Source organism: Syngnathus floridae, chromosome 16, assembly GCF_059516105.1.
Source record: "Syngnathus floridae isolate MCC-2025c chromosome 16, RoL_Sflo_1.0, whole genome shotgun sequence".
In the NCBI taxonomy this organism is placed as follows: domain Eukaryota; kingdom Metazoa; phylum Chordata; class Actinopteri; order Syngnathiformes; family Syngnathidae; genus Syngnathus; species Syngnathus floridae.
In genome coordinates this window covers 2,145,390-3,070,427 of record NC_142428.1, presented here as the reverse complement: position 1 = coordinate 3,070,427, position 925,038 = coordinate 2,145,390, and the positions used below count along the sequence as shown (strand labels likewise).

At 46.3% G+C, this 925,038-nt stretch overlaps 129 protein-coding genes, 6 long non-coding RNA genes, 22 other non-coding genes and 1 gene segment (V, D, J or C); 70 read left to right on the top strand and 88 right to left on the bottom strand.

Moving 5' to 3' along the window:
* Positions 1 to 1,416: 1,416 nt before the first annotated feature.
* On the bottom strand, positions 1,417 to 4,659 carry slc2a1c (solute carrier family 2 member 1c). 3 transcript variants are annotated; one of them, XM_088400799.1, is made up of 11 exons: positions 4,590 to 4,659; positions 4,109 to 4,172; positions 3,780 to 3,878; positions 3,552 to 3,712; positions 3,251 to 3,491; positions 3,024 to 3,186; positions 2,737 to 2,921; positions 2,563 to 2,664; positions 2,393 to 2,494; positions 2,018 to 2,221; positions 1,417 to 1,938 (listed from the first exon to the last, which is right to left on the bottom strand). In XM_088400799.1, the coding sequence occupies exons 2-11, from the start codon at positions 4,121 to 4,123 to the stop codon at positions 1,759 to 1,761; spliced, it is 1,452 nt and encodes a 483-aa protein (XP_088256925.1). In that variant the 5' UTR covers positions 4,124 to 4,172; positions 4,590 to 4,659; the 3' UTR covers positions 1,417 to 1,758. The 3 variants fall into 3 exon arrangements, with proteins under 3 accessions (XP_088256925.1, XP_088256923.1, XP_088256926.1); XM_088400797.1 differs by having other exon boundaries at positions 4,508 to 4,646; XM_088400800.1 differs by lacking the exon at positions 4,590 to 4,659 and having other exon boundaries at positions 4,081 to 4,357.
* On the bottom strand, positions 4,507 to 17,670 carry smoc1 (SPARC related modular calcium binding 1). 6 transcript variants are annotated; one of them, XM_088400792.1, is made up of 15 exons: positions 17,352 to 17,670; positions 15,813 to 15,978; positions 15,644 to 15,727; positions 14,789 to 14,901; positions 14,621 to 14,720; positions 13,711 to 13,761; positions 13,290 to 13,337; positions 12,325 to 12,414; positions 11,960 to 12,040; positions 10,613 to 10,805; positions 10,370 to 10,452; positions 10,145 to 10,250; positions 9,740 to 9,984; positions 9,527 to 9,580; positions 4,507 to 4,659 (listed from the first exon to the last, which is right to left on the bottom strand). In XM_088400792.1, exons 1-15 carry the CDS (start codon positions 17,475 to 17,477, stop codon positions 4,586 to 4,588), a joined length of 1,614 nt encoding a protein of 537 aa, XP_088256918.1. In that variant the 5' UTR covers positions 17,478 to 17,670; the 3' UTR covers positions 4,507 to 4,585. The 6 variants fall into 6 exon arrangements, with proteins under 6 accessions (XP_088256918.1, XP_088256922.1, XP_088256917.1 ...); XM_088400796.1 differs by lacking the exon at positions 4,507 to 4,659 and adding an exon at positions 6,456 to 7,637 and having other exon boundaries at positions 17,352 to 17,669; XM_088400791.1 differs by lacking the exon at positions 4,507 to 4,659 and adding an exon at positions 6,456 to 7,637 and having other exon boundaries at positions 9,547 to 9,580; positions 17,352 to 17,669.
* Positions 17,671 to 20,211: 2,541 nt separating this feature from the next.
* ccdc177 (coiled-coil domain containing 177) lies at positions 20,212 to 24,396 on the top strand. The gene is made up of 3 exons (XM_088400830.1): positions 20,212 to 20,524; positions 20,980 to 23,565; positions 23,636 to 24,396. The coding sequence occupies exon 2, from the start codon at positions 20,986 to 20,988 to the stop codon at positions 23,314 to 23,316; it is 2,331 nt and encodes a 776-aa protein (XP_088256956.1). The 5' UTR covers positions 20,212 to 20,524; positions 20,980 to 20,985; the 3' UTR covers positions 23,317 to 23,565; positions 23,636 to 24,396.
* plekhd1 (pleckstrin homology and coiled-coil domain containing D1) lies at positions 23,736 to 27,711 on the bottom strand. Its single transcript, XM_088400831.1, has 13 exons — positions 27,006 to 27,711; positions 26,491 to 26,584; positions 26,324 to 26,413; positions 26,173 to 26,249; positions 26,014 to 26,105; positions 25,899 to 25,951; positions 25,733 to 25,827; positions 25,568 to 25,661; positions 25,282 to 25,487; positions 24,895 to 25,027; positions 24,641 to 24,785; positions 24,441 to 24,584; positions 23,736 to 24,377 (listed from the first exon to the last, which is right to left on the bottom strand). The coding sequence occupies exons 1-13, from the start codon at positions 27,158 to 27,160 to the stop codon at positions 24,208 to 24,210; spliced, it is 1,548 nt and encodes a 515-aa protein (XP_088256957.1). The 5' UTR covers positions 27,161 to 27,711; the 3' UTR covers positions 23,736 to 24,207.
* A 170-nt stretch (positions 27,712 to 27,881) lies between these two features.
* Positions 27,882 to 30,670, bottom strand: slc39a9 (solute carrier family 39 member 9). Of its 2 annotated transcripts, XM_088400834.1 has the most exons (7): positions 30,176 to 30,669; positions 29,728 to 29,836; positions 29,401 to 29,613; positions 29,227 to 29,295; positions 28,956 to 29,041; positions 28,758 to 28,892; positions 27,882 to 28,621 (listed from the first exon to the last, which is right to left on the bottom strand). In XM_088400834.1, exons 1-7 carry the CDS (start codon positions 30,269 to 30,271, stop codon positions 28,385 to 28,387), a joined length of 945 nt encoding a protein of 314 aa, XP_088256960.1. In that variant the 5' UTR covers positions 30,272 to 30,669; the 3' UTR covers positions 27,882 to 28,384. The 2 variants fall into 2 exon arrangements, with proteins under 2 accessions (XP_088256960.1, XP_088256959.1); XM_088400833.1 differs by having other exon boundaries at positions 28,758 to 29,041; positions 30,176 to 30,670.
* Positions 30,671 to 31,257: 587 nt separating this feature from the next.
* On the bottom strand, positions 31,258 to 37,044 carry rbm25a (RNA binding motif protein 25a). Of its 4 annotated transcripts, XM_088401196.1 has the most exons (18): positions 36,849 to 37,044; positions 36,465 to 36,588; positions 35,964 to 36,013; positions 35,724 to 35,882; positions 35,208 to 35,265; positions 34,937 to 35,097; positions 34,680 to 34,862; positions 34,524 to 34,607; positions 34,091 to 34,389; positions 33,903 to 34,014; positions 33,728 to 33,817; positions 33,581 to 33,654; positions 33,333 to 33,483; positions 32,509 to 33,190; positions 31,968 to 32,275; positions 31,789 to 31,887; positions 31,657 to 31,704; positions 31,258 to 31,579 (listed from the first exon to the last, which is right to left on the bottom strand). In XM_088401196.1, the coding sequence occupies exons 2-18, from the start codon at positions 36,568 to 36,570 to the stop codon at positions 31,487 to 31,489; spliced, it is 2,757 nt and encodes a 918-aa protein (XP_088257322.1). In that variant the 5' UTR covers positions 36,571 to 36,588; positions 36,849 to 37,044; the 3' UTR covers positions 31,258 to 31,486. The 4 variants fall into 4 exon arrangements, with proteins under 4 accessions (XP_088257322.1, XP_088257321.1, XP_088257323.1 ...); XM_088401195.1 differs by having other exon boundaries at positions 34,524 to 34,862; XM_088401197.1 differs by lacking the exons at positions 35,964 to 36,013; positions 36,849 to 37,044 and having other exon boundaries at positions 35,724 to 35,849; positions 36,465 to 36,594.
* A 1,211-nt stretch (positions 37,045 to 38,255) lies between these two features.
* Positions 38,256 to 42,138, top strand: arg2 (arginase 2). The gene is made up of 8 exons (XM_088400212.1): positions 38,256 to 38,628; positions 38,711 to 38,783; positions 40,249 to 40,423; positions 40,497 to 40,656; positions 40,738 to 40,832; positions 40,904 to 41,008; positions 41,082 to 41,218; positions 41,295 to 42,138. Exons 1-8 carry the CDS (start codon positions 38,515 to 38,517, stop codon positions 41,486 to 41,488), a joined length of 1,053 nt encoding a protein of 350 aa, XP_088256338.1. The 5' UTR covers positions 38,256 to 38,514; the 3' UTR covers positions 41,489 to 42,138.
* vti1b (vesicle transport through interaction with t-SNAREs 1B) lies at positions 41,728 to 44,589 on the bottom strand. Its single transcript, XM_088400216.1, has 6 exons — positions 44,343 to 44,589; positions 44,204 to 44,262; positions 43,773 to 43,952; positions 43,371 to 43,544; positions 43,120 to 43,181; positions 41,728 to 42,995 (listed from the first exon to the last, which is right to left on the bottom strand). Exons 1-6 carry the CDS (start codon positions 44,437 to 44,439, stop codon positions 42,902 to 42,904), a joined length of 666 nt encoding a protein of 221 aa, XP_088256342.1. The 5' UTR covers positions 44,440 to 44,589; the 3' UTR covers positions 41,728 to 42,901.
* A 2,708-nt stretch (positions 44,590 to 47,297) lies between these two features.
* Positions 47,298 to 49,583, top strand: LOC148385051 (uncharacterized). The gene is made up of 10 exons (XM_088400211.1): positions 47,298 to 47,466; positions 47,546 to 47,691; positions 47,764 to 47,876; positions 47,959 to 48,115; positions 48,182 to 48,253; positions 48,326 to 48,418; positions 48,506 to 48,598; positions 48,745 to 48,842; positions 48,910 to 49,084; positions 49,192 to 49,583. Exons 1-10 carry the CDS (start codon positions 47,406 to 47,408, stop codon positions 49,336 to 49,338), a joined length of 1,155 nt encoding a protein of 384 aa, XP_088256337.1. The 5' UTR covers positions 47,298 to 47,405; the 3' UTR covers positions 49,339 to 49,583.
* A 246-nt stretch (positions 49,584 to 49,829) lies between these two features.
* On the top strand, positions 49,830 to 52,346 carry rdh12 (retinol dehydrogenase 12). Of its 2 annotated transcripts, none has more exons than XM_088400214.1 (7): positions 49,830 to 49,981; positions 50,600 to 50,715; positions 50,822 to 50,977; positions 51,040 to 51,144; positions 51,207 to 51,416; positions 51,508 to 51,697; positions 51,784 to 52,346. In XM_088400214.1, exons 1-7 carry the CDS (start codon positions 49,908 to 49,910, stop codon positions 51,884 to 51,886), a joined length of 954 nt encoding a protein of 317 aa, XP_088256340.1. In that variant the 5' UTR covers positions 49,830 to 49,907; the 3' UTR covers positions 51,887 to 52,346. The 2 variants fall into 2 exon arrangements, with proteins under 2 accessions (XP_088256340.1, XP_088256339.1); XM_088400213.1 differs by having other exon boundaries at positions 50,597 to 50,715.
* A 720-nt stretch (positions 52,347 to 53,066) lies between these two features.
* zfyve26 (zinc finger, FYVE domain containing 26) lies at positions 53,067 to 65,206 on the bottom strand. Its single transcript, XM_088400810.1, has 41 exons — positions 65,046 to 65,206; positions 64,309 to 64,603; positions 64,153 to 64,228; positions 63,922 to 64,008; positions 63,714 to 63,842; positions 63,228 to 63,561; positions 63,029 to 63,153; positions 62,754 to 62,918; positions 62,605 to 62,693; positions 62,393 to 62,541; positions 62,116 to 62,313; positions 61,543 to 62,046; positions 61,333 to 61,460; positions 61,011 to 61,257; positions 60,701 to 60,946; positions 60,524 to 60,622; positions 60,285 to 60,458; positions 59,975 to 60,214; positions 59,801 to 59,906; positions 58,876 to 59,684; positions 58,597 to 58,793; positions 58,423 to 58,527; positions 58,226 to 58,348; positions 57,720 to 58,140; positions 57,554 to 57,649; positions 57,296 to 57,483; positions 57,088 to 57,224; positions 56,953 to 56,981; positions 56,736 to 56,872; positions 56,440 to 56,660; positions 56,225 to 56,372; positions 55,939 to 56,148; positions 55,598 to 55,792; positions 55,332 to 55,529; positions 55,150 to 55,230; positions 54,954 to 55,084; positions 54,720 to 54,855; positions 54,585 to 54,644; positions 54,322 to 54,504; positions 54,205 to 54,255; positions 53,067 to 54,149 (listed from the first exon to the last, which is right to left on the bottom strand). The coding sequence occupies exons 2-41, from the start codon at positions 64,518 to 64,520 to the stop codon at positions 53,922 to 53,924; spliced, it is 7,392 nt and encodes a 2,463-aa protein (XP_088256936.1). The 5' UTR covers positions 64,521 to 64,603; positions 65,046 to 65,206; the 3' UTR covers positions 53,067 to 53,921.
* Positions 65,207 to 65,519: 313 nt separating this feature from the next.
* LOC148385048 (galectin-related protein B) lies at positions 65,520 to 67,121 on the top strand. The gene is made up of 4 exons (XM_088400812.1): positions 65,520 to 65,720; positions 65,823 to 65,908; positions 66,158 to 66,371; positions 66,437 to 67,121. The coding sequence occupies exons 1-4, from the start codon at positions 65,625 to 65,627 to the stop codon at positions 66,578 to 66,580; spliced, it is 540 nt and encodes a 179-aa protein (XP_088256938.1). The 5' UTR covers positions 65,520 to 65,624; the 3' UTR covers positions 66,581 to 67,121.
* Positions 67,122 to 67,314: 193 nt separating this feature from the next.
* plek2 (pleckstrin 2) lies at positions 67,315 to 69,897 on the bottom strand. The gene is made up of 9 exons (XM_088400811.1): positions 69,759 to 69,897; positions 69,535 to 69,699; positions 68,829 to 69,022; positions 68,670 to 68,761; positions 68,409 to 68,596; positions 68,236 to 68,337; positions 68,085 to 68,168; positions 67,918 to 67,996; positions 67,315 to 67,586 (listed from the first exon to the last, which is right to left on the bottom strand). Exons 1-9 carry the CDS (start codon positions 69,810 to 69,812, stop codon positions 67,459 to 67,461), a joined length of 1,086 nt encoding a protein of 361 aa, XP_088256937.1. The 5' UTR covers positions 69,813 to 69,897; the 3' UTR covers positions 67,315 to 67,458.
* Positions 69,898 to 70,048: 151 nt separating this feature from the next.
* On the top strand, positions 70,049 to 71,106 carry oip5 (opa interacting protein 5). Its single transcript, XM_088401430.1, has 5 exons — positions 70,049 to 70,367; positions 70,432 to 70,498; positions 70,598 to 70,720; positions 70,793 to 70,874; positions 70,942 to 71,106. The coding sequence occupies exons 1-5, from the start codon at positions 70,202 to 70,204 to the stop codon at positions 71,029 to 71,031; spliced, it is 528 nt and encodes a 175-aa protein (XP_088257556.1). The 5' UTR covers positions 70,049 to 70,201; the 3' UTR covers positions 71,032 to 71,106.
* Positions 71,107 to 71,180: 74 nt separating this feature from the next.
* Positions 71,181 to 74,073, bottom strand: LOC148385045 (uncharacterized). Of its 2 annotated transcripts, XR_015863566.1 has the most exons (3): positions 73,836 to 74,073; positions 73,350 to 73,472; positions 71,181 to 73,087 (listed from the first exon to the last, which is right to left on the bottom strand). It is a non-coding gene; the product is annotated as an uncharacterized LOC148385045 (long non-coding RNA). The 2 variants fall into 2 exon arrangements; XR_015863565.1 differs by lacking the exon at positions 73,836 to 74,073 and having other exon boundaries at positions 73,350 to 73,819.
* Positions 74,074 to 75,247: 1,174 nt separating this feature from the next.
* Positions 75,248 to 77,972, bottom strand: chp1 (calcineurin-like EF-hand protein 1). Its single transcript, XM_088356322.1, has 7 exons — positions 77,619 to 77,972; positions 77,285 to 77,357; positions 76,881 to 76,961; positions 76,678 to 76,802; positions 76,542 to 76,603; positions 76,077 to 76,199; positions 75,248 to 75,952 (listed from the first exon to the last, which is right to left on the bottom strand). Exons 1-7 carry the CDS (start codon positions 77,683 to 77,685, stop codon positions 75,899 to 75,901), a joined length of 585 nt encoding a protein of 194 aa, XP_088212448.1. The 5' UTR covers positions 77,686 to 77,972; the 3' UTR covers positions 75,248 to 75,898.
* Positions 77,973 to 78,348: 376 nt separating this feature from the next.
* lgmn (legumain) lies at positions 78,349 to 81,903 on the bottom strand. The gene is made up of 14 exons (XM_088400552.1): positions 81,749 to 81,903; positions 81,380 to 81,531; positions 81,101 to 81,198; positions 80,508 to 80,589; positions 80,354 to 80,436; positions 80,198 to 80,273; positions 80,021 to 80,083; positions 79,892 to 79,958; positions 79,704 to 79,822; positions 79,441 to 79,530; positions 79,168 to 79,371; positions 78,922 to 79,092; positions 78,717 to 78,784; positions 78,349 to 78,627 (listed from the first exon to the last, which is right to left on the bottom strand). Exons 2-14 carry the CDS (start codon positions 81,521 to 81,523, stop codon positions 78,585 to 78,587), a joined length of 1,308 nt encoding a protein of 435 aa, XP_088256678.1. The 5' UTR covers positions 81,524 to 81,531; positions 81,749 to 81,903; the 3' UTR covers positions 78,349 to 78,584.
* Positions 81,904 to 82,203: 300 nt separating this feature from the next.
* Positions 82,204 to 95,973, bottom strand: pcnx1 (pecanex 1). Its single transcript, XM_088400534.1, has 35 exons — positions 95,636 to 95,973; positions 94,412 to 94,617; positions 93,243 to 93,342; positions 93,133 to 93,169; positions 92,835 to 92,897; positions 91,093 to 92,700; positions 90,898 to 91,027; positions 90,287 to 90,474; positions 89,921 to 90,014; positions 89,686 to 89,743; positions 89,408 to 89,622; positions 89,168 to 89,321; positions 89,058 to 89,090; positions 88,810 to 88,981; positions 88,626 to 88,736; positions 88,471 to 88,562; positions 88,289 to 88,398; positions 88,083 to 88,188; positions 87,912 to 88,004; positions 87,688 to 87,838; positions 87,476 to 87,617; positions 87,232 to 87,409; positions 87,020 to 87,128; positions 86,715 to 86,844; positions 86,579 to 86,637; positions 86,292 to 86,507; positions 85,955 to 86,208; positions 85,660 to 85,890; positions 85,488 to 85,588; positions 85,032 to 85,413; positions 84,690 to 84,964; positions 84,405 to 84,583; positions 83,826 to 84,304; positions 83,618 to 83,758; positions 82,204 to 83,556 (listed from the first exon to the last, which is right to left on the bottom strand). Exons 1-35 carry the CDS (start codon positions 95,786 to 95,788, stop codon positions 83,416 to 83,418), a joined length of 6,891 nt encoding a protein of 2,296 aa, XP_088256660.1. The 5' UTR covers positions 95,789 to 95,973; the 3' UTR covers positions 82,204 to 83,415.
* A 535-nt stretch (positions 95,974 to 96,508) lies between these two features.
* Positions 96,509 to 98,657, bottom strand: med6 (mediator complex subunit 6). The gene is made up of 8 exons (XM_088400554.1): positions 98,512 to 98,657; positions 97,977 to 98,136; positions 97,797 to 97,888; positions 97,595 to 97,677; positions 97,404 to 97,512; positions 97,213 to 97,328; positions 97,066 to 97,093; positions 96,509 to 96,977 (listed from the first exon to the last, which is right to left on the bottom strand). The coding sequence occupies exons 1-8, from the start codon at positions 98,552 to 98,554 to the stop codon at positions 96,841 to 96,843; spliced, it is 768 nt and encodes a 255-aa protein (XP_088256680.1). The 5' UTR covers positions 98,555 to 98,657; the 3' UTR covers positions 96,509 to 96,840.
* Positions 98,658 to 99,325: 668 nt separating this feature from the next.
* On the top strand, positions 99,326 to 101,548 carry ttc9 (tetratricopeptide repeat domain 9). Its single transcript, XM_088400553.1, has 3 exons — positions 99,326 to 100,132; positions 100,543 to 100,725; positions 100,797 to 101,548. The coding sequence occupies exons 1-3, from the start codon at positions 99,613 to 99,615 to the stop codon at positions 100,877 to 100,879; spliced, it is 786 nt and encodes a 261-aa protein (XP_088256679.1). The 5' UTR covers positions 99,326 to 99,612; the 3' UTR covers positions 100,880 to 101,548.
* On the bottom strand, positions 101,116 to 107,316 carry map3k9 (mitogen-activated protein kinase kinase kinase 9). Its single transcript, XM_088400535.1, has 11 exons — positions 106,744 to 107,316; positions 105,810 to 106,223; positions 105,121 to 105,301; positions 104,754 to 104,902; positions 104,411 to 104,586; positions 104,106 to 104,346; positions 103,914 to 104,036; positions 103,623 to 103,746; positions 103,409 to 103,521; positions 102,702 to 103,331; positions 101,116 to 102,622 (listed from the first exon to the last, which is right to left on the bottom strand). The coding sequence occupies exons 1-11, from the start codon at positions 107,114 to 107,116 to the stop codon at positions 102,273 to 102,275; spliced, it is 2,874 nt and encodes a 957-aa protein (XP_088256661.1). The 5' UTR covers positions 107,117 to 107,316; the 3' UTR covers positions 101,116 to 102,272.
* A 1,543-nt stretch (positions 107,317 to 108,859) lies between these two features.
* Positions 108,860 to 127,692, bottom strand: slc8a3 (solute carrier family 8 member 3). 4 transcript variants are annotated; one of them, XM_088400539.1, is made up of 9 exons: positions 127,605 to 127,668; positions 125,562 to 125,658; positions 124,771 to 125,410; positions 123,566 to 124,659; positions 115,712 to 115,818; positions 111,198 to 111,322; positions 110,855 to 110,954; positions 110,083 to 110,352; positions 108,860 to 109,992 (listed from the first exon to the last, which is right to left on the bottom strand). In XM_088400539.1, the coding sequence occupies exons 3-9, from the start codon at positions 125,341 to 125,343 to the stop codon at positions 109,616 to 109,618; spliced, it is 2,646 nt and encodes an 881-aa protein (XP_088256665.1). In that variant the 5' UTR covers positions 125,344 to 125,410; positions 125,562 to 125,658; positions 127,605 to 127,668; the 3' UTR covers positions 108,860 to 109,615. The 4 variants fall into 4 exon arrangements, with proteins under 4 accessions (XP_088256665.1, XP_088256664.1, XP_088256662.1 ...); XM_088400538.1 differs by having other exon boundaries at positions 123,566 to 124,776; positions 124,888 to 125,410; XM_088400536.1 differs by having other exon boundaries at positions 123,566 to 125,410.
* Positions 127,687 to 130,329, bottom strand: cox16 (cytochrome c oxidase assembly factor COX16). Of its 2 annotated transcripts, XR_015863427.1 has the most exons (5): positions 130,159 to 130,329; positions 130,010 to 130,087; positions 129,747 to 129,815; positions 129,414 to 129,629; positions 127,687 to 127,828 (listed from the first exon to the last, which is right to left on the bottom strand). XR_015863427.1 is itself a non-coding variant. In XM_088400555.1 (4 exons), the coding sequence occupies exons 1-4, from the start codon at positions 130,216 to 130,218 to the stop codon at positions 129,516 to 129,518; spliced, it is 321 nt and encodes a 106-aa protein (XP_088256681.1). In that variant the 5' UTR covers positions 130,219 to 130,328; the 3' UTR covers positions 129,126 to 129,515. The 2 variants fall into 2 exon arrangements, 1 of the variants encoding a protein (XP_088256681.1); XM_088400555.1 differs by lacking the exon at positions 127,687 to 127,828 and having other exon boundaries at positions 129,126 to 129,629; positions 130,159 to 130,328.
* A 282-nt stretch (positions 130,330 to 130,611) lies between these two features.
* On the bottom strand, positions 130,612 to 146,917 carry actn1 (actinin, alpha 1). Of its 5 annotated transcripts, XM_088400550.1 has the most exons (22): positions 146,521 to 146,917; positions 139,129 to 139,243; positions 138,931 to 139,050; positions 138,168 to 138,254; positions 138,012 to 138,099; positions 137,093 to 137,171; positions 136,911 to 136,992; positions 136,454 to 136,539; positions 135,128 to 135,220; positions 134,586 to 134,816; positions 134,315 to 134,462; positions 134,082 to 134,232; positions 133,868 to 133,976; positions 133,645 to 133,785; positions 133,386 to 133,568; positions 133,181 to 133,315; positions 132,919 to 133,098; positions 132,694 to 132,840; positions 132,025 to 132,105; positions 131,811 to 131,876; positions 131,393 to 131,551; positions 130,612 to 131,306 (listed from the first exon to the last, which is right to left on the bottom strand). In XM_088400550.1, exons 1-22 carry the CDS (start codon positions 146,617 to 146,619, stop codon positions 131,148 to 131,150), a joined length of 2,739 nt encoding a protein of 912 aa, XP_088256676.1. In that variant the 5' UTR covers positions 146,620 to 146,917; the 3' UTR covers positions 130,612 to 131,147. The 5 variants fall into 5 exon arrangements, with proteins under 5 accessions (XP_088256676.1, XP_088256675.1, XP_088256672.1 ...); XM_088400549.1 differs by lacking the exons at positions 132,025 to 132,105; positions 136,454 to 136,539 and adding an exon at positions 135,950 to 136,035; XM_088400546.1 differs by lacking the exon at positions 131,811 to 131,876 and having other exon boundaries at positions 146,521 to 146,916.
* A 2,131-nt stretch (positions 146,918 to 149,048) lies between these two features.
* On the bottom strand, positions 149,049 to 153,759 carry dcaf5 (ddb1 and cul4 associated factor 5). The gene is made up of 9 exons (XM_088400551.1): positions 153,362 to 153,759; positions 152,524 to 152,667; positions 152,405 to 152,441; positions 152,194 to 152,333; positions 151,996 to 152,125; positions 151,563 to 151,776; positions 150,912 to 150,978; positions 150,722 to 150,843; positions 149,049 to 150,657 (listed from the first exon to the last, which is right to left on the bottom strand). The coding sequence occupies exons 1-9, from the start codon at positions 153,567 to 153,569 to the stop codon at positions 149,539 to 149,541; spliced, it is 2,181 nt and encodes a 726-aa protein (XP_088256677.1). The 5' UTR covers positions 153,570 to 153,759; the 3' UTR covers positions 149,049 to 149,538.
* Positions 153,760 to 153,902: 143 nt separating this feature from the next.
* On the bottom strand, positions 153,903 to 166,931 carry pacs2 (phosphofurin acidic cluster sorting protein 2). 6 transcript variants are annotated; one of them, XM_088400541.1, is made up of 26 exons: positions 166,564 to 166,930; positions 160,397 to 160,484; positions 160,235 to 160,324; positions 160,040 to 160,165; positions 159,809 to 159,971; positions 159,653 to 159,726; positions 159,500 to 159,580; positions 159,308 to 159,367; positions 159,072 to 159,226; positions 158,914 to 159,004; positions 158,783 to 158,842; positions 158,592 to 158,716; positions 158,400 to 158,532; positions 158,235 to 158,339; positions 158,062 to 158,168; positions 157,697 to 157,851; positions 157,521 to 157,631; positions 157,269 to 157,377; positions 157,033 to 157,065; positions 156,686 to 156,730; positions 156,149 to 156,191; positions 156,015 to 156,057; positions 155,761 to 155,896; positions 155,463 to 155,689; positions 155,241 to 155,354; positions 153,903 to 155,067 (listed from the first exon to the last, which is right to left on the bottom strand). In XM_088400541.1, exons 1-26 carry the CDS (start codon positions 166,680 to 166,682, stop codon positions 154,949 to 154,951), a joined length of 2,712 nt encoding a protein of 903 aa, XP_088256667.1. In that variant the 5' UTR covers positions 166,683 to 166,930; the 3' UTR covers positions 153,903 to 154,948. The 6 variants fall into 6 exon arrangements, with proteins under 6 accessions (XP_088256667.1, XP_088256668.1, XP_088256671.1 ...); XM_088400542.1 differs by having other exon boundaries at positions 159,308 to 159,364; XM_088400545.1 differs by lacking the exon at positions 156,686 to 156,730 and having other exon boundaries at positions 166,564 to 166,929.
* Positions 166,932 to 167,582: 651 nt separating this feature from the next.
* On the bottom strand, positions 167,583 to 171,675 carry srsf5a (serine and arginine rich splicing factor 5a). Its single transcript, XM_088401028.1, has 8 exons — positions 171,513 to 171,675; positions 170,621 to 170,749; positions 170,442 to 170,512; positions 170,234 to 170,356; positions 170,076 to 170,145; positions 168,737 to 168,810; positions 168,543 to 168,647; positions 167,583 to 168,367 (listed from the first exon to the last, which is right to left on the bottom strand). Exons 2-8 carry the CDS (start codon positions 170,744 to 170,746, stop codon positions 168,019 to 168,021), a joined length of 918 nt encoding a protein of 305 aa, XP_088257154.1. The 5' UTR covers positions 170,747 to 170,749; positions 171,513 to 171,675; the 3' UTR covers positions 167,583 to 168,018.
* A 1,125-nt stretch (positions 171,676 to 172,800) lies between these two features.
* Positions 172,801 to 178,380, bottom strand: LOC148385032 (phospholipid phosphatase 2-like). Its single transcript, XM_088401218.1, has 7 exons — positions 178,243 to 178,380; positions 178,094 to 178,164; positions 174,128 to 174,279; positions 173,805 to 174,067; positions 173,638 to 173,695; positions 173,385 to 173,561; positions 172,801 to 173,264 (listed from the first exon to the last, which is right to left on the bottom strand). The coding sequence occupies exons 2-7, from the start codon at positions 178,152 to 178,154 to the stop codon at positions 173,124 to 173,126; spliced, it is 852 nt and encodes a 283-aa protein (XP_088257344.1). The 5' UTR covers positions 178,155 to 178,164; positions 178,243 to 178,380; the 3' UTR covers positions 172,801 to 173,123.
* Positions 178,381 to 178,833: 453 nt separating this feature from the next.
* Positions 178,834 to 180,721, bottom strand: LOC148385031 (protein CIMAP1D-like). Of its 3 annotated transcripts, none has more exons than XM_088400767.1 (5): positions 180,596 to 180,721; positions 180,207 to 180,319; positions 179,837 to 179,947; positions 179,642 to 179,764; positions 178,834 to 179,567 (listed from the first exon to the last, which is right to left on the bottom strand). In XM_088400767.1, the coding sequence occupies exons 2-5, from the start codon at positions 180,253 to 180,255 to the stop codon at positions 179,005 to 179,007; spliced, it is 846 nt and encodes a 281-aa protein (XP_088256893.1). In that variant the 5' UTR covers positions 180,256 to 180,319; positions 180,596 to 180,721; the 3' UTR covers positions 178,834 to 179,004. The 3 variants fall into 3 exon arrangements, with proteins under 3 accessions (XP_088256893.1, XP_088256894.1, XP_088256892.1); XM_088400768.1 differs by lacking the exon at positions 180,596 to 180,721 and having other exon boundaries at positions 178,834 to 179,350; positions 179,426 to 179,567; positions 180,207 to 180,591; XM_088400766.1 differs by having other exon boundaries at positions 180,207 to 180,599.
* Positions 180,722 to 180,858: 137 nt separating this feature from the next.
* Positions 180,859 to 187,927, bottom strand: crlf1a (cytokine receptor-like factor 1a). 2 transcript variants are annotated; one of them, XM_088356340.1, is made up of 9 exons: positions 187,622 to 187,927; positions 186,119 to 186,397; positions 184,975 to 185,104; positions 184,732 to 184,901; positions 183,280 to 183,437; positions 182,578 to 182,652; positions 182,220 to 182,313; positions 181,954 to 182,142; positions 180,859 to 181,869 (listed from the first exon to the last, which is right to left on the bottom strand). In XM_088356340.1, exons 1-9 carry the CDS (start codon positions 187,692 to 187,694, stop codon positions 181,853 to 181,855), a joined length of 1,185 nt encoding a protein of 394 aa, XP_088212466.1. In that variant the 5' UTR covers positions 187,695 to 187,927; the 3' UTR covers positions 180,859 to 181,852. The 2 variants fall into 2 exon arrangements, with proteins under 2 accessions (XP_088212466.1, XP_088212465.1); XM_088356339.1 differs by having other exon boundaries at positions 181,958 to 182,142.
* A 1,947-nt stretch (positions 187,928 to 189,874) lies between these two features.
* On the top strand, positions 189,875 to 193,671 carry LOC148385029 (uncharacterized). 4 transcript variants are annotated; one of them, XM_088400661.1, is made up of 15 exons: positions 189,875 to 190,216; positions 190,334 to 190,563; positions 190,627 to 190,671; positions 190,736 to 190,900; positions 190,973 to 191,073; positions 191,284 to 191,366; positions 191,511 to 191,634; positions 191,719 to 191,872; positions 191,951 to 192,043; positions 192,115 to 192,207; positions 192,314 to 192,450; positions 192,521 to 192,598; positions 192,674 to 193,127; positions 193,234 to 193,319; positions 193,379 to 193,671. In XM_088400661.1, the coding sequence occupies exons 3-15, from the start codon at positions 190,630 to 190,632 to the stop codon at positions 193,488 to 193,490; spliced, it is 1,722 nt and encodes a 573-aa protein (XP_088256787.1). In that variant the 5' UTR covers positions 189,875 to 190,216; positions 190,334 to 190,563; positions 190,627 to 190,629; the 3' UTR covers positions 193,491 to 193,671. The 4 variants fall into 4 exon arrangements, with proteins under 4 accessions (XP_088256787.1, XP_088256785.1, XP_088256784.1 ...); XM_088400659.1 differs by having other exon boundaries at positions 189,876 to 190,216; positions 190,337 to 190,563; positions 192,518 to 192,598; XM_088400658.1 differs by having other exon boundaries at positions 189,876 to 190,216; positions 192,518 to 192,598.
* A 63-nt stretch (positions 193,672 to 193,734) lies between these two features.
* On the bottom strand, positions 193,735 to 206,704 carry sos2 (son of sevenless homolog 2 (Drosophila)). 2 transcript variants are annotated; one of them, XM_088400656.1, is made up of 23 exons: positions 205,756 to 206,704; positions 203,223 to 203,348; positions 203,023 to 203,154; positions 202,799 to 202,963; positions 202,519 to 202,725; positions 201,752 to 201,895; positions 201,564 to 201,674; positions 200,521 to 200,619; positions 200,312 to 200,439; positions 199,582 to 200,237; positions 199,421 to 199,502; positions 199,220 to 199,342; positions 199,036 to 199,148; positions 198,689 to 198,911; positions 198,507 to 198,626; positions 198,278 to 198,440; positions 198,062 to 198,179; positions 197,808 to 197,980; positions 197,607 to 197,723; positions 197,283 to 197,526; positions 197,162 to 197,206; positions 196,974 to 197,077; positions 193,735 to 196,902 (listed from the first exon to the last, which is right to left on the bottom strand). In XM_088400656.1, exons 1-23 carry the CDS (start codon positions 205,837 to 205,839, stop codon positions 196,408 to 196,410), a joined length of 3,972 nt encoding a protein of 1,323 aa, XP_088256782.1. In that variant the 5' UTR covers positions 205,840 to 206,704; the 3' UTR covers positions 193,735 to 196,407. The 2 variants fall into 2 exon arrangements, with proteins under 2 accessions (XP_088256782.1, XP_088256783.1); XM_088400657.1 differs by having other exon boundaries at positions 197,162 to 197,203.
* A 765-nt stretch (positions 206,705 to 207,469) lies between these two features.
* On the bottom strand, positions 207,470 to 211,463 carry l2hgdh (L-2-hydroxyglutarate dehydrogenase). The gene is made up of 10 exons (XM_088399993.1): positions 211,219 to 211,463; positions 210,183 to 210,298; positions 209,914 to 210,065; positions 209,697 to 209,828; positions 209,434 to 209,596; positions 209,332 to 209,366; positions 209,093 to 209,260; positions 208,692 to 208,849; positions 208,360 to 208,491; positions 207,470 to 208,292 (listed from the first exon to the last, which is right to left on the bottom strand). The coding sequence occupies exons 1-10, from the start codon at positions 211,302 to 211,304 to the stop codon at positions 208,097 to 208,099; spliced, it is 1,338 nt and encodes a 445-aa protein (XP_088256119.1). The 5' UTR covers positions 211,305 to 211,463; the 3' UTR covers positions 207,470 to 208,096.
* dmac2l (distal membrane arm assembly component 2 like) lies at positions 211,451 to 213,080 on the top strand. Its single transcript, XM_088399995.1, has 5 exons — positions 211,451 to 211,578; positions 211,663 to 211,757; positions 211,971 to 212,179; positions 212,257 to 212,428; positions 212,560 to 213,080. The coding sequence occupies exons 2-5, from the start codon at positions 211,663 to 211,665 to the stop codon at positions 212,672 to 212,674; spliced, it is 591 nt and encodes a 196-aa protein (XP_088256121.1). The 5' UTR covers positions 211,451 to 211,578; the 3' UTR covers positions 212,675 to 213,080.
* Positions 212,693 to 217,181, bottom strand: cdkl1 (cyclin dependent kinase like 1 (CDC2 related kinase)). The gene is made up of 11 exons (XM_088399994.1): positions 217,034 to 217,181; positions 216,461 to 216,962; positions 215,977 to 216,192; positions 215,365 to 215,486; positions 214,676 to 214,748; positions 214,454 to 214,544; positions 214,147 to 214,347; positions 213,963 to 214,045; positions 213,837 to 213,893; positions 213,556 to 213,735; positions 212,693 to 213,391 (listed from the first exon to the last, which is right to left on the bottom strand). Exons 3-11 carry the CDS (start codon positions 216,142 to 216,144, stop codon positions 213,299 to 213,301), a joined length of 1,068 nt encoding a protein of 355 aa, XP_088256120.1. The 5' UTR covers positions 216,145 to 216,192; positions 216,461 to 216,962; positions 217,034 to 217,181; the 3' UTR covers positions 212,693 to 213,298.
* A 101-nt stretch (positions 217,182 to 217,282) lies between these two features.
* On the bottom strand, positions 217,283 to 229,721 carry map4k5 (mitogen-activated protein kinase kinase kinase kinase 5). 6 transcript variants are annotated; one of them, XM_088399985.1, is made up of 35 exons: positions 229,308 to 229,721; positions 228,345 to 228,560; positions 227,491 to 227,548; positions 226,202 to 226,292; positions 226,039 to 226,103; positions 225,895 to 225,950; positions 225,762 to 225,809; positions 225,595 to 225,637; positions 225,356 to 225,428; positions 225,141 to 225,272; positions 224,973 to 225,035; positions 224,811 to 224,892; positions 224,618 to 224,734; positions 224,203 to 224,281; positions 223,930 to 223,983; positions 223,389 to 223,447; positions 223,241 to 223,308; positions 222,907 to 222,945; positions 222,588 to 222,632; positions 222,361 to 222,403; positions 222,070 to 222,280; positions 221,711 to 221,796; positions 221,572 to 221,613; positions 221,403 to 221,487; positions 221,243 to 221,322; positions 221,036 to 221,096; positions 220,390 to 220,504; positions 220,029 to 220,087; positions 219,857 to 219,960; positions 219,595 to 219,772; positions 219,438 to 219,506; positions 219,269 to 219,361; positions 219,133 to 219,203; positions 218,149 to 218,204; positions 217,283 to 218,051 (listed from the first exon to the last, which is right to left on the bottom strand). In XM_088399985.1, exons 2-35 carry the CDS (start codon positions 228,450 to 228,452, stop codon positions 217,964 to 217,966), a joined length of 2,721 nt encoding a protein of 906 aa, XP_088256111.1. In that variant the 5' UTR covers positions 228,453 to 228,560; positions 229,308 to 229,721; the 3' UTR covers positions 217,283 to 217,963. The 6 variants fall into 6 exon arrangements, with proteins under 6 accessions (XP_088256111.1, XP_088256112.1, XP_088256113.1 ...); XM_088399986.1 differs by lacking the exon at positions 222,907 to 222,945; XM_088399987.1 differs by lacking the exon at positions 223,930 to 223,983 and having other exon boundaries at positions 229,308 to 229,720.
* Positions 229,722 to 230,408: 687 nt separating this feature from the next.
* Positions 230,409 to 235,475, top strand: atl1 (atlastin GTPase 1). Of its 2 annotated transcripts, none has more exons than XM_088399992.1 (14): positions 230,409 to 230,697; positions 231,524 to 231,774; positions 231,858 to 231,992; positions 232,071 to 232,175; positions 232,249 to 232,299; positions 232,405 to 232,461; positions 232,528 to 232,620; positions 232,692 to 232,830; positions 232,941 to 233,068; positions 233,138 to 233,194; positions 233,260 to 233,331; positions 233,393 to 233,824; positions 234,000 to 234,014; positions 234,096 to 235,475. In XM_088399992.1, the coding sequence occupies exons 1-14, from the start codon at positions 230,664 to 230,666 to the stop codon at positions 234,222 to 234,224; spliced, it is 1,698 nt and encodes a 565-aa protein (XP_088256118.1). In that variant the 5' UTR covers positions 230,409 to 230,663; the 3' UTR covers positions 234,225 to 235,475. The 2 variants fall into 2 exon arrangements, with proteins under 2 accessions (XP_088256118.1, XP_088256117.1); XM_088399991.1 differs by having other exon boundaries at positions 230,409 to 230,703.
* Positions 235,476 to 236,250: 775 nt separating this feature from the next.
* On the top strand, positions 236,251 to 239,054 carry LOC148385022 (galectin-8-like). Its single transcript, XM_088401225.1, has 10 exons — positions 236,251 to 236,454; positions 237,087 to 237,232; positions 237,319 to 237,354; positions 237,435 to 237,523; positions 237,650 to 237,806; positions 237,873 to 237,965; positions 238,039 to 238,134; positions 238,209 to 238,294; positions 238,360 to 238,534; positions 238,606 to 239,054. The coding sequence occupies exons 1-10, from the start codon at positions 236,397 to 236,399 to the stop codon at positions 238,750 to 238,752; spliced, it is 1,083 nt and encodes a 360-aa protein (XP_088257351.1). The 5' UTR covers positions 236,251 to 236,396; the 3' UTR covers positions 238,753 to 239,054.
* A 176-nt stretch (positions 239,055 to 239,230) lies between these two features.
* Positions 239,231 to 243,725, bottom strand: sav1 (salvador family WW domain containing protein 1). The gene is made up of 5 exons (XM_088401224.1): positions 243,384 to 243,725; positions 242,155 to 242,640; positions 240,706 to 240,976; positions 240,484 to 240,642; positions 239,231 to 240,098 (listed from the first exon to the last, which is right to left on the bottom strand). The coding sequence occupies exons 1-5, from the start codon at positions 243,475 to 243,477 to the stop codon at positions 239,891 to 239,893; spliced, it is 1,218 nt and encodes a 405-aa protein (XP_088257350.1). The 5' UTR covers positions 243,478 to 243,725; the 3' UTR covers positions 239,231 to 239,890.
* Positions 243,726 to 243,800: 75 nt separating this feature from the next.
* Positions 243,801 to 257,762, bottom strand: nin (ninein (GSK3B interacting protein)). 3 transcript variants are annotated; one of them, XM_088400029.1, is made up of 27 exons: positions 256,592 to 256,849; positions 255,307 to 255,519; positions 254,873 to 254,966; positions 254,618 to 254,793; positions 253,414 to 253,459; positions 253,185 to 253,351; positions 252,965 to 253,111; positions 252,724 to 252,891; positions 252,511 to 252,647; positions 252,290 to 252,430; positions 252,030 to 252,204; positions 251,716 to 251,826; positions 251,558 to 251,647; positions 251,206 to 251,466; positions 250,196 to 251,136; positions 248,340 to 249,989; positions 247,985 to 248,054; positions 247,750 to 247,914; positions 247,564 to 247,680; positions 247,383 to 247,496; positions 247,166 to 247,312; positions 247,007 to 247,108; positions 246,825 to 246,944; positions 246,648 to 246,740; positions 246,205 to 246,285; positions 244,879 to 244,992; positions 243,801 to 244,779 (listed from the first exon to the last, which is right to left on the bottom strand). In XM_088400029.1, exons 2-27 carry the CDS (start codon positions 255,496 to 255,498, stop codon positions 244,564 to 244,566), a joined length of 5,835 nt encoding a protein of 1,944 aa, XP_088256155.1. In that variant the 5' UTR covers positions 255,499 to 255,519; positions 256,592 to 256,849; the 3' UTR covers positions 243,801 to 244,563. The 3 variants fall into 3 exon arrangements, with proteins under 3 accessions (XP_088256155.1, XP_088256154.1, XP_088256156.1); XM_088400028.1 differs by lacking the exon at positions 256,592 to 256,849 and adding an exon at positions 255,609 to 255,722; XM_088400030.1 differs by lacking the exons at positions 248,340 to 249,989; positions 256,592 to 256,849 and adding an exon at positions 257,507 to 257,762.
* LOC148385019 (lysophosphatidylserine lipase ABHD12-like) lies at positions 257,120 to 259,500 on the top strand. Its single transcript, XM_088400035.1, has 12 exons — positions 257,120 to 257,356; positions 257,528 to 257,630; positions 257,724 to 257,843; positions 257,924 to 257,954; positions 258,023 to 258,068; positions 258,185 to 258,314; positions 258,375 to 258,412; positions 258,474 to 258,553; positions 258,625 to 258,707; positions 258,780 to 258,858; positions 258,920 to 259,047; positions 259,118 to 259,500. The coding sequence occupies exons 1-12, from the start codon at positions 257,257 to 257,259 to the stop codon at positions 259,143 to 259,145; spliced, it is 966 nt and encodes a 321-aa protein (XP_088256161.1). The 5' UTR covers positions 257,120 to 257,256; the 3' UTR covers positions 259,146 to 259,500.
* pygl (phosphorylase, glycogen, liver) lies at positions 259,311 to 264,597 on the bottom strand. Its single transcript, XM_088400031.1, has 20 exons — positions 264,225 to 264,597; positions 264,007 to 264,108; positions 263,841 to 263,919; positions 263,537 to 263,640; positions 263,140 to 263,271; positions 262,958 to 263,069; positions 262,777 to 262,859; positions 262,576 to 262,713; positions 262,422 to 262,514; positions 262,205 to 262,351; positions 261,821 to 261,984; positions 261,537 to 261,651; positions 261,376 to 261,477; positions 261,164 to 261,311; positions 260,825 to 260,883; positions 260,615 to 260,756; positions 260,236 to 260,443; positions 260,027 to 260,161; positions 259,878 to 259,944; positions 259,311 to 259,736 (listed from the first exon to the last, which is right to left on the bottom strand). The coding sequence occupies exons 1-20, from the start codon at positions 264,465 to 264,467 to the stop codon at positions 259,548 to 259,550; spliced, it is 2,562 nt and encodes an 853-aa protein (XP_088256157.1). The 5' UTR covers positions 264,468 to 264,597; the 3' UTR covers positions 259,311 to 259,547.
* A 179-nt stretch (positions 264,598 to 264,776) lies between these two features.
* On the bottom strand, positions 264,777 to 272,279 carry trim9 (tripartite motif containing 9). 3 transcript variants are annotated; one of them, XM_088400033.1, is made up of 11 exons: positions 271,371 to 272,279; positions 270,005 to 270,100; positions 269,521 to 269,643; positions 268,179 to 268,289; positions 267,960 to 268,113; positions 267,675 to 267,820; positions 267,165 to 267,303; positions 266,986 to 267,015; positions 266,580 to 266,883; positions 266,286 to 266,448; positions 264,777 to 266,205 (listed from the first exon to the last, which is right to left on the bottom strand). In XM_088400033.1, the coding sequence occupies exons 1-11, from the start codon at positions 272,211 to 272,213 to the stop codon at positions 266,128 to 266,130; spliced, it is 2,187 nt and encodes a 728-aa protein (XP_088256159.1). In that variant the 5' UTR covers positions 272,214 to 272,279; the 3' UTR covers positions 264,777 to 266,127. The 3 variants fall into 3 exon arrangements, with proteins under 3 accessions (XP_088256159.1, XP_088256158.1, XP_088256160.1); XM_088400032.1 differs by having other exon boundaries at positions 266,580 to 267,015; XM_088400034.1 differs by lacking the exon at positions 266,986 to 267,015.
* A 2,976-nt stretch (positions 272,280 to 275,255) lies between these two features.
* Positions 275,256 to 277,020, bottom strand: LOC148385016 (galectin-8-like). Its single transcript, XM_088356442.1, has 7 exons — positions 276,852 to 277,020; positions 276,426 to 276,581; positions 276,292 to 276,363; positions 276,147 to 276,227; positions 276,007 to 276,092; positions 275,756 to 275,942; positions 275,256 to 275,689 (listed from the first exon to the last, which is right to left on the bottom strand). Exons 1-7 carry the CDS (start codon positions 276,924 to 276,926, stop codon positions 275,543 to 275,545), a joined length of 804 nt encoding a protein of 267 aa, XP_088212568.1. The 5' UTR covers positions 276,927 to 277,020; the 3' UTR covers positions 275,256 to 275,542.
* Positions 277,021 to 277,832: 812 nt separating this feature from the next.
* LOC148385015 (galectin-related protein-like) lies at positions 277,833 to 279,730 on the bottom strand. The gene is made up of 7 exons (XM_088400674.1): positions 279,571 to 279,730; positions 279,074 to 279,328; positions 278,877 to 278,966; positions 278,718 to 278,798; positions 278,554 to 278,639; positions 278,310 to 278,484; positions 277,833 to 278,230 (listed from the first exon to the last, which is right to left on the bottom strand). Exons 1-7 carry the CDS (start codon positions 279,583 to 279,585, stop codon positions 278,081 to 278,083), a joined length of 852 nt encoding a protein of 283 aa, XP_088256800.1. The 5' UTR covers positions 279,586 to 279,730; the 3' UTR covers positions 277,833 to 278,080.
* A 1,398-nt stretch (positions 279,731 to 281,128) lies between these two features.
* tmx1 (thioredoxin-related transmembrane protein 1) lies at positions 281,129 to 284,102 on the top strand. Its single transcript, XM_088401320.1, has 8 exons — positions 281,129 to 281,396; positions 281,975 to 282,090; positions 282,166 to 282,211; positions 282,300 to 282,428; positions 282,556 to 282,601; positions 282,676 to 282,777; positions 282,848 to 282,911; positions 283,438 to 284,102. The coding sequence occupies exons 1-8, from the start codon at positions 281,230 to 281,232 to the stop codon at positions 283,692 to 283,694; spliced, it is 927 nt and encodes a 308-aa protein (XP_088257446.1). The 5' UTR covers positions 281,129 to 281,229; the 3' UTR covers positions 283,695 to 284,102.
* A 1,625-nt stretch (positions 284,103 to 285,727) lies between these two features.
* On the top strand, positions 285,728 to 290,531 carry LOC148385013 (dynein regulatory complex subunit 4-like). The gene has a single exon (XM_088401319.1). It carries the CDS (start codon positions 286,084 to 286,086, stop codon positions 287,254 to 287,256), a length of 1,173 nt encoding a protein of 390 aa, XP_088257445.1. The 5' UTR covers positions 285,728 to 286,083; the 3' UTR covers positions 287,257 to 290,531.
* Positions 290,532 to 291,023: 492 nt separating this feature from the next.
* Positions 291,024 to 301,009, top strand: frmd6 (FERM domain containing 6). Of its 2 annotated transcripts, none has more exons than XM_088401315.1 (15): positions 291,024 to 291,200; positions 292,214 to 292,303; positions 295,564 to 295,785; positions 295,856 to 295,946; positions 296,391 to 296,470; positions 296,766 to 296,842; positions 296,900 to 297,086; positions 297,389 to 297,544; positions 297,628 to 297,693; positions 297,763 to 297,831; positions 298,407 to 298,581; positions 298,661 to 298,972; positions 299,042 to 299,173; positions 299,248 to 299,339; positions 299,500 to 301,009. In XM_088401315.1, the coding sequence occupies exons 3-15, from the start codon at positions 295,687 to 295,689 to the stop codon at positions 299,776 to 299,778; spliced, it is 1,815 nt and encodes a 604-aa protein (XP_088257441.1). In that variant the 5' UTR covers positions 291,024 to 291,200; positions 292,214 to 292,303; positions 295,564 to 295,686; the 3' UTR covers positions 299,779 to 301,009. The 2 variants fall into 2 exon arrangements, with proteins under 2 accessions (XP_088257441.1, XP_088257440.1); XM_088401314.1 differs by having other exon boundaries at positions 299,039 to 299,173.
* On the top strand, positions 296,513 to 296,595 carry trnal-uaa (transfer RNA leucine (anticodon UAA)). Its single transcript has one exon. It is a non-coding gene; the product is annotated as a tRNA-Leu (tRNA).
* A 2,149-nt stretch (positions 301,010 to 303,158) lies between the features above and the next one.
* On the top strand, positions 303,159 to 308,431 carry gng2 (guanine nucleotide binding protein (G protein), gamma 2). 2 transcript variants are annotated; one of them, XM_088401324.1, is made up of 5 exons: positions 303,159 to 303,312; positions 304,185 to 304,266; positions 306,443 to 306,514; positions 307,406 to 307,500; positions 307,637 to 308,431. In XM_088401324.1, the coding sequence occupies exons 4-5, from the start codon at positions 307,414 to 307,416 to the stop codon at positions 307,763 to 307,765; spliced, it is 216 nt and encodes a 71-aa protein (XP_088257450.1). In that variant the 5' UTR covers positions 303,159 to 303,312; positions 304,185 to 304,266; positions 306,443 to 306,514; positions 307,406 to 307,413; the 3' UTR covers positions 307,766 to 308,431. The 2 variants fall into 2 exon arrangements, with proteins under 2 accessions (XP_088257450.1, XP_088257451.1); XM_088401325.1 differs by lacking the exon at positions 303,159 to 303,312 and adding an exon at positions 303,626 to 303,781.
* Positions 308,432 to 308,841: 410 nt separating this feature from the next.
* Positions 308,842 to 308,924, bottom strand: trnal-cag (transfer RNA leucine (anticodon CAG)). Its single transcript has one exon. It is a non-coding gene; the product is annotated as a tRNA-Leu (tRNA).
* A 69-nt stretch (positions 308,925 to 308,993) lies between these two features.
* On the top strand, positions 308,994 to 310,597 carry dusp23b (dual specificity phosphatase 23b). 5 transcript variants are annotated; one of them, XM_088400453.1, is made up of 3 exons: positions 308,994 to 309,150; positions 309,689 to 309,959; positions 310,047 to 310,597. In XM_088400453.1, exons 2-3 carry the CDS (start codon positions 309,690 to 309,692, stop codon positions 310,230 to 310,232), a joined length of 456 nt encoding a protein of 151 aa, XP_088256579.1. In that variant the 5' UTR covers positions 308,994 to 309,150; position 309,689; the 3' UTR covers positions 310,233 to 310,597. The 5 variants fall into 5 exon arrangements, with proteins under 5 accessions (XP_088256579.1, XP_088256580.1, XP_088256582.1 ...); XM_088400454.1 differs by having other exon boundaries at positions 308,998 to 309,156; XM_088400456.1 differs by lacking the exon at positions 308,994 to 309,150 and adding an exon at positions 309,194 to 309,325.
* Positions 310,335 to 316,411, bottom strand: afdnb (afadin, adherens junction formation factor b). Its single transcript, XM_088400458.1, has 24 exons — positions 316,205 to 316,411; positions 315,923 to 316,115; positions 315,739 to 315,845; positions 315,551 to 315,669; positions 315,396 to 315,484; positions 315,261 to 315,326; positions 315,014 to 315,198; positions 314,797 to 314,942; positions 314,625 to 314,719; positions 314,270 to 314,541; positions 314,054 to 314,197; positions 313,691 to 313,889; positions 313,541 to 313,620; positions 313,313 to 313,399; positions 313,131 to 313,196; positions 312,982 to 313,055; positions 312,788 to 312,906; positions 312,556 to 312,723; positions 312,364 to 312,443; positions 312,128 to 312,271; positions 311,168 to 311,977; positions 311,005 to 311,086; positions 310,854 to 310,899; positions 310,335 to 310,713 (listed from the first exon to the last, which is right to left on the bottom strand). The coding sequence occupies exons 1-24, from the start codon at positions 316,298 to 316,300 to the stop codon at positions 310,620 to 310,622; spliced, it is 3,561 nt and encodes a 1,186-aa protein (XP_088256584.1). The 5' UTR covers positions 316,301 to 316,411; the 3' UTR covers positions 310,335 to 310,619.
* Positions 316,412 to 316,862: 451 nt separating this feature from the next.
* On the bottom strand, positions 316,863 to 320,240 carry slc22a3 (solute carrier family 22 member 3). 2 transcript variants are annotated; one of them, XM_088400424.1, is made up of 10 exons: positions 319,640 to 320,240; positions 319,327 to 319,430; positions 319,106 to 319,260; positions 318,855 to 319,023; positions 318,679 to 318,796; positions 318,085 to 318,472; positions 317,913 to 318,021; positions 317,729 to 317,841; positions 317,546 to 317,645; positions 316,863 to 317,379 (listed from the first exon to the last, which is right to left on the bottom strand). In XM_088400424.1, the coding sequence occupies exons 1-10, from the start codon at positions 320,024 to 320,026 to the stop codon at positions 317,337 to 317,339; spliced, it is 1,686 nt and encodes a 561-aa protein (XP_088256550.1). In that variant the 5' UTR covers positions 320,027 to 320,240; the 3' UTR covers positions 316,863 to 317,336. The 2 variants fall into 2 exon arrangements, with proteins under 2 accessions (XP_088256550.1, XP_088256548.1); XM_088400422.1 differs by having other exon boundaries at positions 317,913 to 318,472.
* A 312-nt stretch (positions 320,241 to 320,552) lies between these two features.
* On the bottom strand, positions 320,553 to 323,879 carry txlnbb (taxilin beta b). Its single transcript, XM_088400433.1, has 10 exons — positions 323,814 to 323,879; positions 323,027 to 323,264; positions 322,746 to 322,837; positions 322,493 to 322,663; positions 322,173 to 322,367; positions 321,985 to 322,104; positions 321,838 to 321,912; positions 321,410 to 321,502; positions 321,238 to 321,333; positions 320,553 to 321,030 (listed from the first exon to the last, which is right to left on the bottom strand). The coding sequence occupies exons 2-10, from the start codon at positions 323,247 to 323,249 to the stop codon at positions 320,644 to 320,646; spliced, it is 1,452 nt and encodes a 483-aa protein (XP_088256559.1). The 5' UTR covers positions 323,250 to 323,264; positions 323,814 to 323,879; the 3' UTR covers positions 320,553 to 320,643.
* A 150-nt stretch (positions 323,880 to 324,029) lies between these two features.
* On the bottom strand, positions 324,030 to 336,681 carry hivep2b (HIVEP zinc finger 2b). Of its 4 annotated transcripts, none has more exons than XM_088400416.1 (7): positions 336,535 to 336,681; positions 328,673 to 332,298; positions 328,230 to 328,387; positions 327,981 to 328,156; positions 327,599 to 327,697; positions 326,784 to 327,481; positions 324,030 to 326,629 (listed from the first exon to the last, which is right to left on the bottom strand). In XM_088400416.1, exons 2-7 carry the CDS (start codon positions 332,213 to 332,215, stop codon positions 326,291 to 326,293), a joined length of 5,013 nt encoding a protein of 1,670 aa, XP_088256542.1. In that variant the 5' UTR covers positions 332,216 to 332,298; positions 336,535 to 336,681; the 3' UTR covers positions 324,030 to 326,290. The 4 variants fall into 4 exon arrangements, with proteins under 4 accessions (XP_088256542.1, XP_088256541.1, XP_088256544.1 ...); XM_088400415.1 differs by lacking the exon at positions 336,535 to 336,681 and adding an exon at positions 333,924 to 334,203; XM_088400418.1 differs by lacking the exon at positions 336,535 to 336,681 and adding an exon at positions 333,924 to 334,203 and having other exon boundaries at positions 326,784 to 327,478.
* Positions 336,455 to 339,442, top strand: LOC148385003 (uncharacterized). Its single transcript, XR_015863409.1, has 3 exons — positions 336,455 to 337,874; positions 337,952 to 338,724; positions 338,836 to 339,442. It is a non-coding gene; the product is annotated as an uncharacterized LOC148385003 (long non-coding RNA).
* On the bottom strand, positions 336,864 to 339,778 carry fuca2 (alpha-L-fucosidase 2). Its single transcript, XM_088400435.1, has 6 exons — positions 339,162 to 339,778; positions 338,839 to 339,026; positions 338,359 to 338,698; positions 338,007 to 338,217; positions 337,560 to 337,859; positions 336,864 to 337,143 (listed from the first exon to the last, which is right to left on the bottom strand). Exons 1-6 carry the CDS (start codon positions 339,350 to 339,352, stop codon positions 337,006 to 337,008), a joined length of 1,368 nt encoding a protein of 455 aa, XP_088256561.1. The 5' UTR covers positions 339,353 to 339,778; the 3' UTR covers positions 336,864 to 337,005.
* A 72-nt stretch (positions 339,779 to 339,850) lies between these two features.
* Positions 339,851 to 342,125, top strand: tatdn3l (TatD DNase domain containing 3, like). Of its 8 annotated transcripts, none has more exons than XM_088400442.1 (10): positions 339,851 to 340,012; positions 340,079 to 340,111; positions 340,192 to 340,265; positions 340,325 to 340,409; positions 340,482 to 340,544; positions 340,624 to 340,733; positions 340,805 to 340,860; positions 340,964 to 341,128; positions 341,449 to 341,564; positions 341,648 to 342,125. In XM_088400442.1, exons 1-10 carry the CDS (start codon positions 339,959 to 339,961, stop codon positions 341,789 to 341,791), a joined length of 900 nt encoding a protein of 299 aa, XP_088256568.1. In that variant the 5' UTR covers positions 339,851 to 339,958; the 3' UTR covers positions 341,792 to 342,125. The 8 variants fall into 8 exon arrangements, with proteins under 8 accessions (XP_088256568.1, XP_088256569.1, XP_088256572.1 ...); XM_088400443.1 differs by having other exon boundaries at positions 339,852 to 340,012; positions 341,452 to 341,564; XM_088400446.1 differs by having other exon boundaries at positions 339,856 to 340,012; positions 341,449 to 341,529; positions 341,648 to 342,124.
* Positions 342,126 to 359,631: 17,506 nt separating this feature from the next.
* Positions 359,632 to 363,595, top strand: coq8ab (coenzyme Q8A, genome duplicate b). Its single transcript, XM_088400593.1, has 15 exons — positions 359,632 to 359,995; positions 360,090 to 360,225; positions 360,643 to 360,867; positions 360,950 to 361,016; positions 361,277 to 361,351; positions 361,421 to 361,546; positions 361,612 to 361,697; positions 361,772 to 361,912; positions 362,012 to 362,093; positions 362,172 to 362,265; positions 362,434 to 362,575; positions 362,655 to 362,762; positions 362,827 to 362,892; positions 362,994 to 363,080; positions 363,143 to 363,595. The coding sequence occupies exons 2-15, from the start codon at positions 360,112 to 360,114 to the stop codon at positions 363,425 to 363,427; spliced, it is 1,698 nt and encodes a 565-aa protein (XP_088256719.1). The 5' UTR covers positions 359,632 to 359,995; positions 360,090 to 360,111; the 3' UTR covers positions 363,428 to 363,595.
* Positions 362,917 to 365,362, bottom strand: LOC148384999 (proton-coupled zinc antiporter SLC30A2-like). The gene is made up of 8 exons (XM_088400594.1): positions 365,219 to 365,362; positions 365,005 to 365,156; positions 364,778 to 364,924; positions 364,558 to 364,711; positions 364,304 to 364,496; positions 364,127 to 364,232; positions 363,908 to 364,042; positions 362,917 to 363,795 (listed from the first exon to the last, which is right to left on the bottom strand). Exons 1-8 carry the CDS (start codon positions 365,263 to 365,265, stop codon positions 363,671 to 363,673), a joined length of 1,059 nt encoding a protein of 352 aa, XP_088256720.1. The 5' UTR covers positions 365,266 to 365,362; the 3' UTR covers positions 362,917 to 363,670.
* On the bottom strand, positions 365,359 to 368,696 carry dnajc5gb (DnaJ (Hsp40) homolog, subfamily C, member 5 gamma b). The gene is made up of 6 exons (XM_088400596.1): positions 368,488 to 368,696; positions 367,442 to 367,564; positions 367,166 to 367,379; positions 366,928 to 367,087; positions 366,700 to 366,774; positions 365,359 to 366,610 (listed from the first exon to the last, which is right to left on the bottom strand). The coding sequence occupies exons 2-6, from the start codon at positions 367,552 to 367,554 to the stop codon at positions 366,528 to 366,530; spliced, it is 645 nt and encodes a 214-aa protein (XP_088256722.1). The 5' UTR covers positions 367,555 to 367,564; positions 368,488 to 368,696; the 3' UTR covers positions 365,359 to 366,527.
* Positions 368,697 to 368,948: 252 nt separating this feature from the next.
* cenpo (centromere protein O) lies at positions 368,949 to 371,294 on the bottom strand. The gene is made up of 6 exons (XM_088400595.1): positions 371,147 to 371,294; positions 370,835 to 370,986; positions 370,614 to 370,773; positions 370,220 to 370,491; positions 369,984 to 370,140; positions 368,949 to 369,831 (listed from the first exon to the last, which is right to left on the bottom strand). The coding sequence occupies exons 1-6, from the start codon at positions 371,211 to 371,213 to the stop codon at positions 369,722 to 369,724; spliced, it is 918 nt and encodes a 305-aa protein (XP_088256721.1). The 5' UTR covers positions 371,214 to 371,294; the 3' UTR covers positions 368,949 to 369,721.
* A 125-nt stretch (positions 371,295 to 371,419) lies between these two features.
* ankrd66 (ankyrin repeat domain 66) lies at positions 371,420 to 372,367 on the bottom strand. Its single transcript, XM_088400452.1, has 3 exons — positions 372,067 to 372,367; positions 371,743 to 371,971; positions 371,420 to 371,567 (listed from the first exon to the last, which is right to left on the bottom strand). The coding sequence occupies exons 1-3, from the start codon at positions 372,203 to 372,205 to the stop codon at positions 371,459 to 371,461; spliced, it is 477 nt and encodes a 158-aa protein (XP_088256578.1). The 5' UTR covers positions 372,206 to 372,367; the 3' UTR covers positions 371,420 to 371,458.
* Positions 372,368 to 372,474: 107 nt separating this feature from the next.
* On the bottom strand, positions 372,475 to 377,272 carry tdrd6b (tudor domain containing 6b). The gene is made up of 2 exons (XM_088400419.1): positions 377,012 to 377,272; positions 372,475 to 376,748 (listed from the first exon to the last, which is right to left on the bottom strand). The coding sequence occupies exon 2, from the start codon at positions 376,728 to 376,730 to the stop codon at positions 372,681 to 372,683; it is 4,050 nt and encodes a 1,349-aa protein (XP_088256545.1). The 5' UTR covers positions 376,731 to 376,748; positions 377,012 to 377,272; the 3' UTR covers positions 372,475 to 372,680.
* Positions 377,273 to 377,377: 105 nt separating this feature from the next.
* On the bottom strand, positions 377,378 to 382,911 carry vsnl1b (visinin-like 1b). The gene is made up of 4 exons (XM_088400450.1): positions 382,560 to 382,911; positions 380,782 to 380,951; positions 380,447 to 380,662; positions 377,378 to 379,638 (listed from the first exon to the last, which is right to left on the bottom strand). The coding sequence occupies exons 2-4, from the start codon at positions 380,941 to 380,943 to the stop codon at positions 379,441 to 379,443; spliced, it is 576 nt and encodes a 191-aa protein (XP_088256576.1). The 5' UTR covers positions 380,944 to 380,951; positions 382,560 to 382,911; the 3' UTR covers positions 377,378 to 379,440.
* Positions 382,912 to 383,119: 208 nt separating this feature from the next.
* Positions 383,120 to 387,610, bottom strand: scml4 (Scm polycomb group protein like 4). 2 transcript variants are annotated; one of them, XM_088400436.1, is made up of 9 exons: positions 387,510 to 387,571; positions 386,553 to 386,637; positions 385,995 to 386,243; positions 385,733 to 385,862; positions 385,438 to 385,638; positions 384,933 to 385,088; positions 384,643 to 384,870; positions 384,370 to 384,509; positions 383,120 to 384,266 (listed from the first exon to the last, which is right to left on the bottom strand). In XM_088400436.1, the coding sequence occupies exons 3-9, from the start codon at positions 386,235 to 386,237 to the stop codon at positions 384,141 to 384,143; spliced, it is 1,224 nt and encodes a 407-aa protein (XP_088256562.1). In that variant the 5' UTR covers positions 386,238 to 386,243; positions 386,553 to 386,637; positions 387,510 to 387,571; the 3' UTR covers positions 383,120 to 384,140. The 2 variants fall into 2 exon arrangements, with proteins under 2 accessions (XP_088256562.1, XP_088256563.1); XM_088400437.1 differs by lacking the exon at positions 386,553 to 386,637 and having other exon boundaries at positions 387,510 to 387,610.
* Positions 387,184 to 390,647, top strand: afg1la (AFG1 like ATPase a). Its single transcript, XM_088400434.1, has 13 exons — positions 387,184 to 387,344; positions 387,888 to 388,087; positions 388,176 to 388,227; positions 388,302 to 388,403; positions 388,465 to 388,595; positions 388,681 to 388,780; positions 388,868 to 388,926; positions 389,000 to 389,082; positions 389,168 to 389,238; positions 389,302 to 389,402; positions 389,467 to 389,607; positions 389,672 to 389,782; positions 389,864 to 390,647. The coding sequence occupies exons 1-13, from the start codon at positions 387,218 to 387,220 to the stop codon at positions 389,999 to 390,001; spliced, it is 1,416 nt and encodes a 471-aa protein (XP_088256560.1). The 5' UTR covers positions 387,184 to 387,217; the 3' UTR covers positions 390,002 to 390,647.
* Positions 390,648 to 390,955: 308 nt separating this feature from the next.
* On the top strand, positions 390,956 to 394,996 carry foxo3a (forkhead box O3A). Its single transcript, XM_088400425.1, has 2 exons — positions 390,956 to 391,941; positions 392,328 to 394,996. The coding sequence occupies exons 1-2, from the start codon at positions 391,399 to 391,401 to the stop codon at positions 393,516 to 393,518; spliced, it is 1,734 nt and encodes a 577-aa protein (XP_088256551.1). The 5' UTR covers positions 390,956 to 391,398; the 3' UTR covers positions 393,519 to 394,996.
* Positions 391,372 to 398,873, bottom strand: zbtb24 (zinc finger and BTB domain containing 24). Of its 6 annotated transcripts, none has more exons than XM_088400430.1 (9): positions 398,648 to 398,792; positions 397,181 to 397,863; positions 396,940 to 397,107; positions 396,789 to 396,872; positions 396,542 to 396,625; positions 396,375 to 396,456; positions 396,060 to 396,288; positions 395,576 to 395,992; positions 391,372 to 391,966 (listed from the first exon to the last, which is right to left on the bottom strand). In XM_088400430.1, the coding sequence occupies exons 2-8, from the start codon at positions 397,848 to 397,850 to the stop codon at positions 395,609 to 395,611; spliced, it is 1,701 nt and encodes a 566-aa protein (XP_088256556.1). In that variant the 5' UTR covers positions 397,851 to 397,863; positions 398,648 to 398,792; the 3' UTR covers positions 391,372 to 391,966; positions 395,576 to 395,608. The 6 variants fall into 6 exon arrangements, with proteins under 6 accessions (XP_088256556.1, XP_088256557.1, XP_088256553.1 ...); XM_088400431.1 differs by lacking the exon at positions 391,372 to 391,966 and adding an exon at positions 392,295 to 393,550; XM_088400427.1 differs by lacking the exon at positions 391,372 to 391,966 and having other exon boundaries at positions 395,468 to 395,992.
* A 561-nt stretch (positions 398,874 to 399,434) lies between these two features.
* Positions 399,435 to 401,592, top strand: ddo (D-aspartate oxidase). 3 transcript variants are annotated; one of them, XM_088400438.1, is made up of 5 exons: positions 399,435 to 399,662; positions 400,035 to 400,207; positions 400,309 to 400,417; positions 400,517 to 400,693; positions 400,922 to 401,592. In XM_088400438.1, coding segments are annotated over exons 1-5 (1,017 nt in total). In that variant the 5' UTR covers positions 399,435 to 399,660; the 3' UTR covers positions 401,478 to 401,592. The 3 variants fall into 3 exon arrangements, with proteins under 3 accessions (XP_088256564.1, XP_088256565.1, XP_088256566.1); XM_088400439.1 differs by having other exon boundaries at positions 399,436 to 399,662; positions 400,024 to 400,207; XM_088400440.1 differs by lacking the exon at positions 399,435 to 399,662 and adding an exon at positions 399,894 to 399,945 and having other exon boundaries at positions 400,024 to 400,207.
* Positions 401,593 to 401,733: 141 nt separating this feature from the next.
* LOC148384988 (SAM and SH3 domain-containing protein 1-like) lies at positions 401,734 to 414,534 on the bottom strand. Of its 2 annotated transcripts, none has more exons than XM_088400421.1 (16): positions 413,232 to 414,534; positions 405,569 to 405,700; positions 405,451 to 405,501; positions 405,324 to 405,376; positions 404,493 to 404,629; positions 404,296 to 404,408; positions 404,140 to 404,229; positions 403,930 to 404,062; positions 403,574 to 403,866; positions 403,356 to 403,418; positions 403,143 to 403,271; positions 402,941 to 403,070; positions 402,710 to 402,879; positions 402,444 to 402,653; positions 402,231 to 402,381; positions 401,734 to 402,152 (listed from the first exon to the last, which is right to left on the bottom strand). In XM_088400421.1, exons 1-16 carry the CDS (start codon positions 413,673 to 413,675, stop codon positions 402,016 to 402,018), a joined length of 2,436 nt encoding a protein of 811 aa, XP_088256547.1. In that variant the 5' UTR covers positions 413,676 to 414,534; the 3' UTR covers positions 401,734 to 402,015. The 2 variants fall into 2 exon arrangements, with proteins under 2 accessions (XP_088256547.1, XP_088256546.1); XM_088400420.1 differs by having other exon boundaries at positions 403,930 to 404,065; positions 413,232 to 414,533.
* A 518-nt stretch (positions 414,535 to 415,052) lies between these two features.
* Positions 415,053 to 428,408, bottom strand: LOC148384987 (syntaxin-binding protein 5-like). 6 transcript variants are annotated; one of them, XM_088401180.1, is made up of 29 exons: positions 428,186 to 428,408; positions 427,873 to 428,106; positions 426,417 to 426,514; positions 425,697 to 425,778; positions 425,522 to 425,622; positions 425,195 to 425,329; positions 424,342 to 424,405; positions 424,129 to 424,212; positions 423,502 to 423,625; positions 423,366 to 423,444; positions 423,049 to 423,203; positions 422,762 to 422,982; positions 422,624 to 422,691; positions 422,505 to 422,545; positions 422,208 to 422,428; positions 421,851 to 422,056; positions 421,618 to 421,743; positions 421,394 to 421,545; positions 420,906 to 420,968; positions 420,780 to 420,836; positions 420,612 to 420,659; positions 419,898 to 419,948; positions 419,642 to 419,785; positions 418,814 to 419,056; positions 418,378 to 418,741; positions 418,143 to 418,308; positions 417,909 to 418,020; positions 417,613 to 417,833; positions 415,053 to 417,536 (listed from the first exon to the last, which is right to left on the bottom strand). In XM_088401180.1, exons 1-29 carry the CDS (start codon positions 428,243 to 428,245, stop codon positions 417,495 to 417,497), a joined length of 3,762 nt encoding a protein of 1,253 aa, XP_088257306.1. In that variant the 5' UTR covers positions 428,246 to 428,408; the 3' UTR covers positions 415,053 to 417,494. The 6 variants fall into 6 exon arrangements, with proteins under 6 accessions (XP_088257306.1, XP_088257307.1, XP_088257309.1 ...); XM_088401181.1 differs by having other exon boundaries at positions 419,669 to 419,785; XM_088401183.1 differs by having other exon boundaries at positions 427,873 to 428,102; positions 428,186 to 428,401.
* Positions 428,409 to 429,248: 840 nt separating this feature from the next.
* Positions 429,249 to 431,471, bottom strand: LOC148384986 (rab GTPase-activating protein 1-like). Its single transcript, XM_088401186.1, has 8 exons — positions 431,074 to 431,471; positions 430,874 to 430,969; positions 430,631 to 430,741; positions 430,387 to 430,491; positions 430,198 to 430,281; positions 430,066 to 430,137; positions 429,733 to 429,996; positions 429,249 to 429,661 (listed from the first exon to the last, which is right to left on the bottom strand). The coding sequence occupies exons 1-8, from the start codon at positions 431,182 to 431,184 to the stop codon at positions 429,539 to 429,541; spliced, it is 966 nt and encodes a 321-aa protein (XP_088257312.1). The 5' UTR covers positions 431,185 to 431,471; the 3' UTR covers positions 429,249 to 429,538.
* Positions 431,472 to 432,474: 1,003 nt separating this feature from the next.
* Positions 432,475 to 434,358, top strand: LOC148384985 (uncharacterized). The gene is made up of 7 exons (XM_088401187.1): positions 432,475 to 432,633; positions 432,939 to 433,187; positions 433,246 to 433,350; positions 433,413 to 433,508; positions 433,591 to 433,676; positions 433,750 to 433,921; positions 433,992 to 434,358. Exons 1-7 carry the CDS (start codon positions 432,604 to 432,606, stop codon positions 434,136 to 434,138), a joined length of 885 nt encoding a protein of 294 aa, XP_088257313.1. The 5' UTR covers positions 432,475 to 432,603; the 3' UTR covers positions 434,139 to 434,358.
* On the bottom strand, positions 434,187 to 437,932 carry LOC148384984 (protein FAM163A-like). 2 transcript variants are annotated; one of them, XM_088401188.1, is made up of 3 exons: positions 437,611 to 437,932; positions 435,848 to 435,962; positions 434,187 to 435,727 (listed from the first exon to the last, which is right to left on the bottom strand). In XM_088401188.1, the coding sequence occupies exons 2-3, from the start codon at positions 435,938 to 435,940 to the stop codon at positions 435,398 to 435,400; spliced, it is 423 nt and encodes a 140-aa protein (XP_088257314.1). In that variant the 5' UTR covers positions 435,941 to 435,962; positions 437,611 to 437,932; the 3' UTR covers positions 434,187 to 435,397. The 2 variants fall into 2 exon arrangements, with proteins under 2 accessions (XP_088257314.1, XP_088257315.1); XM_088401189.1 differs by lacking the exon at positions 437,611 to 437,932 and adding an exon at positions 436,093 to 436,572.
* Positions 437,933 to 438,441: 509 nt separating this feature from the next.
* LOC148384981 (nardilysin-like) lies at positions 438,442 to 491,653 on the bottom strand. 3 transcript variants are annotated; one of them, XM_088401173.1, is made up of 33 exons: positions 491,538 to 491,653; positions 488,331 to 488,415; positions 448,132 to 448,991; positions 447,714 to 447,945; positions 447,444 to 447,525; positions 446,516 to 446,669; positions 446,095 to 446,168; positions 445,922 to 446,017; positions 445,727 to 445,849; positions 444,841 to 444,898; positions 444,691 to 444,764; positions 444,552 to 444,621; positions 444,088 to 444,165; positions 443,433 to 443,553; positions 443,090 to 443,148; positions 442,928 to 442,982; positions 442,761 to 442,865; positions 442,339 to 442,462; positions 442,095 to 442,181; positions 441,146 to 441,265; positions 441,027 to 441,078; positions 440,814 to 440,964; positions 440,541 to 440,668; positions 440,303 to 440,465; positions 440,171 to 440,202; positions 439,897 to 440,035; positions 439,764 to 439,811; positions 439,575 to 439,627; positions 439,386 to 439,469; positions 439,191 to 439,281; positions 438,972 to 439,088; positions 438,820 to 438,909; positions 438,442 to 438,753 (listed from the first exon to the last, which is right to left on the bottom strand). In XM_088401173.1, the coding sequence occupies exons 3-33, from the start codon at positions 448,524 to 448,526 to the stop codon at positions 438,547 to 438,549; spliced, it is 3,462 nt and encodes a 1,153-aa protein (XP_088257299.1). In that variant the 5' UTR covers positions 448,527 to 448,991; positions 488,331 to 488,415; positions 491,538 to 491,653; the 3' UTR covers positions 438,442 to 438,546. The 3 variants fall into 3 exon arrangements, with proteins under 3 accessions (XP_088257299.1, XP_088257298.1, XP_088257301.1); XM_088401172.1 differs by lacking the exon at positions 491,538 to 491,653 and adding an exon at positions 489,234 to 489,366; XM_088401175.1 differs by lacking the exon at positions 491,538 to 491,653 and adding an exon at positions 488,714 to 488,857.
* LOC148384983 (SLIT and NTRK-like protein 3) lies at positions 453,695 to 470,128 on the top strand. 2 transcript variants are annotated; one of them, XM_088401177.1, is made up of 7 exons: positions 453,695 to 453,873; positions 457,393 to 457,687; positions 457,753 to 458,004; positions 459,141 to 459,256; positions 459,774 to 460,697; positions 462,253 to 462,472; positions 468,052 to 470,128. In XM_088401177.1, the coding sequence occupies exons 2-7, from the start codon at positions 457,460 to 457,462 to the stop codon at positions 469,048 to 469,050; spliced, it is 2,739 nt and encodes a 912-aa protein (XP_088257303.1). In that variant the 5' UTR covers positions 453,695 to 453,873; positions 457,393 to 457,459; the 3' UTR covers positions 469,051 to 470,128. The 2 variants fall into 2 exon arrangements, with proteins under 2 accessions (XP_088257303.1, XP_088257302.1); XM_088401176.1 differs by lacking the exon at positions 453,695 to 453,873 and having other exon boundaries at positions 454,009 to 457,687.
* Positions 481,227 to 484,237, top strand: LOC148384982 (uncharacterized). Its single transcript, XR_015853146.1, has 3 exons — positions 481,227 to 481,439; positions 481,993 to 482,071; positions 482,160 to 484,237. It is a non-coding gene; the product is annotated as an uncharacterized LOC148384982 (long non-coding RNA).
* A 212-nt stretch (positions 491,654 to 491,865) lies between the features above and the next one.
* On the bottom strand, positions 491,866 to 495,337 carry LOC148384980 (TLE family member 5-like). The gene is made up of 7 exons (XM_088401178.1): positions 494,918 to 495,337; positions 494,257 to 494,354; positions 494,097 to 494,160; positions 493,969 to 494,013; positions 493,828 to 493,890; positions 493,679 to 493,753; positions 491,866 to 493,607 (listed from the first exon to the last, which is right to left on the bottom strand). Exons 1-7 carry the CDS (start codon positions 494,942 to 494,944, stop codon positions 493,341 to 493,343), a joined length of 639 nt encoding a protein of 212 aa, XP_088257304.1. The 5' UTR covers positions 494,945 to 495,337; the 3' UTR covers positions 491,866 to 493,340.
* Positions 495,338 to 495,691: 354 nt separating this feature from the next.
* LOC148384979 (guanine nucleotide-binding protein G(q) subunit alpha) lies at positions 495,692 to 506,534 on the bottom strand. 3 transcript variants are annotated; one of them, XM_088399969.1, is made up of 8 exons: positions 505,634 to 506,534; positions 502,415 to 502,599; positions 502,200 to 502,354; positions 501,983 to 502,111; positions 501,156 to 501,284; positions 500,000 to 500,129; positions 499,765 to 499,918; positions 495,692 to 499,567 (listed from the first exon to the last, which is right to left on the bottom strand). In XM_088399969.1, the coding sequence occupies exons 1-8, from the start codon at positions 505,767 to 505,769 to the stop codon at positions 499,377 to 499,379; spliced, it is 1,209 nt and encodes a 402-aa protein (XP_088256095.1). In that variant the 5' UTR covers positions 505,770 to 506,534; the 3' UTR covers positions 495,692 to 499,376. The 3 variants fall into 3 exon arrangements, with proteins under 3 accessions (XP_088256095.1, XP_088256098.1, XP_088256097.1); XM_088399972.1 differs by lacking the exon at positions 501,983 to 502,111 and having other exon boundaries at positions 505,634 to 506,533; XM_088399971.1 differs by lacking the exon at positions 501,156 to 501,284 and having other exon boundaries at positions 505,634 to 506,531.
* A 135-nt stretch (positions 506,535 to 506,669) lies between these two features.
* Positions 506,670 to 508,660, bottom strand: LOC148384978 (uncharacterized). The gene is made up of 4 exons (XM_088399968.1): positions 508,457 to 508,660; positions 507,714 to 508,262; positions 507,446 to 507,606; positions 506,670 to 507,318 (listed from the first exon to the last, which is right to left on the bottom strand). The coding sequence occupies exons 1-4, from the start codon at positions 508,619 to 508,621 to the stop codon at positions 506,892 to 506,894; spliced, it is 1,302 nt and encodes a 433-aa protein (XP_088256094.1). The 5' UTR covers positions 508,622 to 508,660; the 3' UTR covers positions 506,670 to 506,891.
* A 444-nt stretch (positions 508,661 to 509,104) lies between these two features.
* On the bottom strand, positions 509,105 to 510,173 carry tpgs1 (tubulin polyglutamylase complex subunit 1). The gene is made up of 2 exons (XM_088399973.1): positions 509,768 to 510,173; positions 509,105 to 509,684 (listed from the first exon to the last, which is right to left on the bottom strand). The coding sequence occupies exons 1-2, from the start codon at positions 510,139 to 510,141 to the stop codon at positions 509,105 to 509,107; spliced, it is 954 nt and encodes a 317-aa protein (XP_088256099.1). The 5' UTR covers positions 510,142 to 510,173.
* A 242-nt stretch (positions 510,174 to 510,415) lies between these two features.
* On the bottom strand, positions 510,416 to 515,720 carry LOC148384976 (inositol-3-phosphate synthase 1-A-like). 2 transcript variants are annotated; one of them, XM_088400229.1, is made up of 12 exons: positions 515,575 to 515,720; positions 514,370 to 514,441; positions 512,948 to 513,072; positions 512,720 to 512,881; positions 512,508 to 512,637; positions 512,242 to 512,435; positions 512,023 to 512,172; positions 511,666 to 511,881; positions 511,423 to 511,587; positions 511,222 to 511,335; positions 510,897 to 511,114; positions 510,416 to 510,779 (listed from the first exon to the last, which is right to left on the bottom strand). In XM_088400229.1, exons 3-12 carry the CDS (start codon positions 513,059 to 513,061, stop codon positions 510,593 to 510,595), a joined length of 1,650 nt encoding a protein of 549 aa, XP_088256355.1. In that variant the 5' UTR covers positions 513,062 to 513,072; positions 514,370 to 514,441; positions 515,575 to 515,720; the 3' UTR covers positions 510,416 to 510,592. The 2 variants fall into 2 exon arrangements, with proteins under 2 accessions (XP_088256355.1, XP_088256356.1); XM_088400230.1 differs by lacking the exon at positions 514,370 to 514,441 and having other exon boundaries at positions 515,575 to 515,705.
* Positions 514,922 to 518,036, top strand: LOC148384975 (programmed cell death protein 10). Its single transcript, XM_088400231.1, has 8 exons — positions 514,922 to 515,086; positions 515,996 to 516,266; positions 516,422 to 516,475; positions 516,543 to 516,660; positions 516,728 to 516,854; positions 516,946 to 517,024; positions 517,104 to 517,186; positions 517,253 to 518,036. The coding sequence occupies exons 2-8, from the start codon at positions 516,177 to 516,179 to the stop codon at positions 517,332 to 517,334; spliced, it is 633 nt and encodes a 210-aa protein (XP_088256357.1). The 5' UTR covers positions 514,922 to 515,086; positions 515,996 to 516,176; the 3' UTR covers positions 517,335 to 518,036.
* An 817-nt stretch (positions 518,037 to 518,853) lies between these two features.
* LOC148384974 (deubiquitinase DESI2) lies at positions 518,854 to 522,463 on the bottom strand. Its single transcript, XM_088400232.1, has 6 exons — positions 522,347 to 522,463; positions 521,373 to 522,258; positions 520,525 to 520,597; positions 520,275 to 520,368; positions 520,064 to 520,205; positions 518,854 to 519,981 (listed from the first exon to the last, which is right to left on the bottom strand). Exons 2-6 carry the CDS (start codon positions 521,409 to 521,411, stop codon positions 519,721 to 519,723), a joined length of 609 nt encoding a protein of 202 aa, XP_088256358.1. The 5' UTR covers positions 521,412 to 522,258; positions 522,347 to 522,463; the 3' UTR covers positions 518,854 to 519,720.
* A 32-nt stretch (positions 522,464 to 522,495) lies between these two features.
* Positions 522,496 to 524,895, bottom strand: synj2bp (synaptojanin 2 binding protein). The gene is made up of 4 exons (XM_088400233.1): positions 524,710 to 524,895; positions 524,120 to 524,256; positions 523,958 to 524,053; positions 522,496 to 523,831 (listed from the first exon to the last, which is right to left on the bottom strand). Exons 1-4 carry the CDS (start codon positions 524,765 to 524,767, stop codon positions 523,685 to 523,687), a joined length of 438 nt encoding a protein of 145 aa, XP_088256359.1. The 5' UTR covers positions 524,768 to 524,895; the 3' UTR covers positions 522,496 to 523,684.
* A 211-nt stretch (positions 524,896 to 525,106) lies between these two features.
* Positions 525,107 to 528,045, bottom strand: d2hgdh (D-2-hydroxyglutarate dehydrogenase). The gene is made up of 10 exons (XM_088356425.1): positions 527,841 to 528,045; positions 527,454 to 527,765; positions 527,286 to 527,343; positions 527,084 to 527,223; positions 526,821 to 527,014; positions 526,585 to 526,753; positions 526,357 to 526,500; positions 526,092 to 526,234; positions 525,847 to 526,012; positions 525,107 to 525,728 (listed from the first exon to the last, which is right to left on the bottom strand). Exons 2-10 carry the CDS (start codon positions 527,761 to 527,763, stop codon positions 525,466 to 525,468), a joined length of 1,587 nt encoding a protein of 528 aa, XP_088212551.1. The 5' UTR covers positions 527,764 to 527,765; positions 527,841 to 528,045; the 3' UTR covers positions 525,107 to 525,465.
* A 220-nt stretch (positions 528,046 to 528,265) lies between these two features.
* On the bottom strand, positions 528,266 to 532,528 carry LOC148384971 (RNA polymerase II elongation factor ELL-like). Its single transcript, XM_088401434.1, has 12 exons — positions 532,210 to 532,528; positions 531,729 to 531,773; positions 531,515 to 531,636; positions 531,263 to 531,426; positions 530,562 to 530,851; positions 530,284 to 530,408; positions 529,849 to 530,194; positions 529,660 to 529,738; positions 529,461 to 529,527; positions 529,161 to 529,332; positions 529,026 to 529,070; positions 528,266 to 528,926 (listed from the first exon to the last, which is right to left on the bottom strand). The coding sequence occupies exons 1-12, from the start codon at positions 532,327 to 532,329 to the stop codon at positions 528,801 to 528,803; spliced, it is 1,701 nt and encodes a 566-aa protein (XP_088257560.1). The 5' UTR covers positions 532,330 to 532,528; the 3' UTR covers positions 528,266 to 528,800.
* Positions 532,529 to 533,258: 730 nt separating this feature from the next.
* On the bottom strand, positions 533,259 to 549,426 carry LOC148384970 (single-stranded DNA-binding protein 3). 5 transcript variants are annotated; one of them, XM_088400765.1, is made up of 18 exons: positions 549,182 to 549,426; positions 546,347 to 546,419; positions 546,134 to 546,195; positions 544,741 to 544,825; positions 540,045 to 540,134; positions 539,016 to 539,099; positions 538,236 to 538,295; positions 538,089 to 538,155; positions 537,625 to 537,689; positions 537,491 to 537,552; positions 537,370 to 537,415; positions 537,246 to 537,281; positions 537,087 to 537,141; positions 536,882 to 536,952; positions 536,672 to 536,750; positions 536,567 to 536,595; positions 536,343 to 536,444; positions 533,259 to 535,962 (listed from the first exon to the last, which is right to left on the bottom strand). In XM_088400765.1, the coding sequence occupies exons 1-18, from the start codon at positions 549,235 to 549,237 to the stop codon at positions 535,807 to 535,809; spliced, it is 1,278 nt and encodes a 425-aa protein (XP_088256891.1). In that variant the 5' UTR covers positions 549,238 to 549,426; the 3' UTR covers positions 533,259 to 535,806. The 5 variants fall into 5 exon arrangements, with proteins under 5 accessions (XP_088256891.1, XP_088256889.1, XP_088256888.1 ...); XM_088400763.1 differs by having other exon boundaries at positions 533,259 to 534,608; positions 549,182 to 549,425; XM_088400762.1 differs by lacking the exon at positions 533,259 to 535,962 and adding an exon at positions 535,991 to 536,172 and having other exon boundaries at positions 537,090 to 537,141; positions 549,182 to 549,425.
* Positions 549,427 to 555,629: 6,203 nt separating this feature from the next.
* Positions 555,630 to 562,346, bottom strand: keap1a (kelch-like ECH-associated protein 1a). Of its 5 annotated transcripts, XM_088399774.1 has the most exons (13): positions 560,858 to 561,141; positions 559,331 to 559,568; positions 558,689 to 559,166; positions 558,431 to 558,630; positions 558,216 to 558,372; positions 557,729 to 557,821; positions 557,500 to 557,646; positions 557,321 to 557,427; positions 557,094 to 557,223; positions 556,826 to 557,022; positions 556,568 to 556,773; positions 556,277 to 556,453; positions 555,630 to 556,197 (listed from the first exon to the last, which is right to left on the bottom strand). In XM_088399774.1, exons 3-13 carry the CDS (start codon positions 558,899 to 558,901, stop codon positions 556,016 to 556,018), a joined length of 1,809 nt encoding a protein of 602 aa, XP_088255900.1. In that variant the 5' UTR covers positions 558,902 to 559,166; positions 559,331 to 559,568; positions 560,858 to 561,141; the 3' UTR covers positions 555,630 to 556,015. The 5 variants fall into 5 exon arrangements, with proteins under 5 accessions (XP_088255900.1, XP_088255896.1, XP_088255898.1 ...); XM_088399770.1 differs by having other exon boundaries at positions 556,277 to 556,773; positions 560,858 to 561,145; XM_088399772.1 differs by having other exon boundaries at positions 556,277 to 556,773; positions 559,357 to 559,568; positions 560,858 to 561,145.
* On the top strand, positions 561,464 to 562,969 carry cdkn3 (cyclin dependent kinase inhibitor 3). Its single transcript, XM_088399779.1, has 8 exons — positions 561,464 to 561,558; positions 561,666 to 561,834; positions 561,923 to 561,978; positions 562,043 to 562,087; positions 562,193 to 562,415; positions 562,482 to 562,513; positions 562,583 to 562,686; positions 562,768 to 562,969. Exons 2-8 carry the CDS (start codon positions 561,755 to 561,757, stop codon positions 562,855 to 562,857), a joined length of 630 nt encoding a protein of 209 aa, XP_088255905.1. The 5' UTR covers positions 561,464 to 561,558; positions 561,666 to 561,754; the 3' UTR covers positions 562,858 to 562,969.
* Positions 562,965 to 566,125, bottom strand: cnih1 (cornichon family member 1). Its single transcript, XM_088399782.1, has 5 exons — positions 565,889 to 566,125; positions 565,232 to 565,300; positions 564,032 to 564,144; positions 563,812 to 563,955; positions 562,965 to 563,728 (listed from the first exon to the last, which is right to left on the bottom strand). Exons 1-5 carry the CDS (start codon positions 565,967 to 565,969, stop codon positions 563,701 to 563,703), a joined length of 435 nt encoding a protein of 144 aa, XP_088255908.1. The 5' UTR covers positions 565,970 to 566,125; the 3' UTR covers positions 562,965 to 563,700.
* A 235-nt stretch (positions 566,126 to 566,360) lies between these two features.
* gmfb (glia maturation factor, beta) lies at positions 566,361 to 570,225 on the bottom strand. Its single transcript, XM_088399781.1, has 6 exons — positions 570,052 to 570,225; positions 568,943 to 569,039; positions 568,565 to 568,614; positions 568,371 to 568,503; positions 568,218 to 568,291; positions 566,361 to 568,109 (listed from the first exon to the last, which is right to left on the bottom strand). Exons 1-6 carry the CDS (start codon positions 570,208 to 570,210, stop codon positions 568,038 to 568,040), a joined length of 585 nt encoding a protein of 194 aa, XP_088255907.1. The 5' UTR covers positions 570,211 to 570,225; the 3' UTR covers positions 566,361 to 568,037.
* A 272-nt stretch (positions 570,226 to 570,497) lies between these two features.
* lgals3a (lectin, galactoside binding soluble 3a) lies at positions 570,498 to 574,452 on the top strand. The gene is made up of 6 exons (XM_088399778.1): positions 570,498 to 570,646; positions 571,042 to 571,059; positions 571,134 to 571,874; positions 572,583 to 572,671; positions 572,749 to 572,905; positions 572,970 to 574,452. Exons 2-6 carry the CDS (start codon positions 571,045 to 571,047, stop codon positions 573,123 to 573,125), a joined length of 1,158 nt encoding a protein of 385 aa, XP_088255904.1. The 5' UTR covers positions 570,498 to 570,646; positions 571,042 to 571,044; the 3' UTR covers positions 573,126 to 574,452.
* On the bottom strand, positions 573,980 to 577,561 carry acvr1l (activin A receptor, type 1 like). Of its 3 annotated transcripts, XM_088399775.1 has the most exons (12): positions 577,397 to 577,561; positions 576,786 to 576,878; positions 576,406 to 576,681; positions 576,111 to 576,322; positions 575,937 to 576,036; positions 575,671 to 575,817; positions 575,331 to 575,606; positions 575,061 to 575,258; positions 574,857 to 574,987; positions 574,676 to 574,792; positions 574,211 to 574,254; positions 573,980 to 574,142 (listed from the first exon to the last, which is right to left on the bottom strand). In XM_088399775.1, the coding sequence occupies exons 2-12, from the start codon at positions 576,865 to 576,867 to the stop codon at positions 573,995 to 573,997; spliced, it is 1,731 nt and encodes a 576-aa protein (XP_088255901.1). In that variant the 5' UTR covers positions 576,868 to 576,878; positions 577,397 to 577,561; the 3' UTR covers positions 573,980 to 573,994. The 3 variants fall into 3 exon arrangements, with proteins under 3 accessions (XP_088255901.1, XP_088255902.1, XP_088255903.1); XM_088399776.1 differs by lacking the exons at positions 573,980 to 574,142; positions 574,211 to 574,254 and having other exon boundaries at positions 574,301 to 574,792; XM_088399777.1 differs by lacking the exons at positions 573,980 to 574,142; positions 574,211 to 574,254 and having other exon boundaries at positions 574,301 to 574,792; positions 576,406 to 576,657.
* A 695-nt stretch (positions 577,562 to 578,256) lies between these two features.
* otomp (otolith matrix protein) lies at positions 578,257 to 580,633 on the top strand. Of its 2 annotated transcripts, none has more exons than XM_088400897.1 (9): positions 578,257 to 578,507; positions 578,573 to 578,709; positions 579,028 to 579,130; positions 579,272 to 579,457; positions 579,550 to 579,724; positions 579,787 to 579,854; positions 579,942 to 580,126; positions 580,222 to 580,397; positions 580,432 to 580,633. In XM_088400897.1, the coding sequence occupies exons 1-9, from the start codon at positions 578,387 to 578,389 to the stop codon at positions 580,526 to 580,528; spliced, it is 1,248 nt and encodes a 415-aa protein (XP_088257023.1). In that variant the 5' UTR covers positions 578,257 to 578,386; the 3' UTR covers positions 580,529 to 580,633. The 2 variants fall into 2 exon arrangements, with proteins under 2 accessions (XP_088257023.1, XP_088257022.1); XM_088400896.1 differs by having other exon boundaries at positions 580,222 to 580,393; positions 580,477 to 580,596.
* Positions 580,634 to 580,775: 142 nt separating this feature from the next.
* On the bottom strand, positions 580,776 to 583,978 carry LOC148384962 (pancreatic secretory granule membrane major glycoprotein GP2). Its single transcript, XM_088401229.1, has 10 exons — positions 583,863 to 583,978; positions 583,063 to 583,429; positions 582,831 to 582,919; positions 582,656 to 582,760; positions 582,108 to 582,268; positions 581,898 to 582,033; positions 581,745 to 581,839; positions 581,504 to 581,672; positions 581,327 to 581,441; positions 580,776 to 581,264 (listed from the first exon to the last, which is right to left on the bottom strand). The coding sequence occupies exons 2-10, from the start codon at positions 583,142 to 583,144 to the stop codon at positions 581,092 to 581,094; spliced, it is 1,125 nt and encodes a 374-aa protein (XP_088257355.1). The 5' UTR covers positions 583,145 to 583,429; positions 583,863 to 583,978; the 3' UTR covers positions 580,776 to 581,091.
* Positions 583,714 to 591,700, bottom strand: shprh (SNF2 histone linker PHD RING helicase). Its single transcript, XM_088401227.1, has 29 exons — positions 591,557 to 591,700; positions 590,735 to 591,266; positions 590,553 to 590,682; positions 590,233 to 590,454; positions 590,088 to 590,166; positions 589,843 to 589,993; positions 589,682 to 589,784; positions 589,357 to 589,616; positions 588,836 to 589,291; positions 588,433 to 588,763; positions 588,203 to 588,366; positions 587,877 to 588,133; positions 587,665 to 587,786; positions 587,457 to 587,545; positions 587,041 to 587,133; positions 586,844 to 586,951; positions 586,641 to 586,783; positions 586,403 to 586,576; positions 586,167 to 586,229; positions 585,866 to 586,091; positions 585,662 to 585,799; positions 585,474 to 585,575; positions 585,340 to 585,411; positions 585,090 to 585,278; positions 584,859 to 584,951; positions 584,705 to 584,791; positions 584,469 to 584,647; positions 584,325 to 584,405; positions 583,714 to 584,213 (listed from the first exon to the last, which is right to left on the bottom strand). The coding sequence occupies exons 2-29, from the start codon at positions 591,254 to 591,256 to the stop codon at positions 584,114 to 584,116; spliced, it is 4,734 nt and encodes a 1,577-aa protein (XP_088257353.1). The 5' UTR covers positions 591,257 to 591,266; positions 591,557 to 591,700; the 3' UTR covers positions 583,714 to 584,113.
* A 373-nt stretch (positions 591,701 to 592,073) lies between these two features.
* LOC148384960 (SH2 domain-containing adapter protein F-like) lies at positions 592,074 to 595,144 on the bottom strand. Of its 3 annotated transcripts, none has more exons than XM_088400467.1 (7): positions 594,922 to 595,144; positions 594,162 to 594,405; positions 593,992 to 594,093; positions 593,748 to 593,910; positions 593,406 to 593,645; positions 593,110 to 593,287; positions 592,074 to 593,008 (listed from the first exon to the last, which is right to left on the bottom strand). In XM_088400467.1, the coding sequence occupies exons 2-7, from the start codon at positions 594,399 to 594,401 to the stop codon at positions 592,597 to 592,599; spliced, it is 1,335 nt and encodes a 444-aa protein (XP_088256593.1). In that variant the 5' UTR covers positions 594,402 to 594,405; positions 594,922 to 595,144; the 3' UTR covers positions 592,074 to 592,596. The 3 variants fall into 3 exon arrangements, with proteins under 3 accessions (XP_088256593.1, XP_088256594.1, XP_088256592.1); XM_088400468.1 differs by lacking the exon at positions 594,922 to 595,144 and having other exon boundaries at positions 592,074 to 592,783; positions 592,889 to 593,008; positions 594,162 to 594,413; XM_088400466.1 differs by lacking the exon at positions 594,922 to 595,144 and having other exon boundaries at positions 594,162 to 594,413.
* Positions 595,145 to 595,307: 163 nt separating this feature from the next.
* yju2 (YJU2 splicing factor homolog) lies at positions 595,308 to 597,608 on the bottom strand. The gene is made up of 8 exons (XM_088400469.1): positions 597,449 to 597,608; positions 596,897 to 596,997; positions 596,640 to 596,784; positions 596,437 to 596,571; positions 596,162 to 596,343; positions 595,917 to 596,076; positions 595,688 to 595,832; positions 595,308 to 595,501 (listed from the first exon to the last, which is right to left on the bottom strand). The coding sequence occupies exons 1-8, from the start codon at positions 597,470 to 597,472 to the stop codon at positions 595,371 to 595,373; spliced, it is 1,023 nt and encodes a 340-aa protein (XP_088256595.1). The 5' UTR covers positions 597,473 to 597,608; the 3' UTR covers positions 595,308 to 595,370.
* A 329-nt stretch (positions 597,609 to 597,937) lies between these two features.
* Positions 597,938 to 598,816, top strand: LOC148384958 (cocaine- and amphetamine-regulated transcript protein-like). Its single transcript, XM_088400471.1, has 3 exons — positions 597,938 to 598,293; positions 598,375 to 598,455; positions 598,522 to 598,816. The coding sequence occupies exons 1-3, from the start codon at positions 598,114 to 598,116 to the stop codon at positions 598,627 to 598,629; spliced, it is 369 nt and encodes a 122-aa protein (XP_088256597.1). The 5' UTR covers positions 597,938 to 598,113; the 3' UTR covers positions 598,630 to 598,816.
* A 243-nt stretch (positions 598,817 to 599,059) lies between these two features.
* On the top strand, positions 599,060 to 604,526 carry LOC148384957 (microtubule-associated protein 1S-like). Of its 3 annotated transcripts, none has more exons than XM_088400465.1 (5): positions 599,060 to 599,206; positions 600,562 to 600,978; positions 601,055 to 603,018; positions 603,100 to 603,444; positions 603,733 to 604,526. In XM_088400465.1, exons 2-5 carry the CDS (start codon positions 600,597 to 600,599, stop codon positions 603,886 to 603,888), a joined length of 2,847 nt encoding a protein of 948 aa, XP_088256591.1. In that variant the 5' UTR covers positions 599,060 to 599,206; positions 600,562 to 600,596; the 3' UTR covers positions 603,889 to 604,526. The 3 variants fall into 3 exon arrangements, with proteins under 3 accessions (XP_088256591.1, XP_088256589.1, XP_088256590.1); XM_088400463.1 differs by having other exon boundaries at positions 600,522 to 600,978; XM_088400464.1 differs by having other exon boundaries at positions 600,276 to 600,978.
* A 222-nt stretch (positions 604,527 to 604,748) lies between these two features.
* Positions 604,749 to 606,242, top strand: LOC148384956 (growth arrest and DNA damage-inducible protein GADD45 beta-like). Its single transcript, XM_088400470.1, has 4 exons — positions 604,749 to 604,910; positions 605,313 to 605,414; positions 605,499 to 605,709; positions 605,802 to 606,242. Exons 1-4 carry the CDS (start codon positions 604,867 to 604,869, stop codon positions 605,898 to 605,900), a joined length of 456 nt encoding a protein of 151 aa, XP_088256596.1. The 5' UTR covers positions 604,749 to 604,866; the 3' UTR covers positions 605,901 to 606,242.
* Positions 606,243 to 606,882: 640 nt separating this feature from the next.
* Positions 606,883 to 609,878, bottom strand: gng7 (guanine nucleotide binding protein (G protein), gamma 7). Of its 2 annotated transcripts, none has more exons than XM_088401335.1 (4): positions 609,732 to 609,878; positions 609,444 to 609,628; positions 608,336 to 608,451; positions 606,883 to 608,272 (listed from the first exon to the last, which is right to left on the bottom strand). In XM_088401335.1, exons 3-4 carry the CDS (start codon positions 608,414 to 608,416, stop codon positions 608,147 to 608,149), a joined length of 207 nt encoding a protein of 68 aa, XP_088257461.1. In that variant the 5' UTR covers positions 608,417 to 608,451; positions 609,444 to 609,628; positions 609,732 to 609,878; the 3' UTR covers positions 606,883 to 608,146. The 2 variants fall into 2 exon arrangements, with proteins under 2 accessions (XP_088257461.1, XP_088257462.1); XM_088401336.1 differs by having other exon boundaries at positions 609,444 to 609,625; positions 609,732 to 609,865.
* A 1,112-nt stretch (positions 609,879 to 610,990) lies between these two features.
* On the bottom strand, positions 610,991 to 620,410 carry diras1b (DIRAS family, GTP-binding RAS-like 1b). 5 transcript variants are annotated; one of them, XM_088399840.1, is made up of 5 exons: positions 620,275 to 620,410; positions 620,145 to 620,190; positions 619,873 to 619,907; positions 614,442 to 614,790; positions 610,991 to 614,375 (listed from the first exon to the last, which is right to left on the bottom strand). In XM_088399840.1, the coding sequence occupies exons 4-5, from the start codon at positions 614,748 to 614,750 to the stop codon at positions 614,088 to 614,090; spliced, it is 597 nt and encodes a 198-aa protein (XP_088255966.1). In that variant the 5' UTR covers positions 614,751 to 614,790; positions 619,873 to 619,907; positions 620,145 to 620,190; positions 620,275 to 620,410; the 3' UTR covers positions 610,991 to 614,087. The 5 variants fall into 5 exon arrangements, with proteins under 5 accessions (XP_088255966.1, XP_088255968.1, XP_088255967.1 ...); XM_088399842.1 differs by lacking the exon at positions 619,873 to 619,907 and adding an exon at positions 619,199 to 619,247 and having other exon boundaries at positions 620,145 to 620,404; XM_088399841.1 differs by lacking the exons at positions 620,145 to 620,190; positions 620,275 to 620,410 and adding an exon at positions 619,199 to 619,247 and having other exon boundaries at positions 619,873 to 619,950.
* Positions 620,411 to 620,562: 152 nt separating this feature from the next.
* Positions 620,563 to 623,153, bottom strand: LOC148384953 (receptor expression-enhancing protein 6-like). Of its 2 annotated transcripts, XM_088399845.1 has the most exons (6): positions 623,032 to 623,153; positions 622,825 to 622,947; positions 621,920 to 622,013; positions 621,695 to 621,833; positions 621,318 to 621,486; positions 620,563 to 620,920 (listed from the first exon to the last, which is right to left on the bottom strand). In XM_088399845.1, the coding sequence occupies exons 2-6, from the start codon at positions 622,937 to 622,939 to the stop codon at positions 620,883 to 620,885; spliced, it is 555 nt and encodes a 184-aa protein (XP_088255971.1). In that variant the 5' UTR covers positions 622,940 to 622,947; positions 623,032 to 623,153; the 3' UTR covers positions 620,563 to 620,882. The 2 variants fall into 2 exon arrangements, with proteins under 2 accessions (XP_088255971.1, XP_088255972.1); XM_088399846.1 differs by lacking the exons at positions 622,825 to 622,947; positions 623,032 to 623,153 and adding an exon at positions 622,525 to 622,682.
* A 290-nt stretch (positions 623,154 to 623,443) lies between these two features.
* LOC148384952 (Ig kappa-b4 chain C region-like) lies at positions 623,444 to 624,248 on the bottom strand. The segment is given in 2 exon segments: positions 623,444 to 623,766; positions 624,245 to 624,248. Coding segments are annotated over 2 exon segments (327 nt in total).
* Positions 624,249 to 625,381: 1,133 nt separating this feature from the next.
* slc1a8b (solute carrier family 1 member 8b) lies at positions 625,382 to 630,416 on the top strand. 2 transcript variants are annotated; one of them, XM_088399835.1, is made up of 11 exons: positions 625,382 to 626,593; positions 626,757 to 626,836; positions 626,964 to 627,179; positions 628,033 to 628,075; positions 628,152 to 628,365; positions 628,448 to 628,547; positions 628,714 to 628,947; positions 629,021 to 629,215; positions 629,278 to 629,412; positions 629,494 to 629,656; positions 629,718 to 630,416. In XM_088399835.1, exons 1-11 carry the CDS (start codon positions 626,432 to 626,434, stop codon positions 629,862 to 629,864), a joined length of 1,689 nt encoding a protein of 562 aa, XP_088255961.1. In that variant the 5' UTR covers positions 625,382 to 626,431; the 3' UTR covers positions 629,865 to 630,416. The 2 variants fall into 2 exon arrangements, with proteins under 2 accessions (XP_088255961.1, XP_088255962.1); XM_088399836.1 differs by having other exon boundaries at positions 625,413 to 625,491; positions 629,718 to 630,215.
* Positions 630,294 to 635,236, bottom strand: elavl1a (ELAV like RNA binding protein 1a). 2 transcript variants are annotated; one of them, XM_088399838.1, is made up of 7 exons: positions 635,108 to 635,236; positions 634,417 to 634,476; positions 633,658 to 633,832; positions 633,260 to 633,363; positions 632,453 to 632,606; positions 632,170 to 632,395; positions 630,294 to 632,103 (listed from the first exon to the last, which is right to left on the bottom strand). In XM_088399838.1, the coding sequence occupies exons 2-7, from the start codon at positions 634,450 to 634,452 to the stop codon at positions 631,779 to 631,781; spliced, it is 1,020 nt and encodes a 339-aa protein (XP_088255964.1). In that variant the 5' UTR covers positions 634,453 to 634,476; positions 635,108 to 635,236; the 3' UTR covers positions 630,294 to 631,778. The 2 variants fall into 2 exon arrangements, with proteins under 2 accessions (XP_088255964.1, XP_088255963.1); XM_088399837.1 differs by having other exon boundaries at positions 632,170 to 632,606.
* Positions 635,237 to 635,385: 149 nt separating this feature from the next.
* LOC148384929 (serine/threonine-protein kinase PAK 2-like) lies at positions 635,386 to 645,464 on the bottom strand. 3 transcript variants are annotated; one of them, XM_088399740.1, is made up of 16 exons: positions 644,989 to 645,464; positions 643,898 to 644,004; positions 642,705 to 642,898; positions 642,536 to 642,642; positions 642,286 to 642,433; positions 642,186 to 642,202; positions 642,000 to 642,110; positions 641,816 to 641,939; positions 641,669 to 641,732; positions 641,509 to 641,557; positions 641,279 to 641,391; positions 641,096 to 641,213; positions 640,894 to 640,993; positions 640,552 to 640,748; positions 639,620 to 639,757; positions 635,386 to 636,411 (listed from the first exon to the last, which is right to left on the bottom strand). In XM_088399740.1, exons 3-16 carry the CDS (start codon positions 642,880 to 642,882, stop codon positions 636,325 to 636,327), a joined length of 1,551 nt encoding a protein of 516 aa, XP_088255866.1. In that variant the 5' UTR covers positions 642,883 to 642,898; positions 643,898 to 644,004; positions 644,989 to 645,464; the 3' UTR covers positions 635,386 to 636,324. The 3 variants fall into 3 exon arrangements, with proteins under 3 accessions (XP_088255866.1, XP_088255868.1, XP_088255867.1); XM_088399742.1 differs by lacking the exon at positions 643,898 to 644,004; XM_088399741.1 differs by lacking the exons at positions 643,898 to 644,004; positions 644,989 to 645,464 and adding an exon at positions 643,252 to 643,847.
* trnar-ucg (transfer RNA arginine (anticodon UCG)) lies at positions 636,501 to 636,573 on the top strand. Its single transcript has one exon. It is a non-coding gene; the product is annotated as a tRNA-Arg (tRNA).
* Positions 636,682 to 636,754, top strand: trnam-cau (transfer RNA methionine (anticodon CAU)). Its single transcript has one exon. It is a non-coding gene; the product is annotated as a tRNA-Met (tRNA).
* Positions 636,886 to 636,958, top strand: trnam-cau (transfer RNA methionine (anticodon CAU)). The gene has a single exon. It is a non-coding gene; the product is annotated as a tRNA-Met (tRNA).
* Positions 637,082 to 637,154, top strand: trnam-cau (transfer RNA methionine (anticodon CAU)). The gene has a single exon. It is a non-coding gene; the product is annotated as a tRNA-Met (tRNA).
* On the top strand, positions 637,278 to 637,350 carry trnam-cau (transfer RNA methionine (anticodon CAU)). The gene has a single exon. It is a non-coding gene; the product is annotated as a tRNA-Met (tRNA).
* Positions 637,481 to 637,553, top strand: trnam-cau (transfer RNA methionine (anticodon CAU)). The gene has a single exon. It is a non-coding gene; the product is annotated as a tRNA-Met (tRNA).
* trnam-cau (transfer RNA methionine (anticodon CAU)) lies at positions 637,684 to 637,756 on the top strand. Its single transcript has one exon. It is a non-coding gene; the product is annotated as a tRNA-Met (tRNA).
* trnam-cau (transfer RNA methionine (anticodon CAU)) lies at positions 637,881 to 637,953 on the top strand. The gene has a single exon. It is a non-coding gene; the product is annotated as a tRNA-Met (tRNA).
* On the top strand, positions 638,070 to 638,142 carry trnam-cau (transfer RNA methionine (anticodon CAU)). The gene has a single exon. It is a non-coding gene; the product is annotated as a tRNA-Met (tRNA).
* On the top strand, positions 638,274 to 638,346 carry trnam-cau (transfer RNA methionine (anticodon CAU)). The gene has a single exon. It is a non-coding gene; the product is annotated as a tRNA-Met (tRNA).
* On the top strand, positions 638,470 to 638,542 carry trnam-cau (transfer RNA methionine (anticodon CAU)). The gene has a single exon. It is a non-coding gene; the product is annotated as a tRNA-Met (tRNA).
* trnam-cau (transfer RNA methionine (anticodon CAU)) lies at positions 638,674 to 638,746 on the top strand. Its single transcript has one exon. It is a non-coding gene; the product is annotated as a tRNA-Met (tRNA).
* On the top strand, positions 638,877 to 638,949 carry trnam-cau (transfer RNA methionine (anticodon CAU)). Its single transcript has one exon. It is a non-coding gene; the product is annotated as a tRNA-Met (tRNA).
* Positions 639,073 to 639,145, top strand: trnam-cau (transfer RNA methionine (anticodon CAU)). The gene has a single exon. It is a non-coding gene; the product is annotated as a tRNA-Met (tRNA).
* trnam-cau (transfer RNA methionine (anticodon CAU)) lies at positions 639,277 to 639,349 on the top strand. The gene has a single exon. It is a non-coding gene; the product is annotated as a tRNA-Met (tRNA).
* trnam-cau (transfer RNA methionine (anticodon CAU)) lies at positions 639,480 to 639,552 on the top strand. Its single transcript has one exon. It is a non-coding gene; the product is annotated as a tRNA-Met (tRNA).
* Positions 639,857 to 639,929, bottom strand: trnam-cau (transfer RNA methionine (anticodon CAU)). Its single transcript has one exon. It is a non-coding gene; the product is annotated as a tRNA-Met (tRNA).
* Positions 640,030 to 640,102, bottom strand: trnar-ucg (transfer RNA arginine (anticodon UCG)). Its single transcript has one exon. It is a non-coding gene; the product is annotated as a tRNA-Arg (tRNA).
* Positions 640,225 to 640,297, bottom strand: trnam-cau (transfer RNA methionine (anticodon CAU)). Its single transcript has one exon. It is a non-coding gene; the product is annotated as a tRNA-Met (tRNA).
* Positions 640,389 to 640,461, top strand: trnar-ucg (transfer RNA arginine (anticodon UCG)). Its single transcript has one exon. It is a non-coding gene; the product is annotated as a tRNA-Arg (tRNA).
* On the top strand, positions 644,314 to 652,311 carry hltf (helicase-like transcription factor). Of its 6 annotated transcripts, XM_088399736.1 has the most exons (25): positions 644,315 to 644,436; positions 645,909 to 646,105; positions 646,831 to 646,997; positions 647,145 to 647,269; positions 647,344 to 647,426; positions 647,497 to 647,568; positions 647,708 to 647,899; positions 647,978 to 648,080; positions 648,161 to 648,209; positions 648,374 to 648,441; positions 648,513 to 648,548; positions 648,619 to 648,723; positions 648,853 to 648,935; positions 649,013 to 649,156; positions 649,232 to 649,391; positions 649,765 to 649,836; positions 649,927 to 650,062; positions 650,131 to 650,310; positions 650,413 to 650,528; positions 650,796 to 650,977; positions 651,059 to 651,184; positions 651,254 to 651,366; positions 651,434 to 651,614; positions 651,687 to 651,767; positions 651,842 to 652,311. In XM_088399736.1, the coding sequence occupies exons 1-25, from the start codon at positions 644,406 to 644,408 to the stop codon at positions 651,983 to 651,985; spliced, it is 2,946 nt and encodes a 981-aa protein (XP_088255862.1). In that variant the 5' UTR covers positions 644,315 to 644,405; the 3' UTR covers positions 651,986 to 652,311. The 6 variants fall into 6 exon arrangements, with proteins under 6 accessions (XP_088255859.1, XP_088255862.1, XP_088255860.1 ...); XM_088399733.1 differs by having other exon boundaries at positions 644,314 to 644,436; positions 649,765 to 650,062; XM_088399734.1 differs by lacking the exon at positions 644,315 to 644,436 and adding an exon at positions 645,533 to 645,802 and having other exon boundaries at positions 649,765 to 650,062.
* Positions 652,312 to 652,538: 227 nt separating this feature from the next.
* On the bottom strand, positions 652,539 to 658,178 carry LOC148384927 (glycogenin-1-like). Its single transcript, XM_088399743.1, has 7 exons — positions 658,012 to 658,178; positions 656,504 to 656,639; positions 656,194 to 656,368; positions 655,805 to 655,967; positions 655,367 to 655,493; positions 654,970 to 655,207; positions 652,539 to 654,567 (listed from the first exon to the last, which is right to left on the bottom strand). The coding sequence occupies exons 1-7, from the start codon at positions 658,016 to 658,018 to the stop codon at positions 654,361 to 654,363; spliced, it is 1,053 nt and encodes a 350-aa protein (XP_088255869.1). The 5' UTR covers positions 658,019 to 658,178; the 3' UTR covers positions 652,539 to 654,360.
* Positions 655,872 to 663,239, top strand: pls1 (plastin 1 (I isoform)). Its single transcript, XM_088399739.1, has 17 exons — positions 655,872 to 658,856; positions 659,222 to 659,365; positions 659,514 to 659,589; positions 659,672 to 659,832; positions 659,917 to 660,046; positions 660,159 to 660,291; positions 660,354 to 660,435; positions 660,634 to 660,799; positions 661,012 to 661,154; positions 661,256 to 661,348; positions 661,425 to 661,620; positions 661,684 to 661,762; positions 661,838 to 661,952; positions 662,018 to 662,151; positions 662,424 to 662,547; positions 662,626 to 662,759; positions 662,978 to 663,239. The coding sequence occupies exons 3-17, from the start codon at positions 659,520 to 659,522 to the stop codon at positions 663,114 to 663,116; spliced, it is 1,899 nt and encodes a 632-aa protein (XP_088255865.1). The 5' UTR covers positions 655,872 to 658,856; positions 659,222 to 659,365; positions 659,514 to 659,519; the 3' UTR covers positions 663,117 to 663,239.
* A 153-nt stretch (positions 663,240 to 663,392) lies between these two features.
* atr (ATR checkpoint kinase) lies at positions 663,393 to 676,046 on the top strand. The gene is made up of 48 exons (XM_088399731.1): positions 663,393 to 663,825; positions 663,936 to 664,027; positions 664,184 to 664,336; positions 664,519 to 665,202; positions 665,293 to 665,471; positions 665,551 to 665,684; positions 665,755 to 665,928; positions 666,027 to 666,190; positions 666,274 to 666,426; positions 666,571 to 666,772; positions 666,842 to 667,089; positions 667,166 to 667,356; positions 667,433 to 667,533; positions 667,721 to 667,892; positions 667,946 to 668,086; positions 668,179 to 668,373; positions 668,502 to 668,687; positions 668,757 to 668,852; positions 668,936 to 669,066; positions 669,151 to 669,294; positions 669,364 to 669,457; positions 669,526 to 669,651; positions 669,715 to 669,921; positions 670,000 to 670,113; positions 670,216 to 670,331; positions 670,443 to 670,563; positions 670,707 to 670,844; positions 671,007 to 671,181; positions 671,310 to 671,479; positions 671,558 to 671,722; positions 671,811 to 671,902; positions 672,058 to 672,149; positions 672,223 to 672,400; positions 672,473 to 672,658; positions 672,728 to 672,887; positions 672,957 to 673,136; positions 673,206 to 673,348; positions 673,422 to 673,519; positions 673,579 to 673,808; positions 673,892 to 674,026; positions 674,092 to 674,292; positions 674,384 to 674,527; positions 674,596 to 674,746; positions 674,806 to 674,962; positions 675,026 to 675,179; positions 675,297 to 675,448; positions 675,562 to 675,667; positions 675,757 to 676,046. The coding sequence occupies exons 1-48, from the start codon at positions 663,764 to 663,766 to the stop codon at positions 675,928 to 675,930; spliced, it is 7,761 nt and encodes a 2,586-aa protein (XP_088255857.1). The 5' UTR covers positions 663,393 to 663,763; the 3' UTR covers positions 675,931 to 676,046.
* Positions 676,047 to 676,220: 174 nt separating this feature from the next.
* LOC148384924 (endophilin-B1-like) lies at positions 676,221 to 679,485 on the top strand. Its single transcript, XM_088401405.1, has 10 exons — positions 676,221 to 676,442; positions 676,782 to 676,923; positions 677,347 to 677,475; positions 677,547 to 677,680; positions 677,798 to 677,890; positions 677,964 to 678,053; positions 678,122 to 678,145; positions 678,231 to 678,320; positions 678,409 to 678,509; positions 678,705 to 679,485. Exons 1-10 carry the CDS (start codon positions 676,386 to 676,388, stop codon positions 678,940 to 678,942), a joined length of 1,098 nt encoding a protein of 365 aa, XP_088257531.1. The 5' UTR covers positions 676,221 to 676,385; the 3' UTR covers positions 678,943 to 679,485.
* A 163-nt stretch (positions 679,486 to 679,648) lies between these two features.
* Positions 679,649 to 681,995, top strand: LOC148384923 (uncharacterized). Its single transcript, XM_088401404.1, has 4 exons — positions 679,649 to 679,929; positions 680,273 to 680,359; positions 680,614 to 680,790; positions 681,089 to 681,995. The coding sequence occupies exons 1-4, from the start codon at positions 679,842 to 679,844 to the stop codon at positions 681,571 to 681,573; spliced, it is 837 nt and encodes a 278-aa protein (XP_088257530.1). The 5' UTR covers positions 679,649 to 679,841; the 3' UTR covers positions 681,574 to 681,995.
* Positions 681,996 to 682,672: 677 nt separating this feature from the next.
* Positions 682,673 to 691,865, bottom strand: slc35g2a (solute carrier family 35 member G2a). 3 transcript variants are annotated; one of them, XM_088399909.1, is made up of 3 exons: positions 691,743 to 691,865; positions 685,381 to 685,620; positions 682,673 to 684,323 (listed from the first exon to the last, which is right to left on the bottom strand). In XM_088399909.1, exon 3 carries the CDS (start codon positions 684,294 to 684,296, stop codon positions 682,947 to 682,949), a length of 1,350 nt encoding a protein of 449 aa, XP_088256035.1. In that variant the 5' UTR covers positions 684,297 to 684,323; positions 685,381 to 685,620; positions 691,743 to 691,865; the 3' UTR covers positions 682,673 to 682,946. The 3 variants fall into 3 exon arrangements, with proteins under 3 accessions (XP_088256035.1, XP_088256033.1, XP_088256034.1); XM_088399907.1 differs by having other exon boundaries at positions 682,673 to 684,320; XM_088399908.1 differs by lacking the exon at positions 691,743 to 691,865 and having other exon boundaries at positions 682,673 to 684,320; positions 685,381 to 685,633.
* Positions 687,474 to 702,492, top strand: stag1a (STAG1 cohesin complex component a). Its single transcript, XM_088399901.1, has 31 exons — positions 687,474 to 687,684; positions 695,420 to 695,609; positions 695,687 to 695,807; positions 695,912 to 696,067; positions 696,160 to 696,333; positions 696,409 to 696,613; positions 696,697 to 696,848; positions 696,926 to 696,999; positions 697,071 to 697,194; positions 697,275 to 697,373; positions 697,443 to 697,522; positions 697,614 to 697,721; positions 697,806 to 697,920; positions 697,992 to 698,109; positions 698,178 to 698,281; positions 698,378 to 698,470; positions 698,530 to 698,823; positions 698,896 to 698,966; positions 699,039 to 699,207; positions 699,282 to 699,374; positions 699,437 to 699,611; positions 699,680 to 699,819; positions 699,902 to 700,003; positions 700,080 to 700,228; positions 700,311 to 700,439; positions 700,518 to 700,720; positions 700,797 to 700,968; positions 701,039 to 701,155; positions 701,227 to 701,341; positions 701,422 to 701,502; positions 701,647 to 702,492. The coding sequence occupies exons 2-31, from the start codon at positions 695,581 to 695,583 to the stop codon at positions 701,668 to 701,670; spliced, it is 3,786 nt and encodes a 1,261-aa protein (XP_088256027.1). The 5' UTR covers positions 687,474 to 687,684; positions 695,420 to 695,580; the 3' UTR covers positions 701,671 to 702,492.
* Positions 702,493 to 702,763: 271 nt separating this feature from the next.
* pccb (propionyl-CoA carboxylase subunit beta) lies at positions 702,764 to 707,526 on the bottom strand. Its single transcript, XM_088399905.1, has 15 exons — positions 707,392 to 707,526; positions 706,043 to 706,359; positions 705,483 to 705,602; positions 705,343 to 705,411; positions 705,026 to 705,082; positions 704,840 to 704,953; positions 704,651 to 704,761; positions 704,487 to 704,595; positions 704,284 to 704,404; positions 704,118 to 704,199; positions 703,924 to 704,047; positions 703,643 to 703,851; positions 703,470 to 703,568; positions 703,239 to 703,338; positions 702,764 to 703,159 (listed from the first exon to the last, which is right to left on the bottom strand). Exons 2-15 carry the CDS (start codon positions 706,262 to 706,264, stop codon positions 703,038 to 703,040), a joined length of 1,659 nt encoding a protein of 552 aa, XP_088256031.1. The 5' UTR covers positions 706,265 to 706,359; positions 707,392 to 707,526; the 3' UTR covers positions 702,764 to 703,037.
* On the top strand, positions 705,199 to 710,838 carry msl2a (MSL complex subunit 2a). Of its 3 annotated transcripts, none has more exons than XM_088399903.1 (5): positions 706,026 to 707,215; positions 707,335 to 707,560; positions 707,897 to 708,181; positions 708,346 to 709,520; positions 709,641 to 710,838. In XM_088399903.1, exons 2-5 carry the CDS (start codon positions 707,419 to 707,421, stop codon positions 709,944 to 709,946), a joined length of 1,908 nt encoding a protein of 635 aa, XP_088256029.1. In that variant the 5' UTR covers positions 706,026 to 707,215; positions 707,335 to 707,418; the 3' UTR covers positions 709,947 to 710,838. The 3 variants fall into 3 exon arrangements, with proteins under 3 accessions (XP_088256030.1, XP_088256029.1, XP_088256028.1); XM_088399902.1 differs by having other exon boundaries at positions 707,332 to 707,560; XM_088399904.1 differs by lacking the exons at positions 706,026 to 707,215; positions 707,335 to 707,560 and adding an exon at positions 705,199 to 705,738.
* On the bottom strand, positions 710,442 to 713,554 carry LOC148384918 (tumor necrosis factor ligand superfamily member 10-like). The gene is made up of 6 exons (XM_088399911.1): positions 713,379 to 713,554; positions 712,359 to 712,487; positions 712,124 to 712,169; positions 711,951 to 712,049; positions 711,621 to 711,877; positions 710,442 to 711,556 (listed from the first exon to the last, which is right to left on the bottom strand). The coding sequence occupies exons 1-6, from the start codon at positions 713,493 to 713,495 to the stop codon at positions 711,347 to 711,349; spliced, it is 858 nt and encodes a 285-aa protein (XP_088256037.1). The 5' UTR covers positions 713,496 to 713,554; the 3' UTR covers positions 710,442 to 711,346.
* Positions 713,555 to 715,053: 1,499 nt separating this feature from the next.
* Positions 715,054 to 717,890, bottom strand: nceh1a (neutral cholesterol ester hydrolase 1a). The gene is made up of 6 exons (XM_088399910.1): positions 717,681 to 717,890; positions 716,742 to 716,985; positions 716,443 to 716,512; positions 716,197 to 716,368; positions 715,798 to 716,116; positions 715,054 to 715,617 (listed from the first exon to the last, which is right to left on the bottom strand). The coding sequence occupies exons 1-6, from the start codon at positions 717,819 to 717,821 to the stop codon at positions 715,322 to 715,324; spliced, it is 1,242 nt and encodes a 413-aa protein (XP_088256036.1). The 5' UTR covers positions 717,822 to 717,890; the 3' UTR covers positions 715,054 to 715,321.
* Positions 717,891 to 720,708: 2,818 nt separating this feature from the next.
* ppp2r3a (protein phosphatase 2, regulatory subunit B'', alpha) lies at positions 720,709 to 742,858 on the top strand. The gene is made up of 14 exons (XM_088401373.1): positions 720,709 to 720,993; positions 730,172 to 732,065; positions 732,127 to 732,998; positions 738,592 to 738,894; positions 738,996 to 739,099; positions 739,169 to 739,271; positions 739,527 to 739,601; positions 740,040 to 740,283; positions 740,378 to 740,426; positions 740,497 to 740,586; positions 740,649 to 740,824; positions 740,907 to 741,025; positions 741,153 to 741,259; positions 741,336 to 742,858. The coding sequence occupies exons 2-14, from the start codon at positions 730,697 to 730,699 to the stop codon at positions 741,430 to 741,432; spliced, it is 3,708 nt and encodes a 1,235-aa protein (XP_088257499.1). The 5' UTR covers positions 720,709 to 720,993; positions 730,172 to 730,696; the 3' UTR covers positions 741,433 to 742,858.
* Positions 742,859 to 745,239: 2,381 nt separating this feature from the next.
* On the top strand, positions 745,240 to 786,666 carry fndc3ba (fibronectin type III domain containing 3Ba). Its single transcript, XM_088399923.1, has 27 exons — positions 745,240 to 745,429; positions 757,693 to 757,838; positions 759,051 to 759,126; positions 767,148 to 767,224; positions 768,601 to 768,832; positions 768,928 to 769,096; positions 769,158 to 769,273; positions 772,807 to 772,865; positions 773,375 to 773,526; positions 773,598 to 773,657; positions 773,730 to 773,874; positions 773,948 to 774,001; positions 774,077 to 774,201; positions 774,423 to 774,597; positions 774,685 to 774,771; positions 775,179 to 775,314; positions 775,670 to 775,741; positions 776,615 to 776,733; positions 776,799 to 776,904; positions 777,373 to 777,545; positions 777,700 to 777,813; positions 777,930 to 778,079; positions 778,152 to 778,432; positions 779,651 to 779,872; positions 781,340 to 781,506; positions 781,711 to 781,838; positions 782,446 to 786,666. Exons 2-27 carry the CDS (start codon positions 757,722 to 757,724, stop codon positions 782,782 to 782,784), a joined length of 3,651 nt encoding a protein of 1,216 aa, XP_088256049.1. The 5' UTR covers positions 745,240 to 745,429; positions 757,693 to 757,721; the 3' UTR covers positions 782,785 to 786,666.
* A 104-nt stretch (positions 786,667 to 786,770) lies between these two features.
* On the bottom strand, positions 786,771 to 789,472 carry ghsra (growth hormone secretagogue receptor a). Its single transcript, XM_088399925.1, has 2 exons — positions 787,800 to 789,472; positions 786,771 to 787,727 (listed from the first exon to the last, which is right to left on the bottom strand). The coding sequence occupies exons 1-2, from the start codon at positions 788,629 to 788,631 to the stop codon at positions 787,420 to 787,422; spliced, it is 1,140 nt and encodes a 379-aa protein (XP_088256051.1). The 5' UTR covers positions 788,632 to 789,472; the 3' UTR covers positions 786,771 to 787,419.
* A 1,116-nt stretch (positions 789,473 to 790,588) lies between these two features.
* pld1a (phospholipase D1a) lies at positions 790,589 to 801,940 on the top strand. Its single transcript, XM_088399924.1, has 25 exons — positions 790,589 to 790,753; positions 794,074 to 794,280; positions 794,519 to 794,688; positions 794,757 to 794,899; positions 795,449 to 795,560; positions 795,639 to 795,704; positions 795,815 to 795,873; positions 795,985 to 796,077; positions 796,383 to 796,535; positions 796,599 to 796,748; positions 796,834 to 796,917; positions 797,029 to 797,110; positions 797,183 to 797,479; positions 797,541 to 797,742; positions 797,820 to 797,948; positions 798,119 to 798,237; positions 798,570 to 798,683; positions 799,040 to 799,150; positions 799,228 to 799,316; positions 799,440 to 799,553; positions 799,622 to 799,671; positions 799,754 to 799,888; positions 800,035 to 800,188; positions 800,270 to 800,387; positions 800,456 to 801,940. The coding sequence occupies exons 2-25, from the start codon at positions 794,109 to 794,111 to the stop codon at positions 800,678 to 800,680; spliced, it is 3,141 nt and encodes a 1,046-aa protein (XP_088256050.1). The 5' UTR covers positions 790,589 to 790,753; positions 794,074 to 794,108; the 3' UTR covers positions 800,681 to 801,940.
* On the bottom strand, positions 791,352 to 793,442 carry LOC148384913 (uncharacterized). The gene is made up of 3 exons (XR_015863322.1): positions 793,161 to 793,442; positions 792,829 to 792,923; positions 791,352 to 792,408 (listed from the first exon to the last, which is right to left on the bottom strand). It is a non-coding gene; the product is annotated as an uncharacterized LOC148384913 (long non-coding RNA).
* A 506-nt stretch (positions 801,941 to 802,446) lies between the features above and the next one.
* Positions 802,447 to 824,586, top strand: tnika (TRAF2 and NCK interacting kinase a). Of its 4 annotated transcripts, XM_088399980.1 has the most exons (35): positions 802,447 to 802,783; positions 805,768 to 805,833; positions 812,363 to 812,419; positions 813,080 to 813,205; positions 813,472 to 813,582; positions 813,874 to 813,964; positions 814,277 to 814,407; positions 814,487 to 814,541; positions 814,810 to 814,888; positions 814,978 to 815,153; positions 815,826 to 815,892; positions 815,972 to 816,170; positions 816,295 to 816,411; positions 816,937 to 817,023; positions 817,291 to 817,491; positions 817,553 to 817,993; positions 818,486 to 818,650; positions 818,769 to 819,008; positions 819,075 to 819,181; positions 819,257 to 819,372; positions 819,440 to 819,537; positions 819,632 to 819,655; positions 819,956 to 820,024; positions 820,092 to 820,198; positions 820,277 to 820,373; positions 820,442 to 820,588; positions 820,672 to 820,768; positions 820,831 to 821,001; positions 821,077 to 821,220; positions 821,289 to 821,423; positions 821,525 to 821,625; positions 821,702 to 821,851; positions 823,061 to 823,220; positions 823,296 to 823,435; positions 823,645 to 824,586. In XM_088399980.1, exons 1-35 carry the CDS (start codon positions 802,727 to 802,729, stop codon positions 823,726 to 823,728), a joined length of 4,413 nt encoding a protein of 1,470 aa, XP_088256106.1. In that variant the 5' UTR covers positions 802,447 to 802,726; the 3' UTR covers positions 823,729 to 824,586. The 4 variants fall into 4 exon arrangements, with proteins under 4 accessions (XP_088256106.1, XP_088256107.1, XP_088256108.1 ...); XM_088399981.1 differs by lacking the exon at positions 817,553 to 817,993 and having other exon boundaries at positions 802,448 to 802,783; XM_088399982.1 differs by lacking the exons at positions 817,553 to 817,993; positions 819,632 to 819,655 and having other exon boundaries at positions 802,448 to 802,783.
* A 389-nt stretch (positions 824,587 to 824,975) lies between these two features.
* On the top strand, positions 824,976 to 828,527 carry slc2a2 (solute carrier family 2 member 2). The gene is made up of 12 exons (XM_088399984.1): positions 824,976 to 825,128; positions 825,208 to 825,303; positions 825,749 to 825,948; positions 826,061 to 826,185; positions 826,263 to 826,378; positions 826,448 to 826,610; positions 826,712 to 826,818; positions 826,900 to 826,980; positions 827,048 to 827,152; positions 827,250 to 827,351; positions 827,417 to 827,620; positions 827,691 to 828,527. Exons 1-12 carry the CDS (start codon positions 825,114 to 825,116, stop codon positions 827,895 to 827,897), a joined length of 1,521 nt encoding a protein of 506 aa, XP_088256110.1. The 5' UTR covers positions 824,976 to 825,113; the 3' UTR covers positions 827,898 to 828,527.
* A 307-nt stretch (positions 828,528 to 828,834) lies between these two features.
* On the top strand, positions 828,835 to 832,562 carry LOC148384909 (eukaryotic translation initiation factor 5A-1-like). The gene is made up of 5 exons (XM_088400375.1): positions 828,835 to 828,930; positions 829,545 to 829,710; positions 829,820 to 829,924; positions 830,787 to 830,918; positions 830,998 to 832,562. Exons 2-5 carry the CDS (start codon positions 829,555 to 829,557, stop codon positions 831,058 to 831,060), a joined length of 456 nt encoding a protein of 151 aa, XP_088256501.1. The 5' UTR covers positions 828,835 to 828,930; positions 829,545 to 829,554; the 3' UTR covers positions 831,061 to 832,562.
* Positions 832,563 to 833,792: 1,230 nt separating this feature from the next.
* slc7a14a (solute carrier family 7 member 14a) lies at positions 833,793 to 843,857 on the top strand. Of its 6 annotated transcripts, XM_088400370.1 has the most exons (17): positions 833,796 to 834,649; positions 834,752 to 834,854; positions 834,959 to 835,074; positions 835,531 to 835,615; positions 836,532 to 836,721; positions 838,279 to 838,329; positions 838,459 to 838,582; positions 839,538 to 839,712; positions 840,155 to 840,578; positions 840,641 to 840,877; positions 841,206 to 841,423; positions 841,502 to 841,648; positions 842,021 to 842,229; positions 842,301 to 842,448; positions 842,532 to 843,018; positions 843,090 to 843,326; positions 843,403 to 843,857. In XM_088400370.1, the coding sequence occupies exons 9-17, from the start codon at positions 840,272 to 840,274 to the stop codon at positions 843,666 to 843,668; spliced, it is 2,256 nt and encodes a 751-aa protein (XP_088256496.1). In that variant the 5' UTR covers positions 833,796 to 834,649; positions 834,752 to 834,854; positions 834,959 to 835,074; positions 835,531 to 835,615; positions 836,532 to 836,721; positions 838,279 to 838,329; positions 838,459 to 838,582; positions 839,538 to 839,712; positions 840,155 to 840,271; the 3' UTR covers positions 843,669 to 843,857. The 6 variants fall into 6 exon arrangements, with proteins under 6 accessions (XP_088256499.1, XP_088256496.1, XP_088256495.1 ...); XM_088400369.1 differs by lacking the exon at positions 836,532 to 836,721; XM_088400373.1 differs by lacking the exons at positions 836,532 to 836,721; positions 839,538 to 839,712 and having other exon boundaries at positions 833,793 to 834,649.
* A 6,201-nt stretch (positions 843,858 to 850,058) lies between these two features.
* LOC148384907 (claudin-11-like) lies at positions 850,059 to 851,668 on the bottom strand. The gene is made up of 3 exons (XM_088400111.1): positions 851,049 to 851,668; positions 850,772 to 850,936; positions 850,059 to 850,610 (listed from the first exon to the last, which is right to left on the bottom strand). Exons 1-3 carry the CDS (start codon positions 851,278 to 851,280, stop codon positions 850,339 to 850,341), a joined length of 669 nt encoding a protein of 222 aa, XP_088256237.1. The 5' UTR covers positions 851,281 to 851,668; the 3' UTR covers positions 850,059 to 850,338.
* A 536-nt stretch (positions 851,669 to 852,204) lies between these two features.
* Positions 852,205 to 853,748, top strand: LOC148384906 (uncharacterized). Its single transcript, XM_088400110.1, has 4 exons — positions 852,205 to 852,371; positions 852,492 to 852,808; positions 852,888 to 853,079; positions 853,181 to 853,748. The coding sequence occupies exons 2-4, from the start codon at positions 852,565 to 852,567 to the stop codon at positions 853,453 to 853,455; spliced, it is 711 nt and encodes a 236-aa protein (XP_088256236.1). The 5' UTR covers positions 852,205 to 852,371; positions 852,492 to 852,564; the 3' UTR covers positions 853,456 to 853,748.
* Positions 853,749 to 854,360: 612 nt separating this feature from the next.
* Positions 854,361 to 859,854, top strand: LOC148384905 (B-cell receptor CD22-like). Of its 2 annotated transcripts, none has more exons than XM_088400107.1 (16): positions 854,361 to 854,457; positions 854,739 to 854,810; positions 855,319 to 855,708; positions 855,916 to 856,179; positions 856,258 to 856,518; positions 856,785 to 857,051; positions 857,120 to 857,404; positions 857,471 to 857,758; positions 857,834 to 858,103; positions 858,173 to 858,445; positions 858,528 to 858,797; positions 858,896 to 858,937; positions 859,022 to 859,091; positions 859,279 to 859,371; positions 859,453 to 859,483; positions 859,596 to 859,854. In XM_088400107.1, exons 2-16 carry the CDS (start codon positions 854,762 to 854,764, stop codon positions 859,710 to 859,712), a joined length of 2,970 nt encoding a protein of 989 aa, XP_088256233.1. In that variant the 5' UTR covers positions 854,361 to 854,457; positions 854,739 to 854,761; the 3' UTR covers positions 859,713 to 859,854. The 2 variants fall into 2 exon arrangements, with proteins under 2 accessions (XP_088256233.1, XP_088256232.1); XM_088400106.1 differs by having other exon boundaries at positions 859,261 to 859,371.
* Positions 855,314 to 880,661, bottom strand: LOC148384903 (uncharacterized). 3 transcript variants are annotated; one of them, XR_015863345.1, is made up of 5 exons: positions 879,632 to 880,661; positions 879,339 to 879,442; positions 878,950 to 879,035; positions 858,668 to 858,811; positions 855,314 to 858,386 (listed from the first exon to the last, which is right to left on the bottom strand). It is a non-coding gene; the product is annotated as an uncharacterized LOC148384903 (long non-coding RNA). The 3 variants fall into 3 exon arrangements; XR_015863343.1 differs by having other exon boundaries at positions 879,339 to 879,494; positions 879,632 to 880,660; XR_015863344.1 differs by having other exon boundaries at positions 879,339 to 879,439; positions 879,632 to 880,658.
* LOC148384904 (uncharacterized) lies at positions 864,593 to 867,110 on the top strand. The gene is made up of 3 exons (XR_015863323.1): positions 864,593 to 864,630; positions 866,656 to 866,739; positions 866,868 to 867,110. It is a non-coding gene; the product is annotated as an uncharacterized LOC148384904 (long non-coding RNA).
* grin3ba (glutamate receptor, ionotropic, N-methyl-D-aspartate 3Ba) lies at positions 879,437 to 924,618 on the top strand. The gene is made up of 12 exons (XM_088400105.1): positions 879,437 to 880,685; positions 908,237 to 908,907; positions 911,918 to 912,414; positions 912,481 to 912,752; positions 913,428 to 913,664; positions 915,302 to 915,448; positions 915,520 to 915,665; positions 917,592 to 917,707; positions 920,784 to 920,935; positions 921,538 to 921,702; positions 922,917 to 922,984; positions 923,133 to 924,618. Exons 1-12 carry the CDS (start codon positions 880,125 to 880,127, stop codon positions 924,040 to 924,042), a joined length of 3,942 nt encoding a protein of 1,313 aa, XP_088256231.1. The 5' UTR covers positions 879,437 to 880,124; the 3' UTR covers positions 924,043 to 924,618.
* The last annotated feature ends 420 nt before the right edge of the window (positions 924,619 to 925,038 follow it).

Here is a 925,038-nt window from a genome sequence, read left to right as displayed (position 1 = left end):
TCAGTTGCAAAGGTTTTCACAGGGCAAATTAAAGTTGTCAAATTAAATATTTATAATCATCAAGTTTAGCTTCCCAAAAGTAATTCAGATTTCTGTTTGAAAAACATGACATCAGTCCTTATATGATTATGCTTAATTGTTTAGTTGCTGCTGCTTTTTTTTAAACACCTCAATAATACTGGCATCAAACGCTTTCTAAAACTAAATATTTTGGGGATTTAGCATTGACATAGTTTAGTATGAAATCAAAAACAAGTCTTTTGTTTGCTCTGTCATGAACAAATGAGTCCAATAGGTGGCGCCTCAGTACAACAACCAATCCCCAATAGCCTGTAGCGTCGAGGCACATTTCCTCTATTGACCACTAGATGGCTGCAAATATGAAACACTTCAGATGATAACACGATCACATACCGTAGAAGGTGATTGTTGCCATTCTTAGCATTAGCATAATAGCGGGCTAAAGATTAAGCTTTTTTGTTTTACAAAACAATCCAATTAGTGGGCATAGCAGTCTATTTTTGTTACTTTTGAAGTATTCATCAAATCCTACAAATATATATTCTATCAATTACCGATTTGATTGACTTAGTTGTGTTTTTGTGTCGATGTCTGGATGACGTTTTACCTTGTGAAATTCATGCAAGAACAGATGATATCACCTTCGGGTGCCGCAGGTGTTGGTTTTGATATTTAACCCAGATAAGTGCGGCTTGCCTGTTTTGTGACGGCTGAAGAGCTAATCTGCAGCACCGTGATAGTTGCGCAGAAGTACACCGCATTGTCGCTTAAGCTCAAGTTCTTGATGATCAACTTGGACTGACGGCGGCCATCTCCGGTAAACTCCACCTTCCCTTTCAAGTGATCCTCGGGCATGGGGTAGACCTGAGTGATGAAGCCCAAGAACTCCATGGTGACATTTCGATTTTGTTTGTACCAGAGAATGACGTCGTAATGTGTGATGCTGTGAGAGCAGCTAATTTCATTGGTGTCTTCCCCGAGTGTCTTGAGGATAAATGGTGGCGTTTGGTGGACCATTACTCCTGATGCTGAGGCTGTGAGATAAAAAAAAGTGTTAAGCAATTCCATGTGGCTTTTCTCCTGCTCGTTGATGATTTCTTACCTCTCGTCTGCAGCAGGATGAGGACAAGCACTGTCGCGATCATGTTAGTTGAAACGTGAGAGCTCCACTTGGCCTGCAAGATTCAGTTGGATTACCAGAAAAGGTTTGATAGATTTCTATTTAGCTGCAGTAACTTCCCAAAATGCTTCCTGACTGATGTTTGGCGCCCCCTGTTGTTCTAAAGCAGTTTTTTTTCAAGGTTGTGGAATAGGGGCTTCCTCTAGTGGCGTGCAAAAGAATCACGTGCCAATTCCCAAGTGAACAGTTGTATCAACACTGGCCCCAACAATTAGTCAGGTTCTACTTGTGACGCTTTATTTGGTTACATTTCTTTTTTGCCTCCTCATTCCAGTGTCTTATCCATTCTTCATCAATACTTTAAAATACAATAAAGGATTCATCCGCCACATCGCTTAGTCTTTTAAATATTCAAAACATTTCATCACTTCCCAAGTATAGCTTGAATGGCATTTTAACATTTTCATTTCCATCCCGTAGTGCACGCTATTGAGATAAAGGAGACCCAAAGTTCCAGGTAACAGTTTTTGAGTCTTTGATGAGTTCCTCAGTGCAACTACATTTTTGGATGGTTAGCTAAAAAAAACAATCGGGGCCACCAGTGGTGAGTGAGGCGCTTAGCTGAAAGTGTTGAATCCGTTCTTATCGTGCAAAGGAAGGTTTTCTGCCCCCCGGAACTCCTCGGCGATTTCGTCAAATGTGCGACCCTTGGTCTCGGGAACTCGGAACCAGGTAAAGACGAAGCCGATCAGAGCCATGACCATGAAGAGGAGGTAAGAGTAGCCGCCGATGACTTTCTGCGTGCAAGAGATGGACGCCGAAGTGGTAAAAAGGATAAGAACTCCGCCCCAGTTGGAAAGTGGACTGGACACTCACCAGTACGGGTGGAAACAGAAGCGCCAGGAGGAATTTCCCTCCCCAGTTGAGCATGCTGGCGAAGGCCATGGCGATGGACCTGCCGCGCTGGTCGAACAGCTCGCCCGCGATGAACCAGGAGATGGGGCCCGGCCCGAGCTCGTACGCCGAGATCAGGCAGAACACCACCAGGACCTGCAGGATCCCTAGCGTGGGCACCGCTTGCTGCACAAAGGAGGACAAAAAAGATGAGGAGGTCGAGAGGGTTGTGATACATCGAGCAAATGACGCGAGGTAGCTATCAGCTATCTTGCTTCATTCATTAATTAATATATTAATCAAGTTAGATATCTAGATAGCTAGCATTTTCCTAATCAAAGTGAGAGTGAAACATACCACCACAGAATCAACGACAGTCAGGAGGAGGTTGCACATGGCGATGATAATGAAGCCGATTAGGAGCAGTCGCCTCCTTCCGGCTTTTTCCATCAGAAAGAACTGAAATTGGAAAGAAGGTTCAAAAGTGACTTGATACGATTACGCCGACTGCAACAACGGGGACTCACGGCCACTAAAGTGAAGATCACGTTGACGGCCCCCACACCGAGAGTCAGGTACTTGGCCTCCTCGAAATAAGGCTGGAACATCCTGGTGGAGTAGTTGATGATCTGCAAGACCGAGTTTCCACTTAGCGTTTCAAATGACGGTTTCAAATCAGGGTGGCTTGTTGTCATGGTTACCGCGTTGAATCCTGACAGCTGGCTGGCCAGGTTGATGCAGAGGACGATGATGATTGGCTGCCTGTAGCTTCGCTTCTGGAAAAACTCCAAGACTCCGACCGACGCCTGAGTGTGCGCGGCCTCGGCTTTCATCTCCTCCAGCTCGGCCAGCACCGGCTCGGGACTTCCTCGTAGTCTAAGCAGGGCTGCGGGACGGTCACATTGGAATCAGGGAAAAAAAAGAACAACCCCAAGACAGGATTGGGCTTTGGAGTTAGGAATAGGACTAAAAGTTAGTATTGCCCCACCAGCGTCGGCCTTGCTCTCCTGCCCCTTGTTGAGGAGCAGGAATCGAGGGCTCTCAGGACAGAAAGGCAGGATGAAGTACTGCAACACCGCCGGGATCAAGGACAAAGACAGCATCACGGTCCAAAGTTCCTCTGTGCCCAACATGGTCTCCAGTCCTGACACCTGTAACGAGCCCAGTGAAAGTCCTCGAGTCTATCCAGCAGCGCTGCGCTGGCGTGGTCCTCACCATCCCCAGCAGGATCCCCGAGGCGAAGGACACTTGATTGAGGGTGGCGAAGGCGCCCCTCATCACGGTGGGCGACACTTCCTGGACGTAGAGCGGATTGAGGCTCATCACCAAGCCGCAGAAGAGTCCGAAAAGCAGCCTGCCCAGGATCAGAGCCTCAAAGGATTCAATGGCTTTGGATACCACCATCAGGGATACCCCCACCAGCGACAGGCAGTTGACAATCAAGATGGAGTTCCGCCTGAAGGGGCCAAGATGAGGATTTCAGACATGCTCAGCATTTCTTCACCAGCATCCTCACCGTCCAAAAGAGTCTGCCAAGTATTTGACCCCCAAGGAGCCCAATAGGGATCCAAAGTCCTTGATGCTGACGGAGAGGGACCACAGCAGGGTGAGGCTTTGCTCTGACAAGGTTTCATTATATCGGTCCTTCCAGGTCTGGTTGAAGAACTCTTCCATGATCTGTAAAGCAAAACACGATGGTGTTTGCCCGCTAAATCCTTTTAATTAATTCGTGGGTCGGTCTTACCTTTGCGGGCGCGTTGACATTTCCCGTGTGGTAGCCCACCTGCAGTGAGCCCAGAATCGCACCCAGCACCGAGATCAGGAGTATAGCAGTCAGGTGGCACTGGAACAGATGATGAAAGATCAGACCTCATGCATGATTATTCAATTTTAAGGGCTTCAAATGAGGCTTTCAAGATGGAGTTTGAAATGATGGCCCCTGGTATGTACATAGTCACAGGGGCAGTAAGGACCATCTTGAAGGTTAAAGGTGCAGTCAAGTATTTTCACACAGTGCTAACACATTAACTGCATTCTGCTCTCACGTGTTTGGACGGTGAAGACAAGACAAACCTCCTGGATGGCCATTTGTCAGCTTCAGGTGAGGCTCGTCTTTCGACAGCTGATCATTTATTTCCTGTTGAGGAACAAACAAACAAGGTCACCGTTCAAATCCTTTTGCAAGCAGACTGTAACGAGCAACCCTAAGCCTGATCTGAAATCTCAAACAAGAACTCCAAACGGAACATAAAACACAATTTTGAAACCCGGACCTGAAATCTTATTAAAGTTCCAAATTGAAACCTAAATATTGTCTTAAAACCACAAACCCGGTTTTGTAACCAATCTCGAACACCTAACCTTGAATCTGACCTGAAATTTTAACCTAGTCTTGAAACCCCCCGACCAGTCTTAAAACCCAATCCGGGAAAACGACTGCATCATTCAACCAGATAAAAATTCAACACTCACCAGAGCTTCTGAATAAAACTCGTCCAAGGTAATCACAATGGAAAACGATTTTGGCCGACGTAAACGCTCAATCATTTACTACCTCTGATGCGATGCCATCCTCATCCTGTGCGATTCAAGTGCAAGTGTGTTCTTGGCCGAGCACTCCAACCCTGGAATTGTGCACACACACACACACAAATATACAAAAAAACACACACAAACGCACACCTACCAGACCAGTTCGTCTACTGATGAACTCACACATAGTCGCTGAATTTGTGGCTCGCCTGATAAAATAACAGCCGCGGGCCCCCCTGGGAAGCTTTCCATGTAACAGCTGAACAGGTCCATGTTTTAGGGCCTGACCCGGGATCAGTTTACTTGTCCTGCCGTAACTTTGGGGGCCCTTACACGACTGATCCCAAAACCCTTGGGCCGTGCCAGCCGTGTGTTGGTTTGGTTTTGTTGCGACCGTGCCGACTGGATGGAATTATTAATGACTTTGTCTTTCTAGGAAATGAAAATGCTAACGTCAGTACAAACGGGCTTAACACATTAGCGGCTAATGCTAAAAGTAATTTATAGCATTGTAGTCAAAGCATTTAAAAGTGTAAAGAACGTCGTAACCTCCACCCATCAGCTCTGTTGGCGCAGCTGATGCGTGTCTGGAACATGAACTTCGACCTCCCCCAGGCCAAGCGACCCCTTGACCCCTCGGCAGGTTCTCACCGACCCTAACCCCCACCAACCGGCGTTAATGGCCCGTTCCAATTACTCCTCATGGCGTGTCATGAGCTTTTAAGTGTTTCAATGCACACGCGAGCCTATCCCAGCTGACTTTGAAAATATAAACAATTTGGGAAGAACTGCTAAAAGTAAAAATAAAAAAATTAAAATCTTTTTTTTTGGCATAATAAATTTTTGGGCTTTCATGTTGGTACACAACTTGAACGATGCGGTTTTAGTAACTCGAACAAGATGCGATTTTGTTATTTTTTGGAAAATTGCACATTTGGGAGAAAAGGGGGATTCCGCTGAACAGCAACGATACGGCACGAGTTTCCCTCAAACTTCTGCTGTGAATCGACACTAGATAAATAAAAGTGACATGGGGTCACCAGCCCCAATTCCAGTCGCCACCTGTGAAATCCACACGGCGTGTGCATGCGTCATTACAAAAATCGTTTGAACTTCACACCGCGAGTCCAATGTGCTACATGTGTCCGCCGATGAGCCAGATGTACCGCAGCTGCCTCGTGGCTCCAATTTCATCGGCGATACAAGCTCAACCTGCCAACACGCGCCGCCATTATCGGTCTCATCTGTACATGGCATCGAAAACAGAGTGTCTTTGTCGTTTTTTTTTTTTTGCTCGGCGCATGGAAGCTATTAGCGTTGATTGTGAGAGTGCACCTTTTAATTGCATGTCAACTTCAAACAATAAAGGCACCTGGTACCGCAACGTTCATGAACAAGAAGGGCAGGAAGTGAAGATGGCCTCTTTTTTTGTGGGTCTACACGTGATGGACAAGCCTACCAAATTTGATGCTTTGTTTGAACAAAATAATAATTTAAAAATTAAGTGAGGCGTTCGAGTAAATTTTCAATTTTGATTTTAAAGACTACTCTTAAACATAACCATACACAAGTAGTCTAAATTCTGAACACAAAGTATTGCACAAAATAAAATCATTGTGTTGACTTTTGAAGTTTCTCACGAGATACAAATATTTATCTTACAGATTGCGATTTGTATAACGTCTCATGTTGTGTACAAAAAGCAGGATTAACCAGAGTAGGGCATTGCCAATATCAATGGACTGAGGCTTGTAAACATAGAATTCCATTTTAGTACTCATTTTTAGTCATCGTCATTTACTAGCATTTCTAAATCTTCTTGACGGTTAAGTGCATTTGTGACGGGAGGCAGTTAAAATATTTATATAATAATTAAACACGCACAGAATGTATGTATGATTTTTTTTATTGTTATTATTTTAGGTTGGCACAAACTTGAATTTTCATCAAAAGTTAGCAAAAAAAACTGATCTTCAAGCATCGAGTGCAGACAAAATTTGCGCAAATGTTGGGTTGCACTTGAGGGACGAGTAGGACAGACTAACGTTACGAAGTAACCCAGCGAAAAAAAATCAGCCCAAAGGCCAAGTGAATCGTTACTCCGTGCAAACTCCGCCCCGTCAGATAATCACACTGTGACTAATGTTTCTAGAAAAGTTGCTTACAGTTAGTGTTGCAAAAATTCGGCAATTTTTAAAGTTGGAAACTTTCCATGGGAATTAATTTAAGGAATTATTGAAGTTTTTAGAAAATATATTTGATGATAAGCTTGACAAGAGGTGCAACCATTACTAAAAAAATGGTATCGATTATCACAATCGCCAATTAATCGATTTGAGACCTTGTTTAACTTCAAATTGAAATTTGAAAATATTCTCAGATTAATGTCAAATTCCCCAAACTTCATTTCCCATTTATTGAAAAGTTTCCAGAAATTTACCAGAAATGTCGCAACCCGCTTTACAGTGCAAGGGGATCCATACAGCTAAAATTCCGTGCTGATGAATTCAACTTCGGTAGTCACAGTTTCATTCGAATTCGTTGCGCACGTTCATATGTACAACAAACATTCCTTCGCCGTTGCTATTGTAGTAGGGATGGGCAATCCATGACATTTGGAGAAATTTGAAATTGGAATGTTCTGAACTCAACGCCCACCCCCGCGATTCGACACAATCGGCGGACGATCAATTCATCCATGCCCGCCCCTTGTTGAGAGCAATGTGCATTTTAGCCTGCTAACTTTCTGCACAGGCTTATGTGACAATTTGCATTCTCATTCTTGAGAAAAAACTTTTCACTCACTTAAAAAACACCAAAAAATGCAAACATGTCGAACAAAGGGAGGAGAAAGTGCAAATATTTTGGCGCTGCTTTGTTTTCTTCTGTTTTGCGCGAGCCTGTGTGTGTATGTGTGTGTGTGTGTGTACGTAACAAGTCAGGAAGTTATTTTCTCTCCGATCCGACTTTCTTTTTTTCGCCGTCGAGCGAGCGCGTTGATGCCTTCCTTCTGTGCCCTCTGCTCTCGTCTCGGCTCCTGGAACGTTCTCCTCTCACACTAGACGACCTACTGCAATCATAGAATGCAAAGACGCGCAAGTCGCTATTAATCGCTAGCACACAACGTAGCGCTCACTCAGTTTGTGGGTTTGTTTGGCCTAATGACAAAGCATCTTCCCTCAAAAACTCATTCAATGCCATTGACGGCTTTAGATGTCCATTTTTATTGGGTGACAGAAAATGAGTTTAAATGTGGATTGCTCACAGATGGCCACATTAACGTTCACCTGCGTGCATGTTACGGAACTTTAAACGCACGTCGGTATGTGCAAGCTTGTGTGACAGCTTTAATGCAGGTGCTCTCGTGGTAGCTTCTGGATTTAGCTCTCAAAAACTCTCGACGGGGCCGTAAATCTCCAGCGCGCGGAGTATACTTTTTATACACGTGGAAATAAAATATTACGGCCAACTATTTACAACGGCCGCTCGTTTCAGACGTTTGACATGTTAAGTACGGTTTTGTTAGCCAAAACGCGTAAGGGGCGGCTTGAGTCACATGACTAACGACCCGAAGCTTTGGCTCGGATCCGCATACGTTGCAGGTTAATTACCCAATTCCCCATTTAGGGCCCATGTACAGTTTTATTTGACTAGTGACTATAAATAATAGTTATTTGACTATAAATACAATTTATATGCATTTCCAAATGACTGTTGATGGTGTAAATTTTGAGTCTGTTGAATGTGTGCAAAAATTGCTTTGCAAATTCTGCCTTCATGGATTACGTCATGATTCCCTCCCCTTCAAGTTTTGTCTTCTTAAGCTTATCTGGCATGTAAAAAGTAAAGCGGCCCGAATAGTGCATAAATAGTGCATTTTCAAAAAACATTGACTTAAGAGCTGAGTTTTAACACATTCATCTAAAACAAACAAGGCGTGTACTTACTGAGAATAAAATGAGCAGTAAACGTCTATGAACCAGTTTTACGGGAACGGTATGTAACCAACGTGAAGGTTTATAGATGAAATGATATTGCACAGGAACGTTTATGTGATCGGCACCCTTTAGTTACTGTTGACTAAAGACATTTTAAATCCCGTTTGTTTCTAAGTGAGTCCTGTAGCTGTACATTTTGCCTTCAGAGTTTACATTCACTAAGTAAATAATGCGAAACAAATCAAAGTGTGACATTTGAAGAGCATATAGATCAAACTTGATCACATCATCGGATTGTTTGTTTTTAAAATCGACGCTCTTCAAAAGAACCTTAAACCGATCGAGACTATTTATAAACGAGTCACTTTACCACACACGATGGTCGGGAATCACCGGCTTAGGCAACAGCCGCTTGCGAAAGGATCTCGTCAAGCCAAATCTCAAATAAAATGTGGTCATGTTCATTTGAGGGAACCAAGGGAGCCATATTAACAAGCTTGCCTGCTGATTCGGCAGAAAGCTGTGCGGAGAAAATAGCTGCCCTGGGACCACTCATCCAAATGGGAAAAAAAAAACTTCAGTCCTTCAAGACCCCCCCCCCCCCGGATATGTAGTGCTTTGCCGCCACATGCTCTTAATAAGCCCACTCAATAAAACAGCAGCCCAACATTGCGACATGGAGTGTCACAGTGACCTAAAACGATACGGGCCGTTTAGAATTACCCAGGCGTGTTCGAACACAACGGGACTCATTAACTAATAAACATGTAGGAATGTTCTTACGCGTGCACGCAAATTCAAGATGGCCGCATGAGTGCAGGTGCAGAGGAGGTTGGGTTGTGGAATTCTAAAAGGCAATTTTGACCAGACATAAACATGCTCTCTAAAATGGAGACTACTCTTGGTGTCTAAATATGAATACATAGCAGTTAGGATTAATGTGCATATTAATCAGGTTAAAACACAAACTATGACCTAGTAGAGACATATTAGTCAAAGTAGTAGGATTAGTGGCTCTTACTGAACACATTTGTCCCTTGCCTTGTCCCGTAGTTGCTGCTTGCTGTGGAACCACCTGTTAAAAAGAATAAACAAAAAAAAGTCACATGTCTGTGTCAACAGTTTTGATACACTCACTTTGGAAATTTGATTGCCTCCAGCAATGACCCGAAAAGCTTCAAAGTGGTGTTTACGTAACGAAAACATTTTTTTGCCGATAAATTTGTTTTCGTACCGTCCTTGGCGACTCCGAGGCAGCCCTTGAGCTCGTGCAGCGAGATGGCCTTATCCTTGTTCAGGTCACAGTAGTCGGTGAACTTGCGGGCGCACTTCTTGGGCTTGGCCTTCTTCTTCAGGTACCTCTTGAAGGGCTTGAGCTCCTTCTTGCCCACGTCCTGGCTGCCGTTGGCGTCCAGCTGAGCAAAGTACCAGTGTACCACTCGCTCCTCCAGCGTGTGGCTGGGGTCCGGCTCCACGAACCTGTCATTGGAATCATATTTTTTTTTTTTTTTTTTTTAGCCGTGAAATATGCTTTCTTTGTTTCTGTAGCGCCTCTAAAAAACATTGTGCTACATAAATAACTGAGTATGATTGGATAGCCCATTAAATGGATTCCGAATTTTAGACTGTTGTTACCTACCTCCCACCACTGGAGGGGGCTGGCGAGTTTATGGCTTGAACCATGTCTGTGGTCAGGGCGTCTAACAGGCTGGTAATGAATTCTACCTTTTTTCCTTCGGGGCAACCTGACAAATAAATAAATAAATTACCTTTCATATGGAATTAGTGTGGTTTTGTAGTATAACTGGCTATAAGGTTTGAGAAGCACTGCTTTAGGTTAACGTCGACCGCGGTAGGAAAAAACCTGTCAGGTCTCGGCCCTGGAACAGATCTTCGGCGTCGGAGCTGCGAGAACGTGCGGCGCTGTCACATTCTGGCGTCTGGTACCTGTTGAGACCAGATACACAAGACTGGGACAGAGCGGCAAGACGACCCCCGTGTTACTTTGGCGCCATCTTGTGGCATCAAGGAACTATTTTGAAGTGAGTTGAGGAGCTTCATTTGGACAAAAGTAGTACTTTAATCCTCTCGCCACGTGATGCAATACCTGGTGGAGGTTCCCGGAATGGGTCGTCCGGTGTCGACCAGTACGCACCAGCAGTAGCCGGTGGACTGGTGGCACTGGACGGCCTTGTAGAGGCCGCCGGGCCCGCAGTCGGGGATGAAGACGGCCTCGCGGGGGTTCTGCCGGGCCTCGTCCAGAGCGCTCTGTCGCTCCTGGTCGCAAGAGGGAACTTTCTCTAGAAGCATGACAAATAAACTCAGTGCAAGCACAGAGTAGTCTGGAAAGGAGTCAACACCGTGTTGGAGCATTTTCCCAAATGTTAAGCTGCAACTGTTTAGAGCCTTTCCTTTTTCAACATGGTATTGCTAACAAAATATGGAGCTGATTATTCACACTGCAGGGCCCGGTGGGTGGTCTCGGCGTGTTCAATTAAAGGAGATTTAGCACAAACTTTTCTGCTTCATTTCCTTGAAGATGTCATAACAGTGATGCAGCTTCATGTTTTTTTTCTTTTCCATTGAGTCACACGTCCTACCTTCAAAGTTTTTGGCATTAGGACGACACCTTGTGTTGTTCATCAGCATGTTTCTAAGTCACGCGCAAAAATTTCAAACAAACAAAAAACGTGTTTTCATCAAGGTCAAACATTTTGTCGAGAAAAGGCAACGTGAGATTTTTGAGAAGTTTGGAGTCTCCTAACAGCAGAACGTCGCTAACTGTGACGGCGCTAGTTAGCGACAGCCCGAGGCTTATGTGAGAAATCCGGTCACCTTGGGTTTCCTGTCACTATGGAAACTTCCACATTTCCATCTTGTAACGTAGGCGGACATGTCAGCAATGTGTCTGTTTGTCATCCTGGACCTGGCTAAAGTTCTCATGTTTGATATAGCGACGTGACACTGGCGCCAAGGAGTGGGATTCCCGTAAGAAAATTATTTCTGCGAATGGAAAAAGAAAGTGTAATTCAATCTAGCATTATACCGATGTCTTTTTTTTTTCATCGAATGGGTTGTGTTCCTTTTCTTCACTTAACAGGAATAAAACAACTTGACATGCTTTAAGCATGGAAGAATTTTGTCGTAGTGGACAAAAGATGATGCGCTGAGAACAGGCTGGCCCTATTTTATGCCTCCTCCGGGCGCCGAGCCAAGTGGATTTTTAAACTCCGGTCCATATCCTCATTCAGGCCTAACCTTTCCTCCTCCTCCTCGTCTGATTCCCTTCATCCTGAAAGCCTCTTTGCAGAGTTAACCCCCGGCCAGCCCCTCCGCTGTCCGCCCGCCCGCCTCCCCAATGGCTTTCAGCTGTGCCATAATCACAGCAAAATTCTTTCAAAGCAAGCAGTTCAATGAAGAGGAAACACTGCAAGTTGGTCTTTCTCAGTCTCACCTTGCTTCCTGGATGAGGAGCTGTTCTGCTTGTTCTCCTTGTAGACCAACTGCTTGATCCAAAGCGTGGGGGCGGTTATCTCTGCAATGACAGACGGTTGTCACGTTACCGACGGCAACCATATTCACGATTAATTAAAAAAAAAAAAAATCCTAAAAATATTACACACACTGACTATTTTTTTCAAATTTTTACATAAAAAATATACACAAAAAAAAAAGTTGCCTTATTATCCTCACTTAAGTTGTCAAACTGGTTTCAGGTCTCCATGAGTGTCCCTTAACACCTGCCTCAAATATTTCCTCTAATCCCAAAACCCCTGAGTCGAGTACTTGTGTAAATTCCAAAACTTGGAGTACCCTTACCATCGCCTTCGGCCGGGACGAGGGTCTCCATGGTGGGCGTCGGCTTGGAGCCGTCGTCTGGATTGAGGGTGAGAAAGAAACGGAAAGAGACTACCATTATTGAGGTTAATACAATCTACTCTCCACAAGTGTTGAATGGTTGGGATTTGCACACGGCCCGGCAAAGGTGGACACAAAAACACACACACACACACACATGCACAAGAAGAACAGTAGAACAAAGCGCGACCACCCACGTGTTGGAGATGTCCCTCACATTCTCACACATAATGAAACATCAAACAGGCCCACACCGACACAATCTTTCTTTTTTGCAAAAGTCCAAGAAGCACACACTTACATTAGAAGACCCCCCCACACACACACACAGCCCCCCCATCAAGGGGCGGGACGTGTCAAGTAAAGACCACCCACTGGAAATTAAAAAAATGTCATGGCGGTCTGGTAGAATCATTATGACATTGTGTTTTTCACAAGTGTGATTTATTTTGTTTTGACGTTTTCTTTTGATGTGTCTTGTTGCGGGACAAGTAAAGACGTCATTTACAATAAATGGAACATGCTTTTATTTGGGGCAACCATCGATCGGTTTCATCGATGTGTTGAAATCTGAGCCGGGAAAAATAAATAAATAAATCAAGGTCACAAAATGAATGTGACGAGGTGCGTCTTACGTAATGTTAAACGCCCCCCCCCCCCCGGAAAATACTCACCCACGTGCAGCTTTGGAGCATCTGGAACATTCCTTTAGGAAGCAATTCAGTCATAAGCAAAGCACAGACAACCCGTAGTTGATACATTTGAGATCTTTTGGGAAAAAAAATGGCGGGTCCTTCGATCAAACACACTGACGTTGCGCACAGAGAGGATGAATTGATGCAATTAGTTGGAGGGGAAAAAAAAAAAAATCATTTTCTTTGGGCCACAGATGATGATAAAGAAAATAATTGTTGAGCTCAACTCACCTTTTCGACCGGAGTTTGCCGGCCCGGGCGGTCTGTCGGTCACGGACCCTGCAGATGAAAAACACAAATGTCTACAAAGCGGAAAATAGCAGCGATGACGATTGCGGGCCTGCGAATAATCACGAGTATTTGGAGTTCTTTTGCAGTCATTGATCCGAGCTCAAATGAGCCACGACAAGCAAACAATTTTTACGGAAGGTGTGTTTCTGATTTTTCGCTAAGGTGCACAGTGAAACCCTCGAGTTAAAAAATAAATAAAAATTACACGCCAGCTAAAAGGCAGAAAATCAAAGCCATCTTCTCATTGGAAAAACAAGAGAGTTTGTGATCCCAGACATGCAGGTGGCGACATGCTTTTGGGATGCAAAGAGCAGAAGAAAAAAAAACGAGCAGTCTCGATTTGGATGGGATGTTGTACTACCTGTCAATGCGCTCGTCCCAGCGTGACTTCCCAAAAACTCATGGAAGTTTCCTGCGAATGTATACGGCACACCATTGAAGCCTGTCACATGACCTTGCGTGTCAGCGAACGTTGGCTGGAGGAAAACACATAGAAGAACGCTCGCACTTTCCCTTCCTTTCCCTTTACGGGACAACAATCGGCCATATTCTTCAAGAAACACACACACCCTCCAAAATGGATGAAAAGACACGAGGAAAATCATTCAAAGAGGCCGCAAACAATTTTCGGTCAACTCCTGGCTGGGAAGGAAACTTGTCCATGAACCTTCTGAGAGAGTCCCCGAGGCGACACTAAAGGAACTATAAGCACCATTTTGTTTCCGACATTGCACAACAATCATTCATATCTGTCACGGGAGACCGCAAAGACAGTATCTCAAAAATAGATGGAAACTGGTCATCGAGATTCCTGAAATAGGTTTACAGCAGATAAAAAAAAAAAAAAAAAACTGCTGAAAAGATGAGAGGAAAAACAGTCAAGAAGGCTGCACAATAAGGGCAGTTGGAATTTCTGGCAAGTAATGGCTGTTGACCTACATGTGCCAACAATCTCCTTTATGTCTGGACGATGGGATCAGGAAGTTTTTTCTTTCTCACGGAGAAAAACATCCAAACATCCGCAAAATACATGCGTGGTGACTTTGCAGCCAGCCAAGAGCAGGTTGCGGGGCAGAGCATGGCAGCCAAGTTAGTAACACAGCATTAAAATTTTGGGGGAAAATTCAAACTCTATTTCACTTCATTTGTCTGACAATTATTCATTTCCTAAAATAAATATTAATATAAATAAAATTTAGGGAATGCTGGAAAATTTACATGGGAATTTTTTATTAAGATTTAATGCTGCAAATAAAAAATACGGGCAGTACCTGAACACACGGGAGTTCTGTTGTGCACCGAGGAACCGCTCACTGGCTTTCCGTCGGTGGTGACGCACCAGCAGTAGCCCGTCAACGTGTGACACTGCACCTGCGCACAAAGTCATGATGGCGAAAAAATCTTTTGGTTCCGGCGTTATCGTCCTCATCGTCGCAGACCTGTGCAAAGGAGCCATCCTCGTTGCACTCTGGAACGAACATGGACTCTTGGGGTCTCCGGGCTTGCTCCAAAGCTTGGCTTCTCTCCACGCGACACTTTGACTGACCCTCATCTAGAACCAAACAGAATCGGACAACTTTACGTACAACAGAAGCCACTAAACCCATTTGACATCTTCATCACACTTTGTTTTATTTTGGTGGTTTTCTACTTCCTGTTTTGTTACCATTTAGCTTGATCGTTCATCTTTTGGTTTTGTTCCCACTTTCTGTTTGGTTGCATTAAGTTTAAAAGTAACAAGGTCCAGCCGGCGAGGACCGGGAGCTGCCGGTTCCGATCCGAGCTGCAACAAAACAGAGCCGTGGCGGGGCATCTGCGAGAACGTGTGATCATTGCCCAGCTTTACTTCACGCACGCTTGATTTTATGGAACAAAAGTGCCTATTAGCGTCGGGAAAGACGACACCACTTGACCAAAAATGGATCTGGTGCGAGGTGCTGTTTTCCTACAGGTCACCGAGAAGAGCGAGGGGCGGGTGAGCAGATGCCGAGTTGCGACCTTTTTACTCGGCGCCGATCAATCTGTGCTGCTGAGCTGAGCGAGTGAATGATGGAGGTCTGTGAAAAATTACACGCCAGCTAAGAGGCGGAAAATGAAAGACATCTTCTCATTCACTTTTTTTTTCTTTTTGCCCAAGCTAACAAGATCGTAAAAAGAATGATTTGAATTTCTGTTGCGCAAGTCTCGAAGGGAGAATTTTGATTCGTAAAAGAAGTTCGGTTTTTGTCTCAAGCCGGAATCAAATCTGTATATTGTTCATGGCTAATTTTTTTTTTAAAAATTCATGAAATTACCTGTTTGCAAAGTGTGTCTGCCCACAGATGGCGGCGTAGGTGAATGCGCCACCGCTGACTGCTCAACTTTCACCCAGTTTTTTCCTGAAAGTCAAAAATGTAGTACTAAGCACATGACTGCCCCCCTGTGGCCAGGAGGCCTTGAACTGGTCCCAGGTGGTGCGTTCACCTCGACAGCGGCCGCGGTGCTCCAGCGTCAACGTCTTGTCTTTACAGCGCGCTCTCTGCAGCTCGCATCCGTTGTCGTAGCTCCGTCCATCCGAGCCGCAGACCGGCTTGGCCTGCGGTCGCGTGCACGCCAAGCCGCAGTGGTTGTCTCTGTCGCCAATCAGCCACTGAAACCACACAAATGGGGGAAAAAAAAAAAGACATCTTAAATAATTCTGACATATTAGAAACAAGCAGAGGCTGGCTGGAGAAGCTTCCAGCAACAGGAGAGAGGCAAATGTCAGATCTGGCTTTCATTATCCTGATTGGAACGGCAGACAATTGAGCATGAAAAGGCATTTTCCGAGGGTGAACTCATGTGTGATTGGTCGCTGATGGAGTCAGCGTCCAGGACATCTGTCAATGGCCCGTAAAAGCCCTTAAAAAGTGGAGCCCCGGCATTCCTAATGAGAGGTTTTGGCTCATAAAAAAAAAAAAAAAAAAGTGTGTGTGCTTTGGAGCGCGCGCCTCCATCGGGATAAAATGATCCGCTGGCATTTTGAGGAATTTAGTTTTGAGTATTTCACGTTATTTTAATTGACCACTTTTTACACTCGTATTTACCAATATTTAAATTTGACTTAATGACGGCATCATTTCATGCTTCCTTTAAAAAATGCCAACGTGCAGAACCAGATTTTCACCCAAGGCGTACCTGCATCCACTCACCCGTTGTTGCTATTTTACCTCAGCGCCAATAAAACATCATCCCTCCTCCACTTTTTCCCGTTTATTTGCCCTTCATTTTGCTTTGTCCTGTCGCTTTATAGCTCTGACTATTAGTCACTCTGCAACTAGCAAGTAATAAACCACATTTGGCTTTCTTAAACTTCCCGTTATCCCGCTACGGGGGGAAATTCCGGGCACCGATTGCATCACAGGAGAGGAGTGTTGCCTTTCACTTTTATTTGGGAATCCATCCAGGAGGCAAATGATGCATTCAAGTTCCTCAAGTGCCCTTAAATAGCTTTTCCTCTCATTCGCCAGACTCGCCGCCGACCGCAATTTAATCAGCTAACCTGTACTATTATTATCATATGATGGTCATTATTATTATTATGTTTGGAGGCAGACAGAGTTACACAAGCGACTCTTTTGACATGTGTTGTGAAATAAATTGCTCCAGTGTGTGATCAAGTATAACAGTTGACAATTACATTGAATCACTTTGACATGAACATGCAGATTGTTCAGAAGGCCAAAACACAATGTATTTCGTGTACTCTCAATATTAACGCGACAAATGTCATCAATTACTTTTTTTATGGGAATGTGCAGGGGAAAAAAAAATCTTGGGCTACTCTGGTTAGAATATTTAGGTGGGTGGGTTAGTAAAGGAAAAATTGTTGGCATAAAAGTGGAAGTAAATCCGCGGGTGCCGAAACGCGAGTATGCGGGGGTCCACTGTACTAATTAATTCTAGCAATCTATTTTTCGTAGGGTGAAATAAAAACATTTAAGATATTTTAAATGTTGACAAATTTGACATGGTGCTACTCACCCTGTTGGCCGGCTTGTTGTGGCTGGCGTGGACGTGGGGCAGGTAGCACACGAGCAGGAGGGGCACCATGAGGTGACACCAACAGGTCGCCGCCACAAAAACAACAACAATGCGGAAAGACAACATGGCAGCAGCGGGGTCGAGAATAACTTCTTCGTCTTCTACTTCTTCGTGGCAGAAGTCACATAATAGTGGCACGCGTGGGACGACCGTGGCCGCCACCGCACTTGCGTGTGTCGACTGCTGCTCTCCGCAGGTTGACTTTCTCTCATCGCCGGCGGCGCGCACTTATCATTGCCTACTTTCTTTGAAAGATGGAGCCTGGCGAGTGATTGACGTTTCTGTTCGACCAATGGGAGGCGGTGGGTTTGACTAGAAACCACGCCCATCTTCCCAATTTCAGCGGTCCGGTCCATGAGCTTGTAACGTTCACGGACATAAAAAAAAAACGCTCAACATTGGAGATTTGTATTTTTTAATTAACGAGTAGCCATCTGCAATATTTTCAATGTTAACATTTTGGTTAATGTTACATTTATCTGGAGTGTATTCTATTCCAAATTAGTACCATCTGACAGAATTAAGATTATTATGACTATACAAAAGATTTTTGTTGGGGGATTTTGTTCAATTTGGTGCTGATCCAGCTTGGCAGAAGTCTGCTCCTCTTTTGCGGTTGAAGAGCAAACACGTCAGGGTCGGCCATCAAGGACATTTTTAACTGATTGTTGTTTAAACGACGGCTATCGTGTGACATAAACACAGAGAAGCTCCACGCAGAAAACGCAGCAGTACGGCGCAGGGGATTTTTTTTTTTAATATATATAGAAATAAATAAAAGAGACATTAAAATAGCTCTGTTTATTTGGCTCGAGAGCTTAAGAAGTATTTTGGATCGCACGCAGGTACTTTTTTGGGAGGGGGTTATTCTTAACAGAACAAATGAAGTGTCTCATGACCAGCAACTGGTCAATTGAGGAGATGTATCATTCACGATTCGAGCACACAGATTAGTATTTATGATATTTTTGTTGCGAAAGGGTGTTCTCAAGCGTGAAGATGCCAAGATGGCATCCAGCGTTGTCTGTGGACCTGGCTGGTCCTGTGAAGAGCGAGACCTCTGCTTGCCCCCAGTTCACATTTCCAGCTTTGCTTTGCCAACAGAAAGCTTTGCTGGACACTTTCAACAAATCCCCCCTTTTGACCCTTTCTCCAAACAGCAACAAACCCCTCCTTCGCCAAACCGCCTTCCTTTTACCCACCCCGGCGGTCCCATGCCGAGACGGAGCTGTTAATTTAATCAGCCGAGCACTACGCTCAATCGGGCATCCACAAGGGCCCGGTATGGGCGCGGGGGCAACCCTCGTCCACCCGGCGGGGGCTTTTAATTGTGGCTGACAGTGTGTAAACACGGCGGTGAATAGCCCGGCGCAGGTGCAGGCCCGTGTGCTGACGCAGGCTGGTGCAATAGTTCACACCCGCGCCTCCCTCGACCCATCCCACGCCGCACTTTGTTTTCAGCCACAAGTGTTGCTTTGCCCACAACGGCAAAACTTCAATCTCGATGGGGGGCCGGGCGGCGGACAGTGAGGGGGGATCACTTAAGGTGATCTCGTTAACATTCCTTCAGGTTGGCCCACATTCATCTTCATCTCTGCATCATAAGCGAGGGCCCTGTGCTGTGACCTTCTTACAAATTCAGTTCATCCCAAAAACTTTAGCATCCAGCAAAGCAAAATTCCAGATGGTTTTCTGTTTTTACCTCATTAAATAATCTCCACACTGTCTTCCCCCCCCCCCCCCCCCAACTTGCTGCTGCTTGCAATCATTCATGCCGACCCTAATTGTGCCAATTCCAGCAGCTCAATAGCTCTAATTACGCGGCCTCGGCTGAGGCTTTCCACAAGCTGCTGAACCGTCACGGCCAACAAGTAGAAAACATCTACAGGGACAAAGAGTGGAGGGGGGGCTGGAAGGCCTGAGTGGGAGGGGGGGTAGATAAAAGTTGACCTGTTGGCCCTTTTCAGAGCTTAAAAGCTGCGTTTGTGAAGCTGAACACCTGCACTCAGCATTTAGTGACCATTCTGTCAGTAAAATGTAATGTAAATAGACATTAGTGGGTAAAAGTAGCATTTGAAATCATGTATAAGTTCAAGGTGAAGTGAAATATTACTACTTGAGGACACAATTTGAGTGTCAATTTCATTCTAAGACGGGTATTGACTTCACCTCTACGTGAACCCGCCAGTCCGGGCTTCCAAAAACAACAACAACAACAACAACACAAAACTTGACCTGAGCCCCACAACCCCGCCTCAGCCTTGGTAACAAGCCAGCCAGCGCATTCTCTGTTGCTGATAAAACTCAATTAAAGTGGCACTGTTCCCTCAACTTGTCACAAGTTTTGTGGGTCAACATAAAGCCATCACTGCAGGTTAAATTCACGCCTATTATTATGTTTGCTAATTATTAATTTTAATATATTTAACTAAATAAATACAATGCATCAACAAACAATCAAATGAACTTTTTGTACTTACGGCTTTTCGGTGACAAACTTGAAAACCACTCTTGCTGCTGGTAACCATCTGCAAGACAAAACTATAGTGCTCTGCCTCCCTCTAGCGGTCATTGGCTGTGCTACACTATCTTTGTTGACAGCTGCTGTCTTTCAGGATTATTTCCATCCATTTATGCATCACGTTCGAATTATTTGGATTAAATACGCTCCACTAGGATGAATTATTTTCATTTTAACCAAAAGATAATATTCGAGAGGCATCTCAGATTCTATAGGAGGAATCTCGCCCGAACGCATCAGGCTTAAAAGCACGCAGAAGCCTCATTGGTCCATATTGCCGTCACTATTGTGAGCATATTGGGCTGAGAGCAGGCGGGGCTGAAACGAAGCGGGTGGATGCTGCTGCTGCTGCTGCACAAGCGTGATTGACATCTCAAAAAAAAGCAGACATTTGGCTGGATTTTTTTTTGCTCTCAAGTGGAACTGACCTGCGCATCCGAGTGTCAAGATGCTGAGGCGGCGTGATGCTCCGCGGTGTTGGGGGAGAGGAGGGCCGACCGCCAGCTGATGTTATTATGCGGGGGACGAGGCCCGCTGAACGCATCGAAGAGGAAAAAAGCACCGCTTCAAGCGACGTCTTGCACACTGGGAGGTCAGGTTATGATTCTCTTCTGTGCTAATATTCATTTGGAGCATAAAATGGAGAAAATCTTTTCATGTTTGGTCAGTGGTAATGTGGGTGGGGGTCCGAGGCCTTCTTTTCGTTGTGGCAGGTTCTAGTATCATCTAAGCCTCTCAATTGGGGACATGTTACAGATTTTGCAGAGTTGGGGTTTTTTTTTCTTCCACAATTTATTCTCTGTTCATCAACATGTCTCGTTTGTGGTGGAGAGAAAGATATTTTTTTCATAATTCACTTGGCCTAGTAAATCTGCCAAAAATAGAGCTTCCCTGTGTGTGATGTCACTTTCCCAGAGGCGGAAAGTCTCATCTGCTGTAAAGAGTCACTTGAGTGCATGCACATGTGCACGCATGAATGCAGGCAGACAGGCAACCCTCCCCCTTCCCCTGCTGACCACCTAATTGAACCCTCTTCCTCCATTTCAGCCAAAGATGGTGGACCCGTCTGAGACTGAGGAGCAGACCGCCAAGTCCATCGCTCCGCAATTGGGCGCCCCCGCCGTGGTTGCCGGAGACCAGCGATTGCCTGATCAGGCTGATGGCGCCATCACAGAGGAGGAAGGCGACGTCGGGGACTTCAAGACTCCGCCCACCGGAAGCTCTGAGCCGAGCCCCTGCCACACCTCGTCTCCGGCGGTTCCCTCGCCGCCGCCGCCGCCTCCTCCGGAACCCGATGGTGATGTGTCACCCAAGCTGCATCTGGATTTGTACAACTTCGATTCCCCGGCGGCTGAGGGTAGCCGCTACGTGTTGACGAGCCCGCGCTCGCTGGAGGCTTGCGCCCGCTGCGGCGTCAAGCCGGTGGAGCTTCTGTCCCGCCCGCTCTCCGACTTTGCCCGAGAGGCGCCCGGTCGCTCCATGCGGGTGGCGACGGGTCTATTTGAGGTCTACGAGCGGGATCGCCACACCAAGCTGCGCCACTGCAGGGAGGAGCGGGAGCGGATCGTCAGGGAGGAGAAGCGGCGGGTGATGCAGGCGGCGGTGAACTCTTCTGCGTCGGACCAGGACAAAGTCACCACTCCTACACATGAGACCGCCAGCTCAGCTACTGATTCAGTTTCAGCTTCTAAATCAGGACCACAGCTCCAATCAAAACCAAGCAAAGCAAGTTCCACAGGGTCCAAGCAGTCCCCCGGGAAAAGCCCGCGACCGAAGTCAGTTGGGCCTCCACCGGTATCTCGTAAGAGTTCTGGGGGCAAACCTTCCAGTACGTACCCCAGAATGACCCCAAAAGCTCCCGCCTTCGTCAGAGCCAAGTCCACCTTGACGCCGTCGGTGTCAAAACCACCGAACGGCTTCGCTGGAGGTTTGTTTTCACATCACAATGGACACTTTCATTCCAAAGTGCGTGCGAAAAGCCATTCCTTGGAGTCCCTGCAGAGGAGGACTGAGCCTGTCTGCTCCTCCACCTCCAACACCACCACCTGCACCTCCTCAGAGTCCGGAGCCTCGTCGTACAGCTGGGAAGGGCCGCGGGAGCGCTCGGCCAAAGTGTCCAACCCTCGGGCTCGAACCTTGGCCACGTTCAACTCTCTGATGGGCCGCAGCCTCAGCTTGGGGGACCTGAGTCACTCGCCGCAAACCACTCAGAAGGTGGAGCGCATCGTGAAGGAGGTGAAGCGGCGGGGGCTGAACGCTGTGTCCGAGCGTGACCGGAAGATCGCGGCGCTGATGCTGGCCCGCTACCAGGAGGAGGACATCCTGAGCCAGACCCGCTACGTCGCCCACCTGCAGTGGGACAGCGAGCGGCGGATAGAGGAGCTCCGCCGAGAGCAGGATGAGCGCAACAAGCAACGGGCGATGCAGGAGGGGCAGAGGTTGTGGCAGACGCAGGTGTCCACGCGGCAGCGGCGGCTCAGCCGGGAGGAGCGCCGCTCGGCCGCCGCCAAGATGCGGCAAGCCGAGGAGAGCGAGAAGCAGTGGCGAGAGCTGGCGGAGCGCCAGGAGCGTCACCGCCTGCGTAGGTTGCAGCAGGCGGCGCGTGAAGAGAAGCACAAGAAATCTCTGCAGGAGCAGAACCTTAAGGCCCTGGAAGAGGAACGAGCGGCCATGTTAGAGCAGGAGCGCTTGTTACTAAAGGAGAAGCTCACCATGGCCGAGCTCAAGCGGCAGGAGAAGGAGCACCAGTCCCAGGAGGAGCGGCGGGGCCTGAACAAGGCCGAGCGGCGGCGCCACGCTGCCCTCATCCAGGAGATCACCCGGCGTGAGCAGGAGGAGTGCGAGGAGGCCAAGCGGGCGGCGCAGGAGAAGCTCAACCGCTCCCTTGAGAACTACGAGCACATCGTGGAGCGACGAGGTCAGGAGCTGCGGGAGAAGGCCAAGCGCGAAGGGGAGCAGATCCAGCGAGCCCGCCGAGCCGCCGAGACCCGTGAGCGCCAGCTGCAGATGCAGCTGGAGGCTCGCGCCCGAGAGGCGGACAAGCGGGCCCGGCAGGCGGCGCTGGTGGCTGAGGAACGCGCCAAGGAGAAGGCCCAGCGTGCCGTGCAGAACCGGCGGGAGAAGGAACGGCTCCAGCGCCTCAACCGCCAACGCGTGGAGGAGGAGGAGCGACAACGGCAGCGAGAGCTGCTGCAATCCATCGAGCGCAAGCTGGAGAAGAGCGAGCAGATCTTCAAGGAGAAGCGCGCCGTGTTGGAGAGCGCTCGCTCGGTGGCACGCGCCTCCTTCCACGTGCGGGACAAAGTGCGTGAGGAGACCAACGGCCGCACCTTTGACAAGATGGCGCTGGAGGCTCAGCTCCAAGCCGGCCTGGATGACAAATAGGACCGGCTTCTTCAACGTTCCCCCTGGAAAATCCTTTTTTGTTGTGACGTATTATTAGAAACCACATCCATCCCACTTTTGTACCTCCATGAACGTGGCTCTTAAAAGAGAACTCCCTCAGGCAGCAGCACAACCCAATGAAAGGAGGAATTCTTCCGGAAAATAAACAACCGGATGACGACGAATCACCAGACATCCGCATCTTCCCCTCGTATGCTCTGTCGGCCATGCGTAAGCGAAGAGCTTCAGGTAAGCGTTTCTTCTCAGAAAGCTGAGAAGCTGATATTAGCATTAGCGGCTAACCGTTCTGTCATTTCAGGTCCATGAGATGATGAACTGAGCCGTCCTGGGGAAAAGAAGAATGCTCATCAAATTGCACAAAGCCAAATGAAACATGATTCTACTTTTTTTGGGGGGGGTGCTGTACGAGATTCAGACTTTATTAACATCAAGGCAGTTCCTTTTCTGTTCCGCAAACCTTCTTTCCTGTGTGCAACATGTTCATTCAGGTGTGGCTACGATTCAAAACAAAACTGGCCGTGGCAAGGAAACAATCAAAAGGAGAATAAAACTTTTTTTTTTCTTCTTTGATAATGGAAGTGTCTCATCTCGATAACGGCGGCCATTTTGGACCTCTCTCTCTACCCTTAAATTACGATTTACAGTTGATCAAAACTGTACAAAAATAGAATTTGGTGTCACTATGTTGACTGCCAAGTCTCAAATTAAGGGTCCATACTAAAAAAATAAATTCCTACCTCACTCGAGTATCTACTAGAAAAATCTACAACAAAGTAACTTAAGCTAACGTTTGTTATTGCCGTGTGTTGTTTTCACTGGCGTCATAAACAAACGTGATCACCTCCGCCCGGGGAAGTAGTCCACCCGACGTCAGTCTTGGTCGAAGCTGGTGGCGACATCCTTGCGGGCTATGATCTTGTACACGCTCTCCCGGAAGTTACTGTCGGAGGTGAGGCGGCGTGCCGTCTCCCTCAGCTCCTCCATGCTGTTGCCCACGCCGCCGTCCATGCTGGCCGTGGCAAAGGACTTGGAGTGTTTCACTGGAAAAAAAAAAAAAACTCAGTCACAAATTGTGACAAACATTTTCCAAGCGTATGACTTACACCAGTGTCGTCTTGAAGCTCTCCTCTGAACGCGGCAGCTTTTGATCCTACGTGCCGCCGCCTTGTGAAGGTAGACGGCGTTCTTCATGATGGCCGGCAGCTTGGCTTCGATTTCAGCCGCGCAGATGCACTCCTCGAAGAACCCTGAGGAACACGGCGGCGTCAAAGAGACGTGGGTAACGCACGATGTGTCAACTCACGTCTCAGCTGAGTGACGTCACCCCTCATCCTCTGGTCTCGCTCGCTGGTGCGATCCAAAGAGTCCAGACCTTTCTCCAGATCTTGCAGGGCCTCTTCGGCTTGCTTCAGCCTCTTCTCCAACTCCATGCGAGACTCCATCTCCGCCTGACAAGGAAGAGTTTAAGACATCTCACCCACTAAATTCTTTCGAGTTTCCACCACTAGATGGCAGCAGCAAACTTCTCAACATCCACCAGTGGAGGTTGAGACCTACCCGCAGCTCGGCCTCCGTCTGCTGCTTGTCCGCAGTGAGCTGAGTGAGCGACTGCTGCAGCGTGTTGGCCTGGGATGAGTAAAACTCTCGCTCCTTTTGCAGGACATCTGCCCTCTGCTGGTTCTCACGGAGCCTGAAACAACAGTTGAGCAAACTTCATGTCCAACGTAGCTCCAATATACCCGCCCAACCAAAACAACCAATGATCAGGGCTTCCCAGTCGATAAAAACAAATGGTGACAGTCGATGCTTGCGCAAGAGTAGCAATCAATGAGGTTTTTTTTCCATGAGCACTTTGTTTTGTTGATTTCAAGCAGGGGTGGTCCAACATTTGTGTCAAATCAATTTCAAAAAATACATAAAAGCAAAATGAATAAACCTTCTTACTTCTCATCTGCTTGCTCCTTCTCCTTCAGCAGCAGCTTCATCTGCTCCTCGATGTGGTGCAGATCCTGCAGGAGGTCCAGGTTTCCCGGCTCCTTCCTGCTCTCCACCACCTCCTCCTCATCTGTCTTCTCCTCCTCTTCTTCCTCCTCCTCTTCACCTTTAGCCTCCAGCAGCTCCAGAGTTCTCCGCTTCTCTCGGGAGAGTTGCTGCCAAAGCACTCGAGAGGTCGGGAAACTTTTTCCAACGTTCTCGATTCTTAATGATGTCATTGTACGTTGTCCCGTACCTCGATGGACTTCTGAAGCATGACCGTTAGGCCGCTCAGCTCCTCCTTCTCACTCGCTACACCTTGCAAAGATTGAGTCGTGCCCTCCAGGTCGCTGTTGGGAAAAAAAAAAAGCTGATACAAACCTTCACAGGATCTTTAAATGTGTCACTGTTACGTTCTTACAGTTTAATTTGCTCCTGCTCGGCCTTGAGCTCCATCACTACTTCCTCGTACTTCATCTTCTCCTCCTCCAGAACCTGATTGAGGCGTTCCAGCTCCTGCAGAAAATAAAAGATGCAAACATAAGCACAACTTGTTAAAAAAATTATATATATACATATTTTTTTACTTCTCTCTGTGCTCGCTGGTGCGTGAGCTCCTCCGTCTCCTCCATCAGCTTATCTGCAGGAAGAACACGTTGAATCGCAATTCCATAAGTACAAAGTCATCCATGTGGAAACGACCTAAGTACTCCTGCTTCTCCTTGGCCAGCTGAAGCCCCTGAGCCTCCAGACTTTCAATCATGGCTTCGCCTAGCTGAGCGTTCTTCCACGTGCTGTGGATAGAAACAGAGACAACATTTAAACATTCCAAAGGGAGGAGAACATTTGAGTGTTTCTTACACTTTGCCCGACTCCTGCAGCATCTCCATCCAATGCAGCTGCTCCTCCTCAGACTCCGCTGCCACCACAATGGTGCCCTGGTCAACACAATGTCATTTAGTAGTTATTCATTTGCACTTATAATAGTTTTTATTATAATAAAAGTTCTCACCGAGAAGTCTTCCAGACTGATAACGAGGCCAAAGGGCATGCCCATGTCCTCCGTGGCCGACACCACGCATCCTCCCAGAGGAATCACTCCCTGATACAACACGAACCCACACAATGAGCACAACTCTCCGAGGGAGGGGGGAAGTTAGCGAGGTGACCCTTATTGACCTTTGGGTGGATGTTGAAGATCCTGCTGCTTTCAAAGCTCCTCTTCTCACTCTCAGCGTAGTAGAGCAGAAAGCTGTCTTTGATCACAAAGAATCTGTGCAAAACAGCAATTGGCAGTCATGGACTGAGCTAGAGGGGGGGGCTACAGGGGGCAGCGGACCCCCTCGTTATATATGTATATACCTCCCCCTGGTGGCAGGTTAAATTATTGACTTTTGTGTATATTATAATTTTTCCAGATATTTCTATCTTCTTGCATGGAACATTAAAATCATCGACCTTCATCACTCGCACAAACAATCGCACAACTGCAAATTGACTGAGCTGTGACTCCTCAACAGTTACGTCACCTCGATGCTACGTTGACGTCAGTCAACACTCTCAGCATACTGACAATCATGACATAACCACAATTTTTTTTTTTGTACCAGCCATCGTTTGTAATAATCGCACATCCTAAGAAGAACTGTTCCCAATATTTTGAATCTCAAAACAATGTGATGGCAAGTTCTGACCTGCGTGACCACTTAGCCGAGGGTCGTCCGAAGGGTCTTTTCCACAGGACGCCGTGCAGCTGCACTTTGGCGCTGATGTCCAAAGCTTCCGAGTCCGATTGCTCCATGGACGACCAGGGCGAGAACGCAGAGCTTCTGGACGATGATGGGAACATCCTGCCCTGGCTAAACAAGAGGAGGAGGGAAGTACTAGAAATCGAATCAGAAACACGAGTCCGTTTGAATGTCAAAATAGTCGATAACAATTAACCCGCTGCGCACGAGGATGCTAACAAATCCTCGATAAGTCAGTGAGGCGAAAGGATGTGCATGCCAATATGCTCATCAGCTGGAGGCGGAGAGAGAGAGGATGGGGGGGGGGTTAGGGTTAGGGGGGGGAGCACGCACGCCGGAAAGTCAATTGCGCTCCAGCCAGTAAAAGCCTGGCTTCAGATTACTGCAGTTTAAGAGCAGCATTAGGACTGTGCTGTCAGATTATTGCTCACAACGAGGGTGAGAACATGTCATAACACGGCCGGGAACATGTGTCTGATTCCAGATATTGACAGAATATGAAAGGATTTTCTCCACTTTGTTTCTGTTGTTGTAACAAACTGCAGGGATGCCCTTTTTTGATTCAATCTTACTTTCGGAGAAGCGAGGAGGTTCGTCCATATTTGAAAGACGCATTTAACAGCATCACGTCAAGTTAAAAGTAACTCAAATCCTCCTCCGCGTGGATTTATCCATCCCGACCCCCCCCCCAAACACGTGAGCCCTCCAAACACATTCCCCCCCGACACCTTTTAGCGACGGAACATTACCCGGAGAGAAGGGACGGACAAAAACATCTGGACGCGACGAGCCTGTTAAGTAAAGTGAGCCGAGACACGTTAGTTGCACCATCTTAAAAAAATGAGACATTTAATTTAGTCATAAAAAGTAGCCTTGCGTGTTGCAAACCACTTTGCACCATCCAACACGAGGAAGACTCACTGCGGAATGACAAAAAATATATATATATAATATATACACACAACACTGCCTAAAATGTTTTTAAAGTTTGTCAACCCCAATCGGGAACATTTCACGATGACTGCATTTGACAAGTGAATTTAGCCGGAGTCCCGAAAGAGAGGATCTAAAATACTTGTGTCTACGGAAAATCCCTTTAATTGGTGAGGGCAACCAAAGCTTTGTTAATTGAGAAACTCTTCCTTAAAGAAATAAAATGTACACGAGTCCCGGAAACAGGAAGCGGCCGGGTCGCAGCTACTATGGCACTTGAGCGTCACTTGAAATCTGTGTCGAAGAGATATGTACAGTAAAAAAAAATGAGAAAATGGCCGCCGTGAGCATAAGAGTTCCATGTCCACAAGTCTTTTGGTTTAACCGTCTTCCTAATGGTGATGTCCGACCGAGAGCAGCAGCGGGATGAGGCAGCCCAGCACCAGGGCGCCCACCTCGACCTTGCTCAGACCTTTGCTGCCGTTGCTGCCCGGTGCGCCGTGGCTGTGGCTCGCCACGCCGCCCACCTCGGGCAGCACGTGCACGGTCGCCACGTACAGGAAGGTGCCGGCCGAGAAGAGCATGGCCACGCCGGTGGCGTTGATGTCGGACAGCGCCTCCTTGCTGCTCTGTGGTGGGGAAAAGCAAAGAACGGGATTTTTTGTTTAATTATTGCGTCATCGTACTAACATGCACCTTGCCCTTATTTGTGCGCAATGAGAGGAACCAAAGAGCCGCCAGCTGATGTCATCATGCGGCTTGTACCTGGCTGAGTCCGAGGAAGGTGAGCATGGCCAAGACGGGCGCGGCGAGGGCGAAGACCAGCAGGTGCTTGCGGATTCGATTCCTCTCCAGCCCGGCGTGCATGAGGAAGGACACCAGGCCGAATGCGGCGGGGGCCTGTTGAAGGATTTGAAAAATCATCTCACTGCGACTTTGGATGTTTGCTCGTGCACGGTTTACCTTGTGTAGCATGATAGCGACGAAGACGATGAGCTGAACGCTGGTTTGAGAGGTGGAGGCGGCAGCTCCAAGGGCCACGCCGTCAGCTACGAAAGACAAAACCGTGATGTTTAGCCGTGTGCAAATGCCTCATCAAGCTAGCCAGTAGTTAGCTTAAATAACTCAAACCTCATCTAGAAATGACCTTCTGTTCATTTCAAACATCAAATGTGAACTTTTGAAGGTTTCCCACCCTTTGACGAGTTCATACTTGACACATAATTTGACTTACCGGCCGCATGCACCACGAGACCGAGGGTGGTGGTGATTTTGGAGGAGCCCACTCTGGCCGAGTCTGAATCTGTGACATACACATTAAAAAGAAAAAAAGCAAATTGAGTATGAATGCTTAAAAAGCCAAAGCTGAAATAAGATCTGACTTTTTGTGCTACTCGCTTCATCTCACCCTCGGCGCTGTGCATGTGCGACGAGCCGATCTGGTCCACCAGCAGCATGAAGACGAAGCCGAGCACCAGCGACACGCCGATGCAGGCGTGCAGCTGCTCGTGGCCGTGCTCGTGATGGCCGTCCACGGCCAGCACCGCCTCCGCCGCGTCGCTCTTGGCCTGCGACGCCTCGACAACAACGCCCACTTGGCTGGGGGGGTGGTGTCCGCCCCCTGAGCATCAACGTAAGCAAAAAGCGTGTCTCGTCTTCGAAATACATAAAGGTGTGGCTCCTCCTCCCACTAACAAACCGCTTCCGTCTACTGTTTTGTGTTCAATAAATTTACCTTCCAGGATCTCCTCGTAAAGAGCGTGGACGCCTTCTGGAATGATGACGGCCAGGGCGGTGCCGCACAGGAGTCCCGCTCCCAACACGGTGACCAGCTTTAGCTTCTCCTGATTGGACACATTACAAGAAAAATAAGAAATAAAGGCGTAGTCACCTGTTGCCACTTATACAAGGTCCTCTTTTTTTTTTTTTTCCACAAACAAGTCATTCATTTCAAACTGATTTAGGCTGCAAGCCTACAAACGATTCTGATGATTATTTATATTACCAACCGATTAAAATTGGGATTTTTTTAAACGTCAATTTGCAGCCTTTATTATGATATTTGCATTCCACTACTTGCAATGTAAATTCCAATAAATGCTCAATGGTTTGCTTCTTCTTTGCTCTACAACAATGGTTTTAGCATGTTCGGTAAATAGTTAATGAAAGAATATCACGTTTACCTCTGAGAAGTTGACCGCCAAGGGAATAGTCCCTGCCACATAGCAGCCCACCAACATGGCCAGAGACAGCAAGCTGATGGTGCTGAAGTCCTCCATGGCTGCACGTGGAAAAGAACGCCAGGGAAATAGAGAAAAACTTTTGGAGACACACCCAGAGCTCTCACGGCCGGTCTTCACAAACGAGTTTAGCAAGACTTGTAGCACGACGACGTGTAATTTAATTGCTGGCCTTCTCGCTATGCTAAGCTAACTTGCTTCGGGAGGCAGGCTACTGTTCGTCCCGCGGCGGTGTTTCACGAGTGAGGCGACTCGACGCCCAAGCAGGCCACGCTGGGCTTCATGTCCTCCAAACGACTGGCGTCACAAAATTAAAAAAATAATTCGTTTTTCCCTAACGCGTGACGCGTCTAAGGCGAGCAAACATGCTAACTAGCTCGGCCTCTCGAATAGCAGTGGGACGGTACTTCCGGGTCACGTGATGTTTGACTGCCACGTCACCGCTGCAGGTGGTAACCAGTTGCGGAAATGGTTTTACTCAGGATGAAATTTAGTTTAAGTACAACGTGATGTATTTGATTAATCTAAATAATATAAAGGATAAATTCAATAACTAAGAAAAAATATTATAATATGATCAATTATGCCAATATGTGCTACAAAATACAGGGGGCGAGATTGGGAGTCATCTTAATTTTTTTTTTAGACACATTTACTGGAATTTCTGAGTCAAAAAAATGTGAACTGTTAAACAATGTTACTACTTTTGGTGGTGGCATCATAGTGTGACTCGTGTTAGATAGAAAGAATGATGTCGCTGAAAACTGAGCATCTGCTTTTCTTATTTTCTGCCAAATTGAAATCCACGTGGCAAGAAATATTAAGTCAACACATTTGATTTGATTTAACGTACTACATAAAATGCTTACTTGCCCACCAGTGACCTAAGGTACGGCCTTTCTTCTATTTAGTACAACACAACAAATAAGTTTATTCAAGATTCTTCTTGACCAGAAAGGGAATACCACCCTAAAACCGAGGAGTCCGTGTACAGAGAGCATGTCAATAACGGGAAGAAAAGAAAAAAAACTTTAACAGTATTTATTAGGTAACACAGTTAAGCAGTGTATCACTATGAGTGATTTACTGAAGAACAAATAGGGAAATAAAATGGTCGTTTTTGTGTGTATTCGTTAAACCTCAACAAAAATACAGCTTAAGGTTTCTTCATGCAATACCAAGATGTCAACATGTCTTTCCGTCATCCGGGGGCGGGTGAGCCGGAACTGTGAGCAAAGCGGTGTGAGAGAATGTTTATTTTGCTTGTCCGATCTTCTTGAATTCAGTTTCAAATATTAACAACCGCCACATTTTGACTATGAACACTTCCGCTTCCTCATCGAGAACCTAAAGACACAAAAACAAGCCTGGTCGGCCATCTTGCAAAATGTGATTTAAAAATGTTAACTGTCTGGTTTACTTACCATGGCGACGTCATCGAGAATACCCTGAGGAGTGCTATGTGCCATCACCTGTAGGGGAAACATTTTTTTTAAATGTCAGTAAAGTTGGGGGGGGGGGGGTTAGTCATTGTTTCAATTTCTCCACTTCCGAACCTTTGAGCAGACAAAATCAACCAGCGTTGCTTCCTCCTCGCCGATGTATTCAATGATTTTCTTGTTGATCCACGGTTTTATGCGGCGGTCCATCAGAGTCTGCCAGGAGGACAAGTTTCAACCGGTTACTTGTGTTCTTCTCGAAATATTTGTTAAAAACCAAACAACGGTCAGCATACCGAATCAACCATGGACCAGTCGAGCGGGTATGTGAAGAGCTCGGGCCGGGCCGTGGGGATCTTCTCGATGAGGCTGCGGATGTTCTTGCGTTTCTCTTCGGAATTGACGCCGCTTTTGGCGGCCGACACGTCGGCGCCGTCCAGGCCCAAGCTCTTGTCGTCGTCTCCGTAATCTAGCGGCACTAGCTTCCTCTTGCGCGGCTGCTCGTCGGCATCCTCGTCCTCATTGAACTTGTTGAAGATGCTGTCTGCTGCTGCCAGCTTTTTGCGCTTGATGGCGTGCAGCTGGCTGGGGCTGTTGGTAGAACCTGGAAAAGGAGGAGAAAAAGTGGCTTAAATGGGAACAATGGGCAGAGAGAAGGGAGTGAGTCGCAAGTGACCGTAACAAAAATCAATTCGAGTCCTGACGAGATTTCAATCAAGTTGACAATCAACTTGCTGTTCGATTTAGCCAAGCAAGTCCCAAATTCGAATACTGGTCCGATTGGAGTCGAGTCATGTGACCGGAGCCCCCGCACCTCTGACAAGGGCGTTTACCCACCCAGCTTGAGACTGAGGCCAATCTTGGGCCGGTGCTCCTCGAGAGGCTGCACCTCAGGCGTTCGCTCGCCTGGAATGATGATGCCGCGCGGGGAGTCGTTGCCAGGCGTGTTGGGCGTGGCATTCCCGCTGGCAGAGGACACAGAGGGAGCGGTGTTGATTGGTCGCATGAGGGCTTTGAGGTGCAGCCTAGCCTCAGGTGAATCCCCACCATTGTGGGCCTCATGATGCTGCTGCTGCTGCTGCTGCTCTTCTTGTTGCTGCTGCTCCTGCTCCTGTTGCTGCTGCTGCTGTTCTTCTTCTTGTTGTTGCTGTTGTTGATGATGTTCCACCCGCTGCTGCTCCTCTTCCTCCTCCTCTCGCCTTCGCCGCCGCCGCCTTTCCTCCTCTTCATCCTCTTCCGAATGTGGCGGAGGGTCTCGAGGCGTCGGCTCAGCGGGCTTTACCGACGTGCTCTTCTCCCTTTCCCGGTGGGGCTCTCTGTGTGACTCTCTGTGCGACTCCCTGTGGGACTCTCTATGAGACTCTCTGTGGGATTCTCTGTGGGATTCTCTATGGGAGTCACGGTGGGACTCCCTGTGGGACTCCCGGTGGGATTCTCGTTCCTTTTTCTCTTGCTTCACTTTCTCCTCGGGTTCCAGCTTGAGAGGAGGCTTCCGTCTGCGCTCTGCCTCTTCCTCCAACTGCACACAGTGAACCACTTGCAAGTTAGGGAATTTTAGCGAGGAGCTTTCCCTTCAGGGCACACATTGGCCATTAATCCATTTACTCAGGCGTTTTATTTATATTTGGTACGTTCAAGTGCATCTCACTAAATGCAATCACCCTTTGCATTTCTGCGTCGGGGTCGGGGTGACCCTCGGCCAGGAGCCTCTGTCGGATTTCCTCCAGCTCCTCCTTCTCCCTCTTGCGGTCGCGCTCGTCCATCTCGGTCTCCTTTTCCCGGTCGCGAAGGCGCTTTTGCAGAGCGCTGCCTCTACAGGGAGAACATTGCGAGGAGAAGGTGACAAATACAATAAAACCCATCACGTGCAAAGCTTAAAAAAAAAAAAAAAAAAAAAAAAGGCACCGACCTGTAATATTTGTGATCGTCGCGTTCGTCGTCATAGTCTTCGAGGAATTCCTTGAGTCGTTTGGCTTCTTTCATCTGATGATGACCAACAATAATGACTTGAACAATCAAGCAGTGAAACAATTACAATCCTGTGACTTGGTCTTACAGTCTCGCGGCTCCGTTCCTCCTCCCGCTCCATTTCCTTGCTGTAGTCGCGCAATTTCTTCCTCTCCCGCAGTTCCCAGTTTTTCAGCCGCTTTTGGAGCGCAAACAAAGACTCCGTTTTCAAGACTACGTGAAGGCGGGAGAACTTCTTAAGTCTGCGCATTTTCTTAAATTACCTCTTGATAGGCTGCTTCCTTATCTCGGAGTCTCCTCTCAAGTCTCCTGCGCTCGTACACATCTTCCTCGTCTTCATCGCGGTCTCGTTTTTTGTCATCTCTTGTCCTCTCTCTGCAAACATGTCCAAAGTATGACCCGGGCGGCATTAAGCATGAAACGTGTTTGACCAAAAAGCGGTTAGACTGACCTGGAATGGCTGCGAGCTTCGCTGATGTCTCGACTTTTTTCCCTCTCGCGCTCCCTGGTTCTCTCCCGTTCGCGCTCGCGTTCCCGCTCACGTTCCCGCTCGCGCTCCCGTTCGCGCTCCCTGTCCCGGTCCCGCTCGCGTTCCCGGTCCCGCTCGCGCTCCTTGTCCCGCTCCCGTTCCTTCTCTTTCTCCCTGTCGCGGCGTTCCCTCTCGCGCTCTCGCTCCTTGTCCTTCTCCCGCCGCTCTTTTTCCAGCTCCTGCCGCTCCTTCTCCTTCTTCCCTTTCTCCTCCTCCAATTTCTCAAGGAGAAAGAGCAGAAAACCCCCCGATGGTATAAATTACATTGAAGTTTATAAGGGAATGAATAAGGATCGATTTCCTTTTACATGAATAGCTCTGTACTTGTGTAATAAACGCAGATATGATCAGTCACCTTGTGTGTGTCACGGAATTTGCTGATCTCTCTGGAAATCAAGTCCCTCTTGTCATCCTCCAGCTCCATGGCGTTGATGTCATCCTGCCCAAAAAAAAAAAAAAAAAAAGTGAGTGCTAAGGGCCGACGAAAGGTTGCCCGATATGTGGTTAATACCTCGTCTTTCTTGTCTTTTCTCTTCTTGCGAAGTTGCCCGTTGCCGTCGGCGGAGTTGCTGAGTTCGCTGGAATACTCCCGGATGAGCACTTCGATGGCGCCCCTCGCCGCCTGGTCTCGACGCAGGGTCTCTTCGTCCAGCACCTCATCCTCTTCCTCGTTCTTACCGTCGCCGCTTGCCGCCTGTGACAAAAGAAAAGGCATTTTTAACGGAATCGCAGCGATGTATCCTTGACGTGAGAGACTGCTGAGCGTACGCCGTTGGCGCTCTTTTTCTTGGCCTTCCACTCGTCCAGCTGCGCCTTGGTCTTGGCGTCGACTTTGACCAGCAGCTTTTTGTCGCCCAGCATCAGCTCGTGCAGGAGTCGCAGGGATCGCAGCGTCGATTCGGGCTCCTTGTACTCGCAGAAGCCAAACGCTTGTGGGAGGAGGAAGAAAATTCCAAGTTCAACACTCCCGAATGTATACGCATGAATAAGGACAGCCCTTTTGTACACACTGAAACAAACTCACTGCGTTTTGTTTTACCTTGTAGTTTCCCAGAAGCGCCTTGGACTCGCTTCCAGCTTAGAACAATGCCACATTTCTGCAAAAACACAAAGGCAATTCATATTACACAAATATTGGCCTGTGGAAGAATAATGACAAAGTTAATTTCTTTATCAAAATGATTATTTTCTCTCCAAGAATTTACATCTGTCATTAATCACCATGCTTATTGTTTTGAGATTTTTTAATTCCTACGGTTATGGTTAAGAAACAGCATTTTGATGACTGGTGTGAAATGCTCTCGTTTGAGGTCAAGCCACTGCCTCTCAATCGGGTTGAGGTCAAGGCTTTATACATGAACTTGTGATGTTCATCGGTTTATTGTTAGACATATTGTCTATGAATGTAGGATGCTCAGCACTTCTTCCAAAGTGTGGCTGTCCTGTAAATAAGACGAGGTTTAAGAAGAACATTATATCCATGGGAGAACAAGATGTTAGTTTCCTGAGTGTCTTTTTGCAAGGCAAATGTGGCAAGTTTCTGCTCCTAACTCACCGCCAGCAGCTGCCTGACCAGCATGTCAGACGCCTTTTCTGAGATGTTGCCCACAAACACGGTGGTAGTGGGGCCATCCTCTGGGTCCTTGGCTCGGAGGTTGATCTTGTTTGGAAGCATCGGCTTCTGCGCAACAGAAACTGTGGTTGGGACAAGAACCTGCCCAAAACAAACAAATTGTAAATAGAAAGTCAAACAACTGAATTTAATTTAGAACAGCATAGGTCTGCTGTGACTCACTGAGGGAGAGGGGGTCACGACACCCATGTGAACTGGTATCATGGGAGTACCTGTAGTAATTGGAAAAAAAATACATATTACAATCAGAGAGTGGTGTTTTGTTTCATATTAAAAATCGGAGACACTAACACTTAGTTTGGCTACAATTTTTTTTATAAATCAAAATGTATTGGAACTAAAAGTCCAATAAAAAGTTGTCCAAAGTCCAGGCTGGAAACAGGAAGTTGACGACAGTTATTTTTAAGGGATAAAGTATAACCTTGATGATAATCATAATAATAATAAAAACACACTCAAGGATGCTTCACAATGGCCACATAATTCAAGCACTCACACATTTAATCTTTCATATCAATATTCATAATTTTAGTGACGACTTTGATTGATTGAATTCCATGTGAGTTTTCTCATCTAAAATGGGTGCTCAATAAATTCGGGAAGGTACACTTGAGGCACTGACACTTTTAAAGGTGTAGGTCGAAAGACTCCTTAATTTGATACCTGGTGGGACGGGCGGACCGAAGGTGCCGAACTGGGGCGGGGGGAGCCCGGGGGGCAACTGGGGGATGCTCAGCGGCTGGCGGTTAAGCGGAGGAGGGAATGACATCGTGAGGGGGACAGGAACCTGTAACAAAAAGACGATAATCTAGCTCAACACCAACTCCTTCACAAATATGCCCCAATTATCACTTTTATTGTTAATACACTAAAGGTGAAAGTTATTTTGGCTGGGCGCGGCTCTTTTGTCAAAAAAGAAGAGGAAAAACCCGCGGCCGGCCATGTTATAAGTATGCTAGTTAGCTTTAGCACCGATAGCTCGAGTTAGCTCCGTGGCCTTGCTAGCTCATGTTAGCGAGAGGGAAGCTAATGTTCCGAGTAACTCACCTATAAAATGGGTTTTAAAAAGGACGACCCAGCAACGATGCGCGTTCCCCCAAACCCAAGCCCATTAAACATACACGAGGAATAAAGCGTATCGCGAGTACGGTTTTGGCGTTTGTAATGACACCGGTACTCTTCAGGAACACAAGAAAATAGAGGGAGCCTTTTTCTTAACGAAAAGGATCATGGGAAAATGGTGATAACAAGGAAGCAGTGCTGCCCTTAGCGACGTCTCGCAGGCGGTGCCAGAAAGCCTTTACTGACGCGTTAGACTGCACGCAACTAGAATAAAATCAAATAAAAACTGTTTTAATCCAGGTTACAAACTATGCTTTTTCACCCACAATACTTATGATTGAAGAGCATTTTCATTCTAACCCAAACCTTAAATGTTTTATACTAATCTGAATCACATTGAATTACCTTGTTTATAAATTCTTTATGTCAATAAAGTATTACTCAATATCTGTCAAACTGCTACTCGTTGTCAAGGTTGGACGTTTGGACCCCCCAATATCAGTTACACTGATGAACTGAAAATCTTGTAATGAGTTTAAAACACAGATTTTAAACAAAAGTATTGTGTATTATATATACGCACACAAAAGCTTAGGGCACCACGGCCTATAGGGGGCGCCACGACCTTGGAGATTGCACCTTCAATAAAACTATTGTAAAAAAGATTTCTCTCCTAAAATTGATTATATATATATATATATATATACAAATTTAGTATATTCAAATCTGACAATCAAATATTTCCTGCCTGCTAAAAAGTCCTGCTTTTTAATAGTGACTCAAAACATTAAAAAAAACATTCTAAAAAACAAACAAGAACAAAAAAAAGACCAAATGATGGCTGTCACTTTTTGTGACATTTTCGTGAGGTGTATGAGCCCAAGATTTGCTTTGGCTAAATAAAGACAGTGAAACAGCACTTGTCCTAATGGCCCTCTGTAAGACAAATTGCATAACACGTTATAAATAATCACTCAATGAAAGGAGGGCACCTTATAATAACTCATGAAAATACACACTTTGTAGAACCTGACATAAAATTAATATTAAACGTTCTGCCCTTGCGTAGACGTCTGCGTGTGAGATGGCGATTCAACAAGTGATTGTGTAAAGTGATCCAATGTTTTTGACCGGCACGTGGATAAAAGCTGCGCTCGGAACAGATGTCACAATGTAAACAATCTCATCAATCCACGGTTCGCTACGTCTATTCGTGGAAATTTCCACCCTAAAACCTCACTGTGTCACGCACTGCATTTTCCCCCCACAGTTTCCAAACAGACCACGCCCACAATCCCAAACCCACTTATTTCTCCGCGTTTCATTGGTCGTCGTGAAGGTGTGTCACGGACTGACGTCACAAGCTGTAACACTAAGAAGGGGGGGCGCTCCCTGTGTGAACATAACGAAGTAACAGCACCTTTTCGATCGGGACATAAACAGCAAATACGATTTTTTTTTTTTTAAAAATACAGGACAGCTCTGAGTTTCTTTGGATTGTTTATTATTATTTTAAGTAGCTTCAGTAGGATTCCTTCAAACCGGAACTTGTGACGGTCCGGATCACGTTTGGCATCCGAACCAGAGGCAATAACGGGCCGGTCTTTCGTCAGACACACGGCGGAGACTCAAAAGAGGAGAGAAGAGAATCATGGCGCTCAGAGGACATCTGCTCAGACTTGCTCGAACCTGGTCGCTCGCAGGCGGTCAGCCAAGCCGAGCCCAGTCGGTGGCCGTGCTGGGGGCTCCCTTCTCACATGGACAGGTAAAACCATCCTATTTTAGCAGACAAAGCAAAACAATGTCACATTTATTCATGAAAAACGATTGTGTTTTATTTGGTATAGAAAAGAAGAGGCGTGGAACACGGGCCTAAAGTCATCAGGGATGCGGGGCTCATCGAGCAGCTGTCTGGTTTAGGTGAGTACCGGCCGGCGTTACATAACCAGATTTGAACCTACAGATTTTACCTCACCAGGCTATTCATAGTCACATGCGTATATATTTTACATACACCCGTAAGAAGACTTTCCTTAAAATATAATTGTGGGGATGTGTAATTCACGAACTATTGCAATTCCCTTTAATTCTTAATAAACTGAAATGGCGTCCCATCTCCACGTGTTCGTACTGCGCATGCTCAGAATCTGCAGACAATGAAAGTGCGCCCTTCCTTTGCCTCTGTAATCCGCAGTTTGCAAAATGACGCGCGGTTTCTTTTCTTTTTTTATTGTCTGTGAAAATTTACCCCATAGCGTGTCGCGGCACGTCCTACTCCCACGCGCGCCAAAACATCATAAAGGGAATTTGGAGCAAAAAAAAGCGACCAGTTTCATCAGCCCACCTAAAACCAATGTTGAACCCAATTTGTGGGTCAAAATAATGAACCCAACCTTGGGTAAATGTCACAGTACATCAGATCCGACATACAAAACACAGTACATGCTTCTGCGGTCGCTATATTTACACTCAAAATGGAATGCGTCTGATAAAAAGGACGTCCTGTATGTTCTGGCGCGTGCGTGCATGCGTGTTTGCACTCGCTTGCACTTCTGTGAACTCTGGAGAACCGTGAAAATATGCTCGTGCATATTATGCTCGCTAAAATGAGTGCTTAAATTGTGCTGACGGTTAATTGATTGCTCAAATCCACTTTTATCTGTAATATTTTTAATGTACTAGACCTCTATTGCAGTACATTATTCTGTTATGGCCATTTTTTCCAATTTTGATCATGCTAAAAATGAGGGGGGGAATACAAGTATAATTTTTCAGTGTTTTAAAAATTATTTTATTTGCTAATACAAATAATAATGCACAGAGTAGCAGAGATTTATTGGGAGTAAGGTTTTGTTTTTTGGGCAGGAATTATAATCAGAGTAAATAAATGAAAGAAAAAAAAACTAACTCAAGGCAGAAACCGTAATGATTTATTCTGGTGCACGATGTACCGATAAATCCAGGTGGGGTGTCTATTAAAAGCTTCGGGCCGCCACCATGTGAGCACTATACACAAGTGCAATATTGTGTAATAAAACGGATCACTTTAGAATTGTCCTTTAGTCTATTTTTGTTGTGGCTGCTCAAGGTAACACGCCATGTTATTGCGCGGTAAGACAACACTGTCATCTGACCTCACGTTGCCTCGGGTCGGAGAATGCCGAGACTGAAATCCGAGCTCGAGACTTGCTGGGTGTGGGCTGGCGATGCTGCGGAATGACTCATCAGAGTGGAAGCAACGCATGTAGATCTTGCGTCAGCAGATTTGTGCGATGGTTGCACGAATGGGGTTGCAATTTCGGTCGTTCAAATTTGGCGGCTGATGTATTTGAATGGCGTGAATGTTTGCACCGAGATTATACACGTCCATTTTGCGTCATTTCAGATTACGCCGTGCATGACTTTGGTGATCTCACTTTCCACTACCCGGAGGTGGATGAGCCCTACATGGACGTCAACTCCCCTCGCACAGTGGGCGCCGCCACAAAGAAGCTTTCGGGCGCAGTGAGCAGAGCGGTGGGTGCTGGTCACACCCTGGTCATGCTCGGAGGGGACCACAGGTAACCAGCTTGACTCACCAAAATATTATTGCGCAACCTGATTTATGATTTACCATTTGGTTCTCGTGCCAAGCCTTGGCATTGGATCGGTGGCAGGCCACGCCCAACAGTGTCCTGACCTTTGTCTCATTTGGATTGACGCACACGCCGATGTAAACACGCCCGAGACTTCACCATCGGGGAATCTCCACGGTCAGCCGGTGGCCTTCCTGCTCAAAGAGCTGCAAGATAAGGTGAGGGTGCAGGCGGGTCTGGAATCTTGACTATGACTCATCGACAAGTCATTTTTACCTGTCGCTGCATGTCCAACGTAGGTGCTGGATCTTCCGGGGTTCTCTTGGGTGAAGCCAGTTCTCTCCTGCAGGGACCTGGTGTATATTGGACTTCGGGATGTGGACCCCGGCGAGTAGTAAGGAGAATTCTGGAAGCTCGTCAACCTACAAAGATTTTTCAGTGAACCCTTTTGTGTGTTCTTCACAGCCACATCCTGAAGAACTTGGGGATCCAGTACTTCACCATGAGGGATATCGACAGACTCGGCATCCAGAGGGTCACGGAAGTCGCTCTGGATCACGTGCTGGCGAGGTAACGCTCGACGTCACGGGGCAAATATTCCATCCGAGTCGGATCTTTAAAACATCTTCTCGCCTTCCAACAGAAAGCAAAGACCCGTTCACTTGAGCTTTGACATCGACGCATTCGACCCGTCTCTGGCTCCCGCTACGGGGACGCCGGTGAACGGAGGGTTGACCTACAGGGAGGGCATCTACATCGCAGAGGAAGTTCACAACACAGGTGAAGAAATACTTTGATCGACACACTCACATTTTTCAGGTTGAAGATTTGCAACTTTGTGGTCCTGGATTTGCAGGTCTGCTGTCGGTCATGGACCTGGTGGAGGTGAACCCCGGGGTGGGGGCGACACGGGCGGCCATAGAGGCCACCGCCTCCCTGGCTGTCGACGTCATCGCGTCATCCCTGGGGCAGACGAGAGAAGGAGCTCACGGGGTCATTGACGAGATCCGCTCGACTAAAGAAGGCGACACGGAGCAGCTCTGCCTCTGAGTGCTCAGAGCAAAACAGCCACAGACTTCTTCCACGAACCCTAAAAGCATTCCAAAGTGTTGCATCCAAGACTACGAAAAAAAAAACTGAATCAAATAGCTGAGGAATTCTATTTTCTTTTTGATCCACTTTTTATTGTGCTGTATTTCATCGTGGAAAGTATTTGTCATCGTCTCAAAAGGTTTGCCATGTAAAGCCTAGACATTTTAGACGGCAAGGCGGACTAATTTATTTTGCTATTTTATGTATGAAGGCATGGATGCCTGCTATTTATTTTTTTTGTTTAGTTTACAAGTAAAGGGAGCTTGCCTCAAAGGTATGATTATATACAAACCAAAAGTGTTTTTGTAGACTAGTTAAAATAAGGAATTTGAGTACGCACTTTTGGACCAGCTGTGATTATTTTATTTTTTTATTTTTCATCACCAATGAAACCACTAATGCTACGTAAAGACTGAATGTGAACTATGGCTTTGTGCGACGTAGTAAATATCGATTGACAGCGACGTGATGTGGCGGAATGGGCAAAGGAGCAAACGTAGCATACAACATGCATGCTGCAAATTTTTTTTTCTTTTCTTACCCCACTCAAACCACTATACTGTTTATGTTCTTGTATTAAAGAGTTTATTTTCTGGTCTTCCATCTAAGTAATTTGTCCGGGTGCCATTTTTTGAAGTCCAAAGATTATGAAAGATTAAAGTAAAAGGTAGTTGTTACTTTAAATAGTTAATTTTATTTTTTTTAGGAGTTGCGTTACATTCCACCTTAGAACCACCACTTAAAAAAAAAAAAAAAAAAAGAACTCAAATATGAATCAACAAAAGAGGAAGTAGGTACTTGGCCATCATTGTAATCATTCACAATCATCTGACCAATGGATTAAATCATTTCAAGTCAAAAGCTGCCGTCAATCAAGAAGGCTTACAACAATATACGTGTGAACTAATCACAGTGATAACGACTGGCAAACAGTATAAACAAAAGGAAATGTAGATGGTTTCAACAATGCTAATTAGCAACCGTTTTGCCTTCATTATAGGAGAAAGTTCCGCATAGAAGTGTGGAATAAAGCAACTTTTTTGTCTACATTGATCAGAGTGTAATAATAAGTACCCTGAGCAATATCAAGTTAAAACAAGACAGTGTGCATCTTATATTGCTAAATGAAGTGCAGTACCTCAATTTACCACACCAGGTCGCTATGTTGTCATGCTGGTGTGTGCAGATGTCCAAAACTCCCTTCCAGAGGGATTTCTCTGGATGAACAGTCCCATCAAATAGTGCACATTCAATTCTGTGGCTCATGTGGTGAGGAACGTTCATCTCAAGTGAACTTTCAGTGACACGTTGGACCTTATGGACCCAAAAGCGGGTTCCGAGAGAATTCCACTACCTTCCCATCCTCAATCTTCATCGGCGAAAGAACTTGAGGTAAACCACAGCGCCTAGAATGGCCAGTTCCATGAGAATGATGACGGCGAGAAGCAGCTTGTTTGTCATGAGCCTGGCGGAAGATCAGCAAAGTACGTCAGCCAATGATTTGAGTTACTAAAACACGCAGAAAAGGAATGGCTTTCGACGTGGGAGGTTCCACGGTTAGATCGCGTCAAATCCTGGCTCACGCTTACCGTCGTGACATGGAACGAAGGATTTTGCGAGTGCGACTGAGGTTCTCCCCCGTATTTACCAGCTGCAAAGAAAAACAAACTGGGTGAGGGATAGGAAGTGCAACTACCTCGTGCTCCCTTGACATCTAATCTGTAAACAAATAGTGCAGCTCGGCATATGTTCATGACATGCTTTTGGAAGTATTTGTTCATTAAGTGGCAGAATTTACTACAAGCATCACATTGCAGTTCGCCATTTTCAAGACACTCACTCTGTCCTTGGTCCGATCCAGCTGCTCCCGCTGCCCGCCGAGTTCCTCGATGATTTCGGTGCCGATGTTCTCAGTCTCGATGGCCAGGCGCTGACTGCGCTCGATGCTCTGGCTTGCGTTGTTCAGCGACTCGGTGCCTTGCAGGAGCAGGGCTCGCTGCGACTGCACTCGTGTCTGGACAAAAGGGGTACACACTACTAGTTAGAAGCCATTTTAACCATGAGCCACCCTGTCGTGCCATTACAAGTGGTGGTCGTGGCCCTCCTGGTCCACCCCTATTAAAGTGTGCGTGCACAGCCATCTCAAAGAAACAACCCTGACCTACTGTTCATCGCAAGTGTTGTGACGGTCCTTCAAGATAATCATGCCAGTCGAGTACGTCCACATTCTTGCCACACTCACGCTTTGTTGGTTTTGCGATGAATAGATGCTGCCATGACTCCCGTCCGACAGCAGCGGGCCCGAGTTCTTGGCGTCCCGCTGTAGCTTGGCGAGGTCTCGTTGGTAAAGACGCAGCTTGGTTCTCATGGGATTCCGGTAGGATGGTGGAGCATCACGCAGCTCCTCTTCCATCCCCTGCAGCTGGGTTGAAACGAGGACACAATGATGCATTATTTTTTTGCATGCTAGAAAGATATAGGCTCTACAAGGGACACCCCTAGATAACATTCACAGTGTCTTTCTATTCTCCACAGTGCAATTTCCAACATACTGCCTCTTTAAGAATTGAATCTTGCAGCTCTTTTTCTGTATCTAGCTGGATTGTGCAGGTCACGTGTAGCAAACATGACGGTTTGCTAGCTAACATTCCCAAAACAATCAGGGTAGCTCACAATTTCCTCCGCCTCCAAATTTCTTTCGTCAAAGGCCCTCAATAAGCTCTTTTTCTCCTCTGCGGGTGAACAAAAACACAAAAGGTGTCAAATGCGTTGCTGTGCAAGAGAATTCTAGAATTTGATATTTGTTTTGTACCTCCATGACTCCTCAGCAGCCTCTCTGGCATTAGCTTTAGCTCCTCGTACAGGGACCTATAGATTTCGTGCAACTTCTCAAATTCTTCCGACGACATCGTAATTGACCAAAAACTTAATTTTATCTTCTTCTGGTGGGTAATTAAGGATTCCAAGGAGAAAAATAAGAAATTTGGGTCAAGATGTGGGCAAGACAAACTATTTCCGCATGATGGTCCTCGGGGTAGAGCAGGGGAGGGGGGGGGGCTTCCTGACTAAAAATCAAACAAAGTGATTTGAAATCCTATTTAAATATGACAACATTATATTCTGAATGAAATTATAGTTACTAAGAATATAAAAGATAAAAAATATTGTCTATTTCAATTTATAGTCAAAATCAACGCATGAACAGTTTATATGCAGGCGCATTTTGAACACCTAATATTGGTGTCTTCTGGGTAATGGAGTACACTTGTAGTTTTTTTCCTGACGTGTTTAGGGACTCGTTTAACACAAGACATTTTTATGGCTGATCATATCATAAAGTGAGAATTTTACAGGATAAAAGTAGTAATTGATTGCATAACTCGTAGGCACCATTCTCTGAAAGACTTTTGATACGCGGCTTCCCCCTAGTGGTATGCAATAAAATCCATCGAGCCATTCAAATGCAGCGGTTAAACTTGGCATAAGTTCTGCAAAGATTGACCTCCACATAAATTTGGATAAATGATTGCTATTTTCTGACATCAAACGATGACAGGATTTCTGATGTTTTACTCAGCAATTCTCCACATATTTTGTTTTTCTAGTAAAATGAAACTAGCTTGTATTTTCAATTGTATCAAAATCAAATTTGGATTGATTCCAAAGGCTCTGTTGGCAAGATGAGGAAGGCCGCATGCTAACACACGCACATGTCCGCACACACTGCTGGGAATTGTTTCTTAATTAATAATTTGTGTCAATCTTCCTCAAATGTAGCAAATGAAGGAGCACTTTGTCCTTGGTGCAAGTGTATGAGTCAGAGAAAACAGAGTAGCTACAGTGCCTTGCGAAAGTATTCGGGCCCCCTTGAACCTTTCGCCACATTTCAGGCTTCAAACAAAGATATAAAATTTAAATTTTTTGTCAAGAATCAACAAGTGGGACACAATCGTGAAGTGGAACGAAATTTATTGGATAATTTAAACTTTTTTAACAAATAAAAAACTGAAAAGAGGGGCGTGCAATATTATTCGGCCCCTTTACTTTCAGTGCAGCAAACTCACTCCAGAAGTTCAGTGAGGATCTTTGAATGATCCAACGTTGGATACAAAAAGATTTCCCAAGCTTTAAAGATCTCAAGGAGCACTGTGCGAGCAATTATATTGAAATGGAAGGAGTATCAGACCACTGCAAATCTACCAAGATCTACCATCCCTCCAAACTTTCCTCTCAAATAAGAAGAAGACTGATCAGAGATGCAGCCAAGAGGCCCATGATCACTCTGGATGAACTCCAGATAACTACAGCTGAGGTGGGAGAGTCTGTCCATAGGACAACAATCAGTGCACAAATCTGGCCTTTATGGAAGAGTAGCAAGAAGAAAGCCATTTCTCAAAGATATCCAGAAAAAGTCTCGTTTAAAGTTTGCCACAAGACCTGAGACTGGGACAGAGATTTATCTTCCAACAGGACAATGATCCAAAACATATAGCCAAATGCTATGCCAAATGTCGATGTGCAAAACTGATAGCGACATACCCCAAGCGACTTGCAGCTGTAATTGCAGCAAAAGGTGGCGCTACAAAGTATTAGCGCAAGGGGGCCGAATAATATTGGACGCCCCACTTTTCAGTTTTTTATTTCTTAAAAAAGTTTAAATTATCCAATAAATTTTGTTCCACTTCACCATTGTGTCCCACTTGTTGTTGATTCTTGACCAAAAATTAAACTTTTATATCTTTAGGTTTGAAGCCTGAAATGTGGCGAAATGTTGAAAGGTTCAAGGGGGCCGAATACTTTCGCAAGGCACTGTATTTGTCATTGGCTATTATTTCCAAAATTATCACTGCTTTACCATGCATGCCTCATCATTAAATGTATCTTTACACCTTTTGCAACAATGTTTTTCCACCAGAAAGGAGGCAAAACTTCCTTTTAAAATAAGCTTGATATTGTGATGTGATAAAATGTTTGGACTTCTCGATACTTGCTGTAGCAGTTTGAGATATGTGACCTTGATGATGGTCCTCCATGTGCTTCAGCACATGTACTTTTTGTACTCATGCTAACCGAGGGTGGCTAAAACCTAGCTTGCGTTTTTGTTGATATGTTGCTTCATCATTTGTTTTCAAATATCTGGTGCTTCTAAAACTACAATTATCAATGCCTACGGTTAACATGTCGATAATGTTTGGTCTTATAATGATGGCTTGTAAATCAGGGGTCAGGTCTGGTATATCAAAAATAATATTTCATTTAAATATTTTTTTTTCACTGCAAGACCATAGACACCATTAGCCCAAATTTCCATGTGCATTTCATATAGTTACGTGTCTGTGATGGAATGTGTGGCCAAACACCTAAATTGCATGTAAACAATAATAAATATTTTAAATAGATAACATTATATATATTTTTTATTATTTAAAAAGAGTGTTGGGTCACAAATAACTCAAATTGGGTCATAAAAACAAACACACTCCACACAAAATATGTTTTTCTTGTTTTCTAAAAACACTGAAATACGATTTAGGACGTTTTACAACGAATAATAAACGATGTTTTTTTTTGCATTGATGACATTTTTGACGAATAAAAAACTATTGTTTTTATTGCGTTTAGGACAAAACGTGTAGGTGTTAAAACGTATGCAGGTTTTTTTTTTTTACGGTGAAAAGAGTGTGCGCCGCTGAACGCCCTTTGTCGTGGGCGTGTCGTCATCGACGTCATTGCTTGTAGCGCGCAACATAAAGGAGGTGCAAGTAGGGCCTTGGTCGTCTCAGCTGCACGGGCGCAACTCTCCTCCAAACATCGCACCGAGCAGACTAGATCCAAAAGTCAACTTCCACGGAGCATTGGCCAGAGGAGCTTCAAGATGCTCCATCAACGCAAAGAATTCTTCTTCCTTCTTTTGCTTTGTTTCCCTTTGAGCCGTGGTGAGATTTATTTATTTCATTTTATTAAATGTATTTATTCATTCATTTTAGTTATTATTACTATTCCTATTATTTCCAGGGCAATCTGAGTGTCCAACGGGATGGCTGGAGCGCGGGGGCAAGTGTTACTACTTCTCCAGCGACACCAAGACATGGAAGGAGGCAAATGCCTTCTGTTTGTCACATGACAGCAAGCTGACGAGCATTTTGGATGCCGACGAGAAGGTCACATGATCGAACCTTTCGCTCAGCTGTGCTCTCCCTCCCTCCATTCATCCGTTGCCTATTTTTTTGTAGGACTGGCTGAGGACAACATTCAGACAGGCCAAGGCTTGGCTGGGCCTGACGGACGAGCACACGGAGGGAGTGTGGAGTTGGACTGATGAAAGCGTCTTCGCCGAATCGATGGCGTGAGTGGCATTCTCAGATTTAACAGAAATGTTGTCGCTAGGTAGATTTGGCGAATCTCTGTGAATGAGGCTTTTGTTACAGGAACTGGGGGGAAGACCAGCCAAACAACTATGGAGAAGGGAAGCGAGGTGCACACTGCGCCGCCATGGTGACCCGCCTTGAGGGTCGCTGGTTCGACTACGACTGCGACAGCAGCACGGCCAACTACATCTGCAAACGGGCCAACCTCGAGTCCATTGTGCGGAGCATTGTTTTAGGTAAGGAGCCGTGAGGCTGAGCCAATCACCTTATGGCTTGCTCTCAGGTGGCGCCAAAAGAAAATCAAGTCTTGGACATCGGTGAAGAACAGGCAGCGGAGCCCGTCGGCCAGATAGTGGTAAGTGTGTAGCATTCTTTTAGGAAAGCAGGAGTGACGTGAGAAGCTAATCGCGTTGTGCGTTGCTTTCAGGTGGTGCCAAAAGGAAATCAAGAGTTGGATGTCAGTGAACAACTGGCAGTGGAGCTCGTCACCCAGATGGCCATTGCGGGAAAGGTGGTGCCTGTGAGTGTTCTCCTCCCATGCGGGGGCACTGAGCAGGAGGAGCGTGGCCTTGTGATGATGCCAACTTTTTTTTTTCTTCTAAATTAGAAACCAGAGGAAGCCAGCAAGACTGAGACCAATCTGCCATGTTCACCTGGTGAAGTCAGATGCTCCCGCAAAGTGATTCTGAAACCTAAACCTGTATGTCTTAATTTTCTTTTATGCCAAATGCTATCAAGCAGTATTAACTTGACTATTTCAACTCAATGAGATCATTGTAATATGACTTGAGTCACCATTGGACTTTGTATCGTTTGTATTCATTCTATTGCATTTTTTATTGTTAGTATTTCGGTGTGCCATCTCAAATCGGGGAGCTGGTTGGAGGTCTCAGGGTGGGCAACATCATCATTGTCAAAGGAAAATTCTGGAAGAACGCAAAACGGTACTAGGCCACATGCCCCTCAACTAAGGCCGTTGCCACAACAACATGTTTGTTCTTTACGTTGCAGCTGTTCCATCAACCTTGACAGTGATGGTACCCTCCTCGCTTTCCACATGGACATTCGCTTCGACTATTTAGGAGATAAGAGAGTGTTTGTGCGCAACAGCCTGGTGTCTGACCAATGGGGCAAGGAGGAGCGCCAGCTGACCTCTTTCCCGTTTGAGCCCGAACAGTTTTTTGAGGTGACAAGAATCACACACATCCCTGACAATATCACTTGCTCAGCTTTTTTGATTGATTTTTCAGTCACCATTTTGCTCCCCCCTTCCCCATTTTGTTGAATGTTCAGATTCGCATCCGGTGTGATGCCAATTCCTTCCACGTGACCCTCAACAGCGACGTCCACCTGGACTACAAGTACCGATTTGGCTTAGACAAGATCAAGCGTGTGCGTCTGTTTAGGGACGCGACGCAGACAGACGTCACCCTAATGTGATGACATCATCACAATGTCTGAAACAGCATTTCCTGTCTGGATATCATTTTGCATTCATAGCATTCTAAGCATACATATGAATATGAAACATTGTTACATTATTCTAACATGACTTTTTTTTTTAAAAATCATTTAACAATGCAGAGAGTTTGTTGATTGATGTTGATCTCCCCCCCCCCTTATATCTTCATTCTAATTTCAAAACTTGTTTATCCATTTTAAGTCCAATAAAACATTTACAAGAGCATGGTTGTTCATTCATTTGATGAAATGCTTTATTCTTGCACATGCTTTGTTATTTTTGCACCAGGTTTAATGGTCCATGACTAAAAAGGCACTATATCTGGGCTCAGGGTTGCTATAGCAACCTCAAAGTCCGAAACATTTTATTTGACGATTTCTTCAGCCCCCACACTATTTTTTCCCTGTTCGAAAGCTGTAAGGTATAAAAACTACAAATCCCATGATGCTCTTCGCTCCTTTTAAACCCCCACTCCCCCCTTTTTTCCCACACCGATCAGCTGTTGTGCTAGCAAGCGCCAACGACAGCATCCCTCCGTGCTCGAACGATGTGGCTTTTCATATTCCTCGCCGGCCTCGCCGTGGTGACGTTACTGGTGGTTTTATTCGCGCCTCACATACGGTAGGAAGCCATCTTTTGACGCTGACATGGAGCCGTGTGACAGCACAGATGTATTAGCATTAGCATGGCGAGGGATCCTTCAAAAGAAATCCAAATGTCTTTTTCTGCGTTGTATTTAATTTGCTCTGATTTCACACGATATTGATCCCCGATTGAGAATCAATGAGATCGAACATAACGGGGGTGTGTGTTGGTACGGTTTGGGCCAATCAGGAGGCTGCGCGTGGGCGGGAACATCATCTGTATGCGCGTGGCCAGCTGCGCCATTGGTCACGAGCACACCGCGCTTCATGGCGTGCTCGTACCTGCTGATGACGTCTCCGCCGTGCGCGCGAATTATTAAGCCAAGCCGCGACAGACTTATTATATTTGTACTTTTGCGGGGGTATTTTAGCACGATATTTTTTTAAATTGTGCTTATTTTACATGTGGTAAAATAATTTAACGGCAGAACTATTTTATCTTTTTATTTCTTTTGTTTGAAAAATAATGGACTGATTTCCTGATTTTCGCCCTGTAATTAGAACATCATTCTACAGATTTTTATTTTCTAACTATTCATTCTTTTCCGGATAATTTTATTTTCGGAATTTGCCATATGGGTGTTTTCCGCAGAAGATATGCGGCGGGAGGTGTGTGCATGTCAGCTGCTTGTCTGGACGGGAAGATTGTCCTCATCACCGGAGCCAACACCGGCATCGGGAAGGAGACCGCCCTGGACCTGGCCACTCGAGGTTACTTTTCGAATAAGGGCATTTTTTTTTCTTTCCAGTAATTCATTCAGAGATCGACAAGCAGTAAATGTCTTTCCTGGTTCAGACTATCATTTTGACCCATCAGGAGCTCGGGTGGTGATGGCGTGCCGGGACGTGGAAAAAGGCGAGAGGGCGGCAGCCAGCATCCGGGCTGCCTCGCCTGAAGCTCAGGTGGAGGTTCGGGAGCTGGACTTGGCCGACACTAGCTCCATACGATCCTTCGCGCAACAATTCCTTCAAGGTAAAAATCTGTCAACAGGAATGATGTTTGTTTTCTGATCAAATGTTGTCGCTATTCTTCAGACTTCACCCAACTTCATGTCCTCATCAACAACGCGGGGGTGATGATGTGTCCCTACACGAAAACTATCGACGGCTTCGAGATGCACATCGGCGTCAATCACTTAGGTGAGATCCAGATGGCGAGCGTCACGGAATTTTCCTGCTTCAATCTTTCCTGCTATTTCAAGGTCACTTCCTGTTGACGTCACTGTTGGTGGGCCTGCTAAAACGCAGCGCTCCGGCACGCATTGTGGTGGTTTCGTCGCTGGCGCACAACTTCGGCTGGATCCGTTTCCACGACTTGCACAGTCAAGGAAGCTACAACAGCGGGCTGGCGTATTGCCAGAGCAAGCTGGCCAACGTGCTCTTTGCTCGAGAGCTGGCGAGACGTCTTAAAGGTATACTTATGCGTCCCTCGAATAATCCGAAACATGGAAGAACCATTCAGGGAAAAAAAAGTGATGTTGAGCTGCGTGACAATTCTTCTAGGCAGCAACGTGACGGTGAACTCGCTCCACCCCGGCACGGTGAACTCGGACCTGACTCGTCACTCAACCCTGATGATGATCATGTTCAGCCTTTTGTCGGTCTTCCTGAAGACACCCCGCGAGGGCGCCCAGACTAGCATCTACTGCGCTGTGGCCGAAGAGCTGCACTCCATTTCGGGGAAACACTTCAGGTACAACTACATACACACTGTCCAACCTCCAAAGCACAGTAAATTAGGGAATTTGATTTTAATTAGATTTTTTTTTCTCATTGCAGTGACTGCACCCCCGCCTTCGTGGCTCCCCAGGGAAGAAGTGAGGAGACCGCCCGACGTCTGTGGGACGCCAGCTGCGAGCTCCTCGGCATCCAATGGGACTAAATTGAAGACTTTTATCCATCCTTTCTTTAATATAGTGGAATATTTTTGAAGCAAAAAAAAAAACAACAACAACTACAACTCATTTTTGTGACAATGTGAAGAGAAGGCAGCTGGATGTCTTGCCATAATGTGAGCGGTCCAAGCAGGGTACAACGACCAGCATCTTTCAGCCAATATTCTCTTTTTTTTTTTTTTAAGCATCTAAAACTGCTTCACGTCAGTGCCAAAATCTCGCAGGGCTTTTTTTCCCCCCAAACAATTAGTAAGCTAAGTGTTACTTGACGGAAATATATAAAGTAGGTGTTGGACGCCAGGAGGCCAATAGTTTACATACGTGGCTTTTATATACCAGTCAGGTTCGTTTGCCTTTTTAACCACACGTAACGTTCACGAGCAGAGTTGAATGTTTACATTTCTGTAAATAAACCCTTACCATTAAACCCAGGTCACTTATTTTAAACAGGTTTTGTATTTTTTTTTAAATTGTATACACTGCTCCAATAGATGGAGGTACAGCGGTCACGTGACACATAGAAGTAAATGGAAATGGATGCTTCATTATTTTAGCTTTACGTCACACAAGCGCAATCATTTGTCAAAATTCATCACTCCTGAACTTCCAAACGCTCGCTGCAAATATTAGTACGATCGATTTCAATATTGCAGCAAACAATTTTGGAGGTTGACAAATATCAAAGTCTCACACAAACATTTAAACAACACCCGACCTTATCGTTGCGTGCTTCATCCATGAAAAACAGAACAAAATGGAGGCGGTATTTCCAAACTAATTCATTAAGTGTTTGTTATTACCTGTTGGAAGCCTGGAATCTTTGGAGGCTCACAACGAGCACGTTCCTCGTCCGAGAAAGCCAGTTAAAAACTATAAATCTGTTGTAGTCCCAGGTTAAACTGCTTGTTAGTATAACCAGCTCCGAAAACGTGCGTAGAAATTCGTTCGAATACGCCGCTCGGTTAAGTGGAAATAATTTTAACCAATAGCATTTGACCGGAAGTCTCTTACCGGAAGTCCCTTTCACATTCCTTGCCCTAAAATTAGAATAAGGTGGCTTGTATATTTTTTCTAAAAAGACGGTTATATGATTATAAAAACAAATTATTTTTTATAATTTATTCAGTCTCTTCCACTAATCCTGCAGACATGACATCTGTAAAGCTGTTTACCAAATTGTAGGTCATTTTTTATTATTCAGCATAACAAAAAAAAAATTTGAAAAATCACGTGTGCATCATCATTTGTACAAGTGTATCAGCAGAGGATTATGATTTTCAATAACATGGAATTTAAAGTGCATCAGTGAGCAGATGAAGAGTGCAAGTACGTCTCAGATGCATCTCGAATGTGGCTTTTTCTTGACACAAGTAAAAGGCAGCAAAAAAAGGAGGAAAACAAAATCCCTTTTCAAGTGAAATTACTAAGTCAGTTGTTGACGTGAAAAATCATTTAAAAATGCAAAGGAAATTCGAAATATGATCACCACAGGAGAGACATAAAAACAGAGACGAATCAAAGAAGAATTCTTCATAAGAAGAAATTAGAAATAAAATGGATCCACAGTATCATCTCAGAGCAAGTCCCTGCTGCATCTTCAATATTCTCAGAAACACTTTAAAACTTGACATGGCCATATGGACAAAAGTAATGGGACGCACCTCTCCATGAATGCATGAATTAATTCACGGGTCACCAACATTTTTTTTTTTCCCCCCTCCAAAGTTCTTGCAGATCCTCACGTATGACTTCTGGGGATCTTGTCGGAAGTCTTCACACTGAGCTTCCTGTAGGTGTCCCAATACTTATGTCCACGCACTGTATTGGTCAAAAGTTTTTTAAGGCAAATTGAGACAATATTTTCTTCCCTTTTTTTCGATGAGGTAGAGATTGATTGTGGTTCACATCAGTGCCTCAAGTGCACTGCAAAAGGCAGTGTTGTTACGTAACAGTGCTCACATAGTTGAGTACATAAAGACTTTTTTTTTTTTATAGTTAATACAGTCACTCTTTCATCAGGAGTTATCTGGCCTGGTTGTTGGGTCGTCCCGGTCCCGCTCGTTGCTTGCCGTTGCCTTGCTGGTGGTGCTCCTGCAGCCACTGGCGGCAGATGTTCTGCATAACTGAGTCCTGAGCTCCCTCGGCCGCCCGCAGTACCTTCTGCACCAGCGGGCCGGCCCTGCTCGCCTCCATTTTGACGGCCAGCAAGTAAGCCGGGCGCAGTTTGTTGCAGAGCAGGTAGGCTTTGATCTGAGAAGGATAATTTTTTTTTTATATGTTTGACATATTGACAGCGGTGTCTTACCTTCATTTCTGTGCTCTTGGTCTCCAAAATGAGACTTTCCACTTCTTTCGCCTGACACAAAGACAAGCAAATATCAACACGGCATCTTTTCCAGCATCTTCCTAATCTGCGTCTTACGTCGGCCGCTCCCTTATCCGCCGCCTCCACGCAGCTGAGGACCAGCGCGTCGCCGTCGCTCTTGGTGGCCGTGCCCGACTCGCCGACGCATTTGAGCAACTGGCGCACCGCTCCGAATTTCCGGTGGCGGACCAGGCGCTGTCCGGCGCGCACGTACACTGCCTGCGCTTCCAGCTGGAAGTCCTACGAAGAAAAAAAATGACGGTGGGACATCTGGATGAATTTGATGGAGCTAAAAAAATTCAAGACGTTACGGAGCTGACCTGTATGACTCGGTACGCAATCCCAAAACCTTCCTCGATATTTTTACCCCCGAGCATCACCTGCAAACACACAAACGATAACACTCACAAAGAACATAAGATGTCCTGTCAACATAAAAACTGCGTGGACCTCACCTTGCAGGCCACCTCCACCTTCATGGGGCTGCCTCCAAATAAGGTGGGCGGAGGTCCCGCCCCAGCAGCAGTGGGCATCTCTCGACGATGCAGGAAGCGAGTCACCTCCAGCTGCAGCTCGATGGTGTTCATGTGCCTGAAGGCAAAAAGATAGACGTCACAAGCTACCGTTCAAAAGTTACATCGGTTGTTCTCCGCTGAGGAACGTGACAAAGCGTCAAATGGCGGCAAGACCTGGAGACGTCGCTTGATGACATCATCTTCCTGAAGGAGCTTCCTTGGGACATCTTCCTTCTGACAACGCCGCGAGACTGCTGCTCCTGCAGGTACGTCCTCAGGTGCTCTTTGGCTCGCACCAACCAGCGCTGACACACACCAAAGATGCAAATGATTGAAACTTGCCTCATTTTATGTGTGTGTGCGTGTTTACCTGTTGGTCACCCAGCTGCTGGTAGGAAGTGGCTCCATGAGTGAAGAAGCGGATGCAGGTCATGGCCGCACGCACGTGATCCTGTCCATGGAAACGCTACGTTAGCTTCTCTTAAAAAGCTCCCCACACTTAGCTCTGTTCTTCTTTTCCGACGACATGATTTCAAACTTCAGAACACGCACCATCATGAACTGCTGGATCTGGTAGAGGGTGTGGAAGTAGCCACGCCGTTGCAGCCACTGGCAGGAGGCAATCAGGTAGCGGCTGCACGCCTCCAGGCCCGGGTCTAGCTTCTCCAGGACGTCCTGCAGCATCCCCAAACGCCCTCGCTCAAGTGCCGGCTGCAGCACGCCCTCCAGGAACACCTCGTCCGGGGCGTCCTACGGGATTACACGTGGTTTACAGACTGGGATCGGATTTTGAGCAAACGACAAAAAAGGAAGTTTACCTTGGCGAGGAGGTAGGAGATGGCCTCGGCCATGGCGTCGTGGCGCATGTGGAAGCTGACCAGCGCCAAGTGAGTGGCGTACGCGTTCAGGTAGTAGAGGCACTCTCGGTGGAGGATGCTCCTCGGATACTCGGACCTCTCGCTGAGGGCCTCCTCTAGCTCATGCAGCGATGCCAAGATGTCCTCGCTCAAAGACTTCGGGAGAGAACACGAAGACAGAGTCACAATTAAAACTTGGCGTGGTCACTAGTTGCTAGGCAGACTTCATGAATATCAAGCAAGCAGGTCTGGCCTGGTGGTGAGTTTCACAATACACAAAGAGAAACCGGCTTTGGAGGTACCGTGGCCGAGAAGGGTCTGATGGTGCTCTCCAGGTGCTTGACAATCTCCTGCAGCAGCGTGGGGCCCAAGTTCATCTGGTTGCGGTCCACGGGGGCCTTCAGACAGCGTGCAAACTTCTCCCGCGCCGCCGTCAGGCTCCCGGCCTTCAACGAGGCCATGGCCCACGCTTGCCACACGGCGGCCGGGTCCAGGCCGCTTTTGGTGGACACCTTCACGATACATGCAGAAAATGGCGGCGCTGATGGTTATTTTGATTCTTATCTTGTATATAAGTGTGTCTCTCACCTCCACGGCCAGCTGGTAATACTCAGCTTCTAAGAGCTGGTTTCGGAGCCGCGTGACGGCGACCGTCTCGAGGATGTCGTCCAGGGAGGGAATGTGTTTGTAATTGGCCGCCACCAGAATCTTAAGCACGTCCACTTTGCCGATGTAGCTGCGGAACGAACGACGAGGTCAGATTGAGGTTGGCTACACATCAACGCGACGTTTGAAGGCGTCACCTGTCGCACAAGGCCAGGTCCTGGTTGCGTCCCACTTTGACGAACATGAGCTTGGCGCTAAAGAGCAGCTGGCGCATGATGTCGGTCAGCAGGCAGGCGTCCACCTCCGGGTTGGTTAGCTTTCGGGAGAGCGTGCGACAGTGGTCGATGAGCTGGTGGCCGCACGCCGTCTGGTCGCCGTGCAGGGACAAGATGGCCACGCACAGGTGGGCGCTAGGTGCCTTGGTGCATAGGGCAATGCGGATTTTAAATCCCGACTCATACAATTCATACTTTGCCACATTCTTGGCGCAAACCTGCTCGTAGTAGAACTCGTGACGCAGCTGCTGGTTTTGGTCGGGATCCGTGGAGAGCCTGATCTGCCTGGGGGCGATCTCAGGCAGGTGCAACATGCCGTCGAGAGCGTCCTCCGTTAAAGTTGGGCTCCCCGTCTCTGCGTGGAAGGAGAACAAGTCTCGAGTGAAAACTCCCAAATAACTGTGCGAGGCAAAGAGGCCATTTATTTGTATTTACCTTCACTTGATTCCAGCTCGTCATCAGAACTGCGGAGGAACAAAACAAAATAAAATTCGACTCAATATCCTTAAATACTAAGAAAAAGGACATCATCATCAAAAAAAGCTGCTCGGAGCGTTATCTCCTACTCACTCCGGGTGAAAGTAGGTGTAACACTGGTCGCACACTCTGACTTCCTCGCCGGGACATCCATCGACGGCCATTTTGCGCTCCGAGCAAGCTTGACACACCAGGCGGCCGCAACGCCGACAGTGATGCCGCCGATTGAACTGAGGACAGAGACGATATCTTCATGGTTGTCACTTCTAGCAAGAAATGATTTTTTGGCTCTATCGCTCACCATGGTAAACCTTTCGCGCCGGCACACCATGCAAACGTGCTCCTTGGTGTCGGGGACCCAGTTCTTCTGGTCCGGGGGCTTTTCGGGCGGCTGGAATTTGCCGGACGAGGACCGCTTCCTCCCCGCCGAGCCTCGGTCCCGCTCTCTGTCGCCGCTGTGAGTCGAGGAGTTGTGCGAGGGCGTGCTGCCTAGTGGAGAGGCGGCCATGTTTTATGAAACCCATCATGGATTAAGTCACCTGATCAAAATCAGATTTACTGGCGGAGGAGGGCGTTGAAGAGTCCACACGACCGGAGGTGCTGCTCTCTTGAGCGGGACACTGCATGAGGGCGTCCTGCAGGCTGATGACAGAGTCTGGGAAAAAAAAGGCGTCATTACAGAACGAGCTTCAGGGGCAGACGTCCCGTCTCAGAACATCACTGACCGGATCTTGACCTCTCTCGAGGCGCGCACGTGAACTCCAAGGCCTTGCGGGCGTACTCGGACAGGAGCCTGTCGACGGCGTCCGGCCCGAAGCCCGCCTCCTGGTCGGCCAACAGGTTTCTCAAGGTGCGTACCGTGGCGTCGGCCCAGTCCACCTTCAGGTTCATGAGCATCTGCTCCAGCATCAGCAGGGGCTCTGGCAGCAGGGGGAAGTAGTCCTGGCGGGCGGGCGGCGGCAGAGCCAGCAACACCTTGGAGCTCAAGTTGAGGGTGTGGATGTGGCGCCGGCGCGCCGGCGACACCTGCCTCTGGAAGTGCAGCGTCATGTAGTCGGCCAAAAAGTGGCAGGTGGACAAGCCGGGACGGCGGTCCAGGGCGCGCTCGCACACGTCCAGGCCGCAAACCGCGAGACCCTCAAGAAGCTAAACAAGCCACAAGAGAAGACTTGTTGCTACTGGTGTCTCATCAATTGCTCGTTATGGTTCTTTTTTTTTGCACAGCTGGTACCTGGAAGGCCTCATCTGTCTGTTCCTTATCCAGAAGATGCAGCAGATGCTCCGTCTGCAGCTGCAGTGTCGACTGCTCGTTGACGGGGTAAAGCTCGGCCCACTGGGCACACAGCGAAAACTCCTGCGGAGAAACTCATTCTTGAGCAAAATGTGTATTTTCTGTTTGTGTGTTCATTAAAGACGAGTCGGACACACCTTGGCCTCCAGCATCCGGGTCAGCATGGATTCAGAGTTAGCTTTTGACTCGGTCTTCAATTCCTGCCAGGTAACCCACGGCAACGGCGGCTGTAAGGCTAACATCTGTCACCAGAAAAAAAAATTGCTGATAAATTCCATTTTCAGCCCAAATGCCATTTTGTATAACATTACTCGGCCGTAGATGTCCAGCTCTTTCTTTTTCCGCAGTAGGTCGGCTCTGAGCGAGGCTTCCGTCTCATCGTCCAGGCAGAAGTCCAGAAGCTCCGCGCAGGCCGAGAGGGGCCAGCGTTCCATGACCTGCAGGGCCACGCGGGCGCGCAGGTTGGGGTCCTGCACGCGGAATAGGTGGTCGACGCCTTCCTCATCGCCTTCGAGGGATAAACAGCAAATATACATTTTCATCAGAAAAGAATTTGGAGAAAAAAAAAAACATCTTTTGACCATCCTCACCTTCTAAGGCAGCCCAAGCAAGCAGGCGGTCCCTTAGCTCTCCCTGCTGCCCACAGTCAGGCCCATAAAGCTCCAGCAGCCGTAGCGCCCGGTCCACGTCCTTGGAGGCTAGAGCCTGCTGGAAGGCGTCAACAGCGACCCCCCTGGCGGCTTCCTCTCGAGGTCCGGCCAGCAGGAGTCCAACCAGAGGCTTTCCGCACACCCGTGCGCCGAGCCCCTCGTCGTCAGAGAAGGAGGGGCCCAGCACGGGTTCTGCCATGGCATTCAAGTAGGAGCGGAGCACGGGGAAGTCCTGGAGGAGCGTGTCGGCCTCACGTGAAATCTGCTCGCCGTCGAGCAGCGCCTCCTTGCGACCGCTGCGGAAGTATCCCGACCAGCCTGTGGGCTGAGAGCGGGCGCCCTCGCCTTTGGATGCACTCAGGCACGCCAAAGCCGCCACCAAGGATGAACGAGATTTGAGGAAAGCCAGGGCGGATGGCGTGAGCAGAAACGATGGGGCGGAGGTGGGTGGTGGTGAGGGGTTGGCGGAGGAGGCGGAGCTCGAGCTGGAGGTGTCGTCCAAAGAGACGGACTCGGCGTCGGACGTAAGCTCGGTCATGCCGAGCGTGGAGGCGTGCTTGCCGGCGTGGCGTCGGAGCAGCAAAGTCAAAGCGGACACGCTGAAAACCGCATCGTCTCTTCGAGCCTGAACGGGATCCTGGACCTGATCTGGAGAAGTCGTCCCCACGTGCAGGACCTTGCAGCATCGCTGGATGATCACCTGCTGGACGTTGAGGCCGAGCCCCGCCTCCCGCAGCAGCGACAGCAGCCTAGACAAGCACCATTTTATTTGAAACTTAAGAGGTCAAGATCTTGAGAATGCACAACGATGAAGTGAAAGTCATTTCAGGTCATTATGAAGCTGATCAAAATATAGCCGGCGTACCTGTCAGGTGACACCTGTCGCTCAAACAGCAGGTAGGAGAGGAGCCGTGAAGGAGCTTGAAGCAACACCGGCAACGGATTCCCCAGCTTCACCTCGCTTGTCTGGTCTGAAGCAAACAAGGAGTAAGAAACCAACGAGAGCTTCTCCTCTCATCGTCCTCCGTCGGCAACACACCTTCGGATCCGAGGCTGCGCACCAGCATGGCCGCCAGTGTGTCGACGTAGTCCAAAAAGGTGCGGACAAAGTCGGGCCTAGCCAGGTCGCCGTTGGGCTCGAAGGGGCACAACCGGTCCAGGGAGCGGAGCAGCTGCTTGATGCCGCGGCGCGCCGGGTGAGCGTCCAGCTCGGACGCCTTCAATCCGGCCTGCTCCGACAGCAGCGCCATCAGGGAGCTCGATGACGCTGAGCCGCTCTCTAAAAAAAAAAAAAAAACAAACCATCATTTATCGATTCGGTGACGATTCCGTGCGATGAGCGTACTGACCGGAGACATTGGCCGCGGAGCTGAGAACGTGCAGGGTGCTCGCTAAGCGTTGCATCAGAGCGAGTCGGGCGGAGATGCACTCCTCGCTCAGCGTGGGGTGGCAACACAGCAGTACTTCCTGGATGCAGCAACCAAAGGGGCTGGACAAAACCTGCTCCTCCCCCGCGGCGACCTCTAAAAATACAAGCCGTCAGCAGCCATTTTTGGCCACTCACCCGCCATCTTGGCTGAGAACTTACTGCTTGTGGGATGGTTCAGAATCTTGCTCATCTGCTGTAAAACCAGAGGAAATCCGCAGATGTTCTCAGGACGAGGATCTTTGGGGTCCACTCGCACGCCTGGGGAAAGCCACAGAGGGAAACTTTTTTATTTTTTTTATTTTAGAAGCTTCCACCAAATTGTAGTCACGTTCTCACCACTGCCGCTAAATCGACGCTCGGCCGTGTCCAGCAACTGCCGAGACGTCTTCCACAGTTGGCAGTGGCAGCACGCCAGGTCAAAGGCAGCCATGGCGGGCGGGCTGAGCTCCTTCAGTAACGTGGCCACCAGCCCGGATGAGTCCGACTGGTTGGTCCAGTAGCCCTCCTGCAAGGTCGGGAGAGGGTGGGAAGGCGTGCTGAGGAGGCGATCGGCAATGTCGGAGATGGAGTAGAACGCCACGCCTGCAGGGGGAGCCAATATCAAATAAGTCAAAGCTTGAGTGAATAACAGATAATCCAATCTCACCTGCGGCTGCAGCGCTTCCGATGGCCTGAAGGGTGGAAAGTCCGCTGCTTCCCAGTCGGCAGCGCGCCGCCCCGGCTGCCGCCGGGCCCGAGCCCAAACCCTCTGAAGACGAGGAGGACGACGACATGGACTGGCTCTCCATCTTCTGCTCCACTCGTCCCAGCTCCACCAGCACTTCGGTGTAGCGCTCCATGAAGGCCAGCTCGCCGCAGGAAGCCGACGCCTCCAGGTCGAAAACCAGAGACACCTACGGAACATTTATCGAGTGGTTTAAAACGGGAACGGTTCAGGCGGAGTCGACGATGCTTGTTGCCATAGTGACCTGATGGGCCTCCATGAAGTTACCGCGCCGGATGCAGGACTTGAGTAGAGACTCCGGAGGAGACAACATGGCGGGGATCAACCAGCTGTGGGTAACAGACGCCGCGTCCGAACAATCTCCTCCCGGCTCTGAAAAATAGAAAGGAAATAAATCAATTAAACAAAATTGCATCATTATTTGTGGAAAAATACTGAAATGGTAACATCTCACTGCTTCCGCTGCTCCGATTGCTGGTGATGATCTGCAGCCTCCACTGCGCCTCGGCCGTGCGCTTGGACAACCTCTGCAGGCGGGTGTCGAAGTTCCCGGCCGCCACCGAGCAACCCACGCTCTCGGCCACCTCCGCCTCTCTGGGAAGCGCTCGCCCTGCCTCCTGTCCCTCCTGCTGGCCCAGGACGCACATGCCCTCCAGGCCCTCCTTGAGCAGCTTCAGGATACCCTCCACAGCCGCCGCATCCGCCAGGAAGCCCTCGCAGTCTCCGACCAGGTGGGCCAGATCTAGATCCGCGCGGTCCTCCTCCTCGGTCGCCTCCGGCGAAGAGGACCCTGGGTTAGTTATGGTCACGTCTTTGGGGCTTTGTGGAGAAAAGTCGGCGCTGGAGAGGAAGAGCAGTGAGAAGATGTTCTCCAGCAGCTCCAGGCGGAACATGGCGGGCACAGCCTCCAAGTACAGTTGGCACTCGGATAGGTAGTGCTCGAGCAGCGACTGGCGACCTAAAAGGGCAACAAAGACATATTGAAGGCTATTTTGCAATGACAAGGTAACAAAGTGATGGCGCAAACCTCCTGTCGAAGTGGCGGCGAGGCTCGGGTCCGTCCCCTCCCAAGCCGCTTTCTGCCGCTTGGCTTGACACTGGCCGCAAGCGATGCTCTCGTGCGCGTTGACGCACACAGCGTAGATGGCGTACTTCATAACGCAGAAGCCGCGGAATAGAATGACGCTCCTCTGCGCTGAAGGACTCAAAACGGCTTCGGCGTCATCTGTGGGACAAAAAAACGAGGTTGCAAAAAGAGAACACGATGGTGATGGGCTGATCGTGAAGACGAGCGGCGCGCGGACTTTGTGCAGGATCTGGCGTTTGCTGGAGCAGATCGAGAACGCGACGCTCTTCAAAGCGAGCCAGCGGAGTCAGCGAGTGTAGAACGTAGAGGGACGAGTGATTGTCCAGACTGTGCAGCTGGCCCAGCAACGCCTCGTTGGAAACTTCTCTAAACCAAAAAAGAAGAATCAACAAATGTAGCAGACCACAAAAAAAAAAAAAAAAACCTTACGGGTTGTTGTTTTTACACCACTCGAGTATTCCAAGCTGGGAGGACAAAAGATTGGCAAAGTCCTGCAGGACTGAGTCATTTGCTGACCTCTGATAATAAAACAAAAAATATTAATTTAGCACCATTTATCACATTTGATTGATTCCAACCTGCTGGTGATGGAGGACGTTGAGCAACGTGCGAGCCGAGCCCAGACTACGACACTGCGTCCACCCAAGCAGCAGCAGAAGGCGACACAGCGGCTGCAACTCGGAGTGCAACATGTCCCTCAACTGAGAGAACTCCTCGTGTTTGATCAGGTCCAGCGCCGTCACCTACATTAACGAGGGCATAAATCGGACATCTGACTCACAAAAGCTGTGAAGTTGGAATCCAAGACCTTGATTTGAAAAAAAAAAAACAATTCTTGTGGATCATCACCTACCAAGATCTGCTCCAGGAAGTGCTTCCCACTGCTGAGGCACTCAAAGTAGACCATCTTCCACGCGGACGGACGATCGTCATGGCAACACAGACTGAGAGCCAGCTTCTCCGACTCGGGCAGGAGAGCTTGGATCGCCGAACGACACGCTGTTAGTTTACAAAACTTTTCACGGACGAGAGATGACCGGGCTGGACGGCACCTTGCGTGTCGGGCGCGCTCCTCAGCAGACGATCCCGCTGCAGCCTCAGCGCGGCCGAGCAGTACGCCGAGACGAGTGCGTCGCACCGCGGCCGCAGCAGAGAGCTCAGGATCATCTCCTCCTTCAGGGGTCCGCATCTGGATGCCCACAGCGTCTCGCACAGCGCCTCCATCTGGCCGCTAACGGTAGACGGATTCGATGGCATCGAAGCCAACACCGAGTAGATCTCCTCCACCCACTCGTTTCGGGTCTCGGAACTCGTCTCAGGCTTCGAGAGTTTGCTCAGCAGGTGGAGGACGAAGACCTGCTGCAGGAATGTGTCGTCCACGCTCGACTGTAGTTGACCACAATAAAATGAGAAAAGATAATAATCATATTGTTTAGATTAAAACAAATAATAAATGTAAATTTATAAAATAAAATAAATTTTTTTAAGGAAAAAAAAAAAGGGTGATTTCTTCTGGGGTTTTACACGAATGCTGTTACCTGCAAGAAATACGTGAGGCACTGTGCCAGTCTTGGTCTCTTCCTCTCCAGTAACGTTTGCAGACAACGCTCCACAGCGGTATGAGTCGAACTTGAAACATTTGTGCCCGCAAACACGTCATGCAACTGCTGCTGGAACAAAGTCACAAGATGAACGCACATCTAAAGAGAACATGAAGAACGTCACGAGGAGAAGTAAGACCGCAACCTGGAGAAGAACCTCTTGGATCCCCTCGGAGCACAGATGTTCCAGCAGCAGCAGGAACTCTAACTCGTTTCGGACACTGGGGGAGACCTATCAAAAGTCAGAATGCACAACTACGTCACATGACCGTCCCTTGTCAATTCAGTGAATATCTATTAGGCAAAAATTCAATCAGCTCACTATTTCATTTTATAAAGGTCATTCAAAACATATTGTAAATATTCTGTAAATTACCCGGTCTTCGGTGCATTGCTCCAAAACCTGCAGCCAAAACCAAGCCAGCTTGTGTGGACTGCCCACAGGCTCCCATCTGGAAAAGAGTTCAATTGATGGAAGGATCTTTTTTTTTTTTTTTTTTTTAAATCGACTAATCAGGCCACTTTGACTCACTTGAAACGATAAGGATGACACACGGCCACTTTGATAATCTCCCGCACTTTCTCCGAGATGTCCCCTTTGGACGCCACCAGCTGCGGGACACAGGCGCTGGCCAGCTCCCACTCGCCGCACCTCAGGCACCGCTTGAAGTAATCGAAGAGGTCCCGTAGCGAGGTTTCCGCCTCGCAGCCGAAGGGGTGCGTGGCCGGCGCCGCTGACTCCATTTTGGATTGAGCAGGGCAGATGAGAGGGTTTACTAGAGGTCAGTTTTTCCTACGGCCAAGTAGGACACTGGCAACCTCTTGACCTGAAACAAACAACCATAAGGAAAAGTTGCCTTTTTGAAAATCTTTCAAAAATAATTTTACCTGATATAAAGATTACAGATTACATTAAGAAGAAAGAAATAAACACGTTTTCGTCAGATTTGAATGGATTAAAATTGGCATACTTGATCATTCTTGCTACTGCTTTCAGTTAGTTTGTCATTGAAGATGTTTTTGGAGCTACCAAACACAATAATCAGAGGAAAAAAATCCACAAAAACAATTTGACTCGCCAAATCGACTGTTTAATCCAAATGTATTGATCTTTTGCAGTGGTTCTTTGAACACATGCCCAAACGTCCAGTTAGCGTTAGCATAAGCATCAGCATTATCCAACAGTGAAAGTTCACGTAAACAGAAACAAGGATAACTCAAAGATGACAGCACAGTTAGAAGGCAGATAATGTTAATGGAATTACTTACTCGTGTTTTTAAGTCATTTTAACCGAAGAATTTGGACATTTTCTTGCCCTGTTCTGCTACTTTTTCGACTGTCAATAGGCGGTCACGTGAGCAAACCAGCTGACCGCGCCGAAGCCAGTTGATTGGGTAGAGGCTGATGCCTTCAGGGACCATCGAAAATACTATAGGGAGAACAAAATTGTTTCAGAAAGGTTAATTCAAGTCCGTTTGAGAATTTTGTTTACTATGGTGTTTATTTTAGGTGTTTACTTTAGTCCTTATTTTTAAACAATGGAACAGAAATTAATTTGAATTGTTTTCCTGAAACTGAACACAAAAACGGGGACGTGTTTAAAAGTATCTTAATATTACCAGGTTACATGAATGCATCATCGGATTAAGGAAAACGTACGATTTGTGCATTAAAGACAACGATGATGAACATCAAAACATATATAACGATGATGAACACAAACACTCACGTGCATAGAGTTTTCCAAAAGCAACTAATCAACCAAACATTAACTCCCCCATATCTCCAGTCCCCGTATACCTAACGATGGAGGCTGTCGCTATGGCAACAGGCGGGGTTTGCTGACAATGATAAGTCCTCCTCACTTGGCATCCCCTCTCCAGACCTGCACGATACTGCGTCACGCCCTGACTGGAATGGAAGACAAGGACAAGAAAGGAAATGTACGTAAACTCTTTTCTTTGCACTCGAGAGATGAATGAGGTATTGGGGGGGGGGGAATAGCAATCTATTGTCCTGGCCCGCTAAGCCATTGTCTCACACAGGAGGAGTACATCGGCGAGATAAAGGGTGGTCTGCGGCCTTCGATGAAGCTGGTCGTGATGGGGATTGTTGACAAGAAACCCAAGAGGTCAGTTTTGGGCCGTCATTAGCAAGCCACATGCTGCACACTTTGACGTTGAAGGGATGCAACAGATTTAAATGCTTATCGGAAAATATGGGCGTAGAAACTAGATTAGCATGACTGTAAGGCATCTTAATCATTTGATATGGAAATATGTTGTCATTTTTATCCAAACAACTTACAAGAATGAGGGGCGGGGCATATAGGATATATTCTGGTTCCTTGTGCAACAGCATGTTGTGTGTGTGTGTGTAGCATTGAGGTGGTGGTGTCCAGCGCACCTCAACAGAGGGAATCGGAAGAATCGGAGGAATCGGAGGCAATGGAGTCAGAAGGTGACGTGGGTCTCCAGCTGAAGGTCAGCTTCATGGACAAAGCCGTCCAACGCAATGCACGGCTGGCAGGAAAGTGGGGTGCCGCCGAAAACACGCTCTCCTTCTTCCCCTTTGCGCCCGGAGAGCCTTTTAAGGTACAATCGTCACGATCGGAGCTAGCGATCATCATCGTGATGATATCGTTTGTCTGTCCCGGTAGATGGAGATCGTATGCGAGCACCAGCAGTTCCGCATCCTGGTGGACGGTCAGCCTCTATGCGGCTTCACCCACCGCCTCCCGCAACTGGCCAGCTTGACGGCGTTACGAATTTTCGGAGACGTCCAACTCACCAAGGTGGCTTAACGTCCCCGTCGGAACAACACACAGTCGGAGACAGTGTATCTGCTTAGAATAGATGGAAGATGCATTTTGTCAAACACTTTGTAGAAGACAAAGTGCCTTCACTAACGTGCTGACTGAATGTAGTCATCGTTATTGTCTTGAAGAAAAAAAAAAAGCAACACAAGAATGTGAACTGAATGTTGCACTAAACGATTGCAATATTTTTGTGCTCATGCAAATTATAAAATGTGTCCAGTGGTGTTTTTATTTTCGGTTGATAGTGACGAAGTAGGGATTAACATTTTCCTTGTCATATTAAAAATTAGCTTCTTATATTATGACTATACGCTCTAGTCTGCTCAAATTTTTGCAATATTTTCATAATATTTCAATTTTTACTTCTAGTATTTGTGTTGCACTCTGAGAATCATTGCATTAGTTCGAACAATTCTGTTCATCTTTCCAACATAAGCCTTAGAAAGGTCCCACCCTTTTACTTAATCAAACACTATTTTCCTTTGTGTGATTTTACTTCCCTGGAATAAAATCACTTTGATTGTTATTTGCTCACCTGGGATTTTTTTTTATGGTGTCATTTTACAACCGCACGAGTCATGGCGGTGAATCACGGCAGTGCTTAAGACCGAGGGCAAAAGCGCCAGACATGATCTGACTCGTCCCGCTTCTTTGCTCAGCAACAAACACAACTATGTAAATATATCAGGATTAATCCCTTAATCACGTTTGAATAACCATTCCCAGTTTAGGAATAAATTTAATCCTTAAATAGATGAAGCATTTTATAAACAAATAAACACTTTGAAGTATACAAACGCTGAGCAGCTTTTGATATGAGCTCCACGACGACACGTGACGGATACGTTGGGGCTACGTTGGGGCTACGTGTGCTCCCGGATAGCGTCAATCCAGTCCATCTTCTCTCGGTGACTGGGAGCCTGGATGAAGTAATGTGTGTCGGACTGAGTGATGATTTTGAATAGGTTGCCTTGGATGTTACCCTTCACACCTGGAAAGGGAAGCAAGAAGACTCAAATACCTCAACATGATCTTGATGTACAGTTTTCTGGATCACATGGAGAGCTGTTGCTAATATTTTGAACTTGGTATGATTACATTTCAGTATTTTTCATACATACAACTTCACCAAGGTTTCAAAATGCTTATGCATAAAGGATGCGTCAATTTTTGTAAAAAAATTAGTGGGCTTCAGAAGCCGCCCTGAGGGACGCCACTCAAGATTAGAGTCAACAAATGCATTGGGACATCTGGCCATTCGTTTTATATCATTTGTTTTTTCTCTTTATCAAAAAAAATCCATGACTATGAGTGAGTCCTACCGGAAGGAACGCCATTGTCGTCCAGCGAGGACACCAGCGAGCCTCGGAGTGGGAAACCTCCAACGGGGCGGACGTCGTCCTGAAAGCAGACAGGACGTGGCTCACAGACTGACTCGGTGTGTGTGTGTTATTCCGCAATAAGTGACACACAATGTTTAATTTTGTACCTTGGTGGGGTCGTAGTAGTGGAGGAAAGAAGGTTCCGAGCGGAGCACGAAGAGTCGAATCTTCCAGTTTTTCCTCCTGTGGCCCTGCGCGAGGACACTTTGGCTCAAAACGACATTAACGATATAAAAGACGTTTTTTATTTCGCTTTACTTGTTTGAGCAGGTAGCCTCTCTTGATCACATGACCGCTCAGCTCCACCGCGGACAGCGTGGTCTCGGCCTTCACGCAGCCTCGCTTCTTCAAGTTGTCTGACTGACGATTCAAAAAAGTATTTGAAAAAAAATCTGATATGAAGCAAGACCAAACCCTGACTCGCTACTCACAAAGCTATAAAGCGCCGTGGAGTCGTCCATGAAGAGCTCGCTGAGGCCAGCTTTGCGCAGCGCCTCCACGCTCCGTAGCCCGATAGTGCGGAGGAAGCCCTCTTCTAGAAGAGCCGACGCCAACGTCGCCGCCTCGGTTCGGGTCAGCGCCAGCTGCATGAACACCAGCCAGTCCACCACTGCGGAGCCTGTGCAGGAATCACACTACTTAATGCTCAACACTTTAAATAATCTACAAAAAAATGGACCACTTTGAAGGACCTGAGAAGCAGTTGGTGTACACGCGTCCTTGCTCCACGTGGTTGGTCATGTTGATTCCGCTGTGAACATCATACATAGCCTCCAGCACTTTGCTACAACACAAGAAAACATCTTTTAATTTAACTGTTATTGGGCACTTTAAAGCAGCTCAATGTTCACCTCAGATTGATGTTGTGCGGCTGCGAGCCTCCTGGCGTGGACGGGCTGACGCTAGGTGAGCCATCGTCGTCCGCTCCAGAGTCCAACTTGTCCGCCGCTGCGGCGATGTCGCCGGCCCATTCGTCTCGCTCCTCCCGTGAACATGCCTCCAGAAAATGATCCACGCAGTTCTTGGTTTGAAGCCGGAATACCAACTAGAAAAGGCAGCATGGTTATCATGTGAGTGGGCAAGACTCTTCACTATGACTCATAATACAAGAGAATCATTTGGTCGAGATAACTAGAAAATAATCTACAAGAAAGGAAAACAATAATACCTGACATGACTCATTCATACAATCTCCGATTCCAGTGAAGTATAAACTCCTACGCTGAACTTTGAAATATTTTCTTTGACGAGATGAAAAGTGAGATCATCTGAGTGACCTCATTAGAATGACTCCAGCGGAGACGCTGACTCAGCATCCAGTCAGCTGGCTCGACCGAGAGGAAGTGATGATATGATATTACGTATTGATAAAAAAAAAATCGGATAAGCAATGCTTGCAACCTATGAAGTATAATTCAAATGTTTATCCAACAATTGTTATTGTATATCATATTAAAGGCCAATTCCAGTGCTTTTCAAATGCTGTCAGTAATTCATCAATATGGTCATCATATAGACAACAAAACTAATTTGTCATTTTCAAGAACAAAAACTCACAGGTCGATTGTCGTACTCAAGGAAGGGGCAAGTAATGACGCAATCATTCAGCATGATTTTTCCTCGCTGACAAGAATCTCTTCTCCCGCCTTCATACTTGTAATAGATCAGCTTGTCCGGCGTCAGCACGAACCAGCGCGCCTTCCAGTTGTGCACGAGATGACCCTGGAGGAAAACACAAATGAAGAGAACATTCCACGCGTGACAACTGCATCAAAACACACCCTTTTCACCAGGAAGCCTTCTCGGAGGATAGTAATTTTTTGCTGTGTTTCCATTGAGCTGGTGCCTGTTCCTGCCTGTTGCACTCTTGAATCAACATGTGGATTCACTCATTATATATACACACGCAGACACGCCCACTCACGACACACACCCACTTACAGCAGGCAGGTACGTACACGCCCATTCAAAAACACACTCAGTTAGGGCGCGTTTGATTGGCTGTGTTTTGGGCTCAGAACGTTTTCGTCCAATAGCAGATGTCAACAGTCGGACGCCTTCAGCCAATCAGAGAGCACTTGAATGCCCCCACTTCCGTGTTCAGGACAAGCGCCATTATTCTAAATAAAGAATTACACCTCACCTGAAAAACAATATTTACATTTTACTTTGGTCTCTACTTCATCAACCGGCTTTTTCTGCTTCTATAAAAACACACGCCAACATGGAGTTTAACGAGACCATCCTCCTGGAACGCAAAGATAGCGGTGTCAAGCTGTTCGGACCCGGACGATGGGCAACCTTTCACTGCAAGCAGTGCAACACGGTGTTGGGGGACTCCTTGTCTGTATGCGGGGAGCTCACATGTTTGGGTTTCATCTTATGCTCCAGTAAGTTTTACACAACTTTATATTGCCCGGAATGCATCATAATATTTGTCCTGTTTGTGTACAGGAGTCACCAGTTGTGTGGAAGTGGGTCGTGAAATGGAGTGTGGACATAAAGGAGAATTGGCTAACTGGTGAGGAAGACAATGTGGTTGGGTCATTCTTTGTGTGAGCCTAAGTTGGTCCCAATGGGCTTTTCAAATTCCAAAATTCATTCTTCCACCCCCCTGCAGCATCTCCAGCTCCCTGACATGCAGCGAGTGCGGCTGCACGGTGGGTAAGGTGGTGCATGCAGCGCCGCCGAGTCTGGCCGGGGTGCGTTCCCTCTTCCTCCTCCAAAAGGGGCTCATCAAATGGTCAGTAACGCTTGCTAAAGCGTCACCCCATTATGGGTACGTCTGAAAACATCAAGATCCTTCCTGTTCCAGTTATGTGTTAGACAGCCGTTCTATGGTGAAAGCGTCGACCGTGTCCTTTGAGATGAAGTCTCTCATGGAAAGCGTCAAGGAGGTAAGATGTCAATAAAGTTGGCGTTCCTTCTTATGTAGGAAAAAAATATATAAACATTGGGTTGCAGGTGAGACAACAATTAGAAATGCAATTTGAAGACACAAAAAGCCGCCTGCTGGACGTAACCGCATCATCTGCAAGTGATGCCACTGTTTAATATCTTCGTTTTGATGATCACACTATCTTATGGCCAGTTTTTTTTTTCCATTAAACAGCTATTTGCAAGCAACAACTACTCCTTGATTGCCATTTATATAAAAAAATTGGCCTCACGGGACACAATAACACACACACGCACACCAGGCCTTGTCATTGGCACCATGCTGCATTTTATTATCATCGTCATTGCTATTGCTGTGTTTGAGAAATACATTTTGTTAGTTATACAAAACCATTGCACAATAATAATAATAATAAACATGCCCATTTTCCTCCTCTTAGCTGCGGAGTGCATAGGTCGTACACCTCGGTGAACAAAGTAAACATCTTTTCCATTTGGGGATGCTACAACATGCTTGCTACTGTACTAACACATTCCCCTTCACGCGCAGTCAAATGACACACTTGTGGATTATTGCATGCATTACAAACATGTCAGAGGAAAAAAAACATGCATTGTTATTTTTTTTTTTAAGTCCCTACTGAATTTTAACATGTCATAAATCCCCGAAAGGAAGGGTTAAGAAATATACTGGATATGGTGGTTGACAGTGCAAGTAGTGCTATGAAAACACATTTGGACTTTCAGCGATGTAAAAATGCTACAAGTATCGTACAATTAAATCCATTTTGTGTATTGATCAAGAAAAAAATCAAATAAAATTGATGACCAGCAGAATCCAATCTCAAAACAAAGCTCTATAGCGTCCCACACCACCACCACCACAAGTCATGCATTTATTGCTGCTAATCTAATCCTAATACAATTTTCTGGATTACACGTACAACACTAAAGGGCTGGAAGATCCATTCAAAATCACTTCAATCTCATCTTTTACTTTAGTGCTATTAGTTGAATTATTTGGTTTTTGAGTGCATTAAAAAAAAAGTTTAATCATGCATCTGAAATTGCTTTTTTGTATATTTTATTTCGGGGAGATTATTCATCTGAGTTGTATTAAAGCAGGCATCATGCATTATACGATGATTATATATGAAGTTAAGTATGAGCGTCTAAATGAGACTATACAAATTTCGAATGGAAGACGTTGGTGATTTTGTTGCTTTTCAAACAACGTGTCACTTGTTTTTTTTTTTTGTTTTTTTTTCATCATATATAATACACAGCATCAGTCAACAAGGTAACATGTTTGGATGCAATATTGCACATTGCCCGATCAAAGGTGTCCTCTTATGCAAAATGAAGGACAAACATGTTTTAAGTATTTATACTAAAATTATTGGATATACTGTCATAAAATTAGAATAATATATCAAATAAATCCAACTAAAAATGTGCTTTTCATTTTGGATGATTTATGAATTTTATGTACTTATTAAAATGAGTATTTTAAAATTAGCATAATGAATGTGCTTGGCTCACATTTTTAAAACTATTTAAAAAAAAAATATTTTGCTTCAAGTGATGACATTTAAAAGCCTTCACAAAACATTTTTTTTTTGCCCTTAAGAGAAAATGTTTCATATAATTTGCGATCAAACTCATGAAAGGATGTGTCAAAAATAAATGAACTCACTCTTAAGACGCTGAGGTAGCAAAAAAGATGAGACTCACGCTTGCTACAGTTTTTCGTGTCTTATTCAATGTGCTATCGGGACGGTTAATTTAGACCAGTATTCATCTACATTATTTTTTTTTCTTTTCAGTTCTGCACTTCATGGAAAAATGACATGACCATTTATCTCATTCTAATATTGTGGACTGTGCATATACATCATTCACATCTAATAATGACAACATACCAGATCGATGTCCACTGGTGAAACTTCTGTAATTTAAAAAAAAAAAATGACAATGAGCATAAAAAATATTATAGCTCCATGTCAGTCCAAAGGCTCATTCCAAACCTGGACAGACATGTCACAAAGGGATGGTGGGGGTGGTGGAGAAGGGAACACCCCTCCTACCCCCATCGGGTCCTTCAAAGAAACTTCATCATCCCAGTCGAGCGTAAATGTGATTGTTTGATAACACGGTGGTCCACATGAAGTCCCTCCGCTGCGGCTCAGATGTGTTCTTCAATGCATCCATCCTGAAAATTGACAGCATCATTATTGTCTTTGTATTTGTGTGCACATATATATGAAATAATCGTATGATGGTGTTTTAAAAGATCTGTCGTCCATAATTTGATACATAAATTGTGTCTGCATGGAAAATGAACAGTATTTGGCTCGGGAAAAATATTAAATTCATGTGATAAAAAGACCACTAGATGCTTTACTGCATTGGAGGATAATCATGACAAATACAATCAATTGGTTAGAGGGGAAAAAAAAAATCTGGTGTCTGACCTTGGTGTGCTCCTGGTGATGAGGATGCTGCAGAGATGTTGGGATGCTTAACAATGGCTGGTCCACTTCTTCGTATTGATGGTGACACGAGCAATTCTGCCTGGCCACTTCTTAATTTCTCCACTAAAATACGTCGAGGAGGTATTGATATAGCAGAAAACCTTGCAATCCGTATGGGGCAGGAGAGGTAAGGGGACAAAAAAGCGTTGTCCCCCCCCCATCACCTCCCAGCGTCTGACCGACTAAGCTACGCCATTTTCAGTCGTTCCCAGTAAGTGAAGAAGCAATGATTGGCTGAGAGATGTGTCAATCATATTGAAAGTACCACCCCGGAAATGCTCGGAAATTGAACTTCCGGTAGAATAAAACCATTTTATTTTAATAGAAACTGTTTCTGCGTCTTCATTTTCAACAACAGTTATAAATCTAAATATTAAAGAGCACTAATACACCTTTAAAAACACCCGATGTTATCGTGGTTCTTACCTGGCAAGTTGAGGTGGTGTTCACAAATGACTTTCAGACTAATTAGTCTGTGTTCCTCATAGAAGCTGGAATCTTTGGAGGCCCACAACAAGATCTTTTCTCGTTCGGGAAAGACAGATTGAAATTCTTATGCGTATTAGTACAACCACTAGCAGCGTGCAAGGTATTCTTCATTGCAATGCAAAGGTCCGCAACGTAAAACACATGGTGAACTGGCGTGCCTACGGTAAACAAGAAAGTTCAATTTAAATAGAAAATTTCACATACTAACCAGCAGAGGGCGACACACGGTACACTTTTGCTATCTTATGGTCAAATTCCGGCAATCCAAAACGAATATAAGCGTCGTTGTATTTTTGTTTCTCGCAATATATTCTATTTTTGTTTTAGAAAAAGAGCGGTTTAATTTAAATGGTTTTATTCTAAAATAAACATAGAATATATTGCGAGAAACAAAAATACAACAACGCGTTTTTTTGTTTTGGATACCCGGAATTTGACCATTAGATAGCAAAAGTGTACCGTATGTCGCCCTCTGCTGGTCAAGGTGAGAAATGCTCCCGTTGATAAATTCCGCGAATCCAAAGCAACACATCATATCGTTAAATATAAGTTAAAAAAATTAAAATAAAACGTAAAAGATCGGTTTAATTTTATTGATTTTATTCTAAACCAAAAATAGAATATATTGAGAGAAACAAATAAAAATTCAACGACGCGTATATTCGTTTTGGATACCCTCAATTTGACCATAAGATAGCAAAAGTGTACCGTATGTCGCTCTCTGCTGGTCAAGATGAGAAATGCTCCCGTTGATAAATTCTGCGAATCCAAAGCAACACATCATATCGTTAAATATAAGTTAAAAAAATTAAAAGAAAACGTAAAAGATCGGTTTAATTTTATTGTTTTTATTCTAAACCAAAAATAGAATGTATTGAGAGAAACAAATAAAAATTCAACGACGTTTCAGCATGAGAAATGCTCCCGTTGATAAATTCTGTGAATCCAAAGCAACATATCGTTAAATATAAGTTAAAAAAATTAAAATAAAACGTAAAAGATCGGTTTAATTTTATTGTTTTTATTCTAAACCAAAAATAGAATATATTGAGAAACAAATAAAATTTCACAAATTTATCAACAGGTGCATTCCTCACCCTGACCGGCAGAGGGCGACATACGGTACACTTTTGCCATCTTATGGTCAAATTGAGGGTATCCAAAACGAATATACGCGTCGTTGTATTTTTGTTTCTCGCAATATATTCTATTTTTGTTATGGAATAAAAACAATAAAATTAAGCCACTTTTACTTTTTTAACTTATATATAACGATATATTTAATTATTATTGTATTATTTAATATGAACGCACTCACACAGCACACAATAAAAAAATATCAGTCCAAATATGGCACCTTATTTTATTGCACAAATAAATTTATATCAGCTGTAATATATCAGATTATTATTTTCTTTTTGCTTTGATTCCCCCATAACACACTAGGCTTTTGAACTATTCACTATTTTTATCATAATAGCCTCTACATAGTAAGGACAATTTTGATTTTAGTAGAACAGTTAGCCAAATGCTGCACATCATGATCATGCATACTAGTTCTAATACAAAGACTACTTTAAATAAAAATACATAGCATGTTACCTCAGCTGGTCCATATTTTATAATCCAGTGACATCCTTGCACCACAACAAGGAGGTGATGAAATGCTGCATTACGAGTTGTAAAAATATCATGATTTGTCTTCTTTAGAAAGATGCATTAACACCTCCACACACACCTTTAGTACTCTCAAATGAGTGTGAACAGCAGCAGCAACTGTGGTCCTCATGCTTAAAAATTAGGCAGCGCTCACCAGTGGGACAAAAGAAATTGCATGTTTAAGAAATCAAAAGAACAAACGGACAAAAAATTAAAAATCAAGGCACATGCGCATTTCTACAAGAGGCGAGGACCACAGTCGCCTACTTTTGTCACTGACGGAGGAAACGGAATAAAACTACATGTCCGGACGTGATGATGAGTTCCTAAATGAAAGGTCATCAGTGCAGGAAGCGGATGCTCATTTTCTGTTCCACATCCACCTTCTCCAGCACCTGGCACATACACAAAACATTTGAAAAAATTCAATAAATAAATAAACGAGGATTAAATAAGATATTGATGCAATTGTGAACTAGATTTAGTCATCATAAAATATGATTCCCTTGGAGAACTCGCCTTGATGAACTCGTTGAAGGAAATGGAGCCGTCTCCGTTTGTGTCGGCCTCCTGGATGGTTCTGTCGGCGATGCTCCCGAGCTGTTCGTTGGAGATGTTCACACCCACCATCATCCTTAACACCTGTCAAAAGCGCGCACACGAGCATGCAATCCATTGTGAGGAGGAAGAAAAGCAAACATCACACCTGTCATCACGTTGTAGCTACTTGTGTCAACTGAGGGGGCAAAGTTCCCTCACCACTGTTAGGTCACAGCCTTTAGTTTCCTCGGATAAACGCAGTGACGGTGGCGCACAAGGAAGAGACCGAGTTAAAACTACAGTCATGCTTGTGTGGCAACATCCTGATTGGTTTTGGTGCAGGGTTACACAAAAGAGCAAGAAGTTTTTACTTGGCGGGACCGAGAATGATGACTTTTTTGATGCAAGAGCTAACATTTGAGCAATAAACTGTTGTGCACTCACCTGGAGAAGCTCATCCCGCGAGATATTGTTGTCTCTGTCCAGGTCGTAAAGACGGAAAGCAACTGGACAGAAGCCACAAAAGGAGCAATGAGTGATGCTTGTCATTTTTGCGAGAAGCCCCCCCACACACACTTACACAGCAGCTTGTTGGTTCTGCTGTTGAGCGGCTCGCCAGGGGCATACTTGTTCTTCTCGCTATCCTCGATGGGCCGGAAGTGGGCCAACGTGCGCATGAAGCCTCGGAAGTTCACCTGGTCCTCTCTAACCAAACGGATAAATAAAAAAAAATAAAAAATTAGTGACCTGAAATGGCACAACATTTCAAAATAAAAGCCTCACCCTTCCGGGAAGAAAGCGTTGATGATGCGGTCACCCAAAGGATTGATGGCCAACTCAGGAATCCTCTGGAAGTCTTCTCGACTGTGCACATGGAGACATTTGATTATATTAGATGGAAAAATAACCTCGTAAGCAAAAATGGGTGATATTATGGTGATATTGACACTCATAATAAGACAAATAAATAGAGGAAAATGACTCGAGTCACCTTGACGGCCACCGTGACTAAGCAGGGATAGGTAAAACCAAAACTTGTTGAGTGTAAATACCTCCGCCTCACACACAACATTGGATTTAAGTGTGGGGACATGTAATCATTAAACACCCGCTCAACTATAACTGGCTTTTTCCTGTCTCAAGACAAAACTCTTTAGTTTGTGATTAACTGTGGAAAATTGTCTCACCTGAGGGTGCCATTCTCTCCTTTGTCCAGGCTGGTGAAGCGGCTGTACAGTCGAGTGATCTGGCTGTGTGAGACTGGGAAGAAAAACAAGAAAATAGTCATCATAAAAGGTTTGGCTGAGTTGTGTTTTGAGTCATTTCGAAAAATAAGCCTGCTAGCTCAAGCCAGCTGAAGTATGTGACGTCATTGATCACTATAAAAGTCATAAATGATCCCGTTATGATGGCCTACTGGAAACCATGACGCTTCCTTTAAGGAAATAGTACAATTCCTCTATTCCGTCCATACGTAAAGCATTGAAAATAGTCAAAATAATGATAATAATAATAACTTACAGCCCGTTTCTTTCTTGATTTCTTCAATTTCCTCCTCGCGGAGTAACGTGGACGCTCGGGATCCCATAATGATGACGAAGATGTTGAAGTTCGGAACTGTAAATTCAAAGTTAACAACACGAAGCCAAATCCCAAAACGGCTACCTTTGAGCAGCTAGCACGACAGCTGCCTAGCTCGTCCGGTGAGCAGGATAAAAGTCTCTCGGGGAAGTTTGGGACAACTTTAAAGTCCGCTAGTATGTCATTCGATTTTATTTTATTTTATTTTTAGTTCACTAAAGTGAACGTAGCGAGGTGTTTGCGTCTTTGGAAAGAAAGCTGGGTTTCGGTCCTTTTATCTTAGGTATTTATCAAGTGGGCGGGGTTATGATTGGGTAGCCGTGTCAGTGCCTGACTAAAATGCGAACATAGGAGTGATGCGCGCCTTGGTAAAATTGTTATTCAAAATTAATATCAAAATTAAAATATTTGAGGTCTGCCACACACATCTAGATTTAAAGCAAAAGAAAGACAAAGCAACGGATGGATGGATGAAGTTACCCCCAAAATAACGCTGGCTGAACTTGAATTGTTGTGATAATATTATGTCTACTATCCACCGCCAGAGGGCAGTGCTTCACTGTGATTTAGACGCATCGGTAAAAAGTACTGCTACAACAATAAGGTTTCATTCATATCTCTGAAGTCGCCTATCAGAGAATAAATAAATAAAGTGATATAAAAGACAAAATTGTTGGTATTTCACCATTTTATTGGCGCGTCAGTAAACATTCATCATTGTCACACCAATAAAGCCGATAGCAAAACGCATTTCCACAAATAAAAGCAAAAGCACACAATCATTAAAAATTCAAACCTTTCAAAAGTGCAATTCATTTTAAATCAAAAACACAAACATAAAAATTGTTAATAGACTGTTAATAAAACCCAATAACCAAGCAGCGTTCATATTTTGAGGAGTTTTGTTCATTCGCTGTAGTGGCACACCGAGTCCATGGCCATCTGGATGCTGTGCACACAAACACAAAAAACATGAGAAGTAATACAGTTACTTGTATTTTTAAAAATAAACCAAATTTTAATACAAATGTCAGCTACCTGTCAGCGGTGTAGCCTCTCTCACACATGTTGACCAGAGCATATAAATGTCTCAGTGCATATTCATACTGGAAACACAAAACCATTACAGAAGTGAGAAATTAACATGAAAGCCTCAACGGGGAAGTTAGATCCAAAAATATCTCTAAATGTCAATCCATTTACAGGAAAGTAAGTCTTTTGTGCGGTTGTGTTGCTGACGTACCTTGGCTTTGTTCCAGTTGTAGCAGTTGTGTTTGTAGTGGTCCACGGCGGTCCGGTAGCATCGGTGCTGCGTCAGGTCCCGCCTCTCGTTGACCACCTCCTCGGCTTCGGAACGATCGCCCGTCACTTTCTCGGCGATTTGATACATGGTCGTCGCCAGCGTCTCCCTCACCTACACATGCGTGAAAACAAACACACATAGCTAATTTATCTTTCAAGATTTGATTGACAGCTGTGCAGTGCTGACCTTAAAGTGTGTGTTTATTTCTGAGAGAACGCTCCGGGCCACGGCAATGTCGTTGGAGGCCATCAGCTTCCTCTTGAGGATGGCCAGGGGAACATCGGGACTCGGCGTCAGGTCCAGTTCCCTCATGGGAGGCAATGGGCCGGGGGCGCCGGCGCCGCTCTTGCGTGTCCCCTGGAAGGCCGCCACCTTCATGTGGGCCAGAGTCTGACAAGCATACGTGAAGATGATCCAAAACATCCTCATATTGAACGTGTTGTTTGTGTGCGGGCTCACTTTGTTTCCAAACTGCTGCACGTGGCTGGTGTTGGTGTGACTCTTGACGATTCGAAACTGTTTCAACAGCGTTTCCTTAGACAAGTCCTCCTGGAGCGTTACAGAAATAGCAAAAAAGAAAATCTAGAGTGCAATTCATACCTTTAAGTATTGATGACGAGGTATGACTTTTGTGGGTCTACTCATGACAGACATGGAAAAAACTTTTTACATTCAAGGGTTGTTAAAAGAATTTTAAAAAGAAAAAAAAATATTTATAATACCGCATCAGAGTCTTCCATCCAGTTGACACTGTACCAGTCTCCCAGGTAGGTGTCACGTTCTGAGTCATAGTAGCAAGCGTAGGAGGACTCGTGGGAGTTGGCGGCTGTGGTTGCATAAACTAAAAAAAAAAAAAAAAAATTTCAAAACAATTTTTTTAAGGGTGTTTTTTCTGTTTTGATCAACTCACCGTCAATGTCGTCAGGCAGATCTTTCATCATTGACCCTGACTCGCAGGCTTCGATGTAGAACACCATCTGACATAAAGATGAAGATTAGTGTTGACAACGAGGAGAAGAATGCAATATTAGTTACATACCTTCTTGTACTTCTTATTGTCGTGCATGTACTGGATGGTCTCTTGGAGGTCTTTGACATGCAACTGATAAAAAGAGACAAATGAGCAAGCAGAATTTGCAAAAAAAAAAAAAAAAAAAGATAATTATATTTAGTCATGATCATATTATGAAAGTGTATTGAAAATAAGGCTGCCAACCTCTCCATCAGGGAAGGCAATAATTCCAGGCGCTCCGTGGTCAGTGAAGTAAACAAAGACGTGATCGTTGGGACCGCTGTGGGGACAAAAAAAATTAAGACATTGGCGATCTGACCAAAAAAAAAAAAAAAAGCAAATCGCAGAGTTGTCACTGGCCTCTTTAAGACTTTCCCAGAGCCTCCTTTAACTTTAGAGGCATCACCTTTCAGTACGGCCAGGAAGTTTTCCGGAGTAACATCCTGCACACAACCCGGTGGTCAGCGCTTGGTGAGAAATTCTGCGGTGGCCGACTTATTATTTTGGCACTCACTTGAGACGTGTAGTCCTTGAGGACACCTTTGTAAACGTCGCTACCGTTGGGCCTGTTGATCAAGATGCCAGGTGTAGGATTCCTTCAAGAGGGAAGTGAGAAACATTTAATACAACAACAAATTTTTATTCCATTTGCAAACCCAGGTGACTTTCATTTCTCTAAAAAATATTTCCAAGCGTGTCAGAGGAGTGTAAAAGAAACAAAAGAGGAAGTGTGTGATAAAGAGCTGCAGGTCTTTCAAAAATGTATTTGACTTAAAAATATGAGAAACTGATCTGCTGATTATTTTCATTGAAAACTTTTTTCTGTTGATTTGGGGAGTTTTACTTTGGCTTTATTATCAGTGTTGACCATTTTCTTATATTTGGCCCAGTGCCACTAAAAACAGGAAACTGCAGGCTGCTGGGAATAACTGCAGGAATATGGCCGACATAACTGATAAGAGGCCTGGTCAATCATTTATTTTTTTTGGAGGGGGTGGTGGAATTAAGAACTCAATTGTCATTCCGTCAGAGTTTTGAGAAGTTGAAACGAAGAATAGAGGTAGAAATAAAGACATAAATCAAGAAGAAAAATGTATAAATTCTCACTCTTCAGCTTGTGCTAAGTCGTCCATCATCATGACCACAATCTGCTCATCCGGGATGCCGTTCTTGTGGACAATCTGGTAGGCATGGCACGCGTCCGCCTGGTCAGAAGATACAAACACAATAAGAAAAAGTTTTATAAGGATAAAATACAAGAAAGACAATTACCCCCCCCCCCCAAAAAAAAAGTTGTGAACTAAAATGAATAAAACTGTTAGTAGTTCCAAGGGGAAAAAAAGTCCTAATTTTGAAGAAGAAAAAAAAAAGTTTTTAAACATTTACCTGATGTCTATAATTGTACCAGGAAGACGAGCCAGCGACGATCACCACCCAGTTCTTCCCGTTTTCGGGCTCCTGTGTGGGGAAGGAGTTCACCAGGGCGGCGAAGAACCCCAGGACAACCGGGAGCACCAAAAAACGGCACATTTCCCGACCTGTGATTTGGCAATGAATTATTAATAACGACAATCATATTTATGACGTCAAAGTACATCTTTTTCGAAGCAGCTCGATAACATCTGGTTCCTGACTGTCACATGACATCCATTCTCCCTAGGCTAGCTAGCTAGCTAATATTAAATCTCATCAGGGTGTTCAAAAACTCGAAATATATCAATAAAAATATCGGTAAAAATTATACATTTGTATTACCTGTTGTTCGCTTTGTTGTAGGAAGCCGAGGAAAAGGTAGCGGTGGAAAAAAAACGACCAAACGACCCGGTTAATCTTGACGGCAGTGTTATTTATGTAGCCCCTAAAAAAAAGAAAAGCTTGGAATGTTATTGAAGTGGCAGCCAATCAGCGCGTAGGAGGCGGGGCTTTCCTGAAATAAAATCACGCGCTGTTAGACGAGATTGAACTTGATCGACAGGTGAAAGTCGAAGGATGACAAATATTTACTAAAATCACGTTTATCTTTTTTAAAAAGTTACAGGATGACTGGGTTAGTAAAATTGTAAAAGTTGTTATAAAAAAATATATTTTAATGTGAAAGCCAATATTGTGAGCAAAAGGATCCATATTAATGGGAATTAATGGACCAACATTACAAACATGAGTTTAAATAACATTCATTTATGTTCAAACAGCCACCATAGAAACTCATCTGCAATAAAACATGTTTTTTATTTCTCAGTATAGAAAAGCAATTAAGTTAAATATTTAAACAAACCATCAGAAAAAAACTGCATGTTGTTTTCAACCCCATGGTCCTTTAATACATTAACATTTTTTTATCTCAAAAAGCGGAAAGTGTAAATAGTATTTTCACAGTAATAAATATTTTTTTACACTCAACATTATACGTACGCACACATATACATATATTTGTGTAAATATATATACGGATATACAATAAAAAGTTATATTCAAGTTGGGAAAAGAAATAAGAAGGGGTGATTGCATTTTAATCGTCGTTCCAAGGCATCGGTATAACCACGGCCATTCAGAGTCTGTCATAATAAATAGTATATATATATATATATATATATATATATATATATATATATATATATATATATATATATATATATATATGCAATTGTAGTGCATCACTGTAAATAAAAAATATAGTGCAAGTCAATACTTTGAATCTAATCCGAGTGGAATGACTACAAAGCGACGTCGTCTGTTGTTATGGCAACGGGGCGGTGCGGGGCAGGGGTGGTAGCAGAAATGACAAAAAACAGGCATATTTGGCAAATTATTAACAACCACAAAATGTATCAACACAAAAAAATGCATAGAAATCAATGAGCTTGACTGTCATGCAGCATTTTCCCCCAGACGATAAAAGCAAGGCAGATTGTGACAAAACGGAGGGAGGTGCTTAAAAAAAAGACTCATAAAAAGTCTGCCTCGGCTGAAATTTTTTTTTTTCCCTGTGGTTCGATTCCCACTCTGCTGACGGAGCGGGTTGGGTGGAGGTATAACTCCCAGTTCCTGTTTTCAAAAGTGATGCTAGCAGCAAATAGCGGTGACTCAACCACATTGCGCAATGTCACAAATGCAAAGATCTTCAATAAGTGTAGCGACTTACTGTAGCCGTGAGCGGTGAATAACGTTGGCGTTCAATCTCGATGTCAAAGTCGGCCACGTATTGCAATACCGCATCCGAAGTTGACACCGTGCTCAAGCTTCGATAATTGATGACGGCAGGTAGTTAGCGGCCGATGCTAATCAGCCTCATTGTGTGATGCCACGCGTGTAATTTAACTCACGCTCAACCTTCTGACTTCAATTTAACGGTTAGCGGCGAGCCTTGCCTTTCGATTCCGAGCGCTCCCGCTTCCTGTGTGCTTGCCGTTTCGGACGCCCTGTCAAACCTCGGCGCCCAGTTCGATGACGCCCGTTTCGACAATGGGCACCAGTTTTTCGTCCACCTGTACCAGCAGGATGGTCTTGTCTATATGGGAGCGGTTGGCCGGCTCACGGCTGCAAGGCACCCACCGGTGAATCACCTGGAAAAAGCCCAACAACAATCAACTCATTTTCAGAACCAGCGTTGTCAGCTTAACTCACATGTCCTTCCATGCCCTCTAGGGGGCTCCAGTCCCTCCAGCAGGTCCTCCCCGCCCGCAATCGCAACGTCTCATCAGGCCACTGTAGCTCCTTTCTCTTGGACACGTTGATGCTCTCCAGTACCTGACCCGGGTCCACAATCTGGAGACAGTAACAGATTCATTTTGCGATACAGCTAGCTGAGTTGAAATACAACTTTCCCACACACCTGCACTCTGTAGGAGATGTCGTCCCTGCGTACCGTGGAGACCACGGGGTTGTGCTGCTGCAGGTGGTGATGGTGGTGGTGCAGGTGATGATGATGAAGATGCTGCTGCTGCTGGTGGTGGTGGTGATGCTGGCCCAGGGGATCCATCACCACGCCGCACAGGCCGTCGTTCCCGAGAAGGCCCACTAGCGTGTGGCGCTTGCACGGCGGGATGCTGTGGCTGGAGAGCGACGCCGACGGGCCGGCCGAGTCCGAGTTGGAACCCAGCCGGAGTTGCAGGGAGGTGGGGAGCGTGCGCAGGGACAGCTGGCTGGTGGAGGAACGCCGGCACGCCTCCAGGCCCGTGGCGGACGTGCGAAGCGACGAGTGGCGGCTGCTGCCGCCGTAGCGGTACGACGACGACTGGCTTGCCACGGAGGCCCGGGCCGGGGAGTGGCGCACTAGGCTGGACTGGACAGACTGGGAACTCTGACTGGAGCCTGGACGCCCGGACAGCCACACCGCCGTTAGCGTTAGCCTTGTGACAATGTAGCAGACTGCTATGGTTTGCCGTTAATGGTTAAGTGCTCTTTCCCTCACCCAGAGCGTGCGGCTGGTACGAGTGACGGCCGCCGGGTCCGGAATGGCCGCCGTGAGACATGGAGCTCTGCTGCGAGTCACCCGCTATCCCATTGCCGCTGCCGCAGGACAGCCCGCCGCCGTCGGGATCCTCGATATTCCCTCCGCTGTTACAACCTGCGCCGCAGCCTTTTCGTAACCTGTAAGAATAAAAAGGAGATAGACAAGGTTTTAGTAAAAGACACAAAAAGACAACAAAACATTTTTAATTTGAAACCCTCAACACTGCTCCATAGCGACACAAACCTGTGCCAAGTGCTGACCACAAAGTTACGGATGTTGGCGATGCTGATGGGCCCGCCCAAGACGTGGCCCAATTGCGGGTGCGAGTTGCAGTAGGAGGTGGTGAGCGGCGACACGTAGATCGGGTAGCCGATGGGCTGGTCGCATGACGAGTTGATCATGTTGCGGAGCGCCTGCTTGGCGTTCTGGATGCTGCCGCGCTCCGGGTTGCGGTTCCGTAGGAACACAAGCTCCTGCTGCTGGCCAGCCCACAGGCCCCGCACACACTCTTTGTTGACCTGTGACACACGGCAAGATTTACGTCGTCTGTATTTTCCGACAACAATGATGAAAATGTTCCCGGACCTTGATGACTCTGAAGCTGAGGTATCGGCGGTTGAGCATGATGATCTTGTACTCGTTGGTGCCCTCGTCCAGCACGTGGCGCAGAGCGAGGAGCGACTGGGCGTTGGACAACACGGCGCTGCGCCATGCTGGGTCGCCTTCGTGGGCGATGACCAAGTTCTGCTGGTGGGCTGAGATGGCCTCGAAAAGCACCGCCGGCTCCTCGTACTCGTCGGGCGAGGTGAAGTGATCCTGGTGGAGTTTGAGGGACATCCGGATGCCGGGGACCACCACCTTCCTGAGAAGCTCCATGTCGGCGAAGATCCACTCGTCTCGCACCGACGAGATGCGGAAGTCTCCTTTAAACAAAGCGTGAAGCCCGTACAGGAAAGACTCCAGGTTGCTGTGGGACGGGACACATGCGAAAGGAATGAGCCGCCATTTTTTATCAGTGCTACTGGAATTTGCCCGCCAAACCTGGACATGTGATGAGCCGCCGTTCCCAGCGCTCTCCTTCCCAGTACGCACAGGCCGAAGCAAAGCAGCACCAGAGGTGAGTCTCTCTCGTTGTCCAGAGGCTACAACACAAAACATGAGTTCAACTGTCCTCAAGTATTTTTTTTAAAGTACATGAAGACCATTTTGCTACCTTGTCCCTGCGAGAGTTGCAGTACTGGATCCAGCCCAGGTAAACGCTGCAGAAACTATCCCTGGAGACGCCAGCCAGCCGGTGGTCGTAGTCTTCGTCGATGTTAGGATTGAAGGTAGGATCCAGGTCCACGTAGTTCCTCTCCCCACACGCCCGCAGACCCTCCTTCATGGTCTCGTTTGACAGCCACTCCTCCAACTTGGGTGAGGCAACCACGTAGTAGATGATCCCCTGAAGAGCATCGCCATAAATCTTTCCACTCGGATCGGTCTCCTTAAAGTCTCCACCCACTCACCTTGACATAATAGGTGGTGAGGATGCGTCGCAGGTCGAAAACCTGCAGCATGGAGGCGGCGCTGTTGTCGGTGATGCTGTAGCCCTCCAGGACGTATTTGGTGACCAGCACCTCCCAGGCCAGCCAGCGCTGGCCGAAGGCGGCGTTGAAGGACAGGATGTGCGGGAGATGGCCCGGCTCACAGCAGCAGCAGCCCTCGTCTTCCTCTACACCCTCGGTGATGGCCTCCACCTCCCTCTGCTGGCAGTAGGTACCTACAAGAAGAAGGGTTGCTGAGGACTTGTTCTGAAACTCATTTCTGTCCATCGACTCGTTTTTGTGGCAGCAGGAAGCTCACCTCGGAACTCCAGCCCTCGGAGCTGAAAGGTGACCAGGCCGTTGCCGATCTCCACCAGGTGAACAAGGGCGTTGAGGTAGTCCGAGGCCAGGATGAAGCAGTCGCCCGTGCTGAAGTTGCCCCAACGGCCCAGCAGAAGGTCACCGCAAAGGCTGTGCTGCAGCGAGCGAGTCAGGTGCTCGTAAAAGATGGAGTTGAGGTTATTGTCGTCCGAGCCTGGCGGGATTCAAAAGAAATATAGTTTCATTCTTTCTTAAATCATTAGCAATGTACAATTAGCCGTTCACCTGGATTTCTGTCCAGCTGCGAGGCCAGCCGAGTGTTGGAGTGATCCACCCTTTTGGTGCTTTGTGGAGAAAAATAAAGTAAGTTTAGATTGACTACATCGAGGTGAGATGTTTTTTTTTTAAGTAGGAATCCTACTTGTAGTCACGCTCCCAAAATTTGACGGGCCGGACATAAGACGTGATGAAGATGGCGCTGCCTAGGAAAGGGTTGAGTGGTGTGGAGAAGATGGCCGAGACCAGAGCTTGGACGAAAAGCATAGCCGAGTCTGCAGCAAGCGAGGAGGTCAAGGACCAGACGGGGTAAGCTTGTCATATAACCATGACCTCAATGAGACTAGCTGGGTCAGCACTTCCAAAAGAGACAATTTACAGCTGAGACTTGTGACTTGAGAGCATGACCAGAGTCATAAAAATATATACGAGGTGGCGTGGAAAGGATACGGGGCACGGCAAAGGGCTGGGCGAAGGCGTGGAAGGCTGAGCCCCAGGTGATCTGCCAGGGTGCGATGTAGGTGTAGACAAAGTGCAGCTTGTAGAACAGCTCCCACAGCTGAAAACAAAAATAAAAACATAAAAAAATGGACTTATGGACTCTGGGGGGAAAAAAAAAGGTTTGCAAGGTCAGCAAAGTAGGCGAATCGCTCAAAACGCACCTTGCTGAAGACGATGGACATGAGGAAGAGATCCAGCAGCAGAGTCTCCGACATGTGGCGGTAGTCGAAGGTGAAGAAGAGCACGGTGAAGAGGACGGTGATGTACTGGTAGGTGGGGCTGCTGTAGCACGTGCGCAGCAGCTTCAGCCCCGCCACGGTGATCATCAGCGCGCCCACCCTGGAGAAGAGAACAATGTGTCAAAAAAAGAAACAATAAAAAAACAAGCGTGCATGTTTCTCTCACTCGGTGTCCAGTCGCTTGGGGCTGGCGAGCTCCCTGGCGCTGCCGCTCATCTCGTTGAGGATGACGAGAGGGTAGAGGACGTTCCTCTCCACGAAGAGCAGCCACACGTGGAGCTTCTCGAACCACATGACGTGAGCGGCGTCTGACGCCGGAGAATAATTTTTTTTAAATTCAACATGAAGTCGACGAGTCATGATTGTCTGTGTGCTCACCCCTGACTTCAAACTGGTAATACTCTTTGGTCTTGAGGAGCGGGTGCGAGAAGCAGTACCAGGGGAGCTGTTTGCGCACTTGTGGTAGAAGGTAGTGCGTGAGCAGCCCCACCGTGCCCAGCAACGTGTAGAGCACGTAGCTCAGGAAAGGCTGCGGGGGACGCGGAGGAGATGAACGAGCCGTCGGGGGAAAATCGGCGTGAACGGCCGGTGTACCCACGTACCTGCAGGGCTATGAAGACCGTGCTGACGTGGATGGCGAAGTAGAGCACGGCGATGACCACGCACACGATAAAGTCCGACTGCAGGCGCTCGTTCTGCGAATCAATAAGCGATTAGAATCTTTTATAATGACGCCCCTTGTCTGGTTTCAATGCTTCCACCGAAAAACCCACCACAGAGGCCTTCAGCTTATCAGGCAGGGGGTCCTGCACTTCCGACAAGGGGTCCTCCGGGTTGCTGTCTCTCAGGTTGGGCAACATTTTGGACTGTATCAGCGAGCTAGAAGACAATTACAGCAGGTTGATGCATTCATTGAGACAGGAAAACTTTCCCGTCAGCGGTGCCCGTCCCAATACTTTTGTCCCCTAAGTGCGCTCACATGAGTACAGACGGGTCGCTGCTTTGCCGGCTCAGGTGGTACGACACGGCCACCAGCAGGCCGCAGAAGACGGAGAAGAGCACAGGGATGTGATGAGGCTCCCAGTTCTCCTGGAAAAGTCGAAAAGCGGCGCCGGTTGGCGTACAGAGCGCGCGTCCGAATCGAAAGCGAGTGCGGCTCACCTTGAGGGCGCCGTAGCAGAAGCCGTATAACAACGCGACGGTGAGCACGCTGCGGAGGACGCTGTAGAGGGACGACAGTAGGCTGGTGCAGGCTGCGGGCAGAAGAGGAGCGTTAATAAAAAATGAATAAATAAAATCAAAAAGTTGCGGCTCACCGTTGCCGCCAAAAATGTGGATGTCCAGCTGCTCGAAAAAATACATGACAAACGTGTTGACTTGCGGCAGCAGGCCCACGAAGAAAATGATGGGGAAACACAGCGTGAAGACTGCAAGCACACACGAGAGACCGTCGTTAATGATTTTAAATTTTAATCGCGGCGTAGGATTATTTGGCATTACCTATGACGAGGTCCCTGGCAGAGGCGAGGATGAGCGAGCTGGTGAGAGCGACGCCGTAAAGCGTGAAGCGGGAGGAGCTCGTCCTCAAGCTGGTGTAGTGAAGCAGCCAGATGAGACCGCAGCACAGGCAGAAGTAGACGGGGCGGCTGTAGGCGATGATGCGATTGTGGCCCTGTAGGTGGCGACAGAGAGCAGTGAAAGGTTAGCGGACCACCGCGGCTACGATAAAGAGAAGAGCCGTGACTTACATGACGCGGGGAAGAGGAGTCTGGTTGAACGCTCTGCCAATGAAACAGATTTAAAAAAAAGTCTACAGACAAAACAGAAAATAATTTTTTAAATCCACAATATTCCTCACCTTGAGCAAAGAATATTGGCAGCTGGCAATGACCAGGCAGAATTGAAAGACCCAGATGTCGGTGAAGAACCCGTGCACCAAAAGCACCGAGCCCAGGAAGGCCACCAGGACGGCCAGCACCACGGCCAGCACGTTCTCCAGAACTTCTCGATTCCTGGGATAAAGGTATCAAAACATGGTTTGGTCTCCTGCCACCTGCGCAATCACAGTCCACCACGTCACGGCGCTGTCGCGACTCACCGGTCGAACAGCGCCAGCAGAGTGAGGCGGTCGAAGTGAAGCCCCACCCACAGGTAAGGCATGAGCCACAATCGGTAGTACTGCTTGGCCTTGGCGACGGGGGCGCGCCTCGGCTCATCGGGTCCCAGCGTCACAATGTGGAGATCCGGGCTCAGGTCTCCGTCCTGCTGCTCCAGCAGCTCCGGGTCCATGGTGAGCAGGCGGTTCAGGCGGATCTGGGGGAGGGGGAGCTGCCTGAGGTGCATTCTTACTGACATCCAGCATAAATATCTACTCACCAGGTCATGAGGAAAGAAGCGAACTGAGGTAGAACTGGAGAGGTGGGAGTCTGTGTCCCTGCAGCACACACACGGAGGGAGAAAAAAAAAAAAATAGTAGCATGACGCTAATGCAACTGCTGTTTGGATAACCTGATAACCCAGACTGGTCAAATATTTACTCTTGCACTTTTCTACAGTGTTCATTTCCTGTTATTACAACTAATCATGTCTAGTTTGTGTCGGCGCTCCTCACCAAATGTTATTGGAGGCTCGTCTGGTGGCGGGTTCAAAGTTGACCAGGGACATGTCGCACCCCATGGCCTCATACAAGGAGGGTGTGAGTTTCCCTGAGAATAAAGAAAAGGGTCATTATCGATGGCGGTGGCGCTAGAGGAGCCTGCAGACGCTCCATCAACAAACGGAGATAACTGGAGCATGGATAATGCGCACTGCGCTTGGGGATCTGATCGCATCAGTTGGCCGAACGCGAACGACTGACTGACAGCAACGACCGCAGCTTCGCGGTGACGCCGAACTTGGGACATTGTGTGTCCTCGAGCGGGTTCACTGTTCCGCTTCGAATCGTTTCAAAACACGCGACGTGCGCCCGTTTCCCCACCGAGGTCGTCCTGCAAACTGCTGGCGCCGACAGTCGAGGCCTTGTCCTGAGAACCATCCAGGTGTGCGCTTCCATTCCTGGCCAGCAGGGAGGCGCTGGCGCTCAGCACCGTCACCTGGGAGGCGGTGCGAGACGGCTGAGTGGACTTGGTGGGAGGCTGGGACGCTTGACTGAGCGCCTCCTGGAGACTGCAGGAGAAAAGTGGGGGAGGAATAAAGTGAGGGTTTTTGGGAAAACAAGTAAACAAGTTCTCGGGCTTCAATAAAGTTCAAAGTCGGCATCGTCTCCAAATCACTTTCAGAGCGACAGAAAAACAAACAAATCGATGAGACACAGCAGAACGGGCAAATCATGCGCGCTTGTGAGGAGATTGATTCGTCAGGACTTGTAATGTTGAAAGGACTCCATTCTTTGCTCGGTCATCCGAAATGTTGTTAAAAAGACGACATGATAGCATCATAGCTGGAAAAAGGATGAACGAGATCACATGCTGAGCGAGACATAATGACGACGCGTGATCCAAGTGCGATTCAGGGCTGGATGATTTTCGGGGAAATAAATCCGAGTAGCTCTCGTCACATGCTGACATCGGTTTGCGAAGGACGTCGTACCTGAGGGGAGAGCCAATGAGAGAGGATGGCGGCGTGGGGTTACTGCCGGCGTTGTGCCGCCGTCGCACCGCCTGCCGGCGAAACGTGCTCCGCTCACGGCGGAAGACCACCGTCTCCTCGCTGCCGGGGGCTGTGATGGTGAAAATGAATTATTGGTACTTTTTGACATTTTTTTTTTATAGTTATACGACATACCCCGAAGGCAAGCGGCGCCGGCGTCCTGAGACTCCAAGAACACGGCCTGGCTGGGCAGACTGTTCCTGGAGCGTGTCACCGACTCCAGCTGGGAGGCGCGACCCAGCAGGGAGGCGGCATCCAGAACCTCCCCTTCTTTGGCTTCCAGGTCAGATTTGGAGGTGGTGAGGGGTCGCGGCCCGGCGGGAGCTCCGAGGCGCGTGGGGTCGTTAAGGCAGGCGGCGGTGCCACTGTCCAAGCTCAACACGCGGGCGTGCGTCCTGGCGTTGCCCGTGCTGGGGGTACGCCGGGAGGCGCGCCGCCGCCCTCCCGCCCGTGCTTCCGGCGCCGCGCCGGCTGCGGTCTGCTTGGCTTTGAGGGCCCGGTAGCGGCCCTCGGGTGAGTGGCAAGAGCGAGAGGTGGCGCTGGAGGAGCTGTCCGTGCTCAAGTGGCGGGCTGAGGGGAGACTGGAGGCGCAGCTCTGCTCGCTGTGGTCGCTGGAGTCCTCCTCTCCGCCGCCTCCGGCGAACACGGCGCTGCAAGGCTTGGCCAGCCCGCGTGGCGACATGTAGTCCCGGTGGCGGCTGGCGTCAAAACTGCTCGCCCGCTTCTTGCCCGTCCGCCGCCGCCCGGTGCGGCCAGTAGACAGAGAGCAAGTCCTCTGAACAACGTTGTTTGGCTCGACGCGGTCCACGGCGACCGCTTCGACCGAGCCGTCGGCACCGGTCCTGATGCTCGGATCTTGCGGACTCCCGCTGCCCTCCGTGAGCTCGGGAGGCGCGGAGGACGCGACGGTGCCTGGCCGGTTAGCCGTCAGTTCGTTGGCGTGCGGGTTCTTGTTGGCCTCCCTGGAGGGGAGGCCGCGAACACCCCGGGAACACGCCCTGCTGTCGGCGTCCACCCGCTCCCGCATGCGTTCGTCCCCGGAGAGCGACAGCAGGCTCTCCACGTGCGTGGAGCTGGTCTGCTCGCTGTGAAAACTGCTGGCGGTGCTGTTTGTGTCGCGGTCGGTGCCGCTGCAGTAGCTCTCGGTGGAGCCGCTGCTGCGCGCGCTCAGGCTGCGCAGGCTCTCGGCGCTGCGCTCGCCCCGCCGGGATTTTCTCCCAACGTCGGGGCCCTTCCTGCCGCCGCCTGAATCCCCCTGGTACAAACCTGAGCTACCCTCTCCGGCTTCTCTAGAGACCGAGCGGGATACCCTGTGCGGGTTCTTGTTCCTGTAACATTCCAGCCCCGAGGTGGAGGCCACCGCTTGGTCCTGCTGGTAGAGCCGCTCGCCTGCCTCCCGTTGCGGCCTGGCGGCCTCCAGCTCGCGCACGGGATCCAGGCCCCCCCTCCTGGGTGGCGGATAGAGCGTAAAGTCCGGCAAGCCCGGGTCGGGGAAGGCGGACCCCGCCGAGCTGGAGGTCCGAGGTAATCCCCGCGATCGGGGCTCCTTCCGAAAGGTCTGTGACTGCGAGGACAAGTGATGGGCGGCGTCCTCGTGCGACAGGCCGCAGTGGTAGGCGCTGGCGTTGCACAGCTCGGCGGGTTCTCGGGACAGCTCGGACGGACACAAGGAGGTGGAGGGCTGCAGGGAGGCGAAGGAGTCGTTGGGAACCAGGCAGTACATCTTTGTGTCTGAGAGCAGATCTGAAGACACAAGAAGGAAGGACCACACATTTATAGACATAAAGTATTCAAATTATCATTGATTTGACTTTTATGTGACAAAAAACAAAAACAAAATGGGCCCATGAAAACAAAACAATTTCCACACTACGCACCGTGATCGTGACTGCAGCTCTCCACCAGAGTCAAGCTGATGTCGTCTGACGTCTTTCCCACATCTGCAAAGAAAGGAGGGAAGCAATTAGGAGACGACAGCTTCAATCAATTATTAATACGGCCCCGGCGAGGTGCCGTTGTTGCCCTTCCTGTGCGACTGCCACCGTCTTTTGTTTCGCTGCACAATCTACCTTTGAGTGACCTCCGAGTAACAGATGGGCCCAAACACTTTTCCCAGAAACACCCCCCTCCCCTCCCTGTCTCTAATGAGCCAAGGCTAAGGAGGGGCACCGTTACCTTTGGCTCCCGTCGCTCTCCCGAGGGTGGACGCCGTCTGGAGCGGGAATGCAAAAGACGAGGAATTAGAAGACTTTTGTTCCTTCCCGCCACTGCAATCCACAAAATACCTGCTGCTCCATCCCGATGTAGGAGTTGCGCGAGCTGCAGTCCACCGGCGGCGTTTCTTGCCTGATGAAGTCGGCCATCTCGATCCCCCCTCCGGGGTCTCTGCGTGCACGCAAACACGCACTCGTGTTACTCACTGCCCCGGTGTGTCATTCATCACGCTGATGCTCGCGTCATTCAGCTCCATCCTTTCAATCAGCGGATTGAATGAAGGGTGGGGGGGGGAGGTTACGCAACTCCGACAAGGGTTTGTCTCTCACATCATCGACGAGCCAAATACGTGACAGTAATGAGATTTGGAGTGATGTAAAGTAGCCGCCGTGTTTATATTTAGCCCAGATGTGCTTTTTCCAACCAAGGCCCGAGATGAGCGAAAAGCAAACAGCATGCCAGGGATTGTCTATAAATCATTTCCATGCGCTGGGGATATTTCGCAACTGGGTTCAAGCGGCGGAGATAAACATCCCGAGAAACGGTGTCACGTGGAGTGCGCAACAACAACAACAACACCTTGAGTGGAAAATCTTTTTTGTGGCGCTCCGAAAGGGTCGAGCTAAGGTACCGCCACTCTGGAATGTCGATATGAGTCACTCGGTCCCGTTAAGGGCAATAAAAAAAGTGCAACCTCATTGGTTTTTTTTTTTCTTCCCCTTCTGCTGGAGCCTTTAGACTTGGTGAAAAAAACATTATGGAGAACTTTTTAAGTTTATATACAAACACAGTGAGAGCAACATTTTGACCCAAAACAACAACTAGCTTCATGCTAACACACAATGCAATATTCCTTTGACAGGCTAACACAACTAGCATTTCAATCTTACAATACCAAATTTAAAGTGAACAATGACTTCAAGCTGAAAGTACGTACGGCCCGCAATGTTTTTTGGCGAGGAGTTTATACCCTCAGGACATTTCATTCAACATCATCCATTGTGCTTGCAAGAAAGGAACTATTGACTGCAGCCAAGTGCAATTTGCAGGAATTTAGAACTCGTGTATTCCTTGTCCGGGCCATTTTAATCTCTGGAATTCAACACCAGTGGTCAAGTGGGTCAAGTGAGCTGGAAATATCATATTCTTATGCAAGAGCGGCTTCCCATGCTGACAAAAAACAACATCTTCTTGGTTTACATTTTCCCCAAAACTGTTTATAGAACACCCACAAACCTACCCCGGGCCGTTGCTGTCCTGCCGTCGTCCGGTGCTGACATTGCATGACCCCTCGGCGCTGCCCTGCGTCTTCTTGGCCTGCAGTTCGACCACTTCGCCCTCGTCCAGCGCGTGGTGCAAGCGGTAGTTGACCGTCTTGAGCAGCAGGAACATGGCGGCGATCACGCCGCAGTAGACGCCCACGATGACCATGGTGGACGGCAACGCCTGCAACGATTTTCAAAATGTCTGTCTTCATGTGTTGCTGCACCACAAGTGTAGATGACAACCAGTAACTCTATGACACGACCCCCCCCTCACAGATAGCCACACCCCTCCAAATCCACATCATCTGCCACTGCACTTGGAATACCCCCTGCATTCGTGCACGTTGCTATTAGTTGTGGCTCAAGTTATAAACCACGGAGCTGACTGGTGGATTTCCACTCTCGGAATAGAAGGCGAGCCACGCACTAATTTGAAACACCCTCAATATAGACGTTTGTACGCCTGGGAAACTGACACTGGGGTGGCGCTAATAAAAAATCTTAGGACAGGGGTGCCGGTTTTAAAATGGACTCATTTCTAAGAAAACATTTTCATGTTGCTACATCAATCTGCCTAAAACCTCACCCCCCAAAAAATATTCAAAATATCATTCCAATGCTAACGGTGAGCTTGGATTGTCATGGCTTTAGAAGCAACAGCTGTTTGAACAATAGCTGGCATATATTCTTCATCCTCAACAAAAAGCATCATCAAAAGGGAGAACGACTGGATGAAAGGGGAAGGCATAAAACTAGTCATTGGATGACTCAAACAAACATTACATACTTTTGTTTCCCTATTTTTAATTATTTAATATTAGTCTAATAGTTCGCATTTTGTGATTTTTTTTTAAATGTCTTGCATTTAATATGGAATTAAAGTATTGTTCGTCTATATTTAGTTATCATTTTTTCTATTATGCTCCATGAAATATTTTTATTCAATATTTATTTCCTATCTCCATTCTCCGTATCAATATTGTACATTATAAATATGTAAATATTAAAAGCAACGTTGAATTGAGAAGCCTCAAGTGGACATTTTGTGGTGCCGTTGGACTTTAATGGCACATTACATTGTGTACGCTCCAGATAATAGACAGCTTTCTATTTAGTGTCCCAGTGGCCGCTATCCTGGACCGTACAGCCGATGGGAAAACGAAAGTCGGGGTTAGAAAAAGAAGAAAAATAAAACTCACCATGTACAGCGTGAAGGGGAAGCATAGCAGAAAGAGCCAGATGTAAAGATGGAGCGCGTTGACGAACGTATTCTGGTCGGGGTCGTAGTACCACCCGCCGGTGATAGAAGCCCAGACCCCCTGCCTGAGGATCTGGAGGGTCTGCGAGCCCATGGCTCGCTTTAGCCGACACGTACGCCGCCACCGACGACGACTAAAGGACGAACGGCGCCGTGTTGTTGGTCAGAGACGCTGGCCTAGGCATCTTCTAGTGCCGCTAGCTAGCCCCAGTCAGCCAAGCCAAGCCGGAGAGCTCGGCTGCTGCTTTGATTCCTCCACTGGAGGACCGTGCTATCCCACCACGCCCTGCGAAAATGCTCTTCTTCGTGGTTTCCGCCGCTTTTTAGGCGAAGAAGAAACGCGAACAAGCAAACGCGTTTAAATTTTTGCACAAAATGTCGTCTTGATGTTATAATGTGGACTAAAACAAATGCGGAACACTTGACAAAACTAGTAATTGTTTATCAACAAATGAAGCTACAAGTTGATAAAAATGTTTTGAGTTTGGACCATACGTGAGAAATGTTGACATCTAGTGTTACTTTTGTGTATTGCAGGTGAAAAGAGGTGACAGAAAATAAACAAACATTAGGGGAAAAAAAACATTACAGAAAACACTATCAGAATATTTGATTGAAAATGAATATGAACTTTTTTAGTATAATTTTAATATGCTGGTAACCCATTAACACTAAACTTAATCCATATGATATTCAACATCCATAAAATAACGAATGTAACAATCATAACATTATATTTTATGGGGAATTTGTGACTTTTCAATTGAAAACCCAATGATGACAAAGCAATGTTTTAAATAAAAATATGGCGATATACCATAATAACATAACACATTTATTACACAAAAACACAGAAGTCGGGTTACGTGTTCCCACAGGAACTGATGACGCACCATCATTCCTGCATGTGTAAAAAAAGTCCTACGGGAATGAAACTGATCCTGCATGCAAAATGCTGAGGTCATCAAAAAGATCATCAAACATCCGCTGCCCTCCCCCCCAGGTTCATTTTATCATCATTATTCAATAATGCTGTGTGTGAGGCATCCAGATCCGACACGAGGACGACTTCCTCATCCTGATCGCATTGAGGTCAAGTAGCGGAAGACAAAGTCCTAACTGTTTTGTTCGATGTTGTAATTGCAGTCACTGGAGCCGAGCTCGCTTCTCGGGAGGCGGCTTGCTGGCTGGTGCGGCGGCGGTGGCGGAGGACTTAGCTACTGGCTCCCTTTCCTCTTGTTTGACCGTTTCCGTGGGAGGTTCAGGCTCTTTTTTTACTTCCACTGTGACACACATTTCAAAATATCTAAATATATATAAAATCAAACCACCTATTCGCTTAGGAATATTTGAATACAAATGATACCTTACCTGGAATGGGCTTCTCTCCAGGCTTTGGCTGAAATTTCAGAAAGAACAGATAATAAATACAGCAGTATACTGACTTAAACCAGACTTGCTTCAAGTTTTTATCGTAGTTTTACCCTAACCCTAACCCACTTTACGAGTCCAAAGTACCTGGTAGAAGGTTGGCGGGAACTTTGACCTGAGGTCCAAAAGCAGAGTGTCCACACGATGTCTCTGGAACAGTGAACCCGGCTCCTCTTTCTTCTTGGACTTTGGCTTGTTTTTTTCTGTCAAAACAATTTTTATCCATATAAAGTCTTGTGACATATTCGGTCAAGTCCCTCTGACTAAAAATGCTTCACCTCTCTCCTCCTGGTCTTTGAAGTGCCACCAGTAGCCTTTTGAGGGATGGTAGCGACAGTAGGACATGGCTTCGTCAAAAGCAGACTGGATGCCGTGAACGGCGGAAAGCTGAAATGGTCAAAAAAAAAAAAAGAATCTCAAAATACTGCCATCTAGTGATGATGACCATTGCATTGGTCCTGATTCTCACCGCTCTGGAGCTGATGACCGTGCTCAGATCCGGGGCCTGATAGACCACACCTATGATGATGTAGTAGTCAGCCAAGGGAATCACTGGTTAGCAGAAAACGAGATGAGAAGATGGTAGTCAGGTTAAAACATTACCATACGAGAAGACTTACAAAATCCTTCCATTTGAAATGATAATAAATGTTCTTTTGGGACATGCTCACCTTGCGTGGGTGACTGCCTCTGTTGCTTACGGATGATATACAGAATGGGCTCTTGCGCATGAAGAAGAATGTACTCCACTCCGACCATCTGACTGCAAAGTAAGTTCACGCCGTTCAGTCAACCATCACCTACTTACCCGTTTGTTCTCCAGCAGCACACACAAAGCTTTCTCAACATACTTGAGATGGTCCAGGCTGAGCCGTTGCATTTTCACCACCTCATTATTACAAGTGCGGTCATAGAAGGGGTTACTCCTCTCCGAGAAGTAATCGAGTACATTGCCAGGGTTGAGGATGGGCACCAAGCCGCTGTCCACCCAGGAGATGCCCAGCAGATTTTCTGCAAAGTCACAAATATACCATGACACATCTACATTTCCATTTGGAAACACGTCAATCGATCAGAAAATGCACCAGTGATGATTTTACGTTCGACGTAAATCTTATTAAAGAGCATAAGTAGCAGTTTTTAGTTATATTTACTGGTCAGCTAGTGAGAAAAATCTTGCCCCTTGTCTTCCATTCCATCAATGAAAATAAAAGCGCTGCTAATACTAGCCGCTAACACTAAAAGCTAAGCAACTAACGAACGACAGAAAACACATACTTTCTTAACAATACTGAAATATTTAAGATTAAACACGTTTGCTCATCTATTATTGTCCAAAACACACGCGCCTGTGCACGAGTTAATGAAATTATTTCATTTCTCTACCTCTGAAATCCACCGACGCCATGACGTAAATAAACTGTCGCATAAAGATGACGTACGGCAAGTCAAAATTTTGTCGCTTTATGATGACATCAGAGGTCAGTGCCCAGCCCTTGGGTAATGAGGTCAAGAAACCTTTTTTTAGAGTAGCAACATAAAAAATGATGCCTCTCGTGGATGAGCTATGGTGTCAACAGGCCTGCAGACTATTTAAGTTGTCCTTAAGGTTTACCTAGTCCCCTTGGGGTCCATTTTAGTGACCCTTGATTTAAGTGGAAGACACATCTGCTAACATACCCTTAAAAAACATGTACTGTTTTACAATTTGCACAGTATCATAAAAATAAAATTCAAAGGGTTAAAAAAATAAAAATGAGCAGATGACTATTTTTTTCCATGAGCAAGATTAAATGGGAGCAAAATCAAACAAGACAATAGCTGCTATTGTACTGTAAAATGTCAACTAAAGTATTCCTCCACTTCCCAAATGATGTTTGCTTGACAACAGCCAACTATTTAAAGGCACGGTATTATACGGAGACATGAAAACAGGCTTTATATAACAGCCGGCCGTATGTGCACTCATAATTTACAGCCCTCCCAGGCTTTCAAATGTGGTTAGGAGGGACTGTGGAATTTGAGCGACACACCCAAAACACAGCTGAGCTCACCAGCAACTGCCAGTGTGTGACAACAGCGACCCGACAGCTAGTAAGAAATACCAGTGTCCCTGCCATGGGTGTACATCAGGGGGTTGGGGTCGGGATTTGCAAGCAGGGGCGGTTCTAGACCCCGGAGAAAAGCCCTTTCTCCTAAAAAATAGTAATACAAGTATATGAAACCGAATATGCATTATAATGAACAGATCTCCTCCCGATGAAGAACCAACTTGGAATCCCTTGGCTCCTTATTTATCAACCAATGGGCGCATGGTGCCTCACAAGGACGCGCACGTAAGCATGCGCGCGCACACCTTGAGTGCGCATCATCATCCAGCAGATTTGCCTTGCGCCAGAAAAGGACGCGCCATCTGCGGCAGCGAGGAGGAGAGGGAGGAGGGAAGAAGACCGAGGATGCAGTGAAGGATCACGTTTTTGAAGATCAATGTCGAAAATGAGTTTAATCCAAGGCGGCGCCCACGATGTCGTCGTCGGTGGTCCCAGGGTGGAGGCGAGCAGAGGCGGCCCAGCTACTGACAACGGCGGCGGCTCCCCAAGGCTCCAACCGGGCGCGCAGCCTCCCCCCGTAGGTGGCCGGAGCAGAGATGCCCGCCCACACCAGCGGCACCACCACCAGCACCACCACCACCACCACGGCGGGACCTCCAGCAGCACCACTATGGTCAAGCAGCCGTCGCAAAGCGAGCCTGCCGACGCCGTGAGGCGGGCGCTGGACTTCAAGTGCCAGGGCACGCAGTGCTACAAGGACAAGAAGTACCGCGAGGCCATCGGCAAGTACCACCGTGCGCTGCTTGAGATGAAGGGGCTGTGCAGGGTTCTCGGGGACCCGGACGGTGCAGGCTCCAAGTCGCTGCTGGCCGCCATCGGCAAGTCCAGCCCGCTGACAGAGGAGCAGAAGGGGGCCATGGAGAACGCAGAACTGGAGTGCTACAACAGCCTAGCCGGTACACCACACTGCAATATTATTACTATATTACACTGAATTACATACTACAGTATACTAAATTATAGCACAATACAAAGAGTAGGCTTCCTCTAAAATAAAGGCATTATGAATTCATAAAAGACTATGTATTTTCAATTAGAGTTGTTAACTCAGTAAATCTTGGCCCTGGAGTCTTTTAAACGTTCACTACGACAACTCACAAAATTGTATCAAACAATAAGTCAGTAAATTCAAAATTTGCAAATCATATTTTTACGAACTTCTAAGACCATGAGAACCTGCACAAAACGACAGATTCAAACCCAGAACATTCACGAGGCATCCCTCCAATCCACTGTACAGTTTCTAAGTGCAATGAGTCATGGGGGGGGGGTCACTGAGGTTGATTCTCCACCGCATGCCACGCAGCCTGCCTTCTCCAGATGGAGCTGGTCAACTACGAGCGGGTCAAGGAGTACTGTCTGAAGGTGCTGCACAAGGAGGGCAAGAACTTTAAGGCCCTGTACCGCTCCGGCGTGGCCTACTACCACCTGGGGGACTTCCAGAAGGCTCTCTACTACCTGAAAGAGTCGCACAAGCAGGAGCCTTCAGGTGATACCAAATTATATTATATATGTATATTTATATATATTAGGAGCCTCTTTTATGTGCTTATATTGCAGACACGAACGTCATCCGCTACATCCAGCTGACAGAGATGAAGATCCGCCGCAGCGCTCAGAGGGAAAAGAAAGACGCCACTTAAAAAAAAAAAAAAAAAAAGAAGACGACCACAGATGACTTTTCCAACTCAGCGCCGCTTCCTGTCCCGCCTCTCACTTGTGTGCCGCCCGGACTTGTCATTGTATAGCAGTAAGGAATGTTCCCATGGGACTTCAAACGCTGCCCGTGCACTTTTGAAAGGTTGAAGATGATTTTGTTTTGCAATCACTGCCAGTCCAAACACACGTTGGGGAGGAACAACACACACACACAAAAAAATGCATATCGGAGTGTTTGTTTTGAATTCCAGCTTCACTCACTCCCTCTTTCTCTCGCACGACAGCATCTCAAAATGGAGGAGATGAGTAACAAGCTATGGTTTCTTTTTGGTCTGGTGCGTTCGAGGAAAATGCATGTATGGGCAGTACAGAAAAAAAAAAAAAAGCACACCATTGCCACTACGATACATATCATAGATACGTGTACAAAAAAAAAATAATATTGGTGATGCGCACCCAAAATAAAGCACTTGGATCACGTTAGAGTATTTAATCTAAGAACACACTGTTTTTTTTTTGGGATGTAAAATGTTGTGGTTGTTTGTATTGTGGATCAACTCGTTAATGATTTGTTATTTTTATGATTATTTATACTTTCAAATGCAAATATTGATGAGAGCAAATGTGTAAATAAAATAAACACCTCAACCATACACGGCTTCAATACTTTGGTGATCGAGCGATTAAAGAAGATATTTATCTTTACCCGAGTAATTCCCTTTTTTCCTGAGTTAAAAATAAGAGAAGGAGATGACGGTGAAATGAGTTGAATTGTGTTTTTAATGGTGTCGGACTCCATCCTCTCTTGGCACGCTTGTTTTGCATCCTTTTACATCCAGAGTTTGATTTTTGTCTTTACGTTACGCGCTATAGCAGACTTTGTATGGCGCATTCAAGTTAAAAAATGTGAAATAAGCGACGGATGGGTGAAATGAAAATAACAGCAGAAATGGAGGATTATAAAGTTCTCTCTCGTTCACCTTGAGTTATTGCAATTGCATAATAAATAAATAAATAAATTACATAATTGCAATAATTTATAAATAAATAACTTTGAAAGCAAAAAGGGTTTTTACAAAAATGACGGAAGGCAAATACAAACATCAGCCGCGATAACGAATTGTGAGTGAGCCACACGAGCATTTGAAGGCTCCTTGTATGATGTCATGGAAGATACACGATGCGGAATACGGATTCAAAATCCTAATGGACGTTCCCTTTAAGTCGGATGCAAACAAGCCGCTGCTGCTTTCGAGTAAATGGTGCAGTCGTGAAGTGTCAGCCAACAAGTAGTGAGTGTGTACTTACATTCATGATGCTTTTTTTTGGGAGGGGGGGGGGGTGCTTATCGTGATGTGGGGAACGATTGGGAAAATGTCACTCTTTGCTGCGTAGAGGCACGGTGCAGTCGCGGCACTGCCGCTCGTCCGGCGTGTCCAGCAAGTTGCGCCCCCTGTAGGGTGAGTAAGGCGTGGGCGCCTCTTCCACGGTAGGCGGCGTCTCTGCGCTGGAGGTGTGCGCCGCTGGGGAGTTGCCGCGGCCTCGGGGTTCCGGGCGGAAGGCGTCGCAACGAGGCCTCGCCGAGGGGCGGGGCCGTGCTAGGATGTCCAAAGTTTTGGGGCGCTCGGGGGTGCAGCGGCGCCGAGGGGTGGGGGGGAACACCACATTGGGGTCCGGGAGGCGGGGGACGGGGGAGAAGTTGTCGGTGAAACCCCGAAAGGCGCTCCCTGGGGGAGTGCAATGAGACCGTCATGTTGTTGTGCGCCAAATGATTGTTTTTGGAAAGTCTAGAATGAGCTTATGTACCTGTGTTCTCCAAGATGGCTTGCTCCGGCAAAGGTTGGAGGTTGTTCTGCAGGCAGCTCTTCCGGATGGCGCCGTCGGACGGCGTGCGTCGCAGGCCCGCGGCGCGTGGGGCGCCGGCGCTCGGCGCGCAGGGCACATGCGTGGGCGTGAGCGACTGCCGTGGGTTGCGCTTGAAACTCTCCAGGTGGGTGTTGACCAGCGCGTTCCCGTGGCGACGCGCAGGCGGGACCGCCGCCGGCAGCTCGTCACTGTCGGAGCGCAGCAGCGAGCGCGTGGATGAGTCGCGGTCCGGGGACGGCGGGATCCTCAGCGGGCTGTCTCGGCGGAAGAGTCTGTGCGCGTGGAAGAAGGCGTCCCAGCGTGATTTGACGCCCTCCTCCGGCCGAGCAAAAGTCAGCAAGTTGTGACCCAGCCCGGCCGCCGCCAGCAGAGCGCCGCAGCCCAGAAGCATCAGGTCCGTGCGCCGACCTCCGCCAGGGCTCTTGCGGCTCGGCGTGGCTCCCGGAATTTGGATGTCCGCGAAGGGATCCGCGCCGGTCACCGATTGGTCATCTTCTTGACCGTGCAGGCACAGGTACGTCTGAGCCGGGCCAGCTTCTGAGCCGCTCACAAAGCAGCTGTCTTCGTTTTCTATAAAATGAATTCATTGGAAAATCTACACAAAAATTCATTTCATGCACTACTTTAGACAAAGAAGCAGAATTTACCAATCTCCAGGAGGCAGGGGACGCCTGGCACGGCGGGGCTGTGTCTGGGGGAGCGGCGCAGGTTGGGGGCGCTGCAGGAGCGCTGGCGGCTGCCCTCGGCGGCGGGCCTCACGCTATCGCCAGTCATGTTAGCATTAGCATAGGAGGGAACGCCATGATTACACATTTTCAAAGCAAGATCATTCAAGAGTGGCAGGCAGGTACGTGTGGTTACCTGGCGTCGGCGCTGTGCTCGCGGTGCACTCGCGTCCTGCCCTTCTTCCTGGATCCCCTCCTCTCTAACTCTTCTTCGCCTGCATTGCAAGCCCAGCCGCCACAGCGCCCCTCACGCGGCGTGACTGAGTGGAAGAATAACGTTGGTATTGAGCTGCAACTGGGAGTGGTAGTAAACAACTTGAAGCATGCACACTGAACCTCTTTTTTTTAAGAAATGGTTCGAGAAAATGGGGTGCTCGTAAGTCAAAGTACTACTGTATCGTATTTTTTGTTAAAGTAGTTTACATACGTTGGATGGCTCGGAGGCGAGGGAGCAGCGGCGGGCTGGTGGGGGGGCTGGAGCCACTGCTGAGCAAACTTCTGCGGCGGTCATGTGATGGTGATGCCTGCACGGTGATCTTGTGCTGGAAATCTAAAAAAGAATTATTATTTTAAGGACACCTTTTAAGGACACCTTGAAACACTGCTGCTACAAAGTTACCTAGCGGCAAGCTAATCCTGTTGCCATCCTTGACTTTAAGGCGGTTGCGCCGGAACTTTCCCTGGCGGCGTTCTACATGCGGCTTGTCGCGGTACAGTTGGTGGATGATGATGTTGAGCTCGCGCTCCAGGATGTGGATCTCCCGCTCGGCCAGCTCCTGCTCGCGCCGCCGCAGCGCCTCCTCCTGGCACTTCTGCTGCAGCGCCGCCTGCGTTAGCTCCTCCTCCCACGACCGCAGTTCCTGATGCCAAAGAAAGGATGTTTTCGAATCCCCACGAAACACTTCATTAGGTACACCGTCCTACCTTCTCTTTGGCCCGCAGCTGGTCAAACATCTCTTGTATCTCCAGCTTCCAGTCGTCCTGCAAGGAGCAAAACGACTCTGCCGGCATCTCGAAAAATCCAGACTCCTCGATGGCGGTCAGGTGAGCTAGAATGTTGGCGAAGGGCGGCCGGGAGTGAGGGTCCGAGCTCCAGCAACCTGCGATCATGACAATGATATCACAGTTGGAGATAACCAATGGAACCGGGCGGCAGAGCCAAAATGAGCTCCTCAAACCAAAATGGCCGACTTCACGTGCATCTCAAAGGGACATTTTTAAATTTCAAGTTGCTTAGTCCATGTGGCTTGGCGTGAGCACGTCTTACCCTCCATGAGGCGGGCAAAGGGTTCGGGACATGTGGAGGGGATTGGCAAAGCCAGCTTGTTCATAGCCACGCCGTAGGCCACCGCCAGACCGTCGATGCCCCGGAACGGCACTTCGCCCGTCAGCAACTCCCACAGCAGCACGCCGTAACTGCCAGAGCAAAATCCACAAGCGTATTTCATGACGAGGAGTTCACAAACAAAATCATCAAGCAGCTTTGAATGTGGCGAATATTAAAGTGTGCGTAAGATCTGGACGTCTTCAGATCGTTTGAAAAATCACCGTCGCTACGGCAACTTGCATCCCTAGCTGAACTTTGTTTTCACATTTTGGGGACGTGCCGGAAAAGCCCCCGGCTACTTGCCCACCTCCAAACGTCGCTACCCTTGGAGAAGGTGGACGAGCGGATGACCTCGGGCGCCATCCAAGCGTAGGTGCCCGCCGCGCTCATCTTGGTGGTGCACTGCCACTCGCGTGCCAGCCCAAAGTCTGTAATCTTCAGCGTCTTGTTGCTCAGGTCATCCCCCTCGAGCCTCTCCAGGATGAGGACTGGGGGGGGGTGCGGGATGGGAGAGGTATGACGAGGTGGTTGGGGGGGTGGTGGTAGGGGGTTTGCGCATGTCGTGGAAAGCAAGGATTCCGAATAAAAATAAATTTAAATGAAGCGGAAAGCAAGATTAACACAAAAATGGAGGGCAAAGTGGGGATAAAAAAGGGATTTGTAAGAGGACGAGGTTAGGAGTAGAAGAAGAGAGAAGAAAACAAGACGTCGTGAGACACAGGCTGCGTTCGGCGTCGTTCTTCCTTACTCGTTACACCGCCGTCCTTCGCTAGCCAATGGGAAGCAGCCAGCAAAGGCTCGCCGATAGTTAATTTGTGTGTGTGTGCGGGCGTGTGTGCGTGTGAGGAAAATCCTTCCTAATAAGTTTCAGGATTTAAAGGATTACAGACAACCACACAGACAACTTTTTCTTTCTGATCTTATGTGTACAACAACAACAAATGACCAAATGTGACCAGCACGGTGAAAAATCAAATTGCTGCCGAGGGTTCCTACCATTGCTGGACTTGAGGTCTCGATGAATGATTGTGACGATGGCTTGGTCGTGAAGGTAGCGCATTCCCCGGGCGACCTGCACCGCCCAGTCCACCAAGGCGCAGGGTGGCACACGTTTGCCCGCCAGCACCCGGTTGAGGGCGCCGCCGCGGGCGTACTCCATCACCAGGCACAAGTTGGGCTGTCGTAGGCAGGCGCCCAGAAGTGCCATCACGTTGGGGTGCTCCAGCATGGCGAAGAGCTTGGCCTCCTGCCGCACGCTGGCCAGAGTCTGCACCGGGTCTTCGTCGGGGTCCCGTCGCGCCGCCTTCACCGCGACCTCTGCGCCGCGCCACACAGCTCGGTAGACCTTGCCGAATCCGCCCACGCCGATGATCTCCTCCAGGGCCAGCTCAGAGAAGTCAATCTCCAGGACTGTGGATGGAGGAAATCAAAAACTGTTGTGTATGAATTCCATAAATGCCCATGGAAAGTTTCCAAGTGTAGCTACGCTCCCAGTGGGACCCCCTTCTCCTTGAGCAGACCCTCATGAATATTTCAGGTGGTACGTGAAAGTAGGCCAGCAGAGGAGGACAACAGCCCAGCCCAAACAAGCAAGGCTCACATCTCAACCTTGATGTTGTCCCAATTGTGGTGCATTTTTACAAAAACAAATCAAGTTTAGATGAAGTTTTAATTGCTATTCCAGCGTTTTCTGGATCATTTCGATTATACATGGGGTTTAAATAATTATTATTTCGAGTTATGCACATCTCGAAAGATGATTCGAGATGCATCTGGGGAATGAAGTCACCGCTAGCTCTTAAAAAAAGAAACACAGCAGCGGAAATAAGGAGGGAAATAAAGTTGAAAGTATTTTTCATGACACTTTGATAATCATTTGATGCATTCGGGGTTGATGTCAATCGATGGGAAAGCACAAAGGGGTACTCACGGTGCAAGGGGGGCACTTCCTGAGACGAGGCGGCCCGCCTCTCCTCCGGCACGCCCCTGCTGACATAGTTGCAGGGGAAAATGCCCACACGGTCGGCCACCACGCCGGTCCACCATCCCTCGTCCCCAGACACCAAGGAATCCTTGGACAGCACCTCCACAAGGTCCCCCCTGCGGAGACTCAACTCGTCGTCCGCCGTCGCCTCGTAGTCGAACACGGCCGTCCAGCGGCCGGCAGGTGCCACATCCGGCGGCTCGGCGGCGTTCTCTCCATCCTCCTCCGGCGTTGGCCAGCGGAAAATATCTGCTTCATCAGAGGAGGGGGGGACGCCCGAGGTGTGCTCCGCCGAAGCCGCTTTGGGGGAGACATCCATGGAGGCGGTCCATGGGACGGCCCGCAGCCCAGCGGCAGGCGCATTCACCTGGCGGCCCGCTAGCTAGCTAGTTTAAGTCGCGGTTAATCCCGCGCGCGATCTGCAGCTCAGCTCACAATATTGCATTGTGGGTAATATGGCCTCATCATGATTGTGGCTCCGGTTACTTAAAACCACACGAAAATATCACAATCAGTGCGAGCTGCGAGCAGCGCATCTTCCGCGTCAAAATGCCAATCTGCCCTCCTATTGGTGCGCGTGCGCGTCACTCAGCCGCTTGGACCCGCCCTATAACACGACGTGACGTCACAGACGGGCCCTATACTGTCCATAGCAAAAATCACATTAATTATTCATCTTACTGGAAAACTCCAGAACAATAAGTGTACAGTAAATAATATCACAATTTAAATAGTTTTTGATGTTTTAGAGCTCTCAATTTGGTAATTTAAAAACAAAACAACCTAAGATATGGTTGGTTGTCTATAAAAAAATATGATAAAAAAGAATTTGCATTTTTCTTGTGAACCAGAAAGCTGATTTTATTCCACAGTAGAGAACAAAAGAAAACAGTTAGAATCTCAAAAAACACTTTGGAAAATTCATATTTTTTCCCCATTTTTTTTTTCCTTTGAAATTTGACATCTCATAGCAGGCCCGGGAGAACTTTTAAAATGTAACCTCCCCCGACCCCAAACATCGCGCCTTTTACAAAAGACCATAAAAGTGAAACACTCACAAAGTCCAGTGAGGTCTCTACAAAGTCACGTGACTGATTTTAAGCATTTAAAAAAAAAAAAAAATTCCACCACATATCCTGGCACAGATTTTAAAAACACAAATGAGTCAAGGCAGAGAGGAAAAACGCCAATGTTGTCGGTTTAAGAGACATAGAAAGAGAAACAAAAAAAAAAGATCAAATGTGGCTCAAGAAGTGCGTGAAAAGGTCCATTTTATCATGTATATGTACAGAAGCTTTCCCAATTAAAAAAAGGAAGAAAAGAAATAAAAGAAACTGCCTTAAAGTAGACAAACTGTGTCACAGATTTTTTATTCATATTTATCTTGTTTACAGTGGAACTTTCAAAGTTTGGACTCTCTGATTTTGCTTTTTCTTTGGTATTACAGTTTGAGCCTGGAACGACATTTGACTTTATTAATGATTTCAGTGATTTTCAAATATATATTTAGCCGATTCTGTTTTGGTGAAAGGTAATTAGTGGTGTTACATTAATGACGTTCCCTTCTGCTCTTTTTATAAGACAAAACAAGTGATACAATTATGTGAAGATTATATTAAAAAAAATAAGAAATTAAATAGTATTCATAAATATTAAGGTACTGGATAAGACCTGGTGTTCGTACAGTAGTGATATTACCTTCCATATAATAAAAGGTATTGTCGTGGTGTGACAGTATTATAACAGTAGTGCTGTTACTTTCCAGACTTTTTAAAATATAAATAAAAAATGTTGAGTATTTAATAAATGGTAACTTTATAAAATTATTTGAAAATCATTATACAAAATAAAATTAAGTAATTGTAAGATACCGGATGATTATTGATGTCTTCCTATTAAAATTAAACAAACAACAATAACCTTTTAAATACAATAATAATTTCTTGAAGTAGTTCTTTTCTCATATTTTTTACTCTACACGAAATGACGTGTGCGGGGAAGGGCACGCTCTTTATTTTCCAGCTTAGTTGCTGCCCTCAAGTGGCGAAAAAAAGAATGCAGCTTTTAAAAATAGTTTTTAAAAAGGGGCCATTTTCACATGTTCTTGCTTGCAAAGTGCTTCATACATCAAAGTCGACAGCAAAGTGCAATGGAAGGAAAAAGTAGAAAAATACTTCTCTGAATGTATCCACTGTATCTCTGCAGCAATTATTTTTCATTATTCTTTTTGATTGAAAACTTGTGAGCGGGTGCTATGAGACCGAGATATGTATTGAAATCATTCGTGACTAAAACAGCTATGTGTGACCTTCAAAAACATCAAGACACCGTTCCAGGATGGAGTCTTATCCCTTGCTCTTTTCGTGAGTGCACTTGAATGCTGAAAATATACAAGACATAAGGAAATATTATTTAAGAGCGATATAGAGAGTGGAAGTCATGTTCAATAACTGTCTGTGGTTGTGAAGTCCATACTTCTTCTGTTGTTTGGTTCCTTTTGTCACGTTTTGTTCGGCAAAAATACTTTTCTTTACAAAGAAAAAAAAAAAAAAGTCGCTCCTGGTCAGGTTGTTGAGAAAAATAGACTCTCCAGTTATATAAGACTGCAGTCGCCTCCTTGCGGTGGAATGCTGGACCCCGTTCCTTGGCATCTTCTGGGCAATCCCCTTGGAGGTCCGCGCAGGGCGGGCAGCACCGCCTTCCGTGTGAGCCCAGCGGAAGGGCTTGAAGCAGGGGGGGGGGGGGGGGGGGTAAGACGAGGGGTGAGGGGTGGGGGTGGTAGAAGTCTCTCCTGGTCCATTTCGGAAGAAGTCCCCGTCTAAAAACCTTCTATATGACAGTAGGCCTCCAGGCTTGAGAAGAGGATGTAAAGGAACCACAAGCTGAAGAAGAAACCCGACGTGGCCAGTCTGTGCCCGCGGGGCCCGCCCAGCTCGCCCCCGATGTGCGCCCGCCGCCGGTACAGCAGCACCGTGACGGCCAGGAAGGCAAAGATGGTGAAGAGCGTGACGGAGAAGGCCAGCGAGCCGGCTTCCACCACAAAGGGCTTGCCCTTGTTGTGCCAGTAGATGGCGGCCACCGACCACGCCAGGCCGATGCCCAGGAACACGTTGACGGCGTTGCTGCCCGTCACGTTGCCGATGGAGGCGTCGGCGTACGTGTCCTGCACCGCCGCCACCTTGCTGGCAAACGTGTCTGTGGACAGAGAAGGGAGATTTTGAAAAAAATGTATAGCTAGCTAGCTCGATCAGATCTTGACAATCCACATTGTCCAAGTATCCTGACCTGGCACGGAGGTCCCGAGCGCCACAAAGACGACGGCGGTGACCGAGTCCTTGAGGCCGATGGTGCAGCCGAAATGCGACGCCAGGTCGCCGATGACGGCCGTGAGCAGGCCGATGATGACGATGGACACAAAGAAGCACGCCCAGCCGTTCAAGTAGTCGGTGGGCGGCACGCAAGCGAACAGAACCTTCCAGAACACGGTCAGGAAGTGCATGACGTAGTCGAAGCAGGACGGCAGGCGCTCCTCGCCCGCGTCGTCTTCATCCTCATCTAGAAATGAGAATAGAAAGAGAAAATTTGACGATTAAAGTTATCAGCGTCCCAAAACTTTTGCTTGCCAAAGATCACCTCAGAAGTTCCTAAGGTGGAAAAAGCAGAGCGAGTGAGCTGTGCGCTTATTCAAAGTGTCAGGCCTCGAAGGACCTGCGTGCCTTTTCCGGCCCGTAAAAGAAAATCACGCAAAGCGCCGCTGGATTGAATATTTCATGGCGAGAGTGACGATCGGCCGCCGCCGCCGCTGCTGCCTCTATGCATCATCTGATGAATGAATTTTCTTTTTTTTTTTTTTCCTCTCTCTGCTACCGGGTTCTTCACTCGAATTCCAATGCATACATTTGAAGGCGAGATGTTTTGATGCATAAGAATAGATATCAGTTCCCCGTTGGATGAAAATATTTGCTACACCTCCACAAGGTGCAACATGAGAGGTGTTTGAAGAAAAGGAAATCAAAGATTTAAAATGAGCAAAGCTGAGTAAAATTTCTTGCCTTACCTGCGCTGACGGTGATAGCCTCCATGAACTGCTCTCTCCATGAATTGGTGCCCACCACCAGAGCCAGGTTGGTCTTCTTGATCAGCTTGTCCACGGTGCTCTGTCATCACAAGTGCATCAGACGCAGTGACCACAAGGTGGCAGCATCGCCTTTAACGTCCTAATTCAAAGCAGCGTCACACTACACTATTAGCTTGAAATTGTTCCGTGAGCAGACTGGAAATTCAAACCACTTTATCGTTTCATATTGACAAGAATATAAATGTAATTATTCTGAGATAGTCTTAAGTTTTCTGCCGCCCTCTAGTGGTCAAACGCCTGCACTGCAATAATGCTTCCTCACCTTAAACTCATAAGATTCTTCAATGATGACCTCCATCTTGGCGTGCTCGCCCAAAACCGGCTTGCCCATTTCGGCGATGCGTTTGGCTTCCTCCTCATCCGATGTGAACTTCCTGTCTGGAACGTCTGCACAGACAGAGGGAGAAATTTAATATTTGATGGAAAAGTTACTTTGGGGGGGGCAATTAAATGAACTCATTCAGTGCCATTGACGAGAATAGACGTCAAACATAACTTGTGTACTGTTAAAAAGCAGAACTTTCTGGAGTCTAAAAATAAAAGGCCTGGTGCTGAAGTGTGGACATAGGGATGCAGAGGCGGCTCAAGAAGGCAGCGAGGCGCCTGCATGTGAGAGGTTCCCAGGATGCAACACGCCTGGCGAGGCAGACACCTTGTCATCGTGCCGCTCTTTGCTGACAACACGCCTCTGAGCATTAAATATTAACAACGACGCCATTAAAGATCACAGCCGAGTGCTCCTCCGCTGACACGCGCACACACGCATGCGTGGAAATCAATTACACGGCGTGCATGGTCGTGTTTTGTTTAAAATTCATCATCGTCCCCTTTAAACTCCGGCCTGCTCTCATGGCAAAAAAAAAAACAATTAAAAATTAGTTTGGTCAGATTTGACTTTGTGACTTCATTGTTACCAGTTTTAATGACACACACACACACACAGATGCATGATGGGGAACTTACCGTCGGCAAGCAGCATGGCTGCAGAGGACGAGAGGTGAAGATGAGGAAGATGACAGGAGGAGGAAAAAGAAACGGATGAGTGAAGGAAGTGGAGGAAGAAAAAAAAAGATGGAGAGTAGCAGTGGAATGTGAGATTATTTCTCAAAATGATTCATGTTTGTCCTCAAGCCACGCTAAATAATTCTTGAAATTTAAACAAATTATGAAAAAATGATGAATTGAACACAGCAAATTAGCATTTACTGACTTGATCTTTGGTGATATTTGGAAAAAATCATTCAATGATGCAAAAGGACATTGATTTGAAACACACACACACACATTCATCCATATCAGTGTTGCTCATAAAAGTTGCTTCACCCCCGAGCAACTTTTGAAATGATGACTCCGCCCCTGGGAGTCTGGGCCGAGCACATTTCTCCTTCTTGGAAGTAGCCTTGCTGGAGGCTAACGTTAGCGGCGGCAAGCGTGCTCGCGGCCACCGACGTGTTTTGCATGATGACGATAGGTAACGTGGCCACCATTTTGTGTGCGCAAAGATGTCAGAATCACGCAGCTGCTTTGCATTTCACCAGGCTTTTGAGAAGGTCATCAGTGACAGGCACATAATGAGAGCCGATACGGAAAGGTTGCGTGCCCCCCCCCCCCCCCTAAAGTGGTCCCAGAGGAGCCCAGCATAATATCACTCTGCAACTTCCTCTTTTCTATTCCTGTCTGCTTCCATTTGAATCTATTACACCTCAGCACCTCACTGACTGACTGACTGCTGCTTGTCGCCATAGCAACGGTTACTAGACGACAACTCGCAGCGACTCTTCAGTCTGGAAGAAAAAGTGGGGTGACGCACTTTTGTCGGCTACTCGGGAGTGTGAATCGGATTCTGCCATCCAACTCTGATTCCGTGTTGATGTTCACACGTGACAGCTTTTTAATTTTTTATTTTGATGTCCCTCCAGCTCCAGCACCTCCTTCCGCGCACTTTCTGACGGGCGTTCAAAGATGGCGCCGGCGATGTTGTGCTTCAACAGCCAAATGTCACGACTCAAAGGCCCTCCGGTTGCCGCGGCGCCGCGCAGGAATGGCTTGGGAATCACTCCAGAATCACGGATGGGTAGATTTAATTCGAACGGCCGACGGGACCACTCGGGCGTGTGCACACCGCTGACTTCATTCTTTTCCCGGAATGTCAAAAAACTTGACACCCTAATGAAAGTCATCAAAAGCTACTCATTTAAAAGTCACGCTGCATTATTAACAATCTTTGAAGGAAAAATTCTCCATCATTAGTTGGGGGGGGGAAAAAAAACTATCCAACTTTGGCATGATGAGGTACAGAAAGTATTTGGAGTGAAATTGTTGTTGGGGGAGACAAACGCAATGCGTCAATTTCCCGGCTTTGGCGTGGCGGAGATTTCTCTTATTAAAAGAATAATGAACACTTGAATCCTTCTTGTATTGAGGGCGGGGATGTTAAATGGATGTCACGGCAGTCAATACTTTTCGTGAGTCTCTGGACATATTCATGCCGTCCCCCTAAGACTTCAATCAAAATGGTGTCATCTGTATTCAAGGAGCCCTGCTGTACTCTGGGATTGGAGTCAGACACCAGAAAAACAATTGAGGTTTTCATTTTTTTGGGGGGTCTAAGAAATAAAACTGAAAATAACCAACTGCTGCGCTGAAAATGTGATGTAAGCACATGAAAGTTTTACCTTTGAACACCTGAGAACTGTAAACTGACCCATGCGGACCTGATCGAAATAGTCCTGATCCAGAAAGACCTCATCCAGTCCGATTCAAACCGTCCTGATTCAAACAGACCTGATTCAAACCGACCTGATCCGGATCGATCAGATACACGTCGACCTGATCCAAACCAAACTGATCCAAAGAGACCAGATACACAAAGACCTGATCCAAACAATCTAAACCGACCTAATCTGGACAGATCACAGACCTCATCCAGACATCCTGATTCAAAAACACCTGATCTTACGAGTCCCGATTCAAACACATAAACCATTTTCATTGCAGGTTGAGTTGTGTTGAAAGGCGGCTTTCTTCTTCCTCCCCTTCCTCATACGTCTTGCAACATCAGGATTTATGCAGCTCGTGACCCCGCCTGGCAAAAGCGGCGTAATGAGCTCAAGGTTCCATTCCGCCGAGGGATTCGAGCGGCGATGAATCGGAATGGCTGACAGCCGGTTGGCTCACGTGAACGCTCAAGAGGGGAAAGCAAAACCTCGGAGGGTTGCTGCTCAAATATTGAATCCGTATTTCATGTGGAAATCCTGAGGCCTGCCATGGAAAGTCCTTGGAAACGACCTTCTGGTAATGTCACATGAGATTCAGGAGGGAACAAGCTGAGGAATTTAAGACAAACGCATCCCTCGACCAAATACAAATACAAGCGGCCTTCAAATCATCACTATATGATCAATAAACTCTTTCCATAAGCAATTATCAATTTAAGACAAATAAACGGCAAATCCAGTAAAGGCTTTTTCAGATTTGAGTCAACAGTGAGGCAGTTTGCTGACGAGACACGAGACAGCTCAGACGTCAGTGAAGTGATGAAGATGCCGGATGACGGGCGGCGGCTAAGCGAGGCGCATGTCAATAACCTGACATGCTAAAGTAAACGGCGCCCTCGCCTCCCGGGAGGTTGCGAACGAGCCACCCGAGCGTCGGTGCGCTCGGCGTAGCGACGCTTGTGTCGCTAATGAGCAGTTTTAATCTCGTACCACGAAAAGCTTTCATTCGCCTTCTTTTTAATGAACGTGCGCCTTATGCTAATCTCCTCCATGTTCATATGTAGATTGTAGCTCATAAGAGATGATTGGGTTTGTTTTGGGGCGCCTTATTAAAGGCGGGAGCGTAATGGATGAATATTAAATGAGAAGTCGTCGTTTTGTTTGGGAGCCGACGCCATTTGTTTCTCCCCCTCCTGTTTTTTCTTTAACACAGCTCTTAGATTTAGCCGACAAGCTAACTTTTGCTAGCTGGGGGAAAGTGACTTTTGTAGATGAGTGGATAATTTGTTAATGGTTGCTTGAGGGGTGTTTTTATTTTTCTTGTGCGAGTTAATTAGTTGAAGTTTGTTTCTTCGACGTTCCGACAGCGTCGCCACGCTGTCTGTTTTCAAGCTAACGCTAAAGCGTTACTCTGAGCTCCCTCCATACCAGCTTGTCCACCTGGCCTCCAGCGTGGTTAGATAACAACAACGCATTAGATAACGGCAGCCTCGTGAAAAGACCCGACGGAGTTTTGTTTTTAGCAGACGCTAGCAAGCACGGAAACGCAAAGTTAATGATGAAAACAATTTGACATAGCCGCATTAGCGTTGAACTAGATTATCAGTCATAATACAGTCATCGGTCATCAAACTAAAGGTGCTCTTATGTAAAATGGGAACATAATGGAATTTAGATGACAAAATACAGTCAGTTTGGCATTAAAACATGAAAATAAGGATTAGGAGTCACTCAGGATAAATGCTAATGACAACGCTAACATTACGGCTAACTGTCAAATGACGTCCAAACTGCTTAAAGGTGCAAAAAAAAAATGCTAATACTAATTTCTGGTAAAACCTCATTTGTTGACATTAAGAGAAAAACAAAAGGTAGCTGGGGAATTTTAGCCGTAGCATCAGTTTAGCAAAAAAAAACAAAGAAGATGTTCCTTTTGGAGTTAAAATGACAGCAATGAATTGTTAATTAGATAAGTGAGGCAAGATGAGGCTTGAGGGCAAAAAAAAAAAGGCAGAAGAGGAAAAGCGACAGATAGAAAGCAAGCAAGAAAGCAGCGCACCTTTCTGGAGACTCATGTCCACCATGCGAGGCTCGGCCAGCTCCAGGAAGAAGTTCTTGTTCTTCTCGTATTCCTCGTCGTCGATGATTTTCACGCGGATTACTTTGCTGCGATGGGCCGTGAGGAAGAGAAAAAAAGAACAGGAGAAGGAGGAGAAGAAGGAAAAGTAGAAGAGGAGGTTAATATGCCATGGAAGGACAGATAGTGGGATTAATCATCTGCGTGGAGGAAAAGTGAGCAGGTGACGAGCGGTTCATGCAAACAGTGCAAGAGCAACTCAAGAGGTCAAATTAGAGGGTCAAAAGGTCAAGTTAGCTTTACATTTATTCAATATCAGGTAAAAAATCTTGGAGTATGCCACATCACAAGCTTCTTCCATTTGTTTTGGAGTTGTTTTTTAGGGAGGGGGCTGATGTTCCAAAAAAGAGCCTCAGGCTGTCCGCCATGCATTATGCAAAAACGTCTTGTGCCATCTCCTCCTTAAAAAGTGAGCAGCATCTGATTTTGCTCAGCCGTCGAGTTAGCAAAGCTGCCAAGTAAGAACTTTGATGACGTGCCCGCCTCGACCGAGCTTTTTTTTTTTTTTTTGATCGATGTAATATTGATGGGGCAGTCCAGCTGCTCAGCGGCCAGCTCGCCACAGGAAGGATTTTTATTTCCTCGCTATCAAACTTTTGAAAGTTTACGCTGGAGTTTTACTGCGATATTACGTTGTAGTATCAGTAGCAGTCGTTAGTCTCGTCGACAGGCGTGACTATTTGAGAAGAGGCAGGCGAAGGAAGATCCACTTCTAAAAATAGTCACGGATATTTTTCTCAAGGGGGAGTGTGAGTGTTGCCCGTGACATTCAACTGCAACCACAACGCACGCCTGAGCACACAAATATGTGAAAAAAGAAAAAAAAAAAAAGAAAAATTGTGATCTCTTATTCACAGCCGGGGGGGGGATGCAAACGCACACAATGTGACACACACAAAGGCTATTGTGATGCTGCAATTTCTTTTTTGTAAAGAATTTAAATAAATAAATAAAAGGACCAATATGGTCCACAGATGAAGCATTTACTTTTACACTTATTGGGGTCACAGGGAATCCCCGGCAGGGACACAAAAGGGGGCTGGCAGCCGGCCCACCGACACAAAAGGTTCGCGTGTTGGCTGCAAATTTAAGGCTCCCGCATCGTACGGCCGGCTGGCAAGGGGCTGCGGCGAGGCCGGCCGTTAATATCGTCTGGCGGGCGGGGGCGCGGTGTTAACGGCCAGGTTAACCTTCTCTCAATGGATATCGTTTATATTCTCGTCCCCGCCCCACGTGCGCAGATGCTGTGTGGCATCCTGCGGCCACGGCGGTTTAAAACTCACTCAGTCGTGTCCCCGAGGAAAGTTAGAAGAAATAAATCACTCTTTATTTCATCATCGCTAACGGTGGGATAAACGGTCGTCGGTCTTGGGCGGGCCGGAATGCTAATTCCATCTCGGGGAGCGTGTCGCCACCGTCTGTCACGTTTAATCTTCATCAACATTAGCAGGCGGCGTGGCAGAAGACGTAATCGGGACTGACGTTCAAATGGCCGTTCGTCCGTTCAGGGAGTCTGTTTATAAATCTGGTGATAAAAGCGGAGCGTGAGTCACGTCGTCTGCCGCCGAAGGAGGACAGAATCGAACTTCGGGTTTTCTCACAGCAAACGAGAACCTTCTGAAGGGCGCCGACGAGAATAACCTTAACGTGCCACATGCTGCTTCACCAGAGGTCATTATCCATGTTTTTAATCACTCGAGGAAATGGACCCGCACGCCAACGTCACACGGAAATGGCCTCGGACCGGAACGACGAGCTAAAGCTTCATGTTTTATGCATGCCCTCTTGTTTGCTCATGCACGGATTGACTGAGACCGGCGGAGAGAGAGAGAGACGGAGCGCTCGCTAAAAGCCGAGCTGGTGTACAAAACACGGGCTAGCTACCACGCCGCGCCACGGTTAGCCGGCCATGCGGAAAAAACATGCCCAGTGCAGGCGGAGGAAGTGAGGGGTGACAAAGTGGTAAAAGAGGTCTCATGCACGGGAGGACCAGAAGGCAGAGGGGAGTCCCGGCCAGGGGACTCTTCCCGTGTCCCCTCCACCAGAATGTCCATTGCATAAATTAACAAAATGAAATATTAACATGCTCGTTCAAGCATATGAAATCCGCCGTCGTCCTTTATCATCGCCAAAAAAGGTGTCTCCATTACACTTGTGGAGTCCCACAGGGCACCGTACTGAGACCATGTGAAGAGTTTACAGCCAGATAGGAAATGGATGTTTCCGGCAATCAGACTGATGGAAAAAACGAGCCTTCATATCACAGCCGGCGCTAAAAACGAGGGCGGCGCAGCGGGGCGGCGCAACAAACTACAGCCTCTTCTTCCATCTCATTTCTCCTTACCCCATCTTGTCCCGCGATTGCTATTTCCGTACATCTTCTCCCGTCCCGTCCTTATTTTCAGCGAACCACCGCTGAGTTTACGAGCAAATGCGGGCATGCTGACCTGATTTTATGGGTCGCCATCGCCATCGAGCCGTCACCAACGCTGCCGACTTACGTGTTATTTTTTTGGGGTACAGATAGTATGTGTTTTGACTTGCATAGCAGCCAACGAGAATTAATTGAGCCAAACTAGTCAGGAAAAACCGTTGACACTAATTATACAGCGTCCTGCTAGCTAGCTAGCATAGCTTCATTAAGTGTCTCCTTTTCGGCCTTCAGCGACTGTCGTCTACATTATGCATGGGCGCGATGTGGAGTGCTAGCTATTTATAGCCGCTCGCTCATTAGCTCATCTTACATAATTGCTCATTAGCATTAGTGTTAGCGGAGCGTATCTCCAACACAGCCATTAAATGTAATCGATGAGCTAAAGACCTGAGAGCGAGAGAGCGAGCATCTTTAAAGTGAAACTAAACTAGTCCATTTTGGAAACATTTGGTCAACTCCTAAAGATACGATTTGAATTCACAAATATATTTTTTTGGTCATCCTTCAAAGGCAACATCGAGCCTCGGCTGAAATGCCGCGAGGCTGTCCGCTAATCCACCGTGTCGTATTCTATAAATAAATAAACCGAGAGGCAGGAAAAGCAACGGGCAGTGATGAGATTCCTGCTCCTTCCCTCCAGGAAGTCATGCCGCTTCTCCTCTCCGTCTGAGGGAGGCTGCGTTGCCATGGCAACCGCACAAAGTGTGTGCGAGTGTGCACAGCATTCCCGGCTCGAACTGCAGGCTTTATTTTTAGCACGTGGCAGTTACATAATCAGGGTGACACTGAGGGGGAATCAAAAGGGAAAACATCCTCTGTGCTTCTCCTCTCTTGCATCCTTTTTTTTTTTGCCTTCCTTTCATCCCTTTGTCTGGTCATTACCGACGAGGTCGGGAATCCGTTTGAGTGGTTAGCTTCTTAGATTTTCCAAAAACTAAATTGTCTGTTCTATTTAAAGTTGAGTCTGCTTAAAACTTTATTGTCCATGATGTTTATGACAACATGTAGGTTAAGTTTTGCCAGGAGGAAATCTTTAAATGTTTTTTTTATGTTTGCAAAAATAGCTTTTTTTTAGTTTGACGTGATGCACATCGTCTTTTTAAATTTTTTTTACAAATGCACGCCTTTGATGTTTCCGAAGGCTTCGGCGTGTTTGCTGCATTCATCAGTCACCGATAGACAAGCCCTGCTCCTCCTCCTCCTTCTCTTTTATTGACATTCTGATGAAGTGTCAGGGCCAAGGAGTTCCATTAAAAGGGCTGCAACCACAAGTTATAGCACACACACACACACACACACACACACACACACACACACACACACACACACACACACACACACACTGAAGCAGGTTAAGCTCGAAACAAGATCAGATTAAAAGCGCCTCCTATATATCGCCGCCCGAACGATGGCGAGCACTCTGGCAGATCACGGCGAGGCTTCACTTTCACTTTCACTTTCCCTCGGCAACCGTTTTGACCCTGACGTTGAAAGCCAACGATGCAATAAGTGCAAGGTCCTTGTGTTTTTTTGGCTCCAGGGTGCAAAATAAGGGCCAGGAATTTATTTAAATAGTTCTTTTTTTTTACCTGACAGAGAATTACATCTGTCGTGCTTTCAAGTATTCAAAGTGACAAAAGAATGTGTCTTGTGGAATGATTAATCAAAGACACATCAAATAACCGCAACGGATAAAAAAGACTTGGCAAGGAAAAAAAAACAACGTGCGCTAATGACGCTAGCCCTAACGATGCGCCCGCTAACGAGAAGAAGACGCACATTTGAAGACATCAAAGATGTTGTCATCAGGAAGTCTTGGATGATCTCTAACGAGGAGAATGAGAGGAACGCTTTCAAAGAAGTCGTCGCCCACACGCCTCGTTCGAGGCGACTTCGGCTGGCTTTTCCTCCACTCTTTGTTTCCCGGCCTCTCGTTATCCACCATCTTCTTTTTTTTCCCCTCTGGAAATACCCCGTCCTTCCTTCTCATATTTATCTCAGTCAGATTTCTTGTATTATAATCTTTTTCTCCTAAAACTTTTTTTTTTTTTGCAGTACTTTTAACTTCTCGTCGGAACTATTCTCATTAAATAGAAAATGTAGTCTCGTAACACATCCCATAACTTTTTTTTTCCTTTCGGTAGACTTCAACAGGACTTTCTTCTGGTTCTACACTTTCTTTTTTCAAAGTGTTTATTTGTGGCTACTTGAACCGCTGAGGGAAGTCCATGCAAAGTTTGGACGTGGTCCCTAATGCCTCCAAAATGAGTGCAGGTTCAAACAAAAGTCGGCCGCCATCTTGAACCGGTGCCCGGGGGTCTTCAATAAAACATGAAGGAAAAAAGGAGAGTGGAAAAAGCTCTTCCCATTAGCTTGGGAGAGATGATCCCCAACAGAAAATGCTGGAAGGTGGCAATAGAGCAGGAGAAGCCAAGAACATTGCTTTCCTGACAGGATTACATAAAAGGAGCTGATGGAGGGGAAGATGAGGTGGAGTGTTGTAAAGAGGAAGAGGGTTCCCGCGGGGAACCGGCAGAGCTGCGATCCGCCAGTGTAACCTCTTCATCTTTCGCCAGGGAGTGCGATGTGACAAGCCGGCCAACGTCTCCAGCCCCGGAGGCTTCTGTGTTGAGTGTGTTTGTTTGCCAAACTCAACCCCCCCATCATCGCCTGCCTCCTGTCCGGCTTCCTCCCACCCTGATCACCGTTCATGACCGAGCCTTTGGCTTTGCCTCCAAATTCACACAAAAGCATCCACGGGAAAACTCCGAAATGGGAAATCTCAGCTTTTGTTTGCTGTAAATATCCAGACGAGGCTCAAGCGATCTGTTTCTTCTTCCAATATGTGGCGAGCACATGGCTCCACTTTTATCCCCCCCCGAGGCATCGAGCGGGTGAGCGGCCGACCGCCTCGGGGGGCCTCCAACAAGGGTTTTCCTCCGGGATGAAACTGGCCGGTGTTTAGGAGTGATGCACAACAAAGCTTTCGCCTGAATGATTCCAACTCCCTTCTCCTCTGGTGCTGGATATAAAGAATATTTACGCGTGAGTCGCTTCTTTTATCTACCGAGCTGCAGACAAAACAACGGAATGATACCTACTTTTGATTTTCAATTTGAAAAAAAAATCCCCTCAAATCTGAGCTAGCACAACTTGACAATTTTGCCCGAATATCTGATCCCCGGTCAGATTTACGCGGCACTCGATGAGGCGGGGAAGGAGCCGGTGACACAGCCGGTGCCGGATTGCGTTATAAATAAGCCTTAACTTAATTGCATTCCCCTGACGGAGAGCGCCGAATGCAGCGGGGCCAGCATATTTATTACCACTCAACCTGCACGAGGATGTGTGTGTGCCGTTTAGTAGCTCCGGTGTGTTGGATCAGATAAGAACGTGCCTCCTATACGTATTTTAATCCCGCAATCTGCGTCATGTCAGAACACTCATTGACACCCGACTTGTACTTGTTTACAAGAAAGCGCAATTCGGAATGGCCTACTGCCAAATTGTTACAACGAGAGTCAAATTCACATTACTTGAACAACATTGTTACAAAATGTCTTCATGCTGACAAAAAAGGGGTGAAAGAATGAGCCGGTGCTGCATGGCGGTAAGGTGAACCTGCGGCTATTCCAGGACGCCTTGAAAAGTACTAGCAAAAAAAAAAAATGCGCACGGTCAGCAGTTTTGCGGACATGTGTCGTGTCAGTCATTGCTGCAGGAATCTGATGTGACTCCAAAGTAGGCCTTGGATTAGCTACCCGCTAAATAATTTCTGATTATTAGATCCTGTCCTTTAAAAAGATGAATACATAAATGTAAGGGGGGGGTGTCTGGACCAAAAAAAAAAAAGTTTGAGCAACCCTCGACGTGACCCGGCGCATTTACAAGCTCGCAGAGGCGCGACGGCGACGACAATTAGCGCAGCTCATTCTGCTCTGTCCGCTAATTAGTTTATGAATGTATCAGCGCCTTGTTAAACACGCCGCGTCTCCGGGGAGGACAAGCGGCTGCCTCCGCCGTCCTTCTCTGGGTCAAATATATATATATATATATATAAATATATATAATAAAAAGAAATGAAATATAATAAATATATATATAATAAAAAAATAATAATTGACATTTTGTCCAGATTTTTCGATTGTCACTGAAAGTTAGCTCAACTGTGGGCTGCTAGCACCTATCCCTGAGATAGCTGGCTAGGTAGCTAGATAGCTTGCGAGATAGATAAGATCAATACCATTGATCAAATCAAATCAGCAAACCATGTGTGGTCCAATAAATGGACAGTGCCATGTCTAACTCCGCTCCCCCCCCCCAAAAAAACAAGTGCCCTGCAACATGTCCTCCAAACAAATCACGTTTGGCATTTTGGGAACCTTTCCGAGCTTTGGGCCCACCTGCACACGATTCATCATCGGAGCGGCCGTCACACGGCGGCCCCAACACAATGGACGGATCGATACACAACGCACGGCGACAACTTTCTGGCCGTAATACAAGTGCTCTTCCTTTCTGCGTGGCCCCGCCGGGAAGTCTCTTCTTGCACATAAATCAAGACAACTTTCCCCCCCCCTAGAGAGGCCGGCGTGCCCATAGGAGCCCTGCTGATCACCCTGACGCTCGCCCCCTCCCTTTCCCCTCTAGAGTTGTGACACCAGCAGAAGGTCCCGCTGAGCGGAGGATGTCAGACGTGCCATGTCAATTTGATTCACAGCCTGAGCGCCCTTGTGCAAGGAGGAGGCAGCACGAAAAAAAAAAAAAAAATCAATATTTCCAAAGATGCAATTCTGTAGCGTTTATACCGAACAAAAAAAAGGCAGAAAGAAAGATAGGAAGGTCAGGACACGGTTTATCTTATTACTTATAATCCTGCTACGGTGTGTTCTTGTTTTAGGAAAAAAAACGATATTTACATACACCATAATTCATTGCAGCCTTTTACCGCTCTTATCAATCTAGTCTGAATTCCGACTTACGTCATTGTTACACTTTGTGTGATTGCTTGGCCTCAAAAAGCAAAAGGGACACGTAAACAAAAGAAAATTGAGGGGGGGGAGGAAAAAAAAATCCTTTGGGATTAGAGATGCCAGGTTAGCTGAGGACTTCCTGTTGCCACTCTTGTGTGACAAATCCTCACATTGAATCCCCCTCGCACGAGAGGAACAAAGGTATGCACGCTTGGATGAGGCTTAAAAAAAATTGTTTGGAGCTAACGATTATTTAATCCGTATCATCAGACCATTCAAACGATCAGAAGATGGAAGAAAGTCAGCACGACTCGATTGCATGAAAGTGCAGCCGTTCCTGATATAGATGAGAGAGAAATGGAGTCTTACCAGGTCTCGTCGTTCTTGAACTCCAGCTCGCCGAACGTGTCCTCGAAATCCTCGCCGCCGCCCTTTGCCAGCCCCTCCACGGTGCGGTAAGGCACGATGACGGTGCCGCGGGCGCCCGACGTCCGCAGCACCTTCACCTCCATGACGCAGACGCTTTCGCTGATGTGCGTGACGCCGCTCTCGAAGGTGAAGATGCCGGCGTGGTCGTCGTCCAGGATGGTGACGGTGGCCACGGCGGGGAAGCCCAGCGCCGCTTTGGGGTAGGGGAGGCTGTTGGCCGACAGCAGTTCCTCCTCCGTCTCCAGCACGCGGAGGTTGCCCAGCCGCACGAAGAAGTGCTCGTCCTCCTCAAAGATGTCGTCGTCGATGATGCCCACGCTGATGTCCTTGAGCGTCTCGCCGGGCTTGAAGACCAGCGTGCCCTCGGTGAATTCGTAGTCGGCGCCGGCGTTGGCCGAGCCGTCCTCCGTCTTGTAGTCCACGCAGACGGTCTTGCCCATGTCGCCGCCTCGCCGGGTGACGGTGAGGATGGCGGCGCCGCAGTTTTCCAGGCACTGGTAGGCGGCGGGTTCGAAGGCCACGCGTGACACGTACTCCTCGGGCTCGTCGGCGCGCACCTCCAGACAGCTGGCGGACTTCTTGGCCTGCTCCGCCACGTGCTTCTTGAGGATGTTGCCGGCGCCCGTCATCATGCGCGTGGCTTGGATGCGGTAGAAGGCGCGGCTCTTCTGCTGGTGGGACAGCGCGTGGTAGTTGGCCATCTCCACCAGCTGGTCCATCTCCTTCTCCGGGTGCTTCTGTTTCAGGTCCTTGAGGATGCGGATCATGTCGCGGCGGGACTCGTCCGTCTCCCTGCCCTCCGCCGGGTCTATCAGATTGATGCCGCCGTCCACAAAGTGCGAGTTGACCCCCTTCCCGTCCATCTCGATGCCCTTGGGGGTGCGGTCGGCCTCGTTCTCGATGACGACGCCGCGGTGCTTGTCGGTGCGGTACTTCCGCCGCATGAACTTGTAGAAGAGAAGGCGGCGGTCGGCCACCCAGGCCAGCAGCACGCAGATGGGGAAGAAGGCCAGCGTCACCAGGCCCTCCCAAACCTGCACCACGTTGGGCGAGAAGACGGCCAGGATCATGTAGAGCCAGATGTACGCAAAGATGCTCCAGCCGGCCGTGATGAAGAAGACCCGCAGGTGCTTGATCTTGCGCACCTCACCCTGAGGGATGACGGACACGCACAGGCCCACGATGACAAACATGTTGAAGGCGGCGCTGCCCACGATGGTGGACGGCCCCAGGGCGCCCGCTTTGAACTCGTGGCCGCAGACCTCGATGATGGACAGCAGGATCTCCGGGGTGGACGAGCCCAAGGCCATGAGGGTGAGGTTGGACACCGTCTCATTCCATACGCGGATGGTGGCCGTGGTGGTCTCGCCGTTGGGCCTGCGGATGACCACCTCCTTCTCCTGAGACGTGATCACCTCGATGGCTGCCATGAACCGATCGGCGATGATGGACACGCCCAGGAACATGTAGATCATGGCCACAAAGTACACGATGACCCGTGCGATCTTGTCACCCATGGACGGGTCCTCGGGGTACCAGATGGGCAGGATGATGCCGGGGTTGCATTTGTAGTTCCCCGGGCAAGTGGCGTTGACGGGGCTGAGCGGCGGGCTCGGGGTGGTCCGGGCCTCGGCGCCGAGGAAGGCGGCGGCTGCCGAGAGCAGTCCCAACCAGAGGCGGGCCAACCGCCCCGGATTTATAAGCCTTGAGCCCTCCATGCACCCTCCTTGGTCTCAAGGGTCCTTACCGCACTGCGATCCAGCACTGGGCCTTGACTTCCACCACCTGAACACATCGGGAAAAAACTTTCAACGACACTCGTATTCTTCGGACTTCTGTTCATGGAGTGGTTAGATAACTTTTCTCAGAAAGAAAGAGCGTGGGAGATTATTTCCCCCAATTTCACGAGTGCAAAAATTCAGACGGGGCGACCTACTTTATGAGCAGCGTAATCGTGACAAGTTAAGGCAGGCCGGAATAAATATTCCCCTGCTCACTCTCTTTCTCTCCCGGAAAATGCAAATTACTCCGGTCTGGGAAGAAGACAGAAGAGAAAAAAAAAATGTAGCTAAAGTTTGTTTAATAAAACGCTAGCCTGCAGACCCGTTTGTAATCACGGGAGTTGCCTTTCGGATGTGGAGACCAATTACGCCGACTGGAGCCTGATTGTGTTCAATTCTCTCGGGTGGAGGGCAAATGGCCGACTGACAAATATACAAACGTGGTGAGCTGGGAAGCAAACTAGCTCGCTCAGCAGGAGCTGCGGCCTGACTACGCAGCATCTACAAGAAGAAAAAAAAAGCCCAGATGCTAGAAGAGCATCAAAGGCGACAGAAAACGGCGGGATGCGAGATGACAACCCGTTTAGCGTTAACGGCTGAGGTCAAGCGTTTGGTCAGCATGTGTGAATTTTCTTCGTTAAGCTAACGTTAGCATTGCGCCAAAAGCTCGCCCGAGGGGGCGGCGGCGGCGGCGGCTTGGGAAGATTTCTTTTCCATTGTTTGCCTTGAATGGGACAGTCCACCCCATAAAAACAAATGGTACGTTCGGATCATGTCCATTTGTAGCGTCTTCCTTGTCTTAAAGATTTACAAGATTGATTAGGCACTAAACAATTCAATAGACACGCCCACGGCGTGTTTGTCAATTAAGTGCGCCTCACAAACTTTGAATTTTTTTTGTGATTATTGATTTTCTCGATGGAAGTACTTAGTGGTTTGTGTGTGAGACTTCGAAATGAGCAGCAACACGACAACAACTTGCATACTTAATGACTTTTTTGCCCCATTTGGCTTGTCATCAAAGGTTTACTCAAAATGATTCTTCCTTCAAATCTCACATTATATATATATTTTTTTGTTTGCGTTTGAACTTGCCTGAACTCAATTAATGCAATGTTTATGCAATGTTTAATTAGTTTTACTCATGCTCCACCGAACAAATTTTACATTACAATAAGTTTTTTGCTCCATTTAATTATTCATTCCTGCTCTGTGAAGAAAATATTCCATGATCTTTTTTGTTTTTGCCTCGCATTTGAACACGATGGTACTTTGGTGTTCCTTTTTTTAAATTGGCATTTGAACTCGAATACACTCAACCCAAAAAAATCATTTCGTGACTTTTCCTAGCCTTCGACTGTTACAAGTTTCTGTACTTTAAATGCATAAAAACATAATTAACGACATTCTTAATTCTTGCTCCGTGACTTAAACGTTACATGACAACATTGGACTTGATTGCTCCAGTAATTGCATTAATTGGTGTTAAACATTGACGACGGGCAATCAATCACTGTGCTGACTTATCACTCGTGTTTATATGCGGGGGGGAGGGGGGGGGGGCTCTCGTGCATATATGCCAGTTATTAAGCCACATGATTTATTCATGCGCTTGTGGATCTCGTATCCCCGTCAGCGTCAAAACGCTGTTCGGCAAGCCAATCACGTGGCTCGCTTCAAGGTAAGCCTTACCGGGATTCCTCTTAATTACATTTCATTGATCACCAAAATATTAGGTGTGCATGGAAATTAGGCAAAAACAGTTTGACTCCGGATTAAATCATTTCCTCTGGGATTGTGCGACTACACACAACATGTTGGGCATTACTAAGAGGGTCACATTCATCGTCTGCGTGACATGACGGCCTTATTCTATTTTTGGACGTGTGTGTGTGTGCGTGGGGGGTTCTTAAAAAAAAAAAGGGGGGGGTCATTTGAGCTGCACACTCAGCAGAGCTTCAGCTGTTGCTGATTAATCATCATCTGCTATACCTGAAGTGGAGGGCCAGGAGTGAGGGAGGGGGGGATTCCCAATAACCCCCCCATGTCAATTCAAAAAAGATTGTGCACGTTGTGTGTTACGATAAGAACATCAATGACGCACTCATTAGATCCTGAAGCATGCGTACAAGATTATTAATTGATCCATCTGTCACACACGAATCCATAAACATGCAATATTATGGGGTGTCACTCACCTGGTTAGCTTGTGTCGAAGCTGCACCACCTCCTCCTTCCCTCCCCACCCCCCCAAAAAAAAAAATCTCGTGGACAACCACCCCTCCTCAAGCCGGCTCGGTTCCCCCGGCGAGAGGCGTCTCGGATGGGATCCGTCGGAGGGGCTCGCCTGGGTGCTGGTAATGGTGGTGGTGATGTCCTCCTTCCCCCAGAAGCTCCTCACGTCTGGCGGGACTGAGCGGAGCTGTCAGTGACAAGGGAGGAAGAGGAGGAGGGGTGAGGAAGGAGAGAAGGAGGGAAGGAAAGAGGGTGAGTATTTTAAGGTCCTCGCCGGTGATGGATGCTCGCAGCGGCTCGCGCTCGGCCGCCGAGCCGTGAATCAGCGCTCTCCGGTGGGGAAGGCGCGCGCACGAGGTCCCTCCTCCTGCTTCTCCTCCTCTTCCTCCACATTCAGTGACGCTCTCCCGCATCGCTCCGTGACCGCCTCCTCATCTCTTTTATTTTTTTGGGGGGAGGGAGGGAGGGAGGTGGGTGCTTTAACAATATTATGATTATTTTTAGAGGCGGTGTCCAATGGTTACGGTCGCTCCTTCCCGCGCGCGCGGCTGACTACGTCATCGCCCTCGTCAGCTGAGAGGAGAAAACCTGCAGCGAAGCCAGCGTGAGGACTGCGGTCGGATTATTAGGTACACCTGCACCACCTCATCCCATGAATGCAAAATAAATGCTACGGATCCTTCGAAGAAACTAAAAAGGAGTCAACAAACCCGTTGGTTTTCAATGCTAATCAAAAGCGGATCATCATCAACATCATCACCATGGCGACGCGTGGCCCAACCCCTCTTCCGCTCCCTCCCGTGAAGTTGTGGGCGTGGCGGGCACGCTTCCATCCGGCTCATCATGTTGCGAGCGAAGCAAAAGAGCCGCGGGGGGCATTTGTTCCGCGTGGACTCCCCCTCAGCTGCCAAACGTCAGACTATTTTTAGACGCCGGCGGAGAAAGAGCGTGAGTTACAAAGTGGACCGATGAAACCGGAGTCGTGTCCTCCTTCCTTTTACTTTGACTTGCAAGTTTAAACTTGATACGGGCGCTGTATGGTGGGAGGCTACCTGAAAGCTAACATTCAATAGCACGCGGGCTAACAATTAGCATCAGCGTGGTGATGTTAAATGAAAGCAACAGCTACTCATATGTTGCTAAACACGTAGATGGACCATAATAACATATTCTTTATCCCCTGCAAAGAACGACTGATATCAGTGCTGTACTAATGAGCTGAGAGGACTCGAGCTGTCTTAGTGAAATGCACAGTGGTGCCCGGCATACATAGCGTCTATATAGTTTTTTTTTAGCTGGAGATTGAGCCCCGCCCCCCCATTTTAATGCAAAATGCATAGTGATTGTTCTTTTTCCAATGGCATCAATTTTATCTGGATAGCCGGCCAGGTCCCTGAGCCTCATTGTCTGTCTTGGACTGCCCCCAGGTGCCCAAGGCGAGTATAACGGAATGAGAACTGATTGAGAAAATGTGACAAAAACTGTTCAATTCTTTTAAATTCTATTTAATATAATGACTGTATTTACAAAGTATATATTATAGTGCTAATTTTATCAACATCCACAAGACTTGAGATATTTTTTAGCTAATTCCAAATCTGCACTTTTTCTCTAGCACATCAAGTTTCATAACACAAACAAAAATATGAAAAATCAAAATATTTTTTTAAAAAAACCTGATGTTCTAGCGAAAAGACATTTTTCCCCCAATCAGGTTTTAAAATACAATCAGCAACACCAACGCATATCTCCAATTAAAATTTGCTGCTCACCAGTGTCGTTTGAGAGCTGTTTTGATTTCTGAGCGTGATCCAGGAGCTGACTGAACTCATATCTCAAGGCGCCACTTTATATCTAATGGGTATGTGTGTCTCCTAGCTCTGTGGGGTCCTCTTTATGCTCTGCTGCTCCTGGAACTCCCGAGAGTCCTCCCAAGGCCGTGGGCCACGAATATTCCTCCACTCGTCTAAATTGTCATCCTTCAACTTCTGCTCAAAACAAGATGGCGGAAGCAGAAGAAGCAAACATTTCATTGTAAGCCAGCCAATCTTCAGCAGTTCCATATTTGAACACATTCATTTTTTCCTTCCATCTGCTCTCCTCACCTCATACTCTTGCTCCAAAATGACCGACTGCTTTTCCGGGCTTAGTTTGGCCTCCAGTGAGGGATCCAACTGAAACCACATGATGGTTAGAAAAATATTAAATAGACTGTGTCTGCTTTTTGATGGAAGACTACGCCATTGTATGTGATTGTTGGTCATAATTAGAGTAAAATGACTACATTAGTTGTTTTTAAATAAAAACGTGACATTTATTGGGCTTTTTGAAAGCATTAGAAAGACATAAGAGTGAAAAAGTGGCCTACCTTCCTCTTGAGCTTCTGGGCGTCGTAGCGGATCTGCGTGAACTCCCGCAGGCCGAAGGAACCGCCGACCACCAACAACTGAAACCACACATTTATTTTTCTAATTTCTAACCACCAAGATGCGAATAAACATGTAAGCGCATACTTACGAGCATAGGCACTCCATATCGCACAGTCTTATTCGTCTGCAGTGTTTTTAAGCTAAACATGGCTCCTTTTCTGACTTTTTACGTTGCTTAACTTTCATATTCGTGAAGAACATACGGGTTAAACTGCCGGTGTGCACTTCCGGGTTTGGTTCGACGTACTAAAACGTCCGGTGTGCTACAAAGGTTCACGTAGGAACTTTCAAACTATTTAACTATTAAAATGTTCTCATATCAAAATATTATTAATAAATAGTGCCTAATTAAGAATTTATATGATGCCAATTAAATACGGTAAATGTCCATTTTGGTTAAATCCAACAAGCAGCTGGTTTTAAACTTTGTACATAAAATACAACTGTTGACCACAAAATATACACTAATGATATGTATATTGTCCCTTAAAATGCTTAATATCTGCTTTAATAGGCTAATTTCAAAATAAAGACAAATATATCTATTTAGAAACAGCAATTTATTCACAAAATGGCAGTAGCAGACCACAAAAAATGTGATATTTTGCTTTGCGAATCCTGCCTTGTAGAAAGACTGCTTCAAGTTCTATATTTGGTGCCACTTTTTGTCTCAGAAAATTATTTTAACACAAAAATGCCCCCCAAAGAAATCACAAAAAATCTGTACCTATTGTGTTTGATAACTGTAATAATATATTTTATGTAAATAGCTGAGAATAAACAGACAACATGAAAGCAATTTTTCTTTATTACAATTTCCATCTGTCACTCTTAACCAGGTGAAGAAAAATACCTTTTTTTTTTGTTCAGTATTATAAAATATGTTAACTTTATATCTTTATGAACGAGGACAACAACAAGAAAATAAAAACATAACACGTTTTTCTCTGTGTAAACTGCTTGGCATGGGGGGAGCAAAGGAACGCAACTTGTGAGGACAAAACAATATAAGGCCAGAGACGTACAAAAAAAAAAAAAAAAAAGTGGGCGGGTAAAGGGCGGGGCGGCGGAGAGAGTTCAAAGGTCGCTCTCGCCGTAGAGGGCGGTGGAGAAGGACATGTAGTCGAGGGCCCCGGGCACGCCATCGGGTCCCGTGTATGGGGCCATGCGGGCTATGCAGTACTCCGCCTGGTCGGGGGGCAGCTCCCGCCGCAACTCGTCCGCCAAGATGTAGTTCTGTTGAGAACCAGATTAATAATTTCAAGGAAATATTTTTAAATATTGATTTGACAGGATCATACATAATCCATCCACTGACGTACCTTGTCTCCTGCAAGGACTTTGAAGGAGGCCATGACCTGGTCGGCCGTGTCAGTGTCGGCCGTCTCGCGTGACATGAAGTCGATGAAGGCCTGGAAGGTGACCACGCCCATTCGGTTGGGGTCCACGATGCTCATGATGCGGGCAAACTCGTTCTCGCCCTGCAATGTACATGCAAACATCCGCAAACACATCCATAGTTACACGATGCCTACGGTTGCTTGTTATTTAGTTAGCAAATAAAATAGTTATCTAGCTAGTTAGTTTGCCTGGTAGCTTGCTTGTTATTTCTTCAGTGAATTGTTTTCTAGCTAATCGCACCACTTTAATTGGCATGTTGTGTTCAACATACGACACACGTGTTACCTGTTCACACGCAGTCTTCTCAAAGCAACCAAAAAAGAAAAAAAAAAACATTACCAGATTGTAACCAACGGAGATAAGGCAGGACTTGAAGTCGTCTGCATCCATCACTCCCGTTCTCTTCTATATAAGGGGCGAGCGACGGACGGGAAAGGGAAAAAAGACAGAAAAAAAGAGAAGGAAGCAAAGGGGAAACCGTCGAAAGAGGACGAAAGGAAAAGCAGGGAGGAAAAAGGAAAAAACAAAACAATAAGGTGAGTTCAAGAAGTACCTGGGCGTCGTTGGAGATATCGAAGCCGAGGCTGATCAGGCAGGCCTTGAACTCCTCGGCCCCCAGCGTGCCAGAGTGGTCCTGGCGTGGGGTGATGGTGAGGGGGGGGCATCATGCAGCGACACGCAACAGCCGTGACAGGACAGGTGGGGGGGTGGCGGGGTGGGGGGCATTCGGACAATAATGATTGAAGGTGAGGTGTGGGTGACATCATGCATTGTGGGGAAGGCATGCAGGAGACACAACAGAGAAGACATATTGGAGGTTGGTTAGCATCTGCAGGGTCAACACGCACTCGCATACATGCGGACACGCAAACATACACAGGCGCACACACATCTGCTTAGTGTACAGACGCACACACAACCAAACAGAGATAAACACAATACATATACAAATACATAAATGCAAACACACAAACACACACACGTTGCTTGGCCAGGGCATTCTCAGGCGTTACTGTGCAGTGTGTAAGGCAGTGTGGTGACCCCGGCATCAACATTAAAATATATATTCAGATTTTTATAATATAACACACTAAATATTATAACAACTCTGTTCTCGTGCTGCTAATGTTAGCCGCTAGCACAAATAATAAACTGGCTAGCAGATAGTTAGCCGCTGTTAGCTGCCAGCACTTGCCAAGAACATCCTGGCATTGCGACTGACCCTGTCAAAGTGGTTGAAGGAGGCCCTGAACTCGTTAAGCTGCTCCTGGCTGATGCCTTTGGCGTCCCGCGTCAGGATCTGGTTCTCGATCTCGTTGATGGTACGAGCGATGGTGGTCAGAAGTTGCTCCCAGCCCACACGGATGTGCTGAACACATGACACAAACGCGTTTTGGTTTCCTTACATCTCTGTTCTTATGGTCAGTGCTAGCTGCTTGCTAGCTACCTCCATGGTGTAGTTGGTGTGCTTGTTGTCAAAGATCAGCGCAGCCTGGATGAGCTGGTGGTCTCCCTCCAACTGCTCAATCTTGGGCATGTAGTTGACGATACTCTTCTCGTACTGCCGCAGGTGCGCCAACTGGTCCTCCAGCGTGCCGTGCAGTTCCATTGAGATGTAACCGATTTCCTGCACTCCACATACACACAGGAGCAAAATATTAGAAGGAGAACGTGAGGTTATTCAAGAGCAGGCTGGTCGTTAGACTGACCTCCATCTTGGTCTGGATCCAAGGCCCGATGACGTTAGCTTGGCTGGCGAACTGGCGCCGCAGACGCTCGTTGTTCTGCTGCCGGGCGTGCTCCTCAATCAAGGCCTGGTCACGCTGAGGAACCAGCTGTCGTACCTGCAAGGTCATCATCGTTCACACGTCGCTATCCTGAACTGCACTTTTATTTAATGATACTCGTGGTTACCTTGTCCCACTTGGCGTTGATCTCCTGAGGGTTGATGGTGGTGTAAGGGTTGATGCCGGACATATTGACGTGGTACGTCTGCATGATCTTGGCGATCTCATTATGGATGCCCAGGATGGCCTGGCGCTCTTTGTCCGCCTCGGGCAACGTGGCCTTGAACTGCTCGTGGGCCGTGCTGAGTCCCTGCGGCACATACGTACTGGAATGTGAGATGATCACGCAAAAACAATTCAATAATGACTTCTTTTTGGATTCTCACTTGGATTTCCTCAATAGTGTGGACTATGAAGGAGTCTTGTAGATCCTCCATGGCGCCTTCCATCCAGTTATTGAATGGAGCTGCTCTCTTTGCAAACTCCAGGTACAACTGATCGATGGTTTCCAGAAGTTTTTCTGTTCTCTGTTGAACACCATCATTTTTTTAAAATATTTGATCCACTTAAAGAGCGGATGAGAACGTCCACAGCATATAATGGACTCACCTGGAGAGCTTCACTACGTTGCTTGGTCATAGCTCCAAGGGCATCCCACTGGTCACAAATTCTCTGGCAGCGATTGTTTACATTTGGTGAGTCGTAGTAATCCAGCTCACTGGAAGACAACAAAAATATTTTCGTTTTTCTGTAGCTCGGATTGATGGTCTTTGGCTTTAAAGCTAATGTTAGCAGGCTAGCCTTTGGACGCTTTTCGACTTACTTCAACTCCTGCGCGATGGCCGCAATCTGCTCCACGCGGTCCTGATGGGCAGCCAAGTCGCTCTCAAAGGCTTCGTGCTTCTTCAGCAATGCCTTGATTTCCGACAGCGACGCCGTCTCAAAGTCTTTGCGCTGCAGCATCTCCTCCTTGCCTGCACGGGGATCATCTCAGTCTCAATTTTGGGGGTTTCGTGTGAGCCCTCAAAAAAATATATAAATCTGCCACTTTTGTACCTTTTGTCCAGCCTTCGTGGATGGCCGCTTTCTGTCGGAACTTCTCGGCCAAGTGGTCCAGTCTCTCCAGGCGGCGGATCTCGTTGAGGAGCCACTCCTCGTAGCCCTTCTCGGCGCCTTCCAGGTTGCCCCAGGCGTTGTTGATGTCCTGCGGGGAAGAGGGTTTGAATCTTTTCAGCAAATAAATGAATGAAATGTAAAAAAAAATAAGAACCCACTGTTCTAGTTTCCTGAGGTATGAACAAAGGATTTGGACAGAAGCGAAACCCACCGACACCATCTGGCCCTCGGAGGGCATGAAGGCGGGCCGGTTGCTGAGCCTCAGCTTGGTCTGCAGCGTGTTGAAGTTGATCTCCAGCTGGCACTTCTCCTGCACTTTGGGCGGCTTGTGTAGCCGGCGGTAGTCTCGAAAGTCCTCCAGCTTCTGCTGCATGGCCTGCATGGTGTTCTCAGGCACGCGGTTCTCCAGCCATGGGATGGTGCGGCGGATCCACTCCAACAGCTGAAGAAGAAGCGTGTGCGTGTGGAAGGAGAAGGGTTGAGATGCATGCAAGGAAAATGAAGGATGGTGGTGGGAAAAGAGGAGGTGGGGCAAGTGGATGTGTGTGAAAATAAATAAGAATAGTGTTAAAAATTAATTTTTGTGAATTCTTAGACCATAAGAAACGATCATTTCTTCTTCTATCATGGACTTGTTTGTACTGATGCCTATTTGGAGCACAAACACCCCAGGGTGAGTTTGGTGGGGGGAGGGAGGGGGGTGATGGAAGGGGGCAATAGGAGGTGTGTGCGTGGGGGCGGGGTTGTGCTCACATCACTGGCCAGCTTCTCATAGTCGGTCATCAGCTTCTCATTCTCTTGATTGACAGCCAGCACCTTGCAGATCCTGTTGGCCGCCGTCTCCGCCTACAACATCAGACATTCATCATCATCATTTTTCCTTTCAAGATTTAATTTAAAGTGGCAAGAAAAAAAAAGCTCCATCCTTGAAATTCCCAACAGAGGAGCCAAACAGTGCAGCCAAAGTAGAAGAAAAGCTTGTGCGTGAGGTCAGTCCATTGGCCGCGTCATTAGGTACACCTGCATAAACCAATGAGAGCCAAGCGAAGAGCTCCGTGGAAAATCAATGACAATCTCGGTTTGACCGATTGGATTATTTGAGCCAAAATGGATGCCGAATTAACCTCGAATCAAATTTATGACTAAATTAAATCTCCCTCTTTTTTTGTTTTCACTCCACAGAGGCTGCAAGCTCATCTGCCACCTTGAACATGTCCTCTGCATCATGGTCGCCATGACGACAAGGCACCGCAGAGGAGACCGAACAACAAAACAAAGATAGATGGATGCTCTAGTGGAGCTTGAGTCGAAGCCACATGCGGTGAAACTTATTGCTCCGTATTCATCAATATTTACATACTGCTCACATATTTCGACAGGCGCCATGACTCCTTAGAAGGAAACAAGCCCTTGTTTGGAAAATACGCCGACAGCTGCGAATGTCTGCTATGCATCACTATTTAGTCAACGACTAAACTGTCCGATCTTAATTTTTAACGAACCACTCAGGACTTTTTGAATGAAACGCGGGGTCGGCGCCATTTGGGGATTTCAGAGTGTTCTGGGGCTGCTCACCTTCTGCTTGCCCGAGAAGGCGTGGTAGTAACACGACACGTAAGTCATGACGGCCTTCTCGTCTGGCCTCAAGGTGCTAATGATATCTGCCGCAGGAACAGGAACAGGCCGCAGGAACAGAGGAGCAGCAGGAGAAAACCAGGAGAGAGAAAGAGTAAAAGTGTGCAGGGACAAAAACGGCCAGCAGGGGGTGTAATCTCGAGGAGCTCCGGTTTGCCTGCTGTTTTTGACTTCAAGAGAAGCACGCTATGTTATATTTTGCGGTGATATGTTAATGTTTACTTTTGGGGGGATATTCTGTCACGACAGCGAGGCAGACCAGAGCTTCGGAGAAAAAAATCATGCGTTTTGAAAACATGCAGAGTGAGTGTGACCCCTGCAGGGAGGATTGTGCGCTGCAGAGAGAAAGTGTCAGGAAAACACCTGAGGGGTAAAAAAAAGTCAAGGTGAGAGAGTGGAGGAGGAGGAAGAGGAAGAGGAGGAGGACGCTGCATCCACGGATACCTTCTGGGCGCCCGAGAAGGCGTGGTAGAAGCTAGACACGTAGGTCATGATGGCCTTCTCGTCCGGACGGGCAGTGCCCACAATGTCTGTGGGGGAGGAGGGGGAGAGGAAGGGGGGAGAAGAGAGGTGTGGTGGAGGGAGGGGAGGACTTGTCATTGAAGAGCTTTTAGCTCAGCATCATCCATCGCCATACACCAACAAGTCCAGATGTGCTTGGAAGGGAGGATTCGATTGGTTAAAGAGCTTTGACATTGTTTCCGTGGAGTCTGCTTGAAAATGGCACATCTTGGCCCAGCCTAGCTGCCAAATCATTAGGAGGAGGAAGTCGGTGATGGAGGGTTATGTAAATTGGTTTTAAATGTGACCCTGCAATCCAGTAACTTTTGAAAGTTAAACATGATTGGCGGTAAGAATGACAATTTGAAACGATACACAATGCTAATCTTTTTTTTTTTACCTTCTGCATCCAACATTTTGGGAATATCCAAGTACTTCTCGGCAACGTCGAAGGCTGTGTTCAAGTTGGTCATGGGGTCGTCCTGATGACAGAAAACAACAGTTGGCGTCATCCCATTTCACCCCCTACCCCCAAATCATAATGGTACTGCCCGCCCGACCAACATTTTAGCATCCTCTCACCTTGCGTAGTTTCCCGTAGTCGATGAGCTCCGGGCGGTGCCGATGAATAAGCGCACAGAAGCCCAAACCATCTTTCCAACTGAAGACAAAAGGAAACTTCTTGTTAGAACATATCTGAAATGGAAATGCTCTTCCAATATGATGAAATGCCATCAAATCCCACCCAAAAAAAAAAAATGGCCACACTGGAATATGATCATAGAGAAATGGCCTCCAGCGGTTTTGTTTTGGGTCCTCTGAATGGAAACTAATCTGCTTTCATCTTTGAATCCTTTTTTTTATTATTGAGGCGTGCTTCCGTTCTTTTTGTGCAGTATGATATTTTGAATCAATTATAAACTTTGACTTTTCTGGGTGAATGTAGACTTTGAAATGATTACATTTTGACGGCATGTTTTGAAGCGGCAATGAACGCTGTGCTTCAAACGTAAAAAGAATAATAAAGAATCTATTGTTTGCCTCACATCTCAGGTGTCACAGAGACCGCATCAAAGGGTCCAGAACCGCCCCCCCTCACCCCATGTTGGACCCCTCACGGTGATCTGACTCCCCCCTCCTTTCTTCTTCTCGCCTTTCATCCACAGCCATCAATGATTCAAGAGACACGCAGCCGAGTAGAGAACATTTTTTTTCACTTTAAATTCTCTTTTCATATTTACCACAGCTTTTTGTTAACACTACTCATCTGCTGGCGTCACGTCATGTTCCTCTCGCCCCGGGTTAGTTGCAGTTCAGCTTCTCATCCAATCAAGCCAACAAGCATGTTGTGTAAAAATGTGAACCACTCAGCCCAGACGGAGATAATTAGACGATGAAGTCACTCGAGATGTCAAAACATTATGAAATGTTGCCTGTGTGCGTTTGAGGAGAAATCCAGACAAAGAAAGTAGCAAAGCGGATAAAATGTTTGGGTTCTGACCTGATGTGAAAGTTCTGAATGTTGACGTTCTTGTAGGGCGCCGTTTTGCGCTGACACCACAGCAGGAGGCCTTCCTTGGCGGACGTCTCTGAAGTCGGGAAGAAGATCACTCGTGATGATTCTCCGCTAATAATTACGCTAAGCACTCACACTTACCTTCAACGGAAATGTCTTGGATGGCAAAGCGGAGGATGATGGTCCAGATCATTCCCAATGTCATCTTGGCATTGCCGTCGACAATTTCTGCAGGTCATTCAAAAAGTGATTGAAATGAAAAGTTTGATTCTAACTTGCTTTTTTTCTGTTTGGTCTGTATTATACTGCCCCCAGGTGGCCAAGGCATGAACAGCAGAAGGAGCAGTCCATAGAAGTGAAGCAAAAAAGTGTGAACCGTGTCAGCAGTTTGTTTTTATAATGTGAAAATGACAGAATAATAAATAGTACTTTATCTAAAATAAAATTTTCAACATGTGTGGGTTTTTTTTTTTCGGCTGCTGCTGCACAAGTCGTTGACAGCGATGACGAGCACTGTGTGAATGGAGCGGCGCTATCTGCTCCTCTTTCCGTGTTGTGTTACTCGTAACGACAATCCTTCCCAACAGGTTGGCCGTCTTCAATAAATCGCAGTAATCCAATCAGGATCAGGCGGCTCAGGAGCCGCTTCCAAGGTGGACGCATGGACGCGGCGCCACGAGGGTTAAAAACAGTCGTCGGTTCCGGTTTGACACACGAGGCGACCGATCAATCCCGTTAATGCCATTTGAAAGGGCAACGGCCAACCCCCCCCTTAAAATCCCAAGCAGCTCCCTGATGAGATGTATGGACGAGGGATTCCAGGCGCGTAATCCGTCTGGAATGTCGGTCTGGCTCGGATCTGATCGAATAATTGCACCGAATATCTTTCAAGCGTGGCGCTCACCCTCGGCGCCGATGGACACCAGCTTGACACCTTTGCTGGCGATGAAGTCCAGCGCTTTGTTCACGTTGGAGATCTTGTGCACTCTCATCTTGCCTCGCTCGGGTTTGGCCAGACGTTCCCCTGCATGGGAGAAAGTGATGGGATATTTTTTTAATATCTGCGTGGTTCTATATCTCTAAGCGGGTGGGAATCACTGACCCGAAATGACCTCGAGCAGGAGCATGAGTTTCAGACCGTCCCGAAAGTCCTCTTCGATGTTCTCGATCTGCGTGCCGGCTTTTCTCAAGTGGGAGTTGCACCAAGCTGTGAACGTCTATGGAAGAAATGAAAAAAGAAAATTAAGGAACTGATATCAAATCTGTACAAATTTTTTAAATGGGTTCCTCGGGTTCCTAAAGATCCTAGAAATGTGTTTTTTGGACTAGAACGAGACTTAAAGCAATTCATCCCAAAACGGTAGCGAAGGCGCTGTTGGCGCTAACATCAGTCGAACGTCATCCCTTCAAAAGGCGGCCGTCATCGGTTGAAGTTTACGCGACCACTTGGCTTTTTTACTGGCACGCGCTAGCCGCTGAAAGGAAGCGGAGCGCGACCGATGTCGAAAGGAACAGAGAAAAGATTATATGGTGTTTCATCTCCAAGGATAGAAGCGACTGGAAAAGATTTATGGTGCTGGGCACACGCCCTGTGATTGATTCTTGGATGTTTGGGTCGGCGACCGCGATGGGGAGCTTTCAGTTAATTCGATGGGGAGGGATACGCCGAAGAGGGTGTGATTAAAAATCAACACAGAAGCAAATCATTTTTGGTCCTATTTTTTTTTCAGATTTTCCCAATGTGTAATTTTATTTTATATGGTTTTATTGTTTTTGAAACGATTTAATATTTGTCTCCTGTTTATTTTCTTATCATTAATTTTTCATCTTTTTTTCAAAAATATTTTTGTCTATTTTTATTGCTCATTCCGTTGCATTTCTATATATTTTTGCAATATTTTCAAAAGTTTTTTTTCCTTAATATTTTGGTTTTTTTATGTCATTATTTGGTTGTTAGCAAGATTGCACCAAACCATCACAACCCAGCTAGAACAAAAGTGCTTTAATTTTATTAACTTTGTAAAAGACAAACAAAATGAGTTTATTTTCATGTATTAATTCAATGTGCAGTTTTCTGTTGACCACCGAGTCCAAACTCCTCCGGGCGGGCTCGCTTGTTGCGCAAGTGCAAGAAAAGCGAAAACACAACAACATCTGGCCGGCTCAAACGTGAGCCTGCTTTCTCTCTCTCGATTCGTCACCTCCCAAAAAACGAGGCCTGCCAGAGCGTTAAGAGGGGTCAAGAGCACGCCGTAGTATGTGCTATACATCCACACGCCCCCCCCTCGCGGAAAACACACAGAGGTACTTGTAACTTGTAAGTTTGGTTTGATTAAAACGCAAAAGTTGTGAGCTGATTTCAAAACTCCTGCGCTCCTCCCTTCATTAATCATCCAGGCTTCGAGAAATATTTCCTGCTTCACTCATTCCTGCCAGTTGAAGCGTCGTAGCGGTTCAACAGGCCTAAGCAAAGGAAGTCAGATGTTGCTGGCAGGGACTGATGCACAGGAAGATCTTTTTTTTTTTTTTTTTTTTTTAACAGTGTGGCCAAATTTCCACTCTTTGTGTGCACGATTATTAGTAGTAAAGTAGTCCGATACCTGAAATTTGGAGCAACTATTTCTTTTTAGTAGAAGGAACAATATCGGCTTCAAAATCGAATGAATCGGCCTGGTTGATGATCAATCCATCATTTATTATTTTGGAGCCAATCACCGATTAGCGAGTTTAAAAAAAAGTAAAATATTAGCCTTGGCTCGATAGAAGTTGAGAAAACTGGTACCGATCATTTTTAATGTATTGCAATTACTGTACATGGACTGGATTAATTTGATTATTTATTTGATTATTTATAAAGCTGGTTCGCTCACTGATTTGCTGCACACATTTGTATTCCGAGATAACGCAAGCCACGTGTATGTAGTTTCTATAAATACACGCCATCTGGTGTCAGATGAATCTCCAGTTTCGTATAAAAACTCGCTTGACGTCGAGTCTTGGATGCAAAAACTCAGACGGCGCTCGACGGCTGGAGAAGAAATCTCAAGTTTGACACATGGTCAGCTGCCAGCGAGCGAGGGAGGGGGAAAAAAGAGGGGCCGGGAAAATGGAGGAGGTCGGAGCAATCCAGGAAAAGGCCCGATTGTTCAATTTTGAAGTTCAAAATTTCAGTCGGCGCGTCGGAGACTCATTGAGACCCTCGTTGGCGCCGCTTAAATGCTCCGACACGTATTTTCAGATGCCGGGCACCCTTGAGGCTGGAGAGGCTTTGCTGGTTGCCATGGCAACCGCCTCACCATTACTTGTTCCTTTTTTTTTGTTTTGTTTTCTCCAGCGACCAGCGGGCTAGCTGTTAGCACGTGTCGATATCTCATGTTACACACACACACATGAATATGCATTAGAGAGAAGCGACGGTAAATATCCGTGCGGCGCTGACAAAAGCGGCCTTGTTGGCAACACAATTACACTTGACACACACACAAATGGCGTAGCGGGAGCCGCTGCCAAGGAGATGTAGAAAGATTGTGCTGATTTGGCACTTTTGCACTTAAAGTGTCTGCGTCAATGGATGCTGCACCTGAGAGACTGACGCACTCCATCACGCTTACGAGCCAGCCGCAGGGAAACACACTTCCTACCCGTTGCCTAGGACACACACGTGTACACACACACGGGATGGAAATGCATGTGTGTGTTCTCACTTTAAAGGAAGGAGACAAGAGAGAGGGTGAATGATGACTCTTTTGGGAGACGGCCAGAGCTTTTCTGGCCCTGAGTAAAATGTTCTGTACACTATTCGGATAAAAGTCAACTGATTTCGGGGTAAATCCAGCGAATGGAAGTTTCTGGATCCCGGCGTTTTTCGAATGGAGTACAGTAAGCGTGCTGAAAGCCTCCTTTGTGGCCGAGCGGCTTGCGGCTGAGTCAGGTGACGGTCAGCAGAGGCGAGAGAGAGAGCGAGAGAAAAAAAAAAAAAATGCTTGCTCGGGCACAAAGCGGCGAGCGCTAGCTGACTCATGACTACTGAAGCTACGAGTACTTCCCGTCACTGTGTCCGCTCGTGTACTTTACCTATGATGCAATATTTGTGCATTTCTCATACGATTTTAACGGTAATGTCGGAAATAAACAAATAAAGAGTGCAGACAGACACAGTTGGCATTACAAAAAGCCCGCGAGGGGGATCCACTCCATCGCGCAGTCTGATCAATAATAGCCGCCGCGGAATGAAATTCACACATTCAATATTGGCTCGGAAAATAAGAACAAACGGCCTCGGGATATGGAAGCGTCAAAATACTTTTTTTTGTCCTTTTTTCCGGGTCGTTGCGCTGTGAAAACAGCACAGATGCAGAATTGGGGGCATGTGACAGCATCTAGCCAAAAGCAAAACAGCTAACGGCTAGCCCGGCTAGCATGGGAGGTTTTGGTACGAGTAAATTTTGTGATGATAACCATAAACTCGGAAGTAAAATAATAGGCAGCTGGTTGCCTGGCACAACATGATCAATTCCACAAAATGTCTGAAGCATGAATTAGGGGAGATGCTAATGACTAGCATAATGGCTAAAGGCTAGCATAAAAACAACCACAGAGAAGCTTTATTTTATTGTTTTTTAATGGGAACCGAGTCTGGAGATTGACTTGGCAAGTTCAAAAACATTCCACACCTTCTGTTTTGGCCCCTCGGTTTACGACAAAATAGATGGATGGTCACTTTTATGATTTTTTTTTTTTTTTTCCCACCCAGTCTGAAAAATGTGAGTGAGAGCACCCGGCCCGTCCAGTCAGTGGCATGAACGCAACGTAGCAGCCGTGTGTTTACTCAGAGAGCAAACAGAGCTGACGCGTCGCTATTCCCGATAAGGCCGCAGGGGCAATTTCGACACGCTCGGGCGAAATGTCAGCAAATAACTTTCCCTCGCGCGCCGGCCGACGCCCACTCACTCATACATTTTTTTTTTTTCTTTTATTCAGCGCGGGAAAGGAGGCAAAGTGGAAGGAAACAGAGGAGGAAGTTGATGAATAGAAAAGTTTTTGGGGGTTCTAATAACGCCTTGTAGCATCTGCCGCTAGCTAATGTTAGCTTATTTACAATGCTCAAGTTTTGGACAGTGACCTGACCTTTAGTTTCTTCCTATTTCGATTTCATATCTATCTAAGGTCGATGTAACTTCCCATTCTCTAAAGCTGCAGCGTCAGCAGAAATTTTAGGACGGCAGTTTGCCGCAACGCAACAAGAAGCCAATTAAGTGAAGTAAATAACATCCAAAGAGTGAAGGGAGAAGAAGGTAGACAAAGGAACGGCCTGAAGAACTCACTGTCTCTTCTTCCTCAAAGCTCCGCCCCCCCACTACACACACACCTAAATTCTACTGAACGCAAAAGGTGTGTCGGGTTACCTGCGTATCTGTTTACACCATCACCAGCAGCTACCGCATTAGCCAAGTTAGCTTATCTTGTGGGTACGCTCACATTTTCAGAACCGGTTCAAATGTGTGCTGAACAAACTCCAGATGAGGAGTCACAAAAAGCGATTAAGATTCAAAGCACCCAACTTGTTTTAATGACCCTTTAATGACGCGCCGGGCCGGGAGCTAGCATCTAAATTTGGAGACGGGGACAATTTGCATTCAGGCTTTTTTCTGGGGAAGACGATTATATCGGCAGTAAAGAAATTAAGCAGCCATTAGCACCAAATACAGCTGAAATTAGTCAGTTGAAACATTCCCGTTTTGCAGGTCAGGACAATACACTTTGAAGATTGGGTTAGGGTTAGGGTTTTTTTTTTGGATTCCCAAACGTGTCCCGACGTGAGCTGCAAGTACGAGGATGCTTATCTTGGAATCTTAATGTCTTTGCATAGCCAGGGACAGGTTGTCAGTCTTGCATATCTCCTTCTCATCGTGTTTTGCATAAAAAGACGATTTTCAGGTTTTCTAGCTGTGGTCCAGGTTTGTCATTTTATTTTTGTCCTCCCCTAAACGCTTCCGTACCACACCTACATTCCCAAAAGGCCACGCGGAGGAGATAAGAAGCATCCACCGCTGTTGCATCATGACACTCCCATTTAAGGGCGGCCATATTTCTCCATTCCGTCGGGGCTGTGCGGTGACTTGTCTTCGCTTGCGTGACGGTTACGGGGTTGCGTAAAACGAGAAATACCACCGACGATTATTTAGGAGAAAAAAAAAAATAGTAGCTTGTGAATGGAATGATATTCAAACATACATTTTTGTTTTTTCAGCTAGCATACAAAAGACTGTGATGTTTCACTGCTGGTGGAGAAAAAAAACGCTGGTCCACAAAACACTTGCCGTCATCACATTCCTGCATTCCCATGATGCACCTTGCATCGCCTCGCCGCTTGACAAAAGAGCGTGACAGCTAACAATGCACGTGTCGCTGTGCAAACTACTCTCAAAGTTTAATTCTTCAAATCAGCAGAATCCATGTTCTTTGTCAAGCTAGTTCATATTACCACTTGTAGCAACAGTTCATGTTACAGAACTTTTTTTTTTTTCTTTCCAGCTTACAACATGTTTTTCTTCCCTCTCACATCTCAAAGTGATATTTTCTTACGGATAGGAAAAGCTCCAAGCACACACGACTTGTTTTTGCGATTGCGATATTTTCCTTGATTCCATCTACCAGTAGATTGAAACTGCAACCCTGGACCGAGAAGTTGCACAGCTGCCAGGAGAATGTAAGTTACACCAATGAAACATTCAGAAGGTGACAAGCGTGTGGGCCAGCTGCTTTTTTTTTTTTCTTCTCCACATTTGTGCATGCTGCACTTCACACCTGACGACGGCAATATGGCGTGCGTCTCGGAGGTAGCAAGAGCGGCTGACGTCGTGTAGGCGACCAGGTTTAAAGTTTCAAATTAGAAAGGTCAACTGCTAATCGATTAAAATAATCGTTAGCTGCAGCCACGGTTAGCGTTTCAAAAAAGGCCAATGTATTTAAGTTTTTACCCAGAGGTAGGGTTTCAAATGTGGGTTAGGGTTTCAATTTTAGCCAGGATTAGGGTTTCAAAAAAAGTCGTGACACCTGAGGGTGTCTCTGCGCCGTGCTTCTCCCCGGTAGCAGCAGAGGATGACATCACGCAGGAAACCAGAAGCAAGAAGAAACTGGATGAAGGAGGAGGAGGTGGGGGGGGTTTGAAAAACTTTTTCCAACAGCAGCAGAAGCAGCAAGCGGCGAGAAGGGGCGAGATTATTACCATTTTTGGGCACGCTCGCTCTCAACGCAAGCCCGGCCCAAACCGCAGCGCTTGCTCAGATTCCACACATCTTTTTTTTCTTCACCCCCCCTTTTTTTTTCTATAAAGTAGGAGGAGGGGGTGAAAGGTAGTGTGTGGAGGGCTGAGGAAGTCACAGTCAAGGATAATCCCATCACCCCCCCCTCTACAAATTAAGTCAAGGATAGACTTTGCTAATCCACATCTCATCATACAGCAGATGACATGTTTTTGGAAATGGGGGGGGTAATCATTGACTTAATGCAGCCAAGCGCATGGCTGACATCTGTTGCAGGAAAAAAGGTGCACCAGTGTAACACTCGAATCCCCCCCCCCTTTTCGAGTCCCTGTTGCAGCACTAATTGCTGTTGAATGGAGCCGACACACACACATCTTGTAATCCACCGTAACGTTCCACACACATCTTGAACAGTCATGCTGCACTTCAGTACACAACTTAAATCGATCAAAGCGTACTACACATCAAAGTTAAACAAAAAAATCGCTCAAAAATTAATTACAAATGTATTGGTATCGGCAGAATCTACCAGTACCCGATACTTGTGTCACAAATACTATTCCATTAGTGCTATTTTTTTATCTTGAGAAATTTATTTATTCTAATTTGAAGGCACTTTTTGGCCAATTTTACAATAAATAACAGAAACATGATCCAAATGGAAATATTTTCCAATATAAAAAAAATGAGTTCTAAATTCTAGGGGTTGAAATTAAACTTTCAAGATTATGTTAGGGTTTCTAAATAGGATTTTGGTATATCGAGGATTCTACTTTCAAATTGGGGTTTCCAAAGAAATTTAGGTTTTAAAAGTACGAGTCAGAGAAAGTGGTCATGGATTCAATTCAAACAAGGAGTGGGTTTGAATTTGAATTTCCAAATTTGGAATTGGACCAGAGATTCATTTTAGAAATTACGGTTTCAATCCATGATTAGGGTTTCAAATTGGGCTTTGAAGCCAGAAATTGGATATTCAAATTGGGGGTTCAAACTAGGGTTAGGGTTTCAAATGAGGGTTTCAAGACAGAGTTAAGGTTTCAAATTAGGGTCTCAAGCCAGAATTGGGGGGCTCAAATCGGAGTTTCATATCAAATTGGTGTTTGAAGTTGGGGATAATGAGAAGCAGAAGAAGAAAAGGGAAAAAGTATAAAGGAGAAGAAGAAAAGGGAAAAGAAGAGATGAGTTTGTGCGCCTGTAAACCCGGAAATGAGCGACTGAGAGCTCCTCACCTTTCGCTGCTGCTTCTCCCAGGCGGGATCCAGGAGCATGTCCCGGTCCCAGTCGTCCTCCTGCTGCATGTAGACCTGGTCTTCGTCGTAATGATCCATAACGTGGGGGTGACGTGAGTGCCAAACAGCCTGTGTGTCTGTCTCGGCTTCTCTTCCCTATTATGTGCGTGTGCGTCCGCCGGCTGCCTCTCCTCAGTCCGCTGCTTCTTCTTCACCTCCTCCTCCTCCTCCTGGAGACGGCGAGTGTGTGTTCGGGGGGAGATTCGACGGTCCGCCTCCGGCTTCCCCTTGCTCGCTCTCTCTCTCTCTCTTCCTGCAAAACTCTTGTTCCTCCTCGGCTCTGCAGTTCCCCAGAGGGAGGCTTCGCTTAGAGCCAGGTCGACAGAAAAAAGGGGAGTGAGACAGAAAAAAAACTTTGCAACAGACGAATGGGATCCATGGGCGAAGCAGAAGGATGCTGATTGGACAGCCTGGGCGGGTGATCCCGCCTTTTCTTGACGCTGATTGGCCGATTGGGCTCTCATCCATCAGGCTTTCCGCAGATTTCCCGCCCAAGCTTGACTTCCAAGTGTGATTGACAGGCGACTTGAGGCTAATTAGCCTAAAACAAGTGTGATTTAAATGTAGCAGAAGGTGAGACGGATTTGTAAAAGGACACCGACGGCCTGGAAAACTGAAACATTATAAAATATGTTTGTTTAATTAGTGACCATTATTTTAAAAAATGGTAAAATAAACACACAAGGACACCTCATTAGGTACGGAGCAAGGGTCCAAGCTAGCGATAGCATTTACTTTTTACATATTAATAAAGGTGAAGAGCAAACAAAACAAGCATCTGATGGACGCTGTCAATCAAAAGAGTGTAAATAAAAATGTAAATGCAAAAATCATAGCTGTGCGTCAAAAATTACATAGCATTGCTAATACATTGGGCGCGTCTCACACTGTGCTGCATTAGCAATTAGCAACTGTCAATTCATCAATGACAAATACATTTGCTGCTCACTCATTCCAAATCAAATTATACTATTTTATAATAATGCTTTTGTAGATGAAAAGAGGATCATTTGCTAATCTAATATTGATAACAGTACTTGACATTTATGACAAAAGATGTATCCTGTGTTTAGGGTTAACGGGCTTCACCCCACTTGTACACTTGTGTGAGATTTAGGGCCGACGTGTTAAGATGCAGAGCACCCTGATGCCATCAAAAACACACCCAGTCAAGGAATAGATTGTCAAGAATGTCCCAGAAGAGGCGTAGCAGCTTTACATATACCAGAAACACCTTACTAGGCTATTCTATGTTGCACACACACAGAGAAACCTCGAGAAGCAAAGGTGAGTCAGTCTCAAGTCAGACAGCGTGCAGGTCGCTCTGCCTTCTAAGGTTAACTCGTCCTCCTTTCCTTCCTCCTCCTCCTTTTCCTCACTGAGGTGAGGCGGGGAGAGCCCCAGTCAGAGTCGGATTGCTCTTCTATATATGGACAAACTTCTAAAGGGGAAGAGATAAATGTTTGGGAAAGTGATGTCACGGTTTGACTCCACAGCTTGTTGCAATACAAAATAATACAAAGCTCATATTTTTTGATCCTCTGCAAATAACTATTAATGCCGTACTGATGAGCTCCATATCAAGGATATAGACAAATATAATTATTTTCAGAATTCCAAACATATGGAGTCCGCTTCTGCCGGTGCTGAGCTCACTGGCAGCTTCCCAAGGTATTCCAGTCATTTTGGGAAGGGGAACGCTTGGCCTTGTATGGGATGATGATGATCCCATTGACTTGTGATGCCTTTGTGGGCAAACGAATACGGTCAGAGAGTCCACGAGAGTCTAAAATTAAGAGATTACGTGGTATGGAAATCTCACCTCTCCATTACAATGAATCTGCAATTTTGGCATTGTTATTGTTAGAATGACGAAGGGAGGGCGTTTCCTGCCGCGACTAGCATGCACAACCAGTTTACCTTTGCTGGATATATGCCAACCAAATTTGAATGTACGAGCTAATATAAGCTTTACACGTGGGATCAGGTTTCGATTGTAGAAGAGTGGACGAAAAAAAGGAAAATATGCAACAAATTGAAGGGGGAAAAAAGTGTAAACAAGCCTCGAGCATGTGGGTATTAATGAGCGTCCCAGAGGAGTCATGAGGGTGAAACTGAGGATGTCCATTTCCTGCAGATAAGTCCCAACAAGCTGCACGGAAGCCATTGTAAACAACTTTGATCAATGCTTCCATTACAGCAAATTAATTGGGGCGATTTGGCAAAGACACACATTTTACAATTTCTGCCAGGCTATGTAAACAGTTTTTAAATTACTTTTTTTTTTTTTTTAACAAGTACAGTGAAAAGCAGATAATTCCAGTCGAGCTACGGATTTTAAAAGGGTATAGGAAGGAAGAAAAGTCAATCCAAGCAAAGTCAAAATGAGTTTCTTAAGAGAATAAGGAGGTCATCGAGGAAACGCCGCCAGGAAATGATCATTTTCCAATGACGAAAGAGCCAAAGAAGGAGTTTGGGCTGGAGAATGAGCCAGTCCTTTTATTGACAGAAAACAACACGTCTGTCTGGTAATGTTCTAAACACAAATGCGTTCTTCTTGACGCCTTCAACATTATGAAAAAAGAAAAAACGTGCACGCTTGACGTCAAACACTTGAAATAAAATGGCAAGTCACTTTGTGCGCCGTGTCCAAATCAATAACTTTGCTTCCTGGTACTAAAAAAAACAAAATGGCAGTGTTGGGAATCATTCACTCATTCCCTATGTCCCTAATCAATTTCTGCGCCATGAAAGTATATCAAAATGAGTTAGAGTTACATTTAGAAAAACTTTTTTTTGTCTAAATGGAGTAACTCAACCCAAAGATTCCACAGAAATGTAGTAATTAGTGAATGAGTTACCAAAAAGAGAAATCACAAACGTCACTTCCTGTCTTTTTTTTAAAGTCACATGACCTCCAAAAAAGGAAATGCCGACTGGAAAGAAGAAAAATGTCGACTATGTTTTGAGCTTCTTCTCTGAGGAGCCGCACTCACCCTCTTCTGATCCCGCATGAGTCCGCTTCTGCGTGGTTACTTTGAGCTTTTCTCCCGTCCTCGTGTCCGCCGCCTCCGCCACGCCAGCCTCGCGCTCCGGCTGTCCGGCGGCGGCGTCTCGGTGGCGCCCGTTCGTCTCCGCCTCTCCGTCTCCATCGTCCGAGATGGCTTCAGTCCTGCCGTGACGCCCCGCCGCCGCCGGCTCGCTCGCGTCCTCCCGAGTCTCGGGCGACATCACCGGGCTGCCGCACACCAAATCCGACAGGCTCAGGCGGCGTTTCCCGCCGTCTCGTTCCGACGCCTCCTCCTCCGAGGACGTCAAGTCGTGGATGGAGATGGACGGGTAGCTGCACGAGTCGATGGCGGAGAACAGGGCTTGGCCGGCGGGGTCGGTCAGCTCGCCGGCGCGCGAGGCCACGCGCATGCGTTGCCGCCTGGCTACGTTGCGCCGCCGCACGGCACTGCGCCGCTCGTCGTCCTCGCTGCTGGAGCTGGAGGCGCTGGCCGAGGAACTGGAGGCGCCGGCGGGCAGTGAGGGCGAGGTGGACGAGGGGATGGACAAGGTGGCGTAATCGCGCGGGCTCGGCGAGCGTGGGCGCGGCATCGGGTCCAGCCAAAACGCGCTGTCCGAATCGGAGTCGTCGTTTGTCAAAAAGACAGATGGCGGCCTGCTGCTCGGTCTCCTGGAGCGCTCCTCGTCGTCCCCTCCCGAGCTGGAATTATCAGAGTCCTCCGCTCCGACTTCAGCCCCGTCCACGCCCGTGGCGGCGGCCACCGCTGCCGTCGCCGCTCGGGTGGGGCGACGGCCACGAGCGTGCAGCTGCATGATGGCGTCCTCGCTCAGGTCCGAGTCCGAATCGGAGCTCCATCCCTCCAGCTCGCGGCGCACCAGCGAATCGAAAAAGGCCATCATGCGCGGGTCCTCCTGGATGGACTGGCTGACGTAGTCATGTGACAGGCCGCTGCCGCTGTTCAGAACCAGGCTGATGTACTCCTCGTGCGTGTACAGGCTCCGGCACGTGTCCTCCACGCAGCCGTCCAGATCGCCCAGGCTGTCGGGCTGCTGGTAAGGACTCCACACCTTGACGCACACACACAACACTTCATTTGTAAACGAAATTTATATCTAATTAATCTTCACCCACCTTGATGACCTTTTCCACGCCGGAGGAGCAGATCATGTACGTGTGCGGGTTGAAGCGGACCTGGTTGACGATGGAGCGGTGGCCTTTGAGGACCATGAAGGCGCCGTTCACCACGCGTCCGCCTGCACAGCCAAACGTATCAGCAGAAGTCGTCGTTTTTCCCGCAGAGAGGCGTCACCGAATAACTCACCCGTTTCGGGGTCCTTGGGGATTTTCCACATGTAGAGGTTAAAGTCATCCGAGCCGGACAGGATGTACTAAGGACACACAAACCGGGTCAGGATGTAGTACGAAACTCACAGTGTGAATATCGAATTTGAGCGGCTTCCTGGCGGCGTCTTCGCCGAATTCAAAGGTTGCTGCCGTGTTTTGTAAGCAGCTGAGGCTCGTGTGAAGGCCGCCAGTAAACACGTGGGCGACGTGAGGATGGTAGACTAGCGGGGTTGATTTATTTTTCTTCTTCATTTGTCTTCCCGTGAACACAACAGAGTCAAGATGTCACTTTTCAGACAAATCTTTTCAATTGACCTTCGCTTCTGACTCTTTGCGTATCAGGCTGGAGTCTTCCGCCGCTTCCAATCATGTGAAAATGTTTTATTATTTTCCCGGTGAAACATTGGCCTTGTCTCTGCGTGGGTGTTTTTTTTTTTTTCTGTGTTGTCACCGTGGAGAGAAGCTGAGACACGTAAAAAAAGGGCGACTTTTTTTTTTTTCTTTAAACCCTCAAAACAAAATGTCTGCATACAAAGGAGAAGTACAAACTGACTAATCGATCATGCGAAAATGTCACTGATCTTAAACTTGTGATTTGAAACGAGATCCATGAGCGGCGGCGCCCCACCTGATCGCGGTCTCCGGCGAAGCAGCAGCTTTTCATGGTGCAGTAGTTGAAGTAGCCCTGGTTGTCGAACTGAAAGCTGGGCAGGCGCGAGTGCAGCTCGTAGAGGACGGGCGGCAGGCGGCGGCGCAGCGCCAGCAGCTGCGTGCCCGTGCTGTTGAAGCGCACGCTCATGGCGCTCTGCAGCGACATACTGCCGCCGTAGCGTAGCAGCGTGCTAAGGACGACAATTAGCAGGACGCTATTTAATGACAGAAATGCTCTTAAGCTCCTGATGGCTGTGATGTCATCACTCCATTCACACCTTGTTGCTTGAAAACATTAAATAGGGAGACAGTGCCACCTAGTGGACACTTTGAGGTACCATTGGGCACAGCAAAACAATTAGTGGACAATCAAATCATGATGGACTCATCTTCAGGGATGACGTTCTTACCTGCGTGGCTTGCGGATGTCCCACAGCCCGACGCCTTCTTTGGAGTTGGCGGTGGCCAGCAGACGAGGTTCCACCGGGTTAAACATCACGCTGTGAAAGGCCGACGAGTAATTGGCCAGGCAAAACGGTTCTGGAGATGGTAAAGGACATTAAAAATACACGTTGTGGGCAAGAGCACCACGACGGATCACGCGATACCTCCGTACGGCGGCTCTCGCGTGTCCCAGATGAGGACGCGGCCGTCGTCGGACGAGCTGGCGAAGACGTTGTCGTTTACGGGGCTGACCGAGAGGCTGTACACGGCGTCGATGTGCAAGAACACGTTGAGCGTCTCCCGCCTGTGACAGCAGCGGTAAACAATTGTGTGTTTTCATCACGAGCTAACAGGCTAATTACTACCGTGACGTACCGCTCCACGTCGTGAAGAATCACCTGCTCGTCGTTTCCTGTTCCGAAGAAAGAAAAACAGAAACGTCAGCGGTGATGTCGAAATGAAGGCAGAAATGGAATTCCACCGCCGCACATTACCTCCTGAGAAGACCTTCTTGTTGCTGCTGTCAAAGGCGAGGCAGAAGATGTTGGACAGATGTTCTCCCTTCAGCTTGAGTGGCTTGGAGCGAGCGTGGAGGGCTTCTTCCATGTTCCACAAGAGCACCCGCCGGTCATCTCCGCCTGCAAACAACAAATCCGTGACGCCACAGATTTTCCAACTTCTATTTAAGTAAATGATATGAATCACGACTTCTCCTTTCCCCCCTTTTTTAAACACATTATCAGAACTTCAAAGTCCAAGTTTGTACTTTTTAACTTCTCCATGAGGAGTCAAAACAGTTCCAGTCTGAATTTACTCAAGTATTTGTATTAAAACATACACTGAGCACATCAGCCATCTCTAAATAGATGGAAGTCAAGTTTAGAAGTTAAGGTACAAAGCCATAAAGTTCAGGCTGCATTATTTTTCACTTCTACTTAAATAAATGAATTAAAACAATATTTGTGTTGAATCATTTTATCATCATAATAAACCAGTCGACATGGTTACATGTCATGCCTGTCATGTTACCAAGAGGCCCACACGATTATTATTAGCCACGTCAAAACACTATTATGCTAGCATGGCGGCTTACGTGGGCGGCTACGAGAGCACTCTGGGGCGGCATAAAGAGCTTCACCCAGCCGGGCTGACAAACACCCACAGCCCGGTTCATGTGAAGTCAATGTGTTGACGTTATAAAAGCTAAGCTAACGGGCAAACGTAAGAAAGTCTAGAATGCTAGGTTGCTAGTTGTCTTAGCATGCTAAGCTAACTAGCACTACGAAGCAGCCGTGCATGCTAGCAAAGTTTGCCCGGGTATGGGTTACCCACCGGACACCAGCCACTCGCCGCCGTTGTTGGAGAATTCGATGGCGTTGACACAGCCAAAGTGTCCGAGCATGTCCTTCTTGTACAGGCTGGTGCAACCGGCCAACCTGCGCCGCTGGAACTCGTCCTTCATCAGCGGATGCCCCGTCAACCGGCGGCGGGACAGAAAGCCCACCGAAGAGCGCATACCGCAGCCCTTCAGCTCTTTCATGACAGCGGTGGTGGGTGACTACCAAGCTCCGTGAACACTCTTCATCTGCTGGCCAACTTGTGACACCCGTAGCCCGGCGTGGTGCTCATTGTTGTGGCGGAGGCTGTGGAGATATGGCAGTCCGAGCGAAGGGTTCCCACTCCGGTCGCTGGAGTGGAGGACCCCCCTCCCCCTAGCGTCCCTCCTCCCACTTGCATCAACACCACCGTGAAGATGACAAAAAAATACATATTTATCGGCTCATTGTGCATTTTAATTCTTTTAAAATTTGAATAATTTTAGCAAACATTTATGAAATTATTGTACTGTAGTAAATAATAAAAATACTGCAACTACAGTTTTAGTGTGTAGTAGTTTTATTACATAGAGATTTTTGGGATGACAGTGGTTTCAACCAAAGAAAAAACAAATAAGCTCATGTTGAAAAAAGGGCTTTACTGTAATTAGTTTTTTTTTTTTTTAAATGAGTGCACATACGTATACAATCATGCAGTGCATCGTTGTCCTTAAAGCACAATCAGCACCGGGGATGTTCAAACTGGTGACTTGATGAAATAAATGTAGGCACTTATCAAGAATCTGCCAACAAATACAATAAAAAGACATATGTACGCCACTCAAATGTGATTTATGTCACATGACGCACTACAAAAGTAGTTGCCAATTTGCCACGATACAATTTACATTTAATGATGGGATCTATGTGATGTCATCCGGTCAACACACTCAAACACACACACACACACACTGCTTCAAAGTGACATCTGCGGGAGTGTCGAAGTCGCAAATGAAAAATTCTGCTTTTAACGTTGTAAAGTCGTAGCTCGCGTTGTGCTATTTGTTGCTTTAAAGGAGACATATTATGCAGTTTGTTATCATTTAAAATACTTCTCAATACTGCTGGACCTGATTTGGTTCCAATAAAAATCTCCCAACTCATCAAATTGTGACATCACAGCGGCGAAATGATTTGGAATGGCGTTATCACAGTTGGAGACAGTTTCAAAAATTGGCTGAGAATTAAAGACTTATTTGGTTGTTTAATTTGTACAAACCATTAAAAAATCAGTTTTCCATAATATGTCCCCTTTATGTCTAATTATATCTACTATTGCACATGTTATCTAATGTTTCCCGGCATAAAAATACTTTCAGTCTTTCTTTTTTAAATATATATATCCTTCATTCGTGTGCAGGGTGTGCTTTCAGTGCCACGGCGTCCATTTTGGATGCGAGATTAGCATTTAGCTTGAGTGTTATTCATCTAAAAAGAACAATAACAAAGCCGAGGTTGTAGCATGGATTAAAAACAAAGATACGACACAGATGACGTAAAAGTTGGTTAAACGGGTTGGCACAAGGGCGAGGAGGGCGGGTTCTTAGTAGGGGCCTTTGGCGTGGCCGAAGACGGCGATGGGGAAATGTTTGACGTGTGACGACCACTGCGCCGCCAGCTGGAAAAACTTGACGTCGTTCCACTCCACGCCGTCGATCGACACTGACCCGCAAACAAACACAACGCGGCTCACTCAAAGGGTAAAACGACCCCAAAAAATATATTAAAAAAATTCAAACAGACAAATAATGCACCTTCAAAATAAAAGAATGCATCAAATCTTTTTGACGAGTATGATGAGTTCTAAAATTATTTTTGAATGAATGACACGTTACCTGTCAACATGTTGTGCTGGTGCTTGGCGGTGCAGATGAGACGACTGATGCCGTCGATCACCTGACTCTTGGACTCCACCTCCTTGTCTTTGCTCTTCTTTGGTAGGAACATCACTGCAACGACACAACAAGCTCTTAAAAAAATTTTAATTTTTGTTTTTCTTGATTTTCTACATCCTGTTTTGATTAACATGAAAAGCTGAACATTATTTTGTGCTTCACCTTTCTTGTTCTTCTCCTTGGTCACCACCGTCATGGACATGGCGGGCAGGGTGCCGGGCTCGGCGCCCCCCGCGGGCAGCCGGCTGACCTGCAGCGAGCGGAAATTGCACTTGAGCGTATTCTTAGCGGCGGAGGTCGAGGAGGAGTCGCGCTTCTCCAAGTCTTTCTTTCTATCCGCCACCCAGTAGTCCACCTGAAGACCCATCAGCTCCGCCTGACTCCCGGGACTGAAAGTGACATCACGCATAAATTAAGCCAGCTGGTAAGAAATCAAAAACCGTTTCAAACACGGCCTCACCTGTACAGGCAGAAACTCGTGTTGACGGACGGCGAGGAGGGCGGGGTGGGCGACACCTCTTTCAGCGTTGGTGGCACGTGAGGCGGCGAGGCGAGTAGGAGCGAGGAACCGGCGGGCGCCGCGTCATCCGAGTCGCCTTCAGAGGAGGAAGTCGCTTATTAAGTGAGTTTATCGACTTCAATAACTTGAAGTGCAGCTAGCAATAATCAAAAAATAATTCATGAATTACAATAACATGGGAAAAAAATGCTTGCCTGCCGTTGCTGATGTTTGCTCAACTATTCCTACTTTAACCATCTGCAGGATTGACAAGATGACACAAAAAGGAGAAGTCAGCGCCTGAATGGTCAATTCAGTGTCACATGACAAGGGGGGGGGCATTACTCACGCCAACGAACGGGATGAATTTCTGACACGAGTCCTCGTCGGGGCTGCGGGGAAAAAAATAAGAATTAAAGCGCTGGATGACATTTTAGGGATTTCAATCTACTGCAAGAAAGAGGCACTAAAAGCAAAGGCAAGGCAGAAGAAACAAAAGTTATCTAAGATTAGATTTAGTCACTTGGGTCATAATATTAGGGACACCTACACCATCGAATAACGCAAATGAAGTAAGTGTGGTAGATGAATTACAAAAAAATCTAACGGTGCTTTAAATATTCCCGGGATTTGATTTACAGTGTTCCTAATATTACGACCCGGTGAGCAACTTCAACATGCCGACTGGCCGCCAATCAACGCGGAGTCACGTGACCTCCTCCAAGCAAGACGTACGGCAAACACGAAAGGGGAAAGTGCAGCGAGCCTAAATAAAAAATAAAGCAAGAACCTCTCTACTTCTACGGCTATCACGCCATGTGCTATTTTCCCCGAGTGGAAAAATAGCCAAAAGAGGAAAGATGAGGTGAGAGGTTGTTGCTCTTGCCTTGAAGACACCTGCCATCGCCCCCCCAGGGAAGAAATTGACAGGCTATACAAAAGTGAAAGGGGGGGGGGGGGAACAGAAGAAGAACACAAGCTGAATGTACAGCCCACAGTTGCCTAGCAACAAGATGCACCGTGATGTAGTTAAAGATGCACATGCAAAATGCAAAGTTAGGACTATTCTCGTGATATGACAACTTTTCTCTCCGCAAACTATGACCGTCACTTTACAAGACGGAAAATGGCGGCAGCATACACACACGCGCAACACAAACGCACACACGGATGGGAGAGGGAACATGACTGACGAGGCGGCGTGAGAGAGCAACTGAAAATGGCGCACAATACCTGACGGAAAAATCGAAATGAAAGCTCTTTTTCCTTGGAAAACAAAAAAAGTCACAAAAGAAAACAAAAACAACGAGACAAAGCACACAAATATGTTATTTGCGCACGCACACAATGATAGACACACACCAACACGCTCATCATTAACTTTTTTGTAATTTTTTTTCCCCCCTGCACAAGTTTTTAATGACCTAATAAAGATGGACCCAAATATTAGGAACAGCTAATCAAAATACCTTTTTTGTTTGTACGTGAGCATGGCTTCGGCGATGGGAAGTTGGTGGGCTCCGTTGGCGCCCAGCATGTACTGCGTCACCCGAGAAACCACGTCCGGACTTTCCTGGACTGCACACACACATAGTTGACATCAATACAATATACAATTGTCATTATGTATCTTCCGGGATACCCTGCAAATACTTCTTTGAGAGGGTTAGCTACAAAATCAGTCTTCAGGAGTCCAAACATTGGACTGGGGAAGTCCTTACCGACGACAGGAGCCTCAGGTTTGTGAAAGAGGTCCCTCCAGGCGGCGTCCTGGAACAAAGCGTTGTATCGGTAGTCCATGGCGCCCAGATACTTGGACACGGGGTGTGCACCTGAACGCAACCATAAATGTCGTTTCATAATGTTTATCATTTTAAAAGTGAAATGTGGGACGCACCCAGCGGGATGATGAGGAAGCGCATGTAGCCCAGCCAGTCGGGGGTCTTGTGGGTCAGGTGGTCCACAAAGAGGCGGAGCACGGCGCTGAGGTAGTGCTGCGCGCCGGCCACCGCAACCTTGATGGGGACCGGCGTCTGAGAGTTACAGTTGCAGCTGCGCATAAAATTAATCAAATCAAAAATTCATTTTTTAAAATTATTTTCTCTTTAATACAAAGCGGTGAGTCATTAAATAAAGATTTCAGCAGCCATTCAAAAAGCCTGGGATGTATTTGATTGGTCAAGGGCGGTTATGAGTGAGCCCCTACTTATTCTGCCTAGCAACAAGCAAAAAGGAAGCAGGGAGGAAAAAAAAGGGGCTCACAATCTCTGTATGCGGGACACGATGGTGTTGAACGCCGCCTGGATGTCGGCCGTGGTGCAGGTGCACACCACGGGGAGGTGGTGGTTCTGGAGCACGTCCGACAAGTACTGAAGGTAGAGCAGAAGGTACGTTCAGAACAGGAACGTCCTAAGAGAATTCAGCGGCGAGCTCACCTGGCCCTGCCAGTCGGACGTGTTGATGAGGATGATGCTATCGGGAAGCTGGTTGTCCGACACCAAGATATGGTTGAGCTGATCGTACACCGTCTTCCTTGGGATCTGCACGGAGAAGGTTTGCTTTAGGAGGATTTCCAACGTGCTAATTTTGTGTGTACTTACTTGCAAATGGCTGCGAGTGTCCAGCGCCCGCTCGTTGTCCAAACTGTTGGCCCGTTCGTTCTGAGGCCTGCTGGCCTGGCGCTCCTTCAGCGACGTGCTGCGACCTCGCCGGCCCGCCATCTTGGGCTCCTGTCTGGAAAAGACAAACATACTTTGGTTCCCTGCATAATGATAAATAATCGATTTGTTTACCTGTTAGACGAAATAATGAGCGACTCAGTCTTGGTCATCTTGCCACTTGGAGGAAGCCTGTCCAAGAACGTGTCCATGTTGTCCATCTCCAACTCGGTGGTCGGCGTCACCGCCTCTGGTTGCTCCTGAGAAAAATCGGAATCACTTCCAATAATATTGATCAATGTGTGTGTGTGTGTGTATACACTCACATCGGAGACATTGTCAGACACGTTGTCCTCACCGACGCATTTGTTTTTATCGGGCTCCATCTGGAATCGGCGCACAAACGTATGACTATGAATACGATTGATTGACGATCGATATTAACGGACGCTCTGACCGGGCTGGGGGGCTCGCGGTGGCTACGGCTACTGTGGATGCTTCCGATTTCCGTCTGCGAGCTGGACAAGGACATGCCCTCGAAATACGGCCTGAAACAGAACATGAACTTTTTTAACTCCTTATCGAAAAAAAATCGGTCATACTGTACATCCTCACTTGAGTTTGGGTTTGGGTGTGCTGAGGACGCTGTCATCATCATCCAGCTCAGGTCCGCTATCGCTGGGGTTGTCGAATTCAATACTATCCAGGTCCAGATCTTCCTCCTCCACCTCAGGAGGAACCTCAGCTGGATCCTGCTCCGAGTCCAGAACCTCAGTAGAAACACACACACGGTTAGTAACCACCTGATGGCCCAGTAGAGTCAACTTCATCATCCCAAAGAGTCGGGTCACCTCGTCAGATACTCGGAACCTCTTGAGGAGAGCGACAACTCGCTGCTTGAAGTTTTGCTGCTAAAAGAACACACAATGAACACACATAAGTCCGCACACCTTAGCTTTAGCTTACAGTTTGTTTACCCTTAGCGCTATCTTAATTTCAGTCCTTAAATATTGATTAGCTTCATTTTTATTTTTTTTACTTACTCTTGTCATGGATGCCGTTCTGACGATGGACCTTCTCTGCTTCTTTGGTTTCCTCACATCATAGTCATCATCTTCCAGATCCTGAAGAGCATCGAAATACTCAGAAAAATGATTTCACTACACTCCGTGTTGATCGATTCTAGACAATCTCACCTGAGCCTGAGCCGCATCGTCGCTGGCCTCCTGCTCTGAGGAGAAGCTCTCGTATTCCTCCTCTGAGTAGTTGTCTGAACAAGAAGATAAAGAAGTGGGCAGCTGGTGGACCATCTGATTTCCTCAATGCTAACATGCTAACACTGAAGGTGGTACCGGAGCATTTGATCTTGTGTCCGGCCTGCAGGCTGCCGTCCTCATGATCGATGGGCTGGCTGGAGAGCGAGAATATCCAGATCTCGGCCACCTTCCCTAGAAGCTCCTTCTGGTGGCTGCAGAGAGGTAGCACCTGGCCCCCCTCCGTCGGATGTTGCATCACCTGGATCGCGACATAAAATATCAGTATCTGGGTCTTCATCAAGGTGGAACCTGAGCAGATGTCGCTACCTCGGCCATGTCGATGGAGCCCACAGCCAGCGTCTTGTAACCCAGGATGGTGCGGTTCTTGTAGCGTTTGCGTCTCTGCAGCAGAATTTGAAGCTTGTTGCCTTCACGCTTCAGGAAGTGAGGGTACTGATGGAGGAGGAACGTGAAACATCAAGTCACTCGGGAATATTTCCGGTCTTTGAATTCCAGTCACACCTGCAGGGAAAAGGTGAGGGCCAGGTCTGTCTCCACAGACCCGCTGGGCGGCAGCACGATCTCGTGGGACCTCAGGATGCGCTTGGAGCCCTGGAAACACACAACCACACATCCTGATTTGCATTTTTTATCTTACTCAGTGATCGGCGTGGGCATTCCTACTTGAATTTTGACGGCGATGACCACAGAGATGAGTTCCTTGTCTAGTTCTCTGAGCACCACCAGTTTTTTCAGAGTCAGACTGCAAAGCCTGATGGGAAAAAGGTCAACATGTCAGTAAACACAAGTCGTTGCAGTACCAAAACGTCTCAACAGAGGGCACTGTTATTCCTTGCTCCAGCAAACCATGAGTTTTTATTTCATGACAAAACTGGTAAAATGACAAAAATAATAATTAAAAATATAAATAATATTGATAATATAATTCTTAAAACTAAGGAATAGTCCAAATAAATGATAATAGTAGAGATGAAATTAAAAAAACATTTATTAATTGCAATTTAATATTAAAAAAAAAATTCATAAACAGCAAATATTTCTAAAAAGCATTTAAATAACTTCACTCAATCCCATAAATGAAGACAACATAGTGGCAGTTTCCTGGACCTGAAGTTTGTGCCAAATGGGCACCCTGGGGAGGACCACGGAGGGGGTCCGGCCCAGGGGTTGGCATTGTCTGAGTGTGAGGCAGCGAGTGAGACTTTGGGGGTGTTTTGAGATACTTCCTCCATGAGACAAAAGTTAAAGCTGGAAGAACCCTTTGCTTCTCTTCGACTAAATTATTCCAAGAGGTTCAGCATGAATCATCTCCTTTTGAGAGCCCCCCCACGGTGCACTTTGGACCACTGACCTCGCTGATTAAACATTGGCCAGCGAATCCTTTCCCCATGGCCAGAAAGCCGTTTCCTTGCCAACAAGCGGAGAAACGACAGGGTGGCCTGACATAAACGGAATCTGTCTCCAGATTCTATTTGAAGAATCATTCACGTGCGGTTGAAAAAATCCCGTTGGATCCCACTGACGAGAAAAAACAAACATTGAGACAATCGGGTTGACAATGGCAGGTTTGAGGCAGCTTTCAATGGCGACCTTTCTGCCAGCACGACTGCGGTACGTCAGCCCCAGAGAAGGCCCAGGCACGGCCGCCGCCACCGGCCCCCGTCAAGGCGCACATTGTCCTGACAATAGGCGCATTCTGTGTTCTGGTTCCGAGTGCCGTGCCGGTCTGGATCAGGATGTGAAGGCGGATGGAGCTAAATTTCTTCCAGTCACGTTTGGGCTTAGATGTTGGTCTTTGTTTTGGAATGGACAGAATGTTTCCTTCATTAACTATAACGTGACGAACGATTAATCGTTGGATCCAGATTTAATCAATTAATCGTCGGACAATCAAAACTTGCAGTGTGACTCCCATCTGTTCCGTTTGGATTGCGCTTTGTTCAGTGTCGCACGCACTAGACAGCTGCTGAATTTTTTTTCACACACACACACACACACACACACACTGCCCCCCCCCCCCCCAAAGGACACATGGCCTTGCGAGCCTTTGCTGAGGTCAGCGTGATGCTTTTCTGAAGATTATGCAATCTCCGAGTCACATGATACACTCAACGAACAATTTGGGATGCACATTTGGTAGGACCGATTAAACTTCATGCTAAGCTATGATAACGACGCCATTTTAATTGAGTCAGATGCCCTTTTTTTAATTCATCTAAAACGTCTCGGTCGTCCTTCGGTGAGCATTTCATGTCGTCAGCGTATTTTTTCCATCGATCACAAAGAATCGGGTTTCAAGCGGTCCGACCTTTCGGGTTCGCGAGGAACGTCGCCGAGCGGACTAAGTGGGATCTGATTCACGGAAACGCAACACCCGACGTGAAGGCACGCGAAATAGCTGCCATGCACATGACCACGGAAAAAAAAAAAAAGAAAGGACGGAGAGTGTTTAGGGATTTATTTACTTGAGTTCTACCGGGCAAGATGGATGTTTTTTAATTGGCAATTACATGACAAGTATGTTGCGTATTCTTCTTTCTGTGTGTGTATTATACTGCCTCCTGGTGGCCAAGGCAGGCACAACAGACAAATATTGAAATGATATTGAATGATCTTTTTACTCTACCTTAATCTTAAGTATTATAGTATGCTAAAAAAATATATAACATGGGGCATGCTGGAACAGATTGCATTTCCATTCATTTGATTTTTTTTTTTTTTTGCTTCAAGAGTCATACGCTATGTTGACCTTCCGCTCAATAAAATATGACGCACGTTCACGTCAAATAACTGGACGCACTCTCTTGTCCGAGCATCTGTGTAACAAACACATAAAAGTACAGTAGCTCCTAATGCATCTCTCACTCACACACACTCACACACAGACACACACACGCTCCACTTTACCCATAATGGATGTGCACTTGTTAACCTACATCAGCAGATGATTTCCATGGTAACCCTGGAAATCCACGCAAAAAAATCAAAGCGAACGAACCAGGTGCTCGGTGTTCTCGGGGAAAATGTCTTTTTAATTGAGATGAGCTGCACTCTAAGTCACCGGTTTATTGTCAGGCGGAATTCGTGGAACACCAAATTATGTAAAAATCGACAAACAGCAGGAGGAACTTAAAGATGTGTGTTCTGTCGACATTTATTTTTATTTTTGCCCCTTCTAGCCACACAATCCAATTTATTTCTGTACATTCTCTGGTTTTATATTTGATTATATTTTATTCAAGGCCCACAATTGTGAATTCTGCCTAGCAACAAGTGTGTCTTGACTCGCTGGGTGAAAAAAAAAAAATTAAACTGTCAAATTTAAAGACACCAGGATGGGAGAGAGTTCAGCGAGTACGAGTATTTCAACTATTCAAAAGTGTGCGTGGCGGATTGCTTTCATGTGAGAATCTTAACGTGAAACACACACACACACAAAACACACACACACACGTGCACACTTCCATGAATATTGGAACACACTTGTCACTGAGCTACTTGCTAAGTCGCTAACAATACGTGTTGAACACAGGATGTTAAACAAGTGACCACAGACCACACACACACATACACAAACACAATGTGTGCAATCAATCAGCTGTGGCTCCTCCACATTATTCCGACGTCTGCTGTCGGCGCTTCAGTGTTCAGCTGCTCATGCAATATTCAGCAGCGGGATTTACAGGCTGGCTCTGCACATGTGTGTACGTGTGTGAGTGGGATGGCGGCCCAAAATAGATTTTAAGCCCAACCTGTCAGACCAGAGAAAAATATGCCATGACAGGACAAGTCTGTGAATGGGTGATTATGCACTAGAACACAAACACACATATAAAAAAACAATGATACGCTGCTAAGTAAACATGCATAGATTCTTTATCCTCTGTGAAAAATGATAGGATAACTTTGGACCTGGACTTTTATGACTTAGCTCAAACACGAACGTAAACGCAATAATAATAGCAATAATAATAACCAGGCGGGTCAGTGAGGCAAAGTCGAAACTCCTAGTTTGTGGGTCAGTGGATCATTAAACGCTAAAGGTGTGTGTGTTTTTTTTTTTTTACATTGCAACACCACAATTTGCGAAAATACAAAACTCATTATCTATTTTTCATTAGCATTTAAAAGATGCAGGATTTAAAATGATGGAAAATGTTTTATTTTTTCACACATTTGAATGTAGCTCCATTATTCATGAATCACTATTTCCCCTCGAACGACAAAAGGGAAGAAAGGCACAAAGAAAAGAGGAGAAAAAAAGAGTCATTAAGAAGAGGGCAAATCACCATCATAATCTTTTTCTCCATTAAGACCCCGAGGAGACGCACCTCATCATCATCATTTATTGATGGAGGCCGCCAAGGCCTCGTGCCAAGCTTCTTTTCATCTCGAATATTTTTGGCAGTGGTCTCACTGTGCCGCCTTTTAATTAGCCTCTCATGCATGCCCGCACACGCAAACACACACGTGTGTGCTTATCTGGGGAAAAACGATACGATCTGGAAAGGCTCCCAAGGAGACATGAGAGCATTCTTCATATTTTCCAGTTGAATAAAAAATGAATGAGGTGAGATGAAGAGCTTCAGGGCCAAGCACAAAAAAAAAAAAAAAAAAAAAACAGGCGGAAGACAGAGATTCTTATTATGATAAATACTAATGTAGCCTGCCAAATAGTGCTCCCATCAATTACTAATGTCTGTTAAGTCAACATTTGGACACAAATCAAACAGCTTCCAGATCATAAACTATAAAAACCGAGCGAGCACGAGCGCTAAATAATAAATACGACAAATCAGATTTGTAAAACTCGTAAAGACGGCAAATGAACATTTGAGGAAATGAATCAAAATGGAGGCACAGGTGCCAAATAAGAACTTCTGACGATTACATCACTCCAAAACTGTGACCAAGAAGAAGAAAGTGGAATTGTCTTGAGTGATTAAAAGAGGACGGCAGCTTCAGTAGCAGCAGAAAGAAAAAAAAAAAAAAGCTGAGTGAAGCAATTGGGCAAAAAGCCATTTTGGACAATAGTGTTCATTAGTGAGAGTTGCTGCTAATCTGCTAACGCGGCCAAGTGGAGATTTGCAAGCGTTCAAATCAACTTTTTTTATTTCCCAGAGCGTGGACTGGAAACGTTCATTTAATGTCGAGGCTGTGGAGGGAGATTATTACGTTTAAATCCCGCTAATGGCAAGCACAATCAATGTTCTCAGTAGTTATGTGGAATGTGCTGTTAGCATTCTGTGCTTACATGTTAGCATGCCATCTGTTAATGCATACCTTTAAAAATAAAAAACTGAGGAAGGAAAAAAAAATGGTTTCAGGATAGAAGTCAGGTTGTGCAACTCTGAAAGAAGGAAGAAAGGGGGAAGAAATAAAGGAGGTCAGGTAGGAATAGATGGCATAAAAAACTGTTGTGGAAGTCAGTAAGACAAGAAGGAGGTCAGAAATGATGGAAGGATATCAGGAATCAAGAAAGGCGGACAAGCAGAAGGAAGGAAGGATGAAAAATGAACTCCAAGAGAAGGAAGGATGAAATTGAAGGATAAGAGGAGGGAGGGAAAAACACCTGAGCTGCACCATATATTGCATTGAAACAAATATAAGTGCACTTGAGCAAAGTCAGACTGTCCGAGTGTGTGTGTGTGTCCTCCAGGACTTTGCTGTGTCAGCGTGTCGCTCTTACATAATAATTAAGATTCGCTAGGAGGACAGGAAGTGTACAAGAAGCATCGATCCGACCTCATTTTGGGCCGAATCAGAGGAAAAGCTATCATGCTAACACCCTCCAAGATGCTAACGTCAGCGTGCCTTCCTACGGAGTAGATTCCCTGGATGCAACAACAAAAGCGGATGGCTTCCAAACAAAGAGAGGTTCTCGCCGCCTTCTCCGCCATCCTACTCTGCATTCCCGCAGCTCGAGCATCCCTTGTGGACAAAAGAGCGAGTGTCCCGAGCGTCCCGAGCATCAGTCGGCCAAGCAACCTCCGCAGATGAACGTTTACCGGGGGGCGTGAGACTCAATGCTCTCTGTATAGTTTAATGTTTTTTTGTGTTATACTATCCAAACGGCAAAAATGAGGCATAGACTTAATTTCCGAAAGGTCACACTAGTGCGTGCTCGGAATGAATTTCCACTTTTACTTAGTGCTTAACTATCAAAAAGATTAGAGAATCATACATAACTTTAAGAAGACACATTTGAAATTGTAATTTACAATGTGCAAGAAAAGTTGTTGAACGACTTTCTCATAAATTAGCTTCGCATCATTAGCCATGCGACTAAATTACCATAACGGTCCTTGAGTTTAGTGTACTAATTTTAAATCTTCGCTTAGCATATGAAAGAACTTTGTCAAACCGCTTACTTATAATGGCATCATTTGTTTGACACACATCACATGCTTTCACGGGCCACAGAAAATTATGTGGCGAGCCGATTCGAGCCCCCGGGCCTTAGGTTTGATACCTGTGCATTCGATGACGTGAGTGTTCCTAATAAAGTGTCCTATTCTCATATTAAATGTGTCATGGTGTGGCGGAGTTGCACATTGGTGATTGATCCAAATGAATCTATATAAAAAATATGGATTAAAATCAAATGTTATGGGTTGTATTAAATCTAAGGAGGGGCGCCGGGGTCATTTGGGTGTGTAGCATCCCTTCCCAGACGCATGCAAGCCTCCATCACAACCCATTGCTGCAGGCGGCCCATGCGCCCCGAGTCGTGGGGATCGGCACCATTACCACCCCGCCCGGTCAAGTACTGCAGCGGTGAAAGTTTTAAAAGGACGCCGCATGCGGTGAGGTGCAGCGGGAGGGCTTACCGAGGGATGCAGTTCGGAGACGAGCCGTCGATTTCCCACGTTGCGAACAAATTCATCGGCACCGGTCTGTTGAGAGCCCCGCTGCCGGGGAAGCTCAGCCGGCTACTTCTCTCCGCCATAGTTCCCGGGTCGCCTTCGTGCACGCCTGCCTCAATGGTTGGACGTGAGTCCGGGAAAACAGATGCGTCCTTCGCTCACGTGAGTGCGACACTCGAGCCTCGGTGTTTCTCCGCTCCAGCTCCTCGTTGCTCTGCTCGGCTTGGTGGAGCTGCGGTGCCGGTGTGGTGGGAGGGCGGGGCGAGGAGCCAGTGACCGTGGGGCTTGTTGTGCCCACCACGCTGCTCCTCGTCCCGCATATGAGGCCGATTAAGGGCGAGCGCCCTGAAGGGAGGGGCGGAGTTTTAAAGTGTGTGTGTGGGGGGGCGTAAATATATTTGAAATACATAACAATAAACAATGTTAGACCTCGCCTTCGTGTTTGTTGTCCCTGGGTAACATTTGACCCACATTCACTTGTTTACCTACCTGGCTGATAATTCATTGAGCTCAGGTTACATTAATCCACCAAAGCAGCCCGCGGGTTTTCCCCACAATTCTCATAATTTAGTCATTAAAACGTGGCATTCTACTCAGCTACTAAACAATACATTTATATTCAGGCTTCCAGCCAGAGATCCATTTTGGAACAGCTTTGCCCCACGAGGGTTGCGTGCCTGCAGTACTCAATACAAAACTTTGGTAACACTGCCCCCAAGTGGACACCAGAAATAACAGCATCCAAAAACATTTTTCAATATTTAGTAGTTTCTGGGGAGATGAACCAGTATAACAGCATAATCAGGTCTGCCAGGGAGTGTAGCGTGGGTTTTAAGGATTAACATGAATTGATGAAAGCAGCTTAGCTCGAGGAATCATCCAAAAATAGTCATATTTTAGCTTTTTAAATCAGCTTAACCAGAAAGAAAGAGCATGATATATCTACTTGTTTGCAATGATAAAATAGTCACGTAACTAAAACAGTTTGTGAAAAGTTTATTAATCAGACAACAGACGTGACGCAATCACAAAACCAATCAGTTTAAGTTGTTTTGCTATCACAAGAAATCGAGTGAGCTTTATTTCGAATGAGCGAAATGGCTGATTGGAATTTCCGTGCATAGTTACATACTGACAGTGCAACGAAATTCATCTTGTTGGAAAGGTGACAGCAGTGAAGGCAACAGCCTCATCTCAAAGGATGGCACCTGCACGGAAATAAATACGCTCACTCAGGCCCTGATGCAAATATTACCGGATACGGCTTAATTGAAGCACATTAGAAAGAAAAAATAAAACAAAAAAAATAGGGATTTCTTGTGGAAGCACATCCAAACTAAAAATGACAAAAATAAGGATAAAGGAGCCAAACCTTCACAGAATTTCACAAGGACAATCATGTACACAACGTTTGGCCTCTCAGTGTTTGCTCTCGGCGGAGGCCGAGCGGGACCGCGAACGGGACCTGGAGCGGGACCGCGACTGGTTGTTCTGGGCCGGGGGCGGCGAACGGGAGCGGGACCGGGGGGAGCGGGAACGGGACTTTGAGCGAGACTTGGACCGTGACTTGGAACGGGATTTGGAGCGGGACTTGGAACGGGAGGGGGAGCGGTCCCCGGCTTTGGGGCCGCCGCCCGACGTCTTCTTTTCTGGAGTGCGGCTGGGCGTGCGTGAGCGGCTGCGGCTCCTGGAGCGGTTGCGACTCCTGGAGCGGCTGCGCGAGTAGCTGCGGCTACGGGAACGGGAGCGAGATCGGCTCCGGCTGTGGCTGGAGGGGCAAAAATATTCGGAAATAAATAAGATTCTCCATTCTACCCTTTGCTCAAAGTACTAAATTGAGCACCTGAATTACTTTGAATTTGCTTAAAAGAGCAAAAAATATTTGTATCAGATATTCTACTGTTTACTAAATAAACTGCATTCTGTGATTTTCACGGACTCACTTGCGACTGTCCTCAAAGATTTTGATCTTGCGTCCGTTCAGCTCCGTGCCGTCCAGCTTGGAGATGGCGTTCTTCATATCGCTGCGGGATGCAAACTCAACAACCCTGTGGCCCCGCCCCCGGAGAGAGAGATGAGTCATCGTGCGTTTGATAAAAGGAGAAAAGAAAGGCCGAGCCGGCTCCGGAAAGCTCACCCTTCGTTTTTGTTGGGTCTGTGTGCGTCAACAAAGGTCACCTCGCCGGCTTTTCTCATCAGGTCTTTGAGGTCCTGCGCAAGAGCACGAGTTAGAACAAGAGTGGCGCACGGCGGCCCCCTCGGGAACCTGAGGCTTTGTTGACACCTGGAGGGGAGAGACACGAGCAAACAGCAACAATGGCAACACATACACACACACACACTCACTGGCTAGTCTAGTGTGCAGACTGTCATGTTAGATGTTGTGGATTAAAAAAAAAAAAAAAAAAAAAAAAAGGTTTATAGCCACTATTAAAAATTATAGCTGTTAAAAAAAGAATTGGAAAAAGGACAATTAAAAAGAGATGATTACACATTAGCCTTACTCACCGACGACCGAGTGACGCCGCAGTTGGGTATTTCTATGTTTTGGCCGAGCAAATAGTGTGGAAAAGTACTTCTACAGAGCAGGGGTGGGCAAAGTATTCACAAATATTTGCCCAACCCTGACGACGCTTTCGGCGTCGACAGTACAGACTTGCGTCACTGGTAACCCGCAGGAAAAAAATCAAATAAATGAACACAAAGTCACATGAGTTGTAATGCTACTTACCGTGACCATTACCAGGAAGACATTAGCATAGCGCCACGTGTCCAAATAGCAAATGGGAACCAATGCAGTGTTAAGCCCTCGAGAAACGACCTCGACCTCCAGGCCTCCACAAGTACGGAACCACCAGAGAGCGAGTAGTAGCAGTGGGAGGAGGGGGGCACTCAACACCCCGTCACAGCAACAGAAAAACACCCCAAAGAGGGCGGCTTGTGGCCCTCCCGCAGATTTGAGAGGACGTTACAGCAGTCGGGGATGCCAGCCCACAGAACCTCCAGACCGGCTTACGGACCTCCTAAGGCTACCGTATCCTGCGCTAGACCACTTTCGCCCGCTACCGGGGCCCAGCCAAGACTTTAGACCGGCGGCAACTGCGTGTAAGGAGAGGCACCAAATGGACACCATTCAGAACACAACCAGGAGAGAGGACGCCACACACTTGCGAGCCCTCCGGGGAGGGTCGTGCGTTGGCCGATTTTTTATTTTATTTTTTTGACACTAGACAACCATAAAAGGCTGTTTTTTTACACTAGCCAAATAACAGCATTTATTTTCTGCTTTTACGCTCGCTCTCTCTGGGAGAAAAACAAAAGTGCATTTGTTAGCCAATTCGCTAGGGGGACTCGTATTGACTCGCCCCCATTGCTAATATGCTGCATCAATTTGGAAAAAACAAACTAATATAAAAGCTAGGAGTACTTAGCAATGGAGACTTTTGAATGAACACAAAGGCCAAGACTGCTCTTACCTGCCAGCTGATGCGTGACGACAGGTTCTCCACTATCAACCGGTGATCTGTGCGCACTGGAGGTCCATACCTGCATGGACACGCGTGGAAAAATTGAGCTTAGCAGAAAATGTACCCAATATTTTACAAGCAAATTATTGCAGGAAGCCCCGACGTACCTGGAGCCACTACTGCGCGATTGCCGATAACCACTAAAGCCTCCCATTCTGGAGCTGGAGCTGCTGCTGCCACCACTGACAACCCCCCTTCCTCTCCTGGAGCGAGCGTGCTCTATGGTGACCCTGCAACACAACGGGCGGGAAGGGAAAGTCCACGTGAGCGGCCAATAAAACAAACACACACGTGTACTTTGGACAGCAAACTCACCTCTCACTACACAGTTCTTTGCCGTTGAGTTCATACACGGCATCATCTGCATCCCTATGATCATCAAACTCCTAAAAAAATACAAAAAGTTGATGAGTTCCTTGAGTGCAAAGTCACTCTTTTCCCCCCAAATATTGGTTAGATATTGTCATGCAAATCAAAGCTGGGCGATCACTGACCACAAAACCAAATCCATTCTTCAAGTTGATTTCCCGGATCCGTCCGAAGCCCTTGAAGAACTTCTCCACGTCCCTCTCTCTGGCGTGTGGGCTCAGGCGGCCGATGAAGACCCGACTGCCGCTCATTATCTAGTAAGATGAGAATAAGTCACAAAATATAAATATTGTAAGACATTTTAAACTTGATTGATGACTCAATTACGAGCTATTTTATTTTTTATTTTACTTTTATCTCCTCTACAGAACAATATATAATTGTTCTGTGATATTTACATTATTACATTACATTATTTATGGAATAAGAGATCATATTTTACTGAGGCACAATTAACACTAACCGACTTTTTTGTAAATTATATTAAATTAAACTGGAAGGCATTCACTACCGACAATCGTCAGGGGCCATAAATAACTAAATAAATTAAAACCGATATCATACACACTCATATACAATGTTATGCCCCAATCAATTGCCTATATTTCTCATTTATTTCTCTCCCGACTTAAAAGTTAATTTCGCGGATAGAATCAAAGTCCAACCATACAGAAAGCATCTGAGGCCTGGGCAATCCATAACTACCACGACGTCGCGATGTTTCAGCGCAAACGACGGTTTGAATTGCAGTTAAAACACAAAAGGAAAATTCACAGTTCATGATCTGCTTTAAAACGATTACTGGACTAAAAAGTGTTGAAAATAAACACAACAGATTGATTAGTTTCTGAAACGTTGGAGCCTTCTTTTTTTAGCTTGCCACGATGTCGGTTAGCCACAGGAAGCTAACGAGCGTTAAGGTTGTGAAATAAAACTATTTGCGCCAAATTTCCACCAACAAATTGGACAACTAATGAGCTGATGTGGATGTTAAAAGTATTTTGTGTCGGGTCTTACCTCGGCTTGGCCTAAAAACGTCTGTGGTTAAGTTGAAATGGTTCAAAGGACTCTGCTACTTCTTGCTTCTGTCTTGGCTCTGATCGACTACCTCAAAATGGCGAACAACCGGGCGTTATTACGAAACCCCACTTGCCTTCTCGCCGTACGTGCTCTACTGCAATATGATTGGCTGTCCAACCGCTCTATTGGAAAATGATTGGCTGCTGTCTCCGGTTAAGACACGCCCTAAAAGTATGCACTAGGAAGTGCAGTTCCTAGTTGGGCGGAGTCCTTTTTTTAATATATAAATGATACTGTTAATTTTTAATTTTTATTCTGTACGAATGTGATGGATATATGGAACTGACGTTTGATTATTTTCTGAGCAGCCAAGTGCAGCCAGTAATTTTGCAGTGGGGCACGTTGTGCCTAGAACTTCGTGGAATTAATAATGCTACCACTAGAGGGCGCTCACGTATCACTAGTGGGACTTGGCTGGACCACACATGGAGAATCATCCATCCATCCATCATCCATCCACTTATTTTTTGTGTATTCATGTGTTCATTTTTGAAGCAACTTTTTAATTTTGAAGAGCAATGTTCCAGCCTCCTAGAACATCAGAACTTTATTTTTATGGTGGCAGCTTTGTGTTGAATTCCATCTAACATGGCAAGAAATTTCCAGGAAAAAAAAAACTTGTGTTTTGCCATAGAAATGTAATGAATGGGGAGAAAGAATTTATGTACCTCAACAATTTCAGCAAAAAAAAAAAAAGATTTTGAAATCGGTGAGTCACAGTTGAGACATTCAAGAATAACAAGCATGAGCAGAAGCAGGTCCGCACACGAGGACGGCATCACTCCAGAGTCCAGACCGCAAGAAAAACACAAGAATCGGTGTCATGGAAAAACAACCTTAAAAATCTCTCGCATAAGAAGGAAAGAAACAATGACAAAAGGTTCCACGTGTTCAAAAGACAGGAAGGAACTGGATTTGTGCACACAAAAGCGTTCCCATTTGCCAGGCCCTCAGGGAACATTTTCGACGCCATCCAAATTGTCTCCGAACCATCAAATGAAGTCTTTTTTTTGTTTGTTACTTTGTTGACGCAAACGTTTGGCCCTGGAAAAGAGACAAAAGCAGGCAGGACAAATTGTCATGTGCTTTCGGGAACATTATGGCTCTTTGAAGGGGTACTAAACCCAAAAGAAAGAAAGGATTTGACAGAATTATCGGCGAATCATAAAGATGTGACCAGGAAGTCGAATTTCTGCGTTCTTTGTCGAACATGAACTCGACAACATTGTTAAAAATAACAGCACGGTTTATTAGATAAGACACAGTAGTGATGCACAAAAAAACAATACTGTATATAAAAATGTGTTAGCTGAAGCAGCGAGTGGTCTGCTCGTAAAAGATTTTAGTGGTGAAGCAGTCTTACTTTAGATAAAAACAAACTATTTTTCCGTCAAGTCACAGCATCGATTTTCCAAACAAACCATAACAAAAGCGTCATTGCACATCGAGACAACACATGTACATTTCACTTTCTATGTTTAGCTATACAAATGTGTTGAAGAGTTCCAGCTAGTGGTTGTGGACATGAAATGATGGCGTGTTGGCGTGTCATACGGGTGGCGAGTAGTTGTAGTGGTTGGGGCGTTGCGGGCTGGGCTTGTGTTCAAGTTGCTCGTCGTCCACGGCGGCGTCCGTCCGCGTGCACGCCGGCTCGCCGCGTTGCTTGAAAAAATCTGAGACGTATTTAACCTGAATGAGGAATAAAATCAAAATATGTTAAATAGCGCACTAGCTCCTAGCTTAATGCTAACACACAAAGTATACAATTTTCAAACATTTCAGCGACATTTGACGTCCTGCTGTACTCACCGTGAGAACCGCGATGAGCGCCCCCTGCAGGAGTCCCACCAGCACGTCGCTCCAGTGATGCTTAAAGTCGGAGACGCGTGTGTAGCCCACGTACAAGGAGAAGGCCACCAGGAAAAACTGGATGGTGGGACGCACCAGACGCGTCCACTTGCCTTGCATACGGGCCTGCACGTACAGCTAAGGAGCATCGTCTTAAAGTCAGTGTGTGTGTGTGTGTGTGTGTGTGTGTGTGTGTGTTGTGATGTAAACTCACAGAGAGGAAGAGCATGCAGTACATGCCGAACGACGAGTGCCCTGAGTAGAAGGACAACCTGAGCAATGAGAAACAGCAATGAGCGATTAAATAAGAAGATCAAATTATTCCAAATCATTTACATAAAAATAAAAAGACATTATTGTATTTATGGGATCATAAATCACCTGGACTCGGTGACATTGCGCAAGCTCCCGGTGCAGTTGAGGTGGAGCTGGTACCCGTTGCAGCTGGTGGGGGCGCACACGGACAAGAAGTTTGGTCTGGGGCGTCCGATGGTGAACTTGGCCAGGTCGGTGAGCGACTGGCTGACGGCCGCCCCGAAGAGGAAGGTGCCCACGATTTTGTAGAGCGCCGACAGGTATTGGTTGAACTGGGAGTTGGAGTGCAGGCGCTTGGTGTGCACCAGGTAGGCCTCGCCGGTCGTGATCTGAGCGGGAGGAACCGTGTTGTTAAGCGTCAAGGATGAGAAGACCGGCTTCTTACTCACGATGACGATGGAGCTGGTGATGGTGACGGCAGCCATGGCTCCGTGGGAGATGGTGTCTCTCCTGTAGGGGTAGTTGATGCTCTCGTCATCGCAGTAGATGCCTCTCTGGTACGGTGTGAACATCAGCGTCAGGATGGCTGAGGGCAGGGACGCTGAAGAAAGAAAATATTGCAAAAGGGATTTTATCTTCAACATAATAAACCTAGGATATTTCCAAGCGTCCAGTGGTATCATTTGAACCCGTGGCCGATCAGGAAACAGCTAAAACCACACATTAAAAAAAAAACAGCCGCTCCAATGAAACGTCATGAGCGTTGCCATGGCGACCTTGTCGAGTCCAACCTTTGACTGCGTATCGTCGCGGCCCTCGACAATCTCCGTCAACAGGTAGGGGAAAAAAAAGTCAAAGGGCAACATGCTTTGTGACAAAAAAGACTCCAAGTGCAAGTCGAAATAAAAAGCGGGGATATATTGCTGTCTCTTAAATCTACGCCGAACAATAGTCTACAATCCAAATGACTTTTCCTGTTTTCCTCAACTGGTCATTCCGCTGCCAAAGCTAATAACGGGGAAGAATGGATGGTTTGCTTAGGCTCGGGTTTATGAAGTACGAGAACGAGAGAGCGCTCTCCGTGAACACGTTGCTTCCTTCCTCCAGAGTGTGGGACCGAAAGAAAACGCAACCAAATACGCACCGTGGTGACCTGTTGCGAAGAATAGAATTCTGCTGCCAATAGGATACGACTGGGGTTTATAATTTCCTATATCAATATTTTAACAGAATTCCAAAATACTTCATTTTAGGATTTGACTTCAAAATAATTACTACTTTCCTATTACTCATGGCGTCAGCCAATAGGTGAGTTTCCCATAAAAAAAAAAAAAAAAAAATACGTAGACCAAAAAAATTAAATATAAACACAGCTCTAACAATTTTCTGATTTAGATGAAAGCCCACGTCCATTATTTCGGTTGGCCGAGCGTGCGCCGCCCAGCCACTGTTTACTCTGCAGGGTGCTAGCATAACATTTTGATAAGCGAGTGCTTGTGCGACACAAGTCGGCTGCCAGCGTGGCCGCACGGTCGGCCGCAGTTGTGCAACGGCTTGCCTTCAAAACAAACACGCCACTGACGCGCTAAACCACCATCTAGCCTGCTTTGTGAGGAAGTCAACTCCTCTTTGGTTGAGACGTAGCAAAAGATTACGGCATTTAAAATTTGGTTTGAACAAAAATTCATCTCCGCTTTCTGTGGCTAGACTTTTATTAAACCCTTAAAGCAGATTGCATGGGACCAGGGCCGGAACTATGGGGTGGCCCCCGCCCCATTGCTACCTGTACATTTTTAAATTTTTCCTTTTATTTGGTTTATTCACGTCAACTTTTAAATCAGAAATTAAGAGGTGCTTAAGATGAGAGTTTCCCCTGAGTAGAGATTTGAAAAGCAACAAGGGAAAGGATACTTTCAAGCGTTCCCAAAACCCCCCACGATTGCACACTGGAAAAATAAACAAGATGGAATTTGGGATCAGAGACAAGTACAACTTCCTCTTGACCCTCGGCACCAGCAGGAAGTGGAAAGTGTTCCTGTTTTTCAAGGCCTGGACGATGACGATGGTGGCACGGACAGACGGACGGACGGACGGGAGCAGGTACATAAGCGGCCAACGTCGCTGAAGTTGCAAAATGACAACCGCAAATTTCCAATAGCGCTGCGCCATGCTCTATCTGCAAGCTAACAATTAGCTTTAGATATTACATTAATAATTAATCGGACTAAAGTGAAAATTTAACAGCATGACTATCCATTTTTTACCGGAAAGTTCAATCGCTGACAATTTCCGCCAAAAAGTTAAATTTGTAACGCTGACCTCTTTTAGCTTGCTGTGAAAGAAGAAGCAGGTCCCGCTTCAGAAAAAAAAAACGACCTTTGAGAATATTGAAACGAGAGATAGCGGCACCCCACAAGGATTTTTTTAAAATAACATTCTCTCTAAACACCGGACGCGTGAAACATGAGTGAACTGAAAAGGCATGATGGGACTTCACACACACACAAACACACTTTCTCTTCAGCTTCTCGCTTTCATTTTCACACGGGAATGTGAGGCAGCAAAAGTCAATAGTTCCCACTTTTACTCCGACACACATTTGGCAGATCCTGAGAATATGCGTGTGTGAGTGACATTTCAACTTTTCCACAAAACGCCACATGAATCTGCAGAAGGGATGAACGATTTATCGTTTTGGAATCGGAATTCCAGACAACGCCGTTCTCCCGGCTGACCCATAATTTGTCGTGTCGGCTATTTAATACAAGTCCTCAAAAATAAAATCCACGTGGTATCAGTGATTAGTATCGGTTCATCCAAAACGATTTCAACTTTATCTCGCCCCTATTCTGCAAAAAAAAATCATCGTGGACGTTCAACGATGGAGAGCTAACACAAAGTGACAGGATGGATGTTTGACCGCTGAGGGGAAGGGAGCAAAATAAAACACACACATTGAGAGTTTAGCTCCAATCAGCACATTCCAACAGCTCCATCTGTCTCACACACACACACAATTTGGCAGTCGGCACTTTCTAATGATCATTTAAGATATTTAGCGGACATGATATATAAATATAAATAACCACGCAAAGATGACATCACAAGCACACTAAAACTACTCGCTCATTTCATCCCGACAGGTCTTAAGAAGTGTTGAAAGTGTGCAAGGGGGGAGGAAAAGATTTGAGAATTGTTATTATCATTCCTGCCTGTCAGTCAGCAGGTAGGGCAAAGAAAATAGCGTCAATTGAATTTTGTTTGTTTGTGACTATCCAGAGGGACAAATCAGCCGTTGCATTTGAAATCTCTGGAAACCCGAGCTTTGCACCGCCGGCGAGCCAAACGTGCTGATAGACTTGCAACAACCAGCTATTTTTACTCTCCTTTCCAATCGGTAATCCTTAGTGGGAGGGGAGGGGGGGGGCTTAAAGGTCATGAAGATTCTCAGTAGAGGGGGTCATGAACTGATATAGCCAATAAAGGAATGATATCTAATAATTCCATTCCAACTTTGAGGAGCACAGCAGCTCCCGGGATCTTCCCATGTGGCACCACCAACACCTGAAAGACGTCAATTCTGTCAAGTTTGAGTGTCATCGAGGAGACCCGAGCAAGTCGCGACAGGCCGTTTTGTTTGCCGTACACACACACATACACACACATACCTGGTTGAGTGTTTGTGTCTCTTATACAGACCTGAAGAATTGGAAAACGTGCAGACAACACAAGGCTCACTTTAAAGAAATAAATTTTGTAATAATTTTCATGCAAAATATTATTTTACTTAATATATGTATACAAACAACTGACCAATTTTAGGAAATGAATCCAAGAACTGCTTACCACATGACTAATAATAATATATTTTATCACCATTATTAATTCATGTATTTTTCCAATCAATTCTGGAAAACTTGTTCTAATCGAACAGTCCTAAATAATTTTACAATACTTTGTGTGTGTGTGCAAGCCTGCAGCATTCTTTAAAGTGTATGTGTTGTGTGTGTTGGGAAACACACACCAACTGTGGCCTGTTTGAACAAGATAGAGAAGTTTCAGTACGGCTACGCTAACCCACTAATTCCAAAACCTTTTTTTTTTCGTCATGTGAGATCATGAGGTTTGCCCATTTAAAATTTAAATTGACATAATTCAAATGGTCATCTATCTTTGCCGATGACGTATAGTGACAGGCAGAACAATTATGGAATAAAACACTTTTTGGAGAGGAAAATATGTGCATTGGCTGAATAAAGTTTGGGGAACTCAGACACCATCTGCATGTTTTCTAGTCTAGTCTGCATGGTGCAACTTGTTGTGAGGCCAACGATGAGATGATAAATGCACAAAGCACGTGCATGAGTGAAGCAATCTTATTTAGTTGGATTGAACAATCAAAGGTAGAAACTCACCGATGAAGACGCAGAGAACATCCACAACCACCAGAATTACCTTCTTGCCTTGCTCTGTCATGTTTGCTGTCCTAAAAGAACCACAAAGTTGATGTTTAAGTGGCGCCGCGTCTGCCGGCCCTGCTCTTCCTTCCGCCCCCTCGGCGTACCTGTGGTGCTGTGGCGGGTTGGTGGGTGGGTGGGCCACGGTGGTGTTTGGGGAGGGCTTGACGTCAGGATTCAGGGGAGGAGAGTTCGCTTTACCCGGCCTTGTTTCCACCACCACCTGGAGGAGAGACTGGGAAGGTGCTGGCACGACGCCCTCCCTCACCGGATGACAATCGAGATCACTTATCATCATTTTGCCTTTATGGACACAAGAGGGCGCTCTTGAGTGGATGAAGCTATTTGATCATGGTGGTCCCTCGGAACTTCCATCATTGGACTTTGAATTTTCATATTTTATGAAAAAACAAACAAGAAAAAAGTTATACACGCAGGAGTAGTAATAGTAGTATTTTTTTTTTTTAAAGAAAAGTAACAACAAATTTTGAATGGGAAAAACTACAATAAAAAGTCTTGTCATTTTTACACTGGACACAAAAATAAAATAAACAAAATAAGAATAAATGAGGGGTTGAAGACTAAAGCTTTGGTTTGGTTTGTTTTAAACTAAAAAAATCTTATATTATTTATCCAAACAAGAAAAAAAATACACAGATAAATGACACGTGTGATATACCAAAATAATAAGTCCCAATTTGTGTATACAAGCACTTTTATAACCTGAAAGGAAGCTTTTCTCCAACATATGCAATACAAAATAGTGCCAGTGCAACATCACAAAATGTCCAATTTGTTTGTTAGTCACGTAAACAACCAAGCTAGAGGTAGCCCAATTTTTTTTACTGCTGTACTAAGACACTAACAGGTCAGTGGACAAAGTCCAGCACAAGCGGCATGACAAACTCTGAGTGGCGGACCCCCATGGTGAAGGAGGGTGCCTTGCGGAGGTGCATTCCAGAACGCTCCGGGCGGTAGGCGCCCGGGCCCGGTGTGACCGAGGGGTAAGTGGGCCTTTTGGTCCGGCTCTGCATGGAGAAGGAGGGCTGGCGTTGGAGGTAAACATCCGGATCGATGCAGTTGTATCTGCAGGGCCCGGGACTCTGGGCCAGGTCCACAGAGGGGCCCCCCACCTTCCGGCGGGCCGACATGCTATAACTGACGCTGGATGGCTTGTTGGGGACCTGATTGCCCAACAGCTTGGGGAGCGTGTAGCTGTTCAACAACAACAAGCTTTTAAATTCAATTTTGATTTCCCGAACAAGTAAAAACATAAAAAAGTGCCCCCACCTGTTGGGTGCTGGTACTGCATCCACAGTGCGGTAGTGCGTGCGAGCTCCAATCGTGTAGGCTGGCGGTCGACGCTGAGTATTGAGAGGCGGAGCCTTCTCCGGACTGTAGGCACCTGGTCCCGGAGTCGGCAACTGATCCCCTATGACAAAAAAAAAAAAAAATCGTAACTTATTCAGGCACTTATATTATTATCGTACATTTTTATACGTTTACCTTTGCTAGTAATCCGCTTCCCTCGGCCTACCATGGAATAAGAGGGCGTGTCCATTCGGCCAAAGCGTGTCACATTAGCACCGACGTGGTATCTTGGTCCCGGGCTGGAGTCCACAGAGATCACTATCAATTAAAATTGGACATATTTACACAATTACACACAAACGTGGGTTCGTACGTCTTATTGGAACTCACTGGTGCTGCTCATGCGGCTGCGGAAGGAGTAAGCTGGGCTGCTGGGCTTGGTGACATCATGGTTGACGTAGCCCACTGTGGGGGGTAGAGCGTAGTGCCCTGGGCCTGGTCCTGATTGGGATGATGATCAGTATCATAACACACATATGTTTATGACTCACAAAAGAGAACAGCAAGTTGTGAAAAATTTGTGCATTGACAAGTTACACACAAGTTCTCATCTCATCAGTACGGCATTGATATAAGTCATTCTACGCAGAGGATAAAGAACACGTTAGAAATGTTGTTTGCCTACGTTCATTGCAATATTAAGCTAGCAACGCTAGGATAAATTGATGTGCTGTCACTCGTATATCCATTCTTTACTGACCTTTCACTTTAGCAGATATCAGGGGCCGTCTCTTCGTCGCCTCCTCCATCCTCTGACCACTTCTTCTTCTGCTTTGAGATAACTTGCTTTCCTTTTATAGCCTCCACCTGGCCCTTGATGAATTATTTACCAGCATGGATATGACGCGACCTAAGCTATTGTCCACCTCAAAGTCTTTTAAGGTCACAACTTGAGCATGCGTTTTACTTTTCAAAGAACGTGCAAAGACTTGACGAATCACGTTTGAAATCATAAAAACTATCATCGTTTCCTGGAACATGAACTCGTATAGCCTTTGGGTTCCACTTTTTAGATTTGTATTGTGCTGTGTATTGTGTAACTAACGGCGTCTCAGTGCACACGCTATTAAACATTTAAACTCAACTTACACTTGTCTTGTGTTGCAGGCTTTGGCTGGACGATAATGACGCTAAACAAAGCTCATAACATTCCGGATGTTACAGTTGGCGCCTAAAGCATTTATGCTAACGTTGTGGCAAAACAGGAAAATTCTAAAGGCGGAACAGCTCAAATTTATGAATAAACAGCTGTTACAGAGTCTACTCCATTATACCTTCCTATTTATTTATTTATGCTAATAGTTGTAATTTTCTTTTCTTTTTTCTGGATGTCAACAACAACAGTGCAAAAGTTCAGTCAGTCATTAATATTTATTCACTAGCTAAAACATAACTTAAAATCAAAACACATAACTTTACACACTCTTAAATATGCCGCTATGATTCAGTACAAAAATAAAGGCGAGGCACGAGATGTCTGGCTTAAAAAAAAATTAATTAAACACACACAAACAAAAATTCTTTGGCACGTTTTGACAAAATACGATTGATTTGCGCTTCCCCACCCATTTGCAGTTTTATTGCTCTCTTTGAAATAACCAAAGATGCCTGCCCCAAAAAATAGGACAACCACCCATTATATTTGTATGCTAATTTAGGAAGTTTGGTATGAATTATTGCAAAACACAAATATGTTTTGGTATAAATGATTTTTTTAGAACAATTGAAGTATGTAATTAATTAATTTTAGTGGGTCGGGACATCACTGACTTGTGGTTTGTAATTGCCTGGAGAGTAGATGCCGAAAGATGGCAGCAAAGCACTTTTTTTTTTTCCTCTAAGTCAAGCTTTGGAATGAAACTCCTCCTCTCTTCCTCAGAGACAGAGCAATATTTGGCAATAGCGCAGCTGTGGCTCAGTTGGTAGAGAAGAACGCCCTTGAGCCTGAAATTGCCTCCAGGTCGGCATTGTAAATTTCAAAACAAAATGAGAAAGTTTTGCAATTTCTCAGTGGGTCTGCAAAACAAACAAAAAAAACTGCAAACCCCAACTATTATTCAGAAAACGCCGATTAACATTCATTATATGTTCCCTACGGGGGGAAATGTGGGAAGAAAATTGTCGGAAAATGGCAGGATGCTCCATGTATTTTCCAATATGCAAATTTGCAAACTGGAAATTTGTGTCAAAAATGTCAAAAAAAAAAAAAAAGCAACATCTCCAGATATCATCTGGCTGCAAAAAACAACACGAAAAAAACAGTCCTTCGAATTTTTACGACCATCCTCTGGTTGTCATTGCGATCGCTCTGTGTTGTTTTTTTTTCCACTTGGCATGTGCTACGACTTATCCCCTTGAAGAACCTAAATGAACGAGATGCGCTCTGTTACTCATTGTGATCCACCACGTGTGTGTGTGTGTACATGTCCGGGTGAGGTGATGCTTACCTACCTGGTTGCGTGCTTTGTGCGACTTCTGCATGATCACCCGCCATTGGTCGTAGTGCTTCATGGACATGCTGCTGCAGCCGTAAGCGTGCTTGCGCGCCCAGCCGAAGAACTGCTTCAACTCGCGGCGCAGTGTCGAGTTGGAGTCGCCGCTCGACTTGGGGTCGCACGAGCCTGACGCTGCCCGCTCTGTGCAGCATTTAAAAAAAAAAACAATCACAGATATGCGCCGGCTTTTTAGTGTGTGTGTGTTTGTGTGTACTCACCACTATGCGGTGTGGATGCAGCGGTGGGATGACTCCATTCACTCCAGATTCCAGCTTTGCGGGAACCGTAGATCCCCACCGGATTACATCGGACCTGTCAGCCAACAAAATGACGATTAAAATAAAATCTGAATAATTACGCTACCGCCTTGATATGCGAGTTGAATTCAATCATGCTTGATTGTATCTCAAATCATCTGAAATGAATAGAAAAGCCACCAGGGTCCAAAAAGGGTTGATTCCCACTTAAGCCACTAGAGGGCAGTAATAATACAAGGTATGGACTGAAATTTAAGATACTACAATTAGTATTTCAAGTTTTGTAAATAGTAATCAAGAAGATCAAAACACAAGCCACCTGCACAAAATAGACGGTTCCAGGTCTGAGACCGGCCAGCCTGCAAGACGTCTGGTTGCCGACGTCATCCATCACCTGCAAAGTGAGCCAAGCGGGAAGAAGTCAGTGGAGAACAAAGACTCGTATTAACAACCTGCACTGAAGGCAAAACAAACAGACGAAGCTTCAATCGGGCTTCCCGCCGCAAATATGTTTGAATGCCGCAATGAGCGGCGTGTTTATGGAAACCTTTCAAAGAGATCTGCTGTCCATTAGTTGCCAACACACACACACACACGCGCTCTCTCTCTCAAAAATCTCTTTTTCTCGTCGCTACAAAACCCAACATGACATCGAGTCCCTCCGCTCACTCCTGGTCTCGGGTCTGGCCCTCGCCCGCCTCGCCCATTTTTCCACTCGGCAAGCAAAGACTTGCTCGGCTGACGTTTACGTGAAACCGCTTTGTGACCTCAGAGCTAATCGCTGCGCGGGGTCGAGTGTTTGCGTTGTATTGTTCATTTATTGAAGAGTTGAATGGAGGTTGACTGAGAAGATGACGAGATAAGAAGAACTCAGGAATGTGCTTGGTGGTATGCCGTGAACGGGACAGCTCATAAAAATTGTTAAGTGACTAAAATGTAAAATAAATAAAAGAAAATAATCAACTATATTTTACATTTTGACTATATTAACTATATATATTTCTGTCCCCCGCGCTTTTACCTTCCAGTCTTGGCTATCCTCCAGTCTGTAACGGATCTGGTACTTGGCCTGGAACAGGAAGTCTTTGAGTGCCGGCGGGGCCTCCCAGCGAACGCTCAGCTGGTCCTCCAATTGCCCCACGCGGCTCACTGTCACCCCCGACGGAGGATCCGTTGTCACTGAAAGAGAAGTTGTCATGTGAGATGTCAATTCAAAACTTCTTAAAAGGATAACAATTCGAAAAAATATCATCGGGGCTCACTACTACAATATCTTTCTCCAAATGCGAGCCACTGTTTACATCGACGTACCTCGAAAGTGTTTCTGGAAAAAGTCACTCCGAAAGAATGTAGGCTGCACCATCATTTGTGCATTACGGTAATTAACACGTCTCGCCTATAAGAAGGTGCTGATGTTCTCCTGTCAGGACACAGATGGTGCCGATCAAGCTAGACCCGTAATAGCTTCTCTCCCGCGGCGACGTTTACGTTGGCCGCTGGAGAAATCAAGTCAATTCCGAGCGGCGGGCCTGATGTCTCTATACTGGTTGTTTTTTTAGACACGTGAACCCAGAGTTGGCACAAAATATTTGAGTGGGATTTATTTGCATCCATGCAAGTATCCTCGATGCAGCAATCTGTGATGAGGGTGTTCCCGCCCGTTGTCAACCGTGACTCACCGCCGTGACGCGGTGTTGCGTGTTTTGACGAGAACCCAAACCAGCGTCCGGGGCAACCCCAAATAAACAAAAGTGTCACGCACAAAAAAAATGGTTTTCTATACGCTCACCAGGAAACCGCCCTCGCCTCAGGGGGGGGGTGTATACAGGTAAAGGGTTACAGCGATGGCCGACTGTTTTTAACCCGAGATGGTGGTCTTTTGAAGAATCCACCAAGTTCGCAGCGGGCGGAACAATACTTTAAAAGGTAACATCGCTGGCTTGCTAAAAGCTGTGAGGCCCCCCCAGATAAAAGCCTGAAAGAGTTTAAGCGCTTCAAGAATCCTGGATTTGAAGCAGGGATGTAGACAAGTCCACTGGACTGGAAGCAGGTTAGCATGCTAGCATCTTGTTAGCATAGATGAATCAAACGCCAGGCCCAAAAAAAAAAAAAAACATTTGAATAGTGTAATACATACAACATGTTGGGCAAGTTGTTGCGCTTCCAGACGGTAAACATCATTTTATGATTGCTTCATTTGGTCAAATCTTCCATTTTGCAATTTCTCGACGTGTCCAAATGAGGTTACGTCGTTTTGGCGGTGACTCTCTTCTTGCGTTACACTTTTTGTGCACGTACACACACAGACAATTTGTTTCTAATTTAAACTGAAAAATGAGGGAAGATTTTTTTTTTTGCTATTAAATTACATGCATGCATTGTTCTTTTTTGGATCTTTTGAAGCCATTGTTTATTTAACGCCCGGGGCATGGCCGACACCCCAGCAGGAGGTCAGCAAGAGGTCGACACTCACCCACGTCGAGGATGTCCAACATGATGACGTCGGAAGCGGCGTGGCCCAGCCGGTTGGACGCCTCCACCCAGATCTCGTACGGGGTGAAGAGGTGAAGGTCGCGGGTGATGCTGCACGAGTACGGCTGAGTGTGCGAGTAGTCCTCGCACTCCTTCTCCTTGCCGTACCACCTGCGTATTCATATTAATGCCGTTATCAAAAATGCTAAATGGTGTCATATCTCCATTTTGCAGCTACACACACCTGAGCTTGTACTTGAGCAAGTACTGCGTCTTAATGCTGGTCTCCCCTTTCCCTCCTGGCACCCAGCTGCACGTCAGGTCTTTGGTGTTCCGAGACAAGCACGTCAAATTGAGAGGCTTCTCCGGAGGCACTGCGGGGAAAAGTAAGAGAGGATCCGTGGGTATTTTTTTTTGCCTGTTTTTTACTTTATTTGGTGAGCGTTCCTGTGTGTGTAGGAGCGCAATCAGATTTCAGAGCACTGCCAATAACCCCCCCCCCCCCCCCTCCACCTCCCATCTCCGAGAACACAAGGTTCCGAACACCGCACAGAGATTACGATCCATGCTGCGTGCGTGTCACCATCATTTTCATTGGATGCCTTAAGTGATTTTTTTCGGTAGACGAGAGAATGACAAAAACTCATTTGGAAAAAAAAAACGCTCTAAAAAAGTTATTTTCAATCAATAACTATTATGTAGAAAATTTTTTTTAATGACCGCAACTTCTTTTCTAATTTCCATCTATAGCACTATCTTATGTTAGCATTAAGCTAGCATACAATTGCACACAATAAATGTGTCATGATTCAATATGGCCGGATTATTGATGACAGCCGCCCCCCTTGCACAATACAAATGAAGACAGAACCGCTGGAAATCATCCATAGTCATTTTAAATTGAGTTCGGGGGGCTTCTGGATGTCAAAGGCGTTTTGGATCATTTTGCACAATGGCAGTCCAAGAGCCAACGGAGGAGGCAAAAGCACATTTTTCAGCAGAGCAGGAATTTAAGGCTTGGTTTTCCTTCGTATTGACAGGAGCGCCGTAAAAAGTGTTTACTGCGTGTGTATGACGACTATGTTTTGCGTGTGCACAAGTATGTGTGTGTGCAAAGTGTCAGTGTGATGCCCCGTGAGTAATGGACCACACAGACACTCAAAGCGACACACACATTGGCGGAGGCCCTCGTACTAAAACTTAAATTACGGCCACAAGTGTACACAGAGAGCCTTAAAAAAAACTGCCCACCGCTCCCTCCTTCATATTCCACTTCCTTTATGATCGTCTTGCTCGCGTCCAAATCTTTTTGTGGCGACCACATTAGTTTATTGTAAATCCGATTCATTTATTGCTGTCACCCCCCCAAAAAATGGAATGTGACCTACTTCCGACGAAAATGCAGGAGCCGGCCAGGATGTGTCCCTTGTGGTTATGGCACACCAGATTGTCGCCGGTCCGCTGTCGCGAAGCGTTGAGCCCGATGAGCGTCACGCTGAGGTTGCTGGCGCTCAGCATTTGGTACGTGGAGGCGGGCAGCCGCTGGCCGTTCAGCGCCCAGTACAGTGAACTGGCGTGGACGCCGGAGTCCGGTTGCACCCAGCAACTAGCTGTCAGGTTGGAACCCACGCGGAGGACGGGGTCCTGGGGGGAGACCCATGCCGCATCTGTAGGGGGGGGTGAACACTTTAGAAAAATCTCCCTCCCCTTTGATTGTCAGGTCCGGAAAAGGTTCCAATCATTCATGACAAGCCGGGCGCACGACAGTAACGAGCAAGTAGCCCCTTGTCATAAACAACAGGAAGCGTTTGAGGATGGAGGCCTTTTGTCTTCCCCTCTTCTTCTTTTTACAGCGCTCTTTAAAGTCTTACTGCTGCTTCCCATTAAAAAAAAAAATCTCATCGAGTCACTTAAGCCAGGAAACGCACATTACGTTGATTTATTTGCATTACATTCCCGGAGACCCAAGCTAATGATGTCACCGTTTTGCCCCCCCCCCCCCCCCCCCCACACACACACGATCCCTCAAGTGTTAAAGGAATTATAGACTGCAGACTTGTTGAAAGTCAGCCGTGCAGTAGCTCCGCATATTTACTGAACTTCACACGGGCGCAAACATGAGGCCTTACAGTAGCTATAAAAAAGTCTACACATTCATTCAAAGGCGTCTTTTTGTGTTATATATAAAAAAAAAAGCTTTAACCACCATTAATGTGACCAGGAATCTGTGTTAAGAAGAAAACATCTATTGAAGAAGGAAAATAACAATAAACAAGTGAGATCATGCAGTTGCAAAAGTGCGCACACCCTCTGATAAGTGAGACTGTTCACAATTTCCCAATCACAGATGAACTCATGATGACGGGAGTCTGCACACACCTGCTGCCACATACCCTCAGGGTCAAAAACACATTTAGGGGACATGTAAACATTTCATTATGTACAAGAGGATTGATAGCGCCACCTACTGCTGAGGAGGACTGTCTAAATATGCTGTATTGTATTGGCGGCTGGTATCAGCAACCTCTGCGGTCCCAATACGTTAAAATAAGGTATCAATACTCTCCCATCTCTACATTTTGCCTGCGTGCCCCCCAAATGGGTGTATAGTTGTACAGAAGGGGTCCACAACACAAATATGTCCCTCTTGGGTCTATTTGGGGGGGGCACTGATGGATCCGAAAAGATACATGCATGTCCCCAAGGGGTGTCAAACATTTGGGGGAGGAGGCACCTTCGTGGGAAGCCCCCTAAAGTTGCTTTAATTATCTTTTCTTTCTCCAATGTGACACATGGATTCGAAAAAGCACCGTGCAATTTTGAGGAAGACGTTTGCGCCCCCCTAAAAAAGAAAACAAAGCGGGCGTTTACGCGTGTGTGACTTGACTTACGTGTGGACAGGGACAAGACGGCAGCGGAGAGCAGGAGCAGGAACAGCAGGAGAATCCGTGAGGACGTATCCATGACCACTCTTCTTCTGCTTCTGGGTTTGGTGGACTTCTTCACTCGACGCTTTTTGCGTGCGCAAAAACGCTTTGCGCATCAAATGTGGATTGAAGGAGACAAAAACACGTGGAAAAGGCGGCTAGCAAACGCGTCCCACTCGCTCGTCTGCTCGTCTTCTTGTTCCTCCTGTTGCTGCTTAAATCATACCCAAATTCATACTTTAAAGCCCCGCCTCCTCCTCCTATTCCTCCTCTCCCTCTTGCCTCATTTCCCCTCTTCCTTCCCGCCTCCACCCCATCCCCACTTTCACCTCAAACATTCCCACTCAAGACGCGTTCAAGTTCCAACGAAAAGAAAACATAGACTTCACGTTGTCGGGATGAGACGTCAAGTCAGAATATTAAGAACACCTATGTGCAGTTTTACACACCTCGTAATTGGTCATTATGTGGAAAAAAATGCTTTTACTCTATCCCCCCCCCCTTTATGGATTTAACTCCATAGCCCTCCTCAATCTGTCTATTTAACTAAAGGTTTGACCTTTGACCTTGAATCGCCCCTGCTACAATAAATACATAAAATGACCACCATAAATAAAACTGACACGTCATGTTCTAAGGAATTGCAGATGGTCAGTGACGGGACATATACATGACAGGGTGTTGGTGGTAAAATTGCTTCCGCACTTCCTGGACGCTGACAAAGGTTCTCAAGCGGGAACAAGAGAGTCCCTTCTGGAGGGTGGGTCAACCAAAGGTCGCCGTCTATACAGGCCCTTCGCTGTACCCGGAACGCGACATGACTCAAGCTGGCATTAACTTGTTAGTCAAACATTCGTCACACTTTTGTCTACCACATTCAGGTGTTTGCACAAAACAAGCTGATAAGTCTTGCTAGCTGGTAATGCCGGGTTGTCAACACATTCCCATAAGCTGCTCCTGAGCTATACCCGAAATAGGCCCGCCTACAACATTTTTGGGTTTTCTTTTGGTTCCCAGGAATTGTATTTTGATTTGGAGCCCGGGAAGTGTGTAGTGTGTGTGTGTGTGTGTGTGTGTGGGGGGGGGACCTGGCTGCGTCACAATGGACCGACTCGGATAAGGGATACAATGTGCTTCTTTAATCAGTTTAGGGGAAATCTCCATATTGTCTTGAGGTTTCTGAGGAAAATTGAACAAGACACTGGTTGTTTTAGGATGACCAAATTTGTGGAAAGACGATTGTTAAAAAAGCATCAATCCTGATTACGCACCAAAAAAATGCTGAGTTGTTTTTAATAACCCACCCGCTGTGAATTGTTAGCAGATTGGGTGAACTGGATAAGCGCTTTTAAAAATGGATGGATGGAAGCTGTGTGCATGTTTTATCCATCAAACTTTAGCAAACTTTGTATTTAACCGAATTCAGTTACAGATAAGTAGGTGTAGCGTCATCTAGTGTTTGGAAGTGGAATTTCAGTGCACCAAGTACGCACAAGAATTAAATTAAATTAAAACAGAGGTATAATAATAATAATAATAATAATATTAATAATAATAATAATAATAATAATAATAATAATAAATAAAATAAATAAAATAAATAAAATAAAACATAATAATAAAAATAAAGCAAAATAGTGGGCCTTAAAATCAGCTAGAACTTCCCTGACATGGAAATGACCATAGTTTAAAAAACTGCAAGTTTATCCTTGCAATATTTTGGACTATTTTTGCAGTGAGACGTTCGGCTGTATTGACATTGATTGCGTGTTTACAGGCTGCTGGGCCTTCTGGCTAAGCAGAACCTTTTAAATGTCTTGCAAATTGTTTATGAAAGAGCGCTTTGTTTCATCAGGAGATTCAGGCAACGTGACGAAAGCTACGAGGGATAGACAGACGGTCGGACGGAAACACAGACAGGGATTCAGGGGATCCGAGGGGGCAATCAAGCGAGGGATGATCTGGCTTCCTGGCAGATAGCCGCAAGGCCTCTGCTGAGCTCAACTTGATTGGAGGAAAGAATTTGTTTGAAGAGACCATCGGTGCCTTGTTACACTGCCACAATTCAAAGTGTGCGTGTGTGTGGTGTGTGTGTGTGTGTGGACTTGCATACCTTTTTAATTGCCAACAGGGTAGGAGCACTTAAGTGTTAAGGCGCTGTCTCAGTAGCGCCTCTTGTGGACGGAGGAGGTCATTTCATTGCCCTATTCACACTCCTTTTACACACGTTCAAGTGGACTGCAGTGCGTTCATAATGGTGACGTCACACAGGACATCTGCTGCCCACACTGCTGAGCGTTACAAAATCAGTGTTGAGCAAACACTCAGCCTTTTTGAAAGAATCAAGAAAAAAGGAATACAAAAGAAGCATATTTTGCAGAAAGGGAATAAAACGAAGATAGTTTTTTTTGGGGGGGGCAAGTGGGAAAGGAATATAATGGAGTATTTTTTTGCAGTTTCAGGTGGAAAACAAATGTTTTGAAAGCTGCCGAAGGGGAGAATATGAAGGAGTCGTTTTAAAGGTGCAGTGGGGAATCTCAAGGAGCCTATTTAATTGAGGTAAGTCATGCTTTCGCTTTTAAAATGATCTAAACTTGCTTTTTTTCCCCCTATGTGAAACTGGTTTTCAACAAATGTCCTAAGGGATTCATTTTTAGTGGTTTTGTTTGTGTTCAGCAGACTGCGGCGGGCTGAACTCCTGCAGGGCATGCACTCTGGCGGGGCTTGTCACTTCCTCGAGCAGAGGGGCCGCTGGCGGGGGGCCCCACGCCTTGGCAAAATCGGGTCATAGAATGATTTTGAAGTCGAGACACAGCCGCATTGTATGCAACAATGGAGTACAGCAGGAGCGCCGCTTTGTGATCGCAAACATACACTTTGGGCAGACTGCATGAGAGTAAACTCAGGTAATGAACCACATGCTGCTTCACCAAGTTGTTATTTTGGTCAAGAGTCATTTTTTGTTAAAGGTCATGAAGCCTCAGGAGGCGGAGCTTGTCACAGAAATCTCCAAGGTAAGAAAAATAGAATGACTTTAAATTCATTGTACAACTGATGTACAACAAAACACGAATTCAGGTGCAGTGGATGGTCTCGGAACTGAAGACGGGCTTGACGGGCGCCTTGCTGGAACTGGCCCACATCCAGCACGGCGACTCGGTCATGCGCGACGAGATGGAGGACAACCGGCGCCGGTGTCGGGAGAAAGCATGGCGCTTGGAAGCACTGGTGGAGTCCCTCAGGGTCGGAGTGCATCTGTTTCTTTGTTGTTTGCAAAGTTGACAGTAGGCTGACGAGTTGTGTCGCCTCGTGCAGGAGGAGCTTGGCGTCATGCGGGGTCAAGTCGTGGCGCTGCGTGGCGCCACGCAGCGTCATCAAGAGGATGCAGAGAGTACTGCAGCTACATGCAACGAAACGTAACTTAAATGTTTTTCCCATATGAAAAAAAATCCAAAATGACCTATTTTTAAAACATCTTTAACAAGGAGTTCACCTTAATTTATTAAAGTTATGGGTTAATTTAAAATAAAATATGCAACTGAGCAATTTATATTGTACCGGAATATATATATATATATATATATATATATATATATATATTTAATATATATTATATTTTCATGCAGTGAACCAGCAGAGGCATGCCGCGGAAAAGTTCTGCTACATTGCTTCTTGCAGGGTCTTAAAGCCGGACTCACCGAAGGAACAGGTCACAACTTCAAACACACACATGCATCTTTTTTATGACACGTTAGAATTAACTGAATAACCTGCTTTTTTAAGCAACATTGTTTTCATTCATTATTTTAAAAATATGTATTCTAACTATACGATGAATGTTTGTGCAACACAGATGCGCGACACCAGGTGGCGCTGCAGCTGCTCCACTCGGAGTGGGAGTACGTGTCCACTTTGGAGCAACTCCACAACCAATATAAGAGCACAACGCCCACGCAACACGTGACCTCGAACCCTCAGTAAGCTCAGCATGTTTTCAGATATTACAAGCATCTCAATTTAAATTTTATTGTAACTTAAAATTGCTGATAAATATATAATAGAATTTTTGACTGCAGCGAGAAATTCGCCTCGTTGGTTGAGCGGCTCCTGCAGCGCCACCTGGTGTTCAGAGACACCCTGCAGGAGCGACTGGCCGCACAGCGATGGAAATCTCTGGTGGGAGATGTTCTAGTTAGGCTCGTCGGACAGAACGACGTGAGCGGGCACCTCAGGGGTTTGGGTTCCCAAACACCCGCCGACCAAGTGTCGCTAAAACGAAATCTGTGTTTGAAGACTTCTTTCTCGGACGCCTACGTGGCCTACGTGGGGGCGCTGGCCTCCTTCCTCTCGCTGGAAGTCCACAAGTTGGGCAAGCATGAGGAACAGGTAAACATTCAATTGACAACAAGGGCAACTGAATGAAAAACTGAATTTGAATTGTGCTTGTGCACGAACAGGGAAGCGGCCAAGTGGAGAAGGACCAAATCCAAGTGTTGTCGCTTCTTCTAGCGCCTGTTACTCGTGTTCACGGCTACCTGAGTCACATCCAGGTCAGACACCTCACACAAACATTTCTTTATCCAAGCCCAGGTGAATGAAATTTTGCAGAAAAAACAACACAAAAAGTTGTTACTTGCTTGTTATGCTTGCGTTGAGAACTTGCTGCAGTGGACGGGCAAAGATCATCCGGACTGCAGCCTGCTCCTGGGCACCGAGCGAACACTCCGGGCCATTTTGTCGCGATGTCACACCATCTTGGAGGAGGAGGTCCGCTGGGACATTGGAGAAGCGCAGTACGTGGACTCTGACCGACTGCATGTTCACCCAAAATTGTGTTGTTTTGACTGACTTGCATTCCAGTAGTTGCGGTGAAGCAGAGGCCAGCAGCTTGTCTGCAGACAGCGCCTCTTACAGGACAAAGGGGGAAAGTGCAGGTCCAAGGTGAATGTGGGCGCCCCCTGATGGTCCTTGTAAAATATGTAAAGATTGCACTTATGAGTGTTCGCTTTCTTTTAGGGAGAGCCAGCAGGTGTCGGGCCTGACAAACGGGTCTGGTGTGGATCAGCACTCCATGCGCGTGGAGTGCTGGTCCTGCAGTCCAGTGAGACGGCAGACCTGTAGGTGCACGTCGGCCCGCTGTTGCCTCGTCACACCGGAGCCTGAGGGCCACACTGGCTTTGAAGAGCCGCAAAGTGATGCGGACAACACGTCCGCCTTTGAAGACTCCTCGGTGACCTCCTGCAGGGAAGATGAGGACGAGGACAGTCAGGTTCCTGTCCTCCTTAAGCCGTCCTCTCAACATTCGGAGAAGAGCGTCTGCCTCCGCTGGCAGATTCCCAGACGGACCCCTCACCCTCCTCCGAGGACACCCAACAACTGCGGGAAAAGGCTAGTCAGCGTCAGGATGGGGTCACCGCCGCTCCGAGCCAAGAGTGCCTTCAGGCCCATCTGGGACAATCCGACAAAGCAGGTAATAGCTCTCAAACCTTTTATATTAGCATCAGTTGCTAACTATTTCATCTGGGAGAACTTGACTAGGCTACCAAATTTTCTGTACTCTGATGTTCCATGTGCAGCTGTCTCCTGAGAAGGAGCACAGAGGCTTCATGCCGGTCAAGACCCCCGCCAGGGTAAACTTTCTTACCCCGAGAGAACATCAGAGGTAAGTTGCTCTCACAGGATGTTTGCTCTTGCTCATGTCATGGTTTCTTTCTCCTTTAGAGCTGGACAAAGCCCGGTCCAGCTACCGCTGTCGGGCCAATCTGCGGCGCCGCCCAGTGGACGATTGTGGGAGGAGAGTGAGGACAGCGAGGGACCCTGCAGCACTGTTTGACTGCTCCAAGGCTTCTGAAACATTTTGGCTTCTGAGACCAAGGAAATAAAACCACAACGTGTAGCTCGGAATTCTATTAGAATTATCTCGGGAGACAAAAAAATGGCAATGCAGAATTACAAATTTACATTCTGTAGTTGTAAGGTTATGAAAATAAAGTTGTTGGGAAGTCTTTTGAAAATTAGGTCGCACTTTCTGCAAGTTTGCAATTCCCTATACATATCACAAGATGGCGCAAAAGCACTTTTCTATTAGGCAAGTCTATTTATTGCCCGACTAATGAAGCTCCTCCCCTCATTTCAACAGATTTGGCCACAAGGGGGCGCTGAAGCAAAACTTTTACATCAGAGTATTGGCCAGAGCAGTGACAATCAATTGATAATTTCATAATTGATTACATCTGAATTTACCCCAATCTAATTTCCGTGCATTAATACTAGCAAACTGGGGCAGTATATAATAAGAGTAAAATAAAATATTTTTATTTTCTTTCCCTCAATATGACTCATCCCTTAAATTTTCCTTAACATTTCCAATATTCAGTCTTAAATGTTCACCACTTCACCCCCAATCCGAGTTATCAAATAAAACTAAATGATCCAATGAGTTCTGTCAAACAAGAGCAGCGAGGGAGGGGGAAGGGGGGGGGGCTTCGAGTAGAAAATAAGACTGGGTGATTTATTCAACTCATCAAGACTGTTAATAATAATACAAAGGTGTTAAAAGGCCACATAGCATCCGGAGAACCCAGCAAAAAAAAATAAAAATAAAAATACTGACTGGAAAAACTATATATTTTTTGCTTCTCCATTTAAAGAAGCGGCTTGTGGTGGTCATCATGATGGGAGCTGGGGACAGTTTGACGTCTTTTTTTAATTTGCGTGCGGGGGTACCCTGGCTCCTCAAACGGGACGGCCTAAAGTGCACGTGTCCCCCCCCCCCAAAAAAATGAATGAATCTTAGCAAGATGAAGTGATCGCCGTATCGTGTGTGTGTGTGTTTTTCTTACAACTTCAGAGAGGAACAAAACGGCTTCCACTGGAGATTGTCATGTAAGTGCATTAGTTGTCTTTCTGGTTTTTATCTGACCGTAGCAGCATCGCTCATTATTATTATTATTATGAATGTGATTATTATTAGGCATTATCGGACTGAACAGCTACGGATGAGAGTACAACCAGAAACGTGACTTTATACAAATTATTTCGTCAGTGTATATGTATGTATACATGAAATATATATATACACATATACATACACACACACTGACACCCACACGCACAGACGCACACACACACTATCCACAAACATGTACAAGTTCATAGTCGTATAGCTTTTTGTTCTAAACCTTACATAGGCAACTTGTTTCTTATTTTTTTTGTTTCCATTTTAGCATATTATTAGAGACACCGTTAAGTAGAAAACAAAACAAAAAGGCACATCCGAGCGGCGCGGTTGGCTGGATTCTCAGTCCTGGGTGGGGAGGGGAGGGGGGGAAGGGGGGGAGTTTGTCGGTATTTGGCGCTTAGGTCAGGGTCATTCCGATGTCCGCCGTTTTGACATCGTGGCTTGACGGGAATCAAAGTTCGCATGAGCTCGATGTGCAAAAAATCCGAGCCGGGATGTTGGCGGAGGGGGCGGGGCGGGGCGTGGGGGGGGAAGGCAACTTTTTGTGTGTCTTGGAAACAGTCACAGTGTAGAGTTGAGGGGATGGCGGAATCACGGTCACCTTTTGCAAGTCATGTATAAAAACAAACAAAAAAAAAAGGAGCAAAAGCAAACAAAGAATCCCTTTCCCTTATCCCCCTGCATAAAATACAGATAAGACTTTGGCAGCTGTTCGGTGAGAAAGAAGCGTAACAGTTGAAGCTACAACAGTGAGAACTTTCCCCAAATGGGATGCGACCATTTTCTATTTAGCCACCTAGCCGTCCATTTTTTTTGTAGAGTGCTTGTCCTCATTTGGGTCACGGGTGGGGAAGCTGGAGCCTATCCTAGCCGTCTTTGGGCAAAAAGCGAGCTACCCCCTGGACTGGTTGCAGGGCAAACACTAAAAACAGTCGGGTCCAAAAAAAAAAAAAAGGTCAAATTGACTCGAGTGGTGTTCTGTCCTGGATTATTTTTGGCCCAACTGTTTTTAAAGTCCACCATTAGACAATCGTCCATTTTCTATAGTGCTTGATTTCATTGGGGTCGGATGAGCTGGAGCTTATCCCAGCTGACGTTGGGCACCCTGGACCGGTCGCCGACCAATCGCAGATATTGTCACCCGAGCATCGACACTGACATTCACGCTGTGGGCAATTTGAGTCTGCGATGATCTTCACATGCATGTCGTTGGAATGTGGCAGGGAGCCCGAGTCGCCGGAGTTGCGATGGGAACCCGGAACCTCACAACTGCAAACCCAAGATCCAAAAAGACACTTCCGAGACAATAAAGGACTTTGACTGGATGCGACTTGTCAATCTTCAGACATCAACCCGACAGAGAATGCATTTTACCTGCTGAAGAAGAGATTTGTAACCCAACAAAATGATCCATCCATTCCATTTCTAAAGCGCTTGTCCTCTTAATTAAGAGCGGCAGGTGAGCTGGATCCTATCCCGGCTGGCGGCAGGCAAAAGTCAGGGTCGACCCTGGACGGGGTCGCCAGCCGACTGCGGGGGCACATTTAGAGAAACTAAGATCCACTCTGGCCGATTTTGAGTCGTCAGTGAAGCTAACATGCACGTTTTTGGACAGTGGTAGGAAAGCACGGGGAAAGGGGGGGGGGCACATGCAAACTGCTCACAGGAAGGCCAGAGCAGAGACCCAAGGCTCAGAACTGAGAGGCCCACGTGCCGCCCATAAGGTCCCCGCGGCCAAGATGAGCGCCCCTTATCAACATGGAGGGTTCGCAAAAAAAGAAGGCGTGGCCTACGGGTCCCCCGCGGCGCTGTTTTCCACCAGCGAAAGTCCGTGCAGCAGCTCGCGCTTGTACGTCTTTGGGGGGAGCTTGGGCAACTGCGGGCTGGAGTTGTGGCGAGGGGGCACGGGCGGGGCGGCGATGATGGGCGCCGGGAGCGGACACAGGCTGTTCTGGCTGGCGCTGAGCGGGCAGCTCCGGCGGGGGACGCGCGGCGAGGGCGTGCCGGGCGGCGTGTTGGGCGAAGCGGGCGAGCTGCCGAAGTCCCAGTGGTAGCGGCCCACGGGCGAGGGCTGCAGGTTGAACGGGTAGTTGATGAAGATCTCCGGGGGCCGCTGGGGCACGGGCGGCGGCGTGTCGGGGAGCGGGTCCCGGGGGGGAGGCGGGGGAGGGCTGGGCAGGGGGCCGTCCAAGGGGCCGTTGTAGCCCGGCGTCCGCGGCTGCGTCCTGGGCAGGGGCGGCGGCAGCCGTGGGGGGATGGCGGGGGGGCTGTCCGACCGAGAGCTCTGATGACACACATGCAGACAACACGCTTAAAGTCCAGCAACGATCAGGTGCAGGAAGCCTCAAGTCTTACTTTGCTTTCCGACATGGTGTCCTTCCTTCGAGGCGGAAGTGGCGGCGGTTTGAGGAGCTCCTCCCCCAGCTGGTGGAGGCTACCGCATGACACCGACTGGAACTCTGACAGCGGGCACAAACAATACATTAAAAAAAAAGCAGTAGCCAGCATGAAAAGTACTCCGATTCTGACGAGTCAAAACTCACTGCAAGGTGGCAGGAGAACCGGAGCAAAAATGGAGTTGGAGCCTACTAGATACAAAAGAGAGAGGGTCATGTTTACTAATATGTAGGATGGCTCCAAATTCCACGCGGGCCTCAAACACACCGCCGTAGGAGCTGCTGAGGTCATGCTCCATGAAGACCGAGCTGAGGTCCGAGGAGGCCGACTGCGGCGGGGTGGGCGTGTTGGGGGAGGTGGGCACCGAGGCGGACGCCGGCGTCTCGGGGTCCGTCTCGGCGATGCTCCGGAAGGTGAGCTTGTGGTGCGGCTCCCTCTCCAGGGCCTTCACGTTGACGGTTCGCACGGGCCGGATCCCGGGCGATTTCAGCGTGAAGGTCGTCTTTCTGGGCTGAGAGCGGGAGGAGACCACATGTTAACCCTCACGTGGGCTTCCTTTCTCTCGCGTGCGTCGGACGGCCGGCGGCTTACAAATCGAGGCGCTTGTTTGCAGTTCCTGGGCTCGATCTCCATGGACGTGTTGAACAAGTAGTCTGAAAACTCCTTTTCGCTCCTGTTTCCCATCGGGTTTAAGTTCTCAAAGAACCGCTGAGGATTCAAAAACAAGTCAGTCAACACCAAAAACATCCATATTTCCTCAACTTTGATGTTCTTGCATCGTTGTGCACGCACCCTGATGTCGTGCTCCACGTTAAGGCAGTAAGGCTGGTTCTGGTACTGCTGGATCTCGCCGGTGATTTCCGCCACTTTCCTCCTCTTGCTGAAGTTGATCAGCTCCTTGCCGTGGCGTTTCAGGAAGTCCGGGTTGCCCTCCTCCGTCTTGAGGATGTTGGTAAGGTAGATCCCTGCGGTGAGGAAGGAGGGGCCACGTTTGAGCTTAATGTGGACAACGATGCAGACGGGTACAAAGGCTGGAGTGGACTTACCAAAGAAAGGCACACAGGGCGGGTTGATGGACTTGAGTTTGGCTAAGTACTTCTTGAAATGGTCTTGACTCAGTTCCACAGCCTCCTCCAGGATCCTCTTCTTCCTCTCCGGTATGGCCTGCACACACAAACATGGTCGCATGAGGCCATCTTGGGGTAAATTGACCAGAAGCTACAACTTGTCTTCTGAGCAAATGCATGGACCGTATGGGTCACCTCATAGGTGTGGTCCAGGCGGTAGACCGGGACCGAGTTGATGGCGCTGACCACCTCCAGCACGCCGTTGAAGTTGTTGAGCTCCTGAAAGACCTGCAGGATCTCAATGACGCGTGTCCACACCGCCACACGCTCCTCCAGGTTCATGGTCTCCACGATGCACCTGACGCACATTTGGACGCTTAGTTGGTGCGTCGGCGCAAAGAGGACACATCGGCGCGGCGCTCACTTCTCAAACCACAGCGTGAGATTGGTGGTGTGTCGGATCATCCGGAGCAGGTTGGGCGAGTTCTTTTCTTTGTCCTCTTTGGTCCACACGCTTCCCACCAGCTCAGACGGACGCACGGCTCTGCGGACGGATCGCCGTCAGCGCCCGTTTTTCCCGCCCGGCTTCGACGAGGGGCGACTCACCTGTAGAGCTCGGACTCCAGCAGGGTCAGCTGCCGGGCGATCTCGATGGGGTGGAGGGTCATGAGGTCGAAGGAGTCCACCTGGCCGGCACGGCAGATGTGCCACTCGATGGGCGGGGGCGTGCTGCCGAAGGTGAGGTTGTGGCTCACGCCGTTGGACTGGGTCTGAAGCTTGCGCCGGATGATCTTGTTGATGGACTCCACCCACTTGCGCATGGACTTGCCTGCGGTCAAAAATGGTGGAATGGTGAGGGGAAGTTAATGGAGAGCAAAATATTAGGGATAAGTGGCTTTGTATTAGGGCAAAAAAAAAAAAAAAAAGTAGAAGCAACTTGGGAACAGTCTGACCTCGCAGTTGGATTTTGCTCTTGATGTATTCCTCTAAGCGAGTCCTCAGCTCGGGGTCGTTTTCAAAGTCATAGAAATGATGCTCCACCCACTGACGGAATACATTGAGAACCCTGCAGAACAATTCCGAGAAGCTGACACAACTGACTCTAACCTGTAGAAGGAAAAAAGGTAAACATCTCACCTGAGCTGGACCGGCTGCACATATTCCTTGCGGAACCTCTGGAGCTCAGCCGCCATGGGCTGGTCGCCGTTCCACAGGGCCTGCCGGTCTTCCTCCGTAGGCTCCGGTTCTGGGATTTCGATCCTGAACACACGCAATGAGGGAATGTCACAAAGGAAACATCAACAGCAACAACAATAAGTGCTCGAGGAAGGAGCTTACCTGTCAATCAGCAGTGTCAGAAGCTCCTGAGGCTTGCAGAAGGATCGGTAGGTGGTCAAAAAAGTGCGCACAAAGTTTGGATCTAAAAGAAACAATTCGTTAGGAAAAAAGTATACAAATAATAAGCAATGTTCTCGCTGCACAATATGACAAATACTCACCGGCATACATGTGGTAGGTGAGCCTCTCGATGAGTTTGACCACCGTGCCCGCCTTGATGATGGGGATGCCCGTTTTGCTTTGCACTTTGTCCTCAAACACGATGTTCTCCTCAGAGTCCTGCACGGCGAAGCGGTAAAGCTCCGGCGAGGGCAGCCGGAGCGGGTGCGCCCGCTCCTCGTGCTGCAGCTCCGTGTCCAGCATGCGGTCCAGCGTGGAGCGGTACTGCAGCGTGACCAGCGCCGCCATCCACGCCGCCTTCTCCTCGCCTGTCCGGGCACAGAAGACGGCGCAGTTCTCGTCCTTGCCCATCAGCTCGAAGGCGTGCCGCAGCTCCGGCGAGTCCTCGCGGTCCACGATGCGCACTTTGCGCAGCACAAACTTCTCCTTCAGGCGGTACTCGGCGCCGCTCCCCGAGCCGGGCAGCCGCGAGCTCTGATTGGCCTTGCAGCTGATCATGAGGCCGTCGAAGAGGAAGTTGTGGCGCTCGTGTTTGGCGCCGGCGCGCAGCAGCGGGCCCTCCAGGATGAACTCGCTGCAGCACTGGCCGATGTCCTTGCCCTCCCAGCCGTCGATGCTCTTTTGGATCTCGTTCATGCGCTTGATGGCTAGCTGCTTGCTACGGATCTGTCGACTGTACAGGCGGTACATGGGCTCGCTGCGGGGGGGGGGGTCACAACAAACACACACGTCAATACACACACACTCCGAGCGCTGTCAGAGTGAATTTACCCGGGCTTTCGCCGTGGCTGCTGCTTGGCATAGATGCGTTCCACGCTGCACTGGAGGTTGAGTAGCGCCGTGATGGCCTGCTTCAGACACTCCCGGTCATCCTGGTCTTCACTGCGCTCCTGAAGTTGCTGCACAGCGGACATGATGGGGGGAAAGGAGGGGGGGCGTCACATCTTGCGCCATACTATATCCCAAATATGAGTGAGTACCTGCAGGAGCTCAAAGTAGTGCATGCAGTGGTACACAGGCACCATCATCAGCTGCGGAAGGACGTACTGAACGGCCTCCTTGAAGCCTTCTGCTACAGACTGTGAAGAAAAAAAAAGGCATGAAACCACTTGTGGACTTGATATAGAATCATTCCCAAGCAAAACGGCCATGTACAGTACTATATATTTCACATGTTTCGAAAGGTGGACATATGCGAGGGCGGGGGGGGAGTAACCGGAGAAGAAGCCACCACCATAGTGGCGTCCATTTAAATCTCCTCTTCCCCTGATGGACAATCAATACGCTCGCAGTGGAGGCTCCTCAGCAGTCCCTAAAATGGACGACGAGTCCCATCCGAGTTTTTGACGAACATATGAAGCGATTAGTGGACAAATTAGACTACAATTTGTGTCGTCTTTGTGGTGTTACTTTGGTGTCAGCCCCCGAGCACGCTTCAGTGCTATTCTTGCGAGGAATGTCCACAAAAAAAAAAAATAAACAATGTGGCTGCGGTGAATAAAGCGTACACAGACGCCCAACACGTCGCAAGATCCTCGCGGGGAGGAATTCCATCTTGGCTTCAAAGCACCACAGGAACAAATAGAGGGAGTGACCTAACTTTTACCTCTGTGCAAAAAGTCTTTTTATTGTTTGTTTTCTTTCCAGGGTGTTTTTTTTTTTTTTAAAGACAGGGAGTGGTTTAGAGACGGTTTGTTTTGGAAAAACATGCAAGGAGCTGTAAGACCAGATTGAAGAGATGACTGAGAATAGAGGCGACTAAAAAATTGCTGAAGAAAAGAGAAACAAATTTGATCACCCCCCCCCACATACAAAAATTCCCCCACTGCTGCAAATACCGAAAATCTCAGAGTAACTGACACAGACTATGTGTGTCTTGACCTCCACTGAAACATTCACTGACTCACCAGAAGCTCCTCAACTCACTATTTTGCTTGGGCACAAAGTCACCACTAGAGGGAGCCAAAGCTTTGCTGTTATTTCTTCAGCTTGAGCAAAAAGTCAATGGGTCAGTCGTTGGTACCTGGAAGTAGAGGCCCACGGTGGGTCGGGCCATCAGGTTGTTGAAGTGCTCGTGGAAGACTTTGCTGAGGATGTCCTGGGAGAGCGTCTCGTAGGGGTCGAACGCTTGCTCCTGCGCACGCAGCCGACAAAAACCGTATTACGACATGCGCGTCGACCCAGATTCGGCGGCGTGAGAAACGAGCGCACCTCGGCCAGGTCCTCGAAGCAACTGCCCACCAAAGGGTGAGGGCTGCCGTCTGCCGTCATCTCCACGGCGTCCTCGATGAGGCCGAGCAGCTTGACCGTCAGCTCGTGGATGTCCAGGATGTTGCTGAAGATCACCTCCACGTCCTGAGCGGCGCAACCAAAAACAAAGCGCTTTTTTGCTTTGCTTAAAATGTCTTTTTCTAACGACCTGTACATCTCAACTTTTTTCTTCTTCACACAATTCGATTTTCATTCCAACAATAACTTCTCCGACTGATCTTCTTCCATTTGTACCTTTTCAGCGTGCATCATCCTTCATGATTGCTTTATCTGGCAAAAGGTCACGTTCATTAGCATGATGTAAAAGGAAGGAGCGACGGGGGCTAAAAACAACATTGGAGTGGAGCAGAAGAAGCGGCAGGCAGACATAATTGGCGCTATTTTGGCCAGGCAGATGCCGTTCTTGTCTCTACATAATAACACGCTGCGCATTCCGCGAGGGCCTCCTCATCCCAGCCATGCCGCAAATTACCCAAAAAAGAGCAACTATGCAAAAGCCGCAGCCGAGGGCCCAACTTTCCATTCGCGCCTTCACAATATCGTACGCCGCTCTTGTTTGGGTTTCATTTGCTGAGCTGGGAGTAATCCTTCAATACGCTTAGGTGGGATTTGGCCCTAAATGCGTTTGTAATCACGCTAAGCTGGGAAAGCGGACTGCTCGTCAGACGGATTTTCCAGCGCCGCGCCTCGCTGGCTTGCTTGCTTACCCGCGGCGTGAAGATTTTGGAGTTGGACAGGAAGTGGTGACGGAACACTTTGATGATGAGGTCCAGCTCGCGCAGGTACTGGCGCTCCTCGGCGATCTCCAGACGCACCAGGTCGTCGTACGTCAGCTCGCCCGACGTGGAGGGCTCGTCGGTGCACTGCGACATCAGGCCGATGTCGTCCTCCTGGTCGAACATGTCCATCAGCACCTGCAACGTCAAAGCGTGGTCAGACGAACTGAAAAAATGGCTCTTTTCCTTTTTGATGATTCAAACGTTTCACCTTGTCGGCACACATGGACACTTTGATGTCCTGCTGGCTGATCTCGTAATGGCGAATGTTGCCCACGTAGTTGCCTGCCAACTTCAAAATGTCCGCCGATATGTACTCCACCACGGCCACGATGTACAACGACACGTGGTAGTCCACTCGGTAGCCCAGCACCTCCTGTTTGGAAATGGCGAGTCAGCGGACGTCTTACGGAAACCAAGCGACCTTTCTCAAACCTTAAGCAACGGGTGGATCTTGTCCACGGGGAGAAGCAAGGGATTCCTCCTCTTCCGCTTCTCGATGGCCGACTGCGCGTCGGCGATGGCCCACTTGTCTATCGGGTGGGGAAAGGTCTTCTGAACTCGCTCCTGGTGACGGCAAAAGGAAGGTTAACCAACCTAGCCGCCTTGCAAAGACGACAAAGTGGCGTTTTTACCTCCACGTCCTGCACGGAGCGAGGCTGCGCCACGCACAGCATGTTGAGAAGCTGCAGGATCAGCTCCTCAATGTGCTGCAGGGCGTCCTCCTTGGCTTGGAGGTTAGGGTGGACCTGCTTCTGCACCTGAACATGACAAAAAAAAAAAAATGGGGCAAATGAGCATTCATTTAAAAGCCCGAAAGGATGCCGTGGACGGACGGGGTCGAGCCCTCTGGCAGGAATGCAGTCAGTTGAGATCCTCAGGGCGAGAACGGTCCGAGCAGGTGGACAGCGAACGGCGAGGTCGGGCAGAGAAGCAAAGTAGGCCACGGGGAAAGCGAGCGCCAGGCCCCGCAGGAAGGAATGCGAGCGCTAAGACTTAAAAAGGCCAACGTCATCGGCGCCCAGCATTCCTATGCTCTGACTTGACTGGAGATGCTGCAGCGTGCAGAAAGTCCCCTCTCCGAGAATCCAGTCCCCGTGGCGGAGCGAAAAAACAAATAAAAAGAAATACCGAATCTTGCCTTTTACTCGTGTTATGAACTTTGGGCCAGTCGACAAAGTGGAAAATCAGAAGCCACAAGTTGGCCTGGTTGCCGTTCCAGTAGTTGCACACTCACAAGACTGGCTGGAAATCAGACACCTCCACTTCGAAACGCGCACACTCTCGATATTTACAGCTCCGCATTCACAAGCAAAAGCGGACTCTGAGATCAAGCCTGCACGCGTGCACTTGACCAAATTCCAGAAAACGCCGAGCTTGGTGAGTCACGGCGCCGCGCACTTCCAGGGGTTTCCCCCTTGCGCAAGCTACATTCGCACCACGGTTGGCCCGCCTCGCCGAGGCCCGCGAGCAACACGTGTCAACCGCCGCCCACCGGACAGCGGCAGGATGGGAGCAAAGCGGCAAAATGCACAATTGGAAAAAACTGCATAAAAAGACAGAGTGAGAGCTCTGCACCGACATTCAGGAGCTTTGTCTGTGATGCTGCACTTTTTACACTGCTCGTCATCTAATGCCAAAACAATTTAAAAACAATATATATAATACAAAAATATCACAAATGAGGATTTATATGATCAGGATTAGGCGTCGGTTATGGAGTTAAAAAATTGGTAAGGTTAAAATTTGTGCAAAACAAAGGCTGGGCCGTACAATAGCAACTGGACAATGTTGAAACCGGCTTAACATTTCTAATTCAATTGATTATTCACTGAGCTGTGTATGTGAGGGGAGGGGCGAGGCAGGGGGGGGGGGCACATTGGGCTCAGGTTGCAGGTTGTGTGTGTGAGTGTGTGCTTGTTATTAAAGCCAAGCATGTGTCACTGTTTGTGATTCACGCCATGACATCATCGGCCATTACGAGCAGACTGTCTGGGGAAAACTCGGGGCAGAGATCAACTGGCAGACAAAAGACACACGCGCGCAGGTTCGAACACACACACGACCGCAGACGACGTCACACGCCGCACAAAAAGCGAAAGCATGCTTCAATACCAAAGAGAAAAATCGCCAGGTTTCAAACGTAGCTTCGAACTATCGATGAACAAGTTTTGTGACACAATAAAAATTTAGACCTGATGATCAAAATGGTTGAAATAAACTGCCCAATCGGGATTATTCTAAGTTTTTTTAATACATAAAATTACAAAAATGGTGGCCAAGGTTAATTAAGGAGGCTCGTAACCGAAGCTTCAAACCGACGAGGGAACACAGCGAAAAAGCACGGCTGCGACTCTTGATGCCAGCAAAAGGGCAGACGGCGGGAATGCACAGTTGTCAATAACGGCGGCGTGGCGGAGGCTAAATGAGGCCGCCGTCGTCGTCCGGAATAGCCGGGACGACACGCAAGCACAACAGCACACCGTCATCCACACACAAATGGCGCCATCAGTGGCTCACTCATTTTTTTTTAAATGTAAACAAAAGTGACAAAAATGGAGAACATTTCCATTCAATTTGATCAAACCAATCGTGCCGCTGCTCATGATGATGGAGAGGAAAAAGAAAGTTGTAATTCTGCTGAGCAAGGACATTCAAATTAAAACGACTTCCCCTTCTGGAAGTTTCATTTACAGTAGGCCCTTGGGAACAATGTTGGCTAAAGTAACAGTTAGCACAAGTATGCACACCCTCCCAGATCACGTGGCTGCATTGGGAATTAAACAATCACGTTCAAACTGATGTTAATTGGGAGGAAGTCAGGACACACTAGCTCGCATTTTGAGCCATCAAAGTAGCCACCGGGTTGCTCCAAGAGGGTGGCAAAGCACTACTTTGGTCTAAACATAGCCGCACAAATCACACTGTTCTTTAACACCACGATGATGCCAAATTGATATTTTGGTGTGCAAAAATAGCAAACAGGTGACATTTTAGGTTCATGTGTGGGTTCCTAACCAAATTTTCGTGACGATGATGTCAATCATCACTTCCTGGAAAAGAATATTTATATTTAGCACAGAAAAAAACCCAAAGAGTGAATGTAATTGTTTGTTTTGATGGCAAAGGTTTGCTCGACGGAGACGTTTTGCTGTTGTTGCTCATTACCTTGCGCAGGGCTTGCACGAAGAGGCCTCTCCACTTGTGACTGTTCTCGTCACTGGAAAAGTCGTAGATCTGCTGGGGCTGCATCGCTGCTGCTTCTGCTGCGGTGGCGGTGGTGGCGGCTCCTGGCGTTGCCGTGCTCCGGCCCGAACTGTCAGCATCGGCCCCGGCGGATAGTTAGCCCGCTTTTGTGGGTGGGTGGGTCAGTCCAGGGCGGCGAGCACGGCTAAAGAGTCCGTCTGTTCGTCCGTCCAACGCGGCCGGTTGCCTTCGATCGTATACGAACCGGACTGGGCGGGGAGGTGGTTTTGTTAAGGCGTTGAAAAGCAATCTACATTCGGGGTTAGGCACATGTAGCTCCGGGGTCCACTCGTTAGCTTTGCCGGCTAACGAGGGGGGTTAGCCCACCGTTCGGTGTAAACACAGCACGGCGGCTAACTCGGAAGCTAACGGCTAACAACAAGGTGGCTAAGCGACACCCTCGCCGGTTCTAAACTATCACAGGCACGTTAAGTTGAATAAAGTGGCGGCATTTGGGGCGAAGAAGCCCGATAACGGGCAAAATTGGGAACGCGGTGGGTTCCGGGGCGCCTTCGAAGACACCTGTAACGCTAGCACGGTTAGCTCGGCGGAGCAAAGCCGCCGCTGGCCTCCGACGAACAAGACACACTTTCTCCGCCGTCACATGCGGACAGCTTGGAAGCGTTGAAAATCCTCCCTCAAACAAAAACAAAACAAAAGAAAATAGTCGCACAGCAGTGGTCCCAAAGTAAAGAAATCCGACGAGTCGGAGGGCGGCGACACGGTCAAGTCCCGCCGTGGGAAAGTCTTCTGTGAGCGGTGCGGCGCAGGAGGAGGAGGCGCAGCCAGCCGGGATGGTTTTGGGTTCGCTTTGGGAAGTCGGACAAGATGTTCGTTCGGGGCAACTCCGCTGTCTGCCTGCTTGCTTGCTTACTGGCGTCCTTCAGATCAACTATTGTAGCAAAATATATATATGTATTAAAAAAATAATAAAAAAACAAGGCTGACATGAGTGACACGTCTTCCACAAAAACGATGTTTTTTATTTTATTTTTTTACAATGCATACGAGTCCTGCTTGGTTTATTCATGGCTTATAACAAAAGCACATTTCACTCGAAGCGACGTTACATAACTTTTATTTTTTAAAAGTAATATTTTAAAAATATTGTATTTTTTTCCATTCCATCCCTATAAATGTAAATAATAACATCTGTTATGCAAAGCGCTTTTTACGACGACAGCTGTTGTGAAAGCGCTATATAAATAAAGATGTATTAACAATCTATATTGTTCCTTTTGATAATCATTAAATTACACTATACGTGAAACACATTGTATTAAACAAAAACTTTTTAAAATGCAATAACATTGAAAAAAACCCGATATTTCAATTAAAATTTATAGTGCAATACATTAAAGAATTCCAACTAAATTTAAAGACTGTCGTTCCAAGATTTACTCAGAACTCAACATGTATTACTTAAAATTACACATTTTCAAAAGTTATAGATATAATAACACGCACACACGCAGTATATTTAGTAGCCATTCCGCCTGTGAGTGCTCGCACGCCCTCTTGCGGACAAATATGGTGCTACTCCTGTACAGCTTAGGAAGAGCGACTGCTTCTGTGATAAATCCATTAACATTAATTTTGACACTAAAAAACGTGACAAAATGAGTCAGGTATAACGTTTGCATTTAAAAATACTTTGTCTTTATTATATAAAATCAGTAATATTTATTGGTCAAAAACAAATGTGTTAAAAGCCACGATAAGTGATTAACTGAGTAGGTGTAAATATTTGGCATGATAACATCCTGAGTGGTGTGCATGACACTTGGCAGTAAGTTAATATGAGGAGGAAGGGGAAAAAACGTGATTGTAGATTAACAATATACAGTATAGATATGTTTCCCCCCAGAATGGAAGTAAAATGTGCTTTTCAGCAAACAATAAACGTTCTAAAAATCCACCTTACTTATAAAACAGTTTTTCATTTAAAATCACATTCTGTATAGCTGGTGCATTTTTGAAGTTTGACTTCATTTTAGTGATTGCATCCTTTGGCAGAACAGTCAAGTAGATGTTTGCAAGTGATCCAGAAAATGGATGAATTACTTGCGAGGCTCTTAAGTGTCGGGTTTAAGTCCATAGATCAACTCGGCACGTCTAAAACGTGAAGATCTTTGTTGTTTCACAACAATAATCTCAGTGGATCTGTTCTAAAAATAAAAACAGTCACATGTAAAATGTTCCCTCACTCCCCCCCTTGAATTCCCAAATGAAGGCCACGACCTCGTTGCTCTCACGAGAACAATTAGAGCGCAAAACGTTTCTCCACCTCGTCGGCGACCATTTCGGCAATGGCGAGCGAGGAGGTGGCGGCGGGCGAGGGAGCGTTGCGCACGTGTAGCACGCGGCTGCCCAGGTCGCCTACGCCGCCGTCAAACACAAAGTCGTCCACCAGGTTCCCGTCCCGGTCCAGCGCTTGCGCTCGCACGCCAGCTGGACCCCTGAGAACATTAAAATCCGTTTCACTCTATTATCATAGATATAACATCGAATAATATTTTTATTTACCTGAGCACGTCACTGCGCGACAGTTCTGGTATATACTTTTGGAGGATCTTAACCTGCGCCCCGATGAAGATGCCTCGGTACATCTCGCCCATGCCGTACAAGATGTTCCTCAGCACGAGTCTCTGAAGACCTCTGACACAGCCAAGTTAGAGTGTCACACTATATCAGTCACGACCGTAGCCAAAGTCCGTTCATAGCTTTGTACATACTTGTGGAAATCGACACTCATGCTGACATATATTTAAACATCATCTCACGCCTTACAGTACACGCTGTACTCTTCGTAAATTAAGTTGATTGACTTGACGTTGGTTGGTTTCCACGGGACTGACCTGAAGCTGAGCGCGTCGGCCAGGTCTCTCACGTTGAAGTCGTAGATCTTGTATCCTTCCCTCTTGAAGGCCAGCACGGCGTTGGGTCCCAGCCAGATGCTGCCGTCCATGCGTGGCGTGAAGTGGACCCCCAAGAAGGGGAAGCGAGGGTTCGGCACCTTGGAGGGGGGGAAGCAAAGTAGCAAAAAGTCATTTTTCATTCCTATTTCATTCCTTTCTACATTCTGATCCGTAATATGCAACGTGCGTCTATCTTCTAATGACTTACAGATGTCCTTAAACACACAGACTGATAAAACGATTCCCTGGGAAAAGTATGGAATTCCGTTCTGATAAAAAACATGTGGCCGTAAAGTGATTGCGTAACATCGAGGAGAGGGAAGGGGGAGGTTAGGGCTTACGGGATAAATGTTGCCTTTGACCAGGTAGTGCTTGTCCGGCTTGAGGATCAGGTAGTCTCCTCGGAAGGGGACGATGCGAGGTTCTCGGCTGCACCCGGAAATTTGCGACAGGCGGTCCGAGTAGAGACCCCCGCAGGTTAGCACGTAGCTGCAGCGAAGCTCGTTGCCCTGAGGGAACGCATCCGGAAGGCATTGAACAACTTTATTTATAAACATAAAGTAACGTTTGGGCCGCTCACTTTTTTATCTTTGATGATGATTGGATATTTGAGTCCTGAAAAAGACAATCATAACGATGACATCATCAGTTAGCGCGTTTCGACGCTGCTATTGCTTCTTACCTTCAGCGCTCCCTGCTGGGCTCTCGGCGGCCAAGGAGATGTCGCTCACTTCGAACTGTGCGACCACCTTGCCGCCGGCCTCTTCAAAGTCTTTGCCGTATTGCAGCGCTACCTGCCGCCAGTCCACGATGCCCGTGTTTGGGGAGTCCAGCGCCATCACCCCCTGGACAGGGAGAAGGTCAACGTTCAGCCAATGAATCAAAGAAAAATGAAATAATCCAGGGAAAAACAAATCAAGGCAAATGTCAAAGAATCAAACTTACCCTGCAGTACGGCTCCCGCTCTTTAATTCCTTTCGCGTCTATCATGCTGAGTCCCGGCACCTCGTTCTTCAGGCCTCGTTCGTACAACGCTTTGAGGCGAGGGATTTCCTCCTGTTCCACGGCCACAATAAGCTGCAACCACACACACGCACAATTGTTACACTTTTAGGTGTCACTGGATGTAAAATATTCGATTGGTTACAAAAGCTGATTCGACCTTGCCGCACTTCTTGTAGGGCAGTTGTTTCTTGTCGCAGTATTCGTAGGCTAGCGCCGCCCCTCGCACGCATAGGCGAGCTTTGAGCGAGCCCGGCGTGTAGTAGATGCCGCTGTGGATCACGCCGCTGTTGTGGCCGCTCTGGTGGGCCGCTGAAAAAAAAAAAAAAAAAAAATATGTAAACGAATGAGCACATTAATCAATAGATTGAAAGATTTATAAAATCTGAAAAATGATTTGTTTTATTTAAATGTATTTGAATGGCTCACAGAGCTCTTTCTCCTTCTCCAGCAGGGTGAAGGTGAGGCCGGGGTGTCGCATGATGAGCTCCCGGGCGGTGGCCAGGCCCACGATGCCGGCGCCCACCACGGCCACATCACACGTACTGGAAGAGCACACGCTGATTAGTCACCGATAAATTAAGAACCGTCCCCTATACATTCGGAGGCCGGGCGTGTTGACAAAGCGGTTCAACGTCCTGCTGTTCGACACAACCACCACGACCTTTGAGACGGACATCATGCAACCAGATGCGCATTTGACCCTTTTCTTTTTTTTTATATTTAACAATTAGAAAAAATAAAATGTGTGAACGGACAATGAACAGTACTTTGGAATCCTGCACAGGAAGTCCCACAATGGAGAGTCAATGACCAAATGTTCAAAGACTGAAATAACAGCTCCAATCTTGTGACCTCAGAAGAAGAAAAAAAAAGTCTGCAAAACTTGCTGCCTTGTTCTTCTCGAAAGCAAGCACAAGAAAACATTGTTTACAGTTGCCACCCCCTTTGCACGCCCCTGTCCACATTGAAATGGATCAGTTCAGTCGTGATTCGTTTTTTTTAGTGTGTGTTTCTGTGCTTAAATTCTTGTGCTTTCTTGGCAAACATGCTGAATTTGTGTCTTTGCTCCTAATGCATCACATTGGGCGTCAATTAAACCCGATTTCGGTCCCGATCTCCAACAAATAACGGGGCGACTGTACAGTGCTCCAGTCAGGGAGTCATTGCATAACCGCCCTGCCTTCAAACTCTGCAGACACACTCGACTAATGTGAAACACATGAACACGCTGTTCTTTTAAAAGGGCGTTTCAAGGGAATAAAAAAATAAATAAAACAAATACAAAAAAATATATTTCTCTGTGCGTTGTGAAATTGATTATTTGTTAGACCCGCTGTAAATGCCCTTGACAGTGCAATCAAGTAAATAAAAGCTGCTGATATGGGAAATGCATGTCGTAAATGTGCTCATATATAAAGTACAAAAGCAGAAATGTGAGTAAATTAAATGTTTTTCCTCTTACCTGTGCAAGTGTCTTGTGCAGGTGTCATTTAGCAACTTAGCGCTAGCAGCCTTTAAGGGGGCTCTTGTGCCCACGATCCGAAACATGGCAACCTCTCGACCGAGTATTGTATAAAAAAATAGAAAAGGACAAAGCTAAAAGTATTTCCAGGGATGGGTCCGCCTTCTCTTGTCACTTTTCCCCCTCCTCCTCTTCCCCTCGTCGATGCCAGCTAACTTCCCACATGAAACCCAAAACTCGCGTCAAGACCCACGAGAGTTCCTCCTCCACCAGACAGCCAATGGGAAGGCGCGTCTTTGATGACGTTGCACGACAAAATGGCTCCGGTTGACATGTAAACAAACCCGGCACGCTTGAAGGGTAGGTCACAGAATGTTTACATTTTTGCACTATTTGCTAGGATGAATACTCAATATGACGTTCCAAAATTTATTTATATTCCAGATGAAGCTGCTAGTAAAGGTGCTGCAGTCTGCTATGAAGCAAAAAGAACCGAGCCGGAGACATTTCTGGGGCTGGCTCAATGCTGTTTTCAATAAGTATGTTAATCCTATAAATTATTTAATAGGTGTCTGTGTTCATCTATAGAAGAGGCTCAAAGTATGTGAAAAGATGTGTATGTTTCTAAAAGTGTCAATAAAAAACATGACATGTTCAAATTTAGGTGTTGTAAATTACAAACTATAAAATGGTGCACATTTCAGGCAGTCAAGTGCTAATTTTACCTACTGAACTTTGGTCTTGGTTTTCAGGGTGGACTACGAGCGCATCAAGGCCGTGGGTCCTGATCGAGCGGCGTCCGAGTGGTTGCTGAGGTGCGGCGCCAAGGTGCGCTTCATGGGTTTGGATCGCTGGCACGGGGACTACAATGCGCTGCCCACCGGGCCTCTGGGACGCTTCAAGATCCAGGCCATCGACGCCACCGACTCCTGCATCATGTACCGAGGCTTCGACCATCTCGGTTTGAGAAAGGCTCCTACGTGTACTTTCCATGCTTAACCTTAAGTGAGGTAGAAAAGATTGACGGCGTTTGTGCAGAGGGTTTGGAGCATGTGGAGGAGGTGAAGCTCCAAAAGTGCATTTACATCGAGGACGCATGCTTGGAGCGGCTCAGCTCATTGGAGAACCTGCAGCGCAGCCTTTTTATCATGGAGGTGGTGTCGTGTGGAAACGTCACCGACAAGGGTCTTGTCGCTCTGCACAAACTCAGGCTGGTCTCTTTTTTTTTTTAAATGTACTTTTATATATGTAATTTTGTTTTGGTAAAATAGTAGTTACCTGGAATTTGAGGATGGAAAACAGCTTTTTAAGATGCTTTTGTTGTTTTGCCCCCTCGTGTAGTAATCTGGAGTACCTGTTCCTCAGTGACCTGCCTGGTGTCAAGGACAAACAGACCACAGTGGAACGTTTAAAGACGGCTCTCCCACGCCTTGACATTCAAGTGGACTTGGACTAAAAAACAACAAGAAAGCACTTTATTGTTGACACCAATTTATTTCTCAACATGGTCCTTTTAGCTTGACGCCAAAAAGACTCGTTTATGCTTCGTCGCAAACATGAATGCCGCCTATATGCCAATTTTGGGTTTACATGCCGAGATTTGTTTTGTGTTGCCAACAAATCTAAGTTAGCACAAACGATTTGGGGTCTCCGAGTGGTACAGCAATATTTGATCCATGAGTTATGGAATATAAAAGAGCCTTGAATTGAGGCGCTCAAATTTGAACAATTTGGCATTTCCACAACGAGACAGCTGTGGACGTCCTTAGCACCAATGTGAGGATCATCTCGACTAAATTATCAATGTTATTGTCTCTCTGCTTATTTCAATAAATACAATTGAGAAAGTAAAAAAAAAAAAAGTGGCATCCTACTTGACTTGGGGTGCGGAAGATTTGACAAAATCTTCCATGTCATGTACAAGCAGAGCATAATGTCATGTGACGCTCCTTGTCCTCCTTCAGCTAGCTAAGACTTAAAAAAAGTCATATGAGGAAAAGACACCGACAAATGTCAGTCACTCATCTCCAGCGCTTTGTTTCACTTCCTGAGTCTTGTTGCTGAACACGTCGATGTGTTTCTAGATGTTGGGCAGGTGATAGTTGAACTTGCTGAAGTATTTCTTGGTGTCCGAAACGGGGAAGATGCTGCTGCCTGTCAGCTGAGGTAAACACTGACAACGACAAGGCGAAAATAAAATCAACTTCACAAGTTCATAGATGAATCATTTTTAATAATATTGTGAATATTTTCTAATAAAAATTAAGTATTTTGAACTTTGACTCAGCAAATTATCAAGTAGCAACATCGCCTTTATTTGTAAAGTGCGTGACTCACTGGCAGGTGTTTGCGCGGGAGGCGGGTCCTCCTGTTGCCGTGGCGATCGTGCCCCACGCTGGCATTGATGTTGCCCTGTTTAGCGTTGCGCTGGTACTTGTGTCTCAGGTTATCAAAATAAGGATGCTGCAGCAGCTGCTCGCATGGAAGACGCTCGCTCGGGTTCATACGTAGGCAAGCCTGACGACCATATCATTACTTTCATTTAACAGACACGTTTAGTTGACTAAGGAATTAATTAGACAATATATAAATCCATTTGGTGCTAATGCTGCCATTACCTTCATGAGACTGAGAGTTTGGTGGGAGAGGTTTGGATATTTCAGCTCCAGGGGTTCCTAACGTGTGCAAAAGAAAAAAAGAATGTGTTCAAACTTGTCACTAAAGAGTTTTGGTGGAGCTCATACCATCTGTAGAGGTTCCGGGATGGCGAGGCCGTGGAAGAATTGATTGGTGCTGAAAATTTGCTGATGGCGACAGATCAGATCTCCTGCAACATATTGTACAAAATTTTTTTTTAAGGGAGTCAAAACAAAATGGAAATGATTTTTAACTTTGGCTAAAAGCGTTTTGAGTTTGAGCAAAGCTGACCGAGGGTCTTGCGGATCAGGTAGAGCTGGTCCATGTCGGACTTGCCGGGCCACAGCGGAACGCCGGAGAGGAGCTCGGCGAAGACGCAACCGACGGCCCACACGTCCACGGGGGGGCCGTACTGCGTGTCCCCCACCAGCAGCTCGGGGGCGCGGTACCAGCGCGTGGCCACGTAGTCCGTGTACGAGTCACATGGCCCCGCTAACAAAACAATTCAAATCATTTAATGAGACAATGGAGAAAAAAACTGACTATATTGATTTTAATGAAACATTTTGAGGGAGTGCAACATCATTGTGGTGCTTACTGAGAATCCTGGCAAAGCCAAAGTCGCACAGTTTGATGACGTGCTGTTTGGTGATGAGAATGTTCTCAGGCTTCACGTCTCTGTGGATACACTGGTCAGGGTCGGAGAGCGCACGGTAAAAAAACGAGCCCCGTTTGTACCGCCGGGCCGAGGGAGGAGAAAGGAATGCTCGTTAAAAGAGAGGAGAAGAACCAAAGATGTGTGAAAGCGTCGCTTACTGACGTTGTGCTTGTGGCAGAAGTTAATCGCTTGAAGCGTCTGCCACGTGATGCTCCTTGCCAGATGCTCAGGAACGCTGCACACAACAACAACAAAAACTTTCACAATTTCCTACTATAAGATAAAAAAGCAACAAGGATCATTGCTCGAAAATCACTGCATCCGATCAAAAACCGAAAATATCCCGCTCGCAGCCACTAGGGACCGTTACATCAGCCCGTTTAAAGAATATAGATTTATTGCCACGCTCCGCAGGCAGCTGTGTTGTCTTACGGGTAGCCATCTTTTCAGCGTTGCCACGGAAACTGCCATCACGTGATTCAAAACAAGGTCCGCCCCTCCCGAAAAAGAGGCTGGCGGCGCCCCGCGGGCACAGAGCATCGCCGCAAACATTCCCGGCGGGGCGGGTCAGCTTCCCCAGGAGACGGCCAACACAATGGCGGCAACATACAGTATGTCACAGGGAGATAATCGAAATGTACACAGCGCCGCACCGCCGCTCAGTTCGAAATACACCTGAGACGTGATGTCATCGTAGCAAAAGCCCCGGTCTGAATTTTGCGATGATACAAAAATAAAATTGTAACGCTGCAAGAATCAAAGATATAATTTTTCTCGATATTTAAAATTGGAGTCTTGTGAGGAAAAAAAATCATTTTGACAAAAAAATAAAATGTCAGTGTGATGCTGACCCTTGGGGGTGTCGATCCAGCTCATGGAGCACCGTGTGGTCGCAGTACTCAAACACCAAGTGAAGTTTCCTCTTGCGCCGAAACACCTCGATCAGATTCACCAAGTTGCCGTGTTTCAGTTGCTGCACACACACATGGATGCACAAATACACACAATTACACACACACGCGTAAAGACAAGTACGCAGTGAGTGAGAGTCATGGAGTAAGACGTCCACCTTCCTAAATCCAAAGTGTTAATAGGTGCTGGCGTCGCCCCCGACAACAGCCCCAACTCACCCCCCCCCCATCCAGGGTTGTGCCAAATTTATGGGCTGCCACTCCCACCCGCCACCGCTTGACTAATTAAGCAGAGCAGCTGACACTTGGACTCAATACGAGGCGGCGGGCACGCTTCCAAATTGGAGCGTCCGATTGTGATTTCAAGTCAAACTAGTGCTGCAACGGAATTTTAAAAAAAAAACAAAAAAACATTTTGTATATTTCTGTTTTTGTTTTCCTAGCCTAAAATCATTTAATGGTACATGAGTTATTTATAATATTTATGAATTTTTGTTTCTTGGTAAATGCAAACTATGATGACAATTGTGAAATAGGATTTTGTGTGTCGACCTTGAGCATCCTGATCTCCCTGAGTGCGATTTTCCTGATGGTGGGGTCGTCCTCCGATTCCACAAACTTCTTGATGGCTACGATCTGTCCCGAGTCTCTGTTGCGACATTTGAAGACCACGCCGTACGAACCCTCGCCGATCTTGCCCATCTTCTCGTACTTGTCCATCCTTTGATACAAAGCATCCGCAAAAACAAACCAAAGGGGAAAAAAGTCCTTGGAACACAAAAAAAAGTCAAATTAGGAATGTTTTTTGGAAACAAGTTGCAGTTCTAACAAAATAAGTGTTTGGTTACATACAAGACAATTCAAATGGAGTACTATAAAAAAAAGGCGGTGCAAAACAAGCAAACAAAAAAATCTCAGGGTGTTGTGGGCGTCCAATCAAGGCGCAGCACCGTTGGTAAACATCACCAACAAAATAAAACTCTTTCAACAAAATATCTACAAAAATATATCATGAAGATAACCACACATCACTTACTTTTTGGAGGTGATGATGGAAATAAAAATATCCTGAGATGTTTAGTTGGAGAGAAACTCAAGAAGCTTCCTTCTCTCTGAGGCTCAGATGTGATGTGTGGAGGGGGAAAAAAAAACTAACATATCAAACGTGCACACACACACACGCACACACACACACCTTTACAAGACCCGGATCCACTCACACTTTCACAATAAAAGAGTAAAACTGCAAATTTAAGTTGACACAAAATACAATGCTGCAGTAAGAGTAACTCGACTGACATTTACCAAGCCTCCTAAATATGATTATGGGACAAAGGAAACATCAAGTCATGTCTTTTACTTAATAGACAAGCTTGTCTTTTATTCTGAAGGGAAAGAGGGGACTACCTTTTCTGTCACCCACCGTCCTTAACACGCCCGACTTGACGCATCTTCCTGGTCCACCAGCCAGTCGCCGTAGCAACAAGTTGGGAGGTGAAAAGAAAGAAAAGGACTCTGTGGATTTGTCCACATGAAAGCTGGAACAATGAGGACATTTAAAAGCAGTTACAGACAAAACAACAAATAAAACTAAGAGACTAGATTGTACCTTTGCTGTCGTGGGAGCAGGGACTTCCTGTTTTGAGGAGCTTGATTTGCACATATTCCAAAAGGTCGCGTCACATTGAGACCAATTAACGCTGCTCGGGGGCGATGGCAGAAGAGTGGCAGCCTAAACGGGGGAATTAACGGGAACTAATACCCACACATCAACACACACACACGGAAAATAATATTACGTAGTATAGTAACGGCAAAATACAGTACACGCTTTTCTCAGTAACATGCAAACAACGGGTCAACAACAGCTGTCCTTTTTTTTTATTAAAACAACAAAACCAATACAGCAATATTTTGCAAAGGGAATGCAAGGATGTTGACAGAAGCGCGTTGTCCCTCATGTTGTCGTTTTAAATTACATTTTTAAAAAAAAAAAAGGAAAAATGTACAAAAGTGCTTACACCGTGCAAATACAAAGTTAAAGGTCTATAAAAGTTTAAAAGCTAGGGAGGGGGCACATTTGTACATTTCTATTTAAAAGTATGGATGCGACTATATTACATCGCAAAAAAACAAGAACCCAAAAGCTGCTCAGAAGGATGCTGGTTATTAGTTGGACATACCCGAGGTTAATGTTAATAATAAAAATAAATATTGTTTAAATAACACTCGTGTGGCTCCCGCTCAAGTGGGATGGCAGAAGTTCCAAGCCTCGGGGTGCTAAAAGTCTCCCAAAAAGATACTCACCAGCTTTTAATGGCACTTATGGTACCTCCAAATAAGTGGATGTAAAATGTACAAGATTAAAAAAAAAAAAAAAAGTTCTTATTTGTGACCTTTTGGTGTGATGGACGTTCCTCTCGGGCTCCTTGAGAGTCGGACGCGCTGAGCAGCCGGTCAGATCAACGTAAACCAGCGGGGACACAAAGGTTCTCCTTGTGTAATGTAAATAAAGAATAAAAAAAATCCACCTGGTGGATCAGTAACTGTTCTCATGACCAGCCAGGATGTAGAGGTTGCTCAACGCCGTCGGGTTGTCCGTCGGCCGGCTCTCCAAAACCACCACCCTGGAGAGAAGCGGGGGGGGAATAAAATTGTTCAAAAACACAATCGTGGAACCGAGTAGAACCCTAATGGGGTCCCAAAAAGATGATCGGTACCAACCTGTCGGATCCGAGGAGGCGGAAAACTCTGCTTGGGTCGCAGATCTCCTGAGTTACCTGTGAATCAACACACAAGAGAGTTGTTGAAAAGGATCTTTGAGGTCAATGCAAATTCCAATTATTATAATAAATGATGAATTGAAAAATATATGGGGAATAAAATAACTTCTTTTTCGGACCCTTGACAGTCCCAAAGAATTGCAGTCTGCGTGTTTGTGTTGTTGTTTTGTTGCATGTAACTTATTGAACTTATTTTTGTGTCACGCTTGATAAGTAAATATTGACTGAAAGTCAAAGGCTAGTTGGTCCACGGAAAGTTCCGTCTGCGTGTCAGCATCACGAAGCCCGACACTGCGTGTAAAAAAAAAACGTGTTGACATTTCAGCCGGCCGGTTGCCGCGAGCCGTAACGGGCGACACCTGCGCGGTGTTAAGCGCTCGACTCGGACGAGATGTGATCTGGGTTTCGGGTGTTGACGGAGGCGGCCGGCGAACAAATGTCCATCGAAGAAGCGCTCGCCCGTGAAGGAATCATACCCACACAAAAGCTGAATTATTCAAAGCCGCTCACTGTCGTGTTTATGACGGGGCATCAATTTTGCATGCCTGCTGACATTTAAAAAAAAAAAAAAAAAGAAACGGATGGCGGCCAAGTCACTGGCGGTATCGTCTTCCATCAAAACAAAATGCTTCACCTAACCGCGATCTCTTGAACTTTTATTGTGTGAGCGAGAGCGACTAGTGATCAGGTTCACGCCGACGACAAGTTCATTACCCGCCGTGCACGCAAAGTCACTCGCCGCACTCGGGATCACCCGCGTGTCATTGTGTGATACGCAAAACACACAACTACACAAGCACAAGTCAGGGACACTTGCCGCTCCGAGAAAATACCACAAACATCTTGATGGTCAACTCATACTGGGGCTGTAAATCATTTTGGCATCGATTCTCCTAACAACTCTTGATCCAACCTCATTCGGTACCTCGTTGGATTTGAAGCTCTTGCCCTGCATGCCGTGCTTCCAGAAGGCCAGAACGCTGTCCTGCAGGCACACTGCAAAAGACATTTTCCTTCCATCATCATCATCATCATCATTTGTATTCAAAGGTCAAGCCTACCAACTGATCCGATGCCAAAGTCAAAACTGAGCTCGGACGCCAGCTTCTTGTTGGACTTCAGTTTGCCTTGAAGGTTGACAATCTTCAAGTTTTCTGTGTGGAAAGCACGTCGATCAGATTGAGACGATTTGAGACTTCTTCCGGAATGCCGGCAACAGGATCCACTTACGGTCCAAACACACCAACACTGTGTCTCTTTCCAGCTGGGTGACGTGGATGGCATCCACCTGCTGATTACCTGCAGGTAGAGATGACATGCTCACAAAGTCAATATTTAAAAATGTCCAAAAAAAATAGGATTGGAGAAGAGTCAACAAAGTACTTACTGGTTCCCATCTCGGTAAACCAGGAAGAGCAGGAGTTGAGGTTAATGGTCTCGAAGCGCACCACCTGGCCGGGCTCGGCGCCTTGGCTGATGGCCACGCACAGCAGCGGGTACTCCTGCTCGGGCACCACCAGCATCTCAAACACTTTCAGCGGACTGGGAAGCGGGAAGTCAAAGTGCTGTCGGGGTCAAGGGTCATACCGCGCGGGCGTTAGAGGCGATGGCTCGTGGTGGTGGCTGATTTCACATGACGTGGGACTCACCTTGATGAGCATGAACCTCTGCATGGGCTCATACCACTGCAGGAGGACAATGCCGGACTGCAGCGCTCCGCAAAGGTATTTGTGCCCAGTGTACGGGTTGCGCACTGTCGAAGGGGAAAAATATGATGAGACGATTTTCAGCTCGAGACGGAGAAATAAAAGCTCAACTCACCGATGCAGCACTTGTGACAACCCTTTGTGTCGGGGATCTTGGTTGTCAAGGCGAACCTCCTGAGGGGACAAAATAGCTCTCTGTCAGGCCCGCCGAAAAACAGACGTCGTGAATTGGGCCGAGCGGGACAAAGCTTTCGTTTTGGTGCCAGCGAACAGTCGACCGCGAATGAGTACACAAAAGGCGCTGACTACTTTGCGGCTGCCAAGTCGCGGCAGAACGCCGTTAGCCCGTCGGAAGTAACAGAAAGGCAATTCATCGAGGCCTTTAAAAGGGGAACATAATATTGAATATTGATTGAGGCAACGGAATTTGAGACTGTGTTTCCTTGGGACGAAAAAAGTGACTGCGCGGCCGTCACCTTGGCAGAATCTTGTCGGGGAAGCGGTGCGTCTGGAGCTGGGCGGCCAAGCCGGGTTTCTTCAGCTGCTCAAAGAGCCCAATGAGGTTGTGGGAGTACAGCTGGAAGTTTTTCCCTGCGGGACAAGCCACGGCCAGTTACAGAAAGAAACATTTTCAAAACAGCAGCTTGGAAGTTTGAGCCGGGTTAGACGTGAGCTAAAAGTGTGACGATGTTGTGAAGCGCGTTACCTTCTGGTGAAGCCGGTTAGTAGAGTGTCAAGTGAAGCCAGGTGGGAGCAGGGCGGACAGAAATGAGAAGAGGGCAGAGGTCAAGCACATCAAACCGTGACAAGTGATTCAGCCATTTTGGTTTCACACTACAAGCAGGATGTCGAATCTAAGCTATGATCAAAACATTTGAAGACTTGCTCCTCCATAGTCTTCAAATTTGGCAGCCATGGGACAAAGCTTGTTTATTCTAAACCGACACGGTTCTATAAATCTCCCAACCGGGTGAGCGACAGCAGCTCTCGAGAGGCACGCCGAAAAGGCACAAAGGGAAAATGACTTCTCTTTTCAGCACGGGGCGGCGTCGGCAGATAACGCGGGACAAAAGCAGCGGCGGGCGATGACGCTGACGGGTAACGAGGGCCGGCGCCACTTACCCGATAAAGACATCAGGTTGTTGTTGATAACGTACAGCCACGTGCACTTCCTGGGGAACAGCTGCAAGGAGACAAAGACCTTGTATGACCAACACGGCATTGCGACGGTGGAAACCGATCCAGCTTGGACACTAAGTGCATATGATTCTGTGACACAGTTGCATTTTTTTTATTTTATTTTTTACTCTTGACTCCAGCTGGCTTTACCTGCTCCATCGTGGCCTCGTGCAGCTCGTTCAGATTGAGCGTGTAGATGCCATCCTCTGTCCCAAAGATCAGGTACTGGTCTATATAAATAATAAACGTGCATCAGGATGGTGGAAAAAGTCTGAAGTGGGCAGGCGTGGTCATGTGAAATCGGCGTCACCTTTGGTGTCCGGATGGATCCAGGAGGTGGCGCAGTTGATCTTCAGGGGACACCCATCGAACACTTTGGAGAAGCAAGCGCCCATCTGCCACCCCACAAATAAAAATTTTTTTTTTGAGAAATCATATTGCAAGCACACAGAGTTCAAGAGTGCAGACTGCTCACTCACCAGCACTTTGGGTGTTGGCGGCAAGCCGTTGATAGCTGGTTTCTACCAGAGGAGACAAATGGTGACAATTGTTTATCTGCAAAACTTACAATGCCGCAATGCTACTTTTTGACGTAGTCGAGTGTGTTGAAATACTTACGGGAAAATCCTTCTTCAGCTTCCGATGCGCCCGGTGGGGGGCCGGCTTGGGGCTGTCGCCATTCAAGCTTCCGTCCGAGTCGTCGTCTTAGGGACGGGAGGCAAATGTGTTATTGCACATTGTGCGACAACCGAATGCGGAGAAACTTGACAGTTGGAGCTCTCCCTCACCTTTGCATTCACACTTACTGACAGCTTTGTAAAAAAGAAACATGACCAATGAAGCAATCTGATCATCAAATTCTAAAACATATTTCCCCATGTGTTTTTGGAATCCTTCTAGATTTCCTTTTAACGACTTGAACTACCAATTTTTTTTCAGATTTTAATAAAGCTGCCGTTGTTCTAGCAGGTCCTTACCCTGGTCCGAGGCGTGCGACAGGAGCCCAGGGCTGCTGACGCTGACGGAAAGATAGTCCGGCGACGAGCTCCTGGCTTTGTTGCCGTGATCCGGCGTGCTCAGGCGTCGCAACGCCTGGCTCGGACTGTTTTCGCCGTTGGGGAAGCGCCGGACGGTCAGCGACTGCTCGTCGTTGAGGGCGGCGTCCTCGCAGGGGATGCGCAAGCGGGGCTGCGGCAACGAGACAACGGCAAGTCCATGGTCACGTACTGCATTATTTCTTCAAAATGAGAATTCAGACGTTCTCTCACCTTCGGGGGCCGAGGAGGAGGATACCCTGGCTTGAGAGTGGATCTGAAATAAATAAAAACATCAAATGGATGGATGAAGAAATGAGAACCACAATCAGCAATGTTGGATAACTTTTGTGTTTGCAGGATTTATCGAACGTAGCGACAAGACCAAACGTGTTTTTGGCTTTCGTTAAGGTCGTGTGAGTACAGCGCATGCGTGTGATTGCGATTAAGCATGTCCTCACAGTTCCACATCATTGAAGGCGTCATGGAGGTGAGCGACGTGTCCCCTGCAGCGAGTAAAGTAAAGCAGAGAGAATGGGTCACACTCCTCTGTGGCATTCGGGGATGCTGTATCATGAGGAAGGGTCGATATACATGCATACATGCGAGGCGGGGGGAGTTACTCTTCAAAATATTCACCCGATATCAATTTGACAGGATGAGGGGTTTGAAATGACAACGCAACACAAACTAGCAACTGGATGTCAAAGTAATTTTGGAATTTGCGCTAATTGGATGCACGACGGTAGAAGACAAGCAACAGCAGTGTTAAGGCGTTACCGTTGGAACAACTCGTCCTCAACGCTTTTGAGGAGACTCCTTCGGTGAGGGGGGTGTGTGCAGGGCAGGTGAGAGACAAGACAGGCCAAAAGCAAAAAAAAAAAAAAAAGAGGGTGGGGAGAGAGATAGAGAGAAACAAGCAAAGCAAAAAGGGAGACGTGAGAAGGAGCTCGCTTGCGTGACATAAAAACATACGGCAAGCGCACGGGGTCGGGGGTCATGCTCATTAAGAATCAATCAGCCGGTCATAACTTTCAACACTTCATCGTGGACGTGCAAGAGGAAGATCAAGCCAAATTTAAAAAAGGGGTGTCAACAAGAGCAGCTGCCTTACCTGGCTGTTATCCCCCCCTCAGCAAAGGGGCTCCAGGGGGACTGGAAGTCAGTATCTTTACTCACATCCTGCGGGAAGACAGCAGCACATATTGCAGCGGCTTGACACAATTGCGCGCCGGCACCGCCGCCTGCCGTTCCATCCTCACCATTTCCGAATGCGCTTCCGTTTCTTTGCGCAGCGGCGGCTCGAATTGCAACTTGTCGACTGCCAACGACAAAGGAGACACTTGTTTAAATGGTGACTCGGTGGCCTTTGAGGGTTCACTGAGGTCCACCGTGTCATGATTTTTGGGGGAGCGTGGGCGACTGGATGTCAGGCTTTGGGTTGATCTCAAAAACATGACCAGAACGGATCAACTATAAGCTTAAAAATTAAAACCATGCCCAAACATTAACCAGACCTCAGGAATTATTGATATATCTCAGTTATCGAGTATGCGTCAACTCTGTGGTGTCAAAAACACACAAAAAGCAAGAGAAAGTGCCGAGTCGTTCGGGTATGAGTCAAACATTAGGATCCTATTAGTCATAGGTAAAACAATGCTATTTCTGTCAGCGAGCCGTGAACACTTTCTTTAGGTGTGGGGAGGTTACGTGTTACGACAAGACCACACAAGAGGGTGAGCGCGGGAGTTACAAAACACAAACTACACACGCGAGCGGCGTGGTGGCTACGTCGCCACTGACCTGCTTGGCTCCCTTGAGGGGATTGCGGCCCTCCTCGCTCTGTCCTATTGTTTGCTTCAAGGTGAGAAAGACATATGTGCTAAATCGTGCGGAACGGCCCACGGGATCAGACACACACACACACACGCACGTGCGTCTAGGGTCGATTGTTCTATTTCTACACACACTTGGAACAGCGCCAGTGCAGAATGAGTGGGACATCGAGTGACCTGAACGGCTGGGTTGCTAACACCTCTAGCTGAATTGGTGTTTTTTTTTTTTTTTGGTACTTACAGGCCATCTCTGAGCGCGTCCTCTCTGCCCGAGCTTGCTTGTTGGTGGAGCGGATGGTGTGCCGGACCACCGAGAGGGGCTGCGGAACAGATCGGGCGCTGTTTTATCACATTCTTTTACATTTCAGCTGAATTACAGCAATTTGGCAGCAATTTTATTTGAACAGCCCAAATCTTATTGAACATATTCGGCCGCTGATAAGATGGGTCTGACTCATCATGGTCAGGATGACTTTTGTGTAAATATAGTCAACGCAAGTACATCAGTTGGCCTATACAAGCTTTTAAACTCATTCGCATGCCCTCCCCCAGCTTTTTTTTAAACTTTAACAAGTTGATTCATATCACTTCCTTCTTAGCTGGAAAGTCTGGTTCACGAGAAAATGTTTAACAAGGCGTAGGGCGACACAACTTACCTCAAGGTCATCGTCGTCCGCCTCGTTGTAATGCTGGTGGTTGTCGGGGTTGTTCATCTTGTCCAGGAGGTCGACGGCGAGCCGCCTCGTCAAGCCCGTCTGTGACACGTACACGTGCTGCGCCGAACAAAGAAGTTAGGGGAAGACGCTCGAGCGCGTACGTCGTCGCTATAAAAAGGAAGCTTTTGATTACCGAAAGGAGCTTGTCGGCAGTGGGCCTCTTCTTGGGGTTCTTGGTCAGGGACACTTTGACAAAGTTGTGGAAGGCGGCGGACCTGCGGCGACAAAAGTCACAACGTCGTGCTCAAAGGAAGGCTTCTACAGCATATTCCGGGGAAGGGGGGGGGTCACTCACCATTTGTTTTTGTCTTTTAGCTTGGGTGGTTGGAAGCTGCTCTTTGACATCAGAAACAAGGCCCTAAATAAACGGCATCAGACATTGGATCGCCATTCACATAAACGACTTGGGCAGCTATTCTTTTATGCTAACGACTATTACTTCAGGTGAATTTTCACCGCTTACCTCATCGGGTGCAGGTCAAACATGGGCGGCTGCAACTCCGCCAGCTCGATGGAGGTGATGCCCACCGCCCAGATGTCGCACAGCTGGTTGTAGCCGCCGTTCTTCTCCACCGCCGCCACCTCCGGAGCCATCCTGCACAACGTCAAGCGGAGAATCAGATGGTTGGAGCCTCTCAAGCTAGTTTTCCGAAATGCCTCACTGGGAACCGTACTCACCAGTAAGGCGTCCCGATGAAGGACTTTCTCTTGGCGATGGTGGCGGTTATTTTTGCTGCGACGCCAAAATCAGCTGCGCGCAAAACACATACATAAAATACACACGACACAAACCCACACACAAAATTGCACAAATGCACAAAATGAAAATACCCAAGACAACGCACACACACTCATACGTGGGAGTTTTGAGGGTTGCGAAACGAGCTGAGGAATGAGGACACGCGAGAGCCGCTTACCTAACTTCACGTCACCGTCGTTTGTCAGAAGTATGTTGGCGCCCTGTAAACACAACACAAAAAAACACGAGGAGTTATTCCCTGTGCGTGAAACCCCACATCATGCCACACGCTTAGAAACATCTGCAACGCGTAGATGGCAATTCAAAGTACAAATATTTATGTACCTTAATGTCACGGTGCATCTTGCCTTTGGTGTGGAGGTATCCCAAACCCTGAGAGAAAAAAAAATCAGTCTTTGTTGAAAAGAAGCTCTTGAATAAAAAAAATCTAAGATAAAACAAAAAAAGAGCTTATTACCTGTAAAGTCTCCCGGCAGACGTACGCAATCTGCACCTCTGAAAGAGGACCGGTAACTGTAACACACGTGAGACAATCGTGTGAGTGCAATTAAAGAAACACTGCTGTTTATATATAAAATAAAAAAAATAAAAAATTCCACACCATGATAAATGTCCTGCAGGGATCCGCCACCGCAGTACTCCATGCATATCCACAGCTTCTCTCGACTGAGCAGAGCACAGCAAAAAGTTTTCAACAGTTAGCATGTGACTTTCCGCCGTTGACATGTTAAATGAAGAGCGACACTGACGGCGGGCGCTCTCACCAGAGGTAGCTCCCAAAGTAGGCCACAATGTTGTGGTGCATGCATTCCTTCACCATGAAGATTTCCTGCTGGATGATGGAAAAGTCGTCCCCTGGAACACACCAGCACGGAAAACACGTTAACGTCGCAAGGAGAAATCTGAATCTCTGATTTGAGCCAATTCTTGACCACGTGAGTTGAGTCGCTCAGCTGAGAGATTCAAACGAGGGCTTGGACTTTTTTTTTTTTACTACACACAAGAGCTCCATCAAACTGAACACCTTGTACTTTTAACTTTTACATGTGTAACTCCAGTCAGAGATTTTTTTTTTTAAATGTCAGCCAGATGCTTCTACTGCTATTGATTTTTGAGATTCCAAAGTCCACGTTAGATTTGAAACAGAGTTAGAAGTTGAGGTGACTGGCACTGTGTGCACTGATTAAATCAATATTCATCTCTCCAGATAGCCATGAGGTCTGCTGTCAAAGCAAATTTAGTTTTGAAAATGGGAGAAAAAACAAAATCAAGGTTTGAAAACTTGCTGAGGGTTTGCAAAACTGTGTTTTCACAAACTGTGAATTTGCAAAAGGTCGCTTTAAAAGTCTCTGCATGTTCCTTGGCTTTGTGCGTGTGTTGACAGTAACGTACGAGTCAGCAGCACAGCGGCCACAAATATTTGGGAAAAGGCTAATTTCAGGGACTTGACTCAGAGCTTCTAAAAAAAAAAAAACTACAGGCACAGTGGTGACTTTTACAGACACTTGACTTCCTCCCCGGGTTGACTGCTTCTGGAAGAAACATGCTGTTATGGGAGTTGACGACTGTTGGATGAATTCTCTCACACTTTCATCTGTCAAAGATATTTTCAAACTCATCTGCCAAACCAGCAGCTGTCAAAAAATGCAGCGATCCAGAAGTGAGCGCAGACCTTCAGGTGATCTGTTGGCTAGCGGGCCGGGCCGCGCCTTTGTTTCTCGAAGTCGGTGCCAGCATCACGTATGCCGGTCCGACCAGTTTTGACATCGCAAAGACATTTGCGCTGCAAAAGTGAGTCTAGCGGGCCCCCAGAAAGAGTTTCGAGTGAAGGTTCCAAATTGAGATTTATAGTCAGGACACTCGTAGTGGATGGAATAAACGCCATATGGGCCACCTGACCACCACGGTAAATAAATGAAAGAGAAATCGCAAACTCTTAATCTCCTCCCCGCAGCCATCCGAGCTCGGCGGTTGGATCTGGATAATCTCACTAATCCGCACGGCGTCGATTTGGTCAGTGTAGATCGGGACGGGACAGCGAGGGTGTTCCTACCTGCTTCCAGCTTGATGATCTTGACGGCGGTCAGCTCTCCCGTTTGGATGTTGCGCGCCTGAAAGACACAATACTCGGTTTAACATCCGATTATTTTCCTCGAGGTCCTTCTCCCGTTTATTTTGGAACAAACAAGCGATAAATGAATCTGTATCACAACAGATGTCAGATTTATTATTTATGACCAGATTTAAAATAAAGTCCATTTGAGATCTCGCTTCCCAGCTATTGCGGCGAACGCCGACGATTTGGCGTGTCAGGCATCGGGATTGAGGTCAAGACGGGCCGCCGCCTCTAATCCAGCACGAGTCAAGTATGAACGTAAACGGCGCGATGGGAATAAAACCGGCAACATGCGAACTGTTGACCTCGATTAAAAAAATATAATAATAATAAATCTCGGGTGTTTCTGCCAGTTGACACGCTGATGAGATTTGGCCCTGCATACCAGAATTCCAGGCGCAGCATTCCACTGCCGGCCTTGTGGGGGAAGTGGAATAGTGGGTAGCGGGGTTCTGTGAGGGGTGGGGGGGTTCCAGCCGCAGAGGCTTTGCATAGAAAGAAGTAAAGGCGGGGGAGCGAAACGATGCTTTATCTGCAGCAGATGGATAAACAAGGACCTTCTCCAGACAACACAGTACATCTCACTTCATTTGGAAGCAGCAGAATGAGAAATTCTTTTTGGGGCCTTTTAAGAATTTCAGCAAGGGGGAAAAAAATTTGGGAGACTGGTGTGCCGCAACTTTCTCCATCGCATCAACGCGGAGTTGCAAAACAAAGTGAATTTGGCAAATGAGTTCTACTTCAAAAAGTGATGTGACAAAGTAGTTACTTGTGGAATCAGTGGCACATACCTTGTAGACATCCCCATAGGTGCCACTTCCCACCCGCTGGATGAGCTCAAAGTCATGTTGAGGGTTTCGCCGCTGGATCTCGCCGCTGGGCCGAGGAAATATGTCCATGGTGGGTCTGACCTTAGGAGGAATCCGGTGCGGGCTATCGGCTGGAGCCGCTGAACTAATCGATGAGTCCTCGGTTTATTCAGTTGGGTCTTGCGGCTTCTCCATGGCCTGGAAATGAGGAAAATGATTTATTTGTAACTTTTTATTGTAAATATATCTTTATTATTATTATTTCTTTAACGAACCATCACAGTATATTTGTGGAGGATGTATGAGGGGAACGAAAGGAAGAGTACAGTAAGGTAGAAACACAAAGAAGTGAGTCAATAAATCACAGGTAGGATGGGGGAAGGAAGCATAAAAGGAAGTAAAAAAGATTAAAAGAAATTACAATGGTTTGGAAAAAAAGGAACTAATTACAGAAAGGAAGAGAAGTAGCATGATTTCAAAGTAAGGCCTAATAATGAGGATGAATGGAAGACAAGTTTATTGAGTTTTTACAAAGTGAAACAGTTCACGGTTTAAATAAATGACCTTTTAATTTTACTTAAGAAATAAAAACAAATATCAAACCAACTGCAGCACTTTCAGGAATGCTTAACCAGCACTGCAAAACAGCTTCATACGGGTGCAGTCTAATTGTCGGAAAAGTGTTAAAAACCGCAAAACAGTGAAAATGTTTCACAAAAACAAGTTTTTAGATGTTTCTGGGTAGTTGTAAAAACATAAAGTTAACCAAAACGCATTTTACAGAGGTTCAAACGCGCCTTCTACTAATAGTTAGAAAGCAACAACGCCAGGAAATAGCCGGGCCCAGATCCTCCATTTCTTTGAACGATGAAGCTGGAGGGTGGTTAGCATCCCTGGCTAATGCTAACGGCTAGTTTCTCCTAACTTGAGCTGCCTGGTGCTTACCGTTCGCGTGGACGACTCGGCCGTGGTTTTTAGACTCAAATGTCCATTTGACACTTTTAACGTCGAAAATCACGGTGAAAAGGGAGGTAGCCTTTCAACCGGACGTCCTCTTTTTGATACTGAGGCGTTCAAAAGTTGAGACGGCTCTCAGTGGCTCTTCTACGGGCAAGAGACGACCTCGTTCAACAGCAGTCGTCGCCAACAACTTCTTTCGGACATGTCATCTTCTTTACTCGGTTGACAGCTTCAGAGAGGAGAGTCCCGTTCCCCAAAAATTCGTCAGACGTCAAAACGTGGAAAATACAAACGATTCCATGTGTTAGTTTAATACGCCAATGCGTTTAAACAAAACAACAGTCGGTTGCTGTTAATCTCCGTAAATTTCAGGATCCTGATGAGGCGTTCATGAACACCTCGTCAATAATAAACCTGTTGTGATCTAACGCTTGTTTACATTACAAAACGCTATGTTGTTGTACAGGAATGCGGTGGGAAAAATCCAGGGAATGTGTCATTGGGACGTTTGTATGACGTCTCATATTTAGACTATAATAATGGAACGTCTGAAATTAAATTAAATTTTGTGCTAGTTATCTACGATATTTGTGTTCCAGATTAACGATGGTCATCAAAAGCACCGCGCTATACAGTTTCATCGTGTTTTAGCACCCTCTAACGGTAGAAAATGAGATGTTCATGACCTGGTGATGCGTTCAGAAACACTGAGTAAACTATCGACAAATTAAAATATTAATACATTTACAAAATCACCACAACCCCAACAATTTGTCATCGTGATGTTTGTATGATGTTATATATGCAGTTGGGACATCTCCTTTTCATAATAAAAGTCGTTTAAAACAACTATTATTGTTTTTTCTCCTGTTTCTAGAGTTTGGTCATGTGACGTGATTGGTGTCATACCTCAGCCTAGAGTATTATTGGACGGATGCATATTAGCTGTTTTTTTTTTTAGAATATATGGTGATTTCCCAAAAAATAAAAAGAATGCATTTCATGGGCGTCAACCCCGTGAATACCGAGAATCCACTGTACTGTAGTACATTGAACGAACCTCAACAAGAGACAAGCGCGCCCCCTAACGGCATCTCCGCGCGTCACACGCGGAGCGCCCAAGCGCCATCCTCCTCCTCGTCGTCTTCCTCCTCTTCGTTGTCCTCCTGCAATCTCTCTGGTGTTGTTCTCCAGGCGCATCCTCCTCCTCCCTGCCGCCCCTGACCGCAGACTTCAAGCGACTGCACTAGCGGACACAACAACATCATATAAAGAGGAGACATTGCCATTTCATTCTCGTCCATTATTGTACATATTGAGGGTGGGGGGGCGGCAGGCGCTATGGCGAAACACCGCAAAGACAGAGACAGCTGGGGTGAGTGTACGTGCCAACATCTTTTTGTTTTTTTAATTCATCATCTTTTTTATGGGCGTTAACAGCGCAGGTCCTGGTCAACGTCATTGTGTGTGTGGGGCGGGGGGGGGGGGGGGGGGGGTTGTTTTTGCACCATATCAAATGATTATTAAGATAATAAAAGACAAAAATCCAGTAGTGGGAAATGTTCCTTAAATGTCGCCTTTAAGGACTTGGGAATGCATGGGAGATTTAGTGTTTTAATTATGTAATGGTGCACCGGGAAATAGCAAGAAGTCACCTTCAGGGGGGAGCGTTTGTATTCTATTAAAATGTATCTAAATAAAATAAAAAATGTTTACGCCTTTGGGAGGGAGTAGAGAGGGTGACCCACTTGATTTTATCCGGCTGGTGTAACATGCAGCAGTGGCGGCAACGCCTGGGCGAGGCCTTTTTGCATGCATTTTTGTTTTTAATATTTATAACTAAACACATGATGCAAAAAAAAATATAGGTCAAATGTGTGTGCCTATAATTAATTGATTATTCATGTAATCATTAAGGGACCAAAATAAGCTATTTTATTCATTATATTTTTTAAATTAACTGGCTGATTAATCGGTCACCTAAATATTTTTCTGCCAGATATCAGTATTAGCCTCAAAATACAGTCTCAGTATCGGTCTCAGTATTCTTACATTTTGAGTTGGATGAAGTTATTTTTCCCAGAATCAAAATCGGTACAATCATGTCATCATCCTACTGCCTCATTGTTTTCCGAGCAGCTGCTGGCCCTTACAAAAAATGGCAAAATATCAACAGAGGCATTTTTTTTTCTTCTCCCCAGGGTCCCTGGGTGACAAGACCATGTACGAGTGGAGCTCAGAGGACGAAGAGTCGGACGGGCGGGCACGGCCTATCCAGGTGCTGCTGGTGAAGGACGACCACACCTTCGAGCTGGACGAGGCAGCGCTGAGTCGCATCCTGCTTGCCGAGGAGGTGCGCGACCGCGAGGTGGTGGCCATCTCGGTGGCGGGGGCCTTCCGCAAGGGGAAGTCCTTCCTAATGGACTTCATGCTGCGCTACATGTACAACCACGTGGGTACCTCGATCCAATTCTCATATCCCGCAATACGACAATAATAAAACATGGTTCCGTTCGACTCACCTTTTTATTTCAGGGCTCAGACGACTGGCTGGGCCAGGCCGACGAGCCCCTGACCGGGTTCTCGTGGAGGGGGGGCTCGGAGAGGGAGACCACCGGCATCCAGATCTGGAGCGAGGTTTTCCTGGTTGACCTGCCTGATGGGACCAAGGTGAAGTTTGCTTTTATTGTTGTAGCCCAAAATTGGACACGATAACAATAGTTACTAAATGTATGTGTGGTGACTTAGGTGGCAGTGTTGCTGATGGACACACAAGGTACCTTTGATAGCCAGTCCACGCTGCGTGACTCGGCCACCGTGTTCGCTTTGAGCACCATGATCAGCTCCATGCAGGTTAAGATATCTGACAACTGTTTAAACTTGTAAAAAAAAGAAAAAGACAATTAATATGAAATATGAAATACAGGTTTACAACATCTCCCAGAATGTCCAAGAAGATGACCTTCAGCATCTGCAGGTAAAGATTCAAATGGATCAGATGATGTCTAGTATTTTTATTTATTTTTTGGTAGAAAATGAATCCACTCAAAAATATTTCACAAAATCGTTTTTCCCTTGACAGCTGTTCACAGAGTACGGCCGACTGGCAATGGAGGAGACTTTCCTCAAACCGTTTCAGGTACTTTGATGATCATAAAATATAATACCTTTGTGGCTCTTACCTTCATCTGCTCTTATTTGCAAGTCCATGATTTTCCTCATCCGAGACTGGAGCTTCCCGTACGAGTTTCCATACGGGCAGGAGGGAGGCATGAAATTCCTGGAAAAGAGGCTCAAGGTCAGTAGGCAAGGATGTGACTTTCCTTGAAGCCTATTAAAAAGTGACTTCATTTCAAATCCTGCGTGTAGATCTCGGAGAACCAGCACGAGGAGCTGCAGAACGTGCGCAAACACATCCATTCGTGTTTCACCAACATCTCCAGCTTCTTGATGCCTCACCCCGGCTTGAAGGTGGCCACCAATCCGCACTTTGACGGACGGATCAAAGGTACCCAAACAGATGTCGCCCAAAAAAATGCTAGGCGCCGCCATGTTAGCGGAGTAGCAGCTAGTGTTAGCCAATAGCTGATAGCAGACATTTCAAAATGATGATTGCAGAGATCGATGGCGAGTTCATCAACAACTTGAAGGTTCTGGTGCCCTGGCTCCTGAGTCCTGGCAACATTGACGTGAAGGAGATCAATGGTAGTAAGATCACCTGCAGAGGCTTGCTGGAGTACTTCAAGGTCAGGGATAGTCCAGTATTTCAAAATGGCCACCGTTTTCCTTTTAATTCCGTTTTTTGTCTTCTCCAGGCCTACATCAAGATTTACCAAGGAGAGGAGCTGCCTCATCCAAAATCCATGCTGCAGGTAAATGTGTTAGGAGCTTTGTGGATGAGTGGCTGGACGGATAATGACGTCGTGGTTCGTGTTAGGCAACAGCGGAAGCCAACAACCTGGCGGCGGTGGCTGCGGCCAAGGATCTGTACAGCAAGAAAATGGAGGAGGTACGCCTGCATCCGCCGTGAGACTCGCCGATGATCGCCACTCACCTTTGTTCTCCATCAGGTGTGCGGCGGCGACCGTCCCTTCCTGGCGCCCAGCGAGCTGCAAGCGCGCCACGCCGTCCACCGCGAGGAGGCTCTGGCGCTTTTCCGCGGCGTGAAGAAGATGGGCGGCGAGGAGTTCAGCCGGCGCTACCTGCAGCAGCTGACGGGCGAGGTGGATCAGGTCTTCGTCCAGTACATCAAGCACAATGACTCCAAAAACATTTTCCACGCCGCCCGCACGCCCGCTACCCTTTTCGTGGTCATCTTCGTCATGTACGTGGCGGCAGGCGTGACGGGCTTTGTGGGCGTGGACGTCATCGCTAGCCTGTGCAACATGATCCTGGGCCTGGCCCTCATCACGCTCTGCACCTGGGCCTACATACGCTACTCGGGGGAGTACCGAGAGCTGGGGGCCGTCATCGACCAGGTGGCCGGGGCGCTCTGGGACCAGGTCGGTCGCAATCCATCTGTCCAGATACATTGCGAACTCAAAAATCAAACCTGCAACTCACCCAATACATGCAATGTAGTCAAACAGCCACCAGATGGCAGCATTCCTGTTAATTCGTTCAAATGTATTCCGTGTTTTGAACTCACCTTGTGTTTTCCCTTCAACGCCTCGACAGGGGAGCACGAACGAGGTAAGAATGTGACACTCCTTCTTCCCCGTGATGCTTTTCATTCTCCTGCGTGAACTTCTTGTGACGCCTCCCACAACGCAGGCGCTGCACAAGCTGTACAACGTGGCGGCCAATCACCGGCACCTGTACCAGCACGCCTTCCCTGGGCATCAGGCCAACGACGTCGGAGAGGCGGCGGCGGCCGAGGAGCGCGGCAGGAAGCGGGACTGACTCAGCACGGACCGGACCGTACACTGCTCACTGTATACGACGAGCATCTTCATCACTCAGCTTCCTCCTCATCAGCTGTCAATCATCACCTGGACGGGAATGTCGTGCGGCGTATGGGGAGCCGCTGGAGTGTTTATCCTACGAGAGCACTTGGAGAACAACCAGGGCCCACCTCCTTAAATGACTGTCCTACTCGTTATTGCGTCACTTTACGTGCAGAAGATTTTTTTATTTGCATTTAATCCACTTTTTTTTTTGGTTCTTACAATTTGTTACACGCATTGTTTTTGCAACTATGCAAAAAGCTTTTTGTATTTTTTAAGTTTTCACGTGCTATTTATTGATATGTACGATACGTGTTATAGGTTAAAATACTATTAAAAAATAATATAAGCATTTCACAGCTACATTGACGTCAGAATCATCAACAGATTTATTTATTATTGTTGGACAATTTATGTAAATATTGTTTTTTCCCTATTTTTTACAGTTTGTCACATTGTATTGTAATGTGTGCATGGAGGCGGAAAACCTATTGATTTTTTTAAAAAGAATCATAATGTACTGACTTGTACCTGTTGTAGGTCGCAATATTATTTCAAATAATTTCAAATATAATTTTTCTCCCACAATTTTTGCGAATGGAATTGCATATTTGTCATATTTATTTGGTTTAAAGTTTTTTATTTTTTTTAAGTCAGGGAGGAAACACTGTACAGTGTGTCTATTTTGTCTCCATACAATTTTAACAAATGGATTTATGCAAAAGCAAACAAATACAGCATCAATAGACATTTTCAAAAATTGTAAATAGACTCTGTAGGACACCTCTGTACAGTATATTCCATAGTTTAACGTTTTAGGAAGCCACAAAACACAGCCACAAGGATAAACATGATAGCCATTGTTAATCAAAGTCATTTCTAACACAACTCTTGATCTAATTGAGATCCTCTGGTGTACACTTAATCATTTATCCGATGAGCAAATTTACAAAGTATATTGTAAAGTCATTGTCCGCATGGTGTCGATGTTTTCTCACGTGTCATTAAGATTAGGGACAGAAAACTTTAAGGCTTTTGTGAGGTGTTTCTTTGTTTTTGTTTTTATGATTTATTTTATAGTATGTGACGCGCGCGACCTTAGGGCACTTTGGATGCGGCCTTGATGGTCGCGCTGTGATTTCAAACGTGTGTACGTGCCGTTTTTTGTACTCGTTGTACTAAAACGGAGCTTGTATTTTTTAGTCGAGACGTGTTGTTTAATCATTTGTCTTTATATAAGAAAGCTTCTAGAACTGCGATTATCGATGCTAATTCTTAGCATGTCAATGGAGTTTGGCATGTTTGTTAGCATTAAGCTAAGGGGGGGGGTATTCGATCAAAGCTATTGTGGATGGGCAATTATTTGTTTTTTGTTTAGTTTCACAGTACATTTCAAGTGGGAATGCCATTACACAGTTTAAAAATGTTTCTCGGGATTTTTTCATTTTCCAAACTCTTGAATTGGATGTATAAGTTCACTGCTCATATTAAGTTTACACTTGAAATGAATGATAGCCATTATTTTGAAAATTATTTTGGTGTGACTACTATAATATTAATGGCTTTATTACCACTACAGATCCATTTAACATCTCCAAAACTCCTTTATTAAACCACCAAATAAAACCAAAGTCGCTTCTGAAAGTGTTGAGTTGAATGCAGTGCACATGTAAAACATATAGAAATTAAGTTTTGTGAATAATAACTACTAATATGTAGTCTCCTTTATCACTGTCCTAAAATGATTAATAATATTAATTATTATTATTAATGTGGGTATAGCTAGTCAGTTGCATCTTATATAACTGAACTCAAAATGACATTTCACCTATAAACTGTACAGGTTTACATAACTAGCTTTAATGTTACTTAATTTCTTTACGTTTCAAACGCTACGAACGGTGCATTTTTAACGCTTTATTACACGCCATTTCTTAGTGACGTCAAGACGGTGGCCTTTATTAGTGGCCGTGCGTTGCGGGAGAGTCAGAACTTGTGCGCTGCTCGCGAACATATCGTGGAGGTCCTCGCGACGATTCTATTCCAAGTCAATTCTGTTTCTTGAGTCTATTCGAGCTGACTTTTTGGAAGTTTGGACGGCTACGGGTCGTTCGCCAAAGGCTTCAAGATGATCAACAAACTGAGAGTGATTCACTTTCTTGTGTTTAGTGCTCTTCTGCAACAAGGTGAGATTTATTAAGATTTATTTATAATATAATAACATTTCACTTTAGAAAATTGTGATAGTTTCTTGGTAGTCAATTTCATGATTCGCAGGGGAACAAGAGGGTAAAATAATCTAATAAAGCTATATAATCTTGAATTAAGTAAATCATAAACAAAAATGTAACTAATTATTGCTAAATTGATCACTACTGAAGTAAATACCCCATAATTTCATTTAATTATTTTAAAGTAAATACAGCATTTCATTTTGTGACGTTCTATTTGTGTATTTTCAACTCGCTTTAATGGATGGAATAAAGATTCAAGGCACAGCAGGGCCTTCTAAAGTTACTCTTTTAACAGACATAAGCAATGACAATAAAATAAGTTTCTTAATACTGACGAACGATTAAAGCAATCTACATGTAAACGTGTGGAAACAGTGACACTATGTGGACAATAACGGTATTACAGTAATCTACGCAGTTAATGCAGAGCTGTATAGTGTAATGAACTGAACTAAATATTCCATAAATTCTAAATAAACACTAAAGCAAATACCCATTTTTTTATTTAAATAATTTTTGGCCCTCTTAGTGCACCATTGTAAATTATATTGTTTTAATCATTTTTTGTTGTTTTTTCTTTCCAGTGCAGTGTCAGTGTAAGAAAAACTGGGAGAGCTACAAAAACAACTGTTACTTCTTGGCCAAAAAACCCCAGAATTTTAAGAAGGCTGAACAACACTGTTTGTCACTTGATAGCAACCTGACCAGCATTGAAGACACCGATGAGAGGGTTCCATTTCAAAACTTCTATATTCTACACATATATGGTAGCTTTCTAGCTGATCTAATCTATTGCATTTCTCTCTAATCGTGTAGGACTGGCTGATCAAAACTCTGGACAAAACCAATGAGGTCCCATCTTTAACCTATATACATATAGTATCTATGGTAGCTTTAGAGATAGATCTATAACATGTCTTTTTTTTTTGTAGACATCACCGTGGAGCACCTGGTTGGGCCTGAAGTACGAATCACGATACTGGAAGTGGATTGATGGAAGTCGTTTCAACAGATCCATGGCGTAAGTAGCATAAAGAAAGCGCTACAATTTAATGTGGACCTGCAGAATTGCCTAACCCTAACCCTGGTCATCGGTTGCTAGGCAGAATTTAAAGGGCCCAGTGATAACTTGTTTCTTTTGTTGCAGGTTCTGGGGGGATGATCAGCCCTCGATGATCCTGTATTCGATCCGTGACCGCTGTGCTGCCATGTTGAGCCGCGATGAGGGTCGCTGGTACAACTTTAACTGCGTCTTCACCGACATGGCATACGTCTGCAAACGTTACGTGGGACCCCAGTTGTTTGTGAGTAACATGTTTGAGAAAATAAGGAGCTAAGCGCTAGCTAATCCTGCTGTTGGTTGGTTTCAGGTGGCGCCGAATGGCTTTATGACTTTGGACAAAACTGAGAAACTGGCACTGGAGGTCGTCACCAATATGGTCATTTCGGGAAAGGTCGTGCCTGTGAGTAGTTAACCCCGGCAACAACTGAAGGAGTGTGAATTCTTGATGCTAATTATTTTTTTTTGATTTCCAGAAATCAAAGCTCAACATAACTGTGACCAATGGACTGTCCTGTTCATCTCGTGGTGTCAACTGCTCACGCGCAGTGCCGATTAAACGTTTGAGGAAGGTATGTCTCATTTTTGAGCATTATCAACAGATCACATTAACGCAATTTTTTGTTTTTTACAAATTGCGTTATAGAATCTGCAAATCGGGAAGCTGGTTGGAGACCTGGAGGAGGGCAGTGTCATCACCATCAAAGGACGTGTCCTGCAGGTCCCAAGAAGGTGAGGCCATAATGGCTCACAAATAACCCGCTACCATATTTATTTGATTTTTTTTGGTCTTGCAGTTTCAACATCAGTTTCCTGAGCAATGGCACCAATATTCCGCTGCACATGAGTGCTCGCTTCAACTGGTCAACCGATAAGAATGTCCTGGTGATGAACTCCTACCTGTCTGGCAAGTGGGGCAAGGAGGAGCGCAAGAATAAAACCTTCCCTTTTGGACCAGGCCAGTTCTTTGAGGTAACAACAATCTACTTGGCAGATCATGCTTAAAAGATCTCAAAACTGCTATGTTGCTATCTGTTGCTCAGATGATCGTCACTTGTACTACCAAATTCTTCAACATGATCATCAACGGCGACGTCTACCTGAACTACAAGTACCGAGCTCCCGTGGCCAAGATCGAGCGTGTGGGAGCGAAGGGCGACGTGAAATTGATTGAGATCAGGCAGATTTGACACACGAAGGCCTTGAACATGATCCGAGCTGCCACCTACTATGATTAAAGTTAAGGTATAAGTTAATTAAGTTAAGGTAGAAGTTAAGTATTAATAAAGGATAAGTTTTCTTTGTTTTTTGTAGGTATAAGTTTGCTTTATGCACCCCACTTATTTAACCACTTTTGGGGAATTATATTAAGCAGCTAAAGGAGGCCATTTTGTCTTGTACCACCAGGACATCAGTTGCTCGGGGATCAGGTCACAAGTGATTTAAATTTTCTGTAATTTCTTTGCATGCCAGAATAAAAAAATAAGCAATATGTTGTGTTTTTTTTGGACCAGATTTCTGCAAACATTAATTTCTTTGCATGTCAGAATAAAAAAATAAGCAATATGGTTTTTTTGTAAGTTATTTTTACCAGGTTGTAATGTATTTTCAGAAATACTAAATTTAAATATTGTAGTGATTGAACAAAACATTTAATATTTCACCGTGTGTAGTGAACCAGAGTTTCAAATTGAACCTCTGAAATTTAATTTTCCACCATAATCAAATTTACAGAGATACCATTTTTCCAAAATCTACGGCTCACTTTTCGTACACAATCCCAACCGCGGAAATGGGCGGAACCTGCATAGAAATTTCCAGATATATATTAAAATAAGATATTTCATTTTCTTGCTGGCATTAAAGTACTGTCCAACCAGCAACGTATGGCTTTGAGACATTTCTGAATATCATATAAAAGGTGTAACAGCATCTTGACAAAAAAAAAATATAACTTTTTTTTTTTAGTCTTTTGAATGAAAAAGTGTTTCCTAAAGTTCCAGTAGCTTATAATCTTTCCGAGGTGATGCTTTTCCTTAAAAGAAATGCCATCCTATGCATTCCTTATTAAATATCGCACAGGTTTTGGTGGATTGCCTTGAAAAAATCATTACAAAAAAAAAAAGGGGGGGGCAAAAAAAGTCATCCAACACGTCTGTGTTTCAATTGCTGCCTTTTGGTTCAGCGTTTTAAAAAAAAAAAAAAAAAAAAGGCACAATGCTGCTTTGCCAGTCCTCCCAGGTGGTAGCTTCTTCATCTGAGTGTTTCTTGTGATACATATTTGGATCAAGAGGCAAAAGGCACACGAGGCGAAGAGGGGCGTTTTGGTCACATGAAGCTGTTGCCGGGGGGCTGCTGGGCGTACCACTGCTGCCGCTGTTTGCGCGCCTCCACCTCGGAGAGCAGCGCCTGGCGGTACGCCTCGTACGACTTGACGATGTGCTCCAGTTCCTTCATGAAGAGCAGCTTCAGCATGCCCTGGTACGTGTCCAGGTCGGCCAGCTGGAAGAGCTCCCACTTCAGGATGTGGTCGTACCTGGCAGAAGAGCAACGCCCGTTGCGTCCACCCCGAATGACTACGCTCGACACCCATCAAGTTGCTGAAGTGCGCGTTTGTTTTGTACTGGCAGGTTATTCGGCTTGTACGACGAGCCTCGTTTCAAAGCGGTTTGTTTATGTCAATTGGACACTCCTTGAGTGGAAATTCAAGTTTTTAAATTACTTTTCAAATTTTTAACGACTTGTAGACTGGAGTCTGCCAGTTGCACCACATTTGATTTACATTAGCAAGGGTTCTGAAATATTTAGGCTTGCTTTTTCGGTGTTAATATTATTATTATTATTTTTTTTATCCCAGTCCTCCTCTAATGTCATTTGAAACCAACAGCAGACCGGTTGCTGAATAAAAGTCAAGTACTCACTTGAGGGGGGCACGGGCGTAGACCTGCAGCCAGTCCGGGATCTCGGCGGTGTGGTAGGGGTTCGCCGGCACCAGCACCGGCTGGTTCCTCTCGGTGGGCCGCGGCTGATAGGTGATGGGCGGAGGCGGCAGAGGCGGCGGCTGGTCGTAGCGCGGCACACTACAAAAGACATTTGGAGATTTTTAAGGGGTGAGGAGCATGGTCCCGTGAGAGATGAAGTACCTGGGAGCGCAGGGGTGGCGATACTGCGCCCTCTTGTTGATGTGGTCCACGTAATAGACGCCAAACTCGGCCGACTCCACCTTCTCCCAGCCCGGCGGGAGCCCCTCGCGCTCCAGCGGGTGGCTCCAGTGCGTGGTGTTAGTGTTGTGGTCGATGTAGTACTTCCTGCCGCGGATGGTCCAGTCCACGGTCCAGCCGGTGGGGAGGGGCAGGTCCTCTGCAGTCAGGCTGGAGAGGTTCCCCAGTGACTTGGCCTGGATTCGACCTATGCCTGCAGGGAGGATGACAAGCATGTCCCTCAGCCACACTAGCAAACAAGCAGGGGTGTGCAGACTTTTTATAGCCACTTTTATTGACAACACGCCTCAAAAAGCGTGTTTGGGAGGTGACAAATACGTCGAGAGAGCATGAGAGCGAGGTCACTGGAAGTTGGCGAGTGAAGACGAGGAATGTGAGAGCACGCCACAGAAATGCACTCCGCCTCCTCCGCGACCGACTCGTCATCCTCATCCTCATCTTCATCGCCATCCTCCTCGCCGTGTCAGCCATTTCCTGCACTTTGGACGGACTCAGTGTTGTCGCTGACGGCGGACGAGGAGAAGTCAATGCAGCGACAAAGGAGAAAACGTGACAAGATGGGCAAGCTAATGCTAATCGCTAAAGTATTTTGACAGACTGTGACATATAGTGGCATGTTTATAAATGTATGACAAACCCAATTTTTGGGTTGTTGTGTCCAAAGTTGGGTCCAATTATCCCAACCTCCTGTGCGGGTCCAATTTTGAACCCAAATTGGGTTGTTTTTAAATCCACAAATGTTAAGCTTGCAGTGTCGTCTAACATAAATAAAAAGCTCCCAAGGTCTCAAACTGTTTCTAGTATTTAGAAGAGGCTGTGTCGAGTGCAAGTCAAAACAACAGGTGCCATGACAACTTTGAACCCAACAATAAATTTGCAAGCTTCAGACATTATATCAGAGCCCCGAATAAAAGACAGGCACAAATACCGTAACCCAAATCGACATGGCAAAAAGATTTGCCGTCTTTGTATTGGAAAATGAAACGTAGGCTCTCACGGGGAAGGTGGCCAAAAATGCCCAGGAAAACTACAAATGTGCTGATGTGCCTTAAATAGAGCACGCGGTCACAAGTTTGTCATGTTGAGTAAGATAAAGAACACAAACACACAAGATGAAGCAAAGAGCGCTGTGTGGCTTGCCGAGAAGCCTCTGCCTGCATTCCTATCACGCCAACCTTAGCGTGACGCGCGTCGGGAACATGCGGCGCGGATATGAAAAGGCTTGTTCATGCGGCCCTCAATCTATCTTTAAACACGGCCGTGACAATTTGCGGCGCCACCTGTAGGCCCGCGGAAACTTTGCACTGGAATGTGACGATTGTGGTAAATGTGTATGTCAAATAAAAAGAGCAGGCGATCTTGATCAATTACCTGAAGGGGGTCTGCTGGGTGTGGGGGGCGTGCGTTGCCGTGGAACTCTTTGGAAGTTGGGTTCTCCATGCTCATAGTAGTGGTAGTCATCCGGGAAGCGTTCCGGCATCCTCCGAGGTTGCTGCTGCTGCTGCCTCCCGTCGTAGTAGGAAGCCTCCTGCGGGTGGTAGTAGTAGAGCCCGGCGTCGCCGTTCTCCGACACGGGCCCGCCATCCGTCAGGAAGGACTGCAGCGAGCCGGCGTATTCGTGCGGCAGCTCGCCGAGACTGCGCGGCAGGTACGGCGGCGCGGACAAGCGATGGCTCTCGCGGCGGGCCGCCTCGTGCGGCGGACGTGGCACGGCGGTGCGGAGGAAGCTCTTGCTGCGGGACAACGCTGGCTCCCGGCCGGGGGGCGCCGGGAAAGCCGAGGGTCCCATGTCGGGCATTGGCACGTCGGCGCGGCGGGGGATGGTGGGGCCATGACGGATGAATGAGGGCATAAGATCTGTCGGAAAAAAAACAATAGTTTTAACTTGATGTAAAAAGTTGCTCACTTCAAGGACAGTTAGGAATTTCCATTTCAGGCAATGACAGGCAACTACATACGTTGGGATGCCCAAGTTTAAAATCCGCTCGGAGGAACTGGGTCAGAAAAAGGGGGGACTGTTTGCACCACATTCACTTGATAATTTGGGACATTAGGGGCCACAATAGGACATGACAGTACAAAATGAGAATGAATAGGAGATATATTAGCATCATAGGAACATGGTGGGAGAAAATTGGGCACCCACCATTATGGGAATTAATGGTATGGAAAGGTATGTTGTAAAAAAAAAAAAAAACGGAATAAATGGATGAAACAAAAGGAGACGCAGCAGGATACATGATCGGGGACAAAACAAACGGGACGTTATGGGACAAATGAGGACATGCTGGGACACGAGACAACACACTAGATTATGATGGATATTATATTATCATTGGAATTATGGCCATTGCAACAGACGTTAACGGTATCTGGGAACCTTTGTTTTACGCTACGCAGTCAGGACAGCAGCTGGTTGGTTTTAAAGTTTAAAAGTGCACGTAAACGTGAGTTCGGCATAAATGAAATAAAAACAAAAATAAAAGGAAAAAACAAATAATTCTACATCCATACGGGGTGTTAACAGCATAATAAAATCGATAGCAAGATTGGCTAAACCAGGCTAAGCTAGGCTAACTATCCAGCAGCCTGTTGCTTACTTCGGAGGAGCGGCGACGTCTCCTTCTTCACATACTTTCCGTGGACCTCGGCCGGCTTCGACGACTCGCTTTTACTCTTCTTTCGCGAGAGCATAATAAAACTCCAGTTTGAGCGTGGCGGCGGTGATGGGGGAGGCGGAGGAGGGGCGGGGAGAGGACGTCAACAACGCGGCGATGTCAAGCCCTCCGCTCGGCGGCCGCCCCGCTCTCCTCGTCGCCGAGCGCGGATACAGAACATTTTGGAAGCGGACTGCTTCGAAGGAGGAGGAGGCGAGTATTAGCCTAGCCGATGCTAGCAAGAAGGAGACGTCGCTCCAGTCAGTTGAAGTTTTGGTGCGCATGCGTACACTCTACCTGCGGGCGCATGCGCACAATGGTTATTCGAATACAATTAAAAACAATTAAAAATCAACACAATTTTAAAGTATGTCATCATTTAATTTTCTGTAATAACATCCCTTTCGTCCAATATAAAGCACACATTTTAAGGAAAAATGAAGAAAAAATGAATAATAAACCCAAAACAAAAATATGTGGCAAATATTCCCCCCAAAACAAATGTGAAGTAAATAACAAGCATATAGTGTCGCTTTTCATTAACAGAAACACCAACAGTTCCTAACCTTCATTTATAATACACCCATCCCTTTTACCTACAACATGGCGTGCGTGCAAGTGACAGCAAAAGGTAGTGTTGGCTTCTATTTCAAACTAGATTTATATATCAAAAAGGTCTCATGATTGTTTGACTAGCGTGATACAGCTCTGGGCTTTGGTACAGAGGAACTCTTGTATGCATTGAAAACCTTCTCACAGGAGAAGTTGTACTCAAAACGCTATTCTTATGGATGTGGAATGACCATCTCTTGAGGAAAAATACTTGAAACACTAGATGCTTTGGTCGCTGTACTATTACAGTTTAAAGTGCTCCATCTTTTTATCACACCTCTTTTTTTCCAGAGAATCAGCATGAGAAGATAATTGTTCTGATGGACAGGACATAGTAAAACATCTTCACAATAATTATACACATAATTGTGGAGGCAGGTTATCAAAATTAAAAAATACAGATTTTCCACCACCTTGTGGAGATGGAGATAATACATTCGGTGTCTCAATATGAAATAAATACATAGAATGACAAAATACTGATGTTTAGGAAAAATAAAATGAGGTGCAATTACACACGGTTGAAGTTGTAAGATGGCGAGAGGAGAGGCGGGGGGTTCGGACCGCATACTCTGGTGTGGAGCTCCAAGGGGTCGTCCTCGGCCGGCCGCTTGGTCTTTTCTGGTGTTCGGCGTCGCCGTTCGAGTGCCTCCAGAGCCTTCAGTAGCTGACCGTTCTCCACGTACAAGTCTCGGATGAGCACGTCCGCTCTGCTGTTTTTGTGAACCTGAGGAAAAACAAAACAAAGTGAAGTAGATTTAACTCAGCAGTGTACTAGATGGCAGAAATTATTTATGAAATAAATTTTCTGGTTTTAGGTTCTGACCTGTTCTTTGAGCTGAGCCACTTTTTCCCTGAGAAGCAGCTTGACATTACGCAGAGATGCTTCAATTTCTTTCATTCGTGACTCCATACGCTCCATCCGAGGCTTCTGGTCGTCCTGGAGAAGAAAGGAGTTGTCATTATCATTATTAAGATTGAAGTGGAAACAATAAGAGGGAAAACAATTAAAAAAAAAAAAACAGACCTGTGTTATCTAGAAATTTTATTTAATAATGTTACACCATACCTGTTACATTTAAAAAAATAAAATGCGAAAATAAAACATTTGTCAATTGAGATAAATGTACCATTAGTGCGGGAAGAAAATGTGCAAATAAAATGAAATCATGAACTTGATCCCCCAAAATAAATAGAGATGCTGATAAATAATAAATAAAAACATAACGCGGACCCTTGCGACCTCAACATAAACAAAAATAAATAACATTCAAAATAAATTGAGGTCTGTGTGACAATGCAAGTCTTTTTTTTCCTCTTCAAAAACCAGCAAAAAATTATCATCCACTTGTAGTGGTGCAGCAGCAACACAAAAAAAAAAAAGTCCCTGATGACAAAACAAAAAAAAATTAAAAAAGTTTAAACCACATTCAACAGTATGTGCCAGTCAAATAGTCATAAAAGGCAAAATAGGAAAAAAAAAGATAACTGGAATTGTAGGAACAATAACTAAACATTTTCATGGCTTAAAATCAATTAAAATACTAAAAATGATCAGAAATAATCTCCATTAAAATCCCATTGGGAAATTTGTGTGCCGCCTAGCAGCAGTGATACATCGATCGACATTTGCGTCGTCGACTCTCCTATGAGGATGCCACAAATAAAAAGATCAGTACGCGGCGGCCATCTTGATCGAGAGAAGAAGACATTGGTGTTAAAGTTCGCCGATCCACTGGTGGCCTTCTGCGTTGGCTCGCTGCTCCGACGTGGCTTCCTGGAGAGACAAAGGCAAGGTACACTTCACCACAGCTCCAGCCTGGCTGAGTGAGGATTGCTCTTCCCGTACTTTAGGAAGAATGAAGATGGACCACCCAAAAATGACAACTCCAATAAGATGTCAAAGCAAAACCCACAAAACAAACACAGAATGTCGAGATGACGAAGTGAGACACAAGTCGAGCGCTGCGCATACCATTCGGGAAACATGAAACCGGGATTTATTTTGACATGGCTACTTTTTTTTTTTCAGCAGGGAATGGAATTTGAGTGACATGAGGAAATGGATTCTGTTTTGTACATCAAGACATCATATACACAGCAGTATGAATTTTCCAAAAATGCCTCCATTTTATTATTATTATTGTCGTACCTGTGCGTTGTCGGAACAATGTACACTCGTCGTCCTGCGGGGCGACGTCGGGAGGAGTCCGGAGAAGTGAACGTGGAATGACTGCAAAGGGAGAACGAAAAAGAAAAATTACAACTGGGCAAATCTTTTCTGCTCAACTGCCACAGTGTGTGAGGCTTCTGTTTACTCCATTTTGTTTCCGATTGTTTTATTCAAAGGTTAAAAGCGCTCCAGAGGTATTTTATATTCGACAATATTCACTTTATGGAGACTTGCTGTTGAATACAAAATAAAATAAATCTGCAATGAATTGAACTCTTTGCATTGAAAATTGCTGCGTGAACACAAAAGGTGCAGCAACACATTTAGACATTCGATCTAAGAGGAGTTATACATTCACGACTGAAGTTCTAAAATAATTTTCTTGAGATGGCTCATTTCAGTTTGGACATTCAGAAACTCACCTTAAGGAATTGTTCGGTGATTCGAGCGATCTCGGCTTTGAGCGCCTCGTTTTCCTCCTGGAGCTGTGCATGTCCTTCCTTAGCAGCAAGCTCCTGATATGAAAAGACACCAAACAATGAGATTGTCAAGTTATCAAGAAGGGAAGGAAAAAATGAATCCATGAATGATGTGGATACCTTGATGAGCAGCTTTTGGGCATCCAGCTCCTGCTTGAGGGAGGCGTTCTCCTTCTCCAAGGTTTTGAGGACCATCTGGCTGTGTCTCTGCTGCTGCTGCTTGAGGGACAGGATGCTGACCTGCGCAGAAACGAGACAGTTATGACCTGCTCACGCACAAGCTCCAAGATGAGACTTGAAACCTTCTCGTCTTGTTCCTTGGATTGGAGCGTGTTGTCTCTGTGGAGCTTCCTGCTGGGACTCTGGACGCCCGCCTCGTGCAAGGCCAGCTCCATGATATGGTTCTGCGGAGGACCACATTGTGAATACTGGCTGTCAATCTCCCGTCTAACGGGGCTTACCTTATCGGCGGCGTTCTGCAGCTGCTTGTGGAGCACGCCAACTTCCTGGCGGAGAGAATCTCGCTCCTGTTGCATGACGCGGAGATCCGAGCGGAGGCAAGCCTTCTGATGACTCAGGGCTTGAAGGCTGTCGTCCATGCTCTTCACCTGGGAGAACGGAGAGCAAATTAAGTCGGCTAGACATGAAGGAGAAGAAGAAAAACCAAAAGGTCTTTACCCTCTCCTGGAATTTCGCCATTTGTTTGCGAAGACACCGTGTCTCCTTCGCCGCATCCTTTCGCCCTTCCGTCAGTTGGCTGAGATGATTCTCCATCGAGTCGGCCTCCATCAGCTATAATTTGAACATTATGAGGTTGTACGAAGTTCCTCCAAAGGGAAACCAACCCGATGAGGCTTACCTTCTCCTCGAGGTGAGACACCTGCTGGGCCAGCTCGCTGTTCCTGTTCTTCAGCCTGACCGTGTCCTTCACAGCTTTGGTCAACTCGGCCTCCAGAGCGCGTACGCAAGCTGCAAGCTAACCACGCAACTGGAGGTCAACCTGGAGGTCATCTCCGCCACATCACCACCAGAACTGCACGCTCACCTCCTTCTTCTCCGTGCCGGTGAGCCCCTCCTGCTTGTCGTCTTTGGTCAGCTTGGCCAACTGTAGCTTGAGCTGGTCGGCGTCGGCCAGACTGCGGGCCTTCTCGTCCGCCAGCATCCCGTTCTCGTCCTGGAGTCGCTGGCTTTGCGAGCGAAGGTCGGACATCTGAAACAGCAATGAAGGATTCATCAAATTCACATCGAGAAAGTGACGACCGTCCGACTTTCTGCCTCACCTCTTTGTTGAGGTTCTCTGCCAGAAGTTCGGCAGCGACCTTCTCCTGCTTGATCTGCTCCAGCTCACATCTAGAACATAAATAAAAAATATTCGTGATTATGTGGGTTGACCTAAGATCTCCAAGCAGGGGTTCTCAAACTTTCTAGGTTCAACACAAAGTTCCTTTTACACAGAGACTCTAACGTTACGTCTCCGTGCAGAAGGTCGGTCACAGGCGTGGGATTTAAGGAGGAGGTGAGGTTCTCGTCACAATACTGTCAAGCACATGAGGGATCGATGAGGAGATGGGCGGGGCCACAGGACAAACGTGAGGACAGGCCTCGAGGTTGCCTCCACGTTACCTATCGGCCCACCTGCTTGTATTCTCGGCTTGCGTCTCCGAGGGGGCTTGGTGAAGTTTGAGGGTGTTCACCTCAAAGTCGCGAGAAGATTCAGAAATTCTGCTGCGGGTGTCCCCTTGAAACTCCACCATTAACTCGGAGAGCTTCCGGTTCTCCCGTCGGATCCTGCCGACGTCGTCCGCGAGGGAACTCCGCTCGTCGCTCGTCTGGCTTTGGAGTCTCCGAAGCAGCTTTTTGAGCTCAGCGTTTTGCCGCTTCAACGTGACGTTCTCCCACGTGTGATCTTCGTGACGAGCCTGAAGCTCTGTCAGCTTGGACGTTTTGATTTCCAGCACTTTGATGTGCTCCATCAGCAGGAACATTTTGACTTTGAGGCTGTAGTTTTCCTCCAGATACTCGCAGCCCGTTTGGATCTTCTTGCTGTTGTGCTCCAAAAGACTCTGGAGCAGCTCAGTCTTCTGCTGGAGCAAGAAGATTTTCTCCTGGAGGAGAACATTCTCCTTTTTGCTTTGATGGTCAGAAGACTGCAGCTCAAAATCCTGGAGTTTATCATCAATGTCCTGATCAAGAAGTTCTGGACTAACCTTTGTATGTTCCTCATTGAAGTCGTCCCAGTCGGATTCTGAATCATAATCATTTGTGGCATCGCCTTCAGATAGCTCACAAGGATCCAAGGAACCAACCGTGGTCTCCATTTGTGAGAGGCTTTCCATGGTAGAAGAAGGAACATTTTGAAGTCCACGTTCTTCTTGGTGCTTATCCAAAGCTCCAGATTGTGACGAGTCTTGATCTTGGCACTTTTTGTTAACATCAATCTTGGGAGACTCAAGGTCAGAGGTCATGAGGTCTTCGGACTTGTCGTCAGGTTCTTCAACATTTGAGCTTTCCGGGTCATTGCTAGCCTTGCGAGTCCATGACACCTCTTGGTCCTCACTTGCTTCCATCTTCAGCTGCGGGGCGTCTTCATCAGGCTCATTGGTTGGGTCGCTCTTCATTTCCAGATCTTCCTCACCGAAGGAATTTTCAGGAATCGACCCAGCACTTAAATTCAGATCTTGGCTTTGGCGTCCCTTCACTTTCTCTTCCAGGATAGCGACCTCTCGCTGAAGCTCCTTCCTGTCCAACTCAAAGTCTTCCGCAGCCTGTTTGAGAAGCTTCTCCATGTCCTCCATCCTCAGCTTCAAATCGTCCCGCTCGGTGAGCAGCGAGATCCTCTCTGCGGTCTGCTGACGGGAAATGGAAAGGACGTCTTGGTATTTCATCTCGAGCTGCTCGTAGCTGTTTTGGAATTCTTCTCTCTCCTGCCGGAAATCTTCCACCGTCTGCTTGAGCAGCACTTGGTCGTCCTCGGCTTTCTTGTCACAGCGAGCGAGAAGATCTTCATTGGCCTGCAGACTTTCCTGGAGAACGTCAAGTCTCTCTGTTGCCTCTTGGGCCATTTTCTGCCATTCTTCTGCACTTTGGCGTGCTTGGCTCGAGCGCTCCTCCCAGAGGAGCTTCTGCTCGGCGTGGCTCTCCGACAGCTCCCTCAGCTGGCTCTCAAAGTGCCGTTCCAGGTTCAAAACGTCGGCTTGAAAGCGTGCGGCTGCCGACTCTTGCTCACCTGAGACACGTTCCTCCGCTTGCTTGATTTTCTCGGAGAAGCTCGCCTGTGTCTGCTGCCTGTACGTGGTCATGTGGTCTTGGTTACAACAGACGACGGTTTGGACTTGAGGTTTAACATGTATTTGAGGTTTTCACGCATCTTCTCACATACCTGGAACTCTTAAGAACTTCGAAAGGTTATTCGACCACAATTCGGTAACCTCAGATTGTAATGACGGCTCTAAGCCCCGCCCCCTCGCATTATCACAGCCAACGTTCCTTACCTTTCCTGAGCGATGTCATCTCGTAGCTTATCCAGCATTGTGCCGAGCGAGTTCCTCTCCTCGGCGTGCTTAGCCGTCATCTCTCGCAGGGCCTCTTCTTTCAGGTCCAGCAGGCCTTCCAGCTTTTTCTCCAGCTCCTCCTTCTCCGCCTGGTGCTTCTGCCGTTCCTGGTCCAGGCTCTCCTGGAGCATGTCCTCGTAGTCCTCCTCCAGCTGCAGCCTCTCCCGCTCCCACTCCTGCTTGAGCTTGGCCTCCCGCTGCTCGTGTTGAGCTGTTCTCTCGCTCTCCTTCTCCTCCTGTTCCTTGACCAACCTCATCATGGCCTCCTCCAGCAGAGCCTGCAGGGACTCGTTGTTCTGCTCGTCCAGCCGAGCTCGCTGCTCCTGCAACTCCTCAGTCAGGCTTTTCACAGTCTGAAAGTGTTCCTCCTCCAAACCGGACCTGGCCTCGTCGAGTCTGGCTGTCAGCTCCTCCTGATGGCTTTGTCTCAGTAGTTCCTTCTCTTTTTCAAAACAATCCATCCACCTCTTCTCCAACTCATCCTTCTCTTCCTGATGTTTCTTCTCCCGGTCCTTCAATCTGACTTCCAACTGCTCCGTGTTCTTCTTGACCACACTGGCGTGCTGGTCGCGTAGCTCCTCCATCTCAGCAAGAAGATCCTGATTCCGCTCTTGCAGGTTCCTCACTTGCTCCTCCCGTTCCGCGGCCACGCTCTCCACTTCGAGGAGCTGCCACCGAAGCGAAGACGCCTCCTCCTGCGTCTGCTCCTCAAGACGTGTCCGCGCAAGCTGCGCCACTTCAAGCTGGCTCTGGAGCGCCTGCTCCTGTGAGCCAACGCCAGCCATCTTCTCCCTCCATGCCTGGACCTCCTGCTGGTGTTGGAGGGCCAATGCAGTCTTCTGGTCCTCGTGTTGCGCAACCACAGCATTGAATTCGTTGATCTGCAGCGAGGAAAACATTTAAGTCTGATTTTCAGAATTTCCAAATGTCCTTTATCTCCTTGGCCTTACTTTGGTCTCCAGCTGGTTCCTCAAGTCATCCATTTGGCGCAAATGCTGCTCCTTCTGCTGCTCCAGCATCATCTCCGCCTCCAAGCTCATACTGAGGAAGGGATTGACTTCCTCCGAGCCGAGGCCCGGGTCCGACTCCACGGCGGGGCTTTTGCTCTCCAGCTCCTCCGAGAGAGGCTGGGAGCAGGCCTGCTGAGGTCGGCCCAAGCTCTGAAAGTCCCGCAGCTCCGACTGCAGCTCGTCCACGCGATCCTGCAATTCCTGTGAAAATAATCAAGAGAGAAAAATTAGAAGTTCACCAAAAGAGTTCCCCATTTTCATGGACTTGGTTGTCATGGAAACTCTGAATTACCCTGCACTGCTCTTCGTAGCCCAGCCGAAGCTGCTTGATGCGCTCCTCCTGCAGGAGGAAGTCCGCACTGCCTGGGTCCAGGTCTCCAAACTAAACATCACAAATTTAGTTGAACCCATTTGAAACCAATCAAGAGCCGCTCTCCTTTCACGTCTTACCTTCTCTTTTCTCAGAATGTCCAAACTGGCCTGCAGTTTGGTCACTTGGCTTTGGGCCGTCATCAGTTTTTCACTGCAGTCCAGCAAGTCCATCTCCAGACGTCGGTTTTCCTTTTGAAGATGAGGACACGCCATTATAACCAAAATCTAGTCTAAATAATACATCAATTTTATTTTTTAAAAATTATTTTCCATTCCCAATTTTGTGGACCACCTGCAATACCACCACGGACCACTAAAAGGCAGCAGACCACAGATTGACAATGAATGTTCTAACGGCCCAATCTGAAGGAACACAGCAAAAAGGGACCAACCTTGACCGAGATGGAGAGGTGCTCCCTGAGGAAGGTCTCGTCCTCCTTGATCTTGTCCACCTCCGCCTCCAGTTCCTGGCGCTGCTGCGCCGCCTGCTGGTGGATCAGGTCCATCTCCTTCATCAGCTCCGAGCGCACTGCCGCCAGCTTCTCTTGGTGCTCTTCCTCCAACTTCCTGAAACAACATCAGCATGCAATTAATCAATTTGCACACAAAATGTTTCTCACAACTTGAAGGCCTAAAAACAGCAGAAGGTTACCTGAGGTTCAGATTGTTTGTGCGCTCGATTGACAAATGATGCTCGTCCACCTCGGCGGCCAGCTGGGTTTTAAGCCGTTCCGCCTTTTCCAGGTCTGAGCGGATTTTCTCTTTCTCCCTCAACTCGCTGTCCACGCGCTCTCTGACCCGGGGGAAAAAAAAAAAAGAGACAAACTTTAAATCTTTGGCCACCATTTTGGCCACGCTTGCAGTTGGACTCACAGGAGATGTCTGATTTCCGCTTTGAAGGTGGCCAGCGCCGCCTGGTGGATGTCGTTCTTGGTGGTCAGGAGTTCATTTTCCAGCGCCGCGGTCAGGTCGCACAGACTCAGCTTGCCGTCAAGGTTGAAATTTAACGCCTGGGACATAAGAAATGAGCCTCTTAGATGTTCTTGCATAGAACATTTGAAACCTTCATTGATTAGCGTGCATCACCTGAAGGATCTCACTGCTATTTTCCACGCCGTCCTCCATCCAGGCGTGGATGACGGACTCGACCGGAGTGAAGCCGGTGCCGTCGTCCAGCGAGGAGAACAGACGCGTGGCGACGCCGCTCATCAGGGCGGAGGGGTTGGCGATCCGACGTCCCACCTCATCAAAGGGCTGATGAGAACGATAAGGTTCTTGGGTCTGGGGCTAGCGAGTCCTGGGAAGTTCTGAGACAAAGTCGGCCTACCTGAGTGGAGTGTTGCCTTTTCAGCTGGCGGTAAGGAGTGGAGGCCGACGGGGTGGCGGGTTTGTTGTGCTTCAAGAGCATGGAAACAAATTCTTGAACGTTGATCCAGGAGCCCCCATTTAAGCCACAGAGGACATCCGCACTTATCTGAAATACCATTTTGAGACATTTTCAAATGGTGATGAATTTTGGGTAAGTTGAGGAAGCTCCAGCCGCTCACCTCCAAGCCTAAATAATCGCAGAGGGCGAGCAGGTCCGAGCGGCCGGCGCATCCGTCCCACGAAATGGCCAACTCTTCGCAGGCCTCTTGGATTTTCTCCTTCAGGGCAGCCGAGACACATCCTCGAGGCGTACTGGGCTCGTCCGGGTTCCACAGATGCATCTGGCCTAAGAGAGGGACAGGATGAGCACCTGGGCGATTTTCTCAAGGCGGGAATCTCAAAACGAACCTTCTGCTTCATACTCTTCTGTGCTCGTTTGGTCTGCATTCCAGCGCTAGTTGAGAGAGAAGAAGAAAAAAAAAAAAAAGAGAATCCAGCTGAGAAAGTGATTACGATATATAAAGCTGCTACTGCGTTTGTCTGAGCAGCAGCTGTTTCTTTCGCTTCGGGGGTGAGTTTTAAATGAATTTGAGGTTGAATGGAGGTCTGGGGGCGGAGGCTTTGACCTTTCCCCCCTATTGTCGAGGAAGCAAAGAGTGAGGGAATGAAGGACAGATGGGGAATCTGCAAGTGGTTGATATGCGGTGTGGAGAAATTCACAAAAGGAGGCGGGACCGGTCTTTGTTTCCCGATGCCCTCCTCCATCCAGACAAGCGGAACGTCCGAGCCTGACCCGTCACTCGCTTTGTCATCAACTAAAAAGGACACGCGTCTGTTGGTTGCTTATCATCTGGCGCACGTGTGCAGACAACACCAAATACCCGAGCCAGAATCTCAATCTGCTTCATCAACACCAAAAACGATGTGCCGAGAACTCGCTAAATGTTTGGAGCTTAGGCCTTGCCTGAGCATCTGTCAAGAGACTTTCATGCCAGCAGTGAGAGGAGGATTAGCTAGCAAGAAGATCAACAGCATTATGGGTCAGATGGAGAGCACCCGGGAACCCGTGTAGGCAAATTTTAATTACAAAAAAAACGCACAGATAACATTGACAACCGGATCGGATTTGACAGAAATTTCACCGCATTAAATAGCTTACATTTATTTTGCACTCCATCTGGATCAACAAATATGGATCGGATCCACATTGATTTTTGTTTGATTTACAGCTCCATTGTGGATAAATCTCCGAAATCTACTCTGAATCCAAGGGAAGCAAATAAAATGGTTCCACAAAACTACAAACTGAATTGGTGAGATTTCATGAAGTATAAACGAGTGTAAATACACAATCTGGTTCCGATCCAGATAGAACTTGATTCGACGTGACAGTTCCTAAATTTCTTCCGGATCCAACTTGCAATTCTGATTGTTTGCATCTAACCACACGCATGTAATTACACTCGCTGCTTTATTTACAGAGTTGATGCGTCGACAAGGCCATGGGAAACGTTCCAGCCGCATTTTTAGCCGGAGCTGATTAGCCGAGAATAACGCCTCATGAGGACGGCGGGTAGGTGATAAGGATGGCATCCGAGCGCTGCTTTTTTACCTCACGCTTTCTCGGAATTGCCGAGTCGCAGTTGTCCTTGGCGTCCTGGTCGACTTCGTCGTCTTCGTCTTGCGCGTCGTCGCAAAAATCTGAAATGGCGTTGAGCGATTCCGGTTTGGAGCGACGGCCGTAGCGTTTGCTGCCTTTCACAAACTTTGGTTGGATGTCGGGCGACTCTGATGCCAAAAAAAAAACCCCACAACTGTCAAATAATTACTTGGGAGTATTATTTCAAGTTTGTTCAAAACTATCTACCTGGTCTGGATGAGACTTCCTGCTGCGTTGGTGGAGCTTCAATGCCGGATGACAACGCCAGAATCAACGCGTCCCTGAACTGCTCAAAGTCAACCTGCCATGGGATGTTCACGATAAGAAATAATTCGGCAAATTCCTCCAAAGGGCGGAGGGAGGCCACACTTGAGCAATGGACAGCTGCCAAATGTGAATATGCTGATTTTCTTTGTGCTGTCCCGCCTGGCGTCTGCCGCTTTTGGCTTCATTGTTATGAGTGGGCAATGGGGTCACTCACCCCCACCCTCGGTTATTCAGCCTGCACACGCTGCCAGACAACAGCCAGAAGCTTGGATTTCAACTTTCACTCAAGCACCTCAAGCATTGGGTGAGATTTTATTTAACGGCTATATCGCCCACCCCTAATACACATCACAAAGCTAACTTATGGCACGTACCCGGTCAGTGATGCGGTCCCGACCCTGCAGCAGAGCATCCAGGAGGGCCGGGGCGACGTCCTCCAAATGTAGCGACAGACAGAGGTCGGCGAGCTCCTCCGGGCACAGCGAGCCGCACCGGCTGCCGTCGAAGCCATCGAAAACTTCCTTCAGGCGCTCCTCGTACTGGTCCTGCTCCAGGACGTCATCCATCCCACGGGACAGCAGCCTGCCCTGCCAACGCAACGAGACAAATCCGTCATTTTGTCGCCGTGTTTCTTGATGAGTAGCTCACGAGCCAAATGCGGTGGACAAATACTCACTAAACAAGGTGGAAACATTGCTCTTTGTTCTACAGTGCCGCTGACACACTGACTCAGCCTTGTTAGCTGTGCAGGCTTTGACTAATCCAATTATAACTGATTAGCCACTTTGGCTATTTGAGAGATGTGGCCAAAATCTGACACTGACAATGACTCTGAACTAGTTGGACCAGTTTTTTTGCAGCTTTCATAATTTAAAGCCAGCTTTGCTTACACTAAAAACATGGCAGCGAAAAGAGATGTACACACACGCACGTAGGATCAAGACTATTCTTGCAGGTTCATTTTTCCAGCTGCTCACCATCAAGCACTCTCAACCAGGTGCCCCCTCAACACACAGAGGGGGTACCCATTCATTGCACAATGGGGGTCGTCCACAAAGCCCACATCAGTATTCAAAATGTGCACCATTGAGGAGCTCTCAAGAAGCCAGATAATCACAGACGATGGAGACAGTGTCTTTTTACTCTGAAGACTGACAGCTGGTGCGGGTCAAAAATAAGACAAGAACTTAATTTATTACAAACCCAGAACATGCTGTTGACAGTGCACTTAAAATGGGGAAATAATGTGGAAAAAAACACTTCAAACTTAATACAGTTTGTGTATTTACATGCTAAAATGTGTCAAAAGATATTAGCTTATCTTGGAATTAAAAAAATAATACACTTTCTGACATATCTAACTCATTAAGTACTATAATAATTTGTCTGTACATTGGATGTACTATTTTAAAGAAGAACAAAGCAGGAATGGAAATCCCTTTAAATCAGATTTATAACAAAATAATAATAATCGGCAGATTAATTAGTTGAAGAAACTTGTTAGCTTAGCCACCGTGGTCCATACTTAAGTTGATGTGCTTCAACCAACAATTGTGGTGCAGTTAACTCCCTTTCACTTCCTTTTATTTTAATTATTAACATTTAAAATGTTGTAGTTCCTAAACAAATGTGAACAACTGATGAAGTTAAGACACTCACCTAATTCTCCAAAATCGGGGGAACCCCTCCGTGTCCAACCGAGTGAAAAAAAATACTTAAACGCTCGAAGGAAAACAACTTTTTTTTTTTTACATTTCCTCTGCGAAGGGCGCGCCGCGGTTGCCTCGATATTAAAAGCTTGAAAGTAAAAATAGTTTCAAGAAGACAGGATGTGCTTGTCCAAAGGGTTGGGCTGCTTTTGGAAAGTGAATGTTACTGCCATCCTCCTTCGGCGCCGACTGGTGTTGCCCGATTTTGAAAAGCATTGATGGAGGAAAAGGCGGGGCTTGTGAGCTTTCGCCGGCCCTGATTGGTCAAAATAACCGCTCTAATGTTCAATGTAAACAATCACTCTCCATTTAAATCCACGAAAGTGTTTTACATTAGTAAACAACTCAAGTACTCCACTTGAGGAATAAAAAATGTATTTGAAACATTAAAATGCGCCTTAATGTACCACACTCTTCTAAGTTACTACTTCTCAAGATTGGCTAAAGCAAACGTCAATCAAACATATTTCGTCCAATCCCCTTCATGCTTTCTTTCTCAACAGGAAACAGTGTGACCTGCTGAGTTTTCAGGAACATTTTGGAACGTATTTTTTGTTTCTATCTTATGCTTTTAAATATTATTCCTGTAAACTGCTAGAGTTGTGGAATGGAACAATGAAGGTCGCGTCATTCCTGGTGGCTGTCTATGTGTCAGTGCCGCTCATCGTTTACCTGTGCCCTTGGACCCTTGCATACGCCATCTTTGCACACCTGTGTAAGTATTGTGACACATTCCTGTTTATTAGCCATATGCTGAAATTGGCTTTTAATCACAAGATAAATCTATAATATAATTCTATTAACCAGTAGTAATAGTTAGATAATAGCCAGTTATTAATCCATTGCTAATAACCAAAATGCTAACCTTATGTACGCTCATCTGCAGTGAGGATTCCATATTTGGTGGATCTCAACCATCCCGAGTACGTGCTGAACCACACGTGCAACTTCTACCTGGATCCAGAGGAGGGTGTCCGTGTGGGCATATGGTAGCTTCCACTGACTTCTCCAGTTTTTAGCAATGACCACACACACGAACTGAGAAAACAAAGTGCTCAAATGTTTGTTTGAATCTCCCTGAGGCACACGCTCCCTGCCAGCCAATGGGACAAGGCGTCTGGGAGGGGCCCTGAGTGGTACCACAAGGCCCTTGGAGATGGAAGTCCTATTATCATCTATCTCCATGGCAACGTTGGCACAAGGTAAAAACACTTGAAGCAAGCTTAATGGGCTCTGCAGGGAATTATGGAAATGAGGTTAACCTCTAAAATATTCTTTTCAGAGCCATACATCATAGGGTGCAACTGGTGAAGGTTTGTTTTGACAATGATGGTTCATATTTTTGTCTGATTTTTGAGAATATTTGCATGATATTTTGCAGATTTTAAGTGCTGCGGGGTTCCACGTCCTGTCTTTGGACTACAGAGGTATGCTTATCTTTATTAAAAAGAAATTTTATTTAATTTTGGGGTGCAAGAATGCAATATATGTGCCAGCACTATGATACTAATATTGCTAATCATGGGAAATTTTTGCGATGTAGGCTTTGGCGACTCGACAGGGCAACCTAGTGAACGTGGGGTGACCACAGATGCTCTCCACCTGTACACGTGGGTGAAGCAGCACAGCGGGGGGTCCCCGGTGTATTTGTGGGGGCACTCCCTCGGTTCCGGGTAAGTTTCTTCTAGCAGCATATAATGTCACGGAGATAAGACTGAATTTTTTTCTTGAAGGGTTGCGAGCAACACTGCTGTAAAGGTGCAAGAGCAAGGTGGGTAGTACAAAAATAATATCTGCACAAGAATGAAATTAAAATAAAATAATTCTACCAGGGTCCATGGTGGACGCCTTAATTCTCGAGGCGCCGTTCACAAATATCGGCGACGTCGTGGTTATATTCCCGCTAGCTAAGGTGAGTTTTTGTTTGTTTACAACTTCTTTGCATGTCCGTCAACACCAACCACGTGAAAATGTGCCCCGCAGCTTTACACTTTCCTTCCGGGCTTCAAACTCTTCCTGTGGAACACTTTGGACCGGAACCAGCTGCTGTTTCCTAATGAAGAAAAGTGAGTTGACTAAATAAACTTTTTATAAACTTTTTAAAAACACCAGATAAAGACATCTATTTTTTTTTTCAGTTTAAAGGTGCTAACCTGTCCATTGCTCATATTGCACGCGGAGGACGATGACGTGGTTCCGTATCACATGGGTCAGAAGGTAAAATGTCAAGTGAAGATGAGCAGCTACGCTACGCTAATCCTTCACATGTCCCTTCCAGCTCTACCAGATTTCATTACACACGCAGCGTAGCCCAAAAGTTCCCCTGGAAATGATCTCCTACCCGGCGAGTCGCAGATTCTCCCACAATAACATCTACTTGGATCCCGGCCTGCCCAAGTCATTTGGGTGAGGACGAGACTTTTGTTACCCGAGTGACAGGCGATGATGTCATAATTACTTCTGCTTGTCTCCACAGCAATTTTCTGCAGAAGTTGCAAGGGTAGCACGACTGTTGCACGTCAGCATGTGAAGGAAAGCTCAAGGAATGTACACCATCACCTCCTCATTCATTTTCTTTCTATCAAAACGTAGTCATACTTTCTGAAGAATAACACACACACTCAAATAATGGTGTCATAATCAAACGTAAGGTGAAAAAAAGGCAAAAGTACAGCTGAGATTTTAATGTGAACTCTGGTAGGAAAACACTGAAGAAAATGGTATTTGATGTTTTTGTGGTCTTCACTTTCTGCTAACAGTTAAGCAGACATTTTGCAAATGTCCAGTGAAAAATGCTGTAACAGACTCGAGTATAAGTAAAGGAAGATTTTTACCTTGGCCAAGGTAAAGCGATGTGAATTACTTGTCTCCTTTTTTCGGGGAAACAAACCAAAGCGAGACAGCTTTCACATTTTCTTAAGCTCACGGGCCGTCTTCTCAAAGGCCTCCCGGGGCTCGCTCGGCGGCGGGATCTTGAGGTCGGTGGGCTCCACGCCCCACACTTCCGTGGCGTACTCGGCGATGGTTCTGTCGCTGGAGAACTTGCCTGTTGCCGCGATGTTCTTCACTACCATCTTGGTCCACTCTTTTGGATCCTGGAAATGAAACAGGAGTCGGTCAGCTAAAAAAAACGATTGCAACCAGGACAATATCGCCAAGTAGCATAGCATCAGCATTTTGGTTAAACAACAACAAAATATTGGGAAAAAGGATGGCTGGATGGAAATCGAACTTACCTGATAGAGTTTGTTGACTTTCTCTTGACTTTTCAGATATGCTTCAAAATCAGCAAATACTTTGAATCTGAAGAGCACCGAAGGAAATTTGAGTTATAAAAAGGTCAAATGGAAAATAAAACAGGTGTCTGTTTTGGTTTGCAGCCCACCGGTCATATTTGAAGAGCATTTCGGTCAGATCCTTGAATAAATCGGGATTTTTAGGGCTGAAGAAGCCGCTCGTGATCTGGTCCATCACTTGTTTCAGCTCCGGGATCTTCTTGTAGTAAGACATGGCGTCGTATCTTAAGAAAACATCAAATATAAAATCAAGTCAAGTCACTCGTGAAGTGGAAAACGTGCGGTATTTTTGAGGTACCCCTTTTTATCCATCTCGGCCACGTCTTCCACTCTCATCCCGAAGATGAAGAGGTTGCCCACGCCGGCCTCCTCAGCCATCTCCACGTTGGCGCCGTCCATGGTGCCGATGGTGAGCGCGCCGTTCAGCATGAACTTCATGTTGCCCGTGCCCGACGCCTCGGTGCCCGCCGTCGAGATCTGCTCCGACAAGTCGGTGGCTGGGATCACTAATCAATAAAATAAAATGATTATGCTGCACTTTTTTTGTTCATATGAGCCAGATGATACAAATTAATTATTAATAAAGAAATAATAATAGTAAAAAATATAAAAATAATAGAATAATATAAAACTATAAAAAAAAAAAAAAAATCATAAAAAACAAATAAATGAAAAACCTTTCTCAGCCAGAGAGACTCTGTAGTTCTCCAGAAAGATGACTTTGAGCTTACTCCCCACCACGGGGTCATTATTAACCACAGCAGCCACAGATGTGATCAGCTTGATGATCATCTTGGCCATGTGGTACCCGGGCGCAGCCTGAAGGGGGCGACAGCAGCTGATTTATTTCTGTGTATTTATGCACGTTTAATATTTGCAGTGTCAACCTTTCCCCCGATGATCACGGTTCGAGGCACGAAAGGTGCAGTTGGGTTCTTCTTAATACCTGCGGGACAAAACACACATTATTATTTGCGTAACCAACAAACTTGAGTTATCTCTTTGGATCAGCTTTTTTGTTAATATTATTATTATCAATACATACATTAAGTACATGTGGCGTAATAAGAGACAAAGTGAAAGTGTGTATGGGGTCGTAGTCCCGTCCACAAGTTAGTGGAAAATTCCCTGTGCACATGTTTGTTTGGACTTGCAGGTATGTGTGGGCGTGTTGTTTTCCCTGAGGGAGGTAACGACAACAACGTGTAAGTGAGCAGCGTACGCACGGTTGTACATGGTGACGATGTGCAGGCAGTTGAGCAGCTGCCGCTTGTACTCGTGGATCCTCTTCACGTGCACGTCGAACATGGACGCCGCGTTGATCCTCACCCGGTACTCCTTCTCCAGGTATTGCGCAAACTTCACTTTGTTGTCCTGCAAACACAAAGAACACATATCTGTTCACACACAAACGGACACACACATACGTTACACACACCTGTTTGACTTTGAAGACATCCCGGATGAAGGCGGCGTCATCCACAAAGTCGTTTAGTTTCTGCAATTGGCCGAGGTCCTTGACGTAGTCCTCGCCGATCACCTGAACGAGAAGACGGGTATTATTTATGGGAAATTAAATTATATCAATAAGATGAAGACCTCGGCGATGAGCTCAGCCAATCCGGGGTTGCACAGCAGCAGCCAGCGTCTGGGAGTGATGCCGTTGGTCTTGTTCTGGAACTTCTTCGGCTCCAGTTCGCTGAAGTCGCGGAACCTGTGAGGAGGAACGCAACAAATATGAAGTCTGCCTAGCAACGAGAGTTTTGTTACTTTCGCCAGTTTGTAACAGGAGATGTGAAAATGCTGTGGTACGGCATGAGGACACACAATTTTATTGCATTTGGCCCGTTTTGAGGAAGCATCAAAGTTCAAGTAGCACTCACACTTGTGTCTTGATGATGTCGGAGTGTATGCGAGCGACGCCGTTGACGGCGTGCGAGCCCACGATGCACAGGTGCGCCATGTTCACCCGCTTGCCTCCTTCCTCCTCGATCAGCGACATCTTCCTCAGCTTGTCCACGTTGTTGGGGAAGAGCGACGCGATCCTCTGCGGGCGGGCAGGCGGGCAGGCATGAGAGCAGAACAAAAAAAAAACAAATAAAAGTCAACCTTGCGTTTACTTCCTTCTCGCTCGACCCAACGGCTCGACATTTTTGGGAAACCTGATCAAGCGGTTTTTGTTATCATTTGTTGACATCCTTTTATATTTCTAATTTTCACCTTGTTTACTAAAATGTGTTGCCATTTTTTCACAAGTGTGCACTCACATCCAGGTGCATCTGGTTGATCCGGTAGATGATCTGGAGGTGTCGCGGCAGGAGGGTCTCCATCAGCTCCACGGGCCAGCGCTCCAGAGCCTCGGGGAGGACCGTGTGGTTGGTGTAGGCGAAGGTGCGCTTGGTCAGATCCCAGGCCTGTCGGGGCGACATTTTCCTCAGCGAACGAACGAGCTCAACTCCCCCGAGAGCTTCCCGCGGCACTCACCACGTCCCAGTCTAGCTTCTCGATATCCACGAAGATCCTCATCAGCTCGGGGATGGCCATGGCTGGGTGGGTGTCGTTCAGCTGGATGGCGACCTGGAATCACAACACGAGGCCATTTTTGGAACTTAACGTCACTTCCTGTTTGAGGTCTTACTTTATCGGGGAAGCTGTTGAAGGACGTGCGTGCGGGCGTCCCCTTCTTGGTGGTCTTGAAGCGGCGGATGATGTCCTGCAAGGTGGCGGCCACCACAAAATACTCCTGCTTCAGACGCAGCTCTTTCCCCTCGAAAAACTGAACCAAAACAAATGATTAATCTCAAACTTCTTAAAGGGACAGCGTCACTTCAGCGCTTACGTTATCGTTGGGATAGAGCACTCGGGAAATATTCTCGGCCAGATTGCGGTCCAGGACGGCCTGGATGTAATCTCCAACGTTGACTGTGTCGACACATGAAAAGACACGATGGTTTGGTGCAACGTGTCCTCTTTCGTCACAGAGACAGGAAACCATCTTGCGAGACGAACGGGACGCTCACAGTCTCGCAGGTTGAAGTCGTTGGGCGCGCGAGCCGACCACAAACGCATGGTGTTGACCGTATTGTTCATGTAGCCTGGGATGGGCGTGTCGTACGGCATGGCCAGAACCACCTGAAAGGATCCGACAGAAGAACAGCTCAGTTCTGACTGACCTCTGCAACTTCTTGGATTCGATCAATACCTGCGTGTCGACCCATTTGGGACCCTGATCGGTTTCTTCCACACGTCCGTAGAAGTGAACGGGCAGCATGTACTCGGGGCGGGCTTTCTCCCAGGGGTTGCCGTGACGTAGCCAATCATCCGCTTCCTCCACCTTCATGAGCGATGAAGACGAGCGTTAAAATCATCTGAAATGTCTGGTGCAAAAGTTCATGTTTGCTTTTGAGGCCCGAATTGCAAATAAGCAGGAATCCAAAAGGGCAAGACAAAAAAAAATAATCTGTCTGGCTGCTTTGAACAGCCACGCTACCGCTAATGATTAGCTTGTTCAGCATAGTGACCTACTCTACTTTGGCCCCGGGGCCTAATTTGGCAATAATAATCATAAAACTGATTAGAGCTGCATTTCTTGTACAGACCTGCCAGCCGTCCCTAATTTTCTGGTTAAAGATTCCGTATTCATAGCGGATGCCATAACCGTACGCCGCCAGTCCCAGAGTGGCCATGGAGTCCAGGAAGCAAGCTGTCAGAAAACAAAAGACACGTTTAGATCTTCTGAAATAAGTGTTGTAGAACAACAACAAAGCCAAAGCAAGCATCTATTGCAACACGTCTGGCTTGACTTCACGTGCTCTCCTTCCTCGTAAAGATTATCAAGACTGGGCATCCAGTCGAATATTTCTTATTGTTCATCTTTCGAAAACACGTTCAATCCTCTTCTACCTGCAAGTCTGCCCAGGCCTCCGTTGCCCAAACCTGCGTCCTCTTCAACCTCCTCCAGCTCCTCCATGTCCAAGCCAAGCTACACAATATACATGCAACAACAGAACATGCTAACAACATGCTATCAAACACATGCTACATTGGTATGCAAATGAGCCAGTCCGACCTGGTAAATGGCTTCATCACAGGCGTTTTGCAGACCCAAGTTGATCATGGTGTTCTGCAGTGTGCGGCCCATGTAGAACTCCAGGGACAGGTAGTAGACCCTCTGCACTCAGTCATACAAAAAGAAACTCTAAAAATTATTGAAATTTTAAAAATTAGACTGTGTAGGTGTTCCTAATTAAGTGTCAGGAAAGTTGAAGCCAACTTTATTGCTCGTACCTTGGGGTCGGCCTCGTAGTAAAACTGCTGCGTCCGGATCCAGCGGCCCACTAGGTGGTCGCGGACGGTGTGCGCCAGGGCAAAGTAGTAATCCCGCGGCGTGGCGATGTTCCGATCCTTGACCAGCGTGAAGTGCAGGTGACGGTTGAAGCCTTTCTTCAGCTCGGCTACGTTCTCTACGCCCACAATGCCGCGGATGCTGATCTGTTTGCGCTTCTCCTGGTCGCTCAGCGGGGTGGCCATCGCTTTGCCTGGGTTCTGGCCGCTTTGAGTGAATCTGAGTTCGGGTAGCTGCTGTCCTGTCACTCGGTGGGTGCGACGACAGTGAGTTCAGCTCCTGAGGTGAGGAACTCGGCTGTCATTGGTAGGCGGGGGCAAAGAGGGCGTGTCTTTTTCAGGAAGTAGGAAGAGTTGTACCTTTAAGATTCTTCCTTACTTTTAACCAATCAGCATTCAGTGCGTTCATTTTTGGCCAATCAAATCACTCATTCTCTTTCCTTTCTCCATTGGATGCTTTGTTTTAAATAAATATTGTATTTAGTGAGAATGGTATTTGTTTTGTCAGCCATTTATTGAATATTCACATATACAGGAAACACATATTAGGCTCAAATAATCATCTTAATTATAATAATAATGGAGCAATCATCTGGTAATAGAGGAGACATAAAGAACCATCTCATTAAATTAGAACAGAAATAGCCTCACACGCACATACACGATTATATACATTTAAATTGGCTATATGTATATTCTGTATATTCGTCAGTGTCGCCCAGCGACTGCGCAATCATAATCCATAAAAAGCCATGATAAACAAATTAAGCATCTGCTAGTCTATCTGATTTGCTCACTCATACAGTCATACATTTATGAATGTTCGTTTTTTGTGGTGGTCTGAGAGGGATGGTTTTGAACAAGCGACATAAACGCCAGATGATAACATTCTGTTCTGAATACTGTACATATATATATCATATATATAAATATATATTACGCTTATTATCGCCGAACTCTGTTGTTTCTATAGAAGTAGCAGCAAGTGATGTAATAGGGTGCACCAGTGGACTAAGCTTTGCCCTGCAGTGTCTTGCTGGGTATCAAACAGCGGTATACAGCAGAATATAGCACCTTATGGATAAAGTTAGTGTTGATGAATCCTTACCGAACACAACATTAGGTACACCTGTGAAAATCAGCCAGTATTAAGTTAAGTTAAGTTTTATACTGTTGATAAAAGCCAACATTTATTTCTGGTCCCTACTACAGAGGCGCCGGAATTGGTTACAAAGGCTAAGTTCTGTGTAAAAGGCACAGGTGAAGAAATGCTAGGGGGGGGGGGAGTTACCGAATATGTGAGGAATGCCGTATATCTGTGCAAAAGTGCACAAAGTTGCAGAAATTTGCTTGGTTCTGTTTAAAAGGCACAGGTAAATACTGTACTGTAAATGCTAGCTCTACTGTCATGGCGCTGATGCAGCAATTTTGCAGGATCTCTGCGTGAAAGCGGGAGTCATTACTCATTAGCCACTTGTAAGGCTCCGTTGCCGCAATTTCGCTGGCTTGCAGTATGAATGAGGCTGGTGTACCTAATATTGTGGCCTGATGATCTCCTTGAGATGTTTAGTAAGTTCTTCCCGGGGGGGAAAAAGAAATCAAATATTGCCCTGTTCTAAATTCCACTCCTACTACATTTTAAGCAACTAAAAAGACTAAATAGAGCAAAACGTCCAATAAAAAAAACAATTACATACGTTTTGCAATATGAAATAGAAAAATGCCTTTTTGTATTTGTTTTCAAACACAAAGCCATGACGCAAACTACCAAAAGCTTATTTTTGGGGGAGTCAAACTCCCCTCCTTTGCTGTGCTTTTAAAATGAATCCCAGGGGTGGGCTGACGTTTAGCACATCTGAGCAGTGGGATCAACCTCCCCTGGGGTGTAGAAATCTGGGATGGGCAATCCGGTGTGCAGCGTCACCTGTTGAAAAAAAAAGACATGATGATTGAAGCCTGCAGGGGATGCTGTTGCTCCATTTAAAAGACCGATGTGCGTTTTACCTGTACATTCCGGTTTAGGCTGATGGCTGGGTAGAAGGCGCCCTCCAGGCCCTCGAAGGCCACTGGCCCCTGCTGCTCGTCATTAATGAGGAATATGAGGATCCTGCGCGTGAAGTCCAGCAGCACGCCGATGGTGGACCCTTTGCTGATGCCGCCGTCCGTCCTGTGGCCCACCACAATAAATGCTGCATTTATATCCACATTTCACTCAGGGTGTGCATATTTATGCTACCACATTATTCCTGTTATTTATTTCTAAAAATCAAAGCATGAGGTATAGTCACTTTCAATTACCTGTTGGTGTGCGAGTTGTTGTGCATGAACCAGGAGCGGTTGTTGTCCACATACATAGCCCAGGCCTTGTCGTCTTTGCCCAGCATGACGTCTTTCAGGACGTCAGCACGCGCCACCCCAAAGGCGGGATCGGGGTGGTTGTCGTAGCGGTCCAGCGTCATCTCCCAGTAATGGATGCCGCGCGAGAAGGCGGCGCCGCCCAAAGCCACGCGATCGTCGTAGCTGTTGCACGAAACCGTCAGGTTGTCGTTGGACAAGATGATATCCGGGTGCGCCGACGCCGTGTCGAAGGTGAACCAGGCCACTGCGCCAAACCACATAGGGCGAGTTAGATGCAAAGAAGGTGTGCAGCAAGTTATGAAAGTTAGCAACGAGAGATAGCATGGAAGCGCGAGAGCTAGCTTACCTGACTGCATATCACCCGGAGCAAGTCCAGCTGATAGCAAAAAAAGTGGGAAAGGAAGCAGCAATCAAAAGAAAGCATGAACATGAGTCATGGTTTTCTTTTTTTTTCTTAAGCCCAAAAAAGCAAGCTCTTAAAGCCAACGCACTACATATAATATTGCAATTCAAAAGTTTGCGTACCGTGTGACGTGTGCATGATGAGCGTCTTGCTATATTGTCCGACCCCGCTGGCGTTGAAGGCTTTCACCCTGGATTTGTACGTGCTATTGTAGTGCAGGCCGTCCACCGTGCAGATGGTCTCCGTCCCCACGTACACTTCCTGTGGGGAGCACACACACACACACCGCAGGGCTTTTTTGGCGACGGGTCGGAAAGGAGGTGCGTAGGCAGGTCAGCCTACGCCGGGGTATTAATATAGCCGGGCGGCGGTGAGTCAGTGTGTGGCTCGGAAAATGGAGCGGAAGATGAGTGTGACGTTGAATTCATGCGTAAAATGATTGTTCGCTAACAGAAAAAAGATAATCGGCCTAGCAGGAAGAAAATTTCCATATGATTGCGATTCAATAAAAACAGCTTCTATTTATTATATCTTTAAAAATAAAAAAACCCGAATGGAAATAAAAATATATGAACACAATGGATAGGTGCTGCTTTTTTGGTTAGCAACAGAGTTGTCTGCTTTCAACGTACCCTGAAGTGACCGCCGTCGCCGTCATCAAGCTCCAGGATGTACCCGTCCACGGCGACGGTGGAGAGTGGCGGTTGTTTCCATGACAACGTGGCGCTGTTGTTCTCCGTGCAGCATTCTTCCAACTGGAGCATGGGAGCCGACGGCACTGGGGAGGACCAGGCCGCACAGGTGAAAAAAATAGTTGACAAAAACACATATTGATTACAGTCGTAATTGCTCCCGGTGGGAGATAAGGAAAAAAATATTGATGGAAAATAAGGCATCAAGAGGAGTGAACGCCGTACCTTTCATCTGCACAAAGTCCAGCTGGTGGATGGTCTGCAGCAGCGGCGCGCTGTCAAGAGTCAGGTCGAAGTCACTGGTCATTCTGGGGGTCAGCGTCCCTTTGCCCCACTGGCTCTCCGTCATCAGGACTCTCCGGATCAACGCGTCCGAGATCTAGCAAACAAAAGGACTCGGTCAGCGGACTCGGTGGGTGACCAGAAAGATAAACCCAGGCTTACCTGGAGGAAGCCACTGGGGTCGTTTTCTTTGATGACCTCCAGGCAGTACTCCATCAGGCCGGTCGTCTGGCGCAGCTTCACCGTGCAGTGCGAGATCTGGTCACGCACTACCTGGAAACGGAAAATAAGAGGCCACAAAGAAATATAAGTATTGACGGAAAAAGTAAAACAATTATCTTCATTTCTCATGAAACAGGAAACACTATTCTGTAGGAGGCTTTTAAGGCATTAAAAGTTGGGGTGGAGACCGGAACGAATTAATGTCATTTCCATTCATTTCATTGGCGGAAGGTAATTTGAGATACAAATGATTGGCGTCACGGAACGAATCGGAAAAAGCTTCCCGGCACTGCTGTCTATATGACGAACGATGACTGGCCATGTCCTCAACGTGCGACATTTTCACAGGATGTGTGACCTAGCGACATCGTTAGCTTATTCGCACGTCTTTCCAGTCCATCTCTCACTTGCGCTGTCCAAAGCGTCTCCTTATTGAAAAGACTCAAGTAAAACACACACGCTCCGAGCGGAGATGGACCAGGGGGTTGCTAGGAAACAGTAACCTGGTCGCCGCTACGAGGGGGGCCGAGTGGAGGGAAAATCCTGCGGAGGAAAAATGGAGGACGACAACCAGTGTGGTGTGACATATAACGTTTGACATTCCTTCGGTCACGCATTGTCCATCACTTGTTGCTAGGCAGACGAAAGAAAAAGAAGGGCATACATTGATTTATTTTATTTTTTTTGGTACGGCCAAACAGAGGGACGATTGAATCACCGTGACAACCGCAGAGGACGACAAGCCAGTGCGGTAAAAATCGTTTTTCCTCTGGCTGACTGATAACATCGAATAATACGCTCAATTATTTAGTTTGTCGCTTTATGAGGAAACGATCCCATTTTCGGGATGTCCTTAATTCTTCGGGAGTCTCAGAGGAGACAAAGCAGTCGGTTCATTTCAGGTCACGCTTGTAAAGATTCACATTTGAAAGGAAGCCTCTTTTGACACACACACAGACACACACTTGTGTATCTAAGTTTGTGGGATTCGAACAGGCTTTTGTGTACTGTTGATTTGGTCGCGCTGGCTCCTAACACCTCCACGTGCCAAGCATTGATTCTCGCCAGCGTCCAAGCGTGAAATTGGAAACACTAACTCACGCCTCTCTTCGCGCCTCACTCCAAACACGTCCCACTTCTACCAGCGACGCAAAGACAAAATTGTTGTAAAATGATCGATGATATTCATATATTAGAAAATGAAAAATAAGATTGATAACGCAAACATCAACGTGAAGTTGGCCATTTTGGTTCGAACAGAAATTTTATTTTTGCGCCTTACCTTGAGCTTGTGTTCGTGTTCCTTGTTGACGCAAGCTAGCAGTTGCGCCTTGCGGCGGTTCAGCGCGTCGATGAGGGCGTCACACTGCGCTACCAGACACGCCTCGAATTCCACGCTGTTCTCCTGCGGGAGCAAGTTCGTAAGTGGCATGAACAGAGCCAACTCTTGTTTACGTGTAATTCCACTGTCAACCAATAGATGGCAGCACACTGGTTTAGTGAATTTGAAAGAAGAAGAATGAATGCTATTTCAGCAGAACGCAGTTGACAATTACACTGGTCAACAGATTTTGAAAACAGGAAGTTCTGGGAACTTCTGAACTGCAACAATTGTTCAGTACAACCTTTTTTGCCAAGTGAGAGCTGTTCCAAATATTTTTGGAAAAGCTTTATCCGTTAGATAAAAGTGGAGCGGGATTATCAATGTGACACGATGATAATACCGCCGTTAATCCCGTTTGTCCGTCTCAGAGCGCCTGCTGTACCTGGATGTGCTGCACGGTGTTCCTGAGCTGCACCAGGAACTCTTTGGCCTCGCTGGCTCGGTCTGACAGCCCGTTAAGAGCCTGAGACAGTTGACCCTGCAGCGCCACGTGAAGGCAGAACATTAGCGTGAAGCAGCTGCTAATTAGACACTTTTAGCCACTCGTTAGCGGTAGCGGCTCATTAACGCCTAAACACAAACGCAATTTCTAATGTGTGTGTGCTTGCAACTTTCTTTCCATACGGAGTCATTACATATGCACGTGTGAACACACACACAGACACACACTAATATCTCATAGTTTTAGTTGAGAAGTTCTACTTTTCATCTAACTTGGCAGCGTTTTTTGACTTTTTGGGAAAACATTCAAGCAGGCTGTTGAACAAGAGGAGAAATTCATAATTCATCACTTGTCTCATCAATAATGCACAACTGTGAAGCTGTGAAATCGCTACCAAAGTCATCATAATTATAACAATATGGAGTCCTTATTTAAGACACACACACACACTCGGGAGTGGGCAGTGTATCTATCAATTTGATTATTGGATTTATTCAAAATCAATTGGATTGGTAATTTTGCTTGGAAAATTAAAATGCTAATGAAATATAAAAAGAATAAAAGAATATTAATCTATTTTTTGAGGATTGCCCATATGTGATTTTTTTCTTGATTAAAAATGTGCTCCATTTGTGCATTTTTATCTATTTTTATGTTTGTTTTCATTCATTAATCTAATTTTATATTTTCATCTCACTGTTTTGTCCTTGATGTCCAATTTGCATAATTTTTGGTGTGCATGCGCCGTTAAGAGCACACAAGCTGCCTGCCTGCCCACCACAAACCCAAAAATAGCATCTGGCACACTCCACTCCAAATACACGTGTGTGCAGTATCCTGGGTGACAACATATAGGTAGGTACATCTTCCCCAAAAGCGATAAGAGCCCTATGCAGAATTCCAAAACCTTTCGAATATAGCTGATAACTTGCATCCAAATATTTGAGTGATGGCCTGACTGGTTGTCATGGTAACGGAATTCATCGTCAGCATGTTTTGGGGCAGGGATCAGGGGGGAGGGCCCTGCTTCATGTCAACAAGCCACTGCTCACTTGGGGGCTAATGCCGAGTGAGGCTATTGTTACCAATGACGACCAGGGGCAGCGCTAGGGGGGGGTTGTGACAAGAGCAAGCCCTGGAGTGCAAAGAGAAAGCAAGGCCTTAAAGTTTTTCACTCGTGATGGCAAAACTTAATCAACAAACAGATTGTAATTTTGCAGAATATTTGTGAAATTGCATTTTTTTAAAAGATATTTTTGTGTGTGGCTGGCCTTGTGTGTGCGTGTGAGTCAAGAAATGTGCCCACCTTGTGCAGCTTCCACATGGCCCCCAGCGCCTTGACTTCGTGTGTGCCGTGCTTGCCCTCCTCGAGGCACTGGTAGCATACGGGCGTCTTGCACTGCACGCAGTACATGCTCAGGTTCTCCAGCTCGTGCTCCGTGCATGTGGAGGTCTTGCGAGGCGCGGCGCGTCGCCCGGGACCGACCCGACCCTGAGCGGGCGGCACCAGCCGGTGCTTGGCAAGCGGACCGCGGGGCGGGTGGCAACGCATCCGGCACGGCTCACAGTACAGCACGTCGCACTGCTCGCACATGACGGCGGCTTCTCGGGGGCTCCTCTCGCACAGCTGACACTTGAGCGCGGCCGCCCGGCCCTGGCGGTAGCGCTCCACGACGCCCTCCAGCACCCGGTTGCGGGGGAAGCCGCGCAGACCCCGCTCGTCCAGCACCAGGCTGCGGTGGCATTGCGGGCACGTGATGCACGCGTTGCGGGGGATGGGCGCCAGCAGGCAGCCGGCTTGTTGCTGCGCTGGGGGCTGCTGCGGGTGCGGCGCCGGCGCCGGCCCAGGGGGGAACACCCGCACCCCGTTGGGGGACTTCTGGCAAGGGGTGGTGGGCAGGCTCACGAAACCCCCATACGAACCGTAGCCGCTGTCTGCCTCGCTGTACAAGCTCATTTTGTCCAGGTCCAGGTAGTCGTAGTCGGATCCGGAGGCACGGCTGCTCTGTGGGGACTCGGTGTCGGGCGTCTGCACCAGGATGTTGCGGGCGCACGCCAGGCAAATATTGTGCGAGCAGGGCAAAATGATGGGCTCCCGGAAGAAGGAGCCGCACACGGGGCACTTGAGCTCTTCCTCCATTTCGTCCATGGCTGCAAGAGCGGAGAACGGGACCAAAGGTACCGCAACGACCCGCGACCGCTCGTCTGTCCGCACACCGAGTGATTGCACATCCACCAGGCGGCGGCGGTCAGCGATCCATCAGGGGGAGGAGACTAAAGTCTCTCCGCCAATAGACGAGTGGCAGCAGCTGATCTCGGCTTTCTATTGGACCGCCACTGGATTCCGCTCAATTCATTGGAGGACTTTAAGTGCGACTCTTTGCACGCGTGGACGCGAAATGACAACTTAATATTGATAAATACTGTATTCATTGTCAGCCTCGGGTGCAAGAAGCAAATTAAAACATATACTTCATGTTCTTTATATTCTTTAATGATTTATTATTTTTTAGGACTCAAATGTTAAAAAGGCATAAAAATTATCTATTTATATAGGCAGGTGAGAGATTATTTGCCATTTTAAGTGCTTGATCATTTAATATGAATATCTGATGGCACGATACTGTGGAGTATTCCACAAATAAATGATCACTGCTTTCAAGGAAACTGGGAATCAAACTTCTGAGCGTCTTCAGCAAACAGACAGCAAATGGCAACTTGATCCGTAACACAATATTTCCCCGGATCTCCATGTTGATACGCACCAAATGTTGGTATAACAAGGACCACTCTATTTTCGGAACCTGCCGCCTGCGGCATGATGACATTGTTCTCTGTGTAATCCGAGTTCGGGCAGTGCTGTGTGCTGCTTTCCAGCAGACTTTAACCCCAATTAATTTTTTTAAAGCCATACTCAACATATCCCTTCAGCGGAACTCGAGCGCTTGTAATTGATGGGACAAAGCAGGTAAATAGAATACCACCTATAAATAAATCCCCGGATGACATCTTTTTGGAGCATCTGTGCATGCGCCACTGAGAAGACCGATGGTCTCCAAGCTCCAGCCAAATTGTGAAGAAAAGGGAGCAGGTCTGGGATTATGAGGCATACAAGTTAGGGGGCACTCGACTTTCTTGAAATCGGAGTTGTTTTGACATTTTTTGTGTCCCCCCCCCCGAGCCCTTTTGTGCAAATAAGTTGACTTATACCCCTTCTTTTAATTTAGATACCTTCTGATTTGATGTAGATTGAACTGACCGGGATGTCTGTTGCCATGGTTACCACTCTTCCGGCGCTGGTGAGTACACACGCGAGTGTTGCGCTCTTTCCACTCTCTTCAATCTCCACGCTCCACATTTATCCATGCGACAGCTGACGGATGCCGGTCGGTCATTTGGAGGCTTCAGCAGCGCTGCGTGGGCGTGGAGAGGCTCGAATAAGTGCGCGGCCGCGGCGCCAAAGCAAAATAATTTTCTCGAGATGTTCCGCTTGTTTCATGTAACGCACATTTTGTGTTCACAACATTCCCTTAAACAGGCCGAAGTAGGGCATTCCGTTAAAATAAATTAAATGCCTCTCTTTATAATGTGTGAGCGTGAAAATAAATGGACGTCTGACATATATTAAAAAAAAAAAAATCGGGCGGCTGATAATCGCTGGAATCCTGTGACCATGTAGATCTAATTCTGCTGACCTCAGCTCTTACAGCATTTTTTTTTCTGAAAGCAAGGATAAAAGCTTTTCTTCCTTTTTTTACAGCCACGTGCACGCGCAATTTTTAGGCCACTCATATTAATCTTAAAACAGAAAAATGAAGGTCCAAATCAGTCATGACTCACACAATCGCTTCTGTGGCGTAAAGAACTCTCGGAAGCCGTGGGAGGTGTTGATTTTTTTTTTTATTTTGAGGGGGGGGGGGGGGGCATGAAGCATTCTCAGACCCACACCCACGCACACCAGCCTTAGAACATGATGTATCTATTTGCCTCCATCTGAAGTACGTGCTTTCTATGAATCGAAAATAATCTTCCAATTGTTTCCAGCAAGGTCTCCATTTTGCTTTGTGATCTCCATAGCAGGATCTCACTTAACTGGCCTTTCTCATGACTCCCCAGGGTGCTGCTATTGCCGCAGCTTCAGCTTGGGGGTGGCTAGTCAATAAGAAAAGACATCAGTGCACTGGTTACCGAGTCACCCTTTGTTTTCCTTCAGATGTCTAAAGGGAAATTAAAATTAAATGAAAAAAGGCGGGAAAGTGACGACTTTCACAGGCAACTTTATATGAACATTTTTTTTCGATTGCTATCCAATACCAAGTTACAAAATGGCTCCAACAAGAGCAGAGGGGGTTTCTTTGCCACACACAATCCGAGAAAGACCCCCACGCACATAATGGCATCAGCTCTTATTACTGCAGGCTGCATGGAGAAGCTCCTTTTGTTTGGGTCCCGTGAAAGCAGAACAGGTGGAGAGAAGTGGAGCACAATGAAAGATCCTCTTACAGGCACCACCGAGGCCGAGTATTCCCTCCTCGGGGAAAGAAAGAATAATAACACGAAAGTTCAGTCAGCAAAATCCTCAACTGATTCTGGTTAGCTTTTTTTGCTAGCAACATCACTGCTAACTATTCTGTTTGACTTGCCTCTCAAAATAAGCTAGGCAAATTCATCAAGCCATTTTAGATAATGAAAAAAAAAGCCATTAGTCTAATAATTGCAGTGCAGATTCCCTGCGGAGGCTTTATCGCACGAGACACCTAGAGCGACACGGCACGTGGAAGGCCTACGCTCGCTCACGTTGCAATCCTGGCTGCCCACACATCGTGTTCCAGAATTTGCTCAGGCCGCAGGTTACTCGTTGTTACAGCTGTTTCCAGGGTCAAATTCGTGTCACTCGTGAAAATCACTTCCTCTCGTTTTGCCTACATGTTTTTATTGCAAAGGGTTTATAGCACAGGTGTCAAACTCAAGGCCCGGGGGCCAGATACGGCCCACCACATCATTTTTTGTGGCCCAGCAAATTGTGCATCAAATTCATGTGTCATTAGAATTGCAAATTACTGTATATGAGGTGCTCGTACAATTATAGACTAGCAAACTGCTAGCTAGCCAGCTAGCTAATTCTAAAATGATCCCCTTTGATCAGAAGATGCTTTTATATTGCTCTTTATTGGAATAAAATGACAAAACATGCTTTTGTAATGGTCTTTATTGGAATATAATGATTAACAAGAGTAAAGAAAAGACATACTTACTAAATATTACTTACTAAATAATATCAGATCAACTTTAAACCTCAACTACTGCATCATGGTTCTCAGTTGTTCTACTTGCAGTGTTAATATAGAACTGCCATTTTCATAATTAGTGCAGTGTTAAAATAGAACTGCCATTTTACATACTTATCTTAATAGAATGATAATGATCAGCGATAGTATGAAATATAAGCGTGGAGCTTCAAATGTTGCCACGATGAAGTCACATCAGCTCGACGTCAAACAGCTTCACGTTTCCTAAAACTCTCACGTGGGTGATCTTCTCCACGTCGACTCGGTATTTGAATTTCACGACATCAACGTGGTTGACGGACACGTGGAAGGAATCAGCGCCACAGTAGATGACCATCTGAACCATAAAGAGAGCAACATGCTAACATGTTTTTAGAACTTGGGAAGAAATTAAGGCAACAACCTCAAAGTAGAAATTTCCATCGAAGGGGAAGGCAGTCTTCAGCTCGACCTCCATTTTGCCCATTTTGCCATTAAGATAGGAGTTGCGCACAAAATTATTATCTTCGGATTTGTTGCCGAAGCAAGCTGTCATGTACATGGCGATGTCACCCAAAGTGTTATTGCTCAGCATCAGCTCGACTTTGAAACTGCAACACAAAAAAAAAGCGCGGCATGTTGGCATATGAACAGCTTTGCGGCCGAGCACTGTACCTGTTTGGGTCCGGCATGGTTCGTCCCCTGATGACGACGGTGCGGCCCACACTGAGACCTCCGATCAGATTCCCCAACATTGCACCCTGCAACAAGAGAATGTCATTTGTGGACTGTGTTTATGACTGATGTTAACTCACCTTGGTAGCGTTCATAGCGATTTTGCGCCAGCATTTGATGTCACCCTCAGTTGAAACGTTTCTGGTCACGGTGAGATTTTTCTATGAAAGAAAACAGCATCATCATGGTGTCTTTATTTTGAATCAGGTCTGGAAGACCACTTACAGCATCCACCTTTCCAGCAAGGGCCAGCTGGTTGACAAGTTCCAGTGCCAGTTGCTCAGCGTAGGTCAGACTCTGGAACCAATCAGTTTTGATTAATATTAAGTGGATAGAGCTAGTAATACTGATTTGCTCACCTTGCTTTCGTTTGCCTTCGGCTCATACTTGTCATTGAAGGTCCATGTTGGCCGCATTATTTTAGCCACCTTAGGTTTGTGACTATTGATTAAGATGTACATGGTGAACAGAAAGACCATGACAATGATTCCCAACAGGAAACCCGTCTGCCAAGTCTGTGGGTTTGGATGAGAAGACAAAAGTAGCATCATTAATACAAAATTATCTTTTAGGTTTGAGAAATTTGAATTCAAATTGAATAGTTTGGCACCCTCTAGCGGTACAAGAGGGGATTTTAATGTCTTAAAATGTCCTTGTAACTAAACTATGACTTGTCATAATGTAACTGAAGGTATTACAATTCAAATTTATTAGCAAATAAATAAAAGGAAAATATTTTTCCTAAACGGATAGATGCAAAAAGTTCTTAAATGATTTCCACTCACGCATCGTCTCCCCTTCTGTTTCGGATTTTGCTCAGGGGTGTCCCAAATGACAAAAGTATCTGCAGCAACCATCATGTCTTGCGGATGTGATTCTGAAGCTCAACTTGTCGGTCGGGCGACTCTTAACCACCAGCATTGATTGATGGCGTGTTGGTGACGTTTAAAGCTTGCTTCGTGAGGTATTTTACGTCGATCTTTATATTTTATTACTTATATAACTTTACTCTGAAGTACGAATGCAAGACGTTTCAAACGATTAAAGATGTTATATAATGATAAAGGTCTTGACGCAGTGGCATTGGCTGATGCATTAAGGTGCAATGGACAAACGTCACATTTAACGCACAGACGAACTTTGATGAGGTCAAACTCAGCACAGAACAAACTAATAACGTTTTTTTGTGCAACGTAGACAACCGAAAATAAATTAAAATGAAATAAAAATTCAAATAAAGTGGACTGAGATATTTATGCAGTGTTGGTAGTGTATTATTGACAATTTCCTGTAATAATTTATCAAGTAAGAAAAAAACCCCCAGCCAAATTGGATAATTTCTTAGGAGATATTATGGCAGGTTGCTTCCTTGTTTTATATTGTGTAATATATATTATTTCACTGGCACGATAGTAATATTTGCGGTTTGTTGATGTGTTGTAGAAGCACAATTCTTAACAGACTCAGAATTTGTAGCTATGGCTAGTAGCTTCCCAGATAGCTATCTTTCCTAATTAGCTAGCCAAACTACTGCCAAATTTTATACAAACTATGAGAACCAAGGTTAGTGATTTTTTTTGGAATATCAGCAAAGCTTCTCGTGCAAGCAGAAAGATTCAGTGATTCGACACCCTGATCTTTATTCAAGACTTCATCATACTATGATGTACCTCCAGACCGTTAGAGGGCAGTAAATGACATATTGCAATGCATTCATTTGACGCACTTTTGGATAACAGCGAACCAATTTCAAGAGACGAAAGATCTACTTTTTTAATGCACTTTATTGACAATGAAAGAAAACATTTTGTAATGCAGTTTTATTGATTACTACAATTAAAGAAAAACAATTTATTCTTGTCCATTCAGTATCTTCGCTAACTCAATATTAAGTCACACAAGTAGTGGTCATATTCATCTGAGTCAATCCTGTGGTTCTAATAATCCTTAATTTAAATGTATGATATACATGCATGATCAAGAAATGGAACTTTTTGCCATGGCATTGATGAAATCACAGAAGCCTGACATCCATCAGCCTGATGTCTCCCTCCACTTTCACACGCGTGGTCCTGTTTAGCCCAGTCAAACGGTGGTTGAAGTCCAACACGTGGGCATTGTTGACGGACACGTTGAAAGCCTTCTCGCTACAGTGGATGACCATCTGGAAGAGAAGATAGAGGGATCTTCACGAGTAAACTCATTGCCCTTAACCTTTTGTGTAGAACAGTAATTTATATAACCTCAAAATAGGAGTTGGCGTCAAAGGGAAAGGACTGCTGCTGGCGCTCATCAGTACCCCAAGATCCACTAATGTAGGCGGTCCGAACAAACACTTTGGTATCTCCGTTGTAATTGAAACGAGGTTGCAGGCGCATTGAAATATTGGTGGTATTGTCCAACAGGTCGACCATAAATCTGCAAGGCAAGAAGTGCAAACATGTTGTCATGGTGACAGCTTTATTTGTGGATGATGTGGACGAGTACTTGTTCGGGGATTGATTGACTCGTCCTCTAATAATGATCTTGCGGCCAACTTGCAGACCTCTACCCAGATTTCCGATGTGAGAAACCTGCAACAAGAGAAAGTCATTTGTGAATGCTGAAGACCAGACATTAAACTGAAATGCACGCAAAAAAAATAAACTCACCCCAACAGGTTTCATGAAAATATTGAACCAGCATATCTTATCATCAGTTGAATCGATCTTGCCATAGTCCTCAACTTTTTGCTTTTTGAAACAACACATAGTTAGCATCATCATGGCGTCACGCCACTTTCGGTTAACGCTTGCAAGGCGACAACTTACAGACTTGATCTTTCCTGCAATTGCCATATTGTTAACGAGTGCCAGAGCGAGTTGCTCGCTGAAGTTCAACATGTTAGTGGAACCTAACAGCTGAAAGCAAAAGTGTGGATTATTTTAGCGCTAAATTATTTCGGTCATAAATCGGTCACTTATAAATCTGAACGAAGGCAACGTGACTGTTCTGGTTTGGTCCGTACATGGCTTCTTCCATCCACTGATGGTGGTAGTAGCACATCGTCCTTGTCGTCGGTCACGTACACAAGTTGTTTGCCCCAATCGGAAAAATCTATAACTGCAGACTCATCGTAATCATTTGGCTTTTTGTTTTTGTTAAAGATCAACACGGGCAGCAGGATCACGATAACCAGCAGGATAACCACCAGGAGTCCAACCAGAAGAGAGACATATCGGGTCTGTGTGTTCAACTGAGGAGACAAATACTCCTCTGCCGCCTAAAACAAAAACAGAATAGAAATAGAAAAAAATCCTTACAAAAACGTTGTCAGATTAATATTACATTTGTAGAATATGAATTAAGCAGGGGAAAATGTTCGTAGTTTTTATCCATCTCATGGAGCGGCCCATTTTGCCAACTATTCAAAATGTAATTACAATTAGTTGTTTTTCATATTATTTACAATTAATTGCCAGCTAATTGACATGGATGTTTAGAAGATGCACACAAATAACTTACGGTACGTTCAGCCATTTTGCAAGTGAAGGACGCGTCCGTGTATCTTCAGACGAGGTCTATCGGGTTCTGAAACTCGACCTCCGAAACTCGACCTCCACGGAGGGGCGCTACTTCGCGGAAGCTTTCGAGCGGTGGTGAGTTTGTGTCGTTTATTCTTTGTTTTGTGACGCACTTAACGTTGCTTTCAAGGAACAAAAAGGACGAAAATATGATTCTTGTAATGTATGAAAGTTATTAAAGCTTTAATGGGTTTATTGACGGTTTCCGTGGCCACGACATATGGCGTTGGCTGACGTCACAATTCACGATTGTCCATTGTGACGTCAGCCAACGTCACAAAGTAACGCCGAGATTTCTGAGGTTATTATGAGGTCAAGAGATAAAATGTAATAGTAAAACAAAAGCAACAGTTTTATTTTACTCAACGTTTGAAAAGAAAAACTAATGTGCACCTTAAAACTCCCAACACTCATGCAACTAATTATTATTCCCTCTTGAATGTCATTTTTTTAATATAAACAGTAGCAATGACGCCCCATGCTCAGCTTCTACCTCGAGGGTGCATTTTAGAGTCACCTACAAGAAGGGCACAGATGGAGTTGAATAAATAAAATGAGTTCACGTGAGGATGTTGCAGAAGACATTCCAAAGTCAGAGGAACTTTAGACCTTCAAGGTGATTGCAGCTATAAAAGTAAAGTCCCCATAAGGTTGATTTAGTTACCAATAAACCTTAAAAGAAGAATAAATGGAGTTATAGAGATCTAGAGAGGGTAATTATGTTCATTCTTAAGAAATATGGAAATGAAAATAAGGCAATGCTTTCGATATTGATTTCGGGGTCCTTTATTGGCACTCAGCGCTTCCCAATGAAACCAGGCTTCATTTCATGCAAAACATCCCTTCATAGACAAACTACATTTAGTTGCAGCCATTCTTTTTAATCACTTTCTTCCAAAATGACCATCTTAATTGGCATGCAGTATTTCATGCCAACAAAAGAGCAACACTACCACCTACTGGTCATACATGATAATTGTTAGAGCATTAAAATATATTAGAAAATTAATTCGAGAATACTCTTTTACTTTACGCATAATAGTGTATTTTCTTTTTAATTATTTGAGTGTACCCACATTAAAATAATTTTTAATCAGGTTATAATATGCAGAGTTTAACTAGTTTATAAATGTACTGAGCAATGGTGCGTCCAAGTGATTCAGTAAAAAGGAATGACAAGAGGTTTGCGTACTCCAAATTACAACAGTTTTATGAAAAGGCCGACTAAATGACATTCAATATAATGATAAAAAATAAAAAACAATCTGTTGGTGTATTAAGCACACCTTTGTGCTATTTCTCCGTGATCAGCATTGTAGTGTCTGCTATAATCTCACTTTGGCACTTTTGAATTGACAGTCAACGACTCCAATATGACGAACGCAGCACGACCGCAAATAATGTCGAATTAAAGCCTAGAAACGTCCCATATTGTCTATTTCAATATATTTGTTGAGTCATTTTCAAATTAAATGTCCTCAAATCCGATCCGAGATCAACCTTTATAATCATCGTTTTGAGGGCGGATTTCGGGATTTGCCCTCGAACGCATCACAAAGGGAGTCAATTTTTGGTTAGCTCAGCGGACGAGAGCGCCACCATGTTTCCCTCGCGTCTGGGTCAAAAACACCCCTCGCCGATATGCTATCTCCTTGTCAGCGTGTGCCTCGCGTCCTTGCCGTTTACCGGGGCCAAGCAGGACAGCCTCCGGGAAGTCACGGACAGCAACTGGGAGGACATCCTGACCGGAGAGTGGATGATTGAATTGTCAGTAGCTTTAGCTAAATCCGTCAGCTAGCCACATGGAGGGGGACTCTGGGGAGGGCATTTCGTTGTCTAACTTTTTAATATTCAAAATATTTACAACCTGTCAATTAAACCACAGTTATTCGTTCTAATGTAATGCTGTGGTTGAATGTTTGGTAGTTGTTTTGCTAGGCTACGTTAGCTTAGCCAACGAGCCGGCTAATCACATGCACAAGCTAGCAGTAACTGTTTTGACGTTCGGGTTTTAAATCTTTAACTTTGTAGTTTTCTACATATCATCAACTGATGGACAGTGGAAGTAATTTTTATCAAATATTAAGTCATTCACTGTCAGGGCTTTGCAATGCCGACTTCCCCATTTTGACAATCATTCTAGAACATTCAAAGAATATTAAACTTAGCAAAAGAGGAAATGTGTTTCTCTAACCAGGAAAAACTTTCTGCATTATTACATTCTCTAGCAATCTGTTTCTACCTTTTTTTTTATTATTTATCCAAAGGTGGTTGGAAAAAATGTTTAGTATAAAGAAATGTAAGAGAGATAAATATGTTTTTTGTGACAACTTCAACCCCAACAGCTATGCACCCTGGTGTCCAGCCTGCCAACACCTCCAACCGGTGTGGAAGGAGTTTGCAGAATGGGGGGAGGACATGGGTGTCAACATCGCCAAGGTGGACGTGACGGAGCAACCAGGTACGGAGCCCCACAAAAAAAATATTTCGTGGTTTCGTTACTGAGTCTGAACTTGCTTTTCTTCTTACTCGGAAGGTCTTAGTGGGAGATTCATCATTACGTCACTTCCAACTATTTACCAGTAAGCTATTTCTATAATTTCTCATTCATTTATTTAAAATATAAAAATTCAGGTTATGTATAAATGGCCTTTTTCATGTGGGTCCCAGTTGCAAAGATGGCGTCTTCCGCAAATACCAGGGCGCACGCACCAAGGATGAATTCCTCAGCTTTGTGGACGAGAAGAAGTGGAGTACGGTGGAGCCGGTCTCCTCCTGGTTCGCTCCCTCGTCTTTTCTGTGAGTGCCCAACGTTGTCTGTCCAATTATGTCTATGTGTTTTGACTAATGGTTCCACTCATAATCATAAATGATGATCTCACTGCAAAACAAAACTTTTAATGACGTCTTGTGTCATCTTTTGCAGAATGAACTCAATGTCTGCTCTCTTCAAGCTCTCCATGTTCATCCGGGTAAGTGCGGTGAGAAGACAATGAGACAAAAGTGGAGGAAAAGTTGCTTACATAATGTGGGACGGTTCTCGCAGCGTTGTCATAACTACATGACGGAGCAACTGGGCATTCCCGTGTGGGGCTCGTACGTCATCTTTGGCCTGGCTACACTCTTCTCCGGCCTCGCTCTTGGACTGGTGAGCCAAAATGAAACTTTGTGTCAAAAGTTTTGGTTTGTCAAGTAACATACTCAACTTTTTTTTTTAGCTGCTGGTGTTTATCGCCGATTTTGTCTTCCCGTCTCGACGATTCTCTCCGGGCTACTATCAGAGTGAGTTTTCATTCTCATTGTGGAAAACATTTTATTGATTAGGACCAAATATTTCTTTCTGAGTCATGTGGTAGGATTGCGTGCTAATAATTATTAAGTGTGATTGCAAAGCAGTGTCAAAAAAGTTTTGAAACCAAATCAATACAGTACTTAATACATGTAAATATCAGCCAGGTTATCAAAACTATAAAAAGAAATGCTAAATGTAAATTGACTTCAAATTTAAATAACTATACATCTATCTCATATCCTTAATAAGTTCGCTTCAAAGATTCCAACTCTTGCTTTTGTTGGTTATAAAAAGTCTACACACCCTCCCCACATTTCTTGGGTATATCCTCTTAAAACTGGGAATGTGGCTGCGTTCAGAATTAATCACATTTAAAATCAACACCATCGAAATCCCTCTGGTCAGCCCCAAATAAATTCCAGCTCTTCTAGTCGGCATTTTCAAGCTGAGCGCTTCCACAGCACGCGAAAGATGAAGAGTAATTTCCGTGGCATCTCTGATGTCGCTGGCGTGCAGAGAAAGAAGCCGGCGACCAGGCGTGGCTCCAACAGCAGCAGGAGGAGGAGGAGCGCGAAGCCGACGGCGAGGAGGAGGACGACGACGACGAAGAGGAGGAGGAGAAGGACGACGAGGCGTGGCGGATGCGGCAACGCCTCGCCGCCACCCTCGAGGGTCAGCCCAAGACGGGACAGGCCGTTCGGAAGCGGGCAATGGCCGGACGCATACAGCAAAACGAGGATGAAGAGGAGGAGGAGGAGGAGGAGGACACCTAGAAGGGCGGAGTGGAGCAGCATGTTGTGTCTTGTCGAGTGGGAGGAACCTCGCGCTTCCAACAACGTTTACAACGCGACTCTCTTCCTCCTCCCTTTCCCCCTCTTCCTCTTCGGGCGCTTCACCCAGGAACGGAACTTGAGCGTTGGGAGGTCCGTGGAGCCGTTGGGAGTTTGCGGTGTTCTTTTATCAGCTATGCATCCTTTTCTTTCTTTTTCTATTTTATTATGTTTTTAAATAACGGTTTCATCTGATGTACATAGATGTCATTTGTCCCTGTAACAATGTTTGATGAGTGCAGTGTTAGCCAAGGTTAGGCTTGCAAAATTCTAGGAACTTTTTCAAAGATGGGAAATTTTCATGGAAGGTACCAGGAATTTAATTGGGAATAAATGAGGACTTTACAGAAATTGGATGTTGTCTTATATTATTTAAAAAAAAAATGATTGCAAAATGTACAATAACACCTCTAGAAATTAAACCAACTGAAGAGTATGAAAATATACTTATTTAGAGGAATGCATGTTATTTTGATTGACATTTGCGTTTACAGTTACAACGCTGCAGTATATTTCTCGCCGGTAGGTGTCACTAAACCACCTGAAATTAGATTCATTCAACCCAAGCGGAGAATTCAATGCGTGTCGGTGTTAATGAGTCCCGTGGAAACAAATCAGCCAACCGAGCGACCGTTTCCATGGTGATGGCGAGTTTTGTTGTGGTGCTCGGCACCCGACCCGAAACTCACATCTGGTCCTGGGTCAGTTGAAAAGCCCCCGACATATGCATCCACTCCCTGAGTTAATTTTTTTCTCCACTTGACTGGGAATTGGTGTGCATTAAGACATCGGAATTCATTTAAGATCAGGACACCAGGGAAAGGGAGGGAGATTTTATTTGTGTCTTCGATGAGCTCACAATTTCCAGCAAATAACAAAATATTCAAATTGATCAAACTCAACCAAAATATGTGAGTGATTATGTTGATTTTTTTTTTTTAATAGTTCTGCTTTGAAATCAGCCCACTATTATATTATTCGGCTGAGTTGAAAACCGCCACAATGAGATTTTGCGTTTGAATAGAACCAAGTTGCATTGTTTGAATTTCACGCCCGACATACCGACACATTTCCAAATGTTAGCTTGGGTTCATCCCGATGAATGGCGGGCAGGCCCCGACTTGTGTGTGAGCTCACCTGTGGTCACATTTCATCACCTTTTGCCTCGTTCACACAACACACACACTTAAAACTGACACAAAATGGCCATTCCAAACCAAATCAGACTTCCTGTGTCTTTTCAGGCGTTTATTTTTTGTGCGTCTCATTCTCGACATGTCTAGCATATTTCACAATGCTAAACTGACTATAAGAATCTTTGCTATCATTTTATCTACTAGGAACTTATGTGTTTCTTCTGATATGACCTCCAGATTACAAATCATGTTCCTGTTGGTTGTAAACCTCAAACATGTTTTACATTCCCACAAAAATGACAATGTGGCATATGTGACACAGATGGCTCAGACTACATTCTGTTCAAGGTCTGAGATGACAGTTCCCATGTTTCGCGACAAAATGACTTTTTTGAAAATATTTGATTCACTTTTTGAGCCTTAATCAGCCCTAATTAACAAATACTTTCTAATTTTTAATGATTAGCTCACCAGTATTGACTCAAGTAAGCTAGCAAGCGAGCTTTAGCTTACCAATTTTTCTGGAGCTGATGTTTAGACTTTCTCGGAGCGTTTGTGGTTTGCTCAAATACACGAGAACGTAGTTGCGGCCAAGACTGGAATTAAATGGACCACAGTTCCTCCTCCGAGAAGGAAGAAGGTGGATCCAGCAGTGGTGACTATGTGAAACCTACAACCCCGGGAACTCAGAGACAAAAAAAAGCTTCCATCTTTAAGAGGAAAAAAAAAAAAAGGCTTACGTCAACATCCGAAAAACACGAGGATGAAAAACCATAATTCTTTTCAGCTGTATCAGTGACGACCCGGAATGCGCTAATCTTTTGTGTTTGATGGAAACAGACAACCAGCCTCGGCGACGCTAAATCCTCCAAACGTCTCCCGGTCCAAGTTTTAAGTTACAACAAAAGCTTATTTCCTAGCTGGAGCATTTTTTGAAGACGATTTAAGAGTCAAGCAGCAATTCAAAGACTGTTTCCCGTTAAGATGTCATCTATGATGTTTGATGGAATCATCTAAACCAACTTACTCTTCAAAGAAAACCTCACTGCCAAAGATGACATCACAACATTTCAGACTTGCTGATAGTTGTCGTTTCAAAGCAATCAACGTTTTGCAGCTCCGGAAAATCACTTGACTGCAATCAACTGAGTCCTCGAAATATATCCAGGGCTTGTAGTTTGTGAGTTTTCTCCAAGATGGCTAAAGGGAAGGGCAAAGGGAAGGGCAAAGGGAAAGGGAAAAAAGGGAAAGCGGCGGTCGTCGATGAAAACACGCCACTGACCGAACTGACCGAACAGCAGCTGATAGAGCGAGTTGCTAAGATCACAACGGAGCTGACCCGCATCCAAGATGAGAAGAAGAGCTTCCTGCTCATACGGGACCAAGTCAAAGCCTTCTGGGAGATCTCCAAACAGAAGCTTCAAGATGTGAAGGACAAGCTACGTGAGGGCAGCATCGTGCGTGATGAGGCCAAGATGCTCCACAGGATGAAGGTGACCAAGTACCAGCAGAAGGTCCGACACCTGGAGTCCGAGTGCCACACCAATATTTCGCAACTGAAACTGGACGGGGCCGGTTTCTCCGCGATCGGCGACAACAAGAACTTTGAGATGGAGCAAGGGGCGCTGAACGAGATCCGCAGCCTGCAGGTGGACATCAGTGAGAAGGAGCTCTACAACCAAAACCACATTGAGCAGCTTAAGTTCGACCAGGCGGCCAAGATTGTGGACATCATGGTCCCGCACGACTGGAGGAAGGTGGAGCTGGAGGCCAAGCACAACGCCAAGATTCTCCCAATGTTTGAAACATCCGAGAAGAAGGTAGAAGCCGAGATCAACATCCTGGACACGCAAATGCAAATCCGTCTGGAGTCACTGAAGAAAGAGCACGACGGCGCTTTCCGCCATGCACTAAAGCGAAGCTGGGAGTTCTACCAAGCGCATATGGAGGAGATCTCCCTCCTGGAGAAACAGCTCACCACCATCATGTGCCAGGGCGTGGTGCGGCAACTGACGTCCATCCAGAAGCAGCCGGTGAGCCCACAGGAGAACCTCCAGCAGGACAAGAACAAACTCGAGGAGCTCCAAAGGCAGCTGGAGAAGCACAACGAGAACAAGGCCCATCGCGAAGCCAGCAACGCTCGCCTCGCGGCCCTGGAGGACAAGCTAGAGGAGCTTTCCATGAAGCACAGTAACCTTGTGCAAGAGCTGGAATCCAAGGAGCTGGAGCACCAGGAACTACTCAAGAGCCAGGCGGCAGGTCTTCTAGAGGTCCAGCACCGCAATGGACTACGGACGAGACAGCTGAAGCTCAAGCTGCAAGCCGCTACCGAAACTTTGGAGAAGCTTGAAAGGAGCCTCGGCACATAACGCTAACTTGGGGGGGTCACCACTTGGGAGGTTTGGACACTTCCTGGACCTGGACCTGGAAAATTGCAGATGTTGGAGTTACATGAGGACAAACCAAGACGTCAATATTAATTTTTTTTGGATGATGTTTACCTGCCACCATTAAAAATAACTCGGTATATCTGATTGATTTAGTTCAAAAAGAACACAGTGTGACTTTAAATTAAAAACAAAGCGGCGACCATTCACAAGAATCTTCATATTTCATTTAAACATCCTTCATCTTTTTTTTTTGTACACGCCAGTTTGGCACCATAACAGGATGTTGTTAAAAGCGTCTCTAGTTTGCCAACAAGATAAATTGGCAACCTTGATAATCCGTAAGCGGGTCACAATGGCCCGAGACAGCCCGAGCTAATCTACTTCCTGCTAGTTGTTGGATTCGTTGGCATGGTCGCGGTGATAACACCAAGTGAAATCGCACTTAAAGTGCTTGTAGAACAAGAACTTCAGGGGGGAGAGGTGGGGGGGGGTTGCAAAATCAACACTTGGACTCCATTTTTTTTTGCAAACTCATGGCTGAACCTCCATGTTCTGGATCTCTGTGACCCATTACAACAGAGCCTGCTTTGGAATGTTCTGTTGAATGAACAGCAGGGTCCCTAAACACAACCAGATGTTCTCCCGCTGAAACCATCGTGGTCTCCTGCACTGGGCCGGGACCTGGACCGATCCAACCCGCGTCACCACGGACAAACCCCAAAGCCTGGATTTTTTTTTAAGTCTTAGCTAAACAGTCTTTCTTCCTGTGCCTCTGTGAGGTAAATGTTCCTGGTCTGAGAGGTTCTTTCTTTGGAGGCGAGCGAACCAAAACACACTCGACGTCATTTTTGAAAACACTCGCTCTTTGTGTGTATGCGTGTATATATTTTGGCGTTGTAAATCTGTACGCAGAAGTTCCATCTTGGATCAAGTTGATCAATGAAGAAAAAGGTTCTCACGTCTTTCACATGGAGCAGTTTGGAGGAATTTGAGAAGCCCTCAGGGGGGGTGAGAGGAGGGTGAGACGGCAAAAGAACAAAGGCAGATTAAAGGCGGTCGTAAAAGGCGGCAGACTGTGGTGGAGCGTTAACGGTGAAACCGTGCCGGAACTGCAGATGAAGTTGATTTTGGGAGTGTCGTGACAGGTGGAAATGGCTTCAATGATCAAAACCGAGTTAATCCCGATACGTCCAAGATAATCGAAAACTATACAGAATGCATGCCAGGCCTGTAGATGGCGATGTTCACATTGCAAAGAAATGCTAGGCCCATTTTTTGGATGTCTCTGAAAAATTATCTGTTCATCTTCTCGGAGCCCAAGACTCGATTATTGTAATCGATTTTCGATACTTAAATTTGTAAACACATAGCAACAATAGAGCCATCTGACATTTCTTTACCAGTCAACAAAACAGAAGCACGTGTGAGAATCCGAGGTCAACGCACACCTGTGAAAGTTTCAACTGGCACAGTTTTCTTTTTGGACTTTGAACAACAGGAACGAAACCCAAACATGTCTCCCCGCTGAAGCCAAATATTTGTTCTTCTTTTTCTCTTCTTCTCACTATCTCCTCTCACTGCGAACTCTCTTGCATTTTTGACACGGTTATGTCGTGACCGAATCTTTTAGTTGCTGGGATTGCGCAATGATGCTAATATTGTTTATTTTTCTTTCTTATGTTACTGACAAAGTCACATTTTCTCTTCATTGATGACAAATAGAAACAAAGATTTTTTTTAAATACCCTGATATAGATTAAATAAATCAATGTTTATACTTCCACCATTTTTACAAATGCAACTGTGGTTTAAATAGATGCAAGTACCTTCACTATAAATAACACTAAACTAAAAATTGCGTAAAATGACATCTTGGTCCCGATGAACCCGAAGCAAGGCTGCTTATAATGTAAGTCAACGCCGCAGTAAGTCACATATTCAGGAATGTTATTACTGCAGTTAAAGGGGGATGGAGCTTTAACAGCAAGGGGGGGACGAGGGTGAGGGTGCATGCATGAGATAGCAGAGTGCACTGATGCCTGAATTGACACTCTCAGGTGACACGTTCGTACCACAGAGTCTAGAGCCGACATTCCATCGAGTAGGACGAGGGGGGGTGTGGGTTTTGCAACATGGTTTGCAACAATATCATTAAAACGTGACGAATATAACAATACTCAAATGATTTTATTTTTTACTTCATTGTGTTTCTCCTTCTGGTGTGCCCACCATGGCCACTAGGGGGCAGTATGTCATTATATAGCTATATTTATATCAATATTTTTGATTTCAAGAACTGTAGCATCAAGGGTGTATTCTAAATCACTGATGCCCCCCCACCAAAGGCTGCAGAAAATCAATAGAATGTTTTTGAATTACAAAGTCATAAAAAAAGGCCCCATTATCTCATTACGTTCCTCGACATACTCTCCTGATGCCTGGAAGGCGCAAAGCTGGCATGAATTTTGCATGTTTTCTTAAAAGCGACGTCAATAGTTGCTATGCATTATTTAGTAGCGACAAGCGTTTTCAACTTGGTCCAAATGTTTTTACACACATGCCCACACACACACACGTCTCATTTTCCCTAGCTCATTGCACACGATGAGCTAATGACAAAAGCTGCTGACTGGCTTTAAATGACTTTTAAAGCCAGCAGCAGCAAGCGAGTCATTGGGCTCAGTCGGTGGGTCGCTCGCTCGTTGCGGGGGTTATACGACACTGCTGGGGGCCGCTGCAGAGCATGTGTTTGAATCTTCACAGATAATTTTGTATAACCTGCATTGCCGCTCTCCTCCATTTGAATTGCAAACGACACCATGTGCATTGCGTGTTGTGTTTATCCTTCATTATTCTCACTGGCATGTTAACGTTTCATCTTTGTCATTTTATTCAAACACTATTCCAGTGTTTGAATGAAAAGACGTCTACTGTATAGGGTTACCATGGTGTATTGTTTTCACCGTACCATCTGGTGACATCCACTCCTTGACTCCGTCCCGGCCATCACCATCGCTTTCTTCTCTGTCCCTCTTTTTGTCTTTCGTTGAGTGCGTCATCATGATTTACTCAAGATGACTTCAATGGGAGTTCAGTTCAGCGAGCATCAAAGTAGCAGATCAAATGCATGCTCTGTAGGGTTTAAGTCTGGGGATTCACCACTGAATCTTGCTTTGGCAGTGTGTTTTGTGACTTTACAATGGTTCTATTATTTTTCCCATGACAGAAAATGGATAATAAATAGTTTAAATTGAGTTCCGCACCTTTGTGACTGTGATTCTGGAGTACACTTAATGATTTATGACGAACATTGGGAGATTTTTAACGAGGACGTAAGTAGTTTCCGCTCTTAAAAATAAGCTGGCCCACATTAGGACGTATTTTCAGGACTTGCTTTTAATATCTTTATATTCAGTCCCACCCCTGGCTCCCCCTTCCACAGCCAGTGGGACACTTCCAATCTTCCAATCCAGCCGGGAAAGGAATGAGAAACCACCGTGGACGATACCAACTTTCCTTATATTTGGGGGAGTTTAATATTTAGCACTATGACGTTTTGTGGTACTATACTTTAACAACTCGTATTAACGCTGATAATTTTATCTAAATATATTTTAAACATGAATACAACTAAGAATATGACATTCTTTGGTTGTGTTGTTATTTTACGCCGTCTTCTTTACTCAATCCAACCCTGCCGACCGCCCCCTCTCGCGGAGCTCATGTAAACCCAGAAGAAGAGCTGGAGCTTGGGCAGAATGTGGCGCGAGTCGACCGGTTCAACTGCGCTCCGTCGAATTTAAAAGTCTCTTTCTCGGCATCGCGGATATCCTTTTCCCGTTCCTTTCTCCTTCGCCACAAACAACAACGTGCCTGGATTAACTTGTTTTCAAGGGAATACGCCATTTTTTTCTTAGCAAAAGGTGAGTTGTGGGTCATTCACGAGGACTCTTAAAAAAACTTAATCCAAGGAAGGTCTCGTTGTGACGTCACGGTACAAAACTCTTAGCAAATAATCACATTTTTATTTTGTAGCTGTTTTTATATTGACAATGTGTTATTTGAACCCGCTGGAAGAAAAAAAAAACCGTGTCCGGGCACGTAACTCGATGATGCTGCCAGCGTTAATGCACGGGGAATGTTGCCATGGAATTTTAGTAAGCAACTTTGCTTTTTTTTTTTTTTCTTGGGGGTGTCGTAGCCTCATTAATAATTATGTAATCGTTTTATACGATGATAAGTATATATAGGTCGTATTTTTTCCCCCATGAAATCCACATTCTTTGGAGTAGTGCTAATTTCCTCACTTTGTTATTGTGTAATTACTATGACACACAGACACACACACACGTCAGATTCACTATGAATCTTATTCTTATTCTTGCTTTGTTTTTAAAACGTTCAAGTGAAAAAATAGAAATCAAAGAGTGGGAATAATGTTTGAAAAATGTCAAAATTACACATTTTGGACTCCATTTTACATCCTTGTCTTGTTCCTATCATAAAAAGGAAAAAGCAAAATTAAGGCAAGCAGAATAGTTTTAGAATTCCTCCCCTTTTTTTTTTGTTTTCAAGATTTCCTAAAACTTCAAAATAAATATGACTCACAAAAGGGTTACATCCGTATTTATTTTGTTTGTTTCTCCCCAAAATATTGACGGGTAAACCTGCTGCGTGTTTAACCATCAAAATTTCCCAGAGGGAATATTTTATTTTATTATACAGGATGAATTCTGTTTAAGGAGGAAATGTGCGGACGCGGATGGTCGCTGTGTGTTTTGATGACTCATTGAGATAAATGATTGGAATGCAGGAAGATAAAAGCGTAAAAGTCTTCCTAAAGCTTCTCGGATCGATTTGATTTCCCCGCCGTGTTTCTGTGGATGTTGCCGCTATTGTTTACTTTGTATTCACTGGGGACTCGCTTTCTTTTAAGGTCAACACAGCAAGATCCACGTTGCCTCCGGGGAGAAGACTTTGGCGATTGCGAAAAGTCCAACTTGGAAAGGAAAAACTCTTTCACCTGGTAGAGTGGACCCACTTCATATATAATTCACGCCTCTAATCCATGTATTTAACTTTAACTGCTTTCTAGACCTTATTATCAGAAGAAATCCACCTCTCTCACCAAACAATCTAAAACAAAAAACAAGATAGCCAGACGTCTTGACGTCCTTGTTCGGGAAGAGGAACAATTGGGACAAAAACAACCCGATTGTCTGTCCTTGGCGACGTAAACATGAAACAAAAAAATGTCGCCTCCACAAATTCTCTCCCGTATATCAGGCCCAAATATGCTTTTACACTTTTCCCCTTAAGTCTGTTTTGATCTGCGGTTCTTTCGGTCAGCCCTGAACATCGTAATCCAAAATAACCGGGAGGGTTCAAAATAAACTCTGGGCAGGAGTGTGGAATCAGCACCACCTCAATCCTCTCCAAAAAACTGCTAAGTCATACAAGTGACCTGTGACTTAAGTAATTAGCTGGGTTAACACCGTTTCTGAAAATGTCCCCCACTCACCAAAAAAAAAAATGTCTGAGTTCTTCCTGCATTTGTCTCTCCTTCCTTGGATTGTGTTCTCTCCCCTCCGCTCCGATCCTTTCAAGGAAGTCCGACCTTTATTCGCGCGCTGCTTTTCATTATAGCTTTTCCTTCCATTGAGGCTGGCCTTCTGGCTGATAGATTCATCCTCTGGCGAGCAACCAGGTGGATGCTGTTACGCATTCCGCCCGAGCTTTTAAAAACATTCCCATTCTTACAGTTGGGCTCAAAGTTTTTGCGAGACCTCCTCCAGGTATGAAAAGGCCAAACTGCCATCAAAACAAGCCCGGTTTTTGGGCTTTGCTATAATTGCAGCTCGCATCTTTTCAAGCCTCTCCTTAAAAGCTGTCGCGCTCTATTTCGAGCGCGCGTAATGGCCGGGTTGACGTCTCTGCGGCGTGTTGCGGAATTACTCACGAGCGCTTCGGTTGCTCCAGCGCCGGGCGGGGAGCTTGGGCTGTTCCAACATGTCCACTTGTGTGTGTGTGTGTGAAAGAAGGTATGCTCCTTTTGTTTATTCAAGAAAAGACTTGCGATTACCAAAGGGCAGAGATTTGTAGCTTTGCTTGACTCACTTTAGCTATTGTTAGCGACAAGCGTATTTAGCGTACGCAGATTGGACAAGATGCAGCGATGACTCCCCTGGCAAAGTCACCGTGACGGCTTCCGCTCCCCCGGTGACACACGGAGGAACTATTTTGGAATATTTCAGATATCATCATCCTACGGCAAAATATTTACATGTCGGAAGTGCATACTTAGAACGCCGTACACACTAGCGTATGTTTACTCCCCCCAAAAAAGACACGGAGGGTGGCCCGATTAAAAGGCTTTTTCCTGTTTATATCCCGTCTCTCTGCCGGCTTTACGCCGAAGGGAGGGAGGAAAGGAGCCAACCCAAGCATCAGCGTCAAGGATAAAGCCGCCGCGTGACCGCTGTGATTTAGAGTCGGACGTCAAGCTCGCCGGCATTTTCTCTTCAGCTGGATAAACGGCTCTCCCGGCCGTGGGAAAAAGTCACGACCTTTCAAAGAGAGCCCTTAAACATCTCCGCAGGGGGTGTGCATATATATATATATATATATATATATATATATATATATATATATATATATATATATATATATATATATATATATATGCATGCCGGAAATGGCAATGGCAAAAAAGATGGCATCTAATTCTTTTTCTAAATCGATCAGCCTTACTTCACAAGCTGAACTCAAAAGCGGGTTACTCTCGTTAATCTTTAGTTTGAAGCTTTTGTCTGATGTTATTTGGACAGTTGTGGGACGCTAACAAGGAATGCAGTTTGTGGGCGCTGCATCCCCAATCAATGGTCGCCATTGTCGGAATGAGAAGCAGATGTGAGCGAGGAATTCTCCCCACTGCAGCACTTTTCCTTTTTTTTTTTCTTTTTTCAAAGGCCTTTGAACGCCGTCTCTCTCGCTCGCTTTTTGATCCGGCATTGACACTTCCTCTACCTGCGGCATAGTGACGGCCTCCCCCGGGGAAACTTTTTTTTTTTCACCTACAAAGCTGAGGAAGTTTTCCTTTTGACTCACGAGTCTTGAGTCAGGAGCCATGAAAGAGACCTGCAAAGTTTGAGCGCGAGAGGCTCCTTTTTGGTTGAATTTGATGACAAGCTCTGATGTGGAAAGCTTTGCCACGTTGACAGAATCTCTGTTTGCGAGGCTGAAAAGGCCGCGGGAAGCTCAGCCGGCCGCTCTTTTGTGCGCCGCCCGTGTTGCATCACACTCAGGCACGGCGGCGCTAATGTGATTATCCGCCACTCTCCCTCGCTCACCCTAATTGCTCGGAGAACTTTCGTGGCCTTCTGTGGTCTCGTGTGCAGATGTTCAAACGCATTAGAAGATGACTTGAGCGGGTTATGGCTGACTCACCTCCAACCGCCGTTCATTTTTTTTTTAGGGCCACACAAGACGTTATCCTGCAACTCCTACAAAGTTCTCTTGAAGAACATCTAATCCACTAAAAACACAACAGAAGACCAAAGTACACAAACCTGGTTAAATACATAAACACTGGAGGACCTGGACTGCTCACAAGCGAATCATAAGACAACCGAACGTGGCCACCTCGTGAGAATCGATTCGAGAGTCACTTTTGCCATCAGTGCCCGGCTGACAATCGTCTTATTCATTTACAGAAGAACGATTGTCTTGCTGGAAATATCACATTTGAATACGCCCTCCATAAGACCCAAAGTGGAAGGTCAACTGCAAATTTGCCTCAAAAAGTCAAACAATCACGACATTATGTTAAAATCCTTCAGCAAGACTTATTCGACTTTGGCGCCAATATTTTTAGAATCGATTATTCTATCATTTACTGTTTTTTATTTGGTGTTGGCAAACGGTACCGTTCTATATTTTTTGCTAGACACAGATGTAGAACCTTCTGGCACTTCTAATGTACATCATTAGAAGCGTCTCGCATCTCATTAACCTCATGCCAGCTGCTGTATGTATAGCTCCTATGCTAATGCTACGTAGCGTCACTTTCTGCCATCGGAATGTGGCCCTCATTCAAATCGCTGGCTTCTTTTCAAAGACTAATTGCTTCTTCCTCTTCTACTGTAATTTAATCCCACCCATAACTTCCTAATCTGTTCGAAGCGGAAGCCTTGAAGGTGAATGACTTCCAGCAGGAAGCATTGTTAATGGACGGCCACCTTTCGGAGAAGTTTCACAGCGCTCAGAAAACTCTTTGTGTCTCCACAGCGGTCACCCAGTAGTTCTCCATGTTCCTCTTCCGGGCTGAAGCGCGGCTGAAGTCGGCGCGTCGGTGCTGGTGGTAGCAGGGTGGTGGAGGAGGAGGAGGAAGGAGGTGGAGGCCACACGAAGATGAACAAAGTGAACTTCCACAACAACAAAGCCATGCAGGACCGCCGCTGCGTCTGTGTCTTTCTGCCCAACGACGACACGCTCAACGTTATTGTCAACGTGAGGGTAGAATTCAACAATAGAACTTTTTGTTTCTACCTCAACTGATGTGGCTTGTTCTCCTTCTCAGGTGAAGACCCTGTGTCAGGAGCTATTGGTTCAAGTGTGTGACCTTCTAAGGCTGAAGGACTGTCACCTGTTTGGACTCAGTGTTATTCAAAGTGAGTCCACTACTTCTCTTCAGATGGCTGACCGCAGATGTATTCAGAACATTTTATAGCTTAGCATTCCCCAGCTGGGAAAAGCTCAACGGGCCCTAAAAGTGGTCTCACCTAGCTGTCATGGAGGTCTCCGTCAAACCGGGCCTCCTCCTCCTGACTGGCTCCATTGTGCGGCCAGAAAAGGGCTGTGTGAGTCACCGCGTGCGTGCGTGTGTGTGACGCTGGCCGGCAAGTGCAGTGTGTTGCAAAAAGACAGCTGGCCTCCAGATGAGCCAATGGCGGGTCGGTCGGTGCGCTGGCTCGGTGCCATCGGGTCTGATTGTGGGACATTCCTCAAGTGTTTGTCTGAACAGCGTGAAATCCGCAAAGCAAACAGCGGCCACCCAGCCGCTTCGTGACCCCCAAGCCCACCTGATGACGGAAAATGTGCTTTTCTTCCGGCAGATAACGAACATATTTATATGGAACTGGATCAGAAACTGTCCAAGTACTGCCCCAAAGAATGGAAGCGGGAAGCCAGCAAGGTAACCGATGTGAATCGATCGTCACTGATCATTTGGCACAACACCAGGATGGCCGAGCGGTTAAGGCGTTGGACTTAAGATCCAATGGACGTTAGTCCTCGTGGGTTCGAACCCCACTCCTGGTATTCTTTGGCTAGCTTTTCGCTGTCACCTCGAGCACTTCTTCAAAGAACAAAGCTCCAAATCAAGTCCTTAAGGCGACAAAGCGGGCGTAAGGCGATATGGAAACCGACTAAGCGGACTTTCTGTTGGAGTTCCTCCTTTTGAAGAGAATAAACACCCATCCCTTCTACAGGGTATCGACCAGTTTGGCCCTCCGATGATCATCCACTTCAGAGCTCAGTATTACGTGGAGAACGGACGCTTAATCAGGTAAGTCTGGCCTTCTCATGTTAGCCAATCAGCTCGCTAACACACGGGTGTTTTTAGTGACCGCGCCGCCAGGTACTACTACTACTGGCACCTGAGGAAACAGGTGCTGCTCTCGCAATGCATCCAACGAGAGGAGGCCTACTTCCTGCTGGCCGCTTTTGCCCTCCAGGCCGACCTGGGCAACTTCAAACGGAACAAGCACTTTGGGAAATACTTTGAACCTGAAGCTTACTTCCCCCCGTGGGTGAGTGCGCCTAACATCATCTTTGTCAACATGGCCTTCATCATATTGTTTTGTATCTTATGTGGTTCCTCTGTAAAAAAAAAAAAAAAAAAAGTGGGGCACTGAGTTTTATTTTGGCCCACATTTTTTGCTGTGTGTTAAAACCACACCCGTCTGATTGCTCCACACTTCCTGCAATCCGCCTCCTTATCCCAAATCACAACGGGAAATGACAAAAGCAAACGTCAACATGGCAATTAGTGAGGTCACGTGTTGCATAAACAAACACATACGACCTTTCCCCCTTTCGTCCTCTCGCCCAGGTGATAGCCAAGCGTGGCAGCGACTACATCCTGAGACATATCCCCAACATGCACAAGGACCAGTTCGCCCTCACGGCCTCCGAGGCGCATCTCAAATATATCAAGGAGTGCGCGCAGCTCGATGATGTCACCGTCCATTACTACAGACTCTACAAAGTGAGCCAATATTGAGAATAGATCCACAAAAAAAGTCATTAATAAATCCTTTGATTTTTTTAATCACATAAATTTGGATTTAGGACAAGAAGGAAGTGGAGGCATCACTCACTTTGGGACTGACTTTACGTGGAATCCAAATCTTCCAGGTACAATCTGGGATTCATTGCATGCCCTAATCCCAAAGTTGTCAACACCTCCCGTGACTTTTCTCGCAGAACATCGGCTCGGTGAGGCAGCTTTTGTACGACTTCCCGTGGACCAACGTGGGGAAGCTGGTCTTCGTGGTGAGTCATCACATCATCCTAAACCTCGGCGCCAAGGCTTGATTTCTCTTTCGTCATTGTCGCTGGAACGAATTGAGGATTTAAGAAGGCTTTTCCTGCCCACACACAAACTAAACCTACTTTGGAAATATGTTGCTAGGGATCAGCCATTTTGACATAAAAGCGGAATTTTATATCCGTGACCCAAACGCCATCATCGTCGGCCAAAATAAACGTCCGCTCTTTTGTTTTGCAGTTTTGCATTCAACCTAGTTGCACTTTTGCATTTCCTCCTTCTTTTCTTCGCAATTAGAGCGGCCGCGCCCTTCGCTTTTGGCTCATCGTGGCAGCGCACCGCGGTGACCGCCCGGTGGCGAGACACGCGGGTCAATAAACAGCAGATGTTGAGTAGGCTGACAAAGAAGACAAAACAAAAGTCTTGTTTGTACTTCCTCATCATTATCATCCTTGTGGATGTGGAACGAGGTCATCGTCCTGACCTTCTGATTGTTATAGTTTGAAATTCAATCTGAAGAGAAGAATATTTGGACAGCTAGCCATAAGACACTATTTCACATTTTATTTATTTTCACTAGGGTAAAAAGTTCGAGATCCTCCCCGACGGGCTTCCTTCAGCTCGGAAGCTCATCTACTACACCGGGTGCCCCGTGCGTTCCCGACATCTCCTGCAGCTGCTCAGCAACAGCCACCGACTCTACATGAACCTGCAGCCGGTCCTCAAGCAGGTCCGTCGGCTGGAGGAACACGAAGGTCGGTCATAGAAAAAAACATTTTGGCAATTTGGCACAATAAGGAATGTCATCTCAAATGTCTAACTCTGTGCTTCCAGAGAAGAAACAGTACCGTGAGTCGTACATAAGCGACGCGCTGGAGCTGGACATGGACAACCTGGACAAGCGCTCGCGGGCCAGCGGCAGCAGCAGCGGCAGCGTCTCCCGCCACAAACGTCTTTCCCGCCACTCCACCGCCAGCCACGGCAGCTCGCACACGTCTGGCATCGAGACGGACAGCTTCCGCGCCCCTCACCCGGCCCCCCACGGGCCCCTGAGGACATGCGGCGGCTCGTCCACCAACAGCCACGGCAGCTCGCACACGTCGGGTGTGGAGAGCGGCGGCAAAGAGCGCATCATGGATGACGACGGTATGCTCGTTGTACCTACTACATCAAAAATGGTACACTTGGAAATAAATCTCCTTGCAAACCCAGCAGAGATTGAGATGCTGGTGGACGACCCCAAAGACTACGAGGAGCTGAGCGAGATGTCCCTGGACCAGGAGCTGTGCATCCACATCACCGAGGACATGTTGGCCATGTCCCCCGATCACAACAACGGATTCTCCGGTAAAGACTTGTGTTCTTCGTTTTGTTCCGATCTCATTGAGGAGCGCTAAAGGTCTCAAACGTGGTCCTGGCAGGTCTCATCGTCAAAGATGTCAGCTCGTCCACGTCAAGCTCCTCCGAGACGGTCGTCAAGATGAGAGGACAAAGCATCGAATCCCTCCCACAGGTAGAGTTTGGAATACGGGAAAATTTATTTAGTATTAATCACGATTACAAATTTGGTTGCCAACATTAAACGAACCTGATCGCAACAAATAGTCAACCACTAGAGGGCGAAAGCGAGAATTACCTGCACACACACTCAATCATTGTTCCCCCGCCGGCAGACGTTCACGTGCAGGAAGCCGCCGTCATCCAGCGACCGCCACAGCCAGTCATTGGACGACGTCCGTCTGTACCAGAAGGACTGCCTTCAGTGGGCCGAGCTGTGCCAGGACACAGCGCACAGCTACACCTTCGGATGCGCCCAGGAACTGAGCGACGGCGGTGGCGGCGGGGGCGGGACCTACCAAGGTCTGGCTGACCAGTGCACCGGGATCAAGAGGACCAGCAAGTACTTCTCCCTGGACCTCACCAGTGACGACGTGCCCGAGTTTGTGGTGTGAGGAGCCCCCCACCTTTTTTTTTTTCCTGAATTAATACAGTGGCACTCCAAAGGGATCTGCAGAACACTCAAATGTGGCGCTAGCAACCAAAGACCTGAAGGGATGGACGTCTTTTGACAGGAAGTGCAGCGTGCCAAATGGAACACGCCGCCCAACGTGCCTTCATCCAAAACGCCCAAGACAATCCATGCCGCCATTTTCAGCTTCCTCAACTTGACAAAAGTTTTGAGATGATTTGTTTACTCAGCACCATTTCAACCTTGCTCTGTGCCAATTGAAGTTTGTCTGACCCTGGATCGTTTTGAGATGAATCTACTTAAGCTTACTTGGCCCCAGTTGAAGCTCGCTCTGCGTCGTTTTAAGATCACACGACAAAAGTTTGAAGCTCGCGCCGAAACTGTTCACAATATGTTTTCAGCTCGCTCGACACGCTTTTGCTTACTCAGCATCGCTTTAAGCTTACGCGGCGGCACCATTTTCAGCTTGCGTCTTTGCCAATTTGAGTGGAGGTTGTTACTTCTTTACATCGGTTGACCGACAAAGTGTCTTTTTTATGGTCAGTATTACAAGAAAACACAAATGTGACAGTATTTCACACATCTGAGCTTTTGTTTTTCGCATTAATGGCTTTAAAAGAGAAATGCATTTTTTATATATATATCATTTCAAACACTTCCCAAATGTCTAACAAATCTATGATGTCCTTTTTACAAATTACCACATGCATTGATTAATATATCCAGATAAAAATTGTTATAAATCCTTCGTCTTCCGAGAAGCTTTTATAAAGGGAACCAAAAAAGCAAAAGAACAATTAGACCTTTTGGGAATATTTGCTCTGTGCAGGTGAGATGGAAAAGTAGTTGAGCTTTAATTGCGCATCTTTTCTGCACTCCAGCATCTGATTATGTGTTTTTGTTTTACTATCAATATTCCCAAAAGGCTGTTTATTTCTACATGTTAAAAGATGACAAATGTCCTATTTTACAGACAAAGACACTTCTGATACCATGATTAAGGTACACAGCCATAAAAAAAAAAAGAGTCCCTTTTACGTCTCTTATGTTGTCCTTTCTGTGAAAGGATTTATCTCCCTTCAGGAAAAAATATATATGTATTTTTTTGTAGCTAAAACAAAGTCGACTTTTCATTACTATGAAGTCTGGTCTGTGTGCCTTTTTGGTACTAACGCCTTCAATATCCTATTAAAAAGGTACATTTATTTGCCAAATGTCTGCTCTCGTGTCATGATTTTAAGTGTGTACTTTATTATTCTATTTACTCTAATGTTAAGACTCTTTCATACACACAAACTTTGACCTCAACCAAAAAAAAAAACAATTCAAAAGTATACCAATCTCACGAACATGATAATCTTTAATAGTAAGTCAAATTATGTATGATTGTATTTACGTATTTTTTTTCATAAACGCGTTTGCTGCCCTCTGCTGGCAATATATGTTCTCCATTGTGCCGAGTCATCTAGTCCAGCAGGTGGCAGTGTTATCCTTTGCAGTCTCGCCAATTTCCTGACAAACATAAACAAAATAAAAATCTTGGGGTTTGTTTCAATCAGAAATATTGGAAGTTTAAATTACAAATGCAACCATTTTGACAATGGAGACTACTTCCAGTTTTCATCCCCACTAAACTCTTTTTAAAGATGCTCGTGTTGGATTGGAAGAAGTATTTTCACCGACCGCTAGAGGGAGCCCACGTAACACTAGTGGTATAAACAATCCCTGCTTTCAGACTCCAGAGATTTATTCGTGGATGTATAATCAGATTATTGTTTTATGACCAAGGATCATCTTTATACAGCCTGGTGTTAGCGCAGGCGATTTAATTAATAAGCTGATTTTCATGACAAGTCGCTAATCCACATGTATTGAAGCTTCAGGAGAAGGACCACAGAAAGTATTGTTTGTCAAATCCGCCCACCCCTGAAGTGGATGTACGTATATAGACTGCAAATCTACGGTCAAGAGGAATTCAACTATTTTTGTCACAATTATTTGCTTTTATTCAATTTTGTTCAGGTGTACCACTTCCTCAAGTGTTCATCCCTTGGCCACCAGGGGGCAGTATCACATAAACAGGGATACCGAGAAGACTCAAGTCCTCAATCAAGTTCTTTGCAGAGGTACACAATGTATTCCTGTGAGTATTCTTTTATTATCTACCAAGTTGCACTGTCCCGCCATTTGTTTTTTATTATTATTTAGCACTAATCTAAGATGTCTTTCATACGGCAATCTGCTTCATTAAAACCGGGTTATTTCTTTCCATCCTCCTTATTTGTATATTTTTACACAACACAATGCTGCTTCTCTTGTTAAAATTGTCAAACCCAAAAAAATGATGGGTAGTCACGTGGTTATTGGAGAGGGGAGGATGCTAAGATTTCATCATTTGTGATTTGTGACCATCTGGACCCCCCCTAACGCCCCCACCAATCCATCCATCCATCCATGGAGGCAGCTGCTGCCCTACCCCAATGCCTCGTGGGATTTAGCCATGCTGCACAATCGCACAGTCACCTAATACTACCACTACACACACACGCCGTACAGTCCAATCCTAATGAACTAATTGCATTTGAAGGGGCTAAGAAAGGCCGCTTTTGGATGTGAAAACCTCACAAAACCAGCTCCGGCTAATTCAAGTAGACAAAAGAGTAGGGGGTGGTGGTAGTGGGCTTGTGTTGTCGTCGGTGACGACTCTGGGAGATTCAGAGAATGGATTTCCCTTTCTGTGTTGCCATGGCGACAGCCCTGGATGGAGCATGACTGATTTCGTGTACAGCTGTGCACAGCGCCAGGGGAGAGAGAGGCCAATATATCTTATATAAAGTACAATTGTACGTACAGTGGGTTCCCGCCATTTGCGGGTTAAGGACCAGGTCAGTCTGCGAATATTAAAAATTTGCATATAACTTCTGTCCGTTATATGTTAATTGAAATCCATTCATTTATTTCATTCTTGGATCCGCTTTGTTGAAAAACAGGTTCTTAGCATGCCAAGCTAACACCCAGCAGTGGTGAACTAGCAGTATTGTAAACTAAACTGCTTAAAATAGAAAATAAAAAAAACACGAGTAATGCAAAACATACATTTAAAATTCCCTTTACATTACTGTCATTTAAAAAAAAAAATGGCCTAAAAGATTCTTCGATTCCAAAAATGAAGTATCCCCGGCTATTTCTTGCTTGTTCCGATATTTATTACAAAGGTGGTTATAAGTCATCGGGTGGGGGATCCGACTAATATTTCATTGGCGTGACTGATGTCAGGATGGACAGAGCGTGCCGATGATAACAGACGGAGAGAGAGAGAATAGAGAGGGGAGGAAGAGGAGGAGGAGGAGGGGGGTACCTTCTTGCAGCCTGGCTGGAGGGTGGAGACTGTGGGAGCGGCAGGCAAGGAGAGGGAGGCAGGGAGGATCTCAGCCAGGGAGAGAGAAGAGGAAGAGCAGGACAGCGTGGATGTCAGCCGACTGGATGTGTTTTGACTCCGCGTCGGGTATTCAACAAGGTCTGTTTTCAAATCATCTTTTTCAATATGGTGGCTACCGTGGGGTGTGTGTGCGCTTGTTTGATTGATTGTGATGCTGCTGCTGGGTTTACATCAGGGATCCCCCCCCCCCTACTCACGCCTCGCTAGAAGGGAAAAAAAATAATTCACTCTGCCGGATGAAATTCAAGGATCAAAAAAAGGGGGGGTGAGCTCCGATCATTCCCGACCATTTTCCTTCCTCGAGCGTCATGTCGTGGTCAGAGGAGAAAGGGGGGGGGTGAGGGGGAGGGTCCGTTTTTTTCATCAAGCATACTCGAATAAATTGTACGCAGCACAAAAGGAATTGTTGTGGTTTTTGCCAAACCTTTCGAGGTCTTTGTGTAGCGTATCGGCGGGGCCCTGTTTAGCATTTAGTCTTTGGAGGCCGCCACCAAGACAAAACAGCCGAGGTTAACAAGTGTTGCAAAACATCGGAGCGACAAACAAGGTCAGGATGACGAGGGGAATTGTTTTGGGAATTGACGATCCCTCTGGATGAGCTGCTAGTTTGTGCGCCTGCCATCCGTGTTTAAAGAGAAAAAGCCGAGAAACGGCCTCGAGGATGACGTTGAGCTAAAGGCGCCGACCTTTTTTGGCACTTGTTTGCTCCTGACAAGTGTTAGTTTTTGCTTTTGGGTGCACAGCGAGCTCGAGTTCACAATCTAAAGATCTACAAAGATCTTATGGAAGTTAATCTGTCAAATGATCTTTTAGCACAAGAACCAACCAACCACATTTTGGTTATCCTTATTGACAAAAAGATCAGATCATATCCAGGTCTTAAAGTAGTCCAATCTGCAAAATTGTCCTGGATTAGTTCCTGTCACCTCAGATATTTTTTACTATTTCAGGACAAGATCTCGAGGAGTCAACAGATAAAAATCTTGGATGTTGCTTCGAGTTTCTGGAACTGTTTCAAGTGGTGTTGTGAAGGTAAGGTCCATGTCAGTAGGTTTTTTTTTTGGTTCTTCAGGGATTGCAATTCCATGCAGTCAAATCCACAAAAAAAGTTGCGCAACGAAGATGCCGACCAACCTTGGTCTTTAATTTTCTTACTAGGTTTGAAGTCTAAAGGTTTGTCATCACACAAATTGGCATCTCTGTTGTTCTGGACCATCTGTTCTGCTAAAGCTTTAAAGAGAAAGATCTCTTTGAGGACTCGGGAGTCTCGGCAAAGCTGCACTCTCTGTCCAATCCAAACAAGGCCGGATGTTTGTCATATTGTTAACAGCCCAGCAGTCGGACACTGTTATTCTTGGCTGCTTGATCGGTTCCAGAGGAGACGTATGTTTATCTCCAATCTACCCGCAGACACACACTTGCAAAAGTCTTAACCCGGAACCGCAAGTGGTTCCTCAAAATCAGCTGGTTTGCCACCTTAAAAAATATGCCTTGGATTAGATCTTTGTAGTCGCTTCTCTTCTGCATTGTTTCTACCCCACTAACCCGCTGTGCTATTACGTAATGCACAATTTCAAGGTTTTAACTCTTTTGGAGCGGGAGTGGATTTTTTTTTTATCAACATTTCACCCCAGTAGGATTGTTCTTGATTGGTTGTTGCCGCTTGAATCCAACAGAGAAGACGTAGCGGGGTACCGGCGTTTGATCTGCTGAACATAAGAGAGCACACTTGCGCTCCCTGGAGCAATAAGCTGCTGCCTCCTCATCCTAGTAGATGCATCATTTCCTGGGCCACCCCACCTATTCTTCTGGGGCTTAGATTAACCCCTAAAACACACACACACACATACACACTGAGGGTGTCATGCTGAGGGTGTCGCAGATGTCCGGGCTAATGGAATGATGACGGGTGGCCGTGGGCCGACTGTGAGGCAGTCAGTGGGAGAAAGTGGAGAGTCTTGTTTTACTTTAGGGTAAAAAAAAAAATCTGGAATTACTTCCTGGTTTATGGAGGACAGACGATGCTTATGTGACGTTATAATGACATGCTAGGTCCTTTAAATCTTCTCCCTCATTTGTCCCGATCGACAGTTAGCAAAAAGAACTACGTTATGCTAAAAAAAATATTTTTCAATTGAGCATTTCTGGCCCCAAATGTGGCATTTTTTATGAAACATCTCAATTTTTCCAACATTTTTAAAGATGACTCTCTGTAGACCCTGCGACTTAATCACTCTTCCACCACCAGGGTCCAGATTCCAGGGCCGGAGCCACGTGTTTAATTACCACGCACCCTCGGGCTTCATGACGACAGGACACTCCCTCCCTGCCTGGCGGTCTTTCTTTCTCGTTGACACTGGAAGAAAAATAAATATAGTCAAGCTAATTAGCTTGAGAAGGAGGGTGGGGGTTGCTAGATGAACTTAGCTATCAGAGTAACAGACTGTCAGTCTCCATGGGGCTCGCAATTACATTTTCCTAAGCGGGAAGTCTCATGTGTGTGACGCTGACCCACGCAATAGCGCTCGCTCATTAGCGGCTAACCAGCTAGCAGGAATAGCGTATGGGAATATCAGTAGCAAATATGAATGAGCGGTCCCAGAAACAAGATGGCCGACATTTCCGAAAGGTGGTTGAGGCCGCTCCCTGCGGGGTTAACACTAGTTGGGGCTCACGTGACTACCGCCATTTGTTTGCTGTGTCAACGTTGTGTCAAAGATGCTAAGTGCTGCACTTTACATGCACACCTCACGATCGCTGAGTAAAGTTTATTTTGCTGTTTGGAGCTTTTGGCGATGTTTTCCCTCTCTCTCTCTCTTTCTCTCTCTCTTTTTTTTTGTTAATGTATGCTTTTCTGCCGTGCCGCATCAGTGCGGGATTTACGACAGCCGGAATTCCCTTCCTCTGCAGATCTGCTCATGCGGAGTAATTGGTCCATTTATCAGAAGCAGCAGACAGCGAGCGTCACGTGTCCGCGGACAATGACGCAGTCGATGCAAGGCAAAAGGATGATGAGCCACTTAAACCCGGGATGGGCGACCGAAAGAAAGCACGTGGGCCACTAAGGCCTGGTTCAAATTTGAGGGCATTATCATGAGGGACTTCCAAATGAACATAAGCACATAAAGCAAAAATGGCAATGTGTTTGGAAGAAGTTTCCAGATTTTTTGGATGCAGTGACAAATTTTTCTGTTTGTCTTTCATGCAGAGTGGGCCGAGCTCAACTCGCTGACTTGAGCTGCAGACACTGAGGCGGAGTGAGGCGGTGGAAGCAGACCAGGTAAAGACGACAATGTTAGGGCAGCTACGATGATCGGTGGCTCGAGACGAGGCAGCTGACCATGAATTGACCGCCTGTTTTCCATTTTCTGCCTTTATGATGTCGCGTGACCTTTTATTGCGCATACACACACATGGTCATGTGACGCATTATGCTTTCCCACCAATTATCGTTGCAACATCCTTTCAAATCACAGAAATAGTGCTTAGCAGATGTATTACAGCACGCAAAGTCATTTTCAGTTATGAAATTTGAGGGCATGTCCACCAAGAATAGAAATAAGTAGCCATGACAAAAAAACAACACAGGAAGTCGGCCATTTTGATTTGAAGCGGCCATCTTAGGGTCATTTTAGCCATTTTCACTTTTTAACGCTGACAAGAAAAACAAAGTGCTAATTTTGTGCCGACACCCCAGAAACCTGAAAGCGCAACGCGCTAGCGATCCACTGGCCCCTTTTCAATGCCTCCCCCGAGCCGTGAAACAATGACCTCGATACAAAAGATGACTTTGACTCGTCAGCCATGCTCGGGAAGTAAACCTCGACCCCATTTTCATTCAAGAGTTGCAAAAGTGGACGCACTCAGATTCATCGATTATGTGACAGTGATATCATAAATAGAAAACCATGAATAGTATTTATTTTGTCACGTTTATAAAATATGTGCAGAACCAGGCTTTACGTACAGTACTTCTGGCCTTACTTCCAATGATTTGAAATGGTGCTGTGGACAAAGCAGTGCCCCCACCTCACTCACCCTCAGCCCACCGCCACCAGCTGCCTAGCAACTGAGGCCATAAATAAAATGGCCGCATGTGCTCGATAATACCGCGCTTGTGCGTGACAACGTACGGCGGTCCGCTGACGTGACGACGTTCTGTCCCATGCAGACGTGCCCATGGCGAGCAATAACACGGCCAGCATCGCACAAGCCAGGAAGCTGGTAGAGCAGCTCAAGATGGAGGCCAACATCGACAGGATAAAGGTGAGCGAAGTGATGAAAAACAATTGTTTTCAAATCTGCACCATCTAGTGGTCAATAAAGGAATTACACCCAACATTAGACCAAAATAGTTATTTCTGAACCCGTTTTTATTTCAATATGACCTTTGTGATGTTAGGTGTCGAAAGCAGCAGCAGACTTGATGTCCTACTGCGAAGCGCACGCCAAAGAGGACCCGCTGCTCTCGCCAGTTCCCGCCTCAGAGAACCCCTTCCGGGAGAAGAAGTTCTTCTGCGCCATCTTGTAAAAAAAAAAATACAAATAAAATGGTGACGCCACCAACGCCATGTGCGGCAAAGTTTGGAACGCGGACGTTGGAGCAGGAGGGAAGATGTAGAAATCTTTAGGAATCTCATCCGTGGATGGGAAGCATGTTGAGGGTCGGTGCTTTGATGATGATGATGATGATGCTAACGGAGTGATGATGGACGACCCTTCAGGCTGTGACATCATGTACAAATCTAGTTAACTTTTTGTCGTTTTTCGAGGCGTGTGTGTGTGTGTGTGTGTGTGTGTGCTTCACTAGCACACAGTAGGACTGCAAACTAAAGTTCTCTCCCTCCGCTAGATGCCACCTGACAGTTGAAACTATGATTTAAGTGGTTCCTCTTACCTGGATATAGCTTTCTATATCTCTGTGTGGTTTCTTTTTTATTTCATTTTTTTTAAATATCCATAAAGTTAGTGACAACTTTTCAGTGGGATGTTTTGGAACACTCAATGGTGTGGTTTTCTTCTCGACATACAGTGCTGAGTAAGTTTATGGGGAAAAAAACAAATTCTGTCTACGAGACGTTCTGTTTAACGACAATGTGATCAAGTCTGTCTCCTTTCCCGTCACTCAAATCTTCTTTCTACTCTTTGTACAAAAACAAAACGATACGCGAGTAAAACTGTGATGTGCTGTAAACTATGGTCGCCTTCTGCTTCCTTTCTTGACTGCATATAAAACTACAAGGCCAACTCTCAGTACAAAAAGAATTTGGACGCCCTCTGGTGGCTGATTGGAGAAATGACAAAAATTCAATTATGGATAACCAACAATGTTTTTCTTTACGTTTTTTTCTTTAAATAAATTAAATCTACAGTTAACCAACACACATTAATCGACGAGGACCTGTGGTGATGTGAAAAAAGTAAGCGCCTGTAGGCACAAGAACTGATCTCTGATCAGTTTAATACATATTAGCCCATTATTCACAGTATTCTTGTTGTTGAACGGGTACACAGTGCTTTAGATTCTATAAAATACATTATTTAGGCATAAATCTTACACACATAAGAAGTAACAAAAAATAAATAAATAAAATAAAAAAATGTTGCTGTCAGAAGTGGGATTCGAACCCACGCCTCCAGGGGAGACTGCGACCTGAACGCAGCGCCTTAGACCGCTCGGCCATCCTGACAGTTGTAAGCACAAGCGGAAGATAAGTTTAATAAACATTAAAAACAAATGGTCCGTGATTTGGGTGGGTTGGTCGGCTTCATTATGCTGTACTTCAACCCTTAACAAGCGTTATGTAACGAGCGGCGGAGGTCGACACCGAAAGTCTTTTTCGGTGCTCGCACATTTCCTTTGGGACGCGAGGACGCCGCCAAGTTTTCATTCGCCCTTTCCTCCACTAAATAACGGTAAATGTACGTCATTATTTGTACGTCTATGATTGTCATACATTCGACACCTGCCGTTAGCCATCGTATTAGCATGTAGCATTATTACGTTTATGTCTTCCGAGTTTCTCAGCTCGGCTAACTGAACTCAACTCAACTTGATTTCTCGCAAGAGGATTTCCAGTCTAGCTAAAATGTTTGTATGCTACTGTACTGGTCCAGTATGTCATCTTGCTTGAATCGGCGTCGTTAATGTGGGTCCGCAGTGATTTATGCTAAGTTTACCCAAAGTTCCTTCCCTTACATGTATGTAGTTTCTTGCTACTTGTATTCCACTATTCCATTAAAAAGTAATTTTATTCTCTAATAGGGCGTTTCCGAAAGAGTACATATCCACATTTTTCAGCTAATAACTATACACGTAAAAATCAATGAATTGGTGAGTACTGTACAATAAGTCTCACTTTGACAGTTTGTTTAAATAACAACTATAATTTGCAACCTACAAATGGGGCAGAGTGAAATTATGGTCCTCAATTAATACTTCCTTTCTTCTCAGAATGGGTTCCACTCCACCAAATAATTTCTCATGGGTCGACCCGGGCAAAGTAGCTGGACTGGCCTTTCCCCGGATGACGGCGCAGTACCAGTATCTTCTGGACCATGGCATCCAACACCTGGTGTGCCTGTGCGAGCACAAACCCCCCAATTATGACACGTGTCCTAAACTGCAGCTCCATCACATCAAGATTGTTGACTTCACACCACCCTCGCAGTCTCAGATTGATAGATTCCTCGCCATTGTGGAGGAGGCCAACACCAAAGGAGAGGTATGAGACTCCAGAAAGGTCCAGGGGTCCAGTTTATAAGGCCATATTTGATTTGGCTATAGTGACACTTGTACCCCCTTCTTCTAGGGCGTGGCCGTCCACTGCATGCACGGCCACGGAAGAACAGGCACCATGCTGGCCTGCTACCTGGTCAAGACAAGAAAAATGTCCGGCATCGACGCCATTAACGAGATCCGCCGACTGCGCAAGGGCTCCATCGAAACCAAAGACCAAGAGAAGGCTGTGGTACAGTTTTATCAACGCATTAAATGAGAAAAAAAAGTGAGAAAATTATCACATAACTGATACCCTCCCTAAAACTATTTATAATTGCTTTGAGATGCCAGAAGATGGTGTTGCATTATCATAAAATACGATAGGTTAAAAAAAATCAATGTATAGGTGAATCATAAATGTGTTGGGAGAACGGGATCAGAAATGAACACTAATGAAATAACTTTATTTTTTTTTTAAAGGACACAAACAAAACTTTAAATGTGATCAAACAAAAAAAAATAGAGTGACATTGATGCATAATAAGATCAATTGTAGTACCATAGTAAAAGTCTGACATGCTTTATGGGTCTAAGCCTAAACTTGTATTGACATAACTGTACGGCCTTTTTTTTTTTTTTAAACTAGCAAAGCTTAAACCTTCATTTACGCACTGGGTGTCAGAGAAAACAGACGCTGACGCTCCTTGAACGGTAGCTTCTCGGGAGCCGACAACCTCCTTGCCTTGTCTTCCCGACACCTGTGGATCAATTTATTTTTTAACTTTATATGTTATTTCATTATGGGGAGCAAAACAATGAAGTTCTCAGGGACTCCTTGCAAACAGGAGAAACTATCGATTTCCGCAAATACAAAACAATAATGACTAGTTTTTCTTACTCTGGAAACATCGCTGATTCTTGTCGCCGTCCGCTTGATCTGTTATCTGCCGAAAATCGAAAGGACAATAAAATATGGAGTGAAAAGTAAGCAAAATGTTTTCCCAATGAATTCATCAGCCAAGTCGATTTTCCTCCAATGAAGTAAGTACCTGTTTTCTCATCTTTTGGGTTGGCAAGACCTTTGGGCTGTGCTTTCAAAATGTTTGTATTCCCTGGTGGGCTTTTCTTTTTCTAGGAGACAAAACGTATCACCTTCTTGTTTCTTTGAAAAAAGGCCACAAACAATAGCTGTTCCTCGTTGAAAGCGCTTACCTGAGCTCTTTTCTCCAGCTCTTGTATCACCACCATCATATCCAAGTCCTCGTCGTCCTCATCCTCTCCCTGTTGCCGGATCTCTCGCAGCCTCTTCTGAAACTGCCACTCCAGGCTCAGGTTGCCAAGTCGCTCGCTCTCCTTGGCGCTGAGTTCGCCCTTGGCCTGAAGCGCCCTTACCTCCTGCTCCAGGACCTCGACCTCGTCCAGTTTGGTCATCTCATTCAGTTTCCGCAGGTCTTTAGGCTCCACCGGACATTTGCTCTGCTTCTGCTGGCTCAGTGGTTCTTGGAAGGAAACGTGCTTTGTAGGAGTGATGCTCACTTGTGGTTTTGCCGTATGTTGGTGGGATAGTCGCGAGGGTGGAGGTAGCTTCTTATCAGCAGGAATGGGGAAAGTGTAGTTGACGGGAGGTTTCGGACACCTTTGGGTCAAGTGTCCGTTTATTTGGAGGCTTTGACTGGACCTCAACGGCGCTAGACAGGAACGATGCTGGAATGTGGTAAGTGGAGGAATGGCGTGAGAAATGCCCGGCCTGGTCACAGGGATGTCGATGCGTATCGGCTGGACGGAAGGCGTCGGAATGGGCTGTTGTGAAAAAGGGGTCCTCCAGACCCCTGCGCGGGTTCCTTGATGCCCTTTGACCGGGCAGCAGTTGTCAGCGAGGATGTTTTGGGTGGAGAAGCTCGAGTGACTAGGTAGGTGCGAGTGGTAGCCTTTGGAGCTTCTGCCTTGCCAGATGATTTGATTTTTATCCAGCAGGGGGCCCCCTGTGTCCACGCACAAGTTCTCCTGTGAAAGAGCTTGACGCTGGAGAGAGGAAGAGAAGACACTATTTTTATTTGAGGCCTTCATTTTATGACAACACAAAGCATAGATTGTGATTTTTCAGTACATTAGCATCAACGCATTTGAAGTTGTTCTAAAAACGAAAGCAAGATGGACATGCTGAAATATTACCATGAAGGTCCTCTTGTTAACAGCATTCTGTCCTCCCAAAGGCCCTAAAGACACCCGAAACATTTGCTGCGGTCGACTGGATGCAGATGCGTTCTTGTCCTGAGATTTCGGGGTCGGAAGCGTCAAATATTCTGGATGAAAAGTCTAACAACAGACAAAAGGGTGACCTTGCTTGACATCCAGAAACCATCCGTGCTGACCGCATTTTTAGTTAAGTCGGGAAAAACAAATCATACATCACTGCAAAGGTTGGAAACTGACTTGTTCCCTCGCACATCTCGCTTAGCGAGCTCATCGCCATCCTCAAGGGCAAAATCTGTCATAATTCGGGAGAAAAATAAATCAAATACTAAAAATATCACAGTTCATGTGACATCCCCTTAAGCGTATTTCACACGCATGGCAATATCAGAATGGACGTCACCCACCGGCCATGTTGGGGTTGGAGCGATAAAATTGCCTGTTCTGCATGATCTGATCTTTCTTTGTCCCCCCGCGGCCATGCCGAACCCCCTTATGCTCCAGTTGAGCCGGATCTTCAACAACGTAGAGAGGGATTTCCTTCCAGTTAGCTGCAACCTGACTGTTATCACTTCCTTCAAGGACAGAAAGTGGTCTTCAGAATTTTCAAACAATTTCATTTTGGTTGATGGTTTTCACCTGCAGTACGAGCGGGGGTAGGATCGCCCAGCAGAGCGCTGAGGCCATGGAAGCTAGCGCCAAACTTAGCCACTCTTAAGGTCACAATTGGGCCGGTTTCCATCATGAGCGCTGCCGCCCTAAACCAGACAAAAGCTCAAAATGCGGAAAAGGTTCCTGGAACTTCAGAGGGTTTTGGGGTCAGCTGGAGCTACCTTTCCTGGCTGAGGCCGAGCAAGCTTTGACCGTCCACGCTGAGCAGCTGGTCGCCTGTCGTCAACAGACCATTCTGTAAAAATTAGAAACATTTCAGAAATGTCAGCCCTTCCCTTCCATGGACTGACTTGGGTTTGTGTGAACCCACCATCTCGGCCGGTCCACCCTTGACAATCGACTTGATGTAAATCCCAAGGTGGTCTTGGCCTGCTCCCTGAGGCATAATTACAACGAGGATGCTAATCAGATCAGACGTTTGGCAAGATAGCAGTTGTGTATGTGCAGGGGCCATTTGTGAGAACATGTTTTTGTCAGGGTTGCCACGGTTACCTTGGCAGCCACAATGCTGATCCCCATGCCACTGTTGAGTGGTTTCTTCAGGGTGACTGAAACGGTTTCTGGCGGACTCTGGTTGTCCTCATGATGAGAAAGAAAATGAATTGAATGAGTCATACAGTTTAATTCAAAATAGGAACACTCGCAAGGACGTCTCCAATGGCCAGGTTCATTAAAGGCACACTAATTATTAGTCAGATTGATGTCTTGTGTAATATATACCAAGAATGGAGTTCCTGGTCCAGCAAAGAAGATGGTCCAATCACCTTTCGGGTTTTGCTGGGAGCTTAGATAGCAGAGACCTACGAAAGAAGCGGCACACAACTGTGATGCTTTTGTTTTGTACAATTCAAACCTTTACTTGTCTGGTACCTCTCTGGCAAATAGGCTCCAGAAACTCCCGAAAGCCTGGAGGGATTCCTCTCACTTTGTCGCAGGAATATCCCCCATCTGGCAACAGGAAGGGCAGGGGGAGGTCAAGGTTCTCCTCCAGCTGGACGTCTCGGCCTTCCTGCCGAATCAGGTTGTCGGCTAAGGCCTCTGCGGCCGTGACCACGTCATCGATCAAATCCTGCAGCAAGATTGTGGACAGCTGAAAACCATATCCAGACTGGAGGATTCCACGCAGACCAGGAGAATCTTATCCAGGCTTTTATGGCCAGTAGAATTATTGTACTTCCACAAAAGAGCATCAAATAGCTTCAGCTCATTCAGAACGCTGCAGCTTTGCCTCACCGCTGGGATGTGAGGCTCATCGGGGGCATAAAAGTATCCACTTAACAAAGCCCGCAGCTGCAGTGAATTCAACTTGAAACAGGTGCTCTGGATTTCATTCACATCTTGCGTGGTGTATTTATTCATGGTTAGGAGTGATGTTGCCTGATTTTAAAAAGAAAGAAATACTTCAACTCTCAGGCTAAACCATGAAATATAGGAGGAGCAAAACCCGACCTGGATGATGTGTCCCAGGTGGCAGTCTGCAGCCAGCTCCAGGCCCTGCCTCTCCGCCCAGGCCTCTATGCCGGTCAACCTTTGGCGGAGAGCCGCCCCCCAGTAGTGAGAGCGCAGGCCTGGGGTGCTGGCGTCAGGGTTCATAAGTCGGTTGAAGAGCCAGGTGCTGATAAAGTGAAAAAGCTGGGAGAAGAGCTGAATGGCGAGGGCCGGGTTGACCTGGTAGCGTCGCAACAGCGACATGGTGTTCATCAAAGTGTTCAGTACCATCTCTGGAACGATAACAACACGGAAGTAAAACCTGAAGCGCCGTGTAACTGTGTCTGGTGATGTGTCGCCTGCAGCATGTTTTTACCTATCCCAGCAGGAAGAGGACCGTGTTGCTCAGGATCAATCAAAAAGGTTGGCAAATTCTTTCTGAGCTCAGTCTGTATACACCGAATCAGGTGACTAAGGTGATAGAAAGACCAAAACTAAATACATGGATTTGATTCAAATCTGTGCGGGGAGACAAGTGAGCACTTTACCTGTAAGCTTTGTGGACAAGGTGGGACAGATCCAGCTGACTTTGCTGCGTGAGCTTGCTGAGGTCCTTGTCGTGTTTGAAGAAGTTTAGCAGCTCGGAAGTGTTAGCCGTCCAAAAGGCGAGAGCTCCGACGTTATCCTGCTGCTTCTGAAGATGAATAGTACAGGTCATCTTTCATGGAATGTATCAAAGGTTATTGAGTCAGTTCCTGGACTTGCCTGAATGACCTTGCTTGTCACAGCCACCATTTTGTCTGCCATGGAAGTTACTCCACCAACGGACCCCTCCGGACGTCGCAGGGCAAAGCGGCCTGCGGCGTAGAGGGCATACGCTGGCGAGAGCTTGAAGGGAATCGTGGCGCTATTGGCGTAATTTATGACCGCTATCAGGAAGGCCTCCTCAGCTGAAAGTCACAAGGGTATTAGAAGACTTCAAGTACCACCATCACCTTGTAGTTGTACTCACAGTGATCGCAGAGTTGAAGTCCAAGTGGTAAACCAGGTTGATCGAAGAAGTCCAACTTAGAACTGTCTGTGAGGTTCAACCGTTAAATCAACGTCAAATATCCCGAAGCTATCATCCTGTAGACAGATGACTTACTTGTGTCCGCCTGCCTCTCTCCTTGCCTTGTCTTTCCCGTGGACTGTTCGACTGTTTCTGGACTGCCTTTTGCTAGGTTTTCACTTGCCCTGGATATTTGTTTCAAGAAGTAAAAGGGTCTTCACGAAAATTTAATTGCAGTCGTTTTTTTATACCTGTTCTGGTCCCCAGCAGGTTCGTCAGACACTTTGTTTTTGTTTATCTTGTCTTTTCTCGACAGTGTCCTCTTGAAGGTTTGGATGACGCCCCCCTTTTCCTTGTCGTGACAGCTCTCCTTTATTGATCACATGGTTTGACATTTCAGAAAAATGATTCCTTGAAGGATGCAGTAGGCGGATACTACCTCGGGTGTCTCCTTGCTTTGCTTGAGGACGAATCTTCCTTCTCGGTTGTTTGAGTTCCAGTTTAATTGAACCACCAAAGGTCTTTCATCTGGGTCCAGTCTACGTTCTTGTTTTGCACACAGAGAAACAAGAAGTTGTCGTATCGGAGCGGTGCCACTTTTGGATTATCACTCAGTGTCTCACCCTTATTGCCATGGATCTCGTACAAGCAATGGGAAGTGCTCAGCATTTTCATATCAGGCCGAAATTTCTCAGCTAAAGTTTCAACCACCTCACTGGTGGAAGCGTTGCTTCCAAAGCGCAGACACTTGGTAGCGACGTTTCCCCCGGAAGGATCTTCTAAGTAGAAACGCATCACACCCTGAAAGACCAGATTCTAACAACAACAAAGCTTCTGTTACCAATTCTAATCCCAAACTGTCAAATCTAACATGCCGCTAGCACAGTTCTTGGCAGTTTACTTACTTCATCTGGTTCGCTTATTTCAAACAAGTCCAGTCTGTTGTTGTTCCACTGCCTGATGACGTGGGCCAGCTTTTCCCGTTCTTCCTCAGTGGGCATTTTTGACAAAAGTTACCTCAAGATAACTTCCGATATCGAGAGACAAACTTTCCCCAACTGTCCTCGTCCTTTGCTTGTGCTTTAAACTGTCCGTGCCCCCCTCTGCAAGGTCTTAACATAATTGCCTACTTCACCCCCTCTTCACAGCCCCTCTCCAAGCCCCCTCTGCCCTCATTTAATGGGTCAGTGAAGCTTCGTTATGTGCGGGGAAAACAGTTTCCTAATTGTACAATAATCGTACATCTTAGGGAAGTCATTTCTGTCCTCCAGCAAGAATTTAAATCACAGTAGCAGAAATTCAACATGTTTAATGTTCCACTGAAGTTTGTTTTCATCACGTGACTCTCACGTTGTCAAATGTTTTCTCAGTCGCCCTCAAATGATTTTTTTATATATATAATGGGGAACCCACTTCTCACGCATACCGGGGATCTTCACGCAGTTAATGCATACACGTTGTCCCATTCAGTTGACCCGACGTATGTGGGGCAGCTTTTGTTGGCCCTTTCTGGGGAAACGTTCAGTGGGACAAAAGCTTGAACAAAAACATGCATCAATTAGATATACAGTATACAAACAGACTTCAACAATCGCTGGTATTGTTGTCTGGCTTTTAGGAAAAAAAAGTAAATGCTAAAAATGTTGGGCTTCATCTCACACTTTATCGGTACTTCTAAAATAGACACAAGGAGAAAGTAACCATGATGTCATACATCAATGTCTTGTGCACCTCCTAATTTGTTCTGAGAACACTGGAGGGAAAGGCCTCGTAAACACAATAAATTAAGTGCCAAGCACAGATGACTGGGCCCTCACAACCCCAGCCAAACTTTGATGCAGGGGTTACGTCAGATGGGCAAAACAGCTTCGCCATTTCGAAGCTCATTTGGACTATTTCTCTGGGAGGAGTTTGCCCAAGTGCCAAGAATTTTCCCAAAATAGCCTGGCAATTCATTTGTCAAAGTAATAAACAAAATCCCAAGAGGGTTTGAAATCCAGAAAGATGCAGAAATATTCTTGAGGCGCCGTTTTCTTGTCATGTCATCGAGACGTTTTCCTCCTTGGATTGGTTTTGTTTTCTACAAGAAGACACAAAAGTGGATGAGCGGGTACAAGAGGTGGTTCGAGTGAAAGCCACACCCTGAAGATGCCACAAAGTTACAACCGGCATCTCCAGACATCAAGAAAATCTGGCATTCAAACTTCCAGTAAGGGCAAAGAAGATTAACAGTAAATAAATTCTACCGTCTTAGAGTCTCCATGTCCTCGATGGTCTCGGGAAGAGCAACTCCCTTCATCTCCGGCAACAGTGTCACCAAGCCGCTGGTGACTACCGACATAACCCCTTCAACAACCAAAAGGCAAAGAGGATTTCTGGTGGTGCCTCATTGGTTTATGTATGGCACCTGGTATCAGGTTCTACTGTACCATAGAGACAAAAGGGAAGCTCCTGCCAGAAGGTGGCCAACCTGTAGAGCAGCAACGGGGCCACAATAACGCCAGCGTCACAGGCCGATGAACACACGCATGTGCCCAGATTTCTATGCAAAGAGAGACATGGACATGCAAGTCATACCTTGATGAGTAACATCCACAATCATCCCTTCCCTACCTCAGGGTGGTGGGATATAGCTCCGTGTTGGCAAAATTGAGCGTCATCAGTGTGGTAGCAATGGCGAGCCTCCCAATGAAGGCCACGGCTTTTTTCAACCAGGAAAGCTCTGCAGAGAAAAGTTCTATTCCAAAAATTAAGAATATCCCAGCAAAGGTTACCTCAAACCTACCTGAGGAAATGAACGGCACAGCCAGGCAGGTGAGGCCTCCGATTAAATTGGTCCCAGCCAGGAGGGAGCGTCTGCCGATTCTGTCCACGAGTAGGTAGAAAATCAGGCCCGCGGGGAGCTCCACCACCGAAGACATGAAGAAGTCCAAAAAGTGATCGTCACCCGTGATCCCCAGGCTCAAAATCAGGCCGTAGAACACAATACTGCTGGAAAACCTGCAGACAAAGCAAATACTTGAATCTGGGAAGGAATCAGGTCCAACTACCAAGTTCTTCAAACTGACTTGCCAGGCGTAAATTAAAATGAGCGTGATCCTCCTGATGAAGGGTGTCCTGAACAAGTCCAGAAAAGATACAGGATGTTGTTTCTTCTTCTCCAGAGGAATCATCTGAAGTGAATCAAACGTGCCACCGTATTTGGATCAAGACTCTTAAATTGGGTCAATGCTGAATTCATTACAAGTTATGGATGGACACTTCTATACTTTTGGAAAGCTTCTCCATCTCTTTTGCAACTTGCCGATGGCACTCTGTAAGACTCTTATCTCCGTGGCCACTTCCTTCACAGAACATGTTTTGAAACCTCGCAAAATACCTCTTGGTAGTTCTGCGGCAATCTTCTCCCGTTGCACTTGGCCACATCGGACACAATCCTCATGGCCTCAGAGTTCCTCTTCTGAGAGAAGAGCCAGCGTGGGGATTCAGGAACAATCCTGAGCAAACACACCCTCCCTCTGAATTTGAAGATAGCACTGAAGTGAATATGCTTACCAGTAGTATGGGATGAAGAGGAACGAGGGAAGTATCATGATAAGTTGCAGGGTCCTCCAGGAAGGCACAAGGTAAGCCAAGCCAGGCAGGATCAACATGCCGATGGAGATGAACGACTGGCACACCACGGACACAAATTTCTTCTTTTCTGAGCTGAAGAACTCGAACACTGTTTTTGGATCAAATTGGAGATTGGTTAAAATAAGATTTTGCGTCTATCCCACTTAGGGAATAAAATCATTTGAACGTACACAGAACGTAGCACGATGTACATGCCCCCTTTTCAAAAAAGCCTTGCAGGAAGCGAAATGCCAGAAGCAACGGGTACCACGGTGACAGCACGATACCAATGCCCGCAATGCCGAGGCAAATCATGAAGCCGATGAAACAAGGCTTCCTGCCAAACCTGCGAGAAGGACACATCATGACGTTTCATCTGTCGGGATTATTTCTACAAAAATAAACGTCCAACCTGTCGGACATGTAGCCAGTGATGAACGCACCGAAGAATAGCCCGCATGCCATCGTGACTTGGTTGAGATCGGCGAGCCAGGATCGCCCGCACACCAACGAGAACTGCGGGGCAGATGATGATTGGATTAGAGGGGTGCGTGCCTCCGGATTTGGACTCAATCTTGAAGTCTCAGACACATCAAAGATTCAAAGTACTTTCAGTTTGACCGTGGCGAGGGGGAACATCTGTTCTGGAGTGGTGTCAGAGTCTCACCAAGAAAAGTTGCTAGATTTGTTTGTAGAAAACTTCGAGAATATTCAGGGACAAGTACCTCCGAAACAATCGTGGAATGGCTTTGATCGAAAGCCCACCCGCCATCACAAGGTATCACAGAGTTCCCATCGGACGAGAGTAGTTGCTCCAGGTCACCGCAAGTATTCTGACTCAAGTTCAAGTCAAACCTGTCGCAGTGGCTCAAGGACACTTCTGAACGAGGGATGGTGACTTCCCTCACCTCCGCCTCCGTCCAGCCGCACTCCTCCTGGAGTCGCTCGGCCTCCGGGATGGCGCACCAGTGATTGGGCGTGTTTCCAAGAAAAAGTACCCCCATCAGGACAAAGGTGAAGGGGATCGACGGCAGGGAACATAGCACCAAGAGTTTCTTCTGGAAAAACCCATAGTCTCCAATTTGCACGATGAGATCACTGAAGTCTGCCATGGTTATTTATCGGGAGCAGTCTGGGACAGCTCAAAGTCCTGATTTATTATCAGTCTTGTGTTTACTTTCTGTTTCTTCCTGGAAGGGAAACGACTTTCAAATTGACCTTATTGTGTCTTCTACTAGCTTCTGATTTATGTGAAGAGTCCACTTTCATTTCCCAAATCCGATTGTTCCGTCTTGAGGTGATGCAAGTCGGCGCTCAGTGCACACAAGTACGCAATGACGTACGGTGGTAGCGGCTAATCGATCTACTAATGATTGACAGGTCTTATTGTTTTATACTCCCCGCCTTACCTGAGCTAGTATAAGTCACAAGGACCTTTGTGACGCTATCGTCGTCTTTGTTGGTTTTGATGGCTCAAACGAGCAGCTGTGCCGGTTGTATGGCGACTCTTATCTGCGTCTGCACCTCGGCCTGCTCATTGTTTAGCCACCGCTCCCATGTCAAGTGAATTTACACAGCACTGACAGCGCGTATATTCAAGCTCATGTCTCCATAGTGATTAAAAAAACAAAAACAGCCTTGGTGTCTGAACCTTCGGTGGAAACCGAAATATTTTTTTTTTATTGCCACAGAAATAACATGTACAGTATAAAGCAAAATATTTTAAGGGTTAATCAACAGGCTTCAGGTCCAAATGTTCTTGGGATTTGTCGCTTTGCTCTGTGTGGTTCTTCACCGCTTCCGGGGCGCCTTGTGTCGTGGTGTCGGCGGTAATCTCCTTCAGCAGCGCCTGCTCAGCTTTCAGTTTGGCCAGCTCGAGGCTCAGATGGTTTTCCAACGTTGCGACGGGCACGACGGGGTTCGTCGGGTCCTCATCATGTTCCTCCGGCGTCTCCTTCTGAGGCGTCTCAATCTTTGTCTCCTCGGATGGGTGATCTCCGGCTGCTTGAACCTTCTCATAGAGAGTTTTCCTCTCAGTTTGCAAAGCCCTGCAAAGGTTTTCCAATTTCTGGTTCTTGATGTTGAGGAGCTCCAGCTCCTTGTCCCTCACAGTTTTCTGCAGAGCACATTTCACACAGTCATTTACAACGGGCATCAATTCTAAAGTGATTTTTTGCTATTGGTGGGCCGGCCCGCTCCTTCTAAATCATCTCATTTTGAGGCTGGCACCTCCCGCCGCTTCGTTTGAGCTATAATGAGAATCACGCATACGGTACATCAGTTGATTAGGGAAGAAGAAGAAGAAAAAAAAAAGGCCCCTCACATCCGCCACCATCTCCACAAGATTTTTGCTGCAACCATCGAAGCGACTCTTCCATGATTGACACTCCTTCTCCAGCTTCTTCATCTTCTTGGCCATCTTGGAAGACAACAAACATGTTAAGCGCCTAAAAATAGCCGTTCCTCCGTTTTCCTTCAAAGGCTGCCAGTCGTACTTTATCCATGTCCTGTTTGAAGCTGCTGTAGACGCTGTTACTTTTTGAAACGGTGCCCTGGATCTCGTCAAACTTCTTGGAGTACATGTCGAGCTGAGGATACAAAACCAAATGTTAGCATTTCAAAAATAAAAAATTCCAACAAAATTAACACTGGAGACTTTTTTTTTGAGAAATATTTTGAGAGGAAATCCTAATTATTTGATACATTCAAATATTAACTCATACAAAATAAGTATTTATGAAATAAATATATAAATATAAAATTTAAAAAAACTTTTCTGTTACATTCGAATAATAACTAATACCAAACAAGTATTTAAAATAAATATATAAATAAATATGAAATAAAATTAAAAAATAAAAACAAAATAAACATTTAATTACAAAAAAAAAAGTTATTTCCACCCCTCCTGGTGTGATCATACCTGCGCCTTCAATTCCACCTCAGTCTCCTTCAAGAATTTTGCTTGCGACCTGTACTCTGCGGCTTTTTGTAGCAGCTGTTGGGATATTTTCAAGGTTGAGAACGGCCAGTATGGAAACAATGCAAAAAAGAAAAAGGGACCACGTACGAGTTCCCGCTCCAGCTTGTGTTTTTCCTGAGCCTCCTTCAGCAACATGTTGGACTGTGTCAGTTTGGTGTCCAGAAGCTTCTCCTTCAGGTCACGGTGCTTGAACACCTTCTCCAGGTTCTGGAATAAAGAGCTAGAATAACGTCTTTGCGTGATAACACGGTAGTAAACGGGGTCGGCGTACGTACCGCCTCGCGCTGGTCGTACTGCGTAATGAGGTTCTTGAGTTTTTCAGCTAGGGCGCTGTTTTCCTGACACAGTTTGGTGTTGCGGTTGCTGTGCTCCTCGATCTGGGTTTGAATGTCGGTTAGGGTTCCCTGGAAGTGGGTGGTGATCTCCTTCCGCTTCAGGTCGTCCTCCCGACACCTCTGCAGCGTCTCTTCCTACCGACCGACCATAATTTGGATTTGCGTGAGTTGGGTTTGCTCTATTGCTACGCTTTGGTAGCATCTGAGTGTTTCAGATCAATCCACTCATGTCAAACTTTGGTCAAGAAGATTAGAGGCACCTTCAAGGTCTTGTTGTGCCGCTGTAGTTCCCGACAGAGTCCCTCCAGTTTGCTGCGAGCCAGAACGGCGCGACTGTGCTCACTCTGTAGCTGGTCCTTCTCCTTCATCACCTGCAAAAGCTTCTTCTGCAGAAGCTTCAGCTGCTTCTGGTCGTTTCGGTGTTCTTCCAGCTACAAACGGCACATCAAGCCAATCCAGATGTCGTCAAGCCGATTAAACTCAGGATTAGTCTGATCCAGTAAATCCACTCACCAACTCGGCGTGCTTCTTGATGGTAGCGTCCAGTTTCTTCTCTGGAGTGTCGAGTTTGTTGAGACTTTGCATGAGGAGCATGGCGTCCTTTCCTGAGTGGTAACAGATGATTTACATTTAGCATGAATTCCATCACGGTCAGTACAATTTGGATTGTTGGATCTGAATCCCGATCTTTTACAGTTGAAGGTTGAGCAACCAAACTTTGGAGAGAAAATATGAGAAGTATTCCATTTGTCTTACGGACTGAAATGTGTTCTTGTTGCCCATACAAATCCTACCCAAGTTTTTGAGCATCTTTTTCTCCAGTTTCACGCTCCGTCGGGTGTTGGGCTGGACCTCTTCCACCTCTTCCTGCTCATCCGGAGTCTCCTCAGCTTGGTAGGTGCTGATGAGGTCTTCCAGTTGCTTGGCCAGGTCATTGGTGTGTTCAGCGTTAGGCTCTTCGGCAGAAACAGCTTGGGTGCTCTCTATGTGGCTGCTGTTCGTTGGACAGGACTCCATCTTTGTTTTGGGTAGCTGAGAGACAATCATCAACCAAATATTTGGTGGCTCATCGATTGTATTAGAAAATAGTCCTGCATGTGCATTTGTAAATTTATACTAAATTGTTCGGACACTTCTATGTATTCAAAAGGGGAATGGAGGAAAACAAGCAATACAGAGTCCCGCTCGGAGAATGTTTACGTGCATAAAATTAGCGCAGCCTTCACGCTGCTTTCACAAGTTGAGCGCACGGCACCTGTTCCAGAGCCACGGGCTATTTTAAGACCCTCTTTATATGGGCAAGACATTTATTTATTTCCTCCTAAACCCACGCTATTGACGGTAGGCAGCGGCGGCAGCGGCAGCTGCCTGCTCATACAAAAAAAAACTGATTTGCTTTGGAAAACGGGTAAAGGGAGCATAAATCTTTCGATTTTACGGCCGGCAGGGGTCGGAAGGTCGTCGCGTTGAGCTCGACGACAAATCATCATCAAAACAAGCACTGCTCAAGAGCCGAATGTTAAAACCACAGCGTGCGTAAGGTTAATTCTACGTTCATGCGGGCCAAAGGAAAGGTCTTACCAGGACCGAAGGCCGGGAGGGGAAAGAAAGAACGTGGAGGGGCTCGAACAGGCTGCCTGCCACCACAGATGCAACAGCTGTGATAAGACCACCTCAAAATAGACCAACCCCCCCCCCAGCAGGGGGCGACGTGAGGGGGGGGAAGTACAGGACAAGATGTATGAAATAAATTGCCACACACACATTCCTGGGTTAGAAGTATATTCTCTTCAAACAATATTCAATTCAATCTGAGCACCAAATGATAATAATAGATTAGCCCCGCCCCTTAACCCAAAAGCATCAGAGGCACTCCATCCCCGACCGAGCAAATTTGACGCAAACAAGTCAAACGATGGATTGGCTACTGAGGCTTTTTGTCCTCAATAAGTCTCGGCTGAGAGGTAAACAATTTGTCCTCTTCAACGTTATGAGAGGCACAATGCACTTTTAGTATATACATATACCATGTATGTATATATATACTCATGAATATATCATCAAAAGCAAACACAAACACAATCCGCGTACGCACATCGGATGAGCGGCCTGCTTTGCTTTGACAAAAAAAGTGATCCGAATCTGCAAGACGCGTCGTTAAAGCAGCGCACCTTTAAATATGATTTATGTAAACATGGAACGCCATTCGTATAATCCCTCCCGAGGCAAAGGCGGCGACGGTTCAATAAAAAGTTCCATCGCGACGCCGACATTTGCCATCGATACAAACGAGCCACGTTGAAAAGATTTCGGCGTTTCAACACTTGAGCCAAAAATCAAACACGCATGTATGGATGTATGTACAGAGGAGAAGCGTTTGGTGAACTGTCGATTACATTCGTGAGTAAATGTCGTCAACAGTCACGCGCTCGATAGAAGTAGGGATGGGCATCGGACGAGATTTTTTTAATATACTGTAAGGTGATGGGCATTGTTATATAATTTGTAATCATTTTCAAATATTTGAATAAAGTGTCTGCATGAAATTCTATTTTTATTGAAAATATTTTGGATGGCACAAATTTTAGCATTCACTTTATTGTTCAAGTTCTTCAATCCATATACTGTATTCATTCTAATTTTAAAATAAAAAAAATCTAAATTTAATTTAAATATTATTAATTGTTAAAAAAATTCTGATTTAACTTATTGTAAGTAAAAATATGACTGATAAATTGATGGACTAAAATTAAAAATATTCTTATATAAACTTTTATGGCTTTAAATTGACCTCATTTAACAGAATGATCAATTAAACTTAATTATTTGGGTCAATATTAAATATACAATACCATGTAAACGTGTTTAAATATTTGTTCTCTATTTTCAACTGTGTTTTTTCTACATAATTGCTATGCCCATCCCTAAACATTACATTTGTTGTGCATGTTTCTCTTGACGGCGTTATATAAAAAAAGAAGTGGAATGTTTCAAAAAGCGCCAAAAACCAAAATGTTTCCCCATGTCGTTCATTGCCCACGTCCAAAATAATGACAAAGTGCATTGTGGGAACACGGCGACTACGTGTGATGACGGTCGATAGAGGAGAGCAAAAAAGATATCAAAAGCAACGCCAGCTTGGTGGCTCACTGCATAACTTGCATCACTGCTGCATAATAAGTACATACTGTATATATATTATATATATACCATATATAAATAGTAGTCAAATATTTACCAGTATCAATAAGTGCTTACATCCTAATATATAAATACATCTTACAGTAATTACATGTTGACTTCCTGTAATTTTTGTGCAATAGCAAATCCCATGCAAGATAAAAACCACAACATTAAGAAAAAGAAAACAGATTTTTTTTCTTTTTTTTTTTAAAGATGAAACAAGCTCGCAAAGCTCTTCCTTGACCTTTTTAAACATCCTTCCAAAATAAAGGCACAGACCCTCTTTGCGCAAAAAGCGTCAAAATTTGGACTTTCTTATCGTACCCCCCCCTTCCCACCCTTTATTATTTGAAATATAAATATTTACCGCACTACTGTATCACACCTCGATATGAGTACATGAGACAACAGTCTATTCGCAAAGTACACGGACGTTAAAATACACTGCGTCTAAGAAGGAGGAGGGAGTGTAATACGTAAAAGGACGTTTTTTTTTATACAGTAATCTATAAATATAATTTATGTGCAATTGTATGCAAACTGCTATGTCAAACAAAAGGCATATTAGCATTTTACAGTAGATCTCTTCATATTGCACCTGCACCCAATGATGATAATAGTTAATAATCGTTGCTCGTCCAGTCCAAGGAAGCCAAGAAGCTGTGTCGTCATATTGCCTCAGTTGGGACCCAAACAAGTGGCAGGTGACCCAAAGTCCCCGGAGGGGACGGGGGCCTTTATCTACTAAGGGTCCCTTTGTTTTGATCATGAGCGAGGCAGTCCGAAGAGAAGAGCGGGATTCCTCGCCGTGAAGAATCTTTGTCATCATATTGCCCAAGTGCGGACCTGACAAGTTAGGTGGTGGCCCAAGGTCTCTAATGCGGGTCCTCCGTGTTGATGTTGAGCGAGGCAATGGCTTTCAAGCACGTTTGGACGTTCTCCTCCTGTCCACCGTCCCTGGTTCTGGAATCCGGGCTTCCCTGGTCTTCCTCCGCCATCTCGGGGGTCCCGTGTGCAGCCCCCTCCTCGCTTGCTGGGCTCGGTGGCACGTCGGAGGAGGCGGGGGAAGGTGGTGGCGCCCAGAGGGCTCCTCCGACGGGAAGTACGGGAAGCAAGCTGAAGGCCTGCTGCTGAGAGTGAAGAGGAAGGTGGCTCAGGAGATTCTGGTGGGGACCACTGGTGACGGCGGGAAGGCTGGAGATGCTCCTTTGCTCCTGTAAGGGGAATATGGATTCGAAACCCTCAGCAAATGGGCATACATTAATACATGACACAGACTAGGTAGCACGTGAGAAGGTGAGGTGGGGAGCGTCGACCTGACTCTGCCCCAAAAAGTACAAAAAAGGATCAGAAAATGGTGCTACCTACCAGCTCCATCTCAAAGGCTCCTTGTTGCTGAGCCAGGTCCACCTTGGTATGCTGTCTGCTCTTGTCGCTGCCACCTCGCTGCTGATGGGCCCCACCCCTGCGCGGTGAAACTGCCCTCAGCACGACCCGCTGCCTGCCCCGCACCGCCGACTCCCGCTTCCCAGCCATCTCTGCCCCGGGCGACGTGGGTTTCTCCGTCGCGACACAAGGAGAGAGGTGCTGAATAGGTGAGAATCCAGGCGAACTGGGCCTCAGCGGAGAGCAACGACCCCGCGGGGAGAGCTCACGTCTCGGGGATGGGTATCGCAGACGGGAGGGGGACGGTTCCCTGATGGGGGATTCCCAACCGGGCGAGAGGAGACATGAAGAATAAGGGTCGAAGAGGAAGCCGGCCTGGTCTGGAGACAGGACACTCAGCGTGTCATCCTCCATGGTCTTGTCTCGCTGGTCCGAGCCTGACCACCTGCCAGAGACTGTGACAGTGACCGGCAGTGACGTGACGCCACTGCCCGGCTGCGGACTGGTGCTCCTGGAACGCAGTTTAGGGGTGGAGTCGCCCTCGTAGTCGTCGTCCTCGTCCTCATCTTCATCGACATCATCCGCGTCTTCGTCCATACCATCTGAATATTCGGCGTCGGAGAACTGATGTTTGGCCGTGATCGCCACCTCCGTCTTGGATTCTTGCGGCGCCTCATCTACTTTAAAAAAAAAAACACAACAAAAGAAACTGACTGTATGTGAAGTGAAATTTATGCAACCCATGTTGCCCCGCTGACTTTAATATTTTCAAGACCAGTCGTCAATCGTATTCTTACCATGTTCCTGAATCTCCGTGTCATCCATTGTCACCGACACACCTAGCTCTAGACATTTCTTCATGTGCGCTTTCGACTTCATGTGCTTCGTCAGGTTTCCTTTTGAGAAAAAAAAACGAGGATTAACCTAAATTTCTAGCCTATGCGAGCAAACGAGGACTCGGCAGAAAGACAAATTACGCGACTTAACAAATCAGCTGATACTGTAAAAGCTCGAAATAATATTCCGCTGCGGCTGCATTTCCACATTATGATCCTCATGCACATTTTTGGACTACTTTCCAGACTTTCCATTGCAATCAAGACTCTTGAATAAATCCCACGAGAGCGGAAAAGAAAGTCAATCTCTACTTCATTTCAATCTTTCCATACCAACACTTACCTTTCGTTTTGAATGCAAAGTTGCAGACCTTGCAGATATAGGGCCTCACGTCCGTATGGGTTCGAATATGTTTCTTGAGCATGCTGGGCTTTTTGCAGCGGATGCCGCACTCCTCGCAAATGTATTTTCCTCGTCCACGTCCACGAACGTACACGTAGTCCTCATTGGACTTGTACCTGACAACAGGAAAAAAATGAGTGGCAAGTACTTTATAACACTGACGAAGCACCTTCGGACCGGGTTACTGACCCTCCCTCAAAGATCTTGATGCGCGTCGGAGCTGTTTGGGTATTTGACGCCTCCCTCTCCTTCCACTCTTCCTTGGCAGCCTTGAGTCTGAAGCTGGTGTCTTTCACCTTCTTGCCCGGGTTGACGTCTGCCTCTTTGGGCTCCGGTTTCCTCTGCAGCTGAATCGGACCAGCAAACGTATTGTTAACACACGCTGGATGTAACATGACTCGGTCAGCCACTGTACACGGTGCATTTCTTCATTTATATGGTCTTATAGTCTCATGGCCCATTGTGATTTCTAGCCCTTGTGGTTTTGTATTGTCCGTAGTATTTTTTTTTTTTATTCATAGATTTATTTTTTATACTTAGGCTATTGTACTATAGTAATTCGACGACTCATACCACTCATGAGCAAACCCCGGGTGTAGAAAGCAAAGAGGGCTTTTGTTTCATTTCCTCACCTGTTCGCCCGTCTGCCGCCACACGACAAGGGATGAAACCAGTTTCCCATTGCCAGGCTGACACATGGCAGCCATTGAGTAGATCAACTTGCCTCCCTTCTGTTTGGAGTGCAGCAAGGCCAGCGCAGCACTGGTGCTTAACTCCGGCGGATTGGGATTGCGTGAGCTGACATGCCAGGTGTCATAGACGGAACACGGAGCTCCACCACCGCCGCCGCCTTCTTCGCCGTCGTGCGAGCAGCTCGGCTTGGTGTAGCTGAGATAACACCAGCTCACACCTGTCGCCGTGCGAAGACTTGGAAAGGAAGACGGCGTCCCCCGACGCTCCGCCTCTGCGACCAGGATGTCCCGGCTGAAGAGCGCCAACGTCCTCGTTTCCATCTGCGCCCGTTTATCCGTGCCTGCTTGTTTCAAATGCGGAGGCGAGCTGGTATCCAAGGAGCTGCTCTCCATAGCAGACTCCACGCTGTGTTCTTCGGTCACTTGTCGAGGCGTGATAAATTTTCTCCTGTGTGAATCATCCTCCAAGTGGCCCTTGCCCAGCTCCACTGCACTCAGCTCCTTCACAATTTGTCCAAACATCCTTTCCTCCTTCACACGCTTCTGCTGCTTGACTTCCATAAAGAGGTCTAAGCTGCTGGCGGGCGAGAGCATGCGTTTGCTCGCGCCGCCGCTGGACGCGTTGGTGGTGGAGATGGTCCGAGAGGTGAGGGAAAGGGGGATGCCAGTCTTGAGTTTGGCCGAGGATAGGTCCAGGGCTTCCACAGAGACTGAGTGTGTGGTGGCTCGATTCTGAGAGGCAGCTAATGCAGGGCTAACTTTATCGTAGTGATTGTCAAAGATCTGTGACACAGATGTGTACGTGAGGCTTCCGTAGCTCGGCACGTGAGTCTGGAGTCTTACGGGGATTAACAAACCGGGATGCGGGAGCTGGGGGAGTGTGATGGGCAGCGATGAAGGGCTTGCGCCACCACAAAATATTTGCACGTGTGAGGCTTCGGTGTCCATGCTCAGTGACTCCTGGCGCACCAAATTCCCCCTCTGTCTCTCCTTTGCCAAGTCCCCGAGTCTAACTTTGGATGTTGGATCGAGGCTTCCATAGTCAAACGATACGCTGCGTACCTCTGGGAACTCCTTGCGCAAGTTGCAAGGGGCCTGCTCCGAGGAGGAGCGTCTCATTTCATGTTGCTGACGCTGATGGAGAACAGAGAGCGAGTGGCCGCTTCCCGGCACGGCTAAGAGCTCCAGAGGCTTGCCAAATTCATCCTGCCTGGCAGGAGAAACCGGCTTCAGGCTCTCCTCCCTGTCAAAGGAGAAGGTGGAGCTGTAGGATAAGTTACTGTCCTGACTGGGGCTTCGTGAGAGACTGGTGCAGGCCGATTCAAAACTGGACTCCCCCGAGGAGTGCTCAATGTCAGCAAGGCGCAACCTTTTCTTCTTTGGGGGGAGTTTTTCAGGGGGGAACTGAGCTAATGTTTCACTCCGCTGCGGCCATTGAAACTCTTCCACATGCTTCTCCGGCTCCTTCACCGGCACGTCCGGAGCTTTGTCCGGACTGTCGGGCTCCACGGTGACTCTGATCTCCGGTACTTGTATATTGGGCTGTCGCACCAGTTTAGCACCCAATTGAAAGGACTGCCTCAGTGTGCCATCGCCCCTGTCCATCTCAAAAGACTCCTCCATGGGTTGAAAGGAGGAGAAGCTCTCCTCCCTCTGCCTGAGACTCTTGTAGGACTCGGACTGGTCGGCATGAGGCCTGTTGATGAAGTTTGTGTGCTGGATAACCGAAATGACATTTCCTAATGTTTTTCGAGCACACATTTCAGGGCTGACTGAGATGTCCATGTCAATCCTGTCCAGCTGCATACTCAAACGTCCTTTCAGGACGCTTACCGTACCGTGGCCGGCTAGCTTCGACTCGTAATCCTTACCGGAGTCAAACATTTCTTCACACTGTCCGTGATGCACTTCATACTGAGGTGGCAGATCTTCCTCTTCCCGTTTTTCCTTCCGGCGCTTCCGGGTCGCTAGTTCCATGGCATGCCTCTGCAGGTTCACACTCGGCGGATAATCCATTTCCAGTCCCGCAGGTGACATCTCGCTTGCCTTCCCGTGGCCGTCGCTGTCCACGTGGCCCTCGTGGGACGGCAGCTCGAAAGCAGCTTGCCGCCGCAGTCTCCTCATGCCCGCGTTGCTTGTTCTCTCGTCGAACGAGTGGCTGCCCCGGAGGGCCTGGGGCATGGTCAGGCTGACCGCCGAGGACGTGGGCATGGAGTTGCTCCTGAGGAGGGTTGCCATGTCAGAGCCAGTGTCCAGCTGTGCTTCTTTCATCTCTTCCCTGGTGAAAGACTTTGTATTTATTCGGATTGACTCGACTGTGTCTTTTTCCTGGGTGAAAACCCGAGAAACTCCTTTCTCTGAGTATCGTTCTACCTCACCGGAATCTGTATAGCAAGCAACCGTGGTCTGCTTGGGGCTGGGCCTGTAACACTTCCCGAACATAATTTCCTGGTAGGATTTGGCGTTAGCGTTCGGGGGGCTAGTCTGATGCTCGGCACTTTCAGATCGGGAAAAATAGCCGGAATCCGTGCTGCCTTTACTCGACTGACTCGGAAGGGACAGATTGTGTTCCGAGTCGCTGCTCCTTTTCTCCGACAGGCGAAGTGCGAGCCTTTGTTTAATTGTGCAAGATTGAATTGCACGATTAGCCTCAACAGTGGTGACAGGAATGGGATTGATTTCCGGTGGGTGGGATGAGCTGTCCTGAGTCGACGTTGACATCGCCGATGCCTTTTTGTGAGAAATGAGGTTTAGCACTTTGACAGCGGTGTGATCGGAGGTCTCCGCCGGGGAGTCCAGCAGCAGCAGCGGGTCACTGAACGTGTCGTCGTCAGTGTCTGTACTTTGCTCGCCGTCAGAGAACAAATCCCCGTCGCCTTCAAAAGACCCCTGGTCCACGTTGACATTGTGAGGGAACGGCGGCGTTCCAGCTTTGACCGAGTGAGCGTGGGACTTGCGGTGTTTGTACAAATTGCTCTTGGTTTTGAAGGAGAACCCGCAGGGGACGCACGGGTATGGCCGTTCTCCGGTGTGGGACCGGATGTGTTTCTTTAGTACACTGGGTTTGGCGCATGCCCTTCCGCAGTATTCGCAAACATATTTGCCAGGCTTCTGTGGTTTCAACTCAACCTTCCCGCCGCCCTCTGACTGCAGCTCCATCCCTGAATAGTAACTCTGTTGCTCAGGTGAACTCGGGGACTTCCTTTGTCTGACGGCTACTTTGGCGGCCTGCAGTGAAAACGACGCTTCGGTGTCTTTAGGAGTTTGGGAGATGGAATCCTCATTGGCCAGTAACTTCCCTGAGTTGGGAGCTTTTTTGGAACCGCCTGTGTCTTTGGCCGGGCCCTCCGGCGGGTGCTGGTGCCACCCTTTTCCCTCCATTTCCACCGATGGACTCCTTCTTATCTCAGGTGTGCATTGTTTTGCTGCGGCATCTGTGTCCTGACCTTCCAGAGAGCCTGTGGCGGTTTCTAGTGACTCCATTAATCCGACGTTGCGTTCGTTTCTCGGGGATAATATTTCTTAGGTGTCAGTAGTGATGTTTAGGTACACGTGTGACGGCTCATCTGCAATACAGGAAACAGAAAGCAGGGATTATCAGCACTGAAAACATGCATGTTTTTGGAATGTCAATCAAAGCTGGAGTACTGAAGGAAAACCCTTGGAAGCTCAAAGATGACATGCCACACGGGGAAAACCTAAAATCTGGACCCAGAACCTCAGAAGTGTAAGGCAGATGTGCCAAGCACGAGTCTGCAGAGCTTTAATCCCACCATGCGTGCATACTGAGCTACTGGGTTGAGTGCTGTGGCATCTAAGAAATAGATGAGCATCAATATCACCTCGTATTCCCTCACGTCTCACACTCGGCGAAGAAACACCGTCCCCTCATGAATTCTGTGAATTGGTTTAGCCTCAACACCGGAGGGCACATCCTCGTCCTCCTCATCCTCCACCTCACTTCATCCTCTCAGTATCAAATGCGGTGTCCTCCCTAACGAGGTTATGTAAGATTATCTGGTTCAAACCCTCCGAGTTCCCCCTTAATTAGGACATTGTTTCTCTCTCTATATATATTTTTTTCCCTCTCTCCTTTGGTTGTCGGTGCACCACGAACGGCCCAGCGCGATTCACCGAGGATGCGAATCCAAGGTGACTCGTCGCATGCGGACAGTCGCCTGAAAATAACAGAGATGGGAAGGGAGGCCACATTTGAGTGGTCCATTTTAAAAAGATTCTTGGAAGAACTAGTCACTTTTCTACTGTACGGTACCTTTACACATGCTAATGTTAGCTTAGCCTGTTGCTGTGCTACAATCTCCATTTTGCTGTGAGGCGCCGCTTTCTTGCTTACTTTATTTACTATTTAGCAAGAAAATTACATTTTGTTCAATGTTTCCTTTTCGTATGACTTGATATGTTCAATGGGAAGGGATTTTTTAAATTTTCCCACTTGCCTACGCATTAGCGTAAAATAATCCAAACGATGTGTTCATTGTGGCACGTTGACCTAGCCTCCAGTTAGCATAGCTTGAACCGACTAATATGTTTTTTCTGTGAATGTGAGTTGAATTGAACTATTTCCCATTCTTGATCCAACTGACGTGATCTTGTTTTTTTAAACAGATTTCAAAGTATAATTTAGAAAAACTCAATCTGACTCATGTGGCATTTCTCACCTGTCTTATCAAGAGTGAATGCATTCAACGCAGCGGGATTTTTTTTCCCGCAACTTCTCGTTCTTAAGGCATTATCGCACCGATGCGACATGTTTTTGCAGTTTCAAAGTGGAAAACAACACTCCCTTAACTGAGCCGAACGAGTTGACTCGAGTCAGTGCCACGCTGTGGAAAAGCAGGTTAACACAACATTGTGTGGGGGGGGGGGCTTTGAAGTCTCCCTCCTCAAGGTCGATTTGACCTCATTGCTTAGTTTCCATCCCTCCGAGGTCCTCAAAAGCCGACTGCGGCGTACGCCGGATTAATCCCGCGTTTGGCTGCGCGCACAAAGACACAGACGCATGTTGTTGTGTTGCACCTGTGCAACAAATGCATGACACAGCAGCGGTGCGAAGCGGAGGTGGATGGTAAAAAACAAACGCTCCGTCCCTTTAAACCCGAGCATCCATAAATATCACAATGACATTCACACGCATGCACCCCCCCCCCCCCCCCTTGATCCTCAGACAAACCTGAGATTTCAACCTCCTCCTCTCCTTCCATGTCCCGCATCCTCATTCCTCATCCCGCACCGTCCATTCCGCCTCCGTCGGGATAAGGAAAATGAGCGCCATGGTAAACGTCCCATCAGTCCGGAGTGGCGGCGGTAGCGGCGCACATTTGGAGCGTTCTATTGATGCGAGCCAGTCACCAGAGAAAATACCCAAGCATGACGTGCAGACCCGGGTACAAAAATAGCAAAGGGGCCCTGGGAGGGATTACACAACGGCCCACGTTTCAGGGCGCTTTTCCTCTCCGGCTCTGGCAGCTCACTCAGGCTGGGTAGGAGGAGAGGGAAAGCGAGGGTGGGAGGGAGTCAGATGTCCTGATCATTGTCAAAAGCTGCTCTTCATTCATCAAGAACTGAGAACCACCCTTCAAAAGGTGCAATTCACGTGGCCTATATGGCGAGGAGGAAGTGGGAGAAGGAGGGAGGAATAAAAGCCGTAGGGGGCTCTTTTGTGAGATGCTTCCCGTCACGACGTCCTCGGGCTCCATTCACAAAGCAGGAGAACCGTCGACGTCGTGACAAGACGAGCCGGGCTTAATGCCGCCGGATGATGTGCAGCTGCACGCCGCATCCTGCCTATGCGCCCGAGCCGAGTCAAACCCCGACATGATTACTGTATTCCTCCCAGAGTATATCAAATTTTTTTAGATTATATCGAAAGAACTAAACAGAACAACGTGACCATATACAAGATGACCACACAGTTACGTGGAATCTTCAAGCTTCGCCCACACGCAATGGCGAACACTCGATTTTTTTCACAAGTGACAGTCGCCCATCTGTCTCGTACACATGGTACAAATTTGGTAGCCGCCGGACGAAAATCTCTGGCAGTAGTTGGGTTTTGAAGGACCCATGAAAATGTGCAACCTGAAACCAAAAGAACTCCAAATTGGCCACTTCAAATAAAAATGGCAGACTTCCTGTGTCCTTTCAGGCTTCTTGAGACATTTTAACGGCTCGACTCATGATAGACATGCCAACGAAATGTCACGTTGCCAAGGGAAACTCGGTTCAGGAGTTGAATTTTTACAGGGCGCTATTAAAACAAAATGGCCACCTCAACAAAATGGCCGATTTCCTGTGCTGTTTCAAGTATGCCTTTTTTTTTTGTAGGTGACTAAATTGATATTAGAATCTTTAAAACGTTTTTAAAAAAATAATAATAAAAAGGGAATACCAAAAACATATTTTAAAAAATGCTGTTCGTGACTAAGTGGGCCAAAAAGGTTTCAGACTCTTTCAGACTCCGTTAACACTGCACTCCTCGTCTAAGTGGCCTAACGAGCGGAGAATGCCGAGCGTGTGTATTGAAAGAGGAGCTCCTCAGGGCGCTATTCTTAGTCATCGAGCGTGGAACAAGTCGTCGCCCGCTTGCAGATCCATTATGCAGCACGGGATGATTGGGGAGGGTGGGGTGTGGGTTCTAAAATAGCTAATACAGTCAAGGTCGTCATCTATAAATACAAATGCTCTCTCTCAAGAAGATGCACACTTGCTAGGAACAGCTGAGTGGGATTCCATCTTGCCCCCCCCCCCAACACACACACACACCTCCCCAAATGAACACAGTGGATGAGGGACATGGGAGGGTGTGTTATGAATGGAAGGTTTGAGGATTTCTCTCCGGCCGATCACACATCATTCACCTTCATCCTTCCGCCCAGCACCATCTCTTTAAAATCGGAAAATAAGCTTGACAACTAGTGGCGCGTCGCCATGGCAACAGAGTCTGCCACAATGGCCCTGCTTCCTGTCGGCATATATAATTACCAGCAAATGTAAGAAGTGAGTGTGATGATGCGGCAGGGGAAAGAAAAAGTGTTATATTAAATATAGATACTAAGACACAGCCGTTAAAACAAAATGTTTAAATTTGCATGTTTTCATATCTATTTGTTAGACTACAGCCATATAATAGAAAAATACCAAGAATATAAAATTGTTTTATATTTCTAATTGTACAGTAAAAAGATGTTATTTGTAAAATTGAGTAAAAATATAGTGTGTGTGTATTTTATGATATTAAAATGTCCTCTAACACATATTTCAGAGCAGTAACCTATTTATCCGTGTATAATATCCCGCTCCATAAAGTGTGAATACCAACAATCCATTTGAAAATGAATTCATCCTTCAATTCAAACATGGCTTCTTTTGCTGGCTGTTGTCGGATCAGCTGTCACGTGCCTGCCTATATGGGGATATCCGGCTCACAGTGCGTGAATGCGCGCGCGCGTGTTGTTGATGTTGGGGTGGGGAGGAGGGGGGGGGGTATGCATGGACCCGAGAACCCCCTTGGTCGCCCCCCCATCTGCATGTCATGGAACATTGGCAGAACTGGGACCCCCCCCCCCTTCTTCTTGTTAAAAAGCGTGCGGCAGCGGGGAGGGAGCACACACAACGACCCCCGCACTGGAGTCACCCTCTCAGGTGACAAACACCCCCCCCCCCCCCCCCCCCCTCACTTAAGAACCCCCGACCACTGGCAGCCTAAATTCGGCTCTGATCAAGCTATGCGCAAAAAAAAAAAAAAAACAGCATAGAAAAAAAAAAAAGCGGCGGAGGCTTACCAGGTATTAGACGGCTTCATTGGACCCTCGAGTGGACGGATGTGCATATCGTGGGGGGCGGCGAGGATGGTGTCCGAGGGGGTCGCTTTCTTTCCGGAGTCGTCCGAGATGAGCTTGGAGCGTGTCCTTACGCCTCCTCCGGGGTGCAGTGCAGCTAAGCGCCACCAGAGGACGCCAAAAGCAGCTCACGGCGTTTGATTCACAACCGTGGCTATTATTAAAATATTCACAGCCCCGCCTCTTAAGAATATACAGTATTCATCCAGGGAAGAAAAAAATAACACCATCAACTAAATTAAAATTCTGTACTGTACATAAGAAGGACAAAATAATTTCCAGCTTTTATTTAAAATTGTTAAAAAAAAAAAAGGTAATTCACCCGAAGCAGCAGTTTCATCACCTTGCGGTAAGGAGTTTAATTAAGCAGTTCTGTGCATCCAAAATTTTGAATCTTTGTCGTCGTCGTCTTGTTCATTTGGCACCTGTCAGCCTGAGGGTCCAGGCCCACTGGCATGGCATCTGGCTGATGGACAGCTGAGGTAGGAAGACCTGGAGACCGTGGGGCGTCGCAGGCACCCACTTCACGGGCCCGTGACCCAAGAGCGCCACCTAGTTTTGACATTCCCAGCCCAGAGGAAAAGCACAGAGCACATTTTTTTAAAATAAGATTACAGACGGTCAGAGAACAAAAATCGATGCGAGTGGCCCCGCTTCCCAGAAAACTACAGCGGAATCTGAGAAGGGATCTTAGTGAGTCAGCAGAGGCAGCGTGAGCACGAAGGCCGGCCAGCAGGTGGCGGCGGGTGGGCGTGCGTGACGGAATTCTTTGAACAGTAGACGCCCACCGGGAGAGCAAAAAAACAAAAGCTAGCCACTTGAGCCACTTTATGCGCGCTGTTGCGCCCAATCAGTAAGCCTTGTTGTATTATGTTCAAGTGATTCTCAAAGTGTGGCACGAGGGCCACGAGTGGGACACCAGCTTTGTCTCGTGGGACACAAAAAAAAAATGCATCCAGTCAACTTACCTGAGTGTGGCCCGGTGTGACCTCAGGTTCTCCAAGGACTAAAATTCCATCAGTCGGCCATACAAGAAAAAAGGCAAACACGGTATTCTGCTGCGGTCTGGATGTGTACCAGACGGCGGATGTGACGGTGTCATTCTGAGCCCGCCAGGCGCTGCTGTTGTAGATCCCCTCGCCGTTCACCCTAAGCCAATGACCAATCTGACGGAGGCGCTCCTCGAAGATGGGTGTGATCCTCCCATCCGCCGTGGGACCCACGTTCATCAGCAAGTTGCCGCCGCAGGACACGGTCTCCACCAACGTCTGGAGGAACACAAAGTAAGTAAGAGGTTAAGTAACTAATCTAAAAAAATACTGAAGTGCCCATTTTTGACTCTGAGGCCAATTTCCCTTAGCAACAAGCAGTTAGATAGCCATGTCCTGCCGAGTGATGTCATTGGACATATTCACCGCCACAATCTCCTCGATGGTGAGGTAGTCGGCGAGCGGAGCGTTGCGCCTGTAGCCCCACGACTTGGTGTCGATGGTCATGCAGTTCTCCCACTTGTGCGGCAGCAGGTGACCCGGCTGGTAGCGGTCGGCACAGGTGTAGTAGCCGCCATGTTTGCAGATGGAGCCCGAGCCCCAGCGGTCGTTGGTCACCACCGTGTCCCGCACTGGACTGCCCGTAAAAAAAAAAAAAAAAATACTAGAAGAGTGATTCTCACTTTAGTGGAACCTGGGTTGCTGGTCTGAAAACAGCTGTAATATTTTCACAAAAGAAAATATTTTTGTTTGCAAAAAAAATAATTAAATTGTTTACCTGTCATTGTAGAGCCAGGCTAGGAACCCGGTGCTGTTCCAGTATTTGTCTGGAGCATCCCCGTCTCCGTCCGACCACAGCACGTCGGGCTTGTACGTCAGGACCAGATCGTAAAGTTCGGGAAGACTCTTGGTGACAGCAAAGCTATTGGTGGTGAAGTGGTTGGCGGCGTCCTGCAGGAATAACGGATGAAACCACTCGAAAAGCGAGTGGTACAGACCCAGGTGAAGGTCGCTGTGAGTGCGCACGGCGGTGGCCAACTCCGCCACCAGGTCACGCTTGGGGCCCAAGTCCACGGCGTTCCAGTTCCATGAGGTCTTAGAGCCCCACAATGTGAAACCTAAGGATGATCGACAGCTTCAATTGGTAACCGGTTAACATCAGAACATTTTTACAGTGATTAAATAAATAACCTTGCATGGGTCAATATTGTAACAATGATATTTTTTCGATATATTGTGCATCCCTACTATGCAGGACCTTCGTGGTGTTTTGTGGTCAACACGATGTACTTGGCTCCCGATGCGGCAAAGATGTCTGTCCATTCTTTGGCGTCGAAGAACTCTGCGGTGAAGTGGGGGGCAAAGTCTTGATACATGAAGTCCGGTGGGTAATTCTTCTGCATGAAGGCCACATAGGACTGCAGCTTTTGCCCCTGCCAGTACCACCTGCAAGACACAAAAACGCCACTAGGTGTCAGTATTACGCTGCATTCCGTTCCCTCTCCATCGTAAAAAAAGTCAGCACAATAATACTACATGGAGTTTTGTGCAACTTTAAAGACAGGGCAGTAGAGGTCTCACCAGAACCACTCGCTACCGAAGCTTGGCACGGAGAAGACCCCCCAGTGGATGAAGATGCCAAACTTGGCTTGGTCGTACCACTCCGGCAGTGGCCTGGAATCGATGGACTCCCAGTTGGGTTCGTATTTTGCCTCGGTGATGCGGATGGACAGCAGGCAAACGAGGAGAAACGTAGTGATTAAAACCGTCATTTTTATTGAAATAACTCAAATGTTTTAGCCGGGGGGGGGTGAAATCCTCGTACTGTCAAAATGAGGAAATAAAAAAAAAACGGAAGCTTGTTTGACTTTCCTAGGGATCGGTTCGTTCAAGTTCTATTATACCTTTTTTACCTTATATTGCACACTTGCATTAACATACAGCCTAAAAAAATATGCTAAAAATACATGACGCTGCTATTGATTAAAACAGTACAAAGCCGCAGCAGCCGCAATCGTGAAGCCCGCACCGTGCAAAATGTATAACGCATGCGTAACCGGGAGTTTTCGAAACTATATGTGTCTTTGATTTTATTTGATATATTTTTCTCAATAATCTATTCAATGTCCAAAATCTTTAGGTTAAATTCAAGCGACAATATTAAGCAGTAAACAAAGCGAAAGCGGCCTTGGTTGATGACGTTTACTGTTGCGTACGTTTGATTTGATATTTCTTTATTCAGATAAAATTGTTGTCTCCCATTTTGCCTGGGGAAATTAGCAGCACCGCCCCTTTGGGACACTCGGCGTTAAATCTGGTGCGTGAGAATTGCGGCGCATGCGCACTCTCGATGGCAACCCGGATGTTTTGCTAGCAACATGCATGGCTTCCTCGATTGCCACTGTCACATCTCTGCGGCAGATTTTGACAAGGTATTAATCACAACTACCGAACGTTTTAGTCATGTATCTATTTAAACTGTCACATTTATCTTTCAGGACATAGACACTGTTATTGCGGACTCTAAACAGGTGGGTCAATTGCTTCTTGAAGTCTCTTTGCTCGCTATTATTGTCCCTGATGAAACGAGCGTGTTGTTTTTCTTTGCTAGGCTGGACTGTTGGCATTGTTAGCCGTAGCCGAACATGCAGGGGAATTTGACAAGATCATTGCGTTGTCGAAAAGGTAACTTTAACGCTCTATTCCTTATTATAGTTGCTAACTATGCTCTCTTCTATTTTTAGGTTCCCAGGGTTTGTATTGCCCTGCCTGGGTGTCCATCCCGTTCAGGAAGTATCTTCAGACCAACACAGAAGTGCTTCCCTACAGGTAAGAATGCAAGATAAATGGTTACAAACTCGTAAATGTCACCGTGCAACACTTTTTGTGTCTTGTGGACAGGACCTAGATGCAGCGCTTCCTCTCATTGACAAATACAAAGACCAGCTCGTGGCCATTGGAGAGGTAGATAAACTTGGTGGTTCTTAAATCAGCAAAGGGTTTACTGTACTGATACCATTCGCATTTCCATGTGTTGTCCTAGGTCGGTTTGGATTTTACACCCAGGTATGTGAAGAGCGAGTCCGACAAAGAGAGCCAAAGAGAGGTTCTGATCCGCCAGGCGCGTCTAGCCAAAGAGCTGGACCTCCCTCTGTGAGTCCGAGTTACATTGAAGAACACCAAAATGCTGTTTTGTGGCCTAATCAATTGTGTATTTTTATTAGAAATGTTCACTCGCGTTCGGCAGGTCGACCCACTATCCAGCTCTTGAAAGAGCAAGGTGACTATTTTTTATTATATTTTTCCCCATTGAAAATACAATGAAAATATCAAGCCGCCAATCAGCAGTCATAATAACTGAAGATGTTTGTGTTTTTCCACAGGTGTGGAAAAAGTTCTCCTTCACGCCTTTGATGGAAAGCCATCAGTGGCCATGGAGGGGGTGAAGGCGGGATACTTCTTCTCCATCCCGCCGTCCATCGTACGCAGCGAGCAAGTGCGTGTCCTTCCAAAACACTCATTTCGGGAAAGTTTCCCATCAATTTCAGGTTCAGGTCATTTTGTTCACTCTCTAACCTTCCTGTCGACATTTTGAGTTGGGGCCGTAATCTTTGTCATGTTAACAGTGTGTTTGTGTACGTTTTGATAAACTAATCAACAGTCAGATTACGACGTGAGCAAACCTTTCGTGATCCCTTCGGGGCTGCGTCACTTGCTGCTGCTGTTCAAACATTGTTTGTTTGATTTCCCAACTGCTTACTTGAAGACTATTCATAAATTCATGTACAGCTTTTATGGCTACATACGATGATGCTGACTAATTTTGCTGTTCTTCTCTCTATTCTTTTCTTCATTTGTGTCCACTAAGAAGCAGAAACTTGTGAAACAGTTGCCTCTAGAGAATATGTGCCTGGAAACGGACTCGCCCGCACTCGGCCCAGAGAAGCAGGTCAAGTTTTATTCATTGAACACTCTGAGACAGAGGTCCGCCAAGCCGCACAGAAAGAAAAAAAAATATATATATTTTTTTTTTACCAGTTTTTGTGCCATCTTTTTTTGACACACAGGTGAGAAACGAGCCCAAGAACATCATTGTTGCGGCCGAGTATATCAGCGTCGTTAAAGGCGTATCGGTGGAGGAGGTGATGCAGGTAACCACGAGGAACGCACTCCGGCTCTTTCCCAAGTTAAAGTCAGCCATCAAATTGTGATACTGGATCATTGAGTCAGACAATCAAGAAGTCAGTTGGATGCACAACTCTTACACTCTTCCAAAAGTGTACAATAGAATCAAATGTGTGTTAAAGGCCATTTTTGTCATTTTGGTAGAGATATATCTACCTAGATATATCTAGGACCACACAACAATGATTCAATGTTTGAAATATCTTTATTTTCAACTTCTTTGAAAAAGACAATTACCTAGAACAGTCCTAGAAAAATGTGAACATTGTGAACATCCATTGTGTGCTTATGTGATAAACATGTTTTTTAGGAATGCCTGGAATATGAATAGATAACATCTTTTCATTATAAAGATATTTAAAAAACTCACTGGGTCATTTTTTTACTCACCTATACCTATCATTTTGGGGGGGGGGGGAGAAACAAGCAGCATGGGAGAAAGTCACGTATACTAGTTCTAACCATTGACCAATATAACACCCAAAAGCGGAAGGAGCTTTTACGCTGCGGCGAGCACGTCTTGAACGCATCACGGGGTTCCACTTCAGGTACCGCCTCTTCCTCCGGACACGTCAGCCAGCACGTTGCCCACTAGTGATGTGCATTCCAGTTCTTTTAAGTGAACTGAATCTTTGGAATCAGTTCTCTAAAGATTCGTTCAAACGAATCATTCAACGAATCAACCCAAGAACCAAAAGTGAGCTCTGTCCTGTGCTGTCCCCTGGACTCTGTTGTGGGTGAGAGGAGGACGTTGATGAAGCTTAAATCCAACATGGACAACACTTCTCACCCCCTCCATGACATGGTGCGGTCCTTTAGCAGCAGATGTAGGAAGGAACGGTTCCGCAGGTACTTCATTCCCTCGGCTGTCAGACTTTACAACACGCGTGGCACCTGATAAAATTGTGTTTCGTCTCCAGTAGAGGCACTTATATTTGTCCTTGTCTGTTATTTATTCTTTTTTAAAATGTTGCCACTTGGATGCGCTGCTGTGACAAGTAAATTTCCCCGCTGTGGGATGAATAAAGTTCTATCATCATTATCATCTTGCAAATAAAGAACTATTACACCACATCTTTGTTTTCCTTGGTCAACGACGGACATCTTGAACAAAACGCAACACTACCTAAATGTTGTACAGGGAACGTGATGTACCAGAGTCAACTTCCTTGTTTGGCATGGTCAAACTTGGCAATTAAAAATGGATTTGATTTGAAAATAAAAAGTGCTACACCCGCCTTCACCCCCAAAGCTTAACTGAAAGTGAAAAGTGCCCCACCCGCCCTCACCCCCACTTTCTGATTGGCTGGTTGAGCTGTGACGTCTGGCGGACACTCCATTAGGTACACTGCCATTTTCAAGTGTACCTAATAACAGGCCTAATAACTTTAAGGAAATATGATCAAAGATCACCTCTGACCTTTGACCATGATATTTCCTTAATAAAGTGGCCTGTTATTAGGTACACTTGAAGATGGCGGTGTACCTAATGGAGTGTCCGTGTGACTCCCTCGTTAAGCGCACCTGCGTGAAAAGTTTTAGCTCCTTTCACGTTCTGCAGTGGCTAAAACTTTTCACGCAGGTGTGCTTAACGAGGGTCACTTGGAAAACATATTGGAACGCGGCCCCGAGGACATGAGCTTGACACCTGTGACCGTTGACCATGATATTTCCCTAATAAAGTGGCCTGTTATTATGTACACTTGAAAATGGCAACCCTTTCTTGTCTGGCGTCTTATTCCTTGTTTTTATATTCGCCAATTAAAACATAAAAAGCAGACATTTGGTTAACTGCTTTATATGACAATATGCGTAGGTACACTACACGAGGTTAAAAAAAATAAATAAAGGGTTAATTGCGCAACAAAAGCATTTCCTCGCACCTGGGATAGAACCAAGTTCTTACAGAGCAAGAGCTCGAGTCACTAACCAGTCGACTATTTCGACCGACAGTCTACAATTGCTTGCACTGTTTTGTACTTGTGATGTGCATTCCAGTTGTCAAGTGAACTGAATCTTTAGAATCGGTTCACTCAAAATATTTGTTCAAAAGAATCGTTCCCCAAATCGTTCGCTACACTTTCTTATTTATTTTTTTACCTCGTGTAGTGTACCAAAATATCCCACAATTATCTGCCTAAATAATTGTGACTATTTTAAAACTATTCTACTTGTTAATACCTACAAAATAACATATTCTAACCGGAGATTGCATTGACCTAACTTTCACATGGTCCTTGTTTACATTTTGCATTTGACAATGACAGCTGTCAAGTGCCACGTTAGGGCTCTTCTTGTGTAAGTTTTATTTGTTATGGGTTTTCTTTTGTAAGTTTAACTTTGGGTACTTCGAAAGTGTCATTTTAAATTGTACTTTGCTAGGTCTTCGTGTACACAACGTGTTGTGATGACATCTGCTGTGGAGTCTTGAGCTAGTCGCTTGTGAGCTGCTCCATAAAACCATACATGTTCAAGGCACTGAGAGCAAGGCTTCCATAGGGTAGTGGTTAGTGAAATGGGCTTCCACCCCAGCGACCCAGATTCGAATCTCAGTGGGACCCAAATTATTTTAGCACAGAAAATTTGCAACACAGTTGCCCGTGTAACCATAAAACCATACATGTTCCATGCATTGAGAGCAAGGCTTCCATAGGGTAGTGGTTAGTCAAATGGGCTTCCACCGCAGTGACCCAGGTTCGAATGTCAGCGGGACCCAAATTATTTTAGCATAGAAAATTTGCAACACAGTTGCTCGTGTAACCATAAAACCATACATGTTCCATGCATTGAGAGCAAGGCTTCTATAGGGTAGCGGTTAGTGAAATGGGCTTCCACCCCAGCGACCCAGGTTCGAATCTCAGTGGGATCCAAATCATTTTAGCAGAGAAAATTTGCAACACAGTTGCTCGTGCAACCATAAAACCATACATGTTCCATGCATTGAGAGCAAGGCTTCTATAGGGTAGCGGTTAGTGAAATGGGCTTCCACTCCAGCGACCCAGGTTCGAATCTCAGTGGGATCCAAATTATTTTAGCATGGAGAATTTGCAACACAGTTGCTCGTGTAACCATAAAACCATACATGTTCCATGCATTGAGAGCAAGGCTTCCATAGGGTAGTGGTTAGTGAAATGAGCTTCCACCCCAGCGACCCAGGTTCGAATCTCAGTGGGCCCAAAATTATTTTAGCATGGAGAATTGTTGTTGCTCGTGTAACCATAAAACCATACATGTTCCATGTCCTGAGAGCAAGGCTTCCATAGAGGAGTGGTTAGTGCTCTGGGCTTTCACCCCAGCGACCCAGGTTCGAATCTCTTGCTGTGGTTAGGGTTAGGGTTAGGGTTTGTGTTAGGCTTAGGCTTGCTTTTGCTGTGCTGAGGCTTAGGGTTAGGCTTGCTCTTGCTGTGTTTAGGGTTAGGGTTAGGGTTTGTGTTAGGCTTGCTTTTGCTGTGCTGAGGCTTAGGGTTAGGCTTGCTCTTGCTGTGGTTAGGGTTAGGGTTAGGGTTTGTGTTAGGCTTAGGCTTGCTTTTGCTGTGCTGAGGCTTAGGGTTAGGCTTGCTCTTGCTGTGATTAGGGTTAGGGTTAGGGTTTGTGTTAGGCTTGCTTTTGCTGTGCTGAGGCTTAGGGTTAGGCTAGCTCTTGCTGTGGTTAGGGTTAGGGTTAGGGTTTGTGTTAGGCTTAGGCTTGCTTTTGCTGTGCTGAGGCTTAGGGTTAGGCTTGCTCTTGCTGTGGTTAGGGTTAGGGTTAGGGTTTGTGTTAGGCTTAGGCTTGCTTTTGCTGTGCTGAGGCTTAGGGTTAGGCTTGCTCTTGCTGTGGTTAGGGTTAGGGTTAGGGTTTGTGTTAGGCTTGCTTTTGCTGTGCTGAGGCTAAGGGTTAGGCTAGCTCTTGCTGTGGTTAGGGTTAGGGTTTGTGTTAGGCTTAGGCTTGCTTTTGCTGTGCTGAGGCTTAGGGTTAGGCTTGCTCTTGCTGTGGTTAGGGTTAGGGTTAGGGTTTGTGTTAGGCTTGCTTTTGCTGTGCTGAGGCTTAGGGTTAGGCTAGCTCTTGCTGTGGTTAGGGTTAGGGTTAGGGTTTGTGTTAGGCTTGCTTTTGCTGTGCTGAGGCTTAGGGTTAGGCTAGCTCTTGCTGTGGTTAGGGTTAGGGTTTGTGTTAGGCTTAGGCTTGCTTTTGCTGTGCTGAGGCTTAGGGTTAGGCTTGCTCTTGCTGTGGTTAGGGTTAGGGTTAGGGTTTGTGTTAGGCTTAGGCTTGCTTTTGCTGTGCTGAGGCTTAGGGTTAGGCTTGCTCTTGCTGTGGTTAGGGTTAGGGTTAGGGTTTGTGTTAGGCTTGCTTTTGCTGTGCTGAGGCTTAGGGTTAGGCTAGCTCTTGCTGTGGTTAGGGTTAGGGTTTGTGTTAGGCTTAGGCTTGCTTTTGCTGTGCTGAGGCTTAGGGTTAGGCTTGCTCTTGCTGTGGTTAGGGTTAGGGTTAGGGTTTGTGTTAGGCTTGCTTTTGCTGTGCTGAGGCTTAGGGTTAGGCTTGCTCTTGCTGTGGTTAGGGTTAGGGTTAGGGTTTGTGTTAGGCTTAGGCTTGCTTTTGCTGTGCTGAGGCTTAGGGTTAGGCTTGCTCTTGCTGTGATTAGGGTTAGGGTTAGGGTTTGTGTTAGGCTTGCTTTTGCTGTGCTGAGGCTTAGGGTTAGGCTAGCTCTTGCTGTGGTTAGGGTTAGGGTTAGGGTTTGTGTTAGGCTTAGGCTTGCTTTTGCTGTGCTGAGGCTTAGGGTTAGGCTTGCTCTTGCTGTGGTTAGGGTTAGGGTTAGGGTTTGTGTTAGGCTTAGGCTTGCTTTTGCTGTGCTGAGGCTTAGGGTTAGGCTTGCTCTTGCTGTGGTTAGGGTTAGGGTTAGGGTTTGTGTTAGGCTTGCTTTTGCTGTGCTGAGGCTAAGGGTTAGGCTAGCTCTTGCTGTGGTTAGGGTTAGGGTTAGGGTTTGTGTTAGGCTTAGGCTTGCTTTTGCTGTGCTGAGGCTTAGGGTTAGGCTTGCTCTTGCTGTGGTTAGGGTTAGGGTTAGGGTTTGTGTTAGGCTTGCTTTTGCTGTGCTGAGGCTTAGGGTTAGGCTAGCTCTTGCTGTGGTTAGGGTTAGGGTTAGGGTTTGTGTTAGGCTTGCTTTTGCTGTGCTGAGGCTTAGGGTTAGGCTAGCTCTTGCTGTGGTTAGGGTTAGGGTTTGTGTTAGGCTTAGGCTTGCTTTTGCTGTGCTGAGGCTTAGGGTTAGGCTTGCTCTTGCTGTGGTTAGGGTTAGGGTTAGGGTTTGTGTTAGGCTTAGGCTTGCTTTTGCTGTGCTGAGGCTTAGGGTTAGGCTTGCTCTTGCTGTGGTTAGGGTTAGGGTTAGGGTTTGTGTTAGGCTTGCTTTTGCTGTGCTGAGGCTTAGGGTTAGGCTAGCTCTTGCTGTGGTTAGGGTTAGGGTTTGTGTTAGGCTTAGGCTTGCTTTTGCTGTGCTGAGGCTTAGGGTTAGGCTTGCTCTTGCTGTGGTTAGGGTTAGGGTTAGGGTTTGTGTTAGGCTTGCTTTTGCTGTGCTGAGGCTTAGGGTTAGGCTTGCTCTTGCTGTGGTTAGGGTTAGGGTTAGGGTTTGTGTTAGGCTTAGGCTTGCTTTTGCTGTGCTGAGGCTTAGGGTTAGGCTTGCTCTTGCTGTGATTAGGGTTAGGGTTAGGGTTTGTGTTAGGCTTGCTTTTGCTGTGCTGAGGCTTAGGGTTAGGCTAGCTCTTGCTGTGGTTAGGGTTAGGGTTAGGGTTTGTGTTAGGCTTAGGCTTGCTTTTGCTGTGCTGAGGCTTAGGGTTAGGCTTGCTCTTGCTGTGGTTAGGGTTAGGGTTTGTGTTAGGCTTAGGCTTGCTTTTGCTGTGCTGAGGCTTAGGGTTAGGCTTGCTCTTGCTGTGGTTAGGGTTAGGGTTAGGGTTTGTGTTAGGCTTAGGCTTGCTTTTGCTGTGCTGAGGCTTAGGGTTAGGCTTGCTCTTGCTGTGGTTAGGGTTAGGGTTAGGGTTTGTGTTAGGCTTGCTTTTGCTGTGCTGAGGCTTAGGGTTAGGCTAGCTCTTGCTGTGGTTAGGGTTAGGGTTAGGGTTTGTGTTAGGCTTAGGCTTGCTTTTGCTGTGCTGAGGCTTAGGGTTAGGCTTGCTCTTGCTGTGGTTAGGGTTAGGGTTAGGGTATGTGTTAGGCTTAGGCTTGCTTTTGCTGTGCTGAGGTTTAGGGTTAGGCTTGCTCTTGCTGTGGTTAGGGTTAGGGTTAGGGTTTGTGTTAGGCTTGCTTTTGCTGTGCTGAGGCTTAGGGTTAGGCTTGCTCTTGCTGTGGTTAGGGTTAGGGTTAGGGTTTGTGTTAGGCTTAGGCTTGCTTTTGCTGTGCTGAGGCTTAGGGTTAGGCTTGCTCTTGCTGTGGTTAGGGTTAGGGTTAGGGTTTGTGTTAGGCTTGCTTTTGCTGTGCTGAGGCTTAGGGTTAGGCTAGCTCTTGCTGTGGTTAGGGTTAGGGTTAGGGTTTGTGTTAGGCTTAGGCTTGCTTTTGCTGTGCTGAGGCTTAGGGTTAGGCTTGCTCTTGCTGTGGTTAGGGTTAGGGTTAGGGTTTGTGTTAGGCTTAGGCTTGCTTTTGCTGTGCTGAGGCTTAGGGTTAGGCTTGCTCTTGCTGTGGTTAGGGTTAGGGTTAGGGTTTGTGTTAGGCTTGATTTTGCTGTGCTGAGGCTTAGGGTTAGGCTTGCTCTTGCTGTGGTTAGGGTTAGGGTTAGGGTTTGTGTTAGGCTTAGGCTTGCTTTTGCTGTGCTGAGGCTTAGGGTTAGGCTTGCTCTTGCTGTGGTTAGGGTTAGGGTTAGGGTTTGTGTTAGGCTTGCTTTTGCTGTGCTGAGGCTTAGGGTTAGGCTTGCTCTTGCTGTGGTTAGGGTTAGGGTTAGGGTTTGTGTTAGGCTTGCTTTTGCTGTGCTGAGGCTAAGGGTTAGGCTAGCTCTTGCTGTGGTTAGGGTTAGGGTTAGGGTTTGTGTTAGGCTTAGGCTTGCTTTTGCTGTGCTGAGGCTTAGGGTTAGGCTTGCTCTTGCTGTGGTTAGGGTTAGGGTTAGGGTTTGTGTTAGGCTTGCTTTTGCTGTGCTGAGGCTTAGGGTTAGGCTAGCTCTTGCTGTGGTTAGGGTTAGGGTTAGGGTTTGTGTTAGGCTTGCTTTTGCTGTGCTGAGGCTTAGGGTTAGGCTAGCTCTTGCTGTGGTTAGGGTTAGGGTTAGGGTTTGTGTTAGGCTTAGGCTTGCTTTTGCTGTGCTGAGGCTTAGGGTTAGGCTTGCTCTTGCTGTGGTTAGGGTTAGGGTTAGGGTTTGTGTTAGGCTTGCTTTTGCTGTGCTGAGGCTTAGGGTTAGGCTTGCTCTTGCTGTGGTTAGGGTTAGGGTTAGGGTTTGTGTTAGGCTTGCTTTTGCTGTGCTGAGGCTAAGGGTTAGGCTAGCTCTTGCTGTGGTTAGGGTTAGGGTTAGGGTTTGTGTTAGGCTTAGGCTTGCTTTTGCTGTGCTGAGGCTTAGGGTTAGGCTTGCTCTTGCTGTGGTTAGGGTTAGGGTTAGGGTTTGTGTTAGGCTTAGGCTTGCTTTTGCTGTGCTGAGGCTTAGGGTTAGGCTTGCTCTTGCTGTGGTTAGGGTTAGGGTTAGGGTTTGTGTTAGGCTTGCTTTTGCTGTGCTGAGGCTTAGGGTTAGGCTTGCTCTTGCTGTGGTTAGGGTTAGGGTTAGGGTTTGTGTTAGGCTTAGGCTTGCTTTTGCTGTTCTGAGGCTTAGGGTTAGGCTTGCTCTTGCTAGGGTTAGGGTTAGGGTTTGTGTTAGGCTTAGGCTTGCTTTTGCTGTGCTGAGGCTTAGGGTTAGGCTTGCTCTTGCTGTGGCCTAACACAAACCCTAACCCTAACCCTAACCACAGCAAGAGCAAGCCTAACCCTAAGCCTCAGCACAGCAAAAGCAAGCCTAAGCCTAACACAAACCCTAACCCTAACCCTAACCACAGCAAGAGCTAGCCTAACCCTAAGCTTCAGCACAGCAAAAGCAAGCCTAACACAAACCCTAACCCTAACCCTAACCACAGCAAGAGCTAGCCTAACCCTAAGCCTCAGCACAGCAAAAGCAAGCCTAACACAAACCCTAACCCTAACCCTAACCACAGCAAGAGCAAGCCTAACCCTAAGCCTCAGCACAGCAAAAGCAAGCCTAAGCCTAACACAAACCCTAACCCTAACCCTAACCACAGCAAGAGCTAGCCTAACCCTTAGCCTCAGCACAGCAAAAGCAAGCCTAACACAAACCCTAACCCTAACCCTAACCACAGCAAGAGCAAGCCTAACCCTAAGCCTCAGCACAGCAAAAGCAAGCCTAAGCCTAACACAAACCCTAACCCTAACCCTAACCACAGCAAGAGCAAGCCTAACCCTAAGCCTCAGCACAGCAAAATCAAGCCTAACACAAACCCTAACCCTAACCCTAACCACAGCAAGAGCAAGCCTAACCCTAAGCCTCAGCACAGCAAAAGCAAGCCTAAGCCTAACACAAACCCTAACCCTAACCCTAACCACAGCAAGAGCAAGCCTAACCCTAAGCCTCAGCACAGCAAAAGCAAGCCTAAGCCTAACACAAACCCTAACCCTAACCCTAACCACAGCAAGAGCTAGCCTAACCCTAAGCCTCAGCACAGCAAAAGCAAGCCTAACACAAACCCTAACCCTAACCCTAACCACAGCAAGAGCAAGCCTAACCCTAAGCCTCAGCACAGCAAAAGCAAGCCTAAGCCTAACACAAACCCTAACCCTAACCCTAACCACAGCAAGAGCAAGCCTAACCCTAAGCCTCAGCACAGCAAAAGCAAGCGTAACACAAACCCTAACCCTAACCCTAACCACAGCAAGAGCAAGCCTAACCCTAAGCCTCAGCACAGCAAAAGCAAGCCTAAGCCTAACACAAACCCTAACCCTAACCCTAACCACAGCAAGAGCAAGCCTAACCCTAAGCCTCAGCACAGCAAAAGCAAGCCTAAGCCTAACACAAACCCTAACCCTAACCCTAACCACAGCAAGAGCAAGCCTAACCCTAAGCCTCAGCACAGCAAAAGCAAGCCTAAGCCTAACACAAACCCTAACCCTAACCCTAACCACAGCAAGAGCAAGCCTAACCCTAAGCCTCAGCACAGCAAAAGCAAGCCTAAGCCTAACACAAACCCTAACCCTAACCCTAACCACAGCAAGAGCTAGCCTAACCCTAAGCCTCAGCACAGCAAAAGCAAGCCTAACACAAACCCTAACCCTAACCACAGCAAGAGCAAGCCTAACCCTAAGCCTCAGCACAGCAAAAGCAAGCCTAAGCCTAACACAAACCCTAACCCTAACCCTAACCACAGCAAGAGCAAGCCTAACCCTAAGCCTCAGCACAGCAAAAGCAAGCCTAACACAAACCCTAACCCTAACCCTAACCACAGCAAGAGCAAGCCTAACCCTAAGCCTCAGCACAGCAAAAGCAAGCCTAAGCCTAACACAAACCCTAACCCTAACCCTAACCACAGCAAGAGCAAGCCTAACCCTAAGCCTCAGCACAGCAAAAGCAAGCCTAAGCCTAACACAAACCCTAACCCTAACCACAGCAAGAGCAAGCCTAACCCTAAGCCTCAGCACAGCAAAAGCAAGCCTAAGCCTAACACAAACCCTAACCCTAACCACAGCAAGAGCTAGCCTAACCCTAAGCCTCAGCACAGCAAAAGCAAGCCTAACACAAACCCTAACCCTAACCCTAACCACAGCAAGAGCAAGCCTAACCCTAAGCCTCAGCACAGCAAAAGCAAGCCTAAGCCTAACACAAACCCTAACCCTAACCCTAACCACAGCAAGAGCAAGCCTAACCCTAAGCCTCAGCACAGCAAAAGCAAGCCTAAGCCTAACACAAACCCTAACCCTAACCCTAACCACAGCAAGAGCAAGCCTAACCCTAAGCCTCAGCACAGCAAAAGCAAGCCTAAGCCTAACACAAACCCTAACCCTAACCCTAACCACAGCAAGAGCTAGCCTAACCCTAAGCCTCAGCACAGCAAAAGCAAGCCTAACACAAACCCTAACCCTAACCCTAACCACAGCAAGAGCTAGCCTAACCCTAAGCCTCAGCACAGCAAAAGCAAGCCTAACACAAACCCTAACCCTAACCCTAACCACAGCAAGAGCAAGCCTAACCCTAAGCCTCAGCACAGCAAAAGCAAGCCTAAGCCTAACACAAACCCTAACCCTAACCCTAACCACAGCAAGAGCTAGCCTAACCCTTAGCCTCAGCACAGCAAAAGCAAGCCTAACACAAACCCTAACCCTAACCCTAACCACAGCAAGAGCAAGCCTAACCCTAAGCCTCAGCACAGCAAAAGCAAGCCTAAGCCTAACACAAACCCTAACCCTAACCCTAACCACAGCAAGAGCAAGCCTAACCCTAAGCCTCAGCACAGCAAAAGCAAGCCTAAGCCTAACACAAACCCTAACCCTAACCCTAACCACAGCAAGAGCAAGCCTAACCCTAAGCCTCAGCACAGCAAAAGCAAGCCTAAGCCTAACACAAACCCTAACCCTAACCACAGCAAGAGCTAGCCTAACCCTAAGCCTCAGCACAGCAAAAGCAAGCCTAACACAAACCCTAACCCTAACCCTAAACACAGCAAGAGCAAGCCTAACCCTAAGCCTCAGCACAGCAAAAGCAAGCCTAAGCCTAACACAAACCCTAACCCTAACCCTAACCACAGCAAGAGCAAGCCTAACCCTAAGCCTCAGCACAGCAAAAGCAAGCCTAAGCCTAACACAAACCCTAACCCTAACCACAGCAAGAGCAAGCCTAACCCTAAGCCTCAGCACAGCAAAAGCAAGCCTAACACAAACCCTAACCCTAACCCTAACCCTAACCACAGCAAGAGCAAGCCTAACCCTAAGCCTCAGCACAGCAAAAGCAAGCCTAAGCCTAACACAAACCCTAACCCTAACCCTAACCACAGCAAGAGCTAGCCTAACCCTAAGCCTCAGCACAGCAAAAGCAAGCCTAACACAAACCCTAACCCTAACCCTAACCACAGCAAGAGCAAGCCTAACCCTAAGCCTCAGCACAGCAAAAGCAAGCCTAAGCCTAACACAAACCCTAACCCTAACCCTAACCACAGCAAGAGCAAGCCTAACCCTAAGCCTCAGCACAGCAAAAGCAAGCCTAAGCCTAACACAAACCCTAACCCTAACCCTAACCACAGCAAGAGCAAGCCTAACCCTAAGCCTCAGCACAGCAAAAGCAAGCCTAACACAAACCCTAACCCTAACCCTAACCACAGCAAGAGCAAGCCTAACCCTAAGCCTCAGCACAGCAAAAGCAAGCCTAACACAAACCCTAACCCTAACCCTAACCCTAACCACAGCAAGAGCAAGCCTAACCCTAAGCCTCAGCACAGCAAAAGCAAGCCTAAGCCTAACACAAACCCTAACCCTAACCCTAACCACAGCAAGAGCTAGCCTAACCCTAAGCCTCAGCACAGCAAAAGCAAGCCTAACACAAACCCTAACCCTAACCCTAACCACAGCAAGAGCAAGCCTAACCCTAAGCCTCAGCACAGCAAAAGCAAGCCTAAGCCTAACACAAACCCTAACCCTAACCCTAACCACAGCAAGAGCAAGCCTAACCCTAAGCCTCAGCACAGCAAAAGCAAGCCTAACACAAACCCTAACCCTAACCACAGCAAGAGCAAGCCTAACCCTAAGCCTCAGCACAGCAAAAGCAAGCCTAAGCCTAACACAAACCCTAACCCTAACCACAGCAAGAGCTAGCCTAACCCTAAGCCTCAGCACAGCAAAAGCAAGCCTAACACAAACCCTAACCCTAACCCTAACCACAGCAAGAGCTAGCCTAACCCTAAGCCTCAGCACAGCAAAAGCAAGCCTAACACAAACCCTAACCCTAACCCTAACCACAGCAAGAGCAAGCCTAACCCTAAGCCTCAGCACAGCAAAAGCAAGCCTAAGCCTAACACAAACCCTAACCCTAACCCTAACCACAGCAAGAGCTAGCCTAACCCTTAGCCTCAGCACAGCAAAAGCAAGCCTAACACAAACCCTAACCCTAACCCTAACCACAGCAAGAGCAAGCCTAACCCTAAGCCTCAGCACAGCAAAAGCAAGCCTAAGCCTAACACAAACCCTAACCCTAACCACAGCAAGAGCTAGCCTAACCCTAAGCCTCAGCACAGCAAAAGCAAGCCTAACACAAACCCTAACCCTAACCCTAAACACAGCAAGAGCAAGCCTAACCCTAAGCCTCAGCACAGCAAAAGCAAGCCTAAGCCTAACACAAACCCTAACCCTAACCCTAACCACAGCAAGAGCAAGCCTAACCCTAAGCCTCAGCACAGCAAAAGCAAGCCTAACACAAACCCTAACCCTAACCCTAACCACAGCAAGAGCAAGCCTAACCCTAAGCCTCAGCACAGCAAAAGCAAGCCTAACACAAACCCTAACCCTAACCCTAACCCTAACCACAGCAAGAGCAAGCCTAACCCTAAGCCTCAGCACAGCAAAAGCAAGCCTAAGCCTAACACAAACCCTAACCCTAACCCTAACCACAGCAAGAGCTAGCCTAACCCTAAGCCTCAGCACAGCAAAAGCAAGCCTAACACAAACCCTAACCCTAACCCTAACCACAGCAAGAGCAAGCCTAACCCTAAGCCTCAGCACAGCAAAAGCAAGCCTAAGCCTAACACAAACCCTAACCCTAACCCTAACCACAGCAAGAGCAAGCCTAACCCTAAGCCTCAGCACAGCAAAAGCAAGCCTAACACAAACCCTAACCCTAACCCTAACCACAGCAAGAGCAAGCCTAACCCTAAGCCTCAGCACAGCAAAAGCAAGCCTAAGCCTAACACAAACCCTAACCCTAACCACAGCAAGAGCTAGCCTAACCCTAAGCCTCAGCACAGCAAAAGCAAGCCTAACACAAACCCTAACCCTAACCCTAACCACAGCAAGAGCTAGCCTAACCCTAAGCCTCAGCACAGCAAAAGCAAGCCTAACACAAACCCTAACCCTAACCCTAACCACAGCAAGAGCAAGCCTAACCCTAAGCCTCAGCACAGCAAAAGCAAGCCTAAGCCTAACACAAACCCTAACCCTAACCACAGCAAGAGCTAGCCTAACCCTTAGCCTCAGCACAGCAAAAGCAAGCCTAACACAAACCCTAACCCTAACCCTAACCACAGCAAGAGCAAGCCTAACCCTAAGCCTCAGCACAGCAAAAGCAAGCCTAAGCCTAACACAAACCCTAACCCTAACCCTAACCACAGCAAGAGCAAGCCTAACCCTAAGCCTCAGCACAGCAAAAGCAAGCCTAAGCCTAACACAAACCCTAACCCTAACCCTAACCACAGCAAGAGCTAGCCTAACCCTAAGCCTCAGCACAGCAAAAGCAAGCCTAACACAAACCCTAACCCTAACCCTAATCACAGCAAGAGCAAGCCTAACCCTAAGCCTCAGCACAGCAAAAGCAAGCCTAAGCCTAACACAAACCCTAACCCTAACCCTAACCACAGCAAGAGCAAGCCTAACCCTAAGCCTCAGCACAGCAAAAGCAAGCCTAACACAAACCCTAACCCTAACCCTAACCACAGCAAGAGCAAGCCTAACCCTAAGCCTCAGCACAGCAAAAGCAAGCCTAAGCCTAACACAAACCCTAACCCTAACCACAGCAAGAGCTAGCCTAACCCTAAGCCTCAGCACAGCAAAAGCAAGCCTAACACAAACCCTAACCCTAACCCTAACCACAGCAAGAGCAAGCCTAACCCTAAGCCTCAGCACAGCAAAAGCAAGCCTAAGCCTAACACAAACCCTAACCCTAACCCTAACCACAGCAAGAGCAAGCCTAACCCTAAGCCTCAGCACAGCAAAAGCAAGCCTAAGCCTAACACAAACCCTAACCCTAACCACAGCAAGAGCTAGCCTAACCCTAAGCCTCAGCACAGCAAAAGCAAGCCTAACACAAACCCTAACCCTAACCCTAACCACAGCAAGAGCTAGCCTAACCCTAAGCCTCAGCACAGCAAAAGCAAGCCTAACACAAACCCTAACCCTAACCCTAACCACAGCAAGAGCAAGCCTAACCCTAAGCCTCAGCACAGCAAAAGCAAGCCTAAGCCTAACACAAACCCTAACCCTAACCCTAACCACAGCAAGAGCAAGCCTAACCCTAAGCCTCAGCACAGCAAAAGCAAGCCTAAGCCTAACACAAACCCTAACCCTAACCCTAACCACAGCAAGAGCTAGCCTAACCCTAAGCCTCAGCACAGCAAAAGCAAGCCTAAGCCTAACACAAACCCTAACCCTAACCACAGCAAGAGCAAGCCTAACCCTAAGCCTCAGCACAGCAAAAGCAAGCCTAAGCCTAACACAAACCCTAACCCTAACCCTAACCACAGCAAGAGCTAGCCTAACCCTAAGCCTCAGCACAGCAAAAGCAAGCCTAACACAAACCCTAACCCTAACCCTAACCACAGCAAGAGCACGCCTAACCCTAAGCCTCAGCACAGCAAAAGCAAGCCTAAGCCTAACACAAACCCTAACCCTAACCCTAACCACAGCAAGAGCAAGCCTAACCCTAAGCCTCAGCACGGCAAAAGCAAGCCTAACACAAACCCTAACCCTAACCCTAACCACAGCAAGAGCAAGCCTAACCCTAAGCCTCAGCACAGCAAAAGCAAGCCTAAGCCTAACACAAACCCTAACCCTAACCCTAACCACAGCAAGAGATTCGAACCTGGGTCGCTGGGGTGAAAGCCCAGAGCACTAACCACTACCCTATGGAAGCCTTGCTCTCAGGCCATGGAACATGTATGGTTTAATGGTTACACGAGCAACTGTGTTGCAAATTTCTATGATAAAACTTTTTGGGTCCCAATGAGATTCGAACCTGGGTTGCTGGGGTGAAAGCCCAGAGCACTAACCACTCCTCTATGGAAGCCTTGCTCTCAGGACATGGAACATGTATGGTTTTATGGTTACACGAGCAACTGTGTTGCAAATTCTCCATGCTAAAATAATTTTGGGACCACTGAGATTCGAACCTGGGTCGCTGGGGTGGAAGCTCATTTCACTAACCACTACCCTATGGAAGCCTTGCTCTCAATGCATGGAAAATGTATGGTTTTATGGTTACACGAGCAACTGTGTTGCAAATTCTCCATGCTAAAATAATTTTGGGACCACTGAGATTCGAACCTGGGTCACTGGGGTGGAAGCTCATTTCACTAACCACTACCCTATGGAAGCCTTGCTCTCAATGCATGGAACATGTATGGTTTTATGGTTACACGAGCAACTGTGTTGCAAATTCTCCATGCTAAAATAATTTGGATCCCACTGAGATTCGAACCTGGGTCGCTGGGGTGGAAGCCCATTTCACTAACCGCTACCCTATAGAAGCCTTGCTCTCAATGCATGGAACATGTATGGTTTTATGGTTACACGAGCAACTGTGTTGCAAATTTTCTATGCTAAAATAGTCGACTGGTTAGTGACTCGAGCTCTTGCTCTGTAAGAACTTGGTTCTATCCCAGGTGCGAGGAAATGCTTTTGTTGCGCAATTAACCCTTTATTTATTTTTTTTAACCTCGTGTAGTGTACCTACGCATATTGTCATATAAAGCAGTTAACCAAATGTCTGCTTTTTATGTTTTAATTGGCGAATATAAAAACAAGGAATAAGACGCCAGACAAGTTTTAACATAAATGTTTATTAAAAATATTAAAAGCAAATTTCAAACCAGCAATCTAATGTGAAATTGCAGTAGATATATTTAGGCGCATACAGGTATACACGTTATTTAAAAACGACTATAAGTGTTATACTACGATGCAAGTGTTTACCAGCTCAGTGGCCTGAGAGGAGAGTGTCCGCCCTGAGATTGGGAGGTTGTGGGTTCAAACCCCTGCCGAGTCATACCAGTGACTATAACAATGGTACCCATTTCTTCCCTGCTTGGCACTCAGTGTAAGGGGTTGAAATGGGGCCCCCCCCCTGCTGCTCACAATCATTGGGACTTTTGGCACTCAGCGTAAGGCAGGGGTGTCCAAGTCCAGTCCTCGAGGGCCGCATTCCTCCATGTTTTCCAAGTTTCCCTTGTTAAACACACCCGACTCAAATGATCAGTTCATCCTCACGTTCTGCAGGAGCCTGATCATTTGAATCAGGTGTGTTTAATGAGGGGAAACTTGGAAAACATGGAGGAATGCGGCCCTCAAGGACTGGACTTGAACACCCCTGGCCTAGAGAATGAAGCTGTTGGCGAGTGTGGTGGTGCGGGAGCCCAGGCTCCCGTACCTCTTCCCAGAGGGCAGAAGGTCAAACAATAAGACCACTCTGGCCTTTACTTTACTCTGAACTGGATGGTACCACCCAGTACATGTACAGAGGCTGGCCGTGTAGTTACTGCTTTGAATTGAAAGCTAAGGTTGTGGAAGTTACACGCTATGTTTATAAATTCAATTGACTTGAGCAGCAACCTGGACTGTACAGAAACAGCCTTTTTTGTAGTCAGACAGCCAATGAAGACATCAAGCCCTGTAACAAAACATGCAAGAAGTTTCACATTCAAGAGACGCACCATCGATCGAGGCACATGGCGAATGATGACTGACGCCAAAGTTGACTTTATTTACAAGACCACCAACAGGAAGCAAACACACCACTGTTGATTTTATTCACAAGAATGCCCACATGATGCATGACGATTCAAAACAAACCAAAAAATGGCTCTGACTAGATTCAAATAACAGCTTTTACTCTTACAGAAAATGTACCAACATTCTGCAAGATTCTGAGTTCGGTGGCCATTTTAAAGCAGGGTTGCCAAAGATGACTTACTGATCGCAACAGACACCGTTTGTATACTTGTCGTTTGCATCTATGGGTGTCTGGCTACTTGGCTTTTGTCAACAATTTAGAATGCATGCAGCTTTTCTTAGTGTAGTTGAAAAAAAATAAAAGCCTGACACTGCATATCTAACAAGACAATTTGGTTTGAGACTAACTTTACAAATGTCTTGTCATTGAGAATGTCTCAAATGATTCCAGTTTGTATGCACGATAGACTGCCCATGCCAATGTTTAAAATGGACCACTTGAATTCAGTTCACAGTTTAATTCAGGTTCAGAGGTACACGCACACACAATTACAGTACAAACAGTCCACGCCATGTATTTAAAAACCACAATAACAATAAAACAACAATACTGCAAAATGACGCAGCGCTGAGAAAGAGAGAGGCCTCATGCAGATGGCCAGTGTGCACACCCAGTGAAAAAGTGGAGGGAGGGAGGGAGGGAGGGAGGGAAAGAAAGAAAGCACAAAAGGAAAAACAAAGTCATACTCTCCTTAAATGCTGGCTGGGCGCTTCGCCCTCGCCGCATCCGCACCCGTCCGTCTCGTGTCGGCCGCTCATCATCCGTCGTGAGAGACGGCAAGAAACGACAAACATTTGGTGGCACCTGCATTGGAGAACTCACATTGAACTCCCCTTGAGCGCGAAAATCGTGCAACAAGCACGGAGTCCGTCGTGAAAAGCGGCAGGAGACGACAAACATTTGCTAGCATGCGAGCTTAGCTGAGAAACCGCCCGCCGCCGCCGCCACGCGCTCGATGGCACCTGCATATGATAACTCCCCTTGAGCGAGCACACCTGTCTTCAATTCGCCTAAAGCTCTGACGTCACATCCGTCGATTCAAATCTTCTTCTCCTGATCGTCCAACGGCGCTCGGCACACTGACGCCACCGGGTGGTCGCCTGTCATGGTGACTACTGTGGAAAGGGTTGATTCGCACTGACTATCCCTTGAAACTTTGAACACCGAACATGTTTGGATGGATACCGTCATATGAACTGAAAAAAGAATGAATCACTTCAGGAAGTTATTCGTTCACTCTCGTTCACTGAAAGGATTCGTTCTTTTGAACGAATCGTTCACTCACGAGCCAACACGATAATGTCCACTACTGGCGGCAGTTTCTTCGGGCCGCTGAATGACAGACACTCCGCTCGTCTACCGCTCACTAATGGTTGAACTTTAACTCGTTTGGAATCCCTCGCCCACTACTCAACACCTACCACCGACGCCTTGGCCACTTTCTTGGTTAAAAAAAAGTCTCATCCTTGGGGCGTATTCGCGACTGAGTGTTGACGACTTGACACGACGTCGAGTCAAATGAAGTTTGAGCGCTCCACGGCGTGCGTTCTCAACATTGCTGGTGAGTTTATTGCAACTTTTAATCACGTGCTTTATTATTATTATTAAAAAAAAAAAAAAAAAGCTTCAAGGTTACTTTTCGATGTGTGCTCTAGGTGTGGGTCGCGGACAAGCACCATGACGGGCGACGCTCTGGCGCGCACGGGTTTGGCGTGGATCATGCAGATGGTGGGCCGGGCTCGGGGGGAATGTATGGCGGCCGGAGGGAGCTCCCACTCTGGATGTTTGAGGGTAAACGCTGTCGTCGGTTTCACTGCAAGAACAACGGTGAACCACGGCGAGATGTTGCTTCTTGAAAACGTGGGCGCGTTCGGATATAAACTCCGAGCGCGCACTGATCCGTCCTGACCGCTCGCGTCCATAATCACTACTTTTTCTAGATTCTACGAATAGTTTGTGACTTTCAGGTTCGTCCAGATGCTTTCAGTGTGTGGATATAGTACTGTAGTAGCAACGTGACAGGATTAGAAAAGAAATGAAAATATAACTAAAACCTAACCATTTTAAAAACTCGAGTGTAGATGGATGATTTGAAAGCAGTGTGGGTATTAGAAGTTGCTTCCTTGTTATTGCAGTGTGCTTCATCACCGCCAGAGGGCACAAAAACAGCACTACCTTTTTAAATGAGCAATATTTTCCTCATTTAAGGACACGTTGAGAATAAAGCAGAACATCCGTGGCTACTCCTCCTTTGCCGGTGGGCTGAATAATGGTGGTGAGACCCATAGAACCAAGCGGGCCAGGTGGCCTTTGGCTTGGGCCCTCAGAAGGATGCTCACTCAGGACAACTCATCTGTTGGGAGGCTGTCAGAGGAGGACATGGACAGAGCGAGGGCCGCCAAGAGTGCTCACCTCAAGCCCTACAAGCAAGTGGTAAGCATGGGATTTTGCTTGATCCTTTTTTCCCCCCAGTATATTTCTCAGCATATTGTTGAGGTTCTCCTTTACATTTCAGCTCTGTAAGAATGCACGCGAGAGGAAGGTGCCCATTACTCGGATTGGACGCCTGATGAGTTTTGGAAGTATGTCCTCTTGAAACTCCTTTATTGCATGGTATTGATGGGAGGCATTTACTAGCTAAGTTGTTGTTTGTTTGAGGGAAATATGTAAAATGTTTTTTTTTTTTAAAGGTGTCTCATTTTAGTTAATCAGTTTTCGTTAACTATAATAACCTTAGTCTTTGAATGAATGAATGGTTGAAGGAGATGCTTGTCTGGTGCTTACACCAAAAGACCAGTAGAGGGCAGCATTTCACCGTTTATTTTCTCGGCTCTTTTGACAGGCCTCGCTGTGGGACTTGGCATTGGTGCAATTGCTGAAGCGGCCAAAAAGAAGTTCAATCTTCAACAACAACAAGGTTGCAAAATGATGAGTTATATTTGTGTGTAAATAGCATAAAATGTTTTTTTTTTGTGTGTGTCTGCAGCCAATAAAAAGTCTGTCCTAGATTCCAACACTTTCCTGTCTGAAGCCAACGCTGAGAGAATTGTGCGGACGTTGTGCAAAGTTCGAGGGGCAGCTCTCAAATTAGGGCAGATGCTCAGTATTCAAGGTGAGACCTTGAATACGTCATGACAGGAAGAGTCAACTTTTAATACTCTTCTCCACTCCTTGTAGATGACGCTTTCATGAACCCTCAGCTGGCCAAAATCTTTGAACGGGTTCGACAGAGCGCCGACTTTATGCCTACCAAACAGATGATGGTAAAGTTTTCAGTTCAAGAAGTTGGGATTTTGTGGGACATTTGTGACATTGCGTTCCTTGTTGTTGCATGCAGAAGGTGATCAGCAGCGACCTGGGCCTCGACTGGCGGAAGAATTTGGAATACTTTGAGGAGAAGCCGTTTGCCGCCGCCTCCATCGGTCAAGTGCACTTGGCCAAGCTCAAAGACGGCAGAGATGTCGCCATGAAGGTTCAGGTATTACAAAGTTTTTAACACTATTTGAAACTGCTAATTTTCTTTTGTTTTAATTTAATCACGTTAATTAATCATATCTTTCTGTTTTTTACCCTTCAGTATCCTGGCGTGTCCAAGAGTATCAGCAGTGACGTGAACAACATCATGACACTCTTGAGTTTAAGCAACGCGCTGCCTGAAGGTAATGGACTAGCTCACTTTTTTTTTTCTTTTCAAGTATTGAATGAAATTAAAACAATGACATGACATTTCTTGGCAGGTCTGTTCCCCGAGCATATGATCCAAGTTATGAGCAGAGAGCTGGCCCTGGAATGTGATTACGTCAAAGAGGCCAAATGTTGCACAAAGTTCCAGTAAGTCATTTGTGACCTTTCACTCTTACAACACAGCTTCTCTGTTACAAAGGCTTTTATTTTGACTATTTTTTTGGTAACAAAATGACTATGTATTGTAAGGTTAGGGGTTTTTTTTCCAAACAAAATGGTTAGGTTAATGTGAATGCCTTTTCTGGTGCACATCAGAGAGTTGCTAAAGGATCACCCCTTCTTCTACGTGCCCGATGTAATCGCCGAGCTGAGCGGCCAGCGTGTACTCACCACCACACTGGTGAGCGGCTTCCCCCTGGACCGCGCCACTGACCTCCCGCAGGAACTCCGGAACGAGGTAAGTGTGACTTCAGGACAGATGGACCAGGCGTGTGCGAAGCATGTTGGAGAAATTGTTTCTTTCTCTGCTCTTGCAGATCTGTGAGCAAATCCTTATTTTGTGCCTGAGGGAGCTTTTCGAATTCCGCTTCATGCAGACGGATCCCAACTGGTCCAACTTCTTCTATGACCCGCACAAGCATAAGGTTTGTTTGACGTTGACAGGATTTCATCTCAAGTTGTTTTGATTCTTAACAAAAATGTTGACAGGTAGCGCTGTTGGACTTTGGAGCTACGCGGGAATTTGACAAAGGTTTCACAGACGTCTACATTGAGGTGAACTCACGTTATCATACATCCTCGGGATGTTAGAGGTTTATTTTAATTACTGATCACAGAAAGAGGAATTTTTTTCTTCTTATACTTTTGAAAATTAGATTATCAACGCAGCTGCACATCAAAATAGAGAGGAAGTCCTGAAGCGCTCCAGAGACATGAAATTCCTCACCGGATTTGAATCTAAGGTAGCTTGCAAAAAAGTGTAAAAAGATGGCCAGTCATTGTTTTAACTATTATGGTTCAAAAGGCAATGGAGAACGCTCACGTGGACGCCGTGATGATTCTGGGTGAGGCCTTCTCGTCGACGGAGCCGTTTGACTTTGGCACTCAGAGCACCACGGAGCGCATCCATCGCCTCATCCCGGTGATGCTTCACGAACGCCTCGCACCGCCGCCAGAGGAGACGTACTCGCTGCACCGCAAGATGGGCGGCTCTTTCTTGGTCTGCTCCAAACTCAAAGCCCGAGTGGCGTGCAGGGACATGTTTCGAGAGACCTACACGCGCTACTGGAAGGATGGACGGCCCAACTGAAGAGTTTTTGGCCCCGCCTCCATTTTGAAACACACAATTGATCACCACCATGTGATACAGGACTAATGTGGTCTTAATGACGTCACATATTTACAGCCTATTTTTACAAATGGTGTCCCAATACATTAGTACTTGTAATTAATAAAATGTCTGATTCTTTCCGTTTGATTGATTGGTGAAATAAATGTGCCCAAAATATTTTTTCTACAAAGTAATCAGAAAAAAATAACAAGTAATACACGATTAAAAAATGTCCAGCTGCAACGTTGCGGAAGGTTCCACTTGGATCGTAATGGAGGTGAAGCAAAAATCAGAGCTCAGGAGCTTTGTGGCCCTCTTGACGATGACATGTGGATCGGCACCGTCCTCTGTAAGTACATGAACACGTTTGGATCAGTTCAAATAGTTCTGGTATTTTCAAAAAAATCTAATAACCCCAGGAAAAAAACAGAAATATTTTCTTAAAAATAATTAAGGTACCTGCGGTGATGTGCACGCACAGCAAAGCGTGCGTCATGTCCAGACTCCACACGTGAAGGCGATGAAGCGACGACACGCCTCGCACGGCCAGCAAGGCGTCGTGCACGGAGGCCACACTGATGCCAGGCGGAGCGCCTTGAGAAGATCAATTCAGCAGCGTCTGTGAGGCTTGTACTTGACACGTTGTGATGATGTCATGGCCCGGAGGCTCATATTTACCATCCATCAGCACTCTGAAAACATCCCTGGCGGTAGGAAAGGTGGTCCACATGACCACAAGGGAGAAGAGCAGTGTGCAGATGGGGTCGGCCACCTTACACTCTGGCTGCCAACAAATAAAACTTTTTTTTTTTTTTTTCTTCAAACAGAACTATGATACATTTTTCTGCAACTGACCCAGAAGTGGATGACGGCGGCCGCCAGCAGTACGCCGACACTCTGGATCAGGTCTCCCACCGCATGGACGCAAGCGGCCTTCACGCTGGCGTTTCCGTGACCATGGCCGAGACCCCGCCGCTCCTCGTCCTTTTGAGGCCACCCGTGGTTGTGGGTGTGAGAGACGCCCGACTGCTGCAGGATGAGCACCATGCTAAAGACAGGAGAAAGCGTGAGATTGGGTAGAAACGTGACCAGCGCAGCGGCGGACTCACAGGACGTTGACGGCCACGCCGCAGCCCGAAGTCAGCAGCATGATGTCAGTGTCGATGTCGTAGTCGCCGTCGGAGATCCTCCTAGCGGCCGACCACACCAACACAGCCGTCACCGCCCAGATGGACGACAGAGATACAAGCATGCCCACAATCTCTGTTGGAAACACAATTACACTTCACAGAAAACATTTCTTCATGCCGCGCTACCATGACAACTAACCGGCTCGACGCCATCCAAAAGTGAAGGTGCGAGTGGGCGTGCGTCCCGAGATCCACAGAGAGAAGATGCTCAGCGAGATGCTACCGACATCACTCAGGAGATGAGCCGCGTCCGTCATGATGGCCAGACTGTGTGAGGCGTACCCACCTGAGGACAGGACCGGATTAGGATCAAAAGCATAGGACAAGAGAGAAATAGAAAGGATGTGATAGTGTTGCTTTTCTCACCAAGCACCTCCGCGACCATGAAAACCAGGCTGATGACCAAGGCGACCATGAGTCTTTTCCCGGCCCGACGTCTCTCGTCCCTCTCAGCCGAGTCCAACTCATCCTTGTCGCAGCAGGACCACTCCAAGTCTTCGCTGCCCTCCGAGTCCGAACTGAGACGAGACAAAGTAATCACGACAATGTTGAGCTGAAGAATTTTAAAGAATAAACAGACCAGGAAAGAGGCTCCAGCAGAAGTTGCTTGTACGACTCGGCGGCCATGGAAGTGGGAAAACGGCAACCTGTTCCCAGTTGCGCTATCTGGCTGACTGAGGGAGGGGAGGGGTGGTGGAGATAACGGACAAGTCGACTGCATCTGTGACACCTGAGTTTATTCTGTCCCCCAAAAAAAAAAACACCCTTTTTACAGCTTGAGCGAGCAGATAAACATGGGAATGTCTAAAAAAAAAATTAACATTCAAGTTATTGTAGACCAAAAATGATTTAAGTACATTTCGTGTCGGACCGCTTGGCACTTAAACATCAAAAGTCAAAACAAAGATGACAATTTAACTTTTTTTTATGTTCATGTACTTTAGTTGGCTTCTATATCTACACAGCACATGGAATTAATGTTGCCACCTAAAAAAGTGCAACTGTTTGGCTTTGCATGTGACGATCATAGTGGTTATGTACACATATACACGACTCAAAAAAAGAAGGAAGGCATATTCCGCTTGGGTGTGAAATTTGAAAAGACGTCATAAACTTTCCAGGTGAACTTAATCTGACTGCGAACGTTTCAGTATTTTTTGCAAACCTTCCAATTCAACAAGAAGCTGGATGACAAAACTCTAAATAGGTCACCTAGAAAAGTTTCAGCACATTTTAGCCTTGGCTGGAAATATCACCGAAAAACCCAATTTTTACTGTCAATGTATAAAATTTGAATAAATTTGGAATAAAATTTAATGACTAAAATTCTATGAATAAAATTTGGAACAATTGTGAATTTTGGCACGTCGGCACAATGAACACGAACATTACAAAAGTGATCAGAGAAAAAACTGTGCATCATTCTCGGGTCACTGGTAACTCTGTCCTTAGAATGAACTTTTTTCTTTTTTAACAGTCAATATGACTTGTAAAATTAACTATTAGGATGCAGCAGCTTTAGACAATGCATACAAGCTCTATGAATGATTTTCAATGGTATGAATGTAATAAGCAACTCTGAGGGAGGGGGGGAAAAAAAACTGTAAATTCAGTTTTGAAACTATGTACACAAAGTGATATGCCTATTTTTGGCCCACTCCCGTGTGAGTATCATTTTAACATTGCTAAGACATAAATCTGATGGTGGCCTGAGACTTTCTGCATAGTCCTGTGTAAAAACAAAAAACACAAGTGGAACCAAAAGCAAACCCTGTGGCACCTAAACACAAGCCCCAAATAACTGCTGGTGTAAACAAATAAAGATGTTGGAAATCCCCAGAAAAAAAAGGAAAGGATCCAAACTTCGACGATAGGTTTTTTTTTTTTCACTACTCGAGCATCAGATCTATGGCGGCGACGGAGGTGGAGCCGTTGCCGGAGTGGGGCTGACTCATGATGGGCGTATCCTCGCCTGCATGGACAGAAATGAAGTCAAACTTTCTGCAAGTTTAAGGAAAGGACATTTGGACAACCACGTCAATCTTTTATGAGCTGCCCCACCTGACGTGGCGGCGTCAGCTTTGCCCGAAGCGGTGGCGGACGAGCTGGGCTGAATAACGATTACAGTGTCTCCTGCTGTAAAACAGAACGCTAAACAATTCAGAGAACCTCAAGGACGAGAGTTGAAATTTTTCTTTAGGCTGATTCCAATAATAACCAATTAATTCAAAATATATTGCTGGTATAATCGTACAAAGTCAGTCCAAGAGACAGAAAGCCGTCGCTTACCTTCCTCTCGCTCCTGGTTCTCCTGGTTCTCCTCCAAGTCCTCCGGGTCCACGTAGAAATCTCTCTCGTCCTCCTCGGAAGACTTGCACTTGCCACAGCAGAAGCAGCAGCAGCAGAAGCAGCAACAGCAGGTGAAGATGCCGCAACACACCAGCAGGGCCTGAAGTGACATCATCACGAGATGTCAACACTCGACAACAGCCAGCGTTCCGTCGTCGGTATTGACAGCGCGACTCACCTTGAACCAGCACTTGGACATGAGGAAGTAGTACTTGACACTTTCATCGCCAAACTGCTCTGCCACATAGAGGCCCATGGAGCCGTACTCGTCGTAGATCTTACGCTTGTTCTCATCGCTCAGGATGGAGTTAGCGTTGTTGATCTCCTTGAATTTCTCCGCCGCTTCGGGGTTGTCGGGGTTCTTGTCCGGGTGGTGCCGCAGCGCCAGCTTCCTGTGAGGACCATCATGATGTAAAAACTGAGAACGGGTGTCCTTTAATAAAATCAAACCCACCTGTAAGCTTTCTTTATCTCCTCAGGCGATGCTCCTTTCTGCAAGCCTAAAATTTTGTACAGGCTGTCCCCTGCTGTGGACATTTTGCGCTGAGGTTTGTTGGGGTCGTTCATGTTGGAGGTTCTGGTGGAAATAAGAAGTTTTTATTTCACTTCAATGAGGAAGTCAATGAACTAGCTACAAGAGGAAGTGAATTCATGTGGGTGTCTTATTTGACAAGGGTGTCCGCAAAGTCTAATTTCTTCCTAATAAATAGTTTTATGTATTCTGCAGTCTTGAAAGTTGTCACACTGCATTTGAGACACACGCATGTTGTTTTTAAATAAACAATTTACAGATTTTAATGGATAGTGATTCACTTGGAACCTGATAAAACACCCCTGAATGTTCTCTGAAGAACAATGACGCTATTATCACCATTAATAAAATAAACTTGGCTTGATAGTGTTTTGGTCATTTTCTAGTTTCCAAAAGACAAATGTTAATCGTTTCTAATAGCTTTGCCTATTTGTTTGGGTTTTGTAGTAAATATGCGAGACTTTAATGACATTCTGCACGTAAAATCAATGATTTACACTCATTGTGTCACAAGATCAGCAGGTGTGCCACGGAGAAATGATGTAGCCGGATATTTTCTACGTCTTTCTAAGACATGTTCCACTGACGACATTGGCGAAAAGTGTGTAATTAATTTGCCTATTTCTGTACATTCAATACATTTTAGTTCGGTGGTGTACGACGAGAGTTAGCTAATATGAGTTGATAGTAATCTCTACTTAAAAAATATTGCTTATCGGGACTTCATTTTTCTAACTGTTAATTAAAAATAATTGCACACTTTCAGTCTGACTCCACGCCACTGAATGTAAACTTTAAAAAATATATAACTACTATAAATATCATAGTAATTCAATGTAAAACTGGAGTTTCGTCCGACTAAAATGTTTATGGGTAGGGTATGTCAAACACCGCTGCCGGGTGAACTTTCGACAGAGTGCTAAGCTAACTTTAGCACAACTGTAGCAATAAGAAAAGTAGACTCTTACCTTCAGGACGAATTTATATACACGTTTCGGGAGTCAATTCATCGAGTTCAAATATTCTACGCCGGCTATCTTGGTAACGTTGTCCCATGTAGGTTGGCAAGCAGGTTGTTGTGCCACTAAAACGCCGGCGTCCTCCTCACCATGTTTGAGTGGGAAAGGCTGGTGTTGCCGTAAGCTAGTTAGCAAAGCCTGTCGTAACTAACCAGGAAGTGGATAGCGTGATTGACGTCACTACGGAAAGCGGCAAGGAGTAGCTTTTTCACCTCCTCTTTTTAAAAACGATTTTTCCAGAATGTTTTCATACGTTTTTGTCCCTAATATTGTATTTTGTGTTTTTAGTAATGTTGTGCCTTTCTACTTATATTTGTACTCCCTAAAATTTTATCAGGGGATTTTTTATTTTTTTAACATTTTTAGTTTCTGTAATAAACTATTTTAATGAATCGACTAATCACTATATATTTGCCGCAATTTTTGTTTGATTTTATTTTTCATTTTGTATTTTTTTTTTTATCCAAAAACAGTCAATCATTACAGCACTGGCCCTTGAAAGCCTCTTGAAACACAATCTAGCATGGACCGTGCTGCTACACAATTACAAACAATTTCAAACACAATGGGTAGCGTATATTATATTACCCTTCAAGCAGTTACAAAACCATAGCAGCAAGCCGCTTTTGTTGGGGAACACGCTGATGGAAAAATAAAATAAATACGCATCGACACAAATATTCTTTTACAAATAATGGAGCAGAAACTGGTGCAGCTAAGGGTGTTGAACCAGAAGATTGAACGAGACCTTCGCCTCAAGCTGGACCTGCTGGACAAAGAATTCAGGTACACGCAGCGAATGCTACAACGACGACAACGCTGGCTGCGGAGCGAGCGCGGGCGGGTGGGGATGGTGAAGGTCTGTGAGCCCAAAGCCACGGTAGGAGTGGCCATGAAAGAAATAGTCAGCCGTGCGGACGCCGAGTTTCCGAGGTCTGTGTCGGCACCCCTGCCGAGGAGCGGGGTAGGAGGACGCCTGCGGAGGAGCTTGTCGTTTGTGCAAGTGAAAAACATCGCCGCCATCGACACCATCTCGGAAAGGGAGGCGGAGAGGCGACGGCGGGAGGCTCGAGAGCGGGCGGAGAAGACCAGGCTCCTCCAGAGGGAGCGCTTGCACGAGAAGGTGACGGAATTCATCCGGAGGCTCCAGGACAAAGAAAACAAATGGGACTGCAGATGAAGCCTAAGCAATGCATGCACTGTTTTTCATGGTGCCCAAAGCTTTGTGAACCGGCATCTCCATGAGAAGCTTGTTGTTGTTCTTCCACTCTGGAGACTCCGGAAGCATCTTATCTAGAAAATAAATCATGGGTTCATCATGGGTTGGTAAATCACTTCTTCAATTATTGGATTTATTTTAAGAATTTAATATTGAAAATAATTTTTGGGAAACTCTTTAATAGCTTCAGTATGGTGTCTGGAGTGCTCGATATTCAGTCACCCACCTTCACAGTCAAAGTGGACCCCCGTGGGCAGATATCTTTTGAGGTCCGTGTAGTTCAGGGTGCAGAGCAGTGTCTTCTTTTTTGGCGTGCTCAGCATGAGCACCAGGATGGAACACAGCGCGTTGCTCTCCATCACCATCACTGACGGATGGAGCTCCTGAGTGAACAAGGCCACAAGTCTGCTTTAGGAACGCCAAAAGTATCTGCTAGCACCTATGCAGGAAGTGGTGGGTCACCTTAAGGAGCTTCAGCTGCTGCCTTCGGCCCTCAAAGGCATTGAGCTGTGTGCTGAGCGTGTCCAGGAAGCCCCTGAGGTCGTCCTGCAGGCTTCCCCGCTCACTGAGTTCACCCAGCGTGATGAACGGCGGCACGTTGTGGCGAGCGATCCTCAGCGTCGGCTTCACGTCCAACTCCAGGTTGTACGTTTTCAGGTAGACGCCCTCGTAGGCCGTGGACAGAGTCACGCACACGCCTTTCCCTCTGCGGGTCTCGGTGATGTCGTAGCCGCCTGGCAATGGAAGAAAATGTTGAGGAAGGAACGGTGACAAGTAGTGCTCTAATCTTAGAGCTCAAGTTTATTTGACAGGACAGTTCTGGCAGAATATTACTTGCTAAGTGATGGAAGCATACCAATAATGTGATGAGCATACAGAAGCTCCTTAAGGTGAAGGTGTCTGGCCATCAGCTGCAGAAGTTCCCCATTCTCGCCACCTTCAGTCTCCATTTCTTCTTCTGCCTCTTCTGCTCCCGCACATCGATTATTCAGTCGAATCTTGCGTTTTTCAATATCCTGAGGAGGGCATCATTGTCGACCAATTAAAATAAATCAGTGCTGTATTTCCAGTAGTTACCTTGTGTACATGAATCTCCGCCTCCAACCGGTCCCTCTCCATGGTCAGCGCCTTTACGCGGGCCCGCAGCTCCTCCACGCGAGTCCGCTGCCGGGGCTGAACTTGCCGGATCCTCGCTTGAGTCTCCAAAGCACTCAAGTGGTTTAAAACTCCTGGGGATGACAGTTATCACTTTTTACCCGGCCGGCATAGTGATAGAAAATGGCGCGGGCAGACTGTAACCGTCCCTTAGCATTGGCATTAGCAAACACCAGGAAAAAGCCGTTTCAATTTCGTGAACGGCTTAACCAGCACTACACTGGTGACTTTTACCTGTTGCTGCCTCCATATCCGTCAGTTTTATCCCGAAAATGTTATCTTCTTGTTGAGGAACGAGCATTTAGTAGCGACAACTGTTTTGATTTTAGCGGCTGCCAATACGTCATCGAAATAAGCCCCGCCCACCAAACGTCAGATCCGGTAGTTGTTACCACTCCAAACGTCAGCATTGAAAAAAAAAATGTCAACATTGAAAGAAATGCATTATTGCTTGAAAGAATAATAAATAATAGTGATTACTTATAAAACTTTATTATTGTCAAAATATTATATTCATTGTTGTAGGTTTGGACTTATTTAAATTGATCATGCCATGGTATTTTTACATTGTTCTTCCCACTCTTCATCAATATCATCCACTGAGAGCCCTTTATCAGCCATTATTTTGCGGTACGCCTGCCCCTCTGCCTCTGCCCTGCAACAAAAATAAAATATCAAATTAAGACAAAACATGAATAAATGTAATCAAAATCACAGTCACAATATTGTTTTCTTGTCTCGGCATAAGACAGCAAATCTTGCCTCTTGTTATAGTAGACATGCAATGTGGACTGAGACCAGTAGTGCTTAGTTTGGTCAAAAAGTCTTACATTTTGAGAAATGTGACACACTCATGGTGTCCATAGATTTGGGCGATACGGGCCGGTTTGTCGCCACCAGCATCCTCCTTGTCCAGGGGGGCGTGGAAGGAGTGTAGGAGCCGCAGGACTGCCAGGGAACCAACCTCGGCTGCAAAGTGCGCTGCGGTCCTGCCCAGCTCAGTCCTCAGGCAGGGCCGTGCTCCATGCTCGATAAGAAGCCTTGCCGTTTCCACATCGCCTACGTGAAGAGGAAAGGTTGGACAATGGGAAACTATGGAGGCAAGAATACACATTAAGCGCTCCATCTCAAGTCTAGACCCAAAGAACTGTTACCTTTGGCCGCAGCCCAGTGCAGAGGCGTCTTATTGCCCCAGTCCACGTCTCGCTGATTGGGATCACATTTCCTACGCCTCAGAATCTCCCGGACCTGATCGAAATCCCTCGCCGCGGCTGCCTGGTGCAACTCTGACATGCTGTCCCAAACTGGTTGCCTGGTAACAGTGATCAACACGCAGGAACACAAACAGACCAAATCCTGATAGCAATCTTGCCACCTGCTGGAAGGGAAGGAGTCCTTGGGAAGATGGAACTTGAGACATTAGCCTTATGCTACATTGTGAAGACCACAAACTTAGACTAGGTCCCAAACTTTATAAATCTACTGTATATCTTGGGATCTGACCTGGTAGAAACAATCATTCATTCAATGGGAAGGCAAACCATTATCAACTTCACCCAAAATCTTTAATGAGCTTTTATTAATTTATTCAGTTTTCCAACCATTTGCATTGACAATTGTAAAAAGCTAGACACGGACAGTTCAGCTCGTCCCGCTTTCTCAGCAAGAGTGGACGCCCACTCCAGAACATCTGCATTGACAAAATCTACATGAAAAAATTTGCATTTAGTACATACTGTTTTCCCTCGTAGGGATTGTAATATTTTCCTTAAGAGCTTGGTTTCCAGTATTTCTGCATCGCTGCGTTGACGGACGTTCCCTCACAATCGATTTCCACCACATGCTGAGGAAGCATCATCTCCGCATGTTCTTCTATATGGGACACCGTCACCACGATGGGTTTATCCACTAGAAGATTGTAGAAGTCGTCATAGACTTCAATCTCCCAGGAGCCCTTAGACTGGTCAAATCCGTTCAAAGAACACAAAAAAGCCTGGGGTGTATACTCCTGCAGAGTTTGACAGAGTGGTCTCACGTTTTTCACGTCCACATCAGATTCGTTGCCGTAGTCGATAAACAAAACGTGGACTTCATCGTCTTGTCGGCTCATGATCAGCGCTCGATACCACTGGTCGTCTGCAGAAAAGAGCGCAAGGCAAGGACTACCTGGTCCAAAGGTGCTTGAGGACGAAGAATCTGGTTCTACTTGTCCGGCTTCCTGTGCCAGTTTGCTGAGGTCCTCGGTGTCGGCAAACTGACACCAGAAAAAATGGGGTTCCACCACACATGAAGCATAGACCACCTCGGCTTTGTTTAACGGGATGTTTGGCATCTTGTATGAGAATGATCTTCCATTTTCCTCAAGGTGGGTCATGTTGGATGGTTTGGGTGGATTGCTGGCTGTTTGAATCTTTTCAGTCTCAGGCTGTGTGGGAATAGGTTTCCAGAACTTTCTCATGGCCTCATTTAAATCTTGACCTCCACATTGGACTTTTACTGAGTGTTCTTGAAAGGCAAACTCTGAATGTTCTTGTGCACTAAGAACTGTCACGGTGAGAAGCTGATCCACCAGGACATTGTAGAACTCTTCGTAAACTTGATCATCCCATGATCCCTTGGACTTGTCAAATCCATCCAAAGAACACAACAAGGCCTGAGGAGCATGTTCAATCAGAGACGGTGGGAGGTATCTCACATCTTTATTGTCCACCTCAGACTCATTTCCGTAGTCCACAAACACGACGCAGACTGTGCTGTCGGTCTTCCAAAGCACTTGAGCACGATACCACTGGGAGTCTTCGGAAAATAGGGCAAGGCACGGACTGCCGGGATCCAAATTCTTGGGGACCTCTGCGTCCTTTAAAGTCTCACCGATGCTCTGGGTGAGTCTTGACACCGTGTCCAGGTTTTCAGTTTGGGCGAACTGACACCAGAAGTAACTGGGTCCCACGATGCAGGAGGCGTACATCTCCTCAGACGTGTGGTGAGATATGACTGGGCTGTGATATACAAAGGTCTTCTCAGGCGTTGACGTGACAGCATTGATCTCTTTTGGGGTGTCTACCAAAACCTCTGGAGTGCCATTCAAACATTGTGCGGGTTCCTTGTCGATTAGCATTTTTTCACACTCAGGTACAGGTCCAAGAATTTGGTTCTGAGACTTCTCCAATACCTGCTCATCTGAAGCACAATTTCCATTGATGTTTTGATCTTTATTTTGTTCTCCTAATTCTGATATAAATGTGATTTCTTCAGGTAAAAACTCCTTAAGTGGCGTGAGCCGTAGATCTTGGTTGGTCTTTGCGTGTTGCACGAGTGCTATCTTCTCCTGGACAATCATATTGACATTCAGCATCCCTTCGAATAATTCCACCAAAAACTTCCCGCCGGCGCCTTTGGCCACCACAGAAACCGTCACAGTTGTGTCAATGGCGTTATTTGCAAACCACTGGTTGACCTCTTTGGGTATGTCTTCTGGAACGCCGAAAAGTCCGAGCTGAACGGCCAGTACAGGGACTGACTTTGCCAGGCTAGCACCAGCAGGCAAAGTTTGAACATCAGATGCATTCAATGTGAGGGTCTCGCCATAGTCCACAAAGACCACCTTGAGTTCCGGAGATGTCTGGACCACTTGACCTCTGTACCATTCGTCGTCAACATACCGTGCAAGGCAAAGGGCGTTGGGTTTTAGGGGTTCATCTGGACACTGTGACCTGCAGACTAGCTGTTTAACATCTGCCTTCACTTTGTCAAACAAATGAGAATTTCTGTCGAGCTGGCAGAAGAAGCTATGTACTGTTTCTGAAGAGGTTATCCATGCCTTTTCTTTCGTGCCCAATTTTATATCGTATGTGGAATAATTATAGGTATCCATTGGGACAGGAGAGAGCAGACTGCAAGCGTTTTGAGGCGGCATTTCAAAGTCTACGACGATAACCGGTTGCCCCTCTTCATCGGAAATTCTATCTTTTATCGTGCATTTGAATCCAGTGTTTTGAGAATCAGCTATCACCGGAAACACGGCTGATGCAGAATTAGAAGAGTTGAAGAGGCAACACTGAAAAGCCTGCGGTTCCACCTCCAGGAACGCCGGCTCAATGGAACATACATCTCCAAGGGGCACGCTTCGTGTACCACCGTAATCCAAAAACTGTACGTCCACTTCGGGAAAATGCTGACTAGTAACGATCCTTGCCCTGTACCACAAACCATCTTCTGGGTTTCGGGCAACACAGATGCCCTTAACAATGGGCAGAGGTTGGACAGAGGCGTAGTGGTTTTGCAGATCTTCCGTCATCCTTCGCAGATTCTCTTCATTTATAGTCCTTTGACACCAGAACTTCTGAGGACCTTCGACACAGGATACAGTCACGTCTACAGTACTTCCAACAGACAACACATGCTCATGATGAGAGACTTTAGAACATTGGTCATCAATGGTCTTCACAATTTCAGTCTCTGGTTCATTCTCTGTACTTGACAAGGGTTCCTCTAGTAAGCTCTTGACATTTAAGATGACGAGGTTCTGCTGGTCAACATCCTGCTCCCCTGACAGCGTTGTAATCTGGGTTTCTGTCTGGTGTCCTTCATCTTCACTAGATGGGACAACTTCTGCTGTCATACATGAAACATTCCCACCGTAGAACGTGACGCTATAAGTGTCTTGGAACTGCTTCTCTAGCTTAGCCACGAAGGTCTTGTTCAGCAATAATGACTTCAGATATTCGTTCTGCTTTGCCGTCCACCTGGTCCCGTCTGCTCCATGAAGGGAGAAGTGATACGTGACCACAGGCATCCTCAGGAATTTCCTCGCCATGCGTCGGATGCATCCTACCGACACGTGCTCGGTTTTCCCGACATCTACGTGAGCAACTTCGACAAGTTCATCATCGGTCCCAATGCATTGCTTGAGTAACGAACGATACCACGTGCCGTTATTTCCTCTGGCGGCACACGGATCTCCGCAGGTTTGAGGTCGTTCCCCTCTGGAATCCAAGTCCTTGTAGAACTCTTGGATCTCTTCTGACAGACTCTTCAATGCTTTGGAGTAAATCTGTAGACTGCAGAATACATTTTGAGGATCGATCACTTCTGTTACGTAAACTGTCTCATACATGCCACAGAGCAGTTCAGGGTAGAAGTAACGGTCGTCAAGTTGGACGTTCACACTCCGATCCTGGGTGATCGTGGTGATGGTTGCATCGTCTTTGGGTGGAGTCAAACATTCGAGTACAACTCCTTTGAACTCATCCACCGGGAGCTTCCTCATAGCACCAAGGGTGCACATTTGCTTGGAGACAAAGGGTATGTCAAGGAGAATTGTCCTATCTGGCATTAAGACATGCTGGACCACACCATTTAGCGTCTTTTCGGGGAGGGACGACAAGAAACTGATGGCTTTTTTGGACCAGTTTTCTTTGAGAGACAGGACATTGGCAAGGATACAGGACTCGATTTCCGGAGGGAGGAAGAAACTGTCAGAATGACCCCATGCGAGAGAGTCCCGGGTGCTAACGTAAGGCTGTCCTTGATCAAGAAGGAAGACCTGGCAGGTGTCACTTTGGATGGACACGATGCGAGCCCTGTGCCACACGTTGTCGATGCAAACCAGACACATATCCCCCATTTTTCCTTCAGAGGTGCGAAACTTTCTTTTTGGAAGCTGTATCTTTTTCTTCATCTGATCATAGGCTTGCTTTCTGCTGACGTCAATGTTGACCCAAAGCTCCACAAGACCACATTTTGGGTTTGTGTTCACTCGCCTGATCTCGATAGTTACTTCGGATCCTGGTGTGGGGAGGCCGGGAATGGAACACATTGTGGGATTTAAATGGACCTGGAAAACAAAGTAATGTCATACCACATCAAACCTATTAACATTAGTTTTTTTTTTAAACTTTTACATGAAATGTGCTATATAAATAAACTTGCTTTTAAAAAATCCTTCTGAAACTGGTCTTTTTAGATTCATTTAAATGACTGAAAGAAGAACCAACTTACTAGCCATGTCTCTTGGCTAACAGTTGTTAACTGTTTTGCTAGATAGCAATACTTTTTTTTTTTTAAATAACTGCAATGAAACACAAGAACTGTACTCACGTTTCTTTATAGACCTTCTGGTTTGAGTTGCTTCCAAAGGGACATCATTAATAACTGGCAAAATAAACAAAAAGTTCTCTGTTACCTTCACCTTTGTTTTTAAATGCACACATCCTACAGGTGTGCACATGGTAGGTGTGGCCCTGCGTGGCCAGCCAATCACATTCAAGTCCGGCAGGTGACTAAAGCTGACCCGGAAGTGCCCCAAATTGACATCACATTTGGGTTTTTGTCTCTTTGGGAAAGGTGAAGTCTTATTATGAAAACAAGGTATAGTATTTTTATTTCTCTGGATATGATAAGAATTGAAAAGAGCATTCATAAAATCCACCTAACCTGCACATCAGTCAATACCATGGCCATCAATATGTTTTGAAAAAAGCCCATCTGTGGTTTATTGATTTTAATCACAACAGAAATCAAGTATTTTTTTTCTTTGTTTAAGGGGTGCAACACATGCCACATGTATAAAAGAATACAGTCAATCGTATCATGAGTTTTCAGATTTGATAGAAACATTTACTTGACATTAAAGATCTCCACGTGGTGTCAGGCTGGACTGAATTGTATACAGACAGGATAATAATAATAATAATAATCAAGATTATGCTGGGGAAGCTCTTCTGCCACGTCCACCATTGGACATGTGGACTCACAAAGCAGTCAGTCCATCCTTGCATAGCCTGGGAACAGGGAATCCTAATGTGCCAGAAAATTGAATTCAAAAAGCAAAACAAAAACTGGAAAACAATTTTAATGCTGGAATGCAGTGTGTCCAGTAAACTTTTTTTTTTTTTTGCTGCCGCTGCTTTGGAATATGAGCCCCTCTCATTAGGAAACTCTCAGCATGGAGATCATTTGATTATTATAGCAGTGCTCTTTGTAAACATGTGTTGTGTAAACAAACCAAACAGGCAGCCAATTATGTGCCACGAGTGTGCGCAATCGACGAAGGAGTATAAATTAGGGCCACGCTGAAAAAAAAATTACATTATACGTTGAGAATAAAGTGATATTTTCTAAAAGCATAATACAGTATGGCGTCTCTCAGAAGTCATATTTTTAAACAAGTTATAGCATTGCAAGGAAAAAAAGTATTTAATTTCAAGAAAAAATCATATATATTTTGAGAAAATAAATGAAAGAAATTATTTGATCATTCAGAAAAATTAAAGAATCTTAAAATAAATTCACATTTCAAAATAAAGTCGTATTTTATTTAAAAAAATAATATTAAGCAAGACTTTTTCTTGAATAAATACAACCGTCTCCCTCTCCCACTTCATTCTGGAAGTATAATTATTTTTCTTTCGGGTGGCCCTAATCCTCCTTTGTAGCAGTCAGACGTTAAAGAAATTTTGAAGAAATCCGAAAGAAATACGATTGTGTGAATGAACGCGGAGGGAAGCATGCTCCCACCTCAGGTGAGCTTACACTGTACATCCCATGCAACAATACGAAATGAATCCTCTTTTAAAACCACCATAGATGCAAAAAATAAAAAGGTAATAGATTATATATATTTATATCTTCTTTTTTTTGACACGTAATATAGGCATGCAATACTTTTTCTCTCGTGTGCGAATATCTCTCTATCATCCACGAGCTCTACAAGCCCGGCCGGCTGCCAGAGACACTTATCGTTACAATTATCAGAGGACTTATTGTTTTATTTACGATTACTGAAAGCAGTACGGGAGTTGCAGCGGTGAACAACTTGCGAGGGAAGGCTGGCTGGTGGGAACACCGGTCCGAAAGGTTCTCCACACACGTCTCGTGATGTGAGGCGCCATATTAGTAGGGGGGGAAACACAACAACAAATCCGCCATTTTGATTTGAAGCGGACATTTTAGAGTTTAGGCCATTTCCTGGACTCCCTTAAAGACAGGCTTTCAAATTTGTCCTTGAAATTTTACTAGAACAAGCTACCGACAATAAATTTCGTCATTGTTGGGCGGAAACTTGGATGAGTTGCCTTAAAACAGCAAGGTCAACACCAAATTCAAATACTAGCCTGTTTCCCCGATAGCAATATGGCCGCTTCCCTTCGGACGTGTCACAAAGTACCCGGCTATTTGACTTCATCCAGCTGGACGAGTGCTTGTGTGCGGAGAATTTACGGTGCACCACAACATGTTCTGAAATAGAAATGTAGCATTATCTTATCGCTAGGTTCAAAATGATTCCGACATATTTCTCATGCATACGACCACAAGAAGCGAGTCCATTGAAAAAGAGTCCAAGCTTTTTTTTTTTCTTTTTTTTTTAAACCTCTGTGAAATGAGACAATTAAACAGCAGTCCAGTGTGTTTGTGTGTTGTATATGCAAGCAGGGTGACGGGGAAGGATTTGGGGAGCGAGCAGAGGTGGCGTTAAGAGGACTGGCAGGGGCAAATGGGCGGGCAGGTGGGCCGAGTGATGTTGGGGTTCACTTCTGCATGTCACACTGCAACAGCAGCACGATGGACGGGTCGCTCTTGGCCGCCTCCTTGAACTCGTCCAGCGAGATCTGGTCGTCGTTGTTCTTATCCATTTTGCTGAAGATCTTGTCCACCCGCTGCGCCGGTGTCAGGCCGTCCTCGTTCATCTTCATCATAATCACCGTGCCCACCATTTTGTAGATGGCCTGCAGGGGAGGGGCGGGGGGGGGGGGAGTCAAGGCGGTGAGTGACACTATGTCGTCCTAAGCGGCTTGCATTTTGGGAGCAGGAAGGTAGCGCTGGCTAGCATAGGTGATGATTAGCATCTATGCTATGACCAATCCAATTGGTGGAGCAACACATGTCGACAGACAATTTGCCAGTATTCTTTATCCTCTGCGACAAACTTGCATTCGAGTATAGTGGCGGATGGAGTGCGGATCTGGTCAGGTCAGGGAAATTTATTTTGAAGCTTTCCTGACCCGAGTAGCTCTTTTTAAACATGTCACACAAGGACGTGGTGACAGCTGTGACGGAGAATTTCCTCTTGGGGAAAAGCAATGTCTGAAAAAAGGAACTTCAAACAGACTATTAAAGGAGGGTGTGTAAACTTTCGTATGATCTTTGCTCCTTGAGGAATTTTGACTACAGCACGCCACAGAACTGTTATTGAAGTTTTATGTTTACTTCCTCCAGTAACTGTCAATGCAGAACATCAGAATTTTTTAGACAAGCTCCAATTTTTTGAGAGCATTCTTAGGACGCTCCGAAACCTGCTGGAAATGGGCCATCATCAAGGCAGTCGACAATTCCATCTCGTCCCCTGTGCTTGTGTAAAAATGGCTGTGCTGTAACTCAATACAACTGCAGTCTGCCTGCCTGCCTGTGTGGTGCAGGTGTGCAGCAGCGTGACAGTCACAGTCTGCCCGATAATCCCCCAACTCAGTCTGCGGTGACGCAAGACGTGCCACACCCGATGCCGCAAAAAAAAAAAACTCCAAGAGCAGCACTGACCTCAATAATCTCCAGCATTTCCACCCTGGTGATTTTGCCGTCTCCATCCAGGTCATACATGTTGAAGGCCCAGTTGAGCTTCTGCTCGAAGCTGCCGCGCGACGTGATGGACAGAGCGCAGATGAACTCTCGGAAGTCAATGGTACCGTCGCCGTTCTTGTCAAAGGTGCGGAAGGCGTGCTGTGCGAACTTGGAGGCGTCACCGTATGGGAAGAACTGCAAAGTGGAGAAACCCATGAATGAGGACACAAGAAGAGAACCCTTCTCCTTTATACCACTAGAGGGAGCTGTTAATTTGAGAAGTCATTGAGAAGACAACAAATGTGAGAATCTACCTTGACGTAGAGCTGCTGGAACTCCTCCAGGTTGAGTCTTCCGGTAGGGCAGTCTTTGAGGAAGCCCTTGTACCACTGCTTCAGCTCGTGCTCGTTGAACTCCGTGTTCTTCACCAGGTCCTCCATCACCTCGGGTGTCAGCTTGCTGTTCTGCTTTCCCATGGTTGCTGCTGCATGCACCAGAAAATGACACTAAAGTCTTTCTACTCGATTAAAATTTAGTCTAAATTTTCCAAGGATAGCTGTTATAACTTATGAGCTAGCTGTTAGCTAGCTAAGAATTCTTGTGGCAAGTCCAGTAGGATATATTATGTCAAAATTATTGTTCCGTCCACATGTGTGGACATTATTTTGAAGTAAATAATCTCAAGTAATTATTTTCAAGTCATTGGTACTTTTTAAATCAAATAATCAGTAAGTAACTAAGTTTGTTTTCAAGGTTGCCATGGCAACACTGAGAATGACATCCAGTACTACCTGTATAGCAAAAATAGGTTTAATACAAGGTTGGGAGTGACATCAACTGTTCGTTTTTATGACCGGGGTGGTGGGAGGACCAAATTGCTGAATTGTTTCCCCCCCTGGTGCTCATGTTTCTATTTTGGGCCTCAAGCTTGTTTGTGCCAGTCTGTGGCACTGACCTGGATCCTCACTGTCACTCAGCTACTTCATCAATGGATGAGAGTCAGCATAACATGCTTTGGTGTCAACATACACGATTAAACATAGGCCAAAACATCAATATATTTTTTTCCCCGTCAAAACGCATCAGCCTAAAAAAAACATTTGTTGGTTTCGCCCTATTTTGTAATCTAGCACATGAGCAAATGTACAGAAGAGCTAGCGACGGCCTCGATGATGAGATGATTTACTAGCAAATAATTGAAACTATTTTTTCAGGAGTGGCATATGTGACTGGTAGCCATTTGCAAGAACAAGCTCACATCATCCGAAAGGTTAACCAGCAAAACTTGGGGTCGACAATTAGCCCCCCCCCCCTCAAAACAACCACCCGGCCGCCCACAAGGGCCACCACCAGTGTGTGGCCTGCCCCGGGCAACAACAGCGCTCCACATGTATCATCTTTTTTTTTTTTTTTTTTTTTTACGTAAATGGTCACATTTCACGTGTCCACCAGACCCCCCCCACCACCCACCACCACCACCAAACATACGCTCCATTTCTCTGCAGCATGACGACAGGGAAGCCACGCAATAATTTCAAAATATACAAAAAATAACATTTGCAACGTGAGCCAGCTGCAACACAACAGCCAATGAATGACCTTGAAGGACAAAACACTTTCCATGAGGACGCAGCCTCGCATCACGCAACTGTGCGGCTGTTTTGACGTTGGAAGAGCGGAGGTGCTGAGGGGAAGGAGGGTGGGGGGTGTCATGGACCGAGGGAGGGTGGTCGTGCATGGTGGAAGGTGATGATGATGTGCACGCTATGCGCACACAGGCCCCGAGAGAACGCAAAAAAATGACGGGGCTCGCTCGTTATCGACGACGACGCAATTACGATACGAGCGGCGCGGTGCGGCGCCTCCCGAGAGACGCTGCCGCATTCCGATAGAAACGACGCAGTGATAAAGGGCGGGGGGCGCAGGGGGTAGTGATAGGGGAGAATGCGCCAATTTGTGCACCCTGCGATAAAAAGAACGCACATCATGACGAGGCTGCAAGAGAATGCGCAATTGGAAAAATTGCGCAGTGGAAAAAAAATGACAGCTCGTCGGTCTACGATATAATTAAAGAACCGGGCGGGAGGCTTACCTTATAGCACTGCTATTGTGTTCTTCTCACCCTGCAAAGTCCACAGGAAAAACTCCCCTCCGGTGGCGGCGAGGCTGAGGAGGAGGAGGAGGAGGAGAGGAGAGGAGGAGGGTTGATTGAGGAGATGGTGATGGTAGGGAGGTGCGCAATGCAATGTTTCTTCCACAGGAACCGACTGCCGACGATGGTGTGATGGTTTTTCTCCTCGAGGTTATTCCCGATGAAGAGGTGCAGCAGGAGCAGCAGCAGTGTTGTTTGTCGGATGGACCACGAGAACCTGAACGCATCACAGCCTGGCCCGCGCGTCGCGATCAAGCACCTGCTGTGCTGTGTGCACGCAAACGCGACATCAGTGGCATTGCGCACAGTGGTCTAAAAAAAAAAAAAAAAAAAATTAGGGGGGGGGGGCAAAATATTATATTGATATTATGAATATGCTGTATAAATAAAAGCTGCCTTGCCTTACATAATATGAGCTGAAAACTTGCAAAATGAAAATTAGACAATATACATATATATATTAACATCTTGCAAAAAAAAGATGCTCGCTCACACACCCAGTATTTTACATGTTTTGATTTAATACTCACATACAGGATTATGACACATATTGATGTTTCCTTGACGTCTCACCATCACATAACACATATAACCTCCTTGTATTGTCAACACTGATAAAAGATTTTGAAAATGGTGAGATTTGTGACATTGTGTGCACATTGCAACACATTCTTTATACATGTATATTAGAGGTGTGCGTCTCTCCCATAAAGACAATTCGATAAGTATCTCAATATGTTGCGTGATACAATTCAAGAATGCTACATTTTTACAAAACAGAGTTTCTCGTTCAAATTGGTTTTCATGACACCCCTAATGAAAATGTACGCATACTCGTATTAGCTGGTTCCCCTTTTATAGTAATTTTACATCAAGCTAGAGTAAAACAGGCTCATTAAGTCAAGATGTGTAAGAAAAAAGCATTAAAATATCTTTAAATTAAGCTAAAGTAAATGTTTCCGTTTTTTTCAGTGCAGGTATTTAGAATACAGAAAACATCTTATCGAGCAACATTGGATTTTTAAAATATAATGAGCCGAAAGCAGCTCACATGTTTGGTAGAATTTTGTGAATTTATCGGAGTGAATATTTACAAGCCTGCACTCAAAATGTATTGAAGTAAGTCGCTCAATAAACTGCCTTTAATATGAATTCATGCTTCATTTGCCTTTGTTAGCCTAACCTATAAGAATAACGCATTTATATATCATCAATCAGATGTTATTTCTTGTAATACAGATTAATATATTGCATTTTGTCTTTCTGTAAAAAAAAACACCTTGAAAAAAGAATCGCATATTAAATCGCAATCTCAATATTAAGGGGAAAAAAAAATCCCAATTTTGATAATTTTTCCAAGTCATTCAGCCCTAGTTTTACGCCTCCGTTCCACATTTATAAAGAGCAGCAAAAAATGCCAAGATAAAAAAAAAAAGTGGTTTCTCCCAGTGAGCTTTTGTCATTGGTTGTTTCAGCAACACGGTGTGCCTATTGTGCCAGTTTCTGCTGTGAGCTCCGAGCCTACAACTTGCTCTGCTTGAGCTTGTCGATGTGGTAGCACAACTTGAGGGCGGGCCCTAACTTCAGGCCGAGGTACTTCATGATCATGTCGCTCTTCAGCAGCAACAGGGCGTTGCCGTCGATCTCCTGCAGGGCGGCACCATCGGGTAGATGGAAAGAATTCAACACATCATTCATTTCATGTTGTCTTCATTGCATTGTTGACATGGAAGAAGAGATCTGGGCTCACGTGTTTCCTGAAGACGTCGGCGTGAGGTCCGAGGGCGTTGGCGTCGGCGTCCCGGATGAACCACACCACGTCGTCCACGCTCCACGTGGACGGATCCTTGCCGGGGGACGGGCCCTTCGACTCCTGTGCGACGTACGCTCCTGACGGGGTAAACGCTCATAAAAATTCTCTTACATACCGGACAATAGATTAGGTACACCAACACACTAATTGCAATTAAGAAAATTAAAATAAGGTAAAAGTAGCAGTTAGTACCTCGTCTTATGGTCTCACCTGCCCTGTTGCTTTCCACAAAGGCGCCGGGGCTGCCCGACGACTGCCTGGAGACGGTCGACGCGTTGCCGAACTGCTGCGACGAGCGGAAGCCGTACGAGGACTTTGGCGAAGACGAGTACGATGAGGAGCTGATAGAGCTGAACGCGGATTCCCTGTGCTCTGACGCCGGGTAGCGCTTCCCTTCGCTCTGCTCGTGGCGGTAATCCTCGGCCAGAGACGTTTCTGCTAAAGGACGAGATGGAAACAGGTAAGAAGGGGCTGTGGAAAAGATTCCTATAATGTTTTACCGTCAGAGTGGTAGGAGGGACGCTGACTGATGGGCTGGTCGCTGAACAGGTTCTCGCAGTGGAGGCTGCGACAAAGCTTCTTCAGGAAGCGCAGCACGTAGTCGATACTGTTCACCACAGGGAGGCTCAGGAGGTGCTGCTTGCCGTCAAAGGTGGCTGCAGGTCAAGTAAGTACAACTCAGAGTTGGTTGAGCCCATTTTAATCAAGAACTGCACATTTACCATGCTCCAATAATAAAAAAAAGACACAGAGTTGAATAAAAATGGTACTTAAATAAATGTTCTATTAAAAAAAAAAAGTGAAGGCCTCTTCACTAAGATGTAGTTTGCAAATTTAATTTTGTAATTCTTTGGCATACCGTTAGAGGGCGCTCCTGCACCACACTTTGGGAACTACTGATCAAAATAGTGAGTAGGACAATTATGTCTTTTCAGTCATGTGAATAAAAACTAAGCGGCAACTGCGGAGACAGAGAAGCGTGGAAAACAATGCGTGAAAAGCTACCTGATATCTTTTCTCCCCCGTATCCCTGCGTGAGCAGCGTGAAGACAGTCTTCTGCTGGAAGGCACTGTCGATGCATCCCTGCACGGCTTGCTGCAGCACCACCGAAGGCCTATCGGGTCCGAAGTGGTCGGGCAGCTGTTGGATCTTCTTCCGGTCCAGGTTTGGACCCGTGTTGGCTTGCTTGTTGATGTAGATGCAAACTGAACGCAACAAGTAGCGACAATCAACAATTGAAGAATTTCGGAGGGATCTTTTTTTAACCTTGGGTATGAGGTCTGACTTGGACCATCCTACCTGTGAGCACCTGAGGTGTGGCCGAGTGGGGGATTGTGGCGGCGTCCTGAGGGATGGAGCTCATGTCAGGCTCGGGGGTGCTGCTGGGTGGTGAGATGGCCAACGGTGTCATCACCATCCTGGGTTTCAGCTGCAGAAGAAGAAAAATCCCTCAGAAAGATTATTTTGGGCAGGCAAGAATTGATTGATTTGTGTCCAAAAACTTGTGTAAATGATGTTAATCCTGTAACAATGTGCTCGTGGCTCGAAAAAGTAGCCTGACCTTGAATCCCGGCTTCCTCCCTCTCTTCTTGGGCACTTTAAGCGGCGGCAGCGAGTCGACGTAGCGGCTGGCGAAATCTATCTTGGCCACACTGCGCAGCGGGGGCCTTCCTCGCTTCCTGCCCGGGATCTTGCCCGATTGGCCGGGCATGAAAGAGGATGGCGCCACCGCGGCCGATTGCATTTCACCGCTGTCGTCGTCGTCGTCTGCTCGCTGTTGCACCGTCGCTGCGGGTGCACTCATTTGGAGCTGTTAAAAAAAAAAGGATTAAAAAAAAAAAAAAAACTCCAGCTGATTAGAATCTTACACCAGAAGGGAAACTACATGGTTTAGTCATGCCAAAATGACCCTCCCGGTATCATCGCGTCTCTTTCAGTGTTGCCGCAGGCTCTCATTAGACTAATGCATTCAGCAGGAAAAGGGTGGGAGGCTGCTTCGGGGGTAGGGGGTTGCCTTCACTATGGCTACCCGGCGATGTAGCACGTTATCCGCCCACAATAGTGTCCATCTCTTAACCCGCGTAGGAGATGTCTATTGACAAAGGATGTAAACACTCACCGCCCGACGCAGACAAGCAGGAGGGGTCCCGACACGCCTGGTTCGTCTTTACGGTATAAAAGCGGATGTAACGCTGCTGCCGCTGCTGTGTGTACAGACAGACGGACAGATGGGGGGGAGAGAGTGGGGGAGCAAGAGAGAGAGAGTATGTGCCTGGAGGTAGTGGCAGGGTGGCAGTGATGGGGTTGCTCTGTTGTCATGGCAACAAGCCTGTAAGCCTCCCATGTTTTGTCTGCAGCTCACTGATGTGGAGGTAAAATTGTACTCCAACTGTACTGACATGACATGCGGATACAATCTCGTCTTATAGTTAGGAATGTACAATAATTGCCTCTGTGATGACTTAATGGGGAGATAGTTTGTCTATTGCACAATGCTACACTTACAAGCATAATTTCTGCATTTATACGCCTTATTTTGCACCATTTTTACAATATCTGATGGTTCATATTCGCTAATAATAACAACATAATGATAAAGATATATTTACTGTGAGCCAATTTTCAAATCTACAATTTGGTGGTAAAAATATTCAAATAAATAAACCTGTCCTGTTACAGTCAGTAAGGCAAAATGGAAGAAATGTCGACCTCTATCGGTAGCTAAAACGAACTCGAAATAATTTGTTCCCAATCATTTTTTCCATAAAGTTATTTTGAATCAAGATGGCGGTGTGGATGCCGCTGTCTTCCAAGATGTCACCCTCAGCCTCTCTGGGCACCACTTTGTTACGGAGAGGGCAACATTCCACCTTAAAACTACTCAAAACCGCAATGTCGTGTCACAGACGAGGTGAGACGGGTTATCTGTGAGTTTGTTACTTTTATGCAGCGATTGTAGGCTTGGTTATTATAAAAAATTAGCCAAACTTCTCATATCAAAATGGGTTATAACTTCAGTTGAATGGCACATAAAGTCCAAATAAACATTCTGGTTTCTTTGTGGCTTTGGACTTACTTTACTTTCCGCGTCTGGTCAGCTGTCACTTCCTCAACACAGCCACAATGTTCTGAATTCGTTTGTCCCCGAGTCGTGCGTGGTGTGAAGTGACGAGTCCCCCTCAGCCTATGCGTATTTATTCGTAAATTATGCGTAAATGAACACATGGCAAAATAAAATGGCAGTGCGTCATTTTTAGCATAATAGAAAGGTTAAGAGTCGAGAATGAATAAAGTCTGCAAGTTATTAAATACAAGTAGTAATATCATTGTTAATTGTTAAACACGTATGAAATTAGTGTTGGAGTGACAGAAAATACATGCCATGACTGCAGGTTAAAATTAGGTGTAAACAAAATATCTGATCTCACCGTGTTCCCGCTTGTCACCGAGGAAGGTTACGCGGTGGAAGCCCAGCGTGAGGCTGAGACGGAGACGAGCGGCGGCTTCAGCGGGCCCCTGGAGCACTACAGCGGGCTGATCCGGGACGGGACCCTGCGGGAAGACGAGCACCAGAGAGCCGTGATGTGCAAACTGGACCAGCTACACAAAACGCTCCGCGGGTACAGCAACACGCCCACGTCCATCTTCCAAAAGGTACACTCATTTACACGTCATTAAGCTTGCAATTGAGTAAAAACTGATACACGTAAATGACTTTGTTTGCCCTTCTCCATCTTGGAAGTTTTTTACCAGACCAAAGCCTCCCAAGGGTTACTACATCTACGGCGATGTGGGTAAGGGACACTCGAGACCGTCTAGCCATTTTTTTTTTTTTTTTATGCTAAATGACATGCGGACATTGTTTCAGGCACGGGCAAAACCATGGTCATGGATATGTTTTACTCGCACGTGGAGACTGACAAGAAAAAGAGGGTCCACTTCCACGGCTTCATGTTGGACGTACACAAACGTGAGTTGTATTGAGTTACAAAATGGAAGAAAATATTCATATGGTGTGTGTGACTACACAGGGATCCATCGCCTTAAGCAGAGTCTGCCAAAGAGGAAAGCGGGCAAGATGGCTAAGTCTTACGACCCCATCGCGCCCGTTGCCGAGGAGATCAGCGAGGAAGCTTGCCTGCTGTGCTTTGACGAGTTTCAGGTAACGACGAGGCTTTTCGATAATGTGCCGACGACGGCGATTCATTTGCATGACACCTTACCGTGTTGCGACCTCGTCCTCTCAGGTGACGGACATCGCCGACGCCATGATTCTCAAGCAGCTGTTTGAGAACCTGTTTCTCCACGGCGTGGTCGTGGTGGCCACGTCCAATCGCATCCCTGAAGGTAACCTGCAGTTGAAATAAAAATTGGACACACAACGAGAGATAAATAAAATTATTTAAATTGTAAATGAACCCCCCCCCCTTCCAGATTTGTATAAAAACGGTCTGCAGAGGGTCAACTTTGTGCCTTTTATTGCCGTGCTACAGGTAAGACATTAACTTATGTTGTTTTTAGCCCAAACGCCAAATCATTCAATAAGTTCAACTAAATATTGCACAGAAATATTGCCAAACTCTTCGTCTGGATTCAGGGATCGACTACCGCAAAACGAACAGACCCTCCGCGGGGAAACTTTACTTCCTGTAAGATATTCAGGCGTCATGTCACAAGTTTTTTTTTGTTATTATTATTTTTTATTCCTGCCAATTCGTGTTCCATTCACATCAGTTCCAGTGAGCCTGATGCAGAGGAAACGCTGGACAAGCTTTTTGACGAGCTGGCCTTCAAGCAGAACGACAGTAAGTCCTTTTCATCTGTCATTTTTTCACGATTGTGTCATAATAATTCAACTTGTGCTCCAGTAACGCGGCCGAGAGTGCTGAACGTGCACAACAGGAAAGTACGTCTGAACAAAGCATGTGGGACCATTCTGGACTGCACATTTGAGGAGCTATGTGACAGGGTAAGGCTGTCAATGATTTATTATTCTACTAAAGCGTGATATTTATTTGACTTGATGATTTCAGCCTCTAGGGGCCAGCGACTACCTGGAGATCTCCCGCCTGTTTGACACCGTCTTCATCCGCCACATCCCGCTTCTGACGCTCAACAAGAAAACCCAAGCCCGGCGACTCATCACGCTGGTGGATGCGCTTTATGACCACAAGGTTTGATCTCATCTAACTTTCCATGGTTAAAAACTGAAAGTAGCTCACCTGCGTGCCGTTTCAGGTGCGTGTGGTGATCCTGGCCGATCACCCGCTAGAGGAGGTTTTTGTTCTCGAGGGCGACCACAGCCACGATGAGGGCCACATCCTCATGGACGACCTGGGACTCAAAAGAGTACTTTGCTTCATTTTTATGGCCACTTTCAAATGACATTGTGAGATGGGATATGATAAACTCACCTTTTGGTGTCGATAGGAAGAAGCGAGCAGCCTGTCCATCTTCAGCGGCGAAGAGGAGATGTTCGCCTTCCAGAGGACCGTCTCCAGACTCACTGAGATGCAGAGCGAAGAATACTGGCAAGAAGGAGACCGCAGCGCTAAGGACAAAGCCTAATGAACGATGACTTTTTTTTTTTTTTTCATTCCAAACGCAATTGACAAATCATCTACTTTGTTGGGATAAAAAAATATTTATATTTGGTGGTACGTTTTTATAATTAAGAAATTTTAGGGCCATGCTCTCATTGTAAAATTGTATATTTTGGAGGAAAAAAAAGTTGTGTGGTTTAAAGTTTTTTTTTTACTACAGCTTTCATGATAAAAATATGCACCTTGATAACTATGAAATTACAAATATAATCTTAAATATATCAATTTTTCCCTCAATAACTTGACTCATCTATTAATTTTTGTAAAGCTTATATTATATATGAGTTTACTCTTTTTTTCCTTCTTCTTGACAGTGTGGCCCTAATATTCCTTCATAGTTTTTAAACGGAAGCGGGAAAGAAACACTCCTCACTTCAACTGAGTTTTGCTGGAACACACTTAGAGATGTACAGAAATTATTTATTGCAACCTTTGTGCACTTTAAGACATCATTTTAACTTTTATCGAAGCGCAACTGTAAGACATTGTGGGGAATGATTTCAAGTTTTGATGTGACATTCATCAAAACGTGGAAAATTGTCATGAGTTTTGTAATTACTCAAAGACTGCAATTTAAAATGTCCTCAAATTAAATGTATGCATTCTTACTACCCACGTTTTGTTTTGAATTCATAAACATTGTTGTTTTTATATTTCAAACAGAACACCTATGGCTTAAGTAAATGCTAACAATTAAAATGCTCAAGTAAATATTAGCTGATAATGGCTAGTTTTCAGAATTTGATTATGTGATAGTTAACAGCTGGTTTTAGCTTGCTTGGTTTCAATTTAACTTGACAATTCAAAATTGTAACAATTGTTAAGATTTTACAAAACATTTTTTTGCATTGTGTGCACCCTGCTGGGCATCCCCGGGGGGGGGGCAGGCGGTGACGTCACTGATCCATACTGTCGCTTTAATTCGGAGCAGTGCAGAGGAGGAAGAGGTGGAAGACAAGAAGAGGAGGTGCAGCAGCCGCAGGATTGTGTCGCTGAATGAATGCTTTTGCATTTTGCATGTGAAAATATCCCCGTGGAGCCCAAGTGCGTTTGGAGCGTGCAGCGTTTTGTGCATGAAGAAGCGGGAGGAAGTGCAACGCTGAAGATGCCCGAGGAAGTCGCGGGTGGAAATGGTCAAGATGGCAGCGGAGTGACGTGTTAAATGCTTCTGGGTGCTTGCAGAGGAACGCCAAGCCGAAATCCCCCTTGCTTTTCTTTCCCGAGTCCACGAGGAAAAGCCACCGCGATGTCTGCTTAGCATGCATTCCGGCAAATAGATACCCCCCCCCCTCTCCGCCCCCCCCACACATTGATGGAATGCGCCCTGAGTGACTTCCCGACCCACTCATCGCCCACCGTGACATGGCCGAGGCCAACGAGCCGAACGTGGAGATCGACCCGGACTTCGAGCCCCAGAAGCGGCCGCGCTCGTGCACTTGGCCGCTTCCACGTCCGGAGCTCGGCGCGGCGGGCAAAGCGGGGGCGAACGACGCTGATGTCATTCCCGAGGAAGAGGATGACGACGAAGAGGGAGGAGGAGGTGGGGCAGGGGGAGGAGGTGGCAGTGCGCCCCGGGAGGCTACCGGGGCTCTCACGCCGAGCCCGCTCACTCCCTCCGGCCTCCGCCTTGCCTCCCAGCCCCGCACCGAGGACACCGGGGACGGCTCGCTGTCCTCGGCGCAGTTGACGCCGCCGGCCGCGGCCACCACGGCCTCGCAGCAGCTGCGGAAGTCATCGGCTCGCCGGAACGCCTGGGGCAACTACTCGTACGCGGACCTCATTACGCAGGCCATCGAGTCGTCCCCCGAGAAGAGACTCACCTTGTCGCAGATCTACGACTGGATGGTCCGCTCCGTGCCCTACTTCAAGGACAAGGGCGACAGCAACAGCTCGGCTGGATGGAAGGTGAGCAGGCTCCGGACGCGCACACCTGCAACACCGACATTTACAGTTGGAAATGGTCGTGGAAACAATTGAGTCACCGTTCTCTTCTTAATGTAACCATAAATAATAATAAACAATGAAATATCATGCCCACTGTTATATCACAACACGTAAAATTGTTCCACTTCCCATTTGATGTTTAGGATTATAGTTCAGCCTGAAAACCAATTCATCATGGAATCAAGTCAGACAAGAGCTTTGTAGGATTTAGACGTGTGTGTTTCAGGAAATAGGTTTGTAATCCCGTACCATGCATGTGGAATCTGGGAGGATTCCCGAGAATTTTTCTAGAAGGAACGACCATATACTTGAGAAATACTAGAAACAAACTTTCCTTGCTTCCACAGAATTCCATCCGGCACAATCTGTCCCTGCATAGCCGCTTCGTTAAGGTCCAGAACGAAGGGACCGGGAAGAGCTCGTGGTGGATGGTCAACCCTGACGGCGGCAAAGGTGGCAAGGCGCCGCGTCGCCGCGCCGTCTCCATGGACAACAGCAAATACATCAAAGGTGCCCGAGGTCGCGCCACCAAGAAAAAAGCTTCCCTGCAGGCCGCCCAGGACGGCAGCTCCGAGAGCTCGTCCAGCCTCTCCAAGTGGACCGGCAGCCCCACGTCGCGCAGCAGCGACGAGCTGGACGCCTGGACCGACTTCCGCTCGCGCACCAACTCCAACGCCAGCACCCTGAGCGGGCGCCTGTCGCCCATCCTCGCCAACCTGGAGCTAGACGAGGTGCCCCCGGACGACACGCCGTTGTCCCCCATGCTGTACTCTAGCCCGAGCAGCATGTCGCCGTCCACCGGGCCCACCGGCCTCTCCGACCTGGCGGGCACCATGAACCTCAACGACGGGCTGTCCGACAACCTGATGGACGACCTGCTGGACAATATCAGCCTGGCGTCCCAGCAGCCTCCTCCCGATGAGGATGAGGACGACGGCAAAGACCAGGGGGGCGCCGTCTTCACCTTCGGCAGTCCCGTCGGCAGCTACGTCCCCACGCCGCTTTTCAGCCCCACGTCCATCACCAGCCTGCGCCAGTCGCCCATGCAGACCATCCAGGAGAACAAGCAGACCACCTTCTCCTGCCCGGCGCACCTCACCCTGCAGGACCTCCTCAGCCTGGATTCCGGCAACATCCTGCTCACTCAGTCCGACCCGCTCATGTCGCAGGCCAGCACCGCCGTGGCCCTGCAGAACTCGCGCCGCAATACGCTGCTTCTGCGCAAAGACCACATCTCCTCCACCAACCACGCCGCCGTCCAGGCACAAGTTTCATCTGTTCTTGGGGGAAATGGTCTCAAGTCTCCTGGCAAAACCTCCCCAGCCTTGCCCGGCCAGGACCCCTTCCCCGGCGCCGCCACCTCGGACCTGGAACTAGAGGGGTTCAACGGCGCACTGGAGTGCGACATGGACTCGATCATCCGCAACGAGCTGATGGAGGCCGACTGCCTGGACCTGAGTTTTGACGCCGCCCACAACGCCAACGTGAACCCGGGGGGCTTCAAGCAGACGTCACCGCAGAGCTGGGTCCAGAGCTGAGGCGCTCAGAATGAGCCGGGAATCAGACTCCACTAGCGGGAAAAGAAAGCGTGTCCAAGTGTATTTATGTCAGCTTAGTTTTCCATCCTATTTAATTTGAGGTTAAAAAAACAGATCAATGAACCTGAGCGATGTATCATACTGGAACACAAGTTGCGTTCATCTCAGGGAAGATGATTCCGTTCTCTCACGTTGATATTTTTTGCCAAACCAGGGCTAAGAGCCCGTTTACATAGAGGGACAAATAAGGAGAATACTTGACTTTTTTTTTGTTTTTTTGACTAAAAGTAAAAGTCGACGCACACCAAATCTGAACGTGTACAGCTAGCTCGTGCGACGAACGGTCAAATTGTGTGCTTTATTTTGAAAGTGTGTTTTTTTGGGGGTTCTTTATGATCATTGTGAAGTTATGAGGGTACGTTGCTCACTTAAACGGAATATCGGAAAAAGCTCTTAGTGGTGTATGCGGAATCTCACACCAAATAACCTTCATCAATTCATGTAGCGGTTTGGCGCATGGCGTGGCCAAACATAAATACATCCTCACGTTGACAATTTAGCAAAACAATAGATCAACATTATTACCAGAAGCAACACTGTTAGCTAATGCTAACCTTTGCTAACACTACGTTTTGGCCTAGCCTAGCCGATTATGTCACTGATTGAGGAACTCTGCGGGGCATTTTAGACCACTTAACATTCACTTGGTTTAACCCAAATTGGGTCAAATATATATAAACTGTCATTTCAGCATTTTCACATAATTTGCGAGTTAAGAACGTTGACCTTCCAGTTAGCCAATCCAGAACAAGCTAAACAAAAATTGTTTACTACAGTGTTTACTTCTGCGATGCTGCTTCCCCCATTTTGTCACGTAGCATAAATAGGCCACCCCAAAATGTTATACATAGCTACAGAGGACAGTTTGTTGTTTGGTGACTTCTCGGTGCTATAAAAGAGAAGGTAGCAGGATGCGGTATTAGTAAGCTAGCCATTTCCCGCGCTCACACCCTTACGGGCACTAGAGCAGGTGCTGCCACCCTGTGACGGGAGCCATTCTTGCCATTTTCAAGACCACAGTATTTGAAAATATTGCCAAACGTTTGCATAGCTAGAAATCAAGTGTGTGGATAGTAGGAAACATAGCTATGATAAGGGCAAAATGATGAAAATGATCTTTGGTAGGACCACCAGGATCTTTTTTTTATTATTATTTATTTCTTGAATTGTGTTTAAATTGCCTTTTTGTTCAAGCGCTCCCATTTTAGTGTCCTCCATTTATGCGACACCTTCTGTTTTTATCTTTTTATTATTAAATTGAGCACTTTTTTTTTTAAATTGATATTTTTTAACTGTCAATCATTTGTGTGCATTGTCATCATCCCTTCTCCTCTTGCTCCTACCAGAATAAAAATGTGTTTGCCAGCTTCTCAAGAGATGGTGCATGTAAATAAAGCTTCCAGAGCCACTCTAACAAATCTCTTTTGTGTTTGTGTGCGTGTGTGTAAAATTCAATTCCCCTCAGAGGAATTGCATGGTTGCAGGTGGGCCAGGGGGGGCGGTTTTCTATTGGCGGCTTGGTTCTGAGCTCGCAGCCAATTGCGGCTCTGTATCTGAGAGGAACGCAGCTGAGCTTGAGCCTGAGCTGTGCATATTTTTACATGTTAAGATAAATGTAGCTTAGTTTGCCGTTGTTAGGGTCGCGGGAAAGTAGCGTTGGGAGGACGGGGGAAGAGATATTTGCGTACTTTAAATGTCATATTTTAATCAAAGACCATTATTTGAATTGTTTTTTATAATTGCCTCTGATCATTTGTTTTTAATGCAATATTTTACATTAATTTATAGTCATATTCATTCATTAATGTTATAAATATTATGTAAAGTTTTATTGGAAAGTCCCACTGCAAATGAGGAACATGAAATATTAGTTAAAAACAAAAACATGGTATTGCTCTCTGAATGAACTTTATTTAAACGTCTGTCAACCTGTCTGATTTTTTTTTTGTCTTTCCCTTTCCTGATAAATGTAACAGAATGTCACGAGTGCTGTTTACCGGATCTGTCGGAGCAGCCGGCCTGAGCTGAGCTCAGGTGTGGCCGGGCGGCGGTCCGGCGGTGGAGTAGACGTTCCCGGCCTGGATCTGGAAAGTGTGTCCGTGGATGTGGTGGCCGGAGATGTGCTCGCCGGTCTGGCTGATGGAGATGGGCTGATTGATGTGGAGGCCTTGGATGTGTGGTTGCGGCACCTGCTGGGCGGGTCTGGGTGCCGCGTGCAGGTGGTCAGCGGCCTCCTTGCTCAGGGTGATGACGTACATGGACTCGGCCCACGATGCGGCCGGAGGGTCCAGCGTGCCGAGCATCTGGATCTGGGGCGCGGCCGTGCTGATCTCCTGCCCCAGGCTGACGTTGTCCCCCGTCACCAGGAGCTGGATCTCCTGTTCCGAGCCCACCGACAGCTGATAGTTCTGGACCTGCGGGGGTTAATTTTATGAACATACCATCTCACATTTGTTAGCTAAGTATCTAGACTCTACCCACCTCTGCCTGCAGGGCGGCGCCACCTTCTTCCTGGGGCTCAGGTACCGACACCCTCTCCTTGTTGTGGGTGTTGATGTGGGTCTTCAGGTTGTCGAGGCGGGAGAAGGAGAGACCGCACACGGAGCAGTTGAAGGGCTTCTTGCCCGAGTGGGAGGCCACATGGCGGCGGCGGGCGCTGCTGTCCGCAAAGGACTTGTCGCAAATGCTGCAGCTATACGGCTTCTCGCCTCTGGTGGATGACAAAAGAGATTTATCGAAAAATGGAATGGATTCTATGGAAAAGCGCAAACAAGTCGAGTAGTTAGTCATGGTCACCGGTGTATCCGGATATGCGTCTGCAAAGTGCTCTTGACGGAAAAACACTTGCCGCAGATCTCACACGTGAATGGCCTCTCACCTGCCACGACAACGTCACAACACAATGAACGGAAATGCCAATAATTCATTCAGGCCCCAAAAAAAAAAAAGTTACACGTTTTTACCGGTGTGAGTCCGCAGGTGCTTTTTCAACTGGGCCGTATCCAGAAATTTATGCTGACACTGAGCACACTCTGGAAGCGATTTGCCTACAATTCAGAAGAAAATCCATAATTGAGTCTTCATGTGGACACTTTACATCAAGACTTTTACACAAGGGCAGGGTGATATGACCTTCAAATAAAATCGGATTTATTAAAACCAAATATTTGAACCAATTTGAAGTAACCACAAATCAAAATTCCATCTGACCTGTGTGGACCCTGTAATGACTTTTGAGCTGCCTCTTCTGAGTGAAGCTCTTTCCACATTGGTCACAGCAGAACGACTTGTTTTCTGTGGGACACAATGGTCATATCATTAGGTACACGCACACTGACGAAGCAAGATTTTTTTTTTTTACCCTGGTGGAGGTTCATGTGCTCATGCAGGCTGTTCTTAGTGGCGAGGACTTTGGAGCACACGCTGCAAACAAATGGCGTCTCTCCGGTGTGCTTGCGTTGGTGCACCAACAGTGTGTGCTTCTGCGTGAACGCCGCGCCGCACACCTGGCAACAGAATGGCTTCTCACCTGTGGGGGCAGCAATGACATCACTTCCTGTACAGTACAGGTAACGTCATATTAACATGAAGGAGGAGGTCACCTGTGTGCGTGCGTTGGTGGATCTTCAGGAAGATATGGTTTTTGAACCACTTGCCACAGTCCTGGCATCTGGCCTCCGTCTTGGTCTTCCTGCCCCTCTTTGCCGGCTCTCCACCGGCTGACAGGTCTCCGCCCACTTTATAGGAATTGTACTTCACGGGCGGGGTGATCTTGCGTCTTCCTGCTCGACTGGGCCGCTCCCCTCCTTCTCTGTCGTCAGCTACTTCCTGTCGCTCTTCGGCGTGGTTGTCACGCACGGGACTCTTCTTTCTTTGCTTTCTGATGAGGAGGCTCTTCTTGGCCCGCCCTTCCTTGCGTCGCTGTGTGGTCTGGAGCGCGTCAATAAGTTCTCCCACCTTCAGCAACCGAGCGGCGGCCAGAAGTTGCTCGCCAGCGCTCTCCTCAAAACACACCCGGGCGCTGTAGATGAATTCCAGCACCAAGTCACACATGGTGGCCGTTACACCGTCGAGCTGGTAGATGTCAACATTGTTGGTGGTGAAGATCTGCAAGAAGTAGTCGCTGCTCGCTGCCAGAAGCACCTTGTGCGCTTGGAAACGCTCGCCCTCTGCAAGCAGGGTGACGTCGCACAAGATGTCGCGTTTCCTGAGGTGCGCCAATTTGCTCAAGATGCTCGTCTTGTGCAAGGAAGATGAGGCTGTCTGTGTCATCTTCAATTAACAGCTGAGAAATAGAACAATTAAACATAGAAACAATAAGAGGGGGCATGCATTCATTGACCTTTATCTTTAAAACAATCATCGAAATTGGTCCTGTAGAACCTGTGTAGCCTGAGCGTGTTTTAAGTTAAGGACACACGTAATACATTCAAATGTAAGGCATATTTCGTTAAAAATGCCAAAGCCGTGTTTACTAGCAGTCAATATAAAATCCTATTGACAAGAAATTGGCAGAGTTGAATCGATTCAAATAATACATACTCACACATAAATGCTCTGGTAATACATACAGACGAATAATATGGCAATAAAGTCACAATCGAGCTAGATAAATGAAGTTGAACGGCGAACTTTTTCTACTTTACCATTTAAATGAAAGCGTGTACGGCTCCACACTGCCCCTTAGTGGCCAAGGGGCAGACTGCATTCTACTTTGATTCTTCAATTTATTTTCTGGTTATTTTGGTAACTAAATAAATCCTGAATTCAAAGTCATTGAATAAATGTGTCTTTTAATTGTAACTTGAAATCACAAAAAATAATCATGATTAGTTTTTCCGTAACAAAACTTGTACATATATTTAACGGGTGTTTAAAAAAGGTAAGCAGTAGAAAAACGACTATTTGGTGAGGATTTGACACGAACAAATTTATATTAGAAGAAGATAAATTATAACAAAAAGAAAACTATTTTCATCGGACAAGCATGAGCACACTCTACCCTAGAGGTGTTTGAAGCTTAAAAGGCCAACGTAAAACTTGTCAAGTTAGAGAAAAAGCTTTAGTACCTTGAACAAAATGCCCGCTTGCTCTGAGAACTAAAACACGGTTCCTAAAAAGCAACAACCTACGTATAACCGGCCAGAAGTTGGCCGCTAGGTATTCGTTTGAGACAGCCGGTCGAGTTCTTGGGTGGATAGTTAGCTGTTAGGACCTTACCATTTTCTTGCTAACCGGAAGTAGTCTGTTTGTTTGACGGGATACCGCGAGAAATGCGCTCGCGACGAGACTTCACACGCACCTTACGAGATTTCAGATGCACCTTACGAGATCGTCTTTTGAAAATGCGAGTATTTGATGGATCGTCTTTTGAAGATTTGAGTATTTTATAGATTTAACAGCTGTAATAAAATGAGCAATAACAGAGAAACGTCACAGATGTGGTGCCCCTCTGATTCGTGAAGTCCCCCCCACACACACACACACATAGTGCATGGTCCAGCACGCTCAAGAATTTGTAAGGATGAAAAACAGGTTTTCAAAATAAAGAGACACTCCAGTGCCTGCAGTTCCTCCATCACGCTCAATTTATAATAATTTGCAAGGGTGAAAAACAGTAGTGAAAGTAGTAAAGAGAACATTGGCATAGGAGTTCGTTTCAGGCCAATAAATAGAATGATAGCACTCCCAAAACTTCTGTTTGACTTTATTGACTGTTTTGTTTTTAAACTATAGAAATTTAAAAAAGCATATAGTACGCATTTGAAATGTAATATTGCAACTAAAAATCCACCACCCCTCTAAAGAAATTGTTTGATCTACTTCACACGTCTCCCCACCGTCATATATGTTGCCAATCTGTTTTGCGCATGCGTTAGAGCAATACGGTAATTTGGTTCTGCGTAAATATCGTAAATCCTGCGGGGTTTATGCACGAAGCAGGTACACCGCTCCTGAGTGAACGCCGTCAAAAGAGACGCAAAAATCGAGAGCCTTCTTTGACGTCATTGACACCCCCCCCCCTGCAGCGCACCGAGCAACAGCTGATGGTGGAACTTCAGACCTTCATGTAGAGAAGTCAATGTGAGTACGTTTGTCATGCCTTATGAGACACGTTTCTTATTTTCCAGCCAATGCCAGTACATGATTATCTCTACAAGGCTGCCTTTGGATTGGTGCATTTATTAGCTGAAGTTTTTATTCAAGTTGTTTAGCATGACCTTTGGCCTGGTTGATTTGTTTACTTCGGCAAGTACATAAACAATAAAATCTTTACAGCTTCATTTCACATTAAGCGGTTTGAAGCAATTGTGTACTTTATCCTCCTGCTGCAACAATTATTAACTTCACGGGATTCCATTTGGTTGTTAGTATCATATTTCATATATTATTTGATATTATATTTCATAAATTAATTAAGTGTATTATTAATTTTTTCCTAAAGTCTTATTCCAGGATGAGAAGATCGAAAGTGGCGGTAGTGGGCGCGGGTGTGGTGGGTGTCTCCACAGCCGTGTGTGTGGCTGAGAAGCTCCCCAGCTGCTCTGTCACCCTGTTGTCCGACAAATTCACCCCGGACACCACCAGCGACGGCGCGGCTGGTATGCTCATTGTGGATCAATGTCCAGGTGGGTGGAAATGCGCCACTGTATTGATAAAACAAAAATTGGAATAAATTGGTCAATGAAGTCGTTAATAACAAATACCCCTCATTCCCTGATTGTATTAGATATTCCTTTGGAACGTCAAAGATGCTGGTTCCGAGACAGCTTTGACCACCTACTGGCCATCGTGCAGTCCCAACACACACTTGAGACTGGAGTGCTTCTCAGCTCCGGGTAAAGTTCAAGCTGAAATTATTTGACCTCATCCATGAATGACGAAATGCTGTGCCGATATTGTGCATGATGATGTAACCCCCCCCTTTTGTCGCCCAGCTTTCACATTTTCAAGGAGCCCCCTGTCAACAAGAAGCCCTACTGGTGGGACCTCGTGTTTGGCTTTCGCTTCTTGAGTGAACGTGAATTGCGGCGCTTTCCCGAATACACGTTTGGCCAGGCCTTCACCACCATCAAGTGTGAATGCTCCACCTACCTACCCTGGCTACAGCAAAGGTTTGTTTCAGCCAAAGCAATGAAATGTCCTCCTCCTTTATGAGGTTCTGGGTTTGAACTTTGACACTGGCTTCCTGTTATATTTGAAAAACATGCATGCTTGCTTCAGTGACGCAGAATTAATACTTTTATTCAGTAAATAAATAAAAGTAATAAAAGGAAATCTAGGGACAAGTGAAGAAAGAGATGGCAGGAGTTACCTCATAGCTTGAAGTTGTTCGTGTCCAGGTTCACAAAAGCTGGCGGCAAAGTGGAGCAGAAGAAAGTGTCCAGTCTCGAGGAGCTGAGCCCGGACTACGACGTCATCGTCAACTGCTCGGGCTTGGGATCCAAAGACCTGGTGGCGGACAACGAGGTCTACCCTGTTCGGGGCCAGATCCTGAAGATGGACGCCCCCTGGCTGCATCACTTCATCCGGCTAGAAAAAGGGACGACATACATCTATCCCGGCTCACGCTACGTCACCGTGGGTGGAACCCGGCAGGAGGGAGACTGGCGCCTAGGGGTGGACCCCGGGGACTCCGAGTCCATCCTGAAGCGCTGCACCCAGCTGGAGCCCTCTCTGCGTGGGGGTAAAGTGCTCGGGGAGTGGGTCGGGCTCAGGCCCTCCAGGAGGAATCCCAGAGTGGAAAGGGAGGTGCCCCGGCTGGGCGGCGGGGCACATGTGGTGCACAACTACGGCCATGGGGGCTTCGGCGTCGCCCTGGCTTGGGGGACGGCCATAGACGCCACCGAGATGGTCAGAAGCTGCCTTCAAGAAAGGTATCCTCATGCTAAACTGTGATCTCCGCCACAAACTAACTCGAGGGGCTAACCGACTCTTTTTTTCAATATTGTGATAGTGATTAATTGTGATTATATTTTTAACATCTAGAAATAAAATTATTTGTATTCCCTTTGCTCTGGGCTGCTCTGAGAAGTTATAATGAATCAATAAATAGAATAATATATGATGATTATATTCCTAATAAAAAAAAACCTTAATTGTGAGCTTGACTATTTGTTTTTTTCCTTAAAATAGTACATTTGAAAATTCATGCTTACCAACAATACTTCATTTTTTTAATTTCTCTCACAAGATCAAGTCATCACTTTTCATTTTCAGGCACGTGAACAACAAAAAAGCTTGTGCAAAGCTACACTAGCGTAAGAAAAGTATTTACACAAAGAACACAACTTTTTTTTTTCTCTCACTCCTCCAAGTCACTGCAGTTCATACGTGCGGGCAGACCCACTCAACACGAGAAAGCATGAAGAAGAAAAGTGTACCACACAAAGGAGGATGATGAGGGACAGGTCTTAGTGGCGTCACGCTGCGGTGGTTAGCTGGGGTTGTCCAAGGGTTCGCTGCTCTCGTAGCAGCCCGAGTCTCTAGGGGAGGAGCCTCCTGTCAGGACACAGGTGTCCGTCACGGAAGAGTTCTCCTCGGGGAAGCTGCTTGACTCCGGGTCGCTATTGCCTGGGAAGAATAACACAAATGTTGAAGCTGGGGTGGGCTGACCGTTCCACGTGGAGCTCTGCCGAGTTGCATGCTCACCGTCGTAGTCGTGCAGCAGCTGAACGGCGGTGAGCAGCACGGCTCTGTGCTGGGGGTCTGTGATGTGGAGCTCGTCCAGGTCCTCCTCCTCCAGCAGCCGGAAGGTGTCCAGGTCGTCGTAGCCGTTGAACAGGAAGGTAGGGAGGTGCTCCTGTCACATATGTCACCATGAAAATCTCCATGATGATGAAGGAGGATTGATTTGGACGTTACTTTGAGGTTGATCCGCTCCAGCAGCTCATCCACAGACTGCGGTTTGGGCTGCCGGGCCTTCCTGCGCCTACGCTCGCTCTTCTTGGGCTTAGCCTGCTCTGGATTGAGCACGTCCACGTAGATGAATTTGAAGGTGCCCACTTTGCCCCTCAGCATGCCCATCCACGTGCCCATCGGGGGTTTGCTGATCATGTCGATCACGTCGCCGCTCTGCATGAGCACACCCAGGTTAACTTTAAGCTTTGTTTCGATTTTGTCATGGTTACCTTAAGTTTGAGGGAGTCGGTGTCGTAAGGGCTGGGTGTGAAGTCGGTGTGCACCAAGGCGCGTCCGCAGAAGGGGCCGCAGTAAGGCAGCTCGTCTTCCTCGCCGTCCTCGGACTTGACGCTCTCTCTGTTGCTGTTGGACGAGTCGGTGGTGCCCACCGTCTGACCACCTGCTCACGGACACGCAACAGTGACTTTCACATTTTACACACACTCGACGGACACACGTACTCATGGAACTCTGTCCGCTGAGAGAACTCCTGAGGCTTTCCACGGAACCTCCAGGCTTCAGCGTGGCTTTCTCCAGAGAAGAGTTCAACTGAGGAGACTGAGGGCAGCTGGAAATACGGTCTGGACTCGACTTTGGAGGGATGCAAAATAAAACAATTGACTTTCCACCATATTTGATGTCTCTTCTCAAGGTTGTGTGTACCTGATCTGACAGCGATGCTTGATATCTCTTGCTGATGTGCTTCCTCATGGTCTCCCTTACAGACTTGACTTTCTTGCCCAGGGAGATGCGGGAGATCTGAGGAGACCTTGCACCGTCTTGGTCTTCACTCTGAAAATTGAAGTCGGGTCAAGTTTATTCCCAAAAACTTTTTTGCTATATTTTTATACATTTCCATGATGTTGTCAGACATACGGTGTGTTGAGCGGCATGCACTGAGCGGTTGCTGAGGTCAAATCCTCCAAAACTGCAGGCTCTCTGTCATACAAGCATTAAAAAAAAAAAAAAGGACATTAACATAGGCAGAACAAGTCAAAGAAAAACAAAGCAAACTTTTGTCATCATGTTAATTAAATCAGCTAGTCTGCTTTGTTCTGCCATGCTTGATTTGTGCTAACAAGCTAGCAACTGACCCCGTGGTGGCTGAGGAGGCCATGTCGTAGCACTCCGTCTGTCGCCGATCGAGCCATCTTGACCTCCTCGCCCTGCTGGTGGTGTTTGTCCACAGCGGCGGCGCTCGCCTCTTCCTCCTCGGAGACGTTCCCGCGTGAGGAGCCGCCACCGGGATGGCTGTGCACGGAGGCCCCTGCCGCGTCCAAGCTGCCAGAGGAGCGTGACGCTGTGACGTTGTCCTCGTGGTAGCCAAGCTGCTCCTGCAAGGCGGACGTCAGCGAATCCACGGGACAAATGCTTGGCTGATGACACTCTGTGGATCATCAGATAACAATCAAGTTTATTGTCACATCTGCTTTTACGATGCTCAACGTACCTTCTACGCCGGTCCTTCGAGTCTGGTCGATCCTGATGAGTTTGTTCTTCACCTTGCGTGTGGAGCTCACCAGCTTGTGAAGCCTCCTGAACGTCACCCCTTCTTCTTGCTCCGTGTCGGAAAGCTCGTGCAGCTGCTACACACAAGCCAACGTGATTGTTTTTTTTTTTTTTATATCGCCATCGACATCCGGGTGTTTAAAAGACTTACGCTGTCACTTAAAGACTCGTTGGCAGAATGACAAACCTCCAACAGTTCCAACCTGCATTTCTGGTTCTTTTGCGTCTCAAACTCCTTCAACTGTAGACACACACAAAACTCTAAGTATTTCCTTCTTAGTCCATCCAAATATTTTTGTACTGTTACCCGAGCCAGGGCTTCCTCAATGGAGATCATGTTCTCCTTGACCATCGTCATCAGCTGGATGCGCTCTTCATCGCTCATTGTGATCTCGCTGGCCACGAAGCCCACCAAATCGCCTGACACACACAAACACACTTCTAAATACAATTAAAATGATTCTTGGATTACTTACCGATACTGATAAAAACAAGTTTTGTTACCTTTTCCAAGGTGTCGCGTGGCAGCTCCTCTGGGTGTCTTTTTAAAAGTATTCCAAATAGATTTGCTCTTTCTCCTGCCGTCCCATTTCCCTCCGCTGGATCCTTCGTCCGAAGAGCCGGACTTGTGCACGAGAAACCTACGCACAAAACCAGTTGGGATTTTTTTTTAAAATCAAGATGTCAACCACAACTAAAGGATACCTCTTCTCCACATGTATTGTCTTCATGTTCTTTGTGGGCCATCAGCTAACAAAACAGTGCTGTCGTGACACCAATCAAAGGAGTAAAAATTAGAGGCTTGGTGCGGGCCGCTCTCCATGGATGAACTCGGTTGGGATACAAAAGAGCCACCCCCCCTTTGGACTGGAGGTTTTGCAGCAGTGACAGTTTTAATGTGGAGGCTGCATTCCTCTCCCAACTCCCGCCCTCCCGCACGCACTGGAAATAACTGTGTCCGAATGGAGGCCAATCAGCACTAATGGGCAGAACTAATCAGCAAAAATGTTCTGGAAAGATTATTTTATTATAGAGATAAAAATGATTCTCATACATTATTATTTTATCGTATTTTACAAGGCATTAATCATTTCATTTTATTGAAAAGAAAAATCTTTGAGTCAGTGGATGTTTAGAAAGCAACATCCTTTGTGTGTGCTCCATTCTTAATCATCTTCCTGTGACTCATCAACGGAGGGAACAAAAGCAGGAAAGACAAAGGCAAGTTTGGGAATGACACACACATGCGCACAACACACACACCAGCATCTCACAGCCGGCCGGCCGGCCGGCGCATCATTTTTGCATTTCAAAGTCATGACTTGAGTTCCTTACTTCCTGTTTGTCTCCGGCGTGGACGTGGTGCTGTTGCAGAGCCCGAGAGATTCCTTTAAAACGGGAATAAAAGTCTTATCACGAAGGTAGTAGAAGTTGCAGGCGACATATAGCGGCTTCATCTTACCTGAATCTGAGAACGCAGCTCTCGTGAAGCGGCTGCTGAGTCAAGCTTTCCCTGAATTTAATGTAGAATATCAAGATAATTAAATATTATCACAGACTGTCAGTCATTATTTTCTTACCATCGCATCCGCCTCTTGCACTAGTCGTCGTCGGCGCAGCTCTTCCATCCTTTCGCACACGTCGTTGAGGCACGTGCCGTAATAGCGAGAATACTCCTGGGCCAGATCATCAAGGGTCCCCGCTGAGCCATCCTAAAAAAACAAAACAAAATAAAACAATTAGCACTGTGCTAAACTCGAATGAGCACCTGAGCACAGCGTGACGTAACTATGACGTGCACGATGCTCTCTTGAGCACTCAACAGGCTGGCAAGTAAAAGCACCATCACATGGGGGGGGAGGAAAAAAAAAAGTTCATTGATACAGTATTTAACTCCTGCCGCTTTTGTGGCCGTTTGCTTGAATGGGTGAGAAAAGTCATTGGCCCTCGGGGGCCACGTGAATCTTTTGTGTGTCCGTGAGATGCTGAGAAATGCGACACCAAGGCTTCTGCGGTTCGTGCGTCACGCTGTACTTAACTTTTTTTTTGGCTTGCGCACCGTTCATTTGCAGGGAAAAAAAAATGATGGAGTCCTTCCCATGCCCGTTTTGGTTTATTCTGAGCTATATCTAGGTCACTGGACCCGTGTTTGTTTATTAGCGCCATCATGTGGGTCGTGTGACAAAAGAGTGTTTATGTTTTTAATTTCCAAGGTCGTCTTCTAGCTTGAGGGGGGGGTCAGATGATGAATGAGCCCCGTTTTCAGGATCGTCACGAGACATTTCGGATATGCAAACCAGCCGCCTCATTTGCATGTCATAAAAAGGTTACAAGGTTATGCTGATTCTATTGGTTAGGAAACAAAAGAGCTGTGTTCACTCCCATTACGGTGCAAACGCCCATTTTCTACCTGTGAAAATTAGAATTAGAATTGCACCAGACTTGAGAAAACAGAGCCTGAAATGTTTGCTAAGAGAACTTTGTGATTCACATTTGCTCGAACATGTGGTGAGCACGCGTTTTGAACATATGACCTACCAGCCGCTAACATTTTCATCCAGTCTCGTCTTGTTAATGCAATCTCATACGAGTCTTGTCACTGTCACGTTATCTCCATGTGGCACCAATAAAATCCTAAAATCATCGACAGAAACAACTTTCCAACCTTCCTCGCTCTTCAGAACTATCCCCTCAGTCCTCCAAACTCTAATTTGCCCAACTCCAAAACCCCTCCTCCTCCAGCGAATACACTTTTCTAAGCCTAATCCTTCGCAAACCATCAAACCTTGACCCTGTTCATTCATTCAGTGCCCACAACAAAATTAGGCTTAGCTGAGATGTATTTGAGCAACTTTTGAAATTCAAACCTCGGAACTACATTCCGTCGGATAGGAGGAAAAATATAAATAAAATGAACTCACCACAAATGGGCATCCACCAGTGAGCTGCGTCCCTGCTGCTCTGCATTGAAACTTTGGCTAGAGTGCAGACAGTGGGGGACAATGAAAGGGGAGGAGTGTGTGTGTGTGTCTGTGTGTATATGACATAGCTGTGGGGAGGCACTGTTGGGTGGGGCTGCTCCCTTTCCAGCTGCAGCCCCGCAGAGACGGACGGGCCTGACTCACATGTGCAAATAAACCACTGCTTCACCACTATGCACTGTACTGTGTGTGTGTGTGTCGTGTTGCGGGCTGGTGTGTGTTTATGTGTGCAGTCAGAGCACAGCCATGTGTCACGGCTGACTCTCGACCGTTTACGACTCCCTCAGCCGGTGTAAAACTTTCCCGTGTTTGACCCTGCACATGAAAAAGTCGCCGAGACAGGAAGTGTTCAGAGTGAGAGGGCTATAAATACAGCTTTAAAGACTGTGTGTGCGTAAAAAAAAAAAAAAAAAGCCCCAAAATATTTTCGGCTAATTAGAATTCAATGAATGTCAGCCTTTTTTTTTTAATATGGTGACTTAGGACTGTCTTGCTGTACTGTACATATATTTACTTACACGTTCCAATTTTAAATCCAACAGGTGGCCAGCAGATGGCAGCAAATAGTTTCTTTCTGAATGAACTTCAATCCTCGTTTCTAAAGAAAATCTAGAAAATGTCAGTGAATACAAAGTGTCATCATACTGATGGCCCTTAAATCAGGCTGGCATGCCGTGTCTAGTATTAGGTATTGACCTGGATGGTCCGGGATTGTAATTTACGTTTCCAGTAAAGCCCCTTGACCTCTGGGCCTCTAATCTTAACCTCGGAAAAAGAAGATTAGGGCAACAATAGCGGTCTCGGAGAGGCGGGGAGGTCAATGGTGCCTAAGACCTTACGATGCACTCAGACCCGGCGACATGGGCGGGCAATAAAGGGCCGTGACCACCCACCGACATTCTAGTTTTTTAATTTGAATGACAAAAGTATTGACCCCGTATAAGACGGAGGTCTGGGTGCACTTCCTGGCAGAAAGAGCTCTTTTTCCATCTGGTGACACAGCGGCCAACAGCTCGGCGCCCCGGCATGTCGGCTCGATCCCGTCGGTCGGATCTTTTCCGATCACCGTCAAAATGTTCCGGCCTGCGCCAGGAACGTCATCTGAGCTTTGATTCCTGCAGAGTTGGCGGGAATCATGCGACAGCGGAAAATGTCAAGGAGAGCAAATGGCTTCGAGTAAAACCTGACATGATCTTGGACATTAGACATACTGTAGCCGGCAATGGTTTTTGAGTTGGTCAGCTTTTTATTTTGACTTGAGTGCAAACTGTGAGCATCTTCAAATTGTTTATTGCTGTTAAAATTGAGTGTCAAACTAAGAAAAAACACAATTTGTGTATTTAAAACAACTGATAGCTTAGCCTTTCGTTGGCTAGCTTAATGCTAACACACCATAGGCGTGAGCTAACAGTTATTTGCCAGTGTTAAATCTCTTTAAGCAACAAATATTTGAACTCAAATGTCACAGCAAACAGACTATATAACATTACAGTTATTTTTTTTAGGTTCAGCAAACTATTACAAACATTATTATTAGCACTAAGATCAGTAACATACTTTGTTGGTTACTAAGCTAACATGTCACTATTTCCAAAACAGTAATCAGAGAAGTTATAAAACAAGAGAGATTAAACTAACATAACTAGCTGAGTATTACGCTGCAATTTGTAAAAGATACTCACTATGTAGCCAAAAAATGTGAATAGAGAGCAGCCAGAGATTAAAGGGAATGTGAGGGACACTCTTAAGTAGATTAAGAGGCCAGACAGGAGGGAGAGACCGAACCATTTGTCTCCACCATTAAATCTCGCAAATCTGATCGGGGGGTGGTTTAAACAACAACTCTCATTTAGAGGCAGGTCTTCGGACAATAAAATGCCTCTTGATTCAGTCGTATGATTTACTGCGGCGGCAGCCCCGCAGCATCTGGATTGTCCCGACTCTTTGAAGCATGCTTAATGCAGCCCGCGCTCAGGCCAAAAAGAAACACGGCGCTTTTTAAATGTCACTTAAATTACCCGCATGGAATTCTAGCTGAAGCGGCTCTGAACGGAGGGTTGCTGCGGCGGGGAGGCCAGATTGTTCCCATCTCATGGAGCATTATTAATTCAGGAAAGCTAAAAAAAAAATAATCGAAATCAAAGTTTAAGAGCAGGATTGCAGTCGTGTTCGCTTTTGTTGAAACTGCTTGCGATGTGGGCTGGTTGTCAGGTGCGGGTGTTTCAATTTTGCCGAGGTCGCCAAAAAGACAATTATTGTCCGATTCTAGGAGGTTCTATTCATCGGTTTGTGCTTTGGTGGCTCGTATCGTTATCATATCACAAGTCCCAACCTTGCTGACAGGACAACTCGGCCGTGATGCTCCCGTAAGGCACGTCGGCGCAGGTCAGGGACGACAGTCATGAAATATGAAACGATAGAGCCGTGCTGGTCACATTTGGTGGGGAAAGAAAAGCTTGGGGTCATTTTCGAATATAAAAACAAAACATAGATGGGGGGGGGAAAAATGGTGACAAATTTAAGCTTGGCACACTTTCAATATTGTGAATCAAAGTGGATTGGTGACTCGAGTTATTTGGAATGCAGCCAAATAGACATTTCCACTTTCGATCCAGCATCTCACTGGAGGATCCTTAACCGCAAACATGGCGCTCGTGTGATGTGCTACGACAAAACAAGACAAGAGCGCTTCGGCTCGTTGGAACACACGTTTTCCTGACAACCTAAAATGTCCCCGCAGAGATGGCTGGAACCTTCAGCTTCCGAGCAGATTAACCTCTCGGATGCTCCATCATCTGCTTCACGGGGGGGGGGCACCGTGCCTGTCTATCATGGTTATGGCGACGGCGGCCGTTAATGGATGCTAACCGCAGCTAGCCAAGCGTGCGCTGACTTCATAAGAATTGTATGAAGCTTTTCTGCCTTAATAGATTTCGCTGTCATTCTTGGATATCTCACGCGCTCTCTGTTGTACTTCTACATATCAGACTACGTTGGTGACCAAAATTCGGTCAGCCATTTGTCTTGTACAGTTATTCTCAAACTAGGCATCACCCCTGCAATAAGTGAAATTCGCAATTAAAATACTCTCTCGTATAGCAATTACAGCACTTCAATTTCACTTCACATTTCAACACAAAATATCACAACTATTTTTAGTTTATACAAATATGTGTATTTCTGCTTAAGTACAAAGCGTGAGTACTAAGACCAGACTCAAAATGGAGTCATGCATGATACGCTAAATTGTTTATGACCACGAGACATCATCTCGTTTCACATTTTTTCTAGACAGTCTGTTGTTCATGAATAATTCCTAATTAGCATCTTCAAGGTACACTAAATGCTTCTTCACATGACTGCTATCGCATAAAACGAAGAGTGTACATTTGAGAATTTACATGGTCGCTACGCTTAAAAGGTCCTCTGGGCTTCATTAGCGCAAATGGCGGAGAAGAAAGATGAGCACAGATGCACATTACACTTTTCACGTGAAGTGATTTTATCACATGAACTGACGCTGAGGTGCATTTGGGATTTGGACTAACAGCGAGTGGATTAATTTAGCTCAAAGGCTACAAAAAAAAAAAGGAAACACACAAGAGGAAAGTCCTAATAACAAAAAAATCCAGATGGGGCAGTGACATCCGAGCCAGTAAAGACATAAAATCTGACTTTTGGTCAAATCACGAGGGGGTCTTTATTCCTATGGCCATGCGGATGTCATAAAAATGTCTCTCTTTGGATCTATAAATCTGGAAACGAAAGGAACTGGAAGAATGTCTCTTTCTCACGCCAGTGAAGCTAATGTTAGCCACCATATGAATAACTATGGGGAAAAAAATGTGAGGCAAACATTTGAGAACGCTAATTGTGCTTGACTTTAGATGTTCTGTTGTGTTAGACCAAGTCCAAGTTCCAGTTGTCATGAAGTGAGCGCGACTAGTGTGCCGCAAGTTGACGGCCGAGGCATTTGGACAACACTGTCACACATTAGCATATAAACATCAGATGAAAAGACTTGAGACGGAAATAGCTGCAGTCTGCCTGCAGTAAAACGTGCACAGTCCTCTTCTTTGATCACCACTAAAATCACGTGACATGATCACGCATTCCAAGAATTAATATGGCTCGGAGGGGAGACAGCGGATATCAAAAGGCTACATATCCTTAATCCGATGCTAGTTTTTGTTGTGGTATATAAAAAAATAATAATCTCAAAAACCTGGCTTTTAAGTAGGGGTGTGTAGACTTTTTATAGCAACTGCATATCAGGCTGCGTGAGTTGACTGGCTTCCCCCCTTACAAAAAAAATCAATTTGCAAGGCCAGCCATCTGCTTTAGCCGGAAGATTAAAATCAAAATTTATTTGCAGAATGACTTGGCTGGTGTTCAATAAATCTACTGTGCTCCAAAGTGACATTGGGATGGTTTGTTCCGCTTCAAACGATCTGACAAGAGCTGCGAGCATTAGAACATCTGAGCTTTACATGGGGTTAAACAGAGTTTACAAAAAGTGTCAGGTGTGTGCCGATTCACATCCTGCAGGAGATTGAATGTGACACAACCCCAGTTTTAAGAGGGTGTGCACACTTTCGCAACCTCATTGAAACATTGAGCAGGCAACTTGGAACATTAGCTTGTTTAACGAGCCACAGCAAATCGGATCAAAACCTGCCGCATTAAATGGTCATGACCGATTGCTAATGTAGCATTGCTAAGCTAGTGATTGATTTCAATGATGCATGTTGTTAAATGGAGGGAGGGAAACGCACAGCTTCGCTTGGACTGCTCCATCGTTACACTCAATATTTTACATCAACTATTACTTAGATATATTTAGCTGTGGCGAGAGCGGCCATTTTGTTTGCTGAGACTTTACAATCGAATTGTGTCATCGTTAAGTCCGAATAGAATATTTTGGGCTCGTCTACGTCTTTTTGGGTGTTATTTCATGAGAAAGTTTTACAAATCTATTCTTTAGCCCGCAGTTAACTTTGGGTCAGTGAAAGGCTAAAAGGATTATACACTAAAGGCAATTTTCCATTTTGTAGCGTAAATGTGCCATGACACAATCTCCCCGCCGGTCACACTTGACCTTTTTATGGCCCCCATGACGTCACGCGCGAAAAGCTGGGTGGCGTTCTTCGGCTCGTTACGGCTCGGGTACGACTTCTGTCCATTCGCGTGAACTCTGGTGTCTCATAGCTCGCAATATACCTGACCTTTGGGGGCATTGGAGATCCTATCGGGGGGGGGGGGATCAAACTCCTGCGGTGAGCAGATATACAGTATCGTACTGTTTGACCTATTTTAATGCTGTCTTCCTCCCGATGGCAGGAGAAAGACTTCCTTTCTTAAAAAAAAAAAATAAATCACACTCGCGAGCTTCTAAACTGGATCTGCACCGCTCACCACGTAGAATAATCGGCCAGATTCGGGCCGATGTTGAGCGATAATCGAATGATTTAATCGGTGGGATGATTAATCGGTCAGGCCGTACGGGAGAACAATTTATCGGTCGGGCCCTCCTGCTAAGAATAGAAAAATATAAATTGTGACAAATATGGGTCAGGGATTATGGTCTGGGATTTACATCAGACGTACACCATAAGTACGGTACGTGAACATATGCATGGTACCACTTCGAGGCGATGTAATGTCAGGTCGAAGCTGTTGCTCGTCTTTCGTTTTTATATTTGGGTTCATACTCCATGAAGTGATTTTAAAAAAAAAATTTAAGCCTACGTCGCCCAGTGTTTTAGAAAGCATAATAAGAGCCAATTATCGCACTCCTCCTTTAAGAGTGTGAACGAAGGACAGCTTCAAAGAAAATTGCTCCTCATTGTGAGGAGGCACCAAAGGCTTTCTTTCACACTTTTCAACTTCCTTTCCTCCCTGCTCGGCCTCATGAAAAGCGTGTAGGGGAAAGAAAAAAAAAAAAAAAAAAACTCTGAGCATATTCATGTAGCAAAGGATGGCGGGACAAGTTCAAGCCAGCAGGGTTCCTCTCACAGTGTCAATGGACGCTGGCGAGATGGAAGCTCTGCACAGGCAGCAGACAGCTGCCTCTGCTTTTGTCTGTTTTGTTCAAGTAGCGTTTCAACTCATCTGAATAGACGGGTTTTGCTAAAAAAAAAAAAAAAAAAGCGGCCACAGTTTGGGGACGATTACATCCTTTGGAAAAAACATAAAATGATGGAGAAAATAGATCTAAGCCCCACATTCCAAGATTACCATTTTATATATATTTTTTGCCTACCTTATGGCTGTACGGTGCTTCTCCGAGGTCAATCCCATCCTTGGCCAGTTTATCCCGAATGAGGACCTTGAGCTTGAGTTTGGGATAGGTGACAAAGTCGTTACAGTCCGTCAATCTTGGGTCATGGTTTCCTGGACAGGATGGGCGGTGTGTCCCTCTAACATGGTTCTCCTTCCTGCCCTGGTTCTCTGTCTCCTGTTGGGGTTCCAGTGTGAAGTAGAACCCCGGTGCCTTCCTGCCGTCGGAGTTCCTCAGCTGCCGGACGGCGGCCAGCAGCCTCTGGCGGTGGTACTCCACGTGGACCCCGATGGCATCCAGGTCAGGTCCGCCGATCTGCTTGCAGACCTCCAGGTCGTCGTAGCCGTTGTCCAGGAAGGCCTCCATGTACTGGGCGAGGTGGAGCCGTGAGAGCCAGTCCAGCACCAGGTTGGGGCCCTGGGTCATCCTGGCTGCAAGGTGCACCTAGCCCACCATTACATCAAGGCTAGTAACTCCAGTTGAGGTCCTCCAGCATTTTATTTGATCTTTTAATTTGTATTTTATCAGCTATACGAGTTGATCATCTCCCCTTTAGGAGAAGGAGAAAATTCTGGAACCATGTCTGATTACCACCAAGTCCTTAGGGCCATCTGAAAGCATCCTGGAAAATGTTGATTTATCTCAAAATAGTTTATACCGATGTGTAAGAATTCTCGTTACCGCCCATTTTAGACATCTCAAGGGAGAACATCTACTTCAACTCGAATCATCGCTTCTGGACGTCGGTCACTTTTTGGACAGTGAGAACTAGCGTCGTCCGAGTTTCATGAGGAAGTACAACGATTTCGAGACAAACCTCCGCTTGGGAAGTTAACTATCGGCTTAATTTAACACGGGACACCGTGACGAGGTGTCTTAATATACGCTGCGTCTATCGGCTTTAAGATTTTTATTCGGCGACGGACGGCGCCCAAAAATTGTGGTCACCTACTAAAAAGAAAAAGAAAAAAAGACATGTAGCGCCAGACACGACGCGCCGGTAGCGGTTAATAATAAACCAGGAGCGACAATTGGAAAAATGACAAAAAAGGCAGTTCAAAACTTATCTTCAGCGTCGTGTCTTGTCGTTGTTCCTCGAATTCAACTTTGCTCGTCCGGCTCCCTCCGCCGTGGTCACCGTGAGGAGGAGAATGATGATGCTCGGTCTCATGTGTGTACCGTAGTGTTTAATCCAGCCGAATAGACGAGCAGACGTGTTTTGGCGCCACCTGCAGGGCCTTCTGGGAACTGTAAGCGAAAGGCTTTCAATAGTTGGAAATCCTGTAAAAAATAAAATACAGACACTTGTATTCTGTTCTAAAATACAAAACAAGCACATTAAACTGATTTATATGATTAAAATACAACCTGGAATAAAAGAACACGTAAGAAAAATCCAATTATATCAAATATGAATAATGAAAAATGTAACATCAAGCGATTGTGGTTTTTTTCCCCAAAAAGAAAAACAACACAGAAAGCATCACTATTTTTTTTTTTTTTAACATTTATTTTACATTGCACAGTTATATCTACAGTGTAATTGTTTGTGGCAGCAGATTAAGTGAGTGGGAAATTCATCTTTAATAAAACTGTACAAAAATGAGAAAATACTGCAACTCCACAGATATTCATCCCAGAAGACAGACGATCAGATGTATGATGGATGGACGAGTGGGCTTAGAATCAAGACCCCCCCACCCCTACCCACCATTGCACAGTGCTGTAAAGCCAAGCAAAAGCCTTTATGCAGCAGCGCGTTTGCAAAAGCCAGGAAAAATCACACGCGCACTTACACGCCCGTCCAATGTAAACATCTCGTTGAGTTTTTATTGTGAGTAAATACAAATGTCGAGATAATACGCGTTTGTAAACATGCATCGATGTGCGAAGAGATATTATGGGCAGCCCCCGTTTTGTTTGGGCCCCGCTTTGTGGTGTATCCCCAAGCACTAGAAAAGGCGAGGCCACAAAAGGTGGGAGCAAAAAAGACGTGTGTGTGTGTGAGAGAGAGAGAGAGAGAGACGAGAAAAAAAATACAACGCTCAAAGTTGAGGCATTCCATCCTAAATAATGAAATTTAAAGGTACTCCTTTGGTCGCACACACACAAATCTGCATATGTGTGATCCTGAAAAACAAACCTGATGATAAGCAAATGACACAGATTGGCAAATGACATATAGAGACAAGCATAGATAAGTTCTGACGTGTTTTGGTCCTCTCACAACAACAAAGAGTAGAAAAAATAGTGCAAAACGCACATCACATGGCTGCTGCTTGTACTTAGTGGCTTTCAAATTGCGCTTCTTTGTGTCGTATTTGGCGTGAGGGAAGTTTTTACACACAAAAAGCGGGGAGAAAAAAAAAAAGGCTTTGTTGCTTTGTCCTGTTTCACGGACTAAATTTAAGTCTTTTTTTGGGTGTGTCTGATTAGGCGAAAAAAATAATTCAGAGTCATCGCATCCGTGTAATTATCTTTGTTTTATATTTTAATGTTTTAAGGAAATAAAGACAATCAGCAAAAATTTGGAAAAAAATACATGCAACAAAAATTTGGCTAATTTTTGCTGATTTTTAAAGAGCTAATATCGGCCAGTAAGGTTGGCCGGCCAATCCATCATTCATTGGTTGAGCACTACTTTATGAAATATGTCAATTTTTTTTTTTTTTGAGCAAATAGATGAAAAAATAAATGCAAACACCATTGTCAAGTTTCTGCAAATTTCCCCCAACCTATTGCACCAAATATACGGGCCAACAAAATGGGCAATAAATAATACTCAAAATTATTAAATTAATCTCTTTGGTGTTACACAGAAAAGGAAGATGGCCAGAATATCTCATCAAATTTGAGCTGTTTTCTTATTTACAATTATTTGGCAGCGACAAGCGCGCACACAAAACAAAACCAAAAAAATGTACGCAAATAGCAGCTCAAAGAAGAGTCAGGAAAAAGCAAAGTTGTAAATATTGGCTTCATACATACACACGTCCCTGAATATATGTATCCTCGCAAACACGCGGCTAAACAGCTAGCTTAGCATGGACGTGTCGGCAAAGGCAGAAAAGAGAACAAAGGCTGACTCAGAATCAGTCGTAAATAACACAAGTAGTAATAAACCCGACAAATAAAACAACAAAGCTCGCCAACCATCATCACACCAGAGTGAGAACGATAGCTGAAATTAAAAGATACATTTCTGCAATTTAATTCCTCTCACATAAAAGCCCTGCGAATACAGTCAAGAGCGTCCAGTGTACTACATGGCAATTTTATGCACATCTGCAAAAATTGTCAGCATTTCCAAGAATTCCGCCTAATAGATGGACTAAACTGAGGTATTCTTTTCAGCATGACGGATTAAGTGAGGGGGGAAAAAAATTGAATTAAATTCAAAAAGCTCAGGGTATTTCTCAGATGTGAAAAAGACTTCAGTGTGAACTCAACATCTCCGGAAATTGTGTGCAATTATTTCATAATTAATACAAAGTAATGCCCGGCTAACCAACATCTTGTTAAATGACCTCATAAGCTTCTTGTGTGTCTTGATAAATAACAATTTCCATATATCATGATAAATAATCAAACTTCGAACAACATTTTGGCATCATGATAAATGATTAAGTAGCTTATTGAGTGCTCTGATAAATAATTTAATAAATGTGTCTTGTGTCCAGCAAAAATAATCAACTTCTGTGTCTTCCAAATCAAATAAACATACCCAAATAAACTTCTTACGTATCTTGATAAATAACCAAAATTAAAATCAAAGAAAGGTGACAACCTTTTTTTTTTTTTGGGGATAAAGATAATGAAGTAGTTTACCACCAGCCCTTATTTGCTAGGAGGTTCATCAGCTCCCGCTTCATATTCCTAAGTGCTTCAAAATGGCCGTTTCCTCACACAAAAGACAAAGACAGACCGAATCCTTCAGACAGACGCCGACAAACTTTGATGATTGGACTTAAAAGATGGGAGGGGAGGTCACAGAATGCAATCGTCAGACTTCTCCTCCTCATTTAGGTCCAAAACTGTGGTCCTTCGGCCAGCGAGGCAATGCAAAAATAATAATAAACGCAATTCCTAACAGCTCAGGAGAACCTTCCCCTCACGTGAGAATTAGACAAGGATGACCAAGGATCTGCAGCTCCTCAGCCATATTAGCGCGCATGTGTGTGTGTGTGGTGTGTGTGTGTGTGATTACAGAGTCCCCAGTTCTCATCCAGGCGTTGCCCACCATCATCAGAGCTGGTACCACTTCTTATCTTTGTACTTTTGCATCATCTGAAAGTAAAAAATAAAACATCATGACCCAAAATGTTAGTTTTATCTAAAAAAAAAAAAAAAAAAAGTGGATTACGTCATGAGCGTGCTTGGAGAAGGACTCGGCGCTAGACATCATGGCGGCCGTTCTCTCCTCCAGCTCGCCCAGTTTCTGGCCTCGCTCGTCCAGCGCTACCCGTGCGCGGGCCAGGTCGCCGACCACGCCCGACGCCGCGCCCTTCATGCCTTCCATGTTGCCCGGGCCGGGGATGTGTTGGGCCAGGCTGCGAGAAGCCTTCCCGGACGCCGTTTCGCCGACTGACAGGGAACACGGGATCTTCAACAAAAGTGCCGGTATCTATTGAGATGAACACGGCCATTTTAATCACTCACAGAGATCTTCCCGATCCAGAGACTGAGCTCCTCCACCAAAGAGGCCTTTGAAGAAACCTCGGTTGGGAGCTTCTGGGGTCTCCACTGGTGTGAACAACTCACTCAGCATCTCCTAAAAAGGGGACGCAACCTGTTAGTTCCCCTCTTGAGCTTGAGGCAAGTTCAAGACTTTTTAAATCCATTTGATAAATAAAAAAAAAGGTGTAGCGTCACAAAGATATCTTTATAGTAGACCTGCAAGTTGTCACAGGTCTCCTGGCTGTAGGTGATCCTCTGCACCTCCGTGGGCGAGGTGAGGTACAGAGCCTGCCCCAGATTGGAGAAGCAAAAGGTCCGCGCTATCCGCATGTCCGTCAGCGGCAGGTAGTTGACGTCCAGGAGGGGCCGCAGACTCGGCAAGCTGCAGACAAAAGCGTTAAAACACAGGCGGGGCCCTTTGAGGGCAACATTTGACCAAAGCATCTTCTACCTCAGTGTCATGATGTGTCCGTTGGCGCAGAAGCAGGCGATGCAGTTGGCTCCGGCCATCTGCACAACGTCGGCCCTCAGCACGAAGGACGACTCGGTGATGTTGTGTTTGTGGACTCGGGTCTGGGACGGCATGGCCACCACCTTGGCTTGCTTCTCCGAGCACAGGACGGCGAACTGCGAGTCGTGACCCTCCTGCGACGAAGGCGGCGACGCTGGCCGGCGCCACCGGCTCCTCTCCTTCTCCTTCTCCTCGTCCGAGGCGTTGGGATCGTACCATGGCTCGTAGGAGGCGGGCAGCGCCGCTCCGGCGGCGTCCAGCAGGGCCATTGTTAAGATGCCTCCTTTGAGTCTGGCCACCGTTCCTTCAAATGCCAACGTACGGTATTTACATCACATTAAACAGAGAAACAAGCTTTCCACAAAATTCTGATTACCGCAGGAGGAGATCCCGACTGGCTGAATGAGCCTCTGGTCGTCGCCGGGTGGCAGGCTGATGGCCAGCAACATGACGGAGCCCTGGCTGGTGCCCACCAGCACACAGGGGCCTGGCACGCCGTCAGTCGACTTCCTGGGGAAGGTCTCGCAGAAGCAGAAGGCGCAGACGGCCTCGCGGGACTCCCTGTCGATGCTGGTCACGCTGGAGCTGCGTGAGCGGCTGAATGAGTTGTCCTTGGAATCTAGATTGGGAAAACACAAAGCGCCTTTTAGAGAGCAATCTGTTATTTTAGGATGGAAGGTCACTTGGGAGAGAAGACGTGAGAAATGAGAAGAGTTAGGTAGGTTGTCATTGCTCGATTTTTGAGGAGTCACCGATACCAAGCACCGACACCACTGGTACTTTTGATATGTAATTTACCCCAACATAGACAATGACAGATAAAGTCGGACAAAGGTCTGCAAAAATCCTTCAGGCTTGAACCAAAGTGACCCAAGAGATGACAAAACAATCCCTTTTGGATTTTACCAAGGTATTCCAAGGACACACCAAAAAAGTGAATTCTTTTAAGGGCCAATTTTACAGATGCAAAGTCATCACTTTTTGACATTTTCCACTGGACAAGCAACTTGAATGCTTTCTTTGCTGCCATGTTGAGAGGCAATAATAAAAAAAAATAAGGAATCTGCAGGAACCATCACATAAGAGCACCAGCAAGCAATACATGGAAAAAAAAAAAAATCCAGTTGAGCATTCTCCAAACCCAAAAGCGCCACCGCATGAGAATGGAAGCCCGCCCCCTTGTGGCGAGAAACAGGTGGTCCACCTTGAGCTCTGCCAACGACGCACTCACTCATATTGTGGTCTGAGTTTGCTGTGGGGAAAGCCAACTTCACGCTCTTGCGGCTTGATGTGGGCGTGCCGGTGTGGGTGTAATAAAAGTGTTTCCTGGACGGGCTGGAATGGCACTCTGGCCGCCACACACACACATACACACACCACCTTACATTGCTTAATGCTCAAATTTCAAATCTCTGAAAAAAGGGAGGGGGGGAACAATGTCGTTAACAGTTCAGGCTTACCCGTGTTTGGTTTATGCTCATTAGACGAGCTAATTTTCCGCGACATCCTAGCTGAAAGACAAACACAAGACGCCTCTTGAGAGGGAACACTGGACGTGGGGAAGATAAAGACAAGGAAAGACAATTTTCGTTTTACAGAACGAGAGCAAAAGCGTGGCGATGTGACATACGGCAACTGTTGAGTTGTTGACGACTTGAGAATATCGGTCATTGACCTTAGAGCTTAGGTTGTGTTAAGATTCACTCTCGGTGACATTGTGAACTCGTCAAACCGCAAAATTGTTGCTGGTTAGCGTCGTACCGCCACACTTTGCACTCGCGACCAATCAAAAAAGCCTGTAAAGATGGAACGCAGCCAGAAAACTGATTACACGTCGAAAGAACTCGACGAGGAGGAAGAAGGAAGAAGCCAAACGGTTAGTGTGTCGGCACTACGGCAGCCCTCCAATCACAAAACGGCTCATTCAGATAGTGGACAAGTTTGGACGAAAAAACCCCAGCAGAAAATCTGAGGAAAAAGATCATGCATGGAAGAGTCATTGTTGTCATTAGTCGTGGGGGGGGGGGGGACACATTTTGATTTCACACCTTTGCACTCATTGTCACAGAGGAGGCTGCATGTTAGCAGGCCGCCAATCACGAGAGAGAGAGAGAGCGAGCGACACGGGCCAAACACACTCACACATATGCACACGCGTGTGACTGATACAGTACCAAAGTCATTGGCAACCGTCTTGGAAAAGCGCCTGCTTTTGTACTTCACTGGAAACAGTTGACAGACAGGGAGAGACATGTCACGTGGTGACGGACCAACATAACGCAGAGAAAATAATAAAAAAAAAAAAAAGCACCGACAAAGAGGCTCATTTGGACACACAGTACCCTTTTTTATAAACTTGGCCTTGCGCTCATCATCAGAATTGCAGGGCGAGGTGGATCCTACGTGAAGGACAGCGATTTCAAACAAAGAACACAAAGATGCTCGAAGCCCGGAAGACATCAGCTCACCTGAGTTGGGAGACTTGCAGCGTTCCTCTGCGGCGTTGGGCCCGTCACTGGAATCGCACAGCGCTGTGGAGGAGAAATAAAAAAAAAACATACGAATAAAATCAGCAAATCAAGACAAACTTTGAATCCCTCCCTCCCGCCATTGTTGAGCTATGTTCTTCCTGTTGACTTTGACCACCTACAGATTGACTAGAGATGTCCGAGCTACAAGAGGACTTACGGGTGCTACATCTATCGCACGTCAACGGGAGCGGGACTACCTAACTTGACTTACTCAAGTGAGACGAGCGCAGCCTTTTCACAGACTCGCAATACACGAGAGAAATTCTGGACATGAAAGACTTGCCTTCCGCCGGGACAGCTTAACCAAGAGACCACACAAATGGTGTTACCTTGCCGTATCGCGGTGCAGCGACCCAATAAGACGTTTTGAAAATAAATTCAGAAAAATATTACTCATGGAACACAAAGTGGACAAAATGTCTGACCTCCGGAGGGCTGGCGGGCTTTGCGCGGGGAGCAAGGCTGCCTCTGGTAGGGCTCCGACGCGCCGTGCAGCTCCGACGTGCCGAGGTTGAGCAGCAGCGTTTTCTGGAGGTAGTCCACCACTGCCATGCCGTTGCTGTTACCAAACACCACCCTGAAAACACCACAGATCAAGATGTCGTTTTTGAAATTTCATCCAGAGTCAAATCTCTCCAACTTTACTCACAGTCCGTACGAGGAGTTGATGGCCAAGCTGGTGATCGGCTGAGGAGGTTCCCCGCTCACCCACACCAGCTGCACCACCAGCTCCACCTGGTAGCCCGGAGACTGCTTCAGAGGGGAGCTGCGTGCCCTGAAAGCAAGCGATGCTAATGTTAGCGTCATTAAAGCTGCCATGGATCGTTTTGTCAACAAACATCTGGATCTTGTGTGCGTTCAATAAATTTATTTTCTCCCTACTGAAGGCAGGGCATGTTGTCTCGCTGCCCGTCCGACGAAGGATTGTTGCCGTTTCCACCAGCGGAGGGTTGATTGGAGGCTGTGGCGGGGGCATCGCCCTCCTGGGGGCTGGGGGGAACCGAGGAAGCCTGCGTGGGGGTCTGCTCGCCGCCGGTGTCGGGCGAGTCGGTGTCACTCAGCTCGCATTGCATCCGTACCTCCAAGAGCTACGAGAAAATAAATTTTGTTTCAAAATTGGAGGCCGAAAATAAATAAATGGGTCATTTGATTTTTTGGGTTTGTCCGATGCCTTATTATTTAGCATGATTATTTTTTTGAAATTAGAATTGATACGAGCCATGTGATGGGAAAACAAACCTGCACGTTGGCGGCGGCGGCTTCCTGCTTGCTGAAGCGGTAGACGATGACGTGCGCCGACACGCCGGCCACGCACAGCATCCTGCTCTCGGGGCACCAGCACAGCGTCTGGATGGCGAAGGGATCCTCGTCCACGATGTCCGTGTTGGCTTTCTCTTCCTTGCCGCGGGCTCTCTCGAACACCTTGGCCGTCTTCAGCTTGTACAGCACTTGGAGCATCACTGCGGCGAGAAGAGGGAAGTTGGAGAGTTGCCGTGGTGACGGTGACAAAATGTCAAGGCGAATTTGTCTACTTACATGCAGAAGCATCCCAAAATTTGATCGTGCCGTCAGCGTGTCTATTTTTGGAGGGAAAGCATAAACATGAATGAAGAGCTTCAGGTTTCTATCCAAACAATTTGTCAGTAATTCCTCACCCGGTGATGACGATCTCAGGGTAACTTTGCGTGCCTTGTCCCCAGTTTCCCCCGTTGATGGGCCAATCCTAGACGCAGTAAATCAATCCATGAGCGCATGCATGACGACAAAAGTCCAAGTCCAGACTGAGGTCCCACCTTCTTGCTGTAGCCTTGCCTCTTCTGTCGGCTGCCCACTGAGTAAAGTGCGGGGATGAGTTCGGCGGGGCAGTCGGCAAAGTACTCGCAGCAGGTCACCGGGGACTCGTGGATGCTTAGGGGGTAAGGATTCTCGAATATCGGGTAGCCGATCTGTCCGAGGTCGATGACGACTAAATCCCGCTCCAGGAGGACCACCACAGCGTACGGCTCCTGAAAATCTAAAAAGCAAAAACAAAGCATAAAGGAAATCGATACTGGTGCATGGTCGGCAACTCAAGGCTCACCGTTGGGATACGGCGTCTCGCACAGTGTGAGGAAATCCACGATGGGGAAGTCCATCTCCAGGACGGCGGTGCTCTTGCCGTGCATCACCGTCAGACAGGCTCTCCGGCCCACCGTGTCGTAGGAAAGACCGCCGGACAAAACCATAAACGGGTCTCTGGCGGTAGGGGAGAGAAACAGAGGTCGGGAGGTCAACAATCTTGATTACAAATAACTATTTAAAAAAGCCAAAACAAAATAAACTGAAAAACTCAAACCTACACACAAAGTATGAGAAAATAACAGGAAAAGGACAAAATGTGAAAGTCTGCTCACTTACCCAGCCCGTGTGGTTTTGTACTCCACCTTCAGGATGGGCTTGCACGGCTCTGGCTTTTTGCCATCCTTGGGCTGCTTTCCTAGTTTCAAATGGAAATGTGAGATAAGTGTGTGTGTGTGTTTATAACAGTGCCTACCATGCGGCGTGATGATCTGCGTCGGCTTGGCAGGCGTTCGAATGTTCCAAGTGGTCAGAGTGCCATCGGAGTGGCTGCAGACGAACTGCTTGCCCTCGTGGTGCCAATCGACCGAGTGGATGGCCTGCAAGCCACCAAAGCGTAAATTACACACAGTGGCTTATAGTCAGAGAATCGTTACAATTCAATATTCCAGCTGGGTTATTTGTCAGACACGATCAGCTCCTGTCAATGCCGATTGAGTCGTTAGCGTCGCGCTAGCTGCCGTGAGCGCGTGATCGAGAGGTAGTGTGTTTATGCGTGCCGACGTTATCTCCTCCCCCCATTTGAATATTGTGTCTTCGTAATGCTGGCTAATATGATCTTAAAATATAAATCACAGATTTATTTATGGATTATGAATCCAAAGCAGGAGAGCACCTCCATTTTGGGTGAAAAAAAGTCAACAAATCTTAATCCAAGCTGCTTAGCTTGGTGAACGTGCTTCAAAAGTGCCGCTGACAATCTTCACCGCGTGAAGTGTTATCTTGCATTTCTGGTTTTGCTGAGGTGTTGGGCAACGCTGCTTAGGCGGAAGTTGAAAAATGCCGCTGTGGAAGAACAGAACAACAACAGGGACTTCCTTACCTCATCATAGTTGTAGCGGTAGTCAGCTTTTTTGGACTTGAGGTCCCACAACACCACCACGCCGCACTCAAATCCAATGAGGAGCTTTAGTGACAAGAACACACAGACACACAAAACCGGCTCGAGATCAAACGAGAAAAGAGCGGAATTTTTGGACCCTAATGAGGAGAACCGCCTTTTGTCATTTCCTCATCCATTCACAGCGGCTGTTACCTTTCCTTCATCCATGGGGTTATCACTGATGTGCACTACAGGCCCTGGGTGTGTCTTGGTGGATCTGTGCGGCGGTTAAAAGGGAGGAAAGAAAAACAAGGTGTCTACGGTTAGCCGTCGTTTGCATTCTCACCGTTAGCATGCGGCTAACACGACATTAAAAGGGAATACTGTGACTGACGAGAAAACGTAGAAAACATGCCGTGATTAGTGTTAGTACCCTGAGCAGGGCAAAAAACAAAATGGAGGAGGGAGGAAGCGAGAGAGAGGACAGGGTCACATGAGGGTCCGGGGGAGATTATGGAGTGGGGGCCATTGCATCACCGTGGAAACAGAGAGCGGAAAGAAGCGTGCGTCTGGGCTAAGAGAAAAGTGTGGCCGGCTGCGAGTGCGGCGGTCTGGCGCGACTAGCTAATGAGCTCATTGGCACTGATGAATCGATATAGCAGAAGCAGCAGCGGCGAGGAGGGAAGGGGGGGGGGGGGGGGGTCCAAAGATGTCCGACAGTAAAGCCACTGATCACAATTGGACACAAGGTTCTGGTAAATAAGGAGTGACTTTGTTCAGTCGCACTTGAACTCAAAACAAAAACATTTCCTGTACTTTTTTTAACCACAACAGACTGATTACTTCCTGTTTTGAAAAGAGAAGAACTAGCGAGTCCAGCGGCGTCACTTGACTTATGTAAGTGACGAAGCGCTTAAGAGGAAACGAAAAGTACAAGTACAGGAAGTTCAAAGCTGCAATCATCTGCAGCTTTTATTTTTATAGTTTCATTTTTCACTCAAATGGCAATGCTCCGATATCGCCGGCCGGAGAGCAAAAAAAAAAAGATGGAGGAGGCGGGACTCACAGTTCGATGGCTTTGTTCCACATGATGACGTAGCCTGAGAGGGTGAAGGACTCCACGTTGACGATGTGGATGTTGCCTCGTTCCGTGCCGATGTAAAGCCACTTGCTCTGGAAGGGCAGGTGGCAGTACGTGATTCTGCGGGAGAAAATAAACCTTAAATATAGTCCGATTTTCAACACCAAATTATCAGCAAGAGAGACTGACCGAGATTGAATTACAAAGGCCTCTCGCTACGGTTCTTGCTAATGAAACGGGACTATAATTAGACTAGCAATGGACAGGCGTCCATATTGTTGTCGTCACACACACACACACATCTTACTGTACCTCTCCCTGTTGAATTTGAGCGAATGCAGGATGGCGGGAATCTTTTGCCTCAGGTTCCACAGGTGGATGCTGTCATCAGCTAAGGCGCTCACTAGTGCCCCCTGAGGAAAAAAAGTCCAAAAAGGTCAAAGGTGACAAGAACACGTAATTGTTTAAAAAAAAAAAAAATCCAAACCTCGTTGATGAGAAATTGGAGCTGGATGACGCCGGCGCCACTTTCATGTTGGCAGTAACATTCCACACCTGCGCGACCGAAGCTGCGGGTTGGCTCGGTTAAGAAAACCGCAAGCCAAGGCTGACGCAATTTTATTTTATTTTTTTTTTTCTCTTGTGAAGTCCACAAATTTACTGCCATTTTAGACACATTTAGGCCAAAAAGTACAGGTACAAACGGCTCTAAAATCATCACACTTTTTTCCCCTTAATTCAAATTAATTAATTTATCTCATAAAAAATATATATATATATCTTGCCGTATCATCTCACATTGATCACTAAGCAAGTGGCGCCCATCGAAGTGGGCGCTTTGCAAACAAATTGCGCAATAAATCAAACGGGCAGGGGAGCCCGCGTCTGTCTTGTTTACTGCCGTGATTTCGGCTATGACTCTCGTTTAGCTCGGTCCCGACGACAACCATCTGCCCGCACGACCTGTTTCGGTGTCGTCTGTCTGCTTTGGACTTGGAGATGAAAAAGGCGGCGCGGACTCATTAGGCCTTAGCAAAGAAGAAAAAAAATAACACCTTCTGCAAACAGCGCAAGAGGAGACGCTCCGGACAAACAAGAAGGAACCAAACGACACATCCACGTGATAATAAGTTTGAACAAAAAGTGCTGAGTCACTTTCTGCCCCCGTCTTGTCATCTTGACACAGGTTAAAAACATAAAAGGATACAGCCTCAAAGCTCCGTTAAGTGTCCCGACAGCCAAGATTTTCTGCACGGGGTCGAAGGCCATGGAGGACGGCTGATGTGGGAAGCCATGACGCACAGTCTGGGAGAAAGACAAATTGCAATCAGAGCCAACAAGCAGTCATCTGAGAAATATGACTGGAACCGAGCGATATGGCCTTTAAATAAAAACCACCGCTTAATTTACGACATGCTTGTTTCACCTGCAACCTTTAACGTGACATTTTCGTCATCACAGAATCTTTCCAAAGCAACTAATGATTAGACGTAAGAATTGGCCAAGCCTGCTCAAGAATTGGCAGCCAACTCCACGACATGTGTAGACAAACAAGCGGGCGGACAGGTCTTCAACGAGGAAGCCGGTGTCAGCAAATCAGGGAAGGGATTCCCTGAGCGGCAGACAAATCCAAAGTTTGGGGAGTTATGTTGAGAAATCAGAATCAGCTTTCGTGAAAATCACACGTGTGACTTATGCCAGAATAATATTATTGGCTTTTTTGTTGCGGCCCGGGAGTGACTGTGCCAATAAACGATACTTCCGACCAGGAAATAATAAAAAAAATATTTTCACGTGGTATTTTCTTGTCTTTATTGCCAGAGACATTGGACATGGTCCTGAGGGAAGTGCCCAGGATGGGTCTGTGTTTTGGATGGGAAATGTGAACATTTGCCACCCGCCAGTAACTGGATTAACATTCCACAATTACAAGAACACATCCTCCCTTACATATTATCCAAAACAAAATCGGTCCTTTTCTCCTGCCAGCAGCAAGCATGAAAATGATATCTTGCAAAACTTGTTTTCTTTTATTTGGAAAATATTTTGCAAAACGACGGTTGTATAAGTTCTATATGTTATCTGCTTTGGAATGAACGTTTGTGATGTAGTTAACAAAGACGGCCGGCTTCAAAAACATTTGGCTCTTTTCGCTCAAATTTGATATATAAAAATTGCGTGCAACCAAATGTCATTAAAGTACATAATGCGCAAAACTTGCGTAAGTCTTCTTTCTATATTGCAAGCACAAGGACAACATGCAATGGAATTGACCACTGAGGAGTCAATTAATTACCAATATCATCAATAAAATAAAATAACAGTAACCATAAGGAGCATGTAGCGTCACGAGTTGATGTGAATTGGTAATTCAATTTTTCTTTCTTGTCCTCACAAGACCACCACTGCGTAGCGCAAAGTCGACTTTCAACTATGCGAACATGAAGCACCGCAGGCCGGCTTAGCGAACCGACGATCCCGGCAAGCTAGCCGGGGCTGGAAAAAGTGAGCCGGGGGCGACAAGTCAGTGCGGCGCAAACACGCACTTTGGCAGCCCGCCATCACACACAAAATCAACGGACGGACTCATTTAAAAGTCTAAATGTCCTCCACTCGGAGGCTGCTAGCTGTCACTCCGGGAGACGGAGGGAGAAATACGGCACCTTGCAAAGCTGGAAATGCTCCGACTGCAGGCTCTCCGGGACGGCGTCATTCTCCTTGGCGGCCCCAGTGTGCGCAGCCGAGGACGAAGACGACGTCAAGCCGTCCAGCACCTTACGAATGTTGAACTTCTTCATTTTCTTTGGCGGTGGTGGTGGTGGTGGGGGATGAGGTGACGGGCAAGCGCGCCGCACCGAGAGAGGCGAGCCGAGCCGAGCCGAGCTGCCGTCAACTGGCTAGCAGAGGGTTGGGGAGGGTTCAGTGAGGCGGGGAGCTCGGGGCTTAGCCGCTAGCTGCTTAGCTTGACTAACGCACACTTTTCAACGCTGTTCCGTGTCCATTTCGCGGGCTGCGGAGGGTGTCGTCGAACGGCATCGACTGGAAGCTGCCCCCGCGTCGTGGACCTGCGTCAATCCGGCATTTACGCGGCGGTGTCCGAGCGACAGGCGAATAGCCGAGCTGCGGTCAGCCCGTTTCTCTGCCCTCCTCCCACAAGCGGCGAGCCGGGCGGAAGGAAAGGAAGGAGGGAAGCTAGCTGATAGTGGTTAGCTGCTAACAGGCTAACGGACTGCAGCGAAGACCCGGATGTAATAAAGTATAAAATAATAATAATAATAATAATAATAATAATAATAATAATAATAATAATAATAATAATTAATAATCATCAACAATAGCAAACCATAAAAATTGAAAACCAATACCATGTCTAATCTAAAAAACTATAATAAAATAGTCGTGGCTTAAAAGCAAATCAACAATAAATGACTAATGATGATAATATATACTCAATAAAACAATTATATCCATAATGGTGGTGATACTTCTAAAAATGAAGGAACTTGCAGTTTGGTGGCAACTAACTTCACAATGCATTGCTGTGGACCAATGTTCCTTACAAGAAGAAGATATGAATAATCCATAACATCAGTTCAAGTCAGCCCAGCCTACACTTAAGCATATTATTATTACACAGGATCTTTTCAGGTGAAATTCAACACGGGGGCACATTTGAAAGCGGCATGTGAAAATAGGCCATATTTCCTCCTTGGACTCAAAGCAGGCCGATTAACTTTCATAACTGGAAAATCTGGTCAGAAGAATGTCTGCTTAAATAGGGTGTCCTTTTCCGATAACCTACATTGTCCATCTCTGGCACATTTACATCATGGCTGCAATACTCTAGTTATCTAGCTCCATATTTATCTTCATATTTACCTACCCATCTCCATATCAATCTAATGAGCGAGCTATTTATCTAATTATCTATCAACAGTGGATGTAAAAGTCTACACACCCCTTTTATTGTGATTTGTGTGAGTGCGACAGCAAGAAAGATCGAATGGGGAATTGAAATTGAGGTCTCTCATTTGGGACATCGGGACATAATTAGGTTTTATTCATCATCGACTGACAGCGTTGGGATGTGATGTGAACTATAATCCAAAGTAGTTTTGCATATCTTTATGGGGCGCTTGAGTTGTAATGGGTTTGTCCGCTAGAGGGAGACAAAGTCCGAGTTGACAGCACAAGTTCAATGTTTTTCTGCCCCTTGTCAATCATGGGCTAATAAAATGAAATCAAGATCGCTGATATGGGTCTCATTTGCAAGAAAATGGTGAGCTTTATACATTTATCTTTCCCACAGCATAATGGCATACAGTTCCGTCACTCCAACTGTTGTTTTCTGTTGATTTCATACGTGCGCAGCGAGGTGAAGGCCTTGCTGATCCAGTTGTTTTTGGCATCCTGAAGGTCGTTGGCCAAGATTCCCTTCTCGTGTTCCAACTCCTGGAACAACACAATACGTGATTGACGTTTCTTTTATGTTTATTTACAAACAAAACGGCGTCCTACTACACCTGAATCTTGCAGTTGGCCTCCACCACTTGAAGTTTCGTCTGCGCCAGCTCCTTCTCTAGCTTCCTGATTTGCGTCTTGAGGGATGCCCTCTCCTGGTTCTCCCGCCTAAGTTCCGCCTCGGTAGGATCCGAGTGTCGCCGTTCCCAATTCGGCAACGTGTTGTTGTCATGTGACGGCGACGCGTCGGATTTGTAATTTGACGTTTCTCCCTCTTGGTATTCGGCCATGTGATGACGACAGTTCGGACAGGCCATCACTGCGATCTGGGATCGACAAAACGTCACAACTCTAAAATTCTTCTGATTTATATTAACAAAAAAATGAAATGTCACCTTGAGCGAGCGAACCTCCTCCAAGTGCGTGTCCTGTTGCATCTCTAGACGGGTCGTGAGCTGAGTGCAGATCTAAACCGAAAAATCTCAATGAACATGTGACTCATGACATCATCAAGGCGTATTAAATACCTGTTTGTAGTCGGCGATGATGCCTGACGACCGCTTCACTTCCTGCTCGGCCCTCTCCAGCTCCCGTCGCAACACTTCCTTCAACTTTAAATTATTATTATGAATATTAATTAGTGCCCTACTGCAAAATGATTTGTACTCTTAAATCATCAATAAAATTTTTTTAGGCGTGCACCCCCACCCACCTACCATGGTCGCCTCCTCCTCCTTCCCTTGCTTCTCCTCCTCTATGGCCTGCAGTTCGCGTCGGGTCAGAAAAAGGTCGCTGGTGAGCTTCTCCACTCTGTCCTCTGCCTGGCAACATCACCATAATGTCACATTGACAAAAGTAGTTCAATAACTTCATCATATTTTTCTATTCTTTTATCAGTCATTACTTCTTGCAGTTTATTTGACAAATATCTTCAACAACCAAAACAGAAGTGGGTCCTACTTTGTCCAGGGCGCTCCTGAGGGCCACTTTGCTGGTGATGAGCCTGTGGGCCAGGTTGTCATTCTCCTGCTCCAGACGGAGGCTGGTCTGCTGAAGACGACGGTTCTCCATCTGGAGAGGCGACACAAACACAGCATGCCGTTGGACTCGCCAACACAAACACCAAAACACACAAGATGCGAAAATATTTGCAGGATTGTCTTAAATATGTTTGTTTTTGAAATGAGTTTGGAGGTTTCCCACCTGGCATTTGTTGAGTGGGTCTTCTTTCTCCTCCTCTTCCTCGTCCATCAGTTGAAGACGGCTTTCCCTCAGTTTGGCTTTTTTCGTTGGAACCTCCTGATGGAGGAACCATTTTTAAGGCAATGTTGTGCTGTAGCTGGATTAACTTCAGCAACTCTGGAATTAAGCTAGTGTTCCCAGGCCTCCTTAGGTCTCCTTACCGCAAAGTGTGGTCCCGTTTCAGCGACAAGGCAGGCCAGGATCTCCTCCTCGCTCATTTGCTCCACCACCTGAGCATTGCAGGGCAAGGTGACTGACACCTCCTGCATCATTTTGACCCCTGCCCACTCCAGAAACGCAAGGAACCGGGATCAGGGTAAAATCCAAAGCGGTGGAGAAGAAAAGGCAGGTGGAACACGCTTGACGCTCGAATGAAGCAGGCGGCCAGGTACAAACAGGTTGCTCCGGGTTGAGTTCTGACACCGAAGGCAAGAAGGAAAGTAGCACTTTCTTTTCCCTTTCCCCGTTTCTTTCTGGCACAGAATCCGACAAAACCTGCAGGACGCCTCCACCAGGGAAGTAGTCACGCAGCATGGCGATGAAGATGAGAAGGACGAGGAGGAGGATCCTCATTCGGGCCGTCAAAAGTGGCATTATTATGCTAATGAGATCCTGAGGTGGCCAACAGGTCGAGCAGGTAAAACGAGAGAAAAATACCACAACATTAATTAGGAACACACCCTTGTTTTGACAATGTTTTGTTGGATTACGTTTGCTTTCTGGTATTTCAAGTTGTAAGGTTGAATTTTTTTTCTTTCGTCAAATTCTCAACAAATAGAATAGTGTCCCAGAAATATCACACTATATTTAGTACTTTATAAATAAGTAAAAAGTACTTTTCCAACAACAAATTCATCGACCAATCATTTTTAGAATAGCCTATGTAATAAAAGTAAATAAATCATAAAAAATATTTTTTAAAAAGCTACACTTACATATACACCCAAACCCTCTTTTGAAAACCTATTTTGAAACCCTTACCCTACTATCAAAACATACTTTGTTTAAAAAAAAAACTTAATTTGAAACCCAATACTAGTTTAAAACCCTACTTTGAAACCCTAACCTTAATTTGAAACCCTAACCTTAATTTAAAACCCCACTTTCAAACCTTGACCCTAAACGGAAGCACAACTTTGAAACTCTAAAGATTGTTAAAAATAAATAAATAGAGATAGATAGATAAATAAATAAATAAAGAAACAAGCACATTGTTATATTTACTTTTACATAAAAATGCAGCTTTATTTAATTTTCTTTCTTTTTTAAAAAGTATTTCGTTCGTTTCAATTTATGAGACAAACCAAACACTTTTTCAGAGCACTTGTGAATAAACAAACCGAATCGCTCTCATATTGTTCTCGTAACAACAGACGGACAAATTCACGTAAAACCTTGCGCAATTATCAACATTGTTTATGACAATTAATCTCGTGCCGCTTTTGAACGTCGTCATAACCTTCAATCTGTCGATCGCCGCTCTCAACTTTCCAATCAAAGCTTTATGAAGTAACCATATGGCACCTTTTATACTTTGAAATTTCATGCTTTCACGTCTTTCGCAACGTCATAAAATAAATATACCAACGCATCATCGCGAAATCGCTCCTAGGGACTTGTCGCCTGCCCGCTGGCCGTGCGTTTAAATCAAGTTTCCGAATCCGAGCGACTTCTCATCCTTCACTTGGAAAATGAACGTTACTTATCCACAGCGGAAACCTGTGAGTGTTGTTTTTGTCTAACTTAATTGATAACAGCCATCCAATTTGGAAAATGTTGAGCGAATATTAATGAAATGATTTTTTTTTTTTTTTTTTTAATCATCCCCGCAGTTAGCAAATTAGTTTAAAATATTTTCACTAGTTTCAAACTAATTTGAAATTCTAACCCTGGGGGAAAATAAACTACAATAATTGGAAAAACAGTGGGAAGAAAACTGCTTAATCAAAATATACAAATATAAAAATTACATTGCTTTGTGGACAAAGGTTTGGAATGATCAATAATTTGACTTTTAACCTCTTAGGATCAGAATTCGAGTCAGCAATCATCCCAAGATGGCGTGCAGTGTTGGCACGTGGCCGTCGTCGTTGCGCTTCTGGTGGCCATCTTGGTGGCCATCTTAATCCTGGTGCCCATCTACACTTTAAACAACACGGGCAGTGGAGGCACCCCAGACGTCATAGGCCACTCAGACTTAGACATGGACTCCACATTCGGCAATGACCTCTTCACCGACGTGGACTCCTTTGACTACGTGAACCCGTCTGAAAACGTAAGACGAACAGCGACTTAGCTAATGATGCTAAGCTAATCAAATCAAATGCTCTCAGTTCCAGATGGTGACGAACCACTCTCTGAATTTCACTGAAAGACTGGCGCTGTACATCATCAACAACTTGGTGAAATCTGGCAAGGTTGAATTTATGAGTGATCAGGTGGGTAACTCAACAAAAGTCACATGACGCCACGATAATGCTAACTGTTTTCTTTCCGGCAGAATTCAAGCAGCAAGACGAGCCTGCCCTGCAACAACACGTGCACGAGCAAAACCATCACGTGCGCTCAAAGACTCGTTGTGACTGATGCGGGTGGTGTGAGTTTTAGGGCCCGACCAAACATGGGCCAAAATTGAAGAACGCTAAATGCGCCATTTTCTTCTCCCCAAATGGTCGCAGGGTGTTAAAAACACGGATCTGAGTAACAGGCTCCGTGAGGGCAGCGCCATCGCCATCAGAGGGAAACTCAAGGCAAACACCCAGCGGTAGGTAGAAGACCACGGGCGTCGTCAACACGGCCTTGGCCATGACGCCACGGCGCCGCTTTTATCTTTACAGTTTTGTCATCGACCTGTTGATGAGTAACGGAAAGGCCTTGCACCTGAACCCTCGCCTTCGATACTTCGCCGACACCAACGTGATGGTGGTCAACTCCTTCCTGAATAACGTCTGGGGTTTCGAAACTCGCCATACCACCGCCTTCCCCTTTGTAGCCGGGAAGTTCTTTGAGGTTCTGCTCGGGCGGGCAATATGACTACGTGTCGATCCTTTTCCAATGCTGCTGTCTCGTTGCGGTTCAGATCGTCATCCGCTGCAACGCCACAGCGTTCAACATTACCTCCAACGGCCTCTCCATCACCTTCAACTACCGAGTAGGGGTCCAACTGAAGAACATCGTGAGCATGCAGCTTGAAAACGTCGAGGTGATCGATGTCATGCTGATGTGACATGGCGGCGGCTAGCATGGTGTATTTCTGATCCTACTAGCATGCATATTAAGGATTTATTCTAACTTTATTTATATCAATGTAGTTGATCACGGCCGACTGTATGACTTTGTGAAAAATGATAGTTACAGTGACAGATTGAGGGAAGAATGACATTTGAACATTGATGTTGATCTTTTGTTTCCTTCCACTTTAGTCCAATAAACGTTTTTTCTGCAAAGTATGGCATCGCTTAAAAAAAAAAATTGTGAGGATATGAACTTGTTCTAAACTTGTTCTAAGTCACAGGCCGACTGCATCAACTTGTTTTTATACATTTTGAAATAATCAACTCGTGTTTGTATAAACTGGAAGTAGGCCCAAACGTAAACGTGCACAGCATGGAAGACATCACCTCCTTGCAGGGACAAATACAGCATATGATTTTCTTTTTGTTGGACACAATATTCTTCATTGTCATATTTCTAGATAGAAAAAAAATCTTTCAGCTAAGGTAAACAGTTAGCCCTCAGTTTTGCGTCTCAGTGAACATGAGCAGGGAAATGCCACAAAGGTCGGGGGGGGGGGGGGGGGGGGAATGGACTAAATGTGTAGTCGTAGTTATTGGAAAATTCACGAAACAAATTATTTTTTTAAAAAGTCAGTTAAAAGTAATAAGTGATAGCTTCTAAACTACAAGAGAGTTTCTGTGGCGTATTTTAAAAAAAAATTATATAATTTGAACAAGCCCCTCATGCACACAATCACAATTACTTTAATTTTAAAAAAGAGGGAAAACTAGTAGGATAACCCTTCAAATATTTAGAAGTTGTATATTAAATAAATCCTAAAATTATTTCTTAAAATATGAGTAATTATGAATGTATCATATCATATATTCTCCTTTTGTTATATTTTTAGATCTTTCTATATGTGCTGTATGAATCTAGAATCTATCTAAAGAGTATGTTAAAGCCCTCACAAAAGCTAAAATATGTCGAACAAAATGGAAAGAAAAGTTAAGAAATAAATTTTGATTGGATGCTAAAAAATGGTCTTTTTAAATCTTTCATTTTCTAGCAAGTGCTAAAAATATATTTACTTTCTTGGAAGTGCTAAAGTTTTGAATACTTAACACTAAAAGAAGTCACAATTCAAAAGCGGGAATAAGAATGAAAAAAATAATAAAGTTAATCATTTCAGATGCTAGAAACATTTTGGTGCTATGTTGCTCCAAAGCCACAAAAGTTCAGGTGAGCCGGTATTGTGCAGTTCAAAGGTCACACCTGGGTGCTGTAGGGCCTGGGCGGAGGGGTCGGACAGGCGTAACCCAACGGCAGCGGAGTCTCGTAGTACGTGTGGAAGCCCAGACGCTCGCCCCCGTTGAGCACTTGGGGGGCGGCGCGGCGGGTGTACGGCGAGCAGGCGAGGCACGGGACGCCGGCGTCCAGCTGCTCCAAAGAGACGGGAGTAATGGCCGCCCCGTCGTTGGCCAGCGCGTCGCACGTCTCGCACGGGAAGTGGGAGAGCGGGGTGGATGGCGCCGCCGGGGCCGGGGCCGGGGCCGAGCCCGCGTCCGTCTCGGAGTCATTCTTCTTACAGCAGTAGTACTGCGGACACCACACAAGTCATAAAATTCATATTAAAATATTACCACCGTCAAATACTTTTCGTATACTCATTATATTGGCAAAAAAAAAATTGCTGATTAAAATAAAACCTTTTCAGACCTGCAGTCGACAATAACATAGGATGGCGACAATGCAGATGAGAATCACTCCGGCAAGAATTCCTCCTGCTATCACGATCGTTCCTGCTGACATTCGACCAGATCTCCATCAAACCCTGCAAAAAGAGCAAATTTGTATCATTCAAAAAACATTTTTGTTTAACCTTGGCAACACCTCCATTACATCAGTGGAATAAATTATAAACGGGCTAGTCCATGCTAATGTGGTTAAAAGTGATAGTGAACCTGCTTCTCCTCTTCTTCTTGTGGAGCAAGCTCAAACGTTGATGCAGTAATTATGAAGCCGTGGTAACCTATTCCACCAAGGCTAAAGGACTTGAGAAAGGAGCTGCAACACAATGGGTGATGTCACAGTGTTGGAATTGTGGAGGTGAAAAGGTTTCACGCTCCTCATCCACGACACTATTTTTAGCTTGGTGTCATCCTTGAATTTATTTGTCATTAGCCCTCACGCGGACACGCTAGCAAGAGCGTGCGGGTAGATGAACAAAATGGAAACAGTTGAATGGATTTTTGATGTGGATGATGTGAGGCGGACCTGCTTTTCTTTTGCACGGGTATACAGCGGTGGTGATGTAGTGGCTTGTCTCCATCGTCTGGTTGCTAGGCAACCAGCTGAGCAGCAGAAAAGAGCTTATTTTAAAGATGCCCCATAGGCTGAAAAGTCTCTTTTGCAGCACAAAAATAAGTCATGCAAGCATCTAAGTGAGCTTAGCTAAAATTACTGTTTTTATTTTTGTAGAATAAGAATATTTTGCATGCAAACTAGTTGTCTGATTTTGACCAACTAAAGGGAGTGATGTCACAAATAGTAATAATTCAGTAAGGCTAGGTCGCTAACAAAGTCTAATTCTACCCTAGCCACCTTGCAGTTTCTTTAATATGAAAAATTAACACCGTATTTTTCAGCTTCTAAATAAAAGACGATTAAGGTGCAGACTGTATATCTTCTTCTTCTATAGAGGGTGAGAGAATCTCTCCATTCTTAAATCATGATAGGAAGCCGGCAAGCAGGAAATCACGGCTGCCTGCTTTGCAATTTTAAAGCCCTGCAGGCCTCAATTATTCACGTGGCGTTCCTGCCGACAATATTTTTCCATCAGGGGCCAATTTAGACAGAACGAGTAGAAGAAGGCAACCAAAATGGTGAAATTGCGGCTGCTAGAAAAGTGTGGAAGATTTTCAAATCACCCGTCTTTCTTTAACGTGAAGGCTGAGGAGCGTGAAGGAACATCAGTTGACAGCTTCCCCCAAGACAAATAACTAATAAAAGAATACACAATTCACCAATTTTGAGGAGGAGGGGGGCAGCTAAATAATGAATAAATGTTTAAAGGGCTCTTGAGAAGAATAGAATACAACTCATGTGTTAATTGTCTTTGACATATGCCTGGTACTTGAGTAAACAACTCCCTTGGCAACAGAATGGGAAATGTGCACTTATTTTGGAATTGCATCTCATTACATTTACACCATAGTCAGCATTTTAATCAGAGTCTACATTTCTATTTATGATTCTCAAGTACGCCCTATAGATTTTCGGTATTGTTTTTTTTTTTAACAATAAAGGTATAGGCTAGAGAATTTACTTGGAATGTTACTTTTATACTAAAATATAATAACATATAACGTACAGATGAGGTGAAAATGTGCGCAATGATATGAAGTTAAGTGCGCATCTTCCATCAGTGATTGGCCTCATTGTTGCGCAGCTCAGCTGGATGCGCAAACTCTTATTCTTACCTTTTCACGCAAAATCTCTGCAACCCGTTTCTTCTGGCAACCTCGCTGCACACGAACCACAACCATCACGTCGTTACGTGCCAGGCCGGCATCTTCTTCTCCGTTGCTTCAGTGCCAAGAACCGGCGAGGACCTGTGGAAAACCTCTGGGAGACCTCCGAGGTAACCAGCGGGAGACGAGGCGGCGGCAGGCCGGCAGAGAGTCGCTCCTCCTCGGCATGCCTGCGTCCTCGCGCCCCGCTCCCTGGTGATAGTGTTGGTGGACGCTTGGTCGCGCATTCTCGGTGGTCCCGGCGGGGCGGTGTTAGGAGGAAGCTGCTGGGGCACAAGTGTGACAATCAACAGATTTATCATTTATCCTTTAATTCATTCAAATATTTGATAAAACAAAGCATACTTACGAAAATATGGCCAATGTCGTATCCAATCCAGATAAAGACCGACTATGAAAATGTTAATTTCCCCGAGCGCAATACCACTTTAATCCTCAAGAGGCATCAGTAAGTCAGTTGGAATGCACATTAAAATCGAAAAGGAGTCGCTTGGGGGAACACAGTATAACATTGTGATGAGAGATCTACAATTTGTACAATTAGCAACAATAAAAGACATTTTGAAGCCAAACGATAGGTCTGTTATGGTTAAAGGGTGCCACCTGGTGGTTGAATGCTTACACATAATATTCACTGTGGGTGATGAGAAAAAAAAATCCTTGTGGCTAAGATAGCATGGCAGAGCAATTCAAAAGGTGGGCAAGATGGAAAATTGGACATTAGATGATGCACCCCATTGTGCACACACAAACACCCATTGAGGAAATCTAAAGAGTCGGTTCAAATGTGCAGAGGTGATTCTTTTATTGAGTCAAACGACTCCACTCATCACTGAAAGTATTCCTTTGCACGCTTCATTTCACAGCAAGAAGCAGGTCAGCCGATTAGTGACTCCTGGGATAGGGAAAAAGGGCCAGCTTTTGAATGAACGCATTGATGTCCAAGATGGCGGTGGCGCCCGCCATCTTGGCCGAGGGCGTCAGGAAGGTGAGCCTGGACACTTCGCCGTAAGCCGAGCTGCCCTGGGCGGGGGGTCCCCGGCCATCGTCATTGTTCTGGTCGTCGCCCTCCTTGACGCCGAAGCCCACCACCTGCCCGGCGGAAACAAAAGCGTCATTGTGCCTGGCGAGCGATGAGGAAGCAGGAAGGTGGCGTACGTGGACGCTGAGTTTGCGGCTGTCGGTTCCTCGATGGTTGTGGAACCAGGTGAGAAGCTCGCTGCGGCTCATCTGCTTCAAGGCCTTGATCTGAAATCGAAAAAGAAGCTCATCCGCTGTATCGAGTGGGCCGTTGTGTGCGTTTGTGTCACCTCTCTGTTGAGTCGGTCAAACATGTATTGCTTGGTGACCACCTCGGTCCAGTTTCTGTCCACCTCCTCGCCCAAGTGTGTGTCGTCACACTCCTTCAGCTTCATCAGAGTGCTCACCTGCAACACACACACATGGAATAGAAGAGACACACATCAGGGAAAGGGGAGACTTTGTGGGCAGGAATGATTCATTCCATTCTGACTCACACACACACACACCTGAGCGTGGAAGGCCTCGTCAGTCAGCGCGCCGAGCGTCTCTCCAAACGAAACGAGGAACTCTTCAATTTTTAAGTCGGCCAGCTCCGTACTGAGAGCACATTGTTTACAATTTGCGCGAAATGTCTTTTTGGTATTCCAATCGACATCGCCATGCAAGTTTCAAAAGGCAAAAGCGATGCGTTGCAGACTCACTTGAACTTAGAAGCTTGCGTTTGCACTGTGATGGAGAAACCTAGAACGCCTGAAGTGTTCCTGCAGGCTGGGTAGACGTGGTACCTGCATCGCCCGGGAGAAAATAAAATGGACAAGAAAATAAGAAAACGGGTGAGATGTTTCAAAGTCATGTTCCACAAAGTTCACAGGAATGATAAAAGGTCACACCCAAGTGTCTCTTTGGTACGAAGGAAGTCAAAACAAGGCTCCTCCATCAGCATCTGAAAAAAAAAAATGGAGGCACAAGTATTGCTTTAGTCTTTTTTACACTTTTTTTAAATGGCAGGAAATCAATGGATATTTGAAACAAATTGAACAAGCACAATAATTATGAAAAATGATTCAACTATGACTCACCACCAAGAGTTCCACCAGCGTATGCTCCTTCAAGTCTTTGGCTCCAGACTACCATATGAAAAAAGATGATTCATATTAGTCCTTTAAAAATATTAACCCTAAAGAGTTCCATAAGATTTTTTGGTGTGTGTACCTGGTAGTAGACTGTGACCTCAGAGTTGGCGTCTCCCTTATTCAGAGACTTGACTTTACAGATGTGATGTTGCTTCGGCAGTTCCACCACTCGGAACATCACTGGCACCTCTACTGGCAACTTGGAGAACTGCAGCTTGCTATGGAAGAGGAGATGGAGGAGTGATGAAAGTATGGCTGGAGTGAGGACGACAGGAAGGAGCAGATGATGGATTCCTCACGTGAGGCGAATGCAAACGACAGTGAGTGTGGCGAAGTGGTGGAAGCTCACTCACTCTGTCACGTACTCCAGGAAGCCTCGCGACTCCTGCGGCGCAAACAAAAAAGTGGATAAGCACCAAGTTACCAACGCCTGACATCAAACTGATACCGGAGAACATCAAATGTTCATCTCTCGTGGCCCTCACTTCACTGCTGAAGTTGCCCTGCACCAAGCCCTCGGCGTACAGCTCGGCCTTGAGTCGGCGGCTGAAATCCGCCAGCTCGTCGCTGCTCAGGCCGGCCATGAGCGTCTGGTACTTCTCCACCATGGACCAGCGGCCGTGCTCCAAAATCAGCAAGCGCACATCCCTGGAAGAAGCGAACAGCCACACATTACACCACAAGAGGGCAGCACAAGACTGAACATGTAAAGCTTTAACTGACTTGTTAAGCTTGGAAGGCTTGATGAGGATGTTGAAGTAGGTTTTCTTCAGCTGCTCCGAGAACATGCTGAAGACATCTGGAGGGGCCTTGAAGCTAGCCAGGTGGTCGATGATCAGGCGGAACAGCAGCTACAGCACATAGGTTGAGGAAAGTCAACAAAAAAGTGGTGCTCGCTCACAGCCACTCCATTAGGTACACCTCTAATGACAGCTGTTGGATTAGATTGCGGTAAGTCTGCCATCTAGTTGTGAATGGTGGCATTACTTCACTCACAGGCAATTTGTCATCAAATCCTTTGACCTTGATCACCAGCCCGTGCTCACCCGCCACTAGTTTATACTCCAGCTGGGCCACCTCGGCCTCATATGCGGGCTCGGCCAGATTGTGGCCCAGGATGTTGACCAGCAGGTCGAAGAGCACCACGCTGCAAGGCAGGGAAGCAAATGACTGCCAGAAAAGGAAAGCGGTCCAAGTGACTTCACTTACGTTTTAGCCGACTGCTGGATGACAGGAGAGATGAGATGAAATCGGATGTAGGCTGCCCAAGACCGCGGGAAGAATTGTCATCAGAATCCACTTTGGGAAATTCCCTCGACAAAACACACCTTTGAGAGTTTTGAATTTGTCGTCCTTCTTGTACCAAAGGCAACCTCTGTCGTTCTTGGTGATGCGCACGGGGAACTCTGTGTCGGGGCAGTCGGAAGGCTTGAGGGTGAAGTTAGAGGCTGGGGAATAAAAAAATTAATAAATTGATGCTTCATTTTGAGATTTAGTTTCTAAAGAATAAGATGTCATACTTTGTATACTAATGAATGGAAGAAAATAGACAGACTGCCATTATGGTTTTTTCTCTCACAGGAAGGATTTTAATTTGCTAGCGGTACCAGTTGTTGTTTATAGCGTCGGTGAAACAAAACAGAAGGCTGACATATTGTGATGACTTTAAAAATTAAAAAAAAAACAGTCAATATATAAACTGAGGTTGTTTCATCGAAAAAAAACCCCTGTTTCGATGTAAAAAAAATATATAAAAAAAGTTGAAAGACAGAGACATAATTATGTTGGAATTATATCAGAGATAAGGGAGAGGGGATGAATGCTAATATGCTCCCCGTGTGATTAGCGCGGCGGGCCCCGCCTGAATTGGAGCTTAGCAACATAAAGGAGAACTTTGCCAATTAAAGCCGCAGCAATAACACCTCTATCAGAGTCTTGATTATTAACCGGGGAACGTTCCAATGACTGACGGATCGCTATTGTTCAACCGCTTACTTGCTACAGTACAAACGGCAATTTCCTCAGAGAAAACACCCTTGGGGTCAAATAATTAGCATCTAGCATTCCCAAAATGGACGCCAATTCTTATGACACATTGTCAACAATTAGAAGATGCGCTCGGTGTGACACCGCGGCGTCAAAATGGTGATTATCACCAGGCGGCCATGACGGGATTGATTGGCTCGCGCCGATTGCGAGGACGTTCCAAAATGCCCGTGTCGTCGGACGTGCCTCACATTTTGTTTCGTCGGACGTGCCTCAATTCGCTTGACTCACCGATGAACTTGTTCTCGGCGGGAAGGCTCAGCTCGGCGCTCGGCTCCAAATTTGCCGTCCAGCGTTCCATCCACTCGGCTTGGATGTCTGTGAAAGCAAAATGGTGTCGTTGAAGTGACCGAGATAAGTGGCCCGGCTACATCGAACAATAAAATGTAGTGTAATTTACTTTATTACACAATACTTGACAAATACTCCATCTGTACAAAAAAACGACACACACAGACACTAACAAGACACTCGCCCTCCACGCTGTATTGTGTTCCAAACCACTTCTCCCTGAGGGGACAGCGGCCCTCGTGTTCTGGCGACAACAGCATCAGGTTGGCTTTCTCGGGGGTGAGCAGGGACAACGCTGCACCAATCACCTGCGCAGACGCACGCAGGCAACACATTTCCTTCTGTCACTGTCCAAATGTGTTTTTTTATGCAGGAACAATCTCACTAAGGGAAAGACGAGAGAGGAGGGGGGGATGCAAGCTCACATGTTTCCACACAAAGCAATCTGCGTCACATAAACACAAAGGAATGACTGACACGATAGAGGGGAGGTGGAGAACAATGAAGCTTCTTGACTTCAGAGCTGAAATGAACTTCTGGAATATTGTGTGGGTAGGGACAGAGCAATCGTTGATAATTGCCCATATAGCGACGATAAGTGGACACCTCGGGGCTGAAGTCAAACATCAGCTGGTCGCCCGTCAGCAAGTCCTCCTTGGGGAACAGCTGCATGTTCTCGCAGATGTCCTCCACGTATTCGATAGGGTCGCTCTATAAAAAGGGAGAAGAGCGATAAGGGAGCAGGCGGCGCTCGACTGACGCGGGCCTCCTACCTCTTCCTGATAGCGAAACTCGTTGGCCTCTATCTTCTGAATCTCTTCGTATATCCTGAACGTGGGATGAAAAAGACATTTAGAGAAATAACGAGAAATGTTCCCCCGAAAAATTTCAATCAAAAAGGACAATTTTAGTAGCGCGTGTTTTTCTGTTTGTGCCTTTTCTGCGGGCCGAGGATCTGAAGCATCTTGAGATATTGGAACACCAGGTGGACCACCTGCAGGAATTCAAATCAAAAGACATATTATTGAGTTCTACATGTTTGATGTCAACGGTGTGCTTGAGGCCGCGGCAACACTTCAAGACCAGTTATTTTCCAATAAGACAGTCCTACAAAAAAAAAAAAAAACCCCGGCTCTCTTGCTGCATGGCTGCCTGCTTAGCCAGCGTTACCGTGGCAACTGATAGCACTACTCTTCCCTGAAATAACCTTGTTTGTATCTATCAATGAGGCAAATACTGGATCAAAATAGAAGAAGGTGGGTTGGCTTGGAAGTTTACCTGGTAGAAGTTCTGGAAACCTTCGTCAGTGAGCGTAATGGAGATGGAGAAGATGGAGTAGGTGGTGTTCTGGTCAAAACCGCTTTCGCTGTTACCTCCGAACAGATCCAGGGCCCAGCACCTGCCATCGTGGACGTCCGAGTGTCAGCAAATTCTACGCTTGATGGCAAGATGCTAGTTTTGATCGCAAACTGCGACGCAAAATAAATGAAAATCCGGAAGGGATGAAAAGGACACGAGGCTTCATTGCCTCCCGGGGCCCAAATAAGCACTGAGGGTCCACTTTACGCCGCACCCCACTTAACACAGCAAAGCACTCGACGGGCTTTGAGCGCTCTCCAAGTCGCCCGCTGTCGTCATTCATCAAGCGCGGGAAACAAAGCGGTCTGGAACGTTCCATCCGAGCCGCTGAGTGCTGTCGACGTGTTTATTGGAGGGCCGCTTTGTATTGTGAGATGACTGAGAGAGGCCTTTTTGCAATTTTTTTTGTTTTGTTTATTTATTTATCTGAGCTGAATGGCTTGGCCACTTAGTAACAAGAGCCCCGAGAAGCTCTCATAAAAAAAAAAAAAACCTAGTTTGTGTCCCTTTGGTAAATTGAAGACCTTTAAATTGCGGTTTCAGCACACGAGAAAAGGAAAGAGAAAGTACTCACTTCCTCCTAAGCATGGAGAGGATACTTCCTGGACCTTCGTGGCCAATCAGCCACGATATGTAGTGAAGAGGCTTCACTCTGCCAAAAGAAAAACATTGTTAGGACGAGAAAATCGAATCCCTCTCAAGACGACGGGGGTGTTGCGTGCTATTGATGTAAGCCTCTTGTTAGATTTGGGTCTTTGCCACGGCAAAAAGGTTCATGTGTTGGGAGGGGGAAAAAAATGGCAGTCCCCTTTAGCGCCTTGAGTCACTGCAGTACCAAAAGGAAAATATATTATGTAAAATAAAAAAAGCGGAGAAAAATGGAAAAATAGGACTAATATTGTTATATTGTCTGTCTACACGTGTTTCTCCACCATTGGTGTTCAAGTCTCATTCTGATACGGCAACTATCGATGCTAACCATTAGCATGTCAACTGCATTTGCCATTACAATATGCTAGCCAACTTTCAAAGCCTCACCTGTAATGCTTTTCTTGAGGCGGCAGCGCCCAGGTGATGTTCAACGAATGCACCTTCCGGACGGGGACGACTGCGGGCAACGCCAAAACAACCACGCGGTAGTGACCAACGGCAAATTGTGACATATATGATTGTGTACCTCTGTATAGTTTGTTGAAAGATGACATGTCGAAGGGGTCCTGCATGTCGGAGAAGTCCGGCTTTGGAAGGCCACTGCGGACATCAACAGGAATCAGGATATAAGCTATAATATGACTGAGAGGAAGGCGTAGAGATGATCTCCACTCACTTGTTGGGCACCTTGCTGAAGATCTCTCGCACCCACATCTCTAGCGTGTCCAGTTTCTCTGCGGGCGCACGATTACAAGAATTTAAGCCTTTTTATTTGTTCCCATAGAAAATAAATTGTTATCTGTTTAAACTGTGGCCGTAGAAAAAAACAACGTAGCCTTAGAGTGAGATCGTTCTGTAGATATTTTTCTACTATTTTTGATTAATTTTTTTTTCCCCCAATGCACTTGTGGAAACAGCAAATGACAATAAGATACAATAACAATGTCGGGTTTTTTCTGTTCTCCCTTCTGGGACTTGCCTTATTTTCACTGCTATCAAATAGCTTTGTATTGTTTTATACATATTTTTCCCCCAACATTAAATTGCATAAGGCTCCACAGGAATAATGCAAATATTGTTAAATGTAAAAAAAAAATAAAGATGAGGGGAAAAAGTGATGTTGGAAAAACAGGGCTTGCATATTAACACGAGGCATCATCGGACTCCTCGGCAGCTGTTAATGAGGCGGCTGATATTTCCTGCGAGGGCGCGCCAAGACCCGACGATGACATCACCGGTATGAAGGCGGCGACCCGAGGCGAGCTGCGAATAATTAGCCACACTCGGCCGGAGACGGACACGTGGAGCGGCTCCTCATTAGAGCTTTGCGGCTTCATTAGGAGTCAATTAATCACCGGATTGCTTGTTAAAGAGTTCTGTCAATCTGCTCGCCAGACGGTTGTTGACTGACTCCACATGTGGATCACTGCAAAGCGGATCTTTCATCATACAAAAATGGCTTTGGTCAAGATTGCCCTCCTCACCTCTCTCTCTTCGCCTGAGAGCTGTGTCGCCTCTCACACCGGCGCAGACTCTCTTCTTCCGTATACTGCCTTGCTTACCTCTGGACTGGACAGCTAGGGTCATGTAATGCGCAGAGTAGTGTCTCTCCCAAAATTCTCGCAGCCGCTCGTAGATGTTGATGTTGTTCTTCTTTGGCTCTTGCTTCAGAGTTTGGGCGTTCCCTGGTGACATCACTCCAAATCAACAAACTGACCCGCCCCCTAGAGGACGGCGAACATCTCCCGCCAACTCACCCCAGCAGAACTTGCCCATGGGGTGTCCCGGCTTGGCCAGACTGCCAAAGAGCATCTCCTTCCTGTGCGAATCGGACGGCTTGGCCAGCTGATATTCTGACGGGCGGCAGAGGGAAAGACTCAAGAAAGACGACGGCGCTCTCGGGATGGAATCCGAACGTGGGCGGACTCACCGCTGTCGACGGCCTCCACCTCCCTGTCTATGGCGTCTCGGATCATCAGGGGGCAGATGAAGAACTGAGCCCACCTAAAAATGGAAGGATGTTAAAAAAACGCAACATCAGAACCTGCAATCTAACTTTTTCTTTCGTCCGCAACTTGTCTGAGCGGCAAACAAAGTTTGTCCGACGGCGATAATTATGCACGTCCGTTGCGTCAGATCGATCAAATCCCGGCGCTTCTGCCGCTTTCTTAATCAGGCCCAGAGCTGAAGAGCAGCGCTGACTGCATCCCGCTGATGCGGAAAAGTCAGGCGGCTGTGTTTTTAATCACTCGGCACTTCATCTTGGTCTTCCCGTTCGGCTGCTTAAAATGTTATCCCACTCAGCCACGCTGCTCCGGCGCGCAACAAAAGCACCTCTGATCCGCTCTCACCTGTCGAGCGCCTCTTTGAAGCTTCTCCTCTGCACGTCAAACTGGAAGACGGTCCTCTCGCAGTCGGTGGAGGCGTTGTCGCTGCCGCCGTGTTTCTTGAGAAAGGCATCAAAGCCGTTTTCCGAGGGGTACTTCTCGCTGCCCATGGAAACCACTGGCGCAGAGCGAGCCAGCGGGGAAACAAAAGCACATGTTTCAGAAAAATGTCAAAAGATAAGCTTCTCTCTTTGTGGGCTCAATTTTGTTTCGTGCGGATGGCGGCGGGGAAATTTTAATAGCCGGTCCCGACTGGCTTCCCGAAAGCCGGCTCTAAATACGGCCGTAAACATCCGCTGGCGGTTTTTATGGCGAGCGTGAGTTGGGATTGGCCATCAAAAGATTTTCGACAAGCCCATCAGTGAATGAGACAAACGATTTCTCTCGGAGACAAAAGATGGGAGCATTTATCGCGACACATTATTGCGCTAATATCCCATCTTAAAAAGTACAGCGGTGCCTTGAGATATGAGTGACCCAAACAAAATCTAATTATTTATAATACCAACAGCAACAAGATAAAAAAAAAAAAATGTCGGGAACCACTGCTGCAGGCGAATCCCGATTTTTACCGCAATTTTCTTCCAAAGTTGTATTTGAAGTCAACAAGGGTATGAGTATTATATTTGAAAAACAACCACAAGGGAAAAGGCGTCAAACTCATTAATTGCAATGTCAGAGAAACTTCCGGAGGGCGTTTAACAAGCACCGCTTCTTTGTTTTTATCCCGTCCAACTTGCAGGTCCAAACATGTACGGAAGGCGCCACACTCAAATTTAATCGGTGATGGGTGAGCATGTAAAAGACTTCAGTGAATTAACCTTTGAGAGCTCACCCAACTCAACACATGCACCCCCCCCATCCTTTCACTGTAATTACTGTAATTACTCACTGTGTTCCAGAAAGTGGGCAAGGCCAGGGAGGTCAGCGGGATCACTGAAGCTGCCCACTCCGACACACAGGGCGGCTGCAGACTGACACACACACACACACACACACACGCTAATACAGTTAGCATGAGTGACTTTGTGTGATGGGCCGCTTTACACCAGGGATCCCAATCCTGCTGTGCTTGCAGGGCCCTCCCGGGGGCTGGTCAAGTTCAAAACTGTCATAGTGGACTAGAAAATATTTTTAGCTTCAAATGGACACCGGCGTGTACCTGCTTCTCTGCATTCCCTCTCTTCTTCCTCCCCTGCCGGTCATCGTCCTCGTCGCCGCCTTCATCCGACTCCTCCTTGGTTTCATCGCTGGAGTCCTCTTCCTCTTCCTCCTCCTCTTCACCAGCTTCCTCCTCCTCTTCTTCCTCCTCGTCGTCGTCGTCTTCTGACACGAGCGGGTAGCTGAAGTCCGAGATGAGCAGAGCACGCAGCCCGTTGTCCAGCATAATGTACCTGGAAAGGCGGAGAATAATTCAGGTGAGTTACATCTGAAAAGTGGAGCTGGGTCGAGTCCGCAATAATGCTGATGGGGCTGCAAGACCCTCCTTAGCCCCCCCGTGTAGCGCCGCCCCTGGTCAGCTCACATTTAAAATTCAGACAGTAAACTTATTAACATGCGGGAGGAAATTAGAACCGTACCTGTACTGTTTGGTATCACTTGGAGATTTTATGATGTCCGGGTCTCCTTGGTTGTCCTGTCCAGAGTCCCCCTCATCATCCCGGCGACCCTTTGGATCCCCAGCTGGGGGCCCCATTTGAGGACGCATAGAGCCCGACGCCGGCGGTGCGTTTTTCGATTTGCCAGTCTGGGGCATAGTGGGGACTTTTTGTTGTTGTTTTTGTTTTACGGTCACCGCCGTGGGCAGACTAAAGCGAGCGGCGGCCGTAGCCAAGCGGACAGCTCGCTGTCGCCGGTAATGTCCTCCTGCCCGTCCACGCAGCGTGTCAGCCAGCAGGCAGCGATGACGGAGAGTGCGTGTGGCATAAACGACACCGAAGAGAAAAGAATGCCGAGGCCACGCACACACTGACATACACACTAAACCAGACAGGCAGGCAGCAGCCGCACAATGAGTCTATTCACACACGCTCTGGTGCTTTCGCCTATTCAGCTGGATGTCAGCTAAAAAAAAAAAAACATCGTACCCTGGCGACTCTCTAGTTTACAAGATACACGCGAACATAACAGGCGAGCCCGTCAAAGGAGTCGACGGCGAACATCCGCTCTTTACACAATTAAAAGTTTGAGTCTAACGAATCGTTAACTGGCTGCTGTTTTGAAGTTTAAAAGCAGACATACACTGTTAGCCTCTGTGTTTACTACTCGGTACAGCCCCCGCTCCAAGTGCGCGGGAAGCCGTGCTGTGATTGGCTGAGAAGTTCCTGGGTCACTGTCGTGCGATGCGATTGGCTGGATTTGCCATGTGAGGGCTTTTCAGCCTCACAACCAGGAAGTGTCACAGTCGACTCAGCTGAAGATGAATGAATGAAGGAGGTCACTATAGCAAAAGAACAAGACATAGGGGGACAAAAAATTAAACATTTTGAACTCTTTCATAATAATTGTATACATTTATAGAGTGCTATATTTCCTCATTAAAATATGCATTGAAACGATTTCATTTTTGGGGGTCAAAGGATGCATGGTCAGCTGATCTGATTGTGGAACAGCTTAATCGTGCACAGAGTAAGAAACTCTCTCCGCATTTATCAGTGACTGAATTCTGTTTCGCTATCCGTCAATATGAGGCGTTCAAACAATAGATGGCAAAAATCAACTTTGCTTTCACGCTTGGACCCGGGCCTGCGCTACACGATCATGAAGAGGCCCGACGTTGACATTTGTCCAACGCCCTTCCACCGCCTCCTCCCCCAGCGCAGCGTGTTGGCATTTAAGCCTTCCTCTGTGCCAATATGTCCTCCCCCTCACTCACTCACTCACACTCCCTCGCCCGAGTCTGTCTCTCTGTCTGTCTGTTGGTCTGAAGCCAATCACACGTGCCCCTGGGCCTCTATGTCGGCGGAACGAGGTGATAAACGCTGCAACCATGACAACTGGCGAGCCACACGCACACCGGCGTGCGGACGCACACACCTCGGCATTGTTAATTCACCACGTCCAGCTTTCACCTGAGCTTTCCGTATAATAACGCATGAGCATCCGCATGGATTCACAAAAATATCCCTGAATAAGCATTCCGCCAGCGAAAACTAGCAATGCGCCGGCGGTGGACGACAACCACGAATTCCAGCAGGCATTCTCCCAAGCGTTTATTAAGCAGAGGGGCCATTAAGAACATTTCCTTGCATCGTGCACAAACGGGGCAAACCAAATGATGTATTTTGTCATTTTGAATGCATCAAAAAAAAAAAAACAGGTACACCTTTGTCTTCCAAGCAAGGCATTCTCGACTCAAATGTCAATGTCATCAGACTAGCATTTTCCGCTTCTGCGCGTCTCTCTATGACTGAAATTGAAGTTCACCTCGGGCAACTCAAAAGGGGGGGGGGGGCAATGTAAAACGCAGCCAGCTGAATCATTGTAAGACGATGTGAATGGCTCCCCGTCCGTAAGATTCACTGGAAGTCCGCCGCCTGAACATCCCAGAGGGTTCCCATGGCAACTGATTTGAATTGCAATTAATACAGGACGTGATTAATTAGCTCACGCTTGTGTCATACGACGACGTTACGGCGCTTGGAGTGCATGTGTGTGTGCGTGGACTTCGCCGAGCGGCGCACGTGTGTGAATCACTATACTTCGTGCGTGCGTCCCATGCGGTTTGTCCTTGCCCGCAGTGAGTGTGTGCGAATCAGAGGTGAGTCCTCTAGAGTGCTGCTCTTTGCTTTCATGTTATGACACAAGTACCTGACACCCCCCCCCCCCATCCCATCCACTCTCCCCACTACTAATTCCAATAGACTTTCTGTGGAGAATGAAGATAAGAAAAAATTCCTCCAGCTTTTGTTTCGCGTCAAGGTCCAATTTGTGAACACATGACTCATGTCTTGATTGTTAAAGTCTGGTCGCCCTTGATTTTAGAAAGCTCTCATGACGAATGACTCTCGAACTTTATTTATGCGCATCGACCGGCCTGCCATTGAAATACGTCTAAATTGATTTTTTTTTTTTTTTTTGTTCATAGCTGCACATGCACGCCAGGCAGCCAGCCAGCCGGTCGGCGGGCCGGCCCGGCCTGACCGGGCCCGCCTCTTTCCCTGCATCGCAGGCCGGGGCATTAAGTGGCCTTGTGGGGAAGCCGCGATACGGCCTAATGCACCTGAGAGCCCCTGAAATCTATAACCATCGTCTACAGCTTCCTGCTATTACTGGAAGCGTCTGTGTTGTGCCGTCTGATTGGAATCTCCGAGGACAGCGTTCCCTCGCACCGCCGCGGGGCGATCGAGAGAGGGAGAAAGAGAGAGAGCGTGAGAGGAAGATGCACCTCGGCCGTTTCCTCAAGGTGATTCACCTTCACGCACGCGCGCCAAATCGATGTGAAATTGAACTGAAAATTGAACTTTGAGCGCAGTAATGTCGTTATTAAATCTTTTCCTGAAGCTCGCCGATATGCAAAAGAGCCTCGGAGGGGAAGGGGGGAAAGAAAAAAAACGACACGCATCAATGCGTCGTCGTAATTGTCCACTATGCCATGGCCTGGATATCATTTTAAAGGCTTCAAATGTCATTACAAAATGATTTTCTGTCATGTGCAACTGTTATTAAAGGCCCTCGCTCTTATTACTCGCTAATGCGGCCGTCATTTGTCACGCGAGTCTCTTCATCTGGCACACGTCAACTAACAAAAATCTTATTAGGTTGTTATTGGAGTGAATCCTCTCCACACTGAACACGGTCATTTCGAAATGAATCGTATCATGATTGAATGACTCGTCTTGCACTCGGCGTGAATCATTTCCTATTTGGTGTGAATCCTGTCGTATTTGGACTGAATCGTATAATCATCGTATTTATTTGGAATCATAACCAAAGTGTCGGATTTAGAGTTCATCTTAATTTTGGTGAATCGTATCGTAATTAGAATCATTTCACAATTGAAGTGAATCATTTATTTGTAGAGACGGGAAGGAATCGTATTAGGCTGAGAATCGTGTCATCGGCGGACTGAACGGTATCGTTGGCGATGTAGCGGGTGATGGAGACACCAGCAGAACATGAAGGAGTCAACCTCTTCAATGTACAAGGTGCACTTCGATTCCCTAAAGGGCTAATTATTGACTCCGCCGTTTGTTCTCAAGCAACAAAAGGTAGACGCGGCAACAAAATAAAAGAGTACAGTTGGACCGAGTCCCTCAAGGTGCTGAAGTTAATGGTGCTGATAATTGGACTTCGAGGTAACAGTTGATTTGCAGCGAGGACGTGGCCATTGCTCTTTCCCGTGCCAATCAAAACAAAAAAAAAAATCCAAAATGACTTTGAGACGTTAGCCAATGATCGGCGCTCGAGGACAGCGTACGTTTTTATCATGAGCCGACACGTAATTGTGTTCTGCTTTCCTGTCGGCTCATTTTTATGCGTTTGTTGTCGCTCTTCTTTTATGCTTATGTCTCCGGCCGGCTACTTTGCATTCCGAGCTTGTTCGTGTAAAGCATTTGGTGGCCATTACCTGGGAAAAGTGACCTATAAATAATCGTTACTTGGGCTTTTTTTTTTTTTTGGGGTACTTTTTTCCAGGGCTCAAAAGGAACAGAAATGTCCCCAAAGTGTCAAGGATACAAGATCAGTAACCGGGCTTCCTGGACTGAATAAATAAATTCAAATCGATGTACAAAGTAGAAGGATTAAATTTTCAAATTGCAAAGGCTGCAATTTTAAAAAAAGAAAAACAGCTTACGCTTCATTTTGGTCAGGATTTGTTTTATATGCATACTGTGGATATATACTGAATAAGAATTAATCAGATTAATCCATCTGTTGTGGACGGAAATTGATGTTAACGTGTCTTCGGGCTCGCGTTGCGAATGTCACATGACCAAACCCGGGAAACAATTGAGCGGTGATGTTCAAAATGTCAGCCTGAGGCCATTTATACTTCTTTCTCCTTTTTTAATCTTAGACAATAGGCATCTTTTTCCCCCCAGGCTTCGCACTATGTCTCATAAAATTTAATGAAAGTCAATCAATTTCCCCCCCAATTCAATATAACCGAAATGTTAATCTTTCACTATCTTTGTTTTAAGTTGAAAGACAAAAATTGTTCCCAAGTTGCGGAAGAGGGAAACAAAAGAAGCACTCTCAAAGAGTCTGAAGGGATCATCATAAAAGCGTCCTTGATGACAAGCCAGTACGTGAAGTAGCCCGGCCGCTCGTCACTAGCGAAAGCGGCTACGCGCGGCAAGCTAATTTGCGACGTGGTGACATCCGTTGCTCTCGCTTCCTCCTCCTCTTCACGCCGTGACAGGTGTTTAGCTCCTTGTGAACTTCTGAGGCCTCCATGTGATTTCCTCTCATGAAAGTCACATCGTTTAAAACTAAATAAATTAAAAAAATCGCCTGACACGTGTGTGCTGGCGTGCGCGCCGAAAAGCCAGATGGCGAGAGTCGCCATGGCAACGCGCACGGCAAACTGCCGGTGCTTAAAGGCACGGGGGGCTGAGATGCATTAAGTAAGATGAGATGTTGAATTATTGTTGGTAAAGCCCAACATTTGGGGGAGCAATATTGGAATGTACAATATATTTCCAATAAAAGAAAAAGATTCAATATGCATATCGATAATTTTTTTCGATTTGGTTCGATTCAATGCACTCGCATCTTTAAAATTAAAACGGATTTTCCGATTAAAATCATTTTTTGTTACACCCCTTAATGTATATGCATGTAGGCTATAAATTAGCGGTGAGCGGTGAACGATTCGGTGCAGTGAATACAATGATTCGATTCAGTCGAATCAAAGCCGATTTTCCGATTCAAATCGATTTAAGTTGTACTCCTGCAACTACCTAATTCATCCAGTTCAAACTATTTGGTTTTGTCGCCGTTTCCTAATTTCTATTGCTTCATTGAATCGTTGGACTCGGCGATTGGCCGCCATTCAGGCTGTCCGATGCCGCAGCTCCCCTGGGCTGCGCTGTGGAAAAGCGGACCTGCATCCTAAAGCTTTCTCCCTCCCTCCCTCCCTCTCTATCCTCTTCCTCATTGCAGTCTTCTCACGTCCCCCCCGTCCCCTCCTCCTCCCCATCATCATCATCCTCCCTGCCTCCCTCATCCGCCTCCACAGGAGAGAGAGAGCGAGAGAGTGAGAGAGGAGAGGAAAAGAAGGCATGCAGGAGAGTGCGGCTGAACGTGAGCGCTATGTCGACACTCAGCCTGTAAAAGTCTTCTCCCGGTCGTTCCCTGATTCTTTGGCGGAGGACTGAGTGAGTATTTTTCACCGGCTTTTCTTTTTTTTTTTAAGCCCCCGTCAATGCTTTTAAGTGTGTGTGCTGCGTGAACGTGTGAGACAACGTGTGTGTGTGTGGGGGGGGGGGGGGGGGGGGGGGGTAAAGGATTTCCATCGGTCGCTGTGTGTTAAATGGTTCTAATGACTTGGCTGTTTAATTGGTCATGCCTTCACATAGTGTATGTCGGCTAATTGATTTTTCTTTTAATGCTGGATGATAAGAACGATAAGACCACCATTCCTCCTCTTCTCCCCTCTCAATGCCATTGATCAGGGATGGTGCGGGTTGGGGGGGGAGAGGGGGGGAGGTTTTTTGGGGGGGGTGCTTGTTGATGCCTGATAGTGCAGTTGCGCGTTTGGAGTATGCAGAAGCCGACCGCCAGGCTACTCTGACGGACATGAGAGGACGAGGGTGTGTGTGTGTGTGGGGAGGGGTGGGGGGGGGTCAGTAGACACCGGAGTTATGTGACAGGAATAATATGCCGGAGGGATAAGCGAAGTGGCCGTCATTTCCAGAGCTCGCCTGCGTCAGTCCTCGGGAGAGAGGGTCATTGAAAAGCGAGACAAAACAATTCAATTGAAGCAGGACCACGCTCCTGCAAAGACCGACGGGGACACAAAACGAAGCTCCACAACATTACGATTGGTTCCAAAGTCTGCGGTGGGCGACTTGGCCCACGGCAGGGATTCCCAATGGAGGATACATGAGAAAAATCGGTTTTGTTTGAAGCAAGAACAAATAATTGGGGAAAAAGTCATTTTGCCAAAGTTTGCGTTTGGAACGGGATATGTCCAACTTTGGGGATATTTAATTTTGGGGGCTGTTTTGTGAGTTATTCAAAAAGTTGTGTTTTACCGTGTACACTGTAATTAAAAAAAAAAAAAAAAACTAGGGTCAACAAAAACCCATTTTGGAACAATTTGGGCCTTTCAACTTTCTGGGTTGTTCTGTACAAAATGACCATAAATCAACAAAAAAAATGACCCGACATTTGGGGTTGCACAGAAGAAAGTTGGGTCAAATTGACCCAAGTAGTGGATCGGCCTGTAGTCACATTAATTTCATTCGACAGTCCCGTACAAAATGGCAGCCCCCAGCGATGAATGAAAACAGAGCAGATTTTTCTCCTCAAGTCTTTTTCCACAAACACAATCTTAAGCGCCTTCAAACTAGTCGGGGAACATTGACTCGTGTGTACGGCGCACTTCGAAAATGTCGGCCTAACCAGTTTTGGACATTCTTCTCAGATGGAAGACATTTGATGGTCTTGGTTAGGACGAGGCGAAATCAGTCTTGCTTCATTTTTGTAATGTTGGCCAAGTGAACAGAATACCTTGATTGCCTTGAAAGCAGAGAAGGGCTGCGCCAACTCTGTCAGGAAGTGGGTGTGTGCTTTCAAAAGATAATGCTGCATTTGTGTGTGTGTGTGTGTGCGACTTCGGCAGCCCATCCAAAAGTCTTCCTCAATGTGTGTGTGTTTTCATGCTTTTACAGGATTTGTGTTGCGAGCTATGCTGCATTACATCCGTTTATTATGAAAGCGTTCGCTCATCCACACGTGGCTCGCTACCTGTGTCGGAAAGCTTGGCAGGCAATGGGAACGTGTTTTTTTTTGGTGTGTCTGTTTTGACCTCTTTGTTTCCCCCCCCCCCCACACACACACACACGTAGTTGTCGGTGGTGCATGCATGCAAGCAGAGCGAGAGCGAGCGTTAGGATGTAATCAATATCAGATTTCAGCCGCTTCACTGCGAGAGCTCTCGTTCTCCCGAGTGGCTGGCCGACTTGGCTGAGTTGTGACTCTTGATGCCGAGGGTGGGCAAAGCGTGGCCCTGGGGCCACATACTGCCCACCCGGTTCATCGATCGGCCCGAAAGATACGGCCTTGAGATAAACGTGACTCGATATACCGATGAGGAGAACACCAAATCATTGGGAAGGGCTTGCTAGCTCAATGCTAACAGTTAGCATCATAAGTGAACCCTTTCAGCGCTGTTTATCCGAACACGGTGGAGCAACACATGTAGACAGACATTATTAAAAATGGAAATAATCAACTAAGATGAAGCAAAAACTAAGCAACTTGCTCTTAGATACAAATCCTAGAAAGGAAATGAAACTATAATGAAAAAAACTATTCTAACCCTGCCTGCCACGAGCTTTCTCCGCCTCCTCCCAATCCAACCCTTGTTTTTCTTGTCGTAATCATCTCTGTGATTGCTCTTCCTCTCCCGGGCGCTGATATTTCCACCGCTGCCTCCTAGTCGGACGGCCCCCGCCCGACGCAAAGATTATTGCTGTATGATTACAGCCACCGCGCCATCAGGATCATTATTGTATTTCGCGTGACAGTGCTCAACGCCGTCTGCGAGCGTCGAGATGCTTTATCCAATTTAGATCTCATTAAGACTCGGGAGCAAAGATGCCCCTGCAAAGACTCGAGCGTCTCCGCAGTGTTTTTGTGACCATGACTGAGCACCTTTTCCCCGTTTGCGTCTCTTGTATCAACTGTCATCATCGCAAACCATTCCCAAATACTTTCGATTTTGTTTTGAATTAAAAACAGACGTTTGGGTCTCCGACGGGAACCGCCAACGTAGACCCCCTTTCCCCTTCTCGCTTTCTCTTCCCTGATTGCCATTGGAGCTATTAAATGGAGCAGTTCATTAGATGGAAGTATTATGAATCCCCATTTGCATTTGCCCATATTCATATTGCATACATTAAAAACAACACGCGTGACATTTCGGCTTCGGCGGGGCATTTGAGCACGCCGATGAATATATTCATGCCTCTCTACTCGAAAGAGATTTTTTAAAAGAATGATTCGCAGGTGAACGGGTGCACGTGGTTGCCTTTTGTCGTCAGTACAGCCACGTAAACAATAGACTGACTTGATGCGGAACAACAACTGCCAAAACAAAACAGGAGGCAAGGCGGGATGGGATTAGACGTAAACTTGCTCAGCCAGACTTCAACTAAACATAAACAATGAGAATCCGGCGGTGTATATTTAAAACAACCAGATTCGGTTATCTGAACAGCAACGGTGCAGCATTGCACGTAGACAGGTAATCAGAACATTCCCTGCTAGCAAAAACTTGATTTGACCCAGCAAATTGTAGCCTGTGTGATTTAAAAATGCCATTCTACCACATTGCAATTTAAATTTGATCAAATGTTCCTCTCTTATCTCAATGGATTCAATTCGGAGTTGTCTTTTGGCCACGCGTGAGCACCTGGCTCTGTTTTGTTTCAAAAGTCTCGCAGATGTGCCGCCATACGTCCAATTTGCTTTGTTCTCGGTAAGGCTCTCGATCCCCGGCCCCTGTCTTCGTGCCCCGGGGCGTCTGTGATCTAACGTGCATTGTGCGCTTGGCTATGTTCGTGACGCATCATCAATCTGATTCATCCCGAGCTGCCTCGCTCTGCTGTTTGCCCTCTTTTAACTGTGTTTGTGTCCTTGTCGCGTTGGATGCGACGTATGGACGCCAGCGCGGGGCCGACGCTAGGCCGCCGCCCCGGGCTGCTGAGCTGAGCTGGGAGAAGCAGTGCGCCGACGATGCAGTGGGTCACCCTGGCCGTGGCCCTGGGCTGCGCGGCGGCAGCCGGCCTGGCCCGGGCCTCGCACGGCGGCCCCACCCCTACGCCCACCTCCACGCACACCCCCCTGGTGGACAACTCCGAGGAAGAAGTGGACGAGCCCTGCTTCGAGCCGTGCACGTGCGAGGTCAAAGAAGGCGTGTTCCACGTGCACTGCGATGGGCGGGGCTTCATCAACGGCAGCCAGGTAGCCTCCCTTCCATCTTCTAAACCACATAATTGATGAGATGACTCATCAAACGCCTCATCCAGGTGTCCCAGTCGTGGGTCCGCCCTTTCAAACTCAACCTCCAGAGGAACTCGCTCAGGCGTCTCTATAGCAACGGCTTTCAGCACCTAGGCAACGCCGTGTCGATAAACCTGGGCAACAACGCTCTGCAGGACATCCGGGTGGGCGCCTTCCACGGCCTGGCCAAGCTCCGACGCCTCTACCTTCACGAGAACAAGCTGGAGGTCTTCAGGAATGACACTTTTGCCGGCTTGGAGGCCCTGGAGTACCTCCAGGTAGGTTGCTGAAATAGACGCCGCCTAGCAGGTGGCCAAAGTGTGAGAATCTCCCCCCGGAGGTTTTCACATTACCGCCCACCAGTGGCAAGCCGTCTCATCCCGCCTTCGTAATAATAGAACCCATCACTGCTATCCCAAAATGGAATTTCATAACATGCAACCGTGACACATACCTGGAGCCGCTCACTGTTTATCAAATAATAGAAACCCATATCATCTTCACCGGCGATATAGATGATTAAAGAACCCAACTGGATTTATTGAGCTGGAACCGTGCTGGCAAGTCTGGATATTGTCAGGATAAAGAATAATAAACAAGCTCGGGGACTGAGCTTTGGTTGTTTTGTCTGGTCGGTAACAAGTTGTGTCCAAAATAAATTTAAAACCATCACCCACTCTCTTTTTGCTCATCTTATAGCGCTAGACAATGAATTCCGAACATTACGTCTTGAATATGTATGCCATAGTGTCATCTCCAAGGCATCAATCTCATCTTTGTTCCTCCCAAGCCTGCAGACATGAGAGTTCCCCCGTCTGTGCATATGCAGGTCACTAATTTAACAGCTACAGATGTTTACCTATGGTGAGATGAAAAAAAATCCTTTCCATTGCCTACGGGCTTCTTTGACGCTTGAGTAAACCATAAAAAGCTTCAGATCACCCATCGGAATTTTTGAAGCGATTGATCTGCATCTAACCCGGAGCTTGAAGCGGTGCAAGTGGTCAACTTGAATCGTTGAAATGTCAAATCGGTTTTGCTAACTGAGCAGAGGACGGAAAAACGCTAACGTAATCATTGCCCGGTGAGGGGGGGGAATTTGAAATGTGATTGCTTCAACAAACTGTCCCAATGCTAATACTGAAATTCCAGCGGCCAGCACTCCTGATTCTGAAGGCTCTGAGCAGATTAGATCGGCATGGCAACACAGCGAGACTGAAATCAAAGAGGACAGAAATAATCCGACAACCACAAACACGTACCGGAAGCGGCGAAGGCGAGAAATATCGGTTCAATTTCATGGAACAAATATTCGAAGGAGGTTGTAAATGTTGCTCAGTGCTTCTGACAGTGTTCAGAGAAGCAGAGAAGTCTTGCCAGCTCTCACCGCTCGCCCCTGCTGTCCACCCCGCAGGCCGACTACAACGTGATTAAACGCATCGACAGCGGCGCTCTGAGGTTCCTCTACAAGCTGCGGGTTCTTATCCTCAACGACAACCTGATCCCCATCTTGCCTGCGCATCTCTTCAGGTGACTGATCTGATTTCACGTACGACAAGGCGCGTTCCGACATCTGGCCCAGTTTTTATTTCTCTTCCTATCAAAGTCAGCAAAAGCTCAACTGTCGGTCGCCAAAAGATTATCCTGAACGAATGTAGGAGGTGTTAAGTAGAGATTTACTTTTTAAAGATGATCCTGAGCGATTATCCTGTGGTGTAGGCGTTAAGAGCGTCTCTTGAACGGTGCGAGATTTTAAAAGGGGTCCAATGGATCGTCACTGGAACAGTACCCTCAAGGGTATACTTATTGTACCCCTTAAACAAAAGTGGACCCCTACAGTTCCCTTTTCTTCTGACACACCACAGGATAATCACTCCAGATCATCTTTTACAGGCATCTGACAATTGGGCTCTAGTCGACTTTGCTCGTTGGCAGCCTGTCCCCCGTTTTATTGCCGACTGAAAGATGCATTCATCATCAGACTTGTCCGCAATCGCAGTTTCCGTTCATTAACTTCCCCCATCATCCCCTCCTTCTTCTGCTCCAGATCTGTGTCGCTGACTCATCTGGACCTGAGGGGAAACCGTCTGAAGAGTCTGGCATACGCCGGGACCTTGGAATACGTGGGTCGCTCCCTGATGGAGATCCAGCTGGAGGAGAACCCCTGGAACTGCGGCTGCGAGGCGGTGCAGTTGCAGCAGTGGCTGGGTCAGATCCCCTACACGGCCGTGGTGGGGGATGTTACCTGCGAGTATCCCTTCCATCTTCATGGCAAGGACTTGAGGGAGATCCCTCGCAAGGAGCTTTGCGCTGAGCTCCCGGATAAGGACTTGCAAGCGGAAGGCAGGCGAGCCACCGGGGCCACGCAGCCTCAACACTTGCCCCCTAATTCCAAGCCCAACTCCCACCCGGGGCGGGTTAGACCCACCAAACCGTCCTCCATGGTGCACGGCTCCCGTCAGAACACTCACACCACCTCCACGTCTTCGTCCTCTTCTTCCGCCGAGCGCAGGGACCGGGATAAGCCCCCGCGGCCTACCAAGAGGCCTCGGCCTTCCAGGACATCGCCCACGTCGCGGACCCCCAACCAGAACCCCCCCATAGCGGGCTACCAGACCCGGCCACCCATTCCCATCATCTGCCCGATGGGCTGCACGTGCAACCTGCACATCACCGACCTTGGCCTGACCGTCAACTGCAAGGAGAACGGCTTCGTCAACGTGTCGCAGCTGACGCCGCGACCGCTCAATGGACGCAAGCTTTTCCTGAGCGGGAACTTGATCCAGAGGATCTACCGCACCGACTTCTGGAACTTTTCCAGTTTGGACCTACTGCACTTGGGGAGCAACCGCATTTCCTACCTTCAAGAAGGCGCTTTCTCCAGCCTGACCAGCCTGAGGAGCCTGTACCTGAACGGAAACAACCTAGAGCGGCTCAGCCCCGAAATGTTCCAGGGGCTGCAAAATCTCTGGTAGGACGTCGTGACTACGTATTTCAAAGTTTGTTTATAAATACGAGGAAATTAATTTCACCGTGCCGAGAGGTTGTGCGGCGATTAGCATTTGACTGAAGCTTGATTGAAAGGGAAGGAGGCCATTCTCTCTCGCAGGCTATCAATAGTCAGTCACACAGCCTGGTGGCAGGCTTCAGGCTATGAGGAGGTGTGAGGTAGCTGTGAGTGACAACTCAGAAATGAACCAATGTTTACTTTGTATGTGCATGCAAACACCTTGATAAGGTGTCAGGATGTGCTCCTGAGGAAAACGGGATTTTTGTTGTTTTTTTTTTTGCTCGATTGTCATTCAAATAGGATCTGGTGATGTCGCGGCGCCAGCTATTTTTTTAAGTCTCAACTAATCCGATCAAGTATGCGATGGATGGTGTCAAACTGGCCCGGACACGTGTAAAAGGTCGTTTGTCTCTTTGTGCCATCCGATTGGCCGTCTAAGGTGTAACCTGCCACTGCAAAGTCAGCCGCGAGAAGCTCCGGCTTAGCGACCTTCGCGATGAGGGCATATAGAAAATGGATTGACGAACGTTCCCGATGACGCTTCTGGCAAACATCTACAGTCACTAATTAGATTTATGCTGTTATCCGTCTTTAATATTTAAAGAAGAGGAAAGACTGGACCTGCAAAAAAAAAAAAAACACTAGTACTAGGCTCAGGGGTGAGGAAGTGCTAATTAATTTTAAAGCAGGCCTCATTTCAGCAGCAGAATTCTATTAACCGGCTGGCGAGCAAAGGAAAAGGATTTAGCCGGGACTTGTGTTAAGTTCACTCTTAGTACTATTATCGATTTGGAAAGGTCTTCAAGATTGATAGGGTCCCGTGCGGGGGTGTGCAACATATCAGCAGCGGGCCACATGCGGTCCGCTTCGTTTAATCTGACCGGCCGGGCGTTCACATTATCAGGAGTCTTTCGAAATATTTATTGCGATCGTTTCGTCGTCGACTTATTAAAAGTATCTGACTTAAATAAGCAAAAGTCCAAACTCTGCTGAGAAAACTATTTCAACTTCATGTACGAATGACCTCACCCATCTGTCCTTTTTAAAAATTAAATGTGGCCCGTTTGCCCCCCCTTGAACTTGCAGCCAGCTGTCACATCCCTAAATCACACACACTCATGCAAACACAAACACACACAAAGTGTGTATTAAAACCAATTCCTGTATAGCTAATTTCCATAAATATCCATTTATGTAATTATAATGCTGAGAGGCGAAGAAGAGCAATTTACCCACCGCTGCTCTTACTAAACGACCCACTTGCAAACTTCATCAATTCGTCCTTTTTTTTTTTTAAAAAAAAAACAACAAATCATGTAATGAGTTTAATCAGGAATCATATTGACGCACACATTTCACGCACACAAAATACAAACACACAGAATTATACACACCCACACAGAATTACAAACATCACGCAGGAAATACAAATTCTTCCTACACACGCAAATAATATCAACACGCTTATTCAAATGAATCCATTTGACAAAACGCTCCTTCTACACTTCTGCTTCAGGTACCTTTACTTTGAGTACAACGAGATCCGAGAGATAGACCGAGGAACCTTGGACTCCATGCCCTCCCTGCAGCTTTTGTTCCTCAATGCCAACCTTCTAAAGAGTCTCCCTCTGGGCGTGTTTTCCGGGGTGAACCTGGCTCGCCTCAACCTGAGGAACAACCACTTGCTGCAACTCCCCATGGAAGGTGTACTGGAGCATCTCACCGGCTTGGTGAAGGTTGGTTCAAATGTTTTTGCTGGGTTAAATAAATAAATTCTATATATATATAAAAATCTGAAATCTGGCAAGAGGCCTTCATCAAACCGTTATCTTGAGTGACAGCGAGGAAAGAACTGCGTCGGCTCACCGCCGCTTGTTTACGACACGCGTGCGCTCACACAAAGGCGCTTAACTATATTTACTTTACACGTCAGGCGAGCAGATTAAAAGAAACTAACACGCCCGTTGCCAAGACGTGTCGTATTTTCACAGCTTGACGAAATGTACAAAAACAAGGCCTGGCTCTCCGCTAGCGTATTTTTGCCTAGTTTGATATTGCCGCCCCCTTCCAGGCTCTGATGTACTGCCACCGATTATGATTATTTGAAAACAAAAAGAACGAGTCATAATAAGGCACTCGGGTATTTCATTCTCGAAGTTTTTCCTCGGCATGTGTAGGGTGGACATTAAAAATGGATGGATGTGTACAAACGTGACCCCGGAGGCCAGAGCATGAGTTTCATATCTTCGACCCTAAGGCAGTGATGTGGAAGGCGTCAGAATTAGAGGGCAGCCATTAAGTCTGCGGCACGGCTCCATTCTGCTGCGGGTTGCATTAAAGCTGCCGAGGGAGCCGAGCTGTCAGGGGAGGGAACAGAGGGGATGCGCTAGCGGAGCACGGCAGGCACGCCAAGAGACCGAGATGCACAAGTACCAAAAGAACCCAGGAGACCGGGATTACCGCACTGGAGGATCAGAACGACCCGGGAACGCTCGGCAGAACACTCGCTTTGTTGTGCTCTCCGGAGGTTTGAAACATGAGCGCGTTGGGAGAAAGGCTGGCCGATGTTACCGGGGCTCACGGCTTTTGGATTTTGGCTACAAATTAAAAAGCAGGTCGAGCGCAGTCTTGGTCCACAGTGTTGTGTGCCTTCATGTTTGTTCCGCCCTGTCTACCTTGGATTTTTTGAGACAATGATTAGCGTTCCCACGGCGCTACGCCACTTTGTTCTTGAACCCAATCTGATGCGCGGTCATGTCACAATGTAGCGGGTTTTTCATTTGTCCCATCAAGGGTCTCTAGAGGAAAAGTTTCCAATTTTTTTTTTGTGGCTGAGCATGTCGCACAACACCACCAGTGCATGATCATGTCCCAGGGAGCTTATTTATTTCCCCGCATGGAGCTGGGTTGTTTCCGTGTCGCCGCGTTCCTCCGTAATAATCCTTTCTGTTTTGATTTTCAGCCCCGCTTTCTCTTGACATCAATCTACTGTTAACATTGTTGAATTTAAAAACAAGAGGCACAGTGTTTCTTCATTCATGTGTGCCGTGTGTTGTTGTGGCACGCGGGACGGCGGCGGCGGCGCCTCAGGTATTACTATCACCGGGGAAGATTGCGAGCGGCTAGATTTGCATAAGTGCTCTTAATAAATCAGGAGAAAGACAAAACCTCTCGTCAGACTAAAGAGCTTTTGCGTGTCTGACCTTGCAATCACGTGGCAAAACACAATGAAGCGATAAGGACGGCTGCTGGAGTGCGAGATATTTTGTCCTCGAGTACATCGCGCTAGGCGAGCTTTTCCTTGCGCTGCGGTGGGTGTGGATTAGCCTTGATGGAGGGAGGCTTTGCTTCTTCGGAGAACGGCAGCCCAGCCGTGGGCGGGGCTTGGTTGCCTTAAAGTTTGCTCAGGGAGAGGGCGACAAAAGTCCTAGTGTTTTTTTGATGAGCGTGAATCATTCACACCATCAGGGAACCGCTGTCAGTGTTCATAAAGCCTTCCGAGGGCCCCGCTAACTTTGTAATTCCGCCGCAGAACAAATGGCTTCTTAGTATCAGCATCTGTGGCTTGCTTTTGGGGGGGGTGCAAGCTCTTCTAAGGGGTAATAACGGAAATCACATCGCTGTTGGGCTCGTATGGAATGAGGCGACGTATGGCTCTCTACAACGTACGACAAATTTTTATGCCGTCCCATCTGCCTTGCTAACAGTCAACTGTCAATTTAATACGATCTGACAATCGGATGGTAAAAATCAGAAGAAATTTTTTTTATTTGTATCGTCCGGCCGATTCATCGTTCAGGCTCCGCTTCTATTAATTGTAATGAATACAAAGCGACGCGGCCGTGGAACTGCCTCACCGTCGGTGGTTGGTTTTCTGTGCTCTGTGCTCCGCGTGCATTCAAAATCAGCCCCATTGTCACAATCATAAGCGTGCCGAGCTTAAGAGTCTTTGCGAGCGTCAAGAACAGGATTAGACCCTAACACCCACTCATGGACGCCATGCAAAAACACCTCCCTGCGAGCACTCTCTAAAAGATATTAAAAAATACTCAAAAGTCACTATAACGAGTTATTTTTTCAAGAAAAGTGATTCAGCGTTTGAGTCCTGGCCAAAAATGATTACGGTTGGGGGAATGAGTACTCGGGGAAAGCTCTTTCTGGTAATGACCACGACGTCCAAAACAGACATACCCTCGACACGAGTGATATTCCTGCACCAAAGTATACGCCGAGGCCTCCATGAGAAGTCACCAGATTTAACACGTACGTACGGTATAATCGCTTCATGAATATTCACCAAGAAGCAGAGGCGGTAACGCGTGTCATTTTCTCACGCTGATATGTGGGTCACAATCCACCAGAGAATTTGCGGGGAGGCAAACAAACACGGGAAGAAAAGCTCAGAAAAACCAGAGCGGAGCAGTCTGTCACCTATGTAACCTGATTTTTTTTTTCACACTAAGACATTTGTTTTAATAAGTTTCGGGTCAGATGAACCCGGCCCGTAACACAAACGGCCATTATACGGTCACGCTACGTCATTTCAATCAGGCAAACTCATGCCAAAACTCTCCTATTACTTTTCGGATTTTTTTTTTGGCATGCTTCAGACGTATTTTTATATCAACGCTAACCAGCTGCCAACGTTTTGTGAAGACGGTGACCATGATTGTGATCTTTTGTGACTGTCGTGTTTGACACTCTCTTTATTAGCTTCTTGCGCTAGCCGTCAACTGTCTAGCCGTCAACATTTTTCTTTCTGAACAAAATGACTTCTTCGGATTCCCTCTGACCATCTCTTGATGTTTGATAAGACTGAGTAAAGATCGAAACTGCTACATTAGCACCTTGTGGTCAGTCGCCGAGATGATGTGGACCGTTACGTAAGAGTCGCACGCTAGCCGCAGGCTGGCTAGCTATTTTTTTTTTAACCAAAATATGCCGTGACAATCAATTCCAATGTCACAGAGGTTAAAAATGGTTGGAATTCCACTTAAACAGCAAAAACACTTTCAATTTTCCGACTCCATCAGCCCCCGAGAGAGAACGCGGGTGGCCCGGAATGATCAAAACCGAGCCGGGCGCCACCGTGGCGTTACTTAATCATCTTAATATTGATTCGGGGCGCGATCATTGTCTCGAAGTCTATTAACAGATTAGCTGTCTGTCAATAAAAAAAAAAAAGCTCTTTATTTTCCCGTCGCTGCTGCACGTTCTTTTATCTGGTTGACAAAAATACGCCCGTGGATATAATTATAACCATAGTGGCAAAGATTTCATGGCACGCTGTGTGGAGTATATGAATGTTTTTCATGTGATGGGGATGACTGGCACTGCATTATTTAGCAGGGGAGACAAAAGCAGCAGCATTTGCTGTCATAAGATGACACACATAGATGTCTTTTTTTTGGTGGATCCTCCGAATATTGTAATCATCCAAACTGTGACACGGCTTCAACCAAACTGGCCAACTCCCTATTCAGTTTAGAAGTTGCTTAAAAGTTTTTCGTACGTGCAGTATTCATAAACATGTCTGTCCAATTTCACGTTGATCGGTAAAACCGGTGACAGCGGCTAAATTATTCCAACTTCACAGACGGAATGCAAAATGGACGATTCAAACCAAAGTGGCAGACGTTCTGTTCAATTTAGGAAATGGGTCTGAGATTTTTTTTTTGTGCCTCATGGTTTGATTGACGTGTACCCAATTATGGGACAACTGGTGAAATTGGTGCCGGGGAATTTTTATTTTTTTCAAACTTTCTAGAAGATACGACTGAGTGTAAAATGGCCGCTTCAAACAAAGATTTTTTTAGAGCTGAAAATTTAATCGACGTCAGATCGACATTGCAATTTACTACATAATTTTCCGTAATGGTGAAAATGAGTGGACATAAATATATAGTTTGCAAACAAGCAGTAACATCACATTCACATCTATGACTACAATTTAAAACCTGCACAAACCAACCATGTGTTTCATGACAGCCTCCGAAAAAGTGCCATTTATTTATAAAAACTAAACGCTTTGTTGTGTTGCCAAAGCAGTCATTAATTCATACGGAACATATTCGTCATATTAATAATTTCAGTTTAGCTGTCCTCATGAGCCACACACACAAAAAAAAGTCCAAATCGACCACGTTTTGTTTTCCACGTGGCGCTTTGTTGTTGGTATTAATTTCCTAAAAAGCCTGGCGATAATTACACGCCAGTATCCCCCGCCGGCTCGTAACTTGCCTGCAACCGGCGCCTGTCAACGTTCTAACTGAAGCAGTGTAATTTACACTCGCCGCCTTGTCAAAGCTCCTGTTTGATTGACAGCTCGACAGTAAGTAGCCCACACAGTGCCCGGGCGTAAGGATTGTAAACAACGTATGGACAGATGTTCGAAAAAGGAAACGGAAAAGAACGCCCTGGGGAGGATGGTGGCATTTACTCATTATATTTCAATAAAGCCGCAATAATAAAAATATTAAAATCATGATTAATAAACATAATTATTCATTGATTTTAAAACTTAGTATTGGTTCAACTCCAAAAACTCAAGTCCTCAAAACTGCTGCCATTTTTAAAAGATAAAGTCAGAATAAAAGAAGTCAAACAAGTCAATGCTGGAAGTTTGAGGAAACTTGCAGCACGCAAAAAAAGCGGGTTTGACATTTTGCTGAATGTCATAAATCTCCAGTTTTAAGTGGCCTTAATTAAGATGGAAGCCAAAGTGCCAGCGCCTGCCCTCCAGTTAGCCATCGCGCCAATGACGACGTGACGCTCAACTTCAGAAATGGCACCGCGATAAAATTGAGAAATTCTCGCATTTTAACGTTTGTGTCACCTTATAATGTGGTCACAGGATAAATTTTGATTTTTAAAAAAAATATATTTTACAGACGCACAATGGATACTTTACAACAGCAAAATACATTTACGTACCTACACTTCACGTCTAAATTTAAACTCACCGAAGGGTTCATTGTAAAAACGAAAGATTCTTCTTGTAGTGCCCTTGTGAAGGCGCCACTTTAAAGGCAACACTTGAGAGGCGTACAGGTTGTCTGCTCACTTCCTAACATCTTTTATTGATGGCAAATCACGCTTTTTATAGCAACGCCATAAATGCCGGGCGCTCCGCAGTTTCCATGACCCCGGAGTGAAATTATTTACATTTCGAAGTGCTTGTCAAACAATACAAAACAAATCAAATATGTTGTTTTGACTATGGCGTTTGGCATCTTTTAAAATAATGCGGCAAATATTTATTCTAGGAAAAGCAGCTTGACAGTTATTTTGCCCAATTTGTGTCATCGTTCTGTAGGTGGACCTGCAGCAGAATCCGTGGGAGTGCAACTGCGAAGCGGCGCCCCTCAAGCGCTGGCTGGATGGCCTCAGCGCGGTAGTGGTGATGGGCGAGGTGGTGTGCCACTCCCCGGAAAAAAACAAAGGTGTGGACCTGCGCTCCCTCTCCATGGAGCATCTGTGCCCGGAGCTGGAGGCCCAGGAGGACCAGGAGCAGCCAAAGGTCACCTCCACCGCACCCGAAGGCGGCGCGGCGCACGGCCATCCTGACCCGGAGCCTGGTCCCTTGATCCCGCCCGGGAGGGACTCCATCCCGCTCTCGGTTCTGGTTCTAAGCCTTCTGGTTCTGTTTGTGTCTGCGTTCTTCGCGGGGGCGGCGCTCATCGCGTACACCCTGAGGCGGCGGGACAAGCTGCCGTTCCGTCGCCAGGGCGAGGTGGACCTGGCCGGCATCCAGATGGAATGCGGGATCTTCGCCGAAGGGACGCACCACCACCATCATCATCACCACCACGGGCTGGCCGAGACGCCACCTCAACACAACCACGTCTACGACACCATCTCGGTGGCCAAAAGCCCCGGCGCCGAGGAGGCGAAAGTGCCCGGCGAGTACCGCTTCACGGCTGAGAAAGACCGCGAATGGACCCTTCAGGTGACCTCGTCCCCCATCAGCACCGTTGCTGGGGCAGTGGCGCCACTCGCACCGGGCCTCCATGAGAACGGCATCCTGTGCCCCACAGTCATCGACAGCCAGGGCCCAACGCCTAAGGTAGAACTGGTGGACTGCCTCTTCAGACTCCCCGCCCCGGAGTTCCGGGATCTGCCGGACAGGTACGCCAGGCCGCCGCCCTGCTACCCTCACCCGCAGGACGCCCAGCCGCAGGACGCCGCCTCCTCTGCCGGGCCTCAGACGCGGGTAGTCACCACGACCTCCACCGAGCAAGGCGGCGAGCAGGGCACTCGGCTGATGACCACACCGGACTACATGGAGGTATTGGACCGCTCGTACCAGTTTTAGCCCCTCTCAGGCGGTCCTGTACAGAGTCTGGCGAGGAGCCCTTAGGGGGGGACTGCACTATAAACTATTCCTGGATGAAAAGCTGGGTCACTTTTTTTGCCCCGCATTCTACTTGCATCGGTGAGGATTACCGGTTTCCCGGATCTCCGCCTGGAGGGATGACTCGAGCTACGCTTTGGTTGCGGGGGCGTCGAAAGGTTTTCACGCCGGCGGCAGCGGTCCGCAACATCAAAAGCTGGAGAATCGTGTTGGGGAAAAAAAACAGCTAAAAGTGCCTTAGCGACGAGCAGCCAGCAAGTGTGGTCGAGGCTTATTTTTCTAATGAATACAGATCTATTTATCTAAACTACTACATGAAGGATAGGATGACCAATCTGAGTGAAGGAGGAGGAGATCCCAAAATATATGATTGGAATTGTTTCGATTCTTTCATGTCATCCCCATTAAGCCCATTAGCATAACAACTGCTAGCATATTAGCATTTGTTTTGTTCTCATTAAAAACTGTTTCAGCACTTTGTCCAATCAGGTCGCCATCTTATATGATATCTTATTAACTTTCATTTTTATCAACGCGCGAGTCATTTCCTCGATTTCAGAACAAATTCCAGCCTTTCAGTCAGCTCTTTAGCATCGACCCGCCAATTCTACCGACATGGCATTTTCAGTTGATTTTGAATAGCGGCCGAGAACGGACGGACACTGCGGCGGTGGATTCATTTGGACAAGCTTCGAGGAACCCCGGCTCCACCTTTTAATTGAACCTTTCTTTTCTCCTCAAACTATGGACCAAATGCGGGACTTTTTTTGACGACAAAAAGACACAAAAAAAAAGACAAAACTTATCAACTATCAACAATTATCTTTTACCAAGGTACCTTTTTACGTGCTCATCTCCTACAAATATTAGAGGCAGTTGTGAATATATTTATTCTTTGTTTTTCGGGGTTGTTGTAAGGGACGGCGTTACTATCTTGACTGTATAGTATGATTCTGCATCTGCTTCAGACGCCTTCTTCTTCTTCTTCTTCTTCTTCTTCCCGCCGACCCGACAAGTACAATAAAGGGTGCTACGTGAAGGCCCATTGTGTGACCGCTTTAAACATCAAGCAACTTGTTTCTCACATGACAACATCCATCGCAGATGCCTTCACGCTCTCAATGGGATCATTTTACAAATTGTTTGCGAGGCTCCATCTTGGATACTGTTAGATCCGGCGTGTGTGCGTGTGGGCATGTTTGTGTGCGCTCAGCAGGTCTTTGTCATCGCATATGTGTGTGTTTTTTTTTCTAACGCGTGGCGGCCAAGCGAGTGAGCGCGTTTGCGGCCCCACCGCCTCGGCCTTAATCCTCTAAAGCTGTGTAGTTGACGCGCGCCGCATTGGCATCCATTGTCCGTAAAGACAAAAGCGTCCGCTTACACCTCAACAACGGTTAAAGCGACAAACGGCCTGCCTGGCTTTTTAACGCTTGCTACTTTTTTTTCGATTGTGTCTAGACTGGACCCTGCAGTTCGATATGTCCATCGCGATCTACGTAATTTAAAAAAACGACTAAATCTCATCCGCTGGTTCGTTCTGGCGCCGTTGTGGATGCGGTGGAGCGTCGCCGCAGAGGCTTTTGACAAACGGCGGCTGAGCGCGGCGGGTCATCCCTCACGCAAACATTTACATTCTTGTATCGGCGGCGCCACACGGCCGCGCGGCGCCGGTAAACAAGCACAATAGTGTAATGGCCTCTGCATTGCAGTAACGGGAGCCATCGCTCTGCGTGCCCAGAGAGAGGGAGGGAGGAATGAAAGAAGGAAGAGGACGATAAGAAAGAAGGTAGGCTAGAGAGGATACGAGGAGATTTGAACGGAGGGGAGATGAAAAGGGAGGAGAGAGATCAGCGAGCTGGCGTTTGCTGGCTTAAGGCTGCCCGAGGACTCGTTAATTTGGGCCGGGATGAAGAGGAGGAAGACGAGCTTCCGTGGGTGAGCTTTTTAAAAACTGTTGGGTCAGAAGAAACCCAAATTGGGTGAGATCAGCGACGAGTCCGAAAGTACCGAGCCAATGCTGGGTGGAGGATTCGCGCCAGGTTGAGAGTTTGATCTAACACGGGGTGAATCTGAAATTTAAGACTGAGATACAAATGTTTAAAATTTCTATGAACATGATGAAAGTGTAAAAAAAAATGGAATCAGAGCTTTAAAAAGAGCCACTTGTATACACGACAAAATGGCAGCTGTGCGAAGGTGTTTATTCCGGTAAGCTGATGCACGTCTGTCAGCGTGTCGCTCGTAAGCCGCCGGCCCGACGCTAAGACGGCAGGGGCCGGGCCCGGCCTGACGTTTCCAACGGGAGAACGGACGGCGCCGCTTTCAAAGTTTCATTTCCTTGCCGTTAGGGATTTGACACCGCGCGCGTCCCTCCAACGCGTTCTGCCGATTAGCGCGGGTTGTCGGGCTGAAATTGGGAGGAAAAGCGTAAAGCAGATGAGCTGCTGATCAAGCACCTGAAGCAACTACGGACTCTCAAATAGGATTTTTCTCCTTTTCCAATTTCATCCTCTGAGGACACTCAGCACATTTGCAAAATGGTTTTGAGATCAAACGGACAAAAATCCAAATGAGATGTTGGCCCCCAACGCAGAAACAAGTCGTGAAGTACAAAATAACATTTATTCCTCAAGTGTTGATGTGTCGGAAAGATTATCCAGGGTGATTATCTTGTGGTGTGTTACGAATAGTCAAAAAATTCTTGTCCCGATTATCAATATTATCTGGATCGATTATCCTGTTGTGTGGGTTGTGTTAAGACTGATCAGGGGGAAAAATAGATTATCCTGAGATTATCCCTGACAAGACTTAATAGGAAGAGAATTACAGATCTTTTTAAAACAACCACCATAGCAAAGTCAGCTTAGCGTAATGCTAACAAAAATGCAAATCGCTAACGTTAGCATGGATAGTCAGCACTGGGAGAGCCGGTAAATGCGTCTCCTATCACCTCCTTCCAAAGTTTAGCAGGGAGAGCTAAAAGTCGACTTTGCTCTTCATTTATGATGACATTTAAGTCGGCTTTTGGAGGCGCCGCGTTTTGCGACATGTTTATGCGGCGACGGAGGGGGGTGGCAGATAACGCACTGTAGCTTTTTTTCCGGTTTGATTTATGAGAGGGAAGCGCCGGGACCTCTTTGTACTTTCACGTCGGCACTTTTATTGAATCAAACCTCACAAGCTAGCGTCACATCACACTTGATTTAGTGATCGCTTGGTGAAAGTTTTTTTTTTTTTTTTTGTGGCCCGGAGCCTTGACGGCGACGACGTTGTCAAGGTTGAACACGACAACCCTGACATTGATTTGTATTTTTATTTATTTCGGGCGGCTTGGCTTTGTCAGATGAGAACGGGAGGAGAGCCCTCCACGGATAAAATGCTTCATTTTGCAAAATATTGTTTTTGTCTTTTGATGGTACACACAGTCAAGAGGAGGCACGTGGGTGGAACACAGAAAGGCTGTTTGTCATACAGCATTATGTCAGCGCCGTCCGTGCCTTCAAGGTTTCATTTTAAATGTCAAACATTCTCCCTCATAACATATGCGCATGAACTCATGAGGGCCGAGAGAAATGTTGTACTTTGTCATCGCTAATTGCGCCGACGACCAAGAACGACGGCGGGTGCCCAAATTTAGAGACGAACGAGGGCATTTCGCACCTGCTCGTAGGTAAGAACGATGATCTCTAGGAGCATCAATCTCTCTCGGGGTGGAGCTTTTCATCACCCGTAAAACGTTTGGTCGAGATGTGACCTTGCGGAGCTGAGTTATGACAGTCTCAAATTGAAAGAATCAAATTGCCACCATTTAGGCGGTGGCTTCAATTTGCTAACAGCTGGACAAAATGGCCCCTCCAAATCAAAATGGCTGACTTGACGGGAAATTATTTTTGAGTATTTTTCGCGCTATTTATGATAGACATGTCTACTAAATGTCATGTTGCCAAGTGAAATTGCCTTTGAGGGCTGAAGTCAAACAAAAATTAATAGTCAAGTCTAAAATGGCCCTTTCAAACCAAAATGGCCAATTTCCTGTTTTTTCAAACATGGTTTCTTGAAATATTTCTGCTGTTCTACTCATGATAAACATGCCTACCAAATTTCATCTTCTTAAGTGAAACCGACTTTAGGATCCACAGTTCTTACCTCATCTGTAAATTAGCTTGACTCGAAAGGTTAACCAATCAGGACTTTTAAAAAGCCGAATTCAATGAATTCATTCTCTCGATATTTTTTTCTTTGGACTGAAGAGTTAACAAATGGAACAACATCCTGACAATATCAGCAGCCTTGCGTCCTTGTTGGCTTCGCAGCGTGTTCTGCTCTTAATTAATCCTCATTCAAATGCAGAGAACACATTTAAATGAACAACTGCCGAGCAACAAGTCAATCATCCCGAATCCGTCGCCACGTCTACACTGTGCAGCTTATTTGTAGTGCCGTTTAGTAGGATTAAGTACAAATTTAAGTCATTAGTAGAAAACGTGTACGTTCGGAGGCAGCGGAAAGACGACGCTGTTATATCCATTAGCATGCTAACACAGCATAGCATTATTTTACCTGTGATACACACGACTTAAATATTTTTTTTCATCAGATACATTGCTTAGCAATCAACCATTAGCATGCTAATAATTCACAAATAAAAGTATATTGGAGCAGACAAAAGCACGCCTTCGGATATGAGAGAAATTCAAACAGCTGGCGCCATTTGCGTGTATCGACAATCGTAGTACGCTTTCATTTCTCTCATTGATTGTCGTTTTAGTTGCGTTTGAACGTGTCAACACGAGGCTTTAACGCTGTACAATGGAGTAATTGCAGCGTAATTACTATGCGCTATGGTGTGATCAGAGTAATTACGACGAGCCTTCATTTTTCCCGTAACATCACTTGACTTCTATCGTGTATAATTGCAGTCGGTCGCCGAGTGGGAAAATTTGGTGGGCTGCTTGCAAAGAAAAGCACAAAGAAACTTCCAAGTCTGACCCTAATTATTAACAGTAGTCTGGGGAAACAAAAACAAAAGAAAAATATATATTCTGGGTTTTGTCTCTGGTAGCGTTTTTGTTTGTACTTTTTGATGATTTCCCTTGGCCCGTCCTTTCGAGAAGCAAAACAGTGACAGAAACGTGGGGAAAATATCTTCATAAATGTCCAGGCTCGGAGGATCGCAAAGGTTTTTTTTTTTTGGTAGGATTTGGCTCATCACCGAGAGCAGCGAGCGTGACGGAACGACGGTTAACTTCCTTACGCCCAACATCTCGGCTAACCTCTCTCCAACAAGGGGGCGACTAGAAAGAAAGGCTAACATGAAATCCATTATGCTTAATGGCCCCCAAATCCTTAAAAGCCTCACAGGACCTAATCTTCATCCCTTTCTCCTACAAATGAGCTCACACAGCTTTGAAAGTCTCCCATTAAAAAAAAAAAAAAAAAAAGTTCAGAGTTGCTACAACTTGTAACTGCGGCTTTTGGTGACTCCACAATAATTCGCCATTTTAGCTATGATGAGTAAATATTTCACATCTCCTGTGTGGATGGAAGTAATACCTTTCCCTTTCCTAAGCCTCTGTCATCTTCTCCATCCTTTCTTAACACCTCCCCCTCGGTAATTATTTCCTCCCTCCTTTTCTTATTGCTGCCTACTCCACTGTCCTTCCCACTTTGTTACTTATTATTTAATCTCTCTCATTGGCGCGCACACCGGCTCGCCATCCTTCCTGTTAAATGGGTGCAGTGACCCCATTACGCTACGCGGCCGAGGAAGAAGAAGAGGACGGAAGAAAGGCACGGCGAATCGCTAGCGTTCTGGCCGCCTTTCAACGGAGATGATTAATGAGCGCCCCCTCCAAGGAGGTGTTGTCCCTGCTCCGGACCAGTGGGGGACGCCGATGGGTCAAACACACCGACGACGACAGCCTTCAGTTGTGACATTCTCGTTAACAATGGCGGGCTAATGGGATGCAGTGGATGAGTACCCAGGGACGACATGGCCGTCATTTTGTTTTTCTTTGTCATGAATTAATGAAATAAAAAGGTGAAATTGCGTCACCGTATCCAACTCTATGGTTATCGTCACTTTTTTCGTGGAAAACTCATAAAGACGTCTCTTAGCCTGATAAAAATTTGCCGCGTCTGCATGCAAAGCATCGAAAATATTGAAAGCGATCAACGCCGCGTGGAGCGTCCTCCGCATCCATTATAAGCCACTGCCCAAAGCACCTGAGCTAATTAGTACGAAAGTCATCGTTTCCACACACATGCTGATTAGAGTGCTGGCTGAATGAGTTGTGCCGCTGCGTGTTTGAAAGCGGCTCATTTGTATTTTGCTCCGTCAGCGTGTCACACTGCGGGGAAAAAAAACGTCTTTTTGACACCTCGTGCGCCTGTGTTGCATTTTTTTTCGTCTGGTTGAAACTCCTCAACCCACTTCCATAACGGCAAAATGCCATGAAATGGCGACAAAGCACTATTTTTGTCTAAACGAAACTCACACTAAGATAACACAATATTACAGTTAAGCACTTGTTTTGTCCAAACAAAACTTCTCAACCCACATCCACATATATTGCCTTGGCATCTACGCACGACGAGATGGCAGCAAAGCACTATTTTTGTCTAAATAGAAAATCCTCACCTCACTTTAACAAAGCTATAATTTCTTGATACCGTAATGCCACAAGAGGCCATAAAAAACTATTTATTAGTATTATTTAATGTGTTTTTATCCAATATATATTTCTTCCACTCTGGTGGATTGACCCACTAAAAACAAAAATCAAGCTTCTCTCAGAACCGCCTTGCCGTCACTAGCCTCACCTTTTTTTTTTTTCCAAGTGGCATCCTGTCACGGAGGAAAAAACAAAAATCAAGTCCAAAGCTCCACCTGTTTACATTCAGTTTTGCTTGATCTCTTTTGGAAGTGTCTGTCTCCTTGGCGTGGGCTCTGTAAAAAACGTGTGTGTTTTTTTTTTATGTCCCTCCCGCGCTTGTTTTGGCAGCACTTCATGAAGCAGTTGACCCGTGACGCGCGGCTGCCTCATCTGCATTCAAAGCCATTAGCTCTCGTAAAGGACGATGCCGGCGCGAGAGTCACGGCTGAACAGGAGGACGTGTTGTACTTGTCACAGCTCTGCCGACGACTCCGCTATCCTCCCGCGACAGGGCGCAGCCTTGAGATACAAGCCGTCGATATCACCTCTGCTTGCTTTGACTTGCGAGTGCAATGACTCAGCAAACGGATGAACGAATTCGACATGTCCCCCTTTCCTCCCCACGTGTCGAGTCCAGTGATAAAGTGCGACAGTGTGCGGATTACCGTCGAGTGTCGTGCTTAAGGATTCTTATTGAGGGTCTGCTGCCAATGCTCTCTTTTTTTTTTAACTCTACCAAAACGCCTCCTGGCGCTCCATCTGGCTGCTCAGTGACTGTGCTCAAGTAGCGGTCACAAGGCTCCTGTTAGTCGCACAATATACCCTGAGATTCTTCTTCCTGATCTTTGGGATGACGACCCCCCCCCCTACGTCCCCCCCGGGCCGTTTCAAATGGAGTCCGCTGATAGCGGGCGAGGTAAGACGCTGAGGCGGGCGGACAGCGAGCGGCAGATGGACCGCGAGTTAGAGCGTGACTCTGACATTCCTGCTGCTGACATTCCTGCTGGGGGGGAATTATCAGTGGTAAACAGAGCACGCACACGCTCACTGGAGAATAACACACATGGGCGATACAGGTACACACGGACAGGACAATCCGTTTTTTTGTTTTTTTTTGTCCTCTCGACACACTTGGAGGGGAAGGCGGCATTGCTCAGAGTGGCCCTTTGATTTTTTTTCAAAACAAAAATGTTGACTGCGGCTGAGCTGGTGAAGGTTGTAATAACAGTGTTCACCAGTAGATGGCAGCAGACGTGCGGTGGCTATTGCGGAAAAATGTGATTTTCCCAAATTGTGTTATTTATTCTGGCGAAGTTACAATTTTATCTGATAATTTATCATTTTTTTCCTGTAAAATTACGCGATAATATTTCATGTTTATTACGAAATACTTGTTAAATTTATTGCATCTTTTCCCTGTTTTTTTTTTCTACCCCTGCTGTCAAGTTTTAGAGTTGTCATTTTTCTCTCCTCGATTGGCAGTCTAATGTAAATCTATGATTTGTACAAGAATAAAACATTAGGAGGGAACATATGGAATTTGCCATTTTGCATTCAATACCGAAGCCGTCTCCTCTTACATTTATGTGTATGCGTGCCTACGGATGTGTGTGTGTGTGTGTGTGTGTGTGTAACCTGCATGGAATTGAGTGAGTTGAAAATGGGCGTCATCATCGTCGAGATCATGCGGCATGAGCAGGAGTGTCTGTCTGGCGCCCGCCCCAACGTTTCTCCCCGCAATAACAACACACACAGACACACACACACACACATATATACACCGCCTTTCTCTTCTCCACTGGGACACCAACATTAAAGAGCTTTCTCATAATGAGGGAAACTACAGAGGAGAGACTCACACAAACACATCGGAACACGTCCCATCGTTACGTAAAGGTTACGTAAAAGGCATGAATATTAAATGCTTGGAAAAGTGTATGTACGTCCTGTGCGTGTGTGTGTGCGCATGTGTGTGTCAAGCGTGTCTTGACATTTAAAGAAGGAAAGTGGACCGGGCTCAGCTTCTCTCCCTCCCACCATTATTAAATTAGAGCTGCTAATACGGAGCACCAGTGGCAAGCAGAGACTTTATTGACGAGCTCGTCCTCAACCGAACCAATTAAAAAAAAAAAAAAAGCAGTCGATGTGACGTTTGAGGAGACATCTCCCGCACTGAAATACGGAATCAATTAAGCCAAAGGAGGACATTGATCGGGGACCAACGTTTAGATCGATAAATTGATCAGATGTGAGATTTTTTTTTAACGCTCAGCATCTAAAATGTTCAAAAATGTGTCCGGCCTGGACTTCAAAAAGGGTGCCGATACTACAACACCGATACCACTTTAAAAGTTCATTTTGAAGCTCAAGTCGGAACGCAACGTCAATTCAAGATTATAAAAAAACGACTCTTAGCACAGCCCACACGGCACCTCCAAAAATTGAAAAGGTCACGTCTTGGCTTTGGCGTAACATGATTAAAACAAACGGTAATCCTTTGCGCTACAATCACACCCGGGAAAACGTTTGACCTTTAGCAATTGATTGATTGCGGATTCGGTCAAGAAAACACTTCGCCTCCTCCGATCGCTCACAATCATCTTTCGTTAAACGGCGGGAGGCCGTACGGGCGCCGTGTGAATATTCCAAAACTGTTTCGGCAAAGTTGTCATGTCGAATAATTGATACCTCGTCAGTCACGGCTGCCCCTTTAAACTTTTCGTCATCGCCCCAAATTTGTCAACACAAAAGACGACATAATGAGGCATTTTGCCGGCTCGAGGGCGAATCATTTGACGCACTGTCAGCTCCACAATAAAAGCGTAATTACGCTTTGGACCACGCGCACAAAAGACGCTCGTACGGTATCGCCGTTCTGATTAGTCCGGGATTAATTGCTTTTTATTTTACCCGTGCATGTCTCGTACATTCCGCGAGAGAAAGCTTCACAGTCGGCAGTCGCCGCCGCCGCCGCTGCTTAAGATGAAACGGGGGAATCGTCCATGATTAAAAATGTTTATTTTCCTCAAGATTAAGAAGCATCAAACTGAATTACGGGATGCTGTGTCTCCACGGAATGTTGTACTTTTATGAAAACGGTGCATTATTTGTTTGGATGCGGTAGAATGAGAATGAGAAAATTAAAAACGGGTTATTACAGCTTCGATGTGGGCAATTTTCCCATGACAGAATTTTTTATTTTTATTGGTTTTATGTTGATTGGCCTGAAAAATGGTGAATGTTTTTTGTCCATTTATTTGTCATTTTTAAAATGGAGATTTTTTCAGACTTCTTTAAATAGCAGAAATTGTGGAAAAGTGGCAGAATATTTTGAAGGAAAATTTGAGCCTAATTTTTTTTTTTTGAAAAAAAAAATTGAGCCTAATTCTATTTATTATTTTCAATGGGGCGGATTTACATTTTATTCACATTTCACAGTTGATTTGATGTTTTTTTAAATTATTATTATGGGACACAGTGTCCGAAACCGGGCCGTTACGTTGGCTCCCTTTTGGCCTTGCCGCTGTTTTCGTTCGGCCTTGAAATGAATCACCTTTGTCGTACGTCACGGCGCAGTTGTAAAAACGTCTCGGTGTTTGCAAGAGGTGACGACAAACAACCGGGCGAAGGTTGATGCTCCGGCAAGCCGCCGAGACATTTTATCAATGGCGAGCAAATAAGTGGGAAGCCAATGAAGGTCAATTTGCCGGATGGCGAGAGCTGGACAGGATCACAGCCCGTGCCCCTTTCATTTTGTGCTTTGCTGACCTCTGCTGCCTGTTATCCTCGGCTATCTTTCCTCAGCTTCTGGCTCCGGGAAAAAAAAAAAAAGAAGTGGCAATCATGAAAAAAGTCAAGCTTAAGCTAGTTGCTGCGCGCACTTCTACAAAAAACATACTTTTGCTCTTTTGTCAATTTCCAGCTCTGGGATTTGAGTGGAAGGTATTTTGGAGAGCGTAGGAAGCGTCAAGTCAGAAGTCCAAACTAACACAGAAGAGGTTTCGTTTCATCTCAGCAGCAACGCTTGTATTTACCCCCCCCTTCCTCGCTTCACATTCAACAAGAGCCCCGAGCTGTTTATCGATAGGGGATCAATACGACGTCCAGGGGAAAGGGATGAGATCAGACAACACGTTGGCTTTCTTTTCTTTTTGTTGTTTAGCAAAACACATTTTTTTGAGGTTAGAAGAAAAATTCGATTCATGCTAGACGATTCAAATATGAAAGCTAACATTGATCAATATACCTCAGGGATGGATACCTTGACTAGTTCTATTCTGGTGATTTGTTTTTTTTAGACTGGTGCATCGTGACATTCAAGTTTCTCCGCTCTTATCCAAATGACTTTGCCCCCCCCCCCTCGAATTTGTCTTTATTTGCGCTCAGTCCGTTTAGCGCTGGATTGCTTCCTCCAGTGGCGTCGGTGGCGCGCACCCCCCGCTGCGTCTAAATGGAACCCAAAACAAACTGCCAGAGTTTCAGTCAAGCGGCGACTTTATTCGGCGGCGGCTTAAAGCTTAGCTAAGCTCGCTAACCCACACCGGCCTTATGAAAGCGGCGTGAACTTGACTACAAAAAGATGTGGACGCAAATTTGGAAGCGCTTAAAAACCAAATGTCAATATTTCTCCTGAGAGAGAAAAAAGTCGCTGTTGGTGATGGCTGATAGCAACTAAAAGCAAACTAAGCAGCTGAGTTTGTGTTGAAATTGGGATGAACATATAATCACCTTCCATTACCTGCAATTTTTCAGTAAAACTGTTGTTGCTAATTCTGTCCGCTAGAGGGGGCACTGTCAACCACTTAAATGGGCACTTTGTGGCTGTTACGAAATTGGCTGGTACTCAGAATTTGATACCTGATATTCTAAAGGCTAATAGATGGCAAGTTTGTGCAGCAAAGTAATTTGTGGGGTTTTTTCTTGATACATTTTAAGAGACTGAATACAAAATATCAGTTAATAGCTTTAGTGCAAAACAGGTCGGTTCTGTAGGACCCTTTTATGGACTTACCATTTACTGCCGCAACTTGTTCATAATTTTAGGTCTACATTTAAAAGGCGGAGAGGGCAATTGCACACTCTTAAAAATTCTCACTTGACTTTGTATGTTGTCATCAATCAGTTAAGAGTGGAAAGACTTTTCCTAGGGACACAGAAATCATTTTAAATTCATTTCTACATCATGAATATAAGGGGTACCGAGGTATTGTACCTGTGCCAATGCCAGTCTTATTTGAAGGTATCGGCTCTTGCGAAAACTGTCGATACAAGCCATCGGTGGCATCTCAAAATTCAGTCACGCCCCCCCCCCACCCTCAAGGCCTAGTACCGAACTCAGCGACCACCACAAATGAACCAGTATCGCCACTTTGTCGGGGCAGGTTCACTCAGCACAATAATCGCCCCGAGAGGCTTTCGGCCGACCGTGTCAACAACAAGGAGATAAGAATCTCGTCAAATTCGTACCAGAGCGACGAGGTCCTCTCGGGCCCCTCGCGGTTGTGGTTATCTGTCGCTGCAGATTTGGCCCAAGGTGTCGCGCGTCTGAGATGTTGTCTCCCTCTTTATGCTTCCGCCCCGTGTTGCCTTATCTGATGTCACCTCCTAATCCGTCACGCAAGCGTCCCTACGAGGGATCTCCTACAAATGCGGATTTACGCCGAGAAATAAGGTCGACAACCTCATCCGGGAACGGTAAAATTAAAACCTTTTTTTGTCTGCCCCCCCCCACTCAAACGTGTTTTATTCATCTCAAGTATGAATAATATTTTTCCCCTTTTCAACTTTGACGATAATACGAGTTGCTTGGCTCGCCGGCAGTTATTTTGTGTGACTAAGTGCCAGTTATTTCCATTGGCACATTCGCATTGCACGAATATCTCCAGAGAAGGTCATGCGCGGTGTCAAAACAACTCAGTTGCTTTTCAAGCAAAATTAACTCATCTGCTTGATTCAGAGAATCGGTTTCATTTCATCACAAAATGCTCAACTTTTATCTGAATGCAAAAAAAACCCCAAAAACCTTTGGGAACCTTTGCAATTAAAGATTCCGACAAAAACGAAAGCGCACTCTGAAACGAACTGGTGGAAATGCTGCACGGAGACTTGTCACGAGAATACAAGGTGTCAAAACAACTCGACTGTTTTTCAAACAACATTGCATCCTACAACTTAATACGGGGGGAATCGCATTCGGGAAGTCTTACAAAACGGCCACCTTTCAACTTGTCTTTGTTTCTATCTTGAGAGCAAGGAAGAAAAAGCTCGCCGGTGATTCCCAAGCGGCCGCCATGTTGCAGGTTGACTGCTCTCCGCTTCCTCCAGAGGTGTGTGTGTGTGTGTGTGTGTGAGTGTGTGTTTATAAAAGCGAAGCCAACAGCTTGTGCTGCTTCAAAAGGCTCTTTTTCTCCGCAGTTGAAATGCGTAAAGGGAATCTCTTGCCGTTGCGTGATGACATCGCACAAGAAGGAGCGGCCAATATGGATGAAAATGAAAATAAGCGCCGCAGTGTTCCGCGGGCCTTAAAAACCAACAGAGACGATGTCGTAAAATACAAGCAACCCCCCCCTGCCCACTAACTCTTTGAATATTATTGCTGTGGGGAGGGAGGGGGGGGAATCAGTCGTCATGGCTCTCAGCAAGACTCCTGGGATTTAAGACTGCAGCAACAACACAAACACCAAGGATGCCAGTGGATAAAATAGGCAAGCGACCGGCTCGAATCATTACGACACAATTTGTAATCATGAGCGCGCTAGGCTACATTAAGATGCATGTGCAGCCGTGGTTGTCGACTAATGACCGTAAATGTGAAAAATGTTTGTCGATGTACACAATGTTTGGTTAATTGGCCCAACATTTCACAAATGGATTTTGCAAATGTGCTCAAAGATCAATAAATGTGGACAGAAATTACAAACTGCGCAAACACACATACAAATTGCCCAAATCTGAAATGGTGCAGAAAAATCTGACGCCATACTACTTCAATCAACCGATTGCTACAAACGGTGCAGCAACTCATGTAGACAGACAATATGACAGAAATGATAAACATCATATATGTGCCGTACTGATGAACTAAGAGAAGTTGGCATGTGGCATACTTCTCTTATATTATTGCCCCGAGGCCGCCAGAAAGTAGCCATTAAATTGATGCGGTGTGTTTATTTTAATTTGATTTAATTATGTCATTACTGTATGTTTTTATGAAGTCAGCCTACCCCAGGGCAACTATAGCTACACAACGTATTTCACCAGCACCAAAGCATGAATATGCGAGTGCATAAATAATGAAGCATCTTTGAATGTCCAGAAAAGTCCGATATAAAACTGATGCAATATTAGTATCATTATAAATTTCAATATAGTAGCGTACTGTTTTTCTTCATTAAAATACACACGCGCTACACTATATTAGTTTCACGGCATTTCCATTCATTTCACAAAAACTTTGCAAATTTGAAAATTGACCAAAAAAAATTACAAAAAAACAGAAAAAAATAACTAAAAAATATCAGAGTTAAGAAAATAACCCAGCATTTTTTTATTGATTTTTTGCTGTGCGTAGGGAGCCCCCCTCCCTCCACCGGGGCTTCCGCATAAGTGTATTCCGCTTAAGCGCTGGCCCGTGATGATGTCTCTTTATCCCCACTCTGTCAGATGTATATTTAATGCGGGTGGCTGGTAGGAGGCGACACCAGCGCTAACCTACACACACACGCTTTTGTTTTTCCTCAACTAGCGTCGCTTTGCATACGGTAGATCAGACAGACTGGATGGCTGGCTGGCTGGAGATTGCTGAGCAAGAGGAAACTAAAATCCATGTTGACGCGTAAAATAGCGCTTGGTGTCAATGCAAAGAAAAGAATAATAATCAACCGTATCACTAAAACACTTTTATTCTTTCGAATCCGACTCGGGATCATTTCAGTGTTTTATGTTGTTTACAGTTTTTAATGTAAATACGCTTTTTGTTTTGATACGTCTGCGTTTTATTTGACGTTGAGCACTTTGTATGCAGCTATGCGTGCTCGTTTCCAAAGTGCTCTATAAATAAAGCGCGGCTGAGTTATGGCTTGTTCGGCGTCATATTCGGAGGGAAGAATTGATGTGTTGCATTTTGAGGAGGGAAAAAAAGAAAAAAAAAAATGAAATGCTGTTGGTAATTTCCCGAAGCGCCGTAGCTAGCGGTGCGTCTCGATAATATTGGCACGTGAAACGGCTTTTCTCCTTGCGCCTTAGCTTATTATTCAGGGTCTTTCTCTCCCTTTTACTCTGCTTTTTCTTCTCGTCTTTCGCCCCGCTGGAGCCAGTACCATCCATTATTGTTGTTTGCCTAAGTAGAACTATAATTTCACAGGCGAGGAGCCCGATCAGGTCTGGAGTCGTGATTAATAATCTGAAGACCAGTGAACGATTGCGGCCCACATTTTCGTCTGTAGCTAATTATTCGCTGCGTAATCGCGAAATAGATTACGGATTTATTCGAATGTGAGATGCAAGAGTGGGGGTGGGAGGGGGCGGGCAAGCACGGGTGGGCTTCCAAATACAGGCTCGAGAATGAGATTAGTACACCGGCGTGGGTGTCGTTCAGGGTTGCTATTGTTTTATTGCTCTGATGATCATGTGGGGGAGGTGTGAAATATTGGCCCCCGGGCTAAACGCGGCCCGCAAAAGTAGTGCTTGGGCACCATCCCCACCCCCTGTCGTAACGTCCCTCGCCCAAAAGTGATTTTGCGGCGCCTTTACTTTCCCTGGACGGGTGATGCGACGGGAGACTTTGAAAAGAGGCGACATAAAAATTTGTTTTGTTTTTCGGCTGCGGTCTCAAAGCGGCTAAAGCATCCTGCCACCAGGGGGAGGAGGAGGGGTGCCAGTGACGCCGGCATGCGCACAAACCCAAAGAAAAAACTTCCTCCCATGTGTGCGTGTGTGTGTGTGTGTTTGCACAGCTTTGCTTATTTTGCCTGCATACTAAAAATGAGCATTATGATCAAACAAAGGTCACATAATCCTACTTTGTAGAGCAGAGTTCCATCACTTTGCACAGCATCGTGTGTGCGTGTCGTCGTGTGTACGAGACTGCACGTTGCTAGGCAACCGCATTGTCATTTTCCCCTCCAGTGAAAATGATTTTGTGAACTCGCCCAAAAGTGCGCACCCGCCCTGTGTGACTAACACACACATTCGTTAATATCATTATCTATAAAAAATAATTATTCTGTTGCATATAAAAACACCAATAACAGTGAAATAGAATGTAAAACGTTTAAAAATGACAGCTATGATCCTACATGACTAACGTTTGAAGTTCACAAGTTTTTTTTTTTTTACATTAAAATCATTAAAGTGATGTTCTTTGCAACTTGCTCGTCATTTTCTGTGTTGTTTTCTTCTTCTCCTTCTCCCCCTAGTGACTTAAATAAGGCCAGTGATGATAGAATGAGGCAATCTCCACTCTTTAGGGCACTTGTGTGTGTCTGTGTGTGTGTGTGTTAACACGAGGCGCAATCATAGCAAAATGAGAAGAAATAAGAAATGTGTGTGCGCTTATTAAAGGGGGGAGGCGAGGTGGGATAAGCTCGGCCATGGCCGTCAGCGAGGATTTAGCGATGAAGAACTAAAAGGTCTCTCATCTCTCCTTCTCCCTTGCCGTCTATTATTAATTGCCATTGTTCAATAGTGTCAATGTCCTTTGCCTGTCAAGGCCCCCCCCCCCCGCCCGACTCGCGACCGCCTTCAAAGGGAACTTTGACGCCGAAAGAAGGAGAAGCGCCTCCAGCCTGGAGTTTGCTCACACTGTATTTAATCTATCCTTAAAATGCTCTGTACTGTATGAACAAAAAGAATGGAGAAAGATCCAGCGCAACGTCAAAATGCTTCACGAGTCACGGGGAAACGGACAAAAAGCAGCGAGGAATGCGACGCAAAATGACAACAATGAGGCGGAGAAAAACAAACATTCATTCAAAAAAAAAATTCGCAGATTTTTCTGGCCGCCGTATGGTGGCAGCTGATTTGACTCGCAGCGGAACTTTGGCAGGCTTCCATGTGGTTATTGCCACCTTTAGATGTCAAGGAGAATTAAACCTATATCACTGCTGCGCTGAGAAGCCCAGAGAGGAGCTGAGTGAATTGAGAATCCTAATCAAAGCCTTTGTGATTTTCAATGGGATCCTGTCAAAAACATTTGAGTACTCTCCAAGTCAAGTGCTCTAAAAACATAACTATAACAAGTACGCAGTCGAACGAGAGCAGATTGCCACTGATTAATATTTGAGTATTTCAAGGACCGATCTTCCGTGTAGCAGCGAGGGGATATGTTTTTGATATTCAGAGCTCAGACTGGAAATCAAATCTCAAAAGTCCTCCAGTCACGGTTGCGTTGCTTTACCGCGAAATCAATTCATCAGGCTCGGCCCTGACGAGCTTACGTACGACGGACAAGTGGCAAATTTTGTAATTTTCTTCTTCCCGCTTTCAATCTGCACTTGGTTGTTATCCTATCAAGGGGTAGGGCATTTATTCAAGGTCCAATTTGGTTACAACAGCCGCTTGAAAATGCTGATGCACGGCAACGTGCACTTTCTGGCAATTTCCCGGTAGGCCGGTCCGCTACATAGGCCGCAATATGAATTGTCTCTGCTTCTGTCTCGACACCCTACCCCAGAGCCCGACCAAATGAAGAAGAAGGTGTCAGCGAGAGATGGGGAGGCGGGATTGAGGAGAATGGAGAGGGGTGTTACAGAGCGGTGGAAGGAAATCGATGTTCCCCGTGCGATCCATACAACTCTCAATTATCCTACTGCAGCCTGTCGACGGCTACTCTTGAGAAGATGAAGAGGGGAGACGCCTGGAGCAGCAGACCCAAGAGGACAGAACCCTACCTCAACCTTGCTGCAAAACCCTTATTTGACATCCTATCCAAGGTTTGAAACAAAATAAACTAACCCTGGCTTGAAACTGGTCATTTCTATAAGTAAATTGTCATGAAAAATATTTTTTGTGGCCTACAAACTGCCACTACAGTACAAATTTTTTTTTTTACCCTAGAAATGCCCATTACAGTGCAAAATCATAACAAATTTGTTTTAAAAAGGGTTGAAACTGTTTGGAAAGTTTTTAAGATCATTGAAACTTACCTTGGTGGTTCTGTTTAGAAAGTTTTTAAAATCATTGAAACCTACCTTGGTGGTTCTGCTTGGAAAGTTTTTAAAATCATTGAAACCTACCTTGGTGGTGCTGTTTGGCAAGTTTTTAAAATCATTGAAACTTACCTTGTTGGTGCTGTTTGGCAAGTTTTTAAAATCATTGAAACCTACCTTGGTGGTGCTGTTTGGCAAGTTTTTAAAATCATTGAAACCTACCTTGGTGGTGCTGTTTGAGATGTTTTTAAAATCATTGAAACCTACCTTGGTGGTGCTGTTTGGAAAGTTTTTAAAATCATTGAAACCTACCTTGGTGGTGCTGTTTGGAAAGTTTTTAAAATCATTGAACCCTACCTTGGTGGTGCTGTTTGGAAAGTTTTTAAAATCATTGAAACCTACCTTGGTGGTGCTGTTTGGAAAGTTTTTAAAATCATTGAAACCTACCTTGGTGGTGCTGTTTGGAAAGTTTTTAAAATCATTGAAACCTACCTTGGTGGTGTTGTTTGGAAAGTTTTTAAAATCATTGAAACCTACCTTGTTGGTGCTGTTTGGAAGGTTTTTAAAATCATTGAACCCTACCTTGGTGGTGCTGTTTGGAGAGTTTTTAAAATCAATGAAACCTACCTTGGTGGTGCTGTTTGGAAGGTTTTTAAAATCATTGAACCCTACCTTGGTGGTGCTGTTTGGAAGGTTTTTAAAATCATTGAAACCTACCTTGGTGGTGCTGTTTGGAAAGTTTTTAAAATCATTGAAACCTACCTTGTTGGTGCTGTTTGGAAAGTTTTTAAAATCATTGGAACCCTACCTTGGTGGTGCTGTTTGGAAAGTTTTTAAAATCATTGAAACCTACCTTGGTGGTGCTGTTTGGAAAGTTTTTAAAATCATTGAAACCTACCTTGGTGGTGCTGTTTGGAAAGTTTTTAAAATCATTGAAACCTACCTTGGTGGTGCTGTTTGGCAAGTTTTTAAAATCATTGAAACCTACCTTGGTGGTGCTGTTTGGCAAGTTTTTAAAATCATTGAAACTTACCTTGTTGGTGCTGTTTGGCAAGTTTTTAAAATCATTGAAACCTACCTTGGTGGTGATGTTTGGAAAGTTTTTAAAATCATTGAAACCTACCTTGGTGGTTCTGTTTAGAAAGTTTTTAAAATCATTGAACTCTACCTTGGTGGTGCTGTTTGGAAAGTTTTTAAAATCATTGAAACCTACCTTGGTGGTGATGTTTGGAAAGTTTTTAAAATCATTGAAACCTACCTTGGTGGTTCTGTTTAGAAAGTTTTTAAAATCATTGAACTCTACCTTGGTGGTGCTGTTTGGAAAGTTTTTAAAATCATTGAAACCTACCTTGGTGGTTCTGTTTGGAAAGTTTTTAAAATCATTGAAAACTACCTTGTTGGTGCTGTTTGGATAGTTTTTAAAATCATTGAAACCTACCTTGGTGGTGCTTGAGTGGAAGATGATGGCGTGCATCTGGTAGCATTAGTTAGCTTCCTTTTTTACTTCTGTTATAATTTGATGCCTGAGAAAGAGAAAATAAATAAATATCATGCAAAAAAAATGCTATTTTCATGAGACATTTAGACAACCGGCACCTGAGTAAAAACACGAATGACCGCGTGGTCATTAGCTTAGCATTAGCTTAGCGCAATGCTAAGCTAATGACGATGCGAAAAAAAACTCTTTGTCATCCTTTTAAAAGCAATATTTCACTATTTTTTTAAACATACTTGCAATTTTCTGAGAAGCTTAACAGAAAACAGAATATAATAATGAAATAGTGTCCGACACGGTTGAAAACTGACAAGCTTAAATTGTACCTGTGTGAAAAAGCGGCCATCCATCTGTCACAGTAGACTTTATGAGAATGTGGACAAAAGAAAAAGAATAATAACATGTTCTGTCTCGAGTCTTCACCCAAACGGATGCCATAAGCGCGTCTGCCGAGCGGCGAGGAGCAAAAGCTAATTGTGGACTTATCGACATTGTCTCACAGAAGCAATATTCATAATTGGTCATGGCTGCGTTTCCCCACCGCTCGTATCGATCCCGACCCAACATGTTTTGAAGCTGCCGAGCAAGAATAAAAAACAAGGAAACGCTCGTCACGATCAATACTTCTTTTTATTTTCGATGTTTTGGTCTTTTATTTACAAAGACGGAAAAAAAACACGGTTTTTATGTTGTGTTCACTTCTAATCAATCGCGCAACGAAAATGTAAGCTAGCTAGCTAGCTACATGACACGTATGATTGTAAAAATGCATTTAAAGACCTTGAAAAATAGATAATTGCTGTAAAACATACCTACAGAAGAAACAAGTCGATAATGAATGCTCACCTCTTACTCAACTGTAGGTTACACTCGTTTTTTTTTTCTTCCCCGCACTTTCATGAATAGGTTTGCCTCCCCCTCCATCTCTCTCTCGCGCGCGCGTTCAAATGATCTATTGATCTCGAACCCGTTCAGTAAGCTAGCGCTGAGTTAGGAGAACCCGGCCGCCCTTGTAGATCGGAGCGTCGGCCGCCTACCATTAATTAAAGAGTGTCTTGACATCGCATTTATTTTTCACTAGTGTAGCGGCACCTCTATGTTTTAAAGTAGATAGATGGATGGACACCGCGTGTTTGTGTGTGGATCTGTTTACGAGCCTCGATTAGCCAATTATTATTATTATATATAATAATTTGGGGGAGTGTTGTATTGTTTGATGTGTATTGCTTGTTTCCACTGGATATAAAAAATAAAAATAAAAAGCCGTATCATTGTGTGTGTGTGTGTGGGGGGGGATTCATTGAACGATTCGTTTGAGTGAACCGATTCTAAAGATTCAGTTCACCTAAAAGAACTGGAATGCACAATTTGGTGGAATGCCTTGAGATACAAGTAATGAGATACAAACTGTGATTTTTGCTTTGACTAGCGAGCAAAAACTTTTTAAAATTTAAATTCAAGATATTTTCCTAAATGGTTCAGCAGTAGTTAGCACAAAAGACGCATGGCCCTGTTTGGGATGTGTCTCAAATAGAGGCAAGTAAAGCTTTTAAGGCTCATAAGCATTTGTTTTTGGTTTCGCTTGTTAACAAGACAGTGGTGGCTTTGCGCAAAATAGCCACACTGAAAGCTAATTAGCCACTGACAGTCGAGTTGCCACCTACGATTCCCGGGGAAGCCAGTTAGCATTTCTTTTCCAGTTTTTTGAAACACACACACAAAAGAAAACTGCGAATTGGCTGCTTCACCGTATACTTTTAGCTCTCAGCTGTTATTTTTGTAGCTATTTTGAGGGAAAGCCCTACAGACGATAGCGATTGTGCTATCTAGGCGCTTTACTGCTTGTGTTTTAATCAGCTACAAAAATGTACAGCAGTAACCTGCAGTTTTTTATTTAATATATCAAGAGTGTGATGTTTAAGCTCTATTTTGAAACCTGTAAATGACCTATATTGTGATCATGTGCCATAGCGATAATATTGTGACTTAATGAGCGATGTGTGCTTCATCGCTAGATAAAGGGGACGTCAGCAACAAAGAGACAGTAATTAAGACTGTGCCATTTCCCTTCTCACATCACATCTATTGTCTGGAAAGGTGCCTCTCATTATGATTGATGGGCCTTTTAGTTGGTTTGTGAGTGTGTGCGTGTGTCTAATGGTTGATAGGGCCCAACAAGTGGTGATGATAAAAGGTTCAAACTTTGAAAGCCTGATCCTGGTTTGAAACAACACAACGCGACCAATACGGGTGTTTTGAGACAGATGCAAATTCTGACATTTGGCAGACTTATTTAGCCAATTAATTTAAGACATACAGTATATAATGAATTCAATCATTTCCTTTTTGCTTTGTTAATGCTCAGAATGATAAAGATGTGAATTACATGCATCTGATTTACAATAATTTGTCATTTGTTTAATTAGAACATGAGAAAAAAATCAATATTTTTGCCATATTTTTGGAGTATATTTGATTATCTTTATCAAGTGTTATGTAATGTGTTAATGAGTAAAATTAAATTAAAAAACAATGACGAAATAAGCACAAATCTGCCAATTTTCTTAATTATTTCGCATCAGTGACGTCACGTGCACACCAATTGTTCAGGTGCGTCATGTTGTGAGTAACAGCGGCCTACTGTGGACAACTTGTGCATTACACTCTCTGGACATCTACCTCGACAGACAGATGTTGGCCATTTGATGTGGTATGCTTTTGATCACTTGCTGTTACTTTCCATTTATAAATAGATGTTGGACATATGGTGTGTTTTACTTTGGATTATAAACTGTCGAATTGTCGCTGGAGAACTTTAGTGCCCCGTTGCAGTCGTCACATTTTTGCAGACGGCGTCATGAGCTGATCCAGACAACAAACAATCCAGTGACAACTAATATAAAAAGAGAAAATATTTATAACCATGTGTGTGCACACTATTTATAACACCTTTGATTAAGAGGTCAAATGGTGGCAGAGTGCGGTTTTTGTTCTAATATCACTGGAATTTGTGATCGGATATTTGCGTCTGTGCCAAAATAATTATAATGGCAACAGGGTCATATTGGGTGGCACTATTTCCTTTTATTTATTTTTTTTCCCCACTAACTGAAGTCAGTCAGCAGTTAGGATAAACATAGAACTACTTACTTCATTCTTGCTTGATTTGCAATTGTTGCCACTATGCATAGGTTTAAAAGTGAATACAAAACTAAAGTCTGAAGTATTGCTCTTCTGGCTGAAGCCATGTGTCTTTTTCTTCTTCTACTTTTGTTCAGGACAGTTGGGGGGGAAAAATATGCATTACCGCCGCCTTTTGAAATGGAGTGGCTCTGGAAAATCACGACTCAGTTAAAAAAGAAAAATATAAGTAGTTCATGACTCCTATGCACACCTCATATCGCAGAAAACGGTTTTTCTCAGTTATTATAATTACAAATTATGATTTCATTTTGAGAGGTAAAACAGGCAGCAAGTGTTCCAATCACATATTTTATTTGTAAGGCACCAGAAAAGCTCCCTTACTGCTAAAAGCGCCATGCATTACTTCTTGTCATCGTTAGCGTAGTACTCTTGCTTTCTTAACACCTTTTATTTTTTTTTTAACATACGCAGTTACACACATGGTTTGTTTGTTTTTCCATTATCTTTGCACAAAAGAGGATCAAAACATTTACAAAGTGAGGAAACGACTTGCAGAACTTGAAACAAAACGATGCGCTCGCACACACGCACATGTGCTATTTTCATGAGGTTAAAAAGCAGCTTTGAAACATACAAAAATGCTTTAAAAAATACATATATTGATATATTTATATGTATACAAATTGGCCCTTCACGGCACGCACGCAAGCAGACGACACACACCACTTGCATGGGAGAACAGATAAAGATTATTACTATTATTGTTATTAGAAGCAAAAGAGCACACGGACGACACTTAAGTGCTTTTACTAAATAATAAAAAAAAATACAAATGAAAATGCAGGAAAAATAGAATCAAAAATACTGAATAAAAATTAGAACAAAAACCTAATAAAAACAGATGAAGTTCCCAAAGGGAAGTTTTTAGTCATCAAAGCACTTAACTCGTTGTGACGTCATAACAAGAACCGATGACTGTCAATCAACTACCTATTCCGGAAACATCCGTTTCATTTACACAACGGTGTCAGACTGCAAACTTGTTAAATTATTCACAACTTTGTGGTTTTGCTGCAAAGTTGGAATACCATAAGGAAATGTAACCATTTTACAAAAGGGGGAAAGAAGTTTTTTTAAATTAAGGTAGTCATTTTAATGAATTCTTTTAAGCAAGTTGTAATTTTGGTTGTGATTTTTTTTAGTGGTCATTTTTAGTTGGATTTCTTTGAAATGTCTGAAAATGTATACATTTGACAAGTTGTAATACAAATCCAACTTTGTTTTTTTAATCTCAAGTAGCGCCAGCAGGCAAAACTGCAACAAGCGTACGAACTTTGACAAAAAGGTGCAAAAAAGAAAAGAAAAAATTAAGTGTTTTCATTTTTTTTTTTTACATACACACACTCACTTTATCTCCCACGCACGCTGTCTAATGTGCCCACAGCAGTGTATTCTTTCCCCCTTTTTTTCTCTCAAATGTTTTTACATGGATAGGCCAGTGGTTGGCCAGCCACTTGCTAAATATATGATGAGAGAAAAAAAAAACCTTACGTTTAGTCAAAGGTAACAAATGGCTCGTTGGTTTAACTCTGTTAAGTGTGCCGTGAGAGGCGAGCTGACTCCATTCTGATTTGTGCCATTTACATGTGAGGGAGGAATGAAAGTAAAAAGAGTAACATGGACTCTTTTACACTTTCTGCAGATTTTTTTTTTCCCGCTCGACCATTACAAGCGCAACTATGTACACGTGACGTCGACTGAGAACGAACAGTCCGCCGACGCCATTTTGTAGCCCCGACAGACGGTCCTCTAGTCAGACTTGTCGCCGTCTTCGGGCCTGGGCGGCGGCCTGTCGGCTTGAGCTTGGGCCTGGGCGGCGTCCCCGCGGGCCTTGTCTTCCTTGGCGGCTTGGGCGGCCTGGCCGTGCGAGTAGTTGGCCAGAATGGAGGACAGCGAGAGCAGGCCCGAGCCGGACGAGGCCGCCGGCAGACTGGGCGGAGTCAGGCCCAGGGGCAGAGGAGCCACCGGGAGAGCCAGGCCCTGAAGCTGCGACAGGTGCTGCACCTGCAGCTGTTGCTGCAAACATGTCATCATATATATGCAATATTAATAAAAAATTCAATTTATAAAATGACATTGTGACTAACCCGTATGATGGAGTTCATCTCGGGCGGTGTGACCTGCTTGGCTCTCTCAATGGCGCCCATGACTTGCTGCTGGTGCTGAAACAAACAAGCGGACACACACAGATGAGAGGTGTGAAGGTACACACAAAGCGGACCTTCATGGCATTTACCTCCTGCGAGAGGTAAGGCAGCACTTGAGCGCAGATGCCGTTTAGTCTCTTCACTATTTCAGCCTGAGTGGGGGAAAACACAACAAAGAATGAAATCCCAAGTCCAACTGGGCGACCTGCGCGCACGTTCTGACTTTTTACCTGTTTGTGCATTTCAATGTTCAGTCCATAAGACATTTCGTAATACTGAAACGCGCACGAGGAGACAAAGCACGTTAGCGTTTGTTCGTCAAGGTCGATTCAAATCGACTTTTTATTCACGTTCTCACCATGATGTAGTGACGCTGCATCTCGGACTTCTCTGATGCCAGTTTGTCGCATTCCAACTTGAGACTGGACAACAGTGCAGAAAACAACAATAAAAATAGAGGTGCAACGATTAATCGACAAAAAAATCAAAAATTAATTGCTAAATAGTCTACAAACTACCTGTGGTATTGTGCTTGAAGGAACTGGAACTCATCTTTGATGCGATCACACGAGTCAGAGGTGGTGAACTTGAGAGCTTGTCCGGACTGAGCGGATGCCTGAAGGCAAAAATCATACCAAAAGATTATCGCGATGCCGACAAACTGGGGTTGTCACCATCCAATATTTACAATTACAATTATTCCACCTAAAATGTGTTTTGCTTTACAGTGAATGACAAAATCATTCCCCTCAGATACTGTTTATAAATCAGTTGTTCATTCAGCATTGTGTAGTTAATCCTATGTCAGTGAAAAATGACGTCATGTCCAATGCTCCCAAACACTCAAAAACTACAAAAAACTACCAAGCCTATTTGAATGATGGCTGTATACATTGGAATACATGCATGACAGTGAACGATGCTAGGCTAGGCTAAAATATTCGTTACAGCCGAGCTAACACGCGGATCAACAGGATGGCAGCATTACACTTGCGTGGACATAAGTGATAAAAAATTGGCAAAGACGTGACAAATTATGGGGAGAGGAAGAAAAAAAACTGTCGTTTTTTTGATTGTCCTGCAGCGTCAGCTAACGTTAGCATAGCTTAGCCGCGCTGTTAGGCTAACGCAAAGCCGCCAGCTGACTGACGAGTTTGCACCAAGCGAACAACAACTCACCGAGTGCCTAGATTGAGGAAACATCATGTCAGCAGCCAAGCAACAGCAGCGTCGCTCGCCGAGGAGTCTCCGTCGCGTCGAGCCCAAGCGAGCTGGCTATCCCGCTAAAGCGAACGCGTTCCCGGATATGGGATTTTAAATGATTGCTATTCGCACTTTGTACCCCGTCATCGCTGAAGAACGCTAGCTTTGCGTCAAAAGCACTCGCCGACACCGTTTTTTGCTTGTCTTCCCGACAAGAGGCGACTATACAATAAAAAGTCCGATTTTTTTTTCCTCAAAAAGCTTTACAAAGGAATGCAATTTTTGTATATATATTTCCTAATGACGTTACACCTCCCCTCGGGAAAGTAAATGTGTTGACACATGAGCCTGCAACGCTCCTGCATGTATTCTTCTTCGGTGGTGTTTTTCCCTGCGGGGCAAAGCAGAGAAGGAGAACGCGAGCGTAGCGCCACCAGCTTACAAACTCGTTAGCGCCCTCCTGTGGTGAAGAGGCGAACTGAAGCCAACCTCACCGTCGCAGTTGCTTGGCAACTGTAGGCCAGGGCCCGTATTTACCTAAAATTCGCAGAATCTGATTTTATGGAGACTTCGTAGTTGTAAATTATTTGTCGTCAAAGGTTGCCAACAGTTGCAAAGCCAGTTTAAAACTTATACAAAGTTTATTGCCGACAAAAAACATTTGCTACGTTCAAAAACACTCAGTATGTTGTGTATTTATTATTATTATTATTATTATTTATTTTGTTTCAAGAACAGCCGCACACATGATCAGCAAGTATAGGAACAAATTTATTTCAATGTTTAAAACAGATAACCTTGTCATTATGTTTGTTTAGAAGGCGGCGATAATGACCATACATCATGTTTGAATGAGGATCAGGCAACAGTGGTCGAGAAAAACAACAAAACAAACGCATGAAAAGACATTAAAAATTATGGCAAAGAGTTATGTAAATCGATAAACGGCCAACCGGAGCCAAAAGGCTTCAGTCAATACATCCAAAGCCCCTCGCTTGCAAAAAAAAACAGTACATGCAGTAATTATAATTACAGTTTCTTATTCAAAAAAAAAAAAAACAGCAGATTATTATTTAAAAATGTCTCTTAGAATATAATCTTCACCCACTTAATCATCTATCCTTTTGAGTCTCTGGTGTTGTATCGTTTAAAAAGAAAATGGTGGAGGGCACGCGGGTAGGGGGCATCTCAGGTTGGCAGTGGTGTGTTGGCACTTTGAGAGCCTGGCACGCTCATATCACACATCAGATTTTTTTTTACACACATTAGATTTACAATGAAGAAAAAAAAACACCATTCTACAGCTGAGCTTTTAGGAAGAAGCAAGGATGGGAAGTGGTCCTAAAATCATATAAAGAATAGTGTTCTGGTCATTTTTTTAAATACAGAATAACAAGAGCATCAAGGCAACAAATACGAGAAAAGTTGTCGTTTTAGTGAGAAAAATAAACACAAGTGTCATGCAAATACTGCCCCTCAGTATAAATTTAAAATGTGCCAAATAGTACACCACTGTGCAACACAAACTAGCAAAAAAAAATAATACAATGGTTGTCAGTCAACATTTTTCACTCCACACGCAATTAACAGTTAAAGGAGGTCCTTGGCACCGTGGCACAAGCAGAAGACGTGTTATTAAGTACTAAAAAAAAAAAAAAAAAAAAGCTTTTTTTTTGGCAACAAAAAAAAGAAGTAAATGTGTATTTCTAATTACTTTTTATTTTAACGTACCCTCCATTATGTGCAAAAAAAATGAGGCGGATATTTGTACACTTTTCTATAGCGTCTAGCTCAGGGGATATTTGGAAATATTTTTGTTATATATTTATCTTTTAAAATAATCATACTGTTTTTTTTTTGCCATCTTTACATAAGACATTTTTGATTGCTTTTTAGCTTTTGCAGCAGCCTTTGGGTTCCATCTTGTTTAAATACAACATTAATCAGTAGTGGTTCCTATTATGAATGGCTTTTTATTTTTCAGTATAATTGTTAAAAATTGCACCAATTTCTGACAGCTTTAAGGGCAAGGAACCCATTTAAGATGATTAACATTCGTGTATTTAAGAAAAAAATTAATTCTTGACGGGCCACATGTATATGGCCCACAAACCGCAGGTTACCAAACCCTAGAACATCATAAGGTTAAAGTGACAAGAGGCCAGTAAATTGGATGGATATGATTAAGACGGGGCAATAAATTAAATTAATTCCATTAGGTAATCATTATTATCAAAACAGTGAGAAAAAATGAATTCAATATCTAGATAATTTTCCTACAACGTTAATCTCACAAAAATAGTTTTCAGTTCTGTGTTCTGGCCAACAGTTTCTTGGCAATTGGCGAACATGGAAATACTTATTGTGGCTGTAAGGTTTGTTTTTGTAATACATAAATATACTGCATGATTGTGACTGGAAAAGGGGCGGGGCCAAACATCATTTTGGTTTGCATTAACACTCGGCTTCTACTCATAGTCAGCATCTCTGTTTCTGCATGTACTGTGGTAGCCCTTCATGATAATGACGAATTAATAAGTCACCTGAAGAAAAAGTTCATCGATACTTCACTGGCACCGGTAAAGCAAGCCTGTAAAAATGCCGGAAAAAAAAAAAAAAATTACAGCGCCAACCGATCCAAAACACTGTTTAAAATATACATTTTTTTTTTTTAGGCAGGTAAGCATTACAGAGCTGTCTCTAAATATATAAACCAGAGGAAACACCTTGAAAAAAAAACATGAGGGCTTCTTAAAATAGAAAATAGTTAATGTCAACAAATGGAAATCGGCCCCGAAAAAAAAAAGCAGACACTGAATACAGTCCTTACAATAGCAGACATTCCTTGCTTTTTTTTTTCCCCCTCCTTTTGTTGTTTTTCTTTTTTTAAACAGCAGTTCAGACTCAAGTGAGGCTCCATCGTGAGCAAAAACAAAGAGAAAGCCTTATTAATTAAACACAGTTGAAATTATCAACACCTTCAAACCTGGTCCATAAATTAGATAAATAAAAAAATGACTTAAAATCATCACCATATTATATATATACTGCTAATTGACCACTTGGCTCTGTGACGTCTGCTTTCGTCATCAGCAAAAAAGCCATAATCACAGTATCAATACTATTGATAGAGAGAAAAAAATCTTTGAAGCTAACTTTTTTTTTTTTTCTGTCGTCATGTTTATGCCAAAGACGGTGTACCACAGAGCATTTTTGTACACGGCTGTTGTGTATATGTATTTACAAACAAATATACACATACATCACACTTATTTGCAGATGTCGAGGAAGGTTTGTCTTTTGCCCACCTCACTCGACAACGGCAAACCATATTTTTTTGTTTTCTTTTAAAAACAAAGTGACTATACAGTAAAAAAAAAAAAAGTAAACAGAAGCACATCCTGATATATAATAATGAGTGAGCGACAGCGTTAGGAAGCGTCTGATTGGATAGCGTGGAGTGAGAAGATTGGGGGGGTGATGGACTCTCCTGGTGGGGGGGGCAGGTTTGCGATTGTCACTGTGAATCCTAGAGGGGGGTGAAGCTGTGCATTCAACTTAAAATTAAATTGCACCAAAAAAAAACTCCCAAAAGATACTTCTCTTAATTTAAATTATGGAATTTTTTCAAACAAATATTTCCTTAAAGTTACAATTTGCTAAAATTGCCGTAGCGACAAATTATTATTTTTTAAAAAGGTCAGCAGGAATCAAGTGGATTTGGATCTTGCCCCTCTCGTGCTTTGTCTTTAACACCTTGACGTAAACCAGGGGTGTCAAACATCAGAAGCAGATGAATTTGAAATTCCAAAAAGTATGACCATGTTGTAGAGGTGGGACAATTTTTATGCTCATGTAGAAAATGAGGTGAAAATAAATGTTCGATTTTTAGAAATTAATTAAAAAAAATCCAAAAGTCAATTATCCGGGTGGGACCAGTGCCCCCGCTGCCCCCCCTCTAGCTCCGCCAGTGTTTGATTCGTATCTAATTACATTCATAAATTGACAATTATTTTGTTTTTTACGTTCCAATAAGTTTGACACCCCTGATATCTAATATTCTATATATTTACACTGTTAAGAGGTTTTCATGTTTTTGCCTTTTTTTTTTTCCACAATTGCACTTCTCACACACTGGTGGGTACATTCATCGATATGGAGGCGGAGACCAAGCCCCGTTTTTTTAGCGTTCGTCCCCCGGCGTTCCTTCCGGTCAATGTCGAGTGTGCCAGGCACAAAAATACGCAAGAGAGGGGCAGGCGGTGTTTCCTTTTTGTTGTTGTTGGTTTGTTTTGGCTGGGGGGGGGTTTCTGAATGCAAAAAAAAAAAAAAGGGAGTGTGTGCGAGTTTGTGTGTGTTGCGTTAAAAGTCGAGCGCGCTCGAAAAAGGAGGTTGTGCAAAAGGAGAGAGAAAGGGGGCGGGGCTTGTGGTGGGCTCACACCAGGTTGTACTCTTTGAGGTTGAGCTGTAGGATGGTGTCCTTGACGGCGGCAAACACAAAGCGGATGTTCTCAGTGTCCGTGGCGCACGTGAAGTGGGAATAGATGATCTTGTCGCTGTCGGGGTTTAAGTCCACAAACATCTTGAGGATGAACTCCCGCGCCGCCTGCGCATCCCTCTGCGGACCTGCAGGACAGCGTATGGGAAAAGTCGGGCTGAACCATTTTGAAAAATCCAAAATGGAGGGTTTTTTTTCTACCTGATTATGTGATTAAAATTAACAAATTAATTAAAATATATATATTTAAAATTATTTCCTCTTTCAATATATTTTTCAAACAAATAAAAAATATAATCCATTTTGGACCAATTTGCAAGCTTACCATCAAACTCGGGGAAGTAGTCCACCAAGTGAGAGTAGGAGATCTTCTCCTCTAACAGGTCCTTCTTGTTGAGAAAGAGGATGACGGAGGAGTTTTGAAACCAGGGGTAGGTAATGATAGTCCTGAAAAGAGCTTTACTCTCCTCCATACGGTTCTGATGAGCAAAAAAATAAATTATATTTATTGTCAACCACCACGTTTTGAACTTTGAATAACCAGTTTGTCAGGGCGTGACCTCGTTGTCGGACTCCACCAGGACTTGGTCGTACTCGCTGAGCGCCACCAGGAACATGATGGAAGTGACGTTCTCAAAGCAGTGGATCCACTTCCTCCTCTCTGAGCGCTGACCGCCCACGTCCACCATCCTACAGGGTGGGCGCCAGGGCGTGCAAATTACTATTTACGCGAGGTTATAATTCAAAAAGGTATCCTGAGGCGGCTTCAAGAAAGGTTTGCTTCGACAGGTTTTGAATCCATCAGAGGAGAACTGTTTACACGAGACATGGACACAAGAGTGTCCAAGGATAATTTTTCTTTGCCAAATGAATACACGATGGACTCAACCCCTTAAGAAGCAGACGAAGCAGAGATCGTTATGCGATCGCGTGAGCGAGTCATGCAAGCCACCACCGAGGCATCGTCACTTTGAAAAAGGCAATTAAGTTCAAAATGGATGCCGGCCGGCCGCTTGGCGAAAGTCAAGGCATTCATCTGTTACCCGCTTCTTGCAAAGTGTAACGTCAACACCAGAAGGTGTCTTTAATCCGTCTTTGGTGATATGAACCACTGATTAATAGTCGCGCGTATCCTCGAGAGCTTTCAGCTTTCCAGAGTCCTTCTCCTTGATGAGGTCACCTGTCAATCTTTGGGGAGATTCAGGTCCCAGTTTCATTAAGTCTTCACTCAACTCGAATCCTTCACACCTCTTACGCGCCCTTGTCAAGCGGTGATACCGTTGACACCGTTTTGAGCGGCTAATTACGTAAACAGACGCACAGGTGCGAACCCGAAGACCAGGTGAAGAAGCCTGGTCAGCGCAAGGCTGCCCTCTAGTGGTGGCCCGGGACATTGCGGTCCGTTGAGATCTGGTGCCATTATAGGCCCTGCAGGACCCACGTTGCCCAAAAATAGCGCGTCCCTCCAATGTGGGAAGGACGACCTGGTTTCTTATGCCAGCCATAAAGGAAAAGAGACGATGAGGAGCTGACCCATTTACCACCATCGGGCACCAGAATGTAGGACTTTGTGTTCGCTTTCGATTATTGTAGTAGTAGTAGACATCGAGGGGCGGGGGGGTTATTTTTAGACACGTCTTATGGGGGAACGAGTTACTGGTGTCAGTTTAAAAAAAAAAAAAAAATTGCCGCGAGCCTGCCGAGGCATCTTTCTACCTGAAAATGATGCTCTGCAAGTCGAAGGGGTACTCAATGATGCCCGTGGTGGGAATGCGCACCCTGAGCACATCCTGCTGAGTGGGAAGATAGCTGGGATCTGCAATGCGATCCAGATCGGAAAGATAGCTACAAGGCAAGCCGGCCAGAGAGGAGAAACAGATAGACAGACAGACAGAGACACAAAAGAAAGACAGGAAACAGTTACATAAAGCGTGACAGCCAATTTGTGCAACCCGCTGCCAAGTGTGGAAGTGTGGCTCGATCCTGTCAAGGAAGCTCCTCGGAAAAAAAAGGCCAACATTCAGATAAGAAAAAAAACAAAGCGGAAGTCCGTGTCACTGGTCCACCAACATTGTTTCAATCATGCATGAACTTGATAGCCTCAAAGTTGAATGTGGTACACAAGTAGCGACAATTGGCTAATGGGTTAGCATTTTTCCTCAAGTTTTTCTAATTTAAAAAAAATTTTGATTAAAAAAAAAAATTCTCTTGCTGACAGTGATGGTGGTATCAGTGACAAAAGTAGAAGGAAAGTCCGCACTTGGAAGCAGATGAAGAAGGTTTGGACCAACTGGCAAGTCAAGGAGGACAGGAAGTCAGTTTGTCCAACTTCCTGAAGGATCTTTGACACAGTTGCAAGCCCTCTTCATCACACATGAGGTGGTTGCGAGAGTGCAAGCCATTGCTTTCGGTTCTGGAAGCCAGAACCTCAACGAAACACAAATCACTGATGTCTATCTAGTTGAGCTAAACCATTTTTTTTTCCAATTTGTTTAGCTTCCGTCCATCAGTGGATTTGTGCGGTGGTATCACGTCAGGGGTACCTGAAGATGACATTCTCCAGATCAAAGGGGTACTCAATAATGCCCGTGGTGGGAACACGGACCCTGAGCACGTCCTGCTGGGTGGGGACGTAGCCGGCGGCGGTCACCCGATCTAAATCGCTAAGGTAGCTGGAGATATACATACATGTGGCAAACACGGACAATCTTTTCGTAGTTGATTCCCGATGGTTAAACAGTCGTGATACTTTTGACGTACTATTTGGTAGAATCGGAGAGCTGGTACTCTCGGCGCCGATCGTAGGCCTCCTGGATCCCCGGGTCGGACCACAAGCACTTGATGGCGACGATGTAGTGCTGATCGAAGCCGTTGATCTTTTCGATGTCCACTTCTTTCACCAGCATGGCGTTGGACTACACACACGGCGAAGAACTCAATCTCGAGCGCAACCATCTGACGATCGCGCTTCTTACCCGATTCTGTTCGTATTTGTAAGGGATCTTCAGGTTCTCCGTGGCCCGGATCATGGCCTGCATGGAGGTGAAGATGTTTTGGTAAACCAGGCGGATGAAGCCTCGCTTGTCTTCGTCCGAGTAGCCGGCGCCGTGGATGATCCTCATCTGCTTGATGAAGGTGCTCTTGCCGCTTTCTCCTGTGCCTGAGATTCAAAGCAGAAAAATAGTTTTTGGGGTGTGCATAACATTATATCGTACCATGATGTTAAAAAAAAAAAAAAAAAAAAACAATCCTGCTATTTACTGCACCATCTGAATCATTCCATTCCAAAATTGCTCTTTTGAGATTTCAAATTGATTGATTTAATCGGTAGCAAGCGCTCAAAATTGACTAATTAGCTTTTATGGGCTCCTTGAAAAGTGAGCACACACCAGAATGATTTCTAAGGAGGGGGAGGGCGCGCTAATTTAATGACGTTAATTAATCTGGCCTACATTCCAACTTTGCGACGACAGGTGACAGCGGGGGAGTAGGGGGCGGGGCTTAGCATTCCTTTAGCATCGTTATCGTCAGGGAAGATACAAAGTAAAAAAAAAAATCAACTGGAGGCCAAAACGAATATTTGCATCGAAATCAAAAAAGCCTCAGAAGCGATTCCCAAATGCAGCCGTCCGCTTTGAGGTTCGTTTTTTGTGCGTCCGCGTGGCAACTTTGTGAATCCAAGCGGGATCGGGCACATGCGTGCTATCTGTAAAACACACTCATCTCATCACCACCTACATTCAAGGTTTTTGAAGAGCAGCCATATTTCTGTCACCATGGCAACCCCTCTTACTGTCTTTCTTTTTTTGCTTTTCCGCTTGTGTCTTTTTTTTCAACCCTCTCTTCTCTTTTGTAGCAGACAGTAAATAAAATGAAGAAGAGGCTAAAACTCAGTTAGCGAAGGGGTCGAATTTAGGCTTATCTGAGGTCAGGCTTACTAATTAAAACGCTTTAATTGATGATTCCGTAACCCTCTTTCTCGTTTTGACATTTTTTTTTTGAATACTTCATAAATAATAATGCCCTGAAGAAACTGGCAAGGCTTTGTCCCCCACGTCCTGCCACGAGACATCGACAGTATGTGGGACGCTCGCCATGTAGCCTCAATCGCCCCGAACCTCTCGAGAATCAGCCATGCCCCCGTTTAGGAATCCGTTTCGTGCTAACCGGACGATAGCTAACATTGCTAGCCAATGTAGCATCCTTTTTGCCGCTTGTAGTAGTGGCATTTGAGGAATATTTGAGTGGGGCGTGGTTTTGGAAAATTTGGCGAACAGTATTTGAGAGCGGAGACAACGGCTTATTTCATATGCGGCTTGTTTTATATGCTGTCCAACTTGTCACGGTTGTCTTCTTCCCTGCTGCCGTGTCGGACGCTCCCTTATAGGCTCTTTCAAAATATTACCTACACCTTAGCTCACACACACACACACACACACACACACACACACACACACACACACACACACACACACACACACACGGAGAGGAGCAGCACTGGAAGAACCTTATTGCCATATATGACCAAGAAAAAGATGGCCTGGCATCACACGGGAAGGTCATCGCTTCCCCGAGCTAACCCCTCATCCTCTCTCCAAAGACGACCGAATCGATACCAATCGCCGATACCATCGAGACAGAACCGATCGGACCTCATTGATGAGGATTCGAAAGACGAACTACAAACTTGAGCGGTTTGTGTAGCCTGGTCAAAGCTTCAAACTTTTTTTTGGGGTGTGTTTTGACCAAGTAGAGGCAAACCAGTGGTGTGTGCAAGCAGGAAGCTAGCTGCCTGCATGACCTGATATGGTGACCGAGCGATTGTGGGCACACTGCAGAGCGATTCCAGTTATTTAAAAAAAAAAAGGGGCTAAGATGGCTAATTCTGCTCTTCTTCGTGCTGCGTTCATTGTGCACTTTTGACAGAACCTCAAAGAATCTAAGATTTAGCGTTAGCTTAGCTTAGTTGACACACTATTATTAAGAAGTAGTGTTTTGAGATGATTATTTTTACATTGCACAACAGATTTCAACTTGTCCGATAAGTTTAGGGAGTATCTGACAGTATCGGGGAGAAAAAAAATGGTACCAGAATACATTGGGGAGCTTCAAGTGTCCGCCATTACGTTTTGCCATTCTATAAATGACACTTGTGACTCTTCCTGCTCCCTGCAGTGAGTTGTGGGGGCTCGAGCTCCGCCACGGGCCTGGGAATAATAGCAGGAGGTGGGGGGGCTGGGCTAATAGGAGTCAGTGACATCTCAAAGTCTGAGCGGCGGCTGTGTTTAACCAAGCCTATTACGACCTCCTGCGCTAATCCGGCCTTTGCATGTCCTTATCCGGACGTTCACGGAAAAGACTTAACCCGTACTGCTTGGGGATTTTTTTTTTAATTTCCTTGCCTGATGTACCACCACCTTCACGAGACTGATGGGAGGATGGAGGATAAAGAATAAAAAGATGTGGGGGAAAAAAAACTTGATAATTTACTGGTTGGTCCAGTTTGGCCAGACTTGTCCGAAAAGTGTACTGTGCACCTAAGCACCTTTTTTACGTGATCTTGGTGACCTCTCCGTGTCAGGCTACTTTTCGTTCTTTAGTTTCGGATGAATCCAAATGTCAGTCCTGGTTCTTCTCGAGACGAGCCCTACAAATGAACCTACCATGCATATTCCTGGAATATAGGACTGCAAGGAATTGAGACCCTGGATCCTGAAACTGCGATGCAGACTTCCAAACCATTTATCCACCGTGCATGTTTAAAAAGGAACAAGAAGGAGGAACCTGGAGAGCAGTAGGTTAAATGTCTCATCTGATGACAAACGCTTATCTGCGGGGGCGATTCGTCTATAACATTAACTAGCCTGTGGTGGCCTGTTTTATTGAATAACTTCGACATGGAAATGGAGCTGCCCAGTCAAAACATGCACTCCCACTAATAACACCAAATGCAAATTGTCCTCCTGCACCAGATCTAATTTTTAGGCGTTTTTTTTTAAGCGGATAATATCCACTTGCAACGTCAAACATGCATGAATGTTGGGAGAGAAATAACACTACTCTCCCTTGGCTCCCAGCTAGCACGTTTGCTAGCATTGGGAAGAAGAAGGCCCCAAGGAGGTAAGTTTTTTATTTAAAAAAATATCTTTTGGAAAAAGACGATGCATGACAGTGATTCAACACGCTGCACTCACCGAGAAGAAGTAATTTCAGCTCCCGCCTGGAATCTCGCTTGTCTCGGCGAAGTTGCTTGTCAATTTCGGCATTGATTCGCTTCGACTCCTTCGCCTCCTCGCTCAGGCAACAAGCCATCATGGACTCCAGAGTCATCCCCTCCGCTGTGTTTAGCCAGCCCCGCTCGGACCCGAAAAACACGGCGTTTTCTTCCCACCACCGGCACCACCGCCACCCCTCAGCGAGGAGGAAAAAAAAAAAAATCAGCTGCGGTCCTCGCGTGGACGTGGGGCGAGGGGGAGGGTCGCTTGGTGGTGGTCTTGTCGGGACCGGACCGGGCCAGGGAAGGAGGAGGAGGGGGAGGGGAAGAGCAGCTCGGGGCGTCGCTGCCAAGTTGTCCCCGGTCTTCTCCGGTAGGGAGTCGGGAGAGGGCGAGTAGAAGGGCGGGGAGCCTCCACTGCCAGATGCGCAACTCGCCTGTTTCTCGTGCAAAATGTCAATTCTATCTCCGGGAAGATTGCGGCGCTATCGCGTCCATCCACAAATCTGGAGCCGATGCTAGTAGGCTAACGCCCGGGTAAACGCCGAACTAACGGACGGCACCGCCGCCTCTCGAATCTTGCCCCCCGCCGCGGACGCCTTTCTTTTTTTCTCGTCTCAAAAAGACCGACAGGCGGCCTGCAGTGATTGTGGAGCTTGGAGGGGTTCCGCCTTTATGATGTAGCGATAGCGGCGCCCATCGCTCCAATGCGGTCCATTTTCACGCTAGAATGCGGCATGCAGGTTGTCCCCCCCCTCCTTCCTTTCGTTTAAAATGGAGCCTGAAATGAGGTGGTCTCCGCTGTTGGAACAAGGTGGGCAGCGAGTGTGTCCGCCAACCTGATGCATAACAGGGAGGAGGAGAAGCCGGAGTGACAGGAGGAAGGATGCATGGAGACCAATTGGGCGGACGAGGTGGGTGGAACCAATGCACGCGCACGCACGCACAAATATTATCTTGATGAAAATTATATCTGTTCTGCTAGCTAATAAATAATAAATAAACCCTGATGATGCTGATGATGAGGGAAGTCAAATTTATTTCTATAGCACAATAAAATCCTTCACAATGCCCACGGTTGTCAATTATTCTCGACATCGCCGTTAGACTGAGGAAAAATGAGAAACCTTCAGAAGGGACCACAGATGGGAGGCTCCCCCTACCAGCAATGGATGCAGAGTGGGCAACACATAATGCAAATACAAAATATGTACACGTTCTGTAGGAGTCCGTCCGAGTCAGTCATTCTGTTGGAAATAGTCACAGAAGAGCTGGCGCACCTCCTCGTCCTGACTGCAGTCCGAGTCAGCCTCGACCTCGGCGTAGACGGGCTGCGGGCTCTCGGCCTCGGCCACCTGGGCCAGCCACTCGCCGTTGAAGGCGTCGCCGTGCGACTCGCACACGTTATGCAAAATGCAGCACGCCCGGATCATAGCGGGCATCACGTCCAGGCCGCAGTCGTTGCGTTTGCTCAGGCACTGCCAGCGCGCCTTGAGCCGCAGCAGCGCTTCTTGGGCCACGCGACGGCCACGTCGCAGCCGACGGTTGAAGAGGTTTTGCCGCTCGCTCAGCGTTGCCGGGCGGGTTCGCGTGGCCCGCTTCTCTGGGTAGGCCTTCAGCAGCCAGCTCTGGAGCGGGTAGCAAGGCTCACCCAGTAGTACGTAACTGACAGAAGCAAAACATCATTAAAAATGGACAGGCGGAACATTGTGAAGCAACCACATGGCACACTCTGAGGCAGGGATTTTTTTTTTTATAGAAGCAGAATGCCAGGTCCGTTGAGAATATTTACTTGAGTTGTCTTCCCATGAAGCAAGACGGCGGCACCGGCGACAGTCCGCCCTCTGCTGCCGTGGTCCACAGCGCCGACTTATGCAAGATCTCCGCCGGCTCGATCCCACCGGGGAAACAGGCGCACATGTCCCAGATCTGTCCGCGACCGTTCACTGTCACCTGCCACGTCAAAAACAAATAGCACTTTTTTTTTTCCTCGCAGTGGCTCAGGCTCGACCCTAATAAAGACAAGCAGTGTAGGAAACAAAATGATGGACAGCACCCACCTGAGACATAACTGAGAGCCAGCCGGCGGGATTGATGTAGTCGGACGCGTTGCTTGACGGCGTGATGATTGCTGTGTGCAACGTGGCCACGGCGGCCACGCAATGCGGGAAGCCCCACTGGGAGAGGAATAAGCGTGCCGACTCTTCCAGCTCGGGCTCGGCGGGAGGCCGCAGGTAGTCGGCGCGGAGCAGCGCCACGATGCTGTGACACATGTCCCGCACGCACTTGCACACGGTGGACTTGCCCACTCCAAACAGAGCGCTGATGGTGCGGTACTCCACGTTGGATGCCAGGCGCCACAGCGCTACCGCCACGCGTTTCTCCACAGGCAGCGCCAAACGGAAGCTGGTGTCCTGACGCGTCAGGCGGGAACGCAGCTTGTCGCAAATATAGAAGAAGGTCTCCCGGCTCATACGGAACTTATCCAGCCAGTCGGAGGGCTGGAATTCCGTCATCACAACTCGCTCCCACCAGTCGGTGCTGGGGACGGTGGTCCAAGGGCGGGTGCGGATATGAGAGTTGGAGCGAATGCCCCCTGCTATCATCATCTGTGAAGACAAAATAAAAGTGATTTTTGAGGAGCGTGAACGTTTATTGAACACATAAGTACACTGACAAGGAGCCTGAATGAGGTCCTAAATCTTGCCAAGTATACACCAACAGCTAGGCCTTTAACTAATTACTATATCGACTTCGTTAAGTGTTTTTCCCCAGAAACACAAACATCATCATGCAGTCTGACCATCATCATTCTTCTCTGCCTCTGGAAGAAGTACTGCCGCTGTCTCAGGCGCCTTTGGATCTCATTGCGCCGCTGTACGTCCGCGTTGTTGACGTCCCTGCGGCGCTTTAGCAGCATGTACGTCATGAGAAACACGAAGGGCCGCAGCCGCTCATCGTCTTCCATTGCGACGTGTAGCGGCGCAGCACATTTGATTTATTACCAGCGACGGAAGGAGGATGGATGGATGGAGACGTTGTTGTCATACGCTACACTTCCTGTTCATCTTCATCTTGTATTTGTTAAACCCTTCTCAGTTTTCTTCATAGTTTTCTCAAACTATAACTTACGATTTAAGATCAGTTTAGTTTTCTACTTAGACAAGTGAAAGCAAAACATATTCACGTTGAAGCGATAACGTCAACAGCGACAGTCTACTTCCGGGCTCTTTTTCTTCTTCTTCATCAATAGCCTGCAGCACCACCTACAGGACGAGTGTGTAACATTTCATTCATTGATTCACTGGATATTATTTTCAAGCGTCATATCTATCTAAAATCTAAAACTAACCACATTTTTTTGTTTATTCCTTATTTCTGGCCAAAACACGCAGCAGATAATAATTGCATAACAGATACGAGACAAAGTCATAAATAAAAAAAATGTCAGCTAGGAGACGACTTTCACACGAGAGATAAAGAGTTCCGCGGCGGCGTTCTCAAACTCCTTAGCGTCCATGTGGCCGGCTGGGCCTCGCGCCTGCGCTTCAGTCATGGCGTGCGCCAGTTGGTGCGGCGACATCTTGGCACTGGCCTCCAGGCGACGTAGCGCCTTGACGTTGGGGGGGTCGGCGTCTTGCGACATCTCCAAAGCCTCCCTCAGGGCACCCAGCACGGCCAGGCACGGGGCCCGCAAAGCCGGACCCTCGTCCGGTTGGCACACCTGGGCATAGAGCCGCTGCGCTTGGCGGATGTAGTCAGAGAAAACGGCGCACGTCAGCACACCATGATGGAAAACGCCGTAAGGGACGGCCTCGTGGTCGTGACAGTGGAGGCGGCACAGCAGTGGGGCGGAAGTGGAGGCCGGGACGCCGCCCTCGTCGCACAAGCATCGCAGGGTTTGTGTGTACAGGCCACCGCTGACCCCGCCACCCGCAACCCTCAAAGGGTCACCATCACCCGTATGCCCGATAGGTCCTGCCAAGCTCAGGAGGTCGTAAGCCACTCTGACGTTGTTGCAAAATGCAGAACTGGGTTTCAAGACATAAAAAAAAGATTGTTATGGTGTGTTGAATTTATAGACTAAATACAATACTTCAGACCAAACCTTGACCTTTGCGAATGGTGGGCCAGTCGCAGGTGCCACAGCGCCCGATTGAGTCGCTGCTGATTCCGGGCGCTTCCTCCTCCTTCTTCTCCCGATGGAGCATCACTCACACGCAGGTCCTTCGGATCTTGGCCGCTGTTCTCCATCACTGCGGCAGCCAGGCTGCTGAAATGGTCGGCCAGGAAGCCGACGGGGTCGTCCGGTCGGGCCTCCACCATCTTTAACAGGGCACCGCGAAGCAGCTCACCTACACCAGCCTGCGACAGGAACTCACGGTCGCTCCCAGTTCCGGAGGATTTGGAACTCGGGCCTGACTCGGCCACTATTGCTGCGGGAGACGTCCCGGAGCCGGTAGATCGGCGCTTCTCTCGGTCGGCCATGTTTGTTGACGTCACGTGTCGTAGCAACGGAAGTAAGGGGACGCGAGGGTGGGGCTTGTCGCTCTTAAAGGTACAGCACTTTTTTTAAACGCTAACAATAAATAAGATTTTTTTTATTTTAAACTATACGTTCTCTTGTTAAATTTATTAAGTCATTATACATTTCCGTTCTCTTGTTTTTAAATGCTTTTAAATGTCAGACTTTGAGTTACCTGTAAATAAAGTGCCTTGCCACGTTTCTTCCATCTTTCAAGTAAATTGACATCTAGTCAGATTTCTGCTTCTGTAACAGCTTTAATTGTCATAAAGCGAACATGTTAGTCTTAAATGTGCAAAGTGAGTAAACAAAAAAATATGTATGAACCTCCATTTAAAGGTGTGCAGTTTAAAGACGCAGACACAGATTCAACAGTAACAAGTTTGTAAAAGATTTTTGTGTAATATTTGTCGTCTACTTGGACTGCTCCACTTCGTCGTCGTACGCGTGGACGCCGTTGGTGACCTCTGCGTAGTTGAGGTTTGGGATCGCCTTCTTCGGGATGACCGCGTCGCCGTTAACGTGCTGTACGGTCAGGAAGTTCCTCTGGAGCTTTTCCTCCAGCAGCATGTGACTCTGAGGGGGAAGGCCCAGACATGCCCTGGAAAGAACAGTAAAATAAAATTATGTAGACTTTAGTAGACAAATGACTTTGGACTCTGTTGATTCCTGATTCTGATTGGCTTTATATACTTTTCCTGATTTGTTTGGTTTGTACCTCATGACGTTTTCTATGGAAGCTCTTTGGCGGAAGAAGGCGTTGATGACGGGGGTCCCCGGCGGGACCAGGGGGGCCTTGCATAGGAAGGAGAGCAGCGCCAGGACGCTGTGGAAGGACTGGAAGTGGTCCTCGCCGTTGGGCCGGAAGCTTACGCGCTGGCACAGCTCAGTCAGAATGGCCAAGTCCAAAATAATGGGGCTGGCCAGAAGAGAGTCCTACTTGCCAAGATGTGTCAATTATACATATGTTGTAATATTAGAAATGATAATTTTAATTTTTAAATGGAACTTTTTGACGTGACGAGAAAAATGACGTGACTGACCTCACAGGTGTTGTGCAACACAATGGTGTTGAGGCCGCCCATCATGATCTCAGATGTGTATTCATCCATGGCCCGCTTGCTGTCACCCACGTACGGAATGTACTTAATCACCACCTGGAAGAAACCAAAGGAGAGGTGTGGTTGTGTGTGGAATCTTGTGGGGTAAAAAAGGAATGTCAAGTTCAAATGCGTGTCACTCACGCAGTGATCAGGCTTCTCCCCGCGTTCGTAGAGCACGGAGTTGGAGCCCACCATGTCGTCCACCACGTTGCTCTTGGTGATTTCCTTGGAGCGGAACTGCTGTGGCGCAGACAGGTTCTTGCCATCGTTGTTGCCCAGGTGGTTGTAGCTCACGATGGAGGTGGGCTGAAATTTTTTTTTACATTGAAGTAGATTCTAATTGTAATAATACTGCTATTGATTTTGCTATTACGCAACAATCACCTTGATGCCCGAGCTGACCAGGAAGTCCACCAGCACCGACTTGATCTTAGTCTGTCCGGACTTGAAGTCGTCCCCTCCGATGAAGACGCCCCTCTGGTGGGCCAGCTCCACGGCTCCCGGCACAAACGTGTTCTGGGGGGCGCCGTTGATGTAGGCGCACCCCTCCAGGATGCTGGCCACTGCAAACAGAGTGGAGGGAGACACCTCTAAGCCCCCCTGACCAAGGAGACCAAGGAGGGACAAAAAAAAGCGGAGTTCAAAAATGGGTTTGGTATTATTATTGATATTGATCTTCATATTTTTTATTACGTTCACTTTCCATCCCCAGCAATTTCCGGCTCAAGTATAAATTCTCACCTGGATGGCAGCCAGCAGGTTTGCCGCCGTGTCGTTTACGCCCGGCACGACGTCGGAGAAGCGCTCGGTGGTGGCGGTCCACACCACGATCACTTTGTCCACTCCGCTGACCTGTCGGAAGTCACGGATGTCCGCCCGGATGCGCTCCACCTGAAAACGATTTCCCGCGTGAACTTCATTTGCTCAGGTGCAGCTGAACAAGAAGAGATTGAGCCCAACCTGCTCCGCCATGCTTCCGCCCAGTACGTTGTCGGCCCGGCTCTCCTGGTTGGCGGCGATGAATTCTGGGATGTAGATGGACGGTCTGGGTTTCATGGTGACCATATATGGTCGCAGCTGCTCTTGAAGCGACCAGTCCAGCACCTGGGCACGCTCCATTGCTCTTCCCAGATCCAGCGAGGAGATATCCCAACCTTGGAAAACATTCAACATGGCCGCAGTAAAGCAAAACTAAGTCTGCAAAAATATTCATTGACACACCCTACCGTCAAAAACGATGTCGTTGGGGTGCACCATGGGTAGCAGATCACAGAAGGGCACGTTGACCTCGCCGTCGGGCCCTGATCCGAGACACACGGTCGAAGCCTGCAGCAGTGATCCAAAGTAGTTGGCTTTCTGAAAACAGACAAGAAGATCATTGCTCATCAGTGTTATTGTAAAACACAAAAAGTGACCCTGATCTGAAGACCTCCTTCACCTTGACTCCAGTCTTTGTATTCCAGGTGAGCTTCATCTTATTTGCCAGCACGGCGGCGGTGACCGTGGTGCCATTGTTGCCACCCCAGCCCACCAGCATGACCCCCAAGCGGGGCACACCAGTCTCCGTGCGAATGGTCATCTCGGTGGAGCGAGGAGTCACCTAAACCACCAGAATATGAACGGAGAACATTCCGACAACCCTTTTCGGTTTGAGGGTTGAACTTACTGTAACCGTATTGCCACTTTTTTGCACGGATGTGCTGTGGTAGGAATATTGAGCTTCAATATGCGTGTCCGTGTACTTGACATTGGGACTGTTGATGTGGATCTTCACAGGCATTTTTGAGGATTCTGCAAGAAAACCACACAGATCCGGCAATAGGTGAACCAGAACTTCTCCTCTCCTGCAAGAGGAGCCATGAACTTCCATTCAGGCTTGCTTCCAGGGAATGCATAAGACATAATAGCCATTTGGCTCCAAAATCTTTTGGACCAGAACCGAGTCACTAGATCCATTTAGAAGGCAAGACACATAGTAGCTGGCAACAACGAACATTATGCAACCAGTGATTGTATGCCAAACTTTGGGACAAGTTAGCTCAAGTGAGGTCCTGTTGAGCACCACCTACGTTTTCAGACCCTCCCCAGTGGAATATTACTGATGCCGCAATCTCCTTCATCAATGAAAGCTTCTCTCCTGATTTGGCCATTTGGCAGTTAATGATTGTATGCCAAACTTTAGTACAAGTTAGCTCAAGTGAGGTCCTGTTGAGCACCACCCAAGTTTTCAGACCCTCCCCAGTGGAATATTACTGATGCCGCAATCCCCATCATCAGTGAAAGCTTCTCTCCCGATTTGGCCATTTGGCAGTTATTTCAGGTCGCTTTGAAGGTTAGCTGGAAATTAAAAATAGCAAATCAGTTGGATTAAGGGGAGAATGAAGTCAGAGTTCACAGAGAAATATATTAAAGTGAGAAATGTAGCAACGCCTTTAAAATGATGAAACGTGAATTCCGGAAAATGTTTCTAAACCTTCTATATGATTGACAGTAATTGCTATAATTATGTGCAAGAACTGAGATCTATGCAAACTGTCAGTTTTGCCACATTTTGCGGACAAAAAAAAAAAAAACATTAATTCTCAAAGAGGCTTTTAACAGGTTTCAAATCAACTTAAACCAAAATTCAAAATATTCAACTCATTCGCCTTTTCACCATTTCTCAACACGTCAAAATTGCACACATAGCAAAATTTTCACAATATTTCTTTTTTTTTTTTTTTTCAAACAAAACTACATACATTTTTAGCATCATCAAATATTTTCCTACATTCGTTCATTCATTCATTCATTCATTCATCCATCCATTCAAAATTAATTTTACTGCGTCATTCATTTAACTGTCAACATGGATTCATTCTGATCAAAACAAAACACCACCATTTCGGTCTATGGGCTTCATATTAATCAATATGCAAATCATTTTGTGCATTTTCAACATTCTCTGCAGCTAGTTGGTGAATATGTAATGCATACCCGGTTTAACGCGAGGGCTGATTTTCGAAAAACTGAAATTCTATTGAGACCTTAGCAACAGACTTGAACGTGAATAGAAATTTTCGTTGGTGCCAATGATGCTACTACATACGTGGAAATTCTGCGTGCACGTCTTGCTGCTGCTGCTGCTGCTGCTCCTGCTTCTGCTGCGACTGCTGCTTGACTGTGAACAAACGGGAAAGTTCCACAAGTTTCCACACGTCTGGCTTCCTGCCAATGAGCTTTCTCCGAAAGCCCTCTCCCCCACCTCCGTATATCTTCCGCAGCGCCGCCTAGCGGGCAGGGGAATGTGCATTCATGCGGTATTTTTAGATAAGGGGGAGAGCCAGAACTTTCTCAACGGGGTGACATCTGACACGCTCACTAAGGCAGGGTTTGCGGGATAATCACGTGATAATAACGATAGTAATAATTTTTTTATAATAATAATTTTCGCTTTTATGTTTTACTTATTATTGCATGGTACTTTGAAGTAATAATTTTCGCTTTTGTTTTACATATTATTGCATGTTTTTTTTCTACTGTAATATTATGAAATGTGTTACAAAACTGATGTAAGGCATGTTAATTGGATTGACTCATTTTTATGATCGTGTTTATATTATGGCAATTAAAGAACGAAAAAGAGATGACGTAGCCTCGCCATCGTTTCTGATTGGCTAAGCGCGCGTGTACGTCACAACGGTCCGGAAGATGTCGCTCAGGCCAGTCCTAAAAAACTTCCGCCTTAAGTTGTAAAGAAAACAGCTGCTAAAAAAAGGCTTTTTCGGACGACGTACGCGCCCCTCTTTCAGGAGTCCCAACACAGGTAGAGCCAAGCACACGCTTCACACCTCACCGCCCATCCACCGTGTTAGCACTTTGGCGTCGCGTGGTTTTATTCCAAGGGGCCACATTTGAGCGGGGCCGAGACAAATGTTAAGCTTTGCTCTCGCTAAGCTAGCACGGCTAGCACGTCCGCCGTATTGGGGTGAATGCTAACACTTTGCCTATTCCCTTATGGATCCGCTCGGGCTAAATAAACCGATCCCTTATCGAAACGGGACCGAATTATACCCTTAAAGCGGTCTGTCGAGGGCCGTTTCGCCGTGACTTAAACGTTAGAGCCGAGAAAAGAAAAATACGTCGGCTACTTTCGGAGCTAGGTTAGCCTAGCCGCCGCTAAGAAGCTGCGTTCAAGGTAGGCTGGAACGAAAAGCGTCTTAACAATAAACACGGTTGTATGAACGACACATTCGGTGTGTGTAATGAATCATTCAAATCCACATTAGTAGCGGAATTTTGTTGAATTCTTACTTTGTTTTATAGCTCAAGCCTTGGTATTCCCAAACGCCGGCAACGTGGAACGCTGTCAGTTTGCGAAATTTGAAAAGAATGACTCGTCAGATTAGGTGAAGACACAGGTTGGCCTGCCACTCCCATCTCTGCTGTGAAGTCACAAATCACACAAGTGGGTGGGATAGACGGACATCCAGACATACAGATTCAGTTTTGAAAACAAGGCCAGTGATCTGACTGGACAGTGAGACAAACACACTTAATTGTCATCTTCAGGTACTACTCATACATTTTTTTTAGGGCGGGGCGTGGGGCGTTCCACGTGTGCTCAACGATTTGAAATGTCAGACGGATCAATTTACAAATTAGTCCTAATTTGCTCCGGCAGTATTTTGTCAATAATACACTAACTTCAATTTTCCCTTTTGTTTTTTTTAAGGTTGCACTCCCTGAGGATTTGTTTTTTTTTTTAAAGAGCGTGCATGTGTACGAGCGTGTGTGTATGCGAGTGAGTTTGCGTGTGTGTATGTGTGCGTGTGTGCGTGCGTGCGGGTGTGTGCGCGCGTGTGTGTGTTACCCCCCCAACTGCCATTTGACTGTGAGCCACTCCTCCCTGGAGGATGACAATGGAGGAGATGAAGAATGAAGCGGAGACAAACTCCATGGTATCCATGACGCTCTACACAGTGATGTACCCGGTCTTTAACGAGGTAAAGGACACATTTTTATTTTAGCATTTGTTGTTGCTAACTACTTTATGTGAATGAGGATTATACATAAACAAGACTTCAGATCTTCATGCCACAAGATGGCAGCAAAGTTTGTCTTCAACTATGAAATGTCTAACCTCTGTTTTCTACCTTAGCTGGAGACGATCAACCTATCGGCAGCTCAGACGCTCAGAGCGGCCTTCATCAAGGTAAACCTGAGAATGAAAAAAAAAAAAACGTTTTTTATATATATTTTATACACCCCCCTTTCAACAGGCAGAGCGGGAGAACGCCGGCCTGACTCAGGACATCATCGTGAAGATCTTGGAGAAGAAGAACATCCAAATCAACTTCACAGAATCGCTGCTGCGAATGGCCGCCGACGATGTGGAAGGTGCGTACACCCCACCCGCCTGCCATCACAACAAAAATCAATCAATGAAACCAATCTTCTCGTGCAGAATTCATGATCGAACGGCCAGAACAGGAGTTCCAGGACCTGAACGACAAAGCCCGAGCGCTGAAACACATCCTCAGCAAAATCCCAGACGAGATCAACGACAGAGTACGCTTTCTACAGACTATCAAGTGAGTACTTTCGGTGGAATTTTACAAAAGATTACGTGGAAATATTGATTCTATTTAAATCGTGGCCAACCTTCATTCATTAAATCTTCAGAGACATAGCCAGCGCCATTAAAGAGCTCCTGGACACAGTCAACAACGTCATCAAGAAATATCAGTACCAGAATCGCAGAGTGAGTACTACAATGCCAGACACTTTAAATATTCGCCCGTTACTCGCCTTCAACGTTCTCTGCTTTCTCTGCTGGTAAGGCCCTGGAGCATCAGAAGAAGGAGTTTGTGAAATACTCGAAAAGCTTCAGCGACACCCTAAAAACATACTTCAAAGATGGAAAGTAAGTGCAGCAGCGGGATGAAATTCGTGGCCATTTGCAGTCCTCATTCTCGTCTTCGGTCGCCAGGGCGATAAACGTCTTCAAGAGCGCCAATCTGCTCATCCACCAAACCAACCTCATACTGCAGACCTTCAAGACCGGGGCCTAGCACGCTGAGGAGGACCATGGCAGTCCGGGGGAAACCTGCCGCCCTGCGGTGGTGGAAATGCGGGGAGGTTGGGCCTGCGGTTGGAGCGCCTGACCCTTATTTGTAAATTAGGAAGAGTTGATTTTAGGGTTTGGGGTCGGTCGGTCGGTCAACAGCGGGGAGAGACTGAAAAGTGCCATTTGTGTAGTCAATGAGGATTTTCCAGTCTCCAGCTGAAAGAGGCCCAAAAGTCAGCGCGTTTGATTTTATTTGGACACTTTTAATTTATAACCCTGATTTTCTTTTTCTTGTTTTTTCGGGGAGGTGTTTATTAAAGACTAATTGCCATTTTTCTAATATATTCATGTTGATCATTTTATCTTAAAAACAAAACACAGCAACACTGCAACAATCAGCTACGCGTAAGAAACACCATTTTGTCTCCCCGTCGCTCGGGAGGAACGATGGGCTCAGGAGGAGGCCGTTTTAAGACCCCGAATTTCATTCCTCTTTGCTTATCTTGACGACCACGCCGCCAAATAACTTCCAAGCACAGTGTTGTGCACCTTACTACTTCTTATATTAAGTCATACAACATTCCCTCCTCCTCAGAGTGTTAGCACGCCAAGACGCTCCTCGCTGTCGGGGCTTGCAAAGACGAGAAAGATATTCTGTATTTAACTGATCCTGGTTGCAAATGTTCAATAAATAGTTTCCAAATGATCACTTGATGCCTTTTGTTTTGATTCTTCTCCACTGATGACTTTGAATAAGCTCAATGGAAATTGTGACCAATATTAAAAAATGCATCCATCATCAAATTGTTCTGATTTAGGGCTGGGTAAGATTTGATATGATACATTTCAAATAGATTCAATAGAAAGTAATTTTGCACAAATAAAAAAATAGGCCAATAATGGTACATTCACCTTCCATTTATTGAAGGTTATTAAGTTAAAGTCCCAATGATTGTCACACACACAATAATACATTTTGCTTTGTGCATGTTAAGAAAACAAAAATTACTTTTTTGTTAGTGCTTTTTCATTAATCCTTAGCTTATACAAACGAGGTAAACTTGTGCAAAGGCCCATATGAAGTTTGTTTCAAATGATATTCATATTGATATTAATTCAATTTTAGTGCCCGCTAAGAATTGGCTTACTTGCTTAAAGTCTTTTGCTCAGGTTCTTCGGAGGAGACATTGCTGGTCTGGGTGATGTCCTTGCAGGTGAACGCGGAGGTTGGTCGTGCCGGTTTTGCCTATTTCGTGCGCTCCTCCATTGTCTTTAAATCCCAAACAAGTCTGTACTCTGCTTTTAAAGACGCGTGTGGGTGGAAGAAGTTCTCAGCCATTTAACCCTGTCTCTATCAAGCTTTAAAGGCAATTGCATTACAATACTGCCATCTAGCGGTAAGGGGGAATATCGAAATTGCAAATGAATCAATTGGTAGTTATTTGAAAACTATCGATATACATATATCGTTTTTTAGCACACCCCTACTCTGGTAATAATGTACATTATCACACAGACATTCACACGTTTTGTAGTCCTTTTATTCTAGTACTAAGTCAAGTTTTGCTTTTGAAAAAAAAAAAAAAAAGAGTATTTTGAAAGGTCCCAGATGACACTAGAAAAAAAAGTCCTGTATTGTACAATCTTTTACAAAGTCACGTACTGTATTTTACTGTATGAACCAAAGTGTGTGTGTCTGTGTACGTGTGTCAGCTGCCACACAATAAATACACTTGGTGAAATGTCCAAACCAACAATCAATACATGAGTGAGTTTCCTTCCTGAGAGAATAGCTGTCCTTGAATGCACCACCACTATCAGCAGGGGAGATGGAAAAGAAATCAGTGTGCCTTGTCCCAAAATGAAATACTTTGTTCCCTTCTTTGCCTTTAAATGCTATGCAATCTGTAAACATGATTACAAACACAATATTGTCTTACAGCCTAGACAAACACTACTGTGGTTACGACCAGCAGTGGCTAGTTAGCCTAGCATAAGACGACGCATGGTAAAAGGCCAAGCAAAGGCGCACGTTTAGCTCGATCAAAGTGAAAACAAGTGCGTGTATTAAAACGAGGATAGCATCATTTATATAGCAGCTCAAGACTTTTAAACACAAATGGCTAAGCTAACGACTAATGAGAGTTGAGTTCTAAATGAGAACAATTTTGAAACTGGCTTTAAGGGCATGGCTTCTTGAAAGTTTCTTAAGGTTTACTTATGTGTGGCACGTCTACCATATCTCATGCTGCTAAGGCTTCAGACGCTGATCTTTCCAAGCCGATTTTGGGGGGGGGGGAGTCAACAATCAAACGTCCTGGGATGGTCGGCAGTCCTCAACTGTCCAAAAAGGCTCAACTCCCCAACCTGGCCTGGTCGGCGGCAGTCCATCACACCCTGGTGTGGCGGCAGCTATGCGAGGAGGACGAAGAGGAGGATCCGGCGGCCCCGGACGACGAGGGCGGTGACGGGCGGTCGTCGTCGCTGGACCGGCGCCGCCGCTCGTCTTTGTGGAGGCCCAGGCTGATGTGGCTCTGCAGAGCGGCCGGCGTCAGCCACTCTTTGGGCAGGCAGCTCTGCAGGAAGGGGATGCACGAGCTGAAATAGGCCAGACGGTTGACCCAGCGTGGAATCTCACGGCCGCACAGCAGCTGGAAAAATAGCACAGGAAATCTCTTTCATGACTTTTTTCATTGAAAGTGTTTCTTTTGATTCATGCATAAAATTAGCAACCTCTGAGAGCGAGGAGGAGAAGTGGTTGCAGTTCTTGTGCATGAGGTGGTAGGCGTTGCCTTTGAACTCCCGGCCAAGCTCCTCCATGATCTTGTCCATGTCCTCCGCTCCAAAGTCGGTGGTGCCCAGGACGATGGCCTCCCTGTTGAGAATGGCCTTCCAATCAGTCGCTAAATAAAGCCAATAAAGAAAAGGAAAGTTGATCACTTACTTGAATTTGAAAGTCTCTCCCAGCTCGGCGGCATTGCCCGGGTTGATTTCAAAGATGCCGCTGAAAGGATACGGGTGGCCTCCGTACGCAAATTCTAGTGCACAAAAAAATGTCGGAATTAACCCACTGACCTCTCCTGGATTGAACGTGGTCTTTTAAGGGCAGATCATTTGGAGTCACGTCTCATCTGTGATGTTATTCAACAGTGATTTTGATTTCATGTACCGTCAAGTCATCTAAAGTGTCTCACCTCGGCCGTAAATCTCGATTCCTGAGTGGAAGACTCCAATTCCGAGATTGGAAGTGTACTCGTTTATCCAGTACTGCAGGGAAATGTTTAAATTGGTTAGTCATGCCTATTGCAGCATTGCGAAGACAGAATTGTTGACTCCATGCTACGTATGGATGTTTATTTTGTTTACAGCAGACAATCAGAAGTCAATCCCATCCAGGCCGAACTAGCAGCCTCCAATCAATAATAGAAGACATGATGTAATGCAGTCTTAACTTCTCAAATATCTGCTGTTACTGCTGTTCTCCGAGCAGAAACGCCCCCCCGCCCTCGGTTTTTATGAGTTCATGTTGCCTGCAGCCTTGAGTCACGCATTGATTTCACGTTGAAAATCAAACCCTCCACCTTCACAGGATGTTCTCGTGGAAACGCTACTATCCATTCCAGCCTCTACCAACAAAGAAAACAACTATTACGTGTTTTTCTTTTTGCAAGGAATACAGCAATCTATAATATTGTAAAAAAACAACAACAGATAAACAACTTAATCAGAATGCTTTGAATTTAATGACGCTCTACAAGTGAGGATGGTGCTCCTTCTGGTGTGCTCACCTTGGCCACTAGGGGGCAGTAATTTATAAGTCATGCAAACTTTGTTAATACTTGGCTAAAATGTGCATCTGCGTTATATAAACATTTGAAGGACATTTTCGTATTTAATTGGGAACAAAATTCAGGTAGGTAAACTAGAGCTACTGTTTCGATGTGGACCAAGTGACAAGAACTGCAGGGTAGGGCAACGGGTGTCAGATTACCAAATAGAAATGATAGAAGATTCAAAATAAATGGAAATAAAGGCTTCTTACCATGTCATACACGTTGAGAATGACAGGTTCATTGGCCATGGCTCCAAGCTGAGCGTGTGGTGGATCTCAGAACGCCCATACACTCCTCCGAGTCCTCCTCCACCGCCTCCGCATCGGCATCCACACACACTGGGCCACGCTGCATCCACACACACCCCAGTCAGAATGTCACTGGACGAGGGCAAAAAGGTATAAAAGCTCAAAGGCAATAAAAAGCCTCCAAAATGCTCATAACGAAAGCCTGAGCGTCCTCCTCGTGTTGTCACGGGCGTCCATTTTGATGGGGACGGTGGGGATGCTGATGATGACGATGGAGCGGCCGACCGGGTCCACAGTGGAGGCTCGCTGCTTCTAGTATCCTCGTCCGGCGGCGCTCCTCCCGTGGCTGACCCGCGACCAGCGTCCTTCTCGTGGGCGGGAGAAGCTCCGGCGCTGAGACATGATGATGAAAACTCCGAAAGGGTTTAAATTGCCCCCGACGTGGTCGACGCTCGTCCGCTCAGTGTGGTTGTGACTGCGGCTTTGCCTCCTCCGCTTCCCGTTTTGGTCTGGATGACGTCACCTTATTGCGCGAGTCCGCATCCGTTCAAGGCTTGTACCAGACACGTCCACGCCGTCCTTCTCCTCCATCGGCTCCTCGTCTCGATCGCACAAAGCCGCAAGTCTTCTCGCCCTTCCCGTGCGTCAAGCTGCCCAAGAAGTCGGCGGCGGCCCGCAACCTGGGCCTGTACGGCCCCACTTCCAGGACGCCCGCCCGCCCGCTTCCCCCTGCTGAGCCGAACGGCACCACCAGGAGGCGCTGAGAACGTTTGGCCACCAGTCAGACATGACTTGGAGACTGGAGAGATCAAATCTGCAGATTGGACCTGAAGCCATCCACTTGTTTCTATTCCAAGAAAAGAAACCAAGCATTATAAAAAGGAACCTAGGCAAGAGCGCGCTTGGTTCTCTTTGAATTGAGCTTTCCATCTTACCGTTCACTCCAACACTCCATGACGTCACTTTGTTTATTGCTGGCTGCTGCTCGTGTGCATTTTAGTTCATTAAACCATGACTGCTCGGAAATGATGGCTTGCTTGGGTGTGAAGATAGAATTCACAATGCAAAAGTCGTGAAAAGCTGCTCCGATGTAAAACATGAAATGTTTATTTCCTCTTCTGGCATACAGTGCACAGTATTCACAATCAGCAGCAGAGTGACATGAAAAGTATTTACAAGACAACAAACTTTCCAACAAGCGCGCACAACTCTTTTTCGACTAGAGATGCTCCATAATTTTGGCTAGTGCAAAAATAAACTATTGGATGCCCCGAAACTTTCTCTCTTATAGCTTCAGAACTACTCACGCCTCTGTGCACAGTAAATGGGAATGTAGTGCATGTGAGTTCAAAAATGGCGATGGACATACAAAAACAAATATAGCAAATACTTAATTGCACAGCGCAATAAACTTGGTTTGACTTAAAAGACAAGGCTGGATTCAACACTATGTACTTTGTGTTTTAATTTCTGGTATGAATAGCGACAACAGGGCGAGAGAGAAATTTGGTTGATCCTTGGTGTGTAATTTCAAAATTATCAAACTATATATCTGTATAAAAATACATTTTGAGCTTTAATTATGCGTGGGAATGTCTGACATAACCAAAAATATGGTTTCTACTTATATATTATATGTAATCGACATATTAAAAGATGAATTAGATCTAGGACTAGTGTGAAAAATGAGAACATTGTTGAACACACAAGCTAAATGATTGATCCAGTGCAATTGATGGCATCTACAATAGCATTTTTAGTAGCGATGACCATTCAACTAAATTTCTTTGATCAATTTATTTTGACACGAAATGTTTTTTTGATGTTTTTTTTCTTGAGTTGAGTTGTGACATGTTTTGATCTAACGCGCAAACTCGTTGAAAGTGCATCTACAGCGCCCTCTGCGGGTCGGAACCAAGTAGTGCACTCCTGTTCCAAACGCCATTGCTTCAAGTTGGGATTGATGAATGAATTTTTCTGTGCATATTTGGCCGTGACAAAGTGCAACAAAAACTGCAAGCGTGTCATGAGAAGGTTCGATTGCACTTACGTTGGGCCATAACAAAAGGATGGCGGCGCTGACTAGCTTTTTTTTCCCCCCTTAAGGGCAGCCATGTTATGAAGATACATCCCACAAAGTTGTGCCGGGACAATTATCTCTGTGACGAGAAATGCTTTAGTATCATTTGGAAGAAAGAAAGAAAAAAAAATCACTCCCTTCTTTGGCCTCAGTATTTGATCCTAAAAAAAAAATAGCAAAACATACGGTTATGTTAAAACGGTCTTCGGTTGTTACGGATGTAAATGAATGCAAAGATGGCAACGGCGGCTCCCGTTAGCACAGCAAGTATCCCCAGATAAGGTGCCGAGGGCGCATGATCGGCTTGAGTATCGGACGGCCCGTTTATATGATGGGATGACTGCAAAAGGAAGGGGGGAAAACACACACGGTTGAAATAAATTGCTTGTTTTGTCATACAGGAGGTACCTCCAAAATCAGACGTTGGAGGTACCAGCACAGGAGGATGGATTTTTTTCCATTGTACCTTTTTTAGAACGCGCAGCTCCACGTCCTCCCCTGCTGTCCGGAATAAATCCACTGCAGCTTTGTGCGTCTGATCTTCCAGCTTGACACCATTGATCTACATGACATAAAAAAAAGGGTATTTTTTCTGACCCATTTAAAAAAACACGCTTAAAGCTTTTACCGCCAGGATGCGGTCGCCCTCTTGAAGCCTGCCGTCCAGCGCCGCTGCACCATCCTCCTTGATTTTGGACACGTAGATGCCGCAATCGTTGACGACGTATTGCTGGTCCACGCCGCCCACAATGTTGAAGCCCAGACCTGCAAAGACACATCAAGGGAGAAGGAGATGGGAATGACAGGAATGTCTTCATGGTGGGGGTCACTCCCACTATTTCCAACTTGAATCAGTTCCTAACTTGATTTTCAAAAAGGCAAACTGTTTTTTTATGCATAAATGGGTATGCATGTCTTAGATTGGATATCATTATAAACGTAAGCACTCACATAGATTCACTTTCAGTTTGTCAGGCCAAGCAAAGACATTTAAAAAAAGGCGTCTTAAAGGATAAAAACGCATTCATGATCTACAACAATCAAGTAATTTGTCTCAATTGGTCATTTGAAATGCGTTAACAACACTGCCAGCTTTTATTTTGTTCGTCTTTTGCTAGTTAGGCACGTTAGTTAGCTATTAGCTCGATAGCTTCGTCGCTAGCCACGTAACATAGTAGCGACGAGTGCTAGCTACCGCTGCCACGAAATGATCTTTACCTGCAGGCCCTCGCTTGAGTTTTATGTCCACTGTGTTCGAGTGCAGCGAGCCGTTCATGGTTGCCGTGGAGGGAATTGTTTAAAAGGCGAGCAGACGCAGGAATCCAACTTAATTGTGCTAAGGTGAACTCATTTGGAAGAGTCTGCGATTTGCTCGCGTAATCAGACGGCATAAAATGAAGCTTTTAGAGCAGGTGCTGCCCTCTAGCGGGACAAGAGGCGAAAAACAAGTGCAAAAAAATGAAATAAAAACTGTATTTGCAGTGATACAAGTTTTACCTACATTATTTTCACAATAATTACGTTTTAAATGTATATTATATGTACTATTTTGTTTTTATAATCTGTAAGACATATTTGATATAATCAGTTACGCGTAAACAGTGAATATACAGCATTTATCTTACTGAAATATTTTGCCATTTATTTAAAACATTAAAGTAATTACATAAGTGCAGACTATAATTTAACAATAAAAAATATTAAATATTGCATTTTATTCAATCAATCAAAGCAGCGGTCTGCATTCTTAAGGGTTACGCAAGTGACAAGTCGAGACACAAGCACATTCATTTTGTTTACTTTGTCTCTCTCTGTACTGCTGAAGCACTTTCTATGCAATTTGAATTTCTTGGGGGCATACGTTTCAAACAAGTCCTACTGGGATTTATTTTGTTTCCACTTCTCGGACAAGTGTTTTACAATCCCGTTTATAACACTCTTTTTTTTTTTTGGTCGGTCAACGTAAACCGATTTTCACAACAGCTTGTCCGGTAAAGTCTTGTACGGGTTGAGGATGCCCCGAGGGTCCAGCATGGCCTTGATGCCGGCCATGAGGGCCACGGCCGAGCTGGGCTTGCTGTAGTAGATGTAGTTCCTCTTCTTCAGGCCCAGGCCGTGCTCGGCGCTCACGCTGCCCCGCCGAGCAGACGTCCATTCGTACACAAACGGCTCGATGGCAGCCAGCAGCGTGGCGTCTCTGGTTGGCGAAGTGATGTTCAGGTGGAGATTCCCGTCTCCTGTGGGACGATGGAAAAGAGGACATGGAGTGCCACAAGAAGAAGAGTCTGTGTTAACATCTTGTTGTTTCTCCCCATTTTAGTTTTGTAGTTTAGTTTTAGTCTTGCCAGTTCTTACCTACGTGTCCATATCCCACCACCCTCTTGGCTTGGCCCCTCAGGTGGGCTCTCATGTCGGTCACCAGCTGGTAGATGGTCTCCACGGGGAGCGACACGTCGTACTTGTAGTTGAAGCCGTCGTGCGTCAGCGCTTCGGTGACGCGTTCGCGCATCGACCACAGAGCCTTTGCCGGAAAAGAAACGTTTTTAAAATATTTTTCCCCCACAAATAAAATCACAATGCAGTATGATGTCTTAAGTCACCTTGGTTTTGGACTCCTCCGTCGCCAGCGTCCCGTCTGTGACTAGCGACGATGTCATGGCTTCTTCCATGAAGTTGTGGAGCTTCTCCTCGTCGTGCCGCGGGTCCGAGCCCGATGTTTCTATCACCACGTAGAATGGACAATCTGGACGGGAGTGCGAGCGATAACGAGGGTCGACATTAATGCTCAGTTTTTTCAATTCAGGATACAAAAATGTTGTGACTGATGTTTGTTTTGAACAAAAAGCTGAATTTCTCCATGTGTACCAGAGATGGGGTTGTCCAGCTTGAGGTGCGTGTTGAGCAGCCACATACATTCGCTGTCCAGGAACTCGAAGGCCGACAAGATTTCTCCTAGCATGCTTCTGCACAGCTGAAAGGTCATCAGAATCTGCTCAAACGTTTCACAACCTATGAGGGCAAATCAGAGCTTTTTTTTATTTTTTAAATGATCATTTGTGTTATTTTTTGAACAGCTAATGCAACAGGGCCTACCCAAAAACATCACATGGACAGATTTCGGCTTGCGAGGACAAAGGACGGACACGGCGGTGATGACGCCAAGCGTGCCTTCGGAGCCAATGAAGAGCTGCTTGAGGTCGTAGCCTGTGTTGTCCTTCCTCAGGGTGGACAAGCAGTCTAACACCTGACCATCAGCCAGCACCTGGATCCATTAAGGCAACATGAAAAGAGTTCCTGGGGGATTTTTTGCCTTGGCTTGACAAACTCACCGCTTCCACACCCAGAACACTGCCGTGCAGTGAGCCGTAACGCAGCAGCCGCAGACCCCCCGCGTTGGTGGCCACGTTGCCCCCGATGTGGCAGCTGCCCTTGGCGCCCAGGTCCAAGGGCATGATGTGTTCCCGTTGCTCTAAGTAGACAGACAAGTGCTCCAGGACACAACCCGCCTGGCAAGTCAGGATCCCTGCAACGTGAATAAACAATAAATAACTTAAGGAAGGTGCAGGGAAGTCTCGACTGCGTGGACACGAACCAGAAATGGCGTCAAAGCTCAGGATGTTGTTCATGAGGGCGGTGGAGAGGATGATCTCGTCATAGGCGGGAACGCTGCCACCAACCAGCCCGGTGTTGCCTCCTTGCGTGTTCACCGCCAGATTTCGGCTGTTACAGTAGCTATCACAGAAAGACGACTTGTATTAATGTCTGATAACTACTGGACTCCATTTGTTTCCAACCTGAGAATTTGTGAGACTTCCTGTGTTGTCTGAGGTCTCAGCAACACTTCACTGGAACCTGCAGGAGATGCACAGACATCACTGAGATGTGTTGAATATTTGCTGATAATGCTTCAAAACTTGGGGGAAAAAATCAAACCGCAGAAGGAGGGATTACATTTAATTCACCTCTGGAAGACTTGAGCCAGTCCACATTATAAGACTCCAACAGGTCGGGGTCAGTGACGGTTCGGCCAGGTAGAATCTTTCGGAAGAAGTCCAAGTCATCCTGGGTCACTGTGGAAAACGGCAGCCTTTCTGGAACTGCCGCCAGCGGGGACTTCTTGGTCCCATCACCCCTGTTGTGCACCGTCCTAACATGGTGACGTAAGCGGTCTGGAGGTAGTAAAAGTCCACCTGAAGCTGTAGGCAAGTCAAGGTTGCTCAGGGGCCGTGTGAGGGTCGTTAGCCGGAGTGTACCCCGAAGCAAGCAAGCCATTACTGTGAAGACAAGCCGGGTAAATTACAGATTGGCAACCTGTCAATAAAATAAATATTACTCGTTGTTTTGCCTACCTTATCTCAAGCTAGCCAGCTAGCTAACTCGTCACATTGTTTCTAAAGTAGCCAATTAAATTTAAATTTACTGCAAAACCTCGTCAAATTACCCGACTGACAACTCACACTCAACTACTTCAAAAGAGCAGACATTTTTTAGGTGCAAATTGCAAAAATAAAGGAGGATAATGTAATGTTTTGCAGATAAGGGGCGTGGGTGCAAGTGTTGTGACTGGCCAGACTGACCAATCACCGTTCGAATTGAGCTAAAAAAGGCGTGGCTACGTGGTCACTTGCGGCCAATCACAATGGATAAAAAAAAAAAGCATAAATATGTCCGCCATCTTGAACCGGGACTATCTGACAGAAATACCGCGAGATGTGATTACATGATCACGGGACAACAACTCCTGCCGAAACCAAAATTCAACAAATTGCAGCGATTCAGCTTCAATTTTAAGTTTATTTAAAAAGTAATTTATTGACATCTAACTGTAACCATTTTATTATGACAGAGGCAATAAAGGTGAATAAAAATGGCATACACAAAATAGACTCATTGCCATGCGTTCTTTAAGACAGGTAGCATGCAACATGTTTTTATCCTTAGAATTCTTTTAAATTCCAGCAATACATGGAGAAAAATCCCTGAATGCAGATTCAAACACGTTGAATAACAACACCAGATGACAGGCAGCCCTCCCCCCACAAAAAAAAATTAAAAATCCGGACGATAACAGTGCCTTCTCAGTATGAACAATAATAATAAAAAGACTCCTCCCACTCCAGTATAGTGCCATCACTTCATGTGCTTCACTGCCTGCAATTGCCGCTGTGTACATCCTTGGCTGAAGCGACCATCACACTCCATCCAGTCGGTGCGCTTCCCGTCACAGCCGACCAGAGACCATTGATGCAACGAGACCAGAGTTTCCGGAGCCCTGTAACCGTGACGTTCACTGGAGAAGTGTCTCCTCCTCACTTGGGGGCGGAATACTGCTCCAGTTGCCGCTGATCAAACTTGGATATGAGCTTCTTGATGTGAGCCAGTTTGTTGTGGAGGTACTGACAGCGCAGGCGGTCCTGGCTGTAGCTGGGGTTGGACTGGTAAAAGGGGAAAACAAAGCAAACGGTGATGTCATGCAGAAATGCAGACAGGTGTGTCAGAAAATTAAGCATGGCAATATTTTTAGAATGACCAACCTTCTTTATTTGGCGATACTCCTGGACGATCTGGTTGTGAATAGTCTGTAAGAAATAAATGTCTAAAGCCTCTGGACATGATTTTTAAAGCCAAAATGGTCACATATTCAATTGAATGACTCGTCCCTGCCTCACCTTGTATTTGTGCGAGTCTTGGTGGAGCTGCTTTAGCTGCGTGTCCAGCACCATGAACTGGCGGGTGACGCCGTCGATGTGGGCGTGCAGATCTCGGTAGTCGCTGTACTCCTTGTTGAACTCTTCCTTGTAGCGCTGCCGCTGAGCGGGGCTGCTGATCTCCGTGTAAGTCCTGCGGGCGCGAGCACAACAATCAAACGTTTTAGCCGCGTGGATAAAAATGGAAAGAAACAAATTGGAAGGCCCCGAAGGTTAAACGGGATATATATTTTCAGCAACTATTTACTTTCGTCTACTCACGTTAAATAATCCGTGTTCTGCTCGGCTTCTTGAAGGCCGTCCGAGTCAAACGTCACATAGCCGGCTTCTGTCAACAAGGTTTTAAGGGTAAAAAATGCTCAAAATACGATAAAGTTGGACCCGGCGTTAATTACTAAATGAATAAATAAAAACGATTAATGGCCCAGCGTAGCTATGTATTGTAGAACGACATACTGACCTGCATTGTCCACAGCAGCTTGAGTGGTCGAACTGGTTTCTGTTTTCCTTTCTTTGCTGCCTCTGTTCTTCTCCTCCTTCTGAAGTCACAACGGTAGAACAATAAGTGGCAAATGCAATTTATGTAGGAATTGCATATGGATGCTCAAAAGCTGTTTGTGGAATGTCAAAAGCTAGTTCGCGATCTCACCTGCTCTCTGTGTTTGCTCTTCTTCCTTTTAACAGCGTTTCTGTCAACGTCAGGCAGAGGCTCCCTCTTCACCTGAGCTGTTTCCTGCCCGCAGGCCGCCGACAGAGAGTCCAAAAGCTTGCGGGGGTCCAGCGAGTGCTCGGAACGGACGTCGTCGCCCGGCGTGGCGGCGGCTTTCCGAGTCAAGTGCGATATCCTGGTTTTCTTACTGACCAGAGGGTCGGTGTACTCCTCGACAGGGGCGGGTTTGGGCCGGTGTGCCGGCGACGAGTTGGGCGTGTCCCGCAGCGGGCTCACCTGCACCTCTGGGACGGTGAGGAGGTTCTGCTGAGGCTGGAACAGCTTCCTGCACAGAGACAGTATTTCCCATAGCGCTTACTGACATGAGCTGAGAGGTGAACCACTTTCACACATGCAGCGGACTTTCAGGGCTACCTGACAAGGATCCGCTTGAGGAGCTGCTGGTCTCCCGACGTGTACCCGGGCCAGTCTTTGCGCAGCTCCTTGTACAAGCCGTCCTTGAGCACCCACGTGTTGTCTCGGCTATTAAGTTGGCCCACCTGTACGCACACGATGCGCCATAAAAATAATGAGTAGCTTACACCAGGACTAGACAAAGTGTGGCTGACATTTGGGCACCTCTGTTTTTTTTTTTTTTATCAGATCATGCGTTTGAAAAGCAAGACTACGGAAAAGCAACATGGTCTCCTTACATCGTTGAGCACGGAGTCCAGCATCTTTTTATCAGTCGGCGTGAGTCCGTCTTTATGTAGTCTCAACATGAGCTCTGGCTTCTTGTAGGGCCTGAGGGCCAGCAAGTGCGTGGCCCTCTCCCTGATGGGCTGCTGCTGGACGCTGCATCTCCCACTGGACGCGCCGCCAACTTTCCTACCCTTGGATGGGGTGGCACCCGCTTTGCCCGCGAGGGGCGACTTGTCCATCTGGCGAGGTTTGGTCAGGGCGGCCAAAGCCGGGGCTGGGGCGCGCACCGTCACCTTCTTGCCTGTGTGTGTGTCCAAACGCCTCGTCAGTGGACATGAAAAAGTCTGCGCACTTCTAACATCAGGATGTGTGATACAATTTGAAGTCAAACCAAGTCACCACAGACAGGAAGTAGCGGGACGACATTTCATGATGTTGCAGAATGACAAAAGTCAGAAGTAGAAAAAAAAAAAAACCAAAAAAACCCACATGTGGGTTACGACATACACGAGCGGAAGATGCTCAACCTCGTTTTGGGGAAATGACTCTACTTCCACTGATTAGACAAAAGCATCACGTATGCGAATGACACAATCAGATCGGCAGAAAGTTCCGGGAATTTTCATTGTTGGAAACATTACACAGTTATGAGAATTCAGCTTGGGACTCTTTTGGGCCATAGAATGTAGCCTCGCAACAATATACAGCCTACCTTGCTTGAAGCGACCTCCCTGCTTGATGACGATGGCCCCCCGGCTGCGGTTCTCCTCCTCGGCCTGCGCCATGCTCTGCAGGGCTTTGTCGTACGAGTCGTCCGTGGCCCTCACAGTCATCTTCTTCTGGATCACTCCCAGACACGACAGCTCCTGCGTCGAGCTGCAACACACACGCCGCCGAACTTTGTTAGCATTTATGACATCAGGAGTGCTTGTTGGTCGGACAGACGGTTATCATTTCATCTCACCCGGAGTCAACTTGCTGGATGCAGTCGAAGCTGCCGGCTGGATTGTCACGGGCGACGTTGGTGATGCCGAACATGAAGACCCTGGCGTCGCCGCCGTTCTTCGAGGAAGGAATTGTGATTTTCTACATCAAGGTTGTAAGAAGGATTAGAATCAGAAAGCAGTCATAATGCATTTTAAGTTTGTGATGAAATGATATTGGGCTCATCCTCTTACCCCTTGGTTTCCATTGAAACAGATAGTGGGAGGTGCGCTTGAAGCCTGAAGGAGAGGAGAACTCTGAGCAACGTCCATGTGGAAATAGTGTCCATTGGTTAACAACCAAAATCACTGCAAGCGTATCGAATTCTCTTTTGTGTTTCTTTTTGGGTGGCACACATTGCTCAGTGTAAAAAGTTGAACAACCACTAAAGTACAAAACTGTAAACATCTGTGAACAAATGTAGGGAGTAAAAGTAAAATGGCGAGCAAACATATTTACACTCAATTGAAGTACAGATGGCTAAAAATAAACATCTCGAGGAGAGTAATGCAGTATTTGTACTTGTTTACTTCCCATCAGTCCTTCTCGACCGCCAGTCTACATGTTGGTTCCGCATTCTCTTATGTAACAGGGAATTCCATTTCAATTGAATAGTTAATTTTATTTTAGGATTAGCACGATGGAGGCTAAAGGCGGCTAAATGAGTTAGCTTACCTTGTCGTGGTGGAACTTGCTAATGGCTGTCGCCGCGCTGTCAGTTAGTTTGAGGTGAAACACCGAGACGTTCGCCAACGAGCCACCGGTAAGCCCGTAGCTGTGGTTCTCCTCCAGCATGGCCGTACGCAGCGAGGCCGACTGCCTACCTGGCTGGCCGGTTGCTGCTCCCGAGTTGGGGGGTTAGACAAACGGACATTGGCCGAGGCTGGGGAAAGAAGGATAGGGGGGATAAGCAAAAAAACACAGGCTGCCTGTGGTACCCTTCTTTTCTCGCGCTCTCTTCTGGAGTACGCCGTGTGACGTCAACACGCTGGGCAGTCTTGATTGGTTCACAGGCGTAAATAAACGGTGACGTAGTGAGGACGTAGGCTTTCACTTCCTGTCTGGCTCCTAAATTACGCATCGGGGAATTTCTTCAAAACATCCTGTGGCTACTGACATCAAATATATTTATATGTTCATGGTCAGAGGCTGACAATTCAGAGAGCCACCCATGAATCAATTTACAATAAAGACTGACTCAAAGCCAAGGCAAATAAAATTGCATTATCTAGTTAATGAAGCCAAACTACTCTGGACAAGTCCAAACCAGAGCAGCATTGGATAGTGAAGCCTCTGGGCTGTGAAACAAAGACAAGTTCAAACACGTACTAGCAGATACCAGTTGCTTGGAGTCATAACTTGCAGTCATTTCTCACCCACAGACTTGATGTTTTCAAGTATGTTGAGGGAAATAGCTTCATTCACAAAAAAGGAATAGTTACAGACAATTAAGATTTTCAAAGAACACAAAGATCTTACTCTGCTCTCCCCACACTCCAATGGATTTCATTAAAACAAACCACTGCAAACAGTGCCCTTTATGAACCACTAGAGGGAGCCAGCGTTCCACAAGTGGTACTCTGACTACACTAAACCACTGATACATCAGATTTTATCATAAAAACATATAGCATTTGTGAGAAACCAAATTTAAAGCTGATCTCAAAGTGGATATTTAGGAGGAATAATATAATATAAACGCCATTGATAGTAAGCACCCGGTGTTCATGGCAAAAGGAGTGAAGTCATTTTATTTATTTTTAATATGTATCTACAACAAGGGGGGACACACGCAAAAATGACTGACAACTGAAAATAAAAACAAACCAAAATACACTTATCAAAGTAGCCTGTCCACCTTTGATAATTTTTTTGTGTCCATCTAAAGAAAATTTACAATATAAAGAAACATACAAATAAGACGGAACAGCTTTATTTTTTGTTTTCTTCTTTCTCTTTAACTACACGAGACACTTAGGATGAGAAAACTACCCCAACATGAAACAAAGCAAAGCCTCCCCCCCTCTCCTGTGAACACAATGCCTCATCATATTCAATACTGCTAAAATAAAATAAAATGAGGAACTGAACATAAACAGTCCTCAATTTCATCCCTCGCGCCCCCTGTTCCTTTTCAAATGTTACAGTATTTTACAACGGCACAATAAAAATACAGAAATGTTCATTGCTGTGGACAGAAATAATAAAAAGAGCAAGGCTGCACTTTTGGACAAGCGTATTTGGAAAATTCCTCATTTAAAAAAATTCTTCATAGTTCAGAAGAAGGGATATGTATCAAGAAAAATGGCCTTCTCCTGTCCGATTCACAGTTGCAATTGTGCGCGACGTTTCAATTTCCGGACCTCCGTTCTGCACTTTTTTTTTTTTTTTTTTAAATAAACATTTGCCGGGTTTGCCCACACACATTCACGCACACACACACAGTATGTTTCTGTGATTTGAAATATCAAAACATGTCAATGATATCAAAAAAGCATTGTACAGTATTTACAAAGAAAAAGAAATAAAGATGGGAGAGTTCAACATTAATAAAAATCCGACGGCGGGTGGCAGGCCTGCAAAGCTGGAGGGGAGGGTTGTCCAAATTTTATTGTACTTTTTGCTGCCCAATAATGAGGAATAAAAATAAAACCGCCCCAATCTGGACCCCATCTGGGGCAAAGTGACAGCTGACATCAAAATTCATCCTTAGCCGATTAGCTATCGGCAAAATAATTTTGTGTGGATGCCACTCCTATTTGGGCCACATCCAGTGCAAAGTGGGAGGGGGGGGGCATCAAAACTAGTTTGTCCTCAGGGGGGGTAAAAAAAACAAAAAAACAAATGGACAGAAGACGCAGCAGTAAACCAAACCATCAGCAAACTGACACAAATAAAAAGAACCCCAACACAGTAACGTTGATGGGGGCCGCCCCGTCCCAACAAAAAAAAAAAGCTTCAGTACCTTGGCGGACGGGTCTGGGTGACGGTCTGATGACATCACACAGATGAGGAGTCGAGGACACAGTGCTGCCTAGATCTGCATATTTACACCGTTGCTACGAGTGGTGCAGCTAGAAGAGAACGACACTTGTTAAAAAAAAAACGATGCCACCTTTCACACAAAAATCCCGCTTAATCACAGCATCAAAAATCTGGGATTCATCGGCCCTTGCCTTTTAACACAGAACCCAGGCAGGAATTTGCCGGAACTATATGGAGAAGAGTTCACGTAAAATCTACACGGCATCCTTCACGTCCTTTTTAGAAAAATGGTGGAGAAAAGACCTAACCTATGAAAAAAGTCAAACCCTGCAAAACACTCATATCGGAGCATAACACAACCTGACATTTTTCCGGTCATATATTTCACACAGAACCCAGAGAACGCAGGATATTTACAGGATAGAATATAGAGAATGCAATAAACTACTTTTGGAAAATGACAATTGGTTATGCCACAAAAAGCGTTACACTCCGGGGTTTTGTATGAAAGGCAAAGGCTAATAATTGCCAGTTTTTCATTTACAGTTTTGATACCATCATTTTGCGGGAACCTCTGTGTGAAAGAGGCTTTTACAGGCTCATATGTTAAAGAATAAGAAAAAAAAATCGTCCACAGTATATAAATAGAGCTGTGCATTACTATGCATGAGGCTGACAAAAGTTTGGTAAAATGAAAGAAATTTAAGTAAAAAAGTGGAGTATTAACAAAACTATTTAGGGTATAAAGATTAGGGGAAAACAAAAACAAAAAATCATTTTGGTAAAAAAAAGCTTCAAAATAAAAGGTATGATGAAAAACAGTCATTTGAGATAAAAAGGATGGAAAAAATTTGGGGCTATGAAAAACAAATTAATTGGCTAGAAAAAAAAGTTGTGTAAAATATATATATATATTTTAAAAAGGCCAGTAATGCAGGGATACATTTTTACCCGCAGGGAGCAGCAAGATGACATCATATGTGTGCACATGATTAGGCCTTCTCTCCCAAAGTGAATAAAAAAAATAGCATAGCAATATAATTAACAATAATACAATAATAAAAATGATACAGCATGATACAATACATACACACAAAAGGGAAAAAAAACTGATCATCACAACACCTCTGTTAAAAATGTACAAACAGAGGTTGGGAACAACACATTGTAAAATTATAATAACAATAATAATAATAATAATAGTAAGTCCGATTTTGGGTGAAGATTCCAAAGTGTCCTCGAGCATGTCACTCTCCTTTTTCTCTGTTTGTCCTCGTTCCCCCGTTCTCATTGTCTCAAGTCCGAGAAGAGGCTCTTCCTGTTGACCTGCTGTGGCTTCCTGCCCGGGCCGGCGGCCATTTTGCACGCTCTCAGAGGGCCCGCTTTTTTCACCAGAGTCCTGGTGGGCTCCAGGGTCGCTCCGGAGGAGGACGTGGATGCCAGCTGCGGTTCGCCCGAGAGGAAGGTTGCAGTGCAGGAGGAAGAGGAGGGGGAGGCCCGACCCGAGAGTGAGGTAAGAATTGCAGGCGGGGGGGGGGAAAAAAAGAAAAACAAGTGTAGGGGTCCAAAATAGGAAGGGAGAAAAAAAATAACCAAAAAATAAAAAAAAAAGGAAAAATAAAATCACACACTCATCGTCATGTTGGGAGAATACTGAAAAGAGAGAGAGGGAGGGGAAAGGGAGGAAGGAGGGCAAAAATGAGTGGATGTGCAACATTTAAACACTAGGGGGCGCTCACACCCAGCACTGAGATTTGCGAAATGGTAGTCGGGGCAGCGTCAAGGTGAGGCGTTTAGGGGTCTGTGGTGAGGCTGCGACTTACACTTTCACTTTGGAATGGGTTCAAAAAGTTGCCGCCCATTTCGCCGTCGTCTCTCGGCGTTCCGGGAGGGTTGTTCATGCCACCCATGTTGTTAGGAGAACTCTGGAGAAGGAGAAAAGGGTAGAAAACTGTGAGAAAGTTGACGTGATGATGGAGGCGTCGAGTCAAGTTGGTTAGGTCAGGTCGTTAAAACGAGGCTAAGATTTCAAGTGGCGGTGCTTCACCTTTGGCAAGCCGTCCATATCTCCAGACCCTGCGGGAGAACGACGCACTTGAGTGATAAAGCACACTTGACTAGCAGACGACAAGAAGGAGGAGAGAAAACGCACCGAGCGATCCGTTCATGTGGTGCGGCTCCATGGCTCCCATAGCGCCCATCGGCCCGTCCGGCCCTGGTCCCATCGGGAACTGGCGCGAATGGCAGATAAACAGAAATTTGACGTGGATACTCAACATTGCCAGAATCCCAGAAAACAGCACATTCAAACCAAAATGGCCGACAGCAGAAGATGAACACAGGCGGCCAAATTTGCACTTACGTTGGGTCTGTTGCCTCCCGGTCCGATGGGATTCATCATGGTGTAGATGTTTTCACTAGAGTTGGTCGAATCTGAGTGAAGCAAACAAAAAAAGCTCAGTTGACTGATCGCATTGAGGTCCGCAAGTGTGACGTGTGAGGAGACATGCGTGGTGAGGGGAGGGTGGGTGAGATGAAGGGGAGGGGTTCTTAGGTACGTGACGCACCACCTGGGCTGGGCATGATGGGAGTTCCGGGTGGACCACCTCCACCAGGGGGGCCCTGTGAGGAGGCAGAACGAGCGATCAGTTGAAAATTCACAAAATGAAATCAATCCAACTCTTTTCACGTATTTAAATGCATCTTGGTGTGACCTGTCAACTCACCACATAGTTCCCTGGAGATGAGGAGGAGTAGGCTATCTGCGGAGGGAAACCAGACCATCACATCTCGTGTCGCTAACAGTTGCTATCCGGCAAAGCTAATATCGCTCGTGCGGCGAAGACTCACCGAGTTGGCGTTAGGACCCGGCCATGGCCCTCGTCCTCCCGGACCCCTGCGGTGACATAGCGGAACATCAACAACATGATCACAACTATCCAAACCGGTACAGGAAGGACGATGAGCGTACATGTTCATTCCCGGCATGGGGCCGCCCAAGGAGTTGGGCGGGGGTCTCATGCCCCCGTAATTCTGCGAGACGCAAAAAAGTCAAATTGAGGATCGGGTCACTTGTGTCTCAAGGCGTGGACGTGTGAGCGGTACCTGTGGGCCCATGGCCATTCCTCGAGGAGGGTTCATCCGCATGGGACCGCCCATGTTGGGATGCCCTGAAACGAGAACCCAAACAGCTCGCATTAATGGCTGGTCTCCTAAAGTCTAATTGAGACACACGACAGACTCGGCTGCGTCCTAATCCCATTAGTTGGAACCCTGTGGCCGTAATCTCCAGACAGAATCTCCACAGACCTCTGTTATCCCGGCCCATCGACTCACCAACTCGCATTAAGACCACATGGGCCTAAAATGACTACAATATGGAAACAAATGGATGGCGGGAGTGATTTTCTTTTCTTTTATAAGAACACAAACAGAAATGTAGAAATCCAAACATTATTTAGAAAATCGGATTTACATCTCGGTCTGTATCCCAAAACTAAATCAAGTCTTTTAAATGAACTATATTTCTAATATATATAAATATTTCTTTTCAACAAGAATCGCCGAACCTTGCGGTCGTGTCGGGTCCAAACTGTTTGGCAGTAGAGGCTGCGATCCCGGGATTCCACCTGGAGGCTGAACACGTGGAAAAAAAAAAAATGACTGACAGGTATGATCAGCTAAACAGTGATTAGGAAGCGGGGCGGGCTTTGTACCTGATTTGGCATTCGGAGAGTGGGGCGAGGTCCGCCTGGGTACCGCGGGGACATGAAAGGCTGCGAAAAGACCCAAATTGTGAGATTGTGGGCTAAACACTCGCACCGAGGACACACAGATGAGGCGGATGACGTGTAAAGCCACACATCTCCCTGCTCTCGGGAAACCCCGACTCGGCCTGCGGTCGCGCTGGTTACGCGTCGGGGCCAACCACGATGTCGGCCTTTAGCGTGCTACGACTCAGGAAACCAGACACCGCGAGGACGACGATCCGGGTTCGGGTTGGAAGTTTACAAAGCTGGCTAACCCCAATTGGGATTTTTCTATTTAGGAGCAGGGTTGAAGTCAGGATGTGAGTGCATGCTTGGTGCCTTGTTTTATTCATAAGCTGCGAGAAAAAGCAAGCAGAGGAGTGGTGTGTGTGTGTGTGTGTGTGTGTGTGTGTGCGTGCGTGCTAAGAGCAGCAGGGGGAGATAAGTGCACAACCCCCCACGAGCAGCTCCGGGGGAAGGGCGAGGAGCGAATAATTTATCCCACACAGGGACACCCGATGCTGGGCACTGACGAGGGCCACGGCCTGCCGACTCCTGGATGTTCTCTTAACGGTGATCACAGGTGTTGGGATTATGGTTCTAGTACCAGAACCAGATTAATAGGCCTGGAGGGTCAATGAGGAAGAAAGTGCGAGGAAGACTGATGGGGAAGGGGGGCGCTGTTTTTGGGTGGGCTTTTTTTGAAGTAATGGAAGGAAGGAAGGGTTGTGAGTGTTTGCCTCTTACCTGGCCGTGGGGTCCCATCATGGGGTTGCTTGGGTTGTGTGTGGGGGGCTGTGCGTGGGGGGACTGCTGAGAGCCGGGCGGTCCCTTGAAGAAAGAAGAAAGGTGGGGGTGGGGTGGGGGGGTTACACCTGGAGCAAGCGCCCCTTCAATCTCATTGGACGATATTGTGGTTCTTTCTAAAAATCAATTCCCAGCCCAAAAAAAAAAGAAAGGCCAACCATCCATTTGCTAATTTGCCTTTTTGACATTCTACTGCCCTCGAGCCCGAAGGCACTTGGATGTCAATTTCTCTCGACAGCAGGGGGCGCTGTAGGATAAACCCAAAACATCTGCTAAATTCTTGGCATCATGTGAGACATGCCAACGATGTGTTGCATCATCACATGGGAAAATGGTGGCGACGTCGGGCCTACATGGCTCCCCGACTGTGACCGGGAAACACGTTTGTGGAAAACAAGCGACGCTCGCTGTCATAATAAGTCCCCTTGCAAGGCGCGTGTGCACACGCACACACACGCGGACCCTCAGTCCACCCCCACCGATGTTATAAATAGCTCTCCCATGCCTCACTCGCTCACTCACTCCATCCCCTTTACTTATGCACTCATTAGCCTCCCCGCCTTGCTTACGGCGCCAAAACAACGGTGGCGGGTGAGTGACCGCGGGTCCAGGTGGAGGTGATCTTTCACATTTCTCATTTCTCTGTCGCTGCCCGCTACCTTATCGCGCTTGGGCCAAATGCCAAAGCTGTCCATCACGCCGCCGCTGTCGCACACACACACACACACACACACGCGGTGTTATAGCCGATGTGATGCGAGACCCTCTCGGCAAGCAGAGATGGAGGATGGAGGAGTGGGAGAGGACGTGAATGAAGGAAGGAAAAGTCTCGTAAACTATTCCGCTCTTCTCTATACAACTCGTTTTAGTTCGAGAAAGACAAATGAGTGCGGATAAAAAGAGGCGTGACTCGACAAAGATGTTGAAGTGAGTGATTGGCGGGTTGGATTGGCTGCGGTCGGCCGTTACCTGGAAAAATCCCGGGGGCATGGGACCGCCTGGCATGGTGTCGTTGGGGGGCATGTTGCCCATCACTGGGCTGGGCGCTGCAGCCGCGCTCTGAAAAGCAAACAAGAAGAAAAGCCTTCAACCATTTATTAGTGCCTTCAAAGTATTACCTGAAGAGCAAAATGTGAGGGCAGGCCTCATCTTTTTTTTATGCTGACAAATTAGGACAAAGTCTTCCAGGAGGAATTTCCCCATTAATAAAAATAAAGAAAATCTCTAGCTGGCAAGCATCACGTCGCTGCACTTTTCTAGTGTTTATAGTTTCTTATAATTATGGCTGAGTTGAACTTTATTGCGATTTGTGTGCGTGTGGGTTTATTTTTTGTGGGTTGCCTTTTTCTGACTCCTCACGTGGCAACATATAATTTGCAAAAACCTACAGTCATACAGTTCTGCTTCAATCAATGTACATTGTGCTGCTCATTCTGTTGCGTGCGCCATGACCACCAGGAGGCAGCATAAGACAGCTGTTACCATATTGGAGGCTCAGCTCAGATTTTCTGCAGTCGTATGTTCTTTGCAGAGGATAAAGAATATATGCCTGTGAGTATTGCTACACTGTCGCTATGTTATGTAGCATCAAGCTAGCGGGGGCTATATCTTTAACTACACAACACTGAATTTAATTTTTGCCATTTTTGTCTCAACCTAATCCCTCAACTGAGAGAATAGCGCACATTTCCACCTTCCTGGGTCGCACCCCGAGTCCAACCTAATTCAATTGGAGACTATTCATTATGCGTTGGTTTACTTTGGACAGTTGCACCCGGCGGGCTAAGCGAATGTGCCAACTGGGATTGAAACAAATCAAACAATTACACACATTACATGAGTTACACAGTAATATGATCCGGGCAGCAGCTGGCGGCGTCCAATGCAAACATCGAGGACACGCGTGCAATAAGCCGTGTTTAAAAGAGATATTCTTTTCCTGTTCATGGTCGCGGGGAGCTTACGGCCATCCCAGGTGACTCCATCCTGGTCGACTCGTGAGCCAATCACAGGGTAGAGAGCATTGATGACGATTTAATAATGTAATATTTTATCATTATTATTATTTGTGTGTTCAAATGTGTGAGCATACAGGATGGGTTTATCAATTCTCTTCACATTGTGGATTTCCTCCTCTATGTGTGGAATGTGTGAACGGGGGTTCACTGTTAAGTGTAAAAGCGTTTTGAAGAAAGCAACTCGTTCACTGACAAGTGAAAAGATAAAAAAGTTACCACTGCAATCTGGCTGATTTGCAGGATGTGTGTGTCTAAGAAAAAAAAAAAAAAAGTTACAAAGTAACAACTGCAATCTGGCTGATATGCAGGATGTGCCTGACAGTTGATATTTGACAAAAAGACATTTTAAAAGCACAAAAAGTCTCATAGCTGCCACTTTTTGCTTTGCATAATAGCACAACTGTTTTCTTTTGTCAAGGGGGAACAACGGCGAAAAAAAACAACCCAAAGTGGAAATCTCAGAGTGGGGCGGAGGGCTAGGCTAGGAGCCAAATGATTCAGCCCGGGAGTTAAATATGATATAACCGTATTCTCGTCCGCACACACGTACGCTTACATAAGCATGCCGGAACAAACACGCACAAACACACACACACGGTGCACACAAAGAGTTGCATCACAAGCTTATAAAGTACTGCCTTTCAGTCGGGAGGCAGACGGAAGGAGCTTGGGTGTGTATACGTGTGTGTGTGTTCATATTCACTCCTATGGATGCAATTCCAAATCTTTTCCCGCACCCCGCTAAACATCCGTAAAGGAGAAAAGCGCGCAAGAAAATCATGCACGCAGCAAAACACACCTCCCCCCTAGCTTTATGCTAATTCGGCGAGCAGGTCGCAGAGTCCCCGGGGAGGCGGCAGGGTCGACTGCCTCTCTCTCTCTCCCTCCATCCTCATCCCTCCATTCTTCTACCCTCCCCACCCAGTCCAAGACTTGCCCCTAAAAAGCTACCATTCCGTCCCTATCGCATAACACCCCCCCTCTCTCTCTCCCTTCCGAGTAAAGGGGCGTCAGAAGCTTGCAGAAGCTGTTGCCATGGAGACAGGTCCTATCTGCACTCTGTCCCCCTGGCATCCCCCGCTCCAGGAAGAAGAAAGAACAAGAAGATGCAGAAGAAAGAGAGAGAGAGTTAAGATAAACACGCAAAGAGGAGGAGGAAGAGGAGGGCTGCGTTAGTCCACCATCAATCATTGTTGCACCTTGCTGATCCAGACTATTAACAACATCTATTAGTTCTTGTTCCGAGGTGGATTTAGCAAGAGTCGTAACTAAAACGCCACTGATTTCAACGATACGACTCCCCTTAACGATATTGCTTATTGATCCGCTACTTAAATGTATTCTTCGGGACCGCTATCGCTACGCCGGCCGAGTATAAAAAGCTGATCTTCGGTGTATTTCATATCGGGAGAGGCGTTCGCCGACTGGGTTGGCTAATCCAAAGCGATTTCTGTCCGCTTCGTGAAAATTAATAAATGGAGCCAGTCAACAGTTTTTTAACTTGGAGGTGATCTGTTTTTTTTGGGGGGGGGGGTTTTGATCATCGGGCCGTGGGCCAAGAACGGCAGACGCGTGACATAAAACGCCCCAACCTTTGATGTCGGCCGTAAACGTTGCGAGTCGGCCTCCAAGCGGCCGGGCGACCCCCGAGTATTTCCTTCAGATGGTTTGGCCCCTGCAAAAATGCCACGCTGGCTTGATCTGCATTCTCACTCTCTGCACATTTAAGATCTGTGTCATGGCAGCAGAATGACAAAAAAAATTCCAAACGAGGATAAAAAAAACAAACACGTTGAGACTAGGTGTCAATCCGGCCGCCAGAAGCTAACCGTGCTAGTGCTAGCACAGTATGGAGCCAAAAAGCATTTCCCGTCTCACACGCAGGGCCAAAAGACTGGACCGATCAATAGTGCTCAACACATTATTGACCTGTGCCTGATACCTTTGGCGGGGATAAAACAGGGACACAAACATGAGATGGGAGGAGTAGGAGGAGGAGGTATAAATGTGAGTCCGCGCCTGGAGAGGCTACTAATCTACATTCTGCTTCACACCGATATGTACCTCATCACCGTCTCCTTGACCCCATGTCCTTATTGCACATAGAGACAGATAGACAGAGGGAGAGAAAGGGCGAGCGAGTGAGAAAGAGAGGACGGTGGTACGGAGAAGAAGGCAAAAGCGCTGACTGCGGCGATCCAGCTAATTTATCAGCCCAGTCAAAACACGGCCATTGCGCTCAACAGGATGCGGGGAGGGGGGGGGACGGGACGCTACGTCGGACAGACAGAAAGCCCAGCTGCTTCTCAAAACTGGCACGGGTGAACACACACATGCGCAAAACGGATGACGCCGCAGACACAACATCCACTAAACTCGCACTCCACAGAGGCTGAGGAAAAGATGGGGATTAAAAAAATGGGAGGCTGAAAAAAAAGAATATGCATCTGTCACTGTGTAAAGAAGATGTTTTCAACTCTGTTGCTAACCAAAACAGCAGCACTGAAGGAAACTTAACTTGCCGTCTAAGCCCACACCAAAACAGAAGCACCCAATCAAGTCAACAGCCTATTGCGGGTGTGAATGGCGCCTTTAAGATCTTTCCAAAAGTAAAAAAAAAAAAGACTCAAGAACCTCACGAGAAGTCATGTGGAATCCAAAGGATTAGATGCATTGTATAGAGCAGACCTCCAGAAGGACCAAGGCATCTTTTGTTTACCGCCCCCCCCCCCCTTTCCCATGCAAAGTGTAATTACCACGCACAGGGTAAAAAAAAAAAAAAAAAAAAGCAGCAATAAACTACTGTTGAAGATAGCGGAGATAAAGAGGCCCGAGAGGCCTTCATCTCATCAGCTGGATAACGCCTCATAAAAACCAAGCAGCCCCTAAACCAGGCCTAAACTCTTGTAAAGATAAGCTCGACAAACAAGTCTTTCCTTTTCTCGCCCGGCCGTCCACCAGCAGAGACGACCTGCGCTTTAGGGGGGTGTGGGGGAGGGCGGGAGGGAGGGGAGGGGGGGTGCAAGAGAGGCCTCAGGGGGTCCGGAGCCAAAATTAAACCAGCCCTGTCTCCTTGGCTTCGTCAGTGTTAGATACAGACAGTGAGCAACCATGTCGGACGGTCACGCACGGCACGCACACGGAAGGCGCCCTCCGCCCCACCTCCTCCTCCTCGTGCGGGCCGCTTGCCAGAGATGCCCCGAGTCATTAACTTACACACACGCACAAAACAAACATACATCAAACACACAATAACATCATATCAGACATGGACACACAATCACATGCAAAAATCACACAACTTCACACATGCAATCACACACGCACACATAGAGAGCGCGGTTTAGCGCCAACCCTGTGCCGGGATTACGGGATTAGAACTCGATTCCATTATCTGACCACACTGCATCGCACACAGACACACACACAGTCTTGACCGGAGGATATCCATCATGACGTTTGCACAGCAGCGGATGCGCTTCTTCAAGCTTCCATATGACAAGATGGAGTACTTTTAGGAGATCAACAAAAAGATGGAACAGTAGTTTTTCATCCTTGGGGGATTTTCATGACAATGTTGCCGACGTGTGACTAAGGCACTTGGGAAGCGTTTGAAATTGTGAACATAAAGACGTCACGTCACTTACGTAGTCATGGAAGGCCTTGGCCTCGCTGGAGTGCTCGCACGTCTCCCGTCGATCCGGAGCGGCACAATACAAGTCCCAGAATACGCTGAAAGGCCAGCACAGGGGAAAAATTAAAAGCCCGCGTGATAAATGACTGAAAAAAAATAAATATATGTGGAAAAGCACAAGAAAGGGTCACACTAGTTTTTGGTTGCAGCGAGGAAGTCGATTAAATCGTCCGCGGTGAAGAGTTGCGACGTGACCCCGATGGCGATGCCAAACCGGGTTGACCTTATGGATGTTTTGATCCAAAAAAAAGTCAACTAATTATCCGACTTAGCCTCTTTCTACCACGAGGTCAGAGTGCATTGCTGGCATGCATAGCAATGCTAAAGAATGCTAATCGACCAGAAAGTAGCAAGACCAACAGATAAGCGAAGCTAAAAACAATTCTTGTTTCTTGCTAATATTGACAACTTTTTATATACTTTTTTTGATGTCAACAAATGTTTTTTCTGGAGACAACATAATGGTTTCTTTCGTGGTTTCTCACACACGGGCTAAAAGGCCATTAAAGCTAAATGCGCGTTAAACTGTTAATAAAAGAAATTTTCACCTTCACTGCCAATCGCATTGACTCAACAGTCCGAGCTAATATATGCGCGTGTAAAACAGCTTCGCTTTTAATCGAGCGGGCTAATTTATTGCGGGCCCTCGGGGTCCGGTTCAGACTTTTGTCTGACTCCGGGCTAGTCCGTCCGAGTCTCGGCGGCGTCCTCGCGCAAGTCCCGTCATAGGTGAGCTCGGATTAGGCTTGATTTAAATCCGCGGCTCGGAACAATCTGTTTAAGGTGAAGAGTTTAATGTCGTCTACTGTGGCGAAGGCGAGCCGCCGCCGCCGCCGCCGCTCTTTTTTGTATCCCCTTGGGAAGCGGCCCAGATGCCGTTCGGAACACGGCGGATCTGATGATGATTAAAACAAGCAAAAATGGCACTTTTCAAGTGGCGATGCTACGGACCCCCCCCCCCGCGGGTTTGACCGGGCGGGGGCGGAGAAACAGCGACCGGGTGCTACAAAAGGAGACTGGAATGCGACGGGGATAATCTGCTAAGAATCCTTCTGCTGCGTGAACAAAAGGAGAAAAGTGTGTGTGTGTGTTTGGGGGTGGGTGGTGGGGGGCACAAAAAGGGTGAAGAGGGGGAGGCCATCCATTTTAGCAACCATCTGGATCCATTGTTTCAGGAACCGGGAGGTGAAAGAAAGATGCAACGCTGGAGGAGGGGAGAGGACGGAGAGCGAAGGTGGGTGGGCGGGGTTTGATAGGGTTGATGGGGGGGGGGGGGTCAGACCCTCAGTCAGTCTGGTCAAGACCGAGACTCCGGCACACCCTTTCTGAACATCATCTTTACTCACCACCACCACGAATGGAGAAATCCAGGAGGCTCCCCTAATGTGATGTTCTTCTCCCATCGTATCTGGGAGAGCGAGAAGAACGATTCAGACACCAGCAAGAGTGACTTTTCTTTGCCCGAGCTAAATGGCTAACACCGATCGAGAGGCCCGCGAGGATCACACACGCGCGTAACTTTATCGGGTCGGTCCTCATAAAAAATGCATCCGGCTTACCTCGGACAGGAAGGTCTGCGCTGACTTCTGTGCTCCCACGTGTAGTAGGTACTCGTACACGTATAACGCCAACCTGAAACGCAAATAGGAAGTTATTACCTTTGATTGCACCTCATTTATTAACGGACGGCGGGATGGTCGGCGAGAAGGAGAGACGAGCTCCTTGTTGACCCGACGTGGCGCTCCCGGACTCCCTCGCTTAGTCGGGTTTAATAGGCCGTTAATGGAGCATCAATCGAGCGGCGGCGGGGATATGACAGCGCGCTCTGGCTAGGAAGACCTCCGGACGGGACAATCTCATCCTAATGAGAGGGACGGGAAGTCGCTCACCCTCCGTAGATGAAGAGAGAATCCATACGCCCGATACCGAGTACCGATACTTTGTGGCCAAAACAACAAATATTTCTAATATTTCTATGGATTTTGATGGATTTGTTTTCTTGATATGACAATAAATAAAATCAACAGAGAAAGAAAAGTAGTCTTATATCATAAATATTATTTTTCCCAGTACTATAAAGAAAGCGGAAAACACCAATTAACCAGCTTTCTTAATCAGGTCTATTTCAAACCGAGTTACAAATAAGCGCTGGCTGCAAAATGCAGCCTGAGGTGACGACATGAACGGCACACGCCAAAAGAAAAAAAAAAAAAAAGATTGTCTTGTGTTCATTTTACCGCAACAAACGCCACACGACTCGAGAGCGGCGATGATTAACATAAAGGTTGAGCTAGCCGCACTTTGATGACAATCAGCGCCAATGAGTCATCCGTTCTGGCCTCCGGCGTCGCTCATGATTTATGTGGAGATTCTATTTTGGCAGGTTTGTTTCTCAGCAAAACGTCTCCTCGTGCGTGTTAAAGGCGACCAAACATGTTTTTCCCCACGATGACGCAAGCCTCCAAGTTCGACAGGTTCTCCGAGATGTTTCGAAAGCTTGCTGCAAAAAAGTCCAAGAGTTGACTTTAATGCTAACACATCGTCTAAACCGATTATCCTCAATTCTATTGATGTTATGGCCGTATGTTTTATAAAGTACAGCATCGGAGCGTCTCGCACACACACACACACACACACACACACACAAAGTCCCTCACACACACACACACACTTGACCACACGGCCCACAGGAATTTGACCACTTTCCTTAGAGCTCCTTGCAATTTGTAGGTCACAAAGTTCCGAGTGACCGCTGGTGTAGAGTGTAAGACACTGACACTTGCAGGCCACACACACACACACACACACACACACACAAACAAGAGGTGCATACCTGTGCACACACTCCTCCCCTCATTTAAAATTCAACTACGGCAATACTAAAAGAAAAAAAAAAGGGACTTTTGTTCATATTTAAATGGTGAGCGTTTTATTTTTGTGATTTCAAGACCCATAATATTCCAAGCTAACATTAGCTTCGCGAGATCTTCACCCACCTTGGCCCGTGACGGCCACAGCTAGCGCGTGGCCGAGTAGTAAGCGTCTTGACAATAGCAAGTGCCTTCTTTAAACATGGATGAGGCCACCCGCCGTATTTTGCTCCACTCGCCTTAGAGAAGCAGCTCGGGTCCGTGTCAATAATTCAACAAGGCGAGTAGAAGAAGCTTGAAGAGGGACGGTGAAACGGGAACAAATTTTAAACGTGGAACTGAGGTGTGCTATTCTATCCTCTTCTTTTGGAGTTGGTACTTTCTGCACGGCTGTGCAACCATGCTAAGGTAATTATGGAGCCAAAGTTGGAGCACTTGCTGCAAGGCTGTGAGGTATAGAAACTGTTTTGTTGCTGCCACCTGAACGTTTCGCACTTGTTCCATGGCAGCAAGGCCATGATGCTTGTTGATGAGTTGATTGTTTGAATCAAATGATTGACGAGGGAAACTTCTAAAACAGGGCATACCACCTTGAATTTCTGCATGAACAAAAATCAACTCAAGTATGGTGAAGTTTTAGCAGTTGCAGCACTAATTCACATTACTGATTGCTTTTTAACAACTTTTTTTTTGCACTTGACAGTTAATATTGTGACTTACACAGTTTACACAGTGAAGAACTACAGTTGTGAATCTAGAATGAATGTTTCCATATAAAAAATGATTTTTTTGCTCGGAAAGTCCCGATTGTGTCCACCCAAGGCAAGCCTGCCTTTGTGCATGTGCCGGTGATAGTTCAACTTTTAAAAGCAATGCATTTAAGGGCACACGTTACAAGTGCGCGCTACAACCAGACCCCTTTCGGAAATCGGTTCCAAACAAAGAAACCGGCAGCTCGGATCGCTCATACCGGCGCTAGCGAACCAGCCCCCGCGCCGATGCCTCGCTGAAACAATTCGGCTCCGTTCGGCAGCACCAAAACCGACACTTTTTAGCAGTTTTGCCGGGGAAAGACGAAGTTTTAGAGCGGCGCGCGCACTCAGTGGGGGGCTGGCTGGACGGCATCCGACCAGCGGGGAACCATGCGCGGCTACGATGTGGCCCTTGGAGCCGGTGAGGGTCCGGGGGTAAAGAAACGCCAGCTGTTTATCTATTTTTACCGGTGGGGGGGACACAAAGCCTCTCAGCCTGAAGTGCTTACAAGGCATTGTTCCCCCTCCTCACCGCCGCCTTAGTTAGCACGAACTAGGGGTGTACATGCGAATCGAGGTTCCACTTTTAAAGCACAACTTAAGAGAGGCGGGGAAGCGGTTGTTACGGTTTAGCCGAACCGGGCTAAAAAGGCTAATAAGTAGCCACACTTTAAAATGGAAATGACAGTAGTTAGCAAGTTTAGCCATGGCTAGGCTACCCCCCCCCCCCCCCCCCTCAATACACATACACAAGTAGTAATAATTGACTTACTTTTCTCTCGCTTGGCTATCAGAGGGGACCACGGCTCCCTTGCCCTTGCCGTACATCTTGCAGGCTGTTCGGCAAACACTTTTTTATTTTATCCCACTCCTCGACACCTGTCAAAGAAAGCGAGAAGGGAAAGCTACTATCTCCATAGCTACCCGGTTAGTGTTGTCTCTCCCCCTCTCTCTCTACTTTGCCTCTCTCTCCGGCTTTCCTTTTTTTTCCTCTCTCTCTCTCTCTTCTCCTACACCCCCCCCCCCCCCCTAACATTGCCCACAAATCAGGCAGGGTTTCAGTCCAGGCAGGGTGGGCGACTTGAAACCGTCCACCGGTGGTGGAGCTTGCTGCTTTTTTTTCTCCTTTTTTTTTTCAATCGCTGTTCCAGGATTTTGTTCAGGCCCCCCCTGTTGTGCGAAAGTGGGGGCTTCTTAAAGGCGCAGCGTCCATTTTTTTTCTCCCACTTAGCTCAAGTTCAAGTTGGCTTTTCTTTACATTGTGTGTTGTAGTTTTTATCACACAACACGATGCTAATTCATTAAGTCGTCTTTACTCTTTTTAAAGGGGACTTGGAATGCAAAATTGATTTCTTAAAATGTGAGACTAGTGGCGAGTTTGATTCCCAGGGGTTCAAATCTTGCCTCAGGTTTTCCAGCCTTTGCTGTATGGCTGTGAAACCATGCAATGTCGATTATAGTCTTGCATAAGCATTTTAAGCCTTAACAATGTGCTGCATGGCTGTGAGACCATACCGATCAACTTCTGATTATTGTATTAATAATAAAACTGATAATATAACAGCACCTGCTGCAGAGTTAGCTACGCTAGGTCGTGAGTCCATGTTGTGGTTCTTTACATCCTTGTGCCCATCACCTTCATATTTGCTCAATCCAATGGAACCTGTTTTTATGTTTTTTTAATCTCATACATATAGATTAGGATGATGCATAATGCAGATTTATAGGAAAGTTTAGTAGAGGAATGCTTGTGACATGTGGAAAGTTGCGCGTGCGTCCTGTCTCTTTAAGAGTGTGCCGAGGTTGAGCTGCTTGGTTCGTGTGTGCGTGCGTGTAAGGCAAGGGACGGGCAATGTGTTCTGTTTTCATGCTACGAGCTGTGGGAAGGGCACAGCTGACTGCGTGTGTGTTTGTGTGCACGCGCATGCATGGATGGAAGTGCGTGTGTGCGCGTGCACGCGGGTGCAGTAGAGCTTTATTTTCGTTCGTGTGTGACGACGAACATCTTCTGACAAGTTGGTGCAGTAAGACTGACAATGAAAGCAGATATGAAAAATGTGTTAGGGAGGAAAAAAACAATGACACGATTCGCAATTTCATGAGTTTTAAAAGGTACACATAAATAAGATTGCGTTGAGTTTGTGCACTCAAATGAAGCAAACGTGTACTTGCAGCACGGCTGTGAGACCATGCTAGTGAGTTAGTTGATTATCTTGTGCGCAGAGATTGTTACAAAAACAAAAGTAACAATCTAAACTGGAATTTCTTCTTTTTTTTAAATAATATAAATAAAGAAAACCTTTAACTAAATAAAACTATCGTAAAAATGGTCTTGTCAATAAATATCAGTTCCTGGGTTCAATTTAAATGTATTTTATTCATTATATTTATTTAGGTAGTGCTGTATGTCCGAAAATCGTAGTTTCCTTTATTACTTAGTGACTACGAAGACTGCTTATTTAACAAAAGGGTGGTCTGCGCCGTTGTGAGGATAAATGTTTCATCCTAATAATTTCAACTACAATATAAAACAGGAAGAAAAGATCAATTTCTCTTCAAAAATTATTATATTATATTATTAAAAATTGATATTATATATTATTATTGGACTGTAGTGCTACGAATAATAATGCAAATTAAACAAATAAAAACAATAAAATTAGCATCTCATCCACGAATTGCATTTTTTGTGAAAACTAACTCTGGTGTGCAAATAGGCAAACTATTCCAATAAGTGATCTTAATTTGGAAGAAAATGGCTGTGAGCGAGCATAGTGACGCTCACCCCAATTCTTCCTCCTCCTCCTCCCTCCGGTGCCATCTCTCCATCTTCTTCCTTCTCTTCCACATCATCTTCCTCCTCTGACCCACTTTTCCCCCTCGCCTTCTACTGTATCTGCCGCTCTTCTTCCTCTGATATTTCACCCCCATGCACACACATCTTGTCTTTTTTGCACTATTCTTAGTTTGTCTTACTCAACTCCCCCCCCCACGGAAGCCATCCTGCATCCTCTGCCATCTTCATCCTGCCCCCTCTTCCTCCCCTCAGCCACAAAGCCACTCAGGACAGACATTCATCGGCGGGGCCGCCAGATGATAGATGCTGCTCACCGCCGCTCCGGCAGCCGGTTAAGCCTCAGATGATGCCTCATGCATACAGATATCACCGGGCTACCAAGCGCTGGTGTGTGTCGGAGAACACAGTCCAAATGTGGAACTCAACCAAAATGTTCCTGGAAATAAAATTATTCCATCAAAATCATTCTCTGCAAATCCTGGCTCAATTTTTTTTTTCTCAGCACTTATATTCCAAAGAGGGTTGTGTTAACCGGGGCGCCCTAAGGGGTGGGCGTGTCTCACCCCTTTTTTTTCTGACGGCCTTATTTACACGGCAAGGCTGTAATTACCCTAACGAAGCAAAAGGGGGAGCGCGTGTTGGCGCGCAATCACGCCAAACCTGTATTTTTCATCACTCACAGATGCCTGGTGTAAGGCTTCCATCCATTCACATGTAATTGAACGTCTTTTGCCTGCCAATCAGCCGTCTTGTTGGAACATCTCCATGAGTGAGCTCGTTGGCTTCTCCGAAGAGCTCTCAGGAATCGTCTTTATGCGAAAAGAAAATCAATTATATGTGTATGTCAAAAAGTTACATCCCAAAAAAATAAGAGGATGGAAAGAAAACAACTCTGCAGCCTGATTTGATGCTGCATTGTGCTGCTCCTTCTGCTGTGCCACCTTGGCCACCAGGGGGCGCTTTGCCATTCAAAAACACACCAAGAATAGACTTTGGTTAACACAAAATAACTCGCTAAGATGTTGACTGACTTAACATCATTGACCCAACCATGGTAACCTGTCTCACTGCTTCTGTCTCTCTTAACTCCTTCCTCTCTTCTTCTCTTCTCTCCCTCCCATCTCTATTTGCGTTCTGTCCATCTCCTTCCCTTCTCGCTGCAGTTCTTTCCCGAGCCTGTCTCGCTGGCTCGGTGTCCCTTTCCTTCCCGTCTCTCAACTTCCCGCATTTCACCGTCCTGTCTCTCTTCTCTCCCTCGTGTCACTCCTGTCTGTCTTGCCTTCCTGTCCTCCTCTCCTTGCTGTCTCTCTGCACTCTTTCTTTCTGGCCCTGACTTCTCTCCTCCGCCCCTCCTGCTCTCCAACAACGTCCCCCACCTCTCTCACGCACCTCTCTCTCGCTCGCTCGCTCTCTCCATTCTGCCTGGCTGTCTGCTCTTTACTCCATCCAGTACGTGCCACAGATTCAGATGATTCAATTACACACGTACACCCGCAGACAAAGACGCATACACCTGCACAATGCGCAACAAACAATACGTGGGACATTCGCCGAGTTTGGAAGGAGCTTTGGATTTCCGTTAGAATGAACCCGAATGACCGAAGCGAATGAAAATGCGCCGCAAAAACAGTGGAGGAAGCGAGAGAGTGAATTTGTTGCGGAGTTTGACTCAATCCGTTCGTGAACGACCAAAGTCACTTTGTGAGGGTGGCAAAGTTGAACTTGGTGAGAAAAATGAAGTTTCAGTGAGTGAGTGAGTGAGTGAGTGAGTGAGTGAGTGAGTGAGTGAGTGAGTGAGTGAGTGAGTGAGTGAGTGAGTGAGTGAGTGAGTGAGTGAGTGAGCACACAAAAACATACATGCATGCAAACACGTGCGGGATGAAAACACTCAAATGCACCAAAACATACATACTCGTTCATATGAAAACACACTTACAGAAATACGACCGCTTACACAAACACACACAATTAATACACAAAACAAATTCTCTCTCACACACATATACACACTAATCTAAACACAAGAACATGACAACATAACTTTGGTCTGTGATGTTTCCCCTCGCTGCACAAACACAGACACACACACACACACATTGGTGATTGACCCATAGGAGTTGTTCTGAACTTGCTGACTGAGGCGCACCCTGTGTGTGTGTGTGCATGTGTGTAGTTGGGGGTTAGCATGTTTTGGTGTGCTGACTCCACACATGATCTCCATTAAGCGGCTGCATGGGGGGAGTACACGTACACTCCCAAACACACATGCAGGTACAAACACGGACACACACATACAAATACAAAGACACACACATTTCAATGCATGGTAATTGAAACTCAAAAGAATGCATATGCACACACCCACACAAAACATAACACATCAATTTAACAAATGCATGAAAAGACGAAAGTAAAAACACACAAATACAAAAAGACAACACACATGAACGCCAAACAGTCACACAAATACAATCCTGAATGAAAACAAATACACAACATGAAAACACACATTTTACAATCACCATCCAACTGCAGGGTTCATATAGACAAACATGCATTCACACTCACATTTATAGACAATTTTAAGTCTTATGAACCTAAGAGGTATTTTTCAGGCAAGTCGGAGTACCCAAAATTTGAACCCAGAACTTATTTGCAAGGCGGACGTGCGAATTGTGCATTCCGACACAGCCAATTTTATTTTTTAACCCACACAAATTATTTTATGTTCCTCTTTAAAAGCCATTAATTGACAATAGTAAATATAAATTCAAATATACCACGATGCCGTTATCTAATTGTAAACGTTCTAATTCCTTATTCTGGCGGAGGGAGGGCGAACCCCTGACTTCAACAGCTGCTTCATGACCCAAAAAACTGTCAGTCTTTCCCTGGAATAAATTGTGGAATGTACCATTCACAAGTACACACCAGGGGGAGCCTGGGGGACGCGCTAGCCTTGTTGCCTTCTTTTACGCACACCTACGCAATGCCAATTCGCCCCTTCGAATACAAATTGGAAGTCGAATAAGAAACGTTTTCCAACTGAGTGGGAGTAACCGTGGGGGGGAGTGTGGTTGTACATTATTCGACGGGCGGCCACCCCTTGGCTTTTCCAGTGGACCCATAGTAGAATCAATTCGGCGAAAGGGGAGCTTGAAACAGTCCAGCTCGCGCTTTTGCTGGAAGAGCAGAGGCTCGCACAAGCGCAGAGTGCTGCCGGCCGGCCGGCCGCAGTGCAGAACGCACGCAGCCGGCCGGTCGGTCGGTCGGTCGGTCTGACCGGCGGCCTTGTCCCGGTCTTGCAGTCACAACGAACCGCTTTGCAATTCGCAAGGCAACATGCCCACGTAGTGGGAAACACTCAGCAAACCGCAGTGCATTTGAAAGTTCACAACCTTTTTTGAGCATTTTTCATTTTCCAAAAATGAGAAAACAAAACATGTTTCATATGTCGACATTGTGAGGTATTAAGAGTTGAATTTGAGGGTGAAATAGATTCAATAGATTTTTGCAACAAGGCTGTATCAAACTGGAATCTAAAATGTAGTTGAAGCCAGGGGCCGTTCTAGGGTCAAAGGTTTAGGGGTGCTAAGCGCCCGACCAGGAAGAGAAACATTATCGATTTTAACACAATAACCATATCACTTTTTGCTCACGGGCATCCAATCAGTTAGGTTGTCAGTAGCACCTTGATTTTAATATTGATACATGGTTTTAAATACTTTTTTTGTACCATTGTAAGGGGTGTGTTGAGATATGAGGGACCCAACGAGTGGATTTTTTGAGATAAGAGCTATCATTTGGAATTTTTCCTTTGATTTGCGAGCACAAATTTGAGATTACAATCACTGTATGGCAGAGCTAAAGTCATTCCAACTCACTTCATAACGAGCAACAGTTTGCCATTTTTCAATTAATCAAAAAAGAAGCTTCAAGCTATTTAACGCCACTCACAATTGAAGTTCACTTCCAAAATAAATGTACTAGAGATACGAGCTATCATTAGGAATTTTTCCTTCAATTTATGAGCACAGATTTGCGATTAGAATCACTGTACCCGGAAGTATGCGTGACAAAAAGTAGTGGGGGCCGATGGGTGGGCTTTAACTTTATCTGTGCATGCGAGTGTGTGACATTGGCGCATGATGACCTCATCAACATCGCAGCCTTGCAAAGCTAATCTGTTTCATTGTGAAGGATGCCAACCGCCACGGAGGCACGCCGTGAAGGTGACATTGCATGAACGCACACACAAGCCCACCACCCTCACTCTCCACATATATATATATACACACACACACACACACAGACCCACACACACACGTATACACGTACATGCACGCAGACGTACATCCATATAAAATAAGCTTTTCTTGGGTCTCTTGCACCACCTAGTGGTAGAATTTGGTAAATAATAAAATTTCTTAGTATTATTTATTTTATTTATTTTCACATAATAAAAATCGAGTCAGGTGACTAGGAAGTAAACATGGAAGTATCTTGGCAGAAACTCACCGTGAGGAATGAAAACAGAATTAAATCATACAATTATAAATCACAAGTGCAGCCTCATGATATGAGTGCGCTTCGGTCCATGCAGCTGATGGGGATCTTACACTTTTTTTTTTTTTTTAGGCTAGAATCAATAAATTTCAGTGGGCGAGGATAATTTAAGAAAAGTAAAGTTGTGTCTCAAAACACCACTGTAGTTGTTGTTGTTGTAGCACCTTGGTAGTTGTGAATTTGTTGAAAAAAAAAATAAAGTCCACCTGCAGGAATCCATATTAGCGTCCACTTGCAAAAACGTCAGTGTTCGTCGCCGTCATCATCGTCCTCCTCCGGGGGCAGGCTGGCGGGACAGGGCTCCATGGTGACGGCCACGCCCATGCCGCTCCGCCCCAGCGTCATGTCGCTCACGTAAGTCCACTCGTTCTTCTCCGGGCAGTAGCACTCCACGCTGGACACAAAGTCGTGCTGGTTGAAGCCTCCTGGACGACGACGACAAAAGGCACAGTCGGAAACAAGCACACGGTACCGGCTCGCCGTAAGATTGGAGCGTGAACTGACCGAGCACAAAGATGCGGCCCTGGTGCACGACCACGCCGTGCGTGCTCCGGCAGCACTGCATGGACGCCCGGGGCTCCCACGTGTTCCGGGAAATGTTGTAGCGCTCCACCGTGGCCAGCTGGTCGCGACCGTCGTAGCCGCCAATGGCGTACAGGTGAGCGTTGACGCACACCAGGCCTGCCCAAAAAAATCGCCGCTGTTTCATTTTGTTTGACATGATCCAAACATCAACACTGAACAATTCTACGGACGACAACTGGTGTGACTTGAGCTGCGGCGAAGCTAGCTCACCAAGTCCGCTGCGCGCGATGCTCATGGGCGCTAGCTGCTGCCAGCTGTTGCTGTCCGGCTGGTATTTCTCAACCGCGTTGGATCGGCTCTGCCCGACCAGGCCGCCCACCACGTAGAGCGCTCCTCCGTAGGCCGCCACCCCGGCCCCCAGGCGGGCCACCGGCATTGGGGACACGTAGGACCAACGATTGGTCTCCGGGTCCCACCTGTAAAAGTTGGATTATTTTCCGTTTGATTCAAACCCGTGTTGTCACTCACCGCTCCACGGTGTTGTGCAGCGTGCCGCCCTGCGAGCCCCCCACGGCGTAGATGCAGCCATCCACCACGCCCACCCCCACCCGGTTGCGTGGCGTGTTGAGCGCCGCGCGTTGGCTCCACTGGTTGGTCATGGGGTTGTAGCAGCACAACGCGCTGGACTCGGTCATGCTTTCCAGCGACAGATTCCTGCCGCCCACCTGAAGGCCCAAAAGACACTGTGATCTCAGCGCCATGACGCCCCACTGGGTCCGAGCGAGCGGCGCCGTACCGTGTAGAGCAAGCCGAAGAGGGTGCACGCCCCCAAGCCGCTGCTGGGAGCCGCCATGTCAGCCAGTTTGAGCCAAACTTTCCGGACGGGGTCGAACGCCTCCATGGTGGCCAGGGAATGCTGCCGGTATCTCAAAAAAGACGACAAGAAGACAGTTTGGAAAACCTAAAATACTAAAAAGTGGGCAGCATTTTTTGGAGATGCAAAAATACAACATAGATAAATACCCGCCGGCCACATAGATGAGTTGTGTTCCACGTATGGGTGCCGGAGGAACCATCCTCAATGTCATTTCTTGGAAGATTTTCGACAGGAAGTCCTTGCAAGCGTTGGCCTGCAGTACAAAAGAAAAAAAAAGTGCGCAAAAAGGAAATATGACTCGGAGCAAAGGCTAAAGTTGAAGTACCTTGCTGAGAATGGGGCAGGACAGAAGTTGGTTTTTGAGGAACTTTGGCGGAAGGGCGTAGATGTGGACAGCGTTGAGGAGCGCGTGGAGATACTGGGCTCGATTCTCCATGTCCCACCGCACCCAGTCCGTACACGCTTTGTACACCTACCATGGAAATTCATTCAAGAATCTTTGTGTATCCCAAATTTGGAGGACCTCAGGGTGGCCTTCATGAGTCAACACGTACCTCGGACTCACAGAGCACCTTGATGCTGTCCTGACTTATGAGTTCCAGCAGCTGGCAGTGAGACAGATTGAAGAATTCATCTTCTTTCGTCACCTGGAGCCCAAAAAGGAAGATTTGTCTTGAATAACAATTGAGAAATAAACAAAGGGCTCGGTGAAGAATTGATTTCATCAATTCATTCCAAGATGACTTGCGACTCAAGATGACATTGCGAGATCCCAACGATTAATCGGACAGTCGATTTAATCGGCAGCTTCTGTTGTAATCTAGTGCCCGCTTATACGTTGGAAGCTTTCGCCTTTGAGGTGAGCGCTTTCGAGCTTTAAATATTTTTCTGACGTCATCCAGCCTCACCTGTACAATTATGAAAAGTATGAGAAAGGCGGAGTGGGTGTGACCGGCTATAAATACCGATGAGAGAATAAATCCCGGAATCAATTAAAAGCCGCGAGACAAGGTATCGGGATGTCGTGTCATTTTGCGTCACCTCACTGAAGTGCGTGTTGATGTACTCGCGGCCGCGCTGGTACAGCTCGGCGCATCCCAGCTCCTCGGCGAAGCGAGTGATGCCGATGACGTTGGACGATTCCAGATGCTTGATGAGAAAGTCGCAGCACGCCTTCGCCACGTCCTCCATCTGGAACCTGACACGAGGAATGAAAGGTTGAAACCGGCGGCGAGGTCGCGACCGCCTCCACTTACCTCATGGCGCCCAAGAGTACGTGCAGTACGCACTTCTCGCCCACGATGATATGCGACGTGTATGCAAAGTCGATGAGCCTCCCCAGCACTTGGGGGCAGACATCGCGCAGGGTGACCTCGGAGGCTTGGCACTCTTTGAAGCTGCTGGTGAACATGGCCCGGAAGTACGGGCTGCAGGAGGCCAGCACCAGCTTGTGCACCTGATGCGGAAAAATCATAATGAAATATTGCATTTTGTCATTTTTTTTTGGTCCTGACCTTAAAGTCGATGGTCTTGTCCTTGTTGGTGACACGCAGCACGAAGTCGCACAGCATCTCCTGCCTCCTGAACTCGTCCATGATCTTCAGCGACTTGGAGGCGTGACTCTCCACCGTGTAGTCCAGATAGCCCGAGCCGTGCATAGAGGGCACGGCGATGGCGGAGAAGTCCGAGCCGCGCGTCGGCGGCTTCTTCCTCATCGAGCAATGCATGGCGGGATTGCAGTTGACGGAATTTATCCCATATGTCTTTGTGTCTTGAATTCACTGATGTCCAAAAGTTGCCACCCATCAACGCCGGAGTTGAAATCCATTGATACCATGTGCGACTCCATTTTACCGCTCCAACATGGCTGACAGTAGGAAATCCTGACCCAGCGGTCAATCTACAGGTCGTCCACCATCGGATCCAATCAGACGCATCGGTAGTTGATTAGACGCTTTCCCGATTTGGAATCTTCTTTTTGCCGTGGAGATCCTGCAATCAATGAGATAGTTTATGCAACATGATCCTGTTATAACTACTTATGTGACTGTCAAAATAAAAATAAATTTTAAATAAATAAATGTGAGTCAGGTTTTTTTGGGTAGGTATGGCTGATTTTTAATTAATTTGCACTGCCTTCCCAATGTGTCACTTACTCCACCGTTTAGTCACGTGCCTTTACCATCACATAAGTAGTGGGAAAAAAATCCACGTGTTTAATTCTTCAAACTCGTGATTGGAACCGCCAGCTTCTGCAAAAAAAAGATTTGCTAGGGCATGCGTTGCACAATCAAATGTGTTCAGCCTGCAGTTCCCTCGGCCTCTTTAACACGCCATCATATGACCTCCACAGTTGGGGCGGGCACTTGGGGCTTGTTGCCCGACTTCTCCATGCTGACACAGAGGGAAAATAGTGTACAGGAATTTAGTAGTAAAACCGCAGTAGTCAAGTAAGTCATAGTAATCACTGCTTGCCCAGTCACAAAATAAATCATAGATTGAGTCAGTTACAAGTCACATAATGGTGAAAAAACGTTTGCAATAATTGATCTTGATCTGGTTTTGTAATATTTCAAAATCTGCTATTTGAACAGAGGCGAGGAGACTTTATAGCCACTGTTAATGAACGACACGTAGAAATGTGTGAATCGTTTATATAACGTTGCAATTTCAGTTTCACAATGAGATTGACCTGATTATACTCAGAAGTAGAGTTGGGCAATCAATCATCTTTGCAGTTAATATGAAGGTTGTACATGAACTGCTGCTGTTTGATAAGAGGGTTAATCATTGACAGACCTCTTTTCACAACGTGCGCACAAGTGATTTGTTTGAACTTTGTCCACAAGGTAAAAAAAAAAAAAAAAGAACTGCAATGACAAGATGAGCATAGGTCTGTTGCGATGTTACGGAACAATCTTTTCTGCCATGTCATTGTTGCACTGTAATTAAAAGGCAAGTTGGAAATAACACCAAGATTGTTTTGTATAATGATGAAATCATTACACAATGCTGAAAGTCGAGAATGCATTTATCAGAAGTGAATTTCTTCACTAACGATGATGCAGAAAACATTCAATATTAGCAGCAATTTTTTTTTAATATAAAACAGCATTTACTTTATTATCACTATTGGTGAGCTTTGCCCTGTCCACCTGTGAAACAGCTGCAGTGCACAATACTCGGGTTGCATTTTGGAAAAATATGCAATTTTTAGTATTTAATCTGTTTTACCAAAACGTCTTTGCAGTACATTCGAACAAACCCAATTCAAAACTTACTGTACATTGCCAGGTCCACACTTCTGTGATAAAGTATGCACCACTTTTTTGTTGTTGTTGTTGTTTTTTACATATATTAGAGCATCGAGGAAACTCATTTACACTGATTTTTTAGGTGGCGTAAAAATCAATTTCAGGGTGTTACCTATAGTTATGACCTTTTTATGAACTATTCACCCAGAGTGAAATGTGCATAATGTGTTTTATGAAACTTAATCAATATCGCCACACACTAAAGTACATTATTGGTGTCAGCAGCCCCCCCCCCCCCCGTGTGACGTCACAGATCAACAATCCATTTTGTAAGGCATACAAAATCGGCAACCACAGTCGTGGTGTCACTCGAGCTTATATTAACTATTTAAAGTACTTTTAAAAATGTGTCAAAAATAGTTCACTGACCTCAATCAACCTCCCTTCGAATATCTGCTCGCCACTACCGACGACGAAAAAGTCCCAAAAGTCTCCTATTGAAGAAGACGTAAATGTCTTTTCAGGGATTTCCCGAGTGTGTTTACAACCCAGATAAGGAGAAAAGATTTAAAAGTGTCCCGTGGGAGAAGAGGCGTCTTCCATTGAAGAGGAAGAAAAGGTCCGAGACAGGAGTAGTTGTCATAATAAGGCGGGGAGAGATTCCAGCGCCATGACTGTGCATATCTCACGTGGGCGCGCACGCACGCACAGCGCGGGCACACGCACGCACACAGGACATTGTCAAATAAAAAGTGAAAGTGAGCGTCTGTTTTGTAAGTTTGTGATATTACTGAAAACTGCAAAATAAAGCCCCTGCATGAAAAGTTAAATAAATTGAAGGTCAAATGAACAGTGTGCCAAACAATACTTTAAAAATTTGACTGTCAATGTTAGGTACACTTCATATATTGTTTATTCCCCGCCCGCCATTAATCCAGACGCCTGTGTCCCGCCCGTCTAGTTTAACGCGGTATTAAAATCAAGCAAACCTAGTGCGTCATAAAAAGGGCGCGGCTAAACTGGCGATACTTTTTCTGATTGGCTACTGCCTTCATGCATTTTTTTTCAAATTCCCGGAAACAGCTGACGGCGACGTTGCTGTCAAAATATTTCCAGTGCGTGCTTGGACGGTGAGGAAAATTAAGATACAATTACAATATATTATCTGAATATGATCTCAATATATGACATCATATAACCGTGGCATGTCTTTTTTCATGTTTGCTTCGATCAATAGTGTCTTTTCTGCACACGTCTCCAAAATTCTCCGACGAAGCTCCTGAGTGTGTCCTGAAAATCCTCTTGGTGATTTTTTTTAACAAAAATATGAGAAGCGATCAGTTTGACTCTTCGTCTGAAGAAGACAATGTCGGCGAGGAAGGAGCGCCTCCTTTGGACATTTCCTGGTCAGTCTTCAAACTTTATCTTCTTCACAAGTGTCTAATTCTTTGTTTTCCCATGTCTGATAGTATAAACATTTATTTTGCGTTTCAGGGTCCCTTTGTCTGAAGTGGGCTCCAATCAGTTTGTGGGCATATGTTCCCTTCCAGGTATTAAGTGTCAACTTGTTCCTTCATGATGGTGCAACAAACTGATACGCGTGTGTGTGTTCAGGTTGCAGATACAAGGATATACGTAGGAGTGTGCACAAAGACGTAGGTGAGGTCACACTGCTGTCATAGGGCATCTAAAAATAAATATTTCCTTCTTGGAGACTCGCCAATACAAACACTTACCCTCCGCTGTCGGTGTGTTTGAGTGCAGAAGAGCTTCACAACCAAGGCGTGCAGGACGTGTTTGTGCTTTGCACGCGAGGGGAGCTGTCCAAGTACCGCGTGCCCTCGCTTCTGGAGGTCTACCAGCAGAAGGGTTTGAGTGTGCACCATATGCCCTTCCCTGATGGGGAGGCGCCCCAGCTGGAGCAGTGTGGACACATCCTGGACGAGCTGCAGCGCAGCCTAGAGGCCAACCGCAGGACCCTCATCCAGTGAGGAATTACAATCGCCCAAGTAGTCCTAGAAATGGAGGTTACAAGTTTTTTTTTGTTTTGCAGCTGCTATGGAGGCCTGGGACGCTCTGCATTAAGTACAAATGTCTTTATTTCATTTTGAGCCCTTTATTTTCCGAAATTGCTGTCACTCACTTCTTTTCCAGTCGCCGCCTGCCTGCTCATCCAGCTCTCCGTAACCATGATGCCCGACGAAGCCATCGACATCTTGCGGGCGCACCGAGGACGGGGAGCCATACAGACCCTCAAAGTAGTACAGCTCTCCCGTTTCAGGAATTTTAAGTTGTGATCACACTTTTCAGGCTTTTATAATCCCCTTCTTCTTTGCCAGCAATACAACTTCCTCCACGAATTCCCGCAAAACTACGCCGCCTACCGGGAGAGCCAAGAAGTTCACACGGAGCGCTCAGTTTCTCGATGATCGGTGACGTCATTTGGTGCACTTCAATACAAAAATGTATAAAAGGAAGAATTTCTAAACTGTTTCGAATTATTAGAAATATGCTCTGATAAAGGGAAACAACAAACTAAAACAGAGTGGGATGGTTTTATTTTCATTATATAAACTTAACTGATCTTAAAAGTGACATTTAGGTGATGCGACATGATAGATTTCACCCTGTTTCTGGACACAATGAACACATGACAATAAAAACCTGTCTGACGCTGCCGCTAGCATCTAAAGCATCAAGACTGGCTCGTAGCGAGGAGTGCCGGAGACGTCCAAAAAGAAAGATGACACAAAAATAAACTCGGAAGAGGGGAAATAAGTACAATAAACCACAAAGAGTAGAGCTCATCCGCAGTTGGTCGAGGAGGTTTCAAGCTCGGGCCAACTGTTAAGTCTACCTTTCAAATTGGGCAAATGTACACTTTCAACACGACAAGTGTCCGGTTGCCATGGCGATACCACGCCCAAATTCAAAACCTAGTTGTCAAAACACAGATGGGGAAAAATATCAAACTAATTTGTAAGCACTCTCAGGTTGTGTCGACAAGCTACCATCGGCCGCCACGAAACCTAAAAAGGAGGGGGGGGGGGGAGAAGGGGATGAAAAAGAACAAAATTGTCCTTTTCGGGTTTGTCCGTAGAATGTTGGCCCCGAGAGAGTCAAGGTTGGCGTCTGGTGTTGCTGATTGTGGTCATCTCTGGCCGCTCCCTTGAATGTGTGCCGGTGGTATGTGCGTGCATGTGTGTTCACACAGCTCCGAGATCCAAGAGCGTCCCGACCCATTTCGCAGTCATCGTCCGTGCTTTCCCGTCTTACGAGCTCACCAGAACGTAGATCATGCTGGACAAGACACGAGCACAACGACATTTGCAAGACGTCTGGTGGCAACATTTTCACGGCTCTTTCAATCATTCCAGGCGTACCCGTAGAGATAGTAGAAGAAGGAGAGGAGGTAGAAGGCCAGCTTGCACCAGCCTTCCTTCTGACAGAAAGCCAGGATGTCGGCGTTCATGATGGTCGTCGGGTCGTACAGTCCCGGAGAGCTCATCACGGGTCTGCTCATGTACCTGCAAAAGAAAAAAGAAAACCTCAACGCTTGAGCACACGTGCAATTCAAATTGTCTTGACGGTACACACACGCACCTCCAGACGTGGTAGGCCAGCAGCGGCAGGTTGAGGACGAGCGTGAGCCACTCGGTGGCGCAGAAGAACATGACGCAGAAGAAGAAGTGGATGAGATACTCCGGGAGCACCAGCTGGAAAGCCCCGAGGAGACAAAAAGCACAACAACAAAAAGTCATACACCAAGCCGCCATTGGAGCACGTCATCCAAACCACAATGACACAAAAGCGTCATGCTTGGAGATAATGCCGCATCAATAATTCACAGTAAATGCTGAGAATCAAATTTGAGGTGCGTGCATGGTGCAAAAGTGGAGGGGGGGGGGGGGACTTAGAATGGGATGGTGGGCTTTCACGTGTTGAAAACCCTGCACTGTGCTGCTAAATGCAATCCAAGAACCACCTCAACCCCCCTCAAAAAAAAAGACATTTTTGCTCCCCCCACTCATGAAACACTGTCAATCAATAATGCATCTACATATAAAAAAATAAAATTATTAAGTACACTTGTTTTATATTCTACCGATACTCAAATATGTCTATTTGGTGGTGCTTGGTGTTATAGTTTGGAGAGCAGACTGACGGACCTGATCACCTGACCTCAACTTTCAGTCACTGTATCGGTGTGCAAAAACAAAAGGGGGGGTCATCGTAGAAATAGTCATAATCAGAACATCATGCAGGTTCAGAGCCTTTGCAAGTCTTTTCAGTTAACAGCTTGACTTTGCATCGCTTACATTAACGCCACTCCACACATGTTTATTTCCAGGCAAAAAGACTGCAAGACAAAAAAGTCTACTCGAGGTATTGTCCAAAGTCGAAAGGAACCCTAACGTTGAGGTTAGCTAACTGAAAAGACATTTGCAAACACTAATGCTTCGTGCACAATGAACGGGCAGTTTTCAAAACTGGTACAAACCTTCAGGGCAAGTTTGACTCGTTTAATCTTTTTGACCTTTTCGACTGTCTTTTTTGGGGGGGCGGGTTAAGGGGGGCAATGTGTAAAAACAAAGCGGATTAGGAAAGGGGAGGAAGGACAAAAAAAAAAATAGCGTTAGAGTTTGGACAGAGGGAAGAAGGCATGGCTAAGCCAGGTTATTCATTTAGCAAGACAGTGCAGAAAAATGATTGAAAAAGTTTCGGTTAATCCAATCCGAGCGTTGCGGCATGCGCTCGGAAGAAGAGAAAGGGCGGCGGGATGGAGGTGGGAAGATCACTTACGGGATTTAAAGTGTTACACTGGTCGATGGGATTTTTGTAGTCCGTCTTGAGCTCGTCGAATGCAATTATCTGCAGGAAGAAAATTGACCATAAAATGTGCAGATTTTTCAGTGGATAAAAATATGTTCTGTTCTAAAAATAGCTCAGCAGTGATGGGAAGATTTTGATTTCACAGGAATGTTGAGTAAAAAAAATCCCATTGTAATCTTTAATCTAACTAATTGGGGCTGTGGTGAATATATCATGTCTTCTCGCGAGATTACCACAACCACGCGACTCTCGTCCGGCGCTAGCGCTAAACCTGCTAGCTTATTAGCTCAGGAAAAGGCGCTAAATAACTAGTTTCACATTCGACAGCGACAACATTGATTTTGAAAAAGCTCGAAACCAACAAACTTGGCTTATTCTAAGGTTAAATCACGTAAACGTGTATGTTATCACACCAAGAATGAAGCGACATATCGCGTTGATTTGAGCCGTCAACGGCATTCTCGAAGAATCACGTCAGTGCGGACGTAACAATAATTCCACACGTTAATGTTGAGTTACGTCAGAAGCGTAATCAGTCCAAGTGGGCCGTCCAACATGGCCTGGGGTTCCTTTTTCTCCTAAACCTCAACACAACTCAAAAACAACATGTGTGCAATTTACACTTACGTGCCAGATGGCGAAGAAGATGAGCGCCGCCGTGAGCAATAACGCGAGCATGTAGCAAAAGGCCGCGAACGTGAACGCCATTGTGTCCCTCCGCTCCGATTCGTGTCGTCTAATCCTGGTCAGGGGATGATGCGGGTAGCAGGAAGCCCTCGCAACGGAACGGAGCTAACCCAGCCCCAGACTGTTCCAACGGTTCAGATTCTGGTTGTGTTTCTTCTTCTCCAGTCGCTTATGGAGCCTTGTCACGTCCCCTTCAGTTCACTTACCGCCGTCTTGTGGAGATATAAGATCACTGCAGGCATCCTGGGAACCCATTCATTTTTTGCAGGTCGATTTTATTGTTGTTTTCCTAAGATTTTTGTACATGTTTACAACAGTGAATAGGAAACTGAGTGCCAAAGTAGTTAATCATCTTAAAATACTTAATATTTACAATATTTAGTAGAAAGAAGTGACTCCAGGGAAGACAAGCTTAACATCAGCAACACCTTTATTTGGACAACAGGAGATTATAGATGCCTTCTCATAATAAAGTACAGTAAGGAAAAATACAAATACAGAACTGTATCTCAAGTTTCACTGTTTGATAAAATTTCATTTTTTCATTCAGTAAGGAAAAACACAGCAGGACGACTACTACGGCACTACATTATTACTATTACAACGACAAGAAGGGAGGCAATCACCGTATCACCAACGCTTACTCAGGCTTTTCTTTAAAAAATGGAGTGCAAGTAAATATATCAAATAGGATACAGCTGCATCAAATTGAAAAAAAAAATCACAATTTAATCATAGCAGTTAACCTGTGGTTGACTTTTAAGTCTTGTATTTAAATATTACAGGTAACACATTGTTTTGAAAAACTGTCCTTTGACCAAAACGATAACTCGAATATTTTATTTTTTTTATCCTGCCCATCAAAGCTTTATTACTCACAGGTTCACTTTTGGACTACTAATGAAAGCAAATGTGATTTGAAAAGATCTACCAATGATCCAATACTATAACAAATATATGAACGTGAAAAACAAAAAAAGTTTACTGGCACAAAGTTTAACGCCACTGGCACATCCAATACACGGAAAAACCGTGGGTGAAGTAATCCACTGATTAGAAAAATTAAAAAATTCATACAAAGTTGGCATAATGGTGTTTTCAAATCAACTAGTTTTTGCCATCCGTACAAATACAGGATGACGTTAAGGGAAGTGGAGCCTGAAACAGGAATTCAGCACATTCAGAGAATTGTAATCCAGCAACAATATTTTTAAAAAAATTTCCTCATGATACATTCCAGATTGGTGTCGTTCGATGTAGCATTCATTATCTCCACAAAATTCACCAATACGACTCGCAAAAAAAAATAATAATAATAAAATCGGAATAAGGACACTCAGCCTTCAAGATTTTTGTAACGTGTGTCAATTATCCAGTTTGGAATGTTTTGAGATGAGAGCACCAGATGATGTCATAGGAGCCAACACGTGTACACGTAACCCTGCATTCCGCCTAAAAAAAGTGGCCAAAATATGGTGCAACTATTAGCTAATAAGCTAAAACGGCTCATTTGTTCAAATCCGATCGAAGAAGCACAAGATTTTTAATTCTTCGCAATTGTAAACGTCACTTTTCACTCCAGATTCCTATCCTGCTTGGATTATAAGACTGTGGATGGTATGGTAAACAACTTGTCAGCCATCTTGATTGCATACTAAAACTATCTCATCACGATCTGAATTTCACATGTTGAGGCAGGATGTTTGATCTCCCAAACAGAAACTGCAAAAAATAAAAATAAAAAGATAAACAGTACTTGCAAAGGTAAGACAAAAGGAGTGAAACTAATACTTTTGGAACCGGTGGAAACCCTCCCAAAACACTTGGGAAGTGAGGATGAGTCTTGGTCCACTATGAGAGCTTTCATTCGACACAGACGCACAGAAAGCACAAAACGGGAGGACGGGACAAGACTCAGATGGTTAGCTAGCGCATGTATACTCGGCAATAACAGTCCCTGCCTCAAGCCCCGCCCCCCCAAACATTTTTACCAGTGAAAAGTCTAGAACAAGACAGTAAGTCGTAAACAGGATTCAAATCAGGAGGTGGCTGGCAAAGAGGACAGCGCAGGTGAACCTGCCCAGGTTCCTTAGCGGAAGAAGCGCAGTTTCTCCCGGAGCCATTCCTCCGTCAGGTCCTCTGTGTTTCGGATTTCAAACACCTGCAGTGGCAAAGCTTGAAATTCAGACTCGGAAAGTGCAGAACTTTACAATTCTTGAAAAAAGGAAAGTACCGATACTGAGGTACCGATACTCGCCCGTTCACGAACCTTGGTCATTTGCGCCGTTTGCACCAGTCTGTTTTTACTGCCCGCGTACATCATCTGCTGCTCCGGATTGCAACCTGACTCAAACACAGAACATTCTGCTGAGCAAGGAACACGCACGTCCGCCGTGAAGCACCAGGCGCTTTGCGTACGTACCCACAGGGCTCACAAAGATGAAGCAAAGAGGGTAGGAGACGCGGCCGTCGTCGTGTTGGTATTTGTAACTGTACGCCACGAATCGAGGCTGCCTCTCCGGGAGCTCTTCTTTCAGGTCGTCGGGAGAAATATCCTGGAACAAAACAGATGAGCGAACGCTCGCCATCGAGTCGAGAGTCAACGATTCAACGTACCTCGTGTTCTTCATCCAAGACCACCAGCTGCTTCTCTCTATTGATCTTCACTGGAGGGAATCAAACAGTTCCGTGAACGAACAAATCAAGATGACTGGATTAAGCAAAGACGATACGACGTGTTAAAGAGGTCACAGCGGGTGGCCTTGTTTAGAACGTCACACGAGTGGATTCCAAATGGACTGAACGCATGGGCCTTCATTTGGACCAACCCAGTGGGGAGCGTAGACCAATCTTCCCAGCATGTGTAAATAAGAGCACTGGTTTACGGCTTAAAGGCGGCGGGTGACCCACTTTGAGGAAACCGTCAAGGATTTTGGACTGATGAAACGGATTGTGCACAGAATCTCAAGGAAAACTTCAGGCATCCATACTTACTGACGATGGCCGCGTTGTTGGTCTCCTTGCGTAGACGGAACTTCTTCAACTTCTCGATCAGATTTTCATCCACATCGCACACAGTCAGTGACTCACTCTGATGAAAAAAAAAAAGACCATCAAATAACCCCAGCCAAAAACCACAACAATAAAAAGATACCCTGCTGGTTCAATAGGATTTTAATGCTCTGCACATTGGTGTCACCTCCTCGTCACGTTATATAACTTCACAGCACACAGACATGAGCTCCTTCAAAATCTTCATGTTATAATTGCACCTTCCTCAACAGATGGTCCGCAGGCGGGATTTCTCTGAGCTTTGATAAGATCCTCGGAGATTTGGCCGACTTTCAGCGCAAGTGACAAAACAGGAAGTGCAGCTCGATAAGAAGACAAAGATTGAGGAACCACAAATGACACTTGTGCCAACACCACTACTTTCTTTTATTTCTTTATAGCCAGGAAGACTGCTAACTTACATATTTGACGTGTCTTGTGCGCTAACTCTCTTTTATTGTAGAGACACGTTGTCAAAAACACCCAAGGGCGACAAAAAAATTAAAAACATCAGGAAGAGGAAGAAAAGGAGGCAACCTGGTGGAACAGCTTGCTTGTTGAAACACATTATTGGCATCCGCAGCAGCAAGTTTCCACCCAGACACCAAAACCTGGCTATGTTCTCCTTCACAATAAGACAACTAACTGTTTTCATCAGAGATTAAAACAACTTGAAAACTTTTCAAATGGGGCACTATTCGGTTACTGTAACACTGTAACCATTTGTGATCCGTGTTGTCAATTTAATATGAATCCCACGAATTGTCTACACAATGCTAATATAATACGTACATAAAATCCAAACTGGTCAGACCGGGTCAGCTTTTATTTTAACACCCATAGCCGGAAGCCGGTTGAAATTTCGATTTTGCGCTTGACAATAACGGGTGGCACTCATGCTAAGGCTACCAAGCAAACGATAGCCAGCCAAAGGTCGTAATTTTCCTCACGCAACCATACCTTCAAATCTTTATGTTCGTCAACTACAGCAAACGAAAACGCACAAGTGAATGTGATGTCAACTGTGTTCCTGACATAAACGACACACTCACCATTGTTGTTTTCGGAGTTCCAAACTCGAAGACGGGGAAGGCTGCTGCTCGGAATGTCAGGGACGCGTTCAATGTTTTTGGTTTTTTAGAAACTTCACAGCATCTTGTGACGACTCTGGCCAATCCGGAACAAGAGCTCCTCCTTCTAAATTTCAACATTGTCACTCATCGTTGTCCAGAAAAATCTAGTTTTACATTTCTTAGTATTAACAATGTAAAAATCCGCTGGATCAGGAACGACAAACTGTGGGGATTATTATGACTGGATATTATCTGATTTCACATAAATTACAATGAATAAAATCCAACTTCATTTGGTCATCGTGAAATCAGTATCATTTAAAATGTATTATATTTTTACACTCAATAATACCTTTGTTGGCCTAATGTAAACATAATAAAATGATTTTGTTTTGGTTTCGCATATAGTGACGTCACCAAATGGGCGTGCCCGAACTTCCTGTTCGAAGAGTTGTGTCAGGCAGGCGGTAGCTTGTAGTTAGCTAAAGGAGGCGAAATTGGCTGGCTAACTGGCCTACACTCCTGGACAACAAGCGACCCACTTTCACCTCTGAAGACTCCACCACACGGCGAGGTTCTTACTGACAATACCGTTGTATTCCCTCCTATTGTCTTCTTTTACTGCAAGTGGAGTTGTCAAACTACAGAGTTAGCCTTCGCTCGCTAGCAGTTTTGCAGCTACATTTAGCGCACTCGCCCTGTCAACACAGTGTAGCAACTTAGCTCGTTTGGCCAATTAAGTAAATAGCCTTTAGCATGCACGCGATGACAGCGCTTGATTTGCTTAGCCAAATGTCGTTTCAGTCCACTCGAGCTACCACTTTAGTGGACTTTGTTACTCATTTGCTCAGAATGGAAATATTTAGTGTGCCATTACTCAGATTTGCCTGTGCGTGTGTGACACTCCCTCCTGCTTGACAGCTTTGTACCCTCCCAAAAAATACTCATTCATTTTTGTCTTTCTTTTAGGTCATGTCGGATTTCTCGGTAAGTTTTCCTGAATGCACGTTTGTGTCACAGTTCTTTTTATATGATGGCACTTGTTTCCCCTCCCACGGTAGCTAACAGATGCTTTGGGAGACAGTACCCCAAGCCAGGCCAAACAACAAGGCAACACCAATCCGTTGGCACCGGCAAACAACCCTCCGCCTCCTGCCAACCCCGGATGGCCCTCGTCAGCCCCCGGAGCTCCCACCCAGCCCTCGGCCCCCTCCGGTTTCCCCGGCGGCACCGGCCCCGGGGCGCCGGGCCAGTTTCCCTTCCCCTCTGGCCCCGGGGCACCGGGCCACTACCCGGGGCCCCCTTCGGCGCCGGGTGGATTCCCATCAGGTCCCGGCATGCCTGGACAATACCCTCCGGCGCCAGGGGCTCCGGGGCAGTACCCCGCCAGCCCCGGGGCGCCCGGCCAGTTCCCGGGGCACTACCCACCTGAAGGAGCACCCGGTCAATTACCCGGTGGGCCCGTTCCATACCCAGCTGGACCTTTCCCCTCCGGTCCCGGCGCTCCTCCCGGGTCTTATCCCAACATGCCTCTCCCGGGTAACTACCCAGCAGGGGGTAACGGCATGTACGGCCCAGGGGGTCCGGGCGGTTATCCCCCATCCGCCGGCCCTGGCGGTTTCCCCCCTTCCGCCGGCCCAGGCGGTTTCCCTGCGTTCCCCCCCGGTGGAGGCTTTCCCCCAATTCCCACTGGCTCTTGGGGCCACGGAGGCGGAGGTTTCCCGCCGGCAACTGGCCCCTTCGGTCCAGGTCCCGGCCCCATGGGCCCTTACAACAACCCTGCTGCTCCAGGAGGCATGCTGGTGAGTACGAAGAACCGTGTCCAGTCCGTTTGCTTGCTGGCTTGCGGTGGTGTGCAGTGAAGCCTCTGTGGGGGACAAACTTTCACTTTTTTCTGGCTTGATGTTTTTTCACCGAGTGGTCTGGTTCAAGGCGGTTTCGTAAGGGCAAATCATCTGGGTTGTGGCTGCTGGAATTTCTTGACGAGGGCTCTGCTGGGGGCAAGAAGCTTCATCAACAAGTCCATTATGTGAAACAAAGGTTATTTTTGAAAATGTCTTCTTGTCTTTCAGCCCGGATTTTATCCGCCAAATAAATGAAAGGGACAAAGGACATCACTTCCAGAATCGACATGTGGTTTGAGTAGAACACGGTGTAGGGGGAAAGACTGAGCAGCAGTGTTATAATATTTTCATTAAATACTATGATGGACACATTTATTACATTTGATATTTTTTTGCTGCATTAACAAAAATGTTTGAATCACTGGCAGAAATATTTTTGTAAGTCTCTACAAATAAAAGGTGTGATTTACTTTTGCTCTTTTTTGGAATGACTCGGTTTGTACAGAGCGATATTGGTGAATTTTTTTTTTCCCCGGATTAACATATCGTCTGTTCTTCACCTACAAAATTTTCTTGTTGCAGCAAAGCTGCTTCCCAAGAAGAAGCTATGGAGCAGTCACGTTGCGGTCGGCTTCAAATACAAACCTGATATTTTGCTTTTTGCAGATGGTGCCGTACGATCTCCCACTCCACGCCGGACTGATGCCGCGTCTCGTCATCACCATCGTCGGCGAGCCGGTCCCGGGAGCGAGCAGGTGTCTTCTCATTCCGCTCGATGTTTAGCCAGAGAGGTTTCCATTTAGAAAAGAATTTCTTTACCCTTGGGTTACAGATTCCACGTGGACTTCATGAAGGGTTCCGACGTGGTCTTTCACTTCAACCCTCGCTTCCACGAGCAGACCATCGTCAGAAACTCCAGCATCGGCGGCTGTTGGGGGCCGGAGGAAAGGGACGGAGTTTTCCCTTTTGTTCAAGGCCAACGCTTTGAGGTAAGCGTCAAATGTGAAACTCCGGACTTTTTCCAAATCCGCTGACGTGTGTTTCTCCGCGCAGCTGAAGATCCTGGTGGAGGAGGACGTGTTCAAGGTGGCCGTGGACGGAAACCACCTGCTGGAGTACGAGCACCGCGTGGGCGGCCTGGAGGACGTCAACTTGCTGCGGGTGACGGGCGACGTGGCGCTCTACAGCGTGGCGCCCAACATGATCTGAAAACCACTCGCTGGAAAGACAAACTCAAGTTGAAAGAAAAAAAGCCCTGAGAAATAATGCGCGCATCGCACGCCTCTGGAATTTGACACGCACACATTTAGCAACTGGTCATCTTTACCCATTCGGTATTTTTTTTGGAGATATCATCGATCTCAATAGATGGCATGAAAATAACGCTTTGCTATGTACTAACGTTAGAACTGCGCTCGAAACATAGTATGTAAGAAGAAAAGAAAAACATGAATGAACCTTTTCACCATCATGCATGGCTACTAGTTAACGTTTGACCAAGGTAGTGCTGGAAAATTGGTGAAATGGGTCAAATGATGGATTGTGAATCACCTGGAGCCCTAAATATGGTGAAAAGGTCCATTTCATGCTACCATGCGTCCCAGAACATTTCACGTTTCTATCCAGTTCCAATGCAAAAAAATTTGCAGAGTTAATAAATGCAGATTTTGACGTATGCCGTGAAATGAATTGCTTTCGAACAGTGTCAGTCTCCTTTTGTAATGGATGATGTAGCGAATATTGGGTAATTAATTAACCATCCATTAGTTAAATAATTAAGGGTGGCGGAGATCTACTGCCAGCAGTATAACCAACCGCCACTAGGGGCACCATGTTGTTTTTTTTTCTTTATAGTTTAAACCAGGGGTGTCAAACGCTGACCCGTGGGCCAAACAGTGTAATTATTTGGCCCGCAAAGACAAATTCTGCGTCAGCTTTGTGTCAATACTAAAATTACAAATTGTCTTCACTATTAGAGATGTTGCTAGCAAGTTTCTTTACCGTTCATCTTTTGAGTATGTTAAGAAAGAAAACTAAGTACGGGGAAATAATAGTAAAGAAATATAGGAAGCTTAACGTTAAAAGCAGTTGAAAATTATCGATGTGGTGCAAAAGGGTGAGAAACTCTTATTCCCCAAATCAATGCACCAATATTTGGACACTGGAAGATTGTACTCACTGATTGTGTTATTGTCTGAAGCTGGAGTCGGTCCTGAAGTGTCTTTGCTGTAAGCCAGGTCACGTAAGAAAAAACAAAATGGGAAAAATTGAGAAATGCTGGCTTCGGTCAGGTGGTCAGGCGTGGCTCTCTAGCAGCGATGCAATGTTCGATTGCCTCCTTGCAAGTTGCATAATGACAAATGTGACACAGTGGGCGGAGCCTGTTCGGAATTAGGTGTTTTATTGCCAAAGATAACAGTGCTACAAGTTTTTTTTTTTTTTATCCAAGACAATTGCAAACAGTAAATCGCGGATTAATTTGATTTCCCCCTATGTACTCGTGTATTTGACTGACATAATAAAGTCGTTTCAGTGATGCTTGCCTTTTTGAATAATACCATCGTAGTCTTTGTGGTTTAGCATCTCGCTAACCGCTTGTCGATTTGTCTCTCGCCGCATTGAAGCCACGGATCGGAAAAGACGACACCGGTTAAGAAGTCCACGGTCCTTCGTGTGGCTCGGTAGCAAAAGTCCGCAGAAGGCCGCCACGGGATTAAAACCGTTCCAGCTCGCCCGTCCGTCTCTCACGAGTCTTTTACCTTGTCCAGGCAGCTGTGAATCTTATCCAGGGTCTTCTTGATGCGCAGCGCTGTCAGCCTAGCCGACGGGTTCTGGTACCAGCATTCCTTCATCAGCTTCACCAAAGCCGACAGCGTCTACCAAGAAGAACAGTTCAAGTCCAGTGTGTATATCACCAAGCTTTCTCTCCAAAGTACGTACCGGGTCGGAGAACCAGCGATTGGGAATGAAGGGCCTCTGCTGCTCCACGCACACCACCTTCCTCATGTCCTCGAAGCTCGGGTCGCTCGGCACCTGGTCGTAGAACGGAGGCTTGTATTCTTCCACGATACCTGCGGGGGAAGGAGAACCGTTGAAGGTTATTCGCCAAGCTCAGAAGGGAGAAAAAAGAAAAAAATCTTTCACCGTTGCTGTACGAGCGTCTGGCGATCTCCCACAGCACCAGCCCGAAGGCCCAGACGTCCACCCGCTTGAAGGCGTCAAAGCACTGTGTGTGTAAGCTCTCGTCCAGGACCTCGGGAGCCATGTAGCGCTTGGTGCCCACTTTGGGGTTGTTGCCCGCGTCCAGCAGGTTGTCAGCCTGCGAGTGTGTCACCGCCAAACCTAAAACGAAGAAGGCCGACTTATCACACCGGATCAGAACGTTACTGGACTATTTCTCCGCAGATAGCTCACCCAGATCTGCGATGCAGCAGCGTAGTTCCTTGGTCACCAGGATGTTCTTGCTTTTCAGGTCACGGTGCGCGATGGCCGGCTTGCCTTCGGCGCCGAAGATCTCGGTGTGCAAGTGCACCAGGCCGCTGGCCACCGACGCCGCCATGGCCAGGCCTTCGCGGGTCTCCACCGCCACGCGCTGAAGATAGTCGTACAGGGAGCCGTTCTCGTGGTAGTGCGTGATCAGCCACAGCTGCGTGCTGGAGTTGCGTGACGTCATGTCGGACGCTATGAAGCCTGCAGTGGTGAAAAAAAAACTTGAAACCACACCCTGACTCATCGGTAACCACTTGATGCCTACCCAGGATGTTTTCGTGTCTCAGGAGCACAGTGTTGTAAATCTCGGTCTCTCGGAACCAGGACCTTTCGTCCCTGGAGGAGAAAATCTTGACAGCCACGTTCTCGCCTTGCCACTGGCCACGCCACACCTCGCCGTAACGCCCCTTGCCTAGAACGGACACATGACCCAGTATTAATAGGCGGTAAAGTCATTTTGCAAAATTAATTGTAAAATAAATGTCAATATATTTTTTGGAGATGTTCCTATTTTAGCTCCCTGACACTCACCTACACACTCCATCAGACTAATCTGCCTGGCAACAGTCCTCTGAACCAAGAAAGGAAGGCCCGACCCGCTTCCCGATGTGCACGAATGGTCCAGCAGATCCTTCAAAGCCAAGACAGACCCGTTTAGTCAGAGCCGTAGCTTCCTCGTCAATGGCCGCCTGGTGTTGTCCTTACGGCTAAAGTGCCGTCCCCCGCGTTGGAGGTGATGAGTCCGTCCACGGCCCCGTGCTCGGTGTCAAACTCCTGCAGCCTGTGAAGGTATCCCCGGTGGAGCCTCCTGCAGAGCAGCGCCGACGCCACCGACAGCAGCACCAGCGCCAATACCGGGCCCAGCGCCAGGAGAGCCAGCGTGCCGGCGCCGTAGCCAACCGGCTCGCCCCGCGGAGCTACGCCAAACAATAGGGACGAATGTAGCTGAAGGTAATAAATGAATATTTGATAGGCTTCAACTGTTTCTGAAAAAGACTACCTGAAGGCAGCATGGCCATGACGGCACTCCTGGTGGTGTTAGCGTTGCACAGGTGGCGCGAGCAGCAGTGGATGGCCTGGTGGGAGGAGGGCGGTGTGGAACAGTGCAGCCGGGTCTTCTTGGGACCTTCTAGGCAGCCGCGCTCAAACACCACGCCGCCGCTGCCCACGCGTACCGACGAGAAGCAGCGCGTGCCGCGGCACTGCTCCTGCAGGCACTTGGAACCGTCGCACAGGCACAGTAGCTGACCCTCTGGTGGAGGAGACGCAGACGGACCTTGTTCCAAAAAAATATTTGCACCCTTCGCATAGTTGCCCCACTTAAGATCATCAAATGTCAAGATCTGACCACATGAAGTCGAATGGTCCAACTAATAATACCTGAGCTCTCAGATGATGTCTGCAGGGCCCACAGGGAGAGCATCAGCAGCAGCAGGGGGACATGGACACTCTTAGCAGCCATGGTTCAGTGCACTGAAGCGGGCAGGAAACAGCCCGGTTAATACATCAGGCAGAAAGAAGTTCACAAAGAGGATAATTGCGTTTACGCCCCCTCGATGTTTGCCAACATCTCCTAATTGCATTTAAACGTGGCTGGAGCACAACATACCAAGCTTGCAAGTGGGCATGGATGAATGGTATTTCCGTTCACTTCAATGATGAGGTTTTGAGTTGCGAGCATGGTCACTTAACAAATTTAACTCGCATCTGAAGGCGCAACTGTACAAGTCAGCAAAATGATACCTTGTTTTGTTTCAAAATCGTTCAACCCTAGTTTAAACACAAATGTCGGACGTTGGTTGTTGTTTTGAGGAGCCAGAGGGGCACGCAAATGACGAGGTTTATTTATCGCCGCCTCCAAGGCGCCACTCAAGGCAGAAAGATGCCCGACGTCGCTAGTTAGCCTAGCCGAGCTAGGCTACTGACTGCAATACGGAGCAAACCAGGACTGGAATACTACACAAGCGAGGCGGTGAAAAGATTATACCCACCTAGCACACAGGGATGACGGATTCTAGCTCATCATGTCACGCTTTGGTGCCCTTATTTGAGGGTTGAAAGTGTTTTCCTCCCTTCTGTTTTGTGCCTCCTCTTGGGGCCACAGCCCAGCCCACCCGCTTACTCGTTTTGGTTCAGCCCCCGTGACGTCACTACAACCCAGGTGCATTATGGGCCGGAGTTTGCCAGATTGGTGTTTATGATAAAACATAAAACTGATTTTAAGTTATAATTTTTTTTTTTGAAATTCGTTGACGCTAGCACACAGCTCAAAAGAAAATTTTAATTTTAAAACTTTATTGTAAGCCAGGAGTTTAGATGTAAATCAAGATTTATAAGCTTGAATGTAATACATTTTTAATATTGAAACAATGCCTATGTGTGACAGAGCAGGTTTGATTTGAGAAATACTTTTCTGTTCGCTCATGCATGCACTTTGAGGATCACCTTGCAAACCTCCCAATGTTCTCTTCAGAGTTGCACTAAAACAATGTGCCCTTTCATCTCGGAATCAGGCCTGCACAGCTCAAATGACATTCATTTCAAACTATTTTAATAAAATAAAACTTTAAAAAAAACATTCAAATCAAAGATTTGTATCGGAAACTCGGTTTTGATTCAATGAAATAATCATTTCACGAAAATTAAATTAAAATCGATGCAATTTCTGCAATGTAGTTTTTCCACCGCATAATTTTTTATTTATTTTTATTTTTATTAAGCGTGCAGGTATGGGGGGGATAGAGCAGTTTTATTATACTGTATAACGCGTCTGTTTCCCACAGAGCCACATTGTCTGCAACTTTTTTTTCTCTTTAATTAAAGTCTCCCAGTCTGCTCTCGGTGACCTGACGCGCTCCCCGCTCCACGAAGGGGAAACGCTATCCCTGCCATGCAGATGGGATTATCCGACGGGAATAATGCGCCCTAAGATTCTCGCTTGAGTGACTTTTTTTTCCCCTCAGCCTTGCAGTGAAATCCTGATGCTCTTCATCCTGAGCAGTCTGACCAGAGCAGACATGGAGCTTTTTGGGACAACGTCAGCTTTCATGTTTTTGCTGCACCTGCTTTCTGTCGGCGGTGTAGTCAATCCCAAAACAACAGGTAGGAGCATATTTTTGTTGTTAGTTTAGAAATAAATAAATGCAATTAAAATGCGCGTCTCCAAGTGTCCTGGTGCGTCGTATCCGATGCGGAGGAGCAGAAGTGCGCCGACCTGGCCGGGAACGCCACGGCTCGGAATATCCGAGGCACTTTGCAATGCGTGCGAGGCCTGAACGCCAGAGACTGCATGGAGAAAATTCAAGTACGTCCACATTCAAACTCACATGAGCATTTAAAAAAAAAAATTCTCTCTTAAAACCTATTTACAGTGGAACCTTTGTGATCGACGCAATTTACGGACAATTTGGTTCTGAACAAAAAAAAAAACAGTCCCAATTTTATGGAATTTAAAACCATCAATTCTATTCCAGTGAATTAGCAGTGCTTTGCTGCCACCTTGTGGCGACTTGGTGCCAAGCAGCTCTGTTGAATTAAATAAAAAACAAACTTTAACTTTCTTCCTATAAAATATAAGAAAAAAAATCATATAAATCTTGTTTAAGAGTTATTTTTTTGTCAGAATGGGAGTGCAGACGCAGCCTCCATGTTTGCAGATGACATTTACGCCGCCGGCCTGTGTTACGGCCTGGAGGTGGCTGCCGGGGAGTCCCTCAATGGAGTGGGTAGGCATCTAAGAGATCAGTCCCTTTTTCTTTCTCTTATTTGAGAAGTTTAGGAGCCAATCTTGTTTGCTGACCACTCCTTTTTTCATTGTAAATCTTGAATGACCCACAATGACTACATCTGATCCATCTCCTGGCTAGACGGCGTGAGCTACTACGTGGTGGCGTTGGCTCGCCGCTCGTCATCCGACTTGTCCTTGCTGGAGATGCACGAACGCAGCTCGTGCCACCCGGGCATTCGCACCACGGTGGGCTGGACCGTGCCCGTCGGCTACCTCCTCAACACCTCGCAGATCAGCCCGGGTCACCAATGCAACTTCCCTCGTGGTGAGAACCTCAGTTTGCATGTAAACATAAAACATTCTTGCTAACGCTAAGTCATGGTTTTTTGTTAACATTTGGAATTAACCCCCTTCCAGCTGTGGGGAACTTGTTCGGCTATAGTTGCGTCCCCGGCATCAAAGACCCCCAACACGACCCCCGAGGGAACAACCCGAAGAACCTATGCGAGGCCTGCATCGGCGACGACAACGACCGACACATTTGCGCCAGCAATCCTCGAGAGAGGCACTACGGCGAGGCGGGGGCCCTGAGGTACGCTTTCCCTCGCCGTGAGACGCTCTGCATCCTGGGCAATGCCTTCGTTTGTTTCCAAGGTGCGTGGCTGAGAACCTCGGCGACGTAGCGTTTGTCAAACACAACACCGTTTTTGACAATTTGGATGGTGAGTATTTAAGATTATAAAATAATAGATGACTGCAATGTATTTCTATGTGTGTTGCTGCACCGTTTGTGTTTGACCCTAACCCAGGCAAGAACCAGGACTCATGGGCCCTGGACGTGGAGGCCGAGGACCTAAAGCTGCTCTGCCCAGACGGCACCGAAGCTGACCTGGACGACTACCGGCACTGCCACCTGGCTGCCGTGCCCGGCAACGGCGTGGTAGTGCGTCAGATGGACAAGTGCCGCGTTTGGAAGTTCTTGGAACGACTGCAGGTCATCCATCTATCCTAATCTATTACCCATCATTCATCCTGTCACCCACCTTTCCTTCCAGTGTCCATCCATCCTTGCCTGCTTTGCTCTTGTAGAACGTGTTTGGTAACTCCTCAGCCAGCTTGAGCATGTTCAGTTCTTCTGGCTACTCCGACTCCGACGTGCTGTTCACCGACTCCACCCAGCTCCTGCTGAGGGTCCTGGGAGGCTTCACGTCTTGGCTGGGCCCCTCCTACACCAGCGCCCTGCAAGCGTTTGAGTGCGAAGGTCAGTGTGGGGGTCCACATGAAAACCAACCAGATGAGTCCATATACAACATTTGAATCCTGTCATCCATTTGTGTCCAACAGGGTTTTGTTGACAAAAAGTGGCGGCCATCTTTCTTCTTCTTCTCCCTCCTGACATCCAATTATGCCTTCAGCTTCCTTGTGTTGTTTCCACAGTTGTCACAAGGCGACAATACAAGCCTGATACATTTGATAAATAAAAATTCTTTTTTTTAAAAGGATAAAAGAGTGTTACTTGATGAACCCAAGACCTGTGAAAACATTTTAGTGCCTGGGGTGGCTTTTAGAGACAGTGAAAAAAAAAAAAAAAAGAACATGTATTAGTAAAAAAAAAAAAAATCATGTATAGCACTTTATTTTAGTTGTGAACTTATCAAAAATACAAAATAACATTTCTTTCTACTGTATGTCAAAGTATTAGCTTAAAAAAGTATTTAAAAATAAGATATAAAAACAACAAGAAGCATAAATATATATAAAAAAAAGTATTTCATTCTATGTGAGGTATATTAAATATCTAATTTGCCAACAATACACACAACAACAAAAAAACAGGTATAAAATACTAAAAGCCCTACATTGAGGTATTTCACTTCTTCCCTTGAATATTAATGACACACAATTTGAAGAAAAATCTTGAAGTAGTGATGTAGCAGAACGCTTTTGGATCCCATCGAGTCATGAGGCCACTTCGGAGATGTGGTGTATGTTGGAAAGGGTGAGCTGAGCCTCCCGCGCCGCCGGGTAGAAGCGCCTGGAACGAATCCACAATCTCCCTAAGACCCCCGTGACCAGCAACAGGACTACCAAGAACCCCGCCAGGATGAAGATCTCCACTGATGGGAGTCCACCTGCACGGAAAAAATGTTGATAGAGTCGAGCGCATGTAAATAAAGTTGCTTAAGGAACGTACCTAAACGGGGACGCTCGCTGTCGGACCGTCGTCTGATGGGACCGTAGGACACCGTGTGGGACAGTGGGATGTCTCGCCGCGTCCTCATCAGGATATCTTCTTCAGCCGAGCAGTTCTGGAAGATTCCATTTTATTAACCCAGGGGGGTGAAGTTGGAGATTGAGCGGGCACACTCACGGGTTGGCACAAGCCGGGGCCGTTGTGGCAGATGTGGACGTTGCAGTGCAGGAAGACGTTGGTGTAGGAGCCGCCCACAAATTTGAACATCTGGATCCTGAAGGTGGCCTCGGCACCCTGACCGTTCTTCAGCACGCTCAGGGTCTGTTTGTTTGTCAATACGGGGCAGCTGAGAAAAAAAAAAAAACACATGGAACTGTCCTGATGGTGGTGCTTTTGAATATTCTAATGGAGCACCCACCTGTCCCTAATGAAGGTGTACTGAATGTGGCTGTAGGGATCCTTGGTGGGCGTGGCCCAGCATCGCTCCATGCGCAACATCAGGTGAGCTGGAATCTGGGAGGACAAACATTTTGAGTGAAATAAAAATGCGGAAAATGTTTCCACATCTTACCATAAACACTTTGACAAAGATGTCGTCGTCCAGGGTGAGCGAGGGGACGGTGGTCCACTTGTCCTCAAAGGCCTCGTCCTTATACAGCAGCATGGAGACGGAGAAGTTTCCATCCTCTGTGTTGAGCGTGATCGTCCTGCGTGCGTGTGAAATCAAATCTTGACAACAGGCTTATTTAAAAACGTTATCATGATGTCAACGAAGACTAACCTGACATCCACACGTATCATGTTCTCCCCGTTGGGTTGCTGCACCATGTAGTTGATGGGGTAGCGGCACACAAAGGTGATGTTGATGTAATTCCGGGTGATGATGTCAGTGTGGTTGTTGTGTATGGTGTTGACGAACAGGATGTGAGTGGCGTCCGACGTCTGAACACAAAACATCAACCCCATCAATATTAAACAGTACAAGCTAGGTGCTAATGGCTAACTGAGACCCCCCCCCCCAACACACAACTCAAACATCTTCACAAGTGCTCTCCAAATGTGTTTGGTTCAACTCAAGTGTGTCTATTTGACGGAAGAGAAAGGCGAAGACGGGGGCGGGGCTTAGACGTTCATCATTTCCATTTAAATCACCATCATTTGGAAGCGCGGGAGGCCGGCCTGACTGGCTTTAACTGCGGCACCGCCCTTCGTCCTGGACTACACCGCTTTCTCACAGCTTTTCTTTCTGTCTGGGACTTTATAGGCTCAGAATTACGTCGGCGCTCGAGAAATGGTCAATCCCGTTTGGAAAAAGGCAAGCAGAGTTACCATGATGCTTCCGCAGTGGGACAGATTGCTCTTGATGCTGAAGACGTAGTCGTCGCCCACTTCCAAACCTCGGCAATCTGGGTCGTTTAGATGCAAGTCCCAGGCCTGCGCATAAAAATTAAAAATAATAATAATCGGCAGAATTTCACATGGACTCGAAGAGGGCGTGCCTTACGTAGACGGGAGGGACTTTGTTGAGGAAGAAGGCGCTGGGGATGACCACTTCCATGTGGTCGTTGGTGCAAATGACCGTTTCGTTCAGCTCTAGGAGAAACAACATGATTATCATTTTTAATGCACTTAAAATTGAAAACACAGACGTGAAGCCATGAACGGTGCATATTTACAAAACTGCATGAAATTTATTTGAAATGAGATTTTAAAAAAAAAATACTGGAAGGACTCACCTTCTTGGAAGGTCTGCAGATCACCTTGGGAGGAGACGGCTGTGAAGGTGAGCAGCAACAAGGTCCACGGCAAGCTCACCATCTTGTCTCCTTCCTACCCCTGGGAACGTTTGGCCGCCGACTGCCGCTGTCAGGACCACAAGACGTAGCACCCCGACGCCCTCGCACCCCCCGGGACAGCTCTAATGAAGTGGGAGCCTCCCTCCGGCCAGCTTGAATCATGTCCTCGAGGTCCAACAATGAGATTCCACGCGTGAATAGGGGGAGCCGAGGGGAGTCCGAGGTAACTCCCCTTTTTGTAAACACGCTACGACGACAAGTGCGGCGGCGGTAACCATGTACGCCACCGCTCTTTGTTGTCAGCAGACTTTAAAAAAAAAAAAGATCTTTATGGGTTTGCGGGAACCCCTGCGGGGGGAGCCGGCGAGCAAAGAAAGTGGAGTGCACGTGCGGTGTAGAACAAGATCATAAAACACGCTCTTCACTTTCAGACAGAAGGGAAGAATGTGAGAAGGACTCAAAAGAAGTGTAACATACAAAATGGCAGGCAGCATGCAAAATGGAGAAAAATAAAACAAAAATTGTGGGTGCACAACATTGGTTGAAATAAGACAAAAAAGGTAAAAAAAAAAAAAAAGCATGCAAAATCTCTCCTCCTCCCTTTCTTTTTTTTATTTTACAAGTTTGAATTTACAAGATTGGTTTCCAAGAGACGGAACGTAGAAATTTCATTGTCTCGCCACCACACATAACAAAACAGCAGCTTCAGAGAGAGAAGATAAAGAAATAAAAGAGGGAACCTGCTCTCATTTCTTTTGTAATGACACCAAAAGGCCTCCTTCCTTGCCTGTGAGTTTACGAGTCGTCCCAACTGCCTTTTATTTCCTGGAAGTTGTGAAAAACAAGTCAAATGTACACTCATGCCTTCCGACGTGCATCGACGTCAAAGTTCTTTTCTTTTTTTTACGAAAAAGTGGGAATGTGCTAAAATTAAGTGTCCGTCACTGCCCCCTACAGTACAGAAAGAGTAGTGCGTCATGGGGGGGGGTCTTCACTGCAGATGTTGACCGTCGTCTTCAGAAAACAGCTCTGCCAGGTCGGCCACGGTGAGCACGGCGGCCTCCGAGTGCTTCATGGCGGCTCTGCTGTGACTACAAGACCACAAAAACATGTTCCTTCATCAGCGCTACCTTCATTCCACTTGCTACACAAACACACACAACTAATAGAGGGAAAAAGTTTTCTGAGAATCCCTCTCGCACCTCTTATCCGCTGTTTTAAGCATGGCCTGCATCCTCTCCTCGATGGTGGACTTGATGAGGAAGCGGTGCACGAACGTCGGCCTGGGGGGATCGAATTATTTCCTATTTACAGCTGATTTGTTTTTGGGGTCAATGGACATGTACTTGGTTTGTCCGATGCGATGCACGCGTCCGATGGCCTGCAGCTCGTGGGCGGGGTTGAGGATGGGCTCCACCAGCAAGACGTGCGTGGCCTCGATGATGTTCAGCCCGTTGGAGCCCGTGTGCAAAGGAAGCAGCAGGATGTTGATCTTCTTCTCGTACTTGAACGAGCTCAGGTTCTCCTGGGGCGGCAGGAATCAGCACCAACACGAGAAAGAGTCCAAAAAGATTGTACGAACCTGGAATTTTTGGATCCCGTTGATTTGCGAGAACTCCATGTTGTTGTCAAAGAGAGCTTTGGCGATGATGTCGAGGACACTCTGCCACTGGAATGGAGATGGAGAGACAACACAAATGAATCTGAGTACAAACGTGACGCTTCAAAGGTCTTACCGTTGAGAAGACCAAACACTTGGCGCCCGGGTCGCTCACTTGAATCTTCTTCAGGGTTCTCACCACCGCCTCCACCTTGGTCGAGTGGCTCCCCTGAGAGAAAAGCAGTTTCATTATCTAAATACATTTAGAAAACGATAGTGCCTCGGTAGCTGCTGCTGTTTTGGTGAGCAACACTAGCGAATTAGCTTAGCGGTATTTAACTGTATTTCTACCCGAGCTAACACCAACCTTGACTGGGATGTCCTGGTCGTGGCTGGACGCCTGCGCGGTGAACACGTAGGAGATTTCGGCGTGAGACGTGGCCTGTCTGCAGATGGCGCAGTTGATGGCGCGTCGGCGCGAGCCCACGCTGTACTGCTCGAGGATGATGGCGATGCACTGGTTGCAGAAACAGTGGCCGCAGGTCAGCACCGCCCACTACAAAAAAGCAAAGGACGTTAAAAAATGCACAAGGAAGCGCCACAACAAAGGAGCTCACCTCCTGTCCGAGCGGCCGGGCGCAAATGGGACAAGGTTCCGGGTTTAGGCCACCAGTGGACTTGTCCTGGGACTAAAATGGGGAGAAGGTTGAAGAGTGTGCACGGGAGGAGTGGGCTATAAAAGAGGAAGCACCTTCTCCAGGTTTGTCAGGTATAAAAACTGTCCCAGCTTCTTTTGCAGCTGAGACTTGGCCACAGCTTGGTCGTTGAGAAGCTTCACTCGGTTCTGCTCCACCTGGAAACATCAAAACGGACCAATCGGGTTTTAAAAATATTGTAATATTTACAAAATAGATCCATTTAAATGTTGCTGTTCTGTACCTCATGCGGCTCGATGATGTGCAGCACTTTCGGTTTTGGCTCGTCGGGGAGACGCAGGCGGAGCCTCTCGGTGGCCATCCCCAACTCGTCGATGGCCGACACGTGATTCCGCAGAACCATCCAGTACTCGTGCAGCACCTGATGGAGGAAGTGGGTCGAGCTGTCCTAATCCAGAAGTCTGAAGCAAGCGCATCCGGCACCAACCTTGTACTCCTTCTTCCAGGTCTCAAAGAGCTCCATGAAGGCGTTGCCCTGCTCCACCAGCTCGGCATCCACGCGCTTGACCTTGGCGAAAGCCAGGGTGGCTTTGAGGGTGCGCTCCGTCTCACTGGCAGCCCACAGGCCTCGGCTGGTGGTGGGCAGCCGGTCATCCACCAAACCTTCCTCGTCTTCGATCATCTCCTCAAAGATGGCCGTCTGGCCTTTCACCCTACCAGTTGGTCACAGTTTTGGCCGTGAATTCAGCAACATTGCGCAACGGGCGTGCAAAAGTGCCTTTGCTTACGTGTGCGAGAAGAGCTTGGATTCGTAGTCGGTGAAAAGCTCGTCGGCTTTGCAAAACACACAACTGGGATATGGAGGAAAAATGTCGTACAGGAAAAGTCAAAACACAATATGGACATGGATTTTTTTAAAAATTTACAATAGAGAGAAAAATGGGCAAAAAATATATTATGTAGCGTCGATCTCCCCAAAAATTTATATTAATTCATTGAGGATAAAAAAAAAAACTTGTCTCACTTATTAAGCGGCAGTCGCATGGGCCTGAGGTGGCAGACGGTGGCCTCGTCAATCACCTTCTTGGATGCCGGACCCTCCAGGCTCTTCACAGCCTCCCTGACGATTTTCTGGGACTTCATCAGGTCTTCCATCTGCGTTGTGAGCAGGTACAGCAGGCCGCGGCCATCACGGAACCTGCGGAGGGGAGTTGGCTTTGTCCAAAGTGTTCCAACTAGGTTGAGCTCATTTGAAATTTTACTTGTCAGCCATGGAGAGCTTGTGAGCTTGCTGCTTGTAGCCGGACGTCAGCTCGTTCTTGACGCGGCCCACCAGGTCGTCGTCGGTGGCGCAACGAACCGCCCGCTGGATGACGTCCAGCCACCAGGGGGAGTTCAGGTTGACCTAGTGGAGAATCAAAATGAAGCAAATTGTCCCCAATTGTGCCTGATGTAAACTGCTCACTTTGCGCTTCAGATCTTTGATGTTCTGCAAGACGGGCTGCAGGGCTTGGTGGGCGTCGGCCACCTCAGAGTCGTACTTGGTCATGTAGTGTTGACGTAGTTGCTCAGCCTGACGAGGAAGGAAAACGAGCAATCATTAAAAACATATTTTAACGACGCAAAATCTTCAGTGGTTGAAACGGAAGAGCTGGGAGGAACCTCCTCGCTGAGACGGTCATCTCGCAGAGTGGGAGGAATCCCAGGATGCTTTGCGCTTAGCAGCTCCATCAGATTGTGAGTTGCGTGAAGTCTCTGAACAAATACAGAATCAAAAATCAAATCAAAATTAAAAAACAAAACATAAAATTATCCATAAAATAATAATTATGAACCATTGAGAATTAAATTATTCTGTCTATAAAAAGCATTTCAACTAATCTGAATTTAAAATAAAATTAAACAATTTTTTTTTAATCAACATCAATTAAAAAAAAACAATTTAAGAAAAACAAAACGTATGTGTGACACTGCTATTCAGGCACGGAAACCCAAAACGAGTTTATTTCGCGACGTGACCTTTCATATGTAAATTGAAGATGCACAAAAGAAGCGGCAGATGGCCTTTGCTTGCTTACCTGCAATGAATCCGTTTTCAGTCGGCCTTTGTGCTCCTCTGAAGAACGCAGCACTTCTCTGTACATCTCAGCCGCCTGCTCAAACTCATCTGCAAATAGGCGGGCAGGGATGGGGGCTCCGTCATTATTGACCCTCAATACGACGCTAATGAGACGTGGCGTACAAAGCAAAAGGGCGAGTGATTCCCACGCGTGCTCCATGTCATACCTCGGATGATGTGGATTCCGGCCAGGCCGTTGAGAGCGCACACCAATTGTCTGTGGGCCTCTTCGCACTCCACTCGACATTTCTTCTGCAGGGACTTGAGGAGCTCCTCCATCGTCATGGTGCTGTCAAGAAGCAATCCCAGGACACTCGTGGTCAAAGTCCCACTGATAGTGACATCACTAAAACAGTCCAAAGAAATATATTTCTTTCACCTCTTCTGCAGGGGCAGGAACTCGCCTCGAACCGCCTGCGGATGGCAGCAGGCCTGGCGTAGCCGCAGCAGCGGGCAGAGGATGGTGGCCACGGTGCGGCGGTCCAGGCTGCCGAGTTTCAGGCTCCAGTCGGAGAGCTTGCGTAGCTTGAGCAGGGCGTCCTGCGAGCACACCTCGTGCTGTCGGTGGTAGAAGTGACCCTCCACCGGGGAGAACCGCAGCCAGTGCACCTCCTCCGTCTGAGGAGGGATCTGGATCTGGAACGACACAAAAACACAACGTGGGGTCAAATATGATCATCATCAGATCATTTTTGAGAATCTGACCTGATCGATGACGTCCTTCTTAGCTGAGCGCCACAGCAGCTGAGCCACCACGCTGTAGAGAGGCTCCGTGTTGCCGCGGCGATACGGCCTGTAGAGCAACTGGTCCCACCAGTGCTTCACCCAGTATGGATCCACGCCCAAAAAGAGAACCAGGCCGTACAGGTCTGCAGAAACAAGTGAGTGTTTCAACATAAAACAGAAGAAGCTAGGAATGTAAACAAAATTCGTACCCTCCAAGCCTCTCTGCACCGGCGTGCCGCTGACGCACCATCGGTTGACCGAGGCGAGACGTAGCGCCATCTCGGCCGCTTTGGCGGTGGGACACTCCACCATCTGCGCCTCGTCCAGACACACGCGCCACCACTCCACGGCCACCAGGGGGCTGGGCACGGCCATGTAGCGCTTCTGGTTGCGGAAGCGGCGCCCGTCGCGACTGTTGCTGTGCGGGATGTCCACGTAGTTGAGCTCCGAGCGCAGCACGTCGTAGGTGGTGATGACCACGTCCTGCTCGGCCAGCAAACGCGGCTGGATGAAGCCGTGCTTCTTCACGCCTTGGTATACCTGGTAGAGAAGAAAAGGTCCCTCACGTACGGCCCCAACGATTCGTTCGGTTTCTCGAATGGGCTCTCTCACCAGCACGCGCAGCGAAGCGGACCTCACGTGGCGGTTGATCTCGTCTACCCACTGATGGCAGATGGAGCTGGGCGAGATGATGAGCGTGGCCCCGGTGGAGACGGGCGTCATGGCCACCAGGCAGTGGGGGCAGTAGAACGGCGTGGTGTCCAGGCTCTCCTCCTTGTAGTTGACACAGCAGGCGTGCTGCCACAGCTGGCACTTCATGCACTGCACGCGGGCCTTGTAGTCCACCAGGCCCAGCTCGCCGCAGATGCACTCGAAGCGGTAGTCGGCCGCGCTGAAGGGAACCACCGACGCCCGGACGGGGGGCTCCGGCTCCTCACTGGAGCAGGATGCTCCTTCTGGCGTGGGCTCTCCATCTTCACTCAGGGAGGTTTGGAGAGCCACCTCGGCTTTCTCCTTCGCACGTCTCTGGAATGTCTTCCTGGGCGAGCTCTCAGAGTATTTAATATTCTGGACGAAAAAATAAAAGCATATCATTTCTGATGACCCTTAAGATGTATTTATTTTTTGCTTACAGATTTGGGCAGTGTAGCAAGCGTCTTCTTGGCGTCTTTGTATTTCTTTCCCAAGCGGAAAGAGCCTGCCAGGCCGCGACCCTTCACCCTCTCCACCAGGCCCTCGTCCGTCAGCTTGGCCAACGTCTTCTTGATGTGACTTCGGTTCTTCAGGAGGTCGTAGCCGTAGGTGGCGCGAATGAACGTAAACACGGCGTTGACGGAAGCCCCTTTGCCCGATCGCATTTCCTTGATGGCGGTGAGGAGCATCACGCGGACAGCTGCACAAATGAAAAGCTTGTTAAACTTATTTTATGATTTAATGTCATGAGGGAGAATGACATACCCGGATGAGATATTTTTATTTTCGGCTGCACTTCGGGCTTGCAGCGGACAACTTTCTCGTGCTCAAGTGGAGGCGGGGGGACAAAATAATTCACAGACGTTCCCTAAAAAAAAAATGTAATGATGATTTTGTATTTGGCCGATAACAATGGTGATCCTCACCACAGGCAAGGTGAGGGCCTCTTGCTCTAGGTCCTGTCGGCCGTGAGACAGAATCAGAGCCAGGACCTCCACCGTCTTGCCGAGGCCCATCTCGTCAGCGAGGATGCCGCCTGGCCGCTCCACGCCGGCGAGGGGAAACTCGCGGATTAAACTGAGAGCGAGTTCAAATGTTCAAATATCGCAAAGTGGCTCATGCATTGAGTGATGTCTTATGAAAACCAAAACATAGCACATATTTGGCTCACCAGCCGGTAAAAGGATTGTAGAACAATTTCTTTCCACACAACGTGACCAACTCCCGCCACAGGAAATGCAACGATTGATCTGAAAAAGGGGCGGGGTCTCATTAACAAAGACCACAGAGACGTGGCATCCTATTTCTCAATCTACCTTTCAGGGCCGTATTCCGGATTTTCTCCCGCATCAGCATCCAGTTGACGGCCTGGCTCTGATAGGGGCGGAGCACCGGGAGCAGAGCTTGGTGCTGGACATCAGAGGTCCCTTCCCGTCGGCCGTCGGTTTGATGCACGCATCGGACGTAGTCGTAAAGTTCCTCCACGTTCTGCCGCTCCAAGTCTGTGTCGCATTCCTCCTCCTCGTTGTCCACCACTTCTGCAGAAAAAATATGGCGGAGACATCAACATGTAATAGATGGAGATTAAAAAATATATATTTTGGCATTAGTGTGATGCTGTGATGAATTCACCAACCAGGAATGATGAAGTCGTAAAAAAATTCCATCATCTTCTGTATGAGCTGATTGGATTTCTTCATGCGAGCGTTTCCCTCACTGAGAAACTCCGGCTTACCGAGGCCACTTTCCAGCAGGTAAATCCCGACCTGATGGGGTGGGGGTAAGTAGAAGTAGACACGAAAAGAGTGCTCATCATACCTTAAAGGAGTCCTCTTCAATTTGGTGGCAGAGCTGTAGCACCCGTCTCTTCTGAAGCCAGTCCAGGTCCTCCAGCAGGACGCAAGCAAGGCTGCACTCTGCGGCGCAGGTGTCGCCATCCTCGTCAGGCTCCTCGCTCCCCTTAAAGCTGACGCAAAGCCGATCCACCATCTTGTGAATTGCAAACGCCCTGTGTCGAAAGTCCAACGGTAGCCGCGCCGGTCGTACACGAAATTCCCCGACGAGCGCTTTCCAGATGTTGGCGAGTTGGGCGACGGGCAGCACGGTGAGTGTCAGGGAAGAGACAGAGTCTGATGATGTTGCGGGGAGTTCCTCGGGAGTGGTCGTAAGCGGCGAGGTGTTCAAGGAGATGTCCATAGATTGGTGGGCAGGAAGGGAGGAGCAAGATGGCATCACTTGAATGTCCTCATTCCGCTGATCGTCCAGCATATTCCAGCTCAACCTTTGTTTCGCCTCCTCGTCCACCTTCACTGGGGGGGCCTTCTTTCTTCGACTACTCATGGTTGCAACTCTACATTGGAAAAAAAAAACCACATCATACGGTAGACCCTCAAGTAACCACTAAATTGTGTAAAGAGTCAAACACAATTAGGAAAGGATAACAATTGCAAGAAGATAGATAGCTAGATCCCTCAATAATCAAATAACAGTTACATTATTCCAAATCAATTAAAAATGAAAAATATTTTAAGACCATATCGTGGAGCCAACATTAAACAGCGTTACACAATGAGACACTTAAAATGGACCAAGTAGGATTACGGATTTAGCCGTTCAGGAAGGAAAAAAGAGGGTATTTACAGTTTGGTACGCCCACGATGAACTTAGTCGTTATTTGCTGCACATAAAACAATTTTTTGTCACAACAAATCCATTATTAGGCTGTAAAAATACTGATCAGTCTCCATTTAACTGAGCTTTTATTGTTGTTGCTGGTCGCCATTTTTTTTGCACAGGATGTGACGACACAATGCAGCGCCAGTTCGACGTCGAGACAAATTATTTTATTTTTTACGATAATTAAGATTATTGTATAATAAATATGAATTTTATTTATATTCAACGCAATATTCAAAATATATGTATTGTGTTGATTTTTTTTAAATGACTAAAATGTACGTTACGCCGTCGCTTGTTGATTACGTTTTCTACGCTTCTGATACGAGCGTGAAAAATTCAGCAATTATTCAATTAAAGTATTCCAGGAATTATTCAATTCTCTGTCCCATTTTATGGTAAATGGAATGCAAGTTTGAAAGAATGAAATTTCATGAGTACATATTGTTTCATCTCTTTCAAAATGTCAAGCAACTCAAAGTTAAAAACAGATAAGTTTATTTTCAAATCTTAGAAAAGAGAACAAAGCTATATTTGGATGACAAATGCACACCTCAAGTGTCTTGATGCTTTCAACTCATCCACTATGTGGGTCACTAACACCTAAAAATGTGAGCGACAGGAAACTTAAATCTACAATTTATCTATCTACAGCCAACATTGGGCATAATCCTCGTACCTCCAAAATCCTCACTTTTATGGAGACCCCAAAAACGCATTCTTGTTCAAGCATTAACATTGCGTCATCAAAGCGCACAAGCAGTTTTCAATTTGTAATATTTGTAAAAATAACGCCCACGTGTGGGGAAGATTTGTGAAAAACTATGACATTTATCAAATTGTGATCTAAGAGCTTCCGGGCCAATGCCAGCGATGTGCAAGAACCGTTCAAGAAGATCCTTTCAAATGTTCTACTTCAGCGCTCAGCCTTGCAGTCCATGTTCTTGAGGCACCGGGGCTGAATTTGAGCTGCCACGAATTTTGGCATTTTGGGTTGCGCCCTGTCAGAGCGTCTGCACAATGACGGGATACAGAAGGGACATGTGCTCGGCCCCCCGGATGGGCAGCTTGTGCGTGCTGTAGTAGTGGATGACCTCCGGGATGGTGGCGAAGGGTGGGCTGTTCTCGCCGAGGACGAAGCAGCCGTCGGCCAAGCGCGTGAACTTCATGTGCATGAAGCCCTTGCAACTCCTGGAAGGCATATTGGACAACAGTGCCCCAGATGAATCACAGTACGTGAAAAGTTTTTCCAGAAGAAAAAAAAAAAAACTGAACCTAAAGAGGCTGTGTGTATACCTGAGCGAGAGAGAAAAGTCATTGCGGCAGGTCTGACTGTTCCTCACCAGGTAGGAGCTCTCCTTGCACAGGGTCAGCAGAGTCTCTGCCTCGGAGCGACTTAGCGCTCCGTGGTACCACCTGCATGTGGAATTTGGGAGAGAGGGAAAAAAAATGCACATTATAATTTTTTTCTTTTTATGATAAGAAGGACAACAAGCAAAATGGACATCAGGCCTCACACTTGTCTTTCCAGTGGCAGGTTGGGGTCCACTCGCTCTCCGAGGAGAGGGAGCGCATCACAAAGCAGGCGCAGGGTGTTGGAGTCGGCCGCCACGGCCGACGCGTTGGCGGCCTTTGTCAGCCTGCTGTTCTCTGTTTGGACGCGCGAGCGCTCCCTCTCAGCGCCCTCAAACTGAACTGCGGGCAAAAAGTGACAGCTTTGTCATCCCATTTAAATCAAGGCCCAAGTTCGTCTTTATCCGAATTGCCCAAGGCTCACATTTACAATTAGTTTAAAAATCACTTTGAGACGTACCGGCGAGCGCTTTGGAGATGTCATTCTTTTTCCACTCCCACGGCTGGTCGTACTCGTCGGCCGGCCTTTCATCGTTCTGTGGCAGCCGGCTCTCCCTGTCATCTGCGAGGCTAAGCGCACTGTCAAGCCTGTGGAGCTGCTGTGGCGTTGCCGTCGGCGCGTGGGCCGGCAGTCGGGTCCGTTCCTCATACGGGCTGTCGTAAAGCTGGCTGCCACTGGTGCTCTTGTTCCGCTGCATCTCTGATCAGACAAAGACACGACATTGCAGTATTTCTTTTTGTACAAAATAAATCCTCAAAAATTTTGAGAATAAAAGTGAAAAAGATGATTCAACTAACTCACCTGAAATAATCTTCTGAGCCTCAAATGGCTCCATGTAGCTAGAGCAGTCCGCCGGCGCCGATTCGGGCTCCCAGTTGGTCCGCGTCCTCGGGTCTGGACAAGCGTCAAACGGGTCCGAATAGTCCGTGTCGGGGTCCGGTGCTACCGGGGCAGAGGGCAGCACCTGGGACAAAAATCAATGGACGGACGCCACATTGAGATTTGCTTGAGAGCAGGTGCAAAGCGGACTGGGAGGCAGTCTTACAGGCTCCTCTTGAACAGTGACTGGACTCAGGGCAATCTTACAGTGGCCAAACTCCTGAGACTCCACTTTAATCAGCCTGTGTTTAGGGGACAACACCTTCACCTGCAAACGACACTTTATCAATCACAGATTTGCCACTGGATGAAATGAAGAGAAAAAACGTGCTGTACCTCTGTTGTACCATTACACAAGCCAAAGGAAGGAAATGGAGGCAGGCTTACATCCACGCCACCATAGCCGCCCCCGTTTTGGTGCTCCTTTACCGAGCACTGGTACGGATCCTCGAAGTCCAGCTCCTTTTGGGCTCGGTAGGCCCGCAGGATCTCGCTCTCGCTGTAGTCTGGCCTTGGGGGCTGCGGGGGGTCACGTCGGTTACCAAAGTTCAGGTAGTCCTTCAGCCACTTTGCCATGGATCTGGTCATGACAATGCGCCTGTTATTTAATGTGGTTTGCATGCACTTATTTATTTTATTGACTTCTGTATTTCAAATAACGCCCCTGACAGTGAGCACTTTTATGAGCAGCTTCAAATTCACACCAAGAAAAATCATGTTCAGTGTTTTGCATATGACATTATGTGACAGCATTGGCATTAAGTAGCAGATTAAGTTTAGTATGTATAGAGTTAGATGAGATAGATAGCTAGAAAGATGTGTCCATTTAATTTTTAACACGGCCTTTTGCTATTTTACTTTACGGCTCAGTAGTGAAAACGAAAGTTAGCCTGCTAGCTTATGTTTGCAAACATTCTCTGCATTAAAGTACCTAAATGTATCGAAAAGGAAATCGATGGTTATAAACTAAAGACGTAAATTCGAAATGAAATGGAGTTGAAAAACGTGAGGTATTAATGTCAAACTGGACAGCGAGTGAGGCATTTAACAAGTTAGCTCGGCTAAAGCTAAGAGTTGACTTATTTGAAAAGCTCACCCTTTTTCTTCACTTTGACGGCTTTTCTCCGTTTATTTCAAACGCCCCACCTTTTTCTTTTATAATAACCATCCGGTGTTTCTTCTGGGACGTTTTTGAGTCAGAAATACCACGGTTCGCATGGTCTGAGCCAGTTGTCTACCCGGGTATTAGGGTTAGCCAACAAGCTAACGTTAGCCTGGCCAATGGCCGCAGCGATCCCTTGTGTTACTCGTTTTAAAGGGGAGGAGTGACGTCACAGGCTGTGCCTTTCCCTTTAAATTCCATTTGTGGCACGCTGTCCAAATATTTGTACAATAATTGATCCTTATGTTATTTTGACAAAAGCATGCTACAGACTTGTACATATATATATTGTGTGGTCACAAGAATTCAAAAACCTTCAGTTGCCTTTAAACAGAGTTTAATTATATACTAAAACATATTTCATGGTGTCATCCGTGTAAATCTCATTCGCTGTCATTGCTCTCGCTGTCTGAATAAGCAACCAACAGACTGAGTGACGGCGTTTCCTTCGCTGCGTCCCCGCAAGGAGTTGAAAGTTTCGCCGCGCCGCTGGCACAAGGAGATGCCTTTTTGTCTGTAAAGGGGAATTATTTTTTTCTTGTTCATGACAAAATTCTTTGGTGACACAAATCCTCCACCTGTGAATAGCGTCAAATTGTACCCCATATTCATACCGCCTCCAAAAATCCCTTTACGTCAAAAATCAGTTTCGTGACAACATTTTTACTTTCATAGATGGATAAAGCAGCTTTGCGATTACCTGTTAGCGAGCTAGCGGCAGTGGTCTTGACTTGACTGGTCGATTTCTTGCGTACGACAAGCGATCCGAGAGCGCCGCCTGCACCCAGGGTGCCCACACTTTTCTCCCAGCTCTCCAACTTGGGCTTTTTTGCAGTGACAGCGCCCTGCGACACAAGACCAATTTCAACAGTAAGCATGAAAAATACATAAAAACAAAAGGGATAGCATATCTTCTTCCTGTAACATACAGGAGCTTCTGTGGGTTTGTCGTCTGTGAGGATGTCAGTTGGGTTGTAAGTGTTGGAGGGCTTCTGTGACGGGACGTCTCCGCTGTTGCCGCTGGCGTCTTCTTCATTCTCAGAGTCAGAGTCGCGCAATCTCTTCACCAGCGCTCGGTCCAACATGTCTCTGCACAACACATTCAGAAAATTGAAGCCATGGGTTCTAATGGAAGCAATTAAGATGTGACTACGGTAAAGTAATCTCCAATTACTTGGTCTCCCGCTCGTCCTCTTCTTTCTCCCGCTCCCTTTCTCTCTTCTCCAGCTCTCGGTACTTGCCCAGCATGCTCTCAAAGTCCACCTGGGCCTGTCTCTGGTTCAGGTCCTTTAGTTCCTGCAGATTCTCCAGCACCTCCATCTCCATCTTGGAGTCCCGTGTGCGGTTCTCCAGCACCTGTCAGATGGGGACATCATGCACTGCTACATTGGCGCTTTGCAATTGAGACCATTTAAGACCTGGTTGACATGTTTTCTGGCACATGGGTACCTTCATGGGATTGTTGAGCTCCTCATCCTCTCGCTCTTGCTGGACTCGCTTCTCCTCCTCCTCGATGAGTTTCTCCGCCTGGAAGTTTCGGGTGGCCCCGTGCTCCATGGCGTAGTCTGTGTTTTCCGGGTCCGTCTGGAATCACGTGCAGACCACTTTCGGCTGAACCCTTTTCAAATGGCCACGTTCCTACTTGAACTCACCTTGAATGTAATCTCCGCTAGACAGCGTGTACATTTGATGTAAAAGCGGAAGATGGGGAGTCCCATGTAGAGCTGGTTCATGACTGTCTCTTTACGTGCATTGAACTTCTTTCCCTTGTAGATGTACTCGCCGCAGGTTTTACACCTGTGCACAATCAAATAATTTTAATCAATGGTGACAAGCATGCTTATGAGTCGACTAATAAAGGCAATTCCATCCATTACTTGTGAATAATTGCCGATTGTGGTAAACTTACCTCATGTTGAATGGTGCCATCAATCTGACCACATACTGTCGATCTTTAGGCAATTTAAGTTTAGGGATTTTGGCCGGATCAAAGTCCGGAGGGTAGTATTTCTGTAAATAAGGACACAACATGCGTCAATGAAAGCTGCAGTGGCATTTTAACTTAACAACTTGACCATTTGATCAGAAGTGCATTAGTGGACCCCGTGGAGGCTATTTCGTGTATTTTGGGGTGTTCTACAGTATTGAGGGGGGCTGGTTGGCTGCTGTTACTTTTTTCCTTTGTCTTGTTGCTTTACTTGGATGACTTTTATCATTCGCACTTGTTGGCTTTCTTTGTGCAGCCTTATAGGAGCCTATTGAGTCTCTTTTATATACCCGCTCTGTGGTATGAATGCTGCTGGGGCCTGAATTTCCCAACCCCGGGGATCAATAAAGTTTCAATCAATCAATCAATAGATGCTCCACATAAGCTAGCGCTAGCTTGTTAATCGTCCCTGTTCGACACAACCACACACTGTAACAACGAGTTATTAGTTTTACGTTTGGGCTTTATACTTACATTCAAGACTTTCCTTTCAGACATTCTTACAGTCTCTCAACAGCCAAATTGGACGAGTAGTTGAAGTAGTTAGTTGACATCGACCACCGCACAAAACCAGATAGTAAACTTCCGGTTTTTCTTCTTCTTTTTTTTTCTTCGTGGGTATGACAGAATGAGCGATTTGCTGCCGTCTACTGTCCATTCTCCTCATTGCAGTTTTCTTTTAATTCAATTTTCATTTGTAACAGTGTACACAGACACACAGCCAACATAAATACCATAAACAGACAGATATTAAAAATATCAAAAGTAAATTTAAAAACTATCCAGCTGTGTAACATTTTCCTCTTATATTTTTGAGCAAACCAGTTTAAATTGTCTCCAGGGCAAAGACAAACAGAATGACTAACGGATGTGTCATGGGGAATTGTTAATGGGGGTCGCTGATGTCAATGTGTGTGTGCATACACTTTTAGGTTATTCCAATAAGAGGAAATGGAATGGTGATTACAGATTGAGGCCAACATGCCAATTATTTTGAGTCTTGAAAAGCGAAACACAAGAAGACATCTGGACGCGACATCTAATTGGGCAAACCTTCCGTGATGGGGGTCACGAGGGTCATCTCCTCCATCAATATTTCACACGCTTGCTGATGTCACGGGCCCTTATAAAAAGTGAGGATGCATCTCCAAAGAGAACCCTTACTTGACATCAGCACCATGTTGAGCACCCGCGCCTTGTTCCACCTCCTCCTGCTCCTCGCCACCGCCGCCTTCCTGTACGCGTCCGCTACTGAGGACGCCTCGGTGGAGAAGCGCTCGCTGGATTTCACGCTAAAAAATCAACAGGAGCAAGATTTGGTGAGCTGCGCGGATGTGTGTGTATAAAATAACAACTGGTTGCAGACAGTAGAGTCATGCATGTGTGTTTTGATCAATCAGATTGATGCTTTACAAGAAGTGCTGGAGAAGTTGAGGAACAAAGAGATGCCCTCTGAGAAAAAGTTGGGCTGGCTGCCTTCTGTGAGTCCTGCGCATAAAATAAAACCATAAGTATTTCTTGTGATTTTTATTTTTTTGTCCTTTCAGTGCGACGCAGGGGAGCCATGCGCCGTGCGTCGAGGCTCCCGAATTGGCACGTTGTGCAGCTGCCCCCGAGGAACTTCTTGTAACTTTTATGTCCTCAAGTGCTTGTGAAAGAAACTCAATGGTGCACTCACTATGTTGCTCTGCATAATGTACTGTTTGACGTGTTGTGACAATTCCAAGTGTAGGAATGTTGCTGAAAATTGTTCAATAGTTCTTTTGCTCAGGGGCACCGTGTTATTTTGGTGATATTATCAAATCTATTGTAAGATAAGTTGTTGTTATAAAAGCGAAAACAAAACCCTGGAATGTGTGTCCTTGACATTGAAGTATGCGAGTGACCTTGTTGGTGAAAAACACCCAGTTGATAACAAGACAATAGAAAATATTAATCATATAAATGCACCACAAAAAACATAAAAATGTAGACATAAATACGATGAAAATACACATATTAGATTGACTGGTTTATGGGATTTTGATTTATCATTTTAGTTAAACATATAGTTTTATACAGTATGCGATGACGTCAATAGCGTCATCCAACATGGCGTCCAGCAGCGGCCGGTTACAGAAGGAGGAGGAGAAAGGCTGAGGAAGAGGAGGAGGAGAAGGAGGAGGAGGAAAGAGCGGGACGCCGAACGAACGCTCGCTACTCGTCCTCATCGGACTAAATCCATCCACACAGGTACGTCTTCTATTCATATTTCTATATTTTCCACAAATCATCAAAACCGAGCGAGACGCAAAAAGACAGGCTTGATTGCGACACCGGAGGATGGAGTGTACGTCATCGCAGCATCCGACCTTAGTCGTATTTTTATTTATTGGAAAAACAGAGCAGCGACAGAAATCATACATTCTCAAAGGAGAAACCTTAATCAGTATTTGTGTCTAGTTATGACTGTATAAATATGACGGTCACATTTTATAATATGCGCTTTACACAATCTCTAATAACAGTACAATGGTATCTTGAGTTTAATTTGCTCCTCATCAAATCCCAAAATGAATGGAATTGTCATAAGAATTCTATTGTAAGAGGACACAAGGAAATATAATAAAAAATATTAAAGCATTTTTGTTGTACCTAAGATAATTATGCGGATCATTCTGAGGTGTGTTTCTTTGCCACCTGGGGGCAGTATAAGAGTCAAGACACCACACTGGAGGTGAAGCTCTTTTCTTGGCTTCTTAGTACGGCAGTAATACGAGTCATTCTTTGCAGAGGATAAAGAATATCCTGCTTGTGGATTACCCGCTTGTAAATTATTGGCATCTGGCTTTAAAAAAAAAAAAAGACAGCCGATTAGAGGTCAATATAAAATTGTGTTAACTTCAAAGAACTATTTGAGAGATTATGCTAACATTTTATTTAGAAATTTTACTTTAAAGAAATATGTTTAAGTACAGTTCATGCATACTGTGAAAGCATAATGAAGCATTCATAATGCTTTCAGTCGCGGAAATGTACCTAATGAAGTGACTGTTGAACGGGAGCGAGATTCTCTGCTGTCAAAAGCATTTTTCCAGCAACGCATCAACTTTTAATGAGCCCGAGGCCCGACGTTTCCGCTTAAGTGCACGTAGCAAAGTGTTGTTGACGATTACAGGTATTTGCTCCTTGGGATTCCGATTTGAAGCCTGTCGGCTCGTGGAAATTCTTTTCTCATCACACGGCCTCGCAACACAATGCCCTCCCTGTCTAGCGGGGTCAATATCGAAAATACTGGAATTGCATTTGTTCCTCTCTGCAGCTGCACATAAAAGCTGAAATCAAAGTGGACCAAAAAAAAGAAATTCAACTTCCAAATCCACCAAGGGAAGGCCTTGTCCACTGATGGCTGTTGCCATGGTAACCTGCCAAGTTTAGGAAGGAAGGAAGGAAGTTAGGCAATAAAGTCGAGTGAAAACAATAGAGCCCTGCACCCCACCCATAAGCATTGGTGGACAAAAGTATTGGGTCAACATACACAAAGTGAACAGTCTGTTTCATCCTTCAGTTCTCAAATGAAGACCACGCCCCCTCTTCCTCATCAACAGCGTCGCCCTTCACGTGTACCCAAATAGGAATCGGAATGGCGAGCTCGGCGTCCCCCTTTGAACTCCTGCCTCCGCCTGCCACGGTGGGCTTCCTCAAGTTGTCCCGTCCGTGCTGCTACGCCTTCCCTGCGGGCTTGGGCGACTGTGCCTTTTTCGCCGTCAACGGCTTCACGGTGCTGCTGGACGGCGGCTCGGATCCGCAGGCTTGCTTCTGGAAGCTGGTGCGCCACCTGGACCGCGTGGACGCCTTGTTGCTGACCCACGCCGGTGCCGACAACCTGGGCGGCATCAATAGTTTTCTGGAGAGGAAGTTGGCCGAGACAGAGTTGGACACGTTGAAGGACGAGGGGTCAGCGAAGCTCATTTCCCCGGAGCTTGGGGTGGTCTTCTTTAACTCTCCCGAGAAGTTACAGTCATGTGAGTTGATGAGTTCCAAATATTTGGCATTAAACGTAGATGTGGAGTTTGACTTTTTTTTTTTTTTAATCACCAGGTGCGGATGACGCAGAGAAGACAACAAACCAGGCAGCTCGAACCGTCCGCCTGTTAAAGAAGTTAGACATCCAAGCCCGGCCCATGTTTCGAGCGCCGCTGGCCCCCCCCGAGCCCATCACCCTCTTCCAAAAGATGGGCGTGGGACAGCTGGACTTGTACATCCTCAGCCCAGCCAAAAGCAGCCAGGAGTACCAGACGTTCATGCGAGAGTGGCCCGACTGCACGTCCCCTCAAGGGCTCCCCCTCGCCGCCCTCGCGTCGGTGTCCGCCCTCCTCGTGTGGCACCCGGCGTGCTCCGACGAGAAGGTGGTCCGGGTTCTGTTTCCCGGCGTGACTCCGCAGGCTAAACTGCTGCAAGGTTTAGAGAAGCTCAAGAACCTGCCATTCCTTCAAAAACCCACAGTGACCACCGGGGACCTGGAAAGGATTGGATATAGCGAGAAGACAAAAAGAGCAGAGAGCCAAGAAGGAGGGAAGGAGGTGCCCGCCAAAACGGGAAAAGAGACAAAGGGGAAACTACTGGTCATCAAGAACGGCTCCAAGAAAGCCAGTGCCAAGGATGCCAAAAAGAACGCAAAGCAAGGTGGCAAGGAGGAAAATGTGGTCTTGAAGAACGCTGGTGGAAAGAAGGAGACCCTCACGTCCAGACCGAAGAATGACAACAAAACTAAGCTCAAAAAAGACGCCAAAAACGACTCCAAAACGACACCCAAAAAAACAAAGAAGACACCTGCAAAGGATGTCAAGACCCAATTGCAACTTAGCGACTTGGCTAGACCGGTCAGTGAAGTTCTGACGGCTGATTTGATCCAATATCAGGAGGAAACAGAAAAAACAGAGGTGATGACGGTTAATGGGAAGAAAAAGACATGTGAAAAGGCGGCCACGGAAAAGCCCGGAGAAGGAGCGCAGCTGCAGGGTGCCAAGACTCCAGACCAGCTCGGAAAGCCACCGGCAAAAGTGGTGGGATTCCCATCCCCGTTGAAGTTGACGCCAAAGAACGACCCGAGCGCCGAGTCGGACTTGACCCCCACTGAGTACACCCTCCTGGACGGCGCTTTGAGAACCAGCCCGCCCTCGCGATCGTTGTCCGATAACCAAGTCACCTCGGAGGAGAGGACGGTCGGGCAGAGCTCCCCGGATTCCCGGCCCAACAGCGCCGGCCACACTCCTTACTGTCTGTCGCCGGATGACAAGTGGTGCAACAGAGACACCCTAAGCAGGCTGCAGGCTCAGGAACAGCCAGAACCTGGCCACACTGGCATCCCATCCAAGCCTAACCCCAGAGAGAAAGACCCGACTTCCCTTTCTCTGGGACCTTTGAAGGTCGGCACCTCCGACCCGTCCCCCTCCGTGGCCAACACAACCACCACCACCACCTCCACTCACTCCATGCCAGCAGAGGTGAGCTCGCCTCAGTCCACCGAAGTGGACGAGTCGCTATCCATGTCTTTGGAGCACGGACCCACCTCGGGGAGTCAGCGGGAGGCGGACGACACCGCCCACCATCCCAACGGCGGTCGCTTTGTGTCCAAGAAGCCCATCAGGTCCGAAACAGGGCGGGCTCCGCTTCCGGGCGCCTTGCATTTTGAGAGCCCGGCTCACGACGTGGACCTGTGTCTGGTTTCCCCTTGCGAGTTTAAACATTTCAAGCCGCCAGACTCGGGTGACCACGCCCACAAAGTCGCCGCCAAGGACGTGACGCCAAACGAATCAACCATCTGCATGGAGGAGTGCCCGTCCACCACGGCTGAAGTGGTCTTGGATTCGGACGAGGAGGAGTCGTGCAGCATTCCGACGAACCTCTGCGGCTTTCAGGCTCTACCCCGGGACCCGGTTCCCGCCCGGCGCAGGGATAGCCCACCGCTGCCTCCGCGTCCCGACACCACCATGCCTGTCCCGCTGTCTGATGCCGGTGGGAAAAAAGGAAAAACCAGTGGTGGGCGAACGAACGCACCTGGGGTGAGTTGGTTGTCCAATTATAATGCAACCAAGTGGTCAGGTCTGTCACCCAGGTAACTTCTAAACTGAACTTGTTCTTAGGCAACGGATGCGGCGCCAAAGCCGAGTCTGGGAAAAACCCGAGGAAGCGTTATCACAAAGGCGAAAAAGGACACGCCATCGTCACGCGCGTCCAACAATCGTTCGGCAAAATCGGCGCCGGCAGAGTCACGGTGTCCCTCCTCTGCCGAGGACGTGAGCGTATTCGTGGACCTGGCCTACGTCCCCTCCGGAGTGTCGTCATCCACCGTGGGCGTGGACTTCTTCAAGAGCGTCCGCTCGACCTGCTACGTCGTAAGCGGCGATTGCCCAGAGAGGGAGAAGCTCATGCGGCAAACGCTGGACACGCTGCTCCTCGCCAAGACGGCCTGGGAGCACGCCACGCAGGTCAGTACGCATACAAAGGGCTGTCGGTAAAGTTCCAGGACTGCTCTTAAAAAAAACTGTTTCAATTTAATCTCCCAAATATTGGAATTGATCTAAAATAAAATCATATAAATTCATAATAATAATCATGTGAAAATTATATATATATATATAATTATTAAAAAAAGAAGAATTTAAAAATTTGACATTATTGTTTTTAAATCATTAAATAAGAGGTAGTTCAATTAAAAAAATAATTATGCAGTTTCAAGTTGAGCATGTCCTTTGGTTCCTCCACTATTTAATCAGGTGACGCTGATCCCCACCTTCGAGTCGGCGTCCATGCAGGACTGGTACCTGCAGACGGTGGAGCGTCAGAAGGAACTGGACGTGCTGGTCCTGGGTTCCAACAGCACCGTGGCCATGCAGGACGACACTTTCCCCGCCTGCAAGATTGAATTCTGAGGGCTGCCGTCTTCTTATGCTACCAACAGGCTAGCATCGCATGACGTCTATGTTGAGTATCAGTTTAAATAATCGATCCTTGAAGGCATGACACGTTCATGTTTAAATTTGCTGTGAACTGTTCTGCCGTGAATGAATGAATGGTGATACCCTGGACGACCCCTGACGGTGATCATATCTGCATTTCATCTTCATCAGCTGGGATGGGCGAAACTAACCCAACCCAGCAAAGAAAATGATCAATCAATCAAGCTGCTATTGTGATTGTAATCTGTTGATACTGGGGGTGCTTAAATGGGATTGTAATGCAAGACGACATCGCTTGTTATTCTTGCCTGTGAGTCACAGTCATATTTTGTAAGGCCCGGCTGATTTTATCATCTCATATTAATTATTTTAAAAACCTGATGTTTTTTTTTTTTTTGCTGATTCTTTTTAAACACATCCCAAAATTGTTGTCAAGTTAACATTACTGAAAAAAGTTCTGCAAAATAGTCAAATGTTCTGCTTGTAATTCATATATATGATGAGAAATTTAATGTGCCAAATATCAGACCCTGCATCGGCTGGGCCTTAATATTTTGCACATCATAAAGAGTGGAGATGACTTTATGTAAATAAAACAAATCATAGATTAATCATTTAAACGATTAATAATTGTTTTATTTTACACGTACATTTATCAAACGCTGACGTTAATTAAAAATAAAGAATCAGAGTCAGCAAGCTGTTGCATGAACGTCGTCACATTCAAAAGCTGAAAACGCTCATTGTTACGTCAGCTGACATCAGCATGACAGAAGAGGAGGAAAAAAAAAAGTCAAAGAAACAAAGCAACTAAGAGACGGCTCAGCCAATCACAACGCAGTACAGGTTTCGGTCCCGCCCCCTTTCTTTCCCTATGCAAAAAAAAAAAAGGTGTTGCGACGTTGCAGCACAGCAAATGTGCACTTGCGTTTTTTGTTTTTCCCTGCAAGCATGACCCCGGAGGACACCTTGACTTCCAGCGTCACGGAGAACAGGTGAGCTCCCCACCCGACTTTCACTCACTCTTGTCGGTTTCAAGTCGGGGAAAACTCGGTGGTCGCCGGGACAACCGTGACACGTATCGTTTTATTTTTTATTTATCTTACTTTTGAAGTTACTCCCTAGTATTAACTTTTGGAACGCATTCTTAATATCATTTAAATATAATAATTTTATTTAGTGCCACTTAACCTGCTTGGTTCGGGGAAGTCACATGACTCTGAAGCAAGGGTGACCAACCGGCGGCTCGGGGGCCATTGGCGGCCATTTTGCTGCAACTCAAATATCTAATGCATGTTCATAGTCTCCTTATTTGGGTGCATTTTCCTCCTCATGCAAATATCAAACAAAGTGCCTGTCCTAAAACATGCTAACCGGTGTTTCTGATCTTCTATCAGTATGCAGTCCATTAGCGTGGCCCTGGAGGAGCTGCTGGTGGCGGCTCAGAAACAAGAGTGCCTGACGATCGGCATCTACGAGTCCGCTCAGCTTCTCAATGCGTGAGTTCAGCCCATAAAATTGAATTGCAGTTATGGCTAAGTTTTGCAATCCGCACGTACAATAACAAATGTCACCTTCTCCAGGGACCCGGATAGCGTGGTTCTATGCGTGCTGGCCGCCGACGGCGACGAGGCCGACGTGGCTCTGCAGATCCACTTCACGCTATTGCAGGCGTTTTGCCGCGACAGCAGCATCACCATCCTGCGCGTGTCCGGGCTACGACGACTACGTCAGCTGCTCGCGGACGACGACAACCAACGACAGGACGGAGACATACACTGCATCCTGGTCACGGTAGGACCACGTGCACTTGAGTGGTTTCAAATCAGGGCACGACTGATTGATTGACCGAATTGATTAGTTTATGCATTGTATTTTATCTGCAGAACCCCCACGCTGACCATTGTCATCTTCGGGAAGTTGGCACCTACTGCCAGGAGAGTGTGGACCAGTGGATCCCGGAGCTGGTCCTGCAGGAACACTGAAATAAAAACACTAATATTTGCGGCCTTGCGCCCAGATGAACTTTGAACCCTCACACAAAGAAATACGAGGCTGGAACTCAGGACACACAACAAAGGCAGACTGGAGGATATTCCTCACCGAGGCTCGCTCAACCAGGCCGAGCTCAGTGCACGTTTCTGAGAAGCCGACAGGAATGTGGTCAAACTATGCGTGGCATTCCTGAGTACTGTACTGACGCACGCAGGAACTGTAAAGAATATTTTGGTATTCTCCTCATTATGTCTGTGCCTTCAACATGAACTAGAAATTTACTGTATGATGTGCTGCCTATTTGACTTGAATAAATTATTTTCTTCAAATGACTCATCTGTTTCAGATTTAGTAGGAAGTGGGACAACACTGCCAACATTTCACTATGAGCATGCAAACCACAGTGCCTCATCTATCTAATTTGCCTTTTAAAAAGGATCTATTTTTGTGGCAACGTAGCAAAGTCGTCAAAGATTTCGGGATTACTTCCAAATTACGCCACAAGAGGGCGACCAAGTAAAGTAAAAACAAACTGCGCCCATTGAAACACATGAACTTTAGTTCGTTGTCATTTGATTTGTGACGATTATTTTGATTCCAAAATGTCGTTTGACGACTACGACAATCTTCTTGCAGAGGAAAAGTGCAATAAAAACAGAAATCGGACGAGTCTTATCACTTCAGAAGTTCTTGCAATAATGAATGCACTTACTGTGGTCTTGTTTGGAGTCCATTCCGAACCATCCGGTTCCACTCTTTTCCTTTTCCATATGGAATAATAATTTATAATAAATAAATAATTCATCATGTTCTGATTGGAACATCCGCACAACAATTTCGGGAATGCTTTTCTGCAAAGATTTATGCAAAAGCCACACGTGGTTTAATTTTTACCCATTAAAGCGCGATGCATCATGGCTAATATCAGAAATGCCCGGATGTTCTGTTAGGGAAAAAAAAAAAAAGAGTAAGTCTGTTATATCATCTTTTTATTAATGTTATCTACTTGTCAATATCTTTTTTCGTCAACAACAAATATCCACAAAATATTAACAGTATGCGAGGAAATACATGATTTATGTATGTATGGCATATTAGAGATACACTTAACAAAAAAATAGATTTTCCTCGCAGTCATCAGTAAAGGCAATAAAAATAACCCCCCCATCAAAAAAAATCAAAACTCAAATCTCAAGGCGGTCTCGGCGGATTCTGTAATGTTTTGATATGAAAAGTATGAAATGTAAGTTTTTTTCTCAACACACACACATACGCACGCACGCACACACGCACGACGAGTATGCAGACTGACAATGGGCCAATCAGAAAGCTCGATATTAAATGGCCGCCAATCAGTTAAGGTTCAAATAAAAAATATGGGGCGACTACATCCCCCCATTTTGTCACTACCTTTCTCACTGAACAGCTACCCGAGAAAAAAATAATTTCAACAAATCCAAACTTTGGTGCATTTTGTAACGTTCCAAACACAATGCAAGGTAAAAATGAGCAGGTTGCATGACGCTTTGTTCAAAACTCAAAATGGCCACTCTTCAACTGATCACAAAGATGAAAGAAAGTTTGTACACTGATTTTGTTTCTTTGTTGTTTTTAGAGTCAACGCAAAGGAGGCAAAGGAGGGGGTGGGAAAGTTTTAACATTTTCATCGGGCTTTGTTCTTCGTACATTGAAAGGATTTTGTATGTTTCCGCAATTCCAAATTGGATTTCAAAGTGTCAGGAAATGTCCATTCGGGAAAAGTGATGGACCGACGACATTCCCGGCAGGATGAAAGTTCCTTCTGATGCTACCGGAAAATCAAAGGTCAACTTTGTGCCCCTATTCTGTAGCTACTTTGTACACAGGACAGCATTAAGAAAACATTTAAAAAAAAAAAACGCCATCTTGTTCATTGCACGTTTATCTTTAGACAAAACGTCAACAATGCACATAAGCCACGCCCCAACTCCTCCATCCTGTTTGGCTCCGCCCTACCAATCCTTGGCTCCACCCCCAAAATAAATGCTGATGATACTCGTAGCTAGCTGACCAGCATTGTGTGAACATTAGACCAAAGCACCTTGGCTCACACGGATCTCAACCACAGTGATCGGAAAAAAACACGACCGTCAACCATCTTTACTCCGACCGTATGGCGCTTTTCCAGAGAGGCTATTTCAGGAGTGTATGTGTTTGTGTGTGTGCGTGCATGTGTGTGCGTGTGTGTGGAGCGCGGCTATAGGATGATGCAGGGCTTCTTGTCCTTAAAAGGGTTTTCGGACGTGGGAACGCCGACCAGCAGCGGGTCGCTACGAGCGTGCTGCTCGCAGTAGCTCATCAGGTCGGCGGCCGCTTTGGACACCTGACGGGATCAACATGAAACTTTTATAATTGTGTTTATAAAAAATAAAAATCCATGCATTACCTTAATCCGCTCAATCCCCGCCTCGATCCTCAGCTGCTCCACCAGTTTCCTGGCCTGGGCGATATTATTAGTGGTGGACATACTTATCCATCAGAATGCACCAAAACTGCAAAAAACTGTGTAAAAAGAAAGAGAGAGCAATTAACACACATTTGTGTACCATAACTTCATCATTTGCGTTATTGGATGATGAAGTGTACCAACTGTGTCGAACTCACTGCTATTGTCAACCTCTTGACTCAGGAGAATCCCGTTTAATTACTCTACTCTGTAACTCTGGGCTTACTTGTTTTTAATTAAGTGTGAGAGAGACGGAAGGGAAAAAAAGAAACTTCATTCAGCATTTTGTCTTTTTGTCTGACTGCATGGGCTCTTCATTTCTCTTATGTATATTTTCATGTGCAATTTTTCATGAAATAAAACATATTTTAAGATGTGATGACATCACTGTCTCATAAAACCATGGTTATTCTTTAAATATTTATTTTTACATGAATTAAAATGATCAATTCATTTGAATTCCGCGCTCTGATTTTTTTTTCATTATTAATATTTAATTGCATGGCTCGCTGTCATAATTAATGCGCTCAGCCTGTTGATCCCCTTGCAAACTTTCCTGTGCAAGCATGAATTGGTTGAGTTGGGAAGATTACAACGCACATGCGCGCGCACGCACGCACACATCCATTACATTTGTGAAAAAGCTGACGCGCCGTAAAGTCACGCGCGCGCATACACTCTCACGCACACACTCGCACCCGCGCGCGCTCACGCACACACTCATGGTGTATCGATGCATAGGGGCCTTCGGTTCGGAACCGATGTGCACGGTGCACACGCATGCAGGCCCCGTGCCCGAGAAGCACAATGCGGGGGTTTGGACGGCTGGAACAGTGTGTCCCTTTTCGGATGTCCACAGCGTGTACACACGCACGCAAAACACGCACATAAGCACGAGTGTGTGTGTGTGTGTGTGTGTGGGGGGGGGGGGGTCCCTGCAACAGGCCCTGATGGGTGTCACTTAGCTAAGATGAGGGGGGGTGGGGGGTTCAGACATTTGAAAGCCACAATGGCCACATGCCTCTAGCTATTTTGCAAAAGGACCTACTTGTGTGAGCAAAGAATCTTCCACGCAGCCAGCCAGAGTCCAACACCGGCAGCAGCGGTCTCTCCTAGCCGGCGATGGGCTGGGGAAATCCGGCTTCGTGACACCGATGGAGTCCGCCTCCGCCGCTACGGACAGCTTGGGGATGGAGGGGGCGGGCCGTGCAAGGCAAGGCAAGGCAAGGGCTTCTTCCCGAGTCAGCGTGCGCGCGCGTGCGTGCATATAGGTGTGGGAAATACAGGCATTGGAAATCGTGATCATAAAAGGAGCGATTAATGTGGCCCAACTCACCTCGGAATGCGCTAGTGGCGATTTAAAGGGCCAGTCGGGCTGTTTCGTCCGCAGCCTCTGCTGCCGTCGACAAGGAGCCAAACGCCTCCCTCCCTCCCTCTCTCTTCCCCCCTTCGTCTTCCTCCTCCTCGCTCCCCCTAGCGTCTGTCCATCCCTCCAGCCAGTAAATCAACGAGTAAAAGACGATTTAAAACTGTTCACACGTGTGTCTGTGGCACGCCTTGTCAGAATGAATTAAGTAAAAAACACATTAAAAATATATTTCTTTCCTTGGCTCCTAAAAGATTTGGAGAAATTAAGTTAAACACAGAAAAGGGCTGATTTTTTTTGTCGTGACCCAAATAGTTAAGTTGTTTTGGGTTATAATAATAAAAAACAATTATGGATCTCTAGATTGATTTTTTTGTTGAAAAAATAAAATACTTGTGTCAAAAATAGCAGCAATTTGGACCCTTTTTAAAGCGCATCATTATTGATCCTGCAGTGCTCTGTTCTGTCACAAGAGAGCGCTCTCATCCAATTTGTGCTTGACATCCTTTGAAAGAGCGACTTGCGGGTGTGTGTGGGATGGGGGGGGGCGCTCCTTTTCTTTCTGCACAAACAAGAGTGCTGCATGCGCTTCCTGAAGGATGCTGATAGAGCATCTCCATGCGGTGCTCAGCCAAACCGGCAGCCATGTTGGGGCTGACGGGGCGAGGGCGGCGGTAGTTGAGGGGGCACACTCCACCGTCATTCGGATCACCATAACACCCGTTAAGATTGTCCTCAGCGGGGGTCAGGCGCCGCGCAAAAAACGTGGTCGACGTCACACCGTCTCCATGGCAACAGCGCGACGGTGGGTGACCAGTTAACGGTGGGGTGGGGGCGGCTGGGAGAAGGGGGGGGGGGGGAGTTCAACGCGTGGGCTGTGAATTCTGATGCCGATGACAATTCCTGTTTTACGTCATGCAAGTGGGAGGGCGTGGTGGTTTCCATCGCTTCCATGCGCAACTGCTGCAAATGAGGAGATTCGATTTCCCAGTGCGCGTGCAGTCGGCATCTTCTCTGCTGCCTCAAACACACCAAGCTAGCCCACATCAAATTATATTATGCTATTGCCAGCAGTCTTTTGTCAAACAAGCAACCAGATTTTGAGATTCTCCACTTTGCACCTTCGTAAAGATTCAAAGTGACGTCACATTTCTTTGTATTTTACTTTGGAATTGTTTGAAGGATGACATGGTGCACCATGATGGGGAAGAAAAGGCAGGCGACAATGCTCAAGTTCACAATTTTATTAGGAAAATCATTTTGCAGATTTGATTATTATCATCAATATCATCATCTATAGTTTTATATTTATATATATACTGTATGTTATTTTCAGTTATTCAGAGGATGCATCAGCACAGTATATCTTAATAGGAAGACTATTGCTAGAATAAATATCTATACATCTGAATTAGTTCAGTTAACTTGGTTTTGAAAAAAAGAAGGCAATAATACAAAAAAAAAACATGAAGTGCCCAAAAAAAATCATCCGCAAAATCAAAATATTTTATTTTATTTTTTCCTGTTGCGCTGCAAGTTTAGAAAAAGACAAAAGATGATTCACAGTTTGTGTCCTTGTTCTCATGCTGGCAAGAACACCCAAAAAATGGGGGAGCATGCGGGAATGAAGAGCCCGGAGGAGCGCCTAAATAAAATAAAATAAAAAATGCGCTTCCTATGATGGATCCGATCGACAGATCGTGTCGCCATGGCAACCTGTGACACCACAGGCCGCAAAACAAGTGTCCATTTCTCAGTGATTATCAACCGGCTTCAGCCCCCCCCCAAATTTCCCGGTTGCGCCTTTAGAATCCGTGTCTCACTCTTTATTTACAACTATCTACAAGGACCTGTGAGCAGTGCAACCTACTCGTCAATTCATGAAGAAAATAAAAAGATGAATCCCTGCATGTGAGGAACATTGGCATGAATGGATTTCTAATGGCCTTGTGTACATCTGTGTGTGTGTGTGTGTAGGCGTGTTGGTGACTCATGCAGACGACAGCATCGAATATGTAACCATAGCGAATGTACGCAAGTAGGAGGCTGAGTGTACACGCTATTGCGGATTTTTAACGGATTATTTTCAAGTTAATATTTTGAACTGTTTGAGTTGAAGATTGGATTTGGGGTGGTCTAAAGAGCTGGTCGGCGGCCATTTTGGACCATTGTGTGTTGAAGTCAAAATAAATTTAACAGTTAAAATATTGGTGGCAGCGGGATCGTTCCCTGCGGAACACCCAAGCCTTGGGGCGGTGCTGCATTAGCTATTTCACCAAATTTGGATCCGGCAATCGGTGCTGTGGTCACACACATGCTCTGCTGGTTATTTTGATATTTAATACAGAGTAGTGATTCAATCGATTTGTAGCCAGGAACTTCCTGCTAATCTCTCTTGGTGATTCCCATGCCGCCCCCAACAATCAGTGAAAAAGGACAGACGGCTGGTAGAGGAAGTCGGACAAGTTTATTGGTGTGGAATAATTTCACAGCTCAATCACTATTCTGTATTAGATATAAAATGGCCGTGGGGGATTGTGGACTGCAGGAAGAAACAACAATCAGAAGCACTACAATGTCATTTTAAACTTCTCATCAATAACGTTAGCGCCACTGTACATTGTAGGTCTAACTTTATTTTGTGTACTTAAGTTTTTAATTTTTAAATCATAGTGTTTGTGTGTCTATTGAACTTGGTTTATTGGTGTCGTAGCAGTCACTAGTGATCACTAACTTTATTTTTCTCTGAGCAAATGTGCAAGTTGTGAGTATTGCACATGCTAAGCTATAGGCTAATGTAAGATGAATTTGAAATGCTAAAGTGTTTTTGGGAATTTGGGACTTAACCCTAGTTTGGGCTATATATCTGGTTTAAATTCGTGACACTATCCAAGTGATTGGTAGGCGGCCATTTTGTTTCCATATAACACGTGCATGTGTGGAGCCTTATGCACAGGCAGATTAGTGCGGCCTCTCCTCCGTCTTTCACACCCCTTTCCTATTCATAGCTTTCTCTCGCTCTGCTTCCCACCCGCACAACAAACACGTCAGCCCAACAAACGCCGTTAGCCGACAATCTGGTGTGCTAACAAGCGCCGCGAATAGCGCAGCTGCTAGCGAACAGGTATATTCACGGCGTCATTAGTCTGATTGAATTTTGTGTTATGTTGTTTGCTTTCGTAAGAGTGACTGCTAGCTTAATGTGGGGTGTGGGGGAGAAGGCAATAGAACAAAAGAGATAGAAATAGGAAAATGTATTGTGCTTTTTGTGTCTTCAATGTATGCAAACGTGTGTTCATGTTATAAAGTGCAATGTGTGTGTTGAGCGGACTATGAATGCCTCGTGAAGTTAAAATGTTTGACACTCACTTCTGTTTTGCTGTGTCACTGCGTGAAAGCGGCTCCTTTAGCTCTTTTGCCGGGCTCTGCGTAAAAGGTCAATCGGGTCGTCATCAGAATTTGTGGATGTCGTGCGTGAACTGCTTTTTGCTGGGTTCTGCGTGGAAGGCAAAATCAGATTTCTGTTACGGCCTCGATGTTGCAATTTTGCGGGGTCTTTGTGCGTTCAAAGAAGCGAGAACCAATTTACACGTTGCGCCAGACACTCGCGTTGATGAACTTGTCACCAGGTCTCTGTGTGAAATAAGAATCGTAAAGTGGATGAGCGTGAGATGAGGAAGTAACAATCAAAATAATACGGATTTAGGTTGCACAAGGAAAATAAATACATCCATCACTTTTTTTTTTGTTATAGTCGTGTGCTTTTTTTTGTGTGTTTTGACTTAAAGCATCAAAAACAAGGCAAACAACAAAACGAAAGTGGACATTCTTGACCTTCAGAAACGCCCCGAATTCCCGTCGAGTCTCACCAGCTTGGCGATTGGTCTCGAGGAAAAAGCAAGCAAGGTAAGACGAGGTTGCTGGAGCGCTCCGGTTTCCCGACGCTCCCTAAATGCGTCACGCTTTCCGAAGAGTCTTAAAAGGATTGTTGCGTCGTGTGTGCGGTACCACTTGGGCTGACGAATGAGGAGAGGGGGTTCTTGTTTTTTTTCTTCTCGTCAGGGTGGGGGGGCGGGGTCTGGTCGTACATGGCGTTTATTTACATCCTTCTTGTGTGGTTCATGCTCTCCCACCTCACAGGAAAAAAACAAGCTCTTAACCTTTAGTTTGTCTACGCGATGAGTATGTGGAGGGCGGATTAGAGGATTCCCGTCGGACGATCCGATCCACGGCGTTAAACCACCGCCGAGTCATGAGTGGGAGATGATGCGAATGGCGTGGGGGGGGGTTCCTGTTTGCGTGGTCGTCCTTCTTTCCAGCCGTCGTTTACATGAGGCTGCACTTGCCCTTCAGTCTCTCGGCGCGCGACTGCTTCCCTGAGCGCTTGCCGTCGATGTTGAGGCTCATGTTGCGCTTCTTGTCCAGGTTGAGAAGCTCCTGGAAGAGCTCGGTCACGTTGTGGTTGGTCTTGGCCGACGTCTCCATGAAGGCGCACTTCCACTGGCTGGCCTGCGCCTCGCCGTCCTTGGTGTCCACCTCGCGCTGGGTCTCGTCGCTTTTGTTGCCAACCAGCATGATGGGGATGGCCTCCACGTTGCCTTTGATGGCCAGCACCTGAAGACCAGTCCAGAATCAGCATCTGAGGCAGCCATTTTGGTTGAAAGACAAAGACACGCTAACCTGTTGGTAGATGGGCTTGAGCTCCTCCAGCGACTGCTTGCTGGTGATGGAGTAGACCAGGATGAAGGCGTGTCCCTTGGAGATGGAGAGGCGCTGCATGGCGGGGAACTGGTGGCTCCCGGTGGTGTCGGTGATCTGCAGCGTGCACACGCTCTTGTCGCAGCTTATCACCTGGCGGTAGGTGTCCTCCACGGTGGGGATGTAGGTGTCGCGGAAGGTGCCCTTGACGAAACGCAGCACCAGGGAGCTCTTCCCGACGCCGCCCGCCCCGAACACCACCACGCGGTAGTCGTTGCTCTGCTCCGGCATTCTGGCGCCCCCGCCTTTCAGCCTTCAGACACTGTCACACCTGAGGAGAGTTGGCTTAGGGTTAGACAGAAATCCCAGCAAGCATGGATGCCGCTCTTCTGTTTCATTACAGAGGCATCTTCGTGAAGCAGCCGATTATGGGACCTTAAAGCCTGCATCCAACCGCTGCATAAATAAATAATGCATCGAGCGCTCGCATTATGCGCGTCTCTGCCAGCGGTGGCAAAATGGCGGTCGGCGGTCAGCTCTGTGCAACATACCAAGCGGGACTACGGAACAAAATATGCTTGCCACCGGCCAAACAGACATTGCGCAATCCTCCTCCATGCACACGTTAAAGAGGTGACTGCAACTGTTGCTAACCAGAACAGCAGCACCTACAGCATATCTCAAATGTTACCAAACAAGCTAGCCACAGAAATCAAGCAACACACAAACTAACCATCAGACTACGAAGCACCTAAGTAACCTGCTCATCTCCCAAATGGTCGGCGGTGTCTTTGAACTGAGGAGTCTGGAACATCTCCCTCCTCCTCCTCCCCCCCGTCCTCTCCTGCAGAGATGATGCTGTTTGATCAATAAGCGAAGGCCTGTGAGCTTCTCAACGGCGGGGTCTCGTCTGTCTATCTGTCTGGCTTCTCTCCTCCACCCCCCCCCTGCTTTCCTTTCCTCCTGGGAGCCGGCTCCGTGACGACGCCACCGCCACTCATCAACCCCCCTCCTCCCTCCCTCCCACCCATCACCGCCTTTTTCATGCAGCTAAAATTAGCCATCAACACACACACAGGTGACACACATGAGAGCCCGGCTGTTTTTTTTTCCCCCTCCTGGCAACCCACTCCCATCCTGTCCCACTCGAAAAGCGCGTACAGCAGCTCCTTTTAATGAATTAATGCTACAAATGCATCTTCTGCATTCGTGCTCCATTAGCAGATAGCTTTGGCACACAAAAAACCTCATCCATCCATCCATCCATCCATCCATCTATCCTTCCTTCCTTTCTTATTTCCCAGCTGGCGGGAAATGTCACCTTCCGCCGTGGCTAAATATGCACATAATAATTTGCCGGGCGAGAGCCACTCGACGCATTAGCATCAAACATAAAAGACAATGGCCGCCTTCGCAGATCAAGAGCCTGATTAAAACCACGCGCCGCGTGCGGAGGTATCCATCTTTTAATCGGGGATATTGGAATGCGGCGGACATATACAGTCGACGAGCACGCCTATTTGAGCCGCCGCTGGCCAAATAGGATCAACAGCTTTAGACACACACATACACACAAATGTGTGTAACTGCAGCCTCTTTCCCAGCATGCCGTGGGAGGAATGTGCGATTTTTTTTTTTCCCCTTCCTCCTCGTGACTCACTACAGCCAGCGTTTTCGTCACCGTCACGCCACCGCAAGTGCTGCTCTCGCAAACACAACACAAACACATTTATGTGTGGGCCGACCGACAAAAGTAGCTAACGAGCAGATGAACAAGTCAACCAATCTATCGACAAACTAGCCAGATAATGAACCAATGAATGGGCCGAGTTAAAGAACCGAACGAACCATTTGTGGCCCACGACCTGCAGTTTGCTCAATAGATTTTGTGCACGTTAGACAAGATTGTAGCGCCGTAGTCTCGGTTTAGTCACTAATCACCGAGCTTAGCCTCTTCTGTCTGTCTGCATTGACCCAATTCCCAAGACGTAAAGTTCCTGCTCGCCTTCTTCTCGCTGCAAAAACAAAATTGTGTTTTGTTGACCTGAACTTCAGTTTGTTTTGATCAAAATTCGAGTATCTTCTGCAGAATAATGCACAGCTCGATTTATGGACTTCACTGCATGCACCTCATGAGCAGATCGGCACAGTAATTACAAGGCGGGGAGGTGTCCATTACTCACAAAGTCTTCACAAGGGTCCTTATGTTTAGTGGTGTGACAACATCATCGTCTTCCTGAGTCGGTTAACACGAGGAGTCAGACGTGACGTGACTGCGTGTAAGAGTGCGGTGTAATTAGTGTGTAGCCGTGTGTATTAGCGCCGCGTATTAGCTTGACCCGGAGCATCTCTCGCTAAGAAGCTGCTAATACCGCAACTCGTCATGATAAACACTCACGTTGGATCACCCGCGTCGCTAATACGGAGCAATCACTCGCATTTCACGTTTCTTTTTACCTCCCTACAGTACACCCGCAAATAATTCAGGTTGACTTTTGAAATGTTTTGTCAAGGGTGAGCAAAGTATGGCCAGTGGGTCACATGCAGGCCATTTTTTTTTTCATTTAATTTAATTGTGATCATTTGTGTAATCAAAAATGTCTACAAAATATTTGCTCAAAATTCTTCACTTTGTCATTATTTTGAGGGAACAAATTATTTGTAAAAAATTGGAATAGAAATACAAAAAATGCATGCATGTGACGCAGCTGCCCGCAGTGACAGATGGGAGGCGAGGCGGACCACTTGGATCCACTCGCCCGCTTTTTTTTTTTTTTTTGCTCACTAATTCCGCTCGAGCCGCGACTGAATGCAGCGCAGATGGCAAACAAAGAGAGGGAATCCTGCTCTGGATGGCACGTGATGTAACCGGGATGAAGGCCATGTCGTGCATGGGATTGGGAAGGAATAAAAAAAAAAAGTCATGAGAAACAGTGCTAGGAAATAGCAGCTTGCGGCACCAATGTGTCCAATTGACACAAAATCCTCCACGTGTTCACCATGAAATGCACAATTGTTTAATTTTAGGGGGTGGAGGTTGTTAAAAATTCTAACACCTTGCTTATTTCAAACATATGTGTTTTAGCCTGCTAGCTTAACGCTAAATAGCATTTTTGTTGGGTTTCTAAAATCCCTTTAAGCAATGGATTGAACACAAACATATGCAACAGGCAACTTAAATCACTCATTCTTTATCCTCTGCAAAGAGCAATAACATTAGTGCCATAGTGATGAGCAGTGTCCCAAAAACGGTTTAAAACTTATGGAGTGTCAATTTCCCTAATTAAATCTACAGAATGTCATTTTTTGCTACATTTTAAATCATGAAAATCAAATGTCAATAAATCCATGCTAAAGTGAAAGGCACTTGAATAAGTATTCACAGTGCTGGACTTTTTTTGGTGCAATATGTCTCGCCATAAAGTGCAGCTTCAAATAGACATCCAGATGGGAGGATTAACCACCACCACCACCATCACCACCATCATCATCATCACCATCACCACCATCATCACCGTCACACAGTCATCACGGAGCAGCTTCATGCGTCACGATGACAAAGAAGGGAGGAAGGAAGGCTGCAAAGAAGGATGGATGGAGGGGAAGGAAAGAAGGAAGGATGCAAGGGGGCGCCATTACAGAGCTCATTCATAAATACCGGAGCAGCGCCATCTCACAGAGGTAGCATTATTTTTGGCAAGGGTGACCCCCCCCCCCCCCCCCCAACATCCTCGCCTCAAATAAACGAAAGATTGTCTCCTGCAATACACATCGCTCCAACATGGCTCCACAACATGACAAATGCAACATACAATTGTGAGTGTGAGATGGTCGCACCTGCGTGTGCGTCTCCTCGTCGTCGTCACGAGCGCAAAAGCGAGGCGAGGAGGTAGAAATGTCGGTTGGGTTAAAAAAAAAAAAAGTAAAAAAAAAAAAAACTAACAAAAGAAAAGAGACAAGAGATTTTTTGGTTTAAAGCATCGTGAACCCGCTTTCACGTCCAGCTCATCGTCGTCCCGGTTTCCGCCACGGTCGCTTGCCCCCTCTCCTAGTTGTCACTCTCACGCACCATCTATCTATCTCCTCCTCCTGCTCGTCGTCTCTCTTTCCGTCTCTCTCTTTTTGCCTCTCCCACTCTGACGTGGGAGGGGCTACACGTCCTCCTTTCCCTTATCGCTCACGTCCTGTGCTGATAAATAGCACCATATGCAACGGTCGGTGCTGTGCGTATGAAAATACTATAAATAAAAATCTAGAAAAAAAAAAAACATTCAATGTGCTCCTCAAACTTTTACATTAACTAGGGTCGTAGTCCTAAGTGTTCATCAACGTGTAGATGGACTCAATAGAGGCCTTGACTTCGTTTTTAATTTATTCATAATGGTGGCCATGAATGTATTTATTTTATTCATTAACGGACCATTTAGTGTGTAGCCATGACCGTGTGTCTCTATATTCATAACGCTCCCCCTAATCAATTCTTAGCTTGGCACGCCAATGTCTCTTTTGAACGGGCGCGTCGCAAGATCATTTCCGGTTTGTTGAGCGCTGAATCAGCACTGCGGACAGCGACGTCGGAAAGGCCTTCAGAACCGAGGACAGCGAAGGAAGCGTTGCTAATCTTAAGTGAAATGACTAAATTATTGTTATTGGATACGTGGTCATATCGGTCCACATCAACACGGACTATTGTGTTATTTCAAAGGGCACAACTTTTTATTTTGGAACGTATGACTCACCATCAGTAGGAGCTGATACTCTGCCGCCCTCTGTCGATGATCGGAGGAACTACACACATACGTAATGGTACAAGAACATTATTTTTAGTGATTGTACTAAGTTCATCTTGTTTTTCCTTTTTTTAATCACTTCACTGGTTTCTTTTATATCAAACAAATTGTTTTAAGTTCGTTACCGGACATGTTTCGTATTAAGATGAACTTAGTACAATTATTACGAAGAAGTTATGGAGAGAACTGCGTCAAGGAATTTCGCCTCCTCGAAAAGCTGACGAAAAAACGAGCCCGCTACAGGAAGCACCTGAGGTTCAATCTACGCTGCCGAGACGAAGAGGTAACGCCGGCCAGCCTGACAATCAAGAACCCAATCCCGACCAGGAATGCGGAAAGGATTATCAGAAGAGTGCGGATGACTCTGGTCAAAGAACGGATACGGTGCACAACCAACTAACTCAACAACATCAACGATGAACTACAGCGGCTGACGGAACAATTCAAACACCTGGACAATAACACAGAAACAACACTACACGGACATTTAGATAATATAATATACCCTAATATACACAAAAAATCGACACATCGGGAAATTGGACAGACTCATCGCACAAAAGAAGGCACAACCGGACCGCACACATATAATGGATTCACAATATGTCACGCCACAAACTCACCCAGGCAGAACGCAGCATACAGCATACTCTGCAACCTGGAACAGAAGGGACAGCAGAGGGCGTGACTCACCTGTCAAATCTCACAGGTGAGCCACGCCTTCATCCATCAGCTGATAAAGACGCGTCACTATCACATCTGTGACACTCTGATGAAGGCGGAAGAAACCTCCGAAACATGTCAGGTAATGAACCTAGAACAACTTGTTTGTTATAAAAGAAACCAGTGAAGTGAATAACATTTTTTTTGTTGAACTACAGAAGGCGTGACTTACATGGTGTCGATGGTTTGTCGTGCACTTGGAACACTCATCACGAGGCCTTGCAACAATATCAAAAACATTGATTACAGTACTGAGTGATGAAAAAGGTGCATTATATACACGCACATGCACAGACACGCACGGGATGGCGTGTGTGCGTCCACGTGGCCTGGCTGGACCATTTCTTGCGCATTCTCTGCAGAGCCTGGCACAATAGGACGTCCCATTGAAGGCCTCTCGAGCGTGAACTCAGCCAAACACAAATTAGCATCCGGGCACTTAGGTCGAGTGAAAGCTTCGTAAATGTGCTCTCGAGGCTTGCGGCGATGGCTGACAGGGCAGCTGAAAAGAAGAAGGTGATACATCGAGGGAAAACAAAGCAGAAGCCTTTTGTCACCAGGAGCGAATGAAAAGCAGAGTGAGAAATATCTGACAGTTGATCATATTTCCAGTTTATTACGTCTTCATAATCACTTGACAGATGGGAGGGAGTAAAAAAAAATGTGCGAGCTGTGCTTGGAAACGGAACACCAATGTGGCATTATTTTTTTTTCATCACAGGGTGGTTTAGATTCCAAAGTGACATGGCTCAGTAATGCGCAACATCTTGCGGGAGTGGTGACTGATGCGGATAGTACCCATGGCAGTAAAGTGACAAAGTTGTTTCTTTCTTTTTGGGACAAACAAAAACATACATATCTTCTTACACTCATACACACGTTCTCACACAAACTAGTGTTCCCAAGATCCTCACTGGTCCTTGTTGTGGTTCAGAGCCTGATTAACAGCTAAAAAATAAAAGAGAAAGACATTTTATAGAACTCTTTTTCTTCAAAAGACTCGCTTGAGCAATACAGTGGTACCTCAAAGCAGTCAACTTACCTTTGAGGTACCACTGTTTAAATGGACTGCATGCACTTTTGGGTGGCGAAACCTCAGACGATACTGCTTTTAAAAAAATAAAACATTTAGCGGTAGTCACTGACTTTCTGCCACCCAGAAGTAGCCAAGCACCTACTTTTTTTTTTTATTATTAATAAGCATTGCCAAGCGTGAAGATGGCATACGAGCAGGTTAGGTGACGCTTGCCGGGGTTGGCGTGCGGGACAGGAGGCTTCTGCGGCCGCTGGCATGCCGGAGATATAAAACGCGGTGGTACTTGCATGTACACTGTGGGTATCTCACCCTCCTGCGTGACGCTCTCCGACACGCTCTTGGCCTTGGCGCTCAGGTCGTTCACCACGCCGTCCATAGCGGCCTGGTGTTTCAGGAAGAAAGGCCGGATGACGCGCTTGTACAAGATGTCCGAGCCGTTCCATGTGATGGGAGCCATGCACCAGATGAGGAAGACGCACTGCGGGGAGACGCCGTTTGTCAACAATCACACAATTCAAGATGGCGTATTCGTAACCATGGAAACGTGCGTTGTTCTACCTTGATGGAAGCTTAAAAGGAGTTTTTTGTTTTTCAATAAGAGCAGTTAACTATTCTCACCACAACAGATGCTGCGTTACCAGTATTGTCCACTAGAGGGCGCATTGTCCACATGCAAACTGAAGTACCTTCCCGGCGTAGTAAAAGGGAAACCAGAAGAGGAAGATATCGGAGAAGGCCTCCACGACGCTGAAGAGTCCGTAGACCACCCAGTAGGTGAGCCACTGCGTGTCGTCTTCCTTCACCGTGCTCTCGATGGCTTTGATACTTCAAAAGAGGTCGACGGCAACCCACTCATCAGCAAATGACAAAAAAACAAAATACAGCGATGTGGAGGTGTTGCCGAAACATACGAAAAGTACGCCGGATAGACGAAGCCGATGAGGTTGCAAAGCAAGGACGCTCCGTAGCCGAAGAGAAGATAGAGTCCCACCAAACCCAAGACACCTGCAAAAGCAGAGTACAAGTTTCACAAAGGAAGTGAGTGGGTGGCAAAGTTTAATCAGCAACTTGACTGACACGTCGGCGTATCGCCAGCAGGATGAGGAGAAGCGCAAACAGTGAAGATCAAAAGGCGGCTTGAAACTTTCTCAGTGGCTCCGTGTTGAAACATGAGTCATAACACTGGTGACAATATGTAAATATTTGACATGCAGATACAGACAAAATGGAGCACCCGGGGGGGACGGAATACGATGTGGTGGAGCGGAATGAAATACCAGCCGAGCTTTGCAACTCTGGAGGGTGATAAAAATACTCGTGGGACCAGCTGGTTTCATTTATTTGGTGGGTGGGTGCGCGAGTGATCATTTAACAGCAATGAAGAATGTGTACATAGTGTAAGAACATCACAAATATAGAAATAGCGTATATAGACCAGACTATCATTGCAGTCAGATAAGGAGCTAATCTAATTGGTCATCAAATTAATCGACGACCATTTTGATGATGTACTTACTGTACATGCCAGTCTGCATTTTTGAAGTTCAATAAGTTCCCAAAAACTGTTTTTTCACCAAATACCTCTATTTAAGTACAGTACTTTTAGAACCTTTATCTGTAATTAACCCGAGGAAGCGAAAACTAGCAGTAAAGTCCAACATGTGCAAATGTGTGACGTCATCAAGGCTAGCTCATACAAACATGCTAGCTTGATGTCGAAGGGGTCGCTTTTATTTCTAAACGTCATCGTTTTTGTCTCTTTGTTTTTGAGTTTAAAACACAAAGGGGGTTGTAGCAAGTATGCGGGCGTACGTACCCAAGACGATATATTCTCGTTTCATTCCCGTTTTTTGCTCCAGCTTCGCCAGCTGGTCGGTGACAAAGTTCTTCTCATGGAGCAAAGTCACAAATCGCTCCTTGAAGTGACTCATCGTTGAGCCTGGAAAGCGACAGAAAACAAGGAAAAATGGCCCGAAATGACGACTAGGTGGATCTGGCGTTGAAAACCGGTTGTTTTACTAACCTTTATAGGAAAAGTTGCTTCTATAAAGACAGCTTTTGGTCAGCAGCTGTGGTGGAGTCGTGAGGGGGGGCGGGTTGAAGCCGGCTGGCCAATCAAGGGGCTTGTGACGCAAGGGGCGGGGTTAAGTGAGGCTTGCTGGCCAATCAGAGGCGAGAGTAACGTTCACCGCGACAGGTGAAGGAAAAAAACGGTTCTTTATTGTGCCATGATACATTCACCATTTTGTTTCATTTTATTTCTCTCTAGGCTACCTGTCACAATATAAATGTGCTTGGTGAGATGTGTATTTGTCGTGTTACCAAGTTTGCTTCCCTTTTCCGATAAGCAGCAGATACGGAGACGGATGGTGATACTCAGACATTTTATTTCACAATGCTTCACCGTTGCAAAGACACAGACACGGGTTCAGGCTCTACTCTGAGCATTGTCCTGGGTTGGGCATGGTTTGCGTGACGGGCGTTTGCCCGTCGAGGCTGGCCTCGCAGCTCACTGATTGGGCCTTGCGCCACTGGTCTGCTGAGAGGCTCAAGGTGCTGGTCCAACTGTAAAGCCCATTCGCCTCTTCCAGGGAACTGTGCGACACCCCCGAGGTAACGGAGCTGCCATCAACCTTCCAGTCCAAGGTCCAGGTTTGGGGGCGCCCTTTGGCCACGCACACGGCTGTGGCCTTTCCTGTTTCCATCTGCTTCTTGGAAGGAGGGAAGAGGGTCACGGTGGGCCGAAGCACATCATCCGCTGTCAGGGGCACAGGACAAGAGACAAGCAGTTTTTTCCAATTACACACACTTTCAATGTCACTTAGGTCATGGTTCGGGTCATGTGAATTTACAAGAACACACTATATGAAACGCTTACCTTCTCACTTGGCAACCAAACGGTCCTAATCTATGTCATAATAAACATTATACCATCATTGCATTGTAGGTATATCTTTTTATTTTATTTATTTTATTTTTTTGCACTGATCGGTTGGCACTTTTTAAATTTCGCTGTACATGTGTGACAATGACAATAAAGATCTATTCTATTCTATTCTATTCTATTCTATTCTATTCTATTCTATTCTATTCTATTCTATTCTATTCTATTCTAGCCACACTTTGGGAAGTAGCCTTTAGCAGCTAAAATCAACTTCTCAAATCTGGTTTTTAGTTCTTACTCACGAAAAGTCTGGGCGTTTATGTTTTGTAGAAATTGACAAAAATAATGTTACTCATTTTCCATAAGCTGGAACTGGAGAATTATCAATTATTTTGATGCAAAATTACAGAAGGTCAAGTAAATTGTACTTACCAAGGACGAGTTTGGTTCCTGCTTCAGCGAAACCCCAGCACAGTGATGCAAAGCGGTGAGCCGTCCGTACAAAAACTCGCCCTGTCAATGAGCTCTGATTTGCGAGTCCAAGTCCAAACAACAGGAAGTGGCTGCCTCCCTCACACTTTCACAAAGGCAGGTGCTCTCGCAGCTTCATTTGCATGTGCCTCTGCCATCTCTAAAACATGACGACTAAATCAGCTCAAAAATACCTCAAACACATTTTTCCCCTCCAAGACCACCAAAATGGCCAAGAAATGTTCATTTTATTTTTTCAGTAATTCTTTCACATGCCACAAGAGGGCGTCTGCATAACAATAGTGGAACACGTCCAACAGTAGCAGAGGATCACTGCTCTAAATTGACCATTTTATTGTCAGTTGCCCCGATAAAGATAATTGTGAGCAAAACTGCAAAGTACAGCTGATGCACTCAGACGTGGAAAATGTTCAAAAAAGGAGGAAGTGATATCTTCTCGCTTTCACAAAGCCAGCTGCGCTCGCAGCTTCATTTGCATGACTTTCTGCGCTTCTTCAAAAAGTCTGCAGCATTCCTTTTTGGCGCAAACACCTCTCGCTCTACGAGTCAGGATGTGGTCTTCTGCACTTGCGCTTGTCCTTTGGGCTCTGCTGATTCCTGGTGAGACTCTTTGAAACTTGGTGTCAGCGCAGAATATTTGACTAGTTAGTCTTGACATTTGGTAGAAGTTGTGTTCTCATTCATCTCATTTCAGGATCTTCTGCCCAGAATTTTTTGAGGCAGACGGACAGACTCGTGTCTGTCTCTCTCGGAGGAACCGTGACCATCAGGGCCACGGGGAGTGGAAACATTGGTGGAGATCTCAGTTGGTACCAAGTGAAGCCTGGACAGGCTCCCAAACTGCTCATCTACGATGCATCAACATTATTCTCCAACACGCCATCTCGATTCAGCGCCACTCGATCCGGTTCTGACTACGCTCTGACCATCAGTGGTGTCCAGAGCGATGACGTGGCCGAATACCAGTGTTTCGCCGTCTACGGCAGTGGCATCACACGGTGACTCAGAGACGTACAAAAACCTCCTTGGACTTTTGAGAGAAGTGAAAGTAGTCTGTCAAAGGTGGCAAGTGAAAAGCAGAAGATAGAAGAATGCTCAACATAACCGGTCAGAATTCAAGTTTAAGTCAAAACTATTTATGTCTATTCAACTATATATCATTATATCCTCATAAAAATACACATCACCACAAATTATCTGGTGATTTGGGGGGGGGGGGGGTGATCTTTAGCTGTAACATTGTGCCCGAGAGGGATTACAGGTTATTGGATTGGTGGCGAGTGACGTTGGTGGACATTGTTAAGAGAGACAAGTTCAGGACGGTGGTGACACCGTGACGTAGGAAGGCTTAATATGGCATCCTGCAGGGCTAACTGGGTTTGTGTGGGGGAATTCTGTTTACCACTGGTTGACCTTTACTGTAAAATTTCAAGCCCCATGGCCAAGGTGTGCACACAATATCCACTGAACCAAACCATTTTCTTTATTATGTTTAATTCTTTATTATTATTTGATTTGGATGACATAATATTTCACAATCCTACTGTCGTTTTAGTGTATCGTTTGCACTGGCTGGAACGGATTAATGGCTTTTCCATATATTTAATAGGGGGGACATTCTTTGAACATGGCCACAGAACAATTTAACCTCTTACATCATTACTTTTCAGTCACCTGTAGTTCAAGTTGCTGGCGTCAGCAGCATTTCTTTGTGAATGGAAGAGCTGGAAAGGTTTCTCCTAATGAGCTATGAATGGAATCAACACTGCCACCTTTTCTTGAGCCCTCTTAAGCGTGAGCCCAGCAAAGGAGGGAGGGAACCGGTGTTGTCATGGGAGGCGGGATAATCCAATGCAGGGAGATTTTACCCCGAATGAGTCAGGGAACACTTGCGCTCTCCGAGACCTGAGACCGGGCCGTCACGGGAATTATACAGGCGGGCTGAACTCGCGCCGTCCGCCGCACTCGCCATACGACTCGGGCGCGTGCTCTGGTTGGGAGGGAAGGCTGGGGAGGGCGCCGGCCGGGCCTGGGACGTTGGGTCAGGATGGAGAGGTGGAAGAAAATGCTGCCGCACATGTCGCCCAAAGTCAAGGCGTACGTGAAGGAGTACTGTAAGAGAAACGGACTCCTGACGCTGTCCGTTTTGGCCGTGGTGACGGGCTGTGTATTGGGATTCGTGCTGAGGTCCCTCAACTTGTCCACGCAGGTATGGATGGATGGATGGATGGATGGATGGCAGATGGATAGGCTGGAAATGGGAATAATTTATTGCCAGCGATAGCAAACAATTGACATGGAGACAAGACAACAAAGTTTTACTACTTTATGAAGTGTGGTAGCAATAATTTTCCCGACGTCTACCCCCCCAGGCCAAGATCTACTTCTCTTTCCCTGGTGAGCTGCTAATGAGGATGCTTAAAATGCTGATTTTGCCTCTCATCACATCCAGGTATTTAATCCTAATGTCTTCTTTCACGCCGTTGAACTACTTAGGAGTTGACCCCAAATGTGCTTTTCGGGGGGGCTCCTCTTCTAAATGTGAAAGAAGTGCCTAACCTTCTAATTTTCCACTCTAGTCTTATGTCGGGCCTGTCAGCCATGGACACGAAGGCCAGTGGGCGGCTGGGTGTACTGACGGTCACCTACTACCTGTGGACAACCTTCATCGCCGTCATCGTGGGCATCGTGCTCGTCCTCATCATCCACCCGGGCACGGGCACCGAGAAGGACAGCCATCACGCCAGCTCGGGGCCCGTTATGACTTCGGCTGATGCTCTGCTGGATCTCATCAGGTAAAACACCTGAACTGCGGCTTTCTTACATTTTCCAAAATGGCCGCTGCCCCAAAAATGGATACAAACAAGTGGATTTTGCCCTGTAGAAAATACATGGATGGGAAATCTTGCTCAAGGGGATGACCAGGGGTCAAAGGTGGCCTTTGAGACCTTTCTAACATTGATCTCATTTGGGGTGGAGATCGACGAGGGCCAATTACATCCAGTCCCCGTCCAATTTTCATCTTGTTAACTCCCTCCTAGTGCATGGTCAAGACCATTAAATCTCCAAGGGTCATTTGGACCCTGTGTTCTGACGTAAGAGTTCTATCCGCATGTCCTTAGAGGGGTGAGCTAAGGCCTCCATGACAAATCCATAGACCATTTGAGTCTCGGAAACTAGACTATTGGGAGAGAAACCTACAAAACAGGGCCTCAGCTAAAGACCTGATTCCGAAACAGAACTTTTGACTTTCAAATCAGGTAAAATAATTGTAGTGTCACCGAACGCCTAAGAATAGGAAGCCACTTAGTGGTAATCTGATAATCTCGTACTCACTCGCTCGGTGTACGCTGGCCATGAGTACGCTTAGGCGCCGGGCCATTCATGTAAGAGCTCCACGAATACACGGCCGCTAAATCTGATTATTTAACAGTGTTTGTCTGCTTGCCGCCGAGCGAGCAAACTCTTGACGTCAGATTGTCCTTGCGTGCTTGGACAGCTCCAGCCTCGTTTTTGCTGACGTCGCTCGGATAAATCCCTCAGGCTTTCACAAACACGAGTTTGCTTCACGTGGAGCCTAAAGTTAGTCCCATGAGTCCTAATGTGGGAACCCCCCCCAAAAACCTTTTTTTTTTTTGTCTTTTACAGGAACATGATTCCATCCAATCTGATTGAAGCAACCTTCCAACAGGTAAGCAGATTCATTCAAAACCAGAAAAAACATTGTGAAATATCTTTGTATTAATTTCCATGTCGTGGTTCCTCAGTATCGAACAGACCTGGTGCCCATCGTGCATAGTTCCATCGAAAAGGAGTCGCAAGCCAACTATGTGTACGTCATGCCCGACTATCACAATCCCCGACTGGGCCACCCGGTTTTTCTGGACATCACTCCGGCACCTGACATCAACTACAAAATCGTGCCCAGCACCAGCAAGGGCATGAACGTCTTGGGTATCGTCATCTTCTCGGCCACCATGGGTAAGATGTGACCTTCTTGGGGTCAATTTTGAATTTGACAGAGTTGAGGATTGAATTGAAATGCTCCCTCACGTGTTCTCAGGGCTGCTCCTGGGGAAGATGGGCGAACGCGGTGCACCGTTGGTCAACGTGTGCCAGTGCATCAATGAGTGCGTCATGAAGATCATTAACGCGGCCATGTGGTGAGGAACACACACACATTTGAAAAAGACACACAAAGCCCAGGCAGATTAGAGCTAAAAATAATTAGCACTCAGCAGTTCAGCAGCAACTGAAGCGCTAACGGCTGACAGGAAGTTAGCAAACATGAATTCGTTCTAGAAATAATCTTGTAATTCCATCCTGCAGGTACTTCCCCTTTGGCATTGTGTTCCTGGTGGCAGGCAAGATCCTGGATATGCATGACCCCGCCCACTTGGGCGAAAAGCTGGGCATGTACTTCATCACGGTCCTGTCCGGCTTGTTCGTGCACGGCCTCATCTTGCTGCCCCTCTTCTACTTCTTCTTCACGCGCAAAAACCCATTCACCTTCATCAGGGGCCTTCTCCAGGCTCTCGTCATCGCCTTGGCCACATCTTCAAGGTGAGCGCCGTACGTGGATGATGCAACCACCCCCACCACAAGATTCTGATTTGGACCTTTTATGCTCTTTCAGTTCAGCCACTTTGCCAATCACCATGAAATGTCTGCTGGAGAACTGCGGCGTGGACCGGCAGATCGCTCGTTTCGTGTTGCCCGTGGGAGCCACCATCAACATGGACGGAACGGCCCTGTATGAGGCCGTGGCGGCCATTTTCATCGCTCAAGTCAACGAGTACGACTTGGACTTCGGTCAGCTCGTCACCATCAGGTAGAGGAAACCTTGGATTAAGTGCGTTAAAAATAAAAAACTTAACATTTCTATGTTCTTAGCATAACGGCGACAGCGGCGAGCATTGGCGCAGCTGGAATACCTCAGGCCGGTCTGGTTACCATGGTGATCGTCCTGACCTCCGTGGGTTTACCGCCTGCTGACATCTCTCTGATTGTGGCCATTGATTGGGTTCTGTAAGTCCCACCAAAAAAGCAATTCAACAACAATTTTTTTTTGTTGAAATCCGACTGAGCTCAAGGTCTCGTTTGTCGCAGCGATCGCTTCAGGACGATGATAAACGTCCTCGGAGATGCCTTAGCAGCTGGGATCATGGCACATGTATGCAGGAAGGACTTTGAGAAAGCCACCTCCAATGTGGCGGGTTCCAGAGATGCGGTCACCCCTACCATTGTCAATAACGGGGGGTCATCAAAACGGGTAAGGATGAACATTACCACCCAAAAAAATTCAAAAATATTGACTTGGTTTGTCCCAACAGAGAGACACGGTGATCTCCGTGGGCAACCAGAGCGTGGCCCTATCCGACGCGCCCCTGATCGCACACCGCTGCGATTTTGTTTTCGAGGTTGACGGCGACAACATCCTGGAGAAACCCATGGCCTGCTACAACCTCTGCCAAGTTTGAGATCATTTTCTCAAAAACGGACAGTCAGCCTTCCAAACGCTCACCTCAAAGGAGACCGAAGGGAATCGTCGTAAAGGAACGATGGGACTTTTCAGTTTCTTTGCCAGTGCCAAGGTAAAACAAGAAAAACCTCCACGACTTGATGTACGTCGTGATGTGTGTCTTGTAATGGATTCCGTTTATGAGCATCTGCAGCTAATTTAGATGAGTGTCGCTTAGACCCAGATGCCTTAAAACGATCCATCAGTCAATTGAATCTCTTGCTTAGACGATCATAGCAGCATTTTCCTAGACCAGTTACTTTTTTTATACCGATTAATTTTTTTGTGCTTGTTTTTCCAATTAAAATTTGGTTCAACGCCTGTCATTTTTTTTGGGTAGAAATCAATCAGGATTCTTCCTCCTTGAAAACACAAGTCATTCCTTCACTTAAAAGCCACCATTGTTTTTATTGACATAATCCAACGTTAAGACATTTAAAGGTGGCCAGAAGTGACCATCAGCACAACTCCTCGGTAAAAATACACGCACACAAACACGACGCATTGATTGACAAATAAATACTGTGTGCGGCTTAACAAAACCTCTCCTCATAAATAAAATAAATTAAGGCTGAACGTAGTGCCTCCCCATCTCACTCACCTGTTTGTGGAACAAAAAAATCTAAAAGCACTCAGTAGCAGCAGCCAGTAGAAAAATAAAAAATGAAGATAAAATTACATTTAAAAGTTGGATCAAGTCCAACAAGAGACTTTTGCTTTGAGCAAGTCAGCACATATTGCACACATTTCAAAAAACGGGTGGGAATTTGCGAAAAATGAAAGGCACAGAATAAAAATTAGCCTAAACCGTGTCTCTGATTCACAAATTTATCACGAGCAATTAAGAACTTGAGGATTTAAATTGGTCCGTGTAGAAAACCAATTGGACTGTTTTATCTATATATATTTAAAGGGGCCAAACTGAGAAAAAAAAAAAAACAGAAAAAACAAACAAAGCAAAGGTTTCGCAAAACAAAAGTAAATTTAATGGTTTGAATTGAAAAGGGAAACAACAAACAAAAGTGGACTAACCAACAAAGGCCATTTGTTTCACTTCAAACTTGAGATGAGCACTTGTTAAAACAACGAAAACCAAACAAAAAAAACCTACCTCTGCTAAAAGGAAAAAAAAAGTTTAAAATCACAAGAAAAGTTTGCTTTAGTTATGATAAAACAACAAGTGGGAATAAAAAGAGGATGGGCGATGCTGAGTTCAGTCAGTTCGATAAAACTATTGAGTACCTCTGTTCAATGAAGGGAGGAAGGGAAGGGGGGGGGGGTTGCTGGGGGGGAGCAAAGCCATCATTTGAAGAATTGACTCATTCGTCGCCTGCGTTTGGTCCATCACATTTCGCTCCTCAACATTTCCCATACAAATAAAAACGACAATAATAAAAAGATACTTGGCTTTGATTGTTCATCCAATCGGAATTGGAGCAATTGGGGAGGGGGCCAAATTCAAAGTGCTTTTCTCTCACATTTACTTCCACTGGATGCAGATTCCAATTCAAGGCCTCTATGTCACCGGGACGGCGGGCTGCGTCTCGGTGAGGGGAAAAAAAAGCACAGAGCAAAAAGCGGCTCCGAATACGAACGGACGAGACCAAATTAAATGCGAAAAAACAGTCATGTTTCAAAGAAACCACGTCTTTGAGTTTTACTGGTAAAGTAGCGGGCGTAAAATTTTATGGGGGATGACTAACGACGATATTAAAGTCTCATGCTCTAGAATAAAAGTGAAAACCAACCACGAGTGACACGGAGAAATTCCGAGACACTTTTTTTTTTTTTTCGACGACAGGTGCGCTGTTTGAGTGTTAGACGAGCATGAAAACAAGCGGATCGCATTTCTCTACACTTTGACCTCTGACCTCTACTTGTGGCCCTTGCTGGTCTTGAAGGACACCTGCAGGGTCTTGTCGCCCAGCCGGTAGCCGTTCAGGCTGGCGATGGCCATGGCCGCCTCCTCGTAGTTGGTCATGGTGACGAAGCCGAAGCCCTTGCACTTGTTGGTGTTGAAGTCGCGGATGACCTTGACGTTGGTGACGGCGCCGAAGGGGCCGAACATCTGCCAGAGGACGCTCTCGTCGGCGTCCTGGCCGAGGTTGTAGATGAAGATGCACCAGCCCGAGGCCGGGTTGCCCGGCACGCCCACGCCGCCCATGCTGTTCATGTGGTCCACACCCATAGGGGAGAACCTGAGGGGGGCCAGCAAAGCATGAGTGACATGCTCCCCGTGTCCGTCGTGCTCGTGACCGGCTCACCTGAATCGCTGCGCCTGGTGGTGCATGGGCCCGGCGAAGCGTCTGGACTGGTTGTGGTAGAGCTGGGAGATGATCTGCGTGTTCTTCATCATGTTCGGGTCGGCGGCGAAGCGCACCGAAATGGGCTCGGCGGCCCCGGGCGGCTTGTGGCCGTTAATGTTCTTGGCCGCCTCCTCGGCCTCAGAGCGCTTGTCGAAGCGGATGAAGGCCTTGCCTCGCGACATGCCTGGGGAGAGACGGGTGAGCCGGCGGCGCTCACAACGCTTGGACGCCGGCGTCCTACCTGTGGACTGGTCGACGAGCACGCGGGAGTTTATGATGCGGCCGTAGCGTGAGAACATTTCCTCCACGTCCTTCTGCATCATGGACTTGGGCAGGTTGGTGATGTAGAGGTTGGCATCCTTGATGGTGTCGGAGCTGGGCCGCGCGTACGACACCTGCGACAGGAGGCGAGCCGCCGCACAATGAAACGCGGCGTCGGAACACGCGTGAGCACTTCACTCTATCACACACGTGTGCATATGTGAGCAAATATTTGGGATTTAAAGGGGAAATATTACAGAAAACTTTGCTTGGACGCACATGGCTGTCTCTCAAGTGCCCAATCGAACATGAAATTAAACATCCTATGTAATCAACCTATTTGGAACAAAAAGAACTCTCGTGTGACCAACATGCATGACACTTCTGCCGACCTACACACTGAACTGCACTGTTTGAACACTACATTCAAGCCACAAGATAAACAGTACTGCACTGAGATGTTGATTGTCCAAATGACATGAAAGCAGGTCAGAAGACCATTAAGACACTCTTTGAAAGGGTTCTCGGTGTGAAAAACAAATAATATGGGGAATAATGTCTCATAATAAAACCAAAATAACTCCAAACCCTCAATTTTCCACCCCCAAGAATACAGATGTTTGCAAAATTATTCAGATTTGGAATTTCTCTGATAATGAGTCAAAGCCGTGGCAACGTAAAGTGCGCCATCTACTGGCTAGTTAGGGAACAGCACGGGCGTGTTGCATGACAAGACATCGGTGGCATCGTTTGACAAATGGTAGAACACCTGATATGTGCACGTTACCTTGATAGTTTTGGAATGTAGCCTTAGTCCGTTCAGTGATTCGATAGCTCTTTCTGCATCACTAGGGTTAACATAGTTAACAAATCCATACCCTAAACTGTGGCCTAGAGAAAAAAAAAAAGGAAAACAATAAAATAAAACAAACAAAAAAACGTGTAAAGTTAGTGGCTAGTCTAAACAAACAAACGAACAAACAAACAAACGAACAAACAAAATGTTCACAGATCATCCGGGGCCGTTTGAATAAAACAAACTCTGGGCTGTAGAAAAACTAAATAAAAAAAAAAAAGACCAAAAGTGAAGATTTATGTTTGCCATTCAAGACAACACCTCAAGGTTTTCTGCTCTGGTTAGCCCGCCAGCATCCAAGCTCCCACCCCGAGAGCGCCTGAGCGTACCTCCAACTTTGTCTCGAATCAGCTTGGCCGACTCCACCTCGCCGACGCTGCTGAAGAGGTTGCGCAGGTCATCCTGCGACATGCCCTGCGGCAGGTAGTTGACGATCAGGTTGGTCTTGGCGTTCTTGGCTTCTTCGCCCGGCATGTCGTAACCGTTGGACATATCGAAGGCCTCCTGTTGCTCAAAAACGGGTACGGGGGGGGGAGACACCAAGAGTGTGAATAGACTATTAGCAGCACAGAGTGTTTTCCAACCTTACATTCGGAAAATTATCAACGACTATCTTTTTTTTGACAAGGGATCTTCAGTTCCGACTATTCGAGGTAACGGCAGAAGGGGTCATCAACCATTTTGATGGTTTCCGCCCGGCGACAGCAATACACACTTAGTATGGAGCGACAACACTCATTGAAGGGTCACTACAATTGTCTTAGGCAAACTCCGACTCTGCCTGCCCACTGGGCTGATTCCGGTGAATAGATTCGCTGTTGGCTGACACACACTCGGGCCTGACGAGACAATCCGTCACTGAGGCGGACAGAGGCCCATTCAGGAGGGAGAAGGCTTGCTATTGTGCATTTTCGAAGGAAGGTAGCTGGAGGCCAGCGACTTAACCATTTGCCTGCTTACCAGTGACGCTGATGTGCATATTGGGGGGGATGATATTATATATATTGTGGTACCGATGTGTTGAACGTAAGGTTATTTCAATTATTAGGTTATTACAGCTGTACTTTGTAATGAGCAAAACAACTTACATTCAAGTACTGAATGTGTCCTCTACGAACTGCCATGAAGACACTTCACTGCTCCAGAAGCTGAATAAAAGGGTGGAATGTAATCACTGTTATTTTTTTAAACTCATCGGAACTCACAATTATTTTCTAATTCGACTCAAAGCAAAACTTCGCGAGCAGCACTAGCGGTTGCCTTTTTAAAGCCCATGCATTCCAAATGACAATCACAATTTTCATCCACCCTGACTGCAATTTTTGCTGGAAAATTATGCCCAAATTAAGATGTAAAACTCACGTAGTTTGCTAGATTTTATAAGAAAATTAACGGCCTCACCGTGACCCCCGGTTGCGTTATTTGACAACAAATGAGCCCGATGTGCTAGCGCTACAAATTAGCATTAGCTACGCCGCTAGTGACCGCTTTACCAAGCAAAAGCAAACACACACCTACTTTAAACGCCTCCAGCGCGTTACAAAGTCGCTTCGCGTATCAAACAACGTTTTTCTTGCGCGAGGTGCTCGCGGTCGTATGCGCCGGTTCGTGCCCACTGGCACTCCCGCCCATACGTACCCTCGCAGCGGCCTGTGACAAGGCCTCGAAGCCTGCCATTAGCATTAGCCTAGTTAGCCAGAGTCCTGCGAGGCCACGCTATGTTAACACAAATAACATAAAGTCTCTACAGCGCATTGGTAAATATTTTTAAAAACTTACCAGCTTTTGTAACAGGGGCAGCGGGTGGTTCTGCCTGATTTAAACGCTCCCCCAAGCCCGCTTTTTCCAGACCGTCTCTTCACTCCAAACAGGCAATTTCGCTTGAGCAGCGTCGCGGATGAGTGACGTAAACAAAACGCGCACGTTTTGTTATTGTTGTTGTTGATGACATCATCAACATTTTAATTATTAACAGAACATTATTACATAACGGAAAAAAAATTAAGCTCAACAGCAGAGTAAAAGGGACTGTCTGAAAAACAAGAACCCACGCAGCATTTCTGAATAATTTACCAACTGTTTTATTCCACTCCAGTCACTTGTTGCATGAAAAACATTTTGTTTTAAATTATAAAATTCCTCTATCTGTCTACTTTGGTCCCTGGCCATATAATATGCATGTCACAGAACATTTTAAATGCACATTCAAATATTTCCAGTGATTGTCTAAACTGACATGGCGTTGAGGTCATTTAGGGGATAAATTTCCATCGAAACTATGAAAAATATTATCTGTGATTCATCAATGTTTGGGGACAAGGACTTTTCTGGCGTTAGTCACACATAAAACAACTTATCCAGGTTAATTTTATCGGTTATTGTCCTTTCTATAGTGTAAAAAAGGCACACACAAAGACAAAATGTAGACAAACCGAACATTGAGCGAGGCAAAAACATGTTCTTTGTTTTTGGGAGTATGCATAAATGTGTTTGCATAGATTTTATGATTTGAAAAACAAAACAAATGTTAAATGTGAAAAAAAAATCTTATTCAGAGGATTTAATTCAGCACCAGGACAGCACCGTTAGTTTAAATTCAGGGCTTTCAGACATATTTACATTCATAAAAATGTATGACTCAACCATCCCAAAAAGTGCATGACTACGTTTTTTTTATGTTTATTTACTAAATGCTTATAGGAAAATGTATTGTTTAATGGCTAGTATAAAAAAATGGACTGTCTGGAGTGTAGTAGAAATGTATACACACATTAATAAGACTGGGTGGACCAAGATCCAGAGCCACTTTCGAGTGACTGAAATGGCGGTAGGAGGGTAAATAGTTGTTCCTTGATGTCTAACTTATTTAACCACCTCTCAAATTGCACATGGCATGTTGGCAATGTAAGGAAGGCACAAAGGTGAAAAAAAAAAACACTGTCTGGGTTTTTGGGGTGATTTTTTTTTTTGGGAGGGGTAAATACCCTCTTGCGTACTTAGCGGTTGCTCCTCATGGCCTCCTTGGCAGCCAGGATGAGAGGAGTCAGACTGGACAGAGGCTTGGCCACCTTGAGGAAAGGATGCTGGAAAAAAAAACATCAGTCTCATTTCCTCCATTTGGACAGTTTCAGTGTATTTTCACAATGGGATGACATTCTTCGCAAGAAATCATGACCATGTGGCCTAATGGATAAGGCGTCTGACTTCGGATCAGAAGATTGAGGGTTCAAGTCCCTTCATGGTCGACTTTAACAATTTTTGTTGTATGATGTGCACTGATGCGGAGTAAATATTCTAGCGGTTGTTGATGCTAGAAGAAACGAGAAATTTCAGGAATGGACAGAAATAACAGAGCCTCGTTGGCGCAGTAGGCAGCGCGTCAGTCTCATAATCTGAAGGTCGTGAGTTCGACCCTCACACGGGGCATCAGAATTTTTCCACCCTTCTCCATTTGAGGTTTGTTGACTTACCTTTTACACCTATCACCAATTAGCCTTCGATGGCTTTTTGGTGATGCTGATGAGACTGTAAATTTTAAAAATAAAGTTTGAAACATAGCCTCGTTGGCGCAGTAGGCAGCGCGTCAGTCTCATAATCTGAAGGTCGTGAGTTCGACCCTCACACGGGGCATCAGAATTTTTCCACCCTTCTCCATTTGAGGTTTGTTGACCTACTTTTTACACCAATCAGCCTCCAATGGCTTTTTGGTGTTGCTGATGAGACTGTAAATTTAAAACTAGATCTTGAAACACAGCCTCATTGGCGCAGTAGGCAGCGCGTCAGTCTCATAATCTGAAGGTCGTGAGTTCGACCCTCACACGGGGCATCTGGATTTTTTGACCCTTCTCCATTTGAGGTTTGTTGACCTTCTTTTTACACCAATCAGCCTTCAATGGCTTTTTGGTGATGCTGATGAGACTATAAATTTAAAAATAGAGCATGATACATAGCCTCGTTGGCGCAGTAGGCAGCGCGTCAGTCTCATAATCTGAAGGTCGTGAGTTCGACCCTCACACGGGGCATCAGAATTTTTCGACCCTTCTCCATTTGAGGTTTGTTGACCTACTTTTTACACCAATCACCAATCAGCCTTCAATGGCTTTTGGGTGATGCTGCTGAGACTGTAAATTTAAAAATAGAGCCTGAAACATCGCCTCGTTGGCGCAGTAGGCAGCGCGTCAGTCTCATAATCTGAAGGTCGTGAGTTCGACCCTCACACGGGGCATCAAAATTTTTCGACCTTTCTCCATTTGAGGTTTGTTGACCTACTTTTTACACCAATCACCAATCAGCCATCAGTGGCTTTTTGGTGATGCTGATGAGAGTGTAAATTTAAAAATAAAGTTTGATACGCAGCCTCGTTGGCGCAGTAGGCAGCGCGTCAGTCTCATAATCTGAAGGTCGTGAGTTCGACCCTCACACGGGGCATCAGAATTTTTTCGACCCTTCTCCATTTGAGGTTTGTTGACCTACTTTTTACACCAATGAGCCTTCAATGGCTTTTTGATGATGCTGATGAGACTGTAAATTTAAAAATAGAGCTTGAAACATAGCCTCGTTGGCGCAGTAGGCAGCGCGTCAGTCTCATAATCAGAAGGTAGTGAGTTCGACCCTCACACGGGGCATCAGAATTTTTCGACCCTTCTCCATTTGAGGTTTGTTGACCTTTTTACACCAATCAGCCGTGGCTTTTTGGTGATGCTGATGAGACTATAAATTTAAAAATAGAGCTTGATACATAGCCTCGTTGGCGCAGTAGGCAACGCGTCAGTCTCATAATCTGAAGGTCGTGAGTTCGACCCTCACACGGGGCATCAGAATTTTTTCATCCCTTCTCCGTTTGAGGTTTGTTGACCTACTTTTTACACCAATCACCAATCAGCCTTCAATGGCTTTTGGGTGATGCTGCTGAGACTGTAAATTTAAAAATAGAGCCCGAAACATCGCCTCGTTGGCGCAGTAGGCAGCGCGTCAGTCTCATAATTTGAAGGTCGTGAGTTCGACCCTCACACGGGGCATCAAAATTTTTCGACCCTTCTCCATTTGAGGTTTGTTGACCTACTTTTTACACCAATCAGCCTGCAATGGCTTTTTGGTGTTGCTGATGAGACTGTAAATTTAAAACTAGAGCTTGAAACATAGCCTCGTTGGCGCAGTAGGCAGCGCGTCAGTCTCATAATCTGAAGGTCGTGAGTTCGACCCTCACACGGGGCATCAGAATTTTTCCACCCTTCTCCATTTGAGGTTTGTTGACCTACTTTTTACACCAATAACCAATCAGCATTCGATGGCTTTTTGGTGATGCTGATGAGACTGTAAATTTTAAAAATAGAGCTTGAAACACAGCCTCGTTGGCGCAGTAGGCAGCGTGTCAGTCTCATAATCTGAAGGTCGTGAGTTCGAGCCTCACACGGGGCATCAGAATTTTTTGACCTTTCTCCATTTGAGGTTTGTTGACCTACTTTTTACACCAATCACCAATCAGCCTTCAATGGCTTTTTGGTGTTGCTGATGAGACTGTAAATTTAAAGCTAGAGCTTGAAACACAGCCTCGTTGGCGCAGTAGGTAGCGCGTCAGTCTCATAATCTGAAGGTCGTGAGTTCGACCCTCACACGGGGCATTAGAATTTTTCGACCCTTCTCCATTTGAGGTTTGTTGACCTACTTTTTACACCAATCAGCCTTCGATGGCTTTTTGGTGTTGCTGATGACACTGTAAATTTAAAACTAGAGCTTGAAACACAGCCTCGTTGGCGCAGTAGGCAGCGTGTCAGTCTCATAATCTGAAGGCCGTGAGTTCGACCCTCACACGGGGCATCAGAATTTTTTCATCTCTTCTCCGTTTGAGGTTTGTTGACCTACTTTTTACACCAATCACCAATCAGCCTTCAATGGCTTTTGGGTGATGCTGCTGAGACTGTAAATTTAAAAATAGAGCCTGAAACATCGCCTCGTTGGCGCAGTAGGCAGCGCGTCAGTCTCATAATCTGAAGGTCGTGAGTTCGACCCTCACACGGGGCATCAGAATTTTTCGACCCTTCTCCATTTGAGGTTTGTTGACCTACTTTTTACACCAATCACCAATCAGCCATCAGTGGCTTTTTGGTGATGCTGATGAGAGTGTAAATTTAAAAATAAAGCTTGATACACAGCCTCGTTGGCGCAGTAGGCAGCGCGTCAGTCTCATAATCTGAAGGTCGTGAGTTCGATCCTCACACGGGGCAAACCTTTTAAATCAGTCATCTAAATGTTTGAAGGCCATCAAAACTTTTCGATGGATCTTAGAAGTACCTGCAAAAGTTCTCGGCCTGATCCTCGCTTCTCCACGTCCATCTCCAAACATCGCGACAGGAAGGATCGGAAGACGGGGGACAGCTTCTCTGGACTCTGCAGCTCAGGAGTGCCGTTGGTGGCGATTAAATACAACGCCTGAAAGACAAACATAGCCAGAGGTGAGAATAAACTTCAGTGTTGTTTGTCAGTGGTCATTGTTGCGTATCAAAGAAGCTAGCTTGATAAAAACACAGATGCCCCGTGTGAGGATCGAACTCACGACCTTCAGATTATGAGACTGACGCGCTACTTACTGCGCTAACGAGGCCTGATGACTAATCTTGCTCTAGAAATTCAGTGTCATCCACCATCAATACATTTGGTTAAAATATATACTTCACTTCTGTGTACATTACATAATACTCCATAGACCATGAAGGGACTCGAACCCTCAATCTTCTGATCCGAAGTCAGACGCCTTATCCATTAGGCCACATGGTCATGTGCTTCAATTGGAAATCACCACAGAGTGGCAATAGAAAATTTAGTGTATGCTGCAAAGTATTAAATTGCATGTTTAATTAGCTCAGCAAATTTTAAGTGGAGAGTTGAAAAGACTTCAATGCCCCGTGTGAGGATCGAACTCTCGACCTTCAGATTATGAGACTGACGCGCTACCTACTGCGCCAACGAGGCTGTAAAAATCCACCCTAATGACAAATTCTGGAAGATGCCATTTATGTTTTTGTGCACGTGCAAAGCATTTTTGAATGAGATGACACTGTGTGACCATGTGGCCTAATGGACAAGGCGTCTGACTTCGGATCAGAAGATTGAGGGTTCGAGTCCCTTCATGGTCATTTGAAGATATAATGCAACATCTGACAAGTTTTATTTTTTATTAAATGTGACAGAAATAGTCTAAACACCCGTCGCTTCACCGCACTCACCCTGAGAGGGTTCTCGTTAAGATAAGGGGGCTCTCCCTCCACCATCTCGATGGCCATGATGCCCAGGGACCAAATGTCCACTTTGGGCCCGTAGGCCTTCCTGGTGACCACCTCCGGAGCCATCCAATATGGCGTGCCCACCATGGTGCTGCGCTTGCTCTGCTCCGGCGTGATCTGAGCGCAGAAGCCAAAGTCGGCTTGCAAAGGGATGAACAAATAGACCACGTTAGTAAGAATCTGAGATGGAGGCTGTCGAGATGTTTGGAGCCCCAAAAAGACAATTTCAGGACCCACAAAATATACAGAACTTGATTAAGCAACTATTTTCAGATTCCTCCTTACTGAGTTTCACCAATCCGTCCATTCCCAGCAGGACGTTGTCGCTCTTGATGTCTCGATGGATGACCTGATTGGCGTGAAGAAACTCCAGAGCCTGCAGGACCTGGACGCAATCAAACAAACCGTGTGTGTTTTAAGCCAGAATGTTTCCATGACGACAAGCTGCGGTTACAAAGAAAAGATCTTGCGGAAGCGAAATGCCAACCTCTCTGCATACGGCTGCGATCTGGGCCTCGTCCATGCACGTCTCCGTCACCACGTCGGTCAGCGAGCCGCCCGCCAGGTACTCCATCACCACAAACAGCTCCTCGCCAACCAGGAAACTGCCACACAAAACGCACACACCAGTCTTAATTTCAAACAATAATTTATTTTTTCTGTCTTGTACCTGTCAACAAAGTTGACTATGTTGGGATTCTTCATCTCCTTCATGACCAGGATCTCGTTGATGATGAGTTCTTTCTTGGGTTGCTTCTGCAAATTGATCTGCTTGATGGCCACCTGAGGACAACACACTTCAGTATGCAGAACACGTGGAAATATATATCAAAATACGAATTGTTGCTTTTGAGCAGAACCCCAAATACGTATGTTCAAATGCCATTCTCAACAGCATACCTCCCGCCCTGTAGCAACATCTATGGCCGTGTAGACGGTTCCAGACGCCCTGAAAGTGCAAAAATCCAAAGCAACAATGATGATACGATGATAAAAAAGAAGTTTGAAAACCCAAAACCTTAACCCAAGCCTCATTCAAAACAAAAGTCCGTGACCTCACCCTTGTCCGATCTTCTCGTATCGAGTGTATTTCTTCTTGGGATCTCCGATACTAACGATAGTCCCTAAAGAGCAACAAACAATAAAACCCAATCAAGGTTTTTGTTATTAGCGCTGCGTCATTTCAACAGCGAGCAGGCAGCTTTACTGAGTTTCTCCATGATCTCCTCATCCGTCATTTTGCCTCCTTTCTTCTTCTGCCTGTCGGCCGCCTTGGAAGCAGCGTCGGCCTCCGGAGCCGGGATAGGGTCGATCACCGACCGCGTGTAGACCTGAAAGATGACAAATGACCAAAGACCTCCAAACTTTGATTTTCTTTTCAAGCAACTCACCGACTTAGTGTGTTCCGGCCTGGGCGCCACGACGGGCGGCGGCATGTCGTCATCATCGTCATCGTCGGCGTCTTTAGCGCCTGATGAGGAAGGGGTGGTGCCCTGCTTACCCTGCGGAGAAAGTGAAGAAGTGCGTTAAGTGACGATCAATCGGATTTGAACCTGACCGATGGACCAAGCACTCACCGACGACGAATCTTTATCTGCGTCGGCGAGGGAAGGAAGCAAAGAAATGAAGATTCTCGGTTGCAAATGTTAGCGGCCAGAGGAAAGTGAGCCGACTAACCTGAGGCCGAGAAGCTGAGGTACTTCTGCTTCCCGCTGGTGGAGTTGTAGAACTTTAGGATGTCCAGGACCGCCTGGGGATTCTGCTTCTGCTCAGATTTGCTGATGTTGGAGGTTTGGAGGAGACGAGCCCATTGCTCCGGCATGCCCTGGAGATGACAAATTAGGGACTTGAGACTTGGACTCCAGTGGACTTCAGTCACAGGTTTGTAACTCAAATGTGAAACCCAGCCAAACGTTGGCTCCCTTACCGTGAACTCTCCAGTGACGGCGTCAAAGCCCACATGGATGGTGTGTTCAAAATCCGACGGGGAGGAGATCTCTGGCCTGTCCTTATCCCGATCCTTCTTCCTACCTCCTGTAAGGCGACACGGATATGTTTCAGTGTGTGTGTGACGATATAGTACGTGCGTGTGTCACCTTTCTCCGAAGCAAAGATGGAGATGATTTTATTTCTGGACTTGCGCTCCTCCGGCACGGACGGAAGCGGCCGAGAGTTGTGATTGGTCGACTGGGGGTCCTTGGCTCCTCCTCCTTGGCTACTCATCCTGACAGGGGGGGCGGGGGGCTTGTCCTCGCACAATCCGCTGTCGCACATCTACACGCACTTGGACCTGAAGAGAAAAACACACGCAGGGGTCGGACTGACGTACGATTTGGGAGGAAGATATGCAAATAGATGAATTCAGCATGCCGGATGTGATTTATTAAATATGAATCGCGCTGGCTGATTTTGTGTTCAAATGGTGGTGAGGAGATCGACATATCCATTCAACAATGCAAACTTGTCTGCCATATCATCATTGATTTGAAAATGTGGATGACAAAGAAATTCAGAGGAAAAACCTTCTGGCAGGATTTTCCATGAAGGCCTTTCGTAACATTCCGACAACCCAAAAGACAAAGCAGACATACTTCAACACTCCGCAGATATTAATCTAACCACAGCGACCAGACAGACACTAACCTTCGGATGCCTCTTCTGCGTCTTACAGAAGACCCAAAGAACCGTGCTAGTTCCACGTCCCTCTTTCTCCGCTACCACTAAGCGGCCCGTCTCGTGCCAGCCCCTACCTTCACACTTTCTGCGAGGCAGGTCTGAGCTGGTTGCCTCATTCCAAAGCAGCGGCACATTGAACAAGTGTGTTCTTGCCTGGGCCTGGATGGAATTCCATCGCTCCAGGGCACATATCCAGAAACTGTGCAAACCGGGTTGATTTTGCTGCTCAATTCATGTCCCACAAATGCAATTTTAATCTAAAATGAGTATTTGGACTCAGTTTTTTTAACTTTTCAACAAAGTGATGAATCTTGGTGCCAAACTCCTATATCATAATATCGGGGGGGAGGAGCTTAATTTCAGGCTTCTCTGTCCTTTGCTGCCATCTTGTGGCAACTCCATGCAATAACCAACTTTTTTTATATAGACGTCAACCACTCAGATTTTCACTATTTTGGGGTTAACTGCATTTAGCAACCCTGCTAGAAACTATTTATCAATTTTTTGACATGCATGTGAACTATTTTTGACAAGTGACAAATATTGCTCAGCCCTCATTTTGACTACTTCCCAGTGCAATACACATCCCCACACAAAACCTCAAGCTGTTTACAGGAAGTGGCCGATGCAGTCTCTTTTGTTGGGCTTCTACAAAAGGAAATGGTGCAGAGTACTTCCTGGAAGGAGCAATGACGCCAGTGCGCTCACGTCCAGCACAAGCTGAAAGACAAACACACGCATACATGACAACTTGACTCCTGCCACCACTCCAGTGCAAACACACCGCCAGGCCGCACACCTCCATATCCTGTTATTCAACATTGCAAAAGCCGTCATTTGATTTTTTTTTTTCCATGTGATGCTGTTCTGTATGAACCAGGTCCACATAGCAATGTTGCTGTTTCTGAGGTAGTTCCAGAAATTTAAGTATTTATTTGAGCTATTGTAGCCCCTATTGTATTTGAATGTAGCATTGAAGGTTACATCATTAGGAGTTGGTCAGTTTGAAGAAGAAAGAGATGAAAGGGGCAGCATTTCAAGGGGAGGGGCAAGACCTTCAGCGGTTAGTTTAAAGTGAGTCTGGAGTGTGAAGTGGATACAGCAAAATCTTCAATTGTCTCATGATGACTCCCCCAACTCTGACAACCTACGGTACGTAACTGCGATTAATTCATTTCCTCAATTGACTCGTCAAACGTTCATTGCCAGGATCATTCGGCTCGTCAACTAGGGTTTTCGAAAAAGTTAGTCTCCTGAGGTTTGTAAAAGGCAGCTAACACATGATGGAAGATTTTTGTACTTTATGCCTTCCAATTGGGAGTGGTGGTCTGGGGTTACATGTCAGCTTCACCCTTTGCACGCCCCTGACACAATGATCCTTATCAATAGTTATTCCATGTAGAAAGTCATCAAAGTGATGTTTACTTTAATTTTGCAGCATGGTCGACTACAAGTTGTTCCACTGTCTAAGTGTAAATAAGTTTACAAAATAGTGTTCGCTGATACAAATGTGTAGAACCAAAGTTTTTTAACTTTGGCTGTCACACTTGATGATGCCTTTGCCCACACATGGATCTTAAAGATACAGTTGAAGTACTGACGTGACAGTTGATTAACTTTCATTAATCACACAATTCCCCATTTCAACTTTGGTCACTTCAAATTGACGACTTATAAATGAGAAAATAACCATACGGAACTCACCGGTTAACTGTCAACCACAAGAAAAAAAAACAAAAAACGGGGTGGACTTGGATCAACTTCTTAGACTCCGCCCCAGTTTTCTTTGCCCCAAAATAGGGGGAAAATGCTGCTGAATTTCCGCTTGTCTGATATATTTACAACGGTATCGTGTATCGTTTCTTGCGTTTTCTTTGCCCCTGACCTCTCCCTGCCTTGGCGTTTTTGCTCAGCCCCGGAGGAGGAAGAATCCGTTGCGTGGAAAGGAAGCGGAAAGTCGTGCAAAATTGGACGTCGCGGCTTCCGTAAGAAAAGCGGAAGAGCGCGCAAATTGACGGCAGCCTGTTGCATTCAAACGACATCGGAAAATAGCAAATGCCATTCGTGGCAAAATGTGACACTTTAAATAAAGTAAAACATGCATTGTCACAACAATCGGTTCTGGAACCGCGTCTAATGATTTTAATGAACTAATTTATTACTATATAGTTTGCTGCGTTAAATAGTAACATTATAAACTCATGTTGATGGCGGAAGTGTTTTGCTCTGACGTCACGTCGGATACGCAAACGCAACAGTATAAGAGAAAGCATCATCACACACGTCGATAGCGCTTTGGGGGGGGAACAAAAGTCGACTGTGTAAGCCAGGGGCGAAACTAAAGTCGGGAAGGCGTTCATGACAAACACGCCGCACACTCTTGTCGCCAGCCGAGTCAGACTCGCTGTGAAACGTGCGAAACAAGGCCGTGTATCAAACCGGCGTGCTAAGCTAATGCGGCCAACGCGCTAACCCCCCTTCGGCTGCGAGTCACTCAACGCCTCCAATTAATCGCTAGGTTAGTCCGGACTTGAGGGTTTTTCCTCCCCTTTCCAAGCTGGAAACCCTCCTTGCCTTCCTACCTACTACAATGTCTAAATTTCTATTTGGAAACATGTGTGCAGGCGGAATGGCTTTTCGTAGGAGCTGGTTCAGTTGGGACAGGTACAGCGAGGTGGACCTCTTCACCGACCGCTTGGACCAGAACAGCCTCTCCCAAGCCATCCGGGCCGCCTCCTCCGATGAGTCGGACGCCGACGGCAACGTGCTGTTTGGCCAGATGCAGGGCACCGTAGTGGGACTCAAATATTACACCGGGGTGGTGAGCATCCACCCTAGATCCTTCTGATTTATGGCCCGCTTTGTTGTGAACAGTGAAGCCTTCAAAGTCAAACACAATCCGTTTATAGTTGCTAATCCACCCACCAAATTTCTAAACGGGCCAGATATCAATTGGGACCTCAGTGACAAAACAGACAAGCCAAGAGTCCATTCAGGCTCTAACACCTTTGAAAATGTTGTAATTACAAAGCAGTTAACCAATTTGAGTGACTCCAAAATTGTATTCCTATGTATCTCCTCTAAACGAGGTACTCAGTGGAAATGGCATTTTTGAGTAATTGTAAGAGTCGCTGATAGTTTAGGGGTACACTCAATTGATTTGTGGGTGGGATTCCCCCTAATCAATCAGTTCAGGGTGTATTTTGCATTTTGCTCAACAGGATAAACGATGTTGAGAGTTAATGAATGAATTACTGAAAGAATCTGAGAGGGCGGCCATTTTGCCACTTGCTGTCGACTGATAATGACATCACAGTTGCTCAAGGAAATGACCAATCACAGCTCACCTGTTTTAGAAGTGACATTCTCAAGCTGAACCATGATTGGTTGTTACCTGAGTAAGTGTGATGTAATTTCCAATCAAGAGAAAACGCTAAAATGGTCGCCCCCTGAGGTGGATAAAAAATCGGGGAATTTGTGTGAAATATGAGTCGTACCACTTAGTTTGAATGGACTCCCACCTTAATGGCATCACTCTTTGCGCAGGTGAACCAAGGTGAAATGGTCGGCCTGGAGCGTGAGCCGGAAAACTTTTTTGACCACAACGCCATCGTAGTGACCAACATCTACGGCAGCCAAGTTGGCCACATCAAGAAGGAGCTGGCCCAAGCCATGGCCCACATCATGGACAACAAGTTGACAAGAGTAGAAGGGTGAGATGCGATTTTGACGTGAATTATAGAATGTAAATTGTAATGTCTTGTTAGCGGATGAAATATTGTGACAGAATAAAGATGTATTATTTGGGGGGTGAGCTGGTGTGAAATATGCCATTGTCACCTTTTTTTTATTTGTGTCAGGGTGGTGAACTCTGGAACAAAAAACAAATACTCCATGCCAGTGATTTTGTCCTTCTGGGGGAAGGAGGAGAACAAGAGTGCCGTCGTTCAACGTTTGGCACGCTATGGCTACAAACTCAACACAGGTGGAGTCAACAATACTCACCTCGTGGGCCACTATACATTTCCATGTCAATCATTCTTGTGTGTTTTGACTCAGGTGCAAATCAGAAGCTTAGTAGCTCAGGAGCCGGGACGGGATTGAATAAAAAAGGCATGACAATCCTTCTCACGGCAGAGGAGGTAGACTACACGGCAATAATTTGGTGATATCGCTAGAATGACTAACTAAAACGGTGTCTTTGACTTTCAGTTGAAGAACGCCTTTGACAACCTCTTTGAAGGACTGACGGAGAGTAAAGAATTTGAAAAAGAAGCACCTGAGGTATGCACATGAATATTATGCTTGTCTTGAATGCCACCTAGTGGTGAACCCCACATATATATATTTTTATGCAAACGCACTACATCATGACTTCACATGAGTTGTGTGACTATTTAATAAACCTCTTTTGTTTCCACAGTCTTTGGCCACCCCCCTAATGCCCCACCAACGGCAAGCGCTGTCATGGATGTGCGCCCGCGAGAACAAATGTGTGCTGCCGCCGTTTTGGGAGAAGCGGGGCAATATGTACTACAACACCCTGACGCGCTTCTCAGCCAAGGAAATACCCGAGAGAGTCCTCGGCGGGATACTGGCAGACGACATGGGACTGGTGAGTGCCGCGTGAAGAAAAAAAAAAAAATCTGCTATTGTGGACGGGTCTGGAAGAACCCTGTGATTGACCCCCCAGGGCAAGACACTGACAACTATCGCGCTGATCCTCACCAACTATCACGAGGGAAAGCCCCTCCCCGTGTACAACCGTGTGCAGGATCCCTCTTCGCCTGCAAAAGGTAGGATTCGCACGAATGAAATCAGTCCCCGGGTTTCGGTGGAAGTCAACCTAACCAAACGTGTCGTCGCTTGGTGACAGATGGAGCCGGACCGAGTGACGTGGTGGCTCACGGTCTACGCTCAAGCCTGTATGTTATTCTCACATTTTGGTTATTTTTTTTTGAGCCAGTAATACTTGCAATGGTTAATCTATTTAATTGTGACATATTATTACATAAACATTTTAAACCTCATCTGCAAATGATGTGGCCCATTGGTCTGTTTTAAGCTAACAACATTTTTCATGTGCTAGGGCCCACCAGGAGCAATCTTGTGTTTTCTTATCACATGTAAAGGAAGCAGCAAAGCTGTCAGAGAAAGGTGGGACCCTAAATTTGACCTCTAAATCCAGGCGTCCGCATAGGTTTCAATATTTTGCTTCATCGTTTCAGGCAAAAGAACGACAAAAGCCACCAAGCGGAAATACGGTAAGTGCGTCGTAGTGCAAATAGTTACATCTGATGTTTTGATTTTCCGTGTTAACGTAACGTCATGCAGAGGACCAACTGTTGCTGGAGGACGCAGACTTTGCCGCTGCGCTGTGCAGAGGCCCGCCGTCGCCGCCGAATTCCTTCAAGAAAAAAAAGAAGAAAAGGACCCTGGGTGAGTCACGACTGTTGGACAAGCCATGGGCGAAGCTAGTAGGTTTTCTTTGGGGGCGGTCAAGGATACGACACTAAGTATTTTAGTGGTCTTAATTTGAACGTGTGTTTTTTTTTGTTTTTAATTTAGCCATCGCAGACAACTCTGGTGAAACTGTATCGGCTGGGGCGACCCTCATCGTGTGCCCGCTGTCCGTGCTCAGCAATTGGCTGGTAGGCACCTCCGTCGCCGTGGCAACCAGCCACGGTGACCGCAGGGTTAACGAAAAAGCGCCCGTGTGTCTTCTCAGGACCAGTTTGAGGAGCACGTGCGAGCCGACGTCCAGCTCAAAGTGTACATGTACCACGGGCCCAACCGCAACAGAAGCACCAAGTTCCTCTCGTCTCAGGATGTGGTGCTCACCACCTACAACGTGCTGGCCGCAGACTTCGCTGTAAGTGCGAACGAACTTTGAGTGTATTTTTTTTCTGGCAATTTGCAGTCTGAGGGGAAAATCGTTTGTGTTTAGAACCAGAACAGGAGTGGCCTTCATGACCTCAACAGTCCCCTGCACGGCATCAACTGGTTGAGGGTGGTGCTGGACGAGGGCCACGTGGTGCGCAACCCCAACACGCAGATGAGCAGGGCCGTTCTGGACCTTCAAGCCAAGCGACGTTGGATTCTGTCCGGTACAAGCATTCAACAGAATGTTGACAACAGCGGCTCGTGAACATTTTACATCTTGTACCGCCCCCCTCCAAAAAAACTTAGCTCACCAAGATGGTCAACAGTAAAATAGCTTTTCATCAAAAATCAGGCAGAGGTTTAATTCCTATAAAAGTTTAATATTATTATAAACCACTCTAACATTATGTACATTCTAAACATTAACACTGTGCCTAATTAGAGTAGAAAAAAGTTGAATGACATATAATCAGTCGGATAAAAGTATCTTTGACTGTTCAGAACTCCTGTAATTCAAATCCTTTCCAAATATTCAAAAGGGATCAAAGAATCTGAATGTTCTCCTGTTCCAATGCATGCAAATGTGTCTTTTTTCAGCTGTTCTTTGCCGAGTATTCTATGACTTGCTAGACAGACCACTGCAATCTGGAATAGTCCACCGCGCCGGAGGTCTGCGCTCTGCGACTGAGTGCCATTGCCAGTCGTCGCGGCGGCGCGCACCCACGCGTGTACTCACGCCTCCCGCCTGTCCCCGTCCAGGGACGCCCATCCAGAACAGCGTGAAGGACCTGTGGATGCTGCTGGCCTTCCTGCGCATCAAGCCGTTTGACGTCAGGGAGTGGTGGAATCGAGTCATCCAGAGGCCCGTCACGCAAGGAGACCGAGCCGGCTTGCAGTAAGGCGATCGATCATACCACTGGATTAAAAATAAGAATCGATGAGAATATTGATGTTGTTCGTCAGGAACCTGCAGACGCTGATCAAGTGCATCACACTGCGGCGGACCAAGAACAGCCAAGTGGACGGTTGCCCGCTGGTCACGTTGCCCGAGAAGAGCGTGTACGTGGAGCAGGTGGAGCTCAGCGCCGCCGAGCGCGAGGAGTACGATGTGGCGCTCAATGAGGGAAGACACACAGTCGGCAGGTACGCCCAAAGAAATAACAATAGCAATCAAAAATAGGATTTCAAAGTTTTGAACAGAAAATGATAGTCTTTATTTGATGATCTTTTGTTTTTTTGGAGTAGATATGTCGCCGAAGGCAGCGTTTTGAGGAATTACGCAGACGTGCTGGCCATTCTGATGAGGCTGCGACAGCACTGCTGCCATCCTGACCTGCTAACAAACACCGCCGCAGATGCAGGTATGCACCAAAATGGTCTCATCGGAGTAGTTTGTTAAAAAAGTGTTTTGGTTTTTACATTAAATTACGTACATTTGAAATTTTACAATATTATATTTTTAATTACATTTTTATGAGAATTATTTTTTATTCCTGAGAGTTTTAATTATTGGTATATTTCCTTTATGAAAATTAAAAAAAGATGATACATTTAAGTGATTTTACAAGAGTAGTAGAATCAAGACGACAATATCCATTAGTGACGATTCCCCGTTGCGGTCCACGCAGGCTTGGCGTCCACGCCGGCCGAGCTTCGCGAGCGGCTGATCGAGAAGCTGCGCTTGGTGCTGGCCAGCGGCTCGGACGAGGAGTGCTCCGTGTGTCTGGACTCGGTGCGCCTGCCCGTCATCACGCACTGCGCCCACGTCTACTGCCGCCCTTGCATCGCGCAGGTCATCGGCACAGAGCAGGTCAGTTTGGCGACTGCAACTTCTCAAAGATTCCACTTGACTGTTTTTGTCCTGCACAATATTTATTTTTTTCGAATTTAGGAGAGTGCCCGCTGCCCTCTGTGTCGGAGTGACATCAAGATCAACGAGCTGGTGGAGTTCCCGCAGGAGGAGATGGCCGAAGAGAGCGGAGAAAGAATTCCCGGCAAGTGGAGGACCAGTTCCAAGGTAAGAAAGCGGACGTTCAGTCTCCTCCATGTTTTGGTTTTTAAATGTTTGCTGTGTGTGCGTGTGCAGATCCAAGCGCTAATGGGCAACCTGCTTCGACTGAGACGTGAAGACAGCGCCATCAAAAGTTTGGTGGTCTCGCAATTCACTCGCTTCCTCACCATCCTGGAGACGCCGCTCAGGTAACACACCTGTCAATCAAGTCCAAAAGGTCATCCATCATGTGATGTGTGACGTTACGCAACTTAGGGAGCACGGCTTCAGCTTTGTGCGCCTGGACGGAAGCATGAGTCAAAAGAAGCGAACCCAGGTGATCCAAGAATTCCAGAGCCTGAGCCCCGACAGCCCCACCATCTTGCTACTCTCGCTCAAAGCCGGCGGGGTGGGACTCAACCTCACCGCCGCCTCCCACGTCTTCCTTATGGACCCAGTGAGTACAAAGAAAAAAAAACAAATCCAAGATGTACAATGAGGAAGCAGCACTAACTTTGTGTCTCTTCAGGCATGGAACCCAGCTACGGAAGAGCAATGCATTGACCGCTGCCACCGTTTGGGCCAGAAGAGAAAAGTTTTTGTCACCAAGGTGAGAAAATGGAAGGTGCATTTTCAAATCATACCAAAAAAAGATAGCGACTAAAACATGAATATATGCGGCAGTTCATCGTGAAAGATTCTGTGGAGGAGAACATGGTTAAGATCCAGAAGCAGAAGCAAGACTTGGTGCAGGCAGCATTCGCATCTACGGACGCCGACCGCAAGACGTCACGCATTAACGACATCAAGGCGCTGATGGAGTTGTAAAAAGTGGACAAGAGCGCCCCCCCTCTGTCTTTCGTTTGTTTCCTACGCTAGCATTTTTAAAGTTAAATCTACCAGTTGCTATTTTAGGATCAAGATGCTCCACATTCTGAGTTTTGCTTATGAGCGAGGAAACCAATTGTCAAAAACAAAAAGGAAGCACAAATGCTCCAAATATTATCATCGTAAATTGTTTTATTGTACTTGATATAAAACTTCCCAGGCAGCACATCTGCTGCACAGATTTTAAGCATCAATGTACTTGACAGATGGCGCCAGGGCACTCAAGAAAATATCTTCAAATAAAAAAAAACAGTAAAAACAAACAAGGATATCTTACTGAACTGAAAGTCAGGAGCCATAAGCTCCAGCTCCCCCAAAAAACACCCCCGACCCTTATTTAGGAGGCGAAGATCACTGGTAGGTATTTGTCTTTGTCACTTGGGACTGATTTTTTAATTTAATTTGTGTGTAGCATAATCCCTCAATGCTCCCTTGCTTGGAACTCTGGAGGATATTTTTCCATCTTAGGAAAGAAAAAAAAAAATACAAGCCATTTTTAAGTTGCTGATCTTTTATTAGCCACAAGGGGATTGCGCAATGACAACATTTTACTTTTTTTTCAGGCTGTAACTCACCTCTATCAGCAAAATGGACAATTTCTTGCAATGAAGTGAGGTCAAACAGTGAACACGGTAGTAAGGCAGCTGGTTGGAAAGCCACAAAAGTGCTACAGGAGGACGGACAAGACAGCAGATAGAACTTGCATGCACAAGGATGGGAGGTAGGTGGCGCTCTACTATAGTGTTTCAACATAAATCTCAAGGAATGCTTAAAAACATTTGGATCTTTGCACGTCCATCTTTCTTTTTATTCCACTTAGCCAGCCAATCATAGGGCACAAACAACCATTCAGAAACCAGGACAGAAGCAGACATGCATGACTACTTGTGCTCCGTGCTGCCCTCGAGTCCTGAAATTTTTCCACATCTGAACAGTTGCCGGGCAACCGGAACAGAAAAATGTAGCCGTGCTTCACCAGCCAGAAACGGGCCTGCTACATGACCCCCTCTTCCTCCCTCCCCCAATTCCACTTTATAAAAGACCCAATTCATTCTCTGCCCATGTTGGGGGTGAGTGTATGGGGGTGAAGCACCGTGAATAAGTCGTACTGCATCCGAAAAGTACATTTTCCACATTTTACATTGCAGCCTTATTCCAAAATGGATTAAGTTCTTTTGTTTGTGAAATTAAAAGTGAATGCTAGGAATACTCTGTGGTGTAAATATACTTTACTGGCACGCAATATACTTTACTGGTACTCAATTTAATCCATTTTGGGAAAAGGCTGAAACAATGCAGAAAAATTAAATGCTGTGATTACTCATTTATAACATTGACAGCATACATTTACAGTATCCACACAAGCAGAAATTAGACTAAAGTTATTTTTTTACATGGAATGAGGGACTAATTGTCCATATTTCTTCTATGATATACAAGGATCACATATTGCCAAAATAATTTAATTCCTGTACATGTGATCTGTAAGTGTAGGACAATTTCTCATTTTCTACTGCTTTTGTGTATCCATAATTGCCCAACGCTTGCTATATTATTTATTTTATTATATTATTTTAAACTCGCCCAACTTTATCCTGTAAAGCTGGGACACTATCCACAATTTTAATATGGAATAAGAAAAGGAAAAAAATAGCGATTCACAAGTTACGGATGTACCAATATTGTTTTCCCGCTATCCAGTGTTGATGATGAAGTCGCTAATTTCATCAAGTGTTAGTGTTCTTCAGTGACAAGTTAAATTCAAAAGAGTTGGAATAATAGCTTGGCATTAGCGTGAGTTACTCTGCTATTTTTTGGGGGAATTAAATCCAGCGTGATCTTGTGCCGTTTCCCTCACGCCCTTGATGCCAAGTCGCTAATGCTAGCTTCATTATTAACAGTATTAAGTCGCAGGATAAAAAAAAATAATAATTGCATATGCATCCTGTTTTGATACCATCATGCTCTTGATTCACCAAGCAAGATACTGTCCGGAATAAATGACGCCATTGGCATATTCTTGGCACAAAAGTAATTATAGAGTTACTCTGCTATTGCTATAGAACACCCGTTGATGCTAAGTGGCAAATGCTAATGTTAACTACAATCAAGCTCTTTGGGGATGAAGTGACATCCCATGTTTTACTTTTCCTTGAAGAAATTCCCTCTTAAACTGAGAAGGTGCATTTAGTGAGGATGGAAGACAACAATCTGGTAATTTCACCTTCTGGATTGGATCTGTGGACGTGGGGCAGAGGTCGTTGGGGGGGGGTTCCATTCCTTACACTCCCCTCTGTCCATCACAGCCCGACTTGCTACTTGAGGAAGGAGTCCAGCTTGCGCTCGATGTTGGCGAAGGAGTCGTCGCCCAAGTAGTCTATCTGGCCCGCCTCCCAGCGCCGCTTTCGCTCCTCCGAGGAGATGGGCTGGGATGGGGACGTCACACTGGCAGAGGCGCCGGCTGATGTGGAGGACGAGGAAGACTCAGTCTGACCGCTGTACTCGTCCTGCCAGAGCTTCTCCTGAATTACCAGGTGGGAATTTGTTAATAGTTTTACCCTTCACATACTTTTAAAGCACCCCCCCACCCACTACTGTACACGGAGGCATTTCATCAACGTCAACGTCCGATTGTACATTTTGCAACAGATAAGCGCTGGTGATGCAACCACGTTTTATGGTAACATGAGGAAAGACTTTTTTTTTTTTTTAAAGGCCCCATTTGCAAATCATACACTGCAGCCTTAGACTCATCTGCGCTCTTGTTGCTAGGCAGAACTCATAAGGCTCGATTAAAAAATGTAATTTAGTCCCCAATGCTGGTTTTGAAATTTCAAATCATGAGTAGGCCCATTTAAACATCTCAAGGACTCAACAAGTTGGCCATTTTAGCATATGGACCAATGACTTGTGCAATAACTCACGTCATCGGCGGCTTCGGTGACGCCACTGGTGAAAGGCGTGTCGCCATAGGATCGCTGCAGCAGAGGCATTACCGACGTGGTGTACAATTGCCACCAGGACTGCAGAAAGTCCGGGTGCAGCCGGTTGGAGTCGGGGCCCTCGGGCCGGCCGATCACCTCACCGCTCTGGGCATCGTAGGTGTAGCTCCACGGTTTGGTCTTGCCCAGGAAGTGGATCACCTTAGCGTTGTGGCCAAAACTGTGGACAGAAAAAAAAAAAAAAATAGGACAGATTGTGATCCTCTTCTTGTAATTGGACCCTCAGACACATAAAAAGACCACCTTTGAACTGACCTTTGCGAACACACAAAAACACTTAATGGTTCACTACGCAATCACCGTTTGTGTGTGCGCGTACTGTTTGAAAGCGGGCAGATAAGAGTAGATGGAAATGCTGCTGAGGTTGTAGACAAAAGGGAGGTGCTTGGATATGTCGGCTGTGGCCCACGTATCGAAGAAACTGTTGAGGATGCCCTGATCGCCGCCTGCGGACACACAGAAAAAGTTCTGAATGAAAAATAGAGTAGAATATTTTTTTTTGTCAAGAGTCAGGACTACTACATTACTCAAATATTTTCTCAGAAGTGAGTCTGGACAGTAGATTGCAATGTTTGAACCCCCCCTCAAAAATATTGGTATTGCCATCAGTCATTTACTGTTTGAGTGGACAAACCACAGGGCCTCTTTTGCTGAGATTTACTTGGGGGCCCAAGGTCACGAGTTCAATCGTTACAGTGTCGTCTACTGTACTAGCACAGCTTTCGTAATACATCTAAAATAAAAAAAGCCGCATCACCATCGAAACTTCCATGTTCAGCGCAGAACGTCAGCAGCTTCTCGTGCGTTTCCACAGACGGCCGAAAAACAAAGACCCCGGAGTTGAAGCAGTCGGGCCAACCGGGGTCCGGCGCCGCCGAAAGCTCCTCCCGCTCGAAGAGATCATCGATGTTGGTGAGCGCCTGATGTTTCAGAGATAAAACTGCAATTAATACGGTACTAAATGCGGCCTAGTAGTGTAGAATCATTCCTCAAAACGTATGTTGACTTAAGAGATTGACTTAATCACACAAGACTTTTCTGGTTGACTTAGAAGACAAAGGCTAAGCAAACAAGCATATTGAGAAAGTCTGCACGTCTACAACTCTCAAATCATGTCAAATAGATCCCCAGAAAAAGAGTCGTCACCATGGTGTCGGCGTCCATGAACACACACTTGTCGTAGTGCGTCAGCGTCCAGCAGTGCAGCTTGGTGAAGGTCACGCCCAAGTCGGGCCGCTGCATCAGGGTGAGGTGGGCTGTGTCGCCCGAGTCTGTGACGTCCACCAGTCGCACCTCGTCAAAGATGGAACGCAGTGCCTCCCTGAAAAATGAAAAAAAAATCCTCTATTTAAAAGAAGTAATAGTGCCGTACCGACGAGACACTATGATTTATAAAGTCATGCTATTCGCATTGGGTCTTAGTCCCGAACCAATGAATAACTGTTACTGTTGTTACCTGCAAGGTTCTGCTACGTGAGGTCCGATGAGGGCGACCAGCTTCCTGGTGGTGTGGTGGTCCCGTAACGAGCAGCCCAGGACCATTGCCCCTTTGGCGTAGCTGTCGTTGGTGGCCAGCGTCACAAAGGCTTCTTCTGATGACGACACCCAAGTATTCATGGGTAATGCAACTTTTTTTGGTTTTATTTCTACATTTCATTCACTTACACAAAGCAGCCATTTTTTATTTAGACTAGCAAAGTGCCGTTTTTCTTCCTAAAACAATTTTTGAAAGAGAGTCAATAAGATGATCTGACAGGAGGCGACGCCCACTTTTAACACAGTTTGACGCTTGCCAAAAAGTGGGGCCTCCAGCCACAATCTCACATTTATGTGTTTATTTTTGTAATCTTTATTGCTAATGTCAACATCGGTTGTGACACGAGGGTCTTTTACGAGTATTTGAGGGGCGGTAATGAACTTCACAACCTCACAGTGAGGCTGCACGTCCGCCACATCAAGTGAGATGCCATCACAGGAAGTTATGGAAAGCCATTCTACAAAAATAAAAGTTTTTTTTTTTTTTTTTTTTTTTTTATAAAGGTGTTGAAATTAAGCAATAATCACTTTTGCGCAGTGTTCTTTTTCTGAAGAAAATGAAGCAAAGTAGATTTCTGGATGAGTTTAAAGGACGCAACTGCATGGAGAAACATGAGGTGATGCAAACCGAGCAATTTCCACTTTCAACATTTAACGGTTTTCTGTTATGAAACGATAATTCATTTGGCTTTCAATGTGACCCTGCATTTATTTATTAGTTACTACAGTTGTTATGGAAAGTTGGCGTTTTACAGTTTGTATACTTGCCAGTCCACTTAAAGTACTAAGTGTGAAATTACGTAAAACTATAATTAAACCCTAATTTTTGCTTATCTCCCAAAGCGTTTGGGAATAAGCTGGCCTGTTAGCAGGTGTTTAAGTTGTCATTTTGCCAAAAAAAAAAACTTGGGCGCTACTTGTTTTCCCACATTGTGTGCCAGGTATCCGTTAGTAAATAGTACCTGAACATGTCAATCAATTAAGTAACATTGTTGCGGGACCAAGCAATAAAAGAACTCGTAGTAATAAATAAATAAATCTGTTTTGTTGTTAGTTTGACCTTTTCTACAACAGCAACTACAGGTGATTAAAAAAACGCACTCCTGCAGTAATACTTTGAAAACCCTGACCGGAAGTGTAATGCCGGCTGGACGCTACCTTGGCTATCTGAACTGCTGCGGCAAGTGATTTTAAAGAAAATTATTTAAAAAGATGCAGCCATTCATTACTACGCGTGTTGGTTTTCATAATGTTTAACAAGACTACTCCTGCAAATTCGCAACAATTTACCACTACTGCTACTACAGATCCCACAGATACTGATGTCGATCTTTAAAACAAATATTTGCGATGTTTAAAATGGCAGAATGGAGCAGGAAAAGCTCTGCAGAGAAATCGGGCAGCAGAGCGTGTTGTCGGAGTCTTTACCGGGCATGATGAAGCTCTGTTGGGGTGTCTTGACTCGGGAGCACGGAGAGTAAAGCGCCGGGATGAAAGAGGACTGGAGGAGGATGGTGGTGGTCTAGCGGCAGGTTCGACTCGAGCAGCTGCGCTTAATTCCAGCGCAGGCATTAAAGAACACGTTTTCCGGGTCATGTGACACGATACGCATTACGACGACCACGCCCACCTCCGTGCGGGGTGTTGCGTTTACGTCGCCAGCAACAGTGTCGGACAAACGTAGATGTACATTTTATAAGGTTTTCATCCTATTACATTTATTTTTCCTGGCATATTTTTCCCGATCTCCATGCTTGTTTCTTACTAATTTCTTTTTCTCACAGCCATAATTTCCTTCCTTTTTTTTCTTCCTTGTTTCCTTTCTTCTGCCCTATATTTCACAGACCCACTTTGTTCCCTAGCAGCGTTTCCTTGTTCCCTTGCGTGTCAAAAGATGTTTATCTATTCCATTACTGCCTGTTGGTGGTCAAGCCTGTTCATTACAGCAGTTATTGCTTATGTTCACCAATTAAAACTCACTTTTAGTCTATGACTTGGAATTGTTTGTTTTATGATGTCTGCTGTGTTTGAGGTTCCTTCAACGATTCCTCAACATATGCTTCGTGCTCCAGGCTCCTAATGAATAATGCAGCAGTCTCATTGTTACCTGGCCAGCATCTTCGTTGGCCTGCGACCTCTACATCGCTGTACTGGGATCAGCTGTTTTCGGCGAGTCACAGTCACCCGAGAGCACCTCTAACAAAAAAAAAGTGCTGATCGTGTATCCACGGGTGAATCATGGAAGGCTTGGTGTGTTCGGAAACAAAATGCAGGTATGGAAATTGATTTTTTTGTGTAAAAGCATGTTGTTTTTGGAATAGAGAGAAAGAGTGATGTAACTCTAAACCTTGTTGCCATTATGAATGTAAGCACCTTCAGGTTTTATCCCTAATGGAACATTATTGATCCAAGCCTTTGGAAGATTTAGGTCGATAGATGCTATTTTTTTTCTCACCTTCATCCCCAGAGCATAATTTTTGTATTTATTCTCAGTTTTTTTCCAAGATATATCATATTTGTCATAACCTTCCAAGTGGCCGCTTTGATCCAGAATGGCCCACTTCCCGTGTCTTGATCTTCTTTAGACTTTTAATGTCTAAGTGTTAAATGTTAACCGTGTGGACTACGCCCATTGCAGGGTCCAAACGGGCCAAAGGTCTTCTCCTCCAGAGTGATAAGCTGTTTTCGTGCTTCCTGCCTCGTCTGCTGAGGACAAGACGCTGTCGATCGGGTCTGGTGGTGGTCTGAGGGGGGCGTTTGGATTTCCAGCTGAACTGTCACGGTAACCACATGACTCGATTTATTTCTGTGGGTGTCATGACAAATTTATGTATTTAAATTTCTACATTTAACACTTACATTGATTGTAAAAGTTACAATTTAAATAAAATCACAATAAATTTATTAAAATTTTTGTGTGTGTATTTGAGGCCACCATGCACAAAAAGATGACCCACATTCCCAGGGAGGACCTGGAAGACCTCCGAGAGGCGTTCAATAAAGTTGGTCAGTCTAGTGTCGAGTATTTAAATTGCAAAATTATATTACTCTTCAATGACATGAATTTTTTGGCGTTGTGTTTATTGAGACATCGATAACAGCGGCTATGTGAGCAACTTTGAGCTCCAGGAGCTGTTCCGCGAGGCCAGCTTTTCTTTGGCCGGCTATCAAGTGCGTGAAATTTTGGAGACCTTTGCGGCCGGCGACACCAACAAAGATGAGAAGATCAGCTTTGAGGAGTTTGTCGCTGTAAGCTCACGCCCAAACATTTGACACGTTTAAACACGCTGGTTATGTTTTATAACAGTTGTTTTTTTTTTTGTTTTTTTTTAGATCTATCAGGAGCTGAAGAGCAAGAAGCTCAGTGAGACCTTCCGCAAATCCATCACCAGGAGGGATGGCATCCAGTCCTTTGGGGGGATGTCGGGAATCTCAAGCGTGGGGACACAACACTCCTACTCAGGTGTGAGAATTAGAGTCCAAACAATATGGATTTTTCTTTTAGGATGATTCCGATACTTGGCAGAAAAAACATTCGATTAATCAGATGATTATTTACATGTGTTGTTGTGCAGATGAGGAGAAGGTGGCGTTTGTCAACTGGATCAACAAAGCGTTGGCCAAAGATCCCGACTGCAGCCACCTCCTCCCCATGAACCCCAACGATAACAGCCTCTTCACCTCGGTCCGCGACGGCATCCTGCTGTGGTGAGTTTCACCATTTTGGAGCCGACATTTTTGCATTCAGTCACATTTTCCTCCCTTGTCAGCAAAATGATTAACCAGTCCCAGCCCGAAACGATTGACGAGCGAGTGATCAACACACGGAAGCTGACTACTTTCACGATGACCGTGAGTGCCTGCAAGCACGTGCGGTCGGGATAATCTATTGCCACCAAAGTGCAAAGTCAGCTTTTTATGAATGCTACCAAAGTGTCAAAGACATTTACATAGATTAAATCTGAACTTTGAAAACGAGAATGTAATGACATAATAACAATAAAAAGAAGAAATAACACTTTTTTTTGTGGGGGGGGTGCACATTTTTAGGAAAATCTTGTCCTGGCGCTAAACTCGGCCTCGGCCATCGGCTGCACGGTGGTGAACATCGACGCGCTTGATCTGATGGTTGGGAAACCTCATTTGGTGCTGGGATTATTCTGGCAGATTATCAAAGTGGGCCTCTTTGCTGATATCGAAATAAGCCGCAACGAAGGTCAGTGCACACAATTGTTGTTATCGTCAATGTTCATTTCTAGCTCATACTTGTTACTGTCATCTAAAATAATTTTTACAAAAATAAAATAGTCACAAAATGTAATAACTTGCTTTTAAAGTAAATTCACACAAAAATATAATTCTTAAATAAATTCAATAATTAACTAAAATAAATACAATTCTAATGTTAATTTGGTGTGCGCTTTGCAGGCATGATTTCCCTCCTGAGCGAGGGAGAGAGTCTGGACCACCTGATGTCTCTCTCTCCTGAAGAATTGCTGCTCCGCTGGGTTAACTACCATTTGTCCAACGCCGGCACCCAAAGCATTAAGAACTTCAGCGAGGACATCAAGGTCCTTTTGACAACACACACATGGAATGTCAAATCTTGCTAGTGTACAGAACATTATGTGGGTCGGGTCTGTGGACCTTATTGGGCCTCCTTGTTCTGCAGGACTCTCGGGCTTACTTCCACCTCCTGGACCAGATTGCTCCCCGTGGAGAGCACGACTTCATGAGTGTCAAAATTGACATGAGCGGCCTGAACGTGAGTCCATCAACTTTGGAAGTTCAATTCATTTCCATAGGTGACATCGTAATAATGGCGTCATTTGTCTCGAGAGGAGTGGGACCTGGACCAGCGGGCCGAGCTGATGCTGCAGCAGGCGTCCCGTCTGGACTGCCGGCAGTTTGTGACGGCGCGTGACGTCACCGCCGGCAACAGCAAGCTCAACATGGCCTTCGTGGCCAACCTGTTCAACACGCACCCAGCCCTGCAGAGCGGCCACGTCAACGGCTTGGAGGCCGACCGACCGGAACGTGAGTCCAACAGAGTCTTTGAGGTGAGGGGCGGCTGACACGAGAAATTTCTCGCCTCTGCAGCCGAGAGCAGAGAGGAGAAGACCTTCCGCAACTGGATGAACTCGCTTGGCGTGCATCCTTATGTCAACCACATGTACCAGTAAGTCAAAACCGCTAAGCCTTTCCTCAATTATGACCTTTCGCTACTTACTCGTTATGCTCATTATTATTTCAGCGATCTGTACGACGGTTTGGTGATCCTGCAGCTCTACGAGAAGGTGAACGTGCCTGTCGACTGGAAGAAAGTCAACCAGCCTCCGTACCCCGCCTTGGGCGCCAATATGAAAAAGGTTTGATTCACGACAGCACCGTGCGGGATCGGATTGATTCCAATTTGTGTTTTACGGCCACGCAGCTGGAGAACTGCAACTACGCCGTGAGCCTGGGCAGGAACGAGGCACACTTCTCCCTCGTGGGCATCGGCGGCGAGAACTTGAACGAGGGGAGCCCCATGCACATCTTGGCGCTGGTTTGGCAGCTCATGAGGAGGTGTGTTGGAACTTGTTAGCAGCGGTAACGGTTGTGGGAAAGTTTTCCCTGAGGTGCTTTTTACATGGGACCGGTTTTAACGGAAAATTTTCAAGATTTTAGAATTTTTTTTCTTCCAACTATACACATAGCGGACGACACCATCTTTAAATGGCTGATTTTGAGTTTTACTAGGTTTTGGTGGCAAATAGCTGGTGGAGCCTAGTCCAGGAGTCTGAAAAAAAAATGAACAACTAAAAAGTGTCCTGTTGTCGCAACCCCCCCGCCTGCAGGTACACATTGCTGGTGCTGTCAGACCTGGGCGATGGCGAGAAGGTGGGAGAGCAGATCATTCTCAACTGGGTCAACACCACCCTCAGCCAAAAGCAAAAAGATTCACAGATCAGCAGCTTCAAAGTCAGTTTGTCGGACTGGACTGAAAACCATAATCATGCAAGTCCATTTCAAATTGTGTAAGCATTTGTGTTTCCGCAGGATCTCCACATCAGCACCAGCCTTCCAGTGATCGACCTGATCGACGTCATCGCTCCCGGCACCGTCAAGTGGGACATGGTGAAGAGACCAGAGAGGGGCGTGATGAAAACCGCCGACAAACTCAACAACGCCAAGTAAACGCTCGTCACTCAAATTCATCTCCCACAGTGAAGTTACATGAGGCAGTCGGACTGGTCGCCAATTTTAGAACCCAGACTTCTTCATTTATGTATTATACTGCCCTCCGGTGGCCAATGCTGGCACACCAGAAGGAAAAACACAATGAATTGAATTGAATTACAGAACTCTGGTATTTCCCACCAAATCATCCTGCATCCTCTCTCCTTTTCAGATACGCAGTATCACTGGCTCGAAAGATTGGTGCTCGCATCTACACTCTGCCTGACGACTTGGTGGAGGTGAATCCCAAGATGGTGCTGACGCTATTTGCCTGCCTCATGGGGCATGGTTTGAAAAAGGTCCATCGCTAAAGAATAATAACATTCATGTTTTCCCATTGTTTGATTACTCATTTAGCCTGTAAAGGTGAAGGATACATTTAAAAATACATAGAATCATGCCTCATTTATACTAAAAGTGCAATTTTTCTTTTCTGTGACTATTCCCAGCTGTATTTTTGTTTCATTGGACATTGGAGTGGATGAGAAAAGCAGAATGATTGACTTTTTACAGTGAAGCTTTATGTCCTTAAATGCTATAATGCAGAAATTTTTAAAACAAAAGACGTATTTACGTTTATTGATATAACCACATACAAATAATCAAAATCACTGTGAAAAAAAAAAGATTTAATGACTGATGATAATGAATTTAATGATTCTAGAATTTTATTGTGAGGTGAATACGATTTTTTACTTTAGAAAAATAAATGTAAAAATAAGCACTGTAACTATTATGTTTATTAAAAATCTATAGGAATAATTAAAACCAATACAAATGTTTCCAACTGAAAAAAAAATCGCCTTACAATATGCTTTTTGGCCCTTGGCACTTGCCGTACGATCACAACAATACGTCAGAATGGAGCGAAACTTTGGACCGGTGTGGTTATTCAAACGCTTGCTAATTCTACAATAAAACGATTTAGACATGAATTAAAAGACACAACGAGTAGACAATGTTAACCATGGAAGGGCTGGAGATGTCTGCTATGATCCCGGCTCTTCATGAGCTTGCCAGGTAACTTCGATCGGGCTATTAACTAACGAGCTAAGCTAACCTGAGCACGTTTGCTATGTTTACATTTGCCATGCTGTTCTCCGAATAAGCAATTTATTATTGTTTGTTAGCGCCAACCCAGCGGAATACGATGAAGCTGTAAAGAAACCTCGACAAATTCTATGTCAATTCATTGACAGGATCCTAACTGACGTGGACGCAGGTAGGTTGAAAATGCAATTAACGTTATTTTCAATTAATATGGCTTTGTCTGTGCTGGAAAGAAAACAAACTGAACGGTTGCGATGGTGCTGATTTTTGTAAAGTAAATACATTTTAAAAAAAATCCACATTTAAGAGTGCTGTGTCATTTCTTCAGTGTCTCTTGGGTTGAATAAAAAGTCCACCTCGGAGCCAGCCTGTGTCATGCTGCTGGATTTCGTACAGCACATCATCAAGTCATCGTCACTCATGTTTTCCAACCCTGCCTGCCAGCCTGGAGACTACCCAGATGCCACGCAACGCTGTACTGGTAAGTCAGGTCTATAAACTGGATGTGTTACAAGCACCCAGCTGAAAGGTCGAGCTGATGTCACAAAATGTGACCCCGACAGTCGGAAGTCACACAGGTAGGTTCCGAGAATGAAGGTTCACCCCGAGGAACATTATGAGAAGCATTTTATGGTCCTCGCTCATCTTCTCCCTTTCCTCCAGACTTCAGCAACTGGGTGTCGCTGCGACTGCTGCGCGTGGCCGCCGCCCCAGACTGCGGCGCCATCCACGAGCATGTGCGCGCCGTCCTCTGCTCCCTGCTGCACTCCCTGCTCGTCCGGGCGCCCTTCATCTTCGCCCGCCTAGCCCACGATCTCGTTCTTCTATTGGCCGACCTGGGCGGCATCCTACGCGCTCACGTCACCTCCCGCTCGACCAGCCTTTGGCCCGCCGACCTCCGATCCTTCGCCGCCACCTCGCCATTCGCCGACCTCAGCCCTTCGCCCCTCGTTCTCGCCTCCCCGTCGGCGCTGGAGTCGCTCGCCGCGGTGACGCTGCACATTGTCACCGATGTCGTCAGGGGGATACTCTCCCCCTGGGTCCTGAGGATGTCCTGGGAGGCCGCCTGCTCCATCCTGGGCCACGGTAACACTCGGCTGAGGACGATCGCCATGGTGATGCTGAGGCGGCTGGTGGAGGTGGGGGGCTTCCCAGAAGAGCTGGGACACCAGTTCTTCACCGCCTTCCTCCACGTGTTGAAGATCGCTGGAGGCGAGTATGAGGGGGAGCTTCTCGGCCTGACCCGGTGCGTGTTTGGCCGAGGTGTCGCCCGACTGGAGGACATGTACCTGACACAGGTGTTTGACTGCGTCTGCACCCATGCCGAGGCTCAGGGGTCCAACACAAGTATGTTTTTTTTTTTTTTTTTTTTTTAACAGACAGCTTTTCGTTTTCATATCTACTCAAAAGTAGCGTTTTGATATTTCCCATGTGCAGGAACCCCGGAAGCCAGCAGGCCTTTGGGGACAGAGGTAACCCAGTCGCTGTGTCACGCCTTGGGCTGGGCGCTGTCGATGGCCGCCTGCTATGAGAACGCCGCCCTCCTGCAGATGAAGCGAGTGGTGGAGGTCTGCAGGACGCTGGCGTGCACTGTGGGAACTGAAACACAAGCTGAAGTACAGTATTTGTCTTTTATAAAAATACATCTTTTTTATTTATTTCGATTTTTTAAAATTCCATATTTCTCTTGTGCAGTGCGCGGAGGGTTTCCTGAAGGCCGCGCTCAAAGCGGAGATGGCCACACTGGTGCTGCAAACCGAGGACGAGCCCGCGCCAGCCAAGAAAGTCTTCAAAGCGGCCCACGGGACGCCGAAATTGTCACCGCACACGTGAGTTGGCAGAAAAAAATGCAAATTAACAAAGCCTTTAGAAACCGATGGTGACATTTGCGTGATGCAGCGAAGTGGCCGTACGTGATGACAGCCAAGTCTGGGCCGTGCTCAGCCACCGCTTGGAGGAGCTCTTGGCATTCGACTCCGACGCTGAAGAACCCGAGAGCGACAACAGGCTTGTCGCTCTTCAAGGCGTCGCGCTCATCCTCCGACTGGCCGCCGTTTGCTCCTCGCCCACCAGGTGACGCACTATCACACATTTTTCCGACGTGTCTTCATGAACACCGAAAAGACCGAATGTCAGTTAAAAGCATGACTTGTTTTCTTCCAATTTCTCAGGCAGCCTCCTCTTCTCTGGGTGTCCACTAAGAATCTTGGTAGGACATTGAGGAACTGTCAATCAGTGCTCGAGGACGGGGCTGAACCCGTCACCAACCAGAAGTACTACGAGTCCGCTGTCCAGATTACTGTGAGAGTTCTTGACTGTGTGCTCTACCTGACCGGTAAGCATTGCCATAACTTCTCTTTTCTGCGAAAAATGTAAGAAAATAATAATATAACCAATTTTTTTTGCTTTTTTGAGCAGCGTGCAGCCAAGGCGAGGATATGCTCCAGCGGCGTGTGTGCACGCTCCTGACGCTCCCCTGGGTGTCGGCTCACAAGATGACCTCGCCCGTCACAAATTCGGGCTTCCCCTCCTGGGTCTTCACCTTGGCTCAGAAGCTCCAGTTTTGCTTCTGTGAGTATGCTGCAAAATAAATTCAGATCATTACAACTCCAAAATACTGTTTTGTATTTTTCCACACATCCCATATGGAAAAATGAAAAAAATATTTCGAATTTAAAAATCCTTCTTAGCATTCATCTCTTGTGTTTGGAACAGCGAGCGAGGTTCAGGCGCAGTGTGTGTCTCTGCTAGCACGCCTGCGCGGCGGGGTGTGCGTGGCCTGGCGTGCGTTTGTATTCTCTGCGGCCCTGCGAGGTCACGACGAGGCCCTGAAAGTGGCGGCGGTCCGAGCCCTCCCGCTTCTTCTTCGCCATGTGGAAGCCTCTCGCCACGACCTCATCACCACCACCGCTTTATAGTACGTCGTATGTGACCTTAAAATGTATTAGAGATAAGAATTTAATAACCAGATTGTCCCAATCCGTAGTCCCAGGCTGGAGGACGGTTCGGAGAACGTGCTGAGAGAGTTGGCGGGCATCGTGGGCCATCTGAGCTGCGTCCAATCGGGGCTCTCGCTGCTCAGAGATAACGCCGATCATCCGGAAGAGCTCGTGTGCCTCGGCCTCTTCCTGAGCACGGAACACCCCGGCGGCGCAGCCCCAACCCTGACGGCCTCCTTCGTTAAACCTTTTCTGCCTCTGCTCGGACCGCAGGCCCCAAGTAGCGTCAAACAAGGTGTCGTCCTCAAACCTGACAAATGATTGATTTGGTATTCATAATTATTGAGTGTCTTTTGTTTTCCCTGACCTAGCGTTTCTGCATGCACTACCTCACCTCTGCCAACATGTGTGCCTGGCTGACGGCAGCGACGACTCCCAGGAGCTTCTCGCCGCTCTCGTCGGTCTCATCGAGGATTCCGATCAGGGTGTCAGAATAGCCTTCAGCCAATCGGTGCGTTTCCTGCTATCGGACCCTTCCTCTGACGACGGTCCTGTGAGCGAGGTGAGTGCTTCAGATGTTGCGTCTTTGAGGAATAATTATTTGCGTGTGTCCTTCATTTGTTTGTGTGTGTTCCCAGCTGCTTACTGTTCGGCTCAAAGAGGCCTTCAACAAAGCCAAAGCCAACAACGACGACAAAATGCGTCAGACTCTCATCCTCACCACCGGAGAGATCGGCAGGTAAGAAGTTCTGGTTAAGTTAACGCCATCACTAAGTGGAAGCATTTATATATTAAACAATGAAGGACCTAAGGTTGAACCTTGAGGCACACCGCATGTCTCTGTGAAGATAAAAACATTGAACCCAACATAGTTGTTTTTTTTCCTCCAACCTCTGGTTGTTTCAACTTTCGTTCTCCTGCTCCAGAGCATCTCAAGGCAGCTTGGTGTCCTTCTCCCTGCTTCATCTGCTCCACTGTCTACTGTCCAAGTCGTCGCCCGTGTCCGTGGGAGCCTACACTCAGATCAGATTGCTGGCGGCCACCAAAGGAATCGAGCTGCAAACGCTCTTCAATCAGCACAAGAATCCCATCTGTCAGGTAAACAAACCAGCAAGTAGATAGGCTTCCATGACGCCACGTGTATGTTTCAGTTCCTGGTGGAGTCGCTGCACTCGCGTCACTCCTCGGCTCACCAGAGCAGCGAGTCGGCCCATCACAGGGAGCTGGTGCTCGACATCCTGGCTCAGATCGCGCACGCCTTCGACTTCCCTGACCTCCACCTCTTCCTCTCCGTACGTGCATTGAAGCCACGCGCCGTCAGGAAACTCCAGTCATGCCATTTGGGTGCTATGTTAGCTTTACGTGCGTATTCTGGGCTATTCAGCGGACGCTTCAGGTGCTTTTGCCCTACCTGGCCGCCAAGTCCAGCACCACAGGCTCCGCCCTCATCCGCACGCTGGCCAATGAGCTGAAGGCCAACCGACGGGAGATCCTGATCAACAACTTCAAGTACATCTTCAGCCACCTGGTCTGCTCCTGCACCAAAGAGGAGCTGGAACGGGCCTTCCACTACTTGCAGGTAAAAAAAAAAAAAAGAAAGAAAGGTCATAAAGAACAAAATGAATGACTCAGCTATAAACGTAATAAATATTGATTCTCTGTAATTGATGAAATGCTCACAAGATTGATTTCTCATTGCGACCATAGAGCGAGACGGAGATCGAACTGGGCTCACTTCTGCGCCAAGACTTCCAAGGCCTTCACAACGAGCTCCTGCTTTGCTTGGGTGAGCACTACCAGCAGGTCTTCAACGGTCTGGCCATCCTGGCCTCCTTCGCCTCCAACGACGACCCCTACCAGGGTCCCCGCGACATCACCACCCAGGAGCAAATGGTACCAGAATCTCTGTGTTTTTTAAAATTCCTTTGTTGTCGTATCGTGTCATTTATTCTCTCCACGTAGGTGGAGTATCTTCAACCAAAGCTACTGGGGATTCTTGCATTCTTCAACATGCAACTGCTCAGCTCCAGCGTGGGAGAGAAGAGCAGGAAGAAGCTGGTGAGTTCAATATTGAATAAAAAAGTACCAGATTAAAAAAAAATATATTAAATACTTTCTAATAATGTTTTTTTTTTTTTTAGGCGCTGACCAGCGTGATGGCTCTGATGCGACTGATGGGCCCCAAACACATCAGCTCAGTGCGGGTGAAGATGATGACCACCCTGCGGACAGGCCTCCGCTACCGAGAAGACTTTCCTCTTCTCTGCTGCCAGTCAGTACCTGCTGACTCACTCTTACGTACATTTAACATTGTGCCACTACATTCTCCTGACGTGATGATGTTTTGGTTGAACAGAACATGGGAGTGTTTTGTTCGAAGCGTGGAGCCGGCGCATTTGGGCCCCCTGCTGAGTCACGTGATCGTGGCCCTCCTGCCGCTCATCCCGCTGCAACCCAAAGAGACCGCCGCAATCATCCGCTTCCTCATACTGGACAACAGGTCGGCCATTAAGTAACCTTCACTCGCACGTACGCCATCAATCGTTATTTAACGCCGCGTTTCGCACAGGGAAGAAGTCAACGACTACCTCCATGAGATTTACTTCCTGCCGGACCATCCTGAGCTGAAAGACATCCATACTGTGCTGCAGAATGACAAGAAGGTTTCTGCAGAAGTCACCACTACGCCATGACAACAAAGCATCTTCACAGTCGCTGTTTGTTTGCTTAGTTGACAGCCAGCAACAGCGACCTGGCGTCTGCGCTGCAGCTTTCCATGAGAGCCGTTCAGCACGAGAACGTGGACGTCCGCATCCATGCGCTGACCAGCCTCAGGGACATGATGCACAGCAACCAGGTGAGAACCTCCACGCGTGATGAAAGATCTCGCAAGGCTCAAATGTTCACGCACCTTTGACAGGAGTGGCTGTCGAGGCAAGTGTGCGCCAGTGAGTCGGTGGAGCCGGTCATCTCCAACCTGGTGTCGGTGCTGCTCAAGGGCTGCCAGGACTCGTCGCCCGAAGCCCGCCTCCTGTGTGGCGAGTGTCTCGGCGAGCTGGGTGCCGTAGACCCGGGTCGCCTGGACCTGTCGCCGTCGCACATTCACGGGGACCGCAACACCTTTGTGGTATGTAGGAAATTGGGTGGCGATGCCTACCATGACATGCCTGAAATCTCACCTCATATTTTCATGTTGCTTCTCTAGAGCGGCGTGGAGCACCCCAACTTCGCTTACGAACTGCTGACCGAACTGACCCGAGCTTTTCTGGCTTACGCCGACAACGTCCGAGCGCAGGACTCTGCAGCTTACGCCATCCAGGTACGCACGCTGTGTGACAAAGTAAAACTAACAAAATAAAAATGAGGTGGAAAGGAAACAACTGAAACTACATTTTGCCGTCACGTGAATCCCTTTCCATAGGAGCTGCTCGCCATCTTCGAGTGCCGCGAGGGTCGGCAGGATTCGCCCGGACGCCGACTGTGGAGGCGATTCCCGGAGCACGTCAAGGAAATACTGGAGCCTCACCTCAACAGCAGGTACCGTGCCAGGAGGCCACACACGCGTGTCATGATGTCTGCTGTCACAATTTTATTCTTAAAGTACAACGATATTACAAAGAGCTCATCCCAGGTGTGTCCACCTCGCAGGTACAAGAGCAGCCAGAAGGAGGTCAACTGGGCCGACCTGAAGAAGCCAGTCTACCTCAGCAACCAGGGTGGCAAGTTTTCTGATTGGGCCGCCACCTGGGCCGCCTATCTCATCAGCAAAGTGAGGCCCGCCATTTAAAAATGCTGTTTTGACAGCACGTCTTTTGTTGCTATTAGTTGGTTGGATGCAACAAAAAAAAACAGAAAATATTTTCCTCTGCTAATTCATGGTTGATGAAATAAAAATTATTTTCTTTTTTTTAGGTGCGACACAAATTGGCCAGCCGGGTGTTCACCTGCTGCAGTTTCATCATCAAGTACGACGACAAGGTGACCATCTACCTGCTCCCTCATGTGCTGCTCTACATGCTGCTGGGCTGCAGGTCGGCCGAGCAGAAGGAGGTGAGCGCCCACCCCACTTAGAAAAATCTCAATTAATTCAAAATAATATATAATATACTGTAATATAGCTGACTGTCTGCATTATGCTGCCCCCAGGTGGCCACATACCAGAAGGAGCAGCATAATGATGTTTGAATTCTTGACATGCGGGTTTTGCTGCAGGTGACAGAGGAGATGCTGACAGTGCTGACGGAGAGCGAGGAGCGCGTCCGGGAGGCGGCCTCCAGCCGTTGGCAGCTCAGCACTCAGACGGTGTTCAGCATGCTGTCGCACCTCACCCAGTGGAGCCGCCACATCCTCCACGTCGAGCCCGGCGCCAAGAGCACCAATGTCAAATGTAACAATCAGCATGCCGTTCAAAGTAGTCATCTTTCATTTGATGTCTTCAATGTGTCAGAGTTGGCATGATGATTTGAACCATTCTTGGCTCATTAATGCTAATGATTTTTTTTTTTTGGGTTGTAGCCGAGAGCAGCGACTACGAGCGCGTGGTGGCCTTCCTCAAGGGCATCCCCCAGGATGTGATGGCCAAGGCGGCGTTGCGCTCCAAGGCCTACACGCGCGCCCTCATGCACTTTGAAGCTTACATTCTGGAGGACAAAGAGAACATTCAGGACCACCTCACCTTCCTGCAGGTGGGACCACCATGAGAACTTAGTAGTGGAGTAAGCACTCGCAAGCCAAAGCAAAAATAAGCCACTTTCCCACCACAGAGGTTGTACGCCGCCATGCACGAGCCGGACGGCTTGAGGGGGGTGGACGCCCTGAGGCGGGAGGAGCCGTCGCTACGGGAACAGATCCTGGAGCACGAGAGCATCGGCCTGCTGCAGGATGCCACCGCATGTTACGACCACGCCATTCAGCTCCAGTCTGACCAGGTGGCTTTTGTGTGAATGATGAAGCACTGATTGACGTTTTTACATTCCAGCAGTTGCATCCTCGTGTTTATCGTCACTTTCTGTCTAGATCGGCCACTATCACGGCGTCTTGACGTCTCGCTTGGGCCTGGGCCAGCTGTCCACGGTCATCACACAGGTTAATGGAATCCTGGCCGACAAGTACGAACATTACCTCGGCTTAGAACATTTGGAAGTTTTGAATGCGATATATTTAGACTGAGATCGTTAAGTAAAATGACTTTGACGTGCTGCCAAAAGTTTATCGTTGGCTAAGCAGAAGCTGAGCACCGCTGCAATTTGTTTCTGGAGTGTAGGCAGCAGTGGACCTCAGAGTTGAACGCCTACAGAGTGGAGGCTGCCTGGAAGCTGGGCAAATGGGACCTGCTGGAGGACTATTTGAGTTCAGGTAATGAAATAAATAATTGTTCACCATGACTTAGCGAATATGATCCATGTGGGAATCTAAAATGTGCCTCTAGACCTCCAATCCAGCACTTGGGGAGTACGACTCGGTCAGCTGCTGCTGGCAGCCAAACAGGAAGACGGCGCCGCCTTCTCCGAGAAGCTGAAGCTGGTCCGGAAGGAGCAGGTGATCCCGTTGTCGGCCGCCAGCTTCGAGTGCGGATCGTACCAGAGAGGATACGAGTACATCGTCAGGTCTGTCGGCCTCGTTTCCGTCCGTTGCCGGATCGTGCGACCTCGTAAAGTCGAGGGATTGTGTGCCATCAGGTTGCACATGCTGAGCGAGTTGGAGCACACCTTCACTGAGCTACAGAGGCTGGAAGGAGGCTCCTCCCCCGGCCTCAGACAGCTGCCCTCCCACTGGTCGGATCGGCTGGAGATGACCCAGAAATCATTTCGGGCCAAAGAGCCCATCCTCGCCCTACGTCGAGCTCTGCTGAGCCTGCAAACAAAGTAAAAAAAAACAAAACAAAACACTTTCTGTGTTGGAAATGCCCATTTCCGACCTTTGCCCTTTTCCAGGCCTACGAGCCAGAAGCTGGTGGGCGAGTGCTGGCTCCAGAGCGCCCGGGTGGCCAGGAAGGCCGGACATCACCAGACAGCCTTCAACGCGCTCCTCAACGCAGAGAACACACACTTGACCGAGCTGTTCACAGAGAAGGCCAAGTGGCTTTGGTCCAAGGTTGGACGTTTAGCAATAGAGCAAAATGAGGCTCAAGAACTGATTTGGATTTTTTGGCTGGGCGCTCAGGGCGACGTCCACCAGGCGCTGATGGTGCTGCAAAAGGGCGTGGCCCAGTGCTTCCCGAACGAGGAGCCCCCGTCGGACCCTCACGACCTGCAGAGCAAAGGCCGAGCCATGCTGCTTGTAGGCCGCTTCATGGAGGAGACGGCCAACTTTGAGTCCAACGCCGTCATGAAGACCTACAAGGTTGCCGTTTTACGACAGGCGCGAGAATCCGCTTTGCTTTTTGTTGATCGGTTTGAATTTTTCGCGAAGGATGTGACGAACCTTCTGCCTGAGTGGGAGGACGGCAACTTCTACCTGGCCAAGTACTATGACAAAGTCATGCCCATGGTGACCGACAACAAGATGGAGAGGCAAGGGAACCTCATCAGATACATCGTCAACTACTTTGGAAAGTAAGACCAAAAAACAAAGTCAAACGTCATCTATGCATTTACTCCAACGGACATCTTGTCTGTTTTTTTCCAGGGCGCTGCAGTTTGGGAATCAGTACATCTACCAGGCTATGCCCCGCATGCTCTCGCTTTGGTTGGACTTTGGAGCCAAAGTGTGCGAGTGCGAGAAAGGTGCGTGTGTTACGTCTTCTTCATTCGCATAGTAACTTAGCGTCATTTGTTTTTGGAAGCTGGTCGAGCCGACAGGCAGATGCGTCAGGAGCTGTCCAAGATCAACGCCACGATGAGCGAGCACTGCACCAACCTGGCTCCCTACCAGTTCCTCACCGCCTTCTCGCAGCTCATCTCCCGCGTGTGCCACTCCAACGACGACGTCTTCGCCGTCCTCATGACCATCGTGGCTAAAGTCTTCTTGGCGTACCCGCAGCAGGCCATGTGGCTCATGACAGCCGTGTCCAAGGTAGCCGCACTCTTCCTGTTTGTGAACATTGACTTTCTGTTCCTGCATGCTAATGAGGATGTTCCTGCCCCACCCCCTTTTAGTCTTCCTATCCCACCCGAATGCACCGCTGCAATCAGATCCTAAAGAAAGCCATCAGCCTCAAGTCATCTCTGGAAAAGTTTGTCAGCGACGCCAACAGGCTCACCGACAAGCTGGTGGAACTCTGCAACAAGCCGGTGAGGAATCATCTTAACAGGAAATGACGGCGCTATCGTTTGATGTTTTCATTGTTTTCAATTAGGTGAATCAGGACTCTATGAAACTGAGCATGAGCAGCCACTTCAGGCATCTGAAGCGTCTGGTGGAGGAGCCCACTTTCAGCCAGATCCTCATCCCGTTACAATCCGTGCTCATCCCCACGCTGCCCGACACCGGCGGAGCCAACACCGCCCACGACGCCTTCCCAGGACATTGGGCCTACCTGGACGGCTTTGAAGATCAGGTAAGGCTGGATGAGGAATCTTATCTATCAGCCATTTTTTTTCTTGTCCCATCTGCTGTGCACTACACTAAACAATTGTTAAATTCTTTAGGTGGAGATCCTGGCCTCCTTGCAGAAGCCCAAGAAGATCAGCCTGAAGGGTTCAGACGGGCGCTGCTACACCATGATGTGCAAGCCCAAAGACGACCTGAGGAAGGACTGCAGGCTCATGGAGTTCAACTGCCTCATTAACAAGGTCCGCACGTGTTTTTCTCGACATTTATTAAAGAGGCAGTTTGTGAAATCATGTGTGTGCGCACGCAGTGCTTGCGTAAAGACGCCGAGTCGCGGCGGCGGGAGCTCCACATCCGCACCTACGCCGTCATCCCTCTCAACGAGGAGTGCGGCATCATCGAGTGGGTCAACAACACGGCGGGGCTGCGCCACATTCTCACCAGGCTGTACAAGGAGAGAGGTATGCCTCCACGTCGGCTTCACAGATAGCAGCACTGAGCGGCGGCGCGGACCTTTCAGGCGTCTACTTGTCGGGCAAGGAGTTGAAGAAGATGATCCTTCCCAAGAACACCCCCCTCGAGGAGAAGCTCCGCATGCACAAGGAGGTTCTGTGCGCTCGACACCCGCCCGTCTTCTACGAGTGGTTCCTGCGCACCTTCCCTGACCCAACTTCATGGTACGACACAGTATATTTTGATTTATCTGTTTGGGGTTGGCTTCATTTTATAACGATCTCCAGGTACAGCAGCCGCTCGGCATACTGCCGCTCCACAGCCGTCATGTCCATGGTGGGCTACATCCTCGGCCTGGGGGATCGCCACGGCGAGAACATCCTTTTTGACTCCTTCACGGGGGACTGTGTGCATGTGGACTTCAACTGCCTCTTTAATAAGGTTTGCTACCTTGTGGATTGAAATGACTCACTGGAACAAGCTCCGTTTGCTTTGTGTTTTAAAAAGCTAATATTGGCCGAGCGATTAATCGTTCCGATTGATCTCTTTTCTGTCCAGGGGGAGACATTTGATGTCCCCGAGGTGGTCCCGTTCCGCCTGACCCAGAACATGGTGCACGCCATGGGGCCCATGGGCATCGAGGGTCTTTTCAGGCAGGCCTGTGAAGTCACCCTAAAGCTCATGAGGGACCAAAGGGAGCCACTCATGAGGCACCTACAAATAAATAAATACATAACATAGATTATTTATTAAAAATTGAATTTTCTGTCTTTATCAATGTGATATAGGATAACATTTTTATTTAACTAACCATCTTTCCCAGTGTCCTGAAGACCTTCCTGCACGACCCCCTGGTGGAGTGGAGCAAACAAGGCAGAGGACTTTGCAAAACTCAGGCCAACGAAATGGGAGAGATTGTCAACGAAAAGGTGTGCAGACAAAACCTTTCTGTGTTCGCCGTGGAAAAAAAAAAATCCTTATCCCAGTTCTAAGAGCCTTCCATTCTTTGGTCCCGCAGGCCAAAACGCATGTGTGTGACATCGAGCAGCGTCTCCAGGGTGTGATTAAAAGCCGCAATAAAGTTCTGGGACTGCCCCTGTCCATCGAGGGCCACGTGCACTACCTGATTCAGGAGGCCACGGACGACAAGCTGCTTTGTTTGATGTATGTGGGCTGGGGGCCCTACCTGTAAAGTGCACTTTTGCTTTGTTTGCATTTATGTTCAGTAAACTCCGTTAACCAGTTCCTGTTATTTAGAAACTGACATTTATGTACATGTTCTTGTTAATAAACAATTATTTTGCACCAGTGGGGCAGGGCTTGCACATGTTTTTTGAAACTAAACATTTACTCGGTTGTTTAATGTAATTTAATTTTATATATGGTAAAAAAAAAAAAAGTTTAAGAAAACCAGTTTATACTTCCGGTTTCGCTTTTAATTTGGCGGTCCGTGCCGGCTAAAGGGAAGAAAACATCGCGACGACATCACCTCGTGTCATTACGTCACAAGCTAATCTTGACTCAAAGAAACATGGCGGGGTCAGCGAGCGGTCTGCGGTCACACACCCCGCTCACCTAGCTTATTTACCGGGCGACAGAGGACACTTCGGTAACGGCGTTCATCTCGACCTTGACGTCGCCGTCGTCATGGATTTGACGCGGTTGGCTGCAGACGCCGGCCAGTTCATCAACCGGGCGGTCCAGGTACAAAAAAAAAAAAAAAAAATCTTACGTCACCAATACTCATTTTAGAAGTCAAACATTCAAGTGTTTTTTCCCGATTTTTACCCTAAAGCCATTTATAAAGATCAACAGGTGCATGTTTTTGTGGGTCTGTTACACAGACAGTCCATATTTCATTTTTTAAAATACACACCAAATTCAAACACAAATAACACTTCCGACTGAAATGACCGGATATTTTAATTACTGTCAAATATCAAAGTGGATCAAATTTGATGTGAACAATATTTAAGGGTTAACTAAAACAGTGAGTGTGCTGGTAATGTTGTTTTAACATAGCTGCTGTGGCATACATTTCAGTACACGGGGGAGAGTCTTGGTCAGGCCGACAAGACCGATTTAGACCCCGGGCTGGAGGAGCTCCTGACCCGGGTGGATGCCACTAAGAATTGGACGGACCTCATGGTCTCACAGACGGAGGCTGTGTTGCAGCCCAACACAGGTCAGTCATACAATGACGACTTTAGACGTGAATACATTTCATTTTATTAAACAACAATTAATTTGTATAATTTATTATTTATTCATATGAATGTATTATTTATTCATATAAAGTCTGGGCCGCAAAAATATTTCTGACACGTCTGTGGCGCCAAAAAGGTTTATGGGGCAGCACACAAGCAACTATATATATATATGGTTTTATGGAGCAGCTCACAAGTGAATTATTTTTTAATTTAATTTTAACCCTAACCCAAGGGTTAGGTTTAGGGTTAGAGCTAGGGTTAGGGTTAAATTTAATATAAAAATAAATGATTAAACAACGATTTGTAAACAGATGGACTAGACTTTCTAAGCGCTCACTCTTAAATGATTCTACCACCCTTTTGTTCTAATAATGTCATTTTTATTTTGTGCTAAACAGCGGCGCGGCTGGAAGAGCGTCTGTATGAGCAACTGGACTGGCCCGCCCCGTCCCGACCTCGCGCTCAAGAGCTTCTGGGTGACCAAATGATTCAGGCCGGGCTGGAGCTGGGAACCAGCAGCCCTTATGGTGAGTGCCATCACCGTACTAATAATCTGAACTTTAGCCTCATCATGACGTGGATGTATGTTTGTGTTCAGGAACGTCGCTTTTGAGGTGTGGCGAGGCTCAAAAGCAGCTTGGCGAGGCCCAAAGGAAATTTGCCCAAAGCACCAACATCCATTTTCTCACCCCTCTGCGACGCTTCAGCACATGTGAATACAAAACCATGCAGGTCGATTCTATCATTATTTATTTATTAAAGTTGAGTCGAATGCCCGTGACAAGTGGGGTCCCTCAAGGGTCAGTCCTTGGACCCTAAATTATTTCATAATCCATTATTTGTGTTCAGGAGGAGCGCAAGATGTTGCTGAACAAGCGTCTGGACTTGGACATAGCCAAGAGCAGAGTGAGAAGTGCCCACGAGGCTGAACAAGAGTCCAGGGTGAGAAGATCATGAAATCATGTCACACGATGTGTGCAGTCAGTCAGTGTGACTTTTGTTCTCATCGCTTCAGAACCTGAACGCAAACAACCCGACGGAGGACGTCTACTTCTCGTCTCAGGTGTCCTTCATGTTCAGATTCATGCGCGTTCGCTGGATGAAGGTGAGTCGTCACGAATCCACTCAAAGTCGCTGAGTCATCTTTACTATCATTCTCTGTCGTCCAATCAGATGTGGGCGCAGGAGATTTCGCAAGTGAGTTGAATATATCCTAAAAGTCTTCATGTTGATATTATGGGGTGTTGTGTCTAGAATGAATTTCCAATGTGATTTTTTTTAGGCAGAGATGGAGCTAAGGATCTGCGAATCTTTGTTTCAACGCCAGTCGGATGTCACGCGACAGCTTCTGGGACAAATTAGCGACACCCACGTATGAAATCAGATTTCCCCCGTGACACTTTTGAACAGAGGCAGCATTTTGTGATGTTTAATTTTTTTTTTTTTTTTTTTTGGGTCAGGACAAGCATATGCAGAGTCTGAACGACTTTGTGGACGCGCAGACATGTTACTACGCCCAGTGCAAGCAACACGCCCTGGAGCTCCACAAACAGTTGGCCAGGTTGTAAAAGTCACAAAACATGTCACCATTTATTTATTGTCAATTTAGGTTAAAACTGTAGGGACTACGTTTTATTTTATTTGAAACAGTTCAGATCATCGATGGATGTTTTTTGTTAATCTTCTTTAAAACTAGTAAATACTTTTCTTGCAAATATTTGATAATACACAAATACAATTTGGACTTTCCTCGCAGCATCCCGGCCGTGTTGTGCTCCAACAAGTGGCAGTCGTCCATCACCAACGGGGCACCTCACTGTCAGCATCCTTCCGCCGAAGTTCCTCCCACCTCCGCTGTTGTCGTCCACCACCTTCCGGAATTCGACCAAGACTCTTGGACGACGGGAGTGAGCACAAACAACAACAACCACCCGGAGCCGGATCACGCACGTTCATCAGATCCTCCATCTTGTGAGCCCGCGTCTTCCAACTAATTTGAACGCTGCCATCTTGCGAGTCTTCCCCTCATTGTGGCCAAACAAGTGACGGACAGGTGAACTACTTCTTCTTGCTACTTTGGGACAGAGATTTTTATATCGCCCAGGCACATAACTCTCATATATTTTACCCTGTGTAAGTGTACCTAATGAAGTGTCCTAATCATTCCCCAAAACAGGGGCACAGTTGAGCTCATTTTCCACTTTGTGTTGCTCTCTTCGTGTGCGTGCGTGTTTTCACATTTCCAAGCCAAGTACGGTGAAATTGGATCGTTACACAAACACCCCCCCGCTCAGTGGTCCCAATTGGACGATTCAAGTCCCAGTTTTCACATCCATATGTTGTTCATTTTCACCTCATAGAGGCCATTTTGTGTGTAATGGGAATATTGTAGGGGGGGAACTCATGAGGTGTAGATGATGTCATCATCATGTAAAGGACTAGAGGTGTGTGTGTGAGTGTGTGTGTGTGTGGCACAATGTAGCTGACGTCAGCGTTGGGCTGGCATGTGGAAATAAATATGCAAACAGTGATGTGGAGATCTTGAAATAGAGATTTTATATAAACGTACAGTGTTCTTTGTATATAAGTCATTTTTATGCTGCATTGGTTTTAAGTTTCACAACCATGAAAGAAATTTAGTCAAAAATACTCAATCACTGATATACTTATTTTTTTTTATTAAGGAGCACAGGCCACTTTTATAACATGCACTACATAAACATTTCCCAGTGGTGTGATATTTAATAGCGCTTTCCTAAGACTCAGCAAAAAAAAAAAAGTCAACTAAATCTGTCCCTTGCAAACGGTCGACTACATTTCCTGCTTTTTTTTGTTGTTTTTCTCCCCAAAGTCTTTCCATTAGCTTCCACAGGAAGTAAGCATAAAACATCTCATGATGAGTGAATTACAGAAGAATAAATTGTATGGATATGGACTTTTTTTGCGCTCCCTCGTCAGGATGGATGCAAAAATGTCACAAGGTACGTCCTCTTCGTCCTAACTGCTGGTGTTGATATGGCAGGAACATATTAGCTGTTAAAAAAAAAAGAAAAAAAGCTTATTACACAATGCTGCGGACTGGCGCTTTCGTCATTTCACTCCCATCGGGTTTCCCCTCACAATGAGACCTCCTCCAAGTTCATTTTGTTTATTATCTTGTTTTGTATGTCTATGAAATACCCATAAATATGTATATAATAATATAGAAATATGGTGTAAATGTGTGTGTGTCTATTTGAAAAAGCATCTTATGACGTGCGCTGAAACAAATCCAAACATTTTGCTGATGCGCTGTAATGTTGTCTTTTTCCTCTTCCCGTGCAGAACACCTCCACGGATCGCCGCCACGTCCGCTCAGGATGCTGACTCGTGTTTTTTCATTCCCGGGGACCGCCAACACCGTCACACGAGGTAAAATAAAATCAGATCTATATTTATGTCAATGTAACTCAAGGCCTCATCCTGCATTTTGCATCTGGGAATTGTGGAGAATGTCCTAAAGGAAGTGCAATTGTTCCAAAACATCTCATTTAAAATTGTCTGTTAATGACTGGAAAAGTGAAAGCGAGCTTTGCTGGAGGAGAAACGAAAAAGTCCCTCCCTCCTCCCTCCAAGTGAGATTATAAGGCGTCCTCAGCGGGCTCACAGCGAGCATTTTTTTCCAGGGCCTACAAGAAGCCAAGTGCTTCTTTTGCTACCTTTTGGACCCCCCAAAAAAATGTGCGTTCTAACATTATGGGGGGTGCTGTGCATGATTTTATGCGCGGGCGGGTCGCCGTACCTCAACCAGGTGGACTACGTTGACGTCTACGACAACGAGGTGTCCAGAGAGCAACATGGAGGTACCGTTACATCATTTTTTTTTTTTTTTTGGGCTTTGACTTTTACTATAAAAACAGCACACCTGCTTAGAATACATTAAATTTATTATAAATATATTTTTAATATACTATTTTTCATGAATTTATAGTATTTTATCTTTTTTGTAATTATATTTCTCTTTCAGTATTTTTTTAAATTATATTTTGTATTCGTGTATATATGTTGTGTACATGTATACAATATATGTATATATTTGTGTATATACTGTATTTGTACATGCATGTATAAATGATTCAACGAGTTAACGTTTCTTCTCAGAGGATTCCACGGAGTCGCAAACATCGTGCCAATCTGACAATCTCCTTCGATGGGACAAGCTTTTTATCGCCCTGGAGAACTCTCACATGAGGCAGAACATGTTGTTGGAGTCGTCGGAATCATGCTGCGGGGCCATGACGTCCCTCAGGGTGCAGATGGAGCATCTGGCCCGGACCGCGTCCCGCCAGTGCCCGTCTTGGCAGGCGGCCCTCAAGTTGCTTCGCCAGGATCTCCTGGAGCTCCGAGAAGAAGGCGAGGCGAGGGAGAGGCGCTTCAACGCCACCCTGCAGACGTTTAATCGCTCCAAGGCCTCGCCGTTGGGTGTCAAAGAGCAGGATGTGACGCAGGGAGTGACGTCACCCCCCGCTGACAGCGTGGAGAGGGCGCTGGTTGCCATAGCGACCGAGCTGCAGAAGCTCCAGCTGCAGCTCGGCCGAGTGATCCAACAGGCGGGCGCGCTGAGGAAAGACAGAGGAAACTCATGAGAGGCCTGCCCCAAATGGACTCCTGTCTTAGAGTGGCTATCAAAAGTCTACACACCCCTGTGCAAATGGTAGGTTTTTGTGATTGGGAACAAAATGAGACTAAGATGAATTATTTCGCAAATTCTGTGATGTAAAAAACTTTTGAAGACGGTAGATGTGCTAGTGTTACTTGCTTTCACTTTACCTCATGGAAAGATTAACGAGAGTTCAACAGGTCACGCTGATAGGAGAATGTTTTGAAATGATTTATCTTGGTCTCACCATAAAAACTGGCATTTAGCAGTGGGTGTGCAATCTTTTTAGATCCACAACATATTTGCACTTTTGGATTATGATTGAGGAATTTTACCCTCTTTGAACTTTTTGTCTGTCTTTGTCCGGATGCATTTGAAGTCATAAAAAAGTCATTAAAAGAAGACCAATAGCCTTGAGGAAATGTGTCCTTTTTGAGTTGCAGCCAATTTTGTGCTGAGAAATGTTATAATTTAATGTAATATAATAGTATATATATATATATATATATATATATATTATATATAATATAATAAAATATATACAATATAAATAATTTAGAAAAAGAAGAAAATAAGTATTAATAAAAATTATATATATATATATATATATATATTTGCTTTTCAAATGGTTCAATTTGCTCGCAATGTAACATAACACCATTCTTTTTATAAGTAGATGTTTGTCCCCGTGTTCTTTTTATCCTGGCAATTTCTACCTAATGAGATGCTTTGGTGAATGTCGGCTTTGCGTTGCCCTTTAGCCGCAGACGACGCGAGCGAGAGGTGCGCTGATAATGAACGCAGATACAAAAGCAGATGGCTAATGATGCGGGAACGGCCGGAAGAAGAACACAATGTGCACGGGAGTCAAACCAAACAGAATCTAACCAGGCTACATCCTGCATAGTTTCTGTCTGGAACCTCCAGCTCTTTTTATTTTTTTTCTCTTTGGCCATCACTCTTCTTTTACTTCATTCTGATCTGAACGTTTGGCACAGATCGTTGGCAGCGCAAAGGGAAGCTAATGAAAAAGCTCATCAATACGTATTTTGCTCCCCTTGATAGCAACTTAAAGAGTCAAACAGTTTGTTCACCAGCGAGATTTTATTGTCACATTAACAGAAGACAACACGTTGGCACTTTTTCTTTTATCCTTCCCCTCCCGCCTTCCCCAAAAAGTTAAAAATTCAAAAAAGACAGCACAGATGATCTCCACCCAGGTCAAGCAGTGAATACAAAGCAGGAATAATCAACACACAACCTCCCAAATCTAATTTTGTGCTTGGTGGAGGTAAGAAAAAAAGCTCCAGTGAGCTTTTACAAGTGACACGGTGGAGAGAGTGTGCTGGTCAAAGCGTCTTATTTAATGGGCGAGTCGAGAATCTCCTCGTATTCCTCCCGGTGACGTCGGCTGGCCCCGCGAGAGGGCAGCAGCTTCACGGTCACCAACCAGCCCACGCTCAAGATCACCATGGCGTTCCCGACCACTTCGGGGGCGCCGGGGGCCAGCTGGGCCATGACCAGATGGGCCACCGTGGCCAGGGGCGCCTCCAGACTCTGGCTGGCCGACACCAGCGCCGGGTGGATGCGGGCGAGGCCGTGCGTCACCCCGAGGAAGGCGGCGGTCGAGCAGACCACCAAGGCCGCCACCAGCCCCCAGCCGGGAGCGCTGGCCGGCCAGGACCAGCCCTCCTGTAGCAGGATCGCCGTGGCCGGGGCCAGCAGGCAGCCCGTCCAGCTCACTGTGAACAGAGCGGTGGCTACGCTGACCCTCTCCTTTAGGGAGCGGTACCCCACCAGCGCCAGGGCCATCCACAGCCCCGCCAACGCCGACAGGGACCACCCAAACGCGCCCCTCCAGAATACCACGGGGTCTGTCTGGGAATCGGAATTGCTCTCATCTGCAGCGGGAAGCAGCAGAACCCCCAAGCCGCACAGCCCGGCCGCCAGGGTGATGGCGTCCGCCAAGCCCAGACGCTCCTCCAGCAACAGGAAGGCCAGCGTGGCGGACAACACCGTGGTGGCCAGCCGCCAGGCGGGGGCCACGTCTTCTTGGGAGCTGAAGGTCAGCGAGGAGTAAGCGCAGCACAGGGACAGCGAGTAGGCCACGCCGTAACAAAGCAGACGGAGGCGGCAGCCCTCCGGTCCGAAAGGGTTCTCCCCCTTGTGCAGCGGCACCGCCACGGACAACAGCTGTACCACGGACCGAACCAGTAGAAGAAAGAGGGGGCCCAGGCCAAAGTGTTCTGATGCCACCCGTGTCAGAATGACCGTGCAGCCGTTAGCCAGCGCCGCCCCGAGGAGCCCCACCCAGGTGAGCCGAGACGCAGACACCGAGGCCTCCCCGAAACTGGCCAGTTGTTCCTCAACACCCTTTCCGGGACCTTTGGTTACTCTGGGTCCCGCTTCAGCGCCATCCCCGCTCTTTCCAGCCAGAGGGGCGGCGGCCTTGTCCTTGGTGCCGAACAGAGTGAGCGGCCACCTCTTGGCTTCCGTCAGTCGCTTCTTGTCTGACGTCTCCTCCAGGAAGGAACCGAAGTCCTCGAAGGACGGCGCGTCATCGTAGCCCTCGTCGCCGGGCTGGGGGAAGTGCGTGTGGATGCTGGGTTGAGGAGAATAAGGGCTCTGCGTGGCGTACTTGGCCGTGACCGTGTGGGGGTGGATCTTGACTCGCTTCTTACCGCTGCCCAGGAGGTGAGTGGACTCCATGGTGGAGGTTGGCGGAGGACAAACCTGCTGGACAAATGAACATTAAGATGGGTTCGCCCAACATTGTGAAGCGGCCACCTCTCAGAACGCCCTGTGATCCATCATCCTTCCATATTCAATACAGCGCTTGACATTTTAATATTTAATGGCACACGGGGTAATAATAGCCAAGGGGAGGGGGGGGGCGTCTCGGCCTCCAAAGTCTTCTGAAAGGGAGTTAAAGCTCCAGACGCCAAAGAGTCTGCGTATTTCATCAGCACTATCTCCAAGCTTTTTTTTTTTTAATTAGTTTTTTCATTTACTTCACCCTGACACAAATACAAGCGCTTATCTCGCCAGCAGGAAAGACATTATTTAGAGGCTATGTCTCCAGTTTTGGTCTCTTAAGTCAAGGAGAACCATTTGACTTCTTACGGCCAATTTGCAAAAAAAATAAAAACACTAATTGCAGTACCCTCCCCACATTATGCCAAGCCACGGCTGCTTTTTCCCTCTCCTTCTACAAAAGAACAAATTCAGATTGTTTTTTTATTGTTTGCATTCACTATTAAAATATAAATGTCATACAGCAATAACTGAAATTGGAGGAAAAAAGACTAAGTATAAAAAAATTCTAATATACTACAATCAATGAGATAGAATAAATTTTAAATAACATGCATTCCAAAAAACATGTTTTATGCATTACACTACCATTTAAATTTCTAATTTCACCTTTGCACTTTTTGTCCCCATTTTTTGCTTCCTAGCAGCGGACTAACAAAAAATAGAATGGTTACATTTAATAGTCTCCTCAGCAGCGGATCACAATGTTCTTTTTGCAATTGTGCTCCATCACCGCAATAGCCCATTTTGCACACCTTCACATCCATAATCACACAATGTGAAGACATCATTTTCCTACAGCATTGAAATATTTGTGTTTCCCCGAGCATTATGTAAATGTGCGTCTGTCTGAGTGTCTTGCTCATCGGGTGATCATGTGATTCTCAAGGTTAAACAGGACCCACTGGCAATCATGCATATTTACATAACCCCCTTTTAATTCATTTATTTATTTCTTATTAGTATAAAAGGCACTCACCTGCAAACAAGCCGCCGGTCATTCAGTCATTGAGCATCTTTCCATCCATTTGCTCCCCCCTCCTCCCCCCACTTTGCCTTCATGCGGCAGTCTAGAATCAAATGAAAAGGAGGACCACCCGGACCAGGATGAGACCGCAGACGAGCCACCTCAGGACCGGGAGGAGGAGGTGGAGGATGTGTGTTATATGGCGACTTGCTGCTGCTCGTCCAGCACTGTCTGATGCAGAAGATGCTCCGCCTTTCATAGAGAGGTAGAAAGGGTGGGGGGCAGGGGGGGGGCTAATTATAGTCTGAGCATGCGTCAACGGGAGCAATGCAAGCTATTTGTGATTTTAAGGAAGTGATTGATGAGAACAGCATGAAATATTACAAGCAAGTCATCATTTTATAAGAATATGGTCATAATATTAGAAAAAAATAACTCATGATCTTATATGAAGTCATGTCAAAACATTTTTTTCATGGGATCTTACCGACTCGGTGCTAATGATTTAATGTTTTCTGCTTGACCTTATCAGTCAGCGATCAAGCTGTCCCATCTTTCCTCCAGCGTGGACTGACAAACCACAGATGGCCAACAGACATCCCACACAGGAAGTGCTGAGATTTAAAGCAGCGCAGATGCTCAGAAAAGGTCGTCATCAAAGTCCAAATGCGGTGAGGAAAAAGTGAGAAAAAACTATTTTCATGAAACTAGTTTAAGCAAATTTGCGCCAAGTCGGGATTTTTCTTCCAAGCTTCAGTAACGACCTTGGCGGAGGTCTGAGCTCGGCTGACGACTTTGCCGTTCTACTTCAGCTATTAAACACAATGGCGATAATAAAAGGCCTCGCACTTCCACGCATTCACTTTAGGCACTAAAAGGAAGAAGATCCATCTGCCGTTGCCATGGTGACCACCCAGAGAGAGCGCGACAGTTGCGGCTATTTAGGGCACATTAGGAAAATAAAAAAAAAGGCCACTGATGACTCTGCGGCCTTGTTGTAAGACCATGAGGGTCCTTTAACGGCAGAACTTTTTGAGAGCCGTGATGGAGCCGAGCAGAAGCTCATATTGTACTTATTCGTCGGGTTTAAAAGGGCGGAACCGAGCCAGAGCAAACATTTCGACCAAGCAGATTATCGTCACCGCTCCTGAATGGAGAGGGAGGTCACGCTATAGCGGGCACTAGCCGAGTATGTTGAGTACACGGCTGGAGGCTTACAACAGACCTTTATCACAATCTTTTCAAAACATCCAAAGAAAGCACATTTGGGCTTATGTAGCTCCTCGGGCCTTTTTCTGTCCCCCGTGGAGATGAACAGAGATGATTATCTTTACTGTAATCGACTTTGGGAGTGACAAGCTGTAATTGCGGCCTCGAAAAAGATGATGCTTCTGTTGCCATGGTTACAGCCTTGCCAATGGGCACAATGTGTGTCTCCTAAGGTTGCACGTATGAGAGTAAAATAATGACTAAAAAATAATGCTGATTTTATTGACGAAAACAAACTAACAGACTTGCTAACTTACTAACACAACCAACAACAGGACTGACCGACAAAGACGTGAAACAAAAAGACCTGATGACATTAACAATGATCCGACCGGGAGTGAGGGGCAGACAGGACTTAAATACACGAAAGAGGAGCGCGACAGGTGACTGTAAATTATTAAGTGCTCACATATACTAGATCATATTTTGATTGATTTAATGAGCACACGCAGAGAAAAGATACCAAGTCATGTGTTAAAATTCAATGCGTGACACTATATATATTTAGTAATTTATGAAAAAATAATATAGAGCATCTGCTATCTATATAGTCAATAAAGTTGACTATTGTTCCAATATATAAGGATGACGTCACATGACGTTGGCAAAGCATAAGTAAGCCTTTCATTTTAAAATGAGTTAGAAGATAATTGAATTAGTCGCCCGTGAATGTTGTTTAGCATAATGACTAGCATAAAATATATTTTTTAAGGTTAAACGAAAATAGAGTGGCATAGACGGGGACCACCCGCGTGCGCGTCCTCGCCCCCTTGACGTGAAAGGCAAGGCGCGTGCCCGGCGCAGAGGATGTCGCGGAGTGTCCGCCAGGGGGCAGCCGCGTTCCGGCGTGAGGCTGCGCCGCTCCCCCTGCACCGCAGAGAGGAAAATACCACCAGATGGCGGTTTAGGATTGCTGCTCTTCTCTGCGAGGCAAGCCTCCGCTCGCACGGGCCAATTTCCCCAATATCAAATAAGAGCAAATAATAAAAAAGGGGATCGATTCGTCGCTGCGGGAGGTGACGCTCGAGCCGGGAATGGTCGTTAAAGGTGAGTACCCGGTGTTTTTGTCGTGCTTTTTGTGAGGCGGGAAAAGGGGGGTGGTGGGGGAGGAAGACGGCCCACAGATTCAAGATGGTGGACGCGCTGGAAAAAGGGAAGGCTTGCTGCTAAGGTTGTCGGTAGGGAGGGGGATGGGCGTTAGTGGCGGCTAACGGAGGCCATTGGTGCCGTTTCTCTCCTCGTCAGTTAGCCTAGCCCGCGAGCTAACTCGCATCCCATCCCAAAGCAAAAATGTCGCCGGCGGGTGGAACTCTCTCGAAGGTGGATCTCCTCCGCCTCCCCGCGACCATTGTCCACCTGTCGCTGGAGTTGTCAACAAATACAAGAAGCCACGCTGTGTGACGTCTTTTGTTTGTGTGTGTGTTGCGACTCTCGTTTTGCAGCCTAGCGTGTTATCAACTGGCTTCTCTTTTCCTTTTTTTTTTTTTTTGCATCCTTTGCTTGCTTGAGTGGATTTTCTTCCATGTGGTTCTTGACCTGCTCAGTGTGCAAAGTGCCCTGAGACAACTTATGAATTGGCGCCATGTAAATAAACTTGTCTGAAAATGTGACGTTTCTGTCCAAAGCGTGTGAAGACCATAAGCTTCTTCTCACTGTGTGTGTCACCTTCCAAATTTTATTTCTTCTCACTTTGGGATTGGTTGGGAAGTGTGAGCCAAATCTTGACAAGAAGGTCTCAATCCTGGTCAACTGGCCCAGAGCAATATTTGTGTTGACAGATGATGTACCTTGGAGGTTACGTAACTGCTTTGTTTACAGTCAGCATGTGCAAACATGTAAATTGAGCACTTTAAATCGTCGCTTGTTTGGCTTCGTCTGCCCGGCGATAAAGCCGTGCAGATAACGGATGGACTTTAAACGTCTAGAATCGATCTCAATATCGATTATTCCCTCGATTAACTACTCAAATTATTGCATTATGATGAAACTTTTTTTCCCCAGTTAGTGTTGTTTATTTGGGATTCAAACAATAACATTCAATGTTGTACAGTGTAGTGTCATGTGCAATGTTGTTTACTATTAAGCTTTTTGTGAAAGACGCCAGCCCAAAGAAGTTTCCCTGACATTAAAGAGAACCAGAATACTCTTGTAGTGCGTTCAACGTGTCACCGTTACTACTTCATCACTTTTGTCATTGTTCCTTTCTTGTTTCACTTCCCTGATTGTGAGAGCTTCGCTGTGGCGATGAATGATTGATAACGGTGAGGGGGGGAAGCTTTGCTACTTGTTAACAATACAAAAGTGTCCCCCGGTCGGTCATTCATCACGGCTTTGACACGGTGACTGGGCGCCGCTCCAAAATGAAAACTCCTCTCTGGATCTGAAATAATTGTTGCATCTGTTTTGGCTTTGTTTATGTCTCACCGTCAGCTTGCCGTGTCTTTTTTTTGGTCGTTTTCTTTGATTATGATGTCATTCTTGTTCTGTGGGCTTTAGGGAGGCGCGCCTGCTCCTCGCTCGTTTTTCATGTTCCATGTGTCTCAGCGGGTTTGGACTCAAAGCGGTTCCTCGCGAGAAGAACAATCATATGGAAGGATGTCCTAGTTTTCCACTTTGCGTTGATGCCGTACGCGGCCGCGCCACCGTGAGTCATTGTTGCTTGTTTGGCAGGCGGCTGCCTCGTTTGCCTCGGGATAATTTGAAACCAGGCCAGAGCGCGATGGCTCTCGATGTTTTTCAGTGACCGCCTCCGAGCGCCGTTCTATATTTGTGTTGGCCTTACTTGAATATTGATGCGCTCACCTGCGTCTGTCGAGTGCGAAAGAAGTGAAGAGCGATGCAATCGTCGGTGTGTTCGACGTTATGCCCATCATGAGTCACGCTGAAGTGCAATTAAATGAACTAATGCTGATATAATCTCCATTGTGATGCAATCAACAGGTCACGTCATAGTCGGAGAGTCATCAACCGTCGGCTATCGTCATTTATTGATTTCTATCTCGCTCGCTGTGCCCATTAGTTATCTAAGCACACTAGAATAAATCCCGCCGCAGCGCAGCTGTGTCAATTTCAACGTCATTTGTCGTTTGCGGTAGTGTCGGCGATTTTTGCATGAACGCGTTTCAAATCAGCTGACGTCTGTCAAAAGCTCGGCGCCTGATTGTGCTGTGACGCAAGACGCATCCGTGCCCGTCCGTCCTTGACGCTTGGCAAGGAGGTCCGGAACGGTGCTTGTGTTGTGTCTGACAGTCTGGGCCGAGATGAGAAAGGGCAAATTGTTCAGACAAATATTTCTACCCTCTTGGGTCTCTCCTAGAAATAATAATGCGAGAATTGGAGCTGTGATAGAGAACCAAAATTCCAAATTGTTGTCAAAAAATCACGTTTCAAACTGAAGCATGTATCCTAAAATGTATTCTATACTTGTTGCTAGCTGCTTGTCGTCATGGTAACCAAACGGCTTGAGTCATCTCAACCAGATCGGATGTAAAGCATGCTGTTGTCATTCTGTGCATTTCGTCAGAAAATAAACCGAGACTTTTATTACGACACTGGCAACCATTTTAAATTGCGCAGACTTTGCAGAAAGCCACCAAAATAAAACACGCTCTTCCAAACCTCTGTTAAGCTTTGTGGATATTTCCAGACTAAACCCCATATGGTGATCAACACGTAAAAAAAAAAACGGAATAGAAGGTCAAGCAAAGCTTTCACTCGAGACGCCAACGACCCCTGAGGGAATCGGCGCCCGCCAAGACAATCATTGCTCTTTTATCACACTACCAGCCTGCGCACACACACATATAAACGTTTCGCTCTCGAAAGACGGCTTGCAAGGAGCATTTTAACAAGATTAGGACCGTGTCACACAGGAGATCAGCCATTTGACACACACACAGGCTTGCAATCACGCGGCCATCTGCCGCCGCCACAAACTACTTACTGTACCCTCATTCTTTCGACTACACTCAGTCTGGAGGAGGAGGAGGGGTGAAGAAAGATGTAATGACAAGATCGCTACTGAAAAATGGAATCCCTGCTCCCGCCAAGCACACACACACACACTTTTGTGAGTGTGACTCAAAGATACAAACATCATTTTTTATTTCCTTGAATAAAACATTTCCTTGTTGCACCTCATGAGCGCTATCACACCGTTGGGGACGGACGGTGTTGCCAGGAGCGTGAAGTCACGTGATGGTTTTACGCGCGAGAAGCGCTCACGCTCGCATTTTGCCCTCTCGCTGATGGATTTTGCAGATTTGCAGCAGCTGCCGCTCGCTCGCTCGCTCTCCCGCAGTCACAAAGCAAATAAGTGCCAGAGAAGGTGATTCAGCAGCGAGCAAAAGCCGAGCCGGGCCGGGCCGCCGCCGCCTTTGCGTGATTGATGCTGCTGTTGTAGGAAAACACAAGCGGGCAACGCTGTCACGCTGACATTTTTAAAGCTCCCTGAAAAGATAGCAGCTGCGTGGATTTCAATTACATTTCGTGGTTTAGAGGCGAGCATTTATTTTACGATGCATAATTTTTCTGCAGTGGAAATTAAATAACTATAAATAAATAAAAATTAAATAATAGGTAAAATAAATAGATAAATAATATAATCAATTGTAGGAATAAAATAATTTAAAATAATAAAAATGCGATTTCAAGCATTCTGTAATTTCTCAATGAACCAGAGATTTTGCGTTGGCAAGGGACAGATTCTGACACACAAAACGGATATCTGGTTTTGGAGTTTCCGCCGTTCATGTTGTCAAATTGGGCATGAACAAATAATAAATCATTGAATTAAAAAGTTAATAGATCAAATCAATGACTGGTTCAACTGCAGCCAGAGCGTCAGCCTGCTCCGTTTCCACGTTCTCACTCGCCCGAAACACATTTCGCAAAATAGTCGGAGGTTCTTTGACAGCCAGCAACCATTGACCCGCTAGTGCCTGAGGCCAGCGAGCCAACCAGTACTCATGTACTCACCAAATCTATTTCAATCCATACATTCCGGCCCGCTTCCCCACGCAGTCTTGCTACGAAACAGCTGAGAACCATTTCGGGAAATTTACACCACAAAAATAACGCTAGTGACAGTCCAAGGGCAGAATTACCTCATTTGAGCTCTGCATTGGAGACGTTGCCACGGAAACCAGCCTCGGAATAAGACAAATGTGCTACCGGTGACTTCTTGTAACATTTCTCTCGACTCTTAATTTGTTTTGTATGAATAGAAGCCCGGCATGGTGGTGTAACGTGAGCTTCTTGCCATAATGTCTTAGCAAGCCCAAGGTGCACTTGAAAGGATTTTTCTGTTTGTGCCACTTCTAATATGAGTCATTGCCGGCTGGCTCCATCTTTTAAAGGACGACAAATCGCATCTTTTTCATTCAGTCTTGTCTCACTCCCCCTCCCCTTCTGTTTTTTTTTTTTAAATTCAGGAATACACTTGTTCTAGATGTTCCAAAGGATTGTCCAGCAGGGACGACATACAAGGTGTTCGGTGTAATCACCTCGCCGTCACCACTCATTAAACTCTTGGCTGTCTGCAACCGCTGCGACGACGGTTTATAAAAAAAGAAAAAAATCCTCCAGTGTGTCGTTGTTTGGATAAGACTTATTTTTTTTCGACACTTCTTCCGTTGCCTTCTGGCGCTAAGTCGTTAACAGCACACAAGTGTGACTGAGCCCGTAAAGCTCCTTTTATGGCATAACACATTTTTGCAAGCGCCAGTAATGATGAAGCACAGTTCTGCCAGGATTTTTTTTTTTTTATGGATACGTTATCCAATAAAAGGAAAATTCAAAGGAATTAAATGTGAATGGTAAAATAAAAGTCATGTTTGATAATCATTTGTTTAGCAAGGGGTAACAAATTGTTGTTTTTCCAAAAATGATGCTGACAAAAATGTAAAACAGTAAAAGATTTAAAAAAATATATATTTATTAATAGACAATGAAGTTGATCTCTTAAGGAAGGTGCCATAGCGATAGCTCGGCTTCATCACGTTGGCCCGGTGCCACTTCAAACAAGTTAACAAATTTGACACGCTGCCAAAAGCGTTTCACTAGCCAGAGGCTGAGCCGCGCTGTGTTTGTTTATTGAGTAGACATGATTGCCAACCTCTTACACGCTCGCTATTTTATTCTGCTCGTAATACTTTCTCCATATTATCTTTCAGGTGATGTCGCGCTAGTCGTTAAAGTGCCGGGCCGTGTCAAACCAAGCACGTTAAACAAGTTTTCCCTGCTGGCGTTACCGCTAACGAATATTTTGCAGTTTGAATATCCTACCGGATCAAATAATTAAAATAGTTTTGCTTTTTTAGAATTTTAGCGAATTTTGTTTTTACTAAAATGCAAACCTCATAGCACCAAACTATTTTCTTCTCTATAAATATTTGTGAGATTTTGGGCAAGTGACATCATAGCAAATTTGAGTTAACCCATCTTGTCAATTTCGAAATTTGCAACGGAAGTCAAGAAATCAATTTTTGAATGAAGCAGCCCTCGCTCCCTCCCTCCCTTTCTTTTTCTCAACTTGGTCCCTCCTGTCCCCACTTGGCACCCAATCAAACCAGCTCTCGGCGTCAGGCTTATGACCCTCGCCTAGTCGCCATGGCAATGAGGGCCTGCCTCCCGTAGAACACGGCGTGCATGTTAAGTGCTTTCTCGGAGGCTCGCTGCCTCGCTCGCTCTGTCTTGTGCGTGCGTGCGTGCATTCTCTCACATACGTCGTGGAGTATTTCAAGAGTCGATCAATTCAATGATTCATTATTCTTATTCTATTTTTAGCGCAACATCACTCCCCCTCATTTTGTAAATGTTTATTTTTTATGAAAATTAAAACATTGCATTCTTAAATCATTGTTGGCTTAACAAAATAATTGACAGATTAATCAATAATAATAATTTTAAAATTCGTTTGTGTTTCGGTCGTGCAATTGGTGACAAGACCAAATTTTATGACGAAAAAGCCGACGTTATAGTTTAGTGGCGCACAATCCTGCTATTATTGTCACATTTTAGTAGTGAGAAATGAAACTGAGGTGCAGCATGAATGCCGATGTCAACTTCGGTGCAGTCCTCACCAAAAAAAAAAAAAAATAAAGTCAGGAAAAAGTCTGGCCTCCTCACACACGTACACAGACACATTTCCTCTTCCTCAGTGTGGACGTCAGCACTGAAAAAAAACCTCCCACCAATTGATTCCCATAAAAGTGAGGCTAGCGTCCAAATAGTCTGCGAGGGCGACCGAGGCTGAGTGTGTGTGTGTTTGTGTGCGTGTTTGTGTGCTTCCATATTGAGATTGTGATGTTTGGTCGGCGGAGGGCGTCTGACTCATTTGGGTCACACTCGAGCACCATCGTCATCTTGAGAAGTCGGTTGAATGTTGATGAGTATTGTTAAGGATTATCTTAAATGAGAAGAAGCAAGCGTTAAAGTGCTTTATGAGAATTTTTATATGCCGACACGTTACCCCTTAATAGGCGTTGATTGTTTGGAGGCCTTTATTCGCAAATAGTAAACAGAAGCCCCCAAATTAATATTAATCGAAGTGACGGCCGAGCACCGATACCAAGTATCGGTACTACCGATACCACGTATCGGTACGGCCGATATTGGCCTTATTTCGATCTGATACCGGTCCCCCGATACCAAGGCGCCCTCTTGTGGCCAATCAAATAACAGAACGTTTTTTTCTTAGCGAGCTGGAAAAACTTCCTTAAATATAATGCAATATATGTAACTAGTCAATTGCGAATGAATAAATGTTTCTGCTATAGCCATGATTGTTCATTTACGGTTAGCATTTATACGTCTACCAAGGCTACCGATTTCCTCTTTTACAACTTTGCATTGACATTTCACGCCGTTCAAATTTGCATTGACATTTCACGCTGTTCAAATCCTCTTACACACCAAACAGAAACACACACAGTCTTGGCAGATGATGTATGCGAGTGTGTGTGTGTGTTCTCACTCCTTGGCTTGCTACGTTTCCATATCAACAGTGTGTGAGCGGCAGTATTTAAATACACACTCTCTTAGCCTGCCCCCTACTGTTGCCCAGACCTACTTTCAAACACACGTGCATACACTCAAACACACTCTAGTGCTAAAAAGTGCACGCCTGAAGTATTACAAGCAAACAAAACCTCACTTTAATTTAATTAGCTTTAATTAGCATTCTGGAATTTTCTGCAACATGTTTAGCTCAATGCTGGGCCTGTTGATGGAGTTTATGAAGAGACCGGGGGTGAAGGACTTTGTGGCTCATACTGCTCACGGTGGTTGTTTGGAGATACTGCACCTTTGTGCTTGTGCTCTCATTAGCATGAAAATAGGTACACAATTAATATGATCGTTAGTCTTCACAGCTTTGTGTTCACAACGGTAATTAAGGTGCAAATATTTACCAAAAATTCAAATGATTCCAGAAGTAATGTCTTGCAAGATGTAATTAGGGTGCTACTATTGACCAAAAATTCAAATGATTCCAGAAGTATGTCTTGCAAGATGGCTGCTTTTTCAACATTGAGTTAATCTTGATGTGTGAGGGCCAGCAAACCTTTATTGCCTTTAAAATATCTACTCATATATTGGAATCATTTTATTCTGTAGTTCCCAAAGTGGCCAGTTGGTGTCATCCTCTTGCTATTTTTATGCCTATACGTTATCAGGGAAAACAGCAAACTGTCCCGAGCTCCTAAAATGATCATTATTATTTACTAATTATCGTCATCTGTTATTTATTCATTTATTTATATTTTTATTTGCCTCTCTGCAGAAACAGGAGAGCGTTAAGAGCCAGAGCGCGGTCCGTCCTGGATTCTTTCCACCCCCTCCCGCCCCTCCGACTCTTCCCCCCCATCCGAGCCTCGTCGTGACTTTGGGACCCGAGAGACGCGTCATATTCGGACACCTCAGCGCCACCTCAAAGTCGCCAGGATGATAACGTCAGAGCTTTCTGTGCTCCAGTAAGTGACGCTCTCAAAAAAAAACCCACAAATACTGTACTTGGATACATTTTTATATTTTTTTTATGCATTTCTAGGGACTCATCCAATGAGTCAGGGGCCACGGATGCGGTGGGCCTCAGCATGGGCATGGCGGACATTGAAGACCCCGAGGTGAAGGGCAAGAAGAAGCGAGGGAGGCCTGGGAAGCAAGCGCAAGTGAGACCAAAAAAAAAATTGTATTTGAATGAATTTTAAGTGATCCTCACGCAGCGTGTTCCTCGGCGTACGATACAGCTAACCAAATGTTCCTCTCCGCGCAGACGGCCAATAAGAAGCCTCGCAAGATGCCGGTGGACAAGGGTGTGGGCGGGGCCAGGGGGCGGGGCAAAGCCAACGGCGTGGCCCAACACAACGGCGACAGCTCGGAACCCATCACTCTGTTCGAAGTGGTCAAGATGGGAAAGAGCGCCATGCAGGTGGGCCCGACCGGCACCAGCGTGACCAACGTCTTGAGACGTTCCACCGGCGGCTAAGAGGACATCTTTCCGTGTGTGTTTTCATTGCGCAGTCCGTGGTGGACGAGTGGATCGAGTCGTACAAGCAGGACCGAGACTTGGCCCTGCTGGATCTCATCAACTTTTTTATCCAGTGCTCCGGGTGCAAAGGCACGGTCAGGATCGAGATGTTCCGCAACATGCAGAACGCCGAGATCATTCGCAAGATGACCGAAGAGTTTGATGAGGTAAAAAAAAATAGTCTCGCTTCTTTTTTATTTTGATGAGCCCACCCACTAAAAGACGCCGTCTGCGCTCCGCAGGACAGCGGCGACTACCCGCTCACCATGCCGGGGCCCATGTGGAAGAAGTTCCGCTACAATTTCTGCGAGTTCATCTGCGTGCTGATCCGCCAGTGTCAGTACAGCATCATCTACGACGAGTACATGATGGACACCGTCATCTCGCTCCTCACCGGGCTCTCCGACTCCCAGGTCCGAGCCTTCAGACACACGTCCACGCTGGCCGGTAAGGAGACCAAGGCCCGCTCTGAAAAGCTAAAACCATTTCATTTCATTTTAATGAGTTGCCGTCATTTGTCTTGGCCGCAGCTATGAAGCTGATGACGGCGCTGGTGAACGTGGCGCTCAACCTCAGCATCCACCAGGACAACACGCAGCGGCAGTACGAGGCGGAGCGGAACAAGATCGCCGGCAAGCGGGCCAACGAGAAGCTGGAGCTGCTGCTGCAAAAGAGGAAGGAGGTCCGCCAAAACGGCAAACTTGCACTGCGTTCATTCTTTTTGCGGGAAACGTATCAAATGCTTTTATCTCCTCTCAGCTTCAAGAAAACCAGGACGAGATCGAGAACATGATGAACTCCATCTTCAAGGGCATATTCGTGCATCGCTACAGGTGAATTTGGACAAATTGAAATGAATTTGGACAAATTGAAATGAAAACCGCCGTCTCCTCTCGGCTCGCAGGGATGCGATTGCCGAGATCCGAGCCATCTGCATCGAGGAGATCGGCGTCTGGATGAAGATGTACAGCGACGCCTTCCTCAACGACAGCTACCTGAAGTACGTCGGCTGGACGCTACACGACCGGGTGAGTCGAGCGGGGAGAACCCGGGGGCTCAGTCCTCTCACGTATTTTGCTGACTTTGCACTCTTTGTGTCCCCTCCCAGCAAGGCGAGGTGCGTCTCAAGTGCCTGAAAGCTCTGCAGAACCTGTACACCAACCGGGAACTGTTCCCCAAGCTCGAGCTCTTCACCAACCGCTTCAAGGTAATGCCGCAAATCAGTAGTGTGGAAAAAGCCTTTTTTGATCACGCCCCTCCCCTTTTATTCTTTTAGGACCGTATTGTGTCCATGACGCTGGACAAGGAGTACGACGTGGCCGTAGAGGCCATCCGACTGGTCACTCTCATCCTGCAGTGAGTACCTTGAAGGACAGACAACGTACTGGACGGGCAGAAGCAATTCAAAATCCGTTTTCCAACTTTGATTGTGCTTTTGTGGTCACAGGGGCAGTGAGGACGCACTGTCCAACGAGGACTGCGAGAACGTCTACCACCTGGTCTACTCAGCCCACAGGCCTGTGGCCGTAGCCGCCGGCGAGTTCCTGCACCGCAAGTGAGCCCACACTGACCTCACGCCATCTCGACGTAATTTTACGGTTCGCCATCTTGAATCAGTGCTTTTCCCCGTCGCTGCCAGGCTCTTCAGTCGGCACGACCCGCAGGCAGAAGAGGCGCTGGCCAAGCGCAGAGGCCGCAGTAGCCCCAACGGGAACCTCATACGCATGCTGGTGCTCTTCTTCCTGGAGAGTGAGGTAAATTTGGAGGTGCTTCGAACCCGCTGTTCCAAATCACATGACCATTGTTATTGTTTGTGTGTGCGTAGCTTCACGAGCACGCGGCCTACCTGGTGGACTCCTTGTGGGAAAGCTCCCAGGAGCTCCTGAAAGACTGGGAGTGTATGACCGAGCTGCTGCTGGAGGAGCCCGTGCAGGGCGAGGATTGTAAGACACGCTATTTCGTCTTTGGATAGTCGTTCGCTTTCATGCCGACTGTCAACGTCCGTTCCCAGTGCTGTCGGACAGACAAGAGAGCGCGCTGATCGAGCTGACGGTGTGCACCATCCGGCAGGCGGCCGAGGCCCACCCGCCCGTGGGCAGAGGCACCGGCAAACGGGTGAGTCGCAAATTCATCCAAATTATCCATCCTTACGATTTGTTCCACACACACAGCATGTTGGTCATCTCCGTGTTTTCTGTTTTGTTTCCGCAGGTGCTAACAGCCAAGGAGAGGAAGACGCAAATAGACGACAAGAACAAACTGACGGAGCACTTCATCATGGCACTGCCCATGCTGCTGTCCAAGGTGAGCGAAGCCGCTCGCCGCCGCCGCCATCCGATCGACCCTCCTCGTTCTCCCCGCAGTACCAAGCCGACTCGGAGAAAGTGGCCAACCTGCTGCAGATCCCGCAGTTTTTCGACCTGGACGTGTACAGCGCCGGGCGCATGGAGAAGCACTTGGACGGGTTGCTCAAGCAGATCCGGCTGGTGGTGGAGAAGCACATCGAGACGGACGTGCTGGAGGCGTGCAGTAAGACCTACAGCATCCTCTGCTCCGAGGACTACACCATCATGAACCGCGTGGACATCGCCCGCTCGCAGCTCATCGACGAGATGACGGATCGCTTCGCGCACTCCGTGGAGGACCTGCTGCAGGAGGTGACGCGGCGTTGCTCACCAAAACCGCCAAAGCCACGTAAACTCTAAACGTTGTTTTTTTTTTAATCGCAGGCCGAGGAGGCCGATGATGACGACATCTACAACGTTTTATCCACCCTCAAGAGACTCACGGCCTTCCACAAGTAAGACTCGATGGACTCTGACGGCTCTTGTGACCGTTTTCTCACCTTGATGTCTTCCGCCGCCCACCTCAGCGCTCACGACCTGACGCGCTGGGACCTTTTTGGCAACTGCTACCGTCTGCTGAAGGCCGGCATCGAGCTGGGCTCCATGCCGGAGCAGATCGCCGTGCAGGCGCTGCAGTGCTCACACTACTCCATCCTCTGGCAGCTGGTCAAGATCACCGAAGGGGCTCCCAGCAAGGTAGCGACGCAAACGCTCACTCCAAGAGATGAGATGGACTTTTCCCAAAATTCTACTCTTGTGTGTTCGTGTAGGATGACTTGCTGGCCCTCAGGAGAGTCGTCAAGTCGTTCCTCGCCGTGTGCCAGCAGTGCCTGTCCAACGTCAACACGCCCGTCAAAGAGCAGGTACTGTTTCAGAAAGCCGCTTCCCAGGTTTCCCATCTCCTCACCCCGTTGGTTCTGCTCAGGCCTTCATGCTCCTCTGCGACCTGCTGATGATCTTCAGCCACCAGCTCACGACGGGAGGCCGCGAGGGCCTTCAGCCGCTGGTCTTCAACCCCGACGGCACGTTGCAGAACGAGCTGCTCAACTTCGTCCTGGACCACGTCTTCATTGACCAGGACGACGAGAGCCAGAGCATGGGTGAGGAGGAGCTTTGAAAGAGGTGTGGAGGAGCGAATCGCACAATATTGACTTTGATGGCCTCTCAGAGGGCGACGAGGAGGACGAAGCCAACAAGATCGAGGCCCTGCACAAGAGGAGGAACCTGCTGGCAGCTTTCTGCAAACTCATCATCTACGACATCGTCGACATGCCGGCGGCTGCTGACATCTTCAAGCACTACATGAAGGTTTTTTATTTGACTTTTTATAATTTTTTTTCTTTTTCAAATGATCACTTATGTGTGCGTCTTTCTTACTGTCGTTCTTCAGTATTACAACGACTACGGCGACATCATCAAGGAGACCCTGAGTAAAACCAGACAAACTGACAAGATCCTCTGTGCCAAGACGCTCATCCTCAGTCTGCAGCAGGTCACAGATTCACCACAAGGCGCAAATTGACTTCACACCGACGCACGTCGTTGACTTTTGTCGTATTCGCTTGTAGCTCTTCAACGAGCTGTTGCAGGACCAGGGCCCCAACCTGGACCGCACGTCGTCACACGTGAGCGGTATCAAGGAGCTGGCCCGCCGCTTCGCCCTCACCTTCGGCCTGGATCAGATCAAAACCAGGGAGGCCGTGGCCACGCTGCACAAGTGAGTTGTTAACACAATTTTAATTCATTTTGGTTCTTGTACTCATTTCCTTTTCTGACTCTTCTATTCTTCCTCTTGTCAGAGATGGAATCGAGTTTGCCTTCAAGTACCAGAATCCTCGAGGACCCGACTTTCCTCCCATCAACTTGGCCTTCCTGGAGGTCTTGAGCGAATTCTCCTCCAAGCTGATCCGCCAAGATAAAAAAACAGTGTAAGTGATTTTCCAACTTTTGAAAGTAAGTTTGTGAGGTACGTACGCACTGTAGCTAAACGCAGCGCATCCCACCAGCCACTCGTACCTGGAGAAGTTCATGTCGGAGTCCATGCCGGAGCGGCGGGAGGACGTGTGGCTGCCGCTGATCTCGTACAGGAACAGCTTGCTGACGGGCGGCGACGAGGACCACATGTCGGTCACGTCGGGCTCCAGCAGCAAGACGGGCTCCGTGCGCAGCAAGAAGGGTCGGCCGCCGCTCCACAAGAAACGTGTCGAAGGTGAGCCCGGGCAGGATGCTCTTGGAAATGTCGTTTTTATTTCTTTCACTAGCAACACTCGCTCTCGGCATTGCAGAAGAGAGCAGCAGCGTGGAAGGCTCGTGGCTGATGCGCAACGACACCTTGCAGACGCCCGGCGCGCTGCCAACCCCTCAACTCACCTCCACCGTCCTTCGAGAGAACAGGCCCGCCGAGCACATGCCCGACCCCGACTCGGAACCCGGGTCGGAGAACGACTTTGTGCATAAGTGAGCGCGGACGCCGGCCTAAGAATCCTCTCTGCACCTTTTGCCAGTCTTTGACGAGTCGCGCCTTCAGCCCTCAGATGCAGATGTCGTGGCTCGGCCAGCAGAAGATGGAAGAGGTGAGCAGGAAGGACCGCATGGCCGTCAACTACATCAAGTCACGGAGCAATCAGGGCGTCCGGCAGACCGTGTAAGTTGGACCACCAAAGAAAAGAGAATGTGTCGTGGTTGCGTGGGCGTAACGCATGCGCTCGGCTTCAGGCGCGGCCTGATGGAGGATGACGCCGAGCCCATCTTCGAGGACGTGATGATGTCATCGCGAGGTCAACTGGAGGATATGAACGAGGAGTTTGAAGACACCATGGTCATCGACCTGGTTAGTGACGACGCCTCACCGTGCTTTTTGTAGTCTTGATGAAAGGTTGAGTTTTATTTTATTTTTTTCAACCCCGCCAGCCGCCATCGAGGAACAGACGCGAGCGAGCAGAACTAAGACCGGACTTCTTTGACTCGGCAGCCATGATTGAGGATGAGTCGGTAAGCAATAAAAGACTTTTTTTTTTCTGCTTGACTTCCTCTTTAAAAAAAAAAAATCTATTTGTGCATCTAAAATTGAGGGGTTTCTTCTCCCCATCCAAATATTTCTTTGCATGAACGTTTTGTGAATTTATGTTTCTGCAGGGGTTCAGCATGCCCATGTTCTGATGGCCGCAATGGTTACAAAAGGAAGTGAGAGAGAGAAAAAAAAGCGCCTTCTGATCAGGAAGTCAAACGACAGCGGTGGTGTGGTAGATCCACGTGAGCTGTCAATCACACTCCTTTCCCAAGAAGGTATTGTACAAGTTCTTCACCTCTGGACACCTGGTCCTCTTTTGCGTTGGACAGTTTGAAAAAGTGTTGGCCGGGTGTTCCGTTCTGTACAGCCCCGTGCCCCTCCCGTCCCCCTCTCCTTCCCTTGTGTTGCACTTTGGTCCACCCACATCAGTTCAAACAAAGAGTGGACATCAAGTCTACATGGTCTATATCTGTGGTCTTATCACCCCCCTCGACTCCCCCCCCCCCCACCCTGTTGCGCTCTTGGAGTTACTCTGCACACAAATAAGTTTTTTTTAAAGTAAAAACAAAAACGAGAAAAATACATTTCTAATTCTGTAGCTTTAGTACAAAAAGTTTTAAAACCAAGTGTTTGTACAGCGTTTTCTTCTCGAATGTGTATTCTCGTTTGTTGCCAAATGGTGGCCTACATACAAACATTCTCTTCTGGATCTTATCCCGATCCCTTCATTTTTTTTTCTTGGGTCCTCTCCCTTCCCTCACTGCTTCAGTATTTGCTGTCGCTCCCTCGCCGCCGCAGACAGTGTTTGATTCGTGTCGGTGCATCACAAATGTTGTTTGAATGTGTCTTCGAGTTTTGCTTGTGTAAATATCACAACGGTCCGCGGAGCCCTAACGTGCTCTCTAAAGACTCTTTTTGTTTTTTTTCTGTCGACCTTCAATTGTTTTTACGAAAATAAAACGTGTACTCAATTTACGGAGTTGTGATCTTTCCCCCAAAAAAATTACCTTAAGTGGCATTTTAGCAGTAAAAATCTCAGCCCAAAATAGATTGACTTATATTTAAATTTTAACCTTCATTTTAACATAGAAATGAGGTCAACGTTGAATTTTTTAAAGTTTACAGTAAACACTCTTCAACAATTTAATTTTTTTTTTTTATTAAAAAAGCATTAAGTCGTGTCATAAAGCCTCGATTATACTTTCATATTTCATCTCCTTCCCAATTAGACAAAAAATCCAGTTGTATTAAAGTTCACTATTTATTGTATTTCGATTGAAAAGGCACCATTTCTGTTTGACCTAAATCCAGACATGAGGAGTGAAGTTGAAGGTAGAGGGAGGGGGAAAAAAAAACAATACAAATATTGATAGTATGAATGAAATTCTTCAGTTGATAATGACAAGAATGCCATTAAAATATTGTACAGATCCGATCTGGGATTGACCTGCTGATGTTTTATGCACTCCAGGCTTCCAGGTGGGGAGGGGGGGGGGGGGGGGTGATGCAATGTTTTTTACAGAGGAATGTTGGCGTGCTTCTTCCAAGGGTTGACCTGCTTCTTACTGGCCAGCACTTCCAGGTCTCTGCAAATCCTCTTGCGCGTGGCGGATGGCTCGATGATGTCATCCACGAAACCTGCCATACAAGTAGGGCGGAGATTTCTGTTTCAGAAAAGCATTTTTTTTTCTTTTTTTGTCCAAATTGTTGGTGGTACCTCTGACTGCAGCAGGGAAAGGGTTGGCAAACTTGTCCACATATTCCGCTTCGGCCTCAGCCTGGTTCTCCTTCCCTCTGAAGATGATCTGAACGGCTCCCTAACACACAGATATTCAAACAAAAGTCTACACACCCCTGTTCAAATGCTGGGCTTGTTCATCATTTGGATCCATGTTAAATGGCGATCGGCACAACAGCCGTTCAAGCCGGGTCATGTGAAACTTTGTACCTTGGCGCCCATGACGGCCACCTCGGCCGTGGGCCAAGCGTAGTTGACGTCTCCTCTCAGATGTTTGGAGCTCATCACGTCATACGCGCCGCCGTAAGCCTGCGATGGAACAAATTCAGAATTAAAGAATGACATAATAAGCCGCCTTGCCCGAATGTCGTGCACTCTCCCACCTTCCTGGTGATGACGGTGATCTTAGGCACGGTGGCCTCGGCGAAGGCAAACAGCAGCTTGGCTCCGTGTCGGATGATACCGCCGTACTCCTGAGACGTGCCCGGCAGGAAGCCCGGCACGTCCACAAAGGTGACGATGGGAATGTTGAAAGCGTCGCAAAAGCGCACGAAGCGAGCGCCCTTCACAGACGAGTTGATGTCCAGGCAGCCTGACCGAGAAAAAAAAATATTTAAGCGGATGTGACTCGTCCATGTGTAATGCGCTCAAAAGTTTTGCTCACCTGAAGCCACTTTGGGCTGGTTCCCCACGATCCCCACCGTGCGCCCGTTCATGCGGGCGAACCCCACCACAATGTTTTTGGCATAGTCGGGCATGATCTCGAAGAATTCTCTCTCATCTGCTATCTGGCGAAGGTGGCAGAAAGAAGCACTGATTTATTTTGACTCAATGTTGAAAGTTCTGTTGAGCACTTACAGCGTGGATGATGTCCAACATGTCGTAGGCCTTTGTCGACTCGAACGGGACGATGGTGTCTAGCATAGGAACCAGGCGGTCGCTAAAATAAGAGCAGGTTAACAACGAAAAAAGATCATTAAAATTTTGATTTATGGGCCCATTGCAGTGGTGCCGGTTTGTCTACCTGGAGTCGAGACACTCCTTGACAGGCGCCGCGTCCTGATTGCTGAGCGGCAGGAAGTTGAAGAAGTGGCGCAGGTGCAGCAGAGCTTCCACGTCGTTCTCAAAAGCTCGATGTGCCACGCCTGGATGAGGACCACAACACACACTCAACATTTTCCACCCAAGGTTCAGAATAACAAGGTAGATGATGCCAAGTTTACCGACCGGACACGCTGGTGTGCGTCTTGGCTCCGCCCAGCTCCTCTTGAGTGACGTCTTCATTGGTGACTGACTTGACCACGTCGGGACCCGTGATGAACAGGTATGACGTATCCTGTGTGTCCATGATAGCGGTTAGCTTAGCACAACCAGCAGGTTATCTCTCTCACCTTGACCATGAAGGTGAAGTCGGTCAGGGCGGGCGAGTAGACAGCGCCACCCGCACATGGCCCCATGATGAGGGAGATCTGAGGCACCACCCCGGATGCCATCACGTTCCTCTGAAAGAAAAAACATTTATTTAACCTTTTTCCTCATTTTTTAAAATCATTTGGTTAACTGTGTGGTGTGCAACTAACCAGGAATATATCCGCATAGCCAGCCAGAGACTCCACGCCCTCTTGGATGCGAGCACCTCCGGAGTCGTTGAGGCCGATGACGGGCGCTCCCACCATCATGGCCTGGTCCATTATCTGAATGACAACGAGCAGACGTGTAACCGACGGCAACGCATCCGCCTGAAGTACTCCTTGGCGGGTGCTTACCTTGCAAATCTTCTGTGCGTGAGCTCCAGACAGACTGCCACCAAACACGGTGAAATCCTAAACACCAACATCACCTTAAGCAGTCATGACTTTTTTTTTTAAAAGCAACAACATTACTGTGATTTACTGCTCTCAGCTATGATGACCTCTGTGCCGTATACAATATTTTTATGTCGATTATGCTGCCCCCAGGTGGCCAAGGCACGCACAACAGGAAGAGCAGCACAATATGACTATGTGGCAAGAGCTGTCCACGAATCAATAGTTTTGATCAAATTTTACAAAGTGGTGGCGCAAATTTCCTTGACAAGCCCTACCTGGCTGAAGACGTACACCAGGCGGCCATTGATCCTCCCGCTTCCCGTCACCACGCTGTCACCGGGGAACTGAAGGCAGAAGACAGGCAGTGACATCACGCAACCTCAGAAAAGAGGAAGGTGATGGAGACAACAACCACCTTGTTTTGATCCTGCTCCATGCCGAAGTCGGAGCAGCGGTGCTCCACAAACATGTCTGTCTCGCAGAAGGACTCGGCATCCAGCAGGAGCTCCACTCGCTCCCGAGCCGTCAGCTTGCCCTGTGAGCACACTTCAACTTTTTATTTGGCTTTTCTGGAAGTGGCACTATAGAAGCGGGCCGGCAAAAGTGACAACAATCGCAAGAGGAAGGACCACAAGTGAAAAAAGACCTCAGCTCAGCGAGCATCTAAATAAGTAAGTGTCTTTTGACTTAATTGAATTTTGGGGTGAAGATTTCACCGCTGAGGTAGAAAACTCTGCCAGTGTTTACCATTGTTTGTATTGGGTTATATTTGGGGGGGGATATTAATGCAAGACTTGAAATCGTCACTTTTTGAGATGTTACTGAAGGCTTCAGTAAGTTTTCTGATATTCTGTCATTACATTTTCAAACTGCATGCATTTAAGACAACCATGACGTCATGTAGCTGATGTAGTCTAATAATGACGTCACGACGTCGCCCTTGCACCCAAAGACGTAAAAGTTAGCCGCTCTCACCCGTTTGTGTTGCGCGTCGATCCTCTTCTGACCTCCCCCGACCAGCGCCGCCTCTCGTTTCTTCTCAATGCGCTCCCGCACGGATAGGTGGCTGACCGAGTAGCATCGTTTCGCCGATAGCGTCGGCGCACCACGCTTGACCGGCGCCAGACATCTAAACGACAGCCGGAAACCATCGAGCAATCCGCGGGTTCCCCGAACAACACTGTAGGCCGCCATCATGGCTACGCGTGCATCTCCGGTGTCAGAAGGCAAGGCGAAACACGGGTCATACGAACCAATGGCGAGCAGTGGGCGCTCTCTTGCAACCAATTGGACTGAAGGAGAGAGTCGGAAAAGGCAGGACTTGTTTTATTTACAAGCTGTTAAGTTTATGCAGTACTTACTAAATTTGCCCTAAATATATTCTTTAAAGTACATAACCCTTTTGAGTCATGCTTTTTTGTTTGTTTGTTGATGAGCCATTCACATTAGAATACAAAACGTATACAACTGTCATTTGATAGAGCAGTGCGCAAGAGCAACCAGAGGGAGCGCTGTCACGACATAGGCGCCCCATTTCTCACTTCCGCCTATCAAAAACGGTAACCACGGTGACTGGCAAAGTCTCGCGCGATGTCCGTTCGCGTCGAGCAATATCTATGGAGAAGGTGGGGGGGCTTGCTGCGAGGAAGTGCAATTCAAATGACTGATTAAATTTCCAAAAGGCACAGCGAGCGTAATGTGTCCCTCTGCCCGGCGGCCGTTACGGTAGATCACGCGGAATAAGCCACCACCGCCGGGGCATCCAGACCCACCCTGGCTACAAAGCAGCGCGGGGGGGGATTTAAACATTTCCGATATCTCTGTTTTTTGGGGGGAGCTAACGATGCTAACTTTAGCTTTGTTTACATGGAGCGCGCGCCTGGTACATGGTAGCTAACTGCTAACCGAGTCTCTTTAACCACCAAAGTATTAACCGGACGCTCACATTTCACCACAGTTTAGCTAGTTTTTTGGAAGTTATGTTATTTATGGCTGAGTCGAGCGACTTGTTGCCCGAGGCGACGAGCCGCCGACACATCCGTGAGCCAGCGAGCTAGCTATGCTAACGGTTAGCCTCCGTTAAACAATGCTAACCCCTTGAAGATGGCTCTATAACTTCAACGTTCGTTCCGACAGTGGAGTAATAATGTGAGTAATTATGACGACGTGCGAATGAGCGTTTCCATCATAGTGTAGTGATTCTGATATAGTTTACATGTATTATAAATGGCTTTCTGTCTACTCTGATACTGTACTGATATAAGAAGCGTGAACAGCCTCTTTGCTTCGTGTGGATATAATCCCCCTCAACACACAAGCCGTACCCCAACTCCTTCCCCCGAGAGGCGGCGATGAACCCGGTCAACGCGGCCGCCCTGTACGTGTCCGCTAGCCGGGCCGTGCTGCAGTGCGACCCGCGGCATCCGCACACCTTCTCGGACATGTACACGCTGCTGCCCTTCTTCAGACAGTCGCTGGCTTGTCTCGTCTGTGGTAAGCGCCACTATGATGAAAATCATAATATTGCGGGTGGGCGTGCGAGTTGCAGCGCTCGACTCAGTTTGCCGTCGCCCTGGCAACCGAGGCCGAGCTCATGACTGTCATGCGCCCCCCCCCCCCCCCCCCCCCCATTGGTAAAACACAACTCCACTTGTATTTCCTATTCATCCTTTATTTTGCTAGACTAGCTGGGCTCACTTAAAATAAAACATTGCAGAGTTTTAAATATAATTGCACAACGTGTTTTATCTATGGAGTGCCCGTGGGTGAATTTAATTCGTGGTGGCAGGTAGCTTCCGTCCTGCTTACGAGGTATTTGCTGTTTTTCAGGCGAACTGGTGCAGGACCCGGTGTCGGCGCCGCACCCCGGCTGTCCGCACCACGTGTGTCTGGGCTGCCGCGGCCAAAAGATGGCGGTGCGACCGGCGTGTAGCCGCTGCCGAGACGCGACAGGCTTCCGGGAGGACAAGCAGCTGTCCCTGTTGGTGCGGCTTTACCGGAAGCTGTGCGTCTACGTGGCGCACTCGGCGCTGCTGCCGTGCGTCAGCGCTAATGCCGAGTTGATGGCGCTGCTGGAGGAGGCGCTGGTGGAGAATGTGGAGTCCACCTGTGCAAGTAGGCATTGTTATACAAGTTATACAACACTCGTTTGAGATACTAAAACTAATAACTAAACAAAGCATTTTTGGAGTAATAAAAACTAACAAACCTGCTCTGTAAAGTAGTTCAAACAAATTGAATTCAGAAAGTCAAAATGAAATTAACCATGACCCTGGTAGGAACGCTGGACGGCGGGTTGGTGGATAGCGAGCCTTTAGAGGACGACGAGCTACTGGGCGGTGAACCCGTGCAGGATGGCGGGTTGGCCGGTAGCGACCCTGCGAACCACGAGTTGGTGGACGGCGACTTGGTGGATGGCGAGCCCGAAGGGGACGGCGACTTAGAGCCGGACGCCTCCGCCGCCGAGTCGTCCATCCACACCGACGTCGTCGAGCAGTACCAGGGTGCGGGGGCGTGCAACGGGGCTCTCCTGGAGAGCCTGGAGCCCTCCTCGCCCGAGCTAGAGGTGTGCGAGCTGATGGAGGAGACGCTAGCCCCGCCCCCTCCGCAGGGCCTCGCCGCTTCCGACACGGCCACCCTGGAGCTGAGTCTCACCACTGGACCCTTCACTGCCGAAGCCTTCGCCCCCGGATCCATCCCGACCGCAGCCTTCCCCGCTGGGGCCTTTGCCCCCGCGCCGGGCGGCAGGGAGTTGGAGGAGGGTGAGGTTCTCCTCCTCAGCGTCGAGGAGGTCCTCCAGACTCTGGACCCCCTTCAGCCGCCCACCGACAGCCCACCGGACCGCCACGCCCACATGTACCTCCAGCTGGATGCCACCCACAACTATACGCAGCTGCATGCGGACAGGACTCACATGGCCCTGAGCCCTGCGTTCGCCCCTCCCTCTCTCGCCACCCCGCTGCCCCCCTCGCCTTCCTCCTCCGCGCCATCGTCACGTCACAAACGCAAGCGCTCGCGATCGGAGAGCGACCGAGAGCAGGTGAAGCCGCTCCCCATCGCCTCCATCCTGCAGGGGCCCACATCGCCGCACGGACAGCACACCGCCGCGCCCTCCTTCGTCGCGCCACCCCACGCCTACTCATCTCTCTACAACGGGGTGGCGCCCAAGCCCGCCCGCCAACACCACCACCATCATCACCACCACCACAACAAGGGTGCCCGCAAGCACGGCGAGCTGGGGCCCAAGAAGAAGGCGCGCGCAGGTGGCAAGAGCAAGGAGCGCAGTAAAGAGCAACGGCTGCAGCTATCCGGCTGCCTGGTGCCCCCCGCGCCGCCCCGCCCCCCCTACAAAAAGCCTGTGGAGAAGAAAGGCTGCAAATGTGGACGTGCTACCCAGAACCCCTCGGTGCTCACCTGCAGGGGGCAGCGCTGCCCCTGCTACTCCAACCGCAAGGTGAGAATATGACCTGCTATGTATACGGTCATTGTAAATTCCACTTTTTCCATCTCCTGTGTAATATTAGAACTTGTACAAAACAAATGAATGTTTGCTGTGGTCACCATCTATCTGCAGGCGTGCCTGGACTGCATCTGCCGCGGCTGCCAGAACTCTTACATGGCCAACGGCGAGAAAAAGCTGGAGGCGTTCGCTGTGCCCGAGAAGGCGCTGGAGCAGACGCGGCTCACGCTGGGCATCAACCTCACCAGCATCACGGCGGCCGCCGCCCTCCGCAGCCCATCGGGCAGCGGCCTCCGCGCCGGCACCCTGCTCAACGTGGCGGCGGCCACCGGCGCGCCCGTTGCCACCGCCTTCCTGTCGGCCAGCAGCCCGCCAAGGGACCCCACCTACGAGGACAGCCTTGAGCTGCTCATTGGCTGAACCCTATGAGGAGGTGGGACAGATTTTTTTTTTCCCGGTGCTTGTTGAATGTTCCGGCTGCTCGCCACCCCTGCCCCCCTGAAGGGGGCGCACTATGGCAGCTGCTTTTCTTCTGTGGTGGAAAATGCGCAGTAGCCGGACTAGTGTGGGTGTGCCAAACCCTCCTGTAACGGTGCCTGTGTGTGTATGTGTGTGCGTGGGTGTGCTGCTCTCAACCCCCCCCCCCCGACATACAGCACCCTTGAAGGCAATAGGACCCCCCACCCAATACTCTCTTGCCACAGCCCCATGGCTCCCTTTTTTTAATCTGTACCGCTGTGCAAGCAACCGTGACATGGAAGTACTTGACTAACATTTAGCGTCGTTAGCACTTAGCGTGAGACACAAAAACTCCCACGGTGCGTCCAAAGACAACACTGGCGCTTCTGTTAAAAGCCAAGACATGAGTTGTTTTTAATTTTTTTTTAATCTCTACCCCAACTCCCAAAACAAGAGTATTGTGTGCGATTGTGTGTGTGCGAGTGTCATCCTAATGCGTCATCACTGTATGGGTCCAGTATGCGTGGGACCAACAAGATATTTATCGAAAACCAACAAAAAAACGAATAATGAGCGACAGAGTGAGGAGGACTCTCAGCGCGAAATCAAGCAGCTCTCCGTTAGTAGCGGGCGCGTTATGACCTCACAACCATCAGCATAAACAATGTAATCTTCCCTATATGTGTGCGTTGATGTGTGTCTTTTGGGGCATTACTTGAAGCCGGATTAGTTTTAGGTTGTCGTTTATTTTGTATCGCTAAAATCATTTGAAGATGAAAACATTCACTGCCATGACATGGACTCGACCAGTAAGACAGACACGTCAATTAAATGATAGTTTTTTACTTTTTCACTGGTGTGTGTGTGCGTCTCTGTGTGTGGCTCCTTATGCTTTCCAGACAAAAATGAAATCGCTATGAAAAAAGTCATGTTAGCCTCCAGTGTTAGCATCCATGTTATCCTCTCTGTTAGTTTCCAAAGCTACTGCTAATGTTAGCAGTAAGCCCAGCCTAGGCTTGAAACCTAAGGTTCGTGAGTGACTTTAGATGAACTTTGCAGTATTGACTTTAGCTTCCAATTTAGCTTGAGCTTGTATCCAGACAAACTCAAGGCATCGCCGCGTTTCTATTTGCGTACGTAAGCAAAAGCCCTGCTTGCCGCCATCGCCGCCGTTCCGCTTTCCAGCTGCGGGGGAAAGCCCTTGCGGCTTATCCTCACTTGAGCACATTTTAGCACGCTGAATGTTGACTGCAAACATCAATGGCTCATTATCTGCCGAGCGCGCCGCATGATCATGACAGCGTGACTTAAGCAGTCAATCCCGTACGGAGGCTGCGGACCACGAGGTCCCGAGCTCGGGTCTAGCCCACCAGGAAAGTCCCGAAGTAGCTGGCCCGGCCGTCCGCCTCCACGGCGCTGGCGTTGCCGACGGCCACAAAGAGCCGGTCGTCAGGCTGCAGGAAGGCCGTGCCCGCCTGGGTGAGGGAGAACATTCCGGGCTCTCTGCCTCGCGGCCAGCAGGCGCTCCGCGAAGACTTCATGAGCAGGATGGGAGCCGTGTACGAGCTCATCTACGTAAACATCGGGACGTTTTTTAACGGGTACAGACAATCAGACTTGTACCATGATTCAGACCTTTTTATAAATATACTGGATGAGCTGGGCCCCTTCTTGCTCCCCGTCTGGGTTGTGGTCATGTTCCTCCTCCTGGTCCTTGCTCCAGGTGGAGGAGAGCCTGAAGTAGGTCTGCGCGTAGATGTAGTAGAGCCCTGCCCGAGGCACCAGCAACTCTCCCCCTCTCAGCTCCACATTATGCAGGAAGGACTCCCCGCGGTGTCCTTCCCACGCCGTGACGCGCTCGCCCAGGTAACCTTTACGGCTCTTCACACCGTCTGCGAGCCAATGACGTAAAGCCAAAACTTTTGTATTGTAAAAATTTCCAACAGATAATTTTTTTCCTCTCACCTTCTTGTGTCTGTGAGGATGAAGTGGCGGTCACGTGAGCTGCCACATCAGGACGAACGTGGCCGTCAGGCAGGAAAGGAAGGACGTCTGTCAGCTTATCTGGCAACCACACAGTCGCGCCATTTCATTGAGGCAGAAAAGATCATTTGTATCGGCCTTGGTTACGCTCTTACTTGTCACGCCGGAAGACGTGTCCTTCTCTAATCTTGCCGCCATCGCCTGCAAAATAACCACCAAAAATTAAACACAAAGAAGGAATTGACTACAAATCTAAATCTGGAAAATCCCAAAAATGAACTCCATCCAGAAGCATGTCTAAGGTAGATGTGTGCCTTGGCCAACAGGGGGCAGTACTTTGTTATTATAGGACTACAAAAAATTAAATTGCAAGATAGAATGCAATCAAACCTTTTCAATGTGGTAGCGGAGTTGTTGCAAAACTTGCCAGCAGGGGTCACTCGTCTTCTCATCGGTCGGGAACTCGAAATTGACGTCGGTCAAACATGACATGCTCCCCCCGGAAAAACTGTCCTGCATCTGTAGACATGAAGGGAAACTGAAAACCACAACAGAACTTGCTCCGGTTAAAGCTAGCTGCGGGGTACTTGAGGTTGAATTAACTATAAAATATCCCTGTGCTCTTTTTTTAGCCCCTTAATGGATGAAGGTCTTAGCCAAGGGTCAGTAGAGCGTAGGAGGGTTTTTTTTTTAGGGTAAAAGTGAAGATTGTGCATGGAGACCCCCGAGGCGTCTTCTTTCCCAACATTCCAGATTCCAGAAAACAGTTAAACCTTTTGATATTTTAGCACATAATACAACCACTATTTTGCACACACAATCACAACACAAAGAAACGCTTGTAGTAATTTTATATATATATACTAAATGATCACCTGTAGTCTACTTAAGTTCAATAAATTAGTGCCTTAATTTGGAAAATAATTGATTTAATATATATTGGGCCCCGACCGTTTAAATGGCTGCTTTTAGTTCTATTTTAATCGGCAAAAAATAAATAAAATGAAAAAAAATTACAGTTGAATTCCATTTAATGCGACTTGGCCACCGGAGGGCAGCATAATCCTGTCATGCCGAAGCATGAAGACTTTTAAAACTACTACTGCAGTGAGGATAAAGAATATATGTCTCTGCGTATTGTCTGGATATGTTGATGTGGTTCTAATATGTATTGCTAAGAACCACCACACCACGCTTGTCGTTAGCCCATCTTAGTGTTTTGGTTTTTAGCAAAACACTCTGCCTCGTTTCCTCCCATTGTCGGCCGGCACACCGCGAGCATTGGCAGCCGTTCTGCTCTCGCATTCCTGCTAGATGAAGTGCAACTTTTGACAGCGTGTTTAATCTGTTCCACACCGCGACAAGATCTTTTTAGCGGTTTGCTAAGTGAGCGTAGTAAGCTGTCCTTACCGTGTGCAGGACTCGGTTGAAGAAGACCACACTGAGCACCAGTGTGAGGGTCTGCACGGCCGCGGCGGCCAGCACCAGCAGCCAGAAGCATTGCGGGGAGCCCCAAGAAGCGCTCATGACGAGGTCGAGAAGGCGCAGCCGCTTAAGTCGAGCAAATGAGAAAGAGGAAAAAAAGAGAGGAGGAGTAGTTGGAAGATGACGAGGAGGAGGAGTGTTAGGGGCCTGGCTGTCTTATTACAACTCCAAGCCGGCCCCACTTCACTGCCCTCTGGAAATTTTAAATAAGTTCCAAAAATAGATGTCAACAAAAAGGTCAAAGTGAGTCATTAAAGATATATTTGGCGTCTTTAAATGTTTTTGACACTTTGGGTGATTATTTATAAAAAATACTCCCCAAGATGTGATCGTGTTTTTTGTTAGATCATTTATGATAAAAACATGAATCATTTTCATTTCAAAGCATTTGTAAACATACTTTTATTTGTTCATTATTAAAACCATTAAAACTTGAAGGCAGCGCATTCTCCTCCTCCTCATAAAAACGGGTTTCCTCTTATTGATGCAATGATCCACAGCTTGTTGCCAAATGACCCTCTCCATTGTTTGGCAGGTCATCGTACTCTTTGACACGAACAGTGGATACCAAAAGTCGGCACACCCCTGTTTAAAAAACAAAGGCCCGTTTCATTATTTATGTGAGCTGTAAGCTTTACGACGTGTTTTGAGATCAACGGAAAAAAATTAACAACTGAAAGCATGTTTGCAAAAGTGTGCACACCCTCATACTTTTTTTTTTCTCCAATTTTAACAAGTCATATTAACAGTAGGGAAAGTTTGATCTTGGTTATTTTCTCTTTTATATCACAGAAACTTGCCGTTTTTTTATCCACTTCACTTGAAAGTAGAGCCGGACATAATAAGTCAGGGCCTCAACGTTATTGAGTGAGTCACTTCCGAGGTCTGTCGGGAGGGAAGGAGGTGATAAGCCAGGAACGTTTCCCCCTCGGGGAGGGAAGTTGACACCCTGAGAGAACCCCCCCGCTCTCACACACACACATTGTCGGAGCGAGTTAGAACGTGTGTTGCAACGTCGAAAACATCCGAAAGAATGAACAATATGAACGCTTTAAAACAAGTGGATAACATCGTGAAAATTTTGTGGCACCTGTGGGATGAGCAAGTCGGTCAGCATTTTTCTTATATTCCTTGAATCACTCCCCCTTAAAAATGTTGAACAGAATTTTATTCTCCATTATCCAAACAAATAATAGAGCTTAATGTTTTTTCAGCCTTGATAAAAACACATATTTTACGCAATACCTAATCAAAATATTCATGCTAGTAAGAGAAATATTTTTCATATATATTCTGTTATTATCGTTTACATTAATTACACAGCCATAATTAATATGTCTGTCTATCAGCATACCAAAAACACTAAGTGTCCCTTCAAACCAAGCCCTCCCTACCTCCTGTTACATTCGGACATCTTTTGGCTCATGTCCAACCAGACATCATGTTCACAAATTGGATTGGAAGTTTGCAGGAAGATTCTTTCCGTTACCTCCCCCGAGGCTCGCTCTCTTCCTGGGAAAGTCACGGAACACAAAAGATTCCTTGACTGTAGGAATTTCTGATTGATATAACAGAAATGCCACTTTAAAAAAGGACAACATTTGTGTATATAGTTTTTTTTATTATTAAACCAGAGTACAGAAATATATCTTATTATATTTTAATACTAAAATGTGAAATATCCCCTCGACTGCAAAGGCTTTGCACCAAACAAAGTCCGTGTATTTTTTTCCTTAAGATAATGTCAAATCATCTTTGATCCTACTTTTTACACCTCCAAAAAGTGTTTTATAATGCACATTTTTAGGCCTGATTATTGATCAAATATATTTTGAGATGATACATTTGGAAAGATGAAGTTGAAGCCCCTACAAGTTGTCACGTAGCCACTGGACGTAGTCCGCGAAGGCCCTCACCCCGACGTCGAACGCGAAGGGCCGCATGGTGAGACTGAAGCATGCGTGAAATCCGTCCAAGTAGTTCTCGGCCGTGACCGCCACGCCGGCGTCGCTCAAACGGCGCGCGTACATCACTCCGTCGTCTCGCAGCACGTCGTGCTCGCACGTCATGATGTAGGCCCGTGGGCACTTGGCTAGAACCTCGGGTCCGGCCAAGAGAGGCGCTGCACGCACGTCTAGCAGACCTGGAACCTCATCCAGAATTCCTGAATGGGGCAAAATTTCAGATGTTTACATTGATTTTTTTTTTTTGCAGTCAAAAAACAGTTAAATTAAGGTTCCACAGTATTTCTGTATTACACCACCCTCTAGTGGCCAAAGTGCGCACGCCAAAAATTGAAGACCTGTCACTTGTATCATCTTGAAATGAATCAACCTTTCCATACTTTCCATCCTACGTGGCCCCTCGCCACGTACTGGCAAGTAGTCATTGCGGTGCTTCGGATGAAGGAGGGTGGTCCAATCCAGGCGAGCCATCAGCTCCGGCGCCACGTTGGAGCTGTGTTGGTTGGCGAAGAAGTGTGACTTAAGGGAGAGGTCGGCGCCCAGGTATTGCAGCCAAAACTGGACCATGGCCGAACGGTTTAGGATGACCATGTCTTGGTTTTGCTGATAGGACGGCGTGTTGAAGTCCAGAGCCTGAAGGACCGGGTAGATCAAAGCCTGCACGCTGAACTTCACCCTCATGCTGTCATCCATGGCAATCTAAACAACAATTTTGCAGAGAAAAACTGATTAAGGATTTTTTTTCGTGTCTAATCTCTTCCAAAATGTTCCCACCATACCTCTTGAGCGATGGCGGCTGATAGGTTGCCGCCGGCGCTGTCCCCCGACACGGCGACACGCTGCGGATCCACGCCGTACTCGGCCAGCACCTCCGGGGATAGGAAGTGCTTGGCGGCCGCCAGGCAGTCCAGGTACGGCGTCGGGAAGCGGCTCTCGGGATACAGACGATAACTTGGCGGTGGGAACGAGACGTGCAGGTGAAAAGTAAGAAACACTCTTGGATGGGTTGAAAGTTTAAGACTTACTCGACTGAAACCACAACCATGTCGAGTTCTTTGGACATTTTGCGGCTTCCTTGATCGTACGCGCCGTCCCCTGGGGAACAACGCACAACTGACTTTTTGCTCATGAATACAAAATTCTATGTTCTTTAGGATTTTGGCAGAGAAGTGTGCTTCAACAGCATCTGTCAGCATCACAGATGACTTTAAGGTAGAGGTTAGGGTGCCTCAGGGATCAACTCTAAGCCCCTTTATCTTTGCACTAGTGATGGATGGAATATTAATGTGTGTGTGAAAAAGCTAGCCGAGGAAGAGCGACTAACTGGGACTGCCGTAGGCCCAGCCTCCTCCATGGATGTAGAGCAGACCCCTCCTCAGCTGCCCTTCGCCTTCAGTCTGGGGCTGGTAAATGCGCACGGGGACACCGTCGAAAACCACGTCGCTGACCGCCAAGTAGCCCGCATCAGGCCCGCCTGTCAACTTCTTAACGGTGCCCTCCAGGCGCTTGGAAGTCCTTCGGCTGGCCGTGATGTGGTGGCCCAAGCCCAGCCACTCCATCACACGTGCCTGATGGGGAACATTTCTTTATTATTTTTGCAGGAAATTCAACTTTGGCTCGGTATCCAGACAAAGTGTGCCCATGTGGTCGTAATGGTAGACTTTCACCTGCAACGCTTGTGACGCAACGAGGAGCAAAGGTGAACATTAACAGGAAGTTAGTGATGCAAACCTGACTTGGTTTTCTCAACGTTAGTACGCAAAATGCTGCTTTCTTCACTTAAGCTTTATTGCGCAACACCTTCTATTTGTGGTTAGGATTGGAAACCTGACAAACTGATCTTACATGTCACGAGTATTTTCATTTATGTTTGCTTAGACTTAGACGTGTGTGTTCACTTTTTATGCAGCATAAGATGGAAATTTTACATAGCACACATGGAGCATGTAAAAAAAAAAAGCATTGAGGCAATATCGGGAAAATAGTAAATAATTCATATGCCTTTGCAGGGAGTTCTCGGTTTACAACGGTCTTGCAAAGCAACCCTCATGACTGCTAACAAGTTTGCAAAAACTGTGTGAAGGCAACCAATGTATTTCTATTCTCATTTGATTATTTTACAAATTAGCCGTGGGCAAATAAAACTGCAAGACAGGAACAGACAATTTCCAGACTCAAACCCTAGAAAGCACATTTTCCATCTTCTACTTTAATTCCTTAAATCCAATTTCAAATCAAGTCCTTCAATTATTTTTCAACTCACCAGGCGTATGACCGTTTTGATGATGTCATCTAACAGCCAAAGTTTCCATTGCTGCCGAATAGCGGCAGGCAGCGGCTTGTACAAGCAGAAGCGCACAGCCGCGGCCAGCGAAACGGCGATGACCGCCGACAGCAACCACATCTCGGCTCAGCTGAGCCGTGTCGCACCGGTGCGCTGCGGAGCGCTGCGGCTCATATGAGCAAGGGAGGGAAAAGGTGACGAAAGCAAAGGTGACAGAGAAAGGGGAGTGGCCAAACCAGTTTCTAATACAAATACTTGCACAAAGAACTTCATAATTACTCAAGATAAAAATAAAATATAATAATTATATACTTTATAGTATCCGTGCATCTTTTTAAAATCCAAAACCTGTTTCGGTGGATGTTCAACTGGCTTTTGACATATTTAACAAGCTTCATTTGACTTTTTTTTTACCTGACTGCATTTATTTGAAAATGTACAAAGGGGAACATCCGGGACTTTGACTTTTAAAAATAGTTGTAGTATACGTTGTTGCCACAAGAGGGCAGAATACAACTGTTGATTGGTTTATTTAAGTTGATTAGACTTTTTTGTATGAATCTTTTCTTGGCATTTTTAAGCTTAACACCTTCAACTGTATATAATGTATTTCTTAGTTTTATGTATTTTCTAATCTTTTTCAAGGCGAGTTAGAAAATGTTTTGGGTTGTTTTATTGCAACTTGCAAAGACATGCAATAAGACTGGTGTGGTCCATAACTTTTTTTTTTTTTTTACAACAATGCCAGCAATAATTAGGGGTAATAAAGCGGGTGCCACTCTTGCACTCCCTTCCCACGGGTTCACTCCAGTTCTGCGTCCCTGGTGATTTCCCTTGTGAGAACAGAACATAAACAGCGACGACGAAGGCCTGACCCCGGCCACTGACGGATTTTCCAAAACAAGCTCCAGCGGGACGGCCCGGCCGACCGTGTCAGATTAACCTCTGGGGCTCCCGGAGGAGGTGCACTCCAACATTTAGATACCGAATACTGTCATAAAGTCGGCTAAAAAAGGAATCCAAAGTGAGGGTGGTTGGACCTTTGACCGAGTTGTGATGTCGAACAAACTCCACTGTGGATGTTGAGTGTGTTTCATGACCTCGCTTTAGTCTTCATAATCCACAGCTTTGTTCTCCTACATCCCATATTCTTGTCTTGCTTTTTGTTTCTGCATGTTCTCATCAATTCTCGTTTCAACCAAGCCTGGGCCGCTCGTGTCTTGTCCAAGTGTAGCTCGTTGGCTCGTCTTTTTGCTTGTTGTTACTGTCAGTCGCCATTTTCCTCCAAGTCATGACACGGTGAGTCTTTTGTTACAGTACTTAGGTATTGAATGACTTTTTTGATCTGATTAAAAAAAAAAGAAAGTTATACAAGCGCTATGGCCTGTCCCAGCATGACGTGCAGTGTTTGTGTGGCTATATTTGAAACCCTAAGCAAGACTGCACGCTGCACCCAAGATCCGTTTCCCGAAGCTGCAAGCGGATGCCAAAAATGTGTCCGAATAGGAGAGTCAGCGGAATGCTAAGAGTTTAAACTTGAATGCGATATATACGTGTCTGCCGAGCATAAAAAAATGGCGTCTCCCTGTAGTCTGCGGTACGGAGGCCCCAATGTCGGGGGCGGCCTCGACTGGAATTACACTTAATGGTCATTTAGCGCCACTAAATACAGGAGGCACGCGCTCTGGGTTTCTTTTTCAGGCTGCCTTGCGACCCCCCCTCCCTCCTCATTTTTGCACGCCGAAATGAATAAACATCTTTGATGATGGCTTTATTCAATACCCCCTCAAAAGCAAATGGCATACTTCGCTCATCAACCGCAAAACGGGATTTTAATATTCTAAATTCCAATTTTCTCTAGTTGACTTTGAAGCTGAGTATTGTGCGACCATGCGGGTTATTGTGTATTAGCCCATTGGGGAAACTGGTAAACAACTTAATTCAACTGAGTGGATCAAACATGAGACGAGGAGTGAGAAATAAAAAAAAAAAATCAGGAATTCAGCATTGGAGAATTGTGGCGTGTGCATTATGTATATTAAAAAACATAAATTGGCATGAACCGTCAGGATTGTTGTCGTCGTCACTGGAGCAGGCCTCACTGCTAACACAAATTTGGGAAAATCCATCCGTCTAGGTTGGGGGTCAGACAGGGCCCGACTGCATGCCTCAGCCCTGACCTTTGACCTTGTTGTGCCCGGGAGGAGGGGGGGGACATTTCGAGCTGTGAAAGTCATCACAGGGGAAGAGTTGGAGGTTGCTGGGAAGACACAACATACAACCTCACGGTCTGTTTCCTTTTCAGCCCCCCCCGCACCGCACCCCCCTTCCCAAATCGGATACCGATGTTCGGTCAACCCAGCCCCCACCTTAAACTGTCAAGCTGGACACGGCCTCCCCGTTTGGCTTCAGCTGCTGTCCAGAAACCACAACAAGAAACAGCTGTTGCAGCAACAGCACCGCAAGCTGACATGTGGCGGCTTACCTCCGGGATGCACTTTGACATTTTAAAGATGGTGCTTTGGAGTTTTCATAGGGAAATTTAATTGGGGCTCCTCATGTGGAGGGGCGATGTTTAGGGTGCGTCAAAATGTCATCATAAAAATGTATCCAATGATGAGGCCAAGCAATGCTGTCGACTTCAAATACGCGCGCCACGCAGCGACCGTGTTGTCCTCTGCGCGTATTTGTGTCATGCGAGGATTTGAGTGGCGGAGCAGTGGTGTCCTCAAGGCGAGGTGGCGAGTGACGCTCTCTGTTGCATTTTGTCAATGTGTGTGTCAGCAGCTTCCATTTCAGCTCATTGTCATCCCTCTCGAGTGTTATTTGTGTCCTATGTTTTGCAGCACTCTTCCTAACATGTTTTTTTTTTTTTGCAAATATATTTTAATTTGAGTACAAAGTAATTGTGAATATGTCTGAGCAATGAATAAAAGACAAGAAATAAGTCTTTAACTTGACAAGCTGACCAACCTGTCACTCTCAACGAGCCCCCGCCCCGGCGCGCTGCACACGGGAACTCCCCCTAAGTTCCCCCGGTTCTCCTCACTCTCACTCGGCTCAGTCGCTCCAAGAGCTGTCACGCTCACAAACGCTGACACGGGAAGGCACGAGAAACAAGCCCACGCGTGTGTTAGGTGCTAGTCGGGCTCTGCCGGTTCGCCGAGGCGCTCCTTGCCGCTCGGTTTGCAGGTTTGCGGCGGTCGTGACTCGGCCAAGGAGGCGGTGGAAAGAGCGAGCGGTTCGCCGGTGGAGGTGAAGGACGAGGTGGGGAGACAAAAAGGGGGAAAAGGTAAGCGGTGATTTTGTGTTTACATTCCCTTCACGCTCAAACTTTGCGACGGGCTTTTTGGCATGTCTTTTCGTGATGGTGGTTCTGACAACCAGGTAGGATTTTTTCCCCAAGTGTTTAACCCGGCTCTGGCTCATATTTCTGCCCGGGTTGAGTGCATGGAATTCGGCGTGCACGCAAGCTCCCCCATGACTCTGTGGGGTTTCTCCTGTTGTGTTCAGGTAACTTTGGACATCATATTCTCACCTTGTCGTGGGTCATCGCAGAGATCATCCCATGTTTATTGCATGTCTTAATATTCCCATGCAAAAATTGCTTATTTCGTTGCGCCTGAAGTTGCACATGTGTCGTGGTGTGTTTGGATGCAAGTCGTATAAAATCCCACTCTTTTTCACTACCCTCGAACACCACATACAGTTAAACCTGCAGGTGTGTCCGACTGTCATATGCGTGTTTCCTTCAATTATGTTGTTTTAATGATGCATTTGCATGCATGCGCGTGCGTGAGGGGTGGGGGGGTGATGTTTGTGGCGATTCCTTGTCAAATCCTGTGAGGTGGGGGTCAGTCACTAGGTCTCCTCTCTGGAATTCTCCTAGAATAGATTACACCCCCCCCTCCTGCACACACACACACGGAAAATGACTGACATATTCAGCCAGCGCATGTTCCGGAAGGAAAACAAAACTGGCCTTTGGTGAGTCTCCTTCCTGGCATCTTCATGGATTTGTCTCTTGAGATGATGGGAACCTCAATGTGTGTGTGTGTGCAGTAATTTGAGCCTGGCTGGACCTTGCAATTGTGAAGGCCACAAAGACCACTCAGGTTGTGTTCTTTTAAGGTGTGTGTGTATATGTTGGGGGTGGAAGTGTGTTCTTGTTTAACACTTAAAGATCAAAGTATCAGTAAAGTGCTGCCGTGGTGTGTTTAAGGCTCGTTAGTGGTGGGAAACAAGATGTAAACAAGCATGTGAGTTTGTGGACAGAGCCGCTGTCAACTTTTTCTTAAATCCACTGGGAGGGAGGGGGGGGGATGCCTATGGCACCATTAAAAGAGACAGATCGTGAGACCCAAAGGATGGCGACCTCTTATTTGGATTTGTTTGCCATACCATTTTTCCTCTTGGCCAGCTCCCTTCAGGAGTGTTGGAATTTGGATGAACGCCTAATAAGTACAAGTGGAAACAAAAAATAATCCTGTACGTTTATTTACATGATGACATAACAGCTAACTTGTTGCGACGTATTTCGGTGGCTAACTGTTGTTATGCAACGCGGCCCGTAATGGGGGAATAATCGAGGCGGGGCACTGTTTAAACTCAAATGGACACCGCACCCTTGGGATTAAACCAGCACCCCTCCCAGATTTGTAATTTGTCCAACATAGTTGCTCTAAACAATGTATGTTTTGTAAATAACTTGAATTGTGCCACCCGCTGTGAATCGTGGAGCTCTCCGCCCGCTCTTAAACGGGCAACGCACACGTGCGAGGATTGCGAAGCTGTTGGCTTACTCATCGGTGTGTAGCACAGGGTGACAATTGTGTCTGGCATCTTTCGGAGACGTCGGAGTCATTCACGTTTCCCAGTAGAATGTGTGTGGGGTCGGCTCGTATTCCATCCAGTGCTGCTGGCTGCTAAAAATGAAGATGTGAAAAGCAAAGTTACAGAGTGTGTGTGTGTGTTGTTGGCTGTATAAACACAGTGGCTAATCATCTTCTGTGTCAGCAAGAGTTCTTTGTTTACATTTTTTTGCATTGTGTTAAATGGAATTTTGTACATCAAAAGTACTCAGAGTACAATTTGGGGCTACTTTACTTTTCTTGGCTCATGACACACACACAGAACATAGGATGTGTACGAAGTTCCAAAACACAAAGGGGTGATTCATACGTGTGTGTAGGAGGTTGACTCCTTGGCTCTTCCTTTTAAATCACCTTCAAAGTGCCGTGAGATCTGCCTTGGGAAAGACGGTGAAGGAAAGAATGAATGGAAACAGGCTGAGGGAGGTAAATAAGTGGGACCCAAAAAAAATCTCCCTCACTGTTCCCTCATTGACTGGCCCCATTGTGGCGGCTGCGGCGGACTGTGCCGATTGGTCTCCGGGGTCTGAATGTCAGCGCTTCTCGTCCGTCCCTGCACTCTGGAATGCGTTGCTGTGTGTATGCGTGACGAGTCGCTCGCTTTTGATTGTGTTGTGTTGTCCACACTGGCTCTCTTTGTCCACACACACACACCCGCAGTGAGTATCTGAACCCAACATTCCTCCCACTTCGGCCTCCACTTGCCAAGAAGGGAAAAAAAAGCAGTAAATAGCAGTACCATTCACGGTCATGTTGGTGTGGTTTCTCCCTGGCCCCCACTTTAAGACACGGCCGGCTAAAAATATTTTATTGCCGTTTTTTTTTATGAGTCTTACTCCCTCTGTCGCTTTCTGGGCGCTTATTACGTCTCTCATGCATAAAACATCATTTCCTATGCTTGCAGACAAAGTCCGTTTTGTTTTCTTTAAATTTCCTTCCATTGAAATTCACGATTGATGGAAAGTCAGTTGCTGTTCCACTCCAAGCCAGCGGGTATCAGTAGAGTGTTTCAAATTGACAGTGTCAATCGTTTGTTGTGGCATCACAGGGAGATCAGAAAGTAGTTTATTCATTTATAATTAAAGAATAATCAAGTTAAAGTATCACAAATTGTGATTTCAAGCAAACATCGCTAGCCAAAGCTAGCAGCCCAAAAAGCTAATCAAATTACATAATGTGATTGTGTCGCTCACGGCTTTTCTCCAGTGGACAATTCAAACTTTGTTCTGCCTTTTTATTTCATCTCAAGCCAACTCATTAGGGCAAACTTAAAATAACGTTAAAAGCAACGCTAACTACCGCTACGCTGTCACCTTCAGATTATGTCAACCTTGCCCTGCAGTGGCTTGAGAATCTTTTTTTTTTTTTTTTATCGGAGAAGGAACGAGCAAGGCCGATGGATGCCCCCCGGGCCTGACCACATCCTGAGTTGCGCAACAGACGCGCTGCGACCGTCTGGACGAAAATGACACGAGGCCACGGGCTGCTTTTACTGCCCGCTGTGGCGAGACCATTCGTCTCATTCTCCACCGCAGTAGCAAAAAAAAAAATGGAAAGGAAGAGTGATACAACAGAATAGGAAAGACCAGTAAATCTACGATGGAGACAAATCTTGTTTGACCGCAGAGGTCCTCGTCAGGCTTCACTCTTTGTTATGCCAGTCAGCATCTGAGGGCAATGCGAGCCTCTGAGGTTCTTAAGTACATTCACACGTGAGCCTAACTTGGAGTTCCAAACCTTTCCAGAGACTTTTATTGACAAGATGAAGATGTGGTGTTAATTAGTTCAATTATTTTGAACTGGCTAAAGATCGCAGAAAGGGCCTTGAATGCAGCAATTATTCTGCAATTATCCATGCGGGGAGGCGATGAGGCACTCTTTTGATAAAAGTGGTTATACTGTTATTAGTTTTCAGGCGTGGAATATATGCGGCGGATGATGGATGTCCGAGTCAACATTTCTGACAAATGTTGGAGAGAAAGTAAAAAATATAGATGGGAAAATAAAAGTAGCACAAATGGAAAACACTGTTGCGCACTGAGATGTGTGTTTGCATTTTGTGGGAATTTCATCAATGCATCCTTGAGGTTGCCATGGTTGCAGACACTGCCGGACCCCCTCCCCTGTTAAGAACTGACGTCAGATGCGAGCATCAGAGGAACTTTGAAGGTTCGTGCGTGAGTCATTTTGGAGGCTGACGAAATCCTGACACAAAGCTCCTTTTCTTCTTTTCGGTGCCATCAAAACGCTTTCGCAGAATGCTTTCCTTGGGAGTTTCAACAGGAAGATTTAGATAAAGGCGAGCTGGCAAGCTTTTTGGGTCTCGTATGTGTGATGAAGACGTGTAGTCGTCTTGACTGTAATCAAGTCGATGAATCACTGCCTACGCTGTGAACATCCTGAAAACTGAAATAAATCACGCGTTTGTCGATACACACATTCCTTCTGCACAATTTTGAAGGTCTTTTCTTCCTTTGGTGTTTTTTCATTTCAACCCAGCTGTTTTCTCAACCCCCCCTTGTGTGACATTTGGAAAGTTTCCTTTAAAATCCCCTCGACATTTGCGTGGAAAAATTGTTTCCCCTGCTTCCCACCCAGCTGTTTTTAAGAGCAACCGCGAGAACGCCTAATAATAATAGTTTGCCGCTTATCCACATTCTCAACTTCACGCAAAACAGTTCGTTCCACAGTGGATGAGTTAGCTTAGCTTAGCTCTTTAATTGCTAACTAAATTGCGACATTAGCTTAACTGTCCTTGTCACACCACAGGATCATCTCTCAAGATAATCTTTCAGAGAATTCTGAGAATGGGAATACTCAAAATTTGAGCTGATAACCTTGAATTACTTTAAGCTAGCGCTAGCCAAAACAAAATTGCAGCTCCTGTAGCGGGAAATCGTTAAGACTGAATTTCTCAAAGACAAAGGAGCTTGTTATTGTGTCGATTGTTGCATTGTAAGGAGAAATGATTTCAACCCCGACCGCCCACATCATGGCTGACGGCGTGTTTTTGCTCTGCGGATGGCAACTCGTCTGCTCTGCCAGTTGGTCAACCGCTTGCGGCTGAGCCAGAACTGCGGGAAGCGAGTACGCGGTTATGCCCGGGCTGCGTACCGACACCCATCTTAAAAGTCGCATCGTACTTCTGGGATTTTACGAGATAAAATGACAGCCATCCAGTTTTTTCACGGCCTCCTAGTTAGAGGTTAAACCAATGAAGGAACAAACATCACTTGGACTGTGTTGATGTGGTACATGTGTTGTCATGACTCTGTAATTTCATTTTGGTCGCGTTGTGATTATGCAATGATATACTGGAGACAATTCCAACTTGCAGCCATGGGAACCAGAATATAAAATACTTTTCTGGGTCGTTCTTTTCTTCTTGCCTGACCAATGGAGGCCATTTTGGTTTTAGGGTCCCAGCGGATCTTTAAAAAGTCTTTCCCGGTAAGTTAATGAATCTAAAAAGAAGACCTTAATTGCCATTGAGAATGTCTTTTCAAAAGTCTTCAAAATTGTCCAATTGAGACCTAAGCCGGTGTCCTAAACGTAGGTGACGCTGACTAATAAAGCTATTTTGGTCTTTGTCCTTTACCGACGTCAACCTTTGATGATCATCTGGAGGATTGGCGATAAAAGCGGAGCGCTCTAGCCCGCTCCTCGCTGCTTTAATTGTTATTGACGAGAACTCGCCCAGTTGGAGAAGAGTCTCAACCAAAATAAGCAGCCTTGAAATATCACCAATTTGTCTCGGCTTAAGTTCAAAGCATACTTTTAGTGCAGAGCTCCATCTTTTGTCTGCGAGACTGCAACTACGAATTTGAGACAGCGGTCTGACCTTCGACCCTTTCGCCAGGCGATTCCAGTGAAAGCGAGAGAAGGTGATCTGAGGTATCCATCATTTAGGCTGAATCAGGCTACTGAGGCTACCTTATCCTCCCTGGCGTCAGCTCCTATTTATAGGCCCCCAAAAAGTTGACCCCCCCTCCCCAAACCGCCTCCTCCTCTCAGGGCTTGAACGTAAAGCTGTCGTATATATTAATCACACTCTTGAAGGGGTTGCCAGACGAACGGTGTTTTCCCTCGGGGGGTTGTTTTCGTCTGTCGCCGGGTGCTTAGAAATTCGGCGGTGATGGATCGCAAATAGGAAAAGCCAGAGAAGACGTTTGCGGACTTCTTTTTTGCGGTCTCGACGTCGTTTTTGGAATGTGAGTACAAGGCGGTTTTGCTTTTCCTGTTATCGGAGTTCGACGGGCTTTGTCAATTTTAGTCATGGACGCTAAAACTTGCCCAATCCCAAACTGTGCCAGAAGGTAACAGTTTTGGGCTATTTGTATGAAGGCCTCCGCAGTCTCCACTTTGCTGTAGCACTCCGGTTTCCGACAATCTCCTCAAAAGTGAAGTACGGGAGGCCGTTGAAAAAGCAAGCACCCAATAGATTTCCTTTAAAGCATGTACCATGTTTTTGTAGACAGCTGAGGTCAGTCGGCACTTAAAGCAAGAGTTCCATTGATCTCCATGCAAAGTATTTGAGGAAGCTGAGGTCATGTTATGTGAGCTAAGCCATATTTTTCTTGCCTCATGCATTTTAGAGCCAGAATGGAATTGATTTGAACAAACGGGCCCCTTTGCTTAATTGTCGTGAGGTTTTACCAGTGAGCGCCAGACTCCTTTCGATTTTTGAAGTAGCCGCATTCTGAGCGTGCAAGATGGCGAGCCGTTCGTTATGAAGACTCGTCCATTTAGCCGTTCTTGACGTTATGCTAATGTTGCAAGTTTGAGACACAAACTTTGGTGTGAGTGGGTGTTTTGTTTTTGTTTTTTTGCTCCAGCCGCGTGTAGGCGTTGGAATATTGTGTACTCGGCCTGACTTATATGGCCTTCAATAAAAAGTCCAATTTTAACACACTACAGCTTTTTTTAATCTTGACACACAAATGTGCATATTTAATCATCTTTTTTTTTTACTTGACGTTAGCTGTGCCGATCCATAGTATGTTTTCCGTGTGTGTGTCCGTTTGCAATGAGTCACTGGCGTTGCAACCATTGTCTTTGTTCTCCTGTCACGCCAGCCCACTATCCTTTTCCTCCAGGTGTCAAAAACATGCCAGAAGGGTGTTTGCCTTCTTGCGTGTGCGTGGGTACGTACGTGAGCCTGAGTGTGTGTGTGTCGGTTCCTGCACTCGCATTTACAGTACATACTGTATCCCCCCATGAGATCCCGATGCTGAAAGCAGGCATGCCTATCGAGTGTGTGTGTGTGATGACAGCAGAGCCCCCCCCCCCATGAGAGTCCTTGTGTCACATTAACGACGTCCAATAAGCCATCTTCAGACATAAATCTTTGCCATTTGTGGGGCCGCATTACAAACAGATGTGTGCTCTCCGTTTACTGGATGCTAACCGTGATTCAGTCCAAAGCCATTTGTAACATAGCTAGCAAGTTAGCTTAGCATTCCTGCAGTGAGGAAAACGCCAAGACTCAGTTACTGCACAACAAGGATGCAAATTTTGGTTTTTTTTGGACCAGCTCGCAGCTGGTTAAAATAATTGCGCGAGCATTTGATGGCGGTGAAGCCGTTTATACTTATAATTCATCGTCCGACTCCAAATTGATCTCATATAGGCCAAATTGACGCTGCAAAGTCTTCCTGCATGTAACACTGACACGGCACATCCCTTCTTGTGTGTCTTTTCATGTGCTTCCTTTCTGATGTCTATTTAACGACACCAAGCTAAAGCTCAGCAGATGGCAATTAGAGCGGGCACAAGTCGAGACTTTTTTCGGTGAACAGGCGCCCAAGACGAATTGCGGCTGATGATGAAAGACTTGTTTATGCTCAAAGTTACTTACAAGCGAGTCTACAAATGGTTACAATACAGACACACAAAAAGGCACACACACAGTGCCACATCCTCTGTTACTGGGCTATTTTCTTCCCCGGTGTTTAGAGGTTATTCTCGGACTAGTGTTTGTGCATGTGACCCAAGTTGCCCCTCCCCCCCCTCCCCTCCTGAGCAAAATGTCCGTCTGGCGTTTCATCTCAACTTATGTATGTGTGTGTTTTTGTGTGTGTTCATCACAAGTGAGCAAGGCGATGTTGACACCTTCTCCTCCGTATCACACCTCAGCGTCTCTTGTCTGTCTCCATCCCCTGAAGGGCATTCCTCATCTTTTTGTTCTCTAATGATGGATCCCAGATTTTTGGAGGACATTTTCCTTCGACACTTTAAAGGTACTGATATTATTTCACGGATTGCCGGATCCAATCGTAAACGTCTGAAAAGTTTGACGAGTCCTAATTTAGATTTTGGGTGGGATGAAGGTGCTGGAACATGATGGCTCTCCTCGCCGTCTCCGTGACAACGGGCGGTGGCGACAAGGGGTTTGCGGTTAGAAACCCTAATCTGCTCCTCATATGACCCTCTGATGGACGGCAACAGCAGTCCATACACACACCAACACACACTCCCGAGTGTCTCGCTTCACTGGCGCAGTCTAAACATGCGCTTATATGGATTCTAATTCATTTCTGACAACGTCAGAAGACCTGTTCTTCTTTCTTTTCCTCCAAATGTCGTGCAGAATACACCACGTGTCACGTTTTTTAAGAGGCCACTTGCGAATGGCCGTGCTGTATCTCCAGTCGGGGCCATGAAGTGGTTTTTGTGGACTGGAGATTGTCAAAGCTGAGCTCTCTGCTCCTTTACTCAGTCAGGGAAAGTTAAAAGGAGCTTGGATGCACTTGAAAGAAAAGGCTTCGTCAGCAGTCTCGAGGAGCCGTTCATAAATAATTTTTAATAAAGAAAAAATTCATGTTTACTTTGCTGCTGCTATTTTTTTTGCACGCGCTATTCGTGCGCCGTTGCCCGCGTGTGCGTGTCTGTGCGCCTTTTAAGGTTTTTCTAGACAAGAAAAGCTGTGAGTCAGGCAGCCATGCAGCCGCCTAAAAACATCCTTTTCCTAGATCGTCCCCCTCACTTCCCCAAAGAGTAAATTCGGTGCGTCTATCCGATCCTCGGGGGCCGCTTGCTTATAATGAGGTGTGGAGCTATTCACACGGTCTTTCTCCAGAGAGCCGCGCGTGCGTGTGCGTGCGCGTGTCGGGATTCATAATAACGTCTCAACTCTCGTGCACGGCAGTTGCTCGGGTGCCTTCCAGCGTCCCGTTTACGCATGTTGATTTATTATGTATGGGAATGTGCTGAGTCTGGGCAACTCTCGGGAAGAGAAGGAAGCAAGAATGAGAGTGAGACAAATGCAATTTTCAAGCTGCTAAAAAGATGATTGTCTGTGTCATATTTAGAAACAGACCGCTACAATTTATATTACCCTTGACGTTAAAATGTGACTTGGGACAGATGGAGTTTAATTGTCTTGTTGCAATTAAGAAAAAAAAAAGCCCGATAGCAGGGCATATGCTAGCAATTTGTTTCAAATGTGTAACGTTGCAGGTATTTGTCCTATTTTATAGCTTTGTGATGACTAAATGATAAGAATTTGGATTTCATTGCTCATCAGCATGCACATGGTCATATCAAAGTTTTACAGTGTTCACCATTGATAGACTAATGCCCCCCCCTGCATCCCCCCAGGTCAGAGAAGCCCAACACGAGAGGCTGGAGAAACGAGAGTGACGGCAGACTTCCAGACGCAACATAAGCAGAGCGAGCGAGAGCGAGAAGAGGGCAGTGGGCCATCTGCTCTCGCTCCCCTGCTATTCTGCAGCTGCGGCCGAGTCAGCAACTACGTCTCGGCTGCCTGGGGACTTTTAAAAGGAGGAGGAGGAGAGAAAGGATTTCTTCCAGCCAGCCATGGACCGGCCAAGTCCGGAGCCATGCTGAAGCCTCGCTGGCAGCGCCGGAGGCCCGCGGGGGGAAGGCTGAGAGCCCAGCTGGATGTTCCGCCGCCGCCGTCCTCCTTCGCTGTCATTAGTGGATAACGAGCTGCCGCGAGAGAGGAAGCGGAGAAGCGACCCGTGGAGCCCAGACTGAGAACCTCGCAGCTGTTATTGAGATCCCTGAGTTCTTATGCCTCACCTTCGCAACGGGACTTTTTAAAAGTGGATTTTTTTTTCTTCTTGTATGCCCTGACGGATTAGTTGGGTGACATCGGTCACCATGGCAGCAGCGTACCGTGTGGTGGTGAGCAGCGTGAGCTGCTACAACAGCGTGGTGGTGGACCGACGCAAGCATTCTCACGCTGTGCACTATTGCTCGGGCCCGTGCAGGACGCTCTCGCAAGGGCTGGAATGTTCCGTGGCCCATCACGGCACCTGCTCGGAGCTGCTGGTCGCGCCGGACTCGCCCTCCAGGTGCTTGAGCGCCCAACACCACGCTAGGACGAGTGACTGCGGTGCCCTGGAGAGGGCGGGGAGTAACGGAAATTTGTATATCGGGGAAGAGGGCAACGCGTGGCGAGGAAAAAAGTTGCCCGTTGGCGGAGGATCGACGGGCAACCTGAGCTGCGGCACCTACGGAAGCCTCAAGGACATCACGGAAGAAGCCATCAATCTGGCCAGCGGGAAGCTCAAAGAGTTTTCCTTCGACAAGCTACGTCTCTCCTCTTCCAGCCACGTCACTTTCCGGAAAGGTCGCAAAGTCCGCCCCGACTCCTTCAGCCGTCGCTCCACCGATCTGGAGATCATCTACGGCCACTTCAGCTCCAGTAACGCGTCGACAAACGGCGCCACCGTCACGCCCGCTGATGAGAACTCGCCGCCGCTTTTTGAGACGAAATTGAAGGGCGGTTCGTCGGCCGTTACGAAAGTAAACGCTTCAAGCGGCATCGGGTCGCTGGAGCAAAGTGTCAACACTCTGGCTTCTCTTTACCGCAACACTCTCGGGGAGGAGAACTTGATTGCTCGTCTGTTGGAGAAAACGTGGGGCGAGGCGGCTGCCGCCGGTGGCGGCGGCGGGGAGGACATTCGCGCCTGCCTCGACATCCTGCTCAAGTGCTCGGAAGACCTGAAGAAGTGCACCGACATCATCAAGCAGTGCATCCGACGCAAGGCCGGCGGAGGTCCCCAGGATGGAGGGGCCAGTCCCGACAGCGTGTACCGGGCCTTGATGACCCGACTCAGCATGTACCTGAAGAGACTACCTCTGGAGCTGGAAGGGATCGGAGGTGGCGGGCACGGCGATCTGACGGAGCTGGTCAACAGTCTCCACTCGCTCCAACAAGCGCCCTTCTCGCCCATATTTGGCGGCGAGCAGCCTCCGCGTTACGAAGACGTGGTGCGCTCTCCTCCCAACGCAAAACCCGCTCCTCACATTTCCGTCCAGAGCTCGCCACCCAAAGCACTCACCAACGGACTCCAGCATTCACATCCCCCTTCATCCATCACGCATCACAACCTGCTCCCCGCTCCTGTCACGAGTTCTCCGTCCAGTCCGACACACTCTCCGTCCCGTCTTGGAGTCTCGCCGACGCCGCCTCCGGGATCCCCCATGGAGGCGCTTTACATCGAGGAGGAAGATGTTGATACAGGTAAGATGTCTGGATGCATCTCTGAGAAACAAAATATGAAATGAATCTCTTTCTCGTTTAGACTCGTGCGGCATCGGCCACACCGCCGCGAGACCTTCGACGAACGCTCCGGCGCACCGGAACGACGACATTGACAAACTGCTGATGGATCTGGAGAATCTTTCTCAGAGCATGAGCAACCCCAGGAGTACCGAGCCACCACTTCCGGTCAAGACCCGCAAGCGAGGCGGCGGAGGCAGCCTTGGGATGGTGTCCGCCGAAGCCCAGCCCAAAATCTCCCAGTTCCAAATGAAAACCAGCCACCCGACGGTGAACGGCAGCAGTTCCAAAGCCCCTCCGGGAGAGAGCCGCAATGTTCTCGCAGGCGACGAGCCGGAGGACGGCGCCTTACTCTTGAGAATCTTGGAGAGCATTGAGAGTTTCGCCCAGGAGTTGGTGGACTCGGGGGCGGGGAGCACCGGGAGCGCCGAGAGGAGCAGCGGCAAGGAACGCGAGGTGATGAAGCTCCTGCAAGGTACGCTGGCCTCCGCCGGCAGGCCCGACCTTGACGCTTCCGCCGGACAAATTGATCCGGCAGGCCGTCCGGCGGAAACCGCTCCGGCCGTACCTCCAAAGCTCTCCGCCCGAACACCCTCAGTTCCACCTGCCGTCACGGCAAAAGTTACGGCCGAAGACGTTCGCACGCCGACACCCGCACATCCGCCGACCCCCGAGGCCGCATCGGCGAAAGCAAACGACGGCGTTTCCGAAGCACCTTCGCTCCATCTCAAATCCTGCCTTGCGCCTCCTGCCAGTCTGGGGAACGACGCCGCGCCTAAAGTCCCGCCCACCGGCCCGACCGTGGTCGTCCAGAGAGATCCGGCCGGGGACGTTTTGGCTTTGAGGGAGACGAGCTCAACTCTGCTCATCCAGCAGACTCCCGAAGTGATCAGGGTAAGCGTCATTCCTTTATTCTACTCTCCAAATTTGTCATTTTACGATAGTTTTTTTTTGTAATTGCTGAGGCAGAACAGGATTGTTGACCATAATTGATAGTTGCTGATGAATAGCGGTAATTAGCGACTCGTCGGCGCTTTGACACGCTCAACGGAATGGATGTGAGAGGCTTGAAATAGAAATTTGGGGCACTCAAGCGATCTTGTTTGTGTTTGAAAAAAAATCTACATGGTGGCGTCTCATGTCCTGTTGATATAAAAACATTTTGGAGGTTGCCATGGTTACTGACAGCCAGAACTCAACAATAACGGTACCTGAGTGCATCATTAACGTCTGATGATGATAACTGCTTCCAGGAATTTGTACAAATACTGGATAAGGGCTCGCTACACATAAGTTAAATTTTTTTTTATATAAAATTGGCAAAATTAATAATAAATGAATAATTTATTTGCATTTTTTTACATTTATAATTTAATTCTGATTCATTTGTTGATCATCCAATTTAAAAAAAAGTTACTTATTTAACAAATTTTAATAATATAATAATTATCAGGAAAAAATGTAATTCTATTAACTAAGTAACTACTAAAGTTGATTTTTTTAAAGCATTTCCAAATTAAAAAACATCTTTTTGCATGACTGTGACTGGTCGCGTGTCCCTCAGTCACCTCCGGCCACGTCGTCAGCCTGCGATGAGCTAACACTTCACCTCTTCCATTGGCCCGCACACTTCGAGTATTTTGGGCGTGTTGAGTAACACTTGTTGCCGTGTGGCGCCGCCACCCAATCCGAGGCGCTTGATGGAGGGTGCGACGCCTTCGCAAGGGGTTGTCTGTTGCCACCGCCAGTGTTAAGTGTATGCTTAGCCTGGCGGGTGGGGATGTGAAAAGGGGGGGGGCACCTAAATCTGTCCGCCCCCCCGTACTATGGCATCTCGCTAACAGACTCGCTGTCGCCACAGTGTAAATGGACCTGCGCGTGTGCCACTTGCGTTATTGTGTTTCTCTCCTTCTGTTGCCATGCTTCAAATATTTCCAAAAAATAATTGAGTTTTATTTTATGTCCGTATCATTCCCCATATCTGGTTACATTGCCATTAGATTTTATAATTAAAGGAATGAATCCCCTGACTTAAACCCAAACGGCGCCCGCGTGTGACGTCAAATTGGAGGCAGGCACTTTTGCTCGGCGGGAGGTCGTAAGCGGAGCCGTGGATATCGGCGCCCGCCGCCGCCATGTGCCCGTGCTTCACATTTGTGTTTTATTGGCGGGCGGGAATCTAAGGAGGCCTTTTAACGATTTGGCGGGCTCACTTATCCGATTTAAGTGCTCCCCCCCCCCCCTCCGTTGGCCGTGACCCTTAACTTGATAAGGCAATTTTGGCGCCTGCACATTTCAACACAGGCAAAGGTGTCACAATGTGCACGTCAACTCGAAAAAGTCTGATGGCTCTATTAAGACCAGCACTTGTTCAAGTATATGAAGGACAAAATTGAAAGAGTTGAATTCCAGCTTCTCTTTTTCCTTCTTCTCCAGCCAACTGTTGACAGCTCGGCCCACTGCATTTTGGCACAAAGGATTTTGGGGGGGAAGGGGATGAAAGGGGAGCTTAGGAAAAGTATGCCGATAGGAAGGTAATAACTGTCTGTCAGAGATGACACCAGGAGAGGATTTGCACAAAAATAATTTATACGAGTTGAGGGGGGGGTGGAAAAGAAGCCAGGCAAGGATATTAACGGGTGGAGTCCACGTAGTTTGGGGGGGCCAGGGCGGGGGGGCTTTCCAGCACAGTACAGTTGTTGACTCTGCTTGGCTAGAGGATGACATCACTCCTTCTCCAGGAAATGAGGTCACAGAAGGAACGCGTGCCAAGTAGGGGAAGACGCTTGTTTGGATTAAATGCGCAAGTTCAAGGCCCGGCAAGCGCGCTTTGAAACAATGTGGCTCGTACAAAGTCGTTCAGAAATAGATTTTGAAACGTGCCAGAGAGACATTTTTATTAATTGAAGGAAAATGAAATTCTGGGTCCATATCAAAATACTTGATTGATTTGTGTGATACTGGAACAAACCTTACTCACAAGGACAGAGAGCACATGACCTCTTTTCCAATGTCGGTCACAATCCAAAGTTGAGGTGCAACACTTGGCAGCCGGCGCTCTGCTCGTACTGGTAGCTGTTAAGCCGGTGACATCATCGCTCGGCCCAACCTAACCCGGCCCGGCCCGGCCCGGCCCAGCCTGCCCCGCCGCTCCCACTGCAGCCTGGGATGTCCTCCAAACGGCTGTTCCCACTTTAGCGTCAAACTTTTTTTTTTTCAAGCGAGTCACCTTTTCATCTGGAAGCTTTTAACTCGGCTGGAGGCTGTGTTACCATGGCAACTAGCAAAACATGTTTTGGAGCAATGGAGGTGGGAGGGAGGGAGGCTTCACGGGACTCCCCCACTCTACATGATGGGACTCCCTCCCAAGAGCTCGCTGTTTTGGGAAAGGCGTGGCACGTGGCCATGTTTTACCTTTTTATTTTTTTTTACAGGGCGTAATCTTGACAAGCAAAGTTGTGATTGCACAACCAAAATATTTGACCTGATCTCCATTCGGGTTTCCTCTTCACTGTTAGTCAGAATGTGACTCACTTATAAATGAGATTGAAAGCCATTTATTTCAAATAATGACGTAAACAATATAATATTTGTTTTGTATGCAGTATTCCTACATTTAAAAATAAAATAAATACAAGAATAAGTGGTTTGGAAAACTGATGGACGGATAGAATTTAAAATTTTATAGGACCCTTTAAAACTGTTTCTCGGTACTAAGGAGTCGTCTGCTGCCCTCTAGCGGGCGTTTTAAAACTTGTCAGTCTGGTCTTTAGCTCTATCTAGTGGACATTCCGCTAATTACAACAATCAGTTTAAAATATATACATACAGAAAACACAATAAAACGTTTTAAAGATATGTGCTATAAACAATCCATTTCACGCTAAGCTAATTTTGAAAAACCATGTGACTTAAACGGTTACGAGAAACTCATCATATCTGCTTCATTTTGTTCCCAGATACTAAAACTTTATTTGGAATCTTCCTTGTGGCTAATATTTCAAATTTAAGTCGACATGAAGTGCCACAATAAAGAAATTAATTTTGAATGATAGCCCAACCAGAAATTTGAAGGCATATGTGAAAGCTCTCAGACTTTAGTGGAGGCTGTGGAAAATCTTGCTGACTCGCGGGCGACAACCACAACAAACTTCTTTGATGACTTTAGCGTTTCCCGAGCGTGGTTCCGATCCATTTGCATCTGAAGAAACCATCAGCCTGGCCGCCGTCTCCCCGACGGGCCGTTCATCCGTCTGGCTCTCTGGAAAGCCATCATTAGAAATGAACCCCAAATCCTTTTGACCTTGAATGACTTTGGCTCTCTTTGCCCTTGACGTCATCCTTTTTAAAATGCTACATTTGGAATATTCACTTTCTAATGATAATTGACTTCCTGTCTTTGTCATGGCCTGGAATCTGCCTAGTAGCGCCGCAGGCGAAAATAAACTTGTAACGATGTGTACGCGGATAATTTTACACACAGCCGCCAGGCACTCCGAGCAGGTGCTTTCGGAAGTAGCTTTGTATACACGGCACACTATTCTCTGCGGCAAGTGGTTCCTTGGAAGTGGCGCACACATTCAGCGCAACAGTTGGCACTGCGGAACAGCTGAGCCCCCCCCCCCCCTTTTCTATTCCCCATCATGCGTTCAATGGGCTGACTCGTCTGTTGCCATTTCGCGGCGTGAAAAGGGGAAGTGCGCACCTGTCGTCTTGTCCTTCTATGATTTACGCTATTAATATGATCATATTCATAAAATCATATCTTGGGAATTATGATAATCACTTCATGCCCTGCCACATTTAATTCATAATTCTTTTCGTTATATTTCTTATAATATAAATCGTGCAGCATTCCGAGAAATAGATTTGAATCACAAACGAGTCCTCTTTGCATGGCGCTCGTTTGTTGATTGTCACAAGATATTGGGATTAATGTTTCCTCCTGCAGCACATCAGGAAAAGTCTGTTTGTGTACGTGTGTAATTGTGTGTGTGTGTGCGCGCGCGCGTGTGTGGGATTGGTATGCGACCTTGGCTTCAGTACAGAGTGGAGTTGTTCCAAAGAATTCAGCAGGGGTGCGCACAGCGGAGTTACCCTAAAAAACACAAGGTTGGATCTGGAAAAGTCACTAGCATACATTAGATATTAAAAAATGTATTAATGACACTAAATATTCTTAGAAACAATTCTTTAATGAGTTATTATGCTTAAACCTTGTCCGAAATCTTGCTGTGTAGGTGATGACCATGACCGCTAGAGGCCGCCAGATTGTCCCCTAAGATCACTTGTGAGAAAAAAAGAAGGGAAAGGTGTTTATTCCTTTAGCAGATTGTGAGAAGCTTGTTTTCCTTTTGGAATGTGCTCACAGCTGCATCGCAGACATTTGCGACATTCACTTGTCACTTTATTAGGTACACTGACTAAATCCGAGGGGAAAAAAACATGTCTATAGTAGTAAATCTGTAAAAGTGCTCATCATGGTGAAGTAAGGCAATCCAACAGAGAATACGTTAAAGTTTCAGGACCAGGTGACAAAGTTCCTGGAACTTTACTGACGTGTCATTCACTGATTCATCACGCCATCCCAAAATTAACTCTTTGGAAATAGTTCCTCTTTGATTGCCCCGCCTACTCACGTGGAAGTGGCCTTTGCTGAATGTATGTGTGTGTGTGTGTGGGGGGGGGGTCTCAAAACACCGCCCCCCCGCCTCCTTCTCAATCGGTAAACTGTGTGTTGCCCGACTCCAGCATGGCTCAAGTTTCTCGGTGCGCTCGGTTCTGAACCCAGTTTGGGATTAGAAAAACTGCGTGAGGGGGACACTGCAGGGTTCGCTCCCCCCTCGGATGGTAGATCATGCCCGGGTGGTCTTCTTGCAGCGGAACCTTGCATACTGGATTACTACCACAGAGTCCGGAGGGAAAGGTCCTGGGCTACTTTCTGGAGCTTTTTATCGGAACCCTAACTGGAGTTTGGCGGGAGGGGGCGTTTTTGCATGCGGAGACCCCCGACCATGATGATCAAGGAGACGTCATTGCGCCGGGACCCCGATCTGAGGGGTGAGCTGGCCTTTCTGGCGCGGGGCTGTGATTTTGTCTTGCCGTCGCGATTCAAGAAAAGACTCAAGTCTTTTCAGCTTCAGCAGCAACAGCAGGAGCAACAGGTCAGACACGCCGCCAGGTAGCAGCACGCAAAACAAAAATCCATCCAATAAGTTGCAGCTTTTCTCATGCAGGACGTGCTGGGAAGTATTCTAAGGGAGATACCAGCTGGTTATTAATAGACGGGAGGTGCAGGAATAGAGTGATAGAATGAATGTGGGGGGGTGGGGGGGGATTACAGCTGTCAGTGCAAAATGGCCACTGGAAGGAAATTTTACAAGCTAACAACTTCCTGTTTCCAATTTGATGCTTTTTCTTTTGCATCTACTTTTACATCTATCACGCTTTCTTTCTCATGACATCATCCTCCTGATTTCTACTTCAGGTCCAGTCCAAAGCGGAGAAGAAACCCGGCACGCCACCCCCGGCCCCCGCCCAGGCGTCCACCGTCCCGCATGCCTCATCGCACCGCTCGCCCAGCCCGCCGCCAGCAGCTTCGGTGGTCATCTCCCCTCCTCCTCCCCCTCCTCCTCCTGCCGTCAACATTCCCAGGTTCTACTTCCCAAGTGGGCTTCCTGCCGTCGGCCCGCCGGCCAACCACGACGCGGCCATCTCCGCCATCGAAGAGACCTTCGCCGAGTTTGAGGAGGAGAAAGCCGACATTTACGAAATGAGCAAGGTCGCTAAGGTAATGATCGTAGCATGCGGGTGATATCAAAAGTCTACACACCCTGTCAGATTGATGTGATTTACAAGAAAAGGTCAAAGGACAAATTGTTTCCCCCACAGGCGTGCGATTGTCCGCTGTACTGGAAGGCGGCCATGTTCTACGGCGCCGGCGGCGAGAGGACGGGCTTTGTCTCCGTTCACTCCTTCATCGCCACCTGGAGGAAGTAGGTTGCATTTGCGGGCAATCGGAATCAAAGTCACGGAAATGCTAACACGGCTCGGCGCTCTTGCAGGTTGCTGCACGGTTGCCACGACGACGCCTCAAAGTTTGTCAACCTGCTGGCCAAACCGGGCTGTCAGTACCTGGAGCAGGAGGACTTCATTCCTCTTCTGCAGGTCAGCTCTTTTCTTCTACTTTGCTTGTTAAATCTTTTTTTATACACATACCAATACCTTAATTAGCTGTTGCTAATTTGATTTACTATATATTGAGTTACAATTTTTTTCAATTTATTTTTTAAAATATTTTCTATGGTATAGTCTGTTTTCTTTTATGTCAAATTATTTCAGTTCAGTCGCAGTCTCAGTAGTTTTTATTTAACTTGAATTTAATTTTTTAATTTAATGTCACAATTGGTCTTGGTTGTTTAGGACATCGTGGACACGCATCCCGGACTCACGTTTCTGAAGGATGCACCCGAATTTCATTCCCGCTACATCACAACGGTAATTGATAAATAAAAATGGCATGAAATGAAAATAAGTTTACTTGTGCATGAGTGATGTGTGATGTGAAATGCAAAAGAAATGCATCATGGAAACTCTGATGGCTAGTCATGCCTTGTATGCAGCAAATCCCCCCCCCCTTAATGTCCCCCATGGCCTCTTCCATGGCCATATTAGGACACTTCCTTCCGTGGAGTCCAGCTCACCGGTTTTATTTTCTGTGACACATTAGCTGCATGCTACGTGAACCAGGAAGTGGCTCAGCGTCATATTCTGAAACTTCTTTCAAGTTTTTAAGATTGACTTTCTAATGTGCACATTTTGTTTCTTTCAAGAAAATATTTTAAATAACAACCAAAAATTAAACAATGCTGTAAACATATCTTTGTTATTTTTGCATCTTAAATAATATTTATAATACTGGTGTATTACTGACAGGTCATCCAGCGGATCTTCTACGTGGTGAACCGTTCGTGGACAGGCCGCATGTCCATGACGGAGCTGCGGCGCAGCAACTTCCTGCAGACGCTGGCGCTGCTGGAGGAGGAGGACGACATCAACCAGATCACCGACTACTTCTCCTACGAGCACTTCTACGTCATCTACTGCAAGTTCTGGGAGCTGGACGGCGACCACGACCTCTACATCGACCACAAGGACCTGGCCCGATACAACGACCACGGTGAGACGCTTTGACACATTTGACCAAATTAGCCATCCAGGCACAAAATGGCCGCCTTTGTTTACACGCACCGTCTTCTGCTGTCCTCCCTCAGCGTCCTCCAACAGAATCATCGAGCGGTTGTTCTCGGGCGCCGTGACGCGGTAAGCAGCCGCAAGTGAGCCCGATCGCTATGACGACGGAATTAAAGGTGTCTGTGTGATTGGTCGCCAGGGGCAACACCGTGCAGAGAGAAGGTCGCATGAGCTACGCTGAGTTTGTCTGGTTTCTCCTTTCTGAAGAGGACAAGAAAAATCCCACTAGGTAAGATTTTTCATTTATTTTTTGCAGCCAAGCCAAAAGCTAAGTCATCATTCGCCCTCCAGCATCGAGTACTGGTTCCGTTGCATGGACGTGGACGGCGACGGCATCCTGTCCATGTTCGAGTTGGAGTACTTCTACGAAGAACAGTGCGAGCGCATGGAGCGAATGGGCATCGAACCGCTGCCCTTCCAAGACCTGCTGTGTCAAATGCTCGACTTGGTCAAACCAGAAAATCCAGGTAAATGTCAACTGGGATGTTTTCCTCAGCCACGCTTGCTTCACCTTAACACACAACGCCATTTTTTTTTTTTTTTGGCCAGGCAAAATCACGCTGAGTGACCTGAAGCGTTGCCGCATGGCTCACATCTTCTTTGACACCTTCTTCAACCTGGAGAAATACTTGGACCACGAACAGAGAGATCCCTTTGCTGTGCAGAAGGTCAGCATAAATAGTGGGCCATTGTGGTCATTTTTTAAAATGTTTATTTTAATTCAGCTCCCAAAGCTGCACATAATTTTGTAGCGATGAAAATTTTTGCTTGTTAAAACTCACGTGGCCCTTCCAGGACCTCGACAGCGACGGTCCAGAGCCGTCCGACTGGGATAAGTACGCCTCGGAAGAGTACGAGATACTTGTGGCGGAGGAGACAGCCAACGAGCAGATTCACGAAGGGTACAGCAAATAATCTTCTCTAATGTTCATTCAAGGAGTTTGATCAGCTTGATAAAGTTCTGAAATGTGATTCCAGGTCATTTGAGGACGACTATGACCTGGACGATCTCCAGGTCCCGGCTGAAATTGGGAATAAGATGGAAAAACTGGTCATTTCCGATCTGACGGCGTGAAAATGGCCAAACGGACAGAAAATAGAATATGGACATCCGTTTTATGATGATGACTCTTTTTTTTTTTTCTTTTTTTCAGTGAAGATGGACTCATGTTCACAGTTGACTCGCAACAAACCGGATGAGTGAGACATTGATAAGCTCTTAAAGGAACATAGTACACTTAAAAAAAAGCTATACAGAAGACGAATGTATTTTTTTTTTTATCAAATATTGACAATCATGCGCAGACACATCATATAACACGCAAAAAACTAATTTACTAAAGTTTTTTTTTTTTGCATGACTTTGGAAAGATTTTATTATAATGGAAATGTTCATGCAATATTTTTAGGGAGTTTTTTTTAAACAAATTTGCAATTTTTTCAGAAAATTTATGCAAAATGTAAAAAATATTTTCACAAGGCTTAATAGATTTTACCTGAAATTTTTGACTGAAAAATTTGGCCCAAACACAAATTTTTGCACGACTTTAGAGATTTTGGCTCATTTCTGAATTTGGGGGTTCATTTTTTTTTTTTCAAAGAAGCTGTTATTTATTGTTTTATCTTAACTTTGTTGTTGTTGCCAAAGAAATTTTATTTAAGCTCTTTATTGCAACTACACACTCACCGGACACTTTATTAAGTACACTTACACAGCCTTCATGTAGCTAAATACAGTTAGTGCTCTCGGTATATTACTCAAAATGAAACATTTCAAAAAATAAATAAAAAATCAAATTATAATGTGCAGGTGAACCTAATGTGTCCAGCGAGTGTCAATTTCAGTTCCTATTTAATATCCACAAATGAACATGTTGTCATGTGTGTAAATATAACTTTTATAACAGTTCTCATTCTCAACATGCACAATGCAGCTACAAAATATCATGAAAAAAAAAAAAACAGGTTCATTGACGTGTGCTTGTTGTGATGACACGGCTTAGAGAGTGTGTGCTTGGGAATCTAGAGGTGTGTGTTTATGGCTTTGTGTCCATTTTTGTAGCAACATAGCCACTGTAAATGTGCCTGGCTATGTTTTTATTGATCATCATTATTATTATTATTATAGTAATAATAATAATAGTAACAAGAAGCCATTTTAAATGTCTTTCTTTTTTTTTTTTTTTTACATGATTTTTATTGCAGTGCCACTGTGTGGCTCGGATTCAATTTTATCTGGTGTGTGTAACTGACAATCATTACGACTAACTACACACAAGCACGTCAGTTATGTCAAGCCATGTCAGGACTTTTATTCTGAAACTACTGTGAGAGGAAGTGAGTTAGCTTTTATTTGGATGAGCTTCCTATCATTAGGGTTTGTGTAGCAGGCATGTTTTTTTTTTTTTTTTTGCTCTGCTTTGATTCCCCGTTTAGTTTGTGGCATTGACTGCTTTGGTTTGAAGCTCAAAATGTTCAAATAAAGACATTTACAAACTAGAGAGTACCTTTTAAAATGTCCAATAAAGTGACAGTTTAGAATTAAAGATGCAAAAACCATCTCCCCAAAAATTCCCAAAAAAATCCCAACATTTTTATTATTTTTTTGCACATTTTTAAATCGAAATTGAAGTGTGTGTGGGCTGTGCGTGCATATGCCCGGTTGAGTCACTCCACATTGGCATCTACTGCTGTTGCCATGGCAAAGGGACCCAAACACCAGGACAGGAAGTGGTAAGCGTGGCACATTGTTGCTTGTTTTCCCCACACAGTCACATTCTCCCACTTCCTCCTCACATACAAGCCCAGCGGCGAGCCAGCCAAGGACATTCCGCCTTCAATGGCAGGGGGCAGTTTGTTCTCCATTATGGGTGACGCCATTTAGTGGAATTCCGAGAGGAAATTTTTGTGGTGATTCATTTGGGATGAAGTGTCTTGAAGAGTCATATGTTATTCACAATTTGGCTTCAGTAATACATGTACTTTCTTCTATTCGCAGGCCGGCCCAGTCCTTGCCCTCGTGGAAAAAAAACAACATATGCGTACTAACATACCCAAATAATCTTTTTAAAGTACACTGATACACATACACACACAAAAAATCGGAGAATTTGGAAATCCAAATGTACCGAAGTATGTATTTACTGTATTGTAAATTTACAATTTATTTTTCTTCCAATCACAAACTTTAGTCAGTCCTCCTTTCATATTTTACACGCATTCCTTTCTCATGACATGTCAACTCGGGCAAATCATGACATCATCAATGACCTCATCATTCCATCAACGGGTGAAGCTTGAAGGTCGGAAAAAGGCTAAACGTGTGGCCCACCAAAGCCAGAGAGAGAGAGCGAGCGTTACATGTCCGCTCTTGCTCAACTCTTCTGAAGTGAAAATTCCATCACCTCCTCGCGCGCGTGCACCTACAGCGCGTGCACGTTATCGTCCATCGGCCGGTGGTCCTGCATGATCATAGACACAACACGTATGGAAATGCACTTCAGCCAGCAGCTGGCTCACAACTCGACTACAAAAGACTTTTTGGTGGTCAAAAAAAATATTTTAAAGGGGAAATCAAGTCAAAAAATGTCTTTGTGATAAAATTTTCAATTTGGCTCCACAAACCTTTTGGATCAATATTGCGTTCATGAAATAAGAGTGAAACAGCAAAATCCACGCGATATCAATTTGACCAATTCCTTAAAATTGTTGCAGCATTTTTGCATGGCTACAGGTTTATCCATTTATTTTATTACAAATTGAAATATATGCACAAACTTTTCTCAGAACCACAACGCTGATACTGGGTTTCTGGAGGCTATAAAAATCTCTGCTCCAGGCCGTGTTCCATTTAGTTGAAAGCGACTCTGGTGATTACAGGGAGGCGAGAGGCTTTCAAGTTATAAAATGGTACGAGAGAGCAAGAAAGAACGAGAGCGAGCAGCTGGCTCGCTGTTAAACATCTGGCGCTTGCTGACGTTCATAGCCAAGACCTGCCTCCACAACTACTGCCCCTCCTACTCAGCACTAGAACTTATCCAACATCAGTGTTTTTTCTTTGACTTAACATATCAGTTTGAAGGTTTTTTACTTTCACTAGAGTTGAATCAATACAAGTCAACGTGGTGCTCCTGCTGTGACCTCCCTGGCCACCAGGAGGCAGTATAATACAGTCGTGCAAACACAAACGCTGGAATGCCGTATTAAACATTTTCCATTGAGGATAAAGAATATATGCATATCAAAACTGTGACGATCGAAGCTAACTGTTAGGATGTCAATGGCATTCTTCATTCTATGTCCACATTAAGATAGCAGAAATTCCTAAAGCAATGTTGTTTGGTTGTCTGCAATATGTTTTTCAGGTCACTTGTATGTCAAGATGACCCTGGAGTTGTCCTGAAGTATAGTGAATGAGTATGTTTGTCAGCTCTGTCTAACATTTCACCACGACGTCACTGGATGGTTGCCCCAAGTTGATGCTTTTGAGGCCCTTCCCTGACTCATCTGCTTCCATTTATCTGCTGTGTTGAGTGTGTGAGAAGCAGCGATGGAAAATGTCGGTAGACATGGGCGGCCTTTTAGCGGACGGGTACTTCATCTTCAGCAGATTTGAAAGTTTTGCTTATCCTTCATCCAAGCCAAAAATGTTCTCCCCCTCCAAAAATCCCCCAAAAGCTGACTTTTATTTTGACAAGGAGAAAAGTCGATGAAAACACAAAAACAACATTTCATTCTGCTGATGCAAAGTCTGTTTTTTTGTTTTCCTCAGAAACTTTTAGTAGGACTATTTCGAGATTTGCGTTGCGCTTTTAGTGGTGTCATTACGGTAGGGGCGGGCTCTGGACTTCCATGTGCGTGGCCCGTTTGATTGACATGGCGGAGCCTTGCTCGCACTAGTCCGCGTCGCGCCGCGCCAGCAGACAGGCGAGCAGGCAGGCAGGCGAGCTCCGGAGCCTGGGAATAAAAAAAAAAACACACACACACGCACACATCGCCACCATCACCACGACGAAACGAGAAACGCAGCCAACGTCGCCGTCCGCTCTCCACGTTGTTTCATTCGCAGCGAGGTGAGTTTCAACTCTTTCTCAACAAAGGAGGCCATGTTGGAGAGGGAAACTTTTATAAAGTGCGTGCGTGTGAGAGTGTGTGTGTGTATGTGTGTGTACGTTGGTTGCGCTGACGCCGGCAGTCTGAGCCACTTGGCCAAGCAGCGTCCAAAAAGGAGAGCGGAAAAAAAGTCACTTTTGGCTGCGTTTACGCGCTTTCGAAAAAGTGCGTCAAAGTGGACTTTTGCAACTTTTTCCACCGTCAAAGTGTCATTTGGCTGACTTTGGTTTGGATGGAGAGTGAGCAGCAAACTTCAGCTTCTACTGCTAAATCTCTGTTTTGCTTTGCTTTGCATTGAAAAGTCAACAATCAGCGTCGAAGATGCTGACGAGGCGATTAGCTCGTTTTTTGCAGCAAATGGCTTTTTTTTTTTTTAAGACACTCAAACCAGGCAAAAAATGTCTCGCAGCTTTACGTAAAACACTCTTTTATCGCTCACAAATGAGTAACACAACCCTCTTTTTATCTCTGATATTTCTTAGTGATATCATGAAGACTTTGTTGCTTTTGGGTCATTTTGTGCTTTTTTTTTCCCCCTCTCCCTGCACAATGAGGCGTTTAGGGAAGGAAAGAAAAAAAAAGTCTCCACTCCAGCAGATCCTAGCATTCCTTCCAGCCAGCCAGCCAGCCTCCCCTCTCGCTCTCTCTCTTTTTTTGCCTCCACCTCTCAGAAACGACTACGTGTCTGTTTGTGCACCAACACATCTTCCAAACTATCGAGCCACATTTTTCTTATTTTTATTTGTCATTTTCATGCTTCTAAAGAAAAAATCCCCAACAAGTGGAATACAATGCACGCATGCACACGTGCGGTTTGATCGTATTCCCAAAAGTTTGGAATCTGTCTTATCTAAGGATGACCCCCCCCCTCCTAGCCGACCCCCCCCCCCCCCCCCCCCCCCCTTCCCTCTTGCTTAATAGTGGACTCTGGATCCAGGGGGCACGTTGGAGAAAAGAAATGACACGCACACGCACATTTTTGTCAGTGCAGAAAAAGAAGAAGAGAAGGAGAAATCTGATCCCAAATACATGACGTCACATGACATTCCTTTAGTGCAAAGCTGATGTGGCCGTTTTTTTTAGACCTTTTACTTTGCTTAGAAGTAAAATGGGGGGACGAGGAGTGATGATAATGTAATAAGGTGAAAGTTTTTCTCCCTGTGTGATTATTTTTGGACAGAAAATAGTTGTGTTTGTTTCTCAAATGGTTGACAAAATGATGTCTGCTTGGTATACATTTATGGTTGTCTGCTTTTTGTTGTCGAATTAGGACAAGCTCGTGTTTTTTGTCTTTGTCACATCAGTGAATTGATGAGGATTGACTTTTGATTTAATGGTGTCAAATTATGCTTTGGCTCAGGATACGGCTTTAATTGACAACCTTATGTAATACTTCGGCACCATATGTGATTCTCAAAGTGGCACGCTAGCTCCCACTAGTGGTGTGGGGTGGAAAAATAAAATCACTGACTAAAATGTTTGACTTTCCTGTAGATTACATACGAAAGCTACTTTTTAGATGTCGACGGTCGAAATATTAGGAACAACTGTGATGCCATGCATCTCCACGATGATATTTCGACGCACCTTTGCTACACGTGTACTCAATGTGGCCACTTAAGTGTAATTATTGTCACCGCAGTAAACTTGGCCCCGTTTGACGAAGCCGTTTGTGCGCCCGGGGCTCTTCCATTTGACTTTCTGCAAGCTTTCGCGTCGCTGTTATAGTGATGTAAATAATCCCCCTCCCGCCTCCTGGTGTTTTCCCAATGTTAAGCCTCAGCGGCCTTTGCGTTTCTGTGCAATCAGAATGTAAACAAAGGAACGGTCCAGAAGATGCCGGGGCAGGAATGCTCGGATCTTAATGAGTGAGATTTTTTCCGTCCTCTCGTTTTGGTTTGCGGCAAAGCTGGGAATGCGTACAGCTGTCGGATGTTTGAATAATAATAATCTCCTCCTTTTTTTTTTTTGTTGCCCGTAAGAGCACAGAAGCTGTTGTTCACGATGGAGTCATATTTCTGTGGCCTTTTTCTTCCGTGTGCATAGGTCAGCGGGTTGAATAACACTTTATATAAGTGAATGACCTGAGTTCCATAACCGTTGCAGATTTGTCTCCCAGGTACAAGCGACCTCGCTGCTTCTCGGGCTGTCTGAGTGGCAAGCATAACATGGATTTATATAACAAGACATTTTTTTATTGTCCAACAATTTGACAAAAAACAACAACTCACATTCTTCACATATTCAACAAGTAGACAAACATTTCACTTTGTGGTTGGCTACTGTTGGGGTTTCTAAGGCTACGCTAACGATAGCATGGTGGCGCTTGTCAAGATTCTCTAACTTATTTGGATCTGTAAAGCAACAACCTTAATGCATCACACACAAGGTCACCTCCATTTTTTTACCATCCAAATTTTCTTCCAAATAATTTGTCTTTTCTATCTTTGCAAGAACAAAAAAAACGATCTTAATAAAACCTTGTAGAGGCCATAATCAGTTTTCAAAGACTGCAGCGTTAACGTCCTTCTGTTTTGCACAATGCAACACGTGAACTTGTGCTCTCTCCCCTCCGGCGCACACGCGCAGACATTTCCCGCGGAGAACTCGACACAAACCCGCTCTATAACGTAAGCCGACTGTGCTCCACGCGCACACAACGTATATGTTATGCGGCCCTCGCGGGGAGGTCTGGAAAAGTCTGCGCGCCGCGTGTTTGTTTAAGCTGCTAGCGGCCGCTAACTGGCGTCTATTGAGTCGCACATGAATGCCAACCTTGATTCCCCCTCATCAAAACATAACGTCGGGGCTGATAGAAGACGCCAGGGTCGCCGTGCCCTCGGGAACCTTTGGCCACTCATCGCATTGCAGAAATAGAACTCCAGCACTTTTGTTTTTACACCCCCCTTTTTTTTTTTGAGCTAGACTTCAAACAGCCGCGACTTGTTCCTATGTATACAAACGGCTCGTTTCTGTCAAATATTATAAACAGATCTGTCTAAATGTGTTTCTTTCCATTTTAATCTTTTGAGAATTAGGAGTTCTCACAAGAATAAATTGGAACATTGTGTATTTCTTCAAATAAATGTGGAATCTAGAATGAAATCGTAAATTCAGAGAAATGTTCCAAAACGATGGAAATCCCTGAAGGGACATTGGAGGGAAAATCAATTAATGAATTGTCTTTTTGCCCCCCTACAAAATAAGACTCTTTACTAACTTTAAATAAACGTTAGCATTGGTGACACCTCGGTCGCGGATTTAGCGTTCGCTAGGTGTCGTGCAGGTAATAAACGGGGTCAGGGAGGGGTCGAGGCTCGGAGCGCATCGCCCAAAGGCGAGCAGCGCTTTTGTGTTGCTTGCTTGTGTGTTGTCAGAAAAGGAAGATGTAGCGGCTCTCAGGTTACTCGGGCAAGACAAAGCTTCCCTGCGTGGTGTGTGTTGGGGTGTGTGTGCAGTCCCCCCCCCCCCCCTCTCCACCATTATCTTTGTCCACCATCATGTTCCATGCACCGGTTTTGCTGGAATTGAACTTCTAATAATGACGGGGGTAACTCGGGGCTGATCGATAAGGCCTTAAAATAACATCTGGGTGCAAATTTGTAGTTGTAATTGATTTCACCGTCTTTGCTAACGGAAAAAGCAAATGCCAGCGTTCCAAATCAATTTAGCTTGGTTTCTCTTGTTACCAAAGATGCCAACTGATAATATTTTAATTTGCGCAACACAAACAAAAACGTTGTTTTGACTTATTTTGTATGTGGAACTTTATTTTTTTTTTTTAGCCTCAAAGTCTGTTGTCGCAATCTCTTAAGGATTTTCAACCTGCAGGTGTTATTTTGGGAAAACCTGACCCAAATGTCACAAACTGGCGGGACTTTGGTGTGTGTGTGTTCTTGATAACCTCGCTGGTGCTTTCACTTTCCATTTCCCAGCATCCTCTTGCGCTGTGTTGAAGTATCCCAGCATCTCATGTTTGCTTGGCACCGAGCTGCAATGTTTGCCCTCCTCCCCCTCATCCCTTCTTTCTTTTCGGGTCCATGATAGCAAGCTCTCCTTCCCTCACACAAACTCCTCGACCCCCCCCCCTTGATAATTTCCTGCATTGTTGACCACCGCTTCAGGAGGAGATAAAGAGCAGCCTTTCAACTTGCTCCCCCCCCCCTCCGTATTTGAACATGAAAGCTCTTATGAATGAGTTTATTTGCGCTCGACGACTGAGAACGGGACGATAAAACCTCCCCAAAGACATTTTATGAATTAAATGACAGAGGGAAGGAGGGGTGTGATGATTATTGCTAGCAGATGACTTGAAAAGAATGTGAAAAATGCCCCATAAAAGGGAAATGTCACGTTTCTCTCGCCCCCTCCCATTGGAACAGCAGATATTAAAAGTCTACACACCCCTCTTCAACCGCCAGGTTTTTCTCATTGGCAAAAGTATTCTCCACCATTTTGACCCCATAACTAAATAGATTTCTTTTTTAAGGTAAGCAACTAAGATAGCGTGGTTGCACAATTGTGCACACCCTTGAATCATCGAATCACGCCGCTCAAAGTCCATCTTAGTCAAAGTTGTTGATGAGTTTAACTTATTCTAAGATCAATATATTCAATAGTTAACCGACAAGTTGCACAAGGAAAATTGACGTTAGCACGTTTGCATTAGCATGTTGTTAGTTGATCCCCCCAGACTTTTCTTTTTTCTTTTTTTTAAACTGCATCTCTGAAGCGTCAGCAGCCGGTCGCCATCTTCCCCCGCTTGCTAACCGCTTATTTTTCCAGATTATGCGACGGGATGAGTGTTTATGCAACGCGTGCGTGCGTGTATGTGGAGGAAGTCGGTGTTATTGAATGTAAAGCCACATGTTTTATTGCATTTCAGCCTCCCCCTCTCAGGCATGCATACTGGATTGCCCCCCCCAACCCACCCCTGCCCTTGTTCACCCTCACCCCTCCCATCCTCACATACCTGTCATTTTTTTCCCCCCCAAGTCTTCTCCTTGAGCCTCTTTTGGCCTTCAGCAGGTTCTCCTCGAGTTCCACTTGTCTGACGTTGCGGGGGCATGACCACACCAGATTTGGATCGAATGATTTTATTTTCTCTGAATATTTTGTTCGGTTTCCAGCAGCTTCTTCTGCACCAACTCTGACAGCTGTCAATCAAATCGTCTCCTCATTTTCATCTTTGTGGCTCAAACGCTTTCCAAATCCATTTTGTTCCGCTTAAGTCTGCTCAGAAGCATGAAAATGGAAAGATACCTGTCTCCCATCCTCACCCCCCCCCCCCCCCCCCCCTTCCAAGTCACACACACAAGCTGGCGGAAATACACACCCACATCCCTGAATGACTGTGTGAAATCCTGAGGCTGATTGGGGAGGAGGAATGCAACCTTGTGACCCCCGGCTGTGGAGGGTGGGGGGGGAGGAAAGGGATGGGATGGGGGTGAGGGGCGGGTACAAGGCGTTCGTCTGCGCTTGTGCGTGCATGTTTGTGTGTGTCTGCGTCAGGTAAGACACATTATGGACAGCAAAGTCCATGTCAGTAAAAATATATTTCCGCTTATTCATTTCAACTTTTTTTCCATACATAAACACACACTCATGAAGCTACTCTCATTCATAAACACAAGCAGCAGTAGGAGGAGTTAGTGAGGCATGTAAAGGACCATTCAGGGTTTTCTTCTTCAAAGCCTGTCTGTGTGTGTGTGTTCTTGTCCGTCAATATTGAATTGGGATGACTTTTTATTAAAGGATTTTTTGTGGGAACATTTTGCATGCAAGAAAAACTGCTCGTATGTGTTTCTGTTGTAGTGTGGCAATAGAAGAAAAGCATATTTGTGTTGTTGTGTTTGCTGGTAATTTGGCCTTTCCCATCTTACAATGTTTCTTTGTGAGCTAGTGTGGCAACAATGGATGGAAGAAGAAAAAATGCTAATGTGTGTACATCTATGTTTGTTGTCTTAGTGTGGCACATTTTTACCAGAAAATGGTTGTGTGTTTTCTTTCTATAGAAGTGTGGCACCACCTTTAACGTCCCACTTTAGGGCACAAAAGAGAAACGTGTGTAAAGATGTTCTTGTCTTTGTATGTTCGTGTGCCGCCACTAGTTTCTAGAAATACAAAATGCTAGTATGAGCTTCTTCTACTCTTCTAGACTGTTTTTATGTGTTTGTGTGTTTCTGCGACTAGACTTTTTCAACACAAGCTTTTTTCACGGCTCATAAACCCGCGCGTGTGTGTTCTCGACTCGGCATCTTAATTAGGAGCCGTGTCATGGAGGCGCGCCGAAATCATTAGCCTCCGTCGTTTCCGCCTCGCCGCGCTGCATAAACGCCACGGAAAAGTCCAACCGTCATGTCTGGCTGTAGGCGAGGCTTACTAAGAGTACAGTAACAGTACACTCTCCGACCGAGCGTATCGGTTACATCGAAACAGTGACGTTCCTTTTGAATGACGGGCGAGGAGGCCGCTGACGGCACGTCTCGAGGGCTCGGAAAAATCTATTTTTTAATGGCTTTCCGAAGTTAGGGCTTGTTTGCTGGAGGCACAAACTCACTTTTTGTTCCCTGCAACTCTAGATGAGAACCGGATACAGCATTAGGGACGCCCGAAGAATGGAATCAAATGATCATGCAAATTCGGGTTGCAAGTAACACGTTTTGATAATCGATTATTTTGTCTATTTGTCAAAAGTCGGTCAGCTGCGACTGAGCTTTATTGTGAGCGCTTGGCGTCTGAAAATCCAAATCATATGTTGCAAATATGCTGAGTGTGCTCAAAACGCTCAGCTGGGAGGAGGATTGTTCATCACACACTGTATTGTGTGTGTGTGTGTGTATTTATATTCTGTATGTGCGGTTGAGTGTTGGAGCCAACGCATGCATACCTTTGTGACTGTTTCATGTACGTTTGTGTGTGCGTGGATTGAGGAGGAAGTGGCCATGTTTGTTTAAACTGCGCACGCTCACCCATGTGGGACAATTTAGCGGGAATGAGAACCCGCCAAAGCCACTCAACCGGACCGCCCCCACCTTCGCTACCCCAAAACACATCAAGCTTGCAAAAAAAAAACTCCTGAATGGGTGGTGGTCTGCTTTTTGATGGTTCCGTGATGGGGGCAGGTTAAATCTGGAAGTAGGGCACGAGAGCAGTAAAAATGTGCTACCTTGACTTCCGAGTGCATTGATGATTCCAAAAAGTACCGTATTGGCCCGAATATAAGACGAGCTTTTTTTTTCATTGAAATAAAACTTAAAAAAGGGGGGGGGGGGTCATCTTACATTCAAGGTCTAGACAAAGGCTTTTTTCAAACTTGAGTCTTATAATCGGGGTCGTCTTATATTCGGGCCAATACGGTAATCTGATTCAAAGCTGGAAATAAAATTTTTTGTTGTTTAGCAGTTTTGCCAAATGACTTTGTTTGAGGAGCAATGGAGATATGACAATATAACCAATGTGTGGTGTTAAACGTGCTAGCTGTTAGCTTAGCAATTACCTTCTCCATCTTTCCTTGTCATTCCTTTGTGAGAACGATACGACAAAAGTGTAGTTATGATGGTGAACCAGACCCTGGAGGTTTTTTCAGGTCGTATCAGAACCCAACCAGGCTGGATGAAGTGTGTGTCCCTCAATGCTAGCACAGGGATGTCAAGTTTAGCACTCGCTTCTGCCCACGCTTGCCAAATAGTGCGCCTGAAGTCAACGAGGGCGTTTTGGGATTTGAATGCGAATGGTACTCAATAAAAAAAGGAAGAAAATCTGGAAGCAGTGAAGAAGATTTAGAAGAGAAGTGAGTCATGGTCATGTGCTTGAGGGAGAGTCGGCACTTCCTCAACAACAACAACAACAACAACACCTGTCGCACGCTCACAAAAGTATGGGCGACTTGACAATAATGATGTTTTCAAACATGGACGCAAGCAGTGACGGCGGTGACGGGAAGCTGAGTGTGTGTGTGTGTTCAGGGGGGTCATTTGCGTGTGTGTGTGTATCTTGGGTGATGTAACAGCTGGAAACTCGACTTGCGATTGGATGAATGTTGTTAGGTCACTTTGTCTTGTTGTGTTTCGATTTCAATTGGACTCTTCCACGCCCACCGGCTGACCTACATTCCTCCTTTCCTCTTTTCTCGCCTCCTCATCTGCTCCCTTCTTCTTCCTTTTCTCCTAGCCTCCTTCTCATCTTTCTCCTTTATCCGTTCCCCAACTTAGACCTCTTCCCCTTTTGGTGACATCATCATGGTGATTGCAAAGAGATGGCGCCAAAGGACTACTTTTGTCTCAATGAAGTTCCTCAACTCACTCGATATAATTTCTTGGGGATTGCATCAATTTATAATACGCTTTTGGAAGTTGATCCGGCCCTTTAAATGCTGTACATGTGACCAAGGACAACAGTTCTTAATGTCTCCATTTCCATATGTGTGTGTGTGTTATGTAACTGTGGTCTCTTCCTGCCAATGAGGCCGCCGCTTCTTCTTCTTCTTCTTCTTTGGAACTGCCAGCAGCCAGATGAGGCCCCGCCAACAGGCTTTTTCCCGGCAGCCGGTTTGGAGTCAGGGCACCGTGTTTTAACAGGGAGCAGGAATGCAAGGGAGGCGGGGTCTTTCCAGGAAGTGCATGGCAATAGCGAGGGATACAGGATTTTTTTGGGCCGTGATGGTTTCCCTGGAAAAGAAAGATATGAGTTGGAAAATGCATTGAGCATTTGCATGATCAATACTTCTGTAATTTTCATTGCATTTGTTTTGCTGTTTTTGTTGCCCCAGAAATTACCGAGTTAAATTGTCATTTTTTAATTATAAACAATAATGAAATGCTATATACTCATAAAATAAAAACGTTTAAAAATTAAACTATTTGCTAAAATTTACAGATATATATTTTTTCTATTTATCTTTTTTGATCAATTATGTGATAACAAATGTTATTTATAGCCATGAGCTGTTTTGAAAATATCACCAAAGTCACTTTGTTTTCTGTTGCGGTTGATGTTCCTCGAAAACCAGGCTTGATGAGAACACGACACGCATGGCTGCTTATTTAAAGGAGGCAGAGAAGTGCTTTTTTTTTTTCAAAAAAAAAGGTGGGATGCGTCCCAACTCGCCGCCCGCCGCACATTTCAGAATTCTTTGCATTTAAAAAAAGGCACCTGAGAGGCAGCAAATGAGAGAGTGAGCTTAAGAGCAAAACTCTATCAAAGAGTCATCCAGAGAAAGTATAATTGCAACTGAGACGCCCTCTAATCTGCAGCACAGCTTTGCAAGGGCCGTTCCGGAATGTTCCACTCGCTTCAAACTGGCCAAGTAAAAAACTTTTTTTTTGGTCAGGTTTTGAATTGACAGTTTTAGCTCCACCATGGAAGTTATTTTTGCATTATCACAGGTTTGTTTGTGTGCAACTTCCTGGTCACACTTCCCTTCAAAGCTTTTTTTTTTTTTTTCGGGAACAAGAATAGTGTAAAATCATCAAGATATGTTCATACTGAAGTCAGAAATGTTCCTTTGTCTAATTTTCAGCCCCCCCCCCCCCCCCCCCCCCTCTGGTGTGAACAGTAAAAAGTCGTGTATGTGTGGACATTCAGTTCATTCAATGTTGGGAACGCTTTGTAAAGATTAACACTCACTTCCCTCATCCTATTTTAATTTCCAAGTCACACCCTGTCCTCAGGTCACCTCAAAGTCTAATTGCGGAAAGCTGTTTTTTTTGCTTTTGGCTGTGCCTGTGCCTCTGTTAAATCCAAAATCTGGGTTTTGTTAAAGCAAAGCCTCACTGTATTTTTTTTTTTTACGTCATACCAGATGCTGGTGTCATCTAACCTTCTTGTTGCAAAATGCTGAGACATTGGTGTAAGTGCCTTCCTCCTTCCTTATTGCTAAAGTGAATTCCCGCCTGGTGGGCACATTAGCACATTGTTCATGGCTGGAATGTGTGACGTGGACCCCCCACCCTTCTTCCCGTCCGACCAAATGCAAAAAAAAAAAACCAGCAGTTCACTTTTTTTTTTTTTTTTTATTCCACGGTCACTTTATTGTCTAGTTTTTCTATGAAAGTGCAAATTAGATGCGCAGCTGAGCGTCCAAATTACAGTCGTGAAATTTTCCCGGGGTGCACAAGGGTCCTAAAAAAGCCTTCGTCATCCTTTAAAAAGAAACGTAAAATTTAAAGCTGCAGTTCAGTGGTCTTTAAATGCACAATAAACACAACTGTGTGATTTGGCGCACTCCCAGTGGTCAAATATATTGAAAGAGAGAAGAAGCTGCAGTCTCCCACACCTGATTGGAAGTTTTTTTGAGTTCCGTGAAGTACCAAGAACTAAAAAGTGTTGCACTCCTTTGAAAATCTGGCCTCACTTCTGAAGGAATGTTTTTGTTTGGGCTTCCAGTCATATCTCACATCGCTGAAACGTTTGGAATGAAAAGCTTTCGATTCGTTTTTGTCAAAGCGTCACGGCCGTCCGTCTTTGGACCCTGGAGAAGTTGCTGAGAACTTTGTTGGTACACGGTGTGATTGTGTATTTGTTTGTTGCGCGAGGGTCCATTTGCATTCCGCTCCACCCGTTCCTCACCGTGGACGACGACGTATCATTACTGCAATTACATGGCTGCTGGATGGCAACACACACACACACACACATGCACTTGCTCAATGCAAACACACTGGCTGCACATGTGCTGCTGGCCTATGTGGGAAACCTCTTTTTATAAATCCTCCCTCTGTCTTGCCCAAGTGTGTGTTTGTGTGTGTATGTGCGTATGCATGTGTGTGTTCACTTCAGCCCAACATTCCTTTCCACCCTTCTTTGCCCCCCCCCACCCCACTTCGCTGTATCTCGATGTCTCCTCCACTCCACCTCTGTTAAGAAGGTACTCGCACAATCTGAGTGTGTGTTTGTGTGTGTGTGTGTGAGAGAGACAGTGGGTCCCTCCTTCACTGAATACCTTTTGTAAAAGGAGCTGGGCTTGAATGGGAGTGGTGTCAGTGGCAGTTTCCCACCATATTTAGCAGCTCCGCCCCCCCCTTTTTTTTTTTTTAACTACACACAAGCACACACATACATGCTAAATTAGCAATTAAATGCTAACCCAGGAAAAAAATGTCAGCAGAAATTAAAGGGACTTGAATGCAAAAGTATTAGGATGATCTATTTTGCATCGTGCATTAGCTTTAAGATAGTAGGGGCAAAAATTGCAAATTCAACTCATTTAATGTAAATCTTTTTTTTTGAAGAAATATTCTGCCAAACTGCTTCTTGCTGCGAAGCGAGCACAGTTCACCGACGCTTCCGTTTATCAGCCGCATCATTTGCGCTGGCTGAAGAAGTCATCAGCACGCCTCCTGGAAGGCCACTTAATGGTGGCAGACACAACAAAATGAGATTAGAGCAAGTAACCAGACAAAAGCTCCCCTATTCATTTTCAGGCTAAGTTGGACTTAACCTTTTTCGTATTTGCTGTAAATGCTCTTAGAAGTGCCAATCAAAGCTCCTTAGACATCTACGTGCAGTTTTGCTTGAGAATATTCAAAATGCACACTGTGTGTGGGTGTGTGGGTGTTCTGCAAATAACTTTGCTGCAGTAGTGGAAACGTGTAAGCCAACTTTAAAGGTGGTCTGTCAGTTCTTTCTGCTCTTTGTCTCTCCTTCGTCTTGCTCTTCTTTTTCCTGGCGGCGTGGCGAGCGGTGTTACCATCTGTCTACGATGTGTCCTGGAAGCTGCATAAATGCGTGTGTGTTTTGGAGGCTGGATGGCCAGGCCGAGCTGGGAGCGGGGCTCGGCTGGAGAAAAAGACTTTGCGGTCGGAGCGCAACTTGTGATTAAAAGTGTGGAGCCAACATGGCAAGGGTGATGTCGGCGTGTGCGTGCAGACGAATGTATGTGCGCGCGTGTGTGTTTATGGGTCAACAGTGCAGGCTGCAGCTGTGGGATCTACTAAACCCTTGAAGACCTTGTTGGTGCATGGATGAACAGTATTAATATATATATTTTTTTACAATTATAAACAATTTGTGGTATTGTCTGTCTATGTGTGTTGCACCACCGTTTGTGTTCTAATATCTTGACTTCAAAATTTGAATACCTGACGCTCTTAATGTCCGATTAATTTGTTTCAAATGAAAAAATTCAAAATCTAACTAGCTCGTGATGTCAGGGGAAATACATCCAATATGACTTCCTGTTCCTGCATGTGTGCCTGACTCATGTTTGTCTGTACTTTCCCAGGTAGGGCAGTTGAGTGAATTTCTCCATGAATGTACGTCACAATGATGATGACAGACCAGATTCCACTGGACTTGGCTCCGCCGCCTCTCCTGAACGGGGAGGTCCCGCTCATGCCGCACATGGTTAACGGTGATGCAGCGCAGCAGGTAAACACACACGCCTCGGGTTGCAACACGCACACACACACACACACGGTCTAAAGAAAGGGTGGTGCTCCTCAAGGATTAGGCCACGCTAACCTAGAAAGACAAGACTATACACACACACACAAAGGTGTTCCCTGAAGGTAACAATTAAAATGTTTCTTTCAAAAAGGTCACATTTCCACGATTGTGTCACACTAATATCGGAAAAACAAAAACACACCCACAGCAACACTCAGCAAAGTCTTTTCAAGCTGAGTCACATCCTGGAGGGACACTGACATGTTCATTCAGTTTTAAAATGTCTATTTTTAGTTTCATGACAAAGCACTTGTTGAGGTCCACCAAAATCTTTTTCTTGACTTCGTCTGGCGTGCGTGCAGCGAGCCACGTCGTCCCGGTGTGGACGTACCTCCTCTCCCTGCTTGGCGGGGGAGTTTTTGGCCGCGGCTCGCTAGCAGTTAGTTTTTTTTTTGTGACTCCAAATCCCTGCAGCCTAAACTTAGTGCGCAACCAGAGATGGAGACCAATCATTATGCACATTTGTGTGCGTGTGTGTTGAATCTGTCATATGAGGAGTCGGAAAACATTTTAAAACGGAATATAGTAAATGTAGAATATGGGAATTTTTGTATATTTTTCACTGGGAACATTTAATGATGTGAGTCGGATGAATTAAGTAACTGCGTGAAATGACAGGCAGGAGGAAAACGGGAATATGTTCCTGTGTGAATGCTCTGAGGATTCACACAATGACGTAAAGTAGCTCCATCAGTCCACGCTCGGCCTCCGCCCACTCGGTCTGGCGGAGGGGTTTTCTCAGCCCTCGGCAAACGTGGGTCACCCCGTAGTCGACTGTGGTTCCCATAGCAACAACAGCAGCCGCCGCTGCAATAGCAGCCGGCGGGGCAGGAAGCGTGCGGTTGTGAGGAAGAGGAGCGGCTCGGCGATGGGCGAGCACGCCGACTCCCGAGGCGGGATATGACGGTTATTTTTTCAACGGCGGCACACCTGTAGCATGCAATGGAGGGTCACCTGTTTCATGTCTACAGCCACGTGTGCACGCTCAACCATCCGCACGCCGACAATATGACGGTGAGGCGAGGACGTGGGGCGCCGCCGCCGCCGCCGCTTTCAACGGCCGCGTTATGTCACCGCCATCAATAGACGTGATTTCTTCCTGCTCATCTGAACTTGTTTGTGTTTTGGACACAGGTTATCCTGGTGCAGGTGAACCCGGGGGAGACGTTCACCATCCGGGCGGAGGACGGCTCGCTGCAATGCATCCAGGGTCAGTATTCCTCGCCGCTTGTCGTGTTGTCATAGCGATGCACGTGCACATGTGCACACACTTGGTTTTAAGTTCACGCTTCGGTTCACATGGGCTCAGAGTCAACAAAAGTTTCCATGTGTCATAAAACGATACATAAACGTACGTTATTATATTTCAAAGTTGATTTGAATTTTCCAATCCTAATTATGAAATTGAAGTAATTTCATATTTGACATTTTTTAGCCAGAAGCTGAGCTGCACTTTGCGCATTATTTTCATGGCGAACTGCACGTTGCCACGGCAACTGTCACTACAAGCAGACATTGTGGCCATTCAGTACAATCGTGATGGCAACAGTAACGTCTTTCATCGCGTCGTCCCCGTCAAAGTCAAAGAAAGTCTCGCTCGCTCTTTCTTTGCGGAGAATAAAAAGTGTAATGGAAGCCGGGGATTCCCCTTGCATCACTCCGTCTCATGTTGATGATGTCAGCGGAGGTTTGAAAGAGCCCCGTTGTTCCGGCTGGCTCGGCTCCGAAACACACCTGACCCCCCCTCGTGGAGCACCCCCTGGTGTCCCACACCCATGTGTGATATACTAACTAATTACAGCCTACCGCCCTTTTCTCCGCCCCCAAGGTAATTGACCCCCCCCTCGTTTATTGTGGGGGGTGGGCGGAAATAATGCCAAACAAACATACCTCAGGACATAGGATAGAGACCGAGGAATCCAGGGTGGGGTGCTGGCTTGCCCCCATCGTCGGCCATTTTGGTTTGATGGTCCCAAATATCGGCATCAATGCCTGGAAATGAAAAACAGCTCTGCCATTTCTCCAACCTTTGGTTGAATCATTTTTTGTGTGTCCCCTTGCACGTTTCAACACATCCTGAGGAATTGCAAGCTGAATCGGTTATAAAAACTCAAATCCTTCCCGGCATCGTCAATACTTCTGAGCCCACGTGAATTATGAAACGCTTGCCCTCCGGGTTATGCAATTACATTTTTTGGAAAAGGGGGTCGTAAAATAGCATGTTCGCTTTAAAAGCGGTTTGAAGGCAGCTCCCTGTTATTGCTAATGAGCTGCGCTTAACAGATTTGTGTGTGTGTGTATCTCATGTTTTCATATATATAAGAAAAAAAACGATTTTGGCTGCGGAACATTAGCGTCGGCTGCGGGCAAACACTAAATCGTAGTTTGGCTTTGCCTTGACCGATGCTGCCAAACACCACCTACCATTAAACCTACTGACCTCCTTACAGTGTGTGTGTGTTTGTGTGTGGCCTGCCACGTTAATAATACGTGCATTCAAGCACACCCTTCAGACCTAAGACCCCCCCCCACCCCCGTAAATTAGTGAAAACACGCAGGCAGACACAATTTCGACTTTTTACGGCGTGTGGCAGCTCACACAAACATCAACCCAAAGTGTTTTTTTTTCTTCTTCAGTGGATTTGACAAGACAGGCTGAGGCTTGATTTTTCGTGCGTCCTTTTGTGATGTCATTGAATGCAAATATTTTGAATACCCCGAGTTATTAATAGAACAGCGGCAGCTCCAAGGCGTGTCGTGCTTCGGCTTGAGTCATCCAAGTTTTTGAACAAAATGATGTCAGAAATTTTTGGATGTATTTGATGCCCACGAAGTCGTGACATGTTGCAAAATGGCGGCAAAGCACTTTTTGTATTGGAAAGACTGAGGAAACGAAGCTTCTCTCCCTACGATTGTCTTGTCACAAGATGGCGCCAAAGCGGTCATTTTATATTAGACATGGCTTTTCGTGAGTTTTTTAGCGAACAACCCAGGCGAGGATTTGTGCTAATTCAAATCGACGTTGCGAGGAACTCAAATAGGAAGGAAAAAAGAATAGCACATTCAATCACAAAATTTAGCGGGGTTAAAAATGTAAATTTACATCCACAACAACAACAACAAGAACAAAGTTCCGCTTGACGGAAAAGTGTCTCCAGGCCAAGGCCTCCATCCGTCTGCTAATTAGCATCGGCACCCAACCTCAGCTCATGGGGTAGCCCCAACTCCCCCATGAACCCCCTCAGGTCCCCCCCCACCACCAAGACCATTCCCCAGAGCTTTCCCACACTCACATCAAAGGGCAACAATCTGGAGGGTGTGTTCCAGCACCACACTCTGGAATGTGCTTGTGTGTGTCTGTGTGTGCATGAGGCCTTGTGTTGGTTTACTGTGTTGTTTGCTCTTTGTTGGACTTTTATGTGGGCTGATGAGGCTTGAGTGTGTGTGTGTGGAGGGGCAAGCGGGAGATCGGTGGTGGTGATGATGGAGTGCAGGAAACGACGGCCGAATTGCCAGGATGTGACATCATCATCATTAGCATCACCGGGAGCTCGGCAAATCATTTTCCGTATTTGGGGACAAAGTTGATATGAATTAATTGACAGTCAATGGCGTACTAAAACTTTTGAATATATTTAGCCTTGTTCTATTTTTGTTTCACTCGGCTGGCTGATGCTCATTTTTCGTCTCACTCTTTTTTTTTTTGCCTGAGTCTGCACTTCTGCTCCTCGGTGGCTTTGGATAGGACGTGTGGAAATAGCTCCTTGAGAGACAGAGAGCCATTGTGGAGAGTCTGGCGCTGCGTGTTTGGATGGCGCTCAACACGCTTTGAGCACGTAGGACCAGCGCTACTGCTTACCATTGCGGCATGTTCGGCATGACGGGATGCGGCCGATCATCTCCCAGTGGCAAATGAGGCGTTTGAATCAAGAGAGGTGGACAGCAACATATGAACATTTGATTGCTTTCCAATATGTAGTTCTTTAGTTTTAGTCTTTTATGCACAAGGAGTTTTAAAAAGTGCAATAGCATGTGGAAAAAAAAACCCACAAAAATCTGCAGAAAAATTATGGCCGCCTTCCAGCATTTAAATCGTCCGTGATGTCAATGTAATGATGTCAATTCTTAATGGGCTGGATAAAAATAAAAAGAATTGCCGCCAATTGTATAAAGAGAAGGCCGCTTAATTGTTGTCACCCGCCTTGCCCTGCTCGGTTCTCTGACTTGTGAACTCGATGCCCTGGCCTCGCCTCGCCTCGCCGCGACAGGCATGAAGAGGCAACGTTACGCCAGGCGAGCGGAGTGGAAAAAGGAACGACACAAGGAGGAAAGGTAAACAGAATCCGACCAAGCGTGTCTGGTCGTGTCTGCCGCACCGCGGGCGAGGCCGCTTCCTCGTTTAACGCCGCTGACCCCAAGCACCCTCGCCGCCGCCGCCCACTCACTTCGGACCGGGCGGATGTTGCGAGCGGTTCTGGCGCGGAAGACGAGTAGGAGGAGGTCTGTCTTCTTGTGTGAGAAAAAAAGGGGTGAATTTTCCAGAAGGAGAGAGAAAAGAAAGGGAATCTTTTCCAGGGATGAAATTCCTCACTGGATTGACGTTCAGGGTACAGCTGGGGATGTTTGCCCTCCTCCCCCTTTCCTCCCCCCTTTCCTCCCCCTTGCTCATCTTGTTTTAATTCCGCCCCACAACATGCTGACATTCTTTTGAAAGTATTTCTGCTTAACTCTTTCAACGATGGCGAACAAAGTTTTGGGGAATTCTTGACAGTCGCCACATGCAATTGTTTATGTCGTGTCAGTTTTCCGTTGGCCTGATTGGACAAACCGATGCGTGTGTGTGTGTGTGAAGAACTTTATTGTTGTTCCCCAGTCGTCCTGGCAAATATAATCGTCATGTGTGCCGTACATGCTAGACGGAGGAGAGGGGGGCGGTGGATTTTGGGAAAGTCCCCGCTCAAGGTGGACTTGGATCCAGTCCATCCCGCTTTGGAAATCGGACAAATTGGTGTTGTGAGAGCGGATCGGACGCTCGCCTTTGATCAAACTGGGAAAAGCGGAGCCGCAAAGTGGCCGTGACTCATCCTGAAGGAATTTGGGCTGTCGGGGGGTACAAAAGCTGCTCTTTTTTTTTTTTTTACTGGGTCAAGGTTTGAAGAGGAGAAGCAGGAAACGATTATTGGACTCCTCCGAGTGTGTTTACTCGCCGACAGCTGTTGCGCCTCCTCGCTAGACGCGCCCGCCTGATTAGGGGATGGATAGAATGAGTCACAGGCCGTCTGGATTGTGTACATTGGGCCGAGTCACCGTTGGGTTGAGCCAAGTGGGCCGAGTGAAATGCGCCGCGCACTCCCTGTCGTCCGGCGACACTCCGCTTGAAGTTTCCCGACGAATGAAATGTACGGCAAAAACGTAGCGACATAAAAAGCTGTTAGCTTAAGGCTCTTGTAGTGTTCTCTGTGTTACACAACTAAAGTTATTATATTGAGAATGTTGAGAATAGTTATTTTATGAGATTAAAAAAAAAAGATTTGTTGGAAAATAAAATACAAATTAAATATTGACTCAAGCATGATTTTATATATCTTTTTTGCAAAATTTGCATAATTCAAAAAGTTATGTCATATGTTACATGATAATATTAATTTTTGAAAGTCACGATTTTATGAGGAATATGAAAAAAGTAAATCATTTGCGAAAATCCTCATGCGTGTGTATATGTGTGTTGTTCCAGGTGTGTCGAGTGTAATTTGTCAGTGTAAACTACGCAAATGTCAGCGTGCTCCAGAACTCAAGTGTTTGTGTGTGTCAGCGTGACTCCTTTAAGAGTTTATACACAAGTGTGCAGGTGTTGCGTTGCTTTTGTCTACATTTTTTTTTCTTTTTCGCAGACATGTTTGTCTTCGTGTATAAGCGCCTTCATGTGTAATTGTGTACACACATCTGTGTGTGTGCAGCTGGGCTAGTGTGTGTGTGTGTTTTCTGAGAGAACAAAGCAGAGTGGCTGAGTCCCTCCAGACATGACGTTGCTCTACTCTGGAGCGGACCCAGCAGCAACTAGGTCGGCTTGCAGAAATCCTCCTATGGTGGGGGGGGGGGCGAGTCGGCCCCCGGGTGGAGGAGCGTGCTGGCACTCGCATTTTTCAAAAGGCGTCGACACAAATACTTGACATGCTAATTCGGGTTGTCGCGATCCGATCACGTCATCGGAATTCGATGACCAATTTAAAAGCCCATCGTTATTAGGTGAAATACTTTTTTTTAAATTCCTCCTCCCACTTTTGGCCACTTTGAGTCGTTAATTTTTATGGTTCATATTTAATTGTAGTCATTTGGTAATTATAAATGATGTGGTATTTATTTATTTATTTTCCTTTTAATTATCTTTTTAATTGTAACTTTGAAGCGCAGGGAACCTTCAATTTCTTGAACTGCACCTTTCTGGCAATATAGTGCCGCTCCCAGAGGTCACACGTGTGGAAGAATACGGAAAGCCCACATCACATCATATTCCGATAATAAACTCGATGACTTGCGTTTGAGTCAACACGGCTTGATTTCCTAAGAGGTCCCGCCATTCAATTTCAAACGATATGACTTCTACTACTTCCATGCAAAGACAGCAAAATCCATAAACTCCATGCACCTTTTAAACGCAGTCAGAAAATAAAGTTTTACATCCGTTTGCCTGCTAATTGTTCCCTCGGCTCACTTACCGCTCGGCCGCGACCGGAGTCCCGGAAAGTCCGCCCGGCGACCGACTGCCAATGACACGGCAATGAGAAGTTCATTTTTATGGTGCACTCATCATGCTGATTCACTCGTGGTGCTGGTGGGGCGGGCACATTTGCTTTGGTGATAACAAACAACATAAACGATTACTCGATTATTAAAATAGTTGTCGATTAATATGACGATCGATTATCAACCAATTGATTCGTTTTGACATCATTGAGGTTGTGTTGTCTGTTATGAAAGTGGCTTGGAAGCAGGAATGTGCTTACACATACCTTAAACCACGTTTGGTGTTACTGTAAGCCCCCCTTTGTGCAAACTCCGCAGGTTATGATTTACATTCCCGAGCTAATCGGCGACCCGCTCTGATTACATGCCGACTGCCAACTTGTATTTAGAGAGAGAAAAAAAACTTTATCGGCTCTGTTGCCAGTTTCACACACACTCTTTTACATTGTTACCCGGGGCAGTGGCCCGCACAGGAAGTCCCCCGCTTCCTCCTCGGCTGCCCCCGCCTGGCCGCCCGTCCGCCACACCCCTCCTAGCCTCGCTAAATTGCGTTGACCTGGAATGTGACGCTAATATTTTAAAAGTTGTCTCCTGTGTATCCGGCTTTGAGTTTGTGTGTATTTTTGTTTTAGTAGCATGTTCCTTGACAATTCACCTTTTATTGTGAGGACAATTTTCTTTGCAGGGATGTCCCAGTGAAAAAAAATAGCCCACCTTTTATTTATTTAACCTTTTAGCTGGTCCACGCAAGAAAAACACTAGTGTGTGTTTTTGTGGGAGCGTCTCGGGGCTCTAGAGGACAGATAACACTATTGATGCTTACATAACTTCCAGGCGATGCCACGTCACAACACAAACACACACACACAGGCTGCACTTTACCTGCAATGGCAAGAGTGGTTCCCACTAACATAGTGAAACAAGAAGACACACACACAGTTTTATTGAAATCGTGGGTTCTCATTGCTGATTTTTGTGAGCTATCCGCTACTTGTTGTAAAATATGTTGTGCAAAGTACAGCGAATGTGTGTGAGAATGCAGACAGTGTGAGGGTCCTTCTGGGTTCCCGTGTGTGTTGTGATTTGGGGGCCCACTGGCAGCTGGCTTTGACAGCTGCATCATGGGAAACATCTGATGAAATGTTACATCACCTCCCCTCTGTGTGTATGTGCGTGTAACTGCACAATTTTCTTTTACACAATACTTAATCATCTTTTTTTCTTACACTCAACAAATCCTCCATATAGTTGCTCGGAATTCCAACCGGATTAGGCGCAGGAAGTTGCGTGACGTCACGTTAGCGTTGCGCCAGCCGTTTCTCCACGTACGTACACACATCGATACACACATGCGTACAAGCAGTCACTTATGCGCAGCTTGGCTAAATGGCAGGCATGTGGCTTACAGCTGTGTGTGGACGTGAAGGCCAGCTCACAAAGAGTGTCTTGTGTTTCTCAGGGGGGTATTCGGGCCTGTTGGGTCCGGTCCAGGGGGCCACGGATGGGAATGTGTGTGTGTACTAGAATGCGTGTGTGTCAAGGAATGCTGCTGTTTGTCGAGCGAAGAGCACAAGGCTATCTGCAGGAGAGTGTGTTTTGGGGTGTGTGTGTCTTCTCAATGAGGACTTTCATACCCGTCGCGGCGGCGTGCGAGTCGACGGGACTGAAGGAGGTCTGTCTGTGCGCTACCTGTGACCTTCTCACCACACTGACACACTTACGACACACACACTCTCCCCCTTGTGCGAGTGTGTCGGACCTGACTGGAAGTCAGGCGAGGTGGGGAAGGAAAGAGGGAATCATTTTGGGATGAAAGAAAGCAAAGGATGGAGGCTGAAGTGAGTAATATTGGAAGGATGTGACTAATGGCTGGAAGGGGAGGCAGGTAATTCCTGAAAATAGGAACCGTGACAGACGAAAGAAAGTGCACAGTGATGAGTTATTCAGAGGAAATCGAAATTTATGCTTTTAGAAAAATGAACAATTTTTTTTTTTGCTACCCGTCAACAATCCAGCCACTTTAACTACACCCCACTCAATTTTGGGTGCGTTTGGTGTCTGCATTCCCATCATGATTTATTCCACCAGCGTTCCCATCGGCTTCCCAATGACTTAAGCAGCCCATCGTGCAGAAGATGGAGGAGGAGATGCTCTGTGTGTTCAGGCAAAGGTGGAAAAGTCAACATAGTTTGAAATCTGCTTCTTCTATCAAATACGTTGGCAGCTTATTTCTCGTTATCTGATATTGTGACGGCGCTATAGCTTGTTTTCTGGACATCGTTGCCACTCCATATGGATCCATAAATCTGCTCGCAAGTGATTAAAACACCATTGTGTGACGTGACATTCAATATGGTGTAGTACCTTGACTGCCCTATGAGAGGCAGTGTGGTGTTAGACTACTGGAAAATCCAAACAAGGAAGACGAGGTCCAGAAGCTGGGTTTTAATTGTTGATTCATTGAGTCAATGTTTTTGATCTTTGCAGGTCCCGCCGAGGTCCCCATGATGTCCCCCAACGGCTCCATCCCGCCCATCCACGTGCCACCAGGATACATCTCACAGGTTGGTTGTTATTAAAAGTTGGCAAAAAATCCCAACACTGTGAAATTGCAGCATTATTTCGATGTAAGTCACAAAAAGCTCAGGGCTAAGCATTGATCCTTGAGGCACACCATTACGATGAGTCGCTGGCTATGTTACTGCATTACTTGCATCACCCGCATTTTTTAATCCTCCAAAAAAATCTGGAGTCTTTGAATCCTTCAAATGCTGCATTTCAATATGATAAGCGACCACCATTGCGGTTAACACTACGGAGGTGAGCCCTTGTTTACTCAGCTCCGAGGAATGTACAGAATGTTTGATTACCTACAAACAAATGTCATTTACATAAGCATATGGTCAGTACGAGTTGGGTACAGTGTGTGGTCTGCATTTCGGCCACTGGGAGGTCATTGGCTTGCCTTGTGTGTGTGTGTGTGTGTGTGTGTGTGTGTCAAGTGCGAGCGGGAAACACTGTCACTCTTATATAAACAGGCCTGATAGGGGTCAGAGGCACGTACGCAGGGTGTTATTGACAGATTTTTTTTTTTTGCACAAAATGGTTGTCATGGTTTGTGTGTGCTTTGTGTACTTTTCAGCTGTTTGTGTGTATTACTGGTAAATATTGCATGAGGTCTGCTCCACATGTAGTCATGCTGGGACTTTGGCCTCTGTAAACAAGGAGTTGGAGGAGGAGGTCGCGGCTATGTGTGTGTGTGTGGGTGTGTGTGTGTTTTGTACAGAATGGGGTTTATCTTGTTTTTCTTCGCCCACTTTACCGGGAACTACTGAATAATTGGCTAATCAGCCAGCGGTCAATATTTGAAACAAGCAAATTGCACTTGCCTTTTTTTTTTATGTCTATTTTCCATTTTTTTAACATATATTAACATATTAAAAATTGGCAAAAAAGATTTTTCTCCAGTTGCTAGTTCATCAAATACTTAATAATATTGTAAAACAGTCAAATATCCAGCCTGTCAAAAAGAGGTTATTTTACTTTTTTTTTTAATCAAAAATTATTTGATTATTATTATTTCATTAATAAATAATTTTACTCTGTCCCATTTTGCCTAAAAAAAAAAAAATCCATATTGATTGGGCCTTTCATGCACTGTCATGTTTTGGCTCCCCTTTTCATTGTGTGTTTGTTTTGGGCTTTTGAGTGTGTATGCATGTGTGATGATATTGTTATTGTCTAGTGGAGATGCCCCCCTCCCCCGTCTCGCCGCAGGAGGTGTGTTTTTTTGCTCCCGGCCTGGAATGCCGGCCGGGCTTGTTGGAAGCGCCTCAATAGCTGCAATGTGTTTGCAACTACTATCGCAAAGTTTGCACACACACACAGCAGGGCCTTGCACACGAGGCGCAATTAAAAACACCATTTGATTGTGCCGCAGGTCCTGGAAGATACCACCGGGGTCCGCCGGGTGGTGGTGACCCCCCAGTCTCCGGAGTGCTACCCCCCCTCCTACTCCCCTGCTTTGTCGCCCACACACCACCTGCCCCCCTACCTGGCCCACCCGCACTTCATCCCCAACTCCCACTCCTTCTACCCGCCCGTCAGCCCCGGCGAGCTGACTCACCACCAGTACTACCAGCACCACCTCCCCCCCATGTATGGCGACCCAGGTACCCAAATCCCGAGCAGGCGCGCCGTCTTCCCAAGGCGGTTCTGGTGGGGTGCTAGTTAGCGAGCGTGGCTAACTTCCGCCCTTACCCCCCAGAAATCATCCCGGTGTACGGCATGTCCAACTTCATCCGGGAGGAGACGTACGGAAAGCCGCAACCCAAAAAGATCAAGGAACAGAGGCAACTGGAGCGACAGAACCGTCTCAACTCGCCGCCCTCCACGCTCCATAAAGGCAGCCTGGGGCCGGCCCATAACGGTTACAGGTGAGCGTGCCGGTCTCACTTTTTTATTCGACTTTTTATTCATTTAAAATGTTTATAATAGTGGCAAGTCCCACGCGCCGTCACTGGGGTCAGGAGTGGGCAGTCCGGGCGGCAAGAAACCAGACAGGCGACTTCGCAGCAGTCCGCGCAACGGTGAAGCCGAGGCACACACGCAAGGTAAGATGACATCATAACATTTTTGCTTTGCCCACCGACCTCGGTGACCCACGGCCTTTTGAATACACGAATGCAACCCAGGGTGGGGAAAAAAAAACTCTGTCTGGCTTGTCGCATAGCTGAGGCCGTCCCGGAGCGCTATCGCTTTACCCCCGGCCACAATACACGCCTTGTTGGTGCAGGTGGGCGGGGTGGGCTCGGCCGGCCGGCCGGCATACCTGTGGTGGCATCTCGCTGGATGAAGGAAACTTTGTGTCGCGGAAATACGGCAGCTTTGTGTTATCGCACACGTACATGCAAATACACAAAAAGAGTTATGGGTTAGACAACTACACAAAAATGCAGTTGTGCTGGCTCATGTTTGATCAAATTGAGTCAGTTCGACTCTTCTCCTGAGTGTACTGGCCCTTTAAATGTCTTTCATTCAACCAGACAGTATGTGGATCCAGATGAGGTTGGATGAAGCACAAACACGCACACGCCGGCCGAGAGAGATTGACTCGTGAGTCGAGAACCTTCTGGACGGAACGCACGCACAGTGACAACGTGATGTCTTAGCGTGTCGTCAGCTGTCCCAGCTCGGCCCGGCTGGGTCTCAGGGAAACCATGGGGATCGGGTGCATGCGTGCGCCTCCATAAAAAAAGTTCATCTTTGACTCTTGGAAAAACGCAAATCCCCAGGATGCTTGTCGTGCCCATGATACCCCCACGTTGGTGCCAACGTGGCATCTTAGCTCCGCCCCCATCAAAAGACCCCGCCCTTAGAAACAGATGTGGCCCCGCTACTCTTCCTCCCTCCTCATTGTCTTCCTCCCTGTCTTCATTTCCGCTGCAGATTCTTAGAAACCGGTCCTTCGGCAGAAACATGGCCGCCCGGCTCCATCGGCGAGCAAAGTCCTTCGCTATGCAGAAATAGAAAAAAGCTAATCTTTAGTCCGGTGATGTCATCTTCATTAGCTGTACTCACCTTTTGACCAAATCCCGAGTCATGCTTACATATTAACCCCCCCCCCCCTCTCTCCTTGATGACCCCCCCGGAGGTCCAACTCCTTCCTTGTTTGGATGTGCATCGCCATGGCGATTATCTCATCCCGGGCCGAGTTCGCCGTGCTTCCCACGAATTCCAAATAAGGCCGATGCGGAGGAGGACGAGGGATGTAGGAGGAAACGACACGGACAAGATGAGAAATATGAAGGGAAAATGATGACATCATATGTGAGGTCATACGAGGACGCCTGCTCCCGTCAATCACGGCGCAAGTGACCCTTCGGCTTTCAAGAGTTGGTGCGCCAGCTGAGCTCAGCTGTGTTTGCGTGCGAGGAAATCCCGGGGATTTTTTTTTTTTTGGGACTGTAGATTATTTTTAATCATCCTGTTTATTTCTTTCAACCAAGCTGGTGGATGTCATAAATAACTGGCAACATTAATCATATGACGTGCCATTGACTATTTTATTTAAATTTATTGTTAGTGTAATGATAATTTGTGGTCAAAATAGAAAATGATTACATGTTTTGGCATCATAGTTTTTGGTAAACACTTTATAGAAATGGCATTAAACACAAATGAGGAGTTTGCAGAGGATAAAGAATATATGCATGTCTGCAGGTGTTGCTTCACCATTTGTGTTCAATACCCGTTGCATAAAGAGTTCCAACTCTGTGACTATTGATGCTAAATGTTAGCCCGTCAATGGAATTTTCCATTATGTGTTAGCAAGAAGCTATCGGGGCAGGGGGCTTCCTAAATCAAAGTTCGGCCGGCGCTAAACATGTCGAATTTATCATCTGCGCTTGCATCATTCAGCCTGGGCTGAGCAGGGTCGGATGGGGTCAGGGTTCCGGGGAAAACCCAAGTCCCGCATTCTCGCCACATACGAAGAATATTTGAATGATGGGTGACTCAACTTCCCATTGCTGACATGCTTAACTTTTTTTAGTCAGCAAATTAAAATCTTGTGTGGGTTGTGTCCACGAGAAGCACCATGACGACCACCGTTGCGGGCGTGTGTGTGCGTGTGTGTGTGTGCGCGTGCACCCTCAGCTGCATTTTTCACATTTTTCACCCCCTCCCCCCACCTCCAGGCCTTAAAGGTCTTTTTCTGTCCCGGCGCAGACAGAATGCGAGCCGGAGCCGCAGGCCGTCATTCTGCAGGAATGCAACCTCCTCTTCTTTTTTTATTTGTATTTTCTTTAATCCAATCCGCACACTGAAATGTGAAAAGGTGGTGTCAGTTATCCCTGCGTGATTGTGCATCCAAATTCCAAGTGAAGTTGATGATTTTTATTTTTTCCTCCCCCTTTCCGGCCGAGTTTATTTACAGAAGTCAGGATGCGGGAAGTTGATCCCATGTCACATCATGTCACTTTGAAGTCATCTGCTGAGTGAGATATTAGCCCGTGACTCATTAATATTCTAAAAATATCAGAAAAAAAACATGATGTGCTTACAATCTACATTTAAGCACAGGGCGATATTTGATTCTGGTTCCGTCTCGTCTCGCCTGCACTTCCCCCGAGCTATTTTTTTCTATCCTTCTTCCCTAGTTCCCAAAAGCTTCATCTTTTTCCCATTTTCCTCCTGCCAACGTCTGTCCTCGCTTATCGTCTTACACTCAGACAGGATGTGAGGTCAGACGCACGAGAGGAAGTGTGGGCAGCACATAAACATATTTGTGTGTGTGTGTCTGTCGGGCTCCTTGTGGTTCTTCTGCGAATGAAAGAGTTTAGCAGCTGGCCTCATCCACCGCAAGTCGCAGCACTCGACGTGTTTTGTGTTTTTCTTTAATCCACTAATCAAAGCAAAAGCCCTATTGATTATTTTTTTAATTGATTTATTGTTGTGCCCGACTCAAAATGGTCTATTCGTAAATCTCCCTAATCATGTTTTATTTATTTGTGCAACCTATTGTCACCTATTTGCATATTCGTATTTTCTGTGATACCCTGAGACGCCACAAGAGGGCACTCAAGTTCTAGCTGATAGGAAAGGCTTGTTCTTGAACCTCTCCCCCTGAATCTGCAACAATCCGAGAACCGTAATGATGAAACAGTCGGCAACTATGTACGTGTGCGAAGTTCGACTGGTAAAATGCATACAGTAGCTCTGCTGTAACTTTTTAGAACACACACACATGCTCACGTAAAGGGGAGGTCAAGTTGAGGTTGTGCTTCCATGACATCACGGTTGCCATGACTCATACGTGTCGCTCCAGGCTCCTCCGCAAACAAACACACGCGCACACACATTGTGATTTACAGTCGCAAATGGAGAAAGCAGGCGGAAAAAAAGCTTCAATTTGGAAGACCCCACGTGGGGAGTGATGGGGGGGGAGTCGGAGGTCCCCCAGTCTCTCATCAGCATGTATATTATTAACACACATTATATATATTATGTACATTACATTAGCGTTGCATGCTTTTTATATTATGGCACAGAAAACTGCAGATTGTTATTATGGGGTTTAAAAATATAAATTAGCACAAATAAGTTGTCTGACTTAATCAAATGTATTTATTTTGTCTCCCTACAGATCATGACTCAGAGACGAAACGCATTCAAGACGTGCTCTCTACAATCGACAAACCACAGGTTGGTGTGCGCAACTTTTCCTCTTTCCTATGTACACACACGCGCACACACTCGTTCATCAATCAGCTCCTTGTCTGATACTTTCATTGCCGGCACATGATATTTTTTCCATGTTTCCATCCTGTCTCTGTGGCTAACATGAAAATCAGATGTTTATAAGATGGAAAAAAAAGACATTGCAGAATTGGCTTTTTCCTCCCTGCTTGCAAAGGAGACTGCAGCAGTACTCAAAAAGGCCACACGAGGGCGGTATCTGTTCATCTAGCCATCAACACGCGTCAACCAGCTCAAATATCTGATTAAATAGAAGACAGAAAAAACACTGGGAGCAACAAAACAAAAAACTTGGCCTTTTATTTGGTGTGTGGGTTAAGGCTCAATACAAATTTGTTTGTTCTGCTTTGTTTGCGAGTAAACATCAACTAGAAGAGTAATTAGGGAATGAGTGGCGGATTTCCAACCTAGCCGTAATATTTGTCCCGTTAACGCATTTCTGTATTTGTTGATAGGTGTCCAACCTGCAGGCCCGAGCCGTGCGCCTGTCATGGGCGCCCCCTACGGGCCTGGCGAGCCGACACAGCAACGGCATGCCCGTGTCGTGCTCCTACGAGGTGTCCCTCTCGGATAAAGGCCGCGACGGGAAATTTCGCCTCATTTACAGGTAATTTCCAGCAGAAATTAAATTATTTGACTTGAATTGTTTGAACTGATTTTTTTTGTTGCGTGTAAAAGTGGCGAAGAACTGGAGTATCATCTCAAAGATCTAAGGCCGGCAACCGAGTACCACGTACGGTAAGTGCTCTCCTCTCCTCACTCTGTCTCCGGAGTCCACCTCTGTGACCTCGACCCGCATTTGCCCGGCAGGGTGTGCGCCACGTACAACTCGGTGCGCGGCTCGTGCTCCGAGGCGTGCGCGTTCACCACGCACTGCAGCGTCAGCGTTCCCGACGTCCCGCTCGCCCCCAAACTTTCCCACCGTACCAAAAGCACCCTCTCTTTACAGTGGAAGGTACGAACAAGCTCCTTTTTACTTTTTAATTCGATTCTTGTCAGCATTGGTTTAATTGTTTGGTCATCATCAGCTGCCCAATGAAAACGGACCCAAAATCACAAACTACCTGCTCGAGTGGGATGAGGTGAGTGATCACAATGATGGATTTCTTTCCTAGATGATTCTGGTTTACGAACGGTGTGCTCGTTTTTGTTTGTAGGGAAAGAAGAACAGCGTTTTTCGGGAATGTTACTTTGGGAGCCAGCGACATTGTAAACTGACCCGTCTGTTCCCTGCCTGCGCTTATACCTTCAGGGTGGCGGCACACAACGACATCGGCACAAGGTAAGACAAAGAATAATAATTCCAAAAAGTTGTTCCTGAATTATTTGTAGGGCTGTAAGCATTTATTTTATCAATCAATTAATCTGTCAATTAATCATCATCAAATTTTATTTTGATTTTTTTAAGAATTTTTTTTTAAAAAAAGACTTTTCTTCAACTTGAGAGTGGTGAAAAGACACTAGCATTTATTTTTAATGATTGGGTTACTTTTGGTCGTGCAGCGGCTTCAGCCCTGAGGCGGTGTTCTACACCATGGGCACACTGCCCGCGCTGCCTCTGGCGCCGCGTCTGGTTCGGGCCGGCGTGTCCTGGGTCACCCTGGAGTGGGGGCGACCCGAGGGCAGCCCCGGCGAGGAGCAGCTCAAATATACCCTGGAGATCCAGGAGGACAACAGCGTGAGTGCCCCGTCGACGTCGTCCATTGAGGCAACGCGCTGAAGCGTGCAAGGGGGGTGCTAACATTCGCAAATGAACCTCTCCCAGGGAGCTGACTTTCACCCGAAGTACACTGGAGAAAACTTGACCTGTACTGTACAAGGCCTGAAGAGGAGCACGCAGTATAAATTCAGGGTGAGCCACATTTTCTTCAAATTAATTATGATTGCTTTTTAAAATCCAAACTATACATTTATTAGAGATTTATTTTGCTTTTAATTTTTATTTTTCATTAGAATTATATTATTATTTTTTTAACAGTATTTTTAATTGAACAGAATTACTGGAGTACCTTTTCCACGTATCCGCCATTTTGCAGTGCCACCATTGTCTGCAATTACGCTATTACAAAGCTCTCTCCATGAGATTCTCACGTGTTGTCTGTAATCATATGTAATCACACCTCACATGCGTGTCCTCTTAGACCAGCGTATATAAAAGCACCGTTTACAGTATTGCCATTTTATTCACATTATGATCCTCCATCACCTGACGTGCACGCTTCCTGTTTTTTTTCCCTCTCTGTCCTCTTCTCGTCGTAGCTGATTGCGTCAAATGTGGAAGGCAAGAGCAGTCCCAGCGAGGTGCTGGTGTGCACCACCAATCCCGACAAGCCGGGCCCGCCGTCCACGCCGTGCGTCGTGGCGTCCACGCCTTACGCCCTCACCGTCACATGGGGTGAGTGAGGCTACCAAATTCCCCCACCCTACACCACTTTTTTTTTTTTTTATTACATATTAATTCTGTGTATCAATACATACATTTTTTTAAAACTTTTTTTAATATATTTTTATTATATTATAAGAATTCTGTGGATCAATACACAAATATATTTTGTTTTATTTTACTGGCAGCGCTTGTTGAAACGTGCCAATGTACTCAATGTCCAGCGTGCATCGAGCTGACTCCATCTTAATCCCAGCAAATGTTAATTACACACGTGTCAATTAAAAGGAGAAGTATCTTGTTGTGGAAAGCGAGACCCAATTAAAATGTCCTTTAATACTTTGTCTTCTTGTTTTGGTTGTGTCAGATCCCCCGCAGGACAACGGCGGCTCTGAAGCGCTCACGTATTTGTTGGAGATTAGCGAGGGATGCTCGGAAGGTACACACGTTCTATAATTGTGCTTTTAATTCTGCAACAACATCATCATAAAGCAATTGTCATAAAGCAACGTCCCCACCAATGAAACATCATCTATAAAGAGCGACGGAATCACTTTTGTCATAAAGCAAAATTCTTCACGCCTTGCGGGACGGGACGGCTTTAGCGCTGACTAGGCTTGTCGAGAAATCCTCCCCGCTAAGCAAGTTTGAAATCTCCAGTCGAGATGTCGTGGGAAAAAGACGTCCTGCATAAAAACGATTGCGCGACACTGCCCGGGTACGACGCGGGCATCAAGAATGTGTGGAATTGGGCCTGGTTGGAAAAACAGGTGGACGGCGGCCCGCTCTCCGAGTTCATTTTCAAACACAAAGAGCCGGGAAAAGCGCTTTGCGGTCTTTGCGAGGGGAAAGTCATCAACTACGGGGCAAAAGGGTGGCTGTCGCTCAAAAAGCACTGCGAGGGAAGAAAGCATGTGGAGAGGAAAAAGATGAGGAAGCAAAATGGTGACATGCCCGGTAGGTTAGACCAAAAAAACCCAAAAAACTCATTATCATTATCTTGCATGTCTTGGGAAATTGAATTGAAAATTGGAATGTCTTTGAGATGATTTAATTTAGCCGTTGCTTTATAAATGGCATTATATGCTTTTTTTGTTAAGTTTCCTATTCAGGCTCCAAAAGCATTGTTCAAATTAATATTCTTTCAATTTGAAAAGAGGCCAATCCTTTCAGCTCTATCACTCTTCTCTATTCCATGGGGATCCATTGAAAAATAATAAATCTGACAAAAGAGCTCATTTTTGTACTTTTGAATCTTACTTTCCATGTGACAAAGATGCTTTAGGGTGCCAATTTGTGTGTCTGTGTGCAGCCAACCAATGGGAGGTGGCATACAGCGGGCCGGCCACAGAATGCGTGTGCGACCGCCTGGCGCCGGGGAGCATGTACCGCCTGCGCGTCTGCAGCATCACCACCGGGGGGCACAGTCCGGTAATATTGGCTCAGGTATTATTTAAAATATATTTTTTTTTAATTACATTTTGTTTCACCTCTAGTGCACTGTTGGCGTGCCGGTGCGCACGTTAAGCGTTCCGCCAGGGCCGTGCCAACCGCCGAGGATTGTGGGTAAAGCCAAACACAAGGAGGTGCAGTTAGAATGGGGTAAGCACACACACATATACACACACGCATAGACAGAGCATTTAGATGCTTGATTATTTGATTGATTGCGGCGAGGCAGCTTAATTACCCTCTGGCTGCTTGTTGCGTTTCCTTGGGACGCCCTAATGGATCCCTCGGTCAAAGCGCGCTTGGCACTTAACCGAGGCTTCATTTGAAAAAATTAAGCGCCATCCGGCTGGCTCGGGTTGGTGGCCCCCCGCTGGATGTTTGGCTGGCGCAATTTTCCCAGAACGCAAACGCTCTGGAAGATCTCCTTTTAGTCTATTTTAATACGACTCTAGTTGGAGCAGATTGCTACAATTAAGCGTCTGCGGGTGAAGGTGACCTTTGGTGCACTTATGCTTTTGCTCGGCAGGTGCATGAAATTGCCTCGTATCTATTATAACTTTCAATTTCACATCGGAATATAGTAGATATATTTTTAGAATTTTTTTTGTCATGGCGCAGACTCCCCCGCCGCCGATGGTGACAGCGAGGCGTTCACGTTCAGCCTGGAGATGAGCGAAGGAGATGCTCAGCCGGCTGAAGTGTTCCACGGGCCGGAGCTGCAGTGCACCGTGGGAAGTCTGCTCCCCGGCGCCACCTACAGTTTCCGGCTGAGGGCTGCCAATGAGGCTGGGGTGAGGAAAATCGATAGCAAGAATTAACCCGATTGATTTTTGCGGCTCATATTTGACAGAATGATTATCATAATGATTGGTTGACTAAAAAATAAATAAATAAGTAAAAAATGAATAAAGATGTATTATGGCTAAAATAACTTCTTTTTTTTAGTATGGCGAGTATTCACAGCCTACGGTGGTCACAACACTAGCAGGTCCTCCAGGCCAGTGTGGGGCGCCGGTCATCGTTCTTACCAGTAACACCTGCGTGTCGCTCAACTGGGAGGTGAGACACATTCATGGGAAATTCGTTTTGGTGGTATAAACTGAAGAGTTGCCAAAGAGTGCTTGGGTTGCCACGGAAACAGTTCAGGACCTCAAAGTTTGTTCATGTTTTGTCAGAGTCCCGAGGGTTCGGGCAGCGACATCTCCGAGTACATTCTGGAGTGGGGCCGGGAAGACGAGCCCATGGAGCTCATCTACTGCGGCTCGGCCACGCAGTGCGAAGTGTCCGATCTCACGCCGGCCACCAGCTACTGCTGCAGGTTACAGGTGAGTCGGCGTCATGCTTACGAGCGCAGTTGCTTTTTTCGGTTCCTTTAGACTTGAATTTTTTGCCCCTAGGCTGTCAATCAGGCAGGGGCGGGGCCTCACAGCGAGCAGGTCAGTTTCCAGACACCGGCGACCATTCCCGACACGGTGTCCTCGCTCAGCCTCCTGGACCTGCCGGCTTCCTCGGAGCCTGGTCAGTCGCGCGCCACCTGTCTCCTCCTCAAGTGGGAGGAGCCAAACTGCAACGGGGCGGAAATCACCTCGTATATCATCTCTCTGGATGAGCGGAGCATCATGGTGGAGCCGGCGACCAGTCATTTGGTTAGCGGTCTGCAGCCAGACAGCGAGTACAGGTACTGCTACAATATAATTTTTTTTTCTGACTATAGAAAATATTTTCATGAATAGCCATCTGTTTTATTCTATGGAGGACAGACAACAAAAATTTACTGTTGAGACGATTTTTAATTTTTTGAATGAAGGTTTCAATGAATCGGCAAATCAAAATAGTTGTCAATTTATTTGTTAACGATAAAACAATTCATTGTTGCCAGTATTTGACTGTGTTTTTTGTGAGCGAACAGTGGAATTGTTTCACTTGATAGATTTTTCCACATCCTACCGTTTGTAAATCGTCAATTGTAGTCAACCACTTAATTTTTCCAATTTTTAAATTCATCTGAATGTATCCTTAATGGTGTTTGAGCAAAACAAAATTGAAATGGTAATGAAAATGGGATATTTGAAAAAGCCAAACAGAAAAGTAAATCGTGGCCGTAATGTAGTTGAGGACAGCCCAGGGGATTTTTCTGAGAAAATCATTTTCAACCTTCTATTGGATGGTGAGAGCAGGTGGCGGGTGTGTACCACCAGCTGAATCATAATGTGCTGTTGTTACCATTTGCAAGTTTTTTTTTTTGTAAGTTCTGTTATTACCTGTACCAGAGCACACGCGTGCCTGCCGTGTTTTCATCCTCGGCTTGTTTTGTTCCCGTGTCACACTGCCCTCTTACGTAATGGCCCCCGATGATGCACAATGGTACAACACTGTTTGTGCGATGAGTGTGTGTCCTTCAACGTGGCAGAGGCGCTGCTCCCTGTTTTGATTGCTGGATGCTTAAGTGTCTTTGCCAGGTGGACCGTTTTTTAATGGGTACAAATAGGGCAGAAGGAGACACCACTTACTAAACACACTCCAGCAAACAAAACACTCCAGCACCTTGTGGATGTGTATAGAGAATTAAATGTGGTAATAAAAATGTTCCGTTTGGTGCACATGTTGCCTCTTGAGGCTCTTGATGTGGCTGGGCCGCGTGAATTTCAACCAAAGGTCACTCATGTCTGACTCCAAATGCCACGTGCGCTCCTGACACAAGATGTCCGCCCCCCCAAGATAATCAGTTTTTTTTTGGGGGGGGTAGAATAATTTCCTGATTTTGTAGATTTGTTTATTGTTGAAGTCTAAAAACAAAACAAAAAAGCTAATATATGCCTATTTTAAAAAAGCGAATATCGATGAATCGGTCAAGGCCTAGTGATGCCGATTAACACGTTTGTCTTGTGGCGATTAGCGTCCAGATCCAGGCGGTGAATTCCATCGGCTGCGGCCCGTCCAGCCCGCCCCTGCTAGCGAGGACGCGGCCACTCCCGCCGGCCCCGCCCCCTTTGGAATGCACCGCTTCCGGGCCGCAGAGCGTCAAGCTGAAGTGGGGCGAGAACGCCAGCAACCTTCGCTCATCCCTGCTGGCCGAAGACGTGTACTACACGCTGCAGATGGAGGACAAAAACCACAGGTGGGTTCCAATCACAGAAATAGAAAAGACAAATGTAAACAATTTGAATGCAGAAGAAAAAAATTCAAGGCTATTTTTTTTTAATACAATTCGAAATTATGCAAGTGTACCTAATATAATGACCAAAGTACCGACCAACACTTGGCCGCCTCCACCTGCTGCTAATCAATCGGCTAAATGTCAATACTCCGCAGAAAGCCGACGAGTTTCTTATTAGACGCTCGGCGTGCGCGCTGTAACCAAATGTACCCCAGATGAGTCACGTTGAGGCCCAATGAGGAGATGAACATGGGTGCAGATGAGCTCGTTTCTATTAAAAGGTCAATGGCCACCTCACTTGCTCTTTTGGAGCCATTCTTAATCAAAGCTGGACATTTTTTTCTATTCTGTTGCTTGCCGCACGACTTGTCTTTCTGCCGAAGATGATTTCTTTCGTGTTTTTTATCACACTATAGCTGACCTTGGCAAAGGTAAAATCTTTCAACCCTGAAACAACACGTCGGTGACAATATCTCCTAACATATGGAATGGCCCGACGTAAATGGCTGAAATGTAATTTTCGAGTTTTGGCCTTCCCGTTTAATATCCTTCTTCCCTTTGCCTCTCTGCGCCACCTCATGCATTTTTATTCCTGTAATCGCATTTTGAGAAAATCGGCTTCACGGTGAGATCCGATACAAGAGCTGTGTGTTGAAAAACTGCAATCATTTGTAGTGTTTGTTTTGATTGTTGAATCAAATATTTCCCTCCAAAAAATAAATTATTTACTCATTACAAGGTTGTTCTATTTATCAGCTCGTTAATCTCTGATAAGTGTGCTTCATAAAATGTCCATCCAGTCAGTGAGTGACCATGATGTGTACTTGAAGGAGCACAACATGTTCTGTCCTCCCCTCGCTTGACTTGTCATTACTGGCCTCCACGATCCAGCATTCAGATTTTTTCTCATTTCCTTTTGTGCTCCCCGCCAGCGTGACCTAGACTATAAAAGCTTTCTGAGATAAACAAAAACAGATTGACGCTGTTGCAGGTTGAACTCAATACTGCAGTATAGATGATAAACACCTGATAAAGGCAAACATCATTGTGCCGTCCTTTTGGCCTCTCTTCGGGAGGTTAGTCAGACGAGTCGGGTCAAGGCCTCGTTAAATGCCTCCCCCCAGATCGAGTTAAAGTGTTAATGAAGCCACGTTGGGTGGACTGATGATGATGGATCATTACCAGATGATGGCCGCAAATTCGAGGCCCGTTAGTTTTCATCAGGGATGTGTGTCAAAATATAAAATATACCGTAATAGTGCTCAATGAAATATACAACATTTAAAGTAACAGAATAGGAATGCCTCAAGGCTCAACGCCCGCACCCCTTTTGTTTTAAAAATAATCGTCCCAGACTCAATGGAGGTCCGAACGAGCGCTGCAGATGCAACCAGAAAGCTTAACCGAGTTAGTTTAATGTGCCGTCAGGTTTGTGACCATCTACCGGGGCCCCAGTCACACCTACAAGGTCCAGCGGCTGACCGAGTCCAGCAGCTACAACTTCAGAATACAGGCCATCAACGACGCCGGCGAGGGCCCCTTCTCGAACTGCTACACCTTCTGCACCACCAAGTCTGTCCCTCCTGCCCTTAAAGGTAAAAAAAAAAACTGAATTATGTATCACAATGCAAAAAAATCTATAAACTGCTGTGAAAGCTCTTTTTCCACAAATTGCAGCCTTTGCGATTCAAAATGTCAATTTGAATTCGATTCCATCGCCACTCTTCCACCCGCCTGCGTCTGTACACACAAGAGCTCTATCGATTTTTTTTTTGTCGTTGTAATTGTTCACGTGACAGCGCCGAGGGTGCACCAGCTGGACGGGAACGTGTGCGAAGTCACGTGGGAGTCCATCCCACCCATGAGAGGGGACACCGTGAGCTACGTGCTGCAGGTGCTGGTGGGCCGTGAGTCTGAATACAAGCAGGTACACACACACACACACACACACACATCCACTTATGAAAAATGTGTATTTTTTGTGGTCTGGCCAGAAGAGCTGATTGTACTTACAAAATATAAAATCTCTCACGCGGGTCAAATGAATGATCGGCTCATTCATATTCTTGGCAAGCATGTCTTTTTTTTTTTTTTTTTAATGTCCTCAGGGAGCAGCAAAAAAAGGAATTGTGTATTGATGGACAACATAGAAAATGAAAGCGCAGTGCCAGTCCGAAAGTGCAATAATTCACTGTCGCCGATTTTGGCCGCAGATTTATGATCGACCGCTGAAGCTCAGTGGTGCTTGTGAATGAGAGGAAAAGCTTAGTGCAGTCATCATTAATGGAAAATACAGCTATTTTAAATATTCAATACCATTATTAACATTTTCTGGTTCGTTTCAGTTTTATTCAGTTGAGAAAGCATTGAGCTTTGAAATCGATGACTAATCGTGTTTTATTAATTGGGATTTTAATATCAATAAAAAATTTTTTTTTTCCAAATGCTGAGTTTTGGCCTAGATCCCAAAACAGTGAATAAGTTGCAAATGTCAGACTGCAAAACGTGACGATGACATCATCATTGTGCGACAGGTGTTTAAGGGCGAGGAGAGCACCTTCCAGATCTCCAGCCTGCAGGCCAACATTGACTACCGCTTTCGTGTGGGCGCCTGCCGCCGCTGCCAGGACTCGTGCCAGGAACTGTGCGGGCCGCTCAGCCCATCATCCCATTTCACGCTGCGGCGCCAGGAGGCCTCAGGGGCCGGGGGAGCGGCGGGAGGCGGAGCCTGCGCCGCCTCGGCCGGCCCCGGCCGAGGCGCGGCGGCGAGCCTGATGTCCAGCGACGAGCGTTTGGCCGCGCTCATCTTGTGCGTCTTGGCCGGTCTCTCCATCCTCATCGCCTGCATTCTGCAGTACTTTTTGATGAAGTGAGGGAATCTTTTTTTATTTTTTTGTTACAACAGGATAGAAAGAGAAAGCAAAACCCAAGAGAAACGTTTTGTAACAGATTGTCAAGAGAAACACTTGAGACACTCGTTCTTCTCCTCCTCCTCAAGGCTTTTATTTCAGTGTTTGCTTTTTGTAGCCGAGCTGTACCTCCACGCTGAGGGCAAGAAAAAAAAAAAAAACTCATCCACAAGCCTTAAAATAGCTGTGAGCAGTCGCTCAGACTGACTTGCGTTTTTTTTATATTCGATTAGAGGACGTGTATATTTCCTGGTCATTGCCTTAATTTTGTTTTGTTTTTTTCGCTGCAGTCTTTATCCACTCAGCCATATTCTAATGTAAGCATTCAAAGCTTTAGCCGCGCATAGTGGATGACAAACACACACACACACACACACATGCGCGTGTCGACAATGACTCAACCGGTGTCATGTGCGCAACCGCTCCGCTTCTTAACGCTCGCCAAAGTGATGCAATCCACGTGTGATGTAAGATGCTGCTATCCTGTGATATGTTTTTTTTTAGGATTGAAAACCAGTTATCTAATATAAAATAGAAATATATATATATATATATAGACAGAAGTACACACACACATAAATATATCCCCAACTGCGTTGAAAGCCAAGGCGTCAGCAGGTTGGACGTGCTGATTCTGGATCAAATCGGGAAGCCAATCGGGGCATTAAACTGGATCGCAGCTTACCGGCCTTGTAGTCCCCTTTCACGCAGACATCCTGCAAAATTAGCCCATCGTAACACCGCTTTTGCCTTTCACAGGGAATCGAGATGATCAGAACACATCAAATGGATTTTTATGCGCTTTTCGCACAGCAACATGGCATTCTGACAATTACATGCTTTGCACATAACTCCCCAATTTCCCAGTCTGCTTTTACCCCACTGTGAAATTCCTGGCAGTGTGAAACCGACTTTCACACAGAGACCTGATGGCATCAGAGCCGTAACACTTACATTTATCCGCCTTTGCCTTTCATACGAAACCCAGCGAAGATAATTCCCTGGGGCTTTCGCACTTTCACACAGAGCTCCTGCAAAATTGCCGCATCAGAGCCAAAACATCAGCTTTTGCCTTACACGCACAACCCAGTGAAGAAAATTCCCTCGTTTAATACTTGCAGGGAAACAGTTCGGGTCGATGTGAAGTGCCGCCTCTGTTAATGGCACAGCGGGATGACATTTCCAGAGATTATTCAATATTCTGCCTCTTTTTAGTCTTTTTTTTTTTTTTTTATCCCACTTCTGATACACTGGGCATTCCAAACGCCATCCCTCTAATAAGCCAAGGTACACAGAATGAAATGGAATCCACACATGAGGCCTCTTAACGTACCTCAGGGAAATGATAAAAAATAGAAAATTGAAAAAAAAAAGGTCCTTTAACTCTGTTGTTAGGTTGTTTTCACCGGAACATCAATAATGTTCCTAGGTCAATTTGACCCAGACTATTTTTAAGGATAAAAATGCATCCCAATATAATTCCATTGCAAAACCCTCCCCGATGCAAAAACTAACTTAAAAATAGCTCAATTCGAACCTGGCCGTGTTTTTCCCCAAAGCATTCCAATAAACACGAGTAACGATTTTAAATGATAATGTCAAACCATTTTAATTCGTGTTAACAAAATATTTGTACAATTTATCATCGGGGTCAATTTGACCTGAGCTATGGCTAAAAGTCCAAAATACAATAATGAATTATAACGTGTGATTAACTTTTCATTGCTAATATGTACAAATGGAACATTTTTATAGTCAGTAGAAAAAAAAACCCTACTAAATTGTAGTTCATTTTAAAAATGGGTCCGTTTGATTAGTAGCTCATTAACTTGTTGAATTTTCAATTTTAATCAGTTTGAGCCACAACATAACAGGAGAGTTAAAGACCATCCCACCTCTTAAGTTAGCGCCGCTGCCGCCGCCGCCGCCGCTCACCCTTCTCGTCTTCCTCTCCACTTTTTGCATCTTGGTCCTCTTCAGATGCTGTGCCTTGTCAGCAAGTCGCGTGGTTTACTCACTCAAATTGTTTTTTTTTTTTTGCCAAAGTCAATGGGAAAATTATGGTAGATTTTTTTTTCTAGTTTTATTTATACTATATATTTGCATACAGTACTTTACAATGCCAATTACAGTGCAATCTTCATTTATTTATTGTTTAAAAAGATTAAGAGACAAGTGTAGTTATATACTAATTATTTTTTTTTCTTCTTCCTCGTAGCATGTTTTTTCTGTTAGAATGATTTTTTTTAAGGCCAGCATTCCTTATCTCTCAGTAACCCTTTTTGAGTATTTCACTTACAGATGTTGGGATTCCGCAGTTATGAAACTTGTAACCAAATACTTATGTACTGTTTTGTCGTTATTACTTTCATCTCTCGTTTTGGGCGACGCTCGGCTGAGTTGTCATCTGTTAATGCTTCGAGAAAGACATGTAGCAAAGACAAATGTGCCTGCCTTAGGCTTTTTTTTTTTTGTTATTATGAAGCTTCTGATAGTTTTTTTTTTTTTTTTTGCCAAAGTGCAGGCTTCACTCGATGTACCGACCAAGGGTTCTGTGATCATCTGTAACGACACAGCAGCATTACTATTACTGAAAAGGACAAAAAAAAATTACTTGATCTGTGATATGTTTTTTCAATATTGTTTTTTGGGGGGGTTAGAATAAAATGGGCCATTGTCCAAACATGTCGCCCCCTAGAGGAGAGGAGGATAATCTCGTATCGGAAGTGACTGACGAATTTAAACAATCGCACGAGCGCAGGCAGGCAACTTTATCGACCAGTTCTTGTTCAGCGTAGCAAGTAGTAGTGTGTTTTGTATCCAGTATTTTCCTTTTTTTTTTTTTTTTTTTGCTAAGATGATATACAGTACAGAGATATCTATAGAGGTGATAAGTACATTTGAAGCACTTTTATATCACCACCACTTTTATATTGATCTAAAACACTACTGCCGGGCTGTTGACGTTGGTCGCTGGCGTGTTATTTTTTTTGTCGCCGTGTCAACCCGTGTGGGGTTCACCTGTGCTATTTAGATGTTAACACATGTTTGGGATATTGGGCTTTTGGATGACATTTCAGGATGAACCTTAAATCCTCACCTTCCAAAGACTGCAGAAAAATAAGACTGTTATTTGTAGATTTTAAATTCATTAAAAAGCCTGATGAGAATTTTATGAGGTGGCCAGCAGCCCTTTATCAACTAAAATAGCTCCGCCCCTGACTGAGAGGCCCAGAAGGCCAATTTAAGTGTGATTTAGGTTCATCCTTAAATTTCACGCAATGTCTTTAACTTTTTAGTTAAGTTACTTCCCTATTTTTTTCCTATATATGTCCAATCGGCCCTATAACATTTTTTTATTCCACTTCAAGAAACATGAATAGTCCATGCAGCAACACAGACCCTCCCCAACTCACACATACACACGCCTGTGCCTTGTGATTTTATATTTTATTTCAATTGTATGTTTTTGTTTTGTTTTTTTTTAACAGTGACTACACATTTTTATTTTGACTAAACAATTGGCCACAGAGTGCGGAAACACTAAAGTGCAAACAAATCAAAACATGTATTTTTTACCTCACGTTTTTAAGAGTGAACATTCCAGGTTGTCATGGTCTACGAATTTGAGATTTTTTTTAAGAAAAAAAGAGAAATTCATGCATTTCTTCTAGTATTGTAAATGTTAGACAATTTCATATGCATTATATAAAAAGAAACTGCCATATCAATTTTAATGTATAGATTTTTTTTTGCAAATACTACACTATGTATGTAAGACGTAACTGTATCGGTAGCGTATATATAATATATTTATGCCCAATAAATGTTTAAATTTTTTTCTGACATAGAGCACGAGTTTATTTTGTTGTCTGCTATGTTCCGTTTGCACTTTTTACGCCACTGGCATTTAGAGTGGGTGCTTTTTTAACAACAACATGGAATCAAAATGATGTTCATACACGTTTAATCACAGCTAAGCATCTATTTACAACAAGACAAAAGCTGGACTTTTTATTTTTAACAACCCACAACATTAGCCGCACAAAATTCTGCCTTTACAAAGATATTTTAGGGGTTCATAATAAATTCGACATCTCTATTGATTACATTACATAACGCCGTCATGATAATTAATTGCACAACATGGACACAATATTAGTTCACAGCTTGGTGATATTTTGCGGCGTGACAGAAAAATGTATAAAACTAATATTTTTCTCCCAGCAGATTTGACATTGAAGTAATTTAAAATCTGCCAGGTGTAAAAAAACTAAGGATATTCAATAACACTTTTACAAGTATTCACTCAACAATACAGAGTAAATATAAGGATAGAACTTTATTGATCCCATGACGGAGAAATTTGTTCGTTTCTACAGCCACAGTCTGATTTATCTTTTTGCCTGAAGTATCGACGGCTGGTATCGGCAGCCTCCACGTGTACCCGATACCTGTTATTGGTACCTTTCTAGCAAAAACTGTGAGTACATTTCTGTGGCAGAGTGAAGTTGCTGCTTTTTATCAATAACCCAGGTCCGCTTTGTTATTTCACCCCGTTTTAAGCAGGCCGTACTTCCTCCCATCCTTGACGAAGCTTTAGAAGCTGTTGGATTCCATCCCCCCCTCGGTCACGGCCTTCAGCGTACTGGCGGTGCGGGTCCGAGGTAGCTTTTGGTGGCCGAGGCCGAAAAGGCGCGCCGCCGCCCCGCGGAACTTCCAGGACATGGTGTTGTAGAGGATGGGGTTGATGGCGGCGCTCAGGTAGAAAAGAACCACCGACAGCAAGCTGCAGTACTCCGACAGGGTGGACAGCAGAGGGGACGGCGCGTCCAGCGAGCGGGACTGCAGGTAGCGGCACACGTGGAAGGGCAGCCAGCACAGGACGAAGGCCAGAACCACCACCACTGGAGAAGAGACGTCACATTCAATCACAATGGAGAAAAGGTTCGTAACAAGATATGATCGATCAAACTCACCCAACATCTTGATTGTCTGCCTGTTGCTCCTGTCCCGGTGTGACCTGATGTTGGTGTTCCGATGTCTATGCCACAAGCGGCGGCCAATGAGGCTGTAGAGCACCGTGAGGCAGAAGACGGGCATGAAGAAGAACACGGAGCTCAGCCACACCATGGCGCCCATCAGGCCCGACTCCACTGCATAGTGTGTCATCTTGCACTCTCGCGTGTCCCTGTACTCGTCCTCTTCCATCTCAAGAGCCTCGGTGTGATTGGCGCTGAAGCCGAGGTGGTCCCGCTCCACGCCCACCATGACAAACACGGGCCCGGCGCTCAGCAAGGACACGCACCACAGGAGCAAGATGAGCGAGCGCACTCGCCGCTTGGTCATCAGAGCCTTGGCGCGCAGCGGGATGCAGATGGCCACGTACCGCTCCACGGAGAGCGCCGTGATGCTCAGGATGGTCGAGTAGGTGCTCGACTCGGACACGAACTGGAAGAGCTTGCAGAGCGCGTCGCCGAGGCGCCACGGCCGGTAGCGCCACATGCGGTAGAGGTCGAGCGGCATGCACAGGAAGATGAGCAGGTCCGACACCGCCATGCTGCACAGGTACAGGTTGGTGGTGGTGCGCATGTCGCGATACTTGCTCACCACCAGGATGGTCAAGACGTTGCCGGTCACGCCCACCACGGAGAGTAGCGAGCACGCCACGGTGATAAGCGTGAGAAGGGGAAAGCTGTAGAAGTTGAGAGGGGGAAGGTCCGAGTCGCGGCTCGGATGGGTGGTGTTACTGTTCTCGTCCCAGTTGCAGTTTTGGAGGAGGCACAAGGAGATGTTGAGTCCCTGGGGCATGCTGACTCATTTGTCACGTGCTCTCAGAGAACCACCCATCGCTTTCATCACAGAGATCGTTTTGGAGAGCAACCTGCCGTGCGTAAAACCGAATCCAACAAGCTATGAAAGGGCTCCTCAATAATCTTTACACGCGGGACGCCGAAAACTTCAAAATCAACATTTTTTCATACACTCATCAACACAATCTCAGTTTTTAAGGAGTACCAGTCGTGCGTAAAATTAAACCAAACGCCACGCAGCTCGAACAAAACGTGTCAAATTCAAATGAGAGACCCAAATGTAAGACAAATTCCAATCACGTGACTGCTTCAATTTCTGTAGTAGATCATCCCTAGCGAACCCGGACTATTTTTAGGCCCTTTAAAAAGAGCAGCAATCGTGCGTAAAACCAAACTCCACCTCACGGAAATGTCGATCGGCAGCCGTGCGTAAAACACAAAATGTGAGCCTCTCGGCGCACAGCGAAGGTGTGAAGTCCATTTAGCGTCTCCAAATCGGTTTTAACAGAAATGTACATTTATTCCGAATGTTTCCATCAGTTTGGAGGTTCCAACTAAATTGCACCACAAAGGGAAAACATGGACAAGGTAAAAATCGTCGTAAATCTCTTTCAGTAATCCACAAAAACGCATCTTGGGGTTTAAAAGTCACCCGAGGACAACAGCCATCGTAAAAACAAACATGATGGGAGTGAAAGGAGGTGACAATTTGATCCAAGCCACCAGCACTAGGTAGCACCGACGCATCGTTTGCATGTAGCATGCGTTGGAAATGTAGAAAGAGTCAAAGATGAATTGTTGGTGTTCTCTGCGTGCTGCGTGTCCAGCATGTGCTTGTTTGAAGGTGGGTGCACCAAAACAACATGAATCAGGTGAGCATGTGGCAGAGCTGCAAAGGGAGGGAGGCGTTGGATTGATTGATTGATTGATGATGCTATGACGCCATCTACTGGCCATCCTGCAAAAATAGTCAATCCCAATAGGGAGGGTACACCTTTTATTAGATGGACGGAGTCCTCATCATGCCCTAAGTACATACTGTTATCACCGTGGCCTTTGCCTTGTTTGCTGGAGGGCGTTTTCTATATTTTATGAGTCGCACAATAATGATGCATGGCGAACAGGAAAGTCATACGCAGCACTGACACAAGGAAAGGGATTTATTTTTTATTTTTTCGTCATATATTAGGTATGTAGCTGTCCAGAATGTTGTTATCTTTGTGTGTGTGTGTGTTTGTTGTGAGCAAGAATCAACTGTCTTGTCATTTAGCTTTTATATCTATATACGGATGAAATCTATGTGCATTCATTTCTATTACTTTTATTCCTTTAAGTGGGTGTTGTGTGGGGGTTGGATTGGAACTTGTTTTGTTTGAATTGTTCCTGGAACGCGGCGAGATTCAGGTTGACGTTTAAAGTCACTGTGTAGCGTTCTACTGTTTGTCCACACGGTGGCGTAAGAGATTAGCTCAATACTGCTACTGTAATTGTTTGTAATATAAAACCACAAATAGTTCCAATAGGACTAATAATAAAAATACAATCAGATTCAATTATTACTAATCTGTGGATGTCTCTGTTACTATTTTTTTATGCGTAGAAAAAATTAGAAAATAATTCTGATAATCATAGCCTCTTAAGTAAGTCAATTATAGAAATATGTGACTCGTTAGGCGATAGTATTGGGCTAATTGTGCGTTAATTGACATATTAAAAAAATCTGACAAATCACAAGACATAATAATGCTATAATAATAGTCAAGACTGGAGGCCATGACGTCATTACGGCAGTCTTCTCCTTTCCCATTGGCTCCTCCCAATTACTCGGTATTTGACTCCTATGGAGGAATCACTCCTCTCTGGTTGGTGGAGACTCTGGACTATGCCGCCTTCTCCACTCTGATTGGCTACGAGTTTCTCGTCTCGCCTCTGGAGAAATCTTTCAGAGTTGACTCTCTTTACTGGCTGCTTGTCTGTCACATTCACTTTTACTGACACCCGCAAGTGGAGGTGCAAGCTTGCTCTTGTTGCTTTTTTTTTCTTCGTTTTGTATTTTTTTTTTTCAACAAGTGGACCGAAGCAAAGCAAACATGTGGACTTCGCGTCCACCCAGAGAGCAGGTCGGTGACGTTTTACTCGCTTTCTCGCTGTTCTATTTGTGTCTTTTAGGGTGTCACTACGAGCTCTCAAAATGGACACCGTTTATCGCCCAAAATTTATGTCATAGTTGTTGAGTTGCTGCTACTGTTGTTTTTATGTTTCTTGTGTAACACTGACGAACAAAGAGTGGGAGAGTTGTGTAAGATTCCGCAGGTGTTTGCTCCATCGCGCGCGCACACTGGGAAAGAATTTGCTGGAATGTCAGATGAAAGCTCAAATATTGTTCGAACACATTCTTAATTGGCTCTCAGGCCTTGACAATGTTATTCAATGTTGTCTCCCCCCTCAACACCCCCAGGTGTTCCATTTTTTCCTATTACAAGACAGGTGGCACAGTGGGGTAGCGGTTTGGACATCCGGCTCACAGTTCTATGGTTCAAAGTTCGAATCTGGGCCTCCTTTGTGGAGTTAGAGTTGTGGATGAATGGATGTGCAATGTGGAGTCTATGAACTCGGCTTTAATGTTTTCCAGATGTGCAACTGTAAAATGTGTGCAGCCTGCGGAATCATTCTTAAAGCTTGTCGACCGCAAAGAATTTTTGACTGTACGCTGTCCAATTGAAGCTTAGAGGAAAGCGCGTTGCGAGCCCAAAATGATACGCTGGAGGTTTATGTACAATTGAGAATCATTTCAATATTTAGCAACTGTAAGTCAACACAGGGTGCACAAGTTCACTAACTTGTCATGCAAATATTAAGATATGGTAATGAAACAAGTCACAAGGCCTGACAAAACGTAACGTTTACTTGTATTGCCAGATCTTGCACAGCAAAATGACTCGCCATTAACTTGTTATAGGTGGCATTCATGGTGGGAAAAATTTTGAAATGATTTAACTTGGCCTCATATCTGTATATCCTCAAAAATTCAAACAGGGGTGTGTAGACTTTCAATATCCACTGTACCAGAATATAAAGCCACTGTTAGTGTGTGCTGAGTAGTTTTGTTCTGTCTGTGTGCCTCTTTTATATAAAACAGAGAGCTTTTCATACTGTCTCCTGTATTCACAGTAAGCAGGGAGTGTCCCAAAGTTGTCTGGACGCGAGTGCCAAGCTTTGAATCTTGGCTCCGGCTCGGTCACCGTGACATGACTGAGGGCCCGGGCGCCCAAAAAGACGGCCGACCATTGGCACAATGGCGCCTTGTGTTTGCGGCGCTACGGTGACGAGCATGACTGCTCCCTCGTTGTCGCTGGCGCCTCCTGGAGCGTCCCTGTCACCCCCAACCCCCTCGTTTCCCGTGGATTAGATAATAGGCAGCTTTAGTGTGGGCAGAGAGAGAGGTGTCACAGACCTCCTCTCTTTCTACCATCTTCTCCATCTGCACCAGGAGGAGCTTGGCACCGCACGCTCTGTTCGTGCTACGTTGATGAGTTCTGCATTGTATCGACGGATCAATGCGTGATGCTCCAAGTGACTCTTAAAGCGCGCTTACGTTACCACTGGTGGTACGTCGGCTCCCCCTGCTGGTACGAGAAAACAGTCTAGTAGCTTCCAGTCCCATTGTTGTTCTTTAGGACATCCAGAACAATATATTCTTGGGTCCCACTTCATTCCGCTTGGTCAGAAGTGAGGGAACTTGGCACCTTCTGGGTGCCGCCAGGATGTCCTGAAGCTGTGGGGCAGAAACACATTGTGCAACTGGGTTGATATATAAACATTCTCCACCCAGCAATCCCGCTGTTTCACTCACAATCTCCTCAGTGAGATCAAAAGTATCCCACATACATGAGAGCGGCTGATAGTGAGAAATAATCATAAGTTAGCCATGTTCGGGGTCAAGCAAAGTATTTTGAAGGCTCGGCGAAGCGGAGCCGGAGAAGCTTTATTCTCGGCGCCCAGCCATCCTCCGCACGTCTTCACCCACTCAACATGTTTTTTTTCCTTCTCCCCTGACTGACGAGTTCCAGCGCGTGTGCATTTTAACTCAGTGACATTTAAGAAATGTTAATATTCATGTCTTAAAAACATCACCATAACAACGGGACAGGAAACAGGAAGTCACGGAAAGGAGCGATAAATGCTACGATTGTACCTCCAGGTTGCACTTTTTTGTGTGTGTACGTGCAAACATGAAGACTTCTTCCGGCATTCCAGTACCCTCGGGAGTTAACCTCTGAGCGGGTCGTCCTGGCGGGAGAGCACAGTTATTCTTAGACCCGGGAGATAACGCAGCACTGTCAGAAATAATGGAAACTAAGAGCGCCTCGTTTTATTCAGTTGGAAGCATGAAGATAAAAACCCTGCAAAGATGTTCATCCTGCTCAATCCATTGAAAAAATTCTGTCCTTCCTCATATTTCTGGTTCTTGCTAGCAACAATTTCTACCAAATCCAACTAACAAAAACCAACAAGAGTTTTTGTTACCTGTTGGCCATAAACACGATTAATGAAGAAATGTTCTAAATGACCGAGTGGCTGAATGAAGACTCGGCGCAAACGTGCCCGTACCTGTCGGCGACTGGGGAATGTTTACTGTCAAGCTGTTATTTGTTTCCGTTTTCTCTTGTGTGACCTTTACCGCTCTTTCCAGCATGTTCTTTTGGGATTTTGATTTTGAACGTGTGCGTTCATATATACGAGTCATTACACTCCTTGTGGAAAAAAGTCATTGTAATTCCAAATGACTCTTGAAACACTTCAGGCACTCGTGTCCTTCGAATTCTTTTGTTCGTTCTTGCCAATGAGACGGACACGTGATATCCTCCGGTGTTCCTGCTACCTTTCCCATGAATCTCATGTGTTCAAGGAGTCTTTGTATGTCTTTTACAGACAAGTTTTCCATATTCTTCGTCTTAGTTTGATGTTATGGATAAAGGACGGTCCATGAACGCAGATTTTAAAACAATAAAGTTTCAGGAGATGATAGATTCTGTTACCAGTTTTTTGCTGAGTCAGCTTGCTGTTCCTTTTTTTTCTTTCTTTATTTTTTTCTTCTTTTTACTAATGTTGGATTCTGTAATGTGCATTTGTTTTAGGAAAAAAAAAATGAAATGAACGGAACTGTAGATATAATACCAAAGAAATGTTTTTCTTGCATCATAACACACACGTGGGTGTTGCGGCCATTGTTGGCTTGTTGATGACGCCTCGTACTCGGCAATGATGTCGTATCTCTGACTCATTCGGGCGCAGCCGAAAATAAAATGTCTCACGGACCGCGCCAGCTGACAAAGCCTTAAAAAACGTGGAGTCATCTTCAAGTTGTTATTCTTGAGCCTCGTGGAGGCCCGCCTTCTACGTTTTGGTCACCGTCATGTGCGTTTTTATCTCTTCTCAGGCGCGCCCTGCTCCAGGCGCTAACGCCTGCTGAGCATGCTGGCCAAGGCTCCGCCTACGAGCAGCAGAGTCAATCTGGTGAACGGCGAAAGTTCGGACGTCACGGTGACGGACGGAATCAATATGGCCGATCTGGTGGAGAGCTTGGATACCCGAGAGCTGGACTTCGATGAGGGGGAGGAGGTGGACTGCGAGGGAAACAGCCTCGGTACGTAATTAATATATAACTGGAATATTATGAGGGATCCCTATTTATTTATTTTTTTAATGACAATACCCTCCGATACCGAGGACCGATACTTCATAATGCCGTTACATCCAGCTTGTGCACAAAGCAGTTTGGAAAGCGTCGAAATCTTGGAAGCTAAGCCGAGATTCTTCAGCGTAGCATCCCACTCGGTGTTAGCGACTCTCACCCACTACCGCCGCCTTCTCTCCTCCCCCAGGGGACTGCCGCATCCCGTTCTCGGCCGTGTACGCCACGGTGGGCTTCAAGGAGGCCAGCGCCAAGGTCTTCCTGCCCACGGTGCCCATCACCGTCCGCATCCTGGAGGTGGAGCGCTTCACCACGGCGCAGGATCGCTTCAACCTGTCGCATCACCGCAGCGTCAATAAAGTACGAAGCAGCAAACATTTCAATGCCGTAAATATCCAAGCGATTCCTGACCCATCGCCTCCGTGCAGTCTCTGCCCGCCGTGTTCAAGATTGAGATGAAGCACGGCGAGTTCACCTGGATGGTGAAGAGGAAGGAGAAGCACTTTATGGATCTGCATCGAGAGCTGCGGACGTACAAAACCTTCATGAGGATACCGCTGCCGTCGCGCAGGTGGGGCCTGCCCACCTCATCTACATATCGCAAGCAAAACACCCTGACCTTGTTTTTTATTTAGTCAGCATTTTTTGTATTGTAAGATATATCATTTATTTGAGTCCGCATTTTCTCATCTGGCGTTCCATTTGAAGAGCATGCTGAGGCTAACCTGAAATTTTTCATTATTGTTGATTTAGCATATCAAACTGGTAAAACTTGCTTTTCACAATTGTCAGTTGTCTACTTACACCCATTTCATTTCCACACCGTGTGTGTCTGTGTGTCTGCTTATATTCCCCTTTTCAAAATATGGACTTGCGATCCTTCTCTACAGCTCAGAAATTGCAAGAAGTTTTTAATAACACCCGTTCCGTGTTATTGACTCAACTTTATTACGTCTGCGTCACACAGTTTGCCAAAACATTTCTTTTCGCAAGCGCTGCCCTCAAGGCCGACTCACCCCGTTGTCAATCTATTCTCGCTAACCGCATTAGCTTGCGCAAACACCTGCGCGGCCACGCCGTGCTTCGATTGAGCAATCGTAATGAAGTCTCTGTGTCGCAGCCACACGGTAAAGAGGAGGACGGTGAGGAAGAGCGAGGTGACGGAGATGCCCTCGCTGCCCAGGGGCGGAGGTGACGAGCTGGTGCGGGACGAGCAGGTGTCCAGCCGGCGGGTACGTGCCGATGGCTTCATGATAACAATATTCTTTCTTCTCAAAAATCATACAATGCTTCTCTGTGTGTTTCTCCAGAGACAATTGGAGGACTACTTGAACAAGCTGCTGAAAATGGCTTTGTACCGCAAATACCACCACACCGTGAGTATCCCGGCAATCTTCACACCGCTTTTGTAATCCGATGAGCCAATTTATGACTCGGCGTGGAGATTCAAATGGCCGCACGGCGTGACGCTGTCGTCTTTCGGCAGATGGAGTTCATTGACGTCAGCCAGCTGTCCTTCATTCACGACCTGGGCCCCAAAGGACTGTAAGCGCTTTGGCTCAGCTTCACTTGAATGCACCGTTAAATCATTTACATTTTTAGATGCATGATTTAAATTATATTGTGTTTTTATTGCAATGTATGTTCTTATCGCAGGGAAGGGATGATATACAAGCGCTCCGGGGGTCATCGTATCCCCGGCATGAACTGCTGCGGTCACACTCAAGCCTGCTACCGCTGGTCCAAACGGTCGGTCACTTTTATTTTTCTTAGCATGTTTTGTCTTTTTTGCTCTCGCTATCTCCTTCTCTTTATCACAGCCAAATGATTATATGAGCATTTTTACAATATATTGCGAGAGCACACACACGCAGAAAATAATCCCACACGTTTGGAAGGCTCCGTCAAGCCACCTACGACTACGTGATGATTTGCTTCCCACAGCCTGCCTCTCCCTAAACACAACAAGCAACATAACAAAAAAAAAAAAAAACACAATGATGTGGCTACTGTTGATGATGATGAAAAATATGCACTTTTGTGTTATATATTAGGTGGCTGGTGGTGAAGGACTCATTCCTGCTGTACATGAAACCTGACACGGGGGCCATCTCTTTTGTGCTGCTGGTGGACAAAGAGTTCAGCATCAAGATGGACTCCAAAGACACAGAGACCAAACACGGGGTCAGGATTGACAGTCTTTGCAGGTGCGTGCAGGCAGGTGGGCCAATTTGTTTTCAGATCAACAAGGTGAGGTCTTGCTCCCGCAGGACGCTGGTGTTCAAGTGCAGCAGCTACAGACACGCCCGCTGGTGGGGTCAGAGCATCGAGAACTTTGTCCGGAATAATGGCAAGGCCTTTCTGCGCGATCACCGCTTTGGATCCTTTGCGCAGGAACAGGAAAACATTCCAGCTAAATGGTCAGTGCAATCTTACAAAATGGATGCTAATTTGAAAATGAACATGTGTTTAAATAAATTCATACTGACTAATGCTGCCATGCAGGTACGTGAATGGCAAGACTTACATGGAGGACGTAGCCGATGCCTTGGAGGAGGCTAGAGAAGAAATCTTCATCACCGACTGGTGGTGAGTCTCATGGGCTTTTAGTTGCAAAGCAGAATTGTATTACAAACACGTTATGTGTAAAATTCATTGAGTGGTGAAACCAAGTGTAAGAAATGATGTGTGCTGCTACAGGCTGAGTCCAGAGATCTTCCTCAAGAGACCTGTGGTGGAGGGAAACCGCTGGAGGCTGGACTGCATCCTCAAGCGAAAAGCCGTAAGTGAGGCCGCAATCGCTAGCCGACTTCGTGGGGCACTTACTCGATGATCTGTGTGTGTGTGTCGGCAGCAACAAGGAGTGCGCGTCTTTGTGATGCTGTACAAGGAGGTGGAGCTGGCATTGGGCATCAATTCAGGCTACAGCAAGCGAACGCTCATGCGCCTGCACCCCAACGTCAAGGTGATGCGCCATCCAGACCACGTGTCCTCCTCCGTCTACCTGTGGGCGCATCACGAGAAGATCGTGGTGGTCGACCAATCGGTTGCTTTCGTGGGCGGGATCGACCTGGCGTACGGTCGCTGGGACGACAGGGAGCACCGGCTGACGGACGTCGGCAGCGTGACCCGTTCCGTGGCGCTCGAGCAGGTCAGACTCGCACACGTGTGTATAAAATCCAAAACATATTAAAGCTGGTTTTGTTCTTCAGGCCGCTCAGTCCAATAAGGCGCCGCCGCATGTGGATGGCGTGTCGCAGAGCAACGGTCGCGGGACGCCCGCCGCAGACCCGGCCGAGCTGCCCAGGCTGAAGGGCGTCGGGCGCAGCCGACGCTCTCGCTTCAGCTTGTCTCGGCGCCTGCACAAGCACACCTTGCAGCACAGCGACAGCGTCAGCAGCGTGGAGAGCTCGGGTGAGAGCAAGCATCCACTCAACTCCGTATATATATATTTTTTTACTTTATGCCCAAGCTTTGCTTTGTGTTTGCAGAGAGCGGCTCGGTGCAAAGCCTTAAAACGGGTGTAGGAGAGTTGCAGGGAAACACTCGCTTCTGGCATGGAAAGGATTACTGCAACTTTGTCTACAAGGACTGGATTCAGCTGGAAAGACCTTTTGACGGTGTGTAGCACAAATGACTGAAAAGAAATTACAAAACAAATCTTGAATTGCAGTTTTCTCAAGAATAAAAAAAAAAACAAGAGAAAAAAAATGCTACAATATTAAAACGTAATTTTATGGAAAAAGTCAATCGTAAAATCATCTAATCCTCTGGCCTGTGCTCTGTGCAGACTTCATCGACCGGTACACCACTCCCAGGATGCCGTGGCATGACATCGCCTCGGTGGTGCACGGCAGAGCCGCTCGCTCCGTGGCCCGACACTTCATTCAGCGTTGGAACTTCACCAAGGCAAGGGCAGCATGCAAGTACTGTAGAATCATAACTTTCAAGTAATAACACTGCCCCCTGGTGGCCAAGGCACATACACCAGAGGAAGCCACACAATGAATACTGGAATGTTTCCACAAGAGAATCATTGACAAGAGGTCACCATTACGTGTCTCACTACACACACAAACACACACACACACAAGCCGGTCAATAAACACTCCCTCGTCAGAATTCAAGGAAATGTCTCACTCTAAGTGTGGAAAAAAAAAAATCCCCTTTACTTTCCCACTCATGCTTTCCGCTGCAACGTGAGGTCACACCTTCTCACCCCTGCCAACCTCCTCCTCCAGATCATGAAGCCAAAGTACCGCTCTCTGTCTTATCCCTTCCTGCTGCCAAAGTCTCACGCCACCGCCACTGAGCTCCGATACCAAGTGCCCGACTGTGTGAATGCCAAAGTGCAGGTAAGAGAACCCTGCCAACCCTCCACTGCAACACAACAACTTTGATGGAAGGCTTGGGAGGGAAAAAAAAGGAAACATAATAATGAAGAGTACGAGCTCCTGCATTACCAACGCGGCCGTGAAAGCTGCTGGAAGGACACAAAAGGGAGTCCGTGTGCCAAAAGCAACATTACGTAACCACTAGGAAAAAAAAAAAAAAGCAATACATCCTTGTTTTTCCTTCTTTGTGCCAGTTCTGAAGTGTAACTGGACACTTTTGGTCACAGTTTAGTTATCTGAGGTCTTCATGAGGGAGTTGCTAGTGAGTGTTTCTTGATTAAAGAAGATCTAAAAGTCCCCCTCCCCTCCCATGTAAGGTCTTGCGCTCAGCAGCCGATTGGTCGGCCGGGATAAAGTACCACGAGGAGTCCATCCACAACGCATACATCCAAGTCATTGCCAAGAGCAAACACTACATCTACATCGAGGTAAAAAACACATTTCGTCAAAAAGGAAGTACGGTACAGTTAAACGATTATATTTGACATCTTCTTTCTCCTCTCAGAACCAGTTCTTCATCAGCTGCGCCGACAACCGCACGGTGTACAACAAGATCGGAGACGCCATCATCGAGAGGATCCTCAGAGCGCACAAGTAAGTCTTGACTTCAAAATGTTTTGACAAAAATCATCCATTTTATGTTTTGATTGCCATCAGCGAGTGAATCGGATGTCGTTTGGCGTAACTGATGAAATGTCCGCTCCCCTGTGTTGACAGAGAAGGCAAGAAGTATCGCGTGTACGTGGTGACCCCTTTGCTTCCCGGCTTCGAGGGGGACATCACCACCGGCGGGGGGAACGCCATCCAGGCAGTCATGCACTTTAATTACAGGTGGAGCACAAGCACGATGGCCTTAAAAGCGTCCGAACTAACCGTATCTCTCTCGTTTTGCTTTTCAGAACCATGAGCCGAGGGGAGTACTCCATTATCTCCCAGCTTAGGAAGGAGTGTAAGTTTGTGATGCCCTCCAAAAGAATTCTCAAGAAAGAAAATTGTTGTCGTGTTTGAAAACCTCACTCTCGTCACCGCAGTGGACGACCACTGGATGAACTATATCTCCTTCGCCGGGCTGCGTACGCACGTGGAGCTGGAAGGCCGCCTGATGACGGAGCTCATCTACGTGCACAGCAAGATGCTCATCGCCGACGACAACACCGTCATCATCGGTGCGTGGCCGCTGTTTGACGCCTTCTGAGTGTCGACCGGTCCAGAAATCTGTCAGCACTCAAGATTCAACTTTATACACTCGTACGCCACCCGGTGGTGAGAAAGCGGCAGGACACATCAACCGTCTGCTTATTTCCACTTTCAGGCTCGGCCAACATCAACGACCGCAGCATGCTGGGCAAGCGTGACAGCGAGGTGGCCGTCATCGTGGAGGACACGGAAAAGGTGGCCTCCGTAATGGACGGATGCGAGTTTGAGGCCGGCCCGTACGCGCTTGGCTTGCGTCTGGAGTGCTTTCGGTAAGAGATTTACTTCATCCATCCCGTTGGCTCATCTTCATTCGGATCTGCGGGTTTATCTATTATTTGTATATTGTATAGGACGATCCTCGGCGGACACGACGACGCAACCATCGATCTCTCCGACCCCATCAGTGACCGCTTCTACAAGGAGGTGTGGATGACCACGGCGGGCCGCAACGCCACCATTTATGAAAAGGTACGAGAGATCACTTGACACTATGGCGGGACCACGTGTTCTGACGCCGTGCTTATGTCCCTCCGCAGGTGTTCCGCTGCCTTCCCTCCTCGCTGGTGCGCAACATGTCCGAGCTGGAGCAGTATCAGTCCAAGCCCGGTCTGGCCCAAACCGACCAGGCCCGCGCTCAAGAGGAGCTGCGCAAGATCCGCGGCTTCCTGGTACAGTTTCCTCTGGACTTCCTGTCGGAGCACAACCTCATGCCTTCGGTCGGGACGAAGGAAGCCATGGTGCCCACCGAGATATGGACGTAGGACTTTGTAAAAGCCGGATGCTGGTACGCTATCTCGCGCTTGCAGCGTTACTAAGGATGATGATGGGATGCCACTTCCTGAGAGAGACGCTTTGTTGCAACAAAGGGGACCAGCTCTGTGATCAAATACAACCCACATGATACTAAGATGGCAACGGTTGCCCATCTGTTTAGTATATGTGGTTAAAATTTGGTCACAAAATCTTGAGGACTAGTTTGCGCTAGAAGGAGCCTGGGAGATGGTCAAAATGGCCACCTCATAGAACATCCTTGATGATTTTGAGCCTGGGTTTGATGTATTTATTCGTCTACTCATGCTAGACATGCCTACCAAATTTCAAGTTGATCTGGGGATGTTTGAAAAACTTCCACAGCACTGGAGCGTAAAGCCCCTTAAAACTTTTATTTTTGAGTCAATCTAATAAGGCTTTATGTACTGTACCCACTTTTATGACGTCAGAGCTTGACACGTATCGTGCTGGAATGGGGTGATTGGGAAAGTAGTAGTAACAACTTGAGACAATCTTTCCTCATGTTATTCCATGTTTTGTCCGCCAGGTGGTGCTGATTTACAAGTAAAGCTTATGATTTTTTTTTTTTTTTTTTTTTACCAAAGCAAACTTCCCCTTCAGACATTTTTTTTTAATTTAAAGTAAATGCTCCCTTTTAATTGACAATGGACACATTTTATTGTTTTAATATCTTTTAATGCTGTGGAAGATCATTTTGTATTGAAACGTAACATTTCATACCCGAAGGAGCCCTTTACACTCCCACCCAGCCCTCCTTCCAATGTGAATGTTAAGAACCACTCTTGGTATTTTGCAATGTCATCAGGTAGAACATAAATGTAGAATTAGTGACAATTCATATGTGTGAAACAATAACATCCGCTTTGACAGTGCTGGAAAGTTGAGCTTGTTATTTGTACAGGTAATAACGTCCACTAATCATCGCTTGACTGGGACCACAGACTACTTTTAAATTTTAGCACCTTCAGTTTTGCCTTCTCCAATTTTAACCATTACTGTATGATGAACTAACTGTATTTACAAATGACAGTAATAATCCATATTTACGGTCAGTCAGCTGCTTGTTTTTTTCTTTAGTTTTTAGGATGTGTAAAACATAACTGAATTATTACGTCAATCTATCCATTGCTCTTAATAGTTTTGTACAGTCCTGTGTCGAATCTGCTCAGTTCACTGGACTTGCGTAAAATGGCAAACCAATAAAATTGATCACTTGTTCATAACAAAAACACTTTGAGTTAGTATGTCGCTGGAGATTGTCTGAAAAAAAAAACATGATTTTTATTTTATTGATTCAATTTGAAATTTACATATAACAATAATAATACAATTGATTGACTGATTAAATACAGAATTTAAAAAGTTCATTGTAATTATAACAACATAATTTCATTAAAAATATTCTATATAACTAAGTTAAATATTTTAAATAAACAAAACCGACATACAGATCATCAAGAAATGAACATATTAAAAATACGCAAACTATGGTAATAATCTGTATTTATATTTTTATTTTTAATAAAAACCAAAAAGAAGATTACTTATGTACTTATTTTGGCCTTTAACTGTCTTTCACACTTAATTATGGATTCCTATAACAATAATGAGCGTATCATTTGGATGACACGAGCGAGTCACATGACGCGTTGAAAGTGCGAGACTCCCCGCAGCGCGGGTCCGCCTTTTTAGCCCCTCCCTCCCTGCCTCCCTCCCTCCCTCCCTCCCTCCTTCCCTTTCCGCTTTCCATCCGCTGGCTGTCTGTCACCACACACGGAGCGGCGGCGGTGGCTCACAGTCACACACACTCGAGCCGACCCGCGAGGCATCACTACCGGCTTCTGTTTCCCCTCCGTCCCGCTGACATGAACCGGGAAGCGGTCGCCGTCGTCCTCGCCTCGCTTTAACTGGAGGCCACGGAGAAACATTCAACGGCAGGACCACCTTGGACGTTAAGAGCTTTTTGTTTTTTGCTTTTATTTATTTTTTATCTTTCTTTTTAGTGTGACTCCGCCATGGCGAGTGACTCCCCGGCTCGGAGTCTGGATGAAATTGACCTGTCTGCTTTGAGGGTGAGTGAACCAACCCAACATTGTTCTTACTTCTTGGGTGCACCTGACACAGGAACCAGCAGGTGCATTAAGCTAAAAGTGTGTATTATACAAGTACTGTGTGCGTTTGCGTGTGTGGGTACGTGTTTTTGCTGACCTGGATCCTCGGTACCCCCCCCCCCCCCCCCCCTTAAGCCCACCAGAACTAGAAATTAAAACATTGTATAAAAAAAAAACATGCATCATGATTAAGTAGAATTGAAAAAAATCTAAGCTCACAAAGCATCATCATTTAATGTTTCACTTCAATTGTGCTGGACCCCTTGTGGTGCCGGCCTTGGCCACTAGGGCATAGTAAAATGCAGCAATGCAGATAAAAACAAAGACATTTTCACAACTATGCTGCTGTAATAGTGTTTTCCCCCCCCCACAAAGGATAAAGAATCTACGCGTGTGTATGTTATTTTCTGTCTACATTAGTTGCTTCATCCCTCGTGTTCAGATATCGGTTGCATAAAAAGTTATAAGAGCGACTTTGATGCAAAGTGTTAAAGCATCAATTATGATTTCCTTGATGTGTTAAGATGGCGGTCAGCGAGCTGTTTGCCGTAATGACGAGCGGGTGCGCATACATAAACGAAGGACAGAAGCTCGGCCGTTTGCCTCTGACACATATGCTGGCTTTTTAAACCCAAATAACAACAACCCCCCCCTCCACACGCTGTCATCTGAGTGTACAGTCATCCACGGACTAGACAGGAAGTAGGTCAGCTGCATGGGTCTGATGCGGGGAGGTGGGGGCCAGGGGGGTTGTGGTTTTTGTCTCTATTTGCACTCAAAGATGCAAAGAAAGCGAGTGGGAGGCACAAGTGGATTTTGCTGCTTACTGCCGCTGCTGATTTTTTAACTTTCTCATGTTTCGTATAGAATTTTATAGGCAGGATGACACGCTAGTGGCTAGCGCACCCGCCTCACCATTCCAAGGTTCTGGGTTTGAATCTCAACCCTGGCCTTTATGTGGCTAATTTTAAGACCAATTCTGGTATATGGTGGAATAATATAAAATATTCAAAAAGTCTCAATCCAAAGAAAAACAACACTCGTCAAGACCCCAGACCCAATAGTCATCTCAAAGCCCGCTGCCCACCGAGGCCGCATTCCTCGGCACCGCAAACGCCATGGCAACGGGGCCACGGCAGCGCCCGGGGGCTTACACAAGGCTTATTCATGAATCGCCGATATACTGTATGCGAGTCTGTCCCCTCGTCGGGTTCTTCCTCCTCTTCACTCAGCCGTGACGTCCCATCTCCACTTGACCCATTTGGAACCCCCTCCCACTACTCCGGGACAGACCACCAGATTCAGATCCTGGCCTAGAACTTGAAACTCAAAGCACTTAGCAGGTGAGCTGGATCACAGCCTAGATCGGCCCGGTTTGACATCCTGGTAGGAATCTGTCAATCAGGCCCGACGCGGCGGGCAAACTCTGTCACGGCTCGTTTTCTCGTAAACGCGTGATTAAGACTCGATTCCCGTGCGATGAATAATGCAGCGGCGAGATGTGGGCGGGATGTGCAGGGAATTTAGACTGGGTGCCTCATCACTTTTGTGTTCCAAGTGCAGACCACCAAATCCCACTTTGCCGCCCGCCATCAAGACTGCGTCCATCCTCTCAAGGCTCTCCCATTTAATCCGCCCCACTTGTGTGTAATTCACTTTCCCGAGACCATCAAGTCGATGCGGCGGGAGGACGAGGCTAAAAACGGAAGGGAGGACTTTTTAAATAGTGATGATTAGACATCCACTGAGGTTTCTAATGTGTTTGTTCACAAGCATGGAAACTAATTTTTTTACTTTACTGTAACAATGTTGTATAAGCGACATGCGGGGAAAAAAAGCTTCACAGATTTGTGCATCAGAGTAATAAAAAGTTTCAAAGATATTTATTAATTAAAAAACAAATGTAACTTTTCTAATCACTTATTTCACACTAACACTTTTGCTTTGCACATTTGACTTGCTAAGTCCTGCGGCGATGGACAAGCGCTATTTATTTTACAAGATTTATTTAGGAAAGAAAGAAAAACACTTTAACTTGACAACCCCCTTGAATGAGAGCCTTAGATGGACTTGAGAAGGAAGCCCGGGTAGAATAGCGGCTATTGTTGGAATGCCGTAGCAACGGGCACCAGATTGGAAGAGGGAGGTGTCCGTGTGTGAGGGGGGGGTCAGTGGGTTTGTCACACTTTCCAGTCCGGTCTCAGCCGCTTGTTGCTTGCGTGTCCAAGTCCCGGTAGCGTGTCACCTTTATTAAAAATGCTCACTTCTTTGTCACGAATACGTACGACGACGCTAAGTGGAATGAGCAGTTAACGCGCTCCTAGCAACCACTGTCAAGAAGCCCCGCGTAAAGACTTTCACTTAGCGTGTTGGCGTGCAAAGCGCCTTGGCTAATTAACTCGGAACTCCGGAGGAACTGTCGGGACCCGGCGGGGTCTCTCTGCTCGTAAAGCAAGAATGTCTTCATGTGCTCACCATGAGAAGGCTTCGGTTTTATATCCCGACTGGGATGTGAGTGATTGAAAATTTGATGACCGCACGTGGGATTTGTGAAAGCGTTGTGCCTTAAATGACCACCGATCACCTCTTTTGCACAAATATCGATTATTCTTCTGCAGGAAATGACAAAAAATACATTCCAATGTTTGTTAAGGCCTTAATCACCACCAATCGCTTCTTTTAGGTGGTTAGCTTATCCGTTGTAATCAACACATGCTATTGTTAGCTGTTATTGTTAGCTTTACCCTCGTTCTGGACTTTATTTCACTCAATTGCCACAACTTGCCGTTTCTACATGGATGCTTTCTCTGTTTATGCAACCAATGACCTTAGTTTGCTCTTATTGCCATCAATCGCCTCATTTTCATACCTGCTAGAAATAACAACCCTAAACGCTAAACTTTAAGTCGCCAATAGTGACGCACTGTTGTTATCTGTCTTCTCAGGACCCCGCTGGCATCTTTGAGCTTGTGGAGCTGGTCGGAAATGGCACCTACGGCCAAGTGTACAAGGTAAGACCATGTACATTGTGTGTGTGTCAGGCAAGGGGAAGTGTGCGCGCGTGACACAGGAAGTGTCTTGCTCAGCTGTTATTGTGTCGCAACATCGCCGTTAAATCTGTTCCGTGCTGGAAAGGCACAGCTCATTTACTGGCTGACTTTTCGTCTTATACTGCCCCTGGTGGCACACAACCGAATGAGCAGGTTCGATTTTCACAAACGCAAAATTGAATTCTATATCTACTGTTAAATAATGGTTGCAATATTGTGTGTTTGTATATCCCAAAAAATATTATGATTGTCACCTTTCCACACTTTTCCACATGGTTTATAGAAATAAATAAATACATGGATAAATAAAAGCATCAACACTGGAGCAACAAAAAGAAAAGGACTCTATTAAAAAAAAAAAAAAGGCTCTGTCTCGGCGTTCATAAGCCCGAAGAGGATCATCATACTGTGAGCAGCTCAATCTGAGAGTGTAAGAAGATAAATTGACCTTCAGTCTGATGGATATTAGTTGGGTAAAATGCTGCCGCCGCCGCCGCTGAACCATTTTTAGACTCTTTGTGTGTGAGAAAAAGGAAGATACTAGACTTAATTCTCTCCGCGGCGATCAATGGAACGTCTATAGAGCCTCCGATCGGAAACATGGCTACAAAAAGATGAATCTGATCTTTGAACGGTCAAACCCAACATGGCCGTGACGATGAATCGATTCATCTCCATACATTAATGGATTCATCTCGATACGCGGGCCTTTTAAATCAAAACCCATTCCCCGATTGTGCGCGCCGTTCCGAGATCTGCTCCTTTCCGTGTGACGCGAGATCATTTGCGCTTTCCTTCCTTATCAACGCTCTTTCCATTCACCCCACTATCAATAAATAATCAGGGTTTTTTTTCCTTTCATCCCTTTTGGGGGAGCGAGGGAGGGGGGGGTGAAGCCTCCCTTGTGAGCAGTTCTTGAGCGAGCAGCCGACGGCGTGAACGTATCAAATAGATGCACTCTATAGAACTTGCACTGGCTGCTCTAAAAGGCCCATAAATAGCGAACACGGGTAATGGTGAATAATTCAACGCTTTCTCCTTCTTCCACTCTCCCGTTGGCTCGTACTTTCTCATCTCATTCCTGCCGCAACACCTCGCGCAAGAAAGCGAACGGCAAACATGTTTGGCCAAGAAATCAAGAAAAGATACGGCCCCAAAATGCAGCCCCTCCTTCCCACCGCGAGACGACTTATTGATCGGCTAATTGATTAATTACACTGCCCGTTCGTTCCCGCGGGGGAAAGTCATCTCTCTCTCCCTTGATGGGATCCAAGGACGAGTGGCGAGCGCGACCAATCGCGGCCGAGCGGCGTGAAGGATGTCGCCTCGCCGTCCTGCTCGCTTTTAACACGCGTCGTGCCAGTGGCTTTTGCATAATTCACACACTTTCTCCACGTGGCAAAGAAGCAACCAAAACGGGAAAAGTCTCATTCAGACTGACAACGCTTTTTTTTTTTTTTTTTTACTTCCATTTTCCATGATTGGACCATAACGCCAACTTCCCACACATGAATCCGACAATCCTAGCAAAGAAAAGTAGATTCCCCAAATAACACCTTGTAATTAGACGCTGTCACGGAACAGCAAGAAAAAGCGTCCGCCTCTTGACGTCGACTGACACCGTGTCGTTTTCTGCCCCGGCTGTCGTGCCTGTGCTGTTTTTCCACACGTCGGCACTTGCATGAACACACACGCGCACGCTTCGCTCTCCCGAGTCCTTATGAATGAGCCCTGAACCGTGACCGAGGTGGATGCTGCTTGTTACCGTGGGAACAGCAGATGTGCCAATTCTCCTACGACGCACCTGCCGGCGCATTCATTAGCCCGTATCCTCTCTGGCGCCGTTTTACCGAAGGCCACGCGGCCCACTTACCCACAATGCACGGCGTGCGGCCGTCACCCGGTCAATTAGCCGCATCTGATCCCCAAAACCTCTTTTGTTGTTCTTTGGTTTTGCCGCAATACAACACACCCTCCGCGCTATACCGCAGAGTCGCTAGCTGACCTCTCGGTGTGACCTCCGGCGCCACGGGAACGTGACGCCACTGTGCTGAATCCGCTCGCCGCCTCCCTCGTCTTCTCTCGTTTTTCTTTAGCTGCCGTTTGTCATTTTCTTCAAAAGACTTCAGGCAAGGTTGACCCCAAGTGAGGGATCGGTGTTACTAAATTAGAGAGGTGCACTTGTGACCCAATCAGTCTGAACCAGTTAGCGAGTCGCTGATGCGCTAGCTAGCTTGGGAAAACATGGCAGCAACACCTTACAGCTGACAGGGAAGTGGAAGAACACCACCGCTGCTGCTGTTGGAGTGTTACGCTAAAAATACATCACGGCTAATGTTGCGCCGCGTTGCTAATTATCTTGCCGTAGCGTGAGCGGTCGCTGACAGTAGCGGGGGGGGAATGCAGCCCGCCGGTGACTGATTAGACTTTCAAGAGGCTTTAGCAGATAACACCCTCAACACGTGCCGCTTGTCTGCTCGCACACCGACCCACACCTGTAGCCGGCAATAAAAAAAAAAAAAATCGCTCTCTTCCATCCAAGTCTCATCTGTTCTTCCATATTGTCACGACTCTCCTTTTTGAACGGGTCTCTTTTCCCTTTCCTTTTCCGTGAGCCGCCTCGGGCCGCCTCTTGTGTTTCCTTGGCAGTATTAGATTGGAATGGAGGCCTTTGTCACTTTTATTTACTGCTTCACTGATTCCACAGCAGTGTGTGTGTGTGAGTGAGTGTGTTTACTGGCTGTGTGTGTGTGTTGCGGAGATTGCAGGTGTCTTTAACTGTGGCGAGGTGCGCTTGCCACTTTGATTGCTCCCTTATTTCTTTGAGTTCGGCGAGGCAGAACAGTGTTTTTGGCCCATTCGTTTGGCCAAAGTGGCCGTAATTCCCGGCACCTGCTGCAGAGCATGATGGGAGTGAAGGTCAACGGAGTTCAGTGTTGACGCTCCGGGGGGTGAAGGCTGAAACATTGCTGTCACAGCTCCGTTACGCTCAGATGACTTCTGCCCTCTTTTCCTGTCTAAAAATCTGATGAAAGTCTTCCGACTCCACTCAGCGTTTTCATTGGCCCGCTGGCTAGTTTTTCTGGCGCAGGTTTCACGAATATTGGCCTCGAAAATGGCAAAAACATTCATCTGTGAATTTATAAACGACTCGATGCTGCCTTACTCTCTCTGTCTTAAATGACAATTTGACTTTTTCCTCATATTTTGGATGCCTTTATGGCAACATACATTTTTATAGTCTGTTAGCCTTAGCAAGCTAACTGCTACATCAATACGATACAATAAAGAGTTAGCAAGAAGCTAAGGCAGTGTGTTACGCTAACAGCGTTTACACCTGAACGCTAATAAATTGCCGATACACTAATGTTGGGCCCCGTGTTGGGATAGCGTTCAGCAAATTATGATCTGATGTTTTTGTTTATATGCGTGGATTACCAGTATGGCATGGATTAGGATTAGGATTAAGGCATAACCCACTTCCTCTTCTTGACAAAGAGTTACTCGCTGACAGTTTAGCCAGCGCAAGTGTTCATTCATGTTATTCTTTTTCTGCAAATGTTATTTAGGGGGGGTTAGCTGGAATGGATTCATGGCATGGTCAAACTTTCTCATCATCCACACGTCAATTCCTTTGCTTCCTTCCTCTTCTGTCTCCTTCCTTCCTGTCCTCTGCCTCACCTCGCTTCCTAACTTGTGTGAGGGGACTGCTCTTTCATGCAAAGTACACAACCGCATTGTGTGTGTGCGCGCGCATGCACATGTGTGTGTTTTTAAGTTTCATGCCCGGCCAACACTGTTGCTAAGCTACCACAGGAAGTGTCCTGCATAGTAAATGTGTCCTGGTGATGGTGTGTGTGCGCGTGCATGTGCGTGTGTGTAGAACTGACTTGGCAAGGGCACGGACGGTCGTGCACTTCAACAATCAAAACACACACACACACTCGGATATCCAGCAGCAGGTTATATTAAGGCAGTGGCAGGCATCCCAGTCACACATGATAAAGAAATCCTTCGTCCTGCAGCCACCAGCGCATGTATATGCCTGTGTGTGTGTGTCTGTGTGTGCATGTGTGCTATCCTTAACCTTCAACTCCATATATGCTAGCAGGGCACATCGTAAAAGTGAATCATCTAACGCACACATTGAAGTTCCTCTTATGCATCCCATGGTGCACACACACACACACACACACACACAGACACACACACACACTAGAATTTAGACCAGCTAAAAGCCGCTCTCGCTTGTGGCAATATTGGTGGATTTCATTGAGGTGCAGAAATGGATTTTGAGCTCTGCAGAGGTGTGTTGTGCATTTTATTGCATTCACAACAAAAACAAAGTAGCAGCATCATATTATTAATGTTATTTAAAACAATAATAATAATAAATTGGGTGGCAATCAAGTCAAGGCTGTGTTCGCTCCCACAATGGCGCACATGCCCATTTCTACCGTGTGGAGATTTTGTCGCCCTGCAACCAAATTAAAAATTTTCAAAGCTAAATTGTGAAACATTTACATTGCATGTGGGCGGAGCACGGCTCCGTCACGATGTCTACTTTGACTCCCGCGGTATCGACTCTTGTGCGACGCCGTGGGCCCGGAGGCTGATTGGATATCAGTTTGCTATCAGTTGACTGTCAGCTTCACAAGCGCGGCCATCCGAGCGGAACGCGCTTTTCCAATTGGCTGCGTTATCACGCTAATGCACCTGGCCTGCCAGCTTCGCCGTTGCTTTTGGGCAGCTCCCGTGACTGACGTGTTTTCCTCTCGACACATTTGATCAACAATAACTTGAGCGGGACTCCGCTGATGATGATGACGGCGCCGGAGGACGGAATCAGCTGCTTTTTGTTTTGCTCATCCACACATGAGCAGTCACAAAAGGAGATGTGACGCCTGGCTTGGCCCGGCCCGACCCGACCCGGCCCGGCGTCACATCTGCTCGTCGCGCTCTGAGCCTAAGGTTGTTTTGCGGGAATTAACGTCGGCGTACGCCGAGACGTCGCCTCTGAGCCGCGACACAATAAGAGGGGCTCGGAAATACGAGCGTGGCATTTAGGCACGGAATGAAAGAGGGGTTAAGAGGGTTGGATAATGAGAGGGAATCAGCGGGATAAGAGCGACAGGGAAAAACTGTAGATTTAGGTCAGAGAGTCACAAACGGAACGGGCGGAGGATGGGGATGAGCAGCAGAACCGCTTGTACTGAATGGGACCAAATAATGGCCACGATTAATATGGTGTGCGATCGCTTTTCCATTTATGGTTGCGACCTTATGTTTCAATTCATAACAAACAAATATGTCTGACTTTCTGTTCAACCAAAAAATGAAAAATACTGGCAGGTACTTTGGTGCCAATCCAGCCTGCCCCCTGACGGGTATCATTCTTGTTCCATCTGGCACATGGCGAGATGAATTCCAAGCCAGGCGATGCTTGCGGCTTTTGATATGGCAGATCTGAAGGTCACACAGAGGACATGTCCGTGTCAAGGAGACAGAAAATGGTCCTCATTTTTGGTCAACTTGAGATGCAGATGGCGTTTTGGGGGTCAAAGACAAATGGCTCTGGCGATTTGCAACATCACCGGCGGGAAAAAAAACAAGGTCGAAGTTGGTTAAGGACAAGTCAAGGCAGATCTGACTGCTAAGAGGCCGCGATTCTTTTTGTGGGCCGCCAACAAAGCCGGCCCTTGTGCCCGTGGAATTGGGCCACTCTGATCCTAATGAGCAATTCTTGCCCAGATTTCCCTCTCGCGGATTCTTTCAGCGTGAGAACAAGAAGCATCTAAAAAAATCCTTGCTGGCTTTGCTTGCCGCTCGATTGTTCTTCCTGACAATGAGTCGTCGCCTTCGAATCTTGATTTTTGGAAGATGAAATTGGACCACTCCGCCTTCTTTTCATGAATCGATGGCTAATCATCCGAACTGCTTTTTTAACTGGGGCAGCCCCCTCCGCTTTGGCTTCTTCTCACAGTGACCCATTGGTGGGAGCCCCCAGGGGGCGCTTTCGAGTCCGACCCCCAAAACGCCATCTGCTTTTGAGCAATTCCTCCAGTCGTATCCTTGTTTCGGTTCCATTCACTACAATGTAAATCATGATAGTATACGATGAATCACAATTTCATCCTGCCAAATATCGAAATCAACGTCAATGGTCTGGTCCGAGTTGACTGTGACACGTAAACACAAAACCGGCATATTAATTAGTTCAATCCAGACGAGTTAAAGTGATGCAATTTGCCGTCTTAGCATCTTTAGCCTCGTTAGCATCATCTGCATTGACCCGCTTCGGCTTCCAGCATACCCCGAGGCTTGGGGTAACCTCGATAAGCTGCCGTGATACCTCTGGCCCAGTTCTTGCAGTCATTTTCTGACTGACTGAGCCATCAAATCAGAATCGTCACAACTCAAATGACCTGTTGACCGAATAGCAAAGACTGGAATTTTATTCTATTTCTTCCCCCTTCCTGTCTTTCTGCAGGGTCGCCATGTTAAGACAGGCCAGCTGGCAGCCATCAAGGTCATGGATGTCACCGGGGTAAGCACACACTCACACCCAAATGCACCCCCCCCACACACACACTTTCTCTCGCATAAACCGCCAACTCCCACGATTATACCACCGTGTCATCTAATTAAGAGCGATGAGTCAGTGGCAGCGAGGAAAATGAGGACAAGCCCATCGCCATGGTAATATTAGCTGCTGCTATCAGGGCAGAAGTGTGGTCTCAAGCGTGTCTGCAAAGCGGGAGAGAGGGATCTCAGTTATATTTAGAGACTACACTCACTACTCAGCGCAACAATGAAGCAAAACAACAATCAGTGGCTTTTTTTTTTTTTCACCCAGAGTGCCTTTGAAATTGCTGGATCAGAGCCGTATGTTAATATATAGTATTTATCCTCAAAAGGCCTCCATTGGCCTTGTGTCACCTGGAGACACAGAGATGGAGCTAAACCTATACAGGTTAAAAAGCAGTGGGCCTAAAATTGAACCCTGGGGAACACCATAAGTGATTTATATGGGATTCGTTCCTTTCACCACATCAGGATGGGAAAAGTGAGTGAAGTCCTGACATGTTGGCATTCCCAAACACATAATTGAAAAATCCTGGGGGTCGTTCGTTAGCCAACTGTGTTATTTACGTCTGCAAATTGCTAATGTCTTGCTTTTTGCTTTCCGTGTGTGTTTGTGTCTCAGGATGAGGAAGAAGAGATCAAAGCGGAAATCAACATGCTGAAGAAGTACAGCCACCACCGCAACATCGCTACCTACTACGGAGCGTTCATTAAGAAGAACCCCCCAGGGATCGACGACCAGCTATGGGTGCGCTGTTGTTACTCAACTTCAGATGGGGAGGGGGGCGGGGTACATGGCACTGAAGGTATTCCCACGCCGCTCAGGATCAGCGTGTGCGTGTGTGTAAACAAGGCGAGTCGTGAGCCGATAATGCTACCAAAAATGTGACGCTAACTTTGGTTGGAAAAACAACGGCGGGCTTGTTGTCCTCAATCAATGACCTACTCACAAATTCAAAGTCTGCCTTTCATTTTATGCCCCAGTGATGGCATCCACCTTGTTATTTTCCGCAGCTGGTCATGGAGTTCTGCGGCGCCGGCTCGGTGACGGATCTGATCAAGAACACCAAGGGCAACTCTCTGAAAGAGGAGTGGACGGCCTACATCTGCCGAGAGATCCTCAGGGTGAGCGTCATTCATAGTTCTCGTAATTGACGGCGCATCCCGCGGCGACCAGATGCTCATCTGGCCCGTTTGTGCTGACAGCAGATCTGCTCGAAGGAACTTTAACTGGCTGATTGCAGTTTGATACTACTGCTTTCCTATTTAGACGTGACAATATTTTTAAAAGCTTTTAGTGAAGTGCCGGTCGAGGTCCTCTTGAAAATGAGCCTCTTTCCATCCTGGTAATCATCTCTACTTGGCTCATGGTGCTACACTGTGTCTGTATGTGTGTGGCTGTGTGTGTGTGTTCAGGGCCTGACTCATCTCCATCAGCACAAGGTCATCCACCGAGACATCAAGGGACAGAACGTCCTGCTGACGGAGAACGCCGAGGTCAAACTAGGTGGGTGTCGTCGCGTAAAAGCCACTTGGCGAAACGGCCCCGCTGATTGGATGGGCCTGAAGTGTGTGTCTGTGTGTGTGTAACTTTTGGCTTATGGCCATTTACGATGCACGTTTGCAACGACAGTCGGCGCACTTTCATTTTTTACCTCCCCGCTGTAAAAAAAAAGTTGAACAGGCACCTTTGTTGATCATTTATAGATTCATTCACGTTTATGAGCCAGGACGATTTTTGATTGTGGTAATCAAATTTTCATCTATATTTTTGGACTCCCGCACAATGATTTATATTCTCGTACATTGTCTTGCGTAGTGGACTTTGGCGTTTCGGCCCAGTTGGACCGCACGGTGGGAAGGAGGAACACGTTTATCGGGACGCCGTATTGGATGGCGCCGGAGGTGATCGCCTGCGACGAGAACCCCGACGCCACGTACGATTTCAAGGTACTTTGAGAAACTAGCGTGGGATGAGTTTGACGCCTTGAGGGTCACCTTCCGGATGAACGCATTGCTGTCGTTGCAGAGCGATTTATGGTCACTGGGCATCACGGCCATCGAGATGGCTGAAGGAGCGCCGCGTAAGCCACCGTCCGTCCGTCCGAGTGCAACGACCGGAATGTCATTGTTCTCAAATTCTGTCTTCAAATCACTTTGCAACAAAAAAAAAAGGCATCAAAACAAATCATCCTGAGGCAGGAGTAAAAATGTATTATTGTGACGTTTATGACCCATTTTGAAGACAGCAACGCAGCCCCCGAGCACACTCAAACTTTGTCACGCAGTAAACATCCAGCGAGGAGCCATTTTTTGTAAGAATTCCGTCTGCTTTCATGTGTCACCCCCCAGCGTTGTGTGACATGCACCCCATGAGAGCCCTCTTCCTCATCCCACGGAATCCCGCGCCAAGACTCAAGTCAAAGAAATGGTGAGAACTTAATTGAGACACGCTCGTTCTCCAGAAGATCCCAGCAGAAATACCTGAACTGGTTTTTGTCGTTACGGCGACACGTTCAGGTCGAAGAAGTTCCAGCTGTTCATCGAGAGCTGTCTGGTGAAGAGCCACGGCCAGAGGCCCAGCACTGAGCAGCTCCTCAAGCACCCGTTCATCAGGGACCTGCCCAACGAGAGGCAGATCCGCATCCAGCTCAAGGACCACATCGACCGCACCAAGAAGAAGCGAGGCGAAAGGGGTGAGAATTGCCTGAGTGGACAAAATTGTCACACTGAAATGTCAAGTTGTGTATCTGATAAGAAATGTTGTGATGCTCCATAATTTGAGCAAGGATGAATTTAAGTGGTCCAAGAATGGAACCTTGTTGAACTCCGCATGGGATTTCAGTTCAAATCACTGAAATGCTCATTTTGCCATGGGAGTGTAAAATAAGAATAGCTGTAAAATCCATCTCAAAATACAAAGTACTGCGAAAATTCTCATTTTTAAAACAGAAACTCACAAATGGGTAAAAATACAGCGATGAAAACAGGCGGCGGTACGAAAATGGATTTTGAAACAAGACTCATTGCAGCAAGGTAGCCCCGAGGACAACCTTACACACTTCCAACTTTGTCACGCAGTAAACATCCAGTGACAGACCTCAGTTCCGCTTTCAACGAGCGAATGATGGCCTCGCCTCGCCGCATACGCTGCGTCATTCCCAAGCAGATTAATCGCTTCATGTCACAAACGCCGTAAGCCATCTGATGATGTATAGAAAGTTTTTTTGTGTGTGGCAGAAGGTGGAAAATAATGGTGGAGTTGAGTGAGGATTTGGCAAGGTCACAAAGTATCAACCGAGTGTGTGAAAAAAAGACGGCGGTTTTGATCTCTCTCGTTATATTCCACGCGTGTCTCCCAACATCAGACGAGACCGAGTACGAATACAGCGGCAGCGAGGAAGAGGACGAGGAACGAGACTCGGGTGAACCCAGGTCAGCGCCGGCCCACAAACAAACTCATGGAACGTTCTTCTCCAAATTTAATCGCCACGTCGTCGTCTTCTCGTATAAGCTCCATCATCAACATCCCCGGCGAGTCGACCCTGCGGCGGGATTTCCTGCGCCTGCAGCTAGCCAATAAGGAACGCTCGGAGGCGCAACGACGGCAGCAGCTGGAGCAGCAGCAGAACGAGGAGCACAAGCGCCTGCTGCTGGCCGAGAGGCAGAAGCGCATCGAGGAGCAGAAGGAGCAGCGGCGCCGCCTGGAGGAGGTTGGTTCAAATTCGGAGAGGCCGCTCGCCAGCAGGAATAGGCGTTGTCGACAATACTTTTAAATTTTCTGCTGCCTTTGTGCCAAGTGGTCCAATCAAAAGTTTGTCTCCAATCCCTCCACAGCAGCAGCAACGCGAGCGCGAGCTGAGGAAGCAGCACGAAAGGGAGCAGAGGAGGCGATACGAAGAAATGGAGCAGCTCCGTAGAGAGGAGGAGCGGCGGCACGCCGAAAGAGAACAGGTTGCTACCAGCTATAGTTTTCAAAAGTATTTAAAAAAAATAAAAATAGAGCCCCCTAAGAAAGTACAGCGTTCTTTTGTGGTGTAATTCCAATGTTGGCCACTAGGGAGCAGCTCACCATTGACAAGCTTAATTTGAACGCAGAAATTTGTGCGACCAGTGATTATTTCTAGCTCGGCCTACTTTTTTTCTGAAGATAAGTAGTTTTCTGCCATCTTACTTTTACGGGTTCCTTTTAATAATAATCATGCATGTATTTTGTGAAATGAGTTTTATTAGTTTGGAAAAACAAAATTGCTCACTATACTAACACTGTACAATTTGCGCTTGCTCTCAATATTTTTTAAATGTGCGTTTGAAGTCTTTAAAGAAATAAGTGCTGTTTAAAAGCAATGCCTTGGAGCACCACCCCGTCCCTGTTCCAGAGCATCTCCTCCTCCTCTTTCTGCATCTAGATGTCACTAACGCTAACATTTCTCAACATTGCTGCTGTTTTATTTTTTTTTCCCCTCGCACGCTGCTCAGGAGTATATCCGTAGGCAGCTGGAAGAGGAGCAGAGGCAGTTAGAGATTCTCCAGCAGCAGCTTCTACAGGAACAGGCGCTCCTGCTGGTAACCTGGCTCAATGTTTACACGTCCAGTGCAGCATCCAGGGTTTTTTTTTTTTTGTCTTCCACCTCCAGACCAAGCATATTATCCAGCCCGAGTCATTTTGCCCAAGTTGTTAGTGGAAATTCTGGCCAGTCTTTGTTCTGTGTCCATTTAAATGTTTGCTTCTGGTGCATTTTTGCTTTGCCTTCTTTCATCCGCTCATCCCCTTCTGAATTGTGCTCGGTTCATCCGGCTGACGTTTTGCCCTTCTTTTTTCTTCCCTCCAAGGAGTACAAGCGCAAGCAGGTGGAAGAGCAGCGGCAGGCCGAGCGTCTGCAGAGGCAACTCCAGCAGGAACGGGCCTACTTGGTCTCGCTGCAGCAGCAACAGCAACAGCAGCAGCAAGAGGGGCGGCAGGCGGAGAAGAAACAGCTCTACCACTACAAAGACGTCGTCCATCCCAACGACAAGCCGGCCTGGGCTAAAGAGGTTGGTGATGAAAAGCACGCTCAGATGAGATAGTTAACACTTTCAGAACTTTGACTCCCAGGTGCCACCGCAAGCGCAGGTTCAGCGCGGTAACCCGCCTCGCTCGAACCTGCGCCATCATCAGTCGTTCAATCAAGCGCCTTCGTCCTCGTCCCCGGCGGCCCACCACGGCCAGCCCCGAGCTCAAATCCCTAGACGCACGCCGTCCGTGGGCGGCCAGATCCTCCGCATAGCGCTCGACCCCGAGGTGCCCCTCGACCCGGGGCTAAAGCGGGAGATAAGTCAGCAGGTCAGAGAGTTGAGGGCTCAGAACCGCAGTCAGAGGAAGCGCAGCCCGACCGGCGTCAAGGAAGACGCTAAGGCGCCTCGTAACCCCGAGAAAGAAGCTCCCGGTCCCGTGCCGCTCAGACAGTCCAAGTCCCCAGGCAGGCCTCTCTCTGCTCCCAGTCACGCTGACATCTCAGATGTTCTTACTAAGGCCCCAGCGCAGGTCCAAAAACTGGTCAGTGCTCGCCGCCACCCGTCCGCACAACTCCGCCGTAGACTAGAAGAAAAAATAGCCAAAGGTTTTTCTCAAACTTTCTCTTCTGGGTGACAATGCTAACATTTCTCTGCCTCCATAGAACTAAACAAAAAGCTGCCATTTTGTTTCCCTTCAAGTTCCTTGACTACTAACAAAATCCGCGTAGAGCCGCATGCGTAATGTAGCTGTGACGACCCAAGTCATAATCTTAAATAATCCCCCTCGATAGATTATGAGCTCGTGAGGATTTGCAAAAATCCTCCCAGGGGGATCGTTCCCGTTGCGCATGCGACGTGACCCAAAGGGGGACTGAAAGAAAACAGCAGGCCATGACTCCAACATTTGGAGCTCCCTTGCAGGCTTTTACTTTGATCCAGCTGATTTGTAGTTTGTGGCGAGTCCTCGAAAATTCAGGTCCTAAACGCCGCCACCGCTGGGCTGTTGAGTGACGGCGGTGTGTGTGTGTGTCAGGTGGAGGAAAGGTCAAAGCTGAACAGGCAGAGCTCTCCGGCACTGCAGCCTAAAGTGTCGAACCGGATCTCCGACCCTTCCCTCCCTCCCCGATCCGAGTCCTTTGGTAGCGGCGGCATGCAGGCCGCCCGAACTCCACCCACCCACCGTCCCGTTGAACCCCAGGTGTGTGTGTTTGTCCTTGTCCCGGTCTTCCTCGGTCCTCCTTCATTTTATTTCTCACGCTGCACTCTGTCTTGTAATTCCTTCTTCTCAATTCTCGGCTTCTTATTCTTCACCTTAGATGGCCCACCTGGTTCCGGTCAAGACGCACTCCAGCTCCATGTCGGGTTCTCAGTCCCTGCAGGACCAGACGGGAGGCGCTCTGAGCGAGGGCATGGTCCTCAGGCCCGACATCCCCCGCCAGAACTCCGACCCGACTTCTGACATCCAAAGTCCGCCACTTTGTATCGCAGAGCGAGATCGGGACAGGAGCCGGCTCAGAGAGGAAGACCTGCCGTCCAAGCTCCGAGAATCCCAATCGGTAAGACCTTCCTTGGCGCATCACCAGCAGTGAATGAACTACTATGTGGATTGATGGTCTTTCCAGATCCCTCAGAGGACCACCTCCATCTCCCCAGCCTTGGTCAGGAAGAACTCCCCCAATGGCGGTGTCGGTTCCGGGCCTCGAACAGGATCTCAGCTTATACGAGCAAGGTGAACTTCTTTAAGTTTATTCCGGGATGGTCTCTTCTTAGATTATTTAACTTCTCCATATTCCCCCTGTTTTAGTAACCCAGATCTGCGCCGATCCGAGCTCTCCCTGGACGCCATGCTGCAAAGAACTTCCTCCAACTCGTCGTCGTCTTCCTCGCCCTCGTCCCAGGGAGGCTCGGTGGAGAGGAGAGGTACGTTTTCTCTTACGCTCGTACTTGCCATGTGATTGCTGATGTGTGGTCGTTCTCCCTCCGACAGGTCAGAGCAGACAGGAGACGTCGCCGTTGGGAGCCAATCAGGAGGCCAGATCCAAACAGGAGGAGGGCCGCGAATCAAGCCGACCCAGCAGGCCCGCGGTGAGTCCAAGCGTACAAACAAAAGTTTCTTGCTCAAGTGTAGGAAATTGTTTTGGCAAAACCTTTTCTCTGCCTCCCTCCCTCCATCCTTCAGAGCTATAAGAAAGCCATAGATGAGGTTAGTGAGCCCCCTTTTTCCTCAGTCCTGAGTGCCCCCCTCCCCTCCCCAGGATGGACGTTTGAATGCACGCATGGGTCACATCAACCATCGAGCATCTGTGAATATCTTCCAATCCGTTGTCATGGTTACCGGTCGCTCTGGTGGCAAGCACATGCGTGCGTGGCCTGGTTTAGCACGTCAAAGAACGTCTCCACCTTCACTACCGCCTCCCCATGTTGTCCTTTCACTCTTGAGAAAAAAAAAAAAAAATGTGATAGTTCAATTCAAGTGTGAAAAAAAAATCTTGTGTCCTTTCAGGACCTCAGCGCTCTGGCTAAGGAACTGCGAGAGTTGAGGGTCGAGGAGGGGAACCGGCCTCCGGTTAAGGTGCGCTCTCGAGATCACGGCAACTTTTTTCTTTCAAAAATTCATGAACGCTTTCTTTGCAACACAGGTGACTGACTATTCGTCGTCCAGCGAGGAGTCGGAGAGCAGCGACGAGGACGGCGAGCCGGTGGGACACGACGGCACCGTGGCCGTTAGCGACATCCCTCGTATCATGTGAGCTGGACAATCTTGTTTCTGCTTTGTTGCAAAATGCATCATTTGGTCTTGTAAATGTTTTTTTAATTTCTGCAGGCCAGCCGTGCAAAGCAGCGGCGAGTCTTACGGAGGACTGAGCGAGGGGCCGGAGCCTTACAGCAACTCCAAAGATGGCACGCTGGTCATGAGAGAGGTGACCACCCACATAAAGCGTCAACACCAAAACGAGACGACCTCTGACCGCTTTTTTTATTTTCTAAGGCCGAGGAAAAGAGGCGAGGCAGCCACGCCGAGAGCAACGGGTTTGGCAATCACGGTAACCACGGCAACCTACCCGACCTGGTACGGCAGAGCAGCTCGCCCACAGCCCCGCCCACCGCCCTGCAGGAGCTGGGAGACATGCCCGAGGTCCTTGAAACGCATCCAATCGCACTCCCGCTTCCAGAAATCAGAGGACATGGACAGCATGTTTTCGTTGTTCCGTCTCGCAGTTCGGTCTTGGCGGTTGCAAAGCGTCCTTCACCCCGTTTGTGGACCCCCGCGTCTACCAAACGTCCCCCAGCGACGAAAATGAGAACTCAGCAGCTGGTGAGTCCGAGTCGATCATCCCGAATGCGCCGTTATGACCTGCGTCCTCTTTGCCGCGGCAGCCATGTTTGCCAGCGAACTGCTGCGGCAGGAACAGGCCCGCCTCAACGAAGCCAGGAAGATCTCGGTGGTCAACGTCAACCCCACCAACATCCGACCGCACAGCGACACGCCCGAGATCCGCAAGTACAAGAAGCGGTTCAACTCGGAGATCCTTTGCGCCGCGCTCTGGGGTACGTCTTGAAACTTAAGCTCCGCCCCCCTCCATCCAAAAAGCTGCGTACCTTACCTCGCTCGCGTGCCTTCAGGTGTGAATCTGCTGGTGGGGACGGAGAACGGCCTCATGCTGCTCGACCGAAGCGGCCAGGGAAAAGTTTACAACCTGATCACCAGGCGGCGTTTCCTTCAAATGGACGTGCTGGAGGGCCTCAACGTGCTCGTCACCATATCGGGTAGCTCAGATTTAGAGGCGTGGTCTGGTTTTTGCGCAGCTTCAAAACAAACTCGCGGCTACTCTCAGGGAAAAAGAACAAGCTGCGCGTTTACTACCTGTCCTGGCTGAGGAACAGAATACTGCACAACGACCCGGAAGTGGAGAAGAAGCAAGGCTGGATCACCGTCGGGGAGCTGGAAGGATGCGTGCATTATAAAGTCGGTAAGCGGGAGCTGCGTGGATTCTAGCCTAGCCTAGCGTAGCGAGTCGTCACTGCACTCGAGGACTGGAGAATGCTTCTCATGCGTGTGTCGTGGTTCCAGTGAAGTACGAGAGGATCAAGTTCTTGGTGATTGCCCTGAAGAACTCGGTGGAGATCTACGCCTGGGCCCCCAAGCCCTACCACAAGTTCATGGCCTTTAAGGTATGGAGGCTCTCTCTAGTGGTGCGTGAAGGAATTTTTCAAAGAGCTTAATGTCCTTCCGTTTGTTGGTTGGCAGTCGTTCGCCGAGCTGCAGCATCGTCCTCAGCTGGTGGACCTGACCGTGGAGGAAGGCCAGAGGTTGAAGGTCATCTACGGCTCCAGCGTGGGCTTCCACGTCATCGACGTCGACTCGGGCAACCCCTACGACATCTACATCCCGTCACACGTAAGTTGGGATTTCCAAAAAATTATATCTGATTTTAAAATGATTATCAAATGTGTCTCGTCCGTCACGGGCATTTCAGGCCCCCCTTGTGAGAAAGATGCCATTTTGTCCCGTAGTGGCAGCTGTCAGCTCTCCCGCAGCTTCACATTTTGGCTCGTCTCTTAAATAGTTTAAATAGTTGTCAGTCCATCACTGGTCACATGCGGCGCGCTAATTTGGTTTTAATGCCTGCTTGCAGATTGGTTCTTAGGAAAAAAAAAGATTGCTTTTCATTTTGAGCACATCCGTTTGGCTTATACATCAAATTATTTTATTTATTGCATAATTGACATCCGCCTCCTCTCTCTCCTGCTCCTTCCCTGCCAATTTTGTTTTTCTTTCAGTGCGCCAAAGAGACCAAGGTGACACGCTGCCCGACTGTCTTTTTTGTGTAGATGTACAGATAGATGTCTAGCTGGCCAAAACGTGCCCTAGTTGAAGCACACCTAGCAGTCAAAAAGAACGGAGGCGATGAAACTCATCTCGCCCCCTACAGCACAAGATCAGAATTGCGGTATCGCGAACTAAGAAAAGTTTTGCGTCATTTTTTACTAAATCAACTTTTTTTCCGTGATTTTCCGTATGTCTTGGGCTGAGATGAGTTTTGTCGCTACTCACTCGTGTGTTTGTACTGAATTTGTCCTTTCATCTTCATATTGTAGCATTTTGTTGTTGTTGGCTACCTTACTAATCCATCTAGTGTTTTGGTATCCATATTTTTTTTTTTTTTGCCAGATATGTATTTTTTAAAATATTTGTATTATTGTGTCCTTCATATAGAAAAACCATTTTTTTCAGTGGTAAAACTTAAAATCCCTTTTTGGCTTTTGTCTTCCCGAGATAATAGTTTGAATGAATTTAAGAACAAGCAGAAGTTGATGCTTTAGCAATCACAAAAAAGTAAGGTGTGCTGAAAAGCAAATAATTGTGAAGCTGAGAAAGCCTGGGAAAAACACCTGCAAATCCCTTTTTTGGTGTCAAACCCAAACGTATTACAGGAAGCTTTTAACTACGCTTATGCCTCAGCGTCAACAAACCTGCTTACAGAGGATTTAAAAAAAAAAAAATGGCTTAAATACCCCACAGGGATATTTTAATCGGATCGGATTTACGATTACATTTGACAGGTTTTATCGCCCTCAAATGTACGTGTGCATTTGTGCGTGTTAGATTCAGAGCCAGGTGACGCCGCACGCCATCGTGGTGTTACCTAAGACGGACGGCATGGAGATGCTGCTGTGCTACGAGGACGAGGGCGTCTACGTCAACACTTACGGCAGGATCACCAAAGACGTTGTGCTGCAATGGGGGGAAATGCCCACCTCTGTTGGTAAGTGTGTGTGTGTACGCATGATGTGGGAACAATCAAGGTATTTATTGTAAAATATTTTTTTTTGTTCTCCAGCTTACATCCACTCCAATCAAATCATGGGCTGGGGCGAGAAAGCCATCGAGATCCGCTCGGTGGAGACGGGCCACCTGGACGGAGTCTTCATGCACAAGAGGGCCCAGAGACTCAAGTTCCTGTGCGAGCGCAATGACAAAGTACGGGCAGGAACAAGAACTTTTCTCAATGAACATAGCAGGAACAATGACGGCTGAAGTAATGTGCAGGAGCAAGAATTGTCTCTTCTCTGGAACAAGAACTCGTGAAGTCAAGTTTGCATTGCAGGAACAATGACCACCGCAACCTGCAGGAACAGGAACTTTGCTGAATGCATGGCAATTATTTCTCTCTTTCTGTCTCTCCTCAGGTGTTCTTTGCATCGGTGCGCTCAGGAGGCAGCAGTCAAGTGTTTTTCATGACCCTCAATAGGAACTCCATGATGAATTGGTGATGGCCCCGCCCCCTTGGTCCAGCCTCGATCTCCCATAGGTTGACCTTTTCCTCCTTTTTGCACACTTTGTCCGCTCCTCTTCCTCCTGCCGCCTTGCCCTCATGACTTGAAACAAACACCTCCAGGGCAGCGGAGGGACCACTTGATCTCCTCCTCTTCTTCCTCCTTCTCTTCCTCCTCCCGCCAATCCAAAAGATGACGTCTGCGTCCCTTTACGGCGAAAATCGCACACTTCCAACCAACCTCCTTCACGGCCTTCCTCCCCTCTCCTCTTTTTGTCGTCTTTCCACTCTTCAAAGGTGCTGCATCAGTCTTGAGCTGTCAATCAACAAAGAGCGGCTGTGTGAAACTTTACAGCACACACCTGTCCCCGAAAAAAAAAAAAAAACGTGCATACGTAATTCCGAGATTGAAGTCTCGGTGAGGGAGGGGGGGTCTACGCATTTTTTTTTTTATTGTAGTTGCGTTGGATTCGCGCTAACACATTCGGAATTGTTTGGATAATTATCGCTAGTGACAGACGAGCTAACGAACACCTCAAACCATGTTGTCGTGTACTGTACTAAAAAAGGCTGTAGATGCACAACAGGCTAACGGTTTAGCAATAAAGAGCCAAGCGGTCTTCCCACTGTGCGCCGCCGTGCGTGCGTCCTGTACGTGTGTGTACGTGTGTGTGTGTGTTGTCCCAGTCATCACACTGAGGACTCGCAGACAAAACTACTGTAACGTTTTATTTTTGCCGTGTGTTTTCATTTGTCTTTTCTTTTTTTTAAAAAAAGACTAATTATCCAGTTTGAGGATTTGTTTTGTTTTGTAAGAGACACTGGAAGAGAAATAAATGCAAGAGTAGAGCCATGATGCTGCTGCGTATGTTCTTGAGTTGGGGGGGGGCAACGTATAATAATGAAAAGCTCCTTGCGTGTTTGTCCGTTCGGGTCATTACACTTAGGAGAGAAATGTAAGCGTCAGACTTTGGTCACCTTGTGAGTGGATCATTAACCAGATGGAGTGATTGAGTCAGCACTGAAATGTGGAATTTCGCCACTTGTAATTCATTTAAAAAAAAAGTACAAATTTTATTGACGCTTAATTCATTGTTTTTCATGCGCTGCTGGCTAGTACGAATTTCAAGTGTACCTTTGGGGGTTTACTCCTAATATCCATAAAAATGCAATTATCACTAATGAACACAAGACGTTACAATTGTTAAGTGGACATTTATTTGCATATATTGGGGTAAAAAAGTGTGCATGGATGATTTCTTTCTTGGGTTGCTGTGTTTGGAATGTCCTTTTGTGCAGCAGCATGGACATTGGACATTGGTCATTGATCATTAGCTCCCCCTCCCCCCCCCCCACCTGAAGAGCTCTGGTGGGTGACACACTATGGAGCCCGGAAAGGTAAACTCGGATTTACGTATCGTGAGTCATAGTCTTGTAAAAAAAATGGGTTTACTTTCAATTTCCTTCTTTGTTGCAGGAGCTGACAAGCACGTTGGCGGTGGCCGTGTTCACGGCAGTGTTGGGCTCTCTGCAGTACGGTTACAGCGTGGGAGTGATTAACGCCCCTCAAAGGGTGAGTCGAGTTTAAGTTGTCTCCCGTGTTTTCAAAAGTTAGAAAATATCATTTAAAAACATTTTTAACATCCAATATGCTTCTTAGCACTTTGTAACAATGGTGTCAAAACGGTGGCTCGGGGGCCTTTTGTGGCCCATTGTCTATTTTTAAGTGGTCCACAACATACTGTATACTAAAAATGATATTTGCCCTGAATACATTTGTTTTATAGAGCTTTTATAATTTCTTTCTTAGAGAAAGCTGTTCAGGAAGCAGTTAAAAAAATATAACTAATATAAAAACAAAATGCAATTATTTGATTTGCTGATTTTGGTGTTTAATCAACTAAATTCAGTGGCTTTGCAGCCTGTTTTTCTGTATGTGGCTCAAAAAGCACTTCAAAGTAAGTCTGGTTTGGATTAACAAGATACCATTGACGACTTTGCAAATTTTTGCACGCCAGGTGATCGAGAGACATTATGGACGCTCGCTGGGTGTGGAAGCCGAGCCCATGTCGCTCAACGACAGCCAAAGGGCAGACGGCGTGCAAGAGCCGGTCCATCCAAACGTGCTCATGTACTGGTCCCTGTCGGTGGCCATCTTCCCCGTCGGCGGCGTGGTCTCCTCCTTCTTCGTGGGATTCGTGGGAGATCTCAGAGGCAGGTGAGGAAGCAATGAATCCATAGTCACCGATCAGGAATAATCGTTAGTGTCCAAACAAATGGTTTTATTTGATATATTTTTTGTAATGAAGTACGTCTGGTGTGAATAACAGGGTGAAGGGCATGTTGATGATCAACGTGCTGGCTGTGGCCAGCGGGCTCCTGATGGGACTATGCAAGATGTGGCGGGCTCACATCATGGTCATCGCTGGCCGCGCCATCATGGGGTTCTACTGCGGTGAGCCGCCCTGCATCCCCTCATCATCTCAGGCTGTCATATTATTTCAACTTTAATGTGTGTGTGTGTGTTTTCAGGTTTGTCGTCCGGCCTGGTGCCCATGTACATCGGCGAGATAGCGCCCAAAGCTTACCGAGGGGCCTTTGGGACTTTACACCAGCTGGCTATTGTCATTGGCATCTTCATCAGCCAGGTAGGGGAGGGGGGGGGGAGTTCCGAGCCACGCATCCATGTTTCCTCATTGCACGTATGTCGTGGGCAGGTGATCGGCTTGGACTTCATCCTGGGCAACGACGACATGTGGCCGTGGCTGTTGGCGCTGTCTGGAGCCCCTGCCATTCTCCAGTCCTTTTTTCTGCTGCTGTGTCCTGAAAGCCCACGCTACCTCTATATCCTTCTGGGAAAAGAACTAGAGGCTCAGGAAAGTACGTAAAGACTCTCGTCACCCCATCCTCACTCCTAACAAACTTGAAACAAACACCTGATTTTTAATAAATAAATAAATAGTTGGCATGCTTTGCGGCAGGTCTGCAACGCCTAAAGGGGCCGTACGACGCGTCCGCCGATCTAGAGGAGATGAGGCGGGAGAAAGAGGAGGCGGACAAGGTGCCTCGGGTCTCCATCTCGTCTCTGGTTGGTGTACCGCGCTTGGAATTTTTCCCCGTGCACTTTTTCCCCGCATATTGACCCAGCTCTCGTGTATTCTGTCCCAAGATCTGCTCGTCGGTGTACAGGCGGCAGCTCTTTGTGGCCCTCGGCATGCACTTGTCTCAGCAGCTGTCGGGCATCAACGCGGTGAGTGTTTTTATATTTTTTTACATTCGAATCACTTCAATGAACTGTCCATTTTCTGTTGTTCAAGATCTTTTACTACTCCACGGCAATCTTCACTCGGGCCGGCGTCAGTCAACCCGTCTATGCCACCATCGGCATGGGCGCCGTAAACATCTTCTTCACTCTGGTGTCGGTGAGTTGCTATTTATCTAGCTACATATCTGTCTAGCTAGCTAGGTTGTGTGTAGAAATGTGTAACACATGACATCTGCACTACTCGTGTGTTCCAGGTGGTGCTGGTGGACCGGGCCGGCAGGCGCACTCTGACCCTGGCCGGCCTGTGCGGCATGGGCTTCTGCGCCGTCGCCATGACCGTCGGCCTCAAGTTCCAGGTTTGTCCAATTCTGCCCCGGGAACGAGATTCCAAGACCACCGGGGTTGTCGTCTTCCCTTGCAGAGCGAGTACGCCTGGATGAGCTACGTTTGCATGTCGGCCATTTTCCTTTTTGTGGCCTTCTTTGAGATCGGGCCCGGTCCCATTCCGTGGTTCATCGTGGCCGAGTTGTTCAGCCAAGGGCCCCGGCCGGCGGCCATCGCCCTCGCCGGCTGTTGCAACTGGGCCAGCAACTTCATCGTAGGCATGACCTTTTCCTACATAGAGGTAGGAGCCGTAGTCTGGACAATTGTATTTATTTTTAAGAGAGACTCCTCACTGTTGAATTCCCTTTCAGAACTGGCTGGGCGCGTACGTCTTTCTCTTGTTTGCCGCGCTGCTTTCCGCCTTCACGATCTTCACGTACATGCGAGTACCAGAGACCAGGGGCAAAAGCTTTGAGGAGATCGCCGAGCTTTTCCGAAAGGGTGGCAAAAAGGCGCCGCGCGACGCCAAGGGCGACGACATGGAATTGCAGCAGCTCAAAACAGCGACGCATGCTTGAGGGACCAAGCGTATGCAAGTTAGTCATTTGTGGACAAATGGTTGGCAAAACATATTTCAGAGTTGGAAAGGTATTAATCAGTTGAGAAAGCGGCAACAAGTGTGGGAAACTGCCAGAACTGAAGAATTTTCTTTGCACAGTTACATCCTACATTACGGTATTTGCAGACCTGCTGTGGATGCGCAAGCAGTTCCTCTATCGCCACCTGGAGGTTAATACTTGATGATTTGAGAGGAGCGTCTCAATTTACCTCCAACTTGTCTGTATTACTGTCTTGAGCTTTAAAAGGAATTAGCGTTAAAAGGACATCTCAGGGCCACATAAAAAAGGGGCGTGGGGGGGTAAACGTTTTTTCTCTTAACAGCTAGAATTTTACCTTACCACACAACATTATTGTAATAAAAATTTGACTATATTTTTGCTCATTACACCTTGTTGTACTTATACTTCTCGTAATGTTACATCATATTCTTGTGCCGTTTATTTTTCCTCTCTCCGTGAGATATTTTGGCTTAATCCGCATTTGATTTTCAAATGGCTTGTTTTGTCTGTTTAGATATTTCTCTTACCCATTGGGAGTTTGTGTTGTGGTTTGACCTTTTTGTGCTGATAAAGTTTTGTAAATTATTACTTTACGCTCCTTATTCTCATAAATGTATGCTCCTTTGTTGTTTACAGGATATTTACGTTCCTTGCATTTACTTCATTAGTGTGATCTTTATAAAGGAATCAAAATTAAAAACAAAATGAATGCACTCATTTTTACTTGGATTAATAACTGAAGCACAAATTACTATTTTATTGAATGTGTAAAAAATGACTGCATTCAAATACAGGTACGCAAAAAACGTAAACGCCATTCTTTTGTCACCTGCCCAAATATGGTCACGAGCTCGACAGAGAGCGTAAAGGTGATTGGCTCCACCCATCGCATACTGATCACGTGAGCGGTTACCTGCACTTCCGCCATATAAAATATTTTCCTCAGGCGAATCGGGTTCCTTTTTCCTCGTGGCGTCAGTAGTTCTCACAGGTAAGTACACATTGTTTGTAGAGCCACTCCACAAACGAACGAACGTCTTTGCTCTTATTTGTGAATTTAAAAAAAGATAGCCAAGATACCCCGTGCGGTTAATGAGTAACTTAGCCTGGAAGAGACTCCAGTTTGGGAAAGCTAATATTTAGCAACTCGTGTCAAGTCTTTTGGGTGTGGGCCACCGTGGCAAAACCGTCAATGTGCCTTTTCTAAAATGACTAGCAGCCATTCCAACGCCGTCTTTATTTTAAACCTTCCTCAATAGCCCCCCGTGACATTACGATAAGAATACACAATTACACCTTTGCAAAAAGTCTTAAAATGATGTTTTTAAAGCATACCTGCGTTGAGATGAAGACGGCTGTTTGAGGGTTACACAGGTACCAATACCTACAAATTAAAACAAGAAAAAAAACGCTTATTTTTGGCCCATGGTCGCCAGTATGGGCACATTTATACGCCTAAACACACATTTCAGCTCTTCTGACGTAAAACGACACCGCTTTGTGGGCTTTATTAGGACTATCATAAAATAAGACTTTTATTCGTTGGAAGCTATGCATTATTTTTAATCTCACCTTTTAAAAAGATCACCCATTGTGTTCATACAGCAAGATAAGCATGGAAGAATTTGATACTGTAGATTCTGGGGCATCTGCCACATACCCTATGCAGGCCTCTTCCCTGAGGAAGAATGGCTTTGTCATGCTTAAAGGGCGTCCCTGTAAGATTGTTGACATGTCTACCTCCAAGACTGGCAAACACGGCCATGCCAAGGTAAATAAAACACAAATGTCAGCTGTCAGTGTCATGTGTGACCCCAACACCCATAATGCTCACAACAACTTTGTGCCAGAAGCTAATATTTCAAAAATGATGTTTATAGGTCCATCTTGTTGGAATTGACATTTTCACTGGCAAGAAGTATGAAGATATTTGTCCATCTACTCATAACATGAACGTTCCAAATGTGAACAGGACGGACTACCAGGTGAGATGTTGGCTAGGTTGGGTATTAGCTGTTTTGTCTTGAAAGAACATCTAAACCCAAACATTTCTTTTGCAAGAGTATGTGAGTGTCCCGCACAAATCAAAACTACAGTATTGTAGTTCAAGTACCGCTTATGGAGTAAGAATTAAACAAAATTATCAAACTCAGGCGACAGGGTAATGTCGCCCTCTGCTGGCGGCTAATGTAACTCGCAATTACGCATGCCAAAATTGTGGATGTCACGTGACCAACCCCAGAAAACAGGTTTATGGATTCTCTGTCTGCTGCACGTTGGCAACGTGACTCCCAGAACCTCAACTTACTGAAGTGCTCAAGTTAAATACCTAGGTAGTGCAAATTTTTTATTTGGAATTTCTTTGTCCCGGAGGATTTTCGAGGCCTCTGAAATCCTTAGCCCATGGTTTTTGTGTGTGTGTGGTCACTTATGTCGCTACGTAAATGGGCATGTTTTTTTTCTTTTGGGCGTGTTATATTAGACGAACTTGCCTTGTTGCTAAGAGGGCGTGTCACACCTCTGTGAGAACGTGATGTACAGCAAACTTGCTAAACAGGTTGCCTCTTGACTGACAAGTCTGCCTGACTGGTTCCTCTCGGCCTGTGAATCAGTGAAAGGGGGGAAAAAAACATGAATGGGTAAAAAAAAAAAAAAAAAAAATTCAAGTGGGTTCAGAAATGCTTTCCTCCCTTGCAGACATTCATTTGTCAAAATTGTTTTTGTTTTGGGGTGATGCAGCAAACAGTTACCATTTTCTTGAGAAAATGGGTGCAACTTTTTGAGGTGATTAAAAAAAAAAAAGATGTCCTCTGTTTTGAGTTTCCATGTTTCCATTGACGTATCTAGGCCGTCTGTATAAACGATGATTTTTTGACCCTGATGGACGATGCTGGCAGTACCAGAGATGACCTTCGATTGCCCGAAGGCGATTTGGGCAAAGAAATTGAGAAGAGAATGCAGAATGGGGAAGAGTTTTACGTGAGTTTCTTTTCTCCCGTTTTGCATGTCTTTTGGAAGAGACTAGTGCAGCTCGATAATGCCGTTGTTTTTCTTCTAGGTCACGGTGTTACTGGCTCTCGGTGAAGAGCAGGTGATAGGCACTAAGCCAGGGTCCAATTAAGCCGAGCTCTCCTTTTGCTGCCTGCGCTCGCTGCACATTTCTGCTTTGAGTGTCTCCGTGGTGCTGGATTGAGGTAGCCCCCCCTCCCCCATTTTTTTGGGGGAAACCCTGCTATTTGGCCTCCAGTGACTCCAGTCACTGAAACTAGCAGAACATTTAGCCCAAATATTGGGCTTTTATTATTTCATAAAAGAAAGTTCAATGTAAGACTGTTCATAGATTTATGAACAAATCAAAATTCTTCAGTTTAAAATAATAGGCTTTCTTTTTTTGGGGAATATTGAAACCTGTCTAAGTAATAATTTGGAAGTTAGACATCGTAGCAAACAAACAAATGCTTCGCTAGGTCATGCAACACAGTCAATGAAATAATAATAGTTATTTTTTTCATCATCTTAGGTAGTGGGTGGAGGGAGAGTGCTACGTCTGTTTTGTATGTAGAATCATTTTGGGGTGAGTGCGTCGTCGGATGTCCATATTACTGTTGTCGCGGTGGATTATCGGATCTTGGCCGAATGTTTCTAAGCCAGAACCGATGGGGAGAATCTCTTGCAATCGTTTCTCCACCAACTGCAAATATTCTCAACGTCTCCTCTTATGTTGCGTGTCAAATACTATTTTAAAGTAAAAAAAAAAGTGTTGTTTAGGTTTTTAAATGTAATCAGCATATCTGCAGTGTACTATTTAATGGTTCAAGTCGAGTTCATGAGCTTTTTTAAACAAGATTTTTTTTCCCCCCTTTGAGACAAAGAAACGTTACTGATGACAAAACAAAAGGGCGACAGCCAAGTTTTTTTTTCACCCCCCCCAAAAAAAAAAAAAAAGTGCAGGGCAATTCAAATAGGTGAAACCCCGGGTAGCTCGAGGACCAAAGCATGCAAAGGTGGTTCAGGTTGTATCTTGTCGTACGTCTGGAAATGCTGCGTCAGGCGGGTCTTGCGCAACCTAATCCCTGCTAGCCTGTAGGCCTCAACTGTCCTTAATGGAAGATGCTAATGGTTTTGATGCAAATTTGCTAGAAAGTTCTACCGCTCGCGCCTTAAAGGCTTTAGTGACGTTTGCTCCCTGAATCCCTGATTTTTTTTTTTTTTTAGCTCTTAAAACCTGTTTCATATTCTGCCATGAGCAGTAACGATAGAGATGATCGTTTTTCTCAGGGTTTAGTGTTAGTTTGCCAGGCAACTGTCAAAAGTGTTTTTTTGTTTTGTTTTTGAAGCCAATTGGTGCATTTTACTGTTACTTTTATTAGACTTTAGATGCCATAGCATAGGTTCCTTTAGTGCTGCTGCCTTTTTTTTTTTTTTTGACTTTCCGACTGTACTGTTTACAATTGAGACATTCCAAATACTCTATCCTTGTATATTATATCTGCATGTGGTGTAGTATATCTGTTGTTCAGTTCCACATTTTTCTTCAACTGTGTCATAAGGACTGAGTGTTTAAAAAAACAAAACATGTAAACGTTATGCCATACTGGGAAAAATAAAACTTAATTCTAATTACTTAGTATCTCTTTTTTTCCTCCCTCTGTAAATGTAAAAATACTCGAAATTAACCTCTCACCTTTCTGCTCGTTAAAAGCATGCAATCCCGCAGCTGTCCACTAGGTGGCAGTCAAATGTCAGGTTTGTGACCATAAAATCATTTTAGACCTAGAGCGTAAATGTCATAAAGGAGCTTTCTCCCCAAGCATCTAAAACCTGAATGTTTGAAGCACATCAATGTCCCTTTTCATGACCATTTAAAAAGTTTTGTTTCGTTTCAGCAGAGATCCGAAGCAGGGGGTATGTTTATGGTAGTCAGTGACACCTGCGATATTGTGGCTAATCATGGTTTGATGGGAACAGGAGGAGGATAGGCCATCTTGAAACCTTCTCAAGGTTTCTTTCATACGAAGGGAGGGTCATTATGTCACCGTTTGACTGGAAGCTCGCTGATGCTTCCTTTTACAGTTGACAACAGTTGTGTAATTTTGTTTGTTTGTCCAACTTGTATGTGTTTTCAGGATATATTAGTCAACTGGTTGTCGTGAGAACATCCAAAAATGGTGGCCCATATGTGCAAAGGTAGCACCAGAGGGCAGGAGGGCGCTTGTCATGAAGTTTGAAAAAATAAAAGCGGCTCGGGTGGTTTCTTATTGGAAACAGATGAGCGTGCCTTGTGGAAAAAAAGAAAGAAAAAAAGACAACAATGATGATAAAAGAAACTTTGACAGTGACATAGTATACCAATAATGTTAGCTTGTTACTTTTTTCTTGATACAAAGATGTCCTAAATATATCAAAGCGGGTTGACGGCCAAGTCAAGGTCTCCCCACCTTAACCTGACTTTTTGAGACTTGATTTTTCTTCCACTTTGATTCCATTTTGTGGTGGAAATAAGCTTTTTTTTGTTGTTGTCGATTTCACCAAGAATATAAACAAGCAATTGATTATTAGGCTGTGTTCTTAGAAAGTATTCCATTAAAAGGTCATTTTAAAATGTATACCTATATTTGTAAAATGATATGCATGTTTAAATGTTTTTAAAATGTAAAAAATATTTCAAAACCATCTAAAATATTAGAAGTTTGTGAATGTTTATATTTAACTAAGACAAATCAGGGGAGTGTTGCAAAAGTACTTGATGTGTTTCTGTCATCGTCTTCCAAACAGGCATCTCGTCAGCTCTCCTCCTACACTTCCCAGGAGAGCACCGCATGACCAACGCACAATTGACACATTCATCTCTTGGAAACATTTTTTTTTTCTTATCGTCTGTCAAATTGATGTTGTTGAACACTTTGTGATAATGTCAAGGACGTGCTGATCCAGACAATTTGGCGGAGAGGTCGCATTGGAGATTCAAATTCCCTCTTGGGCCGTTTCGGGTCGCTGTCAGCTTGCGCGAGTAGTGTTAGCATCTTGAAACTTTCTGTAAGCATCAAAGGTCTCTGAAGATGGCTTTCACTTGATGTCATAAAAATACAATGTATACACGTAGGAGAACAAGTGTGCTTCACAGAACATAAAAGAGTGCCGCACAGTTAAAGAAATCCAAAATAGCCAAAAATAATGCTTTGCTACACTAAGCTAAAACAATGCCAAGTGACCAACGAGGCCAGTTTAAATCGACTTTGAAGATCATTGCAGGGCCACAGCTACAGGGGGGCCTTGCAGGGCCTCTGACCCCCCCCACAATGCTTGATAGAGGCCCGTAACAGCCAGTTAAGAAGTGATCATAGCCTGGACAGTTTGGACCAATAAGAACTCACAAGAATGGTGATTGAGCAGAAAATGCCAACTTGGTGAGAGGAGAGCTCAAAGGCCAAAAATAGCAATAAAGGCAATCAAAGACAAAAAAGCCCCACAAACAGTCAGCAGCCTATCAATCCATCCCCAACTTGTTCAAAGAGGCCACTTCAAAATCCAAAGAGGACTTTGTGAAGTTAAGCACCATTCCGTGGGTACCCTAGCCAGCCGCAGTGCCACGAGCCGTACCGGCACAAGAGCAGTCCCAGTCCGGCTAGGTCCAAGTGAAGTGGGTCACTGTCCAAGCGGAGGAAACCGACCTGGACGGCCACGAGGAGTCAAGCGGCAGGCTGACCCCGGTAAGCCGCTCCCATAAATTCATCCAAACAAGGCCCACTCTAAAGCAGCTATCCGAGCGTTGACCCCTGCCCTCCAATTTGTTTTTTTATTTCTCCATAAAGCATGACGTCAAAGTGTGAAGATAATTTTGAGGATTACTCGTAAAAAAGTGTAAGGAACCTCATCACTGGTCCTGATTCTTAACTTGTTGGCAGAGTTGCACAGGTGACATGTTGACTCAAGCGCACGCTCATCCTTAACATGCTTGTCGTTGTTTTTTCGGGTGTGTGGGAGGATGTAATGCGGCGCATATGTGTTTGTGGATGCAGGAGGACTGGGAGCGGCTATCAAAACACTGTGGGCTCGGCTCCCGGAGGTGGGGGAGTGCGTTACAACCAGCATGTGGGAGATAATAACTCCAATGTACAGCAAGTTGGAGAACTGAGTAAGTGTGTTTATTTCAGGAAGTGGTTTTATCTCCTCGTTCCAATTGAAAACGTCTTGTTTTTCGCTACTGTGTGTACAAGAAGCAGACAATGTGTGTTGTACAGGGAGCACACACACACTCACACAAAGGGAGCCCGCACCACAGTGGTCTTGCTTATCTTGGCCCGATGTCTGTTATCCCGCCCGCCCTTCATCCTTCGGTCCCAACCGAGGGGGGCCTCTTCTATCAAAGGTCAAAGGCTAAAAGTCTCTCAGTGCTTTTGTCCTACTTACTGTTTTTGTGGTCTTCCAAAATGTTTGATGAAGGGCCGTTTGATGCCTTTCAAATGTTCTGGTTGGAGAAAATTCTTTGAGAGAACACCCATGTTTTAAAAAAAAAAAAAAAATGTCCGTTGTCATGGCTGAGAGGTTATTTATCTATTCTTTTATTAATTTATGATCATCCCATCCACAGGCCCGCCTTTCCACGACTTCATTGCCACTCGAGCTCGGCCCGGATGACTCAGACGCACACGACGACGAGCGACCGGCAGCTTCCGGTGAGCTCCCGTCACCCGACCCCCTGGCGGAATACGGTAATCACTTCCTGCCGCGGCGTAATCCAATCAGTTGCTTGGGCTACCGCCCTTGATTCGATTTGTAAAATGCACAACATGCAACTGACTTTCTCCGAAGGTAATCCTCCAACTTTTGAGTGCGTGCACATGTTAAGAATGTGACAACAAGTCAAGAGTAAGACAAAGGAAATAGAAATCATCTGTTGCCAATGTGAACTTTGACCCCGCCCGAGAACGCGACTCGGCATTCAGACAGCTGCCCGTTTGCCCAACCTGTAATTGGACGCCAACACAATCTGGAAATGATTCTACTCATTTTATATTTCTCTGAGCGAGAATTAAACTCATGCCCCCCCCCAAAAAAAACACATTTTTGCCATGTTGATTTTTGTTTGTGACTGTATTGAAAAACGTCAACAAATAATTGTGGAGAAAATGAAGTGTTGTGAATAGAGTGCATCCAAAATGTATCCACATCACTTCATTTCTTCCACATTTCGTTCTTCTCCCAAATGGATGAAATTATATTTACCTGGCAGAATTGAGTTGTCTTATGTATTGTATGTATTTTTAAAAAAATGTGGTGAAAATGAAGTGTTGCGAATACAGTGCATCTGGAATGTGTTCACATCACTTCACTTCTTCCACATTTTGTGGCTGCAGCATTATTCTTATTTTTCTTTTCTTTTTTCAAAAATCAAAACCAAAAAACTGTGGAAAAAATGAAGTGTTAGGGATACAGAATATCTGAAATGTGTTCACATCACTTCACTTCCTTCACATTTTTTGGTAGCAGCCTTTCAAGTGGATTTCCAACGTGTAAAAAATTGTTAGCCATCTATGGCCTTTGCCATTATGCGTTAGCATAGTGCTAACAGTGCGACTCCTCTCCTGCCAGCTTCCCAGCAGAAGACAACAGTTGTTTGAGGCGGAAGTGTTGTTCCTTCAGGAGCTTTTAATCTCTGTGACTCACGCTGACCGCCAGCAGACTCCCCGGACGCCTCCCACGTTCAAATGGCCATACCGGAGACGTGTGTTGTGCTGCGTACAATGAGTCACTCTCTGCTGACCTTGGATTTCCTGGATGGGTAAACAGCTTTTCTGCCATATTTTGCGAGTTGCTGGATGCTCAGCTGGGAAATCCGGCAACGCTCGTGACTAAGTTGCCGATGTTTCAGCAAAATGTTAAAGAAATATGATGACAAAATGGAGGAGGAAGGCACGAGCAGTGTTAAATAAAACATGCCGCAGGCGAGGTGCAAATGTCAACCTCATCTATTATAACTGAATTTTCAATTGCTTCCACTTAAAAGGGGAGCCGCTCTCAAATGTCTCTGATTTGTTTTAATCATCTACCCACGAGCCAATAGAAATGTAATCATAGTCTTTTTTGTTTTTAATTTCACAAAATTTTCTGTTAATCAGGTCAAACGATATTTTAAATAGAAGAGCTAGAAGAAATTTGAACCATCGTGCCAACTTAATCTAATTAGATTGATGAAGGCTTCCTTTTGCGTGAACAGGCCGTGCTTTGTGATCCAGAATAAAGCATGCAAGTGTAGATCACGTTGGACACACACAGAGCTGATGTATGCCGGTTCCACCAAGGGTCAGCAATGCCCTGTGGCCCGGTGACCACATCAGACAGCATTGCATTATGGGTAGTGGCACTCAGGTCGCACAGCTGTCTCTTCGCCAAGGGCACGTCACGGCTCGCCAGTCTCCACACGCGACGTTGAGCGCGTCACCGCCGTAGTGGGAGCGAGCGCACGGCTAACGTGCTCCGTGCTAATTTGTGTTTTGAATTATTGCTGAAGTAGGTCTGTAAGTCTTTATTTGCTGTCGGTACGTTTATTGTGTGAAAGCATTTATCCACTTTATACTCTTAATTTATGACTTCATCTACTTTTTTTTCCCCATTACAATTTCTCATTTTGGTTTCCCACTCATAATGAATGTCTATTGACTGTCTGTCTATGGCTGGAATGGGCGATCATAGCTCATCCATGTGATGATTATTTGATGAGAAAAGCCACTGAGGACTCTGACGGCTGCTGCCTTTGCCAATGAACGTCCTTTAGTCACTTGATGCCATTAAATCAACATCAGTCAGGCGTAAGCCGCTCAAAGCAAAAAATGTTGCCACTCCCCATCCGTGACCTTTAGCATTCACCGGGCAGGTTGTTTGTTGCCACGGCTACATGTGTGAGCTTATTGATCGTTCAAGAGACTTCAATCATATGGCCTCTCCCGTGATGTGGTATTCTTTGGATAATCACCTCTCGGGTGATGAGTCACTTGCTGATTTGCTAAGTTTAAAAATCGGATGTGGCTCTGAGGCCTCGCTCCAGATCCGATCCGCAATCGGTCCCTTTTTTCCCTTCGCCCGCGCCCCTCCCTTAAAGTTTCTTGTCGCGCGTCCAAGTCATCCTTGCCAAACAATCGGCAGCCAAAATAAAGCCCGTCGGTGCGCGTACATGCGTTTACGAGCGCGCAAATCACCTCATCTGCGACAGCGAATGAAAGAAAAAAAAATCCACGCGCAGCTTCGTGAATGATTTAAAGCTTTTTGCATCATCGTCCCCTCCCTCCCTCCCTCTCATGCACTCCTCCTCTCCTCTTCCTCCCCCTCCTCTCTCCTCCAGCCCAGAGATGCTGCTGCTGATGCGGGCATCGTCTCATCCAGCCATGCCGCAGTGAGTCCCCCCCGTTCACATCCTCCTCTTTCTCCTCTTCCAGCAAATTTTCACTTTTTCTTTCCCTTTACCTCTGTTGTGCTTTTCACCCGGCCGGCGCACGACACGCGCGTCGGGAAACGGCTGAAGGTGATGCTGCAGCGGGCGTGTTTTTGTCCTCACCGCCACCACCACCACCATCAGCAGCATCCGATCTCCTCACCTTGACCGGACAGAAGGCGCAGTGAAGCGGCAAAACAAGGGCGGAACGTGGGTAAGTTGCATCCACGTCGCAATACCTTTAGCGATCGCGTCCTTATAGCATCCACGTGACCATGTGTCACAGTGCAGAAGTGGGCTAATCCCTCATGACATGGTTACGGCGCCCCCCCTCCCTCTCTCTCCCTCTCCTTTTCTCTCTCTCGCTCTTGCTCTTTAGACATCTGCAACCCCCCCATCGCACACCCACGAAAAGCCACAGGTGCTCATCTAAAAAGAAATCAGTACCGTCTGACTCACAGTTCTGATGTTCTGGGTTTGAATTTTAATTTTCCATATAGAAAAGCATGCATTCATAAATAACTTTTGTTAGATCAAAAAGGGGTCAACTCAACTCTTTTTGCGATATATATTTTTCCCAAATTGAACAAAACACAAGTTCTCTGATTTGGGATATTTATTGGGTTGGCTGGTAGCTGTCATGCTAAGCTATAGTAACAGTTGATGCTGTCTGGGTTTTAAATCTGACGTCATGAAATAAGGGATTAAAGCCAGGAGGAGGGTTTTAAATTTATTATTTTTATTATTATTTTTTATTATTGATCAGAATGTCATCATCACATTTGATGATGAGAAAGTGAGAAAAACAAAACATGAGGGAGTGGAAGCTGAGGATTATGTAACAGACAAATTTAGAAACGGCAGATTGCACACACACACACACACACACCCTTGCACACACACACAGTCCCCGAAGACATCCTGACATCAGAGTGCACTTTCTGGTCTATGGAACCTAGCTTTCTAACGTTGCAGGACACATCTCACACTGCTGCATTTTTACCCTACTGTGAACACACACACACACCTTTATTGGTTCTCTGGCTCCCCACCTCCATCCCATTGTCTGCGCTTAGCATTGACGTCAGCTAATGCCATCCACTTCATGCACACTCACAAACGTGTCTGTCTGTCTGTCTGTGTGTGTTTGTTCGCATGTGTTTGAACAGTCCAGCGTGGGCCAAACAAAGCAAGACAAAAGTGGCGCAGGCGGGCAACAGGCAGGTGTTCCATCTGCTTCCTGCTTTGCTAACAGTGAAGATAAAGGTTGGCCTTGGCATAAGCCAAAAGAGCGGTGGGAGGATTACGTCCCGAAGATAAACAAAAGTGCCATTTACGAGCAAGGTACAAAAGCCTCCCAATATGAACTCCCCCCTAGTGTCTTCCTCTCTCAGGGCACAGGTTATTTGCTGAAAATTCCCTGCTAGTCCTCATTTGAATGAAAAATGCCACTCTGGCCTTGAAAATGTTTTTATGGCAGGCAAACAAATTGGTGCACTTAAACGGGAACAGCAATCACGGGCGGAGTGGTTGATATTACAGCCGAGTGGCGACGAGCGCGTGCTGCTCCTCACTCGAGTGTTTGCTCACCAAACTCGGTGAGGTCAAGTGAAAAGAGGAGACTGCACGTGCAATTTGGAACGAATAGTCTCTTCTTATTCTTTTTTTCCAACCGCAAGCATCGGGTGCATATTATTGTATTGAGACGCCTGATTGAGTTCTTTTGCATACTAAAAAACTTTTGGAGACTTTTTTTTTAATGAATGTGTGTTTGTATTTTTTTCAGGTCATCTCTCACCATGCCGAGACCAAGACTCCAGTGAACCAAGACGAGACCGAGAGTGACATCCCCCAACATCCACCCGTCAAAGACAAATTTCTTCCTGGACTATAAATCTTGGGCATGAGCGGCTTGACAGTCAAGCTGGACCCCCGCCGGGTCCAATGGGGCGCCATGTGGCACACCTTTACATCACGCGTCTTGAGGACCAAGCCCGTGGAGTCCATGCTGGACTCAGCAACGGCGGGCACGGGCCCGCACGGCACCCGGCTGGCCCGCGTGCTGTCCACCGTGGACCTGGTGTCGCTCGGCGTGGGCAGCTGCGTCGGCACGGGGATGTACGTGGTGTCGGGCCTGGTGGCCAAAGAGATGGCGGGCCCCGGCGTCATCGTGTCTTTCATCATCGCCGCCGTGGCCTCCATCTTGTCCGGTAAGAGAGTCGCCCTCCTAGGCGTCAATCGGATCACGGTAACCTTCAGCTCCGTGCGGCAGGAGTGTGCTACGCCGAGTTCGGCGTTCGTGTGCCAAAGACCACCGGCTCGGCCTACACGTACAGCTACGTGACGGTGGGCGAGTGCGTGGCCTTCTTCATCGGCTGGAACCTCATCCTGGAGTACCTGATCGGCACGGCGGCGGGCGCCTCGGCGCTCAGCAGCATGGCCGACTCGCTGGCCAATCACAGCATCAGCGGCTTCATGATCAAGCACATCGGAACCCTCAACGGCTTTGGTGAGTGTAATAGATACTCATTATTTACGTTTTGCCTCGGGAGCATAATAGCATGCAAGGAGACTATTAGAAGACAGCCAGGATCATTTCCCAGATGGTCAGACAAGTGGGAAGCACTTCATGTTTTTTAATTGCAAAACTGAAGGATGTGCCATCCATCGTGTGGCGGGCCGGTCGCCTGGCAACACGCATATCGCATCACCCGACCTCAGCCCGGCTCTTGTTTGCGCTGCGGCTCGGGATCGGCGGCAAACATTGACAGGAACACCTGCTGGACTGTTGAAAAGCAGCATCATAAAAAAAATGAAATGTGTGTTTTTGTGATCAGGTAAAGGAGAGCAGTCGTATCCGGACCTGCTGGCGCTGGTGATCGCGCTGCTGGTGACTGTGATCGTGGCGCTGGGGGTGAAGAACTCTGTGGGCTTCAACAACGTGCTGAACGTCATCAACCTGCTGGTGTGGCTCTTCTTGATGGTGGCCGGGCTCTTCTTTGTCAACGGGGAGAACTGGGACCACGGCAGGTTCTTGCCTTTCGGCTGGTCGGGGGTACGTCAGTTATTTACGGCTTGTTTGGTTGTGCAAAAAAAAAAAAAAAGAATCCGTCTGGTTTGCTTGTCGCCGCAGGTGATGCAAGGCGCCGCCACGTGCTTCTACGCCTTCATCGGCTTTGACATCATCGCCACGACGGGAGAGGAAGCCAAAAGTCCCAACACGTCCATTCCGTACGCCATCACCGCCTCGCTGGTCACGTGTCTGACGGCGTACGTGTCGGTACGTTGCCGTGGAAACCGCGCACCTACAGTCTGCCGGCCTTTATGCTACAACCGTCTGAGTTTGTGACTCTGACACGTCGGATGACGGTTGCCAGGGGCAACGGCTGCCTCAGAATAAAAAGGGGCCAATGCTGCGGCAAATCCAGTTCACTGCATCCAGCACAATGTTATGGCACCGCCCTTGTCCACATCCTTGATGAATTGCTCTTTTGTAACCTTGTTAGCAGGATGACCAGGGGCGGCGCTACAAGGTGGCCAGGACAGGCCCACCCCACTGGCCACCACTCATCTAGGGGGCAATTTTTATAGCTGTGTTTTTAGCTGTATTTTTGCTTGATAATTAATTTGGTCGGTCCGGTGTATCCGACAGGTGTCCGTCATCCTGACCCTGATGGTCCCCTACGACCAGATCGACGCCGACGCCCCCTTGATGGAGATGTTCGCCGTGCACGGCTGCATGTTCGCCAAGTACATCGTGGCGGTGGGCTCCATCGCCGGGCTCACGGTTTCGCTGCTGGGCTCGCTCTTCCCCATGCCCAGGGTCATCTACGCCATGGCGGGCGACGGCCTGCTCTTCAAGTCAGTCCCCGTATTGTTTTTCAGACCTCTCAAACTTCTTAAATGTTGACTATGTGCGTGATTGCGCACAGGTTCTTGGCCCGCGTGTCTTCCTACACGGAGACCCCCGCCGTGGCTTGCGTGGTGTCGGGCTTCCTGGCTGCGCTTTTGTCCCTGCTGGTCAGCCTCCGAGATCTCATCGAGATGATGTCCATCGGCACGCTGCTGGCTTACACGCTGGTGGGTACAAGAAGCTAATTCGGCTAGGATGAGCGATGCATTCGGTGCCACGCGGATTTGATGGGTTCCATGTCCTTGTGTAGGTGAGTCTGTGCGTGCTCCTTCTGCGATACCAGCCCGAGGGCGACATCCACGGCTTCGTCAACTTCCTGTCTGAGGAACAAAACGTCAAGAGGAAGGAAGGCGTCCTGGCCGAGTGCGAGAAGGAGGCCTGCTCGCCGGGCCGCGACGACCCGGACGAGCCCACCAACACGTGCGGTGCCAAGAACCTGCCGTCCCTAGGCGACAACGAGATGCTGATCGGCAAACCCGACAAGAACGCCTACGCCGCCGGCCACCCCAACTACGGCACCGTGGACATGGGCAGCGGCATCGAGGCCGAGGAGTCGGAGGGCGGAGCCACGCGCCGGCTCAAGAAACTCCTGGGGCCCCGCTACTACACCCTGAGGATTCGACTGGGACTTCCGGGGAAGATGGACCGGCCCACCGTCGCCACGGGGAAGACCGTCACCGTGTGTGTGCTGCTGCTCTTTGTCTTCATGTTCGCTTTCTGCTCCTTTATCATATTTGGTGAGTAGAGACATCTTGAATGGAGACATTGTTTGGCTCTCTTAGATTTCAAAAGTCATTTTGCATTCCAGGCGCGAGCAGCATCGAGGAAGGTCGCTGGTGGGCTGTGCTCCTCCTGATCTTGTTGGTGGTGCTGCTGGCCCTGCTGGTGGTCATCATCCTGCAACAGCCGGAGAACCCCAAGCGGCTGCCCTACATGGCGCCCTGCGTGCCCTTCGTGCCCGCCTCCGCCATGCTGGTCAACATCTACCTCATGCTCAAACTGTCAGCCATCACCTGGATACGATTCTCCATATGGTGCCTTGTCGGTGAGTTGAGCAAGAAGATGTTTCTTTTTCCTTCAGGGAACGCGAGGATTGCCCGCTCTTTGTGTCTCCCTGACAGGCGTGCTCATCTACTTCGGCTACGGCATGTGGAACAGCACCTTGGAGATCACGGCTCGGGAGAACGAGGCGCACGCTTCCACCTACCAGCGTTACGACCAAGGCGTGGACGAAGGCTTCTGCGGCTTCGACGACGACTTCTACCCGCCGCCCGAGCTCACGTCGGGCCCGGCGGGCAGAGCGCCGCAGGCCCAGCCCGAGAGCGACGGGACGCCCGTTCGGAAGCCCGGCGTCGCCTCGGTGGATGAGGACCCCGTGGATTTCTGAAGGGATGGATCTTTTTTTTTTTTTTTAACTGCCTGGAGTGGCGGGAGTTTGGTAGAAACGGGCATGGCAGCATGTGGATGTGGGCGCGTTGCTGTTTGTGTGTGCACTCTGTGAGCCAGATTGTCCCCCACTCCTTCTTTTGCAATGTCCTTCGCCGGTTTGTACCACCCAAAAAAAAAAAAATAGCCACTTAAACACTGATAGCTAAGTGCAGACATGGCGGCAGATAAGCGCGGAAGCAACGCTGCTCACTTTGCTTGTTAGCAAAGACAAGTCACAAAAAGTCAGCACGTCTTTATCACAGTCAAAAGTTCAGGATGAAAAAAAGACTTGTTTGATTTAGTAAAAATTTAATTCTTTTATAGCTGAGGAATTTCAAAATGTTTATTTTTATTTAGGCTTATTTATTTATTATTATTATTGGTATTTGTTTATTAGAATTGAGTTGATACTTAACCAATTAATTTAATACTTTAATAAAAAATAATTTATTGAATACTTTACCAAATAATTAACCAATTGATCACTTTAAAAAAACTAAAAATTATTTTGGCTAGTATTTTACATGAAATTAAGTATGATATCAATGTTATGACTATGAGGAGCAGGCTTGGATGTTGTCACACTTTGTACTCTGAGTCACTTTGCTTGCGATAGTGCCTTCATGTTCCGCGATGGGATGTTTTGTTTTTATTGTTGGGTTTTGTTTGTGTCTGTGTGTGTTGCGTTCTGCATGTGGCACGAGCTTCCCGTGCGCGATGTTTTGTTGGTTTTGGATTTTTTTTTTTTGCGCTGGCTTCCCTGTGCGTGCGTGCATGCCTTTTGAAAGAGGTGGTTTGTACACTCGGTGCTGCTTCCTGCTTGGATTTGTTACTTGAGGAATTCAGAATATTCATGTTGAACAAAAGAGCAGTTTGAGTCTAAAAAGATAGCTTGAATGAAAAAAAAAGAGTTAATTTTAATTTTCCCATTTTTCTTATTGGAACCTGACCGATTAATTGTAAAGTTAATTTAATTAGCCGATATTAACTGCCTCATAATCGGACATAAATGAGATTTTTTTTTTTTGCCAATTTGTACCTGAGATTGTATCAACTCAAAGCTGCCGTGTCAGCATGTTTTTGGCTTTGTGTTGACATGTGTTTTTTGTGGCTGGTCCCTGTGTGCCCCTCTTTGCTGCATCTGTTCCCTTTTTGAAGGTGAAGCCTTATTTGTCCGATGCACTAAACCTGAGGATGCCACGCTGACCCCTCGCCCGACCTCTGGTGATTGCAAAGCCCTGGCCGGCCGGCCCCTTCCAGTTTGTGACTGCACCTTGTTTCCCAATGGACACGTGCTCATCTATGTAACCTCCCAACTCAGCCAAAGGCGGTCGCAGCTCAGTCAAAATAACAATACATTCAGGCGTGGCCGAGCCTGAGATGCTGGATTGTAAAAATGGTGCGTGCGTGCGTGCTTTCAAGATTTGTGTAAGCGTGCGTGGAGTGTTAAGCATGTTATCCGTGCTGCATGCAGTGGTAACAAAAAAAAAACAAAAAAACATTGTACATCCACACCGGCTCCACTTTTCAGAGCCACATAAGCTTGGAATAATTATGGTATGTTTCAATTTGATGCCAGTTCTGTCACAGTCCAATTAGTAGAAAACGGTTAAGTGTAGCGTTAAGGTGTCGTTGAGTCCAAAACACTTCCAAGTATTTTTCTACAGCGACTTCCTGGAAGTGAAGCTCTCACAACGAGGAGGCCTGACTGGAAAAGTTTATTTTTAACAACAGTCCTTTATATGAAGTAAAGAATCACAAGCAAGCTCGGATAGCAGACAGTTGAGAATATTTTAATATGATTCTACAAGACACAATCATCTCTGTTCCCCTTCTTCTGCGTTTCTTGTTGTCCTTCACACAGTAACGAATAGATATCCCATATTTGGTTGTTCTGGTATGATTTATTAAAACATTTTTTTTTTTTTTTTTTTTTTTTTTATTGATTTGTTTTCTTTGTGTGTGTGTGTGTGTACGTGTGTGTGAGTTGTTAACTTGCTTTCAGGTGCATTTTATTTTCTGCTGAGTTGTGATGTTTCATGCAACAAAGAAAGTGATTTATTGCAAATAAAAAAAAAAGAAAAATGTGTGGAAAAGTCATTTAAACCTCATGACACGACATTCACATTGAACTATGGTTCTGGTTCTGGACCTGTGACCTTTGACCATGATATTTCCCTAATAAAGTGACCTATTATTAGGTACACTTGAAAATGGCGGTGTACCTAATGGAGTGTCCGTCTGATTCCCTCGTTAAGCGCAGGTGCGTGAAAACTTTTAGCTCCTTTTGAACGTGAAAGAAGCTAAAAGTTTTCCCGCACCTGCGCTTAACGAGGGTCACTTGGAAAACATGTTGGAACGCGGCCCCGAGGACTAGAGCTTGACACCTGTGACCTTTGACCATGATATTTCCCTAATAAAGTGGCCCGTTATTAGGTACACTTGAAAATGGCGGTGTACCTAATGGAGTGTCCATTTGATTCCCTCGTTAAGTGCAGGTGCGGGAAAACTTTTAGCTCCTTTTGAACGTGAAAGAAGCTAAAAGTTTTCCCGCACCTGCGCTTAACGAGGGTCACTTGGAAAACATGTTGGAACGCGGCCCCTCCAGGACTGGCGGTCGACACCCCTGGCAAACTTGTTAAAATATGTTCATGAAAACATTTTCCTCCAAGTCTTATCATCAATCAGGACAGCATGTATTTATTTGTGGTTTCCAGCTGCACTTATATATTATACTGTATGTTCATCTTGTACATGAACAAAACACAACCTCCCAAAAATAACATTCCCTCGTTAAGTGCAGGTGCGTGAAAACTTTTAGCTCCTTTTGGACGTGAAAGAAGCTAAAAGTTTTCCCGCACCTGCGCTTAACGAGGGTCACTTGGAAAACATATTGGAACGCCGCCCCCGAGTACTGGAGTTCGACACCCCTGGCAAACTTGTTGAAATATGTTTATGAAAACATTTTCCTCCAAGTCTTATCATCAATCAGGACAGCATTTATTTATTTGTGCTTTCCAGCTGCACTTATATTATACTGTATGTTCATCTTGTACATGAACAAAACACAGCCTCCCAAAAAAAAAAACATTCCCTCGTTAAGTGCAGGTGCGTGAAAACTTTTAGCTCCTTTTGGACGTGAAAGAAGCTAAAAGTTTTCCCGCACCTGCGCTTAACGAGGGTCACTTGGAAAACATATTGGAACGCGGCCCCCGAGTACTGGAGTTCGACACCCCTGGCAAACTTGTTGAAATATGTTTATGAAAACATTTTCCTCCAAGTCTTATCATCAATCAGGACAGCATTTATTTATTTGTGCTTTCCAGCTGCACTTATATTATACTGTATGTTCATCTTGTACATGAACAAAACACAGCCTCCCAAAAAAAAAAACATTCCCTCGTTAAATGCAGGTGCGTGAAAACTTTTAGCTCCTTTTGGACGTGAAAGAAGCTAAAAGTTTTCCCGCACCTGCGCTTAACGAGGGTCACTTGGAAAACATATTGGAACGCGGCCCCCGAGGACTGGAGGTCGACACCCCTGGCAAACTTGTTGAAATATGTTTATGAAAACATTTTCCTCCAAGTCTTATCATCAATCAGGACAGCATTTATTTATTTGTGCTTTCCAGCTGCACTTATATTATACTGTATGTTCATCTTGTACATGAACAAAACACAGCCTCCAAAAAAAAAAAAAAACATTCCCTCGTTAAGTGCAGGTGCGTGAAAACTTTTAGCTCCTTTTGGACGTGAAAGAAGCTAAAAGTTTTCCCGCACCTGCGCTTAACGAGGGTCACTTGGAAAACATATTGGAACGCGGCCCCCGAGTACTGGCGTTCGACACCCCTGGCAAACTTGTTGAAATATGTTTATGAAAACATTTTCCTCCAAGTCTTATCATCAATCAGGACAGCATTTATTTATTTGTGGTTTCCAGCTGCACTTATATTATACTGTATGTTCATCTTGTACATGAACAAAACACAGCCTCCAAAAAAAAAAAAAACATTCCCTCGTTAAGTGCAGGTGCGTGAAAACTTTTAGCTCCTTTTGGACGTGAAAGAAGCTAAAAGTTTTCCCGCACCTGCGCTTAACGAGGGTCACTTGGAAAACATGTTGGAACGCGGCCCCTCGAGGACTGGAGGTCAACACCCCTGGCAAACTTGTTTAAATATGTTCATAAAAACATTTGCCTCCAAGTCTTATCAATCAGGACAGCATTTATTTATTTGTGGTTTCCAGCTGCACTTATATTATACTGTATGTTCATCTTGTACATGAACAAAACACAGCCTCCAAAAAAAAAAAAAACATTCCCTCGTTAAGTGCAGGTGCGTGAAAACTTTTAGCTCTTTTTGAACCTGAAAGTGGCTAAAAGTTTTCACGCAGGTGCGCTTAACGAGGGTCACTTGGAAAACATATTGGAACGCGGCCCCCGAGGACTGGAGGTCGACACCCCTGGCAAACTTGTTAAAATATGTTCATGAAAACATTTTCCTCCAAGTTTTATCATCAATCAGGACAGCATGTATTTATTTGTGGTTTCCAGCTGCACTTATATATTATACTGTATGTTCATCTTGTACATGAACAAAACACAGCCTCCCAAAAAAAACATTCCCTCGTTAAGTGCAGGTGCGTGAAAACTTTTAGCTCCTTTTGGACGTGAAAGAAGCTAAAAGTTTTCCCGCAGGTGTTTTTAATTAGGGTAACTTGGAAAACATATTGGAACGCGGCCCCTCGAGGACTGGAGGTCAACACCCCTGGTTTAAGTGAAAAGTGCCACACCCGCCCTCACCCCCACTTTCTGATTGGCTGGGTGATCTGTGACGTCACTCGGACACTCCATTAGGTACGCCGCCATTTTCAGGTGTACCTAATAACAGGCCACTTCCTGATTGGCTGTCTGACCTGTGACGTCACTTGGACACTCCATTAGGTACACCGCCATTTTCAGGCATACCTAATAACGGGCCACCTCCTGATTGGCTGTTGGATCTGTGACGTCACTTGGACACTCCATTAGGTACACCGCCATTTTCAGGTGTACCTAATAACAGGCCACTTTCTGATTGGCTGTCTGATCTGTGACGTCACTCGGACACACCATTTTCAGGTTCGTTCGCGAAGATGAACGAGTGAGTGACAACAGACAGCGTTGCATAGCAATGCCAGCCAACACACGTTATGCCGACATTGATGTTTTACTTTTGTATTTGTTGGATTGTAGTTGATGGTGTTATTATACCGAATGCGTTTGTGTTTGAATAAAAGGTTGAAAAAAAATCCACTATGCAGACATTTGTCATTTTGGGGGACTCCAACTCATAACAACGTAAAACACATACATATCGTCATATAAAGCAGTTAACCAAATGCCTGATTTTTGTTTTAATTGGCGAATATAAAAACAAGGAATAAAACACCAGACAAATTTGAACATAAATGTTTATTAAAATAATAATAAAAGTACATTTCAAATCAGAAATCTCATGTGAAATTGCAGTAGAAATATTGGATGACAATATTTAGGCGTATATATGCATACACGTTATGTAGAAACTAATATAAGTGTTATAGAATCAAGATGACCCATAGAGAAGCATAATCTCCCCGTTGTTGCATCACGGCGCATCTCTTCATGCAATAAAGTTAGCCGTTAGCTTGGAGAAAATAAAGCATAAAAGAAGTGTTTCAGTGAGTGGTTCTTTCTTTCCTTGACAAATCGTCAATCGACATTCTGGCTTCCATAGCTCACGCCAGGAGGGAGACGCAACACGTTCACTGACTGATCCGTTGATGCACGGGGGGAAGGAAGGAAGTTCACCCACTAACTCGTTCGCGAACGGGAAAGTCACGATTCGTTCCCTCACTGATCCGTTCTACCGATGAATTAGAAATGTAAATCACTCACTCACTGACTTATTCACTCACAGATCAGTTCCGTTGGTGAACGGGAAATGCACTTCACGACTCGTTTGTAAACAGGAAGTTACGTCATTTTCTTCTTCGTTTTGTTTTACGGCGAGGTGGCACCAGCTTCAATGTGCATTACTGACACCTACTGGTTGAAGTCATATGAACTGAAAAGATCGTTCTTTTGAACGAATCGTTCACTCACGTTCCAACACTGACTACAATGCGGCCCTGAATTGACAACCCTGATCTATAGGAAGGTTTTCTATTTTTCAGTAAAAAAAAGACCATCTATAGTAAGGCTTTTTCTTTCTTAGTAAAAAATGACCATCTATAGTAATGCAAGTTTTTTTCCATTAAAAAAAATAGGCCATGTATTGTAAGTCATGACTGGCATCTGCACAAATCAAACAACCAACCAGAAAACAAAGTCACGTCATAGAAATTTCTTTTTGAAAAGTTTGATAAAAAAATCAAAAACAAGGGTGTGTACAAACAATAAATAACCCCAAAGAAAGAGTTCTGGAATACTGTTTGAGCAAGCTGACCTAACAAAATGTCAAACAATACAATTGAAATATACTTTAGCATATATATTTGCAAATATAAAAACGTCATCAACACACAAACATTGAACACAGTTAGTAATTAACGCGTTTTTCATTTGACGGCTAAAAGTCAGTCCACCGAGAGAGATGACCTTTGACCTCATCAGACATGGACACTCTTGGTGTGGTTGGGAGATGACGACGTGGCGGCTGGCGCAGTGGCCTCTGCCCCCATCTTGGAAAAGTAGACCCTGCCGTGGTCCTGGTACGGACGGGACGCCGGCGATGAGGAGCAGCAGCTCAGGATGACGCCGGCCAAAAGGGACAAGACCACGCCCGCCCAGCCGGCGTACAGCGCAAAGCCGAAGGACATCACCTGCTCGTTCAGGTTCTCGCCAATGAAGAACCAGACGGTGGAAAGCAGCCCGCACAGCCCTGACAAGCAGCAAGAATAAAAATGGTGATGGCACTGATAGATGACTATTGGGGTGGTGTCCCAATATTTATGGACTTGGCTAAATGTCATCAATAGGTGTTCCTGATTTTGTGGCTTCTTTTGGAGAGTGAAAAATATCAGGAGAGACGTCCAGGCTTACCGGCGATGAGCATGAGGACTCCTCCGGCGGCGGCACTCTTGTTCTTGGAATTCTGGGCGTCACTACCCAGGCGGATGCAGGGCATGGACGTGGCCACCATCACCATGGCAACCAGGCCCAAGATGGAGGCCGTGACCATCAGGGCACGAGTCACGTGGGCGTAAACTGCACAAGACAAATGAGAACGACAGAGGAAATAGAATGAAAATTTGATAACCCTAATGATCCACAATAAATTCCTGAAGATATATATATATGCATCAGAAGGATTTTATACCAGGCAGGTCGAAGATCTGGAAGGGTAAGCAGGTCTGCATTCCGTTGGAAGCGGAGGAGGAACATTCGGCCCACGGGCCTTTGGTCCTCACAATGTCAAACATCCTACAGGCGGACAATTGACTGTGCCTGCACAGAACAAGCCAGTCGTTGCTGGCCGTGGCGACCAAGATGCCCAACCAGCCCAGGAGGCCCAATGCAAAACCGCACAGCAGTGCACCCAACCTGGCCATCAGATTTCAGGAGGTCAAAATCCAAACAATTAATCCAAAATGCAGCGTTGTTGTCTTGTGAGGAGTGAAACTTTTCAGAATGAGTTGATGGCTTTGTATGGAATTCGGTGAGGGAGGAGACAAACCCCAAAACATAGCCCAAACTTTTCAGTCAATCAGAGACTCATCCGTCATCACATGCACCGCCTTCAATCAAGTCAGACCCCGAGATCGCGGCCAGGTTTGTCAACCTGAAGCTATACTGCCCCCTGCTGGTCAAAGTGGAAACAAGAGAGCCAACATGTGTACTGCCAACGAAATAAATGAAATAAAAAAAAAAACAATTGAATAATCAAATAAGCAATTAAATAAATAAATCACGAACACACACACATACATACATACATACATACATACATACATACATACATACATACATACACATACATACATAAATAAATAAATACAAAAGATGAAGGTTTACCTACATGTGTAAATTTAAGGCAAGTTTACAAAGTGTTTTGCAAAGAATATAGTTGTTTTGTAAGACACAAGGGTTTTAAATTAGGATCTTTAAACGAGGGTTTGGGATTCAAAGTCACATCACAACTTCTAACAGTTATAAAATTGAGTTAATAATTCTGTGCATCATCTGCCCGAGTAAATACTTTGTAGCCTTACATTTTGCCACAATTGCAGTCTTCTGTGGTATGTCTTTATTAGTTTTATCTTTCATTTCTTTCAAAATGTTGCCAGAATAAGGCGTAACTCAGCTTTAAGGTCAGGGCCGCGTTGCGTGCTTGCCAAAACAAGTCCTTACCGCATCTATAACCTGAGTTTCAAATTATGAAACCTCAACCTGAGTTCGAAACTTCAATCCGAGTTATACACACACGACTTTAAAATCCTTGAAATCCTAAAACCAGTTTGAAATACTTATTAGAAACTATAAGCTGAGTTTTGTTAAGAGTATTCGGAAAATGGCAGGTGATGTCATTACCCAGAATGCCTTGCGAGATGCAACTTAGTATATCTTGGCAGGGACCGCACTCAAGATGTTACTCTGCGGCTCGGACCCCTCACAAGTGTGCGCCGGTGACCTACGAGCAAAGGTGAGTGTGTGGACTTTTATTTCTTCATTACAACTTTTTTGGGGGTCTACTTTTGCAATGTTGTATATTGGATTTTAAGTACACTTGTGATATGACTTAAATTTTCTTGTACATTTTCAGACAGCCACCACGCCAGCAGGCTTGACGTTCCCCATTTGGATTTTGACCTCATCAGATTTTTTTTTTGGACATCATGGCTGGGGTTTCAGTGACGCTGGACAAGGCTGTGCAGTTGTGCAGGCTTGGGCTCAGCTTCCTGTGCACATTGGGCTTCTTTGTCGTCACGGTCTCCACCGACTTGGTTCGGATGTGCGTTGCCCCTCCAATCGACTGTCAACTGGTCAAATTGACCTTGGGCATGTGGAAACAATGTGCCTGGGACGTCAACAACTCCAACTTTTATGCTTGTAGCAGATTAGTCCAGCGACGGAAAACCTGTAAAAACAAACATTAACTAGAAAAAACATTTACAATTATTTTGAACGTTCTTTGCTCACTGGCATTTCTGCTGTGCAGTTTACCACTACTGGGTTCGTGGACTGATGGTGACGGGTACCATCTCGAGCCTGCTCACCTTGGTGCTGGAAGCCTTTCTCGTCCTCTTGGTGCTCAGCGCCTGTTTCAGACAGCGCTGCTGTCTGGGCACCTTCTTGCAGGCACACAAGAACATGTGTGTGTTTGCTGGAAGAGTCCTCAAGTTCATCGCTGGTAAGCCTCCCTAAAGCAAACTCAATCTTCAGAATATCAAATGAAACTAAATGCTACATGTACAGTGATGTCATTTTAATACATTTGTTGTTTGTGCTCAGGCATGTGTGGGCTGACTGGTCTGGTGTGGTACCTCACTGGCGTACACCGGGATGAATCCGTGATTGAGTACGGAGCCAGTCTGGTGCTCGGCTGCGTCAGCGTGGGCGTGACACTCCTGTCTGTCGTCTTCTTCACCTTGGTTGATGACTGCGCCGAGCGTCGCACACCTCGGGACGAGGGCACCGACTACGATCCTAACTTGAAGGAGCCCACAGAGGTGGTTAATCTCCCGCCTCCCATGCCTGAGCCTGATGAGATCAGCGTTTATCTGTGATTTTCCTGAAAGTCTCCTGAAATGGGTACTAACACAAAAATGATGAATCAATTTATGTTTTCTAACTTTAAATTGCACAAATATTGAGAATTGCCCTGCTATAGCTACAACTAAAAAAGAGATGTTGAATTATTTGTGAAGGTTCATGCTGTCTGATATGTTAGATGGAAATAATGTAAGGTACAATTTGACAATTTGTTAGCTCTGCTTGCTGAACATCCCCAAACCTTTTTATTGATTGTATGAGCACTTGTTTTGATTTTCCACAATAAAGTCTTTCACAAAGAAAATAATGTTGCTGCTTCTGCTGGTGTTATCGTCAGAAACAAGTAAATAATAATGACAAGACTGACATCTACTGGCCAAATATGAACATAACAGTCTTTTTTTACAATTGCTACATTTGCTTTTCAAGGAGGAAATCAAACTTTCTTTGTAATTTCTTTTGTAGATTATGAATTAAAAAGGCAAATCTGTCCAACTGTTTGTATCTATTTTAGGGGGGGACCATTTTTTTTTTGCTTTAATCGCACGCATGAAAATAAGACTTACAGAATTAGCTTATCTTTAAGCAAAAACAACAAAAAACCCTGTGCACCTAAAATGCTTATTAGTGTATGCTAAAGCACACACACACACAAAGTTGACTAAATAAAAACTAAGACTAAATAATACTAAATAATAATAATAGAAATAATAATAAACCCCTTTGTGTATATTACATAAGATGAAATACAACTGCAAATCACATAGCAGAAAAGCAGCACAAAGTAAAAATATCAGATAAACAAGAAGAAAAAATAGCATCAAGGCTTTATCTGGCTATGACCAGTTAGGGCCTAAATGGACGCCTTGCCCATTGTTTTGATGTTGCTGTAATAAAGCTTTTTGTCTTGACACATGTGCTTTTATGTAGAGGATAAAAGTGAGTTTGCATCTTACTGAATGTATGTCACACATTACACACGCAGAAGCCTGCAGTGAAGATTCTACAACCCATTTGTAAGTGATGACAATTAATCATCATATCTTTGGTTTTGTTTTGGTGTTTTTTTGTTGGATAACCATGTTTAGTGCAATCTTTTCTTGATTCCACGTTTGATCATTAATTGTCATGTGTTTGTAGTGTATTCAGTGGAATATAGGATTTTTGAATCTTTTTTTTACAAAATTGCATCTTTGGAACCAGGATTTGTAATATTGATATCAGTTTCAGGCATCCTCTTAATACTTAAATTTGTCTGTTTCCGTTTGGTATGATGAGAAATGTGTATATCTTTCAGATTTGTGTTGGTGCAGTGGCAGAATGGAGCAATGCAGATTGATATTCCTTCTGTCGTTATCTTTTTTGACAGGTAATCTTCTTTCTCGCTCTGCTTAATGTTTTTCCATATGCCACATAAATACTTTTGCTGGTGTGTGAGCATACTAACCAATAATTATTCTGTTTCTTATGGCCTACTAAAATGTGCATTTTATATATATATATATATATATATATATATATATATATATATAATATATAATATATATATATATATATATATATATATATATATATATATATATCTTTGAACACAATTTAGACTTAGAAGACCTGTTGTTGCCATGACGCATTTGCGCAAAAAATAAATAAATATGCATTTGGAATTATTTAATACATATTCATGGACAATATATAATTAACATCAGACTGTGATTCTGATATTTTTAGGCCTGCAGAGAAGGCCTTGCAGCCCACCACTGCTTTATATAGATTCGCTTAATGATGTCAGCACGAATGACGAGTTGTATCATATTAATATTTATGTATACAAACATTAATATGGCTTACTCAAGTTAATTGTGTGTTTTCCGCGACAGCTTTTCAATGTTTGAACAGCCACTTTGAAGTGACCACCCAAAGCGCGTTCATTCAAGAGGGCTCCTGCATTGAACTGACGCTACGGTGTAAGGACGCGCTCCCTGGGCATCCGACCAACTGGATTTGGATGAAAGACTCAAATTGGAACACCCTGCAGAACAACTTCACTGGCACTGTCATTCTGAGCTCCAACACCAAAATGTGGCCCGTCCACTCGCACTTTGATGGCCGTGTCAAAAGTCCAGGCTCACTGCCTGTGCAGTGGCACGTCGGAACTTCATGGGTGGTCTTGATATGCAACCTCACCATACCTGACAGCGGCAAATACAGTTTTGTGTATGATGAGGCGTTATCATGGACAGAAGCTTCTGCTGTTGTCAAAGTCATAGGCAAGTCATTCGAACAGACGCCATCTGGCTTTGGCTCACCCAAGTTGCCATTTCATTTAACATACACTTCAAGTTCCAGCACAGTAATTTCAACACAGCTTGCTATTAAAAAAAAACAAGACAAAACATTCTGTGACTTGGGTTCCATGCCTCTATAAATTTGATGTCCGCATCAGACGTTTCCATTGAGAGCATTTCTCTTTGCAGAAAATCCCTGCCCAATCCGGTTTCCTAAACTGCCCACCATGGAAGAGGAAGGAGAACTGAAAGTGTGGTGCTTCACTACCAAAGGATGTTCCATACAATTTCTGGATGACGATCTGTCGAACAAGTTGATTGAGCAGGAGTTTTCCCATGTGGGTATGGCAACGCTTATGGGTGATTGGAAGAATGATGGCAGAGAGGTTGGGTGCCAGGCACGTGGCAATACCGACAAGTATCTGAGGACGTACCGGACTGTCGATGTCAATTGTAAGAACTTCATCTACAAAGTTGTAATGGAAGACAAGGCAGCCTTATTTATCTTATTTGTCCAATTCCCCATTTCAGACAGCCCCAAAATCATTCATGTGCGATTGCTTCAAGGCGTCAAATACTTCCAAGAAGGCGACGACATGAAACTGTACTGCACTGCTAATGGAAATCCCGACCCCACGTTTGAGTGGTTTAAAGATAGCGACTCGGAGTTGCTGGCCGAGGGGGGGCAGTTGACTGTCCAGTCCGTCAGGCCCCAGGACACCGGGAAGTATAAGTGCGTTGCCAAAAATGACCACGGAGAAGCCTCGAAGACTATTGACGTCGACATCAAATGTGAGTCCACTGATGCATATTTCACATACAGCAGGGTCTGACATTAACAGTGCCCTCTGGTGGCTTCAAGTTGATATTACACTTTGCTAGAAACTAAGTAATCAGGGAATTTTTGGAATCAATTGGCTGCACTTTGGGGGGGAAAAAAAGGAATTGAATATTTAGCACATCCTACTTTAACTTTTTCATTCTACTTTTTGTGTCACCTCTCTAATCTTGAAAACATCCATCGGTCCACTCCACACCTAACGCAAACGACTTTCCAGACCCTCCGTCGGTTGACATCAAGATCCAACCTTCTCGGACTACGTTCACTCTGGGCGAGGTAATGACCCTGTTTTGCGAGGTGAAGAGTGGAAACCCCCAGCCCGATCACTTCGCCTGGTACAAAGATGACCAACTGGTGGCGTCTCAGCAAAAATATACGGTGTCGGCGGTGCGCCACGAGCACGTGGGGCGCTACACGTGCGTGGCCTTCAATACGGACTTCAAGGACTTGAAAGGGACGGCCGAGCGTCTCATCGACGTGGAATGTGAGTCCGGGCGCCTTGGCGGACCGTCACGTGTCCGTTATGCATCTCCTGTCTAAATCTCGTCGCAGACCTCCCGAGGAAAACCAGCCTAACCCTCTTCGGTTCCACCACCACGGTCAAAGTGGGCACATCGGCCCTGCTACTGTGCTCCGCCGACGCCAACCCCGAGCCCAACGAGTACGTCTGGTCGCTCAGCCAAGACGGGATCTCGTGGGATCTTTTGGCCCAACACACCGAGGAACATCTGCTGCTGCGCGAGGTGTCGCCGAGCCAGCCCCCCTGCTACAAATGCCACGCCGTCAACAAATTCGGCGCCGGCGAAGACAGCAAACCGCTGTGCATCCAAGTCATATGTGAGTCACCAAACACATTTTCAGCCTTTTTTTCCTAAATTGTTTCTCATCTCTATTTCATCCAAGTCCGTCCGACCAACCTGCTGCTGTCCATGGCCGACAAGGTCCCTGAAAACAAGCAGGTCTCCGTGCGCTGCTCGGTGGAAAGCTTGCCGCTCTCCACACTTAGTTTGAGCAGGACGGCCGCTGACCAATCGTCCATGCAGTCTGTCGCCACCAAACTCAGCACGGAGGCACAAAACAACATTCTGTCCTACAATTTCACGGCCACCTGGGCAGACAGCGGCGTTTACGTCTGTGAGGCCGCCAACAGCTTAGGAAGTGAAATTACACACAAGACCCTGGAAGTCACATGTAGGTCATCGGCAGTAAACAAGAACCGAGTGCAATGAAAAATGAAATTTTTTCATTTGCTTATATCTCGGCCAGATTCTCCCAAAAATGTGGCGGTCAAAGCCAGTCCGTCCTTGGCGGTCATGAAAAACCAAACATTGACGCTGCAGTGTGTGGCCAACGCCAACCCGCCCGTTGAATCGGTGCTATGGTGGAAGGCGGGCTCCGTCTACCCAAACACGTCTATCGAGACACCAACCTTGACGCTGACGTTCGTCACGCTTGCCGACGCCGGCGACTACGCTTGCACGGCCATCAACCAACTGGGCTCGGCCGAATCACCCCCAGTAAAGGTCGAAGTCCACGGTGAGTTCAATGTTGACATTATTGAATAAAATGCATTCAATGTAATTCAAATGACATACTTTTCTCAAGACGGTCCGTCCGAGCCGGTGCTGTCCATGGCCACCCATGTGACAGAAGGCGAGCCGGTGTCCATCTTCTGCTCAGTGGAAAGCAAGGCGTTCTCCATCCTCACCCTGACCAGGGTGTCCAACGACTTGCCGTCCTTGTGCGCCACTTCCCGTGTCCAAAACAACACGCTGTCCCACACATTCACAGCCACTTGGGAAGATGGCGGCGTTTACACCTGCGAGGCCGACAATGGATTCAGAAGACGAAGCTCGCAAAGGACTTTGCAAGTCTCATGTAAGTCCTGGCTGTCATGCAAACTTTCTTGTGGAAAAATGTGATTTTAAAAATGAGTGACGTGAAAAAAAAAATCTGTCAGATGCTCCCAAAGAGGTGGCGGTGAGAGCACAGCCTTCTCTGATGGTGACAGAAGAAAACATGTTGACGCTACAGTGCGACGCCCTCTCGTCCCCACCCGTCCACTCGGTGATGTGGTGGAAGGTGAACGGCTCGAGTTACCAAAACGTGTCTCGCGGTCACACTTTGACCATGCCGTCCGTCACGCTCGCCGACGCCGGCTTGTACGGCTGCACGGCCACCAACGAGCTGGGGTCGGCCAGGTCGCCTTCGGTGGAGGTCGAAGTCCACCGTGAGTTTCAAGCGCTAAAAAGGAACCCAAAAAAATGTATGAATATAGCAACATCATTCATTTTGATGTATTTTCTTTTTCAATGAACTATTTTGTAGAAATTCTCAAAATCGCAGAGGCAGCAGCGACATTTGACGTGGGTGCGTCAATTTGCATCTTCAAAGTTGATTTGATTCCATACACTTGCATCTTTTCAACTAAATCAATCTGTTATGTGCCCGCAGCTTGGTTCCTGCAGTTCATCGTCCCTCCTATTTGCGCGCTCATTGTCCTGGTGCTTATTGTCATCTTCAGGTAGTTTTTTTTTATCCCCGTAAATGTTTATTTTATTCCCAATGGAGGCGACCCTAACCCGAAGGCCGCTTCCGAAACCACCTTAATCCAACACTAGACAGCTCAACCGCTAAAATGCTAACATTAGCCTATATGTCCACCCCGTCGTTGTCCTCCCTGTCCACATCAGTGTGTCATACGTATGCAGGAAGCGAGGTGCGCAGGAACGAAAAAAACGGGAAGTACAGTTGTCCAACATTGTTGCTGAGGAGCAGATGGGCGAGTTGGGCACTGATAACCCGTGAGATGCCTCCCTCCCTCCCTACGCTAGATTGCTGGATATCAGACATTGCCTAACTTTGTATATTTTCCCCAAATTCAGTTTCACCATGTCTAACATGACCCCCGGAAAGGTGAGTCATTCACCTTCCAGAGGTTTGCATAAAAAAGTCAAAAGAAAACTTCGTGCACACACCATCAGATGAAAAAAAGTGTTTGAAAGCACTATTTTTTCACTTCTTCTAGGTGAGAAGAAAAAGCATCAGCCAAGAACGCGCCATTCAGCTTGAGCTGAAGACCAGGCGGCCGCGCAATTGGGCCGATGGTGAAAGCGACGACAGCCCCATGGAAATCTGCATCTGATTGTTAACTCTGCTTGCTACAACTGTACTGTCCTGTCCACTTATAAAATGTAAAAAGTTCACGTCAGTTGCTGACGATTTCTGGAGAGATGTTTGTATTCTCGTCTAATGTTGTAATAAAGAATGTAAATGATTAAATTAGACTTGTTGCAAATGTTGACCTGGTTGAGCCTATGCGCCGAAAAAAAACATCACATGTCCAACCATTTCATCCAACACAAGAGTAATCTTAACTATATGCAATGCAGAGGACCAAAAAAAAAAAAAAAATCCCAAAATACATTATAGTCATGGTTGAATATTGGTGATGTGGATGACTTAGTGTACTATGTCATTTTAACCAACAGGGAGCGCAATAGTCAAACTTACTTCCCACATCCTTCGAGATGAGGATGAGTAGATAGAAATAGAGTGAGGGCTAGAGATAGATGGAAAGATGGAAAGATGGAAAGAAATAGTCAGAAAGAAAGATAGTTAGAAAAGATAGTTTGAAAGAAAGAGAAAGATGGAAAGATAGAAAGAGATAGAAGACTACACTTCCATGTGGGAATGGATTTAAAGTTGGTACACCCCAGGTGCCGGAACGCCTTCTCCTTTTACCACCGGCGGGGGGTCTTAAATCCCACCATTTCCCTCCATGTCGTCAGCACGGTTACAATCCCGTCCTCATTTGCATAATATTCCCATTCCCTTGCCGCCTCACTCTCCCCGCATCAGACAAAGTGCGACGAGAATCATCGTGGGATATGACCCGCTTACTTCCGCCCAACTTATTCCCCAATCTTGAGATGTATTGAGAGTCACACAGGCCGTGTGTGTGTTTACACGGCCCACCGCCTTGAATGGTTGACCGCAATGATCTATAGCATGTCTTAGTCTACACACACACGCAACAATGATGTATTTACATAAAAGCCGGCGAGCCGATAAAATCATCGGCGCTGCAATGTCAGCGCGCCGCTGAGGGAGGGCTTAAGAGCTAATGTCGCTAACGTGGCTTCAAAGCTGCCTTCGGTTTAAGTATTAAGCTTTAACTCTTGTAGTAAAAAAAATGCATAAACTTAAAAATATTTAAGAAAAAGATTGTAGGTGAAGAGATGTGAAAGCATTATTTCCATCTTTTTTTTTCAAATACCTGGTTAGGCCACATTTCAAAACGGGTATGGAGATAAAGTTTCATAAGAGAGACTACAGGCAAAAAACTAAGTGACAATGACAAATTGCATGTCTTGGCTGCAAAGGAGATATATTTCTTCCTACAAGAGACTCAGGGCTCCTGCAGCCAACTGGAGACTATGGAGTATAATTTTGGGCAGCTTCCAGAGCTGTGCTAATACTATTCTTTTTATTCTACCACAAATGAGAGAATAAGCGGTTTAGATAATGAGGAGTTGGATGAGGCAAATGTTATCCAAGAGGAGATTAAGGGCTATTGTAAAAAAATGGAAACTACAGAATATAACAATGCATCTTCCAGACCAAAAGTAAGCTAAGCTAATATTAGCCTGTATTGACTTCAGAGAAGACAAATGCTACCCAAGAGGAGATTAAGGGCATCTGGTATAGGAGGTCGTTTACACAGTTGCCTGGGCGAGGTCGGCATTCTATCGAGTTTCTCACCCATCAATGATCACTCGTCAATCAAAACCGGACACGTTCCGGCATAATATACGCGAGGGCCGTCACAAATTATTTACGAGCTGGAGATTGAACGAGCTCCGTCGGGTGCCGCCGGGGCCCGTTTTGCGCCATACCTTATTGCAAAAGAGACGCTTCCAGACGTTGCCTCCGGCCAACAAATATCAAGCAGCACTCATCCAAATGACTTGCATTCAACTCTTTTCTTTTTCTTTTCACGAGGGAGGGAGAGAGGGAAGGGGGAATCTGACGATTAGACACGCTCCTTTCCAAGACATTTGGATGAGCAGATGTCTGAGGAGAAAGGGAGGGAAAAAAAGAAAAGAACAGGGCAAAGTTATTTTATAGTCATTTGGCACTTGTTTTTGCTGACACTTTGAGAAAAAGCTCCCGTAAAAATGTACATCTGCAGTAACAAGCGTCCTAAGTGTGACTTTACAACACACACACACACAGACACGCACGCGCGTGCAATGTTGGTTGCATATTGCCGCTGTGCCAGCCAAGTCATCTTCTTGATTTGTGGTTACTTTCTGCGTCACAACTTACTCTATGTGTGTGTATATGTGTGTGTCACATTGCTCGTCTCTCCAACCGTGTCGGCCATTAGTATTAATTAGCATTGCTAGCTGTCGGGCGTCGCTGCAGAAGTAGCTTGGAAAATATGCCACAAAAGAAAAATAATTCTTCCAAAATTGGGGAAAAGTAAAGCAGGTCAGCACTAAAAGTTTGAACTTTAATTTTTAACTTTAACTTGGGAAAAAAAGTCTCATAAGTGATTTTTAAAAAAAAAAAAGAAAACTATGCCATAAACATATCTGCGTTGTTATGCAGAAGACATAATAAGCAAGATGTGAGCGCTCAATTTGGCAATAAGCTCACAGATGTTTCTTCCACGCATCCAAATTGCAGCGCAGCTTGCGGGACGAGATGCGTACATTTAATGTGCTCAATTAATGCTTTCACGAGGACCCCATGTTAGCTGGAAAACGTGCGTGTGTGTGTAAGGGGCACCTGCAAGTAAATGTGTTGTTTTTAATTGTGTTTCACGCAGTATGCGCTTAATGAAGTCATCTCATTAAAGCTTTATTAATGGCCCCAAATATGTGCATTGTTTACCCACGCCGCGTGACAAATATGATGCGCGTCGCTATGGCAACAGACGCATCAAACACCCAATTCCATAGCGGGTCAAGATGTTGGTGTTACAACCCCCCCCAAAAATTTGCTGTACATCCGGAAGGTCACCCACTAAATCCTGGAAAGCTTGTTACCGCTGCGGTTCTACCTGACATGTTGGCAAGCATTTATTGACCCGCATCACATCGATTGGAGCCGATGATGTCATATCAATATTGTTTACACACACACACGTGCACACGCATGAGCAAGGCTGACAGATCTTGACGCTCCATCGGTCTGCAACGCTTTTTTAAAGAGGCCAATCGACTTTTCTTTGAGTGCTCAAGGAGCGTGCAAGATCCAAATAGCGGTGTCTCCTATTGTTTCTTTTTTTTTGTTATTTATAGAAATATTTTCCAGATAAGATTAGCGCTAATGGACTAGCGTGGCGAGGGGAGTTACTCAACGACCCGGGACGATCATTACTCATGTGCCTCGCTTTGCTATTTCTCAATTAGAGAGGCTGACAGACGGCTAGAAACGGGAGAGACAAAAGCTTCTGCGTCCCTATTGGCCATTTTTTGGGGAAGTCAAACTCCTGCAGCTCAGTGAAGATTGAGTGCGCTATTGTTTCGACTAGTGCAGTCAAATAAACGAGTCTCTCAGCCCCGGCGTGAACTTGTGTCTCTCCTTTGGGTTGTCCCATGCTTATCTACCACAAGATGTGTATAAAAAAAAGCCCAATTACGAATTGATGTCTATACCCGTCAATGGCAGTGAATGAGTTAAAAGTTGACTTTTTTTCATGACGTTGACCGTACGAATGCCTGGGAATATTCGACGACGGTGGGAAAAAGGCGGCCATCAAGCGAACTTCCCATTCACACTTAAAAAAAACAAACAAGATAGGTCGCCTTTAACCAATCCAATCCAGATCTTTCGTCCACGAGCGAATTTGTGTGTATGTGTGCCTGAGCAATATTCCCACAGGGGTGTGCATTTGTGCAATTGCGCGCATTCTCCTTTTACGCCTTTCAGCGCTCTCGCCGGCGTCCGAAAAGTTGCGTGACCTTGCCAGTCAGCAAGGCAGTCAGCCGCGGCGATAGGGCTCCATGCCTGCGCGGATATGTGCGCGCGCGTGCTGCTAATGTGTACACGAGTTCGTCTCTCCCATCTTGTCGCTTTGATTTTACTTTGGCGGCAAACACTTCAGACCCTCCAGAGATGCCATGATGAGCATTTGATTGAGGTTCGAGTTTGCACACACACACGCACACACAGCTAATAAAGCTCCCTGGGTGACAGCCGACTACACGATCTCACTTTCAAACGTATTTAATTAAACCTGGAAGAATGTACAATACTTTTACGGTCTTTTACTTGGCAAGTGGTTGGATAATAATTATACAAACGAAAACAATAAAGAAAAAAGCGTTTAATTTAAAGATGCCCTGCGGCAAAGGTGCTATTCCCTGCGTTGTAATTATCCAGGTGACAGTTTAGTTCTTATGAAAAGCAAGTGTTAAAAAAATGTATTATACATTACATATTTAAATAAATACTATATTCATACAAACAAAACTGTCTCTTCTTCAGAAGACGACATAAATCACAGTTCTACTATGTTGCCCATTTTGCTTTCATCCTTCACTCTATAGTTTCGTTCATGAGCCATAATGGAATTATCGTATGTAAATGCAAATTGAGGCTTCCTATAGAATCCAAGAAATGGGACTCCAACATTTCTCACAGATTTAATAAGCTGACTTTGTGGACATTGTGCAGGCTGCCGTGTTTTTATTCCTTTCGCCTTCGGTACGCCGAGGTAGAATTTAAGACTTGGAGTGGGTGTGGCGGGGGGGGTTGTTGTCTGAAGAGGAAGTAATAGATGGACGGGAGGGGGATGACAAAACGATCCGAGAGGGCCCCGGCGCTGACACGAAACCGCCGCCTGAGTCGGGGCTTTCTCAAGGACTTTTTGGTGATTCACCGTTTGAGTCGGGCCTGCAGGGAGTTTTTCCGGGAGAGGCTGAGAGGCAGGCGGGGAGCTGTTCAACTGAGATGAACTGAAGTGAGAGGGGAAAAGGGGATTTTTTTTTTTTTGAAAGGGGGGAAGAAGAAGAGGAGATGGATTGGTGTGTGATACGGAGCAACAAAAGGTGACACATTTGCAGATTAGCCTCCTAAAAATAGCAAGAGAGAGCTTTTCATTTAAGTCGGTGAAGAGAAAACCGCCACTGATATTTAATGAGACTGCGTGCCAAAATGTTTTTGTTGTCCCGACAGAGCACTTTGGTTGTTTCGGAGTTTTTTACAATCAAGCGGAATTCGACTCGTTCACTACCAATGACGGCTTTAGACGGCAAAGATTCACGGCACAGCTCCCGTGTAGACCACATCGGCAGGGAAGCGGGTTTAAAAAAGATTTGCTCAGGTTGGCGATTCCTGGACAGTCTTCTTAACTCGCCCTAATTCAATCCAACGGCAAATTTAACACACAAATGCAATCAGCTTTTTTTAAGACCTCAGGGAGGAAGTGACTTTGCGCCACCTGTCGTCATAAAAAAAAAAGTCTTTGGGAAGTGGCAACGCAAAGACTGAGCGAGAAAAGTTTGAACACCGCGCGCGGAATGCGAAATAGCCGCGTTAATCATTTATGACCGACGGAATTTCATGTGAAATCGATGAAGTGTCAGTTTCGGAGTTTTTTTTTTTCTTCCAGCCTCTGCTTAAGTCAGCAGCGGCTTAGGCTGATAACGACGGGCGAGCCGAGGGCCACCGGCTGCTTAGCCTCTGCGCATGTGTGTGCGTGCTGACACATGCTTGCCCGCAATTGCAAAAATGACACGCTGCGTGCATGTTTGGCTGGAGCGTGCACGTATGTGCCAGCATATCAATTGCCCGTTAAAGCCGAGGTGATGCAGGCAAAAGTGTGAAAAGACCATATTGCTGCTGAATTGCAAACAAAAAATACTATTACTGCCACTCGATTATTTCCATAATCGGTTAATCAGATTTTTTTTTACAATGTTGTCTTTTTCAACCCTTTTTTTCAAATTTAATCCCCAAATATGATTTTTTTACGACATCCCCGATGCTGACACGCTAGCCCTCTTCTAGCGGTTTCCATCTAAGCTAGCTAGCTATGGGTTTAAATAAAAGAGCAAGAAAAGGAAATGTTTGTTTGGATGAGAAAATTGTTCTCTGAATGAAAGCGCGCCGCCTCCTCATTCCGGGAAGTACCCGAGGCAACAAAGAGGCGAGTAAAAGCAACAATCATTTTGCGGGCAAAGACCAAGAGGTCAGCTCCTCCTCAAGTCGTAATGGCGCTAAGCACATTAAATTGCTTTTAGATGATTTAAACATTTTCCTCTCCTTATGCAGTTTCTGGGACAATCACTTGATTGCTTGCTAAACACTTGCAAATCTTGTTTATTTTCCGTTCAGATTCATTTAAAAGCCCCGCGTCTGCTCATCCTCTGGGGAGTCCTTCATTTTATTATGAAGTCTAAATTAACATTTGTGGCCCTTAATAAATTGATGAAGTGATTCATCAAATAGGAATATTGTTAATGTGTGCATGTTTTGGCCTAATAAAGCGTGCGCCAACGTGCTATGTCTGACTCCGCAGCAATTAATTGGCATGCGGCAGTAAAAAGTGCACTTCTACTTGATATTCTTTACAGTGGCAGAAATTCCTCTCTTTGATGCCAAGATGTTCCAAGGCGGGATTATTGATTGCCGTTAACTCCATGTGAGGAGGAGTTATGCATGAATAAATAATGCTTTTAAGTTTCTAAAAGTAGTTTCACCTGGTGTATAAAGCGATAAATATGATGGATTTTTCTTTTCATATTTGTAAAAATAGACCCAACATGTCTGCTGGTCAAATTTCTGCAAGGAACAGGAATTGCGGCACACATTACACACCCTGTTTCTTGTCATGCTGAAATTAGCCTGCCGAATGAGCCAGCACTTGAGCCAATGGCGACTACGGCTTTTGTTACCCACTTTGATGAGTTGGAGGTAGCAGCATTAAGCTAGTAGGGGCATCCTTAAGCTATTTTCAATGTAATTTTGTTGTCATTGACCTGATGTGCCTTCCCAAAAAGTTCAAGTTTGTACTTTTAGAGTGTTATTTTTGTTAGTGAAAACTGTTTTTTTTCTTTGTAACTTGAAAATAGATCTGGTGAGTCTGCGGCTGTTATGTAAATCGGCCATCTTGTTACGGCAGAGTGGTGCGGAAGCGCACAAGGACTGCAAAAAAGGCAGGTAACAAAAGATTCACTTGGTTGTTCAATTTCACACTTGATGGGTGGGCACCCAACTATTTTTGTACAAGATATTAAAAAGTCAATTTTCTAAAATATGTCCCCTGGCTCTCGTCCTCTCGCAGGCGCGTTACGGCCGGATGCGTGTTTCTACTTGCGGGAGCCGAGCCCGGAGTGTGGAGGAAAAACCAAGTGGCCGTAGAGACATTAAAAGCATGTCAACTTGGGGAGGAAGCGCTTCATACACTTGATGGCTTTTGGGGGGGGAGGCACTAATACCCCCGTCTTCCACCGGCACGATAAAGTCACTGAGCAATCAAGTGCTGCTAATCAGAAGCTAACGCTGTTAGCTAGTCTGTGAATTCAACAAACCTTACCCTTTGATTTTGACCAACTTACTGTTTTAGTTTTTTACAATGTAGGCATTCACTCCAGTTGATAGAAACTATACAAACAATTAAATAAAAACGTAGTCATAATCACGGTTTTCATCCAAGGGAATATTCCAGCTTGGGGGAGAAATAAAAATGATGACGGTGACACCAACAACCTCAGAAGAGCGTCGTCGTCTCCCGGTACGGCACTTAAAATGCATCATAAACGTAATCCATCTGGCCGGAGGCCTGCTAATAACTTTATTGATACCCCTCGGTTGCCGTTTGTGGTGTCGAGACTCAAATGAAGCGTGTCAAGTCTTTTCTTTGTTTTTAAAGAGAAGCGACCTTGACGCTGTGGAAGAGTAGAAAGTGAGGCCGGTTAAAAAGTTATTGATTTTGGGAAGAATACATGTTTGTTTGTGGAAAATGATGCTACTGCAATCAATATTAATCAGTTGTCAATTGAAGAGATAAATTATGATTATTTTTGGAATTAATGCTCCGCCGCGGACGACAAATGGTCGATTTTCTTGGCTTTTTCCCGTTGTTTCTTGAAGGTCCTCGGGCCCCCCGGTGCATTTCTTGTGGCTTTTTGAGTGACGGCTAATCGATGATTGCAATTGTCTTAAACGTAAGATAAAGTGAAGCCTGCAGGTGATGTGAATTTGTGAACGCATTTGCCGTCTCGTGACTACGTTTGACTTTTCGGTTTGCCGCTCGTATCCTGTGACTCATCAGCACACTGTACAACACTTGCGGGAGAATTTACAACACGTTGCGCGGCAAATTGACGGCAGCGGGCAATCACGCTAGCCGAGCCGCGCGTTGAATGAAGATGCTTTGAGCTGCAAGCCTCTGAATGAGAAGCACCACTTAGAACATCAATACATGCAAACTCAATACACCGGCCTCCATACCAATCAGGGACGATTAGCAAATTAATCAACTATTTTGATAATTAAATCATTCAGAGATTCCATCGGAGTGTTTTATTTACAGACAGACATTAAGAAAAACAATTTTGACTCAACAAGTTCACTGCCATTGATGGCTATAGATGTCAAAGATCCATTTCTAAACGTCTTCCACCCAGGCTGGGTTTGTTTGCAATATCTTCATGATTAAATGTCTGTTACATTCCCAGTATTAAAATCAAGCCGTGAAAATGCACAGTCTGTGCAAGTACGCAGCCCGAAACCTGACGGCGCATTCCAAATGAGTTTACTTGTGAAGATTATTTAAATCTCAGCATTTTGCAGAAGTGAAAACACGAAGCCACGGAAACGTAGCGCCACTCGACAAGCAATCCAACGGTTTAAAATGAAAACGGTTATTTTATACTTTCAATTAATACAAGCGCCCTCTAATGCGTTGTGTCAGTTCAATGAAGGTAGCCGGAATTGTTTTTTGTGCTCATTTCAAGTGCTCATTTATTCTGCTGCTATTCGTTTTCCGTTGTTGATTGTAAGACGACGCTTTTCAAATAAAGCGCAACTGTTTCCTTTATTCCCGCACCTTTGCCATCAGTCACTATCAGGGCGCCCCCCACGGGCTTGGGGGGGGGCAAGGCTCTTATTGGATCTGCGTGTGTGTTTGCGGTTATTGACACCAGCATGAGGACAGAACCAGCCTGAGGTTAAAAGAGGATGGAACATTTTCATTTCTTGGGCCATAGCTCTTAGGGAAGAGAACAGCAGCAGCGCTAAAACGACAAAATGACAGACCGTGCACGGCCAAATCCGGGATTAAAAAGCTTCTCATTGGCCACAAATGTAATGGAAGCATGTGTGGGAGACATTTTGGCCAGTGAGAAAGATTTTATTTGTATATTCCGCAATGGTCTCCCTTTCTCTGGCTCAGCATGTCCAACGTTAATGAGACAAACAGGGTCAACCTTTTAAGTACTTAGTGTCCACATCATTAGATCCGAGCGCACCAAAGTGATACGTTGGATCAAAAATGATGCTCGTTATAACTACATTTTTGTTTTACCACTCATGGTGGCGAGGGGACCTTGTGTTTTCATTTTAGGAGCATAACAAGTGCTTATTAGAGGCAGGGCATTATTATTTTAAATATTATTTACTTTACAAATGTTCAAAAGGTTTCTAAACAAGTCAAAAAAATGCTTACATATATGTTTGTAATGTTGAAAAAATATGTCAAATTTTTTAAATTTAATATATAATGAATTGTATGCAACATATATATTTATATATCAACTATAGGGGGCTGGCGAGTGTATCAACTGTAAGGGGACTTGGGGGTGGGGGTCTTGCTCTTGTCCATGTTATCCGTTCCATCAGTAGAGATAAATCTGGCTTTCCTGACCTAGCTGCCTCCGGGCTTTGAGAAAAAAAAAAAAAATCCAAAAGAACATGAAAAGAGTGGAAAAGAAAAGGACAAAATCCAGCAGAGAAACGTAAAAGATACTCAAAGGCTCAGCGTGTATTTAGAAGCACTGCACAGAAGTGGACTCAGATAGCTGGATGAGGAGGAGGAGGAGGAGGAGTTGTCGAAATGGAGGAAGAAGGAGATAGGAGGAAGCGGCCGCCTGTTGACCTTCGCAGGACAAGCCAGGGACCAACGACGGGAATTTATGCGGGCTCTCACTTTGTCTTATTGGTTTAGCCAAGCTTATTTGTGTGCGCCATTTGTATGCACCTCTGAGCTTGAAGGTGAAGATGGAGGGATTCCCCTTTCTCCTCTTCCACTTCCCACCCACCTCTTTACTCCATTACAACACGCGGCGTTATCTGATGCAGCCGCGTCACCTGCGGTTCACAGCAATTATCGTGCGAGCCGAATCTTTGGAGGCCTTATCAACGGAGCATGTTGTGGCTTAAAAAGGTGACGGTTATGAAAGAGGGACTTTATTTGCCTCTCTGGAGCTGTAACCAAACCGCACGCCCCCTAGTGGTACCGAATAACTACTTTCCCCATTACAGTCGTCATTTTAACGGATTGGTCGTGCGACTCACGATGTCGGGGACATAAATATTCAATGAGCAAGGAAAACAAGTTTTTTTTTTGCCACACGCCGTCTTTCCACAAAGTCTTGTTTGCATCCGTAGTGGCGTATGATATACGAGGGGAAATGCGAGAAAGCTGAGCTTGCAGTCTGGCTTCACGGGGAAACATCTGCATCCATCCCGCCATTTGTCCCCCTGGTCATGAAAGCCAGCAGCACAGAAGTCATTCCAGGAGCTCGGAAGGAGGAGAGAGGAATTATCACCAGCACAGACTGATGGCTTCAGATGTCTGGCCATGAGGACAGTGGAAGATTTAATATGCGGCCACTGACCAAAAAAAAAAAAAAAAAAACTGGAGGAAGAGCAATTAGATTTTTTTTTTTTTTTAAAGCTTCTAGTCCACATGAAAATGAGGACACCGAGTTTAACGGGCGATTTGTGTGGGTCATTATTCAACCTGACAGGGTGAAACCGGACAACCAAAAGCAGTGTAGTGCTTCACAAAACGGATCACGAAACAACAACCCCACAATAAAACTGCCCCAAAAGAATGTCGGAACCCCAAAATCAACCAAAGTGCAGTAAAGCTGTCAACACTGATTAATGATTCCCAAAGCTGCTTTTCATTTTGTCAATCAATACGGCAATCCTGCAGTCGCGGCATCCACAATGAAATGATTCTCATGCAAAATCTACGAAAATCCAAGTTACAGTTGGCAATGCCGAGTATGAGGTGGACCTCGCTTCTGCCGCTATAGAAGACGCTTGTATGGATTGTGCAGTAAAAGTTAGCATTAATAATGCAGCGGTTCACCTAGCAGCCAGCATGCTAGCTCAAGAACATTCCAATGACGCCTTAGCGGGACCATGACCGATCTCCAGACCACCTGTTTGGTCCTTTTTATTTATCTCGGTCTCAGGTGGACAATCTTGGTCTTGTCTCAGTCTTCCCCGGTTTTAGTTGGTGTGGTCTTGACAACAACACTGAAAATGGGATTTTACTTTTTTGTTCAAGGCACGCCTGACCTCTTGGTCGAGCTCTGTCAGGCGGCCCAGAGGGCAACATCCCTAGAGGTCTTGCTACATCCCCATTAATTCTCTCAGACATTTCATCTTACAAGAAGCATCTGGAAGGCACCAAAGATGAACATTAAAAGAAAAAAACAGCCATGGCACACGTATGAACAAGGTTGGTGTGCTCTCTGCTCTGTGCTCGTCCTTGGGCAATATCATCACAGAGCAGATCAATAGAGACATCACTCAGAATGGATGGAGAGAGACACTGAGAAATGTACAGGATGAGAAGAGAAGAGAAGAGGGGATTGTAGCAAAAAGATGGGAGGGGGAGAGGCTGGCATAATGGATGGAGCGCAGGAGCGTAGCATTAGCGCTAACGCGGGGAGAAGAGTAGCGCAGAGGGAGAACGGCCAGAAATGCCGACGAAAGCGTTTGAAGCAAAGAAGTTGAAAAGGAAGCAAAGCGACAAGGGTGGGTGAAGGGAGCGAGAGGATGGGGAGGCGGCGGAGGTGAATGGGGGGGTCAGAGGAGAAAAGGGATGAGTAAGAGCAAACGAGCGGGAAAAGACGGAACGCGGGGTCAGGAGGGACGGATTCGCTAAGTGCGCTAAATGAACGTGATTCCAGAAGCGAGACGGGCGGACGGACGGATTAAAAGTAGAAATGGAGGCAAAAGGTTCAAATGTGAATTTGGGTGCCAAAGGACAAAAGAAGATGAGTAAAGCCGCTGATTAAGCCAGACAATAGCTGAGCCGGCAAAATAGATTTGTGGCGCCGACGCCGCTCGTCAGGGACGCCCATCTCCGCCGGGACGACGACTTAAGCGGGCAGAAATGTTACGCAATCAAAAAGAGGAATCGCCCAAACGAGAGAACCGCGACCGTGACACCGGGATGAACTTCAGAAAGTCACACGGCGGGAAAGCCAAAGGGCCCCGCCGCGCCTCGTGGTTACTTTGAAGATGAGAGCAGAAGGAAGCTAGACAAGACTGCAGTCCATCTTGGCCCGGCCCAGAAGATGCCTTGTCCGCCTGTCAGCGCTTTTATTAGCGGCTCCCATGTTAATGCATTAACAAACGGCCTACGAGGGGGAAAGCGGCTGATTAGATCTGAATCCATCAAAGAAGACAAAGATGAGCCTCCATTAGCCTCTTAAAGTAGCGCTCATTACCAGCCAGCTGGCCCGCGTGGACTCAGCTCGGTACCGTCTTCCGCTGCCGTTACTTTTCCCAGGCAGCCCATCGCGACTGATATCTAATCCATGTGATACACGTTCATTGGCAACATATAGTGCTGCGACGCCCGTGACGGCGCCGCTAAAGGCCGCCATGGTGAGCTATCGTCGCGGCTAACATTAAACCGGGGACACATTAACCCGCAGAACTCCTCATGCAGATATACCGCAGCGCCACCGGAACGATCCGGTCCAGGAGTATTTCACCTCCATCACTGCTCAGTGGGTATTTTGGAGAGTCCGGAAAGAACTTCCGTGTGGCGCTAATCGTTGTAAATTAGCAATAAATGGTATTCAGCCGCGCAGCCGCAAGGCATGAAATTAAAACACACTCAAGCACGTGTTTTTTTTTCTGGGGGGTCATTTTTGCGTATTGATTTAAATTTCCACCTGCTGTAGCGTGACTTTTAGCTGCAGTTAAGTAGCGAGAAAAAAAAAAAAAAAAAAGATGGAAAGGGCAAATATGGCTGATCAAAGATGGGGATGATGAAACGAGCCGCCGATGACATGAAATGAAGCAGCTTGAAAAAAAAGGACAGAAGAAAAGCAAGTCAGCCTGACTTCAACTTGGCCACTTTTTTGGAGTTTTTTACTTCGCTGGCGGCAAGATTTTGTCTTTTGACCTCAAGCTAATCGTTTGAAAATCATTGCGATGGCAGGCTGGCTCGCTTATTTTAATGCCCCATTTTATTAGCCAGCCTGGACAACTTTAGTTGTGTTCCAACTTGCTTAGCATATCACCATCTTCAGATTTTTTTTGTTGATTTCAATTCCTTATGGAATATTGATTTCAAATTCTTTTCTGCTAATAATCTTCTACCGCCACTTCTGAATACTGCAGGATTTTTTTTTCCAAGTCTCCGTCAGCACTTTGCTTGACTGTTTCCCGACCGGGAAAGGAAATCCAAGAAATTATAATGCTCTTTTTTTATGGCCTCATTTACTTCTGGGCTCCACCTGCTCTTTCAGAACCAATTTACGCACTTCTTTAATGTGCTGCCGGGTTCACTAGCCACTCACAATTGTTATGGGCCGCTGTCATTTTCCGAATGATGCCCGCTAGAAATACGTTGGACAGTTTTGCCATCGAGAATTGGAGATAATGAACCGTTTAGTTACTCATACAGTCGCCGCCGCCGTATTTGCCATTTTGTTTATGCTAGCTCGAGACTGAATAATTCATCCCGTCTACCTGCCATGCCGCATGAATAATAAAGCCCTTCGTCAGTGTCAAAAATCGGGAACCACCAAGGGGGTTGGGGGATTTCCGGCCGCCAGTAAAATGGAGTTGGTGGCAAAGCGAGGCTGAATTGAAGTCAACGTCAACAGCGCCAATGTCACTTTTTTGCACACAAACAAATTGCCGAGTCGACAAGGAGCTTAGTTTCCCGAGCATGACACAAAGCTCCCTTTGATCCGCGGCTTGTGAGCATTTTGCTTTTTCAACTGTTTTTCTTGCCATGTCAAAAAAAAAAAAAATGAATGAAAGAATTAAAGCCGCTAGCTTGCGGCCTCTTTTTCAAGGCTAATCGTCTTTATTGACTAACACGCCACAAATTTCCGGACAGTATTTTTTTGCTGGCTTGTTATAAACGGTACAAAAGAAGATATTTATGAAAGTGTGAAATCCAAATGTGAAACTATGTAAACAAAGCATTAAAGGTCCTCTTGGGTGTTAGCTTCATGCTACGCTGGTAGCTAAATGTTCCAATCATGACGTGACCTGCCTCCACCCCGCACGTCTCCCGGGGAGGTGAGCGAGAGGACGTACATGTTCAAACACTTTCCATCCCTGTGTTGAAATGAGAAAAAAAAAACTGTCTTCTAAACGTGATCAGACAATCAAGAATGTTGGCGCTAATCAGCGGCGCTATTTTGTCATCTTGATTCCGTTAAAACGGCGCTTTCTTTTAAAGCTCACCTTGAAAACCATCATGGTTTCATGAGCTCAATCATGAAAATGCTAATGGACTTTTTTTCCTCTAGGAAAAATTATTTATATGCAACTAATACAAATTTACTTGGCAACGTAAAATTTGGTTGCCATGTTGATGAATAAAACAAAAAACCTTGCTAACCCCAGTCCGTCATGAAAATCCAGATGCTCAAATCATTATTTCACCACACACACACACACACACACACAATCAAATATTAACTTCAAACTTGAACAAAAACATTCCAAAACACTAACGTTGCCTTAACATTACTTTGCATCGTTTCAATATTTCATCCTGGTGTTCAATTGTTAACATCATTTTTGGGCGAAATAATTCACTGCTAAAAAGCATTTCTTTGTCGAGATCGTCTGAGTGTGTTTGGATTGTGCTACCGTGAAATTTTATGAATGTGCTGATGTTTTATTGACGGGAACAACGCTTACATACTTTAAGAAAAAAACACAAAAGCACGAGGCCGGTCAATGCTTGTGAGGTAGCGCAAGCTAACAAGAAAAGTCTCGCTTCTAATAAAACAAGACAGACAGCTTTGAATCACATCATCAATAAAATGCCAAAAAAAGAAATAATTTAAAAAAATGAAGATTGCCGTCGATTCCCTCCATTGTTAATATGAAATAAACTTAATGGGATAAAAATTAAGGCCGAAAGTCTTTATTATATTACAAAAAGTCACCTTCATAGTTCGTTTATAGCGACACATCAGCAGTTTGAAACGAACTTTTTTGTGGGAAGAGTTTCATTATCTTTTTTCCACGAAAAAAAAACAGTCTTCACTAACGACTGTGGAACCTTGAGTGCTCAACACTTAAGCTCTTTAAGCAACATTTTGAATTATTTTCTTATTTACATTACTCAGATACTTACTGCATCATACAATTTTACATTTGTTATAATGACAATAAAGGCGATTTTGAGATGCAGACGCATACAGTCATTGTAAAAGAAAACAAGTCTGAAGTTTGACGGAATTATGGATCGCCCTCCCCCCTCAACTGCTGCTGCCTCCAGATAAATCCGCCTGCACGGACGAGTGTCTTTGTTCATCAACGGGAGCAGAGCATGAAAGCAACAGCAGCAAGTCAAGTCATGTTGTTAATTTGTCTCAACACTAAAGACACAGCAAGCAGCCGCGACAAAACTCCGACACCCCCCCCCCCCCCCCCCCGCCCTAAAAACACCCAAAGCTATTCCGGCTCTTTGCCCTTTTGTGAACCGGCTCTCACCCGCCCGTGACCTTTTGCAGCGCCCTCCTCCTCATATGCCATCTTGGAGTCTTCCTTTGCCTTGTCTTGTTAACGAGGGTTTCGCTCAAATGCGATACGAGTGGCTTTTTGCCACCGAGGTCTGTGCTGACAGATTACTCCGGCTTACGTTTGACACACGGGCACATATAGAGCGCGGGAGATGTTGTTGACTCGCCCCCTGGCTGGAGCTTTGTGTTCTTTAAGTTGCAAACGTGCATGTTTTCGGTGTGCCGGCTAGCAAAAATCATCTCGAGAATATTTGAAGAAATTGCGTATGAAGGCTGAAATGCCGAATGAAAAAATAAATATTGACACGTACAATGATGTGGTATGACATTGAGAAATTAAATGTACAAAAAAGTATTTGAGTGTGTCGCTGGCCATTTGGAATGAATAGGAAAATTTTGATTATGATTAATTAAGCGTGTCAAACAAGTGTCAGTAACAAACTGCCAGAGGTCAAAGGTGATGATTGAACAGGAGAAAGCTTGTCACACATGCACACACATACACACAACAACAACAACCCCGCTAATACAGATCAAGAGCTCCCTTAATTGGCTGCTTAATCCTATTCTTTTTATTAATCCCGTACACAATCCAAACAAGTCCTCAGGCTAAGCATAGCAAGCGAGGCAACAGTAATACATCCGCGCAGAAGGGACACCTGTGTACAGTTAAGTACAACCTTTATTCCAGGACGGTCCAAGGCCGCCACGTCCCAGCGGCGGCGCTAGCAATCACACTTGAGAGCGCTAATAAGCGACCTCCTTGACAGCCGTGGGCTGCTGAATTCAATAGCGTCCAATGACGGTTCTCCGGAGTCCACTTTATAACCATTCACAAAGTATTCACACTGCTTAGCTTTTTCCATATTTTTAAATTAGTTTCATTCCAATATAGTTAAAAAAAATGTGACACAGAAGGTTGTTATTGGACATTTAATGACGCCTAACACACTTCATATCAAAAATAAATGCAAGCGAGTCACCTTGCCTCAAAACAAAAATGATAAGCGCAATTATTGTTTTCTCTCGAGTTCTGCTGGTTATTAAATGTCATTTTCACAACTCGCCGTGCCGTTGCGCCTCGTTAATCCGCAGCTCCTCGTGCGTCGGAGAAAACGATTTTGGGTTTCTTCGGGAAAGGCAAATACAAAGACACGCCGGAGTCATTTTGGCAAAGTTAACCGAAACGGACACCAAGCGTCACGTCGGTTTTAGGCACTCGACTTTGAGGCGAACGTACGATTTTTGCTGAAAACTAATTAATTCCGATTGTGTTGTCTTCAAGTTGTTACTTTGCCAACTTCACCTCTAAAACTGCAGGTATCATTTAACTCGGCACATTTAATGATGCTCAGCATTGTTTCTGGACTCGGATCTTAATTTGTGTACCATGGACCGTTTAAAAAAAAAAAAAAGTTTCAAGGCAAAGAAGCTGAAGTTTGCAGTTTGAGAGGTTTACATAGATTGGACACAAGATGTTCAGCGGTTCAATAATGAAAGGAGGCATGTGGAAGTTAGTTTTCCTGCAGCTTCTAATAGCCAATGATGGCATTTCTTTTATTCTGAGTTTACATTGTAGTGTTACCTTTTGACCACCTATTGAGCTCAAAGTCCAAAACGTCATAAAACATGACAAATGACAAAACTAGCGCAGCCAGCTAGCTAGCATGATACGCTGTTTTAGCAAATGGGACTAAAACGCACTTTAGTCCTCAAAAAGGATCTAAACCAAAGTTGTTAGTTTCCATAAAAGCTGCTCGATGTCAGTTTGAGAATTTAAAACGGGCCGGCAAGAAGCTAGCAAGACGCTAACGTAGCAGTCTACCTGAAAGTTCACGGAAAAGGCAAACAGCCATTGCTAATCCTGGCTGAAAAGAAGTGCCAACAGCAGGCGTTTTGGGTCCTACTTTAAATTTTACAAGCTTCGAAGGTGTTCTGACATTTGGAATCGCTCACACAAACCTTTTGAACAGCACATTTGACATTTTGTGCTACAGCGACCTAACGTGGCACCAAGGCAAACCTGGCAATAAACTCAAAATACACTGTAATATTTCACCATACGGCACAGAACTTTATAATTTTATACGCCTATATTATCTCGCTTCAACAAGTTTTGCGTGTGCGTCTGTTTGTGTTTGCGTGGAGCCATTCAAGATTAATGCTGCTGCTTTTGCTCTCCACGCACAAAAGCTCTTCTGTTAGTTTTTCACCTTTTTCTGCACACGGAGCAAGAAAAAAACAAACAAACACATTTTGCCACAACTGTCTTAGATTTGTCACTAAAGTGGGCCGCTATCACACACACGCAGAGTCGCCCATCAGGCTGTGAAATGACTTCGTAGGTGTGCGACCGTGCCTGAGTGTGTGTGTGTGTGTACTTGCAGGTTGTAAGAGGCCACGGGGTGAGGCAAACAATATCACTTGAAGCGTCATTGTTGGAGACAAGCTGCCAATGATCAGGCAACCACAACACACACACACACACACACGGAGAGAAAAGAGGCAAGGGTCAAAAGTTCAGATGAGAAATTAACACCTCTGGTCGAAAAGCTAATTTTAATCTACTATAATCCAGAATTTGATAAGGATCTAATAGGAAAATTACCTCAAAGTATTGATTTATTTAGGTTCATTTTTATTTTATTATTTCATTTATGTTTAATTAATATAAGTAAATATATGTGAAAATTTTTAATAAATATAATGAGCCATATTGTTGCCAGTGGGAAACATCCATTCCTCATGAACATAAATAATCCATGAAAAAGGAAAGAAAAGAACCCAGGTAGACATGGAAATCTGTAGATGGGAAGTCATGCATAAAGAAACCTACGCAGATGAAAGCCTGACATTCTTAGGTGAACCTCCCAAGAATCGCCAGCAGCTGTGTGCACACTTCAAATTCCACTTTCATGACTTGGAAGGACACGCACATGCACACGCATAGCCGGCCAGCGCTATCCGCGGCCCAAATTAGCATGCGTACACTCCCCCTCAGCTTTATTGCAAACTGGCGCTGAAGGAAAAAGACGCCCAGTAGCGAAGTGGGAATATAAATCTCAGCAAAATATTTTGGCACGCCAACAGGCGGCCCATCAGCATTACGGCGGCCAGCCTGGCAGCGTGGCCTGCAAGTGCTTAAACGTTGGCTGTTATCTCGCAAAGGAGAGCCCAGTTCAATTGCAACGCTTTATTTTCTCCAAGAAAATACACTCTTAACTCTCCTGAGGAAGGAGGCTTGCAAAAATGCTAAATATCAACGCAAGCTTGGCTGGCAGCAAGTGAGCAAAGGTTAAAAACAAAAAAAGACATGCTACAATGCTAGTCTGACTTCTTCGTGGAGCAATGCCAAACATGGACCAAACAGAAAGATAAATGAGATGATCGACTTACTCGATGACCCGATTTGAGCGGTCACGCCGGCGCCCAACTTCTTTCTTGACAGGATCTGATTGGCTGAATTGTTTTACCGTGACATGCTAAGAAAGAATAAAAACATTTCATTTTAGAATTGAGATGTGGGAAGATTCAACATTTATTTAGTTATTTTCTTATTTGACTTCAAAATACGATATAAGGTCAAAAGGTTGCTTTAGGTTAAACTACCAATACTGTGCTTACACCTTTGACTCACTCGAGCCCGTTTCAAGATCAATTTTCAAGCTTTTATAGATTTGTTCTTCAACACTGCTCAGCAATCAATTTTCTTCATAGGAAAGATGAAAATTGTAAGAATTATGAAAACGTAGCATGTTCTTTACATACAACGTTTTGGACTGTACCTCAACGATCAACTTGAGCTGAAACATCTGAGCCAGGGGTGAGCAATTCCAGTCCTCAGGGTCGGTCGGCCATGTTTTAGGTCTCCCCCGGTTCAACACAGCTGCTTCAAATGATCAGCAAGGTATGAAGAAACTGGATCATTAGAACCAGGCGTGCTGCAGCAGGTAGACATTGAAAACATGGAGGACCAGAATTGGTGACCCTGAGATCTTCAAGAAGACACTTCTTTGTTCCATTTGTTTTGTTTACTCTAAAATGACAGCAACAAATAATTCCTGGAAACTTGACTTACGAGTGGAATAGGTTGACGAGATATGAAGACGTGCTTCCATTTCCGTCCAAAAAGGAGGCTACGTGTGGTTGTGAATGAACAAAACCGCTCTGTTACCCGCCGAATTTGCCATTAAGATTCAACAAGAAGCAGTCTCCGTGAGAGGTTACATTATGGCGGGAGGGAGGACGCGCGCACGCACACTTCCACACATGCGCGCGCACGCACACAGCTGGCGTGCCTGACGCTCCAGCGGAGAGCAGAAAGAGAGCCGGTCCGCTCCGAGCTCCGAGCTGCGCGTCTTTTTTTCTTTTCTTCACCCCGTGATCATTAAAAGAACTTTACGGAGGTGAGACGCAGAGTGCGGAAGAATAAGTCAATCGGTCGAAAGGGGTGGAAAAAAGAAGCAGCCTCAAGTCCCGGTAAAGCAGTGGAGCCGGGAGCCAAGGGGGAGCTATGCCATCTCCCGCAGAGTGGAGCCCAGTCCTCCTGCGTCGCGTGTCGGAGCTGCAGCATGGTGCCCCTCTCCGGACCCTGGACCCACCGCCTCGCCGCCGGGGGACCCCCGCGCCTCCTCCTCTTCCTTGCGCTGCTGCTGCTCGGCGCCCTCTCGTCGCAGGAGCCATGCACACTGCCACCGCCGTCGTGCCACATCCTCGCCCGGATCGGACACAGCGTGCGCCTCGGCGCGCTGCTGCCCGCCCGCCAGCCGGCCCGGATACAGAACGCGCTCAACCGCGCCCTAGCTAGCCTCCGGCACCAGAACGCCGCCGCAGCTGCAACCACCTCGGACTCCACCGCCACCTCCAGCACCCCGGGCAGCGGCAACCCGGCTCGGAGCCTCCCGCTGCTGCCCTACAACCTGAGCCTGGAAGTGCTGGCTCGCTCCCCGGCCGGATGGGACCCTGCGTCGCTGTCCCGCTGCGCCTGCCAAGAGCTGGTGGTGCGCGGGGTGAGCGCCGTGCTCGCCTTTCCGCGCTCCAGCGAGGAGCTCGTCCAGGTGGAGTTCCTCTCCTCTTTCCTGGAGATCCCCTTCATCTCCATCCTGGAGGACACGGAGCCCCTGGTCACTAAGGTGCGTGCGCATGAGACCATTTTATTTGCATGCCACTCTGCTCCAAACTGGGTTTTTGTCTTTTGCTGTTTTCACATGCTGATTATCTTAGAAAGTGCACTAAAATCAATGTGTTGTCGGAAATTGCAACACAAGCACATCGACGACTAAAATCATTTAAAGCAATGATTCCCTACCGCTGTTCTAGAAACGATCAGCAAATGAGCCTCTTGCTGTGAAAATGATCTCTGTTCATTTATCTATGCCAGCGACTTATACAGACATGCAGAACAATCAACTACCCGTCCACTAGATGGCAGAAGGCGCAATTGTCCACCTGTTGCCGTTTGAATAAAAACCGAGTGGGCCCATTTGCGAGGAAATTTAGAAGAACCTTTTATGACTTTGGAGATTTTTTTCCAAATGTAAATGTGCCGTGGCTCAATGACAGGCTCGATGGGCATTAGTGTATTCAAACTGATGAGATCAACTTCATGTCCTTTGAGTGCCGGTTGAACCTGCAGGCACCTTTCACATGCATGTTTAATATCTTCACTTTGCACTGAACTCTCAAGACCCTCCAGCAGAAACCTCTTTATTTACCGTACTCTTATTATTCCGTCAAGCTCTCTCTGCAAAGTCTTAACTGTGCGTGTGTGTGTGAGCGAGTGAGATGAGGTGTTTAGCTTCCTCTCCCAGTAAATCACTCCAACAGTTCAGATGGAGAAAGATTGACGCTGCAGTGTCGTGCGGCGCCTGCTTCCTGTCGCCGGGTGTGTACCAATATTTATGAGTTTGTGCTGTGTGGTGCTCGGATGGGCGTGTGTGCGTACGATTTATGGATAGGAGTCACTGGAAATGCCCAATACCTCCAAATGAACACCGGAATTTTCTGGGGAAAGAATTCAAACAAAACTTGGAATTCAAATGATCATTAGGCAAATCCTGCAAGACTTCAGCTCAATGTGCATCTCAAGGATTTGTAGCCGTTATGTAAAAATATCTGGTGGCATTCCGGAAAAGTACCTAAAAAAAGTAAGACCGATTATCTGTCCGATTCGATTGAATCGACCAATATCTGTTTTGTAAGAGGCATTTTTCAAAAATCTGCAGTGTATATACAAGGAGACACAGTTCAAAGAAGAGGCAACACAAGCTGACAGCCAAAGCAATGAGAACGTCCGAAGATGAACTTCAGTCGTATCTGATTTCAATAACACTCACCTCAACGCGACGATGAGGTCACTTGGCGAGGGATGGAAGCGAGCGAGCGAGAGGGAGGGAGGGAGGGAGGGCGAGCGAGAGAGAAAGGTGGGAGGTGTGAGATGAGGAACACGGCGGCAAAGGGTGAGCCAGGACACAGCTGAGAGCTTCCTCCATGCAGCTGCAAGAAGGACTTTGAGCTCTGCGGGATTCTGGCACACAGCCGCAGGGTAAAAGAAACAACCATCACTCTTTCACTTTCTTTGCGCATCAGCCTTTTTTAGGCTTGCGGGTTTTTTTGGGGGGGGTGCAAAGTGTAGCACAGCATGTCTGCCATGTCTGTGGGCATCTGGCGTTTAGTTTGACAGCGCCCTCTGCTGTCTAGGGAAATTGACGTCAAAGTGCTGTCAAAATTTCACGGCTCGTTTCATGGATTTTGTCCCCCCCCAAAAAAGTTACAGCACTGCTACCATCGATGCAAATTTCGGCCCATTTTTGGGCGTTTTCGCATAATGTTTCAATTTCAAATCGGAAAGGCTGCAATTTTAAAAATAAAATACGTTATCGGGTAAACCGGGGAAGTCTCCAGAGTAAGCGCTGTGGGAATTTCCACCTAAACCCCAACCACACACAAAATAAATAATCTCCAGAATTTCCATAACTCCTGGGACATTCTCTTCCTGCCCAAAGAAGCAGAAAAAACAACAACCGTCTCCTCATTTTGGACCAGTTTGAGTAGGAGCAGATTTTTGGCAGACGGGATTGCTCTGTTTCCCTCTGCCGCCGCGAGAATCCTGCAGATTGCAAATGGAATTACATTTGTGTCCTCCGTGTTTGTATTCAATCACGCTGCAACAACAGGCGGGTGGGCAGGCGGGTGGCCTCAGTCGAGCAAACACACTCCGCTTGTGTGATCAGCCCCCCTGTTCACATCAACAACCGCTTTTATTTGGATGCTTATGAACTCCAAGCCATTTAAAACAAACTTTGATCAAAAACACATGTTCGTCGCTAAAACACCACTTGCATTCCGATATTCATGAAGTGAAATTCAAATCGCAAATTGGCTCCATCGTTGATAGATGCCAAGGTTGGGATTCTGCATGTTGAGTTATGCACGTCGTTTTGTTCCACCATCACTCTCGGAGCCCTTATCAAGAATCCGACATGCTAACTTCTCGTTAATGTCAAACCGGGACAAAGGCAGAAAAGGACAGCCGACCGAAAAGATGCTCGTCTCTCCTCAATCTGTGAAAGGATACATCCCGGCCTGCGAGCGATTTATTCCTCCCCTCCCCTCCTCTTTCTACTTAAGCTAATTAGAAGCAGTGTGTGACCCCGAACTGTAAATCTCCGCTGTCTATCTTTTGACACAGAGGACGCGCTGGTGTTAAAAAGTGTGGCGGGGCGAGGCGGGGAAAACAGAATCAGGCTTTTGAAATTCCCACTCCAGCAACGGGATGATATTTGATGTTAAAGCTGATGCAACCTCTATTCATCACCACCCCCGAGTGAATGAAAGCGCTTTTGGAATCGACCTTCCCGGACGATGCGTAAACCGCGTGTGTCGCTTTAATGAAATAAATAAATAAAGAATATCTTTTGCAATCTCGCCGCTTTCGAGCGCGGCCTCGGCGAACACCTTTTGACTCGCCGATATTATCGCGAAAAATCGTTTCGTGGTGGCGAGGTCGCGTCGGCACGCGGGGAGGAAAAAAAGCTTCTTCCTGATTTGCTAAATGTGATTAAGCGGGAAGGCCGCTGCAGCAAGAATTCATTTTCACCGCCGAGGATTTGTTCTTTACCGTCTCCTTACGCCCACACTTGCACTTAATACTATTGAAATACATCCTTGAAATTCTTCACAAGGCTTCATTTCACAGTCTTAATTTGCGTATTATTTGCCTTTGTGGCTCGTTGGCTGCGACTTTTGTTTGCGCGCTATGTGGCAAATATCCTTTCTGTGATGTATTAATATTTCAGGCTGTGGTTTTATGTTATGAGCTAAGGGTGGTCAATCGACGGCCCGTGGGCTTCGGATCCATACGGGACGACAATCTGAGCAGCCCTCGATTCATTTTGGGAAAGAAAATTGGATGGACTAACTGTGCTGCTTATATGCCGTTGGGCGAGGTAGAGCCCCTGGGCGGCCATCTTGTGTTGCCACTTGCTAACCCCGCCTAGTTTGGCGTTTTCACTTTATTTTCTGTCATTGTGCATGTTGTTATTTTGAATAATAGCAGTTGTGACAGTGGCAATGCAAGATGGCCACCTTGGGAGAAGCCATACAATGAGCTGCATTTGAGCAATTTTGCAAAAATGGAAAAAAAAATTGCACTAAGGTGATAAAAACAGAGTATGGCCCTGGATGCGATAAAAACCCCAAATGACTCCCCACCTCTGATTTAACCCGACGCCTTTCACCCAGCTGTAATTTATTTGAATGTAATAATTAGGACTTTTATCATAAATCTGGGAACTACTTTCCCTCTTGCGCGTCTCCCTCCATTCAGTCATTCTTTTATTATTATTACAGGCTTTTTAATGACATGCCAGCACTAGTAAAATGAAAATTATTGGGGGGAGAAAAAAAAAAATCCCTTGAATGAAATGACATTTTAATCCGTAGACCCCTGCAAAAAAAAGACTCTCTCTCTCACACACACACATATACACACACACACGTGTTGCATATCTGCGTGTAGCACACACGGCGCTGCTGCGCAGTGCTATGAGTTACTAAGCCTAATGAGGCTTTACAAGCCTGCTGCCTTTCACATTTTCTTTCAGATGAGGAGGGGATTTGCTCCACAGCCCAGTAAGCGCCCAGGAGTTGGAAGGAGGGTGGTAGGGGTGGGGGAGAAGACCCCAAAACACGGGCCAGAGTCAGAGCCAAGTGACATTTTGTTCCAAGCTTGCCACTTAACTGCAAACAGCTCAGTGTCCCCCCCCCCCCCAATTCGTTTTCGGGTTTATTAGCGGCGTGGTGACAGTTCGGCGGCGTCTCGACAGCGTTAATGGTACAGCGCAGGGACGGGAGACAACGTATTGTGGGCCTGTCTGAAACCCTTAGTTTAATTTTCTCTGTTTATTTATACAGATTTTTTTTTTTTTTGTGGAGCATCTCTGGAGTCATTTCACACTGGCAGAATACTTTTGTAAGCCGCAAGCAAACAGGGACCTAAATGGGAAGGAAGTGATGAGATAACAAGGAGCACCTGAACACAAAAGTTAAAGGTCACTGCAATAACAAGACAGACTGAGTACAACCGGGAAGACATGAAATAAAATTTTGAATCAAAACCAAACTCAGACGGCTCGTGAAGCATATTAGAAAAAAAATAAACCAGGTCTTAAAACTAATCAAAATTAAAAGTAAAGCATACAAACAAAAATATAAGCTAATAAATTGGCCCATTTATTGGTAATCCATATTGTTTTGTATGCCAAAATTCTGCATCAGCCTCAAAAATCAAAACCTCACCTCTCGTTCATAAAGACCCATGAATAAATCAAGTCATTTTACTTTCAGTTTTATCTGTTGTAATTTTTTTATGGCAACGGCGATGCTTCTGATAACGTTAAAGTGTGCCAGCTTAATTAAAAAATTGAGCGAGCAAAGTGTAAGCAAAAATGGAAGGAAGAACTAAGGATTAAATCGTTTGGAACGAGCTGGGCAGGAAATGAGGGACGAGATGATGAGGATGATGATGAAAACACAACAAACGAAGGAACACACAACGCATGGATGGAGGAATCCCAACTCAGCGTGAGGAAATGAGGCATTATGAATCGACGTGAGGATTTGCGAGGGAGGAAATTATCACCGCGGTACACGGCAAGTAAAAGGATAGATAAGGAATAAGAAGGTGGATTAGCCAGCTCGGAAACCAGTAAAGACCTTATCGCTTGATAAAGTCACGAGAAGGAGGGAGGGAAGGAGGGAAGGAGAAAGCCAAAGCATGAATGACAATATTGATGAAAGATTAAGTGTGGCCAGTTGTAAATTGACTTGTAAAACACTTTTTTTTCCTATAGAAAGAAATTTAGATACGGAATAATGTAAATTATTTCACAGCGTCTTTGGTGAAAATCGACCAAGGATCAAGAAGGACGTTTTGTTATCCACTGCCTTGTGTAAATCTGTTGTATGTAAATTAGTCACTGCTTTTTAACTGTGACATGAGGAACATATTGTCCTGTTGCAGGAATCAAAATCTGCCATGTGTCTCCTGGAAGCAACTTAAATTGCATCTTCCTTGACCTGTTTGTCTTTAAAGTAGACATATGTTTTTTTTCCACACAATTCGAAACCCCGGAGATTGGGGTTCAAATGGATTTACCTTCCCTCGTTTTGAAATAAGTTCGAATCGCCAGCATCATCAAAATATCTTGCTCAATTTTAAGAGAGGAAGCAATTTTGTCCTTGGCCTGGTCATGCAAAAAGTGGAAGGAATCAGCAAAGGGACCTCGCGGAAAGAACGTCGACGATGGCTGGAAATTATCGCAGGAATTCCAGTTTTTCCTTGCATTGGACTTTCATCCAAATGTGCCATTTAAAGGATTAGCGGCCGATAACCTGGCCGCTATCTTTACCAACAGCGCGCACATCCATGTGGACTTTGTGCTCCACTTCTCCCACATGCATCCGAGCACAATTCCTTTCCCGAGAAAACTCGTGTGCGTCCAAGCGAGGCGCAGCACGGGCGGCGGAGGCCAGCTGCTCCGTCGCGATAACTGCTGCGAGCATCCCCGACTCCCAGAGGTCACAGGTCAGAGGCGAGCAGACGGGGAGGGTGGGACAGGTGATAGAGACATGTGCCGGGCCTGGAATTAAACAGATATCCGCAGATGGCGGCGTGCCTGCTGCCATGCCGTCAATGCCAAAAAACACAGGTTAGCCCGAAGGGAAAAGCGTGAGAAATTCAAAAAGCAAGCCATGCGGAAGAAGTACAACAGAACAATGTTTGCTACCCACGTATGAAGACTGAGTCTTCTGAATACTTCCCCCCTTAGTCCAAGGGAACATATGCGAGACTTGCTATAGGAGATGAAAGGACCACTAAACTACAGGGATGGAACTCGGCCACATCTGAAGCTTTGCCAGATGTTTCTCGATGATGTCTCGGGGTTGAAGAGGAAGGATCTTGAAATGTGAAGAACCTCAAACATGAAAAGTGTCAAATTTGACCCAAAGGTAACATATACACATTGAACAAAAGGGGTTCGAGGATTGACCCTTGAGGTACCCCATATGTAATGGCCATTCATTCAGATTTGAAACTTGCAGTGAAAAAATAAAATTCTTTCCTCAAAGTTAGGATCTGAAAGTGCTCCATTTAACCCCAAAAGTCTCATCCTGAATGGAAAAAAAACTTGACCAGGCTCAACACCTGCTTTGGGCCAGTTCAACATGAGTTAGGATAAGCAGTGTTGAAAAAAAATGGCATCTTAATTGTCTACAATACGATGACCCACTTTGGGAAACATAATTTGAGAAGCAACTGCTTTAAATGTCACCGACGTGGGTATCGTACTGATTTCCTTTCTGGGGTAATTGATATTAAGTGCATATATGACACCATAATTGGTGTCAATCGTAACACATTGGAGTCAATTATTTCGTAATTGTCGACTACGCGATGGGCCGATTGGACAAAAACTGTCAGAATTTCAGCTCGAATAAGCTAAAAGCAGATTTCTTTTCTGGGTAATTGGTATAAGTGTCGGGAGCACAAGCTAATTGGAGTCAAATCGTAATTGCTGTGAGTAGAATTTTAAACAAAAACACCAGGATATCATTTGGCACGGAATAGCAAAGATTTTCATTCGGGGGCAGTTGGTCCAATTTTAGTAATTGTAATTTTATAATCGATGTCAACTGTCTCTCAGTGGAAATGGAATCGATGGGATTTAAAGAGAAAAATTCACAGACGAATAGCGAGTCCAGCCGTCCGTTTTCAAGCGCCCATTCTGATCAGCGTGATGTGAGCTAAAGCCCACCCATCGTGAAAAATCCAATCTGATGTCATGTCAAACGTTGGAGACAGGCGGAATAACGCAAACAGACGATTACGCCCACGCACGCACGCGCTAGCTGAAGCATACAACAATAAAGTCAATGTCCACTTTATTTGGCAAACAAAAATGGCCGCCGCACTCTGAACTGGAGAGCAACTGATGAGGACGAATTACTGATTGTTAATCGTCTTGTTAATCGTTTAATCGGCCAGTATTAGCTCTTTTTGATGAGTACCACAGCCACCATGTGGTGAAGTTAATAATTTTGTTTACCACTCCAAATGAAGGTGACTAGCTTAATGCCCCGGCCACTTTAGAGATTTAATGAGTATTAAGAAAACCGAATAATAATAGAGGCCACCCCCTCGCATCTAGTCAGAGTCAGATTTCAATCGACCTTCGCTGAGCCTTGCAATGAGCTCGGCAAGGCTCATTAAGACCGCTGCAAATTTAAGCGCAGCACCTTTAAGTAACTTGGAATAAACTCTGAAGAAATAGTCAATTGGAATAAACTTTGACGTAAAAGCCTTGGGCTAGCTTTGGTGTTTTCGTGTTTGTGGCTTCAATCGCAACTATTTCAAAAGTTTGTAAATATTTTGTGTTGCGCCTGAATGGCAAGGGACCCCAGACGTCTCCAGGGACCGCCGTTTGAGAACCACTCATCTCCTGTGTGTCGTCGCATATAAGATAAATCAGAGCGGCAGAGACGTCCCCAGACGAAGCACTAAAAGTGACAATCTGACATTCATACGGCCAACATCTTGGCGCATAAACGCAATTTATCAGCCGCAGATGCGACGTTGGCAGATAGAAAATAAAATGGTGGCGAGCACCAAAAGGAGAGTTTAAGCCCAACGATGAATAAGAGACAAAAGGAAAAGAGTTGGAGACGATGGGAGTTTTCAATCTTTATTAGCTTTCACGGCCGAGAACAAACTGTCCTCCGGGTAGCGCTAAAGGCCGTTACACTTAATAATTCACCTTAACTCAGGTGAGCTAAAGTGTGTTTATCTTTCTGTTACGTGGTTTCTTTTAAACAAACAAACAAAAAACGAGTAGAGAACCGCATGAATTACTTTAATGCATCAGACAATAAGATTTATTTGACTTTGCCAGCGCTGGGCGAGAACGCAACAAATCACCGAGGAGCATTTAGCTAAACAAAGTAATATGAGTGTATTGAGCAAACACAAGAATCAATCACATATTAAGTACAAAGAGGCAAAAAAAGATTTGGACAATAGAAGCAACAAACATTTTCATTCTTGCATTTCAGACTGGCTGATTTTGCTCATTGAGCATGGGGAGCAGAAAGGCATAGGGAGGGCTCCGCCGCTGTGGGCGTGATCAGAGTCAACTTCAATCATGCCCAATCGAAATGGTTTCTTTTCAATCTAGTGAGCTTTCAGGAGACAAGAAAACCAGAACAGATTGATTCGGTGACCAGGAATGAAATGACATAGATGAATGTGAATGTTTGTAGGCATCTTCCTGGAGACCTGTCCTATAAATGTACTTTGTGCCTCTCTGCATGCAAAGTGAGTCCTTATCCAGATATTTTGGACAGTTTTATGGCCCTTTTATGATGCTTGGGTAAACATGAAAACCCTGACTTTGTCGTAAAGAGATAGAAATACTCCAGACATGACTTTGTCTCCAGGTAGAGTCCAGGCATAACTTAAATCTAAATAAAAAAATAAAAAAATACCCCAACAGAAGGACTAGATTAAAGTAAAGCTCAAAGGAACGGTGCCAACTGTTATCTGATGAACGTGATGCACACCGGCATCTTGAGGAAAGACTTTGAGGAAGTCCCTTTTCTGTTCCTGCCAGGTCCCAAGAGGAACGCTTGTGCCTGACCGTGGCGGAATAGCGTGAAAATCTCGTAAAATATCATCCCTGAAGAGACGACGCTCCTAAAAGTGTTTATCCGCACACTGTGGGTCGTGAAAGCAAATTTCAAAAAACATCACCAGTAGGACGGGATTAAAGCAAAATTCAACACAGGGAAAGAAGACCAGAAAAAATCGGGACCCGCTATCTCCACCGTCCAACATAACAACAACGTTAAAGACGGATGAAGCTAAACACTTTGGAGTGGAAGCTATTTAAGGGTTAGGGACAACGATAAACACTTGATTTTCAATTTACTCTCCGGCAGACTCAAGTAAAACTCAACAAAAGCCTCCAAACAAAGCACCATCACCAAAAAGGATGAGATTAAAGCAAAAGCTCGACACAGGTGGAAGCACACGAGGGAGCCTGCGAGACAGGAACTCGACGGAGAGACCGACCGAAACCGAGCGCTGCCGACGGTGGCTGATTAAATTGAAGAGAGGCAGATGAAACTAATTAACTTTGAGCAAGCGTGAACGCAGACATGAGTGGGAGGAACCCTCGCAAATAATCAAACACAGCCTAATTAACCTGCAAAATCATTTTTTGGGTGTTGGTGTTGGGTCGTACGTTATTAGAGACCAAAAATATTTGACTCCGTAGTCTGAGTGGAAATAACTTTCAGCATACCAAAGGATTTTGGAAAATGTCCAATTTTATTCTTGAAGTGGGTCACATCTGGCTGGACCATACTTCCTGAGAACCACCCATATGAGAGCCAAGGCAGGTTTTTGGCAAGGTGACCATTTTGGTGGCTATATAAAGAGCCTCTATCCTCAAGGGTTAAAATGGCCGCTAGTTTGCAGCAGTCTGGCTTAAAAGATCCCTCCCCTCCTTCGCCTTTGTCACACTCAATCAGACGGTTTTGACCGGAGCAGTCGCCACCCGCTGGTCGTGGGCCAAAGGCTTTTCCCAGCAGCGCCCCGATACTCTGCCAGTTCTCGCTGTTCATGTTTTATCGTCGATACTTTTGATTTGAACATTCGGGCTCTGCTTATTTTCCAAAGTGGAACGGTCCTTCCCGTTGGGTTGCAATGCAAATCTCGGTTGGAGTCTGGCGGATGTTAGAGCCTGTGTCCTTTCACTTTGCATTTCTTTTTCTTATTCGCCTAACTTGAAGAAGATATCGAAGGACAGTTGCTGCACATGAGTGAAAATATATTCTCGACTTTTTTGGGCGATAAGCCAGGCAAGCCTCATAACAAATAGATCCCCTCGGTACCTGAACACTGTATTATTTAATAGCATGGTGAAAATCATGCTTTGGTACCCGCCAGCGGTCGAAATGATGAAATCGACACGTCAACTTGACCGTTCTAGCTTGAGGTCGATTAATCGGCGGTGGAGTTTTCGCGACAACACAGACGCTTTCAGGGTTTTTTTTCTGTCTCCTAATCTTATTATGACTTGGCTGTTTTGCTGAATAGCTCAGGTCCTTTTTTTTTTCTTGTTTTTATTCCAAAACATCCCTGATGCAGCTTGACAGCGAGGTCGATGGCCGCGTCTGCGGCATGCAAACTCCAATCGATAAACTAAGTATACCCCAAAAGCTCAGTGTTGACGAATGTGTCAACTTTCTGCCATCGTTTAATTGTTCCCAATGTGGCTTTTGACCCGTGCTTCCATCTGTCGTCTAAAAAAAAAAAAAAAAAATCTCACTGGCATCTGCCGGCTGTAGGTCACACAGTGCGACCTGCACACCGGCCAGTGTTAATTCCTTTGCTGGCACTTTAAAGGATGAAATATTGATCTTGGCTTGGACAACTTATTTTCCCGCTTTGTGTAAATCACCCCGAGATTGACAGGCCCCCTAGACTAGTCGCTGTCTGTTTCCATTGACCGTGACTTGATCAGGCCGTGCAACAAAAAATGGACAGTACTGATTGACCCCATTTACTTACAGACGCTAAAAAAGTTGTCTTGTTTGACCGGTTATTATATGCAATACTGGTTTTGATAACTAAAAAATCTCTGCCCACTAAGTAATTTTCCAAATTTAAATTGCATTGTGTAACCTTTTGAGCTTATGGAATATACACAAACGGTGCAGCAACACATGTAGACAGGCAAATTAATTGCACTCAGTCAGGTTTTCTTTATCCACTGCAAAGAACCAGCAAGATTTAAAGCCGTGACTCCTTCTCGGAGCGAACAGCATGAAATATTTCTCTAAAATAAGGCCATGGTTGGATAAACATATTTTCTTGATCAATTGTCATTGTTTTGAAAGTATAATAGCAACAAATTTGAATGTTGTCACTTCTCACCAGTGGATGATTTCTCACCCCCCCCGGCCCAAATGACGCAGCTGCATTTTTTTCCCCCCCTTATGATTGCATGTCTGCGATTGAGCGCGCCTAAGTGATTAGTTTTGCCGCCACGCACGCTACTCGCATGGAGGCTTATTATCAACGGGAAGGCGGGGGAGGCGTACACGGTGGTTTCCAGGCATTCAGTCCTCCGGCTATTTAATTACGAGGGCGGCGGGGCCCCCCCGGGGGGGCCGGCATGCCTACAGCTGCTCGCTAACAAAGTCCACCGAGCGGCCCCGGATTGATCGAAAGCTCTTCAAGATGGCCGCTGTTTTGCCTGGCGCAACAAAACGTCCGCATCCCGAGCCAATAGGTGCTCACGAGGACAATGGCAACAAAAGGGAAAAGAAACTTTGCCAAAGCGTTGTCGTATCGAGGGAAGCATTTGCATAAGTGGGTATTAAACCACGAGCCAGTGGACAGAAGCGATGGCTCAAGTAGATAAGACTTCCTTTCTCCCTCCCCCTCCCCGGCGAGCTGTTTATTGCTTTCGGCGATTAAAACTTCCCTTGAATTGTTAAGCGCAGGGACGCTATTCCCGTACGTCTATATTTATTTACGTTTCTCGTACCTCGACGACAGAAGCGGATGATCCGACTTTAGGCTCCGCCCCCGACTGCTCAGCAACCACCTGCAGAGATATCCCTGCACATTTCTAAAAATATCTGTTTGTTCGATCGCCTACATCTTGGATCCAAAGCAGACATCTCCCGTCAACTTCGCTTTACTTATGTCGCAGCGTGACAACTTTTCAATGATCCTTTCCTCCACCTGTGAGGCTTTTTGGGAAGGGATGAACCGTGGGGAAGGAAGACGTGGATTAAAAGTTGACAGAGATTCCACCGCCTCATCTTTCATTTTAATGTCTTCTATCAAGTGTCCTTGAAAGGCGCATTGACTGATCATTCGCTTTGATTCGAACGCCAAGGCCGCGATACCTTTTAAGTGCCTCGTCTCGCTGGCGACTCTGTTCCGTTTGACTTTTAACAACGTGGACCGAGCGAGCGCTGGCGTCTGTTTACAAGCGGCGTCCTGTCTCCGCACGGCCGCAAACACACACATCATTTTGGGGGTTTTGTCGTTTACGGCCTAAAACGGTTTTATTCTGCTAGTCTTGAGCGTTTTCCCTACCAACAAACAATCATTTGCCGCTTTATTGTTGTTTTGTATTTATTTCTAATTTATTTATTTTCTCCGAGGGCAGGGTGTCTCTTTCACTGTCAAACTAGTCGCCTCGCCCAGAGATGTTGGAAAGTCAACGGTTATTTAGACGTGTAAACGAGCACGACTTCAACACGATGCGAACGGTGAACGTCATCGAGCGCCATATTTGGTCATGGCAAGCATCCAACAGCGACGTCACTTTAAATTGAATTCATCCCCGTGGGCCAGATGCATTCTTTCAATCTTTAGCCTGTTGTTTATCTGAGCCTCGGCTCTAATTTGCATGTTACAAAAGAAGTCACATTCTTTCAGCTTGTTGCTGATTTCTGTGGAACGTCACCAAATGGTCCAAGGCGAAGCTATTCATTCGTGCAATCGTGACCGAGGCAGACGCGCCGCAGGTGCATTTGGCAAAAGCCGCAAGCTGAATATGTTTTAATTCCCCATGAGGTCACCTTTTTTTGAAAAGGAGGTTTTTTCACAAAAGCACAACAGGTCAGGAATTAGCCTATTGGAGCTTTTTATAAAGGGTAAATAAAACGGTGGAGAGGATTATTATTTTTTTTGTCACGTTTCCAAGGCTTCTTTTTGTGTTGACTCCGATTCTGATTAAGAAGAGCTTGCTTAAGGGAAAAATGGCCTCCACTAAGATGCATTTTTAGCCTCATTGTTCAGTTGAGAAGCGATTAGGGAATGAATGAGTGAGTCGACGTGCGACGACGGAGTGTGAAAAATGAAGAAAGCTGACTTGATTGATTTTATTGGTCCAATCGTGTGTTTTCTAGAATAATCCATAGCTTGTGGAAGTGGCAGCTGTCAGTACTCATAGTTCTCCAAACGTGACCTTGAAAAGGTCTCTTGCAAATCGGAAACGTGCCAATCCTTCAGGTTGTCCCAAACAGCGCAAATCGTGTCGTGCGCACGGGGAGGGCCATCAAAACTACAGCGACGAGCGTAGACCATAAAGTGCGGTCTAAATGTGCTTCATTAGAGGCACACAGACCATTAAATAAGGAATGGAATTGCCGACGGGAGCCAGTGGACCGATGCCAAGGCTACCTGCATTCTAATATAGCGTTTGGACCCGGCTGTAACGAGCTTTCCAGTCAGACTCCCGTTAAAGTGTATTACCAGCGCGCTCATTTAGCTCTCGATATGCTACTTTAAATTTAAGTTAGCTTAACGGGTGGGTTGTCTGTTCTCCGCTGTCCTTCCTTGCTCGTATTTCGCAGGCGTATTTACTCTCCGACGTCGGGATTAGAATCATAATCATTCTCGTAATAATTATTTGACCTTTAGCCATGGTAGTTGTTAGCTAAGTTAAATGTACTGCTATCAGCATATTGCTAAGCTAAGCTGGGCAACGGGATAAAGCAAGAAGCGCTCCCACTTCCTGTCGCTTGGCTAAAATATTTTGTGCGGAAAGTTATACCGTTTGGAATGAAACCACACTTATAATTGAAGCTTCTTTGCAATTATAGACTCGAGCCGTGGTAGCTAGCCAACCAACACTTGTAGCCTTTTAGGTTAGCATTATATTAGCTAATGGGAAAACCAGGGAGGCTTAGTTATGACTTGGCAAGTTTGGCATACAGAGAGTTTTCGCTACTTGCGGAGGTTAGAAACCAAACATCCCGTCTTACTAGCTAGCTAGCTAGCAATACAAGCGCTCTCCTCCTTTTGGAAGGTGACCGATGTCATCTTTCCAGATTCCTTGGCCGAGTACAGTGGGCCCGCTTCCAGACTCATTCCCATCTTTGTTCTCCCTTATCAAGCCTTGTCCTCTTGTTTTCCCATCTCTTTTGTTGTGACTCCATTCTCCTCGCGCTCTCGCGTCCGCCTGCTATTCAGTTATTTTTTTTTGGTGTTTGTTTTATAGCGCTCGCCCTCTCTCGTTTGCTATTATCGCTTCGCCGCTGCTCATTTCCCCACCTGCATGGGACGTCTGCTGAGAGCCAGCGAAGAGCCGGCCGCGGATAATGCGCCCTCTTTTCCCAGAGTAATGTAGCCACACCGTGACAGGCCGGGAAATGGAAATCACTGTTCACGGTCGTGCGCTTGATTTTCTTTGGTTCTCCTTTAGTGTTCCTGCTTAGCATTTATGACACACTGCTGCGGGACTATTTTTAGTTCCTGTAAAAAGATGACCACCGCACGTACACGCGAGCAGAGCATCTCTATTGTGACTGCAGATAAGATGAGGTCAATTTTTTCTCCAAGGTGGAAATGTGTTTTCTGCCTCTGCCATTGTGGGTTTTATGATTATTGTTGTGATATTATGTACTTCAACGAGGCCTCGGGGAAGTTGCTTTTGCTGCCGTATTCACGGGGATGTGCAACAGCGACACCTACAGGAGTGGAGGGTTTGGACACCTTAACATTTGGCATTCTGGTTTGGATTGGAAGGTTAGACTTTAGGACCGGAATGTTGTTATTTGCTAAAACCTGTTACTCTTGTTTGTCGAATAAGACGAAGAAGCTGATCTCCAGGTTCCTGCTTTTTCCTGTTGTTTTATATCCTGCTGAGCAAACGGATCGGTACAGAGGCAGCCAGGCATCGACCGCCTTATGTTCAATAATGAAAGATGTGTGAAGTTCTGTCCGCAAATGTCATTTTATCTCCAGGCTATCTTTCAGAATTCCATCTTGGCTCCACACGTCTTTCCAAACTCCCTCTTAGCTCGGACGCTTAATCTGATTCTAAGCGTGCTTCCAAATGCTCCCAGACGTATCCCCCACCTGCCAGCGACGTCCCTCTTCTTCCTCCTTCTCGGCTTTTTAAACATGAGGACACGCTCGGCAGAGACATTGATTTCTCTGCCTCCTTCTCCAAACCTGACGGATGGCCCAAAGCATCTCCCGTAGCTTCCCCGTACTCCCCCCACAACCCCCTCTGAGCTGACGGCCTCCTTACAAATGTCAGCTTGTGGTAGCGGCCGGGAGACTGTAAGAGGAATGGCTGCTGTTGGCGTGCATGGAGTGTCATGCAAAGATTGCAGTCGGGAGGCGGGTCTCACTTTGTCAGAATGCTCCACTTCGAGAAATGGGAGTGACGGGAGCAAGTGGTCCGACAACATCATAACATGCTGCATCATCTTGATGTTTGAGTGTTTGGCTCCAATGCGAAACGCCTCGCAACAAATCAAAACCTTCTTTTCCAGACTACAGCCACAAATCGACCTTGGGAACACTCGGCCTATATCACGGCTCACCGATCGCAAATTTACAATGTTTGCTTGGGTGAAGGACTTGAACTATAAAGCAAATGTTTTTGTGTGTGGTCTCGCTATTGCGCCAATTTTCAATTACCAATGGGATAAGTAGAAGCATCAAAAATATCATCGCGAAACACATGTTAGCCTCTATGCTAACAACGCTAGTTTGCTGTTTTCTACGTGATAATAACAAGCTGAGAGGCAGATTAGTGTACTATTGACAATTCCTCAAAAGTAAGCCATTCTTGATACCCAAGCGGTCGGTTCGGTTGCGGAACGAGCCGACCGGCACGACGGGGCGTCCAATTTCACGCGTGTGACAGAAAAAAAAAAGTAAGCTTGAAAAGAAACGCGAGAAGAGCGTATAATCGCTAACATAATAGCAGCTCGTGCGTGCTCATGCATATTAGAAGCAGTCTTGGCATAATCTGCTGCTGCTGCTTTGGCAACTGCGCACACACTTTTATTGTACACGCATCTCCCTATTTATTATTTTGATACATTTCATTTTTTTGGGAGCGTACATTATTAATAATTCATCTCTTTTGGAAGCCTGTAAACAGAATCTCGGGAGATTAATGGCAAATGCAACCCACTTCCTTCCTGGACCATCTCCCATCATGCACCTGTTCCCCGTTTACTATGCCGGGGGGGATGTCCGGCCATCTCGCGTGACCTAAAGCCGAGTTAATTAAACAGCACGCGTTAATCACAGCGGGGTCGTTAATCTGAATGTGATTATCTATGATATTTTCTGAGTGATGTGATCCTCCTTAGCCGAGAGGACTCACACACACATGCCTGCTTCCTCCTGCCGCGAAGCTAATTTACATTTGCTGACAAGCCGGCGCTCGCCGCTTTTTGATGCCCTTTACATGTTTGACTCAGCATCAATCAACGTTTACAATGGTAGCTCTTCATTTTCGATTGCCAGCGAAACATGGTGATAAAGAGGCGCTGCTTGGGGAGGGGCGTTCACAGATTGCCTTTCATTACTCTTCATTTTGTCAGAAGCGTGCGGGGTCAAAAGTCACCGGGCAACTGAAATGTCAGATAGACGATATTGCTCACGAATAATACCAGAAACTAATTAATAGACAATATGAAGCCTCGAGGCAGATTATTACATGCGCTTGATTCTCAATTCTGGAAAGGAGACCACCTCAGGTACAAACACGAGCGCTTACATCGTGCCAAATGGCCGGTACCGGTTTTGGCTTGCTTTTGCATGCAGTCAACATCCAGCGGCTGATAAGCTTCTATCTAATCCCTTTATTTAGCAGCGGAATGGCAACGGCTTCCTCCCAGCTCTATATGGGCCACCCTTTGCGCCTTTGTTGATGATAACACCAAGTTATTTCCCACCACTATGAACTCCTCCAATTATACCCTCTGGCTAGAAGCCTTTAATAGCAGATAAGTGATTAGGACCTAATGCAGAGATTTGCCCCATTTACTTGATGCCGCAATTAATACGCAAGCGGAGGTACCGGAAAGTCAGATTAGAGACTTAATTTTCCTCGTATCCCAAAGGGAGGCGGCCAAATGGCCAATGATGGTGTTGTGATTACATTTCTGCAGAAATAGAGGGGGGTCTTCATTTATCATCGGGGGTCGTCCAACTTTCCCACTTGGTATCGCAACTATCTGATGGCATTTTTGCTAGGGCTATTTTTCCAATCAATATTCCAGACTCCAAAGAGGCAGTTCACTTATCAGCATCACGTTGTTGTTGTTAAGCTACTTAAAGCGGACATATTGTGCAGCTAGCGAATGACTTCAGAATATATTTGTGGCCATGCTTTCCTCAAAATACCCCAAGGATCAAGAAGAATGTGCAAAAAATTTTCAGCTTATTTCTTGCTATAGTTACACCCCATCAACTACTAGTCCAACAATGAGTCGTGACTTTGTTACCATGACAACACGGGGCAAAGAACTTGCTTAAACAGAACGGCCTGTCTACCCTAGTGTAAAGGAACTGAAAGTTCTTTTTTAAAAGAAAAACAAAATTTTAATCAGGAATTAAAATAGATTCTTGCTATTAGCGGGGAAATGGGGATCAGGCTGATTAACATGTGTCCACATAGATGAATATCATTCATTATATTAACATATAAAAATGATTTGAGCAAATTTGTATTCAGAAACTTGCATCAAAGTGGTTCGCATTAATCAGTACTCAAGAAGTAGCTTTCAGTTTCCAAAAGTTTATGGACACCTGGTCTGAACAATGACATTGTTTTTTAAAAAAAAAAACATTTTTAAGTGACACCCAATTGTGTGACCTACATTTTAGAATTGCTAACACAAACTTTAGATACGATTGCAGATTGGTGGCAACAAACTGCACCAGTTTATAAAAACAAATTTGGAAAACAAGAAGCTTCCAGCATTCAATCACGAGTTTGTTTTCAATTCAGGTGCTCCCAACACTAATGAAAGAATGGCGCCCTTTACTTTTTGCATAAATTCTCGCTTCCGGCTTTAAGGTAGAGAGTGCGCTGTAAACAATTCGATTAGACCTCAGTGAGTGAGATGAGTCATCAACATGATTAACGACACTTTGAGAAGAAGACACGGCCTCACGGGCTACGCTAAGTGCATTTTTTTTACTGGCGGGACTCATCATACTTTTGTTTTTTTGTCAAGCTAATTCCCCAAGAGTATGCTAAGTATGGCATTTTGAATCTCACACAAACACAAAAAATGTTGATTTAATGGATTCCTTAAGTGAACTGAGCAACAGCTTATTATCCTCTGCTTTTTTAGCTCATATGCAGGCAAATTTTATATTTTGCGTAGGGGGGGCAGCAGCTTTACTCTGACAATGAAGGACATCAAACTGGAGGTTGGAAAAAATGGGCTGTCATGCTTGTTTTCTTCCAGCCAGCCTTTCACAGCAACACACTCAGAGAGAGAGAGAAAAAAAAGATGAAATCCAAAAATAATATGACAAGCCAGCGAATCATGGCGCCACCTGTGAAAAGACGGCTGTTCCGTTATCCAAAACATTTTACCTCCCGAGAGCTATTTACCGCAAACTAGCCATTAGCATGCACCTTTTCTAAATGTACGGCTGTGATGAAAAGCACAGTATGACGTGAAGGTCACCGGTTTGAATCCCGCCGTCGCAGTAAACACGAGTGCAGCGGTGCCCTGGTATATTTCGAAATGTTTAAATGTCAGCCTGCGTGTTGCATTCAAGAAAAACACACACTCTTTGCAAATCACCGCAGGATAAATAAACTGTATATTTCCCCTTTATTGTTTTTTTTGTTTGTTTTTGTTTTTTGTGGTGGGTTTGTTTTACAGCCGTGGCTGAAAACAGAAGCCCAACTAGCTTTGATTTGTGCCGAGAAGTAATCCCACACTGAAAGTTAATCATCGGAACAACATTAGCCCAGTTTATTCACAGTTTAATAACAAACTCTGCTAATTGCGAGTCCACAAGATGGATGCTTGCCTACAGTTTGAGCTAAGCCCAGCCTGCAAAAAAAAAAAAAAAAAACTATGATGAATTAACCAAACCAATATTGTCATAATATCCTCTTGTACTCCAATAATGGAATGCGAACAAAGTCATAAAATTTGAAATTTTTACTCTTGAGATTTAATGCAGTAAATGTACCGCTAATCCTAGATGGGCTCCACCTCGTGGTACAATAAGAAATACTGATTCATAAATATTATGAAATATATATATGATTGTATACATGTAATATTAGAACACTTCTCAGATCATTCAACAAAGTTTACCTCCCTGTCCACGAGCTCCTCCAGCTAAATATTCCGTGAAGACTTTTAGTTGTGTTCTCCGGTGAGAATTTCCGATTCTTCATCTTTGGTGTCCAGCCAGCCTTCATCTGCTCGTCTTCCTCACGGCGCCCAGCGTCAGCACGGCGGGTCGCAGCTGCGCTAGCAGGTGCCGTGTTAGTTTGTTTTCAACATCTGCCAGAAGGGCCTGACTGTTGTTTTTGGCCCGTAACATCTCAAACGCCTCCCTAGTGTTTTGTCTCCTGATCTGTTTTGACGTCGTTTCGCAGATGTTCGGATTTAATGGGCACGAACGGGAGGGGGATATACGTTAAGATGCAATTAAGACAGGTCGCTATCAATTATGCATTGTTGGGAGATTTCTCTTTTTTGTTGTTGCTGTTTTTCCAAACCAAATCACCGCTCGGGCGGTCGTCTCAATGACAAAGGCTATTTAAATTTGTCTTCTACCGGAAGGATTTGAATCTTCAGGGTTTTTTTCCCTGTGTCTGTTTTAAATCACCTTGTCGGCCCCATTTTCTCATTTCTCTGACGAAAGCGAAACCCCGGTGTCACGAACAAATGAGAAAGTGCGCGGGAACAGATTGGTTTGCTTAAAAAAAAAAAAACAGACACGGATACTGTAGCAGACCTCAAGGACATTTACACACTGGATTTTATTTGCCATTGCATGTGTCGTATGCACCGTACGAAACAATTTTGCGAGGTGAGGATAGGACGGTAAAGACATTATTTCGTTCTCGTACGATTTTGCCGGTCGCTGCTCTGATATCGTGTCGCATCGTAACCAGATGTGCTTATCAGATGCTAATGTAATACGCATGTAATCTGAAATTAAGATTAAAGGAAGATTAAAAAGATTTCCAGAGGCAAATCCTGCCGTGATGTGGTAATACAAGGCCTTTGTTAAATGATTAAAATCTAAAGAAACACTATTAAAGTACAAATAGTCACCAACGGGGAAAATGACATTTTCCTGGATGGTTTTTCCAAGATTCTCGAGGGTGCTACTGAGTGAGTTCTGGGTCCAAAATTGCTGAGGTGGCCCAAATAGTGATCAATCCGTTCGAATAACACAATAAACACAACGATTCCCTTTGAGCTTGATTTGGGTGTAGAGTCTGCTCAGTTCCGACACTGCGAATGAGTTTGAATGCTTGCCTGCCTCCATGTGACCTTTAATGGACTTCTGAACAGTCCATCTTGTAGTCTTCCCTTCGCCTCAAGTCAACTGAGATCTCTCTAGCTCCCAAATGTATAGAAAATGACTTGACAGAATATGGACCGGTTGATCGTTTCAACAAGTTAGCTAAAATGATGCAGTGGTATCAATCGTCAAGCTAATCCAGGTTTTGACCCTAATTAGCATCTTGGCTAACAACAAAGATAAAACATTTAGATGTTTTGGTAACCTCGGATAAATTCACCATCTGACCGAACCGGCCGTGACATGAGCCCGACAATCCCGCCGCTAACAGGCTGCCATTTGTCAAACGCCTCCCGGCCCGCATTCAGATTAGCGACTAATGGACTTTTTTTTTTTTTTTAATTCCGTCTCTGTCACTCATGCTCCTGATTTTTTTTTTTCCTGCCACGTCCCCTAATTAGCCCCCTTTTGATGTCCCGCTTTGTACGTGAAATCATTCACTCTTCCCCAGCCACTCCATTTCTTCCGTCATTCGCCGGACTCATGGAGATGGATGAAAGGCCGCTTCAGCGGAGAGAGCGCGGGCGGGCGAGCGAGCGGTCGCAAATATCCAGGCTTCGAGTCGTTTAGTCACGGCCCGATCATTCATCCTGGGTCGTAGCCCCGCGTCGCCATCATCCTCGACTAGATGCGAACACATCGCAGCTAAATAGCTTCCATCGCTCGCTTGTCTTACTTGGCCGGCCCGAGTTCGTGCCCGGGCTGCGAGATTCTTAAAGCGAGAGCCCGACACATTATCCCACCCACTCTCAAGTCACTCGAGTGTACTGCTGTGTTTTGATTAGAATGAATGGGAAGAGTATGATGGTCACATATGGGCGGCTGGTGGATGAAAGCCGTCGCGCTTGAGGAAAACTCTTGTTGACTTGCGATTTGTTTGAATTTTGCCGTGACTTTTTGACCCGTGCAATAAACGTATTGTCTGGGTGGTGCGAGAAGTTGCCATCATAATACTGAACTTATTTGGCAACAAATGGCTGAATGGACTTTAGGCGGTCTTTAACTGTTACCAAGAGAACTTTAACGTTACTTCTAAACTCTCTATTTTTGCCACCAGTCACCCATCAGGTACCTACAAATACCTCAAGGCCCCTTGAAGATCTCGACATCCCATTATAATCACGATGCGCCTTCCGGCTCCGCTTCCCGTAGGCTGAGTGTTCTCGACATGGCGTCACTTTGCATCCGAGCTCCGTATCATCCTTCTTGCTAAACTAAATCATGTTGTCATCTGGCCGTTCCAAGCCAGCAAGAGGCTATTTTCCACCCTGACAATCCCGGCAGCAGCCTGGAAACACCCAAAACAGCTTATTTTCTCCCCTCCGCCCCCACCACCTCAACACGATGGCGTGATGATTACCGCCAATGCTCAAAGCTCATCTTCACTGCGAGCAGGGAGTTATGATCTGGAAAATTGCAGCAGCGGAAGCCCCGTCGGAGGGTCTGGAGGACGTCCGCCGGGCGACGGCCGTTATTGACAGATGTACGACGTCGTCGGACGCCGGTACTGCGCGGCGCTCGGATGAATCCGCCACCGAAATGCGATTAACGGATGGCAATCACGAGTCAGATTAGTTTTCCTCTGTGCACTCGGATTCTCGGCACTCCATAATAGTGGCGGAACAAAGTACAAATACTTTTTCACCATCCTTATGTCGATTTTTCAGTTCTACATAGACGACTGTACTTAACTAAAAACTAAACGGACATTGAACAAATCTTATGAGCATCAACGGAGAGGCTGCTTGCTGATGCAGATCCATTCAGCATTTTTTTTTTTTTTCCGCTGTGAGCTCGTATCTCTTCGAAAGGGACGATGAAAGGAGCTCCCGACAAAAGCGACGGCGAGGCATCTCTGACATGACAAGCCTCCCACAGAGGCAGGCGCTGCACTCAGCACTCACGAACCGGCCCGGAACGGCCCGAGTCAGTCACTCTCCCCACGTCAGGAGGCTCGTTAAAAGCCAATCCGCCCGTCATGCGCTCATCCTTTTTTTTTTTTTGCTTAGATTGACATTCAAGTCAGCTGATGAATGTTAAAATCTTGATATTGAAACTAGATGTGAAGTTGTTTCATGCAGAGAAACATAGCTATGCAACTTTTAGAACGCTAGTACGGCAAAGTGCCTCCAGTCTTCGAGTAATTGACATATAAATGCCACTAGGTGGCAGCAAAGCAAGACGTGAACTCCTCAACGCACTTCAACGCAGTTCCTTCACATTACGATGCCACAAGGTGGCGCCAACATAAATTTACTAACACAAAACCATAATATAATCTACCGCAATGCAGGACGAAACATAAACTGCGTTCGAGGTTTTTGTACTTGCGTAAACACTGTCGGCATGCTATCAATTCATGGTGAAAATAATGCAAGTCGAGTCTTTTACATTCCCTGCATACATTTTCTGCTTGTCAGCCCTGTTGCATTCATGCGCTATTTCTTCTCAAACTGCATCCTCCAGCTATTGAATATAATTCGATTAATGCCAAACAAAAGGGCCTCAAATACTTTCTCAATTACACGCAAGCCTTTATTTCAATTATCAGCTTTGATTGGTTTGATTCCCAGTGTCGTTTCTTGTGACTGGATTGCAAGCATTACTCTCACCCTTCCTCACAATTTGGAGTGCTCCCGTGTAAAATATGAGCCTGGAGGAGCAAACAAGAGCCTGTCGTCATTTACGGCTTTATCCGCCATCACTCAGATGTGTGTGTTTGTGTGTGAGTGTGTGTTTTTTTTTTTTATTTATTTGTTTTTTTTTACAATGCAATGGCGTCTTCCTCCAGCATACAGGCTCCTTACCTTTAATGGACTCTACGCGCTCATACCCGCCAGCCACCGCCGCCAAATTGTCGCGGGCAGCCTGAGCGTCGGGCGTCCATTCGGCCCAATCAAACGTAATTCAAAGCGTGCGTTAACGCTTTCCGCCTGCTGTTTTCCGTCCTCTAACTGCCACCTGACGCATGCCAGACTCTGCAATCTGCTCCTCATCTTTTCCAGCGTGCCATCAAGTCAAGAGTCTTTTTTTTGGTTTGGTTGTTGCCAAAATTGCATAAATCACGCTTCTTTTTGTTTTTGCTGTGTCGAGCACCTCACTGTGAAATATGATGTCATACATTTTCACCGCATGAATAAGAAGCAACAATTTGTCAGTAAAACTTATTGAATGCAGCTTTCAAATACATTTGTTGTTTCTATGACTACACAGTTCGTGACCGAGCTCCTACGCAAAAAAAAACTGTTGCGCAAAAAAGTTGTCGGTATTCGAGCACCCTGGAGATGTTAATGATTACATTATTATTTGCATGCAATTACACATAACAACTGTCTGGTCAACTGAGGCCGCCGCCTGAAATACGGCGGCGTCAATGCGTCAAGTTGCGCTTAATGAAGCTTGTTTATTTGGATGCATGGGGACAAAACGATGCGCTCCTTCGACAAATTAGTATTCCGCAAGTGTGTCGATTTGTTTTGTCTAATATTCTCTTGTGGTCCGCCGATCGGATCAAATTCCACTTGCCTTTTTGATTGCTTTTCTGAGTTGAGAATGGGAGGGGGGTTGATCATTCTGAACACGACCTCACAGCACAGAATAATTGCTCAGGATAATCTTTGAAACATTTGAGAATTGGGCCTTCGTTGATCAAAAGGGCGGGAAAATGCTGATGGAAAAAAGTCAACACACCCAGGACCAAAAGATAAGATCATCTTTCATAAACATCTGAAATTCTGGACTAAAAAAAAAAAAATCCTCATATTTGGCCTGATTATCAGGCTGTGCACTTAAGATTCCCCACTTTGTTATAATTAGAAAAAAAAAAGATTTATTGACCACCTGTTGCTTTGGCAGGTGCTTGAAAGTTTGTTTGTTTGGGGATGATAAATTTATTTTGATATTAAATCTTCAAAAGTAGACAGTTGCATTATTTTGACTTGTGAAATCAGATCTGGCGCCCCGCTGCGAAAACAGACCCGCAACACCTCTCCATCTCATTCAAGCTGCAAACAAACGCTCAGCCCTTTTTTTTTTTCCTCCTCCACAAGTGCGGATATTAAACCTCACATATCAGTCTTGTGCGTCCGTCTTTCATCACCAACATATATTTACAGCCGCTATCTGGCGCCTCGTACACCTGCTGAAATATTAATGTGCTTGCTGGAGTGTTGTTTTGGAATGCTGCCTCCACCCTTTCAATCTCGGGTTCTCCTTCCTCATCACCAGCTTTGTTTGTGGTCCGAGGAAGAAGAAAAGCAGCTATTCACAAACCCGGGCAGCCGGCCCATACCCTCAGTGCCAGGGCGCGTGCGTGTGCATTGAAGTGAAGCTCCGTTGCGCGTCTCGAAGCTCACCGCCTTTGCCCTCGGCGTCCACTCGCCAGCTCTTAAGGCTAAGCTTCCACTTCGTAGCCTTTAATAAGCCCTCAAACTGCAGGTGCTGCGACTCGCTTTGTGTGTCGGTGTTCCGAAATCTATTTTCGTGCACGCGCACGCTCATGCAAGCTTTACGCGCCGACGCCTAAATAAGGAATGAGCTTAGTAACCGTGAGCCGCTCCCTCGCGCCGTGATCCGTCACGGCCGTGTCAAACCGCTTGATCGGCCGAGTCCGAAGATCCGAGTGGATTTAACGTGCGCAACCCCTCGGAGACGCCTGAACCTGCAACGGTTCGCCATAATAGAATCAAAAAGAATCATGTGATTTCAACATCACTTTTGATTTCTTGATTATGTGTGCAGAACATCTTCCATCAAGTCCAGCTCATCAGAATCACGGCTTGCATCCAAGGCTGCTAATTTGCGTGAGAAAGGGCGTTGCACTTGATTTTACACCGGAATAATGCTGACGTTCCCCGCTCACTTGCTTATCTTGCATTCTTCCTCGGAGCCTTTGCGCTTGCTGATGGAACTTTTACCTGAGAACGGCGGAAAAAAAAGAGGGGTATCATGCATACAGATGCTCAGAGGTCAGGGACATTTAACACGCTCAGCTAATGTCTAGCAGCTTGCTAATGTGCTAACCTTTGCCACGGTTTGAAGACTTTTATACGTTAAGCAAGGGCAACATTACTGGAATATGTATTGGACAAAAATAGAAGGAAAAATGTTTTAAACATTGTTACAGTCCACTTGCATCAGGGCCCAAATCGATCCCAACCAGTTGTAGCAATGATGGCCCTTTACATAATATTTCCATATTTTTTTTCTAACCTTGGCAGAGGTCTTGCGCTTTTATCGTTTTCAATGTATTTTTTAAGGTCATCTTGCAATATTTTATAGTATGGGCCTGAAATCACATCTCATCTCCACTCTACCTGCTCCATTCATTTTATATCTGTTTTTACACGGCAGCTGTGCACTTTGGGCATGTTTGCGAGCATCTCATCGAGCGCCGTAAATCACTATGCGGGGCGTAAATATTATTATTATTATTCCAGCCTGTGCTCTTGAGGACTGGAAATACTGGAAACAGTGGTGATCTTCTCACTTCAAACACGTCCATCTTGTCCCATCTTATTTACGCACTCAGAGAGGATGAATTCCTCCCCCTGCATTAAATCAAGCACACTTCAGTCATTTTTTTTTTTCCTCTTAAGAAACTCGGCGTTTGTTTACTCCCGGGTGGGACATTTCCATTTGAATGAATGTGTCCAATCTGCACTTTTGTGGGAATTTTTCATCTTTAAAGACTCACAGGTGACATCCAAGTCGTGTGTGTGTATTGTGCTTATGCAAGCGTCGCAAATGTGCACAACGGGCGTTCAATCATGCCTTTTTACGTGGATGCTTATGGAGGAACGTGTCAGCCGACGTCGGGTGCATGCTAATCCCGCCGTCCAAAGGCTTCAAAAGATGAACTTTGCTCTTCCTCTATATATGAAAGATCAACCTTGCCTGGAGCGCCGATAGCATGAAATATTGTCAGCATCCCCAAAGGAAGGCGTTGTTGGCGGGTGGGGGCGGGGTGGGACTTTCATCTGTGTGCTGCGTTCAAGGACAACAGTGTTATCCAGTTTGGAAGTGTATGAAACGAGCCAGTGTTGTCGCAAGGGTGTCGGGCAGCGGACGCGACTGTCACCCCGCCAAGCCGCGGCGGATTAAGCGCACGTAGCGAGCAGTTTGCCTCAAACCGATTGGTCCTGAAAGAATCAAAGGCTGGCCTATGTTTTCTGATCGTACTGCAAAATCGTTCCAGGAAAGTTTCGGCATCCCAATGCGTGTGGTCCAGTTGTTTTTGTCTTTGGGAAAGTCGTTTGAACTCATCGTGAGAGGAATCGGAATCAGGAACGATTAATCGTAGTACACATACAATTTTTCAGTATGGAAATCGTCCGTACTTGCGTAGGTTCGTATCGACCACCAAGGCCCAAAGTCGGCTGCTTCCAGTTCAAACGTGACCCGAACGATCAGAGCGATGGATTGAAACGGAAGAGAAACGTTTCTTAGAAGCTACAAAATTGTCTTGACGGTATGAAAGAGAATTCTTAGGAGCGGCTGCTTTTGATTCTGCACCATCTCGTCTGCGTAATGGCTCAATTGCAGTAAAAAATGACACCCGTTCTTCTGGTAATAACAGTTTTCATGTCAGGTGTGTCAGAACCTGAAATTATGTGAGGATGGCCAGAGGAAGGCTCTGAGGAGTGCCGATTCACTAACTGACATTGTCACCACACGCCTCCCGAAAACCGCAGTCCAAATCCGGGTCGCGACACCACCGTGCCAGTCTTTCACTTCCCTGTGACCAATGACATACTTGTCTTTCCCGTTCTCCGACAGAACGCCTTCCACCTGCAGATGTCGGCCCGCGTGCCTCCGTCGTCGCTGGGCAGCCTGCTGCTCGCCGTCCTGCAGGCGGGCGACGGGGACCACGGCGACGGCGGGGAGGACGGCGGCTGGCGAGGCGCGGCCGTGCTTTGCCCCGGTTGGGAGGAAGGCAGCAACGGTCTGCTGTCCCACCTGCAGAGCCACAGCGGGGCCGCCTGGCACCTGTGGAACGTGGTCAACCTGACCAACGGCGCTGGCGAGGAGAGGCGGGAGGACCAGAGGGAAGAAGAGGTCCTGCGAATCCTCTCCACACGTTTACTCCGGGCCGCCTCGCCCGTCTCCAGCGTCCTCCTGCTGGGCTCGGACCCCGAGTGCCTCTCTTCGGTGCTTCGGGCGGCCCAGCGGCTCGCCCCGTCGTTGCCGGCCCTGCAGTGGATCATGGGCTACCCGCTGTCGCCGGACTCCCTGCATACTTTGGGGGGCCCCCTGGGACTTCTGGCCTATGGGGAAGTGGGGCGCAAGCCTATCAGCTTCTACATTCGCGATGCGCTGCAGCTGATTGGCCGAGCCATCACGGTGGCCGCCGCGGCCAGGCCCGACTTGGCGCTGATACAGAACATGGTCAACTGTTACGATAAAGCCACACGACGGGAACCGCCTTCTTCGGGACGATATCTGTCCAGGTAAACCATTTCTCTTCGCTCCTGTAGATTCAAACGCGAGCTTCTGACAGCTCTAGTAGCACATATTAACATTTTCCACTTAAAGCCGAACAAAGCTGCCATGTTTACACAGTTCTCGGTCTTGATGCAACGTTGACGGGGAGATTGGTTTTTTTTCTTCTGAAGAAGGCACAATGGATGAAACGGCGTGTATCCTATCCTCATTTTTCCCTCCCTCTGAAGAAGGATTTGCATCAGAAGTGACGCCAGGGCCAGCTGAGCGTCTCATCAACAACATAATCACCAACCGGAGAGTCCCCATCGTCTACAGTTAAAGTGAGCACGGGGTCGTGCCAGAACAATTTTGATCAGGAGGCTCCGGGCTAGAACGAGTCGAGAGACTTACAAAGCAATATGAGCAGATGACTCGGCTGCCTCAAGTGCACCGGGACGCCCGTTGAGCCGTCCGTGGCGAAGACTACAAAATGACGAGACTTGACATTTACAACTTTCCGTGCTAGAATCAAAGGTGACGACGAGTAAACAAGAACCGGGAAAAAAAAAAAAAATCAGATGTCCCTAGCAGGGAAGGCAAATAATATAAAGCAAGAGATGAAGGTTAATTTGAAGGCCGAGGGGATGGGGCGGTCAAGGTACAACGGGGAGGGCAATGAGTCACCTCCTCAAGAATAAACTTATAGTCTTCAAAAGTGGAGAATGTTTGGCTCCGCTTCTACTTCAGCTGCCCGTAATAATCATAAAATACGCCGTTGTTTATTCCCGAGAGAGCATTAAAAGAGAAAATACACTCGTGAGGACGCGGCAAGCCGGGAGGGAAGGAAGAGAAACACAAATTAAGTCACAATGAAGTTGAAGCAGCCCTGCAAAAAAAATAAAAAAGCAATAAGGTTGATGGAGAAGAATCTGAAATTGCCGCCATCTCGCCGGACAGCGAAAGATTAAGAGGCCTGAAAACAAGCTCTGTCGGGAGTCTTCCTTAAGGGGAGTAAACTTTCCCTCCGGAGGAAGATGGAATGATAAGAGGGAGAGACGAATGCCTGAGACTCTCTTATGGAGTCATTACTTACCAGCGCCGCTTTGTTGACATTCAGTCTTGAGCGCCGCGACCGACCCGCCAGGTGCGATTGACGGGAAGCCATTCCTCTCGGACGCTGCCGGGGATGCTTAGTGACATGCCCCGGCGCATCGCCCCATCCATTAGGCCTGGCACAAAAACATACTATGACATTTGACGTTCAAAAGTGGGGAAAAATTTGCACAAAAAAAATCGGGCCCGGAGATCTGCACCCTGAAAAAATGAAAATCTGCACCCTGAAAAAACTGGAAAAAAAAACCCAACACAGAGATTTCATTCGGATGTCGCATTGAGGATAAGAGCGTGGCCCGCCTTGATGAATCATCTGTCTTTTAGTATATGATGATTCAGCCGCGCTATTACCAAGAGTGATTTCAACATCCCGGGCAGGGGAAGCACTCGCACTTTTATTGTCAAGCCGGCTGATGAGGAAACATAAGCGGCGGCCAACGACGATGACACCAGCTGCATTTGGGATCCGTTTTTTTTTTTGTGCAAGACAGATGATATAAATTGATTATCGCACCATCGGAGTAAATAATGATGGCGGCGGCAGCGGGGGGCGAGAAAGAAACTGTCGGAATTCACAAACGGAAGACTCGGAGCTGAGGTTAATGACCCGTGTGATCAATCTAATCTTTTTATTTCACAAAGCATATCTCATGCTTAATGGGGAGGGCATTACATTCCACGCACGTCGATTTTTCCACGGGAAAGTCCAAAACGAGGAAAGACGAGGTCATCTCCCACCGGGGATCTTCTGCAGGCCGTGCACGGTTCAGTGATGCGGTGATCCCTGCATTCTTTAACATTTCAACAACCGGGCCGTAGTGGCTCGACACCAATCCAGATCCGATCAAACGTGACTCAGACAGGTACGAATGGAGACGCCGCCCCTCCCGATGAAACGCAAGATGAAATTGCGCCGAGTCGGATTGCTCATCCTGATCTATTTCGTCCTGCGTGGAAGCCACCCATAGCAATAGCACTTTTTTCAATTCGGAGAAGACCCCGTACTGCTCCACATTAACTTTTAATTATGACTTTCCAGGAGATGCAATTCCCCCAACCGAGATGACTGTCGAAAGCTCCTCTATCAGAGCGTGGCCCGCTGCAATATCCTTTTTTAACCTTTTGATTGCCTTTTCCTATCCGTCATTTGCTTAAACTCGGATGTTTATTTTTTCCGGGAGCGAATGTTTCGCGCAACTGCCTGGCGGTTCTGATCTGGGGTTCTCGAGACTTCCAATGTGGTTCCTCCCACATCCCAATAAGTTCTTGGCGAAATGATTCCTGATTGAGACGTCCTTGGAATTGATTTTTGAGGACAAAGATGCTTTTCACATGCATATTAGCGTCATTAAAAAGTCTCAATTGGCCACAGATGTGATTGTTTGTAAACGTGACCCTCGGCTAAAGACAAACTCCAGCTCACCCGCATCCCTAATGAGGCTGAGCACGATGGAAAATAGATCTTTATTTCCCCCTGACACTTTCAACCGAGTCTGTTTAGAACGTCTCGCGATGTCCTTTTATGGATATGCGAGAATTTTCTCAGCTATCGAAAGGACGACTGAATTTCCCCATGGCGATAAATAAACAAACCATCGCCACCCGCTATATCAAAATTCATCACTCGTGTCGCCGCTATATAGAAAGTTTTTCAAGCGATCCATTTTTTAATGTAATTTTTTTTCTGTAAACATACTAGCAGTAATGCCCACCACACGTGGGAAATGAGAGCCGCAGTAGCCGTTGCATTTTTTCACTCGTTTATTGAACAACGGGAGAGCAATAAAACGCAAGCAACGTTATGTACAGTAACAGTCCAAAGTCTTTTTTTTTATTAGGTTGTGTTTTAATGTATTTGGAATCTGTTTAAAGTTTGTGGAAAGGGTAAGACAACAAAAATATATCTACAATCTGTGCCTTTAGGTTTTTCTCCAACACCTCCTTCACCGGTGCAACAGGCCTGATCCAGGTGGACGCTGACCTCTCCAGAGTTCTTTCCTCACAGCTCTTCCATGTCTGGAGCCTTAAGAGGGGCGCTTTGGGCCAGCCGGCCTGGGTGACTGTCGGTCAGTGGTCCCGAGGCAGGTTGGAGTTGGAAGGCGGTGTCCAGGGGCTGGTGGGAGGTTTCAGCAGCAGCCAGGGTCAAGGCCTCGGCGCCGGGGTGAGGGGAAGTGACGGTCAAGGGGATTTTAACCCCGGGGGACGCTGGAGGCCCGGGCTGTCTGTGGAGGGGCATCGTCTGCAGGTGGTCACCCTGGTGGAACACCCGTTTGTGTTTACCCGCGAGGTGGACGAGGACGGGTTGTGTCCCGCGGGACAGCTCTGCCTGGACCCCAGGACCAACAGGTCGGATGTGATACAAGGACTGTTCAACCAGTTGCATAACCCAAACGCATCAGCAGCAGATTGGGAAGGCAGTGGTAAGGCTGCCGTCAGTTGAATCGCTTTGCCTCATCAGAATTCACCTCGGGTCTTCCCGTCCGCAGGCCTTCCGGAAGATCTGCGGAAGTGCTGCTACGGCTACTGCATCGACCTGCTGGAGAAGCTAGCGGAGGACATGGGCTTTACCTTTGACCTCTACATTGTCGGGGACGGGAAGTACGGGGCCATGAGCGGCGGCGGCCGCTGGACGGGTCTGGTGGGCGACCTGAGGAGCGGCACGGCGGACATGGCAGTCACCTCGTTTTCCATCAACTCGGCCAGGAGCAGAGTCATAGACTTCACTTCGCCCTTCTACTCCACCAGCCTGGGCATCCTGGTACGGAAAGTATTTGTATTTCTACATTTCCGAGCGCGAGACGTTTCGAACACCTCCACCCCCGCCGCTTCATTTTACCCTTTGGCCCCTCTCATTCCACCAACAGAAGTTCATTAGCGAGTGAATAATTAGTTTCGCTTTACGCCGGGCCTATTAATTATGGAAATTCCAAAAACGAGCGGCAGTTTAAGACGCCGTAACGGCTCAGGGAGGCGAGCCCGGAGACACGCCGCCGTTATTCGTTTGATTTGTTAACATCTCCCCGTGCGGCTGACACGCTGCGATGTATAATATGATCTGACGGTAGGGTCCCATTTCGGAATAAAGGCTCATCTGCCTGTAAGAAAAGCAACAAAAAAGACCTCCCTACCCCTTCCAGAGTCGTCATATCGTGTAAAATGGAAAACCGTGGATGGGTTTTACAAGCTAATTATGGCTGGCTGTGTTTACCGACAAGACACCTCAGGCTGCTGGTAAAAATATGAAGCAGATAGTGAAACGACTCTCTCAAGGATTTCGGAGAAAAATGGTGCACAAAGTTAGACGTGTTACTCCGCTATTTTACAGCCCAGTGAGCACTACTGCATTTGCAGAGACTCTGCCAAAACGCAATCCCTGCCAAGGAACGAGTTAAAACATGAGAATAAAAACTCACAAAAGCTTTTTTTTTCCCAGGTGCGTAGTCAGGACACCGCCGCCCCCATCGGCGCCTTCATGTGGCCCCTCCACTGGTCCATGTGGGTGGGCATCTTCGTCACGCTGCACCTCACCGCCCTCTTCCTCACCTTGTACGAGTGGAACAGCCCCTTCGGCATGACCCCCCACGGGCGCAACAGGGTTCGGGTCTTCTCCTACTCCTCCGCCCTCAACCTGTGCTACGCCATCTTGTTTGGCCGTACCGTGGCCACCAAGGTAACATTGCAATCATTTCCTTGATGGATGGGAATTTTGTTTTCAAGCGGCTGGGAGCTGAGGCAATAGGACAAAAGCAGTTAAGGTAATTCGGGAGAGGATTTAGGGGACTTTTTGCGACCGAAAAAATAACCGGGGAGCAAAGAAGATTGATTGAGGGAGAGCTTGGACGTTAGGCAGTGATGAAGTAAGGAGCCACGGGGAGGATAATGCAAGGGTAAGTGTCTCCACGGAGATTGGAAGAGTTATGACCGGCGTGATTGGGATGGATGAAGTTGAGAGGGGCGAACGGAGTGGAGGTCAACTCTCCAAGAGAAAGTTTCAGACAGGCGAGGATCCAGAAACAAAGAGGAGAACATGACCAACCACATTGGGTTTTGAGGTTAATCGGCGAAGCGGAGATGAGGAACTGACCCGGGAGGGACCAATTTTCTTGAAAATGTATCACGGTTATGATTTACCGGCAATGTTCCCTGACAGATTTGAGGCTGAAGTGAATAAAACATTGCAGTTCCTAAAAATGAGCACTTGTGAGAAAGGTGGCTAATGTAAAACTTGATTCACTTCAGTCCCTCAAAGGTCGGGCCAGAGTCCTCTTGACATGACCCAATTGTCTGTCTCGTTAAGATCTTCGGGCATATCAACCTGAAAGGTATTTTCATGGTAGAGAAGCTTTCAACCAGGTCACGTAGACTTCGGACTCGCCTCTAAGTTGTCCTGGGAGCACCTCGGTACCCTTCAGAGACTTTGACTTCTAAGCGCAGGAAATTTGATGACTAACCAGATAATTCTCGTTCAAATCTCATCACTCCGGTCTCGGTATGTGAACCTCGCCGAACGCAAGGTCGTTTTCAACCCCTGTTTATCTGTCTGGAAAGAAATATAATGCCCCTTCGCAAATCCTAAAATACAACATCAATGTCCATCGCCATCATAATACCGTCTCGACAGAAAAGCTCGCAAATGACTCGGGGATGAACGGCAAGAGGAGCCGAATTATTAGGGAGACCTTCGCCTAATTGAAAGGTCGAGGCTTTGATCCTCGCTGATGAACAGATTTGCCCCCATTAGCAGTCCCGCTTCCCAGGGAACACATCTCATCGCACTGCATCTGAGCCAAACATTCACTTTCTTCGCGAGCCCGTCATGAAAAAGCTGCCAAGGAATGCTTTTAAATCCAATTAGCTGCTGTAACTTACACTTTCACTTTGGACTTCAAACAACATTGGAACATTTGAGCCCTGACTTTGGCTGTGCGAGCCCAAGGGCATTTTAATGTCATTTCAGTTGACAGCAGAGGGGGCTGTTGAGTGAAATAGCTTCTCTTACACGAGGTGGATTTTAATTGGTGGAATAAATGATTGGTTTTCAGAGGTGGGCGTAAAGTACACAGTAGCCGCTCATGTTTCCGAGGCGCTTCCTTCTAAACAGCTCCCCGTTGTTGGATTTGCTTTAATACGCCCGGCCATCTTTTTTTCAATTAACTTAATTGGGTGCTAATGTGGCCGTTGTAAAGAGGCTACAGAGCTTTAAGTGTGCAACTCAACTTGTGTCAATACTTCAAGTGTCCTTTGAAGAACAAAACTTGGTCCTCACTTTTTTTTTATATGGTGCCACGTTGCCCTTCCCGTCTTCAGACCCCTAAATGCTGGACGGGCCGCTTCCTGATGAACCTGTGGGCCATCTTCTGCCTGCTGGTGCTCTCCAGCTACACGGCCAACCTGGCCGCCGTCATGGTGGGCGAAAAGACCTTCGAGCAGGTGTCGGGAATCCACGACGACAAGGTTAGACTCGAAACGACTTTGTGTTGTCGTTGAGGTCACCAATGTGATATTTTTTTTTTTTTTTGGCGCAGCTGCACCATCCGTCGCTGGGCTTCCGGTTCGGCACGGTGCGGGAAAGCAGCGCCGAGGATTACATGAAGAAGAGCTTTCCCGAAATGCACGACTACATGCGGCGCTTTAACCAGCCCACCACCCCTGAGGGCGTGCGGATGCTCAAGTAAGGCCAAATTGTAAAACGCTATCACGTCGGCATCACAATTCAAAGCGCTTTTTTATTCTTCTATCAACAAGCAAACAAAGATGTCACGCCTCCTTAATGGAAATCTTTATTTAAAAAGCGACACATGCAAAAAAAAAAGCTTGTGCAAAGTTTGCCCTTGATCCTGGATGAGAACGGCAACGTTGTGTACAGATGAGTCTCTCCGATTGCCCAAACATAAGAAACAAACAAATCTCACCTCCAAGCGGGGACAAGGTGAAGACTGCACAAATGATCAACTCGGAAAGTTGCTTCAAGAAGCGAGAGGAAAAAAAGGTTATCGCTGAGTTCACTCAAATGGTTCAATGAAATTATTTCAGGTTTACTGCATTAATTGAGATGCCCTCGCTGGAACGATAACGGACCTTCCAAAAAAAAAACAATTAATTAACTGAAAGCTCACACAAAAAGTGGAACTTTGGAAAGTAGCAACACGAGCAAAAGTACGAACCCTTTAAATTGTTTTCAGGTCTTTATCATCAGCATATTTAGATATGATTAAGATCAACCTGTTCTTGATTTATCGCGGCTGATCCCGATAATTGTAAAATTCCAATAATTGATTAATCGCCAATTAATGTGCTTGTATATGTAATTTTTGCCAATTTTAAAAAAGCGAATATTTTCCAATTAATCGGTCAATTTTGTCCGATTGGCCAATAAAATGTTCAAAAATACATTTGACCCAACTGTAACTTGATTTTTTATTGATAAGTTGGACGAAGTGAGTAAAGTTTAGCAACTTGTTGACAGAAGACGAGAACCTACACAGGTCGATCGAATGTCCGCACTGCGTTTGAGTGGGAAAAAAGAGACGAGAAAAATGAAGAAAACACAATCGGTTCTTCGAGGACAACAAGTCCCCCGGTCCGGACCTTAAGACAAGGAGGAAATAACCATCACAGGCTTCCATCCTCCATTTTATGCGCACCACCAAGGTGAAGCATCGGGTAGCACCCGCTGGTTTGTGTTTATGTCTCAGAAGAAGAACCCCCCCCCTCCCCTCCATGTTTCTTTGCACCTGACAGGCCTCACTAGAGGTAAACAATAAAACACTGCTGCTCTGCAAGCACAGCAGAAAAAAAAAAAAAACTCTGGAAAGTCAGCCTTTTGTCTGGCGGTAAACATTGGCAAACTTGAAGGACGATTGAAATTTTGCGATTTTCGGGGATCTGACTCGACCCACGCGCGACCTCCATCGTTGTCACATGAGCCGAAAAGTACTTGATGTTATATTGACAAAATAAACTTGTTGAACCTTTATACACATTATGACAAGATGTCTTTGAATAATACATCTTTTGAAAAAAAAACCCTTTTATATTGGTTCATTTGTGTTTTTGTTGTTGAAAATTGCATATTGGAAGACGTAACATAATCCCGTGGACACACAAAAACCGCTTAGCGAGCTTATGAGAAATGTAAACGTGGGCTTTCATGTTGTTGTCCTTTCCGTAATAATTGTTTCCTCCTCAGCCTGCGTCTGGGCCACGTTTGGACGCTTGAAATCCACTTTGTTGCGCTGACACTTATCTCCAGCCGCCTGTTGTTCGGCGGCAAAGAGGAGCGCTCTATAATTAGAGGTCAATTAGGTTCAGGAGGATCAATAAGAGGAGGAGAAGAAGACGAGTGTTTGGCAGCGCGGCCAAAGTCTTATCGGGCTGCCACAGAGGCTGGCAGCTTAGCTAAATGATTTACGTGTTTACACGAGGATGCACTTAATGGCGTCCGCTTTGTAGTTAGGTTTTTAGTCCGGCTACGTTTCGAGACGTCTCATGTCAAATTCATATGATGCCTTTGTGGGCCGGATGATTCGATTTTTCACTCCAATATCTCATTGAAAGATTTTTTTTTTGAATTAATCGATTTTCATGTGTGTGTAAGGACGGATCCTCCCAGTCTGGATGCCTTCATCATGGACAAAGCCCTCCTAGATTTCGAGGTGTCCATCGACGCAGACTGTAAGCTGCTGACGGTGGGCAAGCCATTCGCCATTGAAGGTGAGCTCCAAACACAAACATTATTTTTCTTTATTTTATTTTATCATAATATTATTTATTGTATATTATTATTATTTTATCTCTATTCATTTTCTTTATTTATTCTAATTTTTTTGTAATTTTCAACACACATTTGAATTCGATAGTCATTTGGGTGGAGGGCAAAGATTTGTTCTCCTATCCAATCAGTATATGGATTTATAAGGGATGATTTATTTCTTACATACAGCATGCCTCCAAGAATGTGGGTCAACACACACAGTACACACACACACACACACACGATAAGTAATGTGTCCATGTTGGGGCAGGAGCTGCACATTATTCATCGACACACACGTGTTCTATGACCACGGGCCACCTCTGTCGAGCAGCACGCACCTTGACGTATGCACACCACACACACACACACACACACACACACGCGAATGGTGAGGATCAAATAGTACGTTATCTCCGTGAGTGGCAGTAGTGATTCACCGCATGAACTTGTACTGCAGGCTAAAAGTACGTGGGCATCATCTATTATTCATCTGCAATGTCCAGAATGAAAGAGCGGGTGACCTCTTTGGCAGGGGTCATCCTCTACCGTAGCTTGACGTCATTCAGGTTTTTTTTTTTCAGGGAAAGTAAATGCTTGTAACTTTGTAGAGAAGACTGGCAGATTTGAAAACAACTATAGTGATGCATAACCACCAGTAGATGGCAGCAGTGCCCCATTTTAACCCCGTTGGCTTTCGCAATGTGGTCTCGGCGTCGCGTAAGGCTTTTTCCCAGCAAGCGCCGTCACTGGACTTGATTAACCGCTTAAAAAGGCATACAAGGACGGGAAGGGGGGGCGCAGGGATTACACCGTAAACACGAGCGAGAGAACAATAAAGCGCAAACCTGGCGGAGGCGCTGGAGATGCGGGCCGCCTTTCATTTGAGTGATAAAAGAGGCGCCCGGCGGAGTCGCCTAATCAAGACAAACCTTCACCTGGAGCAGGAGAAGCGAGAGCTCGGAAGGTGACGACACGGCCGGAATTAATGCTATGATTCGTGCTTGCTGCTCAAAGACGGCGGACTATCGCTCCTCGACCCCCCCCCCCCCACTGCTAGGCCGCCAACAGGCCCATTAATTATGTTGCAACAAGCAGACCATCGTGGCCCTTGTTGATTTTTTTAGGGGCCGCTGTTGATCAGGCCGCTCACGTCTCGTCCACTGACGACTTTTAAAAGTTGAATAAAATGCAATTTGGCCTATCGGTAACTACTTTGGAAAGTTTGAATGTAGGATGCATCAGGGAAACAATCTTCGGTGTTTAATTGTCTGCTGATGTTCACGTGAAGGTTGCTCAGTTGGAGTCTGACTTTAAAAAACGGCCGCGTAAAACCCAGCAGAGCGATACAGTCCCCGTTCCCAAAACAATTATGAGATGATGTAAGATGATATGAAGAAGTATGGCGGCGATGTTGCTCTGCAAGTTGATAGTCGCAATAAATCATCGCCACGCCCCGTTTGGAGATAAAAAAAAATGAATGGCGCTGTCTGGCCGTCAGCGCCTTCCTTTTAAGTGCTTCCTGATACTCGGGCGTCATCGATAAGCTGTCGGCGACGTGAGCAGAAGCGCAACGGCGGCCTCGTTTACGAACGGCTGTCTTTGCCGGCCGCTGCGAGACATTTCATTAGGGACAGCTGCACCATTTGATGGAGCCGATTAGTCGACATGACGTAAACGTGGACACGATCCAGCAAGAAATGACTGCGTCAGTCTGAGAGGTGTTCTTAATAATTTGACACGTGTTCTTCCCCCGTTAGTGAGGCCGCTGATGAGTCTTAAGGGACATTTCTGCGGCTTTTATGCTCCATAAGGAACGACGTCTCGCTCGCGTTCCATCATTTGTTCAATTAATGGCCGCGCCGAGGCTGATGGCGATTACGGCGACGCGGGAGGAGGAGACGCCACCAGACGAAGCGAGCGGGAGATAAGAGTGCCAGGAGAAGGAAAAAAAAAAAGAAAGCCAGGGAATGATGAAGATGAACATCAGACTTAAGATGCAAGCAGAGGACGCCGCACACTGTGGCTGGCAAAACGTGTTCCCAGCCAGCAGACAGCTGTTAATTATTTAATATTTTATCTGGTGTAGCTCACACAGGTTGACGCCAGATGCCGTTCATCAGTGGACCATCGCCAAAAGGTCATTCCGCACTTGTTTGAATCTGAGAAAGTGGGCGGGGCTCCAAAAAGCGCCATCTTTCTTACCACTTGCAGTTTGTCTTCAGTGTCGTAGTATAGCGGAAAAACAAAATGGCGGCGAAGCTTAGCACTGGCAGGTTTGCATGCTTCCAGAAAAGGCCACCGTGTTGTACTGACCTCCCGAGTGTGTGCGCTCGCGCGCGTGGACTCAACACACTTGCTTGCAAAGTGCTCGATTTGGATTCCGGCTGAAGCCTCGCGAGCCAATAAATCTTATTTCAGAGAGCATCTGCCCTTTAGCTAATTGAGGCCGCCCGACTGACCGCTTTTGTTTCACGGGAACCACCGCAGCGGGCCTCCATCCACATGGCTGTCACGCGCTGCCAGAGAATCGCTGGACACACGTCAAACAACAGTTGACCTCCACCAAGGCTGAATAATTCGCTCCCGCTGTGTTGTGCAAAAGTCTTAGGTCACTGTTGCATGACTATAATGAGCAAAGGAGAACACAGGAGAGCCAAGGTCAAACTGTCAAAAGACCTGGAACACTTTGTGACATGGCAAGAACAAGTCCAGGCAAAAGTCCAGACCAAATCAAGGCCAATATATCAAAAGCCAAGACAAGACTTTGAGGGCTAGAGGCAGACTTTCTGAGACGAGACCAGGACCTGAAGGGGCTGAAACTGAGTCATGACTTAGTCTTTGAGGGTTTGGACTGAGTTTTGAAAAATCAAGACCAAGGCTTTGAGGGACTGATACTGAGTCAAGACCAGGTTGGGGATTAAGATTAAGACTAAGGCCAGTTGAGACCAAATCAAAGATAAGACTTGAATGAATCCAGACCAAAACATTGGAGATCCAGTCCTCTTAATCTTGTTTTGCATGCTTCTCTTCCAGGCTACGGCATCGGCCTGCCGCAAGGTTCACCTCTGACCCGCAACGTGTCCGAGTTCGTCAGCCGCTACAAGTCTGACGGCTTCATGGACATGCTGCACGACAAATGGTACAAAGTGGTGCCCTGCGGGAAGCGCGTCTTTGCCGTCACTGAGGTAAGCGGGCAGGATGACGGCGGCGGCGCTGATGGCGGACTCGAGCCGTCATCTTCGTGCTCTGCGTTTTAAAACGACACGTCTCGAAATAATCCTCCCTTTGGGACGCCAGCTCACTGTCACACACAAACACACTGCCGCACAATGACATGGGCACGCTCCTCCATTATGTTGTGTATTCAGAGCATCGATATTGTTTCGCAGTAGTCGTAATGTTGGCGACATTGATTCGACAAATCTGACTGGATGAGAAACGTAAACTCGACTTTGAAAACTGAACCTCCAACAACTGCTCCTCCCTTTCGGAGACGAAGGTTGTTGTTGGGGCTAATTTCGTAACAATTTAGTGCCACGTTGCCCTCTGGATGGAGAAAACCTTAAGCACCTGGCTGAGAAAATGTCCGCGTCAGCACGCGGCTAATTGCACAGCCAGCATGGCAGAGGCGTCGCACATATTATTATTATTAGCTCGGTGACGGGAACCTGATGAGAGCACTTTAGAAGATGCCGCCGACCCATAAAGGTGTCACACAAGGCGAGCAGGTGCGTGTGTGTGCGCTTGAGGTTCGCAAGTCAAGACCAACCTTAAATGCTCCCTCCAGACGCTCCAGATGGGCATCCAGCACTTCTCGGGCCTGTTTGTGCTGCTGTGCATGGGGGTGGGCGGCGCCTTGCTGACCTTGGCGGGTGAGCACACCTTTTATCACCTGGTCATCCCGCGCCTCCGGAACAGACACACGCTGCAGTACTGGCTACACACCAGCCAGGTGAGTACACACACACGCTTGTGCAAGTACATCAGCCTCTGCAGTTATTCTTTAAGGTAAAACGCGCCCTCTACTGTCATAAATCTGGTATTGCAACTCCTATTTTCTCTGATTGATGATCTGTCATTGATGGAATGATAATTGGCACATTCTTGAGGAGTTTTTTTTTAAATGTGATCATTATTTTCTTTATTTTCTTGGTGTCTAATCTTTTTTACTGATGATATATTTTCTTATGTAAGTGCTATGGTGGTACGCCACAGCCACAAAATCAACAAAATGGAGATTGGCTTGTAAAAGTCACGCATGCCCCGCCATTTAATGAGAAGCCTTTGGCAGTAGGTTGGAGTTATTATTAGTAATTTAGCAGTAACAAGAACATCAAGGCTTCTTGCCCCCCCCCCTACCCCCCCCAAAAAAGGGCAACCCCTCAGGGCAGCCTGCAGCAATCATCCCATAATCTGCTCAAATATCAAAGCATCACATCTGATGTCTCAAGTGAAACGCTCCCGTGTCTGTTCCTGCGCGTGTAGAGGAAAGCTGCCACGTCGCATCTCCACGTGTTGGAGCTCGACTTATCTCCCTAGGTAATGTGATGTAAATGAAGAGCGGACGTCTTGAGTCGTCACATTTAAGGCTGCGTGACCGGAATAATGGCTCTTCATAAATTCATCTCTTGATTCATCTCGGAGCTGATGAAGTGATCAGTCTTCCATTGTTAAGCCTCTCTTGACAATTTTCTCCTATGAGGCCAAATTAATTTTTGGAGTGCACTTATTTCAAGGTATTGGCAAAGGATGTCGATACCAGACACCGAAATCTGTCATTGAAAAATTCCTCCTCACCAGTAGTTGGCGCTATGTGCCAGTGTAATCGGCCACCTTTAGAATTTTCAGAACATTCAGCCCCCCAACTTGCTCGCCCAAAAAGACATCAGGAAATCGGACATTTTGGTTTGGTGAGGCTATTTATCATTCCAGCAGTCCTTCAAAAACAAACTTGTCCTCGAGATTTTGACTGGTCCCAAATTTCAAGCACGTCTGGCAGCCAAATGAATGCAGCAAAGATTTTGAGATTTGTGTCATTGTGTGTGAGCGTAGCGAGGTGGTCGCAATAAATCAACAAATCCGTCAGCGCTGCAAGGTCAGACAAGCTTTGATATTGTCTTTTGTTTTGATTATTTTCCTTTTTTTATTTGTTTTGCCATTTTCCAGAAAATTCATCGAGCTCTCCACACGGCGTATGAGGACGAAGGTAAAGAGCTGACGGGGCTTGAACAAAGGTAAGTTTTGCTTGACGCGAAACATAATATTCCAAGATGGCGGCTAAACCCTGGTTTCTTGAAACAAGTTGCAACTTAATACGAACTTCAATCAGTTTTTGCGATATGGTTCTTCTATCTAACTTGGACTCTTCCTGTCCTCAACCAGCGCCTCCTCTTGCATCTCGGACAACTGTAGCCTGCATAGGAAGCAGCATCAGCAGGCTCCCCCGCCGTCCCCCCCTAAATCCCTCCCCGCCTCCAGCGGCAGCTCCTCGTCGCCGTCCCACGAGCCCAAGGAAAAGCGGGTGCACTTTGACCTGGACACCCTCCACAGCTACCGGCTGCGCACCCACACCGCCTCAGTGCGGGGACGCCCCGGCATGGTGGGCCGGCCCGGGCTGGGCCTTGGCGGCTTGGGTCTCCCCAGCCTGGGGAATCTGGGCCTCCAAGCCAACGGAGGGCCCGTCTCGGCGCTGGCATCCGCGGGTTTGGTACTCTCTCCTTTGGGGGCGAGGGGCGGACAGACCAGCCTGTGGGAAGGGGAGCTGCAGGAGCTCCAGGAGAAGATCGAGATCTTTCGAAACCAGCTGAGGGAGGCGCTGGCCAGGAGGGCGGAGATCCAGACCAGCCTGGAGCGGGAACGCAGCGGAGCGGTACGTCGGGACACTAGCCTGGAGCGGGAGCGGGACCGGCTGCGGGTCCAAACCATCAGCACAGACAAAAGCAGCGCCCCTCAGCCCGACAGAACCGGACAGACTCTCAACAACCAGCCTCAGCAGGTCATTCCCGGGAACCTCGCACTCGGGAACATCGGCCCGCTGAACACAATCAACAGCCTGGACCGAGGGCGAGCCCCCCAGCTCCGTTCGGTTCCCCTCCCGGCGGAGGATCGGACCGGCCAGTCGCGTGCCGCCTCTTCCGCCAGTTTGGACCGAAGTCGGTTCGGCCAGCTCGGCACCGCGCAATCGGCCCGGAACACTCTGAGCCTCGACCGGCAGAAGGCGAGCCTGACGCGCGTTCTCAGCACTTTGGACAGGACAAGATCCAGCCATTCAGACGCAGGGGGCGGGGCTTGAGATTAGTTGAGGTCGTCTCCGCTGGAGAAAACGTGCATAGCCGCGGGAAGACAGGCACGATTCATTAAAAATATTAACAGCGGACTCATTTCTACATTTTATTTGTAAAGATGTTTCGATGCTGTCAAACGTAATACAGTATTGTCATTCAGCTCTGCATTTGACCGCTAGAGGGCGCTCTTGCCCTTCTTCCCACAGCTATGGGGACCTTTTAAAGTGACTGAGGACAATGGAGAAGCAATCTATTTTTCAAGAGGGGAAAAAAACAAGGCCTTTGTGGATTCCTTCAGTCCATTTTCCGCTGATCATGTGCAATACCACTGCAGTCCTACCACTTCCACGTTTGGATCCGAGGACATCCCTCCAAGGCTTTTCAAAGTGGAGAAGCGGTGCAGCTCGTAACTGACAAGGACGAGAATATATTTTACACTTTACGACAAAAGCGCTCCGTACTAAAACGTTGACGCGAAATACGTTTCATCCATCCACTTATAGACAAATTGTAACCACATTTATAGAGATTTTATGATATGGACCATTCCATGTTTTGAAATAAACATTTATATACATACGAAAGGTGCCCGCTATCTCACTTTTGAGTTTTCGACTTTGTATCCGCAACATCTGTGCGATGCTCGGTGGAATTCTACCGAAGGACGTGACCGCAATTCATGTCCCCGTGATAGCATGCAATGCAGACGCCATTTTGAAAGTGTCCTATGTCTGTTTTTTGTTGTTTGTGTGTTTTGCATATTCATCACCTAATGAGGACAAATGCTTCCACATTCATGCGGCGTGGGGACCAAAACACAAATTGCAAGAAATATCCCAACAGGATTGTCTTCAGGTATTTACGGCAATAAGAGGGCAAAGGTTAATTTACATTCTCAGTGTGTTTTTGTGAATTAATTTTCCTCATTGTTTGAAAACAAATGTTGGAGACATCTACACTGGTGTGGGGACCTCAAGTCTGGCGACCTAAAATGTTTAGCATTA

Bases quoted from the DNA above. Each gene is read 5' to 3' on its own strand.
- tdrd6b (XM_088400419.1), bottom strand. From the start codon at position 376,730: ATGTGTTCCATTCCCGGCCTCCCCACACCAGGATCCGAAGTAACTATC.
- LOC148384974 (XM_088400232.1), bottom strand. From the start codon at position 521,411: ATGGCCAATGAACCTGTCATTCTCAACGTGTATGACATG. The intron at 520,369-520,524 runs GTGAGACACTTT...TTTGTGCACTAG, and splicing joins AATCGAGATTTACGGCCGAG to AATTTGCGTACGGAGGCCAC. The intron at 520,206-520,274 runs GTAAGTGATCAA...CATTCTCAACAG, and splicing joins GGAGAGACTTTCAAATTCAA to GGAGGCCATCGTCCTGGGCA.
- fndc3ba (XM_088399923.1), top strand. From the start codon at position 757,722: ATGTACGTCACAATGATGATGACAGACCAGATTCCACTGGACTTGGCT. The intron at 769,097-769,157 runs GTGAGCGTGCCG...TGTTTATAATAG, and splicing joins CCGGCCCATAACGGTTACAG to TGGCAAGTCCCACGCGCCGT. The intron at 769,274-772,806 runs GTAAGATGACAT...GTCTCCCTACAG, and splicing joins AGCCGAGGCACACACGCAAG to ATCATGACTCAGAGACGAAA.
- msl2a (XM_088399903.1), top strand. From the start codon at position 707,419: ATGAACCCGGTCAACGCGGCCGCCCTGTACGTGTCCGCTAGCCGGGCC. The intron at 707,561-707,896 runs GTAAGCGCCACT...GCTGTTTTTCAG, and splicing joins GCTGGCTTGTCTCGTCTGTG to GCGAACTGGTGCAGGACCCG. The intron at 708,182-708,345 runs GTAGGCATTGTT...TGACCCTGGTAG, and splicing joins TGTGGAGTCCACCTGTGCAA to GAACGCTGGACGGCGGGTTG.
- srsf5a (XM_088401028.1), bottom strand. From the start codon at position 170,746: ATGAGCGGCAGTCGGGTCTTCATCGGCCGCCTGAGCCCACACGCCAGA. The intron at 170,513-170,620 runs GTCAGTGATCGC...GTATTTTTTTAG, and splicing joins AGAATGGATTTGGTTTTGTG to GAGTTTGATGATCATAGGGA. The intron at 170,146-170,233 runs GTACGTCGGGGC...GTGTCCATGCAG, and splicing joins TCGCGCAGTAGTGGCTCCAG to GTATGGACCTCCAGTGCGCA.
- scml4 (XM_088400437.1), bottom strand. From the start codon at position 386,237: ATGAGTGCACCCGCAGCGACGGTGCAACAGCGAGCAGACGACGACGAC. The intron at 385,863-385,994 runs GTCAGGCTACTT...CTTCTTCTGCAG, and splicing joins GGAGGAAGCCGGGATTCAAG to CTGAAACCCAGGATGGTGAT. The intron at 385,089-385,437 runs GTAGCTTTTCAC...CTTGACCTGCAG, and splicing joins CGGGGGAGAAAAGATATCAG to CCACCTTTGACGGCAAGCAG.
- LOC148385019 (XM_088400035.1), top strand. From the start codon at position 257,257: ATGAAGGTCGCGTCATTCCTGGTGGCTGTCTATGTGTCAGTGCCGCTC. The intron at 258,413-258,473 runs GTGGGTAGTACA...TAATTCTACCAG, and splicing joins TGTAAAGGTGCAAGAGCAAG to GGTCCATGGTGGACGCCTTA. The intron at 258,708-258,779 runs GTGAGTTGACTA...TTTTTTTTTCAG, and splicing joins CTGTTTCCTAATGAAGAAAA to TTTAAAGGTGCTAACCTGTC.
- d2hgdh (XM_088356425.1), bottom strand. From the start codon at position 527,763: ATGGCTTGCTTGCTTCGGGGTACACTCCGGCTAACGACCCTCACACGG. The intron at 527,224-527,285 runs GTTGGAAACAAA...TTTCTGTGATAG, and splicing joins GAAGTCTCACAAATTCTCAG to CTACTGTAACAGCCGAAATC. The intron at 525,729-525,846 runs GTAAGAACTGGC...ATCGTCCCACAG, and splicing joins GGTGGGATATGGACACGTAG to GAGACGGGAATCTCCACCTG.
- tmx1 (XM_088401320.1), top strand. From the start codon at position 281,230: ATGTTTCCCTCGCGTCTGGGTCAAAAACACCCCTCGCCGATATGCTAT. The intron at 281,397-281,974 runs GTCAGTAGCTTT...CAACCCCAACAG, and splicing joins GGAGAGTGGATGATTGAATT to CTATGCACCCTGGTGTCCAG. The intron at 282,091-282,165 runs GTACGGAGCCCC...CTTACTCGGAAG, and splicing joins GGACGTGACGGAGCAACCAG to GTCTTAGTGGGAGATTCATC.
- LOC148384953 (XM_088399845.1), bottom strand. From the start codon at position 622,939: ATGAGTCACTTCAAGGAGCGATTTGTGACTTTGCTCCATGAGAAGAAC. The intron at 622,014-622,824 runs GTACGTACGCCC...CTGCTTTTGCAG, and splicing joins ACGAGAATATATCGTCTTGG to GTGTCTTGGGTTTGGTGGGA. The intron at 621,834-621,919 runs GTATGTTTCGGC...CCTCTTTTGAAG, and splicing joins GTCTATCCGGCGTACTTTTC to TATCAAAGCCATCGAGAGCA.
- LOC148384986 (XM_088401186.1), bottom strand. From the start codon at position 431,184: ATGATGCAGGAGGTGTCAGTCACCTTGCCCTGCAATGCTCAGGTGGTG. The intron at 430,742-430,873 runs GTGGGAAACCTC...TCGCCTCTCCAG, and splicing joins ACCCACTCAACAAATGCCAG to ATGGAGAACCGTCGTCTTCA. The intron at 430,138-430,197 runs GTATTTAATACG...TTTTCGGTTTAG, and splicing joins TCATCGCCGACTACAAACAG to ATCTGCACTCAGCTCACGAC.
- LOC148384909 (XM_088400375.1), top strand. From the start codon at position 829,555: ATGGAAGAATTTGATACTGTAGATTCTGGGGCATCTGCCACATACCCT. The intron at 829,925-830,786 runs GTGAGATGTTGG...TGACGTATCTAG, and splicing joins TGAACAGGACGGACTACCAG to GCCGTCTGTATAAACGATGA. The intron at 830,919-830,997 runs GTGAGTTTCTTT...TTTTTCTTCTAG, and splicing joins AGAATGGGGAAGAGTTTTAC to GTCACGGTGTTACTGGCTCT.
- hltf (XM_088399732.1), top strand. From the start codon at position 645,875: ATGTCTAAATTTCTATTTGGAAACATGTGTGCAGGCGGAATGGCTTTT. The intron at 648,210-648,373 runs GTATGTTATTCT...TTCATGTGCTAG, and splicing joins CACGGTCTACGCTCAAGCCT to GGCCCACCAGGAGCAATCTT. The intron at 648,442-648,512 runs GTGGGACCCTAA...TCATCGTTTCAG, and splicing joins AGCAAAGCTGTCAGAGAAAG to GCAAAAGAACGACAAAAGCC.
- LOC148385022 (XM_088401225.1), top strand. From the start codon at position 236,397: ATGATCAACAAACTGAGAGTGATTCACTTTCTTGTGTTTAGTGCTCTT. The intron at 237,807-237,872 runs GTGAGTAACATG...GGTTGGTTTCAG, and splicing joins ACGTGGGACCCCAGTTGTTT to GTGGCGCCGAATGGCTTTAT. The intron at 238,295-238,359 runs GTGAGGCCATAA...TTGGTCTTGCAG, and splicing joins GTCCTGCAGGTCCCAAGAAG to TTTCAACATCAGTTTCCTGA.
- LOC148385015 (XM_088400674.1), bottom strand. The intron at 278,967-279,073 runs GTACGGACCAAA...TTTTGCTTTCAG, and splicing joins CAGTGGATGGAAGAAGCCAT to CTGTTAGGTTCCACTAACAT. The intron at 278,799-278,876 runs GTAAGTTGTCGC...TGTTTCAAAAAG, and splicing joins TTGCAGGAAAGATCAAGTCT to CAAAAAGTTGAGGACTATGG.
- slc2a2 (XM_088399984.1), top strand. The intron at 826,981-827,047 runs GTGAGTGTTTTT...CTGTTGTTCAAG, and splicing joins AGCTGTCGGGCATCAACGCG to ATCTTTTACTACTCCACGGC. The intron at 827,621-827,690 runs GTAGGAGCCGTA...ATTCCCTTTCAG, and splicing joins TGACCTTTTCCTACATAGAG to AACTGGCTGGGCGCGTACGT.
- shprh (XM_088401227.1), bottom strand. From the start codon at position 591,256: ATGAGTAGTCGAAGAAAGAAGGCCCCCCCAGTGAAGGTGGACGAGGAG. The intron at 590,455-590,552 runs GTTGGTGAATTC...TTTTTTCTGCAG, and splicing joins TTACGACTTCATCATTCCTG to AAGTGGTGGACAACGAGGAG. The intron at 586,092-586,166 runs GTAAGCAAAGGC...ACCAACTGGTAG, and splicing joins TCCAAGCTCTTCTCGCACAC to GGTGAAAGGCCAGACGGCCA.
- frmd6 (XM_088401314.1), top strand. From the start codon at position 295,687: ATGAACAAAGTGAACTTCCACAACAACAAAGCCATGCAGGACCGCCGC. The intron at 297,694-297,762 runs GTACAATCTGGG...CTTTTCTCGCAG, and splicing joins GTGGAATCCAAATCTTCCAG to AACATCGGCTCGGTGAGGCA. The intron at 298,973-299,038 runs GTATGCTCGTTG...TTGCAAACCCAG, and splicing joins GCGCATCATGGATGACGACG to CAGAGATTGAGATGCTGGTG.
- LOC148385029 (XM_088400659.1), top strand. From the start codon at position 190,630: ATGAAGCCTCAGGAGGCGGAGCTTGTCACAGAAATCTCCAAG. The intron at 191,367-191,510 runs GTCACAACTTCA...TGTGCAACACAG, and splicing joins CGGACTCACCGAAGGAACAG to ATGCGCGACACCAGGTGGCG. The intron at 193,320-193,378 runs GTAAGTTGCTCT...TTTCTCCTTTAG, and splicing joins ACCCCGAGAGAACATCAGAG to AGCTGGACAAAGCCCGGTCC.
- dusp23b (XM_088400453.1), top strand. From the start codon at position 309,690: ATGGGTTCCACTCCACCAAATAATTTCTCATGGGTCGACCCGGGCAAA. The intron at 309,960-310,046 runs GTATGAGACTCC...CCCTTCTTCTAG, and splicing joins AGGCCAACACCAAAGGAGAG to GGCGTGGCCGTCCACTGCAT.
- slc7a14a (XM_088400373.1), top strand. From the start codon at position 840,272: ATGAGCGGCTTGACAGTCAAGCTGGACCCCCGCCGGGTCCAATGGGGC. The intron at 840,579-840,640 runs GTAAGAGAGTCG...TCCGTGCGGCAG, and splicing joins CGTGGCCTCCATCTTGTCCG to GAGTGTGCTACGCCGAGTTC. The intron at 841,649-842,020 runs GTACGTTGCCGT...TGTATCCGACAG, and splicing joins GTCTGACGGCGTACGTGTCG to GTGTCCGTCATCCTGACCCT.
- zfyve26 (XM_088400810.1), bottom strand. From the start codon at position 64,520: ATGGAGTCAGCGGCGCCGGCCACGCACCCCTTCGGCTGCGAGGCGGAA. The intron at 63,843-63,921 runs GTTGCGGTCTTA...TTGTTCCAGCAG, and splicing joins TCCAAGAGGTTCTTCTCCAG to CAGTTGCATGACGTGTTTGC. The intron at 62,047-62,115 runs GTTTGCGCCATC...TTGCCCTTTTAG, and splicing joins CGCCGCCACTTCGACAGGAG to GTCGCCAGTCGCTGCTCGAG.
- slc2a1c (XM_088400799.1), bottom strand. The intron at 2,495-2,562 runs GTGAGTCCCCGT...TTCCAATTTCAG, and splicing joins TGATCTTCACTTTAGTGGCC to TTCTTTCTGATGGAAAAAGC. The intron at 1,939-2,017 runs GTGAGTGTCCAG...TCTTGCACGCAG, and splicing joins TTCTGTTTCCACCCGTACTG to AAAGTCATCGGCGGCTACTC.
- ddo (XM_088400438.1), top strand. The intron at 400,418-400,516 runs GTAAAGTTCAAG...TTTGTCGCCCAG, and splicing joins GGAGTGCTTCTCAGCTCCGG to CTTTCACATTTTCAAGGAGC. The intron at 400,694-400,921 runs GTTTGTTTCAGC...GTTCGTGTCCAG, and splicing joins CTACCCTGGCTACAGCAAAG to GTTCACAAAAGCTGGCGGCA.
- ghsra (XM_088399925.1), bottom strand. From the start codon at position 788,631: ATGCCCCAGGGACTCAACATCTCCTTGTGCCTCCTCCAAAACTGCAAC. The intron at 787,728-787,799 runs GTGAGTTTGATC...TCTCTTCTCCAG, and splicing joins GCAGACAATCAAGATGTTGG to TGGTGGTGGTTCTGGCCTTC.
- LOC148385048 (XM_088400812.1), top strand. From the start codon at position 65,625: ATGATAAGTCCTCCTCACTTGGCATCCCCTCTCCAGACCTGCACGATA. The intron at 65,721-65,822 runs GTACGTAAACTC...TGTCTCACACAG, and splicing joins ACAAGGACAAGAAAGGAAAT to GAGGAGTACATCGGCGAGAT. The intron at 66,372-66,436 runs GTACAATCGTCA...CTGTCCCGGTAG, and splicing joins CGCCCGGAGAGCCTTTTAAG to ATGGAGATCGTATGCGAGCA.
- ppp2r3a (XM_088401373.1), top strand. From the start codon at position 730,697: ATGGCAGCAGCGTACCGTGTGGTGGTGAGCAGCGTGAGCTGCTACAAC. The intron at 739,100-739,168 runs GTAGGTTGCATT...GCGCTCTTGCAG, and splicing joins TTCATCGCCACCTGGAGGAA to GTTGCTGCACGGTTGCCACG. The intron at 741,026-741,152 runs GTCAGCATAAAT...TGGCCCTTCCAG, and splicing joins ATCCCTTTGCTGTGCAGAAG to GACCTCGACAGCGACGGTCC.
- LOC148384923 (XM_088401404.1), top strand. From the start codon at position 679,842: ATGATGAGTGAATTACAGAAGAATAAATTGTATGGATATGGACTTTTT. The intron at 680,360-680,613 runs GTAAAATAAAAT...ATTTTTTTCCAG, and splicing joins CGCCAACACCGTCACACGAG to GGCCTACAAGAAGCCAAGTG. The intron at 680,791-681,088 runs GTACCGTTACAT...GTTTCTTCTCAG, and splicing joins GTCCAGAGAGCAACATGGAG to AGGATTCCACGGAGTCGCAA.
- sav1 (XM_088401224.1), bottom strand. From the start codon at position 243,477: ATGCTCTCGCGAAAGAAGAGTAAAAGCGAGTCGTCGAAGCCGGCCGAG. The intron at 242,641-243,383 runs GTAAGCAACAGG...TTTTTCCGACAG, and splicing joins GACGTCGCCGCTCCTCCGAA to ATCTTATGCCCTCATTCATC. The intron at 240,643-240,705 runs GTACTTCATCTC...TGTCTTTTGTAG, and splicing joins CGCCACCCCTGCGCTCCCAG to TGTGCCGCGCTACGACCAGC.
- LOC148384906 (XM_088400110.1), top strand. From the start codon at position 852,565: ATGGCTGGGGTTTCAGTGACGCTGGACAAGGCTGTGCAGTTGTGCAGG. The intron at 852,809-852,887 runs GTAAAAACAAAC...TCTGCTGTGCAG, and splicing joins AGTCCAGCGACGGAAAACCT to TTTACCACTACTGGGTTCGT. The intron at 853,080-853,180 runs GTAAGCCTCCCT...GTTTGTGCTCAG, and splicing joins AGTCCTCAAGTTCATCGCTG to GCATGTGTGGGCTGACTGGT.
- ccdc177 (XM_088400830.1), top strand. From the start codon at position 20,986: ATGGTGGACCCGTCTGAGACTGAGGAGCAGACCGCCAAGTCCATCGCT.
- LOC148384984 (XM_088401188.1), bottom strand. From the start codon at position 435,940: ATGTCAGCAGGAACGATCGTGATAGCAGGAGGAATTCTTGCCGGAGTG. The intron at 435,728-435,847 runs GTCTGAAAAGGT...TGGTGTCCGCAG, and splicing joins TATGTTATTGTCGACTGCAG to TACTACTGCTGTAAGAAGAA.
- coq8ab (XM_088400593.1), top strand. From the start codon at position 360,112: ATGACGGGCGACGCTCTGGCGCGCACGGGTTTGGCGTGGATCATGCAG. The intron at 362,094-362,171 runs GTAATGGACTAG...ATTTCTTGGCAG, and splicing joins AAGCAACGCGCTGCCTGAAG to GTCTGTTCCCCGAGCATATG. The intron at 362,576-362,654 runs GTAAGTGTGACT...CTGCTCTTGCAG, and splicing joins CGCAGGAACTCCGGAACGAG to ATCTGTGAGCAAATCCTTAT.
- afdnb (XM_088400458.1), bottom strand. From the start codon at position 316,300: ATGCCCACTGAGGAAGAACGGGAAAAGCTGGCCCACGTCATCAGGCAG. The intron at 315,846-315,922 runs GTGAGACACTGA...GTGCAAAACAAG, and splicing joins CGAGATCCATGGCAATAAGG to AACGTAGACTGGACCCAGAT. The intron at 310,714-310,853 runs GTAAGAAAAACT...ATTGATCCACAG, and splicing joins GAATCAGCGATGTTTCCAGA to GTGTCGGGAAGACAAGGCAA.
- LOC148385031 (XM_088400767.1), bottom strand. From the start codon at position 180,255: ATGGAGGAGGCGACGAAGAGACGGCCCCTGATATCTGCTAAAGTGAAA. The intron at 179,948-180,206 runs GTCAGTAAAGAA...CATCCCAATCAG, and splicing joins GATATCTGCTAAAGTGAAAG to GACCAGGCCCAGGGCACTAC. The intron at 179,568-179,641 runs GTAAACGTATAA...TTTTTGTCATAG, and splicing joins GAAGCGGATTACTAGCAAAG to GGGATCAGTTGCCGACTCCG.
- LOC148384987 (XM_088401180.1), bottom strand. From the start codon at position 428,245: ATGCCGTTCGACGACACCCTCCGCAGCCCGCGAAATGGACACGGAACA. The intron at 428,107-428,185 runs GTGCGTTAGTCA...ACCCTCTGCTAG, and splicing joins ACGGAACAGCGTTGAAAAGT to CCAGTTGACGGCAGCTCGGC. The intron at 418,021-418,142 runs GTCTACTATAAA...TCCCCTTTTTAG, and splicing joins AGACCTGTGACAACTTGCAG to GAGATGCTGAGTGAGTTGTT.
- cenpo (XM_088400595.1), bottom strand. From the start codon at position 371,213: ATGCTCGTTCCTCAACAAGAAGATAACATTTTCGGGATAAAACTGACG. The intron at 370,774-370,834 runs GTAACTACTGGA...TGCCCTCCTCAG, and splicing joins CGGAGATTCATGTACACAAG to GATATTGAAAAACGCAAGAT. The intron at 369,832-369,983 runs GTGGGTGACTGA...TTTATTTTCTAG, and splicing joins GGTCCACTTTGACTGTGAAG to ATAAGATGCTTCCGGAGTCT.
- gmfb (XM_088399781.1), bottom strand. From the start codon at position 570,210: ATGTTGAAATTTAGAAGGAGGAGCTCTTGTTCCGGATTGGCCAGAGTC. The intron at 568,292-568,370 runs GTACGTACGCAA...TGTTTGAGTCAG, and splicing joins CATCTTTGTGAGCCCTGTGG to GTTGCAATCCGGAGCAGCAG. The intron at 568,110-568,217 runs GTTCGTGAACGG...TTGCCACTGCAG, and splicing joins AAACGGCGCAAATGACCAAG to GTGTTTGAAATCCGAAACAC.
- pygl (XM_088400031.1), bottom strand. From the start codon at position 264,467: ATGGCCACCCCGCTGAGCGACCAGGAGAAGCGCAAACAGATCAGCATC. The intron at 264,109-264,224 runs GTACGAGCAATA...GACTGAGTGCAG, and splicing joins ACTACGAGGCCGACCCCAAG to AGGGTCTACTACCTGTCCCT. The intron at 262,860-262,957 runs GTGAGCGTCCCG...GTGTCGACACAG, and splicing joins CGACTTCAACCTGCGAGACT to TCAACGTTGGAGATTACATC.
- tnika (XM_088399980.1), top strand. From the start codon at position 802,727: ATGGCGAGTGACTCCCCGGCTCGGAGTCTGGATGAAATTGACCTGTCT. The intron at 812,420-813,079 runs GTAAGCACACAC...TTTGTGTCTCAG, and splicing joins AGGTCATGGATGTCACCGGG to GATGAGGAAGAAGAGATCAA. The intron at 815,893-815,971 runs GTCAGCGCCGGC...TTCTCGTATAAG, and splicing joins CGAGACTCGGGTGAACCCAG to CTCCATCATCAACATCCCCG.
- actn1 (XM_088400550.1), bottom strand. From the start codon at position 146,619: ATGGATCATTACGACGAAGACCAGGTCTACATGCAGCAGGAGGACGAC. The intron at 136,540-136,910 runs GTAAAAAAAAAA...CCTCCCCCACAG, and splicing joins CAAAATGTTGGATGCAGAAG to ACATTGTGGGCACTGCCCGT. The intron at 134,233-134,314 runs GTACAAAAGTGG...ATCCCCGTGCAG, and splicing joins CCACGAAGGCTGGACAAAAG to GCAAGGAGGAGATGCTGCAG.
- LOC148384980 (XM_088401178.1), bottom strand. From the start codon at position 494,944: ATGATGTTTCCTCAATCTAGGCACTCG. The intron at 493,891-493,968 runs GTAAAAAGTCAG...TCCCCCACTCAG, and splicing joins ACATTGAAATGCACAAACAG to GCTGAAATAGTGAAGAGACT. The intron at 493,754-493,827 runs GTAAATGCCATG...TGTTTGTTTCAG, and splicing joins TGCCTTACCTCTCGCAGGAG to CACCAGCAGCAAGTCATGGG.
- LOC148385051 (XM_088400211.1), top strand. From the start codon at position 47,406: ATGCTCCATCAACGCAAAGAATTCTTCTTCCTTCTTTTGCTTTGTTTC. The intron at 47,467-47,545 runs GTGAGATTTATT...TATTATTTCCAG, and splicing joins TTGTTTCCCTTTGAGCCGTG to GGCAATCTGAGTGTCCAACG. The intron at 48,843-48,909 runs GTACTAGGCCAC...TTTACGTTGCAG, and splicing joins TTCTGGAAGAACGCAAAACG to CTGTTCCATCAACCTTGACA.
- zbtb24 (XM_088400429.1), bottom strand. From the start codon at position 397,850: ATGACACAGACAGCCTCATCTTCCTTGCACAAGACGAGCATCTTGAGC. The intron at 396,626-396,788 runs GTCAGATGGAAT...TCTGAATTGTAG, and splicing joins TCATTACAGGGTCCACACAG to GCAAATCGCTTCCAGAGTGT. The intron at 395,993-396,059 runs GTGGGTAGAGTC...TAACCCCCGCAG, and splicing joins GCGCCGCCCTGCAGGCAGAG to GTCCAGAACTATCAGCTGTC.
- dcaf5 (XM_088400551.1), bottom strand. From the start codon at position 153,569: ATGAAAGAGCTGAAGGGCTGCGGTATGCGCTCTTCGGTGGGCTTTCTG. The intron at 151,777-151,995 runs GTAAGAACGTCA...TGTCGTCCTTAG, and splicing joins GACATCCGCAAGCCACGCAG to CACGCTGCTACGCTACGGCG. The intron at 150,658-150,721 runs GTGGGTGAAGAT...GTGTGCGTCAAG, and splicing joins GCGTGGAAAAGGTCATCAAG to GTGTGGAGTCCTTACCAGCA.
- LOC148384975 (XM_088400231.1), top strand. From the start codon at position 516,177: ATGACAATGGAGGAGATGAAGAATGAAGCGGAGACAAACTCCATGGTA. The intron at 516,661-516,727 runs GTGCGTACACCC...CTTCTCGTGCAG, and splicing joins GGCCGCCGACGATGTGGAAG to AATTCATGATCGAACGGCCA. The intron at 516,855-516,945 runs GTGAGTACTTTC...TTAAATCTTCAG, and splicing joins CGCTTTCTACAGACTATCAA to AGACATAGCCAGCGCCATTA.
- trim9 (XM_088400032.1), bottom strand. From the start codon at position 272,213: ATGGACGAAATGGAGGAAGAGCTCAAGTGCCCCGTGTGCGGCTCCTTC. The intron at 268,290-269,520 runs GTAAGGCGCAAA...TTCCGTTTCCAG, and splicing joins AACACGAACACAAGCTCAAG to GTAGTGCGTGACCAGATCTC. The intron at 267,821-267,959 runs GTACGGCGTTCA...GGTCCTCCCCAG, and splicing joins GGACTTTGTGCAGATGAAAG to TGCCGTCGGCTCCCATGCTC.
- fuca2 (XM_088400435.1), bottom strand. From the start codon at position 339,352: ATGACGGTTTTAATCACTACGTTTCTCCTCGTTTGCCTGCTGTCCATC. The intron at 339,027-339,161 runs GTGAGACCTCTA...TGTGTCTTGCAG, and splicing joins TTCGGTAGCGAGTGGTTCTG to GTGGTACTGGCAGGGGCAAA. The intron at 338,699-338,838 runs GTCCTGCATAGT...GATCATCCTTAG, and splicing joins GACCACAAAACACCACGAAG to GTTTCACATTGTGGGGCTCT.
- plek2 (XM_088400811.1), bottom strand. From the start codon at position 69,812: ATGGAAACACAGCAAAAAATTACTATCCTCCGAGAAGGCTTCCTGGTG. The intron at 68,597-68,669 runs GTCCTTCAAAGT...ATTCCTGCACAG, and splicing joins GTACACCAACTGCTTCTCAG to GCTCCGCAGTGGTGGACTGG. The intron at 68,338-68,408 runs GTGAGTAGCGAG...TTGAATCGTCAG, and splicing joins CCACGGCGCTTTATAGCTTT to TCAGACAACTTGAAGAAGCG.
- pcnx1 (XM_088400534.1), bottom strand. From the start codon at position 95,788: ATGGGCTCGCAGACCCTCCAGATCCTCAGGCAGGGGGTCTGGGCTTCT. The intron at 85,589-85,659 runs GTAGCAAAATGG...TTTGTGTTGTAG, and splicing joins GCAACTCTCGCAGGGACAAG to CCTCTGGACAACGAGAGAGA. The intron at 83,759-83,825 runs GTGTGTGGGAAA...TACTGTCTCCAG, and splicing joins ACATCTCCTACAGAGTGCAG to ATTGTGGACCCGGGTCAGGT.
- LOC148384978 (XM_088399968.1), bottom strand. From the start codon at position 508,621: ATGGAAGACGATGAGCGGCTGCGGCCCTTCGTGTTTCTCATGACGTAC. The intron at 508,263-508,456 runs GTCAGACTGCAT...TTGTCTTCACAG, and splicing joins GGCAGAGAAGAATGATGATG to ATGATGATAGCAGGGGGCAT. The intron at 507,607-507,713 runs GTGGGTGCTGTC...TTGACGTGGCAG, and splicing joins GGCTCTCAGTTATGTCTCAG to GTGACAGTGAACGGTCGCGG.
- LOC148384929 (XM_088399740.1), bottom strand. From the start codon at position 642,882: ATGTGCGACAGCGGATTGTGCGAGGACAAGCCCCCCGCCCCCCCTGTC. The intron at 641,558-641,668 runs GTGAGGTCACGG...TTGCACTTTCAG, and splicing joins TACGAGAAGATCGGACAAGG to GGCGTCTGGAACCGTCTACA. The intron at 639,758-640,551 runs GTGAGTGCGGTG...TTTGTCTTTCAG, and splicing joins TTAACGAGAACCCTCTCAGG to GCGTTGTATTTAATCGCCAC.
- foxo3a (XM_088400425.1), top strand. From the start codon at position 391,399: ATGGCCGAGGCCAACGAGCCGAACGTGGAGATCGACCCGGACTTCGAG. The intron at 391,942-392,327 runs GTGAGCAGGCTC...TTGCTTCCACAG, and splicing joins ACAGCTCGGCTGGATGGAAG to AATTCCATCCGGCACAATCT.
- sos2 (XM_088400656.1), bottom strand. From the start codon at position 205,839: ATGCAGCCCCAGCAGATCTACGACTTTTCCAGTGACGAGAACAGTCAC. The intron at 200,440-200,520 runs GTACTCACTCAT...TCCGCTGTGCAG, and splicing joins ACTACTTTGAGCTCCTGCAG to CAACTTCAGGAGCGCAGTGA. The intron at 197,981-198,061 runs GTAAGTCCACTC...TCCTCACCGCAG, and splicing joins GCCCTGTGTGCCTTTCTTTG to GGATCTACCTTACCAACATC.
- lgmn (XM_088400552.1), bottom strand. From the start codon at position 81,523: ATGTGCCGTTTTTTGGTGCTCCCGGTTGTCCTGGGGTTCTTCGCCGCC. The intron at 79,823-79,891 runs GTGAGTTGATCA...TTTTTTTTTTAG, and splicing joins TCTGCCTGACGACATTGACG to TTTATGCAACCACAGCCGCC. The intron at 79,372-79,440 runs GTGAGCCCGCAC...TATGCTTGTCAG, and splicing joins TGCAGCAGTTTGGAAACAAA to ACTCTGGCCCACATGAAGGT.
- ankrd66 (XM_088400452.1), bottom strand. From the start codon at position 372,205: ATGTCAGAGTTGCACCAGGCAGCCGCGGCGAGGGATTTCGATCAGGTC. The intron at 371,972-372,066 runs GTAACAGTTCTT...CTCTTCACGTAG, and splicing joins GCACTGGGCTGCGGCCAAAG to GCGATGTGGAAACGGCAAGG. The intron at 371,568-371,742 runs GTAAGACTTTTT...TTTTTGTTGCAG, and splicing joins TGTGTCACATTTCTCAAAAT to GGCAGAGGCAGAGGGGCAGG.
- rbm25a (XM_088401195.1), bottom strand. From the start codon at position 36,570: ATGTCATTCCCTCCTCCGCTTAACCGCCAGCCGCTGAGCATCCCCCAG. The intron at 36,014-36,464 runs GTATCAAATTAA...CAATTACTACAG, and splicing joins CGGTCCGCCCGTCCCACCAG to GTACTCCCATGATACCAGTT. The intron at 35,098-35,207 runs GTAAAACAAAAC...TCCTCCCACAAG, and splicing joins CGCTTCTGGGAAACTACAAG to CGTTTGGCTTCTGCGAGTAC.
- LOC148385032 (XM_088401218.1), bottom strand. From the start codon at position 178,154: ATGACAGAGCAAGGCAAGAAGGTAATTCTGGTGGTTGTGGATGTTCTC. The intron at 174,280-178,093 runs GTGAGTTTCTAC...TTCTTTCTTCAG, and splicing joins TGTTCTCTGCGTCTTCATCG to CGTCCCTGCCCTCAGCCATC. The intron at 173,562-173,637 runs GTGAGTTTACAT...GATGCTCCTTAG, and splicing joins ACTGCATGCTCTTCCTCTCT to CTGTACGTGCAGGCCCGTAT.
- slc8a3 (XM_088400537.1), bottom strand. From the start codon at position 125,343: ATGGAGGGCTCAAGGCTTATAAATCCGGGGCGGTTGGCCCGCCTCTGG. The intron at 111,323-115,711 runs GTGCGCTGCTTT...CTGTCTGTGCAG, and splicing joins GGACATGAGTCTCCAGAAAG to ACGTTCCAGACAGGAAGTTC. The intron at 110,955-111,197 runs GTGAGGAAGCAT...TTGTGATGACAG, and splicing joins AAGAATCTTATGAGTTTAAG to AGCACCGTGGACAAGCTGAT.
- pccb (XM_088399905.1), bottom strand. From the start codon at position 706,264: ATGATGGCGGCCTACAGTGTTGTTCGGGGAACCCGCGGATTGCTCGAT. The intron at 704,200-704,283 runs GTAGACAAACCG...CTCTTATTTTAG, and splicing joins AAGGAGTGTCTCGACTCCAG to CGACCGCCTGGTTCCTATGC. The intron at 703,852-703,923 runs GTGAGCAAAACT...TTTCTCGGTCAG, and splicing joins CCAGCCCAAAGTGGCTTCAG to GCTGCCTGGACATCAACTCG.
- LOC148384979 (XM_088399969.1), bottom strand. From the start codon at position 505,769: ATGACTCTGGAGTCCATGATGGCTTGTTGCCTGAGCGAGGAGGCGAAG. The intron at 502,112-502,199 runs GTACGTCAAAAG...GTATATCTCCAG, and splicing joins CTCTCCGATTCTACCAAATA to CTACCTTAGCGATTTAGATC. The intron at 499,919-499,999 runs GTCACGCCCTGA...TTTGCTCATCAG, and splicing joins TGGTGGAGTCCGACAACGAG to AACCGTATGGAGGAGAGTAA.
- hivep2b (XM_088400416.1), bottom strand. From the start codon at position 332,215: ATGGAGTCACTAGAAACCGCCACAGGCTCTCTGGAAGGTCAGGACACA. The intron at 328,388-328,672 runs GTGAGGAAATGA...GGTCCGATTCAG, and splicing joins GGCGGCAGACGGGCGAACAG to CTGCAGAGGAAACCGGAGCC. The intron at 328,157-328,229 runs GTCAGTAACCCG...TCCTGTTGTCAG, and splicing joins ATCAAGATCTTTGAGGGAGG to GTACAAGTCCAATGAGGACT.
- LOC148384924 (XM_088401405.1), top strand. From the start codon at position 676,386: ATGGATTTGACGCGGTTGGCTGCAGACGCCGGCCAGTTCATCAACCGG. The intron at 677,476-677,546 runs GTGAGTGCCATC...GTTTGTGTTCAG, and splicing joins GGGAACCAGCAGCCCTTATG to GAACGTCGCTTTTGAGGTGT. The intron at 677,681-677,797 runs GTCGATTCTATC...ATTTGTGTTCAG, and splicing joins GTGAATACAAAACCATGCAG to GAGGAGCGCAAGATGTTGCT.
- LOC148384981 (XM_088401173.1), bottom strand. From the start codon at position 448,526: ATGTCAGTGTGTGCGTGGCCTCGGCATTCTTTTCTCTTCGGTGTCGTT. The intron at 441,266-442,094 runs GTGAGTCAAGCG...TTTATTCCCCAG, and splicing joins CGCCGAGAACAAGTTCATCG to CCTCTAACTTCACCCTCAAG. The intron at 439,089-439,190 runs GTGTGTGTGTGT...TGTGTGTTGCAG, and splicing joins ACGAGGCCTTCCACGCTCAG to GTGAGCACTCTGATGAAGCT.
- atr (XM_088399731.1), top strand. From the start codon at position 663,764: ATGTTAACCATGGAAGGGCTGGAGATGTCTGCTATGATCCCGGCTCTT. The intron at 669,922-669,999 runs GTATGTAGGAAA...TTGCTTCTCTAG, and splicing joins GGGACCGCAACACCTTTGTG to AGCGGCGTGGAGCACCCCAA. The intron at 674,528-674,595 runs GTCCGCACGTGT...GTGCGCACGCAG, and splicing joins TCAACTGCCTCATTAACAAG to TGCTTGCGTAAAGACGCCGA.
- LOC148384983 (XM_088401177.1), top strand. From the start codon at position 457,460: ATGCAGTGGGTCACCCTGGCCGTGGCCCTGGGCTGCGCGGCGGCAGCC. The intron at 458,005-459,140 runs GTAGGTTGCTGA...TCCACCCCGCAG, and splicing joins AGGCCCTGGAGTACCTCCAG to GCCGACTACAACGTGATTAA. The intron at 462,473-468,051 runs GTTGGTTCAAAT...ATCGTTCTGTAG, and splicing joins ATCTCACCGGCTTGGTGAAG to GTGGACCTGCAGCAGAATCC.
- LOC148384971 (XM_088401434.1), bottom strand. From the start codon at position 532,329: ATGCTGGAGGAGAACCACAGCTACGGGCTTACCGGTGGCTCGTTGGCG. The intron at 531,774-532,209 runs GTAAGCTAACTC...CCTCTCCTTCAG, and splicing joins GCAAGTTCCACCACGACAAG to GCTTCAAGCGCACCTCCCAC. The intron at 531,637-531,728 runs GTAAGAGGATGA...ACCTTGATGTAG, and splicing joins GTTTCAATGGAAACCAAGGG to AAAATCACAATTCCTTCCTC.
- arg2 (XM_088400212.1), top strand. From the start codon at position 38,515: ATGGCGCTCAGAGGACATCTGCTCAGACTTGCTCGAACCTGGTCGCTC. The intron at 38,784-40,248 runs GTGAGTACCGGC...GCGTCATTTCAG, and splicing joins CGAGCAGCTGTCTGGTTTAG to ATTACGCCGTGCATGACTTT. The intron at 41,009-41,081 runs GTAACGCTCGAC...GCCTTCCAACAG, and splicing joins CTGGATCACGTGCTGGCGAG to AAAGCAAAGACCCGTTCACT.
- med6 (XM_088400554.1), bottom strand. From the start codon at position 98,554: ATGCGACAGTTTATTTACGTCATGGCGTCGGTGGATTTCAGAG. The intron at 97,094-97,212 runs GTACTTTGGACT...CTGAAATTTCAG, and splicing joins TCCCGCCAACCTTCTACCAG to CCAAAGCCTGGAGAGAAGCC. The intron at 96,978-97,065 runs GTAAGGTATCAT...TGTGTGTCACAG, and splicing joins TGGAGAGAAGCCCATTCCAG to TGGAAGTAAAAAAAGAGCCT.
- elavl1a (XM_088399837.1), bottom strand. From the start codon at position 634,452: ATGGCAGTTCGTAGAGGACACATTCAGTACTTGAAT. The intron at 633,364-633,657 runs GTACGCTCAGGC...TTTTTTCTCTAG, and splicing joins GATTCGAGACAAAGTTGGAG to GCCACAGTTTAGGGTATGGA. The intron at 632,104-632,169 runs GTGAGCCGGTCA...GGCCCCCCTCAG, and splicing joins CACCAGGCGCAGCGATTCAG to GTTCTCCCCTATGGGTGTGG.
- oip5 (XM_088401430.1), top strand. From the start codon at position 70,202: ATGGAGTTTAACGAGACCATCCTCCTGGAACGCAAAGATAGCGGTGTC. The intron at 70,499-70,597 runs GTGAGGAAGACA...ACCCCCCTGCAG, and splicing joins AAAGGAGAATTGGCTAACTG to CATCTCCAGCTCCCTGACAT. The intron at 70,875-70,941 runs GTAAGATGTCAA...ATTGGGTTGCAG, and splicing joins TCATGGAAAGCGTCAAGGAG to GTGAGACAACAATTAGAAAT.
- l2hgdh (XM_088399993.1), bottom strand. From the start codon at position 211,304: ATGTTTCGGATCGTGGGCACAAGAGCCCCCTTAAAGGCTGCTAGCGCT. The intron at 209,597-209,696 runs GTAAGTTTGATT...CTCCCTGTCCAG, and splicing joins AGCGGGAGCCGTACTGCAGG to GGGGTGATGGCGCTGGACTC. The intron at 208,492-208,691 runs GTCAGTCCCGTG...TGGCTGTGTCAG, and splicing joins GCCGACGCGCTCAGCTTCAG to AGGTCTTCAGAGACTCGTGC.
- LOC148384976 (XM_088400229.1), bottom strand. From the start codon at position 513,061: ATGCCTGTGAAGATCCACATCAACAGTCCCAATGTCAAGTACACGGAC. The intron at 512,173-512,241 runs GTTGGGCTCAAT...AATCGTTTTCAG, and splicing joins GCGGAAGCATGGCGGAGCAG to GTGGAGCGCATCCGGGCGGA. The intron at 511,115-511,221 runs GTCAGTCACGTC...CTTGGCAAGTAG, and splicing joins TGTTGCACAACACCTGTGAG to GACTCTCTTCTGGCCAGCCC.
- LOC148384918 (XM_088399911.1), bottom strand. From the start codon at position 713,495: ATGAGCGCTTCTTGGGGCTCCCCGCAATGCTTCTGGCTGCTGGTGCTG. The intron at 712,170-712,358 runs GTTTGATTGCAT...GTTATTTTGCAG, and splicing joins TCCGCTACCACATTGAAAAG to GCGATGGCGGCAAGATTAGA. The intron at 711,557-711,620 runs GTCTGAATCATG...ATGTTTACGTAG, and splicing joins TCCAGTATATTTATAAAAAG to ATGAGCTCGTACACGGCTCC.
- LOC148384958 (XM_088400471.1), top strand. From the start codon at position 598,114: ATGCATCTCCAAAGAGAACCCTTACTTGACATCAGCACCATGTTGAGC. The intron at 598,294-598,374 runs GTGAGCTGCGCG...TTGATCAATCAG, and splicing joins ATCAACAGGAGCAAGATTTG to ATTGATGCTTTACAAGAAGT. The intron at 598,456-598,521 runs GTGAGTCCTGCG...TTGTCCTTTCAG, and splicing joins AGTTGGGCTGGCTGCCTTCT to TGCGACGCAGGGGAGCCATG.
- tpgs1 (XM_088399973.1), bottom strand. From the start codon at position 510,141: ATGGCCGACCGAGAGAAGCGCCGATCTACCGGCTCCGGGACGTCTCCC. The intron at 509,685-509,767 runs GTCAAGGTTTGG...CTTGAAACCCAG, and splicing joins CTGGCCCACCATTCGCAAAG to TTCTGCATTTTGCAACAACG.
- cox16 (XM_088400555.1), bottom strand. From the start codon at position 130,218: ATGTTTAGCTTAAAAACACTGCAGACGAATAAGACTGTGCGATATGGA. The intron at 130,088-130,158 runs GTAAGTATGCGC...GTGTGGTTTCAG, and splicing joins GATATGGAGTGCCTATGCTC to TTGTTGGTGGTCGGCGGTTC. The intron at 129,630-129,746 runs GTGAGGAGAGCA...TGTTTTGAGCAG, and splicing joins TTTTGGAGCAAGAGTATGAG to AAGTTGAAGGATGACAATTT.
- nceh1a (XM_088399910.1), bottom strand. From the start codon at position 717,821: ATGTGGTTGCTGTCGGCGGTCATCGCCGTTTCGCTGGCCGCGGCTGTG. The intron at 716,986-717,680 runs GTGAGTTGAAAA...GTTCCCCATCAG, and splicing joins TCAAAACGGTCATACGCCTG to GCACGTGTGATGGAGTGGCT. The intron at 716,369-716,442 runs GTAAGTCTTAAA...CCCACCGCCAAG, and splicing joins ATGGTTGTGGTTTCAGTCGA to TTATCGTCTGTATCCCGAGA.
- dmac2l (XM_088399995.1), top strand. From the start codon at position 211,663: ATGAAGCTGCTAGTAAAGGTGCTGCAGTCTGCTATGAAGCAAAAAGAA. The intron at 211,758-211,970 runs GTATGTTAATCC...CTTGGTTTTCAG, and splicing joins CTCAATGCTGTTTTCAATAA to GGTGGACTACGAGCGCATCA. The intron at 212,429-212,559 runs GCTGGTCTCTTT...CCCCTCGTGTAG, and splicing joins GTCGCTCTGCACAAACTCAG to TAATCTGGAGTACCTGTTCC.
- LOC148384999 (XM_088400594.1), bottom strand. From the start codon at position 365,265: ATGGCCGCCGAGTCGTACAAGCAACTTCTGCTGGAGCCTCTTTCCTG. The intron at 364,925-365,004 runs GTGAGAAAAGCA...TCCTGTCCTCAG, and splicing joins CATGGTCGCGGAGGTGCTTG to GTGGGTACGCCTCACACAGT. The intron at 364,497-364,557 runs GTGAGTCCGCCG...TCCTGTCTTTAG, and splicing joins GGCGTGGCCGTCAACGTCCT to CATGGTGCTCATCCTGCAGC.
- pld1a (XM_088399924.1), top strand. From the start codon at position 794,109: ATGCTGGCCAAGGCTCCGCCTACGAGCAGCAGAGTCAATCTGGTGAAC. The intron at 796,749-796,833 runs GTCAGTGCAATC...GCTGCCATGCAG, and splicing joins GAAAACATTCCAGCTAAATG to GTACGTGAATGGCAAGACTT. The intron at 797,949-798,118 runs GTGTGTAGCACA...TGCTCTGTGCAG, and splicing joins GCTGGAAAGACCTTTTGACG to ACTTCATCGACCGGTACACC.
- yju2 (XM_088400469.1), bottom strand. From the start codon at position 597,472: ATGTCTGAAAGGAAAGTCTTGAAT. The intron at 596,785-596,896 runs GTAAGTTTACCA...GATTGTGCACAG, and splicing joins ATGGCACCATTCAACATGAG to GTGTAAAACCTGCGGCGAGT. The intron at 596,572-596,639 runs GTGAGTTCAAGT...ACGTGATTCCAG, and splicing joins TAGCGGAGATTACATTCAAG to ACGGACCCGGAAAACACAGA.
- pls1 (XM_088399739.1), top strand. From the start codon at position 659,520: ATGCACAAAAAGATGACCCACATTCCCAGGGAGGACCTGGAAGACCTC. The intron at 659,833-659,916 runs GTAAGCTCACGC...GTTTTTTTTTAG, and splicing joins GCTTTGAGGAGTTTGTCGCT to ATCTATCAGGAGCTGAAGAG. The intron at 661,953-662,017 runs GTTTGATTCACG...ACGGCCACGCAG, and splicing joins TGGGCGCCAATATGAAAAAG to CTGGAGAACTGCAACTACGC.
- map4k5 (XM_088399985.1), bottom strand. From the start codon at position 228,452: ATGGACATATTTCCTCGGCCCAGCGGCGAGATCCAGCGGCGAAACCCT. The intron at 222,404-222,587 runs GTGAGGACATGC...TATTTATTTCAG, and splicing joins GCCTTCAATGATGTGGAACT to ATCCACTCTCAAGCCAGGGT. The intron at 221,614-221,710 runs GTAAGTATTTCA...CTCCTCTGGTAG, and splicing joins AGCTGAAGAAGGATTTTCCC to AAACCAGCTATCAACGGCTT.
- dnajc5gb (XM_088400596.1), bottom strand. From the start codon at position 367,554: ATGAACGACCCCAACAAACCTCAGCGCAAAATGTCCACAGCAGGGGAC. The intron at 367,380-367,441 runs GTGGGTTTGATT...TGGTCCTCACAG, and splicing joins GAGATAAAGAAAGCTTACAG to GAAGCTGGCGCTGCGGCACC. The intron at 367,088-367,165 runs GTGAGTCGCGCT...ATGTCACTTCAG, and splicing joins TGTCCAAGTGCTGGTTCAAG to GCCCTGCTGGTGTGTTGCGG.
- LOC148384957 (XM_088400465.1), top strand. From the start codon at position 600,597: ATGGCGAGCTCGGCGTCCCCCTTTGAACTCCTGCCTCCGCCTGCCACG. The intron at 603,019-603,099 runs GTGAGTTGGTTG...ACTTGTTCTTAG, and splicing joins GGCGAACGAACGCACCTGGG to GCAACGGATGCGGCGCCAAA. The intron at 603,445-603,732 runs GTCAGTACGCAT...CTATTTAATCAG, and splicing joins CCTGGGAGCACGCCACGCAG to GTGACGCTGATCCCCACCTT.
- LOC148384988 (XM_088400420.1), bottom strand. From the start codon at position 413,675: ATGACCCAGGGCCCCAACCTGGTGCTGGACTGGCTCTCACGGCTCCAC. The intron at 404,409-404,492 runs GTAACAAAACTT...TGTGTGTGTCAG, and splicing joins CACGCGACACCTTGGAAAAG to GCGATTTGGTGGGCTTCGTG. The intron at 402,153-402,230 runs GTGAGCATGCAA...TATTCTTCCCAG, and splicing joins GCTGCTGCACGACTACGACG to GCAATAGCGACCCGGAGTCA.
- grin3ba (XM_088400105.1), top strand. From the start codon at position 880,125: ATGGTGCCCCTCTCCGGACCCTGGACCCACCGCCTCGCCGCCGGGGGA. The intron at 912,415-912,480 runs GTAAGGCTGCCG...TCCCGTCCGCAG, and splicing joins AGCAGATTGGGAAGGCAGTG to GCCTTCCGGAAGATCTGCGG. The intron at 915,666-917,591 runs GTAAGGCCAAAT...TGTGTGTGTAAG, and splicing joins GAGGGCGTGCGGATGCTCAA to GACGGATCCTCCCAGTCTGG.
- ttc9 (XM_088400553.1), top strand. From the start codon at position 99,613: ATGTCGAAAATGAGTTTAATCCAAGGCGGCGCCCACGATGTCGTCGTC. The intron at 100,133-100,542 runs GTACACCACACT...CATGCCACGCAG, and splicing joins GTGCTACAACAGCCTAGCCG to CCTGCCTTCTCCAGATGGAG. The intron at 100,726-100,796 runs GTGATACCAAAT...CTTATATTGCAG, and splicing joins GCACAAGCAGGAGCCTTCAG to ACACGAACGTCATCCGCTAC.
- pacs2 (XM_088400540.1), bottom strand. From the start codon at position 166,682: ATGGCGGAGAGAAGTAGCCGGCTGAGCTTCCCCGGCAGCGGGGCTCTC. The intron at 158,169-158,234 runs GTGAGCTCGCCG...CTCTACCTTCAG, and splicing joins CGTCCGACTGGCAGGGCCAG to TACTTGTCGGACGTGCTCCA. The intron at 157,378-157,520 runs GTAAGGACTTCC...GTGTGTGTGCAG, and splicing joins ACCTGAGGCTCCTGTCGTCG to TCCAGGAAAGTCCGGACGTG.
- cnih1 (XM_088399782.1), bottom strand. From the start codon at position 565,969: ATGGCGTTCACGTTCGCGGCCTTTTGCTACATGCTCGCGTTATTGCTC. The intron at 565,301-565,888 runs GTAAGTGTAAAT...TTCTTCCTGCAG, and splicing joins TCTTCTTCGCCATCTGGCAC to ATAATTGCATTCGACGAGCT. The intron at 563,956-564,031 runs GTGCGTGTGTGT...TTTCTTTTGCAG, and splicing joins CTGGCCTACCACGTCTGGAG to GTACATGAGCAGACCCGTGA.
- afg1la (XM_088400434.1), top strand. From the start codon at position 387,218: ATGGCGGTGTGGATGCCGCTGTCTTCCAAGATGTCACCCTCAGCCTCT. The intron at 387,345-387,887 runs GTGAGACGGGTT...TCACCGAGGAAG, and splicing joins AATGTCGTGTCACAGACGAG to GTTACGCGGTGGAAGCCCAG. The intron at 389,783-389,863 runs GTACTTTGCTTC...TGGTGTCGATAG, and splicing joins ACGACCTGGGACTCAAAAGA to GAAGAAGCGAGCAGCCTGTC.
- stag1a (XM_088399901.1), top strand. From the start codon at position 695,581: ATGATAACGTCAGAGCTTTCTGTGCTCCA. The intron at 697,523-697,613 runs GTGAGTACCTTG...TTGTGGTCACAG, and splicing joins CTGGTCACTCTCATCCTGCA to GGGCAGTGAGGACGCACTGT. The intron at 700,004-700,079 runs GTCACAGATTCA...ATTCGCTTGTAG, and splicing joins TCATCCTCAGTCTGCAGCAG to CTCTTCAACGAGCTGTTGCA.
- diras1b (XM_088399840.1), bottom strand. From the start codon at position 614,750: ATGCCGGAGCAGAGCAACGACTACCGCGTGGTGGTGTTCGGGGCGGGC. The intron at 614,376-614,441 runs GTTAGCGTGTCT...ACTGGTCTTCAG, and splicing joins TCAAGCCCATCTACCAACAG to GTGCTGGCCATCAAAGGCAA.
- otomp (XM_088400897.1), top strand. From the start codon at position 578,387: ATGCTCTTCATCCTGAGCAGTCTGACCAGAGCAGACATGGAGCTTTTT. The intron at 578,508-578,572 runs GTAGGAGCATAT...CGCGTCTCCAAG, and splicing joins AGTCAATCCCAAAACAACAG to TGTCCTGGTGCGTCGTATCC. The intron at 579,458-579,549 runs GTGAGAACCTCA...ACCCCCTTCCAG, and splicing joins CCAATGCAACTTCCCTCGTG to CTGTGGGGAACTTGTTCGGC.
- tatdn3l (XM_088400442.1), top strand. From the start codon at position 339,959: ATGCATGGCTTCCTCGATTGCCACTGTCACATCTCTGCGGCAGATTTT. The intron at 340,734-340,804 runs GTGAGTCCGAGT...TATTTTTATTAG, and splicing joins AAAGAGCTGGACCTCCCTCT to AAATGTTCACTCGCGTTCGG. The intron at 341,129-341,448 runs GTTCAGGTCATT...GTGTCCACTAAG, and splicing joins AAGTTTCCCATCAATTTCAG to AAGCAGAAACTTGTGAAACA.
- LOC148384956 (XM_088400470.1), top strand. From the start codon at position 604,867: ATGACCCCGGAGGACACCTTGACTTCCAGCGTCACGGAGAACAG. The intron at 604,911-605,312 runs GTGAGCTCCCCA...ATCTTCTATCAG, and splicing joins TCCAGCGTCACGGAGAACAG to TATGCAGTCCATTAGCGTGG. The intron at 605,415-605,498 runs GTGAGTTCAGCC...CACCTTCTCCAG, and splicing joins TCCGCTCAGCTTCTCAATGC to GGACCCGGATAGCGTGGTTC.
- slc35g2a (XM_088399909.1), bottom strand. From the start codon at position 684,296: ATGGAGTCCACTCACCTCCTGGGCAGCGGTAAGAAGCGAGTCAAGATC.
- vsnl1b (XM_088400450.1), bottom strand. From the start codon at position 380,943: ATGGGAAAGCAGAACAGCAAGCTGACACCCGAGGTGATGGAGGACCTG. The intron at 380,663-380,781 runs GTAGATTCTCAC...TCCACTTTGCAG, and splicing joins TCCAGCAGCTCTACGTCAAG to TTCTTCCCATACGGTGACGC. The intron at 379,639-380,446 runs GTCAGTGCTGCT...CCTCCCCTGCAG, and splicing joins AAATGCTGGAGATTATTGAG to GCCATCTACAAAATGGTGGG.
- gng2 (XM_088401324.1), top strand. From the start codon at position 307,414: ATGGCGAGCAATAACACGGCCAGCATCGCACAAGCCAGGAAGCTGGTA. The intron at 307,501-307,636 runs GTGAGCGAAGTG...TTGTGATGTTAG, and splicing joins CCAACATCGACAGGATAAAG to GTGTCGAAAGCAGCAGCAGA.
- LOC148385013 (XM_088401319.1), top strand. From the start codon at position 286,084: ATGGCTAAAGGGAAGGGCAAAGGGAAGGGCAAAGGGAAAGGGAAAAAA.
- LOC148384905 (XM_088400106.1), top strand. From the start codon at position 854,762: ATGGAGCAATGCAGATTGATATTCCTTCTGTCGTTATCTTTTTTGACA. The intron at 857,759-857,833 runs GTAGGTCATCGG...TATCTCGGCCAG, and splicing joins CAAGACCCTGGAAGTCACAT to ATTCTCCCAAAAATGTGGCG. The intron at 858,104-858,172 runs GTGAGTTCAATG...ACTTTTCTCAAG, and splicing joins AGTAAAGGTCGAAGTCCACG to ACGGTCCGTCCGAGCCGGTG.
- chp1 (XM_088356322.1), bottom strand. From the start codon at position 77,685: ATGGGATCCCGAGCGTCCACGTTACTCCGCGAGGAGGAAATTGAAGAA. The intron at 76,604-76,677 runs GTAAGTGTGTGT...GCTTCTGTCCAG, and splicing joins CAGAACCAACAAGCTGCTGT to TTGCTTTCCGTCTTTACGAC. The intron at 75,953-76,076 runs GCGAGTTCTCCA...TGTATGTGCCAG, and splicing joins CCTTCAACGAGTTCATCAAG to GTGCTGGAGAAGGTGGATGT.
- cdkn3 (XM_088399779.1), top strand. From the start codon at position 561,755: ATGAGAAGCGATCAGTTTGACTCTTCGTCTGAAGAAGACAATGTCGGC. The intron at 561,835-561,922 runs GTCAGTCTTCAA...TTTGCGTTTCAG, and splicing joins CCTCCTTTGGACATTTCCTG to GGTCCCTTTGTCTGAAGTGG. The intron at 562,514-562,582 runs GTACAAATGTCT...CTTCTTTTCCAG, and splicing joins CCTGGGACGCTCTGCATTAA to TCGCCGCCTGCCTGCTCATC.
- LOC148384927 (XM_088399743.1), bottom strand. The intron at 655,494-655,804 runs GTGATGCGGCTT...GTGTGTCCGCAG, and splicing joins TGAACATGGAAGTTTCGATG to GCGGCGATCAGGGCATCCTC. The intron at 655,208-655,366 runs GTACGCGCACAC...TTCTGTCCACAG, and splicing joins TATCTGCCCGCTTTCAAACA to TTTTGGCCACAACGCTAAGG.
- cdkl1 (XM_088399994.1), bottom strand. From the start codon at position 216,144: ATGGACAAGTACGAGAAGATGGGCAAGATCGGCGAGGGTTCGTACGGC. The intron at 214,545-214,675 runs GTCAGTAAGCGA...GACCCTGACCAG, and splicing joins ACTTCTGCCACAAGCACAAC to TGTATCCACAGAGACGTGAA. The intron at 213,894-213,962 runs GTATGAGCTCCA...TGCACACGTTAG, and splicing joins TCCCGGAACCTCTACAGATG to GAACCCCTGGAGCTGAAATA.
- gng7 (XM_088401335.1), bottom strand. From the start codon at position 608,416: ATGTCCACCACTAATAATATCGCCCAGGCCAGGAAACTGGTGGAGCAG. The intron at 608,273-608,335 runs GTAATGCATGGA...TGATCCCGTCAG, and splicing joins CGGGGATTGAGCGGATTAAG to GTGTCCAAAGCGGCCGCCGA.
- plekhd1 (XM_088400831.1), bottom strand. From the start codon at position 27,160: ATGTTCCCATCATCGTCCAGAAGCTCTGCGTTCTCGCCCTGGTCGTCC. The intron at 25,028-25,281 runs GTAAGAAGGTTT...CTGTTGTTTCAG, and splicing joins AAGGAGCAAGCAGATGAGAA to GCTCCGTGAGAACCAGCAGA. The intron at 24,585-24,640 runs GTGAGTTGACAC...CGTGTTCCTCAG, and splicing joins TGACGTCACTCAGCTGAGAC to GGTTCTTCGAGGAGTGCATC.
- LOC148384907 (XM_088400111.1), bottom strand. From the start codon at position 851,280: ATGGCCAGGTTGGGTGCACTGCTGTGCGGTTTTGCATTGGGCCTCCTG. The intron at 850,937-851,048 runs GTATAAAATCCT...TGTCTTGTGCAG, and splicing joins CCAGATCTTCGACCTGCCTG to TTTACGCCCACGTGACTCGT. The intron at 850,611-850,771 runs GTAAGCCTGGAC...GCTGCTTGTCAG, and splicing joins AGTCCTCATGCTCATCGCCG to GGCTGTGCGGGCTGCTTTCC.
- slc39a9 (XM_088400833.1), bottom strand. From the start codon at position 30,271: ATGGAGGACTTCAGCACCATCAGCTTGCTGTCTCTGGCCATGTTGGTG. The intron at 29,837-30,175 runs GTAAACGTGATA...GTGTCCAATCAG, and splicing joins TGGCGGTCAACTTCTCAGAG to GAGAAGCTAAAGCTGGTCAC. The intron at 29,296-29,400 runs GTGAGATGAAGC...TGTATGTCACAG, and splicing joins GCACATGCACAGCGCCGAGG to ATTCAGACTCGGCCAGAGTG.
- nin (XM_088400028.1), bottom strand. The intron at 251,467-251,557 runs GTAATTCAGAGT...TTATTTTCACAG, and splicing joins GCTACGAAGAGCAGTGCAGG to GAATTGCAGGATCGCGTGGA. The intron at 249,990-250,195 runs GTAAGGAACGTT...GACCACGTACAG, and splicing joins GATGACATCGCTCAGGAAAG to GCAGCAGACACAGGCGAGCT.
- slc22a3 (XM_088400422.1), bottom strand. From the start codon at position 320,026: ATGGCAGACTTCAGTGATCTCATCGTGCAAATTGGAGACTATGGGTTT. The intron at 319,431-319,639 runs GTACTTGTCCCT...TCTGCCCCGCAG, and splicing joins ATTCCACGATTGTTTCGGAG to TTCTCGTTGGTGTGCGGGCG. The intron at 319,261-319,326 runs GTTGGACGTTTA...TCCTTCTCGCAG, and splicing joins ACTGGCTACATGTCCGACAG to GTTTGGCAGGAAGCCTTGTT.
- LOC148384985 (XM_088401187.1), top strand. From the start codon at position 432,604: ATGAACGTTACTTATCCACAGCGGAAACCT. The intron at 433,188-433,245 runs GTAAGACGAACA...AAATGCTCTCAG, and splicing joins ACGTGAACCCGTCTGAAAAC to TTCCAGATGGTGACGAACCA. The intron at 433,351-433,412 runs GTGGGTAACTCA...TCTTTCCGGCAG, and splicing joins TTGAATTTATGAGTGATCAG to AATTCAAGCAGCAAGACGAG.
- smoc1 (XM_088400791.1), bottom strand. From the start codon at position 17,477: ATGTTGTCTTTCCGCATTGTTGTTGTTTTTGTGGCGGCGACCTGTTGG. The intron at 10,806-11,959 runs GTGAGACTGAGA...TCATGCTTCTAG, and splicing joins CTCCTCATCCAGGAAGCAAG to AGAAAGTTCCCTCTTGCGAC. The intron at 10,251-10,369 runs GTTTTTTCCTAC...TTTATTTGTCAG, and splicing joins CCAGGGCCGAGACCTGACAG to GTTGCCCCGAAGGAAAAAAG.
- slc1a8b (XM_088399835.1), top strand. From the start codon at position 626,432: ATGGAGAGGTGGAAGAAAATGCTGCCGCACATGTCGCCCAAAGTCAAG. The intron at 626,594-626,756 runs GTATGGATGGAT...CTACCCCCCCAG, and splicing joins CCCTCAACTTGTCCACGCAG to GCCAAGATCTACTTCTCTTT. The intron at 628,076-628,151 runs GTAAGCAGATTC...GTGGTTCCTCAG, and splicing joins TTGAAGCAACCTTCCAACAG to TATCGAACAGACCTGGTGCC.
- acvr1l (XM_088399775.1), bottom strand. From the start codon at position 576,867: ATGGCTGCTAAGAGTGTCCATGTCCCCCTGCTGCTGCTGATGCTCTCC. The intron at 576,037-576,110 runs GTAAGGACAACA...TTGGCTTTGAAG, and splicing joins CGGGGGACGGCACTTTAGCC to GATCTGCTGGACCATTCGTG. The intron at 575,818-575,936 runs GTGAGTGTCAGG...TGTCCGTTCTAG, and splicing joins TAGTCTGATGGAGTGTGTAG to GCAAGGGGCGTTACGGCGAG.
- map3k9 (XM_088400535.1), bottom strand. From the start codon at position 107,116: ATGGATGTCTCCCCCAAAGCGGCTTCGGCGGAGCACACCTCGGGCGTC. The intron at 104,037-104,105 runs GTAACTTTGTAG...ATTCTTTTTTAG, and splicing joins CAGGATTAGCTTGCCGCTAG to ATTTCCAGCACAAGATCACC. The intron at 102,623-102,701 runs GTACATAAGCTC...GCACTCCCCCAG, and splicing joins AGCCATCTTGGAGAACACAG to GGAGCGCCTTTCGGGGTTTC.
- atl1 (XM_088399991.1), top strand. From the start codon at position 230,664: ATGGCGAAACACCGCAAAGACAGAGACAGCTGGGGTGAGT. The intron at 232,300-232,404 runs GTAAAGATTCAA...TTCCCTTGACAG, and splicing joins ATGACCTTCAGCATCTGCAG to CTGTTCACAGAGTACGGCCG. The intron at 232,831-232,940 runs GTACCCAAACAG...TGATGATTGCAG, and splicing joins CTTTGACGGACGGATCAAAG to AGATCGATGGCGAGTTCATC.
- LOC148384960 (XM_088400466.1), bottom strand. From the start codon at position 594,413: ATGACCAGATCCATGGCAAAGTGGCTGAAGGACTACCTGAACTTTGGT. The intron at 593,288-593,405 runs GTACGTCTCAAA...TTTTGCCCGCAG, and splicing joins CATCTCCAAAGCGCTCGCCG to TTCAGTTTGAGGGCGCTGAG. The intron at 593,009-593,109 runs GTGAGGCCTGAT...TTCCACATGCAG, and splicing joins CTGCCACTGGAAAGACAAGT to GTGGTACCACGGAGCGCTAA.
- crlf1a (XM_088356339.1), bottom strand. From the start codon at position 187,694: ATGGATACGTCCTCACGGATTCTCCTGCTGTTCCTGCTCCTGCTCTCC. The intron at 184,902-184,974 runs GTGTGTGTAGCT...ATGAATACGCAG, and splicing joins TTGCTCAAGTACAAGCTCAG to GTGGTACGGCAAGGAGAAGG. The intron at 183,438-184,731 runs GTGAGTGTCGAC...CTTCTCTTTCAG, and splicing joins GTTGGACATCCTCGACGTGG to TGACAACGGATCCTCCGTCG.
- rdh12 (XM_088400213.1), top strand. From the start codon at position 49,908: ATGTGGCTTTTCATATTCCTCGCCGGCCTCGCCGTGGTGACGTTACTG. The intron at 49,982-50,596 runs GTAGGAAGCCAT...TGTTTTCCGCAG, and splicing joins TTATTCGCGCCTCACATACG to AAGATATGCGGCGGGAGGTG. The intron at 51,145-51,206 runs GTGAGATCCAGA...TGCTATTTCAAG, and splicing joins CATCGGCGTCAATCACTTAG to GTCACTTCCTGTTGACGTCA.
- LOC148385016 (XM_088356442.1), bottom strand. From the start codon at position 276,926: ATGATGGTTGCTGCAGATACTTTTGTCATTTGGGACACCCCTGAGCAA. The intron at 276,228-276,291 runs GTAAGTGGTCTT...TTTCTTTCATAG, and splicing joins TTGCTGGAAAGGTGGATGCT to AAAAATCTCACCGTGACCAG. The intron at 275,943-276,006 runs GTACAGTGCTCG...TTTGTGTTGCAG, and splicing joins ACCATGCCGGACCCAAACAG to TTTCAAAGTCGAGCTGATGC.
- lgals3a (XM_088399778.1), top strand. The intron at 571,875-572,582 runs GTGAGTACGAAG...TGCTTTTTGCAG, and splicing joins CTGCTCCAGGAGGCATGCTG to ATGGTGCCGTACGATCTCCC. The intron at 572,672-572,748 runs GTGTCTTCTCAT...CTTGGGTTACAG, and splicing joins CCGGTCCCGGGAGCGAGCAG to ATTCCACGTGGACTTCATGA.
- txlnbb (XM_088400433.1), bottom strand. From the start codon at position 323,249: ATGGAGTCCTGTCCAACGAACAGCAGCCACATAGAGAGCACCCAAGCT. The intron at 321,913-321,984 runs GTACGTGGTCCC...ATATCCCAACAG, and splicing joins ACAAGCTGGAGCGGGAACTC to CTGCTACAAAAAGCCGCAGA. The intron at 321,503-321,837 runs GTATGATCACAC...TTGTATCCTCAG, and splicing joins AGGTGGAATTGAAGGCGCAG to CTCGACATGTACTCCAAGAA.
- synj2bp (XM_088400233.1), bottom strand. From the start codon at position 524,767: ATGAACGGCTCGCTGCACTCGAACACAGTGGACATAAAACTCAAGCGA. The intron at 524,257-524,709 runs GTAAAGATCATT...GTGTCTTTGCAG, and splicing joins ACTCAAGCGAGGGCCTGCAG to GTCTGGGCTTCAACATTGTG. The intron at 523,832-523,957 runs GTACAATGGAAA...TTCCTTTTGCAG, and splicing joins AGCTGCGCGTTCTAAAAAAG to TCATCCCATCATATAAACGG.
- LOC148384970 (XM_088400765.1), bottom strand. From the start codon at position 549,237: ATGTACGGCAAGGGCAAGGGAGCCGTGGTCCCCTCTGATAGCCAAGCG. The intron at 537,553-537,624 runs GTACCGCTCACA...TGCGTCTCGCAG, and splicing joins GAATGGCCATGGGCCCACAG to AATTACGGGGGCATGAGACC. The intron at 536,953-537,086 runs GTGCGTCACGTA...TGCTTCACTCAG, and splicing joins CATCATGCCCAGCCCAGGTG to ATTCGACCAACTCTAGTGAA.
- keap1a (XM_088399773.1), bottom strand. From the start codon at position 558,901: ATGCATTGCTCGATGAGGAAGAAGCCGCCGACGCGCGGCTCGGACTTC. The intron at 558,631-558,688 runs GTCAGGACCAAA...TTTCCGCATCAG, and splicing joins ACAAGACCATCGACTTTAAG to GTGCACAAGCTGGTGCTGGC. The intron at 557,428-557,499 runs GTACTTCAACTT...TTTGTACTGCAG, and splicing joins CCTGCCCCATTCTCAGCAAG to GCCAACGCTTGCAAGGACTT.
- vti1b (XM_088400216.1), bottom strand. From the start codon at position 44,439: ATGTCGTCGGAAGAATTTGAGAAGTTGCACGAAATCTATAGGTCCCTG. The intron at 43,953-44,203 runs GTGAGCTACCCT...GTTTCAACCCAG, and splicing joins ATTTGGAGGCGGAGGAAATT to CTGCAGGGGATGGAAGAGGA. The intron at 43,182-43,370 runs GTGAGTGTCTTG...TTTTCTTTGCAG, and splicing joins TGGATCGGACCAAGGACAGA to CTGGTAAATACGGGGGAGAA.
- LOC148384962 (XM_088401229.1), bottom strand. From the start codon at position 583,144: ATGGTGAGCTTGCCGTGGACCTTGTTGCTGCTCACCTTCACAGCCGTC. The intron at 582,034-582,107 runs GTTAGTCTTCGT...ACACGCACGCAG, and splicing joins ATGATACGTGTGGATGTCAG to GACGATCACGCTCAACACAG. The intron at 581,840-581,897 runs GTAAGATGTGGA...TTGTCCTCCCAG, and splicing joins TCTTTGTCAAAGTGTTTATG to ATTCCAGCTCACCTGATGTT.